This window comes from Mus musculus, chromosome 11 (genome assembly GCF_000001635.26).
Source record: "Mus musculus strain C57BL/6J chromosome 11, GRCm38.p6 C57BL/6J".
Taxonomy (NCBI): Eukaryota; Metazoa; Chordata; class Mammalia; order Rodentia; family Muridae; genus Mus; species Mus musculus.
This window is the reverse complement of record NC_000077.6, coordinates 92946621-94011620: the sequence shown is the minus strand read 5'-3', so window position 1 is coordinate 94011620 and position 1065000 is coordinate 92946621. Positions and strand designations below refer to the sequence as shown.

The window sequence follows — 1065000 nt, the reverse complement described above, 5'->3', positions numbered from 1 at the left end:
TTTTGTTGTTCACTACTGCTTGTGACCATCGAGCTGGCCCACAAGTCTCCAGTGAGTCTCCTGTGTGGGAACCCATCTCACTATAGGAACACTGGAATTGCCAACCTGTACTCCTTACCTGGGTCTTACATGGGCTCCTAGGATTCAAACTCAGATCCTTACCCTCATGCAGCAGCCTCTTTACCAGGCAGCCATCTCCCCACCCCTCATTCACTCTTTATGAACTCAACTATTTCCATTACTTGAGATAATAACTATGCTGACAACTTCCAATTTTCTATCTCTAGTCCAAACCTGAACTTCAAATTTGCATGTCCACAGTCTACTTTCTGGGCAACATAATTTGGATTCTAATAAACACCTTAAACTGAGCTTGTTGAAACCTGATCCTCTCCAGGTCTCTGGTTCACTAAATGACTGTATCCAAGTCTAAAACTTTGGAATCAACTTTGACTCTTCTCTAATGGCTCTTATCACATCTATCAGCAAATCTATCTCATATCTGACCACCTTTCATTCTCTCTACCACAACCTGATCTGTGCCACCAATATCTACTGTATGAATTCTTGTTATAGAATTCACCTCCTAAATGATCTTCCCTTTCACCCTGATCCTCTAAAATGCAAAAGAGTTAAGAAAATCCTTTCAAAGAATATTCAGATTTTCTCTTCTTCTCAAGACCAGATACTTTATCTACCACAGCCCTTACAATGGATGTGCTGGAACCCACACAATCTTTTCCCACCATCCTACTACTTGTTTGATATCAAGCTCCTTTTGAGAGACCATAGTACTCTGAGACTTAAGGACTAATCCTTGGCACTTATTTCCTGCTATTTGAAATTCTCTCCCCTGGGTAACCATTGGCTTGCTCCCTCTTCACTTGCCCTCATGCCTTTGTTCAAACATCACCTTCCTAGTGAGACCTTCCTTATTCTCCTATCTTCCCTCCTTACTCTTTTTCAGAGTAATTATCCCCATAACCCAGTATTTTAATAGTCATATTAAAATACTAACTATTTTAATAATTTATCACATTTACTATGTGCCTGTCCTTGCCACAATGCAGGCATCATAAGGGCATTGTTTTATGTACTTATTATGTAACCCTAGTAGAAAAAGTGATGACAGGTTCTAAAATGTTTGTAATACAAATAAATCAGTAACTAACGTTTCAAAGTAAAAGCTGAAATTTACGTAGAACACTTTATACGCTACAAAGAGATGCCTTATGATTTACTAGCTGAGGAGTATAGTTCAATGGTAGAGCACTTTCCACAGAACTAACCAAAAACAAAAATGCCAAAGAACCACAAAATTGGGGCTTGGGAGAATGACGTTTCACCCAATACGGCCTTCTCTGTCCTCCCACTAATTCCCCAGCTCTTCCCTCCCGCTTTCCTGCCACAACAGCAGATGTGCAGGTCAGTCCACATTCTGCTGCACAGAGAATGTGGGATTCTAAGTTTCTTCCTCCCATTACCATCCCTCCTTTCCCCATCTCCTCTCCCTCTGAATCTCTTCCTCTTCCCTCATAGTCCCCCTTATATTTTCATGTATAACAAGGTATTTGTCTCTGTGAGCCTATCTTACTACACTTAACATGATTTTCACTTCTACACAATTTATTGCAAATGACATAAACTTATTCTTCTTTATGGCTGAATAAAACTACAAAATATACCCATATATTATATGCATAATATATATTAAATATAATAATATGCATTATATATACATTTTCTTTATTGTTTCAACTGCTGAAGAGGCATCTTGGCTGATTCTATATCTTGGTTATTATAACTAGCACAACAAGCACAATAAAAAACATTCACTAGTTTTAAAGTGCAATTTTTTAATCCTTTACTATTTATTAATCCTTAAAGTTCTTCTTTTCTTCTTTTTTATTTTGTTTGTTTGAGACAAGACTCATTGTGTAGCCCTTGATGACACAGAACTACTGTATAGTTCAAGCTGGCCTCAAATTTGAGGCAGTTTTATTACTTTAGCATTGCAAGTGCCAGGACTTTAAACACAAACTACCACACCTAACTCAAGCTTTCCAATCACTACAGAAAACACTGTTTCTGTCTATACACAAAGTTTTCCTGTGGGAAAATTTCTCTCCCTATTTCATGCTAATTCTCTTCAGTCTATGTAATCTGATGGGTGGTGACTTAATCTCCCTAGGGAGAGATGAACCAGACTGTTCAGAGTCCTTTCTGGGATAATGGTCAATCATTAGGAAAAATACTACCTGCTTTGTTTTTTAAAACATTATTGGTGGTGGTGGTGGTGGTGGTGGTGGTGTGTGTGCATGTGTGTACATGCACATGTGTGTGATGTGTTGGAGAGGGAGTTCAGATATGTCACAAAATGCAGAGGCCAAAAAATGTTGTGGAATCAATTCTTTCCTTCTACCTTTTCATAGATTATAGAGATCAAATTCAGGTTACAAGACTTATGCAGAAAGTGATAAGCCATCTCACCAATCCTGTGGTTCTGTTTATTATAATTTGTATATAACAGCATTTATGTGCAAAGTAAGATTTTAGCACCGTTACTGTAATCCATGCTTTTGTTGTTGTTTGTTGTTTAGAAATAGGAGCTCACTATGTAGTAGCTCAGGCCGTCCTGATCTGCCTGTGTGCACCTTTGGACTCTTGGCATTATAGGTATATGCTACCTTACCTGGCAACCAGAGCTATTTTTAAAAAGAAACAACCCTAAATGGATACTTATATAAAGGGCCTTCATAACTGATTTAACATGACTTACTATCGTCATACTGGCATGTTTATAGAGTTGGTCACCCTGAAGTATACTTAGCTAGTAGCATCAGAACAATCATGGTGAAGTTAGAGAACTAACAAAATTATGGTGGGTCTTTTTTTTTTTTTATCAAAACAATAAGATTTTAAAAGATGCAGTTTTCCTAATTCTAAATGACTTCACCTCTGGAAATTGTGGCTATTCACCCCCACCATAAATAGAGTTGGTTGAATACTTCCAAAATGTTATAGCATAAATCCCTCTCCCTATTCCTCTCTCCCTCCATTTTTCTCATACACTCTTTTAAGCAGACAGTAAAAGCCTGTGAATGGGAATTCTCAATATGTAATAAATAAATTCTCACTAGATACTCTTCTTCATCTTAACAGCTACCAGGCCAGCAACAATATTGATGGAACTTCAGACAGAAATCTCCTGGGAGCAACTAGACACTGCTTAAAAAAAAAAAGTAGTAGACAATACCAACTTATGTCAGGATCTCAAAAAGAATCAGCTCTCTGATGAAGCAAGATGCCTCTACGTCCACATGGCTTATAGGGACTGCTTTGCTCTACTGTTCTAGATAAAAACAAATGGGTTCTTTGAAAAGGCAAACTCCTCAGAGACTGCTGCTCTCTGGAGTAAGACACAGGAGGCCAACAAAGGTTGGAGAGCCCTTTAAATAGAATTTTGAATATAGCAATTGTCTAAAAACTTAGCACCACCAAATAACAGGCTTTCTTGCTGCCAGACATCCTCCAAGATAAACACCCTTACTTATTCTGAAGGGAAAAGAAATTATTTCCATTATATAATCATTATTTATTTTTAGTTAAATGTACTTACTTTTCAATGAAGCTTGTTTTATGAAATAAGAAAGAACTCAAGGTCATAAAAGTAACATAGGGAGGACACCCCCAAATCTAAATGTAAAAAAAAAATTGTTAATAAGTTACTTACCTCAAAAATTAGTGTAAAAAAATGAGGTTTATATCAGGCATGGTGGTTTATGTCTATAATTCTAACAGAAGATTAGAAATTCAAAGTCATTCTCAGCTACAAAGTACTTTCCACACTAGGACATCCTATCTATCTATCTATCTCTCCCTCTCCCCTGACCCTGACCACACACACACACACACAATGTCAAAATAGCTGTGGTGCTATACACCTGCAATCCCAGGACTTAGGAGACAGAGACAGGAGAGTCATATGTTCTAAACCCTAACAATGGAATCCCAATCCCTAGGACCCACAAAGTGAAAAGCAGCCCGAGAGTTGTGCCCTAACCACTACATTTGTACTTGGCATGTGCACACCCATACACATGTCATTATAAATGCAATAACAAATTAAATAAAGCAGGTGGTGGTAATGCACACCTTCAGTCCCAGCATTCAGAAGGCAGAGGCAGATGGATCTCTGAATTTCAGACCAGCCTGGTCTATAGAGTAAGTTCTATGACAGCCAGGGCTACACCAAGACCCCTTATCTTGAAAAACCAAAGCCAGGGCTAGGGAGATGGCTCAGTGGTTAAGAGCACCAACTGCTCTTCCAGAGGTCCTGAGTTCAATTCCCAGCAACCACATGACCACATGGTGGCTCACAAACATCTGTAATGGAATCTGATGTCCTCTTCTGGTATGTCTGAACAATGGTGTACTCATATACATAAATAAATCTTTTTTAAAAAAAGATTATCAGACACTTGAAACTATAACCTAAAAAAAAAAAAAAAGAGAGAGCAAAACTAGCCGGGCATGGTGGCCCACACCTTTAATCCCAGCACTTGGGAGGCAGAGGCAGGCAGATTTCTGAGTTCAAGGCCATCCTGGTCTACAGAGTGAGTTCCAGGACAGCTGGGGCTACACAGAGATACGCTGTCTCAAAAAAGAGGGAGGGAGGGAGCTAGCAAGTGAGAGAGAGAGAGAGAGAGAGAGAGAGAGAGAGAGAGAGAGGAGAGCGCAAAAAAACGATTAGAAGGGGGCAGAGGAGATTCTGAGGAAAACAGACAAAGCAGGAGAGAATGAAAACTATAATTTATACTTGTCAGAGAAAGAGAAAAGTCACTGCTCCCATAGAGCCACAGTGGGCTATTTTTAAAAGAGAGAAGGAGAAAGAAAACAAAACTAAGTATGAGGTTCCAAAAATCTAAAAGTATAAAGAAGTACCAAACACTTTCTTTTTAAAAAACTATACCTTAGGGTAACCAATAGATAAAAGGAAACACTCCTCTGTAAGAAAACCTAGCTGAAGGAAAATAAATTAGAAATAGTACCACTTCCCAACTCTCAATAAACTAATAGTAAATACTCAGTTACTGTTCAGACTTTGCTGGCTGTCTCATGAAACCTTCACAGTCAGTCTTCTAAACCAGACTTTCCAATGCTTTTCACCTGAATGATGATCTTAATGGACCATTATAAAGGTCATCAAAGAGCATAATTCAGGCTGTTCAAAAAGACAGAGAGAGAGAGAGAGAGGCAGACAGAGACACAGAGAGAGAGATAAAGACATAAAAGAATGGAACATTTGATTACTAGCTTAAACAAAACAGTCAGGAATATCATCATGCAGCTTTAGTCTAAGCACTCAGAGGCAGGTGGATCTCTGTGAGTTCAAGATCAGCCTGGTCTACATCACTAGCTTCAAGCAAGCCTAGGCTAACATAGAGAGACCCTATCTCAACCCCCAAACCCACCACCAAAAACAATCTCTGAAATTCAAAACTAGCCATGTACATTCAGGTATGGCTGCTACCAACTGAGCATATAAAACTGAATAAAAAATTCACTGAAAATGGAATTAATCAGTAAATGTGAGAAAACATATTCAACTAAAGTAGGGACTTAGGGAAAGCACATCAAAGCAAGAAGTACTTAACATACAGCAGACAGCAACAGAAACCAAAGTCTGAGAGTGACAAATGGTGACAAAGTGGAGGGAAATGAGAACTCGATTAAACTTTTTTCAAATGTTTGTATTATGTGGGTGGGTGTTTTGCATACATGTATGTTTTTGCACTGTGTGTCTGATGACAAAGAATGTTAGATACCCTTAGAATTGGAGTTACAGGAGAGAGAAAAAGTCAAAAGACTTCTGGAAAAACTTTTTGGAAGTTTTAGCATAACTTGGCACCAACAGTTAGTGACAAAAATTTGAATGCACAAAGAGAACTGTAAATGAGCTTAGGCTTAGCAATTTGACCTTTAGATATTTATCCATTTAGCCAACAGACACTTATTAAGTGCCCACTGAATGCCCAGCTTAGTGGAAGAATAAAAGCAACAGATTAATCTGATATAATAGGTGAGGTGTGAAGAAAAGGAAAGGACATTTGTTTGTGGGAGGGAATGAAACACCATAATCCATACTTAGGTGTTCATAAAAGGCAATCCAGAATTGCATCTTAAACAACAAATCAGTCCATAGGTAAAATTGGGTTGGCAGAATATCTCAGTGGGTAAAGTTGCCTGCTGCTCTAAGCCTAACTGAGTCTAATCCCAGGAATGTATGTGGTGGAAGGAGAGAGAACAGATTCCCAAAAGCTGCCTTCTGGCTGGGCAGTTGTGGCGCACGCCTTTAACCGCAGCACTTGGGAGGCAGAGGCAGGCTGATTTCTGAGTTCGAGGCCAGCCTGGTCTACAAAGTGAGTTCCAGGACAGCCAGGGCTACACAGAGAAACCCTGTCTCGAAAAACCAAAAAAATAAAAAAACCCAAAAAACAAAACAAAACAAGAAGTGCACATACACATCAACACTCACACCCTGATACACTCATACACTGATGAATCAAACTACTGAATCTGATAGTGAGTATACAGATATTCAGTGAGTGGCTTTGCAACTTGTGTGTCTGTGTGTCTGTGTGTGTACTTTTTCCTAATAATAAACAAGTGGGCTAGTTGATCATAACACTGTACTGACTATGGGGCTGGAGAGAACGTACATGTACTGCTACTCCTGTTCTCAGCCACCCATGGCAGGCAGCTCACAGCCACATGTTAACTCCAGCACCAGGGGATCCAATACCCTCTTCTGGACTCCAAGGGCACCGTGTACATTCCCACATATGACACACACATACTAGGTAAAAATTAAATCTTGGAGCTGTGGAGATGGCTCAGTGGTTAAGAGGACTGACTGCTCTTCCAAAGATCTTGAGTCAATCCCTAGCAACCAAAAATGGTAGCTCACAACCATCTGTAATGGGATCTGATGCCCTCTTCTGGTGTGTCTGAAGAGAGCGACAGTTTATGTGCATACATAAAAAAATTAAACAAACAAAAAGTTAAAAAATTAAATCTTAAAAACTATAAGTAGTAGGGACTGGATAGATAGTTCAGTAGATAAGTGCGCTTGCTGCTTTTGCAGAGGACCCAGGTTTGGTTCCCAGAACCCACCACCCACAACTCCAGTACCAGAGGACCTTCTACTGCCATCTTTGGGCATCAAGCATCTAAGTGGTTCAAGCACTAAATGCAGACAAGCAAAGACATTTCAAAGAAGGTTTTTTGGTTTTGTTTTTGCTTTAAAAAAAAAAAAGAGAGAGCCGGCGCACACCTTTAATCCCAGCACTCGGGAGGCAGAGGCAGGCAGATTTCTGAGTTCGAGGCCAACCTGGTCTACAGAGTGAGTTCCAGGACAGCCAGAGCTACACAGAGAAACCCTGTCTCGAAAAAACCAAAAAAAAAAAAAAAAAAAAAAAAAAAAAAAGGCTTACCAGCCTTGACCTCTAAATTCACTCAGTCTAGCAAATGGTGATGATGCATGGGAGGCAGAGGCAGGTGGATCTCTGTGAGCTTGAGGCCAGCCTGGGGTACAGAGTGAGCTCCAGTGCAGAGCAGCCAGGGCTGTTACACAGATAAACCTCGTCTCAAAAATAAAAATAAAATACAAATAAAAAAGAAAGTGACAGAGGCCAGTCAGTACCTTCTAGTCTCCCCATTCATGCACTGGCACATTCACTCACACATATTGACACACACAAATACATAGATCAATCTTTAAAAACAAAACCAAAAAACCAGCCAAGTCTGAATGGTGGTATATGCCTATAATCCTTGAGGCAGGACGATGAGTAACTCAAGGTTATTCCTGACTACACAGTGAGTTCCTAGGCTAGCCTGGACTACAAAGCTGTTCCTCCAGAATAATGCTCATCTTTTTGCTTTTTCTTTTCTCCACAGGTTTTTTCTGTGTGGCCCTGGCTGTCCTGAAACTAGTTCTATAGACCAGGTTGGCCTTGAATTCAGAGATCCACCTGCCAGTTCCTCCCAAGTGCTGGGATCAAAGTCATGTGCTACCATGGCCAGACTGCCGACCTTTTCCCTAAGAGGTCAGTGGCTGAGCTGACTATTGGAAAAGAGAGAAGTCATCGTTCCACTGAAGAAACAAACCACAGCATTTTATTCTATGAAGCAAAGCTCAGGTTTAATAAAGATATTTTAACACAATCTTATGCATGATGGTAAAGAGATAAAGACATATGTGAGAAAGTAATATACACCCAGGAGCACAGTGTGGGCTTCTCTAAGACAGTCATAGCAAGTGCTACAGACCCAACCATAGGTACAGGCTCCTCAAGAAAGACGTACCCAGATACAAGATTTGTTTTTTTAATTTATGTATTTCTATTTGTATGTGTGCCTGAGTGTCTGTACATGCATCACATGCATGCAAGAGCCTGACGATGTCAGAAGGGGTTGTCATATCTTCCAAAACTGGAGTTACAGGATGTTATAAGCTGCCTTGTGTGTGTCAGGAATTTATGAAATTGAGGAAACTTAGAATCATCTGAGAGATGGACCTCTGAGCATTCCTCTGGGGGATTATTTAGACTACATTGTTAATTTATATAGGAAGACCCATTTTACTGGTGGCAAGAACATTCTCCAGGCAAGGTTCCTAAACTATATAGAATAAACTGAAACTTACAAGCATGCATCCATCCTTCTGTTTCTGACTGTGCATGCAATGTGACCAGCTGCTTCAAACTCCTGCCTTGACTTCCCGGCCATGACAGACTGGGCTTTGAATTGTGAGCTACGATAAGCCCTTTCTCCCTTGGGTTGCTTTTCTTTTTAAAGATGTACTTATTTTTTATGTATGAGTGTTTTGCCTGCATATATGTGTGCATGTGTGTGTGTACCTGGTATTCATGGAGGCTAGCAGAAAGCATCAGATTCCCTGGAACTGGAGTTACAGACAGTTACGAGCCATCATGTGGGTGCTGGGAACCAAATCTGGGTCCCATGTAAGAGCAACACAGTTCTTACCTGCTGACCTATCTTTCCAACCCCCTAAGGTTGCTTTTATCAGAGTGTTATCTATCACACTGATAAGCAAGAAAAGAAACATTCCCGGGTCACTCAAACTCTCGTCACAAATAAACCAGGTGAGAGGGAGCAGCTGAGGATGACATCTAGCATCAACTCTGACCTCTTTACTTGCACACACCTGCGAACACACCCTAATGAACACGGAAACCACACACACACACATGTGAACACACCCTAATGAACACAGAAACCACACACACATGTGAACACACCCTAATGAACACGGAAACCACACACACACACATGTGAACACACCCTAATGAACACAGAAACCACACACACATGTGAACACACCCTAATGAACACGGAAACCACACACACATGTGAACACACCCTAATGAACACGGAAACCACACACACACATGTGAACACACCCTAATGAACACGGAAACCACACACACATGTGAACACACCCTAATGAACACGGAAACCACACACACATGTGAATACACCCTGAATTAACATGGAAACCACACACACATGTGAACACACCCTAATGAACACGGAAACCACACACACATGTGAATACACCCTGAATTAACATGGAAACCACACACACATGTGAACACACCCTAATGAACACGGAAACCACACACACACACATGTGAACACACCCTAATGAACACAGAAACCACACATACATGTGAACACACCCTAATGAACACGGAAACCACACACACATGTGAATACACCCTGAATTAACATGGAAACCACACACACATGTGAACACACCCTAATGAACACGGAAACCACACACACATGTGAATACACCCTAATGAATACGGAAACCACACACACATGTGAATACACCCTGAATTAACATGGAAACCACACACACATGTGAACACACCCTAATGAACACAGAAACCACACACACATGTGAACACACCCTAATGAATACGGAAACCACACACACACACATGTGAACACACCCTAATGAATACGGAAACCACACACACACACATGTGAACACACCCTAATGAACACAGAAACCACACACACATGTGAACACACCCTAATGAACACGGAAACCACACACACATGTGAATACACCCTGAATTAACATGGAAACCACACACACATGTGAACACACCCTAATGAACACGGAAACCACACACACATGTGAATATACCTCGAATTAACATGGAAACCACACACACATGTGAACACACCCTAATGAACATGGAAACCACACACACATGTGAACACACCCTAATGAACACGGAAACCACACACACATGTGAATACACCCCCGAATTAACATGGAAATGATACACATATATGTAACAAATACCACATTTTAAAAAATTAAAAGCATGTTTTAGAGTTTTTGTTTTGTTTTAAGACTAGGTCTTACTGTGCTGCGCTGGCTGTCCTCCAGAGTGCTGGGATTAAAGGTAAGTACTACCATGCCTTGCTCCGACTTTTTATTTTTATTTTTTTAAGATTTATTTATTTATTATATGTAAGTACATTGTATCTTCAGACACTCCAGAAGAGGGCATCAGATCTCATTACGGATGGTTGTGAGCCACCATGTGGTTGCTAGGATTTGAACTCAGGACCTTCAGAAGAGTAGTCAGTGCTCTTAACCACTGAGCCATCTCTCTAGCCCCCAATTTTTTTTTATGACTAATTAACAGTAGTGGTACAGACCTGTAAACCCAGCACTTGAGAGGCAGAAAAATCGTGAAATCCTCCTCAAAACAAATAAACAAAAGACTATGAAAAGACCAGACTTGGGTTAGTGAGACAATATAGCTGCTGAAGGCACTTGTCTCCAAGCCTGATGCCCTGAGGTTATCTGGGGTGTGTTAGATGTATTTATTAAAATTTTTTGAGATTTTATGTTTTTTGTGTCATTGGTATTTTGTGTGTGTGTGTGTGTGTGTGTGTGTGTGTACACTAAACCACTGAGCTATCTCTCCAGACCCAGTTTTTAAGGTTTTAATCATGACCTGTCTATGTACTGTCTGAATGTAGGTCTGTACACGTAAGTGCAGTGCTCTAGAAGATAGATCCTGGAGCTGGAATTACAAACAATTGTCAGCTGCCTATATAGGTACTAGGAACTGAACTCAGTCCTCTGGAAGAGCAGTATGTGCTCTTGACCACTGAGCCATCTCTCCAGCTCCTAAGAATTATTTCTCTATTTTAGTGTGTGTGTGTGTGTTTGCTTGTGAGTATACACACAAGTGCAGGTGTACACAGAGCCCTTAGGCCTCAGAGCCCTCTGGAGCTGGAGGTACAGCCAAATGTGAGCTGTTTGATGATGTGGGTTTTGGGAACAGAACTTGGCTCCCTTGCAAGACCAGGACCAGCCCTTTAACTGCTACTGAACCATCTCATCAGCCCCTGCTGACCTAAGTTTAATCCCCAAGAATAATTTGGTAGAATAAAAGAACTGACCTAAGTTCTCCTCTCACCTCTGCCCATGAGCCATGGCAAACTCATCCTTAAGCATGCTTAAATAAATAAATAAATAAATTTTGTTAAAGGGATGAGCCAGCCATGGTAGCAAATTACTATAATCACCTATACTCAGATCCTAGAAAGCTGAGACACAATTGTCAGGAATCTGCAGCCAGAAATTCTAAGTTCTAGACCAGCCTTGGAAAGAGAGTAACCCAGTCTCTCCCCACACCCTTCAAAAAAGCAAATAAATGGATTCAGGAGGGCCACCCAATATTTCATTACACAATGGACAAGAAAGGTATTTAAACTGAGCATATAATTGACAGGAACTGGCTGAGAATGGCAGTATAAGCCTGTAACCTCAAGACTTGGAAGGCTGAAGCAAACAAATTTCAAGTTCAAGGCTGATGTGGGTACAGAGCAGGTTTATATAGAAAGAAAGCACAGGCTAAGACTAAAGAAAGAAGGATGAGGGTGAGGAGGAGGGAAGGAAGGAAGAAAAAGGGAGGGAAAAAGGGAGGAAGAAAAGAGCTCACCAGGTTAAACTCTGGGGAAGACATTGTGTGGCAAGGGTGTAACAAGAGCAAAAGTATCTGCCAGGCCTGGGTTAAAGGAAAGCTGCATGGCAGGGAACCAAGGGCAAGAGTGTCCAGTGAAAGCATTTATTACCATTTGACACTGGCCCAAAACTATGTAAAACTCTGCCTTTCTCTATGTATTTTATTTGCTGATGTTTGGTGCTGGAGGTAACTTTTTACAGTGCTGTGGACTGAGCCCAGACAGAATGCTAGGCAGGCACTCTACCACTAAGCTATACTCCAGTTCCCAAAACAGCATGTGAGTACACTGTGGTTCTCTTCAGACACACCAGAAGAGGGCATCCAATTCCATTACAGATGGTTATAAACCACTATGTGTTTGTTGGGAATTAAACTCAGGACCTCAGGAAGAGAAGTCAGGGCTCTTAACTGCTGAGCCACCTTTCCACTCCACCCGACCTCCAAAAAGCAGTTCTAAAAGGAGTCACTAAAACAACAAACCAACTACACACATACACAATTCAAATAAAAGCAAAAAAAAGTGGAGTACATTCAAATTAAGTACAACCATTATAATAGAAATTACATTCCTGCCCCCTCTCTGGCAATTTCTGCAAGCAAGAGATTACAGCACCTCATAGGTTCCTTAACACCTTCACCATTCCCAGGCCTTCTTAAGTTCCCACAAAGATACCCAAAATTTACTTTATGCTCTAGAGATGAACAATTACCATGCTTTCAAATTACTTTGTAAATACCCTCCCTGGAGCACTTCTGCTATAAGCACATGCTCTTAATCTCTGGGTTAAAGGCACTGAGCATTCAGGGAGAGAATTAAACAGGATCCACTCTGTACACTGGCCTGGAAGACTGAACTCCTAGGTATAGGCAAAACCGCTTAGCATCTTCCATGAGTAGTGCTGCTGCTGCTGCTGCTGCTGCTGCTGTTGCTGCTGCTGCTGGGGTTTTATGTTTGTGGTTAGGGCAGGGTTCGTCTAGCATCTCATCAGTGCTGTTAATTCTCAGGTCAGGAGTCTACCCAAACATTTCATTATGGAGATGTGACAGATTTAACTAAGAAGTATAAATGTTAAAGAAACCTAGTGAACAGACTGTTTTTAAAGTCATTTACTTAAATAAATATAAGCCGGACAGAGGTGGTGCATGCCTTTGATCCCAGCATTAGGTAGGCAGTGACAGGGGGATCTCTGTGAGTCCCAGGCCAGCCTGGTCTACAGAGCAAGCTCCAGGATAGCCAGCCAGGGCCACACACTGAAACCCTGTCTTGAAAAACCAAAATAAATGAACAAATAAAGAAAAATAAAGAAAACAAAGCCTAGCAGTTTTATTTTCTGATTCTGTAACCTGTAACAGCTGGTTTTCTTGGACTGTGTAACCTCGGCACTTCATCCTGTCCGCAGGCTAAGGCTGGAGGGAACATTTCCTTTTTTTTTTTAACCAGAGGTAATAGGTTACATTGAACTTGCTCCTAATCTGTGTATATTTGGCCCCACTCTCTTCCAACTGCATCCACATCATGACAAAAGTCTGTATCAGTGGCAAGTGGCACCCAAGTGGCACGCCACCTTAAAGGCCTTGATCTGTTTTATAAACCAAGAAACTAACGGGGCTGTGGCCTTGTCTTCTTTTCAACCCTCCCTCCGTGTTTATTTGTAAACATACTCTTGAAATAAAGTCAATTTTGTTTGGCAAATTCAATGCCTTTCTTTAAGATAGGTGGACTGCAAAATCTCAATTACAAAGCGCCACTATAATCATGACTTTAAAAAAAAAAAAAAAGAATCATTTACCTGAATGCAGAGGCACAAATAACAAAATAAACTGCCTATTTAATGCTAGGAACTGAGCTGCCAAACAAATGTCACATTCTTCTACCGCGTCATGTAGTTTTGAAAAACAACACGTGGTTCCTTCGATAATTAGTCTCCTTCAATCACCATGTATTTAGCTAGGTACAGTAGATGTCTGGCACAAAAACAAGGAGAGCATTTTGACTGCCGAAGAAAGGTTCTTCAGAAACAATGCCAGGGCGCTCAGCCTGCAGGCTAAAATCCTGAACTCGCTCAAAAAGCTAGAGGATCATTTACAGCCCAGGATCCAAAAAGGCTCACACACTCAGGTGACGAGTACAAAGGTCACCGCTCAGGTGTTCGAGCAAAGAGCCAGCCAAGTGCACTTAGAAACTGCAGGATGCAAAGCAAACGCAGACAGGACAAGTGTTGTAACACTCACCCACACCTTCTCAACCCCGCCCCCCAGTCTTTATAAATAGAGGAGGCTGTCAGGGAACTGTCCAAGGTTACCACCTGACACGAAGGAGGAACATTCCTCTGTGAGGAACATTAATAAAGTAAATGAATGTACTGTATGTACTTACTGGACTCTGCTAGTCGACTTCTAAGTGGTTGACTAAGTGTTAAAATTAAATGGAAAAAAAAAAAAAGGGTACATAGGTAGACTTCCTTCTCAAGAGGATCTAAATGTCAAGAAGAAACTGACCGAAAGAGGGAGATCTCTAACTTCCCAAAGCAGCAGCAGCCCCCCCTGGAAAGGTACCGAAGCCAGCGGAACTGACACGGGCAGGACAGCACTGCCCCTCCCCATGCTAAAAGTTTGAACCCGCACCCGACTATCCTACGGTGGTCGGAAACTTCCCTAAACAAGAAGCAACCAGACACCCTCAAGTCTCCGCCCTCGGGCAGTCCCAGGTGCCCTCAGATGCCAGAGTGTCGCTTCCTCCCCCGGCCTTCCTCCCACTTCACCCCTCTCCTGGACACTCGCTGGCCTGCCTAGGCTTCCAGCACCGGCCAGTGTCCCGGGGTCCCGAGACGCTGCGGAGCACTGTCCCGGGCCCTGGATTCGGGCCTGCCCTTCAGGAGTCCACCCTGGCGCGTTGGTGCGCCTGGCGCGCCCAGCGTCCCCAGCCCGGCTGCGACCCCCGCCCCCGCCGGCCCTCACCTCCTCGGCGTGCTTGCGCAGCGCCTTCTCCCGCTCGTACTGGGTGATGAGCTGCTCGTTGTCGTCCCGCAGCAGCTCCAGCTCCACCTGGTGCTCCTGGTCCTGCGCGAACACCGAGTCCAGGTTCTCCAGCACGGCCACCACCAGTGGCATCAGCTCCTTGACCACCTCCTCATCGTAGCGCCCGATGAGCCGCTCGAACTCGCGGTAGATGGAGCCGGCCAGGCCGGACACCCGCTCTGACATCACGGCCCCGGAGCCTCCGGGCTCCTCCTGGTATACCACACCGTCCTCCAGCTCCATGGTGGCGGGCGGGCGGGCGGCCCCGGGCGTCGCCGGCTGAGGGGTGGCACGGGCCCGCACGGGACGGGCCCGGCGGAGGCTGGGGCTGGGGCTGGGCCCCGCGGGGTGGGGGCCGGAGCCCTGGCCAAGGAGGGGAGGGGTGGGGTGAGCGCACTCGCCCCAACCGCCGCTGCACCAACTGCCGGGGCGGCCCGGCCGCGCGCGCTACGCGTCACCCGTGGGGCGGGGCCAGCGCCGCGTCGCCCCGGTGGGCGGGGCCCCGCGGGAGGCCAGGCGCGGACGAGGGGCGGGGCCTGGCGGCGGCGTGCGCCGGCTGTGACGCCAACACCCGGCGCCGCGCGCGCGCGGACCGAGAGGTGAGAGGTGGAGGAAGTGACAGCCGGAGGCTGCGTTGGCTGGGCGTTCCCAGAGGAAAGGGAGGGGCTCTGAAGACTGACAACTTTCCCCAGGAGGCTGCAAGCGTTTTCTTCGCCTTTTTACGGCTCATCCCGCGCCTTCTTGGTGCGCCAGACGTGTGGACCCTGCTTAACAGACAAAGAAACTAGGGCCAGGGAAGTTGCGGGTTAGTCAAGGTCATACCGCTAGAACAGGAAAGAGGCAGAGGCGAGACTCTCTCTACTTCCTACTGAGAATTCTGGACTCAAAGGAAAACAGTGGATGAGGGAAAAAGCTGTAACTAGAATGACTGCCTAGAGGATCAGGTTGCCTCGAGTACGATAGTACACTTTGATGTTAAGGAAGAGTAAGGATAGCCTTAACCAGAAGAGCGAAGCGTCTGGAGAAGGGAAAATGAGTACCACTTTTTGCATTTTGCCAAACACTGGGTCCCTCTGCTCCCTGCCTATGAGAAAGACAGTTCTAGGCTGCAGCCACTACCACCGGTCCCTCTCTGATCTTGAGAGGGAGGTGGGGCTGGGAAGTGAGAGAAGAAGCAGAGGAGGCTATGGGGTGGAGTCAGTGGTGGAATAAGTCCCATGATACATGAAGTCACCTATCTTGGGAGTGCGTCACTCGTGGGGAATGCCACAACACCCTAGCCTTGGGCAGGCTGAGTCAGAGATTACTTCCGTGTATTCTCATCTTCCAGTCTCAAGTTTGGCGGAAGACACTCGCAAAAGCCTCTTCCCTTTGCCATAGCTGACTCAGATACACCGACTCCGACTCATCTAAATATATGGGAAGAACAGAGAGGATTTAAATAGACAAGTTATTAGGGAGAAGACTGGCTACCTCCCGGAGTCCTAAATACCCTGTTTGGTGTTTAGAAGTTTCAGATCATCCCCAAAGTCTCCCACACTTCCATCTCCCTGGAAACCACCAAAAGCTCTGTGGAGGTTGACCCAGTGCAAAAGGACAAAGATGAAAACTGTCAAAACAATTTCCCGAACCCCTGCGCCACTACCCTTAGTTTGTGCTCTCCCTGTCTCCCTTCCTCACCCTTACTTTGTGTATATGTCTGGATTCTAGGAATGCTGCCCAGCTAGTTGAGTATGAGCTCAAAATGCCCTATCGATTTTTAAAAAGAACTTTATTGTTTTGTTTTGTGAACTAATGTTTTGCCTGTGTGCATGTCTGGGCACCAGTCCTGTGCAGAGCCTGCCGACGGTGTCCTGTCAGCTAGAACTGGAGTTTTAGCTGGTTGTGAGCCTCTATGTATGTGGTGGGAATCAAACCCTGGTCTTCTGCAAGAGCAGCCAGTCCTCTTAACTGCTGAGCCTATTTCTTCAGGCACCTATCACTTCTTAATCTCACCTTGAAAACGGAGGAAATCTTGCTATGAATATTCTCTCTCCCTTCCCTACCCCTTCATGAGTGACGCCACTCAGTCTTCCTAAGTAACTCTGTTTTCCTGGGAGTCAGAGATGGAAGACTTAGAGCAAGAGTTGTTTTTTGTATTTCTACAACATTATTGTATACTTAAGAATGCTTAAAGAAAAATGTTTTTTATGTTTGCTCCTTTGTGTTTGTTTTTGTTTTGTTTTTCAAGACAGGGTTTTTCTGTGTAGCCCTGGCTGTCCTGGAACTCACTCTGTAGACCAGGCTGACTTTAAACATATAGCCATCTGCCTGTCTCTGTCTCCTGAGTGCTGGTACTAAAGGCATGTGCCACTACTTTTTTCTAATTATTGCATTTTGTTTGTGGAGGCCAGAGTCAGTTCTTTTCCTTCCACCATGTAAATCCCAGGCATTCAATTCAAGTCACCAGTCTAGGAAAACTGTAAGCTCCAGGCCAACCTGGACCACAGGAAAAACCTTGCTTCAATGCATAAAATGTAGGGGTCAGTGAAATGGCTCAGCAGGTGAGGGTGCCTGCTACCACCTTCTGGCGACCCGAGTTCAATCCCATGCCTTACAGGGGAGGAAGAGAGGACCACCTCCCACAAGTTGTCCTCTAACCTTCACTCACCTGATGCAGCACATACATAAATAGAATGTAATTTTAGGTTTTTCTATTACTAGAAGAGTAGAGTGGAGAGATTCCTTAGTGTTTAAGACAGGTACTGGTCTCTGTCAAAAAAAAAAAAAAAACCAAAAAAAAAAAAAAAAACTAACAAGTACTGCTCCTGCTGTGAAGTCAGGTTCAGGCAGCTCACAACCACCTGTAACTCCAACTCCAGGGAATCCAGAAACCACTTCTGGCCACTAAGAAGCACTGCACTTCATACATACATGCACACACACACACACACACACACACACACACACTCCACAAATACAGGCATAATGGGAAAAATAAACAGAGCTTGAGGAAAGGCCCATACCACCAAGCCTTAAACCTTGAGTTTGGGCACCAGACACATATGATAGGAGAAAAACAACCCTTGACATTCCTTCTGACACCTCCACATGTGTTCCTGCCTCAAATAAATACAACTTAAAATACTTTTTAGGTTTTCTTTCTTCCTTCCTTCCTTCCTTTCTTTTTTACTTTCTTTTCTTTCCTTTTCTTTTCTTTCTTTTTTTCTTTTTTTCTTTTTTTTTTTTTTTTTGAGACAGAGTTTCTGTGTATAGTGCTGGCTGTTCTTGAGCTCTCTCTTTAATGCAGGCTGACCTTGAAGTCACTCCAGTATTGGGATGAAAGGTGTGCACCACGACCGTGTGGCTACAATGAAATGTTCTCATTAAAATCACGGATGAGAGAGATGGCCTAGCAGTCAAGAGTGCTCATTGCTCTTGCAGAGGACCACAGTTAGGTTCCCAGCGCTTGTCTGTCTCCAGCAGCACACAACCTCCTGCAACTCCACCTCCAAAACACCTGACTCTTGGCCCTGTGGGCACCTACATACATGTGGCACACCCTCTGTGGGTACCTACATACATGTGGCTCACCCTCTGTGGGCACCTACATACATGTGGCTCACCCTCTGTGGGCACCCCTCTGTGGGCACCTACATACATGTGACTCACCCTCTGTGGGCGCCTATATACATGTGGCACACCCTCTCAGCACATCCACACACAAATCTTAAAAAGAAAACTAAGGAACAGGGGCTGGAGAGATGGCTCAGCAGATAAGAGCACTGGTTTCTCTCCCAGAGGACCCAGGTTCAGTTCCCAGCATGGTGGCTCACAGCCATCCCTAGAATCAGTTCCAGGAGATCTAGTGTTTTCTTCTGATCTCTTCAGACATCAGATGCACTCATAAAACATGTACATGCATGCAGCAAAACACTCATACATATCAATCTTAAAAAAAAAAAAAAGCAAACTGGGGGCTGAAGAGATGGTATGTGCTCTATCTGCATGCACACCAGGAGAGGGGATCAGATCCCATTACAGATGGTTGTGAGCTAACGTGTTTGCTGAGAGTGTATGTGTACTACATGTAATAAAGTGTGTAGTGGAATCGTATTCAGTAATAAAGTACATACTGCAACATGGATGAATGTCAAAAACATACACTAAATGAAATATATGATCTCATTCATATGAAATGTCTGTAATTGTTGAATCTAGAGACACAGTAAATTAGTGGTTACCTGAATTGTGTGATAATGATAAATGGGAGTGACCAATAATGAGTGTGGAATTTCCTTTGAGGTAATAGAAATGTTCTAAAGTTGAAGTGATGCACAACTCTGTCAATATATCAAAAGGCATTCTATTCTACACTTAAGTTGTATGGTATCTGAGCTAAATCTCAATGGAGCTAATAAAGGCAAGTGTGGTGGCTCACATCTGTAATACCAGCACTGGGGGCGCTGAGACACAGGATCGTGAATTGGAAGCCAACCTGTGTTATTCAGTAGTTAGTACCAAATATGCTTGGGATACAGAATAAAACTGTGTGTCAAAACATACAAACACACAGAGATAGAGGAAAGACAGACAGACAGACAGACAGACAGACAGAGGGGGAGGGATAGAACATGGAAAGATAGTTTAATGGTGCTTATTTATTGTACACTAGGCTAGATTCAATTGCCAGCACTTCGATAAATAAGTGAAACAATACTGTGAATTTCGGGACAAGTAGATCCAATGGAACAGCGTAACCTGGTGCAAGAGAGTTGAAAGGAAATGGCTTTGAAGTGGAGAACCTTGTAGTAGCCTGTGTCCTGTCATGGCAAACAACTTTGGTGGTGGGGGTGGGGGGGAGGACCAACTAATAATTACTAAGTACCTGTTGGGTACAAGTCACCACATAAAGACTAGTGAACCTCAGTTTATTTGTGGAATTTGGGGATTTGTTAAAGACCAGGGTTTTCCTTTCATTCTAAAGTTCTGCTGCTGAGGGCCAGCAAGATGGTTGAGTGAGTAAAGCCACTTCTGCCAAGCGTGGTGCTGTGCATCAACTCCTAGTGCACACAAGGAAGCAGCGAGGTTGCTCCACAAGTTGTCTTCTGACCGCTACACACATACTATGGCGCTTCCGTGTGAAATTATAAATTAATGTAATATATAAATGTAATATATAATAAATATATTACAATAATGCAATTATAGATTAAATGTATTTATAAATTAATATTTATAAATGTAATTATAAATTAAAATTGTGGAGCCAATGCCTGCCTTTAATCCCAGCACTTGTGAGGCAGAGGCAAGTGGATCTCTGCGAGTTTGAGATGAACCTGGTCTACAAAGCAATTTCCCAGATCACCCAGAGCTGTTATATAGAGAAACCCTATCTTGAAAAGCCAATAAATAGGGCTAGAGAGATGGCTCAGAGGTTAAGATCACTAACTGCTCTTCCAGAGGTCCTGAGTTCAATTCCCAGCAGCCACTTGGTGGCTCACAACCATCTGTCATGGGATCAGTTGCCCTCTTCTGGTGTGTCTGAAGGCAGCTACAATGTACTTACATAAGTAAAATAAATAAATCTTTTTTAAAAAGAAAAACCAATAAATAATTATGGTTCTGGTCAGATACAGTTACACAGGAGTGTATACCCAACCCTTGGGAATTTTGAAGCAGGAGGATCAGAAGTTCAAGGTTAACTTCAGCCACACAGTGACTTCCAGGCCAGCTTGGGCTACATAAGACTACATCAAAAATGAGTGAATAAATGAAGGAAGGAATAAATAAGTGAATAAATAAATAGAGATGTATGCAGTGAGGATTCTAAAATTTTGGTTTCCTAAAAAGACACAAATATTATATAAGACTATGTTTTCTTTTTTTCTTTTCTTTTGTTTTAAAATAGCATTGGTTCACTTTTCCATGGCGAAGCACCAGTAGCCCTGAGAACAGCTTGGACTTTGAGACTCATTTCTCCACCTATTCCTGATCGTATGATTTGGCGCTCTCTAGCTCTATGTAGTAAGGTTGAACCAGGTTGTATTATTGGTGCTTTGAATGCTGTCATTCTCGCACTCTCACGCTTGCTCAAAAAAGAAAAAAATGCTGCTGAGGAAAGGTTCTCGAATGCCTGCGGAGCAAGTCTGATGGAGTCATTATGCCGAAGAGCACCTATGCATTCAAATCATTCACAAGGCGCTTCTTGAGATTTTTCTCCAGGGACAGGAAAGGTGGTATCTCAAAAGCGGCCTGCGGTAGAGCAGTTGTTCCATCCACGCACTGTTCCAAATATTGTTTGATCAGAATGCATGTAGTAGTCATTTGAGCATATGATGCTACCATCCCAATCTGGCCCATGACTTCCTTTCCAGGGGACTGGAATTTAGTGGATAAGAATCCAAACAGCAAGAACAGGGCTGGGAGTTGAGACAATCAATGGGAGCACTTGGTGGGTAGGTGTGTTGCAGTGTCAGTGTGGCCAGATTTTCCCAAGGTGACCATGAAGGTCTTAATTTTCGGCATTTGATTTGCTCCGGCCCACTTCAGATCTTCTCAGACAATCCAGCAAGTCCAATCAGGACCAACGATGGAAGACATTTCAAGAGATGTGAGAACTCGTCCCTTAACACCTTCTTTGCAGAATGCTGATGTCTCATAAGCAGCCCCATCTTTACTCTGCACAGGTGATGTGAGATGTGACACTCAGAGACTTCAGCCGCTGCCCGAGACTCCCACACCTCTGGGAATAGTTAGCACACAAATAGCAAGCTGCCAGTGGATGTAGCCTAGACAGCATATTGATATCAATTTCCCTCTTCTTGCTGACTCCTGGGTGAGGGTCTGTTGCATCTCTAGAATATTCTCTCTCTCCTCTCCCTCTCTTTGTGTCTCCACTGTTTCTCTCTCATTCCCCTTCCCTCTCTCCTTCTCCATGGCAACTTCCCTTGCCTCCTTCCTTGGGGCCAGTGAACTCATCTGGCAAGACCAGCCTCCCAATCAACCTGAGTGTGTGTGTGTGTGTGTGTGTGTGTGTGTGTGTGTGCAATGCATATTAATGACACTCTCTGAATCAAAGTCCCTGTCTCAGAGAGAACAAAAAGTTAAAAATTCTTAAAATAAAAATAAAATGGATGGTTAAGATGGCTGGGCACATAAAGCTCTTGCCAAGCGAGCCTAATGCCCTGAGTTTGACTTCTGGAAGCCATGGTGGATGGTTGACTTCAGAAAGTTTTCCTCTGACCTCTATCCACATGTGTACAGGGCCACACACATGCTGGTGCTCATATGTCTTTAGTGTACATCATACACAACACACACACACACACAGGTTAATAGTAAAATTCTGACTCTGTTTTTAGTAGCAGTAACAGGAACCTGGTAGTGAGTTCCTAATTATATAGGCAATGGTAGACCTCTGATTCCCAGAATTTATCTCTAACCCCCAAGGACTGAGAGTCTCATAAAGACCAAGAATTATCGGGGAAAAACAAGTCTCAGTGTGGACTTTGGAGTGTGTTTACTTTTGATTCCTGAAGGAAAGGAAATTCCATTCCAAGAGATTCCTTACCCTTGCAGAAATTGAGGAGACTGTAAGGCGAGGAGATGGGGGTGGGGAGTTGATGAGGGAAGGAAGGGAGGAGTTTCTTCCGAAGCACAATAGTTATCATCCGGGGAAGGCTGGAGTTACCAGTCCAGTTGTGTAGCCAGCCTTACAAACCTGCTGTAGTTATTTCTATCTGACACTAAGTTTTTCTTGCTTTACTCGCGTGTTTTCCCACCTAGGAAGAGAGAGGAAGTCACTGAAAGAAAGAGAGCTCTCAGGGCTCAGGCCTGCTGGTATGGCTGTGTGCAAAGCCAAGTGACTCATTGCTCCATACGAACTGCAACATGTCTGGAGAGGCAGTTGATTATGGAATGTTGGATTCCTGATAAGTGTCAGAGTATTTTTTCAGAGTGTTCCATGGCTCTTTCTTTTGAAAGGCTTGTTTCTGTTGTTGGCAGTGCCGTGGACTTGCTAGATAAGTGCCGCTGAGCTGCACCTGCGCCCCCCCCAAACATTCTGTAAACAGATTTCATGGGGACGACCTTGCAGATCCATTCTTGTTAAGAGTTGACTTCTGCCAAGCAGAGTTGCTCACCGCTGTAATCCTAGGACCCCAGAGGTTGAGCTGGAAGGTTAGCATAAGTGAGAAGCCAACCTTGGCTACACAGTGAGTTCCAGTACAGCCTGGGATCAGAGCTGCAGGGTGAGAGCCTTTGGGGGGCAGGGAGGTGAGATGAAAGGCAGAACGCTAGTAAGCTAGCTAGAACCTGTCCTCAAGTTGCCACATCACCAGGGGGATGACTATATATGAAATCAGTCTACACACTCTAAAGTGAAGGTACAAAAGTGAGAAGCAACTTCTCTTCCTCAAAAAAGGAAAATTAAATAAATGAAGAAACGAAATCTAAGATGAGGTCAGTCCATGAGCAGAAACAGGATGTGAGCAAACTGAATCACAATACCTTGCTGTCGAAAACATTTTCTATGTAAGATATGCAGCTTATCTGGGAGGAAAGGAAAACAGAAAAAGAGGGGCTGATTGGAACAAGGGTGGTGTCTGGTCAGAAGGGAAATAGTCCAATAGAGCCTTGGTGACCTTTGTCACTTTTCCTCCATGCAGCCACGTATGAAAAATGACTCAGCTAGTCTGACACCAGTGGCATATTTTTAGCAGGGACAACAGAGCCAGATGAAAACCTAAGCGTACTCCCCGTTTGCCAACCAACAGCCTCACACATCCGAGGCAGGGAAGAAAGACTCATCTACCTAGTTCAGTTTACCAAGGGACAGCAGAGAGTCTGTAACTTCCACCGTCTAGCTACCTTTGCTTTTGTGTTTTCACAGAGGGCCAGAAACTCCACAGGACAGTAACTTCCTGAGATGTCAGCCTTCTGTGGCTTGTCAGTCAGCACTGAGTGACACCCAAGCCCATCATTTTACAATGGAAGGACCATCTGAAGTTTATGGTCATGTTGGAACCAATGTCTAGTGACTGTCAGCTCAGAGCCCCATTACACATCTATTGCTTCAAGTTCCCAAGTCAGAGGCCCAGCTCAGCAGGTAAAAGTGCTCGATACACTGGGCACAGTGGCAGGCAGTTAGGCAGTTGCATTTAATCCCAGCACTCAGGAGGCAGAGAGACAGGTGGGGCTCTGTGAGTTTGAGGCCAGCCTGATCTACATAGCAAGTTCCAGACTAACAGGGGCATACATAGAGAGAAACCCTGACACGCTTACAAAAAAGTGCTTATCCAGCAAGCCTTGTGACCTGAGTTTAGTATTCTCCCACTCATGAGTGCATGTATGAGTGCACATGTGTGTGCACATACACCTACTCACCCACACACTAAGCTTTCAAGTTCCTGTTTTAATCTATGTGCTGCCAAAGCGAGCACTACTTTCAAGTTCATAAGTCAAAGACAATATCTCATTGAGCATGAGATCGTGGGTCTGAACAAGGAGGATTCATCCCTGTAGGCATCCCTTCTAACACAAGAATTTTATATGTAAGGAAAGAATATGTTTGCCCTGGGGGCACAGGCTTATAAGTTTAGGTGACTGAAGCAGGAGGATCGTGACTTTGAGGTCAACCTGGACTAAATTATTGAATTCTAAGCCAGCATGAGCTATATAAGAAGACTGTGTCTCAAAACAACAAAGAAAAAGGAGAAAAGAAAGAAAGAAAGAGGAATTGTTTAAAAACTGTTATGGGAGCCAGGCATGGTGGCACTTAATCCCAGCACTCGGGAAGCAGAGGCAGGTGGATTTCTGAGTTTGAGGCCAGCCTGGTCTACAAAGTGAGTTCCAGGACAGCCAGGACTACACAGAGAAACCCTGTCTTGGAAAAACAAAACAAAACAAAGCAAAACAAAACAAAACAAAAACAAAAACAAAAACAAAAAAAACCTGTTATGGGAGCTTTAGGAATACTGTGGTCTCACACTTGCAGCTGTTCAAGAATAGCATGAGGATGAAGAGATGACTCAGCAGTTAAGAACACTGCCTGCTTTTCCAGAAGACAGGGTTCAGTGCCCAGCATCCAGATTGGGGCTCACAGTGGTAACTCCAGTTCCAGGGCATCTGCTGCTCTCTTCTGGCTCCAGGCATGCCCATGGTGTACAGAGAGCTATGCATGCAAAATGCTCAATCACAGGAAATAATAACAACAACAACAACAACAATAAGAGAGCAGCTTGAACAGCACATTAAGGATGTGGCCCAAGGTCGTAAAATGGGAGTAGGAATACCTGAATTTTAAGATCTTATCTCTAAGATGCAAATGTGGCAGCTCGTACCTATCGTGCCTGCATTTGAGAGGCAGAGGCAGGAGGGTCATCCAAAGTTTAAGGCCATCTGGACCTATATAGAGAGTTCCAGGACAGCCAGAACTTCATAATGACATCCTATCTTTAAAAACAAAAACAAAAACGTCCTGGGTTCCAGGCCTAGTGGCACCTGCCTTTGATCCCAATACTTGGGAAGCAGAAGCAGGAGGATCTCTATGAATTCAAGGCCAGCCTGGTCTACAGAGTGAGTAGCAGACCAGCCAAGACTATATAATAAGACCCTTGGGCTGGAGAGATGGCTCAGCGGTTAAGAGCACTGACTGCTCTTCCAGAGGTCCTGAGTTCAATTCCCAGCAACCACATGGTGCCTCACAACCATCTGTAATGGGTTCTGATGCCCTCTTCTGGTGTGTCTGAGGACAGCAACAGTGTACTCTCATATATAAAATAAAATCATAAAAAAAAAGACCCTGTCACAAAAGACAAAAAAAAAAAAAAAAAGTCTTTGAGTTTTCACCAGGTGCCAGACACAAGCCTTGGGCTGTCTCTCATACTGCAGAATGCTGAAGAACTTTCTGATCACAGCCAGGCAAAAGGACAAGTCCATCAAGATCAGGAAAAACAAGCACGATGATGTGAAATCTGAAGCTGAATGCAGCAGACACATTTCTACCCTCATCATCACAGACAAGGAGGCAGAGACACTAAAGCAGACTCTTCCCCTCGTTTGGCTGTGAAGCGCTGAAACGCAATGGACTTCCTCATTTGACTATACTAAAAATCTTGAAAAACCAAAATAAAAAAAAAAGTTTCATTCAAATCTATTATCTTAGAATTCTAAGGATGGCAAAATTCGTTCTTCAAGCTAACAACTTTCCTTTTTTGCTCCTTTCTCTATTTTTATTTATTTATATATTTTTATTTTATTATTTGGGGGTTGGCAAGACAGTTTTTTTTTTTTCCTGCATAGCTCTGGTTGTCCTGGAATTCACTCTGTAGACCAGGGTGGTCTGGAACTTAGAGACCTGTCTGCCTCTGCCTCCCAAGTGCTAGGATCAAAGGCATGCACCACCATCACCTGGCCTACTTTTCCTAATTTTAACATTTTATTCCCATGGGACCTTATTCACAAAGACGAAATGACCATTTCCAGCCATGAGAGACTACAAATCTCTTCCAGGATCCCCGTAAGACTGAATGATCTCTGACTCTTCCTACCTCTTCTCTTTGTGTACCTAACATTCATTTTAACTGACTCCTAAGAATTATTAAAGAAAAAAGCCATCTGTACAAGCTAGTTCTTGTTACTTGCTTTTATGTGTTCTCAGGCACACGCATGCTCAGAAGGAACTTCTCGATTTGCTAATTGCATGAGTGGTTACAATAATGCATGTGATACTGGCTGTGGTTACTACACATGCTTATAATCTCAGTACTTTGGAGGTGGAGCCAAGAGGAGTGACATAAGTTTAAGGCTAAGCTTGTCTACATAGTAAGTTCTAGACTAGCCTGGGCTAGATATTGAGTGTGTCAGTATGTGAGTGAAAATGTGTTACATACACAAAGCCATTATGCTACTTGCTTTTGGTTCCATGCAGGCCACAATCCAAGTACCCACCTATCCAAGACTGTAACCCAAACCACAAACAGACCCAAAAGCAAACAGGCCAGCAGCTCTGTATCATGTCTATAATCCTACTAGTTAGGAAATGGAAGCAGGAGGATCAGGAGACCAGACTCAGATACACACTGAATTTGAGGACAGCCTGGGCTACATAGACACTATATCAACAAAGCAAAACATAAACATAAACAAAACACTGGAGCCTTAGGTTTCCCCAGCAACACAAAATAATAAAAGGTGTATTACTGTTCATCAGATCAGAATGTATATGTACTGTGGATTAGTTATCCCCACTCCTACCAGTGATCATGAAGTCATTTTCCCAGAGGTCTTTGGGTTTTTGTTTGTTTGTTTGTTTTGTTTGCTTTTCCCCCATCATACTATTTCTATTGATTGGTAATTTCACATAACGCACCCTGATCACATTCACTTCCCAGTCCTCTCTGGTCCACCCCCCACCCCCACCCTCATGACATCCTCCTCCACAAAAAAAAAAAAAAGAAGAAGAAGAAATTAAAAAACAAACCCCCCCCCCCAAACAAGCGCAATTTGTGCTGCCCATATACTGACTAAAGCATGGACAATCTCCCAGTGGCTAGCCCTTAAAGAAAACTGAATCCTTTCCTACCTGCACACCCACCGTAAGCCAACAATTGCAGAGAGCTAAATTTTTGCATCCTTCATAGAAACTTTTAAGACTTCTCTTCAATGGCTTCATGTCTAGAGAAGCCTTCTGTGTGCCTCTTAACTGTGAGTCTGCAGTCATCTATACCACTGTAGAAGTAGCTTCCTTGCCCTTTACTGTCAGCCAGAACACGGAGCACAGACTTCCCGGTGGTTTCTTGCAACAGCATGAACAATGGACATCAACATGGCCTTCTGCTGCAGCATGGGGCACGGACACCAACATGGTCCCTGGCGGCAGTCTGAACAGGCCATGGACATTAACAAGGCTTCAGGTGGCTGCCAGACCATAGTCATCCATGATGGCCTTGGTGGTAACATAGACAAAACCCATCAACATAGCCGTCTGTGGACTTACAGACCACATCATCAACATGGGCTTCACCTGCAGCTCAGACCTCAAAATGGTCTCGGACTACAGGGCAGACCGTGGTCATCACTAGGCTCCTGTAGCTGTAGCACAGACCACGGACACCCTCATGGTCCTTAGTGGCGGCACAGGCCACAAGCATCAACATGGTTTCAGATGGCAGTACAGACAACAGACACCCAAATGGCCTTAGGGGGTAACACAAGCCATGGACCCCAGCTGCAGGAGGACCAGAGACCCCAACACGGCCTCAGGTGTCAGTACAGTCCGTGCACATCAGCATGGCCTTCCTGGCCCCTGCTGGACCACAGATGCTAGCATAGCCTCCAGCTGTAGCCCAGACAACAAACATCCTCCTGGCTTTCAGCAGTAGCATAGGGTTTGGACATTGACATGATCTCCAACACCAGCCCAGACCACATAAAGCCACATAAACCTCGGGCTTCAACATGGCGCAGAGCAACAACATGGACCATGAATACCATCATAGCCTCCAGGGGCAGCACAGATCATGGGGGTCTTACGAGGAGTTCCAGTCCAGCAAATGAATTGTTCTTCATCTTGGACATCCTGTCATTGCTCAGAGCCAGGGCAACGGTGCTGCTGGGCAGCGTATTTCAGGGGAGAGGGGAGGTGCTGAATCTTTTCAACTGCTGCATACCACCCTGCCGACACTACTCGGCAATGACATGGCCTCCTGTCCACCTCAGCCTTCTTCCACGCCTGTCACTGCCTTCGAGTCTTTAGTTCCAACTCCCCTCCACTGCGCATGCGCAGCCCCACGCCTCCATTTTCCCCACCTCTCCATTGCCTTGGAAACTGCGGTGTGTCACACAGTATATATTTTTGCCCATACACCTTTACATACAAATATTCATTACAACAAGTTGTTGGTCTGGTTCAAGGTTTCTGATTTCTAACACACTATAAATAATGGACTCGTTTCAGATATCCTGGCCAGAGTCAGAGAGCCCCTGTGAAACAGGGGTAGGTTCTGTGCCAGCTCCAGGTTGTGGAGTACACCTCCCCACCCTTGATGTGTGTCGTACTGAGGCTTGCAAGGTTTGACCGTTATGTTTGTAGCCCGCAGGCAGCACCACGACCCCCTTGCTCTCCATCTTTTAGCAGAGCAAGCAGCCTAGGCTACAGCTGCACGGCCTCCATGCTGGAGGCTGGCTGGTGGGCCTAGGACTCTTCTGTTCTGCAGGATCCGGATCCTCCACATGTTCCCGCAGCTTGTCGATATGGTAGATGTTGCAGTGGACTGACTAAAAGTGCTGGATCTGGCCCCAAATTGGTCAGCTCAGGCCCACTCAGGTCTTCTGGGCAGCGTCCCCAGCGAGGTCTTTGTATCTACTGTTTCTATAACTATGTCCAGGAATGTGAGAAGGGCCCGACTCCCAAAGGACAACTGTAACCTGCCTTCATGCCTTCGGTGTTTTCCATGTCTCCCTTTTCTCGCCTTTCCCTTCTCAAGAAAGAGTGGTCTTGCTCTTACGGACTCTCCCAGACACAGGAGGTCAGGAGGCGCGTCCCAGACTGCTGTCAGCTGAGTAGCTCCTGGAAAACTGGACGCATGGGGAGAAAGAGTCAGAAAACATTGTAGATGTGGGGCATGCACGGGAAAGGGCACCAGTCATTTGATGGGAGGCAAGCGGGGGGGGGGGGGGGGACCAAGAGGGACAGATAAAGAAAGGGGACAAAGCAGTGACTAGTGGCTTTAGAGGGAGGTTAGGGTTTAATGCATAGAAGTGGATGGTTTGCAGCTAGCCTGGGAGAGGAGACTCTATGATGTCTGACGAGAGTGCTGGACAGGCACGCCAGGCTCCCAGAAAGCCACGGGTTGCAATATTTCTTACTTCCCTCTCTTGAACAGGACACGACTTGCTTTGGCTGATGGGCTGGAAAGAATTGATGAGTGTCACCTCCAGGCCAAATCAATCAGAACTACTGTATGACTTGCTTTCTCTACCCTGCTCTAGTGCACTCTTTCCTGTACTGATGGAGTGAAGTCACATTGGAAGAGCCAGACTCCCAGAGTCACTGTAGGGAGAAAGGTGCTGGCCCCGAAGCCAGCTCAAGATGAGTGAAAGCGTTTGGTTTTATTGAGTCACAGACACTGAGATTTCTTTTTTGTTGTTGCTACATAACCTCACCTAACCTGACAAATTCAAGAGGTGCTCTAGAGATATGGTTTTGCAGAAATAACAGACCACATGCCCCTGAGCCCCCACACTAGGCAGGCTAAGAGGAGGAAGAGCTGCTCTTGGGGAAGACAAAAGTTTAGACTCCAGTGGGCGTCCGGGAGAGCTAAACCACATGAAAGCAAGAAGGAAATGAATACCAAGACACTGCCACCAGTGTTGAGCCTCTTCATCCTTTTCCCACAGACAATCTTAACCTGAAAGCCAATACCAAGGCCAGGGCAACTATAGAGACGGTTATAAGCCAAAAGCGTATAGGTTTGCTAAGGGTTCTATTGAATCTATGCTTAGAAAGTGGTAATAAGATTGTGTGTTGATGTACACCTGTAATCCCAGCACTGTGGAAACTGAGGCAGGAGGATCAGAGTTTAAGGTCAGCCTGAACTACATAATGAATTCAAGGCCAGCCAGGAATACCTGAGAGCCTGCCTCAATTATCCATCTCAGATTCTCTCATTCTCTCTCTTGCTCACACACACACACACACACATACACACACACACACACACACACACACACACACACACACACACACACACACAGTGTGCTCAAGCACAATCTTTCTGGAGAAGTCCAGACACTTGAGATCTGGGGAAATTATTTAACCTTCATACATCTTACTTTTTCTCTCTGTAAAAACAGGATTAAGAGTAGCGTTCACTTGGGAGGCAGAGGCAGGCAGATTTCTGAGTTTGAGGCCAGCCTGGTCTACAGAGTGAGTTCCAGGACAGCCAGGGATACACAGAAAAACCCTGTCTCAAAAAACAAAACAAAACAAAACAAAACAACAACAACAACAACAACAACAACGTAGCGTCCACAAGCCAGGCATGGTGGTACATGTATGTAATCCCAGCCCTCCGGAGGTTAAGGTAGGAGGGTTAATGAGAGTTCTAGGCTAGCAAGGGTTTCTTAGCAAGACTGTTTCAAATATCTCAAACAGGCCAAAAAAAGGACTCATACTCAGATCAAAGTACTCTAGAGGATGAGAGAGGAGGATTGTTGTGAGTTCAAGGTCTGCCTGGGTTATAAACTGAGTACTAAGTCATCCAGGGTTAAGAAAAAAAAAGAAGGAAGGAGGAAGGAAGGAAGGAAGGAAGGAAGGAAGGAAGGAAGGAAGGAAGGAAGGAAGAAGGAAGGGAAGGAAGGAAGGAAGGAAGGAAGGAAGGAAGGAAGGAAGGAAGGAAGAAGGAAGGGAAGGAGTCCCTGCTTCCTATGGTTGTTGCAGGAGACTGTATGATAAACAGTCCCACTCTCACTTCTTTCTCCAATCAGCAAGTACTGCTGAATCTCCCCAAAGCCATTGCCTTCCTCTTTCAGGAGAGGCTGGGGGGGGGGTGGCAGGGGGTGGTGGTGGTGTTGAGGAAGCAAAGGCAGATGAGCCTCGTGGCTCTTAGGACGCTAGGAAGCTCAGGCAATCCCTGTCACTGGAAGCTCCTGCTCTTTGATTTGTAGTTTGCCCCTGGAGTCAAAGGTAGGCAGGTTCATACTTTATTCTTGATTACTGGCAGTGAAAGTTCCCCAGGGGCTCATTCTCAATTAGTATTATAAATGTCCTGTCTTTGCCCTGCCTCCCAGAGCACTTTTCTCGTGCATGGGTATAATATATGAGTTGTTCTGATTCTTTAAATCATTAATAACCAGACCTCCGTGGCCTGGATCAATTCCATTCTCAGTACAGTGTTACAGCTAGCTGAATTGTTTGCCCCAAATTGCATTTAAGAGCAATCATGCCATCTCCTCATTGTTCCATTATGATTTATTTGCACACCCCAGTGACCTTCTCTAGAAGTGCGTCCCAGGAACAAAGCCGTGTGTAATTATGAAGCAACACACAAGAGGTTAAGGGCCCAGGATCTGGCAGTGCAGGGATGGGCTTGACCCTGGTCCTTCTTCCTCCAGGCATCTAACGTGACCCAGTAATTCTTTCCTCCTGAGCCACATGAGGTTTTAGGTTTCCTCACCTGAAAAGCAAGGACATCAGTTTTCCATTGTTATTGTTCCTGTTTTTGCAGTGCGGGTGATGGAACTCAGTGCGTCCCACATGCTCGGACGGTGTACTCCCGATGACCACACTCAGTAATAAGTAGGTCATGCAGCTGTGGGATTAAATTAGTTAATACCAGTGAAATAGATAGGCATCCTGAAGCATACAGGTAACCCCATCACCCAGGAGGTGGGCAAAGATCAGGCGTGTGAGTGTGAGACCAGTCTCAGCTCACAGTAAGCTTGGGACCTTGTCTCAAAACCAAACACAGAACAAACTAAAAAACAAAATATTGGGGCTGGTGAGATGGCTCAGTGGGTAAGAGCACCCGACTGCTCTTCCGAAGGTCCAGAGTTCAAATCCCAGCAACCACATGGTGGCTCACAGCCATCCATAACAAGATCTGACTCCCTCTTCTGGTGTGTCTGAAGACAGCTACAGTGTACTTACATATAATAATAAATCTTTTTTAATAAAAAAAACAAAATATTGGGGGCTGGAGAGATGGCTCAGAGGTTAAGAACACTGACCATTCTTCTGAAGGTCCTGAGTTCGAATCCCAGCAACAATTGGTGGCTCACAACCATCCTTAACAAGATATGACACCCTCTTCTGGAGTGTCTGAAGACAGCTACAGTGTATTTACATATAATAAATAAATAAATAAATAAATCTTTAAAAAAACAAAAATATTTTGGTCTTGCCATAGTACAGCTTTGATAAATACAGATGTGGTAGCACAAGATAGTAATTCCAATACTGTGAAGGCAGAGACAGGAAGATAACTTGAGATTGAGATTAGCCTGGGCTACAAAGCAAGATCTTGCCTCAAAACACAAAATTACCACACATCACATTAATGGTAATTAACATACATATCCCTTCTACTTTTTGTGTGTGTGTGTGTGGTTTTTCAAGACAGGGTTTCTCTGTATAGCCCTGGTTGTCCTGGAACTCACTTTGTAGACCAGGCTGGCCTCGAACTCAGAAATCTGCCTGCCTCTGCCTCCCAAGTGCTGGGGTTAAAGGTGTGCGCCACCACCGCCCGGCTACTTTATTTTTAAAATTAATTTATTTATTCACTTTACATGCGGAATGCTGCCCACATTCTGGTCCCCCCTCACACTCCCCCCATTCCCATTCCCTCTTCCATTCTCCCCTGAGAGGTAGCGCGCGCGCGCGCACACACACACACACACACACACCCCACCGGACATATCCCTTTTTTTTTTTTGAGACAAGGCCTACCAATCTTGATTCATTACCCAGCCCAGCCTATGAGTGCTGATGATTCCATGATGTTTCCTAGCATGGCGGAGAAGGGTTTTATTGTAGATATGAGGGAGAGCTCAGGCAGAGGCATCTGGAAGGGTCCAGGCTGAACATGGCCAGCTGAACAGACCAGGTCATGAGAGGAGAGATGAGGGGGGGGAGAGCAAAAGAGGAAGAGAAGAGAAGGCAAGCAGACTGAGAGGAGCTTGGACCAAGAAGTCGTGAGAACCAAAGGTAGGGCCAAGAGGTGAGGGAACACATGGACAAAATAGCTGGTGTATATGGAATCGTATATTCAGAAGCTGGAGGAGGGAAGGGAAGGGAAGGGAAGGGAAGTCCAGCCCCAGGGCTGGGGAGGCCTAGGGTAGGGGTTAGGGTTAAAAGTGCTGGGAGGAGCCACAGGTATTGTGAGCAGTGTCTTTAGGACAGGCAACCTTGACCTCAGGACAGTCTTCCTGCTTCTTGAGTAGTGAGATAGATACCAGTTATCATCCCTTTTAAAATACTTTCAATGGGCTGGGCAATGGTGGCACACACCTTTAACCCCAGCACTCGGGAGGCAGAGGCAGGCAGATTTCTGAGTTCAAGGCCAGCCTGGTCTATAGAGTGAGTTCCAGGACAGACATGGGTACACAGAGAAACCCTGTCTTGAAAAACCAAAACCAAACCCAAAAAACAAACAAACAAAAACCAAACCAAACAAAACCAAAAAACTTTTCAATGTCCTATAGATAACCTTAGGTAGATAATTCCCAAATCCTGTCCTTGGGGCCTAGCATCTTTTCTAAATGCCCTTTAACTGCTAAAATCTCTCTCTCTCTCTCTCTCTCTCTCTCTCTCTCTCTCTGTGTGTGTGTGTGTGTGTGTGCTACAACATATCAAACAGTCTGTTAAATTTTCACCCAATTACTTTATGTAGTTCATACAACAACCTTATGACACAAGGGCTATTACCCTCATTTAGCAACTCTAGAAACTGATGCTTAGAAATGTCGAGTAACTTGTCCATGGCCACATTTCTAAAGCGGTGACAGAGCCATAAGCCACACCTACATGTTTTGAACACACACCCACACTCCTATGCACTGTCATTACCTTAAGTGCCCATCTAAGACTCCCAGTTCTCATCAGGTCAAATCTTGTCAGTGTATCCTAGGATCCTTCAAAAACACCTTCCTGGACTGTATCACTGTAGAAGTTACGATATGGCACCCTTTGATTACTGATGGTGCCCACTGCCTCCTATTAGACCTCTTTTCTTCCGGTCTCTGTCCAATCTGTCCTCCAGATGTTACATTTCAGTTTTTGAATTTTTATTTTGGGGGACAGTGTGTCACGTCCCCTAGGCTAGTTTGCAACTTGCTATATAACTGAGGCTGGTCTTGAACTCTTGATATCCTACCTTAGTCTCCCAAGTTATTGGGATCACAGGCATAAGCCATTGTACTTGCCTACTCTTTCCTATTTTCTATTTTTTCTATTTTTTTTTTTATGATTCTTTACTGGGGAGAGATGACACCCATGTGGAGGCCAAAAGACAACTCTGTGTAGTTGGCTCTCTCTTTCCAATCCATGAATTCCAGGGATCAAACCCAGGCCATCAGCCTTGGTGACAAGTACCTCTGCTCACTGGCCCCGTCTTCTCCCTTTGGTAATAATTGGTATCACTGATGAAGTCCATTAAATATTGCTTCCCTTATTATTTTATTATATTTAATATATTCAAAAAATATGTTTAGCTAGTCTGATGGCTATTCTTGGTTGTCAACTCAGCAACATCTGGAATTAATTAAAACTTGAGTGACTGGGCACACCTGTGAAGGATTTTTTTTTCTTAATGAAATTGTCTGAAGTGGGAAGAGTCACTTTCAGCTGGGCCCCACTTTCTGCTGGAGCCTATATGAAGGGCATGGAAGAAGAGCTCTTGCTCTTTGCCTGCTTGGTCTCCTTTGCCCTGGCAAGCTCATCTCTTCACTGGCATTAAAGTCTACTTCTTTGGGATTCTGATGTATACCGAAGTCCAGCTAAGATATCAGCTTCATGGACTGAACAGCTAGGACTTTCTGTTGGTAGACAGCCATTGCTGGACCAGCTGGAACAAGCCTAGAAGCCACTCTAATAAATCCCCTTTCTCTCTCTACATCTCTATCTATCTATCTATCTATCTATCTATCTATCTATCTATCTATCTATCTATCTTTATGGATTTATTCTGTAAATTCTGTTCCTCTAGAACAGTGGTTCTCAACCTTCCAAGTGCTGAGACCCTTTAATACAGTTCTTCATGTTGTGGTGACCCCCAGACATAATATTATTTTGTTCCTACTTCATAACTGTAACTTTGCTACTGTTATGAATTGTAATATAAATATCTGACATGCGACACTCCCCCCCCCCAAGAGTTTGCAACTCATAGGTTGAGAATGCTGCTCTAGAGAACCCTAACTAATATAGACACTTAGGGTGACACAAACCTGTAAGTCTAGCATTTGGGAGTCTGAAGGAAGTTTGTAAGCTGTGGGCTACAGAGTAAGTTCTAGGCAGGCCTGGGCGATGTTAGTAAGACCCTGCATCAAAATTAAAAAAACAGAAAAGTAAAAAGAGGTCAGGGGACAGAGTGCAGGGGAAAGTGCTTGCCTAGAATGGATGAAGCCCTGGGTTTGATTCCTAGTAACACAAAAGCACAAAACAAAACAGTAAGAAGAGTTATGTAGGAAAGGCAGTGAAGTCCATGCTAGATATTTCAAGTCAGTCTGAAATCCCTGACTAAGGCTTCTGGACAGGAGACAGGTTAATGAGCCAGTGGTGGCTAATCTCTGTTGTCAACATCTGGAATCAACTAAAACCAGAGCAGCTGGGCATGCTTGTGAAGGACTGTCTCGATTGGATTGCTGAGGGTGGGAAGACCTGCCCTAAATCTGACAGACCATACTTTGATTATTGATGATGGCAGCACCCCATATACAAAGACATGGGAGAAGGAAGCTTTTTGCTTTTTGCCTGCCAGCTTTTTCTCGAGAGCTGCTCAGTTCATTTATCCTACTGCAGAGGCAGGTATGAAATCCTCCTTCTTCAGATTCCAACATAGATGGAAGACCAGCCTCTTGGAGAGACATCCAGCCTCTTGGACTGAGCAACAACCAGATTGTGTCAGGGGACAGTGGTAGTTGCAGTAGGTGGGCCAGATCCTGTCAGGCACTCTAATAAATCATATGTAATATATATACACATATATATATATATATATTAGTTAGGTAATATATATATAATATATATATATATATAATATAATATATATATAATATGTATATATTACCTGACTAATACCATGGCCATAAAACTTTCTTGTAACTTTAAATTCTTAGAGCACTCTGAGTTGGGCCATGGAACATTTACCAGGGGAAGCCCAGGTGGGTTGTGCAGGGCTGGGAAGGAAGGTGAGGGGAGAATCATATAATTAGCATGCTTCCAGGAAGCTGTGAGGCCTTCCGGTTCTTATCCTCTTTCCTTAGAGTCTGCTCAGTAAGCCTCCCAACTCCTAACAAAGCTTAAATACTTCAAAGGAACCTGACTGAAAAACAAAACAAGCCAGTGAGGTGGCTCAGTAGACTCTTCTTGCCAAACCTTCTGACCTCAGTTTGACCCAGGATGCACAACATGGAGGGATCACAGGGCCTCCTTCAAATTGTCCTCTGGTCTCTACATACATACCAAGGTGCATGTCTACCCTAAATGTATTTAAAATTTTTAATAATTAAAAACAAAAGCAAATATAAAATGACAGCCACCCTAGCACACAGAAAGGTAAACAAAACAAGACCCTAGCTCTGTTAGGGCCTTAAAGAGTTTACTGATGAACAGATCTGGAAACCTCAAACTCTCAGGCTTCATGACAGACCTACTGAATGGAACCCTGAGTTTTAGTGAATGCCCATGTGGCTTTTTGGTATACAGATCTTGTAAAAAGCACAATGGAAACACACCCCAACCACTAAGAAGGTGGTTTTATTTTGCACCCGATCTCATTATGGATGGTTGTGAGCCATCATGTGGTTGCTGGGATTTGAACTCAGGACCTTCAGAAGAGCAGTATTACCCGCTGAGCCATCTCACCAGCCCGAGACAGGTTCTTTTTTGTTTGTTTGTTTGTTTTTGTTTTTTTGAGACAGGGTTTCTCTGTGTAGCCCTGGCTGTCCTGGAACTCACTCTGTAGACCTCAGAAATCTCAGAATTCAGAAAAACTCGAACTCAGAAATCTGCCTGCCTCTGCCTCCCAAGTGCTGGGATTAAAGGCGTGTGCCACCACGCCCAGCTCTGAGACAGGTTCTTAATGGATCCTAGTAGCTAGGGATGACCTTGAACTCCATCCTCCTGCTTCCAATATTGAGATTACTCATGAGCACCATCAGGCACAACCCCTTTCCAAAAATGGAAAAAAAAAAATCCCAGGAAGGCCACATTGAGCCCTTCTTTCTCTCATGGTCTACATCTTACCCATCACCCAGACCTGGGCTCAATCAGTGTAAATGGATATTCTAATATATCTTGCTCTTCAGTCAGCACTGTTTGCAAACCATCTTGGTTTGTCACTTGGACTACTATTTTAGTCTCAACTATTTTTTTTTCTGCCACTGGCCGAGGGTGTTGGGACTCACTGCGGGCTGGGCAATAGCCTGAGGCGCTCTCCTCAGGGACCTCTACTCAGATTTGGCCAGGATATTGCTTATATTACAGGAAAGGTTTTCAAGATGAAACACTGTGGAGAAAAGTTAGAGCAGTTCATTGTCCTGGCGACTGAACCCAGAGCTTGCGCATGCCAGAGTGCTCTACTATAGAGCTTACGTCCCGAGCTGTTTATGTGCCTTATATTTTGAAACAAGGTCACACACAATTGCCAGAGCTGGTTTAAAGTCACTCTGCAGCACTGAACTTGTGATCCTTTTGTCTTAGCCTGCCTGCCAAGTTCCTGGAAGTGAAGGGCTGCGTCAACAGACCCACCTTTTTGTTTTGTTCCTTTTTGTTTTGTTTCATGGTTGTTGTTTTTAAGACAAAGTATTGGTTTGAGTGAGATTGGCCCTTCTCAGGCACATATAATTTGAATACTTGTTTCCCAGTTGGAAGTATTTGGGAAGGGTTAGGAGATGTGGCCTTCTTGGAGGAGGTGTGCCATTGCGCTTTGAGGTTTCACAAGCACATGACATTCCCAGTTAGCCATCTCTCTCTTCCTTCCACTTGTAGATCAGTTCACACCTGCCTTCCTGATGCCATGCACCCACCCTAGCCTTCTGCAACAGGGAGCCCCTAATTAAATAATTTCTTTTATAAGGCAACTAAGACAGACCATGTTTGTTCATTTTAGTGACTGTTACTGTGATCAAGTAACCTTAAAAAGGCAACTTAAAGCCAGGCAGTGGTGGCACATGCCTTTATTCCCAGTACTCAGAAGCAGGTAGATCTCTGAGTTCAAGACCAGCCTGGTGTACATAGTGAGTTCCAGGGTAGCCAAGGGTAAGGAAGAAATGCTGTAAATTGGAGGCCAGCCTGGACTACATAGAAAATGAAATACTTCATAGAACAACTACTTCCATACAACGACAAGGAAAACAAAAACCCCAAGCGAAGTAAAACAGGAACAAAAACAAATCAGAAAACTGTCATCCTTGTTACCCACATGGATTCTGCTCTCGTCAGTTTTTCCCGAGTTCATTTAAGTCACATATTTATGACTTCTCAGAACTTTGTTACACATTGTAAGACTCCAGAGAGCCTTAGCTTACTGGGGACCCCTGAGTGAACCACGTGGAGCCGGGATCGATGCAAAAAGCAAGAGGAATTTATTGTTCCAGTGCACTGGATCATCCCAGACACGAAGGAAGCGACCCTCCGGTGCCCATTCAGCAAGTTTTTACAGGGTTTCTAGGGGTGGACTAGAGCATCAGCAACTAGGCACAATATGATTGGCGGAACAGTGCACCCTTTAAATTGATTGGTCTTTAGGGAATGAGGTGACAAGGACTTCCCTTGTCTGAGGTGGGCAAAGGTCCATCTTTAGGAATGTGTTCCCACCGGTAGGTCAGTTCCAGCCCTGTAGTCTGAGGAGTGTTAATTAACCTCTCCCTTCTGGAGGGGCAAGTGTTTCATGACCTTCCCAAAGTTCCTTAGCCGACCTTTCAACATGTACATTTGAGCAATTGCCATCACACTCAAGATACAGAACTAGGCCAGCAACATAATACACTTGAGCCAGCCTGATCTACTTGAGGCCGTTTCCAAACAAACCACACATACACAAAACCAACAATTAACTAACTAACTAACTAACTAACCAACCAACCAGAAGCAACAACTCATGTTTTCTGAAATAGGCTAGGCATAGTGGCTCATACCAATAGTTCTAGCACTCAAGAGACTGAGTTAGCCTGGGCACCATAGTCTCAATCCCCCAATCATTTATTCCAGGATTTCCTTAGATTACCTCTTTATGGAGACATATTTGTACCCTGTATTTATCCCTAACTCCTGGTAACCACTAATTCGTTCCCAATTTCTTGTTATTTAACAATGTTTTATACAGGCTGAAGATATATGTAGCTTAGTGGTAGCATATATACTTAGTATTTATGAGACCCTAGATCTGATCTACCACACCAAAAGAATGCCACATGAATGAAATAATACAGTATTTAATTTTTGCTATAATCTAGGTCTTTCCTTGTTTTCAGAGATGAGATTCTCACTGTTTCCTAGGCTGGCCCTGAACTCCTGACCTAGCATGATTCTTTTGCTTCAGCATCCAGAGTACCCGGGACTGCAGGTCAATTTTCCTTTTTCTCATTTTAAGATTGGGCTCAGGGTTCTGTATATGCTCTACTAATGTTCTGTATCCTCAGCCAGCAAGCAAATTTTTTTTTTCAGTCAGAATAATTTAAATTCCAATTAATAATCTAAATCCTATTTCACCTCATCAATAATATTTAGTGTTATCGAGTACCCGGGACTGCAGGTCAATTTTCCTTTTTCTCATTTTAAGATTGGGCTCAGGGTTCTGTATATGCTCTACTAATGTTCTGTATCCTCAGCCAGCAAGCGAATTTTTTTTCAGTCAGAATAATTTAAATTCTAATTAATAATCTAAATCCTATTTCACCTCATCAATAATATTTAGTGTTATCATCACTGGCCCCTCCTTTTTAAAAATTTTATTTTTCAAGATAGGGTGCTATGTAATCTAAGCGGATTTCAGATTCGTTAAGTGGCATAGGATGACCTTGAGCTCTTGATTTTCCTGCCCTTATCATACCCAGCTTTAAGGCACATTCTTGCTGTTGTAGTTCAGGCTAGCCTTACATGTTTAGCTCTCTTGATTTAGCTTCCCAAAAGCTGAAAGTGGTTGCTATAGTTTACTTTCCTATCTTTACAAGTGTACTGATAACTCATCACGGATTTAATTCATATCTCTCTAATGGCTAATGAAGTTAAACATGTGTGTGTGTGTGCGTGTGCGCACATGCATAGTCTGGAAACCCATACATAAGTAAAACTGGCCTTGAATTCAAGGTTATCTGTTCTTCAGCCCTGAAGGTTCTGGGATCATAGGTATGAGCTACCATGTCTGGTTTTTTTTTTTTTTTTCCTTTCTTCTTCTTTTTAAAAAAGAATTATTTATTTATTTTAGGGATGTGAGTACACTGTAGCTGTACAGATGGTTGTGAGCCTTCAAGTGGTTGTTGGGAATTGAATTTTTCAGACCTCTCCTCACTGCAGTAGCCCCACTCGCTCCAATCAAGTCTGCTTGCTCAGTCCGGCATAAAGATTTATTTATTATTATACATAAATACACTGTAGCTGACTCATTAGATCTCACTACAGGTGGTTGTGAGCCATAATGTGGTTGCTGGGATTTGAACTCAGGACTTTAGAAGAGCAGTCAGTGCTATTACCTGTTGGGCCATCTTGCCAGCCCCCCCCACCCCCCTTTTTCTTCTCAAATCAGTCTTTTATAGTCTAGGCAGACTTCAAACTTACTGTGTAGCTTAGGATGACCTTGAACTTTTGACCTACCTTGGATGTGCTGGGATTACAGGCCTGTGAAACTACACCCAATCTAAGTAAAGTTGGGGATTCAACCTAAGGCTCTGTGCATGCCAAGCAAACATTCTACCCACCGAGCTAGAGACAATAGCTTTTCTTTTCCTCCTCCACACCCCCTGCATATTCTGCCTGTGAAAAGTCTATTCTTGTCTTTTGCCCATTTTATAATTAGACTATGTGTGTTTGACTCTTTTTTGTTTGTTTGTTTTGCTTTGTTTTGCTTGAGATAAGCTTTTGCTAAGTTGTGCTGACTAGCCTGTAATTCACTATATAGATCAGGCTTGTCTTGAAATCACAGAGCTCTTTAACCTGCCTGTTTTTTTGAGAGACATATTCTCTCTATGTCATCCTGGTGGCCTCTAAGTCTTGATGATCCTGCTTCAGCCTTCCCAGTGCTGTGAATTCATCAGGCAAGGCCCTTCTCATTTGACCAACACCCCAGTCCCTCCATTTCATTAAAAACAAAAGACAAAAAACAAAACAAAAAAAGCAAGCAAGCAAACAAACACATCATCTGGGCTGGCAAGCTGGTCCAGTGGCTATGAAGCACACACTGTCCTTGCAGAGGACCCAAGTTCCGTTCCTAGCACTCACATCAGATCACTCGCAACTGTTTGTAACTCCACCGCCATTGGAACTGACCACTTCATACACTGACATACGCGTGTACATGTAAATAAATAATAAGAGGCTGGAGAGATGGCTCAATGATGAAGAGCACTGTCTACTCTTCCAGAGGTCCTGAGTTTAATCCCCAGCAGTCACGTAGTGGCTCACAATCATCTATAATGGGATCTGATGCCTTTTTCTGGCCTGCAGGTATACATGCAGATAGAGCACTCATACATAAAATAAATACATCTTAATAAGCAAACAAATAAATAATGCCGGATGTGGTTATGCCTTTAATCCCAGAACTCGGGAGGCAGACTAAGAGGGAGTCTCTGCGAGGTCATGGCCAGCCTGATCTACACAGTGAGTTCCAGAAAAGTCAGAGTTACATAATGAGACCCTACATACAATAATAACAACAATAATAAAACCCTCCTCCCGCGTTTCCTACCATCAGGTATTCACTATAATTCTTGGCTCTCAGGTAATAACGGGCTTTCTCCCTTCATGTAGGTCCTTTTGATTATCACTTCTGCAGAGATTTCTCAGCCTTAATTTTTTCCCCCTGCTCTGTTCTTTCTTATCAGCACTTGCACTGTGTGTTCACTATCAATTTTCTCTTTATTGTCGCAATTCTCAACCCTACTAGTAAGCTCCCAAGTAAACTTCAACCCTAGGCTCTAGAATGTTCCTACCCGGCACATAGGATTCAGTACATTTGTTGCTTGACAGAATGAAGGGAAGGTGGAATGACACGGCCACTGAAGCTCTAGTTGTGACTTCATGCAGTGTGAGCGCCACCTGTCGGGAAAAACTAGATTTTCTCGGGAACGGAGGAAGTGAGTCACAGGCAGCCGTAGGGGAGAAACAGAAGATGGCCGCCAGACAGGGGGGGTAAAAAAATCCAAAACACCACACCCAGTGTCGGAAGTTAAACACTGGGCGAGTGCTCCCTAGAATGACATCCGACTCCCCAGAAGAAGCGGGGACCGGCGGTGTACCGCTAAAAGGGCTCCCCTGAATCGGAACTGTCCGAAAAGGTTCCGTGCGAGCAGCTGCGGGGAACCACGTGAGGCCGGGGAGCGTTTCCGGTGCGGGCAGTCGCAGCCGGCGGTAAAGCCTTGTCATCTGAAGGGGTAAGAGGGGTCAAGTTGAGAGTCAAGGAGACAAGTTGAGGGTTTAGGTGAATGGGGAGGGAGGTGGGCGTTCACTAAAGGGTGCACTCTCCGCGGGGTGTTAGGGAGATGGCAGGCAGGGAGATGGCAGGCTGTGGCCAGGTACAGACCTGTCAGCTTGATACGCCACGTGGGCTCGCCTTTGTCCGTGGCCGCAGTTCCTGTCCGGCTCGCGGCAGGGCTATGCCTTATTCTCTTTCCAGTCCGCTGTTGGGCACAGAGTTGGTACTCGGGTGGTGCTTGCTGAATGAATGAATGACACTCTCTGTGTGTGTGAATGTGAGTGAAGAGAGAAAGAAAGAGAGATCGGTATGCAGAGGCTTTCATAGAGGATGTTTCAGCCATTTCTGAATAATCTTTCCTTCAGACATTCTCCAGCTAGTCTGTGGCTTCTGTCTTTCTCTTTATGGGGGGCGCGATTGCCACTTAAGGCCTGCTCTTTGCTCCTATTGACTGCGAGACCCCGTGGTTTGGTATCAAAGATAGGTGGACTGGCTTACAGACCGGGCAGGCGAGAGGGACAGGAAGTCAGGAACAAAAATGATCATGCAAAGGTTCATGCATGCCCTAGCTCACATGTGAACCCCAGAAGGTAATTTTGTGGAGCGGGTTCGTGGGACCCAACACATGCTTGTAGTACAACTCAAGGTCTGCTAGGCCGTCTAGCTGGCTCAGGCCTCATTCTTAGGGTATAAAATTAGAGGTGAACCCAAGTTTAGAAAGACAGAGCCAGGAGCCGGTGTTGCTGTCCTCTTAGGTATCGTCTTTCAAGGTGGAGTCTCCTTTCATCTTGTGAGGCAGTGTACCCTGGAAATGGAACATTCTGGAATGGATGTTCTCCAGGTGTCTTCTTCCTGGATGATGCCCCATGTTAGGTATTGGGCTGTGGTTTTTCTCATAATCCACAGTTCATTGGTTAGTTACAATACTCATTGCCCTTTCCCCATAATATGTAATTTAATAAATGTTAATTGCTAGTCTTACATAATGGACTTTCAAGTTTTTATCTTTTTATTCTCTGACAATTTTCTACATGTATGTGATATATTTAGTCATTTCACCCTCTCCCCTTACACTCTCTCATCTAGCCTGAATTCTTCCAACAAGTTCTCTCCTACTTTCATGTCTTATATTTTTTCTCTCTGTGTGTGTGTTTGTGTGTGTTTGAATGAGTTTAATTGGAGTTGCTTGCTTGATGGATAGAGGAGTTATTTGCTGTGGCATGGACAGTTTACCCATGGCTACATCAGTGAAGAGTGCCCCCCCCCCCTTAATTGCCAATAATTGCCAATAGCTCCCAAGGCAGGGATAAGGCCTTGGGCCTTCTGAGTCCCTCCCCAATCTATGATAGAACATAGTCATTGTTTGTTTGCTTTCCCATTTTCTTCTTTTCTTTTTTCCTTTTCTTTCTTTCTTGCTTTTCTTTCTTTCTTCCTTCTTTTCTTTTTTTATGCTTTGCTTTGCTTTTTGAGTCAGGCTCTTATGTTGCCCAGGCTGGTCTGATTTTTTTTTTTTTTCCCTTTTGCCTTAGCCTTCCTAGGGATATAATTACTGGCATGTATCCTCAGGCTTGGCTTTTCTCATTGCATCCTGAGAAGTGTCCCAAATTGCACAGGGCTGGGAAATCTCATTCTTTGTAAAAACCAAAGATGGTTGTCGTGACATATTCTCTAAAACTTTTTTTTTTTTTTTCGTTTTTGGTTTTTCGAGACAGGGTTTCTCTGGAACTCATTTTGTAGACCAGGCTGGCCTCGAACTCAGAAATCTGCCTGCCTCTGCCTCCCGAGTGCTGGGATTAAAGGTGTGCACCACCACGCTCGGCTCTAAAACTCTTGCTGGCTTTAATGTCTGAGGTCAGACCGTCTTGTTCCAGATGTTGCTTTCCCTAGGAAAACCACACCAGTGCAACATCCCCTAATCTGTTTTACTGAAAAAGGTGCTGTCTTTTTGGTGTGTGTATGTCTTAGTTTACATCTCTTTCCTTAGCTCCATCCCAGTAGACGCTCAATAGGAGGTTACTAAATCAATGGAATAAACATTTCAGTTCCTGTTTTTGAGCCCTCCCCCACTTCAGGATATTAATTTGTGGGTGAATGAGCTGGGCAGGGATTGGGATTTTACTGGAGAGATTTGGGGTAGACATAGTAGATGAAAGCCAGCTTTATGGGGGTAATCCGCTTGAAAAGGATCATGATGAGCGAATCTCTTCAGCCCTGTTTCATTTCCCTGCTTGCTTATCCACAGGACCATGGCCAACAGTGAGCGCACCTTCATTGCCATCAAGCCTGATGGGGTCCAGCGGGGGCTGGTGGGCGAGATCATCAAGCGGTTCGAGCAGAAGGGGTTCCGCCTTGTTGGTCTGAAGTTTCTGCAGGTGAGTGGACCTCTGCCTGTGTTGAGTCTTTGGAGCATAGCGGAGCATTGCACAGTAACTTCTGTGCTTGTCTTGTCTCCTGTCTAGACGTCTCCATGGTAGGCTATCTTGGAGCCTGAAACCCTCTCAGTGACTAAGCTTGCTGGCTGAATCTTAGAACAAACCAAGTCATTTAGAGCTTTCAAAAATAGCAAGCTCTCTTTCCCCGCCCCAGCCTGAAGTCCCTCGTATTACTGCAGGGCTGTAATTTCTGACTCAGCTCTGGGTGTTTTAGAGCTCTTGGTCTTTAGCCTCCTAAGAAGATAATTTTAGAGACCATCCTTCTAACTCCCACACTCCACCCTCGAAGTAGGTTGTCAGGAAGAAAGTCTTTGCTTTACTGATTATTATCTGATAGTGCCTAACGTGACTCAGGCATGGTACATTGGGCTTTGGGGGAGAAATCTGCAGTGTTGCTTGTGGGGTGCTTCTCTTCTGACAGAGCAGAGAAGGGAAACAATTCTAACAGTCCTAGGAAATCCTACACATACGTATTTGCCACAACTGGTGTGGAACTCTTCGGATCCTTCCTGGTCATCCCAGGTGCTTCGAGGCCGTGCATACCACCCACTCAGACAGCAGTATCCCAGTAAACGCCAAAGACCGACTGACCAAGAGCCCTTCTTCAGACAAACCTAGGAAAGGTCAATTCTAATTCCCAATGCAAATGTATCAGGGGATAATATTTTTTTTTTCCCATTAAAGCAATAAGATTTTGGTTCCTTGAACATTTTAAATTTGATTTGCAATATTGAGTTGTTGTTCTTGTTGTTATTATTATTATTAGTAGTATTATCATTTTCCTGTTGTTTTTATGTATAGTCCTGGCTAGCTAGGAATCTGCTCTGTAGACCAGGCTGGCCACAAGCTCAAAGTGCTGCCTCTGTCTCTGCCTCCAGAGTGTCAGGATTATAGGGTATACCACCGTGCCTGGATGCAGTGTTGGTTTATTTATTTATTTATTTTTTTACAAATTTGTATTTAGGGGCCGCAGAGATGGCTCAGCAGTTAAGAGTATTGGTGTACTTCCAGAAGTCCTGAGTTCAATTCCCAGCACCCATATAGTGGTTTATGACTGTCTATAAAGGGATCTGATGCCCTCTTCTGGTTTACAGTTGTACATACAGCAGAACACTCATACAAACATTTTAAAGAACTTTAAAAATTGTATTAATGTGTATGTATGTGTGCCTATCTGTTGTAATGTGCACCATGTATGTATAGGGCATGTGATCAGAAAATGGTACCAGAACCCCAGGAACTTGGGTTATAAGTTGTGAGACAGCTGATAGGGGTGGGGGGAACCATACTTAGGACCTCTGCAAGAGCAGCCCCCCTGAGCCATCTCTCCAGCCACCTGTTTCCTTATATGATTTTTTTAGTATAAGGAGTAGACTGTTGTTAATGCTAAGGGAGAACATGGTGGAATAATGAGAGCCAGATGTGGGCTTGCATAGTGAATTAGGTCCTGGAGGTACAGTGAAGTGATGTAGCCATTCATCAAGCACTGTAGTCTATGGTGAGTAGTGAGTACCTGTTTTCTTCTCCACCTCTCATGACAGCTCCGAGAGCTACTCATTCCTGTCCTCACAGTTGCTAGGAGGAAAGCGAGGCTTAAGGAGGTCAGATAATGCGTCTGGTAACACAGACAGGGAAATGGCTGGCACTGTAACTTGGGTCTCTCTGGCCCATAAGAACATTTTTCTCTCTTACCCCCATGTTTCTGTTGGGGCTATGGGTTTGGTGAAGAATGGAGGAAGAGATCCCTGCCATGTCTCTAAAGGACTGTCCCATCAGCAGTGGACTTGAGAAGGCAAGGGAAGCCTGGGCTCTCCCCACCCAAAGAAAGCATGCTCAGTCTTGTAGGCTAAAGGTTATTGGAACCCGTCAACAGAATTGAGTGTCACCAGAAGGGAAGGGAAAGTCTGTGTATGTTAGCTGGTACTTCTCCCAGCCCTCCTGTAGAGTAGGCAGGGTCAGACTGCATCCCTGTTTTGTGCAGGTTTGTTTTTTCAAGTGATGACAACAGGTGGCTGAAGGCTAGGATAGCATATGTGTCTTCCCAGTGCTGGGAATGCAGGTGCAATGCCACGCCCGGCTGGTTGGATTCAACTCTAAGTTACTTTATTCTGCGGCATTGGAAATTCAGAAGTGCTCTGTGGTCATCACTCTTCCCCTCTCCTGATGTGGAGGATGAATCTGGCTATATCTGATCAACTAGTTTCGAGCTCATGTTTTGAGCAGTGAGAGGGATGGGGGAAGAAACCAGCCTTCTGGTTCTTAGGGGTCTGGGGCCAGCTCTCACCATATGTTCTGTTTTTTTTTTTTTTTTTTTTTTTTTTTCCGGAGCTGAGGACCGAACCCAGGGCCTTGGGCTTGCTAGGCAAGCACTTTACCACTGAGCTAAATCCCCAACCCCTCACCATATGTTCTGTAACAGGCTTCAGAGGACCTTCTCAAGGAGCACTACACTGACCTGAAGGACCGCCCCTTCTTTACTGGCCTGGTGAAATACATGCACTCAGGACCAGTGGTTGCTATGGTGAGTCTGTGGGATGTAGATGGAATGACTCATTTGGGAGTAGAGCAGAGCGAGTGTTGCATTTCCTGTTTGGGTGGCAGGTCCTCTTTATTGTAGAGGAAACAGGCTGGTGGGATAGCCAGTCAGGATGAGAATTGCCTGTCTGATCTACAAAGAAAATGTGCATTTGCTTGCCAGCTGAAGACCCAGGACTGGGAGAAATCAGGAGAGACCGGTGTGACTGAAGTCCCATGGAACACGGGGAACTTGGTTAATTTCAATATTCAGCTCATTGGTTTTCAACCTTTGGGTCAAGACCTCTTTGGGTTCGATTGACCCTTTTACAGGATCACCTAAGATGATCAGAAAACACAGATATTTACATGACACTTCATAATAGTAGCAACATTACAGTTATGAGGTAGCAACAAAAGTAATGTTATGGTTGGAGGTCACCATATGAGGAACTGTATTTTAAAGGATTGCAGCATTGGGAAGGTTGACAAGCACTGACTTATTCAAGAATGAGCTTGCCATATCTATGCCAAGCTCCTTCCTAGATACTTTAGACACAGTTTTGAGACAAAATAGGTGTCTGTTTTCATTCATTCTTCCTAAAAATGATTCATTGAGGCAGAGTCTTAATAGGTCGTCCAGCCTGTGTCCTAGACTTCACCATGTAGCTTAGGCTGACCACAGGTACTCCAGGCTGGCCTGGAGCTTTTGATTCTTCCACTTTAGAGTGTATTGGGATAACCACACCAGACACAACTTTGCTTTTTAAAGACAGACAGAAGGTTGGATGGTAAGAAGGAGGATGGGGTGAGAAGTGTTCAGGGACCACATGCTGTCAGGACTCTGCTGTTATATTACCAGGGCTGGGAAGATATGGGAGGTGGCATGGTTAGCATTTTATTTATTTGTTTTGGCTTTTTGAGACAGGGTCAGCCTTAGTCACTGCTCTGTTGCTGTAAAAAGACACCATGGCCAAGGCAACTCTTATAAAAGAAAGTGTAATTAGAGCCTGCTTACAGTCTCAGTGGTTTAGTCTGCTATCATCATGGCAGGCATGCCTGTCTGCATGCAGGCAGACATGGTGTTGGAGAAATTGAGACATCCAGATCTGAAGGCCCCGGAAAAAGGTGCCATTGGGCCTGGCTTGGGCTTTTAAAACTCAAAGCTCACCCCAAGTGCCACACTTCTTCCAAAAAGGCCACATCTGCTAATCCTTTTTAAGAATGCCACTCCCTGGTGATTAAGCATTCAAATCTATATAAATAAGCCTTCAGGGCCATTTTTATTCAAACTACCACATTTCACTTTCTGGTCCCATAGACTTGAAGCTCTCTATCTTAATGCAAAAATGCATTCAGTCCAACCTGAAGTTGGACTTCAGGTTCCCAGAGTCTGTCAGTCTCAGCATGTTTAAAAGTCCAAAGTTCAGAGTCTCTTCTGAGACTCCAAGCAGTCTCCTGTCACCCCTGTAAAATAACAAATGAAAAGACAGATCACATACTTTAAACATACAGTGACAGCATACACATGGCCATTCCAAAACGGAGGAAAGGGAACACCAGGAGGAAATCCTGAAGCAAAGCCAGCTCACCCAGCAGGACGAACTCTTACACTGCCCTCTGCACTTCGCATCTCCGCGTCTGAGGCCAACGTGCTCTTTGATCTCTCCTCCTTTCAGGAGTCCTCCTCCACCTTTTCTTTCTTTCTTTCTTTCTTTCTTTCTTTCTTTCTTTCTTTCTTTCCTTCCTTCCTTCCTTCCTTCCTTCCTTCCTTCCTTCCTTCCTTCCTTCCTTCCTTCTTTCAGAATTATTTATTTATTTTATGTATATGAGCACACTGTAGCTGTCTTCAGACACACCAGAAGAGGGCATCGGATCCCATTACAGATGGTTGTGAGCCACCATGTGGTTGCTAAGAATTGAACTCAGGACCTCTGGAAGAGTAGTCAGTGCTCTTAACTGCTGAGCCATCTCTCCAGCCCTCCTTTCAGGATTATTGGCTGACACACTTCTCTGTCTTGAGCTGTTTCTACAACCCATATGCAGCTTTCCTTGACAGGTATCCCATGACTCTGGCATCTCCAATATCTTGGTGTTTCCAACACAGGGTCTCTCTACGAAGCCCTGGATGTATTGGAACACTCTATATAGATCAGGCTGGCTTTACCGAGATCCACCTGCCTCTACCTCTAGGGTGGTGGGATAACCTCCGTGGCAGTATTTACCATTTCAAAAGATTGCTGGAAGCCACACGGATGGGTCTGAATTGATCTTGGGAGGATAAGAGTAGGGACAGGTAGGTGACCAGCGTCCTTAGTATTGGAACAAGTAGGTATTCTGTTTGTCTAGTTGAATGAGGGGGTCCAGGAGCCGTTGGCTTTGAATTTCCATGTGCCAGGTTTTCTACCGAGAGAGGGTTTCTCCCTTGACTGTATCTTCTGCTGTCCTTGGAGGTCTGGGAGGGTCTGAATGTGGTGAAGACAGGCCGCGTGATGCTTGGAGAGACCAACCCCGCAGACTCTAAGCCTGGGACCATACGAGGAGACTTCTGCATCCAAGTTGGCAGGTAAGACTTGATGCTTTCCACCCCTCTCCAAATCCTAGCTACTTGCCACAGGAATTTGAGCCTCTGAGTCTAGAAATGAACACGATACCACCTGCAGGCCAGTTCATTTTATTTGTTTTATTTTAGCTTTTAAAGTTTACTTTTATTTTTTTTTTCTTTATGTGTATGGATAGTTTGCCTGCATGTATGTGTACCACTTTTGTGACTAGTGCCCAGAGAGGGTAGAAGAGGGCATTGGATTCCCCTGAACTGGAGTTATAGATAGTTTTGAGCCCCATGTGGATCCTAGGAATTAAACCCAGATTCTCTGGAGGACTAACCAATGCTCTTAAAACTGAGCCATCATTGAGCTGGAGAGATGGCTCAGTGGTTAAGAGCACTTACTGCTCTTCCAGAGGTCCTGAGTTTAATTCCCAGCAACCACATGGTGACTCACAACCATCTGTAATGGGATCTGATGCCCTCTTCTGGTGTGTCTGAAGATAGCTACAGTGTACGCACATACATAAAATAAATACAATCTTAAAAACAAAACCCAAGCCAGGAGTGGTGGTACACACCTTTAATCCCAGCACTCGGGAGGCAGAGGCAGGCAGATTTCTGAGTTCGAGGCCAGCCTGGTCTACAAAGTGAGTTCCAGGACAGCCAGGGCTACAGAGAAACCCTGTCTCGAAAAAAAAACCAAAAAAATCCAAAACTCAAAAAAACTGAGCCATCTCTTCTGCTGCTAGTTTAGTTGTTTCTTGAGACAATGTCTAAAGTAGGCTAGCTGGCCTCAAAATTGCTATGTAGCTGAGGCTATCCTTGAATTTCTGATGCCCCAAACCCTTACCCCTCTCTCAAAGGCACTGGCCACTCCACCAGGTTTCAGGTCACTTTAAAATATTAATTTTGTCTTCCTGCCTCTGAAGGCGGAAGCTGATTTGCTTGCTTGGTCCCATTGGCTGTGCCTTTCTTGGACAGAGAGTCTGACCAGCATCTTCCCTGAAGGCTCGGGCTGCTCACAGGAAGTCCTTCTTTCATGTCATTCTGAAGTACTTGGGACTCTGGCTTTTCTGATGCCATGGCCTTCCGCTATCCATAGTCGAGCGCAAGGGGCTATGGGCAGGCTTATCTCTCCCATTTGTAATGATGTCACCTCTCTCCCCACCCAGGAACATCATTCATGGCAGCGATTCTGTAAAGAGCGCAGAGAAGGAGATCAGCTTGTGGTTTCAGCCTGAGGAGCTGGTGGAGTACAAGAGCTGTGCGCAGAACTGGATCTATGAGTGACAGGACGGTGCTGGTTTTCTACCTGCTTACTCTTGTTCTCACAGGCAGGGGACCAGCAACCCTAGATATTTCTGGAACTTCTTTGACCTGGAAGGAACCTTTGGGAGCTGTGACTCCCTGTGCAGTGTTACGTGCCACTGTTAGATTAAAGTGTTTAATCTGTACTTTGTATTGCTGTACAGCTCTGCATTCCTTACCTCCTTCAGGCTTCTGGATAATCTGAGTGGACAGAATGTAAATGTTTTACAAATTACTTATATTGGCCTCATGTGCACACAGAGATTCTTTTCATTTGTGGTTTGAGCCACCACCCTGAGACACAAGGGCATTTCTTTGTCTATCTCCCTTCCTATCACCTGTGTTCTGTTCTCTCCTGGCACAGTCAGACAACAATTTGTGTGGAGGATGTGTGAGGTTGTGAAAACTGTTCTGGGAACAGAGAATTCATTAGAAATAAAGATGCCAAGCCAAGCCTGTTGGCCCAGGCCTGTAATTCTAACACTCAGGAGACAGAGGCAGGGGGATGAATTCCAGGCCAGCCTAGACTACATAGTGAAACCTTGTCAAAACAAAACAAATCAAACAGCTGGGTGTAGTGGAGCATGCTTTTTAATCCCAGCACTGGGGAGGCAGAGGCACTCTCTCAAAAAACCAAAACCGGAAAACAACAATCCCCCACCGGCTGGGGATGTAGCTTAGTTGGAAGAGAGAGTCTGGCCTAACATACACGAAGCCTTGGGTTCTATCCCGAGCACTGCAGAATGGCATGGTAGTACTGTGATCCAGCACTCAGGAGGTAGGATCAGAAGTTCAGAGTTGTCCTCAGCTTTATAGTTTGAGGCCAGCCTGGGCTATACAAGAACTTCTCTTTAAAAAAAAAAAAAGCTGGATGGTGGTGGCTCATGTCTTTAATCCTAGCACTCAGGAGGCAGGGGTAGGTAGTTCGAGATCAGCCTGGTCTGCAGAGTGAGTTCTAAGACAACCAGGGAAAGACAGAAACTCTGTCTTGGAAAAACAAAACAAGCAAAAACCAACAACAAACCAAGAAAATTGTGAGACGTTGTAGCTACCATCAGATCAGAAAACCCATGTGTTCTGTAGGCCTGGGACCGTCAGCTGGTGTCCAATGAAGGGTCCTTCTACTGTGGGGTAGGGAGGTATGTGACCTGACAAAGGGGTAACCGACTCTTCACCCGACAGGTAAGTTCAGTGAAATTTGCAGATTCTCAGTACAGTTGACATTTGGTAACTCCAAAACATGGGAGAGTGGTGGCACATGTCTGTAATCCCAGCATTTAGGAGGGAGAGACAGGCTTTCAGTAAGCTTGAGGCCAGACTGGTGCAGTCCAGCCAGGGCTATGCAGCTAGATCCTCTCAAAAGGCAACCAACCAGCTGGCTGGGCAAATGCGAGCCCACACACACTTCAGGCTGAGAATGAAGGAAATGGGCCCAGAGTGAGGGCAAATGGCAGTCGGTGCATCCTAGTTGGATGCTCTGCTAATTGAGGTGTAGGACAGTGGAGAGGTGTGATGGGCTGTTACCCACCTGAGTAGTTATAGGCGACCAGTTGGGCTGGAGCCACAAGGCTGATAACCTGAGTTTGGAGGTCAGCCGACCTCATCTCATCTCAAGTTGTGAGTAGTACTGGTGTCATAGAGAACATAGAGAGCTTGCCGGTTCCTTTAGAGATGCAGGGAGGCATCAAAGCAGGGTATATTCTCTCGATGAGACCAGGGCTAGAGTCACTTGAAATCAGTGTTCATTGGGAATCAAAGAAATAAAAAAATAAAAAAAGGAAATTGTAGGTTCAAGTGCCCAGTGTGTAGAGCCTGTATGAGATAACTTTAGAGTTTAATTGCTCATCCTAATGGCCAGTGAGCAGAGGGCTGTTCTGTCCAAGCAGGTCTTTAGCCAGGGCTGATGCAATGGAGCTGGAGAAGGAGGTTTCAGGCATTTTGACTCATCTGCGCTAGTTAGGCTCAGTGCCTTGGGCAATGCCCTAAACCTATTTACTGGGATGTTCAGGGCCCCAGCTCAGGCTCCAAGCCTGCTGGGAGAAGCAGCAGCTGGTTCACACAACATACTGCAACTTTTTTGGGTGTGGTCTGGATATGGAAATGAAGCAGATGTGGGCACTGAGGGCACCTTTAGGGTACTGGTGGCTTGCCAAGAAGACAGGAGGTAAAGACTGCAAGTTGACAGGCCTGGCTTCTGAGAATACAGAGTCTGGAGTACTGGAGGTTGGACCAAGGCCTTGTGCATGCTACACAAGTGGACCTACCACAGAGCTAAATATTCAGTGCTCCCTACCTTCATGTAGTCGAGGCTGGTCTTTAATTCTAGTGTAGCCAAGGATGTACCACTTTACCCACTCCAGCCCCTCTCTTTGTATGTATTCCTTAAAAACTTGTTTTTATCATATTATGTGTAGGTGTGTGTGTTGCATGTGGGTATGTGCACGTAAGGGCATGTCCTTGGAGATGGGAGGCACCGGATTCTATGGAACTGGAGTTATAGTTGTGAGCCACCTGAAGTGTGTGGTTGCTGGGACTTGACCTCTGGCCCCTGGAAGGCTCTTAACTACAAAGCCAGCTCTCCAACACCCCATTTTGTATATTTTGAGACAGACCAGGCTGACTCTGAACTGTGTAGCAGTGGCTGTCCTTTCCTGATCCTCCTGCCTCCACCTCCCAAAAGCTAGCACTATAGGCAAGTGTCATCTCTCACACCTGGTTTTGCTTCTTATTTTGAGGTAGTCTCATGTACCAAATTCACCAGGCTGGCCTTGAATTTCCTCTGAAGTCTAGGCAGGCCGTCAACTTATATACAAAAATCTAGAATCTTGCCAGGGGTGTCTCAGGTTGAGGTGGGTAGCCTGACACTCGGTAGGTAGTGCTCTGTGGGCAGGAATCCCAGGCTCAGGGTGGCATCAGAGCCTCTAGAGGAAAGGTAGGTGAGGAGACAGAGAGCTGGGAGCTGGCCCTAGTGTCAAAAGGCATGGGTTATCTTAGGAATTCGAAAGTCATTCTGAGACAGGAACAGATGGCCTTCTGAGGAGGGGCCTGGAGACAGACTTGGCTCCTAGGGAAGTTGTCATTTTGGGTGAGGAAGGCTAAGCTCAAGCAGAGAGGAAAGAACAGAGGGCTGAATTTCGGAGATAGGAAAAACTCGGGGTATCCCAGAGCATGGAGAGTCCAGCTGGGCGCGGATGTCTCAGGGAAGCTTGAATGCAGATGTCTCCTGGAATAAATTCAGGACCTGGTCTCCAAAGCTGAAGCCTTTAGCTGCAAAGAACAGGCGGACTTGGGTGGAGAACAAATCACTTCCTGCCCCGCAGCCCTCCGCAGCCCTGCAAGGAGAGGGCGTGCACCGCGAGCCTTTGGGCGGGGACAGAGACGACTGGCAAGACCAGGCAGCCTGAGCGTCCCGGGTTGGGCAGCGGGGTCCTCCGGGGTGTGGCGTCTCTCGTCCCGCCCCGCGTCCCTCCTCTCTCCGCGCCGGCTGGTGGTCGTTCTATTCTCTTTGCTTCTGTCGCTCATCGCAGACACCAGCCGACCCACCGGCTTTCGGTAAGGCTAAGATGCACTCCCCGCCCCGACATCAGCTCACCACAGGCTCCCGCAGTCCTCTTTCTGGGCCTCCCGGGCGGGGCAGAAGTATCTGGAAAGCCACGTGTCCTCCGCAGCGGCGGCGGTGGCAGGAACCCACGTGGCTTCCTGGGCCGGCTTGGGTCGGCCGGGCCTCATCGACTACACTTCTTGCCTCCACAGGACCATGGCCAACCTCGAGCGTACCTTCATTGCCATCAAGCCAGATGGCGTGCAGCGCGGCCTGGTGGGCGAGATCATCAAACGGTTCGAGCAGAAGGGGTTCCGCCTGGTGGCCATGAAGTTCCTTCGGGTAACAACGCCCTTCGCCCCCTACCCCTCTGCTGCTGGGTGGCGGGAGTTTGGTTCGCCCGCCAGTAGTTTGGCCGCGTCGCCTTTTGGAGTCGGAGTTAGGCCTCCTGGCTGATTTCACTCCCACGAGAATCCTTTTGACCTCCGCCTCTCACCAGACGTTGGTGGCTCGCTGGCCCTTTCCCAGGCCGGGGAGGACAGACGCCCTTGGGAAGGTTTAAGTGGAGGTAACGTGACTGGTGTCGGTGCCCAGGCCTGGCTTCCCTCCCACAGTGTGTCCTGGTCCTGTCCGTCTCGCAAAAGGTCTCCAGTCGGCTTGTGTTGTCATGTGGGATAGCAAGGATTGGAGAGAGCCTGAAACCCGCCCTGTACAATTGCAATTCTTTTGTGCTTGAGCCGAAACTTCCAGATGACCTAGGCTGCATCTCTCCTTGGCATAGGATAGTAACTATTTGACATGGTATGTAGCCACCAGCTGAAGGTGTAGTTCATGAGGTCTAGAGTCAACCCCTCCTAAACAGTAGGGTGTGGTGGCACATGCTCAAATCTCAGCACATAAAGGTGGAGATAAGAAAATCTGGGTCAGCCTGGCGGTGGTGGCGCACACCTTTAATCCCAGTACTCGGGAGGCAGAGGCGGGCGGATTTCTGAGTTCGAGGGCAACCTGGTCTACAAGGTGAGTTCCAGGACAGCCAGGACTGTACAGAGAAACCCGGTCTTGAAAAGAAAAAAAAAAAAAAAAAAAAAAAAGAAAATCTGGGTCACCCTTGCCTATACCTGGAGTTTAAGGCCAGGTCTGGATCCCATGAGACCCAGGTCTGTCTTTCTTTCTTTCTTTCTTTCTTTCTTTCTTTCTTTCTTTCTTTCTTTTTTGACCCAGTTTTTTTTTTTTTTTTTTTAATACAAGGTTACCTTTTAAAATTTTTTATTTATTTATTTATTTATTTATTTATTGGTTTTTCGAGACAGGGTTTCTCTGGCTGTCCTGGAACTCACTCTGTAGACCAGAAATCCACCTGCCTCTGTCTCCCAAGTGCTGGGATTAAAGGCTTGTGCCACCACGTCCGGCAACGAGGTTACTTTTAAAGTTTAAATATCTACTGAAATATAACAAAGGCCATCAGTTTTGTTCTTGGGGCTGGAGAGAAGGCTCCGTGGTGAAAAGCACTTTGCTCTTCCAGAGGATGGGTTCAGTTCCCATTCATTACTCACAGGACAGCTCAGAACTGAAACTCCAGTCTTAGGGGATCTGACACCTCTTTTGGCCTTGGAGCAGGAGACATGCACAGGATGCACAGTGTGTAGGCCAAACACCCATACACACGATTAAAGTAAAAACAAGAAAAAGCAGGGCATAGTGGCTTACACCTTTAATCTCAGCGGAGCCAGAGGCAGGCAAATTTCTTGAGTTTGAGGCTAGCCTGGTCTACAGAGTGAATTCCAGGCCAACCATGGCTGTACAGACTCTCTCAAAAACAAGACAGAGAAAGCGTTCTTGGGGTTGGAGAGAGGACTCAGCAGTTGAGTATTTATTGCTGAGATCAGGAGTTTGGTTCCCAGTACTTAGGGTGGCTCACAGCCCTCTCTAATTTCAGTTCCAGGGGACCTGACGTCTTCTGGCCTCTGGGCACCAGGCACAAATGCAGGCAAACCACCCATACACATAAATCCTTAAATCTAAAGTTTGTCATCTGAAATGTTTAAAAGGTTCTGTTGAGCAGGGAACCTGGGTTACTGACACATTCAGTCAATATTGTACTTTCCACTTCTATAGTGTTAGATCCTTAACATCACTGACTATGTAAGAGTCTTTATTTCTTTTGGTTTTTCTAGACTGGGTTTCTCTGTAGCCCTGGCTTTCTTGGAACTTGCTCTATAGACCAAGCTATCCTTGAAATCAGATCCATCTATCTCTGCCTTCCAAGTGCTGGGATCAAAGGGGTGCACCACCACTGGCTCTTATTTTTTAAGACAAGGTTTCTATCCCAGGTTGGCCTTGAACTTGGGGTTACCCCCTTTGTCTACCAAGTGCTGGGATTGCAGGCATGAGCTATCAGCTCATTTTGTAAACACTTGCAATTTTTGTCTTGTGCACGGTGTGTTTGTGTGCGAGCATTGGTCCTACCATCTTGAGACAGTCTCCTGGTCACTGCTGCATATATACTCTGGGGCAGCTGGCCAGTGAGTCTCCAGGTTCTTGTCTGCCTTCACCTCCCATCTCTGGGTGGGACGTTCTGGGGGTTCAGGTCTGCATGCTTGTACTTGATCCCCACGTGCTTCCTGCACGGAGTCTTCCTCCTTTTAAACCAGGTGCTGGAGACTGAACCCAAGGCCTTGCACACGTCAGGCGAGCACTTGACCACTGAGCTATATATTCCCAGCTCAGGTTGCCTTTATGACCAGTATAGGGTTTTTGATTTTTCTGCCACAATAAGTGTCGGTTTCATGGTATGGATCCTTGTTAGTTTATTGAACTACCAAACCTGGGATTGAGGACCTGTTGTGTTGGAAAGCCCAAGCTCACCCCCAGGGTGGGCTACAACCATATCTAAGCCTTTCCGATCCGTTCGCCAATGGGCTCCTCTCTCTGCCAGGCCTCTGAAGAACACCTGAAGCAGCATTACATCGACCTGAAAGACCGTCCTTTCTTCCCGGGGCTGGTGAAGTACATGAACTCGGGGCCCGTGGTGGCCATGGTGAGTGCTTGTGCTTGTGAAGGGCTGAGGTGGGCAGATACTCTGGTCTTTCTCTTTTGGGACTGGCTTTTGCCTTGTGGCCCAGACCGGCCTGGGACTCTGTACCTCTTTAGTAGTGAAATTCTAGACTGGCAGGAGTTGGCCAACTATGTGTTTGGAAGGTGAAAGAACAGGGAGTCAGATTTTAGGAGAGGCTGGGCAATAGGCTGACTCCCACCACTCCAGCTTCAGGAATCTGACCCCTCTGGCCTGCGTAGGCGCCAGTACTCCCCATGGACACGTTGTGTACACACACAGGGTTAAGAAAAGAGCTTAAGGCAAATCATGGTAGGGCTAGTCAGCTTTCAAAGGAGCACTGTTTCCCACGGGTACTTTTGATCATACTTTTCCTAGATTTCAGAGATGCCCAAGTTCTCTGGCCTTGACTGTCTCTATGAGGCTTCGATGTCCCCATGGGAATGATGGCAAAGTGCAAGGAAAATTGTCTCGGAGCACTTTCTGTTCCCAGACTAGTCCTTTTAGTTTCTTTTATAATTAATCCTTGCCCTCTCAGGTCACTAGGTCCTTTTCACTGATCCCTGCCTGATCTGTCCCCAGACTGTCTCCCCCCCCCCCTTTTTTTTATTTGGTGAGTAGTCTTTTCCTATGTCCTACTTATATATTTAAAACAGGCTCTTGCTCTCAGCAGGGCTTATCTGCCCACAGTGCCATCCCATTGATCTTATAGATGGATGAATAGGAATGTTTGTTTTTAATGGTCTCAGTAATTGTCTTTTGTCTGGTGAAGGTCTGGGAGGGGCTCAATGTGGTGAAAACGGGCCGAGTGATGCTGGGGGAGACCAATCCAGCTGATTCAAAACCAGGCACCATCCGTGGGGATTTCTGCATTCAAGTTGGCAGGTAAGGGTGTGTGTGTGTCTGTCTGTGTGGGATAATGAACTTTTAACTCTAAGTGGCATATATAACACTTTGGGCATATCCCAAGGTTTGGAAAACCTGAACTTGAGAACGATTGTTGTGATTGAGACACTGCAGACAGCTGCATGTGATTTTTCCTATGTGGGAAACAATGGGTTTCAACCTCATCCAATTTATTACTGTGTCTATTTATTATTAGGCTATGACACCTAACCCTTTGATTCCCTTAGCTTTAAATTGTACTCAAACTTTGCACATTCAAATGGAATAAAGGGTGGCTGGAGAGACGGCTCAGTGGTTAAGAGTACCGACTGCTCTTCCAAAGGTCCCGAGTTCAAATCCCAGCAACCACATGGTGGCTCACAACCATCTGTAATGAAATCTGATGCCCTCTTCTGGAGTGTCTGAAGACAGCTACAGTGTACTTACATATAATAAATAATCTTTTAAAAAACCCAAAAAACAAATGGAATAAAGGGATTGTTCCTAATAAGCATGGTAGGTTTGATTTGTAAATTACTTCTAAGAAAACGAAAGCCAGGCCTGGTAGCCCATACCTCTACTCCCAGCTTTGGAGAGCCTGAGGCAGAGCAGGTATATAGGGAGTTCTGGGACAGCCAGAGCTACATAGTAAGACCGATTGGTCTTGAAAAACTAAAGAAACAACAAAACTTCCTAAAAATTCTTAGTGTGAGTGATAGACCTTAATCACAGCACATCCCAGGCACCTCTGAATTTGAGGCTAGCCTGGTCTTTGGAAGGAGTTTCGGGGCCCTCAGGGCTACACAACGAAACCCTGTCTTGAAAAGACACACCTCCAAAACCCAAACAAACCAGATAAGGAGGTAGGGGCAGGATGATCAGAAACTTCAAGGTCAGTTTTAGTTGCATAGGAAATTTGGGACTAGCCCTACCCACTCCCCAAAGCTGCAGGACTGGCTCTAAACTGGCATTTGGAGGCTTGCCCACTTCTGGTTTTTTTGTTTTTGTCCTTTACTAGCAGTAGCAATCTTGGGTTATAAATACTAAGCTCTTTTTATTTGAGCACCTTTATATATAGCTTTGTACTTTTTTGGTATCCTTAAAGTTTTTTTTCCCTAGTGTTTTGCTTGCATGTATTATGTGCACCCAGGGGTCAGATGAGGTTATCAGATGCTCTGTAACATGGTTGTGAACTACCATGTGAACCCAAAGCTGGGTTTTCTGCAAGAGCAAGAAGTAGCCCTGGCTGTCCTGGAACTCACTTTGTAGACCAGGCTGGCCTCAAACTCAGAAATCCGCCTGCCTCTGCCTCCGCCTCCCAAGTGCTGGGATTAAAGGCGTGCACCACCATACCCAGTGCAAGAAGTACTCATAACTGTTGAGCTGTCTCTTTAGTCCCATCCTAATGGGTTTTAGTTAAATGGTTTACTATTTGCCTTACTGAGTAGGGCCTCATATAGTCCAGGTAAGCATTCTAGTATTAAGTTCTGTGTCAGTCCTAAGGTCAGTTTTGGAATGCTTGGGGTGGGGGTGGGGGTGGTGGTGGGGCAGAGAATGTAATTATTCAGTGTCAGGTAAAAAGGTCTGCAATGTCTGCCCCATGCTGTTATCTAGTGAATGGACTCTGGCCTCATAACAAGGGCTAGAGAGATGGCTCAAAGGTTAAGAGCACTGGCTGTTCTTCCAGAGGTCCCGAGTTCAATTCCCAGCAAACACATGGTGTCACACAAACATCTATAAGATCTGGTGCCCTCTTCTGGCTTGCAGGCATATATTCAGGCAAAACACTGTATACATAAAAACTCTTTAAAATAAGTCTTAAAACACAGTAACAAATGAGCTTTCTTTCTTAGGAACATCATTCATGGCAGTGATTCAGTGGAGAGTGCTGAGAAAGAGATCCATCTGTGGTTTAAGCCCGAAGAACTGATCGACTACAAGTCTTGTGCCCATGACTGGGTGTACGAGTAGACATGAAGAAACCAGAATCCTTTTCAGCACTACTGATGGGTTTCTGGACAGAGCTCTTCATCCCACTGACAGGATGGATCATCTTTTCTAAAACAATAAAGACTTTGGAACTGAGTGTGCAGTGTTCAGTACTCATTTGCTAGAACTAAGTGAAGTGGTTTTGTTCTGAGTAGTTCTATTTATTTACTGTGAAGAATCAGCCTGGATCTTCTCCGAAACGAGCTAGAGATCAAGACACTCATCCAGGAGAGGTAGTAGGGGAGAGTCAGTGTGATACTGACTGTTCGGGGAAATAAGCGTCTCTAATTGCACTAGCTAACAGAGGAATGTGTATTTCTCTGCAAGATGTGTGTGAACAGATTGTCTTTGTTGACTTGCAGATGTAAAAGGATACTGTAGGAATGAAGAGCTAAGGGAGCAGCTAAGGTACTCCCAGCCTGAAACTTGTACTCCTGTACTCCTGCAGCCTTATCCCCTCCCTGATGGCATGCAGTTGAGCGTTCTGCGTGCATGCACGTGTGGGTCTAGTATGTGGTGGCGCCTGATGCCTAGAACTGGATTTATGGATGTCAACTGCCATGTGAGTGCTGGGTACTTTTGCAAAAGCAGCGAGTGCACTCGGTCACCAGCCATCTCTTCCCCTAACACATCCCCTACAGTAGAATGTATGTACACTGGTGTGGGTGGTCTCAAGCTGGAGACACTGGTGGTTGAGCTGCCCACTTTGGGTGCTGGGAGCCAAGCCTTTGGGTCCTCTGGAAGAACAGTATGTGCTCTTGATAAACCACCACTCCAGTCTTCTGGGATGAGACAAGGCTGAACACTGGCGTGGGCTATTTATATTGCCTTTTCCCCCCACTTTGAGACTTTGTGTGTGTTTAGTTAGCCCTGGTTGTCCTGGAAGTTGCTTTGTGGCCAGGCTAGCCTTGAACTCAGAAGGCTCCACCTTCCTCTGCCTCCCAAATGCTGGAATTCAAGATGTGTAACCATACCCACACACACCCCCGACCCCCGGAAATGTAGATTGTCTAGCCCACCAGCATGGGTTATTTGGTATGCTTTTTTGGGAGGCTAAGGGCACAGTCTATAGTTCCACTTTTAGGGCAAATCTTCCTAGACTGGCACAGCTGTCACTTCTCTCAGAGCCTGACTTGTAACACAAGCAGGTGTGTGTGGACTATTTAGAAATTGTTAAAGCCTAGGCTTGGTGGCTCACATCTGCAGTCTTGAACTCAGGAGGCTGAGGCAGGAGGGTTTTGGAGGCCAACCTGGGCTGAGATCTTAAAGCAAAAGCTGATGAGAACTGTCATCCTAGCTAAGAAAATATTTAATGTATATAGGTGCTTTGTCTAAAGCACACCAAAGAGGGCATCGTATCTTGGATCCCATTACACTGTGAGCTGCGGCATGTGCGGTTCTGGGATGTGAACCCTGGCTCTTAGCTGAACCTCTTACCACTGAGCCATCTTTCTAGCCCCCAATATTCTTTGTGTGTGTGTTGCTATACTGAAAAACTGACACTGATGTAACCAACAGTCTCTTGCCTGCCTATGCATAGTTTCTAAACACTAATTCCTTTGATGAAAAGTCCTTGTATGCTGAAAAGATGCAGAGTGGAGCACCTGGTCATCCTAAAAGGGGGAGGGGAACACCAACTAAAGGATGGATTGCCACCAGTGACCAATCTCTAGATAATGACATTCTGAGAAAGCCCAAAGGACAGGGTTTGGTGGCCATATTATTTTCTCCTGCATGTTTTACCTTCTATCGTCAAATCCATTGCCTCTCTAAAGTCCCAGACCCTTTATTTATTGTGTGAAGGCACACATACGCCCCGTCTTGAAGGTGTAGGAGCCATAGGGCAGCTTTCAGAACTGGTTCTCTCCTTTCAGTGTGGGTGGGTTCTGGGGACCAATCTCAATTGTTAGGCTAGGTGGCAAGTGCCTTTAATTGCTAATCTCCCTGGGACCCCTCACCTCCAACCCCCACCCACTCTCCTTTTTTTTAAGAGGCAGAGAGTCTCACTAAATTGCCCATTCTAGAGTCCTGAAGCTTTGTTTGAGGTCTAACACTACTTTCCAGGTGCAGCTGTCAGAATTAACCCGCTCTCTCTTTATCAAAACTGATCTAATATAGAAGATACACAGCTGATGTCTCTTGGAGTTCTGCTTGTTGTGGGAAGAACTCCACACATCTGGTATTAAGTGTTCAAGTGGAGCTGGGAACTTAGCTCTGGGAATACTTGCCTACTATTCCTGAAGCCCTGGGTTGACCCCCAAGCACTTGACACACACACAGTCACCCACTGAGCACGGATCCTAAAGCACAATGCTCTAGACAAAGTGACTTTCTCCACAAATGCCACATATCTTTGTTTCTGCTCTGTGTTGTGGTCCTTTCCTGTCTAACCATAAACTCTAGGCTCAAATGCTGCTTTTGCTCATTCACCTGCACCCTCTTGTTCCTTGCCAGACAGTGCTAAGTCCCTTCTCACATGCTCACTCTCTTGCTTTACTTTGTGTTGTAATTATTCTTTGAGCAGAGTTAACTGTCAGCTTGGGGGAGTTCAGTTTTGCTCCCTTGCAAAAGAATTACTCCATACCTAGTGCTGATTATTTACAGCCCACCCTGAAGGGGTGAGAAGGGTCCCCTGAGTACCCAGCCGCTTTCTACCACCTGTCTTAATTGCATGTGGGAGAGGTTAGAGTGCATAGGGTTAGCTTGACTAGTTCAATCCTGATTCCACAGTGAAAGAAAGTTGTACTTTGAATTATACAGAGACACACACATTCATACAATGACAACCCGAGTTCTATCTACTCCAGGACCCCTCATGGAACTGGAAAAAGAAAACTGTTGCCTGCCCGTTACCCTCCATGTGTGCCATGGCTTATCTACCCACATTACCTAGTAAACAAAATCAATGTTGAAAAATTGATAAAATAAAGCTTAACTTTAACATTTTATTTTGTGTAAAAAAAGGGCAAATTTAGTGAATTATTTTCATCTTGTACACAAAGTTATAATTTTAATGCTTTTCACATCCATGCTGAAAATTTGCATTTTGGTAAAAATGAAAGGAACATAAATTTCTCTGAAGGAATTTTTCACGCCATTATATACATTCCATGAGAAAGCTTCAAACACTTCCTCAATAATCACAAGTTACCAGAAAATAAAAGATTAAATTTGTCCAGATATTGTTTATATATCAAACGCACACAGAAACAATGTAAAAACCTTACGTACTTTACTTTGGCCTCTGTCCTTGAAAGGTTTGCCCAGGGACAGATGCTTTTTTTTTTTTTTTTTTTGTATAAATGACTGTGGCTTTATTTAAAATATGAAAATCAAAGGAAGATACCCAGTTTAATCACAGTATTTTTAAAATCCCTCCCCAATATTAAAGGATCATTACCAAATATATAGCACCATAATACAAATATTGATGGGCGAGGGTATTCACATCACACAAAATTAATTAATAATAAAAACAAACAAACACTGAAAACCCGTGTTAGTATCCGCAGAATAAGAAGTTGATAACAGCTTTAGCTTTCCTCATACACTGCAAGGAAAATGGTTAAAAAGATTAAACTACTAAAAGTTCCCAGGCTTCTAACAGGAAAACACAAACAAGTCCAAGGTCGGCAGTACACGTTGAACTGTGAAAGAGAACGGGCTACTGAGCTGTACGACGACAGGCATTATGGCTACGATGGAAGCCTCCTCTGGTTAACGGTCTGTGTTAGCAGCAGGAGCGAGGGTCTTAACAAAGAAGAGGGCTTCGGGTTCTGTTTGGACTCTAGCAAGTCCTTACCAACCCTTCACTATTAGAGAACATAAACACTTTGTGAATGTAGGCGGGGAATTCTAACGCCAAGCCTGGTTTTGGTGTAGAATTGGAAGCTTGTAAAACCTGGCTACAAATGATTATTTCACAGAACTGATTACCAGGACTGGCTGCCTTGAAATCACATCCTTCCTGGCTTAAAGTTAGTTCCCTGGAGAGCTCCTCCACCCAAGGCAGGAGAGCACCCCATCCAACAGGCTTCTTGCCCTGGTACCATGGAAGCACAGTTCTGGGTTTCATGCTGAGCCTGAGAATAAAGACTGCTATGACCTTTGCTTTGGACCTCTTCTAGGCTTTAAGCTTCTGGGAAGATCCTTCCAAGTCAAAGATTTGGGAAGTGTGAGGATGTCACATTTACAGTAGGTCCCTCTCAGCACTGTTAAGATAAATATCCAGTAATTTTACAGCTGAATTCACATATATTTGACACAAGAATCAACTTGCATTGATGTGATCTGCATTTAGCCCCCAGAGTCAGTATTAAAAAAATGGTGACATGCGATTCCATACATTTTTACACTAAAAAGTAACACATTTTACTTCCAGTAGCTACTACAAAACCTTATGTTATTAACCCCTCTTGCATAGAATGAGGTAAACCTGTGCATATTACCAATGCTATTATTCCCAAAAGTAGAGCAATATTTTAGAAAATAAATTGCTGGTTTTTAATGTTCTATGCATTTAAAAGTCAAACAAAAAATCTTACCTAAAATGTCTCCTGGGGTTTTCCATTAGCATTCTTTTTACTTTCTTTTTTTTTTTTTTTTTTTTAAAGCATTCCAAAGGCTGAAGGGCCGCAGAGGTTAATCATTTGATTAGTTTCTCATTAGCCCTGCCTATTTTCCAGAGGAAGTGGGCAGTATTACCACTCTGAGGAGGCCAGGCTCAGACCCAGAAGCACTTCTACAACAGATGCAATGAATTCCTGAGAGTTTAGTTTCTGAACCTCACTGGTAAATGCTAGAGCTCTCTGAGTCAGTCACAATTCGGTAGAAGGTTAGAAAATGCAGAGAGCAAACATGTCACCAATTTACCCTTTCATTCTACTTCTTAAGGAAGCCGTATGAATTTTAAAATAGGGAATGTTTAAAATGGTCCAAATCAAATATTGTTATAATAAATTCTGACTACAATTAAAGACAATTCATAATATGTGTGTGTGTGTGTATGGAATTTTAAGAAACATTTCTTTCAAATCAGTTTCTAACAAATTCAGGACAGTTAAGAGTAGAGCTGGAATGATTCTGAAATCTACACTTATTTTGGTTAACAATTTTCCATGTGATTCTTTTGTAACACAGGACAGTACCTGCTCTCAGGTGTGGTTACATCACGTTGCTCTCTCACAGATGGAAGAAATGGCAGAGGTCTGACAAGAATATCCCTTTTATGGGATTTTTCTAGCAAGGAAAACAGAATAAACTTAGGAAAATACTAATTTCCCCCAACCCTTTATGTAGACTGAGATCTTGTGTACTTTGTCAACCATTCCAGTTTAACACTTTAGTGTTAGACAATTTTAATCATCTTTACGTGAAGGAGAGCATATAAAAGTATCCAGAGTTCTCCTAGTTTCATATACAACTCCAAATAAATTTTAGCAGAATGAAAAAGTTTCTGTACAAACAGTTAAATGGGCTGCAATAAAACGTCAGCGAGCACAATTAATGACCCCTTCCGTGATCTACATGGTGATGAGCCCTCTGTGAGGGGTTCAGTTGCATATTTTCGCAGCAAAGGAAGCTGGAGATGTGACTGGCCTAACTCTAAAATCCAAAAAATCTCCCAACAGGTACCAAGAAGGTTCATTTGTAATGACAGTTCATTTGCATTTACAACTATATCCTTCTTAATCATTTCCTTCAATCCTGCTACCTAAACTTTTATCTTACCAAAAAAGTTATAATTTCAGTTCTTGTTAACAATGCACATAAATCCAAACTTGGAAAATATTACAAAATTCTTTCAAAAGCTTCAAATACAACACAAAAATTGTCCGTCTTTATAAATTGAAAAATTGCCCCCCCACCAAAATAGTTTCCCCCCCACCTGAAAAATCTGGAACTGAACTTTTTTCTGTGTTTAGCAAAATGTCCCAGTAGAATAGCCCGCTATACAGCTGGCTGATTCCAAATCAGTCCTGTAAACAGCCCCGCCTGCCCATGGTTTCCGAGTCGCCTCATGGCTCTTGTTTGATGTAGACGGTGGCAGAGCCATTGCTTTCCTGGTCAGATGCTCCATGGAGGAAGCTATAGTCCTCCCCGTCCAGCAGCTCCTCCTTCAGCTGTGACGTGGTCACTGTATGAGACAGACAGAAACGCACGGCTGTTACCAAGTCTTCTGGAACGCACTGGGGTTCATCTTCATGGTCTATCAACTTTACAGCTAAGACTCCGTCATTTCTTCAGTACCTATAAAGAGGAAACCATGGAAGGCTAGGTGCAAGTCAAGGGCAGAATGCTTGCCTAGCACATGTGAGGTGATGGAGCCCAGCACTGTAAGACAGACAACAATGGTTGTCACTCTGTTGGTGTGTATGGTTCTAGGGCCTTGCATATGTTAGGCACATATTCTACCGCTGGGCTACACCCCTCAATCCTAATTTCAAGTATATTGTTCATTGAGGAATGCTAAGAAAAGGAACAAAGCTGCATACTGCAGAGTGGATGATCTCCAATGGAAAGCTCAAGTGACAGTGTTCATCAATTCCACTAAAATAATTGGAATTTTTCTTGGGATTAAATATTCACTTTTATGTCAATGCCTATAGAAACAAACATATTTCTTGTACATTTTGAGGCATAATACTCAACATGACAGAGTCTGCCTATTTAGCCCAACATGGCCTTGAATTTGTGATCTTCCTACTCCAGAGTATATCCAGAGGGCCAGGATTGTAGTGAATATATAGCTCCTCCATGGTGTGTGTGTATACATATATATGTATGTATATGTGTGTATGCATGTATGTGTATACACACACACACACACACACACACACACAAAATGTAGTTTAGTACTATCTTATGGTTTGAGACATCCAAGGTCCAAGGTGGGGCTTTGATTTGGTTTTTTTTTTTTTTTTTTTTTTTTTGTTTTGTTTGTTTTTTCCAGACAGGGTTTCTCAGTGTAGCCCTGGCTGGCCTCAAACTCAGAAATCTGCCTGCCTCTGCCTCCCGAGTGCTGGGATTAAAGGAGTGCACCACCATGTCCGGCTTAAGGTGGGGCTTTGAAACATACATTTGGATGACTGTTTTAGACTATATAATTTGCATGAAGAAGGACTGCATATGAAATATAAAACTAATTATATCCCAAACTCCTGAAATAATCACCTTATTTCCCTCTTTTCCTTTGCCCCTCACTCCTTGCGCTAGAATTGGACCCTAGGCCTTAGGCACACTAGGCAAATGTCCTACCCCATGAGCTCTCACTCCCAGCACCACTTTTAAAGTCTAAGACAGGGGCTTTGCCAGGCTTCCCAAAACTGGCAAAATTTTCATCTTCCAGTCTAGCCTTACAAGTGCTAGGATTATAGAGTGGGAAATCATGGCCAGCATTATTATTTATTTTTTTATGGTATTGGAGACTGAATTTAGTTTTGCCTATGCTAGGTTAGCACTCCACTGGTGGGCTACACTTCCAGCCTCTGTACACTGATTTCAGTTATGAAGATTTCCTCAAAAATTACTGGCTCATCTCCCAGTACAAGCATGTTAGGTCATACCTATAGTCCCAGTATTTTAGAGGCTGAAGTAAGAGGATCTTGAATTTGAAGCCAGTGTAGATTATATACTACATAACAAGATTAACAAATACCCAGAAAACCCAGCAGTAGGATATCTTTTTCATTTTTACCTATTTATCTGTATTTTTGAGATGGGGGTCTCACTTTGTAGCTCTGGCTGGTCTGGAACTTGTTATTTAGATAGACTAAGCTAGCCTTGAACTCAAAAAGACTTGACTACTGAATATTCAGCTAACACTTGACACCTTATTTACAAATTTTAATGAATAATCTTTTGAGAGATGACAATTCATCTTACTTTGGTTCCTGTTTTGGCATTTATGTTGAAAAACTCAATAGCCCATAGACAAAAAAGTGAATATACTATGTATAGTAAGAGCAGAAGAAAGAACATACTGTTGAAAGGCAAAGCACATGCAACTGTATAGTTCTTCCTTTGCCTAACAAACAGTGGCAAATATGCATATAGCTATCCTTCAGATCTAACCAAGATGCAGTAAATATTAGGGACATTTTAGCACTTATCACAAGGATAAACATGGAAACAAAACCCACATTTCATTAAAGGTGCAGTACCCACAATAAAAGGTTGAATGTTATCTTGTTCTATGATGATTAGATGGCTAAATGAATGGGAAGTACCATGCTTCAAGATCAAAGATGTTTCACTCAAAAGGATGTTTTTATGTAAGGAAGATAACCAAGGTTCTGAAACACATCCTAAAGCTGTATCCATTTGTACTCAAAACAAGTATCTTGAGAAGAGTCATGTTAAAATATGAAAATGATGTACTGAAAAATCACTCAAGAAAAAGGTGAAACATTCACGCAGGTATGGAACGTTTTAATGTAAACTTACTAAAATAAAGCCTGTCTGCTATCATCCCCCTTTCCTAGCCTTTATTCTCGAACAGTGACGGATGAATGCAATAGATCAAGCAGCTCAATGTCACATTCTACACCAATGTACTTTCTAGGCTCTGCTTTTAAAATCAACCACCTAAGTGACACTAATCATGAAAATGTCTCAAGAGAAGCAAATGAAAGTGACATCTTTGCAGGTATAAAATCAACAATAATAAATTTGCCAAACAACCAGTCTAACAGTGGCTTTCAGGCATGAAGGCAGCAGTGCAGTTCCCACAGAGCTTCACTAAGCAGATCATACCACGGCCCACAAGACACACCCCAGAGCAAGAAGACATGACAGGCACTAGAGGAATGAGGAAGTTGGAAGTCATGAGGTTTGCCGTCTTCTCACAAGTCTAGCTAAGTTTGACATGAATCAGAACCTCTAACAAAGTAAGGATATTCATATTCAGGTAAAGTACTATTTCATAAACAGTGTGTATTAAAAAGAGAAAACTTAACAATGACCTGGAATGCTCTTAGTCCTTAGAGGTTGATCATTAAAGAGTAGCTAACACTGTTGGCTTTGTTCAGTCAGTCTCTCAGGAGACAGCTTGAATTCCCAATCTTCCTGCTGGGGTGAATGGGTCTCACCACCATGCCTGAACACAGCAGATGAAATTTGGGATTTGTAATCCTAATCTGCCTTTCATGGAAAATGAAACATGGAACTTTCCCTTGATGTATGGTCATCAGAAACACGGCCTGATGGAAAGCTCAAGATGACTGCACACATTATCAGAGCTGTGAGAGGTAAGATGACTGCACACATTATCAGAGCTGTGAGAGGTAAGAAGTTAAAAAAAAAGGGGGGGGGGGGAGCTGATAATGTCAGGTACAAACATCCTGGTAAACAGTAGCAGGAAACAACAAAGTCCTAAATTCCACTTAAGTTTTTAAACTACAAAGTCATTTAGGAAATGCTGACATCTAGAACAAGTCAGTTGAAAAACAATCATTAAACTGTGGTAGGATACATGCTAATCAAACCAGCACTCTGGATTTGAAGCTACAAGATCAGGACTCTCATCTAAAGTCAGCTTTGTTTTTAGCAATTACAACAGGGAAAATTTTGAGCAGTCTTCCTTCACTTGCCTAACCAACTAAACACCAAGAAATGTCAGGTAATCACCATGCATATTGAAACATGGAATTATGGAAATAAATTTAATACCATGATCGGTAAGTAATGTATTTTTAAATCTGTGATGATGTTCAAGCTTAGTTTATGGTAAATGCTACCACTAAAATAAAAATTATTTGAACTCAATACACGTTTTCCATGAATGACCCACTATGGAATGTTATGAACAAAGTCTCACTTTTAGGTCTAATTATCAGCATCTCTCTCTCTCTCTCTCCCTCAAGTCAAGTCCATAGACATCTACAATGTAGTATGTTCAACCATTCTAACCAAAGCATCAAATATTGGAAGTTGCCTCATAATTCCAAAAAACTAAAATGATGGCTTTCACTGATGCTCCATATCAACTCAATTCTTCCCTGATGGCTCATCTTAGTGAAATGGCTGCCGAGAACCAGTGGAAATGGATATTTTTAGTTAAAAAAAAAAAAAGAAAAAGAAAAAGGAGGATTTGGATGAGTGGGCCCCTGTCCCGCCAGCCCATGCTTTGTCTCCCACCACCCTGCCCAGCACCTGACCCATACTCTATAGTACCTGTGATGCTGCTGTGACTAGTTACCTGTTTTGAGGCTGGGCCTGAACTCTCGGCTAGTGCTGGGAGGTGGGAAGGCCTCCAGGGCTGTCTGTGCTGGCAGGGTTCGATATGGAGGAGGAGTCAACTCTTCGTCCCCAGAGAAGCTCCTCCGCACCCCGCCTGTCATGGGCAGGCTCGACAAACTGACAGGCTTCTTCCCAACTGGCATCTTCCTCTCTAAACATCAAGTCAGACTGAAGTGAGCTTTGACTTACGTGTGTGCTAAGAAAGTGCATTGTATTACTAGGGAGGCTAGGTTGTATAGGACGCTGCAAAGAACTGACTGTGCAAGGCTTAACTTCTGCAAATATGTGTGTGTGCGCACCCATGCATGCACAGCATACGAACATGCTATGGGGCAGGAAGAGGGGAGGTTGCTCAAGTCTCTCAGGCCTGATAATTCTGGTCTTGACGCTCAAGTTTAAAAAGAATGAGGTAAAGTAAACTAGAGAGTAGTTAGGGTAGAGAAATGGTTGCTGTCCTTCAAGAAAACTCACCTTAAATATTGGGTGAAAAGTCTTTTTTTTAATTTTTAATTTTATTTTTTAATTTTTTTGTAGTAGTGCCAGGGACCAGCAGGCTCTTATGCACACTTGGCAAGTGCTATAGTGATCTATACACCAATCTCAAGAGAACATTTATGAACATGACTTTTAATAAAGACAGCATTTCCCTGGCTATAGAAGCCTAATTATGGCCCTTCAGTGGGAGAAGTCAAACAAAAATAGCTTCAATGTATTAACGAATGGCACATTTCACCATTCTACAGCGTGCCCCCTAAGCTGAGCAGTGCACTACAGCATTTGTAATTCTGACCCAGAAACGCACTTCTAAAACCCAAAGCTCAGTATGTATTGCTTACAAAGTTCTTAAGCTCAGATATTAGGAGAGGGTTTCAGGTAGCTGATTTTTTAAAAAAGATTAATTTATTTTTATGTATACGAGTACACTGTCGCTGTCCTCAGACACAGCTGAAGAGGGAATCAGATCCCATAAAGGTGCTTGTGAGTCATCATGTGGTTGCTGGACTTAGGACCTCTAGAAGAGCAGTCAGTGCTCTTAACCGCTGAACCATCTGTCCAGCCCCCTGTCCAGGCTGATTTTAAACTCACTACATAGACCAGGCTGGACTTGAACTCCTGCCCATCCTGTCCTCATCTCCCTAATGCTGGAATCACAAGTGTGTACCACTATGCTCAGCTTGCTTTGTTTTCAAGACAAGGCCTCACACAGACAAGGCTGCCTTCCAACTCACTAGGAAGCTGAGGATGATCTCGGGGTTCTGATCCTCCCGTCTCTCCCTCCTATGTGTTAAGAGTTAAAGGCACGTATCACTTTTTATACTTTTATAAGGAAACAGACTCTAGAGCTTATAAAATGGCTTTTACCAAACTAAAATATGCTTGGAACTTTGTAAACACTAAACTGCCAAGCATAGTGCAAAAATAAGGGTGCAAAGTGAAATATCGTCACGTTATCTTTATAGATGTACACTTTGTTTTCCTCCTAACCCAATAACCAGCTAAATTTCAGATAATCAGAATGAGATACATAAATCTAAGTCAACAGTATTCCCATATAAAATGAATCTGAAAGATAGGTGGATCCACACTCAGCTCCCAATTGCCATGCCAATGTCATGTGCAGTGATGACTTAACACATTTACAAGTAAAATACCAGGGAAAACCACTAAGTCCTATATAAATAGTAGCACCTCAAAGTGGTGAAATCTGAAATGGCTCCAGAATTACTATGGTTTGAGAAAGACATTTTTCTGAGGCTGAACATTTATAAAACCCTCCAGTTCAAACAGTACTCTTTATTTTCCAAGTGCTAGTTAACAACGATCCCTACACAACTATGGCACAGTTGGCTCACTGCTCACCATGCTAGACAGTGGATAATAAGGACTACCTTAGCCACTCTAGTACCGAAGAAACAGCAGACCTAGAGTACAACAATCTATCGGCAAACTTAAGACAAACACCAGGTTTTAAAACTCATCTGATATGGTCAAGTCTGCTGTAATGGAGAGCTTAAGATTTTAATTTTCACTTATGTGTATGTACATGCCTGTGTGTCAATATGCATATGCATGTAGGTACCTTCAGAGGCAAGAGGCTATTGGATCTACTGGAGCTGTTGGAGGTAGTTATGACTCACCCCATGTGGACGTTGGATTCTAACTTGGGTCCTCTTCCAGAGCAGCCAGCATTCTCGCCAGCTCCCAGACAACTTAGGTTTTTTAAACCCCAAGTTCTTTCATGTTTTAGTAACAGGTTTTGTGGGAAGGATTTCTTTGTGTGTCTGTCTGTGTATATGTGTTTATGAAGAATGTATGAGTGTGTGTGGCCAGAGGTCTACTTCAGGACTCATATACTTCTGAAACTTGCCAGTTAGGCTAGGCTGGTTGGCTGAAGAGCCACAGGATCCTACTCCTGCCTTAATGCCTAGCACTGAGATGTATCACAATGTTTTTTTTTTTTTTTAAATGTAGGTTCTGGGAACAAATTCTGATCTTCCTGGTCTTCCAGACTGTGACAAGTACTTTACTGAGGAAGCTTTCCAGTACCACTCTGCAGTCCTAACCTCCCCCACCCCCCCTTTGAGACAGGCTTTCACTCTGTAATTTAGAATGGTCTAGAACTCACTATGCAGCTCAGGCCGGCCTTGAGTTTGTAGTAATTCTCCTGTCCTGTCCTCTGAACACTGGAATTAAATCCTGATTCACCACCACTTAGCCTTTTGGAAAAGATTTCTAATAAATGTTTGTAGCAGGAAAAAACAAACCTAAGCAGTAGAAAGAGCCATCATGTACCTTAATAATGTAAAGCTATTGCTTATTACAGTCCTGCTCTTCAATTCCAACATTCAAAAAAGCATTTTTCTAAAATGTTGGCAATAAAATCATACTCACTTGATGACCTATTTATTATCTTTACTTAGTCCACTTACCGTAAACATCTATATTTTGCTTCAGAAAACACCCCAGAGTTTGCAGTGTTACATATACAGTATAGATTTCTTTTCTGAAGTGGAGAAAAATTTCCAATTCCAAAATAAAAACATATCTGGTACCAGAGGTTTTTAGTAAGGACCCATGGATTTATGTTTTTCTTTTCTATGTCAAGTAATTTTAAGGTGCTAGAGATGATGGCACAGTATTAAGATCAAAATGTCAGAGTTAAGGTATGTTCCATCTATAACTAGAGCTTATCTCTAGCTAATTCAGGAATCTGACAATGTTAAACAGCAATGAAATTTGGGTAACTATTATTCTTACTTCATCAATTCACTTATTTACTCCCATATTCCTATCCCAGAAATGCAAAGATCCAAACATTTTAGCCAGAAACAAACCCTGCAAAGGTCACAAAGAAGGAGGCAAGCGACTTGTGCATATAATGCTCATTAGTCAGTCAAAAAGATTGTTTTTGTAAAATACAAAGATTCTATGTATATACATGTGCATCTGAGTGTATATGCAGATGACCTCTGAGCCAATAAAGGAACCTGGATCCCCTGGAACCAGTTACAGGCCACTTGTGAATTGCCTGATATAGGTTTGGGAACTGAACCTAGTCATCTGCTAGGGCAGCAAGAGCTGCTAATGGCTGAGACAACTCTAGGCCCCTCTTTCTGTTTTTAAAGACAGTCTTATATCCCAGGTAGGCCTGAAACTTGTGGCCATTCTTCTGCCTTAGCTTCCCAAGGTCTAGGATTACAAGTGTGAGCCACCATGACTAGCCCAGTTAAAAAGATTCTTCATAAACCACTGGGAGGTACTATATATTATACATATACACATATATGTGCACATACATATATGTGTGTATATATTAATATCATGTTAATATTATGCAAACAAAACCTATATATTTATGTGTGTGTGTATTCCTTCACTGCCCCCTCCTACCCTTAAGACAGGGTCTCATGTAGCTCACGTAAGCCTTGAACTTGCTATGAAATTGAGAATAACCTTGAATTCCTGATCTTCTCTCCTCTGCTTGTTGAATGCTGGGGTTACAGCCGTGTGTCGCCATGCCTAGCTAAAACCACTCTTTAACTTCAATGTCTTAGAAACTTAGGAAACCTTACTCAAGTTCTTGTCCAACACAAAATAAAACAGTTTAAATAAACCAGTTAAATTCTCCTTACAGTAAGTTGAGTAGTCATACTGCCATAGTTAATTTAGAGACAGGAAATTCAAATGTGAACTCTTCCTAAGCATGTTTGAATCAGCACATCTTACTCTGATGGCGAATGGTCTAGCAGTGCTCTCTAAGCTCTTGTATGTGAACAACTGTGTTACCAAGCTCCTGATGGGCAAAGCAATCCTGATTCTATTAACCACTGAGCCACCTCTCCAGCAATAGATAGGGTTTTATGCTAGAAGAAAACTTGTTTTCAAAGCCCAGCACAGTAATTAGGTTCCTTACCTAAAAAATTATAAATAACTGAAATCAGGAAGAGAATACTCAGATCAGCCTTAGGTCCATTTCACTATAGAGAGTACCTTAAAACTTTTGTTGTTGTTTTTTTAAATCTTAAGAATAAAATACTCTGCAAGTTTCACGAATAGAGAAACCCATGGCTTATTACGGCAGTGAAAAGTACGATTATTATTGTGGCTAATAATGACAATCATAATTTACAGTTACACAAAGCATTAAAACATTGACTTTGTTAGACATCAACTCTGATCGTTTTCTCATTCTGTTGTGTGTCTGTGATACACCATGGATGTATGTAGGAATGTGTTCTTCATTTGGAGACACAGTATTCTTCACCTTACTGGGTTTGTTTTTGAGACAGGGCTTCTCTGTGTAGCTCTGGTTGTTCTGTAACTTGCTCCATAGACCCGACTCATCTCAAACTTAAGAGATGGACTGGTTCTGCATTCTCAGTGCTGGGACCAAAGCAGTGTGTCAGCACATTAAGCCTCCACTTTTTCATTTTACCCGGACTGTGTCCTCAGCCTTTTTTTTTTTTAATTTTTTGAGACAGGGTTTTTCTGTGTAGCCCTGGCTGTCCTGGAACTCACTCTGTAGACCAGGCTGGCCTCGAACTCAGAAATCCACCTGCCTCTGCCTCCCAAGTGCTGGGACTAAAGGCGTGCGCCACCACACCCGGCCCCAGCCCTTCTTAATAAGTGTGGATTTCTCAGGATTATCATTCCAGATAGAGAGTTAATGACAGCTACTGTAAGCATGAAGCACTGTTTTATTGCTTCATTAAAGTTTTAAAAAGGGATTAACTTTACGTAGGTCTATAATTATTTCAAGAATCATTATAAGGCTCTATTCTCTAGCTGTGTGCTTGAAAACACACAGATAACGAATACCTGTCTTTCTCTTTCTCCCCTCCCTTCCTTGCTTTCTCTCTTTCTCTTCCTTTTTTGTTTTTTTTTGAGACAGGGTTTCTCTGTGTAGCCCTGGCTGTCCTGGAACTCACTCTGTAGACTAGGCTGGCCTTGAACTCAGAAATCCCCCTGCCTCTGCCTCCCGAGTGCTAGGATTAAAGGCGTGTGTCACCATGCCCAGCTGATTATTTCTCCTGTCAATTAAAACTGTTTCTTAGTATCAAGAAGGTTTGCCTTTTATGTCATACTGCACCTTTAAGCATAATACATAGTGAACATACATCAGTTCTCACAGGGATGTAATTTTCTGTGCAAGAATACTGTGACCTTAATTGTTTAACAATTAGAAAATATATGCAAACACATGGTGACCCACTTTTCTTATGTCCTTTGTATTGCTGAGACTTAGCCTTTTTCTTCTGTTTTGAAGAAGCTGATTGGCTTTCTCTTGATGCTGAAAAATAAAAGGGAACATTGGTAACAGAACAATTATACAATCTTTTATGAAGATCATCATTCTTTAAGCAATACCACTCCTGGGCATATACCCAGAAGATGCTCCAACATGTAATAAGAACACACGCTCCACTATGTTCATAGCAGCCTTATTTATAATAGCCAGAAACTGGAAAGAACCCAGATGTCCCTCAACAGAGGAATGGATACAGAAAATGTGGTACATTCACACAATGGAGTACTACTCAGCAATGAGTTTATGAAATTCTTAGGCAAATGGATGGAACTGGAGGATATCATCCTGAGTGAGGGAACACAATCACAAAAGAACACATATGGTATGCACTCACTGATAAGTGGATATTAGCCCAGAAGCTCAGAATACCCAAGATACAATTCACAAACCACATGAAACCCAAGAAGGAGGAAGATCAAAGTGTGGGTGCTTTGTTCCTTCTTAGAAGGGGGAACATAATACCCATGGAAGGAGTTACAGAGACAAAGTGTGGAGCAGAGACTGAAGGAATGACCATCCAGAGACTGACCAACCTGGGGATCCATCCCATATACAGCCACCAAACCCAGACAGTATGGTGGATGCCAACAAGTGCTTGCTGACAGGAGCCTGATATAGCAGTCTCCTGAGAGGTTCTGCCAGTGCATGACAAATACAGAAGTGGATGCTCACAGCCATCCATTGGACTGAGCACAGGGTCCCCAATGGAGGAGCTAGAGAAAGGACTCAAGGAGCTGAAGGGGTTTGCAGCCCCATAGAAGGAACAATAATATGAACTAACTAGTACCTCAGAGCTCCCAGGGACTAAATCACCAACCAAAGAATGCACGTGGTGGGACTCATGGCTCCAGCTGCATATGTGGCAGAGGATGGCCTAGTTAGTCATCAATGGGAGGAGAGGCCCTTGGTCCTGTGAAGGCTCTATGCCCCAGTATAGAGGGATGCCAGGGCCAGGAATCAGGAATGGGTGGGTTGGTGAACAAGGAGTGAGGGGAGGGGATGGGGGTTTTCGGAGGGGAAACTAGGGAAGGGGATAACATTTGAAATAAAGAAAATATCTAACAAAAAACCCATGAGCCTTACTATTTACTCAACAGCATTTATGAACAATGCATTTTCAGCCTATAATATGCAGCTCAACAGTAGTGTAGTTTAATTTGGTAACTTCTGTTTTTTTCTATTTTACTTTTATGTCACCAATATGGAGTTCACATTGCCATGGCATACACAGTCTAATTCTGTGATATTGTTGGGTCTTGGGATTTTACCTGGCAACTCATCAGACATTGATATATTCTTGTCCTGTGAGCTTGCCCTCTGAGATATGAGATAGTTCTATGGAGAATTTGCAGGTTTTTTTTTTTTTTTTTGTAAAATAAAAGAACATGTTTTCTATATAGTAACTTACACTGTGATGCTGGAGGCTGTAGTTGATATCCAGTTAACTGACACCACCCTACAGGATAGAGGTCAGGGGACTCACAGTCTACCCACTGGTCATACTCTTCTTCCCAACCATCAAAATGTATCCTCAAGAGACGGTGAATAATTCGAGTAACTGTGGCTACACATATTAACCGTGGCTCCATGAGATCTACAGCTTCTAATTTCATTCCTACACGGAATCCGTGGTTTGGAACATCCTAATACAGAGAAATAAAGTATTAACACTGGTACTCAGAAGGACACAAATGAAACATTTGAAATCATTTCCCAAAACTCACAACAGTTCCTCAGTTATCCCACCACATGGCACACACATGCGTGCACACATCACTCACACTCACACACACACACACACACACACACACACACACACACACACACACACAAAGTATGTTTATAAACTTGCTTCTTTTCCTAAGAAAAATTTTGTTGATTTAAGAAATTCTAATACAAGCCAAAGAACATTAACTCAAGAAAAATTTCCACTCTTATGTCGTGATCATGCTACCATTCACATTTACCTTATTAAATAGTTTTACTGGTGCTGCAATGGAGCCGGTTTCCCTGAGGTAGTCAAACCATTTAAAAGGAAGTTTTGTGTAACCTAAAAAAATACAAATGGTTTAGGTAACAGTTAATTTAAAATTAACATAACCTTAAGATGTCAGTAACTTTAGTACATGAAACCTCAGATTTTAGGTGGTAAAGGTAATTTCTTTTCATTTGAGATCTTAAAAAGATATATTTTTATTTTTGAGATTGGGGTTCCAAATAGCTCAGGCTAGCCTTAAATATGCTATGTAGTAGAAGGTAAACACCTCCTCCTTAGTCCTTTTGTCTCCACTTCAAAGCATGGATTGAAGACGTGCTACTTTACTTGGTGATATGAAGAGCTTCTGGTACCACATTATGAAGATGCTCCCCTGCAGACACATGTGTATGCCTCCTTATTTTAATGCAAATGTGACTTTTTTTGTTTTCTACAAGGACAGACTTCTGCCGTGTGTGTGTGCGTGTGTGTGTGTGTGTGTGTGTGTGTGTGTGTGTGTGTGTGTGCGCGCGCGCGCACCACTGGGGATCTAATTGAGGGCCTTAACATGGTAGGCAAGTGCTCCTACCAATCAAGAGCTACAACTTGCAATACTAGGTTTTAGGACAGTCTAACACTTTTACTCTTTTTTTTTCAGGAAACTAAATTAGCTGAATTACACTTTCAAAAAAATCTTTTTTTGCTTGAATCCTATCTTAGAGAAAAACCCAAGGTAAAGGTATTAAAGGTCAGTGGTTAAATCATGGGAGTTGCTAAAAACATAACTTTCTTTTTTAAAAAATAACTTTCTTTTAAAAGATGGATAGCTGGGTGTAGTTGTGCACACCTTTAATCCCAGCACTCTGGAGGCAGAGGCAGGAAAATATGTATGATCTATATAATAAGTTTCAGATTATCAAGAATACGGAAATCATATCTTAACAAAACAAACAAGCTGGGTGGTGGTGGCGCACGCCTTTAATCCCAGCACTTGGGAGGCAGAGGCAGGCAGATTTCTGAATTCAAGTCCAGCCTGGTCTACAGAGTGAGTTCCAGGACAACAAGGGCTGTCTCAAAACCCTGTCTTGAAAAACTAAAAACCAAACCAAACCAAAACCTCCTAACCACCCCCGCCCCCCCAATTTTTAAAAGGCATATGATAATCTAAAAAGAGAGAGCCTTTTTTTTAATCTTTGAAGGCTAAGTATCCATTAAGTGGACACTTAAAATACTATTTAATACCTAAAATACTAAAAAGTTCATGTGGGAGCTAAGACCAGTGGCTGCTCTTCCAGAAAAACAGGGCTCATTTTCTAGCACCTGCGTTTCCAGGGCTCTGATGCTCTCTTCTTGGCTCCTCAGGCACCAGGCACCCAGACTATACATATGGTACAGACCATACACACAGGCAAAACACCCATACCAAAACCAAAAAACAAACAAACAAAAAAACCCCAAATAAAACAAACAAACAAACAAACAAACAAACAAAAATGTATATAGGAACGTACTGAGATCACTGTATTAGAGGGTCTATATATATTGACACAAATTCAGGAAAAACTTCCATTGTAACTTATTAAAATAAACTAGAATACAAAGGTTGTGGGTTTTAAAACTTTTTATTTTATGTGTATTGGTGTTTTGCCTGTATTTCTGTGTGAGAATGTCAGATCCTGGAGTTACAGACATATGTGAGCTGCCATGTGGGTGCTGGGATTTGAACCCTGGTCCTCTGGAAGAATAGTCAGTGCTCTTAACCCCTGAGCCATCTCTCTAGCACCCAAAGATTGTATTTTTACTTTAATGTATTAACATTGAGACAGGGTCTTGTTGTATAGCCCTGACTGGCCTGTACTCACTATATAGAATAGGCAAGTTTCCAACTTGTAGTCGATCATCCTGGCTTTGCTCCCAAGTGCTGGGATTTCAGGCATGTACTACCAGGCTTGGCTTCAGAATATCTCACAGCTCTTGTATGTTTTAGTCTACTTATACATACTCATACATACTGTGTATAAATACACGTACAACAACTAAGATTAGGGCTATGTTAAATGTAAGCAGATTAACACACAAAAACAAAGCAAGGCTAGAAACTGAGTGTTTATACCAGAATGGAGTACCTCTGGGTGGAGTCAGTTCTATCATGTTAATTTCACAGAAACCCACAGGGAAAATGGAAGGAGAGGTTGCATGATAACAGAACCAGTCAGATCCATCTGCTGCTTCTGAGCCATCAATCCCAATCATCAGGAATCCATCAGCCAGCACCTTTGAAATCAAGAGAATCCCAAATACTTGAACATGTATACCACTATTATAAAAATGATATTTTAAACAACATTCTAAAATGAAAACCTATTACATGAAGATGCTTTACAAGTAAAAAACACTTTCTCACTGGATGTTAAGTAAAGAGATACAATAACAAGAAGCTGATATAGATTGTTAATGAATATCAGAAACTAAACAAACAAAAATCATACAGAATTGACTTCAGAAAAGCAAAGTTTACAAAGGGATGACTTAAGATGCTTGGAAAAATGAATGTCTTTGGCCAATTACTGACTAAAATACTTTATGATTAAGCCACCTAGTGCCCAGTGTGTGAAATGCTTGACTGCCAAAGTCTGATGACCAGAGTTGAATTGACAGGACTCACATAGTAAAGATATCCCACTATTTCAAGTTGCTCTTTGATTTCTACACACACACACACACACACACACACACACACACACACACACAAAACCAGGATAAAAATAACCATCTAGTGGTTAAGTGTCAGGTTGTTAGTCCTAACATGTTTTCCTTCTCTTCTGATTTTTTACATAGATAAAACAAACAAACAAAAACCAAACCTTTTGCCAATCCCCCACCTTCTCCAAGCTTCAACTTGGCTGTCTTTTACCATATTCTTCTACGACACTACGACTGATTGGGCCCAACCAAGAGTCCTCTTAACTCTGTAACCATGCCTTAGGCGCCAATTAATAAGCAGCATTCCTGCTTGCCAGTACTACCTCTTGAACTTGAAATCCTCTTGCTCCAAATTCTCAAGCCTGTAATTACAGACTTGTAGAACCATGTCTAATTTTCCCCACATTTATTTTTAACACTTTTTTTTACTTTTATACTTCTAAATCTTGTTCAATTATCACAAGACCTTTTCCAAACACATGTTTTACACCCTTAATATTTTCCAATTCCATTACACTGAAAGAATTTTATACCCTGTCCAACAACCCAGAAAGAAAAAAAGCAAAGCAAACAACAACAACAAAACAAAAAACCTGAAGCAGGCTCAAAACACAAAAGGCATAAGGGTATTACTGCAGCGGAGTCTGTAGACCACACTCTGAGACCTGGTTCAAGGTATATATATTGCACAATTTGTTGTCCCTTTTTAATCCTTATTTAGCCTGCAAAATTCACCAACAACCTTGTTTTCTCAATTCAGTGGTCTGTTTTCCAAAATACTAACCTCCTCAAATATAACCTTATTTAGTGAGACAAAATCTCACTATGTAGCCCTGGCTGGCAAGGAATGCACTTTGTAGTCTGGTTGGCATCAAATTCAGAGATTTGCAGCCTCCACCTCCTGAATGCTGAGATTAAAAGCATTCACTACTATCTATGCCTGCTCTTAAATCTTATTTTATATGACATTTGATTAGTGACTTTACTTTTTTGTCCTTTCACACTCCCAGACTGTCATGTTCTAGTCTATTGATTAATAGTCACTTCTCCATTATTCCCTGTATTGGCTTTTTACCTCCAACCCTTAGATTTCTGATTTTAGCTCTTTGCTTTGTTTCAATGACCTCAGACACAATCAACTTCAAGACTAAGGGGAGTTTCCCCTCCTTGCAGAGCCTCAGTATCCATTTGATCTGCATGCTGTACACATTCTCTAAGAGCTAGTCACTGCCTCAAGTCAACAGCTCCTTCTTTAGTCTTTTAGAAAATATCACTCATGACTCTTATCTCAAACATTCTGGATCTTGTTTTTGTAAAAAAAATTTTAAAGTACTCATTAAATTAAAAAAAAAAAGATATATATGGTTATTTTGCCTGTATGTATGTCTGTGTAGCATGTGTCCCTGGTGCTCATGCATGTCAGAAAATGGCATCAGAGTGCCTGGAACTAGGGTTACAGATGGTTGTGAGTCACTGTGGGTGGTGTAAACCAAAACCCAGATCCTCTTGCAAGAGTAACAAGTGTTTTTAACTGTGGAACCAACTCTGAAGTCTGACTTTTTTGTGTGTGTGTGTGTGGGTGGATCATGGGGAGGGGGAAGTTGGGGGGTACAGGGTATCGATCGCAGAACCTTGTACCTGTTAGGCAAGCACTCTATCACTGAGCTACATCCACAGCTCCAACTTTTTTGAATGCATATTGTATGCACATCAACCACTTGCCATTTCATTAATGTGTTGATTAGTCTCTGTTAACTCAAACCAGAGTCACCAGGAAAAAGGGAATCTCAACTGAGGAACAGCAAACTGGCCTGTGACCATGTCAGTGGGATATTTTCGTGATTGTTAATTGGTGTAGTAAGGTCCAGCCCCTTTTGAGTGGTTCCATCCCTAGGCAAGTAGGTCCCAGATGGCTAGAAGTGGTAGTATATACCTTTAATGTCAGAACTAATGAAGTAGAGGCTGGTGAATCTCTGAGTTCTTGGCCAGCCAAGGCTAAATAGGGAGACCCTGGCTCAAAGGAAAAAAAAGTAGCCTAGGAGGTCAGTGAATAGCACTACTCTGTGATCTGCTTCATTATATTAAGTTCTTCACTGATGGCCTACAGAGGTTAAGCTAAAATAGACTCTTTCACCCCCACATTGTATTGTGGATGCCGTTATAATGGAAGCTTTCTGCAAGACTTGAGCTCACATCTGAACTTAAAGACTATTTCTTCTTACCTTATTCTTCAGTGTGTAAGTATCAAACTAACATATATTTGGATTGCCCTATTGGGCAACAAACATGAATTTCATTAGTATGTAAATTTGATTTCTATCTTTAATAAAGGGTAAAATGATACACATGCCATTTTTTCCCCCTCTGTAACAGAGCTCTGGCTGTCCTGGAACTTTCTTTGTAGACTAGGCTGGCCTTGAACTCACAGAGATCTGTCTCCCAAAGTGCTGAGATTAAAGGTGTGCAACACCATGTCTAGCTCCAAAAAAATAGTTTTCAGATAAATTTGTGGTGTATCTGTGTGTGATTTGTACAAGTATTTCATAAACCTGTATGTCATGGCTTTCATTTTAAGTTCTGGGTGAAAAGCGGTTGTGAAGTCTTTGACTATCACACATTAAAAATTAAAACAGATCTGACAACAGAACTCAAGTGTACTTAGAAAGTATTAATACCATTCTTCCCAATGAAGATCCAGACATGTTTGTTTCAACAGACACCTGCTGATTTTAAACCTGGTTCCTCTCATAAATACACACACACACACACACACACACACACACACACACACACACACACACACACACACACACATATATATTTCAGAATATATATTCTGATAGAATATATTCTCTTACCTTTCTAATGGTGGCAACACATATTGTAGAAAGATTTAATGGGTCTATAGCTTCCAATTTCATTCCTTCTTTGAACCATTCTCCACTCTGGTCTACTTCTTTTACCTACAGAAAATATATAAACTATTACATTACACGTCCTTTAGAATTATTTATTTAGTGTGTGTATATACACGTGTACATGCCACCAAGCACATGGATAACTTTTGAGAGTCACTTCTTCCTTCCCACCGTGCTGAGGTAGGGTCTCTCCCGGTGATACTCCTATCTGGGCTCCTACTGTGCTACAGGAGTGCTGAGATTACACATGCACTCCACAGTGTCTCAACAAGGCTTTTTACAGACGTTCTGAGAAATAGGATGTGCAATAGTACTTGAACCTGCTAAACTACCACAGGTTGGCTTTGTGGTAATCCTCCTACTTCAGCTTCCTAAATGTTTCACTTTAATGATGACAATATGCCCAACTTGCAAACATTTACTAGATGCCTTTTCCAACCTAATGTTATAGCCCAGTGAACATATGTGATATCCATAATTTTAGGAAATGCCACAAGCCCTTTTCAACTGGAATTACAAATGAGGGCTCGCAGAAACATCTTACCTTAGCAAATAAGTGTGGAGGTGTATCGAAATGTCCGTCCTGTTTCTTCGTAATATCTACAAGGAAAAGTTACAGACTAGTCTGTCAGCATTCTTTTTTTTGTTGTTGTTTTTTGTTTTTTTCGAGACAGGGTTTCTCTGTGTAGCCCTGGCTGTCCTTGAACTCAGAAATCCGCCTGCCTCTGCCTCCCAAGTGCTGGGATCAAAGGTGTGAACCACCACGCCCGGCTCCCTGTCAGCATTCTTGAGAAGACCAAAACCACACTTCCTTGAAGGGTTCAAACTCACAAGGTATGTAATATTCTAAAACATGGCACCCCCCAACTCGTTTTCTGCATTTATTGTGGTGAAATAATAACAACCTTTTCTGTCTTCAGAGCACATGCATAGATGCTATTACATTTACATGCATATATGCTATCACAGTGCTGTAATTCCACAATATAAGGGAATTACATTATCAGAAGCTTTTTTTCCTTTTGGTGTAGTACTGGAGGTTAAAGAGCAGGCCTCACAAATGCCAAATACTCTAATACTGAACTGTCTCTGCAGCTCTTTTCACTTTTTGTTTTGAGGGAGGGGCTCACTACGATACTGAGGCTATTCTTGAACTTATAATGAATGATCATGCCTGACCCTCCTGCACAGCTGGGACTACAGGCCTACACCACTAGGCCTCTCTAGAACAATGTTTCGTGTGTTTCATACCATGTCTAGTTAGTTAAGTTCAATCTTGCTATTTAGATTAAAATTATGTGGAAAGGAATCTCCTTATAGCTTTCAAATGGTCTGGATAAAAAAAAAAAATGAGTAGGAATACAATTGTAGTTGTGAGAGAAAGGGATTAAAATTGTCTTTTTGTGCTAGAAATAAAACTCATGGTCTCATGCATGAATGTTCATTATTTTAAATGGAGAGGAAGTGGAAGGAACATAAGGAATTAGTACTCTATTGTAGAATAATCAGATGAGAATGCTATTTTGGATCTTTACTTTGTAGGAGAAACAACCAAGTAGTTATGCAACCTAACTAATATTACTGAAAGTTTTTTGACAGTTGCTTACCTGATCTCTTGAATCGATGGCCTATGCTTCTTGACCATCCAATATGGTGGATTAAGGGGCTGTGCATGTGGCACCAGAAGTCGTCTGTTCTATCTTCACTCTCTTCATACACCAGCCGTAGTCGTCCTCCAATTACACTTTCCACCACTGCTACTCTTGTTCGACATAAATGCCTCTTGTCAACTACTTCTACTCTCATGCAAGGTTTGAAAGGATATTGCATACTCTCAGAAACCTTCAAACAAAAGCAGAAAAAAAATCTTGTTGGAGACTTATGACAAAGGTCTATATGCAGCTTTAATATTGCCCTCCCTTCTTGCCTGTCTGTCTATCTACGTACCTATATTTATGGGTTTATTCTGTAAATTTTGTTCCCTTAGAACAGTGGTTCTCAACCTTTCAAGTACTGGAACCCTATCTACCTATCTATCTATGAATGAATGAGAGACAAGGTAGCCCTGGCTGTTTTGGAACCTGCTACATAGATAAGGCCAGCATTGAATTTACAGATCTCCACCAGCCTCTGCTTCCCAAGTGCAGAGATTAAATGTACGCATCACCAGGCCTGGCTCTTGTTTTGGGGGACAGGGCTTCACTCTTTAGCCTACAGGTTAACTTTAAACTTCTAGCCATCCTTCTGCCTCAGTCTCCTCAGTACTGAGATTATGGGTATGAAAATGTACTTGGTATTTAACAGTTCAGAAATTACAATTCTGTAAAAGTCCTTCTAAATCATTCTTTTAAAAGAGCTCTTTAATTCTTTAAGGATCCTATTTTTACCTTTTGTGAGAAATCAGGAGGAAGTGTTTTGGCACCAGTAAGTCTTTTTACTAGAAAAGCTTTCCAGTTTGTATATTTATGTTGAACAGCTAAAATAAAAGAAATAACTAGTTATCCTTTAGCAGACAGAACTGTTTCACAAATTAATAATAAAACCCCCCCAAAAACAGAGAAACAAGGTTAACAACAAGTTATGAGTATTAAGGTGCTTAAGGGTAGCAAGCATGGAGAAAGTATACATCTTGCTAGCATAAGAATTAATCGACGTAAAAACATCCACTTGAATTTCTGTCTTACTTTAGAATATTATGCATAAACCACCACTTAGATCTACATTTTAAATGACCGTGGGCTGGGGAGTTGGCTCAGTGGTTTAGAGCACTTGTGCTGCTCCTGTAGGACTAGGGTTTGATTCCCAGTGCCAACTGGCGGCTCACAATTGGTTAGAATTGAAGCTTTGAGGGACTCCAATGCCCTCTGTGAGGTCAGGCATGCACTTATTCATGTATACATTGATACATACAGGCAAAATATTCATACCTATAAGACAAATGAATCTGAAGTTTAAAACAGAATTAAATGACCATGAGGCCACTCACTTCTAGGAGGAACGAGAGGTTTTCCACTAGCTGCACACCAACCAACTGGATGAATATCAGACCCACATATATTGCACCAGAAGTCCAGAGAAGAATCATTTTCAAATCCTTCATATCTCAAAAGGGCATTATAACCTAAAGTCAACAAATCAATCATTACATAGTAAGAAACAAAATTAAAATGATACAGCTTTTAAGGTAATGGCTGTCAAGCTTTGCTGTCCCCTTGTAACAGAACCACCTGCTGTTTATTAACAGAGGTGCCCCTTCCAAGGACTCCAGTCCCATGCTAGGGAATGGGATGGTGTGGAAAATCTGTAAGTCCCTGGCCAATACTGATCTGTTGGACTACTGTTCAACTTTGAGAATCCCCTGTTAATACAAAGACAACGCTTCAGAGCATAGCTTTTTCCTCTGTATTTCTATTTTACCTAAATTTCTCACATGCTTAAGATGGCAAACACCACAGTGGGAACATGTGGTGTGGGAGTACAGTTTCCTGAGAATGGGTAGTTTTCTTTTGAGGTAGGGTCTCTTGTAGACGAAGCTGGCATCAAACTGATTGCAGGGCTAAAGACTCTTCCTCCACCTTCCAAGTGCTGGGATGATCAGTATGATTAACATTTCCCAAACAGTTCTTAAGAGGTTTGTTTTTGCTGTGTGTGTGTGTATGTGTGTGTACATACATGCACATGTAGGCAGGTCAGAGGACAATCTCAGTTACTGGTCCTCCCCTTTTACCCTATTTGAGACAGGATCTCTTTGTTGCCTGCTAGTGTATGAGTTTTTGGGGGATTTTCTTGCCTTTGTTTCTAAACTTGCTATAGGGGTACTAGGCCATGCCTCTCCAAGGCTTACTACCAAAATAGTAAAGAATATATTTGGAAGACATAGGAGGCAAAAAGAAAAACCAGAAATATAAAACCAGAATCAGTAAGTAGGAATAATTCTTGGATAGTAAATGTGCTATCTTTTGAACAATTTACATGCTAGTGATTTAAACATCTGGGACATAAATGGTGTCTTTAATAACAGAAACATTTAAAGAATGCTTATGTAGACATTATGTCTCAAGGAAAAGGCCTGGATCTGAGTGGATAGGAGAGAATACAGAGTGATCAAAGGCACAAATGTAGCTTATTAGGAGAGGCCTTGCCCAGCACACTCAGGCCTTCAATTCATCCCCTCAGCGCTCCTGGACTCCTTTTTTTCTGACATAGCTCTTTCTGTTGTATGGGCCGGGCTGATCTGAATCATGCTACATAGCTGGGGCTGGCCTTGAACTCAGAAACCCACCTGCCTCTGCCTCCTGAGTGCTGGGATTAAAGGGATCAAAGCCACCTCCTTTAGATAGCTCTATGGGCAGTGGGTAGTAAAGCAGTATTTACTGTTACTGGGAGACAAGTTGGAGATTAAGTCCATCTATCTGGCTGGCTTGGAATACTGTTTGTTTTAAATGGCTGAAAAGAACTGAAATATGTTTCCTTCAGATAAAGTTGTGACAGCTTTATGAGACAGACTCAAATGTCTTGAATAAAATTCTACAGATATATACATTTGTTTATATGCTGCTATAGTTGTTCACAAGTTAAAATGAATAGAGACAGGAGTGTAATAGACTGCAAATGCCACAAATCCAAGAATATTTACTGTCTGGCTATGTATAAAAAAAATATCTGCCAACTCCTACACATGTATTATTTGTTTTGTAATAGTTGAAAAATTTGTATACATTATTTAAAACAAAAGTTTGCATCCCTGGAATTTTCTAGTAAATCACCATGTATGTTTTTCACCTGCTAATTTTATAATTCCAGCAATCCAGAAGACTTTGGTAGGTAGACTGCAGTCTGTATTGGGAACTTCTATCCTTACATTTTCCGAGATATCACCCCAGCAGGTCCCCATAGGTGCCTGTCATACAAAAATTATTAAATTATCATCTTGGTAATATAAGCATGAAACATCATTCAAAATTAAGTATCACCAGTAATGGAATATCAAATAAAGTATTTTAATCCACCCATTTTTTTCTTAATGCATAGTTTCCATTCCTTGTAAAGAATTTTATTTGAAGAAAGCCAGAGTCAGGATCAAATTCAAGATAGAAGACAGAATCTACAAATATTAGACCTATGTTGACTTTGAAATTCAACAGATCAAATGTGACATTTAAGTAACAATTATTCTAAAACCTGAATCACAAACTTGGCGGACATCATATGAAGCTGACTTGAGTGTTTTTAATATGTACTGAGTGAAAAGTACTTTACCCCTTAAATTTCTAAAAATCTTGCCCAAGAGTAGAGAAAAATAATTAACAGGCTTCATTCAACGTGATCCAGAGAACTAGAACAGGTTATTTGAAATGCATGCTAAATCCACATAATGTAAATACAGTCTACAAGACAGACAGGAAAAAGCAGTGGAAGGATAATTAAAGAGGGAGTTGAAGAGATCTGGGAAGTTAGGTCCACAGTAAACAGTTAATTTATTATTTCAAAATTTATTATGCAACAATTACTATGAGAAGAAAATTTCCAGTGTTAGAGCTGTTGGCCACTGGTTAGGATGGCAACCGAGCAAAGTACTTAAGAGCACAACAACTGCATTTCCCAAAAGGTAGCATGTTCCCGAACCATTCTACAAGTCCCTAAACTACAAGGTCATATACAATTACTTGGATTTTATGCAATAATAAATTAAATCAAGTATAAGAGTTTATAATTATTCATTAGTGCTGAAAATTCTAATCTCTGTGACCCTGGATAACCAACATTTTCATGAAATATAGAACACTAGACATAAAAACGGTGAGGTTCCTGAAGACCTGATAATAGGGATACATCAGCTAAAAACAAAACAGCCTCAAAACTAAAAGATAAGCAAGCATAGACATCAACTAGCAAATACAGACACAGGGGAAGAAAATATATTGTCAAAGGAAAGCCCCTAATAAATTGTGATGGTAATCCAGAATCCAGTCAGTCTAAAGCAACACTTAATTCCTGTCCTCTAAACAGTTAATAAATCTCTGAAGGAAACAGAATGTCAAAAAACAGTGAATTAAGATAGATCTAGAAGCCAAAGACACAGCAGTTAATGGCTAACACTTTGAGTAAGCAAGCAACGAATACACCTTACTCACTTGGAGACATGCCCAATCTCAATTGTTTGTAATTATGGGGAGGGAACAAGCATATATCTTCTCAAGAGAGGAGTGAAAAATAAAACTACTCCCGTCCCCCTTTGACACAGGGTTTTGCTATGCAGTTCAGGCTGGCCTGGAATTTGCCATGTACATCACACTGGCCTTCAATTTGAAATCCTCCTGCCACAGCCTCCCCACATCCCAAGTGCTAGCCTTATAGGTGTGTGTGCCATCATACCTGCTTTTCCTTTTTAAACAGGAAGACTGGACCCTTCAGGTTCTGCTACCTCCCCCTACATCACTCTAGACTGTAGGGCCATCCCTAATGCCAGCAGATTATGATCAGAAAAGGAGAGGCTAGAAGAAGTCAGGTAGTAAACTAAGCTAACATATATTAATACAAAGACCATATATTTGTTTCTTGTGAGGATTAGCAACTGGAGAAGACAGGTACAGGTAAATGCATGCATAAAGCTGCATAAAACTGTAGTAGGGTAGCTACTCTTTGCTGCCAAATCTGTGAATGTGACTTATTGAGAAGAGGCATGGTTATGCTGACATGCTACAGGTTAGGTGGGCACAATACTAAATGAAATTTGCATACAGGACTCCTTTCTGAGCTAGGCTTGACCAATTGTGCTGATTCTTTTTTAAGGCTTCAGTATTATTTTTGGAGAAAATATCTTTCAGTGTTATTCATTAAAGAAAAGACATGTCAATGTTTACTTAAAAACAAACAACAACAAAAAAAGTAATGTTCACTTGAGTGGGAGATCTTTGGCTTGGTCCCTATAGTCTGGATTGGTATAGGAGAAAGTAGCAGAAAGTGACATTTGTTCTTGCCTGTAAGGTTGTGGTTCTGCTAGGCCCTCTTAAACCAATCCATATAGTTCACTCTATGAAAAAAAAATGAAGAAACAAACATCAACAAGATAGAGCACTACAGTTACAACAGAGTATGTGCTCGATGTGTTGAAATAATAGTAATTTCATATATAAATCTGCCCTTTGGTTTTAAATGAATATTCTTTTAAGTGTGGAAGACTGAATGACCCAGGGCTTGACAGCCATCTTCATCCAAGTCATCTGCCTTCTCTTGCTGGCAGGAGGGACACCTTGAAAGTCTGGATTGGCATAGCATGAACTAGCAGAACCATCATTTACAGGTAACAACAAATTTACCTTCCAGACTCAGGATGCGAGGTCTACCTCAGGCTCCTCCCAAACAAGGAAGATCTGCTCCACCACTTCCTGCTTCAGGGCCACTCGTGAGAGCTATCTGGGAGCGACTCTCCTTCCCTGCAAAGTAAGCTGTCATCAGGTCCTGTAGAGATGGCCAAATCCAAATGCTGAGGGGTCCCCAACACAAATGTATGATAACCTTCATCTATCTATCTGAAAGAAAATAATCTGGCAGGAAGTCTTATTTCCTTTTCTCCAAGAACATTCCCAGATAGTCCAAATAGTCCAGATGACTGGCATTCCGATTCGATTCTCAGAGGGGACACATGATGCTAACAGAGACAAAGATTTCCTTCTATAACACTGCTAAATGGCAGTATAAATGGGCAGAGGTTAGACTTGAAGTTGCAGGTAGGAAACCAAGAAAGACTTTGTCCCCATGATAAAGCAAAATTCATCACTATAATTCCTCAGAACAACAACAAAAAAAGTATATGGTTACTAAAGTGTACCTATTAGAGAAAGATTAAATAACATATGGTCAAAAAAGGCAAGACAAGAAGCTGGGCACAGTGCTGCACATCTGAAATGGCTGCACATCTGAAATGGCAGTACTTGGGAGGCTGATGCAGGAACTCTGTGGGTTTGAAGCTAGCTTGGGATACATAGCAAGGTCCTTTTTCAACTTCCACCCTGTCCCAAACAAATCAAATCAAATCAAATAAAAACAAAACAGAATAAAACTTTACCATCATCTCATTCTTTCTAGAAAATATACTCACCTTTTGATCTGACACTAGAATCTATTGGGTGTGGGGTGGAGGGGATGCTAGCATAGAGATGTAGGGTGCAAGAAAAATGGAATGCTTGAAAATGTCTGAGAAAAAAATGCTATAAATATATAAAAAAAGAAAGCAGAGATCACTAATTTAAAACTTTCCACCCCCCTTTTGAGACAAAATCTTACTCCGTAGCCTAGGTTGCCCTGAAATTCATTATGTAGATTAAATTAGCCTTATACTTGCTGTGATTCTCCTGCCTCAGCTTCCCAAACAAGGAAGTCTTTTAAGTGCCGAGATTACAATTATTTCACTACTACGTTTGGGTTTAAAACTCCTTAATAAAACAAAACATAGCTTAATCACTAGGAGACCTCCACCAAAAGCCAACCAACCAGCCAGCCAACCAATCAACCAACCAAAACAAAACAAAAACCAAAATCCACTCTGGGAAAGAGTACAAAGTTAAGACAGTAACATAGGTTTATTTAGGGGCTTCCTTTTAATTTAGATTTTCCTGTAAACCCATGGCAGGCAACTTCTCAGTGTGGGGCCTGCTACCTTTGCAGAGAATACACTTCATGCTCCTGATAGTGTGGGTGGAACACTAAGTGCCAGAAACCAACTAAAGTTTTATTTTCATTAGAAAGATATTTTATAGCCAGGCGTGGTGGCGCACGCCTTTAATCCCAGCACTTGAGAGGCAGAGGCAGGTGGATTTCTGAGTTCAAGGCCAGCCTAGTCTACAGAGTGAGTTCCAGGACAGCCAGGGCTATACAGAGAAGCCCTGTCTCGAAAACAAAAACAAAAACAAAAAAACAACAACAACAAAAAAAGAGAAAGATATTTTATAATCTAAGATAATACAGAGAGGTTCTATCTTTAGTTATAACTAAGATGAAGTTATGTATTTTCTGGAATTCTCACTGCGTGGGTCAAGGACAGAGGGCAATCTACCCTAAAAGGTAACTTCAGTAGGAAAAGTATTTCTCATAGACATTTATCTAAGAAATTATATCATGAATTTTACTATAAAGCTAAATTACTGCTATCACTCATATACAATTAACAAGAGGGATTCTGATTTCCTATCATTAAAACAAGTGTAATGATGCACATTGTGAATAAACAAAAGCTTCCTTCTTCAAGAAAACTGCACCAGGTCAGAAACAAAAACAACAAAGACTAATATAATGATACCAGGTATACTCATGGAGGCAGAAGGAAAAAGGTCAAAGAAACTCTGCTTTCAAGTTGTGGTAGATCATGTCTCCAATCCTAACATATAAGAAGCTGAGGCAGGAAAACTGCTAGGAGTTCCAGAATATTTTGGTCTACAGAGATCCTGTTTTGAAAAGCAACCAATCAACATATCACCCCAACCCATATCATAAACCCCAGCACCGTTCCCGCAATCCCAAGTCATAGGGCAGCTACATATGACGGCACATTCTCACAACCCTCTTACAAGGCTGAGGCAAGAACATTCTGAATTCCAGGTCAGCCTGGGCTATGTAGTGAGAGACTCTGTTTCAGTTCTCTGCAAATAAATCACCCCTCCCCCCCTTACTCTCTCACACACACACACACACACACACACTATAAATAGATAGCTGTGAATCTGATGAATCTATACAACTTATCTAAATGGTATATCGCTGTATTAGTATTATATACATTTTTTTTCCTTGTGTGGATACTACTAACCAAGAACTAGAAAAGAGCTGAAGAAATGGCTCAGTGGAAGCTGCTCTTGTAAAGGATTTTAGTTTGTTTCCTGACACCCATATGTCAGGGGGTTCACAACCACATGAACTCCTGCTCCAGGGGATCTGTCATCTTTGGTCAACATGGGCATCTGTACTAGGTGTGCATACCCACATGTAGGCATATACATAATTAAAAGTAATCTGAAAAAGAACTCAAAACTTTAAATTGTGAAAATTAAGTTTAAAATTATAATCCAGCTTCTCAAAAAAGTAGTAAAAGCTTTACTGAAGAGATAGATGGTCTAGGTGACTACAAAGTTTTGAAGAAGTTGCCAGCTTTGTGACTACACTACTATATTATAGGCCATTTTTTTCTTTTTTGTTTTAAGGTTTTTGATAAAGGTCTGATTTTGCAGCTAGGTGGGCCTGGAGCTCACAATGCTCTTACCTTAGCTTCATGACTGCTGGGAGAACAAGTATTTGTCACCATATCTGGCTGATTTAGGATTAAGTAAAAATATACCCATTTCAGTGATTTCCACCTTAAGGTCGTCAAGGACAGGGTGACCAAGGGGTTGGAGACCAAAGTTCTGACAAAGTTTACTCTGTCTAATCAGTAAGTGTAGTTTCTTGCTGTGATTGAGGTCTAAGTCAGATTTAATATATGAAAGGACAAAAGGGATTCAGTTTTCACTGTAGACTTCTCTTTTTGGTGGTATTGAGATCTTATCAATTTGCTCAGGCTGGCCTTAAACCTGTGAACATTTTATAGCTGAGACTGGCTATACTAGTAGGATTGGTTCCAAAGACTATTTACTAGTCAAAGCCATGGTATATCGGTCTATCACCTTGCTGGCTTGGCACTCAGGGTATCTTAGGCTGGCTGCCAAAACAATGGCAGTACACTTGGTTTAGCCTCTTAAGTTCTGGGATTACAGTTATATATCACCATGCTTGCCTCTAAGATGTCTTTACTTCTAAATTTTATTTTCATTTTCATTCATGTTTTTATATGTGTCTTTATGCATGTCATATAGGTCATAGGCATCAGATCTCCATGCAGCTGAAGTTCTAGGCAGTTCTGAACCACTTAACATGGGCGCTGGGCATAGAACTTGGATCCCAAGCCAAGTGCAATATATACACTTTACTTGCTGAGCCATCTTTCTAGCCTTATAATGTACTTTGTAGAAACTTTGTTTCTAGAAATTTAAAGAATTTCACACTTGAAAATGCTTGACTGTTAATGCTGATACAGGGTATCTAGACCCTTACTTGAGAGGAGGTCGGTTTGGGCTGGAGAGATGGCTCAGTGGTTAAGAGCACTGTCTGCTCTTCCAGAGGTCCTGAGTTCAATTCCCAGCAACTACATGGTGGCTCACAACCACCTGTAATGGATCTGATGCCCTCTTCTGGTGTGTCTGAAGAGAGCTACAGTGTACTTATGTACATACAATAAATAAATCTTTAAAAAAAAGCAAAAAGAAAAAGAGGAGGTTGGTGGTTAAGCTGAGATTCTAGGCTCAGGATTCGGACAGCACACTCATACAATTTTTGTTTCAACCAGACAGCTTTGGTTTTGCATCACACAGTAGAGCTGGGTATTTGTAATTACCACCAATTTGTAATTTCCACCAATGCAAAGGTGCTTATCTGGTACTTAAGTGGGCAAGAGGGCAGATGTCGAGTCTCTAAGAAGAAAACCCTACTAGAGAATGTGTTAAGTCTTAGAAGGATGATGGTATGAGACAGGGGCTCTGCTTCCAGCAATTCCTGGAAACAGCTTTCCTATAGCCCAAACCAGTAACTTTTCTTAGAAAGGTATCAAATGATCTCAGGGTGGGGGTGGGGAATATTGGAGAGTCAACTGAAGATTAAAACTGAATTTAGCATAAGGTCTACCTCTGAAATCAAATGACTTCAACAGAAAATGTTGATTAAAGCAACAAAGTGAGCTCACTGTACTAGGACAAAGTGTTTTCTCTCGAATAAAAAGGAAGAAGTAAAGAAAGGTGAGTGGAACAGGCACTGGTCCTGAGCGAAAAAGTCAAGTTGCCACATTATCCTTATGAATAAGTTAGCTGCTCCAATCCACACCACACAACATCCTTTATTTCTAGTCTGCAACTCACTCTGGAGCTGAGAGTAGCCTTGAACTCTTGATGTCTTTGCTTCTAAATACCAAGTGCTGGGATTATAGGTATATGCTATCATGCCCAGATCCTGAAACTAAATTTTAAGTTATAGAAATATTCGGGTTCGTTTGTTTAAAAAAAAAAAAAAAAGGAAAAGCAAATTGTTACAAATCTCAAGGTCCTTTCTGGAATCATACTTATTTCCAGGGTACAGTTACCTGCTCTATGACCATGTCAGTCTTAAAATAGCAAAGCTTTAAGCAAAACCAACCAACTTAATTACTGCAAGAGATGTACTCACTAAGAACTTTATTTCATATAATTGCTGTAATATACGGACTTGAAATGAAATACAGTTTCAGGACCTTGAGATGCTATTTTAAAATTATCCTGGCTACTTATATAAAAAGTCTTGATCTAATTCATGACATAAAACATTAAAAAGAGGATCTGAAGAAAGATGAAAACCATTTAAAAAGAGAAAAGAGACAGATGTGGCAGGAATCTGGGATGAAGACTTACTATGGCAACTCTGAGCACCTCAGCACCACTGTGAGGACTGTGCTTGTGATTTATGTTCTGCAGCGGCAGGGATGGGGTCGTCTGTGAGTGGCTGTCTACACAGCCTGGCCCGCCAGTGACTGACATCCAGCTCTGCACTTCTCTTGCTGGCTGTACATGGCACGGCCACATACATCACCCAGTTCTCTCTAGCTTCGCATTATTTACTAATAGCACAGCATGAATCACCCACTTGACACAGATCAACACCTAAGGTTGCATTTTAGGTTCTCTTAGATGGCATAACACAGACAAAGGGCTTAACAATTGTACATTCAAGGAAGAAAACCAACAAATTCATGCACTGGGATTTAATACACAGCTACACCAGTGAATTAATATGATTGAGTCTGATAAAAATCCTTCTTCACTGGCAGAATTAAGTGAGAACTCATTTGAATTTCATGGTAAGAAAGCAAGTGCAGTTTCGTTCACATGTTGTTATTTAATAAAGCCCTTGGCAGAATGTTAAGTGTGAACAAAACTTCATTAATTCACTTTTTTCCTATTCATGTAGGCACAAAAACAGTCAGTCTTTATAACTTAATCATGTCAAGTTAAGAAATATTAGACAAAATTACCAAAGATTAAAGTGAAATGACATCTGACACATTTTTTTTTTTTTAAACATTAAATGCTCTGAAAAGAACATCTTTCAAATTGATTTAAGAAACAGATCACTTATTCCAGCTTACAAGAAAACATTCCTGCTGCTTCCTTGGTGTGCCATTTTTTTTTTTTTTTTTTTTACATTTGAAGGCAAAACAGGACTGGAGGAAAGATACCTCTTTTAGAAATTACTTGATCAAATCCCAAAGTTCTTGATATAAAAGTCTTAGGCTGACTATGTGACATGCTAGCAGCCAGCCATGTATGTTATAGAACACCCCATTTTCATGTCTCCAATGGTTCAACATCGAAACTGGATGAGACAGCATTTCTTTTCAAAATCATTTCATATTGAAACTAAATCATTTCATATTGTAACTAAAAGGTTTTTTGTTTGTTTTTGTTTTTTAATGTTTGAGGCAGAAAAGACACAGGGTCTTCAGTGTTCTAGCCAATCACCTGTCCCTAAGCTATAATACCAAAAGCCCTCAATAGAGGCTTTTTTTTTAAATGTAAAGATTTTATTTACAAAACACAAGAAGTTACTTTTAGCTATTAAGTATAATACTAAAGGAGAAACATTTTTTCTCTTTTGGTATAAGCAAACACTTTCTAAGCATATGATGATGAGGTGCTATTGTGCATTCTGATTTAAAGATCACATATTTCATGGTATGGGAGAAATTCTATACTCACATGCTTAAAACAGGCCACTGGAGCTGCTATGAAGCTGTTGCTGTTGATGTAGTTACCCCAGCTGAAGCCTTCCACAGAGATTGCTGAAATAAAATAAATTTAGATATAATTCTCTAATATTGTCTTTACAAAAATTTATTTATTGTTAAGGCCTAAGTAATAACAGTTATATGGCTAGTCTGCCATTATAAGAAAACTTTCTCATATGTTTCTGCTGTTACTAGGAAACCTTTTTTTCCATTTTTAAAAAATTGTATTTAACTTTTTTTACAGTCTAGATTTTATCCCCCTCTTGGTCCACCCTCTGACTGGTTCCACATTCCCTACTCCCCCCGCCCCTGCCCCAGTAGCCCCCACCCAACTCCACAAGGATTCTCCCCCCACCCCCAACTAGGAAACTTTCTAATGCCAAGATCGATTGCATATTGTTATGTTCTGTGCCCCTGGAAACCAAACGCGATAGAAGTTAGCAGAACTTCCTGCACCTACATATAAGCTTTTATGGTGTAAGTTACCCCTGGGATAGATTCAACATAAGAGAGACACCTGCAACAATTTAATAAACTATTTGGAATAAGACTTCCATTTTGAATAGTGGTCTAGTAAAGTTTTAAGTTCCCCAGAACTTCCTGGAAACTGACACTCTATTTGGCAGAGAGAGAGAGACGTGAATGTGAGTAGTTATCCTCATAGACAAGTTAGGGCATGATATTAGACAAGGGAAGTCCCCTGACACAGTTAAATACTGCAACCAATGGGAGCAAGATAAATGTACAAAGACATGGTCCTAAGGAAATCCCCTATCCCTAAATCCTGACGGGTGAAATAACTGGGCATCTATGTTTGTGTATTATGGGCTTAAAAACCCTGTAGGATCATAACTCAAGAGTCATGATTCAGTTCCCGAATCTAGACCATGGGCCTGGCCGACCAGTCCTGGAGTGTATGCTAAATAAACTAGCTGTATATGTCTGAGATCGGTGTTTGTGATTCCTGGATCCCAACATTTACTTATTTATGGTGTGTTGGGGTGTATGTGGACGCAAAAGCATGTGTGTGAAGGTCACAGGATAGCTTCTGGGAGTTGGTTCTCTCCTTATCGTATGTGGGTTCCGGGGACTAAATTCAGGTTTCTAGGCTTGGTCTCAAGTACTCTTACCTGCTGAGCCATCTCACTAGCCTGAAAGTTGCTACTGTTTATTATTATTGTTGTTGTTGTTGTGGTTTTGGTTTTGTGAGACAGGGTTTCTCTTTTCTAACCCTAGCTGTCCTGGACCATGTCTAAAAACCATGTTGGGCTCAAATTCAGAGATCCACCTGCCTCTGCCTCCCAAGTGCTGGGATTAAAGGTGTGCACCACCACTGCCTGGCTTTGAAAGTTATCTTTTTTAAAACTTGAAAGGAATAAAATTAATTTTTTAAAAAGAAAAACTTTAGCGGAATGTGATAACACATGCCTGTACTCAAAGCGCTTAATAGGTGATGGCAGGGGATCATAGTCAACTAAGGCTATATAGTAAAACCCTCTTCCAAAAATCTACTCAAATATCACCAGAATAATAATAAAGTAGCTAAGTAATACAAGTTTTTATTGGTTAAACCCCTGTTTTAAGTACTTGCTATGAAAAGTATATCATATTTCAGAGTTTCATGGATTTTCAGGCATCTACATGCACTTTACTGGTGCTTAATTGACACATATTTTAAAACATTTAGATTTCACATTTTCCTTTGGTTGTACTATGAACTGAATGAGGACCTCACATACTATGTGAGCACTATCACTGAACAAGTGCCTTTCCAGGTCAGAGTTCGTATTTTCTGATTAGGAATGTCCCACTTGTATTTATAAATACAATACCATCAGTATAACATCTTTGTGTGTCCATTATTCCCCTTTGCAACAGTTAACCAACCAACCATCTGATACCAGGAAGCACACAGTCTAAATGTGCCAACAGAAAACACACACAACCCAAACGCAACCCAAGGTTAAAATGCTGTTACGTGAAGCTAGTTGAACAAGTAATACTTCACCTTTATTACACTTACCAGAATTGCCTGCTTTTGTCTTTGCTTGATTTTGCAAGGTAGCTTGATACTGGGCATAGGCAGCTAATTTAGCAACTAAAGGTTGTTTTTGAAGGACTTTTGCTTTCTTTGTTGGAGGCTTACCCTGAAACAAGAAAAGTTAAGTAAATAGGATTCTTCTTCATCCCTTCACAACCAAAATCTAACATGACTTCATACTACTCATTCTGCTTAAATACTGAGGGTTTAGAAAATTATTAAAGCAGAGAACACATACAAGGAACTTTAACATTAGAGGTTTTTTTTCCTTTCTGAGTTCCGCTACAATGTAGTTATCTAATATGGGAAGTAGAGCTGGCACAGACTAAAACAGCAATATGCGAATTAATATGTTAATAAAAATTATACCCCATTTAATAAAATGTTAAAATACAGGCTGTGGTGGATATTCAACTTCTTCTTAGAGTAGACAGAACCAGGGTTATTCAGTCATGCAGTTGCAAAGCAATGCTACTGATATGGTGAGAGCAGTCAACTGAATGGTCAAAGAGCAAGTGACTGAGGTTTATACCTTTAGTGCTAACGCAAAAGGTCAGTGACATAATGATCATGGCCAAATTCAGTGTGACAAACTGCATCCATTTGGGTACAGACCACTGCTCAGGATCTTTGGGAACTGTCTATCTGAAATATAGAAATACATCTAAGTGATGTATTTCCTTCATCTAGGGGATTTAAATAACTCTTTCAGTGCTATGTAATGATCACAGTACATTAAATGAGAGAGAAAAACTGTGATCATACAAAAGATAATTACAAAAATCAGTACTATAATGCCTTAAGAAATTTTTAGATGGTATGTTAACAACGGAGTTAAGTAAGTCAAGACACCAGTACTTGGTCAGCACTAATATATATATTTAAAAGAGGATGATTTTCTTTTTATTTCATGGATGTTTTAAAAAAGGTGAGTTATGTCAATCAAACATATTTGGTTAAGGTATCAAACTGGATGTACTCAAAGTACAAAGCTGAACCTGCTGTTTAAAGTTGGGGTTCACCCCAGCAATAAAAACCCTAAGAACAAAGAACAAAATCCAAAGTACAGAGCAAAGTTGAGGGAAGAAAACCAAACAGAAGGACCTCCAAAATGAATCATTCTCTGCCTTGATAGGAAATGAAGGACAAATTGGGGGGAGGACCACCAGAGAGAATAGCTGTTAAGTTCTACATAGAACAAGGTGTTTAATTGTACTTATGTGGGAAAAGGTCTTATTCATTTATACAGATTATTTACAGCTTATCTTGGATAGCATGCTTTCACTGTGTAAGATGCTTCAGTGTATACCACTCGTGGCTCATACATTCCTAACAGTACAGGCTGTAAACCACGGGCCCATGGGAAGAGGTGGAGTGCAGTGACTCAGTCAGATGACTGGGCGTGAAAGCCATGGGAAACAGGAAGAATAAGAAGGTTTCTGTACCGTTACCTGAAGTCTGGCCAGAATGCTTGCCTTCTTAGAGTTTGACGAGTAACTTCTTGAACAGGAAACACTGCAGAAACGTTTCGTTTTAGAGTAAAAAGCATCTCGCACACCGACCATCCCACACATCTCACAGGTAGCTAATCAATAAGAGAAAAGCATCGGCATCAATGTTATATAATAACATCAAAGTCTCTGCCTGTTTAATGGGATTTATCTAAAACTATGCAATGAATTATTTTTTCCCATCTCTTACACAAATGATAGAGAAAAGTTACAGCCAGGACTTGATGCTGCTGTGGTGGTGGTGGCCCCGAAGTCCAGTAATTCCCTGAAGGCCTAGAGGCTTTAAAACGGTTGAGAGTATGCTGATGCATGTCCCCGAGAGTGAGTGTGTGTACCTGTGTGTGTGTGTGTGTGTGTATCTGTGTGTGTGTGTATCTGTGTGTGTGTGTGTATCTGTGTGTGTGTGTATCTCTGTGTGTGTGTGTGTACCTGTGTGTGTGTGTGTGTGTATACAGAGACAGACCCTGTTTTCAACTAAGATTTTTTCCTAATGCTTATCATGTGATAGCAGGCATTTTCATACATATTGATACATATATTTGTTATGTGTTTTGAATTTTAGCTTTTAAATAGGTTATGAGGAAGAGGACTGCAATGTAGTTGAGGATTAACAAAATGATAGCAAAAGCCTTTGAAACACTGCAAAAAAAAAAGGACAAGTATTTAGAAAAACTAAGAGGATCCTGTCAAATTATGTTCAGAGGATGTAGAAGGATGGGGCAAGCTTCAATTTTGAGGTAGAAGTCGACTAGTAACTAGTTGGGCAAGAGACAGCTAAGTTTCTGGTGGGTATTACATAATGCTTAATAGTTTAAAAGGCAGAATTACATAAACAAATGTCACAAGAACCGAAATCCAAGAATGACAGACAGAGCTGGGTCTGTCTGTGCAGCCAGGCTGAGGCATAAGGGCTGAGAGGTTGAAGGTATACCTCAGCTGCAGAGTGAATTCAAGGCCAGTGTGGTTAACTGTAAAATCCTGTCTCGCTAAAAAGTGGGCTGGGACACAGTTTAGTGGCAGGAAAGTAGCATTCATGAGGCTCTAGGTTTAATCCTTATTATGACCTAAGGGAAGCTGGGGAAGAAACCCAACAGGTTAATAGGTTAATGTCTCACCCAAATGGTTAGGCTAAAGCCACCTGTAGCATAATGGTACTTACGAATACATGAAAAATGGAAATAAGACAGAATACCCAAAATCTAAGGCTTTGTGTCCAGCAGAGAAAAAACGGAATAGTTCCTCGTACACATTCTAGATCATTAAGAGATCGCTAATTATCTTTATTTTAAAAAAGGCTATCATAGTGGTGCACAGTTTTAATCCTAGCACTTGGGAGACAAAAGCGGGCCTGGTCTCCACAGTGAGATTCTTTCTCCAACAAAACAAAATGAGTCAAGTGGACAATGAATCCTTGACAAGAATTATACAACGTCAAACTGCACTGCTCCTTTGTGATATGATTTTCCACACTGGTGTGACATCACCAAACCACAGCAACAACATGTAGCAATAGAAACTAATTTTTTGTTGTTGTTGTTTTAAGACAGGCTCTCACTATGTAGCCCTGGTTGGTCCGGAATTCAGGTATTCACTATGTAGAATGGCCTTGAACTTACAGAGCTCTGCCTGCCTCTGTTTCCCAAGCACTGGGATTAAAGGTGTCCACCAGCATGCTAAGGTCAATATTTCTGACATAAGTTTTCAAATAGTTTTGTTAGCCATGACCAAGAAATATCAGTTGAAGTAGTATACACCTAGGAAATTCTTCTTTTCTGGTTTGTGGTGCTAGGTAACACAGTATCTTTCCACGAAAGAAAGAGCCCTACTGCTGTGCTGCATATCTATCTTTCCTTTCATACGTGTTTTTTTTTTTTTTTTTTTTTTTTTTTTTGAGACATAGTTTATCTCTATGAAATCTTGCCTGTCGTGGAACTTGCTATGTAGACCAGGGTAGCCTTGAACCCGGATAGATCCTTTTACCTGTCTCCAGAGTGCTGAGATCAAAGGAGTGCCCCATAATGCTTGGTCCTATGATCATTTTAATTAATTGGGTTATCCTTTGTTTTGTTCCCCAGACAAGGTCTCATTATATAGCCCAGGCTGGCCTCAAACTCTCAATTGCTGTTGGGATTAGTGGATGCACTACCACATTGATTCTAGTGGGCTTTGATAAATGAAGTTCTGTGACAGTGTATACACAGCAGGCTAGACTCATGTGCACTGCTTGTGTGTATGGAAGCAAGGGGTCAACTTCAGCTGTGGTTCCTTAGGTGCCATCCTTGTTTTCTTGAAACAGTCTGGTTCAAAGCTTGCCAAGCAGGTTAGGTTTCCAACGAGCTCCATGGATTTCCCTCCCCACCAGCCTAGGGCTAGTTGGAATTATGAGTAGACACTTGGCTTTTATATGTAACCTGGGGATCAAACACAGGTCCCCACGCTTGCATAGCAAGCACTGTACTAACTGAGTGATTATCTCAAACACTGAAGTTGATTTTTATAGGAAAAATTGTTTCTGGGAGGGCTTCCCTGCATAGTCCATACATATGCATGCTTTTTTATTTGTGGTCCCAATAACAGAACCCAGGGCCTTGCATGCTAGGGAAGCACTACTTCTTGGCCCCTAGTTTAGTCTTAAAAACAACATTACAACAGAATAAAAAACAATCAAAACAGGTTAAGTTTGGTTCAATCTAAAGCATATTTTAGTACTGAGAATTACTAAAAAAACAAGACCACTCTTTGTGTAAGATAGATAGCACCTTATTACTAGAGGTGATAACTTATGTGCCAGGCCCAGTGGGCCAAGCTGAGGCAGGAGTACTATCTCAGTTTCAGGCCAGCCTGTGATTTACAGTGCAACCTGTTATGAAAACCAACCAACCCATCCTCAAAACATTGAAACGCAATGTCCCCAACCTCTGTCTCAAATATTAGAATAAATTATCACAGAGTAAGCACTGATTGTTTTTAAAAACTGTATGAGCACTCCCACTTTCATTCAGCTCTTTAGAGATAGTCATTAACTGAATTTATTGTGTACTAATATGTTGTTTATGATTTTGTTCTACTTGTTCCCCACTGGAAGATAGGATGGCAACGACAAAGAAATGAAACACAAACTCTCTGACGTCACCTGAAACTCCTGACTTTGAGGCTCAGTCTCTTAAAACAGTCCTTTAAGAATTCTAAGGGAGGACTGCTGAGATGGCTCAGCGGTTAAGAGCAATGACTGCTCTTCTGGAGGTCGTGAGTTCAAATCCCAGCAATCACATGGTGGCTCACAACCATTCATATTGAGAAACAAACAAACCTATGGGCCAGAGCAAGCATGGTGCCATTGTTTATAATCTCAGCACTTCGGAGACAAAGACAGGACGATTCTAAGTTCTAGACAAGTCTGAGCTATAGCAACACACTATCTCAAAATAAAATAAAATGAAACAGAACTTAGCAAAAGGTCCAATGAAAACACAAGCTCAAAGGTAAAGTCACACAACAGGTCAAAGTGCAGACACTCACCCATGCCAGATTTACCATCTGGGTATGTGTAGACTTGTCCATTATTCTTGATGATTGGGAGATTGGAAGGTAAAGGAGCAACTTCTTCTTCACTCTCCTCAGAGCTGGAGCTGCTACTTGTGTCCTCACTGCAGCTATCATAGCCGTCAAACATCCCGAACCAGTCTGCTTTTTCTTTTGGATTGTGAAGAATGTTCTGTCTTCGTAGAAGAAACCAGTGACATGACACAATGCACATACACATCCCCTTTACAAGCCCTTAACACAAATTCAGCTAAGTCAGATTTGACAAGTGAAAACCTAGTACTGAGCACTGATACTTGTGTTGTTGTTTATTGGGAAAGGGTCTGTTTCTGCTTGGGCTGGCCTCAAACTCAGGTGATCCTCCCACTCAGCCTCCCAAACTGCTGCGATAATAGGCTGCAGGCTTAGCAGACAACATCTGTATCCTTTTCAAATATTCCAAATTTCTTAAAAAAAAAAAAAAGTGTATGGGTGTTTTGCCTGCATGAATGTGTGCCTGGTATTCATAAAGGTCAGAAGAGGCCACTGGATCCTCTGGAACTGGAGTTATAGACAGTTGTGAACTGCCACGTGGGTGATGGATACTGAACCTGTGTCCCCTGGAAGAACATCAACCACGGAGCAATCTTCCCAGCACTCTTTCTTATTTTGAGGCAGGTTTGCCTAACGCTGGCCTTAAGCCTTCTGAGAGCTGAGTGACTGAGAATACATAGATGTGTCCTACTGTGCCCAACTTGGTTGCTCAGATCACACAATGGAAATATTATACCCTAAAGAATATTTGACTTAGGACACTTGGAAGATTTTGCATGCACTAATAATGTTGCCACAACTCCTAACCCCAAAGAACACTTCTATTGCTCTGAGTAACTTTTGGGTAGTTTTATAATTACATCTATCTTCAAAGAGTCAAGATTTGATACTATTGGAATATTAAAAAAAATAATGAAATTCTAAAGGCAATTCCAAAAGAAAAGTTTTTCTATTTTACACTTATGGGGTAGGTGGTAATGAATGAATCACTTGATAGCGTGGCGACATGAACACAGAATTTTGATCAACCTGACTTTACCTGAGAACTTGAGTTTTTTCTTTTAGTTACCCAATAACTACTTATCAAACTGTATACCTCCACCATAACTGAGGGCACAGGCAGAACAGTGTACATAGCAGGCACAGTTCTTAATGGAGCAGTTATGTGGCAACAGAATAAGATGGGGCTGGCAGCATACTCAATGGTGACACCCTCCTCAGGGAAGTACTACATATCACTATTCTGGAGACAAAGCATTCCTCTTGGAATTAAGCTTGTTAAGACAAAGGATATTTTAAAGGCAAGGTGAAATGCCATCTTTTAGGGAAACTCCTTAACTTAAGAAGCAAGCAACTCAAAGCCTGCCGAAGTCCCTGAAACTGACCAGGTACATGAGACGCCTCCTCCCCAAGCTAAGGACTGCTGAGAGACAGTGTCTGCAAGAGCAGAAACCATCTGAGCAGCGACCATACGGAAGCAGTATGCTTCAGGCTTTCAGCTTGAGCTGTCACAAAATGTGGGGATGGGCTTTGGAGATAGAGCTGTCATTTCTGCTCCTTTTAAGTAACCCTTTACCTACGGCCCTGAAAGTAACCCTAATCAAACCCACTGACTCACCACATTGGAATTGGGTGGTATCCTTACTTTGGTTTGTCATTAGTTATCTAAGTGAGGTGAGTAGACTTTTGTTCTTGTCTCCCTAGGAATGGTGTTACACATATGAGGTAATGAGACCCCGAGAATACAAAGGGTGACCCTTAGCCGGGTGGTGGTGGCACACGCCTTTAATCCCAGCACTTGGGTAGGCAGAGGCAGGTGGATTTCTGAGTTTGAAGCCAGCCTGGTCTACAAAAAGAGTTCCAGGACAGCCAGGGATACACAGAGAAACCCTGTCTCAAAAAACCAAAAAAAAAAAAACCAAAAAAAAAAAAAAAAAAAAAAAACCAAAAAAAACCAAAAAAAAAAAAACAAAAAACAAAAAACAAACCAACCCCCCTCCACCCCCCCAAATCACACCAAAGGGTGACCCTTGAATACCTGCTTTTGGAACAGGCAGAGGAAGCATCAAGATAAAGGCTTTTAAGTTGGGCATGGTAGCTCATGCTTTAATCCCAGCACTGGGAGTAGGGTAGAGTGGTGGGTGTGTATGAAGATACAGATGAATCTCTGTGAAAGTTTAAGGTCAGCTTCATTTACATAGTAAATTCTAGGATAGGCAGGGTTACATGATAGAAAACTGTCTAACACCAAAAGGAAAAGCAAAAGCTATAGGACTAGGGAGCTGTAATACATTGATAGACTGACCTCATGGCTTATGCCTAGCTTGAGTGGACTAGAGATGATGTACAGGAGGATTTGTAATTGGATCATAAGAGGTCTTTCAGGCTAAGTTAGGTAGGACCCCCTTCCCAACCCCCATAGGGCCAAGAGAAGACAGTGTATAAATGATTTACCACAGTATTTGGTCTACAATATTAACTAACAAGAGCTAGACCAGGCTCTGATTCTATAATAAAAATTATTTTGCGATCTCCATGTGTGCCATGGCATGTGTACATGTATACATACACACTCATACACAAGAGTAACACAACAATATTAAAATGAAGAGTCCACCTAGCCTTTAAACTCAGCACTAGCAGATCTGTGAGTTCAAGGACAGCTTGAGTTTCAGGGCAACTAGGGCTACATAGAAAGACCCTGTCTCAAACAAACAAAAACAAAACAAAATAATCCTCCCAAACAAAAATCAACCCCCCATCAAAAAAAAAAAAAAACAAAAAAAAAACAAAACTAAGTCTCCAAAACAATTACCTCCCCCAAACAAAGTTTTCCAAAGTTTTCAAATATGCTTGCCTACTATACAGCTAGTTCATTTAGCAAGTAATAGGTTACTTCAAAATATCCTAACTATACTTTCAGAAAGTATCATCTTGCTTGACATTTCAGAAGATTAGTATTACAGATGGCATACTACAGGCTGTCAGTATTTTTTTTAAAGAGTTAATGCCAGGTATGGTTTAGTTTGCAAGCAACTTGGAATGGGTTTACTTCATTTTACACTTCCATCACTGAGAGAAGTGAGGGTAGGAACTTAAGGTGAAAACTGAAGCAGAGGCCACGGAGGAACACTTACCCCTCACTGGCTTGCTCTCTGGCTTATTCTATTAATTTTCTTACAGAGCTCAAATACACCTGCCTATGGATGTCATCCACCCCCCCCCCCCACACTCAGTGGGCTGGGCCCTCCTATATCAATAATGAATTAAAAAAAAGTTCCACAGACATGCCCACAGGCCAATCTAACCAGGGCAATTCTTCAATTGAGGGTCCTTCTAACAAGGTGACTCTAGCTTTGTGAAGTTGACAATAAAAGCTAAGCAGGACACACTAGTAATCCCAATACTGCAGGCTGAGGCAGGAGGATCACATGTTTAAGGTTAGCACCTTCTGTATAAAGTAACATGAATATTTAGGAAATTTTGTGCTTTCAAGTTCTTTAGAGCCTTTAATATGCTTATGGCAGTATTAAAGAGGAATATATAGTATACAGTAATATCTTTTAATTTACCCTGAAGGGCTAATGCTCTAGAGGAGTGTTCTCTGACCTTTTCCATGGTCCTACTACACACAGAAAAGATAAATCTTTATAACATGTAGAAGGGTATGTCCCTGGACACACACACAGGCTAAGAAATCTGGCTATGCCAACATACTGTATACTCATATAGTATTTGACTTACCTATTACAACAAAGCCAAAATCTTATTACTTTTCGCTATTAACTATATTGTGTGAGGGTAGGTGCCCATGGAGGCCAGATAGATGTCAGATCCCCTATAGCTGGAATTACAGGTGGCTGTGACCTGAACTTGGGTCTTTTCTAGGCATAGCGGTGTTCTTAATTGTTCAGCCACCTCTTAAGCCCAACACCATCCTAATTTATGACACGTTTTGGGAAGCTGTATTCTTTGGAAGAGCTGTTCTCTAAGTACCCTTTCTTCCATTAAAATAGTTTACTGGTAACAAACAAACATGGTGGCCAGTGGTGGTGCAAGTCTTTCCTGCCAGCTCTTGGGAGTCAGTCCAGAGGAGAGCTTGAGCTCCTGTAACTGGAGCTACAGACGTTGCGGGCTGGGAATTGAATCTGGGTCCTCTCCTCTGGAGGAGCAGCCTAGATCCCCCCCCCCCCCCCCCGATAACAGGGTTTCTCTGTGTAGCCCTTGCCCACAAGAGATCAGTACAGTACTCAACTAGAAACTGAAATGCAAAAACACTACTTACAATACCAGCAAAGGAAATAGTTGAAGATAAATGTGGTAAAAGAGACAGGAACCTTAAAAATGAGAAAATAACCGGGAAAACAAGTCCTAAATGGAGAGGAGGATCATGTTCATGAACTATAATTAACGCCATTAAAAAGCCAATTCTTTTTCTTTGGGATTCTTAAGATAAGGTCATTCCTGTTAGCCTGAGAACTCATGTCAGTCCTCCTGCCTTAGCTTCCTGAGTGCTGGCAATCCTGGCTAAGTCGCCATATCTTGTACTAAAATGTCAGTTCTTTCAAAACTGATTTACAGATTTAACAAAATGTGATTACAGTCTTACCAGCGTGACAGCCTGACAATATTACAATGCTACAGTAATGTACAAAGTGGGATTTGGTCTTGAACAGGCTGAGAGATCAATGCATTAAGTAGAATGAGCTAGAAATAACCATGAGGCCAATAAAAATCAGATACTTTTATCCATATTCCAAATCAATCCAAAATGGTCATATTCCAAATTAATTCAAATGGCCATAGACATAAAGGGGAAGACCTTAAACTGTAAACGTCAAAGAGAAAAATAGCACTTCTGGTTAAGGTTTAAGGCGCATACTAAAAATGTCCATAAAAGAAAAAATATAATAAAACTGGATTTGATAATTTTTTTTTCCCCGAGACAGGGTTTCTCTGTGTAGCCATGGCTGTCCTGGAATTCACTCTGTAGACCAGGCTGGCCTCGAACTTAGAAATCCGCCTGCTTCTGCCTCCCAAGTGCTGGGATTAAAGGCGTGAGCCACCATGCCCGGCTTGATTAAAAAAAAAAAAAAATCTTACCTGAAGGTACTGCTGGGGCTTGCAAAAAGGCTCATGGAGATAAAGGCAATAGATGCCAAACCTGATAACCTGAATTAATTCCTGGAATCCACATATTACAAGTAGCAGACCAATTCCTGAAAGTGGTTCTCTGATTTCCAAAGGTCATGCTCATACAGCATTTAAAAAGGTAATTAAGAGAGAAAGATAAAAAGAAGACTGGGGAGAAATACTGGAAAATCTCATACTCAGATAACGAGAACAACAACAACAACAACAACAACAAAGTATCAAAACTCAGAGAGGGCTGAGGCAGTTGGGAGTGCTTAGAACATGCAAAAGCCCTAGGTTTGATCCCAGAAACTTGTTATACTGAAATCAGGAAGATAAGAAGGAATTCAAGGTCATTTTGGACTACAACCCAATTTGAGGCCATCCGGGACTAAACAAGACCCAAAACCAAAATACCCTCCACCCCCAAATTCCCTCAATGATTACATGGTGTGTTGATATAAATTTATAATCCCAAATTACTTGAGAGGCCAAGACAGAACACTCCAAATCTGAAGCCAGGTTGGGAAATTTACCAAGACTTTGTCTCTGATAAAAGAATACAAAAGGACTGATACAGCTAAGAGGTAGAGTGCAAGCCCAGCAAGCCCTAGGCCTTAGCACTGAAAAACCAAACCAAACAAGACCAGTTTGGTGCCACTCCCAGTACTTAAATTGGAGGCATCAGGAATTCAAAGTTACCCTCTGGTAAGTAATGAGTTTCAGATCAGCCTAGGTTATATAAAGTGATCTTAACTCAACAAAGAAAAAAGGAAAAAAGAAAAAAAAAAAGAAAAAAAATACTCCACAAAATAAGCATGCTCCCCAAACAATGAAAAACCAAAATTACTTCAGAGAACACAACAATCCAATTTTAAAAGTGATGCAAAATATCTGAAAAGACATTTCAAATATACTCAGATGGCAAATAAGGACATGGAAACAGCTTAATATTTTTTAGCTATTACAAAATGTAAATAAATGGAGGGGGGAGGGTATGGGGGGCTTTTGGGATAGCATTGGAAATGTAAATGAAGAAAATACCTAATTAAAAAAAATGTAAATAAAAACCATGAGATTGACTGGTCGGATAGTGCAGGCCTGTAATCCCAGCATTTCTCTCTTTAAATCCAACATTTAAAATGCAGACAAAGAACAGTGCTTAAAGGTAATCTGGACTATACAGCAAGATTTTGTGTCAAAGTGCCACAGACGGCCTCAGTGATTAAGAGCACTGGCTACTCTTGAATATGGATCAATTCTTAGCTCCCACGTGGTGGTTCATAGTCATCTGTTAACTCTAGTTCCAGAGAATTCAATGCTGTTTCCTGATCTCTGTAGGCACCAAACATGCATACACACAGGTAAAAACATACATAAAATGAACAAGATCTAATTTAGGCAGGTGTGGTGGCATATACTTTTAATTCCTGCAGAGGTAGGCAGATCCTTGAGTTCCCGGTCAGTGTTGCCTACAGAGTGAATTCCAAGACAACCATGATTACAAGACAGAAAAACCCTGTCTTGAAAAACCAAAAATTGCCTTAAAAAAAAAAAAAAAAGAAAAAAAAAAAAAAAAAAAGAAAAGAAAAGAAAAGAAAAGGAAGGATGGGAGCTACAGCTCAGCTGGTAGAGTGCTTGTTTAGAAGACTGAAGCCCTGGGTCTGACTGACCCTTGAAAAGCATAAACTGGTGTTGTGTCACATGTCTGTAATCTCAGCATTTGGGAGGAAAAATAGGGCATCAGAAGTTCATCATTATCCTTAAGGATGAATCAGACCCTGTCTCAACCACAACCAACTTCTGAGCTTTTTTAGAGAAACGAGACACACACACTTACTACTTCAGGAAATCATGAATCCACACTTTTACTTCCAATCCTACTCTACTCCCAAAGAGCCTTTTCTTTCTCACTTCAGTCTGTATTTTTCTTCCCAAGTTAAGAATGTTGTTCCTAGACAAAAACCAACTTACCTATTTAAAACTAATCTATATTTGTTTTCTGATATGTGGTATACACATATGTTCATTTGTGTGTACACATGTGAACATGCATGTATCAGTGGTCAAATTCAGGTGTCTTCCTCAATCTCTTTCTACTTTATCTGTTGAGATGTGATTCACTCAATCTGGAGCTCACTGGTCCAGTGGCTATTCAGAGAGCTCCAGGAATCTGCATGTCTTTGCCTTCCCCAGGGCTGGGGTTACAGGTGTCACTGCCATGTTGGGCTTTTTACCTACATGTGGTGATCCAAACTCTGGCCTCACGTTTGCAATGCAAATACTTTACCAAAAGGGGCATCTCTCCAGTCCCTCCGCTCTATCTTAAACACAAACGTTCTTAGATGATAAATCACATAGCATATACCACTTTCTCTGTAGAAGTGTCTAGTTCTCAGTATTTTGTATGTTATTATAAACTTAGGTGTATGTGTTTTATATTATGGTAAATCTCCAGTGTATAAAACAGTTTCAGAAGATAGAGGCTTAGGTAGAAAGGCATTTGACATGCAATTTTGTTACATACAAAGTACTTTCCAAAGAAGTTTTACCAGCTGTGTTTCTGTCCCAGCAGTATTAGACCTACCTAGGGGAATATACTCCCATTTTTGACTTTTTGTTAAAAAGACCGATATACTAGTCAGTATAGCCCTTCTTTTCACTTCTTTGGAAAGAAATATCACCCTTCCAGGAAGGCTGGAAGAACTGCACATCAAATGCCCATGCACTCACACTTAGTTAGGCCCAAGTAACATTTTGCCCCATTTATTTGTCTTCTCTCTAAATACATGGTTTACTTACACCATATGTACCAACCCTAACAATTAAAACCGTCTTTCATATCTACACCACAGTTATCAGCTTCAGGAATTTTTTAAAAGTATTTTATGTATGTAAACACACTGTCACTCTTTTCAGACACACCAAAAAGAACATCATATCCCATTACAGATGGTTGTGTGCCACCGTGTTGTTGCTGGGAACTGAACTCAGGACCTCTGGAAGAGCAGTTAGTCCTCTTCACTGAGCCTCTCTCCAGAACAGCTTCAGGAAGTTTGATAGTAATATAATATTTTTCTGCTAGGCAGGTGAAGTCTGCCTGTAATCTTAGCATGAGAGAAGCCAAGGCAGGAGGATTCTGAGTTTGAAGCCAGCATAGGCTGCATCACAAGCTCCACACTTAGGCCCGAGTTACATAGAAAAGTCAAACGACAAAGTAATTCAAATAACAAAAGCAAACAACTATCTCCACCCCTCCCCTCCCCTCCCCTGAAACAAACCAAACAATTAAGGCTATTAATTTCTAATCTACCATCCATATTCTAACATAATGTCTTTGGAAATTTATTTTTGAGAATGCAAGTTTTTTCCTTTCTTAATAGGGGTTTCTTTCTAGTTTAGGGGTTTAGCTCATATTACTTCATTAATTAATGTCACAGACTCTAGAGGCACAGGATGCCTACTTGTCCCTCACTGGTGACATTAGTTCTGATTACCTGGGAATGGTCTAGTCTAGTTTTCTCATCCTTTCCCCAGGACTCTTAATATGCAGGTATGCTTCTTTATAGTAATCTCACATCTAATTTAGCACCTGATAACTTTTGACAAATAAAACTTTATGTAAGCTGCAAAGTTCATTTTTCAATTCTAGTACGTCACTAGCCAGAAATAAATCCTATCATTCTTTATCATTTTTTATTATCAGTCTAAATTAACTTTTGCTCCCCACTTCACCATCCTTATTCATTTTGGGGTTCACAATCTTCAATTTGGCTGCGAAGGACTTCTTGAATTACTTCCCACATTCATTTGACATGTTACTATAATCTCTGGATAATTTATTTTCTAGCATATCAATACAGCCCAGGCTCACTTTACACTGACACTGCACCTTAGCCCTCAAATGAATTCCTTCAGGGAGATCTAAGTATCTCAGCATGGGATAGCTTTACACTATCCATCCCCTCCTCATTTTTTTCTTTTTCTTTTTCTTTTTGGAACAGGTTCTATGCAGCTTTGCTAACTCATGTAGACCCAGGCTGGCCTTGAACTCATGAAGATCTGCCTGCCTACCAAGAGGTGGGATGTATCATCACACCAGAACTTTTGGTCCACAACTTTTTTCCCATAGTTGTTTCTAGTTAGTGTGGATCTGTCTGCATATTTTGTTTTTGTTTATGGAACTTTTTAGCATGCAATTTAAAAAATATGGTTAACTCCAGTACTCAGGAGACGGAAGCAGATAGATTCCTGTAAGTTCAAGGCCAACCTGGTCTACACAGTAAGTTCTAGACCAGTAGAAATTGCATAGTTGAGACCCTCTTTTGGTGGGTGGTATGAATTTTATTTTTTTTAATGCTGGAGATCAAACTTAGGCCCTTGGGCATTCTGAGCACATTCTAGCAGTGTGCACTAAGTACCAGGATTTCCATTTACCTTTGAGTCAACATTAGAAAAATTGTTTGTACAGTTTGTCTTTAACTCTGAGTCAATTAGTATTTATTCTCATGAGTACTGAGAAGGATCCAATATCTGTTTAAATGGCTACCTAGTTGCTGTACTATCTTTTTATCTCTTCTGATTTGAAATACTACTTTAAGTACTGTTTCTATTATGTCCTTCTATGTATTTCTGAACTTTATTCTGTAGTCATTTGTCACTAATGACATGGATATATTATGCAGATTCCAACATAGGTAATTGTATTTATACAAACCTGGACCAACTAACCTACTGTGTACCTCAGCTGTATCATAGACCACTGGGGTGCTACAGCAGTTTCCCTGTACCCAAGAATATGGGTTTCTGTCTCATCTTCTACTGTCGTCATTGTGTTTTTCCATTCCTGAGACCAGGCTTTCTTTCTAGAGTTTGGTCTTACTGCCTTCAACTCAGGAGATTCTTCAGCACCTTTGTTCTTGTTCTTCAAGCTTATAATTGCAGAATAGGATATTCCTGACTGAAGAGTTTAATACCTACTGCTCACTTTTCACTTTTGTATTCCTTAATCACTTCTAATTTTGTTTCCACATCCACAATTCTTTTTAAAAACAAAACAAAATTTGAGACAGGGTCTTAGTATGTCACCCTGGCTGGCCTCTAACTCCTGTTTGCACCTCAAGTGTTGGGATTAAAAGTGTACACCACCATACTGGGTGTTGGGATTAAAGGTGTACAACACCATACTGGGCCCAGATCCATCATTCCTACTGAGAATACGGCAGAGGATCCTAAATGCTTAGTGGTCATGAAAGAGTGTGGGTGCCTGTGGAAGCTAAGGAGTCCCATCCCCTGGGAACTGGAGTTATAGGCAACAGTGAGCCATCTGTGGGTGTTGAGAACTGAAACTGGGTCCTTTGCTCTAGCAGTGTGTGCTAAGTCATCTCTCTATCCTCAACAATTATTAAAACAAGTTTGGGAGGGAGAGGGCACGCAAATGCCACAATACACATACACAGCTCGAGTCCTCCTCTGGTAGAATTCTATCAGTTTTTATGACTATCTTACAGGTTGAGTATCCTTTATCTTTCTCTCTTTTTCATTCTTTTGTTTGTTTGTTTTGTTTTTCAAAACAGGGTTTCTCGGTACAGCCCTGGCTGTCCTGGAATTTGCTCTGTAGACCAGGTTGGCCTTGAACTCAGAGATTCACCTTCTTCTGCCTCCTAAATGCTGGGATTAAAGGCAAAGAAGTGAATTGCTTAATTAAATGAGAAGGTTTCAATTCCTTAAAGGCAATGTATCATATAGAATAGGATATAGTATATCCTTATATAAAATGCTTGCGAGTATAAAATTTTCAGATATAAAAATCAGTTTTCTTGGGGAGATTCAAATCTAAGCACACAAAAATTATGTTTCATATAAATAATAAGTATTATTATATTTAAAAAAAATCATTTGTCTTTTGAGATACAGTTTCACTCTGAGCCCACCATGGCCAATTTCAATTTTGTGGCAGTCTTCTTTTCTCAGAGTTCCTAAGGTGGGACTAACAGGTATGAGTCACCAAGCCTGGCTTCTATTATTATTATTATAAAATTGGGTCTAAGTTGTCTGAGCAGGAGCAGGTCTTAAACTTATTTTGTAGGCCAGACAGGCATTGGGATTATTTGAACTGCTACAGTTTCTAGAACAGCGGGATCACAGAACTGTTCTACCATCCCTGCTTTTTCGTAGTGTTTGCTTCAGACATGGTTTCATGTTGTAGTTTAGTCTGGCCTTGCACTTGTGGCAATCTTCTTAGCATTTGGGTGTGAACACCTAGGTTAATTTTTTTTCTTCTTCTATTTTTAAAGACAAAGTCTTATTAGGTTGTTATGGTTGGCCCTGAACTTGTCATCTCCTGCCTTGGCCTCTGAAGTGTTGGTTACAGCCCTGTATCACCACGCACCTGGCTTTACATAGAAGTAATTTTAACTGCACCAATGTCTTCGTGGTTTTTTTTTTTTTTTTTTTGGTTTTTTGAGACAGGGTTTCTCTGTGTAGCTCTGGCTGTCCTGGAACTCACTCTGTAGACCATGCTGGCCTCGAACTCAGAAATCCGCCTGCCTTTGCTGTCTATGCAGAGATTAAATGTATATGCCACCATGTCTCATCCCCCTTTTTGAAAATTTATTAGCATGAGTGTTTTGCTTGAATGTGTCTATGCACTACTTGTGTGTCTGGTATCTAGAGTCCAGAAGAGGGTGTTGGATGCCTAGGAATTAGGAGGACAGATGGCTTGTGAGGTGCTGGGAATCAAACCTAGGTCCTGAGAAGAGCACCAGTGTGATTGTAGCTGGTAAGTCATCTTTCTAGCTCCTACACCTATGTTCTCACCGTGGACCATCACTTCAGGTCAGTCAGGTCACAGTTTCTACCTGGGCGGTATCTATCATATGGTGCTCAAGATGTCTTGAGTTTTTAAACACTTCAAATTTTAGGTTTTTGAATCAGAGAAGGTCAACTTGTACTAAGAATTTAGACCTTAGAGCTGGCAGTGTATATACACCTACCTGTAAGCCCAGCATTCCAGAGACTAAAACTATAAGGTCATTTTAGGTTACACAGAGATACTATCAAGGAAAACATTGGAAATTATGAACATTTCTGCACCTAATGTCTTTCACTCAGCATAGCATATCTGAGATCCATCTATTACTATATATACAAATGGTCTCTTTTTATATTAAGCACTGTCCACTTTATCCACATTTTACAGTTTATCTGTTCTCCATCTAGACTTGACTATGAATAACTGTCATTAAATTTTTTGTACAAGGTTTTCTGTGAACACACATGGTATGTCTCTTTATGGGGATTTCTTCTAAGACTCCCTAGAGAATAGTGGAAACCAAGGATAGTTGTAAACCCTAAGAAGATAATGTGTACACCTATACATAAATACCTATGAACGAAGTTTAACTTATATACTAGATATACATTATCCCTACTAAAATATTATAGCAGTACAATGAAAGTTATGTGAAAGTACATTCACAAATATCTTATTTATTGTGTTCACTCTTCTAGTGAACAGGGGGAACAATATGGATTTAGGTTGCTATATAAAGGTGTTTGAACACAAGCTTGTGACACCTTAACAGTCAATCAAGATGGATAAGAATTAATAGTTGGAACATGGAGAGTACAAACCATGGATAAACTGGACAAAGTCAAAGTCAGGACCCAGATATAACTATCTGAGAGGGTGTGAGACACTGGATGTTTCTCCAATTTTTTTTTTTAGATAGGGTTTCTTTGTATAGCTCTGGCTGTCTTGGAACTTGTTCTGTAGAAAAGGCTGGCCTCAAATTCAAGATATGTGCCTGCCTCTGCTTTCTGAGTACTGGGAATAAAGGCGAAACCACTACCATGTGGCTATTATTCTTGAATCATAAACTTACATGAGATCACAAAGTTCAGATGAGAAATCAAGAGATGGCTGGATTTAGGGTCTAGAAAATTACTTAGTTCCTGCTGGTTTCTGTCTCATCTCACCATCAGGATCAAATACAGTTTGATGAGTAACTGGGTCCAAATTTCTATACTTTTAGGTCCAATTTCTGGTTCTGTCAGTTTTACAATTTGGATGCCACAATTACTTAGGTCTCACTTTCCTTCTCTTTTAAGAAAATATAACTCACTTCAAAAGCAGGCTAAGATAAGGTATTTTACAAGTAATTAGGAAACAAACAGTGGCCTAAAGGGTCTTAAAAATTATTATTGTTGTTTAATTTTGTATGTGTGTGTTGGGGATCGAACCCAGAATCTTGCAAATGTTAGGCAAGCAGTACCATTGCGCTACATCGACCGCTACATCTCTGGTGTATTCATCTTGTCACAAAGCCTGATGGCCTGAGTTCAACCCCTGGGATCTGGATGCTGGGGAGGCTGCAAGCTGTCTTCTGACCTTCATCCATTCTGTGGCATACACAAGCTCACACGTGTACAAACACAAAATAAATACAGATGCAATAAAAAGCTATGTAGTTACTGAGTAGAGCTAACCAGTACTGTTAGATATACATATACAAGGGGTACTTCTACCATGTGTAACATAATTGGACATTAAAAAAGCAAAGTAATAGATATTAGCCTATAAGCTTCAGTGCCAAACAACAGAAGTATAAAAGTTTACTAGACTTGGTATGCCTGCTCTATGACTAGTCTACAAAGTAGGGTCAAATAATTGGGGCTACAATGCTTTAAATAAACTATTATATACAAGTAGCTTTATAATGGGGTGGCACTTATACAGTGAAAAGGACATCTGGGAAGACATTGACAGTGCTACTCACTTTTTAATTGCAGTGATCATCACATCTCTGAGTGGAGGCTTACAGAAACCCTATGAAAAGAGTAAGACTTGATTCTCACCTCATATTTCAGATGAAGAGATCAAAGCTCTGACAGTAGGCAACTTGCCTTAAGAACAAAATGAATAAATGAATTCAGAGCCAGAACTAGAGCCCAACCAATTTGCCCACTTTGTTCAGATCTTGTTTTTACTACACTAAATTCTAAATTAACATTCAAGTCAGAGTTAAAAAGCAGAAAGGAGTTCAAAATCAAACAGTGTTTCCCTAACTGATTTGGTAAGAAAAAACTTTCTGGACACACATGAAACACCCTCTTGGCAGGGCTTGGTGCACACACCTAAAACTCCAGCAATGTTCAAGTGGAAGCACACACAAGTTCAAAGCCAGACTGGACTTGAAATGAGAACTTTGTCTTAAAAAACCAAACTAGATTGGGAAGATGGTAGAGTACTTGATGCCCAAGTACTAGGACCCAAGTTTAGATTCTCCTGCACCACATAAAAGATAGGCACAACAGTAGGCGTCTGCAATCCCCCAGTTGCTGAAAGGCAGACAGGTAGAACCCTGGGGTCTTTAGTTAGAGAGCCAGTCTCACAAAGTAAGTAGAGAATAAGAGGAAAACACCCAATGCCAACTTCTGGCTTCTACATACACACATTCCTGTGTGTGAGACAGGGTGGGTGGGGAGGGGAGAGAGAAAGAGAGAGAGAGACAGACAGAGACACATAAGAGACAGTGAGACATAGAAACCAAACTAGACCAACTGGTTATCAGACCTTACTGTAGGCCCACTGAATAACCACCTCCAGGAAAAGTGTATTTTAAACTCCAATCTTTAAGAGATGAACTTAGTGATTACATTGTACCAAAACCTACATGCTCAATTTGGAAGAGATATGACTGTTTAAATTGACATCAAATAAAAACAGTATGATAAAATATTGAATGCGTCCTTCCATTAGCTACATTTTAAGTGCTCAATAGCCACTGTGGCTAGTGACTTCCATACAGATAACAGACATTTCCAGTACAGCTGAAAAGTTCTATTAGACAACTGATTCTATACCAATTCTTCAATTATGAGGAGAAAAAAAATCAAAGCTATTTGATGCCATCCAACAAGGCCATGGGGCTCGACAACGGCAGAAGTGCAGCTCAAGCCTCTTCTGACAGTGTCCCCAACTATCATTACAGCCCTTTCTTCCATTCAGAGACTATTCAAGTGGATTTATAGCCTTTTCACCCTTCATTACGCTTTCTAGCAAAGACAGAAGAGAAAGTATATTCTTGCAGAGGGAAGGAGGTTTTTGGTTTCTTTCTTTCTTTTCCTTCCTTCCTTCCTTTCTCTTTCTTTTCTTTCTTTCTTTTCCTTCCTTCCTTCCTTCCTTCCTTCCTTTCTTTCTTTCTTTCTTTCTTTCTTTCTTTCTTCGAGACAGGGTTTCTCTGTTTAGCCCTGGCTGTCCTGGAACTCACTTTGTAGACCAGGCAGGCCTCTGCCTCCCGACTTCTGGGATTAAAGGCGCGTACAACCACGCCCTGGTTAGTTTACTGTTTACTTTTTAAGAACCCTCCGGGGCAGGGCGTGGTGGTGCAGAGAACTCGGGAGGCCAGAGGATTTCTGAGTTCGAGGCCAGCCTGGTCTACAAATTGAGTTCCAGGACAGCCAGGGCTATACAGAGAAACTGTGCCTCAGACGGGCGGGAGGGGGAGAGAGACAAACAAACAAACAAACAAAAAGAAGCAGTAAACTCTTGTCTGGGGATGCAGTGTCAGTTAATAAGAATACCTAGCACCCACAAGCCCCAGACTTAATCCCCATCACTGTATAAATTGAATATGGTGGTACATGCCTATGAACCACAATGAGGTACAGGACAGTAAAACATGCATTTTTAAGATAAAAGTTAATTGGAACCTTTAAAGATTAGGACCTATTAGAATATAAATCTAAGCGTGGAACTACTTAAAATCTTTTGGCTTTACCCATTTATTGGTCATGTATTTGAAACCCAAAGACCAAAGACAACTTGTCTTTGAAGTTTATGTGGAAGGTTAAATCTCCTGTTGCTTCTGTGAAATGGGGGCTTTACTATATAGTCCAAGCAAAGCTGTATCTTTACTACATAGTCCAAGCAAAGCTGTATCTTCGGACGCTTGGGTGGTGGGCTTAAAGGCATGCACCACGATGTTTGGCCTAGACAGACATGTAAAAAGTTGTAAAGATAAAAAGCTGAGAAGTAATGAATTAGCAAGTCAAAACAGCTGACTTCTCCACGCTTAATACGTGGTTATTCAGATCACCTGAGGAATCCTGGCTTTCAGTCACTTCGTACTTTCAGTCACTTCATACTCTAATGACTATGACATTAACATGCTGTTTTTACTCATAAACTGCAATTCTGAGTCTGAATGCTGTATTTTAACACAATTTAAAATAATTTGCTTTGTCTTTATTTACAAAAGTAACTAAGGGATGAGGGAAACACCCAAATATCTTGGAAGACAGATAATGAGATCCATGTATAGCTAACCATAAAAAACAGAGTAATGACCTCTTTAAAAATAAAACCAGTTGTTCCTGTCTAGTATGTTTAGCATGCAAATGCTTTTAAAGTCAAATTTTATCATGACAGTTCATGCTTAAAGTTAGCAGGAAAAAACTTTGGAAGGCGATACTGACTGAAACTTTGGTGCGTAAATAGCTCTAAGTTTTTACAGCTAGGATTCAAATCCATGCTAAAACACTAGTGAATAGCCCTGAAAGAAAATGGCTAGAAACCCTGGCTCACCAGAGACATTAAGAACAGTCACTTATTTGCGACAGCATCTGCTCTAATCTGCAAGGCATTTGCAATACTTCAATATGGGCTTCCATATAAATAGAAGCTATTTGTTATTCAGAGGAGACAGTGCAAAAAGCCAGCTATTTTCTTTCTAAACACTCCTTGGTGTGAGGTAAACAGTCTGAAACACACAAGAGCAAACCACCAGCCTCTACCACAGACTGGGGAACAGGAAGACGCTTGCTTTTCTTTACCAGTATCAGGAGCAACTCCTGGGAGTTAAGCACAGCAGTGGGTGCCAATATATATTTGCAAGTTAACTACTAAGTGCTAAGTTCTGGTGCATATTAATGTAAGGGGTAAAAGATTAAAAAGTCGGGCTGTTGAGATGGCTCAGTGGATAAGAGCACCCGACTGCTCTTCCAAAGGTCTGGAGTTCAAATCCCAGCAACCACATGGTGGCTCACAACCATCCGTAAAGAGATCTGACGCCCTCTTCTGGTGTGTCTAAAGACAGCTACAGTGTACTTACATATAATAAATAAATTAAAAAAAAAGATTAAAAAGTCAAAAGTAAACAATAAATTGTAACAAACATTTCAAGTCTAAGAATTCTTACACTTACACACATGAGGGGTGGGGTGGGGGTAGGGGAAGACAGGCAGGTTCGAGCAAGTTCTTAGTAGGTTAAAGGTGTCTGCTCCCAATCTTGATGACCTGGGTTTGATTCCTGGTTCGCACATGGCATAAGTTAAGATGACTACCTCCACCTGTTCTCTGATCCCCCACCCCCACCCCCGCCCCCACCCCCCAACAGCATCCTATCCTATAAATAAATAAACGTTACAAGAAGCATTTGTGAGAAAGGGCCTTCCTTTTGGAGGGGGCATGGGTTTGCAAAGACCATGAGTCAAAATGATGAGAAGGAATAGTTTTGATCATGTATCTTCCAAGTATTGTATTTATTAGTTTCAGTACTATTCCTCCCCCAGGCCCAATTTTACGCGTTCTTAGAAAAAGTGATTTAGCAAAAGGCAAATAATGTACATTGACAGTACCAAGGATATGGTGTTAAAAATGTCCTCATCGCAAAGAGGACTACTTGTGAAACAGTCATGAAACCCCCACATAGCAGTTCCCTGGCTTCCCAGGGAATAGTTTCAACCATCTTTAGTCATGGAAGCAGCACACTTGATACCGACCCAGCAAAGTTTTCAGTTGGCCCTTACCATCTCTTTACTCTCCCCATCCCCCTCCCTCCACTTCCCTGATGTTCTTTCCTGGCATACAAAATATAGGCCAATGAGCAGTGGGTGGGTGAGGAGGATGTGAGAACAAATTTGAGAAGTAAAAAAGGGAGCAACTTAACCAGGACACGACATGAATGAGACTGAAGGGTCTAATAAGGGCAGGCAAGTGAATATCAGAGACTGAAAGAAACCGAAGGTGCTTTCCTAGGCTGCAGTGCGTGGTATATGGATGTAGGGTTAAGTAGAGGTCAGACTACCTACCACTCGTCAGAAGCTGGGCTGCTTTGGGTGACTTCTAGTGTCTCTTCCGACTCTGAAATGTCAGGATTTCTTTTTCACAAAGGAGAACGTACGGATGGTGGAAGCCCACTGACTTGGAACCCTCAAGTAGCAGCCTTGGCGGCTGACTCCCCGATACCACTCCTACGTCTCCCTCCCACACGTGCCCACCCCGCCCCCTTTCAGTATCAGCACCTCCACGTGCAAAATGCCTCTCGGCGCTGGCTCTACAATGGTGGGCTCCGTCTCCAGCCAAGCCCCGAAACTCTGTATGCTCCTGCCCCCACACCCCCGAGAAACCACTCTCCCACCCTTGGCAGCTAAAAAAGGCAAAGTCTCCTATCTAATCTTTCCCTTCAAGCAGAACGGGGTTGGGAGGGAGCAGAGGAAAAACTTTCTTATGTTTTTTTTTCTCCCTAAGAGAACCCTAAGTCAGGGGTTGAGGGGGGGAGGGGAACCCCTGAACGTTTAACGGCCAGTAGGGGGAGGGGAGCTCCGGAGACGGAGGGGGCGTGGGATGAAGAAGCAGGCCCGCGAGTGGGGTCCCCGAGCTGCGGCGTTCCGGGGGCCGGGCAGCCGCAGGCGTGCCCCCCCCCCTCAAACCTGGCACACAAAGCGGCCGCTGCGCTCGGCTCTCACCAGATCCTTTGTGTTTTCCATCAGGGCCTCATGGGTAGGGGCCGTCCGTGCTCCCCGAGCCCGCGGCGCCCCCTCCCCCCCCGCGAGCAGGGGGCCGGTGCCTCTCCCCGGGACTGCGGCGACTACAGGGGGGACCCCCGGCTGGGCCAGGGCCAGCGACAGCAGTGGCAGCCCCCGGATTTCCCCCCTTTTAACTCGGGTGGCCCCAGGATATCAACAACATTAGCATAGCCCTCCCTCCCCAGCGCGCCTGCGCCGTGACCCGCGCCCCGATTGGCCCACTTCCCCCACGTACCCTCCTCTCTCCCCTCCAGCGTGGGACCCTCGGCAGGCGCCGTACTCTAAGGACCGTACCAAGACCACAAGTCGATGAGGTAATTGAGGGCGCGCGGCACGACGCGGGGCTCAGAATCAGCAGGGCGAGAAGTTTCTTTCAGCCACTTCCATTTGGACTCCGGCCTCCCCGAGTCCCTTCCAATATGTTGCCTCCGAGAAGTTGTGTTGGGAAAAATTTCCACTCCAGTCACGCCGCTTCCCCCTCCACCCGGAAGATCGGCCTTCCCTGAGGAACTCCCACATGGGGCGGGGCCGCCGGACGGAGTGGGAGTGACGTAGCGCGCGAGCGCCGGTCACGTGGCTTGCGGCGGCGCAGACTCCTTCCGGCTCCCCGGGGCCGGGCCGAGGAGAAGAGCGAGCCGCCCCGGCACATGCGCAGTGGTACTCCACGTGAACGTCGGCGTTTTCCCCTCAGCCCTGAGGATGCCGCCCGAACGCAAGAGCCGGACGAGACGAGACCGGAGAGCCGGCGCAACGCCGGGGAGGAAAGCCAGACCCGGGAGCGGCAGCACGCCCGCAAAGGCCGCCCGTTCATCCCAACGGACACAGCCGGCCGAGCCGAGGGCGGCCCCTAGCGCGGGATCCGCGGCGGCGGCGGCAGAGGAGGAGGAGAGCCGGCTCCGGCAGCGGAACCGCCTGACGCTAGAGGACGATAAGCCGGCCGCCGAGCGTTGCCTGGAGCAGCTCGTCTTCGGCGATGTCGAGGACGACGAGGACGCGCTGCTGCAGCGGCTGCGGAGCTCGCGGGTGAGGAAGGCCTGCCTGCCTGCCCGCCTGCCTGCCTGCCGAGCGGGCACACGCTCTGGCGGGGCGCGCGGCGGGAGGCGAGGCCCCGGGGGCGGAGCCTGGAGGTGGGGGGGACCTGTGGCGGCGAGTGCTCAGGTGGGAGGGACCGGCGACCGCGGGCGCCGAGGGGCGCCGTCCGGCTCTTTCGCCTCGGGTTCTGGGCTGCTGGCTGGCGAGGGCGGGGACGCTGCCTTTCTCCGCCCCAAAGGGGCTGCGGCGCTTCGCATCCAGCAGGCGCTCAACTGTCGGCTTGGTTTGCCAAAGGATGTCTGCAAAGTAGAGTCGCTCATCTTCGGGCTCTTACACCCTCTGCTGGAACCACAGGGGTGACCGTTTGATCACCTGTCGCGACTCCGCGTAGTGGATGGAACCAATACGTGGGCAGAAGGCGTAAAGCTGCATTTTAATAACATCGCGGGGTGATACCCACGCCCAGCTTTTGAGAACGATCAGTGTGTATTCATCTCTAACCTTTCTTTGGTTGCTAGCTCTTGTAACAATTGCAAATCCTTCCTGATTGATGCTCTTTGCGCTATTATTTTTGTTCTATACCTGGTCCCTGGACTAAGGGTAGAGACACAGCAGTGGAGGAATCCCACAAGAACCCCTCTTGGAACTTGTGTTAGTAGTGGTAAAAAAGCAAGATAAAAGAGACAAGACTAGTAAAGTTAAAGTATGTTGGTGGAGAGGAAAATGAAAACATTTGAGAAAGGGATTTAAATATATGTGAAGACGTCTTTTAGATAGGGTAAGCTGACTGACTCAATGGGAATATCAGCATTTGCTTAGTTCACCCTTTGTGTGGGTGCTTTGATGGAGAGCTGCAGCAGCCTTCTTTGGGAGGTGGAGACCAGTTATGTTAAGAGCTGTGGGACAGTTCTGTATCCAAAGGACTCACTTGATGGGCTTTGAAAGATCTTAAATCAGCAGTGCTGGTGGATACTGCAGTTGGCTCCTTGGACACTGCCCTGTAGGTTGGGAGAAAGCTCAGATCATTTGAAGGGTTTTTTTTTTTTTTTTTTTTTTTTTTGAGTGCTAGGTTTAGGTTTCGAGTGTGTGGGTGTGGTATAAAGTTTGAAGAAGGTGGAGATGGAGCACATAGAACAAGAGATACTCCTCATGAGGCTATGAGACACAGCCTATGTTGTGTGGGATTCTAGTAGGCCCCGGGCTCTGTAACTGTTGGGCTTTGATGCTTGCTCTTTACCTGCCGGCGGCTTACCTTTTACCCTTGTCTACTGCGGTCTTTAGCTTTCCGTGCACTTCCCCCCCCCCCCCCCCTTCTATCCTGCCTCACCTGTCCTCATGGTGGTTCTGATCTCCTTTCCTGCGTGCTCCTTCAGCATGTGCTGTGGTTGTGTTCCATCACATTATTTCATCAGCACACCAGGAAAGCAAAAGCATTCTATAGGCTATTGTAGTATAAGGAGTGTGTGTGCGTGCATGTGCTTGCGTGTGCGCTAGCAACTTGTTGGAGAATCACAGTGGTTTGACGATGGTGTGTCTCTGTAGGGTCAGCTACATGGAAGCTCAGATGAATCGGAAGTGGAAAATGAAGCAAAAGACATTTTTTCTCAGAAGAAGAAGCAGCCAGTTTGGGTGGATGAAGATGATGAAGATGAGGAAATGTAAGTTAGTCATTTTGTTCAGAATCCCTCTGGATACTTTAAAAGTTAACTTGTAGATTTTTACAAATCACTGCCTGGGAAAGTATGACTATATGAATAACCAAAACATTTGGTGCACAGGAAAAAGGTTCATAATTCGTATCTGAGAGAAAGGTACTCACTGTTTCATTGCACAGCTCATTCCCTGCCTGTCTCGTGTGCAGGATGGACTGCTTAGATAATCATTTCAGTTACATCTTAGCTTCCTTCCTCACTGGATGGTTCCTGACTACCAAGGGCAAGTTTGGAATCTACCTCTTTGTAAAATGAGTGTCAGAACAGTGGCTGTCACAGAAGTCCGTTGGACTAAATGATGCATAGAGCATTTCTAGCCTGGTGCCTGGACTGAGTAAAGGCTTCAGGTAAAGCTAGCACGCTGTATTTGCTTTCTCTATGCAAAGTTATATTGGAAGCAAGGGGAGTTGTTCCTTGTATGAACCAAGTACAAATTTACTGATCAAATGAATTTTCTATTTTTCTGCTTTAAGACTACGGAAAAACATTTTTATGAATAAGCTTTTTTGTTTTTCAAATTTCTTAAATGTGTAGTATTTGATCAGAGACTAAGAACTTAGTTTCTCAGGAGAAGTGTGAATTTCAGTCTTATGATCAGTGAGGGTTCTTTTGGGGGTGTGGTGGGGGGTGCTTGTAGACTTTCTTAATTTGACAATAGGAAAGCAACCCTTCTTAAATTGTGTTGAGGAAAATTGATGGTGTGATATATATGTTCTTTATTATCTTTGTTTACTAAAGAGCTTAGTGTCTCAGCTTTCTTACATACTGAGTTTCGATAGGCATTTGAAACTTTGATTTGCTATAGCTGAACCCAGGCTGTTCGTGCTAAGGATGAAGTTGCTGTTGAGCTTTACAGCTTGTTCACTGCCTGTTAACTGCATGTTTTCTTTACCTTTTTCTTTTTCAAGACAGGGTTTCTCTGTGTAGCCCTGGCTGTCCTGGAACTCACTCTGTAGAGCAGGCTGGCCTCACACTCAGAGACCGGCGTGCTTTTGTCTCCTAGGTGCTGGGGTTAAAGGCATGGGCCACCATGCTTTTTTCAGCCAGATTCTTTCACCTTTCTTGTGAACAGAGATTTTCGAGTTTTAGATAGTCAGATCTTGATTTATTGTTTTTATTCTTGTTATTTAACTGTAAAATGCCATTTATTAGAAAGACTGTCACTTGCCAATAAAATACAGGCAGTATTTGATAGTTTGCTTTTTGTGTATTTGACTTGCCCAGGATATTTTGGAGAGAGACTTGAATAGTGTCTAGGTAATTCAGGATGCATTTTCTCAGATATTTCCAGAATGTGTGAGAGAGTCCAGACGAATGGGAAAGGTATATATGAAACACTCCACATCTTACACTATTTAACTTTAGTGTTTTAGTAAATGTTTTTTCAGAATACTAAGGTAGCTCTTCACAATTTAGAATGTTTGTTCTTTACTTCACAGAGTTGACATGTCGAACAATCGGTTTCGGAAAGATATAATGAAAAATGCCAGTGAAAGTAAACTTTCAAAAGATAAACTTCAAAAGAGACTTAAAGAAGAGTAAGTATCCTCTCTCCTGTGGCTTATTTACCAAGAGGTACAGCAACAGCCCCCCCCCCTTTTTTTTTTTTTTGCTTTGCTTTGCTTTGTAATGGCTTTTGGAATAGTCATATATTCCATGAAATGTAGGCATTGTTTGCCTGGTGTCTTCATGTAAGTATTTTGGGCAGGAATTACAACAAATACAGGTATTTTGAAGGAAAAATAAAACCACAAAGCTTGAAATACTATCACATATAGTCAGTAATACTGTTGTGTGGCCATTCATTTGTATGTAGTAAGTTCACTCTACTAAAACCCTTTCCCCCAGAGACAGGATCTTACTGAGTAGCCCAGTCTAACATCAAACTTGTAGGTTCTCCTGCCGTAGCCTACTGAGTACTGGAGTTATTGGTAAGCAGCACTATGCTTGCATTTCACCAGGATATGAAAAATTTTAAAAAATGGAATTACTCATTATATATGGGCTCAACTTAAAAAATAAAACTTTTGCCCTGTTGGCTTTATTTATTTATTTGTGTTTCCATAGTCTGTGAGAGTAAGATGTGAGTAATGTGACACTTTGTACCTGAATTCCTCTGTGGGAATCAGAAACCATATGATCAAGGAGGTTTTCTTTCATTTTCAGTATCATGTCTAAGAAACTAGCAGCTGACCAATTAATATTAAGTTCTGTTGACTCTCATAATCCACCAATGTACTTACCTTCATTGCTTTTTCTTTAACATAATGATTTCATTATTTGTTTTTGTTTGTTTTAAAAAAATGTTCACTCCTTACTGTGTATGAGAGGTCAATAGACAACTTCCTGGAGTCAGAAAGTTTTCTCTTTCCACCATATGGGTTCCAGGGATTGAATTTAGGTCATTAGGCTTGGTGACAAGTACTGTTATTACCTGCTGGTAGCCAGAGGAGTCTTACCCCACCTTCTCCCAGTCTCTCATTGCCTGGGCTGGCCTCGGCCTCACTATAGAGCTGAAGATGATCTTGACCTTTGATCATCCTGCCTGCCTGCTTTTTCCAAGAGTTGGGATTACAGGTGTATGTTGGGTATGTATGTATGTATGTATGTATGTTGTATGTATGTATGTTGGGATTACAGGTGTATGGCATCACACCTGTTTTTATGTGGTGCTGGGGATTGAGCTCAAGCCCTGTGCATATGGACTTTAATAATAAAGTTCTAAATACAGTGTTTTTATTTTTATTTTGTACTTTTGATTTTTGAGACAGAGTTTCTCTGTGTAGTCTTAGAGTTTGCTATGTAGACTAGGCTGCCCTGAAACTCCTGCCTCTGCCTTTCTGGTGCTGGGCTTAGTTTGTTCCACCATGCCTGGCCTAGTTAGTGTTTTATAAAAATACTTATGGGGATTGAAACTTAAGGGCATGTTAAGTAAGCATTATACTGCTGGACTATATTTCTGCCCCCACTCCTCCATTTTGAGAGTCTCTTCTTAAGTTGACCAAGATGGCACCTTGAATTCCCTTTGTAGTTCTGGCAGGCTTCAAACTTAATATCCTCTTCCCCTAGCCTCCCAAGCAGTTGGCCTATGCCACTGGGCCTGATTGAGGACAGTGTATTCTAGTCATTTGTGTTCAGACATTTTCCTTTCAGGCATGTTCTTTGTGTATCTCAGTATGCTGGCATTGGTTTATAACTACAAACAGCCTACATAGTTCCAAATATATAGGATGAGCTGATTAGAGCAAATAGGATAGTCATGTAATTGAACATAAATTTAACAACAAATTTGGATTGAGGTGTACTGTATCCAGTATTGGTTTCTATGGGCAGAGAGGTTCCTGAGTTTCCAGTACAGAGAGCTTGGTTCCCCCCCCCCCCTCCACCAAAGGTATTGATTTGGGAAGAGATTTTATATATGCTCTAAAGGTGCCAGAGGTTCAGTGTTGTTACTGCAACACTTTGGTTTTTCTTCTTAGATTCCAGCATGCCATGGGAGGAGTACCTGATTGGGCAGAAGCTGGGAGCAAGCGGAGGACATCTTCAGATGGTGAGTGTTGATGTTTCTAAGCTAGTAGGTCCCTTTCCATGTACTGTTTTTATTGGAGTTTTCCCAAGCTGTTAAAAATGAAGTGTTTTAGATGAGCCTCCCTCATTTATGTTGGTTTTAAAGTCTGACATTTCCGAGTAAAGACTCTGTTTTTGGTAGCATGGGCTTATTTAATACAGGTTGAGCATACTTAGTCTGAGACTTGACGTGTTCTAGAGTCTGAAACTTTTAGATCTTTCAAGTCTGAAACATCTGCAACACTGGCTTTTTAAAGCCAGGAGTGGGGAGTTATCCATTATGGAACTGTTTCATGCACAGAATTACCAGAAGTATCATTAAAATCACTTTCAGGCAACATGTACAAGGTATATATGAAACAAGTGGATTTCATGTTTACATTTGAGTCATCCTTTAGCTACTTTATCATGTATGTGCAGGTACTCGGAATCTCTGCTCAGAACAATTCAGACAAGGCACAGTCAACCTGTAGCATCTTACTGTAAGGAAGAAAGAGGATAAATGAATTTTGTTCTGTTTTGACAGGACTGTGTTTTATGACTTCGTATTAAGGAAAAATAAGTGGTACTTGATTCAGAACTCTCGCTGAAGACACCTCTAACTATTCTAGCTGTCCACCCAGAAATGGGATGTCTGTCAGCAGAGCAGATGTCAGACCAAGCCCAGATGATAACATAAAACTGCAGGTTTTAAGATTTGCTTGTGTTATTAAATATTTTTTACTTTAAACTCTCTGAGTTTAGACACTATGAATACAGATGGCTTAGTCAAGATCTGATTTGTGTGAAGAGTTATAAAGCTTAGAATAACATTTAAACTCAATTTTATGTCCTCAGACTTACATAGGAAGCACTTAACATCTTTTTATTGGCTTTACCAGGAAGTGATGTATGATATTCATGCATGCTTCAGACAGGATTTGCTAGGAAACTCTTGAGTGAGCTATGTAGACCAGATTGGCCTGAGTTTAGGGTCTGCCTGCCTCTACCTCTGGCATTAAAGACTCAGGCACCTATAGTTTTCCTGTACAGTATTCTGGATGTTTCTTTTGATCTGTCAGCTAATTTTGGGATTCTGTTAAAAACATTCAGAGAACTGACTGTTTTTCTGAAGGTCCTGAGTTCAATTCCCAGCAACCATATGGTGGCTCACAACCATCTGTAATGAGATCTGATGCCCTCTTCCGGTGTGTCTGAAGACAGCTACAGTGCACTTACGTATAATTAATAAATAAATCTTTGGGCTAGAGGCTGGAGCGATCAGGGCCAGAGTGAGAAGAAAAAAAAAACTTAAAAAAAAAATCCAGTGGAGGCTAAATTTCAAGTACTGTTTTCTAGAATTTCCACTGATTGTTTGGTTTTTGGGACAGAGTTTTATGTAGCTTATTCTGGCTCCGAACTTCAGATGGCTTGTGGCATTCCATTCTCTCTTTTCACAGTGTAGGCCCTGGACATCAAACTGGTAGTTAGGCTTGTTGGCAAGTTCCTTTAATCCACTTATCCCTCACTGAAGTGCACATACACAGTGAGCTGGCATTGCTTTTTTCATGTGTGTTGTTAAGCCATATCTCTGTTCTGTTTCTGATTTTGTCATGGTTATGAGTTGCTCTTTTAAAATGAAATGCTTAAACTTGATTTCCTTTTATTCAGTAACCATTCGTATGTCTTTCTTCCCTGTCAAGCTTTAATTGTGTGGGGTGTGTGGGTGTGTACTACCAGTTTGACGCCCAGGCCTACACTGTGGAAGGAGAACGGGCTGCGCACACAAACCTACACATACACACACACACACACGTGTGCAGTGTCATCTTTATCTTTTTTTTGTTTGTTTTGCTTTTACCATTTTCAGCTCAAAAAGTAGTTGAGGTGGTGAAGCTGGGATGGAAGTTGCATTTGGAAGTAGAGAAGTTTGGGGGAGTCAAGGGCCTTCTGACTGATTGTAAAGATTAGCCTTGTGGGTTTGTCTGACTCAGATGAAAGTGAAGAGGATGAAGATGATTTGTTGCAAAGGACTGGGAATTTCATCTCCACATCCACGTCTCTTCCAAGAGGAATCTTGAAGGTGAGAGTTGTTGAAATTGGGATCTCTCCAGTTACTGACCTGTGACATCCAGTCTGTGTCTATATAAGTATGCGTTTATACCAGTAACTCCTTGTATGAGGGGTTAGTGTTTTCCCTGACACTCTGCTTTAATAGTCTTGGGTTTTTCTTTTCTTTTGCAGAAATGATAGCTATTTAAGCATGACCTACTTGCTTGCTTCTGTCTGCGCCTTCTTTAAGCACTTTGAAAAACTTTTACCCCCAGTACTTGGTTTACCCACACCAAAGTTTGTTTACATTCATTAATCGTAGCAACCTGTGCTTCCCTAGCTCAGTGCTTCAGCTGTTATCTGTCAAACGAACAGATCTGTGTGCTAAACATTTTCCTTTCTGTAAAATAGTGTGTTTATGGAGATGGGGCAGTGGAAGTAATATGGTAAGTTAACAATTAGACAAGAATGATGCTGTTCCCACTCCCTCCCCATTGTTGTACTCCTTGAAATTGAAGCACCTCTACTATAAAGGTTCGTACTGTGCCTCTGACTGCCACACTTGTACTGTGGCACACGTGCTCATGCTCACACATCATTCACATTCACAATAAAAATAATAAGTAAAACTGAGAAATGAATGAAGCCAATTTTTCTTAAAAAGTAACAAAATTTAATTTCAGTAATTTTGAACACAGGCTATGTATACTTTGTTCCTAAATGAGGTTTTAATATGTATTTGTGCCTCTAAAAACAAGAGGCAGCTGAGAAAGTCCAAGTGATAAGAGTGATCACCATCATTTTAAGCTAGCCACACGTGTCCTAGTATACACGTCTACATAGTAACTGGACTGCAGAGCTGTGGGGCCAGTGACATAGAGCCTATTGTACTTACATCAAAGTAGGTGTTTAACATTTCTCCACAAGTGCCAGTGTCTTAACCAAAATAAATATGTCTTTGGGGCAGTACTGAATACTAGTACTTAAAAAATGCTTAGTATATTTAGACTTTCATGTGTAGAAAGGTGTATCAGACTGTTGATCACCTTGACTAAAAGTGGAAATGTTTACTTTGGTTGTGTTTCAGACTTTTTTTTGAGACAGGATTTTCCTGTTCAGCCCTGACTGTCCTGCAGTTACCTCTAGAGGCTGGCTTTGAGCTCAGAGAACACCTGCCTCTGCTTGAGTCAGCTCCCGTTTCAGACTTTTGAGTCCATGGTCTGTTGGTGTGTTGTTTCTGGGCTGTGGTAAGGGAGAACATCGGTGAGGGCATCGAGGAGTTAAGTTGGTTACCTCCTATGGCAGAAAGCAGAGAATACAAGAGGAGGTCAGGAAAAAGTGTAGTTTCAGGGACATCCAGAGACCTTTCCTGCGGGTAGGCCTCTCAAGGGCTTCTAGCCCCTTCCCTATCCTCACACATGTGTCTGGAGGGCATTTCTTGTTCAGAGCTAACAAACGGACTTAATCCTTCACTTCAGAGACAGTGCAGTTGTATTCTATGTAGTAGTGACTTAACATGCCAGAGCCACAATCATCTGGCACTGTAAATGACATTGTATTTTTTTTTCTTTAAGCCAGTGGTTCTCAACCTTCCTAATGCTGTGACTCTTTAATACAGTTGCTCGTGTTACAGTGACTCTAACCATAAAATTATTTTTGTTGCTACTTCATCATTGTAATTTTGCCATTGTTATGAATTGTAATGCAAATATCTGATACATGACTGCTGTGAAAGGGTTGTTCACCCCCAAAGTCATGACCCACAGGTTGAGAATACTCCTTTAAGTGATGCTAACCCACTTGTCGATAACCTCCCAGTCTTTTATTTCCACAGATGAAGAACTGCCGGCCTGCCAATGCTGAACGGCCAACCACTGCTCGGATCTCGTCAGTGCAGTTCCATCCTGGTGCACAGGTGGTGATGGTCTCTGGGGTAGATAATGCTATCTCCCTCTTTCAGGTATGGGTTTTTAAATGAAGTCTTGTAGTGAAATGTTCACTGCCAGAATACAGGGTCTGTGGAAATAATCAAAAGAAACATTTGTACTTCTTACAGGTTGATGGCAAAACAAACCCTAAAATCCAGAGCATCTATTTGGAGAAGTTTCCAATCTTTAAGGCTTGTTTCAGTGCTAATGGAGAAGAGGTTTTAGCCACAAGTATGCACAGCAAGGTTCTTTATGTCTATGATATGCTAGCTGGGAAGTTAATTCCTGTACATCAAGTGAGAGGTAAGACTTCTGTTGAACACACAGTTGGTCATCTTTATCTTTCTTACTCCTTCTCTCAACCTGAATTTGCCAGTATTTATAAGTATTTTTGATCCCAGGTGTGTGTGTGTGACTGACAGGCAGACACAGTCTCACTGTTAGCCCTCATTGCCCTCAGATTCATAGATTGACCTGCCTCTGCCTTTCAAGCCCTGGGATTAAGGCATGTGCCAGTGCCATCACACCCAGCTCTCCATGGGATTCTTAAAAGTAAGCATTTGTTTAGTTAATAGTATTTGGCAATTGTCTTGTGTTGAGGAACCATGCTTGAATGAGGCCAGTGAACTGATGAGTTAAACACTTAGGGTAGCTTCATAATTTACATCTATACATTTTTTCTGGACCACTTGGCTTTATTTGTACTTGTTAATTAATTGATTTTTCTTTCTTTGCTTATTATTTTTATTTTGTGTTGGGGACCAAACCTAGACTTTTATGCTTGTAGGCTAGGATTCTACTTTAAGCCTTTCTTTGCCCTGGTACTCTATTAAAAATTTTTTTTAGGGGCTGGGTGTGGTGGTGCACACCTTTAATCCCAGCACTTGGAAGGCAGAGGCCTCTTTGTTAGTTCAAGGTTAGCTTGGTCTACAAAGCAAGTCCAGGATAGCCAAGGCTACACAGAAACCCTGCCTTGAAAAAATAATTCTATTTTTTAATTTTATGTACCTAAGTTTTTGCTTGCCTGTATGTATGTGCCCCATGTACATCCCTGGATTTTGGATCCCCTGGAGCTGGAGTGATACAAATGGCTGTGATTCTTCCATCTAGGTGCTTTGAACTGAACTTGGGTCTTCTGTAAGATCAAGTGCTCTTAATTGCTGAACCTTCTCTCTACCTAACCCCTTTTATTTAGAATTCTTTTCCTTTCCTTTTCCTTCCTCTCTCTATCTCTTTCTCTCTTCCTTCCTTTGTTCCCATCTTTCTCCCACTTCCTTCTTTCCTTCTCTTGTTTTCCTCTGTAGATGTCTTTTTCTTTGTGAATACCACTTCTATAGCCTGTTGGCTTTGGATGCTAGAAGAGGATGTCTGATTCCCTGGAACTGAAGCTAAACATTGTTGTGAGTCTCCGTGTGGGTGCTGGGAACAGAACCTGGATTCTTTGGAAGATCAGCCAGTGAGTGCACTTAACTGCTTAGCCATCATCTCTTTAGCCTCCGATACTTGGTTTTAATTTTAGCAGTTAAGGTGGTAGAATGAATGTTTGTAGCTGTTCTTGACTACTTTGTGGGTTCTTTTTTCTACCCTTTCTCACCCTTTCAATTCCCTAACACTAGGGAAGAAAAAAAGGATAGAAAGAAAGGATAGAAAGTCATCGTTAAACTATTTCATGCTTGAGTAGGAATATCAAGTTCCTTGGGGCAAGTTTGATCTTCACCAGCAGGATATCTAATTTCTTCTTTTTTCTTCTTTGTGAACAACTACATAACAAATTGCAACCCACAGCAGCCAATAACCCATCAACCTCTTGGGACCCTAGCATTTATATTCCCCCTGAAAAATCTTCCAGAATTCGAGGTATCACACAATGGCAAAAACTATCTGCCTCTGACAAAAATCATACCCTTGCATAATCCATGGGTACTGCCCTTGCCTTTAATGGTCTTAATAATCTTTTTATATTTGGTATTTGCATACTGAAATGCCAAGGTTTCTATCAACACCTGCCTTTTTTCACAGCTGAGGATAATCTTTGGAAAGAAAATTAGTGAACGCTTTGCCAGAGCTTTGTTTAATCTTTGTAAATGAGGTGGATTTTTCCTCAACTTTGTCCCAACCTCTTAAAGCAGCTAAGTGACATTGTTCTATTGTATTGTCATCAAATTGAATCTGTCCTTTATTTATTATGTATGCAGCATTCTAATGCCTACCTGCCTGCATGCCTGCAGGCCAGAGGGGGGCACCAGCTCTCACTACAGATGGTTGTGAGCCACTGTGTATTTGCTGGTAATTGAACTCAGGACCTCTGAAGAACAGCCAGTGCTCTTAACCACTGAGCCATCTCTCCAGCCCTGAATCGTTCTTATATATCAGAGTACCACCCTTCACCCAGCAACTGGCCTACACTGTATTCATTCTCCTCACTATTTCACTGTTCAGTATTTGAAGCTTCTTCCCTCCACTTTGTTAACCATTGCAATTGTGGGCTGGCTTCAAGTACAGCTGTCACCAGTCCTTTCCAACCATGGGGAATAGTTTTGAGTAGCCCAGTTACTGAGGATTTGTTTTCCATAAGGGGAGTGCATCCCATATGAAATCATGGCCTCTTTAAAATACCTTAGATATTTCCTTTCTATAGGATGCCATCCTGTCTCATCATAACCTTGTTTCACACCATTAGCAGGTATGTACTGTATGACTACTGGGAAAGCTGATAGTGGTCATGTCATCACCCTGGGCTGCCCCTCCTGCTCTGGAGGCCTAGTTGGTTCTAGATTAACCCTTTCTTTCAAAATGGGCTGTTTCATCTGATTGTCCTCTGGCTTTTTAGCATTTCTCTGACCCAGCCACCCTCTGTCATAGTTTCTTTCCCTCTTTCCTCCTCTGGAAACTCCTGTGCTCTTGCTCAGCCACCTGGGTAGAACCTTTTTGTTCTCCTTTTTTGGCTCCCCTCACTTCCACCTGTAGTTTTTCTAGCTGCACAGCCAACTCTACAACCTTCTCAGAAACAAGAGCAGAGAACTCTGTTTTCCCACTTCAGCCACTTTTTGTTTCTCAGGTCCCTCCATTTCCACCTGCACTGTCCAGTGATCAATCATTGTCCCAATCTTTTATGAAACAATATAAGAAGAAAAAGAAAAAACAGAATATGCCGTCTGGGAGCAAAGCAGGGAACATTCCAGCAATAGCAGCCAGGATAAATCTTTTGCTGGTATCCTTTTTTTTTTTTTTCTTTTTTCTTTTGGTTTTCTGAGACAGGGTTTCTCTGTGTAGCCCTGGCTGTCCTGGAACTCACTCTGTAGACCAGGCTGGCCTCAAACTCAGAAATCCGCCTGCCTCTGCCGCCCAAGTGCTGGGATTAAAGGCGTGCACCACTTTGTGGGTTCTTTCTTCCACACTTCTCTACCCTTTCAGCCTCCTAACAGTATATAGGAGAGAATAAACAAAAGGGCGTGACCCTATTGTTAAACTACTTCCTGCTGACTAGGGGCAGAGAATTCTTTGGGGGCAAGTTTGATTTTCATTTTCAGGATATCTAATTTCTTTTTGTTTCTTCCTTGTGCATAATTACTTAACAAACAGCAACCAACAACCCACCAACCTGTAAGGGGTTCTAGCATTTATATACCCTCTGAAAAGTCCTCAGAATTCATAACCACACAATCACTGAAACTTTCTGTCACTGGCAAAATCACACACCTTAGAGAGCACTAGACAAATCATAGTTTCTATGAACAATATGAAGCAGCTCCATATTCCACACCTGGGATTATTTAAATGAAAACATAGTCTTAATATATTTCTATGTTCTAAAATTGCCACACATTAGCTAGGGATATAGAAGACCTGGCTTCTACTTCCTGGACAGATTGTTCTCTAATAAATAGGGCATTAGATACTTTAATTTTAACGTTTATTTTAAATGTCAGTTTATATTTGGAATAAAGCTCTTTTTTTTGGAGAAGTAAAATTTAAAGAATGGCCTAGCACCCTGCCCCCCCCCCCCAATCAGCTGTTTTCATTAGGGATTTATTTGTCCTCATCCATGTTTTTCTCTGTAGTGTCCTACTCATGCTATCTGAAATACAGGCGACACCATTTTGGTTTGTTTGGGTTTTTTTTTGGCGGGGGAGTGGGGGAACCAAAGCAGTTGTAACGATGTTGGCTGGCTTAACATACATCTTGTGCCAGAGTTGACATAGCCATAGATTACTGGCAGTCTTCCTATTGCACTTGGTATGACTATAATTGTGTTGATGGACAGTGAATAAGACCAAATTAAATAGACATTTATGTTTATCTTCAGTGTTTTCTTGTCTGTTCTTTCCTGTTTTCTGACACCTTTAATTATCCTTTCCAAGTTGGTTCTTTGTGAAATCCCAGCAGTTGTGGTTTGGATTTTGTAGATTTGAATCTGCATTTCCCACTGCATTAGGTACATTTCCTGGTCAGTGACTGTTGAAAAGCCCTTGTTTTGACAGCTACTGTATTTGCAGTTCTCAGTGTCCATGGTGCAAAACCATCTCTCAGCCCAGTTCTAAGGAATCCAACTCCCTTTTCTGGCCTCCAGTGGCACTGCCACTTCTCCAGTTCCTCTAGAAGGCCCCAGTCAGTAGTTGCACTTTAACAGCTTGAATTAACAATTTGTTTTCATGACTAGGCAGCATGTTTGCATGGTGTAGAAGTCCAGCATATAGTTCAGGTATACCTAAAATCCCTGCACTTGAGGCAGGAAGATCAAAGTAATCTGGCTACAAACTGATTTAAAGGCTGCCTTGGACTTGAACACCCTCACCCCATTATGTACAAATGAGTGATAATGGGAAAGTCTATGCTGCTCCTTCTCCCTGGCTTTCTCCTTCCCTTCCCTTGAGTAAGCAGCCGTTTGTACCCATTTTTATGTGTCCTTTCTATTAGACTACTTTATAATGTGTAACTTGGCTCTTAATCTCATAGGGTCACTGTGAAGGGATATGTCTTTTTAAATGGGGGAGCAGACTTTCAGCTATGTGTATGCCATTTCAAAAAGCTAATCAATTCTTAAATGCACTTTAAAATTAGGAGTTTGTGCTTTTAAAGTACAAAATTAAAGATTATTTTCCCATTCATTATAGGTGGCAACCAGATATTTTGACTGTCTCTAATGGCAGTAGATTTCCTTTCCACTAATGAGCTGTGTATAACAGACTACTCCAGTCCTTTTAGTTAAAGTTGCTTTCGTTTGGCAAATGAGCTGCTTTGTTTACTGTTTGTTTGGAGAACTGATTCTCTGGTCTACGGCTGAATTGTTGAATGCTAACCTAGATGAAGTTTCCCAGCCATTTTGAAATGAACTTCTTTTTAGGGTCTTTTTGATGTTCCATGTAATCAGATTTATTCAGAGATTGTGTTAGTTTACTTTGTGTCTTGTAGACATTTTAAAAGGTAAGGGAATTTAATTATTATTGAAGGGTAGGTAGAGTTCTTAAAAGTCACTAAGTCTTGGTTGTTTCATCTCATTTCTTAGGTTTGAAAGAGAAAACAGTGAAGCAGTTTGAAGTCTCCCCAGATGGATCCTTCTTGCTCATAAGCGGCATTGCAGGGTTTTCTCACTTGCTATCGATGAAGGTGAACCATGTACTCTCTTCTTGTTTTCCATCTGGTAGTAAGGCTAGGGTTAAGGATAGTCTTGAACTTTAACTCAATGTGAGGTTTTTGTTTGTTTGTTTTTCTTTTTGTTTTTGTTTTTTGAGACAGGATTTAGCTATATAGCCCTAACTGGCCTCCAACTTATAGAGATCCACTTATTTGTACCTCAGACTAATAGGATTAAAGGCTTGCACTAGGACAGCTGACACTCAATGTGTTCTTAAATCTACTCAAGTAGAACTTTAGAAGAAGATATAGGGAAAACTTTCAACTAAGAAAAAGACTCAGGGCTGGAGAGATGGCTTAGGGGTTAAGGGCCCTTGCGACTCTTGACAGGATCTGAGTTCAGTTCTCAGTACTCACATGCTGGTTTCCAATCATCTGTAACTCTAATTCTAGAGGATTTGTTGCCCTCTTCTGGCTTCTGTGCATAGCAGGTACAAATGTGCACAGACATTGCGGATAATACAGCTGTACACATAAAAATAATAAAAATTAGAGTCAAATATTTTTGGCAGATAGATATCAGCTTCTAATATCTGGTAAATAATTACTCTTTTAGACAAAAGAACTCATAGGTAGCATGAAGATTAATGGACGAATTGCGGCATCCACATTCTCTTCAGATAGTAAGAGGATATATACCTATTCTGGTAAGTTTGAATGTATTTATGTTTAAAGTTTTATTTTTAAAAAGCTGCATAGTTTTCTATGTATTGTTTTTAATAAGAAAATCAGATATATTTAGTATTCATTTTCTGTCATTGCCAGGTCAGTTAAGAACTAATAATGGTGAAGGGTTAACCATTTGATATGTAGTGTTAACATGCTTGCTACATATACACACTTCAGTGTGGGAAGTTTTAAGGAGATAGTTAAATAACAGTGTCACTGAATTCTCATTGGGAACATGAGTTGTATGTAGAAGGTCAAACCTTGGAACAGTATCTATAGAAATGGACTGGATGAGAGGGAGTGAGGAGCATTCTTTGAGGTGGATGTGAGTATTGTATGCATAATAGGGTGAGAAATGCTGCAGGAACAAGAAAAAGGATTGACCGTTTTTGGGGATTAGATGGCCTTTCCATCATGGAAATATTTGTGGTCTCTGTATTTAATATCTTTTTTTTTTTTTTTTTTAAATCTTGCTGTCTTAAGATTTCTGTTGCTGTGATGAAACACCCAAGGCCAAAAAGCAAGTTGACAAGGAAAGGGTTTATTTGGCTTACACTTCTAGATCATAGTCCAACGATGGAGGAAGTCAGGACAGGAACTCAAGCAGGGCTGGAACCTGGAGGCAGGAGCTGATGCAGAGGCCATGGAGGAGCGCTACTTACTGGCTTGCTTCCCCTGTCTTGCTCAGTCTGCTTTCTTATAGAACCCAGGACCACCAGCCTGGGGATGGCACCACTCACAATGGGCTGGGTGAGAAAATACCCTACTGCTGGATCTCATAGAGGCATTTCTTCAACTGAGGCTTCTTTTCTCTTTGACTCCAGCTTGTGTTAAATTGACACACAAAGCCAGCCAGTATACTTGCTGACTTAATTAGTTCTCCAAATTAGTATGTGATATTGCTTACATAATAATGACTTGAAACAAACTAGTTGAATCACAAACTTTTTATGGTCCAGATCAGTTCATTTGCTTTCTTTATCATCATTAAAAGTCTGCTTATTTATATTGTACAGCCTTAAATAATAGTCACACTAATGCTTGTTGGTATTGCTTTCCTTTTCATATGTTTGCTCCAGTTATTTATTTGAGTAGAATATAGCACCTTTGTTCAACTCAAATTTTTAATTTTTAAAAAAATTTTAAGCCTAAGGATACCGTTTTTTTGAATGACTGATGAACTTTTGCATATATTTGAAATGTTTTTCGTTTTCTGGAAATAGGGTTTAGTTTCCTTCTGCTATTGAAAAGTGACTAAAAATGGTAAGTTTACTTGCATTTTAAATTTAAGCAAGATTAGCTGAGCGCTTCTTTGTCTTTTGCTTTCAGAGAATGGAGAAGTTTATGTGTGGGATGTGAATTCAAGGAAGTGCATGAACAGATTTCTTGATGAAGGCAGTTTATGTGGATTGAGCATTGCTGCATCAAAGAATGGACAGTATGTGGCTTGTGGGTAAGTGAAGAGAATCACATCGTGCTAAGGAGAAGACGTTTAGCAGTTAAATACATGTCTTTACTGACAGCTTAGAAATATAAAATCAGTAATCCTAGCTGAGCCTTTTGATTTTGTAAAATTGTCTTGATGTATAGTTAATATTGACAGCTTGTCAACTTTTTGGCAAAAACAAAAAAACCCTGCTAGATTACCTTAAATTGTAATGTATTTTCCTGAATTTAGAACACTCATTTGATCACGGCAAGGGTTCTATGTGTTTATTTAGCTTCTTGCCATTGAGGAGGTACAGTAATACAACTCTGGGTTTAATTTTCTAAGTCCTTTAGCTATGTGTAGTCTATATAATCTTTGGAGATATCATTTGTTAGTATGATAGGTGTCTTAGTTCTTTTGCTATCTAGAGACACCATGACTTTGGCAACTTTTATCAAAGAAGCCATTAAATTGGGACTTGGTTGTAGTTTTAGGAATTTAGTCCATTATTATGGTAGGGAGGGAGCAGTGGTAGCAGGTAGGCAGCCATGATCCTGAAGAGTTAGCTGAGAGTTCTACATCCGGATTCATAGGCAGCAGCAAAAAGGGAGAACCATTGGGCCTGGCCAGGGGTTTTGAAACTTTAAATCCCACACAGTGACACAGTTCCTCCAGCAAGGCTACACTTACTCCAGCAAGGCCATACCTTCTAAGCCTTCTCAAGTAGTACCTCCCTGATGACTAGGCATTAAAAGATATGAGACTGTGGGGGGTCATTCTTATTTAACCCACCACAGTAGGCATTTAAAAATATTTTCTAAAACCTGTTATTAGATTATTACTAGAAGAAAAATAGTTTATGCTTTGGAAATGTCCTTATCTCCCTACCTGACTTCTACATATGTAGGTGCAAGGAGGAGTAATCACATAGTGAGTGGTAGTTCCAAACTAACTTACAAGATCATGTTAGCATGTCTCATTTTGTTGGTACAGGATAAGTCAAATCTTAATCCCAGATTTGACTTCAGTCCAAACAATAATTGAGCTATAAAGAAATTGCAGTTAGGGATTTCTTGCCCTGGAGTGGGACGTTAGTGGGGGTGGATATGTAGCATACTTTCTCAAGATTAAAATTGGGGAAGCTACTTGTAAGGATCTCCAGCAAGTTTGGGACCTGGGAAGTCAAGTTGAACTGAGCTGGGAAACCTGGAGACCAGTGCAGCGTGGGTTGGACGCCTTAGCGGGTAGGAGACACTGGCAGGCAGCTCTCAGTCTAAGTGCCTATGATCTTTTACATACAGGCAGTGTCCAGGATGGCTGGTGCTGACTCTTAATCCCAGACACTCAGAAAGCTGAAGCTGGAGAGTCCAAAGTTCCAAGGCCAGCCTGGCAACAATGAGACCCTATACCAAGAAAAAGAATAGGAGAAAGAAATGCAAAAGGGCTTGTGGGTACACTTTTAGCATTTGTGTGAATGTAAGAATGGCCTTAGGTTCAATCCCCAGTAATACAAAACAATAGAAACCAAGTAGTTGCTTGCACGTATTGGAAGTTAGGCAGTAGGTGCATGTCTTAGTTTCTGAGTTTACCTTGTTCCACAAGTTGTACGTGGCAGAGTGGGTGTTTAATACAGTCTTGATTTATGAAAGTAAAGTGGACATTCTGTGCTTTCTTCAGATTTGTAGCTAGGCCTACAATTGAAAAGCTGCTCGGCCAGCCTGAAGCTGCGCATGCGTCTCCGCGTTGAATTCTTCAGCCATTGTGCTGTTGGCATGTTATTTCACCTAGGTTGCAGAGGTTCTTTTGTTTTAAATCTTTCCGTTCCCTTTTCCAGTTCTAAGAGTGGAGTGGTAAACATATACAATCAAGATTCCTGCCTCCAGCAAACAAACCCAAAGCCAATAAAAGCAATAATGAATCTGGTTACTGGTGTTACTTCCTTGGCCTTTAATCCTACCACAGAAATCTTGGCAGTGGCTTCAAGAAAAATGAAAGAAGCTGTCAGATTGGTAATAACTCCTTTTACCCTTTTATCTTTGTAATTTAAAATGTCATGTTAAAACAGTGAGTGATAACAGAATAGTAGTGTGTGGCTTATTCTAAGAAGTGACTTCTTGCCTGTAGGTGGGGTTTAGTTGTAAGAGTGCTTCCCTGTCAGGCCCTTGGTTCAATCCCCAGGACTAAAACACATTGGAAATGGTGACACATGCCTGTCAAGGCTATCCTTGGCTATGTAGTGAGTTGAAAGTTGGCCTAATGTACATAAAAACTCTCTTAAAAAGCAACAAAACACTAAGGAGTTTAGTAGAGATATTAGTTGGGAGCTTTTGGGTTCAACTAGTCATTGCATTAGTGCATATGGCCACCAAATTTTGCAGTGTCTATTCTATTGGAAATGTAGGAATTGTCAGAATTCCTAAAGTTATGGTCCTCATTTTCAGAGGTTTCTTCTAACATATAAATTAAAGAACATATTTAAGGTAATCACTTAATTGGCAATTTCCTTACTTATTTTCTAAAGGTCTGTAGCTACAATGGAGTGGAGGCAATTCTTAGAGTTTGAAAGTCAGTTGAGTTCCATAATTAAAGGTGCTACAATTCACATAGCTAGCTATACAGGGAGTTTGAGTACCTAGGATCTCAGACCACCCAGTTCTTAAGATTTAATGGAAAGACATAGGACCCAGTATTTGGCTATATTTATGGCTAGGATTTATTACAGCCATACGATACTAAGCAGGATCACCAAAGGGAAGAGCTACACAGGTAAAGTGTGGGGCAACCTGGGAGCCTCTTTCCAGTAGAATTGTACAGGATGCATGTAATAATTTCCATCTGTGAGGTGTGGCTGCACACCAAGTGTTTCTCACCTATGAAGCTCATTAGAGACCCAGTACCCAGAGTTATGATTGAGTGTTCATGTGGGCCTAGCATTTGCTGAATTCTAGGTGCCTAGGAGTAAAACCAGGTATTAAGCATAAATCAGTTCATTTACACAGCTGATTTGGGCTACTGGGCCCAAGTGTACTACTCTTCATTTGTAGCAAGTAGGGCACTGTTTACCATCCAAGGGCCATTTTTACAAGGTGTTTCCGAAAATACTGGCCTCAGGACCACATTAACTGTTTTGGGGTCAACTTTCGAGTTCAGTTTAAATGGCATCCTCATATCTGGAAGTTTCCTGCTCCTCAGAACCAGTTTCTTCATTTAATAATTCTTTGCTCTTAGACTCAGGTATCCAGACTCTAACTTTGAGTAGCAATTTTGTGTTATGTGAACACTGGTGGTTTGTGTTTTACAAAGACTTTTTACATTTCATTGAGTATGAACTTAGATGATAGTGTGTGTTTTATGAAGATTTACAAAGAACTCCTTTAAATAATTTGATATTGATAACAACCCTTCAGAGGATTTATTTATCCAAAAGTCAACAGTTAGTAAAGGGCAGAATTGTAATTTCTAGTTTGTTGAGACAAGGTTGCAGGGAGCATGGGCTAACCTTGAATTCCTGATCTCTTGCCTCCATGTCTCAAATGCAGGGATTGTAGGCATGCATCACCACTGCCTTGTTTAGATTCTATACTCTTTGTAACACAGTTGTATATGGCAATATGACTGGGCAAAGAAGCAGCTAAGCTTCTGCCTATGTTATACATACATATCTCACCTAGAGTTCATGGGCCATGTGTGACCAATGATAGATACTAGTGAGGCCCAACACACTTGTAGATGACAGTGGCAGATTGCAATACTAAAAGGTTGGACACTTCTAGTGTGCATTGTCACTGTTGCCCTTGGGGTATAATAGAATTTGGTTGTGAGTTTTTGTTAAATGATTCTCAGAGCCACTTACTAATTGTTGTGACTTGTTATTTGATTGGGGTTGTTCTTTGTTTTTTCTCTCATTAATGTAACTGATTTGCTGGCTTCGTATGTTGGATGTGACGGGTGGGTTCCTTCTCTTGATTTCTTTTATTCACCTGTTTTTCTCAAATATATTCTTTTCTGGGCTCTCATGATTGAGACTTTTTTCTTCCTTTGTGTGTAGTATTTTTTTTCAGATCACAATTTCCTACATTTATACTAATGATCCTAATCACACCCTCATTACCTTCATTGGTCTCACTTCCCTACCGGGAATCCTATCTTCTCAGCTTGTACTCTTCCTGCCTCATGTCTATTGGATAGATTCCTTGTGCTGAGTTTGATTCTTTCTCCTTCCCTTAGTTTTTAGGTTTGCCTCTGTCCTTTCCTTTTCTATTTTGTTTGTTTTTGTTTTTTCCAGACAAGGTTTTTGTGTGTGTGTGCGTGTGTGTGTGTGTGTGTGTGTGTGTGTGGCCCAGGCTGTTCTGTAACTTGCTCTGTAGACCAGCCTGGCCTCAAACTCCCAGAGGTCTCTTGCCTTTCCCTCCTGAGTGCTGGGATTAAGGCATACACCACCATGCCTGGCTTACATTTGCCCTCTTGATCATATTTTAATGCCTTAAAAAATTATATGTGTGTTTTGCCTGCATATGTGTTCCATCTGCATGCCTGGTGTTCATGAGGGTCAGCAGAGACTGTCAGATCCCTAGGAATTGGAGTTACTGATTGTAATGAGCCACCCATGTTGATGCTGAGAGCTGAACCCCAGTCCTCTGAAAGAGCAGCCAGTGCTTTTTACTGTTGAACCAGCTCTCTAGCCCCTGTATCTGAGGTTGTTTGTTTGTTTTGTTTTGTTTTAGATATTTTCTTTATTTACATTTCAAATGTTATTCCGAAAGTTTCCTATACCCTCCCCCTGCCCTGCTCCCCTACCCACCCACTCCCACTTCTTGGCCCTGGCGTTCTCCTGTACTGGGGCATATAAAGTTTGCAGTACCAAAGGGCCTGACTCTCTTCCCAATGATGGCCAACTAGGCCATCTTCTGCTACATATGCAGCTAGAGACAGGAGCTCTGGAGGGTACTGGTTAGTTTGTTGTTCCACCTATACAGTTGCAGACCCCTTCAGCTCCTTGGGTGCTTTCTCTAGCTTCTCCATTGGGGGCCCTGCGGTCCATCCAATAGCTGACTGTGAGCATCCACTTCTGTGTTTGCCAGGCACTGGCATAGTCTCACACGAGACAGCTATATCAGAATCCCTTCAGCAAACTCTTGCTGGCATATGCAATAGTGTCTGGGTTTTGTGGCTGATTATGGGATTGTATCTGAGTTCTTGTACTTATTTTTCTTCATTGGTGTTTGAATATAGTGTTTTGTCAGCCTTGTTCTCTATTCTTGATATTTTTTCACAGCATCTTACCATGTACCCATGGCTGGCCTGGAACTAACAATATCAGTCTGGCTTCAAACTCAAGGAGATCTGCCTGCCTCTGTCTCCTGCAGTTAAAGGCATGCTCTACTGTGCCTGGCTGGCTCTCTGATCAGTTTTTGCCTAGTAAGCTTCTGAAATCTCTTTCAGACTAGGGATGGCTTCCCCGTTTGGTATGTTGAGTTGAAGAGGCCTAGAGCAGCTGTCAGTCTTTCAGTCTGAGTCATGTTGCTGTCTTTCCTCATGGTCATACTTCTATGTTGTTATTTGTGCCTCTGTGCTGTGGATGTCTCTGCTAGTTTTATTTAGGGATTTTACTGAACAGCTTATTCTTGAGGACTTAGACTCTACCTAGTACCACTGAGAGAGAGAGAAGCTAGCTGTTGTAATAGTTACACCAAACTGAAAAATGTAGAAGAATATTTAAAATGGATTGAAGACCACTGACAAATTCCCAATGACCATAAAATAGAAAATGTAGAGTGCTGTCAAATGTTAACAAACCAAAACCAGAAGTTTCACAGTGATGAAAAATTTAAGGAAACAAAGTTAGAGATGACATGGTAGGTAAAGTCTTTGCCATTCAAGTGTGAAGCCCTGAATCAAATCCCCAGAGCCCATTGCAGACTCAGTGTGAGATGGGAAGTGGAGGCAGGAGACTCTGGTGTGAGAGCTTCTGTCTCCAACACGGTAGGAGGCGAGGACTGACACCGACCTCCATGCAAACTGCTCACTTATACTCACACACACGAACTTGAACATGTGCATGTGTACACACAAATCTAGTTATGGGCAGTTTGGCCATATTTGTGGAGCAGTGCTTTCATGTATGCCATAGTCAAGTGACCTCTTTTTTTTTTTTTTTTTTTTTTTTTTTTTTTAATCAAGATAGAGTGAAAAAATTTGGGAAAGGATAAGTTCCTAGTTTTTGTAATTTAAGGCATTTTTTGATCTCCTGCAGGTTCATCTTCCTTCCTGTACAGTATTTTCTAACTTTCCAGTTTTTAAAAAGAGTACTCTTTCTCGTGTTCAAACCATGGATTTTTCTCCCAGAGGTGGATACTTTGCCTTAGGGAATGAAAAGGGCAGGGCCCTGATGTATAGGTAAGTATTATTTATATTTAAAGTCAGATCTCTAATAAACTGCTCTTTAAAGTGTGAAGAGAATAGTCTCAATTTTATAGTTATATAAAGAATTTAATCTTTTAATTTATTGCATGTTCAAGCCTGTCTATCATTATCTAACTGCATAATTCTCCCACAAATGTGTGTGTGTGTTGTATAACTAGTGTTTTTCCCCAGTAAGCTTTGATTTTTTTTTTTTTTAGAATGCTAATCAAGGAAAAGTAGCCACTTTAACAATACTGTTATTTTTTTTTGGTAGTTTGAGAGATTGACTTGCTGAGTTGACAGTCACTTTTTAATCTTCTGGATTTAAGTGAATTTAAAGGGAGGGGAAAAAAAAGGATGTTTCTGTCCATGGAGCTATAAGCTATAAATAAGGATGTTAGTCACAAAAAGATCCAAAAGTTAGGTCATCTATCTCTGTTTCTCTTCTTTACCCAAATACTTATCTTTAAAACAGGCATAAGCAAGATTTAATTGCACCATTGCTAGAATATGGTGAACGGTGACTCTTCAAGGAGAACTGAAACTTTGAGTGGGAGCCTGCCCTGAATGACAGTCCCTTTCCCTTGTGCTGGGTGTGACTGCTGCACACAACCCTGGGTCTCTGTGCATGCTCCGGGGAGTGCTGCAGGCTGAAGGAAAGGAGGAGCAGAAATTGGTTTAAAAGATAGTAATGGAATGAAAATACAGCAGACTGTGGGTTAAATTGCTACCTATTATGAAATGAGAATGAGTTATACCAGGGTAATTTTGTCAGATTAGTTTGGGAGCAAGCACAGATTTTCCTAAAAGAGCTCTGTGAGAGCTGCTTTGATGCTCTTTAAGCCCCAGAGCATTGTGGTTTTCACATTGTGCTCTAGAGTGAAACTGTCTTGCTGTGCTGGGGATTTGGATTGACAGCAAGCACTTGGAGTTAGTGTGTGGCTGATGAGGTACTTTGTCAGTCATAGCAGTTTATGATGTAAGCATCTAAACACATCTGCTTGTTGAGAATAGCTGGAATTACCCCCCAACCCCTACCGTCATCTTTCTAAGTGCTGCTCCATGATCAGATTTAACTAACTCTGTGGCTAAATAGTTCTCTTTTGCCTTTTCAGGTTGCATCATTACTCAGACTTCTGAAGATTTTTTTTTTTTTGAAGTAAGAAAATTCTCTTTTAAAATAAGTACCATGGGGTTTAGGGTGTGCCATTGATGTCATTTGGTTAGAGGTGCCTTATTGACTTAGCCTGCCTCTTTGCCCCTAGGTCAGCTTTACATCTTCAATTTATGGAAGTGGGTGCAAATGATCAGGAGCTATCTAACTGACCTGAACCTTCCTTGGGAATTTCTAAACCCAGTCACAATGGTCTGCCTCCTTCTGAAGTCACATTTTTAATATTGTATTCAGTAATTGTCACCAAAACTGTAGTTATGAACATGTAACCCACAAAGAGAGAAGAATTGACAGCTTGTGTGAACTCAGACTCTTTCACTTGGTGATTATTAAGTAGCTTGCCCTGTTGCACAGAGCTCAAGAATAAAATAGATTTTTGCTGGCCATTGTTTAAAACAGGCTATGTTTCCTGTATGGCTACAGCTTAGACCGGACACAGGGGTGATCCTGACACTGAACTTTGCAATTAATCTTTTTACCACAGCTGACTGTTAGGCCTTCTTAGATTTATGAATGTTGAAGAAGACCCTATAAGAGTACTCATAAGTTTTAATCAGAGAAAAGGGTTTTTAAAGATAGAAAGAAGGATCTTGAGCAAAGTGAAGAAAGCATTCTAGTTTTCTTGCCTATCAAAAATAGTGGTGGAACATGTTGCTTGTGATAACTAGCAGTTACAAGTGAGCTTGTATAACTTTTCTATTCTTTTTCAGATCCAGTTGAAAAATCCCATCTCAGTACATCTTCCCAGAAGTTTCCAAGTGTGATAATATATGAATAATGATTTGTGGAATTTAGCAGCAGTGTCTTAATAAATTTATAACTTTGACAATAAGTGTACATGATTTTTTTTCATCTTTGTGTCAAGAATGTGATTTCTATGCATTTTCTTTAAAACTAAATGTGAGAAATGGAAACCTGTCTGTAATAAAAAGTAATATAGGTAAATATTTTCATTAGTATTCCTCCTGTGCACAGATCTGTCCAGGCTTCAGAGCAGGGCTTTTAAAACTATCCAGTAGCCTTTTTTTTTTTTTTTTTTTTTTTAAGAAACAGGCTCTCAAAACTTGCTGTGTAGACCAGGCTGCCTTCACAGACATCCCCTTCTGCCTCCAAAATGCTAATACTAAATAATAAACTGCTAAGTTATAAATGCCACTCCACCTGGCTCTAGCACCAATTTTTTTATCCAATTCTATGTATATAGGTGTATAAAATTGGTATATAAGCATTTTTGTATATTTTACCACTTATTAAGTGTAAAAACAAGTTTGTATACTAAAGAGATGGATGTATATGTTTATTACATAAAGAATTGTTTGTTGGCTGAATATTTGATACTGTAAGACATAAATACATCTTCATTTTTTTTTCAGGGTTGATATTTTGATTTTGTAATCACTGCTGAGAATGTTATGCCTTAATACATTATAGAAAATGGCAAAAGTATATTTAGGACTGTTTCAGAAATTAGAAAATCTGTTCTAATCCTAATTAAACTTTATTTAATTATTAAAACTTTTTATTGTAAAGAAATTTACACATGCTTTGATCAAACTCAGCTTACCCAGACACATCTCTTCCTTACCCACTCAACTTGGTGTTGTCTTTTCTTTCTTCAAAACCAGAACCCATCAAGGCCAGTTGATGCTGCTCATGTGTGGCTTTTTACTGGAGTGTGGTTGACTGGTTACCAGGAGCTACTACTTGTAATAAAATGACCTCTTCCTCCCCAGTAGCTTTCATTGCAAACAGCTCCACTAGGAGTGGGACTCGGTGCCCACCTCACTCCAAGAAGGGATTTGATCTGACGTGAGCTTTTACAGGTGCTGTGCGTGCTCTTGAACTGCTGTGAGATCACAACATGCAGGTGCCCTGTGTCCAGAAGGTAGGGTTTCTTTGTAATTGTTCACTGCCTCTGCTGACCAAGCCAGCTCAGTCAGTCAACAGGCTCTCAAGGGAAGAGCGAGGGTTGAAAAGAAAAAGACATTATAACTCCATGAAGCAAATTTATTTTTCTCCAGTCTGCTTTTATACCATTCTAAGTACATGCAAAGAATAAGGTTAGTTCTAGGTCAAGAAACAAACAGCAATGAACAAAAATAGTCAAGGAACAAAGTCCCATGGTATTCAGGGACTTATCAGGATGGTCAAGATCTTGAACCTACTTCCTTGTTCTAGCCCAAGCCTACTTCTGTGTCCTGGCCCAATGTCAAATTCTTGCCAGGTTTCTAGAAGTGGCTTCAAAAGTTCTCCACACTACACTTTGTGCCCTGCAGTAGTCATGCCTTTGGAGGGATATATATGCTATATATGTCCTGCTGTGGGAACATAATGCATTCCCTTGTTCTCTGTACCTTGACTAGTTACAGGTTTTTGTAAATTGTCATCTACAACAAATAGATGCTTCTCCGATGTGGGTTGAAGCTTAACCTATGGGTATAATAAGTCATTAGGAGTCTGTTTAATACAAACTTCATATAGCATTTAAGGCATTGAGAATGTAGTAAACATTTGAGAAAAGAGCCTCTTAACAGTTAAGGTCAAACTGGGTAGCTACACATAGAAGAACAAAATGATCTTTCACCCTGCATAAAGTTCAACTCCAAATGAATCAAGAACTAAGACCATCGAGCAATTGATTCTCAGCTTGTGGGTTGTAACCCTTTATGTGCAAATCAGATATATTATTCAAACTAATGATTACAGTTAGGAAGTAATAGTGAAAATAATTTTATGCTTGGGTTACCATAACACAATTGTATTAATTGGTTGCAGTATTAAGAAGGTTGAGAACCACTGCCCTAGAGAATACATAGGCATTTATTGGCACAGGAAAGGGCTTTCTAAACAGGACCCACAGATAAGCACAGGCATTAGACTAATTGGTCAAGGAAAGGATTTTCAACAGTACCCCAATAGTGCAGGCATTAAGACCAACAATAAACTGACCTCATGAAACCTCCAGTACAGCAAGGGACAGTCCACAGAATGGGAAAAATACATACTAGCTATACATCTGATAGGGTTAGATTCTAGAATATACAAAGAGCTCAAGAAACTAAGAAATTGTCAAGAAAACCCAATTAAAAATAGGACATGGAACTAAATGAGTTTTCAAAAGGTGACACCCAAATCACTGAAAAACGTTTTAAAGATGTTCAACATCCTATAGGTGGAACAACAATATGAACTAACCAGTACCCCAGAGCTCGTGTCTCTAGCTGCATATGTAGTAGACGATGGCCTAGTTGGCCATCACTGGGAAGAGAGGCCCCTTGGTATTGCAAACTTTATATGCCCCAGTACAGGGGAATGCCAGGGCCAAGAAGCAGGAGTGGGTGGGTAGGAAAGCAGGGCGGAGGGAGGGTATAGGGAACTTTTGGGATAGCATTTGAAATGTATATAAAGAAAAAAATCTAATAAAAAATAAAAAAGGATGTTCAACATCCTTAGTCAGAAGGAAAATGCAAATTGTTGAATGATTTCTTTATGAAATGAATTAGCAATTCAAACAGTTATTAAAACACCCAATGTAAGTAGTCAAATCCAAAGACAAAATAAACGGACTCATACTGAAAAATAATAGTAGGAAAATGTAAGGTTTTTGTTTTCCCTAAGTAAGTCATTTTTCTTTAAAAGCAGAAAAATTTGTATATACAGTAAAAACATCAAATCGACTGAATCAGCATTTGGGCGACATTGCATGGGGTGGCATGGTGACACTTTGCCAAGAGCACGTGTGTTTGGGACTAAAGCTGTAGGGAAGATGCATAATGCAATAGAAATGGACACTGCCAGAAACACTGCCTGATTTGCTGTACATTGAATTTAAAAATATTTTTTTTTTGTTGCTGTACATTCAGAAACCTTTTACTCTGGCCAAATATTTTGCAGCCTTCCTATAATCAGATATGAGACTCCATATGGGGTCCACATCCAGCTGAGATGTGTTTTAGGGTTTCTGCTGACAAGGAGAAGCTGGGACTGTCAGGTGGCTTCATGGAGTCAGCTTTAAGTGTTCCTTTCTAGAGACTAGTGCTAGGGTTCTCAGGCAGGTTAGGTCAGCATTCTACCACTGAACTCCAGGCTCAGCCTCTCTTGGTAGAATCTTGTCTGGTTTTAGCATCTTTCTTAAACTACATGTTCTGTGAAGATGAGTTGTTATCTGGTTGTGGCGAGCTTTCTCCCTACTCCCCGTTTAGCAAGGAATTTCATAGCGTGCTAGTACTTCAAATTCTTGAAACGGGTGGCTTGTGAGTGGGTTTTCCAGCCGCCAGAGGGCAGCAGTGGATTCTGAGATTGAAAGGCAAGGCATTTTGTAGCCTTTCACCATCACCTTGTTCCTAGCTTCAGTTATATTAAGGCTTGTCTTAGAAATGAACGCCAAGCTATGTATGTGCTTACTTTGTGTGTGGTTTTTCAGGTACTAGGGGTTTTAAGATATATGAGAGTTTATTTTTATAGAGAAGAGGATGGAAGTAGAGTTTACATTTTAACTGTATTTCATTAAAACCTCTAGATTGGTTTTATACAACACTAAGAGAGTTCAACAACAGCACTGTTTTAACATCCAAGGCAGAGGTTACTCTGCAGACACATTACTGAACCTGTTTCTTGTTTTTCGTTTGTTTCCTTCAGTGGACATTAGGGATTTTGAGTTAGGCTCTCGTTCTTCTTTTTCTTACCACCAGAGCCAAGCTAGTTGTTCAAGGAGATTGCAGATGCACGTAAGAATCCCTTCACACTAGTCTCTATTTGACGCTGCTGTGCTAGCATGACTGCAAGCCAGTCCCTGTTTGGGACAACCATCTTTGGCTGTGAAGTGATGATTTGCCGTGTAGAATTACTGGTCTTTTTGAAGACATGTCCGGTCTTTAAATGATAGGTGAAAGTTGTGTGCCTTACTAGAAATAAGTGTGAATGTTGAATGTGCTTCTGGTGAGGGTACGTAACCCCTTCAAAGCTATGTAGAATGGGTGGATGAGCTGCAGGTACTGTGCCGTGGTGCATTTCTGACCCCTGGTGAACTCGGGACAGAGGTGCGTGTAGCATGCCTCTGAAGAACTTTCAGCTACTCGCAATCACTCAAATGCATCTCTGTATCTTCATCACACGAGCAAAACATTGTTACTCTGAATTGGAGGAAATGGATGCCGAACAGAAGTAGGGAAGGGTAGAATGTGCTGTGAAAACTCCCTGGAGCCGAGCCGACGGGCGTCATTCTGTGTATTGGATTTCATGTAATTCTCAGTGCTGTAAGAGACGCGGTACTCGGATTTTATAGGGCAGTTAAGAGGAGGTTTCCAGCAGTTGTACACCCAGTGCTACAGCCATGGTCTACACAGATAGTGAGTAGTCCTTATAGCAGGGCATGGGTACCCTGAGTATGAGCTATTGATGCAGTAGAGCTTATGTGTTCTGCTAAAGAGTTTTGTTTCACAATGTGTTTGTACTGTAAATGGCATAGGTAATTTATAAACATATTATGTTTGCACTGAGGTTGTGTTTAATGTGCCTCACTTTAAAAAGCAACCCCTGATGGTATATAGCCACACTAAACAAGTTTCTCTGTGTGTCCTCTCCTCTCAAATTCTCTGTACCCTATAATGTTAGCAGCTCTAGTGCCCCATTCACTTGAGCTAGGTAGACTTTAAATTGAGACTTCTCTCTCTGTCATGCTTTGTTAACTGAACTTTTTCCCCTTCTTAAAATATTCTCTCCAATCTATGGGCATTTTCTCAGTTCTCATCCGTTCTCATGCATGTTTCTTATTTTACACTCTTCCATCAGCTTTCCACATTGCAGCCAGAGATTTAAGAAAATGTGTATGTTAGAAAACTTGAGCCGGGTGGCGGTGGCACATGCCTTTCATCCCAGCACTTGGGAGGCAGAGGCAGATGGATTTCTGAGTTCGAGGCCAGCCTGGTCTACAGACTGCGTTCCAGGACAGCCAGGGCTACACAGAGAAACCCTGTCTCGAAAAACAAACAAAAAACAAAAACAAAAACAAAAAACAGAAAAAAAGAAAACTTGAAACATACAAAAAAAGAGATAAGGGACATTTACCTTTGTTGCAGCTTCAGTAATTATCAGCTCATATCAACTGAACTGGTTATTTTGAAGCAAAGGGAAAATTATTTCATCAGCAAATACTCCTCAGTCTGTGAAGAAATGTGTTTTAACAATGTAAGTCTCAAGCTGGGTGTGGTGGTGCATGCCTGCAATCTCACATTCAGGAGGCTGAGGGAGGAGGATTGCCATTTTAGGGCCAATTTGGGTTGCATAGGGATGTGGGAAGCTGCAAACGCCATTACAAGATGGCGCTGGTTTCTATAAGCCGACACCCATGAATATGGGTAAACAACCAATGTGCGCATGTGCATAAGAGTTTTTTGCCGAGTCACTGCCTGGCCCAAAGCATATTAATGAGATACTGGTAGCATAACCAATCAGGTATGGACACGTCACTCCTAGGCCTATATAAGCAGCACCATTTCTGGGGCTCGGGGTCTTTCGCCAGACCCATGCTCTCCCAATAAACGTGTTGCAGAAGGATCCTGTTGTGGCATCTTACTTGCTGGCAAGTCGGGTGTCCCACAAAATAGGGAGACTTTCAAGGAAAGAATATTTAGAAGAATAAAAGAATACATAGAAGCACAGTACTTTAGCTCAAAATCCTTCAACAGCTCATTTCTTCTATACAGCCCTCAGTTTCCCTCTAGAAAGAAGATACTGAAACACAGTTCACAAGTCCTGCAATGACTCTGTGCTGTGTAAGCATTAGACCAGTACCTGGACCACTGGAAGCTCTCAGTGAATGTTAACCACCATCCCTACAGAGATATAGATGCAAGGTGATAGTCTGCTCCTAAGCTTGGGAGAAAGCCATGCGTCTCAGGCCTTTTCCCATCCAGCTTTCTGTCTCTGTGTGTGTGTGTACTTGAGCTACTTTGTAATCTCCCTGAAGAAACCTTGCTGGGCTTCCTCCTGTGCCTTTGTTGTGGTTCATCTATTCTGACATTCTCTTTCCCTGCTTTTAAAACACCCATACAGAAAGACTCAGTAGGGACTCCTCACCTAAATCATTCTGTCCAAATGATAACCTAGATGGGAATCTACTGTATAATACCCTTACCTTTTATTGCACTGGTTGGTTACCACGGGATATTACTGTTCATAATTGAATGAGTGGAAAAATGCTATCTAGTGCTCAACTCTGAGCTGTGATTTTGATTTTTTTTTTCCTACTGGAAAAAGGACAAAACTCTATGAAGTTTATACCTAGGGCTGAAGAGATGGCTCAGCGGTTAAGAGCACCCACTGCTCTTGCAGAAAACCCAAATTCAGTTTCAACCACCTATAACTAGCTTCTCCCCAAACCAGCTCCATGGATCTAACACCTCTACCCTCCAAGGGCACCTGCATCCAACCCTCCACCACATAATTAAAATGAAAACAAAGACACTTATATTTGTTCCTTAGGGAAGGCAGGAACTTGTCTCCCATAACCATGATGTTATGGTTTTAACATGTTTCTCTGTTGCTAGAATTTTGCTCAACTTGGCTTCTCAAGAATCTAACATTACACTTGATCCATGTGTTAAATATTTATTTTTATGAGCTCAGAAATTGACTTTATTACACATAGAATAAAAGACAGGCATGGGGCACATATGACTAAGGGCACATTTTCTGAATCTAAAATCAAGACTTGGCTGACATTGGAGTTTTATTCTACTTCCAAATGTGAGTGCCATCTCGGAGATGTGTGTGTGGGAGCAACGAAGACCCTTGAGGTATTCTGATGGTTTATACAGACAGCAGGATAGAATGCTTGGAACTGGGACGATTTTAAGGGCTAAGTTGTAGAAAAGAGCTTAAGAAGGAATGTTGAGGCATGAGAAGAGATGGACTGTATTGTAGGTAGCTGGAGGCAAAACCAAAGTCAGTTTTAAAAATAGATAAGTTGAAAATAAACTATGAAATTCTGAGTCAGCCAGCAGCTGGTAAATGCCTTTTCTTATTGACATGCAGGCAGCAATAAAATTCCCTCATTGTTGGACCTGTCTCCTTTTCAGAAAGCTTATATGGGTTTGGCATAGTAAAACCAAATTCCCAGAAATTCAATTGCGGTTGTTTGCTGTTATTTTTATACATGCCTGTGTTTTCTTTAATGCACTAGCCCCCGTTTTGTGCTCTCATTTGGATATTAGACCATCCATCCACCATCCATCCATCCACCCACTCATCCATTCATCTGTCCGTCTGTCCATCCATCCATCCATCCATCCATCCATCCATCCATCCACCCACCCACCCATCCATCCATCTGTCCATCCATCCATCCATCTGTCCATCCATCTGTCCGTCTGTCCATCCATCTGTCCATCCATCCGTCCATCCATCCATCCATCCATCCACCCACCCACCCATCCATCCATCTGTCCATCATCCATCCATCTGTCCATCCATCCATCCACCCATCCATCCACCCACTCATCCATCCACCCAGTGAGCATCTATTGAGCACCTGTTTATGTCAAGCACTGTTTTCCTTGCCCGACCCCAAGCACTGTGGGAGGAAGGACTGCTGCTAGACAGTGTATAAGTTGGATGAATATGGGGAATGGTGAAGGGCAGAAGTCTCTGAGAACATGGAGTGAGAGAGCTTGGTGAGGGAGGTTAGAAAGATTCCTCAAGCAAATGTTTAAGCCTGGCCCTAAAAAAGGCCATTTATTTCCAAAAGCACATTTTTAGATGCTCAACTGTAGCAATTGTCACTTATAAAACAAACAAACAAACAACAAACCTGGCTGGAGAGACGGGAGGATCAGAACCCCGAGATCATCCTCAGCTTCCTAGTGAGTTGGAAGGCAGCCTTGTCTGTGTGAGGCCTTGTCTTGAAAACAAAGCAAGCTGAGCATAGTGGTACACACTTGTGATTCCAGAATTTGGGAGGTGAGAGCAGGATGGGCAGGAGTTCAAGTCCAGCCTGGTCTATGTAGTGAGTTTAAAATCAGCCTGGACAGGGGGCTGGGCAGAACATAGAGCCTCAAACATATCAAGTGAAAAACAAACAAACACATTTTTTTACATTTATAGGACAAGTTTGGAAGCACGAGTAGTATTGGTTTGCTGATGGAGGAGCATGTAACCCTGTCCCTGTCACCTCTTTCTTCCCAGTGGCTTGCTCTATGTTGTGCTCTCTGGACTCCCCTTTGTACAATGTGAGACTTCCACACATTTTATTGCTATTTTGCATTTTATTTTTATTGTTGCTCTTCATTTGGAGCCCAGGGTCTGCCCTGTAGCTTCTGGATCTGCAAGGGACCTCTTTCATCTTTCATGGCTTCCCCACTCCACCGTAGTTTGATGACAGAGAATTCTACCTTGACTGGTTTACTTGGCTCTTGGGGATTAAGGCCACAGAAATGCGCTTTCGCTGAGCTGCATCCCCAGCCTTCTCTGCACTTTTACACAGAACTGTAATAAGGCTTTGAAAGGGCATGGAATAAATAATTTCTTTCTTTCCAAGTCTGGGATAACTGTTCTCATTATAATGTTGCCACAGTTTTAAGGTGGTTAGCTCTAAGTTCAGCACCGAGTGAGATCTTTGTGTTGGTTTCATTGTTGGTGATGAATCGGAAAAGACTCTGGCAGCATTTCACACATAATGTGTGCTGCATAAATGCTAGATCTCTTCCTCTGTGCCCTTTGCTCAGACAAGGCTAGAGCAATGCTGCTAAGAACTGTGAAGGTCCTCTGGCCTGACTATAGGGATGCTGGCTTGACCATAGGGGTGCTGGCTTGACCATAGGGATGCTGGCTTGACCATAGGGGTGCTGGCTTGACCATAGGGATGCTGGCCTGACCATAGGGATGCTGGCCTGACTATAGGGATGCTGGCTTGACCATAGGGATGCATTCTTCAAGGCCACATGGCCTTTCAACAACAGAGCTACGTTTGAGATCCAGGTCTTGATATTCAAACTTAAATGTCTTAAGTTGCATGTAGATCCTTTATTATAGCATCCAGTACCCTCTCCATTCTCTTTGTGGGGACCCTCTGTGAGGCTCACTAGCAGGTAACAAATGCCTTGGGCCTCAGCACTTAAACAGTTCTTCTTCTTTTCCCTACAAAAGTACACTGGCTCCCTCCATCTTAGGAGGTCCCAGCTCTCTCTTGTAAAGCTCTATTGCTGGTTGTCTGTTAGGGGTGGGGTTGGGCAGAGCACCAGGCTTCTGGTCTTTCCCAGAGCCTGGCCTCTCCTGAGGGTTTGGACTGTGTGATAGCTAATATTGGTTGTCAAGTTGTTTATATTGAAAATCAACTAAAACACAAGCCATTGGGCACTCCTGTGAATACATAGATATAGACAGACATTTTCTGAAATTGTTCTTTCACTTTGTAAAGATATAGGAATTAAAACCAAAAAGTTTTTTCAACATAATAATCAAAATATCCTACATCTCTCAGTCTTTGGAGGTGTTCTTGAAGCATTCCATTTACTTTGCATTCTTCAGGAGAATTAAACCATATATGTCAAATTAATTTTTAGTTCCTCCCAAGTAAAATTCTTATCATGGTATATTATAGCTTTCCTCGGCCAGTAAAGAAAAAAGAAGAAAAAAGTAAACTTCTCATTAAAAAATATTTATCTAATGTTGTACTGGCTAGTTTTGTGTCAACTTGACACAGCTGGGGTTATCACAGAGAAAGGAGCTTCAGTTGAGGAAATGCCTCCATGAGATCCAACTCTAAGGCATTTTCTCAATTAGTGATCAAGGGGGAAAGGCCCCTTGTGGGTGGGACCATCTCTGGGCTGGTAGTCTTGGGTTCTATAAGAGAGCAGGCTGAGCAAGCCAGAGGAAGCAAGCCAGTAAAGAACATCCCTCCATGGCTTCTGCATCAGCTCCTGCTTTCTGACCTGTTTGAGTTCCAGTCCTGACTTCCTTGGTGATGGACAGCAATGTGGAAGTGTAAGCTGAATAAACCCTTTCCTCCCCAACTTGCTTCTTGGTCATGATGTTTGTGCAGGAATAGAAACCCTGACTAAGACAAATGTATAACTCATAAAATTAAAGTCAGAAAAAGTTCCAGAATGCTTACAAAGTATACAGGCCTAGATAGATATTTTGTAACCTTATGTCCCATAAGCAGAAATTGCTTATACTGTCCATGCAGTTACAGTTGCTATTTAATTATTGCATTAGCAATAGTGTGTTTTGGTTACAAAACTTGGAGGATCATATTGTTGGTAAATACTCTTCTCAATTTCTTTCTTTTCTATTTTTAATGTTTTATTGATTCTTTATGAATTGCACATCATGCGCCCCCCATCCCATTTATCCCCTGTCCCCCATATCTACCCTCTGCCTTTGCAACTTCCTTCCCAAAGAAAACAAACAAACAAACAAACATCAAGATAACAACAAAAACCCAACATTTTCCTCCCTCCCCTCCCCACACAAACAAACGAACATCTTGCCGTTGAAGCTGTAGTGTGTCAAGGTGTGTCACACAGTGTCACCCTTTTGCCCAAATAGCTTTACTTGCAAATGTTCATTGCAGTGAGTCGTTAGTGTGTTTAAGGACTCTAGCTTCTGCCATACCATCGATATACTATCCGTGGATCCTCACAGGGACTCCTCTTGATATTCTGTGGTTGCCTTGTGTCATGGAGACCCTGCAGCTTTGGATCTGCAGGACTGGCCCCTTTCTGAGCTCCAGCAGTTTATAGATGGGGTAGGTGTTGGAGTGGGCCAATTCAAAGCCCTGGGTCTAGGTGTAGGTGGTAGCTAAGTTGCTCAGACCATGAGCTCCCCTGTGATATGGCCACCGGTGCCAGCTCTTCCACTCTCCCAGTCCCCTGCCACTCTCCCACGATGCCCAGGTGAGGAGTGGGGCCAATTCTGCACAGCCTTAGGACATCAACATGGCCCCAGGTGGCAGCCCAGACTAGGGACATCTGCTTGGCCTTTGGTGGTAACCAGGACCCCCACTGCTGCAGGGCCATACACCTGGCCATCGATCATGGCCTCAGGTGACAGCACAGGCTATTCACATCAGGCTGTTCTTCACTACCTTCGTATCTCCAGTTCCATCTCCCTTCATTGTGCACACACCATTCTGATTCTCTCTCTCCCATCTCTCCACCATTTACTTGCTCATCTGAGTGGCAGCCAGGTCTCTGGGTGCAATCTGCCCCATGCATACTGTGTGATGGCAGGTGGGGGTCATCTTAGGCACTGAGTTTTGGGTTCTTTGAAGCAGGAAGATCCACCCTAAATGTGGGTGGCCTCTTCTGTTGTCAGCCTAGATAAAAGGACATGGGAGAAACTGCTTTTTGCCTTAACTCTTGCTGACAAGGTCATTTATTTTGTTGTTGTAGTATTCTTTCATTGATATTAGAAGCAGCTTCTCCAGGCTTCCAACATCCACTGAAGATCAGCAGCCTCCAGGAATCCTTCAGGCCTTCAGGACCAGAGAGGGATCATTGAGACATCCAGCCTTGTAGACTCAGCAACTACCAGATTGCTCCTCTCTAGAATGAAAAATCCACTGTTAGACTATGAGGCACACACACACACTTTTCCTATAAACACACACACACACACAATCAGTAGTTCTGGTCTTTTAGGAAACCCTGACTAATCTAGACCTATATCCTTGGGTCTCCCTAAATCTCTCATTCTTTGGAGGTATTCTTGAAGCATCCTATTTGCTCTGCGTATGGGAGAATTATCCTCTCGGTATCAGTTGGTACCCACTGCACGTGTAATTTTTAGTACACAGGGTGATTCTACAGGAGGCTGATTCTACCAGAGCTGAGGACCAGAATCTGGAGACAGTTGATTTGGGTTTCCTATCAGCCTTAACTTGGGAAAATCACTTAATCCCTGCAAGCCCCTGTTTCTCCCCTGGAGAATGGGAGAACAACAGGCACTGCATAAAGCACACAGCCCACTGAGTGGCACATCGCAAGCCTTTGGTGGCCGTCAGCTATTATTATTTGCTCCTCCAATACTTATTGCAGCCTTGGGAGTGGGAGGGAGTGGATGCTATTAACCCTTTTATACCCCTGGGAAGTACGGATTTCAGAAATGTTAAATGACTTGATCTGAGGTCACAAAGCCAGCAAATGGCAGTCAGGACCCCAGGTGGCCTCTGAGCCCAATGATCTTTTCCCTCTCTCTCTCTCTCTCTCTCTCTCTGCGGTCTCTGAAATGAATGAGATTTCCCTTGGGAACCTGCCTGCCTGACTTTCATGTTTCTGAGTTTGTTCTCCTTTTAGCTGCAGCTCCTTTTGTGAGACTGCTGCCTGGTCTTAGTCTATAGGAATCCTCTACCTGTTGCTGGGAGGCCAGGATGTGAACAGACCTGCCAGCAAGGCTCAGGAGGGCCACTAGGCCATTGTTAGCTTGGTGGGCTCCATTCATGCTGTTCTGAGCTGTCAATTGGGAGTTAGCTTAGTTGTCTATTGAGCAGAGTTAACTTTGAATCCCTTCCACTTGAACTAAAACCAGTCATATGTTTATGCATTTGAAAGCTGGAGAATGATTTAATTTTATAAAAGGTATTATAATGTATACAATACTATTGAAAAGATATTAATGAGGTTTTGCACTGTTGAACCCAGTACAAAAGATAACTTCTCATGCATGGCCCGTGGGATTCTTGCTTTTATATGTTATCAAGAACAGTCCATTTTGTTCAACAAAAACACCAAGCTTCATTCTCTTTGCTGTCTAATGGGTGGCAGGTAGTTGCTAGTTTCTTATTCTCTTTTCTCTGGAATATTAATTTCATAAGTGAAGGGATCTTTTGTATGTTTGGCTGGGTGACACTGGGTATACTTCTGAGTCTCCATCACTACCTCTGATATGGTGGTAATTATCTCATATGTATCACTGAGATGTGAAGGGCCTTGCACAATATGGTTCCCTGACCTTTGGTAAATGCTTTGCCAGCTTGACTTTATCTATTTATTTTGAAGTTCTGGGGGTTGAAGCTTGGGCCTTGCATATGCTAAGCAAGAACTGCTAGGCCTTGAAAAAATTGTTTTTAAATACCATATTTCTACCTAACCATCATCCTACTTATCCAACCTTCATTGTATTTCTTATTTTATCTGCTCTTTAATCTGTGTGACATATGGACCTGGTATAACTTGAACTGTAGACAGATATGGTTAAATTGGATGACAAAAAGTCTTATCAGTTTCTGTTTTCATCTACTCCCCGTGAAGGGCTCCAAAATGCCATAGCACACTTAAGCACGCCTTACAAAGAAACAGATAGAAAACCCCACACATGGCATGTATATAAGTTACTGAATTGTCCTAAGATGAGAAGCCAAACTGAGAGGCTGACTGTCACTCACCTTCAAAGCTGGCCACACGCTCTGCCCCTGTCCAGTGCCTTTTAAAAAAAGTCTCGTTGGATGTATTTATTGTACATGGCACCACATCCTAAGGATACTTGCAGACAAGTAGATGTTGCACACTGAGTGTGGTGCAATGCTTCCTATTTCCCTATAAGTAATCACTCTCCTATTTATTGTGTTCTCGTTGTTCATCTTCAGAGTTTCTAAAAGCAGCTATGGTGGCTCATGCTTATAATGCCAGTGATTGGGAGGTTGAGGCAGGAGAACTGCTGTAAGCTCAAGGCCAACCTGGACTATGTATGAGACTTTCTAAACACCAAAACAACTAAACCAGCAAAACAAAAACTCACGTACCCATCCACCTATCTAATTGACTAAACATAACTCAAGTTTTCAAAAATCCAAACAGGTATCCCAAGCTACTATAGTTTAATTTTACCCATTTGAAAAGGAAGACATATCTTTGTTTTTTTTTTGTTTTTTGTTTTTTTTGTTTTTTGTTTTTTTGTTTTTTTTTGTTTTTTTTTTTCCAGACCCGGTCTCATGTAGCATAGACTAGCCTCAAACTCACTATATAGCGATTGGTGATGTTGAACTTCTGATTCTTTTGCCTCCACCTCCCAATGGCTGGTTTAAAGGAGTAAGTCAGCTTTGATCTCTTGGCCACTGTGGATCAATTGTCTTAGATATACATCTCTGCTTTCAGCATGGAAGTTTCAAATCTTTCTTCTCTTTTTGATTTCAGGGATTATTTATTTATTTATTTATTTACTATTTCATCATACATGTATAGCATGTGTTGTGATCTTGCCCATAACCTTCCTACTTGGCTGACTTCCTTCCTCCCATTGATTTTTCATCCTATCCTACCTCCATTCTTTTTTTTCTCTCTCCTCCTTACCCTTCTCCCTTCCTCCTCCTTCTCTTCCTCCTCCTCCTCCTCTTCCTCCTCCTCTCCCCTCTCCCTCCTCTTCCTCCTCCTCTTTTTCACACAGGTCTTTTTTTTTTTAAGATCTATTTATTATTATATCTAAGTACACTGTAGCTGTCTTCAGACACACCAGAAGAGGGCATCAGATCTCATTACGGATGGTTGTGAGCCACCATGTGGTTGCTGGGACTTGAACTCAGGACCTTCAGAAGAGCAGTCAGTGCTCTTAACCACTGAGCCATCTCTCCAGCCCTTCACACAGGTCTTAAGGCAGGGGAATTTTCTTGAATTGCTACTATTCTGTTTCATTGCTTTGGTTTCTCTTTGTAGTGCTAAAGCTTGCACCAAGGTCCTTGCCTGGGCCAGGCAAACACTCCCACTGAGACACATCCCCAGCCCTGGCTTTCTTGAGGGATGTCATTATCACAGCACACTGTCTTCTTTAACTTCACTATTTTGTCAGTTTCTATCAACTCTTTTGATTTCTCACTACATTTCTTTTTTTCTTGTCTCCCACCCTGGTTTTTACCTTTTATTTCTCCTAAGAAAGGTATTTAAACTTTTTCCTAGCTTAGTTCTTATTTCGGAAGGGTTTTCTTCTTTTCATTTTTTTTTTTCTAGACCATATCCCCTCACTTCTGAGTTTTTCTAATTTATGTTCTCTTAGGTTTTGCGGCTCTAAGACTGTGTATCAGCTTGGTTTCCAACAGGTATCATTTTGTTGTATGGATGTAAGTTTCTGGTATATTGTTCCTCTCCGGAGTGGGGCCAAATCCTAGATGGCAACCTTCGACCCTTTCCATAGACCCACATAGGAGCCTGGTGCTGGCAAAGCCCAACACATTTAACAAGGGACCATCCTTTGTATGTTTCTTGATGTTTCAAGACAAAAGTAATCTTGCAGTTATAGCTTCTAAGACTAAGAGATGAGACTGAACCAAGTTAAATGTCCTCAAAGCATGCCCCCACACCCTGTGTACATGGTTGGGTCCCCAGTAGTCTAGGCAGAACAGCAATGCTTCCCTCCCCAGACCAGACAGCAGCAGACTTGCATCCATCTAGGACAACATCATTGTGCCATTGGGAAAATGTGCTATTTCCTGTCATTGAGGATTAAATTCAAGTTCCTCTTTGGTGCCTGGGATGTCTGTGAAGGCTGGAGAAGAACCAAGCACATAGATTTCCTCTTGAAACGTCACCAAATACAAAGACCTGCCACACAGTCACTGCTGCATGCACACTTTGCATATCTCCACTCTATGCCCATTGGCTTATTCCCACTTGTGTAGAGGGCTTGCCTGCATGTTGTCATAGATACCTATTTGCCTCTCTTGGAGCCAGGGAGTCTATTTAAAGGCCTCACTGTACCCCAGGGTCTTTCCATAATCTTTGGGACATGTACAGCTGTTGACCATGTAAGCAGACTTTTATTGAGCACTTATTAATGGATGTGCTAGATACTGTGCTGTGTTTCAGGGGGGTATTCCATTTATCTCCCACAGCACGTGAGTTAGGTATTACTGCAGATGAGGCTGCTAAGGAGTAAAACGTTTGTTTTTTTTTTTTTTTTGTTTTTTTTTTTTTTTTTTTTGGTCTAGGTCACAGTAGTAGTAAGTAGCAATGCTAGGACCCACACTATGGGGTGTCACGCATGCCCAAATGTGTGTTCCCAGCAATCTGTATCTTGAGGGTTCCTGAAAGCAGACTCTGAGCTAGAGATCCGCACGCAGGTCTGTGAGCAGGCTGGAGAGCCGCACCCGTGGAAGGAATCAGCTGATGGAGCTTAATGAAAATCTCAGCCAGCCCTGGGGAAGCTGGAGGTGGGAAGGCCCTTCACAATCATCCCTTATTGGAGTGTGGGAGGCAGAGGGAGGAGAAAAACCTAAGGTAGAGAAGCAGTTCTGGCTAGGTGGTGGCAGCACGCGACTTTAACCCCAGCACTTGGGAGGCAGAGCAAGTGGATCTCTGCGTTTGAGGCCAGCCTGGACTACAGAAGAGTTCATGGGTAGCCAAGGCTTTAACAGTGAAACCCTGTCACACACACAAAAAAATAAAACCAAAAAATAAAACAAAAACAAAAAAAGTGCAAACACACACACACACACACACACACACAGAGAGAGAGAGAGAGAGAGAGAGAGAGAGGCTGACTTACTCTGCAGTTCAGGTATTATCTTTGAGGTAGTCCTTTTTAGTTTCAGCCCCCTGAGCATTGGGATTAAATATCCCTCTTAAAAAAAAATCCTTAGTGAGGTAACCCAGACCCAGAAAGGCAAAAATGATATGTATTGAATTATAAGTGAATATTAGCTAATAAGTAAATGATAAGCAAGCTACATCTGTAGACTCAGAGAGGTTAGGTAAAGAAGAGGAGTCTATGGGGGTGGGGCGGGGTGAGGAAGGGAGCATGGATCTCCCTGGGAAGGGGAAATTGAACAGATTTTATGGGCAGACTTGGGGCAGGTGAGGACTAGACAGGGAGGAAGAAGGTTAGGGGAGGGATTGGATGGAGTGAGTGTTGGGGAGATTGCTGGAATTGGGGGAAACTTGGGGGTGTGTGGGAGCACAGTGCAGTGGAAACTTCCTGGAATCTATGAAGGTGATTCTAATGAGGACTCCTAGTGATGGCGGATATGGAGTCTCAACTGGCGTCTCTCGTGGCCAGGCAAGGCTTTTGCTGGAAAGACTGGGTTGCATTCAGTTGAGTTGTTGGCCAAGGAGATTCCATGAAAACCTGGAAACAACCCAGGCTGATGCTAAGACAAAGGGTTGCTCTCTGAAGACTGCCATTGGGGCTCCATGGCCGAAGACAATATTCACACAACTCATTGAACACAGAGAAGTCGAGCTGGTGCTTCCAAGAAACCCCCACCCCTATGTTCGAGTCTCTTTGGTGTGGGAAGGTACTCTGCAGGCTAGCAAAAGAGAAACATGGATGCCAACCCAGCCACAAAACCTTCCACCCACAATCTTTACTGCTTGCAATATATGCCAGGGAAAGAGTGGTCCAGAAATTGTGGGAGTAGCCAATCAATGTCTGATTTGACTTAAAGCACATTTCAATGGAAGGAACCCATATCTGACACTACTTGGATAACCAAGAACCAGAGACTAGATAGCATAGAAACTAGGGAAAAACCAAACAGGACTGGCCTAAAAACAAAAACAAAAACAGATCAATAGAATGACACTAATGACATTCTGCTACACTCATAGATCAGTGCCTATCCAGTCATCATCAGAGAGGCTTCCTCTGGCAACAGACGAAGAGACCCACAGCCAGACATTACATGGAGAGAGAGAGAGTCTCAATTGGAGGTCTCCATAAAATCCCTCCCCTCAGAGCTCCGGGAAGCCTGCAGAAGAGGAGGCAGAAAGATTGTAAGAGCCGAAGAGGATGGAGGACACCAGAAGAGCATAGCTCTCTGAAACAACGAAGTGGGACACGTATGTGCTCACAGCAATCACAAGGACCTAAATGGGCCTACATCTAGTCCTCTGTGTATATACTGTAGATATTAGCTTAGCATTTTTATGGGAGTCCTGATTTCTGAGAATGAGTGGGTCTCTGACTCTTGTGCCTGCACACTGGGGACTGGGACTTCAGCATATAAACTTGAGGGTGGGATACAGTCGATTCATGATGAATCTGAGAGACTGAGAGGAGCTCAGAAACAAAGGCTCTTATGTGTGTGGTCCGACCTGACTTGTAAAATTTTCCCCTACGCCCTGTTTATTCTGGACTCTCTACCCTCTTCTCTTCCCACCAAGAGGAAGGAGCCTAGCATTGGACTGAAGGAAAAAGAGATATTATATTTTATAGAGATTGCCTTAGCAAACTACACACAGTAGTCATTACTTTCTTCCTTAAGTAGGTTCTAAACATATATGTATGAGTGTTAGAAATACTTATTGAGATCCACATATTGTTGGAATTGATCTGGGTTTGCAGCTCAGTGGTGGAGGGCTTGCTTAGCATGTGCAGGGCCCTAGGTTGCACACACTGCAAAAACCAGAGCTCCTGACTTGTGAGAAACACAGCAGCTGTGCAGGGGCTACCTCATAGCACATCTCACTGGATTCCCTACGGCATCTTCCCCTGGTTTTGGACACTTGGATAATGAAGCCCGGGGAGAGAAGATTTCACAGCAGAAAGCAGAGAATTGGACAACGGTTCCTGAATGCAATTCTCCATTGTCTCTGCACAGCATGTCAGCTCCTTCTGATGGCATCCGTCAACCTTGGGGCATATTAGCTAATGGGAACAAACGTCTTTGGACCTTCTAAAACTCTGACATCAAGTCTTTACTATGCGAAGACCAGGTCCTGTTCCTCAGGATACAGTAAGTTTCAGTACACATCACCCTTAAAGTATGGGAAAAATTTCCTTTCAGCAACTTCTGGATATATTTAAAGTTGGAGAGAATTCATCAGGGGAGTTCTGAGGACCCACCAAATGCCTACTCCTTAGTTCCCAGGAAGCCTAGGTCTCCTCACTTCTTTCTGGTCCCATCACTCGCGTCACCTCCCATGATGGGGAGGTATCCTGCCTGTCCCCAGTCAGCCAGTGGGACAGCCGAGCTTGGTTGGAGGTGTGATGGCCCAGGAAGTCTGTGGCTGATAAACCCTAGGTGCTCATGGGAAAGGAAGGGTAGGTGGCAGTTCTACTTAGGCACAATGAATATAATTGCCACTGGCATTTGCTGTCCCTCTAAATCCCCTCAAACGATCCTTGTCTCAAGAGGGGACACCTTCGCAGGGAGATGGCATTCAGCTCAGACAACCAATTGAGGCTTCATTTGTCCCTCCTTGATATTAATAATTCCCGACTCCCAAGGCCTCCAGAAGCTACTTCAATCAGATGCGCTGGGAGGAGAAAGGTCAGACTGGGAGGGTTCACTCCACAAAGGAATGTGGAGGGAAGCTGGTTTTTCTTCTGTCTGGAGCAAGTCCCTTCTCGTGCTTCCTTATCAGTTGCAGCATTGGAAGAGTAACTAAAAAAAAGAAAGAGCAATGAGCAAAAGAATCTAAGAGGTAAAGGCACCTGGAAAGCAAGGGAAAGAAAGATGGTGTTGATGGAGCACTGGAAGTTTTCTTGAATTCAGTCAGTTTGGATTCTTCCAGAGTGTCTTAGCATGGATTCTGTGATTATCTTCATTTTTGAGGTGGGGAGGGGAGAAAGAGAGACCTGCTGAGGTTAAAGATCTTGCCCAGCTGTTGGGATTAAGCATTGTGAGAAGGTAAACTCTATGTTCTTTTTATTCTTCTAATGTCTACCAAACACAGCTCTCAAAATCAGGGCTCAGTGAATTGTGATCTATAGGCTAAGTGCCTTGCCTCCTCCATGGCTTGCAAACTAGATTTGTTTTCTTTACTGATTTAGTGGTTTAAAGCATGATGGTGGGCTGGAGAGATGGCTCAATGGATAAGAGCACTGACTGCTTTCCCAGAGGTTCTGAGTTCAATTCTCAGCAACTATACTGTGTCTCACAACCATCTGTCATGGAATCTGATGCCCTCCACTGGTGCATCTGGGTACAGCTACAGTGTACTCATAGACATAAAATAAATCTTTAAAAAAAAAAAAGAATTATGGCAACAATTAGTTTTCTTGATGATATGAAACTCAAACTTTGTAGTCGATCAGTAGAGTCTGATCAGGACACACAGACCTGCCCACTCACTTGAAGGTTAACTAGCGTTGACTTTTGCCCATTGTGATGGAGCTGAATAGATGCAGCAGAGACACTCTAGCCAAGAAACCTAGACGTTTATTTCTAGGCTTTTAGAGAAGGACTTTGCCAAGCTTATTCAAGCTAACACCTGGTTATCCTGAATGACGGGAAAAGCTGGCCGAGTACAGACATGGATGCACATTTTATTGATAAACAACCTTGCTAGATATAATTAAGTATGCACAATTTTAGAAACATCAAATGCTGTTCCATCACCACTCAAGAATGGTCACATAGGCTTCTGGCCTTTATGAGCATTTGCTCTGTGCTGCGGGGGGATTGCTCTCAGCCACATCAATGACTTGCCTCCCAGGTACTTAATATTTTCAAGAAAACACCAAGGATGGCATCTGGAATATTCTTGAATAGCCTGCTAATTTCTTTGTCTCTTGATTATCATATGCATAATTACTGTAAAAAAGAGAACAAAATGTTGACTGTCCCCAGGGTTGCTCAGCTCAGAATTTGTGGACGTTTGATTTATTGATGGTGGAATAGATCATGTTTGTTCATTTCAGGTAAACAGAGGCAAAGAAAGTTACATGTGTGGATAGTGGCTACACAGACACACACACACACACACAGAGCTGCATTAACATTTCAATTAGAGAATATTTGATTGTGATGAAAGGTCTCTGACCTGACAGGAAACTATTCAGAGAATGGAAGAAGGGGAAGATTCTATTTCTCAGTGTTCTTTTTGGTCCATGAAAAAGTTCATTGTCGGCTTAGGTAGCCATTTCCTTCTGTTCATGGTGCTGTCTCGATATTTAATGTCTATACCCCCAGCATTGCCCCGCCTCAACTTTCAAGTGCTGGGATTACAGGCAGATGACATCCCACTCATGGTTTATGTGGCAATGACGATCAAATCCAGAACCTCATGTATGCTAGGTAGTTCCTAGCCCTAAGGGCCTCTGTCTTGCTTTTTCATTCCTACATCCTCAGTATTCAAAACTGTGCCTACCCCATAACCGATTCTTTCTAAATAGTTGAATGAATGGATGGATGATGGATAGATGCATAAGGCTATGGGGGAAACATCCCTTCCCCAGAGCTGAGGGCACCACTCCTTTCTCTTATGGATGAGTTAGAGGAACAACACTGTCTTGGTGGCCCTTGGGGAAGTAGGCACAGCAAAGCCCTATAGGCAGAGAAACATGTCAGGAGAAAGTAAATGTGAGGGTTGGAGATATTTGTGCATTTTAAATATTTTTATTTTTTGTTTACTGGTGTTTTGCCTGCAAGTATGTCACTGCAGCACATGTGTGCAGGGCCAGCAGAGGACAGAAGAAGGTGTTTGATCTCCTGGAACTGGAGTTATAGATGGTTGTGAGCTTCCATATGGGTGCTAAGACTTGAACCCAGGTCCTTTTAAATGCTGAGCCACCTCAAGTGCTGTGTCATCTCTCCAGCCTCTACTATTAAATTTTTGAGACAAGCTCTACTGCAGCCCAGGGTGGCCTCATACTTGCAATGTAGCCAAGGATGGCCTTGAACTCACTATCCTCCTGCCTCACCTTCCAAATGCTGAGATTACAAGAGTGTGCCTTTATTATTCATGGTTCATACGTTGCTGAAGACCAGTGCCTCATGAATGGTAATCGGGCACTCTACCAACTGAGCTGCATCCTCAGCTGCAGGGCTCGAAGCTTCAAATGACTCAGAGAAGTGTGGTTCACGCCTGTAAATCTATCACTTGGTAGATCTATTTCCAATTTTCTGAGGAATTTCCAGATTGATTTTCAGAGTGGTTATACCAGTTTGCAATTCCACAAGCAATGGAAGAGTGGTCCTCTTTCTCCACATCCTTTCTAACATGTGCTTTCACCTGAGTTTTTGATCTTAGCCATTCTGATTGGTATAAGGAATCTCAGGGTTGTTTTGATTTGCATTTCCCTGATGACTAAGGACTTGGAACATTTCTTTAAGTGCTTCTCGGCCATTTGAGATTCCTCTGTTGTGAATTCTCTGTTTAGCTCTATACCCCATTTTTTTTGTTGTTGTTTTTTGTTTTGCTTGGGTTGTTTGTTTTTTGGAGGTTAGCTTCTTGAGTTCTTTATATATTTTGGATATTAGCCCTCTATCGGATATGGGGTTAGTGAAGATTTTTTTTTCTCAATCTGTAGGTTGCTGATTTGTCCCACTGACTATGTCCTTTGCCTTATAGAAGCTTTTCAGTTTCATAAGGTCCCATTTATCAATTCTTGATTGTAGAGCTTGAGCCATTGGAGTTCTGTTTAGGAAATCTACCCCTCTCATGCCAATGAGTTTGAGGCAGTGTCTCTGGTTTTATATCGAGGTCCTTGATCCACTTGGACTTGAGCTTTGTGCAAGGTGACAAATATGGATCTATTTTCATTTTTCTACATACTTACTGCCAGTGCCATTTATTGAAGATGCTTTCTTCTTTTCCATTGTATATTTTTTGCCTTCTTTGTCAAAGATCAAGTGTCCATAAGTGTGTGGTTTTATTTCTGGGTCTTCAATTATATTCCATTGATCAACCTGTCTGTCTCTGTACCAATACCATGCAGTTTTTATCACTATTGCTCTGTAGTCTAGCTTGAGGTCAGGGATGGTGATTCCCCCAGAAGTAATGGGATGAGGAACTGATAGAGGGTGGGCTAGGAGGGGGATAATGACTGGACTGTAAAAAAAGATTAAAAATAATTTAAAAAATTAAGTCTTAACTTATAAAAAATATCTATTACTTGGGGGGTGGAGGGAGGAGAACTGTAAGTTCAAAGGCAGCCTATCAAGTTGTCAAGGGTAGTTTTCTGACTGGACTTGAGGTCCCTTCATAGGACAGCCTATGTCCAGTGTAAACCTGATCAAAATGTAATGGGTGGGAAGGTTATGTAGACCTTAGAGGGGGGTTTATTCTATTTGTATCCCTTTTTTTGCTAAATGGATATATTCTAAATATTCATGTTGATACTCCCAGATGAGTGCTGTTATCATCCTTTGTCAGAGAAGCTTCTGGTAGCTGTGGTAATGATTAACGTGGAGCCTCTTCACTGTGGTCACTGTGCCAACAGTAGGCAATCGTTTCATGCAAGGACCTAAATGGGATGTCTATACTATCTATCCTCTCCAAGGTTCAGGGAATGACACAGAAAAGGGGGTAGGAGGGATGGAAGAGCTGGAGTTAGGATGAGGAGGTGTGCTGATGGATGACACAATCTGGATATGAAATGACCTTTGAATTTAGAAACTCACTGTACCTGTGTTTACCTGTACAAGACCTGCATAAGACTGGGGAGAGGGTACCATTTTCTTCAATGGTATATCCCTGGCTCCAGTAAATGACTACTCAAGTAGGCTTATACAGGCAACTAAGGAAGGCAGTGTGCCACATGTACAAAGAGATATAAAAGTAGGAGAAGGACATCTTGGGAAGAAGGGTAACAGTGGAAGAGGGAGGGAGGAGAGGACAATGAAGGTAAAAGTGATGAAAATTCACTACATCATACATGTGTGTAACTCTCAAAAAATTTAAAAATGGGCCAGCCTGGGCTATATGCAACCCTTTCTCAAAATAATCAACTGATGAAATAAGATGTAGGCATAAATTTTTTGCAACCTACTTTTAATAAAGGTCCAATCTCTGTTCTAGCCCACCACCCTGCAGAGGTAGTGGAAGAGAAAAGTTATTAGGCTAATGGGGGAAGTGGATCTGTTCTTCAGGGTGACCTCAGTCTTCTTTCTCAGCAGTTTAGCCCCGCAGCAAACACCAGATATGACTCAGCAGCTACAGCCAGCCCTTTCAGCAGGCAGACATCAGGCACGAACCAGCAGCTGTAGTTCAGTCCTGAAGAAACTGCCAGGGTCAGCAACAGCCTGAGTAGAGGCTATGGAAGGGGAAAGCTGCTGCAGGAACCTCACAAGCAATTCTTGGGTGAGTTTCTCTCAATAGCTGCATTAACACAAGTTGAGCTCAACAACGCTGAACCAATACATGCGTGTCCTTTGCAAAGAATAGCGAGGCGGAGCAAACCAAACCAAGGCTCAGTGCTCATCTCCCACTGTCTGTGGGGTCATATTTATACTCCTTCATCACGGGTCCTTTCATGTGTTTGCTATATCAAAATATCCTTTCACCTGTGTCTGCTTCCGGAAAACATTCTTTCCCGTGCCTGCTCCAGCAAAATATCCTTTCACCTGGGTGCCCCAGCAAAACATGATTTGACATAACTGACTTTCCAAAGGAACTAGAAGTTTCCACTTCAATAAGAGGAGACATAGCTCTGCTGGTCATGATAAGGACTAGCTATGTATGTGGGGTCATGGGAGAGTGGCATGTGAGGAAGATGCCGCTTCTGTTTATAGGGATAATAAAATGCATACAAGCTAACCTTATGATTCACTTGAATTAACAACGGAGTGGGGCTTCAAACCTGGCCTTTTCTCCATCACCTTCTAAATAGTCTTCTAGGAGAAAACTCTTTTTTTTTTGGTGGTAACCTCACAGGAAATTCAGATACTTTTCATTTCTGTATTCTGGAAATTCAGACTGTCTAGGAAATTATCATATTCTTCCATGCTTTGCAATTCCTCTCAGTAAAACTAGAAACCAGCATACTCATGCTTTCTGTTATAGGGATTTCGTTGATTTATTATTTATTACTATTATTATTAATTATTATTATTTAGTGTGTGTGTGTGAGAGAGAGGGAGAGAGAGAGATCAAGCTAGTACACGAGTGACTGTATGATGCGCTTGTGGAAGTCAAAGGTCAGCTTTGAGGCGATGGTTCTTGCTTTTATGTCTGTTCCTGGGATCAAACTCAAAGCCACCAGACCTGCATCTTTGGGTGCCAAGTGCCTTTACCTGAGGAGCCATCTCACTGGCCCTATTCTCTTATTTTAAAGTCTGTGTGATACAGGAAATTGAACCCAGGATCTTGCAAATACTCGAGGTACAGAGAACTTCAATCTCAGTCCCCACAAACCCACCTTGCAGGATGGAAGAAAGAGAGTGCTGACCTTAATGTATGCAAGGATTAACATTGGAAGGGCTAAAGTGGTTCCCTAGGCCCAGACACAAGGTGTGGCCCAGATGAGGCCAAGTGTAGTACACAAGAAGCAATGGGGAAAGAGTGAATCCCAAGAAAATCCCAAGACGGTGGATGAAAGTGGATCTGTGGATCAGGGTAGATCTTTGTGTAGGAGAGAAAGTTGGCCCCTATACAACTGAATCTCGAGTGGGTAGCTATTTCTGGGTGTGGCACTCACTATAGTCAGTGTTTGACACACATTCAGGGGAACAACCATGACATCTGCATGACCTGAAGGATTGGGTGGGGTTTGTCTGAGACTGTAGAAGGTGGCTTTTGTCTGACATGGACGCGGGACACGAGAGGAACGAGAGCTCCCTCCCTCTGTGGCATGTCACAGGATGAAACACTGCCCTGTGCTGTGCACGCAGGAAGTGTCCAATTTAGTGAATGGCATCACCAGCCAGCCCCAGCCCCAAAGCCAAAGAGTCAGTGTGGTACCTGCTTCTGCTCTGCCCGGGTCACCAAAGCTGTCAAGGATGCAACTGGACTAGCTCTGGGTTTGGTTCATTCTTCATAACCCTCCTCTGGACCAGCCTCCCCTGGACCAGCCTCCCCTGGACCAGCCTCCCCTGGACCAGCCTCCCCTGGACCAGCCTCCCCTGGACCAGCCTCCCCTGGACCAGGACACCTCCTTTTCTGGCATCCTATAGCAGCCTCTTGTCTGCTCTCCCAGAATTCCCTGGAGTCCACACTTCCCCCACTGCTACCATGGCTGGCCTATTCTCCACACTGTACCCAGAGACCTTTACAAATGGCAGATCCAGTATGTCCCCAAGCTCTAACTTCTGCTCCATTCTTTCAATTTCACCCAAAACATTTTCTCCCCAATCAGGCCAGGCCTTTCTGCTACGTCCTATCTAAGCATCATGTACTCTTCCTCCCAAGCAATTCCCGTGGTTTAAATCACGCAGTTCTTGCACACGACTAATAGATTGTTTTCCTTCTGCTCACCAGGCTCTGAGTTCCACGAGAAAAAGGGCGGTGTCTATTTTTTGCTCCCCTATGACCATGTTTCCTAAGCAACCAAGACAGTTGGTACCTGGCAAATGAGTAAATAAACAAGTCAATCCATTTTAGTGAATGAAGGACTTCGGCAAGTAAATGGTAGCGGATAACAAGTTACTGCTGGATTTGGAATGGAAGGAAATGCAGAACAAGAGAGAATGCCAGGTTGAGACCTCTTGCCTCCTGTAAGAGCATAGAGACTCAGTTTAGAAACATTTAACTTAGAAATAGTGGCTGGGAAGATGGCTCAGTGGGTATGCTGGCTACCTTTTTTTTTTTTTTTTCCTTTGTCAACTTAACACAGACTAGAGTTATCTGGGAAGAGGGAACCTCAGCCGAGAAAATGCCCCCATCTGGTTGTCCTGTGGATACATCTATGGGAGCTATTTTATTGATTAATGATTGATGTGTGTGTGTGTGTGGGGGGGGGCAGATCATTGCAGGTGATGCTACACCTGGGAAGGTGGTCCTGAGTTGTATAAGAAAGCAGGATGAGCAAGCCGTGAAGAGAGAGCCAGTTTGAGTCCTTTCTCCGTGACTTCTGCTGTACTTCTTATCTCCTTGAGTCCCTGTTTTGACTCCACTAGCGATGAACTTTGTGATCAGGGTGGGAAATAAACCCTTTCCTCTCCAAGTTGCTTCTGCAATGGTTAAGAGCACTTGTTCTGTAAGCATGAGGACTTGGGTTCGAATTTCCAGTATACACACACAAAAGGAAATGTCCAAGTGTACCTGTAACTCCAGCATTGGTCGGGGGAGAGATGGAGACAGATGGATCCCAACAGCTAGCTGGGCTAGCCATCTTAGCTGAAATGGTGAGACTGTGGCTCATCCAGAGACCCCTCTCAAGGAAATAAGTGAAGACTGATCGAAGACACCTGGTATCCTCCTCTGGCCATCACATGTGTGCACAGCTGTGGGCTCTTACACTAACGTGCACGTCCCCACTCCTCACTTTCCCATGTTCTGTTATTCCAAAATGTTTCCTCAAGCAGGTTTAGTGGACAAAACTGGGGTACACACACACACACACACACACACACACACACACACACACACAGACACAGACACAGACACAAACACACAGAGTGAGAGCGAGAGAGCGAGTGAGCGAGAGAGCGAGTGAGTGAGAGAGCGAGAGGGGGGCAGCATTTGGAAGGCAGGTGGATCTCTGTGACATAGCCTGCTTGGTCCACTGTAAAAATAATCTTTTATTCACCTGATGTAATCGTTATCTCTGAGGGTTACTGCCTCCATCTGCTAACCTAGACCTAGTTCTAGCCTCCGTACAATTTTATCTAGGTCTTTAGTGTTCTCAGCTTCTGAGAGTCACTGCTGAATAAGCCCACCCTTTCTAGCTCTTTCTGAACTCAGGCTGCCTGGTCAACCCAGCTGTTCTGGCTCAAACTCCTCTCTAAGCTGACTGATTCCATCTGGCTTCTCTTTTATCCTCTCATTCTATCTTTGCCTGTGTCTAGCTTGTTTTCTCTCTGCAACCTGTCTCCGTACAACTGTCTCCGTAAAACTGCCCTCTCTCTTCTTTTCTTGCTCTTTGTTTTTTTATTTTATTTTTTTCCATTTTTATTAGGTATTTAGCTCATTTACATTTCCAATGCTACACCAAAAGTTCCCCATACCCCCCCCCCACTCCCCTACCCACCCACTCCCCCTTTTTGGCCCTGGCATTCCCCTGTACTGGGGCATATAAAGTTTGCAAGTCCAATGGGCCTCTCTTTGCAGTGATGGCCGACTAGGCCATCTTTTGATACATATGCAGCTAGAGTCAAGAGCTCCGGGGTACTGCTTAGTTCATATTGTTGTTCCACCTATAGGGTTGCAGTTCCCTCTAGTTCCTTGGGTGCTTTCTCTAGTTCCTCCATTGGGGGCCCTGTGGTCCATTCAATAGCTGACTGTGAGCATCCACTTCTGTGTTTGCTAGGCCCTGGCATACCTCTTCTGGGCATATATCCAGAAGATGCCCCAACCGGTAAGAAGGACACATGCTCCACTATGTTCATAGCAGCCTTATTTATAATAGCCAGAAGCTGGAAAGAACCCAGATGCCCCTCAACAGAGGAATGGATACAGAAAATGTGGTACATTTACACAATGGAGTACTACTCAGCTATTAAAAAGAATGAATTTATGAAATTCCTAGGCAAATTGATGGACCTGGAGGGCATCATCCTGAGTGAGGTAACCCAATCACAAAAGAACTCACACAATATGTACTCACTGATAAGTGGATATTAGCCCAGAAACTTAGGATACCCAAGATATAAGATACAATTTGCTAAACACATTAAACTCAAGAGAACGAAGACCAAAGTGTGGACACTTTGCCCCTTCTTAGAATAGGAAACAAAACACCCATGGAAGGAGTTACAGAGACAAAATTTGGAAGTTTGACGAAAGGATGGACCATCTAGTGATTGCCATATCCAGAGATCCATCCCATGATGGCTGACACCATTGCTTTTCTTGCTCTTTGATGCTCTCTCCTAAGTAGCCTCTTTTCTTCCCATTCTCCCGAGAGCTGGGCATATTCTATTCTGTCTTTCTCTGATTCATCTCTTTGCCTGTCACTCAATTAAACATCAGTTTCAAACATGCTTCCTCTACAAACTACCTTCATCGTTTGGGATTAAAGGTGTACACTAAGGGGGTATCTGTATTCCAGTTAAAGGGATTAAACATATGTTTTAAGGCTGAGCCACACCACAAGTAGAAACAAGGTTTTTCTGGGAACAACACATTCTCCCAGTTCACAGTGTGATCAAATATCCTGCAACTGTCGTAGCAGCAAGTTCCAGGCCAGCAATGGCTACACAGTGAGATGATTCCTACCCTCCCCCCCCCCCCCCAACCCGCTTCCAATCCTCATGCCCAACAAAAGCAAACAAGAGCAGCAACAAAAGCAAATTGGCTCCTTTCCAGGCAGAAAAAAGAACAAACTAGACACTGCAACATCTGGGGAGCTCTCAGAACAAAGAGGAGGGGAGCCACCCTGGGAGCCGCAAGCATGTTGGGTGGGTCTGCACCACGGAATGAGAGCTTCTCTGGTCCATTCGGTACATTTGTGAGTTTGAACCAAAGGTACCTGCCTCCAGGTGCTTTCTCTGGAAACTTCTCCCTGTTCCTGTGCATCTGTTGGGTGTGGTGTCTTCCAGGCAATAGAATGGGGCCCACCTTATGGACGGGGCCAGTGAGGTAAGCACAGTAAGGAGGGAGCGATGACACACATGTCCTAGTATGGTGTACCATGTGCTTCCACCCAGCGCATGCGTACTCCACACTCTGCTTTTCTTAGGTGTTTGGATCTGCCCTCACCCCCCTATAAGCCACAACAGGATGAGACCAGCATTTGGTCTCCATAGCCACTCGGTGTGCTCCCGTTCCTGCTCTTATGGTCCTGTCACTCTTTCCAGAGCACTCTTGGGTAGAAGTGAAGGGGAGAGCTATGTCGCTTGGCACAGACCGGGCGGTGGAAGGATGCCAGGCTCTGAAGTCAAGCATACTTGGGTTCCGATCACAGCTGACTGTAGTAACGTACTCAGCTCTCAGCTATCACAGTCACATTTGGGAGGAAGGCTAGTGGGAGATCCCTGGAAGGACTGCTAGAAAGACAGAACATGTGAGGTAGCTAGGACAGACAGACGCTGGACATCCTTGAGGACTCATATTGGCTTCTTTTTCTCTTCCGTCTCTCCTTTAGGAAGTAGCATATATGGAAGATAGGCCCGTAATTTCCAGCGAGACTGACCTGTGTCAGACCCCCTCCCCAAATACTCCCCCCCCCACCAGCCTCAGCCGTGAACCTGTGTGGCATCTATGACAAGTAGCTTAACCTCTCGGACCTTCTCTTTTGCCAACCATAAACTGGGGCTAGTGGCAGAGACTGGCCCCACTCAAAAGTTGGTAATCACACAGGACAATGTTTGTACAATACCCAGGACGGAGTGGGTTGAATTCACGTAGGCAAGTTGTCTGTGTTGTCTCTGTTTGTGGCTTGATGGAGCTGTTCAGTTATTCGTGCCTCAACAAGGGAGTGAGTTTTACAAAGCATAGTCGCCCCCCTCCCACCCCGCTTTCAGGAGAAAATGTGAGCTCAGGAGTAGCCCTGAAGAATATTAACTAAGACATCTGCTTTCACAGGCTGTCTGTACAGAGGGCTGCTTGGGCTCACGCCTGAGTTGGTATGCCAGTGGCGTGCCAAACTGCAGCTTTGTACAGGACAGAACCTTTCTTGCCAAAAGACTCTCTGGCTTTGTCTGAGCCACGCAGATCCCCAGACATCCTGCATGACAAAACATTCCCTCTGTTATGTCAGGCAGGTGTAGCTCCTGGTACTTCATTTATAAAGATGGCCATTAAAAGCTTAAGCCTCACATCCCGGGCTTCCCCGGAGGGCGTTTCTTATATTTGTCTACACACAGACAGTAATGTGTTCCTGTTTAGCATTGCCCTTAGCGCATGGAGACATGGAAAGGCCGGGTGCTCCATGCGTGAACAGATGGAGTCCTCTCTGCACATCGCCTATAGTCCAGAAGTGCCCAACGGGCTCAACTTTCATCACCTCTGTGTGAAAGGTAGAGAGGGGGAAGGCTCCTATCACACTCCCTGTCTCCTCCAAATTGAATTTAAATGAATCCTGGGCATTGCAATCAGAGGCACATGGCTTTGACATTTACTCACCTGGAAGAGACACCCTGGTCCTTTGAAATCTCTGTCCTAGTCATCTTCAGAGCAGGAGGAAAGTCGCTGCCTCAGAAGGTTGATAGAATGAGACGCTGTAGTGTTGGCTCAGCATCTGGCCTGGAACAGCATTGCCACTTGGCAATGTCCTTCCCTCCTTCCTATTGCTATTTTCTCGGGGAGGTCTGTTTAAAGGGTGAGTTAATTAGGCGTGATAATGCTAAGCTGTCTCAAACGGAATCATTGTGGATGGTCATCTGGAGTGACCACAGCAAGTCTCTAGGTCACTTGGAGGCAGGCAGCGCTTTAAGGGCTTGGCCACTGTCCACATAAGCAAAGTAAGGCATAAAGGAAGGGGGTTTGCAAATGTGCTGGACCTGGTCTCAGGGTGGGCTTTCCCTAGCTCACCTGGCTACACCTTGTGTCACTTCTCAGCTGGTAATTTTTGCAGTTGGTAGCTGTGTCAGGTAAGCCTTCCAGTGTGCATGTGACACATGAGGGCCTCCGAGGGTGGGGTTGGCTTCTTTCTGAGTGGCTGATGATTTTTGACCTTATTTTCCAGGTCACTTTGTCTGTCCTTAGCCTGATTGTGGATAAATGGGAGAAATGAGGGGTATGGGTCACCCAGATAGGCCACAGCTTCAGGCTTAACACCTTCATGTGAGATCTTTCTATTTTGGGGGGCTGGAGCTTGAATGCAGGGCCTGTGTATGCTAGGCTAGAGCTCTCCCAGGAAGGTACATGCCCAGAACTCCAGGTGTGATGACTTCGCTTCTTCTGGAAGTACTGGGAGTTGAACTCAGGGCCCTGTGTGTGTGTGTGTTAGACATTTGCACTGTAGAAGAAGGAATCAGACCAACCTTTGCTTCCCAACCTGTCTTCTGTGGAGTCCTGGGTTATAGGAAGCCTCATGGACAGTTACATGATGATCAGATAAGGGTCCGCAGCCATGGGTCAGGCAAGGAGAAAGATTAAAAATTATTTTAATTTTTGTTTAAAAAATGATGCTTCACCCCAATGTGTTCTCTCTCTCTCTCTCTCTCTCTCTCTCTCTCTCTCTCTCTCTCTCTCTGTGCCTATCTGTCTCTGTGTTCATGTGTAGGTTACAGAACACTTTGCAAGAGTCAGTTTTCTCCTTCCATTATGTGAGTCCTGGACTTAGGACTCAGGCCATCGGCGTGGCAGCATACCCACTCACTGAGCCATCTCAAATATCTTTTTACTACAGGGCTTTGCTTCTTACAACATGAATCTTTACTATTTCCAAACTCACAATACCTCATTTTTCTTCCCAGAGTACTCACCGAGATTTGAAAGATGACGTCATCTAGTGGTTAAGGATACCGCTAGGATTTGGGAGCGGATGCCTTACATACAAGCCCTGCTTTGCTGCTTAGTATTGTGTTAGATAGAAATTGTTATCTCCACTTTCATTTAGAACACCACAAATTGTGTTGCATAGTAAATGACCATATACACACTTGTGGTGGCTTGAATATATTTGGCCAAGGGAGTGGCACTATTAGGAGGTGTTGTCTTGTTGGAGTAGGTGGTGGCCTTGTTGGAGGAAGTGTGTCACCTTGGGGGTGGGCTTGGAGACCTTCCTCCAAGCTGCCTGGAAGCCAGTCTTCTCCTGTCTGCCTTTCAATCAAGATATAGAACTCTTAGCTCTTTCTCCAGCACCATGCCTGCCTGAATGCTGCCATGCTTTCTGCTATAAGGATAATGGACTGAACCCCTAAAACTGTAAGCCTGCCCCAATTAATGTTGTCCCTTATAAGAGTTGCCTTGGTCATGGTGTCTCTTTACAATAATGGAAAGCCTAGCCGAGACAATGGTGTTTGAGAGACAAGGGCTCTCTGGAAGCTCCTGTTGGTCTGGGATTGGGAGAGCTGATTTAGGTCATCATTGCAGTGTCTCTCAGAAGGCCTTATGACCACAAGGCCAGGATTTGGTCTTATCTACATTTCTATTAAGTCAGGGGCTGCTCCTGAGTCTACTAGAGTGTTGGTGTAAAGCAGTTCTCTGGAGGGCTGTCGGCAGAACATTCTTTGTTTCGTGCTATGTGGGCCCCTCCAGTTGCCCACTCCATTAAAGCCAGGAAGAGAGAATCTGCTAGCAAGAAGAAAGCCACACTATTATTTATTCATCTTTTTAATGAAAAGTAAATGCATTTATTATTATTAGTTTCTTGTTTCTGATGTGCTGGGTGCTCCTGAGCAATTCCTAGATATTCTCTTCATACTTCCTGTCTTGCTGTAGGAGTGCTGGCACTACAGATGTGCCTTTCTTGTGGGTGCTGGGACTTGATCTTGGGTCATCAGGCTCGCTTGACAAGTACTGTGACCCACTGAGCTCTTCTAAAAGCCAGCTCTTATGCAGCTTAATCACTGTGACACAATGACAGTGTGGCAACCTGTCACTTTTTCTACTGGCTGGAAGTGGTCACTTAGGCGAGCTTACACCCAAAGGGAAGAGACTAGGGTGTAGCCACCAGGGCACAGGGATGAGCTGTGATGTGTATATCACTTTGATTTTCTTATCTCTAACACTGTGATGACATCTTCTTATAAGGTTGTCATGATTAAATCAGTGTACATCAAACGGTATCTGGCAAATATTGGGCACTGTATACACATCTGCTCCTATTAATACCCAGGCCAGTGTCTGGCACATAGAGACAGCATGGCAGGTACTGGCTGAGGAAATGCCTTGAGGAGAGGGCTTGAGTTGCGGGACCCTGGCTCAGGGATAGCCTGCCATACTTGGAAATGCTGCAATGGCTCAATGCAGTCACCAACGTGGCACCCGTGTGGCACTAACATGGCCCCCAGCACATGCCCAGTCCCTGGTCAAGGTCAGCGTTCTCCCAGTTCCAGAATTGGGAATAACGGGTGCGATGTAAAGCCTCAGAGTGGTCAGGGTGGGGTGGGGGTGGGGTTGGGGTAGGGGGTTCTCACTTCTTTCCATTCAGCCTCTATCTCCTTGTGCTCTTCTCCTCTTCCTGCCTTCCTTTTCTCCCCACAGTCATTTGCTCAGTACAATACCTGGGGTGGTGCCAGGAGCAGTTAGATGCTTCCTAGCGATGCTAGATCAGGCTGATGATGACAAGTAATCATTCATTCATTCATTCATCCATCCATTCATTCATTCGTGTGTGTGTGTGTGTGTGTGTGTGTGTGTGTGTGTGTACGTGCTCATGTGTGTGTGTCTGTGTATGGGTATGTGCCCATGAGTGAAGATGCCCTTGAAGGCCAAAAGAAGGTATCAGATCTCTGGGAGCTGGCATTTCAGGCAGCTGTAAGCAGCTTGACATAGGTGCTTGGAATTTGGGTCCCGTGAAAGAGCAAAAAGTGCTCTTAAACACGGAGCTGTCTCTCCAGCCCCGTCCACTCCTTACATCTTAAAAACACTCTATTTCTTCTTCTTCTTTTTTTTTTTCAACGTAACCCTTTCTTCATCGCTGCACTCACTGCAGAGACTCTTCCCCAGTTTGCTTCTCTGCAAATGGGTTGCCTGGTGTCTTCTTTTAAGCAAATTAAAATTGATTTGCTTTTTGACTTTCATGATGCCTCTTGAGTTAATAAAAACAGCCGACAGCTGCCTACTGCTCTATATTTGCAAAGTACTTTCACAGACATTCAATTTCTCATTTGAATCTTGCAACCACTTGGCGAAGTGAGCACCGAACTTCTCTTCATTTCCCGGTGGTCAGCTCACCAGGTCAGCTGAAGTGAAGCGACCAGATCAGAGCCAGCGTGAGGACCTTCTCACAGCATTGGAACCCCAAGCTGAACTCCCTCTGCTGTCACCCAGAGATGGCGGGGATCAAGGGAAGATTATTCATGAATCATAGCACTTGGATCCAGGCCGTTGCATGTCTGCACCCGGTGCTGGCTGTTACTGGGGAAACAGTGACCATCTTCAGTTGGTGAAAGAGTTCTCAAACTCTTCCTACTGGGACACCCTGAGCCTTGAATGATAGTTTCAGTTTCTTACTTGCCTTTTACAAAGGGCATGGGAATGGCAGTAGTCAGACAGTGGAAAGGGGATGGCTTCCTGGTGTTGGAGGGATGGTTTCTGATGTCTATTGACTCCTGTGTCTTATGCTGGCTCCTCCACAGAGCAGGCTGTGGGATAGTTTGTCTGAGGGACTCAGCTAGGTTCTGATTCTTTGACGTTCTGAAAAGACCAGTGACCCAAGCTTTTCAATACCTTGCCCCTGCTCCCTGAGAGAGCCCAGTCTCAAGCAGTTTTCTCTGGGAGACAGGATGGATCCAGAGACCTGATGGGCTATTCCCCCATGTCCATGTTGCTTTAGTTCAGGGATTCTCAGCCAGGACTGATTCCCCACCTCTACCTCCCAGTGGCTGAGCATCTTCACCAATGTCTGGCAACAGTCTGAATTGTTATAACTTGGCAAGGAGGAAGGATTTCCATTGTCGTTCCAAAGGGTAGTAGAATAGAGTTGCTGCTAACCATCCTATAAGGAATAGGATATCCCCTTACCACAAAGATTTACTGGATATATGATGTCACTGTTGCTAGACAATCCTGGGAAATCCTGGTGAGCCTTTATCTTTTAGGAAGTTGGATAGGTGTGGAGTCCAGATGGAAGAAGCCAGCTGGATGTTGTCACTGTTATTCCTTGCAGGTACTCTTTAGAGATGGGCTTCCATTGATAAATAGGTCCTTGTCTTGGAGCACTTCATCACTCTCCCCTGCCTCCCCGCACCCTATTCATCTAGCCTGTGTAATTCTATTTTAAGTGAGCGCAGAAACATCTTCCCCACAGGTCCTATGTCTGGCCTGCTCTTGGCCATGGTCTCATAGCTCTGGTCGGGAATTCATGTGCCACTGTTTGGAGAAAGTCATATATTTTTTTACAGCAACATAACCCATTTTACCTTTATAGTAATTGTTTTGGAATAAGAAGTAATCATCCAGGACTGACCAACTTGCTTTACTAAGCGCCCCTTTCTCACTCCTGGCAAATTGCTTTGAGAATTGAACAAAGCTCGGCTCAATCATGCAGGATATCCATTCCAAAGGATGCCTGGGAAGTAAATCTCTGCTAAGCCAGCCCCAGTCATGCCTCCTTCACTTTTTTTTCTTAGGGATCAAATGGTGAGCGTGTGCTTCATTCCACCTGTTCCTTGTTTTGGGGGTGGTTGCCTTAACCCAGGGCTTAACCAGGGTCTTTGCGATGCTCATGGGACTTCCAGGAACATGCCTAACGATAGACCGTCATATTAAAGAGCTTTCGCTCCCTGGGGTTGATGTTGGAGTTGGTGCTTGCCTCATAGATACTGAGCTTAATTTATGGGAGCCTTTCCCTGATGTATATTCTGTTGAATGCTAAGTAGATGCTGATTGAAAAAGTGCTCGAAGAAGTTGGGAGACTCCTGCTCTGTACTGCAGGACCTTTCAAGGTTTTTACATTGTTCATGAGCTGTGTAAACTGCCAAGAAGAGGATATGGCATGGCTCAGGTTTGTTTTCAGGAAGCATCTCCGAGGGGTGGTGTTCTAGTGCAGAAGGTGTTAGAAATATCAGAAAACAGGAGTTAGATCTTTTCTCCCCTCCCGCCTTCACCCCTTTCCATCTTTTCTCCTCTGTTCCTTGCTTTCTCCTCCCTCTCCTTTCCCTCCCTCCTCTTGATTGAGGTGACCTTTCCATTGATGTGACCCTGTAGCACTGTTCCGTAGAGGTTCCACTTTCCATTCATGAAATGGGCTTTTGAGAGGCAGTAGGATTTGATGAGAAAACTGTGGATCTCTCATGTCAAGGACTTGGAAGTGTTGCCTTCTATCCCCGAAGGGGCTTCCGTCTACTCCTCTTCCCTGAACTAACTCTGCCTACTCATCTTTTAGAGCTCTATTTGAACCCCACATCTTTAAAGGGACATTGCCCTTGTGCTTGGCCCCGAGGGACCACCTTTCAGCTCAGGACCTTATTTGTTGCATAAATCCATAGGCTCCATTTTCATCATGAGCCAGAGAGGGTGTTTATATGTGCCTTTGTGTGTACTCCTGACATTTGCATTAGGAGAGGTTAACAGAACCGTTCGCTCTGGCTGGAGCTGTGATCTTCATGGAGTCCCATGAAGAGTGGAGCTCTGCCTCCACGCAGCCCCTGCTTCTTTCTATCATGGAGGGAAGTGCTTCCGAATGAGGATCCGTAGCTCAGGTTACAAGTTAAATATATTCCCAGGGCCTGTGGTCTGTGATTATGCAGGATCGCAAGATGCTGATCTCTTTGAGTAAGTCGTTTCTATTTCTATGACGTATTACAAAGGCTATTATAGAAGCTGCCACCACCTTGGCTGTTAATTATGTGATTACAAATCAAAATGAATGAGTATGACATGAGCTAACGTCCCTGAAGGTTTTTGAATCAAGGCTCACAGCAGCTCTGGTAGCCTGCTATCTCAGGGTAATGCTAAGCCACAGCCGTCTAGCCATCCTTGCATCCATTCAATAGATGTTGATGGAGTCTGGCCTTGAGCTAGGCTCCCATCTGTGCTGGGTGCCAGGGATACAGAGTGAATAAGACAGGGGCTGTATGCCAGGGAGCCAGCCTTTGTTCCTCAATTAGAAACTGTGCAGGTGCATATTAGAAACTGCAGAAATAGACTCACATTTTCTGAGTCTTATTCCCTTTCTGTAGCTGTAGCCATTGCTTTCAGGGGAGGCCAACCATTTGGCATCATGACATCATCTTGTCATTCATAAAGGTATTGGGTCTCATTCATAACTAACCAGGGATATGCAGAGACTGTGGGACATGGGGTGGATATGCCTGCTAGTTCTCTGGGTCTCCTCCAGCTCTTTATTTAACAGGTGAAGGACTTTAGGGAGAATCGTTCTCTTCTTTTCTCCAGGGTTCCCCTTGGCTTGCAGAAGGGTTGCTCCAATGTTTCCTGCTCAGAGAAGTGCTGCGGTACACTTCCGCTCATCCTCCCTGCTTCCCACTCAGTTCCTCCTCACCAGAGGACTGGTCTAGTTGTTTTGTTCTTGTGAGCTGTTGCTATGGGTGGGATAAATGTCTTCTAGAAAGCCCATGTGTTAAAGGCTTGTCACTGTTGAGAAGTGGTGGAGCCTTTAGGAAATGCGGTCTAAGCAAAAGGAAGTCAGGACACTGTGGGTGTCCCCTCAAAGGAACAAGTGAGACCCTGGCTCCTCCTCCTCCTCTCTCTGCGTCCTGGCCATCATGAGATATATAGCTTCCTCTTCCACATGAGGCCACATGGTGTACTTTAGTGTCATAGGTCCCAAAGCCACAGGCCAATGGCTTATGGTTGAAACTTTTGAAACTGAGCCAAAATAAACAGTTCCTCTTTGTAGGTTGATTAGCTTAGCAACAGAAAGCTGACTAACACAGCAGGGTTCTTGATGCTTTGGTAGGATTCCTTCTCTCTTCCCACTCCCATATATATGGGGATGCTACCTCATGTGTACACACACACACACACACACACACACACACACAGAGAGAGAGAGAGAGAGAGAGAGAGAGAGAGAGAGAGAGAGACACACACACACACAGACACACACACAGACACACACACACAGACACACACACACAGACACACACACACAGACACACACACACAGACACACACACACAGACACACAGACACACACACACAGACACACACACACACACACACACACACACACACACACACACACAGTATTTTGTTTACTCCTGGACTCAAAAGAACTTCCTTGCACACCATGCTTGACCATGCAGCATTTCAAGGTCCCGTGGGTTCTATGGGTTGGATTTGGTGAAGGGGTTAGACTTTAGGCATCTTTCTTCCCTTAGCTATAGGTCAAACTCCGTTAGCAATTGCAGCTTTGTCAGGGGGTCTACTTTCTGGGGACAATTGGGTATAAAACTGGCTGTTAATCAATGCTGTCTTCTAATTTTCACTGTGTTTGCTGTGGGCTGATCAGCCAGAGCAGAAGGGCTTGGAGTGGGCTTGCTTCCATGATAGGCACTTGTGGGAGATGCGGAACTTTGAGTCTGGGCATCTTGCCTTTTGGTCTGGTACCCTTCTTCCTCATTGCTCTCTCTTCCTCAAGTGGGCAGAATTTACCAGTTAGAACAATGCCTGGTACAAGAAGACATGGCTGGATGAATGCAATGATGAAGACACAGGGTTCTTGATTCAGGATGAAGAGAATGTTTACATTGTGTGTGTGTGTGTGTGTGTGTGTGTGTGTGTGTGTTTGTGTGTGTGTGTGTGTGTGTGTGTGTGTGTGGTGGGGGACAGGGAGAGGTAGTAGATGTCAGAAAACAACCTTAGGTTATTAGACTTTTTTTTTTTATTGATTCTTTGTGAACTTCACACTATGCACCCCAGCCCCACTAATTTCCCGGTCCCTCCATATCCACCTTCCACCCTTGCAACCTCCCTGCCCCCAAACCAAGACAAATAAACAAAAATAATCCCAAAATAAATCTTGATGTGGAAGCTATAGTATGCTACAATATATCTTTTTGGTCAATCATCTTTTTTTTTTAAGTTAATTATTTTATTACATCCCAAATATTGCCCCCCCTTGTGGTCCCCCTTGCAGAGTTCTTCCCTTCTTCTCTGAGAGAGTACCCTCCTCTCTTATCTTCCCACTCTGGGATATCAAGTCTCTACAGGATTAGGCACATCCTCTCCCACTGAGGCCAGACAAGGCAGTCCTCTGATACATTTGTGCCAGGGGCCTCAGACTGGTCTGTGTATGCCCTTTGGTTGGTAGCTCAGTCTCCTGGCACTCCCAGGGGTCTGTGTTAGTTGACACTGTTGGTCTTCCTGTGGGGTTGCCATCCCATTCACTTCCTATAATCCTTCCCCTGAGTCTACCATAGGCATTCCAGACTTCAGTGCAATGCTTACCTGTGAGTATCTGCATCTGTCTCAGTCAGCTGCTAGGTAGAGTCTCTCAGAGGACAGCCATGGTAGGCTCCTGTCTGCAAGCACGACATAGCATCAGTAATAGTGTCAGGGATTGGTGCTTGCCCATGGGATGGATCCCAAATTGGGCTGGTCACTGGTCAGCCATTCCTTCAGTCTCTGCTCCATTTTTATCCCTGCGATTGTTTTAGACAGGAGCAATTTTGGGTCGAAAGTTTTGTAGGTGGGTTGGTGTCTCCATCCCTCCATTCAGGGTCCTGTCTGGCTATGAGAGGTGGTCTCTTCAGGCTTCATATCTCCCCTGTTGGGCATTTTGGCAAAGGTCACCCACATTGAGTCCTGGGAGCCTCCCCCATCCCAGGTCTCTGGTATTTCCTAGAGATCCCTCACACCCCTGGAAGCTACATATTTCCATTCATTCTTTTGGCCCTTTGGGCCTTTCTCCTGTCTCTCCCCATATCTGACCGGGGTCCTCTATTTCCTTCTTCCTCCCTTCTACCACCCAGGTCCCTTCCTCCATCTGCCTCCCATGGTATTTCGTTTCCTCTTTTAAATGGGATTTAAGCATTCTCCTGACTTTAGCCTTTCTTCTTGTTTAACTTCTTTGCCCAAATAGCTTTACTTGCAGATGCTCCTTGCAATGAGTCATGGTCTCATTGCAATGTCTGGTTTAAGACCCCTGGCTTCTGCTGCACCATCAATACTGGGTCCTCACCAGGACTCCTCCCAGGTATCCTGTTATTGCCCCGTGTCATGGAGATCCTGTGACTTTGGATCTGCAGGACTGGCCCCTTCACACACTCCAGCAGTTCATAGATGGGGTAGATGGTGGGGTGGGCCAACTTAGAGCCTGGATCTGGGCCTGGATGGTAGCTGAACTGTTTAGCCTGCCAGCTCTCCTGCCCTTACACTCTGGAGGCCAGCTCACCCTCATTCCTATCACCACAGCCATCTCTACTGTGCTGCCCAGGCAAGGTTTGGGGTCTGTACTTCCTAGTGCTGCAGCTGGTGAGGGGTGGGGCCACCCCTCCTGGCTGCTTGCCAGAAGTAGGGGTTAGGGTTGGCGGGGGTGGGGGGGTGTGGGGGGACGGGGGGCATCTCTCCCTGGCCTTTTTAATGTTGGTTCTGGTGACTGGCCTCAGATCACCACGAGTGCAAGGGGAGCATTTTACTGACTGAACCATCTTCTTAGCCTCTTCCCACACATAACTTCTCTTTACATCTCCCCACTTTGATCTGGAGAGAGGGCTGGCATGATGCTTCACTCACTGGGTAATTACTCTCTGAGTGTTACCTGTTTTCGCCTCATACCAAAGGAAAACAAACAAAAAAACCAAAGCCCCAAACTTCAAGCACAAAGAATCTGCCCCCTGGGGAGGACAACAGAATCCAACTGACACATGGCACTGGCACCTTGGCAACGGCACCAGCACCGGCAACCTGCACCGGCACTGGCACTGGCCCCCACCCAGGTCCTACGGGAGTACTGTGCCAGATTTTTGAGATGTGGCAATTCCCATCTGGAGGCCACCTGGTTATGGTAACTTTCCCCTGCCGACCACATAGCTCGGGCTGGATGCTCTCAATCCATACGTCTGGAACGCCACAGGCGCTGGCTGATATCTATAAATAGGAAGGAAGCCGTAAATGAGAGCTCATTAAGCTCTTACTGACTGCTGAAAAGTAAGTTAGAAAAAAAAATAAACAGAGCTGAACATTTGTGTAAACCTCAATCTTTTTGATGTTTTTTCAATTAGCAGAGTCATTTTTCATGAGAAAAATTAATGGCTGTCATGTGCCACCTGGCTAGAGAACCAAGTGACACATTTGTTTTAATGACCACTGTCACATCGCTGGATTTAGTTGTAAGCCATCTGGGCTGGGAGGAGTCGGCAAAGAGACTGGGCTCTTTGGGGGGTGGAGGTGGGGCTGTGTTGTATGCCAGGCACCTTGCTAGGATCACAACACACTTTATCCCCTGAGATTCCTCTGTGGGACTACGATTTCTCTCATTTTGTCAGTGAGGCTCGGAGAGGTGATGAAGCTCCCCCCAAAGTCATACAAGAGAGGCACAGGGAAGGCGATTCTCTTTATTATGACTACGCCCCAACACCACACAACACAGAGGGAGAAAGACTTGTCAGGAAGGTGGGAGTTGTCTGAAAACCTCTGACAGGCAGCCTATAACTGAAGTGGGTCTGGAAGGACATGGTAGGGGTTCGAGTGGGCAGATTCCAGCAAGAGCCACCCTGGCCCAGTGTTGCTTGGAATTCTGTTGCTGGAGATCTTTCTTGGGATAACAGAACATCTGTCATTAAGGTAAAGTTTGGAGCTGGGCTTTGGTCTCAGAGACTACCAGCGTAAGTAAGGACCCAAGCCACGGGGAGTCTCAATATAGAGGAGGTGGGTTATGAACAGCTCTGCCTCGGGCAGGCAGAGCAGGGGCTCCGTGACCTGGGCAGGATTCGTTGCAGCCCCGGGCTCCTTGAAAGAGTTTTGCTGATTGGTTTGAACTTTACCTTGAACCCGGGAGTCGGCGGAGGTGCTGAGGTTTCTCGTAGGTCCCTCTTTTCATTTTATTTCCTCTCCTATTTCTCATTACTAAAGCTCATAATTATCCTCTTGGCCCTTTTGGACGCAGGTGACTGCTATGCTCAGTCTTCCGGCAGCTTGAACACTCTTCCCTGCACACCCCACTAGGCTATCAGGAACCACGCTCTTCTTCCTGCCTGTGTTTGCTCAAGGGCTGACCTCACAGTTGAAACCAGTCTCTGTACCTGTCACTTCTCTCCTTACAGCATTCTTTGTTACCGGTTCATCCGCCCACCGATTAGCCTGTTTATCCGACTACCCATCTATACCTTCATGAACAGCTCATCTCTGAGCTGGTAACGATGCTTAGCTAAGAGACGATCCCTGGAGGCCACCCCGGCTTTGCTGCAGTGATAGACAGTAGGGAGAGAGAAACAGAAGATGAAAATGCCATCAGTCTTAAACCTTGTTATCCTTTCTTCCTCTTCTTTGTGGGGGAGTCAGAGCAGGAAAGTCAGGGTTATGCGATGGACTTTGTATCTAGAGGTCAAGCTTCTACAAATGAAGGAAAGGTGGCCACCCAAGGTGATGTCCCCTGTCATTGCCCTCTCCTGATACCCACAAGGCAGGTCCCTGGGACTTGGGCTTTGGATGCCTGCAGCAGGGAAGTTAAGTGACCCACATTCTGCTCTAGAGCTGACTTCTCAGGGAGGGAAGAGGGATAAACATCTTGGTGCCTTGTCTGAGTCTGTTTCCCTAGCTTTGTTCCCAGGCTAGCAATTCTTAATTCTGTTGGCTACTAGAATCACTGGGGAGTTTTTTTTTTTTTTAATTTAATTACATATATTTTTAGTTATTCACTTTACATCCTGATCACTGCCCCCCTCCTGGTCACCCTATCCCACAGTCCTTCCCCCCTCCCCTCCCCTTCTCCTCTGAGCATATGGGGGCCTCCCTGGATATTGCCCCCACCCTGGCACTTCATTCAAGTCTCTGTGAGGCTAGGTGCTTCCTCTCCCACTGTGGCCAGAAAAGGCAGCGCAGCTAGTAGAACATATTCCATATACAGGCAACAGCTTTGGGGATAATCTCTGCTCTAGTTGCTTGGGACCTATATGAAGGCCAAGCTGCACATCTGCTACATAAGATTGGGGAGGCCTAGGTCCAGCCTGTGTATGTTCCTTGGTTGGTGGAGACTTTGAGAGGCCTAAGGGTCTAGGTTAGTTGACTTTGTTGGTCTTCCTGTGGAGTTCCTATCCCCTCTGGGGCCTGCAATCCTTCCTCCTATTCTCCCATAAGTGCCCCCAAGTTCCATCCACTGATTGGCTGTGGGTGTTTGTATCTGCCTGAGTCAGCTGCTGGGTGGAGCCTCTCAGAGGACAACATGTTCCTGTTTGTAAGCATAGCAGAGTATCGCTAATAATGTCAGGGATTAGTGCTTGTCTATAGGATGGGTCTCAAGCTGTGTCAGTTACTGGTTGGCTATTCCCTCAGTCTCTGCTCCATCTCCACTGGGGAATATTTAAAGACTCCCTGTCCTCCTGACTCTTTTTCCTGAATGTTAGGATTACAGGCCTGTGGCTTAAAAAGCAATGTGTGTGTGTGTGTGTGTGTGTGTGTGTGTGTGTGTGTGTGTGTGTGTGTGTGTTTGAGCGTGCACATGTACACTGTGCCTTATGGAGGCCAAAGGTCAATATTAGATATCTTTCTCTATCACTTACTTTTTAGTTTGTTTGTTTGTTTTTCTGACAGGGTCTCTCACTTGGAGAAACTGGCTGGCCAATGAGCTCCAGGAATCCTCTTGCCTCTCTGCCCTTCCTCCCAATCCCCAGTGTCTGAGTTTCAGATGTGTGCCGCTGTGTTGACTTTTAAGTGGGTGTTGGGGAATTGAACTCTGGACCTCATGCTTATATAGCAAGCACTTGACTTACTGAGCCATCTGCCTAGCATTAATATTTTTAGAAAAAGATTTGTTCTATTTTGTGCATATATGCATGAGTATGTTCATGTGAATGTTGTCCTTGTAGAGGTGTGTGTGTGTGTGTGTTCCCCTGAAGCAGGAGTTACAGGAAGCTGTGAGCCTGTGTGTGACATATGTGCTGGTAACCAAACTCTCTTAACCCATAAGCCATCTTTCCAGTCCTCCCATCCCTTTTCATTTTGTCTTGATATAGCATCTAACTCTATACACCAGCTTGGCTTGAAATTTAGTGTCTAGCCAAGGCTACCTTCCAATTTGTGGTCATCCTCCTGCCTTAGTCTCCAGAGTACTGAGATTACAGGCATGGGTCACTTTGCAGGCTTCTCAACAAATTCTTGTCCTAATAAAATAAAATAAAATAAAATAAAATAAAATAAAATAAGGGACCTTTAGGTAGAAGGAACAGTTGACCAAAGGTGTGGGCTTATCCCGAGGAAGAGTGGTGGCCAGGCTCTTACATGCTACGCTAGGAGCCCTAGACTCCCTTCTTCTCGGAGTGCCTCAGGAGTGTGTTAGCCGAGAAACCAGCCAAGGCTGGCTTTGTTTTAGAGGGGTTAGTCACTTCAAAGAAAGACTTGAAGAAAATCAGATTGAATAGAAGTTATTTGATCAAAGAGCTACTCGTGAATTGGACAGCACTCAGAACCAGAAGCAACTTAGAACTCTGCCCAACAGTGTGCGCGGAGAGCTTTTATAAGCTAATTGCCAAAGTACATTAGAGAGTGAGTCTGATTGGCTACGACAGGGCCTTGTCTGAGCAATTGGCTGTCCTCGACTGGGTAACGCTTGGCTGTTTGTAATTGACTGAAACTTGTCTATTTGTTGCGAACCAGGTACTCCTAAGCTAGGATTCATTCTGTTTATGTATGAGTGCAGGTTATGGCTTGTTCCGTTAGAAGGACGCAGGCTAATGACCTGTATAAGTTCAGGCTTTGGAGGATGCGCTGACCACAGCCTGTAGTGGGAGGGAACCACTCTCTCATCCACTCTTGCAGTGTGTGCTTCCTGGATGATCTGCAGTGATGGGTTTGAAGCAAGGCTATTCTTTGGAAAAAACTGGGTTGCCTTTTTAGAGTCAAAGGACCAACTGAGCAACTGGCTGACCCAACTGCCATCTTACCTACTGACCCCCCTCAGTTTTCTGAGGATTCTAGATGGACAAGGGTCTAATGCTACTTTCTGCTTATTATAGGATATAGACATTCTAAAGCAAACTTTAGACTTCCTAATTTCTGTCTGGCATTTCTTGGCTAGAGTAAATGAAGGTTGGGGCTAGATGTGAGATTTTCTTGAAGGGTTTTGGAAGGAACAAACAAGTGGCTTAATTGCCTCATGTTTGCTGTGAGTGCTCCAAGGAACTTTGGTCAGATTCCTGAAACTGGAGTCTACACTCCAGCTCACATGCATACCAGCAGAATGCCTCTGGTTAAGTATCTGACTTCCTAAGTCTCAGTTTACCTCCCTGCAAAATGAGGATGATAGCACCTATGTAGAAGATGAGGTGACAAGTCCATTTGAGGTACATCCTGTGAGCACGGACAAGGGAGGAAGTGCTTTCTTGTGGACCATAACGTCTGTTGGTAGTAGCAAGAATTCTTCCTGACTGGCTTCTCAGTGTGGGCATCGGCTGGGAGTGGCTCTCTGGATCTGGCCTTTCTATTCTACCTACTACTGTTGACCATTTTGTTTGGTATGTGTCATTCAGTATCTACAGGTGACAGAGGAGAAAGAGGAGCTGGGGCAGTGTGATGTGAAAGCTAACACTATTTCCCAAGAGTGATCTGCCCTCAACTGGATGAGTTTTTCTTTTCGTTCGACGCCTTTCTGGTTGGCAGTTAGCATCCTTGTTCCTCCTGAGTGGAGACTGTGAGAACTATCACAGCTGGAAGTGGGCTCCTTGGCAATGTTCTGGTGGCAAGGGAAAAACAGACAGAAAGTCAGAACCATTCAGGAGACACACTGCCGATCACCTGGGAATCCACAAGATCCTCCCACTCAACCCTGTATCTCTACAACTATCGATTCCTTCTTCCTATTCTCATGAATACTAGTTATACATCCTCTATCTAAACGTGCCTATTCACCCATTCATCATCACAGTGTGATGAACACACATGGGAATGTACATGGGGAACAAAGGGTTCCCATGTACCAGGCACTACGCAGTCTTTACAGATGAATTCATCTTCATGACATCACAAGAAGTGTGGTTTATTCTGTATTATCGTTGCCCGTATTTAGCCTGCATTATTTTTGTCTCTCTTCTCTCTCTCTGTTTCCAAGATTAAAAAACCCCAGATACATGGAGTTTTACCTTGTCTCAGATGAAGTAGGAAGTGAAGAGCCTGAAGGAGCCCTACTGTCACACCACCAGAGCCAACATTGCTTCTCAGCTTGTGGGTAACACAGAGAGACTTGTACCCTGCTATTGGAGTGACTAAGCACTCGTGCTGACTGGCTCAGAGTTCCCATATTTGGGGGTGATTTGTGGCTGATTTAAAGGTTTCAATGGTGTTTTAATTTTTAAACAACTCACATGCATCATTTTTTATAATGAAATAAAAGCGTTATTTGCACATAACCGCCGAAGCATATAATTTGCACCATGCAAAACAGCGAGCAGGAACTTTTAATTACTTTATCTTTTTGGTGGGCAAAGAAAAGAGCTCCGAGAAACAGTGGAAGGAAGGAAGGGATTAGACTTTGGCCGCCATCTCCTGGCACGCTTCAAAGGCCAGTCGTTTGCTGGAGTTCTTTGGATGTGTTCTGGTACTTCTGATGTGTTGTGGGGTTCTAATTTGCCTACTGGAGATGCCTGCTGCTTTGTCCCATCACTGCCACAAGATGGCAGTCATACCACAATGATGAATCAGCCCCCACCCTCCAAGAGGAATGTTGAGCATCTTCCCTGAAGGAAGACACACAGAGACAAAACGACGCAGCAGTTTCCATGGAAAGATGAGAGCCACAGTGCCACGGCAGTGGGTTATCTGTGATCTATGAAGTTCTTTATCCTGTGACTCGTGTAGGTTTGTTTTGCTGCATGGGGAATAAAATGATATTGGCTTTTGAGGTACAAAGGCCACAAGGTGAATCTAGGAGGCAGAGGCAGGCGGATTTCTGAGTTCCAGGCCAGCCTGGTCTATAGAGTGAGTTCCAGGACAGCCAGGGCTACACAGAGAAACCCTCCCTGCCTTGGGGGTTGGTGTTGTGGTTGGGGAGAAGAATAAGGCTTGGCCCTGGTTGGGCTGTTGTGGTGAAACTAGATAGGCGAAGGATGAATGGGGTGGAACACCAGGGCTCCCTGACTGCACTTCCAACCCCCACGATGCTCAGTGGGGGAGTGAGGGAAATTACTCCTGTGTCAGTTCTCACTGTCTGCTGGAATAGATGAAGTGTCAACTGCCATGGTGGAACACCATAGTTCATCTGCTCCCTCTCTAATCTAATACTTGCACTGGAGGATCTGACACAGCAAGAAGAAAGCTCTTTTCCATAGGGCACTAACTCATGTACAACACTTTAGAGTCTCCTCTATTTTTTTTTTTCCTAACTCACAGATTGGGAGAACCCTGAGAGAGAACACAGAAGTAGAAGCACACATGCGAGGTTTGCTGAGCAAGGCTCACTCTGTTCTACTGGCCAGACATGAGCGGCATGGCCTCACCTAACCCCATAGGAGGCTGGGAAATGTAGTTTAGTATGTGGCCAGGAGAGTAAGAAAATGGCCTTTGTGTAATGACTACATAGTCTCTGCTTCTAGACTCATCATTTCAGTCAACTATGGAGCTTGTCCTGAAGAAATAATCAGATTTGCGTGTACATCTGTGTGCCTGCACGAAGGTCTTCATTGCTGTTATTACAAAAGCCAGTATTTAGAATAAGATGTTTAGTGATAATGGATTAAAGATGGTATGGTCTATTTGAATAAAGGCATACTATACAGCTACCAAAAGTTGTGTGGTAAAAAAGTGTTGGGGCTCCACAGTCATCACGTGCCTTCATAAGTCACTATTGTTGCTTAATTAAGTCGTCACTGTACTTTATTAAGTCACCATGGTGTTTTATTACATCATCATGGTGCTCTATTGAGTCCTCATTCTTGTTTTATTAAGTCATCATGCTCTATTAAGTCCCCGGGATGCTTTATGAAGTCACTACTGTGCTTTATTGAGTCATCATTGTCTTTTATTAAGTCATCGCGGTGCTTTAGTAAGTCAGTGTGACGCTTTATTAAGTTACCATGGTGTTTTATTAAGTCACCATTGTACTTTATTAAGGCATCTAGTATTTTTTATTATTTATTAAGGTGATATATTAATTGTAATCACAGGCACTTCCAGGGTTTATGTGAACCTAGAAAAAAAGAATACAGAGGCATTATCTGTTTTCATTTAAATATTCTACCACCTAGGATCATGCACAACATGTTTATTTTGAATATAACCCCATGAAGTAGTCTCTCTGTATTTCTAGGAACACATTTCCCCAAAAGCAAAGTCTCTGATTGAATTATACCGCAGGCTCTGTTGGTGACTGTTTAATTCATGTCTTATCTCCCCGGCTCAATGTCTGACTCCTACCCTGAACCACAGCATCACAGGGCAACGGCTATGCTAGGCATCTTTACCTGTTCCATACACAGTGTGGAATCCAGAGTGGGTACTTGGTAAATATTTATTAACTCAAGTTGAATTGAGTCCAATAATGTCAAATGTAAGAAGAAGAATGAGAAAAGCAAGCAAGCAAGCAAGCAAGCAAGCACACACACACACACACGCCCGCGCACGCACGCGCACACACACAGAGTCTGTGTGAGAAGTTCACATAGGCCATTGAAAAGACTGTAAGAGAACACCTCAGCACGATAGGATCCTGTCATGCTCTTTTATTCAAAATTTCCCCAATCTTCCATTCCTTCTCCAGTGAATCATTTGCATAATCATTTGCAGCTATCATGTGCAGTCAAGATTAAAAGAAAAAGTCATACTTAAGTGAGGTTGCTGTAGGGACTAGAAAATGATTCTGATCCTGTGCCTTGGGGAATGAATTTGAGAAAAGGGTGGTCCCTGGTGGTGATGGACAGGATGGACCAACTGCTGCATTCGCCAGTGCCCAGACCCTTGTCTGAGAATGGGGACAGACTGGATGTGAGGGGCTCAGGGATCTAGCAGGGAGGGTTTCTGATAATGCTCACAGGGCGTAAACACATCGCTTCTCCATTCCAACAGGTGTCGGGTAGCCATTCCCTCTCAATGAAAACATTTCCTCTGAAGGAAGGAGGGTGGTTCAGGAGACACAGGAAGCTGGGAGGGTGTGGTGGTGTATACCTTTAATCCCAGCACTAGGGAGGCCAAGGCAGGCAAAGATTAGATTGAGGATAGCCTAGTCTACACTAGCAAGGTCCAGGACATCTAAGGCTACATAGTAATACTCCATCTCAAAATACACACACACAACACACGCACTCATGCACACCACTGCTACCACCACCACCACCACCACCACCACCACCACCACCACCACCACCACCCACCACCACCACCACCACCACAACAACAACTCAAAAGAACAAAAAAGATACAAGAAGCTCAGAAAGTTATAGCCTCAGGAGCCTTTTCTCTAAGGCATAGCAGCAGTGAGCAATTGCTGTTTTCTCTAAACAGCACTGAGAGGGCCTTTGATCACAAGAGAGGAAGGGGTCCACATGACTCCTCAGTGGAGCTGCTCGCCAGCTGGGCTGGGGGTGGGGTGGGGTTCAGGGATATCGTTTTTTTATTAGAAGGATTGAGGTTTTGGCTGCTACTGCAGCAGCAATCATTTCTGCTCCCGTGAATAACCCTTTCCCCAGGTTGACCAAGTTATACTTGGCTAGAGTAACTTCTTTGCCTAGTTGATGTTGGTGTCCTGTTTGGGGAGGCAGGATAGCTGAAGCACAGGCTGGGCAAGAGACTCTTGAATTCTTTTGGGAGCTTCTCCACCCTTCGTTAAGACTTGGTAATCCTAAACTGTAAGACACTGGTTAAATTCAACTTTTAGATGACCAGCAGGTAATAATCTTAGGATAACTGGGCCACACAAGCCTGCACTGTACGTAACACTAGCACAGGCAAGGACTTGGCTTTGGTGAATTACTTGGTGACTAATGGAACTACGTAGTCTGAACCCTAGGGCTTAGACTCTGCTGCCAGCCTGACCATAGAGCTCTCCTACCCAGGGCTGTTCTGCTAGTCTTAGAATGGTTTCTGAAGAATGTTTCTCCTGAAGAAGCCTGCCCAGGGTAGATCAGACCCTTCAGATTCATGTAGGTGTCTTATCAGGGCCTTTCTATCCTGGATAGGATCCTACTTTTCCTGGCTAACTCTGCTCTTGCTACTCTCTCCCCCAAGCTTGTCCTGTCTTGTGCTGTTCTGTTTTTGAGATTGTATTTTACACTATTGGCCTAGACTTCGATATGTAGCCCAGCTGGCCTCAAACTCATGACAATCTTCCTGTCCCAGCCCCCTGAGTGATGGGACTACAGGCATGTGCCACCACACCTGACTTCTCTAGGTTTGTCTCTCTCCTCAGGTCCTCAACAAGGTCACTGGTCCCCAGCCTCTTCCTGGTAATACATTTTCTAGACGTTAAAAAAAAATGTGCGGAAGCTATTCTGCCTTGAGTTGGGGAATAGCAAGCGATCTAGGGAGATAAGAGGATCATGGAGCAGGAAGGAAGAGACAATGGAGTCTGGGAAGCTAGGGCTGGAGGGGCAGGCTGAGCCTGGAGCCTTCATGGTGGGAGGCAGAAGCGTTTAAATCCACAGGCAAACAGAAGTGGAGGACAGGATTATCTCCCAGGGAATGAGGCGAACAGGTTCCGGAATGGAACACAAAGGGCTGGCATTGGTTCCAGCAGATGACACCCTCGATAGTCACAGGGTGAGTCCGCCTGCGGGAGCTGCCAAGAGCCCGGTATAATCAGAGGGAGCCCCATTCTCTCGTCCTCTGCTGCTCCCGCTGAAATCCAAATGCTTCCTCTGTGCAGAGTGTTGGTTTTGAAAAGCACGTTTTCACCGAAGGTTGCTGCATAAATTGTTCGTGAATGTGGAATTTCCTAGTTTTCAAAACACTAGGTCGAATCGAATGATATGGCATGGCCAACGAACGTCTCGCTGCTTTGGGCTTATAAAACAGGAATACGGCACACACACTGAGAGACAAGGTACACAGACACACAGTGCTGTATGCAGACTCTGTTATAAGGGGCTGGAGACCTGTTCTACTGTGGCCAGCCTTGTCAAAGACAACAGCTGGGGGCTGAGCTGGGGCGAGAGCATCTTCTGGAATTTCAGAATTTTAAAAACCGAACTGAAGACGTTCCCACTGTCTCCTCCTTGCTTAGTACTTTATTCTAGAGTCTTCTCTATGCCTCTTTGCTCCAGAAGACTCCTCCCCAAGCCTTGGTGTCACTCTAAGCACCCTTGGCACACCCCAGAAAGCCAGGGCAGAGTCCTGCTGGGGTCAAGTTCTCTGCTGCAAAATACAAATTAGTTCTGAAAACATCAGCCATGTTGAATCAGTTTGAATAAATATTACCATTGTCATCTTATATAAAAGCTATAACCATTGATAGGACATGCAAACCTTCTGATTGTCAATAGCCCTCTTGGAGTCAATGCTTTTTAACCATTGTTTGATGTTCAGGCCCCTGTGTCTTGTTTTCACTTCTGTTGCTGTGGTGAAATACCCAGATAAAAGCAACTTAGGGGGGAAGAAGGGTTTATTTGGCTCACAATTCTGGGTTATAGTCCATCATGTGGGACAGTTAGGGCAGTAGGAAATTGAAGCAGATAGTCACATTACATCCCCGGGCAAGAGCAGAGAGTAATGGGCGCATGTGGGCTCACTTACTTGGTAGTGCTCACTCTGACTTTTTTCTTTCTCTTATGTAGTTAAGGACTTCTAGTCTAGGGAATGGTGCTGCCCATAGTAGGTTAGGGAGCTTCAATTAACTTAAGATAATCCCACCCATACATGCCCTTAAGCCAACCCAATGTTTCTCATTGAGACTCTCTTTCTAGGCAATTCTCAGTTTTTGTAAGTTGACAGTTAAGGTTAACCATCAAACCATGTGGTTTCCTGAGATGGGAGATAGCTATGGTATGAAAGGCTAAGTCATCCTCAAGAATGTGGGCTCTGTGTAGAAGTCACATCTAGGAAGGTGAAACAGAGTCAGATCTCATACTAGTTAAAAACAGAAAGCAGGAGGCTGGGGAGATGGCTCGGGCTGTAGTGTTAGCTGGGCAAGCGTGAGGATAGAAATTTAGATCCCAGCACATTTTCAAAAAGCCAGACACAGAAATGTATGCCGGTAATCCCTGAACAGAGAAGGTAGAGACAGAGGATCTCAGAGAATTGGTGCCTAACCAGTCTAACTGAGTTGACAAGGTCTAGGTTCAGTGGAAGATTCTGTCTCAAAAGGTAACATGGAGATTGAGGAAGATATCCACTGTCAACTTCTGGTCTCCCCATGCATGAAATCTCTCTCTGTGTCTCTGTTTCCCTTTCTGTCTCTCTCTCTCTTTGTCACTGTCTCTCTCACTTTTTCTCAGCACAAAGTGTTACTGAACCTGAGACTAGGATGATCTGGTAAACTCCACAAACAGGAGTGTTCGACTTATGAATGTTCATGTGGACAGCAGTCTGATGGTTTAAGGTAAGGGTTTTTTTTTTTTTTTTACATTTTCAGCTGTTCCACCATAGTTCTTTAATTCCCTAGCTATATGACTGTAGGCAAGTTTCCTAGACTTTTCTAACTTCAGTTCCCTCATCTATAAAATGAAGAGAATAATTCCTACCTCACAGGGCAGCACTGGCCATCTGACAGAACAAGGTTAAGTGGTAGCATGTTTTAAAACCATGGTCTCTATGAAAACACTATGTGTGGAGTGTGAGAACTCTCTTCCTGGTGAATGGTGAAGGAAGGAGAATCCAACCATCAGGGAGTGATCCTATAACCTAGGGAGGATGAATAGACAACATATCTGAGTGGGTGGATAGGATGGGAACAGAGTTGCTAGGGAACCAGCCATAGGACTGCAGGAATGAAGGATGTGATGCAGGATGCAAATGCACACAAGCAATCCAGGCTTAAGTGAGTTGCAAACTACTGGGGGTGGGGCAGGGTGGGGTTCACCCACCCAAATACCACCACTGGGTACCAGCAATCTGCTCTTCCCTCTAGGGCTTTGGAAGTAGTGGCCACAGGAATAGCTCCTGTGTAGCCTATCCCCTCAGGGCTTTAAGACAGTGTGTTGTATTGTAGTGTTTTCTAAGCAATGACTATGACACATTTTAGAAATCAAGATTCGAGATATTCAGCAACAACAGTTTGGGTACAAATGTCCCATAGTCACTCAACATTGAGATTCCATGCTACATAATGAAGCTATATTACAGAGTCTGCCATCTTCTAATAGATGAGCCCAATACAGACATCCATGGTACATGGCACTTGGTCCTTGAAGTGAAAGAATTTCATAATGCAGCAATAGAATGCACACCAGACTTCAAAGAAGCTTAAACAAAAGGGAGGGTGAGTTCTTGGATTGAGCTCTGAGTGTTCTCTCTGCCCTTCTTCTCCCCTTCTGTCAAACTCTCCTTCCTTCCTCTTTCTCTTCCTCTCCTCCCCCCCCCCCACTCCTTCTTCCTTCCCCTTCCATTTTCTTACCCCAAATGGTACCACTAACCGCATCCTTTTGTTCAGCAACCTCATTGGTTTACCTTTTATCATGTGCTCATTTTGGGCCAATTAGGAGGATGAAAGTGTCCTGATTGACCTCTTGTGGGAGGGGGTAGGCTTGGCTTCCTCTCTGAACCACTGAGAGTATGGTCTTTTTTTTTTTATTTATTTTATTTTTTTTATTTTTTTTTTATTAGGTATTTAGCTCATTTACATTTCCAATGCTATACCAAAAGTCCCCCTTACCCACCCCCTCCCACTCCCCCCCTTTGGCCCTGGCGTTCCCCTGTACCGGGGCACACAAAGTCTGCGTGTCCAATGGGCCTCTCTTTCCAGTGATGGCCGACTAGGCCATCTTTTGATACATATGCAGCTAGAGTCAAGAGCTCAGGGGTACTGGTTAGTTCATAATGTTGTTCCACCTATAGGGTTGAAGATCCCTTTAGCTCCTTGGGTACTTTCTCTAGCTCCTCCATTGGGAGCCCTGTGATCCATCCATTAGCTGACTGTGAGCATCCACTTCTGTGTTTGCTAGGCCCCGGCATAGTCTCACAAGAGACAGCTACATCTGGGTCCTTTCAGTAAAATCTTGCTAGTGTATGGAGAGTATGGTCTTTGTTAGAAGATAGGAGTGGGTGTTGGCAGGCAACAGCAATTGACACTCATAGGACTTCAATGTTAACTATCCACGTTTAACTTTCTAAGTCAATAACTGTCTTTCTTGTTCACCATACTAACTTTAGCACAGCCCACGGGATGTGTGCGTATGCATGTGTGTGTTCCCACTGATGAACAAATACATTAGATACTTCTTTAGCGAATTCACTGGCAATGTCTGCATCTCTACTGGAACTCCCTGGTGTTTATGGGAGTTAAGTATTAATTTTTGTTTCAATTGAGGTACAATCTATATAACTAAAGTGAATTATCTACAGGTACATGACTCAATAGTATCTGGTGTATTCACACTGCTTTTCAAATGGCACTTATTTCAATTCGTGAAACATCGTCATAATCTCCAAGACACGCCTCACCCTCTTAGGCAGTTGCCTTTTATTTCTCTCTTCCTGATCTCCTGGCAACCACAGAATGCTTTCTCTCTTTATGATTTACCTATATTTCCTATACCATACCATCCCTTAATGAAAGCAGTTAAATTCAGTGGATATTTTTTGTCTTGTATGTATCAACAAACAGAAACACACACACACACACACACACACACACACACACACACACAGCAATCCCCTCATATTTGATGGTAAACAGCACATACAAGCTTGAGAAAAGAAGTGTTTGGGATCTACCTGAGTTCTTTCTAGAAGCCATGCCCAGTTCGGTAATTGGGTACCACATGCTGCAAACTTACCAGAATCCAGTCTTCCATTTCTACTCATTTCTGCCTGCTGGCTGCTTCTTTCCCTGCTCAAGTGGGGTTTTCTGGTGTTTCAGAACATATGGTGGAAGTGTCGTCTCCCTCATCCCTTATGTTCTTTCCCATTCAGATGCTAAAGGGCCCTGGGCCCCACTTCCAACTTGTGGGAGAGTAAATCAATTGGTCCAGCTTGACTGGTACCTCTCCCTGCCTCACACTGTGGGCTCAGGGCAGTGCCCTCTGAAAGCTGATGAAGGAGCTTTGTGAACAACAGTAGAGGATGACATAGATCTAAGCCAGCAGGGAGCGGGACCAGCAACAACTCCAAGCCAGGGGCATCTCCTCTGGAGACCTGCCTGTTGCTCATAAGCCAGAGGGCTGTGCTGGTCTCCCCGAGCGTGGCCGTAATTGATTTTTGCTTTAGAGGATTTCATGGCCCTTCTTGAGATAATAAAAAGGACTACCATAAAATTCTTCCAAACAAAATCAATTGCTTTTCTCTCCCCCAGCACACAGAAGAAGTCAGCTGTTTCTCTGAATGATCAGTCTCCTGAAGCACTAGTGCCTGGGGTCCAGGGGAGGCAGGCGATTTGGTTTTGGAGGGCGTTTGTGCCAGTTAGAGTCACACGGATTTGTGTCTCGTGCCCCTCCTAGATCTTTGCCCCATTTCCTGTCTCGGGAGATTTTTCCCCCCTCTACTTTCCAAACAGAAGTCTATGAAATTGGCAGGCCTCTAGAAGTAAAAAGGATGCTAATGGTGGCAGGCTAATGGTGGAGACCCCCATTTATGCTATTTGAAAAAGCCACCTTCTTAGAAAGGCTCTGGAGAATGGCTTTAGCATCTTAGACTGTCTGCAGTATCTGCTGCAGGCTCTGTTGATGGCTAAGCAGAAGGGTTTTCCTGGGGAAGCATGGCCAGCCATTTTCCCCTGGGACCTCAGGCTTCCTGTGGGTCTCTTGGAGTGCACAGTGGCATGGTTATATAGTTGCTTGTGTTCAGAGTTACATGCAGTTAACACTGGGTGCTGAGAAGTTTGGCAATGTGTAGAGGATAGAGCAGTGGATCTAGAGATAGGAACTTCCAGGCTCAGTCCTGGCACATCTCACTTGGAGCTGTGTGGGTTTGGACTTCTTGTTTATATCCCCGAGTGTCAACTTTCTGGTTTGTAACACAGGGAAGTATCCCCGTGTTCTTTCTCTTCTATGTAAGACTATCAGGAAGAGGGTTGATGGACTGTGAGTTTAAAATGTGTGTGAGCAGTCGAGCTGCCTCCCCGGATATGGGAAGTATTCTGGCCATTGCACCCAGGTTTGTTAGTTGAGTATTGTAGTTAATAATAATCAATGATCAATGAAGATACACATGCCATCAATGCTGGGAGGAACACTAACGGATGGAGCTTTACTTTGTTCTACCTTTAGAAAAAGATTTATTTAAAAAAATTAAGTCTATGTATATTTGTCTGCATATAAGTATGTGTCTGGATGTGCATGTCTGGATCCCTGGCATTGGGGATACAGATGATTGTGTGGGTGCTACTATGTGGGTGCTGGTACCCAAACCTGGGTCCTCTGCAGGAACAGTGAGTGCTCTAGACTGCTGAGCTGCCTCTCCAGCTCCTTCTTATATATTTTATATGGACTCATCCTCTAGGAAGTGGAGCGCAATCTTTAGCCCATCTATAGCTATCTAAGCACATTCCTCAATGACCTTGAACTTTCTATACAGCCTTAGGTTGTGGGAAGTAACCGGAGGGATTCTGCGGATGCCCGATGAGCACTGCGAGGATGCTGGGGATAAAGTCTTTACTTCACAGTCTTGTCCCACCTGGAGGAACTTGAATCACACCCACTTCTGGCTTAATGCTATCTTGGTTATTCCTGCAAGCAAGGATCTAGAAATGTCCATAGCACCATGCTCAGGACCAGCTTCTAGGTCTCTCTTGTCACCTTTTTTTCAGAGTTTGGTGATCAGCAATGTAGGCTCCAGTTGCTTAGGCCGTGTAGAAAGGGCTTGTCCTCGCACAGTTTAAGAGTAATTAACATGGTGGAAAGAGAGCAATTTGGATTCCATCTTTGGAGTTCTGCCCCTTGTGACTACCTTGTAGTGGGAGGAAAATGACCCTTTAGGCTCACCATGGCATTTTCTTTTGAATAAATGACAAACATTCATCATGTAAAACATCCCAGCAACATTTCAGCCTGTCATTAATGACCTTATTGGAAAGAACATATGATTTAAGAGTTAAACCTTTCATGTCAACCTCTTTTAGCTTAGATACATACATCTGACATAAAATTAATATGGCTTTAGCCTGCGGTCAAGTAGTAAATCCATGACTTCCCTGTGTCTAAGAATCAGCCATCTCCATCCTCCCCTTATAAAAAAGCAAATGTACTTAATTCAACTCCTGATAAGTCCTGGATATATATTTGGATGCCTTCATTCATTTTGACCAACTGATGGAATGTTCTCTGAGATGTCAGAAGAATTATTGCTGAATTTCAGGGCTCAAGCTTGGAGCGGTGAGTGTCTGTTATTCTCTCTGATAGCTGTATGTCACATTGTGGACTTGTGGCTGAGGAAATGATTTAAGTTAGGAGGAAAGACAATGAATATTGAAGTGACACATGACAGCATGCAAAGCTTAGGCTGCTTTGCCTGCTCCTCTTTAGTACACACTCACTTAGCCTGCAGTGGGAAAGATGTGGACTCTTGACAGTCGCCTTGCCTTAGGATGCTCAAGTGTGTGCAGTGCCCTAGCTTGGTCTGGTTCAGGGGCATCACAGAGCCGTGGAGATTGTAGCTGCCTTTGAGTTCCCGCCAGTTGTTATTCAATGAGGTCCCTGGTGTGGGACAGCAGTGACTGCCAAAGGTGTTTTCCCTGAGAAAAGAACTTGCTCCCCCCCCCTTTTCCTTAGAGACAGGGTTTCTCTGTGTAGGTAGCCCTGGCTATTCTGGAACTCACTCTGTAGACCAGGTTGGCCTTGAAATTAGAGATCCACCTGCCTCTGCCTCCCAAGTGCTAGTGTTAAAGGTGTGCGCCACCACTGCTCAGCTTGAAGAAAGGTTTTATTTGAGATGTCTCAGGCTATAAAGAAACGTGATGCCGATCCTGACTATGTTTGATCGCTGAAACCTATACAGTAGGAGGAGAAAACTGATTCCTGTCCATTGTCTTCTGACTTTCACACACATGCTGTGGCATGAAAGTGTTTGACAGGAGGCGGCGCCATCTTCGGCTCCAGGCAACCGGCCATCTTCCTGGCAACCGACCACCTTCCTGGTGAGTGCACAGGGATCCGCCAGCCCGAGAGGTTTGTGCCTCAGGCCCCGGCGGGAGCTTCCTTGGCTCCGGGACTCCGTGGAGGGCAGGGTGCACGGGTGGCGGTGTGGAATACAGAGGCCAGCTGTTTCTGGGACAGGCGAGAGCCATAGAGCTTCTGAGGCGGCGCCATCTTCGGCTCCAGGCAACCGGCCACCTTCCTGGCCAAAGCAACACAGCTTCTGGGAAAGATCCTGTTTTGGGCCTCCATCTTCAGCCAGGAGGAGGTCCAAACACCAGATAACTGTGCACCTTCCCTGAAAGAGGAGAGCTTGCCTGCAGAGACTGCTCTGACCACTGAAACTCAGAGGAGAGAGCTAGTCTCCCACATCTGCTGATAGAGGGTAACAAAATCAATAGAGGAACAATCTCTAAACAAAGACAACTATAACAACTAACTCCAGAGATTGCCAGATGGCGAAAGGTAAACGTAAGAATCCTACTAACAGGAACCAAGACCACTCACCATCATCAGAACCCAGCACTCCCACTTCGCCCAGTCCAGGGCATCCTAACACACCTGAAAAGGTAGACCTGGATTTAAAAGCATTTCTCATGATGATGGTAGAGGACATAAAGAAGGAATTTAATAACTCACTTAAAGAAATACAGGAGAACACTGCTAAAGAGTTACAAGTCCTTAAAGAAAAACAGGAAAACACAACCAAACAGGTAGAAGTCCTTATAGAAAAACAGGAAAACACATCCAAACAGGTTATAGAAATGAACAAAACCATACTAGACCTAAAAAGGGAAGTAGACACAATAAAGAAAACCCAAAGTGAGGCAACGCTGGAGATAGAAACCCTAGGAAAGAAATCTGGAACCATAGATTTGAGCATCAGCAACAGAATACAAGAGATGGAAGAGAGAATCTCAGGGGCAGAAGATTCCATAGAGAACATCGGCACAACAATCAAAGAAAATGGAAAATGCAAAAAGATCCTAACTCAGAACATCCAGGAAATCCAGGACACAATGAGAAGACCAAACCTACGGATAATAGGAGTGGATGAGAATGAAGATTTTCAACTCAAAGGACCAGCAAACATCTTCAACAAAATTATTGAAGAAAACTTCCAAAATCTAAAGAAAGAGATGCCCATGAACATACAAGAAGCCTACAGAACTCCAAATAGACTGGACCAGAAAAGAAATTCCTCCCGACACATAATAATCAGAACATCAAATGCACTAAATAAAGATAGAATACTAAAAGCAGTAAGGGAAAAAGGTCAAGTAACATATAAAGGCAAGCCTATCAGAATTACACCAGATTTTTCACCAGAGACTATGAAAGCCAGAAGAGCCTGGACAGATGTTATACAGACACTAAGAGAACACAAATTCCAGCCCAGACTACTATACCCAGCCAAACTCTCAATTACCATAGATGGAGAAACCAAAGTATTCCACGACAAAACCAAATTCACACATTATCTCTCCACGAATCCAGCCCTTCAAAGGTTAATAACAGAAAAAAATCAATACAAGAACGGGAACAATGCCCTAAAAAAAACAAGAAGGTAATCCCTCAACAAACCTAAAAGAAGACAGCCACAAGAACAGAATGCCAACTTTAACAACAAAAATAACAGGAAGCAACAATTACTTTTCCTTAATATCTCTTAATATAAATGGTCTCAACTCCCCAATAAAAAGACATAGACTAACAGACTGGCTACACAAACAGGACCCAACATTCTGCTGCTTACAGGAAACCCATCTCAGGGAAAAAGACAGACACTACCTCAGAGTGAAAGGCTGGAAAACAATTTTCCAAGCAAATGGTCTGAAGAAACAAGCTGGAGTAGCCATTTTAATATCGGATAAAATCGACTTCCAACCCAAAGTTATCAAAAAGGACAAGGAGGGACACTTCATACTCATCAAAGGTAAAATCCTCCAAGAGGAACTCACAATTCTGAATATCTACGCTCCAAATACAAGGGCAGCCACATTCATTAAAGACACTTTAGTAAAGCTCAAAGCACACATTGCACCTCACACAATAATAGTGGGAGACTTCAACACACCACTTTCATCAATGGACAGATCGTGGAAACAGAAACTAAACAGGGACACAGTGAAACTAACAGAAGTTATGAAACAAATGGACCTGACAGATATCTACAGAACATTTTATCCTAAAACAAAAGGATATACCTTCTTCTCAGCACCTCACAGGACCTTCTCCAAAATTGACCATATAATTGGTCTCAAAACAGGCCTCACCAGATACAAAAATATTGAAATTGTCCCATGTATCCTATCAGACCACCATGGCCTAAGACTGATCTTCAATAACAACATAAATAATGGAAAGACAACATTCATGTGGAAACTGAACAACACTCTTCTCAATGATACCTTGGTCAAGGAAGGAATAAAGAAAGAAATTAAAGACTTTTTAGAGTTTAATGAAAATGAAGCCACAACGTACCCAAACCTATGGGACACAATGAAAGCATTTCTAAGAGGGAAACTCATAGTGCCTCCAAGAGGAAACGGGAGAGAGCACATACTAGCAGCTTGACAACACATCTAAAAGCTCTAGAAAAAAAGGAAGCAAATTCACCCATTTTTTATTAGGTATTTAGCTCATTTACATTTCCAATGCTATACCAAAAGTCCCCCATACCCACCCACCCCCACTCCCCTACCCACCCACTCCCCCTTTTTGGCCCTGGCGTTCCCCTGTACTGGGGCATATAAAGTTTGCCTGTCCAATGGGCCTCTCTTTCCAGTGATGGCCGACTAGGCCATCTTTTGATACATATGCAGCTAGAGTCAAGAGCTCCGGGGTACTGGTTAGTTCATAATGTTGTTCCACGTATAGGGTTGCAGATCCCTTTAGCTCCTTGGCTACTTTCTCTAGCTCCTCCATTGGAAGCCCTGTGATCCATCCATTAGCTGACTGTGAGCATCCACTTCTGTGTTTGCTAGGCCCCGGCATAGTCTCACAAGAGACAGCTACATCTGGGTCCTTTCAATAAAATCTTGCTAGTGTATGCAATGGTGTCAGCATTTGGATGCTGATTATGGGGTGGATCCCTGGATATGGCAGTGTCTACATGGTCCATCCTTTCATCTCAGCTCCAAACTTTGTCTCTGTAACTCCTTCCATGGGTGTTTTGTTCCCAATTCTAAGGAGGGGTATAGTGTCCACACTTCAGTCTTCATTCTTCTTGAGTTTCATGTGTTTAGCAAATTGTATCTTATATCTTGGGTATCCTAGGTTTGGGGCTAATATCCACTTATCAGTGAGTACATATTGTGTGAGTTCCTTTGTGAATGTGTTACCTCACTCAGGATGATGCCCTCCAGGTCCATCCGTTTGGCTAGGAATTTCATAAATTCATTCTTTTTAATAGCTGAGTAGTACTCCATTGTGTAGATGTACCACATTTATTGTATCCATTCCTCTGTTGAGGGGCATCTGGGTTCTTTCCAGCTTCTGGCTATTATAAATAAGGCTGCTATGAACATAGTGGAGCATGTGTCCTTCTTACCCGTTGGGGCATCTTCTGGATATATGCCCAGGAAAGGTATTGCTGGATCCTCCGGTAGTACTATGTCCAATTTTCTGAGGAACCTCCAGACTGATTTCCAGAGTGGTTGTACAAGCCTGCAATCCCACCAACAATGGAGGAGTGTTCCTCTTTCTCCACATCCACGCCAGCATCTGCTGTCACCTGAATTTTTGATCTTAGCCATTCTGACTGGTGTGAGGTGGAATCTCAGGGTTGTTTTGATTTGCATTTCCCTGATGATTAAGGATGTTGAACATTTTTTCAGGTGCTTCTCTGCCATTCGGTATTCCTCAGGTGAGAATTCTTTGTTCAGTTCTGAGCCCCATTTTTTAATGGGGTTATTTGATTTTCTAAAGTCCACTTTCTTGAGTTCTTTACATATGTTGGATATTAGTCCCCTATCTGATTTAGGATAGGTAAAGATCCTTTCCCAATCTGTTGGTGGTCTTTTTGTCTTACTGACGGTGTCTTTTGCCTTGCAGAAACTTTGGAGTTTCATTAGGTCCCATTTGTCAATTCTCGATCTTACAGTACAAGCCATTGCTGTTCTGTTCAGGAATTTTTCCCCTGTGCCCATATCTTCAAGGCTTTTCCCCACTTTCTCCTCTATAAGTTTCAGTGTCTCTGGTTTTATGTGAAGTTCCTTGATCCACTTAGATTTGACCTTAGTACAATGAGATAAGTATGGATCGATTCGCATTCTTCTACATGATAACAACCAGTTGTGCCAGCACCAATTGTTGAAAATGCTGTCTTTCTTCCACTGGATGGTTTTAGCTCCCTTGTCAAAGATCACGTGACCATAGGTGTGTGGGTTCATTTCTGGGTCTTCAATTCTATTCCATTGGTCTACTTGTCTGTCTCTATACCAGTACCATGCAGTTTTTATCACAATTGCTCTGTAGTAAAGCTTTAGGTCAGGCATGGTGATTCCACCAGAGGTTCTTTTATCCTTGAGAAGACTTTTTGCTATCCTAGGTTTTTTGTTATTCCAGATGAATTTGCAAATTGCTCCTTCTAATTCGTTGAAGAATTGTGTTGGAATTTTGATGGGGATTGCATTGAATCTGTAGATTGCTTTTGGCAAGATAGCCATTTTTACAATGTTGATCCTGCCAATCCATGAGCATGGGAGATCTTTCCATCTTCTGAGATCTTCTTTAATTTCTTTCTTCAGAGATTTGAAGTTTTTATCATACAGATCTTTCACTTCCTTAGTTAGAGTCACGCCAAGATATTTTATATTATTTGTGACTATTGAGAAGGGTGTTGTTTCCCTAATTTCTTTCTCAGCCTGTTTATTCTTTGTATAGAGAAAGGCCATTGACTTGTTTGAGTTTATTTTATATCCAGCTACTTCACCGAAGCTGCTTATCAGGTTTAGGAGTTCTCTGGTAGAATTTTTAGGGTCACTTATATATACTATCATATCATCTGCAAAAAGTGATATTTTGACTTCCTCTTTTCCAATTTGTAGTCCCTTGATCTCCTTTTGTTGTCGAATTGCTCTGGCTAATACTTCAAGTACTATGTTGAAAAGGTAGGGAGAAAGTGGGCAGCCTTGTCTAGTCCCTGATTTTAGTGGGATTGCTTCCAGCTTCTCTCCATTTACTTTGATGTTGGCTCCTGGTTTGCTGTAGATTGCTTTTATCATATTTAGGTATGGGCCTTGAATTCCTGATCTTTCCAGAACTTTTATCATGAATGGGTGTTGGATCTTGTCAAATGCTTTTTCTGCATCTAACGAGATGATCATGTGGTTTTTGTCTTTGAGTTTGTTTATATAATGGATTACATTGATGGATTTTCGTATATTAAACCATCCCTGCATCCCTGGAATAAAACCTACTTGGTCAGGATGGATGATTGCTTTAATATGTTCTTGGATTCGGTTAGCGAGAATTTTATTGAGGATTTTTGCATCAATATTCATAAGAGAAATTGGTCTGAAGTTCTCTATATTTGTTGGGTCTTTCTGTGGTTTAGGTTAGCCAAGGAGACTCCCGCCGCTGCTGGGGCCTGAGGCACAAACCTCTCGGGCTGGCGGATCCCTGTGCACTCACCAGGAAGGTGGCTGGTTGTCTGGAGCCGAAGATGGCGCCACCTCAGAAGCTCTGTGGCTCTCGCCCGTCCCAGAAACGGCTGGCCTCTGTATTCCACACCGCCACCCGTGCAGCCTGCCCTCCGCGGAGTCTTGGAGCCAAGGAGACTCCCGCCGCCGCTGGGGCCTGAGGCACAAACCTCTCAGGCTGGCGGATCCCAGCAGTGTCTTTCTATACATATAACATGCCAGCTTACAAGTTAACCAGGAGGGGTTTCTCTGAGGCTGTGCTAGGGTCTCTTTTTCAGCTCATAACTCTTTCTTCTGAGTCATGCACATTCCACCAACCAAGGAGTCTGCCCGAGGACCGCTCTCAAAGTGCCGCTGTACCTTAGCCTTAGTCAGGGTTTCTATTTCTGCACAGAAAATCATGACCAAGAAGCAAGTTGGGGAGGAAAGGTTTTACTCATCTTACACTTCCACATTGCTGTACATCACCAAAGGAAGTCAGGACTGGAATCACACAGGGCAGGAACCTGGAGGCAGGAGGTGATGCAGAGGCCATGGAGGAATGTTCCTTACTGACTTGTTTCCCCTGGCTTGCTCAGCTTGCTTTCTTATAGAACCCAGAACCAGCCCAGGGATGGCACCACCCACAATGGTCTGGGCCCTCTCCCCTCGATCACTAATTGAGAAAATGTCTTATAGCTGGATCTCATGAAGGCATTTCCTCAAGGGAGGCTCCTTCCTCTGGAATAACTTCAGCTTGTGTCAAGTTGACACAGAAACCCAGCCAGTACAGGCCTCCTTCCCATTCACTGACACCTGACTCTCATTTCTACTCCTTTCTCTCTGTTACGGACTCCAGGTTGATGGCCGTTCTTCATGTATCCAGTCACCCTGTCATCCTGGATGCTGAGGTTCCCCCACTCTGAATTCAGCCCACTCTGGACCAATGCCTCAGTCTGAGCCTCCAGCCCTGTCTGGAGCAAGGAGGCTTTGTTTTAGTAAGCACAAGACAGTCTCATGAAAGAAGAGATGAAGTGTGAGTGGGTACCACTGCTGGCTATAAGGTATGGACCTGTGTGAAGATTGTGGTTGGAGTTAAAACAGCAGCTGCGGGGTGGGATGAGGAGTGGAAGCTGGGCCTCCTGAGATGCAGTTGTGGAGATTCTTTGTGGAGATCTCATGTGGAGAGCATGGAACAGGGGAGACCCTTTGGGAACCCATCAGGAGCTGAAAGAAATAAGCCCTGCTGGCATCTCTAGTTCCTTCCAGGACTGAATGGAGAATGGAACCCAGTGGTCAAGATTGTGGCCCTCACAGAGGATGTCCTGTCACATGGTCCCTTTGGCATTTCCTTTGTTGTGCTTTCTGTTTGCTTCCATATTCCATCTACCACTCTGTTGATTGATTTCCCCCAAACAACTGGGATCCACTCACACACTTTGCCTCTGCTTCTTGTAGCTTGGTAAAAAATACATGTCAATGTCTCATCCCGCTGGGGAAACTCCTGAAAATCCTCATCTCTTCACTCTGCTGCCTCTCTGTTGACACTGCACTGTACAGTGCAGAACATTTTCTCCATTCCAGAAAGTTCTTTCTAAATATACATGCACATACATGCACATATAGTTTTTTTGTTTGTTTGTTTTTTTGTTTTTTTTTTTTGAGACAGGGTTTCTTTGTGTAGCCCTGGGTCTCCTGGAATTCACTTTGGTAGACCATACTGTCATTGAACTCAGATCTTTCTGCATTTGCCTCCTACGTGCTGGGATTAAAGGCATGCGTCACCATGCTCGGCTTTTAAATATTTTTAGTTGGTGTGTGTGTGTGTGTGTGTGTGTGTGTGTGTGTGTGTGTGTGTGTGCAATGGGTGTGGAAATCAGAGAACAACCTAGTGGAGGTACTTCTCTCCTTCCACCGTGTGGGTCCTGAAGATCAAACTCGGGTCGTCAGGTTTGGTGGCATGCACCTTTATTCACTGTGCCACCCCACTGGCTCATTCCGGAAAGTTCCCAGCAGGTGTGACTCAGGTGGTCAAGAAGTATAATTTTCATTTTTATTATAGTATTTATTTTAGACTCTTATTACTCTAGGTGCTGCATAGCCTCACCCAGAGATGCCACCTATTCTCCTGTGTGTTGGAAACTTTGCCTTCTCAGTCTCTTAGTTTTATTCATTTTTTTCCTCTTGTGACAAAGTGCTTTATAATCTTGGGAACCTCCTTTCTCTTCTGTGGTGGGACAGATTCTAGGAGTCTTACATTAGGCCCAGGTCTTTGGGTGGGAGGACTTGGTCCCATCCTTACCATGGTTCCTGAGACACCCTTCTCCTCATTTGAGTATTGGTCCATGAAGGACAAATAGTACTTGAGGTCTTACAGTAAAAACGAGCAACCGGGCCACTCCCTCCCCCTCTTCCTCTCCTTCTCTTCTCAGAACCATCCCCTTCCATTTTTAAAAAGCCATTTCCCCAGGCTCATAAATAATGTGCCCACGGCTCTCTCTTGACTTCTTTGCCTCAGACAGTATCTGTTTAACTCTTAGAATGGAAGATGGGAATTCCTTCCTTGTTTCCAGCTCTTTCCACTCTCATATCTTTCCCATTCAATTGTATCACAAGTTTTGGCCAATATAAAGAGTTTGTTCATTATCACAATTTCCTTACTTTTGGTCATTTTGAATAAATTATATATTATATATATATATACATACACATACATACATACATACATACATACATACATACATATATATTTAGGTCAACTCCCCTAAAATGTTATTAGCTTTTCTGTTTCTCGTGTTTCTGGTTAAGTTTCCTCCTAACTGAGAGATGGTTTGTGGTTACAGATTTCCTTGTTAGGCAGAGGCAGGTCTTTCTTTTCCCACCCAGGACCTCTTTCATGTGGGGCCCTGGTGTCCTGTCCGTCTGTCCTGGTGCTTAACCTGCTGCATATCCTCACCCAGAGATGCCACCTATTCTCCTGTGTGTTGGAAACTTTGCCTTCTCAGTCTCTTAGTTTTATTCATTTTTTCCCTCTTGTGACAAAGTTGACCATGTTAGTGGAGTATGGCATCTGGCAGTCTCCTAAGACAAGGATGCCCACAGATACGCTTCTTGAGTTTAAGACTGTGTGAAAATATCTCCCACCCCTTACCCTAGACTCACACCTGATTGATAAGCTGCCCAGTGTAAAACTTTTAAACGACTGAGAGTAATTTTCGGTCAGAATTTTAATTTATTGCTTCATCACCTTTAAAAAAAGCTTCCAGTGTTGCTCATGAGAAGGGGTGTGTGTGTGTGTGTGTGTATGTTGTGTGTGTTGTGTGTATGTGTGTGTGAGAGAGAGGAGTGTGTGTTGTGTGTGTGTGTGTGTGTGTGAGAGAGAGAGAGAGAGAGAGAGAGAGAGAGAAGGAGCGTGTGTGTGTGTGTGTGTGTGTGTGTGAGAGAGAGAGAGAGAGAGAAGGAGTGTGTGTGTGTGTGTGTGTGTGTGTGCATGCACTCGCGTGCGTGTAGGTGAGCCCTAGGGCTCACTACCACTTCAATGCTGGGATTATAAGCATACAGCTTTCATTCTGGGGATCAAACTCATGTCTCCATGATGCTTCCTGATCAAGCTAACCCCTCAGTTTGAGAACTCCTTGATAAAGCTTGTGATGAGAGAGTGAGGGAGGAAGGGGAGAAGGAGAAGCCAGACAGAGGGAGAAGAAAGATAGATACAAACTAGATAGGAATTGCAGTGGCTTTTCTAACCTGATTCCAGCAGTAACTCCCCATTGATTCTTTTGTGTTCTGTTCACGCAGCATGGCCCTGGTGTTATGAGGTAACTGTGCAAATGTGAAATCACTGGGACTTATTTTAGGGGTTGTCCATCAGGAAATCTTACGGGCTGTCCATCATCAGTCAAAGGTAGGTATTCTTTATTTTGTGACTCTGGGGACTGAACCCAGGACCCTGCGTATGCTAGGCAAGTGCTCTTTCATTGAACTACATCTCCAGCCTCACCTCCTTGCTCTCCACACAGCCTTTCAACATTCTCAGATTCAGAGTTTGAGCTGGGAGAATCCATGTGACCTCTGCTCTATTTGCTTCTCCAGGCTCCGGGTTCACTTGCTTCTCAAGATGATCTTCTCTGGATGCCCGGCTCTGACCTTGCTCTACCATAGACCTTTTCATTCTACTTTTCTCTGTTTCTTTATGTGATGGTTTGTGTGAAAAGATAATTTGTAACCTTATTCATTTGGAGTTTCTGTTTCTGTACCTTGTTTTTTCTGTTATTTTGGGTTGGTTTATGAGGCAAGAATGGGGTGGAAGGAATTTGATGGTAACCATTTTGAACTACATGTCCATCTGGGAAACGTCTGGTTAGTCCAGCCTTTGTCTTCTTTATGTATCTTCTTTTAATTTTTTAGAAATATATTTGGTGTGTATGTGTGTGTGTGTGTGTATGTGTGTGTGTGTGTGTGTGTGTGTGTGTGTGTGTGTACTAGCAGGTGTGTAGAAGCCAGAGGTCAACTTTAAGGAGTTGGTTTTTGCTTTCTACTATGTGGGTATCAGGGATTGAACTCAGGTTCCCATGCTTGAGCAACAAGAGCCTTTAACCGCGGAACTGTCTCTTTGCCCTTTCACGTATCTTCTGTGCCCTAAATCTATCCACAGCTAGGATGTTCATCTAAAATATGAAGAAATGACTCATTTCTGTAATTTGTTCTGTTTATTTTATATACACATATATGTATGTATATATATATTATATTTTATTTCTATATTTAGTTTCCCTGAGGTGGTTAGTGATGGAATTAACATTAACATTTAAGGATGAAGAAGAACAAAAACGAAAGGAAATGTGTGGATGTGAGCACATTAGCCATTTATCAGAATGTCATCCATTGTAAGAGTAAAGTAAAATCATTAGGAACCTGGGACACTGGGAGCGTCAGGGAGGATCTGGCAATCAAGTCAGGAGGTATGATTTGAGATTACAAACAGGTAATGACAAGCAAACGCCAGCCTGACCCCTGGAAGCCAAGAGGAATCTTGGAGCTTAAGTAGGTCCTTGAGGAATCTTGCCATGTGAACATTTAATTACTCATAGAAAACTCAGACCACTCCTTTTACAAATAGGGAAATAGAGGTCAGAACAGGAAGGGATGTGATCAAGGCCACCTGGCTGGTCTAGAGCAGAGATGGAGCCAAAGTTGAGTTTCAGCCTCGGAATATTTATCGTGTCATGAGCCTGTATATTTTTATAGCATGTTCCCCTTTTATGAATTGGTGAAGGCTTTGGGTAATTATCTATTCAACTCTTTATTTCTGGGGAGTGAGAACAGGATTTTTCCTGATATTCAGATGGTCTGCTCTCTGTGCTCAGTCTTCAGACTGCCATCTCTGGACCAGGAATAGATGTAGAGCTTGGGATCGTACTGTGAAGCCAGCAGTCACAGAGCCATCCCCTTACTACTGTCATGGTGGCGCTTGGTAGAGTCATTATAGTCGGTGTGTGAGCCATACTGGGCAGCATCAACATTTGCCATTGGCCTGGGAAGTGGCTCAGCGGAGGAAGTGCTTACTCTGCAAGTCTGGGGACCAAGTTCAGATCCCTAAAACCCATATAAAAACCAAGTGGGTGTGGAAGCCTGCCTGTAGTCCCAACACGCAGGAGGTGGAGGCTGGGGTCTCTCAAGGCAAGCAGGCTAGCTGGGTTAGCTGGACTGGTTAAACTCTGCAATCCGTAAGAGATCATGACTCAGCAGATAAAGCAGAGAGTGACTGAGTGACATGCCTCTCAATTGCTGACCACCATACATATGTGCCCACACATGCCCACACATGTGCCCACACATGCCCACACATCATATACATGAAAACATACTCACTTGTTTTACATACTCATTTATATACACATATATGTGAAAAAATAAAAGTTTCTACATACTAGATGGCTCAACTAACACAAATATATTTTCCTGTAGTTCTGGAGCCTGGAAGCATGAGACCAGGGTTCTATGTATGTTGGCATTTACTATGATCAGGTTGGCTCACAAATGGCTGTCTTCCTTCCATAATTGTGCATAAGCATTTATGGTGACTACCTGTGTGTCCATATTTCTTCTTAAAAGGACACTAGTAAGGTTCCCAAAGGACTCATTTTAACTTAACACATCTTAAAGGTCCTGTATCCAAGTATAATCACACTCAGCTCCAGGGAGTTAGGATTTCAGAGTATGAGTTACAGAGGGACATAATTTAGCCCATAAATAATAGTGTTTCCTCATCTTGGTGTTGGTGAGGCCCTTTAAAATATTGAGGAATTTGTGGTTTAAAAAATAGTGTTTGGCAAATAATATAAAAAGCTCACAGCTCTGAAGAGATAATGACTTATCTCAAAGGGGATAGACTATCCATTACTGTGGAGTGATGTCAAGATGGAAATATAAACTGCATGGTGGGACTCAGTCACTGTGTCTCTGTCTCCATCTTCATCTCTTTGTTTAGTCTTTTTGTTTGTTTGTTTCATTTCCCATCAATCTGACTGTTTTTCTTTATGACCCCCAAAGCAAAAGAGGAAAGACGTATGGCTTAAGCTCACAGGAAGGCAGAGCTGTTGCAGAAGGGCAGGGTCTTCTAATATCCATGCCTTAGCTGTCCTTTTGTGTGATGGTCAATCAAGTTTGGCTATGAGAGGAGCCACAGTAGAGGCTCAGAAAAGCTAATCTCATCCTAGAACTAGAATGCATGACCTGCTGTGCAGGGTCACATGAGAAAACAAGAGTGGCTGACCAAAAGAGGCAGGCAGGCAGGCAGGCAGGCAGGCAGGCAGGCAGGCAAGCAGGCAGGCAGGAAGGAAGGGGTGACTAAGCCATGCCTTTATTGGCATTTCCATAGGCCAGGCAAGGCAAAGCAGGACAGGGGATGAATCTGGAATTGGCTAGTTAGAACCCTTTGTAATTATTCAAAGGTACAGGGTGGTCTCTGTTTATCTGGTACATAGCCCTGGAATGTCTAAGATAAATGACTGTGGCCTTTGGGGTGTGTGGACCAGATAGACTCAGTTTAGCTCTGGACTGGTAAATCTGCTTTCAGAGATTTAACATTGAACATTGCTTAAGATTGAACATTGTGCTGTTTCTAAGAAATGATGGGCTCTAGGAGAAACAATCCCTATCTAGCCAGAAAGTTGTTTTAAGATGTCGAAGAGTTGCCAAACACAACAAATGAGAAACACAAGCAACACAGGGGCCCAGTCAGAGACCCAAAGCCCTTGATGGAGTTGTAGGATTCAACCTCTCTTAATTGAACAAGTGGCTTTACCAGCGAGTTTGGCTATTTAATTTTGGGTTTAATATCACATGCTAGTGCTCGAAGTTCTTGGGCCAAGAAGTCAGGAGGAGAGACAAGAGAATGAGCTTGAAGTGTGTGTGTGTGTGTGTGTGTGTGTGTGTTGGGGGCGGGGGGCATTAAAGTTGATCTGGAACCCATGAGCCTGCATTTGAACTCAGGACAGACTGGAACCCATTTTATCCCTCATGGCCTTCAACTTTGGTGATATGGGCATCACAGACCTAGACACTTGCTGGCCAGGGGTAGGGGGATGTGATGGAGAATCCAGGCAAAGGTGAGGGCAGTCACAGATCCAAAGGCTGTTCCTATGCCAGGTAGGTGACAATCTGCTGAGATTAAAATAAATTAAAGTAGAATACAACTGGTGACTTTCTCAGCTTTCCAGGTATAGAGACACAGTATGATGGTTGCTTCTCTCACTCCATAACATTCATAAAAATCTCCCCTGGGATTTGCTTTTGTCAGGGAACATGTGGAGAATGAGAGCTTGTGAATCCCATTCAGCTCAGGCAAGCTAAAGCCCAGAGCCAACAAATCACTTTTGTTCAGCTGCAGCTCCGGCTGGAAGGAATGTCTAAGAATGGATTGCATGTGTAGGTGCACACGTGTGTGCTTGCACATTTGTACCATGGCAGCCGTTGTGGAGAGTGTGGACACTGCAGACTGGAATCCTGGGAAGGGGAATTACTCGGGGCAGAGAGTTGTTCTGAGGGCTGAAATGTGGGGACTGTCATCCTCAGTTCACTTCCTCCGAGAGCCACTGAGAGCAGCCTCCAACCTCCCGCGGGTGCAGTGGATGCCAGCATTCTTTCCTTTGTGCAATTTTTTGTATTTTAAAACCTAAACATGTTTTCCAAGGACTGGAATGCTGGTGTCCTAGCATCTGGGGCTCAGCCAGAAATACTTAAAATTGAAAGTCTAAAATGAATACTCACCACTACCTGCTTATGTTTCAATGGTAAAGTCAAGAATCCGTATTTTTAAATAGTTTTTAATGGTGTAATCATCAACTGTAGTAATTGTATTATGGCTGGTGTATTTGAATGTAGTTGGTTTAGATATATATTTTCTTTTCTTTTCTTTTTTTTTTTTTTTTTTGGTTTTTCGAGACAGGGTTTCTCTTTATAGCTCTGGCTGTCCTGGAGCTCACTTTGTAGACCAGGCTGGCCTCGAACTCAGAAATCCGCCTGCCTCTGCCTCCGGAGTGCTGGGATTAAAGGCGTGCGCCACCACGCCCGGCTTCTTTTTGTTTTTAAACTTCCTTACTGATTGTGAATTTCACATCACATATCTGAATCCTACTTATCCCTTGTCTCTTCATATCTGCCCTCTGTCCTTGCATCCTCCCCCCAACCAACCAAACAAAACAAAACAATGACAACAAAACCCCTGAAAAGAATAAACAAAAAACCCCCATCTTGCCCTAGAAGCTGCAGTGTGTCACAATGCACTCTTTTGTCCAAGCATTTTTACTTGCAGATGTTCATGGCACGGGTCATTGGTCTGGCTCGAGTTAATGCTACACTGGATCCTCATCGGGACTCCCCTTGGATATCCTGTTGTTGCCTTGGTCATGTGCCATTCAGGTTCCCCTTGCCCCATAGCAGTGTGATCCACCCAAGGGGAATTGAGGCAGGATGGCTGGGAGGGAAAGACACCCAGGTGGTGGTGAGCACTATGAGAACAGACCCTCGGGAGGCAACTTCAGTGAGACAGTTCATTTTAATGGGGGAAACAAGGGATATTTAAACCTCTGGGGGGTGGGTAGGGTATTTTGGGGTGAGTGTACACATTGGCCTGGGCCACGCTGCTGGAGATGCCTCATTAGCCTAAGGAGGGATTCCAGGTGCTGCTGGATATGACCTTCTAAGGGGAGAGAAAGTTTAACCTGGTTACTGGGCTACATGTGCTAAGGTATGCAGACCTGGGGCAGAGGGGCAGCGATCCTACTCCTGCCAATCTCAGGATGAGTTTATCCGGGCTTGGACCCACCTCGACCCAACTCTTGCTTCCAGCTTGGTTTCCCCAGTCCTCTCACTCCTTGGCCCCGTAGCCATGGAGATCCCACAGTTTTGGATCTGCAGGACGGGGCCCCTTCATTAGCTCCAGCAGTTCATAGTTGAGACTGATGTTGAAGTGAGCCAACTCAAAATGCTGCATCTGGACCAGCTCACCAGCACTGCTCCAGCTAGCTCATCCAATGCTGTGACTGGCAGGGGGTGGAGCCAGCTTTCCTGCTCTCCTGCTGTTGGTCCATGTCACCAGGACCAGCTCAACTGTGCTGCTCAGGTGAGGTGTGAGGCTGCTCTCCCATGTGCTGTAGCCAGCAAGGGGCAGGGCCCTCTCTGTCCCGCCTTTGGACATCAACATTGTCCCAGATGGCAGTCCGGACCAGGAATGTTTGCATTGACTTTGGTGGTAATATGAGTCACAGACATAGACCCCTGTTGCTGCACGGCCTCGGACTCAGACATGGCTCTCAGTAGCAGCATGGCCAGGATCTCACCATGGCTTCCAGTGGCAGCAGAGACCAATCACATCAGGCTGTTTCTCACCACACTCACATCTCCACTTCCACCTCTCTTCACGGGGCTCAAACTGCTTCCCTTTTTCTACCATTTCTCTACACACTCCGGCTGGCAGGCCACTGGGCATCTTCCATCTGCCCATGCTGTGAAGTGGTGAGCAGATCTCTAGATATATAATTTTGAGATGAGGGGCGAGGGTAGGCATCGGTAAAAGGGAAAGAAAGACTAAATGTCTTGACAGTTTGTCACAAAATCTTTATGTGTCAAGTGATGCTGTATGATGGATTCATTGTGGAGCCAGTCAGACTTCTGTCCTTAAGGGTTCGTGCCATCAGATATCCCCTAGATCCCGGGATAGTCCAGAGCTTCTGATGTAGAGAACACACAAACCCATTCTTTTTGCTCATTAAAGATGACCCTCAGCATTCACCTACTCCACCATTTTCTGAGAGCGGATGATGTCCCATGCTGTGTGTCATATGAGACCTGGGAATATGATTCTAGACTTTGGGGGAGGGGGTCATATGTATATTGAGGAGATGAGAGAGGACAAACAGATTGGGTTGGGTAGACAATTTATTAAGTCATGACATGATACAAGGCACCTGGGTAGATCCATCAATTTAGTAGTCTTGCCCCAGTGAGTGTAGCACAAAACTCTAGATTCCCTCCTAGAAACCCGCTGCTGCTTTCAAAGCATTTCTATCTATCCTCAGGAGGTTTAAGTCACCTGGCCAATAAGTACAATAGGCTATAAAAGGAAAGTGTCAGTTTGTCTGGGCTTTGAAGGCTGTGCAGTTAGTTCTTCTATTCCAACTACAAAAGATGGGGGTGGGGACTAAAGGAAGGCATTTGAGGCAGTATGTCTTAGTAACAATTACTATTGCTATGATGAAACGCCATGGACAAAAGAAACAAAAGAAAGTTAAGGATGAAAGGATCTATTTGGCTTATACTTCTACATCATAGTCTGTTATTGAAGGAAGTCAGTACAGGAACTCAGGCAGGTCAGGAACAGGGAGGCAGGAACTGATGCAGAGACTATGGAGAAGTACTGCTTTCTGGCTTTCTTACAGTTCCCTCAGCTTACTTTCTTATAGAACCCAGAACCACCAGCCCAGTGGTGGCCCCACCCACAATGGGTTGTGTCTTCCCACATTAATCACTAAATAAGAAAATGTCCTACAGCAATGGTTCTCAACCTTCCTAATGCTACAACCCTTTAATACAGTTCCTCATGTTATGGTGACCCTCAATTATAAATTTTATTTATTTCATAACTGTTATTTTTCTATGGTTTTGAATTGCGATGTAAATATCCAATATGCATGGTATCTTATATGGGACCCCCGAAAGGGTCTCAGCCTACAGGCAATGCCTACAGCCTAATCGTATGGAGGCATTTTCTCAGTTGTCATTCCCTCCTTTCAGATGACTGACTATCGCTTGTGGCAAGTTGACATAAAGCTAGCTTAGACACGGAGCAAGGAGGAGCTTAAATATATATCTTTGGCATGTTAGGCTTCTGAGCTTGGCCGTCAGTTTCTCTGTGTCCACTGAGACTCTCCACCCAGTCCAGCCCTGTGCCCTACTTCCTATTCCTTTTGAGATTCTATCTTCCGTAGCTTTCTCAGTCTATTTGGTGGAGCAGACTTTCCTAATGGCTCTGTTTATAGCAAATCTTGTCCTTGAAGGCAATAGAGAAAGACATCATTGAACTTCAGAGGTCCATTTAGCGTTGAGTCTGATTTAAAGTGGAAAAGGTACAGAGATAGATGTCTGTGTGCAAATGGCAATCTTTTCTGCAACCGAGTTTACATGAATGGCTCAGGGCCAGAGTTTGCTCTGCAGAAGGGGTTTATTTTTTGTTACCATTCCCAGAAGGAGTATAATTGACATGAAATTTGTAGATTCTCCCATCACTTTATCCAATTGGAGCTTTAAGAACAAAGCAGGGGCTGAGGTACATAAAGCTCAGTTGATAGAATACTTTCCCATCACATCAAAAGTTCTCTTGGGTTTGATACTCAGTGCCATATAAACTGATGGCACATGCCTATAATTCCAGCAGCCAGGAGGTGGGAGCAGGAGGATCAGAACTCCATGATTATCCTCAGCTATATGGTGAGTTTGAGTTCAGCTTGCACTAGAGACCCTGTTTCAACCCTGGTAACCCAACAACAACAACAACAACAACAGCAACAACAACAACACAGGATACATTTTTATGCTTCTTGAGCATGAAGCCTCTGGTTAATTCATATGGGCATCTCCAATTGAGCCAGAGATGGGATTGATAGCTGGCATTGGATTCTACAGACTCAAACCAATTTGTCTCAAAAAAAAGTTATCTCAATTTATTTTCTTTGTGTCTGCAAGTTAACAGGATTAAATCCTCATCAGCCATTCATCCCACACTTGTCAAATATGTACGCTTAGGCTTGGCTGAGTGTTAGGTCTCAAGTCCAAGTTGGGCATCAGGTGCCCTGATTTATAGGAAAGGAATCCATAAATTCAAAATATCTAAAACTGGCGGCTACTCACAGGGTTCTAGTATTTGAGTTTTGATGATCATTTTTGACTTCCATTGCAGTTTTGAGACATCATAGAATGAGTGTTTGGTGTCTTTTTGTTACCACAGAGAAGATTTTTTAAAAAAAACTAACAATCATTTTCATGGTGGACCAACTCCATCGATAAACAAAGTCCTTTCCTAACCATCACCCGGGGCCGAGATGTCAGAGTCGATGAGTGTTTAAGAGAGGAAATGAGACTTCATCAGTTCCCCTGTGGCCTCCAGAGCTCTGTCAGATGGTCTTATTGGATGGAAATAAAACTGCTTCTATTTTTTTGGCATGAGAATTTTGGCTAAGAGAAGACCATTAGGACTACTCTGCTGAGGCTGACGGCAAAGAGGAGAACCCCGGGGTAAGTATTGTGTACTGAGCTGGCTCACCATGCCTGAAGCAAGTGCTCTGTATTCATAATCTGTGACTGCCCTTGAGGGACAGATTAAAATTCAAAGCATGCTGATCCTTGGCTGTTTGATTTCAGACACAAAATTGGAAATGGGCTGATAAACACATGCAGCACGGATCTCAATCCCATTCCCCCTGTGTTCTGTTACCTGGGCTCCGCAGTAAGGTGGAACTCAGCCAATCATGACCTAGATGGATCTTCTCTCCCCTATCTGAGTCTTACTATCTGAGTGAAGACTCTTCTAAGCTACCCACTTTTTCCATTGTATTTGATGGATGACGTCTGGAGGGACCCTGATGGGAGTTAAGCTCACATTCACTTGACTCCTTTTCCCTGGACCCTGGGGTAGAAAAGGCTTACCTACACAGGGACGACCTAACTTTTTAAAGAGGATAGCCAAGATATTGTGATGTCCACCAGATCTGAGTTATATGGATAGTTCTAGACCTTGATAACCCTGACCCCCATAATTCTAGGGTGTAGCAGAACTCTGTCATTGCTGGCTTCTTTTTCTGCCTGCCTTCTAAATCTTGCATTTTGGGGGATTAAACTTTTCAGTAGTCAGTGAAAGCTCAGACAACAGGGTTTGTGTCACTTGCTTTGAATAGTCACTTGACTTAGACATCACAGCTAGAAATATACCTGAAGGTCTTGAGTCAGGTATTCTCATGCACACTCAAGGCTACCTGAACCCTTATAACAGACCCCAGACCTTAGCACAACTCATGCCATGCTAGAGGCACAAAGGCATCATTCTGACCTAAATGCCCAGTGTGTAGACCCCAACACCCGCCAAAACAAGAACAAAGACCTAATCCATTATAATCCACAGTTGCTAAATGTACTAACCTTGCTTTTTGGCTTCTGTAGGTTGGCTTACTGCTAACTGTTCTTGCCAATCGAAGTGTGTCAAGCAGGATATTGTTTTCATGCATTAAAGCAAAGAGTGGCAGGGCTTGTGGCTACATGGTTTAGGTAACTTCCCTGTGTAGCCCACCGGCTGGGGAATAAAGGCTTTCTATTGGCTTTAAGAGTTCATGTGCTCTCTGAAGGTGTTACCTTGCAACACCCTTAGAGGGAATGGACATCTTTGCCCCTCGAGGCACAGCAGCTGGTAACATTACATTCTAGACATGTCTGGTATCTTTTACCATATGATGTCTCTAGCTGTAGGACTTAGTAAGGCGTGTGTGATGACAAAACCAGACCGAAGTGGGAATTCATGGTTATTTTGTTCATGGGATTCTCATTCTTAATGGTCAGGTAGCTTGCTATTAATGACTGTTGGCTATTGCAGCTCCCAGTAAAACTGATTATTACTTTTGAATATTAGTAGATCTCTGGGTCCCTTTTAAAGCTAGGTAGTTGAAAATCCACATCGAGTGACTGCCTACTTTAAGTTGCCTTTTTGGCTATTGCTCTTTTCCTCAGATGTGGACCTAAGAATCCAGGTCTATGCTATGATTGCTCAGCCCCTAAAACCCATACACAGCTGACTGGAGCAGATTGGACTCCTAGATCAGGAGTATTTATGGTGGGTTGAGTGAATTTATTCTATCTACTGATAAGTTAAACAAAAATATAAAGAGACTGGCTGACTGGGATGGGGTTGGACAGTAGACAGTCATGAAATTTGAGGCTAGAATTGGTGTAGAGGGCAGCCAGCCACACGGGCAAACAGAAGGTGTGTGTAGACTAGAGCCTTGCCCAGAAGTTGCACTTTGAGGCAACGGACAGAGAGAAGCAGAGGTGAAGGAGACATGGTGCAGAGAGAGGTTGTAAGACTATGCTCCATCTGTGACTGGGCTTCCTACTCTTGAATGCATTGTTGCTTGGTGTGTAATGACTCCATCTAGCCTGAGACAGTTTCTTTTCCTTGCAAACATTTCTGAACAAGAATACTGGCCTGTGAAGGCTGGAGGTGATTCATCACAAAATGAAGAACAGATCTAGGTAAGAAGATATTCAGAGCTAGGTTCAAATGAATCTTCCCTGAAGCCAGACAAGGCAAGCCATGCAAATAGTCCCTAAGGACACAAATATCCTGGAGGATTGAGGAACAAAGAAGGATGGACAATCATGACCAGATGATATTAGAGGCCAGGCGGCATGCTAGCTGCCTGACATGCGCATCTCTCTGTCATTTGGTAATTCTGGTAGGTTGGATGATGATCCTTCAAACATGGTCACATCTATGATGGTTAATCTCCACCGTCAGCTTGCTGGATTTGAAATCTCTAAGGAGACACACTTCTCGTGTGTGTGTGTGTGTGTGTGTGTGTGTGTGTGTGTGTGTGTGTGTGTGTGTGTGAGTGCGTGCGTATATGTGTGTGTGTGTGTACATGTGTATGGGAGGGGGAACATTCACCCTGAGGGATGGTGGGGGGAGAGTTGAAGGTAGACACAATCAAGTTATACTGTATACTTATATTAAATTGCTCAAGAATGCATAAAAGACAAAAGACCATCCCTGAATGTGGGTGGCATCATACCATGGACTAGGGTTCAAAACAGACTAAGAAGGAGAGCAGAGGAAGCCAGCTGGGCATCAGTACTCATCTCTCTGCTTCCTGACTTTGGGCACAGTGATCAGCCACCTCATGAGGCTTTCCTATAGCCAATATCCTAAAGAAACCCTTCTTCCCTGAAGTTGCTTCTGTCAGATATTTGCCACAGAGATGAGAAAAGTGATCAGTATTAAACCCTAATCTCTAGCATCTTAGAATGTCACCTTACATGAAAAAGGAGATTTTGTCTCCTTTGAAAGCTGACGATACCGAGATGAGGCCTTTCTAGGATTCCTTGAGTGGGCCAGGTGAAACCATGGCGGGGGGGGGTCTTCTAGGAGAGTTGGGTTCAGGGGGGAAAGCTAGCATGATGAAGCAGAAGTTAGGGTGATGTGCTTTGAGATTGGAAGTAGGAGCTATGAGGCACCCACTAAAAACAGAAAAAGGAAATAGGAAGGAAATAGGCTCTTGGATTCTTCTCTCAGAATCTCAAGCAGAAAACATCTGTGATGTGTGGCTGGAACCATAAGAGAACAAATCCTGTTACATAATATTAAGCCAGTGTTGTGTAGTATTTGTTATAGCAGCATATGGAAAGCAATACAATGTTATTTTATTTTCCATTTTTACCTAAGAGGATGCTCAGTGAGCCTGAGTAGCTTGTCCAAGGCCATACTGATAGATAAGAAGAGATGGACTAAAGATTTGGCCCAGCACTGTCAGATTCAGACCCTCTGCTTTTCCCATGATCCGATTGTGTCTGCCTAAGGCATCTGCTTCCTTAGCATATCTTTAAACACATCAAAGACTCAGTGAGAACCTAGTGGGTTACCTGGAGCCACAAGAATAGGCATGGTGACCTTTCAATATCCTTTCTGTCAACAGCTGTGTAGAAATGCATGTAACCCACCTTCCTCACCGAGGGCCGTAACAGCTGGCCTTTCCCAGCTAGCTCTGGCTTTAGGATCACTTAAGAGCCTGCGTATTTCAGTATGGAGAAGTGGGTCTGATTTATTATGGAGCATTCCCCAATTTCATGCCAAAATGATTCAATTACAGTCACCCTCAACACTCAAGAGAGGCTTCCCGCTGGCTCACAAAGATGAGACCAGGCGTGGCCCGGAGCCTGTGAGGAAATTTCACCTTATTATGTATTGGAGAGAGTGCAGCATTTCCCTCGCCTTCTAGTAGGTTATTTAATCATAATATATGGGAGAAGAGGGAGGAAAATGCTCCCTGTATCCAAAGCAGAGTCAGGCTTTAATGGGGAAATAGGGCGATGTTTGGACTGTGTTTTCCCTGGCTGCGCTGTGACTCTCAGCTCGGGGGTTTCTCCCATGTTGATGAAGGAGTGCGAGCTGACTGATCTTTCTACTAGCATCAAATGACCAGCTTCTGTGCAGAGAGCATGTACTTCATGCCACGCACTGTGCTAGGTGACTTGCAAGTTACCCTCAGGCTTGAGTGGAGTTGGGCTTGCCTCACTGATCTGTTGGCTAACCCAAGCTCAGAGAAGTGATGGAAATAAACATAACCTCTGACCCAGGGATTTAAACCCGGGACTTTCTGACCTTGAATATTTTATTCCTTCCAGAAGTGGTATCAGTTGTATTCTGTCTTTTCCTTTTCCCTTCAAGGTGTTGTGGATTAAGCCCAGAACCTTGCACATGCTAAGTAAGTTCTCTACAGTTGAGCTCCAATTTCAGATATTATTATTAATTATTATTTTGAGATAAAATCTGAATATATAGCCTCGACTTGTGTCAAATTCGTGATCCTCCTGCCTCCTCTTCATGGATACTGGTATTGCAAGTGCATCCCACCATACTTGATGATATCATTTGTGGTAGTTAATATTGATGGTCACCTTGATAGACTGAGAAGCGCCCAAGAGACAGACCTCTCAGCATGTCTTCTAGATTATTTGGATTAGGTTTATTGAGGTGCAAAGACATGTCCTGAATGTGAGTGGTCCTATCCCATGGACGGTGTTCTTGGGATGCAAAAGAAGGAGAACGCTAGCTCTAGCATTTATCTCTGTGTGCTAACTGTGGATGTAATTAAACCAGCTGCCTCAAGCTCCTGTAGTCAGGATTCTTAGCCATAACAGACTATACCCCCAACCTGCAAGCTAAAGTATGTCCTTTCTTCCTTAGCTTGCTTTTGCTAGTCGTTTTATCACAGTGGTGAGAACAATAAGTATGAGAACATAGATTTTATTTGAGTGCTTGATATTCACACACCCTTTAGGTATCAGCTTTCTTATGTAGTCTTTTCCTACCTGTTTCATCTAGGTTCTCTCTTATACTGGGTGCTTGTCCTCCTCAGAGCCAAGCGTATATCACATGGTGCTATTATTACCTGCCTCTGTATGCCATGGTTTCTTGAGAGTGAACAGTACATGATGAGTCTCCAGCAGCAAGCAAACCCTCCATAATTGTTCATTGGATATGTAAATGAGTGAATGGCAAACACACAAATACTGTCATGAGAATTACGATGAACTTTTCATACCATTTGGAGACAGCCCTATAAGTCAGAAGGAAAATCTAAATATCGTCTAAAAATCTGTAGACCATCAGGAAGTGAAGAGGCAGACTTCAAGGTTGTTTCTGCTCCGCTGCCACCATCCCTTCATCCACACCTCAAGAAGCATCAAGAATGTGGTCTACCTCCAGGTATGGGGAGTTTAACCTTGAGACAGGGCAGTCCACAGTGTGCACATCTGTGAGTCTCTGGGCATCTGTGTGCCTATGTGGTTTGCACAGTTGATTATGGAGGGATTGAGGAGCCTCAAGCCATCACATCTAACATGTATGTGTTGTGGTATCACCTTGTCATTTCTATTCCCTTCATCCCAAATGATGGACTTAATATAATCAATTTCACAGATAAAGGGTAATGGGAAAAATGTAGACTACATGAGGGATGGTACAAATGATTGATTACGACGAGTTTATTGGGGCAAACTATTAGTGTTTAACAAACCTTAAAAAGACTCACTTTACTATACGTAAGAAGATTCAAATGGGTTTCCTTGATGCTAACATCCCCTGCACACTAGCACAGAAGGGATGTATAATGTTGCCCGATTTCTGGGTAATATTTGAGCTTTAGTTTCAAAACACATCTATAATGGGTTCACTTCTTCACTTACTCCCTTTCTTGCCCAAAAGTGATCCCTCTAGATCCTTTTGGATGCAGGAAGATGAAGGGGACAGGAATGGTACCTCGTCCCAGGCTAAGTGTCGCATACACTTGAGACAGTGAGTACCTTATAGGAGACCCTTGGTTAATGTTTGGTGACCCATTGATGGGCTTCTCTTATTCATCATATGGGAGGGGAGAAGGGTACAGGTGGGAATGTGGGAACCTATAGCATCTAACCCCAAGGAATTGGGTTCTGTCTGCATGGTTTGTCTACCACTCTCAACCCATGTCAGGTAAAACCATCCATATTCCATGCTCCTGGCATGCATGTAGGTCCTTGTGTTCAAGGACAAGCATTAGAAAAACCAGGAATGTTAAACACACTGGGTTGTCACTTCAAAGGGAGAGATGCATAACCTGCTTTATGCACAGAAAGCTGGGAGTGGACAAGGTTAGCAGCCTGGTGACCTTTGCATTATCTGTGTGGCTAGGCCACGTGGTTTCTTTATCTTGAACTTGCTTGTTTCAGGCAATTTGTAGCACTATCCTCCTTGGATCTTCTCTTGAGCCTTATTTACTTTGTTCATCTATAGAACTTACCTTTATGGAACTTGTCACTTGTGCCTTTACAAAGAGTTTCGATGTAGTCACAGCCTAAGCTTTGCTGTGCACAGGGGATTGAGTTAATTTTCACTAGGATTTTTTTTTTTTTGACCAAATTGTGCTCTGCTTAAATGTACCTAAAATAAAGTACTCAGAGTTAGACTCTCAAAGTTTGAACCAACACCAGATACTAAGTCAAAGCGAACTATCTTCTTGCCTCTCATACATTGACACCCTGCTGGCCATTTTGCTCTCAGAGACTCCCAGACCCCATAGTTTTTTTTGTTTTTTTTTTTTTAATATCTGGCAAACAGAACCCTCAGACTGCTCAAGGATGTTCCAGAATCCTTATCACTCTCTGCATCACACCTGACTGCTCCCTTTTATCTTCTTTCCTGCTCCAATCAAGGTCCTTGACTTGACACAACCCCTCTTCCCATGCTTTAGCCATGGCCATGGTCTTTCTCCAATGCCAGATGCCTGGATGTGAAGCCCAGTCTCATTCATATATGGATGGCTGACTCTATGATCTTTGGCAAATTCCATAACTTCTCATCAGCTTCTCCATTTGTAAAATGAGGGCAAGCGCTGGGTTTGTCAGAGGACCACCGAGGAGAGTAGAAGGATTAATAGAGTCTTTAGAGCAAGCTAAACAGTTCTTTGCCACAGTTATGATGATGGATATGAGTGTGGTCATCCTGTCCTTGAGCTCTCAGGGGCTCTCAGGAAAAAGGCAGACAGTCTCAGCACAGGACAGACCCTTGCAATGAGGACGGCATTTTCAGGAGTGTGGTAACTTAGACTATTTCCAGAAAGCAAGTTCACCTCAGCCAACTGAGAGCACACTGAGGCCAGAGGGATCAAAGCATCTCTCTGCTGTTTCACCTGGCCACCCTTAGTGTGCAATGCACACTCCTTACTGGGAGCCCCTTGATCTTTCGGAGGTTTTCTCTTCTGCCCCTAGACTTATGCTCTAACCTGAAGGACTTCACCACACTTATTTTAGGCATTTAATGTTTGCCTAGTCTTTGGTATAAAACCTCCGTGATACCCCAACCTCACTTTGCTAGTACTATCAACCTCTTAAAAGCTAACAGGGGATGTTTGTATTCTCAGTGCCTCTCTTTCTGCCTTCCCTAAGAACTTCACTTAGGAAAGGATGGGTGTGGGAAGAAGAGGGTGAGGAACAGGTAAGGCCATCTCTCCCATCTTGTTGAGCCCCAGAAGAGCAAGCCTATTGACTGCTGTGATGTCAGTTGGAGCAAGCAAACAGCTTGGGGTCCAGCTGCACTGGCGAGTGTGATTTCAGACCGTGCAGCCAGAGCCTGACTCTGCTGCTAAAAACCACCTGCTCTCATCAGCATGTAAACCCCGATGAAAAGAGGCACTCATTTACAACAAAGGTGCCAAATAGCAGACATGTGTCAATATGGGCCTTTCAGTTTGGTTGAGGAAATAAACCTCTTTTTGGAGTTAATGTTATGATTGACTGTGGAATTGATTTTGAAGCAGAGCGGGAATGTGACTAAGAGATACAGGTTGCACGCCTCACCCTGTGCTTTTCTCCTTCCCCCCTGCTCCCACTCCTGTTTTACTCTAGATCTAACTCGCATCCCTTAGTCTGTGTTCTAGTCTGTTTCTGTGCATTCCGATCACTACAAAGATGGAGAACAGGGGATTTAAACTTTCTCAGGGTTGTGATAGTGGTTGTCTTATGTACAATCCATCTACCCCAGAAACGTGTACCACAATAACACTACGGCCTCACTCCTTCTTGTACTCTTTATCTCTGTCATCATCCCTCCCAGATCCTCTTGGCATTAAATCTGTGCGGACTGGTGGGGTATGGAAATTTAGGCCATGGGACTCTGCGTCTGCGAGGAGGATATATTCTGAGAGGAGAACAGACTGCTGACTTTTAAGAGGCTGAGTGCTGTGGCTTTGAGGCTTGGTCTGATATATTTATGGGCTGGCCTCTGTCACCCAGAGTATAGCATTATATCAGCCAGAGTGTTCAAGGTGCCCCCCAGTGCTTTATGGCTATGATAATGGAGTTGTTATGGACCCTGGTGAGCTGGAATTTATCAAGGCTCGGGTTCCTCTTTGAGAAGCTGCACAAACAAGGGGGAATAGTGATGATGATGATGATGATGATGACAACAATGACAACAACAACAGTGATGATGATGAAATAGCCTGCGCCTACTTAACTTTTACTATGTTCCTGGCTCATGTGTTAACTCTCACCATTCATTATTTCATGCTTAGTCTTGTAAGGTGGATATCATTTCACCACAAATTTATGGCTGGGGAAACAGGCACATTGAAGTTAAACGGTGTCCCGGAGGTCATAATGTGGTAGGATTTGAGCTGAGAATTCAAATTTGGATGATGAGAATTCAGGGTTCAAGTTCTCCCAGCTCTCCCCCAGCCATGGGAAGAAGACAGTAGCTTTCTTTTGACATTGGCAAACACAACAGGCACTGCTGTCGGTGCGCATGAGTGTAAGTACCTGTGCACAGGGGTGTCCAAGGCAGCTGCTGTGAGTCCTGGGACATCGTGGGTTGTCCCAGTTGCCAATCTAGATTCTGAGTTACTTTGGTCTTGACATGCCCGCTGCCTGCTTTCTAATATGGGTCTCTGGAGAAGTTTTGGAAGGGGCAGACGAGGAGAAAAGACTCAAGGTCACTCCCTACCCCTCGCTCTTCTGTCTTTCATCCCAGATGGTAATCTCTGGTTCTCTGTTAGGCTCTTCCACATGCAGACTGAAAAGGTTCTTCCTCGGGGACCATGGCCTGTATCACAGGGACAGCTCTAATGCACTCACTTCATTTAGACTATAGAGCATGCTGTGAGGGAAGAACAGGCTCAGATAGGGGAGGCAGGGAGCATGACTAATAAAAATAAGCCAAGGGACTAAGAGACTCAGTGGTTCCCAAGCCTGCAGTCTAATTGGTGGATATTAATGCAGCAAAAGGAAGACTGTGTCTTGCAACAAGGGAATGGGCTAAATGAATTATGGCAATAGGCCACCATGCAACCATTAATTAATGATAAAGAAGGGTATCTGGTAACATGAATAGTTAGTTGCTATATATTATTTAGTATGACCACCAAGTAGGCACAGTGTGATGTCATTCTTTTATAAAAATACAGATAGACACATATGCATGATATTTATTTGTGTTGTTCATGCACTATTATGTATGGAAAATTACCTGGATGTTTATATTTCAAAATATTCAGCATGCTTTTCCTAGGCTTGTGAATGCTTTAGATTTTTAAAACTGCATTAACCTTTAAAAAATTGAAATCAGATAAGCATTTATTAAAGAAAAAACTACTAAAAAGGAGGCACTTAATACTAATTTCAGGAATATGGAAAAATGAGAGAGAGAGAGAGAGAGAGAGAGAGAGAGAGAAACAGAAACTAGCTATTTACTGCAATGTCCTGGCCATTAAGATTTGAATTTGGGAGAATTCTCGTCTTTGCTGTGTCTAGAGATGGATCATGAACTACACCTCACCTTGGCTTCCTAGTTGTAAATTCAAACTCATTGGGATTTTAATTTGACCTTTATGTGTCTTGAATTTGGGAAGATATGTATGCTGGTTTAGGGATGGGGATATTCTAGTTATGCAATAGATAATATGTACCCCTATTCTGGAACAAATAAGTCTTAGTGTAAAGCTAGCCTTATGGTGCTGTGAGACAGCAGAAGGATAAGCAGATAGATTTAGGACAAGGCTGAGTGTAATTTGTTGCTGTGCCTACTGATAGAATCCTAGACCTGGGGAGCAACTAGATCAGTGTGACTTGGGTTAGAAAATGAAGGCATACTTAATCCTTAATTCTTGGTTGGCTTTAAATTAGTATCAGAGAATTAGGTACATGCTCTGAGCCTGGGGCTATGGACCACTTATAGATTTTTTTTTAATCTATTTATAGATTGTAGGGAAACTATGTAAGAAAACTAGCTAGGGTTGTTCCTGGGTAATCATGGTGGCTCTGCTCAACGTGGAGGCAGTCTTATCAAGGCAAATCCATTCAGCCACCTGTGGGAAATAGTTATGCTGACATTCATGTATAATGAGTCCCTTACGGACTTGGTTAATGGAAGTCTATTCCAAAGTGATGGGTCAATCAGCTCTTCAGCTTGTGGTCTTAATGATAAGATCCAGGGATGTGGTAACAGACTGTGGGACTATCTGGCCTTTTCCTCAAGATAGCTCTCCTTTGGAGACAGTGTGATGTGTTAGAAAGGATTTGAACTTGGAACTCAGTAGGTCAATCTACAAATCCTGGCTCTCTCATGTCTTCAGAATGGACAGTGAGCTTCTGGCTCCACATCCCTGCAGCTTGCTTTTCTTACCTGTAAAGTGGACACACTAAACATCATGTCCGCTAGGGATCACATAGGATACAGGGTGTAGAGTTCCTGCCTTTTCCATACAATGGCACTTTCCCCTTATTTGTCCCCAATGTCAAGAAAAGCAAGAGTGACAGTCCAGGGAGACTACAGAGACAAACCAAAACTGCTGTGGTCTTGTTGCCTGCTTCCTTCAAAATGCCTTTGTGTCTGTTTAGAGGAGGGGTTGATAAACATGACCTAGGGGCCAAATTTGGCCCACTGCCCATAATTTTGAAGCAAAGTTTTATTGGCAGACAGCCACATCTTTCCACTAATGTATTATCTAGGGCAACAGAGCCGAGGAATTGAGGAAGTCTGCATGGCCCATGAAGCCTAAAAGAGCAGCTCCCTGGTCCTCTATAGAAACAGCTTAGTGATCCCTGGTGTAGAACGTTAATTCCTACTCAGATGGGAGGAATTTCAGAGTGGGGAATCACAGAATCATAAAAGCAAGGAAACTACCAGGAGGTTAGAGAAGAGGAGCTCTAGGAGAAAATGATGCTTTCTGTTTAAGGAAAGGAGAGCAGGGGACTCACGGAGGAATATAGACTTCCACAGACCAGGCAATAGCCCCTAAAGACAAGTCAGGAGGTATTAGGAAATCAATAAATCTGCTTCCTTTAATTTCTTTGTCTCTGTGGTGGATGCCAAGCTGTTTGCAGAGATTATGAGGAAATATGTGTTGAGTAGCTGGCAAAAGGCCAGGTCTCAGGATGGTCCTTCTGAAAGCAGGCTGGCGACAAGGCTGTGGCCCACTATTTGTCTCCCATGCCTCTGGGCTCTGACTTTAAGATCTGGAACTTGATGTTACTTTGCAAATCTATCATCCTCTATGGCCAATTGGTCCCTAAGCTTTGCTTATTCCCGCTCCTTAAATATACTTCTATTCTGTCCCTTTCTTTTCATCTCCACTGCCTTGATCCTGAATCCTAGTTCCTACTTTATCCTCTCAGTAGGATTGCTATAGTAACCTGTGCTCACCCATGTGTCCATCCACCCAGCTGCTCATCCATCTGCCTACCTACTAGCTACCCATTTGCTCACCAACCCATCTACCCACCCATCCACCCACTCATTCATCACCCACTTGAACCGTTCCTCTGACATGTGCCATTTATTTTCAGACTAAGCCCAGAGACACAACGCTGAGCAGAACATGGGCTGCACCTCTCAGGACTCACTAACTAAAAGCCATTCAGAGCTGAATTCTACTTTGAGCCTCACTCTACCCAGGTTCTCTTTCCTGTTTTGCACAGTGGTCACATCCTCCTACCAGTGTGTACGTGTGTGCTAGTATGTGTGCAGGTATACATGTGGGAAGCAGGTGTGATCTTTTGAAAGCACACATGTGATTCTGCCAGTCTGCCGGTTAAAACCTTTTAATAGCTTTCTATCTTCTACAGAAAAGGATCCAAAGTCTTTAGTGAGGATTAAGAAAAAAAAACCCAAAAAACCCCAAAAACCTTCTCTCATACAATACATTCCAAACACTTTCTCTTCCCTCCACCACTCCCAATTTCCCTCCATCTTCTCTCTCTCTCCTAGATCGCCTTCTTCTCTGTTTCCCTTCAGAAAAGAGCAGGCCTCCCAGGGATATCAACTAAACATGGTATAACAAGTTACAGTAAGACTAGGCACAAACTCTCAGATCAGGGCTGGGCAAGGCAACCCAGTAGGAGGAAAAGGGTACCAAAAGTTAGAGGCACCCACATTCCTATTGTTAGGAATCCCACAAAACACCAAGCTAATAGCCATAACATATATGTAGAGGATCTAGCACAGACCCTTGCAGGCTCCGTGCTTCCTGCATGGAGTCCTCTGTGAGTCCTGCTTAGTTGATTCTGTGGGCTGTGGTGTTCTCTTAGGACTTAGCCTAGTCTCTTCTGGCTCCTACAATTCTCCCTCCCCTTCTTCTGCAGGGTTCTCTAAGCTCTGCTAGCGAGGAATTGAAGTGTCTTTGTAAACTGATTTCCATTTTCCTTCCATGCCTTTCCTCTCACCTACCTATATACTAGTGAAAAAAAATCCAAAAACCCTGTTCAAGTGAGATTTCACACTATATTAGGACAACTGACAGCAGGCTGTGTTATATAACAAATAAGCCCTGAAATTTCAGGGCTTTAATGCAATGATGTTTTGCATCCTTCGTTTGCTCAGTCCGATGTGATGTTTCTGGTTGGGTGCTTTTCCTGGGTATCTCTCCTCTGGGTGATGACTCATGGATCCAACATCCCTCCATCTCTAAAAGTGAGTTCAGATTCATCCCAGCAAGTAGATGAAGGGGCAAAAACGCACAGAGAGATGCTTCAGAGATTTTAGGAATCGGATGTTATGTCACACTGGCCTGCTTCATTGACTCGAGTTCATTGCATGATGCTGCCAACTGGAGGGCAGGTGGGGAGTGTTTAGCTGTATGCCCAAGAGGAGAGATATGTGGTTGGTTGATGGACAAACTGAGTCTCTATCTTCACACCTTTGTGCCTTTGCCTTGGCCATTTTCTTTCTGTATACACTCCTTTTCCACAGGTTTTCTGGGCATGTGAACTCTTCCCTCACCATTTCAGGCTATGCCAAGGAAAGCATTTTGGAGCTACACGAGAGCCCATGCTCTTTCCTGTGTGCCACCGTGCTTAGTCTATTGTTACCATCGGCCATATTTTTCCATGTGCCAGATGCCATGCTAATCTCTTCCCATGCGCTGACTCTTTATAGGGTCAGTGTTCCCCAGCTCAAAGATGAGGAACCCGAGGTTTGGAAGATAAAGCAAATGCCCAAGGATTTTTATTATTGTGTAGCAGCCCACTGAACTAATTTTTTTTTTCCAGACTGTTGTTCTATGGACCCCTGAGCTCCTCAGGAGCCTGGTTTGATTCATCTTTTATGCCTGAAATAATGACATATCCTCAGGAAATGTTTACTGCATGGGGCTTTGTAGCCAGGGGATATGTTAATATGTTTATTGATTTGGTGAATTTACTTAATAGCAATCCATAATGGAGTGTTCCCAACACATTTATTTATTCCACTGTTGGTTTAAGAACTGAGTCATGCACGAGGGATGATGGCTCATTCTTTTAGAATGAGGACGTGACCAGCTGGACATCCAGTGGTACTTGCTGATGCTGCAGCAGGAGCCTACTTCTGAAACAGCACTTGCCTTGCAAGCTGTTCTTTCTTAGTCACTTCGAACTTCGCATGATTACCTTCAAACAGCTGGGCTGCACTGTGAGCTATCATTTGCCACATTTGGACCCCAAGACTGGAGTCTGATCAGAAGTCACATGCCTCTATTTTAACCTTTGGGAAACCTTTGATCCATCACTTGAAAGAATAGCCACTAGCACTGTTTTGTCTCAGAGAGCCCACAGTCCAATTAGATTGATCCAAATGAATAGGGCCTGAATCATGTGGGTGGGTGGGGGCCTAGAGTGACATGCCAACAATACGAGATTAACAAGACATAGAGGGTTCATATAACTGCTCATCGGCTGGAGCTGGAGAAAGATGGAGGTCAGGGAAACTTACCTGATAGGCTTGCCATGAGGAGTAGGTGAAATCATGTAGGCGTAGCATGCAGCTAGTGCTGGACATGTTAGAGAGTGGCAGTTAGGTCAAGAGCACAGTGTAGCATGATGAGTGTTATCCTTGTGTCATGAGTCAAGTACTATAGAAGAAGCACAGTGTCTCAGTGTGCTCAGGGATCCATGGGTAAGGGATGCTCACAGAGGCAGTGTGATGTGAATAAGACTTCAGCAGATAACTAGAAGTGTTCCAGAGAGATCTGACAATGGTGAGGGTGGAAATAGGACTTGGTGGTAGAGGAAAATACAAGCTCCTAAATACATTTTTCTCTCTGAGGATAACAGGTTTCTTTGGTGAGGACTGTAGGGTAAGCACAGTGGCAGAAAGAAGATTGAAAAGATGCCGTGACAGTCAGAATATGCTCCCCACACCCCAAAGGTTCACACCCTAATCTCTGCCACCTGTGGCTATGTTGCCTTACATGCTAGGGGATTTTAGTTGTAGATGGAATTAAGGTACCAATTAGTTGATCTTAAAATAGGGAGCTTTTCACAGACTGTCTGTATGACCTCCATGTAGCCACAAGTATCCTTGTCTTAGTTAGGGTTTCCATTGCTGTAAAGAGATACCATGACCAAGACAACTCTTATAAAGGACAGCATTTAATTGGGGATGGCTTACAGGCTTCTCATCATGGTTAGAAGCATGGAAGCATCTAGGTAGGCATAGCACTGGAGGAGCTAAGAGTTCTACATTTTGTTCTGAAGGCAAACAGGAGAAGACTGGCCTCCCCAGACAGCTAGGTAGAGGGTCTCAAAGTCTACCCCCACAGTCACACACTTTCTTCAATAAGGCCACACCTACTCCAACAAGATCACATCTAATAGTGCCACTCCCTAGGACAAGCATATTCAAACCACTACAGTCCTTAAAACTGGAGGAAGAAGTTGGAAGTAGTCAAGGAAACATGACAGGAGAACCACTTAGCTTGCTTTGAATCAACTGGATTTGGAGATGGAGAAACAAGCCACGAGCCAAGGATTGTAGTGATGCATAAAACAAGGATATGGATTCCCTAAAAGAGTACCTTTTGCATGTCTAAACTCCACAACTGAAAGGTAGACGCAGGTTGTAATCATTTGTTACAGCAATGTCTTAGTCTGTTTTCTGTTACTGTGACAGAATACCTGAGTCTGGGTAGCTGTTGAAGGTGAGAGGTTTAATATGGCTGATGACTCTGGAGGTTAGAAGTCCAAACTTGGGTGGGATATGGATTAAACTTATGGTGACAGATTATTACTCCATCACCTCACAAAGGGAAAAGGGAGAATAGATGGTTTCAGAAAGAAGGGGGAAGGGGAATGGTCACTTTATAACAACCTACTCTTGCAGTAATGATCGAGACCCATAAGAGGGAAAACACTCCTGTGAGATGAAATCCATTCATTCATGAGTTATTATCACTATAAATTGCTATGGTTTGGAGGTAAAATTTCCCCTCATAGGCTCATGTGTCTGAATATTTTGTTTTCAGTCCAGTGTTGGGGATATTTTAGGAAGTTGTGGACCTCTTGAGAGGTGGGGCTCAGTTGGAGCAAGTGAATCTCTTTAGGCTAGCCTGTGCTTGTAAGTGGCTGTCTTAAAACAGCAAAAAAGATTTTCTTATATGAACCTAAAAAAAAAAAAAAAGAGGAACACATAAAGAATATCCTTCCAGAAACTGTCTCAAAGATTTGAGATGCAAGAAGGAATGGTGAGCAAATGAATTAACAAAGAATTAACAGGCCAGATAATCCAATCATGCATGCTGGGAAGGACCTGTTGGAAACCACGAGTTCTTATTCAAAGATAGATGTATTTAATATTCTGAATAAATTTAGACTTTTTGTGCTGATAATAAGGAAACATGATGTGGGTCTCCCATTGACAGGGTGCAGTAGTAGGTCAGAGATTGCTGACCTGGACCTGAATAGGACTGTGATTGGTTAGTGTCAATCTTCCAGGAAGGAGATCCATACAAAGGACCATTAAACCAGGAGAGAGGGACGAGTCAACTCTTTCTCTTTACCCCTACGTGTAGTGCTTGCTTTTCAGACAGTGAGGGCTTTCTGACTACTTACCAGAATCTGAGGATGGGGTTGGTAGATGGAGCATTCACAAACTAGCTGCCTAAGGACCTCATCCAGTAAAAGTTTATTTTAATGAGGTCAGATAACAATTTTTTTCTCAGTAGCAATGTTCATTGACTTCTAGGGGTGAACTCTTACTGTTGACTCTACTGCTACTTCTCCAAGTATTGAGTACCTGTTTGTGGGGAATGGGGAGAGCTGATGTTGAAAACGATCAGCTTTGGTGTTGACCAGCAGCAGCCTGTGGTTGAGGAAGGGTTGGGCACATACATGTGCGTGTCATCGTTTGGCCAAGTTGTCCTTGTGAAAGCTGTCCTCTGCCGTCTCTCATCCAGCCACCAACAGAATGTCTACAGGTCCTGGTGTGGTTGCACTTAGTGTGCCAGCCTCTGTGCTATCTCTTGGGGAAGGTGATGGATGCCATCAGTCTCGTGGTAAGGATGTCAGTAGCAAAATTTAGAAAATACAATGGACTGAAGGAAGAGCTTTGCCTGACATGTACCTTGCTTACCAGAATGTCGAGGCAGAGACATGGATCGTGAAGCCTAGGAGGGGCTGAGAGGAGTTTTGGGAAGTTAGTGGCCAGACGTTTTCTAGTGTGCTAGCATCAGCTAAATGAAGAAGGATGTTGGAAAGATATGGATGATGAGCTTGGTTGAAAGCCGAGGTGATGGAAAATAAGGAAGTAGCAAATGAGAGCCTTGTCTGGGTTTTGGCTGGAAATGTGAGAGGTGGAGGAGGAGCTAGGGGGAGGTGCCAGGTGATGAGGGTCCTGACCGTTGTGCTGAGGGACCAGGGCTACCTTTAGTACAAGTGTTTGGCAAAGTTCCATCCCAGCTATCTTTACATCACAACCACCTGCAGTGGCGGTTAGAAATCCAGACATTCTGCACTGGAGCCTTCGAAGAAGACACCGAGAAACCTGCATTTTAAATAAGCCCTCAGGATATTCTGCTGGTGCCTGAAGTTGAGAAGGAGATAAAGAGCCATTGAAGAGTTTCTCGAGTGGCTGAATCTGTGCTTTAGACAAGTCTCCCTGCAGCGGAACATAGGGCAGGAAAGATAAAGAAAGGCAGGAGTCCACTTGGGAGCCACTTGAAATAATACCGTGGGTGGCTGAGGATGAGCTGACCACGGAAGAGTGAGGCAGGATGCAGAGACACTGCTACGGTGTCAGAAGCAGCGATCTGGGAGGGAACATTGAGACAGCTGTCTGAGAGCTAGCTAGCAGGATGTCTGCATATACAGAGCGTGTGGACAATGCCCGTGTGCTCATACAGAGAGTGAAAGACACTGTTCTCAGTTGTAAAAGGAAAGATGTTCGAATTTTATGAAGAAGTCATACTTAATATGACACTGAGTGATTTTAATTTAATTTAATTTTTGAACTAGGGGGATAGAGTCTTACGTTACCAGCCTAGCCTTGAATGTGGTTGAAGATGACTTTGAACTTCTAGTCCTCCTGCCTCTACTTCCCAAGTTCTGGGATTTCAGATGGGTGTCACCACCCATCTGGTTTTTTATGTACTATTGGGGCTCGAACCTGGGGCTTCATACATGCTGAGTCATATTTATAGCCTACACGGAGCAATTAAAAATTATTTTCAAGAACTTTTATTGCGTCCATGCATTTATTTATTTTGTGAGTGCATGCACGGGAGTGTGGATGTGTGTGTGTGTGTGTGTGTGTGTGTGTGTGTGTGTGTGTGTGTGTGTGTGTATGTATGGGCACATATGCCGTGGCAAAAGTTGGTTCTCTCTTTCTACTACGTGGGTTCCAAGGAGAGAATTCAGGACATCGGCATGAACCTGATGCCAGTGTTGAAGTGGTGGGACTTGAATTCTTTTTTACCTCAACCCAAATCTAGTTTTCTCCTAGGACTTCATTGCTAATAGATTGTGTTTAGCATTCCAGATACCTCCCCATATATGCACATACATAATTCTATGGATGCTCATAGTTTTATTCTATGTCCTCTTGCTTGCCTTTTGTAGATGCATGTGATCTGTGCATGAGTTACATATAACTGGAGCTGGGTGTGGTGGTGGCTCACACTTGTAATTGGCCTTCTGGCATCTGGGACAAAAGGTGCACGTTGCAGTGCCTGGATTGATTCGTTCTTTTTAAAGGGCTACATGGTCCTCTCCCAGCACTGGTTTCTCCTACCTCTCATGCAAAGGTTCTGAATTTAAACATAGACCTATTTCTCTGTAGGCTCCCGCTGACTCTCAAGCCAGGGGTTTCCTTCTTATTCTCCAGCCTTTGCACTCAGTGCAGGTTAACTTCCTCTTGGCAATCAGACACTCTCCCTCTCCCCCTCCCCCACTCTGTCTCTCTCTCTCTCTCTCTCTCTCTCTCTCCCTTATGTAGCCCCCAATGGCGGTGAATTTGTGATTCTCTTCCCTCAGCCTCTTGGATGCTGAGATTGGAGGTACCCACTTATGTTTCATGAGAACAAACAGATTGAGACCTGTACCTTATCCCTGAGGGAGGGAAGCCTCCATGGGGAAGGCTTTGTGGTTCCCACAAAAGGCAGGTTGATCTCTGCGCCCCCCCCCCGCCCCCGCCCCCGCCCCCCCCTCCCCCCCCCCCCCCGCCCGCCTGTGCCCCTGAAATCCTGAGCGTACTTCTTATTTTGGGAGCACACCTTCAAGCTGAGCATTCTCTCTCACTTACTGCTCAGTCTACTCACAGGAAGCACTGGAGAGGGTTCACTGGAAGAAAAAAAAAAGTACTTGAGAAAGGATTTGGAAAAACATGTTTCTCATTTCAGCTGTTGAAAGAGACATGAAGGTGACAGATTCGTCCCTAGTGCATCTCTTCCGGAGGACCTCTCAGAGGTGACTTGTAACCACACCGGCCAAGGCGATGATTTATTGGTTGCAAATAATTGGAAGGTCCTTGTGAACCATGGAACGAGGGTTGTCGTGCCACCACCGGCTTCTCCACCCACATGCTAATGGAAGAGCCGCGTGGGTTTGCCTAATTGAAACAGTCAGGGTGGAAACCGCTGAAAAACCTGCTGCTTCTATTTATTCTCTGGGTTTCTATGGAGAGAGGCGTGCTCCTATAGGCGATCCTTTAAAGTAGGATGCGCGAGGAAAACAGCCCCCTGGTGGTGAGGGAGGTACCTAGGCTCCGTGGAGTTAGTGGCTGGGTTTGCAGGAGTGTCCTGTGGTTATGTGAAGGGGAGGAGAAATGGACTTTACACTCAGTGGGTTGAAGGAACAGTCGTTTTAGTTATAAAATAACAAAAGCTTACACGAATTTAAAAAAAAGAGGGCCTGTTGTACTCTATTCACGGTCTTTCTCCTCAGGAAACACTGAGGTGGCAGAATGCTAATGCAGTCCTTCTTGTTTTCCTACTGGGGTACAGGGAGGTTAGAGGGGCTGCCTGAGGGCATCAAGGAGCAAGGGCAGGAAGACAGCAGACTGGCCATCGAAGGTCCTGGTTTAATTTATTATGGGATGATCAGTTTTCGACACTTTGACTGAGCTGACAGAAATGGGAGCAGAAGTCTCATGGTCAAGGGCTTCTCTCGAAGGGTTTCAGTGTCTCATATCCCACTGTGTGACATCATGGGCATCCTAGAAAATAGCCTGTGTACTCTTCTGGGTCAAGACCTAGCATGATTTTCCTCCCTCCTTCTCTTTCTTGGTCCCCTCCCCACTCTTTTCCCATGCAGCCCATACCGGCCTCAAAGGCACTATGAAACCAATGCTACCCTTGAATACTTTAATTCTCCTGTGCCTACCTTGTGAGTGTTGGGACGAGAGGCCTGCCCATCTGTGTTCCATTTCTTTCTTAACAGAGAGGAAGGCACAGGACTATTTTTGAGATGGATTTTCACTTTGTTGCCCAAGCTGGTCTTGGACTCTTGAGCTCAAGTGATCCTCTTGACCCAGGCTTCTACATGTCGAGATTAGAGGTGTGAACCATCATGCCTGACTCCAAAATGCATCTTAAAAGGAAGCTTTTGGCTGTCCTGAGATGGAGGGAGATATCTTTGAAGTGGTGTGATACACTGTAGCCAGGGGAGGGTTTTGTTGTTGTTGTTTTTTGTTTGTTTGTTTGTTTGTTTTTTAGGACAGGAGACAAGGTCCTGTCTAGAAGACTCAGGAGAGGCGAAAGGAGCACTAATTACTAGCACAAGGCCGAGCAGGCTTGGGTGTGGTGTGGATGGAGCAAGGCAGCTCTGATGTTGTGAATGGAGAGAAGATGTGTAGACTTCACCTACAGTGTTACTGGCTGCATGGCACAGGGACAAGATCGCATTCTGGAGGGGCCAAGAGAGTGTAATAGGGTGATAGCATGTTTTAAACACGTCCTTATCATGTCTGCAATGTTCATGGTGCATCTCAGTTTGCAAAGGCTTCAGTGTTTCATTTAATTAGAGGAAGAGGAATTCCGCCACAATTATTACTTGGGAGGTTCGCGCATGTCTCTGTGCACGGTTGCATTTTGGAAGAACTCTTCGACTCTGCTCAAGTTTGGGATGTAAATCCTCCCTAATTTTTGGGTTAGCTTATGTCCTTTCTTTTTTATTTAAAAAAAAACTTTGCTTTTTCACAATTTCATATGTACATAAAATGTACATATTTTGATCATAATCCTCTCATTATCTTTTTTTTTTATTCTCTTCTCCTCTCGCTGAAATTCTATATCCCAACAAGTTTCCCTCCTACTTTGTCTTTTTTTAATCTGCTCACCGCATTTGATTAGGGCTGCCTGCATAAGCAGGGGTGAGGGGTTACTTATTTGAGCAAGGGCGACTTACTTGCGACTAGACTACTGAGAAGACAACCCACTCTTCCCCGGCCACCATTAACTTGCCTGCAGCATCTGAGGGAGGGGTAGGTTACTGTGAACCCCTCCCCATCCATGATGGGATGCTGGTTCCCCTAGACGTGTGCAGGTCGGGTACCGCTAGCCACAGCTGCTGTGAGTCTGAAAGTTTAACTAACCCCCACCCCACACCTGGAAGTCTAGCCAAAGATCTTGAAACAGAATGGTAACAGGCATTTTCCTGTAAATGGCTCTGAGAGAAGTCTACAGAGAATAATTGGGGAGCAAGGGCTGTGCTCCCTTTTGGTGAGAGTGAGTACCTGAGAATGACCCTCGAAAGGGGAAACACTAACTCTCTGGCAAAGATACTCAATGGAGAGGCATTCTCCTACTGATGGCTTCTCTCCTGTCTAACCCTACTAGCCTTTCATTTGTATCTCTTTCCTGTAGGCATTCTGTGTTTGGAAGTCATACAAACCCATAGCTATTTCTTTTAGTAAAAGGATGAAGGATTTCCTTTGGCTCATCCATTCTCCCCTTATGCTTGAGCTGTAAGATTTGGATGAAGAGTGGAGAGGGTCATATGATCATAAGTGGCCAACTAGACTCACTGAATTCTTTGGTTCTAGGGAGTGACTCACTGGTAGATATGTGACTGGGATTTTGTTAGGGCTCTAGAGAAGGGCTCTCTTTCTCTCTCTTTCTCTCTCTCTCTCCTGTGGCTTTGAAAAGACACTGGGAAAATTAGAGGTCCTCACCACCATCATCTGCTTCACTTCCATGAGGGAAAAACTTTGAGGAAGAGACCAATCAATGTCTCACAACCTAGAGAAAGAAACTAGTTTTTTAAAATTTATTTTTCTCCATGTGTTTGTTTGTTTGTTTGTTTGTTTACTTTTTTCCTGGCCCCACTTGCTCTGGCCCTAATTGCTCCAGCCATATTTTATTTCATATAGGTGGGTATACTGTAGCTGACTTCAGACACAGTAGAAGACGGCATCAGATGCTTATTACAGATGGTTGTGAGCTACCATGTGGTTGCTGGGAATTGAACTTAGGACCTCTGGAAGAGCAGTCGGGTGCTCTTAACCACTGAGCCATCTCTCCATCCCCAAACTAGTTTTTTTTTTTTTTTACGTCACCAATTGAGCCCCTGCATCAAGCTTTCCTACCGTTTCCCAGTAGGAAACAGATGTGTTTTCAGACTTTGCTGAGGGGATGTAAAAGAGTGGTCTGTTCACTCCAAACAGGGAAAGGAGATTGTTCCACTGACTCACGACAGCTATACTGCAGAGAATCCCCCCCCCCCCCCCCAGTCAAGTTTTTACCTTTATATAGTTTCGGTCATGTTCAGCTGGGGCAGGAAGGAGTGCTGATTGAAATCTCAGAGGAAGGTCTTGTGAAGATTTTGTGACCCTCTCTCTACTTCTTCAAGAGGGAATGTTAACAGCCTCATTACCATAGACTTAGCTCTCTGCTGTCTAGCTCTGTTCATCTTGTTGCCGTGACTGTGGGCAAAGGTCTCTGCTTCAGGACGGGGTTGATCATATATTAAACCTAAAGGAAACAGCTGTTCTACAAGATGGAACACTCAGAAGGCACACTTGAGGAAGGAATAATGGCATTGTTCACAGAGGGGGAAAGGGATGAGATCATATAGGGAAGCACCTACTGACCAGCAGCAGTGGGAACCTATTAGCATCCTCAGACCCTCAGGGGGAGAGAGCCCTGCTACTAGAGACAGACAGGAGTCCAGCTGTGGGAGAGGTCTGTTGGCCATCCTGGAAGGTGGGCAGTCGGGTTTAAGGCAGGGAGGGAAAGGAATGGGCTTGCAGGAAGCCAATACTCTTACTGTTCCCTTTGCTTCGTTTCCCATCCTCTGCTGGCATGGATGGACAGCACTAAAGCTAGAGATGGAGGCCAGTCTGTTGGCTGTGAGGCAGGGTAGAAAATCTGAGGTGGAAGAGAAAAAACAGCAGAGAGATGCTCTTGAGTTCTTTTAGAATTGCCAGTTTAGAGAGCCAACGGTGCTCCTTTTTTTTTTTTTTTTTTTTTTTTGGTATAAGCCAGCACTGGGTTGTTGTTCAGTTTCATGCTGCCAGACTCCTGTGTGATACACATGTCTTACTAGCTAGCTCTTGTTATCTTTACTGGTTATGTCATCTTCCTGACTAAGTGTGAGTTCTTTGAGAGTCAAGACTCATTTTATATTTCTGTCTTCTCAGTAGATTGTCTGTCATGTTTCTGGCAGGTGCCTAAGAAATACTGTTGAATTACACCGAATCCTAGGCAAAAGGAGAGGCTGGTGTGGGGATGAAAGGCTTGGTTGCACTAGGGTGCTTGGTTGCAAGGTGGTGGCCTTCCTGAGCCATTTAACGCTGTTGGCTGCAAGGAAGGCTTGAGTTCCTGGAAAAGGAGCTGGGGCAAATGTGTGGGTATAGGCTTAGACGTTTCCGAATCTGCTTTAATTAGGGTTCTCAAACACTTCAACAACCTCCTTCTAGCCCACCTCCAAAGGTGGGGAGAACAGATGGCAAATAGGAGGACAAGGGGATGTGAATCTGTGTAGAAGTAGTTTTTTGGGGGGACTCCAATTTTCATTGGACAGGATACCAGCAGTCCAGTTCAGTAGTGTCAGGATACCAACAGTCCAATTCAAAAGTTTAACCAACCATGATCAGCAATGGCAGTACAACCCAGCTGAAACCACCAGTACTCCACTGAATTGGCCTGAGTCAGAGAGAGGGAAAGATCAGAACCAGACAGGACTCCAGAAGTTCTTTGCCTTACCTTTCTCAACGGGGTGAAGATCAGCAAAGACTCAAGACCAATGAATTTCGTTGAGTCTTATTTATAGTCTCTCCAAACATCACGTGCCCTCACATGGGTCTTGCCTCAGCAAAACACCACGTGAATCTGTCTCAGCAAAACATCATGTGAGTCTACATCACATGACACAACCAGAAACTTCCACTTCATGTGGGAAGTTGGGAGGGGAGGCAACCACCATGGGCACCGATGGGTAGGGTCGCCAAGGTGAGATTTATCAGGGGAAAATGAGGCACATGTTCAGCAGAAAAACCTAGGACGGAAACTTGGGGTTAAAAGCACTATTATGAAGCAAGCTTTGGTGGTATGTGTCTGCAATAGTAGTACTTGGGAGACTGAGGCAGGAGGATTGTTGTGAGTTTCAGGCCAGCCTGAGCTACACAATGGGTTCCAGGAAAGTCTGGGTTCATGAGTGCGAGCCGTCACTAAGACACACGGACTCCACAGACACAGCTATACTTCGTGACTCCCCAAGACAGACACACAAAACACCATTAGAAGTCAGCTGATGGGAGTCATAGTCCAAGGTCCAAGTACGAAGATAGGATAGATGACTATCATAAAATTTAATGATCCAGTATAACGTGCCTACACTGCAGGGAAAAAAGAAACTGCAAGTTAAGAGACGGAAACAAAATCAGAGAAAGGTTCTGATTGGCTGGGTGGAATTTGGTGCTCATTGCCCTCACCAATCACAAAGGCCGGAAGTTGTCTTGCTTCTTTCTGCACCAATTACATGTAGGAAAGGTTTTCGGGAAGGTGAAAACTACTCATTCTGATAGTTGTGTCTATTCTGGCCAGCACAGAGCCTGTGTATCTTATTTCTCTAAGACTGCCTAGCAAAGATTGCAAATGAGACGGGTAGACTTCCCAGAGACCACAGCGTGCTTCAGGCAAGAAAGAAGGGGAATATTCTTAAATAGTGGACTGGGGGAAAACCCAAAAACACCAGAAGGAACACAGTTAAATTCTAAATGCATTCTGGGGGTTTAAGCTATCACAGCTCAAGCCAGTGATTCGCAGAGCATGGCTCAGAGATAAGCAGGGAATTCTGAAGCGTCTTTCAGAGGGTCCTCAAAGCAAAACTAGTTTCATACTAAGATATTGTCTTCTTTCATTCTCATCCTTTCATGAGCTTGCTAGTGGGAGATCGAAAGACAGGGAAACCTTTTTAGGAGCTGCTTGGCATGTGGTAACATCCCAAACAGAATAAGGAGGTCAGCCATCAAATACATCTGCCAAAAAAGAAAAAAAAAGTAATGCCTTCTCACCATTTAATTTTTGTTTTTTAAAATTACTTTACATAAAATGGATTGTTTGTATTAATGTGTCATATGTCTACTGTTGTTAAAGATTAGTTAAAGAAATATTTTAGAGATTTCTCAGTGTTAATTTTTGGCATGAAAGTATTAATAGATTTAAGCCATAGAAACAAAAGCTCTTGAGAATCTTCAGTTGATTTTTAAGAGTGTAAAGGCTAGACAGCTTGAGAGTTCTGCTGTAAAGTCATGTTATGTCCTTGACAATGCATAAGGAGACAGAATCCATATTTTTTTCTGCTTCCATCTTTATTTCCAGTGTTTTGCCTTAATACATTGAATAGGTGAGAGTACTTATCCTCAGGAGATCCCCATGGAGACGGGAGAATCTGTTGGGATGAGCAGGAAGATTGTGCATTTGGATATATGGTCCTATCATCAGCTTCCCTTACTGTCTCTGAATGGCAGTTCCTCATGGGTAAAATGTGAATGGCAGTATAGACCATCTCTTTGGAATTCCATAGAGCAAATGAGGTGCTTATAGAAGCATCCAGCCCAGCCCCATGTCTATAACAGTGCTGCTCTTGGCTTAGTACCCTTTCCATCCTTCTTGGTTGTGGAAGGATCAAACTCTGCAGAATCCCTAGTGAGAGTTCTTATTTGTAGGAGTAACAGAGGTGCTTCATCTTGGTCTCTGGCCCTTCTTTTTTACCGTGTCTTTTGCTTTTTTTTTTTTTTTTTCTTTTTTCCAGAGCTGAGGCGTGAACCTAAGGCCTTGCGCTTGCTAGGCAAGTGCTGTACCACTGAGCTAAATTCCCAATCCTGTCTTTTGCTCTTAAAGAATCAATTTTCTGGCTCATGGAACTCCTTCTTTTACAATGCCATTGATACTGACTTACATGTCCTGGATTTTCATTTTGAAGAAAATCTCTCTCTCTCTCTCTCTCTCTCTCTCTCTCTCTCTCTCTCTGTACGATATCTGTGCACACATTCTCTCTGTGTATGATATCTGTGCACACATTTGTGCATGTGAATGTTACATGTACCATGGTGTTTGTTCTTATCTTCCATCTTGTTTGGGACAATGTTTCTTGTTGGCTTTTTCTGTGGAGATGCCAAGCTAGCTGGCTTATGGGTTTTCTCCATCTCCCTGTGGGGATGCTGGGATTACAGACCCTTATGCAACCAAGTCTAGCATTTTGTGGATTCTAGAGGTTTGAATTTATTCCTCACATCTGTGGGGCAAATACCTTATCCATGGAGATATCTTTCTAATTCTTCTTGCTTCTCTTACTTTTTGTAAATGTAGTGAAATTAGTTTGGAGGAGATGGAGCAAGTTCCAGTTGTTTTGTGTGTTTGTTTGTTTGTTTTGGTCCTTTCTTTTCTCTCTCTCTCTCTCTCTCTCTTTCTGTCTTTCTTTCTTTCTTTCTTTCTTTCTTTCTTTCTTTCTTCCTTCCTTCCTTCCTTCCTTCCTTCCTTCCTTCCTTCCTCCCTTCCTCCCTCCCTCCCTCCCTCCCTTCCCTCCCTCCCTGCTTTTTCCTTCCTTCCTTCCTTCCTTCCTTCCTTCCTTCCTTCCTTCCTTCCTTCCTCCCCCCCCCCCCCCCATCTCATCCTGCTGCCTTGCAAAGGGTTTCCTCCAAATTTGCTTACTCTTGGAATATTTCCACCCAAGTTACGATGCTCTCCCTTTCTGTTGTATCTCTTCCTCACTATCTTCCACTCTTTTAAAATTCCAACTAACAAAGCAGGCAGGTGAAAGATAACTGGATATTCTGTGAAAGAACAAGATCTACTTGAAAGACCATGAGTTCTGCAGACAATTGAATCTGAGTTTCCAAACCATTCTGCCACAATGAGTTAAATAATTTAACTCATTTAAGAGTCACTGTCTTCATTAATGAACTAGGAGATAAATCATAGATAGAATTTGGTCCCATGGTCCCATCTTTAATATCTAGTTGCTCTGGGAACTAGATTTCTTATTATTTCTGAGCTGTGTTTTCTCTTCAGTAAACTATACATGTTAGCAGCTACCATCCCACTGAGGTGAGCTCAGAGGGTTACTGTGGGGTTAAATAAATGAGACTCAATCACATACTAAGATAGAATACAAATATTACAGAGAAGTATATGGTGTTATTAGTACATAACTTCATATTTGAGACATCTTGAGCCATTGACATGAACAAGCAGCCTCACACCCCTGTCACCATCACTGTATGCCACACTCGCTGCCATACCTTTCTTACCACAATGAGCTATGTCCCCAAACTATAAGAAAAAATAAAGCCCTGCTCTCTCAAGTTGCCTCTTATTATGTCTTTGCTCATAGCAATGAGAAAAGTAACTGATATGGAAAATTAGTATTGAATAGTTGGGTTGTTGTTGCAATAAACCCAACTAGCCATTTAGAACTTGATTGCAGGAAGGGTTTGAAACAAGAGGCTAGAGAAGCCCCACAGTGCTCTAAGTAGAGTTTGACAGAGTATCCTGATTGGAGCATGGAGAACAAGAATGCCAGTAGAAATGTGGACAGTTGTTAAAGACTATGTTCATGAGGGTTCAGAGGAGAAAGGGGGCTCAACTGGAAACTGGACTAGAGGCTATTTGTGTTACATTCTGGCAAAGCATCTGGCTATGTTATTCCTGTATCCTAGAAATTTGAGTGAGGATGAATTCAGAGGTAATGGACTAATTTATTTGGCAGGGGAAATTTTAAAGAGAGCCTAGCATTCAGGCTGTGTCATGGTTATTATTCATTTATGGAGAGAGAGAGAGAGAGAGAGAGAGAGAGAGAGAGAGAGAGAGAGAGAGAGAGAGAGAGAGAGAGAGAGAGAGAGAGAGAGAGAGAGAGAGAGAGAGAATTGGAGCAGAAAGATGTAAAATGTGTGCAAGCTTGGCAAGGAAAGGAATCTGAGTAAAGTTGCTAAAGTTGCGGGTGGATGGGAACAAAACATATCTAATTGATAGAGATTAGTGCTTTTAAAGAGAAACCATGATGTTTACACTGGAAGTAGGAAAAGTGTGCTAAAGGCAAGACTATCAGTTAGGGGCTCTAGGGTGTAGCAATGCAAATTCACTTGAAAGGAGATGGTCTTAGAGAGATAGAGCTTTCCCAGTACCCTACCAGAAAACTGGTGTTTCCCCACAGAGGTAAACCACAGTCTAAGGAGACCAGACCTCAACAGATCACAAACTAGCAACAGAATCTGGAATTGTCCACATGGGGCTGGCTTCATGGGCATGTAGGATATGAGAGTCAGAGAGTCATGGAATCTTCCACCAAGGTTTCAGGAAGCAGTTGAGGTGAGGCGATGTGTAGTTAGATCAGATTCCCTACATGGAACTCCTGAGTGGATTAGACATGAAGCTGTGACAGTAGCGCCCAGGTGTTAGTGGAGACCCCAGGACCATGAAAACATTGGGGTGTCAGCCAAATAGAGCTGACCCAAGAGAAGAGCGTATGTGCTTGATGGGTCTAGAACCCAGAGACACACGACACAGAGCTTCACAGTTTGGCGTTTACTAGATCGTGGTCTTGTTTTGATCCAATATTTCCTTGACATCCCCCCACTCCCCCATCCTTTTAAAAATATCTATTAATTTATTTATATGGGTACTTGGTTTGCATGCAGATCTGCACACAAGAAGACAACTTCAGATAGTTTTGGGCTGCTATGCAGGGGCTGGGAATTGAACTCAGGATCTTCAGAAAAGCAGTAAGTGCTCTTATCTATTGAGCCACTTCTCCAATTGCAACCCCCACTCCCTTTGTAATGGGAATATGTACTCTGTATCATTGAATGGTAGAACATATTCTCTTAATTTTTGTTTTTACATTGACTTATTTAAGAGCACGACTTAAGTCTCAGAAGAGATTTTAGACTTTAGCCTTTAAACGGTGTTTAAAGTATTGACTCAATAGGGACGTCTGGAGTTGTATTAAACACACTTTGCCTTATGATATGGCCATGAGTCCATAGGCACTAGGGAAGGATGCTCTGATTTAGATTTAAAATGTCCTCACAGGCTGATGTGTTTGAATACTTGGTCTCCAGCGGATGGTATGGTTTTAGGAGGTTGTATAAACTGGGAGAGGGGGCTTAGATGAGGAAAAAGGTTTCTTGGGGTGTACCTTGTCCTATTTCCTATCCCCTCTCTGTTTTCTGATTCTGAGATGTGAGCAAGCAGGCACATGCTCCTGACACCAATGCAAGTTGTTTCTGCCACCATGCCTACCCATCATGACTTCATGTATCCCTAACCCATGAGCCAATATAATATCCCCATAAAAGGAGTTGGTGTTTTGGGCTGGAGAGAAGGCTCAGTGTTAAAATGCTTCCTATGCAAGTGTAAGGATCAAAGTTCAGAGCCCTAGAGCCCACATACAGGCTGGGTAGGTGTGGCAGGTCTGTAATTCCAAAGCTCAGAAGGCAGGGATGTTGGTATCTGAGCAAGTTGGCTAGTTACACTAGCCATGTTGGTGAGCTTTAGGTTCAATTGATAGACCTTCCCTCAGTGAATAAGACAGAGAGTGTGACTGAATAATACTGGACCTCCATATGTGTGCACACACATGTGCACACACACCTACACACATGTGCTCATATACATTTGTGTATGTATGCACTCATTCGTGCATACCATAAATGCATGGGTATGAGAAGAGTTATATTTTATTTAAGTAGTTTGGGAACAGTTTCATCCACCAGTTCTTCAAAATTAGACATGGGAAAAGAACAAAATATATTTACACATTGGTGAAGATTTTTTTCTGTTGGCCATCCTGTTCACAGAAATTGCTATCAGGTTCTGAGTGTTTTTATATTTAGGAACTCGAGGATGCTATATTGACCAGCTCCTCAGAGGTGGTCATTTCTTAATTTCTAGAATCTATAAATGTGTCACTTTCTATGGTAATGAGGTTTGTGGATGATTAAAGAAAGGTCCTGTGGTCAAGAGACTTGTAGAGGACTGTAAGGGTCCTTATAAAGGAAAGGAGTTGGAAGAAGAGGCACAGAGGCTGGAGAGAGGGGCATTTGAAGATGTTTCATGGTTGATTCTGAAGAAAGCGTGGGTCATGAGGAATTCAGGGAGCCTCTAGAATGTGGGAAAAGCAAGAGGGTCAACCTTCTAGCTTTAGAAGGAAGGCAGCCCTGCCAACATCTTAGCTAAGGAAATTCCTCTTAAAGGTATGATCTCCAGAATCATAAAATAATAAATTGTGCCGTTTTTAAGCTACAAATTTGTGATCATCTGCCAGAGAAAATGCCTACAGATGACTCTGAGAGTTTGGAAGAGGTGCTTAAGCACCTGGAAACCTGCATCCACCGTGTCCCCTGGTGCCGGTGACAAGCTGAGGCAAGTGACTTCTTTCCCCAGAACTCATTTTTCCATATGTTTATTGAAGATATTGGATTAATCTATTATCTCTCCTGGGCCTCTTCCCATGAAGTGTTCGTATGGCTTTCTGCCCCAGTGCTGTCTAGCAGAGACAGTGGAGTGAGTAACCAAACATTGTGACTTACCTTTTAGAGGCCTGGGTTCATTCATTCAACAAACTGGGGGGCTTAATAGACACCAGGTGCTGTGCTAATTGCCAGGAGGATAAAGACAAATAAGCTGCTTTTGTCCTTGTAGAAACCAGCTTCTGGTGGGAGAGGGAGGGATGAGCCCAAGAGTTGAGCCAGGGGTACTCAGAAGGCAGCAGAGGCTTGGTGGCTGACCCTTACGATGGTAAAGCAAGAATCCCAGAAGAGGTAAAGGCAGAGAGGTGTCTAGCAGGAGACATGAATGAGGGCTGTTTCTATGGGAGAGCTTGTGCAGAGGTAGGGAGACTTGGGACTGTGGCCGGCAGGGTTACAACACAGAGGAAATTGGGCTGTAAGGATAGAGGAGGGTGGTTGTGTAGGCTACAGGCAAAAGCACAAGCCTGGGCTGGGGTGAGGTGTGGATGTGGGGTTATAGGGCACATGGAGGGAGATGGAGAGAGCATGACGGTCTTCCACTGGTCCTGCCAAGGTGTCCTCCAGGTGTTGTTAACTAAAGTTTTTCAGTTTGATCTTTAAACCAGTGAAGGAATTGCACTAAAGAAATGGTCAACTAATGGCTGTTGTAGATATTAAGCAGTGGGATGAGTTAGAGGAAGATTTGTTGGCATATTAACTCTGGAGCTATATTACCTGACATTCAGTCTGGGCCCTACCACATGCTAACTGTATGACGTTGAGTAAATCAGTCAGCCTGTGGCTGCATCAGTTTTCTCATCTGTAGAGTGGAAGGCAGGTGGTAGATGTGCCTCAGAGAATTAGGTGAGTTTAATGTGAACAGTGCTAGATTACAGCCAATATTGAGTTTTTGTTGCTGTTACAATTCCTGATAAGATCCTACCCATCAGCGTTGGTCTGACATTGACCCGGAATGACACAGGTTTGTAGAAGAAAGGGATTCTTCCAGGCTGTGTTCAAGGGACCTCATTATTTCCTGAAGTCAGATGCCAGGGTGGATCTTGTTTAAAACACCAACTCTGTTTGGCAGCGAAGACTCCAAGGAGACCATTAGGGTGACACTGAGATATTTTATTTCAGAAATGTTCTATGTGTCCTAGTGTCCCCCAGTTGATAAGGCCTGGCAGGTGACCCAAGGCAAACTTATATGAGGGTCAAGATGACCGTTGCTTTCTTCTACTTTCTCTTGAGACAGTCTGCCAGGTTATTTGACTCTGTCTCTCTTTGAGGCTTAACTTTCTTGCCCATGGATGAGGGATAATGAGAATTTCATCTTTATCTAGCTCAAAGAACTATACTCGTATTGTGTTGAATCTATGGGCATGTCATTACACCAAGTTTAGCAGCATAGAACAACAGATATTTTGTACCTGTTTCTCCCAGTCAGGAATCTGGGCAGGGCTTAGCTGCGTATCACTGGCTTCAGGTCTCTCAAGGGCCTGCAGTCAAGCTGTGGCTGAGATGCAGTCATTTTAAGACTTGATGGTTCTGTAAGGCTTCAACTATCTTCAAGTTCACTACCACGATCATGCCTCTATTATTCTGCCACTGTGGCCATAGCAGACTCAGAGACTTAAACAACAGGAAGCTTTCTTATCACAGGCTCAAAGTCTTAAAATCCAAGACCAAGGTGATAGCAGGGCTGTTTTCTCCTGAGGATGCTCTATATTCCACATGGTGGCTTCTTCTTGTGCCTTCCCATGGCCTTTTTCTTTGTACCTGAGCACACCCAGTTTGCTGAGTTCTCTGAATGAAGTTCCCAGTTGGATGTTCTCATACCTTCGTTTGCTTTTTCACCTCTTTAGAGGACTTGTCTATAAATACAGTCACATTGTTGGGTAGGTAGATGGATTCTAGGCAAGCAGAATTTGGTCAGGAGTGGTTCCTCACCACAGGGCAGAGTGAGTGTGTACTCTCTAAATGCTGACTGAGAGTCCTCAGCTATTGACCTAAGTGAGTCTGTATTCCCAAATATTTCTTTTGGTAAATTAATCTTGGAAGTAAGTCACATCCATCTATTTTGCTGTGACTTATATGTTAGAACCTCTGACCAGCCCACATTCAAAGAGAGAAACTCTATGAGGTCAGATATTCTAGGAGGAGAAAACATAGGGGACCATTACAAGGGTTACCCATCACAATCATTCATACAAGAAAAACTCATACAGTATCCTCTTAATTTTTTTTAACGTATATAGGTGTTTTACCTGCATGTATGTCTGTGAACGACATGCCTAATTGGTTCCCTTGGAGGACATAAGAGGGTGTCAGGTCTGAAAATAAGAGTAACAGATGGTTGTGAACTGCCATGTGAGTACCTGGGACTGAAGCTCAGGTTCTCTGGAAGAGCAACTAGTACTCTTAACCACTGAGCGATCTCTCCTGCTACAAGTGCCTTCTGTATCAAAGAGGGCAAATACATATTGATAATCCAGTACCTGCACTTTGCCAGAGGGTATATACCTCACATCTACAACTATATACTCTCTGTCCGTCTGTCCGTCCCTCCCTCCCTCCTCCCTTTCTTTTCTCCCTCCCTCCATGTGTGTATGTGATCAGTATACAGAATGGAGTCATCCGTGTCATGCCCACTGGGATGATTAATTTTGGTTCTTGGTTTGATGGATTTACAGTCACCATGGAAACAAACCTCAGGGAATTCTAGATTGAGTTAACTGAGGTGGGAAGTTCTCTAAGCATCATTCCAAGAGCTGGGAGTCACAGAGCGAGTAAAAACAAAAAGGAAAGTTAGCTGAGCACCAGTCCTCATTACTCCCTGCATCTTGGCTGTGGAGACATGTGGCCAGTTGCCTTCCATTGCTGCTGCAGAGATGTCTTGCCTCCCTATGATGGATTGTATTTCTCAAACCGTTGGGCAAAGTAAGCCCAAGTTTAAGTACACTTAGTGACAAAGCACTTTTGTCAGGCACTTTGTCATTTCCACAGGAGAAGTAACTTCACACTAAAAGAGCACAACAGGCTATGAGAGAGAAAGGGAAATACTTGTGTCTGCTCAAACAAACAGCTCTCTCCTGTGTGAGGGTATGTGCACAGGGGTGTAGGTTCCTGTAGAGGTCAGGAGACAGCATGGATTCCCTGGAGCTGGACTTACAGGAAGTTTTGAGCCACCAAACCTGGGAATTGAACTTGGCTCCTCTGCAAGAGTGGTGTGTACTTTTTACCACCGAGCCTTTGTTTCCAGTCCCTACTACTCTCTAGCATGTGATAATAGAACTGCTAGCTATCAGGTTAAGACTAAAGACAAACTTTGCATAGGAACTTTGCCTGCTTTCCAATCAGAGATCTCTGGCTCCCACAAGCACCAATGTACCATGAAACCTTCATTCGAAACAACTTCATAGATTTCTCCATTCTACTAAAAGTCTGGACCTTCTAAGTCCACCCCAGCCTGAGCATGGGTATCTTGGGTCCTAGTCATTTTTCCTAAAATGAATCTTTTATCAGAGACTCATCTCTTTGTTTTTGTTTGACTTTGACAAAATAAATGTCTATGTTTTTGTATACATTCTTCTACAGGATGCTCCTACAAAAGTAGATACACAAATACAAGTATATATGTCCCCAGAAGTAGACATAGATGTAGATATGTATGTGTTTAGGGTTGGACAAGAATCTGTGCCCCATCTTAGGTCAGGATAGGGCTTGGTATAATGGAGAGAGAAATGTATCGGAAGGAGGTGGCTGAGAGTTCATAAGGGCAGTGAGGTAAAGAGGCTAGGGTTGGGGGAGTCTTGTAGTGCATTGTTGTAAAATTCAGTCATAACCACGTGTGTGGAAGTTCCTTAGATGGAGAATATATGTATCTGCCAGGTGACGGGATCATTACTGTTGATGATTTATGTTGCCCCTACAACTCTGGAACCCCGTCATCCATTTTGCTTTGCTGAGAGTTTAGCTGATTATTGTCAATTGTTCAGATGCAAATTTCCATGGAGTGTCCTTTTCTTGTCTAGAACCCAGCTTCTTAAACCTTGCTCACAGCTCCGTGTGGGAGTGTGTAAATGGATGTGAGGCCATAAGACAAAAACAAAAACAAACAAAGTGGCTAAAGGGTTTTGAATGTGCCACCACCCAAAACTAGTTCCGAATCAAAGGTGCTATGGGTTTGCAGTGTTTCTGGCAGGATTGCTTGTGTTGTGCCACGTGACTTCACTGCAGCCTTGAGTCTGAGCGTGTGCCCACTTTACATTGTGCGTGCTGGTATGCCCCATAATGCTAGTGGATGCTTCCAGATGCATGTTGGCTCAGACTTGAGGCTCTTATATGTTATAAAAGTTGCAGGCATTTTTTTTAACTGTACACACAATGTTTTCTGTTCCTCCAGAAACATAATGGCTTAATTAGGGAAAACAAAGGCTTTCAATATTTCCCTACTGTCATTCTTCAGCTTGTAAGCATCAAATTACTATGGCTTTGGATTGTATAATTCCAGAATGTTTGATTTTAAAAATTGGTGTTTGAGTTGCTAACTTGAGTTTCATAAAATAACATTAAATGATTTTGGTTTGGGATTAGGACAGAATATCCAATAATGTTTGAAATGACCCTAAATTCATTTCTGCTGTTTTATAATATGTATTTATGCAAAAGGATGTTTTTAGCATGGCTGATTATAAAGATAAAATATTGATCAACCCTGGTAAATATTGGATATGCTCTATGTTCTGAAATATCAAATGTCCAGTCAATACCTAGTTCTTTATGCAAAAATAAAACTATATATCCATCTCACTAGTATGCCAATTTGCTTTTAACAAATGGCAAAATTGTATATAGATGTGTGTATATACATACACACAAATATCAATCAAATAGTTGTTTTAAAATAAACTTCTTTATGCTTTATTATTGCAGGGCTGTGGACCGTGAGAGGAAGTCTGGTAAGGTAGGGCCACTGTCAAGTAGCTGCAGCTCCCACATAGAGAGATTTGTGGCCATCAGTTAAATAAGGGCGACACTCCAAGCCTTTCTACATGTAGATGAGGCATCTCTAATATCTCAGACCAAGACAATAGGAAAAGAGATGTGACCACAGTCAAGTAGGCTCAGAACAGAGTTCTCCATGTTAATGAGGTACCTAGAGGCCTGGAGATCGTTGCCAATAAACTTCCCTTCTCAGACATTCCTCCAGGCAAAATGTATTTAATCTCAAGCCCACCCTGAGAAGTGGGGTATGGTGTTATTCATCCACTTTCCGCCATGACAATGAATGCCTTAAAACCATGGACTGCCTCTTTTCATCGAGATCTGCCATGGAGAGCCAAGGAGAAGGCCTTCGTCTACAGTGCCTCAGTCTAGTCTCCTGGAGCAGGCCTCTCTGCCTTCCCACCACCAAGTCTGCTGCTGTCAAGCCAAGGATCATCCCTGTGAGACTAGCCAGAACTTCCCACTTCTCCCCACCACCCTGCCTTGGGCTAGATGCTATTCCCAGCCTGGGGAGGAGGGAACTGTGTTCTCTGCTCTTCAACTCCCAGTGGAGCCACCAACACAGGCCCCTGCAGCTGTATAGGATAAGCACAGTCAAACTTCTTGAGCTCTGCCAAGCAGCGGTGCCCAGTGGTGGAGCGTATGTGAGCCAACACAACACCACAATTATTACTAACCATTTTGATTTGTATACATTTTTATATCCTTGTGTACCCTTAAGTTTTTTCCTCAGAAGAAATTTCTGAATTAAAAAACATTTAAGAAGCTCTGATGTAGTGCATTAAAAAAAATATCACTTGCCTTTTTGTTTGTTTTCGAAACAAGGTCTCATGTAACCCAGGCTGGTCTCATATTTGCTGTAATGTCAAGGACGGCCTTGAACTCCCGGTCCCCTTGTTTGACCTTCTTAGTGCTGAGGTTACAGGTATGTCCTGCTACACCAGGCACTAGAATCTTCTTCTTCAAAATGTTCACATGTTTAGTCTCAACTCTGTCCTTTGTCCTTGGTGTCTCTATCCCTACCCCCTTTCGTTTGTGTTTGTCTGATGTGTGTTTGTTTGTTTATTAGTTTTTCAACTCCCTGGCATCATTATATATTCTTATTTTATGAATTGCATGTACCTTGCTCTTTAAAACCCATTCTAAGGATCTTGGTCTTCTGGTAGAACTCAACCCTCTCACATGTTCTAGTATCCAGGATGTTAAGGTTGTCTCTGCTAGGTAATTATTTATGTCCTGTTTATACACTGTCTCTCAGCTCCCCCTTCTTCTCTGCTTATGCGTCTTAACTTGATGAAGTTTTCTTATTCTCTTTCCCCCATTTCCAGTGAACTGGAAGTTTTACTATGTTACTATGAATTTATATTTATCCACTATTTATACTTAACGTGCAGCATATATACTTCAGCATATTTCTATTTCAAAAATTAAGTAATGGCTATGTCTCTTCAGTTCTCTTGAAGAAATTGATATTTTAGGTTTATGTTATTATGGTGTTATACTTCTATTTTTTCATTAAAAATATTTTCATACAATACATTCTGATCACTTACTCCTCCCTCAGCTCCTCAAACAAAGATCTGCCCCAGCTCCTAAGCCACAGTTTTAGAGAATGCTTTTTTTTATTCAAAGAATCCATTAAAATTTGCATTGTAATCTCAAGACACGGGTTATAGTATCTAATTTAATCTAATCCAATCTAATATCAAATCTAACCTAATCTAATAAAAATCCAACCAAATCTAATGACTTAGATTTGATTATTTTAACATTTGTGTTCTAGTGAGTTGTATGGGGAAATTCTTGATGTCTTCATTTTAGTACGGCGACTATTTAAAAAGTAGTTTCTTGCTAGGTAGAAGTGGTGTGTGCCTGTAATCCCAACATTCTGGCAACTGAAGCCCTGTGATGAAGGCTAGCTTTGGACACAAAGCAAGACCTTGTCTCGATGAACAAAACAAATCCCCTAAACCTTTGCTACAATTCCCCAGAGCGTCCCACATGGCAAGCCATCCACTAACAAGGAAGGGGAGGGATCACCTGCCCCGAGGTGGGACCTGTGTTTGCACAAGCTTAACTGATGTGACTTCTTCAGGAACAGGAAGGATGTAAGCTCTCAGCTACTGCTCTGTTGACATGCCTACCTGCCTTCTGCCATGCTCCCAGCCATGCTGATCGCAGACTCTGCTATCTGCAACAGTGAGCCCCAAATTAAGCATATTCTTCCATATGTTGCCTTGGTTGGTCATTGTATTTTGTAGCAATCATAGAGCAGTAACTAAAACACACCCTCTACCTTTGTTCCCTGGCCCTGAGGTTTCAAAAGTTTGTGCCAGGCCCAGTCTCTCTCTGCCTCCAACTTGTGGATAAGACGGAAGCTCTCAGCTACTGCTCCAGCACCATGCCTGCTTGCCTGCTTGCCTGCTTCCCAGCTCCTGCCATGATGGTTATGGATTCAGCCCCTGAAGCTGGAACAAGCCCCCAATGAAATGCTTTGTTTTATAAGTTGCCTTGGTCATGGCTTCTGCTCATAGCACTCGAACAGTGAATAAGACACTTGGTGAGCAAACTCTCCAGTGTGATACACTGGAGAGGCCGGAGAAAGCTTTGTCTTCACTGTGATGGACACTGTCCCGTGGTGAGATTTTAGGTAACTTACTATCTAGTTTCTGTGCCCATAAAAAGAAAATGAGGAAGGCATATGAGACAATTTCATGGCTCTTTTAAATTCTAAGAAATCCATATTTTATTCAGTTATGCACAAAGAAACAGTTTTTTTTGTTTTCAATTTTTTTTTCTTTTCCATTTTTTATTAGGTATTTAGCTCATTTACATTTCCAATGCTACACCAAAAGTCCCCCATAGCCACCCACCCCCACTCCCCTACCCACCCACTCCCCCTTTTTGGCCCTGGCGTTCCCCTGTACTGGGGCATATAAAGTTTGCGTGTCCAATGGGCCTCTCTTTCCAGTGATGGCCGACTAGGCCATCTTTTGATACATATGCAGCTAGAGTCAAGAGCTCCGGGGTACTGGTTAGTTCATAATGTTCCACCTATAGGGTTGCAGATCCCTTTAGCTCCTTGGGTACTTTCTCTAGTTCCTCCATTGGGAGCCCTGTGATCCATCCATTAGCTGACTGTGAGCATCCACTTCTGTGTTTGCTAGGCCCCGGCATAGTCTCACAAGAGACAGCTACATCTGGGTCCTTTCAATAAAATCTTGCTAGTGTATGCAATGGTGTCAGCGTTTGGATGCTGATTATGGGGTGGATCCCTGGATATGGCAGTCTCTACATGGTCCATCCTTTCATCTCAGCTCCAAACTTTGTCTCTGTAACTCCTTCCAAGGGTGTTTTGTTCCCACTTCTAAGGAGGGGCATAGTGTCCACACTTCAGTCTTCATTTTTCTTGAGTTTCATGTGTTTAGGAAATTGTATCTTATATCTTGGGTATCCTAGGTTTGGGGCTAATATCCACTTATCAGTGAGTACATATTGTGTGAGTTCCTTTGTGAATGTGTTACCTCACTCAGGATGATGCCCTCCAGGTCCATCCATTTGGCTAGGAATTTCATAAATTCATTCTTTTTAATAGCTGAGTAGTACTCCATTGTGTAGATGTACCACATTTTCTGTATCCATTCCTCTGTTGAGGGGCATCTGGGTTCTTTCCAGTTTCTGGCTATTATAAATAAGGCTGCTATGAACATAGTGGAGCATGTGTCCTTCTTACCCGTTGGGGCATCTTCTGGATATATGCCCAGGAGAGGTATTGCTGGATCCTCCGGTAGTACTATGTCCAATTTTCTGAGGAACCGCCAGACTGATTTCCAGAGTGGTTGTACAAGCCTGCACTCCCACCAACAATGGAGGAGTGTTCCTCTTTCTCCACATCCACGCCAGCATCTGCTGTCACCTGAATTTTTGATCTTAGCCATTCTGACTGGTGTGAGGTGGAATCTCAGGGTTGTTTTGATTTGCATTTCCCTGATGATTAAGGATGTTGAATATTTTTTCATGTGTTTCTCTGCCATTCGGTATTCCTCAGGTGAGAATTCTTTGTTCAGTTCTGAGCCCCATTTTTTAATGGGGTTATTTGATTTTCTGAAGTCCACCTTCTTGAGTTCTTTATATATGTTGGATATTAGTCCCCTATCTGATTTAGGATAGGTAAAGATCCTTTCCCAATCTGTTGGTGGTCTTTTTGTCTTATTGACGGTGTCTTTTGCCTTGCAGAAACTTTGGAGTTTCATTAGGTCCCATTTGTCAATTCTCGATCTTACAGCACAAGCCATTGCTGTTCTGTTCAGAAATTTTTCCCCTGTGCCCATATCTTCAAGGCTTTTCTCCACTTTCTCCTCTATAAGTTTCAGTGTCTCTGGTTTTATGTGAAGTTCCTTGATCCACTTAGATTTGACCTTAGTACAAGGAGATAAGTATGGATCGATTCGCATTCTTCTACATGATAACAACCAGTTGTGCCAGCACCAATTGTTGAAAATGCTGTCTTTCTTCCAGTGGATGGTTTTAGCTCCCTTGTCAAAGATCACGTGACCATAGGTGTGTGGGTTCATTTCTGGGTCTTCAATTCTATTCCATTGGTCTACTTGTCTGTCTCTATACCAGTACCATGCAGTTTTTATCACAATTGCTCTGTAGTAAAGCTTTAGATCAGGCATGGTGATTCCACCAGAGGTTCTTTTATCCTTGAGAAGACTTTTTGCTATCCTAGGTTTTTTGTTATTCCAGATGAATTTGCAAATTGCTCCTTCTAATTCGTTGAAGAATTGAGTTGGAATTTTGATGGGGATTGCATTGAATCTGTAGATTGCTTTTGGCAAGATAGCCATTTTTACAATGTTGATCCTGCCAATCCATGAGCATGGGAGATCTTTCCATCTTCTGAGATCTTCTTTAATTTCTTTCTTCAGAGACTTGAAGTTTTTATCATGCAGATCTTTCACTTCCTTAGTTAGAGTCACGCCGAGATATTTTATATTATTTGTGACTATTGAGAAGGGTGTTGTTTCCCTACTTTCTTTCTCAGCCTGTTTATTCTTTGTGTAGAGAAAGGCCATTGACTTGTTTGAGTTAATTTTATATCCAGCTACTTCACCAAAGCTGTTTATCAGGTTTAGGAGTTCTCTGGTGGAATTTTTAGGGTCACTTATATATACTATCATACCATCTGCAAAAAGTGATATTTTGACTTCCTCTTTTCCAATTTGTATCCCCTTGATCTCCTTTTGTTGTCGAATTGCTCTGGCTAATAGTTCAAGTACTATGTTGAAAAGGTAGGGAGAAAGTGGGCAGCATTGTCTAGTCCCTGATTTTAGTGGGATTGCTTCCAGCTTCTCTCCATTTACTTTGATGTTGGCTCCTGGTTTGCTGTAGATTGCTTTTACTATGTTTAGGTATGGGCCTTGAATTCCTGATCTTTCCAAAACTTTTATCATGAATGGGTGTTGGATCTTGTCAAATGCTTTTTCTGCATCTAACGAGATGATCATGTGGTTTTTGTCTTTGAGTTTGTTTATATAATGGATTACATTGATGGATTTTCATATATTAAACCATCCCTGCATCCCTGGAATAAAACCTACTTGGTCAGGATGGATGATGGCTTTAATGTGTTCTTGGATTCGGTTAGCGAGAATTTTATTGAGGATTTTTGCATCGATATTCATAAGAGAAATTGGTCTGAAGTTCTCTATCTTTGTTGGATCTTTCTGTGGTTTAGGTATCAGAGTAATAGTGGCTTCATAAAATGAGTTGGGTAGAGTACCTTCTACTTCTATTTTGTGAAATAGTTTGTGCAGAACTGGAATTAGATCTTCTTTGAAGGTCTGACAGAACTCTGCACTAAACCTGTCTGGTCCTGGGCTTTTTTTTGGCTGGGAGACTATTAATAACTGCTTCTATTTCTTTAGGTGATATGAGACTGTTTAGATGGTCAACTTGATCCTGATTCAACTTTGGTACCTGGTATCTGTCCAGAAATTTGTCCATTTCGTCCAGGTTTTCCAGTTTTGTTGAGTATAGCCTTTTGTAGAAGGATCTGATGGTGTTTTGGATTTCTTCAGGATCTGTTGTTATGTCTCCCTTTTCATTTCTGATTTTGTTAATTAGGATTTTGTCCCTGTGCCCTCTAGTGAGTCTAGCTAAGGGTTTATCTATCTTGTTGATTTTCTCAAAGAACCAACTCCTCGTTTCGTTAATTCTTTGAATAGTTCTTCTTGTTTCCACTTGGTTGATTTCACCCCTGAGTTTGATTATTTCCTGCCGTCTACTCCTCTTGGGTGAATTTGCTTCCTTTTTTTCTAGAGCTTTTAGGTGTGTTGTCAAGCTGCTAGTATGTGCTCTCTCCCGTTTCTTCTTGGAGGCACTCAGAGCTATGAGTTTCCCTCTTAGAAATGCTTTCATTGTGTCCCAAAGGTTTGGGTACGTTGTGGCTTCATTTTCATTAAACTCTAAAAAGTCTTTAATTTCTTTCTTTATTCCTTCCTTGACCAAGGTATCATTGAGAAGAGTGTTGTTCAGTTTCCATGTGAATGTTGTCTTTCCATTATTTATGTTGTTATTGAAGATCAGTCTTAGGCAATGGTGGTCTGATAGGATACATGGGACAATTTCAATATTTTTGTATCTGTTGAGGCCTGTTTTGTGACCAATTATATGGTCAATTTTGGAGAAGGTCCCGTGAGGTGCTGAGAAGAAGGTATATCCTTTTGTTTTAGGATAAAATGTTCTGTAGATATCTGTCAGGTCCATTTGTTTCATAACTTCTGTTAGTTTCACTGTGTCCCTGTTAAGTTTCTGTTTCCACGATCTGTCCATTGATGAAAGTGGTGTGTTGAAGTCTCCCACTATTATTGTGTGAGGTGCAATGTGTGCTTTGAGCTTTACTAAAGTGTCTTTAATGAATGTGGCTGCCCTTGCATTTGGAGCGTAGATATTCAGAATTGAGAGTTCCTCTTGGAGGATTTTACCTTTGATGAGTATGAAGTGTCCCTCCTTGTCTTTTTTGATAACTTTGGGTTGGAAGTCGATTTTATCTGATATTAGAATGGCTACTCCAGCCTGTTTCTTCAGACCATTTGCTTGGAAAATTGTTTTCCAGCCTTTCACTCTGAGGTAGTGTCTGTCTTTTTCCCTGAGATGGGTTTCCTGTAAGCAGCAGAATGTTGGGTCCTGTTTGTGTAGCCAGTCTGTTAGTCTATGTCTTTTTATTGGGGAATTGAGTCCATTGATATTAAGAGATATTAAGGAAAAGTAATTGTTGCTTCTTTTTATTTTTGTTGTTAGAGTTGGCATTCTGTTCTTGTGGCTGTCTTCTTTTTGGTTTGTTGAGGGATTACTTTCTTGTTTGTTCTAGGGCGTGATTTCCGTCCTTGTATTGCTTCTTTTCTGTTATTATCCTTTGAAGGGCTGCATTCGTGGAAAGATATTGTGTGAATTTGGTTTTGTCGTGGAATACTTTGGTTTCTCTATCTATGGTAATTGAGAGTTTGGCCGGGTATATTAGCCTGGGCTGGCATTTGTGTTCTCTTAGTGTCTGTATAACATCTGTCCAGGCTCTTCTGGCTTTCATAGTCTCTGGTGAAAAGTCTGGTGTAATTCTGATAGGCCTTCCTTTATATGTTGTTACTTGACCTTTCTCCCTTACTGCTTTTAATATTCTATCTTTATTTAGTGCATTTGTTGTTCTGATTATTATGTGTCGGGAGGAATTTCTTTTCTGGTCCAGTCTATTTGGAGTTCTGTAGGCTTCTTGTATGATCATGGGCATGTTTTCTTTATGTTTGGGAAGTTTTCTTCAATTATTTTGTTGAAGATATTAGCTGGCCCTTTAAGTTGAAAATCTTCATTCTCATCAATTCCTATTATCCGTAGGTTTGGTCTTCTCATTGTGTCCTGGATTTCCTGGATGTTTTGAGTTAGGATCCTTTTGCATTTTGTATTTTCTTTGACTGTTGTGTCGATGTTCTCTATGGAATCTTCTGCACCTGAGATTCTCTCTTCCATTTCTTGTATTCTGTTGCTGATGCTCGCATCTTTGGTTCCAGATCTCTTTCCTAGGGTTTCTATCTCCAGCGTTGCCTCGCTTTGGGTTTTCTTTAATGTGTCTACTTCCCTTTTTAGATCTAGTATGGTTTTGTTCATTTCCATCACCTGTTTGGATGTGTTTTCCTGTTTTTCTTTAAGGACTTCTACCTGTTTGGTTGTGTTTTCCTGCTTTTCTTTAAGGGCCTGTAACTCTTTAGCAGTGCTCTCCTGTAATTTTTTAAGTGACTTATGAAAGTCCTTCTTGATGTCCTCTTGGTTGTGTTGGGGTGGCCAGGACTAGGTGGGGTGGGAGTGCTGTGTTCTGATGATGGTGAGTGGTCTTGATTTCTCTTAGTAGGATTCTTACGTTTGCCTTTCGCCATCTGGTAATCTCTGAAGCTACCTGTTATAGTTGTCTCTGTTAAGAGCTTGTTCTTCAGGTGACTCTGTTAACCTCTATAAGCAGACCTGGGAGGGTAGCTCTCTCCTTAGTTTGAGTGGGCAGAGTATTCTCTGCAGGCAAGCTCTCTTCTTGCAGGGAAGGTAACCAGATATCTGGTGTTCGAACCGGACTCCTGGCAGGAGTTGTGTTCCACTCACTAGACGTCTTAGGATCCCGTGGGGAATCCTGTGTGGGCCCTTGCGGGTGTCGGGCGCCTCCGCTGGCAAGGTACCTCGGGGCTCGAGTGGAGCGGAAGGGGCTTGTGCCCCAGGTCAGGCCCGAGTAGTCTGCTTCCCTATTTACCGCAGTCTCAGGTTCTGCGCGATTGGATTGGGGCAGGCGCTGTGTTCCACTCACCAGAGGTCTTAGGATCCCGTCGGGAATCCTGTGTGGGCCCTTGTGGGTGTCGGGCGCCTCCACTGGCAAGGTACCCCTGGGCTCGAGTGGAGCGGAAGGGGCTTGTGCCCCAGGTCCAAGAAACAGGTTTTTAATGTTTTCTGTCTGAGGTAGGGAAGACTGGACAGATTGGCCAGCATCATACACACTGCTGAACTTAGATGCTTAGTTGCTAAAGCAACATGACTCATTTTTTACCACAGGTCTCTTTCTTGTTATGTGTGTGAACTTTGGAAAGACTCGTACCAGTGGTGAGTGTGCTCTGGGTCTATCCAGCTTCCGGTTCTCCTTCCTAACAGCACCTAAGATCATCTGGGAGGAACGCATTCCTTTTCAAGTTGGGGGCAAGTCTGATAATATCCTGAGCTCCTATAACTAAGGAGTGGACTTGGGGCCCAAACCAGCATTCCTATAATCTGAACAAATCAGAAAAGGCTACAAGCGTCTGGTGACAACCCATCCACAGGTGGTCTCTTGACCCAGCTGCTGTTCTGAAGTGAGACCATTCATTCCTGAGCTTTCTCCTCTTAGGAACTATTTGTAGCTCCAAGCAGGGTCAAGGCATGGGACCCAGGCTTCCAGTTGCTTGTGAGGGCATCAGTCTTCCCCCGCCTATGTTTCTGCTAGGGAAACAAACTTGTACTATTTGTAACTACATATTTCTAAATATTGAAGAATTTCCTCTTAAACTTAAATGTGAATTTGAGGTGAGAGTTTTTTCTCTCCATGATTCAGATCTTTCTAGAAGGTCCTGACACCTTCTAATATTTAGACTTTGGAGTGGACATACTTCAGCCAGATCTGATAGGATGTCAATTGGCCCCTTAGCTTATTGGTATCCTTGGTAACTCCCCCAAACACCCTAAGCCTCAGTTTTCTTGTCTATAAAGTGAGGGAAATGAGACCAGCCACAGCGAATGGCACTAACGGCTAAAGAAAACACATAATAAGTTCTCAATAAGCATCAATTTTGATTGCGTTTGCAATCACGAAAGCATGGATTATGGGGCTGTGTTGGGTCTCATCTGTCTCTCGGGGCTGCACGTAACTAGGAACAGAAAATGAGAATGATGGTAATAGCAGCGGGGTGTGTTGCTCACTGCTTACTCTAGCTTAGGAGCTGTCCTAAGTGATTTACATATTAACTTACTTATTCCTCGCAACCATCTCACATGGCATAGCACTTTTATTACTCTACTTAGAGCATGAGCGATCGAGGCAGAAAGCAGTTGAAGCACTTCTCCAAAAGTGCTGGCTCGGCTCTCATGGTTTCTATCTGACTCTGATGAGGGAAGGCTTGGGCAGACAGGCCACAAGCACACACGCCCTAGGAAATCGCTGTGCCTTCTCTGCCTGTGACTTCCGATCTACGGGAAGGCCTCATTACTGTGGGGCCAGCAAGGAGGTGCTTGCATCATCAGCAGGCATGACTCAAACCCGGTTGTGCTTCCGGACTTGTTCTTAAAGTGAGATTTTACTGTGCCTGTCCCAGACAGACAGGTAGCCCCATGTCCTGCTGATTTGCCTTCTGTACTGGCCGGTTTTGTGTCAACTTGACACAAGCTGGAGTTATCACAGAGCTTCAGTTGAGAAAATGCCTCCATGAGATCCAGCTGTAAGGCATTGTATCAATTAGTGATCAAGAAGGGAGGGCCCCTTGTGGGTGGCGTCATCTCTGGGCTGGTAGTCTTGAGTTTTATAAGAAAGCAAGCTGAGCAAACCAGGAGAAGAAAACCAGTAAGTAACATCCCTCCATGGCCTCTTTATCAGCTCCTGCTTCCTGACCTGTTTGAGTTCCAGTCCTGACTTCCTTTGGTGATGAACAGCAATGTGGATGTGTAAGCTGAATAAACCCTTTCCTCCCCAACTTGCTTCTTGGTCATGATGTTTGTGCAGGAATAGAAACCCTGACTAAGACACCTTCCCTTCTATTCTGAGCTGTGAGGGTCTGGGAGGGCTGGTGGGAATGAAGATGCAGTGAGTCTGAAAAGACCACTGAGGAAGGAATAAATTCCCTGGAGGTGTTGCCCATGTAGTTGGATGCATCCAGCCGATGTGAAGATGGCTTAATTGCTCCACTTTGGATTGTTGCCCTGAAGATGGATTTCTTCATTAGGGTTACTATTGCTATGATGGAATACCATGATCAAAAGCAGGTTTAGGAGGAGAGTGTTAATTTGGTTTATACTTCTGAGTAACAGTCTCTAGTTGAAGGAACTCTGGACAAGAACTTAAGCAGGACTGGAGGCTGGAGGCAGGAGGCAGGAGCTGATGTTGAGGCTATGGAGGGTGCTGCTTACTGGCTTGCTCATCATAGCTTGTTCAGTCTACTTTCTTATGGAACCCAGGGCCACCAGTCTAGGGATGGCACCATCCATAATGAACTAATTAATGAGCATCTCCATCAATCAATAATTAAGAAAATGCCCTACAGTCAGGTTTTTATGGAGGCATTTTCTCAACTGAGGTCACCTCCTTTCAGATCCTAAAACTAGCCAGCACAATGAGTATAGGGCTCCTCTGGAAAGCTTCACCATGGAGTAGGTACCTACTACTGAGGGCAGAGGGAGACTGGCTAGAGCTTATGGTTGCAGATAGGTGCAGCCAATAGGGATGAAGCAGATAGGATAGGTCAGGTTTGAATGAGGAGGCAGGCAAGGGAGCTGGAGGACACTGCATTGCGATCCTACCTGCAGACACGCTTAAGCCACAGGGGATGTTGAACACATGTCATAGTCCAAGGTGGTGCATCTCAGGGAGAGGCCGTGACAGGCTAAGTCCAGGATTCCACCAGTCACTGCTTTCTGTTCTCAGAGTAGCTCTGCCCTCAGAGTAGCTCAGGTTTCAGCAAGTTTCCCTCTCAACATGGTGCCCAGTCACTGTCCTCTGAGTTCTGGTGTCAGAATGGGATTCATCTTCACTGTTGGCATATCTGTGGGAGCAATCACTGTCTCCCCCAAAACAGGATTTAAGGCTCATGAGACCTGCATGTTTGTCCTGAGGGGAGAGAGGCTAGTCTTTTTTTTTTTTCACAAGGGCTGTCTGGCTTAGATTTTTTGAAGAGGCTTCTGATTTCCATCCTCACACCAGGGAGCCATCCAACAGGCTCTGTTGACAGTGACTTCTTAGGCCAACCCCATGAAGGGACCCCTCAAGACATCTAGAAGAGCCAGGATCCTGATTCAGAGCTGCTGGACCACACCGAGCCCCTTCTTCTGGGTCCTGCAACATGAGTGCTGTTTCTGATGACTGATGATATTTGATAAAACAAAGGATAATACAACCAGGGACAGCATTGGACAGCTCTGGAACAGCAGAGCTAGTGTGTCAGCATGAGGAGCCTGCACTGAGTGCACGGAGCTGGGGTTAGAGAAGCTGAAGTAGGTTGGGGCCTCTTGGGAATCATCGGGTTAGTGCTCTTTCCTGAAGATTTCCGTAGGTGTCATCACAGGGTGGGAACATGCTGTTGGGTACAGCCCAGGTTACACTCTACAGACCCTCCTAACACTCACCTGATGTAAAACGAGGAACAGTACCCAGAGTGAGGTAGCTTGACTGTAGAAACTCCTTATTTATGTAGATACGGGATTGAGTCCCTACAAGGTTTGTTCTTCCTCCAGAAAACACAGCTTAGGTGAGGCAAAGCCCAGACTTGCCTCATCCCAGATGACTGATGTTTTCACCTATGGAGTGACCTTGGCTAAGAAAGAGAGGGATGGATTCTCTGATATAAGAACTGCTGCTGTTCAGGCAGGTAAAGGATCTACCAGGTCTCTCTGGGGAAACTGCTTTGCTGTATCGGAGAGGTCCAGGACCCAGGAGGAAGGACACTGTGGATAGTCTTTGGAGCCAACATGAATCCGGTGCCGCTGAGAAAGGCTAACTGGCTTTAGTCAGCCCTGTCTTCTCTTCTAGCCCTGTTGGGTCCTTCATTCCCATCTGATGGAAAATGTGGGCGCTCTGGCAGCTCCTGGTTCTTGAATAGTCCTTGGTGGTGTAGAAGTCTCTGCATGGAGGTCAGTGAACCTCACCATGAGACTGCCACAGCTTACTTGCTGCACCTCTGCTGGGTGCCCAGCTTAACCAGGAACCCTGACAGACACCAGCTTCGTCTACTTCCTGTGCTTTGCTTGCTTCTGAATGGAAGGGGAGCCCTAAGGTTAGAGTACCAGGCTGGGCTTCCTCTTTCCTGCTGTCTTTCCCGCGCACCTGTGGCATTCTATGCTCCGTTCTCACACCTCAATGAAAATACAGAGTCAGCATGTTAGTTTCTTTTTAGTACACAAGCGTCTGGTGGCATGGTGTTGACAGAGCTCAGGGTCCAGCAGGGAAGACAGAAAGGTCATTGATCAGAGAGCAAGGAGAGAATGCGGGAAGCCACTGGCCTCATATTACTGTGTGGTCATTTGCATTGCATAACTCTCTCCAGGAGACTTTCTGCTTCTTTCTCTTCGCTTGTGTCTGCCCGGCTTTAAAAGCGTGCTTAACACACGGCAACTGCTTTCTGTTTCTGCTCAGGAAACGACAATGCAGAGGAATGGTTAAAAATACCAATTTAGGAGCTGAGGTTATGGCTCTGTTGATAGAGTGCTTGCCTGGTATGCATGAAGCCCTGGGTTTCATCCCAATCACCACATACATCAAATGTGGCAAAGCATCCCTACGATCCTAGCCCTTGCAAGCAGGAGGCACGGGATCAGAAATTCAAGGTCATCCTTGGTTACAAATCAAGTATGAGGTTAGCCTCATACTTGATTTGTAACCAAGGATGAGACCATTCATGAGACCCTGTCTTTAAGAAAAAAAAAAAAAAAAGAAAAAAAGAAAAAAAGAAAAAGAGAAAGAAAAAAGAAAAAAGAAAAAAGAAAGGGATATAGCTTTGGGAATCTCAGTTCTTCGAGGTACTTGTTGTATGATTTCAGTCTCCTGATTCGGATTATGTGGATTAGAACAGTGGCTGCCTCATGTAAAGTGCAGAGAAGGCTAGCCGCATCAAATATTCAGCTTTGCATGTGGCATTAATGGTCTGATTCAAGCGTTGCCACCCCAGGACTGCTTGGATTGTTCTTGGATTGCTGTTGGATTGCTGTTGGATTGTTGTTGGATTGTTGGATTGCTGGTTCAGTTTGAATGGTTTAGGTGTGAAATGTTATGAGTGGGTGGGCTTCCCCGATTTATGCCTGAGAGCAGGGAGCGAGGTCACCTGACCACATGCTACAGAGCTTTGGTGCTCCACAGAGGTGAATGAGAACCGTGGTTGCGTCGTGATAGTGGTAAGCCTGCTGTGGTCAAGGATGCGAGGGGATGAAGATCTGGGTTCGAATTCCACCCCTTTCCTCCTACCTTCTGGGACTCCTGCCTGAGTCCCTTGAAATCCACCCATCAACATGTCCCTGATGTTCCCTGCTTCCAAAGGATGCCCTGGGGAGTGATTAAAACGCTTTTCCGTGGGGATTCTTGGGACATTTTCAGGGGCTAAGAGTGCTTCCTGTCCTTCCAAAGGACTCAAGTTGGGATCCTAGGATCCATGTCCAGTGGCTAACAGTAGATTGTAACTCGAGTTCCAGGGAGTCCAAAATACTCTCCTGGCCTCGGCAGGCACTGGGAACACTGGTGGAATACACATACACACATACACATAAAAACCAAAGAATTTTTTTTCAGTTTAATAGGTAGTACAGGCTTTATTATTTTGGAATATAGGGTAAAGTAAATCTTGGTCTCAAGTTATGCCATTCAAAAGGACTTAGTAAATTTTACTAAGACATACTTTTTTTAAAAAAGTAACTTGTAATTAGACACACAGGGTTTTTAATAATTATATTTCTGCGGTCTTTGTCTCTGTATGCATGTGCGTGGTGTGTGCGGTTAGGCGGTTGTCTGTGGGGATCAAGGTATTTGATGCTGTGAAGCATGCACTGGCTTCTAAAGCAGGTGTCTGGAGATTCACTGTAAGTCTGTGCTCCTCAGCCTCAGGGCCCTGCCAGTGAGCAGCATTTTAAAAGTTCCTCTCACTACACAGTGCAACGCTGCCTTTCTTGAGAGACTTTTCCTGTGCTTGGTAGCTCCTCCTAGGGAATTCAGCCCACTCTAATTTCCTTCTGGGTCTTCTCATCCACTCTGTTCAGGCTTTTGCCTGGGTGGGAGCTCAGTAGGGATTTTTCATCCGTTTCTAAGCATGTATTATACAGACCTTAACTTCTAAAGAAATCTCGTGTCTCTAGATGCTGATTTTTTTTTTTCTTTTTTGAACCATTCCTCCACCTCCCCTTCTGCATCTCAGGTATCCTTGGAGATCGGAGATGTCAGGTCCTTCTGAGGCTGGAATTATAGGCAGTTACAAGTGGTCCGTCATGAATGCTGGGACTGAACTCAAGTCCTCTGCAAGAGCAGCAAGTGCTCTTAACTGCTAAGCCATCTCTCCAGCTCCTTAGCTGGACCACTTTTGCTTATTCTCTGGGCTTCACATTGTGTACGTTTGGCTCTCTGACACTGTATAGCAGCCCTCCACTATCCCCAGGGACAAATTCCACTACCCCTCCCAATACACTGGGTACCCAAATCCATGGATGCTCAAGTCCTTTAAATAAATTGTCGTAGTGTTTGCATACAACTTATGCATACCCTGTGTGTTGGCACTGGGGATGCTGTGCTTTGTGAGAGACCCTGATGAAAGTGTCAAGAAGCAAAGGAAATGCACACTGGGAGTTAAAGCGAGGAGAAGGATCAGGAGGAGAGTCCTGAGGGAAGCCAGAAAGGTGTGGGAGGGATGTAAGTTAACAGGAAGAGCTTGTGGGTCAGGAGGAGACCAGGACCAAGAACTTGCCTCAGAACATGTTTCTGGTTAAGGCCCTGGTGCTCACCCTTGTCTGTGTGTCCCAGTGACCTGGCTTGAGAAGCAGCCTGGACTTTCGAATTTTGGGGTGTATGAGTTCTCTTAAAAATATTTATGTGGCAGGAGAGTTGGCTCAGCAGTTAAGGACACTCATTGCTCCTGCAGAAGACCCGGTTTAAGTACCCAGCACCCACATGGTGGCTCACAACCATCTGTAACGCCAGTGTCATGGGATCCAGTGAGATCTGGCCTCTGCAGGAACTGCACACGTGGTGCACAGACATACATACAGGCAAAACCACTTATACATATGCAAATAAGTAGATGCAATTTAACAGACCTTAGCCACTGAGCTTTACTGCCCACCGCCTTTCAGCTCCTGTGCTTGATTGAGCTCAAGGTGTTTGTAGTCTGGGGAGACAGAGAAAGTGTGCATTTCTAAGGAAAGTACTGTCATGGAGGAAGGAACGATGTGTCTGGCCCCTGAGGAGGAAAGTGAGCCTGAAAGACTCAAGGTAAGCTTTGCTTCTGAGCCACTGCCCAGAGAAGCATTTTCTAACTTATTCCTGCACCCAGAAATTGGCTCTTCCCCTTGGAGGACAGCATGTGAGCAAAGGCAGCAAAGTAGTGATGGCGATGGTGAAGGTGAACAGCTGTGGTCAACACCATGTGTGCTCGAGGGCGTGTGTGTGTGTGTGTGTGTGTGTGCGCACGTGCAGGCCAGAGAGGTCAACCTTGGGTTAGTTTGTTTGTTTGCCTTGTTTGTTTTTCGAGACAGGGTTTCTCTGTATAGCCCTGGCTGTCCTGGAACTCACTTTGTAGACCAGCCTGGCCTTGAACTCAGAAATCTGCCTGCCTCTACCTCCCAAGTGCTGGGATTAAAGGTGTGCACCACCACTGCCTGGTGGGCTTTGTTTTTAAGGCAGCTCTTGTTTTGGTTTTTGAGACAGGGTTTCTTACAGGCCTGGAGCTTGTTGAGATCTAGGCCAGCTGGCCAGTGAGCCCAGAGATCTGCCTATCTTTCCCTTTCCCTTTCCCTCTCAGATACTGGGATTACAGGTGCACACCATGTCTCCCATTTTTTTAAAATATTTTTTTTATTACTTATTTTTCTCAATTACATTTCCAATGCTATCCCAAAAGTCCCCCATACCCCCCCCCCCTTCCCTACCCACCCATTCCCATTTTTTGGCCCTGGCATTCCCCTGTATTGGGGTATATAAAGTTTGCGTGTCCAATGGGCCTCTCTTTCCAGTGATGGCCGACTAGGCCATCTTTTGATACATATGCAGCTAGATTCAAGAGCTCCTGGTTAGTTCATAATGTTGTTGCACCTACTGGGTTGCAGATCCCTTTAGCTCTTTGGATACTTTCTCTAGTTCCTCCATTGGGGGCCCTGTGATCCATCCAATAGCTGACTGTGATGTCTCCCATTTTTATGTGGGTTCTGGGGATTGAACTCATATCCTTATGCTTGCGTATTGAGCACTTTTCTGACTGAACTATCTCTGCAGCCTGAGCATGGGCATTTTTGAGTGGTTGCCCCTACAGCCTTTGGGCATGGGAAGATGGTAAAACTCCCTCACTGCCTAGTAGCTGGGTTGCTGTCTTGACTTTTAAGCTTCCTTAGAACAAGAAGAGACTGCAAGTCTGAGTAACACAGAACCCTATGTGGACAGAGCAGGCAACTTGGATAGGATGGTATCCAGTGCCCTAAAAGGAAATGCATTTCAATAGAGCGTGACATCTTTGGGAGGGCATCTCCTAAGTCAGTGTGAATTTACTGCATCTGGAGGGAGACAGGGCACATTTAGGCTTTCAGAGATGAGAAGCTATGAGTGAGTATCCAACAGGGTGTCACCACCTTGTATATCATAGCTGAGACTATGCTGCGGCTGTCCCCAACCACACGGGTCAATACATAACAAGCTCCCAAATGGCCAGACCAAAGGCCGTTGCTCATGCCTGTGATTTACGACAGAAGTCACGAGCTGCTACATTCACTTCTGCATTCCCGTTGGTGTTTGCATGAACTTGGCCAAGGAAGGGGAAGCTTAACGCTTTGTCTGACATGGTCACCCTCACCGTCACAGTTTCAGGGAGCCGTGCTTGCTATGCAGTTTTCAAGGTCTGGTCCCAGGTATTTGCTGTCATCTAGAAAGATGCCTTTGCACTCACCAACTCTCTCCTCTCTCCATCTTTTGAGCCCTCTCACGGGAATTAGCTCATCAAGAGGTTTAATTGCTCTTTCCAAGAAGTCAGGTAGCTGAGAACTCCTCATCTGAATGCAATAGCTAAATCAATTTAGGAGACAATTACTGGTCAAATATACAATTTCATACAAGTGCCTCTTACCATTTGTAGGCTTTTTTTTTTAAAAATTAAACTTAATGTTCCTGAAATAATTCAGGGCTGAGAGCTCAGACATTCGACATCAAGATGGTAGAAAATGACAGGAAATGCTGGTATCTTATCTTACTCTGTTCAGATGACTGTATCAGGATGGCTCAGGTGGTGCTTCATGAACAATGAAGGCTTAGTTTCTCACAGCTCTGAGGCCTGAGGTGTCTAAGCTCAGGGCACTGGAAGACTTGGGGTCCGGTAAAGACCCGTTCCACATAACAATAGTTCTAGCTGTGGTTTTCTAAGGTTTAAGGGAAGAGCGTGTTTGAGCACAGCTGTATTATAAAAAAAAAACAAACCTATTAACAAGGACTCTGCCTGTAAGATCTGATTACTTACTGCTCCACTACTCAAACCTTTCCTGATAACATCACCTTGGGGGCTGAGATTTCAACATATAAACCGGGGGGGGGGGGCAGCAGGTCATAAACATACAGAACAGAGACTAAATTAAAATTTATCCGATGGACACAATGGGTGACAGAATGGGAGAGGAACTTAAGGGATTAATGTAAATACTAATGGGTTCTCACCAGGTGATTAAGGATTTGAAAAATTGCTCTAAGCATCCTTTCATTCAATAATCAATCAATGTCAACCACAGGTCACACACTTGGCTCGAAACGAGAGGTTCTGGGGTGAGTAAGAGAATGTCTCCATAGTCAGGAAGTATATACTGGAGGATGAAGGCCCATTAGTGTTTCTCTTTGAGGGTCCAAGATGTTGTTATTATGGAGAATAGAGGAAACCGTCACTGAAAATAGAACTCACTAGAGTCATTTTTGATGAATGGTGAGGGTAGTGTGTGTGTTGAGGATTGAATGTTAGGTGAAATGTGTAGGCAGCTCTTAAAAGGGAAAACGAGAGAGAGAGAGAGGGAGAGAGAGAGAGAGAGAGAGAGAGAGAGAGAGAGAGAGAGAGAGAGAGAGAGAGGAGGACCTATAGGATGGGTGTATGGATAGAATATTTGTGTCTCCATCAATTTCGTATGTTGAAATAGTAACCCCGGTTTGATAAGGTCATGGGTGGGATTAGTGCTCTCCTAGAAAGATTAGTGAGATTATTTATTTTCTCAGCTCTTTAACCATGTAAGGGTATGGTGGCCATCTGCAATCAGAAAGCTTTGAGAGCCAGTGGGTTGAGCGAGGACCACCAGTGTGACTGTGGGTTTGGAATTCTCATGTAAGTCTCTTGCAGACTGGTCAGTAGTTACTTGATTGATGGCATTGACTCTTAGTTTTCCAGAGTCTATCAGTGGCTGCTAGTTCAGTAGGAGGATACCCGGGTCTCTTGATCCCCTTGCCCACCCGTGGCTGGCTGTTGACAGGCCCATTCTTGTGCAGACTCGGTGCAGGCAATCACAGCTGCATTGGGTTTGTAACTGAAATGGTGGCCTCTCGCTCAGATGACAACATTCCATGACTGATTTTAGTTCCTTATCTTTATTTCCCTGTTTGTATGCCTTCTCTAGAGATATAATCACTGCCATAAATTTTTGGATTGTTTTGGAAAAAGCAACCTATGTGGGATTGTGTCTTTATATCCACAAACATGATATATTTCATTATTCAAGTTTCTTTGGGGGAATTTCCATTTCTCTGTAAAACATTTCCACACTTTATTCATTCACAGATATGAAGAATTTTCTGCAGTGAGTGGCACTTGTTCCTAGTATAACTTCTTACTGATAATTTTTGGCCTAAAGGGTCCACTGATTTTAACGTTTTTATTTTGTGATTGGCAATTCTGAGGGGTTTTCTTATTCTTACACTTTGTATTGTTTTTGGATTTGGATTTGTTTACATAGGCAATCTGGAAATTCATCCTTCTTTCCTTTTCTTATGTACTTATTTTTTTCCTCTTTTCCAAATTCTTCACTGTGTTGGTTGGTTTATGTTAGCTCGACATAAGCTAGAATCACTTGGAAAGTGCAAACCTCAACAGAGAAGATGCCTCGCCAGACCAAGCCTGCAGCACACCTTCCGGATTGATGTTTGATGTGGGACAGCACAGCTTTCCGTGGGTAGTTCCATTCTGGGCAGGTGGTGTTGGATGCTATACGAAAGCTGACTGAGCAAGAGAGAACATTAGTAAGCAGTTATCCTCAGTGGCCTCTGCATCAGTTCCTGCTTCTAGGTTCCTGTCCTGCCTGACTTCCTGCCCTGACTCCTCTGGGTTGATGGACTGTTCCCTGGAAGTGTGAGATGAAACAAACCTTTTCCTCCTCAAGTTACTTTTGGTCATGGTGTTTTTTACAGCGATAGAAACCACAATTAAGGCATCGACTAGGGCCTGTTTTGCAATGTTCAGAAGAAAAAGTAGATACTGAGTGATTTATCTTGGGATTCAGTATAAACGGGTGATTCTAAGGTTGTAGTAGTTGTTATGGATATTTGCTTGGAATGCTTTATCAGGATAAGAAAGTTTTCTCTTTAGTTTGTGAAAACCTTCAATTTTTGAATTTAATGGACAAGTGGGTTTTTGTCTCTTTTGTTCATAACAGTAGCAAAATTATAGTTATGAAGTAGCAATGAAATAATTTTATGGTTGGGGGGAGGGTCACCATAACATGAGGAATTATACTAAAGGGTTGTAGCATTAGGAAAGTTGAGGACCACAGGTGCAGGACATCTTCTCAGTCCATTGTGCAGGGGACACGCCTGGGCTGGTGGTTCTGGGTTCTGGCTGCGCACGAGGCAGTTTTAGGAAGGTTGAGAACCACTGCTCTAGCTCTTCAGCATTACAAAGTCTTCCATGCTGGGGATCAAATTTAGAGTCTCACACATTGGGTAAATTCTCTGCCACTGAGCTGTACGCTGTTTCTTATCTTGCTTCCTAGCTTCAGACTTCTTCATCTTACTTCTGGCAAAAGAAAAAGAAAAAAAATCAGTTCTTTTAGCCCACACATTATTTTCTGTTATTTGTCTTGCCTGGTCTATGCAGCCCATTTTACTTCCCAGTTTGGAACCTGACTTCCTTCCTAATTTTTGAAGGTTTGCGTAGGAATCTCCTATAATGATACAACTTGGTTTCTTAAGCAACTGGTTGTCTACCAATGAATATGACGTTCACCTCCTTTTATTACATTCTGTGCCGAATGGTTGGCAAGGAAGGCAGGAAGTGGAAAGGTGGTGTAAGGCCAAGAAGCAGTGAGCTTGTATTGTGTGTGGCCTGATGTAGGGGGTTCTAGACTGCTCTCCAAAATCTCATCTCACCAGGGAGAGCAGAACCCCCAAGGAGAGTTGCAGCATCAGCTCCCTTAAGCACCATAGCCAAAGCTTAACTCTTCCAATCCGCCCAAAATGCACCTAGCTCAGTCTCTTTCCCAGAGTGCCTTTCTGCCCCAGATGCTAATTGCATTTAACTAATCCACTAGCAAAATGTCCACACAGAATTCCATTTTAATTAGCATACCACACTCTTTGTGCAAATTTGCTCTCAGAGGAGTCCCATTGCAGCTGCATGCAGACACTAATGACGGTGCCCCTTGATGTTTTCCCGATAGCTTTCAGCTGCAAAAGCACTTAGGCAGACTGCCATGAGCATCCTGCCCAACTGTATTACTGCAGGACGCCCGATTGGTTAGAAGTTGATCCTCCGGTAACTTTCCTGTTTCTTTACATTTCCTCTTGAACCCCAAATGGACCATTTCTTATCAGGATGCCATGAAAGGTTGCACTGTTCAGGATGAAAGAAGAATTAGACTGTGGGTTATTTTCTCCTCTCCGTGTCTCGAAATTTCAATACTGAAAGGGATTTTAAAATTGTTTCATCCACCTGGTTCATTTTATAACTGGGAAATTACAGTGCATATGCTTGTAGTTTGAACTGGGGTTAAAGTCTTCACTGAGGGTCTTCTTTGTGCTTTAAAAAATATCTATCATCCATCTCTCTATCTATCATCTGTCTACCTCTCTATCTCTATCTATCTATCTATCTATCTATCTATCTATCTATCTATCTATCCATCCATCCATCCATCCATCCATCCATCCATCTATCTATCTATCTATCTATCTATCTATCTATCTATCTATCTATCTATCATCTATCTATTTCTTTATCTAACAAACATCTATTTATCTATTGTCTATTTATCTTTCTAACATCTATCTGTCTGTCTGTCTGTCTGTCTGTCTATCTATCATCTATCTATTTAACATCTATTTGTATGAGTGTTTGCCTGCATGCATGAATGTGAACCATGTGTGTACCTGATGCCCTTGGAGGCCAGAAGAGGGAATTGGATCCTCTGGAACTGGAGTTAACAAATGGTTGTGAGCTGCCACAAAGATGCTGGGTCCTCTGCAAGAGCAGTCAGTGTTCTTAACTACTGAGCCATCACACCAGCTCCTTGCTAGTGGTTCTTAAGGCTGGATACACACTGGAATCACCTGGGAGCTTTTAAATTTTTTACAGTTATTTGTTTATTTTATATGTATGGGTCTGTATGGATGAATTACATGCCACACCATGCATGTGGGGGATCAGAGGTCAGCTTGTATTGCTGGTTCTCTTCTTTTACTATGTGGGTCCCAGGTGTTGAACTCAGGCCCAGTGACAAATGTCTTTACTTCTTGAACCACCTTACTGGCCCACCTGGGAGCTGTTTAAAAGAATCCCAATGCTGTACCTATCCAGGTCAGGATTATTTTTATAGGTAGAATTGTTATTTTTTAAACTCTTTTATTATTTCCCAAATTAATATATAAAGTTCTTGTACTTAACCTGTTAGAGTGTAGAAGGAAGTCATGTGTGGACCCTAAGCTAATGTCTTCATTAGAAGACACATTTGGTACACAGACATGGAACAGAGATCATGTGAAGTCACTGAATGAGGACAGCTGTCACAAACCACAGAGACAGGCCCTCAAGAGGAAGCATTCAGTCTGTGAGAAAATGTGGATGGAAGCTACTTCATCTGGGGCACTTTGCTATACAGACAAACTGAGTTTGAGTCAGAGTTTGCTGACGAACTCTGCCCTCATCCGATTCTAATGGGTACTTGAAGATGATCGCAGTGGGCTGGCTCAGAACCTGGAGCTGAATAGAAGCTGATGAATTATCTTTGCAAGTGAAAGATGGAGTATTCTACACATTCCCAGTGTTCATAACACCTGACTTTAAACATCCAAATCTACCCAAAAGATGTATGAATAATAACTGTAATCTCAGAAGGAAAGTACAGCCTAGCAGCGTACTTTCAAACTCAAAGATCCAGGCTATTGCTTATTATTCTTGTAATATTTCTTGGAATTGTTTCATGGACATTCTCTATAAGGCTCTATAAGGAAGGAATATGCTTCAGTGGGGAATTTTATACACTGTTTAGAGTGCTCGCTCTCAGATGGTTTTATTCAGATTCTCTGTGGTTTCTTTAGCTATTACAAATTGAATTATGTTTCCCTCATATTTCTATGTTAAAGTCCCAAGTATTTGCGGCTTAGAATGCAACTTGGTCTGGAAACAGGGTCACTGCATATGTAATTAGAGATGAGGCTGTATTGGCATAGGAAGCATGCTTAATTCAACATGACTGTTGTTTTCAAGAAAGTGGCGTATTTGGACACAGACACACACAGGGAGAAAACAACCAGAAGAAAACGCCAAGGCTTCCAGGAGTCAACGGAGAGGAGAGGCAGGAACACAAGCTCCCTCATGGACTGCGCGAGTGCCCCTTGGCTGTGGATTCTGAACCTTCACAGCTGAGCAGCAATAGGCTTCTGTCACCAGATCATGGCACTGTAAGGCCACGTACCTGAAAGCTATGCAGAGCAATATGCATCTTGTCCTGCCTGCTGGATGTTTGTTTAGTCCCTTTCCCACGGGGAACAGAGTCAGATTTGTTCTGCTTGCACATTTAGTTCAATATCCTTTGTTTGTAAATGTGTCTGCTCGTTCATTTTGTCCTTTGAACCAGTTGTAACATCTTATTTGTTCCCACATTTGGTAGTGAGTTAAGTAAAACTTATAACATGTTCAGATTTATTTATCCATGTACTAGATAGTTTTATGTCAACTTGACACAAGAAATAGTTATTAGAGAGGAGGGAGCCTCATTTGAGAAAATGACTCCATAAGATTGGGTTGTACAAATAGAGTCGGATGGTCGAAGCCAACTATTGCACTGAGTGCGGGGTCCCCAATGGAGGAGTTAGAGGAAGGACTGAAGGAGCTGAAGGGGTTTGCAACCCCATAGGAAGAATGACAATATCAACCAACCAGATCCCCCAGAGCTCCCAGGAGTACACATGGAGGGACCCATGGCTCTAGCTGCATATGTAGCAGAGGATGGCCTTGTGGGACATCAATAGGAGGAGAGGCCCTTGGTCCTGTGAAGGCTTGATATCCTAGTGTAGGGCAGTGCCAGGACAGGGAAGCAGGAGTGGGTGGGTTGGTGAGCAGGGGAAGGGGGGATGGCATAGGGGGTTTTCAGAGGGGAAAGAAGGAAAGGGGGTAACATTTGAAATGTAAATAAAGAAAACATCTAATAAAAAATGCTATGCCTCAGTTTGATCATGATACACTGCACACACATATCTTATTCTTGTACCATATCTTATAAATACATGCTAATGAGATTTTAATAGGTCAGAGAGAGATGTATTCCTCCTGAAAAAACATGGCTTGTGGATACGGCGACTTATCAAACACTTAACATGCTGTCTCTAGAAGTAGGAGGTGAGGTTCCCTGTTTCCCCTAGCTGTTGCCAGTCGCAAGGAGATAAACTTTAGCTCATTCATTTAGGAAAATGAATTTATTAATCATCAGAGCTGTCCAAGCAGGATGGGCTTCTATAGAAGTTGTATGTTTCTTGTTGTTTTTGTTTTGTTTTGTTTTGTTTTTTGTGTGTGTGGCAGGAATGGGGTGGAGATGCTGGTTTCCTTTTGCCTGGGATGTTACATCAGCTCTAACATCAAAGCTGTGAAACTTATTGTTTGTTCCTAGGCATGAGAGTCAAAGATTCAAGGATGAAATGACAGACCATCCATCTCCTTTCCCATGCTTCTTTATTTATTTCTCTCTCTAGCATTTTCTTGTCTTAGCAAAAAACCAAATCTCTACTCTGGTCCTGTTCCAGCCCTTTAGCTTTTCTCTAATTTGGTTTTTTTGAGGGAGGGGGAAGAGCCTCTGCTCTCTCATCATTAGGTGAGCTCACCTGGCTGCCCACCAAACGGAAGCAATACAGAACACTTAGTGTTTCTGTCCTTGGGGCCTGGGGCTTTCTAGTGCTGCAAGCTTCCCATGACAAAGATGTCACTGCTAAGTGGCTATGTGACACTGTGGATGGGGTGTACCGCCTGACACCCTGTCTGGGGCTGCAATCTAGCAAAACTCAGAGGGTATAATTAATGCCATATGCGTATTATCTAATGTCATAATAAATCTGCCTGTGATGGCTTCTCGTGGGCATTCTATGACTCTTGGTGCTAAGCTTCATGAGTCCCCGTCACCGTTTTCTAGGCATGCCACCATTTTTCAGGTTATAATTTGCCAGTTGACAGTGACTCCTATTAGCATGGAAACACTTAAGATTGTACCAGTGACTTCATTATACACCACACCTCTGCAAGTTTGTAATTATGAAGTTAAAAAAAATTGCCAAAGGCAGTCATTTGACATACACATATTTTTAGCCCACTAGAATCATTGATATATATTTTTTGCCTTTTTGTATTTTATTGTTTGAGACAGTCTCATATAGCCTAGGATGGCCTTAAGCTCACTTATGTAACTGAGGCTGGCTTTGAACTCCATTCTCCTATCCCTAACTCTCAAGTGCTGAAATTATAGTTACATTATCATCATGCCTAGCTTTCTCTGTTTCTCTCTGTCTCTGTCTCTCTGTCTCTCTCTCTCTCTTTAATTGAAAAGAGTAGATGAAAAAGTAGGGGCTGAAATGATGGCTCAGTGGGTAAGGATAATGGCTATGCAAGTTTGAAGACTTAAATTTGGATCCCAGCACCCATGTCAAAAGTTAAGTTGGCTGTTTGTGAGCCTTAAATCCCCTAGAACTGTTGAGAGAGGAGACAGGAAGATTGCTGGGGCTAGCTGGTACCAGCCCTGCTTGAGGTTCAGTAAGATACCCAGTCTTAAGGAACTAAGGCAGAAAGTGATAGAGTAGAATACAGCGTTTTCCTCCGACCTTTACATATGTACATGAGCATGTGTACACACGTATGTACACATATCCTACACACATGCATATCATACACAAATACATACAATCAACTTGTATATGTTTTTTTATGCCCAGGAGGCTGAGGCAAGAGTATCACAAATATAAGACCATGCCGAGCTAAATAGTGAGGCCAAAGTCAGCCTACCTCACATGTGCTGGTTAATGTCAACTTGACACAAGACAGTGTCATCTTGGGAAAGGGAACTTTAACTGAGAAAATGTTTCTACCAGATCAGCCCAAAGGGCATATCTTGGGGGGCGGGGTCAGTTTTATTTTTTTGATCAATGACTGATAGATTGATATGGGAAGGGCTTATACCACTGTAAATACTGCCACCTGTGGGAAGGCGATTCTGGGTGTTGTATAAAAAGGTGAGCTGAATAAACCACAAAGAATGAACCAGGAAGCAGCATTCCGCCATGGATTCGGCTTCAGTCCCTGCCTCTTACCTTCTGTCCTGGCTTCCCATAACGATGGACTATAAAGTGTAAGACGAGATAAATCCTTTCCTCCCAAGTTGGTGTTGACCATGTCTTTATCGCAGCAATAGAAACCAAACTAGGACAGTACATAATCAGATTTTATCTTAAAAAAATGTGAGCTTTTTAATGTGTATACACAGAGATCCAAATTCAGTCTCAGTGCCTGTAGTTTCTAAGTATAATACTGGCTAAACTCTGGATCTTATAAAATATTAATTTTTTTAGACAGCAGGTCCATTTTGCTATATGGAAGGAAAACTCCCTGTCTATTTACTGTTGGCCTTCTTTATCCTTTCAGGCTGCTGCTTCTGCAGACCATGCCATGGATTCAAAGGTGTTACTGATGAGGGCCAAGCAGATGGCCTGAGTCCTCATTGGAGCAAGTGTGGAGAGCCTGCTATCCAAATCCTGGCCTGTAAACTTAGTCAAGTAGGACTAGCTGCAGATGCTTAGAGCCCTTAGAATGTTATTGAAGAAATACAGCCAAATAGCAAGTCCACAGGCAGCTGTCATCTTTGCTCAACTACTGGATGAAGAGCCACTTCCATTTGTCCCACCTGACAACTTTGGCCTCAAGGGCCAGGGTCCTGTAGCCACTGCCAGCCTTCTGAGCATACTGATCAACTAGGAGTATACATCATTGAGCTCCCAGGGCCAGAGACCCCTACTTTCCTATCTAGCACTTTCCTGAGACACACAAGCCTTCAAGCTCTACAATCCCAGGATTCTGTTGAGGTTTGGTTTTGTTACTATGTATTGTAATGCTAAATACTAGCTGGCCCTGGTTACCACAGGGACAAATGACTCCTCACATACAACAATGGTGCTATGTGACCTTGCTCCTTAATTTAAAACTATTGGTTAAATAAAGATGCCGACAGCTTGTAGCTGGGCAGGAGAGAGGTAGGAGGGGGTTTTGGTTCTTGGGCTTGGGGGTCTGAGCAAGATCTTGAGAGGAGAGAGAAGATGGAGAGAGTAGACACCATGGCGTAGGAATCTTGAAAACATGGCCATGAGACAGAACATGGCAAGTCATATTGAGGGGTGGCTAGCAGGGAAGTAGACATAATAGCTAGTAGAGGGTAGATATCTGCCCAGCTCTAGTGCTGATTAAAGCTTAGTAAAAATGTAAAAGGTTTGTGTCTTATATCTGGGAACTAAATGATCAAAGTCAGGGTAGATACCCTTGGTTGAGATTAAATATTTAACACAACAGGATTCAGTGTTTATTTCATCATACCCCATGACCCTTCAGTTATAATCGCAAGAGTGGTGTTCTAATTTATTTCTGTTGCTGGGACAAAAAACAACTTAGGGGAGAAAGCATCTGTTCAGATACAATTCCAGGTTATCACCCATCCTTGGGAAAGTGAAGGCAAGGACCCAAGCAGCTGGTGACATCACATCACAGTCAAAAGCAGAGAGAACTAGATGCATGTAGGTCCGCTTGCTTCCATTCTGGCTTGTCACCTCAGCTAGCTTTCTCCTCTTATCCTATTCAGGAGCCCTTGCCTAGGGAATGGTGTCGCCCACATTTATGGTAAACTCTTATATGTCAGTTAAGCCCCTCAAGACCCTTCCCTCATAGACAGCCCGACAGGTCAACCCGATGTATACAATCCCTTTTGAAACTCTCTTCCCAGAAGACTCTAGGCTTTATCATGTTGACTGTTAAAGTTACTCATTACAAGTAGCTTGGAAATTTCTTCTCCTAGGAGAGGGGTAGTGAGCTTGTCTCTTTAGTAGGGTATCTGGGTGATGTACCTACTTGAGCAACATTGCTGCTTCTAGGGGCATCATTATACAGTTTCTCCCTTTCCTTTTAAAATAAGTGCTTAAGAATAAATTGTCTCTATTAAGGGGAATATTTTCATGCCTTATAAGGACCACCCAAAACCAAGCATTATATCTCTCTCCCTCTCTCTCTTTTTTTTAATCCCTTGCAACTTGGGAATATAATTATCTCCTCAGGAGTTTATATATTTGAAAAGCTCAGGATAAATGGAATTCTTATAAACTGGGTCTTATTTCACCACTCATTCAAGTGACCCTTGCCAAGCTTAGATTTTAGATTGGTTTTTCTCTGATGATCACTGGGTATGTGCTCCTAATGACCATCTCAGGTTACACTGTCAAGTAGCTGTGAGCTGCAAGTCATCCCTTTAATTTACATGATTTTCCATGTAAAATCATTGCAAGCCAGGGTCAGGGAACCTGGGTTTTAGTCTCAGTCTTGCTGCTAATTGGTAATGAAATCAATGTGTATTTACATCATGCACCTTTGTACTCCCATCTGCTGCCCACCACAGACATTTCTAATAGATCAAGACAAACCTTTTTCTTCTTTCTTCTTCTTCTTCTTTTTTTTTTAGAAACTTATTTTCTAATTTTTATTGGTGTATATTCGTGTGTGTAACTTATGTGCATATGTGTGTGAAGGTATCTTAGTCAAAAGTTCTATTGCTGTGAAGAGACACTATGACCATGGCAACTGTTATAAAGGAAAACATTCAATTGGAGCTAGCTACAGACTCAGAAATTTGGTCTATTATTATCATGGCAGGAAGCATGGTGGCATGCAGGTAGACATGGTCTGGAGAAGGAGCTGAGAGTTCTACATCCAAATCTTCTAACAACAGGAAGAGAGAGAGAGAGAGAGAGAGAGAGAGAGAGAGAGAGAGAGAGAGAGAGAAAGAGAGAGAGAGAGAGACTGGGTCTGGCTTGAGCATTTGAAACCCCAAAGCCTACCCCCTGTGATAAACTTCCTCCAACAAGGCCACACCTACTCCACTTCCTAATATTGACACTCCTCTCTGGTGACCAAACATTCACATTTACTAGCCTACTCTTATTCACACTACTACAGAAGGTATATGTGCCTGTGAGTGCAGAGACCAGACAATGACATTGGGTGTCTTTCTCTGTCACTATCTTGCTACTTTGAAACAGGGTCTTTTCCTCAACTTGGAGCTCATGGTTTTCAGCTAGGCTAGCAGACAGCAAGCCTCAGCAATACCCCCGTCTCTGCCCATCGGCAGTGCTGTGGTTACAGATACAGATATGAAACCATTCACCCAACTCGTTATTTGGGTGTTGGGATCTGAATTCAGATCCACCTGCACACGCAGCAAGTACTCCTCATGAAAGGGCCATCTCTGCATCCTCCAAGATAAGATTTCTAACTAGGTTCATACCCAGTTTTGGAATTCTTCTCTACACGGCCCTCTAGGCAGTCCCTGCTATTTGCTTAGAATTATTAGAGATGAAAACTATCTGTCACTCTGGGGCAAAGCAATATATTTTTTTTTTTTTGTTAAGAATTCTATTGTTGAGCAGAACTTAGGAAATTAGTCTGAACAGGTTAGAGGGTGCGCCAGAGAACCGGACAGCTTCTGGGACGGGCGGAAGCACAGAGCCGCTGAGGCAGTACCCTTTGCAGGCCGCAGACAGCCGGCCACCGTCCAGACCAGAGGACAGGTGTCCGCCTGGCTCGGGAGGCGGCCTCAGCCTCAGGAGCAGCGGTCGCCATCTTGGTTCCAGGACTCCCTGGAACTTAGGAATTTAGTCTGCACAGGTGAGAGTCTGCACCACAGAAGCTGACAGCTTCTGGGAACTGCCAAAGCAACACAGCTTCTGAGAGAGGTCCTGTTTTGGGCCTTCTTCTTCGACCAGGAGGAGGTCCAAAAACAAGATATCTGCGCACCTTTCCTGTAAGAGAGCTTGCCAGCAGAGAGTGCTCTGAGCACTGAAACTCAGAGGAGAGAATCTGTCTCCCAGGTCTGCTGAGAGACGGTAACAGAATCACCAGAAGAACAATCTCTAAACAGAGTCAACTATAACTACTAACTCCAGAGATTACCAGATGGCGAAAGGTAAACGTAGGAATCCTACTAACAGGAACCAAGACCACTCACCATCATCAGAACCCAGCACTCCCACTTCGCCTAGTCCAGGGCACCCCAACACACCCGAAAACCTAGACCTAGATTTAAAAGCATATCTCATGATGATGGTAGAGGACATCAAGAAGGACTTTAATAAATCACTTAAAGAAATACAGGAGAACACTGCTAAAGAGTTACAAGTCCTTAAAGAAAAACAGGAAAACACAATCAAACAGGTAGAAGTCCTTACAAAAAAAAAAAAAAAGGAAAAAACATACAAACAGGTGATGGAAATGAACAAAACCATACTAGACCTAAAAAGGGAAGTAGAAACAATAAAGAAAACTCAAAGTGAGGCAACACTGGAGATAGAAACCCTAGGAAAGAAATCTGGAACCATAGATTTGAGCATCAGCAACAGAATACAAGAGATGGAAGAGAGAATCTCAGGTGCAGAAGATTCCATAGAGAACATCGGCACAACAATCAAAGAAAATGGAAAATGCAAAAAGATCCTAACTCAAAATATCCAGGAAATCCAGGACACAATGAGAAGACCAAACCTACGGATAATAGGAGTGGATGAGAATGAAGATTTTCAACTCAAAGGACCAGCAAACATCTTCAACAAAATTATTGAAGAAAACTTCCCAAATCTAAAGAAAGAGATACCTATGAACATACAAGAAGCCTACAGAACTCCAAATAGACTGGACCAGAAAAGAAATTCCTCCCGACACATAATAATCAGAACAACAAATGCACTAAATAAAGATAGAATACTAAAAGCAGTAAGGGAAAAAGGTCAAGTAACATACAAAGGCAAGCCTATCAGAATTACACCAGATTTTTCACCAGAGACTATGAAAGCCAGAAGAGCCTGGACAGATGTTATACAGACACTAAGAGAACACAAATTCCAACCCAGGCTACTATACCCAGCCAAACTCTCAATTACCATAGATGGAGAAACCAAAGTATTCCACGACAAAACCAAATTCACACATTATCTCTCCACGAATCCAGCCCTTCAAAGGTTAATAACAGAAAAAAATCAATACAAGAACGGGAACAATGCCCTAAAAAAAACAAGAAGGTAATCCCTCAACAAACCTAAAAGAAGACAGCCACAAGAACAGAATGCCAACTTTAACAACAAAAATAACAGGAAGCAACAATTACTTTTCCTTAATATCTCTTAACATCAACGGTCTCAACTCCCCAATAAAAAGACATAGACTAACAAACTGGCTACACAAACAAGACCCAACATTTTGCTGTTTACAGGAGACACATCTCAGAGAAAAAGATAGACACTACCTCAGAATAAAAGGCTGGAAAAAAATTTTCCAAGCAAATGGTATGAAGAAACAAGCTGGAGTAGCCATCCTAATATCTGATAAGATTGACTTCCAACCCAAAGTCATCAAAAAAGACAAGGAGAGGCACTTCGTTCTCATCAAAGGTAAAATCCTCCAAGAGGAACTCTCAATTCTGAATATCTATGCTCCAAATACAAGGGCAGCCACATTCATTAAAGAAACTTTAGTAAAGCTCAAAGCACACATTGCACGTCACACAATAATAGTGGGAGACTGCAACACACCACTTTCACCAATGGACAGATCATGGAAACAGAAACTAAATAGGGACACACTGAAACTAACAGAAGTGATGAAACAAATGGATCTGACAGATATCTACAGAACATTTTATCCTAAAACAAAAGGATATACCTTCTTCTCAGCACCTCATGGTACCTTCTCCAAAATTGACCACATAATAGGTCACAAAACAGGCCTCAACAGATTCAAAAATATTGAAATTGTCCCATATATCCTATCAGATCACCATGCACTAAGGCTGATCTTCAATAACAAAAAAAAAATAACAGAAAGCCAACACTCACGTGGAAACTGAACAACACTCTTCTCAATGATACCTTGGTCAAGGAAGGAATAAAGAAAGAAATTAAAGACTTTTTAGAGTTTAACGAAAATGAAGCCACAACGTACCCAAACCTTTGGGACACAATGAAAGCATTTCTAAGAGGGAAACTCATAGCTCTGAGTGCCTCCAAGAAGAAACGGGAGAGAGCACATACTAGCAGCTTGACAACACACCTAAAAGCTCTAGAAAAAAAGGAAGCAAATTCACCCAAGAGGAGTAGACGGCAGGAAATAATCAAACTCAGGGGTGAAATCAACCAAGTGGAAACAAGAAGAACTATTCAAAGAATTAACCAAACGAGGAGTTGGTTCTTTGAGAAAATCAACAAGATAGATAAACCCTTAGCTAGACTCACTAGAGGGCACAGAGACAAAATCCTAATTAACAAAATCAGAACTGAAAAGGGAGACATAACAACAGATCCTGAAGAAATCCAAAACACCATCAGATCCTTCTACAAAAGGCTATACTCAACAAAACTGGAAAACCTGGACGAAATGGACAAATTTCTGGACAGATACCAGGTACCAAAGTTGAATCAGGATCAAGTTGACCTTCTAAACAGTCCCATATCCCCTAAAGAAATAGAAGCAGTTATAAATAGTCTCCCAGCCAAAAAAAGCCCAGGACCAGACGGGTTTAGTGCAGAGTTCTATCAGACCTTCAAAGAAGATCTAATTCCAGTTCTGCACAAACTTTTTCACAAGATAGAAGTAGAAGGTACTCTACCCAACTCATTTTATGAAGCCACTATTACTCTGATACCTAAACCACAGAAAGATCCAACAAAGATAGAGAACTTCAGACCAATTTCTCTTATGAATATCGATGCAAAAATCCTCAATAAAATTCTCACTAACCGAATCCAAGAACACATTAAAGCAATCATCCATCCTGACCAAGTAGGTTTCATTCCAGGGATGCAGGGATGGTTTAATATACGAAAATCCATCACTGTAATCCACTATATAAACAAACTCAAAGACAAAAACCACATGATCATCTCGTTAGATGCAGAAAAAGCATTTGACAAGATCCAACACCCATTCATGATAAAAGTTCTGGAAAGATCAGGAATTCAAGGCCCATACCTAAACATGGTAAAAGCAATCTACAGCAAACCAGTAGCCAACATCAAAGTAAATGGAGAGAAGCTGGAAGCAATCCCACTAAAATCAGGGACTAGACAAGGCTGCCCACTTTCTCCCTACCTTTTCAACATAGTACTTGAAGTATTAGCCAGAGCAATTCGACAACAAAAGGAGATCAAGGGGATACAAATTGGAAAGGAGGAAGTCAAAATATCACTTTTTGTAGATGATATGATAGTATATATAAGTGACCCTAAAAATTCTACCAGAGAACTCCTAAACCTGATAAACAGCTTTGGTGAAGTAGCTGGATATAAAATTAACTCAAACAAGTCAATGGCCTTTCTCTACACAAAGACTAAACAGGCTGAGAAAGAAAGTAGGGAAACAACACCCTTCTCAATAGTCACAAATAATATAAAATATCTCGGCGTGACTCTAACTAAGGAAGTGAAAGATCTGTATGATAAAAACTTCAAGTCTCTGAAGAAAGAAATTAAAGAAGATCTCAGAAGATGGAAAGATCTCCCATGCTCATGGATTGGCAGGATCAACATTGTAAAAATGGCTATCTTGCCAAAAGCAATCTACAGATTCAATGCAATCCCCATCAAAATTCCAACTCAATTCTTCAACGAATTAGAAGGAGCAATTTGCAAATTCATCTGGAATAACAAAAAACCTAGGATAGCAAAAAGTCTTCTCAAGGATAAAAGAACCTCTGGTGGAATCACCATGCCTGACCTAAAGCTTTACTACAGAGCAATTGTGATAAAAACTGCATGGTACTGGTATAGAGACAGACAAGTAGACCAATGGAATAGAATTGAAGACCCAGAAATGAACCCACACACCTATGGTCACTTGATCTTCGACAAGGGAGCTAAAACCATCCAGTGGAAGAAAGACAGCATTTTCAACAATTGTTGCTGGCACAACTGGTTGTTATCATGTAGAAGAATGTGAATCGATCCATACTTATCTCCTTGTACTAAGGTCAAATCTAAGTGCATCAAAGAACTTCACATAAAACCAGAGACACTGAAACTTATAGAGGAGAAAGTGGGGAAAAGCCTTGAAGATATGGGCACAGGGGAAAAATTCCTGAACAGAACAGCAATGGCTTGTGCTGTAAGATCGAGAATTGACAAATGGGACCTAATGAAACTCCAAAGTTTCTGCAAGGCAAAAGACACCGTCAATAAGACAAAGAGACCACCAACAGATTGGGAAAGGATCTTTACCTATCCTAAATCAGATAGGGGACTAATATCCAACATATATAAAGAACTCAAGAAGGTGGACTTCAGAAAATCAAATAACCCCATTAAAAAATGGGGCTCAGAACTGAACAAAGAATTCTCACCTGAGGAATACCGAATGGCAGAGAAGCACCTGAAAAAATGTTCAACATCCTTAATCATCAGGGAAATGCAAATCAAAACAACCCTGAGATTCCACCTCACACCAGTCAGAATGTCTAAGATCAAAAATTCAGGTGACAGCAGATGCTGGCGAGGATGTGGAGAAAGAGGAACACTCCTCCATTGTTGGTGGGATTGCAGGCTTGTACAATCACTCTGGACATCCGTCTGGCGGTTCCTCAGAAAATTGGACATAGTACTACCGGAGGATCCAGCAATACCTCTCCTGGGCATATATCCAGAAGATGCCCCAACTGGTAAGAAGGACACATGCTCCACTATGTTCATAGCAGCCTTATTTATAATAGCCAGAAACTGGAAAGAACCCAGATGCCCCTCAACAGAGGAATGGATACAGAAAATGTGGTACATCTACACAATGGAGTACTACTCAGCTATTAAAAAGAATGAATTTATGAAATTCCTAGCCAAATGGATGGACCTGGAGGGCATCATCCTGAGTGAGGTAACACATTCACAAAGGAACTCACACAATATGTACTCACTGATAAGTGGATATTAGCCCAAAACCTAGGATACCCAAGATATAAGATACAATTTCCTAAACACATGAAACTCAAGAAAAATGAAGACTGAAGTGTGGACACTATACCCCTCCTTAGAAGTGGGAACAAAACACCCTTGGAAGGAGTTACAGAGACAAAGTTTGGAGCTGAGATGAAAGGATGGACCATGTAGAGACTGCCTTATCCAGGGATTCACCCCATAATCAGCATCCAAACGCTGACACCATTGCATACACTAGCAAGATTTTATTGAAAGGACCCAGATGTAGCTGTCTCTTGTGAGACTATGCCGGGGCCTAGCAAACACAGAAGTGGATGCCCACAGTCAGCTAATGCATGGATCACAGGGCTCCCAATGGAGGAGCTAGAGAAAGTACCCAAGGAGCTAAAGGGATCTGCAACCGTATAGGTGGATCAACATTATGAACTAACCAGTACCCCGGAGCTCTTGACTCTAGCTGTATATGTATCAAAGGATGGCCTAGTCGGCCATCACTGGAAAGAGAGGCCCATTGGACACACAAACTTTATATGCCCCAGAACAGGGGAACGCCAGGGCCAAAAAGGGGGAGTGGGCGGGTAGGGGAGTGGGGGTGGGTGGGTATGGGGGACTTTTGGTATAGCATTGGAAGTGTAAATGAGCTAAATACCTAATAAAAAATGGAAAGAAAAAAAAGAATTCTATTGTTTAATACTTATATAATTAATGTCCATCTTTTGGGAAGATGATGTAGAAATAGGATACTCTCTTTCTAGCTAAAGAATTATAGATTTCCATACATCAGAACTCTGTGGTTTGTTTGTTTTTGAGACAAGATTTCTCTTTGTAATAGCTCTGGTCATCCTGGAACTTGCTCTGTAGACCAGGCTATCCTTGAACTCAGATCTACCTGCCTCTACCTCCCAGGTGCTGGGATTAAAAGCATGCACCACCACTGCCCGATTTACATCAGAACTCTTAATGGTCTGTACTAGAATCTTAGGAACTTGGATCCTAGGCAAGAGCAGTAAGTAACTCAGTGGCTGTAAACACTGACATAGCCACAGTGAGTAGACTCAGTGGGGATGACTTAGAAACATAGTACTTAATGCAGAACAACTTAAATTTGCTTCTGCAAGTTTTGGAATTCGGGGAGCCTCGTTTGGGGGCAGAAAATGGGTGCATAAGCAGAGAACCAGATACTCAAGGGGATAAGATGGCTGCTTTCATGTCCATTCCCAGCAAATTCTCAGCTAGTGAACAGGGGACCCCAGAGGGTGACATTGACTATTGGGAGGAAGGGAACTAGCAAATGCAAGGTAGGTGTTAGCCTCTCACGAGAGTGGTTTGAGTGACAGCTAGAGTTGACATAGGGAATGCTAGAAGATCAGTAGTCAGAGGTCAACGAGAGAACTTCTGGCTGACTCCTAGTCCAGCATGAACCTAGGGCAGGGATGTTAAACTTGTTGCTGAGTTCAGAGGGAGATGCCCAGGGAAAGCTGGGTCCGAGGCCAATTTGGTAAATGTTTTAACTTCATGGCATTCCTGTCTCAGAACTGCATGTGCATATTAACCAATGAGATCCTGCCTGGTGTTCAAACACTTCCTGCACTGCAGCTAGCTAGCTCTCTGAGAGTCAGACTGAATAAGAAGTGTCCAGAGCTTGGGGCTCAGGTGTCGCTCACAGGCTATTTCAGACCTGCTGAAGAATGAGGGTGTGTATCTCTTATAGAGCTTGTGGGAAATTTTTTGTTATGATTGAATTGGGTCTGAAGATTGAGTCCAATAGCAAGTTTTGATTATGGTTTTCTTCTCCTGCCTGTCTGTGATGGGCTCCAGGGACTGGGCTCAATTAAAGTCCCACTGTTGGAGATAAAGCTGCCCAGAAACCTAAGTAGCCTGACATACTCTTTTGTAACCAGTGTCAGTTAGCAAAAGATCCGCTCTTTCCATGGCCATATGCTGATCCCGGAGAATAGGCATTTCTGACTCTCTGTCTCATCTCTCTCTCTCTCTCTCTCTCTCTCTCTCTCTCTCTCTCTCTCTCTCGTTCTCTGCCGTCGGATCTGGATCAGGTCTCAGTGTCTCTGTGCCCCATTGCAAGAGCAGTGGGCCTGAATCTCAGCCATTTAGGAGAATTATAGGAAGAACATTAGAAAACAATCCTATGCCTGGACCAACACCAAGGATTCTGGCGATGCCTGCACATTTGGTACTGTTGTCAAATGTGCACTGAGGTTAAGAGTCTCACTAAGAATTTCTGGGTTACTTACCAGGCTCTGAAATCAGGGCTTAGTTCTGACAATGGCAACCACTAGTTATAGGTCACAGGGAAAGAAGGTGTTAAAAAGGTCCATTTTGGCACCCACTTGAAACATTGCTAAACTCTTCAATATAGGCTGTAGCTGAACTTTCTAGCCCCACCATTGGTTAAATCATGACACAGAGACTTATGAATTTTTATTATAGCTTAGGCTTTTAGCTGGGCAGAGTCTCAGCTAGCTCAATCTAAATTTATCCTGACTACTCTAGCCCTACATCCTGCCACTTGGCCAGCTCTTTGCTGATGTTTCAGTCCACCTGCTGGGGAATCTTTCTGCCTCTGATTCTTCTCCCAGAGACACTCTCAGCCTGGAAGTCCTGCTTCCCTTTCCTGCCAAGCTATTGTCTGTCAGATCTTTATTAAGCCAATCGACAGGTGAGGGAGGAGGAATGTTTACAAAGTGCTGAGGCAGGTGATGAGCTATAAGAACAATACCCAAATCTGGCCAGTACTCGGTTCTCTGCTAGTACAGCAGTCAACAACGGAATATACAGAGATAACCTTCACACAGTGCACCCTACAATAGGCAGTTCATTTGTTCTGCCAGTAGGCTGAGAGGTAGGAACAGAGATTGTGTGACAAAGCCTTTCTAGGTAAGGGGGTACAGCAGAGCTTGTAGTAATATAACTAATTATCTTGTTTTTTCTTGTTCTAAACCGCCACCTGACCACCCATACTTTTAAATTATTGAGAGGGGGAAAATCCACATTTAAAAGAAGCATGCATTTTGGGTGAGTGGCTAGATGAATTTCTATTCCATCACCACCACTCAGGCAGATGTAATTCCAGAAATTGCGTTGTATCCATCCATCTTTGTTGTGGTGATGAAGTGCCTGAGAGAACAAGTTGAGAGGGGACAGGATTATTTTGGTTCATAATTCAGAGGGTCCTGTTTGTGACTACCTGGCTTCGTGTATTAGGGCAGAATATCTTGGCTGTGAGCATGTGGGGCCGGAGATCTCTCCATATCATGTTGGACATGGAGAGAAGCAGGCAGGGGGTGGGAGGAGGTAGGGAGAGGGAAGAGGAGGAGAGGAGAGGAGAAACAAGGGTTCAATTATAGTCTCCAAAGGTGTGTCCCTAGTGATCTGCTTCCCACATCTTTGGACCACCTCCTAAAGTGTCGTCCTCTCCAGGCAGTCCCACCAACTGAGCACACAAGCTGCCCTGTACTGTTCAGAGGATGGTCAAGCCTTACTTTTGGTTTTAAATGAATGAGTTTATTAAGCATATAGCAAGCAAAAACGAAGAAACAAAGAGCAGTAGTAGAGGGAGAGAAGCCATGACTAGGTAGCAAAACCTCATTAAACCAGGTGCTCGCAACATCCAGCCGAGGAGACTGGGGAGGCCAAACTGAGGAAAGGAGCAAAAGGAACACCATTAAATCAATGCTCACGGCTAAAATCTGCTGGGGAAGCAAACGGCTATGCTGGAGTTTCTCTCCATGGATGGACTTCTGCCTGTTCTTTCCCATGATGGGCATTTTCATACTATGAGACAAACGTTAGATACATCAGCAAATGGCTTACTAGTTATTGACTCTCAAGGATAGCATGTTTGAAAATACCTTTAGCTACTTGCTTTTGACTTGTTTTTCTTTCTCTATGTCACAGGGTCAGGGAGCCAGTCTGATACCAAAGTTGAGAACACTTTGAAACAAACATGTTTGGGTTTGCAATAGCAGGTGAGTGTGCGTGCGTGCGTGCGTGCGTGCGTGCGTGCGTGTGTGTGTGTGTGTGTGTGTGTGTGTTTTACTTGGCTTCTAAGGCCAGATACACAGTAATCTTCACCGCACACAGCAGTTTACCAGTGTGATGCATAACTATGAACCCATGAGGGACAGTTCACTCTGAATCCATCGCAGCTTCTTTGTACCCTTTGAGGTGATGGACCCTCCTGATGTGACCACTGTCTGACAGGGAGACTGCAATCATTTAAACTGGGCTTCTTAGGCAAGGTTTTATTTGCTTTGACTGCTTCTAGACATTTCTCCCTTATTTTTCAGCCTTCAAACAATTAAGATCTGATGGAAATGATCTCTCTGGGCGCATTCTGTTTAGAATCTGCTCACCTCTCTCTACGTGAAATTTGGGAAGTGCCAGCCATGCTGTTTTTCAAATACTCTCTCAGCCCTGCCCCTTCCTCCTAACCTTTCTAGACTCTGGGACAGGGACAGGAAATCGTCCTTTTGTTATAGTCCCACAGGACTTGAGGGTTTAGCTGATTTCATTCACTCTGTTTGCTCCGCGTACACACTGGATAATTTCTGCTGCACCTGTCTGTCCACTGCGGATTTTCTCTGCCACCACCGTGGCTCATCAGTCAAACCTTTAATGTTTATTCTAGTCTTCACCTATAAAAGTCCCCATTTGGCTTCTGGTTTGTCCTGCCTGCAGAGTGTTCTGGGACCAGAGTCTAGCATAACAGTTCTGAGAGAGACCGGAGAGACTTCATCCAGCAACTGATGGGTGCGGATGCACACTCCTACAACCAAACCTTAGGCTGAGCTAGGGAGTCCTGTGAAGGAAGAGGAGGAGGAGGAGGAGGAGGAGGAGGAGGAGGAGGAGGTATCAGAGGAACTAGAGGGGTCAGGGACATACCACAAGAACATAGTCCACAGAATCAACTGACCAGGTCTCACTGGGACTGTCAGAGATCAGGAAACCTGTAGGGGTTTTACCTAGATCCTCTGCATATGTGTTATGACAGAGATGCTTGGCGTTCTTGTGGGATTCCTAACAGTGAGAGCAGGGGCTGTCCCTGACTCTTTTGTCTACCTGTGACCCTTTCTACCTACTGGGTTGCCTTGTCTGGCCTTGATATGATGGTATGTTCCTAATCTTTATTGTAGCTGGTTCTGCTATGTTTGGGTGATGTCTCTGGGAGGCCTGCTCTTGTCTGAGGGGGAGGTAGAGGAAGGATAGATCTGTGGGTGAGGGAAGGTGGAGAGGGAGAGAGGCTAGGGGGTGGGGAGGGAGGGAAAACTGTGGTCAGGAAGAGAGAATAATAATAATAATGAATCCTTGTTTGGATCTACATTATGTTTCCAATTGGTTGTTGATGATATTTCTTGGCTAAGCCTTTCAGCCTTTTTGTATCAAGAGTGGATGAAATCACTTGTTGACTTAAAAATACTAATGATATCATGGTATTTTTTTAAAAGATTATTTGGATATCTATCATTTTTGGCACTGGAATTCACTGTCTTTTTTCTTTTTCTTTTTCTTCCACTTAAGAAATGCTTGGCTCTTGGTAGGATGAGTGCTATTCTATTCACACCCATTTTTTTTTTCAGATTATATTCTGTAGCCCCAGGTCTTTAAAAACACTATCTTGGTTGATTTTCCTGAATATAGCTCTCATGGGTCAAAAAGAGACAAAAGTCCATTCCTCCCTGGATATTTAGTAATGAAGTGAGAGGAAGTTCCTTGTGGTCTTGAGTCCCAGGAAACCCAGGTTTCCTAGGTGGCATCCTCAGCCTCTATGGGAATGAAAACCCTCTGTCTTTCTGGTGGCTTCATCAACCCCACCCTGGTAGGGAAGGTGAAGGTTTGTAACACTCTCCTGAGACTGGGAGTCTAGGCTCTCAGTTTGATACTTGGTCTTAACTGATATAGTATGTCTAATTTATTTACGTACTTATTGACTCATTAATGGCTGCCTTGGAGGTTTTATCTGCTCTTTTGCACCCCAGTATGATTACAAGGTGAACATTTCTCTGCATTTACTCTGCTAAGGGACTTCAGAACTTCTCGGTTCTTCGGGGTGATGACTAATTGAATTTGGAAAACTCTCGGCTATTATGTCTTCAGATATTAAAACATCTTTTATTTCTTCCTGGGACTTCAGTCACAAGCCTGGTGGTGTTCCAGTGGTTTGTGCTTTTTGCTTCTCAGTCCTCTCATGTCATTTCTAATTCTTGGCTTCAGCTTGGATGGTTTCTGCTGACTTTACTTCAAGTCCACTGATGGTATCTTCTTCAGCATCCAGCCCTCTGTTAAACTCACCCAGTGAATTTTTCTTTTTTTGATTCTGATATTTTACTTTTCATCTACATAGATTTGGGGGTTTTATTTATCTATGAACCCATTTTATCTTTTCATCCAGCCTGTTGATATTTTCCTCTAATGTATATATCCTATGTGCGTTAGTGAAAGAGACAGGGTTCACATTTGCTTGTAATTCCGGAGAAATAAAATCCATCACGGTGTGGAGGCACGATGGCACCTCATGCAAGGACACCACAAACAAATAAATGCACAAAATTTACAGCAGGAAAGTAAAGAGGGCCATGCTAAAGCATGAAGAAAAAAATAACACAAGAAGACAAAGCATGAGGCCACTTGTTTCCGTGTGTCCTCGCTCAGGAGACAGAGAGACAGAGTGAGGCTTGGCTGCAATACCTCAAACCTCAACCCCAATGATATCCTCCAGCTCCAGCTCCTAATAGTCCAGTATCTTCCCAAACGGCACCACCAGCTGGGACCATGTGCTCACACACACGCGCCTATGGGGGCCATATCACTCTCTAAGTATAAAGTATTATATACATATACAAATACAAATACAAATACAAATACATTATACATATACATATACATATACATATACATATACATCATATACATATACATTTATATATATATATATATATATATAGTGTGTGTGTGTGTGTGTGTGTGTGTGTGTGTACACAGACATTCATGCCATAGCATGTATGGAGGGCCAGAGAACAACTTTCAGGCATCAATTCTTTCCTTCCATCCTATGGGTTTTGGGAATTGAACTCAAGACTTGGGCGCAAGAGCCTTTACCTGCTGAGCCATCTGCCTAACCCTTCAAACATAGAGTTTGCAAATCAGCAAATACACAATACACAGTGGAACTCATAGTCCCTATTGACTTTCCTGTTGTAATTTGTATGCATTTATTGGTGTGTGGCGTCCTTACCAAGTCCACAGAGGGACTGTCATACGCAAAGAGCAGAGGCAGCATCGGGTCTCCTGTGTTGTAACTAACAGTGTGCTGTCTGGATCCTAGCTGGACTTAAGTTTCTCGAAGGCAGGTTCTGTGTTTGGTTCACTCTTATTTCCCCCACGCTTGGTACTGGGTAGAGGCAAAGTAAATGCCTACGAAGGAACTCAGCTAAAGGCTTATTTGACTGTCTAGGCATAGCAACTTATTTAGCATAAGGTGTCAGCAGTCTCAGAAAACACTTAGCACGAAAGTCCCAGACTTTGAAAGTGAATAAAGAAATGAGTTCAGAGGCTTATATGCCCATCAGGGATTATTATATATGGGTTTTCTGGCTTGAGGAACAGAGTCTTTGTACAGATGTATTCCAAAAAAGGATAAAATAGCCATGATAAGGACTAAGGCATTTAAAACATAAAAATTATTATTTTAATTTTACTGATGTAACGTAACACATATAAAAATCAGTAGAAGTTTAAAATCCATCATTCAGTTCTGGGAAATTACCTGGAACAATTATAGAACTAGGCATGAATCTGAAGTAATGTCACCAAAAAAAAAAAAAAAATGCTGGCAGGATCCAGAAGGACACCATGTTAGCCTGGGAGAACTCTCGAGCATATGTTTACCAAAGTAGCTGTGAGCATATTAGATGTGCTGATGAAGCCAAAGAGGCTAAGTGTGACAAACTCATGAGATCTAACTAATGCCTTCCTCTTCCTCTTCTTCTTTCTCCTTTTCCTCCTCCTCTTTCTTTTTTTAAAGACAAGAGTTCTTTTTTTTTTTAAGATTTATTTATTTATTTTATATATGTGAGTACACTGTCGCTGTCGTCAGACACACCAGAAGAGGGCATTGGATCCCATTACAGATGGTTGCGAGCCACTATGTGGTTGCTGGGAATTGAACTCAGGACCTCTGGAAGAGCAGTCAGTGCTCTTAACCACTGAGCCATCTCTCCAGCCCTAATGCTTTCTTCTACCTGAACCACAAATGATATCAACATCATCACAGGTGCTAGAAAAGCCACTGCTTACCCTAATGCCTTTCTCTGAGTCTTCCCAGCCCTGGGATGGCACAGATTTGGGTGGGACATGAATGTCACTCTTTATCAAGGGCAGTGCAACTTCTCCCCAGCCTGTGATGACAAGAAGGAGGAAAGCTGTGGAGAGGACTGTGCTAAGCTGAGTGTGGAGAGACCCAGTAAGGCTAAGCCTATCAGCATTTAAGATTTTACTTTCTTCTGGAATAATGACAGGCAAATATAGGCAAATACTAGTGGCTCCGGTTAAAAAGAGGTGTGATTTTCAAGATGATGAGAAGTGAAACAGAGGGAAAAAATGTTAGCCAGTGAGTAAGAAAACTCATGCTAAGTCTTGACTACTTCTTGGTCTTGCAGTGTTGCCACCACACATGAGCAGGAGATGGAGCTGTTTGTAGACTTTGCTCACTCAGAGACTGCCTCATCTGTTGCCTGTGTATGTGGAGGGTGACCACAGATAAGAGAGATGTAAGCACAAAGCCCCCAGGTTGGAGAGAGAGAGAGAGAGAGAGAGAGAGAGAGAGAGAGAGAGAGACAGAGAGACAGAGAGAGACAGAGAGAGACAGAGAGAGAGAGACAGAGACAGAGACAGAGACAGAGAGACAGAGAGACAGAGACAGAGAGATAGAGACAGAGACACACAGAGAGAGACAGACAGAGAGAGAGACAGAGAGACAGACACACAGAGAGAGACAGAGAGAGAGACACAGAGAGAGAGAGGCAGAGAGAGGGGCAGAGAGAGGCAGAGACAGAGGGGAGAGAGAGACAGAGACAGAGGAGAGAGAGGCAGAGACAGAGGGGAGAGACAGAGAGAAAGAGAGAGGGAGGGAGAGAGGCAGAGAAGAGAGAGGCAGAGAGAGTCAGAGACAGAGGAGAGAGAGAGAGAGAGAGAGAGAGAGAGAGAGAGAGAAAGGCAGAGACAGAGGAGAGAGAGACAGAGACAGAGGCAGAGATAGAGGAGAGAAAGAGAGCCTTAAAGACACGGCTACCACATAGTGGAGTGGGTTTCAGAGAGAAACCTCCCTACAGCCTTCAGTTGATAAAGACCTAATAGGCAGTTAGTTGAGTGACACTTTTCTGAGTCCAGGGATGTCTGCAGAGCAATGGGACTTTCCACCCAGATAGTGTACGCCTTTCCCCATAAGCGTAACTGAAAAAATGTAAGTGACTCTTACAAAAATGACTTACTGTTCGCTTAATGAGCAGTTTTTATTTCACATGGGCTATAAAATGTCCTGAAGCAGTTTTACATATTGCCTTTGTTGTTTTTATATTCCATGCATAGTGGTGTCTTTTAGAATATAAATGTGGCTAAATTCGACATTCCCTCTGAATGTAGTTAGCACGTTGCCGTTGCACCCCTAGTTGGAACCATGACTTCTCCAGATGTCTGCTGTTCTTTTTTTTTTTTTTTTTTTTTTTTTTTAAATCACTGGTCCTGAAGCTTTTGGGAGTCACCTTTCATCCAGAAACACACCTTCAGTCGCTTCATCCAAGTGAGAAGGTGAGCTAGCCCAGTCAGAGCTGGGGAGTTTTCTCTGGGGGTGCTGATGCCTGAGAGCCAATGGACTGACCAGATCAGCTACGGCCCAGATCGAGGGCTTTGAGTTGGTCCACCCCAAAATCTATTTCATCTAGAACCATTGGAGCACATAAAAGGAGTGGGTGGTCCTGCTGATCCAGGACTGCAGGATCTCCATGACACAAGGTCACAACAGGACAACTGAGAGAGAAGTCCAGATGAGGATCCAGTATTGATGGTGTGACCTTGAACCAGACCAAGGACTCATTGCCATGAACATTTGCAAGTGAAGATATGTGGACAAAGGTGTAGACCCTGGGAAACACTATGTGACATACTACAGCTTCCAAGAGGCGATGTTTTCTATGCTTTGGTTGTTTTTTTTTTTTTTTTTTTTGTTGTTGTTGTTGTTTCCTTTTTTGGGGAGTTTGCAGGGGGGAAGGTGGATGTGAGGGGATGGGGAGATGAGTGGGACTTGGGTATGTGATATGAAACTCACAAAGAATCAATAAAAAGTTTTTTTTTTTTTTAAGTAACAACACACAGGACCACAGTTGATGGAATCGTGTTGAAATGCAAATCTGAGACTGTGGGGAAGTCTAGTCAAGAGGTTGACCTGACTTAGGCCAAGGATGCTGTGGAGAATCAGCGTGGAACTTGCTTTTCACTGGAAACCAGCACATGCTGTGGGCCCTTAGTGCCACCCTTTCCTGCTCAGAACTGAACTCGAAATCGGAAAGGCCTCCTAGATGACAGATCTTCTGTCCTTACAAATCAAACATCAAGTGACAGCAGACGTGAAAGGCAGGTGATAAATAGCATTTGACCCACACAATGTAAACAGAAGGCTTCTGGGCAGATTTGCTTGACAACTTCCTCTAGTTTCGTGCACCATGTAGGAAATGAGTCCCCTGCACATTCTCGTGTCTGGTGTGCGGATGGAAAGATCCACTCTATATCCCCACAGGCAGGGAGGAGCTGAGCATTCTTAGCCAATTGTTTTGTTAGCGTCACTAAGTCTCATGTTAGAGAACATTGGTCCAGAGATATCTAGCTTCTGTTAGAAGAATATGCTTGAGCGGTCTAGTGATAGCATGGCGATGATTGTTAATAATAATGTACTGTATATTTCAAATTGCTAAGATAATAGAACATAAAAAAAACCCCAAAACAAACCAAGTAGGTGAGAAGAGGATATAAAATTATAGGTATTAATTAGAATGATTTAATCATTCTACAATGTATATGTAAATCAAAACATGATATCACATCTTATAAATACACACAAATATTTGGCAGTTAATAATAGTATTATCTATCATCTATTTCATTGGTCTATTATCTATCTGCATCTATCTATCTATCTATCTATCTATCTGTCTGTCTGTCTGTCTGTCTGTCTGTCTGTCTGTCTCATTTGTCTATTCTGTCTGTCTGTCTGTCTGTCTCTGTGTGTCTATCTATCTGGATCTCTTCGGGTATTTCAGGTAAAGCTATCATTAGAGCCTAGAATTGTTCTTCCAGTTCTCAAGTAGGATCTCCTTTCCCTGCACAGTTCTGCTTTGTGTGGTTAACCCTGTTGTTTCTGGGTAATGCATGCATTCCATGTGACTTTCACAGCAGACAGAGCACAGACGCTCTACAGTCCTTCCCACTTGTATACTTGTTTGACTAACTTCACGAAATAAGAAGGTTCTCTAAAAATCACCACATCATGAAGAGATACTGAAAAGATATTTTGATCAGACATTAATTACCAAACTTTTTTCCTTTCAGGAAACAACAACCACCACCTTGCCAGTTAAGTCTAGCACACATCCCTCAAGGCCTTGAGTTCATCCTGCATCACAGGCTGGTGCCTTACTGTGGACCAGATAGTCTCAGGCCCTCCATCCACTCAACGACAATGATGCTAGCTGTTTCTTCAGAGACTCTGTCCTCCAGGGTCTGGAGAGACTCAGAACCCTCCATGGCACTTTCCCTTTTAGAAAATGTGACCCCAGGGACTCTGTAAAAACATTTCCTCTTCGATGTCTTGGGGCTGTGTCTATCTTGCCTCTGCCTTGCTTTTCTCACTGGTCTGTGTCTGGGTGGATACCTCAAGCCATGGCTCTGTTCTGGCCTCTGCCTGCTTCTTTAGACCCCACACTTCAGAAAGTTCCTGCCTTCTGAGTGTTCACTGCCCTTGGCTTGTGTTGTGGGCTGAATGTTTGTCTGTCAAAAATCAAATTTGAAGCCCAGTACTCAGTGAGGTGATCTTAGCAGGTGGAGCCTGTGAGAGAGAGATAGTCACGAGGGGGAACAGTTAAAAATGAGATTGGTGTCCTTTTATAAAATGGGCACAAGTGCTCTCTTCCCCTTTCTGATTTGAGAGACCACAGTGAAAAGATTGTGGCCTATGGATCAGGCCCCTACCTGACACAGAATTTGATAATGCCTTGCTTTTAGGCATCAAGCATCCAGAACTGTTAACAAGGGATTAACAGGGAAGGAACTGAGTTGTGGGCAGTGCATACCCCAGAAGGAATTGAGCAGTGTGTAAGAATATGAAAATTCTGGAAAGACTTTGTTTTGCTGGAACATTTGTTGACACAGAATCAAAAAAGGAACAAAGCATTGTACTTGAGATGGATCTTCAGTCTGCTTGAAGGGGACAGTTAATACACTGGAAAAAAAATCAAAAAACAAAATAAGTTGTATAGGAAGGTATATGGCATTGAATGCTCTGGAAAACCATAAGGCAGAATTAAGGGGCCAGGGGGATGCTTGGAAGGAGTAAGATCCACATAGGGTGGCTGGGGCAGACCTTGTCTAAGCTCTGGATAGGAGGGAATGGTGAGGCACATGGATTTCTGAGAAAAGATGTCCTAGGAAGAAGCCCCTGCTAGTGCAGAGTGTGGAGTGGGAGGAGCTATGACAGTGGGTGGGGCATAAGGAGCACTGAGGGTGAGATTTAAGGACAGAGAGTTAATGGTGGGGAGGGGCTACACAATGTACTGCAGAGCCTTTTGGAGGACCCAGGAAAGCCATGAGCAGGATATTGTGGGTGTGGTGCATGTATTTCTTTTCAAGTTTTGTCTGTAGTTCTTCATGTCATAGTTTTGGGGAATAAACCTAGGTTCACAAGAACAATAATAGAATTCATTTTCCGTGGCTCTGCTCCTATCTGAATGGCCAGAATCCCAGTCTGTCTTAGAAGTTATCTCAATGAGTTCAGGAAAGCTCACTTGTGCGTGCACAGCCATGATTGCATGTGGCACACATATATGTGGCAGCCAGAGGTATCATAAGGCTCTGTCCACCCTTCCCGCCTCTCAGGGTCTCTCATTGATCTGAGGCTTGTGAGCACCAGGGATCCCCCTGTGTCTGCCTCCCACTGCTGGGATTATAAATGTATGCCGCCATGCCCTGGTTTGTTTTTACATAAGTTCTGACATTCAACTCAGATCCTTATGAACACTTTATTGACAGAGCTCTTCCCCAGTGCCAAATTCAAGAGGGCTATTTATGACATCAGCTGGCAGCTCTATGTCTGGCTGTCCACTGCATGCCTCCTTCTCCTATACTGAATCCTCATTCCCCTGGTGGCACAAAAGACTGACATAGTCCGGCTCTGATTCTTACTGGGTGAGAGAACTGCACTCTTGAGTACTCTGAACTGGGACAGGATTGTCAAACTGTTCTGGGCACCAGAGACTATGAAAACAAGCCTCTTGCTCCCTGTTCAGGTTGCTGGGGGGTGTTTTGTCTTTGCAGTGACTTTGGGTGGTGATAATGACTTTCACATCTCATTAATACCATAGACTCCCTCTATCTAGCACAGATTTATTATTATAATTAAAATTACTAGACAGAAGCAAAGGAGCCTATGAAGAAGCCATATATATATATATATTTGTTGAAGTAGTACATTTCTATACTTTAAAAAGTCAAGTAGTGCTGGAAGACTTTAAAAAAAAAGCCCAGTCTGCTCTTGCTTCATAGCCATCTTCCATCTCTCCAGAATCACCCTGAGTTTTTAATTGTTTTCTCTTGGTATTTACTTCTGGGCTTCTAAGAAATATGGCTACCAAGCTCTCTCTTCATTGATCATTTTTAGACAGGGAGTATGGAGAGATGATGAGAATTCTAAATCTCTTGTACCCTCCCGATATGGTTCTAGCATTATGTAACTATAGAAAACCCCACGTTTGCTGCTTTTGGCAAACACTCCAGTGTTCTTCATTCTTGCGCTAAGAGTGCGCTGTTTATTTTCTTTTGGAACAAGTTGCCTTTCCTAAGATTAATATTCCCCCCCCCCACTTTATTTTCACTTCATTCATCTTTTGGACAGCTCTTTCCACATCTGGGCACAGCTGTACAACTATTTAGCGGGTGGACAGGGATAAGCAAAGGCTTGCTTGATCATTCACCACTCACTAGCTTAACTCCATGCCCATGAAGATGATCAGGCCCCAGAAGCCTCCCGGGCACTTTCTCATTTTCTCGTTTTCCTTCGCCTCTTCATTCTTCTGCCTCTCCTTCATCACCTCTCATTCCTCATCCATGTTGGCTTGAACACAGGGGCAAAGCTCTGCTCTATGCATTTTGACTTTGATTCATTCAACAGTGTAATAACAGTTTGCCAACTTCTATTAGCACTATCCGTCTGCCACAGTGGTATGGAGGATTTTTTTTTAAAGCCTTGGAGTTCCTAGAGAACCCCTCCTGGGCACTGCCCTTGGTGGACCATCAACCCCAGAGGATCATGGGCAGCAAGATTCCTGTTCTCGCCTTATTTTCCCCTCCCCTTCATCCCTACTCCCCGTGTTATAATTTGGCCTGGCTGCCCTTACAGTACGCGGGGCTCTGGGCTGCCTTGTGATGGGCACCTGTGAGCACCTGTGCTTTCTGGCAAGCATCTCTGTATGAACAGCTTGAGTGTGATCTTTGTGATCGCAGGTTTTGGGCTTTCAAAGTGCATCCTAAATATTTGCTCTCCTTCTTGGTTCACTATATTTTGCCAAACTGGAACCCTACCCTCCTGTCCGTATAACTCTATTTTTTTGAGTCTTTTACTTAATAAAAAAAGCTTGGGTCTCAGCATTCATCATCGTGATTAATGTGATTCCACTAATAACCTTTTTCTACTTGGGAAGACTCCAATTATGGCTGTATTTTGTGTTTGGCCTTGGGCCAGTTTCTAACTCACCTAGGCTGGTTTCCCGATGCCTCTGTGTGAGCATTAACCTCTCCTGTCTCCACGTTCTCCTGCAGACTTCAGGCAGAGCCCATTCTCGGGACCTTCTGCTGACCCATCCTTGGATAAATAAGCCCAGCTGCCTGGGGAGGGAAAGCCTACCTTTCTCTCTTTCTGAATAGTTCAGACGCAAGGCTATTCAAGGATTCTTGATGGTTTCCCCAAAGGTGATATCAAGCCACATTCAGCCTTCATAATTCTTTGGCTCACTCCTCACCCTTATAATTAATAATGGAACCTTGCCAGAAGTACTGATCTTTTAGGATGCTCTTGAAGGAGGAGACTCAAAGGGATCCGCACTGTAAACCCTTCCCAAGCTCTAGGCTCTCTTTGAACACAGTGGAGGAACTGGGATCTTTAGAGAGGTAAGAAGAGAGAAAAGAAAGTGGTTTTCAAGGTCAGACAGCACTGGATATGTGACTCTGAGAAAATTGCTTAGCTTCTCTGGGTCTCAGTTGACTCCTTTGTGAAATGGGAGGATGGTTATCATTAGAGTTGGGATGAGGATTCAAAGGATAAAAGGGATGATGCCTATAATATGACCAGTGGCTCATTTCTACTCCCACAGTAGTTCCATATACTAAACAATACCTAGAGATGCTAAATAGCCCATCTGTATGAGTAGCCCTGTGTTTTGCTTTTACATCAACATATGTTTATTATTATTAATTATTATTATTTTATTTTATTTTTTACTTAAGCAGACTTTAATGAAAGCTGTGCGTGAGATGTCTCTTCTCTGCATCTTCTCGATTGTTTCTTCCTTGTATTTGCCCTTGTCCTTTCCTACTTGTCAGGACTTGGCTTTCCTCTCCAGGATCTTGTGGCCCTTGTTCAGCTTTAGCCTGGTGATGCCCACCTTGCTGGGGTGGATGCCCACATGAACGGTTGTGGTTGTGCCATTAGCCTTCTCTCGCTGGACTCATTCAATGTAGATGATGTATTCCTTCCTGTACACTTAGACTACCTTGCCAATCTACTCACCTTTGTAGTGTCCTTGAACACCCTAAACTTCATTATCCTCCATCATCCTTTCGGATGGGCATAGACTGAACACTATACTTCTGTCTCAGCTCTTTGGAAAGAGGGGAAGTCATGGTCTTCCCCCGAATGTGAGAAGGTGCATTGAGATGACTTTCACATTCAGGGGAATGCCAAATTTGCAGTTCTTGCTTCTGCCAGAAGTCACTAAAGGATTGAACTTCATTTTGGCAGCTGTGACCTCCCCCCCCCCCCCATGGCTACAAATGGAAGGAGCACAAATGTTATTCTTGAGGGTTTTTATTTTTTCCACCTGTTCTCGCAATGGCTTGGAAAAAGGGTGTTTAGTAGCCATACACTAGGGATAAACTCAAATGCATGTTATGTTCAACAACCATACCATAAGATGTTCATTTATCATATACCAGTAGAGGTTCACGGCAGTTTTCATAAAATATCTGCTACTAATTTCAGTCATAATTCTTATGAGTTATCATATGAAATAACAAAAAAAAACTAGAACAAGCATCCTTTTAGATAATTAGACATCCAAGGGCAAATCCCAGGACCCATCACAGGACTGAAAGGCTGAGCTGATAGCACAGAAAGCCTGTTACACCTAGCTACTGAGGTTGTAGTCAACCATGTCTGATAGCTCAGTGTAGAGTGGAGGATTCTCCCTTCTTAAGGGGGATGGGGGAGGTTGGTGGTGGTGGTGGTGGTGGTGGGAGAGGTTGGGGGGAGGAGGTGTGGCTTCCTCTTCTCTGCTTGATCTGAGGCACCTGACCCCCAATCTTCTACCTGAGGGAAGTCACATAGTCCTTGGCAAGCATATAACTCCCTCTTTCCCAAGAAGAGTCTGCCCAGGAAGGGCCTGGGATTCCTGGAATGCTTCTCCATAGAAATGAAAAGTTGACAGTACTTTAAACTCCAGCCAGTGATTTGCAATCACCCTGAAAACTCCTTCCCACTCTCCAAGGTTTATAGGCAGCCTTTTTTCACTCTGAATAAAGTATATACACTCCACCTGTTTCACTGAAGATCCTCTAAGAGAGCTGTGTCCTTGGGTACTGGCTAAAAGATCTGTAACACTAAAATCTGTTCCCCACTCACTCCTAGCCAGGGTTCTGTAGACCCCACCCATTCCTGACTCTGCTTCATCCTTCCAGGCTGATTTGCCTAGGGAACACCTTGAGGGAAGAAATGGAGGACATGGAACCACAGCTGGTGCCCAGAACGTGGGGACACAGTTGGAGGAAGTACGTACACCTACCACCAATGCTCACCGAAGTTAGAGTTTCTTGATAGTGTTAAATATGAGGTTTTGGTTTTAGTTCATGTAGAGATGGAAGGTGGAATCTTAGGTCTTTGTGTGGCAGGGTGCTGAACCTGGGACCTCTGAAGAAAGATGGGGCACATACGAGGCTTTTATACTTTTGAGAAAAGGTAAAATGGAAAGAGCCTGCATAATGACAGGGACACTGTAGGGAGAGTGTTTTACGTGTCTCTTTCTGAGTTCTAGGTGGGCACATTTGCCTTTCAGCATATAAAATCATATCAATTCACATCCAACTCTCCACACATGCTTGGGATCCCAAGTTTTACTACCTATACAGGGCCTTCTAAGATGGCAAATGAACCTGTCATGGGTTTCAGGGCGTTGTAGAAACAATGAACTACTTTCAAGAGCTGAGTAGAAAACCTTAACTCAGGCAATTTGCTACTTGCTTAGAAAGAACTTCACCAGAGTTGAACTAAACAAACAAACAAACAAACAACCCAAAAAATAAAAAGCAAAACCAAACACACAAATAAAACACCCTCCCAAAACTCCACAAAATTACAATGAGAAAATCAGCCACCATAGCTAAGACTCAAGAGGCAAAAGACACAGTAAGGCTGGAGTCTGATGAGCTTTCAAAAACCAGAGCTATTAAATGCAGGCCATGAAATAAGTACCCTAGTCTCTCCTTCTCTAAAGGAATACCAATAAGTAATACCAGTGTGGACATCTCGACAAAGGGACGATGATTTGCATCCTGGGTAGAATGCAGCCAGAAAGTATAAGGGTTCCTTATAATAATCAGAATAGCGTGCAGTTGGAAACTTACAGGTTTTTAATTTCTGGAAATTTCCAGGCACTTATGTTGAGACCAGTGCTAACAGTGGATAACTGTTATAGAAACCAAACTGTGGATCCGAGGGAGGGACTACTGCACACTTAAAAATCATCAGGGGCGTGCTAGACGGAAAGGGATGCTCACAGTCAGCTATTGGATGGATCACAGGGCCCCCAATGGAGGAGCTAGAGAAAGTACCCAAGGAGCTAAAGGGAACTGCAACCCTATAGGTGGAACAACATTATGAACTAACCAGTACCCCGGAGCTCTTGACTCTAGCTGCATATGTATCAAAAGATGGCCTAGTCGGCCATCACTGGAAAGAGAGGCCCATTGGACTTGCAAACTTTATATGCCCCAGTACAGGGGAACGCCAGGGCCAAAAAGTGGGGATGGGTGGGTAGGGGAGGAGGGGGAGGTATGGGGGACTTTTGGGATAGCATTGGAAATGTAATTGAGGAAAATACGTAATAAAAAATATTAAAAAAGAAAAGAAAAGAAAAAGAGAAAACTACTGAAGCAGAGAAGCCGAAGTGAACTTGTGATCACTGAAATCAACACCAAGAAAGCCAAACAGTGGGGGGAACCTGAGCAAACAACTGCTCGCCAGGAACAAGCTGCTCAGAACTTCGGGGGTTCCCTTGGTAAAATTTAGATGTCCAGTCTCTTGGGAGGGAGAACAGGCTGGAAATATCTGCCCGTATCTATAGATCAGTAAATTAATTTTAGATGATTAAACTTTTAGAGTTTCCAGTAGTTTCTGTTCAGAGTGTATAGAGTTCCCATCCACCATCGCCCTCTCTCTCCTCCGAGTGCCTGTAGAACCACACCAACAGCTGCCCTGCTATGGTTTGCTAGCACTGGAGCCTTACATTTGGTTTAACAGAGAGATCTCAATTGTGTTGGTATTCGGTCTGGACTCCACCCCCACAGTTACCTGACAAAAGGCAGGTATGCTCCTCCCTATAGTTACCTGGCAACAGTCAGGTAGGTCTGGCCCACTATAAAAGGGGCTGCTTGCCCCTCCTCTCTCTTTTGCCTCTCTTACTCTTGTTCTCTTGCCTCTTTCCTCCCTTGCTCCCCCTCTCTCCCCATTCCCTTCCCCCTCTTTCTACGTGGTCATGGCCGGCCTCTACTTCTCTACTCTCTCCTTCTCTCTGCCTTTCTCTGCCTCTACTACTCTCTTAACTCCCCTCCCCATGCCCTAAATAAACTCTATTCTATGCTATACGGTCTTGTGGCTGGTCTCTCAGGGGGAAGGGATGCCTTGGCATGGGCCCGTCAAGACATCCCCTTCCCCTATGCCTTACCACACCCCCATAGAACATATTTTTTTTAAAAAAATAATTTATTTATTTATTACATGTGAGTACACTGTAGCTGTCTTCAGACACTCCAGAAGAGGGCGCCAGATCTCATTACGGATGATTGTGAGCCACCATGTGGTTGCTGGGATTTGAACTCAGGACCTTCGGAAGAGCAGTCAGTGCTCTTAACCGCTGAGCCATCTCTCCAGTCCCGAACATATTTTTATACCCCTTTATCTTTTTATAATCACAACAAATTGACACATCAGCACTCCAAGTTATTGACATTAGGGGTCTGGATAGTCTTATGTCAACTTGACACAAGCCAAAGTCATCAGATAGAAGGGAACCTTAAATAAGAAAATGCCTACTTCTTGAGCTTAATGTGGTCTGTGAATTGTCTCTTGGGTATTCCCAACTTCTAGGCTAATATCCACTTATCAGTGAGTGCATACCATGTGTGTTCTTTTGTGATTGGGTTACCTCACTCAGGATGATATTTTCTAGTTCCATCCATTTGCCTAAGTACTTCATGAATTCTTCATTTTAAATAGTTGAGTAGTACTCCATTGTGTAAATGTATCACATTTTCTGTATCCATTCCTCTGTTGAAGGACATCTGGGTTCTTTCCAACTTTGGTCCTTCTTAGAAGGGGGATCAAAATACCCATGGGAGGAGATACAGAGAAAAAGTTTGGAACAGAAACTGAAGGTAAGGTCATCCAGTGACTCTCCCACCTGAGGATTCATCCCACATATAGGAACCAAACCCAGAGACTATGGTGGATGCCAACAAGTGCTTGCTGACAGGAGCCTAATATAGCTGTCTCCTGAGAGGCTCTGCCAGTGCCTGACAAATACAGAAGTGGAGGCTCACAGTTATCCATTGGACTGAGCACAGGGTCCCCAATGAAGGAGCTAGAGAAAGGACTGATGAATCTGAAGGGGTTTGCAGCCCCATAGGAGGAACAACAATATGAACTCACCAGTATCCCAAGAGCTCCCAGGGACTAAAGCACCAACCAAAGAGAACACAGGAGGGACTCAAGGCTTCAGCTACATATGTAGCAGAGGATGGACTTGTGGGACATCAAAGAGAGGAGAGGCCCTTAGCCTTGTGAAGGCTCGATGCCCCAGTGTAGGGGAAGTGGGAGTGGGTAGGTTAGTGATCAGGGGGAAGGGGGATGGGATAGGGGGTTTTCAGAGGGGAAATGAGGAGAGGGGATAAATATTTGAAATGTAAATAAAGAAAATATCTAATTTAAAAAGAAAAGAAAAGAAAGAAAAGAAAAGGCCTCCTTAAGTTCCAGCTGTAGGAAGGCTTTTAGAACATTTTCTTAATTGGTGATTGATAGGGCAAGGCCCAGCCCATTGTGGCTGGCGCCATCCCTGGGCTGGCGGTGCTCATAGGGTCTATAAGAAAACAGGATGAACAAGTCATGAGGAGCAAGCCAGTAAGCAGTAAGCACTCTTCTATGGCTTCTGCATCCTGTCCTGCCTCCAGGGTCCTGCCCTATTTGAGTTTCTGCCATGACTTTCCTTAGGAATGGACTGTCATCTGGAAGTGTAAGCTGAAATAAACCCTTTCCTCCCTAGCTTCCTTGGTCATGGTGTTTCATCACAGCAATAGAAACCCTAAGACTGGGTCATTTTGCTTTAACATATTCTATGAGCTTTAACAAATATACAATGATGTGTGTCCACCATTGTAGTGTCAGACAGGATAGTTTCCTTGGTCTAAAAACCCCATGTGCTTTGCTCATTCTTCCTCCTGGTAACCATGTTTTGTGTGTGTGTGTGTGTGTGTGTGTGTGTGTGTGTGTGTGTGTGTGTATGTATATATAAGTATACATATATATGTATAATCATATACATATATGATGTATTATCATTACAGTTTTTCCTTTGTCAAAAAAAAATGGTTAGGCTTACACAGCACCTCTGCTTTCAGCTTGCCTTCTTTCATTTAACAATACATACTGGTGGCTCCTCCACATTTCCCATGGCTTGCGGACTCATTTCCTTCTAGGACTTAATAACACAGCACTGACTGTACTTACCACAACATCTGCTCACTGACTTAATGTCTTAGTTAGGATTTGCTGCTGTGAGCAGGTACCATGACCAAGGCAACTCTTGTAAGGACAGCATTTAATTGGGGGTGGCTTACAGATTCAAAAGCTCAGTCTGTTATAATCAAGGTGTGAGAGCAGCAGTGTCCAGGCAGGCCTGGTGCAGGAGAAGCTGAGAGGCATGAAGGCCAATAGGAGAAGACTGGTTGCCCTGTGATTAGGAGGAGGGTCTCATTGCCCACCCCCCACAGTGACACACCTACTCCACCATGGCTGCAATTCCTAGTAGTGCCAGTCCCTTGGCCAAGTATATTCAAACTACCACATTGATTGAAGGGCATTTTGGTTGCTTTTGAAGTCTGGCAATCTCATTAGCTGTTACAAATATGCAAGTACAGATTGTGTGTGTGTGTGTGTGTGTGTGTGTGTGTGTGTTTTCAGTTCATTTCGATGAAGAGCTAGAAGCACAATTGCTAGCTCATCTGTAAGAATATGCAATTTTTCCCATAAAAATCTGCAAACTGTTTTCCAAAGTGGCTCTGACTTTGCCATTCCCAGCAGCAGGAAGTGAGAGTTCCCATCATTTCATATCCTTGCCAGCACTTCTTGGTGTTGATGTAGTGGATCTTGGCTGTGCTAAGTGTGTAGAGTTATCTCAATATTTCCTACCTTCTAAATTAAATACATTAGAATTAAAAAACAAGCTAAATGTAATTCCTAACTTTAAGCTGTCTTTAGTTTACTTGACTCCTGTAGCAGTGTGGCTTTGGTTTTATTTATTTGCTCTTTCATTTTATTGCAACACTCTCTTGCCTCGATGCCCCCATTCTCTTCCTCCCCTCCCCCTGCCAGAACACTGCCTTTAGAAAGGACTTTCCAGACTATCCTACATACAGCCTGGGATGCTGGAACAAAGTTTAAATTTTAGATTTTTAAAAACCTGAACTTGACTAATGGTCGATGCACCTATAAAATCTGATTCACATTCCTTATTAAGAGTTATTGATAAGATTAAACAGATCCTGTCACAGTATCTTGTAAGTGGAAAACCTTAGTAGGCTAGGAAATGACTATTATGATTTATATATCTCTCTCTATATATCTATACCTATATCTATATATCTATATAATCTATCTACCTGTCTATCTATCTATCCATCTATCCATCCATCCATCCATCCATCCATCCATCCATCTATCTATCTATCTATCTATCTATCTATCTATCTATCTATCTATCTATCTATCTATCTATCTATTTTTCTATCCATCCCTCCACACCCCCACACCCCCCCACACAAACAAACACACGAGGTTACAACCAATTACAGATTTCCAGGGTTATTTCTTACACATTGATTTGCTTTGTCTTGGGAAGTCTCTGAGCCAAGCAAACAGCTCTCTAAAGAGAGGAGTTTAAGTATTTGTAGGCAACTTGGCAAGCATTTCTGACCTTCTTAAAAACTTGACCAAATAAGTACTTAATGCCCCACCACAATTTTCTTGTGTATGTATTGTATGTGTGTGTGTGTTGTATGCATATCTATGTTGGTACTGTGTACATGTCTGTGTGTATACACATGCACACACATGTTTGTGTATGTAGACTAGAGATCAGTGTTGGGCGTCTTCCTCTTTTGTCCTCTCTTATTCCTGATACAGAGTCTCTCACTGATCTGGAGCTCACCAATTCAGCAAGACTAGATGGCCTATGATCTACAGGGATGTAACACTCAGCGTTTGGTGTGGGTGCTGGGAATCAGAACTCAGGTTCTCACGCTTACACAGCAAGTACTTACCAACTGAGACATACTGTACATTTGTATGTGTGATTTGGGGCAGGGTGATGTGAATAAACGTTTTCTAAAAAGTGTCAGTGTATCCAAATTGATTTTCTGAAGCCAGAGTTGGGTCCAGGGAAGGAAAGCAATCTGTGTCTGTTTCTCTGTGTTGCTAGAATTTCTGGGATGTTTGTATTTGAGAGTTTTCATGTTTGCTACTTATTTGCATTGTCTAATAAGTCCTTCAGTCGGGAGAGACCATTTTTGGCTTGCTGTGTTAGACTCCTGTTTTGTTTTTTTGTTTTTTTCTTATTGATTATGCTCTTTACCTATTCAAGGATTATGCCCTTTATCTGTGATTTAATTTTAAACAATTCCAAGCCTGTAAATCTTGGCCAGCCTGCTCTGTGTAGCAAATTCCAGGTTAGCCATTGTTACATGGTGAGACCCTGTCTCAAAGAAAACCAAATGCATAACAAGGAACTCTCAAGTTTTTACAGCAACTGGAAGCAGGATCACTATTATCATTCGAAGTGCTCATCAAACGGCTTACAAATTATTGTTTATGCATAAAGTAGTTAATATGCAGAGGATATGGATTCCTTATTATAAATATAAATATTTTCAGAAATAACTAGATAAATTAACTCTTTGGTAAATATCTTATAGCTGAATTTATTTGACACGGTAACATTAATAAGTATCAGACTGGAAACTAGCATCTTCAAGGCTTTACCATTAAATTATGGCATTGAAATATGATCTATCAAATACATATATACACACAAAAACCTCTCTGGTTTTTGTACAGTTCTTATTTTCTCAAGTATTCTTCTGAACATTTTATGGCTTTGTGTGTGTGTGTGTGTGTGTGCGTGTGTGTGTGTGTGTGCGTGTGTGTGTGTGTGCGTGTGTGTGTGTGTGTGTGTGTGTGTGCGTGCGTGCGTGCGTGCGTGCGTGCGTGCGTGTGTGTGTGTGTGTGTGTGTGTGTGAAATATGTGAACTCTGCTTCCTCTTTGCTCTTCTGAACCTTTTTGGATCCTGATGTTTTCTTGTTTCTTCTTCTCTGATGTGGCCCTGAAGGTCTCTGACATCTCTCTCTTTTCTTTCCAGAAACTTCAGTGATCTCTGATTCCCCAGTAGATCCATTCCTATCCTATGGGATTGACATGGGGAAGGGGCACATTTTATTCATCTATCTGCAGCAGTCTCTTGTGACAGATTCCAAGCATCTCTATTAATATATCAGAAGAATTTAACGGGTGATATAGAGTCATAGATGCATTTCAAAGCCCAACTTAATAACCAACTGGAGGCAGCTACTAAAAGTCTCTATTCGCCAGTAAATTTGAGACCGGGGAGGATGGGTTGGTGGAGAGGTAGAGGGTGAAATTCTTCATTCCACAGGGTTTGTCACAATAATGTTACTAGTGTAACTAGTCCCAGTTGTAAAGCATAACTTGTCCCTATTGTACCTGTGACAGTACAAACCTTTTCCCAGTGGGTTTAGCGGCTCTCACAATGTTATCTGAGTGAGACCTCCTCATCCTGAGTCTTTTAACCCTCCCCCACCCCGTGTGGTATACTGATCACAAATAGCTCAGGGACCTTAATGAATTGGAACATTCACATTAACTCAGAACTACTATTGCCTTCCCTTCCAACACTTTCTTTACATGGGAGAGAAGGAATATTTATTTATTTATTTATTTATTTGACAAGTTAACAAGATTCCTAAAGTGATCACTCCAGCAATCTTCCCTGTCTACCAGGAACACAGGTTGGAGCCCAGGCCCAGAAGCACAGCATAGCATGGCTTAGATATCTACTAGATTCTAAAATAGAGCTCTCCAACAATTGCTGTAAGTTCTTTCATTTTACTTATTAGAAGCAAAAGTAGAAAGAAGACTTACCTACGGGAGGTCACAGAGCAAGTGGCTGAGCCACAGTTGGGTCTCAGGCCTTTTGACTTGAGTTTCTTTGTTCTAATGATAGATCATGCATGAATTGTTTCTTGAAAGTCTAGATGGAAGTCTGCCTATTGGTTAATACAAAAATACCAGACCTGTGTGGGTTGGATGGAGAGGGGATGAAGACAGCTTCTCTTCTTTATTATCAACAGAACATCAGCTAAGTGATTGTGATGTAGCCACTAAATGTTCCAAAAGTTCTTCATAGATAATCTGACCACATGGTATAAAGTCTGGCTAGTAAGATAAAAGTAAACTTTGCTCTGTAGTACTGAGAAGGTTCCTGCCTTAGTTTCTTTTCCTGATCCTGTGATAAAATACTGTGACAAAAGCAACTTAAGGGAGAAAGGTTCATTTGACTCACCTTTCTAAGTTGTAGTCCATCATGGAAGAGAAGACACAGCAGCAAGAACTTGAAAGATCTGATCATATTACATCTGCAGTCAAAAGCAGAGAGAGAGAGGGAGAGAGAGAGAGAGAGAGAGGGAGAGAGAGAGAGAGAGAGAGAGAGAGGGAGGAGTAATAGTGTGTGCCAGGGCTCAGCTTGCATTATCTATTTTATTCAGTCTGGGATTCCAAGCCAAGGGAGTGGTGCCACCCACAGTGAGCAGTGCCTATCCATCAACTAATGTAATTAAGATAACTCCCCACAGACATTGCAGAGGCCCACCTCTCAGGTGATTGTTGGTTGTATCGGTTGACAATTACCCACTAACCATCATAGTTCCCTTCAGCAGATGAGAGCCAGTGAATGTACCATTTTACCATTCATTCTTTTCACCTAGAATTTGAATACCATATGACCATTAGCCCAAGCTTTGGCTTCTACATGTGTAGTATGATGAACTGTCACCAACCACCTCTTTTTTATTTTTTAATTATTTTTTCCTTTTTTCAACCACTTTTTTTCTAATTAGATTAGACTGTTAGGAATTGGGCTTTCTCTTACTTGTAGATACTTTCCTGTGATATAATAAAGAAAGAAATCTGTGTGGATGCATCTCAATTCTCTGGGAAATCCCCCATTCCACTATTAAATATTATGCAATATATTAGCAAACATTATCAAAGGGCAGAATGATTACCATTACCTAAGGATTTTTCACACCAAGAAAAGAACCTCAGGATCCTGTCAGTTACATGTTTCAACCACTTGTTTATGGGTCACTTCATACTCAGCAAAGAAACCAAAAGATGATTTGCTCTTATTTATGCTCTTTAAAGACTAAAGGCAGGGAGCTGGAGAGATGGTTCAGTGGTTAAGAGCACTGGCTGCTCTTCCATAGGTCCTGAGTTCAATTCTTATCAACCATAGATGGCTCACAACTGTCTATAATATGATCTGATGCCCTCTCTGGCATGCAGGTATACATATAGATAGAGTGAGCACTGATATACATTAAACAAACAGATGGACAAAACCCGAGAAAAACAACAAGACATCATTCTAGTACATACTTTACAGAGAAACTCTGTCCTGAAAAACCAAACCAAACCAAACCAAACCAAAAACCCAAAGACAGAACAAATCTAAAACTATAATATTAATATTGTTAATTAATTACTACCTTTTAACCAGACATAAAACTCAAATGTTATATGACCTGTTAAATGCCCAGTACCCAGTCACCCTGGCCAAGGAGACCTGAATGAATTTATTTCTGACCTTGTACATTTATTTCTATGAAACTCCTATTATTTCCTTCTTATTTCAGCTAAAAGTTCTTCTAGTTTTATTTTTAAAATTTTAATAAATTTCCATTTTTTAAATCATTTTTTTGGCAAGAGGGGAAATTGGGGATTGATCCTAAGGCATCTGCATGCCAGACAAACATTCAACAACTGAGCCACATCTCCAGCCCTGAGTCCCCCTATCCTCTTGGGTACTTAGCTTCCTCTGGCTAGCATTTTTCCTCCTCCAACTCCAGCATTCAATCAGTTCTCAAATCTTATGTAGATGGGACACAGAGAGAAGTGTCCAAAAGTGGCATTACCCGGTTATTCTCTGTGACCTCAATTGCACGTGCTTTTTGCTCTTGACCATTCATTAGTTGCCTGTGTGGGAAATGTCAATTTGTCTGATGGTGACATTTGAGGCTTATGTGGTTGCTTTGATGTATTAGTTTTGGAGACCAAGCACCCAATTACAGCCAAACAGACCACTTTTAATTGGGGCTCAGAGGTAGCAGGACTTCCCGTTGTCATAGTTTCAGAGGCGCATATGTGGTCAGCTGTCTAATGCTGGATTTATTTTCAGATGTTAGATACTACCAACAGTGAGTCCTTGTGGCTCAGGGACATCTGCTGTTCTGGAAGGAGTGGCGTGCAATTTGCAGCCCAGCAGAGGCCCACTTCTTAAGCAGAGCATGTTCTGGAATGGTGTTGCTTCACATGTGTTTACTTCCGTAGTCTTGAATTATGAGCAGCAGACTGAAAAGGAAATAGTAACCTGTCCCTTGATGAGTGCTGTGGCACCTGTCCCTTAATGAGAGCTTTGGCAATAGATTGCTGTTCTGAGTGGCAGGGGAGAAGAAAGGAAGAAGAAAAAAGGCAAAGGGGACTTAAAAGCAGGGTAGTGATTTCAGCACCTGGATCTACTGAGAAATCTCATGGAAATGACCAAAGGCACAAAAGGAGGGAGAAGTGTGCACTGGATGCCAGGAATGATGATAAGCACATAAATGCCAGCAACAGGGAGTGATGATGCAGCTCAAAAGGGCCAATCATATTTGTTACTCCTTTTCTATTTAAATCCAGCTTACCTGGGACATGAGTAGGAGAAACCTTCTCTGAATTCAGTAACCTTTTCCCTTCTGAAGGGGAAAGGATTATGTCCCCAGTGTGGGATCCCAGGCATTATCTAGCACCACGTGTATTTTTGTCATCCCAGAGACACTTCGGTGTCCTCTTAATCTCCTTCTCATTTCCTCTTTGAATTGGGTCTTTTTTTCTCTGCGGAGGTATAAGGAAAAACCTGTTTACCCAAGATAGGACACAGACAGACCAAAGAAAGGATTCGATCCAAGATCAGCTTGGTGAAGCAATGAGTTTTATTAGGACTACTGAGGAGCATGGCGGACCCAAACAAAGTACACTGCGAGGAAGTCCACATGCAACTTATAGTTAGCTACACCCTAAAAACGTCTCTCCAGTCAATTATTTACTCATCCGTGTATGTTTATATATGTGTGCATGAATGTGTATGTATGTGTCAGGTGTGTGTGTCAGGTGTATATGTAAGTTGTATAGGTATGTATGTAGGCATGCGTGCAAGTATATTACATATTTACATGTACATAGAGGCCAGAAGACAACTTCTGGTGGTGTTCCTGGTGCTGTCTTCCTTGATTTATGAGACAAGGTCTTTCATTGGCCTGGAACGTATCAAGTGGACCAGGCTCTTTTTCCATTGAGCCCCAGGAATCCACTGCCTTCCACCTCCCAGAGCTGAAATTACAAGTGTTCATCAAGCCCATATATTTTTTTCAGATTTGATTATAACATTGTTTCTTGAGGATTGAACTCTGGGAGGGGGCAGCTGTTGTCTTCAATAACTGTTTCTTGGATTGCTCTAGTATCTGTAGCCCCAGCACAGTTTTTGCTTATAGAAAGTGTCCAGTTAGTGAACATTTGTAGAATAGATGAATATAGAGTAAAGAGAAATAAGTTGTCTTAGAGATATCCTTCAGAACAATGCCACATCAGTAGTTCACAGGATAGGAAAGACAATGCTCTCTACCAGTTCGCGGTCATTTAGGAACTCAAAGCTGTTGTTAGAAGTCCCCCCTCATTTCCTAGGTTCTACCCCTCACTAGGGACATTCAAGGGCAGATGTGATAGTCAGCTCCCTGGTGCTGTGACAAATAGCTGAGAGAAGTGAACTTAAGGAAAAAAAATACTTATTTTGGTTTATGGTTCCAGTCTGTGGACACCTGGCTCTGTTATTTTGGGGTTATGATCAGATATGATATCATTATTACCATAGATAGGGGAGGGAATTGTGTAGCTCTAGTCATCTTTTAGGCATATTGGTATTTAACTGTTGCCAAGGAAGAAGGAAGCATTTCCCACCTCACCCCCTCCCCCAGTGTAGCCACTGCAAGTTGTTCACTTCCATTAAATAACTCCCTACTTATGGTCATACAAACAACTCCAACTAAACTTAATGAGTCACAGTAAAAGACATGAAAGTAAGAGGGGGGATTAATTGTGAAGAAGGAGTCAGCAGATGGGGGATAAGAGATGATAATGGGGGGGCAGAATAGGATCATAATTCTTTGTGTAGATGTATGAAATTGTAAAAAAACAAAAGAAAATTAAAATGAAATGAGTGTTTCTATTTTCAAGGAGAGCCTTGCTTTTAGTTCATAAAGCATTTTTGTTTGTTTATATGAACCAGATAGGTAGATAACCAGCTCAGTATTAGGGAGCCATCTGGGTTTCAAAGAAGCTTTTAGAAAGTGTAGTGGCACTGGAAATTGATAGGCAACTACTGTGAGCTTCCATTTGTTGGATGTGTGCAGCCAAGTGGAACAAATAATACTTTTCGGTGTGGAAATTGTCCAGTTCCCCCCTTGTTTTTAAATTTATTTCGAATAGCTGGAGGTTAGAGAACTAGCCATTCAAGAGACACAGTCTATAAATAGTCTCTTAAAGATGGAAATGTAAACCAATACTTATTAAAGATTTATATTTTCCAGTATTTTGTATGTAATTTGAACTCAACTGCGTATTTCTATCTGTTTTAAGATCTAGACTTAATTGATCCAAAATGCTATTCCATGAACAACTCAAAATCCAAATTGTCCCCAAACACAAATTCCTTGGAACTTAAATTTTCTGAGCACATTTTTTTTTTACACTGAAGAAGTTGAGTGTTTGGACAATCATGTTGCCTTTTAGGTGCTATTGAAGAAGATTTGAAATTGTTTTCTCTACAGTCTGCTCCAAATCCAAACCTGATGTTAGGAAGGGCTTTTGTGTATGTACAGCAGACTTCTCTGCAGGTTGGTGTATTAGTCAATGTTCTTCAGAGAAATATAACCAATTAAATACATAGATAATATAAACAGGAGGACGTTTATCATGCGCCATCAGTTCACATGGATCCAAATGCCAAGAAGACCAGTGATCTTCCACCATCAATCTGTAGGATAGAAAATTTACTGCTATAGCTTCTAGCCCAAATCTCAAACTCCTAGAGCTAGGAGAACCAAGGTCATAGGAAATCAGACTGAGTATAAAGTCTCGAGGGCTGGAGTCTAGATATTTAAGCCTTGAACTAAGTCTAAAGGCACAAGAACCATAAATGCTAATGTTCAAGGGAAGGAAAAGAGGGATGCCTTAGCTCCAAGAGCAGTCTCACCTTTTCTCCACTTACCTGCTTTGTTTCTGTCCTCCAAGTATTGGATGATCATCTGTGTTGGTGAGGGCGATCATCTTAACTCATCTCTTTAATGCAAATAATAATATTTTCTAAAAACATCTCCACAGACACACCTGCAAAATAAATTTTCACTAGCAAAATGGATATCTCTTAGCTCAGGAAAGATGGTACATAACCTTAGGTACCAGAGTTAGAGAGAGGGAGTTATATGTGGTGTGAACTACTTCAACTGAATTATTAAATTCCTATTTTTGTTTTTTGTTGTCTGTTTAGACATTATTAAGAGTTTGATGGCCAAACCAGATCACATTGTTCCTGAAAGGCTCACTGACTTGTCGTTCCAAGAGCATTTCATTCATTTAAATGGTCTGAAGTATATTATTTCCCCAATTAAATTAAATATATACCAACATTATATCCTAGTTTTATTTATGTTGCTGTGATAAAATACCACAACAAAATGCAATATATGGTAGGAACAGTTATTTGCCTTATAATTCCAAGTTACAGTCTATCTTTGTAAGTGATGACATGAGTTCCAGTCAAATTACATCCACAGTCAGGAGCAGGGAGAAGTACCCACCTGGTTCTACCTTGGTTCCTTGCTTATGTTCAGCTTGATTTCTCAACCCTTAGACAATCCAGGAACCTCTGCTTAGGGAATGGTGCCACCCAGAGTGGACTGGGTCTTTGCACAACAGTTAACTTAAGACTGTCTTTCATAGACATACTTATAGAGTAGGCCAAGGCAGACAATCCCTCATTGTGACTTTCTTCCTTGGTGATTTTAGATTCTGACAAATAATGCTAACCATCCTATCAAATACAAGAAGAATTATGTAAAGCCATTGTTTCCATTTTCTAAGAATTGATTGGAGTCTGGAGAGGGTAAATGTGTTAACAGAGGTCTGATACTTGATTTCTGAGAAACTGGATTTCAGACATCTCTGAAGTGTACTCTTGTTCTGCCTTTCTTTTTATAGTTACAAGTATAATTGTCTTTCAAAGCAGTCAAAAGAAGTTCTAGCTTCCACTAAAATGTAGCCTGAGGAAACCCGGTCTTTGAAGTCACTGTATTCCTGTGATGGCTCATTAGTCTGTTGTTGTATCCATCCAAATGTAGCTCCTGAGCACCTCCCACTAAGTGCTGAGCTGTGTGATGAATATCAGATACCCCAAACACTCCAGAGATAGGACTATGGAGAAGGAGGTCATGGGTGGGACAGTTGTTACGCTGAAAAGTTAACTTCTTCTGCCCAACCAAAGATCAACTCATGGAGTCTCCTATCTCTATGTAAGGCTCTGTGTAACCAGAATAGATCATGTGTGAGGGGGGCTCCTTCTTTAGCATTTTAGTTAAGCTTCACCAGATCAGGCACAATGGGACAGTAGAGATGTTGATTCAGGGACAAACATGGGAACTCTGAATGGAACTGCACCTAAGTTTCTGGGTCAACTTATGGAGGAGGGTCTCTCAGTACCAAACATATCTCCTTTTCTCCATGTATCTTAACTTCTGCCAGCTAGGTGTTAATAAGAGAATTTTCAGAATGCTATAATCCCTATTACGTTGTAGACATACATAAAAATGGATGAACTATTGGGCATCCATACCTTGGGAAACTTAAAGTTGAGAACGAGTTCCTAAGCTGAGCATGCTGGTACAGGCCTTTAGTCCTAGCACTAGGGAGGCAGAAGCAGGCAGATCTCTGAGTTCAAGGGCAGCCTGATTTACAGAGCTAGTTCCAGGACAGCCAGGGCTATTCAGAGAAATCCTGTCTTGAAAAATCCAATGAGAGAGAGAGAGAGAGAGACTGAGAGAGACTGAGAGAGAGATTGAGAGAGAGATTGAGAGAGAGAGATTGAGAGAGAGACTGAGAGAGAGAGAGATTGAGAGAGAGATTGAGAGACTGAGAGAGAGAGATTGAGAGAGAGAGATCTTAGCCAACTACAGGAAAACACACACAAGTACACAAGGAAGCTTGTGGGAAGGGAGGTTGTTTGGCTTGAGTAAGACCTTGGTTCCTTCCTTAGATGTTTCTAATGGGTTTTCCTCAGATGCACTACAGGCCAGATTAGACCAGTTTCTTTAATATATTCGGCCAGATTCTTGGTCTTAAGCTAGGCATAGTGATACACATCTGTAATCCTAACATTCAGGTGACTCATGAATTAGAGACCAGCCAAGGACACATGGTTAAGTACGGGCTGCAAAGTGAAATCTGGTCTCAAACCTATCCCCCCAAATTCTTGTTCCCAGTGTCAGTTTTATTTGCAATTCATCAGAGAGTTCTGGGTTTTTCTGGATCTGGCATTTTCTAATTCTCCCACAAATTCTAGAGACAAATCCTTGCCCACTGTTGCCTGGGAAGACTTAGTGTTGTGGTATTACACGAAGACATTTATTTTCCTTTTTGGTTAAGTTCTTAGCTCTGGTCTTTTTCCTGCTTGATAGATTTCTTGTCTCTCTGCTGGACCCACCTTCCATTTATTCCTCCCCCATGTTTTCCTTCTTTGTTTTCCTATTGACAATTGATGGAGAAACAGCCCTATGGCCAGAAGCAGAGTTGCTTGTGGCTCCTGGAAATTCTGCTAAATCGCTGTGACATCCTTATGCTGTGTGCCATCGGGAATATTGATTTTGATTTTATTTTCTCCTTTTGGTTAAGAATCTTAATTGAACTGCAGGGTAGTCACGATTACCACAGGCTCACCCCTATTAAGTCCCAAACACGGTTTCTTGAAGTTTCTACTCAATCAATACAACCTAGTTTCTTTAAGAAGAGAAAGGTTACAAATTTTATATATAAAAGTGGTATTGAAAAATTCCTCTGGTCAGCTTCAGGTCAACATTCAATTCACAGTACTTTATGAGAGTAATTCTTTTAGGATGAGGGTTTTTTTTTTTCCCTTAGCCTCGAAGTGACTTTCAGAAGCTATAGAGGCAAGTTGGGATGTCGGTTGGAAAATTCTTCTTTGTGTAAAAATCTGGTGTGGGCGGGAAGAGGCAGCCGCCAGTCCTGCCTGTATTTGGCTGGGTTTGGAGGGAAGAAGGGTTTGGTAATGATGTGGTTCTCTGGACACTCAGATGCCTGCAGGAAACCTGCTCACTGCTCCTTCCTCTGTTCTTTTTAAACTACTAGTCTCTATACTGGTCCCAAAATCTTTATTTCATTTCATGTACTCAGTAACTGCTGCATATGTACTGCAAGCCAGGCTATTCAGTGGTGATTTGGCCATGTTATTGAGCTTAACGCCTATAACCCGTTTGTTTGTTTGTTTGTTTTTCGAGACAGGGTTTCTCTGTATAGCCCTGGCTGTCCTGGAACTCACTCTGTAGACCAGGCTGGCCTTGAACTCAGAAATCCACCTGCCTCTGCCTCCCAAGTACTGGGATTAAAGGCGTGTGCCACCACTGCCTGGCCCTCTAACCTTTTATGTTAGTTATTAACATCTTCATCATTTCTAAGACTCAGATTGCTCTCTGTCCTAATTAGGTTTTTACTGTTGTGAAGAGACACCATGACCAAGGCAACTCTTATGAGGACAGCATTCGATTGGGGCTGGTTTAAAGGTTCAGAGGTTCAGTCCGTTATCATCATGGCAGAAGCATGGCAGCATCCAGCCAAGCATGGCACAGGAGAAGCTGAGAGTTCTACAATCTTCATCTGAAGGACGAAGGATGAGAGGAGGAGACTGGCTTCCAGGCAGCTAGGGTGAGGGTTATAAAGCCCATGCCCACAATGACACACCTACTCCAACAAGGCCACACCTCCTAATAGTACCACTCCCTGGACCAGGCATATACAAACCATCCCACTCTCTTGTGTTATACTTGGAAGCACTCCATTTCTTCAGTAAGATGTGTTTATGGGGGCCCTTCTAGAAGCAGGAGCCACGAGAGCTCACCAGGGAAATGGCAATGGGAGAAAAACGAGGACATCAGAGAGGGCTAAGTGAGCCATCAGACTGTGGTGAAGCCCTGCCCTGAAAGGGAGAAGTCCCAAGAAAGAAGGAAGAAAAGAAAAGAAGGATCAGAGGAAAGAAGAGACAGAAGGAGAAAAGAAAGGGTGCCATGCCTAAAACGAGCCATGCTAATAGAGAATCCAGAGCCATGAGTCCTGCATCAGCTGTAAGCAGGCCTGCCTTAGGAGCCCTGCTACACGCAGTCACAGAGTGGGAACCACCTACAGGATGTGTAACTATGGGAACATCATTGTAGATTGTAGAGTAAAGCATCAGGGTTCTGGGTCAATTACCCTCGCAGCAGGAGAAGATCTGAGAGTCAAGGCCTTGAACCAAATATCTGTTTCGCCTATGATCTAGGCCATTATACGCAGGCTAAGTGATTTCTCTCAGTCTTCTTTTTCTCAGTTTTAAAGAGAGATAATTCGAGTCTCATGAAATCACAGGAAGGAATAAGTAGTGAGCTGCTTACGCACACCGTTTTGAACAGTGCCTGGCAGCGAGTGAGCTCTCCGTGAGTACTAATTGGGTACCTGCACGGTACATACAGTGTCATCGGCTTCATCACATCAGTGGCTCAAGCTTCAGTGTTTTTTACAAGTGAAATATTTTCTAAAAGTAATTATGAAATACAAATGAGAGAGGAGATTTCTAGCTTAAGAGAAACAGGAAGTCTTATTTGGTTCCCACACTTCTACCCCAACCTTTTTCTGGTGCATTTCTGGGGTCACCTAGGAACTGAATGAAGCATAATGAGGGATCACATCACACATATTTTATGTTTGTGTGTATTTGAATTTTTATGATGAGTATTTTATTTTATTAAATAATAAAACTTTTTTAAATAAAATATTTTATTAAATAAAACTTATTTTATTCATCTTAATATTATTCATCATAATATTATTAAGAGTATATAGTTTTATATATTTAATATATGTATAGGTTTGTTTCAGGTTTTGAGACAGGATCTCACTATGTTGCCTAGGCTAGCCTCAAACTTGGAGGCTTAAGAGACTCCTCTTGCCTCAGCCTCCAGAGTAGCTAGGTTTATAGGTGAGCACCACTACACCTCACTGTGGATTTGTGTGATCGCTACTACAGTGGAGATACTATACAGTTTTATCAATTACTCCTTTATGGCCACACCCTCCACACTCCTACCTTTGGCAACATCTGATCTACTTTTTACCATCATAGTTGTGTCTTCCTGAAAGGAGCCATTCAGTCTTCTGGGAGTGGCTTCCTTCCTTCAGCAGGGCAAGCACAACTTGTCTATCCCAGTTTGTACATTCCTAACTGGCTCCTTTAATTGCTAAGTACTCTGCTACTGACTGGATGCATCCCAGTTTGTGTAAGTGACACGGGGCTGTTTCCATTCTAGAAGGTCACTTGGCACATAGGTAGGAGGAATCAGTAAACACATGAAGTCGTTATGGGGGCTAAAACTAGGAATCTACAGTTGGTGTCCTCCAGAAGGTTCTTTCACACCCTCTCCTCCTCTTCCACTTCCTCCTTCTTCTCTTTCTTGACTCTATACTTTGGTTTTCTGTTACTTTTTTTTTTCTCTTATAAGCCATCAAAGATAATGTGTTTAAATCCATTTTCTTTGGGCCTCAGTAAGTAGTTAGGGGATACAGTCACCTAATATGTCCCTTTCTTGCCAGTGCCTTGCTCTCAGGACAATTATTTCTCCTCAGTGTCAGCCCCCAACTCCCAAGTCAAAAGCGGCAGTTTCTGATCAGACCTGTATAATTGACTGTCACTGAATGTGCACTGGGGACTTGAGCTTCCAGAGCACAACTTTCCCTTGGATTCTTGTACTTAATATTCCTCAGTCACTCATCCCTGCTGACACTTCTCAAGCACCCGAGCCACGCTGACCTCGTTCTTTATTTAGCAAATTCATAATGCCAGTCCCAAGCTGTTAAACATCCACCTTCACTAATATCAACACTGTTAGGATCTGTTTGAATAATGAAGGCACAAGTCCTACTGACACTACGTCTGGCCTCAAAGGACAGGGAGCTGCTTAAATTGAAGGCTGTCTATGCCACCAAGTCCCCAGTGGGAGTGGTGTAGAGATTGTATGTCAGCCTGGCATAGGGTTCGTGCTTAGGGAGCTGAGGAAACTGAATGCCTACGGGGGGCATTCCTAGAGGATGTGACCCAGGAGGAACAAAGGAAGGGACGCAAGAAAAGAGTCCATGATGAGGCACTAGGCTTGGGACCACAGGTTTCACGTCAGTGAAAAATCCCCAGGGAGGCATTTCTACTGCTTTCCCAGTGGTTTTTTTTTTTTTTTTTTTTTTTAAACTTAAGATCTTAAACACTGAGGGAACTACTTTAGTGATGTGAAAGACATAAACTGGAATCACAGTGTATTGCTTACAGGTCTTAGGGGCTGCACAGTACACCTGAGACCACACACAGAGAGAGGGACAAGGAGCCCAGGCAGGGAAAGGGAGAGAGGGGAGAAGGACCTATGGACCTGGACCTTGTTTAAGTACAGAACCATATTCCAAGTGCCCTGCAGAGTTCTCCCTGTGAGTTTAAAACAACTTGAGCTCCAAGTTGTCCTTCCTGTGAGGTACAAGGGTGAGCAGAGCCATTCAGACAGGTTTCATCTAGTTGCCTATGGGGAGGTAGGCATGGAGGCAGCGGTACCCATTCTTTTATGGTGTTGAAAATATGAGCTATGATGTACCATTTGGTCTGCCCTCGGGGCTCTAAGTGGTTGAGAATAGATAGTCAGAGTCAAATGCGCTCAGACTGCTCTTCTGAGAAAAAGAATGCCTTAAATTGTTCACCCAGACTCCTCTTCCGTGCTTTCTGACCTCAGATCTCTTAGTAGCATCCAGTAGCATTCACTCTTGCGGCTTCTGAGAATAATTCCACCCTGGGAGACACATGGTTGGTTCTTATTTCTATACTGATAGAAGAGGAACAAAGCGAGTAAGTGCTGGAAAGGGCCCACACTGAACACAGTGTTTTCACGTGTAGTGAAAACAGAACTGTTTCTCCAATCACTTCCCCTTCCCCAAGGCCCTGCCTCACACTGAGGAAAGATGAGGGATTTTTCTAGACTGAATTGTTTCTTTAGCAGTCAAGTGTTACAGTCCGGATCTCTCAACTTTAGACTGTGACTGTATTGGAGATAGGACCTTAAAGAGATAATTCATATTCAATAAGATTGAAAGAGTGGGAATCTACTCCATAGGATTAGCCTCCTGATGGGGAAAGGAAGCCATATTGGGGTTGTATGGACACACTAAGGAAGAAGATATCCTCAGGCCACAAGAGAGACCACAGGAGAAACCGATTCCGCTGGTGGTACCTTGATGTCGGGCTTTCGATCTCTGTAACGGTGAGGAGTGTGTTCTGCTGGTTAAGCCACCCAGCCTGTGCCATTCTTTCCTGGACATTCTTATGTCTTCCCTGGATGATGAATACAAACGGCTAGGTGATCTCACTTGGATTTCAAGAGGCAGGAAGGACTCAGCAGATACCAGAGTGTATTTAGAAACAAAGGGTATCTCCATTACATATTAAATAGAGTATGGCAAAGAAGGGGTGGCTGGGGTGCAGAGGCAAAGCACTGAGATGTAGCTGCTAACTCAGCTGGGGCCTTCTGGGTCGGTAACTTCGGGCAGCAATCTCCCTGAGTATCAATGTCCTCTTCCAGCAGCAGCATGTGAGCAGTAAGCCTTGATGGTAATTTATGGAGCGATCTGGACACATAGAGTGCATACAGACTTTTTATCACTTGGAAGGTGTGGTGGCTTGAGTAGGTTTGGTGCCCATTGACTCCTGTGCTTGAATGCTTGGCCCTCAGGGAGAACCCTATGAGGAGGCGTGGCCTTGTTGGAGGAAGTGTGGGGGTGGGTTTTCAGGTTTTCTATGCTCAAGCTCTGCCCAATGTGGAGCCAGAGTCTCCTCCTGGCTTCCTTTGGATTAAGATGTAGAACTCTCAGCTCTTCTAGCACCATGTCTGCCTGGTCACTGCCCTGTTTCCCACCTTGATGATAACGGACTGAACCTCCAAAACTGTAACCACCCCCAATTAAATGTTTTCTTTATAAAAGTTGCCTCGGTCAGGGTGTCTCTTCACAACGTTAAAACCCTAAGACAGAAGGTGTGAGATGACTCATAACTTTTAAAACTTCAGTTATCTCCCACTTAGGATCTGTTGGAAACATTAGGTTGTTGGACCAGAAGTAATCAGAAACAAAAGTATCATATTGAAAATGACCAACTTTGGAAACACTACTGTCCCTCTTACTTCTAAACTGTTGTCACCAGGCATGGGTGTTTTGTCTGCTTTCATAAATAATGTGGCTTCTTTTGGTAAAAAAAAATTTTTTCCAAGAAGCAGTTTGGACAAATGTATCAAGAGCTTTAAAAATAATCACATTGCTTGACACAGCAGTTCTGTTTATAACAATTTATTCTAGGAAGGGAATTTGGAATGCAGAAAGCTGTCGGCTTAACACGAGGTGTTCCCTTGCAACTTGACTAACTGTGGTATAAATCTGGAAAACTCCTTAACCCATACTGTGAGGATCGTGGTTAAATAAGTTATGGCACATTGGTGTGATGAAAGATTATGTAATCATTAAGAAATGTAAGCAAACTACCTATCAGTAAATGAAAAACACAGAGAACAAACCAAACTGGAAGTGGAGACAATGTAATGATTGGTTGAAACTAGGATTTCTGACTTTTCTTTTTTGCTTTCTGCTTTATACTTCTGATTTTGATAAATTTTCTATGATGAATATGCATTAGATTTATAAGCTGGAGGAAGACACAAAGAAATAATAGTCAAACAGGAAGATGCAGAAGATAGTGCATTAATAGTGTCTTCACCTGGGGCCAGGAGACTATTTTTTTTTTTTTTGCCTACTGTATATCATATAGGAAATATGAAATTTAGTTTAAATGAAATAATGTATAAGATACGTGTTCTAGCCCCGTATTCTGATTTGGGTATAAGTTGTGTAGCTCCTATGACCCTTTCTTGAGGCTCAAGTAACTTTCTTGTGGCTCACAGACACAGGAGACACTTTACACATTAACTGCAAAAGATAGGAGAGGACACAAGCAGGATGGAAGAGGGGGGTGAGGCTAGGCAGGTAGGAGGGTTGTTGGACCCCGCCCCCCATCTTCAGCTACTTGGAGTTTTTCTGATCCAGTCTTTCTGAGTGTCTTAGTCAGGGTTTCTATTCCTGGACAAAACATCATGACCAAGAAGCAAGTTGGGGAGGAAAGGGTTTATTCAGCTTACACTTCCACATTGCTGTTCATCACCAAAGGAAGTCAGGACTGGGACTCAAGCAGGTCAGGAAGTAGGAGCTGATGCAGAGGCCATGGAAGGATGTTACTGCCTTGCTTGAGTTCCAGTCCTGACTTCCTTTGGTGATCAACATCAATGTGGAAGTGTAAGCTGAATAAACCCTTTCCTCCCCAACTTGCTTCTTGGTCATGATGTTTTGTCCAGGAATGGAAACCTTGACTAAGACAAATTGGTACCAGCATAGTGGGGTATTCCTGTGACAACCTGACCATGTTTTGGGGAGGACTGTGGAAGGACTTTGGAACTTTGGGCTAGAAGATCCATTCAGTGTTAAGAGCTCTGTGGGATGTTGTATAGGAGCTTGGAAGATAATGTTGGGAACAGTGCAGAAAAGGGAGGCCTGGCTTGTGAAATTTCAGAGGGAAGATTAAAGACTCTTATCAGGGTCATTGCTATTTTGATTGTGAAGATTCTGTGGTTCTGGTTAGCTGGGGCTGAAGAATCAGCTGTGATAAACAAAATACCAGAACTACTAAAGCGAAAACTTTGCATTACTGGGACTATTGATGCTGTTTAGCTGGAACTAAGATATTAGCTGTGATTAAGAAGAAACCAGCATCACGGAGGTGACATCTTCTGGGATATTTTTTTCTGAAAGCACAAAGAGGCTGTGTTCCAGAGATAGCCAAGGTTATTCCTTGTGCTGTGGCTGGACTTAGAAATGTGTAAGAGTCACCCAGGTGGTACTGGTTTTGAAGGCATGAAGGGGTCATGCAGAGCAGCTGAGGCTCAGCACTGTGAGAGGCCATGGAAGGCCATTGGTGAAGGTGCAGCCTCAGTTGCAATTGATGGCCCAGAACTGAAGGGGTCATGCAGTGTTTTGGAGATGCCAGGACCATGAATGACCACCAAGAACAGCAGCAACAGTGGAGTACAGGCATCTGGAGCCTAGAGGAAAAGCTGTGTGCTACAAAGGACAGGGCTGGAGAAGTGACCCAAGCCCTTGGAGGAGCCCAGAAGATCGTGAGTTGGATCCCAGACATTGGACAGTTGGAGTTTAACTTTTGCTTTTGATTGTGACTGTGCCCTGATATTTTTCCCTCTTGAAGGAAGAAACTATTTTAGTGGATCCCACAGTTAAGAGACTTTTAATTGTAAAAAGACTTTGGATTTTAAAAAATATTGGGTATTTTAAAAGGATTGAACTTTTAATATGTAAAGACTGTGGGACTTTTAAAGTTGTTTAGATCTTGTGGATGAATAAGAAATTAAGGGCTGAGGCTTAATAGTGATATGTTTGTATGTCAAGTTGACAAGGGGTCAATTGTACTGGCTAGTTTTGTGTCAACTTGACACAGGCTGGAGTTATCACAGAGAAAGGAGCTTCAGTTGGGGAAATGCCTCCACAAGATCCAGCTGCAAGGCATTTTCTCAATTAGTGATCAAGGTGGGAGGTTCTCTTGTGGGTGGTGCCATCTCTGGGCTGGTAGTCTTGGTTCTGTAAGAGAGCAGGCTGAGCAAGCCAGGGGAAGCAACTGAGTAAAGAACATCCCTCCATAGCCTCTGCATCAGCTCCTGCTTCCTGACCTGCTTGAGTCCCAGTCCTGACTTCTTTCAGTGATGAACAGCAATGTGGAAATGTAAGCTGAATAAACCCTTTCCTCCCCCAACTTGCTTCTTGGTCATGATGTTTGTGCAGGAATAGAAACCCTGACTAAGACACTTGGTTTCTGACAGAAGTTTCGTAACATGGGCAAAATGAGCAGAATCACTATTAATTGACTGATTATTAATTGGCCATTGGGATCAATCTAGCCTTAAACCCTTCTCTACTCCTGACTGCAGAGAGGGGGAGAGATAGCCTTTCCCATGGATGAGCTTTCTGACTGCTTATGCACTAGAGTGGTCAGCCCTGACACTCTATACACACAAACAGTGGAAATAGACTTAGAAGGTTGTATTTGTGTTTTTGTCCATACACACACACACACACACACACACACACACACACACACACACACACACCAATAATAATCAAAGAAAAAGGGTATCAATTTGAGAGTGTTGGGACATGGGAGAGGTTGAAGAGAGGAAAGGGAAGAGTCAACATGATATAATTATATTTTAATTAAAAATATAAAAAACAAGCAAACAAAAATACTGTTGAATAAGTAAAAAAAAAAAAGGGGGGTGGGGGAGAAGAAAGGGGTGGGGCAGTGAGATGCAGCCTTCAAACCTCATGGCTCTCCTGACCATAGCTTCATTCTAATGCTACCAGGAGCCCATCAAAATGTCAGACCACTAGGACAAACGGTCCCAGAAAGTTTCAACATTTAGGAACATTGCCAGCAACTTGGATCAAAGACCAAATATTCACACACAAGATTATTCTACTGCTTCTATCCGTAAGTTAGCATGGCTAACAGGAAGCATGGTCACAAGTTATGTATCTATCTACCTACCTACATGTCATCTGCCTCCCTCTCCCTCTCCCTCTCCCTCTCCCTCTCCCTCTCCCTCTCCCTCTCCCTCTCCCTCTCCCTCTCCCTCTCCCTCTCCCTCTCCCTCTCCCTCTCCCTCTCCCTCTCCCTCTCCCTCTCCCTTCCTTTCCAGCAATTTAAGGTGGAACCAAGCCTCCACAAGCAGAACACCTTGTTAGGCTGACTCCAGGCACACCTGTCAAGTGGTTATTTGCAGTGCTGCCGTCAGTGTCCTCCTGCCTTGTCACACTTCGGGGGCTCCTCTTCCTGCTCTGTAAAGACATTTCACAGTTCTCCTCTACCAACTCCTTCTTTGAGGGAAGCGGGACAGAAGCTGTGTCCCAGCTGAAAGTCTTGCTGCTTCCTGATAAATGTGTTTCCCAAACAAAACAAAACAAAACAAAACAAAACAAAACAAAACAAAACCCTTAAGCTGGTCTAGTGCTTCAAGCCTGATGATCAGGCCTTTGCTGGCAGTTGAAAGAGACTTACTCAGTCACTGAAACATTACTGACGTTCTTAAAATCACAATATATGCTGCTGTCTAGTCTGCTGCTGCCTGCATGAGTCCCACACAATGGTATGTGTGACCAGGTATGCACATAGCGTGAGCATGTGCTGTCCTGAATCTCTAGGTGGAGAATTCCTATGATGTTACTGTCTATCTTGTGTTGTGAGTTGGTGGTAGCTTTTCAGACCCCATGAGTACCGAGAGTGAGTAGGTCCAAGGGATGCTTTGTTCCTCCTCCTCTTCCTCCTCCTCTTCCTCCTCCTTTCCCTCCTCCTCCTCCTCCTCCTTCTCTTCCTTTGTCTGAGCAAACCCCTTTGAACTATCACTTGTGATGCAAATGCTCATAGAAAAGAGACAGCAACATAAACATGCCTTTTGAGCTATTGTTTTTGGAACACAACCTTATAGGCCCTGGTCACATACATTTACCTCTCTGTCTACTTTCTCAGCTTCACAAAAGCAAGAAAATGAACCAAGTACCTACCAGGTTCAGAGAATTATGCTGGATGCTCAGGATACTGAGATAAATAACGTTAACAGAATGCCCATGAGGGTGTCCTCGGTCAGGGTGGTTACATGATTTAGAAGAAGGCCCAGGGCCCAGGAACACATAGTAAGGAACATCTTCCCGAGTCCCTCGGCTTCGGCAGTCTGGAGGTCTGACCCAGTACGAAGCAAGGAGAGGGGGTGGGTTAAGGGTTTGAAATGGCAACAGAAAGAGGGAAATAGAGGGTGATTGTAAATTACTCTTTTGAGAGCTTCAGCTGAACAAGTGTAGCGAGACTGGCTATTAGCTGGAGGGGCACCCGTATTCCCTTTGCATTTTAATTTAAACTTTGAGAACCTAGAGCACTCAATCAATGATGGGAGAGATGAGAGGTAGATTTTACGGCTTACAGGTAGTAGTGCATGCACAGACATCTGAGGCCACACACACACACAGACACACACAAGCACATACACACAGACACACACACACACACACAGACACACACACACACACATGGAACTCAGCAAGGGAGAGGAGGAGGGACCAGTGAGTCAAGACCTTGCTTGAATCTGGATCCTTATTCAAATAGGTTCCTAGAGGGCTTTCATTGTAGGGTTAAAGCAAGCAGGCTTCAGTTTCCAGTCGCACACTGACTGAGAAATGTCACCAACAGCCTATGTGCATTGCCCATGTGGGATGTGAGGTCAACGGGACCAACCACCTAGGCTTCATTTTGCTGCCCGTAACATCCCTGCAGATAGGGGGTGGGGACAGCAAGGAAGCTGCCCCTGGAGATATTTATGCTCACACTTTATTATGGCATTACAAACCCAAGGTACAATCTTCCACTTTGTCCTTACCATGCAAGTTGATGGACATTTATATTGTGAATGATCTACTAAGAGCATTCATGTACAAGTCTGGGCGCGTGCATATTTTATTTTTTCTTCCCACACTTAAAAGTGGAATGGCTAGATCATGCGGTTGGCAAATTCCTGTTTTACTCTGTGAAGGAACTTCCAAGTTGTTCACCAGCCTCACGGCACTTCTCAAGGGACTCTGGTTTTCCCATCCTCGCCAACGTTCATTATTGCCTGTCTTCTTTTATTATGGCCATTAGTGGGCATGAAATGCCGTCTCATTGTGTTTCTAATTTGCATTTCCCAGGTGACTAATGGTTTTGAGCATTTTTATGTGCTTCCCATTTTTAAAATTAAAGATATTCATTGTAGAAAATTAAAAATATCCAGAAAAAATAAAAGGGGAAAAAATACCCTTGTGTTTCCACAATCTAAATATAAATACTGCTAGGTTCCAATGTGGCTATTTTTCACGTATGTGTGAGCTAATCTGCCATGTGCTTGCATATTTTTAGATGTGTTTGCATATGTATGGGTGTGTGTTACATGCATGTAAAGGCTGTAGGTTGTTGTTGGGTGTTTTCATCAGTTGCTGTTAACCATATCTATTGAGGGAGGGTCTCTTACTTGAATCCAGAGCCTATCCATTTGACTCAGTTAGTCCGGCTCACCAGCTTGTTGTTCTGGGGAACCCCTGAATTTGCCTCCTACCTGCTAGAACTACAGGCAGGTTCACGTACCCACCTGGTATTTAAAGAGCGCCAGGGATCTGATCTCTGGTTCCTATATTTGTGTGGCAAGTGTTTGACCTGCTGTGCCACCTGCCTAGCCCTGCTGACGTGTGTTGTATTAAATGTCACATGTGGGCTAGGCAGGTGGCTCAGTGGTTGGGAACACTTGTTACACTTGCAGAGGATCTGAGTGTCATTCCCAGCACCTACCCCTGCTCACAATCTCTGTAACTCCAGTCCTAGGGGATTCGACCCCTTCTTCTGACCTGGGCAGCAGGCATATGTGCAAACATGGTACACGTACGTATATGAAGGCAAAACACCTATAAACACACGTACACACAAAACCCTGAAAAAAAGAGCCACATGAATGTGATATGTGTCTTTTCAAAAATCAAACAAATGAACAAAGTTAAGGTCTTGGTGTATGTCCTACTTTGAAAAGATTTTCTCTGAATTATTTTTTGAATGGTTTCCTCCTGTGTACCGTTCTAGTCACGCTTAAAGTTGAACTCTGCTGTGAACCCTGATATGCAGAGATGAAAAGTGGGCGTTCCTGATGGGGCTACGGGAGAGGATCTGGCCCTGAGCACTGTGTTGCTTCTGAAGGCCAGTTTTGAAGCTGCTTGTGTGTGTGTGTGTGTGTGTGTGTTTTAAGTCAATTCTCTAATCTTGAGTATTGAGATTTAGAAGGTGTTAAGAAGAGAAGAGGTGGGCTGGGGAGATGGCCTGGTGGTTAAGAGCACCCGTTGTTCTTGCAGAGTTCTCAGCATCCTTGTTGGTATCCACCTGTAACCCTAGCTCCAGGTGAATCCAGTATCTCTGTCCTCAGTGGTCACCTATACGCATGCACAACCTTCACCCCACACCACATATATATAAAATTACAAACAAAAATACATCTTAAAAATGGAAGGGCAGGTGCTGGCACTGGAGTCTTAGCTGTGCTGTGTGTTAGAATGTGTTCCCTGATGTCCCCTGCTCGGGCTTGCTGTTCTTGGGTGTAAGATGGTGAGAATGACAGGGACCACTGCTGTTTGAGAGCAGTAAAAGCCTTCAAGCATGTGCAGAGGCTATGGTCTGCCTCAGTTGGGAATTACTTAATTTTACATTTGCATAACATCAAATTCAAAATGAGCCAGTTTGCAAAGAAGCCTTAAAATGAACACAGCAACAACCGTTGCTTCCCTTGCTGGGCCACAAACGCTGATCAGTTGTAGTTCAGGGAGAAAAATCAGTTGATGTTCCCTCAATATAGATATGACATGTGGCTTTGCATCATTTATCTTTAGTGTGATGAAAATTTCTGCAGAAGCACATCTCTGGGTGATTTGATGAGGTGAAGTAGTTAAGAAAAGGCCACCAAAATGTTTAAATTCAGAAAAGACAATGTTATCCACAGGGCCCCTAATATGACATTTTGAAGATGAGTCCCAGAACGCTCTGGTGTTTCTGCAGAGTTTATTTTCTTTTCTCCCTGTGTGTTAAATGAAGACACACATACTCGTTTGTGTGAGCACACATGCAGGCTGTGGTCAACCTTGAAGGTCTTCTTCATTTGTTTTCTGCTTTGTTTTTGAGGCAGGGTCTCTCCCTGAAATCCCGGGGCTTATAGATTTGGATGGTCTAGCTGGCTAACAAGCCCCAGGGTTCCTCCTGTTGCTACATCCTCAGAGTGTCCCCATGGTTACAAGCTCATGCCACCATATTGCCTATGTGGGTCCTTGAGGATCAAGCTCAGGTCTTCATGCTTACTCATCCACACTTAATGAATAAGTTATTTCCCTGGACCCCATGGCAGGATTTCTTAATTTTTTTTCATAGGAAATATTTTCTCTCAAAGAAGAATTTTAATGCTAACATACTTTGGCACAGAAGGAAACAGATTCCCCAGCGTCTACTCAACATCCTTTATGTGATGTATTGACATCTACGCCATGGCTATCCTACTGGTTGACTTCTTATCTTTTGTGAGACAGTTGTTTAACCAAGAGTCTGTTGACTGATTATCTTTTGCCCTCAAATCTGTTATGTCCCTTGATAAACATCTATTGCTTCTGTCATAGAAATCTTGCACGTTGGCTGTTTTGGTGGACATTGTATGACTTATTATTAACATTATTTATCAATATTACTATAATTTTTATTATTAGAAAGAGAGAATCACAATGTTTTTTAAATTTTGCATGCATATCTGTATACCACCTATATGCCTGGTGCTCTTGGAGGCCAGGAGAGAGTGTTGGATCCCCTAGGACAAGATGTTACCGACTGTTGTAAGCTACCATATGGGTGCTGGGAATCGAATCTACATTCTCTAGAAGAGCAGCTAGTGCTCTTAACTGTTGAGCTATCTTTCCATCCCCTAGAATATTATCCTTGGCCATATAACTGTGTTTTAATTGTTTACTATTGGTACTTACACCCAGGTGAATCTCAACCACCACACTGTAGATTTCAGCAGTGGCCCCACTTAGCAGAACACAGGCTGCCGTATCAAAGCATCCAAAGAAACAATCCAATTATGCGCTTTCCTAAAAGCTCAGGGAATAGTGTGGGGGACGTATTACACTGCATAGTGCCCAGCAAAATAGATAAAATGCTCATCATTGGTTTTATGCGCTGTGCTTGCTATGTGCCCTTTTCTCTGAATTCTCTTCTTGTAGATCTCTGCCTGCTTTTGGCACTCACGCTACTATGTCCCACTTTTTTCCAACTCTGCTATGTATACGTTACTCTGATGAGCACCACCCAAGCTGCTGAGTGCTTGAGTGAGGGAGCACCCTGGATTAGTTCTCTTGAGGAGTGACAGATTGCCCTAACCTTAGGGACCTAATACACTTAGCTCACAGAGGAGTCTGGGAGTGGCTTTGCTGCTGGCCTGCAGGAGAGGTGCCAATATCTACGTTTGCATTCATTATCCTGCTTACTAACTTTTTATATTAGATCCCACAGTTTCCACTGAATTTCTTTGCAGGGAGAGTAGATAATACAGTCTTTTCTTTCCTATGATATTTATCTTATTTTCCCCAATCATTGACTAGAATTATCCAAATAATGAATAACAAAGACAATTAATGGTAGTGTTAGTTTCATTGTTTCATTCCTCAGTTTAATGGGGAAGAATCCCATTAATCAGGAAATCCAAGGGTGTATAATGCTTAAGCATTACAATAAAACCAAGCTCCCCAAACCAGATAGAGTTAAATATCTTGGTGAGCCACCACGAGAGGGTACCCTGCCAACATAAACTAAGAACCATCCAGCGTCATTCTTCTGGATGATACACGGAAGACACACCCACAGGAGGATGTGGAGTCCACCTGCTTCCTTTGTGTGTGTCTGGGTGTGCATGAAGGCCAGGGGTTGATGTAAGGTGTCTTCTTCAATTTATCTCTGTCTTAATTAACTTTTGAGAGAAGTTCTCTTATTGAGCCCAGTGCTCACTGCTTCATTTAGACTTGCTGGCCAGCAACCCCAAGGCACCTCCCATTTCTACCTCTCCATCACTGAGCTTGGTCTTTCACATGGAAGATAAGGTTTCAAACTCAAGTGCCCATGACTGTGAAGCAAGCACTTCAATGGATGAGCCATCTGGCTGCTCACTTTTTGAGGATCTGAGCCTTCCTAGCTGATGTGTATTTCCTAGGGTGTGGCTGCTGTTTCCTGGTGACCGAGGCTATTCTGTAAGGCAAAGTATTTGCTTATGAAGACAGTGGTCAATGGGTGATCTTTGATTATTGTCTTACGTGGTTAAGGCAAACTGGAGAGCACCTGCTTACTAGTGGGCAAAACGGACTTCTTGGGGGAGGTCTCTAGTGTGACAATGCCTCATAATTAAGCAGAGGCTATCTCTTTGATTCTCTTTCTTTTTGGCCTACCTCCCATTTTCCTTTCCTTCCGTGGTAAGCATGCCACTTCAATTTGCAATTTCAGCATGGGACAAGGAATTTCCAAGTAAATCTGGGTTTAGTGAGACAAATTAAAATCCAATTAAAGAAATGGAAGAGCGAATGGTGGCTCGTGTCTATGAGAGGTTGTTGGGGGCTGGGGTGGGGATTGGTTTGAGCTCAGAAAACATCTGAAAATTACCCACGGGAGGGAGGGAGGGAGGGAGGGAGGGAGGGAGGGAGGATGAACTCCACTATGAAGGCTTAGGAGGCAAAGCTGAAAATAGGGGGTAATTATATGCAAGAGTCCGCAACCCACTCGGTAGAGGAGATGTGAGGAACAGGTTGCAAGGAAAATGCATTTGATTAAGAAGCAGCTTAAGTTCACTAAGAAGCCTGGATTGAAGAAAAGTCAAAAGCAAACTACAAAAGCTACTGGGCGACCTCACAGGAGAGACAGAAGTGAACGTGCCTGCACTTGTGTGTTCTTCCAGGGACTCTCAGGGGAATGAAAGGGAGTTTAACTATACTGCCTGAGACTATCTTGTTTCAGGCATTGTGCTAAGGGGTGCAACCACCAGGGGAGGGAAGGACAGTTCCTGCAGGTCCTCACTGGGCAGAGCCTGAGCATAAGAAGCCTCAAAGCCCACTTACACAGTGACAGCTCCTCAAACAAGGCCACATCTCCTCCCATAAGGACACACCTACTAATAGTGCCAATCTCTATGGGGCAAGCATTGAGACATATGAATCTGTGGGAGGCCATACCTATCCTAACCAGTACAATCTGAGAGTAGGAGATTTGGGGTATATTATAAAAAATTATATAATATATAACACCTATATATTATAATACATATAATATATAATTATAGACATATTGTATATTATATGTAACATGTGAAATATAATATATGACATATGATGTATAAGACATGATATATAAGAAAAATATGTGATATACAATATGCAATACACAATACATAACACAAAATGTACGAGACCAGTCCAGCCCTTTTGAGGAGAGACAGTGTTTGTTCTCCAGGTGGCTCTCTAGGCTTGTCTGGGGCTATTTGGAATGGGAAGAGAAGTCATTAGAGGCCAAGGGATGATCTGAGTAGGGTTTGGGAAAGCAGAATGACAACAAGCCCTGTGGTAAAGGTGACAGAGCCTTGAGCAAGGGATATTGTACTCCTGTGACTCAGGAAACTGATAGTGATTTCTTATAGTAAAAAGACATCATGGGGTTGGAGGGCTGGCAGCTGTGCAGCCTCTTTGGAGCATGACCCTGGCGCATGGGTACATTCCAGCTCAGTAGCTCCGTTTCTTAGTACACAAAGGCACTCCTCATGCACAGAATGAGAGGATAGATTCAGTTCATATGTGTCCTGCCTGTAGCTCGTCATCCTCAGACCCAAAGAGGGAATATAGGAAAGATCTGGTTACTGCAAAAACTTGACACCCCCTGGTCTCTGATGTACTAAGAATGCTTTCTCGCTGTGTTTTAAGTTGTGGTGAGATAAACACAACCTAAGGTAAGCCACTGTGAGCACACCGTTGTGCCATTGAATGGCATTGGGTACCTTCACGTTATCATCCAACCACCACCATTACCATCCATCTGGAGAAAGTTTTTTGTGTGGCTAAACACGAGCTTCCCCATTCCTTTTTCACGCTGACCCCTGACAATTGTCATAGTGTTCATCTTTTATGAACCCCACTACTTCAGATATCTCATGTAAGCGGAAGTAGTTGTACAATATAATTCTGCTTAGAGAAAGCACGTAGATTGTAGCTGTCCCACTTTACTTAGCATCTGTCCATGTGCCCAGATTCTCTTCCCACTGTAGCGCATTTTTATGTTCCATTGTACCACAGACCTCCTTTATTTACTCGTTCACCCGGCTGCTTCCATATTCAGGCTGCTAGCAAAAATGTTGCTGTGAGCACTGTCTCATTTACTCTCGAAGAAACAGGAGAGAAGAGAAAGACCTTATAGGGCAGAACTTAAATTCATTCCATGTCACTCTTTGTTTGTAGGCTTCACCTGAGGAGCAGTCAGGTATGTCACATAGGACTCCTTGAAGACTTCTTGTGTTCTAGGTATTAGGCTTGGCGATGCGTATACAATACTAAGACAGACCCTTTCCTCTTTAAAAAAAAAAAAAACTCCGCTTAGTAAGAAGTGCTTGCTGATAGGAGCCTGGTAAAGCTATCACCTGAGAAGCTCTGCCAAAGCCTGACCAATACAGATGCGGAGGCACACAGCCAAACATGGGACTGAGTGTGGAAACCCCAGTGGGGAAGTTAGGACAAGGACTGAAGTAGCTGAAGGGGCTTGCAACACCACAGGAAGAACAACAATATCAACCAATCAGACTCTCCAAAGCTCCCAGGGACTAAACCACCAGCCAAAGAGTACACATGGGGGGACCCATGGCTCCAGCTAGATATGTAGCAGAGGATTGCCTTTCAGGCATCACTAGGTGGGGAGCCCCTTGGTCCATCACTAGGAGGCTCTCAGGGTAGGGGAATGTTAGGGCACTGAGGAGTGGGTGGGCAGGTGGGGGAGCACCCTCATAGATGCAGAGGGAGGGGGACGGGTAAGGGAGTTTGTGGAGGAGAAGCTGGGAAGAGGGATAACATTTGAAATGTAAATCAATAAAATAACCAGTAAAAATGAAAAAAAAAAACCTCACCCATACACATAACAAAAAGAAATCTTTGTAAAAACAAAAACAAAAAAAACTCTGCTTAGGTAGAGGCAGGGTAGAGGGACAGCAAATGATTCTTTCTCTGTCTACAGTCAGCCATAGAAACAACTGTTCATTATTTTAGTCTTTGGAAGTGGAGAAATACCCCAACAGAAGTAGATTTCGCTCAAGGGGACTTGAAGAAATAAGAAATGTGGACTTGAGGGAGACATTGGTGACTTGGTCAATAGCTCCCTTTAGATTTATAGACCATTCGAAATAGGTGAGTATTTCCAAGACTGTGACTTAGAGGCTGTGATCATTGACTTTGGCACCTCCTGTCTCAAGGTTCCCAAGACCAGGAGACAAACTTCTGAGGAGAAGACTTAGTGCATTTTGCTTCCTCTCTTGCTTGTCAACCAGACATCTGTTTCCTGGAGAGAGCTGGGCTTCCAAAAGTCCTTGAAGCTAACGAAGAGTCCATTGGCTAACTCTGCTTGAGTGCTTCATGGCTGAGAGCAAGCCATCCAGCCCATTAAAAGTCGTCTACCCTTTCTTTAATGTGGATGATAAAACTTTAATTAAAGTGGTGATTAGAAACAGAATAATAATGACCACTAATAAAGTAGTTTATAGGGATCGATAGCTTTACAAAGAGCAGCCCATTTGGTTTTGGAGGGCGGCTGCAGGCAGCCCTAGAGCATGGGCTCTGGGCAGGGTAAAAGGATTAGGGGAAGGGTTTACTGGAATAGAGAGATAACATAAAAGGCAATTTATAATGTGTGACTTGGAGCAATGAGCTAGGGAAAATGGAAAGCTGCGATGTGGATGGAATTCGTTGTACCTTTGCATTATGAATGAGCTTTACAAGATTGTAGCTCTGGCACGGATTCGGCTGCTTATGTAGGAGCAATGCTATCTGCATTGTTTTTCTTTTCTGTCGTGGTCTATGTATCTTAGGATGAAGAGAATTGGGCCACATAAAAGTATGTCTGGGAAAGCCTTTAGCAACTGGTGCCCATTAATCACGGTAATAATAACAAAGGCTTGGTGATGATAATAACAATAACGACCTAGCAATAACGAGCACCTACCGAGCTCCATGTTCATATTTCATCCTGATGCCTTCTGACAGGGTAAATAGGGTCACGTTCCCTTCCCCGGATCATGTAGACTGAGAAACAGGATTGCAAAAGGAACCCAGAGATGTCCTAGAGGGTAAAAAATTAATTTAGAGTTAAAAGGCAGAGAGGAACTCAGTTCAGGAGAAGGATCAGGGACAGGCAAATTTCCAGCTGGAAAAAAAACTTCAGGAAGATTCCTTTGACGTTTCCCAAATCTTCCCACTCAAATCTCCCTATTATAAATGCAGCATGGGGATTATTAAAAAAAAAAAAAGCGTCTGACTATGTGGAATTAGGAAGATGTGAGGTCAGAGGTTAGCTGTGATAATCACTGCCTGCCAGACCTTGGGTGACTCTTAGGTTCCTCAAGTTTCAGCATTGCTGCTAATAAAACAGGACAACAACTTCTCTCACAGGGTTCTCACGAGGGCTTGATAAGGCTTTAGTAGGAGACCGTGTCTCAAGCATCGATTGGATGGATGTTGCTTGAGAAGCAGTATTTTCACAAATTATTTATCACCTCAACAGGAACCGAGGCTCATATCCAAAGAACCTAGAACATGAGTGATAGCACAGGGCAGTGGTGACTAATGTCTTCATGGCTTTAAAGGACAAGGAACAAGAGGAGTTGCAGAGAGACCTGGAATGAGCCTAGTATTTGGAGTGAGCCAAATGCTGCCCGGAGGCCTCATAATGTTATCTCTGAGATTTGACCTTTGTCTGCAGTTGGACATTGTCCCTGGTAGAGGGAAGTGGATAACTGGTGGGGTAGGGTGCTTGAAGAAGCAAGGGAGGGTAAGATGCAAGGATTGAATAGAAGTCTCAGACTTGAGTCAGGTCAGAGTGCTGCTACAGTGACTCTGACAAGCTCATTTCTAAAGCTTAGTTGGAGGGTATGGTGGTTTGAATACACTTGGCCCAGGGAGTGGCACTATTAGGAGGTGTGTCCTTGTTGGAGGAAGTGTGTCACTGTAGGAGTGGGCTTTGAGACCTCCTCCTATCTGCCTGGAAGCCAGTCTTCTCCTGTTTGCCTTTGGAACAAGCTGTAGAACTCTCAGCATCTTCTACACCATGCCTGCCTGTATGCTGCCATGCTCTTGCCTTGACGATAATGGACTGAACCTCTGAACCTTTAAGCCAGCCCTAATTAAATGTTGCCCTTTATAGGAGTTGCCTTGGTCATGGTGTTTGCTCACAGCAGGAAAACCCTAACTAAGACAGAGGGGAGGGTCGCAGGCAACACAGTGATTCCAGTTTATGAACAAGGACGTGTAAGCGCTAGAAAGAAGTAGAGCAATGCAGCTAAGACTGAGAAGGCACCTTATGGAAGACAGCCCCATCTTTCTCACTTCTCAGGGGCAAACCCTGAGAAAGAACTCTTCACACACTTTCAAAAGTATTAGTGTAAACCTATGGACTCTGTTTTCAGTTTGTCCATGTCTCCTATGGCCACCCAGCACATGACACGGCTGTTCCTTCCTAGAGTCCACCTCACAGTACTGGAAATCCAACTCAGGGTCTTGCATATTCGAGGCAAGTGCTCAAGTGCTGATGGATGCACTCTGGCCCCTTACAGGATGCTCACAGCAGCCTCCTCACAGGTCTTGTTGTCACCATTTCTTTTTCCAGCCTTCCCCTGCCCATCTTCCATAAAGTAGCTAGAAGGGATTTTCCAAAGTAGACATTAGATCATAATAACTTCTCTGCTTAATGAGGTGGTTTTCATTTCAGAACACACACACACACACACACACACACACACACACACACACACACACACACACACACAAAGAGAGAGAGAGAGAGAGAGATTTACACACACACATGCACATACACATGCACACACAGACACACACAGACAGACAGACAGATACAGACAGACAGACACAGACCCCTTCCCCCCAAATCTGTTTTATGATTTCATGGCAGGCTTTGGAACATTTAGTCCTTACTCACCTCTGTCCAGTCTCCCCTGTCTCTATTTCCTGTTGCTAATCCACACTGACTTATTTCAGACCAATCAAGGCACTAAAAGTTCCTTGCTGCCTTCATCTGCTGGCGGGGGCTTCCTCCTCTAGCATAGACTTTCTCAGATCTCCTCATGGATCTTTCCCTCACGACTCAGCTCTTGTCTCAGATGCCACCTCCTCGGAGAGAGGCCTTCTCCATCTACCCTGGGTAGCTCTCGTTCTCTAATCTACTTCCTGTCTTTTTGCCCGATTTTGTTTTCTTGATTGTACTTAGCGCCCGAAAAGACTGCGTTTATTTCCTTTCACATATTTGGCTTCCCATCAGTAAAATATATAATCCTGGAGCGCGATGTCCCTGGGATCTGTAATATTTATTACCTTGCATACACCAGGGGGTTCAGTAAATACATGTGGAATGCATGAATAAAAGACCAAAGGACTTGCTTGCCCTCTCATGCAATATAAAATTCCCATTTACCTCGACCTCCTCCTCTTGACTCCCCATGTCTCTCCTGCCCCTCTTTATTCACTGAATATAAATTTCATAACCATTTGGATCACCGCATAGAACGGCTTGGGAGGAAACACTGTTTAATCCAGTGCTTTTAAGAGTCCCCAGGTTCTAATTAGCACGGTGCGCGGCAGCGATGCTAAATGAACTGTAATAGTCTTACCAGGTCAAACCCCAGCTTTGTAGGGCAGCCTAAAATAGAGGCTGTGCTCTTTTTGTCTTGAGCAGGGCAGTCTGTTGAGTCTCCAAAGGTATATGAAAGTTTAATAGACAAATAATGTACTTGGTAGACTTGTGTGCTGAGAGAGGTGCTTCCTAGCTCTGTGGTGTGGCTCCGGATATTAAATTTTCCTTCAGGTGCACTTGGGGCATAGATCTATGGTTTCAATTAGGGCTCAATTAGCATCAATCAAGGTGAACTCTGGGGGCAGACAACTGTTCCCAAGTGCTCCTACCCCAGTCTTTGCCCAGCCACTCCCCTTCTGTCTGGGCGGTTGGAAGGCAAAGCTCAAGCCTGAGAGCAGAGATGAAGGGAGGGGTGCCTTTGAGTTAGCTCAGTGTGAGCAAGAATGCTTCATCCTCACATCCATGGTCATCTGGGGGACCAGCTGGCCCTTGCCATACTATGTGACACTTTACTTTAGGTTGCTGGGTCTCTTCCAGGTGGTTCAGTGAGCAGATTACTTCTAGCATCTTCTCATTATTCACCCCATTGGTTATATAACTTTTAGCAATGAGCTGTTCCCCCCCCCCCAAACACCACCTGATGACAATCTTCCCCAAGTGTCCCACTTGACTATTTTGGCATCACTGGATTTGACTCTCTGAAACTGCCTCTCGTCACCTGATGTCTCTAAGTTTTTCTTTATATAGTCATAAACACAATGTCATTACTGTGTACATAACTATATTTAAGCACAGTATGGTTTTGTAGGAGGAACTTAGTCCACTTGCTCAAGTGAGACCATGAGATCAAAGGAGCCTGTCTATGGTGTTCTACTTGCCTGGTAGTTTTGTAGACTTGTTGGGAGATTTTAGAAGAATACGTTGAAGACAACAGTTGGAGTTGAAAAAAAACCAAAATATAGCCTCTGTAGTGAGGAATGGAGCTCTATTTTCTACCCCTGGACATACTCTTGGCATGATATAGAATTCCCCTTGAAGTGGAAACCTGTACTGTCTTGAGATACCAGTTGGTTATGAACACAGACATAGTTGGGTGTGGTATGGATTATCATCCAATCCAGCTTCAGAAGGGAATTGGTTTTGGCTCCCTTAGTGAAGGGTGGACATAATAACCCTCTTCTTGGGAGTTCAGTTCTCTCATATTACCCTGGGAAGAGAAGAATCAGCCTTCCCCATCTCTGTGGGGTCAAGAGTATGAGGACATGAACTTGGGCAGTTGAGGGGTCTCGTGGTGATGGACCACAGGACTTCAGAGGACATGAACTTGGGCAGTTGAGGGGTCTCGTGGTGATGGACCACAGGACTTCAGAGGCTTCCGAGTAGGGAGATCATTAGGTAAGAGGCCCTAGATAAATGAATGTATTTTTATATGAAAAAAAATTGGCAGATTTCCAGGTTTTCTCCCATCCCTAAAAACCTGAGTGATTTCCCCAGAGCAGGAACTTCCGGGAAGGGCTTTTGAGTTTCTTGCAAGCCCACTTTTTTGCCAGAGGGAGGAAATGGATATCTATCCCACATCCTAAACAGAAGCTCAGCCCCCTCCAGAAGGAACATGGACTCTGGCATGGGATCCCATCTCCATGCTGGTAGTATGTTTCTCTGTGTACTGTGCACACTGTGCACTTCATCTGTTAATAAACGTTGAGGGCTGTAGCTGCAAATTTCCTGACTTTTAATTATTTAATTTAGGCAGGAGAGTGAACCAATTTCAAGACCCCCAGATGGCAACACCAGTATTACCAGTGTCAGGTGGTTAAAATACCTTTCAGCATAACAGAGTGTGCACCTCCCCACCCCCCACACAAGAAATGCAGACAAGATAGAGGGTTTCAGTGGCTATGAGGGGATGCGTCTGGATAAAAAGATCTAAGGACTGTGCAGGTGAGGGATTACAATCATATTGGATTGCTTTATCATTTTCCCCTTAACCACAGATTTCTTTTTATTTGTTTGATCATCTTTAAATACCCCAACTTGTCCTCTCTATTGTCCTCCACAATCCCTCTGCAGCCAGTGCTGCCAGCACAATGCTGAAACAAAATGAGGCTAAATGGGCCAGGGCCATTGGCTGAGACCGAGGACACTCTCGGTTTCTTCAGCAAGTTCACCCTGTGGTGAATGGTGGACATTTCAGCCTTTCCTTTGAGAACTGTGGGTCTGTCACAAAGCCTCTGTCCCTGCTGGTGCACAGAAAGACATCAGACAATAAACTGAGGTCAAAGGCAACTGATTTAGGCTTAAGCTTTCCCCTGTGAGACAGTACTCGAGAAAATTCTCAGGATGTGAGGAGCCAGGGGACCATAAAATGCTAGCTATCTGGTTTGCAAAGATGAGTCAGCTCCATAGAGAAGTGGGAAGCATGGGCTGGCAATTAAAGAGAAAATTGTCAAAACAGGCAGGGCGCGCCAGAGGCATCTTGGACTCATAGCAGGTGCAACTGTCCAGATGCCCTATGTGTCAGCCTAGCTCAGCCATAGGCCTCTGAAGAATAATAACATTATTTTCTTTCTTTTTTTTTTTTAGAAAGTAGTAAAGATTTTTATTTTTCAATATAAGATAACACAAATAAATTAATTTTTACAACAATCTTAGACTCCAGGGCTTCTCTATGAGGATAGCTCATCATGTAAACAGACTACTATCTAAAATGATTGAGCAATCATATGTGAGTGTTCAAGACCAATGGACCTCTGAACAAGGAGGAGACACAAAAGGGCACCTCCTTGCCTCCTTTCCTCAGTAGGTAAGATGTGTTACTGAACAGATGAGGCTAACTTGGTCGAAAATGGTCTCAATGTTATCAGAATACAGTGTCGCCAAGTTCATGTGAACCTGAAGACTATAATCCAGTTGTACCTATCGTCTTCTTTACTCTAACAAAAGCTTAAGCTGGGTGTAGTTGTGTACACCTTCAATATCAACACTGGGAGGCAGAGGCAGGCATATCTTCTCTGGGCATCTACTGATTGAGTGAGTTCCAGGCTAGCCATGGCTACAAAGTGAGATGCTGTCTCAAAATACACACAACTAAAAAAAGCCTAATATCCAGGAACTAGGGATGAAGCTCAGTGGTAGAGCACTTGCCTAGAATGAGCAAGTCCCTGCCTGAGTTTAAGCTTCAGTAATGGAATTGGAGTGGGGAACCATTTGCCAGTATGAAACCAGCGTCACACTGAATTAGAAGTTAAATTAATTTCATGCTAAGGTGTGAAAGAGAAAAGAGGCTGGACAAGACCTAGTGTTTGTCCTGTGACCCAGCAGATATGGGCCCAAGAGAATAGAGTGGTGTGCTGGACTAGCCAAGAGACAGAAGCTGAGCTCGGTGGTGGTGGTGTCCCCCTTTAATCTCAGCACTCAGGAGGCAGGCAGGTGGATCTCCGTAAGTTCAAGGCCAGCCTGGTCTTCAGAGCTATTTCCAGGACAGTCAGGGCTACACATAGAAGCCCTGTCTTGAAAGAAAGAAAGAAACAAGGAAAGAAAGAGAGAGAGAGAGAGAGAGAGAGAAAGAGAAAGAGAGAAAGAAAGAGAGAGAGAGAAAGGGGGCCGGGGGGGGGGACAACCTGTGGTTCAGCTTAGAAAGCCAGGGGGTCCTGCCAAGTGTAGCTGTGGGCTGTGCTCAGCTCTCAGAGAAGTCCAGGCTAATGCATGTCAGGAGGCCTCCACTGTGCAAACTGGTTGGTGGGCACCTCTACCATGATTTGTCAGTGCTCATAGTGTTCAAGGGGAAAGAATCAAGAGGCCTTAGTATTGGAAGCACTCCAACATAATTTACCTAGGAAAGCAAGGATCAGAGTCCTTCTCTAGGATAAATGATTAAAAAAAAATAGTGAGGTCCTTGACTCTACACAACTGACATTTCCACCAACCTGAAAGCAGTGCAAAATGGTTTTTCTCACTCACCCAAGGACAATCTGCACACTCACTCAGGCCTCAGTTAGCCACATCACTCCTATGTCAGAGCCCAGAAAGTTACAGACCCTGGACAAAAAGCACTCTAGAAGCCAGTGGGTGTGAACACATTCAGGTCACGGGATTTGAGATTATGGGTTCAAAGCAGTTGTTCTCTTTCCTTCTACCACTGGGACATCCATCTTTGGCATCTTTAAGGTTGCTGGATCTTCACCTAGTCTTGTGGCCTGGGCATACATCACCTCCACAGGGGAGGGTTTGGGGGCACCTTTGTCAGCCTGAATGGCAAAAGCAGAATCAGACTTCTGCAGGGGTCGTGGTCCAAAGAGGCTCCATTTGTCTGCTGAGTTCCTATCATTTGCACTCCCAGGATCCATGGTATGATGATTCGGAGCAGGTAAGGCTGTGGAGGAGCCAGATGGGAACCGGCCTCTGGACTTCTGCTTCGGGGACAAGTGACCGGTGCTACTTGGGGTGGACTGGGCCGATGCAGGCTGCTTCTCTTCTCTTGTTGTCTCTCCACTCTGCAGCTTTAGTTTATGAAGTGCTCCTGTCACTCGAAGGGAGTCAGTCTCCTCAGTGGAGACCCTTATGGGGCGTGTAAGCCAGCATCTCTCAGTCCTGCCTGTTGTTCAAAACTCTGGATGCTCTCTTGGGTCTGTTTTGTGATCAGGGAACTCACGATGACATGGGTAGCTTTAGCCTTCACCACAGGGGCCTTGTCTGAACTGTCAGTGGCTGGTGATGGCGTCCCAGCAAGGGAAGAGACACTGACTGCTCCTTCCTCTGTCTTGTCAAGATGCTGATACTTGCTCTCTGGAATCACTGACTTCCAGGGATGCTATCCATGTCCAATGGAGGAGGCGTCATGGTCGCAGGGTCCTCTAGGGCATCATCCTAGCTGAATGCTCGGCGGTACATCCCGATGGGCAGGGACATCTTGCCTAGAGGTCCACTGGGAGCAAGAGCAGGCACTTCTGGTTGTCTTGAAGCCATTGAAAGACTGGGATCCAGGTGTTTTTTCTATACAGAATCCGGAGCTGAGTCCCTTCCACCACAGTGAAACGTCGCAGGACTATGCTGACAGATGTTAATGAGGAGAATTGCCCAGCTTCTGCAAATTAGCAAAGCTGCTGAGGAAGGGTCCATCCAGAGGTTCTGCTCGCCAGCCGCCTGTGGCCCGACTTTCCGCACTAAAGAGGCTCCCAGGCTCCAGATAGCTCAAGAGGCTGCTGAGTTGAGCAGAGCCATGCCATTGGGAGAGCGAGCGCGATGAACACTCCCAGATGGAGGCAGAAGAATAACATTTTTGATCTTCCCATTCTGTGGCAGAGTTCTTTGCTCAAGGAGCTGGCAGGTATAATCTGCTTTGAGCTGAGGGGCTGCGGGGGTGGATGATACAAGGGACTGGGATTCCCCTCTCCAGGTGTGAGTACAATTCTCTGGGACCTTTCTCCATTCTCTAAACCTTCCAGACCTCCAGAGCAGGGAGTACTGGGAGACTCTGTACCTTAGTACAGTGATGAGTGAGGTCTTTATGGAGCCCCGATAGTTTGGCTTATGTATCAGCTGGTTTTGTAGGTCAACTTGACACAAGCTAGAGTCAACAGAGAGGAAGGAGCCTCAGTTGAGGAAATGCCTCCATGAGATCCAGCTGTAGGGTATTTTCTCAATTAGTGATCGGGAAGGGAGGACCCAGCTCATAGTGGGTGGTGCCATCCTTGCGCTGGTAGTCTTGGGTTCTATAAGAAATCAAGCTGAGCAAGCCAGGGGAGCAAGCCAGTAAGCAGCTCTCTCCATTGCCTCAGGATCAGCTCCTGCCTCCAGGTTCCAGTCTTGCTTGAGTTCCTGTCCTGTATTCCTCCAATGATGAACTATAACCTGGAAGTGTAAGTTGCCAAATAAGCCCTTTTCCTCCCCAACTTTCTTTTTGTTGCAGCAATAAAACCCTGATTAAGTAGCTTACTTTTTTTTTTTTAATCATTCTTACTGGATGACATCCCAGTGTGGAGTGAGGGCACCGACCAGCTCAGAGTATTTAAATGTTGAGTCCTGATACCTGGGTGATAGGGGTAGATGAACATGCTGAGAATCTCTCTCATCACTTGTAAAATGGGGACAACAGTGCCTCTCATAAAAAAAAAGTGTACCCATCATAGCGGTCAGGAAGGACATCCTTCCATCCTCCCTTCTCCATCTTCTCTGTTATGCTTACTGTTAGGATGGTTGACTTGATCCAATGGTGAGATTATCACCTTGGCAAAACTTTGTCTTTTCCTGAAACAATGAACTGTAGTTGTTGTATAGCAGTTTCTTCCATCTTGGAAGGAAACTTCTTAAGACATAGGCTATAAAACAGAAGTGAAACGAGGGCATGTTTTAGGTCAGAGATTCAACTTTTGCAGTGAAACAACAGGATGTTTAAGGAGAGGTGAGGTAGTAAGACAGGAAATAAGCAACTCAAAACAGGAAGTCCCTGAATCTGACCAGTTTCACTTGGGCCCTCTCTGCTGAAGAGTATGTAAGCTGAACTGGCTGAAAGGGACTCACTCCAAATGAGCTACTGGGAAAGACACTCTCCAACCTGTTGAGCTACCTGCAGTCCATTCAGTGGGCTCCAGATTTTCAGCTTTCATGAGTTGTCACCCATGCTAAAGTGTGCTTGGTGATGGGGCTGCTGCTGAGTCATTTCTCCTCTTGTAAATAGGAGAAATTTTTATAATTAGCTCCAGTAAACTTCATTGGTTCACCAAATTGGACTTCGGTGGTATCCATACTTTGGTCTGTTGTTGATTTCCTGTCTGGGGAGAGTGATTTTTTTTTTCATGTTTCTCCAGGAATATTGTTAGATAACAGTAATCTATTTTATTGTTTGCCCTTACATTAAAAATTAAAAAGGAAAACTGGTAGCAGCGTTGCTATAGAAACATCCATTGTTTGAGTGGGAGGAGACTAAGTTTCCTGAGCGAGTTTGTCATTATAATTAGTAATGATCATTGCAGTTAGTAGTAAATTTCTGTCTTCCCTTTGAACTTCTCTGGACCTTCACCTCCAAAGAGAGCTTGTCATAGCTTGTCTGATAGCTTACGGGCACTTCCACTAGTTCATCTCAGGATCCTAGCAACAGCTTACATCATCATCTGCCTTTAGCACCTGTGGACACCTGGTGTACTGGGTATGGTAGGTGTGGGCTGCTTATAAAAGGACTGCCTGCCATTCCATCATTCTCTGTCCCCACATGTTCCTGCCCCCCCTTATTGTTTTTCTCTGTGACATACCCCTGATTTGCCCTCGTAGCTCTGCCCCATCTGTCTGCCTGTCTACATGTCCACTCGCCTGCCTCTACTCTTTCTCAGGTCCTCACTCCTCTCCCTACCCTCACTAAACCTCCTTTATACCAGATCTGTTGCTTGGTATAATTACTCAAGGATATACCTTGGCATGGGTCCACCAGGTACCCCCTCGTGGCTTTATATTTCATAACGTTGTCTGTTTAGGTATTGTGTCAAAACAAAAATTACCCCATGTTTAATGCATTTTCTTATAGAGGTTGAGGGTTTCCATCTTTAGGCTGATAGAGAAGTGCTATCCACTTAAGACTATGGCTTGTGGTTGGCTCTTGCCTCATTGGCCTTTAGGCAGAATTTGCTAAGTGGCAAAGAGTGTATGTAAAATAGAGGTCTAGCTTTCTGTTAATCTCTGCATCATTGCTCTTCACAGGTATGTATGGCTTGGGTCCCTGCTCCCTACTGTCCCAGTGTAGGGCTAGATAGAGCCTTGTTCTGAATTCTTCCTCTTTAACAGAGCCCTTGATCCTTTTCCAGATCTTGGTTCCCCTTCGTCTGGGATTTGGATTCTCTTTCCCACAATGCCTGATGAACATGCTCTCTTTTCCTAGGCCACTCACTTCATGGCACTGTATTTAGCCACCACAGTGTCACACCCACTGGTGTCTTCCATACTTTGAGGTTGGAATCCCTTGTACCGAAGCCCCCAGTTGATGAGGCTTGAGACTACTGTGTCCTGATGCATTGTGGGCCTTGATTTCTTTCTTCAGGAACTGACTTTAATCATGGTCTATTTCTCCTAGTTTCCTCTTCTTGCTGTAGCTCTTTGACAGGTCGACATAGCAGGGTGTAGGGCTGAGAATGCCCCATGTCCTTGTTCATGATGCAGCTCACAAACAAACCCACCATTACTGATTTATTTATGACTTATGCTCACCTCTTTCCTGACAGGCTTTCGACAGAATTCCAGACAGCTTCCAGCAAACACTTCCTCAAGTGGTTCTGTACAAGGCATAGACGTGCTAAATGGATGAAGGCTCTTCAGAGGAATGCTAGAAGACTAGGCTAAGGATATACTTGTCCTCAAGCAACACATTATTGAGGTTTTATCACTGCCAAAGCAACAAACGATAACCTGACTTGTATGATTCTCTTTTGTTGGTTAATGGTAACACAACTGAGACCATGCTGACTGTTACTTAATTCTGCATCTTTAGGTTAATGTAGTGCAGTTCAATTAAGATTTCCTAACTATTCTTGAGGAATAAATTAAGTGGTAGTTTGAGCATCATAATAGGACAATTTAACTTAACCAACATTAACTTATTTTTAATTAAGCAAGCTATGAGCACATAGTCTGAAACAGCATGAGCATTATGACACAATCTATGGGGGATAGGAAGAAACAGTGTATTGCTTGTAGTAGCTCAGAGTGTAAGAGAGTGTAATCCTATATTTATGAAGCAAAGGAAAAAGAGTAAGATCTAAAGAAGGGGCATATACACAGCTCGGGAGAACCGAGGTTCTTGTAATGATGTGGTAGAGACATTCAGGATCTGAGTGACAGGAGGATGTGGGAGGGATTAGTAGAAGTAAAGATCTTTTGAGGTCCAAGGAATAGTGGAACCCATGGATATAAAAATCATAGTGTGTGTGTTTGTGTAAAAGTCATTTCCAGGAGTCTTTGGGTGCTCTAGCAGTCCTCTATGTTCCTTCTCCCATTTACCAAGTATGACGTGTACAGAAGCACGTGAGGTAGTGCTTATTGGAAGCTGTCTGGAATTCTGTCAAAAGCCTGTGAGGAAAGGGGTGAGCATCAGTCATAGATAAGTCAGTAATGGTGGGGTTGTTTGTGAGCTGCATCATGAACAAGGACATGGGGCATTCTCAGCCCTAGCTTGGATTCTAGAACATCTCTTTGAAGGGGAGATCACAGACAATAAAGTCAACACCAACACGGTAGGGCATGTCTTTCAGAGACTGGAACGGTATACCAAGAAGTTGCAGAGAGCTAGCCATGTTCCTTGAATGGGTGGTTTTGTTGTATAGCCATAGCCAGAGGAAACAGAGTAGGGTTTTGAGTCAGAAAGAGGTTTCCAGAATTGGGTTTTAAGCAAGTTATTTTGTCAGTTAAATTCTGGAGTCAGAGAGACTGAAGACCCAAGGTAGTGCCCCTGCATTAGTTGGAAAAAAAAAAAGGTAAATAGAGAAAGAGAAAGTAGAACTGCAAGGATGAAACAAAGGGATGTGGGAGACATCATTGCTAGTGTCTTTCCTGGGATCTGCTCCCATGTGCACGCTCATTGCCTGCGTTTTGAATGATGTAGTCCAAGGGAGAGTCAGGGTGGATGCTGGAGCCAGGCAGACTCAGTCCCTACCCTCCCACTCATCAGCTGTGTGATTTTAAATATATCACTTAAAATTGTTAGTTTTGTGTCTGTGTGAATGTGTGTGTATATGAGCATGCCTGTGTGTGTGAATGTGGGTATGCATTTTGTATGTGTGTAAATGTGCGAATGTGTGTGTATGTGTGTATGCATGGGTATGTTTGTGTATGAATGTGTGTGTGTGTTCCTCCCACAATGCATGTGCAGCTTTGGAAAGTAAGGTCTCTCCTTCCACCAGGTATTGAACTCAAAAGGACTCTTGTGGCAAGTTGGGCTTTTAACAGTGGAGGGAATCATCTCTCTGCCTCCAACTTACTTTTTTTCAGAGTCTCACCCTAACCTGAGGATAGCGTTCACTTCTGAAGGCCATTTTCAAGAGTCAGTGTGTGAGCGAAGTCTTTCTCTGGTGCCTGTCCCAGGGGATCTTCAGGAAGCAGCTCTTTCTAAGCCTGTTTCTGCTGCCCACATACTGCCCCAAACTTGCTCAGGTACTCAAAACGTACTCCTTGCTTTTGGATTTTGATTTTATGCCTCCCTCTTGCTGGCCTGCCTGGTTTGCAGAACCCTGACTATTGCTTCTGATATTTATCTTGACCCTAGAGCTCTCAGCTACTGGTACTTGAAATATGAGATAGAACTATAAAACAAATGTTGAATTTTAAAAACACATCATAGAAAATATGAACACAAATTATCCTATTAGTATTTACTTGCACAGATATATAGACATGATAATATTTGGTTATATTAAGTTAAATAAAATCTATTCCTAAAATTAATTTCATTTATTTATTTTTGTTATAGGATAGCAATGGAATCTGGGTGGTTTTTTTGGGGGGAGGCACATTTTAAAGCACACCTCACAATTTTAACCATTTAATTTTGCTGAACTTGTATGATTATGGGTTAGTCAATGGTAAGTGTAAATTGATATTATTAACCTGATTTTTTATAAAACTGGGACCCAAAGAACTTAGGGTAATTATTTAAATTTTATTTAATTTATTTACATTTTAAAAATGAATTTTAATGTTAGTACACAGAACAATAGGTTTTATTGTGACTTTTCCCTACACATGTGTTATTAGACTTTGCTCTCTTCTGTTCTCATTCCCCACTGCCCTCTGATGCTCCCCTCACCAGCTCTGGCTGATTCTCTTCCTTCCCCCGGGTAGTCTCCCCACATGCCCCCTCTTTATGTCATATGTATTCATCACAATCTCTTTTACTCCCCTCCCTAAAGATCTGTTCCCCCTTCAGTAATTTCCCTCTCATATCACGACTTCATATATATAAATCACACACACACACACACACACGCACACGCACACGCACATGCACACGCACACGCACACACACACACTCACATCCACCCACATATATATCCAGAGTCTGCTATGAGAGAAAATGTGGAATTCGTCTCTCTGTATCTGGCTTATTTCACTTAACATGACGAGTTGGGGTTCTATATTTTCTTGTACATGTGATGCTTTCATTTTTCTTTACAATTACACACAATTCCATCACATAGGCTATTTCTTTACTCACCCATTAAAAAAAAAAAAACACTTAAAGCATGGCTAGGGTGAGTGAAATGACTCAGTGACTTTCACATTTGCTATGTAATCTAATGATCCTGCAAGTTGACCTCTTCTTGACATAGACACACACACACACACACACACACACACACACACACACACACACACACACCACACCACACCACACCACACAGACACAGATACATACAGTCATAGAGAGATACAGAATCAGACAGATACAAAGACACACAGATACAGACAGGCACAGATACAGACAGGCACAGATACAGATAGACACAGAGACACAGACAGACAGACAGACACAAACACATAGACACTGATGCAGACACATAGACACAGACAGACAGACAGACACAGATACACGCAGAGACAGACAGACAGAAAGAGACAGACAGACAGAGACAGAGATAGAAAGAGGGACTGGTACCTCCATACCCTAACATGCACACACAAAGTATTGAAAAATTAAGAATCAGGGATACTAGAAATGTAAAAGTCATGAATGGCTAGCGTTTGTTGTTTGCTTTCTTTTTCTCTTGTGTGGCGTTATATTCTAAACCACAGTTTGGTAAATGCGTTTATGAGCCAAAGCTTGTGTTCTCTCAAGCTTATGCCCTAAGAGTAGCTTTTAAATTTTACATTGTTGAAATAATTAAAAAAAAATTTCATAAAAAGTACATAACATTTGAACTTCAATATATCTAAACAAATCTTTATTGGGATCTAGCCATGCACATTTATCCCCATATTGTGTGTGGCTGCTTTTATGCTACAGTAGAAGACTTGTAAAGCTGTGGCAAGGATCTGTCCACAGAGCCCAAGATGTCTACTCTCTGGCTTTCTGATGAGTTTCTCGACCTCTGTTCTGGACCACTCTCTCAGTGTTACACTCTTTCCTCTTTGCTGACCGCTGGCTTCTGGATCACTCTCTGCTCTCCTGAATGTCCCGTTGTCTGGATGCCCAGCATACTCCAGAGTTCAGATTCAGCTCATTCACCTCTTATAACACATACCCAACCCTGGCTAGGTTGCCACTCTCTCTCAGTCACTTGTAGCTATGGAGTTACTTGTGTGTGATTTCGAAGTGAGCCAGTCTGCCTGGACACTTGTCACAGATGCCGTCTTCGTGTTTTGCTTTATGTGTGTTGTGACTTCCCCTAAACCAAGCACAGATATGTTGAAAACACTACGCTCACAAATTGCTGCGGAAGAAAGACATATTGCCACCGCGATGGGGATGGCCATCTGCCGTTATCAGTGCGGAGGAGATTGCTCAGGGAGCCTGCAATGCAAATGTGTTTTTAAGCTTGACTAATGCTTAAAACCCTAGATGGTGACAAGTAGAAAGGTTCTGGGTTCTAAGAAAAACCTTACTTCCTCACTTTGTAGCCTCTTACCACCACAAACACCCTTTCTTTGAAAAAAATATTTTTAAAGAAAAATAAATAAATATCATCACCATTTTCAAAAAGGGAGCCATCTGGTTTTGGCAGGTAGGATGCTGGGACCTGGTTCAAATTTGCAGGTAGCTTGTACCGACGCCCAGACTGTCTCTGCAAGTCATCAAAGGGTCCACCAACAGTACTGGCTTTTTTCCTCATTCTATTTCTGTAACCTACATCCTTTCTCAGGAGGGTTTTCGGACTGACCCTCCCCACAGCTCCCATTACTTGCCTCATTCCTCTGGCTCCCAGTGGTAAGCACAAATTAGCTCTCACATCCATTCTGTCCAGTTCAGTTTCACAGTTCTTGGGTTTCCAAAATTGCAGTTTCAGTGTGGTATCTTGATGCCTAATACAGAGCCTGTCCGTGTTGAAGTAAATACTCCCGTATAAGAGTCTCTTCAACAACTGGTGACTTAGCAACAGCCAATCAATACCCTGAAATAGCCCACAGCGGCTTGCCTCTCTCTCTCTCTACTTCTTCCTTCAGGTTCTTTCCTCAGCTGTTCATAGCCTTAGGTTTCAGTGCCTTCTGGGCACTCCTCTTAAGTCTCTGTCCCTCCGAATGTGTCCCCTGAAATTCTTGTGAAACTAAACTTACATCCCTTGCCCCATGTCACAGTTGCTCAGAGGCAAGGTCATAGCTGTGATAATAGGAGAATCTTCTAGGAACTAAGTTGCTAGAAGCCAAGAGGTGTTAGAACAACAGACCTATCTAGTGCCTGAGAGGTGGGAAATGAAACCTGCGTCTTAGCTCAGTGAACTCTTAGGTTTCAGATGGACTGTTTGGACCTAGAGAATAAGCTCCCTCCTAGTGGAATTATTTGAATTTGATTTGCTCCTTGCCACTCCATGCACCTTGGCCAGCACAACAGGCCTGCTGGCATTTAGTCTAGGCTCTGCCCCATAGTTACCTGGCAATAGCCAGGTATATCTGACTCACTATAAAAGGGGCTGCTTGCCCCCTCCTCTCTCTCTTTCTCTCTCTCTTGCCCTCTTGCTCTCTTTTCTTGCTACTGCTCTTTCTCTATCCCCATTCCCTTTTCCCTCTCTCATGGTTGGCTTCTACTCCTCTTCTCTCTCTCTCTCTCTCTCTCTCTCTCTCTGTGTGTGTGTGTGTGTGTGTGTGTGTGTGTGTGTGTGTGTGTGTGTCCCTTTTTCTCAACTCCCCTCCCTATGTCCTGAATAAACTCTATTCAATACCATCCTGTGGCTGGTACTTCAGGGGGAAGGGATGCCTCAGCGTGGGCCCACAGAGGTACCCTCTTACCCCACACTATACCACACGTACACCAAACATATCCCTCCTTTCTTATCTTTTCATAAAACACAACAAGGCCTTCTTCCAGAAAACACACAGACAACTTCAGAGGTTCCTTTGTAGTTTTAAAGTTTCACTATGGTCAGTTCCCTTAAGAAGTGGGAGCTAATGGTCTTATGTTGTTGACCAGGTCAAAGAAAAGTCACTTATTTGTATATTATATCTCTCTGACTCAAAGCAAAGTAATGAAAATCCCACTTTATTCTCTGGGGAAAAATGGAGAACTCAGCGTTTTGAATCTGTCTGGATTTCTCATGACCTCGAGTCTTCACTTATTCTTTCATTTCCTTTATTCACTCAGTGAATATCTCCCAACAAACACTATTTATGTGTTTATGATAAACCGTGATGAGACTGGAGCTAGCTCGTGGAGAAGATTTCTGCTCACACGTGCACTCTGCTAAATGATGTGACAATTAAGCCACCAGAAAAACATTATGTACAAAAAAGGCAGAACAGAGAATTAAAGCAGAGCGACCTCCTCGGGAGGTGGCTATTTTGGACTGGGCTGTCAAGGAAGCCATTTTAAGAAGTTGGCGTTGGTTTAAACCCTTGAGTACATCTAACGTCAGTTCTGAATAACCTTTGGCAGGCAGGAATCCTCCTGATTACAGCCTCTGACCCCAGAACTTCATACTTACTGGTTATTGCCCACGCTAAGCCTGAACTCTAGCCCTGAGAAAGGGACCCAGATAGGAGTAGACTTTATCAGAGCAATTCTGTCCCATTTTTCCAGCCAAGCTGCAGGAGAAAGAGGTGAAGACAGAAGCTATTAGGAACAGTGAAGGGCAGGCTTGTCTGAGTGGTAGAGGTGAAATGGGATCTTGTCTCTGTCAGATAAAACTAGGAAGCCTGCTATGTGAGTGAATCAGAGGGGTGAATGGCTGCCAAAGCTGAACAATGAAGGGCAGCTGGCACGCATAAGCACAGTGGGAAATCAATAGTGTGCCTTTTAGGAGGGTAGATTAAACTGCACAGAGGGTGGCCGGAATGGCACTTGGAGAATAGGTGTGGCCCACTGGTCCATTGAGACAAGAGGCCTCAGGTATGGCGATATTATCGGATCTAGGCAGCCTCCCTATGTCCTTTAGCGTAGCAGAGAAAAACCATAGGCTTTCTGGGGCTTGAGTCAGACCCTGGTTTGGATAGAGAGATTCTGTGTGGGTAGTATCTGGAGGCCCCTGCAAAAATATTCCCTCTTAAAGGGGGAGGGGATTAATGGTGTTTTGATCCCCCTGCCTGTTTCTGTTCTATTATCATCTTGGGTAAATGTTCTGGTGCAGTCCATGATATAGAATAACTTTGTTATATATAATAACAACATGTTATTGTTGCTGCTGCCGCTGCCACTGCTGCTGCTGCTGCTGTTAGACATTTTAGTTGGCTTAGAATAAAGTTGAAGTTATAGACTATGGCAAGAATCTGGGGGCTTAGAGTCAAAGACTCAACTCTGTTGTTATCTGGTGAGTCAGATTAATCAGCTAGGCTTTAGCTTCATTTAAAATTGCTTGAATTACTTTTTAATCTTTTGCTTTGAGACAAAGGTTCACTACTTAGCAAGGGCTGGCTCAGTGGCGATGTACCAATGGAGTCGTTTGATGCATCTGGGGGAGAGTCTTGAAGGTGTATTGAAGTATACAGTTTGAAGTTATGATATCAGCACACAGCAGCCAAGAACTGCTTGTATCAAAGACTTAGAATAAAGTAGAGCAGTCACGGCATTCTAAGTATACAGGGTAGATTGTATCCTGGTTCATGATAAGGAATAGTCGCAGTATCACAGAGAGAAGGAAATGGCAGAGAAAAATTAAACAGACACATCAAAGCCACTCTCCAGGTTCTAAAGTAAAAGATAGGAGTTGAGTTTTGTTTAGTGACTGCATTGAGGTGTTTTGGATTATGCAAACAAAGACTTGGGAGTTACAAATAAGCATTTTAAAAAACATTAATTTTTAAGTATTGTGTGTGCATATGAGTGCAGATACCCAGAGAGGCCAGGGATGCTGCGCTGCGCCCGCCCCCCCCCCCCCGACCCAGAGTCTCAGGTGGTTGTGAGCCATGTGACACTGGATACAGAGTACCCAATTCAAGTGCTTTGAAAGAGCAGTGCACATTAACCACTGAGCTATCTTTCCTGCCCTGAGGTAAGTTGTTTGTGTAATAGTAAAATGAGAACAATGAGTTTCAGAGGGAGTCAGAGAGTGATGGGGTATATGAATCAAGAGAGGAGGCTCAATACTGGGGCATACACAAACATTTTATTTACTTGTTTTTTAGATTTTTATTTTAGTTATTTGTTTGTTCAGATCTTCTGATACACACATGCCACTTTCTCCAGGGATTTGAAAACTGTCACCGTGGGGCAGGTGGAAGAGAGTCACCAGAGAAAAAAAGAGAGGATGAGTTCCAATCAGAGAGGTGTAAAGTGAAGAGAAACACTGCAGGTGACTGGAGCAAAGCCAGAGTTCTGCTTCATAGCATCATAGCATTGTAGCATGGTAGCAAAGGGACTGCTCAGGACGTTTCTAAGTGCTGGCCCAGGAATGCCTGAATAAATGAGGCTGGGGTGGGGATACGGATGTTCAGTAGTTTTAGATAGCTGAATGTTATTGGTCTCTCCCTGGTCATGGATAGAAAGAATGAGACAATTCTAAAGTCTCTAGGGACAGGATAACATCTCATGCACTTGACTGTTTAGGTTAATAAAGTCATTTAATTGACAAAGGGAGCAGAAGAGACCACAGTCTTACTGTCTTCTTTTGAATGTACAAACTTGGCCAAATGTTAAAATTTACTGGGCTAGAAAAATAACTCCAAGGTTCCTTCTTGTACATGAACATCAGGATGACAAAGCAGCTTGAATCTATACATACTGATGATTGAACGTAGACAACCTCTCTCCATTAAGCTCCTGAGTTCTCTTTACTTGGAGTTTCGGAGGAGTTTTGAGAAATAGAGGAGTTCAAAACCCTCAACAGCATCCTAAGTCCACACTGTCCGTTGCTGTCGTTTAACCATTCATGTTATGGTGTATGGTCTCTCCATGCACACTCACATGTATGTACACACACGTGTACACATACATGCTTAGAAGGTTTACTGAATTATTTGATACTAGGTTATAGACATCACACCCTTTTCCATGTAGTTGATATGTTTCCTAAGAATAAAACATGGGTCTTTAATTATATGTCAACTTTAGTAATTCAGCATTAATATACTTTTGTGAGTCATGCATATTTTAATTTTGTCAATTGACTCAATACTGATCTTTCTAGCCCTGCCTCCCTCTTCCTCCATCCCTCCCTCCCCGTCGCTCCCTCTTCATCCTCTAACACAGGAACAAATGTAGGACCAACCAAGCACTCCACTTGGTTGTCACTTCTTTTTAGTCTCTTTCAATTTATAATGTCTTGTAATCTTCCTTTGGCATTTATGACACACGTATTTATAAATACGATTCCAATTTTCTGGTGTGTATTTAATAGAAAATTCTTTGCTTTTAGAGTCTTATGATGTTTTCTTGGTTAATTTGGGTTAACCATCCCTACGTAACCTATGCTTCATTCTGTGTGCCAATCATGCTGTTATATCTGGAGGTACCCGATGTCCATCATTGATGTTAACTTTTACCATCCAGTTAAGGGATTTGTCTGGTTTCTGCTCTGCAGAATTGCTAGTTTTTCTTTCATGCACATTATTCTTAATACTCAATCTAGATGCTAGCCACTCCTTTGACTTCAGACCTGTGTTCTCTGTGTGGCCACGGGCAGGTGGAAGTGTGGCTTCTTTTGCTTCCTATTTGCACTTCAGAAGAAGGCTTTTCCTGATCTTAGTTTTATGTTGACTTCATTTCTGGAACCAAACCAGTCTCTGACTATTGCTTGGTACTTGAGTAAAGAAGTAATAAATAAACAAATAAACAAATAAATAAATAAATAAGCAAACAAACAAATAAACAAACAAACAAATAAATAAACAAACAAACAAATGCTCAAATAGTAAAACGAAAGTCCCAGAATAAAGCCAGGCTGTCTTAGCTGCTCTCTTTCCTCTACTAGAGGAGATGGCAGGCTTTCACAGGGCTGACCACCCCTATAGCAGTACTATGCTGCCTGTATTTTGATGAGAATTTGATGGAAAGATCTCAGTGAAAATGAGAAGAGAACATGACATCTCAAGGATTGAACAGCAGAGGAAAAAAAAATCCCAGTTTTGTGCTCCCATCCAGTGCATCATGCAGACAGGCAGGGTAGCCTTAGCAATGATGCAAATGTAGGGATGGAATGCAGGGATGGAATGCAGGGATGGAACACAGGGATAGAATTCAGGAATGCCAATGGTCAATCAAGGCAAGCCCAAGTCCAAGAAATGGCAATTTTGGGCTATTTCCCAAGGACTAGCCCAGGTATAGGACATGCTTAACATTGTAAACGGAGACCTATAACCATTTCTTATACTTCATAACCTTTCTGTATTTACCTTTTCTTTTATCAAGTTACTCTTCTACCAGATACCTTAGCTTTCCAGTGCTCTGTGGCCACCTTTGATCTTGTCTCTTGGTGCCTGTTAAGGCCTTTTCCTATCTTGGAGTGTATCTTGGGTATCTTGGGTTTTCATGTAACCCCATCACTGATAATGGGCCTCCTACTTTTTTTAAATTAGGTATTTTCTTCATTTACATTTCCAATGCTATCCCAAAAGTCCCCATGCCCTCCTCCACCCACTCCCCTACCTACCCACTCCCACTTCTTGGCCCTGGCATTCCCCTGTACTGAGGCATATAAAGTTTGCAAGACCAATGGGCCTCTCTTTCCACTGATGGCCGACTAGGCCATCTTCTGATACATATGCAGCTAGAGACACGAGCTCCCGGGGTAGGGGTGGGGTACTGGTTAGTTCATATTGTTCCACCTATTGGGTTGCAGATCCCTTTAGCTCCTTGGGTACTTTCTCTAGCTCTTCCATTGGGGGCCCTGTGATGCATCCAATAGCTGACTGTGAGCATTCACTTCTGTGTTTGCTAGGCCCCAGCATAGTCTCACAAGAGACAGCTATATCAGGGTCCTTTCAGCAAAATCTTGCTAGTGTATGCAATGGTGTCAGCGTTTGGAGGCTGATTATGGGATGGATCCCTGGGTATGGCAGTCTCTAGATGGTCCATCCTTTCATCTCAGCTCCAAACTTTCTCTCTGTAACTCCTTCCATGGGTGTTTTGTTCCCAATTCTAAGAGGAGGCAAAACTTTGTCCACACTTTGGTCTTCGTTCTTCTTGAGTTTCATGTGTTTTGCAAATTGTATCTTATATCTTGGGTATTCTAAGTTTCTGGGCTAATATCCACTTATCAGTGAGTACATATCATGTGAGTTCTTTTGTGATTGGGTACCTCACTCAGGATAATGCCCTCCAGGTCCATCCATTTGCCTAGGAATTTCATAAATTCATTCTTTTTAATAGCTGAGTAGTACTCCATTGTGTAAATGTACCACATTTTCTGTATCCATTCCTCTGTTGAGGGGCATCTGGGTTCTCTCCAGGTTCTGGCTATTATAAATAAGGCTGCTATGAACATAGTGGAGCATGTGTCCTTCTTACCGGTTGGGACATCTTCTGGATATATGCCCAGGAGAGGTATTGTGGGATCCTCCGGTAGTACTATGTCCAATTTTCTAAGGAACCGCCAGACTGATTTCCAGAGTGGTTGTACAAGCTTGCAATCCCACCAACAATGGAGGAGTGTTCCTCTTTCTCCACATCCTCGCCAGCATCTGCTGTCACCTGAATGTTTGATCTTAGCCATTCTGACTGGTGTGAGGTGGAATCTCAGGGTTGTTTTGATTTGCATTTCCCTGATGATTAAGGATGCTGAACATTTTTTCAGGTGTTTCTCAGTCATTCGGTATTCCTCAGGTGAGAATTCTTTGTTTAGCTCTGAGCCCCATTTTTTAATGGGGTTATATGATTTTCTGGAGTCCACCTTCTTGAGTTCTTTATATATATATTGGATATTAGTCCCCTATCTGATTTAGGATAGGTAAAGATCCTTTCCCAATCTGTTGGTGGTCTTTTTGTCTTATTGACGGTGTCTCTTGATGGGCCTCCTACTTGGTGTGCTTTTAGGACACTTGGAACTTGGTCTCTAACCTTACAAGAAGTCCAGCCTTACCCTGTGGAGTCAGGTGGGGAGGCTTTTGAGATGACCATCTTGAGAAACCACATTACATCTTAATTCCTAACATGAGCGATTGTGTATGTAATGCTCTTCTCCCTTGGTGGACATGGACAGTGCAACCCACTACTTGATACCTGTTGGGAATTATATAAACAGCAGAGGCAAATGTGTGCCCCTAAAGAATGCACATCTTAAGTGGGTAATGTGTGAGAGGAAATGCAAATGGAAGGACCAAGTTTGCTGCAAAATGGGCCACACAATGGCAGGAGATAAAAAGGAGGAGAAAGCAGAAGAGGAGGATGAGGCTGCTGCTGCTGATCAAATTAGTGAGCAAGATGCTGCTTGGATAACTTTTGGAGATGGGGCTATTAGGTTGACATTCTTTTCTACAATGCTAAAGTCCATGTTGCAAGATTAGGCTGGGTCTATTGAACAGATTTTTTTAAATGCTACATGGAAGTTCTGGTGATTGATGGATGTGAGTGGAGAAGCTAAATGAACAGTGTGAAGTCAAATTTCTTCGTGAGGTTTAGAGATTAAGATGCTTATAAAATCTCTTGCTGATGTTGAATTTTTTCCATGGCCATGGTGGTATGTGTACTTTTGATGTCAGCAACACTGGAGAGACAGAAGCAGTTATACAGCTCAGAGTTGGAGACTAGCCTGGCGTATAGAGTGAGGTCCAAGCTAGCCAGGGCTATGAAGAAAGTCTATGGCATTGGAAGACTGAGATATGTGGGTTCTGGGAGTTCACTGGCAGCCAACCTCGCTGGAAGGGTGAGCTTCTGGTTCAGTGAGAGACCTCCTTTTCAAGGCAATAATGTAGGTTTGAGAACTGGCATACCTGCTGGCACTAATGTGAATGCAACACACACAAACATGCATACACACACATGCACACACATACTCAGACATCCAGACACACATAACTCCACCCACACATAGACACCTCACAAAATACACATACACACACAGATCCATCCACCCCCCCCCCACAAAAACACACACATGTACATACACACACAGGCACAACTCCATGCCCCACAACATACATATACACACAGATATACCCAGAGATCCCCCACACATATACACACAGATATTCACACACACACATAGACACATCCACAATATACCCAGATACTCAGACATATATACACCCAGCAACACATAGACACCCACCCCACACACTCCCAGACACACCCAGATATACCCCACCAGACACACAATTTCTTACTTAACACTTCTGGAATGTAACACAAGTGAGAGAAGCATACACTAGGGAAGCAACATTCTCTTAGTCTTATCAATGCTCAGTGCGACGAGGGCAGCCCGAGGGAGCGAGGTGGCAGATCACCATCAAATGCACAAGTGTCTAGAATGCTGTGGTTGAGTTGGAATTTGAATTGCTCCAGATTTTTTAGGAGCCCAAGTCTCTACAGTCATGCTTCATTCTCAAAGAACCAGGACCAGGTTGTGCTGTTTGTTTGTTTGTTTACTTATTTATTTGGCATGGGTCTCATATTATTCCAAAGAAGTAGGCACTATCACTTCTCTTTAAAGATGGCGATGTGCTTAATACAAAGTCCTGCCATTCTGCTGTGGGACTTCTTTGTCCTTTGAGCAGTGGAAGGATGTTCAGACAATGGTATGTTTAATGTTTTATCTGAAGATAAAGAACATCTGGGAGCTCACAGATAGACCTAACAATGCGGATGGATATCTGAGGGTCTTTGCTGGAGATACCCCTTTCTAAGTTTGCTCTAAGTTTGGGAACCACTTCGGCCCTCAGACATGCTGTGTCTGTCTCCCTTAGAGTTTTCTTTAAATCCTTTTTGTGGTTGTCTTAGTTAGGGTTTCTATTGCTCTGAAGAGATGCCATGGCAACTGTTATAAAGGCAAACATTTAATTGGGGCTGGCTTACAGTTCAGAGTTCTAGTCCCTTATCATCCTGGTGAGAAGCAGGGCAGTACACAGGCAGACACGGTACTGGAGGAATGGCTGAGAGTTGTATGTCTGGATCAGCAAGCAGCAGGAAGAGGGTGACACCAGACCTTGCTTGACACTTAAAAATCTCAAAACCTACCCCCAGTATCACACTTTCTCCAACAAAACCACACTTCCTAATAGTGCCACTCCCTATGGACCTTTGGGGGAACATTTTCATACAAGCTACCACAATAGTTGATGACATTTTATTATATATGTGATATATTTATATATCATATATATTTGATAGAATATATAGATGTATATATATATATATATATATATATATATATATACATACATACTGAGTGACACAGAAATATCAGTATAGAACAGACTGATGGACCAGTGAGAAGGACAGAGGGACCTAGGATGCTTGTGGACATTTGGTAGATGATAAAGCTCACCCTGTAGAGCAGTGTTGAGGAAAATGGCTTTCCAACAGCAGAAGTAACTTCTGATGGCATCGCATTCCCCTCTTTCCCATTGCTATAGACAGCACCAAGCATGCTCGCCCCTCAGAACTTCAGTGGCTGCGGTTGCCTTGCATGAAACTTAGCCATCTGCCCAAATTCCATTCCTTAGAGGAAAATTTCCTTTAGAAAGAAATCAATCAAAAATATATCCAGCCATTTCTTAGTCCCTCACACCATTTTATACTTCTTCATAGTTCCTTTAGCACCAAACTTTAAATATTTATGTTTGTTTATTGTCTCCTTAAGAATGTACGATTCACCAGGAGGCAGACTTTTTGCTCATTTATTCTGCTACGCACAGCACTGAATCTTCTGTAAGTACGTGTCCAATGGATGAGTGAGTGGTATTGACATGGGTCCAGGGGGCCGTGGGATTTATCTGGGTTACAGACACATGTTCTCTAGGTGCCTGTTTTAGTCTCTCTCTAAAGGAACATCTGGTGTTTACCAGCGTTAGGATTTTCTCTAAGAACATCTGTCGGGCTGACTTCCATTATGTTCATGGTTTTAAAACTTGACTTTGAAATTATAAGTCAAAGTCTCACTTTCACACTTAAGGCCCCAAATGACTTTCTGCTCTGTGGGGTAAAACTCTGGCTCCTTCCTCTGGCTGCAGCCTTTCTCCTGCTGTTGCTTTGCTGAGCTCCTGCCTATCTTTGCTTTTATTCCCTATCCTCTGGTTGCATTTGGGTTCCTTCTTGCGCTGCAAACAGCCCCTCCCCATTACTTCATTCCTCAGTGCACACAGCTGATGTCTCCTTCAGCTCAGTGTACGGGCTGGAGCTCCAGTTTCTCTTCATTTTCCTTACCCAGTGTAAGCATGACCTTGCCAGGGAGTTCTCCCCTGATCGTCAAGGTCTCGCTCCTTCTCAATACCCTGTTTGATTTTGTTCTTTTCCTTCTTGGAGTACTTATCACTACCTAGAATTATCTTCCTTATTTAATTAAAAATTATTAGATTTCCATTATATATGATACTGCATTACATATGGACATTTTTATACAGATAAATGCTCTATGTTGAATGTATTTTTCTCCACTCCTTCCACTTCTCTCATCCCCCCTCTCCCTTCTCCTCTTTGTCCTATCTGTTCCCTGTGGAGATTTGGAGGGAAAAAGTGCCTCAAAGGCTCATGTATTTGAACACTTCGCCTTGGTGGGTAGTACTAATTGGGGGACTTTAAGGAACCTTTATGAGATGGAACCTTGGGGGAAGTTTGTTACTTGGGGAAGTCTTTGAGAGTTTATAGCTTAGCTCTACTTCTCATTGGTTCTTTCTGCTTTATTGAAGACATGGTCCCTCAGCTTCCTGCTTCTGCTGCCTCTGCCATGCCCCACCCCTGCCATTTTGGACTCACCTTTTGGAACCATAAGTCAAGATAAACTTTACTTCCATAAGTTGCTTTTCATGGTATTTTATCACAAGAATACATCATAGCTGATATATCTGCTCAGACATCTGTGTCTGGTGTACACACACACATGTGCACACACACGCACACATACATATGACATGGAAGTCTAGGCATATATATGTATATAGAGTATATATACACATATACACACATACAAACTCTGGGAATCACAAGGAAAGAAGACGCAGTATACTTTACTTTTCATCTCTCTTTTTGAGTGGGGCTTTATCTTGTTCTATTTGCTGGCTCATTCCTAGAGCTTGGTACTTAACAGGTACTCGGTCAGTATTCGCTGGATTAATAAATATTTCATTCTAATGTCATTTTCAGGGTGAAATGGTAGCCTTGGGGGTATGGATCCTCTCAGAAACAGTGTGAACACTTGGGAACTTTCTGTTTGCAGTAATATAATAAATTGACTTTCTTCACACTTGCTCCTCTGTAGAAGCCTTTCTTTATTAAAAAAAGAGAGAGAGGAGGCATTAATTTCTAGCTGCTGCTTATAAATAAGGTGCATTTGTCTCTCATGCTCTCCCTTTGAAGATGGCTGTACTCTGTTCTGTCCTCATGTGAGTATTACTCTTCCTTATGATTGAAAGAAGGCTAATGTCTGCCTCTCATCCACCGGTCTTTTCACTTGGCTTCTGGCTTATCAACTTCAAGCCATCTCTGCCACTGTCAGGAGGGGAAGTACTAATCTTTTTTGTTTATTTTATGTATTATTTACACCCCACCTGCTTCTCAACCCCATTTGAGGCAGCTAACGTCTCTTAATTACTTTCTACTCTTGTCTTTTGGAGCTCCCAGGCTCTGTAAGGATTCTCAGCTGTACCACTGGGACTTTGATTCCTTTTCTTTGAAAATCACAGTGCTGGGTGGTTGAAGTGGACGATCTCTGGGCTCCTTTATAGTTGTGACATTTCAAGCCACCCTTCAGAGTAGAGGCAGTTAATGACCAGTTTTCTAGGGATTCTCCATTACCTACCTACCCACTTCTTCTGCAGTGTAGGTTTTCATCATGTCCAGATGTGCTTCTTAGAGATGCCCACTTTGAAACATGATGTATAGGTGGTCAAGACTCCATGTAAATGAAGTCCATATCTGTGCTGTCAAACAACCCAGAATAAACATATTGGAGAAAAACGTATTTGTAAGAACAAGGGGAAACCCTTGGAGCTACTTTTTAATTAATGCAGTATAGCAGATATATATATATATAGTATCTTGGTCTGTTTTATACTGTGGTAACAGAATACCTGGCATTGGATACTTTGTAAATAAAAATTATGTATATATATATACACACACATATATATACACATACACATATACATATGTATATATGTGTGTATATATGTATATATACATACATACATACATACATACATATGTATATATTTAAAAGTTGTTTCTTTGTTTTTAGTTTACAGTTTTGGAGATTCAAATCATGGTGCTGGTATCTGCTCAACCCTCAGGAGGAATCACTGGAACAGCATCACAATGGTGGGCCCATGTGCAGGAGCGTGGCCACATGGCAAGACAGGAACCCCAGGAGAGCCAGGAGAAGTGCCTATTTTGCTAGAAATGGCCACTTTCATGATACTAGGGAAAAGCTTCAATCTTGTTGCCTCCTATTAGATACTACCTTTTAAAGGTCTTTCAATATGGCTACCCTGGGGATCAACTTTTTAGCACATGAACCTCTGGGGGACACTCTCAAACCATATCCAGACAATGCCTCATAGTATTCACATCCTATTAGTATTTAAAGTAACATGGACATGCTTTCAAACAAACAAACAAACAAACAAACAAACAAACAACTCAGCACACATGCATGTCACCCCCACAAACACACACACACACACACACACACACACACACACACACACACACATCTTGTTGTAGAAATTATAGTGCATCACAGTGTGTCCCACAGAACACTCCCTTTTGCCCATACACTGTTGCAAATGTTCATTGCAATGAGTCATTGGTCTGGTCTGAGGCCTCTGGCTTCTGCTACACTATCAATCCTGGATCCTCACCAAGTCTCCTCTCGGATATCCTGCTGTTGCCCTGTGTCATGAAGATCCTGCAGCTTTGGATCTGCAGGACTGGTCCCTTCACACACTTCAGCAGTTTATAGATAGGGTGGATGTTGGTGTGGGCCAGCTCAAAGCCCTGAATCTGGGCCTGGGTGGTAGTTGAGTTGTTCAACTCACCAGCTCTCCTGCACCCATATCACCAGTGCAAGCTCTCCAGCACTGCCCCTGCTAGCTCACCAAGTGCTGCAGCCAGCAAGGGGCAAGGCCAGGTCTCCTGGTTTCATGCCCTTGGGGCCAGCTCATACCCTTCCCCTCATTCCTGCCACCAGGGCCAGTTTTGAAGCTATATAAGAAATGTTTAATACTGTTCATTGAACACCCATTGTGTGTCAGGTAATCTTAGTGACATTACATAAATTATACTAATTTGTATCCTATTTCTACAAAGCATTCATACCCCTATTCTGCTGAAGTAGATAATGATCAGAATACTTGTAACTTATGAAAGATGAAATAATAATAAAGGGTGGGGCTAGGATTTGAAACCATGTCTGTCTGGTCCTTAAATCAAACACTCACAGGCTGGCCTTTGCAGATTTATTTACTCCCGTAGATGCAAATCATAGAAGAAGAGAAGTATAACCAGACATTGATTTAGGGATGAGTAAGGGAAGCCGAAGCAGCTGGAGCAGAAATACATTCTCGGCTTCTGGGTTACACATATTTATATGATGATGTTGATGATGAGGGGGGTGTGTATGCATTGCATGCATGCATGCCTGTGTGTGTGCATGTGCATGCATGCATAATACAACTGTTAACGATGTAGGCAAATGATGGATGGATGGATGGATGGATGGATGGATGGATGGATGGATGGGGTTCACATTTAGCTAGAGATTTAAAGGATTGCAAAAGGACTAGCCTTGACAACAGTGTGCAGTTTGAGTTGAAGGATTTGCTTTCCAGACAGAATAGATAGCTAGCATGAATCCTGAAAAGTGTGGTAGACTTGAAGACTGTGAGTTTGTATGGAAGAGCCATCTGTGTATTGGAGGAGGCTTGGGTGTGAGTCTGGAAAGGCCAGCTGAAGACAACCTTCTTCCTGGGTAAGGAGTTTAGAATGAGTTCCAGGTGATGGAAGACCACTGGAGAACTAAAGAAGAGTGACAGGACCCGGCTTTATTTCAGAAGTTTGCTCTCCTGCATATTATCTCTAACATTTGAGACCTGACTGTCATACTATTATTGTCCAGATATACAGAGAGAACTCCCTCAGGGAGAATACCTTATTCTCTTGTTTTCCTGGGACTTTCTCAGTGGTACCCAGCACTGTGTATGGAGGTATGGAGGGTTATTCATCAAGACAGATGCTGTCAGAGATTGGATGGAGTCCACAAGAGGAGGACCCCATTGCTCATGCTCAAAGGCCATTTTGCTCTTCTTCAGATCAGAAGAGAGCCTGTCTTTGTCTCAAATGCTAAGACATTCTGTGGGTGAATTGTCTGCCGAGGTGAATCAATACCTATTTGAATTCACCTCGTAAGCTCTAGAAAACAAAATAAAATTAATTATTGGCTTTCTTTCCCCTAGCAGTTAAAGGGAACCCAACATTGTTGCCTTGCGTTCCAATGCCTGGAAAGAACACAAAACTTTGGGGGGTGACAGAGAAAGTTATGGGAACCCCGAGGCAGAGGATTTTTCTGTAACTTCTCAAGGTCCAGGCAGGCTCGGAACACTGTGCACCACCCTGCAGGCAATGCTTTTTCCCATGGAAGTGTATCATTTGTAAGCTACTTGCCAGTTAGGACAACATTTTTCAAGTGAGTAGCCTAAGCTACCTTGTACAACCCTCATCAGTTATCAGCTACTAGAAAGCACAGTTAGAAACCCTTAAATAATAAACCACACATTGAGACTTAGAAAGAAATGGAAACTTATGTTTTACTCTAAACTTTAATTTCACTTTATTAAACATTTATTTATTTGGTGCACATGTACACATGGGTGTGGGTGTGGGGATGGGGATCAGAGGGCAACTTGTAGGAGCTGATTTTCTTCTTCTATTGCATAAGTTCCAGGGCTCAAACTCATAGGGTCAGCTTGGTGACAACTACCTTTATGCAATGAGCAGTCTCCGTGGCTCATGCATGTGTGTGTGCACACATGTGTGCATGTGTGTATTAATACACTTTAAGTTGAAATAGAACTATATCCTTTTCCCCTCCAGCTATACTCTCTTGATCTCCTATGTTCCCATACTCTCAAGTTGATAGCTTTTCTTTTTAATTATTGTCACACACACACACACACACACACACACACACACACACACACACACACAAACACACACACACGTATAAAAGTATATATATGATACATTTATAATACAAGTCTATTTTTTCAGGTGGTGGTTTATATATAGATTTAGGTCTGACCATTCTGCATTGGACAACCATTAAGGGAATTTATCTCTGGGAAAGACTATTTCTCCTTTTCCCAGTAGCCACTAGTTGCTTATAGTTCTTTGTCTAGGAGTAGGACCCCATCAAAGTGTCCCGCCCTCATTGATACTGCCATTGTTCTGATCACACTTATGCAGCCATTTCTAGGTGTGATTGTTTTCCAGTAGACTTTCTACTATTCTGGTTCTTACAATCTTTTTGTCTCCTCCTCTTCCATGTTCCCTGAGTCAGAGATGCAAAGGCCAGCTAATATATTTAAAAGACGATATTTATTATTGTGTGTGAGAGTGCATGATATGTACATGTGTGGGTCTGTGAAGCATGGTAGCATGTGGAGGTCAGAGAGCAACTTTGTGGAGTCTCTTCTCTCCCTCTACATTTCATGGAGTCTGGAGCTCAAACTTGGGGTGACTGTTTTGTAGATAAGATATCTTGTTAAGTCATGATACCTGTTAAGCTATCTCATGGGTTCTTAAATTCCATTTTAGATTCAAAGTTTGAGGTTATTGAGCAGCAGGTGTTTGCATAATCTTTTCCCAGGCTGGCAAACATTTCTGTTGTGTGGGAGAAGCTGTGTGTGATGGATAGAGTGATATCTCAAAGTTTCTATGAGTTTAGGAGCCAGACAAACCTGACTTGGGTTTACTTCTCCAAACACACGTGTTCTTCTGCATGTTACTCCATCTCTATAAGCGTTAGTTTCCACCTTTCTTATGGGGTCAGCTCGACCTGTCTCATAAAGTTGTTAAGATTGGATCACAGAGATGGGGAAGCTTTCGGGATTGTGTTTAGTATGGAGTAGCCACTGGGTAACAGACGTTGCTGGTGTTCTTTAAAAACTCAGGTGCTCTAGCAGCAGCCCTGTATTATACTCATTCAGTGCCCTGTCCCCTTGACTCTGGCCCCTCTCCTTATGCTGGCCCCAGTCCATCTTCCCACCTTCTCCTCTTTTAAGTACTTCCAGTTTTGTTACCAGCTCACTTGACCAGCCCTGGGCAATTTATCTCCCTGTCCCTTCAGTTTATCCTTTTATCCTGAAATCAGAGTTCATTTGTGTCCTGGTAATGGATGTTCTTTCCTCACCTGCCCCTTGCCTCTTACTCTGGAAGGTTTGAGTTACTTTCCTTATAAACTATCCATGTATGTTCAGATTGTAGTTTCTAGAAACTGTGACTATGCGGTTGTACAGCACAGAGGCTCTACTGCTACAAATGGAATAGGGTTAACTATTAAGGTTATCCCTGGAAGAAGGGTTATCTTGAATCACATGGTAAAGCCAGTGGAAGTACAGAAGTCCTGGCAAATGAAAGGTTGACAGGACAGTGAGGGGTACAGTGATGCTCATGAAGAGAGAACTGGAAAAGAAGAAATAGAGACTGTTCCCCAGAAAAAAAAAATCCCCTCTGCAAATGATTCAAGTTTTGCAGAGTGGGACACTTTCTGGACTTCTGACCTCCTGAGTGTAAGATAATAAATACAGGTTGTTTCAAATTAAATTTATTGTAGCTAATTATAGCAGCAATGGGAAGCTAATATAATACCCCACAGGTGGGCCATGGCCTTCTGGAGGATCAACCTAGACTTAATGACCCAGTGATAAGGTGAGGAGGATTTCAGAACATTTCCAGAAACAGGCTGTCCCACAAATAGTCATGACAGACAGGACCATTCCAAGTCAGCCCTCACTAGTTTTTATCTTGAAGTGGGGAGAAACATACTTTCTATCATTTTTCACTGAATACCTTTATATTTTCCTGGATCCTTTCTTTTGATTCTAATACCAGGTACTCCATTTCCGTGGCAAAGATTTTTGAAGGTGATTTGAATAATTTTCAAGTTATAGAAGCATGAAATAGTGATGAGGGTTTTCACATTTTTCATCTCCTAAAATTATGGTTCTTCTTATCCAAAAAATGACACTTGCGTAGGAGATATGTAAACAGTTGGTGACACACTGCTCAGATAGAGATGAATTTTTTCCACAGGTATTTTGCCCACAGTGTTTGGCCTCATTTCTGGGCCCTTATGTGTCTCCCTGCAGTTGCACTTGTATCCTCAACTTGAGCTTGTATCTGTAATATGGGAGAGCAGTGTTCTGTAAAGAGCAGAGCAACCATAAGGGTACCATGTGAGGAATTAATGCCAGGATGAAGAAATGAATCAGCCATTTGGGACTGGCTCTCAGGCATCCTTTTCCTCTTCTTCCTCCTCTTCTTTCTTCCTCCTTATCTTTTCTCCTCCTTTCTTATTGCTTCTTCCTCTTCCTCTTCTTTCATCCTTTTCTCTTCCTCCTTTTTTATCTCTTTTCCTCTCTTCCTACCTCTCCATCTCTCTTCTCTCCTCTTTTTCACTCTCTGTCTCTTTCCTCTTCCTTCTTAGAAAGGTTCTTATTATGTAGCCTAGGCTGACCTTGAACTTGTAACCCTGCCAGCCTCCTGTGTACTGTGTTCCCGGTATATACCACCATGTCTTACTCAGGTGGGTTCTTTGTACCAAAATACATTGGCCTAAAAACAAATTCTTGTTTTATTTTAGCAGTTTGTTTCAGCAGTAAAAAGAGCCGACGGCAGGATGGATAGTCCTCACCCAGGAAGGTCAGCTGCTGCAACTATTTCTTTTGCTGTACTCATTCTATAGGGAGATTTAGAAAGGTTAGAATACAGCTTCCATCCATTCTCAGCTGAGGCTTTATCCTGCATGCAGCTCTTCTCATTAGAGCTGAAGAGAACCTGTTCTTCTTGCATAGTGTGGGAATGGCTGCTGCCAACCTTTGCTTTCTGGGGGAAAATGAGTCAGAGAGGTCAGACTGGTGAAACACAGGATGCTCAACACTGGATGTTCATTGGAATATAGCGGAAGAAAGTGGTACCTTCTGTGGAAATGAATGAAAAAATGACTAACCTTGTTGGGGGCTGGCTTTGTGCACTGTATGCAGATGCCGATTACTGTGCCCAGAGATCAGGCTGCAGTCCCCACGGTTGGTATTGTCAAGCATCTTCTGTTTTAATGTTGTGTAAAAATTGTTTTCTGTCACCTTTGATTGGTTAGTAAAGAGCTGATCAGCCAATAGCTGGGGAGGAGAGAAGGAGGTGGGACTTCTGAGCCCAGTGAGAGGGTCTCAGGTAGGGATCAGAGGGAAAGGCAATTTGCTGTGAGGTTGCATAGGAGAGTCTCCATGAGGAGACGTATGGAGCAAAAGCAGCAAGGGCAAGACCAAGCTGGCAGGTACTGCCCCGTGGCTGGGAAGTAGGTCAGGCCAGCTAGTATGTGCCCAGTTAGAGTGAAAGAAGCTCACTAGTAAATGAACTTGTCATGTCACGATTTCAGAGCAAGGGAGAGCATAGAAAAGCTCCGGACGTTTACATAAACTCTTCAAGATTTCTCTTTGGGAAGGTGGGACGTGAGAGCCTATAGAAAAACAACTACAACAACAACAACAACAGCAAAAACACAGATGGTTCTCAAACCCCAAGGAAGGAGGATCCATCCTAAGCCAACACTGAGCCATCCTGGGCCCTTCCTGGTGATCACAGATATGGGAACTCGTGTCCCCACCCCTCCCCCAGCACATTTAATACATCTATGCACAGAAAAGCAGTTCTATCCCAGACTGAGGCTCTACTATACTACCCCCCCCCCCCAAATCCACCCAGGCAGTGCTGTGGCTCATGTTGGAGCAGGTGGTACACAGGCATGACTGCCCAGCAGGTGTCTGCTCTGACTGACTGGCATTGATGCTATGGCTACAGCCATTCCTGGATGTTTTGAATGCTATCACTGATAAAAATACCAGAACCAGTCAGGGTTCTGATGCTTACAGCGAGTCACACCAGGTAAGCTCGGTCGCTGATAGAATTTGTTCCTAGTAAAGTTCATTTCGACACCAATGTACTTGGAAGTGATGGCACAGGATTCAAAGCCCTGTCTCCCCAGCATCGCTGCTATGCACTTTTAAGCCCACTGAGCTGCTTGTGCCTCAGGTGATGAGAAGCATTTTTCAATTTGATGGGTTTCATCTGCATTTTATTAGTCTATTTCTGGAAAAAATACCATTTGTACATCATATTCTTTGCAGTCCTATCTTTATTATTCCCTTCCCCATCCCGGGTGGTGGGACCAGGATTTGATTTTCTCTTAGTGCTCGGTACATTTCTCATCCTCAGAGCAATTTACCCTGGGTGACAGTCCATCTGTCTTTCCTTTCCCCACTTAGGAATCCTCTGCCTTCTCCAGCGTTCCTTATTTCTTCTTTCATAGCCTCCACCTCATCTCCCCTGACCTTTCTCAGCCCTACTATTCTTTATTGAGGCTGCATAATGGGTGGGAATCTCTGAGATCACACTAACAGCATTTCTCCCATCTCTTGCCCTGCTCTTTCCCTTAATGATCTTACTGAACTTTAGTTGAATTTTAGTGGTCTGTCATTTTCTTCTTGATATATTTATCAAACAATTACAAAATTAAGCATTTGGCCATAACCTGAATATTCCCATTTGAGAGACTATCTGCATATCTGTTAACCCCTTTGCTATATGACTGAGAGAATTTATGGTTGGGCTTGTATAGGCTTGAGGCTTTCAGTGGCTTCCTTCATAGCTTATGAGGAATTCTTTGATGGGTTAATAGCTTTGGGATTGAGGTCACCAAAAGGGAAAGTATATGTCTTTCCACCATGAGTCAGCAAATCTTTTTCAATGAAGAGCCAGATCTTAAAGATTTTCAGTTTCTCCCAGCCATGTCATCTGTTGCAGAGATTCAGTTCAGCAATTGTAGCATTAAAAAAAAACAAAAACAAAAACAAAAACAAAAAACAAAAAAAAAAAACAACAAAGGCAGCATGTGAAGATATGGCAATGACTTGTTCCAATAAAACTTTATTGAAAAAGTTTGGTTTTTTTTTTCTTTTCTGTCTGCCATATTATCTTTTCCTATATATTTGTTTGTTTCTTATTTATCTCAAGGTACTTTTTGGAAATGTTTACATTGGTTATGTGCTTTAATATAAGGTCTCCCCAAGGCTATTTATTATTTATTTTTGTGTGTGAGTGTGGTGTATGTGTTTGTAGGTTCATGTGTCTATGCACAGGTTCAGAGGCCAGAAAAGGAAGTTGGGTATCCATCTCTATCACTCTTCATTTTACTTCCTTGAGATAGGGCCCCCTGGGTAAACCTGGAATGAGACTGGCAGCCAGGAAGCTAAAGTGATGATCTTGTCTGTGTCTCTCACGACACTGTTTTTTTTTACATGGGTGCTAAGGATTTGAACACAGGTCTTCACGCTTGCATGCATATCAAATACTCTTATCTCATCAGCTACCTCTTCAGCCCAGAGTGCCAAAGTGCTGAAGTCTTTCTCACTCTCAGGAGTGATTGGGTCATGAAGGATCTGCTTTTTTTGTGGGCTAATCCTTTGATGGTTTCACAAATAGCTGGCATTACTGGGAGTTAGAACTTGATTGGAGGAAGTCATGGTGGGTGTTCTTGGAAGGGTGCCTTACCCCTCTCTCTAATTCACTACTTCCTGGTCATGGAAGGTTAGAGGTCTCTTTCATGTACTCCCACTTCCAAAACATTCTGCCTTACCATGGCTTAAAAACAACCAAGCCAGCCCACTTTAGGCTAAGGCTGCTGAAGCTATGTACCCGAGTAAGTCTTTCCTTCTGTAAAGCTGCTTGCTCAGGCATTTGCCATGGTCTGATTGGCACAGAATGCCATCTTGGGCTTCTTTAAGAAGCCACCTTGGGAGGGGAATAGAGGGTGGCCTAGAAAAGGGTATTTAGGGGGAAAGAAGTTAACACAAAATTTGTGGCATTGACAGATTAACCTTCATTTAGGGTTTCTGTGGGAAATTGGCTGTGTTACAGGTTGGTGAGAACTTGAAGAGAGAGATGGGAAATATGCTGGTATTTTTCTGAGGAACTGGGTGAACATGAGTCACTTCATGTTTTTCATTTCAATATTCTTTTCTGAAAATGGGATTATTTTTGTGATTACTTTATCAACTTTACTCTTCTACACAATTTCATTCCACAGCTCTGGTATCATTTTGCTGCTGGCATACACATTTGTATCTTCAGGGAATTGTCTTTTAATATCTTTTGAAACTTTTTAAAGATTCATTTATTTTTAATTATGTGTAGGTAGATATGTCTGTGTGAATGTCTGGGGAGTATGTACACATGAGTACAGGTGCTTGTGAAAGCCAGAAGGAGGCATTGGAGTCTCTGGAATTGGGTGGTCATTGGTGTTGGGAACTGAACTTGGTGCCTCTGGAAGAGTAGAATGAACTCTTAAGTACATCTCTCTAGCTCCTCTTTTAATACCTTAATGATAGTGGAGATTATGAATTATTATGAAGTCTACGTGTAGTAAAAAAATCTAAATAGTAACAACTTATGATATGGGTGCTTATTTTTCTTACACCCATATTTGTCTCTCAGCCTGATATGTTATCTTCATAATGTCAACAGAGACCCAGAGCCTTGCTATCTCTCTGGTTTCCTAGTCTTGATATATAATTTTTTTTTTATTTTTAAAGTCTCTCCAGAGTCTTTTGATGTGGCCACTTATCTCTAGCCATCATATCTACCTCCCAAGTACCAGATCATAGAAAGTGTTAAATGCAAAAGAGGAGCTTTTTAAATAACTTCCTTGGATATTCTATCTAATAATTTCCATTTATGCACCATTAAACTCCTCATCTTCTAGTTAATATAGCATTTGAGCTTGTCACAGTTCTGCCACACACAGATTTATATAGTGGTCCAAGGTGAGAAATGGATAAATGTCTGAAGCCATACCTGGGATTTCTGTCTTGCCTAAGAACATTTCTCCCACGATAACACAAGTAAACTTACACAATGGGCAGGTGTGATAGATAGGATTAATTGACAGGATCTGGAAACATTGAAGTCAAAACTCTGTGTATATGTGTGAGGGATAATCTAGATTAGGTTAATTGAGGTGAGGCAATCCATCCTACGTGTGGGTGGTGCCATGCCACTGTCTGGGGTCCTGGAGCTTCATACAAAGGAGAAAGTCAGCTGTACACCAGCATCCATCTCTCTGTTTCTTGAGTACAGATGCAATGTGACTAGTTAGCTGGCTTCCTGCTCCTGTTGCCACATCTTCCCGGCCATGATGGAACACATCTCCTCAATCTGTAAGGATGAACCCTCCCTCCTTTAAACTGCTTCTTGTCAGATATTTTGTCAGAGCAACATTACAATTAACTAATACCGAATGGCAACTACATTATATTTTAACGAATTCATTTTATAAGTGATATTGTTTTCCTTACTGTAGATACTAGAATCTTGAGTGATAGCAGTATTCATGTGAATGTTAATAATGAAGAGCAAGAACATGCCTTAACTCAAAAAATTAAAAGAATTGAATCAGACTGATATGTCTGTATTTATGTTATGAATATGTATATGTATAAAAATTTGGTGGAGAATCACTTAATTGGAAGATATTCATATGTTTCAGGATTTATCTCTGGGAGTAAAGTAAAACAAACCAACCAAAACCAATACACCCTAACACACATAGGAGGGATTCGTGACGAATGAGTCTTATTCTGTAATAGAACCATTCGCTATACACGTTTACTAGAAGTGAACTGGAAGAGATACCATTGCTACCAGCTTCTAGAGCAGGTTGATTCTCAACGTTCCTAACACTGTAACCCTTTAACACCTCATGCTGTGGTGACCTCCTAACCATAACATTATTTCATTTCTACTTCATAACTGTAATTGAGCTACTTTATGAATCATAATGTAAATATCTGATTTGCAGGATATCTGATATGCGACCCTGAAGGGGTCATGGCCCACAGGTTGTGAACCACTGATCTGAGTCCCTTCTCAGAGGAGGTCTGTTGATGATTCTCCAACTGTTGGTGATAGATCCTTCTTCCCTCAGGTCCGACACCGATCTCAGCTGCTCTAAAAGGCACCTCTAAGCCTCTAGTCATTCTGCACCGATTTCTGTGGAAGGGAACACCTTCATGTGTCCCTGGGAAGCATACAGTGTTAGCTGGAGAATCCTCCTATTTCTCTGACTCTCTTTCACTAGATGTTTAGGTTGGTGACAGTGGTCTCCATACTGTGCAGATGGAAGAGAGTGTTCAACAAAGGGGAAGAGAGAGACCTTTGTTATTCTATGTTTGAGCTGGTCATGGAGATCCTTTCTCACAATCCCTTCAGCCCTCTCACCATCTGCACATGGCACTGGCAGCTGTGGTTTAACTAAACATACTCTACTGAGGTACTGGGGCCAGCTTCCCAAGTAAAATCTTATGTGTATATGCATATATTATGTGTATATGCATATATATGTGTATATGCATATATGTGTATATGCATATATTATGTGTATGTGCATATATTATGTATAGTTATAAGCACCATATGTATATATGTGTATATATACATATACCTACACACACACACACACACACACACACACACACACATACATGTAAAGGCCAATTCTTCACCTTTCCCTTCTTGTCTTAATATGAGTTTAGTTGGAGAATCAAGAAAGTATAAATAGTGTGGGGAAGGGCATGATAGAAAAGAAGAAATCAGGGCTAGGCTAAGAGTTGGAGGGCTGGGTATGGCTGGGAGTAGAAAGCAAGGCTTTTAGAAGCAGCCATTCTGGAGCATGCACTCAGAGCCTGCTCAGATAGAGAAATGCAAGGGAATGAGTGTTTTTGGCTTTTGCTTGTTGGATCATTCTTTGGAACATAATACTTTCCATGGTCAAACAATGAGGATCTACAAAATGAAGGTTATGTCTTAATAGAAAGTAAACTTTTCCCTTATTTAAAAAGTAATGCACATTCATAGCAGAAAAATGATTGGAATGAAGTATTAACCCATGTTCTGCTGTTAATAACATAACACAAAGTGGTTATGTTTCAACAAAAAGAAATGTGTGGTTTCTGGAGGTTCACAGGTAAGGGGTTGAATCTGATGGTCGTCTTGTTGACAGAGTCCAGAGATAATCCAGACTGTGTTAAATGGCAAGAGACAGTGACTATGCCTGCAGCTAGTGCATGCGGGCCCTCTTAGTTTTTCTGTTTCTCAAAGTAAATTATCTGGATTCAACCATGAGGGCTCTATCCTGATAACGTTATTTAATCCTAAATGCTTCTTGAGGCTCTATGGCTAAACACTATAGCTGGATTAAATTTAAGCTCTCTTAATACCTCACAATGAGGATTAAACGCCAGTAGAAGTTTCATGGGGAATGAACCACATTTGAAGTGAACCATAGAAAACAGTACCTATTTTTCAGATTTTTAAGAAGTTTCTGTTGGTAGTTTGTAGTTTTCGTGTTTGTGTGGACAGACAAACAGACTTGGAGTAGATTTTTCTTTAGGGAAGAGTTCCTCAAATGGAAGACTGATGATGTATTGATTAGGTTTTGTTGTTGTTGTTGTTTTCCATTAATTTGGCACATGCTAATGACATCTAAGAAGAGGGAATTTCAACTGTGAACAATGCCCCCATCAGACTGTCCTATAGGCAAGCCTATGGGGAAGGTTCTCAATTGATGTGAAAGGGTCCAAACTACCGTGGCTGGTGTCACACCTGAATGGGTGGTCCTGAGGTAAATAAGAAACCAAATTGAGGGGGCTTGGGAGATGGCTTAGTGGTTAGGAACACTTGTTGCTCTTGCAGAGGTCTTGGGTGCAATTCCCAGAACTCACATGATGGTTCGGAACTACCTATAACTCTAGGTCCAGTTGAGGATCCGATGTTCTCTCCTGACACCAGGCATGCACATTGTGTACAGACATGCATGCAGGCAAAACACTCATACTCATATAAAAAAAATCTATGAAATGTTGAAAGAAAGGTAGAAAGAAAGAAAGAAAGAAAGAAAGAAAGAAAGAAAGAAAGAAAGAAAGAAAGAAAGAAAGAAAGTGAGGAAGGAAAGAAAGAAAGAAAAGAAAGCAGGCTGAGCAAGTCAAGAGGAGCAATCCAGCAAGCAGCATTCCTTCATGGCCTCTGCTTTGGTTCCTGACTCTAGGTTCTAGCCATGGCTTCTCCTGATGACAGTGATCTCTGAGTCAAATAAACCCACTCCTCTTCAAGTTGCTTTTTTCTGTGACCTTTATCACAGCAATTGAAAGTAAACTAAGTCAGAGAAGCTTTTTTCCACCCTCAGGAAGGAAGGTGAGAGGCTCTTCCTGGAAGTAACAGATCTGAATAGCTGGCTCTGTAAAGAAGGGGCTCCATTTGCATGGGAGTTAAGGAGTCACTGGGGAGGAAAAGATCCAGGGCCCAGCACTTCCCTTTTGAGGTTCTAAGTTAGGAGATAGTCCACATGCATTGCAGTGGGTCCTAAGAGAATGTGCACACTGGAGAAGGGAATGGGACCTCCGTAAAATATGGCTAGGAGAGTCACTGAGCCGGGAACAAAGGGTCTGCATATGACAGTGGCATTCTGAGTGTCCTCAAGTGTAAAACCCAGCTGAGCCACAGTGAAGCTATCAAACATGACATCCAAGGGTGCCCTTTGCTTGGGTCAGGGTCTCTACCAGCAAGAGGGACAGCCAAAAGCCATAGAGTTGAGCAGGCCATGAGCACAGAACACTGACAATCCTGGGTCCGGTGGGTCTCCTGTTTTCTTTTTATTTAGCAGCTGGTGCAGAACTACACAAGCAAGTCTGACAATTCTTAAGTCATTCAGGAAGAGGGTTTCTAGCTCAAGAATGGAAAAAATAAGCAACTTGCTAGTGTTAGAACATTCAAGCCTTTGGCTTACTTGCCTTTTATGCTAGTGGGTGGCTCATAGTCACTATCTTAGCAATCAGGTGTCAATTCAAAGAGCAGAAAAATGTCTTTGTGTACTATAACACAGCAGGATGACTGTAGCTATTAATTTGTTATATATTTCTTTTCTTTTGGGCATATAGGTGCAGTACACAGTGGTGGGTTTGCTCAGAGGCAATCTTTCTAGTCCAATGGTTATTCAGCTATACAAACTAGAATAATAACAGGGACTTTGTTGGGAGGGTTATAGATAGGTATATATACAACAAGGTCTTATCTTGAAGTAAGTGCAGATTTCCCTATTATTTTTGCTATCCTATCTCTAATACTGAAGGAATCTCAAAGGCTAAGAGTACTGCTGGTATTTTTAGTCTGGGCTTCTCTGAAACACAGGCTGACAGCTTGTGGGTGACAGTTCCTCTGAGAAACAATAAGTAATTTGAGTGTATTCCTTATTCAGACATACCCTGTGTAGCTAGCTAGAGAGGCTGTGGGGACATCATTCTAAGTGGGTTCGTAGAACTTCAGTTTTAAAAATGCCCTACTGGGGTTCTTCTAAGACATTTTATTCCAGGCAGTTTGGGCTCTATGCTGTATTTTCTTCAAAAGGCTTTGGGAGGCACATATAGGTCCTTTGGGAGGCTCACATAGGTCCCTTCTATGTGTCACATGGGCCATTGCTCCTGTCTCAAACATTCCTCCCTAAGGCCTCTATCAGAGGACCTCTGGCCTCCTGGTTCACAGGAGTCACAGATCTTGCAGGTCGGGTCTTGGCACTGACTATAAAAGTAAAGTTAATGCCGTGTAGTTCCAGGCCTGGCTAAAAAACACGGCAAATCTTTTGGGACCCATGGCGTGGGGATTGATGGCTAGATCACAAACTGGAAGGCTATTCTGAAGGGGTTGAGATCCTGGATCTGACACCACACTGCCTGCGTGTGAAACCAGGGCTTTACCATCAGTAGTGGGACCCTGGGGAAGTGTTGGTTGCCTAAGGTGTAAATAATGTGGATCTAGGACAGACAGGACATGGCACTAATGACTGAGTATGGGCATGTTCGCCACTAAGAAGTGATGATTTGCAATAGTTCCAGACCAGCTGTTCTTCCCTCTCTCCAGAGTACCATCCTCTGCATACTCACCTTGCACATGACTACCAGTGCCTGGAAATTTGCACAACTGTTGGACCGAATGCATGCATGCATGCATGCATGCATGCATGTGTGATTTCTGAGAAGCTCCTCAGAGCTCTCAGTCATTCCATTCATTCAGTCTACATTAGCTGGGAAAGTATACATACCTGGTGTCATGTTTGGTACTCAGACTACAAATGAGACAGATCTGCCTGCCTAGGGGATGACAGTTCAACAATTACAGACTAAGTGCAAAAGTGTTTGTGGTACACATACCCATGAGGGAGGAACGGGAGCTCATAGCCCTGATGGGAAGTAGTGGAAATGTGGAGAGGTGAGTTTAGCTGGAGGAAGGGGTGTCAGTGGGGGTGTGCCTTTCAAGGGGACAGGGAAACCCTGGATCCTTTCTCTAATCTGCTTCCTGGCTGCCCTGTTGGGAACAGCTTCACCTTTCCACACTCCCTGCTGTGCTGTTTGATAAAAACCCAGCTGGCCTTGAGCTGTAATCTCTGGAACTGTGAGCCAGGGAGTGCCAGGTGGGAAGGGAGGAAGGCACAGGAGGAGCTGCCTGTGGTGACATTGTTCCAGAACTATAAAGGAGCATCCTAGAGGTATGCTCAACCAGGTAGCTAGCTCTGTTTACCTCTGCAGCCAGAAAGGGGGCATGAGGCAGCATTCTCTCTCTCTCTCTCTCTTTCTCTCTCTCTCTCTCTCCAATACAAAAGTATAAAAAATTGTCATTTACACTCTGAATGTTTTGCCCAGGGTAGAGCTGACTGTTAGGCTTAGATGCTTATGTGCCTGGGTAATTGCTGGTCCCAACTGTCTCACAGAAAACTCAGAACTGCAGACCCAGTCTCCTTCTGGGTGTGTTTCCCCGTTCTTAGGCTTGACCCCTGCTCTTTGTACCGTGAGCTTTTGTATGTCTTGTTAGTCCTCTGTTGGATTTCTGACCTGTCTGGAGGCAGGCACAGGCTCTCAGAGAACCACAGAATGTTGTAGACACATTTGTGCATGATAGATGCTTAATTAATGTGTGTGCTGTGAAACTTGGCTTACTTTTGAAAATCTCTTTTTAAGTAAAGAATTTAAGAGCGACTTTAAGAATTTAAGAGAGAGGAGTTCTCTGTGGAAATAAATTAGAAAGAGAGTGGAAGGTGATATCCTATCCTTTACAGAAGAAGCCTGAATCTCTTAGAGAACTAGAGCCATGTCCACTCAGCTGGCTGTTGAGATGAAGAGCCAAGATAGGAACCCACATTTAAAACCCGTTCTCTGTTCTCTTTCTTTCACTTGTAGTTGGAGTTCCATTAGAGTAGTCATCCTCTCTCTATGCCTTATTTCTGCCAGTTTTCTACATTGATGAAGTATACATTCCTACGTTGATAATGGTACACTGTGATGGCCAATCTGGGCTGTCAACTTGACTGGATCTGGGATCAACTACCAGACAAGCCACTGGGCACACATCTGTGATGGACCTGTGCCGGTCTTGTCTGCTGAGCCTGAGAAATGAAAGAACTGGGCAGACTATAGTCTGATGCTTCAGAGGACCTTGCTTCAGTTTCAGTATTCCTTATATACTAAGTACCGAAGAAAGCAATCGTACAGGGAAGGTTGTCTGACTTCAGAAAAACGTGATCAGAAAAACGTAAATAAATGTCAGTGAGCACTTACTAAATATCAACAGAACAGCCCCTTCCTAGAACTTTCTCAGGCCTGAGAAATTTAAACACAATTGCCTGACAAGTACTATAGATTGCATCTGGATCCAGATTCGGATTCACTGACCAGATTGGGTTCTACAGCTATGTTCTGGTATCCAACAGGGATAAACACATCTCATAAATTGAATGTAAATGCTTGTCACAGTAGGCATGTAATCACATCCAAGAACAATTCAGGGAACAAAATGTACCTAAGGTCAAAGGTCCTTTGCCTTTTTTTCCTGGAACCCTCTCACAGTTCCCCAAGGCATTGATCACCATGCATCCTTCTTTTGACCCACCTGTGAGGGTTTTGTTTGTTTGTTTTCTGGTTTTGATTAGGTTAATTGAAGCAGGAAGACATACCCTATGTGTGGGTGGCCCCTAGTTGTGGAAGCCCACATAAAAGCAGACCCAAAGGCAAGGCTTTGCTTTCTCCTACTTTCTCCATTACTGGTGTAATCATCTACTTTGCTGCTGCATCCAACCTTCTCTAAACCAAGCTCCACTGGGCTTCCAATGGCTCTGTGAGGTTCTCCTAGGTCTTCAGTGCCAGATTGGGATTGCTCTGGTATCCAGCCTTGTGGACTGGGGTCTGAATCTGTCTAGTGTGCAGAGAGCCATTGATGAGCTACTCAGAGCATTCTGTGGAAGCCATTCTAATACATTCCCCATTCGTTTGGTTCCTCTAGAGAACCAGTTCCTCAATACTGTGAAGCCACATCTCAGCATTAGGATACCCAAACCTCAGGGATGGACTTGTATAACTGGAGTGTGGGGTATTAGCATATAAGTTTCCAATTTTGACAAATCTCTTCACTCAAATTAAGGACTTAAGTATTTTGCTTCTGAAAGCCACCGATTTGATAATTTTTCTTTCTTTAAAATCATTAACTTTTGTAGAATGCCTTAAAGAAGTCCAAGTAGTAGTGTGTGAGTCTTTGATCTCAAACATTAGCTGAGATGGTTTGTTGCTTACAGATAGTTCTATTTCCTTTTTGAGGTTTCTTAGAGTCTCTCTCTCTCTCTCTCTCTCTCTCTCTCTCTCTCTCTCTCTCTCTCTCCCTCCCTCCCTCCCTCCCTCCCTCCCTCCCCACCCCCAGGAGGTTCTGCTGTACTTCAAAGATCTCTCAGTGTTTCTAGGGCAAGCCTGAATTGTTTAGCACTTAGGGATGGTTGAGCTGTGTGGGTTCCTGGATAGAGACTATATTACTACCATTTTCTCTTGTTGGTGCTGCCTTTCCCCCGGAAAAGACTCATTATCCCTTTCCATCCTCAGCCTCATGTAGGTGTTTGACAGATCCTTCCTTGCCCTTCACTGTTTCCACCCTTTCGACACCACAGGAAGGAGTCTGAGCTCTCTGTCATGTTCGGCTTCTTGCTATAATTTAGTCTGGGTATTTATCATGCGGGGTTCTTTCTGAATAGATCTGTAGCCAGAATCTTGGAAATGGCCACCATGACTTGACAGGTGTTTTAATTTACTGGAAACAAAACAGTTGCTCTGAGCACCAGGGATTGTTTTTTGTCCTTCTCTGGTTGGTAGAGAAGGATCAGCACACCTGCAGGGACTGCTCTTGCTTGCTATGGCTGTCAGCCAGGGAGCTTTAGAGCCAGCTCCTTCTGAGCTTGAGCTTGCCTTTCTCTGTTCAGAGGACTTAACGCTGTGTGACTGGATGCTGGCAGTAATGGTTCCCTGGTCTCAACGCAACGCTGGTGTTAGGAGGGACTCTGAAGTCAGGGACAGAGAAATGAAAGTAGTGAGGCACAGTGTCAAACAGCTTGAGAGTTCTGAGTTTGAATCTCAGATCTGCTGCTCATTGAGAACAGGCTTATTGGGCAGTCATTTAAACACCCCCAACCTCTGGTTGGCTCGCGGTGCTTTGGGATAACATAGTCACGTAAAACAGTTAGAATGTTAGATAAATTGTGCCTGAAAAGCTCCTCTCATAAGGCCTGGAACATGGAATGTTTTCAGTGAGAGAAAGACATTTCCATTTGCTGTGTTTCCCCACGAACCAGGTAGGTAATGCAGCAAAATTAGGTTTAAGAAAATCCCTGAGCCATAGGCCCGAGTCTGATGATATCTATTCTCTATCATTCCCTGTAGTTGCTTCTCTATCATTTCCTCCTCTCAAGCAGGCCCCTTCATTGGTAGCATTGCCAGTTTTGAGTTTTTAAACGGAGGCAAAGTTCTCATCATATAAAGTTAGCCATTTGAAAGTGATTAATTCACAACAGTATACAATGACCGCCTCTGTCTAGTTCCAACACATTTACTATCCCTCCAAAGCTAAGCCAAAGCGAAGTTGATTTGTATTTATTTATTCCTTTCCCCCTTTTCGTTTCCATGTGTGCCTGTATGTACGTATGCACATTTGCATGTACTATGCACATTTGTGTGTGTGTGTGTGTGTGTGTGTGTGTGTAGGTGCATATGCATGAGAGTGAGCATGTGTATGGGGACCAGGGTTGATGTTGGGAATCATCCTCCATCCATCACCTTACTCATCGAAGCAGGATTTCTTAAGCAATCCCGGAGCTCATTACATGGCAAATCTCCCTAGCCAGCTTCCTCTGTAGATCTCCTTTCTGTTTTCTGAGACTGGAATTACAGGTGAGCAGCCATGGCCGTGGGGCATTTACGAGGCTCCTGGGGATCCAAACTCTGGTCTTCATCCTTATGTGAGAAGTGCTTTCACCACTGAGCCATCTTCCCAGCTGCCCAAATTAATTTATATATTTATTATGTACAAATATTATATATATATGTATATATATATATATGAATGAATATATACACACATATGGTACATGTGGCATGAAATTGAAAGGATACAAGTTGTGGAGGGGTAGGGAAATAAAGACGAGAAGTAGAGACAAACCAACAAAATATTATGTATAGAAATGGCAGACTGAAACTTTACTTCTTGTACACTAATTGAAAAACAAAGCAGAAACCGTGTACCTGTTAAGATGGTGTCCTGGTTCCCGTCTCTCTCTGTCACTGGCAATCATGAATCCTCATTCTGTCACTGTGGATTTCTATGCTCGTGTCACAGTAATGGAATCATACAATTGGTGGCCCTTTGTGTCTAATTTCTTTTTATCTTCCTTTCATAGTGTGTTTTGCATTCACCTGTGCAGTATCATATGCCAGCAGTCCACTACTGTTTAGGGTCTCTGGTCTATCTCCTGAAGCAGCTAGTAACTGAGGCTTCTCTCTAGGCAAGGACATTGAAAAACTTGACTGTTGATTTAATACATGGGGTCTCAGGTGTTTGAATGGTCAGGGTCTTGGAAACAGGGAGAAGACACCAACCTACTATAGACATCTGAATCAGCAGTAATCTAAACCTTCCTTCTTCCTTCTATAGACGTCCTGCACCTACAACATGTATATTCCAAGATGAGGTGCTATGCTATCTTCCTGCTCAGACTCAAACTTGTCTCCTATTATTTGCCAGGCTAAGAGTCCATGAAGCAGGCAGTTAGTGCTCTTTTGCTACTGTATTTGTCTATTGGCTTGCAGACAGGTTAGGGGATTTCTTTTTATTTATTTATTTTCCATAACAATCTTTATTTGAGAGTAGCAGAACATCACAATGGGAATTCATGTGTTTCATGAACTTACTAGCAGACTCAAGGAGGGTGAAACAAAAGGAACTTTTTAAAGGCCATTGTAGGAGAATCACGTAAGATACTTTGAGACAAACAAAAGCAATAACTGTTGGCTACAGTTGGATCAATAACAAGGGCCTAGCACCTCAAAGATTAAATAGGCTGCTGTTGAGCAGGTATCCTTGGAGAAGTGTGTGTGTGTGTGTGTGTGTGTGTGTGTGTGTGTGTGTGTGTAAGGTTATTGTGGCCTTCATGAAAGGTTGTGGTTCCAGTTCGTCTTTGGAAAACAGCTTTTGCTTGTTAGCTATACAAGCACAGAATCCCCTAATCCATAACATCTCTGTTCTTCGAGTCTCCATCTCTGTCTCTGTTGTCTCCCCTGTCTACCATTAAGGCTTGGCAAAAGGGACTTCCTTTTGATTCTGATCAGATTTGAAGCATGTATTGGTACTTTGTTCCTATTTATGATCAACAATATTCCATTATACATACATACATACATACATACCACAATTTGGTTAACCATTTGTCTATCAATTGTCTATCAATTTGTCAATTATCAATTGTTGTTTTTACTATTTGGCTCCTATGGATCCTGTAGCAGTGGCTTTCACATATAACTTTAATTAATTAATTGATTAATTAATTATTTTTCAAGACTGGGTTTCTTGGTGTAGCCTTGGCTGTGCTGGAACTCAACTCACGGAGATTTGACTGCCTCTGCCTCCCAAGTGCTAGGCTTAAAGGTGTGCGCCACCAGCACCTAGCTATGACTTTTATTTTTTAATGAATGGGAAATCTCAGACTGAGAGGCAAAGGATAATTGCTAGGTGTCACGGAGACAGGAATTGTGGAGCTCAGAACTTAGCAGTCTGGTCAGGTCTAGGGACACTTAACTCTTCTGCTGGGCATACTGCTATCCTCCTTGCTGGGCCCACTACTATTCTCTGCTGTAGTCATTGCTACCCTCCTTGCTTTGCGAACCACCATGCTTCCTGCTTTGCACACTGCCACCCGCTCCCATCCTGAAACCCACCCACTTTCATGTGATCTGTACAGAGACTAGAGAATGCTCATCATCCCTAGAGTGCCTGCTGGGCTTGTTGTAACCTCAGCTCTGAGCCTGGCTCTCCCTAGCATCTGGCTGGCTCACCATTCTGCCTCCCACTCATTCCCATCCCGCTACCTGCAGATCTTATAGAAACCCAGTTTCCTTTACGGAAAGCTCCCCGCCGAGCTTTTCAATCAAGACCTTGTTCTTCATTTCTGAATTTCCTATCATTCTTAAAGTCTCTGCTCAGGGCCTCGCCTAGCACAAGTGGCCTCTTGTGGTGAATTACAAGAAGGTGTTCATTCCCTGGGGGCTGATGAATTGCAAAACACTGTCCTTAGTCATCCCCGCAGTTGGACACTTTTGTGCTGTGTGCAGGCTGTAAAATCACACTCAGCCAACTTGCCTGACGGTGCCTAAACAATTTTAACTTAGACATCCCCAAATCACATAGAGGGCAGGAGCTCCATGCTCATTCATAACCACTCCATAACGGACCATAAACTTCTTAATGCCAGGAACTGAACTGGGACTTACTCTTCAGCGTTTCACCATTGTGCCTAGTCCAGGGTCCAGCATGGGACCTCCAGCGTCCAGCAAATGAAGTAAATCAGGGGAAGGGTTGTGTCAGTCTCCAGCTCTGAAGGGACCCAAGGAAACTCTTGCAGATGAGAGCTAGCTAACTTTACAGGGAACTGGGGCCACACTGACCCCATTTGGGCACATCACTTCTGCTGTCCCTTTATGTGGGTTTTTCTATGGAATGCCACCTTCTTTCTTATACACCTGACCACACTTTGAGCTTTATCAACTCAAGAGAGTTTGTTAGAAGTGATGGGGGTACATTCAGGGTCATGTGTTACAGCAGCCTTCTTACCCAGAAGCCTCTACTGGGACCTGTTTCTCCCTTGTATAATTCCTCAAGGAGGGTCTGTTCTCTCTAATCTCCAACCCCGAGCCCTCAAAAGCATTTCTTGAGACAGTGCTAGTTTTTAATCTCTAATATTTGTATCGATGAGGTATTTCCCTATAATAGGCTGTGACTACATCTCCTCTTTTATTCCTGCTCCTTAGAGAATGGGGTTTGTGCCTAAAACACTGGGTGCTCACCGGATGGCTGGAGAATCAGTGTTTCTAGGAGTGCACACCCCTCCATATACAGCTGCAGAATCATCTGCATTCTTTCTCTTAGCTCTTCCCGACATTTGTTTTAACACTTCCCCTAAGCTTTTTCTCACCTTGTCTCTGGGTTTGTTTTCACAACCTGTTAGGATATGAAAAGCAATGATTATATCCATTTCACTCTTGAGGCACCTGAAGACCAGGAGGCTGGAGCATCTTGTCTTGTTGTCTGGTGATGGGGTAAAGCTGCCACTCACTTGGGCAGAGTGCTTGGACAGAGTGATGGCTTGCCTATTCTTTAATCCTTTTAACTTCTGCCTAAAATGAACTATTCATGATCCTCAGAATCCTCATGAGTCTGAATGAACCCTGAAGTGAAGAGGCTGCCTTTGTGGAGTGGGCTCTCTGTCCTCTCCAGCTCCCAGCAGTGAGGAGTTTGCTTATCTATCTATCTATCTATCTATCTATCTATCTATCTATCTATCTATCTATCTATCATCTATTCATTCATTTGTTCATCTCAGTTAACTACTCTGTCATTCATTAGTTTGTTTGTTTGGGGATCAGGTGGCTTATACATACCTGGCTGTGGCTGGCAAATATAGTATGGAACAGTGGCATTCACTCATAGCCAGTATCAGGTTTACCCAGAGAAGATTTAGATCTAGCAACACCTATCCAGGTGCTACTATTCCAAGCATACCAGATGACTCAGATGGGTGGACAACATTGCAGATGGTAGCATGGACTAACCGGTGGCTTTAAAGATTCCCCAGATGGCTTGGATTTAGAGACTTTGATTCAATTGGCTGTGAGCCATTGATACAGTTCCTATTAAAGCCTACTATTGACTGTTTGGACTGTAATATCATACAGTGGATGCTTCACAAGCTATGGAAGTTTATCTTTCATAGTTATGGAGGATGGGAAGTTCAAGGTCAAGGTTGGTTTAATTTTGCTGAGACCTACTTTCTGGCTTATAGATGATTCTTTCTTGCCATGTCCTTCATGGTAAAAGGGTGAGAAGTCTGTTTTGGTCTTGTGTCATAGGAGCAGGCATGAATGCCATTTATGTAGGCCCACACCCATGATCTAATCACTTCTTAAAGGTCCTACCTCTTGACATCTTAAATTTGAGAATTTCAGAGTGTAATTTAGGGCAGGATCCAAACATTCAGATCACAGCTGGTCTACTTGGGTGAATTTCACGACGATAGCCCTACAGGGAAAAATTCTTCCATTCTAGCACCAGCAGAGAGCATGTTCACCTGAACTTTCTCTAGTTTCAACAGGAAGGCTTCATCCTCTTCTGTAACTTCCTGGTTTCAGTCCTCTTCAGCTCTGTGAACCTGGGTGTGCATTGTTAGCTGTCTGATCCTTAATTTCTTTATCTGTTAAATAAGGCCCAGAATTGCTTGGCAGACCTTCTAGATCTTCTATTAGAATAACCGCTAGATTATTCTTATCCTACAGGAATGATCTGTATATTGTACTTTTGCAATACCTACTATTTGCAGATCACTATGAGTGATTTATTTTTCTGTGCATAGGATTGAAAGATGAAAAGATGAATAGAGAGCTAACCTCTGCTTTTAGGAAACTTCAAATTGCTACAGAGACAGAAAAACATAGGACCACATGTAGTTCTTTCTATCCCCTGAAACTAGAGTCATAGACTGTTCCTGAGGTGCCGTGTAGGTGCTGGAAATTGAACCTGGGTCCTCTGGAAGAGCAGCCAGTGCTCTTAACCACAAAGTCATCTCTCCAGCCCTTATTATATTTCTAATATTGAAATAGTGAAGATGCAATCTATATGCTATAAGCTCAGATGATGGAAGAATTCTTCCAAGCACATCTTCAGAGATCAAGGAACCCTTAATCTGACATTTGAGCTGTCTCTTCAAGGTTGTGTAGCATTTTCACAGATGAAGAAAAGCTGGAATGAATACTGCAACCTCAGTGGTGACATGAGTTCAGGTGGCTGGAGAATATAGGTGTCTGGAACACAGCCAAGAATATGGGATCATTGGCCTCCCGCATAACAGGACCTAAACTTGCATTTACTTATCTCTGCTGAGAACTCATTAATGAAGACTTTGCTAAAGAACTTGGTCTTTTAGTCTGAAAACCAATGGGGACCACTGACGTTGTTAGTCTTGGGAGATGCGCTCAGGTTGAAGGTTTTGTCTTATTGGCCCCAGGTGTTGTGTTGGGGTGGGTTGGCAATGTCTAGGTGGGGATATGTCCCTTCGACTTGCCAGAAAATTCCTGAGCGACTTCTCATTCCAGTTAAGCTCTAGATCCAGTGTGCCCAGTGTGTGCTGTACCTGGAATCTGCTTCACTACCAAATTAATTTCAATTGCCATCCCTCAGATTTTCTGTTTAGTTTTGTATTCATGCCAATAGAAAATGTTTTGTTTGGTTAGCTACCCAGACCCCAGCCCAGCCTGCATTTCTTATAACCTCTTTCCAGTGTGAATACAAGTTGTTTCAAGCAATATTTGTATTTTTGAGTTCTTGACATCCAGAGACTTCCCATTTACTTGAAAGCTGGAGGTAGTGGATCTGCTGGGTGGATATTGCCATAGTTTGGGCCTGAGGCAAGGAGGGGTAGGGCAGGGCATGACACAGGGCTGCTGCGAGATGGGATGGTAGTGTTGCCTGGGAAAATCACAATAAAGTAAGAATTGGCAGGGCTGTAACGTGCCCATGCCTTTTTTAAAAATTATGAACATAGGTCATCTTCCCTGACTTTCAGCTTGTTTTTATTTGTTCAAAAATAGTTTGAAGAAGCTTGCAAGCTGAATAATTGAGAGTGATGATCTGTACACAGGTGCTCACACAGACACATACAAACACACACATCACAGCAGTAGAAATGGAGAAATAAAAGGGAAGGAGGCGATCTAAGGAGAGAGGTGTCTTCTATTGTTGTGACAAAAAAACAAAACAAAACAAAAAAACCAAAAACAACAAAAAAACAAAACCACTCAATCCAAACAAAAAATAGACCAAGGCAATCTATAAATGAAAACATTTAATCTGAGAATCATGTTTACAGAGGATTAGCATCTATAACCACCATGGCAGAGAGCATGGCAAAAGGTAGGCATGGCAACTAGAGAAGTAACTTAGAGCTTACATCTTGAAACAATCATGAGACATATACGTACATACATATATACATATGTTTCATGATATATACACACATATATATGTATATATATACACATATACACACGTATACACACATGTGTGTATATATGTATATATATGTGCATATATATATATATATATATATATATATATATATATATATATGAATGGAAAGCCCACCCCCAGCAACTCACCTCCTCCAGTAAGACCACAACAACCATAAAATGTGGTAAGGAATAAGAGAGGATTATGGGATACATATGATATGGGATACATATGAAAGCATGGGGAAAGACTAACTGGGAGAGGATAGGGACCAATAAGAGGGGGAATGGAGGACAGTATGTGTTGGGGGAAAATGAGTAAGAATATGCATAGTGACATACACATTGAAGTGCTCTGATGAAATCCATTGTTCTGTATGCTAACATAGAAGATTAAAAGACATTGAAGGAAGGGGCTCCTAGCACTTTCTGTAACCTGGATAAAGGTGGAGGGCATTGTGCTTAAGTGATTCTAGCCTATACCAAGTTGAGTCTTTCTAGAGCAGGAGTTAGCAAGACTGAGCGGTTCTCATATGAATGGGCATCAGGCTCACGAAGACTTGCTCAGCCTCTGTCTCAGAGTGTGAACATCTCTTTGTGAGCTGATGAACTGTAGTTTTCACTGTCCCAGGGGTCAGTGGTGGTTGGAGGCATGTTTTAAAACATGTCTGGCTTTCCCACTGGTGAGCTGGTCATTCAATCTCTAAGAAGCCAGTTCTGCATTTCCAGTATGGGAACAGCATTGGGAATTATGTCTCAGGTCCCTGAGTGTGTGAAATGATATGGATGGAAACACCTAGCACAGGGCCTGGGCTACAGGAAACCTGCTTCCCACAATGTGATGTACAAATGTTTCTTTGGCTGGAGTCTTGGCAAATCTTCCCTTATGTTTAAGCTGCTAGTCACTGAAGGTATGAGAATGAGTTTAGACTCCCAGAAACCTACTCTTAAGCTTTTTGGAGCAAGAAAACTAGGGCTTCAGCATGGAGGGTTCACTCCAGGGATGTTGGTGATGTGTTAACCACCTGGTCTATCAGTCTCCAGCCCATGCATAGCTCTCCTGCCTGGATTCCAGGTCATCGTCACACAAGAACATTTAATACATCCAGCTGTGATTGTTCTGTTGTTACCATGGAAACCAAACTGCTACCTAGAGAGATGGGACCAAGGTCTTAATGGCCTTAGAAACACAAAATGTGTTCTTCAGAGACAACTTCAAAATTCCACTTCCCTCTTTCTGTCATTCTGTTTTCTCTGCCTGCTCTAACATGCATGGTTACCCCTCCCTACCCCCACCCCCGTCTGATTGAAGGAGAATGATAGTGCACCCCGAGTTTCAGATCTCTCCCAGGAGAAAGGGATATTCATACCAGCCAGGACTCTGACAGTTGAAGCCAGATGTCAGGCAAATTCCACAGAACAGAGCACGCCGTGCTCAACCTACCCTCAGCTTCCTAGGTGACAAAATGTGTTCATAGGCTCACTTCTCGACATTCCCATCAGGCCAAGTCCTAGGGATTTTTATACTTCAAATACTTTTGTTCTTGAAGATCAGTGTGGTGTCTCAGGCCTGTAATCTAATCACTCAGAGGACACCAGTAACAGAAAAGGGCCTGGGAGCCTAGGTCCCTGCAGTCCAGTTTCCTTGTGTTCCTCCTTGGCACCTCTTTGACCAGTCTGCAGAGCATCTGCTTCTCTTGATGTTTGTCTTGTATCCCCAAGTGATCAATCCTAACCCCATCCTGTGAAGGAAAGCATCTTATGCTTTTAATAAACTCCTGGTGAGCAGGGCACACAAATGCTTCCTGGTCATCGCGTGCCAGGCAGGCAGGTGCTGGCACTGGGCGGTCATGAGTAGCTATGTAAGAGCTGTGTCTGCGAAGACTGATAGGCTGATCGGAACAGCAGTGGTGTTGAGCAGTGTGGAGAGCTTGAAAGGCTGCAGGTCCAGAGCCCAATTATCTTTACCTTGGGCTAGCATTAGCCCCCTAACGTCCGCCTTTGTATCAGAACGAACATCTTGTGACAGGCAGGTAAAACCCTTTTTGAATTTATCAACGTAGCAGATCACTAGCTTCCACCAACTCCAAAGCTAAGAATGTCATCAGATAAGCACCTGAAACCTATAGGAGAGATTGCCCCTTCTGTCTGTAACCCCTATGAGACACACCCAACCCATGCATTTTACATGACGTCTTACATTAGACTTTTCTTTGCTCTGCTTTGATAAAACTTCATGAAACGGCTTCTATGTGGTGATCCAGGCCTGTTTCTCAGGCCGTGGTCACTCGAATTTGCCTCTAGAATAAATGATCTTTTATTCTACTTTCGGTAATAGCTATGCTGTTGTTTGTATCATCAGAACTCACAGAACGGTTATTAATATCTCCGCTGTACAGATCAGAAAAATAAAGTAGTCTACCCAGGGTCGTGTGGTAGGCTGGTAGCGGGATGCAGCCCAGTCACTTCCGTATCTCTCAATGTCATTCTGTATCACTGGCTCCTGACACAGACAAAGGGAGACCATGACCCAAGAGCAAGCCGCCAGCCGCTCGGTGAAGGCTGCTTCCTTCTCATCCTAAACCTTTTGTAGAGTATTTGTTTTCTGTAAAAATGCAACTACTTCAAAGTAGGCCTAGAGTCCCATGTGGCTCAGGCTATCCTATAACTACCATTAAGGTAAAAAGTGGGAAGAAAGATCCAGCGTAGCCCAGCATTGTAATTATGAGAGAGCCAATTGTTTGAAGTTTTCATTACCAATGTACCTTGCCCCTAGGTGGGGTTTCCAATACATTTACCCTGTCGGCGCTGTTTGTACAAACCCACCTGTCGGTGCTCCCTCTCTTGTTGGAGATTGTGACAGGGAGGAGAGATGAAAGTTATTTTTAATTTGGCAACCAACCGAACATCCAACTTATCCCTTCCAGCAGCAAAGCCTATATGTTTTCTCAACAGGGTATTAATTATCTGGTTCTGGGACTGGCTAGACAGCCTGTTCCAGAGGCTCTGGTTGCCCTGCTGGCTGGATGCAATTGCAAGGTGAACCCAGCAGGACTCAGGAAACTTAAGCAGGAGGCAGGCATCCTTTTTCTCAATAAATTCAGACAGGGGCATTGGGCAACTTGTTAAACACATTTATTGATTTTTTTTTTTTTTTTTTACAGTAACCAAACACAGTGAGTGACCATTATAAACAAGAAAAGAAAGGCATTCTTTTGTATTTTGTGAGATCTGGCTGCACCTGGAGAGAAAAGATACCCCAATTTCCCAGGAATTTACAAGTCAAAGTGCATTCCTTTGGGAGCATCACAGGGGTTGGGGGGTGGGGGAAATGGCAGTTTTGAAACGCAAGGAATCTGTTGCCTGCTAGGTCGGGCGTAGCTCACCTGGGATGAAGGATCGAGCCATGGAGTGGAGTGAAAGATAGATATACCTGCTTAGCAAATGCATTCCTGCTTGCCACAAACTCAGTAAAACTGGCTGCAAATGAACAAAACATGGAGATGAAGGGACATGGGAGAGCCAAGAAGATAGCGTGGGGCTAGGGCTTAGGTTGGCAGGAAGGAGAACAGATCAAAGCCAGAAAAAAATGAAATCAACGCATTAAACACATTTATTGGGCTGTTAACAATAACCAAACACAATGTATGACCTTCGGAAAACAAGAAACAGCGAATGGATCGATTCTGATCTCGGGCAAGTCCTAGTACAGTTATGTGACAAAGAGGGAAATAATTCCATTCTTATAGTCTGTGGTGATAAATATATACAACGTATAGCTCTTTGATGTCTGTCCATTTATTTATTTATTTATTTATTTATTTATTTTTGAAGATTTTCTTTTTAAATCATTGAGTAAACAGAAGAATCGTAATCTAGAAATAAGTGTCCTTGGTCAGCTTTGTCCTGGTCACCTGTCACAGCACCCTCGGAGTAACCCAGGACACTGTCAGGGATGGTGAGATGCCGAGTCCGCTTGATGCTGTCAGAACGGTGGTTTCCCCCCCCCCCCCACTCTCTTTTGGAAGAATTTTGTATATACAAAGGCTGAGAAGTCTCATTGGGTTGAGTTATTAGTTCAGGAAAACAGTATCAAAATTGTAATCAGGTTAACTGGTTGTTTTCTTCTAAGACCTTTGATGAATGAACCTTTTTTTCTGAAACTTGGCTTTTTCATCATGGAGGTGGTGTGTGTGTGTGTGTGTGTGTGTGTGTGTGTGTGTGTGTGCATGTGTACTTGTGTTTATGTGTGTATGAGTGTGTGCATTTGTATTTATGTGTGTGTATATGTGTCTGTGTATGTGTATATGTGTGTATGAGTGTGTGTGTGAGTGTGTGTGTGTAGAGAGAGAGAGAGACAGATGCACTCCTCTGAAACATTTTTTCAGACAATTTTCATGAAAAAGGGGCCAATCCAAAGAGTGAAAGGCTTAGGGGAGGAAGGACAGGGAAGGGGGGCATTCTGGGTTGCGTCAATTCACAGTTGTAGAATTTCACTGAGGTGGGATTCTTCTTGGCTTAGTTCCCTACTTGAGGAGCCATTCGTTTACTGGAAAGAGAGAGAGAAACAAAACCAAAACACACACACATACACATAACACAAACAAGGCACAACTGAATTAATCGCATACAGTGCAGGGGGGCCTTACTCTAAAGTACTACTCCCTGCCCCAGGGCTTTTTAGACTTGTGCTTTTCAGGAAGCCAAGAGCTTCAGGTGGTTACTGTGCAGCCAATTGGGTGAGAAGAAGAAATGTACTTGTGTTATCAGTACATTTAATCATCCTTCAAATGGCCAAGAGCTAGATAGGTATAGACTATTTTTGTCAAGTAGAAAGTTCTAGTCGGGGGTACTGGTTTAGACCAGAGATAGGAAAACTTGAGTTCATAGTCTCAAACGAACACATTCCCAGTTTATTTGCATATTGACCACAGCTGATGTCCTGCTACATCATTTGCATGCTACCTATGGCTGGTTTCACACTAGGTCATTAGAGTTGAACAGAGAAGATCTGACCTACAACGCCTAAAATATTTGGTTGTTGCTTCTCTATAACAAAAGTGCCAATGCCTGCTTTAGGCTACAAACTCTCTATGGTTAGGGTCATATTTATATTCATTACCACTGTAGCACGGCCACTACCTAAGTGTGCCTGATACACAGTTGGTGCCCAGCAAATCAGTGGGGAATAAAGAGAAAGGTCAATGATAGAATTGGGTATTTGTCCAGTAGTGGTGGCTGAAAGGGAACAAGGACTCTATTGTGTAGGTGTCCTGTGAGTATCTAAGAGAGAAAAGGGATGAAAGGAACCCAGGAGAAAGAGGACCAATGCAGTCAGGGTTTTGGGGCAGTAGTGGTATCAGGTGTGGCAGTGACTTTACTATAAAATCTCCTACCATGGGAAATAGGCCTAAGCTAAAAGCTGGACCTTTGCCCTGGGTGCTTTTCTGGGGCCACTGCACTCACCTCTGTACTGTAGCTTCTGGGCCCTGTTGTTAGGACAGTCCTTCCCCTGTAAACTGAAGTTGATGTTGGTGCGAATACAGCGATTATTGAGTGGCTGGACAGGCCTGAAGTTGTCACTCATGCTCAGAAAGATCTGCGATGGCTGATTCTGGCTGAGGAGGCGTAGGGAATGCATCTGTGAAGAGAAAGAGCGGTGAGATCCAGCCACTCTGTAGATGTGCTGGGGAGGAAAGGCCAAGTAGACTGTTGTCTGGCCAGCATTAACTTTCTGGAAAAGGTCAGAAGTCCTGAGGGCCCCTCTTCCTAGCTGAGCTGAGCTGAGGGACTACACACAGATGCCTTCAGACACCCAGAGTGCATCTGCCTTGCTAGCTCACGGACTTTGAACAAGTCATTGATTCTCATCCTTGAATGAGATGCGTTCCTGTAGCATGAGTTTCCAGTCAGCAGTTTTGGCTTTCTCTGATCCTCTGACTCTACACGATTACTGCTCAGTCTATCGTGGTTGGTCAACTAAACCAAGGTAGACCACGGCAATTTCTTTCTTGTGAAAGCCTGGGATGTTTTTCCACAAGACAGTGAAACAAACAAACAAAAAAGAGTAAATCAAATGTGCTGGAAGGAGGAGGAGGAGGAGGAGGAGGAGGGAGGAGGATGAGCAGGAATGGGGAAGAAGAGGGGAATAGGAAGGAGAGGAAAGGGAGAAGAAGAGGGGGAGGAGAAGAATGGGGCGGGGGAGGGCTTCTGGCATTCTGCCTAGTGAATCCCTCATATCAGTTTCTGGTCTTGAACTCTCTGAGCCGCTCCTGTATCTCTTGACTATGTCCCTTTTCTGAGCTTGAGTGATCTGGAGGGAGTTATTGTTGTTTGTCATCCAGCAAGTCCCAACAGGATCAGGGACTGGGAGCTGCTGCCTGTTGTCAGGCTGTGAACATAGATCCTGCCAAGAAGATGGGTTCTGCTTCACTCGTACATCCTCCCTCTGAGGCTTTTTGGATACTGGTGATCAGATGCTGGAGCTGGGACCGAGGCAGACAATCTACCCTCATCACGGGGGAGAGGAGGAGGGTGGCAAACCTGGAGGGAGCCACTGAGCAGAGCTGGCACAGGCTGGTTCCTGCACAGCTCTTAAACAATTCCCACATTCAAAACATGTTTGTGAAGTGCTGTGTACCGTGTTTCCTCTGCTTGGAGAATGACACACACACAGTACTTTTTAAAAAAGATCTGAGAAGTCCCTGCATAATGAAATGGACCCAGGTTATTCTTCTTGTCTGCAGTGCTACAGGATGAACCCGGGGTCTTGTCGATGTCCAGCAAGCACTCTACCACTGAGGTTTATTTTAGCTTGTATAGGTTTTGAAAAATGTAGCTTAAAAATTGTTGCGTTTTCGAGACAGGGACCCATTCTGCAGCCTGGGCTTGCCTAGGACCTGTGGTGATCCTCCCGTTTCGGCTTCTTTACAGGAGTGAGCCATTATATCTATTTGCATCTCTAGCTGTACGCTGAACAGTCTATCTATAGAGTGTGATTTTGGACTCTGCTATCTTATTTCCCTTGGGCAGGTGGAGTGTTTTTATAAGTAGTTAATGTTAGTCCATTTCATATGCTGACTCTGTGAACATAGGTGGTGTGGGTTTAATTGTGTGTGTAAATTGGAGACACTGGTAATCTGTAACACTTAGGATGTGACCTCACTTGGAAGTGGGCCTCCTACTGATGCAATCAGCTAAGTTAATATGAAGTAATGGAGGTTAGTGTTTTCGTTCGGTGTAACTGGAGTCTTTTAAAAGAGGGTGGATTTGGAGAGAGATGCAGTCACATAGAGAACACCAAGTAACAATGATGGCAGAGTCCTGGGGTGCTACATCACATGCCAGAGATTTCTGGTAAACTGTGGAAGCCAGAGAAAAGGCAGGGAACAGATTCTCACATTCCTGGGAAGGAACCAACCCTTCTGACTCCTTTATTGGGGTTTCTGTGAGACAATCATGTTTCTGTTGTTGGTCTCACCCAGTTTGTGCTTGATGGTTGCACAAATCCTAGTCAATCAACACCACAGGCTCAGAACCTACTCAGCCAGTCCCCACACTTTCTTCCCGTTGGCCAATGAACTGAAGGTAAGCTCACCTGCATCCTGGTTATGTACACAGGCTTGTTCATTATTATCCAACTTGCTGTCTCATAGCAGGGCGGGATAGTCATCGACCCATCATAAGTGATGAAACTAGAGGTCTCTGGATACAGTTCCTCTATATTAAGTCCCTGTAGTAAGTATGCATCATCTGGAAAGGAAGGTAATCGAACCAAAGCTTAGCATCTTGATAGAGCCTTGCTGATGCATCTTTATTATATATAATAGTAAAATATGTATATGTTTTCAGAAGACCGTATCTGCTAACATCTTCAGTAACAAACACTTCCATCGTTATTCTCCTCACATAGCTGGTGTTTTATCCTTTATTTCCTAGTGTTTTAAACTACAGAGTTTTACTTATTGTTCACAAACAGTCCAGGTGGCTGAAGGCTCCTCTCTAGGCCACAAATTGTCCACACTTGTGACTCAGACCCTTCGAATGGCCGCTGACCGGCTGCTCTGTGGTTCGGAGACCATAGTGACTGAATGAACAACAACCCTTGTAAAGGGTGACACTCACATTGCTCCATCCCAGCAGCAGCGCATGCCACTCACTTAGGCACACATCTTGGTGGTCAAAGGAGTCACATGAGTAAAGCTGATGTCACAGATTTAAGGGGAAAAAATTCGACTTTTTTTGTCCTCAGTCCCTGATTTTATTTTACTGTGGCTTCTGTGCTCCAGAGATTACAGGTCTATCTCCAGAGGTGGTAAATGGCGCACTGTGCTGGGAGCACCTACCAGTGCCAGTCCAGGAGCCTGGAGAGTACTCAGTAGGGCACCAAAGCCTAGCTTTGTACCAGAGAGATGAGACAAGCTCACACCCCTATCCCCTCTGGGTGTGTCCAACTCCCACTGGGAAAGGACTCACTGGATAGTGGCTGATGTCATCACTCAAGTGATGCATAAGAAAAGATGTTCACCGATATCTAGAACTTCATACTCCATATAGTAAAACATCCACATGGATGGGGAGAATAAAGACCAGAGAGACAAAGTCTACAGCCACAGAGGAAGCTGATGCCTGCCGAGCAGGAACGGGAAAACTGCAGTTTTCCTGACCTATAAGGGAAGGCCATTCATTAATTTGCCAGATATTTGCTAAGTACCTATTTGAGCTTGGTCTAAGGTTGGGCTCTTGGTCCAACAGCAATGGGCAGGGGAGATGCAGTGCCTGCCTCATTCCAGTTGAAGCCCCAGACAGCACAGTGCAGTGCACATATGCGGATGTCAGTGCAGGGTGATGAGGACACTGGCTGCTGCTGGGTAGGCATTCATGCTGGCCATCTATGTTTATAGGCAAAGACTCTTCTCCACTAGGAAGAGTCTTCTTCCTCTAAGAGTTGTTGAAACTTTCTCTGATTAGAAAGAAACATCTTTGCTGAGGGTTTTGAATTTTCCTGCTCCCCGACTGTCAAGTGTGAACAGACTAATTAAGTTAGTAGTTTGAAAAAAATGTAAACACATCTACCATTTACCTGTTCCATCTAAAATCTTCTCGTAGTGGGTCTGGTCTAATGTTGTTTGTATTCTTGTGTCAGTTTGGCCCCCCCAAAATTGTTTACAGGAGAGTCCACACATCCAGACATAAGACTCTCGGGGATCCTGCTGCTTGTTGGTTCTGATTGGTAAATCAGAGAAGTTGCCAACAGCTAGTGATTGGGCAAGGCATACAGAGGAGGGACTTTTAGGGTTCCCAGGCTAGGGACCGAGGGAGGAGAAAGAGATCAGGCATGCTGGGTGAAGGGGAAGGAGAGAAAAAGACACCACGCCTGAGAAGGTACAGAACAGGGAGGTATATCTGCCATGTAGGAGCCAGGAGAATGTGACCCAAGAGGGCTGCCCAACTGGGTCCAGGGCAGTCCAGGTAGAATATGAAATGTAGTGAGTGATAACTTGGGATTATCGAAGGGAGGTGGATTAGCCATGTGGAGGTTAGGAATTTATATTGAGCTGATTAAGGCATATCAAAATATAAAGGTTGTGTGTATGTCTTTCATTGAGGAACCCAGAACACTGGTGGGTGGGTAGTGTGGACCACACAGCCAAGATTTATTTAACGATTTTAATATTATACCTTCCCTCCTCTACTATGCCACAAGAACCGCTCCAGATCTCCATCAATGCACCAAGAGAGATCAGCCAACCTGGACTTGGAGAAAAACTTGACTGACCCTAAGATGAAGGATTTCTCCCTCACTCTCTTCCACTTTTCCTTTTTCCTCTCATTCTTCCTTCCATCTCCCCATTCTCCCTCTCTTCTTAAAAATAATTTAGCTTTGCTTATGGTTCTACATGAATGCAGATGTGAGTGCAGATGCCCCTGTAGGCCAGAAGAAGCTGCCAGAACCCCTGGAGTTAGAATTATAGACAGCCGTGAGCCACCTGATCCTGATGTGATTTCTGGGAATGAACTCCTGAGTCCTCCCCAGGAGCAGCAAGTACTCCTAGCTGCTCTCTAGCTGCTCTCTAGCCATTTTTTTTTCTTTGACATGATGTCATTCATGTAGCCTGGGCTGCCTTTGAACCACTAACTATCTACTTCTTAAGCATTGGTTGGGATTTCAGGTGTATTCTACCATGCTTGGCACCTTGTAAACACTTTTCCATTTAAATAGAAACACTTTGTATGGGAACAGTAAGGACCCAGGACAAGCCAAAGAGGGAAGCGGCAACTGGAATCTGCCTGGAAGAGTCTATTCTGTGGCATGAGATATCAGGGTTTCCTATCACAGAGCCATGATGTCCACAGCACACACCCCCGTGCTAGTCCTTCTGAGTTTGATCAGTCAATAACATAATGAGATGGGTATCCATCTCATACTGTCTGCAGTGGTTTCTAGGATCTGCTGAACCTGTGCTCCTAGCACCAAGCTCAGAGCAGAGGATCTGGGCATAATTAGGAGAGTGCAGGCAGGAGTCACAAACAGTGATGTGCGGGCTAAGAGAGAGGCTGTCAGCTTTATCTGGAGTGGGGGAAGGGGACTCAGACAAAGATGAATGGAGGAACTGCCTTGAACTGCATCTTGAATGACAGGAAGTAATCAGTGTGTGACTAGCAGGGGTTGAGGTGTCAAGGGTACTGCAGATAGAGGCACTGGAGACAGAGCTGAGGGAGTTTTGAAGGGCTGTGGTACTTAGGGACTGCTTAAGTGTGGGCGGGATGGAGGTGGAGGGATATTGTGGGAAATGAGGCTAGCAGGGTCAATGCAGGCCACATCCAGGAGGCCCTTGCCTGTGCTATTGGGAGTTTGGGCTTCAGCCTGGAGGCAGTTTGAAACCACTGAAGGCTTTCAAACTAGAGATGGCATGATCAGATTTGGACTTAATGAGGCTTGCTCTGATGGCGGTTTGGCCTGAAGATTAACATATTGAATGAGAGAAGGAAGCATTCCGCAGGTTTTTTTTTTATTAAAGGTCAATGTGATTTGTTTAACCAAGCTTGTACGAAGAGCATATTGGGTACTCTAGCGCGCTGCTATGATTCTATTTTATTTTATTTGGGGCGGTGGGGAGGAGGGAAGGATGAATGCAGTAGACATGAGGGAGATTCTAGGCAGAACTGGAGCCAAGATAAAGAAGATTTATATTTTCCTGAAATTAGACCAGCCTCTATGCTACAGCCATATTTGAGGAAAGGGTTGGGGAAAGCCAGGCTAGAAACAAAAGATATGATGTTTTATGTGTTTATTTTCTTCATAGGGTGCCAGCATGTTTACAAAACACCATAGCATTCATATTCCAGCCATGATCTGCTGGGGTCCTGGTGGGAAAGTCCTTTTGGTCACCCCTCTGTCAGACACAATGGCAACACTTGGTGGCCACCCTTTTGAGATCAGCAGCCGCCACTGTGCCCTTCGTAACAATCTTTTTCGTCTGTATGCTTACTCTTAATTTCCCTCTACAAAAATTGAAACCATCCAGCATGAAGAATCTGGGCTTGGGGCCTGAGTTTGAATAATGGCTTTGCTGCTTGTATCTGTAAGACCTTGGACCCATAGGTGATAAGAGCCTCTGTTTCCATGTCTACAGCATACAGATGTGATGTAGAATACTTGCCTCACAGGCTATTAGAGGAACAAATAGGACCATGCTTTACAAATACTGTCTAGCACAAGGCTCAATCCAGGAAAGTACTCAGCCATGTTGGATGGCATTGATGTCACCTTTCTGACCCCCAGCATCCTTGCCCAGCTCCCCTGGTAAACTCCCTGTCATTCCCAGGACTCTGACTTTCCCAGCTAAATCAGCTTCCCAGGAATTACTTAGCTATCTGACTCTTTCCACTAAACTGTGAGCCTCTGAGGAATGTGTTTGCTTCTTTTACTGTGGATTCCAGTCTGAGGTCTGGAATCAAAGACTGTTCAGTAAACATAAGACTAAATGATCAGATATAATGCTTTCTGCTCAGCAGCTCTACCTAGTGATGGTGCTGAGCAGAAATCAAGTAAGGAGTAGTCAACATTGGACAGGTAATGGGAAAGGAGGCTGCAGCACTAACTTTAATGTATACTGCACCTACCATCTCTTGTACACCACACCCAAGACATCAGCATGAGGCTCTTGGTCTTGTTTCAAGCTTTATATGGTGATATCATGTTTCTACATCAAACATGTATGAACTCTCATAATTATATTGCTGAAATTGGCATGAATATAACATACAACATTGTCTCAAAGACTGACCTTAAAATAGTGCTCTTCTAGACATTGGAATTTCAGAAGTATGAGCTTGCTCAGTGATTTTGATAAGTGCAGTGCCTTGAGTGAGCATGGCCCCATAGGCTCATGTTTGAACAGTTGATCCCCAGTTCATAAAACTGTTGAGGAAGGATTAGGAGGTGTGGCCTTGTTGGAGGAGGTATGTCATGGTGGGTGGGGGGCAGGATGTGAAGTTTCAGAAGCTCAGTCCATGTCCAGTTAGCTTTCTCTGCCTTTTAGTTGAGTCTCAAGATGCTAGCTCTTAGCTGCTGCTCCAATACCATGCTAGCCCACTGCCATGCTCCCCGCCATGATGGTCATGAACTCTACCCTTCTGAAACTCTACATTCTAGATGAACATTCTTCTATTAAGTTGCTTTGGTCATGATGTCTTATCACAGCAATAGAAAAGTAACTAAGACCATAGGAGAGAGGTAGTGTGGCCCAAGAATAACTATGGGTACGTCAGAAAATTTCAGCCCTGGCATTCAGAAATGTCTCTCAAAATTTCTCTTATGAGAAAAAATGATTTATAGAAAGGAAAGTCTCAGACTTCAAGATGGGAGTCATAATTCAAGTGTAAGTTATAATTATATATTTGACAGTGACTTACTGTTTCTTCATGGATAACTCAAAAAACTTTTCCTTACCTGGAGCAATGGACAGTTGTGGATAATTATTACTAAGGCTATATTTAGGTAAAAAAAAAATCCCATAGGTCCCAAAACATCTCTCAACATCAAGGAGCTTATCTAGCCAAATTTATCATTAGTAGGCCAAGGTTTGGCATGGAAGCATTGCATTGCTAATCTGTCTGATAAGGATTTAGAAGGACAGGAAATTACCCTTGGATAATCAATATATAGACTTTTACTGTTCTGGAAGACTGTGGAAGTTGACCACTGTGCCTTTGGTTTTGTGGCACACTATGTTGGATCTAGAATTTATCTTATCCTGAGTTCTCAGAGTTACAACCAAGAAGCCCCCAGCTTCTTGGGGGAAGTATTGTGGGAGGGGCTGACTGGGAGGGGGCAGTGAGTAGGATGTAAAGTGAATAATAAAAAAGTCCCCAGCTAACTTCTGCTTGTTGTTGTTGTTGTTCAAGCAAAACATTTCATTGTGATGCAATGTCTCAGCCAATACAACAGGGAATCATTTTGTTTTTTTCAATCTGAACTTTCACTAGGTGCCTTAGCCAAGTGCACGGGTCTGACTCACAAGGGCCACTGCTGATAGTCAACATCTCTTGCTCCCTGATTATATGGTTCCTATCAAGGCAGACCACACCACTGAGAAAACAGCCTGATACTTCCCAAAATCAATACTGGCTTTGATCAATATGAAACTATGAGGCAATTTTAGTATATGGAATAAATAACATTCCCCCTTGTAATCTGAGGCAAGTTCAACTGAAACGAGGCAAAAAAGGCAATTACAATAGAATAAAGTAGTATCATGTTTTTGTTTTACACAGACAACAAATGAAGAAAAGGGCCTCTGAGAGCTGTATTCTTAGAGGTAAGTTCCATCTCATCAGTTTCTCACTGCTGTGAGTATCTACTGAGACAGCAACATGGAAATAGGTGGGTGGTGCTTCCCACTATGAGAAAACACTTCTAAGTCTGTTCCTCTGAAATGAGAGTACACATTCAATTGAGCATTGAGAAAGGCACCTGGAGCATTGTGCTTAAGCTCTTTGGTGATCCTTCAACACACTTACACTGTGTTCCCTAGGGAACTGTGTGAAGAACTCGCCCTGAGAGCTGTGAAGTTGAAGGCAGTTACAGGATAGTCTGTGCTTGCCTACACATCCATATTTTACTAGGAAATTCAGGAGGAAGCGTGGGTAACTTGAAATTACAAATAGGCTAGTTAAAGCACCTTTTAAGGGGCTTACTCTGTGTGACGATTGCCATGTTTATAAACTCTCCTCCATATGCCTCCAGTACTGTGTCTTTATTGCCTTGGAGAGTGGGTCTGTTAACACAGTAAGCTGATGTCTTTATAATTGGATGTGGTGGTCCCCTGCATTCTTTGTTAGATCTAAGCTCTCCTATCCATGACTTGAGCACTGTCTTAGTTACTTCTCCTCATTGTGACTGCAAACCTGGGAGACACAACTTAAGGGAGAAAGGATTTCTTTTGGCTCACAGTTTTAGGGACTACATTCCATCATGTCAGGAAAGACATGGTGGTGGGAGTGGCTCATAGCTCTGACAGCAGGAGGGTAATATAGGTAGGTTCATTGCCTTAACAGTCAAGAAACAGATAGGTCTGGATTGAACAAGGATTGGGCTATTACTCCTAATGACCTAATTCCTGCAGTAAGGTCTCACTCCTAAAGATTCTACCACCTTCCAAAACAGTACTACAACATGGGGACTAAGTGCACAGACACTCAGGCCTGTGGGGATGGTTGACATCTAAGACATAACAAATGAGGATGGCAATTGAAAGAAGATAAAGTCACCAGACTAACACTCTGCCCGAGGATTTGAGAAGAATGTTCACTGTGGCAATGCTCTGATAACTACTGCTTGTTATCCATTCTAGAAGGAGTCTTTGCAATCCATTAATCATTAGTTTCATCTCTTGAAAATACTGTAGAAAAGGGTTCTGGTTCAATGAAATCAAGTGTTACTAAAATGATACAAATGTTACCTTTCATGTAATTGAGGTGCCATGTCTACTAATTAATTAACAAGGGAAACAGGCTTACAAACACCATACCCGTACAGTGCATTAAAAATTAAAGTACTTCGAGCTAAATTACCAATATCTCCTCAAGAAAAGCCTTTCTAAGAAAATCCATTTTTTAATGTCATGCTTTCAGTCTTGACCCTCACTCTGCTGAAGCAGAATTTGACTTTAATAAAATGGATTTTCTCTAGAAGACTTTTAAAATTCAGCCTGAAATTAATTCAAGCTGGTCTTTTCTATTGTCAGTCATGGTTAGTGAGAATATTTTACAAGTTCTACTCAGATATATGAAGTGTAAGCTTCTGGCTCAGAAGTTAAGGGCACTGGCTGCTCTTCCAGTGGATGTGGGTTCCATCCTTAGCACCCACATGATGGCTCAAGATCAGCTGTAACTCTGGTACCAAAGGATCTGACTCCCTCTTCTGAACCTCTGGGGGGCACTGCACTCAAATGGTGCACAGACATATTTGAAGGCAAAATACCCAAGCTCACAGAATAATTTAAAAAATGAAATTTAAGTTCCCATGGAAACTAGTAACATCTCATGAAGTCCTTGTGTGCACTACTTAGATCCATGATGCGTATGCTTCTCTAAAAGCAAGCATACTCTGACACTGCTTGTGTGGCCTACACTGGACTCATCTTCAGAATAAAACTGTTCTCGGCACAACAATGACTTGCCTCCCAACCTGAAGGAACAGGATTCAACAGGCATATGCCTTAAGACAGTGTAGGGACACAAATATATTGCACATTGAGTTCACATTTGTTACTATCCAGGCAATTGATCTACTACCTTATTTAATCCCCACCCAGCCCTTTGAGCATTAGCTTGCTGATGAGGCCATCAAATCTCAGAGTTGTGCTTCTGACCTCTTCTGACATCAGAAAGCAAAGACAGTGCTAGAGCTAGAATAGGAGCCTAGTGTGAAGGTTAGCCTTGTCAACTCAATGGGACTTCAAATCATCATGGAAACAAACATTTGACTATGTCGACAAGGTGGGTTCTAGAATGGGTTTATTGAGGTAGAAAGAGCCACCCTATATGTAAGCAGCACCACTCTGTGCACTGGGGTCCTTGGGACATAGAAGAGAGAGAGCTGAGTTCAAGCATTCACCTTGCTCAGCTCTTCTGACTGTGGAAAGTACAACAAGCTGCTTCCAACACCTGCTGCCATGATATCTTCCCCACCATGGGACCGTGAGCCAAAATTAAATCTCCCATACTTAAGTTGCATTTGCCAGGCATTTTATCACCACAATGAGGAAAGAACAACACACCAGGTCTGCTCCTCTCCCATGATAATGGTGGCCTTTACCAAATGGCGTCCAAAATTCTCCCGTACTTTGGCAAGAGTACCTTTACATTTAAATATATCATATATAGTATAAATATATAATATATTATAATATGTAATGTAATATATAACATAACAATATTATATAACATAATGTATATGATGTAGATTATCTATAGTACATCTTGAAAGAATGATTTTTTCCCATGTTTCCCTTTTCTCAGCTATCCCCGCCATCAATAATGCTGTCCTCAGCTTGGTGGGCTATCTCTACTCCTTCCATCTTGTGCCAACTGACTCCTGTGCTTGTTCCTTCCTCCCTGTACCTCCTCAGCTGGCTGGTAAGCTGGCCACAGAGGAGCCTTTTCCATAATAGGGCCCTGAAGAGATATATTTAGAAGTGGTTTTCCATTCCAAGTCATGAAGATTTGAGTCGCCCTTTCAGAAGTGAGGACTTGTCCCACCTCTCTCCTGTGTTTATTCTTACTCCAATGACTTCACCCAAGTTTAAATGCCATCTGGATGTCAGTGTCGTCCACAATCACAGCTCTGGTTCTCTTTCCTGAAATCCAGGCTGATATACCCAACTGCCTACACCACACCTCCTCTTGAATGCCTAATAGAAATCCCAAGCACGACATGTTCAAGATCTGTGATCCCTTCTCCACCCACAAGCACGCTGCATCTGAGTCTTCCCCATCTCAGGGGATGGAAATATCTTCCTTCCAGTGACTTGAACTAAAAATTTCATGGGAATCCTTGGCTCTGTTTTCCCTTGCACATTAAAAAGAGATTTAGCAAGAAATCTGCTGCTGACTTAAAATTTATCCAATCACCTATCACCACCTTTCCCTCGTTGACCTGGTCACCATCAGTACCATTGCCCCATTATTTGATGGTTACAACCACCTTCTGTCTTTACCCTTGCCACACTGTAGTCTATTTAAAAGGTTTTCAGACTTAGTAAATTTTATTTTATATGTATGAATGTTTTGTCTGCCTGCATATATAGATATCCACATGGATACCTGGTGCCTACAAAAATAGTCAAAAGAAGGGTTTGGATTCCCTGGAGCTGGAGTTATGGATGGCTGTGAGCCACTATGTAGATGCTAGGGATTGAGCCAGGGTCTTCTGCAAGAGGACTAATTTCTCCTAGCCACTGAGCTATCTCTTCAGCCTTTGTATAGTTTATTTTTAATCAAAAAACCATAATATACCTTTTTTTTCTACGTATGGTAAATGCATATGTATATGAATATGTGTTGTGTGTGGGTTGTGTTGTATATGAGCATATATAAGGAGGTCATTGAGTATATTTGTCTTGCTTTATTATTCTCTTCTTTATTCCCCAGACAGGGTCTACCACTGAGCATAGAGCTAGCCTGGCAGCCAATAATCTTCAGTGGTCCTCCTATCTCTGTCCCTCATAGTGATGGGGTTATACAGACACATACATGCTTGGGTGGTTTTGTAGATGCTGAGGATTCAAGTGCTTTCATCCTCTGAGCCATCTACCTATCCCAGAGTGCTCCTTTTGGTAGGAGATGGTAGTCTGCTTGAAGACCCAGAATGGCTTCCAGTCTAAGATGCCTTCTCTGACCACTATGTATGCCAATTAGGACAGTGTGGCGGTGTCCTCTGGAGGATACTGATTTCCATAGGCGATCTCCATATAAGATAGCATGTGTATAGGAGTTGATAACTTGGAGCAGGATCAGGCTGAGCTGGCCAAGTGTCACTGCATTAGTTCTGTGGTTAGTTGATGCCCCTTCTAAGCAACTAACCCCAATTGTAAGAAGCAATGCTGTGGCTAATCAACCCAAGATTCAGTTTAAGTGAAAAGCATGCTGAAAGGTTTTGCACCATGTCAAAACACCAGAATTATAATTGGTTTTGAGACCTCAGAACTTATCTTTTTCTACTTTTTAGGAGAGAAGCAAGAGTGACGTAAGAATGGTACCCAGGAATATCCAGGTGTGAAACCATGCTCTTTAGTATGGAAGTATGGGGTTGAGGTTCAGGAAGTTCCTTCCCCCCAAATCCCCATCTCTGTGGGAGGGCTGTGATGTTGAGCATCTTAGTCATGTGGCAGGTGCTGGGTAGTGCAAAATAAGTGGTAGTGAGAGAGAACATATTTCAAGACCAAGCCTTACGCAGCATCCCAGGAATTCATGGACTGATGGCAAAGATACTTGCTGGGTGTTCCTCTGATGCTGGAAAGATGAGAACCATGTAGGTCCCTCTGCCTTAGCTGATCTGGGGACCTCTGACTGCAGGAGAGAAATCTTGACTAACCTGCACGTGTAGCAGTGAGAAGTGAACACCTAGTTCTGACTGATCACTCACTCATTATGTAGAAGTCAGTGACTACACAGCTACCTTCCTCTGACCTTGGTGTCATCTGTGTACTGGGGATAGTAAACATGCCCACTCGGAAGACTCATGTGATAAGAAGCTAGATGTATAGCACCAGCCCTGGGGTGTGCAGAGTACCCCTTCCACATCACCTCAGAATTTTTGATGCTCAGTACAAAGAAGTATGGCTACTTCATCTAAGAGAGCAAGTCAAATTGGAACTCTGCATTGAAATGGGTAGTTTAGAGATCAGGGAGGGATGTATTTTTGCACTTTTGGATACAGTGGTTGAAATAGTAGCCTATGAGGGTGTGCTGGATAGTTTTATGTCAACTTGACACAAGCTAGAGATATTGGAAAAGGAGGGAACCTTGGTGGAGAAAATGCCTCTATAAGATCGAGCTTTAGGGAATTTCCTTAATTCGAGATTGATATATGACAGCTCAGACCATAGTTGGTGGTGGCATCCCTGGTCCTGGGTTTTATAAGAAAGCAGGCTCAGCAAACTGCAGGGAGCAAGCAGGTAAGCAGCAGTCCTCTATGGCCTCTGTGTCTGCTCCTCCAGGTTCCTGCCCTGTTTGGGTTCCTCTCTGGACTTCCTGTGACGATGAACAGTAATATAGAAGTGTAAGCCAAATAAAGTCCCCTCCCACCCCTGCCATGTTTCTCTGGTCATGGTGTTTCATCATAGCAGTGGTAACCCAAACTAAGACAGGGGGAGAATTTACTTTTCCCTGTCTCATTTAAGAGTGTGGAAGCAGGATAAAATAATATGTGTACCAAGCAGCCTCGGCACCATCTTTATCCTGACCTGAGTTTGTGGGCTGATGCCAAGATAACTTGCTTCCTCTTATAGAGGCTGGGTGCTGGGGAGATGCCTAGGTTTTGTGCTTCAGGGTGACTCCTGTTTCAGACCACCTACCTGCCACAGGGCCAACCTTCCCCTGCTGGAGGCTGTAGGAAATTTAACTGGAGGGAACAGAGCTGTGCTTTCCTGCTGAGCAAATCAATCCCTTTCTGCCAGTGTCCTGAGCATGGCGGTGTCTGGGACAATTCTGTATATCAAGCCATCATTATCCCTGTGGTGAAACTCTTTTCAGGTGTGTGACAAAGGTCACTCACTATGTGGGACACCTCTCTCATAACATCTGCTATCAGAGGACCCATTATCATGTCTCGTCATGCAGACCAGAGTGTCTTGCTTAATTTCCCCTCAACTTTTTTCTTTTTTTCCCTTTTCTTTCTTTCTTTCTTTTTTTTTTTTTTTTCCTTTTCTGCCCAGGCAGGTATGGAGCGATTTCATCCACTTCCTCTTTCTAGAGTTCCATTTCTATGTTGGAAACACAGAATTTCTACTTCTGTGGCTCTAGAATACTTTTCCTGCTCCCTCCATTATTGTGACTGAAGGAGAATGTTCGTTTCTCAAGTGACTCTTGGATGAATTGTTGATGGGGGCAGATCCAATCTTTGAATGTTCAGCAACTTTTGTATTGCTGGTATTTTGCCTGGACTGCCTTGGTTTCCTCCTTCTGGCTTACCTGTCTTCCTGCCTTCCTCCCCTTCCTTCTTTGCTTTCTTCCTCTCTTTTTTTCCTCTTTCTTTCCTTCCGCTGCTTTCCCTTCTCTGTAACCACTTCACTTAATATTAATCAGGTGGGTGTAGGGGGAGGGGAGGGAAGCCAAGGACCCCTAATGATCCTCTATGCAAGTGGAAATCAGACAGATTGTGTGTTGGGGTTTAATGTGCAATTTCATGGCTTTTCACAGTCTCTAAACTGCAAATTCAAGATGATTTGAAAACATTTTATTTAATTTTCATGCTCTTTTTTAATCAAAAAAAGTTAAAAGAATAATAATCTTTTATGGGCAGTTATAAATGTGCTATTTACACACAAGACAGAAATATCTCCCTTAGCTGAGCAATCTGAGTGTGCTTCGAGAGAGCGCCACAAGAATGCTGATGAGGGAGGCAGTCAGTCTTGTAGGTGATGTGTGTAGAAGTGGAGTGATCTTGGGTTCACCAGTGGCTTACCCCATCAGTTCCCTAACCTCTTTGTATATAGGAGGGACTTGACTGTGGTCCCCTTGTGGGGAGTGCAGCTGTCTCAATCATCTTTATGAGTCAACTCACAGAAGGTGTGAGTTGAAAGATGCAGCCAGTGCCAGAGGGCCGTGCTCTCTGTAGTGTCCTTCCATATCACACTGGAGACAGAAGCAGCAGGGACAGCTCTTCTACAGGCTCAGCTACAGGAAGGCCTCAGCAGGGAGATGTGGGAAATAAAATGTCTGCATGTTCTATCTTCCTTTGGTGAAACTCGTTATGTACCTGTTGTTTGAGTCACAAATCTAGACCTTCAAGATTTCAGAAACCTGGGGTTGAACTTTTTCAGCTGAAGCAGCAGCATTGACGTGAGGGGCTCCTCGACAGAGGTCCAAACCAAGACTTGAATTCTAGTTTCCTGTCCACTCCTAACTAGATACCCCTATTTTCCCATCTTGACTTTGAATCTCTTGATATATGTCTATTCATATGGTTTCCCCAAGACTTACTGCCCCTAGGTTTACTGTGCATGGCAGTGGGGTAGGTTTACTGTGCATGACAGTGTCGTTCTCTCTGCTCTCCCACTTTATCTAGGTGCAATTTCTTCTTTTCTGATTAAGGAGTTTAAGATGAAGCAATCTGAAAGCCTGGGCGGTTGGCAGAACCCTACAGATCCCCAGGGCATGGAGAATGAAGGAAGATGCCACCCAACCTCCTCCTGGAAGGAGATAAGACTTGGTTCAGGTGTGGTTCTGAAAAGGTCACATTGGGTCCAGAGTACCTGGTGGATTTTGTTTTTCATCATATAGTTGGCAAAAATCCCAACGACGGACAGCTGACACAGTAGAGTGAGTCAGCCGGTAGAATACCCCAGCTCATTACCAACCCACAGGCTAACGATGACCACATCATCATAATTGTTATTGCCTTAGACAGGCGTGGATGACAAAGACACTCTGGGGACTTATGCTTAAAATGGGCTGCTTCTCAGCTAGCTCTGACTCTCCAGAGTGACTTTCTACAGAATTAAAGGATCATGAAGCAGAAAGGGGCCCACAGAGCTCATCTGTTCTGGCTTCTTGCCTTCTGACAGGACTAACCTTTGTAGAATAGATGCTGTAAAGAAAATTGAACCAAACTTACTTTTATATGTTATTCTTGTGATAGTATCTCTGTTGAGCATTCGATTAAGAAATGGGTTTGATGAATCAGAAACCTATAAGAGAAGAGAAAGTGTTAATGACTGGGTGTCAATCTCCCAGGGCAAATATTATGCATTATTTCATTCCTTCATATTGATGGCTTGCCATGGGTCCAAATGTGATGGCTAGAAATTCAGAGATCAGAGACACACATTCTACTCTGTAAGGACACCTCATCTTGAGATGGAAGAGAGGCAGGCAAACATATTGTCCTCATGTAGATTAAGGAGTGCTCTGATAGAGTCCTCATGGAGAGACTGCTCTCTGTCTGGGGAGTCAGGGGAGTCAAAGTCTGAGTTGGTTTGGAAGGATGGGTGGCAGCTACAGTATTTTAATGCTAGAATATGAGAAAGGAGGAAAGTCAAGGAGACAAGAAAAAAATCCTTGCTGAGGACCTGTTCAGAAGAGGCAGATGCGCATACAAATAGCTAGTGGAGTTGAAGGCTTTGGGAAAGGCAGGATGGGAGGCTAGCCCATGCTAGGCTTTGAATGTCAAGCTAGGATATATTTAATCCTCAGGAATGGGGAACCATTCAAAGGGTTTTGAGCAGGGAATATGGAATGAAATGCCAGGAGAGGATCATGTGTCTAAGTAGAGAGAATATCTGGAATAGGGGTGCCAGAAGAGGGAGGAAAAAAGAGAACCTTGTAGTTCTACTGCTCATTAGCATATGAATATATTATAAACCCCAACATCCAATCTTTCTTCCATCTACCCACCCACCCACCCATCTATCCTAGAAATATTTATCAAGTCCCTATAATGGGCAAAAACATTGTATTAGAGATGAATTTCCATTTCTGTACTTATGCTCTTCCATGTCCAGATTCTTCTTCTGGGAGAAGCAGCTGAGTGACAAGCAGGTAAGGATCAGAGAATCACCCTTTATAGGACCACCCTTTATAAGACCACTCTACAGGCAGCCTCCTGTAGCTGTGGAATTTCCTTAACAACGCCCCTTTTACTCAGTCTTTTCTCAGGACCACTGTTTATCTTAGTCATTTCTCTCCTACCTTGCTTAGTGAGGCTCTGCAATTTACATCTCAGCTGCTAATCAGATGCTGTGACACATCAACATTTTAAATCTGATTTATTCCGAGGGTTGGGGGGAAAAACAATCACAGCAGATGAACATCGCTATTAGATAAGCAACAGGTACCTTTAGTTTGGAGGAAGCACAGACTGTTTATTTTGCTTCCAGCTGTCTTTCTTCTTACAGGGTTTCCTGGGTGTGTTGTTGTGACTGACAGGTGCTGGGGAATGAGGGTGCTCAGTGGAGGTAAAAACCCCACCTCCGATGGGGAAAAAGCCCCAAGTCAAGCATTGCTGTTCCCTGGAAACATGCATGCCAAATTCAGCTTCTGTTGTGACATACTCTTGAGCATTCAAAGGATAGCTCTCAGAGCCTTCTGTTTGTGCTGTGTACTGTGTGATAGCAGGAGGGGCCATGAACGTGTCTGGCAGAGCAGGAATCTGCAACAGCTCTTAATTGCTGGGGGTGCCGGGCTCCTGGTACCTGGCAAGCTAGACAATAAATACTAGGGTTGCGACCAGCCCCCATTTGGATCTGGTTAGAGATTATTGAGATATTTCCAAAGTGCACACAGATGATTTGTGGGCACAAGTGTGCTGGCCGTGTGGGTGAGAGGATAGAATATGTACTTAATCTAAGTGAGAATAAGTTGGAAGTTAATGGTGTGTGAGATCAAACAGCTATTACAGCCAATCTCAGCTCCCTGTGGTCATGGGAGGAAGTGTGTGTGTGTGTGTGTGTGTGTGTGTGTGTGTGTGTGTGTGTGTGTGTGTGGTGTGTGTGTGTGTGTGTGTGTGTGTGTGTGGTGTGTGTGTGTGTGTGTGTGTGTGTGTGTGTGTGTATGTGCGTGTGCTTGCATGCATACATGCACACATGTGCGCCTCGATGAATGTGTAGTGCTCAGAGGCTAAGTTGTAGGAGTCAGTTCTCTCTTTTCACCCAAGTCCCTGGAATTGAACTCAGATCATCAGGGTTGTTAACAAGTACCCTTAACTGCCGATCCATCTCCTTTTACCCCCAAACCCTCGGGCATCTTTGGTTCAGCATTTGGTCAGGGTGACATTTGCTCAGGTGAACCACTCGCATGTGAGGACTTCAGCTCCAGGGAGCTGGAAGCGGGAGGCAGGGGCATCAGAAATGGGGCTGGTGAGTACCAGACGCTGCATACCCTTAGAGACTAAGGATTCAGTTCATCTCATTTCTGGGTACCCGTGTCTAGCAGATGGTGGACCTCTGTCCCATGCTCACTTGGAGTTTGGAGAGGAATTAATGACAAGTCAGAGGTCACTCTGGAGCTGGAAGCCTGGGAGTTGACTTTGTAGAAAGAAGAGAGGCTCAAGGAAAGAATGGAAAACTCTCCGGGGTCTAAACTGGCCTGAGAAGATTCAGGAGCTGACTCCTGTCATTTATTGGCCTAAGGATTTAGTATAGGTCCTTTCAACAAATTACGGGAGAGCAACCTGGGCCTGCAAGCCTGACTGTTGGTTGGGATCTCAGCATAGTGCGGATTTCTGCGTGAGCCCATGGAACACCGGCAGTTTGCACTGGAGGAAGTTGGTTGCTGGTCACTTCATCAGTCACTGTCAGCCGTTACACGCTTGAGCTTCTAGGACGACATTTACTGACTTAGAAACTTTAAGCAAAGGGGAGCAAAGTCAGGGACTGAAACTGAGATGCTCTTCAAGGGACAAGCAGCATTGGGAAAGGCAGGTTGGCCTCTGGATATCACTCATGGAAGGCTTGGCATGTAGAAAACCACAGGAAGAGGTGACTCCTGGTCACATGACAATATGCAACATACCCTTAGGCTTGTGGACCATGATTGCATGGATTGGTTGTATGTGTCATAACTGGGACCAGAGTAAGAATTTGCTCCAGGCTTGTGGGTACCAGTGGGGCATGGCTGGGGGTGTGTGGTTGTTTGAGTGGCACCTTCTCTCTTCTCATCCTCAGTTCCCTTTTCAGCTCTGTTGAGTTGACACACAATGGGAATACACTAATGAGCACTAAAGCCAGGCAAGACTTGGGGTGTCTTTCCTGCCTGAGCTATTACAAGCTCCATGAATTTGGCCTGGCTCAGATGAAGGTTAGGAAGTTAGCAGGAGGCATGGCAGCTGGGAAGATGGCCAATACCTGTTGCACAAAGTCTGCTTTGGCAGGGGGTGGGATGGAATGGGAGATAGTGTGTGTGGGCGCTATTGCTTAAGGGGTCCCCAGAGACTCCCATTATTCCAGGGGCTCTGTTAAAACTCCTTGATGATGAATGCTAAATTTCTACTAAAATTCTTCATCACAGTCCAAGTTCTGGTTAGTCTAATTTTCTTTAATGATTTGTACACAACCCTCTCTAGCAGCCCGTATAGTGCGGTACATTAATTAGCCTTTGTAACTAACATAGTCTACTGAAAAATTTCTTTTTTTATTTTTTACAATTGGAAAGGGAATCTTACTTTTTCATTAAAAAATGGGCATATCTGCATTATTTTACATCTGCCAAAATATCAAAGGTAATTAAAGAACGAAATCAGAATTTGTTCACTTGGACATTTCATATTGTTTTTGCCTACTGGATATCTGGGGAGCATGGCTGAAAATCATACATTCAAAATGGGGATTTTCGTCTTAATTCTAACTGCCAGGATTATGAATCAGCCTTTGAGTGGGAAAGGAAGATGAAGTTTTCAGCTGCTGTGGGGAAGCCCGAGGTATAGTGCAGGGCCTACCTGGGAGGATCAACCCACTCTTCTTATTCTCCGGGTGTCAGCAAGTGACGGACCGTCCTTCAGTCCTAGAGGGTATCGGCTCTCCAGCTCTTCTGCTACTGTCCCCTTGTTCCACACTAGCAGGTGGGGCCTAAAGCCTGTCCCTGAAAATCGCAGTTGCTTTCTCTCTAGGATGGAGGCTCCCCAAACCTTCAGCTCCCAAAGCTCTGAAATGGAACCTGTCCCTTCTGCACCTCACTTCCAGAGCTCCGAATCTTTTATGAATCTCATGGTTATAAAAGTCCTAAGACCCCAACGTTACTGCAGGCATGGGTATGAATTGACATTACTTCTTTAACTTTTTAAAATTACAACAGAGACTGTAGAATGATGCTCTGGTTGGTATTGGGGGGGGGGCGCGGGAGGGGGTGGCAAGCAGAGTACAGGAATCATGCAAGACTTACTTTTATAAATATAGAAACTACCACCAATCCATTCGGGCTCTTCGCAGCTTCTGTGACATTTGTGTATAGCTCGTGGTTATAGTGGATGAGTTGTACCTGGTAGGAAGGGAAATCAGGAATAAGAACAACAATCCTGGCTTGAAAGGTATCAGGCACAGCCTATCTTCCAATACGAGGGTGAATTGCAAGCATACGGAGAGACTAGTAGAAGGCTATGCTTTTTCTTATTCTTCTCTCATGTATTACATCCCAACTGCAGTATCTCCTCCCTTCCCTCACCCAAGTCTATCTCCCCTACTTCCTGTCTCCCCTAGATCTGCCCCTCCTCTGCCTTTCTTCAGATAAGAGCAGGCTTCCCAGGGATATCAACCAAACATGGTGTAACGCACTACAGTAAGACCAGGCATATATTCTCACATCAAGGCTGGATGAGCCAACCCAGTAGGAGGAAAAGGGTTCCACAAGTAGGCAAAATAGTTAGGGACAGCCCCTGTTCTCACTGTGAGGGTTCTCACAAGAACACCAAGCTATTCAGCTATAACATATATGCAGAGGACCTATGTCAGACCCCTACATGCATCCTGATCTCTGTGAGCCTCTGTAAGTCCAGGTCAGTTGATTTTGTGGGCCATGTTCTTGTGGTGTCCCTGACCTGTCTGGTTCCTCCAATCAGAAGGATGCGCTTTTACTTGGTGAAATTTCAGAGGGAGGTGTAAATAGAATCTATGTGTATAATACACACACACACACACACACACACACACACACACACACAGAGAGAGAGAGAGAGAGAGAGAGAGAGAGAGAGAGAGAGAGAGAGAGAGAGAGAGAGAGATATGGACATATCTACACATATTTGCAAACATGTTGAGGTAACAATGATGTTTTTAATAAGATTATACCCATCTGGTGTTTCATCCCTCCCAGGATATTTCTCCTAAAGTGATCTTTAAGTGAATTTTCCACATTAGGAAATGGAACAGCCCTTCAGGTGTGGGCATCTCCCAGCAGCGCCAACAGCTACCACTGGCAGTGAGTAAATCTTGCTGGTAGCCTTGGGTGAGCAAGGATCTGTTAGACTCTGAGCCATCCCCATGGCTCTGGGAGGAGATTGGCAGTGTGTAGGATGCTTGGCTCTGCAGATGGGAGAGTGGATGGTTCTGTCTCATGAAGTGCCAGCCCGTTCATCTGGTTCACTGGGTTTTGCAAAATTTTGTTTCCCCATCCTCTAACCAAAACCTGTGACTGCCTGCTAAGATTGGTGCAGTGAGCACTGTTGTGTGTGTGTGTGTGTGTGTGTGTGTGTGTGTGTGTGTGTGTGTGTGTGTGTGTGTGTATGTGTGTGTGTGCATGTGTGTGTGTGCAGGAAGAGTCCTGGATTTGAGTTGTGTTGAAATGCGTTTCTCTCCATTACCTCATTCTTTAAAACTTGCATTGTGGAATATGGCATGTGCATATGCCTAAATGAGCACACTATAGACTTTTATCCACATGATCAGATTTTTTACCACTTCACCAAGAACCTGTTCTCTTCCCATAAAAAATTAGTGTGATTATCCCTTTTAAGATGTACCTTATAGGCATTTTTTAATAAAGTTTTATAATAATATGAACGCATACTTTATGGTAACAAATTTAAAAATGTAGATGTGTCTAACAGTTCCCTTGTCTCCATCTAACTCTAGCTCACATGATAGAAAAATTAGCAACTCAGTATAAATCCACCCAGATGGTTTTCTTTGCTTATAAAGTACATAGCTGCACACATGCAAATAATCTTAAACAATAGAGGGATGGGAACACACAGTTCAGTTGGCAGAACTCTTGCTTTCTCTGGGTTCAAAATCCAGCACCATATAAACTGAGCTTGGTGGTGAACTCCTGAAATCTCAGCACTTGGGAGGTGGAGGCAAAAAAAAATCAGGGTTCAAGGCCATCCTCAACTCCTTAGTGAGATTGAGACCAATTGGGGATACCCAAGACATGTCTCAGAAACAGCAACAGCAATACCATCAGAAACAATAAAATGGAATAATTTACAATTGCAATTCTAAAGTTTATTTCATTCTGCCTTTTTGTTCCAGTTCACACATATAAATCTACCCAAACTCTCTTAGTAGCCTCCTCCCTGCATGAAAACTCCAAAACGCATTGAGCCAGCTTTCCTGCCTTTCTATAGCTTTGCCCTTTACAACACTGTCACAGCCAATGCATCATGGATCTCTCTGTAATGGTGTCAGTGCTTTGCACTGGCTGGGTTGGGAATTAACAAGATTGTGCCAGGAAAGTGATTTGTGACTCTGAATGAATGACTCTGAATAGCATTCATTATTGTCAGTATCCCGTGTTGCATTAAACGGGGGAGTAGTCATGTTTTCAGAGTTAAAGATAATGAGCTAAATAGAAACTTTCCTTTGAATTTTGAAAACAACAAGTCACATTTTCTTTTTGTGGCAGAATGCAGGTGTTGCTGGCCATCCAGGTCCCTTGGCACTTTGAAACTCTCCTATGTGTGCTTGCCCCACTTCAGTTATAACAATTTGAGGGCGGAACCAGGTGCTGTATTTCTAAAAAGCTCTCCAGCTAGAGGTCCAGTGGGGTTGCAAACCATTGGAACATCATTGGGCATCAATAATGCAGCCATGTTCACTCAGAGGGTACCACGAATCTGAACAGCCTAAGTACACAGAACATGCCACTGAGGGGGCTCACACTCTGACTGCTCCTGACATTTCTCATTTGCTTTTTAACTTCCTATACATTTTACCAGTGGGGCAGGAGGCTACACTGCAGCTACTCTGCTATCCAAAAGGCAGCCACTGGCCAGGGTTGGAGGACCATTTACCTGTGCAGTGCTCTGTCAAGCCTATGCTCAAAAATTTAAGCTATGAAGGAAAAGGCAGCAGTGGGAAGAATGGGGTGTGCATAGGAATGGAAGGGGGGCAACATCTATTAGTGCAGCCAGTGAAAGGCTCTTTGCAGAGAGGATATTTGAGCTGAGATCTGATGATGAAGGGGAATGAGGCCTGGGGAGATCAGAAGGAGGTATGTCAGTCACAGAGATCACAGAATACAAAGGGCCCAAGACAGTGGCAAGTGGTGCAGATGGTTAGGGGTGGATAAAAGTGGCTCAGGGTGGGGCCAACACACACAAGACTTTGCAGATCAAGGTAAGGGTCTTTGCAGCCGGTGGTGAGGGTCTTTGCAACAGCAACTCACTGGTGTTAAGAAAGTAAATGAACTCAGTGAATTTTGAAGACATCTCTTTGGCCACTGAGAGGAGCATGGTAGAGACAGAGGAGGTCTTGCCTACTTTTCTTTACATCATGGTCATCTATTACCCTGCCTTCTCTAGGACGCCAGCCCCTCTCTGTTCCTATGGTGTTCTTACTCAGGATTTATTGTGATGGTAAATTAGCTGGCAATGATGGATTTTATGCGTCAACTTGACTGGGGTAAGGGGTGTTCAGAGAGCTGGTAATACTTGTGGGTATGTCTGTGGAGGAGTTTCTGGTCAAGGTAGATCAGCATTTATATTAGGACACTGAGTAGGACATATCAACCCTTTCAACCTGGGTTTGTATCCACCCACAGAGAATAAAGAGATAGAGGCAGGGCAGATTCGCTTTTCTTGGTTGGAACACCCATCTTTATCTACCCTTGGAAATCATAGTCAGGTAGGCCAGTTTCAGTAATAAATCTCCTTTTATAAATACCCCAGTGTATTCTGTTGGTTCTAGCTCTAGGAGACTCATGACTAATGAAAATTCAAAGTACCTTACTGTCCAAACAGCATGGGCCCTAGGTGACCAGTATAGATGAAAACCATAGATACCTGGTACAGACATGTGGGAGCTGAACATCACTGTCAGAGTTATTCATCATCATTATTTATTGATGATAATCATTAACATCTTTGAGCACCAATCATCTACAGTAAATGTAGGACTAGAATTGTGAAGCACGTTGCAATGGATGAAAGGAAAGATGCTTAGAGAATGTGTCTGGGGATCCTTCTCCAGAGAATCCCCGCAAGCTGAGATTTATAAATACAACATTAATAAGTAGGACATAGGCATAGAGATGTGTCAGCTGAAATACCATCTCATTGACTTCTCAAAAAACTCCATGAGCTAATGTCATTATCTGCTTTTGATTCATAGAGACACCAGAACTCTAGTCTACCACTTGGTCAAGGAAGTGTTGCTTGGTAACCATGCTCAGTTCTTACAGAGTTCAGACCCAAATACCATGTTACTTTAAAACTATTGGCTTTATATCTAGTTCTACCTTTAGGTAAGCATTTCATGTGATGGATGCTATTCATCCTTTTGCTCCTGATGTTTGTCATGAAATCTGGACCAGCGTGGAGGGTTAGCCAATGCTTGCTGAATGAATTATTCGACTTCATAGAGTCTGAGTCTTGGAAAGAGCCTTAAAGAAAACCAAGACCAGCTCATTTATTTTAAACACGAGGAAGCTTAGGCTCAAAGAGGGTCTGTGTCTTGCTTATTACAATATGGTAATTTATGCTCCATTCATCAGATGAATGGTTAAGGAGACATTGGATGGGATAGCAGAAGACCACTGGGAGTCTCACAGGTACAGGTAATGATGGCATCTTATGCCCATGGTTTTCAGGCATTTTTCATTTTGGACCGAGACTCTTGCAATTGGATGCAGGACCACATTCACATTCCAGAATTTTTTAAGGACCAAGGTCAAACCTTTCTCCAAGCTTTTTACTGAAATTCAGCTTTTGAGCTAATTCCCAAGTGTTTGTCTTTGCTGAATGAACACTTGCTGTGAGCAGGCTTCTGAGTCCACAGCAAGTTGTCCCCATCATTGATCCAGCTGGGAGCAGCCTCCGGTAGGAAACATACTTTTCCCTTTCCAGGAGTGTGATTCACCAATACGTGACAGGTGACAGGTACTGTTCACTCACCCCTTGTGTCTTGGGAGAGTGACCACACATCACTCGGGCCTTGTGCACATGCTATAGTTTGCCTACACTTTGTCCCTTATTAAACCCGAGTCACCTTGTGATGGCATTTAGCACTCCATTAACTTCTGTGTAGCTTTCACTGCCTGTAAGGTAAAGGCCTGACTCTGAGCCCAGTCCTTGTGTGGGGCCTGACTTTTCTGAATGTCTCAGTGGTTACAATGCCTTACCAGCTTTCTTTCAGTTTCCCTCAAACTTTGTACGTCTTCCTTCTCTACAGCACAGTCTATTCACATTCTGCACAGAATACCCTTTCTGCATGCTATACCCTTCTGTTCCTTCTTTATCTGACTTTAATTTGTGAACCCCTTTAAAACTCAGCTCGAGGGTCATCCATTGAGAGAGGACCCCCCCCCCCATCCCCCAAGAGGTTATTATCACAGTCCTGTCAACTTGGAATACACATCATAGCTGTTTCCATATTTATTGTGAGAATGATCAGTTTGTCATGTCTTTCACTAGACCCTAGTCTAATCTGGGTAAGACATGTCCACCATCCCCAGTACTCAGCACTCTGTCTGTCCACAGTAGCAATGGATAGAGGAAGCAAGACAGACAGTGGTCAGACTATAGAATGTGATATCATGAGAAGCAAGGAGAGAAGGGCTGCTTGGCTGAACTGATAGGAAGCCATCTGAATTCCAGAGGTGTGTACCAAAAGGGAGTCAAGCAAGACCTTTAGCATCACATAGGACTGTACAGATGTCAAAGCCCAGCTTCATCTCTGAACCCCTAAGCAACCCAGAGTCTCCTCTTTACACAAGGATTGTAATGCTACCTATGTCCTAGGTCCCCGGGTATGCTCTCACGAGCTGGCCTATAAAGCCTCAGTCCAGGGTCTAGAATACAATAGGTGCAGTAGTCAGCTGTTAGCATGCATGCTGTTGCTCTGTGCTTGCTTGTGCAGCAGATAATAGAGCCTTGGCTCCCGCAGAAATCACGGCTAGATGTGTGCAGTTCCTTCTTCTGCATTGTCTTCGATGAATGAAATGATGTCTTCCCGAGGGACCCTGAGGAAGTTGCTACCTAGTGGGGAGAACTCTGTACTCCCTGCACCGGGTGAAGTGAGAGCTTTGAGGAGGAGCCTGTTCCCAAGAGGCTCAGACTGTAATTTAGCAGGCAACAGGCATTTAATGCAATGAGTTAGATAGCGAGTCTTCCCATCCGCGGGACCTGCGGAGCTTCTGTCACAGTGACTTAACTCCTCTCTCCTAGTATTAAAGCAGTCAGGGGGGGGGGGGACCCAGAAATGGATGGGTGTGGCTAGAGTCCAAGAAAGCTTTATTTGCAACAATACACCGTGGGCTGGATTTGGTTTGTGGTTATAACTTACCCACCATGGCTTAAGTCAAGAGCTGGGCAAAGAACTTCCATGGTATTCATTTTCTAGTAAGTGGATACAGCTGGGAAGAGGATGTAGACTACGAGAAGGGGAGCATGAGTCTGTCCCTCCCCCGCATATAGCAGTCAATCTTATATTTCTACAGCCCTTTAACCTTTCCAAAGTGCCATCAACCCAAATGAGTTTATTTCTGTCGGCACTTAGGTCCCAGGTGTCCACTCTGTGCTGGACCCCAGGAACACAGAGATGAAACCCACAGCTCCCATATCCTCAAGGCACTCATACAAGGTATCTGTTTGTTCCTGAAATAGACAGAGGATAAAAAAGGAGGCTCGGAGAGGTCACACAGCCAGTGACAGCATTTCGGGTCCACTTCACTTTCCCATAAAACAGTGCAGAGAAAAGGAAGGTGTTTGATACTTGAAGGGTAGATTACATTTCAGCAGCTTTTGCTGGAACAACAGTTATAAGCGAGAACTTATTTATAGAAGTCATTAGCAAGCTTGTCTTTATGTGTAAGAGCACACAGTCTGTAGAGAGGAGCACGGCTTGATAGTTACCAACCGCCACATTCTCACCCTAAGCTTTGGCAATTATCACTGGTCTGCCTGGTGATGATGGTTTCTGCATCCTAAGACATGCGATGGAATTGAAGCTGCAGATGAAAAGAAGCACTCATCATTTCACTGACTGGAGACCCTAGATGTATCACAGCAATGCAGAACACTCGAGCGAGGGCTGTTTCCCCCCAGAAGAGAAACACTACTTAGATTTTAAAGGCATAATGCATTGCAGTGAGTTGTTCTGCAGTCTATACAGATGCAGGGTGTGACCCTTGGGTGCAGGGCAGTGTGGGAAATTTTGAGGCTTGGCTTATCCAGATAGTTGTCCATCTGGGTGACACAAGGTGAGATACTTGGCCCCTCTGTGCCATCATTACTTTCTTAGAGCATCGAGAATGCATCTGGGGGTTGTTGTAACAATGAAACAAGGAAATTTTCAGCATCCTCTTTTGGAGTCTGGGCCGCGTCTATGCAAACAGTCACAATAGATGAGGTGATACCATGGAAGAACTGGAATGTTCCCCTGGTGCCCACACCTATGACATAGTCTTAAAATGGCTGCTGTCAGAAGCCAAACTGTCTTTCTAGGGACTTTTTCCCAAAGCATTTGCAGTAGTGAAGCTGCTGAAAGCCAATGCAGGGTGTGCCTCCTGTAAGGAGGACCATCTGCCTCCTTCCAGATGTGACCTCTTGAGCCAACTAGGATTAAAAGGTGAGGTCTAGGAGGGCTTTCTGAACCTTGTCTGTCTTGACTGTGATTTCCCCTCAGTGGCATCCTGCAGCTAAAGACTTCTTATTCCCATCCTTTCCTCTGTGTGCTGTTTCCTCCCACCCCTCGCCCCCACACTCGCAAGACCCCAGACTACTCCTAGCACTGGGCACGGCGAAGGGCAGCTCATTGCTCTAGAGTTGAGCATCCTGACTTCAAGTCCTTGGTGATTCAGTCTCTTTGAGCTTCAGTTTCTTCACATATAAAATGTGATTGCAACCTGACTGCACAAGGAATGCCTGTGCTGATTAAATAACTACAACATGCAAATGAGATCAAATGTACGGATGAGATAGAACAGGCTTCAAATGTAGCATCTGGCCCCGAATACATGCTCATTAAATGGGTGGTGTGACGATTCTTATAGAAATGCCTGACTGCTGAGGCCCAGACAATAGGGACTTCAAAATCACCTAGAAAAATGTCAGGCCATTGATATGTTTGGACTCTCTCTCTCTCTCTCTGTGTGTGTGTGTGTATTTGAAAAGTGTCAATAGATTATTCATTTTTATATCTTATTTTGCCTTATTATCATCTGACTGCCAAGATAATTTTGCTACTAGCTTCTTTCTGTAGTTGGTATTATAAAAACAGCAGCTCTACCAACACACATCCTCTCAGGACCTCACCTCTCTTCAGGTCATTATCATAGCCACAGAAGAGACTGTCTCTGGATGACAACCATCCTATTGGCATGTCCAGATCATTTATGTCAGATAGATATTGATGGATTTTCCAGAGCTCAAGGAGTCAGCATTAATGAAGGCTCACTTTGTTTTAATTAAAGTAGAGTCCAATGTTATATAGGTCATTTGAATTAAGTCAAGAATCATTTTCCTACTTCTGCTCACAAAAAGTCAAGAGCAAGGTAACTTTACAAGTACATTTCTGGGAGACTTTTAAGGGCCAGGAAGGCCACTGTCTCTTATAATTACATATTCCAAAGCTTGTGTTAATATTAGCTGATAGTAACTAATAATATATTAAAAATAATTATTGCAATCAAGCCAGGCTCATACCAGGAGTTAGAGCCTATCATTACTGGAGAAAACTGCCAATGGAATTTAGTGTATTGGTTGAATGAAGGAGAAAAACATAGACCTGTGAACATTTCAGTGGGACTGCTTGGTTTTGGTCACAGCTATAATGCATTAGCACCCATTCTGGTAGAATGATTTCTGTGCCAATGGGATGATTCTCATCCAGAAACAGTCTCTTCTGTGGCTGTGGTGACTTGAAGAGAGGTGAGGTCCTGAGAGGATGCGTGTTGGTAGAGTTGCTGTTGTCACAATACCAACTACAGAAAGAAGCTAGAAGGAAAACCATCTGGGTATCCAGATGATAAGAAGGTGGAAGAACCTGGCTCAGGAGTTTGTTCTTTTAACATAATTACATTATGAGTAGGTTCTGGACCCCTTAAACAATTGAAACTGCTTCTCCTTCTCTGACTTTGAAACTTTCAGCAATATGACACCCTTAGTCACCGTGAAGCCACCCCAGGGACTATATGGTATAAGGCTTTATCCTCTTGCAGTTGTTTCTTAGGGGCTTATGGATTTGCTATTTTAGATGAAACTGAACTTGAAGGAGACATGACTTGTTAAGCACTCAGGACTGGGACTATCAGTGCTTGTAGCAGATGCACACCAAAGGCGTGACTGAGAAGACCTGCCTCACCTACACTTGGGCTTCAGTCTCCATCATGGAGGAAGGAGGGAGTAAGTCCTGATCTTCAGCTTGTCACGGTCCTCACTTGTTCAATGTGCACGTATGTCGGATGACTCACCTCTCACCTGCCTCTCAATGACGCAACAGGAACAGCGCTCCTCTTCTAAGGCAAGCTGAGGAACAATGCCAGGCTTGACTATACACTTCAATTGCCTGAAACGTGATACTTCATAACTAGCAGCACATACCAGTTCCAAGGCCATTAAATACACACAGTCTATCCACATGGACTGGCTCTAGAGAAGAAGCGGTGTTAAGCCAAGAGTCAAGAGGACATATTTTATTTTTCTCCTTGGGACAGTGTCTCCCTATGATGCTTAGCTTCGTCTTAACTCCCAGGCTTCAGTGAACCTCTTGCCTCATCTTCCTGGGTAAGTGAAGCAGTAGGCATGTGTCACTGTACTTGGTTGGCTAGGGACTGGAATGTGAATGATGTCTCTGCTACTCGTCAGTGGATGATGCTGATAAGTCAAAGCCCCATAAGATGTCAAGGTCTTTGTGTGGAAAATGTGGAGATTTTAGGAGCAAATTTTCATGGTTCAAAAAAAAAAAAAAAAAAAAAAAAAAAAAAAAAAAGCATGTCTCAGAGGAAGTATAGGATGTTGTCTACTGAGCATCCCTCAAAATAAATGGAATTGTGCTATATGTATCAAAGGTTCAGTAGGCAGCACACACATGTGGGATTGGACATGGGACTCATTGACATTGGCCTGGATTTTTCAGCAGAGGAGGCTAGGTCAGGAATCTGATTCAGTGATGTATTTGTGTAGGTCAAGAACAGTCCCCATCCTCCTGACTGTCAGTTGGTAGAGACCTTTCTTTGTCTTCTCCATTTGATGGTGACAGGCTCATATTAAAGCAAGAACAAACCAAACAGACTCTCCCAGTGCTGAGGACTGCCACCCAAGCCTTTCATCCCCTCAACACATACTTACTTGTGCTTGCTGTGTGCCAAGCAATGTGGGCATGCAGAGCTGAGAGAGGGAAAACCTGAAAAGCAGGAGGGGGCAGGGAGTACATATGTATAGCCCTGCCCCTGGGCATAGTGGAGTGAGAGGCAGTGTCAGAGACCAGAAGTTAAGGGTCATTAGGGTAGGGTGACTCCGGAGAAAAAGGCAGGGACAGTCCATATCCAGTCTTGAACATCCTGATGATAATAATTATCTTTAATGTAAGAACAATGGAAAGTTAACACTGCAAGTGTGTGTGTGTCTATATGTGTGTGTGTAAGGGATAGTGAGGAGGTATCAGGCTTACTTTTGGTATAGATCACTGAGCCAAAACCTACAGTGAGCATTCGAAGTGCCTTTACCTTCGAATATTCCTTTCTCACTATGGTGTCTAATGCTTTCAGAGATCACCTGGCTGACTCCTGGCAAACGTCCCTCCCTTCCCTTCCTAAGCTTGCTTATAAACCAGAGTCAGATCACCGAAATATAGTAGTACATCACATGCCATGAAGCTTGACAAGTTAAAAGTGATAAGGATATCTACCAAAGTATTATTATTTTTTAATGAATTTTTAAAATTATTATTATTCTTTAATCTTTTTTTTTTTTTACAGTCCAGCCATTATTCACTTCTTGGTCCACCCTCTGACTGCTCCTCATCCCATTCTTCCTCCCCCATCTCCAAGAGGATGTCCCCTAGGTTTGTAACACATCCTTGGACTCCAGTTTTAGTCTTTGCTGATCTGCCAAAGTATTTTAATAATCAAAGAGATCCCATTAGTATTGATTTTTGAGGCAGGGTCTCATGTGGCCCGGGCTGGTTTTGAACTTACTTTATAGCTGATGATAACTTTGGACTTCTGATTCTCCTGCCCTTACCTCCCAAGTGCTGGGGTTACAGGTATAGACCACCACCTGTAGGGATTAAATCCAGGGCTTTGTATATGAAGATGAGCTACTCTATCAAGTGAACTGAATCTCCAGCTCATAATTTATTTAGTGACATTTTTCTTAATAAAAACATAACACACAGATTTGGGGAAATGGGAGATGCCCAACCAAGCTTCTGAAAAACAAATGGGAAATTATTAGCTCGTTCCAAGAAATGTGATGTGGATCATCCAATTATTGGAAAACAAATGTCAAAACTCATCAAGAAAACCCTCCTAGTCACATGGACAAGCCCAAGAGCGTTAATGCAGAAAGCAGGGGTCAATCCAGGGATGGCCACATGAATCAGGGTCTGTGAGAGCGTTAGAAATGAAACCAAAGGCTGGAGGACACCAGGGTGTGTGACAAAATACTGAAGAGGGCATGAGGCACATGGGAGGAGGAGGGGATTTTGAGTTCTGACAAATGCACTTATGGGCTAATAATCCCAGCCAGTGAACAGTGTGTGACTGTCCCATGTACTATAAGGCCTTTGATTGTATACCCTTCCTGATAACTGTCTACATTTGCCCCATCACAATTTCAATACCAAGTGATGTCCATAAAAATTCAAACCCTTGTAAGATGTAGGTATGTGTGTATATGTGTATGTGTGTGTGTGTTTGTGTGTGTGTGTGTGTATATGTGTATGTCTGTATGTGTGCGTGCATGTGTGAGTATGTGTGACCGTGTATATGTGTGTGGTTTTTGTGTGGGGTGTGATATGAGTCTGTGTGAGTGTATGTATGTGTGTGTAACTGAATGTGCATATATGTGGTTTATGTTTGTGAGCAAGTGCATGTGTGTTATGAGTATGTATATGAGACTGTGTGTGTAAGTGTGTGGTGTATGTGTGTGTATATGTGTGAGTGAATGTGTATGTGGTTTGTGTGTGTCTGTGTGTGTTATGAGTGTATGAGTATGTGTGTGTGTGATGTGTATTATCAGTGTATGTGTGGTTTGTGTGTATGTGTGTGTGTATGTGTGTGGTGTGATATTTGCATGTGTATGTGTCAGTGTGGTGGTGGTGGTGGTGTGTGTGTGTGGTGTATGTGTATGTGTGATTGTATGTGAGTTTGTGTGTGTGTGTGAGTGTGTGAGTGTATGTGTGATTGTATGTGTTTGTGTGTGTGTGTGTGAGTGTGTGTGTGTGGTGTTGTGCAGCAGGAACAGTTCATTAGTTTCCATATCTGTAGATTATAGGAACCACAGAGCTCTCAGGATGCACGTCTGTGCTCTGCATTTTCATATGGAGTCAAGCCAAATGGCCTTAGATGGGGGAGGTCCTTCCAGCTGCACCCCCTTGTATTCTGATTATCATCGATGCCTGCTCATTGCAGAGTGTGGCTAGTTTCAGTGAATTTTGTTTTGTTTGCCTCTAAGAGGTGAGTATGGGCTGACAGTGGTGAGAGGAGACAGAAGGCAAGAAAGCCAAATTATTTTCGCCATCCTTCAGGGAACTCCAGATGGTGCCCTTGTCTCAGGCTCCCAGAATACACCCTGGGAGAGGAGTGGAGATAGCATTTTGCTGACAGCATTTGGGAAGAGGCGTGTGGACAGTCTATATTAAGACTTCAGCATCCTTCCAAGCCTGTCTGTGAGCACGAAACAGCTCTGTGGTGTTACTTGGAAACCACTGGGCCTAATCTCTCTGGGGGAAGATCACAATGTGTTGTCTTTTCATCCTAGTCCTGTGATTGAGACCCAAGCATTCAGCAAGGGCTTTCCCCAAATGTCATGGCTCTGCCTTGGGACTACTGTCATTTACCAAGGAGAAGGCTGTTTCTACCAGAACAGGGTTGACCAGTGAATGGGTAGGGTCGGCAGCAAGGGTCTCTCTCCTTCCTATAGTCAGTATGGGGCGTTCCCAAGGTGGGAAGGCACTGTGTGGTTTTCACCCATAGAGAAGAAGCAACATTCCTTCTGAACCAAGCACTGTGTTGGGAAATGGCAGTCAACATGGGGAACCAGCCTTGGCCTCAAGCAGTTCTAGGCACTTGATGGATAAAACAGCTCATACTCGAGGGCCTTGTAATTATGAGGTTTCTTCAGAAACTCCCTCCTTAGACCCACACAATAACCCTGCTGAGAATTAGGCCAGAACGCTTTGAAGCATATACCAAACAAGAGAAGAAACAAAGGACCCATATTGACTTAGCTGTTAAACAGTGACTTCTAGACTTGAACACAAGTCTCCTCTTCCCAAGCACAGTCGCTTGGTAGCTTGAGACTTTGTTGCGATTGGCCTTTCATCTGATATGCCCCTCTCCACCCTGTATCCCCACATCTCATCTTCTACTTAGGGAAATTATAATGGATCCCAAGTCTTAAGAATTCCCCATGGGCTAGTGGGGTCCCAAATACTCTCCAGATGTCATCTCATCCATTTCTCACAACTGATGTTCAGGCAGACATCGTCCTTCCCATGACACAGGTGTGGATCCTGAAGCTAGGGAGGGGACATGGTTATGCATTTCTGATTTACCAGGGAATGCTGAGAATCTTTGGGTCATTCTAGACCACATTTCCTTTTCTTCCTGAATGTTTGGGACACCAGTCAAAATGTGTGAACTTTGAGGAGCCATTTCTCTTGCTAAGTGCTGGTGAAGAGATTGAAGGATCTCTGAGCTCTATTCTACCGTGCTTTTCTCTGGCTCTGTCCTGCCTATATTCCCCACAAGTCCCTGAGAACTGATTTCAGATCCACAGTGAAGCGTCATCATCATCATCATCATCATCTGCAGCAGCAGCAACAATGGCAACAACAACAACAACAACAACAACACTACCCAATATTATGGAGCCAGCTCTGTGAGCCAAGACTGGGCCAGTCACATCCCATAAACAATTTCACTTAATCCTCACAAAAGCCCATGTATGAGAACCTTATCACTACCTTTCATTTACAGAGAAGGAAACTGAGGCTGGGAGATGTTAAGTAAGGCATCTAAGTGACAGAGTTCCCTGAAGGATGGCGAAAATAATTTGGCTTTCTTGCCTTCTGTCTCCTCTCACCACTGTCAGCCCATACTCACCTCTTAGAGGCAAACAAAACAAAATTCCCTAGAACTAGCCACATCCTGCAATAAGCAGTCAGTGATGATAATCAGAATACAAGGGGTTGCAGCTGGAAGGATCTCCCTCATCTAAGGTCATTTGGCTTGACTCCATATGAATATTCAGGTCAAATGCCCGATGCATGGAACAAAGGGTTTAACTGTTAAGCAATATAGTCGCCCAATAACTGTAAATGCCCTGAGTCTTGGAACTATCAAGGGACTCAAGGCAGAGGCCAAAGACACACACCCACCCACTGTGGATGAGACCTCCTACATTAGAGGACTTTAGTTCATAACAGCTCTGTGGGACAAGCCACAGGCCCACTGTGCCCTCTCCTCAGCAACATCTGACAGGGGTCCTAGCCCAGGCTTCAGTGAACCTTCTGAGGCTTGGTATAAGGCTCAGTGGTGAGTGTTTTGTTTGGTTTGTCCAGGGTAGCTGCTACTCCATATGTGTACTAACTCTGCCTTGAAGCGCTGACCAGGAGCCAGCATCTTGTGTTTTCCAGATAATACCGTCTCCTTCCTATCTACAGGTCCGCCTGCCCTGAACTGGCCAGTTCCAAGTCTTCCACAGCTCTGCAACAACTTCTTTTTCCTTTACATGTTCTCACTCCTCTGATAGATACAGCCTATTGCGGGAGTGGGGCTCCGTGCTCCTCTCTGCGCATGCCTAGTTGTGTCATACATGTTGCTGGTCTTTACCAGTGATCACCAAAAGCTCCTTCTAAACTGCCATCTTCCCCAGGCTGGCTTTCTGGGTTGCTCTGCTGAGTTTATTCTTATCTTCCTTTCCAATTGAAAGTTGTAAGGATTATGCAAATTAATATACACAAACACTCATCGATTGGCTGTGCAGCAGGAACTCGAGGATCTAAAGTTACTCTTTGCCCCATATTTAGTAGTACCCCTCTCTCCAGATAAATTCTTTTAAAGTTTCTCATACATACACATTCACTGCTACCTGCCCCCCCCCCCAAGATGGCTTGATGCAGAGAACACGGGCTATGAGGTTCATTAGCTGTATGCTGTTTCAGTTAGTATTTGTAACAAATTGGGTGAGGGGCAGCTACCCTAAATCAAAGGAATGGGATTGCTAACACTTACTGAGTCCTGCACTACCTGTCAGACTATGTATTTGTCATTTTATAAACATTATCATATTTTACCCATATAATGAATACTGTCGAAGGCTTGATTATAACACTTAAAAATATTGACATACAATATTTATACATATTAATACGTGTGCAATATATTATATATACATATTAACATATATTATATATAATAATATACATATTAACATGTATGTATATATAATAAAATAGAATATGTGTATACACTGTATAATAACCTAATCAGGGTAATTAGCATCTCAAATGTTTTGATAATGGGAGGGTCTCAGTACATTGCCCAGGTTGATCTCGGACCCCTGAGCTCAAGGAACGTCCTGTTTCTGCTTCCCAAATGTTTCCTATAATAACATTTTCATCATCTCACTGTCTTGCTTTTTCGTTTTTCCTGGAAGTCAAAGAGCTAGCTCTGAGCTGAGAGCCCTGCTCCAGAGCTGAACTTTTAACTGGAAGCCCCAAAGAAAGAGAAATCTAGATTCCCTGCTTTCAGAGTTCCCTTCAGCCTTACAGGAAGGAAAGACTGGAAGAACTGGAGGACAAACAGGAAGAGAAAGAGCCATTCATTGTATGACACTCATGTCAGGGCTATCTGCCCAATTCTGCCTAGAAGAGCTGAACTGAAAAGAACTTCATTTGGCTGGATTCCTGGCCCTCCTTCCCTTCTCCCCCAATAGTTACAATAAATACTCCAATGTCTAGCTGCTTGGTGGTGGGGACTTCCAGAGCCCTTTGTAGGCTGGGAGACTTGGAAGGAGAATTACAACATCTGAGGCTATACTGGTTCAACCTTAGGCATGTCTCAGAGACAAAGACTTGGGACTCTCCTAGGCTCAGACAAAACACACCCCTCTCTTGGCCCCTCTGAGGTCCATAGTTTGACCTTAAAGGTCTGTGGAATAGGAAGGACACCAGAAAGAGACATTCTTTGCTTTTTCAGTCCTTGGATTAATTAATGGATTGAGCCAGGATGAGAACAGAACCAAACAACCCAAACCTTAGTTACAGCTCTGAGTCTCTTTGGTGTTCCTTTTCCTGTGCCACTGAATAAGGACCCATGATGCCAAGGCTAGTCCAAAGCAATCTCACGTGGTTGTACTGACCACTGGGGAGCAGGTCACTGTGCCTAAGGCTGGGAGACTTAGGGACACCCATGGCATTTTATACACCAAATCTTAGCCCACCCCAGGCCAGGTCAAACTACCTGTTCTGCAACTCTGAACTCAGATTGAACCTCCTCCTCCCCTTCCCCGATCCCCTCCCCTTTCCCCCTCCCCTTCCTTCCCCTCCCCTTTGACACTGCACTCTTATCCCAGATGTGTACATGTGACCTTACAAGTATACATCTTCCTTTGATCCCGCTAGTCATGAAGTCCTGTGGCTTTTACTATAGTAGCCGGTGGGTCTCACACCTGTCCCTCTGCTCGTTCCTGGCCTCCTTACTGCCAGTGCTACCACACTGATTCAGTTAATCTCATCTGTATTACTGTATAGCCTCCAACCTGGCTTCGTGGTCCCCTGAGCCTTTACCCTTCCATAACAACCACTGGGGTGGTTAAGTCTAGAAATTTCACTCCCTGGCTTGGGGGCCTTCTTTGCACACCTTACTCTCCTGAGTCAAACTGCCTAGGCTCGCTCTTTCCCCTGGCCTGAAAATGACCTTTCTCTTCTCTTCTCTTCTCTTCTCTTCTCTTCTCTTCTCTTCTCTTCTCTTCTCTTCTCTTCTCTTCTCTTCTCTTCTCTTCTCTTCTCTTCTCTTCTCTTCTCTGTTGTGTCCAGTGGCATGCATTCCGTTTGCCATGGCTTCCTGCCTGGCCAGACCTGTCCGGCCTGCACATCTGCATTTTGGAATCACTCTTCTTCATCCCTTAAAATGTCCTTTATCCACGGGAACCATCGGGTGAGCTCTTTCTTCTTTATCCTTCACAACCAGGCTCAAGCCTCACCGCACAGAAGAAGGTAATCGGCACACTCACCCCTGCGCCACACACCTTTCTCAAGGCCTTTCCTATTCTGGCTTCTAACATATTTTGCTTAGAGGAATTCGCCACTCCTCCCCCCAAGCCCCCAGCAGGAGATCCACTCCTTTGGAAACCCTTTTACCCAATGCCCTTGGCACACACCATTCGTCCTTAAATACAGCTTGTTGACGTGTCTGATAATGCCGGTTTCCTCCACAAAGCAAGCTTCCTCAGGGGGGAGAAGAACAGTTCCCTTACTTAGGGGGAAAAATGACTTCACGTGTCTTAAAACTGTAAAACCCTGCAACGAGCCTCTTATTCTTGCTCGGCAGTTCTTTTGTCTTCTTTATTGTGTAGCTGTGGCCTGGATTAAGTTGCTTGTGTTTCTTTCATTTCCCACCTCTGATCCTTATCTGAGGAGTGTGTGTGTGTGTGTGTGTGTGTGTGTGTGTTTACTGGATACAGTAGCAACAATACATTGCAGCTTTGCTTATTCCCAGAGATGTATACCAAGCAGCCCCTGAAGAAGTATTAGTATCAGGCCGATGCTATTATCTGCATTTTATTAATTAACCCATACATCTCCCTGCCAGTCTTCCTTTTCTATGGGCTTCCTCGCAGCAAGGCTGTGTGCTTTCGCTGTTGGTAAATTGGCACAATAAATCTGGCGAAGCCACCTCTATTTCCAGCGACTCGCTTAACATTTTATCACAGGGCTGTGGTCTCAGGATTGAAGTCGGTTAAAAAGATTAATACCGTTTAATACCACCCAGAAGGAAGATGCCAGAAATGTGTTTAAGGTCCAGTTATTCATGTCTTCATTTCCTTTGTGCGTGGATCGTGATAAGCAGAGCTATCCTTTTTAGGCTGATGTTAATAACTACTTAAAATGATTAAGGTAACTAGTTATTTCCTGTAAGAAAATTGCTCTCCTGTCATTAACACAGAATTAACACGGCTCTCGTTTCATCTTCTGCACAAAGCCTTTTGCCCCCAGTTGCCTTAAATAAACAGAACACCTCTCCATGAGACTGTGAGCTCTTTCCTAAAAAGATGGACTGAAGAGACAAGAAAGCAGAATAAAAAACTTTTTAGAGCCCATCACCTAGGGGAGGTACCTGCTGGGAGTGGCCCTTGGCTTTCGTCCATCCACATGGTACACCCATTTTTCTTATTTGTCCTGGGGGCTGGCCAGGGGAATTTGCATACCTCCTATTACATCTGTATAGACTAAGCAGTGTGCATGGCATCAGTGATGCTCAGTGCTCCTAATCTTCTGGGGCAGTGGCTCTAAAAACTTCTCTTACCTGGACATCTGGCTGAGATGCGGCGGTCTCATGGGAACACTCTTGTTTTTGACCAAGACCCACAGATTTCTGACAGGACACTACCGATGATCTTTGTTTTGTGTCCCTAATTGTTAATGGTAAGTCAGTCATAGATTTTGAGGGTTTAAGCATAATCCCATGATCGCCATGATCGATGGTGGCTGGGGCTGCTCCACGCAGAGCCTCTGAGCACTCACGGACAACTTCCTATTCTTTTCAGTTATTCGGGGGGGGGGGGATGTTTATGAGCAAATGTTTCGGTTCCTTGTTAATTTCACGTTTAACTTCTTAAAGACCAGCATAATGTTCTCCTGTGTCTGTAAACTGAACATTTACCCACAATTGGCACTGTGTTAAAACCCACCCGGACACCACGTTTTCAGAGGTAGGATGATGACAGGGGCAGAAGGGGTTCAGCAAGTCTTTGGGAGTCTGCACAGTTGTCTTTCTCACCCATGGTGGCTGCCACTCTCTCTACCCGACTGTGAGTGATGTTGTTTAAGCCTTAGATGTCACCTGGGTGCTGATGAGAAATGGAGATTCCTGGCTGCCTGACTATATCAGCCTTTCTAGGTACTTGTTTTTTTAAGATCTGTTAGTGTTTCTGAGGCTCACCAAAGGTTGCAGAGCTCTGGGCTGGTGCTGGGTACAGCCACCCACTCTCTGTTCAAATCAGCAAGCACAATGGCTACAGAGCAAATGAGAGATACTGTCTTCAGAGGACAGACTTGAATCTGCTATAACTTATAGAAAAATGCGTCTTATGTAATATGCTTTTAGGATTATATTTGTGCACCACTTTGCCTACAATGGTGACATCTACCAGTCCAGGCAGTGTCACACGAAGCATCACCTCTGTCCAATATCATATCACAGGCTCGTAGCTCATCACCAATGAATAACCTGGGATTTCTTTTTTCAGTAAATTCCCAAGTCTGGGCTTATCCTTGGATCCACAGTCAACCTGTAGGAACTGGTCTACCCCATGCTTCCCTACCACTGATGAGACCTGTGTTCTCCGACAGCCAGGAGTAGCCATGACACTGGCCATATGGTGTTTGTCTTAAGCCTTTCACATCTCTGCTGGTCAAGAAGTAAATGATATTGAATAGCCTGGGGCTTACATCCTGATTCTGCTACTTGAACTTGGATATGACTCTTAATTTTGCAAATTTTCTATACTGAGCCTGCAAAATGAATAATAACATCTATTCTACAGACTAGCACTTGCACAATTAGTAATAGTTGTTATTAATCACTGCTAGAGCTGTGTGGGGAACTCTCTGTGGTCCTTCCCTGCTCCCCCTTTGCTCTCCCCCCCCAAATAAGTACACAAAAAGAGGCAGACAGTTAAGTGGAGGTATAGAGACCAAGAGAAATTGAGAGAGATTGTGGAGGCAGGAGCTGTCACAAATTCCTAATTGACTTCAAGGTCTCTCCTTGTCTCTGAACACACACCATGCAAATGCATTTGTGTGGTGAATGCTTTAGTACAGTATTTGCGGAAGGCAAGAGCTCAATTAAAAATGTAGGGAAACAATTTGGCAGCTCCTCAAGAAGGTAAACAGAATGGACATACAACTCAGCGGTTCCTTAGCTCATATGCATGCATCCCAAAGGAGTAAATCCAACCAAAGGGTGTCCAACCCTGCTCAGGGTAGAATTGTTCTCAGCCGACCAAGGTAGAAAGACTCCAAATGTCCATCTCTGCCCAAGTTAAAGAGTAGACAGACTGTATGTGCACTAGTTAGATGTCTCTATTGCTACGCTAAACGCTGGGACCAAATGTGCTTATTTGGCTTACTCACCCCAATCATGGTCCTTCATTGAGGGAAGTCAGGGCAGGAGCTAAAGCAGGAGGAAAGTTGCTCACTGGCTCTCTCTTTATGGTTTGCTCAGTTTGCTTTCTATACAGTCCAGGGTCACCGGTCCAGGGATTACATTGCTCACAGCAACCATCCATCAAGAAAATACCCACAAGCCAATCTGATGGAAGTGTTTTCTCACTTGAGGTTCCCTCTTCCCACGTGACTTTATCTTGTGTCAAGTTGTCAAACAAGGCAAAACCAAAACCAAATCATCCCTAACCAGCATAGAACATATTGTCAATAGAAAATGACTAAACCACGAAAAGGAATACATGCTATAAGATGCATGAACCATGGGCATATCATGCTAAGTGAAAGAAGCCAGACAAATGCAAAAAGTCAAGTATTATAATTCTACTTCTATAAGACACACACGACAGCCGAAACCACAAAGGCAGAAAGCAGGTTAGTGGTGACAGTGGCTGGGAACTCCAGTGGTGAGGTAACTGTTTAATATATACAGGGTTTTCTTTGCAGGTGGTGAACGTTTTTAGAACTAGATAAAGACGGAAACCACGTCACCTTGAGAAGGTACTGTGTGCCATGAAGTTATTCACTTTAAAGTGCTTCATGTCATTTGCTATTAAATTTTTTAAAATTCATATACATACATGTATGGGGTAAAGAGGGTGAATGGTAGAGTCTTGCTGACTGACAGAAGTATCCTTAAAGAACACAATCATTTAAATGCTGGGTGTTTCTCTTTTTCCCTCTCTCCCTCTCTCCTTTTCTCCCTCTCTCCTTTTCTCCCTCTCTCCTTTTTTCCCTCTTTCCCTCCCTCCTCTCTTTCTCTCTTTCTTTCTTTCTTTCTTTCTTTCTTTCTTTCTTTCTTTCTTTCTTTCTTTCTTTCTTTCTTTCTTTCTTCCTTCCTTCCTTCCTTCCTTCCTTCCTTCCTTTCTCTCCCTCCCTCCCTCCCTCCCTCCCTCCCTCCCTTCCTTCCTTCCTTCCTTCCCCCCTCTCTCTCCCTTTCTTTCTTCATTGTAACTTGTCAGTCCACATGGGGAAGTTAACATGCTTATAAACCCAGTGTGGCTGGTCAGGGATTTCAGATGAAGGCCAGGAGTTATGAATGGTCTAAGACAGGTGCGCATGTGAGACAGAGCCACAGGAATGGCTGAGTGCAAGCAGGAAAGAAATATAAAGACACATGTATGCTCTCCCGAGAGGCAGGTCCAGGGGCATAAAATGGACGATTCTTTTGCATTAAACAATTTGGGATGGTGCTCCTATTTCTCTCTCTTAACAATTATAATAAATTCTACCCTCCATAATGGATTAGTCAGAAAATAGGAGTTCTGGGAAGAGTCTGAGGATTGAGAAAAAGACTCTCTTTGTCTCTCTGACTCTCTCTCTCTGTCTATCTATCTGTCTATCTATCTATCTATCTATCTATCTATCTATCTATCTATCTATCTATCAACAGTTTATTACCTCATTTATTTATTCCTTGCTCCAAGAGCAATCTTGTGGGGCCTGGGAGCCCTGGAGCTATGGAGAAGGAGACTTGGAGCAAGAGTGAGGTTGAAGCATATCCAAACCCTGAACATCCCGAGACTAGCAGGAGTAGGACCTGCCCTGGGCCTGCAAGTCTCAGCATACACAGCCCTATGAACTCCCTCCCCCCACCTCAGCCACCCTTGAGGTAGTCAGATAGTCTGGTGGTCAGATTACAGGGTAAATTTCCTCTTTTCTTATAAGGTTATGCCTAGCAAACACCAATTCCTCTTCATGCAAATAAAGCATTCCCAGCACCTTAGCTCTGGCCAATGATGTTCAATCACACCATAACCCTTACTCACCCCCAAGGGTTTAAATAGTCTGTTTCTCCCCAATTAAGCGAGCTTCTCAATGAAGCCTGCCTAGTGGTCTGTTCTTTTAGTGCTCATAGTGGCCTGAGGTCTCCATCACCCCTGGCTGCTCTGCCTAGTTTTACTTCTCAGGCTACTTGTCTGATGGAGAGTGATCATGCTCTTAAGAGAGGGGGAGAGAAGTGGGAAGACACAATTGTCATCGTCGTCATCTTCCTCCTCCTCTTCCTCCTCTTCCTCATCTTCCTCCTCCTCTTCCTCCTCCTCCTCCTCTTTCTTTTGACACACTCCAAGGAATCACAGGTGCATGCACCAGTGTTGTTCTCAGAAAATTATCAGGCAAATGAGAGCAATGTCAGACACATGGTGCACACGGTCCTACAGCAATCTGAAAGAGCAGATTCAAATCTGTCATGTGTTGGGGCAGGGCTGAGAGTATATTTCTATAAGAACTGAGGTGATGCTCAAACTACATCTTGTTTTTGTGTAGATCACAAACTAAGGTTACATGTTTGTTTATTTAGTTGAGACAGAGTCTTTAGCCCAGGCTGGCTTCAGACTCTGTAAAGAGCAAAATAGGATTTTCTCTTCTTGCCTCTGCTCTCTAAGTACTGGGCTATACCATCATTCCTGGTTGATGTTGTGCTGGGGCTCAAACCCAGAGCCCTATACATATAAGGCACACTATCTACCACTTGAGCCACATGCCCAAATCTTTAAACTACCGTTTAAAATGGTTAAGGAAAACTCTTCAATATTGAATAAGAGAATGCATTTGCATAACTGAAAAACATAGAAGGTTCAGATGTTGGCATCCTGCAATTTGTTTCAGTGGATAAGCCCACACCATCCACTTCTTTGTTGACCATTGAGGCAGGGTAGATTAGCTGCAAGTAGAACCACGTTGTTGACAAATTCTGAAATAATTACTGTCTGACTCTTCACAGGTAACAGTTTGTCTAGGTCTGGTATAAAGTTATATGGGATGTAAAGAGGCAGGGAAAGACCACTTCCTGCTGGGCTGAGCAAGGATGAAGTGCATTCAAGTGTCACAGGCAGGGGGAGATCAGAAAGGCATCCTCTGGGGGAGGCAAGAAACTCAGCAGGTGTACAGACAGGGCAGCAGGAAAGCAGGCAGTATGCTTTCAGATCTCAGTTTTAAAGCCCTTAGCCAGCCAGCCCTCTCCACAGGCTTCCTGAAAACATCCTTAAAGCTTCCCTCTGAGTGGGATGGAGAAATATCCCAGCACAAGCAAACCTCATTTGTAACTGAGAAAGGATGGGTCAGTAGTTTACTATGAGTAATGAAGAAACCCAGGTAAGACATTACAGGATATAACACCAATCATATAGGGTGGTACCTAGTGGTTCCTAAAGCTGGGGGATGACACTGCTCTCTGGGGACATATCTGGGCACGTGTCAGGGTGTTTTGTGTTATCACAATAATCGGGAAATGTCTCCTGATGACTATTGGTCATGGCTCAGGGGTGCCGAAGGGTTTGCTGTGAGATACAGAAGGCAGCAGTGCTGCCTGAGGTTGAAAGATCTCTCCTAGAAGCCAATATTCTCCCCACCCCCAACAAACTTATGCCGGGGACTCTTTGGTGATACAATATCACCAGGAATGGAAGAATGAAAAGATCTGAAGAAAACAGGTCACTTGGATACTGATGAATGGTGACCAAACATGAATTGTTGGCTTAAATAAAGGCTCTTGTTTCCCCTTACATATCCCAAAAAGCTATGCTATGAGTGCACTGCACCAATCCAAAGAGAATCTATGCTTAAGGATATAATGTTTATGAAAGATATTGACTATCGTTTACTCTTGAACACATTTTCAGCCTTAATCTGCATAGTAACTAAATGGCAAGTTTTGGAATCAGAAAGAACTGGATATAATCAACCATGCCACTTCTTAGCTAGGTAACAAGGACAAGTTATTGACATATTCTTAACCTTCATTGTCTAGCCTGCAGAAATGATTGTAATAAAAGACTGCTGTAAGGATGGATGGTGGTCATGTGTGTGAAACCCACAGTGGTGCCAAAGAGTGTGTTCTCTTCTCTTCGCACCAGTGAGCACAAAGTGATTTTGCTGCCAGGGTGTTACCTTCATAGACCAGCTCAGAAATTTAAAAAGAACAAATTTTAGCCAAGCGTGGCATTGCTTTAGCTAAGCAGGTCTTCTCAACTTTGGCCCTGCTGACATTTGGGTGAGCCTCGTAGCGGTGCCCGCTGTCTTGTGTACAGCAGGACCTGTGACAGCATTGTTGGTACCTACTATACAGACACCAGCAGCGTTCTCCGCCATCCCTAATCATGACAGCTCAGACTGTCTCTAGTGTTGCCGAATGTCCTTTAGGGCAATATTATTACCCTTGACTGAGAAGCTCTGGTCTTATAACAGGGGGCTGGGGGTGGGGGTGGGAGAAAAGGAGCCAAGGTTTCTTTGGATGAAGGGCCAAATGTGAAATTGACTTAGGTTTTGTCTAAGCAAAACTCTCAAACCATACATCTCCCAACTCTAGGACCTGCATATAGCACAGTGTCTCAGGTTTTCACTCAGTTCTAGGGATGATCTGGGTCCTGGGGACTGATCACAATGAGGCATAGCTCCTGTTCTTCACTGGCGGACAGCCTGTTTTCTTTTTTTTTTCTTCTCTTTCCCCCCCTCCTTCCGTTCTTCCTTCTTTCGTTCACTCATTCCTTCCTTCCTTTCTTCTCATGTGTGTGTATGTGTGCATGCATGTTCATGTGTAGGTATGTGAGCACACATGCATGTGAATGTCAGAATCCAATCTTGGGTATTGTCCTCACCTTCCACCTCGTCTGAGACAAGCTGTTATCCTTCACTAGATACACAAGGCTAGTGGCCTATGAACTTCTAGGGACTCTCCTGTCTAGGGACTATTCATCTTGCTATAGAAGCACTAGAATTATAGGTATGTGCTATAGCACCCAGCCTTACATATATGTGCTCTGGGGATTCAAACTGAAGGTTTCATGTCATATGGCAAGCATTTTGCCCACTGAACCATCTTCCCAAACCCATAGCTGACATCTTGCAGTGGAGTACCTGGAGAAGAAGGTTCTTCAGATTCTGGCCATGCAGCAGACAGACAGCCCTCACTCTCGGAGTGGGGGTGCTATTGGCTCCCTGGGAATATGTGGCTGGACAGCTGACCTGACAAGCTGAAAAGCCGGGTGGATTTATGTGGTGTTTATTCCAAAAGCTGAGCCATGGCACAGCCATGAGCCAAATCAAAGTTCTCCTTCCCACGATGGGTAGACTGGATTATCTCCGGGGATGTTATTTGACTGTGGGGTGTGTTGTTTATATGAGTATATACTCAGAGCCCTAGACAGGAGGTGCAGTTTATAAATCAGCTGATATGTAAAATAAAGGCAATGGCTAGGTAGGTTTGCTTCCTGGATGGATGTGAAAGGCTATAGTGAATGTGGCTACTCAATGCAGGAGAAACTCACTGGATTCTCCTGCATAAGCCATTGTTTGCTGCCATCACCCAAAGGCTGGCCCCATTCCAGTGAAGAGAAGACCTTATTCTCTTTGAGAAAGCTTTGCAGCTCTGTAGAAGAGGAAAAACCACACTACTTGGTAGTAAATGAATGAAAAGGCAAGGGCTTCCCATGAAAATGGGAAGAACAGAAAGCCAACCTGAAAATGGCAGAGCGGGGCCAGGTTGACGTGTACAACCCATTGAGACATGAAAACCTTTTGTGATCAGTTCTTTCCCAGGCTTGTCTGTTTATATGAACCACCAGGTGTGTGGGCCACACATCAAGGTGTCTTTGCTTCTCCTTCAAAACTACTGAACCCACAGACTGAGGAAGCATGAATATTTGTAATCTTGTTTTAAAAAACAGTATCACATTAGGGGTTTCTAATGACCAGGTTTGTTTGGAAAACATTTCGTCAAACTGAAATTCAGCACCTCCAAGTTATAGACGTAGAAGCTGGGCTCGTCTGACCTCTGCATCTAAATCCTTCCCATGGCTTCCTGCTGTCTCCATAGAAATGAGAGGCCCAATTAAAGCTTGGATGAGATGGGATGGAAACGGCTCCCTGCTTTGCATACAGTCTCCGTAGGGACTCCAGAATCAGTGCACAGAGAAGACAGAACCTCTGGTGCTGGTGTCCAAGGACCCGAGCCACAACTCCGAAGTTCATCAGCTCTGCAACCTTGGCTAGGCTAACAAGGCTCTACTGTCACAGTGGTTTTTTTTTGTTTTTTGTTTTTTTTTTAATCTGTAAAAGGGCAATAAAAGCGATATTCCAGCTCCTCTCCATTCGCTGTGTGGATGGAATGAGAGAATGGTTATGAGAGAGGTTTTCAGATGGAAAGGCTGCTGGCAATGTCTTACTATTACTGTGTCTAGATGAAGTTGATTCCCAATTATCTGTGTAACTAGCCTCTATGTCTCTGTCTCTCTTTGTCTCCTTCCAGTCTCCCACCCCATCCTGTGTGTATGTGTGTATGTGTAATGTGCAAAACTCTCACCTTTCCTCCTTACTTTTAGATGGCTCCCCAATGAGTGGTTGCTATGAACACATTGACAGTTATTGACATTACTTTAAATAAAGTAGGAAAAGCACTTCACTTCATATCAGTTGATGTAGGAAACTTGAGACTGTTGGGCATGTACACAAAATATATTCTTTTCTATCAAAGGGTTAAATAAAAGGAAATTCCACGGGTGTGTATGTGTGTGCGCGCGACCGACAGTAAAGAAGCCACATGTCTGAAATTCAAAGTCCTCCAGGATTAGGATTTGTTGAAATCCAAATACGTGCTCAAGTTCCACTTCTTCCTAGAAACTACACCACTGGTTCCAGTTGCCTAAGAATGGGAGTCTGAGCTCTGACGACTCAGAGTAGGGTAGGACTCCTTTGTGTTAGGATGGAGAACCCAGCAGCGCTTTGGTGGGTGTGCTAGCTTGCTTGTGTGCCAACTGGGGTTGTGTACCCTTTGACAGGAGTGAAACTTGTTTGTGAAACACTTTGAATTGTGTGGCTATTTTCTTGAGACCCTAAACTCATCCTTACAAGGCCAGACCACCCTCCAAAAATGTTTGTGTTGGTATTCTCAGACTCTCCTATGGAACAGAAGGTACCATAATCCAGGGGATTAATTTGGGTAACTGCTAACTGCACTACCATTTAGCAAGGGAATCACTAGTGTGTTAGGGCGCCCTCTAGAGTCTGATGCCATCAGCGCATCAGTCAGACCCCTGAATATTTTACCCACTGGATGGCAGGCAGGACCCTTTAATGAAGTTTCACCTTTTAATGCCTGGCATCCATGAATGTGTTGTCCTACATGGGAAGGAAAATAAGTTTACAGATGTGATTAAGGACGTTGATTTGGGGAGGTGGTCTGGGATTATCTAGTTGAGCTTGATGAAATAAGCACAAGGATCCTTATAATGAGGGAGGGAGGTAGGCAGAGTCACACTGGCAAAGGTAGACGTTGGAAGGCTGCAACCTCTAGATTTCCATTCCTAGATTTGATGGATGTTTCCCCTGGAGCCCCTCCCTACCGAAAGCAGGGATTCCTCCAGAGCCCTAGCATTAGCCTCATGAAGCCCTCTTTGGCTTTCTAGTCCTTGGCATTATAGGATAAGTGTGTGTTAAGCCATAGATGATATGTTAGAGCAATCATGTAAAAATAGGGTACCCCCTTATTACATGTTTGTCAGATGCGGGGGGACAGTATGGTGCACTGCAGGATATCTGGGCCTCACTGGCACTAACTACTCGTCTTTGTACCAAGTCATTCCAAAGGCTCTGTGGAGGCTGACATTGTCCAGGCTGGAAAGACGGGCTGGGATATCTGGGGAATAAAAGAGCATTTGGGGAAGAGGCTTCAGAAAGGTAGAATTAAAATGATATAGTTAAAGTTCGTTCTTAGCCTGAGTTCGTTCACTATGAGATCAGAATGCTTATATTTGTCTATCCCTCGACCTCAGGGACAAGAGTGCATATCCCTGCCCCTGGCCTAGAGTAGGTATTCTCTGAGTGTGTCTGGAGAAAAGAAAGATTCTTTGGTCAATTGTTTCGCAGGATTCCCAGGATGGTTTATGGTGCCTTAAAGTATTTAAAAGTCTGAGCTGAAAAGAATGAAGTGAAATGTCATTAAAAGGAGAAATGTCTGGGGCAATGGCCAGGTCAGTGGTGTGCTTGCTGTACAAGTGTGAGGGCCTGAGTGTAGTCCTCAGAATCCACAATTCAAACCAACAATGGCGGTGGAGATAGTTTGTGCTTGTAATCCCAGGGTTAGGGAAGCAGAGATAGGTGGATCCCTGGGGCTCTGTGGCCAGCCTATGTGGTGAGCTCCAGGCCCATGGAAGTAGTCTGTCTGAAAACAACAGAGCAACAGAAGAAAGGGAAGAGGAGGAGGAGGAGGGGGAGGAGGAGGGGGGGGAGAGGAAGAATAGCAGCAGCAGCACCAGGTGGATCATGTCTGAGGAATAGCATCTGAGGTTGTCCTCTGGCCTTCACACATACACATATAAGCACACCCTACCGACATCCAGATGTGTACCTGTACACATAAGAACACACACATACATACACATGGGAGCAGAGCAGGAACTATCTAGGTATCTAGAGCTGGAGGAGGTTTGGACATTTAAAGAGGTAGGGGTGGGGTTCTTTGTGCTTCATAACTGTACCTTTGACCTTGGAATTCCTGCCTGAAAAAGCTATACAACATCCTCATAAACATGCCTTGGCATCTCACATGTGGGAAGGCAAAACTGGACAGGCGGTGGTAAAAATCAGTCATTTACAGATGTGGCTCCCTGGAGACTCACACGTAAAAAATGTCAAGGAATGTTGGATCTCTAGAAATGTCCCTTACATTTTGGTCACAGATGATTGGAGAAAAACTCACAGCTTGATTAGAGATAGCCAGAGGCATGCTACTGTGAGTAGCTTATTAAATTATTGATAATTCCTGTGGGCCACGAATGCTGCGAGGGTGGAATGAGCACTCCAGGTTGGAGGCTGAGGATCATTTAAGATGACCTCTCCGTGTCAGTGTGTGACAGGAGGGGACATCCTGATGGCAGAATGAGGGAGGGATGCTGGGGTCTCTTCTTGAGAATGATAACACACTGTAAGTCATACCTCTCTTATCTCCTCCCTCTGCAGAGCTACCAGGTACAACCACTCCGTGTTATGGATGCTAACGACCCACGTAATAGCCCTGCAAGAAGGATTTCAAATCTGCACATGACAGCTTTTGCAGGCACCACAAATCACTGAGCCTTGCAATCAAATGCAGAGGGGCCCAGATCATTGGAAGACGTGGGATAATGGATGACAAAATGCAATTTAATATGGACAAATGTGGAATAATAGGTATTGGAACAAACAATCAGAAGGAAAAACAGCTGCTGACTGAATTGATTTGCATCCCACTGACCAGGGAATAGAAATGGGCCTGAGCAGTAGCCAAACAGCTGAGAGAATGGGGGGAGGAGGGAAGGAGGGAGGGAGGGAGGGAGGGAGGGGAAGAGAGAAAGGAGGGGAAGAGAGAAAGGGAGGGAAGGAGAAAGAGGCAGAGACAGAGGGAGGGAGGGAGAGAGGAGAGAGCCTGAACATAAAGAATATCAGGTGAGTCCTGGCCTTGCAGGTGCCCAGTATTTTACAGAGAAGAATTGTAGTGGCTTTGTCCCCTGAGTCTCAGTCTCCTTTGTCAGAAGTTTCTCTCCTCCTCCTCTTCTTTCTCTTTCTTTTTTTTTTTTTTTTTTTTTTTAGTATAGAGCCTGTTTCCTTGTTCTTTTTTAAATGTAAGCTTTATGTATGTATGTATGTATGTATGTATGTATGTATTTATTTATTTATTTATAAATTTAGCCTCCAGGTATTCAGGTTTCCCAGGGCTTGGGAGTCCTCTGCTCAGAGATGTTCAAGGTTTTGACTTTTCTCTTCTCCAGCCTAATGCTCTTAACAGACAATCTTAATTGGTCCTCTGTCATGTGTGTGTGTGTGTGTGTGTGTGTGTGTGTGTGTGTGTGTGTGTGTATGTGTATGAATGGCTCTATGTATCTGTGGAGACCAGAGAACAACTTTGGGTATCTCTCCTTACTGTGTACTTTAATATATGGTATGCATATGTATTTAAATAACAGGTCTTGGTCTTGTTGATTAGGCTAGATAAACTGGCTAATGAGCCCCAAAGATCTTCATGTTCTGGGTTCTGTCATGCAGGGATTACAAACTTGTGTTACCATACCAGGCTTTTTAAGGTGAAATTGAAACAGTTTCTCATGCCCACACTGCAGACACCTGACCAACAGAGCTATCTCCCTGCCCAGCGCCCTTGTGTTTAAGTACTGTCTATACTTCGATGATCTTCTAAATGAGATATGGGCTTACGTACTTCCTAGAAACAGGGCAGTGGGTGTGCCAGTTAGCTTTTGCCAACTTACACAAGGTATAGTCATCAGAGATGAGATTGATGGGTGGCCAAGTGAAAGGGTCCAGCTCACTGGGCAAAGTGTCATCCTTGAACAGATGGTTCAGTGCACTACTGTAAGAAAGCAGACTGAGCAAGGCATGGGGATCAAGCCATCAAGCAGCATCTCTCCATGGCCTCTGCATCAGCTTCTGCCTCCAGGTTCCTGCTTGAGTCCCTGCCCTGAATTCTCTCAGTCAGGCACTGTGACCTCAGAATCATAAAGAAGAAATAAACCCTTTTCTCTCCAAGTTGTTTTTGGTCAGAGTGTTTTACCATGGCAGTTGAAAACAAACTGATAGAGTGGGTCTCAAAGTTTTCTACATTTTAGAATCACCTGGATGTTAAAAAGAAAAAAAAAAAAAGACCCCAGTGTTCATACCCTAGGTCAATTAAGTTGGGCATGCTGTGTGTGTGTGTGTGTGTGTGTGTGTGTGTGTGTGTGTGTGTGTGTGTGCGTGCGTGTGTGTGTGTGTATGTGTGTGTGTGAATGTACACATTTGCTTACATATGTCTCAGACATGAGTTCTACCTTTGCAGGCCATTCCAATATGTCACAAAGGCTGAGAATAGTTGCTGGTTGTGTCTGTACTTCGTGGCCTCTTGTTAGTGTCTGAATGTGAGCTCATATGTTTGATCACTTGACCATCTCTGGTTGGCACTTTGAGATCGCCTTTTCAGAGGTTGTTGAACCTTTATGGTCTGTGGACCACCAGTGAACAGAAGTGGATTTCTGGCCTCAGGCTTTCTGGGGTCATATCCTCCTCTGTTCCACCTGAGCTTTCTATACTTCCTGGTTCATCAAGATTGAAAAAGTCACTCTGCAAGTGTTACCTGCTCCTGTGTCCCCTGTGGACAGAACCACTCCAGCCACTGAACCTTCTCTGCTGTGGTGGACTGAGTTCTCAGAAAGTGTCAGCCAAAGTCAATCTCTCATTGTCTCTCTTAAGTTGTCTCCATCAGGCCTTTTGTCAGAGTGGCAAGAAAAATAACTAACATGCCTCCTGCCTGCTCCAAGCAGGGGTTTGACTTGTCTCAAACATAATATGACCAAACCAACTTGATCATCATTTCCACTCCACACCTCAGCCTCACAGCCTTCTCGATTCCAGTGTTCAAGTCTCCTATCTAAGCCTGATTCCAAGTTTTGCCGTTTTCTCTCTTTACCTACATCTTAAGCTAGGAACAAATTCTCCAGCTCTAACTAACACACCTAAGCATAATCCTACCACCAAGCTCAACATCGATCCCTACCCATCACCTCGCCTTCACTCACATTGACTTCTGTTACATCCCATCTCCATCTGGTCTCCAAAGTGAGCTTAAATGAAAAGGATGCTGTCGTACCTCTGCTGTCTTGTTTTTTTGTTTTTTTTTTCTTCTTCTTTCTTTTGTTGGGGGTTGGGTGGGTCACAGGGTGGGAGGATGGGGGTGGACCCAGGAGTACTGGGAAGTGAGTATGATCAGAATATATGATGTGAAATTTCCAAAACTCGATAAAGAAAATACTGTGTTGGAAAAAAAAATAACAGAAATAAAAATAAATCTTTGAAACAAAACAAAACAAAACAAAAAAAATGAACCAACATCGACGGCTCCATCTCGATGGCTCCATCTCACACCGTGAGACCTGAGCTCTGGGTTTTTTTTCCTGTATAGTGGGAACGGTCTTCACCCCTAGCAGTTAGGCTGTTACTGGGAATAAATGACGCCCGTGGTTGGGACTACCATGAGTTGCATCACTTCACCCATTATCATTGTTTGTTCTACACTAGTGCTATGGATGGTTTCAGGCCCGTGGGACATTGAAGAACTATTTTATTTTCCCCTGTGCTGCAGCTCTTTCCCACACGCTTGCAAAAGTACTCTGTCATGTTTTCCTGAGCACCCAGAGGGAGGTGGTCTTTCCCTCTTGGGCTCATTTATTCCTCTGCTAAAGTACACCCCACTGTACATTTTTAGTTACTTATACTCCACTCTTCTATCATATGAAGTCCTGCTGAATACTTTTTCGCCCTTTATTATAGGTCAGATGGTGTTCTAATACTTGTGTTGAATCACAGTTCTCTTATTAGGCCTACAAAATGGGCAGCCAATATCATTTTAATTGTATGAATTATAAAAAGAGACATAAGTGTAGCAAATTTTAGACTTGGGCCCAAGCATTTCAGGTCAAAACTATGTTCTCAATCACGGTATCAGGTTCCTTGACTGTATAGTGAGCCCTTAATGGACAGGGCACTGGCTGACTTACTCCAGTCCTTTCAAGAGCTGGTAGAGTTTTTAGAGCATTGAAACTTGCAATCAAAACAACAGCAGCCATTTACCACCTGCTGTAGAAAGCCACTGTGCTGAACTCTCTGTCTTAAAAAAGCTGGGAGATCTGAAAAAGAAGCCTTGGTTCAGTCCAGGGCTATCTGATTCCAAGGGTCATTCTTTCCCCATAGCATCCTGTATCCTCAGTAATCTTTGAATGAATAACTACATCATGGAATGCCATGTTGGGAGATGGCAGCAGTAAGAAGCAGATGATATGTGCGCACTTACTCCTACTTTGAGAGAATTATACTTTGAAGCAGTAATGGAGTCTCTAGCACACGAGGAAATGATGTCCCAGGAAGGAGAAAATGGGCTGTGTGCTGACAGCTCCTATCACATGTGGCGCAGTGCTTGGCAGCGACAGTGTTCAGCACACAGGCAGACCAGTCAGTGAGCACACCCTGGGCTCTTCTCACCTTCCATGTCTCTCATGGAGCTCAGGGAGGATGCTCACATGCCCTCCTCTCATTTTTTCTGCCCTCCTTCCTCTTGGAAGCAGTTTTTTTCTCTCACTCTTTCAGCTCCTCCAACTCTCCTCTCCTCCCTTCTTTTACATTATTGTAAGGTTATTCATTTTAAATTGCTAAATGTCCATAGGCTTATCTCATAAGCATTTTTGAAATCTGTATTGTATAATATCTAAACCTATCTAACATCTTCGTGGGTTGTGATTTTTTTTTTCCATTTTTTATTAGGTATTTAACTCATTTACATTTCCAATGCTATACCAAAAGTCCCCCATATCCACCCACCCCCACTCCCCTGCCCACCCACTCCCCCTTTTTGGCCCTGGTGTTCCCCTGTACTGGGGCATATAAAGTTTGCAAGTCCAATGGGCCTCTCTTTCCAGTGATGGCCGACTAGGCCATCTTTTGATATATATGCAGCTAGAGTCAAGAGCTCCGGGGTACTGGTTAGTTCATAATGTTGTTCCACCTATAGGGTTGCAGATCCCTTTAGCTCCTTGGCTACTTTCTCTAGCTCCTCCATTGGGAGCCCTATGATCCATCCATTAGCTGACTGTGAGCATCCACTTCTGTGTTTGCTAGGCCCCGGCATAGTCTCACAAGAGACAGCTACATCTGGGTCCTTTCAATAAAATCTTGCTAGTGTATGCAATGGTGTCAGCGTTTGGATGCTGATTATGGGGTGGATCCCTGGATATGGCAGTCTCTACATGGTCCATCCTTTCATCTCAGCTCCAAACTTTGGCTCTGTAACTCCTTCCATGGGTGTTTTGTTCCCAATGCTAAGGAGGGGCATAGTGTCCACACTTCAGTCTTCATTCTTCTTGAGTTTCATGTGTTTAACAAATTATATCTTATATCTTGGGTATCCTAGGTTTGGGGCTAATATCCACTTATCAGTGAATACATATTGTGTGAGTTTCTTTGTGAATGTGTTACCTCACTCAGGATGATGCCCTCCAGGTCCATCCATTTGGCTAGGAACTTCATAAATTCATTCTTTTTAATAGCTGAGTAGTACTCCATTGTGTAGATGTACCACATTTTCTGTATCCATTCCTCTGTTGAGGGGCATCTAGGTTCTTTCCAGCTTCTGGCTATTATAAATAAGGCTGCTATGAACATAGTGGAGCATGTGTCCTTCTTACCTGTTGGGGCATCTTCTGGATATATGCCCAGGAGAGGTATTGCTGGATCCTCCGGTAGTACTATATCCAGTTTTCTGAGGAACCGCCAGACTGATTTCCAGAGTGGTTGTACAAGCCTGCACTCCCACCAACAATGGAGGAGTGTTCCTCTTTCTCCACATCCACGCCAGCATCTGCTGTCACCTGAATTTTTGATCTTAGCCATTCTGACTGGTGTGAGGTGGAATCTCAGGGTTGTTTTGATTTGCATTTCCCTGATGATTAAGGATGTTGAACATTTTTTCAAGTGCTTCTCTGCCATTCGGTATTCCTCAGGTGAGAATTCTTTGTTCAGTTCTGAGCCCCATTTTTTAATGGGGTTATTTGATTTTCTGAAGTCCACCTTCTTGAGTTCTTTATATATGTTGGATATTAGTCCCCTATCTGATTTAGGATAGGTAAAGATCCTTTCCCAATCTGTTGGTGGTCTTTTTGTCTTATTGACGGTGTCTTTTGCCTTGCAGAAACTTTGGAGTTTCATTAGGTCCCATTTGTCAATTCTCGATCTTACAGCACAAGCCATTGCTGTTCTGTTCAGGAATTTTTCCCCTGTGCCCATATCTTCAAGGCTTTTCCCCACTTTCTCCTCTATAAGTTTCAGTGTCTCTGGTTTTATGTGAAGTTCCTTGATCCACTTAGATTTGACCTTAGTACAAGGAGATAAGTATGGATCGATTCGCATTCTTCTACACGATAACAACCAGTTGTGCCAGCACCAATTGTTGAAAATGCTGTCTTTCTTCCACTGGATGGTTTTAGCTCCCTTGTCGAAGATCAAGTAACCATAGGTGTGTCGGTTCATTTCTGGGTCTTCAATTCTATTCCATTGGTCTACTTGTCTGTCTCTATACCAGTACCATGCAGTTTTTATCACAATTGCTCTGTAGTAAAGCTTTAGGTCTGGCATGGTGATTCCGCCAGAAGTTCTTTTATCCTTGAGAAGACTTTTTGCTATCCTAGGTTTTTTGTTATTCCAGACAAATTTGCAAATTGCTCCTTCCAATTCGTTGAAGAATTGAGTTGGAATTTTGATGGGGATTGCATTGAATCTGTAGATTGCTTTTGGCAAGATAGCCATTTTTACAATGTTGATCCTGCCAATCCATGAGCATGGGAGATCTTTCCATCTTCTGAGATCTTCCTTAATTTCTTTCTTCAGAGATTTGAAGTTTTTATCATACAGATCTTTCACTTCCTTAGTTAGAGTCACGCCAAGATATTTTATATTATTTGTGACTATTGATAAGGGTGTTGTTTCCCTAATTTCTTTCTCAGCCTGTTTATTCTTTGTATAGAGAAAGGCCATTGACTTGTTTGAGTTTATTTTATATCCAGCTACTTCACCGAAGCTGTTTATCAGGTTTAGGAGTTCTCTGGTAGAATTTTTAGGGTCACTTATATATACTATCATATCATCTGCAAAAAGTGATATTTTGACTTCCTCTTTTCCAATTTGTATCCCCTTGATCTCCTTTTGTTGTCAAATTGCTCTGGCTAATACTTCAAGTACTATGTTGAAAAGGTAGGGAGAAAGTGGGCAGCCTTGTCTAGTCCCTGATTTTAGTGGGATTGCTTCCAGCTTCTCTCCATTTACTTTGATGTTGGCTACTGGTTTGCTGTAGATTGCTTTTATCATGTTTAGGTATGGGCCTTGAATTCCTGATCTTTCCAAAACTTTTATCATGAATGGGTGTTGGATCTTGTCAAATGCTTTTTCTGCATCTAACGAGATGATCATGTGGTTTTTGTCTTTGAGTTTGTTTATATAATGGATTATATTGATGGATTTTCGTATATTAAACCATCCCTGCATCCCTGGAATAAAACCTACTTGGTCAGGATGGATGATTGCTTTAATGTGTTCTTGGATTCGGTTAGCGAGAATTTTATTGAGGATTTTTGCATCGATATTCATAAGAGAAATTGGTCTGAAGTTCTCTATCTTTGTTGGATCTTTCTGTGGTTTAGGTATCAGAGTAATAGTGGCTTCATAAAATGAGTTGGGTAGAGTACCTTCTACTTCTATCTTGTGAAAAAGTTTGTGCAGAATTGGAATTAGATCTTCTTTGAAGGTCTGATAGAACTCTGCACTAAACCCATCTGGTCCTGGGCTTTTTTTGGTTGGGAGACTATTAATAACTGCTTCTATTTCTTTAGGTGATATGGGACTGTTTAGATGGTCAACCTGATCCTGATTCAACTTTGGTACCTGGTATCTGTCCAGAAATTTGTCCATTTCATCCAGGTTTTCCAGTTTTGTTGAGTATAGCCTTTTGTAGAAGGATCTGATGGTGTTTTGGATTTCTTCAGGATCTGTTGTTATGTCTCCCTTTTCATTTCTGATTTTGTTAATTAGGATTTTGTCCCTGTGCCCTTTAGTGAGTCTAGCTAAGGGTTTATCTATCTTGTTGATTTTCTCAAAGAACCAACTCCTCGTTTGGTTAATTCTTTGAATAGTTCTTCTTGTTTCCACTTGGTTGATTTCACCCCTGAGTTTGATTATTTCCTGCCGTCTACTCCTCTTGGGTGAATTTGCTTCCTTTTTTTCTAGGGCTTTTAGATGTGTTGTCAAGCTGCTAGTATGTGCTGTCTCCTGTTTCTTCTTGGAGGCACTCAGAGCTATGAGTTTCCCTCTTAGAAATGCTTTCATTGTGTCCCATAGGTTTGGGTACGTTGTGGCTTCATTTTCATTAAACTCTAAAAAGTCTTTAATTTCTTTCTTTATTCCTTCCTTGACCAAGGTATCATTGAGAAGAGTGTTATTCAGTTTCCACGTGAATGTTGGCTTTCCATTATTTATGTTGTTATTGAAGATCAGTCTTAGGCCATGGTGGTCTGATAGGATACATGGGACAATTTCAATATTTTTGTATCTATTGAGGCCTGTTTTGTGACCAATTATATGGTCAATTTTGGAGAAGGTCCCGTGAGGTGCTGAGAAGAAGGTATATCCTTTTGTTTTAGGATAAAATGTTCTGTAGATATCTGTCAGGTCCATTTGTTTCATAACTTCTGTTAGTTTCACTGTGTCCCTGTTTAGTTTCTGTTTCCACGATCTGTCCTTTGAAGAAAGTGGTGTGTTGAAGTCTCCCACTATTATTGTGTGAGGTGCAATGTATGCTTTGAGCTTTACTAAAGTGTCTCTAATGAATGTGGCTGCCCTTGCATTTGGTGCATAGATACCGCAGTCTCAAGTTCCGCGCGATTGGATTGGGGCAGGCGCTGTGTTCCACTCACCGGAGGTCTTAGGGTCCCGTGGGGAGTCCTGTGTGGGCCCTTGCGGGTGTTGGGCAAGACTCTGCTGGCAAGGTAGCCCGGGGCTCGAGTCTCGAGTCGAGCGGAAGGGACTTGTGCCCCAGATCAGGCCCGGGTAGCCTGCTTCCCTATGTACCGCAGTCTCAAGTTCCACGCGATTGGATTGGGGCAGGTGCTGTGTTCCACTCACCAGAGGTCTTAGGATCCCGTGGGGAGTCCCGTGTGGGCCCTTGCGGGTGTTGGGCAAGACTCTGCTGGCAAGGTAGCCCGGGGCTCGAGTCTCGACGTGATTTTTTTTTATATATATTGAGCTTTCTTAGAATCTATCCTTAGAAATGTTCTAGACTACAGTGTTGCACCACAAATCTCTTAGACTTAATCTGTAGAACTGAAATTTTTACATTCTTTGTCCAATAGCCCCCTAATACTCTCCTCACTCCTAGCCTCTGGGAACAATATTTTACTTTCCCCTTCTATGTATCTAACGTTCAAAGAGTCCACATGTAGGCAAGATCATTGGGCATCGGACTGTCTGTCTACCTGTTCATTTTCCACATGTTCTAGTCTAGTGTGCTTTCTGTTCCTGTGATAAACATCATGACCTAAACTTGGGGGAGAACAGGTTTTATTTCATCTTATACTTCCAGGTCATAGTTTATCATTAAGGGAAAGCAGGTTAGGAATTTAGGCAGGAACTGAAGCAGAAGCCATGGATGAATGCTGCTGAGGGACTCCTTCTCAGGCTCTCTCTGCCTTACTCTCTGCTATCTCTCTATTGTAGCCCAGGCCAACCTACCTATAGGTTGTGCTACCTATAGAGGCTATGACCTTCTACATCAACCATCAGACAGACCTCCATAGACATGGTCACAGGCCAATCTGCTCAAATCAAAACATTTTCTTATTTTCTTGAGCTGAAGCTTGTGTGTACGTGTGTGTGTGTGTGTGTGTGTGTGTGTGTGTGTGTGTGTGCGTGCGCGCGCGCGCGTGTGTGTGGTGTGTTTGTCTCTCATTGTGTGTGTGTCTCATAGTTTATACATTCTTCTGTTGATGGACACTTGGGTTAGTTACATGTCTTGGTTATTAATGTGAGGGTACAGATATCTCCTTTATACTAATTGACTATGACAGTTCTATTTTAATTTTCTAAGAGATTTCTGCACTGTTTTCCATAATGCCTTTACTAATCTACATTTGCACATATGGTATTCTCTACTTCCCCTTTCTCTGTATCTTTTCCAACAGTTCTTATCTTTCATAGTTTTGAGGATTGACATCTCTTTGTTGATAGGTGATGTTGAGTGTGTTTCCTCACACATCTCCTGACCATTTATGTTTTCTTTTGAGGAACAAATATTAATGTGTTTCAGTTATTTTTAGTTGGATTACTTCTTTTCTTAGTATTGAGTTCCTTATATACTTTGGATCTTAACCTCTGTCTTAGTGGGGTTAATATTGTAGTGATGAAACATCATGACCAAAAGAGACTCGAGAAGGAAAGGTGTTGTTTGGCTTATATATACTGAATCTCAGTCCATTGAGGGAAGCTAAGGCAGGAATTCAAACTGGGTAAAAACATGGAGGCAGGAGCTGATGGCTATGGAGGGGTGCTGATTACTGGCCTGTTCCCCATGGCTTGCTTAGCCTGCTCAGCCTGATTTCTCATAGCATCCAATACACCCAGCCCAGGATGTCACCACCACCAACAGTGGACTAGACCCACATCAACCACAAAGTAAGAAAATGCTCTAAAGGTTTGCCAATGGTCTGATCTTATTGGGTGTACTGGCTAGTTCTGTGTCAACTTGACACAGGCTGGAGTTATCACAGAGAAAGGATCTTCAGTTGGGGAAATGCCTCCATGAGATCCAGCTGTAATGCATTTTCTCAATGAGTGATCAAGAGGGGAGGTACCCTTGTGGGTGGTGCCATCTCTGGGCTGGTAGTCTTGGTTCTATAAGAGAGCAGGCTGAGCAAGCCTGGGGAAGCAAGCCAGTAAAGAACATCCCTCCATAGCCTCTGCATCAGCTCCTGCTTCCTGACCTGCTTGAGTTCCAGTCCTGACTTCCTTTGGTGATGAACAGCAATGTGGATGTGTAAACTGAATAAACCCTTTCCTTCCCAACTTGCTTCTTGGTCATGAAGCTTGTGCAGGAATAGAAACCCTGACTAAGGCATTGGGGTAGTTTCTCAGTTGAGGTTCCTCTTCTCTGACGACTGATGCTAGCTTGGGTCAAGTTGACATAAAATCTAGTCCGCACAGCCTGTGTTCATAGATATCATTAGCCTGTCAAGTATCAATTATCCTGTTGATTGCTTCTTTGGCTTTGGATTGATGTCCCTTCTAGTCCTGCTTTTATTGCCTATACTTTTAGATTTGTATCTAAAAAATAAAAAAAAAATCATTGCCCATACCAATAGTTAGAAACTTTTTCTCTTTGTTTTCTCCTAGTAGTTTCACATTTTGTTTGAATCTTTAGCATAGAGTTGAGTTCTGAGTTGATGTAAACAATTCTTTCCTTCTTCTGCATGTGGATATGTAGTTGACCTATGACCATTGGTAGAAGAGATTATCCTTTCCCCAATGTGAGTTCTTGGTACCATCAGCTCCCTTCCTTTCCTCTTGGCCTTAGCCACTTTGAAATGTTGCTAAGGGAAGAGGTCCCAACCAAGACTAACAATGAAATGTGGCTTTATAAAAACATGACCTGGGGCTGGTGAGATGTTTCAGTGGGGAAGAGCACTGACTGCTCTTCCGAAGGTCCTGAGTTCAAATCCCAGCAACCACATGGTGGCTCACAAACACCCGTAATGGCATCTGACGCTCTCTTCTGGTGCATCAGAAGACAGATACAGTGTACCATGTATAATAATAAATAAATCTTTGGGCCCCAGTGAGCAGAGTTGACCAGAGGAAGCAGAGGTTCTAAAAAATTCAATTCCCAACAACCACATGAAGGCTCACAACCATCTGTACAGCTATAGTATGCTCACATACATAAAGTCAATAAATAAATCTTTAAAAAAATAAAAATAAAAACATGATCTAACGGCATCTGTGCATCTGTTACTTTTAGCCACAAGGAACAGTTTCGCAAACCATGTGATCTTGATTGCTATGTGTGGGTAAGTATCCTATGGATGTAGCAGGGAAAGTATCCTATCAGGGCTGGACCTTCCCTCACTTACATGTGACATCCATGCAGGCAAATCACACACTCTGCACCTGCCCTCTTAGTTGTAAAGCTGGGATACAGACATGCATGCCTTAGCCTATTGTACAGATGAAGCCCGTGTAGTTCTCCATCATCTGGATGCCTGTGCTTTGAGGGTTCAGTCTGTGATTCCCTCGTCAGTGTAGACTCCTCTTTCGTGGCACAGCTTGTCTAGCTATTTCTTAGCAAGCACTGCCTCAGGGATTTTTTGCACCAGCTCTTCTTTGCTTTCAAACACCTCACCCTCGGGTGCACACGGGTCAGCTTTTTAAGTTTCTGCTGTCGTAGGGAACTTTCCTGACTCTTTTACTTTTGCTGTTAATGTTACCAGTCACTTTGCTTTTCTTATTTACATAGTAACTCACATCTTCCTGCGTGCCAGACATTGCTTTTATTTATTATTTATCTAGTTTTTCTACTGCTAGAACGTAAGCTACCTGAGGACCAATCTATTTGATTGATTACACTGAGGTATCTCATGTAAGAGGCTATCACACAGAAAGCATGTCATAAATATCTGCTGAGTGATAAATCTAAATAAATAAATAAATAAATAAATAAACAAATAAGTAAATCTACAGAGGAATGAAATCACTCAATTCAATATCTTGCATATTGAAGGCATACAATAAAACCTAGCTATTATTATGGGGAATTGGTTACCCCTGGACCCACTTCATCCTGGAGTAATAAATAACATAAATACTCTAGTTTCATCATTTTCAATCCTGCCATATCTTCCTCAGTCATGTGTGTGAATTTCCCCCACCTGAGGGACCATGTGCCCTGTCACTCCTGTTCTCCAGCTCAGATCTGCAGTGGCATCAAGTCCTTGAAGTCATGTGAGTGTGTGCCCTGACTCAGTAGCTGATCTTTTCACACCCAGGAGGGTGCTTCTTACCTCATGACAGACACAGAAGATGCCGCGCCCTGCTGCTGCTGCTCCTCTGACTACTCTCTCTGCTGCTCTCCATAAGTACACAGAAAACATGCCCCTTCTCGGTCCCTCATTGTTCATTTGTGGCCTGAGCATTCGGTCTCTGAAATCATATAGGGCCACGACCTGACAGGGGGATGCCTTCCTGCCCTCTATAGTTTTTCTTTCAGCTTCATTTAGGTATATTCTATAGGTCGGAATTGCATATATGGAAGATGTACAATTTGATGCTTTGATAGTTATACAGATGGTAGACTAAGCCCCACAAACAAGCTAGCGAGAGTATTATTCCTCATTCCACATTGTCTTCATCCCTCCCTTTTCTTTAGATGGTGGCAGGCAGGTGGGGGGGGGGGGTGAGAGGAGTTAAGATCTACTCTGCTGGAAACATTTAACATTATTTTTATTAACTCTTTAATAATAACTCTTTATTATGTTTTTGCAATGTCTTTTGGTCATATTCACCCATTCCATAAATTTTAAAGGCACAACACAGAGTGGATAGTTGAGCCACACTGCTATACATTAAATTCTGTAGACTTTTCTGCATGCACGTGAGATGGAGCAATATTTGTCTTTCAGTACTTGGCTCATTTTACTTAGCACAGTGCCCTACCAGTTCACATGTATTGTCACAAGTGGCAAGTTTTCCTTACTTTTAAATAACATTTTAATTTAATTTAATTTAATTTAATTTAATTTCAGCTTTTGAAGCTTGAGCACAATTTTTAACACTATAAAATAATTATTCGCACGCGTGTGTCTAGGGTTGTGCATTTGAGGGCAGTGTCTCAGTAGCCAGAAGAGGACATCATATCTCCTGGATCTGGAGTTATACGGTGGTTGTGAGCTGCCTGACGTGAGGTGCTGGGAACTGAACTTGGGTCTTCTGAAAGAGTAATATGTGCTCTTACCTGTGGAGCCATTTCTCCAGTGTCAAGACTTCCTTTGGTTTTGTTTTGAGACAAGACATCACTATATAGTCCTTTCTGGTCTAGAACTCACTGGGTAGTCTCAAACTTATGGCCATCTGCCTGCCTCTGCTTCCCAGCTGCTGGATTGAAGGCATATGCTACCACATCTGGTTCTAATTTTTTTTTTCTAGACAGGGTTTCTCTGTATAGCCCTGGCTGTCTTGGCACTCACTTTGTAGACCAGGCTGGCCTCGAACTCAGAAATCCACCTGCCTCTGACTCCCAAGTGCTAGGATTAAAAGCGTGCACCACCACACCCGGCTTCTGGTTCTAATTTTAAAGGCTGAATAATACTTCTCTGTCTATCTCTGTCTCTGTCTCTCTGTCTCTGTCTGCCTGTCTGCCTCTCTCTCTCTCTCTCTCTCTCTCTCTCTCTCTCTCTCTCTCTCACACACACACACACACACACACACACACACACACACACACTTCCGTGATCCACTTCTGCACTGATAGAGATTTGGGCTGTTTGAATGTCTTTGGTTTTATGAATAGTTCTACAATGAGCAGAGGTATAAAGGAAATTTCATTTCTTTTGAGAATATTCTTAGAAGAGAATTTGCTTATCATAAGGCAGTTCTATTTGAAATGCTTTAGGAATCTCCATACCATTTTCCAACTTCCTCCCTCTTCTCACAGCCAGAGGCATGTGTAGTCCTGACCCTATCATGGTATGTAAACGTCTGTGTACCGGCAGGTATTTTCTGGTTCCCTTTCTCAATTTTTTCTTTGCTTAGCTTCAGCCAAGGCATCTTGCTTGAGCATAGGAAAACAAAACCATTCATCATTTAGAAAAAACATTATAGAAGAAGCAGATGACTTAATTTATGGCATATTGGCTGACTACCGTTCTTTCAGAAGGTCCAGTTCTGCATGACAAGGCTACTTGTACCACCCAACAGATGGCCCATGGCAAAAGAGCATCACTAATCTTGTCACAGTGAAATCGATTCAATGAAAAACTCCTCACGGCAGATGTATATATCAGCTTCCTCCCCACATAGGCATCAGTCCCTTCATGAGACATTGCTTCTGTTTATATTTATAGGTTAACAGTTGTTGGATGAAGAGGGTGACTCTTATTAGTATTAATTACAGTCACTTACATTTATTTAGTGCTTTGTGCTTTCTAATAATGCTTTCACAGATGTCCCCTCATTTGATTCTTGCAGCATTCTTGTGATCCCCATCATTAGAGTGAGGCAAAGAACACAGGAAGGCTTCTAATGCCTTAATATAAATATTGATTGATTGATATTGGTCGTAGTTACCACACTAGAGAGAGAAGCTCTCTAAGATGCTATGCCTTCATTTCCTGAAGGAGCAGAGGGGTTCAGTCTTCTTGGACAAGACTGACACCCAGCAAGCTTACTCCAGTTACTTTATTCAAACACTATACACGGTTAACTGAGGCTGGGAAATGTTCCAGCTACCAAAGTTATCTTGCGTTTGCCGCCCGTGAGAGCAGACAACCCACACAAATCCCAGTCCATCTTGACCATGGCTAACTGTAAGCAGCTGTAAGAGCTCCAGGTTTACTAGGAGTGTCTTAATATCAAGGTTGGTGTAGCTGCAGGCTCTCACATAGCTCCAAGTACAGACTTCTGAGAGAGTCATTTCTTCAAGATTCGAACAGTTACAAAACAATTTCTCAGCCTTTACTGATTGACCCAAACATACCAAAGGCTCTGCTGAAACATTTCACTCAAAGCCAGACATAAAGACTTTGTTATACATTTTACTTGGAGCCAGCCATAAAGGCGTTACTATACACATCACTACAAATATACACCAAAGCTATGGATAGGGGGTGGTCTTTGGGTGGTGTGCTTGGAGACCACCTGATGCTGTGGGATTGAACCAGCTCTGTCTGCTATCCAGAGAGCATCTTTGGAAAGCTTGGGAATCTCCTTGTCAAGGCACTATTCTTAGCTGGACTACAGCAGAGGCTCCCTTGTAGGTCTTTTGGCTTCTGTCCTTGCTTTTCCATTGGTCCTCAATATAACAGCCAGGATGGACATTCTAAAACATATTTATGATTGAATCATTGCAACATCTAGAATCGTCTCAAAGCTCTTTAGACTACTCAGGGTGAAAACAGAAGCTTGTGCAAGGCCTTCTATGAACCTGACCCATGGTCCTCTCCAGCTCCATTTCCTGCTTCTATTGGTTCACTCTCTGGCCATATTGGCTTCCCTGGTGTTCTGTGGACATGGTACATTCCACCTTAGGGCCTCCTGGGTATTCACTGCCTTCATCTGTCTGGTTCTTATTCAATTTCCCACTTGCTTCATTCCTTTGCCAACTCCCCACCTTCTCAGTGAAACCTGGTTCTGTTACCCAGAACTTCCCTAGCCTTCCCTCCTGACCTTTCTTGCTCTTTCCATACACTTTGGTCAAAAGCACTTGCCTTTACATGTATACTATATGCATTAGATTCTTAGGGCTGCCATGAACAAACTACCATAAGCCATTTTAATGACGTAGCAAATCGGAAATTACTCTCAAAGTTCTGGAGGACTCCAAATTACGTTAAATAAAAAATGGATGTGTGGGCAAGACTGGTTCCTTCCATAGAGTAACTTCCCCTTGTCTAATCCTAGTTTTTATTGGTTGTTGCTAACCCTGCCCCCCCCCATACTTTCTCAATTTCCTTTTTCTTAAACATTTTTTTTTTAAATTGGAAGGTATTGACGGGTCCACCCTAACTCACTGTAACTTCATAGAGCATATCTATACAGATCTTACCTTGCTTCCCACTGAAGGCACAGCCACATGTACTGGGTTCAGAAACTGATGCCTTTCTGGAGGTCACAATTTAACTCACAACACTATATATATTTATTCTGTTTCCTTTCTTTGTTTGAGACCCTTTGTTAAATAAGTTCTGTGAAGACTTAGGGCTTTGGCTATATGGACTAATTGAGTCCTAAGATACTAAGCAAATAACTGTTTCCCTCCCTCAAATTCATCATCCTTTAAATATTATTCATATTCCAAAAGGATAGCTACATCATAGTTAATTTTACATTATTTCCCATTTTTGGGTCAGTCATTTTTTCTAATGTCTCACCAGGAGGAGCCCACTGTGACAAAGTCTATCAGACTTTCTAGCTTACATATGATTTCCATTTCCATGGAAGCTGCAGCAGCCTATAGAAGCTTATGTAACTTAGCTTTGCCATCTCCACTAAAACCTCTTCTCCATGTGGTGCTTGCAGTCATTGTGCCCACCAGGGACCACTCATCCTATCCAGGGTCTCACCTTCCTCTCAGTATTTGCAGAATTGTCCACAGTCCTTCTCCAGAATAACTTAAAAGGAGGGTAGATCCAAAAGATAGCCATTATATTCTTCAACAGCACCCTACCCTTCCAACAGATCGCTTCCTTTAACTAGGTCACATCTTCTACAGTTTCACCATCTTCTAACAGTGTATTCAAATTTTGAATCCACCAATAGCTTAAACTATGGATTAGGTCAGAGCTGCCACGATTTAGTCATCTCTAGACTTGTTCTTTTGAGCAAAGCCAGAGGTGTGTTCCACTAATCCAGGCATTTCTCAATCTAATCTAGTTGTCAAGATTAAATATCATAGTGTTGTAAGTTTAGAAAAAAAAAGAATATTTGATTGTTCTGAACTAAGCATTTGCTAGATATCCTGTACACAGTAGTCAGTCAATAAAGGTTGGAGGATGATAAATGACTCTTCTTTAATCATATTTTAGCTATAATGATCACATCTTTAATAACATAACCAAGATGGAATGCCACTTGGAATGCCATTGTCACTGAAAGAAAACTGGACAAACCCCACATAGGTTTGTTCCCTAATATGGAAGTGAGCAAGGCATTTAGATGCTGTGGTCTCAGTCTTTCTGCTTATCACGTTGTCCAGAACTTCCTCCCCAGCAGAGCAGTGCGAGTTAAAGGAAAGAATCTATGTTGACAAAAACCCCTGAGCCATTTTCTAAGCACCCCTAGGTATGTCTCCAGAGATAGTCTTACATCAGCCTTTGATTCAGACCCCTCCCCCTTTAATGAGGTGTGGACTGGACGAACAGAGGTTGTGGGGTTGCAAAGTATGAGCTCCCAATGAAACACTCAGGAAACTGGGCTTTCATCCACTAAAAAAAAGCAAATCTTTATGGTGACCTAATTAGAGTTTTTAAAATTCAATTTGGACAGTCAGCAAGCTAGGCTCCTTTCCAAGAGGAATAAGGAGACAGTGCATGACCTAACTGATTCTGGGCTGCGTGCCATCCCAAACAACTAACGCGGTTGTATCAGCTTCTTCCAGGACCAGAGACTGCCCAGACACTGACGTGGGTAAGGAGGTCTTTTAGGGCCTCACTGATTTTTTGGGACAAAAATGGTAGCAAAGACTAGACATGATGTATGTTTAGGGAGGTGGACCATGAAGTATGGTTCTCCCTAAGCTAGTATAAAAGTAACTCTCTTTTGAGAGTTGACACCATTGCATACACTAGCAAGATTTTATCGAAAGGACCCAGATGTAACTGTCTCTTGTGAGACTATGCCGGGGCCTAGCAAACACAGAAGTGGATGCTCACAGTCAGCTAATGGATGGATCACAGGGCTCCCAATGGAGGAGCTAGAGAAATAACCCAAGGAGCTAAAGGGATCTGCAACCCTATAGGTGGAACAACATTATGAACTAACCAGTACCCCGGAGCTCTTGACTCTAGCTGCACATGTATCAAAAGATGGCCTAGTCGGCCATCACTGGAAAGAGAGGCCCATTGGACACGCAAACTTTATATGCCCCAGTACAGGGTAACGCCAGGGCCAAAAAGGGGGAGTGGGTGGGTAGGGGAGTGGGGGTGGGTGAGTATGGGGGACTTTCGGTATAGCATTGGAAATGTAAATGAGTTAAATACCTAATAAAAAATGGAAAAAAAAAGTAACTCTCTTTCAACTGCTGTTTGGAAGTTTGTGGAGTATAGAAGCAAGACCATCTATCCATCCATCCATCCATCCATCCATCCATCCATCCATCCATTTACTCCTCCCTCCCTCTCTCCTTCCCTCCCGCTCTCAACCCACCTATCTGAAACACCTGGAGTATGTCCTTCCACCAAATATCAGAGATTTGATACTAAATACAACAGAATCAATATACTGAAGGAGTCTGTTTCATCAAGATGAAAATAATCAGTGGTTACAAATTTGAGGAACTAAGTTAAAAAAACAACAACTCCATTTTGATCCCTTGTGTAACTGTTCCTTTTGGTGACCTCAAACTTTAGCTCTTCTCGTGCTACTCACAGCATACCAAATCCATGAACAACTATAGCTGGCTCTTTCTTCTGGTTCTAACTGCTTCTGTCCTCTTCTACAGCTATTGCCCTGGCCTCAGCTGCCAGAATCTTTCCTCAGATGACTGTAGTGGTCTCTTCTCAGACCCTCCTGTTTGAGTCTTTCTTCCCTCTAGCCTATCAGCAAGAAAACTAGACGGAGACAGCTAAAGTCTAAATTTGATGGCAGCACTCTTCTGTCACACTAAGAACATAGCTCAAACCCAGATGCTATCTCAAATCTTCAGGGTCTGATCCAGCTAAGAACTTTTCTGACCACACTCATTTCCTCTAAAGACACAAGATTAAGAAGCAACTAGCTAGGCACTAGGCATACTCCTGCATGAGGGCCAGTTGCCCTTTACCAAGAAACCTGCAAACTGGCCTCCTTGTTCAAATTATGCCAAAGGTCACTAAGCCTCTATTTGCTTGCCACATTTCCAACAAGGTCTTCCCTGGGTGCTTTATTTAATGCTGTAATTCTCTGTAAATGCTGACACATACTCAGCATTTACATGGCAGCACTCTTCTGTCACACTAAGAACATAGCTCAAACCCAGATGCTATCTCAAATCTTCAGGGTCTGATCCAGCTAAGAACTTTTCTGACTAGAACTTTGAGGAAATAACATGCCTGTTATTTATTAAATATTTATATGAATGAATGAATGAATGAATAGACATCATACTTCTCAGGATATGGATGCCTTCTGTGTACAAATGCTCTCACACTTAATATGGTTCAATGCACAACCTTTTGAGTTCATGATGTCATAGAAGTATACACACGCAACCATTCTTCCTATTACTTTCAGTACAGCGCGAGAAAATGACCTGAGATGGTCAGTGCTCTGTAATCTGCAGGCTTTGAGTTGGTTTTGCCTGACTGTGGACTGATGGATGTGTTATGAGCCTGTCTAAGGTAGGGCAATATAAATGATGATGTTCAGGAGGTTAAGGCAGCATGAGAGGCAGTTTCAGTTCACAAGATTTTCAACTGATAATGAATTTATCAGCATGAAGTCCATATCCATACATATACATACTTAGGAACTGACTGGATTATGGGGTTTGCATGAGTCAGGATCTCCAAACCTTCAGCTTACAAGAGAATCTTTTGGGCTGCAGAGTCTACCTGTGACCTTAGATAGCCTTGATATCTGCTCAAAATTCAGCCATTGTGACATTCTTGCAGTATAGTAGAGTATGAATCAGACTATAATATGGGATATTCATCCTCTCACTTCCTGAAGGTGAATTAGCTCCCCCAGTCACCAGACTTAGTTTTGGTTCTGTGGAGCAGAAGTGTACTTACTGGTGGATATAAATTGCTAAGACAGATAAGAAAGTAGCACAAGTCTCTGCTTTCCATCTTGGTCACTAGGCATTATGTCTACTGGACTAAATATGTGTGTGGTTTGCAGGAGAATGCTCCATATAGGTTCATATGTTTAAATACTTGGTCCTTGCTTGGTGGAGCTGTTTGTGAAGGATTGGGGGTGTGGTCTTGTTGGAGGAGGTATGTCACTGGGGGTGAGCTTTGAGGTTTCAAGAGACTCACACCATTCCTATTGTTTCTCTCTCTTTCTCTGCCTCCTGCCTGTAGATCAAGATGTGATCTCTCAGCAACTCTTCCAAGTCACACCTGCCTGCCTGCTGCCATGCTCTCTGCCATGACGGTCATGGACTCACCCTCTGAGACTGAAAGCACCAACAAAGTCTTTCTTGTATAAGATGCTTCAGTTATGGTGTCTCCTCACAGATATAGAAAAGTAGCCAAGACAATATGTTTCTCAAGTTCTTATCCTTAAGTAGAAGAGTATACTCCCTTTTGGAAGACTTGATGGTCAGTCAGATCTTAGGCTGTACCTCCTTTCTAGTTTAGAGTGTAGTGTTCTGTCATTGGTGGGACACCTCAAGGGAGCTCTGAGGAAAAGGACATGGGTGGTGCTGGTACCCGGAGAGCTCATCAGGCTTCCTCATGTTGAGATATCCATTGGTTAAAAAGGATGAGCTGTTTGGTGTGATGAACACAGTCTTCGGTATAAGATGCTTAAGGAAGCATGTATGGCAATGTGGACACAGAAAAGAGCTGAGGGTAGAGGGGAAAACTGCATTTCTCCTACACACACACACACACACACACACACACACACAAACACATATATCTTCATTTTTAAATTTTATATATATGAGCATTTTGCCTGCATGCATTTCTGATGCCTACAGATGCCAGAAGGGCCACCCGATCCCCTACAACTAGAACTTCAGATGGTTGTGAGCCACCATAGTCAGTGCTGGGAATTGAACCCAGGTCTTCTGGAAGAGCATCCAGTCCTCTTAACCACCGGGCCATCTCTCCAGGCCCTCTTTCCATACTGTCTTAAGTTCTCCCCACTAGAGTCTACCAAGTCCTTAAACAGCATACTTCTCCATGGGAGACTAGAGGGAGGGGAGGAAGCACATGAGCATCATGGTGCAATAAGGAAAGAATAGGACAGCAGAGTGTTGACTTGCTGGCTCAAGGGCAGGTGTCTGCTGGGGCACATGAAGGATAGACCACAGATAATCTAGAATCTCCTGAAATCCTCCGTATCAATAAGCAACCTGGGAGAGTGAATTGTAGATTTGCTGCTGTTCATGTTTTTGCATCTTTCTGTTGAAAAACAAAAGGTAGCTATCTGCAGAATGGCTATATTTTTCCCAGGCATAATAGGGGTGTCTCTCAGCAAATGGAGTAAGTACATCATCAAAGATAGTAACTTAGACTCTAAGGACAGAAGTTTATTTACTCAAGCACCGTTTTGTTTATTCATTCAATATACGTACTCACTTACTCATTCTCTCATCTAAACTGTCTTTTGAGTGATTACTGTGTATCATGCACACCCCGTGGGGATATAGAAGTCAACAGGACTTGATCTCATAAGGCTTGGCTTATTCTTGGGAAGACAGATAATTAGCTAATAAATAAAGGTTAGAGAAGATAATTTTAGAGAGTGATGAGTTTTATGGAGGTAAAGAGGTCAGCATGTACTGTGGCATTTTAGGGAACACAGCTCAGACTGCTTCAGTTGCAATGACGAGGGGCTGCCTCTCTGGAAGAGGATGCTGGATTTGAGACTTGAGCAATGGGAGAGCTCAGCTGCAGAAAGACGATGGCTCACAAAGTTTAAATTGCCTTAATATCACCTGCGAGCTTTCGGTCAATACTGATGGTGTATTCCACCTCTTAAGGTTGCAATGTACTTGATCTAGCAATAGTGATAAAGTCTAAGTTTATTCTAATATGTACTCAGGCTTGCAAACCACTGACTAGAAGAAGACACTATTAGGTAGGACAGTATGTGCAGAGAACCAATGATAGAGAAAAGCTCAGGTTGGTCCCAAGGAAGAGAGAAAGTGGGTGTGGCTGGGAGGGAGTAGCCGAAGCAAATAGATTTGGAGAAGGGGGCAGGGCTCATACTGGCGGTGCTGAGCAATGAGCTGTACGCTTGACTGGAATCTAAGCAAAGGCTTATGGCTGCGTTCAGAGGCATTGTCTCAGCAGCAGCTCGGGAGGCTGGGTGGGCAGCTTGGAGAATGCCCCCATCGATCCTTGTTCTTCCAAGTCACCTCATAGCAAACTAATCTCAATTGGAGAATTCTTTCGGTGATCAGCTGCCTGTTTTCCTGAGGTGATCAATCTCCAAAAAAAGTTTCCAAACTGTGTTAAAACTGCCAGTGTCTTAGCAAACAGCACAGCGTGTGCTTTCCAGGGAGAGAAGCTCAATAATTAAAATGAGCCAGCACCGAGGAACTGGAGGGCGGTTTGATCTAGTTTAGAAGCTGACATTTTCTTAGCAGAAAAAAAAATGCAATATCCATAATACATTATTTTGTGCCCAATGAAGTCAACTAGAACAGAATTGTCTCAGGAGAAACCAAGATCAGATTGCCAGAAAACCTTTTTGAAGGCAGTAGGAAAGCCAGTCTTCAGAAGCCCAAACAGGGAGCGGGCTCAAGGCCACTTCTCAAGTGCCTGCAGGGTGGAGAGGTTTCCTGGGCTGCCTTGACACTGGATCCCCTCCCTGTAAAACTTTAAAGGGCAAATAAACACTGAGTAACTCCTAGGTTGCCTGAACATCTGGACCTTGAAAGTCCTGCCTCTGTCCTCATTGCCCACAGACAGACTTGCTCGACAGATGCCTATATTCTAGGGGTGAGGTTTGCATGCGCCTGGTGTGTGTGTGTGTGTGTGTGTGTGTGTGTGTGTGTGTGTGGCTAAAGGAGGTGGACTGTTGTTTTGTTTTTCTAAGATAGGAGTTGTCAAAAGAGAAACTCATTTTCTCTAGGTGGCAGATGTCCCTGCAAAACATGTCCCCAAGCTGAGTTTCCCAGGAAGAGTGACAACTGTCAGACTTAGAAGTAGCTTGCCTGGAAACTCGAGTCCTGGTGATGGGGAAGAGGTTGGTAAGAGTTCACTCTCTGGGCTTGCTGTATTGTCTTCTTCCTGGTGCTGCCTCTCTTTCTTCTAAAGAAGCAGAGAACTGCCTCCATTTGGGCCTCCCCCAAGTTCATGCAATTATGGGCCGAAGTAAATTTGTGTTAGATTATGCCAAAGACTAAGCAATATTTTGCTTTTTATTCCAACAAATATTTCTTGCTTCACTGACAATAGTCCAAGAGAGGAAGCCTTCAATTAGAGGAGCCGAAAATACTGATTAGAATCAATCAACACCTCTAGAAGTTTAAACACTTAAGTTAATTAAATGGTTCGGTAGACTTGAAGCTAAACTCACAAACAGAAATCTCAGCATATGAAAGGATGCTGGGAGTTTAAAAAAAAAACAGAGAAAAACACAGATAATTATCTGAGAAGCTCAACACCAACCTCACCAAAGGCTCTAGGAAAATGATCAGGCAGGCGGTGCATTAATTTTCAACGTAGCTCACATGCAGGTTAACTCCATAACTCAAAAGCAAAAGCTCGAGGCACCCATCAGCAGATGGGATGTTCTCACGAAACTCAGAGATGTGCAGTCTGGAAAGAGGCAATGACTGCGTGTATTTAGCAGTCCTGAATATTTTTAGAGACCAGTTTCCTTACCCTCAATGCCAACAAGACCAGTACAACACAAATAGATCTTGTTGGTTTCAACCTCAGAAGACACATTCTGAATGGGCGAAGACATGCCACAGGTGCTATTTGGGAATCTGATATAGAAGATTAGTTGGGCTCTCTTTCTATGAGCCATGAGATTTGCTCAGGTCAAGAAAGTCATTAAGAAAGAGAGAGGGTGGAGAGGGGACAGAGTAGGAGTTGACGTGCAAAGCAAAGCTCTCTACTTAGCCACAGATATCTGAGCCCCATGGCAGCACTGCAGGAGGCAGTGTATAGGCTAGTCCAACTCCAAACAAGGTAAGAAGCCTCGGTATTCTCCAGTCCTGTGTCATGCAGTTGTTAGCTCCGGGTTTCTGTGCTGGTGGTAGAGTCGGGGTGTGAGTAGCCTTCCGGGGATGTACCATTATAGCAGTTTGCCAGGAAAAGGATGCTTAAAGGTTGTGAGGTGTGGCCAAAATCACAGCAGAGATTCCCTTGGTCTGGGTAGGTGCAGGAGTTTCATAGTACTGCGCTAAGGAATTCTTGCCCCACTGAGATTCCTGAGTGATTACTGTAGAAAATCAGAGTTCATATTTGCCTGTAGTAGTAAGTCAGGTGGCCTGTAGTTTGTGCATCTCCAGGCGCCAGTCCCTGTTTGGCATACAAACTAAGAAAGAAGTCAACCCACATTTTCTGTTTACCTTTTAGTGCTGTGCTAAAACATCATGACTTAGGGAAGAAAGGATGTATTTTGGCATATACTTCCATGACACAGAGATGATGGAGGAGTACTGCTTACTGGCTTGCTCCCATGGCTGGCTCATCCTGATCTTTTTTCTCTTTCTTCTTCTTTTAAAAAATTATTTTGTTTTTAAAAATCTTTTTAATGTGTATGGGTGTTTGGCCTGTATGTATGTCTGTGTGCTATGTGTCTGTAGTGCCCACAGCAGCCAGAAGAGAGCATCTGATCCCCTGTAGCTGGAGTTACATATATGTGGTCATGAGCTACCATGTGAATACTAGGAATCAAACCTGGATCCTCTGAAAGAGCAGCCAGTGCTCTTAACCACTGAGCCATCTCTCCAGGACCTCAGCCTTCTTTCTAATACAACCTAGGACCAGTCTATGGATGGCACTACCCATAGTGGGATAAGCCCCTTAACATCAATCATTAACCAAAATAAATGCCCCTGCAGGCTTGCCTACAGACCATTCTGATAGGGTAGGTTTTTCAACTGAGGTTTCCTCTTTCCAGATAGCCTTAGCCTTTGTCAAGTTGTTAAAATCTAGTCAGTATGCAACATGTGTTTAATTGATAGTAAGCAGGTTCCATATTGCATTAGCTGGGTACAGAACTCTTTTCATGTCCCTTCCAACGGCTTTACCAACATCCTTTGAAGAATTTTGCTTGTGGTTGAGTCACAGCAGAAGGTCTGGCTTTTAAAACCTTGGTATAGCTTCCTCATCAGCTATGAAGCTTTGTATCTTGAAAACAGAGACAATACAATTTCATAGGGATATGAAAATCAGGAAATACAGCACATGAAAATGCTTAGTAATTTGCCTTTTATTTTTCCTTGAAATACTTTTCTTTGGCAGAGAGTCTGTAGTGCAAAAATAGACACTTAAAACCTACAAGATTAGATGCCTGTAAGAATAAAAGTTGGCTTTGTAAAGAGAAGGTGAGTTCGGCCTGGGGTTGTGCTGTTGATAGGTACCGTGGATTAGTATTGATCTGCAGCGCATTCTTTCAGGAATGAGGCTGCTGTATGAAGCAAGGAGACTTAGTGAGTATTCCCAACACAGTGTGCAGGTCAGTGAACTCTTAGCTAGGGAAATCATGGGCTGTATATAACAACATGTGTACAGTGCCTTTGCTGAGGTCTCTGTACACAGACAGGGCTTACTATAATACCTCTCACAGCATGGGGAATAGCTTCTCCTCTATTGTGTTGGCCCAAACAAAACAGCATATCCTACCACTCGCCATAAATGCAAAGGGAGAGACGATGGATTTGTCTGCATGGGACACAGAGCTTAGTTCCTCCCCATGTCAGTGTTGCAACTGCCTGGCGATCTCACGATCACCATAGACTCCCTCTTTCTGTTCAGGCTGGGCAGCTCTTTGTGGGCTCAGAATAGGAGATCATCAAAGAGACTTAGCCGAACAAGAACTCAGAGGCTAGGTTCCTAACTATTTGGGAACACAAAGGCTTCACTTAGCAGGTAGGATGACTTCCTAAGGTGGTGTTTTACTATTTTAGAACTTCTAGAAAGTCGGGGGCTGCTTCTCAAGATGACTCTCTCAATGAGTGGTGTTATTGCCATTCTTGGCTAAGGGACTGAGCCAATGGCTGGGATTCAGGCATTAGGAGGAGGAAAGAGGCTATCACACACTTGGGCTTATTCGTGCACTGGCATCAACCTGAGGCCTCCACAAAATGTATTTCTGGAATTTCGTGAGTTTGGGAGGCAGGGCATGATATTCTTTTACCATCTCTGTCTCTAAGAGGAAATGCTCAGTAAGGGATAAGCAGGCTTTATAGTCAAAGGCAATTTGCACTAGTCTCTGGTTCCACACATTTGTTCTAAATAACTTTTGTCAGGTTAGGCATCCTCTCATTCCCCTCTCTTTGGATGAAGACAGTATCCACTTTTTTACAGGGTATAAGAAACTCAAATAGGGCAACACATAGAGAAGGCCAAACATGGCGATTCAACCAAGAAAATAATTTGTTTCTTCCTTCTGGGGCTCTATGGGATATCTTACAATGTTGGACTTTCTTCAGATACGTGACAGTGATGCCTTTAGTGGAGACCGCCCTGATTCCTACATAGGTGACATGGTTGAGTGGGCAACAAGTGCTGCTGTTAACTGCTCTTCACTGGTTCTGGGCTGGTGGGAAAAATGGAGTTAAATGTAGACAAGAGTGTACTTGGATAGAAAGCAAAGGGGTCAGTCCACCAACAGAGGAAATTTTATCTAGATCTGTGTGGGACTATCTATGGTCTGTGAAGACACTGGACAGGGAGAAATGAGAATTCATGGACTCTCTTTGAGATACCCGCTAACTAGGTACCTCTTATTCACAGAAAAAAAAGCCATAGCACAGTCCATCAATGCAAGAGCCCTCTCTCAAATTATTTATTTATCATCAGGGCTCTGGCTTTTTAGTGTTCTTATTCTCACTGTGTAAGTTCACTGTAGTAATGGGAAGTTAAAACACTTTATGGGAGGATCCAGTTTCTAAACCATTGCACCTAGAATTTTGTATTTCATAACAAATACAATATAATAAACATACAAAGCAACATTAGCATGTCTGTCATTTTCTCTCCCTTAGTCCCCTGTGCCCTTGCCCCCAGTATAGGCCACCAGGTTCACCTCACTCAGGGATTCTTCCTCTATCTTTGATGCAGAAAATGAGGTTGGATGGCAAAGTATAGTCCCTGACTCATTTCAGAGGAATTTGGTTGGAGTGACTGATCCCCAGGGACATGGAGATGGCTAGATGAGGGAAATAACTGGTGTGATGTGGAAAGAAGAGATGGAGCTGAGGCAGGAAGCTACTTACAGAAAGGATTCTTGCAGTGTTCATGGTTCCTTCTTCTTGGTCACAAAGTGACATTTATTCAGAAGGAAAAAAAAACTCAACAAAACAAAACCTTTCTTTCCCACTCCTGTTTAAAGTAACTCTGAGCCATGGCTGCTTCTCATGTGACATCATCAATGTAATAAAAAACAAACAAATAAACAAACAAAAAGAAAAAAACCCAAAAAACCCAAAAAGCCCAAAAAACTGATGTCATCACTTATTAATGTACAAATCTGGGAATGTCAACTAGCCAGTGTTCCTCCATGTTATCTTATAGGCAGCATATACACTTAGGATGTCTTCCCATTGAACTGAATTGGCATCGATAAATGTTGAAGCCAATATGAAATTCTTGCCTATACATTCTTTACCCTTAATCCCTGCGACTTGGTTGGAAATTGTTTTAATCATACAGTAGAAAGCCTGGGGCTCACCAAGGTCAGGATGAGTCTAGCATTTATTTATGAGGACTATATTTAGCTTTGAATTTGTAAGTAAGGGGATCTTAGGCTCACTAGGACATAAGAAAATGACCCACAGTTCCATACTTCGCTGCCATCTTCAGAAACCTACTTATATAATAAGAAATACACAGATTCTCTCTGGCCCCAGTCCCTGACACAGAGCTCCAAACACCCATGCCATTTCTGGGGTGATAAAGGTACTAATAGAATCTTTTATTGCAATATTTAGTCTGTGTCCAGACTCCCAAGACAGTAGGAGATGGTATCTTTATTTTAGTGTTGGGCCTTTGACCTCTGGTTCCTGACACAGAACCTCTAGATCCAGGGGAATTTCTCAGCCGTGAGAAGCCTCTTTTGTTCCAGTGGGGTGACTTTTTGTAGTGTCTGGCTAGCGAGGCTGAGGGACCAGTGACTAGGAGAACAAACTATATCATTTCAGCTCCACCTCCAACCTCTAGAAAGGAGAGAGGGGCTAAAGGTTGAGCTGATCACTGCCAGCCAGTGAGTTACTCCATCATGCCTATGTAGTGAAGCCTTCATTATGAACCTCCAATGGCTGAGTGTGGGAAGCTGATGGGTAACTGAACACATAGAGGGTGGAAAATGGTGCAGCAGGAGAGGGCAAGGCAGCTTTCTCCTCTTCTCCTACCCTGCCCTCTGCCGCTGTGCCAACCAGCTGTTCATTTGCACCAGTTTTAATCCTCTTATAGAATACCACTAGGTCAGGCATGGTGGCACATGCCTATAACTAGAACTGAGTAGCTGAAATTAGAGGAGTGTTAGGAGTTCAAGGCCAGCTTAGGCTACATAGTGAGCTTAAGCCTGGGCTATAGTCACCTTTGTCTCAAAAATGTGAATGTCTTCCTCTTCTTCCTCCTCCTTTTTCTCCTCCTCTACTTCCTCCTTCTCTTCCTCTTCCCACCCCTCCTCTAGTAAATGTTTTTTTTTTTTTTTAATTTCGGGCAGCTGTTTTAGCAAATTAAGTTTAAAGGAGTATTTGTGGAAACCTCACTTTGGTGGGGAGGGTGTCTTTTGTTATCTCGTTTGCTACAGTAGCCTGGTGCTGTAGACCAGGAGAAATGGGTGTTTCGACAACCATCAGACCTTTCCCTCTGACCTCACTTTAGTTCCCGAGTGCTTGGCTCAGCAGTCCACACATCAGCATGTGTATCGAATTACACTACAGAGAAGATGGATTTGATGACTTGTAAAGACTCTGCACAACACTGGGGAAAGTTCAGGATAAATGGGCTTTGAATAAAACAAATGCCACCAAACCCCCACATAAATGATGCATGCCACCGCTTGCAAATTGATGTATGTGAGCATACATTTTTAAAATTTCAGATGGTTCCCTTTCTGCTCTTTTCAGCCCACCCTCACAAGACTTGTGAAATCATGCTGTCGTTCATCTCCCAACTGAGGTAACACTTGAACTCAGGCTGTTGCTGCCAAGTTGACTCAATAGCTGAATCACCAAGACAACAAGGCCAGGTCCATGCTGTTTGCCCCAGTAGCTCCAGCACCTAGCATGGATGTGGGACACTGTTGGTTTCAGGAACATTACTTGAATGTTTTCAAATGGTGGAGGAGAGCTATACCATACCCCTGTCCAAGAGGGAACAAACCCCACTTTCACTCACAGTGTCTCAATCTTATGTTGGAGGGATTTAAGGAGTTAAGTACATATAGATGGCAATGCTTCCCAGCCTTTTAAGGAAGCAGTGAGGTGGGCTATGAGGTCAGACAGGACAGAGTGTGGTTCTCAGACCGGGACTGGAACAGACACGCCATCTCTGAGCCTTGGTTTTTCCATCACAGAGATAATAAGAAAAGCAGTAATAAGTTAGCATAATAGGAAATACATTTGAGCTATGTCCCTGATCCTTGGTGTATGATTCTTAAATCTTTTTAAATTTCTAGTTTAAAATATGAATGTGTAATGTGTAGCTTTTAACTGTTTTGCTACCATGTATTAATTAGATAATGATGGGTTTGTTTATGACACTTTCATATATGTATATAATAGATTTTGATCACATTTACCCCCATTGCTCTTTGTCCGCTTCCCACTTTCACTGATCTCCTTCCTCTTTCCATCTCGTCCCCTTTCTACTTTCATGACAACTTTGGCAATCCAGTGACTTCCATTAGGCTTGCTTTCAAGAGTGTGGGTGAGAGGTCCCATATAGGATCATGGATACCTCAATATTCTCTACATCACTGGAAAGAAATGTCTTCCTGTCCTTAGCAGCCATGAACTACCTAGGGAGGGGATGTTTAAGAGTGAGAGAAGGGGGTGGAGCATTGTGAAAATGGATCTTACAGGGATGTCATGGCCATGGACCTCTTGATCTCATGGCAGCTGGGATTACCCACACAAGATCTGCACAAAATAGGGCCTTCCAACATCCTGCATCCTGCTCTAGAAGGGACACAAACTGGTAAGGCCCCACCTAACCTTGAGAATTTATAGGCAGTTGACATTTGGCAGGGGGCAAGAGTCTAAGTATGTATTTCAGGCTAGCCTCAAACATCCAAGCTTAAGCTAGGCTCAATCTTATGATCTTCCTACCCCTACCTTCTAAGGGCTGAGTTAATAAGGATGTGTGATTAACTGTTAATTTATAGGCAGAGATAGCTTAAGTCAACAGGACAGAATACAATGAATTTTTGTGTTGCTGGTGTAATTTATGTGATAGATTGCTTCCATCTTTGGAAGCCTACTATAGCAAGGTGGTCTTTTGTTCTTTTCATACAGTAGCAGAGTAACTGGAGTAACAGTGACTTGGTTCCATTGGCCCAAGACTTTTTTCCAACACCAAGGCCCACCCCAATTTTGTGAATATGTGTGATTGGCTAATCTTAGTTGTCAACTTGACACACTTGGGGTTGGGGGAGAACCTTAGCTGAAGAATTGCCTCTATTTTGTGATATGTATGAGAGGCATTGTCTTGACTGATGAGTGACATGGGAGGGGTCAGCCCATTATACTTGGTGCCACCACTAGGCAGCTGGTGTTGGGCTGTATAGGAAAGCTGGCTGAACCGAAGCACAGGGAGGAAGTCAGTAAGCAGCATTCCTTCAGAGTTTCTGCTTCGAGCTCCTACCTTGAGCTTCTGACCAATAAATTCTTTTCTTCCCCCCAGGTGGTTTTTGGGTAGTGTTTTATCATGGCAACAAAAAGGAAACTATGACAGTATGTGACATTTCTCATGTGTGTGTGTTTATGTGTTTTCATCAGTGAGTGGGTACATGTAACCATGCCTATACAAGTACATAAGGAAACCAGGAAACACTCTTAGCTCTTGGATCTCTTGTTGTCCTGGAACTCAGAATAGATTAGCAGGCTAGGATCCTTTTGTTCCCATCTTCCCAGTGCTGGGATTACACCATGAGCATGTACACACATACACACACACAGACACACACACACAGACACACACACACAGACACACACACAGAGACACAGACACACACACATACACACACACACACATACACACACACACACAGACACACACACACACAGACACACACACACAGACACACACACACACAGAGACACACACACAGAGACACAGACACACACAGAGACACAGACACACACACAGACATACACAGACACACACACACACAGACACATAGACACACACACACACACACACACACACAGCTTGTATGGATTAAACACGGGTCCTTATGTTTGCAAAGCAAGCACTTTACTGACACCCCATCTCTCCAGCCCACATTTTCCTTCTACTAAATATCTTTGCATCAGGATGCATGTAGGCTTCCTGTGAATCTGAAAATACTTTGTATGCATTGCAACCCTTCTCTAATTGGACAAAGGAGGAAGAGGGCTGCCTATTCACAGTCACAGCTCATATGAGGAACTTCACCGAAGAGCAGTGGGTTGCATGATGGCTTCAGGGCCTTCCTAGTCCCTGCCCACTCACCCAAATTAACAATGTGCCCCAGACTTTCATGCATTTTCTTATTTGACACTTACAATAGCCCTGAGAGGAAATTTGGACTAGACATATTATCATTATTTTCCAAATGAGAAAATGGAATCTGAGAAAAGCAGACTTGTAATAAAAGAATCAGAGTATATTAAATCCGGAGGGCATTTGGAGGATCATGTGGTGCAACCATTTCATTTTATGAATGGAAAATGAAGCCTAGATCAGCAAGTGACTTGCCCAAGGCCTCATGGTCATTGGCAAAGCTGGGTTTTAAGCTTACTTGCCTTTATCTTTTTGGTCCTTTCTCATTAGGTTACACTAGTCAGTTCTTTCCTTAACAAATCTGGGTACCCATCCCCCACCCAATTATTGTCTTCTAGGAAATAAAGGCTCCGTATAAAGTTCACTCTTCTCCTGTATAGATAGACAAGAGTACTTGACTGATCGGGAAGATGCAGTTAGAATACCAGAACTTAGGCAGTTTTTAATCAATGAGTCATTAAGAGTTTCCACTCACAGGACTGGGACACACGAGCGACACACAGTAAATAGTGCAGGCAAGTGATATCAGTGCCCGGTTAACCCCAGGCACGTGTGTTTTCAGGCTAGCCTAGCCCATGTAGATGATGAGAACGGCGGCTCAAGGTTGGCAGAAGCCCGAGTGCCGAATGGTAAGTTCAAAGGATGAGACTGAATCTGGTTGGTGAGTCATGACATTGAAGCAAGAGGTCTAAGAGCAGGATGCATTCTCTGAGGACATACACAGCTAGTAAGTGCTCTGTTAGTGCCTGGGATGCAGTGTGGGACAGGCATGCCCCTTGGTACTAAGCAGGGACTGGGTACGTTCTCCATTAAGTGATTCTACAGTTATCTATGGAAAAGACACATTTTTTTTAGGGAAGTAATGTCTTGTAATTTCAAAGAATTACCAATGTGTGTATATTCTTCTAGGTCACTGGGGAAGTGTTTTTTTTTCTTTTCTTTTTTGTGAAACCCAGTCAGTTCATCTTTCCTTTGATGTGAGAAAAACAGGATCTGACCGAATTTTTTTTTTTTAAACATACTTGCCATTCATATAGGGTTCTTGCTGACCCTTTTATCTTCTCTGAAGTCAGAATGCTTTCTGCTTGACAAGCGTGCTGGTGTAGCACTAGCTGGGGCCTCCTTGTGAAACCGTTTCCCCCCCTCTGCCCTCTTCTCCATCTGTCCTTGTATTTCTGAGCACAGATAAAAAGCCTGGCACTCATTATCTGGGCACCACTGCAGCCAGTCAGCTTGTGTTTACTGGGTGTCCACAGCATGCATGGCATCGCTCTGGGCACCTGTGAGCAAAGCCGATGGCTCTGACATCTTTGTGCTGAGTCCTGGATCCCCATAGTACTGCGGGGCTATGTGGGCCTGGGGCAGAATGGCAGCAACAGGCCGGCCTGATGGAGTATGAAACAGCTGGGAATTTGGGAGGAGGCTAGAGAAGAATGAGAGCATTAGAGAGTGCAAGGGATTTTGAAGAGGGCCACTCTAAATGGTAGAAGTAAGTGTGGCCGTGTAGCTGTCCTTGCAGGGTGGCAGGCACACCCCATTCCAGTGAATTAACAGACTATGTAAAAGAATCGCCTAACCAATTAATTCTTTGGCTAGGACTCATGCTACAATCAAGTGGCTCTTCACACATACTTTCTACTTAAGGAAGTCATGTTTGTTTGTTTGTTTGTTTTTTCTCATATGAACTAGGAAGGGTGAGCTGGGCTATGTAGCATCAACTAACGTGAATTTTGGAATACATTTGGTTCTCTGTGAGCATCAGCCAGGCACCCACAATGTGATAGAGTGGGTCAGTGTTCCCATCTTCAGGATAAGGTAAAGGGAAGCCCAAATAGCCCCAAATGCAGTGTCATTATTCATTTTCGTCTTTGCCTAAAATACCTTTTAGCTGAACTTGGGAAATAAAGAAAGCAATTTGATTTGTTGAGTTGGAGGTTCATGGGTAAGTGTTTCTTTTTATTTTGTTTTCTTGAAATATTATCACGATAGCTCCTCAACGTCAAGTCAAACCACATTATGTGCTCTCTAAAGCAATGAGGATTTTGCAAGTGAAAATACAACTTCTAAGGACTGACTTGAGAATAAAATCAAACCATGCCTGTCCCTGAAGACCCACAGGGACTCCATCTCCTCCATGAAAGTCCTGTCCTAAGCCTCAGGTATGCCCCTGCTTTATCAAGCCTCCAAGGCTCGGGGAATCTGTGTTTGCATCTTCTGGTCTCCCTGCAAACACATGATGAAGATGACAGGCATAGGAATGGCTAATGATAATGGTGAGAGTTTTCACTTGAGTATTGATCAGAGAAACCTCCCTTGGGAGCTGCTTTAAGCATCAATAGTCACCATCTCTAGCCCTCCTGAGAAGCAAGCAGGAAGAGAATTTGCTCTAGCTTGCATCTGCAGTGCCCCCTATAGGCCTAGTGGCTAAAGGCTCCGTTCCCAATGTGGCAGCAATTGGAAAGCTTTAAGAGGTGGAGCCTCCTGGAAGCTTTCTGGATAGCCTACCCTTCCTTCTACCTCTTTTACTTAGAGGTCATAGGTCATAGAATAAGCTGTTTTGTCCCACATCTCCACGTTCAGGGGTTGTTGCCCCATGGGTTCAGAAGCAATGTTGTTGATCAGCCTTCAAATGAAACTTTTAGAACCGGGAGTCAAATAAACCCTCCTCTTTGTCAGTTGCTGATCTTAGCAACTTGTCTTTGTGATGCAAAGCAGATTAACACATATTATGCATCAGTCTACAAATGGTCAGCCAGAGACTCAAAGACAGGAAGTCTATAGCCTTAGCAGCAGCAAGTAACAAAATCAGACTCCATTCTATGTTCCTTAGATTCCAAAGCCTTGTTAGAGATTTCAGGGTATCAGTGGCTTGAGAGTGAGACAGAATAGACATTTGTAGAACTAGCTAATGTGACCCTCTTTCCTCTTCCCTGGACAGACCAAAGATTCACGAGAATATCAGATCTCCTTTGAAAATAGTGTCTGAACCATCCATCCACACAAGAAAAGATATGTAAGTCCACTTGATTTCTTGGTTTCCTCATTGCTCGGGCTTGGGCTTTAACTGAATACAGATCTCCCTCCTTTCCGCTTTTAGTAAATGTCAAGGTTTTATTGGCACGAGCCATGCTCTTCAGGGAGTGAAGTGTAGGTGGCTGCCCAGCATATCAACAAGGCGAGGGAGAGCTTTCTTGGTAACCTCTGCCCGATGAGGCCAGCAGCCCAGCCCTCTGCTCATCGAGGCCAGCAGCACAGGTCTCCTGGGCACTCTCACACATCCTCAGGATGTGAACTGGACACAGGGGAGTGCCCAGTAACCACTTGCTGGCTGATAGGTGAAAGGTGATTTTGAGTTTTTATTCCCCTCCCAGCATCAAAGAGAATAAGTTGGCGTTCTGAGCCAGAATTGTTGCTCCTTGCCATTTCTACATGCTGCTTATTTCTCCATTGACCCTGCATGCCTCTTCCTCAAGGCTGAGTAGAAGGCAGACACCTATAGTTCTCTTTGGTTAGAGCTTGCTCCCAGCCATTATTACTGTGTTTATTCACTAGAGCATTAATTTATTAAGTCACTGATTATATAGTCTCTATCTTCTGCTAGATACAGTGTTCTTTGCTAGAGAGAGAGAAACCTGGACCGATATTGAAGAGGGAAGATACCTTAAGATGTAACAAGTATATGATGCCCAATAAAAAACACATTGTATGCACTATGTGGGAGTCCCCAGGAGTCATTCACCTTGCCTGGGGATAGAAGCAGTGTTGCTGGAAGGGTGAGGGCTAGGTGAGGTTTTCTGGACGTATCATTCTTCAGCCATTGGCTGTCCCTTCCCACATCTCCTTACAGTGGGCTCTCTCCCACCAGAGCCTCCTAGGACCACCTCTCCTAGAGCAGCTGGCATTTAGGTGAAGGAGAAGAGGAAGGAAAGAGGATGTAATTTCATGCTTTTACTTTCAGTTCTTCTGGAAGAAAGGTCTCCCCTTGTCTTTAATAACTGTTTACAGAATTGAAACCAGTCACAGAGTAGGAGGGGCCTTCTCACATTTAAAAAAATACTTTTAAGATTAATAAATGTCATCAAGATGATGATGGTGATGGCGATGATGATGATGATTAAGAAAAACATTTTAATGAAGTTTGTTTTTTTTTTTTTCATCTCAGAGTCATTCAAGAAATCTTTACAAGTAGATGGATGCAGGTCAGTGATGATCAGAAATGATTGACTCATATTCCATGGCTTATCCTAGCCCTGGGCTAAACTGTTACTTTTTGAAGTTGTAACTCAGGAAATGGGCAGTCCTTCCCCCATTCAAAAATGGGATAACAATGACACTCCCTTGTATTTGTAAATAGCTACTTGCAAAGTACTTTGCACTTGACAAAGCACTTTAATTGCTTCAATTATTTTTTTAAGATGCCATTATTGAGTTTACTGAGTATCCACCCCATTTATTTATTGACTATTTATTAAGCAACTATTACCATTCTGAACACTAAAGAGTCAGAATGGAAAAATAAGACAGTGACCTAACACCGAAGAAAGCTTAAATTAAACAAAATTAATTTAGTATTTTATATGTACGTGTGTTTTTCCTGCATGCATGTCTGTGCACCATGTGTGCCTGTTGCCTGAGGGGGTCAGAAAATTTGTCAGATCCTCTGGAACTGGAGTTACAGATAGTTGTGGGTGCTGGGAATCAAACCTGAGTCCCCTAGAAGAGCAGCCAGTGCTCTTAACCACTGAGCAATCTCTCCAGGTCCCAATCTTTTGTTTTTGAGGTAATTTTAGATTTATCAATAAGGTATTATAGGAAGTTTTGTATACCTTTGATTCATTTTCTTTTAATGTTTAGTAGTGTGATGGTTTGTATATCCTTGGACCAGGGAGTGGCACCATCTGAAGGTGTGGCCTTGTTGGAATAGGTGTGACCTGGTTGGAATGGGTGTGCCACTGTGGGTGTGGGTATAAGTTGCCTGGAAGTCAGTCTTCCACTAGCAGCCTTTGGATGAAGACATAGAACTCTCAGCTCCTCCTGCGCCATGCCTGCCTGGATACTGCCATGCTCCCACCTTGATGATAATGGACTGAACTTCTGAACCTGTAAGCCAGCCCCAATTAAATGTTGTTTTTTATAAGACTTGCCTTGGTCATGGTGTCTGTTCACAGCAGTAAAACCCTAACTAAGACAAGTAGTATCTTAAATTACCTTGCAATATTTTTTGTTGTGGTTAAGAAATGAACACAGACTGTTAACTGGACACCACAATCCAACAGTGTTCCCAGCACCGTGCTTTCCCTGGTTTAGGCTCTACTCCAGTCTTTCACATTTCTTTAGTTGCTGTCTCTCCCCAGTGTCCATTAATCTGTGACAGGCATCAGCCTTCCCTTCATTTTCACAATCTTAAGACTTCGGAAGGGTTCTTATCAGTCACGAAGATCCTCAGTTAGCATGTTTTTCTGATGCTATCTCATGATCACACTGGCCTTGTGCACACCACAAAGGCAGAGTTCCCTTCACATCACACTGTTAATCTGTCTGCCTTGAGACACTTGCCAGATCCTTCATAAAACGTACTGTTTTCTTTTCCACCTTCTTTTCTTTGGAAAGGAGTCCCTATGTACTTTCCTCATGTTAAAAGGACTGGAATTAGTAAAGATTGGTTTTTTCATGAAAAGAGATAGAAAAAATAGTTAATGAAGTGGATAAATAGACAAGAACTGTGATCAGCGAACGATCAAGGTTGAACTGATTGTTAAAATGAGGTGACACAATGGAGAGTGACTGGGAGAATAGGGACAAGCTCAGCTCTGATTGCATTGGTCATGATAAGACCAAGGGAAGAGCAGGGCAGGGATAGGGCACAGCTTCCAGTGTAGGAAGAGACAGGACACTGATGGGCTGACATACTCCTGCTCAAACACTCTCACCCACCAGAGGGAAAGCGAGGCTCCAGTACTGGTCCAGAAACTCCCCATCCTTCCTCAGCAACACTGCCTAACCTTCCCCCATCCCATTTCCCTGCTCCCACCTCTCAAATCTCTTTCCAGTCCAGCTCCAGCTCAGCTGAGCATTTTGAGCACTCGCTGGCACTCTCAGTGCCATACTTAAGCCTTGCATTGGATTCTCCAAGTAAGGAAACCCTGTTCTCCAGCCAGCCTTCACAGTCAGCTACATCATATCTTTTAATGTTATGATCAAATGGTTCCTTCCAAGGGATGCCTATATTGGATAATGCTATGATCAAATGGCCCCTTCCAAGGGATACCTAAATTGAACTTCTTATGCAAAAGAGCAGTACACCCTCACCTCTCATATCCCTAAACTGCCTATCCAGCTCTTCTTCCCATATTAGCTTTAAGTCTTCAAATACAAACATGTGCATACATACATATGTACACGTGTGCTCACAAACATTCGTATACATCTCAGTTTCCAGTATCAGGTTCTCTGGACACTAGAATACCAGCTCCTGGGTTGAGGGGGGGGGGAGTTCAGAGTACATATTTATGCCCTGGGCACTTTCTTTCACTAACTGGATTCTTTGACAAGTGAATAGGAGACTATGACCCTTGATGCTGATCCACTTGATGCTGAATTTTTATTTTATTTTATTTTATTTTATTTTATTTTATTTTATTTTAGAAAGGAGTGTTAGCACTCTTAGGCTTACAGACTTCTTCCCTTTCATTACAGTTCAGACAGTAGGGGATTCTCTTGTCTTCTCTACCTGGTCTGGTGACAAGAAAGAATGCTGTGGATGTTGAGGGTACATTCTTTGTAGAAATCATGAAAGGGAGGCCAAGTCACACCATCAGGGAAGGCAAAATAAGTCGGGGATAGAAATCTCTGCCAAATAACCAAAGTATCGGGGCAGAAGATAAGCCGGTAAGGCCTAGGCTGCGCCACTCTCCGGCCTGTTTTATAGATCAGGAAATGGTGACAGACAAGTGTAGGCAGACACTGCCAGTGCTATCATGACCCCTGCTAGCAGCTCTGGCTAGAGCATAGCAGTTCCTGTCCACTCTCATGGCAGAGAACGCCTTCTACCATGGTATGCAGCTAGAGAGGCTCTGGAATGAAAGGGTTTCTTCTCAGGTCACGGGCTGCACATCATTCATACATACTGTGAAGGTTCGCAGATTCACCCAGTAGGAGCTCAAGCATGTTTTTTCATAGGGGAACACATAGAATTCATCATGCCAAATGGTGGAGTTTAGGAATCGTTCTGGATTAGACATTGTTTCATTTCTTTGACAAAGGAGGCATTGAACACTCTGCTCAGACTTTGGCAAGCCCTAGGAGGCAGGAATGCATTTCCCAAATTGGATTATTTTTCTGAACACATTGGTCATTATTTCCTGGTTGACATGTTTTGCAAATCTGTCTAGAGAATCAGCAGGGACTTAAGGGAGGTTAAAGGGATTGATGCATGCTTGAAATGAAGCCAGTCACACTACGGCTAGGAAAGCAGTGCTTTTACGAACTTAACCTTGACCCCAGCCTTTGACCCAAGTGATCATTCTTTTACTTTCGGAAAATAAATAAAATGCCTGTCAATATTGAAAAATAAAATCCGGCACCTACAATATTAAAGATCCATTGCAACTGAACTTTTTTTTTTAATTAAAATGAACATTAAAATTAAATAACCTTAAATAACACCTTCAGTGTTGATTAAACTTGGTCTCTGCTCAGGAAAGCTGCGTGCTTCTAACCTGTTGGCATTTGTCAAAATATGAATAGTGAGAAAATGATCCCAGGGAGGCTAACCTGGGCTTAGCTACTCAAAAGGCTTTTAGAAAGTGTTCTAAGCTGGGACTTTGAAAAGACAGTTCATCACGAGGGACAGAAGGATTCCTTGGGTTTTCCACTGCCTAGTTACAGTTGTCATATACTTGTGACCTATAGTTCCTGACAAAGGTGACCAGGAAAGAACAGGCATCGTCCTTTATACAAGGTGGCCAAGAATGTGAAAATGACCTCAGTCTACAAGTCATTGGGGGCAGCAAAAAAATAAAACTTTTTGCTCTGAATTCTGGACTCTGACAGATGTGAAATGGCGGCCACTGTTATGGTAGAAATGTCCCTCTCCTCTCCTCTCCTCTCCTCTCCTCTCCTCTCCTCTCCTCTCCTCTCCTCTCCTCTCCTCTCCTCCCCCCTCCTCCCCTCCCCCCTCCCCCCTCCCCCCCTCCCCTCCCCTCCCCTCCCCTCTCCTCTCCTTGCCTTTCCTTTCCTTTCCTCCTGTTATTTTTTCTTTTGGTCAGGCGGAAGATGTCACCCCTTTGTTAAGTCAAGTTGCCTATCTCTGAGCCTACTGTTTTATTTTTCTCTTCCTTCAAATAAATAAAAGACTTCTAAGTAACTATTGGAGAAGAAGACAAATAATGAGGGAAGGGGGAAAGTCACACTTGAAACCTCCTCTGTCCAGACACCACACTTCTGTTCTGTACCTGATGTCATTTCCTTTCATTCAGTCAGGAATCCCCAGAAGTTGATGTTATTAAATTATCATTGCCTTCATTTGGTGAGAGTCTATGTAATTTGTAAAAGGGTATACAGAAAATGGGAGAGTTGGTATCCGCATATTTGTTTGTCTGATACTAACTCCAGGGGTGATGTCTTTGAGGCCAGCCCATGATATATGCATGGCAGCGTGGGTGGTTAGACGTATGAGTAGATAGGAGGAAGCTAGGATGACCATTGAGATCCCTGTGATGAGTCAGACTGTTGTGACAGTCATAAGACACTAAATCTCTCTGTTTTGTGCTGCCTGCATGCATGCTTCTATACTAACAGAGGGTGATTCTGCTTGTCTGGGATGCTCTCATTCTATGTCAGCCATGTTCGTACTTCTCTCTTTAGATCCTCTCTAGGGGCGGGTTGATGGTTTAGTGGGTAAAAAGCTTGCTATACAAGCACGAAGACCTGGGTTTGGATTCCCAGCACACATGTAAAAGCCCACTGTAGTGATCTGCAATCCTAGCATTGAGGTCAGAGAAGAGGCAGGGCGGGATGGTGAGTGGGATCCCTAGGTCTTGTGGATATAGCTAGTCTATTGAAATGGTGAGTTCTAGGTTCGATGAGAGACCCTGCCTCAAAAAGTAAGATAGAGAATAATAGAGAAAGATATCCAATATTGACCTCTGACCTCCACATGTGCATACTTGGGTACACACACACACAGACACACACACACACACACACACACAGGCGCGTGTGCGTGATACAGTTACTCTTTTTTAACTTTTAAATCTAGATAATGATGCGTCCTACTTCAGCTTCTGAGTTTTGTCAGGTTAATCAGAATAGGGTGATAGATATACCTTATTCATCAAATTGTCATATTTTGGGATGTCATCATGGATTGTGGCATCTCTCTTTGCCAGATAATTGTCCTTCCCATCAGACAGACAGGTCTCTAAGACCTGCGTATATTCATTACCATGCCTAGCATGAATAGCCTACTGGGTGAAAGGGATATTAGATAGATGTTAGAAAATTCAAATGTCTTCATTGAGGAATCTGGAATTGGGATGAGCAGCCAGCTAGCAAGCCAGCTAGTCCAGAATGGTCTTGAGCTAGAGGCTATCTCAAGTGAGGCTCTTCTCTCAGGTGACTTCAAGGCTGTGTCAGGTGGCAATTAAAGCTGACTAGAACAAGTCACTCTGAGTCCTGTGGCATATTTTAAAGGCTTCTCATCAAGTTCTTCTGTTAGCTTACTTACCCCTCAGTTGAGAACATTTCTGTGATTTGTGTTTGCCTTACTAAAATACCTTTAGTGATTTATACTCTTAAAGGACAGACAAGGCACACCACAGGCTGGCACTGTTTGTGGCTCAGAGTATTGTCTAATCTCACAGACTAGATTTAGCTGTTTCCTCTCTGAGAGACAGAGATACCACCCCGATGGTCATCTCCAAGACTGCTGCATGTTTCCAGGACAGTAGCTTATTGGTAGGATATTTGCCTGGGTAAAGGACATAATTCCCTAGGGTTGATTCTCATTATCATAAAAAGTGGCTATGGTGATGCTCAGTCATAATCCTAGCACTCCCGAGGTAGAGGCAGAAGGGCCAGGAGCTCAGCTTATCCTTGGCTACACAGTGAGTTCAAGGTTAGTCTGGTGTATATGTAGCTCACCTTGCCATTTCATCTCTGTGCAGGATAGTTTTATGTCAACTTGACATAAGCTAAAGCAATCTGAGAGGAGGGAACCTTAATTAAGAAAATGCCTCTGCGATATCAGGCTGCAGGCAAGCCTGTAGTGCATTTTCTTAATTAGTGATTGATAGGGGAGGGCCCAGCCCATTGTGGGTACTGCCCCTGGGCTGGTAGTCCTGGGTTCTGTAAGAAAGCAGGCTAAACAAACCACGGGGAGCAATCTAATAAGCAGCACCATTCCATGGTCTCTGCATCAGTTCCTGCCCTGTGTGAGTTCCTGTCCTGACTTCCTTTGATGATGAACAGTGCTGTGGAAGTCTAAGCTGAATAAACGGTTCTCTTCTGGAACTTGCTTTGTTCATCCTGGTGTGTCCTCACAGTGATATAAACATGATCGGGGACAATCTCCTTTCTGCTCTGAGGAGTCAAGTGCTGCAAGAAACTGTGAAGCTCACAGTCAGCTATTGGATGGATCACAGGGCCCCCAATGGAGGAGCTAGAGAAAGTAACCAAGGAGCTAAAGGGATCTGCAACCCTATAGGTGGAACAACAATATGAACTACCCAGTACCCCCCAGAGCTCATGCCTCTAGTTGCATATGTATCAGAAGATGGCCTAGTGGGCCTTCAGTGGAAAGAGAGGCCCATTGGTCATGCAAACTTTATCTGCCTCAGTACAGGGGAACACCAGGGCCAAGAAGTGGGAGTGGGTGGGTGGGGGAGCAGGTGGGGGACTTTTGGGATAGCATTGGAAATGTAAATGAAATAAATACCTAATTGAAAAAAAAGATCTATATACCTTTAAAAAAAAAAAGAAACTATGAAGCACTCAGGAGAGAGACAGGGGGCAGTAGTAGGGAAAATGATAAGAGAGGAAGATGGGAGGGGCCGGGCTCCCTCTGAGTGCTTTGAAACCAACTTGTTCTTTAATTAAGGGAAGGAAAAACAAAACAAAACAAAACAAAACAAAACAAAAAAACCCACCCTTTAGTAAAGATGGCCCTAAGAAAATTAAAATAATGTAAATTAAGCTAAGGGAGAACTCTACAAGTGCCACTAGAGCTTGATGAGATCCAGGGTTTGGATGCCCCAGATGTTTTAAAAGAGGAGTTGGCAAATGCTTTCTGTAGCATGTGACCAAGAAGGAGGCTAGATGCCCACATCAGAAGGGAGGTACAGAGAGTTTAAGGTAACGTCATCGGCTGTTCTGGTTCTCTGTAGACTAGAACAGAGACAGCCTAAAGAATGAAGATGGTGATTCCCTGGCGTCCTTCCGTGGGGCCACCGATTTAGAGAAATCAGTTAATTTGTAATTAAATCATATAAAACAAAAGGTCTCAAAGGGAGTCCATAGCTCCTAATGAAATACTCTATTAACTACAAGGGCAGTGAGTTACATAGGTGTGATAGAATACGTGTGTGTCTGTGTGCTTGCATGCTAACAGCATGTTGATGGCAGCAGGAAGAAGCTATTCACAATTTTAATAGTAGCACAAGATCGCATGCACACATGCACAGAACAATCTGAGCATTACCTTCTGGTGTCACATACAATGATGTAACCTCCTAAGAGTTCCCCTAAGGCAGGTATGAGAGTGACTGCTTACAAAGTGTATACCCACTCCTCAGAGGAAGGTCTCCAAGATAACACAGGGGTTTTCTTACACTCCAGTGGTTCTGACACTTTGGGTAGCACTGTCACCCTCAATTAATATAGGTACGACGAGATTACAGAAGAAGACTTTATCTCTACCATGACATGGTGGTAAATGTCTTCAAATGACAACACAGGAAAGGCTGAGGCTGGAGGATTGTGAATCAAGGCTAGCCTGAACTTCAAAGTGAGACTCTGCTTCTATAAGCCTATAGGGGGACATGAGTGGACTATAGGGGGACATGGATGGACTATAGGGGACATGAGTGGACTATAGAGGGACATGGATGGACTATAGGGGACATGGGTGGACTATAGAGGAACATGGATGGACTATAGGGGGACATGGATGGACTATAGGGGACATGAATGGACTATAGAGGGACATGGATGGACTATAGGGGACATGGATGGACTATAGGGGACATGAGTGGACTATAGAGGAACATGGATGGACTATAGGGGGACATGGATGGACTATAGGGGACATGAGTGGACTATAGAGGGACATGGATGGACTATAGGGGACATGGGTGGACTATAGCGGGACATGGGTGGACCACTCTAACCCTTTAATTTTCTGGGTGGGGGAAAGGAGAGGCTAAGTGGCTTGCATAAGACCATCTAGACCTAGAGTGACCATGTACTTATCAACCAAGTAAGCCAGGATACTTATTTGCTCTAATTTATTTAATTTTTGAGTTTTCATGCAATTATGTTTTGTATGTTGAGAACATCCTCCCATCTCCCTGAACTCTCCCCCCCCCCAGCCCCCACCTATCACTGGAATGGTTTGAATCTCTAGACAGTTTAACTTCTGCTTTGTGTCATATAATAATAAATGATTGTATGTATCTCTATAAAATCTTGGGAACCATGGATGAGAGAAAAGAGATGATACTTGTCTTTCCAAGGCCAGCTTAATTCACTTGATGTAATTATCTCCAGTTGCACCAGCTTTCCTGCAAACAGCTGCAAACAGCTGTTCTTTAGGGCCGAGTAAACCTTTAATTGTGTATATTTATATCATACTTTCTTTATCCATCCCTCTGTTGTTGAGCATTAAGATTGGTTCTAGAACTCTGCTCTTGTGAACAGTGTTTGCAATAAATGTGATAATGCAAGTGTCTCTGCAATCTGTTGACTTGGAGTCCTTGGCATTCAGTGAAAAAAAAAAAACCAAGTAACAAAGGCTGGTGAGTGCATGGGTGAGGGAAATCCTTATACACCACTGGAGGAATGGACACAGATGTGGTCACTATGGAAGATAGTACACAGGTTTCTCAAAGCAGGGTCCTTCTGTGAGTGAATGCAGGAGCTGTTACCATTAGTCTAGATCCACCTGTTGCCAGGGGAACCAGGTCAGGTGACTGATTATCCTATTTCAACAGCTGGACTTGGAGAGGCAGGGACATAGCCTCTTCATTGCTGCCATTTGCAAGAACAGCTTAATAACAGAGGGATAGATAAAGAAAGTATGATATAAATATACACCTTCTGGGGACTTGGAAGGGCGCCCCCTGGTGTCTGGAATAGGGAGATACTTCCTCAACTGCCCTCCAACTCTGAAGTCTTCCCAGCACTCAGTCCTAAGTACGTTAGTCCAGTTGTGCTGTTGTAATGGAATAACTGAAGCTGACTAATTAACATAAAACTTCCTTTGGCAGTTTTGGAGGATAGGAAATCTAAGAATGAGGTTCTAGTGAATTTTGTTGTTGGATAAGGAATATATTTTCCAGAGATGGGACAGGTGCTGTATTTTCTCATGGTAGAAGGTAGAGGGTCAGCCTGGTCATTTTTTTCCCCACAGTTTCTCATTTATAAGGCTGGTACTCATGTTCATGAGGGAGGAGCCTTCATGGCTTCACCATGGTACAATTCCACAGGAAGTATCTGAACTCTATAAACCACCACAGTGGGTATTAGGAAAAGTCCCAGTCCTGATGAGGACACATGCCCCAGCAGGAGATGGCACCTTTTGCAAAGATGCTGGGATTTCTTCCCCCAGGCAGCCCTACTACTGGCAGCATTGATGACAGCTCAAGGAAACTGTCAAGCAGCAAAGTGCCCTGCGTGTTGAAGCCACTCACAATGGCTGATGTAATTTCTGATGCTCACTTCCTGCCTGGATGCCACTCTGGAGTTTTGTTAGATGGGGCGAAGGGCTGGGGGAAGCCTGAGGAAGCCTGTCTCTGCTAACGAAAGCTGCTGTTTGGAGCAGCTGCTGAAGGCAAGACCTTGCCTGGGCAGACCATTTTGAATCTTGATTGTGGTGCAGGCTATACAAGTACTCTCTGTCTGTTAGAATTTAGAGAAGTATTCTCCAAAAGAGAAACAAGTCAACTTGTCTGTCTGTGCTGTGTGATACTTTCTCCTGAGGAATTTGTGAAGAAACATCTGCCCACCCAGACAAATCAAACAAACAACTCCACTGAAGTCTAGCTTGGTAAACCACTAAGTTTAATTGGGGTTACCTATAGGAGTATGGCTAACCACCAACGAGTAAATGCCCCCTATCCCAGCAATCCTTAATGGTGAGTCTATCCCTATAAGGAAGTGGGGTCTTATGTGGTTAGTAGGCTGCCCTTTGAGCCTTCCCTCCTCTCTGTGATGGCCCCTATCTCCCAGGGATAATCACAGTTGCAGAGAGTCTAGAAGGCAACAGCCATTCCATGCCTGGATGACAGCATTCTACAACAGTGTGATAAAATAAAATAAAAAGTTGGAGCATGTCAACGGTATAGTGCTAGCTTAATGAACAGTTAAGTTACCAGTGTTGGGGCTTGGACTATTGACGGTGAGGGGCCACAAGCTCTTCAGAGTGATCTACATGGTTATAGTGGTCTTAGTGAGAGTATTTGTGAGAACACATCACACTGTTCGGTTGAATCACTGAATAGTTTTGTTCATACACTAAATTCATTAAAGCTGGGGCGGGGATACAATCTCCTTATAGTACAGGCATCATTATTTGTTTTGCTTCATTAATGAGGAAACTCATCATTAAGGTACTAGGAAGTTGAATAGCTTGCCCACTGTCATAACTGGCAAGTGATGGATGAACTAAATGCAGGAACTAATAAGCCTACCAGTTGGTACCTCTAAAGTGTTAACAGCTGCTCATGCAAGCAAGTCATAGCTGGGCATCTCGGCCAGGGGAGCACATCAGCCCTTGGAGGCAGGTGCAACGGACAGGAGATGCTTGACCCCTCATAGTGGACCTTACAGAACGAGCATCTGTGCTGCGGTGGCCATTTGGGTCTATACACAATTAGTCATAGTGATTTGCTTTGAAGGCCTGGCACAGGAGTACTGAGTCCTGGTCCAGAGACCTGTGATCCCTGGGGAGTTTCCCCTTCTGGCTGGAAGTGTGATTTAAAACCTCCAGGCTAAGCTCATTTTGCCAACTTGCTCCTGCAGGATTTGGTTTCAAGGCCAACTCCAGAAATTTCTAGCTCAGCAAATACTATTCAAAGCAAGAGAATGTATCCATCCAAACCACCTTTGAAACGGAGGAATAGTTTCCCGTGCTTTGGCAGGAAGCAGTAAACATGTTTATATACAAATTTACAGGTATACAACACCATGCTTATTGTATCTGGGCAAAGAGAGGAAATTACAACTGCACCCCTGTGCATACCTCCCTGGGGTTGCTATCCTGCTCCTCTGTATGGGGAAAGTGCATGAAGGAGCCACAGCCCTCAGCAAGCACCCAGACTGATGTGGGTTGTATTTCACACCTGAGGTGCAGTTTAGAGAGGCAGGCTCCTGTCTCACTTTACCGTGGGGGTGGGGTGGGGTGGCAGTAGCAGGTGTAAACTGTTTTAAAGCAGAACTCAGAGGAACCAAAAGATCACGTCCGGTCTCACAGTAGGACATTTAGTGTTAGAGCAATTAGACTGAACTGAAATCAAGGAGCTATTGATGAGTGAGAGCCAGAGATGTCTTCACTGTATAAGCCTGAGTCAGAGATCAGGGTTCAAATCCTAACTCTTCCCTGTACCCACCAGGGGCAGGGCTGAAAGCAGCTCCTTTCAACTCTCCAAGTTTCTTTTCTTCATGCATAAAATGGTACGGATGAGCACTAATTCTCTCACTTATTGCGTGGATTGGTTATGATTATATTATATCGTACCCAATAACATTGTATATGCTCAGTAACGTACAGCTGCTGGGAGTGGTGACATTAACTCATGTAATTATTCAATAAATCTTATCTGCAAGAAATCTGAGCACTGTTAGAGTGGCCAATAAACGACTCAAACAGTGCTTTCTTTATCACTTAAAGGGCCCCACCACAGGAAGGGCTTCTGTTGTGCTGCCACTGGTGCTCAGTAGATACTCTGAAATCCATACAGGACCATCACCATGATTGATCAAACAAAGGCTAGGGATGGTTTATGCAGCTCTCCCTTTACCAAGACTGTACAGCCACTAAATAACTGAACAGGCTCTTGAAATCGGATACTCTGGGTTAAAATGTCGCCCTGTGTAGTGTGCATGACTGACTCATAGGTCAATGCCCTTTCTCCTCTGCAGGCTATCTCTGCTTCCCTCCAGCCCACTTCCAGCAGAGGTTACCACTTGGGGATTGCCTTAATGAGCAGAGCCAATGAATAATCATGAGCATGATTCTAGCATTGCCGGTTCAGCACTGAGCTAGGGATAGATTTATAGACACTGACTCTGGCTGGTATTTGGGGATGGATAATTACCTTCACTTACGATATCCTACACTGCTTTGCCTCAGTATTTACTGACCAGGATTCTGCCCTTTTCCAACTGATTCTGAACACGGGCATGCCACAGGCAGCTAAGTGGCATAACTCATTTGAGGTGACCATAAATCTAAGGCTTCCACCAGAAATGATGCAAAAAAAAATTAATGGAACATGAAATCAAGTAAATGGAATTGAGTACAGTAATTAGTTCATATTTTAATCCTCAGGTCTGTTTATTATCTGTCAACCGGTGAGCAATTAAGTCAGTGCCGTCGAGATGATTAGCTTTGTTTCAAAAGAGGTTTATCGATATGTCAGAGCAGATGAATCCAGGAGTTTTAAATGGCTTTATTTTGAATTGCAGAGCAGTACATGCACAAGGTGGATAGACAGCATTAGTACCTAGATGGCTTTTATTGACTGTAACAGAGCCATTCTGGAGATAATTGGTGCATGTGGGTGGGAACCCTCAAACTGCGCAGACACTGTTTATAGCTCTAGGTTCTTTTATTTTCCCGAGCATGGCTGTGTGCCTAGTATGTATACATATGTGTTCACATGTGTTTGGCACATATGTGCATGTGTGTGCATGTGAGTGTATCTGCGTGTTTGTCTGTATGTATGCATGGGAGCCTGGAGTTGACATTGGGTGCTGTGCTGGGTGGGTTTAATGTCAACTGGACACAAGATCGAGTCATTTGGAAAGAGGAGATCTCAATGGAGAGGAAAAAAAAAGTCCCACCAGAAATGGGGGCATTTTCTTCACTGATATGGGAGGGTCAAGTTAATGGTAGGCTATGCCACTTCTGGGCTGGTCATTGTGGGTTCTGTAAGAAAGCAGTCTGAGCCATCAGGAGCAAAGCCAGTCAGTAGAGTTCCTCTGTGACCTGTGCTTCAGTTTCTAGATGCAGGTTCCTGCCTTGACTTCCTTTGATGATGGACTGTGATGTGCAAGTGGAAGTGAACCTGTCCCTACTCAAGCTGGTTTTGGTCAGGGCGTTTGTCACAGCAGGAGAAACCCTAAATAAAAGAAATGTCTTCCATGGAACTCTCTGCTTTATTTACTGAGACGGGGCACTTCCTGAGCCCGGACCTCACCAGTTATAGCTAGTCAAGTGAGCCAGGGATTTCTGGCTCTCCCTAGGGATTCCTTGTCTCTGCTTTCCAAGAGCTGGAATTACAGATATCTACTACATCCAACACAGTTTTACAGGCATTGTGGGGATCCAAACTCAGGCCCTCTACTTCGAGGGTGAAGATTTCCTCCAGGGAGCCATCTCTATAGTCCTGTCTCTAATTACTGAACGCAACAGTGTGATTGAGTTTTCCTTCTGAGACCCAGGGAAGCATCACTGGACTGCATTTTCTGAGCTTTCTTTCTATATTTCTTGCAACCAAATCCTGTTTATCCTTGGTTTGACCCTGTTGGTCCTTTTTTTGGGAGGGGTAATTTGGTGACTTCTATATGTATCTTTTGTGGATATTTCTCATTGCTTATGCTTGTGAATAACTGGCCCATGTCTTGTTGTCTTGAGGCTTGTGTCTTGTGTCTATAAAGATGGTATTCTGCTTGCAGATGCAGGAGATATGATTTGGGGGATCTCCTTACTCTCTAGTGGGTGACTCACCTAAATTACCTAAAATGCCTCTTGAACCCCAGGGTTTGGTAGAACTGTAAATTTAGTGTGACACATTAAGCACTGAGCTATCGTGCCAGGAAAGTCAGGATCTACTTCTAATTCTAACACAGAATGTTAGTGACCTTTGGCAGGTCGCTTGCCTTCCCTGGCATTTGGTGACGATTCTGCAGGTGTGTTGGAAGAGATGACCCCACAGGTGCTTCTGGCACAGCCACTACATATGGAGACTGTGAGTCCAATCGATTGTTTCAAATCCAAGTCTGTACCTTAAAGCAGGAGACGTGACTTTTCCTTGAACCTCTTCAGTTTTTCATGAACTGTTGTTGTGGGTCAGAACAACAAGGAGTAACCCATTCAGTTTCTAGCTTTGGAAAAGATTTGGAAATGAGATTTTTCTTTAAGTCTGGCTATTTCACAGCAGTGCTATGAATGTGACTCATCCATTAGGTATACTGTCACTGGCTTCTTTAAAAGATTTGTTAACTTAATTTATGTGTATGTGCCTGAGTGGATTTATGTGCACTACATGTATGCAAGTGCCTGCAGAGGCCAGAAGAGGGTTTCAGGTCTCCTAAAGCTGGAGTTACAGGCAATTGTACTGCCTGATGCTGGAAAAGGAACAGAGTCTCTGCAAGAGCAGCGAGCACGCCTAACTGCCGATCTGTATTTCTAGTTCTCTTTCACTGCTTTCTAAATAAACCAAGACCTCATTCAACACTTGTAAAATGATGACAATGATGGTTGCCATGGTGACGGTCACGTCTGAAGCTGAACCTCAAGCAAATCGCAGTTTTTAAAGTTTCTGTCTTTACATTTTACCTTGCACTTCAGCAACTCCCTCCTTGCTTTTGGGCAACAATATGAAAGGATAGATATTTAAGCCCAAAGGAAGAGGATGGTAGTCATCATGATGTCATCCTAGTGGGACAGACCAGAGCTACCTGTAGGTCAGGATGGAGTGAGTGGGATAGTGGCACAAATCTCCATTTGTGAGCATCTGCAGTGGACGAACCAGGAAGTTGCTCAATGAACTGAGCTTTCCTTCCCCAGACATAAATGTAAAAATGCCCCAAGAAAAGCCCCATGGCTCGGGCACCACCCTCTTGAAGTTGTGTTTATTCTGTGCATGGTCAGCATCGGGATCTCAATTCCTGTTTGCCAGGCTTCTCAAAGGCCACCCTGCCCAGTCCGGGTAAGCTTGCTACCTGGAACTCCAGACTTTGGCCTCTAGCACTGTCAAAGACAAGCTCCCTGTCTTGATCTGGGGAGCGATTCCACAGCTGAGATGAAGAATGGAAATGAATTATTTTAACACACTTGCTCTCAGCCATTCCATTGTTCTTCCCTGGTGCCCTGAAGAATTCACTTACCTTGAATTTGTGAATAATTTAACATATAAATTCAAAAATCTCTGTTAATATTGACATTAACTTCATTAGGGTTGACATTATGACTATAGAATTTTGATTATGACATAGTGGGCATAATTTAGGCACTTTGAAAGCTCTAGTCTATATTATCTTCATTTACTCCTTCCATTTCTTTGTTCAGCAGCATTTACCCACAGCTCCTTGTGTGCACAGGGAGATATTTTTAAGGAGTATAACCCACTCTGGGACTGCCAAGAATTAACAGTCTAATCAGAAGACAGGTTATTCTGCTAGATCACAGACTCCTTAAAGAAAGCCCCCACTCACAAACTCTGGCTTTGCAGTTTTTAAATTTCCCTACTGAGCTAGAGCTGGAGATAGGCAAATAGCCATTTGTGTGGAGAGAAACCTAGGCCCACCCTAAGCATTGTCATGATATCAGAAGTTCCAAGTTAAATCCAACCTTGACATTCTTGTTTGGATGACCTTGGACCTTCATCACCCCAGGTGAGAAGAACAAACTCATGGAACTGATGTTTGCCCATTAAAAGAGAATTCTGTCAGTGTGCTTTCAGAGAGACTTTCAATAAAAGCCAATGACCACACAGAGTCAATGATAGGAGGACCCATAGGATCTCCATCAGCCCCAGCACTCAAGTCCAAGCCCACAGTTTCTGCTATTGTGTAAATGCTCATAGCTCTCTCCCACTCGGAGCTACTGTGCTCACCTAGAAGGTTCTTCCCTTGGACAATCTCCCTGTCAACCTAACAAATACTGTTCTCTCAGTGAGACCCAGGCTGGCCACCCTGCTTAGACTTGTATCTCATGTCTTCATGCTTGACTCTCCATCTCCTCTCTCTGCTGTGTAAGTCCTCGTAGCCTTTGTTTTATATTCTGATGCTACAAATGGGCTCAGATGGGCTCATTTAGTCTTCTCATTGTTTCTCATCTGCCTCCCCCCACTGGATGGAAAACAGCTGACAGATAGGGATCCGTAGCTGTCTTATTCACTGTTGTTTGTGATAGATAGTCACTATCTGTTCTTTGGATGATATAAATGGGAGTTACTTTCAAAACAGGTAGACAGTGGCCACGTATTTTCAACGACATCCCGTAGCCATTTGTGAGTCAAGTCTGTGCCTTGTCCCTCTAATGGATCTGAAATCCCTTCAGGGTAGCACTGTTTAATCCTTCTATATCTTCCTATATATAAAGGGTAGATACAAATTGGTACTTTATAAATCCATTTTTAAAAATATCATAAAGCATATTCTTCTAGAGAAATTCCTTAGTAGCAATTACTAATAATTCTACCTTTTCCCCACATCCTGATTTCTAAGGACATTTGAAGCAACTTTTATCAATTAATTAATTAGTATTCTATGCTTGGGGGTGTTCGTCTTGCACTCATGTGTGTGTACCATGTACATGCCTGATGCCCGTGGAGGCCATAAGAGGGCACCATATTGCCTGGAATTGGAATTCTGAACAAACATGAGGGTGCTAAGAATCAAACCTGGATCCTCTGCAAGAACAGCCAGTGCCCTTAACTACTGGGCCATCTTTCCAGTTCCTCCAGCTTCAATTTAAATGCTTTTGTGTATTTCTTGTATAGTTAACACAACTCAGAATTGACAGTTAATTGAGTTGTTCATCCAGCGACTGACTCAGTTCACAAACATGACTTACTGTAGATTGGACATTGCATTCGGTATATGGTGTCTAGGGAAGAATAGCTCTTTGCTTCCCGGGGTCCCGGTTGGTTCTCAGTTGTTGCTCCTTAGCTCTTCCCACATTCTAGCGCATGCCAGAACTTGGTTTTAGCTGCTTATGCCTCCCAGTTTGTGTTGTTTATGTGAAGCAGTCTCTCAAGATTGCAGATAATTGGTTCCTTGAAGAGAGAGAGCCTGAATTGTTTGTTTCTCTTACTGATCACGAGGTAGTCTCTTTTCTGATTCAGAGACACAAAACATAAACCATCCTATATTTCACATATGGTTTTTAGTCTCCCCCTTTAACGAAAGCTATAATCTTCATCACCATAGCAACACCTATGGACTTTCTCCTCCCTGTCTTTGGAGCAGAACTGGAGACTCCAGAGGCTTCCGAGGCTGAGATCCAGGGAGGTCAATGCTGCTGCTTCACCTTCAGAGGGAGCGGCAAGCATGACAGTCTGAAGGGCTGCTTGTCATTCTTTCTTATTAGGATCCAAGATAGCTACTTCATAATTTTCTCTTGGAATAAACCTTAATTAAATATATCCACATGACTAGTGTGTACAACCATGTAGTATATATATATATATATATATATATATATATATATATATATATATGCATGCACACACACATGTGTACTCAACATATGTTTTCCTCAATAACCTGTGGTATTTCTGGGTAGAAATTGGGTTCCGTGTGCTCGGAATCCAGCACACAAAAGGATCACAATAGCCACAGAGAGGGGGAGAAAATGAATCAGAGATTGGGCCAACGATGCCCTGTGAAGTGGCTTGTGCAGTTTCCAGGGTACTACATTATCCCTTTATGGGAATGAAGAACTCAAAGGAGGTTTTGAAGATGAAATTGTCCGATTTCTCCCAAATAAGAGATATTTTTTCTTGTCTAGTCTTACTATTGGAATTTGATGCACAAACATGATTCTTTCCTCGCATTATCTTCTGTTTCATCCTACAAATAACCCACTTTATACTAGATATTAATCTAAGCACTTAAAATGATTAGCATGCTAAGGAGCTTGATTATTAAAAACAGTTAATCCCTACCTTTTAAAAAATTGAGACATTTGAAGCCCTGAATACACTCATTTATCACCAACCTCCAATAAGGCATCCAGGAATTCTTCATGTAGGACATGAATAATTTTTACAAAAAAAATGCAGTTGCTAATGGTGTCTTACATCCACACAGTTTTATAAAACAAAGCAAATGATTATCATCAATTATAATAACCTCACTAGACAAGGCTAGGCTTAGCACATAGCTTTTCAGACAGCGGCCACTGCAGTCTGCCAAGGAAAATGCCTGGTATTAATTGACTCATCATGATCAGCAGTGATAGATGGGGTAGAGGGCAATGTATTACTCACTGTCAACAAAATAAACACATGATTTGTTGCAAGAAGCGTCTACTTGGGTCCTCTCAAAGGACAGAGAGACCAAGGGAGGCTTTGAAGGCAGTACAAAAGAAATAGGAAGAGTTCAACTATGGCGTGATAAATATTTGCTTTTCCTGAGGCTAACTGGAATTTAACGGGAAGGAGTTTCTGGGAGAAAGTTGAGGACTGTGTAGAGTTTAGTAATTAGAAGGTACATTAAAGCTAATAGTTCACCCATTGCTTAAGAAGTGTTGTGGGCTTAATAAATCTAGCAATGGGAGTTCACCATTTTCAGAAGCAAACTCATTTCATTGATAGATAGCTCCCATTGTTAGAACATGTATTCAGTGGAATGTCTACTGTCTGCTGCTTCCACGATTGGCCTTAGGTCTTTTCCTTCATGTAACATAGGTGTTTAATTCTTCCCGTACACTAGGGCAGCTTCAATGTCTTTAAAGCCAACTGTGTGCACAGCAGTCTTCATATGAGATTATTTTGGAGCCTTCAAAATGCTGGTTTCTGGCACTATATGCTAGTAAGCTTATAGATCATGCAAATTGAGGGATGTGGAAAGAAATATACTGATATTAGTGTGATATGCCCAGGTTGAGATATGGCTATACTTATGTGAAGGTGATGCTCAGGCCTAACGTGCAGGAAGGTGTGTGTGTATGAGTATGAGTGTGAGTGTGTGTGTGTGTGTGTGGCGTATGTGTGTGTGCTTAGAAAGCTGTAGCCCAAGTCTCATTAACCCACATTGTATCCCAGCTTGCTAATTTCAAGACAGTTACTATTAGAAAAGTGGGACTTCTCAGGCACTGTAACTGGCATGGTGGTTGCTACCCAGTATGCCCTGGGAAGATTCACAATTGTGCACACCCAGAGCACACTGACCAAGATGTAGGTTCATCTGGTCTAGGAAAGAACCCAGCATCGATTTTGACAGTACCTTCCACTCTTGTTACTTCTTATTTACTGCTCTGTTTAAATGTAATTGTTAATGCACATTCAAGAACATAATCAGATTCTCCTGGGAATCAATCTTTCTTTCTTCCTTCCTTCCTTCCTTCCTTCCTTCCTTCCTTCCTTCCTTCCTTCCTTTCTTTCTTTCTTTCTTTCTTTCTTTCTTTCTTTCTTTCTTTCTTTCTTTCTCTCTCTCTCTTTCTCGTTCTTTCTCTCTCCTTCCTTCCTTCCTTCCTTCCTTCCTTCCTTCCTTCCTTCCTTCCTTTCTTTCTTTCTTTCTTTCTTTCTTTCTTTCTTTCTTTCTTTCTTTCTTTCTTTCTTCATTTATTTTCTGAGATAGGGTATTGCTGTGTAGCTCAGGCTAACTTCAAGCTTCTGACCATCCTGCTCCTGCCTCCCTAGTGATGGTACTCCAGACATCCATTCCCATGTCTGTCTCTCTGGGAACTTTTAAACATAGATTATTTGAAGCACCTAGTCCCTGTGGTCTGTAATAGGTCTTGGAAAATTAATATGCTGAGATTAAATCATTATGTATCCATTAAGGCTTTGAGATGTATTCAAATGATAAGTTGTTAATGTACATGTTACAAATCACCCTACTTAAACATTGGAGTAACTGAAGCAATGGTGTAAAGATTTTAGCCTAATAGCCATCTGTTTTTTTTTTTTACCCACTCGTTTAAATAATGTTTCTACTTAGAAACAGTGCTGTGGCAAGCACTGCAATGTGACAGTGCAGAGGGAGAAAAACACAAAAATAGCGACAGTGAGCAAGAGAATCAACTGATAAAGTCACAGCAAATCTTAAAATAACGCATACTATCGTAAGGAAGAGTTTATCTTTAAAGATGCGCTACATGAGACTGACCTCCCTCAGTGTCTCTGAATTGTTAGGTTTTGCCCTACTTTGGTTATATTTCCTGCCATGTTCTAGTTCAGGAGAGTGTTCTTTGACTTGGTTCCTTTTTAGCAGGCATCCTTAATCAATCCTTACACATCTCCTCCTACAGAGAGAATATCATACTGCAGCTGAAGCCTGTTGTCTAGGCAGCCATTATTAATAGATGACAGATCTACGAGCACTGTCTCAAGAACACAGTGCCCTGACATGTCTGGAGGCCCTTTGCTCGTCCCATCCCTCATTCCCTGCTTTATCCTTTCTTTTAAGTCTATCAACGGAGAACTCCTTACATCTAGGATCCCACTAAAACTTTAAAATATCTTTGAGAGGTGTCTAAATTGTGCCTTAGAAGGATCAAGTGATGTCCCAAGATTACACGGTGTGTATCAAAGCAGGGGCTACAAATTAAGATCCTTTGACTCCAAAGCTGATGTGTTAAAATTACTCTTCATAGCTTCTCTCCGCAGCTCAGTTCAAAGGGTACCTTCTGCGTGAAGCATCTCATGACCCCTTCAAGTAAAATGTGCCCTGTCTTTTTTTTTTTTTTTTTTTTTTTTGAGGCTGCCAGGGCCTTTGTACATCTCTATTTCAGCATGCCATTATACTTCAATGATTTGAATATAGTTCCTTTTGAACTTCTCTGGGGCAAGAACTCTTTTCTTCCTTTTTCATTTTTAAATCCTTGTATTCCTAGTAATGAGTTGAGTCCCTAAGCTGACTCACAGTCAATGTATTTTGGATGCACATAAAAATCTAAGAGATTTCTTAAACTTGTGGCCTATTTGATGGCACATGACCTTACTGCATAAAAAAAAAAAATTCTAGGTTTAGCCATGACCTTAAGTAGCAAAATAAACAGACCATATATATTCTACACTTTTGAAATTTTCAAGTCCTTTTGACATCAGTTATTGAGGACTCTTACTAGGAGTTGCTGGTTACTTAATATATGAGGACCCTGCTCGCTCCTTAAGTTATAATTGTCCATGCATATAAAGAGTGAACTAGGTCAAGTGTCACCTCACAGATGAAATCTGGTTAAACCTTATCTCTTATCTCATCTGAAATGGTGGTTAGCTGCATTGTTTTGATTTAATTTTTTGGTCTGGGCTGATGGTGGCCCATGCTCACACTCATCATCAATGGTGTGACACAGTGGAATTTCCCATTCTGTAGACAGTCAGGCAAACTCTTCAGTTCCTTGACATTGATTTCACAGTACATTATATATTTAGGCAGATAAGACCCACTTTACCAGAAGGGAAGCTAAGCTGTCATATGGGATGCAAGACAAGGTGATTCTCAGAGAGCTAGAAGAAAAGAGGTACAGAAAAGATGAGGTTGGTTTATGCTCTAGGAGAGTGATTTCTCAACCTGTGGAACATGACCTCCAGGGATCAAATACCAGATATCCTGCATATCATATATTTACATTACAATTCATAATACTAGCAAAATTACAGTTATAAAGTAGCAACAAAATAATTTTATTATTCGGGGTCACCACAACATGAGGAATTGTATTAAAGGGTCACAGCATTGGAAAGGTTGGGGACCACTGCTCTAGGACATGCCAGGGTATGAGTCCCAAGACACCTATGCTAGTGTTTCAGAAGGAAATATTGTTTCACTGTAGCCTCTTCTGGGAAACCAAAAACCATAGCAAAAGGCACACAAAGAAAGGAGGCACAGATTTTCTTTCTCAGGTTCAAGGGAGCCTTCCCATCTGTTATTTCACTGTTATGTAGGCGTGGAATCCTACAAGTTGGCCCTATGCCTTAGCACTTTGGCAGGTGCACATACCTCCCCGGAGAAGGCCTGTCCATTGAGGAGGTGCTCAGACCCTTGGCTGTCCTCACTCCCAAAGTGTAGCCGGATTTCTTCCAGGCGGTGACTGTATGTCATGGGCCCTCCTGAAATATTGACCAAGTGCTCTTTGTCCAGGCGGAGGGAGACATGCCTTCCAGTGTTGTACATGGTCCCACTGACCTACAAGGCAACGGGAAACAGGTTAGACAAGCGCTTCTATTTCTTCCCACACCGAGAAAGGAGTATGGCTGACCCATTTACATCTTCTGCTGATGACACACCAGGCTAAATCTGTGTGCAGAAGGACGTTTTCCTTCCATGCCTGCCTTCTAAGGTACTTCTGATGAGTCATAAGTCACATATATCATTCAGGAACTCGAAGGGAGGGACTCAAGAGATTTTTTTTACCAGCCGTGACAACTATTTTGTAGATTGCACCTTATAAAATTTAGCTTGTCTTTCTCATCATAGTTTTTTAGAAGGCAGAGATGGTATAAAAGCTAAAAAGCACCATCTCAGGTGTAAGAAACCAGAGAATGCCATGAGGGGAGTTTAAGGGAACCACATGAGAGATGAGAGAGCCCCTGTAGGTGACCAGGGGTAAACCCCAGTGGGAGACTGCTGAACTGTCAAGTCCCAGGCACTCAGTCCAGAAAGGTTTTGGTTAGGTCCCTCTCCAGTCTCAGTGGCAGATATCATGCAGAGAGTTCAGGTCATCACTCAGAGAACATAGCCTCAGGGCTAATCTGAAGGGAGTCACATGGGACCCCACATCTCACATTCAGAATATTTCTCACTCAGTCCCATCTCACTTTAGTTCCGCCCACTACCAAGCCTTCTGTTTCTTCTTTTCCCTTCTTTTTATTTTTCTCTTTGGACTCCATGCTCAGCTTCATTTCCTTGTTCTCCACTGCTTGGCAAGTTCAGAGCTCTGCACCTTCAGTGGACATCTGTCACAAGTTCAGACAGCCTTGTTATCATTGAGATCCCCCACATTTCAAGAAACCCATTCATCAGAGTTATCTAATGTGTCCAAAGAAAAGCATTGCATATTTGAACAATACTTCCACCAAAGCCCATATCCCATGATCATCTGCATTTCTTCCAGTGTTTCAAAAACACACGGATGCAAAGCAAAGTTGGTATATGTTATATATTCCCCCAGCTGCTTGCGCATTGGGAGCTTATATAAGCAAGGATGAGTTCTGTGAAGACAAAGACCATGCAATCTCCTTGTGGGATCCCAAGCTCCTAGCACAGCCAGTAATAAGTGACCCTTTCTGAACATGAATGAATAGATTGCTAATGAATGGAGTCTTTGATGTCAAAACATTCCCAATTCACTTCTTGTCAGCGATGTAACTTTGGAAGACTTATTTACTGTCATAAAGTGGAAGTTCCGTAAATATACAATAGACATAACATAAATTCCCTCCTGGGAACAAGAGTTGGGAAACACAACAAAACTATAAGCCATCTTCAAAACAGTCAAGTGACAGACCTCACTCCTACTTAGTCGTCACTTTAGATATATCCCATTTATATGAGGTTTCAAAAGCAGAATAAATTGTAGAGGCAGCAAATAGACTAGAGATTGCAGAGGTTAGGGTCAGAAAGAGAACGGAAGTTAGTATTTGGTGGACATAAAGTTTCAACTTTGCAAGACAAAGAGTTCTGCGGGTGGGTGGGGTTGAAGGGTCTGCAGTGACATAAGTCTGTTTAGTATTGCTTAGCTTAAAAATGATCTGGATGTCAAAGTTTAAGTAAATGATATTTATATGGATCAAACATTTTCATTTTCTTCCTTTCTCTCTCTTGGCTCTTGCACAATGTCTCACTGATGCAGAAGGGTTCTCCCCCATCTCCCTTCCACTCATCTTCCCTTTCCAGGACCTGGTAGATGATAATGGTAATGAAACCTCTGCTTTCAGGTGATCTTTCCACTTGCCTCTCTCTTTGGACTTCTATGGACTAGATATGGAGAACAGACAGCTCATCTTAAAGACTAAAAAGCAAAACAGAATCAGGAGACTCAAAACTAAATCACTGTGCCTTTTAGTTCTCTATTTCCCAGATTCCCCTCTAAAACACATTTGAATCTTCATTCATTCATTCATTCATTCATTCATTTTCATCCACACCTCCACTCATTAGCAATCTATTCATTCATGTTCAAAAAGGGTCACTTATTACTGGCTGTGCTAGGAGCTTGGGATCCCACAAGGAGAATGCATGGTCTTTGTCTTCACAGAACTCATCCTTGCTTATATAAGCTCCCAATGCGCAGGCAGCTGAGGGAATATATAACATATACCATTATGTTATTACAATTAGATGCAACATCTCCTTATCTCTAACCTTCCCCTACACAATGAAATAACATTAATTTGTATTAATCATAAAAATATGTGTAGCCAGGGTATGGTTTGTTGCACTTTAATTTAAAAATAAAGGCTTGACAATGTTATGTATGGTAACTGAATCTAACAGTACATCTGCACGGCAGTAATTAGCAGTGCACTGATGTCACTTTATCTGCAATGCTAATTACTGTGTTTCCAATGAATGGCTTTGGTGCACGCACAGCATGCTGGGAGAAGTTTGCTTATGCACACCAGGAAGCAGACATGAGTGGAGAAAGCCAAAGCTCTGGGAGATATCCAGGCTGCTTCTGACTGCCCCACAGCTCTCTTCTTTGTATGAATTCATTGTAACATGAGGCAAGAGGTGGGAGTGTGTGTGTGTGTGTATGTTTGTGTTTTACCCATTTGAAAAATTAAACAAATTCAGAGAGGTTGACAAGGATTCAATGACTTTTCCCAGAATCAACACACAGCTGGCAGGGGACAATTTCACATGAAAGCTTGTTGTGGGATGTTATTTCTTCTGCACTCTATAGATAAGGCCTCATGCAGTTCTTGGGTGTGTGTGTGTAATAATAGGATTGATTTTTAAGAACATGGAATTGGATGCTAGGCTGCTGTTCATCTTAGGATGAAGACTGGAGAAGACCTTGTTTTCCCTACTATAAATATTTATACTGCTTTAAGACTAGTTGGAGTTCTTGTATTAATGGAAGCAGAACATATATACCTATTGAGATGGTATATCAATAACATAGGGCCATATAAAAATAATGTACTCTTGTAAACCAATACCAAATAATCAAACATAAGAAAGAAATTGAAATAAATAAGCAAAAATTCAACATCCTCAAATCCACCATGTTTATTTTATAACATTAGATGCCCTTGTAGAGCAAGTGTAGTTCTGGCACAGTAGTTAATAATCTGCCAGGTTTCTTGTTAGTGTGCTCATCTTCCAGCTCATTCTATGGACATCAGTTTATTAGAGGATGTGAATTTGGTCAGTGCATTTTTAAAGTAAGAGGCAGTTCACTCTTGGAAAGTTGGCTACAGTCTTCCACTAGCAGATGGTGTCTCGGTGTGAATCCTTACTTGGTGTCCACATGGGTGCTAAATTCTCAGCCCAGATTTCCTATTTAAATCCCCACAATCTTGTCCTCAACAAACCAGTACCACTCTTGGTATCATACTTAGGCCTGGGGCATTTGCTTCTCTCTGGGTGGGAAGATGTCAGGCTAAACCATGTGTGGGATGACAGCTTCTCACAGGGAAGGTCTTCTTTTTCTCTCTTCTGGGTCCTTTCATGTCCTGAGACAAAGGACTGTCCTTGGGGAAGCAGGGCCTGACCCCAGTCTCTTGCTCTTCAAACCATGAACTTAATCAATGATCGATTCCTTACAAGTGACTAGGTGGTTACTTAGCTATCACAGTGCTTTGATCAAGGAGCAGCTTGGCGCTGAGAGACCAGGCACTGGCGTGATGTTTAGGATGCTTGAGATTTCCTCTAGCATTAGTTAGGGTTATTCAGAGAAGCAGAAGTGACTTCTATAGAATCAGTCAGTCGGCAGGTGGTATACTAAAGACCAGTAACCTTGATCTCACTGGGGTTGAAGCACATAGACTCAACTAGGCTGGCTGGCTGATACACTTCAGGGATCCTACTGGTTGTATGCCTTCCACACTGGGGTTCTAGGCTTGGGCCACCACCTGAGTTTTCTTTGTGAAGTTCTGGGGATCTGAATGCAGGTCCTCATCTTTGTGTACTAGACACTTTATTGACTGAGCCATCTCCCCAATATGGGATGTATTCATTTTTTAAATGTCTAAATAAAAAGAAGTGAACATGCCAAAGATCCTTTGGACCCCATGCATGTAGGGCTATAGAAAGCTAAGCCTGAGTGAACATTACTCTTAGAGCATCCAAGATATTAGGTAGTTCCTTGTTTGATGTAATACAAGGCTAATGTGAAGTGTTTGTTACATTTCCTCACAAGGGAGCCTACCTGAAGTATCCTGGGGTGAATGAAAGAATATTTCCAGCCCCATAAGTAGACATGCAGTAACACAAATGAAGTCACCAGAATAAACGGGATTCCTACTGTACTTAAGGTAATGTTGGCCACGAGACCTGTGCAGGTGCTGCTTTGCTTTCTGCCTCTGCCTCTGCCTCTGCCTCTGCCTCTGCCTCTGCCTCTGCCTCTGCCTCTGCCTCTGCCTCTGCCTCTGCCTCTGTGTCCCCCGCCCTTATGTTTTTAAGACAGGGTCTTGCTCTATAAAGCAGGTTGGCCTTGAACTCTCAATTTACCTATCCTCATCACTCTAGGGCTGAGATTATATACACATACTGTCACATCATGTTCATCTCTCTTCCCCTGTGTAGATGAAGAAACTAGGCACAACCAGGTTAAATAATTGCCCAAGGGCACAAGGGAAGAAGCAAGGGGACTACGATTCTTATCTTACTATAATTCAAGAGTCAAAAGGCTTCTAGAATCTCAGAAAGCAACTTTTGAAAGCAATGTGTGTGTGTGTGTGTGTGGGGGGGGGAATAACATGACTTCTCAGTGGTCCTGTAGATGTCGGAAACTTACTCCTCAGGATCATTATGTTGACCAACACAGAAAAGGCAAGTATTGTATGCTCTCATTCATGTATGGATACCAAGAAGACTACCTTGTAGAAATACAAAATGGATTGGTGGACACTTGAGTGGGTTTGAGGATAGAAAGAAATTAAGAATGGTTTGAGACAGGGAAGTGTGCTGTAGGAATGGGTGGGGGGAGCACAGGGAGGCTAGGTGAAAGAAGGATTAAGGGATATGACCAGCATATAATGCAGAATGTATGTTATCCTCTAACTTGTGTGCTTGCTACATGCCAAACATGTAGAGATTAAGAAAACAAGTTTATCCATAGTCTTTGTGTTCTTTGTATTCGGTGTCACTGTGAAACAACATGTGGTGGGGAAAAGATCGATGTTGGCTTATGGCTTCAGGGATCCTCAGTCCATTGTGGCAGGGAAGGCATGCTGGTGGTCATGACAGTGGTCACTTGTGACAGAGCATCTGTTCCTGTGATAGCCAACCAGGAAGCTGAGAAAGCAGGATGGAATTAGGGATGAGTGTGGCCTTCGGAAGGCTGACCCCTGTAATCTGTTTCCACTAGTTGGGTCCCTTCTTCTTTTTTTTTTTAATTTTTTATTAGGTATCTTCCTCATTTACATTTCCAATGCTATCCCAAAAGTCCCCCATACCCACCCACCCCCACTCCCCTACGGCCCCACAGCCTTTAAACTGGTGCTTGGGAATGAGCGTTCAGAACAGGAGCTGGGAAGGACACTGCAGACTCAAACCATAATGATCTTTTTATGTGTTTACCTTTCTGTGTGGAGCTGGCACACAGGCTGTGCTTATTGGGCACACAGGACTCCTGCTGGCCTTTGCATTGCTGAGATGTGGCCTTACTCAGCAGATTGTATCCTTGCTGTTGCCATAAAACACACGACTACAATCACACTAGGTGGAGGATATGCAAGACATCCCTGGTGGTGGCAGTGACTGGCACATTCCGGATAGTTTTCTTGATAACAGTACACTTATTATCTCATCTAATGCTTACACTGACCTTGTGAGGGAGGTTGGCTAATCTCTTATCCTTAGATGAAGAGCCTTAAAGGGGCTAAAAGACTATACTTAAAATCTCTCCATGGGGAACCACAAGAGGCAGAATTTTCCTCCAGGATATTCAGTGACTCCAGCTTATTCAGTGACTGAGCAATAAAGAGTTGGTGAAACCGTGTAGTTTATATGTGGCTTCTGGAGTTAGGGATCAACTGATACAAAAAGTGACATTGACACAGATATGACAGAATGTGTTTAATTTGCCCAGGTCTGGGATGGATACCTTTGGGGAGCAGGATTTTAGTCTCCACCTGTTGAGAAGTGAGAGAGGGGTATATATGTCCCGGGTAGGCTTCACAACTGAATGTCTGATCCCATAAGTGGGAAGGCCACTCGGTGCCAAGAAGGGTTAGTGGAGAGTGGCTGACAGCCTGTCATAAATTAGGTGTCTTTTCCTTGCAACTCAGCTTTCTTATTGCGCATCTTTGACTGCTCTGCTGAGGTGTGTAATAGTTCTTTGCAATGTAATTAGTGAGTGTAAGAGATTTAAGGAGGCTGTTTAGCCTGGTTTCCTGCAGAGCCTCCTGATAGGACAAAGGGATGATTTGTGAAGACTGAATGCAAATAGCTGGGGGTGGGTGTGGGTGGGTGGGGGGGATGGACAGACATGGTCTCATGGCACAGCGGGGGGTATTGTTCAAGGAAGAGGAGAGGCATGGAAGAATCCACTCTAGTTCAATCATCCACAACACTGTAGCATAGTGAGTACACAGGTATATAAACTGAGGGTCAGAGTCTAGAGCTAAATGGACTTTAGAAATAATCAAACCCAGTAAACCAGAAAACTGAGACAAATCCAAGCTAGCCATCACACCCCTCCCCCCCCCAACTGACTTTGTTCATTGACCAGAGGTGCCATCCCTCATGGGTTTTCCTAAAATTCATATTTTAAAAAGTAAGCATACAGAGGGGGGTTTGCAGCCCTATGGAGGGAGCAACAGTGTCAACAGGCCAGATCCAGCGGAGCTCCCAGGGACTGGACCACCAACCAAAGAGTACTCATGGAAAGACCCATGGTGCTGGCCATGTATGTGGCAGAAGATAGCCTTGTCAGACATCAGGGGGAGGAGAGGCCCTCAGGCCTGAGAATGTTCAGTGCCCCAGTGTAGGGGAATGCCAGGGAGGATGGGAGTGGGTGGATGGGGGAGTGCCCTCAGAGAGACAGGGGGAGGGAGGATGGGATAGGGGGTTTCCAGAGGGGAGAGCTGGAAAGGGGAAAACATTTGAAATGTAAATAAAGAATATATCCAAGAAAAAAAACAGTATACAAAGAATTAGGCTTCTTTATGGCATTTGCAAAGAAAATAGACTTATTTCCACTGTTTCTCTTGCCTGTCTTTCCTTTCCTAGCCACGTGCCTATCCCAGGAACTTTCTTTACACTTCTGGGTCTTGCACAATCTTTTGCTCTAGACCCCACACTTTTCTGAATACCTCTTTTTCCTTCTCATGATCTCCTACCTAGTTTCATGGTCTAAACCTACACCCCCCCCTTTTTTTAACTGTCAACTAATGCAGCCATTGTAGACACTCAGAGCTCTAAAAGCAGACAAGCAGACCTAGCGCTACCACATTGGCACATACCCAGAAGACTACATCCTCCCACAGAGACCCCTGCACTTCCATGTTATTGCTGCATTGTTGTCTTGAGACAAAAATCCCAGCCATTCAATTTTACCAATGAAGACTCAAGGAGCCAGATGCTGGGGTGAAAACCTGTGAGCTCAGAGAGGCGCCCAGCTGACCTTCCTACTGCACTGATATCAATATCGATATTGAAGGAGCTCCTTCTCCTTCGCTGTCTTAAATCCCTTCCAACTCTAAGACCCTCCTTTCTCTTTACTTCTGTTCACACCCTGTCAGCTGGTTGCTTGCTCTGCCTCTTGATCTAGGGTTGACCTTGCTTAGCTCTTAGATTAAGGGTGTGTGCCAGGGCTAAGCCACATCACAGGTTTTTCAAGTTTACAATCTTGGGATTCACCACGTGATCAAATACCCAACAACACTGCATCATTCATAATAGCAAGGGAACGGAACCAGCCTAGATACCCAGCAACAGAAGAATGGAAAGTGAAAATGTAACACACACACACACACACACACACACACACACACACCCTCTCAATCAGCTATAAAGAAGCAGGACACTATGTGGGCTGTGGTGGCACCCTCTGGATTCATTTAATTCCAGCATTTGGGAGACTTAGGCAGGCAAATCTCTGAGTTTGAGGCTCATCTACAGAGAGAGTGCCAGGACAGCCAGGGCTACGCAGAGAAACCTTGTCTTGAAAAACTAAAACAAAACAAAACAAAACAAACAAACAAACCCTCAGGAAAGTATGAAATGTGCAGGAAAATAGAAGGATTTGGAGAGTATTACAAGAAGTGAGGTGATCCGGACTTTGTAAAAGAAAAACCACATGTTCCCTTTCATATACTGAGTCCTTTCATTTTATTCTTTTGTTTTTCTTTTCCCTCAATTTTTATTTCAAATTTCTAAAGTAATTATATTTTGAGAACTCTGTACATAAATAGTATATCTCCATCACTCCCGTCCTTCCTTCTTCCTTCAATTTGCCCAACATGACCCTATCTCTCTCTCTAATTCATGATCTCTTCAACTATTATTGTCTAACACACACACACACACACACACACCTTACTGAGTCCATTTAGTATTGCTCATACATACATGTGTCCATGGAATGGACAACCTATGTGCACGTTTGTCCCTGGATTTTCCATCTCTCAGCAGCCCTCAACATCCTGTAGTTCCTCACCTAGGAATAGGGCATGTTAAGAGGGGTGGCCATTATAGTGTTTCTATTCAGGGGAATTATTTCTGCCGACGCATACTGACTGAGTTTAAGGTAGTGCTAAGTACATACACAGTACTGGAGAGCTAAGTGCATGTACACAGTATTGGTATATTATGTAGAAAAACTATAATCCATAGAAAGATAGAAAGTAGTTACCCTGATACCTTCAGATGCCACTTAACGTGGCATTATGCATCTAGATAGTGGATGTTACATGGTGCCTGTCCAAGTGCTTTATGTCACGTAAGTTTTACTATGATGGTTAGGAATGGAGAGACTGGATATTGAGAAGGTAAAGGCTACGGAGTTCTGGGAATGGGCAGGCTCATACCCATCACTCTTAACCCTTCAGGGAAGACAGAGAGAAGACCCTTCCTTAGCATCGCTCAATTTAATGTTCCTCTTATTCATCTGAGCCATCCTGTTTTGGGCCTGTGTAAAGACTAGGATTCTTTTAATCAGCCCCGGACAAAGAGATAAAACAATCATATAAGCTGCTTACTATTATGTGAATTCTGCTGTTATAAAAAAAAAAAACAGATCCAGTTTACGGTAATATTGACTCTTCACAAACTCCAAGGATATGAGGCTGTGCCATCCCAGAAAGAACCTCTTGACCCTGATTGTTTTTGATGCTAATGGCAGAATGAATGAATGGAGAACAGGTTTGTAAGACATTGCCTGTTCTGCCAATGTCTGGGCTTAGTGAATCTCAGATTCCTCTCCTCCATGGACCCCAAGGGGGACCATGAGATGGTGGGTAGCATTATACTGGACAACATTTTGAATGTAAAATTATTGGCATCACAGCCTTGCCCAAACCCTGAGCATGGAGGGAGACCTCCCTGAGAATGAGTTTTCCCACTACAGTTCTGGTATATGAGTTCCCAAATGGGAGTCCTATGTACCAGTTCCAATTGTCACTTCGAGAGCCTGCAGAGTTCTTGCCAAGTCACTCACAGCTGGTTGTCTGAATTTAATTTTCTGAGTCTCCAGTGACTGGCTGGAGTCCTCTGTGGATGCAGAGAGCAACTGCAACCAAGATGGCAGCATTTGGCTGTCAACAGATTGCTTCTAATTTCTCCATTCCACTAGCTCCAATCAGGTTTAAGTTGAACACATACACATTTGTAGTATTTGTGTGCATTTAAAAATTTTTTTTTAATATATAAATGACATCTATATAATATAGTTTGTTATATATTCTGTATCTTCATATGTTGCATTTTTATTCTTGTTTTATTCTTAGCATCTGAGCAGCGTAAGGTTTTTGTTTACTAAATAAGAAGTGATCAAATTTTGTTTTGAGCTTCATCTGGGTACCTAAGCCAAGTCCATTCTTTATGTGACTCAGACTCAATAGGTATGAAGTGAGACAAAGGTATCTGCTGGCTTCTTTGAAACTCCTGTCATGAGGAATTCTGGCCTGAATCAAACAGATATTCAATGCTAGGGGTATGCAGACATAGCAGTATACATAGCAGTATAGAGTGATTTCTCTTAACCCATTCTTATGCCTTAAGGGATTACTTTAATAATTATAAAGATGTGCTGCTGAAGTTCCTTCTAGACATATGTAGAGTACTATATGTTGATTCATATAGGGGGCACCAGTTTTCTCTAAACTGAGAAAATCCAAGGTTAGGTCACTTTAATTAACACATTGAAACTTGCCTTAGAACAGTTATTTCTAAGTGTAATGTCATTTAATTCAATCCCTGATTCATAGGGTTTCAGACAAATAACTCCCTGTATCCAGTTATTCTATCTCCTAAGAGAAAAATACCTTGTAAGTGGAGCCCATGGACTTCAGTGGTGTTGGCACTGGTGGTGGAGCATGTAAATTGCCTCCTTAGCACCCCCCGCCCCAATGTGGGCATCATCAATCCCACTGGTCAGATGTTAGAATCCTTGATGCTTGCAATTTTCAAAGAAACCAGAAACATCAAATGCTTGGTGCATAATTAGATGGCAAGTCCCATTGCTTATTGATCATTTCATTCCATGCAAGTTAGCTATTTGGCATTTATCTCCTATGGTGTGGTTTAGATATGAAGCACTTCTCCAGTAGGCTTGTGTGTTGAGGTTTGGTACTTATTTGCTGGTCCTAATGACCAAGAAGTGATTGGATACCCAGGCCGTGACCCAACCAATGGACCCATCCCTTGACACGTCCATAAAGTGATAGTGTTATGGTTGATGGTGCCTACGTGGAGGAAGTAGAGCCTTAGGGAAGATTTACCTTGTATTCCCCCCCCCTTTCTCTTTTCACCCTCTCCAAATCAGCTCCCATGAGCTGAGCAGCGTTATCCTCCACACCTTCTACTATGTTGTTCTGTTTTATCAAAGACTCAGAAACAATGGAGCCAGTTAACCATGACTGAAACCTTTGAAACATGAGCCAAATGTAATCTTTCCTACTGTTTCTCTCAGGGATTTGTCTTGACTGGCACATACTATGTCCTGGTGGTACCTGTGGACTCTTGCTCACTGTGAATGACTAGGAGCCACATTGCACTCAAGTGGCTGGCAGTTAATGTCCCCAAGTGAGGCAGGCAGGTGTGTTACAACAGGGAGTGGTGGGGACTTGGGGCTTGACTAGGGAGCACTGTGCCTCAACCCTTAGGTATCTCTGAGATACAGGATACTTGGAGACAGCCTGTAAACAGAGACCTGAGAAGAGGGCCATGTGTGCACGACACATATTCTACCGAGCATCCTTTCACGGTTTCATTTTTAAAATAAAGGAGGTCTTGCCCCTGATGTACTCCATGGGATAGAGTACAAAGCTCTGTCCAGCAGAGACACTGCCAATAGACACAGAAGGTGGTTACAAGCTACAACTTCATGATTTTCTAGTGCCTACATTAACAAACCAACAAAACAGTGAAATTGACATTAAGAATATATTTCATCTCACCCAATATATCCAAAGTATTATTTCAACATATAATCAATACAAAAATTGCTCATTAGATATTTTACACTTTTTTTTCCTCCCTGCAAGTCTTGGAAGCTCATTGTGTTTTTTACACTTCAAGGCATATCCCAGTTTGGACACACAACATGTTACAAACAGCCAGCCCACCCCATCTGAGAGCTCTGAATCTGAGAGATTCAGTCAATAACAGGCCAGCAATATTTGAAACAAAAAAAGAATCACATCAGTAGTATACAAGCACATACATTTTTATGTTAATATTTCAATAGTATCACAAACACTGACATAGCACTTCATCATAGTAGAAATTTTAAATGGTATAGAGATGATTTAAAATATAAGGGGATGTATTGTAGGCTGTATGCAAATACAGAACCTTTTGGTATTAGGGATTTGAGTGCTCATGAGTTTTGTGTCTGAGAGTATTTCTTGGCTCCTAGCAGAAGAGTAGATGCAATAGCTAGAGGAGGTTGGTGCCCACCATACCGAAGAGGGTAGCTTGACTTACTACCTTCCTTTCAAATCTGTTCTCTCTATCGAGTGGTCCAGTTGGGCAGTTGCTGAGGTTACCAAGCTCCAAGGAGACTTAGTGAAGAAATGAATTAAAACTATGGTGCCACCCATTTATATCTGCTCCTCATCTGTACTGGCTGGTTTCGTGTGTCAACTTGACACAGGCTGGAGTAATCACAGAGAAAGGAGTTCAGTTGGGGAAGTGACTCCATGAGATCCAGTTGTGGGGCATTTTCTCAATTAGTGATCATGGGGTGGGGGGTGGGGGGGGTTGTGGGTGGTGCCATCTCTGGGCTGGTGGTCTTGGGTTCTGTAAGAAAGCAAGCTGAGCAAGCCAGGGGAAGCAAGCCAGTAAGAAACATCCCTCCATGGCCTCTGCATCAGCTCCTGCTTCCTGACCTGCTTGAGTTCCAATCCTGACTTTCTTAAGTGATGAACAGTAACATGGAAATGTAAGTTGAATAAATCATTTCCTCCCCAACTTGCTTCTTGGTCATGATGTTTGTGCAGGAATAGAAACCCTGACTAAGACATCATCCAAGTGGTGGCTTTTAATCTACCAAGCTTTTTAAATATTTTTGACATTGCAACTTTTATAGGGGTACACATGCATAGATCTTACAAAACTTATACAAATTATGAACCTCTTAATACTCTAGTTAAGAAACTGGTTGCATGTGAGAAATCATTAAGTTATCTGAAAAGATCAGTCACATGAAAGTGGGAAACCTTCTGTTCGCAGGTGTATTCACTGGGAGATCACAAAGGAATTCCCAGATGCCTTCATGTGTCTGCTTCCTCCTCCCTGAAGGATCCTGCAGGCTCTGTCCCCATTTTCATGGTCAGACATTTATTCTACATTCACCAAAGCTATTAGCCTTGTCAGTTAGTGACCGTACAGCTGATATTTCCCTTCACTGCCCGGTTTTTCACATACTTTGCATGGCTCAGAGGCTCAGCAAGTTAAGGGAAGCCCCCTATGCTCTGCAAGAGAGTCAGGTTCTTAAGCAGTTAAGGGAATATCACTCATAGCCAAACAGTGCTCCATTCTGACTCACGTGCCATGAGACTCAACGTCTGTTGCTATTGACTACTGCAGCTTTGTGTTGTTTGTGTGAGTTCATGTTCGCTGGTGTGGATGCCTGTGTGTGTTAGGTGTATAGAGAGGCCCAAAGTTGACACTGGGTGTCTTCCTCATCTCTTTATGCTTTATTTATTAAGGTAGGATCTCCAACTGAAGCTGATGAAGTTCACCAACCCCAGCTATTCTGTCTAATCAGCTTGTGCACCTGGCATTTCCTGACTCCATCTCTGCTGGGATCGTAGATAGATACCACACCTGCTCAGCTGAAAAATGTTGGTTATAGCAACCCCCTAAGGTTCAGGGCCATCTTGGAATAGGGGACAGAAATATTTTAAGAGCCAGAATTCAGGCTCATCCAATGAAGACAAGAGCAAAGAAATGTCTTCTGGTTATGACCATTGCTCTCATGAACTCACATCAGCTATGGCTGCCTGAAGAAGAAAGGAACCAAATCCTCCCAGTCGACAATCCAGCTGGAGAGAAGGGTCTACAAGCCCCCATTCCCAGCGATGAGCTATGGATCATTAATGGTTTTGGGGGGAGGGAAAATCAGTTTTCTTTTAAGGGTTTGACCCTAGAAGGTTGGCCGCACTCCAGTAGATGGCCCCAAATCCATAGTATATGGGTAATCATAAGTGGGACTCCATGTTTTTTTTTTTTTTTTTTTTTTTTTAAAAAGAGGATACAAACGTTGGGGGATCAGGAAAGTAAGGGAAGAGTTGAAGGGAGAGTGGGGTGGGGGTTGTGTATGATCAAAATACATGGAATGAATTGTTAAAACCTTTTCATTTCTTATAAAGTTCTTTTTGAAAAGTGGGGTACAGATCTAAATAGGGAATTATAAACAGAGAAATCTCTAATGGCCAAGATGCACTTAAAGAAATGTTCAATGTCCTTAGTCATCAGGGAAGTAAAAATCAAAATGACTCTGAGATTTCATCTTACATATGTCGGAATGGCTAAGATCAAAAGCTCAAAGGACAGCTCATGCTGGCAAGTGTGTGGAGCAAAGGAATACTCCTCCATTGCCGGTGTGAGTGCAAACTTGCACAACTATCTTTGAAACCAATGTGGTGGTTTTTTAGAAAATTGAGACTAGCTCTATCTCAAGATCCATCTATGCCACTTCTGGGCATATACTCCAAAGGTGTTCCATCATACCACAAGAACAGTTGCTCAGCCATGTTCATAGAAGTTTTATTTGTAATAGCCAGACATCGGAAATCCTAGATGTCCCCCAGCCAAAGAATGGATAAAGAAGATATAGCACATTTATACAATGAAGTATTACTCAGCTGTTATAAACAGCAACATCATGAAATTTGCAGGCAAATGGATGGAACTAGAAAAAAATTATCTTGAGTGAGACCCAGACCCAGAAAGACAAATATGGTGTGTACTCACTCATAAGTGGATGTTAGTGATAAAGTACAAGATAACCATGCTACAAAACACAGACCCAAAGAAGCCAAGTAACAAGGAAGGCCCAAGGTGTGTGTGTGTGTGTGTGTGTGTGTGTGTGTGTGTGAGTGAGAGAGAGAGAGAGAGAGAGAGAGAGAGAGAGAGAGAGAGAGAGAGAGAGAGAGAACTTGATTCTCACTGGGAAGGGAAAATAGATTAGACATAGGGGATAGTTAGAAGGAGAGAGCTGGGTGGGGAAGATATGGGGGTGGGACCAGGAGGATGGAGGGAGAGGGTACTGAGAGACAACTGGATTGTGGGGGAGCATCTCTGGGATGAGCTAGAAACTTAGGACAATGGAAACTCCCAGGGATCCATGAGGGTGACCCTAGCTAAGATTACTTTTAGCCATGGGGCATATGGACCCTGAACCAGCCATCTCCTGTAACCAGACAAGGATTCTAATGGAGGAATTGGGACACAAGCCCAGCCACAAAACCGTAGACTCATGATTTGTTCTGCCTACAAGATGTACAGAGGTAAAAGACGGAGCAGAATCAGAAGGAAGAACCAACCGATAACTGGCCTAGCTTGAGACCCATGCCATGAGAGGGAACCCACCCTGGACACTGCTAATGATACTCTGCTACATTAGCAGACAGGAACCTAGCATAACTGTCATCAGGGAGGCTTCACCAAGCAACAAAAGGAAACAGACGCAGAGACCCACAGCCAAATATTAGCTAGAGCTTGGGGAATCCCTTGGAAGAGGAGCAGAAAGGATCGAAGAAGTCAGAGTGGTCAAGGATACTAGAAGAAAACCTGCAGAATCAACTAACCTGGGTCCAGAGGGGCCCATAGAGACTGAACCACCAACCGGAAAGTATTCATGGGATGGACCTAGGCTCTGCACACAGTAACAGATGTGTGGCTAGGTCTTTATGTGAGGCTCTTAAAGCAGGAGCAGAAGCTATCTCTGAGTACACTGCCTGCTTTGGATCCCTTTCTCCTAACTGGCCTGCCTTGCCTAACCTCAATAGAAGAAGATGTGCCTAGTCTTATTGCAACTTGATATGCCAAGGGTGGTTGATATCCATGGGAGGCTTTCTCTTTTCTGAGGAGAAGGGAAGGTGAGGTAACTTAATAGAAAAAAAAATTTAATTAGTATTTTGTAGGCACTGGAATTGAATGTTGGGTCTAATGACTGCTAGTCAACCTTTCTACAACTGAACTATATCCCCAAGCCCCCTGCTTAAATTGCATTTATTTATTTCGTGGGTCCTGGGGGCTTGGACTCTGGTCTTCATGTTTGCATACACAGCAAGAGCTGTATCCAGCTCCCCAGCTCTGATATCTAAGAGTAGCAATGTGCCCTTTGTAGAAGCAACCAACCAAGCAAATCCCATTTTCTGATGAGAGGTCACATCTAGAGATGGTACTACTGATATTTCAATGCTATGCTAATTCTCTCTCTAGAGCTCAATATGGCTGCTACCTTGCATACATTAGCAATTCTTTGCTTGCCACCGCCCTAGTAAATAGGCATTTTCATAATCATCATTGGAAGAAACTGAGGTTCAGTGAGGGTAAGTAGGCCACAGAGGGATAAGAGCTGAGGATATAGCCAATGAGAGAACCTTTGCAGACCACATGCTGGGCTGCTCCGTTAAGGGGTCGGGATCACTTTCCAGGGAAACCGTGGTCATTTTCTAGAGAAGAAAGCATTGGATGTGGGCCCTGGAAATGGGTAGGACATGAGCGTCCAGAGGTATCTAGAATAGGGAAGGCATGGGAGTAGGAAATGAAAGGCATTCAAAAGGAATGGCAGCAACAACTGATCAATGCTTCTGAAGTACAGGGACAAAAGCATCCCAAGGTGGCCACAGCAGGTCATCTGTGGCAGTAGATAGTGGACATTTTGTGAGATGACAGACTGTTAGTATTCACACACACATATCTTATTTTTCCCACCCACACATGACAGGTAGTTAGGATCCCTACCTCTGTGTTACTTAGAAAGAAAACTGGGATCTAAGAGGTTAAATAAACTGCCCAGGTTGCACAGCTAAGTACGAAAGAGACAGAGGACTTGAATGTGTATCTGTCCAACTCTACTGCAATAAGAAATAAATCACATTAACAAAGGACACCTTTCCTAAGAAATAATTCCCTGCTGGCAGGCTCTGCCCTACTACACGAATTCTCCACAGTTGCTCCATTTTTATATTAGAGAAAGCTCCCCGTCCTGTGGCCAACTCTCACTCCACCCCTGTTAACTTCTTTCTGCTTTTTCCCCAGCCTTTGGCTAATAGCAATAAAAAACTAAAAGTCAACAACCAAGTCAAGCCCAAGAACATGATGAAGGAGCTGACAGTGGGAGCTAGAGTTTCACCTTCAGGGTGAGCAGACACACGTTGCAATAATCAACATTTCAGAGATACATGGCTCCGTTTGGTGCGGCTGCTATTTCACATCATGGCTTCAGAGCAGGGAGTATGGTAGCCAATTTGTGTCCAGTATAATAAAATGCCCATTGAGGAAAGGTAGTGTAGTGTGTGCAGTGGTGTGCTTTTTTTTGTTTTTTTTTTGTTTTTTGTTTTTTGTTTTTTGTTTTTTGTTTTTTGTTTTTTTTTTTGTTTGTTTTGAGCCCACAACCTGGGTATCTAACAGGGGAAAGCAAACAGTACCTTTTTATTTCACCCATGACCAAAGTGCTGAGTGGCCATGAAATTATTCGTACAATTGATCCTGCTGGTAGCAGGAGAGTGTATTCCCCAGTGGAGTAAGAGCCAGTTAAACATGGTCCTCTGTTCCTGGTTCTTAGCAGCAGGAAATGGTTGTGAACTGAGAGGGCCAAGGGGGAGCTATGCAACCCGTTTCTACATCTCTGCATCCTACTCTTTTAGAAGGATGCTTGGATTTCTCCTCATGAGGTCAGTTCGTGATGCCTTCCTCCTCCACACTATGTAATTCATCAGTGAGTTTGGAATGTTCATGGCAAGGCATGAATTTACTATGTTTTCCAAGTAATCTCTTCTCCCCCCGCCCCATGCCCCCCACAGCAGGACTGCCTCTTGTTTTGTTCCACTTCTTATAAGTATTTGGGACGTTTCAAAGAATGCATGTCTTTGAGTTTTCCATGGGATGCCTCACTGTCTGTGTCTCCACAGCCATTCATTTACAGTTCCCCCATCTTGCACTACCCCTAACTCTTCGTTCATCCACAACTAGCATCTTAACTTCTCGAATCTCAGATGCTCTATACAGTAAGATATGGCATGACTTAACATCCCATTCTGCAAGGAAAAAGTTATGCTGCTAATAAAGCAATGACATGCCATCCTTTGCAGAAAGCACCCCAAAGAGATGTAAGGAAATGTACCCTAAAAGCACTGTTTTCATCTCAATGACACAGCACGTAATTGTCCTCTTAACAACACACATTTGTAGTGGCATAACAGGTCTTGACCAGCAGAGCCTAAGCGATGCCTCCTTTCTTCTATTCCCATTTCCCCCTTCTCAATTCTTCAGGACCATCTATCTCATCCACCTCCATGGAACCCCACGGGTGGGATGATGTTCTCCTGTGTTGTCAGGGCACTCTGCATGTGGTCACGTGTCCGAACTCATCAGCATGCTTTATAACCGCTTTCATGAATGTTTCTTCCTACAGATACCATGAAGAATTAGCGATCATGGTGTGCATCTCATTTGTCTCCATATCCCCGGTATCTGACATGGGAACTCCTCAGCAAGGGATTGCTGAAAAATAGTTATGGACTGTTAGACACGGAGGTTCTAGACACAGCCACTAGAGGGCAGTATGGAACCATCCCAGACAAAATGGCTGCTCCCCAAGAATCTAGGTTGCAGAGGTGGAAGAAAGCTGGCCTCCTGTGGGCAAACTGGCTGAGAGCCTGGAGCCTGTATCGCTCCAAGGGCACAGTGCCATTCTACAGAATCTACTTTGAGGATGCTCCCTGAGTCTCATATCCCCCGCCAGCCTGCCCACTAGGTGCTTTTGGGAAGCTGTCTCAGCGCGTTTCCTTATTAAGAGTCAAAAGCTTTCCCCTGATTCCCACCCGAGGCAGAGGAGGGTGGAGGCCCCAGACAGGGAAAAGAAATGTCTCCCTGACATCCTCGTGCTCATTCTAACAAAAGCAGGCATATTCGAAGGACCTGCAGTATAATTGCTCCACTTTGAAGAACAACAGGTAACAGCATCAATATTTGATTTTTTTTAAAGGTTGTGTGAACAGTTTTAAATATTAAAGATGAAGGCAAAGACTTAGATCATCTTTTCATCTCCACAGTTGAAGCATTTTAAGAGGAAAACGGTGCTAATGAGCGCAGTAAGCCTGCATACCCATCAAACAGTATTTAGTTATAAGAAAGTACAATCGTTCTGGTGTGTGTGTGTGTGTGTATGTGTGTGTGTGTGTGTGTGTGTGTGTGTGTGTGTGTGTGAGTGAGAGAGAGAGAGAGAGAGAGAGAGAGAGAGAGAGAGAGAAAGAGAGAGAGACTGGAAGGCAATATCTGTAGCAGAGAAGTTTTTTGTTCATTATTTCTATAATGAGAGGAAAATAAAGCAATCGCTGGAGTAACTTTCTCCCATCTCATCGTAGGCTGTTGTGTTCTCTCAATGACTAGCCTGGGACAGGTTCTGAGAAGCCTCATAAATTAACTATCCAACTTCCTGGCTAATGAGCCCAATATGTCAATTTCCAGTGATCAAAATGATGCAATTCAATAAAGCACAGTTCACTTTGTAAGGAAATATACTTTTAATAGGGAGAACTGGAGGGTCATGGTCCTCCCGAGATAATTATGGGCTAGTGGAGTTGGAGGCGTGGAGCTGCACTTACAGTCTGGTGATCCCGTGGGGTTTGTGTGGCAGACATTGTCTTTCAGGGACAATAAATTCCTTCATTATATTTCCATTACCACATTAATGCAGCAATGTCCGATTTACTTGTAACCAAGGCGCCTGGATTCCGGAAACTTGGCATTTAATGCTAATGAGAGCTTGCAAGCCGGATGGGCAGCATATTCTCATTCTCTCTCTCTCTCTCTCTCTCTCTCTCTCTCTCTCTCTCTCTCTCTCTCTCTCTCCCTCCCTCCCTCCCTCCCTCCCTCCCTTCCTCCCTCCCTCCCCCCCCCTCTCTCTCTCTCTCTCTCTGTGTGAGTGTGTACATGTATGTGGTTTGTGGTGGGGGATCAAAGCCAGAAACACATCTGGCTTTGATACAATTAATCTAGCTAGAACATCAGGAACCTGGAAGGGCCCAGGGATCTGTCCAGTGAGCTGAGATGGCTCTGACCATACAGACACATGGATACCTGGAAGAGTTAACAGAAGATATTCGAAAGCAGTAGAGCCAAGATTAGACTGCAGCAGAAGAGAGATGCTGAGACCATTACTAGCTAAACAGTGTTTAGTGTGAGCTGCAGCCTACAAAGATAGGAAACCCTGTAGGTGAGGCAGACAGGACTCCAGGGACTATATAACAAAAGTGTCAGGATATGGACACTTCGCTGTGCACTGTTGGACAGGTTGCTGAACTTCTCTGAACTGTAGTTTCTTCAATGGGTGTTTAATTTGCTGGACAATCCAACTATTAGCAGAAAAAAATGTATATCAGTTTGTTTATTTGCATATTCTCCAACAACAGATATAGAAAGAAAAGAAACTCCTGGCATCAGAATTCTCTCTTGAAATGATTTTTAAATCTATAATAGATCTTACTTAGGAAAGTGAAATTGTAGTTAGTTTGAATAATAATAATAATAATAATAATAATAATAATAATTGAATAATAATAATTGTAGTTAGTTTGAATAATAATTGTAGTTAGTTGGAATAATTGATGTGAAAAGGAAAGTTTCTCATGAATCAGCAGGTGTACAATAATAATTTGCTAACTAAGATGTGTTTACTTAAGGTGAGAGATGAGTGTTACTGAGTCTAAGCCCCTACTTGGGGTCCCTAATGGGTAATGGCTGCTGAGGCTCATCTGTTTGTCCCACCCTTGAAAGGAGATTCCTGCTTGTCTAGACATTGTAGAAGGTGTCTGGCACTCATTTTCCACTTACAAAAAAACTCTTCCTTTTAGTTATTTTTAAAACTAAATTCAACTATTGGGCACTGAATGTTTCAATTCAAGCTCATTGTATGTATTGATTTATACTTGTAATATTTTTATGAAGGGGACTTAATTATTTCAGTTTTATAACATTTCTTTCTTTCTTTCCACGTGTGGGTGTGTGTCAGTTTTCTTGTTCTACTGGGAATCAAACTCAGGTCCTCGGGCTTGGAAGCGAGGGCCTTTGCCCACTGAACCATCTTGCTGGCTCTCATGTCTGATTTTAGAGGTGTGCAAACGGAGGTTCTGAGAGTGTGCATATGTAAGAGTGTGTATTCAAGTGCGTTCATATGTGTATGAATGTGCATGTGAGTGTGCATATGTAAGGGTGTGTATGTTTGTGTGTGTGCATTTGAGTGTGTAAGTGTGTATATGAGTGAGTGTGTGTATGCAAGTGTGCATGTGAGTGTATGTATGTAAAAGTATGTATGTGAGTGTGTATGTGTAAATGGTGTGTGTGTGTGTGTTAATAGTCAATCACAGACACAGCTAACATGAAGAGGGGGCACATCTTCCTCCCATCTTTGGGTAGATTCCATAGCTCACAGTCTTTCAGTATTCCATGTTCTATAGCCAGTAAACTGTAGCTTTAATCCTCTTAATTTTTTTTAAAAATAAACTTCATATTTTGGAATAAATTTAGATTTGCAATAAGGTTGCAAAGACATTATCCCAGAGAATTTAGAGACATCTTTCAGCCAGCTTCCCCAAATGTTAACATCTTACATAAACGTTGTTTATTTGTCAAACTAAGAAGTTAACGTTGGCATGTTGGGTTAAAGTCCTTTGGGAATTTCCTACTGAGACATTGCACACACTTGCTTATTGCTTCACTTGTCACAACAGCCAGGGTCTGGAACCAGCTCAGAAGCCTGTTGACGGGAATGAGTTATGAAAATGTACCATGCACACACAGTGGAATTTCATTTAGCTACAAAGAAAACTGAAATTTGACATTTGTAGCAAGGTAGAATTGCAAAATTATTATGTTAAGTGAAATAAGTCATTCTCACCAGTACAAATACCACATTTCACCCCATATGCAGAATCTACATTTAAAATTGTATGTGTGAGACTATATGTATATGTGTGAATGTGTACATGAGTGTGTATTTGTACATGCCTGTGTGTATGAGTATGTGTGTGAGTATGTATGTGTGCATATATGTGAGTACATGTATGTGAGTGTGTATTCAAGAGTGTATGTATGTGTATGAGTGTGTATGTGAGTGTGTGTATATCTATGTATGACTGTCTATATGAGTGAGTGAATGTATGAGTGAGTGAATGTATGAGTGTGTGTATGTGAGTGTGTATACGAATAAGTGTGTATGTCAGTGTGCATGTGTGTATATGAGTGAGTGTATGCAACTGTGAACGTGAGTGTGTATATGTAAGAGCATATATGTGAGTGTATATGTGTGAGTGGTGTGTGTGTGCTTGTGTGTGCTAAAACTAGAAAGGTGATTTCGCACGAGAAAAAAAGTGATCTTAAAGGAGAGGGAAAGATGGATAATGGGACACATGTGACATGCAAGCAGAAGAGGGCCCGTCCACCAGGAGGAAGGAAGATGTCACTGACTTTTTGCATTGTTGTCACTTGATCCCTAACAAAACACAACGCAAGGGAAGACAGGTTTATTCCAGATCACAGGTTGAGAGGTTGCAGCTCAGTATGATGGGGAAGGTATAACAGAGTGAGTATAGGGTAGCTGCCCCTCCTCTAGCAGAGAGAGGACAGGAAGCATGACTGTGCTAAAAAAATCTTCAGGGCACTCCCCTAGTGGCTCATTTCTTCCAGCTATGTCCCACTTCAAGGCTTGCTCCAGATGGTGACACAGAGTCTGTGGGAGAGAATTTGTATTCAAAACACAATAGAAGGAACCAGCCAGAGATTCACAGGAACTATGCTGGGGTGGGGGGCACTGGGATAGAAAAATGTATTAGAACTAAGTATAATGACGTATATATGCTGAACGCCACAGAGAAAGCTGTTACTTGAATACTAACTTAGAAATCAATAAAAATGAAATTAACGTTGGGACTTGACTATCAACTAGACTACAGGCTTGGTTTGATTTTTCACTACCGTATCAAATTTAATGACTGTTAGTTTTAACCTAATTATTTGTTACAACTTCACATGGAAAAGATTGAAAAAAGGTTGGGTGGGGTTCAAGATTAAGGGCCAATTATGTATGTGTGTGTGTGTGTGTGTATGTGTGTATGTAAAGCTGTCCTGCATATAGAAAGCATAAACTAGACTGGGTGTGTTTTTAAGAAAATGAGGACCAAAGTCAAGTGGCTAAGGTAAGGTGGTGTATCTGGGAAGAGTTGGAGGAAGAGTGGTAAATGTGACCAAAGTATATTCTCAAAGAATTAATAAGACACATATTGGTTTTCCATTCGTTCTGCATCTGCATTGGAATACAGTGTTTCCAACCCACTGTGCCTCCCACTTTGATTTCGGCTCTGCACCTTGGCTTGTTTGTACACTGACTGCAAGGTTTGGGATGGAGATTTGGTCTTCAAGAGCAATGTTCTGTCATTGTCTTCGTTCAAGGGCAGGAAATTTCAAATCAACTTTGAGCTGTAGCATTTGCCGAACCCAATATTCCTGAAGTTCCCATGATTGCCAATAAACAAGACATTCAATCATCTTTAAGTCAGGAAATCCTTTGATAAATTGAATTCCATAAAATATTGCTCTATTGATCTCCATGCTCAGCTTTCAATAAGGCAAGCTATCTAGAACTGCTGGCTGGGACTTTTCTTCATGGAGGATGCTACGTTCTTATATGAGGATGCACATTTCTGAGGCCGGGATCCCTGACTCTAAATTTCACTTCCAGGTACTACATCAAATCCAAATCATCTACAATGACCTCGCCACCATCAAGGCCTTAACATTATAGTAGAATTTCATTGATAATAAAAAATTTGTTGAGAACTCTAGACCCTACACAACGAGCCACATGCGCTTGGACATTGTGTGTGTGTGTGTGTGTGTGTGTGTGTGTGTGTGTGATATCTATGCTAATTTTCCCTCTTTCTGCTAGAACAAGAGAAAACCCAGTTCCTTTCTGAATCCAGTTTTGAGTGCCAATCAGATTTGCAGAAAGGAAAGAGGCAGGGACCAGAGGTGATGGTACAGCAAGAAAAGACGAACGTCCAAAGACAGCATTTCTCTTCCATACCAGTTTTTGTTGGGCTGATCTTGAAATAGACTGCAATGATATGCTGGTTCTTTAGAATTTTTTAAAACAAATAACATTTTCATACTTTCATCATGACAACATGTCTGGAACACCATCTGTTCTCTCCACGTTAAGGCAATCCAGGAAGAAAATAGTGTTTAAAGGATTAATATTTAGCCTGTTCATAGTTTTCCTAACTGAGTGCACTATGTGAGTACCAGCGTCTATAGCAAGCTTGTTGGGGGGGAGAAGGACAGTCAAAAATAGGGTTTTGCTGCCATTAGACTGGGATGTTCTAGAGGGGTGGGAGGAAAGGGTCTCTGTAGGGAGAAAGTTCAGAGTATGTATACAAAGAACAGTGCCATGGCAGAGGCTTGCAAAAGGTGCTGTGAAATACATAAAGTGATCTGTGACCCACAGAGAGTGTGACACACACACACACTCTCTCCCTCACTACTCTCTGCCTGTGTTTGTGTGTACATGAGTGTGTGAGAGTGTGTATGTATGTGTGCGTGTATATGTGAGCATGAGAGAGGGAGGTATGTGTGTGCAGTGTGTGTCTTTGGTGGGTTTTGAGGGTGGGAACAGGATGCTTAAGAAGTTTTCAAGGAAGGAGATATCAGCTTTGGGAGGCATCAGCTGCATGGAAAGAGTGGTTAATGTCACTCATTTGATGTCTATGAGGTCAACAGTGCTAACAATGAGATGCATCAAGGAGACACACTCAGTCACCCACTGCTGCAGCTGAACTGTGGAGGAAGAGTATTCATATAATGAACAAATGAAACCCACCTCCTGGGCATATCCGGAAACAGTTGATCAAGAGGAATTGATTGCGCATGCCCAGACAGAGGTAAAGTCGGGATACAATAGACAAAGCATGGTTTGTGCTGGGAGGGCAATGGCTAGTTCTCTATAGACCATAATCAATTGGATGAAGGGCAAGTGGTAGACTATGAGAGTCTGCTTGTGCTTAAGAGTGGCTATATCTTATGCCAGCCTCAGACCATAAGGTGCTCTTCTTCTTCTTCTTCTTCTTCTTCTTCTTCTTCTTCTTCTTCTTCTTCTTCTTCTTCTTCTTCTTCTTCTTCTTCTTCTTCTTCTTCTTCTCCTCCTCCTCCTCCTCCTCCTCCTCCTCCTCCTCCTCCTCCTCCTCCTCCTCCTCCTTCTTCTTCTTCTTCTTCTTCTTCTTCTTCTTCTTCTTCTTCTTCTCCAATTGGTGGAGGACCTGATGCAGGAAGGCTAGACAGGAAATATTTTGGAGACTTCTCTGCAAGTCTAAGAACATATATCTTTATTATATTTTTACAGGATGAAAGGTAAAGCCTTTTAAAATAGCTCTTCTAATTTTTTATGATTTTTTTTCTCCTAAAGATACTTGGGAGTACCTGTCTGGTGTGATGTATACAGATGCACAGTAGTTGAACATTGAAAATGTGTTTGCTTCCCCCATCCCCGAAACCAAAAGCTTTTAGGGAATGGCTTCCTGTATGCTCTAAATCTTAGCTACCCATGGAGAACAGCGAGTTACCAGCTGAGTTTGTAACTTCCTGAGTTCCTCTCTACATTTAGCAGAAGAAACCATAAGACCAAAGACAGAAGATAACCCCCATCTGCCCCTTGAAAGGTCAAAAAAAAAAAAAAAAAAAAAAAGAAAAAAAACCAACCCAAACCAAAAAGACCACATGGATGTTAGTATTTGTAAATGCCACTGAATACTTCCTAGATCCAGCGCTGAAGACATGTCAGAGGATCAACAGTGTTTCCATGAGCTGCATACAGCTAGACTGATGTTGCATTCACCCCTTAGATGTGAAACTTGAGGCTCAAAGTGGACAACTGTCCTGTCCTTAATCACAGAGCTTAGAGGTGATGAAACCTTGTCACTGGGCTTGTCCATTGCAGAGTCTTCACCCTATGCTATCATCAGGACACAGTCAGTTCAGGGAGTTGTTGCATGCCTTGGGAGGAGTGCCTGCTCTGCAATGGCCATAATAGATGTGGGGACCCACTGACATTTCAGAAAACTTAGTAGTCATACACTTGGAAGTCTTGGAAGTTCTACCAACACCCCTTTTCCATGGGCAACTGTCCTGTATGTTCCAGCCTTATCTGTTATTTTTCTTGTTTTAGAAGGTGAATGATAGCCAGGCCTAGCTCTTCCCTAGTTCATTTACCACATTCTGTGTGCTACCATTTTCCTAGGTCCTGGGTCTTACAGCCAGGGGAAGAAAGGTTGAAATCAGTGGGGCAGGACTCAGCCAGTGGAGCTTGTGCACATTAATGCTCATTCTGGTTCCTGACAGACATCTCTGCAGCAGAAGCAGGCACCGCATCTCACCGACCCTGACAAAGCCTCTCACAGGGTAGCTCATCATCCGGCTTAGAATCAGGGATCCATGACCATCCTGGTGGTGGTACCCAAAGTCTTAGCCTTCCGTTTACTGCCTTTCCTCTGCTTCATGCTCAGAACAACTCAAAGTGTCTAGTCCTTGTTTTCTCCATCTATAAAAAGTGGGGAGTCATAGCAGCTGCTGCTTAGTCATGAAGTGAAATTACGTGAGTTAATCATGTGAAGATGCTTAGAACAAGTCCGATGTAAAGTGATTACTACTGAACATTAGGCACTAGTAGTTACTGACCATTCCATCAGTAGTTTTTGTTCCTGCAACTAGGATGCAGAAACATCACTGGATCATCAACACCAATCCTGTGGGCTTTTGTTCTTTTCACCTTTACTTTATAAGTGTGCAAATGTAATAAATAAAAAGAAAGTATAAATGAAGATTTGGGGGCTGGGGAGATGGCTGAGCAGTTAAGAGCATTGACTGCTCTTCCAGAGGTCCTGATTTCAATTCCTAGAAACCATATGGTGGCTCACAATCATCTTTAACAGCATCCGATAGCCTCTTCTGGTGTGTCTGAAGAGAGCAACAGAGTATACTCATATACATCTACAAAATGAATATTCATTGGAATGAACATGAATACCAGAGCTTGAACACTAGTGAGTCAGAAAGTGGCATAAATGAAGGGTTCTGACCCTTGGACTTGATATATATCCCTAAGTCTTGCTGTCTCGGTAATTAAGGGAGCGAGAATCTAGACTAATGCTGGAAGAATTTGCAAATGGAGAAGAGAGAGAACCAGGTACATGGGAAAGGTGAGCAAGTTAAAAGTAGGTAAGGGCTGAAATAACTGCCGAGGAGGAGGAGGAAGGGGAAAGCCATGACAGTAATTTTTTGATTTACTTGATCGATCAGCTAACAGGTATGTAATTTAATTCTCTTAACGGCCCTGAGAGAGGAGCAGTGCTGTACACACTCCACACTGAGGACATCAAGGCTCAGAGAGGGTGAAGCAACTTGGAGAAGTCACAGGATGCAATGGAACTTCAATCCAGACATTTTCCTCCAACATCGGTGCTTTGTCTGCCTCACTGTTATCAACAGAATGATCCGCAGAGCATCTTGGGAGAGTGAATCAGGTTCCCTCTCTTGGAACGCTCACAGTACTTGGTCTTTTCTGAATTTCCACATCTGATAAACTTGCATCACACACTTCATTATCTTCTTTACCTGGGTGATGTCTTCCATGAAGCTAAATATATTTTGAGAGGCGGGGTCAGGGTTTTGGTTGCTTTCCCGCTTTCTACCTGTCTACCATATTGCCTTGTACCCAGTAAGTACTGAATGACCTGGTGAGAGGCTGTGTGATGTCTGAGGCCACAGAGAAGCAGGGCCACCATAAGCAAAACGTTTAGTGTGGGGAACACTCAAAGAGGACAGAGGAGCACCGTGTTCCCACTCCTGGCCATAAGATCATAGATCCCAATCACTCAGTCATAGGTCCCAGACTGAGGGTTGGCTACTCATACCACTTTGGGAATCAAACTAAAAGAATCAGTTTGGGCTTGCCTCTTAAATGTGATAGGTGCAGTCAGGAGCTGGGGGCTGGTTTTGTTCTATCTGAGAAGCAGAAGAAGGAAGCAGACATTCAGAGAGAAGACACACACTCTCATGGATCAGCCATGAGATTTCTGCACGGTGGTACATCACACAGAGAGCCCACTGGGTCTGAAGAGCTACATTCCATGTATCCAAAAGTCCAAATCTTGATTCTGTTCTTTAGCCACATGACTACGAGGTAGCTGTTTAACACCTTAGTGCTTTAGTTTCTCCCTATATGGAACAATAGCAGTACCTTCCTTGGGGATCTCATGTCACGTGCTTCTTCAGTATGATGGTGCCTGATGCATGCCCAAGGAACTGGAGATATTGCCACAGCTCCTGCTTCTGTTTGCCCCTGATTCTACAGTGGGGTTTTTTTTTTTTTTTTTTTTTTGTCAGTGTTTCAGTTGTCTTGGATATGTTTTCCCTTCCTTATTTCAGAACTCCCAGCCTTCCAGTTGCTACTTGTAACACAAAGCAAATCAAAGCCCGCTCTGTTGTTGGTAGAACATCTTATCTCCCTGGCAGCCTCTGCCCAAGCATGCTTATCAGCTACCAGTCAAAACCAGACACCTGCCTTTTCATAAGTGACACCAGAGGCCCCTGCACATTTCAAAGCACAGACCTTTGTCTCCTCCTATGGAGAAGGAGCCCTATTTGTTTTTTCTCTTTGATGCTTGGTGCCTCTTATTAGTTTGTTATAGGCCTGGGACTCAATGTCCTCTTGTCGTCAGAACATTCTCCAAAGTCATGAATAATCATGTTGCCATGCCCGTGTGACTTAAAATACAAAAGGTGCATTTATGCACGTTTTTAAAGTTACTTTTTCAAAGGAGTTCAGCCAGTGCAACTGTCAGGCTGTCAGCGCACAAGCACCAAACTGGATCCTTCACTGTTACTTATGAATTTTCAAAGGACATTAACACATTTTTAATTGGAACCCCGCCTCTTGTTCTGTCCCATCAGCCTGCATATCAATCTCTTTAACGATCATGGTCCACGAGTGGAGTGGCAATAGAACGTGGAGATGGTGGGAGATGTGGGTGGAAACCTTGTTTCATTCATTTGGGGCCATTTTATAGAATCAAGGCTATGGACAACAGCCTAGGTCTTTTTTTTTTTTTTTTTTTTTTTTTAAGATCATGAATAATTTTTCTTTTCTATCTTTTTTTTTTTTTTTTTTTCAAAAGAAGGATGAGGAAAGAAAGTAGGATGCCAGCCAACGAAGGGGCAGTTAAGGTTCTTGAAATACGGAGTTTTCCTAACATAACCTCAAGTACTTTCACAAATGTATTCATTCAACCCTCCCATCAGCGGTGCTCACTGCCGATCTCTTACAAGTGAGAGGGCAGATCTCAAGTACAGAGGAGCGCCTTCCCCATGCCTCATGATTCACGAGCAAGGAATCTTTCCTGAGAAATGCTCTGGTCTGGCCTTGCTGTTCTTCTCTTATTCCTGTACACAAAAGAGTTTTATTGTCCGATCTGGGACCTATGAAGTATGCACCATATTCCCTGGCCACTGATGAGACACCCTTTGGTTTCTTCACTTGGCTGTTTGAGATTTTGACAGTAAAGAGTTCTCATTTCTGAGGTTAGGTGCATAGTCTAGATTCATCTCACGTGTGGAAATAATTAAAATGTTCCTAACTGTCTACTTCATAGAAATGCATTACCTCAGGGTTCCCTAAACTTCTGTCCATGTGCAGCAATATCACCTACACTGGCAAAATCTTTTACCAGTCCTTGGTAAAGTGAGAGATCCTAAGATTCTTTCATGATGTTGAAATTGTATTCATTGGACAAAATTAAAGTCCTTTTTGTGGGGATTTTATTGTTCCCACCATTAGATTGTTAAACCGTCATTCTTTTTATTGAATCATAGTAATAAGAGGAAAGGCATTTTTTTTTAATACAAAAAGAAAGGCAAGTCCAATTTGGAGAGACAGGACAGATGTTATCCTCAAATCACTCTGTGGCATAGCCATGTCCTCCAATACATTTTTACTCCTCATGAATAAAGTTGGCATTTTGGTCCACAACTGACTTTTGGATCTACTCTTAAAAAGTTTAAGTCATGCAGAATACAAGAGGATGGATGAAGAACACAGTTTGCCCTTAAAAGACAGTTAGGAAGGGAACCCAAGAACTGAATATAGTAGCTCACACGTGTAAGCTGGGCACTGGGGAGGCAGAGGCAGGAGGATGGAGGATAGCTTAGTCTACATACCCTACTCTTAAACAAAGAAGGTCAAATGTAGCATAGAGACTCTGTTGTTATTTTATTTATTCTGTACATACTTATGGGATATTTACTGTATGCCAGGCCTTAGGTTTTAAACAAAGGGCTTTTATCAAGTGTGCACTTGATGTGGTTTTGTGTACAAGCTAAAGGTGTTTTTTTTTTTTTTCTCCTAAGCAAGTGACACTTAAACTGGGCTCTGGAGAACGAACAAGGAGGATCTGGGAAAAGTATGTATGTGTATGCAGACAACAGTAAATATGACCCCAGCATATAGGACCTAGAAATGCAAAAGGAGAGAGGTGCCACTGATAGAGGCAAGGGAGGAGAAAGGTCAGGGTGGGGCTGGCAGGGCAGGTCAATTGTGCAGGATCTTAGAATATATTAGCTATTTTAGTGATTAGTTGAAAGCTAGTCAGGAAGGGTTGACTATGGAGCAAAGATTAAGTAAGACACAGAGAACCACAGGCTTCCAGTGAGGAAGGAGGAGGAGTTGTCGTCTTAGGCTGTGCTACCTCCTTAGCTGAGCCCTTGATCCCAACACAGCAATCCAAGATCTCATGAACCACTAATGGAGGGAGACTATGTGAGGGAGGGAGGGGGAGGAAGGCCAATAAAAGATGGTTACTTAACCGCCATGGATAATTAGACTTTGATCTTGCTAGAACACACACCATACAGCAGCACTATCCTTCTCTATAGATTGATGCAGTCAGTCACATTTGCCATTGGAGATTTTATAGGGCCATGTTACAGAGGGCAAACAGGGAACCTTTGTCTTAAGAATACATATTATTTAGTTCAGCCATTCCTAAAGATTATTTGAATGGGTACTCACTCACAAATTATCGATGAGATATTTCACAAGTAATTTTACACTAACTCATCAAAATTCAGCACTTTGTTCCCTAGTCAGTCTCCATTTGAGCACCAAACCTTAGAAATACTTGATCTGTGTCTATAGTTCATAAAGCTTATAACCGAAGGACAGATTCATATACTAAAGTTAGAGTAACAACCTCCCCACAACAATGATTTAAATGAAAACTTTTAAACTTGAATGTTTACACTCACAGACAAATTCCACTCTTAGCCTTAACCAGAGGAGGAGCTTCTTTGTGCAATGGACTGGCATGAATGCAGGGATGTGTGGCTGCCCCAGGTCCTGATAGGTGAGCACTCATACCTAAACAGGGTACTTGCACCATTCTGTCTAAGGCTCAGAGAACAGTATGGAAGAGGAGCTGGAAGGAACGGAAGAACTGGATGACAGGAGGAAGGGCTGCAAAACGCTACCTTATGGGCATGACACAGCCATTAAAGCCATGATCTCTTAGCAGTTGGGTTTGTAAGACAGCTCGTCAACAGTCAACCATGGGTTGGGAAGGAGCCCATGCGGCCCTGTCCGTCTCTGTTGAACTGTTTATAGGCTGTTGCTGAATTGGGGTGGGCAGTCATTGTCTTTGATTATGTACCTACTGGCCGCCACCTGGTTAAGATCAGTAAGTCGTAAAAGAGAACATGAAGATGTGGCGGTAGAAAAGGGGATTGATGGGCTGTCAGGTGGAGGGAGATTAGAGATTGTGTAGAGTGAGAAGAATCAGAATGCTTTACACTCATGTAGGAAACTGTCAACAAGTTTAATAAAAATCTATAATAATAATAATAATAATAATAATAATAAACTTTAACAAATTGGCTAGAATTAAATTTTCACTTTTTGTTTGCACCTGGAGTAGTTCAGGTGCTTAGTAGTCTTATGTGGTAAGTGGCTATTACATTGATCAGTATTTGAGTATGTGGGATGGGGAAAGGAATCAGGCCATTTCTATGTCGATTGCAGCCAATGAATTCTGGCTGTTTCTATCATTTTAGGACTGGCTGGGATTGGGTGGAGTGGATTCTGGCAGACAGAGAAAGCTCTAGGCAGTTAGTAATTAGATGGTCATGTACCTTGGTTTGGAGCTCAAAGGTAGAGGGCATGGCTACTGGATGACTCATGTCAGTCACAGACTATGGGCTTTAAAATGATAGAAGAAGGGCAGGGGTGGGGATAGTAAAGTGTCTTTTTTTTTGTTTTTGTTTTTAGCTTTTTGGTTTATAGTTGTATAGTTAATAATAACATCCATTGAGACAGGGAAATGGAAGGGTACTTTGGTTTGAGAACAAGGTCATTAACTTGGCTTTGAACATACAAATTTGTGGTTCTATGAAACAAATAAATGGAAGTATTGAGTCGGCTTTGAGGGAAGTTGCCTGAGAGACGGAAAAAAAAATTCAGGCTGTTTTATGACCTGAGAAATATAAAGAACATATAATAAGGGATGATGAAATATATGCAGATAAATGCTATAAAACAGTCTTCTGACTAAGCATAGAAAAGAATAAAAGGTCAGATGGCAGATAAGAGCATTTCTAATGAACCAAGACTATTATGGCGGTGCCTTGCATGCTGAGGGGCAGAGTGGCTTATGATTTGGAAGGAAAAGCCTTTTCAGGAATACACATTCGCTTTGCTCAGATCTTGGCTCCTTGAGCACTTTTTTTGGGATAATGATGATGGAGAGAGCCTTCTTGGGTAAAGAACACAATATTTGGAAAGAAAATTCCTATCTCAATGATGACCAAGGCTTCATTTCTATGCTGCCTTATTGTGAACTTTTGGTCAGCTTAAGCCAGTCTTACAAGGGACTGTTATTGTGGAATATGCTTCCTCATGGGAGAAGCCTAGTAGGAGGCTCTCTACCAACTTGGCTGATGAATCAGAGGAAGGCAAAAGATGGGGCCTTTAGTCTGTCGGCCCCAGTGTTTGGTGCAAAGATGGTTTGACCAGCTCTCCTTATAGCTGCAGACATGGTCCTAAGGATGAGGCCATTGGATAAGTGATACAGGCGATGAGGGGTTATAGAATTTCATACTTAGTTGGAAGGTTTTGTTTCACCAATTTAGGTGGGGTTACAGATAATATACCTTGACTGGATAGTAATAGCCTTGGTCGCTGTAAAATCACATCTAACACCTTTACACAGAGGTGCACATAATAACAGTGCTCAATCATTTGCTCAACTCAAAGTTGTAAAGTACCCGTGGTTTCTCATTCTTTATGAGGCACAGCAAGTAGACATGAGTAGGCTTGATGGTTTGTATACGCTTGGCCCAGGGAGTGGCACTATTAGAAAGTGTGTCCCTGTTGGAGTAGGCATGGTCTTGTTGGAGTAGGTGTGTCACTGTGGGTGTGGGCTTTAAGACCCTCATCCTAGCTGCCTAAAGCCAGAACTTGCTAGCGGCTTTCAGATGAAGATGTAGAACTCTCAGTTATTCCTGCACCATGCCTACCTAGATGCTGCCATGTTCCTGCCTTGATGATAATGGACTAAATCTCTGACCCTGTAAGCCAGCCCCAATAAAATGTTGTCCTTATAAGAGTTGCCTTGGTCATGGTGTCTGTTCACAACAATAAAACCCTAACTAAGACATTAGGACACCCATATTGGCTCTTGCTCAGTAATGGGGACTCAATGAATAGACATTTGATATAGAACCTGATAGAAGGTATAAGGGAAGGATCATAGGAAAAGAAGCTTCCAGCATAAATTGAGCAGGGAGTTGAAGGTGAGAAGCTTGTCTAGAAATCAATTTCTGAGCTGAATCTGTTAAGGGAACAGAAATACTGAAGCCTATTTTTCTCTGTGAGAGTCAAGGGGACTCAAGAGGATCCAGGGACCCCAGGCTCTTCCCTCAGGAGGGATTTGCCCAACATAACACTAGGAACTTTTTGCTTATAGGATCAAGAGAATTTGTGGTGGGATTTTCAGGGTCTTGGGATTGAGGGGAAATATGATCCCAGTCTTGAAGCCAAAGAGAGGTTCTCCAGGAGCTGATAGATTATGCCAGCTGTTTTTCCTTTTCCAGAAAGAAAGCCAAACATAAGCAGACAGAAACCCCTCATCTGTCAGCCTTATGGAGAGCTGGGGCCCCTGGGTTCTTCCTGCTGATCTGGTCACCATGTTGCCCTGCATGTCCCCAGATAGCACTCAGTTTACAGATTACCAGGCTGCAGAGGGAAAGTAAATGCCTCCTCTGTCATCTCTCCTCTTTTCCCTTTTATTCAGATCTAATAATCCCCCTCTAGAATGATTCATTACAAATTCCGTGTCCATGCAATACATTAATATTGATTAAGAAACAGGTGCTCTCAGATTCAATTAGCAAAACCGCAATTATTCACAGAGGATTCTGCTGGAAAATTAGGGAAGGGATATGCAGGTGTGCACAGGAGTGCAGCCGGAAGGAGTTGCTGCAGGGGTAGATAGATGCTTCTCACCAGCAAACACCTTCTCAGAATCACATTTTATTTAGGTGACAGATGGGGGTTACCCTTTCAACCATACAGTGATGATGAACCTGTGGGTGTGGGAGCCAGCAGAACTGTATATCTGGAGTCAGACTCCTATATTTGGGTTCCCAAATTCCCATTGAAACATTTGGGAAGATTATGAAGCCTGCAGATCCCTTGATGCTACTCTGGAGGGATGCAGGCTCAGTGGGTCTAGGGAAAGATGTTGGAAATCTGTTCTGGAGAGAGAGACTCACTCACATGATTGTTGTTCTGGAACAGGTTTGGGGAATGTGCACCAGGTGAAGTGTCACCCATGGGAATGGAGGGTGGTGTAATGCCTCAGTGGCACTTACTCGCATACTCTGTTGACTTTGCCTCGGGCAAAGGCCAGAGGCTGCATGTCAATTTGTGAATGCCATGAGCAGAGTATAATAAAATAAACAAGGAAATAAGGAAGCACCCTGATTTGTCAATGGACACTTATTTTAATAAAAGAGAGAAATTCGATTGAATTAGTTTTCAGGGCGTTCTCTTAGATATTCATCCTTAAACTTTAGAGTAGTGTTGGGATCCTTTAAAGCAAAAATTCTTGGCAGTGAAGGTACATTGTTTGCTCAGTTACCTACTTGGCTAATCATATCCCTAACTGTTGGAATATGGGATTTTTAGACAAGAAGGTCTGCTTAAGATAATCTAAGTGAATTCTTTCATGAGGCAGATGAAGTGTGCAGACCGAGAGATGATGGTCCTATACAAACTCAATCAAGATGAGAGACCCCAAATGGCTCAGCTTCCTGAATTCCGACTTTCTCCTCTCAGTGCCCCTACGGCATAGTACAGTGCCTCCAAGATCCTCTGATTTCATGGATATCCCATAGTCAGATGTTAGGAAGGCAGGAAGGAATTCAATTGGCATCAACAAATATGACGTAAGAGTTCCAGATGTTCAATAAATGAAATGGCAGCGTGAGTTAGAGACGATTTAAGTAAGGTCTGGAGATGCAGCTCAGTGACAATGAAATTTCCCAGTATGTGTGAGGCCATGGATTGAGTTCCCATTATATTCACAAGTGAGAGGGAGGAGAGAGAGAGAGAGAGAGAGAGAGAGGGAGAAAGAGGGAGAGGGAGAGAGAGAGAGAGAGAGAGAGAGAGAGAGAGAGAGAGAGAGAGAGAGAGATTAAGTTACAGGACTTCTTTAAGCCACACAGACAAGTAAGGGAACAACTGAATTTTCAACATGACAAACTTAAATATAAAAGTGTACAGAAAACCACAAAACTCCATAAAAGAATGGACTAATTCTTTGAAACATAAGGAATTGGAGGATTTAAGACGCAAAGTCAAAGCCTATCATGCTTTGATGAAAGACATGGGCTATGTGGCAAAAATCAAAGTACGAGCAGGAGCTGGAGGCTTGAAGCATGAAGGAGGCGACAGCAGTGTTTCCCAAAAAGACTGTGAAAGCCATGATTTTAGGTATATTGGGGGCTGTGGTTTCAACTTTCTTGGAGCATGACAGCAGCCACAGACAATATGGAAGGAAGCTTGACAGTATACTAATAAAACTTTATTTGCAAACCTAGGCAGCAAGTAAAATTTAACCAGTGGACTGTAGTTTATTGATCCTTGCATTAAAGTATTAGTATTAGAATGTCAATTGTATTAAAGTATTAGTATTAGAATATCAATTCTCCACCAAAGTCCAGATTTTAAAGGTTTGTTCATCAGCCTTTGGGGCTATTGATGCTTAGTGTTATATTTAAGAGGTGAGAGTTTTTAGAAGTTGAGTCACGGTGGAATGGCTTTGAAGGGGGACATTTGTACCTTTGTCCCCAGCCATCCTCTGATTTTTCAGTTACAATAAAATGATTTTTTTCTGATTTTATTTTTGAGATTATAATATAATGAGAACATTTTTCCTTTCATGCTCCTTCCTCCAAATTCTACCATATACAACTCTGCTCTTTTTCAAAGTCACGGCCCCTTTTAAAATTAATTACTGTTACATACGTGTGTATATATGAATATAACCTTGTCACTCTGTAGAATGGCACTGCTATGTATGTTTTCAGGGCTTCCCATTTGGTTTCAGATAAGCAATTGGTGTGTTATTTCCTGGAGAAGCCATCACCCTATCGGATCGTTCCTTAGACGCCTTTAGTTCCTTGTGTAGGGTTGAGGCCTCATGGGCTTTTAAAAACTCTTTAATGTATACTTTGGCATGTCTCTTTGTGTTGTCCTTGTTTAGCTCCTGCATAGGCATTCATATTGGCTAAACTTCTGACATTAATAGAAGACACAACCTCACATTAAACTCCCCAATCTTCTGCCTCTTACAACCTTTCAGCTCCATCTTCTACAACATCCCTTGAGCCATAGGTGTGGGAGTGTTTTGCAGATGTCTCTATTGGGACTAGGTTTGCATTCTTACTATGATGTTCTAGCTATAGGCCCCCAAGCAACAGAGCACTGTGCTAAAACAATGAACCAAAATAAACCTTTCCTGCTTATGAGTTGTGTACCCCAGGATTTTTGTCATAGTAGTGGAATGCTGACATACACAATATGTATGTAACGAGTTGTACAGAATGGTTGGAGCATGGAGGAAGAATAGGGAGGACACACATGGTGAAAGATGAATCTGCTCAGCCTGATAAAGATCAGATCAAGAGGGGCAATAAATGCTTGGGTGTGTCCCTTATCTTCCCAGAGCCTCACATTCTTCTTTTACGCAACAGGAAAAGAAGGGACTTCCTAGAAGGGCTATTGTAGATGTCATCTCAGACAGATCTAGCACATTCCTGGCACTCAGCAGGTATTATAAAAGGCTGGCTGCCATGGAAGGTGTGTTCTCCATGATGAGATGCATCTAGAGATGGAGGATTTCATGGGCGAGCTGCCTTATTTCCTGCCATAGGTGAAATTGAACAGATGCTGTTTGACCACAATGGAAGTTTTCATTCGGCTGTTTTCCTAAAGGTTCCCAGTCAAATGACCTCTCCCTATTGACCTTCCTTGGTTTAACCTAGTAGTTCTATGTCATAAATCATTCCACACAATTTAGACTCTTCTCCCACCCAGACTGTGTCTTCAAATATACTTTTCCTCCCAATACCCAAGCTAATAGGAAAAGCTGACATTTATTAAGAACTTTCATAATTAACTTGAAAAGACCTTTGTCCCACAGTCACCTGGAGTGTTCCAGAGAATGACTAGTGATTCGTCCTGGCCTTGGGGAATTGCAGCTTTGACATCCAGCAAGGATGAAAATATGTTTGTCTGTTTATAGACCAGGCAGTATTAAGAGCTTCCTGAGAATACAGCACTGCCATAGATCACACAGGCATCTCGATGCTGTAATGGTGAATGACAAGCCCAGAAATGCAGTTTCTCTGCAGAACAGTCTGCTTTCAGGCTCTTCTCAGAGAAAATGCTTTCCCCTACACACTGAGATCCCACTCATTGAACTGGAATCCTCCCTCTAATGATGGGTTCCAGCAAAGTTTATTTTTTTTTTGCTAATAGATAAGGCCAAGCCATCCATCTCCCATCATCTCTCCATTCATGGGTGACCAGAAGAAACAGTGTTATAGATATAAATCAATTATCCAATGGTTTGCAATCCAATACTCCCAGCCAAATAGGAACGTCTGTCTTCCCTAGAAAGGATGGTCTCAGGAGGAAAGCAATTCCCAGTGGTTGTCTTCTGGAAAAGTTGGGTGTAGATGCTTCTAGTATTCACTGAGATAGCCAACAGGCATGGCATTGCATCTGGAGCATGTAGGTAATGGCTTGGTAGAAGTCAGCTAACCTGGCAACAGTGACATCTTAGAGCCTTTGATGTCCTTCTGAGCAGTAGTTATAGCTACTGGTGCTTAGCATCCTTTGTTTGGGTCTCCAGTATCTCATCAGGATCCTCCCATTAAATCTCATGTAGGATCTCTGCCTCCTACTAACCTCCTATCAATAAATTTCCTTTTAGATCTGGAGCTTCTACTAGCATCCTTTCAGTAAATCTCTTTTTGGACCACAAGCTTCCCACTAGTATCCTTTCAATAAACTTCCATTTGGCCCCAGACAATCACAGCTAGTCTTTTGCTTGCAGTCATGAATCCTATGTGACATAGTATGGCATGTGGATATGTAAAAAATATTGTCTCATTTTTTTTTTTTTTTTACAGAGCTGATTCACTTGATGAAGAGAACGTGTTATTTCCTTTTTTCTCATATTGCAGTGGTATTGCTACATAGGATGGTGCCTCCAAGGTAGAAATTAAATTTGAAATGGTTACTTACTAAATGCTCCATTAGAGAAGTATGGAATCCAGCGTTTCTTTCACATGTGGTTGTATCCTTGCCACAAACAACAGTGGTCTACACACACTGAATATGCTGACTGACTGATGGATTCATTAAAAGGCACCTGTCCATGGCTAGACAAAGACTCAGATATTTTTGCACTTATTCTTCTTAACAAATATTGGTTGAGCAAAGCCTTCTGCTCTGACAACCTACGATCTGAGATACGTCACAATCGGCAACTTTCTGAACACAGACACGATGCCACTCCCAGTGAGCAATCCCACACCTGACCTTGCGTGATGGGCTACAGTTTAAATGCAGATGCATGAAAACATGATCTGAAATTGCCTTTAGGCTGGAAAATAAATGGGTTTCAGGTTTAGCCTTGAGCTCCATCCTCCAGACATCTCATTATAAATACACAAATATTTCTGATTCTGAAAAAAAATGTCTGAACGTCAAAACACTTTTGGTCCCAAGCATTTTGGATAAAAGCTACGCATGCTTTAAGCAAACTATGTACGATTATGTATATTATGCAAATGAAGAGCCCTAAACGCAGCCAGGTGAATTTCCCAGGGTCTCACGGTGCAGTTGAAATCCCAGCAAGAGGCATCCAGCCTCTGCCATTTCTATTCCCTGTACTGAGGGGTTCATTCCTCTCTCTCCTCAAGGGTCCAACCATGAGTCCAAATCTTGCACTAACAGTAGCTACTGCTGGCCCAGCTCTGCTGGGTGAACTCAGGCCTGTACCTGACTTCTTGGTGACCTCCAGAGCTGCTGGCAATAAGAGCCAGCCATTGTTCATCACATGTTTGAGTAACTAGGGAGTGGGCATCTAGGTCTCCTTCCAGGGGCTGGCTTTGAGATCTGTAAAAGCTGTAAGACAAGTCTGAGTTGCCAGAGCCAGGGGCCCGGCTTTAATGTGCTGCTCCACTGGAGCCTTGGCCTCTGCCTTCCCTCGCTTGGCTGGGTCGGTGATGACTGACAAGAAGTGAGGGAGCAGAGCAGGAATGTGACAGACTCATGTACCTGCAGCTGGAACCCAGCTCCCGCCTGCAGCAGGATGCTGCGCAGTTATAACAACTGTCCGCTGAAATACGAGCCATAAATCTTGGCTTTAAGTGAGAGGTGCCTGGGATTGGGCCTCTTGTGTTTGGTGAATTTATAATCACTCACCCTTCCTTCTGGCCACTTCCGCCCTAGCTTGGTTGAACAGTTTTTACTTTTGGCTATTCCTCTACCCTGAACACATTTATTTCTCTTCCTGAATTTACCAAACACTGGCTGCAATATATTTGTCTTCCCTCCTAAGCAAAGGGTCCCTCAAGGGGTGGGTGTCTGCCCATTTGTCTTTACTAGGGGAACATCGGGGGCTCAAGTAATATTTGGTGCCTTAGATGTGTGCCCTGGCAACCTCAGTCTCAAATTCATTTTGTCATCATGAAAAGATGCGTAGGTGGATCCGTTCTGAAGGCCCCACCATCTGTGCATCTCACTCATATTAATGTTTGTTAACAATGCACTAAATGCCACTTTAAAGTAATAACCAACATCTGGATAGAGTTTTGCAACACATCATCACTTTCATATGCATTATCTCCATTTGGGAGGCCAGGAAAATTACTCAGGAACGAATCAACATGGAGGCAGCATAACATATTAGTCACGAGGAGTTTGTCTGGCGGTGAAATAGACTACAGTGTAAATCAAGGCCGAACCATCTACAGAATATGTGACTTTGGGCAAATTGCATGACTTTTTAAAGCCTCTGCCTTTGCATTTGTAGAACAAGAAGCAAGACGAGAATGTCAGAGAGCTTTAAGAAGAATATGTTTATGTAAGCACACAGGATAGTCCATCTGTCTGTGCACTTTGTTGGAATACACAGTGCCTGCTTACAATGGGTATTCAGTTAATGCTTGTGAAATGAAAGGATCCTTCAGTGTTCTTGTAGGTGCTGAAGTTTTTAAATGGCCGGGACAGTAGAGTGTTGACTTGACTGATTAGATTCTCTGACATCAATGCATCCTCTTTCACCCACAATGGGAACTGTTGGTGAAAAAGAACCTGCAGATGCACGTCTATGGTCCACAAGGAGATGGAGTCCAAATCATGAACACAGTGATGCTTTGCACTCAGACAATATACTTCCTCTAGTCAGCTATTCTCAATCCATAGGTAGTGACCTCTTTGGGGGTCAAATGGCCCTTTCATGAGGATCATCTAAGACCACTGGAAAATACAGATATTTGCATATTTGCATATTCATAACAGTCTTAAGATTACAATTGTGAAGTAGCCAGGAAAATAATTTTATGGTTAAGGGTCACCGCAGCTTGAGGAAGCATATTAAAGGATCCCAGCATTAGGAAGGCTGAAAACCGCTGTTCTAGGTGCTTTATAGCGATCGCAGGTAATTCTCACTTGGGAGATAGGTGTAAATTTCCTAATTTTACCAAGGAGCAAGGCTGAGAGAGGTTAAGCAGCTTGCTCCAAGGAACACTGATAGCAAATATTGAAGCTAGAAACACAACACAATTCTGTTTGAATTCCGAACCTCTTCTGCTTTCTGTGCTCCCCTCCCACTTCCTCTCACAAGACAGAGGCTCAGTAACCATGGAGCTAAGACCCAAGAAACTCAATAACAAATAGAGGGTACTCGATCATAGCTCGTCATAATCAAATCTCACTTAAGAGCTTCAAAGTAGTTGAGCAACAGAAGATTGCTGACAGAATGTTTGCCAGAATAACCCCATTACGAGAAGTCAATTCACTTAAACAGGAAGCAAAGATCGAATTAATGAATTAAGCTCAGGGTACAGGCGTAGCTTCTGATGCTGGATTTGTGTAAAACAATCACCATAGCACGCTATTATTTTCAAATCAAAAGGAAATTGATGGGCTGCTATTCTGCTTTCATGTATTTGAAAAGGAAAAAGCAATCAAAAATTAAGATCGGCGGACAGAGTAGAAACTGGTTGGCCTCCTGCAGCTAGGAGTCCAAATCATTGCGGGGATTTCTGTGTGTGTCATGAGGCACACAGAGTGATGCTCATGGCTTGGGTTATTTCATTTAGGTCCTATGGTGTTCCATCTTTTTTTTCCCTTTGTGTGGCCCGTTATGAGAACCCAACATGTCTTGCATCAGAGTGGAAATGGATTATTCATGAGTGGAATGTTTATTCATGACCTAAATTAGCTGAGGGCTAAGGGAGCGAGGACAGTTCTGGGCAGAGGACTTCTAGTGCCTGGATTTCCATGGAATGATTGTTTGGAAGAGGGGTGAGGGAACAAAAGCAATGTGACTATTAGGGAGAGCATGAGTTTGTGGCTTCCTGTGCCTAAGATTATTTTCCTGTACCCATGGATTAACATGGACAAAAGAGAAGAATATATATGCATATGCATATGCATATACACATACACACACACATACACATACACATACACATACACATACACATACACATACACATATACATACATATACACACACACACATACATACATATATATATATATATGCAAAATTAAATCATAGTCCAAAGCTATACTGAATCCCCACTAACCTTGAATTACTTCAAGTTTGTTATTATATCGCCTGGGAGGCTGGGTTTACCACAGAAGCCAGATTTTGTCTTGTGTTGAACTATTGGTTAAGATGGGATCGTCAGAGCTGACTGAATAGAGGTGAAGTATAGAGACACCTATTATGGTGTGGTGGTAAATATTTCTTCCTGTACAGTGACCACAGGGCACATTGTATCATTGCTGACTGGTAACTTAGGACACAGATCCACATAGCACCCATAGAGGAAAAGACAGTTTCCTTTTCCCAAGTGTCATTCAAACAGATGTTTGGTTCTCCTCACACTTCCCTTCCTTCCATCTCATCTGTGATCTTTCTTGTCAACAGTTTATTCAGTGTGTGTGTGTGTGGGGGGGGAGCTCATCATTTATCTAACCAGTGTGTCTCCATCTGCCTTCAAATGCCTGCATGTTTAGATTCTGCACTGCCCAGTGCAATCAGAAGGGGCTTTGCTTTCCGAGTCCTTTTCTCTTTGAGCACGCTATTCTGAGCAGCAACCAGTGGCTGTGGCTCCGACCTCTGCAAAGGCAAGAGCTGCCAGCTTCTTGTTGGGAGGAAGGTTGAATTGAACTAGGCAGGACAGATATTTGCAAATTAAAACAACCTCTTTTCTGCCAGCATTTCATTGGGGTTCACAAAGCCCACAGAGAGAAGTTAATTACACTGGTCACCTTGAATTTCTTGAATGTCACAAGAGGAAAAGGTAGCCATTTAGTTTGTTTCTGGATTCCTTATTAAGAATGAGCCTATAAACAAGGCTTGTGTTCTCTGAGCATCCACACATAAACACATAGGCCTGAGTTACAAGGAATGCTGCTGGAAAACTGAGGCCAGAGACCTTACACATTTGGTTCAGGGTCCTATAACTAATTGGTTGCAAAGTTGGAACTGGAAGAGAGGTCACTTCCGTGTGAGTTACGAGGCTCACCTCACTATTTCATATTAATTTGCATCTTTTGTACATTGTGCTCTTAGATAGCTCTTCCTAGTCAGGAAGCCTTTTTCTACATCTTCAATTCAATTGTACCTTATTTAATAATTGATACCAAGCAAATAAAACCAAATAGGTATAATGTATTTTATATACACACTAAATTTAACATGCAGTCATATACATTTTCTCATTCTTTCCATAAATATTTGTTGAAGACGTCTAGGAAAGGGACCAGAATGGAGGTTGTCAGAGTTTCAAAGATAAATATAGGAAATTTAACAACTGAATGAAAATTTAGAGAGAAAATTCAGAGAAGTTAAACAAAATAAATAAGTCAACACAGGAAGTCGATACAACACAGTTTAACTCAGGATATCTCCATGTCTATAAAGCGAACCATCTAAAAATCCTCTCTTTAGACAGAATTTTTATTTATGTAGCTTTGTAGGTTGTTTCTTATTGATGCATAATAATTGTACAGTTTCTGGTGCATGGCATGATGTTTTGATGCATATACATTGTGTGATGAGCAGCACACCAGGATAGCTAATCTATCTGGCACATTAAACATTTCTTCCTTTGTGATGAGAATATTCAAAAGATCTTCTAATTATTTTAAAAATATATAGTGCACCATTATTAACTCTAGCCAGAATTTATTCTTTGTACCTCACTGTAACTTTTAGTCCTTGGCCAGTTTCTCCCAACCCTCCTACCTGCTCCCGTCTGCACCCCCCCCCCAATCTTATAATTACTATGCTATGATCTAGACTTCTGAGGGTGAACTTTAAATTCTGTACACAAATACATTCATGTAAAATTTGTCTTTCTCTGCTTATTATTTTGCTTGACTTCAGTCCTCCAAGTTCATTCATATTACCACTGAACATTTTTCTGTCCCTTTCTCCCCAGTGCTGAACAGTTTCATGGTGTCACATTTTCCTTCGTGCATTTGCTGATAGACACTTTAGGTTGACTCACTTTCTTGGCTCCTGATCATCTAGTGACCTAAACACAGGGTGCAGACATCCTTGCAGTGTACTTGTTTTATTTCCTTTGGAGAATTCCCTAGCAGTGGGACACTGGCTTTACCAAGAAGGGGATTGCCCAAGACCTTCAGATTGCAAGAATGAGTTCACTTGTTCTGCATAGGAAAGAAGAGCAAAACCACAAAGAATAGAGAGCATATAGGTAGCGGGATATGTAGATAGAACTGGGTTCAGACCCGGATTTTCAGAAGTCTTAACTTCTAAATGACTAAATTGCATTTGCTGTAAAGGAACAACATGATGTCCCATGGTGTGGGTGGGGTAATGAAATGTTTGCAGACTACCCAGCCCAGAGTCTTATTTATTTTCAAAGCTATACTTCTAGAGGACCCTTTTGGGCCTTTCCCTTGATATTTAGAGCTGTCTCTGGTACCATTTATGTCTATTAAGACCAAGATCAATGTTTGTAACTATGGCCATGAGGTGGTGTAGCCATCTTTAAAAACAAAACAAAACAAAACAAAAAAATAAAAACACGATTTGATTCTCACCACCATGTTCTAATTACCAAAGCAGAATAGATTTAACACATTTTGGAAAGACTTTGAGCCAGAGAAAAAGATACAAAAAGAATTTCCCATGGAAGTGGCCAGGGGAGTTAGGGAGGCAGACCTGGTTGTTTCAAGAGTTGCGGGTGCCTGAGACTTTGTCTTACGCTTACAGAAGAAAGGTGCCTTTGGTGCAGGTCTGTGTTTCTTGGCATCAAGAAGGAGGGAAGGACCTGAGTGCCCTTACTAAAATTAGCTTCTCCTGGATCTGTCCAGTGCTGACAGAGCCCAAGACTGACCCCTGAGAGACACAAGGTGAGTTCTGCCTGGCTCTCTCTCTCTCACACACACATAGTGGTCACAGGGTGGCACTGCCTGGGAAAGCTCCAAGAAGAAATGAGAGTAAACAGGTGCTAAGGCCTCTGAATCATGTACCACACCCCCTTTCCTTAAAATAGAGCTTGATGGGATCAATGAGTTGAGGATAATCCAAAGTGAAGAAGAAGGTAGCATAAAAATGATCTAGAAACCACAGTACTTACAAATGTCTGGTGAGTCCTTTGTCTTACGAGAGGAATCTGCACTCTGGATGGGGACAGGAGTTTCTAGTAAACGGCCGCAGCGGGACAAAGAATCCTGTGTTCTTCCTACCACCACGGGGATGCCTTGGCTCTTGCCTTATCTCTTCTAGGGCCACCCTTTGGACCACAACCAGGAATGGTGGATGGAAGATGGTACAGTCGGAAGACATCAGACAACTTATTTTGATTCTCTTCTTTGGCAGAGACTCAGTAAAAGGGACGTGCCCTTTCCAAGATCTTATGGAAATGAGTGCGACCTGGACCTGAGCTTCCTCCCATCACAAACAGTGCTCTCTCCACACACAGAGGTCACAGCTAGACAGATTTCAGGTGATTAGCATGCTCCCGTGACACCCCCCCCCCCCTGCCCCAGGAACTGCAAGTGCAAATGCCAGCTCTGTGTTATTTTGAGGTGATCCTAGGGCACCAAGGCCAGATTCCTGAATTCTGTGTGTTGAGGGAGAATGTGAAGGAGACTGGGTTAATAGAATGGATAAGAAGATTTAGTATTTTGCTAATCTTAATCTCTTTCAGATCATTCAGGTAAAACTCACAAATTCCAGCTCCCTGTAGAGTCAAGCTAACCCAGAGTTCACTGCAGTATACAATTTTTGTTTTGGATTTTCTCCACCTATGACCAGGTGCTTAGAGCTCTCTCAGTTAGGACAGCCGTTCTCATGCCTGCAGTATAGCATATGCCACTTCACACTCTCACCCCCATTAACTCCTTGAAGTCTTGCCCATTGCCACGATAACCTCTAGCACCCATGCTACTTTCACAAAAGTCACCAAAGCCTGGTAAAGTCACCACAAAGTCAGCTTCTATAGCTGTTAGTGACACTGTATAGACCTATTTCTATAAGCCAGGGATTTTTTTTTTTTTTGGAGTCAGAATTATGACCTTGCTAACAATGATTGTCTTTATGTATTATATAATTTTTTTCTAGAAGCACCCCGCGTATTATGATTCCTACATACAACATCTGCTCAGGGTGTCTGCTAGAACAGCTGCCTGCCAGAAGGAAGATAGACCCAGAGAGCCTCAGCATGGCTCCAGGGTACAGGTCCAGCATCATGGGGGCAGCAGGCAGGTTGCCAGGGGCAGCCTCAGCTATTGGTGGCTGACACAGCCAGTTTCTGTGCTGAATGGATACAGAGGGCATCTGGACAGCATGGAAAAGGATATCTGTTTGCCTTACACAGTATGAAAAGTGCATTTCTTGTGGGGTTCACAGGCTCAAGCTTCAGATCTCATCTGTCCAAAACCACAGGGAATGGACACACACACACACACACACACACACACACACTTACACACACATACCACACTAGCCTCATGAGGTAGTGATGTTAGAAATGACCTTCTCCAAGGACAACTTAATCCAGTGCTTCCTAAACCTGACTGTGCCTACTAATTTTTTGTGCCTATGGTCCTGGGACCCACCCTTAAACCTGTGAAGAAATTGGAATCAGAAGACTTGAAGGAAGCCTCAAGGAAATAAATAAAAAAGAAAGTAAATTATCTATTCTGGCATACAGAGAATCTAGCAGATATCCAGAGAGAAGCACTTGGTGACCACAGATCACACAGTTCAAATGCTTGCCTCTCTTTGTAGTTGTTTATTTGTGTGTATATGTAGCCAGAGGAGAGTGTTGCATATCTTTTCTCATGTGCCATCTTCTACCCCACTCCCCCTTTTTTTAAAAATTGGTAGGTACACTATGTTTGCTGGCCAGCATACACCAAGAGTTAGCCAGTTTCCCACTCTTCAGGGCAGGACTATAAATGTGTGCTACTGCATCCAGAATTTTAATTGATTTCTTTATTTATTTGAAATTGAGATATAATTACATCATTTTCCCCTTCCCCTGAGTCTCTCCAACTTCCTATTTTATTCTCTTTCTGATTCATGGCCTCCTAGGTTCTGGGGACTAAACTCAAACCGCTGTGCTTACAAAGAAAGAACTTCACTGACTGAATCAACTCCCCTGCCTTACAATTACACATATACATATGAATGTGCTTTTATTGCAGTAGGATATACAGCCATTTTTATGCAAGGATATAATGTACTTGGAATATATTCTCGCCCATAGGCCCCTACTCTTCTGTCTGTGTCCCTCCTCTTATTAACCGCCCCCCTCCTATTTTCTTCCAGACACTTTCAATTCTATCTTCATGTCATCTAAACATATTGGATCTTAAATATATATAAAACTCAGAGCCTAGAAATGAAAGAAAATATAATTGTATTTCTGAGAGTTGCACAATTCAAATCATATGACCATATCCAGTTGCATCTACTTTCCTGAAAAGGACATACACTTCATTCTTCACTGTTGAAAAATTCCCACTGTGCATACAAACCACATTTTCCTTGCCCATTCCTCTGCAGTAGGACACCTTAGTTTGATTGTATAGCTCAGCTGCTTCAAAAGATCTGTAATAAACCCTAGTGTCCAGGTATTTCTGTGATATTGGCTTTGAGTCTTCTGGGCAAATACCCAGGAGCGGTATAGCTAGGGCATTTGGTAGGTCTGTTGTTATTTTTCTTGGGGCACTTCCATATTGATTTCCGTAGAGGCTGGACCAGTCTATGTTCACACCAGCAGCGATAAGGGTCCTCCTTTGACCATATCCTTACCAGTGTTTGTTCTTACTTGTATCATGGATGGCCCTCATATGACTGGTGGGTTGAGATCTGAATGTAGTTTTCATTTAAATTCTTATAATGATTTAGTGATATTTCACATCCCTGGGATTTCTTTCTGAAGGCAACAATACCATGGTTCTGGGAGGGAAAGTCACTTGCCTTGAGCCTTTGGCAAGATCCTGATAGTGTTGGGACTGTGGGCCTGAGTGTGAATTGCTCAAATCTGGATATTTTGTTAGTTTCCATAGTGCAGATCATCTTGCCCAATACTGATGAACAAACCCTTCTCTGTATTTTCCACATATTCAAGGTGCAACATATGCACCGTTGGCTAGACACACACACTTCTTGATTAAAAATATTTACTCTGGCCCTTTCATAGTAGCACTCAAAATCCTTCTAACAAGCTCATCAGGACAAATGTTTAGACAGAACTTAAGGCTTTCAAGTTGGGCTCCTGTAAATTTATGAATATTGCATGAATACATCTGGGCTTGTTTTGGCACAAAGGTTCCTAGCTTTCCTCAGATGCTCCATAAGTATCTCCATCCCACCAATGGCTGACCTTAGACTCTCCATAATTGGGGTTACTCACTTAACTGTTTCAAAGGAGATGATTTACAACTTGAAAAAAAAAAACCCCAAAGGCATGAGGGAGTCTACTTTGGAGACATAGCTTACATTACTCCTCCTCCTCCTCCTCCTCCTCCTCCTCCTCCTCCTCCTCCTTCTTCTTCTTCTTCTTCTTCTTCTTCTTCTTCTTCTTCATTTTTTTAACCCCCTTGAGCCACCTAGCTATAGGAAGCCTAGTAAAAAATGTTTGTTAAAATGTCAAATGTGGAACAGATGATTCCAGAAACTTCTGTGGTTTTTAAAAATTGGGTTAAGTCTGCATTGTGACTAATGAGGAGCTGAAGTATGGCTGACCTAAAGCACCTTAAAGGAAATTGCAAGAGAAGCCAAAAGAGGCTTAAGGCAATGACTTGCAAGGATAGTAAGCCATTTTTTTTTTTAAAATCAGAGTAGGACTTGAGAGGAATATGAAGCAGTAACTTTTAATTAAAGTTATGCTAGCACACTAATTTGGGCAACCAAGATTCATAATTAAAATTTTATGCCAAGTCTGCGCATCACCAAACATTTTTAATGGCTCCTGGAGAAGCATGATATGGGTAGGAGATACACAACAGTGAGCCACAAGGGAGCTGGTGAAATGTACCAGGTAAAGAAATTAGGGGTGGGGATAACTAAGAAGCTTTGTCCTCCAGACTCTTAAGGTCGCTCTCATTTGAAATACCGCATAGACACTTGGTCAAAGAAGTGCCCAAATGTTCTTCATAGAAGACACTGAAGGCCTCTTTAACTGTTGGATACTTTTTTGCCCTCTCTTAATTCATTACAATTTCTTGAGGACAGGGGCTTTCTTCATTTCTTCTATCCTCAGCACTTAAGATACTGTCTTTTGACAAGCCTAGAAAAGTACTGCAAAATCACCAAGCATTCGTTCTCAGTGGTGTGGGAAAAGAAACAGTGAGTCCACAAGTCTTTGGGCTTAGGGTATTATGGGCTGTATTTGCTGATGTATCTGTGATGAGCTACAAACCTTCTAGGCAGCTCTACCAAACTTCCTGGGTTTTGTTTATGTGTCAGGGGGTTGGCTGGGTACTTGGTTCGTCTTGGTTGAGATGCTATAACTATTTGGCTCAGTACCACAAATCTCAGCCTCCATCAGGCTTGCTTGGCATACTGTCCAAGCATCCTATTGGCCAAATCAAGTTGTGGGAACAAGTTCAGAGACAGCAAGAGAGATTACTGTCAAATTACTTGGCAAAGAATATGAATACAGAGAACACTGCAAGAAGTGGGGCCATTAATGCAATCAGCTTTCTGCATGGCTAGAATATGGGAAAAGCTCAAAGTATGTTGCAAAATAAGAGTTGAATGTTCTCTGAATGTTTTCAGGTTAAGTGGTAAACTCATGAAAAAAAAAGTATCATTAATCATTAGATAAATACAAATTAAAACCACAGTGGGATAGCCACTGGGATGGTTAACACTAGAGTCAGATAATCTCAAGTGTTGATGAGGAGATAGGGAAACTGGACCCTTTCCAACCCGCTTATAGGAGATGCAAGTTGATACAGCCACTTTGGAAAACATTTTGGTAGTCCTTCAAAATATTAACCATATAGTTACTATTGGGCTCATTGATTCAACTCCTACATGTATTTTCAAAAAAAAATAAGTACATTTTCACCATAAAAACCTACACCTAACTATACTCATACAATAATTATTATAGTTATAGCCAAAGGGTAGGAGAGGGCTTGGAAGATAGTTTTAGTAAAGTATTTGCTATACAAACATTAAGTCCTGAGTTTCAGTCCCTATATAAAAGCTGGATGTGGCAGCATGGGTCTGTGAGCCCAGCACTGAGGTGGAGGATACAGAGATAGGTGAATCTCTGAAGTTCACTGGCCAGCCAGCTGGCTGAATTGATGAGCTTCAGGCTCAGTGAGAGACCTTAACTTAAAAAACCAAGTGTGGAGTATTCAATGTATCCAAGACTGAACTTTGGCCTCTACCACAGGAACACACACAGAAAAACGGATATAATACCGTAGAGAGAGAGGGGACAGAGGGAGGAGGAAAGAGAGAGAGGGAATTAGAAGCAACCAAATTTCAGCCATGTCACTCATGGGGTTTATGAATTAACAAAGTAGAGTATACTGATATAAAAGATATAGTGATATTATTCAGCCATTAAAGGAATAATGTATTGATGGATGTTGCCCCATGAATAAATTCTGACAACATTCTGACACATGAAAGAAAACAGGCACAAGAGGTTGTATAGACTGTGAAACGTCCATCAAAGACAAATTTGTAGAACTAGAAAATAAGTGGGAGGTGCTTTAGGGCTGGGTGTTTAGGAGTAAAACTGTGGTGATTCTTAATGACCATGGAGGCTCACTACAGGGTGACAAAGCTGTCCTAAAGATGACAGTGATAATTGTTATACAGTTCTGTGAATCTCCAAATTTCCCACTTTGAATGATACCTTTTCATGGTTTTCTCGGTAAGCCTTATACCAAAAGAGAAGAAGGAGAAAGAGGAGAAGAAGAAGGAAAAGGATGAGGAGGAGGAGGTGGGGGAGGAGGAAGAGGAGGAGAAAGAAAAGAAGAAAACCAGATGATATAATTCTTAGGGAGCTATCCTGCACAGTACTTGACCATGTTACTCATATTTTGAAAAGTGTATGAGGCTGTAGATTGCAAGAACTATTATTTAATATATCAAGTAGAAAAAAATTCATTACCAACTTGGCCATGACAGGTTATCCATTATAAAATGCATTTGAATTTCAGCGTTGTTAAGTGTGGAAAACTCTGTCTTAGGATCAATCAAGTAAGGTGCATGGTGAGGAAAGTTTTGCGGCATCCGTAAAGATCTCACAGTGAAGCAGTCTCTTGTCTTCAGATTTATTTTCAGGTTCTGACACCTTTCCTACATTTACATTTAATTGTTTGTCTTGTTTTATCCCCCAGTATCCATTCCTGACTCCTATCACATGTGCTCAGCTTAAGTGACTAGTTTTCTTGGCCTGCCTTGCCCCACTGTCCCCCTAGAGATGCTTCATTAAGAGGACCCTGCTCAGCTACGTATTTATTTCTTTGTAGGAATGAAGGCATAGCCTGACATATCTCTGCATTTCCCTTGGGAACAAGAGGACACTTTTGCTTCCAGAGCCCTTCAGGCATCTTTTCCCTCTCCTATGATGGGATATGACTGGGAGAACCAAGGGGAGCAGTTGTTGTGGTGAGAAACAGCTGGCCTTGGGTGGCTTGCACTGAAGAGAGAATGAAAAACCACACACGTGTTCACTTTTGTTTGGGTGACAAGTGTTGACTGACAGACAACGGAATGAATAATAGCACAGGCCATCCATCTTTCAGTTGTCAGTAAATTTGCAGTGTCCCCTGTGGACTGGGGGGAATTCTTTTCTCTGCCTTGCAATTTATGTCCCATCTAAGAAAGATAGAAGAATAGCTTTATCATTGGCAGGCTTTCTGTGGTTTCTGAACAGCATGAATGTTCTAATTTTCACATCAGAGGAAAACCAACAAAAACAGGCTCTTCAGCCCTAGCTTCCATGTACGTGACTCTCACATGGGACTTTCATGGGGCTTATTCTTGTAGGGAAAGGCAACAAGGATGAAGGCATGATCAGGAACAATGGACAGTGGACAGAGAGAGGCATTGTGGATACCCTGCCTGCACCACTGAGTTCTTTTGGGGTCTGTATTTATTTTCAGTTATTTCTTGGTTAGAGTATAGTATAGCAAAAGTATAGAGTGATAAGAAGCATTGCCGTGTGAGATAGTTCTTTCTGTATGTAAATGGTCTGGTGCAGAGATGCTGAGGCTCCATAGTCATGGTACACTGCATGTATTATCCTGTTGCAATGTTTGTGTCTGAAACACATGAGACTTTCTGGTCTTGATTTCAGTTCAAGTAAGATTATAAGGTATGGTCCATAGGGTCTGGATACCTAAGCACTGAGTGTTACATCTCACAGATGGCAAAATAGCTTCATTTTTCATCCAAGTGGCCAAAGATGGGGAGTGACTGCTCAACCTTTCCCATGAAAGGGAATCTGTGGCTTCGTCAGAGCTTCCGTTGAAAGCATACTGTTATAGATCAGGTGTTCCTGGGTTTTAACTTAGGCATGAATTAATGTGAGTTCTGACTTATCGTTCTCATCTCATTCTGCTTATAAGGAGGCAGCACCCTAAAAGAGACCGATTAGGGACGTGATAGACCCTGATTTCCTTATCAGTGGACAGTGGGCGATTTGCTGAACCCGAGTCTCATTTTCTTATGTGCAAATGGGAATGATAATATCAAGTGATAACTTGCAGATAGTTCACTTTCTGCTTTGTGTGGTTCAAAGGGGCTTTGCATATTTTAACTCAGGTGATCCTCCTAAAGCCTGGAAGAGTCACCTGGCTTGTAGAAGTAAGATACTTTCCACGTGAGAGATTTTTTTTCTTCCCAGGCTATTGCCTTCACATGGGGTATAATGTACTTTGCAGGCTCTGCTTAGAGGATTTGTGCCTTAAATTAAAAAAAAAAAATGCTTTCCATATTTGAGCCACAGAGCATCTGGGGATTAAGGCTAAAGTGAGAGTGGGTTGCTGAGCATGGATTCTGTTTGAGAGGCAGATGGTGAAGGGCATCCACAGAGCATCCCCTCCTCCAGCTCATGTGCAGATGACCCTGACAGCTGTAGGGGAGAAGGACCTGGCCTCGCCTGATCCATGCTCAATAGGACATGCTATCTGTCAACATTCAACTCCGTAACCTGTGCCTGCTTCTCTGAACCAAGCCAGGGCTTCTTTCTTCCTGGGCTCTGCTAAAGCTGCCTGTGTCAAAGCATTCTATTCTCCACCAAGAACAATCAAACAGTGATCTTGATATTCTGTGCAGAGTAACAGACAATAGGAATCTCAACATACTGCCAGCCTATCCCTGAAAGACATCCTTCTGGCTACATATGCACAGACAACTTTTGCTTTAAAGTGGGGAATTAGCTTAATGCAACACAACCTGCTTTCCCTCTTCTTTTCCCTGACATTATATGGAAGCTTCCTGGAAAGAGACCCCTGTTTACTTTTCTGTTCTGTCTGCAATTGGGGAAGTCTGGCTGTGAGCTGCTTGGAAAAGTGGGACTAGAATTTTGGTTGTGTAGAATTGGTGAGCCAGGGATGCTATATCCAACAGGTCCTCCAGGAGAAGTAGCTTTTCTTCATCCTCTTGCAATAGAGTCTTTCCCCTTAGCATCCCCGTTCCAGAGTGGCAGGTAGACAGCGCTCCCTCATCTCTGCCAATGCATCTGTGCCGTATCTAGAGGTTGGATGTATCATCCCCACCTCTCCAGCATTCTCCCTCCTACTACAAAGCCTGGTATCTATGACTCCATCCTAGCTTTATAGTCAAATTCAGCAGTGAAGAATTTCTGCAGATTTAGAAATCATGGGAAATCTTTGGTCTATTTCCACTTTCATTTTGGTGGGTGGTTTGGAGATGGGCAGGGTGTGTGAGCAAACAAACTAAGAAACACTCCATTCTAGGAAAAGTAGAATCTATAGATGACGCTTACTAGCCAGTTTTTATTAACTTCAGAGCATAAAGCTATCCTCTGCGACTCACTTTGCTAATTAAGTGGTGATTGGTATATTAAATTTTAAAGTATAATTTAGTCTGACAATAATTACTACGGAACTAATTAAATTTGCTTTCCTCATGTTTTTAACTTTCTCCATAGAGGGAGCTGTAAGTAACTGGACTGTACAGGATCAACCATTTTTCCTTTTGTCAGAGAATAAAAAGACTAAGCGAGATAATGATAAGAGTGTTTCTCCCCCCTTGTGTTTGGCATATGAATCGTACCAGGCAAGTCTACTGTGGTCTCCTGAATGGAGTCACTCTGTTCAACACTTAGAGACTTAGTGGCAGTGCAGTCTCATAGAGTTGCTGTAAGGAATAAATTGAGTCTGTACTTATAAACATTTGGAGTGATGCTGGCTGCTAACTTGGCTGTAGTTATGTTATTTCTAAAGCACTGTGCTTCCTAAGTAAGCGCTCTCTGCCACTGAGCTAGCTACACAGCCCCCGTGCTCAGTCCTGTGCTTTCTCAGTGCACCTCTGATGCTAATCCTATTCAGAAGATCAAAGTTCTAGAAGAGGATCTGGAGGTAAAAGGCAAGAATGTCAACTCTTTGGCACTAACGTCTGGCACATGGGGTCAGTTAAGCATTCTTCTGGCAACTGAAGTGTTTGCAAGCATTTGGAGCACCTGGCTCATGTCTTGATAGGAGTCAGGCCAGGACATTCTTGGAAATGTTTACAGAAGCCATGAGAAAGGCAGTAGCATTAAAATCTGAACTCCATTAAATAAGTTCCATAATGAACATATTTCTTTCATAGGCTTCATATACATATAGAAATTCTGGTATTGGCCAGAGAAAATGATTTTCCTCTAACCCAGGGCCACTTTTCCCTGTGGTTTAAGAGCCAGAAGCGTAGAGCAGTCCAGGCTTCATTCTGTGGTCTTGGGAATGGTACAAGTCCTTCCTGCACCAGATGTCAGCATGCAGTTGACTAATCACAACCCAGTTAATAAAGTCCCCTGGCTCTCATAAGAGTTCAAGTCCTTTCTGACAGGAAGGTGTCCTTTGCCAAATGGTTCACCATCACTATCATGCTTGGACAGATGCTATGTATAATTTGCTCCTCTTCAAAGAGGGTTTGGGGTTCACTTCCTGCAACATGCTGGATATTTGTAGTCCATGTTCATTACACCCAGATATAAAAATACATGAAAATGTCATTTGTTACAAAGCTATAGCTCAGAGCTTCTCATGGTATTTTTTCATAATGAGCAAGTGGGCTTTACACAGGGTGGGCTACTCTAGTGCTGACAGCTGTGACAACTGCCATACTAAGCAAGAAATCTATAAAGAAGACACAGTCTTTCTTATTGCAGCATTTATTGACCCCTTCTTGGCCTTGAACTTGGCCGGGTTCAGGTTCCAATGATAGATGATTAGTTTATGAATACTTAAAATGCATGGTGTAGCAGTAAAACAGACCCACGACTGCTGCGTAACAGTAGTGATCACATTGAAAGTTACAGCTACTATCTATGGAGGATACCCTGCAAAGCTGGATTGATCTCGTTGACTTTGTAGAGGAGATATGTTTGGTGTTGGCAGCCCTTGCAGTCCTGCTTCTGAAGTTCCAGATGGAATCCTCTCCAGTAGTATGGAAGGGCACAGCCAACTTCCTTTTAAGGCAAGAAACTGGAGTGATGCTTACCCTATGGGAATTATACATTAGAAGGAGAGAGGCAGCAATCCCGTGTTGAGTTCTGAACATATCACACTCCATGTTGCTTTCTTTGTGTTTGTCTCTAGAGATATCCCCAGTCTGGATTGTTCTGTCTACTGGGACTTCTGTCCACTGGGGCATCTATCTCATGTATGTTCCACACCATGCATATATGCACAGTATGAATTGGATGCAGTGGGCTCTTAAAAACAAAATGAGGACCTGAAGTTGGAAGAGGGATGGGAGTACGAGATGGATCTTGGAAGAGAGAGGAGTGCATACGTTGACTCATACATGCATGAAATTTTCAAAAAATTAATAAAAACATTTAAAAACTACAAAAGTTAAGAAAAAGTTTTGCATCAGCATACATCAGTCATACACAAGAATCAGCTTGCTATGACATCTCATAGTGTATTTTAACCATTGTCATTCCCATTGCTGTCTCTTGCCTCCTTCTGTCCTTACTACTCTTACCCTTCCCAGCCAGTCCTCTTTTACTTCCATGTCTTCCTGTGTGAGTGAACCAATGAGTTGAAGTGGGGCTAGACCAAGGGCAAGGGGTCATTTACTGCAGCACAGACAACTAGTAGTGATGACACTACTAAAGGAAATGTCCCTACATCCCCCAGCTGCCATTAGCTGCCTAGAAATCCTCAGGGAAGGGCAGGGCTTCATGCTCTCTCTCTATGCCAATTCATGGGCAACTTTTGACCTGCAGTTAGACATCCCATTAACTTGACTCTGTTTCTCTCTGTACTCTTAGTCTCCATAGATTTTGTTGTGGTTCCTAGCTTTTACTCTTCCCACTTAGATGGGGCACCAGAGAGAAAATGAAATAATTTGCTTTCCTGGGAGAAATGCTGTACCCCTACAGAGAATGGGGGAAAGAAAACCTAAAAACTTCCAGCCAATATTTACCAACTCATTATGTGTATTTACTCACTCTATGTGCACATATGATGCTATTTATATGACATAACACATGAACCTACAGTTATTGCTGCATTTTAGTATATTCAAAAGCATCCATATGGGCTTGCATAGGTTTATAACACTTTCTTTAACCCTCTTGGGGTTTGCCACATATGGTCTTAAATTCCCTAATTGCAAATGTTCTCTCCAGTGACAAGGATGGAGGATGAAGAGGACAGGGAGAACCAGGGCTTTCTCTGAGCTCTTCACACTCATGGTTTGGCCCTTCCACTAAACACCCATGTTTCTAGTAATTGGGATATTTTTAGGATGGTGAAACCATTTCCATGAAACAATGAATAGTTGACAACTACCAGATATTTTTTTTTACAGAAATATTTTATTTTTAGCTGTGTTCCTCACTCTGACAGCGTATTGTTTCTGTGCATCCCTGACATAAGAGCACTTTCCGTTTATCCTTTTATTTTAAGATTTATTTTATTGTCTTATTCACTTATTTTAAAACACATTGAGCAGCTCCAGAGTGCTTGATACTGGAGATTCAGGGGTGACGCTGTGCAAGTGTTTCCTTTTAGAGGTTTTATTACAACGCATGAAGAGGGATAATAACGGTACACACAATTAGTAAAACAAGGCAGTTACAGTGCTGGGAAGGCGAGGAAGACAGAGCAGTGGTTCTGAACCACGGTTCTGTGTCAGAATTGGCTGAAGAATTTAAAACATGAGCTCTTAGACTCCACTCTCAGATTAATTCAATTGGGAGGGTGTATGTTCCCAAGTGTGGGTGTCTTTCAAAAGCATTGCAGGAAAAAGAGTTAAAAGCAACTTATCGATGTATAATTTACATACAGATCGCATCCATGGTCAGTTAATTACAGCATTGTGTAACCATTCACACAGTTCAGTTTCAGAAACTTTCTGTGACTCCCAACTTTTCCTTCCTCTTGGTAGTCATACCTCACACCCCAGCTCTCCAGCCCTGAGTAACCACAGACCATATCTTACAGATTTGCCCTTTCTAGACTTTTCTTTCCCTAGGGATTTGAATGTGCAGTCTGGATTAATAACCTTGAATACTCTGAGTGACAGGAAGAGACGGTTGAATTAGATTATAAGGGTTATAATGAACTAGGAGTATAAGAAACAAGAAGGGGCAACTCAGGTGAAGGAAAGAGCAAATAGGGCAGACATGGAGAGAGAGAAAGAGAGAGGGGAAGAGAGAGAGAGAGAGAGAGAGAGAGAGAGAGAGAGAGAGAGAGAATATTAGCTTGGTCTAGCAGAATGGGACCTGTCTATACAACAAGGGATGAGGACAGAGCAGGCAGCAGGGACTGGGAGTCTGGAATTTGGGATGCTGTGAGGAGCTTGTCTGCTTCCCAGAGCGATAGGGATCACTGAGGGTGCTTGTGTTACACAAACTCTGGTCCTCACTTTAATTTTATTGAGACAAGATTGGGGGGCTAAGGAGAGAAGCAGAAAGGCCAGTTCGAAAGAAGCTTCTCTCTCTCTCTCTCTCTCTCTCTCTTTCTCTCTCTGTGTGTGCTCTCTGTGTATGTATGTGTGTGCTTATCCTTTAGCCTAGTTGAAAGGATCATTGTGGAAGGCCCTCTTCGTGTGCCTGCTCCAGAGCTCCTGGGCTTTGTTCATCCGTTCATCGAGCAGCTAGTTACACAGGCCTGTTAACAATCTGTTCATCCCTTTGTCTTCCCTGTAGGCTACCAACTGGTTTGGTGGATTTCATTGTGGGGAGGAGACCCTCAGCAAATAAGAAAATTAATGGAAAACAAACAAACAAAAATGAGAAAGGCAAAAAGAATTATGCGCTACTTAGCTTTCTAGTCCTGGAACCTGGCGCTATGCCTGGTGCAATAACAGGTGTTCAGGAAATGAGTGTTTGTTGACTTGAGTGATAGGTCTCTTCAAGGGCTAAGCCTATGCTGCCTGTTTAAATCTCCTGAGCAAGTAGCATGGGCGAGTGCACCAACGAGGTAGTATGTAAATTCATGTTATGTAAATGAACCCACCTGTGCATTGATTGCCTCCATCTACGGGACATAATATGTGATACTAGTGGAAAACAACATAGAATGATGTAGAGCTTCTAGGCACCAGTTGCCAATCCCCTCTCACTGTGGGTGGGTGGTACCAGGTTAAATGTGGTCATAGAGTCTCCCTGAATAGGCCATGCACTTGTTGGCAGAGGAAGCGGAGTAGAGAGTGTACAACAGGTTAGATGGGGAGGTGCAATTCAAATCTCCTTATTCCTTAGATGTCTAAGGAAATCAGCTGAAATTTGGGCAATGTCTTCTGCCTCCAAGTACCTTTACTAGTTCATGGCCCTTGGGAAGAACAGCTACACCCAGGACAACGGGGTTTTTTTCCTTGTGGAAAATTACAACTGATTCTAGCACGTGCACTGCATTCAAGTCTTTTGAGCCATGAAATTTGAAATTGCAAGAGACCCTGAGCACTAATACACTCAAACACTTTGTTTTACAGGAAAGGGAACTGAACTTGTCAGAAAGCCAAGCCCTCCTTCATTTTATTGTTGAAGGGATGAGGAACCAGAGACATGACATGATTTGTTTAAAACTAACACAACTCAGGGTCTCACCAGTGCTCTTGTCAAACACTTAATGACTTACATTTATTGCCTATCAAGTGATATCACATCCATAGCCACTTTATTAACAGCCACACAATAGAAACAATGACTGTGTCCATTAGTAGTAGAATGGATAGGGACATTGTGGTGTAGTTACAATATGAACCATTATGCAGGAATGAAAAAGAACATGCATGAACTATTTCTTCATAAATCCTAATGTAAGTAATGATGAAAAAGAAGTCAGATAACAAAATAAAAAGAGCAGTAAAGAAAATAAAGACAAGGAGTCCACACCATGATTTGGTTTATATGAAGTTCAAGAATGGGTAAGAAAGACGGAGATCTGAACAGTGTCTACATGAGGCAGCTCCCCTCAGGTGATGGAAATGTTGAATGTCTTCATATGGGGAGAGGTAACATGGGGACATAAACATCTACCCCAAGCTCCCCCATGTTATATCGCAATACCTTTAATGAATAAAAAAAATATTTCTCTGTGTTCTCACCTGCTTCTCCTGTAAGGGGTTGGAAAGGCCAGATCAGGTGGACGAGTAGAAGGCCCAGGGGATTTGCGGACAAGCCCCACAGCCCAGGGAACATGTCAGCTTGGTCATAACTCTGCCTGAAAAAAGTTGCTGGTTTTTAGTCAATAAAGGGAAGCTTCATGTCTCTTAGAGAGTTTATAAATGTGTTAATTACCGTCATCAAGATTTTGTGTCCTAATGAACACTTATCTAATGGCTCTAGATCAGGCTAGCTACTTAGCTTACTTGTTATTTCCTGATTAACTTCTGAAATCTTCGATGTTTCAACCTGCACCAAAAGAGCCTGGATATGGGATTTGAAAAGAAGAAGAAGAACAACAAGAAAAACCTGGTGCAATGTTTAGCTTTATTATTACTCTTTCACTATTTATAAGTTCTGGAGGTGATTTATGGCTTGCTTCTGTGCCTCTGCTTCCTGAACTGTGAGAGTGGTTTGCCTGTCTGTTTAGGGGAGGCATCTTCATCCACACTGATGCTCATGGCAGTGGTATTTCCAAAACAAACTAATAGAAGCAAAGGTGTCTGATGAAGGCGAGGGCTGGGGTCAAGGATGACTCATCTGTTAGGTGGAAGATAATGCAACCATTCAAGTCGGACACTGTTCCTGAGAGGGGCCTATGCCAGGCTAATTTGGAAAAATGAACAAAATTGTTTAGGCCACGTGTTTAAACTAGGCAAAATTATAAAGTGAAATCTACTCAATTATCAAGTATGTTATTCTCCTTCCTTTTCTGTATTTTCCAGAATTTCTTTAATGTGTGTACACCAGTTAATAACTTTTAAGTTTAAAACTGTACTACAGAGCAATTGTGATCAAAACTGCATGGTACTGGTATAGTGACAGACAAGTAGACCAATGGAACAGAATTGAAGACCCAGAGATGAATCCACACACTTATGGTCACTTGATCTTTGACAAGGGAGCTAAAACCATCCAGTGGAAAAAAGACAGCATTTTCAACAAATGGTGCTGGCACAACTGGCAGTTATCATGTAGAAGAATGCAAATTGATCCATTTCTATCTCCTTGTACTAAGGTCAAATCTAAGTGGATTAAGGAACTCCACATAAAACCAGTGACACTGAAACTTATAGAGGAGAAAGTGGGGAAAAGCCTCGAAGATATGGGTACAGGGGAAAAATTCCTGAATAGAACAGCAATGGCTTGTGCTGTAAGATCAAGAATCGATAAATGGGACCTCATAAAATTGCAAAGCTTCTGCAAAGCAAAAGACACCGTCAATAAGACAAAAAGGCCACCAACAGATTGGGAAAGGATCTTTACCTATCCCAAATCGGATAGGGGACTAATATCCAATATATATAAAGAACTCAAGAAGGTGGACTCCAGAAAATCAAATAACCCCATTAAAAAATGGGGCTCAGAGCTGAACAAAGAATTCTCACCTGAGGAATACCGAATGGCAGAGAAGCACCTGAAAAAATGTTCAACATCCTTAATCATCAGGGAAATGCAATTCAAAACAACACTGAGATTCCACTGCACTCCAGTCAGAATGGCTAAGATCAAAAACTCAGGTGACAGCAGATGCTGGCGAGGATGTGGAGAAAGGGGAACACTCCTCCATTGTTGGTGGGATTGCAAGCTTGTACAACCACTCTGGAAATCAGTCTGGCGGTTCCTCAGAAAATTGGACATAGTACTACCAGAGGATCCCGCAATACCTCTCCTGGGCATATATCCAGAAGATGCCCCAACCGGTAAGAAGAACACATGCTCCACTATGTTCATAGCAGCCTTGTTTATAATAGCCAGAAGCTGGAAAGAACCCAGATGCCCCTCAACAGAGGAATGGATACAGAAAATGTGGTACATTTACACAATGGAATACTACTCAGCTATTAAAAAATGAATTTATGAAATTCCTAGGCAAATGGATGGACCTGGAGGGTATCATCCTGAGTGAAGTAACCCAATCACAAAGGAACTCGCACAATATGTACTCACTGATAAGTGGATATTAGCCCAGAAACTTAGGATACCCAAGATATAAGATACAACTTGCCAAACGCATGAAATTCAAGAAGAACGAAGACCAAAGTGTGGACACTTTACCCTTTCTTAGAAATGGGAACAAAACACCCATGGAAGGAGTTACAGAGACAAAATTTGGAGCTGTGACGAAAGGATGGACCATCTAGTAATTGCCATATGCAGGGATCCATCCCATAATCAGCTTCCAAATGCTGACACCATTGCATACACTAGCAAGATTTTGCTGAAAGGACCCAGATATAGCTCTCTCTTGTGAGACTATGCCGGGGCCTAGCAAACACAGAAGTGGATGATCACAGTCAGCTATTGGATGGGTCACACGGCCCCCAATGGAGGAGCTAGAGAAATTACCCAAGGAGCTAAAGGGAACTGCAACCCTATAGGTGGAACAACAATATGAACTAACCAGTACCCAGGAGCTCTTGTCTTTAGCTGCATATGTATCAAAAGATGGCCTAGTAGGCCATCACTGCAAAGAGAGGCCCATTGGACTTGCAAACTTTATATGCCCCAGTACAGGGGAACACCAGGGCCAAAAAGGGGGAGTGGTTGGGTAGGGGATTGGGGGGGTGGGTATGGGGGACCTTTGGGATAGCATTGAAAATGTAAACGAGGAAAATACCTAATAAAAAATAATAAAAAAAACTTTTAAGTTGACATCATAGGAGACAGAATAATGTTTATTTCCAGTATGTTCAAGGCATTTTTTTTGAATGCCTTTCATTTTTCAAAGCTTAACATGGTGATCTGAAGGGGAGTGTCCCCACCCCCATCTCCATGTGTTTGGGGCTCATATGTTTGAATTCTTGGTTGTCCAGTATGTGGAACTATTTGGGAAGGATTTTAGAGCGTGTCCTTATTAAAGAAGATGTGTCACTGGGGGTGGGCAGGTTTTAAGGTTTCAAAAGAATCATGCCATTTCTGTCTCCTGCTTATCTTGGGAATGTGAATTCATAGCTGTCCCTGCAGCCATGCCTTTGCTCTGCCATCATGGGCTCTAACACTCTGAGACTGTAAGCCCAATTAGATGCATTTTTTTTTTTTATACATTGCCTTGGTCATGGTGTTTCTTCACAGCAATAGAAAAGTGGTTACTAATACTGAAACTATTGCATCATTAAACCAGCTAACCGAGGTCTATCAGTTCTAACAATAATCTTCAGGACTTGTCACAACTTTCTGTATAGAAAATTAAATAGCAGTTCAAATACAAAGGACAAGCTGGGCAAGGTGGCACATGCCTTTAATCCCAGCACATGGGAGATCAGGGCAGGTAGATTGCTGAGTTCAAAGCCAGCACAGTCTACAGTATAAGTTCCAGACCAGACAACGTTACAGAGTGAGAGACTTTCTAAAAACAAACCAATGAATGAATGAATGAATGAATGAATGAATGAATAGAACAAAAGCAATAGTGGCAAACAGAAGTTAGGTTAAGAGTGAAAATTAGCTCCTTTTGACCTATTACATATTAGGTTCATAAAATCAGCCATCTTAAAACACTTCTGATAAGGGTGGATATCACCACTCCATCCATTTAGTTCATAAACATTTATAAACATTCGTTATATGTCAGGCACTTTTTTTTTCTTTTTTAAAAATGGATTACAGAGATAAGATACAGTCCTTATGGTCATATGCAAATCATACCTAAAAAAATAGTCTTTTATCTCAAGGAAGCTTGCCCACTGAACAGATGTGAAAAACAGATTCAGAAAGGTTAAATGATTTGTTGAATGTCCTACAGAATGACAGTGTTGGAGCCAGAATTTAAATTAAGGCCTTTCTGGCCTTTCCTAACACGCTTTCCCCACTGCATGCAGTTGTTTCTCAGCAGCATTTGGTACCAAAGAGCATCAGTGATACAGGCTGTGGATGCTGCAGGCTTGACACTCTGCAGTTTTGGGCCAAGCCTTCAGGACCAGAGACTCTATCGGTTGTTAAAGTGAGTCCAGTTTGGACTTGGGATGGGAGGGAGGGCAGCTCTGAAAGATAGGGAGGATACAATGAGCCCACAATCATGTAGTTGGGTTGGGAGTGGTGGTCACTTTCCTTAAGGAGACCACAATCTAGTTTACTGAGTTGGTTCAATTGTTGCCTGCAATGAGGAATGACAATGAGCTCAAATATTTAAATATCTAACTCTGGTCAGATGTGACATTAGGTAAGCCAGTACCCAGCTTCCTTGAATCTGATATCTCACAAAGGAAAGGAGTCCATTATTAGGTAGTAGGGCTATCCTGTGAGCAACGTCTTGTCATTTACATCCCAGCTTCACTGGTCACCTTCTCAAAAGACTCACTGAAGTAGTCAATTGTTTTCAGAGAACTTGGTCTCAAATCTAAACATAGTCTTATGTGAATATTGGTTGTATTCCTTGTGTCATAGATTTTGAGTAAATTTATGTTTACTTTCATTAGATCCTAAGATCAAACATGAACCTAGAACAAAGCCCATAAAAGAAAGCATTTATTAAATGCTTGTTCAATTAATCAATTCATAGGGTTTTTTTTTTGTTATCTCTCTCTTTTTTTTTTTCTGAGAAGGAGCACCAAGAAAGATTCTTACACTCTGGGAATGGGGATAGAAGTCAAAGTAGGCTTCCTGTAGGAGGTGGCAGTGGAGAAAGAAGGGCCTCAAATGATAAGTTGGTTCTGTCTGGCTCAGGCAGAGGTGAAATGGTAGAAGGGAGGAAGATGATGTTACGAATTCAGAAATCAATGCAGGCAGAGACACAGTGATGAAGGATGTGATGAAGGACGGCCTGCAGAAGGACTGGGAGACATCAAAGTGGCCATTCCCAAAGATGAGGCTCAAGTTCCTGCTGAGTCTGGACTTCAGAATCATAAAGGACCATGTCTGGAGTGTTTTAGGTGGAGCTATGAGATGACTGTGTCTATGGTTTAGAAAACTGACCATCATGGAAGACAAATTAAAAAACAAAATAGAACAAAACCAAAGAAACAAACTGAGAAGTAGCAGACACAGGGACATCAACTTGAGGTAGAAATCTGGTTTGAGAAAGAGAGGAATTGCTGACACTCAGAGCTATGCTCTGCCTTTCAGCCAAACTATGGCCTGCTCCCAAGGAAGAAACATGTGTTCTCAGAGCACCCCAGACAGGGCTGTGCTACAATCCTGATGGGTCACGCTCCCGTAATGAAAACTCTTGGATACACGGACGCATCAGATACAGACCCCTGCCTTCTGGCTGAGTTCTTTGCTCATCAATGAAAGCATCGAGCTTGCTCCATTTCCCAGCCATGGAGGGAAAATTTGCAGGTGCTCAGGAGAGTCGCCTGCTTCTTGACAGCACACTGATTTTCTCAGCTGGCCTCCAGAGTCCCTTTACCAACCCACAGTCCAGTAAGTCTCTAGGATAAGTCTTGCTGAGGTGTCTTGTGGAACTCCCGGGTGCGTAATCACCCTCACTGCAGGGAACAATAAACAAATTTATTCAATTATAGGTGTGTGTATTTCTGGTGTCCTTTGGCTTGAAGGTAATGGTATGGCCAAGATAGTGAATCCCACAGAGGACTCCACCCGGAAAAGCTCAGCAGTACTGATTGCCATTTTTCAAGGACTATTTGTAAGGCAGTTGTTAAATATACCATTACTAGAAATCACATTAAGTCAACTTATAATTAAGGAAATTCAATATTATAAAGGACAGAGGGGACACTGCCTCAGACTTGATCCTTTTGCTACATTTTATTAGTATTATCTGTGCTGTGGACATTCCTAGTGTTATATGCGCTGATGGAAATTGTTGAGTCGCTACTGTGTTTGTCTTCCCACACATAGCTGGAGCATCGTTGCTTATTGGCTTGTCCTGGGAGCATTTACACCACAGACAGTGGCAAATGCTAGGAGTCAAAGCTAGGGAATTCCCCTTCTCCCAACTTGTAGGCAAACAGTTATTAGCACAGTGTTTGTTACACCGACACACAATGCTCAGGCTTTATACCAAGACCCTCTGAGAGCCAGGCTCATGATGAATTCAGGAACTGTGTGGGTAACAAGGCAGTTGACAGGGAAAGCAATTAAATTCTCTGAACTCTTCTACCACCCTGATGGGTAATGTATGTACCCTGACATTCTTTCTTTGCCTATGGAAGCCTGTCTTCAGGCACCAATACATCCCTTCCTGGTGCTCTTCCCACTATTCTAGGCTCTAGCTGCTTCAAGACTGATTGCTGGCCCATAGATCAAATGCAGAGAGATAAGAAACAGCTCAGAGAAGTTGTGCTGACTGTATTAGAGACTAGTGAGAGGTACTGGACTGAGGGCTCCTATACAGGTATAGTCTAATTACCCCTACCATCCTCAACTCCGCATCTCTGGGTCTGTTTGGAACTAAAGCCCCATGCATTTTATTTACTTAGCCATCTTTCCATTGGCATTTTAAAAATTCACTTTAATTAAATCAGATAGTCCCAAAGCATGGGGCAGAGAGCAAAGAGAGCCATAGATAAGAGATCCAACATTAAACCAGAAAGGGAGGAGCAGAAGAGTTGTGCTCCAAAGCTCTGTCCTCCAGTGATGGAGTCTGGCGCATTCATAGTCTAGTTAATTAGTGATTGTAGAACACTTCAGAAGCACAAAGCATTGCATCAGTGCTGAAGCATAACTGTGCCATTATGCTGGCATGAGGAGATTCTTTACACAAGTTCGCTGTGTGTGAGTGCGCATGTGTGCATGCGTGTATATGTGTTTGTGTGTTCTCATTTGGAGATGGTTGGCTGCAATCTGAGTTGGCATAAATCCCACCTGGCTTTCACCAGGCAGCAGTCTTCCCTACCCCTTCAATGCCCACCCCTTGCTGAGGCTGCTGTAGTGAGAGGGGTGGAAAGGGCTATGTTTATGTTTACAGGCTGGTGGAGAGGTGATCAGTGCTCGCCTCCCCCTTCTCAGGGAGCCCCGTACTCAGAATCCCAGGAGCTCTCTAAGATGTGGGCTACTTTGGGTGAATGTTATTTTGTAGTTGTTTTCAGGTTCCAGCCATCCATGTGGGATCATTCCTTTGGCTCCTCCTTCGTCTATGAAGGAATTTTCCAGAGCAGCAGCTTTGCTGTGTTCTCAAAGCATTACAGTTTCCTTACTGAATTACCTCTTCTTCCACACCGTAGGCCTGCCTCACCAATCCTGATCTTCATGGGATATCACGATCTGCCTATCAACTCTGGAAGTGGAGTGATGTGTAAAAAAAAAATCTCATATTGCAGTCTGGAGACCAAAAGCTCAATAAACAAACAAAATCCAAATAGCAGCAACAACAACAACATCACAAACACTAAGCTGCCCCCACAAGCACTCAGGCCCAGTCCACCTCCTTATTGTGTACGGTTACCTCATTGTTTCTCAGCTCCTGGGTGGCTTGTAACACTTGCTAATTTCCCATTCCCTTGTTGCTCACAAAAATCACAATCACAACTATCCAAACAAGGAAAAGGGTTGATGCTGCAAAGAGCACTTTTCTGTTGTGGAGACTGCCACCATGCCTGTCCTCTTGATTGCTATGTACTATGACTCCAGGTCCAGTGTGTGACCTTGAGCAAACCCTTTACCCTCTTGGGACCTTGGTTGCTTCAATGATCATATTCATCAACTTGCCATCTCGGTGAGGCAGAGCAAGTTTTATTAGTAGTGAATTATTAATGAGTATGCATTAATAATGACCTCTTAAACTTTTATAACTCTTCAGAGTTTACAAAGCACTTTCTCAAGTGATTCCTCATTTCTCGTCTCTCTGAAAGGTCGTGGAGTGAGATTGTACTGCCCCATTGTGCGTATGAAGAAACTGAGACCTGGAGAAGATGGGGAACATCCTATAGAAAGTCTATCTGAGGAATAAGTTAGTTCCTAGAACAACTCAGTGGAGGAAGGGCTGAGAGGGAAGCACTGTGCACCTGTCTCCAGGCCAGGGCAAAGGTGTATGATGTTTGAAAGGCTTTGCATGTCCTGTAGTCAGGAAGCCTACTTCATGCTTCTTTTAAAGCTGTGCTGGAATGCATAGCCATGAGCATCTCTTAAACTGGTTTCGTTTTCCTTCTTCTATAGTTCCTGTTTCTATGGAAATGACCTTTTGTGCTATCTGGATGAACATCTGATTCAAGGCTGAGGTTCTTGGACAACGAAGTCGGCTTGTGAGACACATGGCTGGGAGACACATATCGTTGCCCTGCGTTCATCATACATGGAGGTACTTTTACTGTTCACTGTCCAGTGTGCCTTGGACCAATGGAGCTGGGCAATCCCTTCTGTTCCTATGGACTTTCTTTCATTTCCAACAAAATGATAAATTGGCAGCTCCAAGTGGGTTTCCTATCATGGTGTGAGTAGCCTAGACTTCCCTCATACCCTACAGAACACATAACAAAACAAGGGTGGATGAAAGTTTAAAGACAGATGTGTTAAACATTGCATCTTTGTCTTTCTGTTCTTAAAAAAGGTCATATATTATAAACATGGCTTCTAGGGTCTTGTTGCTCTTGTTTCTGAGTTGTTTTTGAACATTCCAGAGCCAGCATTTCAGATACTGTATTTCAACAAGGAGGCAAGGGGGAGCCAAAATAATATTGTTAACTAGGGACAATTCCACTTCTACTCCTGTCCATTTGTTGACACATAGCTGATATGTAGCTGTGCTTGGAGTTGGTGTTGGCTGTCATGATTAGAGGTGCTACTGGCATCTCCAGTAGGGCTCAGGGATGCCAAGTACTACAGGGTACACAGGAAGAAGCCTTTAGAGAAAGAGTTATCCTGCCCTCAAAGCCAACATTGCTATTGTAGAGAATCCATGGACTGAATGGAAGTCAGATATTTTGGGCTGTGTATGAATTATTGGGACAGCTCAGATAAGCTGTGTAAGTGAATTTGGTTACTTGAAAAATCTGGGCTCAAATCTTGCCTCTGTTGGAGAGAGAATACCTATGTGGCTCACTGCCCTGTAACTTTCCCTCCTTCCTAGCACTAAAAAAAAAAAAAAAAAAAAAAAAAAAAAAAAAAAAAAAAAGTACATATAAGCTCCTCTTTGCCCCTCACCCCTCACCCTGGCCTGGTATAGTCTTGTGACTTAGTACCTGGTGATGGGCTACATGTAGAGCCTGCACTCATGTGGACCTGGCCTACCAACTGTCCACAAGACTTTGTATCACTGCCTGATGGCAAGGAACCCAATAGACAATTCTGATATTTGCTTTAGATCAGTGGTTCTCAACCTTCCTAATGCTGTGACCCTTTAATACAATTTCTCATGTTGTAGTGGCCCTCAAAACCATACAATTATTTTTATTGCCACTTCATAACTATAATTTTGCTAGTTATGAATTGTAATTGTATAGGAATTATATATCTATGTTTTCTGATGGTCTTAGGTGAGTGACCCCTGTGAAAAGGTTGTTCAATGCCCCAAAAGGGGTCATGACCCACAGGTTGAGAAACACTGCTTTAGCTAATGGATGGTTTCCAGACTTAGCTCCTTGACTGCCATGAGTGGCTGTCCTCATTAGAGAAAGGGGACATCACCTCTTTCTTTTCATTAACCTTTAGCTGCAAGGTAGCATTTTCTCAGATGACAAGTGGCAGCACCAGGGTTGTGCAGGTATCACTCCCCCACTCTAAGTGTCAACCTTAAGTTGCCTTCATGGGCACTTCCTGAGGACAGCTGTGGCAATTCCCTGCCCTCACTCAAGTTGGATTGGTCTTTTAAATGAGACACGGCGATCCCTCTGGTCTCCTGGGCCTGAAGTGCTCTATGCTCCCAAGTGAGTCCCTTAACTTCTCTGGGCCTCAGCTTATTCAACTGTTGGAGTCCTGATTCTACCTTGTGAATTTGGAACCCATTCAAAGAAGAAAGGAATTAGATGCTCGCATTTCTCTTCTTAAAACTCTGAATTCTAACCAAATCAAATCAAACCAAACCAAACCAAACCAAACCAAACCAAACCAAACCAAATTAATTTTTCTCGTAAAGAGCTACAAAACCTTCAGCAGACCAAATTAGCACCTGACTATTTCCTTTTACTTAAAAATACTTTGTTTGCTTCTCTTATATTAGTGCAGAGTCAAGTGAGTTTTGACTGGAGGTGCTGGAAAGGAGTTTAAACACTATTTCTAATCTAGTCTTTCTTGTCAGTCGAGGAAGCAGGAGCCCATGGAGACTTGTTGGCTTGCTCCAGGTCATTAAGGAATTGTGAGTTAAGGGTAAATCTCCCAACCTAGATTCCTGAGGATCTGCAGCCTCCACGTGGCTCTGTTGCCTCCTGGAGATGGAACTATTTATTTCAGAGTCCTTGATTTCGTGATGATGGTTTTCCAAGTATAGAAATCATGACTGATGTATCTTTTTCTCTCAGAGATGGGAGCACAGCCTGTAAGTTTCTAGCTTTCTGCCACTGAAACCCTATGGGACCCTTGGACTAGTTTCATAAGCTCCTCCAGGGTCTTAGCTTTCTGCCATGTAAAAGATGAATGAGAAGAGCCCTTGCCTCAGAAGTGTGAGACATTAAAAGAGATGATGGAGTTAAAGCATGAAGTAAAATGTGGGGGTTAACAGTGAGACTGGCTACATATCATTACATATATCATTATGTAATGTATTATGATGTATATATCATTACATTATGATGTATATATCATTACAACTACTGGCTCAGCAGCCTAATGCCAGGATTCTACACTAAGTACTACCTTGAAAAGTTTTGGGGTGGGACAGGGAAAAGGTTATATTATTCCATCCCAAGGTACCTAAAATAGGATGCTGAAAAAGTAGGACATTTGGTACAATGGCTAAAAGTCTAGGTCTGTGATCTTCAAAAGCAAACAAAACAAAACAAAAAACCCATCATCTTAGGAAATCACATCTAGTTGAGGTCTCTTGCTTAGTATCACTAACTGTGAATTGAAATATATATTTAGTTCATATTCTGGTAAAGAAGTATGGGTATTGATGAAACTCCTCAGTTCCTGAATGAAATCTCCTGGTTTTTTTTTTTTCTTTCTTTTTAATTTATATTCATTAGTTGGCTTTTGATTTAGTTCTCATACAGTTGAACAATCTCAGCATTTGGTGACTTCAGGAATCCAGGGCAACCTCATATCCCTACTAATCATGAAATGTCTTTCTTACTAAAGTCCGATGAGGTTGATTCCCAGCAACCAGGCCTCTTAGCCACTGGCAAAGGTCATAGGCTCATTGGCTTACACACAGCCAAGCTCTCTGTGGAGTCCCGCAGGGGTGGGAGCTGTTTAGAGCTAATTAGCCTCATTAAGAAATTGCTGATGAGTTAATGGAATTGAAATGTGGTCACCTCCTGAAATCACTTAGCAAATTTGCAACCTAAAAATCAAGTAACTTTTAAAAGACTCCCCCAAAACTCCATGTTCACATTTCTTCTACAAGAAAGTAGTGTAGGGTGATTAGAGCCTGTGAACTTGAGAGGTTTGTGGCACAGGCGCCGGCGGGAGCCTTCTTGGCTCCGGGACTCCGCGGAGGGCAGGCTGCACGGGTGACCGTGTGGAATACAGAGTGCCAGCCGTTTCTGGGACGGGCGAGAGTCGCAGAGCTTCTGGGTGGTGCCATCTTCAGCTCCAGACAACCAGCCACCTTCCCGGCAAGAGCCACAGAGCTTCTGAGGCAGCGCCATCCTCAGCTCCAGACGGCCGGCCTCCTTCCGGACAAGAGCCACAGAGCTTCTCAGGCGGCGACATCTTCGACTTCTAATTTCTTACTACACTTTCCTTCATTCTGAATTGAGAAGCCCCGCCAAGGCAGTTCTGGACTTTATATGCTTGCACTTGGACTCAACTTCTGGTATTCTGCTCAAACCTGGTTGTTTCTTATCTGAGTATGCACCGTCTCTCTGTTTCCTTTGCTTGTGGTTTCTCTGTCAATTCTTTGTCTTTCTCTTGTCGCTTGGGGGTATTTCCTCCATATTGAGGTCTTCTGTCTAGTTTTCTTGTTTAATTGTGAAGGAGCTGACCAGCAGCACGCTTGCCATGTAAACTAGATGCATGAGAGGTTAGAGGGCCGATCCCAAGCATTAAAAGACTGTAGGTGCCTACAATCCTTCCTCCCCTAGTGGAGCTCTGGGAATCCCACAGAAAGACAGAGGGATAATTGTAGGAGTCAGAGGGGTCAAGGACACCACAAAATCACTGCCCACAGAATCAACTAACCAGGACTCATAGCGGCTCACCGAGACTGAACCAATAATCAGGAGGCCTGCATGAATCTGACTTAGGCTCTTTGTATATGTTATGGTTGTGTAGCTTAGTGTTCTTGTGGGACTCCTAACAGTGGGAGTTGGGGCTGTCTCTACTGCCTGTCTTTGGGACCCTTTTCCTCCTACAGGGCTGCTTTTCCCAGCCTTGATAGAAGGGTAGGTGCCCAGGCGCATTGTAGGTTTATTTGATATTCTTGAGAGGCCCACTCTTTTCTGAAGGGAAATGGAGGAGGAATGGATCCAGGGGAGAGAGGAAGTGGGAGGCAGGTCCCAGGAGGATATGAGGGAAGACTGTGGTTAGGATGTGCTAGATAAAAGAAGAATGGATGGATGGATGGATGGATGGATGGATGAATGAATGAATGAATGAATGTTACTGCCTCCACCCCAAAGGCTTCAGGTGGCAGAGCCAGAATTCAAACCTAGTTCAAACATGGCACTAAGAGGCTGAATGTTAGATGTTTATCTGCTAGATTCTGAATAGAAAACCATATATCTCAGAATTCCTGTCACACAGGGAGCCCATATGGGCAAGAAAGTAGACAGTGGGAGAGAGAGTGTATGGTAACCATCCATTAAATATTTACATCATTATAATTTAAAAATATAGTCTTGAGTCATTTTTATTTGATGACAGACAACCATCAAGAATAGTAATTTCTTGAGAATATTCCATATGGTCCTGAATTTTTATCATTTCACCCTCTCTTTCTCTCCTATAACTCCTACATTGTTTCTCAAATTCATGACCTCTTCTTTGATTATTTTTTTTTGTTACACACACACACACACACACACACACACACACACACACCCTCACACACCCTACCTAGTCCGTTAAGTATTGCTAGTCTGTGGATGTCTTTAGTACTGATCACTTGTTTGGATACCTATCAGAGAGCTCCTCCCTGAAAAACAAACCAAACCTGTATCTCTCTCTCCTCAGCATTAGTGATTGTCTGGAGTTCTTCCTCTAGGGGTGGGGCTTGTGAAATTTCCCCCATTCATATTTGCACATCAACTGGTGTCACCATGCTGATCTTATTCTGACAACAATGTCATTGGGATATGAGGTCATTCTTGATCCCTCAGTTTCCTTTATATCTCACAGCCCATCACACAATCATGTTGACTACCCTCATAATACACTGTAAATCTGAGTCCTTCTTGTTCTTCCTTCCCTCAAGCTAGTACCTTACTTCAAAACCATTATCTTCTCTTCCTGGCAGTATTTGAATAGCTTCCTAATTGGGTTTCTTATTTTTTTCTCCCCCCGCCATGCCCTAGTCCTGTTTTTATCTGGGGATCATGAAGATGTAAGCCAGAACATGCCACTCCTACTCAGACCCCCCTGATGGCTTTTACTCTCCCTCAGTGTAACTGCTAAGGTTTTAATGGCCAGCTATAAGGTCTTCTGTCTTCTAACCTCTCTGCTCTCATCCAATGACACGCTCAGCTTAGCTCAGCTCTACTTTGGTTGCATTGCTTTGCCATGACTGCCCCAAGCACATATTCATCTCAAAGTTTTCACAGATACTCTGATACCAGTCTTTGTCCAAAGTCTCCTTTCTGTGGATTTCTACATGAGTTATCTCCTGCTTTCTTCAGGATCTTGACTGTATCTCATATTTAAAAACCCTGCTAGGAAGAACAAGATCAACTAACTGCCCCCCCCCCCCCGAGCTCCCAGGGACTAAACTACCAACCAAAGAGTACACATGGAGGGACCCATGGCTCCAGATGCATATGTAGCAGAGGATGGTCTTATCTCACATCAATGGTAGGGGAGGTCCTTGGTCCTGTGGAGGCTTGATACTCCAACGTAGGGGGATGCTAGAGTGATAAGGCGGGACTGGGGAAGAGCACCCTCATAGAGGCAAAGTGGATGGAGGGTAGAGGGTGGGATGGGAGGTTTAAACGAATAAAATGATTAATAAAATAAAGTAAAGTAAAATAAAATAAAAACCATGATGGACCACATTCTCAGTATCATATCACCATGCCTATTTTCCCTTATTGCCACCCTTTTGATTAAATTGTCTTCAAAGAACTTAGCACTATTGAAGGGGCATGCATTGCTTAGTGTGTACACAGACAGATTCTGTAGAATAAAATGTGGTGTGTTAGTTTCACAGATATAGAATTTAGTGCCTGACACATAGCAGCTACTCAACAAATAGAACATTAGAAAGGGTGGTATGTCAGAGGCACACAGGAATATCTATCTGACTGCACTTGCTTAGGCAGAAGCAGGCCCTAAACCCTTTTGAAGGAAGGTTTGACTCACTCTCAGTTTTGAAGAATTGAAGAGAATTAGCAAAAACAACAAAGACCATATTTGTTAGAGGGTCTCAAGATCATGTGTAGGGATTCAAATGAACAAAAAGCCACACTTCATCTAAGGAGTGCTGGATGATTCTAGATGGAAGGATGTCTTGCATTTCTCCCCAGTGGACCAAAGGAGAGAGGTGGCCTTATTCAGGATGCTCTCCCTGGCATCTTTTCCTCCTTAGCAATCCACTAGAGGTATATTAGCAGCTTTTATAAAAACTTCTCCTGCGACCTGATTTTTCTACCCCAGGAGGCACTGTGTTTTCTCTTCTGTTTTGCTTCATGCTCTCCAATGTTGTTAATAGGCATAAAGGGTACAGTAAAAGTGGGTAAGCCTTCATTCCTTGCTTTATGCACTACTTTGATGGAGTCCAAGCACCATAAAATGAACTGATATGGCAGCATGATCATATCAGAGCACAGGCAGAGGCTGAAAGGGCCAGCCCAGGGCACGTCATTGGATACCCACAGGCAGCTGCAGGCAGATGTGTACCACAGTCTGCTGCAATCCAGAGTGTGGGACAGGCAGACAACTCCAGCCAAGGATGATGGCTTCAGTGGTGCTCCCTATCCATAGTCAGTTCGTCTTCTGAAATGGCATCTCATCTACTAAGGGGCAATGGCCACAGGGCTCCTTTCCAGTTCCTGCCTCACTCCCCCATCTCTCCTGCATACCTGATGTCCCTCCTGTCCATAAGAGCTAGCATGTAGGACAAAGGCCAAGAATGCTCATCATGAAGGAGTTGGAGGTGGAGCCTTTCAGCTAACTCTCCTTTCTGAAGTCAGGGCCACATCATGTTCCTGGAGCTGACTCCAATGTGCTGATAGCTAATAGGAATTTGTTAGGGTGTCTTTGCACTGAGTTGTAGAATATGCCCAGATTCTGCTTCTTAAGCATCAGAGATGGCAGTACAGCTATGCTCATGGGACCCTGCTCACCTTTTAAAAACTTTCCTCTCCCACTTAGAGAGATGTAAACACAAGCATGTGTGAGGTACCTCGTCAAACACTTTAGAGATGGCGGTCTCAGAGATTCTTCTCAGCCCCCTTGTCCGTGCTGGTACCACCTCTCAGTTCATCCCACTCCTCACATGCCATTATCTATGGCTGGCTTGAGTTCATCTCTTGAGAGAGTTCATTTCATTGTGTTATAGGATATCAATGAGTCTATTGTTATTGGTCATTGATCTCCTCACTAGAACAAAAGAGCCCTAAGTGCAGAGACTCCTGCTTTGTTAACTGTTCTGTCTGCCGGGCCTCTATCACACACTTGTATTTAGTCTCCTGCTCAGTAAGCATTTGGTGATGGGTGAGTGAACAAGAGTTAGGCTTTGTTATTCTGTGACTGAGGAAAATTCTCAGTATGTAAGCAGGGGGTGGGGTGGGGTGGGGTGGGTGGGATAGGGGTAGAGGTGGGGTGATGAGCCATAGTCACATGTCTAGGATGTGGCATGGAGTGGATCTGAGCCAGAACTTGAGCCCAGGCCTTCTGACTTTAAAGACATCTCTTGGAAAGAGCCTTCACCATGTGTACTCTGTGGTTAATGGTTTAGTCCCTGGGAGCTCTGGACTACATATGGAGGGACCCATGGCTCCAGTCTCATATGGCCTTGTCAGTCATCAATGGGAGGAGAGGCCCTTGGTCCTGTGAAGGCACTATGCCCCAATGTAAGGGAATGCCAAGGCTAGGAAGCGGGAGTGGGTATGTTGGTGAGCAGGGGCAGTGGGGAGGGAATAGGGGATTTTCAGAGGGGAAACTAGGAAAGGAAATAACATTTGAGATGTAAATAAAGAAAATATCTAATTAAAAAAAAAAAGAAAGAACCTTTTCAGGTACCTCCTACTGTAACAGGGCCAGGTCTAGGGCAACAGAGGCCCTTACTTGCATGCAAAATTTAAACAGGTACCCCAAAATCTGTAATTATAATAAATATTTCATTTGCTATATTTATGCAATAAAAATTTTCAGTGTCAAAATTAATAGCAAGTAAATATCAAAAAATTAAATAAGGACAAGATAAATATAACTCTCCCCCCCCCCACATCAGCTCCAATATAGTTGAGGCCAGCCTGACCTCACCCTAATTTCAAATGTTGATGTTGTCTTCGCCCAGACCTGAACTCTTACTTGCACAGCTTTGTGTTGAATCTGTCATTATGAAGGCTCTTTCTGCCTTGGAGCCTTTATGTAAATAATGCTCCTGGACTTCTGGATATTGATCTTTTATAATATGTCCATTTTTATGCATTGTAGTCACTCTGAAACCACAGTGGATGGATTATGTATTATTCATCTCTCATATACTTTTGCTCAGTTGTCTTGGCTCATCACACCCAGGCTTCCTCATCTCACTAACCAGTGCTCACTAAGAGGCCCAGTGCTGGACACAGGGCCCACTAGTGTCTCCCGCAGTTTGTCTGTACCACTGTCTACCTTGTTCATCTTGGGCAAATTTGGTCTCATCCCCCAAACTATTTACAAACATGAATGCAAAAACAGTAAAATGAAAGAAGCACGAGTGCTCGCTTCAGCAGCACATATACTAAAATTGGAACGATACAGAGAAGATTAGCATGGCCCCTGCACAAGGATGACACACAAATTCGTGAAGCATTCCATATTTTTACAGAACTCCAAATAGACTGGACCAGAAAAGAAATTCCTCCCGACACATAATAATTAGAACAACAGATGCACTAAATAAAAATAGAATATTAAAAGCAGTAAGGGAGAAAGGTCAAGTAACATATAAAGGCAGGCCTATCAGAATTACACCAGACTTTTCACCAGAGACTATGAAAGCCAGACGAGCCTAAGAGACACTAAGAGAACACAAATGCCAGCCCAGGCTACTATACCCGGCCAAACTCTCAATTACCATAGATGGAGAAACCAAAGTATTCCACGAAAAACCAAATTCACACATTATCTTTCCACAAATCCAGCCCTTCAAAGGATATTAACAGAAAAAAACCAATACAAGGACAGAAATCACGCCCTAGAAAAAGCAATAGAGTAATCCCTCAACAAACCAAAAAGAAGACAGCCACAAGAACAGAATGCCAACTCTAACAACAAAAATAAAAGGAGGCAACAATTACTTTTCCTTAATATCTCTTAATATTAATGGACTCAATTCCCCAATAAAAAGACATAGACTAACAGACTGGCTACACAAACAGGACCCAACATTCTGCTGCTTACAGGAAACCCATCTCAGGGAAAAAGACAGACACTACCTCAGAGTGAAAGGCTGGAAAACAATTTTCCAAGCAAATGGTCTGAAGAAACAAGCTGGAGTAGCCATTCTAATATCGAATAAAATCGACTTCCAACCCAAAGTTATCAAAAAAGACAAGGAGGGACACTTCATACTCATCAAAGGTAAAATCCTCCAAGAGGAACTCTCAATTCTGAGTATCTTTGCTCCAAATGCAAGGGCAGCCACATTCATTAAAGACACTTTAGTAAAGCTCAAAGCACACATTGCACTTCACACAATAATAGTGGGAGACTTCAACACATCACTTTCATCAATGGACAGATCGTGGAAACAGAAACTAAACAGGGACACAGTGAAACTAACAGAAGTTATGAAACAAATGGACTTAACAGATATCTACAGAACATTTTATCCTAAAACAAAAGGATATACCTTCTTCTCAGCACCTCACGGGACCTTCTCCAAAATTGACCATATAATTGGTCACAAAACAGGCCTCAACAGATACAAAAATAATGAAATTGTCCCATGCATCCTATCAGACCACCATGGACTAAGGCTGATCTTCAATAACAACATAAATAATGGAAAGCCAACATTCACATGGAAACTGAACAATACCCTTCTCAATGATACCTTGGTCAAGGAAGGAATAAAGAAAGAAATTAAAGACTTTTTAGAGTTTAATGAAAATGAAGCCACAACATATGGGACACAATGAAAGCATTTCTAAGAGGAAAACTCATAGCTCTGAGTGCCTCCAAAAAGAAACTAGAGAGAGAACACACTAGCAGATTGACAACACATCTAAAAGCTCTAGAAAAAAAGGAAGCAAATTCACCCAAGAGGAGTAGACGGCAGGAAATAATCAAACTCAGGGGCGAAATCAACCAAGTAGAAACAAAAACTATTCAAAGGATCAACCAAAGGAGGAGTTGGTTCATTGAGAAAACCCTTAGCTAGACTCACTAGAGGGCACAGGGACAGCATCCTAATTAACAAAATCAGAAATGAAAAGAGAGACATAACAACAGATTATGAAGAAATCCAAAACACCATCAGATCCTTCTACAAAAGGCTATACTCAACAAAACTGGAAAACCTGGACGAAATGGACAAATTTATAGACAGATACCAGGTACCAAAGTTAAATCAGGATCAAGTTAACGATCTAAACAGTCCCATAACCCCTAAAGAAATAGAAGCAGTCATTAATAGTCTCCCAGCCAAAAAAAGCCCAGGACCAGACAGGTTTAGTACAGAGTTCTATCAGACCTTCAAAGAAGATTTAATTCCAGTTCTGCACAAACTATTCCACAAAATTGAAGTAGAAGGTACTCTACCCAACTCATTCTATGAAGCCACAATTACTCTGATACCTAAACCACAGAAAGATCCAACAAAGATAGAGAACTTCAGACCAATTTCCCTTATGAATATCGATGTAAAAATACTCAATAAAATTCTCGCTAACTGAATCCAAGAACACATTAAAACAATCATCCATCCTAAGTAGGTTTTATTCCAGGGTTGCAGGGATGGTTTAATATATGGAAATCCATCAACGTATTCCAGTATATAAACAAACTCAAACACAAAAACCACATGATCATCTCATTAGATGCGGAAAAAGCGTTCAACAAGGTCCAACACCCATTCGTGATAAAAGTCTTGGAAACATCAGGAATTCAAGGCCCATACCTAAACATGATAAAAGCAATCTACAGCAAACCAGTAGCCAACATCAAAGTAAATGGTGAGAAGGTGGAAGCAATCCCACTAAAATCAGGGACTAGACAAGGCTGCCAACTTTCTCCCTACCTCTTCAACATAGTACTTGAAGTCCTATCCAGAGCAATTAGACAACAAAAGGAGATCAAGGGGATACAAATTGGAAAAGATGAAGTCAAAATATCACATTTTGCAGATGATATGATAGTATATATAAGTGACCCTAAAAATTCCACCAGAGAATTCCTAAACCTGATAAACAGCTTCGGTGAAGTAGCTAGATATAAAATTAACTCAAACAAGTCAATGGCCTTTCTCTACACAAAGAATAAACAGGCTGAGAAAGAAATTAGGGAAACAACACCCTTCTCAATAGTCACAAATAATATAAAATATCTTGTCGTGACTCTAACTAAGGAAGTGAAAGATCTGTATGATAAGAACTTCAAGTCTCTGAAGAAAGAAATTAAAGAAGATCTCAGAAGATGGAAAGATCTCCCATGCTCATGGATTGGCAGGATCAACATTGTAAAAATGGCTATCTTGCCAAAAGCAATCTACAGATTCAATGCAATCCCCATCAAAATTCCAACTCAACTCTTCAACGAATTAGAAAGAGCAATCTGCAAATTCATCTGGAATAACAAAAAACCTAGGATAGCAAAAACTCTTCTCAAGGATAAAAGAACCTCTGGTGGAATCACCATGCCTGACCTAAAGCTTTACTACAGAGCAATTGTGATAAAAACTGCATGGTACTGGTATAGAGACAGACAAGTAGACCAATGGAATAGAATTGAAGACCCAATAATGAACCCACACACCTATGGTCACTTGATCTTCAACAAGGGAGCTAAAACCATCCAGTGGAAGAAAAACAGCATTTTCAACAAATGGTGCTGGCACAACTGGTGGTTATAATGTAGAAGAATGAGAATTGATCCATTCCTATCTCCTTGTACTAAGGTCATATCTAAGTGGATCAAGGAACTCCACATAAAACCAGAGACACTGAAACTTATAGAGGAGAAAGTGGGGAAAAGCCTCGAAGATATGGGCACAGGGGAAAAATTTCTGAATAGAACAGCAATGGCTTGTGCTGTAAGATCGAGAATTGACAAATGGGAACTCATGAAACTGCAAAACTTCTGTAAGGCAAAAGACACCTTCAATAAGACAAAAAGGCCACCAACAGATTGGGAAAGGATCTTTACCTATCCTAAATCAGATAGGGGACTAATATCCAATATATATAAAGAACTCAAGAAGGTGGACTCCAGAAAATCAAATAACCCCATTAAAAATGGGGCTCAGAGCTAAACAAAGAATTCTCACCTGAGGAATACTGAATGGCTGAGAAGCACCTGAAAAAATGTTCAGCATCCTTAATCATCAGAGAAATGCAAATCAAAACAACCCTCAGATTCCACCTCACACCAGTCAGAATGGCTAAGATCAAAAATTCAGGTGACAGCAGATGCTGGGGAGGACGTGGAGAAAGAGGAACACTCCTCCATTGTTGGTGGGAGTGCAAGCTTGTACAACCACTCTGGAAATCAGTCTGGTGGTTCCTCAGAAAATTGGACATAGTACTACTGGAGGATCCCACAATATCTCTTCTGGGCATATATCCAGAAGCTGCTCCAACTGGTAAGAAGGACACATGCTCCACTATGTTCATAGCAGCCTTATCTTAATAGCCAGAAGCTGGAAAGAACCCATATGCCCCTCAACAGAGGAATGGATATAAAAAATATGGTACATTTACACAATGGAGTACTACTCAGCTATTAAAAGGAATGAATTTATGAAATTCCTAGGCAAATGGATGGACCTGGAAGGCATCATCCTGAGTGAGGTAACACAATCACAAAAGAACTCACATGATATGTACTCACTGATAAGTGGATATTAGCCCAGAAACTTAGTATACCTGAGATATAAGATACAATTTGCAAAGCACATGAAACTGAAGAAGAACGAAGACCAAAGTGTGGACACTTTGCCCCTTTTTAGAATTGGGAACAATCACCCATGAAAGGAGTTACAGGGACAAAGTTTGGAGCCGAGACAAAAGGATGGACCATCTAGAGACTGCCATATCCAGGGATCCATCCCATAATCAGCTTCCAAACAATGACACCATTGCATACACTAGCAAGATTTTGCTGAAAGGACCCTGATATAGCTATATCTTGTGAGACTAGGCAGGGGCCTAGCAAATACATAAGTGGATGCTCACAGTCAGCTATTGGATGGATCACAGGGCTCCCCATGGAGGAGCTAGAGAAAGTATCCAAGGAGCTAAAGAGATCTGCAACCCTGTAGGTGCAACAACATTATGAACTAACCAATACCCCGGAGCTCCTGACTCTAGCTGCATATGTATCAAAAGATGGCCTAGTCAGCCATCACTGGAAAGAGAGGCCCATTGGACATGCAAACTTTATATGCCCCAGTACTGGGGAACGCCAGGGCCAAAAAGTGGGAGTGGGTGGGTAGGGGAATGGGGGGGAGGTTATGGGGGACTTTTGGGATAGCATTGGAAATGTAATTGAGAAAAATACGTAATAAAAAATATTTAAATAAAAAAAAAAAGAAAGAAGCACGAGTCTTTCAATCTAATCTAACTGAAGCAGGACAGGGACTTGCTGGGAGTGTGGGAAGCAATGCTCTGTCAGCTCCATCTGCTCCACGCAGCCAGTGTATGGGGGAAAAGGAGTGGGATTAAAGAATGCACTAAAAAGGTTGGAGACATATTGTAAGCGGTAATGTTATAAGTTGTAATATAGCTCTCTCGAGTGAGGCTATGACAGTGCTTGGCAAATATAGAAATGGAGGCTCACAGTCATCTATAGGATGGAACACAGGGCCCCCAATGGAGGAGCTAGAGAAAGTACTCAAGGAGCTGAAGGGGTCTGCTTTCCTACTTTCTCCTCCAACTTCTTAAACTCTTTTGGAACCATCCTTGCTATAGCATTGCAACTATTAATCCAGAATATTCCCTGTACCAGACTTCACATGTATTAACTCATACCACCCTCACAATAACCTTAGAAGCAAAGGCCTGTTTTTTTCTTTCTTTCTGTGCTGCTTATTATAGATGAAGCCACAAGCTCTTAGAGAGGTTAAGTTATGGGTCCAGCGTCCCTCAGCTCCAGTGCATCAAAACCAGCATGAAACTCAGGCAATGTGACTTCAGCATCACTAAACAGGATAATGAATCATTTGTGTGTCGTGCAGATCGTGCAGATCTATTGGACCTCAAGTGGTTTACTTTTGCAAATGCTTGCTTTTGTTCTCATTATACACAGGGATTGACAGAGCTGCTGGAGAACAGAATATCATGAGGTGCTGAGGCTGCTTTCAGTGGGGCTCCAAGGACATCTCCTGGGACATTTTGCACAGCTAACAGTTCCTTGCAAATACAGGTAACAGCGAGGCTGGGGGCCATATTCAAGGATCCATACTGATTCTTAGGCATTTCTTCAGATGCTGCAGGTTTTCCACCCATCCTCTCTCAATTTTGTCTTTCTAAAGCTTAAAGAAAAGATACTGCTTGAGCAGGGTATGCTAGTATAAGCTTGTTGTGGTAAATCTCCAACCCCAATAAGCCCGTGCAAATAACACACAGCTGGCCAGATATACCACTACACTACACTACACTACACTACACTACACTACACTACACTACACTACACTACTCTCTCCCCCACCTATGAGATCCCTTGCTACTTGTGTTTTCTCCACGCTACATGGTTTTGCTCCATCTCCCTTCCACCATCACCTCCTCCTCCATTTTCCTCTCTCTCTCCCATCTACTTGTCTCCTCTTCCACCTTCCTCTCTCTCTCCCTCTCTAAAAGTTCTAGCCCCACCTTTCCCTTCCCCTGCCCAATCACTGGCTCTAGTCTTTATTTGACCTTAAAATGGCAAGAAAGTTCACTTGAAGCCCCTTGGTCTACTCCTGGTCCTTGGGCAGCCCCTTTTGAGGAAGCAGGATTACTATCAAAATACAAACAGCTCCAGGGCAATCTACAGCATAAGCTTTTGACTCCTGCACCAGGGAGTTAGAGGCAAGAAGATCTCTGTCAAGGCCAGTCTGCTGTACGCAGTGAGTTCCTGGGCAGTTAGCACACATAATGAAGGGTATATAGTGAGACCCTGTGTCAAAGAAGCCCTTGCTCCTACACTGTTTCCTCTGACACCAAAGATCACTCTTCTTTCTGAATGTCCTTCAGTACTTTATCTCTCTACTTTATTTACTCTAAACACAGGAGCCTCCTCTTAACAGACCACATGACTTTCATGTTCAGTGTGTAAAACATTATGGTGATGTGTGCTCCCTGAAAGAGGAACACGGAACTCTGGCAGTAGAAAGGAGCTTTTAGTTCTTTGAGACCAGAGTAGAATAGCCTACTATAAGTAGAGGGTACCTATAAAGCACTATATAAATATGGAAGGCTTGAGAAGTGTATTAGCAGAAAGTGGCTAATAAAAATGTCCTAACATGGAGATGACCATTCTGGGACATCACCAACAAGGGTTGCCATGGACATGGTGGAAACAGCACCAGGTTGGCTCCTGAGAGTCTGCTTCAAGTCCCAGTGTGAGCTTTTCAGCTCCACCATGGGAGAGGCCTCCCTTTATCTATAAATGATGGTCACTTTTGCTCTGTTTACCTCACAGGCTACTGGGGCAGTGGACAAAAAGCTATTTGGAAGGGTTTCTAAGATCTGGAATTGGAGTGGTACTAGGAGCTGATCTGACTTTCTCTGGGAAGGTTTCATCATACCCCACCCATGTCCTAGAAGACCTCAGAGATCAAATTCTGCAGAATTCTCTGATTGGCCCTGTCATCTGGTCATCACCTTCTCTCACTGCCTATGCTCTGGGAGACTGAGTATAGTGGTCAGCATTGACTCTTTTATTCTTTGGTGTTTGGTTGGGTTTGACAAGGGAAAGGCCTGAGGCAAGAGAATGGAGCGTAGATGCATCAAGAAGCCGGCATGTCCCCTTCTCAGCTGGGGTTCGTTGGATGGGTCGTATCCTCCATCTCAGGTTGGATTTTCATGACAGCCTTCTCTGTATGACCCTTCCCTCCATCCTTATCTTTAAGATAAGGACAAAGATAAATCCTCTCAGATAAAAGAAAACCCTGGGTTGTCTTACTGGGTGAGCACTCCATCCAGTAGTTTCCTCCTGGTTTCTCTATATTCTGCACATGTCAGGTCAGTGGGACCCTCACTGATGTATCTGTTCTAGACTTTACCTACTCCCTGTAGCCTTGCATGCAAGTTCGGATGCAGCAGGCAGCTGATCTACCTGGCTCTCAATCCAAAACCTCTCATTTTTAAAAACCAGTTTTCTCAAGATGAATATCATAGCAAATGGTATAGAAAAAACTATGTTCTATATTTTTGGGGGGTATGGAGATACAAGGTTAAATAGTTTAGGTACTCTGAATACGAACTGCCTTTTAAAAATTTCAATCTGCAGGATTTCCATACACACACATACACACACACACACACACACACACACACACACACATATGCATAACATATTACTAAGAGAAGAACTATTTCTCTATGTATGTAGCCATCTACTATAAAATGTACTATTATTTCAAGAATGGCAAACATAAAAAACGTTGGTCTCGTAATTGATGGAATATGCTATATCATCTTCCAAATGTTTTTGTCTATAGAACCCTTTTTGAACAGAACACTTCATAGAATTATAGCTCTAAGGACATACTTAAGAAACTGTCCAATTTATGTTGCCAGTTAACAACCTGAACAATACAATACAAGATGTCCAGTTAATACCTGCACATCTATCTCTATCTTTTTTTTTATCACATTGTCCTTTAGCTAGAAATAGATTATTAAGCTGTTGCTGGGTGGTATTACCTAAAATATTTACTCTGATGCTTTAACTAACCAAACGAAAAACTTGTGCCAATCTCTGATCCAGGATAACAACTCAAAGACTGCCCACCATTGTTGCTTTCAGAACCTCTGAATGGCCCCTTGTAGCCTTCTTCTACTGTCTTCTTGGGATTCTTAAAGCTTTTGAAATCCTCACCAAGGCTGCTGCTTCTGTGACTATAAAAGATTCATTATACATACGGGTTGTCAGAGCAGCTATAGAAGAGAGAGCAATGAGGTGCAGAGGCTGTGCTTAGTGGGGGTTCCAAGGACACCTCCTGAAACATCTTGCATAGCTAACAGTTCCTTGCAAGCAAAGGTGGCTGCTGGGAGAGGCCTTGCAGCTAAAGCTTCATGCTGATACTTAGACAAAGCATTCAGGAGGGAGCCTCACTGATAAAATGTGACATAGCTCCAGGGAGCAGGATGACAAAAGAAAAGGGCATTGATTTGGGTACCTACTACGTGCCAAGCTGTGTTTTATTTGTCATACTAGCTAAGCAAAGCACATTGTATTGGTAAATTGTCATGTGTTGTTTGAGCTCATCGGGAAGCTAGCTCTTGCAGCAGGGTTGACCCCCTGCACATGTAGTCACGACAAGTGTCTACCAAAGCTTCTGTTCTGCATCAGCCTGGGTTCTGTAACAGGGAAAATCAGCGAGCAGCTAAAGGCACTAAAAATGTCGTCCTTGAGAACAGCTGGAAGGTAAACAAGCCAATTCCAACAGAGACGCCTATTTATGCTGTGATATAAAAATGCCTGCCGTAAAATGGGAAGCCAGAAGTTGAGCCATGGGGAGCTTAGCCACAGAGGAAAAGCTCAGTCAGGAGCTCCAGCTGACTGCCTCAACTTCCCCCATTTGCACACTGCTGCTGGATGTTTGTCAGCCTCCGAGACGATGGGGGGTCTATTTGCTCTCCCAATTAGGCTAATGGAGTCATCTCTGACGATGTCGTAGACTTCTGATTTGATGACGTTCTGCTCTCTGTCTGCTGCTTCTATCTATCTGCCACTTGCTATTTGTTTATTTTTGTTTGCTACATGCTTCATAAACTCACTCATTCACAAATCAGGTGATCATAGATCATTCTTTAGACCATACCAAATGACACTTATTGGTCAAATTTTGACAAACTTCGAATAGTCTGGTTCAGAAATGTGAGTCACCAAAACCTTGGTCAGATAAGACTAGAATCTAGCCTAGGATGGCTTTTTAGTACATTCAGGAGTGACCCCTGCCCCCAAGCCTTTGTCTACATAAGAAAGTCAAGAGTGAATTTGCATTCTGGTGATTGAGGGTAAGGAGCATGCTAGGTTTCCCAGAGTCATCTCTTGAAATGCACAGGATTTATGTATTGTACAGCTTGGATATCTCTCTCAAGTGTCTCTGCCTTTTTCTCCATGGTCTAGTTTTTCTACCCCTCTCTCTCCATTCCTCCATCTTCCTTTCTCCTTCTATCCACCATTAAAGAAAAACTGATGTTTTCAAAGAAATCACATCTATAATATTCCTAGCCTTAAAATATATTCTTCCATGCTTGTTGTTCCTTATATTCTCACCCACCTCTCTCTCTCTCTCTCTCTCTCTCTCTCTCTCTCTCTCTCTGCATGTGTAAAGGTGTGGTCTCCAGTGCTTGTGAGCACAGATACCTAAGGTCCTTGCCAGGTATCTCCCTCTATGGCTCTCCACACTAATGTTTTAGAGAACCTCTTCACTGAGCCTGAAATTGCTGTGTGGGTTAGACAGAACAACCTGTTTCTCTACCTATGCCCACCAGAGTTGGGGTTACAAAGGCACAGTTCCATGGTTGGCTTTCATGTGTGTTCTTGTGCTTACACAGAAAGTATTTTTCCCAGTGAACTGTCTCTTCAACCCTCCTTCCCTATATTATTATTATTATTATTATTATTATTATTATTATTCATAAAGGGTTTATAACCAGTTGATGCCAGTAAATTCTGTATGTTGTAAATCTTTGTGTAGTTTCAGGAGTTCACCTCACTAAATGACACCCCCCCGCCCCCCCGCCCCAACCTTGAGCTAGTAGAGATAGATTCCAGGTATTCCTGGGATAAAATGCTGGAACTAAATTCTTACATCTAGAAAAGAGGACAGCATGCAACTTCTCTGCTTGCTTTACTCCACAGAGGAGAAAGCCAAGAAATGTGGGCCTGGCTGCCTTTGGCTTAAGGGATGAATCTGCAGGCTGTTTACTGTATGTGGCCGACCTCACTCCAATTATAATTTAGTTACACAGTTATCCTTTCATATCCATGAATACCATACCTGGAGATTCAACTGACCATGGGCTAAAGATATTTGGAAAACAAAATTATGTGTGTACTGAATAGAAACAGACCTTTTCCCCTCCATTCTTATTTAAATGATATAGTAGAACATCTATTTACATAGCATATGTATCCCATTAAATAGTATAAGCAATTTAGAGATTAAGTATACAAGGGACAGGTTATATACAAAACTGAGTCATTTTATACAAGGGTCTTGGCTGTCTGCTGACTTGGCTAACAATGGAATCAGGGACAGAATGGGGGAGGAGTCCAATTCTGTGGAATAGGACTTGGAATATCAAGAATCATCAGTATCTTATGCTACAAGTCCTGTTTGCTAAAAGAGAGGCTAGGAAACCAGTCCTCCCAAACTTTATCATGAAAAGGACACAGGCCTGTATCCTCCAAAAGGGCTGTACCCATGGGACTTGGGTTCAAAAGTGAGCACTATAGGAAGTGTCTAGAAGGGCATTCACCGTGCTGGTTTTTGTTATGGTGGTCACTTATGCTTCATCAGGGAAGCCAGAACCGAGCTTTTAACATTCAGGTTTGGACAGCTCCGGGGCTGAGGCATAGTGGCTGTGACATCAATGCTTTATTGAAACAGTGTCCACAGTGTTTTTACACATTGTCTCTCTGGCCCTTGAACTGGGCACTGAACCTAGAGCTAGGATGTGCAAAACAAATACTAGCACTGAGCTATAGCCTGGTCTTTCCTTATTACTGCTAATTACTCAGGCTGGCCTTGAACTTACTCTGAAGTTTAGGGTGGTCTGGAACTTCAAATTCTCCTGCCTCAGCCTCCTGAGTGGCTTTTATTACAGGTCTGTAGTAGTAGGATTGTTTCTAATTTCAAGGTCTGATTTTCTAGGTTCCCTCCTCCTGGAGAGATTCTGGGTCTCCTCATGTGTTGTTGTTGTTGTTGTTGTTGTTTTTTTCATTGGTTTGTTGGTTTGTTTGTCTGAGACAGGGTCTGGCCGTGCAGCCTAGGCTATCTTGAAAGTCATTATGTAACAAGGTTGACCTTGAATGTGTGGCAATCCTCATGCTTCAGCCCCACCCCCACCCCACCCCCAAATATTGAGATTCCAAGCATGTGCCACCAAACCTGGCCCCTGTCTTGCTTTTAAAATACTTATTTTTTATATGGTCATTGTGAGTGCTCTTGAACGCTACTAGGTGATAAGACCCCACTGCCAAAGGCACTTTGGTTGCAGGAGATAGAGAAATCAAGATGGAACACAGCCAGAAGTTCCTTCCCTGCTGGCCAGCTTTCATAGTGCCAGATGGTGCAGTCCAGGCTGTGGAGTGAGAAATGGCACCAACAGTCTCACCAACTGTAAACCCTGTGATCTACAGAACCATCCTGCCAGGCAAGGTGTGCTCAGGTGACATAATGGCATGGCCACTATGGGAACAACCACCTACTTTCTGACTGCATTTGAACCCTGCTTCACATGAGGGTGTTCATGTCTGTATTGTAAACTTGGTCAAAAGTCCATGGCTGGAAAGGGAATAGTCCCTGGGAAGAATCCATTTTATTTTGCTAAATGAAAAAAGTCTCAAACTTTTTTTAAAAAATGTTATATTCATGTCCACAGATTTGTCTTGCTTTTGGCCTTAGTTATAGAAGCTTCTGTCTACAATAGATAATGCTTATTTCATAGTGGTCAAAATTCTGAGAGTCAGTGACTGTAGACTGCTCAAAACCCCAAGTGGAACATCTATATGGCCCCCCTCAAAGCTCAGGGGACACTGAGGAAGAGGGTGCGGGAAGAATGTAAAGGCTGGAGAATAGAAAGGAGTGCCATAAAATACTATCTTACGGATATGACATGTCTATCGCATGCATGAACTCACAGAAGCAGGGTCTACCTGCACAAAGCCTGTACAAGACCTGTCCACCAATAGTCCATCATGGATGGGGGATGAGCTTATAAGGCCCCACCTGTCTTTTTAAGAGCAAAGTTGTTGTTGTTGTTGTTGTTTTTTTTTTTTTTTTTTTTTTTTTAGAATAGGGGGTCATGTTTGTTAGTTGTTGGTTAATTGCCCATGCTCAAGAAAATGAATTTCTACTATGCATACTCATGCTTATGTAAACAATCTTAATAAATGCAATAGGTCACAAGTGCACACACACACACACACACACACACACACACACACACACACACAAATACAAGACAAGGGTAGGAGGAGATTTTTTAGGAAAAAAAGTATTTAGTGTGAAACTGTGAAAGAATAAGTAAATAAATCTCTTTCCCCCTTTAAACTCCCCGCAGTGTGTGCTGTTTGCAGCTTAGCTTCCTGACCCTCTCTATCAAGTGAGAAATCCTATACTCAGTGCTGTGCCTTAAAGTATCTTTAAGGTTTCAGCTCTTATTCTCCTATGTTTTGCCTAAAGACCTTTAATCCTAAATTTGATTAATTACCTTCACTGACAGGAAACACACTCCTCACTGAGAGCCCTCCCTTCACCTTTGCTTTGCTCCAGCCAGCTTCCATACATTTCAGAGCTATCAGATGAACCTGTTGTCAGAGAGACTTAGGTTCAAATCTAACTTTGCCATGTGCCCTATTGTTACCCGGGGAAGGGCTTGCTCATTTTTCTGTCTTCATTTGTAAAATGTAGATAGCTACAGACCTGTCTAGTGGCTGTTGTGAAGAATAAATGCTATAATATAATACAGCTCCTAGAATGAGATAAACAGCTACATAAGCAGGAGAAGAAGTATGGGTGTGGGATGTTCTGACACATGGTCCTCCTAGAGCAGGTGGCTTCATAACACTTGTTTATAACCCTTGATTTTAGACTAGAGAGAGTTCGAAGCCACTTACAAAGTAGTGAGATTTGTAATTGTGTTGTAGGAAAATGTTATACACCTCATATTATTTAATGCCATTCAATTTCTCTCCTAGTTGAAGAATGAGGGGCTTAAAAATGCTCTTGATTCATGTGACAGTAATTGTCTAGTAAGTGCCAAGGAAAAATTGGTCACCTATGTCTACTATGGCTCTTTTCCATTCAGCAATAGCACCTAGGAATTCAGCAGGAAAGTCAGCAATAGATTGCGTGATGACCCTTGGATCTAGATGGAGAAATTCTAAGAACTTTATGCTGCTGTCTTTAAATATAAGCAAGGTTGGCTTGTGAAAGAGCAAGTTTACAATGGCATTTAGTCTCCAGAGACTGAACATAATAATTGTACCACCAAAGAGAAAATGGAACAACAGAAAATTATATAATATGAGCTAGGCATAGAGGAATCACTGGTCTTGATGAGAAGAGAGTTTCCTGTTAGTGGGGTTAATTAAGCAAGGTTAGTCTCATGAAGAGGCAACTCTTGCACTTTAGTATAAAATAGCAAGACTGGCTAAAAAGATCCTTTGGATGTTTTCAGCTCTGAGATCTCTGATTCTTTGAGAGATAGGGGCAGTACTAGCCTTACATAAAGTTCTGGAATGAATAGAGCCTAGAAGTACTGAAGGAAACCAAGCTGACTCACTGGTCATCCTGGTAAGGCAGCCGCCCTTGAGGTCAGAAAAAAATCTAAATATCTTACCCTCTGCTCAGCATTTTTCCCTCCAATGTGATACAGATTAGCAGTCTCTTTCCTAACAGTCTTTGATGCATTTTTAAAATATCTACCCCTGGGGGATTATTTCTCTTTCTTTGTCTCTCTTATTCTCTTAACTTCTAGGTGCTTGATTAGAATTTCAGTTAAGTTGCAATATTCTTTCTGAGTATGCCACTCAGTATTAAAAAAAAAAGGCACTGAACTCACTAGAGGTCTGGCACTGTTGATTAATCTTTAATTAATACATCACTTTAATTTTCAGTGCTACCTTTGAAACACAGAGCTATGTGCAAACTACAAGCTTGTTATCTTATCATTCGGAAAGAGAGAACTGTCTGCCATAGACTATAAAAAGGATGCTGCATAGTAGTCTCTTCTAGGAATTTGGCTTTGTAAAAACTGCATGAATAGATAGTGGTACCAAAATAGGTCTATGATAGGCCTCTGCATGAAGCCAAGTGTCTTCTGAGCTGCCTAACTGGATCCAACAGGGAGACAGACACTAGTTGTTTGTTTTTTTTTTTTTTTTTTTTTTGGTTTTTCGAGACAGGGTTTCTCTGTACAGCCCTGGCTGTCCTGGAGCTCACTTTGTAGACCAGGCTGGCCTCGAACTCAGAAATCCGCCTGCCTCTGCCTCCCGAGTGCTGGGATTAAAGGCGTGCGCCACCACGCCCGGCTCAGACACTAGTTGTAACACAGCATAAGATCACATTGTGCTGTGTTAACATTAATTTATCTTTGTTATTTATCTTGATGATTTCATGTATTTATTGGTGTGTTACATTGCTGAAAATGTGCTGTATAATTTAATTTCCACCACTGAGGACAGAAAAGCCACTGGAGGCACCGTAATAAGCAAAGAAGTGCCCTGGTAGGGCCATGGAAAAGGCTATGAAGATGATTTATGTGTCTTTCTTGTCCTATTTGCAGTTCATTAAGTCACTGTCTTCCGAGATGACCGAGTGAAAATTAAAGCACTTCGGAGAAGAGCTTGGGGTTCAGCATCATTAGAGGAAGAGAAATGGGTGCCTTGATGAACTTGACTGCAGAAATCTATAGAGCACAACTCAATCAGCCTCAGCATTGATCTTGGATGCTCAGAGGCAGGTCCAGGATTGAGCAAATCTTTTTAATGTGTATTCTTTCTCTTTGAAAAGTGACATATGATGTATGAGAATGATTTAGAGATTGCCTCAGACTTCAATTCATAAAGAGAAACTGCACAGAGCCCTTTCTGAGTTTTCAGGACAAACCAGGAAGAGAAGGGATTGTCTTCATGGAGTGTTCTTCTCCTTGGATTCTCATTCATCTCCTGGCCAGGATCATTTATATGATGGCAATGGAAGAGGAGGAGGAAGAGAAGGAGGAGGAGGAAGAAGAGGAGGAAGAGAAGGAGGAAGAGGAGGAAGAGAAGGAGAAAGAGAAGGAAGAGGAGGAGAAGGAGAAAGAGGAGAAGAGAGAGGAAAAGGAAGGGGAAGAAGAGGAGGAAGAGGAAGGGGAGGAGGAGGAAGGGCAAACTGCTTGCTGTCTATAGGATCATGCTTGGCCCCTGATGTTTCCCCTTCTGTTTTTCTGAGACCAGTAGTGAGTCTATGCACAATGCTGTAATGAACCCTGAGGAGGACATGCTCTCCGATGTCTACTAGGAATGAAAGCTGCCCTGTGAAGCACCAAGGCTTTGGGTTCAGACCAGCTTGGACTAAGGTTTTGCTTCTTCACTTACTCTAGGCCCTAAGCAAGCTGCTTAAATGGCCTGAGCTGCAAATACTTGAGGAGCTACTAGAAGAAGTTGATGAACCATTTAGGATGCTTATCAGGGCGTTTAAAGGTAGTCACAGTTGTGATCCTCAGGAAATGGCCACCATCATACAGAAGCAGGCTTGACTGGGAAGATTACAAGCAAAGGATCTATATGCTAAATCACCATTCTCTTTCCTGTCATTCGAGGACTTCTAGGGGCCAAATTGGCAAGCTTGTTTCTGGAAATGGGATCGAAGTTAATGGCTCTACTCTGTTTTGTTGTTGCTGTTGTTTTGTTTTGTTTAAGAGAAAAGTTAGTGAGTTTCCACAAAGAAACAAATAACAACCTTATCTTGTATTTGGTTACTCCACAAATAAAGCCTGCCTTTGGATCAGGTCAAGGAACAGTCACCAACTGAATGGGCAGAGCTAGTACTAAGTGGCATAAGATTTTATTAGATAGAATGCTTAGGGCACAGAGATGGGCTTTGAGGAAGGTCACAGCCAGTAGCACTCAGTCTGGAAGAATGAGTAAGAATAGGCAACAGAGATTAGGAGCAGAAAAAAGAACATGAATGAAGTTCAGATAATGGTGGTGATGGTGATGGAGGGAACAGAGAGAGAGAGAAGTAAATAACACACACACACACACACACACACATTCATGCTCACACAAACACACATATGCTCACACAAGCAGACATGCACACTCACACATACATACACACATGCACAAACACACATGCACATACATTGGCACACACGTGTACACACACATGCATGCACACATGTGTGAGTGTGCACACACACATGCACACATGAACATACACACATGAATGCACACATGTGTATGTATGTGTGAGTATACACATACATACATGCATGCACAAACACACATGTGCACATGCACAAACACATGCGCACACACACACACATGTGCACATAGCACATCTACTACTGACAGCACAGTCTGCAGCAAAAACTCAGTAACTAATAGGAATTGGTATGGTACAGGAAATACCATCAAAAGATTGATATCCTTGAGTATCTGGGAGAGAAAAAACCTGGCTCTCTGTTGTAATACATACTGTCTAAACAACTTATTTCCACTGTGGGCTCTTACTAAGGTAGTATACCACTGTGGGGCATAAAGGGGTAATGGAGGAAGGAAGCATGTATGAAGGTATAAGGCTGGAGTGGGTCAGAGTAGAATGTGAAATATTGTGTGAATATTTATAATGCCAGAAAAATTGTATCTGCATAGTAATCAGAGATCATACACACATGCATGCATGCACAGCACACACAGACTAACTCACACACATACGATTTTGGACAATAATAGTAAAACCAATCAATTCCATGATTCCAGAAAATATCAGAAGGATTATCATATCTTTGGTTGGGCTTTTTCTCTTTTTGTTTTTCTTTTGTCAGTTGTATTTCCAGAAAACACGAGCCTCTTCTTTTATGATTGGGATACCATGGAATTTAAAAGTAGGACCTTTCTGTTCTTACTGGTGATGCGGTGAGGATTAACACTGGATTTCACTTTTGCATGTGTTTTGTATGTAAGACTACATACAGAGGCCAATGGCCCATGGGAAGTGGCACTATTGGGAGGTGTGGCATTATTGGAGAAGGTGTGGCCTTGTTGGAGAAAGTGTGTCAGTGTGTAGCAGGCTTTAAGGTCTCTATGTTCAAGCTCCACACATCGTAGAAAGAGAGCCTCCTCCTAGCCTTCTTCAGATCAAGATGTAGAACTGTATGCTCTTCCAGTACCATGTCTTCCTACATGCTTCTTGCCATGCTGGTAATGGATAGAACCTCTGAAACGGTAAGCCAGTCCCAGTTAAATGTTTGCCATTCTAAGAATTGCCTTGGTCATTTGTGTTTCTTCACAGTACTAAAACCCTAAGGCAATTCCTCAGGTACTACCTACCTTATTTTGGAGACAGTGACCTTTAAGTCACCAAATAGATGAAGCTGGATGGCTAACAAGTCCCATTTGTCTCCACCGCTCTAGCTTTGGAAAGGTAAAAGCATGGGGCTGTGCCTCAGGTTTTTAAAATGTGGGCTCTAGTGACAAAAATCAGCTCTTTAGCTTGCAAGGCAAATATGTGATCATTTGCACTGATTCTTCAGCTCTGACATTTCATTCTCAGGATCACCTCATGATGCTGGATATGAAAGGCTGTATCCATTTGTTAAGGCCTGGCGACTGTGATTTGGAGTGGTAGAATCATTTGTCTAAAGCCACAAGGCTGAAAGCAGTCAGAAAGTGAACCCAAATTTATTCCAAACCATTGGTCTTTTCCAACGTTGGTCTGAAAGTGAGTTAGCACCATTATTTTCTCAATAGTGTCTTTTATGTGTGCATGATCAAATGTGAACATGTGAGAAATTTTATATGCTTCATGTATTATATCTGTACAAAGTCTTACTGTGATGACCTGCCACTAATTCAGTGTTATTGTGAAATTTTTATTATTTAACTTCTAAATTTTATTTTTCATTTTTTCCCCATAGGAAGCCAGATCCCTGGAGTTTCTAACTAGGTAGTCATTTAATAAAATTCAATATAGCACCCGCTTTTCAAGTTAACAATCCTTCTCTTCTGGTCAAGGGCAAATTTGGATGATGAAAGATGTTATAGGCTTCTAGACTTTGAAACCAGTAGTATTTATCACCCTTGGTTTAAAAATAGGAGGCCAAGTGTCTTGAAGCATTTTATCTTTCCAATGCATAATTAATTGCCTTGTTTAAAAACTCTTATGGAGTAGGTGTTTCAGTGTTAAGATCATAACTTTATATTCATCCATTAATCTACTTCTCTTGGAAATATATATTAATAGATTAAAAAAAAAACCAAACTATGCTCCAGAGAGATGCCTGTCTTCTCTCCAAGTCAAAGGAAATAGCTAATGGCATCTTAAAATGAAGGCCCCCAGCTCTAGATTCCATATTTAGAGCATTTTCCCCCTGGATTATCTTGCCTGGGTCTCAACTCTAGTTTTTTGAGTATATATTCTTGCTGTATTAGATGATTTATTTTATTGTGGGAAAGACCCAGATGGAACCAGCACTGTGTGAATTAACCTCCATTTGCATCTAAGCTCCCCTTGGGGCTAAATGTGGGTTGTAGACCTGTTATGGCTTCGCAATTCTGAGAGATAAATATCTGAGGTGGCTTGTGTGTCATCTGTGCCATAAGGGATGGGACTGCTGAACTGATGCGCAGAGATGAACATGGAAGAGTTTGGCTTCTTGCTTTCTTTAAAGACTATTAATTATTTTCAAAGATAACTTGATTCATTATTAAAACTTCCGTAGAAATTCAACAAAGTAGGAGAGTAAGTGCCCTCCTTTCCACATAGCTAATACCTCTATGTAGTCTGTACTTTTTCAGGCAGGAAAAAGAAAGCTGAAAATCACAAATAAATCCCATGCATTAGCCTTAAGGTTCTATTTATAATGGCTCCTATCCTTCTTCTTACCACTTTGCCCAGCAAAAAAAATGGAGCATTCCTTTCCATCTGTCCAATGTGACCTTTACAGGTTTCTTAATAATACAATTTTATTCTCATTCTTATTTTTTCTTTCCAAAATTTTTATGCCAACCAACATCAGGAGTAGATGATAAGACCCCACTGCCAAAGGCACTTTGGTTGCAGGAGATAGAGAAATCAAGATGGAACACAGCCAGAAGTTCCTTCCCTGCTGGCCAGCTTTCATAGTGCCAGATGGTGCAGTCCAGGCTGTGGAGGGAGAAAAGGCACCATGAGCCTCACAGACTGTAAACCCTGTGGTCTATAGTACCACCCTGCCAGGCAAGGTGTGCTCAGGTGACATAATGGCATGGCCTCTATGGAAGTAACCACCTACTTTCTGACTGCATTTGAACCCTGCTTCACATGAGGGTGTTCATGTCTGTATTGTAAACTTGGTCAAAAGTCCATGGCTTGGAAGAACCCAGTATGGTTGCTTTGTGAAACAGACAGTGCATATGATCACATGTTTAACCAACATTAGAGACAACACTTGTAGTTTTCAGTGTACAACAGCACAGAAACTTTTGTTGGAGGAGATATAAATGCATCAAGTTGGGTCTTTGGAGATGTTCATACTTATCGTTAAGAAAAGAACATGCTTGAACATGTTCACTGCTCTCCTGCCATATACAGACCATTAAGGCTCAAATGATCCTACCTGGAAGAAGAGGTAAGCAGAAATGTATCACTGATTTGCTCATCAAGTATGAAGAGTATGAAGCCAAGGTCTGCTGGTCACAGCACTAGCCAATGACTATACATATGAAAGAATGGCAGGACACTGGGGTCTAGGACACTGTGCTCCTTAGAGCTCACTGGGAAGAGGTTGGCCTATGATCAGTTATCTAAAATAAGTAAATAAGAGGTCTAAATGGGAAAGAGAAATGCAATAGAAAGTCAGAAAACTTCAAATACAAATCAAAGATCTGTCAGAGAAATCATATGAAAACCAACTTCAGGAATTAGCACCAAACAGCTCACTCCTCAATAAGCAATGTGTTCCCAGTGCTTGCATGAAGCTACTCAGTGTGGAACAGGGTGGAGTGCATTGTGTCTTCATTACAGTTATCCCATAAGAGATCAACCTGACTCCTTTTATGGATTAAAAAAGGAGAAAAGGTAGCAGAATATACAGGGGCCTGCAGAATTGGGTTGAAATCTTGGGTCCATACTGTAACAATTTGAACCTAAAAAAATGTCGTTTTAAGTCTCAGAATTTTACTTGGGATAGGGCATACACCTGAATCTACTTTAGAACACCTGATACAGAGTCCTAAGTTATTGACTATCTCTTTAGTTTATAGAGCCTTGAAGTATTGACTCTCTCTCCCTCTCTCTCTCTCTCTCTCTCTCTCTCTCTCTCTCTCTCTCTCTCTCTTTAGTTCAGTACCACATAGCCAGAAAGGGTCAGGCTGGATTTATAGCATTTATGTTTATTCTAAAACTGGTGAGCTGATTTCCAGTTTACAAAACTTGATACATATTTATCATATGTCTGAAGGCAAAAAGGTGAACCTTGTAATGTACTTTAACGCTGAGTCTAATTATCCTCATTATGTATCTATGTATCTATCTATTTATCTATTCACCTATCTACTCATCTGTCTGTCTATCTATCCACCTATCTACTCATCTATCTACTCATCTATCTATCTCTCTCTCTCTCTCTCTCTCTCTCTCTCTATCTATCTATCTAATCTATCCACATATATGATACATAGTTATGACATCTATAAGTAATTTATTGCAGCTATAATAAGACAGAGCTAGTATGTGGCAGAAAAAAAGAGGAAGAGGGCTCCTGAACTAGACAGGCATCACTGTAAGTAGAGCACATGTGGTACAATCATGAGGACTTGAGTTTGGATCCCTAGCATTATAAGAGGCTGGGCACAATGGCATTTGCCTACAGTTCCAGTGTGGACAAGCAGAGACACAAGGATGCTGGAGTCAGTGAGCGAACTTGTCTCAAAAAATTAGGTAGCAAAGCATAGAAGCCTGAGGTGGGCCTCTGACTTCCTCTGATGTGTACTCATGTAATGCATATCCATATATATATGTACAAACACATAGAAAACATACATATGCATATAGCACACACATGCGTATAGCACACACATGCATATAGCACACACATGCACAACACACGCAGACACACACAGACACACACACACAGACACACACACACAGACACACACACACACAGACACACACAGACACACACAGACACACACACACACACACACACACACACACACACACACACACCAGAACAGAACAAAACAGAGACTGTTTGCAAATTTGTAGAGTAGGTTTATGCTTGAGGATAGAAAGGATGACAATTTCAGTTTATAACAGATTGGCTCTTAGAGTCCCATGGATTATGTATGTGCAGGAGAGAGTACAAATGGGAACTGCAGCATAAAGGCATCACCAGCAGAGAACTGACTTCATGAAACACGGGTCCAGATGGCTCGAGTATGGAACTAAAACACCAGAATTACAGCCCCAAAATGTCTGGTTATGATTCCAGATACCTTAAAGCAAAGAGATCAACACTAAAGCGAAATCAGCGACAGGGCAGAACAGGGCAGAGCTTGGGAAAGCAGACTGCAGTTTATGGTCAGAAAGGGGAGACATCTCAGTTGGTAAAAATGTTTTCCACACATACATGAGGACCTGAGCTCAGATCCTTGGCACCTATGAAGAAGCTAGCATTCATCTGTAATTTCCACCCTGGGAGTGTGGAGACAGACAGCTTTTAAACTCATTGGCTGGATAGCAAAGCAGAGTTGATGAGCTCCAGTGAAAAGCAGTGTCAAAGATAAGGCAGAGGTCTATTGAGAAAGACACTTGATGTCAGCCTCTTCCACCTCCATTCATTCTTCGTGTTGTTTACAAATGCATGCATGCACACACACACTGAATACATACACATACATATACACACACAGACATGCAAGCACATATATGCATTAAACCAACAGGAAGTGAAGGAATTGGGTATACTTTAGAAAGGCCCACACAGCTGCGTGGATTGGTCAGGAACTGGATTAACATTCTGGGAAGGTACATGATAGGAAGAGGGCTAGACAGAAATGACTTCACTTTCATTAGTCCTGTACAACACAGTCTCCTTTGCCCATCCTGAGGAAGTACCCCCTCTCCCTCCCCTCACTTTCTCTTGTCTTCAGAACCTCATGGCCCTGCATCAACTCTACAGTCGACATGTCGTGTCAATTTTTCATTCTGTGCAACTCTATCTACATACATGTACTGATACTGGTGATCCACCGTCATCCCCCCCCCCCTTTCTCATTTAATGGCTCTCATACACATCCATCATGCTGGCTGTGTTGCTTTATTAGCATGCACGAGGGTTACCCCTTCCTCTCTGGTAGACATTCTACAGCATGGTGCCCTGACAGTGTTCTAGTGCAGATCTCATGCATGTATATAGAAAGACAAACATTCAAATATTCTCCTGTGGGTGAATATCAGAATGCACTGTACAAAGACTCATGGAAAATCAGATCAGGGAGTGGTTTGATATATCCTGAAGAAAACTTGGGCAGTTATCAAAATCACAGAAAAGCACAGGCAGAAGTTCCTTCTAAAGCAAAGGACAGAGTGAGGTCAGTTTTTTATTATTTTTGCAACTCTTTTCAACATCTTTTGTAGAAACAGACAAAACTCAAAATAAAAATGAAACAATGAAATCAGACAAAATCCTCTCATTCTAAATTTAGTAACATTATTGTCCCACAGAGCAAGATCTCCATGAGTGGGGATGCTGACCCAATCCACTGTGACTGTGTTTGCTCTGTAGGTTTTGCTTAGCACTTGATGAAGCCATACCAGGATCAGCGGAGATGGAACATTTTATTTCTTGTTCCTCTTTTCAGAAATACTTCCCATGTGCACCCAGATAGTTAATCGCACCAGCCTGAACAGGGTCACACATTTGCCTCTGATGTCATTCCTTGTATGGGTATGAAATTACCACAGCTATCTAGAATATCTGAGTTTTATCTTCCAAGTGTGATTGGGTAGTGTTTTCTGAGAGTAAGTGGATAGAAGATGGGGTCTTCTGTGGCTACTTTCTACATATAATTATTTCATAAAAAATAGAAAATTGGGTCAGGGAGGTGGTCAAGGGTAGAAGACTTGCCTTGCATATGTGAGGCTTTCAGAGAGAGGGGGGAGGGGGAGGAGGAGAGGGAGAGAAGGAGGGAGGGAGGGAGGGAGAGAGAGAGAGAGAGAGAGAGAGAGAGAGAGAATAGAGGAATAGAGGATGTGATTACAATAGGCTTGGGGCTAAGAACTAGCTCTGGTCACGGAATGTGGTCATGGAATGTGTGGCATAATTACAACAAGCGTAAGCTATGAGGGTCAGACTCTTTTGTGCCACATCTGCAAAAACATGGACGCAGCATCCCTTGTGTATCCATTACACACACAGAAGTGGAGCCTTTTTGTGAGAGGTCCCCTTGTGCTCAATTAGAAGGAGCAGAGCTCTCAATGGGTAGTCATTGCATGCTGCACTCTGCAGAGCTTTTAGGAGTCTTGGTCACCAGTTTTTCTTGTTGGAGATGGTCTTTGTCAAGGATGAGATGACATTTGTTGTTGAGCACTTTCATGGCCATGCATTTACACAGAGAAAGGCATATATTATATATAAGATCATTTATTTTTCATGCATATTAAACCATTCCAGCTTTTAGTAAAAGTCATATCAATAAATCAATAAGTTATTAAAGTGGAAGCGTTCAGTCCAAGGAAGTAACTATGTGTGGAGCCATCTAACCTGAAACCCTGTCTTCAGTTAGCGTCTCATTTCTACAAATGAACATCTGACGAGTAAACAGAACTTCCTCAGCGCTGTAGAAAACGTAGTGGAGAGGCAAGTGAGTTAGTCTTGGAGTCTGAAGAAGGGGAAGTGCTTACACATTAGGCTTACTGGGCTGTTTAGAAGTGCAAAGTTAACTACAGGGATCACACCAGGCTTGCCAACCATTGTGCTTGCACTGAACTTGGAGCTGGTGGAAATCCACACACGAGCAGCCACAATTCACCTGGAAAGCTGTGAACGTGAAAGGGGCAAAAACAGCTGCAAGAGGAGAAAGTCACAGAGGCATTGGCACTGGCTCACCCATCTGTTCTTTGGAGATGTCAAAGAACTTCAAGGATCAAGCACCTTGCAACTGGTTAGACAAGGACTGGAATGGGCCCATTCTTTAATGGGGAGGGGCAGCTTACAGGCTGGGCCTGTAACATGGTTCAGAAAAAGTGTGTCTAATTGAGCTTCTCTTATCACATAGCTTTTGAATAGATCATTGCATTTGTAACACAGGCTAGTCTCTTATTTTGTCAAACTGCCTTCCACACTTCTTCAAGACTCCAAAGGACAGAATTTTTGTTTTAAATTTTGTACATGTGTATGTATGTGTGTGCATGCACACAAATCCGCATGGTATATGTGCAGATATCTGTTTGGGTACATGTTTAAGGCCAGAGGAAGACATTGGGGGCCCTGATTTTATACTTATCACTGACCTAGGAGAGTGACAGCCAATCATCCTCCTGGTCCAATTCTTCTCAGGGCTGGGGTTATAGACATTCATGGGCATAGCATGGTTTCTGTGGTGATTGTGTGTGATTGATCTTACATCTCCTTGTGCAGCAAGTGCTCTTAGCCACCAAGTCATCTCCCCAGCCCTTCCACAAGACTCATAAAGAACAAATTCCTAATGTTTTCTACAGGACAGCTTAAACTGGAATCACCCAGGGCCTCTTTTTCTTGTTAGTAAGTGAAAGGTTTCTTGGCGTCAAGGTTCAATAGTATCTTCTAGTTATCTGAAATGATATGAGCATATTCAGTAAAGAAGCTGAAGTTGCAAGAACCCAAGGAATTATTTCTAATCATATTTATCACCTTTTCCCAACAACAATACATCTTCTTTCAAAACAATTTTGCCTAGTTTTTTTGTTTTTTGTTTTTGTTTGTATTTTTTTTTTACATTTTTTTTTTTTTTGCTTAAATGATGAAGAGAAATATTCTAATTCTCTCTTTTTAATGAGATAGGGGATGGGGAGAGGACTCTCTGGGTAAAGTGTCTGTTATAAAAGCAAAAGTACCTGAATGCATTTCCCCAACACATACACACACACACACACACACACACACACACACACACACACACACGCGCGCGCGCGCGTGCACACACACAAGCTGAGAGAGATGATGTATACAGATAGTCCCAGCGCTGGGAAGGCAGAGACTGGAGCATCCCCAGGGCTCACTGGACAGGCAATCTAGCTGAATAAATGAAGTCCCAGTTTAGTAAGAGATCTTCTATCAAATTATGTGCTGGGAAATAACTGAGAAAGTCACCTGATACTGGTTTCTAGACTCAAATTGCTCCCATACACATGCATGTATCTGTATCTTTTTTTTTTATTACGTATTTTCCTCAATTACATTTCCATTGCTATCCCAAAAGTCCCCCACACCCTCCCCCCCCACTCCCCTACCCACCCATTCCCATTTTTTGGTCCTGGCATTCCCCTGTACTGGGGCATATAAAGTTTGCCTGTCCAATGGGCATCTCTTTCCAGTGATGGCCGACTAGGCCATCTTTTGATACATATGCAGCTAGAGTCAAGAGCTCCGGGGTACTGGTTAGTTCATAATGTTGCACCTACAGGGTTGCAGATCTCTTTAGCTCCTTGGATACTTTCTCTAGCTCCTCCATTGGGGGCCCGGTGGTCCATCCAATAGTTGACTGTGAGCATCCATTTCTGTGTTTGCTAGGCTTTATCTGTATCTGTATATATATACACACACGCACAAGCATACACACACACACACACACACACACACACACACACACGAACATGCATGCACACATGCACAAGAGAAATGGAGCTACAGAAAGAGAAAAATTCATGGAGACTCTGGGTTTTCATGATTGGAGTTTGCACAGTTGAAAGGTTTTCAAGAGAACTAATTTCACAACAGTCAGAAAACAGTCGTCCCCAAATGGGACACTTATCAAACCAATTCCCTCTCAAAAATCAGCCAAACTTGCCACTAGAATCATTGTCAGTGTCACTACTGGTCTCTCATCCAGTCATAAAATGAAATCTTACAAAATTCTCTGTAAACTGATTGCAATGTAAATTTTTTATTTTTCTCTAGAAAGTAGAAGATAGGAAAGTTTTATTTTAAGATTACACTAAAGAAGTAATGAAATGTAAGGCAGAATTATTGGTAAATGATGTGGCAGCAAAATTATTGCCAGATGTCACTTGAAGAAAAGGAAATCTTCAAGAAAAATCACCATCTGGGAGTCACAGAAGAGCTGGCCGTGGATCCCACAGACAACAATGTGGTACTGGGGTTTCCTAAAATACCTTCTGTATGATTGTGTTGAGAAAGTCCAGCTTAGAGTGAATGATAGAATCACATGTTTGAGAAAGGTGGAAATAACTAGATCATTTCTTTGTTCTTTTTCTTTCTTCTTTCTTCATTTTTTTTTTTCAGACAGGGTCTCATTATGTATCTCTGGCTCTCCTAGAACTCATTATATAGTCCAAGTTGAACTTGAACTTGTGGTAATCCTCCTGCCTCTGCCTCCTAAGAACAATTACAGGTGTATATTGCCATGTCTACTATGATCACTCACTCTTTGCCCTGATTAATAAATGGACTATATTTAATAATTTATTAATAATGGACTTATAAAATGAACAGACAATTCTCAAAAGAGAAAGTAGAAACAGTCAATAAACATAGGAAGAAAGTAGTCACTAGCCTGAACCATCAGGAAACACATGTTTACATTCAGTATTGCCCTGGTCAGAATGGCTATCCCCAAGAAAACATATGAATCACAAATGCCCATAGGAATGAATGGAAAGGAAACCCTTGCACACTGAGAGTGAGATTGTAAGTTAATGTAGCCACTATGGAAATTCTCCAAGTAAACACAGAACCACCCTGTGATTTGGCTATTACGATGCCTGAATTTTTTACCCAAAGGATTCTATATCAATCAATATACAACAGAGGTCCTTGGATACACATGTTTACTGAAGTGCCACTACCAGTAGCTAAGGTATGGACCCAGCATGGGTGTTCATCAGTAGGTGAATGGATTAATTAATGCAATGTGCTGTAAATACACAATGGGTTTCAATCAGCCATGAAGAGGAATGAATGAGGTCAGAAGCAGGAAAATGGGTACAACTGGAGGTCATTATACTAAGACAATTAGGCCAGTCTCAGAAAGACAAATATCACATCTTTTCTCATTTATGAATCTTAGACAGACAGACAGACAGACAGACAGACACACACCCCACAGTGTGAAAGCAGAAGTGAGATTGTCTTGAAGAGGGAGGAATTAGTGGGGGCCAGGGAGAGAGGAGGGTGTGGAAGGGAGAATATGATAATATCTGTGAGATACTTGAAAGAAAATGTCTTCATAAAAACAATCACTATGAAATGTGGATATATACTACTATGTTTGACAATTTTTATTTAAAATATAATTACAGAATTCCTCTCTCTCACTCTTCCTTCCTAATACTCTCATGTCTTCCTTCCAAGGCATATATGTGGTACACAGACATGTTTTGCCTGCATGCATGTTTGTATACCACATACATGTCTGGTACCTTTGGAGGTTAGAAGAAGGGGTTGGATCTCCTGGATCTTGAGGTTTTGAGACACTGTATAGGTGCTAGGAATTGAACTCTGCTTTTCCTGAAGAGCACCCGATGCTCTTAATCACTGAACCATGGTGTTGAACTTCTTTCCTTCAAAAGTGTAAAAGAATATACACTACTGTAGCCAGACAGTTTATGGTACTTTGATAAGGAAGCCTAGGACACAGACATAGAGTGTATATAAGGTCATGGTATTTTTCTCCTATCTCTCTCAGACATCTTGTTCTAGGAAAAGGCTGTCATATCCTGTTATTAGGGTACTCAGCCTACAGAGAGTCCCTACAGCTTGAATATAGACTTCTGATCCTATTTAAGATATCACATGACTGTGGTTCCTCCAGTGAGGATATCCCATGTCACAGTTTCTCCCTCTAAGAGAAGATGTCACATAATAACCTTGCTCATATACTGACCACGCTACTTGAGAAACTCTGGACCAGAATTACAATTAAGCTGCTTCCAAATTCTTGACCCATAGGGTCTTTGTGATGATAAATATTCATTGCCTAAGCCTCTGAGCTCTGGCTTGACATTCTACAGTAATACACTGAATACAGTCTCCCTTGTTCCTCAGACCCAATTTACCCAACTCCTGAGTTCTGGAAGATTCAACGACATTAAGATGCCCTGAGCGCTGAGCAGTGAATTCTTCTCCCAAGCCTCTGATAACTCTTTATAACTTCATTCCTACTCCTTATCTACCTCCTTTCTCTGACAGATTAAAAAGTGGGCTTCTTTCTTTCATGGGGCTCATGGTCATAAAGGCCCATTATTCCGAGATGTAAAGATTCTAAATAAAGAGTGACTGCCACTCTCACAAAATGAAATTTATTGGTTTTATTACTCTGGATATTTCCAAAATGATCAGAGGCTTCTCTGGTCCCACAGCCATACTCAGGGAGGTGGGCCCCAGGCTTGATAGTCTAGCCAGTAGGCTTTAGAAGATGCACAGGGGAGCATCTATGTGTGCAAGCATTCCATGGCTTCCTGGCTGGTACCTCTGAGGCTGCATGCAATGGTTGCTTCCATAGCTGAATATGTAAGAACAGAAAGGAGGGTGAATATTACTGAGGGTGGAGCAGAGAAGATAAAACTCATGTTTACAGAGGCAGGTACTGGCTACTGCTTGATTAACACAGCTATATTAGATATTCTCTATATACTGCATACAGAATAGGAGGTCCTAGGTGGGCAAGGAAGGATAATATAAGGGTTGAGCATTATCTCTTAGGGGATCCAGCAAGAAAATCACAAATTCCACATGATTAGAATACCACTGAAAATATGTACAAAGTGAGATCGAGTCTAGAGGGGATGCAAGAGCTTGCCAAACATGTACATTTATTTATTTTTTGAAATTTTAGAATCTGTTTGCCTTCCAGGCTTGATCACTATTGAAACTTGCACAGGAACCACATTCAATGTGAGAGCTACATCTGTTCAGTGTTGGAAAAGAAGGAGAGCAAATATGGAAGGAGAATCAAATCCACGTGCCTGGTAAACTCAATAGTGGAGAGTCCTGCCCCTTGGTTGAGTGAGTAAGTGCTGATGACCATCTAAGCTAGGAATCCTGATCTGGGGCCACTGATGATCAGACACAGAAGAAATCTTCCTTACTAGGTGCTGGCAGGTGTTTCTAAGTATTAGCTCATTCAATTTTCATTCCATCCTTAGGAAGTGGATACTATGATTATCCCCATCTTAAGAATAAGAAATTGCGGGGCTGGAGAGATGGCTCAGTGGTTAAGAGCACTGACTGCTCTTCCAGAGGTCCTGAGTTCAATTCCTAGCAACCACATGGTGGCTCACAACCATCTGTAATGGGGTCTGATGCCCTGTCTGGTATGTCTGAAGAGAACAGTGGTGTACTCATAGACATAAAAAAATCTTTTAAAAAAAGAATAAGAAATTGAGCAGAGTGGGATATGAACTGGGCATTTTGGCTTCAGCTAATGTTTCTTTATATTTACCTCTCAATGGTACAGACCATCAATGAAGATATTTCTTTTGTGCAGAAAATTTTGGAGTTTTGTTTTGAAAATTAAAAAAAAATAGCATAAGGATTTTTTAGGGTTTAGCATCGTGAGCTCATGGTCTTGGAGAAGACCACGTGGATCTAGCACTGATTTGTGTATATGATTGGTAGATGCATTTCCAAAAAGTAAACCATAGAAGGCAGACTCATCTGTTTTTTGTTTGTTTGTTTGTTTTAATTATATCCTAGTAAGGTTGAGAAGTTCATCACTGACTTGGATCAATGCATCACTATGTGTATTTTAAGTCTAAATACATTTTGGAACGCACTAATCTGTGATCATTGTTGTAGGGTGGTTGGGAAAGTTGGTTGGATGGAAAAACAATATGGATTGTTTGTGTTAGATCATAAACCTGGAACTATTCTTTGAGATTCTGAACACTAGCTAGGGAATCATTGCAGCTTCCCATAGATCTGCTCTAAGTGGATATGGCTAAGGAAAAGAGACCTTTCAGTCTTATGTTAGCTGTTGTGTTGGTTTGTTTTACAACTTGACACGTGAGTCATCTGGAAAGAGGGACTCTCAATTGAGAAAATGCCTCTACAAGATTGGCTTATAGACAAGTTTTCTTGAGTAAGGGTTGATGTGGGTGGGTCTAGCTCATGGGCAATGGTACAAGCTCTGGAACTCCCATTTTTCCTGAAATCCTCAGCAATCATCCTGCATAGCTCTAGAGATTCAGGTACATTAAACCTGTAATTTGGCTACTGGGATTTGAACTCAGGTTTACAGATCAAGAGATCCTAACACTGATCCATTAGTCTAGACCCATTCTTCACTTTAAAATTTTTTTTTATAAAAGTTATTATCTTGTGTATATGAGTGTTTTGCCTGCATGTATGGCTGTGTGTCATGGAGACCTGAAAAGTGTTGGATCTTTTGGAACTGGAGATTCCAAGTTGCCATATGGTTGTAAGTTGCCATATAGGTGCTGGGGATTGAGCCGGGGTCCTTTGGAAGAGCATCAGGTGTTCTTAACAGCTGAGATCTCTCCAGTCCTCACCCTTCTTCTCCTTCTTGTTAAAATTCATCTCTCTAAGTAACTTTGTAAGTAGATGGGATTCTTAACCTCTTTAAGAATAATACATCCAGACAGTAAGGACTGCAATCTCCCCTCTTTCTGGAGGCAAATGGAGCAGCCTCCTTCCTAAGGGAAAGTAGCATCTCTCCCTTGCCACCGGTTTGAAGTTTTCCATTGTAGAAAGTATAGCACCTTTTGATGGGTTGCAGGTGGTAGACGGACTTGTAAATATTTAGAGATATGCATAGCACTCAAGTCTGTTGTTCTTATCGCCACAGCATACCCTTAAGTAGAATTTCTGTCTTTTTTCAACATCATGGAATAGAATGAATTTCAACACTTGGAATAGAATCATAATGTATTTTTTTACCATTCCAAAATGCAGTTTTTAAAATTTCATATTACAGAATCTCTGAAATTGGGATGTATCTTACAGTTGTTAGCACCTGAAAATTGCTGTTATCTTGGTGGCATGGGGAACAGAAACATAAAACCATGCTGATTCTGATAATGGGTAGAATTTAGAATTCACTGGAATGTAATGTTGGTGTAGCATGGTGGGTTAAATGTATGGGACTGCTTCTGGCAGGAGGCAGCTGTCCTGTGACCCCCCACATACCCAGGATCTGGGCAGTACCTGTTGGGGGCTGAGAAAAGCAATATCTAGGACACATCTGTAATCTGTGTGATAGCCCAGGAAGGCAATATCGCCTCCTCATATTTTAGCCATCCTATCTGTGAACCTTCCTGAAAGATAGGCTTCTGTGAGATTTCTGTGACTTTTCTTACACAAAGTACATCTCATATAACCAGATACCCAAGAATTTTCAGTTGTTAGTGTTGGCTTTACAGAGCAAGTGCTAAGGCAAGGCAAATGAGAGAAATCCATCTTGGATATAAAATTTAATCTGTGCCATGATTTCAGTGATGGAAATAAACAATGTTTTGGTGCATTTTCTTTTTTAAAAACAAGGTAAATGCAAAGCAGGGGTGAAAAATAAAAATTTTAAACAAACATGAGTTATGACTTTTCATCTTGTTGTCAAATGCTAATCTTTGGCTTTGTCAGATCCTATTTTGATTATGTAAAATATCACATTAAAATACTATTTAATTTGATTGCTAAGTTTTTTTGGTAATCAGTTTAAATTTTACTCTTGAGGTCAGTGCTTGACACCCATTTTCTTGTTTCTTTATTCTGCCTTTCTTTTGACACTAGACTGATCATTCCTAACAGTGCCCAAATTGCCCTGATATTGCATAGTCTCTCTCCCATATATTCATATATCAAGCTCTGATTTATGGTGAGTCCATTGCCAGACACTGAAGATTCACAGATGACACAGTACAGCACTGGACTGTGGGGGTCGTGGATATGCAAATAAATGTATATAATATTTTCTTCAGACACGTTATAAATCTACCCATAATTGATTCATTTCAAAATGTTCAAGGGGTACCTTGTCTATGTATGTCCCATACAACTGGAAATGCAGAGAGGAATTTGCTTCTCTTGATGCTAAGATTTTCTTTCAAAGCCAAGCCATTCATTTGTAGTATCCTTACATGGTATTCTTATATAGAGAAGGAGGTAACATGAAATCCTGTAACTCAAACATCACTCTGCCTAGCTCAAATGCAGTACCCAGTGAGCACAGTCCTCAACACATAGGGCACATTCATTAAATGAACCATTATTCAGTGATAGCTGAAATGGATGTTGTGCTATAGGCAAGGAGAAGGCAGTGTTGCCTTTGGCTCCCTGGAATCCTTTTGTGAGCCCTGGATCCTCGTGGGTTTAACTGCTCAGTGGTCCCACCACTCATTAGCTGTGTGACCTTGGTCCAGTTCTTTAATCTCCCTGCAACAACTTTCCTGATGTATAGACCTTAAGCAAGACTGTAGATCTTCAAAGTGCACCACAAATTTGGCTTATACAAGGTATTTGGCACATGTGCATGTCTTTGTTTTCCATCTTACTTTGATGGAATTGCAGGTCAAGAAGTCTGAGTCAGTGTCAGGTGAAGAAAACCACTTAGGAAAAGGGCCATGTTATCTCACCGATGTTTTCATGCCATGCACTCTGATCACACAAAGAATGGGACCAGTCCATGTCTTTATGTCACTATGCCATAATCAGTTAAGGCATGGAATTTGAATATTCAAGTCCACTTTTGCAACACACAAGAGATGGATTGGCTTCTCCAGGAAAGAGGCCAATCTGGAGTCTTTAGTGATAGCTTCCTGAAGAAATGCATCAAAGACAAGAGGAGCACACACACACACCACAAGCAAGGGGGAGTAAGGCCACAGCAGGGATGCAAATTGGGGCTGTGTCATGGAAACAAGAGTTAAGCCAATAAAATGTCACTCACATGCAATTTAAGAGAGATCTATGTGAAATAAACTTTAGAAAACTGTTCACATACATCAGCCTATTACAGGTGCCTAGCAAAACATTTCTATGAAAATATATAGTGCAGCACATGAATAAATCTGTCCTGAGTTTTATGGTTCCATATACAGAGTCATAATGTATATAAAATAGAGGAACATGGAGAACTAGTTCACTGCTTTAACCCATGTTGGCTAAATGGACTTGGAAGCATCCATTAAATTTATATAGCATCAACAAATAGAGTTTACACATAAGGACGCAAGCTGCAAAGTCAGACCGGATTGCATTCATTTTCATTGGGCTGCTGGTAAATGAGGAAGAGCTCAGGCTTGCTTGAATACCAAAAGGAGCTTTTGAGATTTCTCCAGGAAGATGCTACTTTCCTGACCTCCCTCATAGCAGGGGTAATGGAAACCTGCAGAGGCCAAGGCACACATGGAAGGAGCCTCAGGAAAGCAAGAACCTCACACACCACTGTATCCTCAGCTCTTAGAACAGTGCCAACCATAGAAAATACTCAAGAAACACCAGCTTACCTCATAGGTGGAGATGACAAACCCAGGCTCCTCTGAACTTTTCCCATCCAATAGGGTTTTTGCAAGTCATGGAATAAAACAGCTCCTCTGTGCAGAAGAGGGAATGCCATCATTTCCGAGAGAAAGGATTATATAGGACACCTAGGAAGTCCCACAGCTTAAGGAGCAAATTTTATTTTGTTCCTTGACTTCACTGCCAGATGGAATGCACTACTTTCCCCTTCTTTGTTCTCACATGGCTGTCTGTGAAGAACAAAAGACCTTGAACATCCAAAGCTACCCTGAACAAAAAGAACAATGCTGGGGTTATCAAATACCTGACTTCAAAATTTACCACAGAGCCAGGACAGCCAAGACAGCATGATACTGGCACAGAGATGATGAAGATCAGTGGCTCATAACCAAAGCCTCCCTGAAGGGTATGAAGTTGATGTGCACAGGATACCTGCGTTCTCAGGCTTGGGGCAGCACTCTTCACTACAGACAACAGTGGTTTCAGCCCAGATGCTCAGTAAAGATGCACACATGCAGAGAATCTGGTATAACACTAAGAAGTGATATGAGCTATTAAAAAAAAAAAAAAAACAGCTCATGTCATCCACTGGAAAATGGGTAGAGCTGTTATTTTAAACAAAATAAAGCCATTGCCAAAAGGCAGGTATCACATGGTTTCTCTCATATGTGGAGATTAGAAGGAAAAAGATGAGTAGATGTAACAGAAGGACTGTCTGGAGGGGAAAGGGGACTGGGGGAAGGTGGGAAAGAGGAGAGTGTGATGGAGAGTGGTTAGAGAGGAGGATCCTACATAGGCAAAGCATATGCAAGTGTGGAAATGTCACAGAAAGCCACATTAATATGCATAATTAATGCACATGAATAATTTTACAATAAAAACTATTGAAAATATCCTCTTAATTTTACAATATCATTTTACCACTTTGGTGGTCAAGTTTTAAGCTTGTATACAAAGTAATGGTATTATACTTCACTCTTACCAATTCCCCTGGTCCCTTACCTTCCCCTGACTCTTCTCTTTTCATGCTTCGCCCTTCTCCTTGCCCCTTCCTTGTTTATATTCTTCCTCTTTACTTTACCTTACAAAAATCTGTACAAAAGCAACTTACTTTAGGGCCAGGTCTTTAGATTAGGCTGGAACTTTCTGGAATCAGTACATCTATCTATCTATCTATCTATCTATCTATCTATCTATCTATCTATCTATCTATCTATCATCTATCTAAAGATGTGTGTGAGAAGACTTGGGTGTGGATGCATATGTGTATATATATGTGTGTATGTAAATCTAATGTTGATGTTGGGTATCTTTGATAATGGTACACCTTACTTACTGCAACAGCAGCATCTCTCAGGGAATCAACTCGGCCTGACCTATGGATCTGCTGTGTTTGCCTCGTTAGTACTAGGATCACATGCAGCCTCAATGCCTGCTTGGCTTTTGTTTGGATTCTTGGAATCTAAACTCCTGTACTTACACTTTCATAATAAGTGCTTCACCATTGAGCAATCTTCCTAGCTTAGATTGGAAATTTCTAGAACTCTAGGATTATGACCACTTATCTACCACCTTTTCCCTCACTACTGGGCAAATATTGGGTCACCAACAAATATTTATTGAACTAGTAAGAACTAGCTGTGAAGAAAGAAAGTCTTGAGTCTCTTTGCTGCTCCCATTCTTAGTTTCATCTTAAATCCGCTTAGTCTGAGAGAAATTAAAGAAAATCTACCTATCTGGCTGTTATCCAGAAAGTCACACACACAAAAAACACTCCTATTTGGAAATATTTTAAAAAAATCTGCTATACTTCTTTCGGCCATGCAATAATAAAGGAGACACAAGAGTGATGGACCAGGACCCAGCAGAATACAGCCCTAAGTCATCTAGAGCCCAAGACAAGCTCCTGTTGTCACTTGTGGTCCTCATTTGTCCATAGTTGTGAGGTTGCATGTATATATCTGGGTAGTCTATGACCATGGTTCAACCCTCTTCAGTCAGATACATCTTCAGTGAGTTAAAAGAGAGGAGACCGAGACTCTACCAGTGATCTTCATCCTACCACAGTGAGTGGACGTGATCAGCTCTAACAGTCACTGAAATTTCAAGGGAAGAATAGTGAATTTCCCGATCACGGATTTTGGAAAGGTTAAGTATTTTGCTCAGAGTCACACAGCTAGGATTTAAGTTCAGTTCTGAATCCAACTGTGTGTAGTAAGTAGCTGCATCCTGGTAATGTAAGGATCTAGATTAAGTTCTAGATATGCCTCCCAGGAGCTACACTGCATTGGAGAATCTGCTTATCTCTAAGTCTCAATTCACAGCCGTTGCCACATGCAGAATGAGAATATCCTTCTTAGAGTGGCTATGAAGGGTCAGTGAAGGGAGGCAGATGCTTCCTTCACAATGCACAATGCGCAATGTCACCAAGTAGGTGCTCAGGCAAGTTCACCTCTTTGTGAGTATTTTCCAAATTTGATCCTTCTGTATCACACTACCTATGTAAGTAAATATGACCTATACCCTAAGTCTTAGGAGGACAAAACTATATAAGTAAACCCAGAAACTGCTAGATAGCAGAGTGATGGAAACTGTGTTTATATCTCCATGCTGGAAGTCTCAACGCTGCAGGCTGCTTTGCTTACAGATGGGCAGGACTGGCCAAGGGGGCATGATTCTGGCTGCTGTCCCTGGACTGGTCAGTAGCCTACTCTATGCATGGGTGTCTCTGGCTGCCTGAGATGCCAATCTTACTGAACCATTAAGTAGAGGTGGCTTGTCTTTTCTGGAAGGCCACTGTCCCCAAGACCAAGAGAGGATGTTCTTTATACTCATTAACTCTTTGTATCCATGCTTCTCTTGGGTGACTTGATGTATATACTTGTTGTCCGACTCAGTTGGAGCAAGATGATGATGGCGACTCCCCAGCTCTCTGAATGCTTTGCCTGAGACCACAAGGAGTCTAGAAACACTTAAAATAAATGGACAGATAGCTATAAATTAAGTGGCTGCCAAGGAGCACAAAATAACACTATGACACACAATCACAAATCAACAACTATGAAATTGAGAACAGTTATTGGGCAGTGTGAATGCTGAACTGGCTCCAAGCAACACCACTTGACTTGACCCACAACAGGAAGGGAAACAAATACAAGCCTATCACAATTCCTGTCCCCACTGGCTCTCCCATTCCTATGGGGCAGAGGAAAAGATGCAAAACCTCTTTCAATAGCATGCTGGGATCCAGGCACAATGGAAGGTTAGGTCCAAGGAACTTGAAATTAGGGCTTGTTTAAAACAAAACAAAACAAAACAAAACAAAAAACAGGCCCTAGGGATAGGGAAGGTAGTAGGAATTTGGACAGGTAGATAAAATGGCTCATCATATAGAAAAAAAAATGACATTTTGAGGGTCTGGATTGGCATAGGCAAAGTTCACAGTTCAGGACAATAAATTAGAGTAAATGGGGGCTAGACCATGGCCTGCATATGTGTATTATAGTAGACAGAGATAGAGCGATTGATTTTTATTATATATTGAGTGTAGAGCAACACATTAGTTTTTGTGGAAGGAAGATGTATTTCAGTAAATAAAAGCTTAAAGGAATTATTATATTCCAAATTAACTGAAGTTACTGATTTATATCTGTAGTCCATTCTAATATTAGTGGCCATAGTCCAACTGCCTGCTGTCATCATGCATTTTTCCAGTTATGATATCACTTGCCCTTATCACATCTCTCTTAAAAGGGTAATAGCATCCTCATTTTAGAGTTGGAAACATCAAAGTTCTGAGGATCCATGGCACTGTGATTGTCAAGGCAGAGAGAGGATTAAAGAAAAGACAGATTTAAAAAGCTGCCTTTCTCCCATATGCAGTACATGTCTTTAGACTGCATTGCCCATTTTATCTACCAATAACATGGCATCGTCATGGGTATTGCTCACCCAGGCTCTCTCCTCTGTGTTCAGCATTATACTGGGCATGTTATATAGTCACCCCATCCCCTATAGGCAATTCCTGAGCAATCTTCCTTCCATGCCACATATGGCCAGGCACAGTTCTGTGTATTTTTCTCCTTATTTTTAGTTGTAAACTACTATTCTATTTAGGGGAAGAGAAATATTCTGACATTCTTATTCCCATAGCTGTCTTCATATGAAAGTGCCCCAAATAGAACATTCTGTCTTTACAGTCTGCACTGTATCAGCGATGGTGGATGATACAAGCTCAATATTCTGTTTTCATAATTTTATGACTTCTTGGACCGTCTGCAGGAAAGCCTGCATAAGAACTATCTCGGTGATTCTGCAATAGTGTCTCCCCTTAGGAAATGCTCATTTTTAGTACAGTCAGGGTTGATATTAAAGGAGAAATTCTTCAGTTTCTCTTTAGCCTCAATCATGCTACCCTTGGGAGAGGCTTGCCCTCTGAAATTCAAGGGAAGAAGAGCTGGATAATACTCATAACTGAGAACTGCCACTGTAGCTATTCATACAGGAATCGGGAGGCAGAGGAGGAAGGGATCATGCATCTCTCGGAAGAATACCTTCATTAGGATGCAAACGTCGCGCCTTGCTGAGTTCTGGGTGGGCCCCTGGAATGTTCCACCTGAAGTTTTCATTGGGGAAGATTAAAAGCAAAGAAAACCATATGTTCCAGCTTCAGGAGCAAGAGTGAAGAAACATGGGTGACAAAAGCAGCAAAATGAACAGAGGAGATTTTCATTCCACACCAAGAAGTCACGGAATGAGTCACCTGGTGCTCTCTCTGTTTGGTTTCCTATAGACCAATCTCATGGAGAGAATGAGGAAAAAATGACCATGCAGAGACAAGAAGTCCCCATGGCCTACCCCCTCTACCAGTGTTGCCCTGAACAGATTTCAAGCTACAAAACACTCAGCTGCTGTATAATAGCCCCAGTTCCGGCTGCAAATGTTAGTCATTTCATTATGCATTCTCCAACAGGGTATATAAAAGTTGTTTACAAGGGCAAAGCCCTAGCCCCGAAAACTGGCTCTTAGAGTGCCTCTACCTTGCCATATTTTAATTCTTTGAACCTGCAGCAACAATTACATTTTTATAACTGCTAGCAGAAGAAGTTATTAAAATACTTGGCTCCAATGTGCCTTGGTCCCTGCCTCTGCTGGAATGCTGTAAATTGTTATGACTCACACATTTGTGCAAACCCACTGAGAAAAACATCATTTTGAAATCATTCCAGTGGCTAGTGAAAAGAGGCTGATGGTAGATTTTGAATTTAGTCTGTGTGATGGTAACGGATGGATGGATGGATGCTGAACTCTGAGGGACAAGGACTGAATCCCACTGCTGCCTCTAAATTCCTATGGGAACAGCTAACAGCCTCTCGAGGTTTTATTATTCCCGTCTGCAGAATGGGAACATGAAATGAATGCCCAATAAAAGTTAATTATTATCATAATTGTTGAATTGACAGCATTTTCTTTCCCACCTCAGGGAAGGGTTTTCGAGTCTGTGGCAGAATGGAAATTTCATGACTATATTTGTATGAACAAATGATGTGGATGTTTTCTTCAGAATCCTGGCACCAGATATTGACCTGTTGCTTTGTCTTTCTTCAGAGCTCCATTCTATAAGAAGATGTGCCCTTGCTTAGCTCATCTGTGAGAGGATGAAGATAGGTTCATAGTCATCACATGGTGGACTGGTATGAGGGTGTCTCTTCAGCTGCTTTATGACAGCCATTTTTCCTTCATCCTGGAATAATGGCCTACAGAGGTTACCACGATTGTAGTCTAGGCTAGAATTGGAAATAAACTAAGAAGACTCAACCATGCAATAAGACAAGTGATTCTCTAAGCCATATGGGTCTTGTCTCACATGGACCACAGAAAGGCTTTATGTATTGGAGTCCAGGGGTCTAAGTATAAGTCTTGACCCATTAAGAGAGTCTCTGATTGCACCAGGTATGGTTGTACATGACTGCAAACTCAGCAGTTGGGAGGCTGAGTTAGGAGAGTCAATTGGAGTTCAAGGTTAATCTGGATCACATAGCAAATTACAGGACAGAGTGGGCTATAGTATGAAACTTTTCTCAAATAAACACTACCACCCCCAACAATAACAATTCCAAAATAAACAGCATCTGCAATTGATGAGTTTTTTGGCTCACCATATAAATCCTCTGAGCTCCAGTTTATTCACATGGAAATAGAAATAACATTATTATTTCTTGCCCAGAGCCTCTATGAGCACTCAAGATAATCCAAAGGTACTTTATATAGTCTAAAGAGCTTCTTAAATGTCACTCACTAATTTGGGGAGCAATCAGTATCTGGTGATTTACTTATTTTAAGGATTCTGAGGACTGGGGAGACTGAGAAACAATGATACATATAGAATCAACGTGGTTTTAATAAAAGTCTAGAGCTGTGGTCTGGCTAGAGTGAGAGGTGACGAACTGTTCCTATAGGACCATGCCAGGCTCCAGGGACGCAGGAAGTGAAGTGTGCTGGTAGAAATCAAGGTGACTTTTTATTTTAATTTATTACAATCTAACTTCTTTATCTGTTTCTTTTTTCTTTATGAATGGATTCTGTTTACTCCTTACATCCTTTCCAGTCACACTCTTGGAAACCCTTTTTCAGGTCTTTTAAGACTCTTTGGACTTAGCACTCATCAAGCATGAGTTTTTAAATGGTAGATGCTTTTATAGGACCCAGCACTGACCATATGAAATAAGCCCTTCCTATTTAGAAATATTAAATCCCAGAGAGGTTTGAGCACAGATCTGTAGTTCCCTTTGCTTCACCAATCAGTCCTAAGGCTTCAATTACAATACTGTCTTGTTTTCTTTCTCAGAAACATGCAGAAAAAAAAAAGAATGAGTAGCTGGAAGCCTCACTACAACGCAGGTAGTAAGAGGATGCATGCTAAGGATGGAGGCGTTAGGTAGGTGTGCCATTCATTGTATGCTGTAGTTTTGCACAGAAGATAGAACAGAAAAGAACTGGTGGAAGATGATTGGCTGAAACGCTGGTGGAAGATGATTGGCTGAAAATTTGGTGGACGGTGATTGGCTGGTGAGTACACTCACTTCTAGGTGTTGCTGGAGCATTCATGCTCTCCCTAGTTGAGCTGTCTTAATTCTCAATGACACTGGGTTTGGAGGATCAGCAGCAAGTATGTTCTTTCCTCTTCCCAGACTTTCATTCATATATATATATTTCAGTGAGATATACATACATATTTCAAATATATATAAATACAGCTCAGCAGTTATTGATTTTTCTCCCCCATTAAAATGCCTTTGGGTGTATTCACAATAGATGCTCTGACAGCAGCCAGTCTGGTAAAGTGAGGTTGGGGGAAAAAATGAAAAGAACATGAGTATGGGACTCAGGTACTGAACTAAGCACTTGGTTTACTTCTTCTACTCTTTTCTGCTTGTAAGGTATATCAGGCAGATCTCATACTGTGTCAGTAAAGACACAAAATTCTTTTAAATTTTAATGTAGAGTATCAGTTATGCTACTTGTGGGGCTATTGTCTTTTGGCTTTACATCCAGATTTCAGAGGTTTTTATTTTATTTTTTAAATCGTAGTTAGTTTGTTTATTTATTTATTATTACTTTTATTTTTTTATAGTCCAGCCATTGCCCCCTCCTGGTCCCTCCTCTCATAGTTCCTCATTCCATTCCTCCTCCCCGTGTCTCCAAGAAGATGTTCTCCCTCCCCACACCAGGCCTCGCCACATTGTGGGGCTTCAATTCTCTTCTCCCACTTAGGCCTGTTTTATTTTGACAGTGGCAGCATGCAGCTTACCCAGCTTTTTCAGCATGGCATCAACAGCTCATCATGATCCCTCAGAGATCAAAGACATGGCAACAGCAAGGAATGCTCTGGGGTTTGTGTCCTCTCAACACCGAGATACCAGCCATAACCAAATAATATGCCTGTTGCAGATGTTGGCATCTGGATTCCCTGGCCAAGTTTCTTGGGTTTAGTTCATATGTCTTCCTTTTGTTCTTTCTGATGTAGAAGTGGTGCCAGTCCCTTGTCAGTATCATTCTGTGATATTTTACTATTATCCACACCTTTCTAGATCCATTAAAATGCTTGGTGTGGCTACTGCCTCCTGAGCATCCCCAGACAGGTTGATTTTAATATTTAATATGACTGGCATTGAAAAGCAATAGAATTTCTCTTTAACCAGAGGTCCAAAAGCTGAAAACACACAGGATTTGCCTGTGCTTCTGTGAATAACCCCTTAGCTGTTCTCCAGCATGAAATCCTAAATTCTTTGGTGTACACACACACACACACAATCACCCCCTCACAATAAGAAAATAGAAGGGGACTAGTTGGGTACAGGAAGAGAGTTGGGCAGTGGTGAAGGGACAGAAGATGGGCAGATATGGTCACAATTAATACATATCTACAAATGTCATAATGAAACCCATTGTTTATGTATTATTAATATATGACAAAAATAAAAACTTTCAAAAATTTCAAGTAAGGAATGATGAGAGTAGGAGAAATAGTATTCTCCAGGGAAGAGCCTCTAAATTTGTTATTCAATATCAAGTAGTTAGCCCTGTAAACATATACATGCAAGTAACAGACTGGACACATTTTACATCTGTCTATCTATCTATCTATCTATCTATCTATCTATCTATCTATCTATCTATCTATCTCTGTATCTGTATCTATATCTGTGCATATGTGTGTGTGCATGTGTATATTATATAATACATGTAACTATATTATATGTTAATATTTTATTATATACATATTAAATTAAAAGAGAGATTTGAGAATGGGCAAGGTTGGAGATACATGGAGAGGTTGGATGAATAAAAGGAGAGGGAGAAATGATGTAATTATACTTTTATTTTTAAAAAATTAAAAAAAACCCCTATGTTTGGATCATGGATACTCAGCCATACACCCAGAATAATCAAATAAAATACTCACAAGTTTGTGACTAGTCAAAACATACAATATACTTGCTTGTAAATACTGTTATTAGCAAGAAAATTATTGTTCCATTTCCTGCAGAGTTGTTACAAAAAGGGGCACCTCAATTTATTTGGAGGTCTAAAAAAACAAAAAATGGAAACTGTCTTCTATTTCCTGATTTTTACAAAAGTAGAAGGGAAAGAGGGAAAGGTCATTTCTTTTAGCCAAAGAGGAAAGAATGAAGGAAGGGAGGGGCTGAGGCTTGTTTAGTTTCCCTTTTGGAACTAGGCAGTAGATGAAGAACGGACAGGCTTGCAAGGACTGACAAGGGACCAAGTAATTTATGCTCAACATAAACGTGAATTTTATATAGGTAAAAAATATTCAGAGGATTTATTACCTGGAAAGGCAGTGAATGTTCCACCAGATAAAGTGATTAACCAGAGGCAGGGGCTGCTAGTTTTAAATAAGACAGGTTTGCAGCATGGGCAAGAATTGCTTTTAAACTTTCTTCCACACTCAGACTACCTAATTTTCTTAATTTTTCTCTTGCTTTTGGTCCATATTTCTAAATTCACAGGTTAAAACCACAAAGGTGAAAATAAACAGGTGTGTGAGAGAGAAATACGACCAAAAACATATTCTATGTGAAGAGAAGGGGGGGGGGAGGAGGGAAGAGGGAGAAAGGGATCTCTCTCTCTCTCTCTCTCTCTCTCTCTCTCTCTCTCTGTGTGTGTGTGTGTGTGTGTGTGTGTGAGTGTGTAAGATTGGAAAGACACTAGCAAAAACAACACCTGTGAAAAATTCTCTCCCATTCTCCTCTATTACATTTTAAAGCTGCTGAGTTGGTAGAAAAAAGAGAAATAGGTCATGATCACAGATGTGTGGTTTTTCTTTTCTTAAATGAGATGATTTGGGTCAAGTTTCTATACTCCAACTTTACGTACTATTGTTTCAAAGGCAACTCTCAACAACGAAAAGAAAAGAGCATAATAAAAAATTCATGGGGAAAAAAAAAGCTGCAATCAATGTAGAATAAGCCTTTGAAAATTAGCCAATTAATCTGGCTTTGCTTTGTTTCCCTCATATCGTGGGACTTAATTTACATAAAAGAAGTTTAATGTGAACAATGAATGCATACACAGAAAATAAGAGTTGAATAAAAGATCATTTATGTATATGACTAGACACTTCAAAGGCTCACAGAGAAAGGCAAGTCACCAAAGGCCACATCTGAAAAGAATTCCAGATTTGTGACTTTCTTAAAATGATCCATGATGGAATCCACAGGGCTGGAAAGAGGTCAACACAGAATCACCCAGACAGTACAGCCAGTTGTATACAATAGGTACCCTCTAGCTATTATTAGTTTCTATCTTAATTCTCTTAGTGATGGAGCCAGAATCAATGAAAATAAGACATTCAGGGGTACATTTTTAATTCTCTGAAATCCTGATCTATATGAAAGATCTGTCACCTATGTATAGAGGCTACTTATTGCCTACAGTAAATGCTAGTAGGGCTTTTTTACTGGGTAGTCTGAATCTATAACAGCCGAGGAGGAGGCCCCTTCTTGCTCCGTGACTCTTGTGTATCCAGTGCAATGAGCAAGATCACACTGCATAAGAGTTCACCTCACTCTTCCAGAACCTCCATAACACTGCAATCCTGGAGGAGGAAGAGAAGGAGGAAAGGGTGAGAAAACACAACAAAACTAGCTCCCTTAGAAGATCGTTAATCCCAGGTTGAGGGTTCTACTCTCATAATCATATCTCACACACTAGTTCCAGAATGTTCCATCTCCAAACACTCTGAATTTAGGAATGACGGTATCAGTATAGGCATTGGGCAGAGAAGAAAACACAAACATTCAGGCATCACATAAAGAAAAATGTGTTACAAAGGGTCAGGAACCTATAATTGGGTCGTGTTCTCCAAAGTGCACAACCTTTCCAAGCTTCAGATACTTAACTGGAAAACAGAGACCCCAGCTCTGTCAGTGAAGTGACTTGGTGAGCACATTGCACAAAACAAGCAGCGAGAGGACTTTAGCTACCACAACCGCTACTAATATCAGCACAGGAGGCAAGGGCTGATCATGAAATCGATCACTATGCTGCCCTCTCTGTCCCCATTACTTTGCCCTTTGTACATCTTCAGCTGAAGTTTTACTTTGCCCAGGTCACTTCCGATTCTTGCTGATTGCGATGGGCTTATCTGAAGCAGCCCTTTGCTCCCTGTCCCTAGCTTTGCCTTCTGATCCTCTGACCCTTTTAGCTCTGTTTCTTAAGAGAGGCCCTTCCTTAGATTCTGATCAATTACTGGGAGATCAGAGTCCATTGTGAGCTCCCACCAGGGGAGTAAAAACAGCCTATGGACAAGAAGACTTCCCTAAAGCTTGGTCTTCCTAATCACTGTCCCAGTTTGTCATTTCTCCACATCTCCTAAAAGTTCTTTATGCCATGAAATCCCTGAAATAGATTTGTAGTGGATAATCTCCTCTAGGACAGCTTTGAACACCCCTTTTTTTTTTCTACCTGCCACACTTTGTTTCCCAGGTCTTAGCTGTAACAGAATGCTGAGCAATACAAACACCAGATTCAGGAGCCACAATGAGGCAGATGGCACCTGCTTTTCTCTCCGTGTCACATCTGTGTGCAAACTGCTCTCTCACTGCTCTGAGACTGTGGCTTTTCAGATCTATTTCTAGACTAAGATACACGAGGAACTCATGAAAGTTAAGCCAAATCTCATAGTAAAAGGCTTCATTCTGTCAAGACAACTCCTTCGCTAGCACCAAGTCACCTGAGTCTGGGGAGTCTCCTCTTTAATTGTTTTAACGACCTGGTGGCAAATTTAGCTTTCATGGTAATTCGAGAATTCATTAGGATGATGTGAGAAAGAACTGTACATGTGATTAGAACACAAATTTAGTCATTCATCACCATCAAACATGCAATTGCCCTTTGTACAGAGTACTGGCAATTTGAAAAGCTTTCCCAAGTTTCAGTGTGGAGAGTTTTTACTGGAGTTCCATTATTCCTGCCAGATTGTTCAAATAATTGGCCAGGCAATCAGGCAATGAGCCTCCATAACCAATCTCTCTTCCTCATGACTGGATTGAGATCAGATAGCCCAAAGCTTTAACTCTTTAATGACACAATTGATCTTTACTGTGTGGTCAGCTCCCACAGCTTAGTCATCTGGCTAGTGTATCTGGGGACAAACTAGAGTTACCTCATAGCAAAACCCCATCAGCTGCATGTTACTACCATGGTTTGAATCTTGAATGCACCTATTATGAAGGATTTAAACAACTCTGTGGCATTATTCTGGGATTATGGAAAGTTGAAGAAGAATGGCCTTGTGGGAAGAAGTTATATCATTGGGGAATGCTCACCATGAATGGAAATTCTACTCTTACTGCTTAGAAAATTAATGATTACTAGCTACAATATAGGAGCAAGAGCCAGTGGCCAGCCAAATATTTTTTTCACATGGGGACAGAGATTATGCATCTTGATTGGTTTGTAAGTACTTAAAACTTGGTATACTCTTAGTAGATACTTGTTGAGTTCATCAGAGATTAAATAATCAGTTTTTAAAGACATAGGTAGCCAACTGTATTCTCCATTGCTCCCATGACCTCTCCTCTACCCCTTTCCTGGTTAGATTTATTTATGGCATTGCAGACCTCAAAATCTTTGGTCTTCTTCCTTCTATAGAGTTTTTAAAAACTTTCATTGGGCTCCTTCCATGATCACCATTTCTTCCTATTGCAGGAGAGACTATGAGTTCCAACACAAAGCTATACTGTTGCCTTCACACATTTTCAGCTGGGATTTTGCAGCTCTGGATGCTGAGGAAGTGAAACAGAAAACATTGTGCAAGAAAATCCAATTCCTCCCTGAGTGGCAGAGGCGCCTCCAATGCAGGAGAGCATTCCAAATCCTGGTGCTCATTCCTCTCCGCATGATATTAATGTCACTTCAGTTGCCACTCCATTACTTATTATTAGTCAAATCAATAAGCAACTCACAGGCTGGAAACTTACTGCCTGTCAAACTGAAGCACAGAGGTGGAACTGTTAGCTCAAGCTGATATTGCAAGTGTCAAAGGGCATACTGGCTACCCAGAGAGGGTTGACAAGTAAAGTTTGGTCCACCAATCACTGAATGCCTAGTTTTTGTGTCACATGATGTTCTGGGAGGGGATGGAGAGACCAGCATGAAAAGGCATAGTTCCCTCCCTGGGACCAAGCATCTAGGAGATGGTAGAGATGAGCAGAAGTAGAATTGATTTTTTTTTCTATTAGGTTATTACTAACCAAATGCCATCAGGGTTTGTATGTCTATTTCAGAGGTATAACTGGAATAGTCAGTTTCACAACCATATTGCTGCAGCCTGATGTTCCTAAGTGTAATTCCCTGACTCATTTTCTCTAGGCCTTCACTGGTGGCATTCTATGTAAGTTATATATTTGCTGATTTGTTATCTCTTCCCACTAGAATGTAAGCAAGAAACTTGTGCAGTTTGGTTCCTAGCAGTATCTCTACTGCCTTGATGTATGTCTTAATGTAGTAGATGTTCAATAGAAATGTTAATGAATGAATGAATCTACTAAATCACACCTTCCCTAACTGACTAAGACTCTTGACTTTTAGTGAAAAAGTAAAGTTGTGATTGTGGTAAGATGAGCCCTCCAGAGTGGGTTGGATATAGTTCCTAACCTGACAGGCTATGGAAGAATATCTATTGATAAGTAAAGTGAATACAGTTCTTGTTACAAAGCAAGTGAGGAGAACAAGACAAAATGCTGGGGAGATGGCTGAGACAAGGTACTTGTGTAAGAAAGAAGAGATCAGTTCAATTCCTAAAACCCATGTGAAAGAGGGCAAAGGATGTGCATGGTGGTGTCCAGTGCTGGGAAGCAGAGTCAAGTGCATCCCTGGGGCTTGCTGGCTAGCCTTCCTAGAATAATCATTGAGCCCCAGATTCCAATAAGAGACCTTCTTTCAAAAAAGGAGTATTGCTTTTGAAGGGTAGCATTGAAGGCTGATCTCTGGCCTCTATATGCCACATGTATTTGCACATCTGCATACACAGGAAAATACACACACACAAAGATAACAAAACACTTCATATTTTATTATGTCACCAGTGACACCCATTAAGGGCAGGCCATAAGTGCCCTTTGCTGGTTGCCATTATTTGTGAATGAGATGTACTCTTAGATTAGATTCACACCTAGAAGCAATTCATAACCTGTTCTCCCAGGACAGAAACCTGGCGTCCTGGCTTGTGAGTCCAAGCTGCAAACACAAAAAGTATCTTTCCAGAAGGAAATGTAATTGAGAAATACCAATCCCACCTAATTATTTCCAATGCATTCTGAAGACGTCTCAAAACGAATTTCACATAAAATGTACATCAACACAGCATGATGATGATTGGCTGTTTGTACATTATTCAGTCTTTAAAAATAAATAAGCCTGAGTTTCCCTTAAACATTCTATCACAGGATTTAAGTAAAAAAAGTATAACACACACACACACACACACACACACACACACACACACACACACACTCACAGAGAGAGACAGAGAGACAGAGAGACAGAGACAGAGACAGAGACAGAGGAAAATATACTTTGCTTTGGCTTTTTTGTTTATCTGGAAGCCATTCATCTTATCTGTTGCTCCCTCCCCTCCCCCACTTTTTTTTTTTGTTTTTGGTAAACATTAATCTGCACAGATGGTGAACCATGGTAATCTCTGCTACCAGCTGCAGAGAAGAATTTTTAATGAAATGGGAATTTAAAGGTTTTTACTGAAAGCACTAGAGTCTCTTTGACTCTCTAATAATGTTCATATTATTTCTACTGCCATGGGTTATAAATGTGTGATTGTGAGGTTGCTTCTAGGAGAAGCTGACCTACTGACAAAGAAAAATGATGTCCTTAATCTGCTTTGTCCTGCCCTGTGTAAGTGCATAATATGCCCAGGAGGCACTTGATGTCTAAAATGACCAGATTTAGCTCTTAAATCAACCCTATGGTAAAGTATAACCCTGTTCCATGTCTGTCTGATTGTTGTAGCTATCTCTCCCGATCCTCTGGCTTTCATTTAAATAAACTTCAAAGTGTTGTAATACTGATTTAGCTGATTCTCCTCTGTTAGTTTCTGGTGGTTTTATACTGGCCTAGTGCTACTTAGACTGATCACTGGTTATTTTGACAAATCTGGCTTGTACTGAAGATGTCTCCTTACAGAGGACACCCATGTGCCAGCTAGTCTTGTATCAACTTGACATACAAACTAGAGTTGTCTGAAAGGAGGGAGACTTAATTGAAAAGAGACTTAGTTGAAGATCTCCATAAGATCTGGTTGTAAGTCATTTTTGTAATTAATGATAGATTGGGGGGGGGCAACCCATTTGGATGGTTTCATCCCTGGGCTGGTGGTCCAGGGATAGGTCTCTACAGAAACAGGTTAAGCAAGCCATGGGAAGCAAGTCAGTAAGCAGCATCCCTCCATGGCTTCTGCATCAGCTCCTGTGTCCAGGATCCTGCCCTGCTTGAGTTCCTATCCTAACTTTCTTCCTTTGGTGATGGACAGCAAGGTGGACATGTAAGTTGAATAAATCCTTTCCTCTCCAACTTGGTTTATAGTCATGGTGTTTTGTTGTAGCAGTAGAAACCCTAATTAAGTCAACCTATGAGCAACTCTGTTGGGCTCGCTCAGTGTCCACACAATCTCCCATCCTTCTCAATTTTTGCCTGAGAGGGCTGGTGTTGAATAGTTATGATCATTTTCATATAAAAATAAATTTACCTCGAAGTTCAAAGCTTTTTACAAACAGTTTCATAAAGTTTCTCTCTCTCTCTCTCTCTCTCTCTCTCTCTCTCTCTATCACACACACACACACACACACACACACACACACACACACACAAATACACACACATATACACACACACATACATGAAAAACAATGCTGTTTAAGCTAAATTATTTTGCTCACATTAAATAAAGACACATTTATAAATATACATGTATGTCTAGAGATATTAAAATGCAGTGAAGTAAGATGATGCCTTATAATAGTTATAAAGTGTAAATTACAAAGAGGAGGAAACTCAAAGGGAATCCAATTTTAGAAAGGGCCATTGTTTTTTAAGAGTAGCCATAAAAACAATATCAAGGTGGAGAAGTTCATTGTGATTAACGTTAATTATAAGAACTTTAGTCTTGAACACTGAATAATCACGAGTGCTTGTTTCATCACAAGCACAAGAACACACACTTTACAATGCATACAAAAGATCTTGGAGGCATAAGCAGTTCAGTGAGAACTCAGTGGGGTGGAAAGAGTACAACAATCACCTTTAAGTATGAAAAGTATGTCATAAAACCCTTCAGATTGACTAAACCCATGAATCCATGAATCCATGAGTATTGAACTTCATATATATTATATGTGTCTTAACACACAGGTTTAATGGCTTTTCTATCCTACTGAAGTACTTGCTACAACTGGAACTCTAACTTTTTCTAACTTTAGTTGGATGTGTGCAAAAAAATTAATGTGCAGCTCCTTTTCCTTCTTCAAAATCCCCAAAGTAGCCATGCTGGCAACGTGGGTGGGTCAAAGAGAAGCCATAAACTTCCTCTTTTAACTGAAAAGGATAAAGTTTAACAAGGGAATAAAGATAGTTTCTTCTTGATGTTGACAGGATCTATAGTAAGAACAGACCTTCCCATCAGGAAATTGTGGGGAGAGTTGTTTTAACATAAGTGGCAATGTAGATGCAATCAGTCTGACAACTAAGATAGCTACTAACATGTAGGTAACATGTAGCAGGGGGATAGACTGGACACAAGGGTGCTTTACATCCTGGGCATGGGAGGAACTAAATAATGGTATCTTGATAATGTTACATAATGTTACACAGAATAGCATACAAATGAAAATTGATAAATCATTTCTTCCTCAAATTTTCAATTTCATATATACCATGGATAGCAGAAGCCATAGTAAATGATCCACATGTAAGAAGGGTCCATCACAGATATTTAAAAGTCATGAGGTTTGGGAACTGGCCTTGATTCTGTCATGAACTTGTTTTGTGATCCACATTAAGTTACTAGGCTTCTTCAGACTTTAGTTTCCCTACGTATAAATTTATTCATGTGTTCTTCAGGCATTGTTACTAAAAGACATTGCCAGGACCACTGCAAAACTCACCAGAAAGTTTAAGATGGGAACATCCCTTATAGATCTTTGGTAGTATTCCGCATGATGCCTAGTTATTAGGTAGGAGTTCAGCACCATGGACAGAGCTATCTGAAAGAATGAGGTAGAAAGGGAGAGTAGCTTATTGGGAGGGTGTGGTGGTGGTGGTGGTGGTGATGAAGACTACCACATCTTAGGAGAAGACTGGCTCCAAGTATCCTAAATGAAGCTGCTTATTAGATTGTGTTCCCATGGCACTCTCACACTCCACAGAGGTATTGATCATAACTCAGCAAAATATCCCTGGCAAGATCATGGGTTTCTTGAAGAAGGGACTCTTGAGTGCTTACCAGAACTCTGCTCTCTTGAGTCCCATGTCTAGGCACATGTATGCTCACCAGAATTTTGGTGATTATGCCATGGGTGTTGGGGAGGACTTAAAGACAGAGCTCATTAGTAGATTTAGTAAGCACCTCACTGCTAAGACAGACAACAAAAGGTTGTTAAGTGTGTATGTACTGACTGAGCAGAAAACTTCAGGTTCTGTAGCCCATTGTCAACACTGACCTCTGTGAAACAAGTTCCATAATCATCCGGCAGATTTAAACAGACTATCACTAATACAGCACCATTTAAAAATGAACAGGGTCTCAGTCCTTCATAAAATTGCAAAGATTCTGTAAGTCAAAAGACACTGTCAATAAGACAAAAAGGCCACCAACAGATTGGGAAAGGATCTTTACCAATCCTAAATCTGATAGGGGACTAATATCCAATATATACAAAGAACTCAAGAAGCTGGACTCCAGAAAATCAAATACCCCATTAAAAATGGAGTACAGAGTTAAACAAAGAATTCTCAACTGAGGAATACCAAATAGCTGAGAAGCACCTGAAAAAATGTTCAACATCTTTAATCATCAGGGAAATGCAAATCAAAACAACTCTGAGATTCCACCTCACACCAGTCAAAATGGCTAAGATCAAAAATTCAGGTGACAGCAGATGCTGGCAGGGATGTGTGAAAGAGAAACACTCCTCCACTGCTGGTGGGATTGCAAGCTTGTACAACCACTCTGGAAATCAGACTGGTGGTTCCTCAGAAAGTTGGACATAGTACTACCAGAAGATCCATCTTATACCCAGAAGATGTTCCAACTTGTAATAAGGACACATGCTCCACTGTGTTCATAGCAGCCTTATTTATAATAGCCAGAAGCTGGAAAGAACCCAGATGTCCCTCAACAGAGGAATGGAGCAATGAATTTATGAAATTCTTAGGCAAATGGATGGATCTGGAGGATATTATCCTGAGTGAGGTAACCCAATCACCAAAGAACACCCATGATATCCACTCACTGATAAGTGGATATTAGCAAAGAAATGTAGAATACCCAAGATACCATTTGCAAAACACATGAAACTCAAGAAGAAGGAAGACCAAAATGCGGATACTTTGTTCCTTCTTAGAATGGGGAACAAAATACCCATGACAGGAGTTACAGAGAAAATGTTTGGAGCTGAGACAGAAGGAAGGACCATCCAGAGACTACCCTACCCGGGGATCCATCCCATCAACAACCACCAAACCTAGATACTATTGCATATGCCAGCAAGATTTTACTGACAGGACCCTGATATAGCTGTCTCCTGTGAGGCTATGCCAGTGCCTGGCAAATACAGAAGTGGATGCTCATAGTCATCTATTGGATGGAACACAGGGCCCCCAATGGAGGAGCTAGAGAAAGTACCCAAGGAGCTGAAGAGGTCTGTAACCCTATAGGAAGAACAGCAATATAAACTAACCAGTACCCCCAGAGCTCGCATTTCTAGCTGCATATGTAGCAGAAGATGGTCTAGTCGGCCATCATTGGTAGAAGAGACCCTTGGTCTTATGAAGATTATATGCCCCAGTACAGGAGAATGCCATGGCCAGGAAGCAGAAGTGGGTGGCCTGGGGAGCAGGGCAGGGTGGTGGTGGTATAGGGGACCTTTGGGATAACATTTGAAATGTAAATGAAGAAAATATGTAATAAAAAACAAAAAAATTAAAAATAAAATATAAAAATAAAAAATAAAATAAATAATAAAAAAAATAAAAAAATAAAAATGAACAGGGTCTCAGTCCTTCTGGTTACTGTTAAAAAACACTTTGACCAAAATGAACTTGGTAGAAGAAAGTTTTATCTTACTCCTCTAGGTCACGGTCCATAATTAAGGAAAGAACGGGAAGGGACCTATGTTAAGAACCTGAAGGAAAGAGCCATGGAGGAACACCACTTGATGATTTTCTGTCTGGCTTATGCTCAGCTAGCTTTCTTCAAGACTCCCTGTTGAGGAGTTAGTGGATTGATGCTCCCATATCAATTAGTAGTCAAGACAATGGCCAGAGGCATGTCCATGGGTCAATATGGGAGAAGTGGTTCTTCAGTTAAGGTTTCTTCTTCCTAAGTAACTCTAGGCTGTGTCAAAATGAAAAATAAAGACTAACAATGATACTCATCTAAGACCACATGGCCTAGGTCCAGAAGTCCAAGGGTGACAACATTCTAAAGAGATTAAACATTCACACCAATTCTAAAGAGCATTTCTTGTTCTACGGTGCAATATAACTGAGCCAATGAATTGTAGGGCACCAAAAAGGAGGAAGATAGACACTTTTGAATTTAAGCCTGTACTCACCCAGATGGGGTAAAGAAGAAAAAGGTAGGAGTTATTAAACTCAAGCCACAGACTTTCTTACCAGTGTGTGTGTGTGTGTGTGTGTGTGTGTGTGTGTGTGTGTGTATGCATGTGTGGAAGGCTAGAGAGACATTGTTTCTCCTCTTCTATTGTTCTTTGCCTTATTCCCTTGGGACTATTTTTTCTAGATATACATGGAGCTTAATCTCTTTTGGCTTAGCTAGTAGCCAGTAAGCCCCAAATAATCCTGTCTCCACTCTCCCTCCCTCCCAGTACTTTTACAGGTGTGTGAGGCAACACCTGGTTCCTTATGTAGATGCTGAGGATCCAAATTCAGGCCCCATGCTTCTTCAGCAAGGGCTCTTACTCATGGTGCCATCTTTACAGTCCCATAGATCATTATTTAATTAGTCTTATTAAGCACATTAGTCTTATTGTTGCATACTTTCTTTCTTTCTTTCTTTCTTTCTTTCTTTCTTTCTTTCTTTCTTTCTGTCTGTCTGTCTGTCTGTCTGTCTTTCTTTCTTTCTTTCTTTCTTTCTTTCTTTCTTTCTGATTCAGGAATGTGACTTACAGTCATAACATTCTGTCTTACCCTTTCCATATAAGGAAGGTAAAAGCCAGAAAAGAAGAAGTCAATGGTGCAGAGCCAACAATGTAAAATTGATAATAACTGACTGTACTTACGTAGTTAGCAGCCTTTCCTTAGAGACTGCCCTGTTGATCCAGGAATTGCCAATAGCTTTTTTTGGTTCATGGCTTTATAGGGCATGCTATGCTATTTTGCCCATCATGAAAGAGCTGGCAGTTCACGAATTACCTGAGGGCAGGATCACACTCTAAAGTGACTTGAGCGAATGATTTGTGTGGGTTAATGTGCACCTCCTATGGCCATGCTGTCATCAAAACACTGGGTTGAATCAAATAAGTCCATCAAGGTACTATAAAATATGCATGCAAAGAGGATGGATGTGATGTTGTTGAGAATAATAAAACAGTCCATAAAAGCTACAAAATAAATCAGCTGTTCTTTCAGGCATGGCGTACCAAACACCACATACATCCATATATATTATATATGCTGTAAGCATACATATATTATATATGAGCACTTATTGACATGCTCAGAGAAACACAAAGTGATTAAGGTGTTTGCATTATAGAAGGACTTGCTACTGAGTAAGTATTGGCAACATAGGACTGAAATGAAGCTATGGTCTCTGATCAATGGCCTTGCCAAGGGCATCTCTCTAGAGAATGCTTCTTGTGGAGAACATGTGTATCCCTAGAAAAGATGAATTATACACAGGTAACACAGGGCAGATTATTCTTATTCTATGACTCTGGCAGGTAGCTCCAAGGTGCTTTAAAGGGATTTTGTGTTTTCATCCATATTGTGATTTTAGTCTCAGGTTGTGGGAAAAATATATCCCCAGACTTTAGCTTACATAGTCAAGGTGTTAGGAGGTGGATATTCCTTCCCTTTCCTCACTCTTTTCATCAATCTCTGTCCTTTCTTTCCTTTCATTCTAACTGTCTCCATTCTAACTGTTTATTTATTTATTTTTTTAGTTTTTGGAATACACACTCAAATGCCAATTGTTTCTCTGTACATTTATCAGCAATGTTAGCGACACTTACGGACATCTCGTGACAGACCAATTGCTATGTGTCCATGGAAGAGTCATGGACATTAACAAACTACCACCCTAACCCTCAAAGACACACCATCTAGTCAGCAAATCCTGTGCAAGCCACAATTAGTGACATTACCAAGAAAAATGAAATACATGCCCTGAAGAAAGAAAATGATCAAAGGATGACTGATTTGTACTGTAGAGAATTTGAGAAAGTGTCCCATCCGATTTGAGAACTAGATGAAAGATTAGGGATTTTAATAGTGTAGAAGAAGAAAACACTATCTTTTAAACCAGGGAACAGCAGACTGGGAGATGGGATGAGAAAGGAAGAAATTATACTCAGTCTTTTGTTTTGAGTTCAAGACAGAGCCTAGGTATACACAGCTGTCTGAACATGAAATTTCGATCCCTTTTCCTCCGCCATCTTAGTGCGGAGATTACAGTCACGAGTGTCTCTTTCCAAGCACCAAGGCAAGTTTGGGAAGAATGGAAAGGACCATTCTTCCTGATGGCAAAAGGGGTAGAAGCTATTCTGTAGAATGCCTGGGAGACTTTATTCGCCTGTGTCATGTATCCACCCACTGAGGGAGCTCACCTGTGAAATATATAACCTTTCATTTCCTTATGATTAACCCAGAGGTGAAAAGAAAACAAACAAACAAACAATCAAATAAACACTACCTCGAACTGATTCCATGAGATATTACCAAGCCAGTCTTGTTAGAGCTTGCCAACTGTATGTTTTCTTTTTCTTTCAGAGATCTAATTTTTTTCTTCTACTACCTTCCTTCTCTTAAGAAATTTCTAGTGTTTAGACTTCTCAATATATGGACAGGATTCAAACTTCCTCATGATTGTATTCTAGGCAAACAAGGACCATGAAATGTTCCCCTGGAACTGGGTCATTCTGTTTTGCAACAGCCAGTTGAAAAATTATCAGAAATTTTGTAAGCTAGTTGAGTTGATATAATATTGGTATAAAATGGCCACAATGGGGGGGGGGCGGTTATAGCATGGAAACTGGCAGAAGCTAGTAATCAAGGCCCTCATTTCCATAGAGTTGGTTGTTAGATTTTTATAAACATTAAAAATGTTTATAAAACATTTTTATGTATAAACAGGGCATATAGGTCTTGAATTTCTACAAATATTCCAAATTAGTTACTCAAGAAGACCAAGTAGCTTTGAGAGGGTTATCAGCTCACTGCATAGGTATAGGACATTAGGATCTCAGGAAATATGTCAGAGATTAGCAATGATGCTGATCAAGGATCTACCATCAAGAGTGCTGTGTGCTGTCAGTGAAAGAGAATCAGGAGAGAGTAGTACCTGTGGTGGTTTGAGTGAGACTGGCCCTTATGGGCTTATAGATTTGAATGCTTGGTCATCAGGGAGTGGTGCTATTTGAAAGGATTAGGAGGTATGCCTTTGTTGGAGGAAGTGTGTCGTTGGAACGGGCTTTGAGTTTTTAAAAAGCCAATTCCAAGCCCAGAGCCTCTCTCTTCCTCCTGCCTATAGATCTGGATGTAGAAAGCCCAGCTGCTTCTCTAGCACCATGACTGCATGTCTGCCACCATGCTTCTTGCCATGCTGATAATGAATCAAACCTCTGAAAAATATAAGCAAGCCCCCAATTAAATGCTGCTGCTTTTTTTTTTAAAGTAAGAGTTCCTGTGGTCATAGTGTCTTGTCACAGTAATAGATTACCAACTAAGACAGTACCTGAGATTCTGATTCTAATTATTATTGTCTATGTTAATGCAGTTCATTTTTATATAAAAAACCAACCAGCAAAATGAAAATTGTAGCACTTACGTAATAAAATTACAAGGAAGATTAAATAAGGTCATGTTGAAGACACTTGCGATAACACACATAGAATAAAGTACTCATTTACTGGTAACCTTGAACACAGTGCAACTTGAAATGCCAGGACAGCCCTCTAACTCATATGATTCTCCTAAAGCTGTCACCCTTTCCTGAGAGTCTGTACAAAAGTTAGAATACCCTGAGCTATCTCATAGAGTAGAGGGTGCTATGTTGTTGGCATTCGCTAACCATTCTACCCTCCTCTAATTTTCTCTGTACTGCACCTAGGAAGATAAAGTTGAAGATTTGCAGACACCTTGTACCCAGCTGCCCGAGTGACTGAAGTCAGCAACAAGCCCTGGTTTGGGAAGATACAAGAAAGAAGCCAAACTTTTCCTTTCACAGCTATTTTTATGTTGGAGACCCTAGGATTTTCTACAGCAAAGTTCCCAAGTCTTTACTTGTCTGCCAGTGGCAGTGGGAGGTACCTGTGTCAGCTATTGTGAGCCTCTGATAGTAAGAAACACTTCCATGGTGTCTACAACTTCTTACTAGCAGTTAGACTTGGTGATTCAGATGTGATACCTCTTCTAGACCTTTTAATCATGTATAATGCATTCACACACACATGCACACACACATGCACACATATGTGCATGCACACATATTCCTAAATATAACTTGTTCAGTCCATATAATGCCACCTGTAAGTATGTTTTCATGGCTGACTGTTTGTTAGTGGACAACCAGTTGCTGTGCTCTTTCCTGGAGAAGGCCACTTCTCCTATTCCCACCTGCCCTCAGCTACCTATAGCTCTTTATGTAGAGTTGATAACAATCAGTGAAAGAAGTTTTGGTGAACCTGGAGGTAAATGGGAGGGGTTTATGTAAGAGTCTGAGTGTAGGAAAGCAAAAGGAGAAATGTCATTAAATTATAGTCTAAAAGAGGTCATTGCTTAAAATGGCCAGAGATAAATTGATGCTCTATAGCCAGATCTTAACAGATAAACAGGATTTGGAAGAGTTATAGACACACCTAGGATAATGTACACAAACCACGGACCATGCTTGGCATGTGACAGGCTTTTAACAAACACAGGTTGTCTTTTCTTCCAAACTCATCTTCTAGCCTTTCTCCATGGGGGGGGGGAGGGAGAAAGATGCAAATCACAGTGATTTATAATTAGCATGAATTGTTTTGCATTGTCTACATAAAATGTTTGGCAACATATATTCTGGCCCTGAAAAAAAAAATCCAGTCTGCTATCATAAGTCAGTTTTATACATGTAAATACTCAATGGAAGCCAAAGAATATTAGTAACCTGTGGCCATTGTATATACAATTATGTGGTAGTTGATAATTATCCTTGAAACTGATAGAAAATGGCTTTTATTGTTAAGGTTTTCTTTAGGATCTAAGAGTTTGACATATATTCATTAATGGATTTTTAGCAGAGATAGAGTCCAGCCACTATCAACTCATCACTTTAAAGTTGATTTATTTCCCTCCAAGATGAACAATATTCTTGGAGTGATTATTTAGAGGACAAAACTAAACATTTAGTTCTCCTTTCTCTGTTTTTTTCTTTCTTTCTTTTTTTTTAAGCCAAGTTCTTTTCAAGTTGTTTCCTAAGCAATTGTAGTCATTTCTCTGAATTAAATGTCAGAGACAGCCAGATTAGGATAGCCTCTGACCCCTATACCAAGAAAACCATGTGAGAGAGTGTTAGACGTCCTCATGATAAACCAGGCACCTTCCATTAACCTTGTTTCAGATGATAACATCCTGAGGACACTGACAGCTTTCCTCAGTTTTGTTTCTGGTACCCAAGACAACTTTTCATGTTAGAGTTAGGCACTACTAGATGGAGGTTTGCAAAAGAGAAATGTAGCTGAAGGAACAATAATTCCAAAGTCACTGTCTGCCTCTCTGACTTCCATTGGCTGTTGGCTTTTCCTGGTGCTAGCACTTTTGGAACTAGGGTTCTGTGCTGACCGACAGGTCTTCATACTTGTTTTCGGGCATCCAGTTGGGTGAGATTGGTCAGAGCAAGTACTGTAGCTTAGTCCGAGGTCTGCATCTGTACATAGACAGAGGCAGAGCTGGGGTGTCATAAGAGCGCCCCTACTTAACAATTTTGAGAGAAACATGATCAATTGAGTTAACACATGCCTTTCACCTTAATTTACAGCTCAGGGCTCTGACCACTGATAGCTTCCCAGAATGAAGACAAGCACTGCTCCTACAACCACAAGGACCTGGGTCATCCTCCTTACATTGCACTTCGAGTCTGCATCTCAGCTTTTATTCTCTTGTAAACTTACGTTCTTTTAATTTTAGAATGCCATTTATGGTTAACAAATTTTTACCTTTGGGGTGGATTTTAGTGAATTTTAACACATAATTGCATTCATATGGCCAGCAACAAAATGTAACTACAATGCAACCCAACCATCTCCAGCACTTCCTCATGAAGTTAACTTGGCTGTAAACTCTTTCTTCCCACTATTTCTCTATCTTTGGAAGTCTTTGGTTAGTTCTCCATCACGTTTTCTTCCTTGCCTTTCCCAGAATGTTATTTCCATGGAATCACAGAGTATGTAACTCTCAAGAGAGGTTTCTATTCCTTAGCACAATGTCAGCCTATAAGGTTTAGCTGTGGTGCTGCTCTTATTCACTGCAGTGTGCAAGGAATTCACTCCCTTTTATTACCTATTGTATGGGGTACCAGAATTTATTCACCCATCCATTCAAAGACATCAGTGATCTGCTTCAGCCAGTGAAGGCTGACTTCCTGAGTTCCATTGCTAAGATTCTCATGGTGGAAGGAGAGAACGAATTCCCACATGTTGTCCTCTGACCTTCCCATATATGTCAGGCAGAGAGAGAGAGAGAGAGACAGAGAGAGAGAGAGAGAGAGAGAGAGAGAGAGAGAGAGAGAGAGAGAGACAGAGACAGAGACAGAGAGACACAGAGAGAGACAGAGAGAGACAGCGAGAGACAGAGAGAGACAGAGACACAGAGACACAGAGAGAGACAGAGAGAGACAGAGACAGAGACAGAAAGAGAGAAAGATACAGAGAGAGAAAGATACACAGACACAGAGAGAGAGACAGACACAGAGATAGACACAGAGAGGATATGCACACTCAAGCACAAACACAGAGCTAGATAAATACATAACTGGCTAAGTGAAGAACTAAAACTGAAAGCAGTTGCTTTAAGTTTCCAGTGATTATGGGTAATGCTGCCACGTACTTTCACATATAGTTGTCATCCCAAGTCTTCATTTCTTTGGTACAGAATTTCTCAGACTTGAATCTTTGGGCAGGAGCATCCTCTGTTGTGAGGTGTTCTCTGATCTGCAGAATGCTTGCCAGAATCACCAGATATACTCATTAGATCCCAGTAACAGCTTCTGGCTAGACTCTGACAACCAAAAACATTTTCACATTGCCAAATACTGCTTGAGGGCCCCAACTGCTTTCAGTTGGGAAGCAGTGCATTAAGACAAAACACACATGGGTCTAGGATATAGGTCAGTTGGTAGAACAACTGCCTAGTGTGCAAAAAGCCTGGCTTGATCCCAAGCTCAGCACATAATGAACATGGTAGCCTATCTGCAATTTCTCCAATCATGAGACAGAGACAGGGATATCAGGAGTTCAAGGTCATCCTCCGTGATATAATGAGTTTGAATTCAGTATAGGATACAGGGACCCTGCCTAAGGAAACACACACAAAAGAGACAACCACATAGGCAAACAGACACACACAGACACAGATACATATACCTGATAGGGCTATTGTGAATATCTAAGAGATTAAAAGCAGGTAAGGATTTCAATACTGTTCTTGGCTTAAGACAAAGGACCAGTAAATGGCTGCTGTTATTATAATAATTAAACTGTCTCAATTAACCTGCTCCATCTTTATTTTTCCTTTTAAAAACACATAGCATGCATTCTTTGTGATACATTAACAGAACTTTTCAGTTCTTCCCTAAACTACCTAGGGAAAGATTGGTCTCAAAACATGTGACTTGAAAAGCACATATTTCATTGGCCAATTGCCCCTCAGGTATTTTGGTAAATCCCTCAGGGGACAGCATCTGTCTATAAATGTATTTCTGAATCACAATCAACACAAGAATGTCGTTTGCAAGCCTTCCTTCCATGGATTGTTTCTCATTTAGTGGTTGCCCTTTGTTCTGCAACCTTTCCTACAAGATGCTTCCTAAGAATGTGGAGAGAGGCGAGCACACCCACAAACATGATTCTTGAAGCTGTGCTCCATTCAAGTGCTCTGTGGAAACTGGGAAGATCTGGAATGATGCAGCGCTGTCTTCATGATAAGGGCTAAGAATTAACATTTAGAAACGTTCCTCGTACAATTCTGATGAGCAGACAAGTTTAGAAGTGACTGTGACTGCTTTACTTATGGAAGAGGAGAAAATACAACCCAGGGAATCTTAGACATCCTGAAGTCAGTCTGCTCTGTAGGGATGCTAGCAGTCATCAACGCCAAGCTGTTAGGACCACAGCCCACAGTACCATAGCCCAGCACGATTTATTTTTCCCTGCATCAGCTCTCCCTGGTAAAGTGAGCTGTGCCAGAGAACCGAGTTCTGTGGGCATCAGGGTCTCCATGTACAGGATGGGCAAGTACTCACTAGTTGGGTTTCTCTCTATAGAGATCTTTGTCTCATTGTCCTCTGACCCACACATTTACTCTGATTATTCCATTAGGATGAAGGATAATTTGGGTAAAGCTATACTTTAGCCAGGATTTTGATACAACATATGGGCCAAAGAAATGTTTTTCAAATTTATTCACACAGTAACAAGCTCAGTGCTCTTCCCAAATGAAGGTCCAATCAGTTAAAATTTTGTTTTGAAAATATTTAATTTTCCCTTCAAATATAATATGTGCTCATTATGGTAAACATAAAAGGACGTATCTAACAACAAATTTCTTTAAACTCCCAGTCTGAAAACAACCACTGCTAATATTATAAAAACAACTACTGATAATGTTTTAGATTGTTTTCTTCGTTTTAAAATGAAGTGCAAAAGGCATAGCTTTTATTTCTTTTGTATTTTCCATCACAACATGTGAGTTTCTTCTTGATTTGATTTCCTTTTTAAAAATTCAATCTCTACCAATAATACTTAAGTACCTGCAAAGCATTTTGTTAGATAGTAATTGGATTTTGTTTGACCTCTCTCTCTCTCTCTCTCTCTCTCTCTCTCTCTCTCTCTCTTCCTGTGTGTGTATGTGTGTGTATTTGATTATTTGCATATTCAATAGCTTTCAGTAAATAAATATTTAAAAATAAAGTATATAAAAGACTTATGTAGAAGTGTGAAGAATATAAAAAAGGAAATAAATATACCATACAACCCTGATGCATAAATAGATGATGAGAGAAACTTAAGAGAAAGAACAGTGAGTGGAGAGACGATGTGTAAGAACACTTGCTGTTCTTGCAGAGGGCTAGGGTTTGATTCCCAAAATCCATATGAGGCTTAAAACTGTCTATTACTCCAGGTCCAGGGAGTTCAATGTCCTCTTCTAATCCCTGAGGGCACATGAGGTACACATGCATATACACAGGTACACATCCATACACATAAAATTAAAATAAATTAATTTTTAAAAGAAGACCACAAAAGACCCAAATACATTCAGGCTCTTAGTTATAGTTCAAATTAGTAGTGATAGGATTTATTTAATAAATTAAGTACCTGGAAAGAAAGATCTATTTGTAATATAATAGGTTAGATTTTTGAGGTGGGTTATAGTCATAAATCTAAAAATTCTATGGTCGTTAAATGAATAGTATTTATAATTATATGCTACAGAAATCTTTCAAAGCAAGAAGAAAATCCAGAAACAACAACAACAAAAAAGAAAAACATTTACATTCTATAAATGGAGGTTTCCATGTACCAGAAAAGTCACTCTGAGCATACTAAAACTACTGATGATAAAATAAAAAGAATTATAACACCTAAACAAAAAATGGTTAATATTCATAATGATAACAAAGTCCTAAAAATGAAATGGTAGCCTGCTCTAACTATTAGGCATTCCTCAGAAAACTGGAATAGTTTTACCTGAAGACCCAGCTATACCACTCCTGGGCATATACCCAAAAGACGCTTTACTGTACCACAAGGACATGTGATCTACTGTATTCGCAGAAGCCTTATTTGTAATAGCCAGAAGCTGGGAACAATCCAGATGTCCTTCAATGGAAGAATAGATACAGAAAATATGGTTCGTGAATTTTGCCAGCTGATGGAAGGAATTAGAAAATATCATCCTGAGTGAGGTAACCCAGACCCAAAAGGACATGCATGGTATGTACCCACTGATAAGTGGATATTAGCCAAAAAGTACAGAATACCTAGGATACAGCCCACAGACTGTAGGAAGTTTAAAAATCAGGAAGGCTCAAGTGAGGATGCTTCCATCCCACCTAGAAGAGGAAAGAGAATAATCATGGGAGGCAGAGGGAGAGGGAGGGGAAAAGAGGACCTGGATGAGGAATGGGGGCAGGGCAGGAGAGAAACCCAGAGGGCCAGGAGAATGAATGGAAATATGCAGCCTCTGGGGGTGGGAGGTAGGGGAACCCTCTAGAAAGTACCAGAGATCTTACAGGTGAGAGACTCAGGACTCAACCTTAGTCAAAATGCCCAACAGTGGGAAGAGTCCTCCTCTAGTAATAGACAGGGCCTCAAGTGGAGGGGCAGGGTTACTAACCCACACTCCAAATTTCAGACACAGAATTGTTCCTGTCTAAATGAACCACAGGGGCAAAAATGAAGAAGAGTTTGAGGGAAAGGTAGTCCAGTGACTGGCTTAACTTGGGATCCATATCATGGAGGGGCACAAGGCTTGGCCTTATTACTGATGCTATGGTGTGCTTACAGACAGGAGCCTATCATGGCTGTCCTTTGAGAGCCTAACCAGTAGCTGACTGAGACAGACCCAGATACTTATATCCAACCATTGAACTGAGGTTGCAGACCTTTATGGTTGAATTAGGGGAAGGCTGGAAGAAGCTGAGGATGAGGGTGACCCCATAGGAGATCAGCAATCTCATAACTAACCCAGACCCCTGGGAGCTCGCAGACACTGAGCCACCAACCAGGCAGCATACCAGAGCTGGTCTGAGGCACCTGGCACATATATAGCAGAGGTATATTGGCTCATATTCTTCTGGTCTGGCCTCAGTGGGAGAAGATGAGCCTAATCCTCAAGAGATTTGAGACCTCAGGGAGTGGGGAGGCCTGATGGGGGCGAGGAATATGCTCTTGGAGTCAGGAGGGAGTAGGAATGGGATGAGAAACTGCGAGGGGGTACTGGGAGAGGGGCAATGACTGGACTGTAAATAAATAAGAAAGGGATTCTATAGATCCAAGCTCTACCAGTTATTTTATTGCTCTATTATTATTATTATTGCATTATTGATTTTAGCTTCAGTTTTCTCACCTATACACCACATGCATTACCTTTTGGTCCGCCTACTGAGCATCCAATGCAATTACTGTATGTGTGTTTGTGGAGTGTGTGTGTGTGTGTGTGTGTGTGTGTGCGCGCGCGTGTGTGGTTGCCTAGCATGACACTTCACACTTACCAATTTTCTAAAATAAGATTTTTTCTCTTTATTGTCCTCAATAAAGAACAGATGGAATTAACATTGGTTTAAAAGGGGAATAAAGGGAGGAATGAAGAGCAAAGTGAGAAAAGGAAAGGGAGAATATGAAGGATGGAGAGAGAAGGGAAGGGATAGAGAGAGAGAGGAAGGGAAGAAGAGAGAGAAAGGAGGAGTAGGAGCCAGAGAGAAAAGAGGAGGAAGAAAAGAGAGAATGGAAAAGGAAAGACAATAAAAGAAAAATAGCCCACCCGATTTGCAGCTATAATAAGCAACCTGCAACCCCAAAGTCTCAATGCCCACCCCAATTAATACCCTTAAAGGGTGCATGATGCCACTGAAGATTGCTCTAAATAGCTAGATGGGGAGATAAGAACTATTTTCTGTAGCACAGAGTGACATAATATGAAAGTCAACACTGAAAAGCTCTTAAAGCATCCTAAATTGTTTTTCCTTCCTTCAAATGTCAAAATACCTATCTCAACAGATATTTTTAAATTGCATTTTTCTTTCAAGATTTTCTGTCCCGAGTATCTCCCTTAAGAGTGGAATGAAAGAAATAACTTGACTGGAAATGGCACAATCTTTGGCAGGATGGGAAGAAAGTTTAAATAAATTCCACTTTGACCAGCTTCTAGGTCTTAGTAGATATTGATTATCATTTGCCACTGAGATTTGTAGAAACTTGAGGAGAAAATAAACTTTTAGTATGTCCTACTATTCCCAATATCCTTTGCTCTGTAACAGATTGCTTCACAACATAGTCACCTAAAATAGGGACTTACTATCCTTTGATTCTATAGACCATTGGTATCAGTGGGAATACTTGGGGTCTTTCTTGGGGGCGTTGTCTGCAGGCTCTTTGGGCTGGATGTCAATAATGGCATACTCTCAAGACTGGCAACTACTTTTAGATCACTTGGTGTACTGGTCAAATTTGTGCTCTTCTTGTGACAAACGGACTGGGACAATCAACTTAAAAGAGGACAAACTTCTTATGGATCACAGGTGCAGCAATTTCAGTCTGCAGTCAACTGGCTCAATGGTGTTTAGATCTGTGGCGAGTCAGAAACATGATGGTGGGAAGGCATGGCAGAAGAAAGCCCTTCACCTCCCAGTAGACAGTAAGCAGAGGAGATTTTTTTCACCCATGTAGATCCCATTTCCTTACTCATTGGCTAGGAACCGAGCCGTCAACACATGAGCTCCTGGTGACATTTTATACACAAACCTAACAGCTGAGAACTCAGCTTTGGCTGCCAAATCCAGATACTTCCTCTCAGCCTCTCCAGAGAACTTGGACTTCTTGGACATAGTAGCTAGATTCTGAAAGGGAGAATCCCAAATGTGGGCCCCTACAGACACCCCAGGACAAAGTGAATATCTTCAGATCACATTGTGACTCTGAATTCACTGTCTCTTCTCTCATAGTTTGGTGATTATGTATGGCTAATCAATAATTAACTACTCATGTGTTCAAGTGGATGGCAGGGTAACTCCCAGACAGCATGGTTCATTGGAGGACTATCTTTAATTAGAAATATTTACTTCGTAAGCTTACTCCCTCATAGGAGCATTTCCAATTTTCAAGAACAATAGAGGGACACTTAATATTCAGCTGTACACTCCAAATGGAAGTTTCTTCTACATGCATTAAGATCAGGAAGGCTACTATTAAAGTATCAAAACATATCACCAAACATTATTTGCAAACATGTCTATGGATGTCTAAAAGAGAGCTGAGAACATCTACATGCACTATTACCCTTTCATTACAAGTGAAGTTCTGAGGACCTGGGTGGGAGAGGGCTATGTGGGGACTGAGGTAGGGTATACATACAGGAGAGGGTGTTGATGAGATGTAGACCAAAAAGAAACAAGAAGATTCTCGGGGACTGTGACCTTTGAGACGCTCTGATTCTGGCCCCAGAGACTAAGCAACCCTGAAAAAGTAGCCTTACTAAGGACTGTCTTAGGAGACCAAGTTCTTCCAATTTCTTCACCTGAATAGGAAGACTGATTCAAAAAGGGTCATTTCTAGTGTTCCTTCCCTCCTATTATTCCATCAGTGTGTTCTTGGGTTAAGGCAACTTCACAGAATGAGACGTCTCAGTTACTTTATGTTGGTTATAAACACAATCACAGATAAGTCTCTTTTAGTGATGCGGTTCATACCTGTGAACAGCATGGGCAGGTGAGTAGCATCCAGCCTCTGCCATCATCTGAAGCTGAGGGAAGGGACAGACCACACTGCCGGTAGACGTTGTCTTGAGTCCTGGGCTCTCAAATGTGTGAATGTAATATATGTTACACTGCCTCAATCTTCCTGACCCTTTTCTACTTTTCTTGAAATATGAAGCCTATAGTTTAATGGAAGAATAAGTGAGTTGAACTTTAAAATCTCATTCTAGTTCTTCCTACCATGGCGGTGTTTTTGTTTTGGATTTTATCCTTTTCACCTCACATGAGTGACAAATTGGTTATGTTGTACCTGCAGCTTTCAGTTACCACAAATCTCTTCGAGAAGTCGTCAGGGTATGAGTAATATGCATAAATAAAAAATGACTGAGCAGTATTTCAAAGTAAAGCATGCCTACATGAAAATGTGGTCTCAAGATAGTTTCAAATGGACAGTTTTTTTTGTGTGTGTATGTGTGTGTGTGTGTGTATGTGTGCACATGTGTGTGTGTAGTATGTGTGTGTAAATATATAATAACTATTAAAGAAAAAGAGAGCCATGAATAGGTGAGGAAGTGCAAGAAGAACTTATAGAAGAGCTTGCAGGGGAACAAAAGAATGGGAGAATGCTGTAATTATATTTTAATTTTAAGAGTAAAAATAATTAAAGTGCTTACTGGGTGGCTAGCATCTGACAGACAATGCACTGGACCATGTGGAGGAAGTTTCAGGATCGCTCACTGTTTGTAAGCTTTGCCACTCCATTTAGAGGTGGTTGAATTTGAAGCTAGTTGGCAGCGAGGCCAGAAGCACAGACCAATCTGCCTGCCTGCCAAGGAGAGAATTAAAACTTGCTCCTGTTCAGTGCACAGCAGGCGGCTTGGAACTAGTACTATAGATCAGTCTGGGTAAACAAGGGTATTTCTCCTCCTTTCTGGGTTTTCATCTTTTCCTAAGAAGGTCAACAATAGCTTGGGAATGGTGATCTAAAAAAGCTGCTATGATTGACAAAGGTGTAAGAGACAGCAAGGACAAAGCAAAGAAACGGAAGACTATTTCTGATGGTTAAAACAAAAAAGAAAGATATCAGAACAGGTGAATATATTGTTTCTAATCATTATGCCAAGTGCACTGAAGACTTACCTGGGCAAGGCGCTAAGTGGGATTAAGGCTCTGTGTGCATTAGAAGAGGGGATGGTGCTGATGGTGAGTACTAAGACTTATGGGACTCACAGAGGTAAAGATGAGATAGATAATTAAGTGTGAACAGACACCAGAAGTGCTGAGGGTCCTGGAAGGTTAAAACACTAAGGAATGAGAAAAGGGACCAGTCAGGTAACAAAGGGAACTTGATGAAGGGGAGGGTTCACTTCACCCTTGCCTGGAACTAGAGGTGGCAACAGGAAACAATTCACGTTAGAATTTGTGAATGAGATTGTGAGGGAAAAGCCTGGAAGGAAGGAACCCAGCAGAATCTAGACCATCTTTAGTATGGCCTGACTCCTTTGCAGTTTACTTGGAAGTGAGCTGTCATCAGTAAGGTTGTCTTCAGCCATACATGGAAGAAACATGGAGCAGAAAATAAGTCCATTAAAGAAGAGCTTACTTGTTCCATAAAAGAAGACAGCCAGGAAGCAAGTGGCCCAACCTTGGCAGAGTGACTAAAGGTATCAAGAGAGATCATGGGCCTTTCTGTTTGCTCTGACCTACTGTTTCTCACAGGTAGCTGTATCCTCATGCTTTTCATGCTGTGGTCGTGATGTTCCCTACTAACCTCACACCTGTGCGGCTGGCAACAGAAAGGTCAATCACTGATGGACTTTCTGGTAGCTCTCCTTTCAAGACCAGTGGCCAGAAATGGCCACGCCACTCCTAGAGGTTGAGGAATGGAATATTTCATATCTCATGACTCTATAGTAATGAACACTAAAGGAAAAACCTTCATTTCCTGCTGGCTAGCCAGTTTATAGTATCCACTGTGAAGAAATGATGCTGTCTAAGAAGGAGAATAGTAAGATGAGGCTGTGTTTTTTGGCAATGAATTTGGCTGCACTCTGTACCATAACATAGAGAATGCGCACGCACACACACGCACACACACACACACACACACACACACACACACACACACAGTGAAACCAAGGTCTAGGTAGTGGAGTGACAGACTCATAGTTATATACTACCAAATGCTGGAATTTAGTTTAGAGCTCCTCAGCTCTTTCCACCACTTCTCAAAGTAGACTCTGTCAACTTTTCACAGCAGTATCTCTTACATAGATTCAAACACATAGGCACTAAATCAATAGAGCAAACCATTCAACTACTCCTTCCACCTTGGTTTAACTCTGCCTTCTATTATCTCAGAAGGAGAGAAACCATCTAACAAGTAAAAAAGGAACATGAGTTCAGAGAAAAACAGGTGTTAATAGAATTTCAGCAGTTGATTGACTAATGGTATGATTTTGATTAGTTACATAAATTCTCTAACCCTCATAATCAGTCTGGCGGGTCCTCAGAAAATTGGACATAGTACTACTGGAGGATCTAACAATACCTCTCATGGGCATATATCCAGAAGGTGTTCCAACTGGTAAGAAGGACACATGCTCCACTATGTTCATAGCAGCTTTATTTATAATAGCCAGAAGCTGGAAAGAACCCGGATGTCCCTCAACAGAGGAATGGATACAGATAATGTGGTACATTTACACAATGGAGTACTACTCAGCTATTAAAAATGAATTTATGAAATTCCGAGGCAAATGGATGGACCTGGAGGGCATCATCCTGAGTGAGGTAACCCAATCACAAAAGAACTCATATGATATGTACTCACTGATAAGTGGATATTAGCCCAGAAACTTAGCATACACAAGATATAAGATACAATTTGCAAAACACATGAAACTCAAGAAGAACTAAGACCAAAGTGTGGACACTTTGCCCCTTCTTAGAGTTGGGAACAAAACACCCATGGAAGGAGTTACAGAGACAAAGTTTGGAGCTGAGACAAAAGGATGGACCATCTAGAGACTGCCATATCCGGGGATCCATCCCATAATCAGCCTCCAAACGCTGACACCATTGCATACACCAGCAAAATTTTGCTGAAAGGATCCTTACAGCAGAGTAGAGGACACTGGAGTGTCCAGGCATCTGGGTTGGAGATTTAAAGACACTATGCTGTTGGCTTTGGAGCCAAAGAATGCAGCCAGGAGACAAGCTCAGGAGGCAGCTTCCACAAAGTGAAGATGCGACTGGAAAACTTTCTCTCAGTGACACCCCAAAGGTGTTACCGTTTTCATATCATGGCTTTAGCTCAATGCAACCTATTCCAGATTCTGACCTTCAGAACTACACACTCCTTTGTGTGGCTTTAAATCACTAGATCTGTGGTAATCTGTGATAGCAGCAGCAATACAGTAACATTCTGGAGATGGATTTCACAGATGCAATATGCACATGCAAGAGATAAGAAGGAAAGAAAGAAATGCAGATGGGATGCCTCTGAGCTGGAAAGGGACATGAGTGCATGTGCACACGCACACACACATCCACACAGGAGCACACACACGCATGCACACGTGCACGCACAGATGCATGCATACAAACTGTATATATAAAGGGATGATTCTCATTACCGCTTGTTTTATTTGTGCTAAGTATTTACTTGCCCCATGGACTTCTAAGACCTATGACCTTAATTGCTGCCACTGGACTTCTCATCTACAACACAACCAGTAGAAAAATGGAATAATATCTCTAATAAGGCAAGAAAAGACATTTTGAAGTTCTAATCCCATTCCTAAAGTGTAGGTCTTGGGTAATGATATTTTTAGGCACTGAAGAAAGTAAAAAGTTTATTGCCTACATGAGCAGTCTAGAAGAAAAACAAGACAGTAGAGGTGCAGGCTGCATTTCCTTCAGCAAGATAAGACCCCAAACCAGAAGTTTATTGCATATAAGCAAGTTGAGCAAAGACTTCAAAACCTAAAGTTATTACTGAATAATTGTTGAAAATATGGCTATGAAACTTAGCAGGATGGCTAAGGAGTCATAAAACAAAAGCAGCACAAAGTTAAAACTTAACAAACCAGAACCCAAATTTAGGGTAGTTTTTAATCTTGCTCAGGAGGGAGTAAGAAAGAAATGAAGGGCAGCCTCAAAGAGACTTGAAGTGCCAGGGTGGGGTGGATTCCCACTCAGTGGAGAAGCAGAGGGGGGGGAGAGGAAAGACTGTGGGAGGGGGTGACTGGGAGGAGGACAAATGAGTGGGTGTAAAGTGAAAGGAAGAAAGAAAGAAAGAAAGAAAGAAGAAAGAAAGGAAGAAAGAAAGAGAAAGAGAAATAAAGAGAGAAGGGAAGAAAGAAATGAAGGGAAATTATAAAGCACCCAGTGACACAGCCTTAGGTGGCTTCATTAGGGGTTTGGACATGCTATTTCATTTTCATGGAGACAGAAAAATAGTTTTTGGTTATAAAAAGTTTATGGATGTCCACTAAAAAAAGTACATAAAGACAAAGAAGACATTTTGATAAAGTATGGAAAATACGAAATAGTAGTAAACAGTGAAGATATTACAATGAAGTACATCAGATGGATTTTTCACTAGTTTTAAAAACATTTTAATACAGTTATTTATTTCTTTGGCTTTTTTTGGGGGGGGGTGCATGTCATCTGTGCAAGTGGCAGTCAGAGGATCACTGTGGGATCTTTCCATCATGTGGGTCTCAGGAATTGAACTCAAGTTGTCAGAGTTGGCAGCAAACACCATTACCCAACAAGCCATCTTGCTGGCCCCATCAGTTGAAATTTTGATTTAAGAACCCTCACGTTTGGAAAGAGGCAAATAAACAAACAATACTACTCCTTGGAAGGAGAAATACATAAGATAAAACCACAAGAAGTTTCAAAGAAAGCCCTGGGCAGATCTTCATCAGGCCAGTGAGGGAACAAAACCCACCCAGGAGTTTAGGCAAAGTTCAGTTCAGGACACCAAACATTTCTATACAACTTAAAGCAAAACTCACAGTGATGAAGACATATGTGCTAAGAATATGTATGCTGCTGTGGATATTAATACCTTGGACAATATATAAAGAAAAGGAGCATAGTGGGAGAAGGATTTTGTTTTAAATATTATGCAGGGAGATTTAAAAACATTAAATAGATGCTAAAGAAAGGATACAAGGGATTTAAATAACAGTAGCCAGTAAACAGAGAGAAAAGGTGAGAACAAAAAAGAGGGGGAGCCAGAGAGAAGAGAGGAGGAGCAGAGGAGCTAAGAAGTTAAATTTTATTGTATCCTTACTGAGAACATGTATATGCCTAGGAGATATTTATGAGCAGGTATTATGGAGTAGCAAAAACTGAGAACTTTTGACACAATGAAAGTCATAGACTGGTAAACAGTTGTAGTCAATTTAGTCAAGATTAGGTACCAATCACATATAGAGATCATGCCAATTGCAGATAGAAAAATGAATAGGCACAAGTAGAAATAAGTGCAGGATACAAATGGACCATTCATCCTGGAAGAAAAGAGCAATCAGCACGGCCACAACTGCCCCCCAGGGGATGGAGAAGTGCAAATCAAATCAAAATATGTTTTTTGTCTAATCGCCTAGAAAACAACCTTTCAGTCTGCCAGTGACTAGTTTATCTGGGTTGTGGAGAAATGAATATCTCTACATTTTCTTGGCTGGCATTTGATCAGCCTTAGATTTATGTAGGAAAAATCGGCTGTATTTATCAAGAACTTCAAAATGTATATCCATTCAACTATCAATACTATATCAAGGCATTTGCAGCGAAAGGATATTGAGAGTGTGGTGACTTGCGAAGAATAATTAAAAATGTCTTCACAATGACTGGGTGAAGTACAGTCCAGTTACCCCACAGATCTCCATACAGCATTAAAATAGTGCATTTGTTTATGCTGAGAATTCACACATACTACAAATGCAGCACTGAGCATCCTAGTACCCAAAGCCAGAAAGAAACATTACCAGTATCATGGCCGTCTAAATCATAAGAGCCGTGCGAAGCAGTGGCTTCATTCTCCACAGGTACCGTTTCTGCCTTTGCTCTCTGGTGTAACCAAATGTGCTTCAGAGACTTCATACAAAGCACATAGGCACACACACAAGTAACCTTAATGACCCTCCCTCAAATGAGCCGTAGCATTGATTTTTAAAGCTGATTTTTTTTCCATTTTTTATTAGGTATTTAACTCATTTACATTTCCAATGCTATACCAAAAGTCCCCCATATCCACCCACCCACACTCCCCTGCCCACCCACTCCCCCTTTTTGGCCCTGGTGTTCCCCTGTACTGGGGCATATAAAGTTTGCAAGTCCAATGGGCCTCTCTTTCCAGTGATGGCCGACTAGGCCATCTTTTGATATATATGCAGCTAGAGTCAAGAGCTCCGGGGTACTGGTTAGTTCATAATGTTGTTCCACCTATAGGGTTGCAGATCCCTTTAGCTCCTTGGCTACTTTCTCTAGCTCCTCCATTGGGAGCCCTATGATCCATCCATTAGCTGACTGTGAGCATCCACTTCTGTGTTTGCTAGGCCCCGGCATAGTCTCACAAGAGACAGCTACATCTGGGTCCTTTCAATAAAATCTTGCTAGTGTATGCAATGGTGTCAGCGTTTGGATGCTGATTATGGGGTGGATCCCTGGATATGGCAGTCTCTACATGGTCCATCCTTTCATCTCAGCTCCAAACTTTGTCTCTGTAACTCCTTCCATGGGTGTTTTGTTCCCAAATCTAAGGAGGGGCATAGTGTCCACACTTCAGTCTTCATTCTTCTTGAGTTTCATGTGTTTAGCAAATTATATCTTATATCTTGGGTATCCTAGGTTTGGGGCTAATATCCACTTATCAGTGAGTACATATTGTGTGAGTTTCTTTGTGAATGTGTTACCTCACTCAGGATGATGCCCTCCAGGTCCATCCATTTGGCTAGGAATTTCATAAATTCATTCTTTTTAATAGCTGAGTAGTACTCCATTGTGTAGATGTACCACATTTTCTGTATCCATTCCTCTGTTGAGGGGCATCTAGGTTCTTTCCAAAGCTGATTTTTTTAAGTACACCTTTTCAGAGATTATCTATAACTGTAACCTTAGAGACAGGCTAGTCATCCTTTTAAAATACACCCAAGAGGAATTCTTCAGCTAGAAGCATCAGCAGGGAGACCATCATTGAAAACAATCGCAGGCTGCTGAGAAGCCTCAACAGTATTGACATGTGCTATGCAAGCCTGAAGACCCAAGTTCCACACCTGGAACCATGTAGAGGTGGAGAGAGAGAACCAACTGAACAAGGTTGTCTTCATACCTGTACCACAGGTACCATGGACACATGCCACATGTATATCATGCACATAGACAGACATTGACAATAATAATTAAAAGTAAAACGATTACTCTCCATCAGTACAAAGGAAAGAGTGAAGGTGTGAGGAGCTGAAAGAGAGTCATCTGAGATGAAGGAAAGATTTGCTTCTACAAAGTCCTTCTGGCGTTGAAAATCAAGGTCAAGGCTAGAGCTGGATAGTGTACAATGACAACATGGGATGAAGAAAATGTTTCTGGCCCATTTGTGTGTAGATATAAGGAAATCTGGGTAATTTTATGTTAACAAGTAGCAGATCTGCTTTTGAGCAAGCAAACAAAATGTAGCAATCTATTGCTTACAATAGGATCAGGCTAATAAATCCCAACAAAGAACTTCTGCTATCTTGTACTGTCCTGTTTGCAGGCAGTTGATGAGCAGGTGGTACGCGGAAGGTATGCTTCATGCCTAAGTGCTATGAAATGTTTACTCTGCCCTGTTCTTGGGGGTTGGGGGCGGGATGTAATTATTACTGTCAACATCACATTTGTTCTTTTTGCCTTCTAGTGTATGAATCAAATTTGCCACTTCATGAAGCATGAAATTATCTTTTCAATAGTAATTCAATAAGAACATTGACTAAACCATGAACAACCATCATCCAAATAAGGAAATGCTTTCCACCTCCTCCCCACCCCTGTCACCTTCCAGTTACTAAGAATGGTGTTCTTTGCTCACCCCACAGAAAGAGATGAAGCAGATGCCATAAATACAGTGTTTCTAAATGGAGGCAAATGAGAACACTCCAAATGTTTAGAATGTCAAACGCTCTCAGATGCTTACCCCATTCTTGAATTTTATTGGAATAGTTTATAGTTCTGTCATATTTGCTAATCTAAAAAGCCCTTAAGCTATCCCTGGGGAGCAGACATTACAAGGGGGATCGAAAGTGGGATTTGTGGTTGCTGTCTAATGGGAGCTTACACTTTTAGTAGCTAAAGGGCTTCATGTAACCAAATTGCAGGATTCAAAACAGAACAGGAATGATAGAACAGTGGCAGTCACTTGGTAGTGATCCCAGTCATGCTGAACACTAGAATGAATAAGCTCTAGTTTAGATCTTGAATGTCTCCTGAAGACCTGTGTATCACAGGCTTGTTTTCAGGGTGGCACCATTGGGAGGCAGTGGAATCCTTAAGATGCAGGAGCTGGTAGGTGGTTTCATGTGTCCTCAAAAGAGAGAGGAAGGTACTAGCCTTCCTTCCTGAAGTAAGTAGCTCTGGTCCTGTCACAAAGCTTTCAGTTGATCACTAACTGAGATCTCCAAAACTGGGATGGAAAGAACTTTTTCCCTTCTGTGAGATGATTACCTCAGGTAGCTGTTCCAGTGAAGGAAAGGCTGACTCCATATTGCCTTAGGTGGGACCTAATTATTTGGCAGATGTTTACTGATTGTTCAGTGTTACTTGAGTTATTCCTTACTGGGATCCTACTTGATACAGGTGATAAACCCAAGAGAATGCAGTGGACAGAATAAAAGTATTCCTCCAAATATCTATGTTCTTGTGCCTAGTAGGATGGTAGCAGTAGCACCTTCGAGGTTTCATTAGGTCACACTCACATACACTAACCTTTATGGTTAGTGTCCTTATGAGAGAAATTCCAGAGGATTCTCTGTCCTTTTGCCAAATGAGAACACAACGAAAACACAACCGTGTGCACTCTAGAAGTGGGTTTAACCTGGTCTTGAGCTTACAACTTGTGGGGTTATTTTCCATAAGATACTCAGTTTGTAGTACTGTTATAGCAATCCAAAATTATTAAGAGAAGTGTGGAAACCCCAGCCCCCAGTGCTATGCTATAGTATAGCTGATATTTAAACTGAGATTGTCTGTGTCCTTTTCATTCTTTCAAATGAGCAGAAAAAGCCACAGAGAATGCCAAGTTCATAACCTTGAATAAAGAAGGACTTGAATTATAGATATAAATGGAAGGTCATGTTAAATTCATTTTCATATAATTGAGCCTAGATATTTTTAAAACATCTTTTTTTTTTCTTCCAGACAATGTGATGGGCTCTACCCAACTTTATGAATCTTAACAGATTTTGAATCTGTTTACTAGTTATTAAAAAAAATACAATGATGTACAATGTGACTTCCTTTTTCTTTTTCTTCTTCTATGTGAGTCTGGTCAAAACCAAGCTTTAATAGTCTTACTTTATGATTGAAAGAGAGTTCAGGTTTTCTAATGAATCTCTCTGACATACAGCGAGAAGTCTAAACCATACGTTACAGTCTTTATCCAGGAAAAATAAGACACTACTGGGGAGAGTTCCTTCATTGTTTCAGCGCCTGGTGTCTATCCCACGACTTTTCTCAGATAATTAAACCAAAGCCCCATATATTGGATGTTCCACACAGAGAACTTATGTGTATGACAGGCTATGTCACAGTGTCTGGACATGCTGTATCTGGCTAAGCCATCCATCAAAACAAAACAAAACAAAACAAAACAAAACAAAACAAAACAAAACAAAACAAAACGGATTACTAGAATCTAAGGCCAAATTAATTCTAACCTATTAGCATCATATAGAAGCACCACTGTCTGCTTAGGTTCATGTGATATCTATTTTTTTTTGTTCTAATATATACTAATGGATAGATCAATCCATCCATCCATCCATCCATCCTGAAATAACACTATAGATATTGCCCATGAGTAGTAGGCCTTTTGGGCAGTGGGTCTCCCTTTATGAGGAGGCCAAAAAATGTCAGATAAGAGCACAGTTTGGATAACAGGTTCTTATACCTTCTTGGAATTAACTTTTTTTCCCCATAACCTGATACCTTTACTCATGTTCTTAGTTACTCTCTTAGTACCACACTAGAGATTTTACACTTGGTATCACTTTGCTTGTTACAGCGCAACCTCTTCTTTATCATAATTAATGTTCTGGTGGGAAGATGCTATTGTTTTCACCTTTGGAGAAGGAGGCAGAAGAGGCAGAGAAGAAGGAATGGCTGATGATAGCTACACAGGTTAAGAATACTCACTGAGCTGCTTCAGGTACTGTGGTGGTACTGAGCACATGGCTGCACATCTTCATTGTCCTTTGGGGAAGGTGCCTTTATTATCCTTATCTTAGACATCAACATTTGAAGTCTGGGAAGGTTACACAACTTACTCAATGCCCTATGCTTAAGGTACAGAATAGAGTTTTAACCTGGGCTCATGTGTTTAGTCACTGGTATTCTACCAGAATGAATTTACTATCTGCTTTACCCCAGATTCCTAGTCCCTCTGGTTGGACCATAATAGTCCTGTAGAACCCAGGTAAGCAGGAGCCATCTTCATAGGTTTTTGTTTGTACAACTAGACCTAGTATGGAATTGACTCCTATTTAGTGTTGCTTCTGCTTAGTAATGACTTCAAAAAGACAGGGATGCACAGCCAGGATAGATGTCCTAAGCTACAAATACTGGTGGGAACACTGAGAAGTAAGTGTGGGGGGGACTGGGTAAGTTCTCAAAGGCTGATTTACAACCAAACTGCAGCACTCATGTGCACTATTTGTGTGTCCTATCCATGCTTACAGGGAATAAGAATTACTAGTGTCATTGAACATGTACAATATAACATGTAACAATAACACTCCATTATTTTCAGAGGGCTTCATATCATGACATGACAACAGTCAAATGCCAAGTAGGCATTGTAGAGTAGCATGATGAGGGAGGACTGAGCAACACAGAACTTACCCCCAACATCCAAAATTCAGAAAACTCGATACATTCAACCTAGTACCCAGTAACTAAGCCATGGTGATCTTACTAAGGATGATGAGGCCGCTGATGACATCAGCAGCTAGCATTTATTGAGCCCTCATTAGGAATCATTAGTAATAGTTTTGCTCTCTCACTTTACCCTCCCGGCAATCTCATGATGCTGGCTTCCATCATTAGTGGGAGATGATAGTATCAAGAGCTTGTAATAAAACAAAGAAATTGAAAGAGCAAGAAATAAAATGTTATTCTCGGCAAGAGATCCTGAACTAAAGAACTGGAAAGAAGTCCTGCCTATTACCAGCAGGGCTTGCTTTGCAAAGGTCAGGTTCCTTGCACCTTTTCCTTTCCCATGCTCTTGGTTTCCTGTTTTACCTTTGGAAGCCCTTGTTACATTTACAATGTGAAAAATACAGCAGGAGTTATGTCTAATAAACAAACCATGTAAAATTTCTCTTCTGGAGACTGCTAACTAGGTGTTGTGTATGCTTAAATAGGTCTTCTGGGGCTCTAGGACAGAGGTTATATTTGTTTTTCTTGAAATAATAATAAAAAAAGGAGTTCCCACTGATCTTTCTTGGAGGCACGACTTCAGTACTCACCCAAAGGGAAACATGATTACAGACATCTCAGAAACAGAAAGACACCTCCTATATGAATCATCGAGGTAAGGAAATATGTCACTCCAGGGGCCTGAGGTGATTTATACTTTTCTCAGTAACGTTATTTCCACCCCCACCCTCCCATTTGTTCCTCAGAAGAGGCCTCGGAGGCTGGATCGCTAGGTTATGTCAATGCCTGTGTGATGGAAAATGAGAGATGATGAGGACAGTTGCCTGTCAAGGCCACAGAATGAGCTCATAAAAATCTAAGCATGGAGCCAAATCTCAGCTCAATGCAGTGATTTCCTTAATGACAATGACTATCTTTGTGGAATCCAGATTACTCACGTCAGGAGAGACAAGCCTATCTGTCTACCAGATGGCTAAAATATTGTGGATGAAGGTCTTGTATAATTCCGGCTATAAATCCAGTGTCTTGCACCTCATAGCAGAATCAAAGGAGCATCAGTAGTGTTATTCTTTTGCTCTGCCTTTTATGAAGCCCAATAGATGGCACGTCAAACACAATGAAAGTTAGGAACTTGGAGAGAGTTGACTTCAGTTAGCTTGTACCAGTTTACCAGACAATTAATTCTTATCATATATGATATGATCATGCATAAGAATAATACAATGTCTAAATAATGCTGGAGGAACAAGATGAAATGGCAGGCTCCCAGAAAAGGGCCATTCTGATCTCCACAACTACTCAGTATCTTTTCTGTGTCATGCATTGTGGTAGGGTCTGGGGAATGCATGGTGAAAAGAAACACTATCTTTTTCCTTGAGGCTAAGTGTTTAGTGAGAGTTCCAAAATAAACCAAATAATTGCACAAGTAAGAACTGTGTTAAACGATACTTAATTCAAGGTGTAGAAACACATGTGTTTTACTGTTTTGACTCAAGATGAAACCTTATTTGCAACCCTCTACAAGAAATCGAGACGTTTTGCATTTCCCTGCTGGCTCAGGCATTCACAGAACAGCTTTTCAAATGTTGATTAGGGGAAGGCTGCTTACTACTCTCATGTCCATTATGACTTCAGTTTAATAAGTAACTTCTCACTACCCTGCTGAACCTATTCTTCCTCGATCGCACACAGTGTGAGCTGTTCTCAGTTCATGCACAAAAGCAGCTCCATCAGAATACAGATGACTTGACCTCCTGAGATTATAATAAGATGCATAAACCTTCATATGTTTTCTGTATGGATGTCCAAAATTTAAGCCTGGAACTCTTGCATCATGTTTTTCTTTCTTTCTTTCTTTTTTTTTTTTTTTTGCAACAGGAAAAGCACTCAGCCGTGGAGAGAAACCTGCACCCATCCGCATTAGCTCCCAACCTGAAGCACCTTCTCCTGAAAGAAGAGTGCAGATGACATCAGGCTGTTGGTGTGAGATGAAATGGAAATCGATTTTTTACTCCTCTGAAACTTTCACCTGCTGACGTGAATGTGATGCGTAGCTCCCTTTCAGGATACAAGGATGTGTTGGAACTTAACGGGGACTGTATTTTTATGAGTAAGCATTCAAAATTTGCTGGTAGGAAGAGACTTCTTAGGGTAGAGAGGAAAGAAAAGTAAAGGAAGCTATCTTACATTACCCAGGCCCTTTGACAAGCATGGAAGAAGGAGGGCACTTTCATCCCAAACCGGGAAACAGAAAGGGGAAAACATTCATGCCTTGGTTTCCAGGATGCACTGGAGTTGAAAACTATTTTTATGCAATTGAGGAAATTCTGTTGCCTCACACACATGATTAAATTCATAACCTGATTTGCATGTGTGGGGTTCCAGAGTCTAGCATAACTGAAATAGGTTCAGCAGATATGGAATAGGAGCTCTGCAATATTGGCAGCCATGTCTATCTCCAGGGTCCTGAGGGTTTTCTAGGGTGCATAATTTTCAGTTTTAAAATTTGGAAATGTGCACAAAAACATACGAAGATGGATATATCTTATTAAAACCTCAGGTGACCAAATAATCTATACTTCTTCATTGGTGATGCCAGCTTATAGGAACACCAAAGACTTCTGTGCCCAAACCTGACTCTTCCATCCAACTTCTGCTGCATTCTCCTGTCGCCATCTTTCTTTTCTTTGGCTCTTCAGCATCCTCAATGCATCAGGTGTGTGGACAGAGAGCTCAGCTTTCCACCTTCCCCCAGACGTTGCCCATGAAGCAGATTCATATTCCCTTGTATATTTCCTAAAGAGTTTTATTCAGGGGTCACAAATACTATTTGCTTACTTCATAACCAAAAGGGAACAACAAAACTTATATTGAAAATAGGCACTTGGAATTTGCTTATATCCTTACAGAGAAAGTTCTATTATTATTTTTATTAAGTGTATGCCCAAGACAGTGAGCCCAATCTCTAATCCATGCCTAAGTCTTCTCTGTCTCTCTTATATGATTACTTGATGAAGTAGCCTCTGTCTTGGGCTTCCTTTGCTTCTCAGAGAGTGCAATGAGATGTAGATCAAGTTTGGGTCTCAGAGCTGTTTCTAGATCCTTGTTCTGCCACTCGGTGGTTAGATGTGCTCGGTTGATCAGTGAATCCCTCTAAATCTCATTTTACTCATTATCCTTTCAGAGTTTTAAAAATGTTAAGGAGTACTACTCCCCACCTTTGAAGACAACTGTTCTGTTTTGTATGTTTGGTGTGACAGATAATTATGAGATATTCAAGAGTTTCAACCATCAGCAATGCAACTTCTCTGTGTTATGGGATGAAAATGGCTGAAGATATTCCCTAGCACTGGAAAACAAAGGAGTTCTTAACTGATGCCTCAGGAATTGCAATTGATTCTTCCCTGAGTCACAGATACAATAATAGATTTTTGACAATGAAGCCCAGACTCAGAATTAGAAGGGTCTGGACAGATGGGCATTGCTTATTCTTTGGTTTGATTTTAAATAGCATCTTACTACTACATTGGCCTAGAATTTATTATGTATCCCAGGGTAGCCTGAAATTCACGAGTCTCCTAAGTACTCCTAAGTATTGGAATTACTCTGCACTTAGTTTTGCCCAGGAATTTCTAACTTCAAATTTGAGGTCTGGTTCCATTTGAAATTCTGCCCTTGCTTCTGCATACATCCAGTACCCGATGAAGCTTGCAGTTACCTAAGGCATGGAGATTAATTGAGAAAAGTCATCCTCACACATGTAGGACCTGGGAGAGCTCATGTGTGACAGTGTAATTACCTTGCTGGCATCAAGAGATCAGAAGGCCCCCGGTGAGTCCAAAGTTTCCATCCTCTGAGTTTCCTTGGGTCTCTGTCACTTGAAGTCAGACAACATCATTTTAACAAATTTTGAACACGTGAATAATTTCTCCTTTTCGTCTGCTCTGGTATGTAAACTGATAATAAAAGTTGGAATATTTATCATGTTGACAGCTCCTGCTTGGTAGATTAGATTTTGTTAAGCAGCAGAGTTTTCCTCTGAGAGAGAGAGCTCGACTCCGTGTCTTCCTATACTTGACTTGTATTTTAGATACCTTTGGTGTTGTCTAACTTAACACGAAAATAAAATAGGAATGGTTCCTAGGATTGAGTGAGTATATTGGCCACTTTATTTTGTAACTATTAGGGAGACACAAAATGCACTTACTAAATAAAGTCAGTTCAGTTAAGGAGTGACTCTGAGTCTCCCAAATGACTCCTGTCTCACCCACTGGATTAAAACCTATAGCATAACAGCTCATATTCCAGAGACGTGTTTAGTTCCTACTTTACCAAATCACTAGGGAAGCTATGTACTGTGACATCTGTCCAAATGGGGAGAGACTCAAGCTCTGATTATGCTAATCTGCTATGAACATAAAGACATTACTAAAAAAGGTCACTCTCACAGATTAAAGCGTCCTTGTTTTTTATTTTTATTATTTTTATTTTTATTTTTTTATAGCTGGATGTTTGCCTTGATTTCATCCGGTCCTCAGTAGAACCCATTATTGCAGCTGCCTTTATGTTTCAGGGTAATCATTATTTGAATGACTGCATGACCCAGCACACACATGTGGCAGAGTAACCATGCTGTGTCTTCCAAAGCCGGGGTCAATGCGTGGGTTGTTCCTCATCAAAGATGCGATAGAAAGTGAAGAATGTACTGAGATACCGCCTTTCTGCTCTCAGTTAAAGATAAAAACTTGGGTTCTCACTTAACCAATGGCTAATGTTCCTGTGGAAGTTCCCTCAAGGGCAGAAGGAGCTTTCTCAGAACTGGCCGTCAGGTTTGTAGCTGTTACCACGACTGTTCACCCGGCAACCAAGCAGTTTGCCACCATGACATCAAGGAAATGAAAGCCTCACAAGTCAGGTGTGGTTCAGAGGTGACCGCTTCATGTTAGCAAGGCAACCTGCTGTCTGCTGTTCTTTCTGTGGAGTTATTTTGAGGCATGGTAAGATATTGAAGAAGTGTAGGAAATATTAGAAGTGAAAAGCGGCACTTTTTCAGAACAAAAGTATAGTGCGGAGACAGGAGCAAGTAGTGTGCCGACTTCTAATTGTCCATTCAAAGGACAAAGACTCTATTTTAAAGATCTTCTACAGATGTTCTTTTCATAGGTTTTGTTTGGATGCCCAACTTGACGTTTAGTTGTTTATACGCTTTGGTTTCCCAAACAAAGCTTCCTGTTTCCTTAGAGGACCATTAAGTATCTTAGGGATCTGCAGTGTTCACTACTTGCCCAAAGTGGAGAGAAGGATTCCTTTCCTCAGTAGCCCACAGGACAATCCAGAGCCCCTAATCCATCTGTGCTTCACTGATTTTTATATTTAACATAGTGTGTGTGTGTGGGGGGGGGGACATGCGTGCGCGACACACATGTATGTGCTGTTCATGTTTGGGTGTTCAAATGCGGAGACCAAAGGACAATGATGGATGTTGGTACCTTACACCTTTTGTTTGAGGCAGATGCTCTAATTTGCCTGGAACTTCATCAACTATCCCAAGGAACCTGGCAAGTGAGCTTCAGCATGTGCCTGTTTCTGGCTGCCATCTTGCCATCTCTGGCTTGACAAGCTTGTGTCACCACAGTTGGCTTTTTATACTGTGTTAGGGATCTAAAAATCAGGTCCTCGTGCTTTTGAGGCCAGTGTTTTATTGACTGAGCCATCATTCTAGCTCTGGCAAAAGCTTTTCAATAATAAAGACACAGCCTACTGCCACCTCCAATTCAAAGAGTATTCCACTTAAAAATATGAAATAGTAGCCACCCAAATAAAACGTTCACTACGCCTTTGCTTTATCTCTTTGCTCCTGCCTATAGTAGTTGTATTGTTGTTGAAATCTGGGTGACTGGAGCTGTTTAAACCAGGCCCATTCTGAGATATACAATGATGGGAATTAAGAGCAGAAGGAGGGGGCTCATGCCCTTTTGTGGGTTCAGGCTAGACTCAGGCATGGGGAGAGATTTAGAGATGGGGACAGTGTCAAAAGGGAGCATTAGAGACGATGTGAATCCCCTCTGATCCTGCCCTTAAGCTCTTTTAGGAAACTTAATCTCCAAAGATGTAATTCAATTTTGATTATAAAGAGAACATCCATGTACCAATGGTAATTAATAAAAATGGCAGAGCAAGAGAGGAGCTGATTCCTTTCTTAAGCAGGTGCTCCCGAGAGCATACAGCTTTTTAAAATTATTTGTTTTGTTCTTTCTTCCACCCTGTCTCACTCCATAAATGTCTTAATTTGGCTAACAACAGAAGAACACACAACATGGTATCTATTGTGTGTAAGAGCTACAGCGAAGGGCAAAAGTGATTAAAGTCAAATCAGGATGGACTAACATGGGATGATGGGATCTGGAGAGAAATTCAGCATGTCACAAAGGTCTTCCAGTTTTATCATAAGTTAAAGAGCGGCTATAAATGTCTAGACACTAGAAAGGGAGTGGACAGTAGAGTTTTCATGTAGGGGAAGCACATCTTTTGTCTAGACTTGAAAGGGTTTTCTCTAAGTCTTTAGGTTTGGAGTTAAAGCTATTGCTTCTAGAACTACTTTAGGAAACCTACACACATCATCCTGCACTAAATGCTAAGAACAAACACATGCCATTCGCATAAATTTGAGCTTCTTAAAGCAAACTGAGCTTAAAGGTATTTATTATCGGGGGAGGGTTCAGATTTTGGTTTAATAGTTACTATCTTTCAAAGTCTTTTGCATTAACTTTGAAAGGTTTTCTACTAAGTTCTCAAGGTCAGTTTGAGCTTCGGGAAGAATGAGGATGGAAGTCACAGCTTGATGTGCATGTTGACCAGGGAGATGTGGTCATGTGACTGAGGCTTACATGTTTCCACGTTCTCTTCTGAAAACTTTTGATCTCAGCCAACAGAACAGGCAATAGGTAGCTCTGCCCCTTCATCCCAGGCCTCAGAATGCAAAAGACCTGCTCTGAAAATGAAGTCATACCTGTCACAGCAGACCCGAGGACTCACAGGCAAGACTCAAAGCATGTTCACATTTCATACCATCAGAGTTTTGTAGTTAGTTGCTGACTATCATCATGGTGACAGTATCTGGCTAAGAGCCTGTCTTCCCTATCTCACAAAGTTGACGTGAAGATTAAATCAGAGAATGATCACGAATGTAATTTAAATGTCCAAATTTAATTAATGAATTATAATTGCTCATTTTTTTTTTACATTTATTCCTACACATGGCTTCTAGGGTTTACAGAAATCCTTGCTTTTGCTTAATTCGGAAAATTAACGAATCCTGGGATAGTAACAGATCCAGGGAAGAATTATAAGCAAGTTGAAGTAAGCGTTGTAGAGGGAGCTTATTCTACATAGCATCACTAGCCCTTTGCTGTCATGTCACAAGAACCCTTCTGTATTCAAACAGATATTCCATAAGCTTTTGGCTCAAGATGAATGTGGGAAGGATGGAGGCTGAGAGTATTGACTGAAATGATGCATAAGAACAATCTAGAAGAAGCTCAAAAGACAGAGAGAAAATATAAATGGATGAATAAAAGAACCTTGGAAACTGAAGTAGGTGTCTAACTCATCCACAGTTAAACTCCACTTATTATATAGATAGAAATGTCTCTGTAAATTCTGCAAAAAATCTGAATGACCTAGTTCTCATTTTCTGTGGAACACTATAGAAGTTGTAATTTGAAAATCTGGATCGCTGGATACTCCTGGTTTGATAATGTATCCAAATAATATAATAAATGTTTATAGTGTATCTGCAAACAACGTTAATGCATATTTAATTGGCAATCGCCATATGTCAAATAAAAGAAACACCATCCATTAACCGTGATTTCATGTGGTATTATGGGGTACATGAGCAATTACATGATTAATTTACATGAGTTTCTGTATTACATCAAGACTAAGGAGTATAAGTATTACAAAGAATGCATTCTGTAAAGTCTTCAGACACAATATTCTTGGCAACTGTATGGATTTAAAAAAAGGCGTCACTGATAGCATGAATAATAATGGCTTCAAATTGGAAGCCAATGATTCTTAGTAACCTTGCTTGGTATGAGTTACAGGGTCAGCTACTTCTCTGGAATGAAATAAAAGTAAGTTGTAGGAGCTGAAGTGATAGCTCTGTGGGAAAGAGTGCACTAGGCTCTTGTATAGGGCCTGAGCTAAATTCCTAGCACTCAGGTTAGGTAACTCCTAACCACCTATAACTACAGCTCTTGGGGATCCAATGCACTCTTCTGGTTTCCATGAACATTTTACTCATGTACACAAACCCACAGACAGACTCAGCCATGTACAAATAATTAAAATTCAAAATAATTAAATCTTAATCAGGAGTGGTGATGCATGCCTTTAATTCCAGCACTTGGGAGGCAGAAGCAGGCAGATCTCTGAGATCAAGGGCAGCTTGTTCCATATAGTGAGTTCTAGAACAGCCAGGGCTACACAGAGAAACTCTGTTTCAAAAAATCAAAACCAAGCCAACTAACCAACCAAACAAACAAAAAATAAAACAAAACAAAAATTTACTCTTAAAATAAGTTGTGGAAGCATTATGTGGTAGGCATATATATGAAAATCATTTCCCCTTCTTCTGTCTTAGTTAGAATTACTATTGCTATGATGAAACATCATGGCCAGAAGCAAGTTGGGGAGGAAAGGGTCTCTTTGACTCATACTTCCATATCATACTCTATCAGTGAGGGACATCAGGGCAAGAACTCAAGTAGCAGTAAAACTTGGAAGCATGAGCTGATGCAGAGGCAATGGAGAGGTGCTGCTGACTGGCTTGCTCATCGTGGTCTGTTCAGCCTGCTTTCTTATAGCACCCAAGACCACCAGCCCCAATGGATAGTATTACCCATTATAGACTGGGCCCTCCTCCATCAATCACTAATGAAGAAAATGCCCTACAGGCTTGCTTAGAGCTGGATCTTATAGAGGCATTTGCCTAATCAAGGTTTCCTCCTTTTAAATGACTTTAGCTTGTGTCAAGTTGACCTAAAACTAGCCAGAACACCTTAGAATATGCTGTGATCCTCACTAGAGTTCTTCATTATTAACAGCATCTTACAGACCAGGAGGCAGGCTTAAGAAGTAAAGTAACTCGCTGAAGAACCATCAGAGTCCAAGTACATCCTTTTTCTGATGCATCCTCTCACCTCCACTGTTTATTTGCTCTGCTCCATATGGTGAAGTTACTAAAAAGCACATGGTGACTGCAAAAAACCTTGCCTGTCATTTCTCTTCTTCATAGCTAGAGAGAGAGAGAGTTTACTAACATCAGTGTCAATGATCATAAAGCAAAAATGTCTTAAGCCTTAAATCTGGTTTTCAAATACCAGCATTTCGGGGCAGATTAGCTGACTCCAATAATATGCCTCAATCGCTGCACTGAAAGAGAATATTTTCATCCATTATAGAAAACTGTCAGAGGAAAACATTTTCCGGATATCACACCCAGGAGAACGACGTGTGCGGCAGCATTATCATATTTTACTGAACTTTCATATACTCCATGCAGTATAATGTATGCTTTACCTTTTGGAAAGCCTTGGTAACAAAAGGATACAATACCCATCTACACCTCATAGTCCATTCTAATAAGGCTGCAGTCGTGTAAATAGCAGTAAAAATAAATAAATAAATAAAGACCTCTTAGGCAGCCTACCTGTCTGCATTATGACTGGCTCTTCAGCTAAGGCATAAAAGCTCAAGCCAGCAGCTTTGACCACTCATAAGAGGTGGAAGCTATGGGGCAGAGGGGAGTCAGTCATATACAAAGGAAGGGAGGCCAGAGAGATATTTTCGTCCTGTGCACAGGGAGTCAACAAAGAGCTTACCTTGCTATTCTTCTGAAATCACAAGGCAGTGACTCTGGCCTTTAAGAAACTCATTTTCCTAAAGGTTTCTGAACACTCCCAGGCAACAGCCAAGAGGACTCAGGAGCCGACTGCAAGAACTCCAAGAAAAGCAGAGAGAGGAGACATACCAGTGTTTCGTATTTGAAAAGACAGATGCGGATGGATTGCCTGGCACAGAAGATTCTATGGGTGTATACCTAAGAGCAGGCATCCTTTTGTTGGTGACTGAGACTTTCTGAGCCCCAACATGGCAACGACCCTCAAATGGCTTCCAAATAAGTCCCCAGGGATCTTGTTTTTTTTTTTCCTTGGTCAGAGGTTTCTATGAGATTAAAAAAAATGAAACAAAACAATATAATAAAATACCAAATCCTCCAAGCAAACAAACAAACAAACAAATAAACAAACAACCACCACAAAACCAAAACTATACTGTTTCCTATGAAACCTGAGAGAACACTGAAGTCACTTCACGGTCAGGGCATTTAGACCATTCACACACTGGCAGAGGAGCCCTCACCTGGTTTACAGGACTATTATTACTCAGATGGGGGCAACTGTATCCTGTTATGCAGCAAGAGCAAAGTAGCATGCTAGAAGGTGAGAGAAGCAGGAGAGACCATGTCTCCTCATAGGTCAGCCATGTAGGAAGCATGTATAACCAGGGGCCAGGCAGAGGCAGGAACCTGTAGGTCTGGGACAGCTGGCACATGGGTCTTGTGAGGACACCATGCCTTTGACTTGATTGCCACACTTTAGTAACACTGTAGAATGGAGGGTCACTCTTGCATTCCTTTCTGTCTTAACACTGGACTGGGAGAACAACCCTAATAGTTCTATCCATCATCATCATTATTAACCACAGAGAAGCAAGGGCAGACTGAGAAATGAATGACAGAGGCATGTCAGCCTCGATCTGGTTAAATTATGCACATCGTATGAAATGGCTTCACAGATGACTGCCTAGGGGAAACAGGCAAAGGCCTTTTATGCTGGCCAGTCCTTTGAGGCTTATGGCTTTAAAAGTTGATTCCTGATTGGCCCTGAGCTCCATGGAACTTGGAAAGGCATCTATGAGAACTTCCCAATGTAGCCTATGTTTATGAGAGAGGAGCTATCTCAGATGTGGAAAACCAAGATGATAACATAGAAAAGACAGCAGAAAAGAACGTCATGGAAGGCACAACCATGGTTGCTAGTGAGAGCAACCATATGCACCCTGTCCTAGATATCAAGACCATTTTCTTGTGGCTTGAACTTAGAGAGCTGGTGGAGTGATGACAAAATCTCTGCTAGGCATTTTTAAATGGCCCCTTTAAGATGAATGAAGGGCATGGGAAAATTAACTACATGCATTTAAGGAATGTTTGACTACCATGTGTGGGATGAGAGCAGCAGGCAGGAAATCAGGCAATCCTATAGCATCATCCACCAGGATTAGAACACACATAGTGCTGGGCTGAACAAGAAGCAGAACCACCATTAACAGCTTGAAAAGTGGCACATGCCTTTAATCCCAGCACTTTGGAGGCAGAGATAGACAGACCTCTATGAGTGTGAAGTTAGAATGGTTTCTCTGTCTCTCTGTGTCTGTCTCTTTGTGTCTCCGTGTTTCTCTGTTTCTCTGCATTTCTCTTTCTGTGTCTGTGTCTGTGTCTGTGTCTGTGTCTGTGTCTGTGTCTGTGTCTGTGTCTGTCTCTCTCTCTCTCTCTCTCTCTCTCTCTCTCTCTCTCTCACACACACACACACACACACACACACACACACACACACACACACCCCTAGGTCAAAAGGTACCCAGACTGCAGGTTGAAATGGACCATCCTCTTCCGGCGTTTGTATCATCTCAGTTCTTTTAAGCACAAATCTATGTGCAAGTACCAGACAACATCTTAACTGGCAAACCCCATTAGTTCATCCAGATTCTGTTGCTCCCACTTGAATGCATCCATTAGAGAATTCTGGCTGTTAGTAATTCACCTTGCGTATCCATTCTTCCTTTCAGTTGTGTTTGTCCCCATCTACTCTAAGGAGAACTAAAAGCCTTCCCAGATGTGTGAGCCTTGAGTGTTTGTGGAGCATTTGACTTTCTCATGTCTTCACTAGGCTTTCAATTTTTCTTTCTAAGATATAGAGGGCAGCAACATGGGACACACAGAACAGGGTGACTACATTAATATTGTTACTTGTTTATATATTATCTGTGGTCGCTTACTTTTCCCCATTATACTCTTCCAAGTGGATAACTTACAGTCATTAACTTTCAGTAGCTCCTATATATCACAGCATCATAGCATTAAGCCTTTTGGAAATTCATCACAAATCAGTATACGGATGACATTGATGTCTTATTGCTATTCATTCCTTCTGGGCCGTTTTTAGCAGTTCATTTTTTTTTTTTTTTTTTTTTTTTTTTTAGATCCCTGCAGTGCTGAAATATGGCTTGCTCCACTATCTGTCCTTTTTTGTAATCACAAAAGGAAAGCTTGGCAGTTGTCATATATTATACTCTTGAGGAAAATACCCAGTAATCATTCCAATTGATTGAACAGTGTGGACTCAAAGCTTCCTGGTAGAGGGTCATTCCCTCACTTCCCCAGAATGTTTTTAATCTTACTTTTTTGGACTCAAAAAATCTGAAATAATCATTAAAAGACAGTTTGTGAGATAAAGATCACTTGTTTAGAAAATCCTAAGAGATTCCTCTCTCCTTGTTCTGTGCTTTTTGAACATGCCTAGATTATATGTTTACAGTGTTGCATGCCATGCTGTGGGAAATATAGAGTCACTGAAAAGGAAGCTTGGGAAGGGATTGGGGTGGGCCCCTGAGGTTACAAACTAGTCTAGGAGAATCCAGGTTATGTGTAGAAAAAGCTTAAATAAAGCTTTGAAATAAAAGCTTAAAGGTAATGATATTGGAGGACTATGGCTTGTAGGAGGTAAAGATGTAAAGAGAAATTTTTAAGGAGAAATTAGAACAGAGGTGTGAGAAGTGAGATTCCAATACAACCAAATATTCCTTCTGCACTCCAAACATTGTGAGGCAGGCCACAGAAACTGTAGCTGGAGAAAGCTGCATCCGGGGTGTATGAGACTTAGTCTGCAGCATCCTGAGGTAAAGCCATTCCATGGCTTCTGGACGCATTTCCAATAAGAATCTTTCTAATAAATCTAAAACATTTTTTCAACTCTAGCTACGATTAACATTATTAATGATTCATCTGGATTGGCTCTCCAATCTTTGTAAGTATTAAGTGCAGTCAACACTGAGGATTATCCAGACTCCTAAGAGCAGCTCCATGCTGGTAGATTCGAATCAGGCAGCATAGTAGAAAAACACGCCATGGACTGTGCAGTGCTCACAGATTCCTGTGGCATCAACACTTTTGCCATGATGGGTTTAAATTGTCAACCTGGTATTGGACACAGAAGTAGGAAGATATAGAAAATGGGTTTTTAAAGGTAGGCATAATGTGATTTAATGACTTTTGGTGTGACTATGAATGATGGTACCCTGATTTCCAGTTGTGTATTATAAATATATAAGAAGGCTATGAGCATCATATATTAACTGTGTATTCAATCACTTTGCCCAATGTGTTTATCTATGCTGAGAGTTTTCTGATGGAGTCTTTAAGATTTTATCTGTAAACAAGGATGCTTGACATTTCTCTTTCCCATTTATAGTCATTTAATTTGCTTTTCTAGTCTTACAGTTCTAGTTGAGACTTTCTGAGGACATCATACAGCCTGGATACAGGATACAGAGAAATCAAGCCCCAGCTGAGCTGGGCACATCTTCTCTGTTGGCTAGTGAGGAAAGTAAGAAGGTAGATGCTCTCCAGACTGCTAGTGGAAGGAAGCCATAGAGCCATGAAGAATGCTAGAGGAAAAAGTCTTCTACTGCCAATCTGAGAACCCTGCATGCTGCTTTTCTGATGTGATAGTCAAGAGGTGTTCACTGGTGTAATAGTGTGCCATGACTCTTGGGGATAATCAACTGCTTTCTCATTGGATTGGAGACTTGGTACTATAAATCTGGTCAAAAACCTGCTGGAGATGCAGATTCTAGGGGAGAATGTATTAATAAGGGAGAATGTAGGCCAAAGTGCTTCATAAAATTTATGATTATATCCATAGTCCAGTGCTACTGTCAGCTGGGGTCAGGGAAGCGTCTGTTTGCATAGGGTAATATTTAATATAGTCTTGCAGTAGTCAAAGTGGTAAGGACTAGTGCTTGGTCTTAAGTGGGATGTCTATATTACCTTCTCTAAGGCCTAGGTACCATAACAGAACACAGGGTAGAAAGCCTGAGAGCCAGAGGATGAAGAAGAGTGCCATTAGATGCTGTCTTCTAGATGTAGCATGACCATCACAATCACACGCTAGCTAAGCCTATTGTACAAGAAAAAAATACAAGAAGAAAGGAGGGGGACAGATCAAGAAAAAGGGTACTTAGCAAGACTGGGAGAGGCATAAAGACGGAGATATGAACACAATATGCTCTAGTCTTCTATAAAAATTTGAAAAAGTTAAAAAAGGGAAAATATTAGGAAGCAAAAAAAAAAAAAATCCAAACAACCAACCAAACCAAACCTAACAAACAAAAAAATAAGAAAAGATGGAGGAAGGAGAAAAAGAAAACTATAAAATTATATAAACTTATAAATGGACTCCATTGGTCTACCCTTATGTAAATAGCACTTGCTTGTGAATACTCTTCTATGGTGTTGCACCCTTGGAGAATACACTGGTGCTCTCTAGGCTCTGCGGCCTGGGGGATGGATGGTAGTTCTATGATAATATTCACACTTAAGGGGTGGCTGCAGGTTGACACTGACTGGAGTCAGATTGAACTTCTATTTTTGCTGAATTTCTCTCTAGACTCCTTTCGCCTGTTTCCATGCAGTTTTCTCCTGAGTTTTGTATCAGGTCCTTAGATATAAAAAGATTTTTTTCATATTAACATGATTAAAAAATACTTGGGGGCAAGAGAGATGTGGCTAGCTTGGAAGATATCCATTAGGTATACCTCACTAAAGTGTAGTTACCTAATGGTAAAAATGAGACCATATCCATATCAGATGACATTAAACACATGGACTTTTTTAAATGTATTACTTAGAATATCTGTGTTTCAAGGCTAGGGGCCAGAAACAATGAGTGCCATAGTAAATCTTTCACATGAGAAAGGTCTGAGCCAGAGCAGTAAATGATGTGAAACTTTCAGTCGAGGTTGATGACATCATCAGAACAAAGCTGTGGACCTAAGGAATAGGCAGTGTGCATAAAGCTGCTGTGCTGAGTGGCTAATCTTGACATCGTTTGCAGTTTGGGTCCTGTTTCCAGCATCGTGCATAGTAAGGATGGTGCTAAGACAGACCGTAAAGAGGTGGGTTGGTACTCTCTTAATCTTCCCTCCAGCAAAATTTTATCTCCATGACATTCCATTTTCATAGGGAACACTAAGTCTGACAGCCTCTCAGATGCTCGGTTGTTTTTGTTATCTGGCTTAAATTGTATTTTTCAACCCCAGGTTTGCCAGTGTAAGTCTGGCTCTCTGTCCTTCAATCCTTGTCTGCCTGCTTTGCTCAAGGGGCGGAGGGGCTTTGTTGATGAGGATGTTACATTTATTTCCATTTTTCAGACATTTCCCAGGAATTAGGTTCCATTTAATAAGATCCAAAGGGTCTGCAATTCATATGGAACATTTTTTCTGGTTTATTCATCCTAATAATCAGGCTTTCTGGGAAGAGATTGGTGCCTTTCAAAGCCTTCTTGGAAAAAGTGCAGAAAAGTAGCATTTTTTTAATAGAAAAAATTTAAATCTTTTGATCAGTGGATATTTCTTTTGCTGTTCATGTACTCTAATATTTTCCTTTTTTCTCTCTCCATTCCTCCCTCATTCTCACCTCTCTGAGACAAATTCTGGCTATAGTAAGTTCAGGCTGGCCTAGAACTCACTATGTATCATAGGCTAGTCTTAAATACATGATCCTTCTGCTTCCTCCACCAGAATGCTGGGATTTCAGATATGTCCCACTACAGCAGGATCTAGATAATTTTCTTTATCTTGAGTGCTATAGAACTACTTGTCCTTGGCATCAAAGAGATGTTAACTGAAAGAAAACTATAAATCTCTCTCTCTCTCTCGGTTTATACAGACTAAGAGGGTTGTTTAGAAATACATGTTTATATGAGTGTGTGTGTGTGTGTGTGTGTGTGTGTGTGTGTGTGTGTGTGTATGTGTGTGTGTGTGTTTGTGTGTGAGACAACAGTCAATGAAAAAAAGGTCACAGATTTGAAGAACAGCAAGGAGATGTAATGATGTAATTATAATCTCAATAAATAAGACATTTTTTTTAAACGGGCTACGGACACACTTATCTCCTCCCGTTTTCTTGCTTTGTAGAGGGATGGTAGGGGAGTTGAGGCTTAAGTAGACTGGCTGAATAATACATTTTATTGCCTAGTTTATTTTTAAATTTTATTTACTTTTATTAATGGATACATAATTTGCATGATGTCAATGAATCATGTGCATTTCTGATCCTTGAGGAGGCCAGAAGACTTTAGAGCTCCTGGAAGTGGAGTTGTAGACAGTTATGAGCAGTCATGTGCTGGGAATAGAAACTGGACCTTTGAAAGCACAGCTGATGCCCTTTAACTCTGAACCATCTTTCCAGCCTGATTTGTTTCCTATTTCTAAATGCTATTTAATTTATAAAATGCTTGCTAGTTTCATCTATAGGATGGTATATACATAACTGAAACTTATAGAGGAGAAAGTGGGGAAAGGCCTCGAAGATATTGGCACAGGGGAAAAATTCCTGAATAGAACAACAATGGCTTGTGCTGTAAGATCGAGAATTGACAAATGGGACCTCATAAAACTGCAAAGCTTCTGTAAGGCAAAAGACACCGTCAATAAGACAAAAAGGCCACCAACAGATTGGGAAAGGATCTTTACCTGTCCTAAATCAGATAGGGGACTAATATCCAATATATATATATATATATAAAGAACTCAAGAAGGTGGACTCCAGAAAATCAAATAACCCCATTAAAAATGGGGCTCAGAGCTAAACAAAGAATTCTCACCCGAGGAATACCGAATGGCTGAGAAGCACCTGAAAAAATGTTCAGCATCCTTAATCATCAGGGAAATGCAAATCAAAACAACCCTGAGATTCCATCTCACACCAGTCAGAATGGCTAAGATCAAAAATTCAGGTGACAGCAGATGCTGGCAAGGATGTGGAGAAAGAGGAACACTCCTCCATTGTTGGTGGGATTGCAAGCTTGTACAACCACTCTGGAAATCAGTCTGGCGGTTCCTCAGAAAATTGGACATAGTACTACTGGAGGATCCCGCAATACCTCTCCTGGGCATATATCCAGAAGATGTTCCAACTGGTAAGAAAGACACATCTCCACTATGTTCATAGCAGCCTTATTTATAATAGCCAGAAGCTGGAAAGAACCCAGATGCCCCTCAACAGAGGAATGGATACAAAAAATGTGGTACATTTACACAATGACACCATTGCATACACTAGCAAGATTTTTCTGAAAGGACCCTGATATAGCTGTCTCTTGTGAGACTATGCCGGGGCCTAGCAAACACATAAGTGGATGCTCACAGTCAGCTATTGGATGGATCACAGGGCCCCCAATGGAGGAGCTAGAGAAAATACCCAAGGAGCTAAAGAGATCTGCAACCCTGTAGGTGGAACAACAATATGAACTAACCAGTACCCCAGAGCTCGTGTCTCTAGCTTCATATGTATCAAAAGATGGCCTAGTCGGCCATCACTGGAAAGAGAGGCCCATTGGTCATGCAAACTTTATATGCCCCAGTACAGGGGAACGCCAAGGCCAAAAAATGGGAGTGGGTGGGTAGGGAAGTGGGGGGGGGTATGGGGGACTTTTGGGATAGCATTGGAAATGTAAATGAGGAAAATACCTAATAAAAAATATTGAAAAAAAGAGAAACCCAATGCTGTGTTAAGTGATGGGTATGTAAAGCATGATATTTTCACTTACATTTTATCCATTCTAAAAATGCTTTCTGTCTACAAATGAAATATTTTGAGTTAATATTTACCATATTCTCCTAAAGAAATTATGATCAGTTTTGGATAACTTGAATTTTCTCCCACTCAAGTATCACCTCTGAAATTATACAATGATTGATCTTTACATGCTTAGCTACAATGTCCTGAGACAGAAAAGAACTCATTCCAGTGTGATATTGTTTCCTTGGTCATGTGTTTTTATGACCAGAAGTGGAGGAAGAAGAGAGTTTGGAAAAGATGAAAGAGAAAGCCAGAGGATATTAAAGAAGAAAGAGATGGCTATGAGCAAGTATGAGAAATAGTATGACAGTAGGGGGGAAGATGTGACACACAGGAGGAATGAAGGGACAAGATATAGAGGAGGGAAGCAAAACTGACTGCTCACCAGAGGGCCAGGATGAGAATTAGATACATTTACAAGCCATGCAAAGCAGCAGCCAGGTGTTTCATTGAGAGACCTGCTTAATGACTATACTGATTTCCTGGATTCTATCAAGAGGTAAACATGGCAAGGAGCTGCCAAGACAGTGAGCAGCAGTCCTCAGCCCAGACCTCGGGAAGGCAATGGTATCCATCACAGAGCAACTGTGCACCGAGACTCTATTCTGACTTTGAACACAGCATCCAAGTCTTCCCTGTTCAGCACATCTTTCATTAATATATTGGTTCCCACTGAGAACTTACACTTCTGGGAGAACTGCTCTAAGAACAACAAACACAGTTACCTTGGCCTTGTTTCTTTATCTTTAATCTGAATCTTTTCTTGTGCAACATTCATTTTGGCATGAATTGTCCACTCTTGGCAACCAAAAGAAAAATATGCTCAAGGACAGAGTTCTGCATTACAAACTTTGAGAAATAATCTTGATAGGGATTGAAAGAGAGCAATGTGAGTTTCTTCCAAGCCCATAATAGCCCTTCAAAGGTTATTTCCTTAATGAAGGGGTAACATCCTCATATACTTATTCCAGGGTCAGCCACAAGGAAATGCATTTCGTGTGCCCTGACTTACCACTGCTCAACAGAATTCCAGGTGTGAAGGATGAAGTCAAAGCTCTCATCTGAATCCAGTGTATTCTATAATCAAGTAGTCCTTTGTGCTTGTTAAAGTTCTTATTTTCTGTGGTCTCAGTGTAACAGAGGGCCATTCAATTTTCACACAGCTCTGATTCCTGTTTTGAACTGAAATCTGGTCTAAGCCACTTGGAAACACTGGAGTCACTTCTCTATATCTGAGGCTTCATGGTGAAAAGGCAGTTATCAGGCAAGTGAAATGACTCCTTAAGATATTTTTCTTTCTGACAAGTTGATGGTAGATAGATAGATAGATAGATAGATAGATATATGGGTGGATGGATGGATGGATAGATAGATAGATGGATGGATGGATGGATGGATGGATAGATAGATAGATAGATAGATAGATAGATTAGATGGATAGATGGATGATAGCTAAATGGATGGAAAGGTAATATAAACATAAACAGATAAATACAACATGCAATTTTTTGGTTAATACATCATTTTTCAATTAAATTTGTGTTCACCTTACATCCAAATATCTGGTCCCCCTTTCCTCCCAGTCTCCCATGCACAGAGCACTTCCTCCATGCCCTCCTCTTCTCCTCGGAAGAGGAGAAGGTTGGCCCCACTTGGTATCACCTCACTCTGGCACATCATTTCTCTGCAGGACTCTTCCTGTCCCTTTTCTCCCTTTCTTCTTTATTTCTCTCTCTCAGTGACTTTCCCAGATGTGAAATTAGAACCCACAGCATAACGTGAGTAGTACTCCATGTCTTAAGTAATCTGCTGAATTCTCCTGGCATCCTTCCTGAACTCTTTACTCAGAACAAGGGTGCTAGCCATGAGCTTCCCCTATATTACTCCCATGTAACAATCTTATAGCCAATTGTGCTCAGCCTAGATCTGCAACTCTTTTCAGAAATATATAATGAGGTGTGGTGATTTCCCTTTTCATGTGCATGGGCTTTCATTGTCTAGGGTTGGGAGACACCAGCGAGGTATCTCTGAATTCTTTATCTATTAGCCAAAGATCCTACCACATCCATTAGCTAGTCTATCACGAGTAGTAGCATCTCTGACAGAGAAATTCCAGTGTGACTAAGTTGTGTTTTTTTCTGCTAACATCGATGATAGCACCCCTGCTATCAGATAACAGCTGCAGAATATGCTCTCCACTAGTGACTGACACTTGGCCGCTTACATTCCAGCCTGCCTAATAAGTGTATTTTCTTCTTATAAAAGGTGAGTGTTAGGATGACATGTAAAGCCTCTCACGTGTGCCCAGTAGGCGGCAATATGAAGTTCAAACCCAGCTCTTAGGTCTGTCTATGGCCCTCTGTCCTCATCCCCTCCCCCAGTGGAGGCCTATCTGGATCCACCACTCCTCCTTCTTCTAACTGGGGCTTTAACCATCTTCCTCACCTTCTGGAAGCCTCCATTCATTCTGGACCTTATTCACTGTGAGGTTGTTTGCATGAATCATTTCTGCCTCCATCCTCCTCCTTGGTTCCACGTCCTCCTCTCACATCTCTTACGTGTCATTCAGAAACGTTATTCCTGTCAAAACTCCCCATGCAGCCACTTCCATACCTTCCCCTCCCACCAGCTCCTTTATGTGTTATCAGTACTTGCAATTGTATTACTATAATTCCTTTTTAAGAGCCTGCCAACCCTCCAGTGCCATCTTCTAGGAAGCAACAAGATCCTGTCTCCATTTTAAGTATGATGTTTTAAAATTCTGCCCTTTGAAGTTTCCGTATCCACATCTGACTAAAAGCATAGCATTTTCTGGTACTCTGACTACCTTGTCTTCTAGGATCACAGAGCCATACTGTCTGCTCCAACATTGCTTGCCTGTTCCTTATGATTAAAGTTAGATTCCAGTAAGTAGACCCCTTATTACTTTCATCAGAGAAAGAACATTATTAATATGCCAAAACCACAAAATACAGATGAGTAAGAAGCAAAAGCAGTCGTTCAGCAGGGCAGGTACTAAAGACCTATTCTATAGCAGAAATACACACAAAGCCATATACATACCATTTCCATATCAGAGTTTCAGTGTGATTTGAAACTTATATAAAGGCTTGTGGTGTTTCAGGGCAGTGTAATGAGTTTTATATAGGTGAGAACTGCAACCTGTGGAGGTTTACCATCAGCAACTCGATAAAAACCAGCATCACAGCATCATATTCAGATGAAACCTGATCTGCCTTTACATTTTCTTCTAATTTTGCATACATGGAGTCAGAGCATCTGACATTTAAAGACCTGTCTGAAGGCTTTATTTCATCCTATACCTTTTTAATGCCGGCTCTTATTCCAAAACCTCAATAAAGCTTGATTGTTTAACCAACACAACTTATCCCCCTTAAATATTAATGCCCAAATGATTAACTTGTTAATTAATAATTTCACTTCCTTTAACATATTTCACTATTATCTTGAATAGTTTTAAAAATAAGTTACTGCCATATAACTCCTATAAGTCTATATTTTCTCTCCATCCTCATGCCTATATAGAAATTAAAAAATTATAAACACACACATATATAATACATTATATGTATTTCATATATATATAATTTTTTTCTTGGAGGAATGGAAATTCTCACACAAAAAAGATTTCAGGATCCAGTGATGCATATACACCATGGATGCAATTAATTGTGGCCAGCTCCACTGGGCTATGAGCTTTGTGGGAAAATTTAAAAATGGGAGAGTGATGAAGGTTTTACCTACAAATGCAATTCTCAGTCCATATGTTTTCAACTTATTCAATATCTCATGACAACCATTTAAGTTTAGTTTTCTTGGCAGATTCTGTTGATGACACTGTTTCCATTTGTCATAGATGCACAGCATATTTTTTCCACTCTGAATCATAATAACTCTTGAAAAATTTCACACAAACCTTTTCACTGGTAATCAACGATAATCTTACACCAATCAATCACAGGGATTTAAAATGAAAATATGAATGTCTACATATCCCAAGAAGCTCCCCATCCAAGGATGAATGTACTATAGACGATAATGCAAGGCCTAGAGGAAATATTAATGAAGTACTTAAGCAAAATGAAGAAGGATTTCATCCTCAGTCAGAGATCGAGGGAGTTTCATAGAGGAGGTGGCAATGAAGTCACAGGGAGAGACTATTAAGAAGGTAGAATAGAAAGTTTGGAGTCATGTCAAGCGAAGGGTAAATTTTTGCTGAAGCACTGACTCCAGGGGAATACATTCAGTAAGGGAAAAAAAGTACTATAGCACCATAGGCTCACTTGATACAAGGATACACAGAAAGTACATGCAGATTTGTCTTCAGAAAGAAGATGTGCAAATGGATTGCAACTGTAGCAAGCACCACACTAAAATGCAAGACATAGAGACAGACAGACAGACAGACAGATAGACAGGCACACACACACACACACACACACACACACACATACACACACAGAGAGAGAGAGAGAGAGAGAGAGAGAGAGAGAGAGAGAGAGAGAGAGAGAGAGAGCGTTGTGTTAACAGTTTCCTCAGAGAGTGAAGTATTCCACCCTACAGGGAAGGTTCTTAAGCAGAGAGCTAAACAGTTCAAGAGATTTTCAGGAAGTACCTAAAACCAACCAGATTCATTAGGCCTCTCTCTCTCCCTGTCAGAATGAGCAACTAAAGCTGAGTGTCCCTCTCAGAAGAACAGAGGCAAGCTGAAAAGAAGACTTTCAGGCAAGCAGAGATGCTAAGAAGACTCTCAGACCAGACTACCTTCCCGGAAGAAGCAGAAACGAGCTGCACAGCCTGGCAGAGGTTTAGACCAACTGAAGGACCTGGAAAGGACACTCAAATTTGTTGAGCTGCCTGCAGGCTGTGCAGTGTGCTCCAGGTTCCCAGATTTGTGAGTTGGCACCCATGGTGGGCTTTGGTGATGCAGCTGTCTTTGAGTCATTTCTGCTCCAGTAAATCACTCAAATAAATCTCATTGGCTTACCAACCTGTTCTTTGGAGGTTAGTGTGCTTTAGTTGTAGGATACTTACCTGGGGTGAGTAGATGTGTGTGTTACATCTCATCTTCTCAAGAACAGCTTTGTCTCACACACACACACACACACACACACACACACACACACACACACACATAGACACACACACACATACACACACATAGACACACACACACATAGACACACAAACAGATACACAGACATACACACACACTTAGGTGTGTGTATACAAGGCTTGGACCATAGTCAAAGGTCTACTTACTTTCATCAGTACACACACACACACACACACACACACACACACACACATACACACACACACACAAACACACACACACACACACACACACACACACACACACACACACACACACACAGAGGTGGAGTATTGCTTTGGATAGCCTCTCTCCAAGCTACCAGCTCACGGTTTCAGCTGAGTTTGCTTCCAGAATCCACCTATCCCCACAATGCTAGGATTGCAGCCACATGTAAATATACCTGGCTTTTTACATGTGTGATGAAGCGTCAAACTAAGGTCCTAATGCTGTATACCAGGTCATTTTTACAACCTCAGCCCTTTCCCTAGGTCCTGTTCAATTAGCAGGCAATGGCAGGCTGTACCCCCTTCCATTTTCTTCACAGGAAACACAGACAGGGTGACACAGATGCTTGTGCTTTGTACCACTTATCTCCCTTTGGTTCTTATTCCTTGTACTGCAGCTTGCAGGCTGCTTTATAGACACTGAATCAACAAGCTTTCTTGGTTTCCTTCCAAATGGGATCTGCCCAAAGAGGGAAGGCGGGGAGACTGGTCAGGTCTTTACTCCCCAGTTCCATGTCTGTGGGTTGCATTGATATGTTAATTTTTCACCACAGTGACCACCACACTTAAGCAATTTAAAGAAGGAAAGATTAATTTTGGCTCATGGTCATGAAAAGTTTTCAGCCCACCACCATGGGGAAAGCATAGCACAACTCAACTCATGAGAAGAGACGTATGTGTCGGGGCTGCTCATATGCTGGATCAGGAAGCAAGGAGACAAGGGTTGAACAACACTCAGAAAGAGTGACCTTGTGACCTACTTCCTTCCATCAGTTAGACCCTGACTCCAAAAGTTTCCACAGTTTGCCAAGATATCACTAACAGCTGGGAACAAGACTTCAGGACATAAGCTTGTAGGTGCATTTAAAATTCAAACCAGAACAATGAAGCTGTTTGCTTCCCTCATTAAAGATTCTCTCTCTCTCTCTTCATTTTGGGACTGCTGGTGATTTGAAAATATCCTTTTGCATGTTCCATGTCTGTGGTGACTCAACCTATACAAGTCTAAGTAGTAAGCAGTTAAAAGAAAGTTGGGGACAACAGGGAGTAGGTACCTGGGGCCTTACACTGTCCTTACAACCTCCACTTGAAACCAGCTTCTTTGAGATGACTGGAATGAGTCCTGAGATGAAGATGGTCTAATTCTTTCCTTTGCTTGTTACATCTCAGTCAGGGTTTCTGCTGACTCAAAAGGCCAGATCAGACCAGATTAACAGCAGGTAAATGTAGGTTTATTTGGCAGTGTTCCTGGGCAGCTTTGCTGGTACCAAAGACCAGGGCCAGGGAAGTTGCCTGTCCCGGCTAAAGCAGGGAGGTTTTGTAGACCTTAGCAGAGAGGGTGATGGCATGTCAGTCAGGAGTTGGGACTGTGACCAAGTATGGTCAAAAGTTAAGGCTCTGTGTAGGCACTTGGGTCAGCTTGCTATGTCCAGAAGGTGGGTTGCATAGGCTGCCAAAAAAATGCTAAAGCGCCATTCCATTGCTCAGAGTTTGTTCAATGCAGGTGGGGTTGGGACCTGGGACTGGGCAAGGCAGGGGTGGGGATGGGAGACGGGGTTTCCGTGGGGCGAGCAGGGGTTCCAGCTGAACACTGAGGTCAGCTGTTCCCATGACCCATCTCTAATCGCGAGATTCCACTTCTATCAGGGACTGCATACGTGCTTCAAAGTGGATTTGATGTCTTGAACAATCTTCCAGGCATGAAGATGAAACATGAGTTGATTAAGTAACTTTATCTAGAATGAATCTATTAGGTCAAAACATGTTTAAGGGGATTGTATTAAAAATCATCCATTCGTTTTCTTCTTTGCCAATTTTGTATATATGTATGATGTATTCTGATCACCCTCATCCTCGTCAGTGTCCCTCGCTGTCCTCAGTGTCCCTTCCTCCTTACAGGCCTCTGTCTCAATCCCACATCTTTACTCTTTGCCTGCGATCCACTGAGTTAAGTTGGAGCCATTTGTGTGACCCTGAGCTTGGATTAAGTTGGAACTACTTGTGTGACCCTGGGCTTTAAACTAGCCACTGGGACCTGGTATTTCATACCCATAGACAACCAGCAGTTACTTTGGTTTCATATTTAAAAATCGTATATATCAGGTATGATGAGGCAGACTGAAAAGTACTACCTTTCAAGAAAAGAAAAATATTTCTTCAGTTTAAGCCTCTTCCAACTGGCTTAAGAAAATTGTTATTACTATTATTGTTGTTGTTGTTATTATTATTATTGTTTGGTTTTTTGAGGCAGGGTTTCTCTGTGTAGCTCTGGCTGAAGAAAATTATTTCTTAAGAAATATCACTGAATAAGCACCTCAAAAGGTGAAAAAACTGTTACATAACAAAAAATATTCTCAGGAACTGAGGTAAAAGCTCAGTAGGTTAAATGCTTGCTGCACAAACAAAGGGACCTGAATTCAGTTCCCAGAACTACCCAATACACACACACACACACACACACACACACACACACACACACACACACACACACACACACACACGCGCACGCGCGCCCATGCATGCTTGCAATCTCCACGCAAGAGAGATAGATGCAGGTGGATCTCTGAGGCACGCTGGCCACCTAACCTACTTGGTCAGCACCTGACCAGTGAGAGTCTGTCTTAGAAAACAAGAAAGGCAACGCCCTGAACATATTACCTTAGATTGCCCTCTGGCCTGAACAAACACAGGCATGCATGCATGGCTATACATGTATGTATATGCATAAACATGAACATGTACATACATGTATTAACACACATAAGTAAAATTTCTCCATTAAACCCAAGTTATAGAACATTTTGATTCTCATCTAATTGCTATTATTTCTGGTTGTTCTCATTCTGAGGTTGCTTTCAGCTCTTGCCTATATTAATAAAAACTCTTATCCCATCTATCCAAGCTCCGTGTCAGGTCAGAAATGTTAAAATAAACACAAAAAGACAAGTCGGGGCCTTGGCAGAACTGCTTCATGGTTTTGTGCAAAAAGACACATTTAAATGCCAGAAAGAATAATGTTCACAGATAAAAATGTGACAAGAAACATGCTTACTAGGGTGCATTTAACCTACTGACATCCAACTGATCTCTGGCTTCAAAGCATGGCACCTTCCCCCAATCCTACAGAACATCCAATCTAACAGGGTGATTTTCAGACCTTTTGATTTGGACATTTCTTTAAGGCAAAACTCTAAAATCAGAGCAGTGTGTTGAATCCTTACTTCCAAAACACACCATTAAACACCAGCTTTCTAAACCTTGAGACATGATTTAGCTATTGTCTGTCAAGTTCGGGTGTTTCATCTTCTGTCACAGTCTCCATTTTTATTTTCTGCTTTACATGAATGTAAAGGGCACTGCCAGCCAGCCAGCTCTGAGCTCATCAAACCCCTGACAACACAAATCATGCCAGATATAAATATTTTCATTGTCAAAGCAAATGTTCCCCCAAATCACAAACTCTGATGCCTTTGCAGATTGATTTGGAACAGGTACAATGTACCGAAGTTGAAAAGATAAAGGGAAAAAAAATCGAAACACTTCCTAGAAAACAAACAAAGGAAAGGACCAGATCAACAACAGTATCCTAACGTATGAGAGACCTTTAATGTGAGCCAGGCTCCCAGCCACAGACCTCCTCTTTCCAAGAACCTTTTAAGGAAATGGTCCTCTCTTTTTTTTTATGGCACTGCTTTCTTTTATGATGACCCCACAAAAGGTGGAATATGAGTTCATTCTATGTCCAGTCGCTATTTGTCCATTTTACTCTCGATGTATACTTTACCTAAGAACCCTATGAAGATATTCTGTAACACATTTCTACCCTTTGAAACTAGTATTTTAATTAGCATACAAAAATAATGGGTTTCATTATGACATGTTCATGTATGCAAATCATTGTCACTTGAGCACGCTTGTCTTATTCCACTGGTCCACTTCCTTTCCCAAGTATCTCCTCCATACATGTACAACTTCTAGCTACTGCGTTTGAGGAAAAAACATCATGAGTTTTCTTCCTTCCCTAATGTCTCCCTCATATTTCCTTCTTATACATTATATTCAACAGATCTATAGTCAACATTAGACTCTGGGGAAACACTAAAACATTTTGTTTTATACCAAGGAGAAGCCAAAGGTGTGTCTACTCCTTCAGTATTATACTTGGAGTCTTAGCTAGAGCAATATGGCAAGAGAAGTAAATATGTAGGAAAGGAACCAGTCAAAATATCTTTATTTATATATGACATGATCCTCTACATGAAAGACTCCGAAGACGATCAGACATTTCTTACAAACCCATTCAGCAAAGTCAGGATAGAAAAATTAGCATCTTTGGTTGATACCAACAGTGAACGTGCTGAGAAAGAAATGAGGAAAACAGTCCCCCCCAAATTAGGAAAACAATCACAGTAGATAAACTGAGAAAATACTTGAATAGACCTAAGGCAGAAGGAGAAAGAGCTGAACCACGGAGACACTGAGCATTCTGCAACTCTTCGGAAAATATCCATTTCCTTCACCAGCATTAGACCTCGGTATCTGATCCCATCGCTGTTCTCCACTCCACCCACAAGCTCTGGCCTTAGGTTACTCCTGCATGGCTGGCTACCTTCCAGTTGGTTTATGAAACCTAAGCACCAAGCCTCATTCTGCACTGGGTGGTTTTATTTATTTTATTGTTTGCCTAGGATGCAATTATGCCCCTGTCATCCTCTCCAACAAGAAGAAGATAATTCAATGTCTATTTAAACTGAAACTTTCACTTCTAAACATTGACCAAGAAACATAAGCATTTGCATCTATCAAATAAGTAGTTTGTACACTGCATGGTATGTGTCCCAGCTATATTAACTTTCCTTTAGAGTTCGTGAGATAAAACTGCCAGGGGAACAATTAGAATGGTTTTGTTTTTATTTTCTTTTAAAACTTTTAGTTAATTAATTTTTGGCTTTTCAAGACAGGGTTTCTCTGTGAAGCCCTGGCTGTCCTAGAAGTCACTCTTTAGACCAGGTTAGCCTCAAACTCACAGAGATCTGTCTGCTTCTACCTCCTGAATGCTGGAAGTAAAGGGATGTGCACTGCACCTAGTCTGGTTTTGTTTTTCTTTAAAATCAGAGCAACCAAGTAACCTAGATAGAAGCTTTCTATGAAAAAATGACTCCCAAATAATTTTTTAAAAGAGCATCCAAAAACTGCATAGCTAAATTGTCTCAATCTCACTTGCAATAATGATTTTTCTATACAGAAAAATTATGTGTATATGAGTGTTTGGTGTGTGTGTGCACACGTGTGCGTTTGTTGAGTAAGTGACATGGTAGAAAACATGTTCGAATATATTAGCAAGGGTAAAACTATAACATACAAATGAATTGGTGCAGATGGGTAAAAGACCTCAGAGGAGGAAGAGGGGCAGAGCCCAAACAGTCCAACCCTAGAGAAGGATCTGCCAGGAATAACAAATGTCTATAATTTCAGCCCTAGCATTTTTTTTTGCACGCAAGTGCCTTTTCATTTCTCTTGAATTCACAACAAGGAAATCACCTTCAAACACAATTTTCTATGCGTTTGCATTTCCCCCAACTCTAATATCTTAGCCAACAGTAAAAGCTGTGAAATAGAAACAAGTCAGCAAGAGAAAAATACCAGAGTCTGGCAATGAGTGGCCCCCAAAGGCACTATGCTCTTCACAAATTAAGGAGGTGCTCCTGGCAGGAGGAGAGGGCAGGGCTGATTCTGGTATAAGACTCACAAAGCACAGCTCAGCATTTCCAGACAGAAGGGAGGATTCTTAGCCAGAAAGATGCCCCTAGGAAGATTAATTATTGATTTTCTTATAAATCATCGAAGGGGATTGTTGTTTGTTTTTCTTCCCAGGATGATAAACGTCTGATTTTACTTTTGTTAAAATGGATTCCTTCTGCTTTGGTGCAGTTAAATGAAGACCAAGTGAAGAGTCTTAGATGAGGGATTTTCCAGCATGGTAGGCAGGTGGGTCACTGTGTTCAACCGACCTTCATGGGTTACCAAGGGATAAGATCTCAAGCAACTTCCTGGGGTCCTGAAGGACTCTAATGGGCCCAGGCATGGCAACCATGTTTCTGGATGTCTTTTCCCTTCTCCCCTATTCCCTCTGCCTTGGTAAACCATTAGATTATATTCCTAAAGCTACTCACCAAGGTCTAGTTCCTTATTTGGCTACTTTCTCCCACCCGAGGCTGACCACCGAGGTTCAGCTATCAAAGTATTGAAGTCCACTGATTAAAAGTCTCCCTTTTGGCCACCTTAATTAACATGCCCAATCAAAATTAAACACCTTTTCCCTTTTCTCTTTCCAAATTGCCATTTGTCTACGGGCCAAGTCTGCCTCTTCTCTATATAGAGGCAGTCTTTTCTCTCCCACCCCTACCCTACCCTCTTGTTCCTTTTCCCTTCTCCCTTACCCTCTATCTCCTGTCTTTGTCTCTTATTCCCTGCCCTTTGACCCAGTGGGATAGATAAATCACCTTTGTGCAGAGAACTTGATCTTAGGGTGTCTTGTGCCAATTCTGATCTCTTCAAGTCCTAGAGTTGTAAGACATGTGGAAACTATGAAGGGAAATTTACAAACTTTATGAAAAAAGAATAACATTATTTGGACATAACTATATTTGTCCAGAGTAGTTTCGAGGCCCGTGATTACTGCTGTATGTCCCATATCACAGAGCCTAAGGTCCAGAAGCCCAGCTTTGACAATGAACATCATCCATCATCATGGAAGCAACACGGCAGCTTACCTTCCTGCCCCCAGTGTTGATGCGAAGAGGTGTCAGAAAGGGGTCGAAGATCATGTGACTGGTTTCTATGTTGACAGGGGACTGACGCTTCCCCACAGAGCAAAGATTCCAAGCTGAGTTCACCAATCCCCAGAAAGAAGGAACTAGGAATAAAATGAAATTGTCGAATTAGGCTGGGTGGAAGGGTTAGGGGAACAGTGTGTTAAAAGACAATCTAAGTTACAAGGTGGTAAAATAAAGAGTGCCATGTGACATTCCAACAAGGTAGGGAGACCTCAACTTGTCACCATGGTATTTTCCCAGGCCTCCATCTTGGTTGATTTCTCCAATATTATAGTCATGGTCTCTGAAGGTCAGATTTTGTCACTTCATGCACAATTATCCTGCAGCCTCCTTTTTTAGGGATTCATGTTTTGGTACGAATAGTATCTTTTAAGTTATATTCTCTTTGCCACATGCTCAAAGCACAGCAAGTATTTGACAACTCCAGAGTGGATGCTCTGTTTCCCTCCTGAGCAGGAATGATGTGAGAATCAACAGAATCCAGTCTTGAAGTTATAAGCAGCTTATCAAAGTGTCATTTGACAAATCCATGGTGTTTTTCTATGGGTTGCCAAGACCAAACTGAGGGAATGGTGTATTTTTATGACCTCCCCCCCCCCCGAGTCAAAACTAGACAGGAGCTTGGCAATGTGATTCGATCTTTGTTTGGTTCAGCATTGTGTGATTAACCTAATGTTCCAGCAACTAAAGAATGTGATCATTTGAGAGACAGGAAAAAAAATTCACATCAAATACAGAGTGCAAAAATGCAAAGGAAACCTGTCCGCTCACTTTCAGTAGTGCTGTAAAACACCTATTAGTGTAATTTTTTACAAGATTTCTGGTCTAAGTTCCTTGCATTTAACAGTTAGTGGAGTAATAGGAGGACTTATCTCTTAAGAGTTTATGTTTACAAAGAAACTCTACCTTTAACATTTACTGGCATGTCAGTATTTTCACTAAGAAAAAATAGTATAGAAACCATGTGACTCCTCCTTTGCTCCCTGTGATTATTTGACCATTCATCCACTAATCTATCCATAGTACGTGCAGTAAGCTCCTACCATTGTCTTCTACCTTAGTTTAGGTTGACTATCAAGGAAAGAATAAAAGGATTGGGGGATGCTGTGATACTATAGAAGAAGGGTATCCAGCTCTGCCTTAGAGAAGGAGAGCCAGAGAGTGTTTATTGATGAACACTACCATCATGTCATAATCCTCTGAGAGGCATTTACCATCTCAGATATTCTAGGTGAATACAGCTGTTCACTTAGAGCAGCCATTGTGCCTGCCCAGATCACAGTGGCTAAAATCCAAAGCTGGAGACGAATCTGGGAAGCACTAGCCAAATAGTTGTATCACTCTGAACAATTGTGATCAATGGAGTGCTTAGTCCCATTCAAACCCCAAATTCAGTGGCCTTATTATTAGTTCTAGTCAACACTGGGCAGGAGCAGATTCCCAGACAGATACTTCAACACCAATGTGTGATGAGATTCATATCTAATTTGGCTTAATCCATTCTAAGGAGCCTCTGGAGGCTCTGCTCCCTTTAAGAAGTTTGAATTGGCTTCCTCAACGTGAGGACTTTTCAATATGGTAGCAATAGCCAGAAGGAGAAAGAGAGGGAAATGAAGAGGAAGAAGAGCAAGAGGAGAAGCAAGAAAACTTACTTGTGGATTTGTCCTTCCTTGCTACTCCAATTTCATATTGTATAAAGTATGTTATCACTGAAAATTGCTTAACGTGTTTACAAGATATTGCATCCTAGAAAGACTATAATATTTAACGAAATTCTTGCATTAAAAGTGTACTTTCATCCTCAGTGTTTCTCAAGCCTTGGCTGTGGGGATTGTAGATATTGGGACTGGGCATACCACCATGAGTTGTTCTTTGCACTTTGAACAGCTGTGCCAGCTGTGGCTTTTTGTAGTGGTCTACATCTGCAGGGAAAGCTATACTTCTCTGTGGGCAGAAGACTAAGTATTTAGAATGAAGTCAGGAATTGCCATGGTTTAGTGAAAGGGCAATGGTGGGTTGCTCGCTAGGATCTATGATCTCACTAGGCATGGAGAATTGGCTAGCTTTCCATTACTAGGGATGGTTTCCCTCCTGTTGCATGGGACTTATGTCCAATTAGACAGCTGTTGTTTACTGCCAAGGTATGAGTACCACTTTTGCACCTGTGGAAATGTCTTGCCTGCTGGTAATAGTAGTTCATAGGTATCACTTTTGGGCAGGGGATAGTAATTGCTTCTCTCCCTTGACAGCTTGCATAACACCTTCTGGTATGATGAGAGAGATAATCTTCAGAGAAGGAGCTTCAGGATTTCCTCCAGCTCAAATTCTCTGCATCATGTGTCCAAGTGCATGGTGCCTTCCATAATTTGAGACTTACTTTCAACTTCTGGGATGCTACCAAGGACAATAGCAATAACTTATATTGCTTTGGGGAGTCTCTTGGAATCCCCTGATCAACAACTTGAAAGGGGGTTTCTCATGGCTAATGATCAGTTTCTGCAAGATAGTCCATAGCTTTGAGGGCAAGCATTATTTCCCAAATGTTACAACTTCATTGAAACTACACACACACACACACACACACACACACACACACACACACAGAGAGAGAGAGAGAGAGAGAGAGAGAGAGAGAGAGAGAGAGGAGGGAGAGAGAGGGAGAGAGATGTGTAATATGTGTTATATGTGTTACATACAATTTTAAGTAAACATAAAACAATATGATTCCCTACGACTTTTCAAACATCCTAGTGTTTTATATCCTTTTCTGTTCCTAATTAAAGGCCTCTTTTTCCATTTTTCACCATATCACCCATATCCTACAATAGTAGGATTTGGTGATATGTAGGTATTATCTTCTCTAGGACTCCCCACCATGGTTTCATTTTACCTTCCTGGTTTCTGTGGTTCCTCCAGTATATATACTCCTTGATAATCAAGACATACATCTATAGGGTGCGAGTGTGTATGTGTGAGTGTGTGTGTATGCCTGTGTGTATTTTCTTCTTTGTAAGGCAGCTGCATGATAAACATAGTTACAGCTGGTGCACATTGCATTTCATCTACTCCCATGAAAATCATTAACAAAAATAATCCCAACCCCATAAACAGTCTGTAAGGCTGCCTTTGTATGACACCATTGGTGAGCAGATGCTGCCATGCCTTGCTAATAAACTCCATACCCAAAAAGTCCCCCCACAAAAACACAAACAGCAAAAACTTTATGAGAACATCTGCCTTTGCTTTTACAGGGTACTGTTCTTTACGACAGTTTCAAGGCTTTATATCCCCTCTTCACCATCAAGGCCCCTGCCTCTCATTCTAACCACCTGCTTAGGAATCAGAGAATAACCGAGAAACAATGTCCTTTGCTTATTGTGTCCCACATTGGCTCAATACCTCAAAGGGTACTGAGTTTACTCATGACTAAATGGCTAGTTTTGAAATCAGCCATAATATTTTTTTTGGGGGGGGGGGATTAGAGGCCACCTAAGAGATCATTTTACCTATATACATCCATGGCATAGAAGCCACAGAGTAGAGAGTAAAGCACCCTACCTGAAGTCACACTTCCAGGCAGAGGCTGGAGAGCACAGGGCAAAGACCTGAATCAGCTCTGAAGACTCATTTAGCCACAAAAGCTCCACTTCCCAAAATGTATTTCTATACAAGGCTCCTGTCAGGATCAGGGGATCATGTCCAGGGAAGTTCAGAGTTAATTACCACCCTGACCCTTGTAAGACTTGTGCTTCTGTTTCTCTTCTGATAATTCAGGAATAGCATCAATGTCTATTTTGCAGTTTAAGCAAATATCTAAGGCAAAGGTCTAATTGGAACTACTTCAAAATTTAACTATGTCAGATAAAGGCTGGATTTGAAAGCAACTGAACAACTTTGGGATAACACAGCTAGAATGGTCTAGGAGGAAATCAAATATGTTGAGGTCAGGGTATGTGGTGTGCTTTTGGATTTTCTTTTTAGAGCCTCAGGAAGATGTGATGGAAAACATGGGTGCAGAATGCTGCTCTAGAGGCTGGAGAGATGGCTCAGAGGATAAGAGCACACACTGCTGTTACAGAGGACTTGTGTTTAGATCTCAGTACCCAAGTTCACAATTGTCTGTAATTCTGGATTTAGACTAATCAAATGGTACCCTCTTCTGGCTTCTGTGGACACTAAACTTTAATGTGCACATGCATGCATGCATGCGCACACACGCGCGCACGTGCACACACACACACACACACACACACACACACACACACACACATACACACACAAAATAAAAATAAAGTTTATGTTGCTCTAGTTAATGTGCTTTTGGCCTGGATAGACTGGCTTAGATTTTGCCTCCCCATCCCCATAGCAGGAGAAGCCAATGATTGCTATTAGAGGTAACGTGAACGCTGAAGAATTAAAATGTAGAAGCCACTCCAAGGACCTTGAGTGACAGATGGGCAAGAGAGAGATCTTAAAAAGCAATGCAAGGGAAATACTTTAGGGTGGAGGCTTGGAGAACAGGAGAACAGGAATGGATGCTCCATGAAGCTTAGGAGTGAACTGGCTGGTTTTAGGGGTGCAGAACTGGGTCATTCCCATGAGCCAGGATGCAAGGTTTGGGTTTATGCAGAGTCCTCAGGTATGCCAATGATTCTAGTCATCCTCAATAGCATTATCCTTCAGGCTTATCGACACCCATGACACCTTCAGAAACAGAGGTAGAGTTGTAGAATGTAGAAGGATTTGTTCTTGTTTTTCAAATGTTGAAATCTTGTTGAATTCTTCCACCCTCATTCACCATGGCTGTTTCAATAAATCAAGATTTAAACTTTTTTCCTGAAGAGAAGATAATGACTCGTCTGCTACTGCTGTCTTCTTCTAGTTTGACCAATACAACTTGGTGTGGGAAAAATGTAAATGAAATGAAATTGAGTGAGAACCATTTTCATTAATTAATAGTCAACTAGTCTGAAGAAAATGTTGGAATTCCATCATCCTTGGCATCTCTCACATACTCTTCTAATTTACATATAAACTAGAACACACAACAGACCTGAGTATCTTTGCAAATTAATTTTCACAGAGACTAAACAGAGGAACTTAACTGCTGCATCACAAGTATGCATTTATCTTGCCAAAATATTTCCCCCGTGGCAACACTGTCATTCTTCCCATGAACTACAAACCCCCAATGGTCCCTTGGTTCCATGTGCAGTGGGCTGTGGAAAATGTGGAGATGCTCTGATTTCAAATGCTTAAGTCATGAACCTTGGCAAGATCAAAGCAAAACCTATGAGCATCTGTTCAAACCACTGAAACAATAAGGATCCAGTTTAACCTGTTAATATCGCTTGACAACTCCTAAACAAACATACTGAATATCTTATCAAAACAAAAAAATTTTCATCAGAGAGGCTTTGTCTAGCAACTGATAGAAGCAAACGCAAAGACCCACAGCCAAACCTTAGGCAGAGCTTAGGGAATCCGGCAGAAGACAGGGAGGATGGATTGTAGGAGTCAGAGATATCAAGGATATTACTAGAAATTGGCCCACAGAATCATCTAATCAGGACTCAGAGGGGCTCATAGAAACTGAACTGAAGTTAGAAAACCTGACAGATCTGACCTAGATCCTCTGCATATGTTATGGTTGTGTAGCTTGATGTTCTTGTGAGACTTCTAACATTGGGAGCAGGGGCTTCCACTGACTCTTTTGTCTGCTTTTGGGGCCGTTTTCCTTTTACTGGGTTGCTTCCTCTAGCCTCAATATGAGGGGATGCCTCTTGTCTTATTAAAACCTGATGTGCCATGCTTGGTTGATATGCCTGGGAGGCCTGCCCTTTTCTGAAAGGAAACAGATAAGGAGTGGATCTTGGGTAGAGGGGAGATAGGGGGAGACTGGGAGGAGAGGAGGCTGGGAAACTGATGCTGAGAAGTCATATTTGAGGGGATAGAGAAAGAAACAAACAAAAACAAATGTAGATCCAGAGATCAAGAGATCAGCAGAACATACTGATACTGAAAGTTAAAATTTGCTTTCTCGGAACTTGTATCCTGAAGAGGATATTCTAAGTCCATGCTGTCCCACCTATTGATGTGTCTAGATGCAGCAGAATTTGTAGAGATGCTGTAATGGGCAGTGTCAGACCCCTGTAACCAACTTATACTGTTCCTATGCACTTGCTAAACCTTACAGAAGCAAGATAAACTGAATTTAAAAGTGCTGACTGTCAGTCTTTGACATTTCAGATATTAGGCTTCACACGCTGGGAATTTACTGAACAAATATTTGGAAGACCATCTCTGTGCTACAGAGTGTCTTTATTTCTGGTTTGTTGGAAGTGAATGAAACAGATATGGCTTCTGTTATCATTAAGCCTTTGGTATAGTAGGGGCATAAGTGCTAGGTTTTGATGTGTTTACCTACGTTATTAAAATTAAGAGACAATTAAGTTGGTAGTGAGTTATAGAATAAAGATGTAATGGGAGACATAACCTAAGCAAAGCTTAAGCAGAGCTAAGACAATATTTTCTTTCTTTATTTTTTTTAAATAATAAACTAAGCCCCCAAATTTTTGGCCAAATGAAAGTAATACAGTTCTTGGAAATGACTACTGAAAATGATACCAACCAGACCTTTGAGAAACTGGAACAATTGTTTCAGAAGAATTTCAGAGGAGTGTGCCTAAGACAGAAGGTGGAAACAAGGGTTTTAGGGAGCTGATGTGTTCAAGGACCAGAAGAAGCCATGTGACTTAAACTTGGTAACCCAGATGAGAAGAAAGAATAGACAGAACAGGGCTGGTGAGGTTAGAAGAACAGATGACTGGGTACTCTTCAGGCCCCATTAAAGAGTTTGCATCTTACTCCTATGTCACTGGAACCCACCACGAGACAATAAAGTACAATGCTCTAAGCTGATTTATGAGTGAGAGCCATGAATTTGCTTTGTCTGGAAGAAAGCCAAGAGTAAGGGTAATTGTTCTTGGGGTTGTCTGAGAAGGAAAAACTGAGTCCCAAATGACAGTTGGAGCATAGTTTGTTGTTGTTTGTTTAATGTTATCATATGTGTTCAAGTTCTATCTGAAAGGCAAAATGAATAGAATGCTTTAAAAACTATTCTCTTCAACATATGTGCCAATAAAATAGCATGTTTTGCAGATTCAGACAGTGCTTTACAAATCATATTTTGGATTTGAAGCAAGGGAGAGTCTTGGCTAAGACAATCTTTCCCCCCCCCCCAATAATAAACTAAGCCCCCAACTTTTTGGCTAAAGGAAAACAAATACAATTTTGGGGAAAGACGACTGGCACAAAACATGCTTACGATGAATTCAATCCACAAATGAAGCCTTCTACTTCAGTGGCAATCCCTAGTTCATGGCTACAAACATAGGGATACTTTTAAAATGAAAACTCCCATCTCACTCTTCTTCTCTCAGCAGTGCTGATTTACTGCACCTTCTGCAGCTTTCAACTGTAATAAATCCATGCTTTGAGTTGTCATTAATGAGCATGGTTAAAATAGCCATTGTTTCAGGCCTTTGCCCTCTTCTGATTCCTTTATTTCATGGAGGGTATTGGCCCTAGCAATAACCTCTTCGCTGCAGGCTTCTTTCTCCATGGTTTGGACTCAGGTTCATGGCACATGAGAGCTTTCCATTTTCTCTTGTGGGAAGCTCAGAGGAGTTGCATTTATTCTATTTAGCACATAATCATTAATTTGTGCATTCATTAAAGAAATTAATGGGCCATCTCTAATGAATCAAGACTAGAGAGATAAATCAAATGCCCCTAAGACAAGCTAGTAAATAGTTATAACAAAACCACACTAAGTATTATAATGGAGGTGTGTACACATTAAAGCTTAAATACAGAGAGGGGATTCCTTTTTTCTTCTCGTAGCACACATAGCACCTTCTAGCACATGAAATATAGCCAGGAGGTATGAAGCTTCCAGGTGAGTAACAACATGATTTCTCCGTGTTCTGTAATTGAAATATGTTGTCCAGCAATAGGGTCCTACCATTACACTCTAGAGGGGAACCAAGAGAAATAACAATAGCCTGTAATGTTTAGGGTCTCACTGGCCCCATTGATCAGCAAGCTGAAAGATATGTAGCCCATTTCTGGGGTCTCTATTTTTTTAAGTGTGAAGTACCTACTTGGGATGTTGAGCCTGACCCAATATCGTATGGTAACTTTATTAAACAGTTTATAATATATGCATATATTTTATAACGTGTAGAGCAGAAGGTTTCTATAAGTCTTTTGAAAAGGCCTTTAGTGTTAGTTATCCTTCTTTATATTCTTTCCTTTACCATACCCTCCCAACCCTAGGCAATTTAACTCCTATTCAACTGTTGCTCTTTAACTCTTCATACCATTTGGTTCTATCTCTGCTTTTTTGTAAGTCCCTCCACTCAAGATACATTACATAAAATTTTCAAAAGCTAATAAAGCCATTGTTTTCAAAAGATACAGAGAGGTGAGCAAACCAACTCAAACTCTTTCTTCTAGTGTTTGGCTATATATGCCTTCGTTTTGGAAGGGCTTTGTCATAAGATGGAAACTTTTCAGAACTAATTAAAACACTGATCCTCTTCCCTATACAGAGAGAGACAGCATCACTAACAGCTGATGTGTTTTATTAGAGACAGAATGCCATTAAACTGGTAGCATATAAGTCATGGGGTCTTCTGACTCATGCAACTTTAGAGAAATATTATCTATGTACTCCCAATGGAACCATGAGTATGTGGCTAAGATTCTACAGCCATAACTTCTCAAAGTCTCTAAAGCAGAATGGTAACTACTTCGTGTGGTCTTGGGGAAGACTGACAGTGTGTCAATAAAAAGGCTGGGCACACCATTTGGTTCTATGGCAACTATTTAGAAACTGCTGGAAAAGGGGCCAAGGGAAGGGATACTGGGAATTCAGAATATTGATCATACTTTCATAGTGACCTTTGGGTAGATAGAAGCATGGCTAAAAATCTGGATATGAGGGTAAGAAGAGGCAGCTTTTAGACGCCCATGTAACCCATCTGGACTTCAAAGGGAGTTCTGTAGAGAGCCTAGGTGATATGTTGCCCTCTTAGTTTCGATGAGGCATATGGTGTTTTCCTTGAATCTCTAGCTTTCAATGTCTAGACTGATGGATGAGTGAGCAAAGACTCATGCACGAGAATTTTAATTCCAAGAGTGAAAATCATTTCAGTTTGTCATTTGGAAGATGTCAGAGTAATGCTTTTACATCAGCCTTCACCTCCCATTTATGCTTGATTCTGGTATCATAATTGACCTGCATCCCCGAGAATACATCAATGGAGAGTGAAGAGAAACAGAGGGAGAGGAAGCTGTCATCTACTGATCAAACACTATTTAATTAGTTCTGTGCTAGAAACCTGATGTATCTTGCTTACACCTGCCCCATGCTTAGAAATTCCATAGTGAAACTCACTAATTTGCATGCTAACTTAATTTTTAAGACATCAACATAATGCCTATGTGTAATATGAGAAGCTGCAGGAGAACCTGTAGGAAATGGCAGGGGACCATCTTCCTTTTAGTAGTGACATACATGAGTGGTGGGTTAGGTGGCATTCCTCTTACTCACTCTGCTTATATGCACACACCCGAATGCACAGACATAGTCTAAAATGTTTTCCTTGTCTCGAGTAACATTATTCCATCAGGTTTGCTCCACATTAATGCTAAGAGAGCTGCTCCTTGTATTTAAGGCTATCTAGAATACCAATCATTTGAGAGGTCTTTATATTTTGCAACCATTCCCTCAATGAAAGACATTAACATTATTTCTATCTTATTTTAGCATTCTATTCAATGCTGTGATAAATATATTCTCCTTTTGTAGTGGTGCTTTCATTTCAGTGGAAAAGATTCTTAAAGGTAGTGTTGTTCTGTCAAAGTACCCACATACTGTATTTTAGCAGATGTGTCAGGGCACATTTAAAAGCTCTGGCCTTGGCTGTAACTACACAGCCAGGCTGCACGGTGTGTCCATCTCCTCACTATACATAGTCCTCCATGGATGCTAGTCATTATTTTTGGTAACAAGGCAGTAAAAATGGAATCTTGTTGATTTAATTTGCATCCTCTAACTAGTACTAAAATTAAGTACATTCTCATATGTTCAGTGGCTATTTGCAACTCTCTTCTGACTCTGCCCTTCCCATTTTTTTCTCTGACTCATTTGGTTTTTATATCAGTTTTTAGCTGCCATTTGCCTCGTGGAGCTATAAATCTGTGTCATGTATTATAAATATTTTTTTTGTATTCTTTTATTTGGCTGTTAACCTTTTCCTTTGGTATTTTGTTATGTAGATAGATTTTTATAGGATTGAATTTATTGATTTGGGTTTTCTCTTTTCTCCAAGATGTCCTATTCAACTACAGAGCATATTACAAATTTCCTCAAATGTTTGTAAAATACTTTTATTAGTACTCTACATTTGATTGTTAAAATAAACTAGGGATGAGTGCCATTAATATTTTATGTAGAAGATGTATATAGTGTCTCTGCTGGCTTGTTTGTTTTTTTTAAATTGACACAAACTAGGGCTATCGAGGAAGAGGGAACCTCAACTGAGGAAAGGCCTATTGGCAATTCTCTGCACCATTTCCTTGATCAGTGATTGGGAGGGCCCAGGCCCTGTGGGTAATGACAGCTCTGGTACCTGGTACTAGATTGTATAAGAGAGCAGGATGAGCAAGCCATGGGAAGCCAGCCAGCAAGCTGCATTTCTTTCTGATCTCTGTTTCAGTTCCTGCCCTGACTTCCCTCAATGATGAACTGGGATGTAAAACTGTAACCAGAAAGAAAACCTTTCTTCTCTAAGTTACTTTTGCTCATGGGACTTTATCATAGTGATATAAAGTAGATAAACAATGCCAAAAAACATTTACTTATTTATTTATCTAGCACGTATATGCCTATGTATGTGTATAAACAATCTGTGTGTGTACATGTGAAGTGCATATGAATACATATGCATGTGCATGAGGAGGTCAGAGTTGGACACCAGGCATTTCCTCATTCTCCATTATGTATTGATGCAAGTTCTCATACTTGAACCCACAACTCACTGATTTGGCTAACCTACCTACTTATCTTGCTCTGAGAATCTCCTGTCTCAACCTCCTATGTGTTGGCATTATAGACCAGCCACCATGGCTTCCTGGCAATTGTGTGAGTGCTGAGAATCTAATTTATAACACATTTGTGCAGAAAGCATCTCCCCATGCCCCAGAAGCAAGTTATATGTTATTTACTTTGATCTTTCTATGACTTTCTATTTATATAACATTCTGTCAGTGCTCTGCTGTTTGAGTATAATAATATTTATATACTTTATCAGCTTAGTCTTCCTGGTTAGGATTTCTTGCTTTAGTCCTCTGGTAGCATTACAGTATCCCAGATACCTGACCTCTAGGGAAACCTGCCAAGTTTGGTGACTGTAGGAGCCTTGAAGAACTGCAGTGTTCCTGAGAGCCAAAACCTTACCAAGCCTTTTCCTGTAATTTAGATATTTATATAGTTGAATAACACCTGATAGAGGACAATGTCAGCTCCTTTCCTCAAAGGACTATTTAAGAAAAATTTCATTCCTAGAGACATTGTCTCTAATATAGAACACACATCAGAGAAGCTTTGTGGCTGGCTCTTTGGTAGATGGTGCAGTGAGACAGAACAGCCAACATCGTGAACCGAACTCACATCCTGGTTTACTGAGCATTCACTCTGTGTTAGATACTGCCCTAAGTATTTGTATATATGCTCTCATTTAAAAATCTCTAAGGTAGACTTTGTTATTGTGTTGCTTCTTTCAGGTCCTATGGGAATCTGAGATACATGGATGTTAAGTAACTTCTCCAGTATATACAGAAACTGGCAGGAGGCAGAGTCAAGATGAGAATCTGGCTCTTGATCTCTTGCTCTTATCCACTGTGTAATGCTTGTAATGCTTCCTGTCTATCCTTCTGACTTGATTGGCATCAACCGATTTCTTTCTTTCTAGCACAAGTTGCCTAATAAATAAAATATAACATTTTAATGAATATGTTTATCTTTCAAGGTCATAGTTTTTCGGCTTTTGCTAAATCAATAAAATTACCAACAGATATAATCAGGAGACACAACCTTAGAGCAACAAACACCTCTAACCCTCTGGTTCTTGTAATTTTCCTCTTCTTCTTTCCAATGATCATTGAGCCTTGGGTGCCAGAGTTGTATTGTAGATGAATCAGTTGCAACTGGATCCACAGTTCTGCATTTGGATTAGTTGTGCTTTACTGAAATGCAGGAAGCTACACCCAGAAAGTCTCCCTAACATGGCTGCCTAAACATAAGCCGAGCAAGGACAACAGCAAGAGACATTCTAATGTGAACGAAGGAAAGCCCACGAGGCCTTAGCCTTACACACAGAACTGTAGGCAAGTAAGGAATGCTGAGTGTAGGAGAGTCTTCCTCAGGAAGAGCACACAGTTATGTAATAACAAATAGACAGCCTAGAAAACATACATTAAAATAACATTATACAGACTAAGTAGGTTATGAACATAAATGTACTTACATGTATGTTATAACAATTAATGAAAAACAAGGCCATGAATTCGAAAGAGAGCAAGAAGGGGTATATGGAAATGTTTGGAAGGAGAAAAGGGGAGGGGAGAGTGATGTTAGTATATTAACATTTCAAAAATTTAAAGAAATAATTTAAACAAAGTTATCAACAGAAATCATAGCCAGTTCAATCTACTGATTGAGTCATGGGTTATATGGTAGACTGGAAAGACTATGTAGCTTTGTATATAATTTCTTATCACCATGATCCAAGAAAACGATACTGCTTGTGATATTTTTCTATGAGAAGTTCAGAGAGTTGAGTAACTCATAAAAGAACACTAGGCTACTGTGTAGCTGAACTGTCAACTTAAACATAGGTTAAATTTACATCCTCATCTTACTCCTTGTGTTGTACCATCACAGCATAGACTAAGCTACCTCCTCTTTCTCCTAACATTATTCTTTCTCAGAATCAAGGTCACTGGGAATGGTAATTAAAGAATTACATCTATAATTCCAGCCTGGGCTATACAGTGAGACTCTTGACAGGTAATAAATGAGACTCTTAATAAATACAAGAGAATCTTGACAAAAATAAATAATAAACAAATACATGCCAGTAAATCAGGTGGTTTGTTTTTGAGAATTTCCCCAAGTGGAGAGTAGGCATTAAACTTTTGTGATTTTTGTCTCTGGCTTAAAATTTAGCCTAATGATTATGTTAAGCCTTATCCGATTACATTTTGTAATTTCTCTTGTCCTGTATAATTACTGATGCTTCAGATATTATCTGAAATTAGTTTATTGAAGCTGGGAGTCATAACCACAATGAGAATCATATTTCAAAGTGCGTTCATGTAGTAGCTCATTAACTCATTATCTCCACCCACTCAACGTGAAGAAAATGACTAGGCTGATGTTCTTTCTAACCACATGCGCCACTTGACGTTTCCACAGCGGCTGGAGCCTCTTGGCCTCTAGGAGCTCATACTCGTAATGCTGGAGTCATCTGGAGTGTGAGAAATAAATACCAGATAAAAATAACAGAGCCGCTGAAAACAGGTGATTTTCAGGCACTGGAAGTGCTAAAAGTTGAGTGTGAGAGGGTACTAGGGAATGGTTTCCTATAAATCCAAACATCTGGCAAACTTTAAAAATCTTACAAAATACAAGGTTATCTTAGAGGACATCACCCTGGATCTATTTGTGTCACTAAACATTTCATTTCTGACACTCTCCAAACAGGCATAAATGTCAAAATTGGGCAAATGACGGAAGGTTAAATAATGCAAGTCTTATTGCCCAGATGCATGTTGTAATGATCGGCTGAGTCCTGCCTCACAGCCCATTCCAGCAGTAAGTATTTCAAGTTTTGCCATGTGCCATTTCCTTCACATTTGTGTGGTTCTACAGATGCCTCCAGCTGTTCCAGTTTGCCTTGAGACTGACATGTATTGATGTCACTTTTTATTTTTATCACTTGCAACATTAACAGAGCTTAGTTATCTTCATGGGGCATCAGAAGACACAATCTTCTTGCCATTATAGAGTCTTGGAGTCCAAACAGAATGCATTCAGTCACTAAATTGGGAATCAAACCAAGCAAGTGATTTCAACAAATCTTTTACTGAAGGCTGAATTGTCTAATAAGGATGCGATATATTTTCTATTGAGATATAGCTTCTACCATGTAGTATATTTACTTTTTACTTGTCTTCATAACTTTATTATTTAACTATTATATAATAATATTTCATGTTATTCTTCAAGTAAATTGCAACCATTTACTGTAGACTTTTTTGTTTTGTTTTAAGATAAGGTCTGACTCTGTAGCCCAGAGTAAATTGGAATTGACTATGTAGCCCATGTTAATCTTAAACTTGTATCAATTCTCCTATCTTAGCGCTCTTGATGCTAGAACTACAGGCATAACCTGTTTACTGCTCTAATTGGAAGCATGAACCTGGAAGAGTGGAGCCAAAGAAACAAGGTGGACTAAAAACTCATTCCATAGCCAACTTTATTCAGAGCGTCAGACAATATATTCTCTGAAGGTTAAGAATATTTGCCCAAGTAAAGTATACATATCACAAGGACAAACTCCACATGGCACAAACATGTTTTTTCCATAGAGGCAGGGGCATCTTCTTCTATCACTCTGTGAGGGTGGAGATGTCTCTCAACAGAACCTGGTTCTCACTGATTCTGATTCTAGCCAAGCTCCTGTGAGTTCTGGAAATTCTCTTGTCTCTCCATACCTCAGCATACTTTACGTGCATGCTGGGGACTTGAACTTAGCTCTCAAGTCTTTCCCAGCAAGGATTTTACTAACTCAGTCATTCACCTCAGATCTCTGACTTCGAGGTGTTTTTTTCCAAGACAGGGTTTCTCTGGGCTACCATAGCTGTCATGGCACTTGCTCTGTAGACCAGCCTGGCCCCAAACTCACAGAGATCTGCCTACCTCTGCCTCTGTGTGCTAGGATTAAAGACATGTGCCACCACCATTCAGCTATGCTACATATTATTAATGCCAAAATCTGTGTGATACTAAAATTCTTTAGCATGGAATACTTCTTGAGTCGTTTCCTACTTCCATGTACCTTAGTGCTTTTAGAATTTCCTTAAGGTCCCAGCTCCAGGGTCAGCTTTTCACTAGAGGGATAGCAGAGTTGGACAGTCAGTACCACAGCTGAAAATCAGTGGAGATCTGGGGTCTACAAAAAGACTTAGGGTATAGAAAATGTCAGGAATAGGTTATGCTAGACCCATGTTACTTCCTTGTTCTAGAGCTTTGGTTTGATACCAGCATTATATTCCCTGTTTCTACTCTGATGCTTAGCACAGAGTAACAACACTGTTCTTTAAGGGAAGGTGAGTATAAAGTAAGGTAGCTGAGGGAGCATGACCATATTGACTGCTTTTCCAGGGCTTAACATAATGCCATCCTTCAGTACAATTTTTGGAATGAATGGACAGGCTTTCTCTTGTTCCAGCTCAATTCCTCAAGTGCTGCAATCTGTTCATATCTACGTGGGTGCCTGTGTTTTCATTCTTTGCACTTACTACCTTCCTTATCATATCTACTTTAAGTTGCAAGTACATTGCTAAGTCATGGTTTACTTAGTGTTTGTGGCCTCACTCTGGATTCCTGAGGCACTTATTAGATGCTAGTCAGTTTGAACTGAATCTGCATGGCCCTATTAGCCAGTGTTTCCCAAATGCATGAATACCATTTCCTAGGTAGAATCAAGGTCCTCATAATCAATCAGTACAACATTGGACCTGACTCTAGGACTGGAGCTCTGAAAGGTGGTTCATGAGGTGTTTGAATAAAGTTAATTCTCTCTAAGAAGCTTTCAAAGGAAAGGTTTTTGTATTCAAAATGACACACACAGGGAAATGGACACTGTGAAGTTTTTTGTCCTCATCACTGGGTACCCAAATATGTTTAACTCCAAGGAACACCCTTCAGTGTTACCAACACGCAAACCCTCCTGTAGTTCATGGCTTGGAAGACACTGCTCCAGTTGGCTTTACAGATATAAATTGCACAGATATGAGGAGAAAGACCATTTCCACAATTGACCAATCACAGCAAGCTTTTCTTAAAGGTGCACTCAGGAGTAGAAAATCAGCTGTCTCAGTCTAGGTCAGGATTTGCGAGAGGAGCATTAGACATGGAGAAGACAAGCTTTTCATAGTTCAGGGGTAAGGAGAGATTTGGGAGACAAACAAGCAAGGTTACAGAAGCAGAGCATAAATATAAGTTGGTCCTAACAACCTTTTGAAACAAAGGCATGGTTGCAAGGTGGTCCTAAGGTAGTCATAACAACAGGTGATCATAATCATCTTTTGAAACAAAGGCATGGTTGGCATTTCTTGGAACAGACAGTGCAGAACTATTTGTAGTTAAGGTTATAGGTGGGGCATAGACCAATCCTTGAGAAACAGAGGTTTAATCATAAAAAGGAATGAACTCTAGTTTGTCTTTACTATAAGGCAGCTTTCAAGCCTAAAATGGAGGAAGGCTGGTTCATCAATATGTCTTACCTTTCAGGGTGTAGGTCAAGACTCCTCAAAGAAGCTCTCTCTCTCTCTCTCTCTCTCTCTCTCTCTCTCTCTCTCTCTCTCTCTCTCTCTCTCTCTCTCTCTCTCTCTCTCCTACTTTATTCCTCATTCCCTGCAGTAGAATCATTTATCTATCTCTGTAATCCTTGGACATTTCCTCAATTCCAGTAGTCACACTGTGTTGAAATTTTGTACATATTTTTCTCTCCAACAAGAACAGATACTATTCATAAGTATAGTGCTGATTATATAGTAGATTCGAGGCTAGTATCACATAACTTATAAAAGAAGGATGAAAAATGGTTTTAGCATGATATGCTTTTGTGGAAGAAGAAACAAAGAGTGCAGAGTGGGAAGACTGTCATCATATTGAGCCGCTTGCTGTGTGAAAGGCACAGTGGTAGGTAGCCATTTATTTGCTCAGCCTGTCTGATCATTGCCTCCGGGTGACATGGGAAGAAAGGACTGATCCCAGCGATTTGTTGTTTACCTATGTTATAAAGTATTCATATGAAGGAACAGTGTGGGTTTGATGGCATTTTGAGCAAGGCAAGAGAACGATGGATTCATCCTTAATTCAACTCATGCCTTCTGCATTCTGTCCTACTTTCAGTGTTATTCCAAATACAAAACCTTTTCCTTTGCAAGCTTCTTGTTCAACCAACTCTCCCACCATCTTTCACAGGTATCGTGCCCTGAAATTAAGTTCTGTCCTGTACTGAAACTCCTGGTTTGAGGAACTTAGGAAAGGACACCAAGGCATTTGCTAAGCAGTGAATTAATGGGGTGAGACTTGCTATGGACAGTAGGAGTGTGAACAGACTTCCATGAGTAGGTTTGCAACCAGAACAACACTTCACTTACTCTTATGTCCATGGCACAGTGTTCCCTGAGCTCTCAAAGTCCACCCTAAAGGAGCTTCTATAACCCATGGATTCAAGCAACCATGACATAAAGATATTAGAAAAAAGCACATAGCTGCTGATACTCATTATATAGTTAGGCCTATCGTAATGGTACCCATAATGAATATCTATATTTATAACAATATCTAAAACTTTCTTGATATTATTATCTATAACAATAGAGTAGCACAATTAGTCATGTGGCATTTATATTACATTGGATATTATAACATAAAGTAAATGTATGGATACATTATATGAGAATAGTTTATGTAAAGAATTGAGTGTATGGGATTTTAGTATCTAATAGGGGTCCTGGAACTAATTCTGTACATTTCCTGAGGACAACTGTATATTCCTGGGGAAGTCATTTGACCCATCCTTGTACGAAACACAAAAGGAAGAGTTAAATCTGTTCTAAATGATCAGACCAGGGGGTCAAAGAAATATAACAGTGCCATTTCAAGAAAGGGGGGGGGAGAAACTTACTTATTGGTTATTTAATACCAAATGTTCACCCTTGAGAACATATTTATGTGTAACATTATACAGATGGAGTAGCTTGCATATATATGTTTAGGAATATGTATGTCTATAACAACAATTAATGCACAACAGAAGCCATGAAGTTAAGAGAAAGAAGGGATATATGAGAAATTTTGTAGGGAAAGAAGGAGTATATGAGAGAATTTGGAGGTAGGAAAGGAAAGGGAAAATGTTGTAATGAAATTATATTATAATTCCAAAAATAAAAGAAGTAATTTAAAAAAGAGAATGCCTACCTGCTCTAGTTATGTTCACTCTTTCAGAGATATTTCTCATTTGCCTACAAAGAATCCATGATAGATGAACATGGATGTGCTTTGTAAAGCATTGCAGTTATAGTTTTTTTAATTATTCATGTTTACATAGCAATATGCTTATCAGTGACCAGTTATCTCCCAGTAGGGTCTCTATACTTTAGTATAATTTTGCTTCTTGGGTAAGAAAACAACTTAAGTTCGTGTTCTGAATATGAGGAGTGTATATCTTTGTTGTAATATTTGCTCACACAAATAGTAGGGCATCTGGCCTTTTCCTTTATTGTTGTTTCCTAAAGAGAAAGTCAGGTGTTTAACAACCCATACTTCAACTTGCAGATTCCCCAGGAGAACACCCCTGTCTCACTCCCCCAACAACCTAACCAAAGGAATTCATGCTGATCTCTGCTAACTCTTCTCTTAGCCACTGATCTTGCTTGGAAGATTCTCCCAAATTGATGATGGCTCCAGACATTGTTGCCTCTTTGAAATACTGAGAATCGGAAGCTTTCTCATTACAGTTGGCAGTTCCCTGGTTCTCACTGAGAAGCACTCAAACTGCCCTGAGGAAACACCATCTCTTGGTGACAAGAGATGAAAAGAGCATTTGACTTTTAAAGCCAAGATGCTTAGGAGACTCGGTGGGGACTGAACTATGATTTAATCAGTGGTGACCATATCCTGGAAAGTTATGTCTGAAAGTGGCCCATGTGTGCACAAGCTACTAACCATAGGGACTGTCCCTGTCTGCTAATGATCTGTACTTACTCATGTGTTTATCCATGCTTGCATTGGGAAATCTGTGTGGGTAAGAAGGGTCCAGCTTTTCTGAATGGCTGGTAAAGCCCATTCATATAAATCATGCAGCATACACCGTTATTGTACAGCTTATACTATTGCTGAATTTAGCAGATATGGAAACCCTGAATCAAAATGCTTGAGAATTAAAGTATTTCAGTTTTCAAAAAAACATCTGCACAGATGTTAGCAGCTGAACATCTCTGTTCTGAAAAACCTTCAATGAAAAGTGTTCTTAGTCTACAACTCTTCAAATGCTATGTTTATGCTCCTAAGCCTTTTGATTTCAGAGTGATTTGGATTTTCGAGATTTTGGACTAGGAATGTTCAACCTGTAGTACATTATTATAACGCCCGAGAACCCAGCACAGGTGGCTCATTTTCACTTCCAAGAATCAGCTCTTAGATCTCTGATCTAGAAACCAGGAAGCAAAAATCCTACTCTAGAAGCAAGCAGCACTGATGGATTACTGATAGTTATAAACATGTGCCAACTAAACATTAATATAGTGACAAAGCTCTCATTTCAGGATGCAACAAAAAGCTACAAACAATGGAAGCATTAAGTTGGGGAAAATAATGAAGTAAATTACTTAAATGAAAAGACATCTAGGAAAGGTGGTAAAAAGTCAAAAGTCTTTCAGAATGCCCTCAGCATCGACTAGGTATGATATTGTAGTTGAATAACTTAACATTTAATAAATGCTATGTCCATTCTAGGCTGTATTCTAAGTCTTTACAAGTATAAAATTCTTATAGCAACACTAAGGTACTGTTATTGTTAGTAGCTCAGCTTTATTGTTGAGGAGACAGAGTGACAGGAAGCTGATATGAGTTGTACAAGAATATAGCTAATGAGCATTAGAGGGAGAGTTCAAATCCAGGCAACATGGCATCAGAGTCTATGTACTGTGTCTTTCACTAGATCATCTCATATCACTTCAATTTATGAGATATAAAACAATCATGCAGGGAAGGTATCACAAGGGGCATCTGGACTCACACCAGAGATTTTGATTAAAAATGGCTTGGGTGGATATGAGCCAGCCATTTGCATTATCCCACAGGAAGCCCAGGTGCTTCTGAGATAGATCTTCATAGACCATAACAAGAAGAAAAAAGTAGTGGATGAGATTTACATCTATTGGAAGGAAGATGGTATGCCAGTCTCATCAGTTCAGCAATGTGACCTTATCATTGATAGCTAAAGTGAAAGCCATACCACTTAAGAGTTTATAATAGCTATGAAATGGAGGAACAAATACCTGGGTCTTGCTTCTCATCCTGCCACATGACAGAAGCAAGAATGGAGCCTGTTGGTAGGCACTGAAATGCTTCACTGAGACTCACCATGGCTCTCAATTTTATTCACCTTTGTCCTGTTCTTCTCACCTTTTCCCATTAACTCTTCTCACCCAGTGTCCTAGCTAATCTTAATTCTCAACTTGAAGCAGTCTAGAGAGTCCTTAGGGGAGAGGTCTCAACTGAGGAATTGCCTTAGACTGGGTTTGTCTGTGGGCATGTCTCTGAAACATTATCTCGATTAGATTATTAATTGATGTAGAAGGCCCTAGTCTACTCTGGGTGGCATCATTCCTCAGGCAAGTGCTCCCAGGTTGTGTACAAAATCTGGCTAAGCAAAGGCCAGAAAGTGAGCTACAGACTAGATAAGCCTGTAAGCAGCATCACTTCATGGTTTCTGCTTTGGGTTCTTGCCTTGCCTTTCCTCAGTTATGGACTGTCTCTTAGGAGTGCAAAACAAATGCTTTCCTCCTCTCAGCTGATTTGGCTAGAGTTTTTTATGGCAGTAACAGGATGAAACTAAAACACCAAAGAACCCTTGGCAGAAGTGTCCCAAGCACTTTCATTTCAAGACAGCAAAAAGTTATCTGTAGATGGTAGGCATTTCCCACTCCTCCTACTATAAAGTAAACTGCCCTAAAGGAACTTTTCTTACTCACCATTTTATGCTATTTTAATGGCTACTAGTCATCTCCAAGGAGTGGCTCATCAGTAGACATGCCAAAAATATCCTCTACTTGGATTCACTAATCTACTCCTTAGACACTGAGCCTAGTGTATGGGCTCCGAGCAAGCACTGCCAGCCACAAGACCTTATTTTTTTCAATGGCCTGACCTTTAGGTTGCTACTCTCACGTTGGCATCATTATGTGGAAATGATAAACTGTATTTGAAAATCCAAAATGATCATGCACAGGTATGCAGCAGAATGTAATTTATAATAATGAAGAACTGACTATAATCAAAATGTGCGACAATAGCAGAAGAATGGTTTAATAAGATACACCCACATTAAGAATATTTGCACAGTCATTAACATAAATTCTAGCTACATAACCATTGTTAACATGGAATATTGTCTCAAATATATGAAATACTGTGTAGGACAGAGAATGAAAACAGTCAACATATGGCTAGAAACTGTCTTTAGTCTAAGGCCAAACTACTGTGAATGTGTCCAATACCATCAGATCTTATCTTTAGATAGTGATTAACATTATAAATATGTTCAAACATTCAAATGAGATTGGCTGCTCCAAGATTTTAACAATGAGTAATTTCACAATGAAAAAATTATTTGGGACAAAACATACCATGCATATATTATATTTTGTTAAATTGCTTTAACTTTTTAAAATCATCTCTCTTTTCACAGGCAGGGAAAGGGTAAATAACATCTATTGTGTACCACTACCCACTCTCCAAATTTCTGGACCAGTTGGAATGATCTGGGTGTGTATAAAATGAAATGTAGGTGAATAACTTACCTTTCTAAGAAAGGAGAGAAATATGAGCAGTCATATTGAGCAATTGGCAAAGAGGAGACATGGGAAGTCTCACTACACCGAGAAGAAGAATTCTCTTTCATCCTTGCCCTTGGTCATGAGAAATTAATAGGGATTTATTAAATTGGCTGATTTTTATCCTAATTGGCTAAGGAATCTACTCCAATCTCAATGAAAACCCAAAGATGATTGATGTTTAAAAGAAGCTGCATTTTGTGTGTCAGGAAATCTTGAGTCCTGGGGCCCAGACTATTAGCTGCCTGGGGATTCATGGCTCTAGGAAAGAAGCAGTGCCTGTCCCTGCTGAGACACCCACCCTAGGCCTTCCTTTGCCTTTGAAGAAAAAGAAGAACTGATGACACACACCTGACTCTGTCCTCTAGTGTTGGATTCTGCATGAGCAAATGTGGTCTCTCTCTGGGCTGACACAGAAGACGGTGGAACTGAGGCTCTTAAATTATGGCTTCTGGGACCTTTGAAGGTGGGAGTTAAGCTCCTCTAAGCTGAGTTGCTGCATCTCTCCCCTCACCAATTAGTTCTGCCATTTAACACAGGGATTAGCAATCTCACTTCCTGGGACTGTTGTCAAAAGATACGAAGGAAAAAAAAAACCCACTTAGTGCAGCTAGAATTCTCCAAAATGTTGAGGGGAGACTAAATTGGTTTTCTATACCTTTCACCTGCCTTCTAGGTAAGTTTCCTTTTCCACATTTCCTTACCGTGTGGGTTGAATTTCCATTTTGTCCCCTTAAAGTTCCTTCCTTATACAGAGATTACATGCTTTGCCATCACAAAATCTAAACTACTTACAGGACTCTGTGGTCAGACATATGTATACACACACTCACAGGAAAGATAGTGACATGTTTGAAACGTGTTAGACCAGAAATTAAAGCCAGCTGAAGATTACTTCCAAACTATCTTTAAAAAGATGGCAGGAGATTCTGCCATTTGGGACAACAGTGATAATCCTAGAGAATGTTCTGTTCAGTGAAGTAGTCTGAATATAGAATGATATATACTGCATTATCTGACCTGACCTATATGTTTAATGTCACATAGCTGAACTCATAGTAAGAAAGCAGAGTGATGGTTCACATGAGTTGGTGACAGGTGTGTGCAATAGTCATAGGTATAGGCATAATGTTATTATGAACTTTGTAAAGATTATCCTTCTATTAGTCAAATGCTGATTTCTGTGCCCCCATATCTGATTGAAAAACATTGCTCCCCAACTATTCCCCAATTGGTCAATAAAGATGCTTATCAACCAACAACTGAGCACAGGAGAGAAGAGGACTGGACTTCCTCTCAGCCAGGGGATGGGGAAGAAGAGAGATAAAGTGGGGATTCCCAACGGGGTTGGGAGTCTAGGAAACACCATGAGAAAATATGTGGAGCACAGAAAGAAAATCAGTATTAAAATGAAAATATCTCTGGGATTTTGACTAGGAGGTATCCAGATTAGAGTATGAAAATAGAGTAATACTGCTTAGTTGTTGTGCCCTTAAAGCTTATTAAATAAATATAATAGTTCAGCCTCAATTATTTGGGAGCTACCTAGGTTAAGAGGAAAACTGCAAGAAACACTTTATAAAAAGTCACTAACACAGAGGACAACAAATTTTAGAGAGGGAGGAGCTGGAGATCTAACTGTGCAATGTGGGAACTAAAGTTAAAGGGAATGCATTATATACTTGAAAAATTGCTGAGAGTAGATTTTGTCTTTTCAGCACACCAAATTAGTATGTATTAAAATACATGTATCAAAATATCCTATTATATAGCATGAATATACTTTTTGCCAGTGATAGTAAATAATAAAATGATAACAGAGAAGGTAAAAAATAAAGAAATGCCTAAGTCAAAATTGGCTAAGTAGAGAGAATTAAGAAAATAAAGAGCATATGATGAGAAGAACTAACAGGTCACCAACTCAAGAAAGGCCAGCTGACTGTGTCTCCAGCCTGAAGACATCAAGATAAATGTGTCCTAGGACAGGACAGACAGCACTTAGGACCAGCAGCTCAAAGAATGCATTCTCTTCAGCTTCTCTATTCTGCAAGTGCGTCTTTTAACCTTCTATTGAGTTTAATGGAAACACCTAATTAGAGTTCTTACAGCGTATGGTTTCTGCTTTCCTTTCTTAGCACCAGTTCTGACTGCTTCTACCTACGGATCTGATACTTTTAGCATCTCTGGAGACTGAGACCTTCCAGTGGCTCCTCATTGCTATGGGGACAATGGTGCCTTTGGTTGGTTTGGCTCTCCAGGCCCTGGTCCTATCTGGCAACAATCTACTTCTGGGGCATCTCTCCTACAATCCTTCATATCCTTGGTCTCCAGATGAAGGATAGATCTGCTATTTCCAGTGTATTCTGGGTTTCCTTTTTTTTTTAATGCCCATGTTCTTGTACCTTCTCACTAGAATCTCACCCATTCTCCTAGGACAGAATCCAGTATTGCTTCCTTGGAGAATTTTCTTCAATGTCTCTTTATGCCTTATTATGCTATCTTCTTACTGTATGCTGTTGCCTGTGACCTGGACTACCAGCTACCTGATCCTACTTGCTCTTGAGGGTAGAAATGTTGTACCATATGCCATGTCTCATGGTACATCTTACAGTAATCATGTTTTGACGTCTTCTTATTCTTCATAAGTCAATGTGACAAAGGTGGCATATCTATCATCTGATGAATGAATGAGAAGCCAATAATTTCCACGAGTTCTGAAACCAAACTGAGTGAGTAGCAGTGCTCCACAGATGGGTCTCCCCTATTCATATTTACATATAATTGCTCTTCTATAGTTCTTTTTCATCAAAACAATTCACCTTTCTTTACTGAAAGAAAAAAAATAATGAGGTCCGGGAAAATAGCTCATTGGTTAAAGCAGTTTTCATGCATGTATGGGGGCCTGAGTTAAAATCCTCAGAACCCCCATGAAATGTTAAATGGGTGTGATATCCCTCCTTTAATTCTAGGCTGAGAAGGCAGAGCAAGCTGGCTGTGTAGATGAGATATAGAAGTGGTGAGTGAGCTCCGGGTTTGATTGAGAGGCCCTGCCCTGATAATAAAGTGGAAGAGCAACAAAGGGAGATTCCTGACATCAAATGTGGGTCTCCACACCAACATGCAGGCCAATATGCATTCATGATTCATGGATCTCTCTCACACACACATGAAAATAAAAAAGTAAAATATTGATAAGTGAAATAAAAATAGTAAAAACATGAAAATGATTAATGTTTTTAATGTGTCAAAATGAGATCCTCCCCTTTTCCTTTCAAATGTAGTTAAGCATTTTATATATAGCCTCCACCTCATTTCATAGAAGCCTCTGGACATTTGTTATAATAAAAAAAATCTTAACTTTGATATACATCCTCATGTGGAAAAAAAATAAGCAAAGACTTTGTCTATACTTCCTGAACCACATTTCTTTGTGTAGTGGTGAGAGACTGGAAGCAACCCAAACTGCTCCCAAACAGGGAGTGGAAGAGCCTTATAAAATCCAACTGAAGCTCACCTACCTGTGGTTTGCAAACAGAGCATATGTTCCTGTCAGTGTAGACATGACCTTGTGGGTCTCTTTGCAGACTATATTAGTACTGTGTAAATATTCCTACTCGATTGTAAAGGCACATTATACTCAGGGAAATTATTCTCCCAGCAAACAGGCAGATGTTTAACTTCACTTAATATGACATTATAGTCTGAATTCTTAATGTGAGACAGGGGTCCTTTTGGAAGGAGGGTACGATTGAGCACGACAAGCTTTAACAATGCAGAGTTTTGTTGCACATAGGTGAAGCACTCATCTCTTTGGCACTGATTAATTCCTGTTTTTTTTTTTTCTCTCAGCAACATCATTTGTTGAGGCCACAGTGTACACAGCATATTTGGTAATCACAGGAGGGTCCATCAAGCAGTTGTGATAGCACAAGCCTCCCTGGAGAACATTAAAATGTTTACAAATCCAGTTGTGACCATGTCTACTTCCAAGGTTCTGTTCCTAGGAGGTGAAACAGTTCAGAGATATTGGGAGTGTAGGAAATTTACAGTAGAAGGCAAGGAGGGATGCGATTAGACCCAGCACATATACCTAAATTCAGCAATGGCCCTCTGGTGTAGAACAAGCAGAGTCATCTTCAAGCACATGGTTATTATTACAGCTATTATCCTTTAGATTTTCAAGGAAAAAAAAAAAGATCCAGGAGGCTGAGCTAGACCTGTGTCTCAGTTTGGTTTTTATTGCTGTGAAGAGACACCATGACCAAGGCAACTCTTATAAAGGCAAACATTTAATTGGGGATGACTTGCAGTTTCAGAGGTTCAGTTTATTATCATCATGGAGGGAAGCATGGCAGCATGCAGTCGGGCATAGGGCTGGAGGAGCCAAGATTTCTACATCTTGATCCAAAGCCAGCCAGAAGGAGACTGTCTTCTGCAGGCAACTAGAGAGAGGGTCTCTTCCACACTGGGCAGAATTTGAGCATAGGATATGAAAGCCCACTCCCACAGTGACATGCTTCCTCCAACAAGGCCATACCTCCTAATAATGCCACTTCCCATGGGCTGAGCATTCAAACATGTGAGTCTATGGGGGAATACACCTATACAAACCACCACAGCTTGCATTTATATACCTTGGAACTTCACTGCTGACAACGCAGTGAGCATCACTTTTCTCCTTGGGCTCTGTCCACACACTCTGCCTACAGGGAAATATAAAAGCACCCCAGAACACTGATACACAGGTAAAGGACCAGCTCCTACCACAGGCTTTCTGCTTCTGTGGGCATCACCTGAACAGTGGGTAGGCATCCTTACTAGCTGGAGCAGCTCTTGGTCCCACCCACATACTCCAAACCAGACTCATCACAGCCACATGGAGGCGCCAGAGTCAGACACTCCCCAGAGGCCTGACTCCCCATTATCTGGAGTCTTGTTCAAGCTGATGCTTTTCTAGTTTCTTTTGCTTTTGGGGGGCATGTTAGCTGTTTCTGCTCATTGCTACTCTCATGATATACCAGTGTAATTTTCTTTGTTTTGGAAGAGCAGTTTTATTTTTATCCTTTGACTTTCTGAGTCTGATTAAACAATTATTTTATATTAAATTATCTCAGTTGAAATAATTGCAAGGTTTCCACTTTCCTGACTAGTCCCCAACTGATAAAATTTATTACTTACAATAGAGACGCAGAGGTTTTGACTACATTGTTGATGTTATGTTTATTTTGGAAAACACTGAAAATGTATGGTTAATCTGAATTTGTGTGTGTGTGTGTGTGTGTGTGTGTGTGAGAGAGAGAGAGAGAGAGAGAGAGAGAGAGAGAGAGAGAAATCACAGTTCTGGAGGATGTCCAGGATACATTAAGAGCTAAAAATAGGAGCTTTAAAATATATATAAGTAGTAGATATTTATTTTATAACTAGAGAAAAAGAAACTAGATTGTTAGTATACAGGAAAAACCTTTTTCTGTGATTCTACCAAGAAATTTTATTACTCACGAAAGTAGTTCATACATCTTAATATATGTTATCAAAGTAGGATAATTCTTATGCTCAGTATTTATCTGGGGCTATAATAACTGCTGTAGTTTATTTTAATAAATTTATTGCTTAATTAATTCATATTAAATATGCAATTTAATAGTATTTCTTAGTTGTTTTCCAATTAAGACCCACTTTTGATTTTTTTTCTCATCCTCAAACCCTTATATAATATGTGTGATTCAAATGCATGCATAGCATCATATTTAAAAATGTTATCCTTTTAGCTAAATATACCTAAACCCCAACTCACATTGAAGTCCACAGCTGTGAAGAATTAACAAAACCTTTAATTATTGCCTCACCCACACTTCTATTTTCAAGCCCATTCATGAATTAATTTTAACTCTGTCTCTGCCTTCAATCAAGCTGTAAATACCTGCCAGAAAAAGACAGTGTTTGAATATCTGCCCATATACTTGCAGTTTCTACATATTGGGTTCCTTTGTTAGAAATTCCTTGTAGACCTTTGAGGGTGAGCTTCTGAGACCCAGGCCACGAGGTTGGCATCAGAATGTGCTCAAGAGTCTACATGCAGAGGATGTTCATGTAGTGCAGAAGCTAAACCAGAATTCCTCATTAAGGCAGCTGATCTCAAGTTCATTATAAAGTAAGAGATGAAGATAATTAGGGAAGCAAGCATTGAGCAGGGTCGACAGTGATATAAACTAGGCTGATGTTCAATGGCTTTGGGCTAATCTTGGTGTATAATCTTGGGCATTGAACTAAGAGAGCTTCGTTGCCCCTCTGCAATCTGTCACGTATTTCTTAAAGGCAGTGGCTATAAAAATTTGCACAGTGTGATGTAATCAATGAGGAAGAAATGATAGTATTGAGTCCCTTTGTACATACATTTATTCAAAATTTACTTAAGCACGTTTTTTACCTTTTCAAAGATACTCAATAACAAACAATACCCTGTGTTGTTTAATTTGACCACATAGACCTCCTTACTGGTCCTTCTCTTAGTCAAGTATGCTTTACCTAACGGTCAGAATACTTCTCTATTAGCTAACAACTTAGTTCACATCTTCACATACTCCAGAGCTTTGCTTGAATAACACTTTCTCAGATGACCTTCCTGGACGCCCTATGTTTTTCATCCTCCCTATTCTGCAGAACACACATATTTGGAGTCACCATTTAATCTGCACATACATACTCTTCCTCCCTATTGTCTAGGAGGCTGACAATCAAATACATCTACTGGGATCCCAAATTGTCTAATTGTATTTGGTTGCACAGGAGGTACTAGATGGTAACAGGTCACATCAAGGTAGTAGATAATGAAAGGAGAGAGACCTTGGGAGCTTATTCTACCAGGAACTATCCACCAAACATACTTAGGTAGGGATAGGGGTTTGTTTTTTTCACTTCCCAGGCCAGACCTCTTGTTGAGAATCTTTCTATACTCAGTCCAGTAGGGTTTTCTTTGGCAGGGGTGGGTTGTGGTGGTGGTATCTGTTTCTTCCCTGGAGAAGTATATCCCTACTTTGGGGAGGTCAGAGCCCTCTCCCATCCCTGTTTCTTCCTCTTAAGCTATGCCTACCTTTTTGCAAATAACTCTTCATAAGCTGTCCTCAGATACTTTGAGCCAGCCATCTGTTCCTTTTAACTATAAAATCCCTGATGGTAGACATTTATCATCTGCTGTTGCTCACAATTATATCCTTGGGTCTCAGCATATAATATAGCACCCATAGGCACTCAAGTAGATTCCAGATACCTAGATGAATAATAATTTCCATCTGGGCCCCTATGCAGAGTTTTGAATATTTCACTTTCAAGTTACTTTCTGGACTGGTTGGTTTGTTTGTCAACCTAACACAGGTTGGAGTAACCTGGAAAGAAAGAGGATCAGTTGAGGAATTGCCTCCATCAGATTGGCTTTGGGCAAGCCTTTATAACATTTTCTTGATTTATGGTTGATGAGAGAGGGCCCCATACCACTGTGGGCAGTGCCATCCCTGGGCAGGGAGTTTCAGGGGGGATAAAAAAAGAAACAGAGCAAGCCATTAAGCATCATTCCTCCATGGCTCCCATACTTCAGTTCTTTGAGTTCCTTCCCTGACTTCCCTCAGCGATGGACTATAAGCAATAAGATAAAATGGATGCTTTTTCTGGTCTCCGTGTTTATCACACCAAAAGAAAGCAAACTAGAATACTAGCTTAGGGGACAAGCTATACCATTTTTTTTCCATCTGATTTTACTAAGTTCCAGACAAACTTAGACAAATTTCATCTAATGTAGAATTCTGATTATTTTCAAATCACAAGAAATAGGTTAGCATCAGATGATCTTATTTTGTAATAACAGCTTCCTCAGCAGTGGAAGCAGTCACAGAAAAGACCTCATTAGTTCACCTTTGGGTGTAAACTTTGAATTTAGAGATGTTTCTTTCATCTAATTTCTGCCTAAATGTTCCCACATCCCCTTCTTCCCCCAATAAGGAAGATTAAAAACTGCCCAAGAAAGCAAAGGTTTGGCTCATCCCCTTTTTCTCTATGCAGAACAGAAGAAAACCAAACCCAAGTTTCTCAACTCAGTCACTTAATTTGCACACAATGTTTCATCATCTAATTAACTTCTAACTTCTAAGGTTTAACTGCCAAAATCAGACTGAATAATTGTCTTTTCTTTAGTAACAATGTCCCTTATAGTAGATTGTCTAATAAAAAACAAATTTACCTTTTAAAATCAGGAACACATATGAGTTAAATTTTATTTATTTATGTTTGTCTTTGTTTTCTACTAAACATGTCCCACACTTAACTTTCTGATAGCCCGTATCATTTTTCTCCTGCCTGGGGTTTCTTTCTCTACAGAGTCACTACTATCCTAAATAGAACATGATCTTCAAGGCAAGCTGCTTGGAAGCTGCTGAGGCTGCCTCAGGAGGGGTGAGAGCTGAGTGGTGAGAAACCAATGACTCAAATCGAGGAGGGAGTCTGCAAACAGTGACTTCCACGTGCTAGTGGCTCTGTTCTCAAATGCTGTGCTCAGCACTGGCTATATATAGCGGCGTGAGTAAGATTTTTTTTTTCATGAAGTGTTAAGTTTCTCAAGCTGTAAGTCAAAACATTGTGCTAGTCAAACAGTCTTTGGGAAGGAGAACGAATTCATTGCCAACACCATTAAGATGGAGTTCCTCTTTCTGTAGCAATCAGAATGGACTACTTGTATAAAGAAAGAAGCAAATAAAATATTGTTCTTTTTTGTTTGTTTGTTTGTTTGTTTTTGTGGTTTGTTTTTCATGTGAGCTGCATTTTTCTTTTCCCTCTGACAGTAGTGGTACACATCCTAGGGTTGCATTTGTTTTTTTAGGACTGCCTTAACAACTGCTACAGGAAGGGAGGCTAAAACAAATGGAATTTACTTTCCACTGTCCTGGAGGCTGGCCGAAGTCGAGCTAGCAACTGGGTTGGTTTTCTCTAAGGATGCTGAAGGAGCATCTGTTCTATGTTCTTTCTTAGCTTCTAGTCATTTGCTTGCAGTTGCTGATTTTCCTCGTATTTTTTCCACGCACCATCCCCAAGCCAGTCTGTTCTCACTTTTACATGGTATTAAATTCTTCGTTTATAAAGAAAACATGTGCTGGATTAGAAATCCACCCAACTCTTCTATCACGCCATTTGAGCATACCTAGTTATAGCTACTATTTCTAAATAAGACCATTTTCGTTAGTCTTAGAGAATAAAGACGCCACATGTAAAATTTGGGAGAGGAACACACTTCAATATATAACTCATGGTAAAAGTTGACAAACACAGTCTCAAGAAGATGCTAGGAGTACATCTACTACAGATCTCCATTATCTTCTAGAGTCAAATAAAATGACTCATCCAGGCCAAGTTGCAGAGTAGGACTGAGAGCAGACCTATCACATGGGCGTGCATGGCTGTGCTCTTGTTGATGCTCTGTAAGCACATCCTGCTACTTTTAGCTCCCTCCTATCCCCAAATTGAATTTGCAGGAAACTAGTAGCTAAGACTCATATGGGAACCTCAACTCCAAGTTGATGAACCATGTCTTTATCAACTAGTTGTACAAAATCCTCTAAAAGAAACACCACCACCTGAATATTAGAGACTGCAATCCTTGGAAATTTAAGTGTCAGCCATGGTACCTGGCACCTGGTCTACACTCTAAGACCATTTGAATTATGAAGCTCAACTGATGTTAGTAGTCATAAATATTACATGGGCTCAGAGCTTCCATCCTATAAAGTGTTAACAGATCTACCCTCATCTGCTCCCTTTAAAGGCTTTGGACAGGAAAAGAGACTTGGACCCTAGGACGAGTGACTGTTAACTAAGTATTCCAGCTCTGCTGATAAAACTTGTGAACTATCTCAAGTTTGGGTTCAAATTCCAGTGCCCTTTCCTGCATTCTTACAGCAAGTAAAATCAACTAAAACAAGCTTAAGTTCAGAGATTTTTTTTTCTGTGTCTCTCTTGGGAGACTCTCTCAAGCCAACCATCTTTCCCTAAGCTTCTCCAAGTACTTGAGGCATCCGCTACTGTGCACTCAACAGATGGTCATAAAATATGAACAAATGAAGACAGTTCATCTTCAGACCCCAGGGAGTCACACAGCCACAAAAGCAGAGGATTTGAATGGGCTTAGAGGATTTCTAAATAATGCCCCTTGCTTTACAGATAAGAAATCTAAGGCTTTAGGTCCCAGAGAGAGTTAAAAACCCAGATAGCCTGACTTCAATCCAGCATTCAGATGGCTTGCAGGATCTGGCACTGATTCAATCAGAGAATGACCAGCTGGAAAAATGTCCTGACCAGACGTGTTCATCCCCCTTTCTCTGAGGGCTAGGAAGGTCATTAAAAATGCAGGAGAGAGACTGCAGAAGAGCATAATACTGTGCACAGCATTATTCAAAATCATTACATTGGAAGCCCTGGTGCCTGTGGCAAGCAGAGTCGCTTCTGTGAACGGGGATGAAAAGAGGTCGTGGGTTGCCGAATGAGGTGTCTTTCTATAGAGACCCCATTACAGCACCAGAGGAGAGAGCATCCGTACCTTCCAGGGAGTCTGTGTAAAAGATAATGTATGCTTCGTTTCTGGCCGTCAAGAATCACAAAAGAGATAGGGAGTTGGAGGCCCTATTACTGATGACCTCTCTATAGAATCCAGTGCATCTCATTTTTAAAAATAGCCTGGCTCCTGGGTGGAGTTTTTGATGGGCTTCATAAGGGAACTGAAAGCTGTAGGGAAAGTCTTGGTCTTGAAAAGAATAAAGAGGAAAAAAAAAAGACGGTAAGGGAAGCAAGAAAAATGTTGAAAAAGAAGCTTGTCTTACTACTCCTAAATCTTCCTGTCCTCTGAGTCATTTTTGATCTTTTGCACCTCCTCGCATGCAGACGTGTTCCTTCGCGGCCATTTATCACAAACTTTCTCCACAGCGCTGAACAGGTTGGATGCTCATCACTCCTGGAGGCCCTTGCTATTTCCGTGACGGCGGTGCATTCTCACTGGCTTGGCTTTGAGGTACTTTTAGGGAAATCAGCTTCCTACCCTGCTCCTTTCCTGTCTATATAACTTCTTGGCTTTTCTGTACTTCCTGCTCCTCTAACATGCCATTGGCTGCACACTTTCTCAGTCATGCCCCCCGTCTTAGCCAGGGTATGATATGTTTCTCTATGGATCAACCAGCTGTGCATAGTCTGATCATTTGTTCAGCATTGTGCCTGTGTTCTCATAGACCAAGTTCATTCATCATCTCTTATGTGTAATGTTTGACTGAGTGAATATATCTTTAGTTGCCAGACATTTCAGACTTTCTCTCTCTCTCTCTCTCTCTCTCTCTCTCTCTCTCTCCCTCTCCTCTCTCTCTCTCTCTCTCTCTCTCTCTCTCTCTCTCTCTCTCTCTCTCTCTCTCTCTCTTTGCATGGCCAAAGAGAACCATGCAACAATGCACAGGGTGACACTATACTTATCAACAAAATCAGGAAGCAGAAGTGGTGCCACCCCAGCACCAGATAGGCCCTCAGGGAAACAATTATGGAGACATCAAAGTAATATCTTCAGTTGTGATGGGAGATGTACAGCTCCTTCTTGTTCAGCAAAAACCTTTAAAACAGTTTTTAGACCTGTAAGGAAGTAGAGGGTGTTTTTCTTTTTAAGATCCACACCAAAAGCAGAGGGAAACAAGCCAGCCTGTTTTGGGAGAAATACACATGTCACGTGGGTCCCCTAAACCTCTGCTGAACTCTTTCAGATCTTAAGAATGGAGGCAGGAGATGCTGCTCATGCTGTTACATAAAGGGGTAAAATTAAGTCCAAAGGGAAGTTTATCTCTCCAAATCCCCATTCTTCTGTATCCAGCCATGGTCCAGGTTGCTCTAATCTGTCCTTGAAGTAATAAACTCTTAAATAAACAAACCCAGGCGGCACAAGACATGGTTATTTTTCCCCCGAGCAGTTTTTAACTGTGTGTATAAAGATTTCTGCAGAATAGAAGAAAATAGCCCAGCTTGACTCTTTTGTAAGCTAATTAAAGTAGAACCTAGGCTTTTATTTCTTAATGATTTTATACAAATTGAAAAGCATGTGTGAGTGTTATTATAAGGGTTCAGACCAGATACGAGATGCCTTGTACCAACTTAGTTCCCTCAGCCTTTACTGGCACACTTTCAATTAAAATCATTTTCTTGCTGTATATTAGGGAAGTATATATTCTCACAGGCATGATGGTGCAACATGGAGGGAAGTGTGGCTCCTCTTTAGATGCTGCTTGCTGTTTCTTCAATAGCCATGGTGATGGTGGTGGGGGCATGAGGGGAGAAGGAGAAGGAGACGGAGAGCAAGAAGGAGAGGGAGATAGAGACAGATAGAGATGGAGATGGAGACAGAAACAGAGAGCTAGCTCTCATTCCTAGAAAGAATATTGGACTGAGTGTGGAAACATGAAATAGTAAGTGCATTTGCACAGAAGAGGCATATGAGCGGAGGCATCAAGTGGTACCAAGTTCATTGTTTTCAAGAGAATCCAACAATTGTGCATCTTTGGAGTCCAGTTGCTATAGTTTCATTGATTCTACCATTGCCCACATCACAGCATGCCAAATTAATAAGTCAGTTCAAGACAAAGCAAAAATGGATTTCCCCACATACATGTGTGCTACACTGACATATATTCAGCTCCCCAAGCATGCTACACATTCCCAAGCTTTCTTCAGGCTGCTGCTTTGAATGGCACTCCCTCCATTCTTCTCTTGTCTCCAAACTAACAAATCCTTAAAGTTCACCTAAAACATGAACTGTCCAAAAAAAAAAAATCTGTCACTGTCCTCCAAGGGTGGATCAGCCCAGTTTCCCAGAGAAGGATTTTTCTGCCTGGATAAAATACAACACTCAGTGAGGTCTGACAAAGAACCTCATAAATTGTACATGTGTGCCCTCTCCTCTTAGAAGACAGGGACTCCGGTAATTCATCTTTGTATTCCCCTCAGTACCTGCAAAGCACACCTACACAGTAAGTGTTCAGTGTGGATTCATGAGTTTGGTAAGTGATGTGCTTAGGAACAGTTGTGAAGGACATATAGCAGGACACATAGCATTAGGAATTACAGCCATCAGCATATTCTGGTAGGACAATTGCCTCAAGTGAATATAAGTTTGATTCTATTTAAAATAGTGTGCTTCATTCTCCCTCCTCCTTCTACTTTGCCCTCTCCCTTCTCTCTTTATCTCCCTCTATGTTTCTTTCTATTCTCTCCTCCAAAACCCTAGTCCTTCCTTTCCCTCCTTTTCCTTGTCCTCATTCCCTTGCCTCTCCTTCCTCTCTATCCCCTCCTTCCTCTCTATCCCCTCCCTCCTCCCTTTCTTCTCCCTCCTCCCTTTCTTCTCCCTCCTCCCTTTCTTCTCCCTCCTCCATTTCCTCTCCCTCCTCCCTGTCTTCTCCCTCCTCCCTTTCTTCTCCCTCCTCCCTTTCTTCTCCCTCCTCCCTTTTCTCTCTCTCCTCCATTTTCTCTCCCTCCTCCATTTCCTCTCCCTCCTCCCTGTCTTCTCCCTCCTCCCTTTTTTCTCCCTCCTCCCTTTCTTCTCCCTCCTCCCTTTTCTCTCTCTCCTCCATTTTCTCTCCCTCCTCCATTTCCTCTCCCTCCTCCCTTTCTTCTCCCTCCTGCCTTTCCTCGCCATTTCCATGTTGTTCATCCTTCTTCTCCGTGTTCCTTCTCCTCCCACTGCCATTGATTTGCTTGGCTCTACTAAGGGGTCTTAGGTTCAGTTCATTGGGAAAGATACCAAACCTTGCCCATTTGAGTGGGTGTGTGAAAATATTCCTCATTAATCTCTTTCACAAGTTGAGTTGAAAGCAGGCAGTTCTCTGTCAGACTCTTAACTGATCTAGATAGAACCAGGTGATATGTTTGCTTTTATTACGGTGAGTAAACTGCGCAAAAGCATGCCCAGGAGAGAAAGCTGAAAAGGAAAGAGAAGGATGCCAGATGTAGAATTTAAATCGGAATTATGATTTTCTTAACTTTATGGCTCACTGTATTGCTTGAATTATAAATGGCATTCTTTAGGTAAAGGTTTCTTTGACCCACTTTCCTATGTCATTTATATAAAAAGACAAACATAGTTGATTGAGACACCCTGCCGAGGAGTTATTTTAAATTTCAAACCTATTTGAACACTGTATCATGGTGTGATACAGAGGCCAAGCAGCATACAAACAGATAACCACATGGAAGTGAATAAGAGAAGGAAGGAATGCGAGTGTCAATCAAAAGAAACATACCAGTTCACTTAGCTTGGCTCCAGTTTGGGTTATAAAAGAGTAAGTGTAACCGCCTTTCACTTCCTAGAGATCACCAATGAAATGTGAAGAGTCAATTAAGGACTCAGGAGAGCAAATAATAATAGATGCATTTGGAAAGGAAATAAAAATAGGCAATGCAAGCAGTATGTGTCAATCTGAAGATGGGAGGAAGAAGACCATTGACCCTTAACATCATGACTGAATTAATCAAAGCAAGCTTTTGTTATTCAGTACACTGACTGCTGCCCCCTAAGGTGGGGTTTGAGAGGTCAACATTGGATATGTGGAAGACAAGGTTTTAATAGCTCAGGGGTAGGGGTTTCCACATGGGAGATTTGGCTGGCAAAACAGGTGGGTTTACAGGAACAGAACATAAGCGTAACAATTTACTCATAGTGACCTCTTGAAACAAAGACATGGTTGCAATGTAGTCATAGCAACCTTTTTTGAAATAAAGGTAAAGTTGCAAGATAGTTATTAACTTTTCGAAACAAAGATATGATTGCCATTCCTGGAACAGGCAGTACAGAAATATTGGAGTTAAGGTTACAGGTGGAGCCTAACCCAGTCCTTGAGAAACAGAAGTTTAATCAGACAGGAATGAACCTAGCAGGTCTTTACTATAAAATGGCTTTTATAGTAAATTTTTATAAAATGCCTAAGATGGAGGCAGGCTGGGTCTTTAGTGGTACTAGGTTTATTGATATTTTCTCTTTTCTTCCTAGTTTCTTAACTTAGATTCCAGAAACCTCAAAATCCCATATATTCTCACCAGGTACAGGCAGGGGAAATCCTTAAGAGAAACATATTTTGTTTCCTCCATAGAGGACCAGGAAGATTTTATGAGACGAAGACTGGAGGGAAATCTTGACCTACCTCCAGCAGCTCCATCCTCCAACATGCACAAAGAGCAGACAATACACTTGAAAAGTTGAAAATGAGTTCTTTCTTAATAAAACATCAGAAAACAGAATCCTTAGGACAGTGGAGCATATGTGTGAACACCCCCATTTATATATTCTCCCCCCCCCATAGTTTTCCCTCAAGGTAAGTCAAGTCATAAGAGAACCGAATTGGGAATGGGAGCCCTTGGGGACTGAAAGAAGAGACATCATGGAGAACAAGGTAGAGAGGTAGAGAGGAGCGTCTCTCTATGTCTGAGAGTCCCAACTGAGCAGAGCTTGAATCAAAATTATACAGGAAGCAGACTTACGCTCTACCTCCTGAGCTGTGGCAAAGAGGCACCTGTTGTTTGTTTGCAGTGATGGGATTAAACTGTCACATGCAGCTCCGTGGATAAATTGGAGATAAATTATGCATTTGAGGTTCGCCAGAATGAAAAGGTTTATATCATGTAGTTTTATCTTTACGACTCTGTGGAATATGTAACACATAGAAATAGACAGGCAGTTGTCAAATGTTAGCAGTTAGGTGCTAATTATTCACACAAAGGGGAGGTGTTAGGGGATCAGGAGATTGTGAGTGGGTTGTTTTATATAATCTTGATGGTAGTTTTGTGACTATGGATGTATCAAAACTGACTGACAGAACTATATACCACACACATGAGCCCATTTTCTTTTACTATGAAGAAACACCTAAGACTGGGAAACATATGGAAAAGAAGTTTAAGCTGGGTGATGGTAGCACACACCTTTGATGCCAGCACTTGGGAGGCAGAAGAAGATGGATCTCTTGAGTTCAAGACCAGTCTGGCCTGCAGAGTGAGTTCCAGGACAGCCAAGGCTACATAGAGAAACTTTATCTTGAGAAAAACAAAAAATAGATAGAAAGGGAAGAAAAGAAAAGAAAAGAAAAGAAAAGAAAAGAAAAGAAAGAAAAAAGGAAAAGAAAAGTTTATTTAGCTTACATTTCTGGTACTGAGTCTGCTTTGGTGAGGATTGTGTGGCAGAGTATATCATTCTAAAAGCGCACGCAAGTGTGCCGCGAGAGAGAGAGAGAGAGAGAGAGAGAGAGAGAGAGAGAGAGAGAGAGAGAGAGGGAGAGAGAGAGAGAGAGAGAGAGAGAGAGAGAGAGATCAGTGGCAAGATATGACTCCATTTCCTCTAAAAAGACTCTACCCTTTAAAGGTTCTACAGCCTTTCTAAACTGCACCACCAGATGGGGACCAAGTGTTCACACATCAGAGCCATATATTCAAATATATGCCTACCTCTTACCTCCCATGAGAAAGATATGTATAATATTTTACATATGTGATGGTGTCTCAAATAAACATGTTATTCCTGTTCTAAATACCTACTCATCTCTATACAGGACTGACCTCAAGTTATAGTACTGTATAAGCTGAGAGGTGGAATATGGACGCTAAGAATTGGAGACTGCTTTCCACTACACTGCAGTCAGCTTTGCAGTTGCTCATAATTTGGGATCAGTTTAAATTTTGAAATGTGTAACAATTTACATGTTTTAGAAGAGAGCAATGTCCTACAAAGTGTCTTTCCTAGTCTGCAGAGAGCATATAGAACAGAAGTAGATAGGCGAGCTCTAAGAAAGAGCTCCATTCCTATTGGAACTCAGTTATGCATGTTTTCTTCTCAGATGGATATTTATTGAATACTTCCTGTGTCCCAGCAGATGGAATCTCCATTGTTTAATACAGCTACACTTAAAAGAAATAAAAGCATATTTGAAGGCAGTCGGTGTGTGTGTGTGTGTGAACATTATGAGTTAGAAAACTAACAGAAACTAACATACAGAGGGAAATAGTTTGAACAGGAAATGAGCTGGGATGTAGCTCAGTGGGTAGAGTCTGTGCTTAGTTTGCAGGGGTCAGTCCCAAGCACTGCTTAAACCAGGTGAAATAATGTACACTAGGTGAGATAATGCACACCAGTATCCAGGCACTTGAGAGGTAGAGGCAGAAGGATCATGAGTTCAAGGCCATCCTAGGTTACTTCATGGGAAGTCAAGGTGTGATGTGCATAAGGCCTTGTTACAACAGAAGTCACAACAAAATAAATACAAAGAAAGAAGGGAGGGGGAGGAAGAGAGCAAGCAATTTGAATAAAAATGCTATGCTTTGACAAACTACCTTTTGGGTCCCTTCTTTACCCTAGTCTCCCACTGTGGAGAGGTAATAGAAGGGACTGTGTGTACTGACTTCAGAGCAGCCACAAAGCATAAGAAGGTGCAGGCAGTTTGCAGAATAATAGGAACTCACAAATAGCCAGCTGACAAGTAGAAAGGAGAGAGATGGAAGGCATACTTCAGGCCAATGCAGATTTTGTTCTACAAATAGAAACTTTATAGACTCTTTAATTAAAAAGGAGACTGTGCAAGGCTGGCTGAAAACTTGTCCAATTCCAAGCTACCCAGGCTAAGTCTTTACTTCATTTAAATTCCATCAAAGAACAATCTTCTCAAATATCCTTTTATGATATCTACAAAGTCTTATTCTTCAACTTAATCTTATGGGAGTGCGGATTGAAAATACATATCAAAATCAAAGTGAACTACTCCAAAAGGCTTTTTCTCGAGGAAGGGGAGGGGTATACTCTACAAATTAAAAGAAGTATTTTATTTATATCAGCTTTAATTTTTCCATATGTATAAGGAAGAAAAATGGGAAGCCAACAATCTGAACTAGTAACCATTCCTTTAGCATGCTTTAAACTTTATTCTGTGTAGTTTACACAGAGGAAAAGCTGATTCTATTTCCCCCCTGGTGATTTAGCTGTGTCCCTACTCTCATGCCAAGGCACTACAGTATTTGTGCAAATGAGAAGCTTTGACATAGTAGCTCACCAAGAGTGGGATGGTGCTAGGAGGTGGTTCAGCCATTTCAAGACTGAGTTCCACCTTGCTAGCAGGATCAAAACTGAGTACATGTTCCCAGGCCCCAGAAACCCAACTTCTATCCCACTTCTTCAGATGTTTCATGTTTGTCTGTTAACCAGTAAAGGATGTAAGAGGAAATATGCCATTATCCCGTTGTCTAAACTAAGGCACACAAGTTGCAAATGTGTCTGCTGTTTTGACTTAATTGGCTAAGTGTCCCTTGCCCATACCTTTCTTCCTTTATCACTCTAAAATCCCAGGGCAGAGTCCAGGAGGGAACCTGGCTGCAAAGCTGACTCAAGAACCCTGAAACCAGGTGACCCAGATAAGGCCCAGTCACCAATGTTAACTTCCTTGTTTAACAGCTTCTGTCAAAATATGAGTGGTCAATGTAAGTCTACCCGATCCCCCTTGCTTTGTGTTCCCATCTTATAAAAATGTGCAGTCTTCCTTCCAGGAGTTTCATACCCCAAACTGGCCACCTCCTCGAGTTCTCAGAAAGTTAAGCTTCCTTTTTAAGCTTCCATAAATGAAGTGAGTTTTGTTGGCTTCCATCCAAACCCAACAATAGACATTACTAGGAAAGGTGGCACACACACCTATGATTTGGTCACTAAAGACAGGAAGGTCAGAAGTTGGATGTTATTCTCAGTTAACAGTGAAGTTGAAGAATGAATTCCCCAGCCATTCTTAAATGACTGCAGGAAATTCCTCAGAAATTCTTTTAAGTCTTACTCTGAAAGTAAACTGAGAACTGCCCACATTCCAGTACCAGGTGCTCCCCCAGTCAGCCATCAGAGACACAGCTCGCTGTGGCCATGTCACCACCAGCTGTCAAAGGAGACACATGCCTACTGCCACCAAGGGTCATTTATTCTCTCTGTATACATACCCTTTCCATTCCAGCTCAGAGTCAGCCCTTCGTATATGACACCCTCCCACACACCTTAAATCTATCCAGTGGGGTCTTTTGTATGGTGTGATTTTTGGCATTCCTTGGCCTTTGATGCTGCTAAACCCTTCTAGAAAGTATTCAGTTTTCTTTATTCAGTTGATCTCAAGCCCACTAATGTTCTTAAAAATAAAGTAACATTTCTTCTTTATGTGCATGTGTATGTCTGTATGTGTTCATGTGTACATATGCGTGTGTGTGTGTGTGTGTGTGCAAGTACAGGTGAGGCCAGAGGTCAACATTTGGTGCCTTCCTTAAATGCTCTCTCTTCTTTTCTTTTTTGAGGCAGCATCCTTCGCAGAAGCTGAGACTTGCCTATGAGGTTAGCCTGGCTGACCAGGAAGCCTCAGGGACCCTGGCATTCATTTATTAGTAGGTTTGCATTTCAGATGGGAATTCTAGGTCAGCTTTTCAACACTGTTAGACAATTTCCATAAATAATATAGTATCTAAGGACTTAGATCTAAGGACGTACATTAACCTTTGGTTAATAATGAGTTTAACAACCTCAAGACAATAAGAAGGGTCTAGAAAACCATTCCAAAATGTGCATGAACCTTTTTCATAGGCAGCTGTGAGCTTACAGTTCCATATCCATAAAGGCTAACATTGTATTCATTATCTGCATAAGCTTAGGAGCCAAAGATCGTATCATACTTCTACTGCGAAATTTCATCCCAGAAGGGCACAGAATGCTCAGGGAGATTATATGTGAATCTGTCCTCGAGCATGAGGAGTCAAAACTGGATCAGTCTGTGACATACAAAGCACTAATTTAGAAAGACTCTTTAGAGAAACTAGCCTTTTCTTCTTGCAGGAGAAAGAGTCAACATTTTCTGGGGGAAGGATCCATCTGACTGTAGCTATGAGAAATTTCCCCTTCTTAGCAGGATTTGCTTTCCAGATAGTGCTGGCATGAGAGTGAAAGGTACTCTAGTTATCTTTCAATAGTGGTAAAAACAGAGACTGTCTCAATGTTTCAGCTCTTTAAAAGTATTTGACATAATTTCGGATTTTCTCCTTCTACCACTTTACAAAGAGTCCTTGATGCAATATCTCTGGGTTTTTTTTTTGTTTTTTGTTTGTTTGTTTGTTTTTTGTTTTGTTTTTTTAAATAGAGCAATTTAGTAATTTAATTTACATCAATGCAGATAACACAGTAATAATAGATATCCTTTTCATAAAGGGATATGGCAATTGGAATATATTTGTTAAACAACCACAGTTTAAACCAATTGGCTTTTTTTTCTGTTTTTTTTTTTCATTTTTTTTTTTATAAATAATCCTATCTTTTGTCAAATTTACTTTGGGAATTTTTTTTTATTTTATTAGATATTTTCTTTATTTACATTTCAAATGCTATCCCAAAAGTTTCCTATACCCGCCCCCTGCCCTGCTCCCCTACCTACTTACTCCCACTTCTTGGCCTTGGTGTTCCCCTGTACTGGGGCATATAAAGTTTGTATCCCTGTAGATAAAAGCTATACTTATACACTTTTATACACAGAATAAAAGTGTACTTGAGACCTATTTTAGCAACTCATTATGATGTAGTATGAATTAAAAGAATGCTACATATTCTTCCTAAAAATTATAAAAAATAAAAGTGCAAATTTTGTGAAGATTTCTTAATTTTAATGAACTTTCTTTATTTCACCAACACAAGTGTGATTCTATTTATTTTTAAGACTTACTCATATGTCTGACATTGATGGTCAAAAAAATACTTCTAAATAAAATTATTTTATTATATACCTTATAGTCTTGTAGGTATAAAATATATAGATTCTTAATTTCTAGGAAATAAAATGGAACAAAAATAATAGAAAAATGTGATACATAAATCATATGAAGGGTATGATATTTGGAGAATGGTTAAAGTACAGGGTTATAGAGAAGACATGAGAGTGTCCATCACTACTGTTAGCAACATAGAGAGGACTGTGATGTGAAGACTACTCAGAGGAGTCTCTGAAATTAGAGGTCCAATTATTAAAAGGCATAAGCTCCTCTACAGGCAAATTAAATTTATTGCGATGAAGCACAAATTATTTAAGCAACAAAAGAAAACTCCTGTTGTAAACATTGTATGTTCCTGAAAATGATGTTCCAAACTAAGAGGTAAAAATTGAAATATTTAGCATGAAGTATTAATATTTTTTTCACCTTCAATGACCATGGAAAAATTCAGTAGAGAAATAATGAGGAAGAGGAGGAAGAAGAGAAACCAACTAAAAGGTGAAGATGGATCCTTAGAGACTCCATTGTATGGAGGTATTGAAGAGACAAAACAAATTTATAATGAAAAGACAATAGCTTTATTTACCTCTAGAAGGGGTGATGACCTGGAAGGGAACAAATTATACATTTTTGAGGGACAAAGTATTCCCTAAATAATTGATGGTGTGTATCACATTATATATATATGTGATATACATATATATATATATACATATATATATATGAATGTATTCATACATGTGTGTGTGTATGTGAACATTCACTGAACTTTATAGTTAATGTAGATGCCTTTTTGTGTAAATACATTTTTACCTCCATTTGTTTTTTATGGCTATATTTGCAATTTGTAATAAAAGCTGATGTTTCCTTCTGCCTGCCCCAGACAGTGAGTTTCTTTTCTTTCCTGCTGCCGAGACTATGATGGAATTGACCTGATCAGTATGATGATACATTTTAAGACTAATGCTCTCCCTTAAATGTTAATAAGGAATAAATCTAAGGAACAGAGAGATGGCTCAGGGTTTAAGAGTGCTTGCTGTTCTTCTAGAGAACCTGAGTTCACTTCTCAGCATTGATACTGCATGGCTCATAGTCACCTCTGATTTCAGCTCCAGGAGATCTGAAACTCTCTTTTAGCTTTGGCAGGTACCTGAACACCAATAGCTTGTAGACACCAGTGTACACACACACACACACACACACACACACACACACACACAAATAAAAACAATTTTAAAGGAATAAGATCATATCAGAACACAAGCTGAATTTATAGGTTTATTTTTCACCCTAAGATTTTTCGCAGCTGACCTGAACATATTATATAAAAGTATTAGGAACTCAAGACACCTTTGGAAAAATTCTCATTCTAGATTAGAGATCAAAGAAATTGCAGATGTGGAACTCAATTCCTCAGCATGGATTCTTAACTTATAAGTTATTTCGGGTAATAAAAGTTCTTAGAATTTTCTCCCTCTTCTTTCAAAGTGAGGACTTTGGTAGTTTGATGAACAGCAAATAATATCATGCCTACAATAGGTATGGTGTCTTCAGAGATGGTTAGTGCTTCAAATTTGCCAGCATGCCTACTAGGCATCACCGTCTTGTAGGGTGGACACTGCAGCAGGGGATTAGGAAATACTTTAACATAAACCCCCATGGTGTATTTGGTTTCTTGGTGACTTAACTTGTGTAATTGAGGCTTATGCAGATGGTCTGTGTTCCAATAAGATCTCTGATGACTGAAAGGTGTCTATGAGTTACCCATGGAAGGAAGCTCAATATGTAGATTCATCCCAACCTCCAATGACAGAGCAGTAAGTTAGAGAAAGTGGAAGAACCTGTCTGGTTTTGGTCTTCAAATTTTACCTCATTTAATCAACAAGTGGAAAGTTAACTCTGAACTCAGTGTGCTGATCTACATCCATCATTCTCCTTTCTGCATGTGCCTCTGTTTGGAATGCTCTCCCTTTTCCACCCTGTGGATTTAAGCTCCATTCTTTTCACATACCTGCAGTGCCCTATCTTTTTCCCAGTAGCTTACCTTGCCTTCTTTAGTTATCCTAAAGTGATATGTCCATTTTACTCATTTTTTTCCAAATGACTGGAAACTATCGAGATGGCTTAATTTGTAGTATTACTCTTCATGCTTCTGGCCTGGCTCGTAATAACTGCCAAATAACTGCCTGTGAAGAATTGGTGAACTGAGTGAAACATAGATTTGGAGATCCCTACAATGTGATTCAGTGTCAACTTCATGAAAATACCTAGGGCTTAAGCTTCTCTGATGAACTGGTTGCTTTCTTCCTACAACCTGATGATAAGGCTCTTTTGCTGAGGACATGACTTTCTTTTGTCATCAAACACAGAGACCTTGAGCTGCTGCCTAGGTAGACACTTTATCTGTACTGACGTACTGACTAGTGTTCATGGTACTGGAAGGGACTGCACACATTACTGAATAAGAAAAATAATCATAAATATACACAGTTACAAATGTTGTGGCCCACAATAGTAATATGCCCACAAGGTATAGTGTTACAATAGTGGCACAAATATTATGCATGTAACCATCAGCCATTTTAATTTTTTTTCTTTTTAAATTTAAGGCCCACTCCACTGCTCAAGTCGCCAAGAACTTGAGACCAGATAGATCATGGGCCTAAGTGGAAGCCCACTACTATCATATTGCTGATATAACAATGTAAAGTGACTCCGAATGACATACTCTTAATACCCATAGATCTATACCTCACTCAGCCCACATTAAAGATTTTTACTGTGATAGATGGAAATTAACACAGAGACCCACAACAGGACAATGTGCAGAGAGTGAGACACTTTGGAGCACTTAGTACTAAGTGTGATGTCGTCATCAAATCCCTCCCCTCAAGGCTCAGGGAGTTATGAAGAAGAGATGGACAGATGGCAAGAGTCAGAGGTGATGGATGACTTCAAGGAACCAGTGTCTTCTGGACATAATAGGAATGGCATACATATGAATCACAGAAACTGTGAAACCATTTGTAAGCCCTAAACTGTCAAGTCAGACAGTCCCAGCCTCAAGAAGGGGTGTTGGACACAAATTCCCACTCCTAACAAAGAAGCTATCTGAAATTGATACCTAGTGATAAGTGGAGAATCTATTTTCTCCAGTGGGATTTCAGTTCTTCTAAAAGCACACTTAAGGGCAGAATGAACCCCATCACTGTGTGGTAGGGCACTCAGGTGGGCAAGCTTCCATTTCATTTTGCTTTGTTTTTTGGCAGTTTTGTCTTATTAGTTCTTTGCTCACTGTGTTTTAATTTTTGATTTTGTGGGCTTTTGTTTGTTTTATTTTGTGGGCTTTTTGGTGGGTATTTCCTTTGGAAAAGAAAGTGAGATAGAACATAACATTGAGTGGGTAGGAAAATGGAGAAATAGGAGAATCTGGAAAGAACTTGAGGGAGGGGAAATACATTAAAATATATTGTATAAAATGTTTTCGATAAATACAACCAAAAGACATTCTATAAAGTACTTTCAGCTTTGTTTGAAGCAAAGTTTCCTGTTTGGTGCCTGAGTTGTCTTCCACAGTAACACTGCCTTTAACTCTGCCTTAGTCTGGTTTCACACCTTTGAATGGATTCTCAATTTTGCAATGGGCAACAATAGATTGTTTTTCTAATTCTCTCATACCAAAGTCTTTTGCATTTTATACTTTATATTTGGTTTTCCTTAATAGAGTGTGCCACTTATCCATGGTGAAACTAAATGTCCAGATCACTCGTTGTTTGATATTCCTATAAGCTCCCAAGGCATGGGCAAGGCTGTACACTCTTCAGTCTGTATTCCATTCGGAGACACCCATAACAGTGTATTCCCCGTCATTATGGATACTGTGTGTTTCTCTTTTATACATAAATGGGAGAGTAATGCATAGCATCTCTCTCATGTCAGTCCTTTTGATTGCTTTCATTGATTCCTTGCAAAATACCCTGCAGTATCAAAAGCACCATGAAAATCACAATAAATTATCTGCAGTTAATAATATGCCTCCTCCTTGTCCCTGGAAAATGATAATAGACTTTACTTGAAGAACTCTGGCAACACGGTTCCCAGCTATGTTAGTTTTCTGCCAGTGACTGTACACATATTTCACCTTTTACGTGTTTGCTTTTTATCGACTTGAAATCTTATGCACAAGCAAGATGAGACCAAGACACTGCCTGTGGCTATACATCAAACACTAGAAGAATACTATACTATACTTAGATAAAATTCTGGCAAACAAAGCCCCAGCTACAAGCCAGTTTAGCTACTGAGCAGTGCAATGCTGCTACCCACTCTCCCAACAGAAAATGTAACTTTTACACGATGTTTTAACAACGAATAAAGAGAACAGCTGTGCCACTGCCAGCTAACGGGAAGGTTGCCAGACAACTTGGTGAATGATCCCTTCCATTGCCTTGGTGAAGGTTACCTGACTTTATTCTCCTCGGTCAATATTCCCAACTCAAGCTTCTATATGATGGCGGACATTAATTAGTTTGACTATTACATCTGTTGTGTTTCAGTGAGTACCCCCCCAATTACTCTTATTCTGCAAGTCTTAAACTCTTTTGTTTACATCTGCCCTGTGCACAAGTTTGCCCATGTGTGTGCATTTGCGCATGTGCATGGAACACATGTGGCGGTCAGAGGTCAAGACTGTATGGTAGTTCTTTCCACCATGTGAGGTCTGGAGACTGAACTCAGATTGTCAAGCTTGGTACCTTTACCCTTCAATTTATCCTTCTACCCCATACAACTCTTTAACTATTGATAGATTGTGACTCTATAAGACCACCAGTTTCATGAAATCCCTGTCTATCTGCCTGCCTATAATTCTACAAACACTTCTCATGAACCATCATTATGGGAAAACATACTCTGCAAGAAACAAAGAAAATATTAAAATGTCCCAATATAAAAAGACAAATGAGCTAAATGTGAGCAGATGGAAACGAACAAACAAACAAACAAACAAACAACCCACTAAACTCAAGCAGAAGATAATTCATAGGTAAAAGCAAGATTAGAACTATGACTCCTTTCAATCTTCATGTACCAAATTATTCAACACTGAAATACCTGCAGCAAAAGGACAAAGACACAGGTGAGTTTTTAGGGAGAATAAAGAAAAAAAATGCTCAAATTTTTCATACACTTTCTTAAATTTGAATGAAAAAATATAATGCAAGGGATGAAAAAAAAGCAAATTAACAAGATGATTAATGGACTTGGACAGTGAAATGGCTTCAGGGGGTGAAACAGTTGCTGCCTGATGGGTGGCCTGCATGCGATTCCCAAGAACCCACAGTGAGAGAACAGAACTGACTCCCACAAGGGCTCGTCAACCTCCATGGGAATACCATGGCCTATGTGCTCATTTAAAATATACACGAACAACACATTAGTATTAAATATTTATACATATAATATATAATTTATATGTACATATGAAATTAATAGACTTGACCTATTATATATGTGTTTGTATGTATATATTCTCTACCCTGAAAATGCATTCCACTGTGTACTGGGATAAAGTCTTTGCAAAGCTTGACTATAATGTCTTGGTCACAAAAGCCTTCATTAAACTAAAAATGATAGAACTAATTAGGACAGAAACAACCATAACTAGCTGCTTAGACTTAAAATCCCTCTGCTCTGCTAGTTCTTTTATCAAAAAGGAAATTAAACTCACTAAAAGCTATAAATGACTAAAGTGCGGCATGCTTAGCCCATGAAATATAGCCTGGGCTCTAGTCAATGAGAATTTAGAAAAATTAAATTAATAAATCATAACCTAGGAGTGTTTAGGAAGAACAGAAAATAGAACGAGTAAAGACTTGTTCCAGATACTTCATTTATTCACCCAGCATCTCCTATCTGCTTAAGAAAACCAAAAAGAAAATCTAAATTTGAACAGTAAACCACTGTTTTATTCTATGAGAAAAATCACAGATAAAAATAACACAAAGATAAAAAACAATACAATATTCCCAATGAAGTATCAAAGAGAGAGACACAGACAATAGATGTTGAAATTCAAAGGCACCTGATTTCCCAAGACATAAAACATGATGAAATAGGTTCTGCAGAACAAGGAAAATGGGTCTAAATAAGGAAAGATTGCAGAAGCAATGGATGATAAAAAATATAGAACACCCTATTACATAATTTGAAGTGTGTTCATAGATGGTAGTTCATTTAAATAATAAGAGCGAGGAGGTGTTTGCTGATTGAATGAATGAAGTGAACCATAGTGATTTTGTGAGGGACAGGAGGGAGGGAGGAAGGATGCTTTAAGGATGGTGCACCACCTGCCAAGTCTTATTTGAAAACTGGCCTGTCTTACTTGTAAATCATTATGTGAATTCTAGTGCAACTACTAAGAAAAAAGTAAAATGATTTTTAAAAGTTAAGAGACATAACTTATAAAATGGGTTTATGACAAAATCTTGAGTTACTTTGTAAGCACAGAAGTCCAACAAATGATGAAGATGAGAAGAAATAAAGTAATAAAATAAGATAAAATGTAGCAGCCTTGTTGGGGAGGGGGCAAGTAAAAGGAGAGGGTGGCTTCCAGATTCTAGTGAAGACAGATGGAAGAAATATATTTAAGGCTGTACTAATGTCTGCAGGTGTAGCTCAGCAGTGATTGATGCTAGTCTAGGTTGGGCAAAGCTTGAGGTTCCCTCTCCTACAGTGCAAGCAAGCAAACTCCAGCACTGACTTAAGTGGTTAAATACAAGGCGGAATGTGCATAGTGGTTGTTACAGTAAAGTCATTTCATGGGTGATTTCATCTCTGCGCTCTCTTTCTACTTTCCAGATCTATTTTTGCAGCCTCTGTATACAACATTGCTGAAATAAATGAAATGAAAATTGTTTGCAAGATCTCAGGACCCTTCCTCTACTCAAGTATATTCTTTCCATGTTCCTCATTTTTCTAAATGAGCCTGCCCCGGATTAAATTCTTTCGGAGAGCCATCTTACAGAGAAATATACTGAGAAAAGTACCTGAATGCAAATCTACCTAATAGAAATACAATTTAACTGTGTGTGTAATTTAAATTTTCTAGTTAAGTACAGTGACGAAAACTTAAAAGGAATAGGTGAAAGTAATTTTAATAATTCATTCCTCTTATTAATAATATTAACATTATAATAATATTTTACATAGAGTATGCAAAGTCTTCCAATTTCAACATATAGCCGGTATAAAGAACATTAACGACATATTTAATCTTTTTCAAATATTTCAAATGCAAAAATAGCACATTTTAAATTTAATTAATTAATCATGCATGGCATGCGTGCTACGTTTGTGTGTGCTCATGCACAATTTCTCTTGTTTCTGTGTGCTGTGTACTCCAGGATACCTGATCTTCTATTCTCCTGTGTCTTTCTCCTATTTCCTATATGAGTGCTGGGACTGCAGTTGTGTCCACTTTGCCTGGCTTTTAAAGTGGGCTGCAGGGATCAAGCTTAGGTCATTAGGCTTGCATGGCAAGCACTTTTAACTGCTGAGTCATCTTGTCAGCCTCCATAGTACATTTCAGTCCTCACTCATTCCAAGCGCTTCTTGGCTACATGTAGCTGGTGGCCACCACTCTGAACATATAGTCCTGAGTCCTCACTCTTCACAGTGTGGTCCATAGCTCATTAGCATTGGGGTTTGTGAGAAGCATAGAGTCTCATTCTCCATCTTGTCCCTACTTAATCAAGTGATTCTAATGGGCAGGTGGTCGTTGCCTATGCTGCTAGTTCTCAGATCCTGTTTGCAGTGGTGTGATGAAACTGGGCAAATCTTATTTAATGGTTCAGCTTATGATCAGGACACAATACACCAAATTCTGAGTTAGGATCTTCCCCCAGGTCAGGAATAGGATCTCCATCTTAATGCCAGATAATCCTGGGAAGCCTCAGTTTCCAGCCAACTTTATGATCATAAGAGTGAACAACAGACACTCTTGAGTCTACAAGGTACTCTGCTGCTATGACATTATGTGAAGGTGGGGAATGTACGCTAGTGGCATTCTGTTTGTTTGTTTGCTTGTTTTTGATCTAGTAAGTGCATGTAGCCCATGCTAGCCTCAAGCTTGCTAGGTTGATGGTAACCCTGAACCCCTGATCCCCAATTCCTCTCCCCAAGTGCTAGGATTATAGATGTGTGCCAATGCACCTAGCTCCTAGGATCATTTTTGATTTCGAAGATTTCTCAATCTACAGTGGGCTTACTGTAGTGAACTGGTACCAGAGGCATCTGCACGTGTCCAACTCAATCTTCCTTAAGACGTTCTGCAGTGTTTCCCTGACCTGCTCTATCTTTATCTGTATCATTTCTCCAAACAGCACTATTATGGGTTTGACACTGTGAATCAGTTTTACAGGGTTCTGTTGGCCCCATGTTACAGAAAGAAAGCAGAGGTATGAATAAAGAATGCAGCTGCACAAGAAGAGCTAGCTAGTTATCGATAGAACTAGTTTCTGAAATCAGATAATCTGTTTCCAGAGTTTGATATGATTTTACTTAGCAGCAAATTTATTTTACTATTGTTTTCTTTGTTTATTGATTCGCTGAGATTTCATTTAATATATTTTGATCATTTTATTCCCAATCCCCTACTTTACCTAGATCCTTTCCCCCACCCAGTCATCCAATTTCATGTTCTTTCTCACTCTCTTAAAGAAAGAACAACCAAAACTAAACTGGACAATACAATAATTAAAAAATGAACATGTGAAAACTCACAAAAACTATGGAGTCCAATTTGGGTTACTCAGCTGTTTCTGAGTATGGGTCCTGTCCTGGAGTGTGGTTGATATGCCCAGAGTCACCCTGATTAAGAAAACTGATTTTCCCTTTCCTAGAATCTATTTGTGAATAGGCTTTTGGCCATATTTCTCTCCTGCATACTTGGATTTTGTCTGGCTTGAACTTGTAAAGATCTTGTGTAAGTCTCTGTGAATGTGTATTTGTTTCTGCCCTGATGTATTCGGAAAATGCTGTTTGCCTAAATTGTCTATCACCTCTGGCTCTTCCAATCTTTCTGCCTCATCATCCACGTGGATGCTTGATCCTTGGAAGATTTGTGTTAAGTATATTCCAGTTCAGCCTGAGCACTCCAAAGTCTTTCACTCTCTGAACTGTGCAGTTGTGTGTGGGTCTCTGTTAATTGCTATCTATCGCAAGAAGCAGCTTTTCTGATGAGGGATGAGAGATGCACTGATCTATGGATACACCAATATACCATTAGGATTCATTCTATTGCTATATTCATTTAGCAGAATCACAGCAGAAGGTTTTCATCTCATCTCTGTAGTGAGTTAAGGCCAGGCTGGACACATGAGATCTGTCTTTTTAAAAAATGGTATTTTTATTTATACTCATCTCTAGTTTCTGGTCTCATTAATTAGGAAAGAAAGTAAAAACGTAAAATAAAACAGGGCAGATCAATGCAGTGCATATTGACATTCTATTGCAGTTATTTTCCCACTTAATAAGGTGTTTTGAGGCCTCAACATTATATCATCACTGGTTAGGTTTTCCAATGTCTTTTCACAAATGCAGTTATGTCACTTTATTTTAAAACACAGTTTTCCTTCAAATACATTTTATGGTAAAACATGTATTCAATATTCTGCTCCAGTTACTTATCCAAAACTTTATCATGAACATCCCTAGATAAGTTCTGGGCCAGTTTAATTTCTTTCTTTGGCATCTAAGACAATGGCAAGAACGAACAGTGCTTAATAAAGGCTTTATCTCCGTGACAGATGGCCTTGGCGTCTCTAGAAAACAGCATGGCATCCACTCGTTCTAGGTGTTCAATCCTGTCTTTGTATCCTGACTTCACCGGCAATTCCTCACATCATGAAAACAGCATGCTCTTTAGTTTTTACCATAAAGTGTTTCAGTCACACCCAGATTGATATGTCATTTACTCTTCAGTTTTTAAAGATGTTCATTCAGAAAATTTTGTGAAATTTTCCATCCTGTTATTCCGCCCCCCCCCCCATTATCCAAGGTAACTGCTCTCCTATAATTTCTGCATGTTTCATTTCACCTTACATAGAAACCGAGTTTAAATCTCTCTCTTATAGAGTTACAAGTGAAATAAACTATACAGTGTCCTGGTAGAATGTGAAAGGAAAAATAGTGAGGTCTACAATCCTCATTATCAACACTGACAATCTCATCACAAATGTCACTATTATTTTTTGCCAATCTCTCTGTCTATCATCTTACTAAGTCCAGGGTAAAGATCTTTCTCTTCATCTGAATTCTTGTTCACTATTTGCCTTTGGGAGAGAATAGGACAAAAATGAAGGTACCTAGTTCACAAGCTGAACTGAGCAGCAGTGAAAAAGTGTGAACAATATTGTCAATATTCCATTTATACTCATAGCTTAGGGCAGCTCCAAAACATTGGGCATCTTTATGTAGCTGTGGATGCATGCTTTGAATGCATCTCTCTCTCTCTCCCTCCCTCCCCCCCCCTCTCTCTGTCTCTCTCTCTCTCTGTCTCTCTCTCTCTGTGTGTGTGTGTGTGTGTGTGTGTGTGTGTGTGTGTGTGTGTGTGTGTGTAATCCAGAGTTTGATGTTGGGCATCTTCCTCAAATGCTTCTTCAGCAAAAATTTTAAGATGAAGTATCTCATTGAGCCTGAGATTGCTGTCATCACGAGAGTGGCAGACCATCCAGCTCAGGGCACTCTTCCTGTCTCTGTTTTCTTAGAGCCAGAGTTACAAATTCATCTTCTCAAGCCATGTTTTTGTGTGGATGCTGGTGATACCAACACAGGTCTTCCTGTTTGTGGACTAAGCCCTTTACACATCATATTATTTCTCTGTTTCCAATACCAGGCACCATTCTTGTCCAGCTACTTAAATAAGAACTAGATCAGAATACGCAGTCATAGTCTTTCATCTTAAGATCTGGTGTAAAGATCTCACTATTATCTGTATTCTTTTTTTCTTATTAGTCATTTCATTCATTTACATTTTAAATGGTATTCCCATGATATTTCCCTTCCTAGTTATCCCTCCTCAACCCCCATCCCACCCACCCCCGTCCCTTCTCCTCTTTGCCTCTAGGCTCCTCATCATTCTGGTATTCCCCCTATGCTAGGGCATCTTGTTCAGTACTTGCCTTTAGGAGAGAATAGGACAAAATGTAGGTCTCTAGTTTACAAGCTGAACTGAAACGTAGTGAAAAACTGTGTGCATTTTTTCCTCCTTAATATTTTTTTTCCAAGATCAGATCAGCCTTTTAGATTAGCATAGGCCAACTTGCTGCCTCTTGTTCAGTCACTGAGATTCATAGAACTTTTTTTTTTTTCAGAAATGGTGAACTTGCCACTTAAAACTATTTGCAATAAAATTCAATTTTGTTTACTTGATGTTAAATACTGATAGTCAAAGAAGTGGCAAGCAATCTTACTCGTTTTCCCCCATACACTAATTAAACACTTTTGTGCAGATATCAGCATAATTAAAGAATTAGGAAACAATGGGAAGTGCTAGGGATAATTTGTAATATCAGTGCACTGATGCATTGGGTCCAGATACTGGAGTTTGATTGGCAGGACTTTATTAAGTTTTGGCAGCACTTAGGTAGACTGGGAGCTCCTTTATGAAGCTTTTGCACATTAATCCAGGCTCCTGTTCTCGTTAATACTGATGAGTGAAGGCAGTTAATTGAATTATGTATGAAGCGGTACTGATTAAATAATATTTCACTCCCCACTATAGAATTAGCCCTGCTGGATTATCATGCTCTGTTGTTTCTGACACCGAATGTCATAAGGACCTCTTCTCAACCATACACTTTGATTCTTCCCCATCTGTTCGGGGGATAGAGCTTCTCCGTTACCACTGGAACCGACTATTCTTCAGCTCTGACATGAGGTCACTTTGGAGAACTGATTATATACATATCTATTGGTTATTTGTTAGAATCTGGTTTACCATGAGCAAGAATCCTCCACAGTGCCTCCAGAGTACTAAGGATATTGCTATTAAAATCCACCAATGACTATGAAAAATTTCTAATAATTTGTAATTGCATTCTGCTTAAGGCAATTAAAAAGAAAGATAACTCAGGGCATCCAAAGAAGACTTGAAAATTGAAGGGTTTTCCAAGCTGTGCACGTGGTCCTGCTTATATTCTATGGGCTTCTTTTCTTTTTATGTAAATCCAGATGTTCAAAAAGCAGAAGTCTCTCTCCATGGAAGATTCGTCAAGTTCCTACTTTCTTTTTTCCTATCTATCTCCCTTAGAGCTTCTCATTCTTTGTTACCCTTTGTTTCATCATTTTTTTTTAAACATAGAAACTTGCTATACAGTCCTGGATAGCCAAGAACTTGGTGTGTACCCTAGACTGTCCCTGAACTTTTGTCAATCTTCCTGGCTCGATTTCCTAAGTGCTGGGGTTATAGGCTGAACTACCATGTCTGACTTCTTCCTTCTTACTATTTAAAATTATGATGATGATGATGATGATGATGATGATGATGATGATATGTATAGTTGCATTTATGCCATGGTGTGTGTGTGTGTGTGTGTGTGTGTGTGTGTGTGTGTGTGTGTGTGTAGTCAGAGGACAGGATTGTAGAGTCAGTTTTCTCCTTTCACATTTATGTGAGTTCTGCTTAGGGATCCAATTCATGTCAGGCACATAGGAGGCACTGGACCTGCCAAGTCATCAATACATTAGACTGGTCAGCCCCATCTTTTCTTTTTATCCCTCTTTTATTTTATTGGTAAAATTCATGTGTGTCTGGTACATGATAGGATCTTATAGATAATTAGATCTGATAGACAATTAGGTAATAAATAGGTACTATTTAATATTGTGTGATAAGTACATAATAGAGATGAGAATGGCCAGATGATTGGGCATACTTGGGGGATTTGGGAAAGTTTGAAATTGGACATTAAAAATGGAATGGACCATAAAAGGTAAATAGGAGTATTCCCGATCCTCCAGAAAGAGGGAAAGAACAGAAGGGATCGAAGTGCATTCAAATGCAGCAACCACTGGGGTTAGACAGGCAAATAATCCATGAGCTTTTTGGTACCCCTATGTTTTGGATGAGATTGTTAAATTCTCTTCAAAGTTTTCCAAAGACGACAGCCTATTAATGGTACAAGGGTAAACCATAGACATGACAAGCGAACATATCTTCCTGTTACCCCAGTTAAGTCACAGCAGGCTTCCATTTATTTGATAACAATGTGAGCACTTTGGTCAGAAGACCTCTACTACAGGGTTTTAGAAGACTTGACGGAGAATTGCCAATGTCCATAACCCATCTTTTGGGCAAATTTATTATAGTTTACAATTGAGCAAGTCTAGATGGTCTGCCTTCTTACTACCAGTGAAAATTGGACTTGGCTATCCTAGTTACATAGACTACAGTTAGGACTTTCAAGAAGTGGTTCTTAGTCTGTAGGTTATGATCCCTTTAAGGATCCAACAACCCCTTGATAGGGGTTGCCCTAGACTATCAGAAAACACAGATATTTATATTATAATTCATAACAGTAGCAAAACTGCGGTTGTTAAGTAGCAATAAAAACAATCTTATAGTTCCACAACATTAGGAACTGTATTAAAGGGTCACAGCATTAGGAAGACTGCAAACCACTGCTTGAGAACATATAGCTTGATTTCTTGATTTATAAAGTAAGTTCTTAATAGTGTGCCTGGGAGTTTTTCTTCTTACAGAAACATGGTAGGGAAACTATATTTTAGTCCAATGTTACTTAAGCATGGGCTCAAAGCAAAGGAGCTTGAGAGTCTTGAGTATTTTATGATATCAGGTCCTCAGTGTATCTGTCTTTAAGATCGAGCTTCATCTGTGGAGCATCATGCTTCTTTAAATAGTCACTTTTTAGAATTTATTTTCTTCTTAGCTCTTGTCAATAAAACTTTTTCTTCCCTCTCAATTTCTATGGTAAATACATGTTGATTTCAAGCACTGTGTGACCCATCACTAGCTCTCAACTACCTTTAGATGCATTCCCAAGATGGCTGCCCATTTCTACAGGTTCATGAGTTGATCTGATAGTTCCATTTGGACTGAGAAATGCGATTTCCCCCAAGTTCTTAGGGATTGCTTGCTAGGGTGTTGACTCACCTATATATCTTACTATTCTCAAATTCTAAGACAGAGAGTAAATTATTGTCTCATGATTTGCAGTTATAAGTCCTACAAAGATGCTCAAATTGAAGTTGAGTGTAACGAAAACCCAGATATTAGCACATAATCAAAGTCAGTTTAAAAGAAACAGAATAGAGTTGATAAAATTTCAAGGTCATGATGGACACACAAAGTTATCAGAAAGGAATGAAACCATGCAACAAACTTCATTTCTTAGCTCTCAACCTCATAAAATGCTTAATATATAGGAAACAATGAGGAGAGGAAAATAAAGCCCAAAACCCAGTACTTGAATTATTAGAAAAGCATCATTCTTTAATTAAATTGTTAATTGCTTTTATGTTGTGCTTCACTTAGTAGAAATAAGTAAAAAATACTCAGTAGTAGAATCCTTGAAGCACAAATGTTAAATTCTCAGTTATGAATTCCATTTCAGTGCGCGTGTATTAAAACTATATGCAAATAATGATTTAACCCAAGTAATTGAAATTTGATCAATAGGAGAAAATATTGTTCAACCATCACAATTTTCTTATTACTCAACCTGGCAAATAAAAATTTTCATAAAATTTACATTCAAGCTCATTCTCTAAATAAAGAGAATTGGATCTAACAAAGGGAATGTGAATGGAGAGAAGTGGAGCTGGGGCTCATTCCAGAACTTTTATTATAGCTGAGACACTGATGTGTTTTTTGTGCAAAGGTTCTCTGTCTCTTCAGGACTAAAGATGACTCAACTGAGATAGCTGGATTTTCAGAACTCATTTCCTGTGTTATTCTTGCTTTCAAGCCTTTCCCATGGCTGCTTTTTAGCAGTGGAGCCAAACTGGGTCAGCTATTGTGTCCCTCACATATTGTGTTTAGTCTTCCCTCAGGAGCTGTCACTTTTCTTCTTCTTGAAATAAATTCACCTAAAGAATCAAAGCCATTTGTCTCAATCAATTTCTCATCTTTCTCCCTGGAGTCCTCAGAACTCACCATTTTACTGTCAAAAGGGTGCCATCCGTGCATTCTCTAAAGCACAACCATTGAAAGACTAATAATAATAATAATAATAATAATAATAATAATAATGCTTACTATTTACTGAACTCCTCAAATGTGCCTTGCCAGTTATTTTGGGAATCCAGGGACAAAAACAAGGCTTTCTTTTGCCCTTGAGAAGCTCCCATCAATCATCAGAGGCAAATATGCAAGTGAGTGTCTCTGTTGCAGGATTGAGCTCTGTGCTATAGGATCCTACAGGAAGTGCAGCTAACTTCCGGTGTCTTTGTTCATAGTGTAACCACCACTTAGACTGCAACACTTCAAAGTCATTCAGTGCTCAATTCACTTTTACCTTTTCCTATCCAATGGTGGTCTCTGTTTAGACACGTGTTTGCTATTCCTTCTTATTCCCAGTGAATTGCTCTGTTAACATCTCCAATATAGATAACTTTAATAAGCATTTAGTCAGTACAGATGTTCCTCTGCAAATTATTATTATTTTGAGCAGGGCTTCTTAAAAAATGACATTGAATTAGAGATGTCCACAAGGCCACTGACTTTGTCTTGTTTCTGTAAACTTAGCATGTTCTTTATGCTGCCTGAAGCTTAAAGCATATCCTTTTCTAATACAAGAATAAATTTTATTTCTTCCCAAATTCATTTCTTTCATCAATGTTTTCATCAAGTAGATAAAAGAACAAAATATAACATTTGGCCTTTTAGAACTCCATGCTCAAAGGGCTACCAGATGTCTACTTACAGTGTCTACTCAGCAATAGAGGCTATTCCACCAAAAGAGACTAAATTTGAATCTAGAGAGATCTCTTAGTAGTTGAGAGCATGTATTGTGTTCTATGGATTCCAGTTGACTTAAATTCCCAGCACCCACACAACTGTCTCTAACGTGAGGTCCAGGGGATCCCAGGTCCTCTCCTAGCCTCTGTGTCACTAACTGCACTTATTTACAAACTCACACATAGAAAAACACACATATACATAATGAAAGATATTTTTGAAAAGAATGAGACAAAACCTTGACATTTAAATAACAGTTGAAGACCATACTAAAACTAGGTGCAAGACAATTACAATAGTCAAAAGGGTAAGAGAACTTTGAGAAATGTGCTCAAATATTTTTAAAAATTATAGTATAACTATATCATTTCCTCTTTTCATTTTCTCTTTCCAAAGACTCCCATGTAACCCTTTCTGCTCTCTTTCAAACTGATGGTCTCTTTTTTCTTTAGTTGTTGCTACATACATGTATGTGTGAAAATTCAACTTGATTTGTCTATGAAATAGTAAGTATAATTAAACATCTCTTCGCAACAGACAAAAACCATTACACAAACCCACAACAATCATTTTGAATTGTAGAGCAGAGTTATGGAGCCTAATACTAACTGATTTCATATATTTATATATATATATATATATATATATATATATATATATATATATATACACACACACACACATACATACACATACATATATACACACACATATATACACACATACATATATACACACACATATATACATACATACACACACACATATACATACATACACACACACACACACACACATATATATATACATATAACACACACATAGCATATACATATATACCATATACACATAGCATGTGCATATATACCATATACATATACAACATAAACAACTTTTCCATAAACAATATGTGGAGCATAGGGCTTGCAACTCTCATATATATATATAATATATATATATATATGATTTATATATATAAATATATATATATATAAAATATATATATATATAATATATAAAATTGGGACATAAATTTTATGCCTCAGAGATCATTGTGGAAAAGGAGGTGGAAAGATTGTGAGATCTAGAGGAATAGGTAGTTTACTGTGAAATTGTATTTCCTAGAATTGTCATAAGCTACACCCATATAGTTTTACCAACATGGCTGCCTAAACATGACCTGAACAAGGATTGTACCAATAGACATAGATGAAGGAAATTCCTCAATTATGGAAAGACCTCAGTTCCTTATGGGTAACTAAGAAATGATGAGAACTATAGCTATAGTTCTCCTCAAGGAAGAGCACACATATTGGATAGTCAACATATGTAAGTTTTTCATAGACAATATATTTAGCATAGGGCTCCTAAGGGACAGACATTATATCACTTGTTAAACATCCTCATTTCCAGTCAGTCTCTATGGTGATTTCCTAGTTTTCTTTAAAGTTCGTGCTTCTTAAGAGATCTCTCTTTTTTTTTTTTTTTTTTTTTACAATTGAACATTTATTTGGCTGTAGGTTCTGTGACACAGACAGACATATAAACATGCATATGCACAGGGACACACACACATGCATGAATTAAAATAAGATAATTAACAGGCTTCTGGAAACCACCTTCAAGTTACTTTTGGGGAATCCCACATTTCCCATTCTACAACTGCTTGAAATATGTCAGGCATAACCAGATAGTTTCCATAATTCTTTTAGAATCTGTTAACTTTCCTTCATAGTACCTTTCCCAACTTTTTATTAAACTTAATTGACATTTTACCATATTCCTTGCATAAGTTTTAACCCTTATAATAATAAAGACTATTTTTGTTTACTTCTTTCATATATAGCTGGCATTAGCTTGCCACAGAGCAAGAGTCACTAAGTATGTGTTGAAGACAAAGTGGTCTATTATGCAACAACCTGAATAACTTAAAGATAAGGTAGATGCTAGGTAGCCAGCTTGCAAGAGTTTTGATCTAGAATATGGAGAAATTAATTATCGATGAAGCTCTCATTCAGGATAGCAGTTTGTTTCCCATTATTGCACAAATGATCAAAAGAACCAATTTTCAAAGAGAAAAGTTTTATTTAGCTTGTGTTCTCAGAGGTTTCAGTCCATGGACAGTTAGACTATTGCTTTTGAGACTGTGAATGGAAGCACACCATGATGGGAAGTGGCATACTGGAGAAAAATTTTATGTCTTACTACAGTCAGAAAGCACAACAAAGAGGGAAATTTCCATAATACTCTTCAAAGGCATTCTTCTACCAGGGGGAGTAGTTATAGTTATAGAAGGAAATTAAATAAACTGATTTGACAGTGGAAGTGTCTTGTGCCAATCTTGGGGAACCACTGAGGGACATTAGTATATGGAAATTATGGTCATCAAGTGGCAATATGAACTGGAGTAAATTATTTTTTTATCTGCCTGGACCGACCACATTGGGAAGATGTTACAAGCTCAATTTTTCCTGTAGTAGAGGCTTAAATCAATGTGTGATACAGTTTTTTTTACATAAACAAACAAATAAATAAATAAATAAATAAATATTTTTTCAGCTGTATTTCCTTATTCTATGCCTAACAAAGTGAGACTTCATAACCGACTCTTTGTTCAATGAACAAATTTGTTTCTACATCACATTAGATGTCAGGAAAAAATATAAAAGGCAGTTAAAAGCTTGAGGCCACCTGTGTCCTACATCTTGGTGAACAAGATTAAAATGTCATATTATAGGAGAAAATGAAGGAAGAATAAAAATGGTGAAATAGTTTTAGGCCCAATTATAGGTTTCAGTTGCAGGTGCTATAGAGACTTTGAGATGAGATAAACAACAGCCAGAGGATGATGGGAAACACGTATCCTCCCTCTTACAATTCTTCACTGTGTGAGTTGGTCAAGGGTAAAAAATTTAACTTTTCTTTCATTTAATCCTGTCTCTGGGAATTCTTTATTTCATAAAACACCAGCTTCACACAATTAGAACACCAACTCTCCTTCCTCTGATGCACTTCCCCACCATTATTCTGTTATCAATTACAGACGTAATCCTCAACTCTATCAGTACTTCTTTTTACTATCCATATTTTCAACTTTTTTTTTTATTATGTGAAAATAAAAACACACTATAGGGAAAAAAAGCTGGCATTAAAGTTGCACTATGTGACTTAACCTCACTTTATCAGCATGACTCTGGTGCTAATCAACTTATTTTAGTCATAGCATACTTCTCAACAACCATCTGGTGCTATCAGACAGGTCATAAACTGAAGGAAATCAAATGAGTCTCGTAACCCCTTTTCCCCTCTCTCTGCCATATTGAACAGTGCATTTCTTCTGCTCCACGTAGACTAGAACTAACGTCAGTTTCTGAATGGTTCTGCTGAAATTGTAACTGACTCTCTATTATCCTTACAAGTAGTGAGAACCAATGGAGTGCATAATCCAAAATAATGGATGGTCCCAGGTCAGTAATACTTGTCGTGATAGAATGACAATCTATGTTTCTATTTCTCTGGGGCTTTACCTTTCTATTAAATTATGCTTCCTTGTCCCATAAATAGGCACAGAAAGACATAAATAGATAAATAGGTAAATAAATAAATAAATAAATAAAGCAGAATCATTTTAAATTCCATGCTTTTTTTGGAGTACATTATGCACATCTATGGGCAGTCACTCCACAGGGAGGGCCTTATTCTAGTTCACAAAGTAAGAAAATCATAAACAGCAGGTCATTGTGGGAAAATCTAACTCTGTGCTCAGGTAGAAAATAGAAGTTTGGATTATTACCTATTTACTAAAAAGAGAGGATACATATCATAATGATTTAGTTAAGTTGAAGGTTATTTTTAGACATTTGTTTTATTTCAGGGTTCCATACCAATGTGAAATATGAGAAATAGTTTGCTTAAAATTTAGAAGTCAAGAAAGGAGCTGGTCACCTGGTCTTTCTATATGCTTGAGATAAAGACAGAATACAGTACACTGTTGTAACTCACACATTGCTAAGGTTTGGCTATAATACTCCAACCAGATGAACATAAGGTTCAAATGATGGATTTGGTTTTTTCTTAGAAAACTTGTATAAGAATAGACCATGAGGGAGCCTGGTTCTATAAGTATTTTGTAACTGGCCAGTCAAAACTACTCTGCCTGAAACCAATATTTTAGTTTCTATTATTAATGGCTTTCTATAATCAAAATTTTTACAGTGGAATTTCTGTTCATGCAAAACACAGAGAAATTTACTGCATGACTCTGAGCACGCTTCCTTTTGGGTAATCTTGACGGCAATAACATGCTGAGGTTCTAGACGACATGTGCTCTCTTAGGATATAAGCATTTGATGAAATTTTACAGCACTATTGATTGATTCCCCACAATAAATACTAAAATATATATAATACATGTATTTGCTAATTTTTTTTTCATGCCTGATCTTATTTAATCCTTAGATCCATCAAGGGAGTGTCAAGTTTTTTAAATTAGGAAGAAAGAAGGAAAGTTATTGATTAGGCATCTTTGGTGTGTAAGACACCATACATGTCTCCATGTTTTTCATCAATATTATAATAACTCTGTATTCTCTTTAACCATTACCGAATCCTTGTTACTCTTGTCCTGTAATATTTGAGAACATTGAGGCTTAATATTTAAAATAAGGCCTCACAAGTAGAAAGTTCTAAATTTGGAATTTGATTCTGTGACTGGCTTCAACCTTAACCTCATTTAAACACATATTCTCTTTGTTAACTGTGGAAGCAATAGGTATATGCAGGATTATCAATCCTTCAGAAATAAGGAGATAAGTTTTACACAAAAATTAGGGCTGCTGCATCACAGTGTCTCTCTCTCTCTCTCTCTCTCTCTCTCTCTCTCTCTCTCTCTCTCTCTCCATCTCTCTCTCTATATATATATTTCTTTCTTTCTTGTATGTGTTTTCTTATTATTATTCTTTTTTAATAATTTTAGTTTTTATTGAAAATAGACTTTTTCACAGGAAATATTCTGATAACAATTTCACCTCCCTGAATCCTCCTCAGATCCTCTCTCCACCTCTCCCAACCAACCAAATTCATTGCCCTTCTCTCTTTTACTAGAAAACAAATAGGTAACTAAACCAACCAACCAACCAACCAACCAACCAACCAACCAACCAACCAACCAGAATAGAACAAAACAAAAAAGCAGAAAAAAAAAGAGCTAAAGAAATACATATAAACTCAGGGTCATGTGCGCACGCACACACACACACACACACACACACACACACACACACACATGAGAGAGATCCCATTAAAACAGAACTGGAAACCATATTATATAAGCAACAAGATGTAGTTTAAAAATAAAAGGCCAAGATAAAACATTATGAGACAAATATCCTTCCAAAAGTAAATACCACTGAGTCATTCTGTATGGTACGTCTACTGCTGGTCATCGGACTTGTTCGTAAGTGTGGGCTGCATATCAAGTTAGACTCCCTTGAAGAAATATTGTGTGTGTGTGTGTGTGTGTGTGTGTGTGTGTGTGTGTGTGTGTATGAATAGGTGTCAGTTGGAGATAGGTTCTTATTCTTTCTTGAAACCAAGATGCTCCCATTTTGATCTTTAGGGAACATTCTATACCTTCCAGCATACTGATGTTCTCATCCATTTCTAAAGACACTGCCTTTTACCCAAGCACAAGAATCATCATTCTGCTCTGTATGTCTCTCAAGTCAAACGTAAGCACCAACTCCTCCTGGAACTTTTCTTTGCTATCTTTTTCAATATGGATAGAACCCTGGTCTTTGAAGGAGTCTCTCTAGTGTAGCTACTATCCTATGTACATGACCTTTGTATTCTCAATCAAGTATGTATGAGAGCCAGTCAGTGTATTTATTAAGTGTACTTCAGTGGGACCTTGAAGGCAGTGACTATGCTGTGTTTAGTCTATCCAGAACCTCTGGAATTGTTTCTTACCTACAGGCTTTCACTAATATCTGATTTAAGGACTTAGTAGATAAGTCTCCTTCTCCTTGGGAGTGAGTAGCATTTTATAGGCTGTAGGTTTAGATATAATTGAATGAAGAAAACACATGGATGCTCATTATTCTATATCCTTTCAATAGTATCAGTGTAGAAGACATTTAAGACAGGGATTTAAGATGAAACTTTACAACTTGAAAAGACATGAAAACACCACTTTAAGAAAAGTGGATATAGACAAGTTCAATGGTGTTCTTCAAGCACAAAGGCAGAGAAATGTCCTCTAACTGCCCTGTTGAGTAGAGAAATGCCCTCTAACAAATTGCCCTGTTGAGTTTTGTCAACTTTTAACTCTGTTTGGGTACTGAGCAAACCAAATTAGCATCTACTCTCACTTTCATAGCGAGGAAGCTTCTTTCTAAAGGGATGAACCATATCCTAAAAATATTCAGAGTACTTGCTTATAAGGGAAAAAAAATACAACACTATACATAAATAAGTTAGCTGTCTTCTACCAGGACAACCACAGAAAATAACAGGCACATCCCAAAGGGCTGCTTCTCAGTGATATTAATAAATCAAAATATCTACTTATGATGATTTATTTGTAGATCTTGATGTTGAAAGCTCATTTATCATTTGCAATGCAATTTGCCCATCTCTACAGATCATAAAAATTCATTGAATTATGCTTGTTCTCATGGTAAAATTTAATATCTTGTTTTTCAGCACCAGAATAAATCCCCCTGATAAGTATATAATTTCCCTATGTTATCCTTTAGCAGTCAATCACAAATAATGCAATTTATATACTTATATGCACACATGTATTTAAAAGTTAATGAAACAAATTCTAATAGCATCATTTCTTAACTGGAACTCAACCCAAAAGACAAGAAGAAAACAACATAATCTATTTAGGAATCAAAACAACAAAATTTCTCAGTTAATAACAAAGTCTGTTGTATACTTTTGGAATAAATGCAATGTCTTGCTGATCCCACCCAAATCATAATTTATGACAAGCACTGTGGAAGAGATGCATGCAAGTATTTTCTTAGAAGTTGGCAACATAGATTCTCATCTCAGCTATTCTTTACCTCAGATGATAACATAGTAATAAAATAATGTGACAGTCAAGATCTGGAGTAAATGTGTAAATTTTAGATTAAGTACCACACTACCAACTTATATTACTGTCTGTATAGACTGTATATTATAGCAGTCTGTAAACATTATATAATTTTTAAATCGACAAGTATAGTTTTTATCCAACATATAATAGACAAATTATAGATATATAGACACTCGATAATAAATACTTTCAGTATAAAATTATTAAAACACTAAATTATTTTTATTTATTTTTACTATACTTTAAGACATGTTAATATGTATTTTAATCTAAAAAATATAGTTATATCATTTTTCCCATTCCATTTCCTCCTTCATACTCCTCTTTTTTACCTCCCTTGATCTTTCTCAAAATTATGGCTGCTAATTATTTAGTTGTTATTGTTTTACACACACACATACACACACAAATATATATAATATATATTATATATAATATACACTCATACACATATATATAAGATGTATATGTGTATGTCTATGTGTATGTGTGTGTATATATATACATATATATATATATATATATATATATATATGCTGCTCAGTCTGTTTAGTATTATTTGTGTATACCTAATCTCAGAGCTACCCATTTGATATTAGAAAACAAAGCTGGCTTATGCCTTGAGAAGACTATTTCTCTTGGATTTAGCATTTCTTAGTTGTCTGTAGTTCTTTGTTAGTGGATCGGACCCCATGAGATCTCTCCCATTCAATTTAATCTCTAAAGAAATTTGTTAATTCTCTTTAGATATTCCAAAGTTAGGTCAAGGCAAGAGTTTTATTGTTCTCATTAAAATCCTTATGTTTTCTTACAAAGCAAACAAAAGGCTTAAAAAAACAGCTTCAAAATCATAAATGTGTCTTATTTTGTAACATGTCAGTCAGTTATTCTGAAGCATGTAGCTAAGAAAATTAGAACCTGGACAACGATAACCCCATGGTGCCTCGCTAGTAGGTCACCTCTCCCATAATATATACCAAAACACAAGAACAACATAGTTGGTCTGTCAGAATTCTACAAATACTCTCATGCAATCATTTCTCAAACCAACAAAATTAAATTCTATGGCCAAAACAAATACCACACTTCGTTATATACATTGTTGCAGCATTGACTGTGAACTCATTGGAACCTTACATTTTTATCTGTATTAGGCATTGATCCCTGGAAAAGAATTCTCTAAGCAATGAGAAGGCTAAGCAGAATAATAATCTCTAAGCAATATCCAAGGCTCACAGAGATAAAATGGAGCAAAGTACCATCAGAGACACTCACCTAGGGATTGGCTCCCCTACTGGTTCACTATGAATTTCCAGGCTTTGCCTCAGAATCAGCTTAGTCATCAAGTACGGGGCTCTTTAGGGGACTTTGTTAATTGTACATATACGTATGCTTCACCTGGACTAGAAGTGTTTTGACTGATTGAGACAGTAGCTATCAAGGACTCCTCCTCGATGGAAAATTCTGTTATCAGATTTCCCAAGGATTGGGTAGCAGAAGTATAGGCTGTAGATTTATTCTGTTGCCATGGCAATGATAAACTTCCCCTAAAAATTCTCTTGTATCCCCATAAACCCTTGGTTTAGGAGAAGGCATTTTAAAATACAGTAATCTCTTAGCTCTACTTAGGCACACTCCCTAGACACATGAGAGAATAACGGCCTAGGAAAAGGCATATCGTAAAACAGACTGGCTTTTAGCATTACGGCATGGGAAAACATTGGCCAATGAAGTAGGGAAGGAAAGAGTAAATATATTTGAGCCGTCAATGAGAAGAAAGATCCAAGTTAAATTTGCACAATAGACACAATTTTTTTATGTTATACAGAATATCTTGGGTCTGAAAGCTGATGTTAGTCCTACCATTCATGGTCAACTGTAAAATAAGGAGAGGACCTAAGAAGAGAATATACAGAAGGGCATGTACTCCAGAATCTTTGACTTATTGCAAAATGATTTGGGAGCCCTGTCTCTGTCATAGTGGAAGGAACTAGCAGCGGATCCTTTTTGACTTCCACCGAAATCTGATGCTCTATGTAGACAAAACTTAGGACCTGTCCCCACGAGAGGAATGATGGCATCAAGATACTCAGTGGATTTTATTCTGTCTCTTAGTCCCAACCAGATGAAACAAAAAAGGAACTGGGAGTAACTGAAGACTGTTTTAAAAAACTTACAATAGCAACACTGCACAAATAAATAAACAATATGAAAATATGGTGTACCACCACCAGATCTAACAAATTGTTAAATGTTAGTCACCTTTGAGCCAACCTTTATGTGAGAAAAATATAAACTGTGAAAGGTCCATCTCATCATACTATGCCCATTTCTCTTACATTTAATTTACTGATAGTCCAGTTAAGACGTACATGCATAGTTTTCACATGATTGCTTACTCTCCTTTCTCTTGTTTCAGTCTCAGTTGGTGTCAAGAGTATAGAAACCTCATAAAGTCAATGTCTTAGTCAAAGTTTCTTTCCTGCACAAACATCATGACCAAGAAGCAGTTTATTTGGCTTACACTTCCATACTGCTGTTCATCACCAGGGAAGTCAGGACTGGAACTCAAGCAGGTCAGGAAGCAGGAGCTGATGCAGAGGCCATGGAGGGATGTTCTTTACTGGCTTGCTTCCCTTGGCTTGCTCAGCCTGCTCTCTTATAGAATCAAGACTACCAGCCCAGAGATGGTCCCACCCACAAGGGGCCTTTCCCCCTTGATCACTAATTGAGAAAATACCTTACAGTTGGATCTCATGGAGGCATTTCCTCAACTGAAGCTCCTTTCTCTCTGATAACTCCAGCTGTGTCAAGTAGACACAAAACTAGCCAGTATAGTCAATTTAGTATCCATTATTTTTCAATGATTTTCAAATAGCTTGTGTTACATATAGGTTATTATCTATAATTCCATTTAAATACATGCTTTATAACAAAATATTTCTATAACAGTTACTGGTGCATTTTTGATTATCAAACTTTTTGAAGAAAATAGAATCATCATTTATATTTTTCTAGGAAATCACCCATCTCCCAAAGTTTAAAGTTTTGGCTTAAATAATGCATCAAAACAAGATGAGCTTTCTTTGTTCTGTCCACAGTGACTATAGCTATCTTACACATACTGTCTGTTCTGCCTCTTATTCATTCGTCACTACAGCTTCTGCTTTAACACACACACACATACACACACACACACACACACACACACACACACACACACACACGCACACAATCTGATTTTCTCTGCACACAGCTGCTTTTTGTTTTATTTCCCAACTCCTGCATGGAATTTTCCCCCTAATTTCACTACTGTTTCCTTCTGGAAGGTTCCAAAGAAAGTAAAAAAAAATCGATGGTTAAGAACTGAATATACTGTGGATGGAACCAAACTCAGAGAGGAAAATCAAAATAGTTTAAAATGAGAATGTTCTCAATCCACAAGGAGATGAAAATATTATGAGAATTATTATTTTATTGAAGGAATAAGGAGATACACAATAATTCCCAGGGAGCTGGGGCACAGAAATGTCTAATGCATACTTGTCTTTTGTGGGAACAGGGTAAGACACTAAATAATTTACACATTGGTTAAGTAACTATGTTAATAATTTAAAGAAGTGCTCTGTGTAAGCCCTTTGAATTTCACTTTATATATATATATATTTTTTTGCGAGTGCAATGTGTCTGAAGCAGAAAAGGGGCTTAAAATATGAATTTGCAGTGTCATCTTGACTAGAAATCAGCAGCAGATATTACTGAGTTTCTCACTCTTCAGTACCTCCTTTTCACTTAATCAAATTTTGGAAGATAATCCCACTCTCAAGTGCCATGTAGACCTCACATACACAATAGCTCTTTGGATTTGTTAAACTATAATAATGACACAGCTGAATTTAAATGTGAATGCAATGGCTTTCCAAGGTGAGTTTATTTCTTGTTCCTGCTTCTTTGAATTGCTTGCTTACCCTAGGAAGGGAGCATCCTGAATACTCCGCATGCTTCTACCAGACTGTGTGGTGCACAGTCTTTACGCCGACTCCTGACCCTGAACATTAGGTTATGAACTGTAGAAGACATAGAAGACAGGAAGTATTGAAGTGATTCTTACAGTGCTTGACACAAAAGAGTCATCAGATGTTTCATAGGTACAATAGGCAAAAATGTTTTAATCATCCATTGGCACCAGCCTACCTCATGTACTAAGAACCAATAGTTCACTTCTGCAAGAATCAGCAACCCTCAGGTTTGAAGTCTTCTTTGTACTTACAATTAGAATTTTTTCTATCCTCTTTGAATTTAAAAATTATTTATGCCAGTTACTATATATCATATTGTTTATTAATATATTATATTATCAGATTTATAATTTTTTTCCAGACAGAGTTTCTCTGTGTAGTTCTGGCTATCCTGGAACTCACTATGTAGATCAGATTGCCCTCAAACTCAGAGATCTGGCTGCCTCTGCATCTTTAGTGTGCCACTACTGAGCCTCTCTTTTTTTAAATTTTATAACAGTGATTTTAACACTTTCTTCCTTTTATAGGAAGAGTATAAACTCAATCTTATGGTATGTACAGCAAAGCAGGTTATACATGTTTACTGAATTAATGTAAAAATAAAATTTTAAATAACTTTTATTGACTATTCTTTGACAAATTCATATACCATATGTACTGTATGCACTCTGATAATTGTAAACCTGAGTCTCCCTAATATTCTTCTCACCCCTATTATCTCCTCAATAATGTTCTTTCTTACATTTGTGCATATATATACATGTCACAGGATTTTTCCTGTCCAATTACATTAGTGCAGAGAAGCTCTGTGATTGGACAGGGAAAAGGGAGATGGAGGTAAGAGTTGCAGAGAGGTAGGGAGCATCTCAGGTTAGGAGGAGAAGGAAGATAGCTGCGGATGTGGTGTTTACCATCCACAAGTAGCTATGATTTCACAAGGTTAGACATATTGGGATAAAACTTTTTTCATTATCATTTGACTCTGAAATTATTGTTTTTGGCATCTTGTAAATTGTGATACTATTGATACATAAATCTTATTGTAGCGAGAGGATCTCAGGGACCCCCATGGGAGAGATGGCAGGCAGAGGGACCACTGAGGAACCCTGTGGACCAACAGGGCCGGAGAGTTGGCAAGCTGAGAGACTTAAGTAAGATCACCTGGCAGGAGCCTGTGGCCAGTCAGTTTCCAGCACTTGTGCAGGAACATGTTGGTTCATTTTTTAATATTTCATGCAACATCTACATCTACATATGAAAAAGTGATATATATGTATATACATATTCTTTTCAGACTCATTGAATTAAATTGGATCATTTGTGTTACTGTGGGTTTTTTTTTAAAACATCCACTGGAGCCTGGTGGGCTCCTCAGTGGGTACATGACTGAAGACAATTATTGTTCATCTCCTAGAATTTAACAGTAGCCAATGGTATTCAATGCTTCATTAATCCTTATGTGCACCAGAATATTAAAAAAAATACTGTTCTATAGTTTCAAAATCACATGCATAGGCCAGGTGTGGTTACCCATCTTTTAACCCCAGCATTAAGGAGGCAGAGGCTGGCAGATCACTGAGTTCAAGGCCAGCTTGGTCTACAGAGTGAGTTCCAGGACAGCCAAGGATACACAAAGAAACTCTGTCTTGAAAAACAAAACAAACCTAAACAAAGCGAAATTGAAATCACATATATGGATGTTCCATAGGCACAAAATATTGTTTTCCTTCTAGTGATAGACAATCCCTTGATGGTGATTTTGTAGCATTTCCTGCATAATCCTCAAACTTCTGAAGTCCTCTAAAGCAAGGAGTCCATTACAACTCATAAGAGAATTTCTCTTCTGCATTTATAATTGTGAGATGCCAAAGTTTAGGGAGATAAGAAAAAAATTATGACTCAAAACTCATATTTAAATTAATATGTTCACATATCTGTAAAGTTTTTATTTTATTTAAGATGTGCTTATTAATACATTTTAATTTTAGAAAATTCCAAGCAAGTCCAGCTTCAGTGAGATTAGTTAAAACTGATGCAGTGTCATAAATACAAAGTTGTAAATTCATTCTGACATAAGACATTTTATTAATAGCTAAGTCTAATGGCAAAGCATCAAGACAAGTTGCTGTGCATTTAGTGAGGGAATGATGGCTAGAGCCTAGAGTGAATTGCATATCACATACACACAAGCAATAGGGCTAAAGTAGGAAGAGCCCAGCCATTCAGGGAAATTTCCTTCAGAAAAAAGTAAATGTTTTCCCATTCTGCACAGGGAACACCCAGCACCTCTGGTGGGCAATTTGAGGTTAAACTCTTCATAGTAGATGGTTAGATAAACAAGGAAGCATCTATCTGTAAGAGGTAGACTCTTCAATTTGTTCTTGAAGAGACCTACACTTTACTATGTGAGGAAACAGTCCCATCTCAAGAACATGGATGATAGATACAGTGTACATTGCTTAACAGTATCAGATGTACAGCTCTGGCACACGTGGATTGTTCAAAGTTATATAAGAGTCAATGTGCCAATCAGGGTAGCTCCTCTACCCACCTCCCATTCCCACGCTGTGATTAGCGCCTCTCTCTGCCTAGACTCGTAAAAAGAACTTTAAAAAAGAAGTAGGAAGCCTTAGGTCACATGCTTGCTCAGCCTGCTTTCATTCTGTGGAATGTAAAAAACAAACAAACAAACAAACAAATAACCCCAAACCAAACCAAAAAACCCAAACTCTATACTTGGAGCCCCTATGGGTCCAGACTAGGTAGGCTTTCTTATAGTGTCCTTGATCTTTTTGGCTCCTTCAATTTTTCCTCCCCATCTTCCATAAGATTCCCCAAGCTCCACATAATGTTTGGCTGTGGAAGACTGCACCACCAACTAGAGAGCATCACAGGACAGACCTAGGCCCATTATACCTATGTAACAGAAATACAGCTTGGTCTTCATATGGAACCCCTAGTAGTAGGAGCAGGGTCTGTCTCTGACTCTGCTGCCTGCCTTTGGATCACTTTCCCCTAACTGGGCTGCCTTGTCTAGCCTCAATAGAAAATGCATCTAGTCCTACTGTAACTTGATATGTCAAGGCAGGTTGATATCCATTGGAGAACTCCCCTTCTCTCAGGAGAAAAGGGAAGGGGAATGGAGGAAGGGAGGGAGAAGGAGGGACTTGGAGGAGAGGGAGAGGAGGGAGAGGGAGCTGTGATTAGGATGCAAACTTAATTAATTAATTAATTAATTAATGGAAACAATAACAATCTATACTTTCACTATTCATAGACTATACCTAGTTCAGCTCATCATTCCAGACACAAAGAACCTGGACAGCCTGCCATGGGACACTTCCTTTTGGTAACAGGAACATAGAGATCAAATTTCCTATCCTCGGTTGACCCACTACTAAATTACGAACATCACTTAGCCCTTCTTAGCTTTGCTATGTTTAATGGAAAATGTGACTATGGTAATTCTGACCTTGCAGAGTGTTGGTGAGAACTACAGAGAGAACACACATGCTTCTAATAACATATTCTACAGCTGTCATTTACAGTATACTTATGGACAGATAGCATAATTATTTATCATGGAATTGATGATGATGGTGATTTTTTAAAACATCAACAATATCTCCTGGTTTCAAAGGCTCTACAACCATCCCTAAACTTAAGAACTTTTTGTCCTCAGATTCACAAGCATGACAGTATTCACTGTTGCAAATACTTTGGGCAATTTCAAAAATTACATTCTCAACGGCTTAGACATTAATCTTTTATAGATAATCATGATAAAGTGGACTAGTCCATCATAAAAAGAAGATAATGCTAAATAATTCTATGCAGTTATATTAACCAATATATAAAACATGAGATTCTTTATTAAAGCAAATGAGAAAAATATATTTAATTTGCCAAAAGTACATTTCTCCTCCTTTTTGACTTCACCATATATCAATGATCTGTACTGTGAAATAGCTACTTTTCAACTTTATAATGGAAAATCGGTGGCATGCGGTATAAATGGAGCATAGGACCTGTGTTTTAAGTGGCAGGGCTCGTGACCCGCAAGGTACCATGAGAAGGACCTATCCCTTTGTGAATAAGAGTGGTTGTGTAGAGAACAGAAGATGCACTGATGGAGAGATAACTGCAGTGTCATTGAGAAAAGGAACAGAGCCTTAAAAGAAAACTGGCACCTTCTCCCCAGATCACCACCATGCCACATACTACTTGGGTTTAATGATATCTATGGCCAAGAAGGCAGAACTACCTGGCCTTTAATCCCATACTTTGTTTTAACAAATAATTATCAAATACACACAAATTTAGTGCACTGTAGTGCATAGGCTAAGACCACACAGTGCCAAAGGTGATCAGCAGCCATGGAGAGAAAGAGGAAAGACATCTGACCAGATGGTCATGTTTTCCTCCCAAACCCAACACACCATGACAGAAGCAACAACCAGAGGAAAGACATCTGACCAGATGGTCATGTTTTTCTCCCAACCCCAACACACCATGACAGAAGCAACAACCATTTCATACTAATGTAAAGGTATCTTAGTATTTGTGAAACACAATACTAAGAAATTCACTGCAGTTCCTCCTATACAAATTATGATTCTATCTCAGTTTTATAGATAAGAATACTGAGAAACAAAATATCAAGTGCTTGTACTTCCTTGTAAACCTAATTCTCACAAGAGTTCTAGCAGGTCAATGGGGCTTATCTTATTTTCAGGCAATGAAACGGGAATTTGTAAAGAAGAAGTGATTTAACAATTGCCACATTGGTGATAGGTAGAAAAAAAACAAAATTTAAATATATATCTATGAATCTAGAGTTGTGGAACACAAAAATAAAGTCTGTGTGTATGTGTGGGTATATATATATATGTGTGTGTGTGTGTGTGTGTGCATGTGTATGTGTGTATGTGTACTTAGAAAACAGCACTTCCTCCTACTGCACAAAGAGCTCCAAATGGTGGGAAGTATCTCAGGATCAATGGGCCATGTGCAAAGTGCAACACTCAATTCAATTTTAGAAACAGAGAAGCCTCTAGATGTCATTTATTCCTGCATTCTTACGGTGGAAAAAATACTCCAGGAAAAGTAGATCATTCAAAATTTCACTAAATTCAATATATTTGTTAATTGTTTGTGAAAAAGTATGGGAGTGAAGCCATATGAAGAGGTTTATAGCCATGAGGGCTGACATTAAAAAAAAAAAAAAAGAAATAAAACAGTGAGATGTCAAATAAGGAGCCTAATGATGTCTTTCAAGATCTTAGAAAACAAAGCTGAGCTGAATCCCATAGCAACAAATGAAAAACAAAAACAAAAACAAAAACAAAAACAAACATCCAGTCACATGGGAAATAACAAAATGGAAACTGAAAGAGCCATTGAAGATATGGTGAATGAAAGAATTGGTTTTAATAATAATAATTTAAAAAAAAAAACTGAGATTGTCAAACCACTAGCCAAATAAGCAACAGAAAGAGACGAGACCCAGATTAATTAAATTAGACATAAAAATAAATTCTGGTGAATCCCAAAAGGGTCACTAGTATATATTTTGAGAACTTCTAATCCCTACACCTCGAAACCCCACTTAGAAACCTGGTAATTTCTAGATATATATGACCTACCAGTACAATATCAAGAGGAGGAAAGAAATTGACCAGATCCACAGCAAGCAATGAGATAGAAGCAGCAGTCATCCAAAGCAAGGAACAGTACATGACAAGGCCAATTCACGGCTGAGTCCTACCAACTCCTTCAAGAAGAGCTAGCAGCATTGGTTCAAACTGTCCCGCAGAATGGGAAAGGAGCAACACCAACGATCTCATTGTATGAAGCCAACATTATACCGATGACAAAGCCAGAAAAGAAGTTGACCAAAAACCTTTAGACCACTTCCATAATAGATGTAGACACAAACATTTCTGATATGACACAAATGCAACCCAAATTCACAAACACATTAAATCATACACCATGACCAGTTGGTTTTATCTCATTAGTCTGGATAACGAATCAGAGATTAGATTTTTATAACCCACATCTCACCAGCTATTTCTTCTCAGCCATGATACTAAAGTTCTCAGTGTCAGAACATTTCTGAAAATCCAAATGATGCTTAACAGTCTCTCTCCCAGAAATAGGCACATATGTGTGATAGTATATGGAAATATACTCTCTGAAGCCCAGAACCAGAGACACAGGACATTTATTCTTCGCTGACCCTATAACAACCAACACAGTCCCAATCACATATGATTGGGCCATGGCATAACTTGAAATGTTAGCCTGTTAAAACAAAGCAGCGACCTTGGATATGAAGAGAAAATGTTTTAATACAGAAGCCTGTCAGAACTGGTGCATATTGGTGATGATATTGACCTGGGACAGACATATAAGTGAGAATTTGGAGGAAGGCAGTGCAAGATAGCTTTTGTGTGTGTGTGTGTGTGTGTGTTGTTGTTGTTGTTGTTTCGAGACAGGGTTTCTCTGTATAGCCCTGGCTGTCCTGGAACTCACTCTATAGACCAGGCTGGCCTCAAACTTAGAAATCTGCCTGCCTCTGCCTCCCGAGTGCTGGGATTAAAGGTATGTGCCACCACTGCCTGGTGGGAGAAAGCATTTACTAAGCAAAGCATTGAAGCCTCCCTTGCTATGGCCCAGATTAAGCATGCCAACAGGCTAGGGCTTTCAGATACTGGCACACAAAGGATCTCAGAGCTCGTCCATGTGGAACATCCCTGGGTTAGCCCTTATGAGAAAGGGACTCTTGACTCTGAAGTGCTTGACTTGCACTAGGTAATTAGGAGCTAAAAAGAAAAGTTTACCACCACAGAAGAAGGCTAACCATCTGGAGAAGCACCATCTACCATTTTACAAACTGTATTTTGCATTTCCCCCTTTTGTTTAAGCTTTATTTAATTATGTTGAGGATTATATCTATGTGGAAAATTATGCATCTTCAGTGCATCTCAGGGTCTGGCTTTACAGTCAGCACTCCACAAATAGTTCATTGATTAGAAATAGCTAATTCTAGCTCCCACCCCCCAGATTCAGGCATTTTAGTAGATTTGAAAATGAAGGTCCATTTTCTCATTACCACTATTCTCTTTAATAATGAAGGTACTATTCGTTTCAAAAGACATTATCCCTCTTCCTACGAAATCAGTGTAGCCACTTGTTTTAACACTAGTTGCTAAATATTTTATTTATTTATTTATTTATTTATTTATTTATTTATTTTTTATGGATTGGGCTGTCATATCAAAAGACTCCTTCTCCCTGTTTTGGCCATTCTGCATACTAAGAGGAATTTGTTTTGTCTTAATCATTTAATTTCCATAAACAACTTTGAGCAGATGAAAGCAATTTGAGGATTTTCTTACTGGGAACCATCAGGGCCTATACATCATAGTAAACTCAGCTTAAATTGGTTTGTAGTATAAATACAGTGGACTGCACAGATGGTAAGCACATAGTCTGATGGATTTACAAAAACTGGTCTCCTGTGTACTTACTCCTAAAATCTAAGTCCTATATCAAGATGCAGGTCCCCACCAGCACCCAGAAATCCCAAATAGAAGCAGGATATTCTAGAGGCATTTCATATTACAAAAGTATGGTTTGATTAATATTGGAGTGTTTCCTTATAGAATTTGGGTGTGCATTAACAATGGAATATTACTGTGGAGAGAATAAATATTTAGTCTTCTGAAACATTTGCTTTTGGGTTGTTAACTTCTCTGGTCGCCCATCTCACACTGTAACTGCACATTCTCTATTTTTACTTTTGTCCGTTTCTTCCTTATTAACTTTGAAACCATGTCCTCAAGTGAATACAACTTTAAAGCTATTGTATTTTCCCAGTGTCCACTATTTTATGTAGTTATAATTCTGTGTTTAGTAATAATTGTTGTCTTAATACCTAATTATTTGCTACTGAACTATTTTGGTGGTATATGTTACACACTTTTGTATTCAGTCTTTTAAAAGCCTGCTTATAAAAGCAGAAAACAATCGCTCATTTAGTTGTCGATGGCATAAAGACAATACTTGGCTTCTTAAAACTTCATCCATAGCAAGGGAGGCTTCAATGCTTTGCTTAGTAAATGCTTTCTCCCACCAGGCAGTGGTGGCACATACCTTTAATCTCAGCATTTGGGAGGTAGAGGAGGGCAGATTTCTAAGTTTGAGGCCAGCCTGGTCTACAGAGTGAGTTCCAGGACAGCCAGGGCTACACAGAGAAACCCTGTCTCAAAAAAACAACAACAAAACAAAACAAAACAAACAAACAAAAAAAGCTATCTTGCACTGCCCTCCTCCAAATTCTCACTTATATGTCTGTCCCAGGTCAATATCATCACCAGTATGCACCAGTTCTGACAGGCTTCTGTATTCAAACATTTTCTCTTCATATCCAAGGTCGCTGCTTTGTTTTAACAGGCTAACATTTCAAGTTATGCCATGGCCCAATCATATGTGACTGGGACTGTGTTGGTTGTTATAGGGTCGGTGCCTTTATAATTAGTAATTTTGCTTGGTATAGCATATCAGTATTTCTGTGCTTCTAAGCTTCCAGCATTTGGGGTTGCCTGCCTGAGACCTACACTAAATCAGGTCCATTGACATTCCATCATGGATTGGAGGAGGGGCTCACAAGGCCCCACCCTAGCCAACGAGCTATTGACAGTTGATGGCTACTGGGAAGGAAGATTCTATTGTCTTCAGAAATGATGCCCATGCGCTAGTTGTTGGCTTTACACTCATTGCCAGATGGGATTTTTTTTTTAAAGAGGACATGAAGTTGTGGAAACTTGAGAGGCTCTGGGAGAAGTTGGAGGTGGAAACGGGGGTTGGATATATTCAAAATGCATTATGATATTAAATAATCAAGAAATAAAATATAATATATATTTTAAACTTTCATCCCATTTATTCTCCCTTCCATAATTTCCATCTTATTTTTATTTTTATTTTGAGACTCTTTTTTGTTTTGTTGAACTTGCATGTTTACCTGGCCTCTGTTTAGTTAGGCTGTGATATCTCTAGGTGGGGGTCTTCCTTGCCCTTGATATGATTAGGAGTTATGCATTTTTTGGCTCTGCGGGCTGTACACTTACCAGAGAAGACTCTAGCCTTTGTCTCCCTCACTCAGCTCTGCAGTCTGCATAGCACTTCTGTCTAGGCTCATGGCTGCTTAGGGCTTTGTGAGCTTACTGTTCTATGATCCTTCCCCAGCTATTATAAAATTCTTTTATGCGTGCTATTTTCAGCAAAGGGATCATCCTGATAAGAGCCCATCCCTTACAGGCAGGAGGAGAACAGCCCTTCAGAGCTGATAATTACCAAGATTCAACCATCCTCAGTCAGGGACTGAAAGCACAATGTTTATATTTTTATTTAGTGAAATGTTCCATATATTTACTTTTATTTTTTTAACATGTGAAATTTATATAAGAAATTAATAATCTCAGAGCTGGTGGCTTTACTTAGGGCTTAGTATCAAGGGCCTGCCAAATACCTCCCAAGACCCTTAGTTTAAACCCTCAGATCTGCCGAAATAAATAGCAAGACTATTCGATTGAATTTAGAACTCTTTATGTCTTAATTCCCAGGCTCCTTAAGAAAGAGCATTAGGCCAATGTGAGTTTTACAGCAAACTCATGCGTGCTAAAGGAGCTACCAGATCATAAACTGGGATCAGGGATGGCAAAGATACAACACCAAAAAAGAGGCAGAGGATTACCAGGGCTACCACGAAGCATAGAGAAACACCAAAACACATTCGGCCTCTTCCTTGTCCACAGAGGATCCTCTGGCTTTTCTTGCTGAAACAGATGACTTCCTGTCTCTAAGTTCCAACTTTCTTAAAATGACAATAATCATGAACAATTATCTACCGGCTGGGAGTGATTGGAAACTATAAATATGCAAAGTGCTTAGAATAGCATCTAGTTCACAGCGATTGCTTAATAAGTCAGAGCTCTGGTAATGGTGATGGTGATAATGATGATGACTGTGGTAGAGATGCTGATGATCATAATGACAATCATGAAAGAAATGAATTGTCATTATTATCAGGAGGATGACAGAGGATGTCAGAGATCATGGCCAAGCATGTCACAGAGCTCTCTCTCCCTCCCTCCATGCCCTCCGACACCCCGTATTTCTTTTTGCCTCTTTGTCTGCCTGTCTCTGCCCTCCCTCATGTGTGTGTATGTGTGTAAGTAAAATTTTGTATCTTTGCTGATCTAAAGCATATTTATTTATTTATACTTATTGATTTTTATGTGTCTAGGTGTTTTGCCTTCACGTATGTATGTGCCCCACATGCACACAGTGCCCTCAGTGGCCAGAAGAGTTTTGAGAGTGGAGTTACACAAGGTCGTGAGGTGCTATGTCTGTGATAGAAATCTATTCCAGGTCCTCAGCAGGAGTAGCCAAAGATTTCAACCACTGAACCATCTAGCCATCTCCCCAGCCCAGATATTCATTGATTTTAAATATATTTTACACTTTAAAGTGATTAGGCTCCTGAGCTTTCTGATTATACTGGATATGTTCTATATCAAGGAGCTAGAACTCCAGACTGGTTTGTGTGTGTGTGTGTGTGTGTGTGTGTGTGTGTGTGTGTGTGTGTGTGTGTGTGTGAGAGAGAGAGAGAGAGAGAGAGAGAGAGAGAGAGAGAGTGAGAGAGAGAGAGAGAGAAGACATAGCCATTGGTTTTATTCCATTATCCTTCATAACTACTCTCATAACTAATAGTGTCAGGAGGAGAATAAAACTAAGTCACTCATTGTCATAGAGCTTGAAGAAAGAAGGACTCTGTGTTAGCGTTTAAGGCTCAGAATATTAGGATGATTTATAAACAGTGTCTCCAAAGAGAAACAACACTCTTCAAGGGGGACATATTTTGCACTGTGGCTCGTGATAGAAAATAGTGAGAATGGGGAACAATTTTCCTGAAGCTCATTCACTAGAATTGAACTTTTTTTTCCTTTTGCTTCAAATACACTCATTTTTAAGAGTGTAATTTTAAAAATCTAACGAGAATTTAAACCAAATGGATAAGACATCTTGGTGGGAATAGATTTAATCAAAGCATTGCCAGTTCTGTTCACGTATACTTTTCTCTTCCTCGTTTATTTTAAAATATTTTTGATTGTAGGGAAGTGAAGCACACATAAACTATGAGCCTGTGCAGCATGCAAATAGACAACTGTTTCAAAACAATGGTTTTGACGGGTGCTTTCAAGCTGTGATAAAGAGGCAGGTGATGCTCACAGGGAAGAGGTAGAGTCCACACCGGTAGGGCTGAGAATAAGTAAAAGCAGGGGGAACTACAAACCAGGCTAGAAAGTACTTGATGGTTTTGGTGTAGAAAGAAAAATATACGGTATGGCTACATAAGTAAATATGTATATATTGTGAAGAAAATTATATTTTAAAATGAGAGGGCAATAACCATTTGTTTGTTCGTTTGTTTTTTGGAAGATATGGACTCTAGTATAAGTTCACTATCTTTGTGAGTGAACTTGTCTCAGTGAAGGCAAGAAAAGCCTTAGAAATCCAAAGTGGCGTTTGGTTATGTAGAGCGGAGTGATGGAGTTAGGAAGTCAAACGTAGGTGGGGATTCTGCTTCACCATGAGGTATTCCACCAACACGCACGTAAGTCAGGATGGCATTGGTCTTTGAGTCACCTCTAAACTCATTGTTTCTCCAAACATGAAGAATCTTATTCTCCATTCTCACCCTAATCCTGTCACTATCTGTTCTAAGGCATCTACCATTGTTCCCTTTTGCTAGCTGAATTATCTCAACGATGTCATGCTTTTAAGAAGCAGTTTTGATTAGCAAATCTAACTGTCTTACAACAGGATTTTAGTGCTATTCTGAAGTTTAAAACAGTACCTGAACTTGGCAGGAATCTTGCTGAAACTTGACACAGAGTTTCTTAAAATCCCAAACCAGGTGGGGTTGTAGCTCAGTGGTAGAGTGTTTACCTAGTACATGGAGGGACCTGAGTTTGAGACCCAAACAAAAATAACTGTCTCTAACCATATAGCACTGCCTAAGTTGCTCAACATACCAAGGCTATAGTTGTTTATTATCTGTGAAATACCAGAGACCTAACACTTCCATATCCTTGCCTTAGGAGACCAACAAGGACCAGTATGAATTCATACAAGAGCCTCAGTGGAATGACAATCACCTTGAACCTGAGTTTTCTATGGCAAGCAAACTGGACCCCAATTGCCAATATTATAAGAAACTCACAACTTTGGAGCCATTTAAAATCCAAATCCAAACAAACAAACAAAAACAAAAAACATGTGACTGAACTAAAAAGCAGACCTATTCTATAATTTATTAGGTCATAAATAACGTGTAAGTATCTCATACCATATATTTATACTCTTAGAGAAAAAGACTTCTTGGTAAGTCTCGAGATTTTATGTCAAGTAGAGGCACCTGCTCATTTGTGTGGTGTGCATGCAGTTTTGTTGGAGTACAGAGGAAGGGTTTGATCTTTCCCCCCTTAAAATTGAGTCTTCCAGATACATAGCTAATCCATAGGCTTTGGGCAGCAGAAGCTGCCATCTACTAAGTAGTAAATCCTGGTTGACCCCAGTGATCACAGGGACAGGGTTTTGGTAATAATTTTGATGTCATTATCCCTCTCCAAAAAATGCACGGATGATTCTGGCCTTTAGAAACAGATTTAAGAGGCTGCATTCGTCTTGACATTACCAACCTTTTAAAGATCATGCAGTGGAGCCTGCTGACCTTTCAGTCTTAACGATGTGTTGCAAAACAGTTGGATAACATTAATGGAATGAAATGAGAAAGAGAGCAGACAGAAGAGCAGCCCATGGAGAGGCAAGAGTATAAGAGGATCTTCGGTTGAAAATGAAGCCCTGCTTCACTCCTGTGGGAATTGAGAAACTGCTGGTGAATGGAAGCAAAGGAAGTAGAGATTTGATTCCATATCTCCTGTTATCCAAATATGTGGGTGCATATCAAGGCATGGGTCAAGGTGAAGACATTACTATTTTGCTTGGGAGTAGTAATGACTATATCTAACTCTTGGATATGTAAACTCGTCAGAACATTTACCTAACTGAACCCTCTAATGTAACTTCCATACTTTAAAAAATATGTATCCTCATCAGCATGGTCACCATATACTGGGAGTGGCACTAGAATCACACATAATATGAAGGATTCATGTGATTCTCTATACTCTACTGGAATTCCCTGCATTATATGACATTTGAAATATTTCTGTATTTTAAAGACTAAGGCAAAAGACTAAGGCTCCAGACAATCCCCTGTCCCTGTCATGTGTCCACTAAACAATAGCATTCACCCCTCAGAGTGTCATTGTCTCAACCTTTACAGTTGTACTAACTTGAACAATTCTTAAATAGTAGAACAAACTGATAGAAAGGAGAAAAACAACAACAAAAATAGTGGATGCCTGAATCTCTTGTGGTCTTTAAGATACAATAAGCCAGATCACATTTTCAGTATTTATTTTCAGTATTTAAATCAACAGAGATTTAACAGAGGAACAGAATTAAATTGGAATCACTCTGGAAAAACGCAAGAGCTGTCACATGCAAGCAAACATGTATAATCTCTAATACCCAGATAAAATGGAGAAAGTGTAGACACACTGAATGTTGTGCCTTCTTAAAACAAACACTGGGTCATATCAATGCACAAACTGAGATGCAGAATTCTATGCTAACCCACGACCACTGCAGCCCAGCGGATACTTTAAAATGCATACATGGTTAAAAATATCACAAGATATGTGAGTTTTCTATTAAGCTTAATATGGTAAAAAGAACCACAATACATATCAGGAAAGGTGAGTTCATATTTCCATGGCAACCAAAGACTATCACTATCACTTTATTATTATTATTATTTTCATTTTACAAGGCACCTTTCTTGAAGTGCAATTCCTTTTATGCATGGGTGTGCTTGATAGCTCCCTGAACACTTCTAATCCACAAGGCTTTGTACCACATTCTCATGCTGGAAACACAATGACTTATTGTAATTATCTCATGAAACTCAACTCTCAACTAAAACTTGAAATGAAAATAGTAATCAGCTCCCTTCTCTTCTGTCAGTCAAGATTACATGGTGCCTTCCCCCTTGCCAGGGTGCTCATAAGGAAATTATATAGGCTCTTGTGGAGAAAGGGTTTCTTTTATTATCCCCTGGCATGGAAGATATGGGTCAGAATCAGTTCAGGTCCCACGAGAAGAGAATAAAATGTAAGTGATTGCAAATCTTACTGCAGGAAGAAAAACACTGGCTGGCTTGAAATTAGTGATACCCGAGAAACGCTGGAAGTCAAGAACTTTGGATGAAGAGATTAATGGTCTAGGAGATGAGAGATTTGAATGGGAGAAAGGGGTGAACATGAATTGTCAATAAAATAAAAAGGAAAGAAAGAAAGAAAGAAAGAAAGAAAGAAAGAAAGAAAGAAAGAAAGAAAGAAAGGAGGGAGGGAGGGAGGGAGGGAGGGAGGGAAGGAAGGAAGGAAGGAAGGAAGGAAGGAAGGAAGGAAGGAAGGAAGAAAGAAAGAAAGAAAGAAAGAAAGAAAGAAAGAAAGAAAGAAAGAAAGAAAGAAAGAAAGAAAGAAAGAGAATTGCTGTAAAGTTAGCATCTCAGGGTCAGTATTGATTCATTATTCAAACACGGTGGGAAAGGGAAGTATAAATAATCAGCAAGAATGCCTCACATAAACTATATCCCAGTTAGGGTTAGAGTACCTCAAGAAGAATATCAAAATGCATACAGGAGTAAGGTGGGCTACTAGGAGATTCAGAGGCATTTGGTGGTTGGCTCATGGGGGGTGGGAAGCCCCATCAGATGTTCTTAAGTGGAAAAATAAGATATTCTGCATATAACAGAACACAAGTACAAAGATGCAAAGCAGTGAGCGTACAATGAAGTTCGCATACTAAATCGTCCCCAGGAAACAGTTAGCAATATTAGTCTGAGAAAATATCACTGCTTAAGAATATCAAGCACTACTAAGGATGTGAATTAGATCCCGTAGGGGTATACAGCCTACATGAAGCGAAATACACAGGTATCAAAGTAAAGATGCATAGGCCATGTAAAGATGCAGAGATAATGTCTGATGTAAATAATCATGCATACCTATGAAGACATGTAGAACAATATTAAATGCACATTGTTTAACATAGTGAAAAATTAGAAATCACAGAAGTACTCGTGCATGAAAATATAGACCATACAAACACCACAGATGTTATTTATCCTTGAAAAAAGACATCTGCCATTTTTTCACAGCACTGATGAAATTGGAAGACACTATACTATGTGAAATAACCTAGAAAGAGAAAGATACATACTGCATGATCACATAGAATTATGTGAAATCCAAACACTGCATGTTCTCATAGTCTAGATATAGAATAGCAAAAACCCCACAATCCAGTCAGGTATTATGGCATATGCCACAGTTTTGGCTCTCAAGGGGCTAAGATAGCGCTGTTTGACCCAGCAACAGAAGAAAAACTGAAGTAACCAAATTTGCAGAATCATAGAGAGACATGATGGTTATCAGGAGCCAAGACTGCCAATAAAATGGAAGACATTAATTGAAGGTACAAAATTAACTTTATGCAAGATGAATGGTTCCTAGGTGTCAACTGCATAGCAGAGCAGTAACAATGTTCTGTTAAATACTAAATAGTCCTTCACTATGATGTGTTAGGCTTTTATTCTGCATTCACTATCCATAACAATAATAAACAAAACAGGAGGAACTTGGCAGATGATGGTCACCTGATGGTAGTATGCTGATTGTTATCTCAACTTAGTAAATGTTTTTAAAATTATATTCATGTGCATTTGTGGGTATGTGCAAATGTATGTAGGGACACTTGGAGGTCAGAAGAGGGCGCTGACTCCCCTGCAGCTGGAGTTTCAGGCTGCATGGGTACTGGAACTGAACTCTGGTCCTGCAGTAGGAACACCAACATCCATCAACCACTGACTAGTCTCTCCACCCCTATCCCTCCCACTTTTAAAGCATTTTTATAAATATCCTGTATAGAGAATTTTCTACAGTGGTTTGTTCTAGGTAAAAGAGGAAGAGGACTGAGGAACTCAAAGACACTTTTAACTTCAGGAAACCGAGGTTTATAGAGTGGTCCTAATATGCATTACAGGGTACAAGCAGATGGTGAGGAACACATGTCCACCTGTTGGCTGTGCACTATCAATCGGAACACTCACATAGGGACTTCACATGCTTTTATGTCATTTAGTGGTGAGTAAAGAAAAATGGTCATATAAAACCAGGACTCAAGTAGGATTGGATCAGTTGGTCCTCAGACCTGCCTGTCAGCTCAGTGTTCAGTGTTTGTCAACGTTGCCTTGCATCAGGCCATTACTGGGTACCCTTGTCCACACAGTGTGTCTCTTCCCAGGAGTTCCTGATTCAGGATCCCTGGATTTACATTTCCAACAAGTCCCTAGGTGCTGCTTCTTCTAGGCAGAAACTGCATTGGGAGAAACCTTCGATGTAATCCAATTTCCTTATTTTATGCTTCAAGAGAACGAAGACAGAGATATTTCAGTCTTGTAATGTGAGGTCACGTAGCAGGTGAGAGAATTGAAGTTTCATTCAAAATCCTATTAATTCTAAAACTGCATATGAAGTTTCAATTGTATCGCAGCTGCTGCGCTGGGCACAGGGTATGAAAGGATGACTATGACTGGTTTGTGCTTTCCAGGAGCTTGCATTCTGGTGGACAGAATAGACATGATATATTGCTTAAAATTCTGGAGGGGAGAGGAAACTATGTGACCACTGCAAAGTATCTGCTTCCTGACTGAGGTGACCTAAGATGTCTTAAAGGCTAACCTGTCACCTGTAAGAATAACAAGCAGGTAGGAGGGAGGAATGCCAGGCAAGGGGAACAGCTTGTGAGAAGCATGACCAAGAGAACATGACATCATGTTGAACTGTGGGAATCTTGGCTGTGTTCCTAGCTGGAATTCTGGCTGAACAACCTCATTGTCCTCTTCCAAAAAGAAGGGAAGAACATATGAGTAATATATGGATTGTGTAAAATGATGAATGTACAAAGAGATCTATTATCATGCTGGAAACACAATTTATCCCTCATAGGTAATGGCCATTGTTTACTGTTATTAGTCATCATAGCACAGTGGCTCATCAGAGCATGGTACACTCATAGTCATTAATAAACTGGAATGTGAGGTACAGGAGTATGAATTATTGTCTGTGATGCCTGTCCTCCCCTCCCCTCCCCTCCCCTCCCCTCCCCTCCCCCCTCCCCTCCCCTCTCCTCTCTTCCCCTCTCCTCCTGTCCCCTCTTTTCCTCTCCCCTTCCTTTTCCTCTTCCCCCCTCCTTTCCTTCTCTCTCCTGTCCCCCTCCTATTTTTCTCTTATTTTATTTCCATTTCTTCTTCTTTTTTCTTCCTTCCCATCTATCCTTCTTTCCTCCATCCCTCCCTCTATTTCTATCTTTTCTCTCTCTCTCTCTCTCTCTCTCTCTCTCTCTCTCTCTCTCTCTCTCTCTCTTTCTTTCTTTCTTTCCCTTTATCTTTGTTTGGTGAGACAAGTAACTATTTAGCCAAAGAAAAATGACCTTCCTGCTCTATATCTGAAGCACTGAGATTACTAACATGTTTCATTCATGGATCTCTGGTTCTTGTTCTCAGAGCTGTTCCCTTCCTGCTTGGAGAGCACTAAAAACTGAGCCACAGCCACTGGGCAGCCCCAATGGTACCTTCTAATGCAAACACAAGGAACCCATAGGAGAGAATCTAGGCTGAAGAATGCAGTTCCCAAGTGTCTGCATTACAATGAAGGGAGATAGCAAAGCAGGGGATCAGGAGGGCAGACATCAAAGAGAAAATGAAGAGGTCAATTTGAGAAGGAGGTAATCTGTGTGGGTATTCTTAGAATGGGAGGGAAAAATATTGCCTATACAAATCAAGAATTCCCCAGTGGAAAGTTGAATTTTAAGGGAGCAAAATAAATCACCCAGTGACACTGTGTAGGGATAGCAGATCTCTGAGGACTAGGGAAGGGAAGAGACATGAGAAAATGCCCCAGCAGCTGAAAGAGAACCTCAGTGATCAGAGGTGGTCAACACAGAATACTCTAGAAAGCAAATGGGTAAAGGACCCCAGAACGACAGTTTCACATCCAGGAGAATGAAGGTTGAGCTGCTTGTTTCTAGGTGCCATGAATTCCATGTATTCCACACTGAAATTGAGATTTTTCATAGAAGAACATCAAAGGAAGCAGGAGTCAGGGCAAGGAGCAATGATCCCCAATCCCCGTCCCATAGTCAAATACAAAACTCCTTGCCTGAAAACCTTAACAGCAATAGAGCTTTCAATGTTTTATCCTAACCTCCTTCCAGGGCCCAGATAGAATCACTAGTGCTCTGTGGTCTACCCTGAGCATCCTGAAGTGAAAGGTTTTCATGTCTCAGTTTTTGGTCATTCTCTCCTCTTGCCTTGGAATACCTACCCATTGTTTATAACATGAGGAGCATTCTACTCACACCCTACAATTTGGTCCCTTAGTCAGGCCGGACACTCTTAACTTGCACACTGTCTGCCATGCTCTATCCAGGACTTCTCACGGTGCTCCCCACAATCTATGCTCATTCGCCTATTTACCTCTTCAATCCCTAAAGAAGCACATGGGTCTCAGTTGGCCCAGGTTCTATCAACGTGTTATTACATCCACGTGTCTGGCTGGCATCTAAGAGTCTAATACAGTTACTGGAAGAAGAGTGGGGGGAAATGAGACAGATGATATTCTAAAGTCATTTAGGGGAAGCATAAGTATGCTCACGATGAAGTAACACATGTAGACTCGAGAGTCCCATCAGACAGGCAGAACTGAGATGTAAGGTGAGCAGGAAGTCAGGGCTGCTCGTAGGAAGTCACGGGACCCTCATAAGCACACTTGGCATTGGCAATGTTATCATTACTGAGCAACTGAAGAGTATTTCTTCTTCTTCTTCTTCTTCTTCTTCTTCTTCTTCTTCTTCTTCTTCTTCTTCTTCTTCTTCTTCTTCTTCTTCTTCTTCTTCCTCTTCCTCTTCCTCTTCCTCTTCCTCTTCCTCTTCCTCTTCCTCTTCCTCTTCCTCTTCCTCTTCCTCTTCCTCTTCCTCTTCCTCCTCCTCCTCCTCCTCCTCCTCCTCCTCCTCCTTCTTCTTCTTCTTTTTCTTTTTTTGTGAATGAGGGCACAGCAGCTTTGAGAGGTAATTAATTTGTTGTGCAAATCACACAGCACTTAGGAGTCAGTGTCGGAATGAATTGGATTCCTGTAGTACCCAGTTACTCTATGAAACCATGTGCCTTTCATGTATAAAGTGAAAACATTAGACCACAGAGAACTTTGAAATGAGATGAGAAAAGAGACTCTGCATCTTTTCATTGATGTAGGAACAAGGCCAACCACTCTGTGGAAGCAAAAGAGGCTAAAAACACACAGCAGTTAAGAGGAAGGGTCAGAATTCATTATTATGTACATAGAACTGTATAGAGTATATGACTCTGTTCTAGTTTTAATCACACAGGAGTTGAGCATGACAGATCATCTTGTACAAGTCCCTCACACACTTTTAGACTTAAGGAAGACCCTACACATAAAGGAGAAAAAGTAGACACATCGTGTCTCTCCTCAGAACTGTGGTGAGAAGTAGAACATCAATTTTAAGTATTTTGCAAAGCAAAACAAATTATATATTCCCTAAGAGATATTAATTGCCAGTCCCTGAAATTCTTCTTTTTTATACACTGATATATTTCCCTCACAAAAATGTTGCTTCTCCTTTTCTTTCTGCCTTAATCATAATAATGTGATTGCAATGAACTCCATGCTATTATTTCAAGCCAAAGAGAGAATTAACCTAAAATAGTTAATGTCCTTCGTGAAGTATGACATAGTGGAGGGCAAGAAAGATAGTTCCGTGACAAGCAAGGAGCTTGTCACTGAACCTGATCATTTGAATTCAGTCCTTGGGATTCTCACTCTGTGAAAACAGAAAGCCTACTGTCTTCTGACTTCCACATCAGATAGAGCATGCAGCAAACCCCTGCTCACAAGTAAATAAGTAAGTAAGTAAATACAAATGGAACTATTCTCTTTCTCTCTCTCTCTCTCTCTCTCTCTCTCTCTCTCTCTCTCTCTCTCTCTCTCCTGATAAAAGGACCAAAATGCTTGTTTTACCATATATCAACTCTGAGATCACATAAAACAATACTCCTTTGCTTAGTCTCAGGTTATTTTTTTTAATTAAAAGACAAAGAATGAAATTAAATAATTTTTAAAATCTTTTGCAGTTCATTCATTTCACAATTGTTTACTATCTAAAAGTGCTCATGAGGAAGGAAATGTACCTTAATTATGTTGCTTTGTTTGAACTTGTTTCTTAGGAATCTGGATGTGCCCTTATTTTCTTTTCCAAGGTTGATTCTTGGAAAGAAAATAGCATCAGGCCATATCCTTGGTATAAGCTATCCTGACACAGCAATGAACTCTAGTCTGGGTAACTCTCTTCAGTGCCTTAGCTGGATTTTGCTCTCCTTCTGTTGACAAGGATTATTTTGAAAAGCCCTTTCGTTTTTCATGGTACCCTTTTTATCAGCTGGAACCTGATAGGAACTTCCAGGTGGTAAGTGACCATCTTAACAGGAGGTATGTACTTTAATATTAGGCAATGAAACTTACATTGGTGTCGTGGGCTGTTTTTTCTTTTTTCGTTTTTCTTTTTTTAATGATCTGAAACCAACAAGAATCACTTTCAAAGCCCAGAGAGCTGGATGAGGCAGCAGATTCTCTAAGTCTGTGTTTGCTACTTCTGTATCAGCGAGGTGCGAAACAAATGTGTTTTAAATTACATAGAAATTAAATCTCTCCACATTTGAAAAAAAAAGTTAATACAACCATGAGCTACATTAATAGAAGAAGCCTACTTTTCTGTCATGGAAAATAATGAACTCATTCAGCTTGTAGTTAAATTAGAGTATTCATCTCTGGCAATGGCATGCTAAGTGTAAAAGCAACACATTAGTTTATGCAAAGAATAACAGCTAGCATGGTGAGAGGGTCTGAAAGCCATGTGCTCTGTGCGGATTTTAATTCAGATAAAAATGGCTTAAGTGAGACCTTATAATGGTTGTCAATTATTTAGTGAAATAAATTCTTTGTTTTCAGGAGGATGGAGGGAGATATATATTCGATTGAATGGTTCAGAGAAGATTTCTAACAGCAAAGCCCTCTTGTATTAGAAGCAGGGCTGAGTGGATCTAATGGGTAAGAGGAGAGGGTAGCTGGCCACTTGTCAGAGATGATGCTTGGGCTATTAGTAAGGTTCTTTATTGCATTAAGACTCAAGTGTTGAAAATTGTCAGAATCATTCTGAGAATCAGAAAAGGCATTGCCTCCACTGAAAGGAAATACGGCTTTCAATTCTCATTTGTAAATGTGGAACTCTAATGCCAAACCCAACCAGGTCCTTGCTCTGTGCTAATACTTGCTCTGGCCACGTTTGTTTGGCATTTATTGAGAACTTTTCTTTTACAGGTTCTTGGACCCTGGCTCCTTTCATTATGACAGAGATCATCTTCCTGTCTTCCACTGAAATTTTTGCATTATTCATCTCAAGTACAAGGAAAGACTGAAGAAACATTCACCATCACAGAATTACTGGGTCAAGGTTACCCTTCTGCCTGAAGCAGCTAGATAGGTTAGAACAGGTGTAGAGAGCCGTGCTTCTGGACGTGACATAGCAGCTGTACATGGCAATGACCTCTGAGATAAAGACAACCAATCAAAGGGCACTGGCAGTGACCCAGAGCATTGCCTGAATAATGTTTCCAGGCCAAGAACAGACAGGGGAACTTAACGTAGAGACTATTTCAAAGCCAGGGGAAAATTAGAGGAAACTGATGTTTATAATCTCTGAGACTCATCAATGGCTGAGAGAAGTTTATATGCCCAACAGGCTGATTAGAAATGACAGATGCAGAAAACAGGGAACATCAGGTTGAATCCTTGGAGGAGAATGGGCTCAAGAGCAAAGCTACATCAGCTTCAGGATTAAGATTTCTTTGGTTCTACCGTAATAAAGACATTAAGCCACATTGAGCAATTAGACTAAGATCCAGTACTAGAGAGGCATATCACATAATCCATCATCAATCAAAACAAACAAAACCACTCATGATATCTGATAATACTTTAAAGTGACACGGCATACAAAAAGGGAAGGACATCCTAAGTTCAGAGGAAAAATTGATCAAGGAAACAGAGAAACAATGGAACAAAGAGGTTCGAAAACAGGTATGGAAATTATTCACTACATGCTCAAAGAAGGAGAGCTACAAGCAAGATGAGAAGAACAGGGAAGCCTTCACCAACAGATTTTTAAAGGTACAGTTGACAAATGTCTATATATGTTAAAGGTCACACCAATGTGATATGTACATATAGTAGACTGTAAACTAAATGCCACGGTTCAGCTAAGTAAGCCATCCATTATCTTCATTTATACAACAGACTCTTAGTGAGTCCCAGTTTGTAAGGAAGTGTGGAATACAATCACTATGGTAAATATTAAGTATATGTAACTTATTCTGTTGATGTCAGAACATTTATGTCCTTGACAAGCTCATCTCCATTCCCCCTCATCCCCCTAAAATCACCATTTATTCCCTGCTTCTATAAGCTTGGCTTTTAAAGATTTTTGCATAAAAGTGGATACAAAATTTCATGGTCTTTCTGTGCCTGTTTTTTGTTTGTTTGTTTGTTTGTTTGTTGTTTTTTTTGTCTTAGAAAAATGCCTTTCGGGTTTATTCATTGTGAATGACCCAACTTTGTGATCATCGAACAATATCTTACTGTGGCCCACATATTACACATATGTTATACATATACACACATACACTTATATCTCTATGTCTATCTATCTATCTATCTATCTATCTATCTATCTATCTATCTATCTATCCACACAAATATTTTCATTATTTGTCCTTGGCATCTTCTATGTCTCTGGGAATTTATTCATAGAAATGAAAAGGTAAAAATTTTATAAAAAGGTCTAAAAATGAAAAAAAAAGTCTGATATGAAAATTTTGCATCAGAGACATTAGGAGACTGAAATGTGGAGTCATAAGTTATGTAAGTTTGGGCTAAATGGAAAGACCCTATCTCAAAGAAATAAAATCAGAAGAAAAAAATCATGAACTTGAGGAAAATTTAAAGAAACCATCCAATTTTAACCACACAGAAAAAAAAGGGGGGGTGTTGTTTAAAAATGGAAAAGAAGTTTGAGGACTTAGGATGCATTAGAAAGTGGCCTAAGACATATGTCACAAGAAACCCTAGGGAGCTAAGCAGAAAAACAGGCATAGTAGAAAAAGGTATAGAAGATTTTGTCTAAGATCTTTTTCAAAAACCAACCAAACAACCCAAATAAGCAACAACAACAACAATAAAATATATATCTAAGAAATTATGTAACAAGCTGTCAGAAGGAGAAGGAACAGTGTATAAAAACCAGCAAGGAATGACAGACCACTCTTTTAAGAGTCTGAAAGTCAGTACTCAGAGATGTGTATACCCATCCATCCCATATCATGACTTGTGGCTACACTGTATAATCAGTCTAAGTGCTTTTCAGTCTCAGAAGGTAAATGGGTTAAAGAAACTGTGGTGTAGATACACAGTGGAGTTGTATTCAGTCGTAAAGAAGAATGAGAGTATATTACTTGCAGGAAATGGAAGTAGCTAGAGATCATCACACTGAGGAAATAAGTCACTTCCAAAGAATATATAAATATCCCATGTTTGCTCTCAGAGACAGTAGGGAGGTACATGGCAGACAAACAGAACTATTTGGAATGTCAGAAGGGGAAAGATAGAGTGGGTATGAGAAAGGGTTCAAAGGAAGAGAATACAATCAAACTATCCATGTATGGCAACATCATGACACAACTTCTTACTGTGCACAGTTAGTATATGCTAATAAAATTATAACGAATAGACTTAATGTTAATAAGACTGTGTATGTTAAAATTCCATGTGACACAACATTTAAATATTAATCAACATTTTGTAACCAAGTGCAATGGATGGGATTAGTGTTGCTATATACTCAGATGCTAAATTCTGTAGCCCAAGATCAGGTTGCTCCAAAATGAAGAGATCCTCACATATACCAGCTTTTGTTGTGTAAACCTTGTCCCCCAACTTATCCCTGATTGATTAATAAAGATGCCTACAGCCTGGGCTGTGTAGAAGAGAGTGAGCTTAGTCAGGTTCCCAGGCTTGAGGTCTCAAACAGGGAACATAACGAGAGAAAAAGAGGACACGGGCAAAGAAAGAAGTCATCATGGGGTAGGTGGATCATGCACACATGGCCATGAGGACCAGTCTGTTATAGTAGGAGCAGCTCAGGTGGAACATGGCAAGTGATATATTGGGGTTACTGACAGAGGAGCAGATAAAATAGCATAGAGGGTTGATATCTGCCAATCTCTAATACTGTAAGAATTATTATAAACATTACAAATTTTAAGATTCATTAATATATATTAATAAATCATATTTTATATGTCTTCAGACACACCAGAAAAGGGCAGCAGATCCCATTACAGATGGTTGTAAGCCACCATGTGGTTGCTGGGAATTGAACTCATGACCCTGGAAGAGCAGCCAGTGCTCTTAACCACTGAGCCATTTCTCCAGCCCAAATATAAAGGTTTTGTATCTTTTATTTGGGAACTAAATATTCTAAGGTTGGGTAGGAACCCCTAATCAATATTTATCACAACAAGCAAATAAAAATAATTTTTTAGAGAGAAAGACACACACAGAGAGGGGGAAGCGAGGGAAATGAGGAAGGAGGGAGATGAGGGAGGGAGGGGAGAGACAGAGAGAGACAGACAAAGAGAGAGAGAGAGAGAGAGAGAGAGAGAGAGAGAGAGAGAGAGAGAGAGAGAGAGAGAAGAGAGACTAAAGCATGGCTATGGAAAGATTTCTCCAGAAAAACAAAGCTGAAATATGCATTGCCATTAAAAGTATTTTTCTTTCTTTCTTTCTTCCTTTCTTTCTTTCTTTCTTTCTTTCTTTCTTTCTTTCTTTCTTTCTTTCTTTCTCTCTCTCTCTCTCTCTCTCTCTCTCTCTCTCTCTCTCTCTCTTTCTCTCTCTCTTTCTTTCTTTCCTTCTTCTCCACAAGGATGTCCCCACCTCCCACCTCACACCCCACCTGACCTCTAAACTTGCTGGGGCCTCCAGTCTCTTGAGGGTTAGGTGCATCATCTCTGATTGAACACAGACCCGGCAGTCCTCTGCTGTATATGTGTTGGGAGCCTCATATCAGCTGGTGTATGCTGCCTGTTTAGTGGTCCAGTGTTTGAGAGATCTCAGGGGTCCAGATTAATTGAGACTGCTGGTCCTCCTACAGGGTCGCCCTCCTCCTCATGGAAGAAGTTAGCCAGGAGAAATTTACATCAATACCAAGGGAAGACCACCAAAAATGTTAGATATGTAGATAAATATGAAAGATAATTTCCCTTATTTTAAAGGGTCTCCCAATCTCCCTCTCTCTCTCTCTCTCTCTCTCTCTCTCTCTCTCTCTCTCTCTCCCCGTTCTCTCTCTCTCTCCCTGTCTCTCTCTTTGCTTATGTGGATGAAGCTGGCCTGAAACTCACTTTGTGGAGCAGGGATTATAGTCATGAGCCACCAAGCCTGGCTCACTCATTTTTAATGTCTTTGAAAGACAGCTGGTGAGTTGCTGGCAAGGGTAAACATACCCCAGGATTTAGGACATACACAGGAGAAAAAGGTTTGCCATCAATATCCCATTGTCAAGAGGAGGAGATAAAAGCTTAATTTTGTAAGTTCTCACTAACAGCATAGCTTCGAAATTACATTTAAAAAAACAAATAAAATTGAAAGACAGAGCACATGAATACAGAATTATAACTGGGAGAGGTTTCAACACTTGTTTCCCAATGAGTGACATACGGGTAATGAGAAAATCTATTAATATATGGAATATTTCAGTAATGCTTGCAACTAATGGGATATAAATGACATTTGAAAAACACTACACCAAAGAACAGCAGAACACACATTCTTCAAACACACAAGGCACACTTTCTCAATATAGTACTCTGAGGCCAAAATAAGCCATGCTGAGTTCCGGTAGATTATAGATAGACAAAGGAGAACTTTTATCCTGTGAGGACACACACGAGAAATCAGCAACAGGAACATACCTAGAACAATCGTCTAAGTATTAGGAACAGTGACAGTATTCTTCTGATAACCCACAGGTTAAAGAGGGATAAAAACAAGGACATTGAGAACTACATTGACTGAGTGAAAATTACATGACAACATTAAAATTGGTGAGCTACTAAGTTGGCATATGGAGGGGAATGTGGTGTGCTCTTGTGTTCTTATAAAAAGAAAAAAAGAAAGAAAAAAGACTAGAAAGGGGGTTCCTGGCTTCTATTTGATACAAGTTTATCCCAAAAGGCAAAAGAAGAGAGACCATAATAAAAATGGGAAGTGCCTGAGAAGTAGCCTGAGAATGAAGCACATGATCAGTACATATGAGGTCCTGTTTTTCCACCCAGAACCATCCTCCCATGAAAGAGGAGGAATTAAGGGAAGACAAGGAAAGAGAAAAGAGAAGGAAAGAACATAATGATTCCAAGAACAAGTTCTGTGAGAAGGAAGTAAATTTGATAAACTTCAAGTCAGAGTGCAGTGAAGGGCAGACAAAGGGAGAGGTGAGGGAGGGAGGGAGGGAGGGAGGGAGGGAGGGAGGGAGGGAGAGAGAGAGAGAGAGATTCCACTAAATTTGCACAATTATCAATTGTATGAAAAGAAGTTCAGCTTTAGATATTATTAAGTGTAAAGAAATATAATGCCAAGCCCCTTAAATTTTCTTTTCTTTTCTTCTCTTTTTACCATCTGTTTGTGAGAATATGAATGAGTTTCTTGGTGTAAATAAGTTTAGCTACTTGGTTGGCAAAGTCAGATCTATGGAAATGCATTCAACCAAAGCTCACTATAGAGGCAAAGTTATTAATTGGGTAACTGTTCAAGATACTGAGTTAGTTATTAAAAATCTTCCTAAGTAAATTATCTATGTTTATGCTGGGGTTTAAAAGTGAAACGCTTCTTATACACGATGCTTGAACAGTAGGTTCCTCAGATGGACTCGTGGATTGTGGGGGAAAGTTACGGAACATTTAGGAAGTGAAGACTTCCTGTAGGAAGTATGTCACTGGGGGCAGGTTATGAGAATTATAATCTGATCCCAATTACTCTGTTACAGACTGTCAGGCTGGCCTCAGGTTTCTGATGCTATATTTTTCCTGCCATGAAAGACTCTATTCCACTGAAACTGTAGGACAAAAATAAACTCTCCTCCAAGCTGCTTTCTGTCAGGGTGTTTTATCATAGCAGCAGAACAGTAACTAATACAACTTTATTGATGAGCATCTATTTACTCTCTCACAAAGTAGGAACGAGTGGAGAATTCTCTCTTCAAACTAAGATCTAAACTTAGCATCACTTGATAACAAAACTAGATATAAAACATATATATAGGACATATTCATATAAGATATAAGACATATATAAGAAAATATACCTATTAATCAAATGTTAGAATTCTTAACAAAATATCACTAAATCCAATAAATATTATCTTAAGAATAGTATTTCCTCACCAAGAGGAGTTTAAATCAGAAATACAAGTTAGCTCAGCATCTATAATCTAAACACTATACTCTAACACATCAATAGACTCAAAATAAATATCTATGAAATCCTCTGAATAGATGCAACCATCCCTTTCTTAGGAATTAATCAAGACAAATGTGTTTATGACCACATGTGAACTCCATACTAAGTGCTCACAAAAGCTTCATTTCAGCAAGAAAAACCAGCTCAAAATAGATCTGCAACTCAACCATCATCCATAAGTAATCATGGTATAGTTACAATCATTGTATGCCTACATAAGGAAAATAACTATTGATACAACAGTCAACAGCATGATGTGAATGAACCTTAAAGACATCTGCTAAGGGAAAATGTGTGCTAGTATATGCATCTGGTCTTACAGATATAAATCTGTAGAAAATACAAATTGTATGGACAGAAAGCAGACTAGTGACGTTTCAGAAGTCGAAAGGTAAGACTATTTCAGCAACTACAGCTGGTTTCTAACGTGAAAATTTTACTTTATGAAAATTGCATATAAATAAAAAAGAACTTATAAGATTTTGTCATTTTTATATGCTACATTTTGTATAGGCTCAACATAAACTCTCAGCAATATCCCCTTTCTAAAATTTGTAGTTTAAAATAAAATCCATATTTTAATAATGCTTTCATGGCATCCTAACTATTAAAATATGCAGAAATGAACAGAAAAGGAAAATTATCCCATCATCTAGAGAAGAACACATTTTATATTTTGTAGTTTTCCTCCCAGGGTTTTGCTCATATAGTTATGAGAACATATAAAAGAAAATTGAATCATACTGTACATTTGATTTAATATCTTGCCTTTATTACTAAAACTATAAAGTTAAAATATACAGTGTTTATTTTTCTGGTCAAATAACTCACACTATCTTGGCTTGTAAGTATTACAACCATCTAGTTCATAACTCTCTTTCTAACTTAATAAATTCCAGATATAAAATATACAGTTTTCTTGGATATATGTATCTATGTGTGTACATGTGTATGTGTGTGCACATGTGTGTGTATGTGTGTGTGCGTGAAGCACAAAATGCATGTGTACGTGTCTATTATGTGTATTCATGTGTGCTTGGAAGGTTGCTTCACAGACACATAGGAATATATGGAGAACGGAGGCTGATATCTTTATTGCTTTCCATCTTATTAACTCATTTATTTAGTGATTATTTCCATCTGTGGGGACCACAGGTGCCTTTCCCTGCCTAGTCATCTTGCTGTCCATCTCCATCTTTGAGACAGGGTCTCTCAACGATGCTAGAGCACAACAAATCAGCAGGATTGGCCTTCTTGCACAATACATGTCCTGTCCTCTTTCTACATCCCCAATGATGTGCGAAATTATTTATGTGGGTATCACTATGCCAAGATATTTAAGTGAGTATTGGCATTTCAACCCAGATCATCAAGCCTTTTACAGGCTATGCCATCCTCCTAGCCTAGAAAATATGCTTTATGGTGAATAAAAACAACAGTAAAAATAAAACGCTGCAAAGGTTCTATTCATCCTTATTTAGATAAAAGCAAGTAAAATTTCAGACCATGGTTCTTACATATAAGCTGATAATTTCTTTCAGTATCACCCAGCATAAAAAATAATCAGGGAGGGCAGTATTTTCATTTTACTGAAGCATCTGAAAGCGTCTACTGAGAACTACACTGGGAGGAATGTCTGGTTCCAGGATCATTCTATATTTCTATATGCAGAAAGTTTAACCTGTTATCAGTTAGTGGGCCTCCTTGCTCTTAGTGTATGTTTGAGCAATAGATATAATCAATCACTCTACCATGTGAGTGCATTTGGGAGACAGAACCACTCCACTGGAAAGATGAGAGAAAGGGCAGTGCTCTGCAGGTAGTGATAGGGAAGCCGAGAGGGAAGTATGCATAATCGTATCGAGGGTAGAAATACTTTAAGAACTGACTCTTAGTTAGGCCTTACCAGGAGTAGAAAGATACAGGGAACTTTCCCAATAGTGCTTGACAGTCTGAATGCATGTATTTCTGAATCATGGTAGCTGGTGTGTGGTATGTGATTTCAGAAAGGAATGTGATCTTCTTTTTTTCAGCTAGAAATCAACAAGTCATGAAAGTGAGCAGGGTCTGAACTCTGGGTTTTATGGGATCACTCAGATTCCAACCAGCAGAGAAAAGAGCCCTAAGGGTCATCTAAAGTAGAAAAAAAGATCCAAATGTGCTGAAAGGTACAACAGAACTGCTGATCTGACGATGCTAAGGATGCACTTGAGAATGGTTAACCAACGCCTCAAATGCTCAAGCAGACCTGTGTTAAAAGGAATTGTCACAATGAGCAGTCTTTGTCTCTACACATGCTCTACATGTTGCCTTTTGTATGTTCTTCATTTCTCTCTGTAGAGTCCCATTCACTGTGACTTAGTGGATCAATGGTATATAGGCAGAAGGAGAATATATATATATATATATATATATATATATATATATATATATATTTTCAAACTTGTCCTGTCAACGTGAAGATATATATTCACATTGTATATTCACAAAAATGGAAAGAGTAACATGTTAAAACAGATTTGACTCTTGGCACACCAAACCCTAATCTTCCTTAACTCACCAATTCAGGTGATGTTGTGAGTTGCCAAGTTGTTAAAACAACAACTCAAAACTCAGTTATTGACCATCATCTTTGCTCTTATTTATCCAGATCTAGGCAACATTACTACTTACATACACTTGAGTAAAAGGTTTTTTTTTAATATCTCATTTTTATTACCATATTCCATGTTTAAACTTTTCATGAAGGCAGAAGCCTATTGCAGAAATATGTACATTTTTTCAGAAGAAACCACACCAGTTGCCCTTGTCAAACAACAGGGTGCTTTGTTTGAAATATCAACAAACAGCCAAGGATAAACATAAGCACACATGTGAAGGAAATCAACTGCAGAGAAGAAAAACAAGGAGAAAAGAAAACATATAACTTAATTATTATCTCTGTGTGTTTGTATATGTGTGTGCATACAGTATCTCTGTGTATAAGTGCACATGTGTTTGTAGGTCTCTTGCCTATGCAGACATATGTGTGAAGGCCAGAGGCTGACACTGAGATTTCTTCAATTACTTCTCCACCTGATTTCTTGAGACAGCATCTTTTATTGAACCTGGAGTTCTCCTTTCAGTAGGACAGGCTATGCAACTAGTACTTCCTGGATCTTCCTGTCTCTTCCAGCAAACTTTGGGGTACAAGCACACACCAATGAGTCTGGCTTTTATGTTGATTTTGGTGATATAAGCTCAGGTCCTCACGCTTGCTCTGTAAGCACACTTTTCCAGTTCTTCAACTAGTATCTTACAGTGACTCAGGAAAAACAACATCTCTACAAAACAAGGCTATGGACTTTAAAACGACAAAGCAAAATAACACATTTTATGTATAAAAATGAAGACAAATAAAAAAGTAACAGAAATCCCTTCAAAAGTAAATATTAATGAAAGTCAGTATATGTATAGTAGTTCAGGACAAGACAGTCTCCAGAGTTCAGTAGAAAAGGGCAGAATCAGAAGTTGTAAGAAGAAGGGAAAAGATTGAAATGAGGGTAAAACAAACAAACAAACAAACAAACAAACAAGGATAAGAAGACAGTGGCATGTAATCCAAAAGCTGTCCAGAATGGCAGGGTAAAAACATAAAGAAAACAATTAAAGAAACAAGGGCAGAAAATTTCCCTAGAGTGAATTGGTTATTATATTGTTCAGTCAGTAAGATCTAGTAAGAGTTTACACTTTTTTCTGCCCATTTTTTCTTACCACTATAGACCAGTGAACCAATTCAAACAAACAAATTTCTCAAAACAAAACAAAACAAAATTTGTTCCATTAAAACCTGAGATTTAAGATTACTAACCACTAATAACAATGACAAAACAATTCTATATTTAGGCATGTCCCAGTGAAATCTCTAAACTTCCAGGGTAAAGATATTATTTTAAGAAAGCTGGTTTTAAAAATTAAAATAAAGTATCATTTTAAATATTAACATTGGGTCAATATTCATTCTTGCAAGCATCATGTTTCCTATCTGGGACATGGTTTTTGGAGCCAATTGTAAAGCCGTACCAACAAACATCAGAGACCTCTGAGAATGACTACAAGAAAATATAGCTGCCACAATACAAAATGCATGATTAAAAATGAAGAGTATAAACACACTACAATAATGATTGCTGATATCTCACAGAGCAACATATTAGACTAATATGCTACCATAATCCATTACAGATGTTCTATACTGATAAAGTAAAGGCATATTTTCTCCTGAATGGACCATTGAAAAGGTATTTTTTCCTTTAGGAAAAACAAATGCTCTAAATATAAAATATATGCTCTAAATATAAAACATATGTTCTAAAGTACTATAAATGAGCATGCTTCCGGCCTATCGATGCAGTGGAGTATTCTGGGAGAGGAGATCTGAGTCGTCAAGAGTAAGGCAGACGGCCTCAGATGCATCTCAACAGGGTTTGAATATGGTTTTGGCTTTACCCGGTGAAATGGGAGGTAGAGCAGTTCACAGATTGGGAATTTAGAGTTGTGACTGGGAAGCTCCTGGAACCAGTATTGGAGGTTTTACAATCACATAAAGCAAGTGAGCACTAGGCTGTCAGAAGTACTGAGAATTCACAGGAGGAAGGGCTGGAAAACCATTTTCTTTTTGATGAAATGAGATAAGGAAGAACAGACACTGCAGGCTGCAAAGGGGCACCTATTTGAGAAATGGTAGGAGTAAAAATGTACACTATTTTAGAAAGGAAACAAAAAATGTCCAGGAGAATCCTATGTGATTGAAGGCAGGGCTGAGATAGGGCCAAAGGCTGATAGCACTTCCTAGTTACTGTGAAGAGAGCATCAATGATCAGGAATGTGGGAGGGTCTCTGTAATAGGCTGTGGAATGCACTCATTATGTGTCTTGTAGATATAGCTGTGTTATAGCTTAGTCCTATTTTTCAGTTTCTGTGAAGCCCATGCACTGATTTCCATAGTGGCTGAACTAGTTGTTGAACAATTTCAACAATAGAAGCTAGAAGTTCCCCATACCTGTTCCATCAATAATGTTTGTGGATAGTACCCATTCTGATGGAATTGTAAGGCCGTTTTAATCTGAATTTATCTAACAGCTAGTGGCAATGAATAGTGTTAAAATTATTTATTGCCTATTTGCATGTTCCCTTTTGAGGATCATTTGATCAGATCATTAGCTGAGTAACACATTGGCATGGGCTTCCTTGAGGGGATATTTCTGCAGTCCCTTATATATTCCAGATACTAACTCCTTGTCGGAATTACAGCTGGCGGTGATATTCTCCTACCCCATAAGACTATCTTCAGTTGAGAGTCTATTTTGCTATGAGAGAACTTTTAAATTTCATGTACTCTCATTTTTCAATTCTTGCAGCTGATCCCTATACTACTAGGGTTCGTTTCAGGAATTCAGTGCTTATACTGACGTTCTAAAGTATTCCACACTTTACCTTTAGAAGCTTATGTGTATCTGATTTTAATTTAAGGGCTTGGAACCAGCTACAATTGTTTGTTTGTCTACTTATTTTCATACTTTTAAAATATTCTCTGAAGATGCCGTGTATGAATTCAATGTATCTTGATCATATCCAATACCCACTGTCCCCTCCATTTTCCCATAGGTCCCTCCCAACGTATCTCCATCCAAATTTCATAGGTATTCTTTTCTTTCTTTTCTCTTCTCCACATTACTCACTGAGTTCAATTAGTTTTGACCATATAAGCATGCTTGTGGGACCAACCCCTGGGGAATAGGAATACCAGTGAGTACTCCCTCAAGAAAACACAACTCTCTTCCCTTAGCCAACCCTTAACTCTGGATGGCCCCTCAGCTAAGGATCCCAATCCATGCTGCAGTGAAAACTTACTAGATATTGGGCAGGTTCAATGAACTCTTGTTCATGATGAGAGATTCACAACTATTTCATTTTTTTTTTGTAAGAGAATATCTAGTTTTGCTAGCACTTGTTAAAAAGGTGGTCTCCTCCCCGACCCCTGTACATGTTTTTGACTCCCCTGTCAAAAATTAGGTGTGTGTAGCTGCTTTTATTCATCACTCGGCCTTCCATTATAATCCACCGGTCTACATCTCTGGCTTGGTGCCGCCCTCACTGTGGCTCTTCAGTGTGGTTCCAGGGAAAGCAATGTGGTGCCCCAGGCTTGCTCTTTCTGCCTAGAATTGCAATTGCTTTGCCTTCCTAGGATGCCTTGTGTTTCCACATGAATTTTAGAGTTGTTTTTGGATAGTTCTGTGAAGATCGTCATTGGAAGTTTTATGGTGATTGCATTGAATCGGTAGATGGCTTTTAGTGCAGATGAGTGGCTGATGAAAGTGTAGTACATATACCCAAAGAAAAATGAAATCTGCCAGGAAATGGATTGAATTGGAAAACATATCAAGCAAGGTAACTCAATACTCAGAAAGTCATATGCTGTTTGTTCTTTTTTTTTCACATTGGATCCTAGACTCCGAGCTGTCCAATACGCCTATCCAAGAGGGAGCAGCTTGGCCAAATCCCAGGAAATGACAGAAAGGTCCAGGAGTCTGGAAATAAAGAGACCTTACACTGGGGGCATGGGAGGTAAAAAAAGGCAGAGGATCAAGTTAGAAATGGACAACACAGGAGATCAAAGAGGTACAATATGGAAAGGGAGTACTGGGAAACCTAAGGCAGGGAATACCATCGACAGAAATAAAAAGGTACCAAAACAAAACCCATATAGAAATATACTACTTTGCAAGCTATTTTTAAAAATGCAGTAAATGGCAAAAGTCTGACACTTGGCATCAAGCAGAGATCCAGTTCTGTCCAGTGAGGGAGAAGAGAGCTGGCAGAATAATTTGAATATTATATTATGAAGCATCCCTGTCACCAGGGGTCTTACAGCGGGTTGGTGAGAAGAAAGAAGGCCTCCAATTCCAGCCATTTATCACACAAGCCAGGCTATATCAAGAGAGGTAGGTAGCCCCTTCAGATTGTCAAATGTCCAGGTAAGAATGCCATACTGAGGATAGTTGATAGTTTGTCCCAGCTTGTCCCTTTGAGAGTTAACACTCTAGAATGCTAGATTTCAGAGTATACAAGTATTGTCCTGGCATGCTTTTGTAAAAGAGGTAAGATTCCTGGCTGGAGGTTATAGACTTGATGGCTTTGATTATCTTCCACCTGACATAAAGGCAAACCTGAGGTTAGAACATCCTGCTGGGTGCTCTGTAAACAGCCATGTTATCACACAACGACTCAGTGGGCACTATTTACTACCAGAGCACCGCAGTGCAGTTCAGTAAAACTATGCCTCCGGTTTGTGGAAGCAACTTAGGCATGCCTTTCAAGTGGACTTCACAAAGAGAGAGCTGATGGATTTTCATGTAATTGTTAAGTCAGGACTTTGCAACGATACCTTGGTTATGGGCCCATTTAACTTGATTTATAGAAATCAAGCATATTTATTCCATGGTTATTAAACAGCCACAGCTCTGCTTTTGAGTTTTCAGTGAGGGGAAAAGTTCTTAGCCCTTATATATATAGCTGTATATAAGACCATGCCTAAAATATTTGACCTCAAAATAGATGCTATACCCTCTTCATGCAACAAAATTATTTTCTGTAGTAACCACACAATAGGCACTTAAAAGAAAATAATCATTGTTCTTGGTCTATCCTTAGGTTCAGAGGAATTTAAAAAGACTAAATATTTAAGATAATGTTCACAATAAAATATTATGTGTATGAATTGAAAGTTGCCAAAGAAAAATACACTTTTTGCTGTGTTTTACGATAGAAGGCCAATCAAAACTCCAAATAGTCACATGAGATGATAAAACTGAAATAGTAGTTTAAAAATCTCATTCTTTGTGTTTACAACTATAATAATATTTTTGTTCAGTTTAAATTAAACAATTTAAATTGTGGAATCCAGAGGAACAGGATTGAAATTGAAACCTGCTCCCCAGTCAGCCACCAAAATGGAACCTTCAGGAACATTATCTGGGAGCTAAGTCTCTGTGCTGGAGACTCTCCTGTAACTGAGGGGGTCCTCCAATTAGCTTCCAAAAGTCCGCATGACTACTTTAGGACTAAGTAACAAAAATGTGCTAATTAAAGGACTATACATATATTTCTTGAACTCAGCATGGTGTACAGCAACTGCTGAGAAGTTAGAGTAACAAAAGACTTTGAAAAGGAGGGGATTTTTTTTTCTCTAGAAAATGAGAATTTCCAGCATCTAAGGATACCAAAATATCAGTCAAACCACGATTAGGCTTCATTATTTGACTTAGTTTTGTACAGATTATGAACCCCTCCTACCTATCCCCAGCATGGGCCACTATTACTGTGACTCTCTTGGTAAAGCAGAACTTGTAAGTCCCAAAATACCAGAACTATATCTCAAGGTGTTCTAGGATCACCACCTTGATTGGCCAGGTATGACTACGGAATATCAAAAAATCGGTATGTCTCAGAAGAACAGGTAAAAGCTATCATGCAGTTGGCATATGCCATGGCCATAACAGAATACCTGTCCACAGTGATGGGTGAAAGGGTTTATTTGGCTCCCAGTTTGAGAATATGTCCATCATGGCAAAGAAGGCAGAGTGCATAGGTACTTGAGGCAGGTGGTCACATAGTCAGGAAGCAGGAGGCAATGAAAGTCGGTGCTCAGTTGGCTTTCTCTTTTAAATTCAGTGCAAGACTGAAGCCTATGTGGATGGTGCTGCCCACACTTGGAGTGTGCCTTTGAACTTCAGTGAACTCAATCTAGAAACAGTCTCACAAGCATGACCAATGCTTTGTCTATCAGGTGACTCTTGGTTCTATCAAGTCAATAATCAATATTAACAAACACAACAACCATACAGGAGTACTCCTTATTTGAAGCTACGCATTGACCTAAATAAACTTTGTGCTAACATACAAACATGTAGGTATGTACATGCATTCACTGAAGTTGTTATCCCTATATGCAATATGTTTTTAGAATTCATATTTAAGAAGCTCTCTGGATTAGAAAGCTGTCTTAGGAACTCAATGTAGTGTTAGAGCTGAGCAAGACTCTTCCCTCCCTATGTGCATTGTCATAGCTTAGCTGTGAACTGTATCTGCAAAAGGTTGTGCATGGAAGCCTTGATCCCCAGCCAGAGTTATGAAGACAATAGTTTCACCAATCAATTAGTTCATTGATAAATAGGATGGTGATAGGTAGGCTCCTTTGTAAGAAGTAGGTCATTGAAAGTGTAATTCCAAAAGATATATGTGTCCCTGCTTTCTTTCTTGCTCCCTTTTCCCCTTCTCTCTCTGTTGTCTGGCCACCATGAAAGGAACAGTTCTCTCAATCCCTTCTCTCCCCTTTTCTACCTCTCTCTTTTATCCTCCATTCTCTCTCTCTTCCTCTTTCTTCTCCTCCTCTTCCCTATTCTTTCTCTTTTTTCTGGCCACCAATAGCATATTCTTAATGTCAGAAAGTTCTCCCTAATCACAAGCTCATTGCAGTCAGAAGACCGTGTAGTACAACCTTTTAAACCATGACTCCAAATAGCTTTACAATTTTACAAAAAAAAAAAATCAATTTAAAAACTGTTGGAGTATTTTGTCATAACAACAAAGACTGATAAAAACACATGTCAATAGTTATTAGAAGCAATTAGTTCTGGTATTCCATTTTGCATTTGAGAAAAACATCTAAAATACAGTTGTCATCATCCTCAGTTTAGAAATAAGGCATACAAGGCTATGAGCAGTTAGGTGGTCTCCAAATATCATGGAGGTAGTACTTGGTGGATTGGGACTCAGAGCTCCATTTAAGAATCCAATGCACTTTCCGTTACCCAGCTCTGAAGTGAGGTAATAATAGGGCCCATTATAGATGGAGTGATAAACACAAATGCTTACTACTAGCAGGTTATTATCTGTTATTCAGTAGTAGTTCAGACCATATTATGTTTCATCTACCAGTATTGCTCATTTTCACCTTCTCTACCTGGCAGAGACCTTCACATTTAAAAAGTTCTGTCTCAAGAGAATTGTTCATCTGTGAAACCTTCTTGAAGACAGAATTAGTTGTTTTCTCCTTTATGTGCCCTGTCAATCTCATCACATATACTACCCGCCTCCCATACATTATCAGGCTAAATCATATGTCTCTAAAGCCAACTGTGAACTCCTGAGACCACAAGCTGCAGTTTATTCAAATTTGTATTCCTAGTAGAAAAGTGAGTGGCTCACAGTATATTTTGAACAATAGACATCCTATTTCTGGGAGGAAACACAAGGCTGGAACTATTCATAACAGAGGTTCAATCAGTGTAGCAGACCCTTTCTAGGCAGAGAAAAATGTGCCCATTAAGTTCTTGCTTCCTCTTAGAGATCAGAAATTGAAAGACAATTACATCATTGATTCCACTTTCAAACACCCATATGCAAAACACAAAATTATCCTGTGATGAAATCAATATTCTATTTCTTAATACTGCTAATATCTTCCAAGGTAATCATATATCACAGTAGCAAACAGAAAATATTAGAGATAAAATGAACCTTTGAAATCCATGTTGCTTAACAGCCTGATTTTATATGCGAGAAAAACAAGATTCTGAGAACTTAAACTGACTTGCATGGAATTTCATGTTTGGCCTTTCTGTGATCTAAAGGAGGGATGTGGGGATAGAAAACCAAACAAATGGAGGGATCACCTTAAGGAGGGCACACTTGTGTGCTTACCCACCCAGATCATGCTCAGCAAGATTTGGTGGGTGAAGCAAGAGCTCAGCTTTTGGTTACAGTGATTAATTTAATGGAGATGCCATTTATTTGACCACATACTGTGCCATAGATCTCTGTTTATTGTTAACTCCAGATACTATCCTGGAAAGAAATTAAAGCACAATTCTCTTCTTAATCACCAAATATCACACATAGTTTTAAAGTAAAGAAAATGATTCCCCAAATCTCGTGGTCAGGCAGGGCTTTAGAGAAGTCTGGTTGGAGAAATACTACAGACCAACAAAGAACCTGTGTTCTATGGCTAGCACCATTACTTATCTACTCTGCCACCATGGGTAAACCTCTCACTTCCTGAATCTTTCATATCTGTTTATTAACAAAGATGTGGATGAGTACAACCCAGGAAAGGATAATGTACTCCTAAGAGGATTTCATGAAAGTGACAGTGTTCCTGTATACAACTGTCCATCCAAAACTACAGTTCCAATTCACTCATGAGCAAATCATCAAGCAGACTCAGATGGAAGGATGGTCCATCAAGTGGCTATGCAGCACTTGGCAACACTAACAGTCTAGAAACATGGAGACAGTAAAGAAACACTGAGAGACACTCAGTGCCTAGACTGGACTATGGAGACATCGTGATCATGCAAAGGGGTACCCCAAATTGGAACAAGGACTAGAAAAGGAAATTCATTGCAAATATTGGGATATCCAAGACAATATGTAAATGAGTTGTTAGTTGTACAGAGCAGTCTGTTTCTAAGTTGTGATAAATGCATTGTATATAATAATGTAGGATATCATGGGTATGTTGAAATTTCCAGCATTATCTTTGTAACATTCTGCAAATCCTGAAGGTTCCAAAATAAAATGTTTTTTTGAAAGACGGCAATTAAGGAGGAATCCTCAAATGTAATAGATCACATTAAAATGTTAGTTTATACCTGAAATAAAGATAATTTTCTGCTGAGTTTTAAGTGGCTTAATCTGATATAGTATTTTTTTTTATTTAGTCTGCTATCCAGTTTCTTTCTTAAACAGAAGATAAAGGAAACCAAACTATATGCCATCTAGGAAGCAGTATATTAATCACATTCTGACAGTCTGGATGAAGGGACAGTAGGTGGAGAAGAATGGTCCCCTCTCTAGATCCACCTCCATTACCTTAGTCAATGACGTCACTTGTCTTAAGTTGTTCTCTCATCTGGAAAAAATTATAATAGCACAAATGTGGCTTGCATTAAAAGAAGCAAATGATTATTATAAAGATACACATATGTGTTGTGTGTGATCAGTAATTACACACCTATGAGCTTTGGAGATAACATATCTAAAGAAAGAATAATTGTTTTCCCAAAACTTTGAATATATTACCTTAGATGGCAAAAAGAGACTTCAAAAGTATGATTACATTAAGTGCTTGTGATTCATAGATTGTTCCAAGGTTATGTAGATGGACTGGATACAATACAGTGTTTTCATTATTTGTCTTCTTGTTTTGCGACAGGGTCTCACTATGTGGTCTTCCTAGTCTTGAATTCACATTCACCCTGCCTGTATGTTCCGAGTTCTATGATTATAGGTTTATGCCAATATGCCTAGCAAGCATTCATTTGTAAGAGGCAGGAACTTCAGAGCCTAAGAAGGGGTGATGATGGTAGAAGTGGAAGCTAGACTCCTGGATAGAAAAAGGGATTTAAGAGACTCCAAAAGCTGTGAAAGGATGCTGTTTTTCTCCTGTTACTTGTTTCCTATTTCAGATAATCTTCAGTAAAAGAAAGGAAGGCAATATCCTTTCCAAAGGATATTAATTCCCAGTTCAAGATTTGAAGATACTGTTGAGAACACTCTCTTCTACTTCATTTTCAAAGGCCATAATGCGATTAATATAGAATTCATTTTATGTGCTTTCTTTGAGAAATTCATACACGGATACTACTTTCAACATATCCACCTCCACTTCCCTCCAATTTCTCCAGTGTCCTCCAAAAGTCCCCCCCTCTCAAATTTATGTTCTATGTGTGTCTCTCTGTGTGCATTGCTCAGTGGCTCCTACTAGTGTTGCCCACATGCATGTGTGTATAGGTCTGAACATTAGAGGCCTGGGCAACATTTTAAGGGGCTCACTTCTGCAGAAATATAAACCTGCCCTCCCTCAGAAACTGTCAACTGTCCATAGCTCCTCAACTAAGGGAAGAGGCTTTGAGTCCTCACCTATGCTGGATTACTGACTGGCATGGTCTTGTGTGGGCAACTATAGCTATTGAGAGTTAATGGGTGCAATATTCCTGTCATTTCAGAAGATATTACTTTGTAGCAGTCCTCCAAGATGAATGGTCATTCCACAGTTAACTACAATGAGCATTTTAGAAACAGATTATATGGTCCTCTGCACAGAGAAATGAGAGCCATTGTGTTTGGCCAAATTTTAAGGTAGCTCTGGGATCTTCAGTTTCAATAGTACACAGAGCTTTAGTATGAATGAGAGTTTTTGATCTGATGGGATTTTACCCTTTCTATTACTATATGTAGTAGAAAATAAAATTTACTGATATGAATATAATTTTCCATCAATTGACTGTGAGTTGATCCAAAGGAGCATTACTATGAATGTATTTGTTCTTCAATGAAAGACAACATAGAACTCCCCAAAGCTCCCAGGGAGAGAATCACAGTGAGAGAATGACCTTCTTGCTAGTTTGAAGCAGTAGTCCATATGAAGGAGCAACACCCCTGAGTCTGAGCCCTCATCTCTAGAGAGAAAGTAGACTACTCTTAATCATTTATGAACCTTGCTTTAGACAATCATGAGTCAGACTGATGCCATTCTCAGAGGGGACCCAGCGAAGCCCTACCCAGATTGTGACCCAAGGAAACTGAGACAGTAAATATGTGTTGATTAAGTGAGTAGGGACTGTTAACATTGCAATAGAACACTGTGGATTCTGTTTACTACAGGAGGAATGATGGGGAACAAATGACCGCAGAGGCCATTCTAGAACAGCAAGAACCTTGCCCTCTAGTTGGTTTTCCTGCTTAGGGTTGTTGAGGAAAGAAGAGCTATTTGTACTGCAGGTGTCAAGCCTGAGACTTTTTAAACAAAGGAAACAGGCCCTTTGCAAAGCACAGTTAATTAGACTTCAGTATGCAACCACAGGTGGTTGAACATAATTATATTCATCTAGTAGTCTTGAGATTTAAAGACAACCCAGCAAGGAAATGCTGGAAAATAGTATTCTGGGAAAGTTTACCATCCAAGGTGAGCCATTTATAGTTGATTTTAGACAAAGCAACATAGGAAGGCATGGTGAGCTAATTAAACCTCTTAGCTCCAGTCCTGATTGTAAATACTAACAACAGTGAAAATTTCTTCTGTCAATCATTCTGATGGCCAAGGACTTAGTTTCATGATCTTGCAGTAATTTCTATATATCTAGAGAGAAGTAATAACTCATAATGGTTTCTCTGTTTTCCATTTACTCCCAGGATCTCAATTCAAATACTAAGTATGGTCTGTAAGTCCTTCCACAAGTCAATGCCTGACCACTATCAAAGTACCTGACATCTGTCATTTTTCACTCACCACAATGAGCTTTGTCCTGTTTCTTATGTATAGCTTGCTCATGATTGCCATCACACTGGCTTTCTTTAGGGTCTGGAGTGATGTTCTAAGTCCATTTACAAGATTTGTAGTGTCCTTGCTAACTTCTGGTCCTAGCTTTCTGTGACTTTGCAGGCAGGAACACTCTGATATCCAGATTATTTCTACCAGACTTTAAGACATATAATGCTGGGCCAGCCAGATGACTCCCCTGATGACCCCATCTTGACCCCAAGAACTCATATAAAAATGCAAGGCAAGAACTCACTCTAGAGAATTGTTTGTTGATTTCAACACAATGATACACACATGCCTGCCTGAATTACAATATCTTAGATGCATAATAAAATTGAGAAAAACAGTGATTTCTCTTTGTATTGCACACAGAGGTTTGTACTGCTATACATTATTACAATTATTATGGTGATGATAATTATTATTACTATTTATTATATTGATTATAGTAATCTCTTCAAGTGCGAGGAACATTTTTCTGGTCAGTTGAGCCTTTCTTTTTGTCTTTTTTCCCCCCTTATATGTCTGTTCTGTGTAGGGGAATTTTAATCCATAACATGGCTGCTATGTCAAGGGATCATATCCAAAGATATAGACACACCCTGGAGTACAGTATGATCTGGCTAGAATATAGAAATGCCCTCCTTGTATACTTTTAACCCCTAACAATAAAGGTACCATTGGAAGCAGCTATATTTAAAAGTGATGTCTAATTGAGGGACAAAGTGACAAATCAGAGAAAGATTTGCCAGCATGGGTCAGAGATAGAATACACCCAACTCACAGGAGAACAAAGAGGAGGAGAGGCTACTTAAGAGCAGGGAGAGAGAGAGAAAAAGGTGTGTAGCAGGAGGGCAGGGAGTATAGAGGATGGGGAGGTGGGATGTGTGTGTGTGTGTGTATGTGTGTATGACAGTTTTACCAGGACAATTTTATAGAGATAGGTTACAGATAGAACATGCTAGATATACACAGGTGAAGACAGAATGAACCAGAGAATGAAAAGATGCCAGAATATTTTAAACAATTGCCGAAGTCTATATGAGGCCAGACAGAACAATTCAATCAGAAGCCAGGAGAAGCTGGATTGAATCAGTTCGCTTGGAAGATTAGAGTGTATGGAAGCTAAAAGCTTCCAGGCTTAGGCCTAGAGATAGTTAGAACATAGAAGGAAGCACTCTGGGTTCAGCCCAAGCCATGTATTCACACAGCTTGGGTGACTCGCATCTTCTCACTTCATTTGGGAAAATAAAAGCAATTTTTATAGTTTTGACCCAAGTCAACTTAGCAAAGTCAAGTGCCTGTTGTAGGGAAGGCCTGTGCTATATCTGGGTGGTGCAGGTGATGAGAGGAGAGGAGGACCCCCACCCATAAAAGCTGGGCTATTCTTTTTTTTTTGACATTATTTAAAATGTATTTATTTTACTTATATGAGTACACTGTAGCTGTCTTCAGGCACATCAGAATGAAATGTACTCACTGATAAGTGGATATTAGCCCAGAAATTTAGTATAGCGAGATATAAGCTGGGCTATTCTTGTACTCTTCACTATTCCTATCTTAGCCCACATAACACCTTTTTACTTGAAGTCTGAAATACATGGTTCTTCAAGCGCCTTTAGGCTCCAGAGTATCAATAGATACATCACTTCATAATCAGACCCTGCTTCTCTGTAATCTTAATGCCTAAATCTCTTCTTGCTCCAGGGATGCATACACATTTTCAGGCTTTCAAGTCATTGGCCATCTTGCTTCTTTTTCTGAAATATCATTTCTCTTCCACCCCTATAGAGTGCTACTGAACCTCATGGCAATACCTCCCCTAGGATGTCCTCTTTGCCTTCTTAGACTTGGGAAAATTCCAAACACTTTTGAGAGGAGTCTTGGAAGTATTGTAAGATACCATTCATTTATCTGTCTGTCTCTCACTCCTTCCAATGATTGATGTAGAGCTACGCGCTTTAGGACCATGTACCAGGGCCAAATATAACTTTGAAGAAAGCAGATCTAGGGAAACCATTCTGGATCATTGTGCTGAGGGCCCCGGGCTAGTGATATGGAGCGAGCCTTATAGGTGTCAGACTCGAAGATGGGTTTTCACCTTCTCCAGAGCTTTATAAGGTTGGAAAAAATACATGATCCATGCGTTGTCATTCATGGATTCAGATGGGGAACCAAGCCCAGATTCTTTGTTTTAGGATACTAGGAGACTTCTGTGTAAACTTTAACCCATAAAGCAGATACGTGGAAGCCCAGTGACTAGATTACTTTCAGCAAGTGACTCACCTACTATATTAAGGCCTCAGAAGTTATGTCATCTCTTTATCGAGTACTAGTTCATAGTATAGTGTCTCTTCCTCCAAAGGGAAGATTCTCATCTTTGTAACAGAAGTAGAACGTGAATAGACAGTGTTTGGCACATATTCCAGAAGTGTGTTAAAGACATGTGTGTATTTACACTAAATTAAAAATGTGTTATATACATGTGATATATTTATAACACACAGTTTATTATTTAATAAATATAATTCAAATGGTACTAAACAAACTCTCTGTTAATTCCCCAACAGCACAGTTAACCTAATAGTGTTTGTTTTGTGTGTGTGTGTTAATATATATTTCATAGATATTTTGGTTTTGTTATTGAGGTTTCATACATTTATGCAATTGGATTTTAGTTATTTTTGTTCCCCCATCCCTCCTCTCATCTCCTACCCCTCTCTTTGATGCACTTCTTTCAACAAGTCCCTCTCCCATTTTTATGTCTTCCTTTTGTGTGTGACTGAAGGCAAGTGGCTTGTTACTGAGTGGAATCTATGTAACTTGCCTGTGGCTACACCACTGAAGAAAATGGCATTTCCCTTCCCCTAGCAACCTTTCATTACCAATAGTTTGAGCCCATCAGCATTTTGTCATGGGTGGCGTAGGGGCCCCATAGGGTTTTTTTGTTTGTTTGTTTGTTTGTTTGTTTGTTTTGGAGATTTGTTATCTGAACAATGAAAACAAACTTGTTTTTCTCTCTGATCTTCAATTGAATGCAGTTAATTTCTACTATAGCTAGTTTCCCAAAACACTCCTTTGTGGCAGGATATTTTGTCACAGTGTGAATCCCAGGAAAAATTTATTGGAAAAACCTGTTTCTAGTTATGGTCTGGATCAGCCCTTAGCACACATCTTTAATCCCTCTGGCTAGAATATAGACAAGCCCTCGGGACACACCTTTAATCCAAACCAACAAAGGTAAATTTAGTTTGTAGAAGGAAGCACCCATGTTTGAAAGTAGTAGACAAAGTAAGCAATCAGAACAAGATTTGGCAGATTAGGATGTGCCCAACTCTCAACGAGAAGAGAGAGGAAAGGGAAGGTTCTTAAGAGATCAGTGCAGGCAAGAAAGAGAGGAAGGAGAAAGAGGCAGGTTTTACTGGGAGAGTTTTACAGAGATATGTTGAAGTAAGAGCAAGCTAGACACAAGCAAAGGCAGAACGAGCCAGGGAGTGAGAAGGAGCCAGAAGATTAGAACAAATTGCAGAGTTAGTTTGATGTCAAGCAGAGCAATTCAGGAGAGGCAGAGAAAGCGAAGCCAGAGTGAATCAGACAGCTTGGAGGAGAGTTTGAGCCAGAACAGCTGAGTCGAATCCTCCAGCCAGAGATCGGAAAGAACTAGAAGTGAGCTTATGCAGCAGCAAGTCTCAGAGGCTGAAAACATTCTAGGCCTACATCAGATTGTTCAGAGTCAAGAAGCTTCCAGGACTAGGCCTAAGTTAGCAGCCAGAAGCAGCGAGCCTCCAAGATAACAATTACATCAAGAGAATCAAAGTTACTTTTACACCCAATCGATTGATCTGCCAAAGATTAGACATATATCATCATTCTTCCCCTTCCAGAAAGTAGTGTCTAAAGCCCCGTGTGGCAAACAAAACTACCTTGCTGTGGCCTGTGAAACCCAAGCATTCTGGTCTCTTCGCTAGTTCTACTTAGGTTCTGATTTTTAGGAAGGCAGAATCCACCACTCTTGAATGAAGACTTCACTCTTCTTTGAACTTACCTTAGATTCTCATCCTTCTGTCCATTGAGTACTGCAGATCATTGACAAGACCACCCAACGTCCTTCTCTCCTTTATCTTTGGACACTTGAATCTATAAAACTACATTGAATGGGAAGTAACAGAGAACCCAACACAAAGTACCTCTAGGAGTCGGAAGTTGGTAATCTCACTGAGTAGTGAGGCAGTTCCATGGCTAAGTAACCCTAAAGTGATCCATAAAAGGCAAGGGTTTGGGGCCAAATGAGATTATCCAGCATATAAAAACATTTATAAACACAACAGTCTAAGTTCAATCCCAAGACACTATGGTGGAAAGGGAAATCAATTTCTAAAATTTGTTCATTGTCCTCCACATATGTATCATATAACATGCATGTGCCCACATATTCTCTCATTCTCTCTCTCTCTCTCTCTCTCTCTCTCTCACACACACACACACACACACACACACAGAGAGAGAAAGAGAGAGAGAGAGGGGGGGGAAGAGAGATTGCACACAGTATAATAATAAGATGGTTTAAATAATAAATGGGACCTTCTTAGATTTCTATTCTACTGTCTTTAGTGTGACTAGTGGCTTTAGTGCTCAAGCGTGTGTGTGTGTGTGTGTGTGTGTGTGTGTGTGTGTGTGTTTTGTGTGTGTGTTGGTCACTTATTCAGAGAAAGAGAAGTAATGGAATAGGGGAAGGGAGGATATGGGAGTGAAAGAGAGGTAGGGGAGGGAAGGAATCAGAAGATATATGATTTTTAGAGATTGATTTTGAAAATTGTTCTCACCTAGAAATAACTTCAACAGCAACACCAGGGCACCTCTGACCAAATGTATGGTAGCATACTCTAGCCATTACATAAATTAGCCATCACAATGCTGTTGGCAAAAACAGAAGGAAACCCCTGTGGATTATAATTAGCTGTTGGAGGATGAAGAGTCAAACAAGCTGGGCTTTGCCTGCTAAGGTGGGGTCTAGTAGACAGCATCAATTGAGCTGGTTAACAAGAAATTGTGAAATGCACTATGGAGGCAGAATTGTGGTTATCAGACCTATGGCTGCACTGGTTCTCCAGTGCCTTGTGTCTATGGCCTAGCTTGCCCTTTAAATGGTGAATTAAGTTTGAGTAAGAGTTATGTACCAGTTTCTCTTCATTAGTCCCAAGCAAGGTGCTCTGCTTCTTCAAAGTGTTTCATAGATGCCACCCAAAGATGGCCAAAGTAGGGCATTCTGGCACTGAATTATTTTCTTGCCACTGCTGTGGCCTTTATGTGTTTCTTTCCATCACAAGTGCTATAGCCACAACATGTATGCAAACCAGGCTGGAAATGAAGAAAAGTAGAACTCTTCAGTCAGCAGCAAATGAAGAATAAGAATTCTTTCCATGGTTGCCTTAGCAGCATCATGTAAGTCTGACTAGAATTTTGAACATAGATAGAGATAGAGATGGAGGTGGAGGTGGAGGTGGAGGTGGAGGTGGAGGTGGAGGTGGAGGTGGAGGTGGAGGTGGAGAGAGAGAGAGCAAGGATTCAAGTACTATAAGGCAAAGAGGCAAAATGACAAAGACACCACACATTGCTATCTAAGGACAAGTCAACTTCCACAGAGGTAGAAGTGATTTAAAAATGAGGGACTTTCCTCAGTTGTTCTAATCCCATACTCATAAGTTCATGGTATATAATGATCATTATAGCTTCTGAGCTACTGTGAGTATAGCCAACAGTTTCTCTTGCCAAAATATAAATATTTCATATCATTGAGAGGGATGTCCCCCCCCAATTATAATATCAAATGATAGTATCTATACTTATTTAAGCAGACATAGCATATGTAACTTACATTATTGCCATTAGAAACCTGGTCACTTCTGGGTGAGTTAAACTCAATTTCTGTACACAGTGATCTGGAGAACAATGTGCCATGTGCCGTAGTGTAGTTGTGATGTTAGGAATGTTGATTTCCAAGGCTCTCCAGCAGCCAGCTGGCGTTTTTCTGAGTCACCCACTATCCTTTACCATAAGAGACCTTCTCCAATGAAAACCCTCCAGCAGTACTCACTGTTGCCTCATGACAGAAATGAAAACAGATAGGCTTAAGGGAATTTTACAAGTTCCTTCTCTTTGCACAGTTTATATGAAAAACTCTAAGGAAGAAATAGAAATGTAGAAAGGCAAAGCAGTGGAGCATAAACTGGATGACCTGGAACTCTGCACATTTGGCCTGCCACCAAATTCAGAACCCTCAGCTGGTTCTTTTGATCTTTTGTTCTGAGCACCAGGCTGAGTGAGGACCATACACTGACACTCTTGTGGGCTTCCTTTCTGTCTCTCTCAGATCTAGTACATTAAGAATACTGTGGGATATGCCATCCTTCCATGCCTCTTTCCCGTTAATCTCTTGTTCTTTCCTTTGCTTCTGTCCCTTCTGATGTCTTGCAGGATGACCTATGGTTTTTATGGTTAATACAGGTTATTAATTCTGTCTATTATGTCAAGAATAGGACAATTACAAGTAAGAGAAGTGGGAGAGACAGCTCCCTCTGCTCTCCTTCTCAACTCAAGTCACGTTGCTTCTGGCCCTAGCCTGCCTTTGCTTCTCAGTCCAACGCCTGCATGCTGACAGTGTCCAGTCATTTCTTTTTATTTTTAGATGGTTCTTGGCTGGATCTGCTAAGTCTTGAGCAGGCATGCTACCACAATGACATCAGTAACAGCATGCATTCCAGCAAGCTTCACTGTCGTGGTCAGACTGTTCAGACAGACTTCCCGTGTCATTAATGTGGAGAACAGTCCTCACTTTATCAAGTGTGGGCAAACAGCTTCTGCTCTCAGTCTTGTATCCTCCTCCTTTCTGGAGGAGGCTTCTATTGATGGAAGAATCCTAGCATTGCCAGTTTACATAGAAGAATAATGTGTTCCTTTTAAGTTGCTGCTCACATAACAAGACTTCTCTTAATGTAATAGATTTCCAAGCTTAAGTTAGACCAAGTTGACTTTCACCATATATTTCAGACCATGTAGCAAATGTGACATTGTAGAAATAACATTAGTGTTCATCCAAATTCTGGGCTTTTATTTGTTTGTTTGTTATTACTTTATTAGTACACAGGGATGAGGTAATGTGGGCTAAATGGATGCGTGGGGCTTTGAGTATTTCTGTCTCCTTAAAATGTTTAAGGAATAAGATTTTTTTTTGAAAAATAGATAAAGTAAATGTGTATTTACCTGGAACAAAGCTTCCCTGGACCACCTCCTTGTATGCCCACCAGCCTTCATGGATTTTTGGTGAATTCTGTTGAGCTAAAGGAGAAACAAAGAAGGAGGGAGGTTAAGATGTAGCACAGGAGTCATGTTGCACGGTTAAGGGAAAATAGTAAATATCCAAGACATCGCCCTTTCCTACTTCAAGGCGCAAATCCTTCAGAATCTCCTTTTATTTCTTTCTTCAACTATACCACTAGCATGTAAATTTCTTATTGTGGTCTTTTTTATAGTTATTTGGGTATTCTTTTAAAAGTTTTTATTTAAAAGGATTTTTCATACAATACATTTGATCATACTCTTTTCTACTCCTAACTCCTCTACATCAGGAACTTCTGTTTCTAAGATCCTCTATACCTCTCTCCCCATCCAACTTCATGTTCTCTATCTCAAACATAAAATGAAATATAACAAAAAAAATCGACAAGAAAAATAATAATAATAATAACAACAACACCCAAAACTCTGTATGGGTGCTTCCCAAAGCTGCACACTCATTAAAGGAGGATGGCCTGCCTCAAACACAGGAAGGTCCACCTTATTAGGTCAAGGATATAGGAATAGCTGTGATTTTCTGCTAGAGCCTTCTAACAAGCTCTCAAGGGATTTGCATAATTTTATAGCAGGAAAGACATAGTGATCATGTATTGGCTTATTTAACTTCTGTCTTCTTGACTTCTACACATGCACACACACACACACACACATACATACACACACGTGTAAAGATACATCTATGCATACACACATATAACTTGTTGTATACATGTGCATATAGATCTCAGAGAGTATGTAAAACTGTGCCTTTGCTTTTATTAAATAGTATTTATTGAATATTAATTTTTATTAAGTTGTATTCATATTTTAGATCTTAGTTTACTGAAGATAACTCAAGAGATGCAACCAGACTGGTAATTTGTTTGAATAAGTCAACCAGTAAGCCTTTAGTTATTGTCTTAGTTTCATTCAACTTCCCCTTTTAAAAATCTCAACTCTGAGATGGATCATTTTGTGTTACAAATGATGGGCTCATGGCATTGGACTTGAAAACAAGGCTTGGTGTAGACAAGGGTCTTGCTAAATCCCTCTGGGTTTCTGATGCACTTGTAATGTTTTTTCACCTGCCTGTGAGACTGGAACCCTGCTGCTGGCAGCACTGTGGTGTCAAATAAAAGGGAATATGAACTAACCAGTACCCCACAGAACTCTATCTCTAGTTGCATATGTAGCAGAGGATGGCCTAGTCAGCCATCAATGGGAGGAGAGGCCCTTGGTCTAGCAAAGATCATATGCCCCAGTACAGGGGAATGCCAGGGCAGGAGTGGGTAGGTTGGGGAGCAGGGCAGGGGGAGGGTATAGGGGACTTTCAGGATAATATTTGAAATGTCAAAGAAGAAAATATCTAATTAAAAATGGAAAAAAAAAAGGAATTCCAATCTGAGACCAACAGTGGGGTTGGGGACTTTAGAAACACACAGAAGAGTGACAAAGGACCCATTTGTAGATCTGGAATGTCACCAGCTCCAAGTTGTTCAGTGTGAATCTAGGGAGTGGAGGTAGCAACATGTACCAGATTCCTTGGCATCTGAATTCCTGTGTGGTACAGCGTCTAGATGTTTCTATTGTACTTGATGTTCCTGAAGGCATGACCAGCTCTAGAAAACAGATCCAGAAACCATTAAATGGATTGACAAAGAACATACTTCTGTGCTAGAGAAAAATGGGTTAAAAATCCAGGAAGCCCTTTGATGTCTTCACCGTCCCCTGCTCTGAGCCCTACATGATAGACAGCGCATCCTTCTCTTCCTCAATATGTTGAAGGGCATGACTGACCACAGGCATAAGAGGAGATTCCAAAGGCTTAGTAACTCAGGACACAAATATAGAATATAGATGACGCATGATACACTCAAGCCTGATGGCTTTTTTGGGGGAGCATTTTGTAACACTTAGCTGGGTGCAGATTAAGTATAAGTCATGGGTAATGCAACCTATCAAAACAGATCAAAGCGGAATCTTGATCTTTTATTAAATGAAATTCGATTTGGACCCTGCTGGTCCTGTAGCCAGCCTGGAAAGGACGGGCACTTCCACAGGCTTGAAAGCAGTGAACCTGAACTTCATCTACCTGCTTTGCATTAGAGAGAATCATAAGTTATCTTTATCCCAGACAAAAATTCTCAGTCTTATCAAAATCCACACACCTTTATCTTATCAGAACAATAAAGAATAAAACAAACAAACAAACACACAAACAAACAAACAAGCCATAGCCTTCTTTCTTTACTCCAAGGGCCAGTTTTTAGGGATTGTCTTCTATGTCTTTCATAATTTAAATAAGAATTATGGAGAAGACTCAACAATTTGTGTCTTAATATATTTTTTCCAAATTAACTTATAAACTTGTTTTTAATTTATGTTTATCTGTATCACTATATGACCCTATGTGTTTGACTATGGGGGCCAGAGGAGGATACCAGAGTCCACAGAGCTGGAGTTACAGGAGGCTGTGATATACTGATGTATGTGCTGGCAGCTGAACTCTGGATAAAGTAAATGAGTTCCACCAAGTCCACCAAGTCCTCTCTCCAGCTTCTCGCTACAATATAGTTTTCTGTTTTGTTTTTGTTTTTGTTTTTTTTTAAGAATTGTCTTAGATGGCCCTGGTATTCCCCTGTACTGGGGCATATAAAGTTTGCAAGTCCAATGGGCCTCTCTTTCCAGTGATGGCCGACTAGGCCATCTTTTGATATATATGCAGCTAGAGTCAAGAGCTCCGGGGTACTGGTTAGCTCATAATGTTGTTCCACCTATAGGGTTGCAGATCCCTTTAGCTCCTTGGCTACTTTCTCTAGCTCCTCCATTGGGAGCCCTATGATCCATCCATTAGCTGACTGTGAGCATCCACTTCTGTGTTTGCTGGGCCCCGGCATAGTCTCACAAGAGACAGCTACATCTGCGTCCTTTCAATAAAATCTTGCTAGTGTATGCAATGGTGTCAGCGTTTGGATGCTGATTATGGGGTGGATCCCTGGCTATGGCAGTCTCTACATGGTCCATCCTTTCATCTCAGCTCCAAACTCCGTCTCTGTAACTCCTTCCATGGGTGTTTTGTTCCCAAATCTAAGGAGGGGCATAGTGTCCACACTTCAGTCTTCATTCTCCTTGAGTTTCATGTGTTTAGCAAATTATATCTTATATCTTGGGTATCCTAGGTTTGGGGCTAATATCCACTTATCAGTGAATACATATTGTGGGGGTGGGTGGATATGGGGGACTTTTGGTATAGCATTGGAAATGTAAATGAGTTAAATACCTAATAAAAAATGGAAAAAAAAATAAAATAAAATTAATAAATAACTTGAAGTCAGTAAAAAAAAAAAAAAAAAAAGAATTGTCTTAGATGATATATGTTTTGATCCTGCCTTTGTCCCTTTCCCAAATTTTCCCATATCCCTCACCCTCCCTACCAACTTTATGTTCTTTCTCTTTCAAAAAGAAGTGAAAACAAAAGCAAAACAATTAAGAAAAAGAAAAACAAAACAGAACAAAACAAAGCTACAGAGGCACATGACTGGGTAATGTACACAGTGAGAGACTTGGGAGTTCTCAATCCTAAATGATATGTCCTCATCAAATCCCTCCCCAGAAAGGTCAAGGATCTATGAGGAAGAGGAGCTGGGAAAATTGTAAGATTTTCTAGAAGTAAGCTAGAAATTATAGATTACTCCAAGGAAATAGTGTCTTCTGGATACAACAAGTAAGATCACAAACAGACAAACAAAAATCAACAATAACAAAAACAGTCCATATTAAAAAAAAAAAAAACCCATGGAGTTAATTTTGTGTTGGCCAATTACTTAGCATGGGATCAACCACAGTGTGTGGTTGATATACCCAGTGGCAATCCATTGGCGAAAACTGATTTTCCCTTTGCCAATAGATATCAATAGCAAATAGCATCTTAATTAGGGGTGGAGCTTTGTGTCCACTTCCCTGTTTCAAGGCCTGGAACCCCATCTGGCTTAAACTTGATACAACCATTTCTGATAAGTCATAATTGCATCAATCCTGCTATATCCAGAAGACATGGCTTCCTTGGAGTTACCTGTAAATTCTGACAATCTTTGTACCTCCTCTTCCTCATAGATCACTGAACCTTGAAGGAAGGGGTTTCACAAAGACATCTCATTTAGGACTGTGTGCTCCAAAGTCTCCTACTCTCTGCACATCATCCAGTTGTGTTTGCTTCTTTTAATTCCTATGTATTGTGAGAAGAAACGTCTCTGATTCTGAGAAGGGTTGACTGAGGTACTCATGTGGGCCCCAACCTATGTAGCCCTGCCAACTTTTTATTATAGTATTTGCACATATTTCAAAAGTTCAATAAAAGCTTTAGCTGTAGCATAATCAAGCAATTAAAGAGATGCAGCTTATTACAGTACCATTTCAGTGTGTAAAAGCTTGGATACAATACTCTACAGAGCAGTGATTAGGAAACTAGCTATTATTAGGAAGGCTTGTCTCACTGCCTATTTGTGTAGGCCTCAAGAGCCAAGAATGGTCTCTCATTTTTAAGTGGTTGAAAAATAATAAACAATAGCAATTACATGTGATGTGAAAAATGTATAAAATTTAAACTTCAATGTTCACAAATCATTTTGGCTGCTTACTGTGTGCATTTGATTACATATTACCCACCAGCTCCTTTCTTGGCAAAACAGACATCTGAGAAAGCTGTAAGAGAAACCATTTGACTCATGAACCCTAAAACAGTTCCTCTACTATTCCTTACTCAAAAAAGAAACTTGTGAGAGTCAAAGTACACACATAAAATTTTAAAAACAAAGAAAACTACTATGATGAAAGCAACATCTTAATTACAATTGCAACTCCATAGGAAAGTGACAAAATACATGATTTATAACAAAACATTGTATGTTTTGACATGGATACAGTTGGGCATGACACACTTGAATATAAAGTGAAGAAATTGGATGCTGGATTGAGCCATGTACAACTAATGCCATGGTGTTGTATGGGAGGTTTCAGAATCATGGCCTCACTGACAAAGGTGATTTCCCAAAATAATGAAGAACACACCTTGTTTTTATTCCTAGAGCATTTGTATTGTTAAAGGAAGGCAGCTAGTAAAACTATGTAAAAAGATATTTGTGTTCACATGTGAAGTGGAGCCTATGGCTCCAGACAACCAAAACATTTCTCACTCACTTGAATGCCTACTTGGACATGGGATCATTTATCATTATTTGGAACTGTATAATATACTAGAGAGCACAGGCCACCTTTGCCACCACCACCCACCTTCGTTGGAGCTAATTATACCTTTTCATTATTATACTCTCAAGAGCCCTCATTAATTTCCAAAATATTTCTTCTTGGCACTCAAATGGAAGCATCAAGAAGTCAACTTATTTGGCATCAATGGGAGGAGAGGCCCTTGGTCCTGTGGAAGCTTGATGCCCCAGGGTAGGGGGATACTAGAGTGATGAGGTGGGACTGGGTAAGTAGGGGGAGGAGCACCCTCATAGAGGCAAAGGGGGTTGTAGAGGGGAAACTGAAACCAGGAAGGGGGACAACATTTGAAATGTAAATAAAGAAAATAATCAATAAAAAAGAAAGAAGGAGGAGGAGGAGGAGGAGGAGGAGAAGGAGGAGAAGCAGCCAACTGAAAACCCTGCTGAGGAAGTTTCTAGAACAAAGGGCTCTCTCTGCATAGCTCACCCTGGGAACTGAGGGTGGGTGTCAGGGAACTATATTCTGAGGTCAGACCTGCAAAATCCCTCTGGCTAGGAAAGGAGACCCTTTGAGTCAGAACTACACTAAATGTCCCATGAAGTAGATGATTGATCTGAGCCATAGAAGGAGGGAGTCTCACTGAACTACACCAGTGGGAAGGAAATACAACTTATCCTAGCATAACCTAGTCTCACTGGGACACTGTAAATACTTCTGCTGAAAGAATACAGTGAATAATAATAATAAAAAAATCCTAACCAATGACCCAATTATAAATTCCCTATGTAGTCCCTATGTATATACACAAGAAACATAAAAAAGCCAAGGAGGTAAGACTCCCCTAAAAATGATCAATCCAATAATAACAGATGGAGCATGTTAGATGAAATTCCAGATAAAGCATTTAGAACAATAATGATAAGAATACTGAAAATAACCAGTGAGAACATGAATCAATTCTTGAATGAACTCACAGGATGTGAAGGGTAAAGTCAGTAAAGAGGGAGAAATATTGAAAAAAATTCAAATCAAAAATTTTAAACTGAAACTTTTACTAAGAGGCTGAAGATATGGCAGGAGGTAAGAATGCTTGCCATACAAACTTGAGGATCTGAGTTCTGATCCTGGCACTCACATAAAAAGCAAGGCATAGTTGCACACGTGTCTATTTACTCTTTGTACTGTATGTGGACAGAAACAGAACAATAGGTGGGGATTTCTGGCTAACATAAAAACTCTGTCTCAAAAGAATACAGTGGCCATTAATTATTAATACCTTCAGTTGACTTAAGAGAATCAGATATTGAAGAAACAGATAAGCATATGTGCCAGGACACACACACACACACAAAAAAAACAAACTAAAAAAGAAAAAGAAAAACAAACTAAGACATTTGACAACAGAAGATTAGGAAGGTACTAAATATAAAAAGCTAAAGGATAGGAATTAATACATAACTTCCAACAATAACTTTGAATGTCAATGGCCTCGACTCTCTGAGACTAGCATATCAGACTAAGACACATATCTCATCCGTTTGTTGCATGTAAAAAATACACCTTATTGGTCAAGAGAAACACAGCTCTAAAGGGAAAAGGATAGAAAAGAAAAGCACACCATGTAAACTGAGCTTGAAAGCAAGCAGGTGTAGCCATTCTAATACCTGAGAAAGGAGACTTCAAACAAAAGTAAATCAGAGGAGATAGCGGAAGTCACTTTATATTGATGAAAGGAACCATTCACCAAGAAGATATGGTAGGTTCAAGGAGATGGCTCAGCTGTTAAAGGCTAAGGCTCACAACCAAAGAGGCAAAAAATATAGCTGGCTAGTAAGATGGCTTAGCAGGTAAAGGCATACTTAAACCAAGGTATGCCAAACCTAGTGCTCTGAGTTTGATACCTGAAATCTACATAGTAGAGAGAGAGAACTAACTCATGGTTGTGTGTGTGTATGTGTGTGTGTGTGTGTGTGTGTGTGTGTGTGTATGTCTGTGTGTGCCTGTGTGTTCTCTCTGTGTATGTACATGTGCACCATGGCTCACACATAGAGATTGAGAGGACAGTAGGAGTTCCTTTTTTTCTTTCCTCATGTGGGTTCCAGAGATCAAACTCAGATTGTCAGGCTTAAAGGACTGTGAGGACTATGCCATTATCCCCACAGTTGTTTTACAAGCCTGGAAGCTATGTTTGACTTGCATGTTGAAGGAATAAATTTACCTTTCAAAAATTAGTTAAATTAGTTATCTAGCATAGAGCTCTGATATCCATCAATCAATCTCTCTCTGTCTCTCTGTCTCTCTGTCTCTCTCTCTATATATATATATAAATTACAAATTGAAAATATATACATATTATGTATAAATTACTATATTTTACATATTACTGTATTATTACTATATAGAATATACTATATTATTACTATATATAGTTACATATAACTATATATAATTATATCTATATGTATATATATATAGTTTATATAGTTTAAATGCCTCTGGATATTGAGTGTAGACTCATAATAGTTGGCATTTTAGAAAGATGGGGTACACATTTCAAAGTAACCTCATTTAAAGTTCTGCTCCCTGTCACAAGGGGTTTATTTTAGATGAAACACCTACAGAAGTGCAGGGTTCCCATTTAACACCTCCTGCCAGATGCTGGCAGTCATCTTGTTGTTTGCATCTGATTTTCTGTGAGTGGAGGGATGACTGAGAATCCCTCAGAGCAGACAGGTGCACAGAGAGCAGCCTCAGCTTCTCCAGGATCTCGGCTCCTCTTTGCCTAAGGACTGCAATCTCCTTGATTTCTTTGCTTAATGTGCAATCAGCCCCTTGGGGAAAATAGTGATGATGATAATAATAATAATAATAATAATAATAATAATAATAATAATGTCCTAATAATAAAAGCTGCCACCCCTGTCAGATGAGATACTTACAGTCAGGAAAAATACATTTCAGTCATCTTTGTTTTTTTGTTTGTTTGTTTCTTTGCCCCAGTTTGAACTTGGGGGTTTCAAAAGAAAGCCCAGACTGTCAGATAGACAGCAGAGATGGGATAATCATTGATTTTACCCCTTTCTTAAGGATTAAAGAAATTGGAGCACAAAGACTTTTTTTCATATGTATTATGTATTTTTAAACATTCCCTTTTATTTAACACTCCAGATTTTATTCCCCTCCCAGTCCACTCTCCAACTGTTCCACATTTCACACCTCCTCCCCTCTCCACCCCTTGTCTCCATGTGGATGTCCCAACCCCACCCTACCTGACCTCTAAACTTCCTGAGGCCTCCAGTCTCTTGAGGGTTAGGTGCCTCATCTCTGAATGAACACAGACATAGAAGTCCTCAACTGTATGTGTGCGTGGGGGGGGGGGGCTCATATCAGCTGGTATATGCTGTCTGTTTGGTGGTCCAGTGTTTGAGAGATCTTGGGGGTCCAGATTAATTGAGACTGCTGGTCCTCCTACAGGATTGCCCTTCTCCTCAGTTTCTTTCAGCCTTCCCTAATTCAATAACAGAGGTCAACTGCTTCTGTCTATTGGTTGGATGCAAATATCTGCATCTGACTCTTTTAGCTTCTTGTTGGGTCTTTCAGAGGGCAGTCAAGATAGATCCCTTTGTGAGCTCTCCATAGCCTTAGTAATAGTGTCAGGCCTTGGTACCTCCTCCTAAGCTGAATCCCACTTTGGGCCTGTCACTGGACTTTTTCCTCAGGCTCCTCTCCATTTCCATCCCTGTAATTCTTTCAGACAGGAATAATTATGGGTCAGAGATATGACTGTGGGATGGCAACCCCGTCCTTCACTTGATGTCCTGTCTTCCTGCTGGAGGTGGGCTCTATAAGGTCCCTCTCCCTATTGTGGGACGGTTCATCTAAGGGCCCTCCTTTTGAGTCCTGGGAGTCTCTCACTTCCTAAAAGGCCATATAAGGGATGCTTTTGTCTTTGAAAACACACACACACACACACACACACACACACACACACACACGCACGCTTGCTTTTTCCCAAGTGCTGAATTTGCTACTGTAGTACAAGAACAAAGTAGGTAGTTTGTAAATACATGCCCATTGCCCTGTGCCAATAACAAAAGCCACAAGTTACAGTTTTCTGAAACTCACTTTAAACCTAGAAAGATAATTTATTTTTCTGGTCATGTGATTTTAGTTCTTACTCAAACATTTAGAAGCCACTTTAGAAAAGGAAAGCGGCAATCTATGAAGTTATAACTAATACATATGGTATTTGATTAACACGCACTGTGGGATGTATGTACAACACTAAATACTTTCCAGACGTTTGAATTTTGTCATCTATGTCACATTCAAGATGCCATGGTCCCTACTTTGTTTCTGTTGGAATCAAACAATGAGGTTGGAAGAGATTCCTAAGAGTGGCTAAGTCATCACACACTGTGTTTTCACACCAGCCAAAACGAAGCCGGAACTCTCTCCTCCTGCTTTATTCCTCCCATAAGTGCACAGTATATGTCTCTGGGTGACTCTAGGGAATTTCACATGTCACCATGGACAAAATAATTCGACTTTCACACGTTAAATCTTTCTCATCATCTTTTGAGATTAACTCTTGCAATCCCTCTCTTTTAAGAGCTGTAAAATAAATCGAACATCTCAGCTGACATAGATTCAGAAAAAAAAAAAAGAAGAGGAAAAAACTGAAAATACATTCATGTGCAAATTATGGTAATCATTAATGGCAATATTCAAGACCCAAACACGATATCACGTAGAGGAGAGATGATGTGAGGAGGCACGTAGTCCACAAGGGAAGAGAATAGAAATGATCCAGTCAGCATGAGAAAAGAGATGTTAGTAAAACTGCAACTTCAGTTAAAACATATCCCACATGCCCTAAGTATGCACACTGTAGGGATGAGTTTGCATACTCTGGAACTCAGTAGGTCACACATACCCTGGATGGTTCATGTTCAGAAAGGATGGAGCCAAACATATGGAGGAGACATTTAGAAGACATGCTACTTGACTACGTCATAATAATGTGACAGACCTCGAGAGCCATGAGTGGTTGTTTGTCTGAGAAATTTTTTTTTCTCCATGCAAGGTGGTTACTTAAGGAAGGAATCATGGTGTCCACTGACTATGGCAACACTATGTGTTGGAAGTAAAAAAAAAAATCGTTCTGACATTCTATGCATGGTGCAAAGTTATATATTCCAATACTTCACAGTCTTCTCTTTAATATTTAACAGGGAGTCTGTCTTCTATGAGGGAAGCAGACTAGCTGAGAGGGTATAGCTCACCACAGGACACAAGTGCCTATCTCAGCACACTTCAGGGCACCTATGGACTGGCAGGGATACTTTCCTTCCTCTAGAACTTCACCTTTATAATTCCCTAGCAGGCCCCACTATCCTTTATGTATGTCCAGTTTATGTGTTATTATACATGTTAGCATTAAGACTTCACTCAATAATTCATCTGCTTCTATGTCAGACTTTCATATATTAAATTATAACTTCCTTAAGGACACAGATATACCTGATTTTATAGCCCCATGAGTAATACAAAGGCTGGCACACTACAGGTAAAAGTTAGGTGAATCCATAATAAATACTTGAGTAAAAATGTCCATTATGCAATCTTGGAGCCTAAACTGTATGATCGCTGGGTGATTTCAGTCTATCCAAAGACTTGTTGGTATGATGCCTATATTTGTACCAGAGGGAATGTAGACAAAAGTGTTTTCAAATTGGTTGACAGTCCCATACCCTCTTGACAGATGGAAAAGCACCAGGGGCTGACACTCTGCCTGGGGAAATGAAAGCCAGTGCAAACCCACTTCTATTTTACACAGTATGTTTCATTTAAAAATGAGAGGAAAAATGCCATATCTGGACTGTTTATTTTGTTTTTAACCATTCCTTATTTTTTTGAATTTGAAAGACAAGTAAAAAACTCAACATTTTTTTTCTCTTCACATTCACAGACCTGACTTCTGACCAAAAAAGGGGGGGGGGGGCAAAATACCCAGAGCATCACCAATTGCAATTGGGAGTAACAAAGCAACCTCTCAGAGCAGAAGGAAAAGGCTAGGTAAGCATCAATCCAGATGATGTCAATACTATATTTGTGTTGGGTGGATAAGAAAAAGGAGTCAGTGTGGGACAACCTGCATGAGATCATGGTTAGCAGGTCCAAAGGTAACCAGAGCTGAAAATCAATGAGAAAACCTCTAACAAGTCTGATTATTAGCCTGCCTGCTAAAACCTACTCATTAGTTTTTAAGCAACATAGATGTGGAAAGTGTGAGTGATCCATAAAGATGCAAAGAGAGATTCTACTGGAGATGTAGGACAGAGCTAGCAAAATTAGTGATGACAGCTTCCATATGGGTGATGTTGGTGAAGATACTGACCATGACCTGCTCATGAGCTGAGTGAATGAAAATAAGACTCTCTCTCTTTCCCTCTCTCCCTCTCTCCCTCTCTCACCTGTGTGAGTAGAGTTAGGAGATGTTACTATTGCTTAGCTGTGACTAAGGAGACAGGGATCTACAGGCTTTAAGTATAATGTGAAACTGAGTGTTCCATTCAAGAGGATAGATAACAGGAAGATACCAAGTCAACTGTGAATATAGATGAGCTCTTTGAAGAGTTAAGATGAGACACATCCATCTGACTCACAGGTTCTATACAAAGCCACAAGATTTAATAAGGTCACCTAGAGGAATGTAAAAGAAACATGTACAGGATCCAGAAGGGACTCACACTGGACCTCGGGGATGTCCAAGATTTAGAGGTGTGTAGAGGGGGAATAGTCTTCAAAATGAGATAGAGAAAGATGCCAGTAAGCATGAACAGGAAAGTATATGTGACAAAGTCATTGTATAGTATCATTTTTGTGCCTATTTTTCTTTCTCTCTTTCTCCTATTTCTGGATTTTTCTGTTCTCTCTCTCTCTCTCTCTCTCTCTCTCTCTCTCTCTGTTTATCCACATTTTTATTTTACAACTGCTTTATATTTATAGAAGCATTACAGGTATACTACAGCTATAATACTTATTTCATAAATAATCTTTCTTTACTATTTTTATATTGTATTGTATGGCATGCTTATTTTATCAATGAACTAGTATTAATTTAGTTTTACTAGCTAAAGTACATATCTTATTTTCAACCCATATGTTTGTAACCTACTGTCCTTTTTCTGTTCCAAGATACCCTACTGTGCTTATCTGGCATATATTCTAGGCTGTCCCATGGCTGCAACAATCTAATTAATTTAAATATTTAAAATGTGTACTACCAGTCTGTTGGTCTAACTGAATTAGACATGTTACAAAAGTAAATGTTATGCCTTATCTATTACAATAATAGGCACACTGATGTCAAATAAAAGTGTGTTTAATAAACTCAAGGGAGAGTTAAAGACAGAAAAGAGCACTTAGAAATGTTCTTCAGGACAAGTCCCTTCCAGTCGGCTCCAGCACCAGGTCACCTTGGGCATGGAGTTGGCGGACACCCCCAAGGTCCCTAGAGGACTCTCCATGAGTTCTTAGGACCACTGGTGAGTGGAGCACAACTTCTGTTCCAATCCAATCGACGGACCTGAGACAACATTAGGGAAGCAGAAAACTCGGACTGACCAGGATCACAAGTCCCTTCCGGTTGGTGCCAGTACCAGGACACCTAGGGCATGGAGTTGGTGGACAACCCCAAGGTCCCTAGAGGACTCTTAGGACCACTGACCAGTCAGCTCCTCAATCCTCAAAGGAGACACCACTTCCAGGATCCCAGGATAAAAGGAGCTTGGTCAAACCAGTATTTCAGAGGTCTCAGAGGAACTTGACTGCCAAGAACTCTGACACACCCAGAATCTCAGGTTCACAGGAGCCCACAAGCAAAGAACCATAGAGACAGCTGGACTCTGAGGAGCCCTGAATCAACTGGGATTATAGGAGGACAGGCTCCAATCAGATATATTGAGGTCAGCAAGTACTTGAGATAATAAGACAGCAGGAGGCAAGCTTAAGAACAGAAGCAACAGAAAACAAGGTTACTTGACATCATCAGAACCAAACTCTCCCACCACAACAATTCCTGGATACACCATCACACCAGAAAAGCAAGACATGGATCTAAAGTCACTTCTAATGATGATTGTGGAGGACCTTAAGAAGGAAATACAGGAAAACACAGGTAAACAGCTAGAAGCCTATAAAGAGGAAACACAAAAATGCCTTAGAGAGTTACAGGAAAACACTACCAAACAGGAGATGGAAGTAAACAAAACCATGCAGGATCTAAAAAGGGAAATAGAAACAATAAAGAAAACCCAAAGGGAGACAATTCTGGAGATAGAGACCCTACAAAAGAAGTCAAGAACCATAGATGCGAGCATCAGCAACATAATACAAGAGATGGAAGAGACAATCTCAGGTGCAGAAGATTCCATAGGGAACATGGACACAACAATCAAAGGAAATGCAAAATGCAAAAAGATCCTAACTCAAAACATCTAGGAAATCCAGAACACAATGAGAAGACCAAACCTATGGATAGTAGGAGTAGATGAGAATGAAGATTTTCAACTTAAAGGGCCAGCAAATATCTTCAACAAAATTATAGAAGAAAACTTCCCAAACCTAAAGAAAGAGATGCCCATGAAAATACAAGAAGCCTACAGAACTCCAAATAGACTGGACCAGAAAAGAAATTCCTCCGGACACATAATAATCAGAACAACAAATGTACTAAATAAAGACAAAATATTAAAAGCAGCAAGACAAAAAGGTCAAATAACATATAAAGGCAGGCCTATTAGAACTACTCCAGACTTCTCACCAGAGACTATGAAAGCCAGAAGATCTTGGACGAATGTTATACAGACACTAAGAGAACACAAAGGCCAGCCCAGGCTACTATACCCAGCCAAACTCTCAATTACCATAGATGGAGAAACCAAAGTATTCCATGACAAAACCAAATTCACACAATATCTTTCCACGAATCCAGCCCTTCAAAGGATAATAACAGAAAGGAAAAAAAAGCATGGAAACTACGCCCTAGAAAAAGCAAGAAAGTAATCCTTCAACAAATCTAAAAGAAGATAGCCACAAGAACAGAATGCCAACTCTAACAACAACAACAACAAAAAGGAAGCAACAATTACTTTTCCTTAATATCTCTTAATATCAATGGACTCAATTCCCCAATAAAAAGACATAGACTAACAGACTGGCTACACAAACAGGACCCAACATTTTGCTGCTTACAGGAAGCCCATCTCAGGGAAAAAGACAGACACTACCTCAGAGTGAAAGACTGGAAAACAATTTCCCATGCAAATGGTCTGAAGAAACAAGCTGGAGTAGCCATTCTAATATTGAATAAAAATGACATCCAACCCAAAGTTATCAAAAAAGACAAGGAGGGGCACTTCATACTCATCAAAGTTAAAATCTTCCAAGAGGAACTCTCAATACTGAATATCTATGTTCCATATGCAAGTGCAGCCACATTCATTAAAGACACTTTAGTAAAGCTCAAAGCACACATTGCACCTCACACAATAATAGTGGGAGACTTCAACAACACCCTACTTTCATCAATGGACAGATCGTGGAAACAGAAACTAAACAGGGACACAGTGAAACTAACAGAAGTTATGAAACAAATGGATTTAACAGATATCTACAAAACATTTTATCCTAAAACAAAAGGATATACCTTCTTCTCAGCACCTCATGGTACCTTCTCCAAAATTGACCATATAACTGGTCACAAAACAGACCTCAACAGATACAAAAACATAGAAATTGTTCCATTCATCCTATCAGGTCACCATGAACTAAAGCTAATCTTCAATAACAACATAAATAATAGAAAGACAACATTCATGTGGAAACTAAACAACACTCTCCTCAAAGATACCTTGGTCAAGGAAGGAATAAAGAAAGAAATTAAAGACTTTTTAGAGTTTAATGAAAATGAAGCCATAACATACCCAAATCTATGGGACACAATGAAAGCATTTCTAAGAGGGAAACTCATAGCTCTGAGTGCCTCCAAGAAGAAACTGGAGAGAGCACATACTAGCAGCTTGACAACACATCTAAAAGCTCTGGAACAAAAGGAAGCAAATTCACCCAAGAGGAATAGTCGGCAGGAAATAATCAAACTCAGTGGCATACTCAACCAACTGGAAACAAGAACTATTCAAAGAATCAACCAAACAAGGAGCTGGTTCTTTGAGAAAATCAACAAGATAGATAAATCCTTAGCCAGACTCACTAGAGGGCACAGGAAAAGCATCCTAATTAACAAAATCAGAAATGAAAAGGGAGACATAACAACAGATCCTGAAGAAATCCAGAACACCATCAGATCCTTCTACAAAAGGCTATACTCAACAAAACTGGAAAACCTGGATGAAATGGACAAATTTCTAGACAGATAGCAGGTACCAAAGTTAAATCAGGATCAGATTAATGATCTAAACAGACCTATATCCCCTAAAGAAATAGAAGCAGTCGTTAATAGTCTCCCAACCAAAAAAAGGCCAGGACCAGATGGGTTTAGTGCAGAGTTCTATCAGACCTTCAAAGAAGATCTAATTCCAGTTCTTCACAAACTATTCCACAAAATATAAGCAGAAGGTACTCTACCCAATTCATTCTATGAAGCCACTATTACTAAACCACAGAAAGACCCAACAAAGATAGAAAATTTCAGACCAATTTCCCTTATGAGTATCGGTGCAAGAATACTCAATAAAATTCTTGCTATCCAAATCCAAGAACACATCAAAAAAATCATCTATCCTGACCAAGTAGGTTTCATTCCAGGGATGCAGGGATGGTTTAATATACAGAAATCCATCAACATAATCCACTATATAAACAAACTCAAAGACAAAAAACACATGATCATCTCACATTAGATGCTGAGAAAGCATTTGACAAAATCCAACACTGATTCCTGATAAAAGTTTTAGTAGATCAGGAATTCAAGGCCTATACCTAAACATGATAAAAGCAATCTACAGCAAACCAGTAGCCAACATCAAAGTAAATGGTGAGAAGCTGGAAGCAATCCCACTAAAATCAGGGACTAGACAAGGCTGCTCACTTTCTTGCTACCTATTCAATATAGTACTTGAAGTCCTAGCCAGAGCAATTAGACAACAAAAGGAGATCAAGGGGATACAAATTGGAAAGGAAGAAGTCAAAATATCACTTTTTGCAGATGATATGATAGTATATATAAGCGACCCTAAAAATTCCACCAGAGAACTCCTAAACCTGATAAACAGCTTCATTGAAGTAGCTGGATATAAAATTAACTCAATCAAGTCAATGGCCTTTCTCTACACAAAGAATAAACAGGCTGAGAAATAAATTAGGGAAACAACAGTAGTCACAAATAATATAAAATAACTTGGTGTGACTCTAACTAAGGAAGTGAAAGATCTGTATGATAAGAATTTCAAGTCTCTGAAGAAAGAAATTGAAGATCTCAGAAGATAGAAAGATCTCCCATGCTCATGGATTGGCAGGATCAATATAGTAAAAATGGCTATCTTGCCAAAAGCAATCTACAGATTCAATGCAATCCCCATCAAAATTCCAACTCAATTCTTCAACGAATTAGAAAGGGCAATTTGCAAGTTCATCTGGAATAACAAAAAACCTAGGATAGCAAAAACTCTTCTCAATGATAAAAGAACCACTGGAGGAATCACCATTCCTGACCTAAAGCTGTACTACAGAGCAATTGTGATAAATACTGCATGGTACTGGTATAGTGACAGACAAGTAGACTAATGGAATAGAATTGAAGACCCAGAAATGAACCCACACACCTATGGTCACTTGATCTTTGACAAGGGAGCTAAAACCATCCAGTTGAAAAAAGACAGCATTTTCAACCAATGGTGCTGGCACAACTGGTGGTTATCATGTATAAGAATATGAATAGATCCATTCTTATCTCCTTGTACTAAGGTCAAATATAAGTGGATCAAGGAACTTCACATAAAACCAGAGACAGTGAAACTTATAGAGGAGAAAGTGGGGAAAAGCCTCGAAGATATGGGCACAGGGGAAAAATTTCTGAACAGAACAGCAATGGCTTGTACTATAAGATTGAGAATCAACAAATGGGACCTCATAAACTTGCAAAGCTTCTGTAAAGCAAAAGACACCATCAATAAGACAAAAAGGCCACCAATAGATTGGGAAAGTATCTTTACCAATCCTTAATCAGATAGGAGACTAATATCCAATATATATAAAGAACTCAAGAAGGTGGACTCCAGAAAATCAAATAACCCCATTAAAAATGGGGCTCAGAGCTAAACAAAGAATTCTCACCTGAGGAATACCGAATGGCTGAGAAGCACCTGAAAAAATGTTCAACATCCTTAATCATCAGGGAAATGCAAATCAAAACAACCCTGAGATTCCATCTCACACCAGTCAGAATGGCTAAGATCAAAAATTCAGGTGACAGCAGATGCTGGCGAGGATGTGGAGAAAGAGGAACACTCCTCCATTGTTGGTGGGATTGCAAGCTTGTACAACCACTCTGGAAATCAGTCTCGCAGTTTTTCAGAAAATTGGACATAGTACTAACAGAGGATCCCACAATACCTCTCCTGGGCATATATTCAGAAGATGCTCCAACTAGTAATAAGGACACACGTACCACTATGTTCATAGCAGCCTTATTTATAATAGCCAGAAGCTTGAAAGAACCCAGATGTCCCTTAACAGAGGAATGGATACAGAAAATGTGGCACATTTACACAATGGAGTACTACTCTGCTACTAAAAAGAATGATTTTATGAAATTTCTAGGTAAATGGATGGAGGTGGAAGGTATCATCCTGAGTGAGGTAACCCAATCACAAAAGAACTCACATGATATATATTCACTGATAAGTGGATATTAACCCAGAAACTTAGAATACCCAAGTTACAAGTTGCAAAACACATGAAACTCAAGAAGAATGAAGACCAAAGTGTGGTCACTTTGCCCCTTCTTAGAACTGGGAACAAAACATCCAAGGAAGGAGTTACAGGGACAAAGTTTGGAGTTGAGACGAAAGAATGGACCATCTAGAGAATGCTGCACCCGGGTTCCATCCCATAATCAGCCTCCAAACACAGACACCATGGCATACACCAGCAAGATTTCGCTGAAAGGACCCTGTTATAGCTGTCTCTTGTGAGGCCATGCCAGTGCCTGGCAAACACAGCAGTGGATGCTCACAGTCAGTTATTGGATGGAACACAGGGCCCCCAATGGAGGAGCTAGAGAAAGTACCCAAGGAGTTAAAGGGGTCTGCAACCCTATAGGTGGAACAACAATATGAACTAACCAGTACCCCCAGAACTCGTGTCTCTAGCTGCATATGTAGCAGAAAATGGCCTAGTCAGCCATCATTGGGAAGAGAGGCCCCTTGGTATTGCAAACTTTATATGCACCAGTACAGGGGAACGCCAGGGCCAAGAAGTGGGAATGGGTGGGTAGGGGAGTAGGGGGGAGGGTATGGGGGACTTTTGGGATAGCATTTGAAATGTAAATGAATAAAATACCTAATAAAAATAATAAAAGAAGAAAAAAGATGTTCTACAGGACTTAAAGGAACACCCACACTTCACAGCCTTCTCTCCTCCTCCAAACGAGTTAATTTTCATGATAAAATATCCTTATAATTTAATATCAGTATAAGATACACAATTACATTAGTAGAACACAAAAGGAAATGGACAAAATGATGATCTTTAATGCATTTAATTGTAGAAGGATGAGATAATTTTCTTTCCCAAATCTTTTGCAAACATGTCTTTAGTATCTCACCTATTTTTATTTTTAATGTGTCATAATAGCTCTTTTGCCACTGGCTAATTTTCCCTCTAGTCATGAAACTAATTTCATCAAATTCAGGATTAATTTACCTGTTCTCCCTGTTTTAGAATCTTCCTTTAACCCAAATGAGAGCTGAGTCAATCAACTTGTAAGAAAAAAGACAGAACCCTAAATGACCAAAAGAGGGTTTTTAGGAGCCTCAAAAGACATCTGTGACATTTGTGAAATCATGTGCAGATGCTAATGAAACTTTGGGAATAGTACCTGAGCCTAGAAACAAGAAAATAGCTAAGTTCATAAAACTCGATCAACAAGGCATTGCCCTTTGCTAGAACAATGCCTGAAAAATACCTAGTGCCAAAGGGTAAAGCTGACACAGTGACTTACTGGAATCAGTCAGCCCAGGTGAGACATAAGGTTATTTGTAAGTCTTATGTAGTTTCAATTATTTTTATTTATTTATTTATTTATCTTTACACTTTCTGTTTGCTCAACACTTCTTTGGCATTTGTCCAGGTTATGCTCCAGTCAGAATATGCTGAACCTGCATTGCATAGCAGATGCAGTCACACTCTTCTAGATAGCGAAGGGGGTGAATTAGTAGCATGCGTATACATGCCAGATGTCTAGGATGCCACAGTGGGAACAAGCAAGACGATAGGAAAATGCAGAACTTGAGTTATCTGCAAAGTCAACCCTGGAAAGGCTTGACTGTTCTGCTGTCTTCATGAGGACACTGAGATTTATATTCCTTACCTGGAGGTTTTTGTTCCAGTTCTCAGCAAGCTTTCCAGCAACTCACTAACAAAAACCATTGCTACTAAAGTCCTCAAACAGTCCTTTCCATGAGAACAGTCGTCTTTTGTGCTGGTGCCACATCTCTCAATGTCTATTTCCCCCTTCTCTAGATTTTTAGTAAGGCACATGACTTATCAGAATAAAGGATGTCCTTTTTGCTTTAGAGTTTCATAGAAAAAAATGACAAAATTTTGGCCAGTGAGATGGGAGAGACGTGTCATCTAATAAATATTAAAAGGAGTGTCTATGTTTCTCTTCCTCCTTTTAACAAATTAGAATGTAGAACATCCACACATCAAAATAGCCATTGCCAACCATATCACAACAGCCTTACTTCAAGGAATCAGGTAGAAGGAGAAGGGATCTCTCTTATGTTTACTTACTTGATGCTGATTGAACTTAAGACTATTCTACTGCTATATACAAAAGCTTTTCTGTCCCATACATTTATACTGTCTACACAACAGACCCTAAATATAGGTTGGCAGTAATTGAATAATTATGTCAATTGGAAATTATAACTACCCTACATAGTAATTAGGCTATTTGCTTTCCCTATGAATCTTTTGTTCCTTTCACACCCCTACCCACATGAAGATCTCTGTGTTAAAGCAAAATTCTGCTCATGTCTTCCATTGTCTCTTTAAAAGTTCCCACAGCTATGTGCAATACAATTTTCAAACTCATCGGCCATTTTTAGGTGTCTCCAGAATACCCGTTCAGCGGCTTCCTGCTGATCACAGAATAACATGAAAGACCCTGAAAAGGGTTTTAACCTGTGTGAAGAGTAGTTATTTTGCCTGTTTTCCAAACCTCACTCTTAGACCTGAGCATAGAACTCAGGAATAGTAGGCAGCTGAGAGTGTAAGCCTCTGGGTTTGAGTCTTATCTCTGCAAAGACAAAAAAAAAAAAAAAAAAAAAAAAAGCAAAATCCCCACCTGGTCTTTCAGCGAACATCTTTCTCCATGCACTTGTATCGTTTATAATAGTTTTTGATTCATCATATACATACTTAATCACCTCATCATGGGCTTTTCCTCTTATTAGAAGAGTCGAACAATTAATATATCAAAGTACCAACTTACTGACTTACATCCAAAACTAAGGTCAGTTCTTTTAAGTGTCAGTGCAATACCATCTTCCCCAAAATCTATTATGGGGCTGGAATGAAGAATTTTTGTCTAAAGATACAAATAGCAAAGAAAAGAGTTTATTGGATGTACTAAAGCTTGGCTGTGCATTGTATGGGTAGGATTCTCCTTAGAGTAACTTTCTTCATGAATGAACATTCAATATGAGTCCTACCTGATACTTCCCTCAGCTCTAGCTCCACAGTGAGAGCGTTGCTAGCATGAATTGTTTGTATTATAGGATATTAAAGAATGAAGTATAATTACTTTTTAAATAATTACTTAATTATATTTAACCTTCTTCTCATTATGGATCAGTATAATTAGTCAAATGAAAATATAACAGAATTATCCATGTGAAATGAGGGTTTGAGATTCTGCTTTCTCTCATTCATCAGTCAAGTAAACTGAGATCACAAGGAAGCGATGCTGTGATTCAGGGATTCTCCTGTGACTCTTTTAACCACAGATGAGAAGCTTTTAGAAGAAAAGTTGTAAAACAAAAGTATCAGTTCGTCAGAATATCCAACTTTTCTAATAACATATGCATTAATTCTAACCCAAAAGTTAATAACAACTAGATTTTTATATTGTTGGCACATGTCGAAGGGATCTTGAAGCATGACACATCTTGTCTGTCTAGGAAAATATAGTAGAAAATGAGAGTTTGCAAGTTGCAGACTCTAGTAACTCTATGCCAAGTCTAGTAATTGCATCATTTCTACTGAGGTGCTTTAATTTTCAAGGTGTTATTGATTTCTCATCTGTCAAGAGACAAAGGGGAAATCAGGAAGGGAGGGGGTGGTTCACATTCCTGGGTCAAGTTAGACAACAGACACACAAGACACATAAGACCCATCAAATACAAGTAATCATTAAAGAATATGATCTTACTTTCTGAGACTCCATCTGAAAGTTAATGGATGGACCATCTAGAGACTGCCATACCCGGGGATCCATCCCATAATCAGCCCCCAAACGCTCACACCATTGCACACACTAGCAAGATGTTGCTGAAAGGACCCTGATATAGCTGTCTCTTGGGAGGCTATGCCGGGACCTAGCAAACACAGAAGTGGAGGCTCACAGTCAGCTATTGGATGGATCACAGGGCCCCCAATGGAGGAGCTAGAGAAAGTACCCAAGGAGCTAAAGGGGTCTGCAACCCTATAGGTGGAACAACAATATAAACTAACCAGTACCCCGGAGCTCTTGACTCTAGCTGCATATGTATCAGAAGATGGCCTAGTCAGCCATCAGTGGAAAGAGAGGCCCATTGGTCTTGCAAACTGTATATGCCCCAGTGCAGGGGAATGCCAGGGCCAAGAAGTGGGAGTGGCGGGGGAGGGCTAGGGGGACTTATGGGTTAGCATTGGAAATGTAAATGAAGAAAATACCTAATTAATTTAAAAAAAGTTAATCTCTAAAGGAACAAAAGCAAAGGTGTTTTATGTGCCAGTTTCCTCCAAACCATACATGTTTTTCATATTTCTGAGAATGTAGAAAAACATCCTATTTCTATCATAAGTGTTGCACTCAGGCATATGATTATAAAACCAAGAAATAAAAGGAAAGAAAGAGTTCTGTAACACCAATATAAGTTTGTCTCACAGGCGAGGCAGTCACCACTCTTGAGGCCCACTAGAACTCCTCTTTTAATAAAAAAGTTGTTTTTGTTTTTGTTTTTGATTTTGAGAAAGAACTTAAAAGTTGGGTCGATAAGGAGAGGAAGAAGATCTGGAAGGACTATGGCTAAAACTATATTTAAATTGAAAGTTTGTTTTAAATAATAAAAATACGATAAAAAAAATTGCCAAGCCCAGCAGTTTATTGTAAAATACACAAAGGATTAAGTCGAACTCAGTCAAGACAATGCTTTCGTCATCCTAGCCAGAGTTCTCTGAATTATACTTTGTTTGGAAAGAAAGAAAATGCTCTCTCATCATTAGGTTGAAACCCTATAATTCTATAAGTCTGCTTCCTTTCAAACAATTAGGGGCATATAATCATGAATTTCAAAAGGTAGACAGAACCAGAAACAGAAAGATCTGTATTTGCTGAGGCATATACTGTGTCCTGGTTTTCAAGGTCACAAATATAAGAAGATTGAATAGGTTTACATGAAAGAGATGGATATTGGCCATGCCAAACTTTTTGTGACAGTAGGATTTCATGATGACAAAATGATGAGCTTGGTGAGTATATTACACCGATGGTGTCAGCAACGTGATCAGGTAGTGGCATTATTTGGTACTTGAGTTGGATTTGAAGACATGCTTAGCAGCCAACCAGAGAAATAATAAGATTTCTCACAGTGAAGATCCTTAGAGATCAGCAGTCATTTAACTCACATCAACTTTTATATATTGCCCTTGTTTTACACATGAGGAAACTGAAGATGTTTGAGTAACTGGGTCAAGGTCAAGGTCAAGATCTTTCTTATAGTAAATTAGTAGAACTGAGACTTGTAGTCAAGCAGCTTGGCACCCAAGTCTATGTCTTAGACAAATATGTGAAATTATTGTCTCTCAAGATTAAAATAGAAAGAAGCCAGAGAGATGCCTGGTGACTAACAACACTTACTATTCATCAAGAAGACCAGGTTCTAGCTTCTAGCACCCATATGATGGCTTACAACCACTACCTTATAACATTCTAGTTTCAGGAAACCAAATGTGTTTTTTTGTTTTTTGTTTCTGTTTTTTTTGTTGTTGTTTTTTTTTTTTTTACTTCTGTGAGCTGCTATATTCATTTAGTACATACATTTATATATACCCAGGCACATGCACAAACACATAAAATAAATATTTTTTAAAAGATTAAGAGAGGAAACTCAAGGTTTTCTGGGAAATTCCAGGAAATAAAATAGGACTTGAATTAACAACTGAGTTAGAGGTCACCAAGAACAGCAAGCAGCACAGAGTTTATAAGCAGTGCAGTTGGAAGCTGGAAGAGTATATATAGCAATTGGTGGTGGCATGTTAGAATGGATTCAGATGAGCACTAAGAAAGAAGTCTAAACTACCCTTCTTTAGATATAATCTCCCCCCACCAGTCACCATGTTATCACATATATAGAGAGATTTGCAGAAAATGTCCTTATGAATGAGGCGTCACTGAATCTGTAAAAAATTCCTTGGAAATCATTATGGAAGTGAATTACCTTAGCCAAATGTAGGAAGTAAATTAAAACAAAGAGAATTCCCATGTTCTCACAAGTAAGGCCAGGATTATTTGAAAGCTCATTTCATGGAGAAGAGCAAGGGAACAAATCATACAATAGGAAATAAAATAAGCTGGAGAAATAAGTATATCTATTGGTCCTCAGTACACATATAAACAGATCAGTCTCCACTTGTATTATATGCAGACAATCCTGTGTGGTTAAAAGAAACTGAATAGTCTATTTTGTATAAATATGCCTAAATTTAAATGGTACAGAAGATGGGAAGTAAGTTTTGGAGACAACCTAATATTAATTGGTGTAAGAAAATGTCCTCAAATATTTAACAAATAATGAAATGAAGTATCTGTAGTTAAGCATTAGACTCTGCTCCAATAATTATCTATAATTATTATGTATCAATGGAATATATGAATTATAGAAAAAGCATTAAAGACATGTATCTAACTATAAATTAATAAAATATGCTCTTTCCAATACACACATCAAAAGTCTTTATAAAGCTATAAAATTGACAATTGGTAATTGGTGGGTAGATCAATAAGAGAGTATGGGCAACATTGGAGCATTCCTTGTTAACAACACATAACAATAAAACTACTAAAATTTATGACAAAGAAATTAGTTTCTTAGAAATTACTAAGAATTATAATAATGCAGAGAAATATCCAATAAAAAAGAAAAATTCAGAGAAATTGTTTGCTATCTCTGCAAAATATAAATTCTATATTAAATGTTTAATGTAAAAACACACATTTAGAAATAAGGAAATGTAGTTAAAGCAAAGAATTAGATTCAGTCTGGTTGTCTATCAACAGATGGATAATGAAAATTTGGTATATTATAAAATGGAATACAACTCAGCTCTAAAGAAAAATGCAACCAGAAACTGTACAGGAAAGTGGATAGGCTTAGAGGATATAATATTAATGGAGATCATGTAATCTCAGAAAGAAAATAATTTCATGTTTTATTTCATATGCAGAATCTAGTCAGTAATATATGTATGCATACAAGTAAATAGATGTTCATTTGGATTTTACATAACACACATAAAGAGAACAAGAAAGGTTTGATACTGGGGGATAAGAAATGACTGAATGCAGGCAATGAATAAGTTATGACAGAGAAGATCTAGCTTATTGTTTTTCTAGTTCTGATTCTCTTACAGACTTTTCATTTTTTGATAGTGGATAAATACATAAAAGTATACTTAATAGTGAAGGCATAAAACCCAATGTGGAGGTCCCCAGCTTCCATTTTGAATGAGTACTCTAACTGTATAGAGATTAATTGACTTGTAATCATTGGACCTGTTTAATTTCAGAGTATGATTATTTTATAATCTGCAACAGTTTTTATAATAATGTTTTTAAAATAAAAATTTAAAGTAGGGAAATAAAATAAGGGAACATTTTTCTGTGAGTCAGAAGGAAAGCAATTTTAGTATAATATTGTTTATCCTCCTTATCTAAAGGTGCTAATTTATGCATTGAAGGTAGACCTGTAGTCTAATTCTCATAGGGCATTCAGAGACAGGCAAGGGAACACAGGCTACATCCCTGTAAGACACTGTCCTAGTTAGGATTTCTATTGCTGTGGATAGAAACCATGGCCACAGCATATCTTGTAAGAAAACATTTAAGTGGGGCTGGCTTACAGTTCAGAGGTTTAGTCCATTATGGTTATGGAGGGAAAGATGGCAATACGCAGGCAGACATGATGCTGGAGAAGTAGCTGAGAGTTCTAAATCTGGATCAACAGGCAGCCAAGAGGAAGCGTGACATAACATATGTCCTAGTTTGACCATCTGAAACCTGAAAGACTGGTTTGACTTCCTCTGAAAAGGCCACAACTCCTAATAGTGCCACTCCCTATGAGTCTATGGAGGCCATTTTCATTCAAACCACAATAGATGTGAATAAGAAATATATTTTAAGTTGAATTATAGGGAATCTAGAGCTAATATATATTATTTTGAAATGGGTGTCCTTGAAGCACAAAAAAGATAAAAAGACTCCTTGGAGGAGCCAATACCTTGTAAGGGCTCATGCAAACGGTCCTGAATACTTTGTTCCAGAAGACTGGGCATGTATCTCAGTTGGTTGACTGCTCCTCTAGCATAAATAAAAACTTAGGTTTAATTCCTAACACTATACAATATAGGCATGGTAGCACAAACCTGAAACCCTGCCACTGAGGAGATAAAGGTAGGAGAAGCAGAATATCAAGACCATCCTTGGCTACATAGTGAGCTTGAAACCAAATGGGTTACATGGGATCCTGCCCACTTAAAAATTATAATAGATATTTAAATTCTCCAAACATCATAACCTTATGACCTTTGCTTCTGTGGGTTTCCCACTGCACACAAACCAATGCCCACCATCTTAATCCTTCCTCTACCTTCTCTCTGAGAGCTGAGCAGCGTGGTAATGATGCCTCTCAGTTGGCCTCACATTTTTCTTCAATTGTTTGGTTTCTTTCCTAGCTTGTGTAATATTTTACATTCAAGTTCCTTTCCTTTATGACATTTAATGCAATTCAATGTACTTAGAAATAAAATTAAAACCTAAAAAAGTCCTAAAGGCAATTATGTGTCACCTATGTGTTCTGATCACACATGTGCATCCCTCAAATGAGAGAACATAGCAGAGAAAAGAAGAACCAAATTACACGTGGCTGCTTGTCATACCAGCACTGAGGAGGCTGAGGTGAAATGGCAGTATGTTTCAGTTCAGAGTAGCTACACACCTCTGAGTTCCAGACCAACCTGGGTTATGAAGTGAGTGAGCCCCGTACTACAGAGAATAAAGAAAGCAGCAGACAGTTGTGTTTACAGCAATAGGTACTAAAGATATGCCATTGAATCAGTACGTTAACCTACTCGCAACAATCTCTCCAAATCTTCACTTTGAAAAAAATCTTTTACTCCAGCCAACGAGAATAAAGTGGCTCCTGCCCACACCATTTGTTTACTGTTTCTGTCAATTGATATCATCTGAGATAGCTTCTCCCCAACAAATGTTATTTACTTCCTGTCTGCAACCATCATCAGCCCAAGGGAACACTCCTTTATTGCTATGGTCTGGATCCATATATTATTCTTTGTGGAAGACTTCACCTGTCAGTTGATCCTTTACTCATCTGTGAATACCGAGTAATCAGTGTTTTGATTATAACTCACTTTCCTACTGTCACTTCCTTCTTCCCTGTTCCTTGATGATTAACTAAGTGATGGAGAGCTTTGGGTCTTCTCTGAACCTCACTAACAGCACATGTTAGACAATCCTTAATTTATTAATATTTGAGTACAGTTGATGCTTCCTCCTAATGGTTGCAGATGTCTATTGACAGTGGGGAAGAAAGAGATAACTACCTTTCTACAGAACCCGGTGCACTCCAAGCTTTACCTGCAAGCTTGGTTCTACTTTCAACTTGCCACAAATTAGATTCACCTGAGTAGAGAGCCTCACCTGAAGAGTTGTCCTGATCATCTTAACAGATGTCGGAAGACCCACTCCTGTGGAGTGGGGGTGTGGGAGGCTCCTTTTGGTAGCAGCCCATATGAAACAGGAGGAAGCTTATTTGCCTCTTGTTTGCTTCTCTTGCCCCATCTAGTTGATATCCAGTTGTTGTAGCCCATTCCTTCACTCATACCAGAGCCAGCTTTTCTAGCATTCCATCAGTGACTAAGGAACAGCAGCTCTCTGGGGAATCTCTAGGTTTGTTACACCAAATTAGGACTGCTGAAGCAGCCAGCCTCCTGTTGAACTCTCAACCTCTCAAGTAGGAGATAATTGTTATCATTTTAACATAATCTGATTTAATAAATTATTTTCCTATATGTATATATATATATTAATCCTTTCAGTTTTGCTCCACAAGAAGACCCTGACTAACATATGTGTGCCTCCTTTAATCCCTACCCCCTGCAAGTTCATTAGGAGTATTTCATCCCATACGAGAGAAAACTGGATTTCAAAATTACTTCATTGGGCTTATTTTTCTGGCAAGTAGAGAAGATGAAACAAAGACTCAAGTCTCGGTTTATATCCATAAGAAACATAAACCTATATAAACACCTCTGGTATGTATCAATTAAAAACAAGGAATAATTAGGACCTCTTATAACATCGGTGAGTCTCAGAGATTGTTGAGTAAGAAAAAGAACACCTTGTGAAGGGGCTGGTTTTTGTTTGTTTGAAACAGGTTATCATGTAGTTGAGGCTTTCCTAGAAATCACTGTGTAACCAAGTATGACCTGAACTTCTGATTCTCCTACTCCTAAATGCTGGGATTACAGGGGCCATAATTATGGGTCTAAATTATGAAATGTTTGGGACTGACCCCAGAGTTTTGTGCACTCTACCAACATATATTCAGGCAATGGGAAAAGAGGCATGAATGTCACTACCCCCTATTTGGAAGACAAGAGAGAAGTTGACATTTTACATTTTGCTAAATATAGTAGGAGCTCCATCATGTGTGTGTGTGTTATATTCAGAAAAAACAACCAGCATAATTATGGTGTGTATATCAGAGAAAAGGTTGTTCATTGAGTATAGAACAGTGGGGAAAAAAACCATAATTGTAACTATTCCCATTTGGTGTATACAAGTTAATATGATCTCTCCCTTTTTATAATTAAGGTCCAAGAAGATGTTGCTTTCCCTCATTGGAGACTCTGATAAACTCAGTTTGACCAGACAGTTAACCTGTATATCCTCTATCTCATTGTAGTGTGAGTTAATTCAATACTACTCTCTTTCTGGCCTGGGGCTTGGTATATTTCCTTCTTTATGCTCTTATACCACTACCCTATCTCCATTCTGATAACCATCTGTGTTATCATTTCACAACCATGTTGGATATATGTACAGGTACCATACAAACACTGCAGCAAAAGAGCAAAATACTAAAGATATTAGCTAAAAGGTGTCATAATAAAGGTAAACCTGGTGTTCAGATACAATCAGAATACTAGGATCAGGCATGTCCAATAGATAGTCCCGGTGTCTTAGTTAGGGTCACTATTGCTATGGTGAGGGACCATGAGCAAAAAGCAAATTGAAGAGGAAAGGGTTTATTTGGCTTACATCTCCACATCACTAGTCCTTATTGGAGGAAGTCAGGTCAGAAACTCAAGCAGGACAGGAACGTGGACACAGGAGCCAATGCAGAGGCCGTGGAGAAGTGCTGTTTACTGGCTTACTTATAATGACTTGCTTAGCCTGCATTCTTATAGGACCCAGAACCACCAATCCAGGGATGGCCCCACCCACAATGGGCTGGGTCCTCCCCCATTGACTGTTAATTAAGAAAATTACTTACAGCCAGATCTTATGGAGGCATTTTCTCAATTGAGATTCTTTCCTTTAAAATAACTCTAGCTTGTGTCAAGTTGACATAAAACCAGCTATCACACCCAGTAATCATGAGGTTGAGGCAGGAGGATTACAGTTTCTAGTCTAGAGATAGAGAGAGAGAGAGAGAGAGAGAGAGAGAGAGAGAGAGAGAGAGAGAGAGAGAGAGAGAGGAAAAGGAAGAGGGAGAGAGAGCAGGGTCTTTTATTACCTTCATGTCCCAAATCCCTTAATTTGTTAAATTTTCACCCCATCACTTCTGAAGTCCAGGACACCCTTGCTGATGTCATGGGTGTCGTGATTATCTCATGAGATAGTGCACATGGACATATTCTGAGCTAGAACATGGGAGAGGAGCTCACCTGAGTCTCCAGCACAGCTTCAGGAGCTCACTACCCTCCATCTGCCACTCTTCCTCTGACCTACTTTTCCTTTCTGGAGCTTGGTAGGTGATCCCACTAACGAACCCAACCTTCTGTTGTCATGAAGGTGAGCTAACGAGAATCTGTGGATGTGTCTTGCTCATACAATAACCAGGGAGCTCAGGTCTTTGGGTCTGCCTTCTTGTATCCATCCTTAGAGATCAAGAGTTCCAGGTTACTCCTCTGTGTTTGATCCCAGATGAAACAGATGGGAACTGGCTCAGAGGATATAATCTTCTATCCCTCACCTCATCAACTATCATAGAAATTGATTTCCTTATTTTCATTTATTTCAAAGCTGGAGGCCTAACCTAGGGCCTTATACTTGGACACAAGTACTAAACCACTGATCTCTCTTCCCAGTCATCTTTCAATTAAAAAAAAAAAACATAATTATTACATAAGACACCAATAATTCAGGCAATGGGAAAATAGACACCAATGTCACCACCACCTGTATGGAAGAGAAGTTGTCATTTGCTAAATATGGTAGTAGCTCCATCTTTAAACACATTTTTGAAGGTATGATCTATAGTTTGCTTCTCCACCATTTCTATGTACTGCATTTCCAAATTTCAGCCCAATCACGTGTATTTGTGCTTTCTCCCCCTACTTACAACATCATAGACTGATTTTGGAGTTCTATTGAAGTTACATAATACACATCCTAGCTCTCTTGGTAACTTGCTTTTCTCACTTACCAGTTCAGTTCATACATTTCAACTGTTGTATGGAATCCACTGGGTATATGACCACTGATTTGTCCATTTCACATACTCAGAGTTAGAGTCTATATTTTCAGCTACTCTTTGTTGTGCTACATTGTGTACCTCTGTGTAGACCTCATTGTTTATACACTAAGCTATCTCATATAGAAGAAACTTAGGATAGAGAATGAGAAAATGAATTGTTGAATTACAGGGTATGCCTATCCTGCAATGAACTAGATATTTCTAAGGTAGTTACAACAGTTTAAATCACCAAATCTTTTGGCCACATCCTTTGATGCAATCAGATTTCAAAATGTGTGCTGATAGGATGGTTTGAAATGCTATACCACTGCAGTTTTAATCTCTGCCAAACCCCAGTAAGAGTGAATAAATTGCTCATGTATTTATGGCTGTTTGAAATTCTTCATTTTCAATCAGCCTTATTGACATCCACTAAATTGTTTATTAATTTGATCAATTCTGGTCCCAGAGAATTGGACCCTTCCCAGCAATACTCAATCAATTACATCTACTTCTGGTTTCCAGAAGTTTCCTCTTTCAGTTGAACCCAAATGTACATTGTTGATGTTTCCTGGTTATGCATTATAGGATGGCATCACAGCTAACCTTTCTTCTTTATGGTTACTTTGTCCCTCTATTTCTTCATTGATTTGATCCTCACTGGAGTCCTAAATGACACAGTCATGCCACCAAGGAGATACAGGCCTTACAATGTACCCTGTAGCCCTTTAATAAGAAATTTGAATACTTGCAGGGACACAGAGCACTACTCTAAGTGAATGTACAGAAGAGCAAGGGCAATACCCACATGTTAATACAAGTGGTTAATGATAGTGGCCCTATCGATATGATGGTGAGGCAAGCCTCATTAGATGGGTTGAGCGAACAATGCCTGTGAGAAAAGAGCCAAAATGGACAGGCTGATGAAGATGTTTCATGAACAGAGTAAAGAGACCAGTGCTTTTCATGGAAGGTCTACAAGCACTTTCAAATGCTAATAGGGATGAACTAGTAGAGCAGTAAACATCCTTATGTTTGGGAATAAAGGGGTTATAATTGCAGAAGCAGAGGCCATTAAAAGCTGAGAGACTGAGACTCACATTCAAAGCCTTAGGACTAAGATTTCATATCTGCAGCCACACTATCCCTACATAAAAAGAACAAAACAAAGAGACAGAGTTCAGATGCAGAAAAAGTGTTCTGGCCATGAGGAGTCAAGGAATTCCCATCTGCCTCAAGTTTATTTGTGTATCCAATGAAAAAGGCATTACCAATTCCCAAGAAAAAACAGACAAGCCCACAACTGGTGCAATTCACTAGTTGAGAATTACTAAAGAAAAAAAAATAGCAAAACTCTACATGAAAATGGTCAAGCAACTTATAAACATCATACAATTTTAAGAAGTCACTTAAAATTTTTGAACCATATCCCATCCCACCCCGCCCCTCTGCTACCATTCCCATTACTTAAAAAGGGTCAGCCTTCATCTTGTACTCTTTATGGTGTTTAAATGACAATGGTCCCTATGAGCCCATGTGTTTGGTCCCCAGTTAGTTGAACTGTTTGGGAAGGATTAGGAGGTGTCACCTTGTTGAAGGAGGTGTGTAACTGGGGATTCAAAAGCCCAAGCTAGACTGAGACTTACCCTGACCCTGGCCTGCTGCCTACAGATCAGGATGCAAAGCTCTCAGCTACTGCTCCAGCTCTATGCCTGTCTGCTTCCTCTATGATGATCATGGCCTAATTTCTAAAACTAAAAGCAAGCTACTAGTTAAATGCTTTCTTTTATGAGCTGCCTTGGTCACAGTGTCTCAACAGCAACAGAACAATGTCTAAGACATCTGCCTCTTACTTTTTATGTGTGTGTGTGTGTGTGTGTGTGTGTGTGTGTGTGTGTGTGTGTGTGTTCACAGATGTGAGTATAGGTGATCACAGGTCACACATGTGTATGCAAGGCAGAGGACAACCTTAAGTGTCAATCTTCATCTTCTACATAGAGTCAGTGTCTTGTGTTTGGTGCTGTGTATAACAGTCTAGCAATATTTTCTGCCTTTTCCTCATACCTCACCCAAAACAACTGGAATTATAGATAAATGTACACTATGGAGACTGGCATTACATGGGCTCTTAGGATTCAACTTGAGTTCAAATGCTTATGCTGTGATTGCCTTAGGCACTGAACCGTCTCCCTATCCACCATCTCTATTCTTTAATGCACTCACTCACAGATACAGACACATAATACAGGCATATGTATACACACACACACACACACACACACACACACACACACACACACACACACACACACACTCTGCACCATGGAAGGGCTATTTGAAATAAATGTAGCAATAGCACTGTAGCCCATCTTCCTGTTTAGATTGGACAACAAACCCACTAGGTGACAGAAGCTACAACTTGAATAGATTCCTAAGCTGAGGGCACTATTAGGAAGAGACTAAATCATTTGACTTTAGTAGACCTTCATGTCTCATTTATCAATGGGCCCACAGGGTAATTTCTGCCTAGGCAAGTATCTTGAATAGTATCATTTCACAGACAAAGAATTGCTTCCAGCATCTCTAACCCTGATGAGGAAATTACTTAAACATTTGTCTAGATACAGTGAGTTGACCACTTGTCATGCTTTGATCTGTTTGCTCTTAACAAGTGTTTCTCAAATGCTACCCTAAGATGTGTATATTCTTTTCCATGGCACTTAATTCTTAGCTGTTCTTAGGATGCATATAACATTAACTTAAACATATGCTATATAACATATGCTATATAACACAGGTTGCCATTCTCAACCTTCCTTATGCCATTCTCAACCTGTATTAACCTTCTTAATACAGGCTCTTGAGTTGTAGTGACAACACCCACCTCCCCCAGCCATAAAATTATTCTTGTTGTTACTTTATAAGTGTATTTTTACTACTATTAGGAATCATAGTATAAATCTGTGCTTTCCGTGCTGTGACTCCTTAATACAGTTCCTCATGATATGGTGACCCCCTCCACCAGTCATAAAACTATTTTGGTTTCTACTTCATAACTGTAGTTCTGCAACTGTTACGAACTGTAGTGTAAATGTCTGTTTTCCAATAATCTTAGGCAAATCCAGTGAACTGGTCATTGGACTCCCAAAGGGCTCAAGACCCACAGTTTGAGAGTCTCTGGTTTAAACAGGGACATTCTCATGCAGGTCTTATGTAGGTAACAGCAGCTGCTCTGAGTTCATAAGTGCAACAGTCATGCCATGCCCAGAGGACAGCATTTCACCACACTGCTCCCATCTTCTGGCTCTTCCATTGTTTTGTTAAGTTCCCTTTTCCTTGATGTTTCCTGGTCCCTGGGAAGTAGTGGGTCATGGGGTGATATATATATATCCCATATATCCCATATCATAAGTCCCCAAATACCCCATGTATATTTTATTTTGGTTTAGCCTGGTTCTAGGCCCATATTTTTACATCCTCATCACTCTACCACCTGCCTGAATACCTCTGCTTCAAATATTTCCCCTATCTACTATCATGTCATCTATATTCTAATATTCCTTTCTAAAAATGCACCCTTCCTTAGCTCAATCAATGGTTCCATCCTAGTTTCTTAGGGTTCATGTCATGAGAATTAAAAATCCTAGCAGGGAGGGGAAAAGGCTCCTAAGGCTCCACCCATAACTGAGGAGCTATTGGCAAATAATGACTATAGCTGGGGGGGGGGTCATTTTCTTTTGGAATATGGTCTCTGGTAGGTTTCCCCTGCTCTAGTATATGACATCACACACATGCATTTAAGAATAGCATTAATTGGACTCAGTGAATTAAAAATATCTACTTAGTTAAAAAATTAGGATTTGCAAACATATGTAAAATTTCACTTTAACTGATTTTTGTACATGCCCATGTTAAAACCAAAACATAAACTTAACTAATCAAAAGCTGCCATAGAGCTGAACTTTCATTTCAGTCTTGGGGGATGAGCCAAATAAACCAATCTGTAGCAGTATATAATGAGTTATATTCCTTGCCTTTCTTCTGTGTTTGTTTGCTAGAGAAAGACCTTCTTTCTCCTGTACATTCTGTTGACAAAGCCCTATTAGGCTATTTGCTATCAAATCTATGAGTCACTAAAATTTCCTTGTGCCTTGGTTTTTCCTTTAACAGTGTCCTTCTCAAGAAGAATTCCAGTGGGTTGAGGATGTAGCTCAGTTGGTAGAGTGCTTATCCAGCTTGCATGAAACCCTGCATCCATCTCCAGCATTCATAGACCTGTTATGACTGCACATGATGGCTGCACATGCTGGAATTGCAACTCTGGAAATGGAGGAAGGAGGATCAGAAATTCAGGACATCCTTCTATATTGTGAAATTGAGGTCAGATTGGGGTACCTCAGACTGTGTCATGGAGAAGAGGGAAAGGGATAAGAAAGTGATTATGATTGTAAATAAAACTATTCTTAACCTTATTAGTAATGATTAACATTCAAACAAGGAACTGCATGTTCCTCCATATATACCCTCAAGTCTATGTGGGAATCATCCACTGTGACAGGAGAATAAGAATTCCAGGGCTTTGAGGGATTGTATTAGGTAGTGTTCTTTACCACACTATCCTCACCTCTTTATGTTGTCCTTGCTTTTATGTCTTCAGAATTATAGGGCTCAGATTAAGATGATCATTAGCATGACTTATGTTCTTGAAACTACCAAGAATCTTCTTGGACCTTGTATAGCAGAGTCCAAAAATCTGTGCTTAAATAAAACTATTCACTCTGGTAATCTCCCTTGAATAAGACTGTGTGTGTGTGTGTGTGTGTGTGTGTGTGTGTGTCAGAGAGAGAGAGAGAGAGAGAGAGAGAGAGAGAGAGAGAGAGAGAGAGATTGTTTGTATGCCTGTGCACATGTACACACACATGCTGAAGGTCTAACCCTAGGCCTCAGACATAGCTAGACACACATTATACTACTGAGCTATATTCCAAGACTATCTTTATGACTTCTTTATTTGGGTGTCAGTATTTCACACATTGTGGGGACATAGAGACTTTACATTTATCAATGACCATAGGGTCTAATTTTTGCTTATTTACCAGCTTCATGTCAATCATTTTCCAATCTGTATGTAGTCCAGTGACTTCTAAGGTCTGAGAGCCAGGTGTCTGCTTGTCTGCATCTAAAACTACCATTGCATGGTTATCACCCTAATCTCATTTTGTCCCCACCTTAGGGATCTGGCCCATTGCTCTCAAGCTTGAGTCTAGGAAAGTCCAGTCTTACCTGCAGGTAAGACTCAGTGGCTTGTGCCTCCAGATTAATGATCTCCAAATTAGGGATTGAAATCCATTGCTATTTCCCCACATGGACAATTGACTTGATGACGGACCCTGACTGGTGCTGCTTTCATGAATTAGGGGGATCTCTGCAGGAAGACTTTCTTTAGCCACAGGCTTATAGACTACATGGCGGATGATTTGTGTACACAAATAAAAGAATGTAGCTTTTTGAGTTTCACCTTCCAAGACTGTCTCTTTTGTTCCAGGCACATAGCTCAATTTATCTAATAGGACAGTGTGTTATACGTGGCACGTAATTGGCTGATTTGGTGACATGGCTGTTGTCTGGTGTGGGTGCTTGGTACATTATATGTCAAATGTTTCCAGGGGTCTATCCTGGCTCCAGGTTTGAGGACATACTGATCTGAGTTCAAACTACAGGTTTTATTTTTGTTGTTGTTTTTTTTTTTAAACTGCAAGTTCTAAGGCTTTGAAATAATGGACCTACATAACTAGTCACTGAGTCCCTGCAGGTAAGACAGGACTTACCTAGCCTCAAGCTTGAGAACAGTTGGCAAGATCCATAAGGTGGGACAAAATAAGATTTACATACAGACAAGCACACACCTGGCTCCCAGATCTGTGAAGTCACTGTACTGTGTACAGATTGGAAAATGATTGACAGGAAGTTGATAAATAAGCAAAAACTAGACCCCTGTGGTCATTGTTTACCATAAATGTGAATAATAATAAAACAATAATATTTGCCCTAAGAGTGAAATAAAATTCAATAAGATAATGGTAGTAGAGTCCATAGACACATACCTCTTGCTTACCAATCATTTTGCTTCCATTGCAGTGAAGGGGGAAGTCCACAGCACACACCTGATTTCTCTATACTTATCTTAACAAGGGCACTCTGATACTTCCTGGAAGAGGTTTGGCATAGCGTGTATTTCCCCACCTTTAGATCCAACTCTTGGTAAAATCTCCAATGTTGTCTCCTCTATTTGTGCCTTTTCTGTATGTTTCAGAGATTAGTGGATTCAGACAAGGTGAAATCCCTAGAGTACATGTTTTTTGAGATACTCACTCCTACCATCCTGAGCTGTCTGGCCCTGAGCATCTTAAGTCTTTTGCTTGTCTTAGCCTTGCTATGTTCACCTCCCTACCTCTGCCTTTTTTCTTTTTTCGTCTTTTCTTTGCCCCATCCACCTCTCTCTCTCTCTCTCTCTCTCTCTCTCTCTCTCCTCTCTCTGCTCTCTCTAGCTCTCTCTCTATCCCTCCCTCGCTCCCTCTCTCCTCCCTGTGTATCTCTCTCCCTCTCCTCCCTTGCTTTCACTCTCTTTTTCGGTGTTAGGATTAATCCCAAGTCCTTACACACATTAGACACTTGTTCTAAGGCTGAGTCATATTTCCCAGACCCCTTGCTATGTTTCTCATTTCACCAATTCATCTGTTGCACAAACTAGTTCTTTTCTCTCGGTAGCTAAGATATAGTGATATAGCTGAGATTAATTAAAAGAAGAGACCTTTAGGCAACTTTCCTTACTAGAGTGTTCGAAAAAGATACAGATTCTGCCTATAACTGAGATACTTGCACATTCATGCTTATTGCTACTATATTCAAAATTGCTAACACACTGAATTAACTTAGATGTTCATCAACAGCTGAACAGATAAAGAAAATGAGGTATACACACATAATTGAATTTTATTTGGCCACAAGGAAGAAAAAATTGTTATTTTTAGAAAAGTAAATGGAATTGAAGATCATCATGTTAAGTGGAATAAAACAGACTCAGAAAGATAAGTATATGTTTTTCTCTCATGTGTGGAATTTAAATTTATAAAAACTGCATTTAAGGCATAAAAGTAGACAGGCAGGAAAGGGTAGCATGGACAAAAGAGAGTAAGGGAGTAAGGGGATGAATGTGATAAAAATGTATAATATATACATGTGAATCACTGTATGTGATGACAATAGCTTTAAAATATTACAGAAAAGGAGCTTGGAGTTCCACCCAAGAACTCTTGTAGGCATAATGCTTTTGTACACTTTGCAAAGCTTACCCTGTGTTAGTCAAATGCTGATTTCTCTGCCTTCATATCTTACTTCAATCTGGACAAGGCATTGGGATGCTTATACCAAGAATCTCCTATCTCAAGTTTGTGCAAACAATTCTTACCATTTATTTTCTGTCTTGTCAATAAATGCAGATCACCTAGTGACTGGGCAGAATAGAGAATAGAGCAGGACGTCTGAAAACCAGAGGAAGGAGAGAGGGGAGAGGGAAGGTTCAGATCTCAAGGGGGATGGGGGATTTGCAGCCATAAGGAAGGGGTCTGGAGAGAGATCAAAGAACCCGATCAATAATAATATGCAAGTATCATGGGATGGGGCTTGGAGGTAGCCCGATTGGCATAGGAAGTAAAAGACCATTTAATTGCTCAGCTATTGAGGTGTTCTTAAACAAATCTTGTTTTTTCTTGTGGTTATTGGGAACTAACATAATGTAAAGATATTCAGCCACTGGCTTACTTTACTGATACATTTATATTAAAGAACATTCATTTACAAACTATAAAGGTAGTTCACCACCTTGGCTACATGAATGCCAAGACTTCACCCCGCAGACCTACTTGATTGGTTCAACTGGGGTGGAGCCAATGGGTGCTTTTCAAAGCTCCCTCCTGGCTTTCTTTATAATCAGGACAAAACTACTAGAACAGGGTCAAAGGATCTTCTTTCAAGATCCTAGATGATTCTTGAATCTTTTTGAAATTATGTTGTAATTATATCATTTCCCACTTTCTTTCTTTCCTCCAAGTGACACACATCACACTATAACCCTAGGGGCGCAATCGTGGCACACATACTTTGGCCTTAACCAACAGTTCTACGTGATTCTTAAACATGGAAGTTAAAACAAATTCATTGCCTCCCAGTTAAACCCTACCCCAAGCTCTAGAGTGAGATCCAGGTTCAAGTCTGTATTCTTATCTTACTCCCTCTTCATTTGGAGCAAGATACTTGGCTGGTTTTTCTCCTATAAGATAGAGCTAAGTATGGTCCTTTCCACAGAAGCAGAATATCTGTGGATTCTAAATACATACATCATTCAGGGGCTGGAAAGACAGCTCCACAGTTAAGAATGCTCAGTATTCTTGCAGAAGACCTGGGTTCATTTCTCAGCACCACCGATATCAGGTGGCCCACAATGGCCTATAACTCCAGTTCCAAGAGATCTGAGGCCCTCTGGCCTCTGTGAACACCTGTCCACACACAATACACTTTAAGTTGTCTGTTGTCTTCTGACTTCCTCTCTCTCTCTCTCTCTCTCTCTCTCTCTCTCTCTCTCTCTCTCTCTCTCTCTCTCCTCTCTCTTCTCTCCCCCTTCTCTCCATATATATATATATATATATATATATATATATATATATATATATATATAAAGTATTTTAAATGATAGCTATTATACGTACAGGAAAACAGGAAATGGTTGACTTTCAACAAAAGTTGACAACTTTTGACTCTTTTAATATGTTTCTTGTTCAAGAATGTAGTCCAATTGGCTCCTTAATTAGAACCAAATATCTCACTAGAACTTACTCCCTCAGCTGTAGGTATTGAGTCGGCAGATATCAGGCATTCAGAGACTGGATTCCCCAATGCATAAATGAGTCAATTTCCAATGACTTTGTATCTGCCTCAGTGCTTCACACCGATCTTAGTCGTGTTTCAAGACTACACCAATCTTTTGACCATGGGACTATCCATTCTGTTGGCAGATGCTGCAAACGTTCCAGTGGCTTTAATCAACACCAGGCCTGATTTATGTTGCCTGTGGAGGAAGCCAGGGAAATAAAACCCTCTATTGCTGATTAGTTTATTGCTGAGTCCTCGAAAACTGAATAGGGAGAAAGAGGGAGGTATGAGAAATGAATTAAGAGCCGCTCCCCATCACATTTGACGTGAGGTCCTCTCACTCTGGCAAGCATCACATTTTGTCGTTGCTGATAAGAAAATTCTACAACCGTTCTGAGAAAACACATGGCAAGTCCCCTGCTGGTCTTCTACTCAGAGTTCTGAGCCTTGACAATGATGGAGTAGGCAACTGCCTCCATCTCAGGAGTTTAATGAAGTCTTACAGACTACACTATAACTACAATAGTCCTTCATGAAGAACTATAATATACAGAGCAAAACATTTTCCCTCATTTAACGGATATTGATTCAAGGGTTTGTTTTAAAAGCATTTAGGCAAACTTGGTTCTTTGTTTTATTTATTCACACCCATGCACTGAGAGCCTAACTACTCAAGAAGATTATATTAACTTGTTCGCCCTCTACTGGCCATAACTGGAGTACAACCCTATTTTTGACCAGATCCTATAAAAGGGATCACATTGTATACAAAATCTCAGGCTTTAAAACTCAAACACATTTTCTGAAAGTCATTTATGATAACCCCAAACTGTTTGCTTTATTTCAGCATGCTACTCTTCTCACAATGAGATGTAATTTCAGAAATTTGTGATTGATGAAGAAATATGGCCAGGAGATAGAGTTTATATGGGCTTATAAGATTGAAGGGGGAACAAAACACCCATGGAAGGAGTTACAGAGACAAAGTTTGGAGCCGAGACGAAAGGATGGACCATCTAGAGACTGCCATACTCTGGTATCCATCATGTAATTGGCCTCCAAACGCTGACACCATTGCATACACTAGCAAGATTTTGCTGAAAGGACTCTGATATAGCTGTCTCTTGTGAGGCTATGCCTAGCAAACACAGAAGTGGATGCTCACAGTCAGGTATTTGATGGGACACAGGGTCCCCAATGGAGGAGCTAGAGATATTACCCAAGGAGCTGAAGGGGTCTGTAACCCTATAGGTGGAACAACAATATGAACTAACCAGTATCCCCCGGAGCTCGTGTCTCTAGCTGCATATGTATCAGAAGATGGCCTATTCAGGCACCACTGGAAAGAGAGGCCCATTGGTCTTGCAAACTTTATATGCCTCAGTACAGGGGAACGCCAGGGCCAAGAAGTGGGAGTGGGTGGGTAGGGGAGTGGGGCGGGGAGGATATAGGGGACTTTTGGGATAGCATTGGAAATGTAAATGAAGAAAATACCTAATGAAAAAAAATATTGAAGGGAGAAAATTATGGGTACCATTTCAGTCCTTAATGATGATATGGTGTGTGAACTGTACCTTAATAAGACATTAAGAACCCCAGCGCCTACGCCTGATTCCCCTTTATTCTTGGTGTGCTTTTGGGTTTTGACATTTTCATTTCTGACTTAAATCAGACTAAGCCTGAATACATGTACAAGACAAGGAGCTGTTTTCAGAAGTGTAATTTCTACAAATATCCTTTTAGTTCATTCTGCTCAGGAAAACCTCCCAGAAGACACAAGATTTATATCCCTCTCCTACTTACCCAAACTTATGCCTGACACTAACTTGTCCACAGGGACAGCCTAAATGAATGTGAATGGGTTTTCTTGTCTAGAACAGAGAGGAAAAAAAAATACAGTGTATCAGGAGATTCCCCATCCAAACTCTTCTGCATGTATTTGTAATTTGAAAACAACGAAATGACAAGACCCTTGATGCCCAAGGGAGGCTAACTGCCCGTGAGCTCCTAATGAGAAATAATTTCTTACAGCTGACCCGCTCTGTGACTAGCAACCTTTTAACTTCCATTAGTTTGTGTTCTTCTTCCTTATCCCTGGACACAGTTCAAAGGAGACGTTTTTTTCAGACACAGTGATTGCAGAGTAACCTTCTGTCCTTGAAACAAATGCTAAGAGCATTTAAGAAAGTCAGGGCCAGGACATCTTTTCCTATCATGAGGGAAACCTGAAAAATGCCACATAAATCAACGAAAAATCGATTGCCCTCATAATGATCTGCCTTAGTCAAAAGTCAATGAGTTTCATGAATGAAGAGAAACGTATAACTTCTTCTACATGTAATTAAGCATCGAGTCTATCAGGTATTTTCAAACACATCACTTCATTTGTTTCTTAGGGTGACACCGGAGAGGGGATGGAGATAGAACCATTATGGGGCTCATTTTCAGATGAGGCTGGGGGGATTACATACCTTATGTGGAAAGACCAAATCATATGGATAATCACTACTCAGTCCTAGTGATGTAAGTATTGCTGGGATGGATTGCTGGAGAAAACATCGTTCTAACATCCCAGTCATTCTAAAGCGATCAAGCTTCTGCCTTGGTATGCATGTGTGACAGGCATTTCTAAGGATAACAAACACAAAATAAACCGTGCATTACCAGGAAGAAAGGAATGCAGCAGAAATGGAAAAAAAATGTTTACAAGTGATTCTGTGCTATTGTTCCACTGTGAAATTTTATTAGACAGCAAGATCAGCTCCAACAAAATACTATATGGAAGAATCGTCACATCTTAGGAGACCATAATCCTTGCCAGTCCATAGCCTACCCAGGGTATAACTGTCAGATTAATCTATTTTGGATGAGGCCTGCAGACAAAATAAAGGATGTAAATTCTTAGAGGCAGGAAAACAATGGGAAGGGGTTTAAGTGAGGCCATAACCAATTCCCACACATAGGTAGCAGATGTGCAGTTTGGTCTTCATGTGTGTCCTGAACCACTGGAATGGGGGCAATGTATTCTTCTAGCTGGGCTGCCTTGTCTGGCCTCAGTGGGATAGGATACACTCAGCCCTGCAACGACTTGATGTGCCAGGGTGGGGGGGGGGATACCCAGGGGAGAACAAGCCTGCTTAGAGGAGAAGGGGAGGGGGTGGGGGAAGGATTGTGGGAGGGGGTGACTGGGAGGAGGCAGTGAGTGGGATGTAAAGTGAATAAGTAATAGTAACAATAATAATACAAACAAAATTAAATGAATTGCAACACATAAAAATATCAACACTAGTTCAAAAAGATGCTTCCAATTCCACCATCCTTTCTCCTAATCTTATTATCCTATATCAATTCCCAAAAGGTAGGAAGAGAGCCACCTAAGATGTGGTTTATGACTTCCAGGTGGCCAGCTTCATGAATATAAGTAGCCAAGAAGATTCCTTTTCCTTTAAGACTATTAAAGGATCTAAGACCCTGTTCTTTTTGTCCTCATCAACAGGAGGAAGTACACCCCATGCTGTGTTTGGTACCATGCCTAAAAACACATGGCAACAGGCACAGAGGGAACTCATCTACTGTACCTGTGCATGTAGATCCCTCAATCTCATCAATATGACCATTTAGCAAATATAAACCATGAAATAAACATATCTAGACACTAACAAGCCCATCTGGTAAAACGGTAAGATCCACATGACCTGCATGCAGCATTTGATAAAACCTCCAAAGGTCATATTTTTCAAACGGATGCAAGCACACTTCCCTCTGAATGCCCATCACCTCTCTTGCATCTCCGGGATAATGGCTTTTCATGTGTTTTCTCTGCTGAATAAACTATCAGATCCTGTGCATAGAGTGTGCAGGATTAGACATCTCACTCACCTCTGGCAGTAATGGGGGGATGGAGGGGACGAAGCCTTTGGAGTCTAAGAGCTCCAAAAGCTGGCTCCTCTGTCTTCTAGACTCACAGCACTTAACCTCTTTGAGCCTTGTTGCAACACTGAAACAGTAATTGTAAGGCTCCAGTGAGATAATGCATGGAAATTGCCTAGCCACTGTCTTGCCCCTAGTAATTGACACAATCGGATGCTGCACTCCTCCGTTGGGCTGCCTGGAGGTAAAATCTGAGACTGGGATTTAAGTGTCTGAGATAAAACTAAGGGAAGGAGTCAGAATGAAAAGGAAACAGGACTGAGGAGGCAAGATAGAGCAGAGGGAGGAGCTAAGCTGATCCAGCCTTAGTGGGTATTCTAGATTGCTTCTCTGTTAGTGTGATAAACAGTGGCCAACAACAACTTGGGGGAGGAAAGGACTTTTTGGCTTACAGGTTATATATAGTTCATCATCAAAAGCAGCCAGGGCAGGAAATTTAGAGGCAGGAACTAAAGCAGAGACCACGTTGAAATGTTGCTTACTGGCTGCTTCCACTGGCTTACTTGGTTACCTTCCTTAGATAACCCAGGACCATTGGCTAAGGATGCTATCACAGAGGGCTGAAACCTCTCACATGAATTAGTAAATTAGTAATTTAGAAAATGTCCCACAGACCAATTTGATGTAGGCAATTCCTCAATTGAGGGTTTCTCTTCCTAAGATGTGCCAAGTTGACAACTGAAACTAATTATCACAGTAGGCTTTAATAGAGAGGACTGAAAGATAAAATTGCATCAGAGAGCTAGCTCTGTCTCAGAGTGGGTACATTTTGGAGTGGGTATTCCATGATGTCTCACCTTCTAGATACACCATTGGAGACAGAAGGACACATGCTTCATAGAGAGACAGCTCCTCTTTGGCTATGGACAATTCTCTGAAGAGACAGCTGGCAGCAGGCACATTGCAAACATGGAAAAGAGATCTGGGCAGGACACCAATGTCGTTCACCACTGTATTAGTTATTATATTTGTATCATCTTATGTCTTCTGGGACTCAATAACAAGGTGTTTCATCAAGCTGAATTCAAGGACTAGCATACAGGAGCTTGTGAAGCCAGCATGTGCCTCTCATGCCTTGTCCACAGACCCACAACTTTGCCAGTAGCTTTCAGTTTTCTTCCCTCCACTGGTCCTCGTAATTACCAAGACTGCACAAGGTTGTAGCACATCCCTAAATTCCCTGGCATGCACTGATTATGTCTGATGCTGACTTAACTGTTAATTTCCTTGCTTCCCTTGTTTCAGAGTTTTCCGGCATTAATTACACCTACGCTTACATCCAAATATTTCATTGTGATGCAGATTGTACTTGTAAGTGCATGAATTATTCTTCGAAGGCTAAAGGAATTAATAATGTTTCACCACGCACTGTGACATGTTTCCAAGCACGTAAGTGACAGATGCACTTTTAAAATGATGTACTTTTTCTTCTCTTTGGCTTGCAGGGACCCGGATTTGAAGAGACAGAAGATGTGAACGTATCACCTATTGAATCTACTGATGTCCTGCTTGGGCTTCTATCTCCATCAGCAAATGCATGAATAAGTAATGAGCTCATCTTAGTACCTGCTTGGGTAGATTGTATCAGCAGGCTTAACACTCTAAACAACATTAGGACAAATCCCCAGGCATCCATAGGGTGGAAGGGAGATTGGGATTGGGTTTTAATAAGAATAGAGTAAGTACTTTGAAAATGATCAGATACTTTATAAAGGTTAGTGATTAGTATTAATTCTTCTGACATCAACCTTATGTTCAATGGTCCTGATTCCACAGTTCCTTGTGAGCGAAGCAGCCTTTTCTAGAGACTTTATTTGTGTTCTTTATCACCAGTTTGGTTAAGGTACAGGTCTGTTTTGTACTGGTGGTCCTGACATATGACTTAAGAGTTTTAAACTTGATAGTGGTGGGAAGACATTAAGTACAACCTCATGTAAAACTTTGAATTTTGGTCTCATGCCAGGCTAGCAATATATAGTACAATACATCCTAATGTTGCTAGGCTGTAGCAGATAGCTGCAGCTCCTAGTCAGATACTGATAATGTTAGAAATTTGATGTTCTACAGTGCATAGAGTTGCTCGGCTCTAATGGTCAATAGTTCAAGTTTACTAAATACACCTTTGACTAATAATATTTTTAGTTTATAATGGTTTAAGTAAAGGAGCTCCCATAGTTTCACCTAGTATTCTCTCTCTTTCTCACACACATGCCCCTTCTCCTTGGTTTGTATTCAGGAAACACATATTACCAGGAGAGAGAAGAACCATTATAGCGAGGAAGCAATATATGAGAAGGAAACTGGGATCCTGAACACTGTCATAACAATCACAAGGTCATAAAAATGGACATGGAACAAATAACTACTTAGTTTGAGAAAATTTAATGTAACAAATAGACTGACTGGCTCAGTGCATCGGATTTTATTTTAGATCAGTGAGGATGATAAAGCATTTGAAAAAGAAAAGAAAAAAAGAAAGAAAGGAAACCAAAGCTGCTTCTAGATGTGGATGATTCCTACAGTTATTAGGGTGTTATATGCAAATCTATATTAATGGTAAAATAAAAGGGCTAATTTGGAATAGAATGCAGTTGATCTCTAGGGCTGGCTGGCAAAGTGGTCAGCTCTGTCCCACCTGCTTCAATAATGTCAAAGTGAAGCATAAGCATGCACGATCATTTTTTCATTGTCCATTTGTTACTTGTATAATAGAAATAGTAGAACTGAGTTATCAAAACAAAGACAGCCCTGGCTCACAAATTCAAACATAGTTACCAACTGGCACCTTACATAAGATGCCATAACTACTCATAGCTTTCATCTTAAACTTGAGATGTTGGTGCTAAAGGATCAGGAGTGATGGCAGGAGAAGTAGCCTCTGCCAGGGAAGAGGGCACCAATTGATTACCCAATACCAAATGTCAGCTCTGAAAACATACACATAATATGTGCATTATACAGGGTGAGCAGGACATTTAGAGGTGGAAAAAACAGAGGAAGAGAATAAAAAGGAAAAAAAGGAGAGGAAAGAAAGAAAGGAAGAAAAAAGAAATGAGAGGAAATGGAGGAAGAAAGGAGAGAAGGAGGGAGGGAAAGGAAATGGAAGGTAAGGGGAGGGGAGGGGACAGAACGGGAGGGGAGTGGACAGCAGGGGAGGGAGATATTTTCTGATGTTGGCTTTTTCTTTGGGATTAAATGCTGACTCTAGAACTGATTGGTTGGTTTTTTATTTTCTTTCTGAAAATAAATTCAGTACTCTACCTACAAAGAAACTAACATTATTTTCCACTTTTCTGTCATAAATAATGGATGAGTTAAAATATGCAAGCTATCAAGCACAGTGTCTACTACAAATTCACAATTTCTATCTATTCGCTAATGTTCTCATGTACAACAAGAGCAGATTGCCCTCTCAGAATGGATCACTGGCTCTGGTGCTAACAGAAGCACCTAGGTGCTCTCCTGCTTTCCACACAGGAAAGTCTGGCATGTGTCCACACACTGGGAATGCAGACTGACTTTTTTTTTCTAGGCATCTCAAAGTAGTCATGCAGAAGAGAAACCATTTTCTCTTTTTTCTAGTCTCAGATGATTGCTCAAGTCTAAACCTTATGCAGATATTACAACCCTCTGCCTGCCTCCCCCTTTAAAGACCAGCCTAACAACTTTGACAGAACAATGAGTTTATGTTTTCACTTTTAAATCATTTAGGGGCTCTAAATAAGACCCAGAGACTGTGGTTTACAACACCAGCCTGGAATTCCTTGGAAAATGTGTATTTGTTTGTACAAAGACTCAGCTCAAGGTTAGAGGTCTATGCTCTAAGGTAGAGATGTAAAATTAAGAGACTTGATAAAATGAGTCGACACTGTGAATATCTCATGTTCTTGAAAAATAACTCATGTCTTTGGGTGAATGTAATACATTTCTTTTTCTGTCTCTTGCACTGTGTGTGTGTGTGTGTGTGTATGAGGGGGTGAGGTTGTGTATACATACTGATATCAAATGGTTGGGCACTGCCATGGAGCCATAGAGAAAATCAATTATGTAAAATTCATACCCTGGGGAGTAGTGATCCACTTGGGAGGCTAGCAAGTCCATTGCCAGTTAGATAGTAATGAATGAGTTCAAGGACAGTACAAGACAGCAATGAGAAAGACCTACATGTAATGACTAATTAGCTACTAAATGCTCTCTTCAGATAGCTAACATTACAGAAAAGTCAGAGGAGAATAAGATCCACAGGACACATGAATTTGTTGAGCAAAACACAAGAAAATGGCCCTCTTCCTCTTACTAAAGGGAAATTAAAAACATTAAAGCTAAATATGTATTTACATTTCAAACGAGTCAGTTAAAGTGTTTTAGTTTAAAATGAGCATTAATGAATGAGCTTCTCCAGGCTCACAATGTGTGTTAATCAGCCACTCGATGTTGTTTCCTGACAATTTCAGTTATAGCATATTTGGTGAAAATGAGTGTACTAGACCAAAAGGTTCAGATGGAGATCAAGACACACAGTATGATGATATCTTAAGAAGACACGTGCCAATAAAGGAGTATGGGATGATGGCCCTAACTGTGTCAGTGAAGAAGGTGGATGGGGTGATGACCTGACCAAATCATTAAGAAGAGTGGGATGACACCCTGACCTGTGTCACTGAGAGGAATGGCATGATGCTCTGACCTGTGTCAATGAGCAGGATAGGGTGATGCCCTGACCTGTGCTGAGCAGGATGGGGCAATGCTCTGACCTTGTCAGTATGGAGGATGGGGTGACGCCTTGAGCTGTGTTAATTAGGAAGATGAGGAGATACCTGAACTGAGGCAGTGGAGCCCAGTAGAGAGGATATAACAGAGCTCAGGAAGCTTCCCTGAATCAGACTGAATGAGTACGTGGTTCAGTTCTAATAAATTATAGAAAGACCAGCCTGACACACCTGCAGAAGAGCCACCTTAAGGAAGCTTGGTTGTCATGTTCATCGCTTTCTTGAGGGCATCCTGGCTCTTCAGATGCCCGAGGAAAGGGCTTCTTCCCACTAAATTGAAGTTGAAGCATGTGTCCAGATATCTGTAGATCATATGAGCTTATTTTTTTCATACTCCGCTATCTTCTTGTACAGACTCCCCAGCATAGTGGTGGGAAACATATTTCAAAACCATAGCTAGAGTTCAAATTTCAGTTTTACCATTCAAATCTTGATTCAGATACTTATGGGTCCTCCAAGGCTCTGTATAGCCAGTCTTAAGCCAGTGTGTGTGGGCATGCATGTGTGTATATGTGTGTTTCTATATTTGTATATAAGTATGTGTATGTGTATATGCTGTGTTGTGTATATATATTTGTATAATGTATGTATTTGTGCATGTGTATGCATATGTGTGTGTATGTTTGTGTGTGCATGTTTGTGTAATAGCTATGAACTCACAGTGCCCTTTGAGCAAATGAGCTACTATACATAAATCTTTTAAAACAATGCTCAGTACTTAGTGATCACTTAAATATAAGCTGTCACACTTTCTTCTCATTACTTAACCTGCCAGCTGCAGGGATGACTGTGTCTTCTTGTCTGAGACCCACACGAGAAGATATAAAAAGCCAAAGTCTATCCACTCGTAATCATACTTCTGTCTTTATGCATCTTCCATCACCCTTGTTTTCACCAACAGAACCTGATTTTAGTAGCTGAGTTCTAACCTTATACCTACATGGTCTTTTGCTAGATCCAGTATTTTCATTTATAGGTATCCTTTAGTTCAGCCAATATTAGTGATTCTACAACCCAGCCTTTGCATACCATTTCCCTCCATCTACTGAGTTCCACCAATGCATACTCTCTGCTTTCCCTAGAACTTCTGTATAGCAGGCCTTCTTGAAGGATGATCGCATGTCTACTTGAAGATCTTCCATGGTCCTTCTGAACCCCTCTCCACCTATCAGTTCATGTGCATAGCTTGTTGCTTTTGACATCTTCATTACATGTGGTTTGTCATCAAGTCTACACAGATGCTCTCAGAATTTTTCTCATGGCAGGTAGCACCCAACAACCTAATCACGCACTCTCCCACAGGTGTAGAAAATAGGTCAAGAATTGCTTCTAAGCACACTCAAAGGCTTCATCTTCTTTGTGTCACCTCTTGCTCCATGTATTGTAAAAAATGAGATGACAAGGATGGCATTCAGCACTCCTGAGTGTGGTATTACTATCAAAACTGTCTCATCAACATTAAAATGGGGAGAAGGAAGTGAGAAGGGGTGCTACATTTTTTTTTAAAGATCCACAAAAAAATGACTACTGCTTAGCACACAAACTGAAGCCACTGTTTAGTATGTAGTTGCTAACTGGTTCTTCCATACATCATTCTCTAAAGCATGGGTATGTGAAGTCACGAATCCATTCCCTAATTCTCTGTAGAAAAATAGCTTCAACAAGAAGAGCATGGCAAGGATTCTGTGGTGTGGGCAGCACATAAATGGGAAAATATCAAGCACGCACACACACATGCACAGGCACATACACAGTTAAGTGTTAACGTGGAGCTGCCCTGTAATGGGCAATAATGCCTCTATGAGACACCAGAGACTAACAAATAAAAGGCACAGTGCAAGGAATGATGTCCTATTTTGATTTGTATGGCTGTGATGATGACCTAAAGCAACTTGGGGAGGAGAGGGTTTATTTAGCTTACAAGTTACAGTTCATTATTAGGAAAAGCCACGGTGGGAAGGAACTCATGGCCAGAACAGAACCAGAGACCACGGTGTAATGTAGCTTACTGGATTACCTCCATGGTTTTGTTCAGTTTGTAAGCTTATACAACCCAGAACTACCTGTCCAGATGTGGCACTGCCTACAGTAGGCTGGATACTCCCACATCAAGCATTAACCAAAATAAATGCTAAAAAGACTAGAACATAGGGGTGAAGGCTCCACGCTGGCACCAGATTGACCTTTCTATATTTAATGGGCTATGCAGATGTTGTCCTCAGTAATCAGGCCCTACTCTCAGTTTTCAGAAAGCAACACTCTGTCCTAACATCACTGGGCTGTTTACGGATCTCCATGAGACCCACTTGGCCAACAATTCAATGGAATGCAACTCTGTTCCACCACTGGAAGCTTTGCCTGGCTAGAAAAGATGGCCAGTTCAGACTCAGTATTCTCTACTACAAGGAGTCCTTTCTAGGGTCACCCTCATAGATCCCAGAAACTTTCCACTGCACTAGGTTACCACACTACCCCAGTGCTTCTCAATTCCAGCTGTCTCTTCCCACACTCTCTCCATCCATTGTCCCTTTTCATTTATTGCCACCCCCAGATCCCTTCTGCTCACACTCCCACCTGCCTCTAGCCTCCCCACAAAAATCTAGTCTATTTCCCCTCCCCAGGGAGACCCAGGTGTCTGTACTAGAGCCCTCCTCTTTACCTAACCTCTCTGGGCCTGTGGATTATAGCTTGATTGTGATTTACTTAACAGCTAATATCCACTTATAAGTGAATACACACCATATTTATGTTCTGGGTTACCTCACTTAAGGGTTTTTTTTTCCCTAGTTCTATCAATTTTACTGCAAATTTCATGAGGTCATTAAAAAAAAAAAAAAACAAATAGTTGAGTAATACTCCATTGTGTAAATGTACTACATTTTCTTTACCCGTTCTTTGGGTGAAGGACATCGAGGTTGTTTCCAGTTTCTGGCTATCATGAATGAAGCCAAATTAAACCTAGTTGAGCAAGTATCCTTGTGGTAGGATGGAAATCCTTTGGGTATATTCCTAAGAGTGATATAACCAGCTGGGGCAATACTGGCACAGAACTTCTGGTAGTGGTCAACCAATGCCTGGTTTAACTTGGGGCCATGTCATAAGAGGGAGACAATGCTGTATACTGCCTGTATTTTCAGGAACTAGAGACTGGATATCCCAGAGACGTAAAGTAGAACCAAACACAACTCACAAAGAAGAGAATTAATGAAATGTTTCCTATGATATTCTGCTATATTCATAGTGTGGTGCCTTGTTCAGTCATCATCAGAGAGGCTTCCTTTGGCCCAGATGGATGTGGGTAGCAGAGACCCACAGACAGACATTATGTGGAGAGTCTAAGCTGAAGGTCTCCATCAGATCCTTCTCCTCAGAGTTTGAGGAGCCTTGTTGAAGAAGAGGAGGAAGGATTGTAAAAGTCAGAGGAGATAGAGGGCACCTGGAGAACATGGCCCACTGAATAAATCAAGTAGGGCTCATCTGGGCTCATAGAGACTGAAGTGACAAGCACAGGGCTCACAATAACACAGCTCATCCACATATTTGTTATAAGCTGTTAGAATGGTGTTTTGTGGAACTCCTAACAGTGGAAATGGGTATGTGTCTGACTCTTTTTGTCTCCTAGAACTCTGTTAAATAGTGTTAAACTAATGATTTGTTGATATAACCTGTATATCAATGCATTTCTCAACCCTTATTAGAGTTGCTTCTCTCTTTAGTACATGGTGGTTGACATGAAGATCCATGACTGAATAAGAAAATGAGAAACCACAGAATGCTCAGCCCTAAATGAAACATATGTACCAAACCCCCTCCTCCCAAGGTCCAGGACTCACTGAGGAAGGGGTGGGCAGAGATAATGGAAGTGCCAGGGGTGGTGGGTGATAAGGAGGAAACAGTGCCATTTGGATTCTGTGGAAGCTGGTATTCTGTTGAAAGAATAAATCAGATGTGAGCGAAAACTGAGAAGAGGAATGCTAAAACTCTGAATCTGAATGTTAAAAACCAATATCTGAACAAGTATTCATAAACAGATAGGTCATGGGGAATGAGCTCAGGGGCCAAAAGATGTTGAACGAAGCTTGACAAAATACACTAAGATGACAGTTATCTACTAAAATTACAATTCTTGCAATTTTGCAATTCTTGTGTTGAAGAGCTACTCGTGGGACCCCAACAACCTGTAAGGAGCCTTCCTGGGGTAGATTCAGTAGATATTGATCAAATAAGTGGATGAGCGAATGACCTAATTACTGGTGTTTTTTACAAGAGAATCCACTTTAAAAGGTACCAAATTAAGGAAATGTGCTTTTAAGGCAGATGTAAGTCTTCTATAGGAGGAGAGTCTTGGACATTTTCCTGTGAAAAGTATCTTGTCAAGATAAATCATTCAGAGACGTTGTGGGGCACCTCATTTGTTCATTCATACCCACTGACAAGTGATTTGTTGCATGCTTCTTCCCAAAGCTATCTCACTTGGACTTTCTAATCTCTTGCTCCACACACTGTCAGATTCTAACCTCACTCTCTATTTTTGCTCATGTGCTCGATCTTGTATATCTGCCACTCAACACTCCAGATTATCTGAAGTGGAAATTTCTGCTTTCTTTAGAGACTCAGTTGTGTCATGTAATATTTTTTTCTGTAAATTGTAGAATGAGAGGATGTTTTTGCTGAAGCAGACATGTGGGAGGATATTTTGCTGAGAAAAGACATGTGGTGTTTTTCTGGAAGCTGCCTGGAAAAGGGGCATGTGATGTTTTGCTAAAGCACACACTTAAGAGAACATGTAATATTTGGGAAGGGTAAGAATATAACCTAACAGACAGTGGAAGATGCTGTGTGGCATTAGTTCACCTTGCCGCTCTTTGCTGGTCTTGTTGGGTTTCACTAATACTGGTCTTCCTTGAGGCATTGGTTTGCCTTGCCTTCTTTGCTAATCCTTGGTTGTCATGACTTCCTAGAGAGAAACACAGGAAAGAACTACTGGTGGTGTTTCCTCAGCTTCTTGCTGCTTCTGTGGACTCCAGCTGATTGGCAGAGAGAGCATCACTGTATCTTCTGGATGGAACTGCTATTGCTGATTTGTGAATGGTGTTTGCAAGTGGATCAAGCTACCACTGCTGATTCATGTGAGCTGAACTGATGCTATCCTGACAATGAGGATCGAGATCACTCCAAAGGATTATTTTTTAAAGAGGGTCACATCCTCTTTTGCCCTATTTTCCTTTCCTTTCCTCTACCCCTGGTGGGTGGCAGGCTAGAAGGCAGGTTAAAGCATTTAAATACCCTATTAAACTAGGCTTTGAAAAATGTAAGCCTACAGTTACCCTTAGTCTTACATTTACTTCTATCTCTAACCCACTTTCCACATGCTTATGGCAGGATTCAGAGTGGATGATTTCTTATGCATTTTAGGGCTCGTCCTCACAGAAAAGCAACAGTTGTCATTGGTCTCATTATAGGAATAAGGAAACTGAGGAACAAAGAAGTAGTAGATCTAGGATTCAGAAACTGATCTCCTTTCTCCAAATTAACTATTTCTCACTAACTTTATAGATGTATAAAATCCCCTTATACTTCTGAAGCCCTTGGTCTCATATATAGCATGTATCTGTTTAAAACCCAGCATAAGAAGTGACATAGCCCATACAGGAAGTTGTAGAGAGAATCAGATACCTCTATCTTTCTGTACTATGGAATACTGCTGGAATTATTTAGCATGATATTGTAATAGTCCCTGATTCATGATTCCACTTTCTATGTTTCCAGTTGTCTGGGGTCAACTACAGTTTGAAAACGTGAGGCAGAGAGCTTATATAATTTTTTTTCTAAATTTCACATTCCATGTCTTTCTGGGTAGTGCCATGGAATCTCACACCAACCCACTCTTTTGCATCTGGGACATGAATCATCTCTTTGTCCATTGTGTCAAGACTGTGTATAGAACCTATCCCCTAATCACTTAACTGCCTCAGTTAGACTGATTATTGTGTTATCATGGTGATTGCATTGAAATAGCTTACTTTTAATTAACCATGACCCCCAAAATGGATGAGAGGTGAAGCTGGTAATTTAGATAGGTCAAAAGGAATCTATTAAAGTGCTTTTAAGGTGAAAGATGACATAGACTGTGCATTTGAGGAAAAGACAGCATATAAAGACTGGTTTTATCTGATCTTCAGTGTATGTGAGGATATCTGACCAAGATCTTCAATGTCTGTTTGCCTGTGGAGATTCCCTATTTTTCATACAGTTCACGCAGCTGCATTAATGTGGCAGGTATATCCATTGTCCTCTATCCTTACAGCTCTCTGCCGATGTTTCCTATGTAATGCTTTATATACTCTACTTGTTTGAAAAGCTCTTCACCATATGGAACTAACTCATGACTTAAGCTTTTCCATCAAGAGGTTTGCTCTTTTCCCTGCCTCCACACTTAATCTTTGCAGCTTCCTATACTCTCAGGATAACATTGAGGTGGGTCTTTGTGGCCAAGTCCTTTCATGATTGGATTTTGCTTATGTCCGTAGACCTATAATTTCCCAAACCTATCACGGCTTCTCGTCCTGGTCACAGCTAGACAAAACAAGGCTATCTAAGTCACAGTCCCCTTTGCTATTTAGCTTTTGTTCACAGAGCTGTGACCATGTCTTTTTTCTGCTTTATTAGAACCATCACTACTCAGTCATCTATGTGATATCAGCTGATATGTCACTTTTTTTTTTCAGGAATCCCCTTAAATCATCATGGATACCCCCCATTTCTTTACTGTGTAAATACTTATATTAATGTGGTGCAGTATCCAGTGCCACACTGATAACTTATTGCCCCTCTCTTGTATCCTTAGGTTTTCTACTTTGATACCCTCCATGTCTCAGAAGACCGTCTGTATTGGAGTTTCTACAGCTATGATAAAACACCACGTGCAAAACAACTTGGAGAGGAAGTTTAGAGTTGTCATCTAGGGCACTTGAAGTAGGAATCTGGAGGCAGGAGCTGATGCAGAAGTCATGGTATTCTGTTTACTGTTTGTTCCTCATGACTTACTCAGTCTGATTTGCTATACCACACAGTGCCACCTGCCAAGGGGTGTCATCATCCATAGTGAGTTGGACACTCTCACATCAAATGGTTAATTAAGAAAATGCCCTACAGATTTGCCTCCAGACCAGTCCTGTGAGGCATTTACTCAACTAAGGTATCCACTTCCCAGATGTCATTTTTGTGTGTGTGTGTCAAGCTGAGGAAGAATTAACCAGGACACAGTCTATGATGACATTTTTCTTTACAGATCCACCTTCATCACTGCCAACACCACTTTATAAGATTTTGGTTGCTAATTCAGGTTCAGGTCCTTTCCATCCATTGATAACTTTATTCTGTCAAGAGCTGGAGAATACTTTTTATGTGCTAGATACTTTAAGTTAATGAAAAGAACAAGGAAAATCACCATCACTTACAAAGTTTCATTTTAGTTAGGATGTCAGGCCAGAATAAAAAAAAATATATGCAAAGTTATAGATAGATTTGGTGCAATGAAAAGAAATGTGGCTGTAATATTGTCAGTGGCATTCTAAAGAAAACCACTAAATATATCTAAAACCCAATGTCATAAATGGCATTATAAAATGCCATAAGTAATATCTAGTCTAACAACTAAATAACTGTGTTGCTAGAAGGCTCTGGAATATAAAAGTGTTGCTTGAAAACATATTGAACCTATGGCTTTATTTTGATTTTAATTTGCATGTGGTGTATTTCTATCCACAGCCAACAGATGACTTTGCCAAAAGTCCACCCATCGTCTAAGTATGTAGAAATGAGCAAATGTTGCCCTGACCACTTCAGTCTTCATCTGTGAGTGCTTCGTTAACCTATCTGCATGCTGTGCACTTGAACACTTCAACCCCTGGCATTATTATTTTTCCTTGTACTGTGGAGACAATGGTAATTTTTCCTGTCTAAATGTAAATTTTAAATGGGCATTTTCATGCCCATTTTGGAAACCAAGCTGAGCAAGACTGCCCATCTCACACAATGTTATTTATATTTCTATGCAGTTCATTTTTATTTGGGACATATGTGGATGCCAGCAATGTGTGGGAGAACGTTAACTCATTCCCTATGAAACTTAGGAATAAAATTAGGAACTGCTTACAAAGTTGAAAATAAAAGGAAGCATACTTTTTAAAAACAAGCCTTCTGAAATACTGGTACATGGAAAAAACTCAGCCAAACTTTGTTTCCATTATACTTGCAAAGAGTAACCACCATTTTGGATTGGAGTAAAGAAATGATATGGTAAATGAGAACAAGGATAGGCTTCTTTAAGAAAATTTGTGTATATTTGTTTGCAATTACATAACAAAATACAAGCACTTCCTCCTGGTATTTCAGAGAGCACCGACAGGTTGAAGTCCCCTTTCCCTCTCCCATACTACCCTGACTGGAAGTGATTGTTATTGATTTGGCCCTTCTAGACTTTTAAATATGTAACAATAACTATATGTACATTTTATATAAACAGCATGGTATGTATATTGTCTAGAATGTTATCTTCTTGATATACAGCCTTGACACTCCACTGTACATGAACACAAAGTTCTAACATATTACAATTTTACATAGCGTTATACAATATCCACCTTCTATAGTTTATCTACCTAATCCTGATTGGTGTGCATATGGCCCATTGCTGATGTCTCCATGTTGTATATGCTTTGAAGTGCATGTTTGACTGAAAGTCGTCATTTCTTTTCCTTCTGAGGTATCCCATTAGTCTTCACTTAGATTAAAACAGACACTGAAGGTGTATTCTCTAGCAAGAGAGTGTGATTTGTGCTTTCTTCAACAGAACCCGTTCCAGTTAAAGCCAACTCTATACACTATAGAGATAACCTCTATTCTTCTGATTTCTGGAGTTATGACTACACAAGTCCTCAGGAATGAAAGGAGTTTGTTAGCCAACACATTCTCATTTTCATTTTTCTGGAATTACTTCACACTTCATATTGCTCTAGCATTTTTAATTTAAGGTTCTACTTGTCCTTAGATTTCTAAAAGCAGACATTATCTGGACTTATAGTTCCTTTGACACCAGAAAATTAGTTCTTTAGAATAAATACCAACTCGTTGTATTAAGTTGCAAGAACTTTGCGTGGACACTCAGTTAATCTCCCTAATAATTCTAAGGTGGTTACTGCTTAGATTGTTAGTTCTGCAGGTTGGGAATACAATCAAAGACAGGTGTGAGCCCATCTACAGTCACAATATCTATCAAGCAAAACAGAAATTTGAACTTGATTTTTCATGCTAGTTCAGGAGCCATGGGGCACTGAGTGCCCCTACAAGCCATCGATCACTCCTTTGCCTTCCTAACACTCTTTACCTTTGTGTCCTTTGTATCCTACACTGATATCTAGTCACATTGGTTATTTGTTAATAGCTTAAAGCCTGCTAGTTCTCAACTGAAAGGTGTATAATGAAGTCATTTTTGTCTCTCATAGGTTCAAAAAAATGCAGTATGCCAAATACAGTAGGAACTCAATTTGAAAGGGAACCATATTTACTACTCAACCTCAGAACATTTCTTCCAATCAATAAATGTCATTGAGCATCCTTAAACTGAACCTGACAATGACCTGCTTGGGTGACTGACTTTAGTTATCTTTCCAGAAGCTAATTCTCAAATCAGATCCGAACCTCTAGACATGGGAGTTTCCTAATTCTATAGCTGTTATTTTGAACTGTCTGTCTCATGGTCCATTCTCTTTAGATTCAACTGCTACAGAATTTAATAGCAACATGAATTAATGTTATCTGGGGTCTTCATAAGAAATTATTTGCCTACATGTATCAACTGAAGCCTAGTGAAGCTTTTTGTTTCTTATCTCCACATCTGGTTTCCAATTATTTTTTCTAAACCTTCTTGTTCTAGGTGGTCTTTTGTTATTGTTTTAATTTTGCTTGTCTTCTATGTCAAATGTTGGGTTAACCCGCATGTGACGGCCTTGTTTTCCTGCCAGTTTCAGCTCTGGACATAATTTCTTGAATCAGTTCCCAATCCAGGGTTGGATCCTTAGTGTGAGTCACCCCTCACCCATGACTAATGCAAACCTCAAGACTGCAACTTGCATCTAGAATTCTTGGCTCTAGTTTATCAGAACACCTTGTGGAAATCACGCTAACAAGGACAACCACTGCTTTATTGATAGATGTAGCCTATCAAGAATACTCAACCACTATCTCCATGTTCTTTTATTTCCAGTCCATGCTACTCATCCCAAAAGCCAATATGGCTTTCCAAATTGTCCTTAACAATTATTGTGAAGTTTATCAATTTTTTCACATTACCCAAAATAACTTTTAATTTTATGAGGCTAAATTTTTATGTGATTTTTCTCTTTCCATTATTAAGGTGAAGGCACTGCCATATTCCCTTTCATCACCATCATCATCCCAAATATTAGTTACTGTATGCAAAATAGATCATGTGAATTAATTGCTTTACTTTTCACAAGGATATTATGATACAGTTGATATTGTTATCTCCAGTTTGCAGGTGAAGAAACAGACATTGGGAAGACAAGTGGTTTGCACAGGACACAATGGATTCTGTGTAGTAAAGCAGGTATTCAAATGTTCTAGAATCTATAAGCTTGACCACTGAGCCCTCCTCCTTTTACATGTGTTACCTTTATGATGCAAGCACTGCACAGTAAGTAGTCATGAGCTAAATGATAAACAACTTGACACTTGTGGTCCCTAGAGTGTCAGAAAGTACACTCTCCAATCATGGTGCGACTCAATTATGCATGATTTAATTATATAATATGGTCCTGAGAAGGCAGGAAGGGGCCAGAGTAGAATAATATTTATTCAGTATTCTGCCCAGCCAAGTAAACAATTAAGAGTCCTGATAAAATCTACAGAATGAAATTAAATATTTGTAAACACAGTAAGTATTTTGAAAGTAGTAGTAGGGAGTTGTATTCAAAATATGTAAGAAACTTAAACTCAAGTAGAAAACAAAACAAAACAAGACAACCTAATTAAAAATGGACAAATGACCCAAACAGCTAGCTCTATCCAACAAGGACATGAAAAACATTCAATAAAGCTTTCTCATTAGAGAAATAAAAATGAAAACTTCAGGGAGGGCTCACTTCACTCCTGTTACAATGGCTGCTGTCAGAACAGCTAAAGATAGCAAATGTTGATTGAACTAAATAAAAAGGGAACCCTGGTTCACAGACTGTGGGGGTGTAAATTAGTACAGCTGTTATGTAAACAGTATGGAGTCTCCCCCAAAACAACTTAGACTAGCATGACCTTAAGATCCAGAGACCTGGCTTCTGGACACACTCTAAAGCAGTATGTTAAAGAAGCACCTGTATGTTAATGTTCACTTCACATTTGCCTAGAGTAGTCAAGGCACGGGACCAGCCTCAGTGCCCACTACCAGAAGAATAGATAAAGAGGTGTGGCTTATACACAAGTCAACAGACTAGCCAGCCTTAAATAAGGAAAGCATTATGTTATCTTCAACAACATAAATTAGCTAGAGAACATTAATAGAAATAAATGAAGCACACTACATAGATACCACTTACCCTCACTTACATATGGGACCTAAAAGCCAAGAGAATAATTATCATCAAAGGCTAGAGGGTGGAGGTTGGGTTCTTATTAGTCAAAGGACATGACAATTTTTTTTCCAGTTAAATAGATAGACCACATTCAAGAGGTCTATTGTACATGATGGTGACTCTATTTGATACATGTGTACATAAAAGACTGATTTTAAGTGTCAGCATCACAATAAAGATTAGTAATGTCAGATGGTACAAATGCTAATGAACTTAATTTAGCTATTCAACAGTGTCTACTGCACTAAAAGATCAGGTCATATATAGTACATAGAGGCATTATTTTGTCTGATAATAAAGTAACAGACATTGCCACAAGTGCTTCAGAAGCACAGGAAAGGCAGACTGGGGAAGATGCTAACAGAGAGTGGGCAGGCTCAAAAAGGCACTGAGCATGCCAGACAATAGGGTCCAGATGGATTGAGACTGGAAAGCTAAGGACATGACCTGAGGATGATTCTCTGGACCGGAACTTGGGTGCCATAAAATGCTTTATTCACGGAGCTGTTGTGAAGTTCTATGGGTCTAGTCCAAGGTGTCTGGTGCAGTCACAGGCTGGGAGGAGCACCCTTTTATAAAGCATGGGCATTACTGTGGAGAACCAGATCATCCGTGGTTTCCTGATATGTGGAGCACAGCGAGAGGAAATCAAGGCAGTGCAGACTTCCAGAATTCTTCGTCTTTTTCTCCAGCTCCAGCAATCTGAGTCCAGTGAATCTTAGTGAGGCTGGTTCATTAGTAATAGGATTAAATTTAGGGAGGACATTTGTCTTTTAGCCTAGAAAGTCCAATATCCCTTTGTAGTTTAGACCAGAAAGACTATATACTACATACAAAAAGAAGCTCTCATCCCCTCATCAGCACCAAGGCATGAACTGGGGGCTAACTTTAAGACTCAAGTATAATCTTACAATTTAATTGAGACCTAGGACCACACTGAGAGAGCAGCAAAGATGCCTTGGAACAGACCTTAAAACACAGGGTGGAACGACTTAACTCAGCCCTACAGCCGAAGCTCAGGGTATCTATCCCAGAGAGGTATGGGCAAGCTGAACACCAGATACAAGTTATGTGATACCAAAAGCTTCAGATTGCTGGGGTCAGCCTAACCCTGAACTATACTGCAAGGTACTGCCTGCCTCACTGTTTTGTCCACACCTGATCCTGTGGGACAGGAGACAGCTGGTGCCATGCCCTTTGCCAAAGGCAGGCACACAGTAGGTGACTAAGCCCAGGGAACGGAAACCAAGCTGTCCTGTTCAGCATAGTTCATGGTGCAAATTCTTTAGGCAAGCTTCAGAGTCTCCAGGGTCCTAGCAGTGGGGTACCCATCCTCTGGGCAGGTAGTCTCGATTCACACAGCATGACAGCCATAACATAGCGGGAGAGCCACAGAAGGCTTTTAAATGTCTATTTTTTAAAGTGGTTAGCAAGGCAGGAGAGGAGCTGTCAGAGGTCCACAATGAAGAGTTTAATCCAGAGACTCAGCAAAGAAGTGAAAGGAGGCAGAAAAGAGGTAGCAGCAGAAGAGGCTTTGGGGTTTCGGGAAAGCAAAAGTGGTAAGGAGGGGACAAATAAAACCTACCTGTCACAAGTTAGAAATCACTCAAGTCAACATTTCCGTTTTCCAAGGAGCCACTGAATTGTTAGTAACATTCATTTCCTCTGCTAGAAAAGCTCAGCTCCTTCATGTACTTGAAATTTGGACTTGTCTGTTCAGAATTCACCTCCTTAAGACAAAGCCCTTATTGTCAGGTCCCTGTTTTCATTAGGTCCACTGCTTATAATAGTGTATTTCCAAGTACAGTGCAATGAATATAGATCATTCATTATAACCATCTCTCACTTCCCAAGGATGTCCTTCCCTTATATACGGGGCTTAGAACAGTACTCAGAACACAGTAGATGCTCAATTGATAATTGCTTAGTGAAGAGTGACTATGACAATGGAGGAAGAAGGGCAGGAGGAGGAGCTGTTTGGATCAAAAGTTAGGATGTACAGAGGATGAGGGGCAGCAGGAAATGAGACTTTAGTATACTGTAAAAGTATCACGATGTGTCAATGTTAGGTGGGAAGGACAAACTAAGAGTTTGCACTTTATCTCATTGGCAAATCAGAATAATGAGAAGTTATAAAGTAAAATGAGGTTTAAAGAGATATTTTCTGTACTATTGTCCAGGTACCTTCCTCATCTTCAATGTTGTCAATATCATTTATTTTACCTCTACTTTAAACTTATTCACTTTCACCCAAAATTGTAAGTACACGTGTATCTATAATTCAAAGCTAATAGACCAACACTTCATCAAATATTTATACCATGACCTCCCATTGGATTCTTAATATTTCATTGCTACGTTTGACCATTCTACTCCTGTACCTGCTCGATTGTCACTTGAGCTAAGGCTTTGCTCAAAAGTTACGATCTGCTCTTAAAGGCCAAGAGAAACTTAGATTCAAAACCTAGCTTGGCCACTCATTAGCTTTGTAATTTCAGGTCAATGATTTATTTAATGCCTCTGAATCGTGGCATGATCCACTCTACAGGGGTGATTTGTGATGTGAAGGCTGGTATATGCTTTAGAGACATAAGCAATGAATGTTAGCTTATCAATATTAGTCAAAGGTAATGACAATAGTAGATCTGTTTATTTCGCTTGATGTATATTTCCTGGAAAGGGGGGTCTCACTTCCTTTCTTTGTTTTACTTCATAATATTGCTGAAGGTCCATATTTTCCTTTTCTTCAAGGTGGCTCTCATAATTAACTCTTATATGAGTCAGTGCAAATCCATTCTTTATACCAGGGTTTCATCTTCTAGTGTGCCTTGCCCTTGGGACACCCCTGGCATCTATATGACTTATGAGCCAGAACACAGGCTTCCATTTTACCTTACCATAAGCAGTCCAATAGGTTCTTTGGATCATGCCTTAAAGCTCTGAATTCTGAGCCAGGCATAGTGGTGCATGCCTGTCCTCCATCACCTGAGAGGCTGAAGGAAGAGTAAGCTTCCTTAAGCTTGAGACTAACCAGACCATAGTCTTTCACACAAAACGAGGTTCTGATCCTGTCCATCTTTCTCTGTATATTCTACTAACTTCATCAAGTGGCCTCCATCTTTAACTCAGACTTCCGCCAGAGAATCCCACTGGCTTGTCTTGGTGTCAATGGTCTGTTTCTCCCTTAGTAGCAGTCAATTCTTCATGGTTATTACAAGCATGAGCACATGCAACTAGTAGCCCAGGGCTCACTTATGGCTCTTAGGACAAAAACAGAGCTTATTAACATAGTTAGTTTGCATACAACGTACCTGTGCTGAACCCTCTCGGCTTCATATCAGTCCCCATTTTTGCATAGACTTCTTTCTTTCACCAAAATCTCCAGAGAAATTAACCTTGCTTAAACCTACTTCAAAACCAAAGTTACTCTGGACTAAGAAGGTCTTTTTGGTGGGGAGAAGTGGGGATCAAACTGCTGTATGCCACTGACATAAAACACTACTTGAAGATGTCTCAAAACAACAACAACAAAAAAAGAAGCCAGGTTGTCGTATTACAAGAGAACGTGATGGATGAAGGAGCTGGTGCCTAAAAGCACTTCACTTCACTTTTCTAAATGGTTCCTGTCAACACGTAGGGAATGGGCTCGGTAAGGCTTAAGTTAGTGGGTGCTTGATAGAGGAGAATATTTATCTTTTGCTCTTGAGCTGTAGGCTCTTCAGCATTAGAAAATACCACCAACTCTGTCTCCTAACATGCCTGGGGCCCTTGGAGTGAGGACGATTCTGATTTAATGAGCAGCTTCCACCATCTGTCAACAGGACTGCTGAGCACGAATTACACAAATAGCAGCTCCCCAAACCCAAGGAGCAGAACGCTTGAGAGCCATTTGCACAAGATGCAGCCCTGGGATCATTGGTCAAGAAACCGTGTGCATGCAAACTGCTTGGGGATCATTGGTCAAGAAACCGTGTGCATGCAAACTGCTTGGGGATCATTGGTCAAGAAACTGTGTGCATGCAAACTGCTTGGGGATCATTGGTCAAGAAACTGTGTGCATGCAAACTGCTTCGGTGAGCAGTCACAGTGATTTTCTGGTTGTCGGGGGTTTCCAGTGCAGCCAGCATTTTCTGAGGGCCCAGTGAGCCACTGCAGGGGACAGGCTTACAGAGCTGGTCCTAGAGAATCAACTCGCCCTCCTCCCGGATTCATATGGTTTCTAGAAAGGCATCACTCAGTAGATGCAAAGGATACCACTGATCAAAGCACAGACACAGCTTTGGGTGAAGACGAGGAGAAATTGAAGGGCTAGACTTATGTATCTCCCTTATATAATACATTAAAGACAACATGAAATTATCTAGAATAATACAAATAACAGTGGAGTGCCTCCTGGTTTCACTGTAAAATAATAGTCATTGTTCAGACACGTTGTTAAGCATGTCCAAATCAAAACACATCTTCCTCCAAGTCCTCCAAAAGCAATGCAGTGCCTTATATCTCTATAGCTTGTTTTACATATGAAAACTATAAGTTCACCCTCTAAATGGAGACTGTTTCTTACACACACCAGTCTTTATCCCTTCATATCCAATGTAACAGGCAGGTAAGCAGGGTGGCAGCGTGTATGGAAAAATGAGTTAGATGCCTTAAGACCCCCCCCCCCCCCAATAGCTTTGGACGTATCCATGTCAAAGTGACCATATTTTCTAAGCCTGAAATTCCTTCACCTATAAAATGAAGATACTAATGTTCCATGCTTGGGATTAATATAATGAAATTATTTAAAATCACTCCTTTGGCTGCTGCTACCATGCACCTTCAGCTTGAAAGTGTCCACTCTTAAGTGCCTTTAGGTGTAACTTGTCGGAGCTTTTCTCCTAGAATCATTTTGCTTGCAGCATCAGCTTATCTATCCTTTTCAGGATAAATCCCTTTGTGTGTGTACACGTGCACTTTGATGTGCACATGTACTTGTGTGTGTGTGTGTGTGTGTGTGTAATTTGATAAGTAGCAATAACTTAAAATTCAGATACAGTGTATAGACTTCTTGACTTTTAACTTTTTAAATTAGTATTATTAATGTTTACATCCTGACTGCAGTTTCTCCTCCCTTCTTTCTTCCCAGTCTTTTCCCCCAAATCTTCCTTCTCCCCAACTCCAATTCACTCCTGTTTCTCTTCAGAAAAGGGCAAGCCTCCAGTAGATGTGAACCAAACACTGCATATAAGGTTTCATTAAAACTAGGCACCTCTCTCAATTTGTAGTAAGGCTGGTCTAGGCAATCCAGTTTGCGAAGGGCCCCAAAACCAGCCAAAAGAGTCAGTGACGGGCCTGCTCCCACTGTTAGGAGGCTCACAAGATCAAGCTACATATACAGAGGGCCTAATCAGTCCCATGCAGGCTCCCTGGTTGTTGGTTCAGTATCTTTGAGTACCTTTGAACCCAGGTGTCTTAGTCAGGGTTTCTATTTCTGCACAAAACATGGTGACCAAGAAGCAAGTTGGGGAGGAAAGGGTTTATTTGGCTTACACTTCCACATTGCTGTTCATCACCAAAGGAAGTCAGGACTGGAACTCAAGCAGGTCAGGAATCAGGAGCTGATTCAGAGGCCATGGAGGGATGTTTCTTACTGGCTTGCTTCCCTTGGCTTGTCAGCTTGCTTTCTTATAGAACCTAAGACTACCAGTTCACAGATGGTACCAGCCACAAAGGACCCTCCCTCTTGATCACTAATTGAGAAAATGCCTCACAGCTGGATCTCATGGAGGCACTTCCCCAACTGAAGCTCCTTTCTCTGTGATAACTCCAGTTATCAAGTTGACACACAAAACCAGCCAGCCAGTACACCAGGTTAGTTGATTGTGTGGGTTTTCTTGTAGTGTCCTTGACCAATCTGGCTCCTACAATTCTGCCTCCCCCTCTGCATAATGTTTGGCTGCAGGTCTCTGCCTCTGTTTCCATCAGTTGCTGGATGGAGCCTCTGTGATGATAATTGAGTAGGCACCAATCTATAAGTTCTATCTAGAGCAATAAGACAACTGAAGATGATCCACGGGAGGGATACAAATTGGAAAGAAAGACATCAAAGTACTGCTATTTGCAGATGATAAAGTAGCATACATAAGCAACCCCCAAAATTCTACCAGGAAACTGGTAGATGCCTTCAGCAAAGTAGTTGGATACAAGATTAAGTAAAATATAAAATCAGTAATCTTCCTATTTAGAAACAATAAATAGACTGAGAAAGAAATAGGGAAACAGCACCTTTCACAATAGCCACAAGTAATTTTAAATATCTTGGTGTGAAATCTAACCAAGCAAGGAAAAGACCTGTATGACAAGAACTTGGAGTATTTGAAGAAATTGGAGAAGATATCAGAAGGTGGAAGGATCTCCTGCTCACTGATCAGTAGGATTAAGATAGTGAAAATGGCCATCTTACCAAAAGCAACCTACAGACTCAATGCAGTTCCCTTTAAAATTCCAACACAATTTTTACAGCTCTTCAAACAATACTCAACTTCACATGGTAAAGCAAGAAACCCAAGATAGCTAAAACAGTCCTGTACAATATGAGAACTTCTGGAGGAATCCCCATCCCTAATTTCAATTTAGCTAGACTACTGAGATAAAGTTGTAAAAACTACATGGTATTGGCATAAGAGCAGACAGGTTGATCAATGGAATCAAATAAAAGACCCAGATGTAAAAGCACACACCTTTGGATACCTGATTTTTGACAAAGAAGCCAAAATTACACAGTGGAAAAAAAAGTGGCCTGGAGCTCACTAGGAGAGTTGGCCAGCAAGGCCCAAGATTCAGTTTCAACTTCCGCAGCACTAGAATTCCAAGTGCAGTGCCCACGCTAATGTCCGGCATTTTCATACGAATTCTGAGAATCAAAGTCAGGTCCTCTTGCTTGCAAAGCAAGCATTTTGCTAATTGAGCCACTATCATTCCTGAACTAGCTTTTTAAAATTTTTATTTCTTTTTGTTTATTTCCATTTTACAAAGTAGAAAGCTGAGGGTTCAGAAGGAGGTCACTTACCCTGAGCCTACCACTTCATCAAAACTGCAGCACTCAGGCTCAGACTTAGCTTCTAATTACTCCCTGTGTAAACTCTGTGGCTTCTGGGGGCATTTAAACAAATGTGTGTTCTTTACCAGTCACAGTGGATCATGAGTTAGAATTGCTTCAGTGGGTTAAAGGATCCAGTGAGATAAGTAGAGAGCTCTTTGCTCAGTGTCTGGTAGCTTTTACTATCACAGCAAAGTGGCTGTTTGGAGTGAATTGAGAAATTATCAAATGGAAGAAGGAAATCAACTTCAAGTTTTCACACCTCCATATAACCCTCCCTCAGCAGTCTCTAGCTCTCTGAAAGGCTCAGGAAATGGGCACTACAACGCTGTTTATAGTGACAGAGATCAGAATCTTGATTGCCATAGAGCAAGGGTACAAAAAGAAAAAAGTACAAAAGAACAAGAGAATTCTTGTTGATGGAATGATCTCTATCCCGATAGTGATGGAGGGTAGCTAAGGGAACATATTCTTTTTTCAAACTCCTCAGACAGAAGAGAAAACAGCTGCATTTTATTTTATCTATAGCATGCTTCTATACAACTGTTTTCTTTTAATTGTTATATATTCTCTAGAGCACGTGTTTGCAAATATTCTTCTGCAAAGGTCTTGAGAGGAAATAATTTAGGCTTTTCCAGCCATGGGCTCCTTCACAAATACATGGACCCTTGCATAGAGACAATACAGAAATAAATAATGGTAAATTACTATAAAGTATTATTTATTGACAAAAATCTGGTTTTATAAGTTTTTATGTCATGAAATAGTTTTGTCACTTGATTCTTTTTTACAAAACCATTTTAGGATGAAAATGTCACTCATTTCTTCTTATGAAACAGGCCGGGGGCTGGCTCTGGTCATTAGTCTGTCATATGGCTGCCTCTGCTTTAGAATGACAAGTTCTTTTGCCTTAGGACTTTAGTACAAATGCAGACACTAAGAGTACAGGGGCTGTGGCTACTGAAAGTCCTTGCCAGAATCCATGTGCTCCATTACTTGACACCCCCAACCCCCCCACTCCCACCCCCACCTCCCATCCCCCCACACCCTGTGTGTTCAGGAAGAGCCACAATCATTTCCCAGAGTCCTGCAAAGCTCATTCAACCTTATATTTGGGAGAAAATTCTCAGTGCAAGTATAGAGAGGGCTCATGACCTGGGCTATAAGTCTAGCCAGTCTTTGTCATCAGGGGAGAAGGTTTGATTTCTCAGGCTGTTATTTCTAAAATTGCTTATTCTCCAGGTGACTCTCCCATTTCTGAATGTAGTCTGACCTTCAGTCTCAAAATACCAGGGTTAATTCTTTTTTTTTTTTCTTCTTTTTTTTCTTTTTTTAAGGCTAACAGCACAATAGTAGATTTAGAAAGCCTACTGCTCCCGGCCAAACTGGCATCCAGAGTGCAAACCATCCCTTTGGGAAGGATAACTCTCACTAGAATGTTTGCTGGGACAGGACCAGAGCAACTCAACAAAGCATGCATCTAAATCCAAAGCAGCAGGGGGCAAGATATCCCTTTTGGCTTTCTGACACTTGATAAGTTGCTCTGGGAGGTAAAAGCCATCAGAGTATGCACCAACTGATTCTGAGGTTCCTAAAGCCATCAGAGTGTGCACAAAGTGATTCTGAGGTTAAATCTTTTTAACGTTTGACTATTTCATCTAAAATCTAACCAATCCTTTCTTGGAAGAAAGTGGGCTATCCAGGTATTGGGTTTATCCGTGCATCTTTTGGAAGTTCAATGGCGGGTGTCATAGTTTGAAACTGAAGTGTTCCTCTAGGGCCTCAGGTTTTGCATGCTTCTTTCCTGACTGAATCCATTTCAGGAGATTGTAGAATTACTAGGAGGAGGAGCCTAGCTAGAAGAGGTAAGCTGTTAAGGGCAGACCTCCATTTCCTGATGGAGCATGACACAAACAGCCTACACCACATGCTCCAGTGGCCCTGTACTGAACTTCTTCAGACCTTCCCCATTTGACACTGTGAGCTTTCAATTGTTTTGTAACACTTATATAGCAGAGGGATTCTCACACATTCTCTGCCCCGCATGAGTGCAGTTGCCTACAGAGACCAAGGACATCAGAGTCTCCCAAAGCTGGAGTCACAGGTAGTTGTGAGCCACCAGAAGTGAGTGTTGGTATCCCAAAAGTCCCCCACACGCTCCCCTATCCACTCCCCCACCCACCCACTCCCACTTCTTGGCCCTGGCATTGCCCTGTACTGAGGCATATAAAGTTTGCACGACCAATGGGCCTCTCTTTCCAGTGATGGCCGATTACGCCATCTTCTGATTCATATGCAGCTAGAGACACGAGCTCTTTTGGGACAGCATTGGAAATGTAAATGAAATAAATAACCCCACCAAAAAAACCAACCAACCAAACAAACAAACAAAAAAACAAAAGAAGTGAGTGTTGGGAGCCTCATTTGGATCTTCTGCAGAAGGAGTAAGTGTTCTTAAACACCAAGGTCTCTCTCCATCCCCAATACTATTAATTTTAGATTTATGCATGTGAAAAGCATTCTTTTTTAAAAATAAATTAAGATAATGAGAGAAAACTTTGAGATTTAGTAAACAATTGCTAAGAGAAGTATCACCAAGGTGATGATATTCGACAAGGGTTCCCAGGTCCTCACTTGCATGTCCTTTGAAGCTCTTGGAACTCATTACATCATGGAGATCTAACAGCAGGATAGTTGGTGTGGGTCTGTATACAGCTTCTCTAAATTCAATCAATTTAAGAGAAACAGGAGTAGAGGTTTAGTGGATTAGTGACAACAGGCCATTAGTCTCTGCATTCTCAGCTGTAATCCAGCTTCTGTCAATGTGACCAGGGGAAGAAAATCTCACACACAGCCCGAATGTTCAGAAAAATCTCTAAAATAGACTCCCTAGGGAAATACTCAGGGCACAGTTTACTTGTCTTTACTTAACATCAACACAGGTAGCATTCATCATCTGTCCGTTTTCATGTTGGTCTTTTCTTTTATGCCTTTTTGCTAAATCGTTCAGACCTAATATTTAAAAATGAACCATGTCACAATGCCAGCACCAGCCCAGCATTTAATTATCATTTTACAAATCTTTCTCCCAAGTGAATGTTAAACCAAATCAAAGCTATGTTTTCATTTGCAAACCCATTGAAGAAAACATGGTTGAGGTTGCCATGTGCACAAATTAATACTTGGAGAAAGCCGGCAAGACTGATCACAAGCAAAAATAAAGAAGTCAGTTTGCAAGAATAGTGAGAGACAGTCTCCAAGCATGTGAGGTTAAGTATTCTGTTTTCTACTGAAAATGGATTGGCATGTGGTACTTAATTTTTTATTGTTCTGTTCAGTCACTATTTACTAAGTAATAATAATAATAATATTAACGAGGAGGAAGAAGAAGAGGAAGACGGTGATGATGATGGTGGTGGTGGTGATAACAGTAGTAAGAAAATCCTTTGAATCAGCATTCAGTTTATGCCTCTACTGCCAAAGTTGGGTTTTTACAGGGTGACATCAGACAACACACACAGGAAACTTTGACAAGTTTAAGCATAGCTAAAATTGAAAATGTGTCCATTAAATAAACGAAAATAAAGAAAAATGTAGTTAGACCCAGTAAACTGTCTCTGAAGATCCCGTAGGGAAAACCATAATTAACTTCCCTCTTTCTACCTTTAAAATTCCCCAAACATTCTAGTTCCCCTGAGTGAATCAAACTCAACCAACCTTAGCTGATTATGTTCTATACACAGCCACTGTGCTAAAGACTCTCACATGCATTGGCTCATTTAATCCCCATGTTTTACACAATATTGCCAAATTCCTAATTTTACCCAGCGTGTCTTGCTCTTTTAGCTTCCACCATAACAATTAGCAAACCTTACTGTGTACCAAGTGCAATCTATAGCTCAAGCAGCATTCTGCATTGTTAAAAAATATCAGTCTCCCTTAATGTCACAGACAGATGCTATTGACTGCAGTTCACAAATGATGTCATGAAATTTACTAAGAGATGAAGTCACACATTAACTTTCAGCAGAGTTGATAGCAATTAAAAAAAAGAATATACAACATTTTCAACACATATTTTTTATGTAGCAGCCAGTGTATATACCCTCACTTTAGTCCCCAGGGTCTTGCTAAGAGTCTACAATGTCACACAAAATCACCATTCTACAAATACAACTTAGGCTATCCTCATATGCTCCTATCTCATGTTTTCCTCTCTACAAATTCACTTTTCTGTTTACAATCTCATGGTTCTGCCTGGGGCTGAGGAAATGGCCCAGTGGATGAGGAGTGGCAAAAAGTGCTTGCTAAACAACCACAGGGACATGAGTTCAAATCTCCAAAACTACTTCAATGCTGGCCAGGTATTAATTATGCCTATAATGCTCCCATGGGGAGATGGGAGGTAGAGGCAGGAGAATTACCTGAAGTTTGTAGGCTAGCTAGCCTGGCATACGGGGTGGAAAATTAATAAAAAAGAATCTGTCTCAAACAAAGTGGGAGATGAGGGCTAATAGCCCAAGTTGTCCTCTGACATCCATACCATGTACCTACTGTGCCCTCATTCATATATGCCAACACACACACACACACACACACACACACACACACACACACACACACACACATGAGTTATTTCTATAGTTTAAAACTTGCTACTTTGGCTTTTTGAGACCTAGAGACATTTAGCATCAACAAAAACTCTGTAAGATCCTCTTAACACCCTACAGTGCTCAAATTGGATAGGTTAGGATGGTGATTTTAAAGAACACTGAGAATCAAGGCAGTGGTGGGTGACTGACTTCACTGTACAGAACCAGCAAGCTAACAGTAATTATGTCAGGTCCAAACTCCCATCCTAATATTTTCTGCAATTCAGCCTATTCTCTTGCCCCCAGTATATTAATAAAAATATGTTCCAGGAATATTACCCAAGTCTCAAACTTCTAGACCCAAGAGAGGTCTGCGCTCTTAGATGCAGTTTTCTGTCTCTGATCTGACTTGCAAATTACAGTAGCATCTTAATGTCAAAGCTGTTCGGTTTTGGTTAAGTAGCTTTCAGGGAAAGGGATATTATTATTAGAATAAACAATGGAAGTTCATCATACTATATACACATTCAGACCAAATATAAATTTGGGTGTATATCTAGAAGCTTATAAACAGATTTATAATTAGATTATAATGGCAAAACCAGATGAAATTTTGTGAAGGAGAATTACAATTCGTAAGGATTACTCTAAGGAAATAATTCAACAGAGGTAATGATCTATACATATGAAAAGCTAACAAAAAGGCATAAACTTGAAACAACACATCACTAAACAGTAGAAAATAATTATTAAAAGATGCTATTTTAGATACTTATATTATTTTTAAAAATATAACAAGAAATAATATTTGCCAACTGTGATGATATGAATGAAAAGGGTCCCTGTAGGCTCATAGGGAGTGAAACAATTGGGAGGTGTTCAAGTAGATATGGCCTTGTTGAAGGAACTGCGGTAGGTTTTGAGGTTTCAGAAGGCCAAGCCAGGCTCAGTTTTGCTCTCTCTTCCTGCTGCCTGCCAATCCAGATAAGGAACTTTCAGCTACCTCTCTAGGACCATGACTTCCTGTATGCTGCCAGCTCCCTGCCACGATGATCATGAACTAAACCTCTGAACTGTAAGCCTGCCCCAATTAAATATTTTCTTTTATAAGAGTTACCATGGTCATGGTGTCTTTTCACAGCAATAAAACCCTAACTCAGGCCCTAACTATTCACCAAACCTTTTGTCCTGAACTAGGCACAAAGCTAGGCTAGAAGACTCCAAGCTGCTACACATCCATGCTGACGGCTGGTGGACAATTCATGTGAGCAAGACGCTTCCAAGTCTTATGTCATTGGCTTTGGGATTTATCTGAATCCAAGATTTCCTGAACTGCTGCAGTAATGAAGCCACATGCGAAAATACTTGAGAAATAAAGTTTTCAAAAGCATGTATATAGGAAAGTTGTAATCTTCAAACTTTGGTCAAAACAAATTTTGTCTATAGGACCGGATATCTTTCCTAAATTTTTTGAGACTTATACACTATTTGCATTAAAATCCAGCGAGACGCAGTGTAAATCAGGTTTGTGGCTGCAAAACACTTCTATAATTTCTGCCTTGCAACCAGCAGAGATGAAAGAAGAGCATCTCATTTGAATACACAATTAGCCTAAATAGTAGGTGCTTAACAAGCATTTACTCATTAGTTCCCTCCACATGTCTTACCTGTAATTGGTAGCACAATAAAACTCTTTACTTGACATAGTCCCATCGATTTCGAAAGCAGGAGAAGGAACATCAAACACCACACCCACTCATATCTCTAAGACTGGAGGTAGCTGTCATTTAGGCACAACGCTGCACTAATCCAATCTACAGAGCCAAAAAGAACTTCTCCAGAAGGAAACATCAGGGATTGGACTTGTTGCAAATATAATATGTGTGTGTGTGTGTGTGTGTGTGTGTGTCACTTTTTATTTTATTCTACAGGGGTCACAACAGCTGGGGGCTGGGTTACTATGGTGACAAGGTAATACATCACTATTCATACCCAGGGCAAGCAGTGGACCAAGAATGCCCTCAGATGCTTTGTCTCCTGACCTCGTATTCCAGGGATCAGATGCTAACAAGAAGAACGCTTTGTTTTTAAACTCTCCCCTTTCTTATAATTAAAATAGCATGGCAACATAATGATCCGGGTGATCATTTCCATATACTTGCTAAGATCAATCAGGTGGGAATGCCTGCCCTTGACAGCAGCTCCACTCTGTTACTTCAGCTCCAAGACTTCTCTCCAGTAAGAAGTAGTCAGACCCTCTACTCTTGTTTACAAAAGTCCAGAGCACTCTTATGTTGGTTAATATCAGTAATCAACTTGACAAAGTTTAGAATCGCCTGGAAGAAAAACCTCGAATGTGCCTGTGAGGAAGCATTGAACGTCTGGGTTAACTAGGGTGGGACAGTCCCACCCTGAATGAGGGCAGCACAGTGAATAATTCCAATACCTAATAAAACAACGGTAACAAGATAAGCCCCAGCATCCGTTGCTCTTTGGTTCATGACAACAGATGGAATGTAACCAGCTGCCTCATATTCCTATTCCCATGGCATCCCAGATGCAGTAGCCCCTGTCTCAGAACCACGAACCAAAAAGAACTCCTCCTTCCTTAAGTTACTTTTGCCAGGTTTAAACATGGAAGTGTGGAAAATAATGTGAGAAGTAACTTTTTTTTTTTTGACATAAGTCTGAAAACACGATAGCCACCAGTCATTTCCTGTAATTCTCTGTATCAAGGGTCAAAAGGAGGACCCCTGAATAGAATAGTTTAGTAAGGTACTAACTAAAGGACAGTGAGCTCCCTGATTTGCTAGTTTCTCCTATGATGGAAAAACATGACATCCCCTCTACCAGGGACAGAAAAGACACCAACAAGATTGAATCCCTGCATTTAGAAGCTCATGTCTTTACTCTGGTGTCACAGGACACAAAAGAGCTGAAATACGAGTTAGTGAGTGCCTACCTCAAATAAGGATGGTTTGTCTAGCAAACCTATGAGTTCAATTTGAGAAAGAAAGACAAAAATATCCAACAGGTTGTCCCTTTCTTCTCTGACTTCTTGCACGTTTGAAAATCTACCAGCAGAAGCAGGTAGTAGAAGCAAGAGGATACCTGACACAGGTATCTGACTTACCTCTCCTTCCTATGACATAACTTCTGGTCTCTTATTCTCCTATGAAATCAAGAAGTAATTCTAAATCACTCCTTTCTATTCATTTATGCATTAATTGATTTGTATTAATTGTAATTAATTGTATGATTTATGATTAATGATTAATTAATTAATTAATTTATAGGGCCTCTTCTAAATGTCAGGCACTGGACCAGGCAATGGGAAGTACAAACTACACTTCTTGTATATCATGACATGTGCATTCTGCAAGGACCAATGTCAAGGCATTTTGTTCACTACATTTTACCATAGCTTGGACTGTTGCCACATTATAAGAGGGATCTTTTCATTGCCTTTTGTTTAATGAATAGTCAAACATATTAAACACTGAGAAAAGAAAGAGAAACCTAAGAAACCTGCTGTAAATATGTTTCCTTATGCATTGATTTTTAGAGCCCCATGAGTCATTCATTGCTAATCCCAACTTCAGAGGAAGGGGCTGTGGTCACTCAGTAAATTCTGCCATCCGTATTATTTTCACTGAGGGTACAAGGTAGCAGTGTGTGTAGTGAGGACACAGAGGGGAGGAGCAGAATGGAAATATGTTGACTCATATCCTCCAGTAAATGTGTTTATTCCAACTCTGACATCACTGCCAAATGTGCTGCAGAGCCAGCAAAACTTGGCTCTGAAAAACTGAACTGAAAGTCACAGGCTTCATTTCCTACTGCCATCCCCTTTAAGCCACTGGGCATGAAGTATTGGACAGAGTTAAGGATGAATTCTGCATCTGCTATGACAAAACTGTCACCTTTCCCAGACCAGGAGGCAAAGACATTTGTAGGCTATCTCCTTCATAACCACGGATAATCTCTCCCCTGCCTTCCTGATGGTTCTTTCATGCAAATGTAATCAACCCCAAGCCTTGGATACCCTATTAACAGTGGAATCCCACTAATAAAGAACAATCATGGCTTTGTAATAAAGGCATTTCTAGACTCCTTGCCATTACAGGAAGATCCTCCCCCCAAACTTTACATGCTGGAAATCCTTTAAGGTTGTATTTAAAATTACTTGCAATGAAAACCGCAAAGAGAAAAAAAGAAGGAAATGTTCAATAATAAATTAAATTAGGTGCTGCTTGAGATGTTCCAAAACATGGGTAGACGAATAGATTTCTGGTTGTTTCCCCTAAGTATAGATGCTTAGTAATAAACTGCATAAGGAGATTGAATACTGTACTCTATACCTGAGTTTCTTCAAAAGGCTCTGGAAAGCCATCTGGAACCAGAAACAACATTGGAAAATGCTTAGTGATCTCAGCCAAATGGGACATGGCTAACCCATTGTCATAAATTTTTTCTTGCCTGGTCTCTTCCCGAAGAAGTGAGTGATCAGGCACCAAACTCTCTTGAGTCTCAAACAGAGACCTTTCTGACACAGTGGCACTGAGCAGTTCTCTCCATCATCATTATTCACCACGGGCCACTGTTATTGAAGCCATACTTTCTAAGCACATGTCCATCTTGCCCTCATCCACTCTCTAGATATCATATTGCCTCTGTGACACCCACTGAACTCACAGTGACCTTTTTCATCATTCTGCTTTTGCAGATATGGTTCCAGTACTGCTGCTCCATATCACCCCTCCTAGTTAATCAGCACACATCTTCCAAGCCAACCATTAACATCAAGACTCAGCCCAAGCATCCTAATGGTGCCGACCGTCTTCTCCCTACCTGCCCCACCTGCAAAATGATTCAGATATTCCTTCTCTGTTCTCACTATTTTTATCCTTCTTAAAATATTTACCATACAATTTGAAAATTCATCTCTTAGTGTATAGTAAATTCTTGCAGGGAGACTTCAGTATTTGACTCATTCTGATTGATTCCAAATGCCTGGAAAGATTAGAGCAGGCTCAATAGACATTGTATGATGAAGCGAGCAAAGAACTATTTTATTTTAGGTCTGTATATCTGTATGTATTTATATATCTTTAGATAAATAGATAATGATGATTGATAGATGATAGATATAGATAGATGATAGACAGGTAGTTAGAGATATATAGAGAGATGACAGGTATCCTCTTCATAGTGACTGTACTATTAAAAGGATACAATGAGTTTGTAATTTGGTAGCTCATAAACATGTTTTCCCAAGTGAACATGCAATATACCGGAAACGAGAGTTGTGTATAGCTAGGTAAAACTGATACAGAATATTGGGTAGTGGCTTGACCACCTGTTTCATGCAAGGGTGGCATCTGTTGTATAACCTAAAGTTCCCTTACACAAATGTACAGTAGATATTTCCTTTTGTGCCTTTATCTAATTAACAAATGCAATCATTCTTATTCAAGTACAATGTTAAGATATTTTCATTTGTTTAATATGCAAACACCAAGGGTTAAAAGCATCAAGGTAAGGCTGGGCTCCAAGAGTTAGGAAAATGACTCTTTGTGTTTGGCCTGCCCCTTGGAATGTTCCATACTGACATAACTGATTTAGGAAGCTAGGGGGTTTTGCTGTTGCTGGATTTGGGGCGTTGTTGTTGTTGTTGTTGTTTTGTGGTGTTTGTTTTGCTTGAGGCTGGAACTCACTATATTGCTAATGGCTGAAATTTTAAAAAGATAATTCTGTGTGTTCTGTCATCAAGAATAAAGGTGGTGAGGAATGGAGAGAGTCTGGTTTCTAGGCTATTGCTTCCAATATTCAAAGTACAAATGTATTGTGTAAGTCACACACAAAATAGATTACATATTTTTTTCCTGTGCTCCTTGTAACAAAAAATACTAAGGCCTCAACATTTCATCTTGACTTGGGAGACCTTTCTTGCGACTGTAGCTTGGTTTGTAACCCTAGTTCCAGTCAATTGTTTAAACCCTTGAGTTCATATGCCCAGTTTACTTCACTCTTGACATTTTTACTTCGTGCTATGAACATATTATTATTTCCTTATGGCTTTCCTCTTCTATCTTGCTCTTTACTTTGAAATTTCAAGTGTTTTTCTAGTTCAGATATTTTCATCTTTATAAATCTTACCCTTCCTCACTTTTATACACCAAGAACTGTTTTTCCTTCACACTCCTAGTATAGTCTATGAATCTCTATCATGCAGTATTCATTATCATATAAAACACTTAGAACAATCAATTGTTCAGTGTGTGTGTGTGTGTGTGTGTGTGTGTGTGTGTTTTGAACAGTATTGAACACAGAGAAAATGACTGAAGGATTACATGGCATTTACAAAAAAAAAAAAAACATTTTCAAGCATTAGAAGAAGCAATGTTTAATTTAGATCAGTCATAATGAAGTAGAGTTATTTGTGGGGGATAACTTCAATTCATTGTGCAACTACTGCATGCCAGACACAAGGGCAGATTGTTTGTGCATGTCTCCAATCTTCACTTTATAGGTGAAAAAGGGTTGTCCCACCGAGCCTACTTTATTTCTCCAACACTACCACATAATAACCTTCTAGAGCATGACTGACAAACTTGTCCTTCAAGTGTGGGTTTCTGCTTGTTCCACAGCCTATGCTGATTCTCCTACATGCACCATCAGCCATTGTAGTTGTAGTCCAGATATTAGGCTAAGCATTCAACCAATCCTGTTTTGCTATCCTCATAGTTTCCTCGTTGTAACTACAGCTTCAGGTAGTGTCAACTCTGCATTTCTCCATGTAGATGAGAAAGCTCAACTCTCTCCACACCATAATTCCTGAATTGTCTATGATCCCAAATAGGCACAAGCCATGCCAAGTATAACAGAAACATGAAGTGGTCAACAGTAACTTGAGACCCAAAGCAGTTAGAATTGAGAACTGGTAGGAAATGAGTTCAACACACTGAATTAATGCAAAGCTACATATTATTAAGAGAATCTCAAATGGTGTTTGTACACTGTTTTTTTTTCCTAGTATTTTAGCTTCCTAAGAGGGCTCTTCCTGACACCCCAGTGTCTCTCAAAGCAAACCTTGGATTTCTGCTGTGGTATTCTTTCCTGAGCATTCACTCATACCTGCTTCTTTGCTAATGTGATCTCCATTTAATTGATTCCACAGTCAAACATCAATCTACCATCATTTTCTTTCATGGCCATGTTTTCCCCATCTATTGTATTTATACTATAGTATTAGACAATTGGATATCAGTCCTACTGCTTTCTAACATTAGACATACTAATGCATTATACTAAACTACTCCTAAGCAATTAAGCATTTTCATATAGTTTTATGTCACTCCATATTCTCCACATGCCTCTCAACTTTGCTTTTATAACTGTGTTTTAATCTTGGCTCATCCAATAATGTAAGCACTTTACATATGCAAAACCTGAAGGATGCTTTATCATTTCTGATGTTGGTTCAAATAATCTTTTAGAAATAGACAAGGCAAATAAATACTGTGTTTTGCAAGTGAGGAACTCAAGACTAAGAAGCTAAGGCAATTGCCTATACCATTTATGTGACTAGAGTAGAGTTGGGTTGTGGGGTGAGCCTTCTAGCATCCATAGTCCTTCTTTAATGACTTATTATCTTACAGACTCATGACATTTGGATTTTCTCTAAAGTCAAACCTCAAATCCAAATATGAAATACTTAATGCAGGTTATGAGACAGGTGTTTGGTCCTGGTGTCTTCAGGTGTCAGTTAATCAATCTCTCTACACCCAAGGGAAGATCTCTCCCCGTGGACTTTTCTCTTCCACTCTTGGGATTCTCCATTACTTGGTTCTCTTCATTCACTACCTGGAGACTTTCATTAGGATGATGGTTGTCTGTCATTGCCTATGACATCTCACACAGCAAAGTATTTCAAAGCACTAATTCTCAACTTATGAGTCATGACACTCAATGGGGGGTCACATATAAGATATGACAAAAGTAGAAAAATTAAAGTTACGAAGTAGCAACAAAAATACCTTTGTGGTAGGGGTCAGCTCAACATGAAAAACTGTCTTAAAGGTTCAAAGCATTAGGATGGTTGAGAACCACTGGTTTAAGGAAATCATACTGCTAATGACACAATTATCCTGTTGGAGTGGAGCTTAATTTTAGTTAATAGAATATTATATTTCAGGTCATGTATACACAGATTTCTAATTAGGAAGAACATTAAAGAGGAGTTTATACTGATTTATAATATATAATATATAAGAAGGATGTGGAAGAAGCCTGTTGATCTTGATAAGAAGGACTTCAGGAGACTGGGTGATATATAAGACTCCCCAAGCCTTGTCTCACTCAATATTGAGTAAAAAATGAGCAAGTATAGAACATTCCTAATGATGCACTAAAATCTAATGCTACTTAGTCTTGTTTGTATGAGAAGTTCAATCAAGATACACTTCTGGTTTTCTCAAGAGTTTCTTGAATGTGGGATCTGTGTTCTATGTTACAAAATATGCTAGCTACTGTGTGTGTGTGTGTGTGTGTGTGTGTGTGTGTGTATAGGTGTTATATGTATGTGCGTGTCTGTGTGTAATACATATATTTGTATATATATATATATATGTATATGTGTATATATATATGTGTGTGTGTGTGTGTGTGTGTGTGTGTGTGTGTGTAGGTATGAATTCATATGCGCATGAATGTTTATGTGCATGTATGTGGATTATCAGAGGTCAGCTTTGGGTGCCTTCCTCAATGACTTTCCATCTTAGTTTTTGAGACCTGGCCTGCCACTGAACCTGGAGCTCTCCAATACAGCTAAGCTGCCTGTGAGCTCAGGGTATCTGCTTGACTCTCTTTCTCACATGGGCATTACTGTGCCTGGCTTTTTACAGGATTGCGGGAGACCTGAACTCAGCTGTTCACGTTTGTGCAGTAAGGACTTTATGAGTCATCCCCATAGTCCCTTGACAAATAATTCTTATTGCTTTTATTGAAGCCAACAGTGAAAAAAGAAAAGTTCTCCTCTATGTGAATCAATTCTACATCCAGTAACATTTGTAGAAAATAAATAATAGTTGATATTAGTGACTGCTTGCTAGGTACCAGACACTATGCTAAGTGAAAAGTGATTAAACATCATTTATCATCTCATCTAAGCATATATAATAAGGTGGTACCATGCTATTACTTCTTTTCTGTACACAAAACAATTGTAGCTTTTAGGTTAGAAAAGGAGTATATGAAGTAAGAAGTATCCTTTCCTTACAGTGCATGATGATTAAGATTCCAGATCTACTCGGGTAGTAGTTTCATCTGATGGATAGATTTAAATCCAATTCAAGTGTTATGTTACTGCACTTTTAGCTTTCCAGTATAAACTTTTACTTCCAAGACCTTGAAGCATAATATTAATTTAGTGTGAATTATTCTTTCAATTAGACATAGCAAACTTCTAAAAATTAAATAAATAGTAAAAAAAAAAATCAAACTTGAAAAGTATTGAACCAAAACTTAAATGGATATATGGATATTTTTACTCAAATCTGGATGTGAATTCTCCAAAACCTCTGTGGATTTTGGTTGCCCCACCTATAGAATCACCCTTCACACAATCTAAGAAGGATCAAATCAAAGTATCTACATTAAATCTAAAATGTGTGGTGCTGTCCCCTAATTAAATGGCTACTGCTGTTTTCATGAACAAACTGGCACAGGGTGAAGTTACATAAGTGGGGGAAGCGGAGTACAATGTAGGAATTCAATCAGGCAGCTGTCTTTGGACCAGGAAATTCCCTCTTGTTCAGCTCAGCATCCATTCTCACTGAGCTGAGCAGTGAGAAAGGGAATGGTCCTCTAGCTAGCACAGAGGAAAACCACATTCATTCTCATTTCTCTCTTCCCTTCCTTTCTTCTCTTCCTCTCACCCTTCTTTCCTCTTTCTTCCCTTCCTGGTCTCTTTACAAATCCCTGCTACCTTACATCTTTAGCCAAATGACATTTCCATTATGTTTCCAGACCATGGCATTCCTCTCTAAGCCCTGTTGTGCTGTCGCTAACTTGCCAAAATTGGTAGGATCCCTCCAGTGGACGATATGCATGCTCCTTCCTCAGCAGCAAGGTAACCCTGGCCAAATGGGCTTAGTCCTTATGCCAACCAGATTATTTCAGCAGAGCAACAAAACAGACCAAGCCTGAGCATCTATATTTTATATGACATAGCCAAATAAAGGATAGAAAGAGCAAACTCCCCCCTCCTCTGTGTGTTTGAGTGTGTGTGTGTGTGTGTGTGTGTGTGTGTGTGTGTGTGTCTATGTGTCTGTGTGTATGAGGGTTGAGACCTTGGGTTAATAAAATACTGAGTTATAAGGTCCATAGTGTTCCTGAAAGCAAAGGCTACCAAATGTAATCCATTCCACAGATCTTCCATAGGCAAAGTTACCACCAGTATTTTCTTCCTGCAAAATGTTTTTGCTGCAGGTTTATACTGGCCTTTTCCAGCCTATGTTCCTCAATAATGAAGTCGAACCTAACCATGCCTCATCCTTCACTGTCTGGTAATGTAATATGAATTAGCACCCCTTTACTGGCCAGGGAGACTGACCCTCAGATGGTGAAAAAGCGCCCCCACCCCATTTATATTTCAAAACGTATGATAGTGGATTCTGTGATCAGAGGATTTTGTTCCTTTTGGTAAAACTCATTCATGAGTAAATTAAAACTGCAAATCATAGAAACAGAAACGAAAGACCCAGGAAGGCCTCTCTGAGGCATCGTTACTCAACCTCAGCACCTCCCATTCCTGCGCATCCTCGGGCTGTCAGATGGCAAGAGAAGAGCTGAAGTCCCCAAACTGTGGCAATTGTGAGTCATGATTGTCTCACTAATCATAATTCAGACATACATGAACTTCACCAAAGAAGGAGCTGTGCTGCTAGGAAGAAAACCCCTTGGCTGCAGGGGCCAAGGGGGCTTCTGAAGTCGACTGTGCGAAGTATAAACACGCGCTGCTGCCTCTTTGCCTACACACGAAGTGCACATCCATGCAGATCCTAGCTGAGCACTCTGAGTGGAAGCCTAGTTTTCTGTCTGGTTAATAGCTGCTGGTTTTGCTTACACTTTTATCCTCCTTGTTACATCGCAATGATGATTATTTGGTAAATACATGTGAGAGGCCACACGCTCCATACACACTTCTTCTGGGGTGGAAATAACCTCCTCCTCATGTTTCTGGCTGAATAATTTAGCTGCTGACACACCAAATCAAATGCAGCCATGACAGGTATCCCACTAATAACTCTGAGGCTAAAAACAGACTATTGCTCAGCATGTGTGTCCCCCCCCCCCCATCTCATTGCCTGACCTGATTAAGGGTTGAGGTTGGGGTCTAATAGGATTCTTAAGGAAGTCCAGCCCCTCGCCCAATGTTATGCTTTATTCAGTCTTACAGGAACTCAAGTAGCTCTTCTGAAAATGATTATGACACCAGAGAGAGGCAGTAAAAGTATATTTTCTAGGGAGTGGAATGATATGGAACAAGAGAAAGGAGGCAACACAGTAGAAGATGTGTAATATGGTTTTGTGAGATGCCACCCAGTCTATCCCTGGTCATAGGGCTCACAAATCCTCAGAAGTCACCTCAATATACTGGAAGACAGAGTACAATAGAGTAAGAATTCCTACTGTGTGCAGTAAAGTAAGAATTCTCACTGTGTGTAAAAGGGAATGACCTCAGACTTCTCTTGTCTACTATATGGACATAACTCTCTAAAGTATTACAATGGCATGTGTTTTAGTAGGGTGGCCAAGCTCCAAACATGATTTCACATAAACAGAGTCCCATTCTGTCTTTGGAGGAGATTGAAATTAAACAGCAGTATCTAGAACTGGGTCCAAAGTAAAGAAAAGACAGAAGGGGGTCTTAATAGCCAGACTCAGATCTGATTTAGGAGGTGGGGACTGGCAAAACTAAAGGAGGAGGCATGAAACCTGTCCTACTCCAAAGCTGCCCAAGCATATCTGCTCAAAAAGGCAGGGCTCCTGCTCATCTACCTATGGAGACTTCATGGGAAGTTGGCTCAGTCCCTAATTCTGCAGAGGGAATGCAGGCAGAAGAGAGAACTGCAAATGGGCTACACCCTGAGCGCTTAAATGGCAGGTGCAAGGGAGTGGGTGCTGGTCGATGGGAGGAGCCAAAGGACTGGGAAATGTCTACATAGTTCCCTCCAAGCCTATATTCCTGCACCAAGAAAGATACATCTTGGAAATGACAGTTCCTCCCAACACAGGATACTAAGATACAGGCAAGCACAAACCCTGCCTTAGTCACCTCAACACCCACCCTGGGGGGGGGGGGGGGAGCCACAAGCTGGCACAAGTAGCCTGTGATCAGCAACTGAGCCAGCACATTCTTGCTACTGGGAATTAAGACCTTAATCTAAAGCAGCATTTCTAATACTGTATTGTTTCAGGTGTGTTTGCGGTGGGAGGGCTATGCCACTGGGTTTCAGACACCAGGATACAGTCTTCAGCACCTGGAGAAGGTAGATGGAGGGGTAGGGGGTATTCCCCAGTCTCGCATCTTCCTGCAGTCACTTTAAAGCGCCTAGATACCAAACCAAGGCTCTGCATCTATTTTGCCAGCAGGAACCACTGAGTTTGGGAACTTTGGAAGCCAGGGGTTGGGGGTGGGGGATACCAAGGCTCAGATTTCGGCGCCAGAGTTCTCAGCCAGGAAAGCAGTTGAAAATCAACACCCATTTGCCTCCTCATTTTCAGTCTCCATCCCTTCTCCCTTCCAGGACGCTACAAAGATCCTACCCATAGCGGCACACCTACACACACCTACACACACACACACACACACACACACACACACACACACACACACACACACAGAGTCACACATATATGGACACACAAGCCCGTGCACACACCCTTGGGCTTAGAAGGTCTTTGATTCATAAGATAGCAAAGCCACAGAACGAAAAAGGCCCGTGCCACCTCTTTGCTTCCCGCCCTAAGTCTGCACACGATAAAAATAAAAATAATAATAATAATAACCACACATTCTAAACACCACCACAGAACACACCACCCCGCCAGCAACCCCAGCACGTCCCGTACCTGATATGCAGACGATGAAATTGGCTTGAAGAAGAAAAAGCACCTCCCAGACTATTTCCATCCTCTGATTCTCATTCCAGGTGCATCACTCGACGGGAAAACAGGGGGGAAGGGGGGAGCCCGACACGGTACACACATACACACACGCACACTCTCTCCAGAGAGCGCACACTCGCGCTCCCACCCGACAGCCGGCCAGGGACAGGCACCCCCAAGATCAATAACGCAGTTTGAATTGTTTCGGCAAATCTCCCCTCGGGCTCTTCGGATGTACTCCCCAGATGTGCTGACACATGTCCGATGCCTCGTTGCCTCGGAGGTCTCCCCTCTCTTGTATCTCTGCTCCTCTCACCAGTGGCAGAAATGGCACTTGCGGCGACCGCGGTGGCGGCGGCGGCAGCCACCTGAAGCCAACAGCACTGGGCTTTTCCTGCAAAACCGAGACCCCGATCCGCCGGGCGCCCCAAGAAGACATAGACAACAGCCCCCCGCTGGGCCGAGCTGTAGAGTTCTGGGCTCTTGCTCTCTTTCCGTAGGCTAGCTGAGCCCAGGTAGTCCGCGACAAGTTGCCCTCGAAGTCCGCCCCCCTTCACCGGGGCATGGTCAAAGGGTGACTGCTGTCTCTGATCAGGCCAGTTCTCCTGCTTCCGGAGGGGTGGGGAGAGAGGAGCAGACACCGCACACAGAGAAAGAAAGAGAAGCGGGGATTATTGCCCGCAAACACAGGTCACCAGCTGCCTCCGTTGACCCTCCCTGCTCCCCAAGTCCTCGAGCCGCCTGCCGCCTCCAAGCTGGCTTCAGGCGATGCTTCCAGGACGCCGAGCCCAAGGCTAGGCTCCCAGGACTGGGGTGCGTCGGGAGTCTCACTGACTCCCCCTCGTTGCACGCGCGCTTTCCGCTTTTCTGCTATTTTCCAGGGCTCCCCAGACCCCGCAATTGCCTCGCTTCCATCGCCCGCAACTAGCACCGCCGCCGAGATTTTCCGCAATGCAACTGCAGGGGTCGTTATTTCCTCGCCTACGGATCCCGACGCCTTCCCACTTGGAGAGGAGGAGGGCAGGTGGGGGCGGGAGCACGAGGAGGAGGGGAAGGAGAAGGCTCGGCCAGGTGAGCTTCCGTGCGGCCGCCCGGAGTCCCCACGTCAGCGGGGCGGCCAGGCACCCGGGGGCGGAGGCAAAAAGTCCGTCCCGGGGAGGGCGGCGAGGACATAAGGAGCAGTAGCTGGGAGTCAGCACTTCAGGCCACTGCCTCGGCCGGGACCCTAGGCGCCAGCCTTGGAACTCCGCCCCGCCCGGCTGCCCCGCTTCCCCTCCAGGAGCTTGGAGTTTCTTTTTTCTTTAAAAAGAACTTCTCGGCTGTTCGCTCACTACAGAAAAGCCGTGCGGGACTCATCTTGGAAGGACTGCGCTGTGCTCATTCCCTCTGCAGCGGAATTTGAAGGATTTTTTTTCTTTCTTTCTTTCATAATCCATTCCCTGCCCTCTCCTTTTCGTCCCTCTCCTGCTCCCTCCTTCCCCCCCCCCCCGCCCCCATCCTGCTCGGATGCCAGAAGAAAGCTACTTACCCCACAGTTCTCTTCGCAGATTCCCTGATCAGGTGCAACTCTTGCCCGCAAGTCCCTCACCTCCCTCCTCTCGCAACGGACACTCTAAGTCCGGGTACCAGCGGCCGCCAACCGCATCCCTATCAGAGCAGCTACGGGAGAATCCGATACCATCGGAAACCCAGGCCTCCCGGGAAACGGGTTTCCCTTCTTGTTTTTCTTTCACCGTTTTTCTTTAGAAAAGCTCTCAAACGCTTTGGTGGCTTTTGATGGACCCCGGGATACTCTCGGTCAGCGACACTCAGCAGCTTCCAGGGAAGGAGATTTTCCCCCAGCAAGCCGGCGCGCGCGCACTCTTGCCCAGCGCGCGGCTCTCTCGGGCCCCAGGGGAAGGAGGGGGCGGCGAGAGCACCACCCACCACCCAGGCGGAGCCGGAGCCGCCGGGTCTGCAGAAGGTCTAGCCCTGGAAGGGCGGCCTGGGAATGCAGTGCGGATGCAGGGTAAATGCTAGGAAATCCTGCGCTCCGGACTGCTCGCCTAAAAGGGCTAGGGGTGAACAGGGAAGGAAAAACTGCAGCAGATTTGTGTGCGTCTATCAAGGCAGGAGTGGCTGGCGGAAAGCCCCAGACCTACCTCTTTTAAGGGTGCTGAAGAAGAAGAGGGCAGGGCAGAGGGAATCCCTGGAAAGATCTGGGGTTTGTGGAGAAGCTTGTCCGGATACCCAAGTGTGACGTTGGGAGGCTTTGCATAAGCGCGGATGGACACACACAACAAACACACGCACAACCCACAGGGAATATTTTTGTACTTTTAAATTGCTGATGCTTAGAAGCTGTTTCACTGTGAGCCTCGATCTAATAAGCATAGAAAGAGTGGAGAAGTGGAAAGGAAGAAGGTGGGAAAGAACCATGTTTTTTGATCTGCACAGTAGATGCAGCAAACACAGCGAACATCCAGACTGTGTGGCATCTAAGGGTGCGGCATAAGAGCCAAAGTAGTTACACCAGAGGGCTCCCCGGATTCTTGAATGGAGTCTAGGAAGTCTAGAGATTCTCTGTACTGGGAAGTCGGGCGTCATGAGACCCGGAGGGGAGCAGTGGGGGTGTGGGGGCTGGCGCTGAGAGAGGAAGGAAAGCAGCTAGCTGACTGCAGAAACCAGAGTGTGCGGTTCTGCAGCCTCCGGGGATCCTAAAAAAGAACCGCTGGCAGTCTTGCCTACTCTTTAAGAAGGAGGTGTGGCCGAGGGAATTTTTTCCCCCCTCTGAGACGACAGCCAAGGACTCCAGGTGGCCAACGCATTAAAAATCGAGGCTCGGATGAAATAAATCCATGCTTTTTAGGTAGAGAACTTTGAGACTCAGCAGGAAAGACATTGAGACTTGAGAACATTAATAGAATCAGAGACGGTGAGAATTAGCCCATTTGGGAAACATAGAGGGGAGTGTTTGTCTCCGTGTCTTGAAAGTAGACTGCATGAAAGGGATTTTTTTGAGCAGAGAGAGAAGAAAGCAGTTTGCCAAATGTGAACAGAGCCATCGTAGGTCAGCACCACGGATAGCGACCTACCTTCTGTGATTCCAAGCTGGTTTACTGACAGCAGGAGAGCTTTCTCTCTGGATGTGCAAGCAAAGTGACTGGGTTTTATACCACATAACCATTCATTTATTAACGGATTATGCAAATATCAAGTGACTGACTTATATACATCAAGCATTGTAGTACAGTGTTGTGGTTTTAAAACTGAAAAGCACGATGGGTGTTTATCACAGAGCTCAGAGATTGTGCCTTCCTGTACATTTTGCCTTAAGACCAATGCTAGTAAATAATAGTTCATCCCTTTCTTTCCTGCCTAGACCTGCCACTGTCACTGTAAACGTTTAATTTATCATTGTTTATAATGTATTTAAAAAATAAACTCATGAGATTATTTGTTAGTTAAAAAAATGTATTGATTGATTTCCATAGACCAGGCATTGATGAGTCTCTAGCATGAATTATCTCACTTAGTCATCATTAACATCCCGTCTTGGTCCATTTGTGATGCTTTCACAAAATAGCACAGCCCACAAAATTTATAAATAATTTTTTACACTCCTGGAGGCTGGGAGAGGGCTGAGGTTGGGACATTCCACACTGAGAGAAAGGGTTCTTTCTATGTCCTTATACAACAGGAGACAGAAAGACAAAATATTTTAAAGCACTTCCCATGATAGTTTTATAAGGGTAAATCCTTCCATTCGTGAATGTAGAATCCTTATGACCTAATCATTTTTCTACAGGTCTACCTCTCATATAAGCACATTGGAGATTCGATTCCAACATGAATTTTGGAAGGCACACATTTGAGCCACCATAGCAGATCCCTGTACAATACATATCTTATAAAACAATCTCAGAGTCTCTATTTACCTCACAACTACTAACAGGTAGTACAGAGATTACGTCTGGGAAGTCCAGACTATGCAAATTCATTTCATGCTTGAGAAAACGAAATGCATCACCGTGAAGGAAGTGTTGGGAGCTTAGGGAAAGTCTAAGTGTTCACACCACACACATAGAGACAATCAAAGTCGGGCTGAAAACATACTGGCAGGTTATGTAACTTCAAAGTTACTTAAATTAAAATCAAGAGAGAGAGAAAAGATTACTGGCAATTGGGAACAGACCAGAGCATTTCTAACTAGGAGTCTAAAGGCCAATTCTCTTACACTTGCAATCTGGCAATAAACACAACATGCCCCCAGTGTTTAGGTTTCTTACTAGAGTCTCCTAAAGAAATAACAATATTTTCTTAAGTGTTTTCTAGGATTGATCTGTATGTTTCATTTTAAACAGTGAAACCCTCTCGTTAAATCCAAATAAAAACTCAGTGAGAAAATATTAAGTAGGAATCTTTAAATACAGTACTTTTTATTCCTAAGTGAGTGCAGTGCTCTTGACAGCCAGAAGAGGGCATCAGATTCCCTTGAGCGGGAGTAATGGGTGATTGTGAGCCATTGGATGTGGGTGCTGGACACTGAATTCAGATCTTCTGAAAGAGTAGTATGACACTGAGACATCTTTCCAGACCCTTATATCCAAATCTTTATGTCTTTTGAAATCCTCTTCCAAACCTGCTTTCATCTTATCTCATTTCTAGTCCTTTAATTTCTCCATTACAAATTCAGTGTAAGTGTTTTACAAAATTGAGTAGAGTTTTGGTGAAGCTCAACCGTGAGATACAGTATCAGTTGCCTTTAGACTTTCGAAGAAATACAGTTCCATTTCCCAGGAGGATGACACTGAATTTGGTGGTGATGGTGGTGGTGGTGTGTTATCTTCTTTTATATTCACTTCTCTAAAGCAAGTGACTCACCTGATTGGTCAAACTTGTAAAAACATAGCATACTTGTTTGGATATGTTTCTTAAAAGTAGTTCATATGGAACTAGAAGGTGAAGACAATCATGGGGGTTTTTTTTTGTTTTGTTTTGTTTTGTTTTGTTTTTGATTTTGTTTTTGTTTTTTGTTTTTTTGTCTTTTTTTTTTTTTTTTTGCTCTCCTACTAGCCTGCGTTCAAGTACAAAGGGCTCACTGTGTCCTTTAGGCTTCACCCTCATCTCTCTCACACTCTTTGAGACAATGTCATGCTATTTGCTAACTTTGGCCTGAGCCTTACTTTGTATGTATGTTTCATTCCCCCATGTCCTATCTACTACCTTGAGAAGAGTGGAGTCAGAAAGACCTTTGTTCTGTTGCAGTGACTACATCTCTGAGGTCAGCCACAATCAACCATGTGTGTGGAAAAGAATATTTAGAGCCTACTTTATATAACTAACCACCTATACAGGTGATTTCACTAGTTCTGAATTTGAGAGAAACAGTTGGAAAAACATCATTTTAATTTTTATTTAAATGTTTTTATCTAAGGTGCATATACACATAGAATCCCTATCAAAAGTTGAAATTACTTAAAGACAAAATATATGTCATGTTCATGGATTAAAAAGAACTCAATAATATTAAAATAATAGTTTCATCCAGGTATATTATGAGTTAATATGGTCCCAACTACAATCTCAAAAAATTCAGGCATGACGGTACATACTTATAATCCCAGCATCTCAGAGGGTGAGACGGGGGTATTTTGAGTCTAATGGCAACTTGGGCTATCTCAGCAAACAAAACCAGACTGCAGCAAAATGTACAGAAAATAAATAAACTGTCTCTAAAATCTATATGAATTTGCAAAGGACCTAAAACATACAACGCACATTTGAAAAGAAAAAACTACAAGATTCAAACTATCTGACTTCAGGACTTATAAAACTTCAATAATCAAAACAGCGAGGCAGTTGTATCAAGACAGAGAAATAAATCAATGAAACAGAAGAGCAGAGAGTCCAGGAATAGAATGTCACACATTCATTCAGCTGATTTTCACTGAGTGCAAAGTCATTTCCTTAGAGAAAGAATGATCATTTAGGTGTGGTGAGCCAAGGAAGCTCTGAGTGGATGGGTATGGTGTGGGTGAAGTGAATGTGCACTGTTGATACGGATTTGGCCATGTCAAGGATCAATATCTCAAGTCCATAGGATTTGATAACACTTGGTCACTGTCCCTGGGGGTAAGGCTCAGAGGGACAGCAAAGACTCCTTCTGGTCTGAGTTCAAATGTTAACAGCATGTGCAAGAATGAGTGTTGACAAATGATTGATCACTGTGTGCAGGAAATGCAGCTCCTTAGATGTTTACAGCCTGACAGTTGCTCCTACAGAGACCGCCTACTAAAACTCACCTCTCCCCTGTGCTATACGTAATAAACGCTCTGAGGATCTGGGTCCCTGTAAAGTCTGTGCCACTCAACCAGAGTGCACATGCAACACCTGGCTCCAGATCTTCTGCACATGTGTCTGTATGTCTGTCCTTTTCTCATTCCCTCAGTGCCCTTTAATGTCTCAGCTATGAGGATGGAGCACTTAGGGATGATGTCTTTGTCAAAGCTATATATCTATAGTGTATAATTTGCACCATAGAAAGTGACACATGTCAAAATAACTTTTAAATGGGACATATAGAGTAGGACAAAAAAGTGTGTGTTGTATGATTTCGTTTATATGAGATTATCCAAAAATATATGTTACTCCATAAAAATATACACCAAATGAAATTGGGCATAGGAAACAAGGGAGAAACTGGAGGGATGGATAGGTTGCAAAAGAAAAATGTTTTAAAAAATAAAATACATTTTTTATTTAGATTTTATTAATAGATTATGGATATATAACATATATGACAACTTTTCTGATTATGTACTTGAAGCATGTTTAATTTGCTGTATGTCCTTTATATGTTAACATTATCTACCCAAATGATTCAAAGCTTTGGAAAAGTAAATAAATGTAATAATAATAATAACAACAACAATAAACATATTAACAAATTGTTGGTGGACTGAGCTTAGATTAATTGATTAAACTGTTGTTCTTTATGAACTATCAGTTAACATTATCTTACCCAGACAAGTATTGACAATTTGAAGAGTGGCTATAAGTGTTAAAGTTTTCTGTAAAGAACTGAATCTGATACTGTGCCTCAATGTCTCTTACTTGCGTTGAATTGCAACATTATAATTATCCTTTGAGTTCCATACAATCTCCTACCATTGGTTAGGGTGATTTTTTTTTTTTTTTTTTGTTTTGAAGATACTAAAAACTACAATGCCAGTCAGATTTGGGAAGAATTCAGTTTGGGGAAAGAAATGAAGTCTCGAAAGATGAGCCTTGGAGTAGGTTAGGCAAAGATTTTTCTGCATGACTAAGAATGTGGGGTTAAGAAATCTTCACGTGGAGGCTATGCTTGAGGGTGCTGAGAAACCTGGATTCTGTTGCCGAGCTCTGTGGTGAAGCAAGCAAGGTATTAACCGTGTGTTAGGCCAGAAGGAACAGGGAAAGGGCCCCATAAAATTGGCATGAAATCCTATGATCTAAGAAGAATCCCATTGAAGAACCAGTTAAATGTTAATCTCTGAATGATATTTGCTGCCATATACTCTGTGAAAATGCCCATGACAGCGCTTGGGCTGCAATGATAAGGGATGCTTGAGACGATCCCAAATGTGTGCATATGTGATATCAGAAGCAGAGGCAACTTCCAATGCTTGCTCAAACATACACAGTGACAAAGGGCAGACCCATATCAGAACATAATGCACGGTGGGTAGTAATGAAGATCCTGGTAAGAACACAAGTATGAACAGATAAGTCCCTCCTGCAGGGACTCTCCAAGAGTTCACAGGAAGCAAAGAACCCAAAAGGCAAGGCTAGAGGTCTGTGTTCTGCATGCAGTCTGTGGACATCAAGCTTTGAATTAGACTCCTGCTTCTGCTGTGACAAATTGTTATAGATTTAGTGACTTAAAAAGAGATGTATTATTTGGGAGTTTTCTAAATCATAAATCTAAAATTGAGCAGGGAGATTTCCTTTCACTATATCCATAACTTTTCCAATTTCTAGGGCTATCTATGTTCCTTGGCTCAGGGATCTCTTTCAGAAATGTGTTCACTTCAACCTCTGCTCCTCCATCCTCGTGTCTTTTCATCCTCTGAGGAGGGGAATTTAGGATACAGATCAAGAGTACAGTAGATATTCTACTCTACTATTTGTACTGGGTTCCTTCTCCAGTATAAATAAATAAAATTCTCAGTTTTCACATTTGTCAAATCTGTTTTGCCATGTAAGGCAGCATGGCCCACCTTCTGGGGATTTGAAGTAAACATCCTTAAATGGATATTATTTTGCTTGTCATAGGCAGGTAGATACAGGTCTCACAAAGAATGGAAAATAAACATGAAGTTGTTTGTGAAATAATAGGAACTGGAAAGCTTGCTGGTTTTCAATTTATATAATACTATCCTTTATATCTTTTTTTAATAGTGAGTTCATGTGGGTTCTGGAAGCTTTGGTTGAGTCAGTCCATCAAGAGGGACAGGAAGTTTCTGAAGAGGATGTAGCTTTCTTATCCAGAAAAATGCTAGATGTTGAAACAGACATATGCCACCAGAATGCATTATTATCCTCTCTTTGATTAGAGGATTAGTGACCTCCAAAATTCATTACATTTCTAAAGGAAACTTTCTTCTTGTCCATAATTAAATTTGTCATTAATCTAGGGCATTTTTTCCTTAAAATAAAATAGTAGGGCTTTCAGCCATGTGAAATACTGTGATTCATTTTTTATTTAAATTTGGGTAATGACCACAACATAATATACACCAAGACTATAATAATTTGGGCCTTCTTTTAGGGTGGCATTTTGGAAGTATTAAATTTCATTTTCTATATTTTTCTTTCTTTCATTACTATCAATATCTTTCCATTGTTTATCTGGAATAAAATTGAAATTCTTACAAAATAAAATTTTATTTGACATAAGTAAATAGCACCCACTCTGCAAATGATGCTTTAAAAATAAGGAAAGACATGGTTTCTTATATTAATGAATTCAAATCTCTTGCATTTGAGTCATAGTTTTGATGACTAATTTTTATAGAACATTGGGAAAAAATTAACATATACACTGACCTAGTCTCAGGTATTCTATCTGTTCTCTCATTTGTGGCTGCTTGATTTTGTATTGTTGCATAAAATCATGTATGTATGTATGTATGTATGTATGTATGTATGTATGTATGTCATGAAGCTAGAAGTAAAAGAGGAAGATGTAAAGGGTTCAGATTAAGGAGTATGAAGAACATCCTCTAAACATGTGTAGAAGTTTTAAAACATAAATACATTTTAAATCATATGCAACCATCCCTGACCTAACTCAATTCCCCAATTTCTAATGTTGAGAATTAAGAGATGCACGTGGAGTCAAGTAGTATGTAAAGTATAAACAGATGCAGATTGGAACATGAATCCAGTCTCTCTAATGACGCCTCCTTTGTAAACACCTTTTAATAAAATCACCTTCTTTTTATTATTACACAGTACAGCATGGTGCTGAATCAGAAGGGAAATGCATTACCAAAGCCACACATCTTAGTAGAAAAGTCTTTTCTTAAATCTCTCTGCTTTGAGGATGGCCTTGCATGACAACAATGGGAGGGGGTGGCCCTTGGTCCTGGGGAGGTTTGATGTCCCAGAGTAGGGGGATGCTGGAGCAGTGGAGCAGGAGAATGTATGTGTGTGAGGGGAGCACCCTCATAAAGGCAAAAGGGAGGGGGAGGGAAAATGTGGGATGGGGGTTGGCAGAGTGGTAACCCGAAAGTGGGATATCATGAGATGGGGGGGGGGCTGGTGGAGGGGGTAATCAGGAAGTGGGATATTATTTGAGGTGTAAACGAATGAAATGATTAATAATAATAATAATAATAATAATAACAACAACAACAATAAAATCTTTCTGCTCTTTGTCCAACAGGGTTTCAATTCTTTGCTATCATTGGTGTGTGTGTGTGTGTGTGTGTGTGTGTGTGTGTGTGTGTGTATGATTCATAGGTGTTTCTACATCTGTGTATCTCCATGTGTATGTGTCCTTGTGTGTGTTTATGTGAGTTCATGTGTGTACATGTATGTGCACAGGTGTACATTTCTTTTATAAACACCTTTCCTGTGGAATTGTATCCTAACAGAGCCTTTCTGTCTTCATGAACTAGATGCAACAATCATCAGGTTGCATATATTGTCAATATAGAGGATTTTAGTCTAATAATGGTTCTAGGGTTTAAAGAAAGGCTTTAATTAGGACAACTGTCTGCTCCCATCTCAGCTTGTATAATTTTGAAGTTAACAATTACTGCATTAAGCTTTTAAATTATTTGCTAATTTTTTTGTTATATTGCCATTTAATGATTAGCCCCCAATGACAAACATTTCACATTTTATTTTATAGATTAAAAGCAACTTCCTGCTCTCTACTCAGAAATTTCTTCATGCTAGACTCTAAAGCCCTATGTTTTATCCTATAGACTATGGAGCACTTTGCCATATTCACCTTCTCTTTCTAACTGTTGACCTCTGTTCCCCACCACCAAGTGCTTCATCTGAGGTCTTTACTTGATATCTTTCTTGCTTGTTTAAGAATTCATGCTTGGGCAGGGTCACAAATCCCTTCCGGTCAGCACCAGCACCGGGTCACCTTGGGTGCACAGTCGGCGGACACCCCCAAGGTCCCTAGAAGACTCTCCAAGATCTTAGGACCACCTGTGAGTGGAACACAACTTCTGTTCCATTCCAATCATACGGGACCTGAGACAGCATTAAGGAAACAGAAAACCCGGCCTGACCAGGGTCACAAATCCCTTCCAGTCGGCACCAGCACCAGGTCACCTTGGGCATGGAGTCAGTGGACACCCCCAAGACCCCTAGAGGACAGCTTCTGAGGCAGACCCCGTTTTGGGCTCCAGACATCTGGGCACCTTCCCTGCCAGAGAAGAGGTGCCTACAGACCCAGGAGGGTTTTGCCTGATCATCTGGGGGAGCCATCTTGGTTCCCGGATCCCACTGAGACTAGTCTGCGCAGCTGAGAGTGTGGACTACAGAAGCTAACAGCTTCTGGGACAGGCCCTGTTTCAGGCCTTCATCTTCTGCCAGGAGGCAGGTCCAAATGCCAAATATCTGTACACCTTTACTGCAAGAGGAGAGCTTGCTACAGAGAGTTCTCTAACCACTGAAACTCAGGAGAGAGCTTGTCTCCCAGGTCTGCTGATAGAGGCTAACAGAATCATGAAAGGAACTAGCTCTAACCAGAGACAACTATAACAAAGAACTCAAGAGATTACCAGATGGCAAAAGGCAAACGTAGGAATCTTACAAACAGAAACCAAAACCACTCACCTTCATCAGAACCCAGCACTCCCACCTCAGCCAGTACTGGGAACCCCAACAAACCCGAAATGCTAGACCCAGATTTAAAAGCATATCTCATGATGATGAGGACATCACGAAGGACTTTAATAACTCACTTAAAGAAACACAGGAGAATACTGCTAAAGAGTTACAAGTCCTTAAAGAAAAACAGGAAAACACAACCAAACAGGTGATGGGAATGAACAAAACCATACTAGACCTAAAAGGGAAGTAGACATAATAAAGAAAACACAAAGTGAGGCAACGATGGAGATAGAAATCCTAGGAAAGAAATGTGGAACCATAGATGCAAGCATCAGCAACAGAATACAAGAGATGGAAGAGAGAATCTCAGGTGCAGAAGATTCCATAGAGAACAATGGTACAACAAACAAAGAAAATGCAAAATGCAAAAAGAGCCTAACTCAAAACATCCAGGAAATCCAGGACACAATGAGAAGACCAAACCTACCGATAATAGGAGTAGATGAGAATGATTTTCAACTTAAAGTACCAGCAAATATCTTCAACAACATTATAGAAGAAAACTTCCCAAACCTAAAGAAAGGGATGTCAATGAATGTACAAGAAGCCTACAGAACTCCAAATAGACTGGACCAGAAAAGAAATTCCTCTCAATACATAATAATCAGAACAACAAATGCACTAAATAAAGATAGAATATTAAAAGCAGTACGGGAAAAAGGTCAAGTAACATATAAAGGCAAGCCTATCAGAATTACACCAGATTTTTCACCAGAGACTATGAAAGCCAGAAGATCCTGGACAGATGTTATACAGACACCAAGAGAACACAAATGCCAGCCCAGGCTACTATGCCCAGCAAAACTTTCAATTACCATAGATGGAGAAACCAAAGTATTCCATGACAAACACAAATTCACACAATATCTTTCCACGAATCCAGCCCTTCAAAAAATAATAAGAAAAAAAAAATACAAGGACAGAAACTACACCCTAGAAAAAGCAAGAAAGTAATCCTTCAACAAACCTAAAAGAAGACAGCCACAAGAACAGAATGCTAACTCTAAAAACAAAAATAATTGGAAACAACAATTACTTTTCCTTAATATCTCTGAATATCAATGGACTCAACTATCCAATAAAAAAACATAGACTAACAGACTGGCTACACTTACAGGACCCAACATTTTGCTGCTTACAGGAAACTCATCTCAGGGAAAAAGACAGACACTACCTCAGAGTGAAAGGCTGGAAAACAATTTTCCAAGCAAATGGTCTGAAGAAACAAGCTGGAGTAGCCATTCTAATATCTAATAAAAATTACTTCCAACCCAAAGTTATCAAAAAAGACAAAGAGGGGCACTTCATACTCATCAAAGGTAAAATCTTCCAAGAGGAGCTCTCAATTCTGAATATCTATGCTCCAAATGCAAGAGCAGCCACATTCATTAAAGAAAGTTTAGTAAAGCTCAAAGCACACATTGCACCTCTCACAATAATAGTGGGAGACCTTAACACCCCACTTTCATCAATGGACAGATCGTCGAAATAGAAACTAAACAGGGACACAGTGAAACTAACAAAAGTTATGAAACTAATGGATTTAACAAATATCTACAGAACATTTTATCCTAAAACAAAAGGATATACCTTCTTCTCAGAACCTCATGGTACCTTCTCCTAATTGACGATATAACTGGTCACAAAACAGGCCTCAACAGATACAAAAATATTAAAATTGTCCCATGTATCTTATCAGATCACCATGGACTAAGGCTGATCTTCATTAACAACATAAATAATACAAAGCCAACATTCACGTGGAAATTGAACAACACTCTTCTCAATGATACCTTGGTCAAGGAAGGAATAAAGAAAGAAATTAAAGACTTTTTAGAGTTTAATGAAAATGAAGCCACAACATATGGGACACAATGAAAGCATTTCTAAGAGGAAAACTCATAGCTCTGAGTGCCTCCAAAAAGAAACTAGAGAAAGCACACACTAGCAGTTTAACAACACACCTAAAAGCTCTAGAACAAAAGGAAGCAAATTCACCCAAGAGGAGTAGAAGGCAGGAAATAATCAAACTCAGGGGTGAAATCAACCAAGTGGAAACAAGAAGAACTATTCAAAGAATCAACCAAAAGAGGAGCTGGTTCTTTGAGAAAATCAACAAGATAGATAAACCCTTAGCCAGACTCACTAGAGGGCACAGGGACAGCATCCTAATTAAAAATATCAGAAATGAAAAGGGAGATATAACAACAGATCCTGAAGAAATCCAAAACACCATCAGATCCTTCTACAAAAGGCTATACTCAACAACACTTGGAAACCTGGATGAAATGGAAAATTTTCTAGACAGATACCAGGTACCAAAGTTAAATCAGGATCAGGTTAATGATCTAAACAGTCCTATATCCCCTAAAGAAATAGAAGCAATCATTAATAGTCTCCCAACCAAAAAATGCCCAGGACCAGATGGGTTTTGTGCAGAGTTCTATCAGACCTTCAAAGAAGATCTAATTCCAGTTCTTCACAAACTATTCCACAAAATAGAAGCAGAAGGTACTCTACCCAATTCATTTTATGAAGCCACAATTACTCTGATACCTTAACCACAGAAAGACCCAACAAAGATAGAGAACTTCAGACCAATTTCTCTTATGAATATCGATGCAAAAATACTCAATAAAATTCTCGCTACCCGAATCCAAGAACACATCAAAACAATCATCTATCCTACCAAGTAGGTTTTATTCCAGGGATGCAGGGATGGTTTAATATACAGAAATCCATCAACATAATGAACTATATAAACAAACGCAAAGACAAAAACCACATGATCATCTCGTTAAATGTGGAGAAAGCATTTGACAAAATCCAACATCCATTCATGATAAAAGTCTTGGAAAGACCAGGAATTCAAGTCCCATACCTAAACATAATAAAAGCAATATACAGCAAAACGGTAGCCAACATCAAATTAAATGGTGAGAAGCTGGAAGCAATCCCACTAAAATCAGGGACTAGACAAAGCTGCCCACTATCTCCATACCTATTCAACATAGTATCTGAGGTCCTATCCAGAGCAATTCGACAACAAAAGGAGATCAAGGGGATACAAATTGGAAAGGAAGGAGTCAAAATATCAATTTTTGCAGATGATATGATAGTATATATAAGTGACCCTAAAAATTCCACCAGAGGACTCCTAAACCTAATAAACAGCTTCAGTGAAGTAGCTGGATATAAAATTAACTCAAACAAGTCAATGGCCTTTCTCTACACTAAAGATAAACAGGCTGAGAAAGAAATTAGGGAAACAACATCCTTCACAATAGTCAGAAATAATATAAAATACCTTGGCGTGACTCTAACTAAGGAAATGAAAGATCTGTATGATAAGATCTTCAAGTCTCTGAAGAAAGAAATCAAAGAAGAACACAGAAGATGGAAAGATCTCCCATGCTCATGAATTGGCAGGATCAATATAGTAAAAATGGCTATCTTGCCAAAAGCAATCTACAGATTCAATGTAATCCCCATCAAAATTCCAACTCAATTCTTCAACGAATTAGAAAGGGCAATTCTCAAATTCACCTGGAATAACAAAAACCTAGGATAGCAAAAACTCTTCTCAATGATAAAAGAAACTCTGGTGGAATCACCATTGTACTACAGAGCAATTGTGATAAAAACTGCACGGTACTGGTATAGCTTCCGACAAGTAGACCAATGGAATAGAATTGAAGACCCAGAAATGAACCCACACACCTATGGTCACTTGATCTTTGACAAGGGAGCTAAAACCATCCAGTGAAAAAAAGATAGCATTTTCAACAAATCGTGCTGGCACAACTGGCAATTATCATATAGAAGAATGAGAATTGATCCATTCCTATCTCCTTGTACTAAGGTCAAATCTAAGTGGATCAAGGAACTCCACATAAAACCAGAGACAGTGAAACTTATAGAGGAGAAAAGCCTCAAAAGAAATGGGCACAGGGGAAAATTCCTGAATAGAACAGCAATGGCTTGTGCTGTAAGATTGACAAATGGGACCTTTTAAAATTGCAAAGCTTCTATAAAGCAAAAGACACTGTCAATAAGACAAAAAGGCCACCAACAGATTGGGAAAGGATCTTTACCTATCCTAAATCAGATAGGGGACTAATATCCAATATATATAAAGAACTCAATAAGGTTGAATCCAGAAAATCAAATAACCCCATTAAAAAATGGCGCTCAGAGCTAAACAAAGAATTCTCACCTGAGGAATACCGAATGGCAGAGAAGCACCTGAAAAAATGTTTAGCATTCTTAATCATCAGGGAAATACAAATCAAAAGAATCCTGAGATTATACCTCACACCAGTCAGAATGGCTAAGATCAAATATTCAGGTGACAGCAGATGCTGGCGAGGATGTGGAAAAGGGGGAACACCCCTCCATTGTTGGTGGGATTGCAAGCTTGTACAACCACTCTGGAAATCAGTCTGGCGGTTCCTCAGAAAATTGGACATAGTACTACCAGAGGATCCCGCAATACCTCTCCCTGGCATATATCCAGAAGGTGTTCCAACTGGTAAGAAAGACACATGCTCCACTATGTTCATAGCAGCCTTATTTATAATAGGCAGAAGCTGGAAAGTACCAACAGAGAAATGGATACAGAAAATGTGGCACATTTACACCATGGAGTACTACTCTGCTATTAAAAAGAATGATTTTATGAAATTTCTAGGCAAATGGATGGACCTGGAGGGTATCATCCTGAGTGAGGTAACCCAATCACAAAAGAACTCACATGATATATACTCACTGATAAGTGGATATTAACCCAGAAATTTAGAATACCCAAGATACAAGATACAATTTGCTAAACACATGAACCTCAAGAAGAACAAAGGCCAAAGTGTGGACACTTTGCCCCTTCTTAGAATTGGGAACAAAACACCCCTGGAAGGAGTTACAGAGACAAATTTTGGAGCTGAGACAAAAGGTTGGACCATCTAGAGACTGCCATACCCAGAGATCCATCCCATAATCAGCCTCCAAACGCTGACACCATTGCATACACTAGCAAGATTTTGCTTGAAGGACCCTGATATAGCTGTCTCTTGTGAGACTATGCTGGGGCCTAGCAAACACAGAAGTGGATGCTCACAGTCAGCTATTGGATGGATCACAGGGCCCCCAATGGAGGAGCTAGAGAAATTACCCAAGGAGCTAAAGGGAACTGCAACCCTATAGGTGGAACAACAATATGAATTAACCAGTACCCCGGAGCTCTTGTCTCTAGCTGCATATGTATCAAAAGACGGCCTAGTCAGCCATCACTGGAAAAAGAAGCCCATTGGTCTCACAAACTTTATATGCCTCAGTAGAGGGGAACACCAGGGCCAAGGAGTGGGAGTGGGTGTGTAGGGGAGTGAGGGAGAGGGTATGGGGGACTTTTGGGATAGCATTGGAAATGTAAATGAAGAAAATACCTAATAAATTAAAAAAAGGAAAATAAAAGAATTCATGCTTGGTACCATTAATTAGCAAATACATAAAAATAAAACAACAACATCAACAATAAAACAAAACAAAACAAAACAACAACAACAAAACCCTCAGGAGGCTGACTAGTTCATAGGTCCTAAAAGAGACATTAGCACTGATATTCTGCTAAATCATCGTAGTATTAAAATGCCCCCTAAATTCTTTTGTTTATACACATAAGTTAGTACATCTCTCAGTCCTCATAATAAGATATATATGTATATATATATATATATGTATTTGTATATATATAAATATATATGTGTAAAATATATACACATATATACTTTATATGTGTATATATTTAGCGGCTAGACGTTAATATAGAGGTTCACAACTGGTCAATGTACAGAATACAAGAGACTATGGAGTGCTCGTCTCTTGATGGAATATCTACATTGCATACCCTTTGAGAAGGGTTCAGGAATCATTTTAGAAAAGAAGGCAGAAACACTGGAAGAGCTGTAGCAAGATAGTATTGGTTGGACACACATACCTGTTGCACCCTCAGGAAGCCCCATTCCTATCTGAACTATTAGTAATTGATGGCATCTAAGGAGGTAGAGGGTCACTTTTCTTCAGGCATGTGTCTGCTGAGAGGTTACCCATCCTCAAGTAGATGTTCTTACATCCATGTTTGTAAGGTAGCAATAAGAAGTAGATTCAGTGATGAAAAAGGGATGCATGAAATTGGGAGAAAATAGTGATGGGGACAGGGATGTGTTGGTTAGACTTATAGAAAGCTTGCATAAGCTAGTGTCATTTGGAAAGAAAAACTCTCAATTGCGAAAATGTTTCTGTAAGATTACCCTATAGGCAAATCTATGGGAAATTGACCTGATTATTGACTGGTTTGGATTGTGTAATCCCGGGCAGGTAGTCTTGAGTTGTATAAGGGAACAGGCTGGGTAAATCAAGAGGAACAAGCCAGTAAGCAGCATCCTTCCATGGCTTCTTCTTCAGTTCCTGCCTTCAGGTTCCTGCCTTGAGTTCCTGCCCTGACTTCCCTCAGTGAAAGAATGTGATCTGAGAATTGTAAGCTGAAAGACTCTACTCCTTGTTTTAGGTCATAGTGTTTTATCACAGCAATAGAAAATCTGACTATGACAGGGAAGGAATTGGAAGGGAGAATGGTGGTAGCAGATTTGATCAAAACACATTATATACATGTATGGTATTATCAAACTAAAAAATAAATACAAGAGTATAAAGGTAACTAGTCATACATTTACATCAATTTTTTAAAATAAAAAATTGACTAAAAAGGAGCTAACAATTTAAATATAATGAAGCTGCATAATGCATATTTTACAGTTTTCTTAGGAAACTATTGTTTTATGAAACTGTATTTCCCTAGAAAACAAAAAAGACATTCCCAAAATTTCTTATGTGTACTTTTTTGAGGCAGTATAGAATGATGAAGGCCTTTTGGCTGAATGTTTGACAGAGAATACTAAATATATTTCTCAGAGTTGAATAATTTATAAAATATATAGCTTAAAATATTTAATAACTTAAACCATAACATTGTTCAATTATTTAAAAAAAAAGATGTTTCAAGGCCACTTGTGCCACAACCATAGTGCTTCTACCACATGTGATTAAATAGCCACTCTTCACTCAGACCCTAAGTCCTGTGTCTTTACTTTTTAGTATTGTGATGTAGGTTTGTGGAAAGGATCTAAGACCTACCCTTCACATACCTAGAACTCATCATCAATGTTGCCTTGGAATATCATACATGTCCATCTTTCATTCAAAATACTGAAGGTTTCAGTAAGTGAGGCACGTTTCCACTGGAAGGCGCTAGGACATGTTCCTCTTTTACGTCAACACAAATTCAAGTTATTTACATTTTTCACCATGGATTTTCCAAAATTTGTATGCATCTTCAACAATAAAAGCTTTCTCCCTGAAGAAGAGTTGAGTGCCCATGGCAGGGAACTCTCAGCTCTCTGTGTCTATCTTCAGACGTCTGCTAGACAGAGAAAACTCATTAAAACCAGAGAATGTCCTGCCAAGCAGAACAGGAGAAAGATGAGTAGCTAAAACCCCATGGCAGAGTTAGCAACTGGGAGACCAAAGGACCAAAGGATATTCTAAGGCAACAGCTTTTCTTACAAAAATATGAAGAGACCATTGTCAGGTACCGCAAAATATTCAGGCTGCTTTAAATGTCCCATAACTTACCACCAAGTAATGATTCTCATATTACTAGTTCAAATGCTTTCTTCTAACAAACCTTTTAAGACTCTTACAGGTTGACTTGACCTGATGGCAAATTTCCTCAGAGAGGGGAAGGATATAAATAATGCATTTGAAAATATATTTCATTCTGATCTCCCATAAATTATTATTTCTTTAGGAACATGCATTTTAAATGAGCAAAATGAAAATTTAAAGATATTTTAAATGATTGGTCATTAAAATAAAAATTGTATTCCTTTCATTTGAGGTCACCAACTTTTCTCATAATAAAATGGAAATTTTTAGTAAGTAGTTCTCATTTCCTTTCCTACAAAGTGAAATGGGAAACAAACTGGTACCATACTCTTTGCCCTTTCACATTATTTTTTTTTATTGGAAAGAAAATGATAAGAACCAATTCAATTATCTCTTGTGCATAAGAAATGTACTGGTTATTTTGAAGGTATTTCTTTGGTGATTTGAAGATTCTCAAAATCTAAGAGATTCAGCAATCTAAGAGAGACAATAGCAGTTCGTGTAAAAATGTGATTGATTCTAGTTTTGTTTGTTTATGCATGTGTATATGTGCACCTAAGTAAAAGTGCCCTTGGAGATCAGAAGAGGGCATTGGATCTCCCCTGGGGTTGGTGTTACAGGTGGTTGGGAATCACCTGCTGTGGGTACTGTGATCTGAACTAGAATCCTCTGCAAAAAGCAGCAAATACTCTTAATGCAGAGTCATCTCTCCAGCTCCAAGAGGAGATCTTATGAAGTAGAAAGTGTGTGATTCAGAAATGAATGTTTGACTCCTCGTGTGACTTCAGAAATGTTTGTAAATTTTCAAATACAAATTTATTTTAATATATTTCAATATTAGTGATCTATGAAGGCATGAAGAATAAAATCTTGAGAGGTTAAGTCTTCAATATTTTTTGCAAGGCTCGCTGGTACAAGGGAGTAGTGTGTATAACAGTTTGGAGGTTGACTTTTGGTATTTGGCAATTGAGCTCTGGCAAAGTATTCAGTTTGCATATTTCTCTACCAGCTAGAGAAACACTGGTCTACTATCCTCGAGAAACCTTTGCTTGCTCTAGATAAGCAATGGCCGAAGTTGAAATGAAGGTAGACCAAGTTTCTATAGGTAAGGGAACATAAGAATGCCAACCTCATCATTTTCATCATAGAGAACACATTTCTAGTTACCCAATCAGAAAGTCAACCTAGAAGATCTAAATGCAAAAGTCTACAGCATGATCCCTGGCAGGCACACAAAATCAGTAGTAATTTTTCTGAAATAATTTCACATAAATAATTGGTTAGTCAAGCCTTATAGCACCAAATAAAGCTACAGAAAACATTGAGTTGACAAAATCACCCTAGAAAACAGTTGCCATCAACAGATCTGGGGAAATCAAACAATGATGTAAGGATTATGAGATGCTGGAATCGTGCTGGTGAGTGCAGGCTGAAGATCTAGGATGCAAGGTCAAAAAAGCTTAGTACACCTGGCTGCTAGTACCCTGGAACCCTGAAGAGGAGCTGTAACTCAAGAGGTCTTAGATTGGCCACTGCTTAATCATACTGCTGCCTAGCAGAGTGCTGATATAAAGTAGAACCAAACATTGATGGGGAAGTAGAGAGTCCTTGATGCAGAGGCACTTATAAAACACAGGATGCAAACTTGAGAGAGAACTTTCTCTTTCCTTCTGATCCTCCTGCAATGTGCAGTGTGATGAAAAGGGCACACATTGACACATAGAGAATATGTGCAGTGAATCAGCATCCTATAAAACACAAGGACCAGGAGCTAAAAGATGGCAGACTAAAGCTGACACACCCATTGTTTCCAACAGTGATAGGACTTGGGTAGGGACAGAGTGATCAGCCTCTCATGCTGTTGTGGTTCAGGATTTTGAAGGTGGAGTGACTCTTCTCTGCTTTCCATATGAGACTGACAGGGTACTCGCCAACAGTTCTTACAGCTAACTCATACTTTGATATGTGTTTGACTTTTTAAAATCTGTCTTTGTGTTAAACTCTTGCTGATCTATGAACTAAATAGCCCAACTCATGTATATTTTACCTTTTCCCAATCTGGTATCTCCTATACTGAGCCCGTCCCAGTATAGGAAGTTATTAGGTTTTCCTTATAATCATGACTGAGATTCAAAAAGCTGATGATAGCATTGTTGGGCAACAACATAAATGTTCTTGAAAAAAAGAAAAGAGTTTTATTTCTTATTTATTTATGAATCTGTCTAGAGACCTGATTCTGAGGTCATGAGTTAAAGAAACAGTACAGCTTACATACTGGTTTAGAAACCATGATAGAGATCTGGAGAAAGCATGCTTGATACAAAGTATAAGACATGGCCAAGGCTTGATGGCAACAGTAAGTCACCTTAAATTTAAGATAGACCAACCTCAGGCATGGCAGAGCACACTCTGCTCTGAATCAGAAGGCGTGTGTTGAAATGTGAAGCCTACTGTGTTTCAAGTCCCTTAAGTGAATGCTGGAGTCATATTATTTATTTTTTGACAATCCATAAGGAAAATGTTTTTCAAATACATTGTTGAGTCAGTGACACAGAGATGAATTTAAAGTAACATAAGTGCTTAATAATTATTAATTAAGATTTACTTATTTATTTTATGTATTAATGAGTATACTGTCGCTCTCTTCAGACACACCAAAAGAGGGCATTGGATCCCATTACAGATGGTTGTAAGCCACCATGTGGGTGCTGGGAATTGAACTCAGGACCTCTGGAAGAGCAGTCAGTGCTCTTGACTGCTGAGACACTATTGCATATGCCAGAAAGATTTTGCTGACAGCACCCTGACATAGCTCTCTCTTGTGAGGCTATGCTAATGCCTGGCAAATACAGAAGTGGATGCTCACAGTCATCTATTGGATGGAATATAGGGCCCCTAATGAAGGAGCTAGGGAAAGTACCCAAGGAGCTAAAGGGGTCTGCAACCCTATAGGAGGAACAACAATATGAACTAACCAGTACCCCCCCCCCCCAGATCTGTACCTTTAGTTGCATATGCAGCAGAGGATGGCCTAGTTGGCCATCAATGGGAGGAGAGGCCCTTGGTATTGCAAAGATCATATATGCCCCAGTACAGGGAAATGCCAGGGCCAGGAAGCAGGAGTGGGTAGGTTGGGAGCAGGGCTGGGGGGCATAGGGGGCTTTGGGGATAGCATTTGAAATGTAAATGAAGAAAATATCTAATAAAATGCCTTAATAAAAATAATTATTAATTAAAGTTATAGGGAGTCATAATTGGAAATATAATGTGTTCATAAAGCATGGCTACTAGAAATTGTGTTTATGTGTGTGTGTGACACACACACACACACACACACACACACACACAGAGAGATATAGCTATATTAATCTTTAAGGGTTGTTCTGTACCCAATAATTTTCATGCGTTATTTTATTTATTTCTCAAAACAATAAATATCCTATTTGCAGTTGATGACTGTTGGGGGAGGAAGAGCCATTGTTCCTTGGGGTATTGCCTCTGGTAGGTTGCTCATGTACCTGAAGATGGTTCCATACCTGGGGTGTGATCATTAGACTCAGGGAGATGCCTAAAAATATGGAAATGAAGAAGATATGAAGTTGGCAGGGAAACAGAGAGGTTCTGGAGCAGATGGAAGAAGGCAATGGGGATATACATGATAAAATATATTGAGTATATATATGTATGAAATTCTCAAAGAATAAATAAAACATTATTAAAAATTTTACTTAATGTTCACCAAGTTATTGTTCTAATGCATTTCTTTTTAAGTCCCTTTCTCCCCAGCCAAGACAATAATTTTGTTTAAGTGTGTAAGGTTGGAAATAAGGAAGGTGAAGTCAAGGATAATATCTCAATTGAACTCTTTTGAGAAATAAATAAGATAACACATGAAAATTATCTGCTACTGAACAACCCTTGAAGTTACCAAGGTCATTTTGAGCAGCTTGTGAATACTCATGCAGTGAACTTTGCAGTCAGTGAGGTCAGGATTTCTGCTCTGCCTTTACCACTCAACTTCCTGTGTGGTCCTTAGCACTTAAAATCTCAGGTGTTTCTTCTTCATCCTTACAATGAAGAAATACTAGGATGTGCATTCACGTTTATCACTGCCTTATTCACAGAACAGGGAGATGGAATTAGCTTGATGTCCATCAGCAGATGGACGGATAATTAAAATGTGATGAATATACACAATGGAATTTTATTCAGCCATAAACAAAAAAAAAAGTTATAGAATTTGCAGAAAAGTTGGTGGGACTGGAAAAATACATTAAATGTGGCAATGGAGGCTCAGAAAGACAAATGCTATCTGTGTACTCTCAGATGTGGTTTTAATCTTTATATCAGTATATTTGTGTGAGAATGAGCGTGCATAAGATCATGAAACTGGAAAGGGAACCATGGAGAGGAAGTGACAGTTTTAAGGAAGGGGAGGAGACTGAAAGGACAGTTTCTACTATATTTGACATAGAAGAGGAAAGGAGAATATAGGGAAGGGAGTGAGCAGAGAGGTGTAAGCGAATCAGGGCAGGAGGTGGGGAAGAGGAATGGGGGAGTGGCCTCAACCAAAATGAAGTGTGTATGAAATATCACAGTGAAACCTGGTAGGCTATAAGCTAATTAGCATTTAAAAATAATGGAGTGATACTGAGTCTTTCTACCTTACAGAATTCCTGGGAAATGACCCTGATAAAATACTGCACATGTGTATGTGCATATTGGTGTGTGAGTGTGTGCATGCATGTAGTCAATGTTTCTGCATGTATGTGCATTTTTGTTTGTGTGTTGTGGTGGGAGAATAAGAATGTTCCCCGTAGGTGCCTGTATTTTGACACTGGGTCACTAGTTGGTAACACTGGTTGGGGAGCTTTCGGAATGGTGGCCTTGCTGGAGTAAGTGTGTCACCAGGGGTGGGCTTTGAGAGTTAAAAGACTTTATGTTTTCTAGTTTGCTCTCTCTGCTTTCTGCTTGTGGTTCAAGATATTAGCTCTCAGCTTGCTGCTACACTTTCCATGCTTGCTGCTTCCCCATGGTGGAGATGGACTCTTATGCCCCTGGAATACTGTCTCTGTCTTTCTCTCTATCTCTCTGTCTCTATCTATCTATCTATCTATCTATCTATCTATCTATCTATCTATCTATCTATCTATCTATCTATGTGTATGTATGTATATATGTGTGTGTTTTCTTTTCTCTATTTCTTTGTTATACTGTGTAACTTAGACTGAGTGTTGTGCATCTATATTATCATATTTAAGTCATGAGACACTAAAAGACTGAACATTCCTCAAGGAACTTTGCTACCTATTCTGAATTATGCAACATGTTTTTAGTTTTTTGCAGAGAGGTCAAAAATTACTTAGAAAATAAAAAGATGTGATTGTTTGAAGTTGAGAAGGGATTTACTTATCATGGCTATTCTTGGTTGTCAAATTCACTATATCTGGAATCTACTGAAACCCAAACTGCTAAGCCCTCCTGTGAAGGATTTTCTAAATCAGATTATTTAAAGCACAAAAATTCACCCTGAATATTGGCCACAACATCTGGTGTTACCCAGATGAAAGGGTGTAGAAGGGAATTTTGATTTTGGCCTCTTTGTCTTCACTCCTGCAGCCAAGGCCATCTTCTTTTTGCTGTAGCCAGTATTAAATTCAACTTCTTCAGAATTACAATGTAGAGTAAGAATAAACAGCACTTCAGGAATCCCTTCATGACTCCAACACCAAATTAGGACAGCTGAGATAACCAGTTTTGCTGATTCTCAGCCCTTCTGTCACGAGGCAGCCATTGTTGGACTACCCAGATGATATACTGTAAGACAATAATAAATCCTGTATATGTATATGCATATATACATATGTTTTCATTCTATAAAGTCTGTTTTTTAGAGAACCCTAATACATATGTGAACTTATATACATGTATATGTTTGTATAGTCACATATTATACATATGCATGCATTCATATATTAATACATATATATGTATATATGTATTCATAATTATACATACACTTCCTCTAGAGTGTCTTTCAGTATTACATAATGCATTTCAGGGATTAGGATTTGCTGAAGTCAAGGAAAGGTCACCCACATACAAAGTCTGCTATGGTAATTGAAAGAAGCAATTGTAGCTTTTTATTCATTACTGATAAACATTAATATCTTTATTTGACTCATTAATAATTAACTGGACCAGGCTCTGATTCTTATATAATTGTACCTTATGAAAGCCCACGGCAGAGAAATACTGTGCAAAATGCAAAACACCAATTTTATCATGAGTAATAAAAATTCAATTAAAGTTAGAATAAATGTGCGAGTTAGTAACCCAAGCTTAACATAAAGCCATGGAATGTAAATAGATTTTTTTAGCAAACAGAATAACAAGGGTGTGACAATTTATAAAGCGTATTGAAAATCCATCATTGTTTTCCTTATGCTAGCGAGAAAAGGCTCACATTACAGGAGAGAAGAATAATTTTTGACACTTTTATTGTGCTTTATGGCTGGAACATTCCAATAGGGAGGGTGAATAGGAAGTCTATGCAGATGGAAGCTAAAGCAAACATTTAAGATATTTTTTTTTCTCTATGAACCTTTAGGAAGCTTAGGAGTTAGTATTGCTGGTGAAAGTTTCACTCTAGAAGATGCAAGTAACATGGTAGTGGCTTGGAACTGGAACTTTCAATTTGGCCCATAGACTCTCTTTATTTGTTTTTTAATGCTGGGCCAGAAGAGGGCTGGAGAGATGGCTCATCTGTTAAGAACACTGACTGCTCTATTGGAGATCCTGAGTTCAATTCCCAGCAAACACATGGTGGCTCGCAACCATCTGTAATGGGATCGGATGCCCTCTTCTGGTATGTCGGAAGACAGCGATAGTGTAATCATATAATGATAATAACAATAATAATTCCAAAAAGCAGAAGAGAACTTGAGACATTAATGGTGTTTAATGCTAAAAAGTATGTTATCAAAGAGTTAAAGGCAGATGCATAGTTACAAATGCTTTGCATTGTACTGGGATTAATAAATGCTGAGCAAGGGATGATGCCACAATGCAACCAAAGAATTTAAAAAGCTTTGTTGCATTTTTCCTTTTCCTTCACACAAATCAGAATGTGTGAGTTCAATTAATTTTCTTCTGCAATGGGAGAACCCTAGAAAAGATTTTTCAATAATCCTATCACATCTTAAATTAATACTGGAATTCTTTTAAAAATGGATTTTAAAAGTCCAAATAAAACAGCTATATTAAGGTCACAATCATTTTTAAAGTAGAAAATGTATCAACAAGTTTTATCAATTACTCTCTTCAATAAATTTGAATTGATCAACATTAATATATTCTAAGGAACTGGCAATAGACTTTGAAAGTAAGTTAGAAAAAAATTGTTCATCAAAATGTTTTGAGTAAGAATAACATAGGTAAAATGCCTGCGTTACAAATCTTTGGCACTGGACCAAGCCAATGTGTCTATTCCATGGAGCCACCTACCTAGAGTTAAAGTACTTTCTAGGGCTTGAACCTATCAATATTTGGTTTACACTCCAGGAGAGAAGAGGAACTATGAGGAAGAGGAACTTCTCATAGTATCCAAATCTGCCTTTGGTTATTTATGTCAATTGAAACACTTTCCTACAACAGAGCCAAAACTCTGTTTTCTTATATCTTCCATTCTATAATTCCATCAACTTTTGCTATTCCTACTTGCTATTTACTCTCCTTCCAAGAAGCAGGTACTTTCAAACTGAAAGCAACCCAGATGTCCCTCAACTGAAGAATGGATACAGAAAATGTGGTTCATTTACACATGGGATACTATTCAGCTACTAAAAATGAGAACATCATGAATTTTGCAGGCAAATGGATGGAACTAGGAAATACCATCTTAGGTAAGGTAACCCAGACTCAAAAGGACATGCATGGTATTTACACACTGATAAGTGATATTAGCCAAACAAACAAAAAAAAAAAAACAAACAAAAAACCAGAATACACATGATACACCCCATAGACCCTAAGAATTTAAACGAGAAGGAAGGTACAAGAGCACATGCTTCAATCCCACTTAGAAGGGGGAAACAAAATAATCATAGGAGGCAGAGGGAGGGAGGGACATGGGTGGGGAATGAAGTGGAGAGGAAAAAAGTGAGCAGGATCAGGTATGGCAGAGACAGGAGTGGAGCCCAGAGGATCAGGAGAATGAATGGAAGTTTGTGGTTGCCAAGGGTGGGGGTTGGGGAACCTCTAGAAAGTCCCAGAGACCTGGGATGTGAGAGACCCCCAGGACTCTGTGGGTAACTGTAGCTGAAATGCCTAAAAGTGGGAAATGGAATCTGAAGATACCACCTCTAGTAGTTAGCCAGGTACCCCAGTGGAGAGATTGGAACCCACCTTCAAATTTTTTCATCCGGAATTGTTCCTGTCTAAAGGAAATTCAGGGTCCAAAACAGAGTAGATCCTGAAGGAAGGGCAAACCAGTAACCAGCTTAACTTGGGATACATCTCATGGGTAGCCACTAAACCCTGACTCTATTACTGATGCTATGTTGTGCTTGCAGATGGGAGCCTAGCATGGCTCTCCTCTGAGATGCTCTACCAGCAGCTGTCTGAGAGAGATGCAGATACTACTGTCAACCATTGGACTGAGGTCGGAACCCCTATGGAAGAGTTACAGGAAGGATTGAAGAATGGAAGGGGATGGCAATCCCAAAGGAAGACCAGCAGTGTCAACTAACTTGGGCTGTAGGCTTAGATTCTTTAAACCTACTTTTAATAAGGGTTCTCAAATGCTTCAACCCTCTCCACCCCGTTTCTAGCCTGCCATCCAAAAGTAGGTGAGAAAAGATGGTAAATAGGACAAGTGGATGTGAACCTATTTAGAAGTAGTTCTTTGGGTGGGTGGTTGTAATCTTCGTTTGTCAAAATACTGGCAATCCAGTTCAGTAGTGTCAGGATAGCAAACACAAATCAGCAGCGATGGCACAATCCAGCAGAAACTGCCAGGCTTCCTCCTATGGAATCAACACGTGTTATATGAATCATCAGGAGCCACCAGGACCGGACCGGCCATCAGGAGAAGTTCTCTGCAGTGCCTCTCTCAGTGAAGTGAAGATCAGGAAAGACGAATATGCAAGACCAACAAAGCATTGCAAAGCTAGTTATGTAAGCCTTCTCTCACTGTCCAATGAGTCCTATTTATATTACACTTTTTCCAAACATCACGTGTCCTCCCACAGGTCTTGCCTCAACAAAAGACCACATGAGTCTGTCTTAGCAAACACCATGTGAGTCTGTATCACCTGATATATCCAGAAACTTCCACTTTACTGAACCCTGGGAACCCCCAGAGACTAAGCCACCAAAGAGCACACAGGCGTTGGTCCAAGGCTCCCAGCACATAAGTAGCACCTCCGGGAAGGCAACATTTGGGATGCAAGTAAATAAAATAATTAATTAAAAATTAAAAATATTCTTCACAATTTAAATAAAAAAGGTTTTTCAAAAATGTTTTCATTATATTATCTCTGGATTGTTTTTAAATAAATATATATATATATATATATATATATATATATATATATATATATATAGCCCATTAAAGTATATCCAGAATTAAATGTCATAGTTTAAGTGTGATCTATATAAAGTGTATGAGTTTGCTTTTTCCAGACAGTGTAAAAAACAATGGTTTTTACCTATTCATTGAATATATACTAATTAAAGTCTTACTATGTGACAGGCACAGTCTTGGACAAAACAATATTAAATTATCCTAATGACTTCCTTCCTTTTTTTTCCTTCCTTCCTTCCTTCCTTCCTTCCTTCCTTCCTTCCTTCCTTCCTTCCTTCCTTCTTCCTTCCTCTCTCTCTCTCTTTCACTCTCTCTCTCTCTCTCTCGTGGTGAAGCCTGCCTTTATTTTATTTTCTTTTTTATTGCATATTATCTTTATTTACATTTCAAATTGTATCCCCTTTCCTGCTCCCCCCACTGAAATGCCCTATCCCATCCCCCCTTCCCCCTGTTTCTATGAGGGTGTTCACCCACCTACCCACTCCTGCCTCCCCACCCTACACAGTGTAGGAATTCTCCTACACTGGGGCATTGAGCCTTCACAGGACCAAAGGCCTCTCCTCCCATTGATACCTGACAAGGCCATCCTCTGCTACATATGTGGCTGGAGCCATGGGTCCCTCCATACATACTCCTTGTTTGGTAGTTTAGTCCCTGGGAACTCTGGGAGGTCTGGTTGGTTGATATTATTGTTTTTCCTGTGGGGTTGCAAACCCCTTCAGCTCCTTCAGTACTTTCTCTACCTTCTCCATTGGGGACCACATTGGGGACCCCATGTTCAGTCAATGGTTGGCTGCGAGCATCTGACTCTATTTGTCAGGCTCTGGCAGAGCCTCTGAGGAGACAGCTACATCAGGCTCCTGTCAGCATGCACAGAGTTCTTAATGATTTTAATGGTCAACTTTTCTGCCTTTTTGGCCTCATGAAGCTTATATTGTAGTTGGGGAGTGATATCAGATATATAAGAACATAATTGACTATCAGAGAGATCAATGCTATGGAGAAGATTAGAGCAGGATAAAGGAAGAGAAGTGTATGAAAGCTACTTGGATTTTAGTGTTCTGTTTTAAGGAGCAAGAAGAGGCATAGTGGTAGATGAGGTTAGAGATTTACGTTTTATCGAATGACATCTAACTTTGTAGGTAGGGTCATCCATTTGACTTGTTTTGCTCAAAATCTTCATGATTCTGAGACCACTACCTTTGGTTTTCCTGGAAAGATATGACTCAAGTGACAGTGGAGAGAGGAATAGGGAATGAGGAGTGAGAGGCAGCTGTGAGAAGCCACAGCGACAGAGCAGGGCAAAAGATGTACAGGGATGAGGGAAGGCTGTTGAATTTGAGATCTATCTCTAGGGATTTGTCTGCAGAACTTTCTGGAAGATACTGGGGGTGGAGTAAATTGACTTACCATAGAAGATAGATTGTAAGCAAGGAATAAACAGATCCAAATAAAAACTTTTAATGACATGTGAAAAACATGGCCTAAGAAGTCCGATATGTTTCTGAGTTTTGCCATTTCAAAGGTGACTTGCGTAAGAAAGTTTCCCATCTCTGGAAACCTCAGTTTCTTTATTTATAAAAATGAAAGAGTTAAATCTAGTGCCTTCTAAAGGTCCAATCACTGAACTATGTCTGTAAGAATTAAACAAAAAGCTTTATTTAGTAATAGATGCTATGAAGCCATTAGTGAGTGATATCACAGGAGACATTGTTTCATGGGGTTCTGACGGAAAAATATTCCTCACTGGAATAACACAAAATTCTGTTAGAAATGTGTTCAGTGAATTGAAATGTCATTTGCAGCTTACAGAAAGAAGCCTGTTTCAATGACCTGACCTTATAAAGCCCAGCAAATGAACATTACTTTGCCTTACTAAGTGTTGGGCAGAGTGAAAATAAAGAATCTAGTCTTTACATACCAGTGTGTACTTCACAGAGATTTGAGTTCCTTTGGCCCAAAGAGTCATCTAAAAGCTCACCATAGGAAAAGAATTTCATGGTAACTGAATTACATGTTATGGCATCATTGATTGACAGCAAAAGTACAGGGCTATTTGGCCCTGCCTTGAAGTCTGTCTGATGTAGAAGAATAAAGATATGTGGGAACATTGTGTACTGAGTATGTTTGTACCCCACTGATATTTCAAATGTGAGTTTTCTCCCTTTGGGGAGAAAATGTCCATATGGGAACCTTAATTTGTCATGTTTAGGGTGAATTATGTCAAGATCATGTGGTAGAGACAGGAAAATGACAGCCAAGGTGGAGTGAAGGACAAACACAGGCATATTTGGTTTCAGTGGGAAAAAATTCTGGGACAGACTAGGGAACACATAAGAGATTATAGTTCCCCTTCACTCTTTCCTAACTTAGCATAGATTATCAAGAGTGTTCCACAAATATTGCCAAATTTCTCTTATAGACTTTTGATCCTTTCTGGAAAAAGGTTAATTTTGATGCTTGATGCTCTCCATTCTAAATCCCCTGGATATATGCTCTTGACTTTAATTCCACGATACCTTTTCATTATTCCTTGGATCACAGCCATAATGATCATGTGACTTGTTGAGACGGCACTAAGGTGGATTACCGGAGGGGTTCAGACTCAGTATGCCCCAGATGAGGCCTTCTGTGTATTTTTAAAGGAATACTTAGTTGATTCTGACACAGATAATCTACACTCCACACTTGAATCATCAGGTTTCAGGGCAACAACGTATCTAGCCAGGTTGGTTTTCTTTTTCATTTGTTTGTTTGTTTTTTGTTTTGCTTTGTTTTGTTTTTGTTTTGCATCACAATGTACTTTCTGTGAGAAGGATCTGTTGTCTGGTTTAGATGTCAATCCTGCAGAAACTCTATAGGTAGAGAGAGGTTATCCCTGAAACTACATCATTACACGTGCTGACTGATGAAATGCAAAAGTTCAGTCATATGCTATTTTAAAACAATGTATAAAGAAAAGGACGGCAGAGGTGACAGTTTTTATTTTAGCCAGGAGGATTTCAAGAAGTCTTAAATGAAGAATAGGTGGTAATTTTACACTGCCAAACACCAGACTCTAAAAGTGACATGACACCCACAGACAAAGCCTGAGATGTATTTTAAAATGTAACTTTTAAAAATGAACACGTTTATTCTAATTACTGTTTGTGTGCATTTGTTCATGTGAGTGTGTGTATGTGTGTGTTGCAATGTACATATAGAGGAATATGCATTGTATGTAAGCACATTTAGCAACCTAAGGTCAGTGAGTATCCCTTCCCATCACTCTACATTTTGTTTTATTTTAGACAGTGTCTCTCTCTAAACCTGCAGCTCAACAATTTGGATAAAATGCCTGGCCAACAAGCCACCTGATCTGGTGCCTTCACTTGGGTGCTGGCCTTCAGTCCTTATTCTTGTATAGAGGATGTAACCAACATCCTAAGATGCCCAAGACTTCACTTCTAACACTACAGTCTTTAACATAGCATACATGTGCTGTTTTGCCATAATTGAAATACTATATTCTGACTATGCTATTTTTGTCTGCACTTAATTTCTATTGAAGGCAACGTGAATTTTTATTGATTTTAGTAAAGACTAGACACTACTGTATGTTTAGTTAACTTGGTATTGAAAAGAACAAAATGGTATGTGAACATATCCAAAATAAAAAGGATCACTTGAAGTAACCAAGACTTTATTAATTAATGGCATGGTACAGTGATTTGATGTCAGGGTGGACTTCAGCAGGTTTTATATTAATGAATAGTTTTTATTTTTAAATGGATTTTGATAATTTTTCTCTTATCTTTCTTGAAATGCAATGTTGACATTTATCTATAATACATTCTTGGATTGTGCATATTACGTATGTCTGTGGCCTCTGTGTGTCCCAAAGAGGAAGAAACTAGTGTCATGATAAAATAGTCTTAGGAGACAGGCCCTAGAGGAAGGCCTCTGTTTATTGTGGATGTGCCCCTGATAGAGTTTATAGGCCCTTAGGCCTTTCTTTCCTCTTCTTTTATGCCCGACTTTAAGGTGAACAATTTTCTCTACAACCGTGTTTCTTAACAAAATGCAGAAACCCTTTAAAATAATCCCTCCTGTTGTGGTGACCTTCAATCATAAAACTATTTTCCATGCTACTTTGTAACTGCAATTTTGCTACTGTTACGAGTCATAATGTAAATATCTGATAGGCAAGATATCTGGTATTTGGCCCCTGAAAGGACCCCAAAGGCATCGTGACCCCCAGGTTGAGAACCACAGTTTCTATAACATGCAGCCTCCTGTTATGCTTTCATACCCACCAGAAGCCAAAAACACTAAAGTCACACTACCATAGTTAGGAGCCTCCAGAACAGGTAAACCCCAAAAAGCCTTTCTAAAAATTTGATTATTTCAGGTGTTTCCTTACAGTGGATAAATCTCTTTAGCATAAGGATTAGATACAAAATAAATTCATAGTTCCAATGAAAATGTAGAGTGACTGAATTTTAAATTAACATCTCCTGTTTTGACCTTTGTTTCAGTTTCTCACTTAGAATTTTGGGTTTTGAATGTTACCAGCAAAATTACTAATTTTTGAAATTCCAGAAATTGGCACAGGGTTGCAATCTAACAATAACAGCATTATCACAAGCGAATGCTTGGCAAGATGAAGAGAAGATATTTCTGTGTTTCAGATGTGTTTTAATGGAGACATTAGGATAACCAACATGTTTAAAAATCTCTAGAAACATATTTTTCGTATATGGCTATATTCCCAAACTCAGTACACATGTCTTTTTCATTATTATTTTAATTTTTAGAAACAACATTTTATGTTCTTATCTTCTAATTATTTTAAATACTTATTTGATCCTCAAGTTAAACATATTAAACAAGAAATTTCCAACTTCTGTCTTTAATTTTATAATATTTATAAATATAACATTCATAAAAATTTTAATTTTATATTTCCTTCCTATAGTTTGCCCTTAAAATGTATTTTATGTATATTTTAAATTAGCAAACCAATCATGTGTGTGCACACATACACCACACATTTGACATCACACATACACATACACTCACATACATTCATATATAACATAAACACATACACACAATCACATGCTTGCACCCACACATAATCTCAAACACATACACTCACACACATATTTGTACACATGTTCACACACATACACTCACATATGCACACATACTCATATACACATACACTCACAGAGATATCACACAGACACAATTTCACATACACACTCATAGAATACTATCCCATAACCTATTCACATACAGAGAAATTGCACACTCACATACACACACACACACACACACACACACACACTGCTACACTTTCATCCTTTATCCTAAATTCTTGCCTCCATATTGACTTTTATATTCACTTAATGATATAGGATAAAAAAATTCCCTAGCAATATGTAGCAGAAATACTTCATTTAGGTATACAGAATGTTATCAATTCTTATCCACATAGATATATAGTGATGCATTCCTTTAACCCCAGCACTGAGAGAAAGCTGGAGTCTGGTAGATCTCTGCAGTTCAAAGCCAGCCTGGTCTACATAGAGGGTTTCAGCTAGGCAGGGTGACACAGTGAGACCCTGTCTCAAAGAACCAAACACAATTTCCTTTATATAGCACAAATCAATCTTGAATCACCTACTTCATTTTAATGAGGGGCTCTGGATAAATTCCAGACCTCAGGCGTTTTGTAATTAATAAATGAAACTGCATTAGAAGGGATCAAGCCTTGTTCTGAGATTCATGCCAAGAAATCCAACCCAGTCTGTAAGCACTTTTACAAATGCACTTTCTGCTCGCTAAGTCCTCCTCACTTTCTTTAGCATTAACAAATATTAACTGAGAACTAAATGCCAGGATTAGGTACGCAGGAACACACAGGATGCTGTGTTGTGATGGAGGAGTTAAAGAGACAGCAGATGAAACCTAGACATCAACACCTATACTACCATACAGTATTTGGTATATGCTAAGTCTCTTCTGACTCTTTTTTCTCTAGCTGTTGCCCTTGATGGTCTTGTTTGTGGCAAAGGTCACAGAGGCCTTTGGTAAACTGGGATCCCTCCAGTGGAAATCAGTTGTTGGCTGAAGGTCAACAGTTATGTGTTGACAACTGGTTTAAAAGCACGGTGAAGAACGCAGGGGAGACATTTAATAAATATTACCAGTTCTCTCATCAACCCCAGATAATTTTCTTCCTGCAGTTCTAAGCGTTATGTCATCCTCTGACTCACGCCTTGGATTGTAACCGTTGCACTCTCTGCATTAAGCATAACCCTCTCAGCTGTCACCATTCCTGTTACTTTATCACTATAAACTTCTCCTTTGAACACTCCTACCCCCCCCTGCCTTCCCCTCCCCTAATGCTTCTGCTTTATAGCTTCCCAGTCAGCCTTGCTGTTTACTCTTTTATCCTGATGTAACCAATCCTCCTCAGACAAACCCAATTCATCCCGAAAGGAGACTTAATGTGCCATAAAACTAACAGGGAGATTGCTCTCAAGGTGGGCAATAAGCTGACACAGCACACAGGTGATATTTATACGGCAATCCAACTTCAAGAAATACCAGCCAGTGCACTGCTTGCAAATCACAGGGTAATTATCTGCTTTAGGTCCTTAATCACTGGAGCAGAGCCCTTCGTAAGTAAACACAATTTGTGAACGTGAATCTGGATACAAAAGAACAGTGAGACAAGGGAAGACATCTTCACAGAGCTGAGGAGAGGATGGAGGCCTCTTCCTGAGTTCTTATACAGAACATAATGGCTATTGGGCAGTATCAGGGTCTCTCGTCTCAGATTGGCACAGGTCTCAATAACGTGATCGGATGCCTAATATATAACCTGTGTGTTTTGGTTTAGTTCCACAGAATGTGGTAAAAGATACTCCTAACTCTCGTATTTACCACAGGGAAACTTCTGATATTATCACTATGTAAATTAATATGGAGATTCCTCACAAATACTGAATATACAACTGCTAGGTGACCCAGCTGTACCACTGGTGATCACACACCCAAGGGACTCTATGACTTTCCATAATATACTTGTACGTCTGTGTTTATCACTCCATCTCCTACTCAGCTTTCTATGGCTATGTTAAGATATTGAAAAAAAAATCATAGGGAAGAGTTTATTCCATCTTGCAACGTGCAGTCCAGCACAGAGGGAAGTCAGGGCATCAACTAGAGGCAGGAACTGAAGCCAAGACTTTGGAGGAACATTGCTTACTGGCTTGAGCCTCATGATGTACTCATCTTATTCTCTTAGAGCACCCAGGACTACTTGCCAAGGGTGTCACTTCCCACAGTAGGCTGAGTTCTCTGACCTCAGTCACCAATTAAAAAAAAAAAAAAGCCCACAGGCTTGCCTCTAGGTCAACTGATGTAGACATTTTTCAATTGGAATTGCCTTTTCTCAGATGGCTCTAACTTGTGTTGTGTTGACAAAACCCAAACCAAAAACAAACAAACAAACCTAACCAGAGCACTCTGTTATTCAAAACAGCATAGCTGTGCATCACATTTGTAATATGTATTGTGTGTCAGGCTGTGTACTAGAATTTAGTGTGACCTCATTTATTTATTTTTTCAGGTTTTTGGGTGTTAGTTATTATCATTGTTCTTACAACACAGATTGAGAAACAGGAGATGAAGACTAATTGAGTGCTAGTGCATCTAGAGCCAACAATCCCTCTTTAGTGACAGTGGCATGATATTTCCTTTTCTGCAGAGTCAAATATGTGTCCTTTCATTTTTCAAAGGTCAGAGAAATAACTGAAGATGACGTGAGAAAGGTAAAACACAGTTTTCAATAGCTAATAGCATAGGTTGCCATATATACATTTAAATATTAAAATATAGGCGTTCCATGCATTCTGGATGAAAGTGGGAATGCCAATAAAAGTGAGAGACTTCATATGACTCTGGCTAAAGCTCTGATATAATAATCACAGTGACTTACAGATCTAAAGTAATATTCTCTCCCATCTTTCCCACTCTACAACTGAGGAAATCTGTGGACTGTAGTGATGCTCTAAGATTCATGAGTATTAATGGCAAGGCAAGAAGAGAGCCTTGTCCCTCTGATCCGCAGCACTCTCCTACTTTCTCATTCACTTTTCATGAAGGGCTGATGTTCAAATCAAGCCATAGTGTACCTTGCTTTATAATAGATACAGACGTTGAACAAAGTTAGTCTGATAAAGACAGCTTTAATATTTACAATAAAGTGTGTGTGTGTGTGTGTGTGTGTGTGTGTGTGTGTGATGCCAGATACTCTTGGAACTGGAGCTATAGCTTATGGCCTGCCTGATGTGGGTGCTATAAACAGAATTCAATGTTCTTCAAGAATTTCAAAAGCTTTTAACTTCAGAGTCATAGCCTCAGTCTGATGACTCCTACATTAGATTTAGGAAGCCACCCTTGATTAATTAGTTGTAAACATCACTACTATCAGACCGACCAAGGGCTGTCTCTGATTTTGTTGCCTACCTTTGGATTCCTTTCTCCTAACTGGGCTGCCTTGTTGAGCCTCAGTAGGAGAAGATGCTTGTGTTTAACGCAACTTATTATGCCTAGATTGGTTGATATCCACGGGAGACCTCTCCTCTGAGAAAAACTGGTTGGGGGGTTAGGTGAGGTGAGCTTAGGATGTGAAGTAAATAAATTAATGGGGACAAAAAGAAGCCACATTTGCTGGTTATGTCCAGCTAAGTTGAATCTGAAGGTAGGAATACTATCATTTGCTAGGCAGAAGAGCATAATCCATTGATATTTGCTTCAGTGATCTAAAGTGGACCCAACTATAGATTTTTTTGCTTCAGGGAAGATAGGCATAAGACTTTGCTTGGTCACATGACACAGCATGCACTGTAGATGTCATTCAGAGATAAAGTTGGTCTAAGTAAAGAAGACTGTATTTACTATCAACATCATGCATAAAATACTTAGTTGATTTGGGGATATTGAATGTAACTACTGTTCGTAAACATTCATCATTGCTATTCCATTTCTACAGTACATGCCATTAAGATTCTGGTAGAAGTTAGAGTAGTGATACTGAAGAAGGAAGAATAATAGATCCTCAAAGATGCATCCATAGTGTGAACTTTAAAATCTGTGAATATGCTAGTGTACATGGGGAAATGCCTGTATCACTCTAATTAAGACAACCGGGATTTCCTGGGATTATCCAGGTAGGCTCACCTCACACTGCAGAAGAAGAAAACAGGAAAGCAAGTCAGAGAAGGAGGATGGGAAAAAAGAACAGAAAATTTCCAAGTATAAGAGAAAAATCAGTTTCTATTGCTTGGTATAATAACACATAAAGGCTTGATACATGGAAGAAGACTCCAGAAGCTCAGAATGACCTCAGATAACAGACAGCAAACACATGGAGACTCCAGTCTTCAAGCTATAAGTAAACAAAGTTTGACAAAATTTGAATGAATAAGGGACTGGAATCCCCCTAGAGCTTCTACAAGCAGAAGAACCCTTGTTACCTGTTCTTTTTAGTCTAATAAGAGCAAATGTCAGGTTTCTGACAATGAAGCTGAATAACAATGAATCTGCTGTTGCAAGTCATTAAAAGTATTGTTGTTATTGGAAAACAAGGAACTATACAAACTCGTACCAGTGAAGCCCTCTTTTCATACTCTTAGTCAAAGTCAAAACTGGAAGATGATTTATTGCAGTGATCTGTCTTTCCACACAGTAATCTTTCCTTATGTGCTGGTGTCCCCTTTTCTCAGCAAACTTTGCATACCTAATTATGGCTTGTGTTTCTATGTTTCAGATGGACACACCCATTGTACTTAATCACCATGTTTGTCTTTATATAGAATTCATTCAAGTAATTTTTATAAAGCATAAATCCACAAGACAAAGAAACTAAAATTTAGCCACTGTTATTTCCTACAGACAGATACATGCTGTATAGAACTATGTAGAGATGAGCATCTCATTTCCTACTCTGCCTTTATAGTGGAACTCACCTCATTGACTATATCAAATTATCAAGGACCTACTGAACATGTAAGAGGTTAATCCCTATGAATAAAGAAGGCAAGCAGGTAGGTTTGCCAAAGGGAAATCATGGTCTTGTTTAGAAAGGGGCAGCTGTGGACGTTGGGCTAGTGTCCTAGTTAGGGTTACTATTGCTATGATGAAACACCATGACCAAAACAACTTGAAGAAGAAAGGATTTATTTAGCTTATATTTCCATATCATTGTTCACCATTAAAGTAAGTCAGGACAGGAACTCAAATAGGGCAGGAACCTGGAGGCAGGAGCTGGTGGCAGAGGCCAAGGAGGACTGATGTTTACTCTCTTGCTTCTCAGGGCATGCTCAGCCCTTGGGACCACCAGTCTAGGGTTGACACCACCCACAGAGATCTGGACCCTTCCACATCAATCACAGATTAAGAAAATGCTCTAAAGGCTTCTCTACAGCCCAATGTATGGAAACTTTTTTTTTTAACTTGAGGTTACCTCCTCTCAGATGACTCTGGCTTGTATGAAGTTGACATAACACAATCCAGGACAGCTGAAAACAATAAGATATTTCTGGCTGTACATTATTTTCCCTCTAAAACAATCTCTATGTTATTTTCCTATTCACAAAACCCAAACAGTGGAAGCATGTTCAAGTCGAGGATTACTTCTTACATGGTGTGTAATTCTTTTGATCACTTATGATAAACTATTTTCTTATCTTTATAGACACCTGAATTATGAGTGCATCCACATATAACTCAGAAAAGTCACTGTGTGTATAGAGAGTTCAAGATTCCTCTTTGGGGAAGTTTCTATTGGCAAACAGTAGTGGCCATATAACCTTGGCAATGATCATAGGTTATATCATTGTACCTTGTAGGGTAGGTTAGAAAATAGGAACTTTGATATCTGTTACAGGAAGAGATTTCCTGGTCACTCAACCTTTCTCTCTCAAGCACTCTTTAACACGGCAGTTGTCTAGGCTTTCTTCTCTCTCTGTAGGAATACATGTCTTAGGCAGCCCCTATGACTCAGTATGAGCCAAACGGCATAGGGATTTTCTTAGGTAATACACACTCAGATAATTGGACAAGCTTGTGTTTTCTTTTATTCCATACTTATTTCAAATGCTTAATTTCAAATGATTAATTGTTTAGTAGATTCTTTCATAACAGAGAATAGGATGAACCATTATCTTTGAGTCAGTTGCTACAGCAACTGACCTTAGACTCTATACAGTGTGCGTGTGCATGGTGTGTGTGTGTGTGTGTGTGTGTGTGTGTGTGTGTATGTGTGTGTGTATGTGTGTGTGTGTGTATGTGTGTGTGTATGTGTGTGTGTGTGTTATGCCTGTGCCCAGGCCTATATCCGTGGAGGACAGAGGACTATATCAAGTATATTCCTCTGGTTCCTACTTTCTACTTTATTTTTGAGCCACAGTATTTCACTGAACCTGGAACTCACTCATCATTTTCCAGCTAAATCCCTGGCTACAGCCATCAGAATAGACTTGATCTGCCTCTTTCTTATCCTACCCTCCAATGCTTGGTGTACAGACACATACTGTCACTTGTATGCCATGCCAGTTTTATGTGGGTACATACTTTCAGTGGAAATAAATCAGCCTTCACTATTTCTATTCAGTGTTGTGTGATAATCATCTTGCCCCAAAGCATAATCAATCTAAAAAACTCCAATTTCAGGCTGCTGAGTAATAGTTTCTTTCAATATTGAAACATTCATCCTGAGTGGAACCCCTTTAAACAAAAAGGTAAATGTTGCAGGATATTTGATCACATTGTGAACACCAAGATTGTATTATTTACTGAAAAAAAAATCCCTATGTCTAGTTGTGGTGAGCTTCAGTCTTTAGCACACACCTTTAATACCTTTGGCTGGAATACAGACATGCCCTTAGTATACACCTTTAACCAAACAGTGAAGGTAAAGTTAGTTTGTAGAGGAAGCACCCACATTTAAAAATGATGTCTAATTGAGTGACAGACAAAGTGACGAACCAGAGAAAGATTTGACAGAATAGTATATGCCCAACTTTCACAAGAAGAAAGAGAAAAGGGAAGAAACAGAGAGTAGTGTAGAAAAGTAGGGAGGCAGTTTTACTGAGCAGTTATAGAGAGACAGATTGCAGAGAGATAACAAGCTAGACCCAAGTAAAGAGAGAATGAGCCAGAGAATTAGCAGGAGCTAGGATATTAGAATAGATTGCCAGAGTTAGTATGAGGCCAAGCAGAGCAATTCAGTAAGAAACTGAGAAGTTATATTGAATCAGTCAGCTTGGAGAGGAGTTTGAGCCAGAACAGCTAAGTGAATCAGCCATTCAGCACTCAGAAAGAACAACAAAGGGGTGCATTTATTCAACAGTAAGCCCCAGAGGCTAAAGACATTCTAGGCCTAGATTAAGTTGTACAGAGGCTGGAAGCTTCCAGGACTAGGCCTAGGTTAGCAGATGGAGGCAGTAAGCCTCCATGATGACAATTAATTAGGGAAAAGAAATATACTTTTACAGGTATACTACTCAAAGTAGCATGAAGCCCTTGAAACTGACCAGTTTCACCTGGCCCCTCCCTGCTAGAGTAAGCAGGGCCAAACTGCAAAGAAGATGCTCAGACTAGTTAAGATGTCAAAAAGCCTCAAGAGAAGATCAGTTGCAAAGAAGACTCTGATACTCGGCTAGCTGCCTGAAAGGTGCAGTTACCAGCTGAGCTGCCTAGAAGGGGTCTATACCAACAGAGACACCTGAAAAGGACACTGTCCGACCTGTTGAGCTGCTTATAGGCTGTGCAATATGCTCTAGGTCCCCAGTTCTGTGAGCTGTCACCCATGCTAGGGTGTGGCTTTGGTGATTGAGCTGTCTTTGAGTCATTTGTATTCTTGTAAGTAACCCTTTTATAAGTAACTGCAATAAAACTAATTCATCAAGTTGGGCTGTGGTGGCATCTGTATTTGGTCTGTTATGGGTTCCTTCTCTGAGCTGAGGCGTCTCCTCAGGAATAGTTTTGCTACACAACACTGTCATGGGGCTCTCCACTTTGAGTTGGTCAGCATAGATTTCCAAAGCAACAGAAGTTATTGCCGTTGCCCTTATTTTCCTCCCAGGCCTTCCTAGAAGTTGAAGGTCAGGTTTTATTGTTGAAAACCCCATACACTTTGAGAATTGGGCAAGGAGGAATCCAACTGGAACTGACCTGGTAGTCAATTCCCTGAGGACTAGCTCTTATGGCATCTGAAGGGACTATGCCAGTTGCCAAAGGAGAAAAACAAAGCAAGCAATAATCCTACCTAGCTGTTAAGCCTAAAACCACAACAACAGCAGCACAGCAAGATATTGCCCATGGTGTAATAGTGACACTTTTACCTTGGGGTAACCAACAGCTGTTTAATTAGATTTAAGGTTATTAACATTTAGATTACCCTCACTATTCTAAAGGATCCTTGGTTTCCTTAAATCGAAGGAGTCTCATCTTTCTCAGTTGTACTAGGTTTTCAGCCATTACCATTTCAAAGGTTACACCTTTATTATCTCCTCTATCTGGAAACGCTACGGGTATATAATGGTGATATCTATACGTTTATATTTTCTGCCTTTTAAGTTTTCATATTTCGTGACAAGGGGCTTTCTCTTGTACATTTTCTCCCTTCTTTAGTGGTGTCTAATCTACCTCTTCATCCGCTCATTGAATTCCACCTCAAATGATACCCATATATGTGGGCATCCACAGAAGTGGACTCTGGGACTTAGTGGGTTGTTTTCTCCTGTCCCTTATAATTTTCAGTGTGAAACTTCCTCTTTAGACTGGATTTTACTGGGAAATACTATTTAAGACGTGACTTAGGAGTATAGTTTTCTAAGGTACTTTAAAGTTTTTTTCTTCCTAGAGCTTCATTGCAAATTGGGATCAATTTTCATATTCTCTCCCCTGTTTAGAAGTCCACACATCATGCATGTATATAAATCTAGCTTCAAATTCAAGTGTGAGGTGGTTTTATAATTTTGCATTTTAAAGGAAGGCCTGCTTCCACATTCAAATGCCAGAGCAAAGTCTTTTGTTGTGTTTTACTAATCTGTTTCATGTAGAAGTTAGCTCTACCTCCCTTGCTCCCATTGGTCCATGATTTCATCTCCTGCAGTAATAAAATGAAAGAATATAAAGGGCAGATTATCAAGGTTGATGGTGCCTTCTGGGGGCAGCAGCAACTTTTGTTCATCTGCTTACTGCACTTTACAAGAGTCTGTTTATATCGAGTCCCTGAGACTATTGCTTGCATTCTCAGGTTCTTAGATGTGAGTTTAAAGACTATTAAGAATATTTTGTAGATTTCCTTGGTGGTTAATATAAGTGGTACAGCTCTGAAGAGAAAGGTATTCTGTCATTTGGGATCCAAGGAATAACAGAAAGTCATACCACACAACAGAGCTCACCCAAGAGCTTTACTGGGAAAAGCACAGGAGGCTGCCTGCCTCTGCTCCAGGAAGCAGCAGCAGCAGAGAGTTGAGTGGGGGAGAACTTAGATAGGATTTCTTGGTGGCGGAGTTTTCCAGGGTAGAGAGTTCCAGGGTGGGGATTGGTGAGATTTCAGCAAGCTCATGGGTGAATTTTCGAGCTCAGGGATTGGTGGGATTGGTGGGATTTCAAGCTCCAGAGTTGAGTTCTGGCATTTTATCCTACAGTTAGTGAGGGCATTTTATGGTTACTTAGTCTCTCATCTTTTGGCAGAGCTAGAAGTCTGAGATATTAAAGGCTAATTTTTGGCTGCAGGAACATATCTCAGATCTGTCTATCTACAAATGCAATGTTGTTGCTACCATTTGAAAAGAAAGTTTATTGAATTTTTTTCAATACTTAAAGAGAAAGAACTCTCTCTGGAAGGCTTATTTTCTGATGTCCGCTATGATGTGGGTTCTTTCTGAAATGCTATTTTTGATTTTACTGTTTGTTAAAGATAATCTTATTATTACTAACTTTGTTTGTATGTCTATACCAGTGCATGCAGTTGCCCCCCAGAGTTCCAAAGAAGGTTCGACACCCTTGGCGTTGAGAGGTTGCAGCTGGTTGTGATCAGCACACATAGATTCTGCAACCTTTGTTCTTAACTTTTGAGGCATCTCACTAACCACTCCCATATGTTTTCTATGACTTGTATCTATTAAGGAAAATCAGTTATTAAAATAGCCTGTATCCTGTTAGCATCAAGGCAGAGTTGTTGTTTTCTGGGGCTAGTACCAGTATCTAGGATCTCAGTGCCTTCAGTGTAGCAAGTGCTATCTCCTAGATCACCCTTCATCAATTGACTGTTGTTTCAGAATTCTTTCTCTTTTACCTTCTCAAAAAGTCCATTGAGTCCCTTGTTCTTATAGTTTCAACAGTTTGATTCATTTTTAACTAGAGCTCTGGAACATTAGATGATATTGTCTTTTTATATTTTTATGATTTTTCTAAGAGCAAATAGAAATTAACATTATAGTTCATAACATAAAAATACAACTACCAAAACATTAAAAGTGGGGCTGTCAGGAAAGATGGACCCTTGAGTTACATAGAACTCTTCCTTTATATTTCAAGCATAGATCTGCTTGATTAAAATGATGAGGTTATAATTATCATCTTATAAATGTAAAAAAGTAAAAAATCCCAAATATTTGAAATCTTACACACTGTTGTACCAGAAATGGGAAAAAAGAGGGAAAAGAATTCTAGGTATATTTGATATTCTATGGTTCATGAGGCAATTTCATGGGCTGTGTGCTCTAAAGGCTTCTGTATGTGCACCATCATAGAGATTGCTGTCAGACTCAGAATCCTTGCATTTTGGGGACAGTGACTATGGTTATTTTTTCAACCCAGGAAATAGGAAGCATTCCATCTATCTGCTCAAGTATGCCTTCTGTCAGTGACCTCCACAAGAGCAATGAATGTAGCCAGAGTCAGCTGTGGGGAAAAAAAAAAAAAAGACAACATAATGAGCATGAAACCTACGAGTCCTGATTTCATTCTCCTTCATGGTAAAGGCAATGACCGAGTCTAAAATCTGCCCTTGAACTGAGCCCTATTTGGTCTTAAACAGGTTGATCACAAAATTGTTCTTTTGCAACTTAGGAATTTCTCCTTTTTTGTATGACCCAGGTTGTCTGTAGTTTTATCAGCATTATTTTCCGAGGAAATCATCAGAGTCATGAAATAAACATCTCAAGGAAAGAGCATGAGATGGAAAATTGCTAATGATGGGACAAGTTACAGAAATTTTGGGCAATGTGTTTTCAAAATTGGTGAACTTGAATGCAGATGTTATCTATATACACCTGTTCACAGAAATAGAACAAAACACAAATCCTGGGAGCAACTAGGAAGCATGATAACAGGCACAACTGAAAGGGACTATATACTGATTTACAAAAAGGATCAACAATTGAGCAAAGAGACACCACAGTGGGCTAACTAGAGTAGATTAAACACATCTAAAGAGAGAATCAATGGAGCAAAGGAAGAACACTGATGAATTAGTCTACGAGATGAACCAGAAATGCGACAAAAAGAGAAGAAAGTTAGAAAGAGACTGTGGCAAATAGGAAAGAACCAGCATAACACCTCAACATAATTTTAATGGCATTTTAAAGACATGAATCCTACTTTAACTTTTCAGACAGGGTCAGAGGTAGAATTATTTGTAATTACATTTCCAGCTCCCAATAGTTTAAAGTTAGTACCTTACTTAGGCACCATGCTCTTGGTGTTCCAGCAAAAGAGAGGGTTGTTGTTATCTTATAGAGAGGAACATTTTGATGACAATCTCAGAGAATAACAAATGAGATGTTGACATTTTATACCCATATAACTCTTTTTAATTTTCAAAAAAGCTGGTTAAGTTTTTACAAGAATCTGTTAAGCTTTTTATAACTTTTTTGTCTTTCTCATTTAAAATGGACCAATGTAAAACTTTCTGAAAGAAAACCAAATATAACAATACATTTTTATTTATTTAATGCTGTGTATGTTTTATGTATGTATGTATGTATGTACGTTGTTTGATGGCCTTAACCTTCATTTTTAAGATGAAGGTACCAAAGACAGTAAAGGTACTTTAATTCTCAAAGTTATACCCTCTTGAAAACTGACCCTGTTTTGAATAACAGCATTGTAAGTTTAAATCTAAAGTGTTTACGAGACTATTCCCAGTACTACATATTACTTTATCACAAATCTGCTTACAAATAATAATATTTCTGGGAATAAACAAGATATTTAAAAATAAATAATTTTTTAAAATGGGTATGTAATGGGCACATTTCTGGAAATCATCCGTTATGTACAATTCTGTCCCCAAGTAGATCCATGCTGGAAAGACAGAAAGTAAAGAGAGCAGTAAATCCAGATGACTCCATATTATGGTTAGATGGGTGTTTCCCACTCAGCCTGAGCTCACTAGGAAGCCCTGATCAGGAGTCATTATCTCTTTCACATGATATAAAAGTGAGTACTCCATTAGAATGCTTCTGCACCATTAGGTCAGAGTTAAATTACTGCTAGAAATAATACAGTCACTAACAAATCCTTATCAGTGTTTATGACTAGACACAGGAAGTCAGCTTGCAAAGGGTATGTCTACTCTGGTATATGGGGATAGCAATGGCTAGAGAGTAGAGGATGGGTACACATCCCACTTCTGCCACACTGTATTTGTGAGTCCCTAATTCAGTAAGTCACAGAGTTTCTTTTATCTCTTTTGCAATGGGGGCATCCATATAATTGCCTGCATGAGGTGTAGTGAGGATAGGGAGAATTTATTTTGGCTCACAGTTTGAAGATACCATCTGTCATGGCTAGAAAGACATGGTATCAGGAACAGAAGACAACTGGTCCCATTTCATCCTCAGTTAGGAATACAGTGATGAATAGTAATATCTGGGTTTCTTCTCCTAACGCAGTCTAGAACCCTACTTCATAGAGTGGTGCTATCCACATGTAGAGTTAATTTCCCCTTCTCTGTTAGCTTAATTTGTGTAGTTTTTCACTGGCATTCTCAGAGGCTAACCTAATCCTGACTAGTTACTTATGTAATTCTATATCCTATTAGGTGGTGTTGGTGTTATCTTACCATGTCTTATGTTATTTTCTGTGTTCTGCATATTAGTCTTATTTTATCAGCAAGGTTGTAAAACATTGAGATAATGTTTCAAATATGTATCTGTTTTGCCTCCAGCAATACTGAGTTATTCTAAATTCTATACTTAATACAATGTAAAACATAATAAATACTTGAGCTCTCTTATAAGTTCACTATATATGTATGTATGTATGTATGTTAATGTCTAACTTCTCCACCAACATATGTGTGCCACATGAGAGATGATGTAACTTTAATTTTTTTCAAAGCCTACTTTTAATGATGGTTCTTAAATGCTTTAACTTCCCTTCTAGCCCACCACCCATCAGAGGTAATAGAAAATAAAGGATATAGGAGAAGTGGACCTGTTTAGAAATGGTTCTTTGGAGCAAATCTCATCTGTGTTGTCAGGAAATCAGCAGTTTAGTTGATAGGTCAGCAGTGGCAGCTCGATCTATTCACAAACCCTTCATGGATATATCAGAAGTCCTGTCTAGTAGTGTCAGGATGGCAGCAGTGATGGCATGACCAAGTAGGAACCTCCAGATCTCAGTGGACTCTGCTGCACGAGTCAGCAGGAGGGACCAGGGCCAACATAAATGCCATGAAAAGTTCTCAGCTATACCTCTCTTAGTGAATCAAAAATCAGCTAAGACATGAGACCAACAAGCATGGCACAGCTAGCTCTATAAGCAAGCCTAGCTCAGCCTTCACCATGGTCCCTTGAGCCCTATTTACACTCCCTCCAAACATCACGTCCTTCACAGGTCTTGCTTCAGCACTAGAGTCCGTCTCAGCTGACACCACTCTGCCAACTGGCCCAAGTCTGGGGAAGAGGCTCAACACCAGAAGTTTTTTGGTGCATTTCTCTCTATGGTGTCCTGACAAAAGGAGCTCAATTATGCAATGTAAGGCAGACCAATACGTGCATGCCATTAGCAAAGAAACCTTCATCATGTGTCCTTTCACAAGCTTGCTTTAGCAGAACATCCTTTCACCTGCGTCTACATCTGTGAAGCATTCCTTCAGGTGTCTGCCTTAGCCTTTCACCTGTGTCCGCTTCAGCAAAATATACCTTCATGTATTTGCCCCAACAAAACACCATTTGACACAGCTGACTTTCCGAATAACCCTTAAGTTTCTACATCAAGATGGTTTTCCTTTATATTCTTTGCTGAGTTAAAACCACTTACAGTTTCAATGGGTATGTACAACTATTACATATATCATTAAATATTTGAGTGAATGAATGATATTCACCAAATGATGAACCTTTTGAGTAGGGAATTAGGTATTGTTATTCTTTATTTTGTTTTTTTGTTTTTTGTTTTTTTTTTGCTACCTAAAACCCCTTATTTTTCTACTGACACATACTAATTATCATTGGTTAAATTTTATAAGTTCATAAATTATAATTTTCCCCTCTTTTCATCCTCCTTGCTGCCTTCAGAATCTTTGGTCAGATGTAAGTCACACTGTGTTCAGATGTTTCTTGCAGTTTCTCATGTTCTGTCTTTAGCCATCCTTCTGCGGCCCAGAGTGTAAAATCTACCTAAAATACTATTTCAAACTTGTTCCTTGCCTGAAAACTTTCAATGTGTGCATATCATACTCATCTCATTGTGACAGTCAAAGCCTTCCACAGTATACCCACTACTTAACTTTCAGTTCTTTTCCTAATGACTCCATCTCATATCTGAAACTTCAGGTTTAGATAACCTGTCTTCTAGCTCATGAGTCTAAAAATTTTTAAGATGGTACTTTTGACTATATTTAGCATGTGAAATAATCTTCTTCCATATATAATAGGTCTGTTAAATATAATAACATACATGCATTATCAGTCTAAACCATATAGAATTTATTCTATAGTACTTTTTGTTTTAATTTAATATTTTTATAATATAAAATATGGCAAAATTTATGCTTTATGTGCATTCTATCTATATAGGTATAAACTTATAAAATCAGCCATTTGAGAGATTTAAATAGAAGAATAATATGATATAGCTAAATTTAACATATTTAATATATTATATAAATACATTGTAAATATGCATGTATATAAATCACATATATTTATAGTGTGTGATACAAGTAGGAGCCAGAGGACAGTTGTGGAAATCAGTTCTTTTCTATCACATGAGTTCTGAACTTAGGTCATCCGGCTCATAGCAGGTGCCTTTATCTGCTGAGCCATCTTGCTGGTCTATATAATTAAAATTTTAAAACTAACCTTTTCAATTTCTGTCTTGTTGGCATTTGAGGTCTGAGAAATTCTGTTTGGAATAATTCCCATTCATTGAAGCTCCTATTGCTGGATGATACATGATAGAGCCCTCCATTGAAATTATCCAGTTGTTATTGTTAAATGTCTTTTGGAGGACAAAATCCTCACATTTGAGAATTATCGCTTTAAAGGATCAAGGTTGTTATGTGATTAAGAGAATGTAGGAGAATGAAGAAGAGAAGTGGTTATAGAAATTCCATCTGTTTTCCTGTCTATGAGGCACAGGGACAGAGAAGAAATCCTCACTAGGTTAACAGAGCTTTGAGAAGACACAAATAATTGCATTGAAGGCCAACTCTTCTCTGAAAGATAATGAAGAAGACTATAACAGGCCCAGTGACGTAATTAGGTTTGTGCTGCTGTGTTAGGTCTGCTTATCCACAGACATAACCCTATAATTTGAAAAGAGAGAATAAAAATGCTCACAAGCGTTTCTTTTTCCATCTTGGAAATTAACATTTATTCATTTCTGGGATCACATTGGGGTTCAAGTAGCAGGTTTAAAAGTTTAATTGAGAATAAAGTAGCAATAACACACATCCCAATATTTTTCAAAAGCACTACCACTATTGCAATATTCAGAATCCAAGAAGGTTTATTCTTAATTATTTTTGAGAGATAAGACGCTCCTACCTTTCTAACATCAGCGAATAAGAAATGTTGGTTAACATAAGGATAACATTGCCGGTTGGTTTTCACTCCTTGCAGTCTAAGGTAAATCTCTCTTTAATCCTAGCCTGGAGCCTGATTCTAAAACCAATCCTGGCTCCAGGCACGGGCACTAGAACACGCTCCACATCATTTAATTTTTGGCTTAGTTTTGAGTATTCATTGCTTTCAGTATTAATCCTACTGTAGAATCAGTTTCCCTAGGATCTGGTCCCTGATTTGTTTTTCTCATCCCCTCTTAATGCCTGGACTTAACATGTTGTCAACCAGTTCTCCCTATCTTGCTGAGACTGTTTCAATTATATATTTTTTAATGGCACTGGCTTCTGAGCTAAGCTATAATTTGAAAATGAGATTTTGCCTTCTTTTGCAATCACAAAAATACTTTTTAATTATTCACTGACAATCAAAAGGAGACTTATGTGTTTATGACATTAAAACCTGAAATCCAAGCACTTTTTCCTTGTTACTTTTGCAGTCTGAATAGAGAACTCCTCTCTTCAGCCCCTGTTATGCTAGATTCCATCAGCAGCAGCAACAGACACAGGGTCATGAAGGATCGAATTGGCTTTTCTTTGCATTCATTTTTTTTTCTAGGATTAAAGGTATTCAGTCAGAGAGCAAAGAGAAGGGCTTTCAGAAGGATTGTCAGTTACAATCCAGAGTATTGGGTTTGCAATGTTGAGCTTGTCTGAAGTATGGTGTTCTCTGGACTTTGGAGAGAGCAAAAAAGTAGAAAAAGCTTCCGTGTTGTGAAGGAGAAAAGGGAAGGAGGACCAATGGAAAGGACTCCCTTGTACTAATCAGACTTGTTAGGAAAATAAGAAGGCATTTTATTTTACCGATGGTCCCTTGTCATTCATGTTTGCCTAGTGGTGATTTTTCTTCATAATATTAAACTGTTATTCTCTCAAATTCTATAATTGAGAGTCACCAATAACATTGACAGTGTCACCCCAAACTCCACCATTTTTCTTCCCTTGTTGTTTCCGTTAGAACTCTGGTTTCACGCTATGTTGAAAAGAATGAAAATGGATCTCTTGTTTAGAATCTGCACTAGATATGACCATACCATATAGGTTTATAGGTTTATATTAGTTCATCTGACCTTCACCAATAATGGAATTGTTTAACAGTCCTTAGAATATCTCTGCGGTGGATTGTCCTGGTGCTGTTTGTATTACGATGCTAATTCTGCCTCCCCAAGAGGGCCCGCCTGGAATGAGGAGTGAGTCATGTACTCAGGTGACTTCATGTGAACCCTCTTTCTATTTTAACTTGTAAAATAAAGGCTAGAGCTGGCGATTAGGCAGTGGAAGAGAGGTGGAGCTAAAAAATTTGGGGGAGAAGAGAGAAAGGAAGGGGCAATGAGGAGAGGAGAGGAGAGGAGAGGAGAGGAGAGGAGAGGAGAGGAGAGGAGAGGAAAGGAGAGAGAGAGAAGACTGAAGAAAAGGAGCTGGAAGGAAGATGGAGCTGAAGCACATGGCCTGGAAAAATCACACGTTATAAGGGATCTCATAGCTGGGGATAGAGTAGTGTAGTGGTGGATCTGCCCAATCTCGGCGCACAGCTTGTATTCATATTAATTGAGTTGTGTTTTCATTGCACAGGTTTATTTGGGTTGGAGATTTACCACAACATGTCTCTCTACTATTAAAGTGGTAAATGACTTTATTTAGCTAATTTATTATTTTACAATGTTTTAATATTGTGGGCTTTTACATTTTTCCTTAATATTTGAAACTAAAATATAATTATATTATCCCCTCTTTCCTTCTTCCAATCCTTCCCATGCATTTCAAGTTCATAACCTCTGGCCTCTTTTTCTTTGTTGTTTTACACACACACACACACACACACACACACACTTAAATCTGTAAATACACTATTATGCTCAGCCCATACAACATTATGAATATTACACTATTATGCTTAGCCAATACACCATTATTAATGTGTACATGGATTCATGGCTGACCATATTAGGTACTGCATAACACATGGTTGTGAGCTTTTTCCTGAAAAAGACTATATTTTTCTCACTCTCAGCATTCCTTACTTGTCTTTGATTCTTTGTTTAGGTTTGCAATCCCAAGAAATTTCCCCTTCCATGCTAACATGTCCGATGGTGTTGTCCTTACTCAGGTGTTGTTTAGTCAGAGACTTCATGTCCTAATGAGGTCATGGAGCTTAGAGGAGAATTCACACCTGCCGATTTACTAAGGCAGCTTAATTCCTAACTCCATTCTAAATATTCATTCTTATATGTGCAGGTAAGTGCAGCTCTCACCCAACCAAATGAAACTTGGCTTTGCATTAAACAAAGATCATTACAGAAAACAACTGACTAAACTGCAGAGAAGAAGAGGTTACTCATGTGGTACCTATTAAATCTCAAACCCTGGAAAAATAGGTTGAGGTGCCTATTTAACATCTCAAAGTGGACCTGGCCACCAGGTTCTCCCAACACTCCTGAGTCCCTACCAGTTACAAAGTCTTCCTGGCTGGCACACACCTTCCTTTACCCCCAAATCTCCATCTCAGGTGCTGGGCTGCTCCTCTTTGAGAGGCTCTTTCCTACATAATCAGACATTTTGGTTACCAGACCCTTTCACACTTTCACCTTCTTGGCTACCGCACCTGCTTCCCCTCTGTCCCCTCTTCTTTCCCCTCTCCCCTCTCCTCACATGGTTCAGGCTCATGTCCACTCTGGACTCCCAGAGATGTTTCTGCCTCTGTCTATGTTTCCCTTTCATCTACAATACACTTTCTTTTCCACTGTACTTAGGAGCTGTCATGTCCTTTGTTTTTTTATGTATTTTTTTTCATTCAGTACCCATTCCCAACTGATCCATTTACAACACAACTCCTGTACCCAAGGCCCAGTGAACATCGGGTAGGGGTGTAGAAAGAGCCTAAGAACCAGCAGAGCAGGGTGTCTGCTGTGAGTGTGCTAAATATACAATGAAGTTGGGTAAAGAAGCACCTTCTTATGCAGATGAGAGGGCCGCACATATTCAACATGCTTAAGGCTTTTATAAAATAAAATGCCTCTTGAACCAATAATTGGACTCAGGAATTTATAGCACACAAAATCACACGATGGAAATCAGTTGCATTTCAAAACATCAATTATATTCAAAAAGGGTATTAAAGAAAAGAAACCACATACATTGCACCAAAACGAGTAAGACACATACAAGACAACACTAATTAAAGAGGGAAAGACCTGCATGGATAAAACAAATAAGAAACAGTGGAAATATTGAAGGAGACATAAATAAGTGGAATGACACCCCATGAAATATAAAATGTCACCATTGTCAAAATGTTCATACTGCCCAAGGTGATATGCAGATCCAATACCATCTTTATCCAGTTCATCATGGCATTATTCACAGTCATAGAAGGTTTCCAAAGTGAATTGAGTACCTCTAAAAATCTAGAGTAGACAAAGTAATCCTGAGAAAGAAGAACAAGGTTGGAATAATCATACTAATTCATTTTCAAAATACATTCTTAAGCCATAGATACAAGTGGATCAGAAGATAATGGCCATTTCCACATACATAGTGAATTTTAGGTCAGCATGTGTCCCTGTCTTAAAACACACACACACACACACACACACACACACACACACACACACACAAAACAGGACAAGAAAATAAACAAAACCCCCCAAAACCAACCAACAAATAACCAACAGAAAATTTGAGCAGATATTTCTTCAAAGGAAATATATAAATAGCAAACAATTAGACTGAAAAGGTGCTCACTGTCATTGACTAATCATCAATGAAGTGTAAATAAAAACTCCAAGGACACATCATTCACACTTAGGATACCTTTTGTAAAATAAAATCTCTAAGGACACCTCATTCACACGTGGAATACCTATTGCAAAAGAAATAAAAAGAGGCTAGCAAGATGAGTCCTTGGGTAAGGTGTTTGTCCGATTAGCTCCAGGAACACACATGGCAGAATATGAGAGCGTATCCTCACAAGTTGTTATCTGTTCTCCACATATGCACATACATTCATTCACAAACAAATAACAGCAACTATAAATGTAAAACAGTACAACTGGAAATAAGCACTGGTGATAACATGAAAAAAATGTTACCTTTGTACAGTCAGGTAACATTTAGGTGAAGAATATAAATGTATAGCTGGACGCAAGACAAAAATTTCTAAGCTTGGAACTATTATATGATCTGAAAGATCAAAATTATGACCCCTCCCCCAAAGAAATGTCTCCACCCTCTTCCTCACTGAAGCACCGATTATTCTCGATAGCTGACAAATGAAAACAATGAGAATGGATAAGGGGATGTGACAGACACATATTGGAATAACATCTAGCTTTAAATAAAAGAAACTGAATGGGCAAAATAAGTCAGAATTGGGAGCAAGCAGTGTCATAACCATTCAAATTCATAGCAGTTGGATTTCAAGATGGATGTCAGTGGCTGGCGTGAAGCAGATGAGCAGTTCTTTGGGATAAGAGTCTCTGTTATAACAGGTGAATGCATTCTAGAAATCTTCCATGCAACACAGTGCCTGTAGGGCTCTCTCTCTCTCTTTCTCTCTCTCTCTCTCTCTCTCTCTCTCTCTCTCTCTCTCTCTCTCTCTCTCTCTCTCTCTCTCTGTATCTGTCTGTGTGTGTGTGCGCATGTGTGCATACGTAAGTATACCAGAGGTCAACTTCAGGTCTTGTTTTACAGTCACTGCCCTCCTTATTTTTGAGATAAGTTCTTTTCTTGGTATGGAGCTTAACACGGTTGAGGCCAAGAAGGTTTCAGCCTCCCAGCACTGGAATACAAGTCTATGCTACCATAGGCAGCTCTATTGCACAGGTCTTAGGGATTCCACTGAGGTCCTGATGTTTGCATGGCAAGCATTTTACTAACTGATACACCTCCTCAGTCCCTGTCAATTAAGCTTTAATAAAGCAGTTAAAAATGCCTAAGGTATGGTAGAATGGTAAGCAAAGTTGTTATTGTAATGTCAGCAATTCACCAGTCTGGTAAGATTAAAAACATAATTATAGTGAAATACATAAAACAACTGACATTTATTGAAGGCTTCTAGAGGCCAGCCCCCTGTGAAGGGCTTGCTAAGCCAGCCTTTCTCTGTGCCCTTATGCCAACTAATGCTTTGCAAGCTTCTTTCTCAATGAATTGGAAAAACCAGTGCCAGCTGCAAGTACAGAAATACCTTGCAGGCACCGTTGCCAGGGGAGTTCATGAGCAGGGACCAAAATAGGGCAGACTATTTTTTTCCTAGGAGTCTGGCTACCCAGAGGGCTGCCTTTACTGCATTGAAGCTGCTTTGTTCATTTCTTAGTGACAAGAGCCTGCTGGCTGTCAGGACATGATCCTTGAAAGCCCAGAGCTGAATTAGAAGACAGCCTCCCCTTTCTAGGCTCTAATGGAATCATTGCTTTCTAAAAGTTGTTCTTAAACAAGCTCCCAGGGATGACCACTGGGCTGTGGCACTTTGTGGTAGACCAGAAGGCGATTAGAAGGCGAGCTAATGATACCCTGAATGGGCAGCAGATGTTTTCAGCCAATCCTGGGGATGCTTCCTCTTCTACATATAAAACTGCATGTGATTTTTTTCCCTCATCTGTCTCTCCCCACAACTCCTTCCACCCCTCCCTCTCTCTCTTTCTATTTTTTTATTTTTGTTTTTGTTTTTTGTTTTTTGTTTTTTGTTTTTTTTTTGTTTGTTTGTTTGTTTGACACATGGCTTCTCTGTGTAGCCCTGACTGTCCCAGAACTCACTCTGTAGACCAAGCTGGCCTAGAACTCATAAATCTACCTAACTCTGCCTCCCAAGTGCTGGGACTAAAGGCATGCTCCAACACTACCCAGCCCCACCCTCCATTTCTTACCACCAATCACTCCCTTGAAGTGTCATGACTTTCTCCTGTTCAGTGAGTTACATGTAAAGAGAAAAAATTCCTCAGAGCGAAGGCAATTTGTCAGTCTAATATTAAAACAAAGTGTGGGGAAGGAACATTTCAGCAAAAGCCAAGCTCACTAACCTTTATGAGATAACTGCATTTAATTTGAGCTGAATCAGGGAGACTGTTTGGAAGTCTTACATATTATAAAGTTCATGTGCAGGATCCATATTACCCCAAAGGCTGCTTGCAATCTCAGTCCCTTCCACACAACATCATGTCCAGCTGTAAATTGAATTCCGAATTGCATTTCATCTATTGATGGAGCTCCAGTCACTCATGTGAGCAGATACTCAATACTTGCTCACCCCAGCTGAGATTGGTTTCCTCAGGGTTACTCCTACTCTCCATTCCAGCAGTCCCACACCCCAAAGGAAGCTGCTAAATAGATCTCAGAGAAGTACATATGTGTGTGTGTGTGTGTGTGTGTGTGTGTGTGTGTGTGTGTGTTGGGGCGGTACCTATATGCATGTGTGTGCCTATGAGTGAGAAGGCTAGAGAACAACCTAGAGTATTGTTTTTCAGGAGATTCTCATCTTAGTTTTTGAGAAAGAGCCTCCAGTTTGGACCTGGAGATTCCCAATTAGGTCAGTCTGACTCAACACCGAGCTACAGAGATCATCCTGTCTATGCTTCTCTAACTTTGGGGTAACAAACGTGTACAACCACATCCAGATATTTTATCCAAGTGCTGGGAACTAAATTAAGGTCATCATACTATATGACAAGCACCAGACTGTCTCATCACCCCAGCCACAGAGATGGGATTTTTAATACAGTATCCTAACTTACTCTTCCTGTGTCTATTTTCTACCTTTGCTGCCTAAAGGTAGCAAATTATTTTTTCATCTTTTTTTATTAATTATTTTATTTATTTACATCTCAAATGTTGTCCCCCTTTCTGGTCTCCCCTCTGCAATTCTCTACTCCATTCCCCTTTGCCTCTAAGAGGGTTCCCTCCACTTCTGCCTCACCCTTCTAGCATCCCCCTTCACTGGGGCAACAAGCCTACACAGGATGAAGAGCCTCCCCTCCCACTGATGCCAGATAAGGTAATCCTTTGCTGCATATGTAGTGGGAGACATAGACCCACCCATGTATACTCTTTGGTTGGTGGTTTAGTCCTTCAGATTTCCGAGGGGTCTGGTTAGTTGATAGTGTTGTTCTGATGCTTTTCTGGAAGCTGTCTGGTGAGAGGTTATGTGATGTTTTTCTGGAAGCTGTCTTGTGAGAAGATGTTTTTGCTGAAACAGACACGGGAGAGGATGTTTTGAGATGGCACGTAATGTTTTGCTGGCATAGATGATAAGCCGAACCCCATAAACAGTGAAAGGACATGCTTGCATTGCTATGACTTGCAGCATTTCACCGGTCTTTACTGGTCTTCACTGGCCTTCACTTTGTAGAGAGAAAAGCACCAAAAGACTTCATGTGGTGTTCCAGCTGCTTCTTGCTGTTTCAGCTCCTGGGAATCTTAAGGTTTCTGCTGCTGCTGCTGATTCTTGTTTGGTGTTTGCAGCTGCTGGATCCAGCTGCTGCTGCTACTGATTCCTGTTTGGTGTTTGCAGCTGCAAGGCGCTGCTTGTATCCTGACAAAGAAGAGTGGAATCACCTCAAAGAACTACTTCTAAACAGGTCCATAACCCTCTTTACCTATAAACTTTCTTTATCCCCTACCTCTGGTGGGTGGGCTAGAAGGGAAGTTGAAGCATTCTTGAACCCTAGATGAAGTAGGTTTTGAAAAAAATCCAACCCTACTCTTTTCTTGTTTGAAACTTCTCTCATCCACAGAATCAAGTTCACTTTAGTGAAAGTCATGTTTGAAATGATTCTCTGTATGCACAGTCATGCTGCCCCATGGCTTCTTTGCCTCCTATTACCTTAGTCGTATGGCTGGAAAGTACCAAGTATCCTTGGATGTTAAAATATTACAACTCAATAGATAGAGGAGAAAACTGAAGTCCAAAGGGACCAGGGTGTTGGTTCAAATTTACACATAAATGACAGCTTCAGCTCTCAATTCTATATTTTTTTCTATCACCCTGTTACATTATTTGTATGACTATGATGGTTTCAAAGATGCTTACATGTAATTTGTGATAAAAATATAATGATTGCTGAATAACAAGTTTGTCTAGTAGGACTTAGCTCAGAGGCTGTTCTCTGTAGCTGAGAACATCATTTCCCCAACCTTCTTCCCCTAAACTAAACTTCAGAATCTTCAGTACCCAGAGTATAGGAGAGTCTCTGACATATCCTATAAGGTGCATAGATGCAAGAAAGACCCACTCTCAACATTTAAAGACACCTGTAATAAATAAAAACACAAATAGTAATTGGAAATTCAATTTGTGAGGAGAGGCTTGCTTAGACATGGTTGGAGTCTTACCCATGTCTTCTATTACTCTATTTCCTACAATTCACAGAAATATTGGAGGCACATATCAGCCTTTTAGCAAGAGTATTGGAAGAGATCAGGATTTTCTCTGTTCACTAGTAACTACAAGTTATTGGTGGATAAATAGCTAGTCTCTGTGCTTCTTCAATAGGGAAAGTCAATCCAGGAGTCTGCTTGGCACCATCTCTTGAAGTCTCCCAGAGAAGAGGATGTTTAGTTGTCTATATGGAAATATGTGGGTGCCCCCATCATTTGCCTTCCTCTGTTCAGTCATAATTTTTTGTTCCTTTCTTATTTTGACATCTTGGGGTTACTATCTAAGCAAACCATTGCAGTAAATTCTGTTACCCGTAAGTTTTACTACCAGGGGAAAACGGGTTACTAACTTAAGACTAACTTTCTGAGCCGGGCGTGGTGCACACACCTTTAATCCCAGCACGTGGAAGGCAGAGGCAGGTGGATTTCTGAGTTCGAGGCCAGCCTAGTCTACAAAGTGAGTTCCAGGACAGCCAGGGCTACACAGAGAAATCCTGTCTCGAAAAACAAAACAAAACAAAAACAAAACAAAACAAAACAAAACAAAACAAAACAAAAAGACTAACCTTCTGAAAGAGAGAGGGAGAGGGGGGTTCAGGAGGAGAAAAAGGTTAAGGAAGAAGGAGGAAGGTGAGGGGTGGTTGAGGGAGAAGAGGGTGAAGGATGGAGGAGGGAGGGATGTGTGTGTGTGTCTGTGTGTGTGTGTGTGGGGGGGGGAGAGACAGTCAAACTATCAGCTTGAAATAAAAAGGTAACGGCCCCTTATAAACTGGTTTTCCATCAGAACAGGTTAGTGTCCCTGGAGACCAATGGCCAAAAGAGCACTGGGAAAGGGCTATAGCCCAGGTAGTTAGATGCACATTAATTCAATTTTGTCATGTCTCTGTGCACTCATTGTCAAAGTCTGCAGTTGCTCCCATTGCCTTACCACAAACTCTCAGAGAAAGGAATGTGACTTCCTCTTCAGGGCCTATTGTTTTTCCACCTGATCTCTGATCCTGCCCTATCTCACCTTCTTGGGGATCCTGGCAGGCCACCTCCATTCTCTCTTTGTTCTTGACAGTTCTCCTTTATACTCTTTCTCAGTTGCTACAGTCTTCATTGTGTTATAAAAATGACCCCTGGAGAGTTCTCTATTTCCAGAAGAGCTTCTCAGAATTAACAGACTCCTCTTACTGCTGTCAACTGCTTTCTCTCCCACTGTCTTCTCAGCCTACTGCAATCTGGCTTCTACTCTCCCCACATGAATGAAACTTTTACTTCTCGTACTTTTTTGTTTGGAAATTGCCAGTCAAAATTGTCCATGTTTGCAGGGTACCAAATGATGTATATGTTTTGCAATCTTGCAACCATACTAAACCTTTCTACATCTTTGAATATTTCAAATTTCTTGGTGATGAAAAGATTAGAAATCCTTCCTTCTAGCTCTTTAATGTATGCATATTAGCACATTGTCCTTTAGTACAATAGAACTTCAGAACTTATTTCTTCTGACTATAACTTTGTACCATATCAATCTTTAGCCATTCCTCTTGGACAGTTTTAATTACACCTTATACAATTTACTAATTAATAAACTAATTAAGTTTAATTAATTTAACCTTATACAATCTACTATAATCAGGAAAATAAGTCTTAAAGAGTTTCTACTATCTAGACTATGTAGACTTGTGGCCATGACTGTGGGGTATTATTCTGAGTGCTTTAATTGAGGTAGGAAGATACACCCACTGTGGGTGGTACCAATCCCTAGGAAGAGGATTCTGAGTTGTGTTAAAGAAAGAGAGAATAATACAGGCATGCATGCATTAATTCATTTCTCTCTTTGACTATGGGTATAATAGGATTGGCTGTTTTAAGTTCCAGCTGCCTTGACTTTCCCAAAGTGGTGAGGTGTTACCCATAAATGTGAGGCAAATATACCATTTCTCCCTTAAGTTGCTTCCATTAGACTATTTTATCATGGCAAACAGTAAACAAAAGAAGATATTTCTTCTCTCCCTTTCTTCCCACCCTCTGAGAACTACTATTCTAATCTCATCTCCCCCAAATTCAGCCTATTCAAATGTCTTCTATAAGTATGCTCATGAAGGACCTGTTGGTTATTTTGTTTGTTTGGTTTTTGAACCTCGGTCCCAGGGCTTCAAGTACTCTAAGTAAATGTGATAGTATTGGGCTCTACCATGTATGACAGAATTCCATTCATATTATTGGCAAATAGTTTCCCATTGTGAGTATCTGTGACACAATCACTATTCATTTATTAGATGATGGGCCCTTGGGTCTTTCCCATTTCTTGGATATTGTGGATAGTTCTGCAATAAACGTGGAGACAGGGGTCAGATGTTTCTTCTACATACTGATTTCCTTTCCTTTGGATAAATACCCAGTAGTCTGATAGCTAGACCATATGGTAGTTCTATTTTTGCTTTTCTGAGGGACTTCCAAACTGTTTTCCATAATGGTGGTACTAAATTTACACTCACACCAACACTGTAAAAAAATTTTTTTCACATCCTTGCCAGTACTTGTTTTCTTTAATCTTCTTGATGGTGCCCCCTTCTTACTGGAGGAATATGGAGTCTGAGATTTTCACTCATGTCTCCCTGATGAGTAAGCATGCTGAGTAGGTTTTCATATATGCAGTGTCCATTTATATATCTTCCTTTGAGAAATATCTATTTAAGCCTATTTCTAACTGAACCATATTTTTCTGAGTTGAATTTCTATAACCCCCTTTGGATGTACAGTTTACAAATGTTTCCACCATTTCCCAGGTTGACTTCTCACCTTGTCGATGGCTGGTTGCCTCTTTCCTGTGTAGAAAGCTTTTTCTGTGCTGTTTCCAGTTTTTATATTAGCTTTTTCCCTTCATGCTGTTTGAGTCATATTCATAACTGCCTTACCCACTTTAATGGTATAAATACTTTAGATTTTTCAAAGTGCTCTTGTTGCTCTAGGTGGTTTGTTCAGGCTATTGATGTATGTGGTGAAAGCTAGAGCTCTATTGCCCTTATTCTTCATGGGGATGTCCAAGTTCCCTGGCATTATTTGTTGAAGAGATGGGCATTTCTTTACTGTGTATTCTTAGCACCTTTTCAGAAGACCAGCATGTTGCAAATGTGTGTGTTTCCAACAAGCCTTACATTCTCTCCCAGTTTTATGCTATCACCATGCTGTTTAGATTATTAAAATTTCGGAGTTCTTTGATCTCAAGGTTCATTTGGATATTCAGCTGACGGTCCTGAATTTTAGGGTTTGGCTTTGCCAGTTATATGTCTGATTTCTCTTCTACCATCTGAAAGCCCTCCCTTTACTTTTCAATAATAAAATTTACTTGTTATCTTCACTATAAATGACAATACAAGCACAAACAGCAATGCTGCATGCAATGAAAATGCTCACCAGTGTTGCCTATTGCCACTGAAATTATGATTATTCATTCTCTTAGGATCTATTCCAGAGCTCTCTGGAACATTGTGCACTTGACTTGATTTGTTTGTTTGTTTTCTGATCTCTCTTATCTTATTTCCTTCGTTATACCACTTGTTTTTACTGCAACATTGTCTCTTTAAATTCTCTTCTCTTCTCTTCTTTATCTCTAACACAAACTCTCAGTGAGATTTTATTTACTTCCATAATTTTCAAAGCCATTTTACCTAATTCATAATTATTTACTGACTTGCAGTTTTTACTTCATCTCCTTGTAAAACATCTCTGGGTTATTTTAGGAGCTATGACCCACAGTGTATGCAATGTAAAGTTGATTCCATTTCATACTTTGTTCCCCTCTTCATTTATCTTCTAGAATTTTCTATCATGAGGGACATTACATCCTTAGAAGTTCAAACCACAAACCTATGATTAATCTAATTTTCTTCCTTCTCCTATATCAGCTACTCCTCCAATTGTCTCTGTCTTTCCACACTAGCCCATAGATGGCATTATCTGAATATCTCTCCAATCTGCTTCCACCCACAGACATTCCTTGAGTTTGTGGCCTCATGTCGTGTTGCTTGGATGATTGCCCTAACATCCTACTCAACCCTGTCTCTAGTCTTGTCTACTTCCAATTTAATGCTTGGTTGGTGCCAGAGAAGTAGTCAAAAATATGTTTTTTATGTATAACTTGACCATGTTTAAATCTTTCTCTTGATATTAATCACCCACATGCATACACAACACTGAGGCGAATAGGAGATTTTATGAGATATAGACATGACAAGCTTTGGATCCCCATAAATTATCACCCCCCGAAAAAATACCAAAACTTTACAAAACCATGTAATGATGTGACTTGTGTGTGCTTCCTTTGAGTCCATCCTTTGACCTTCTCTCATAGCTGCTTTTCTCAAAATTATTTCCAGGTGTTATGAGTATACATCCTTTATTTACACTCAGTCACATATTTGAAACAACTTGTTTATACATTTTTCTTCCTTTGTAGTTATGACAGTCTCAGTATGGATTATATACTGTATACTCTTCAGCCTCAAGCTTGTTGGAATACCTTAGTTTACACTGGAGTTTAATGATTCAGTAATTTAAACAAATTTATTATTTATATTTTCTGAGACACTGTATATATATATATATATATATATATATATATATATATATGTGTGTGTGTGTGTGTGTGTGTGTGTGTGTGTGTGTGTGTGTGTATAGTTGGCTTTGAACTTCTGTTCCCCCTGCCTCTACTTCTCTGCTTTCCTAGTGCTAGAATCTAAGCATGCATCAGGATGCCTGCCATATATATTCCCTTTTATATTGCAAATCACTAAAAGCATAGTAACTGTGCAAAAAAAAAAAAAGAAATTTAACTTCCTACAAGAGCAAACTGTACTTCATTTGGAACTGGAGTCAAAGGGCAAGGATTTAAATAATAAAATGTGCTCTCTCCTTATCTGTGCATCTGAGCAAGTTATTTAAATCCCCTGACCTTAAATCGACTTGTCTTTAAAGTTATGATAATGATAAGAATTTCTGCCTTATTATCTTCATGTGTATATTAAATGAGATAATGTATGGAAGAATAACAGCTCTGTAAGCTAGGAAGTGGTAAACAAGTGTAACGTGTGTTATATTTACCTCACACAGATTATGAATCATGTGTCACAGACATAAGATCTCTACTAATCAGAAAGATTTTAATTGCAAGAATGACAGTTAGAAAAATAAAGTTGCATAAAGAGACCGTTTTTTCCCATCTCATCAAATAGACTGATGATGGTAAGTAGTTAAGTCAGAAGGTTTAGCAATGTGATCAGACACTTAGCTGGTGTCTTCTTGATTTTAGCACTGTCTTCTTTAGCACACTGGCTTTGGATTTAATAATTTTTGCCTTGAGGATGGCAGCAATGGTTACGACTCTCATGCTCGAATCCAAAGCAGGAAGCTAGATGCCCAGACTTTGTTTGCTCTGTACATTGGGGAACCACACACTTTTCCACAGTCTCCCCTCAGATTTCTGCTCATGTCTCATTGCCTAGAATGGTGAGACCTGCTTGCAGCTCTGGGGACCTGCAGAAGAGAGCTTACTTTTCCTAACAAGCACAGTGAAGGAGGATGGCTAGAGAGGGCACTTTTGGGTTTGTCAGCTAACTGTCTGCATGAATATCTCCCAAAAAAGAATTTTCAGCTTTGTATCAATTACCGAGCAACAAAGCACAGAATGCTGTCCTTGGAGCTGTGGCCAGCAGATGAAGGATTAATCATTAAGACTAATTAAGAGTCAGCATTTTTTCCCAATGCTTAGTCATTCTTTCAGATATCAATAAACTTAAATAAAGACCATCGGAGTCTAGTATTTCATGGACAAAAGGGTCACCTTTGCTATAGAGTTTGCCCTTAAAAAGTGTGTTCACTAGAAATCAAAGGAAAGCGTAAAAGAAGTCATCGCTTGCACAGTGCAGAAAGACAAACAGACAATTAAAGATAGGTGAAGATGTAGCCACAGGAAATAGATACAGGAAGACATTACAAAAGAGGAACAAAGGAAATTAAAATAGGTGCATTCCCCTCTCTACTCAAGTCCCAACATAGCACTTGCTTTATAAAGAGCAAGGCAATTTCCTCTCTAGTCCCACCTGTGAGCCGAAGTCACAGTCGGGAGATCCAGGCAGTCTCCTGACTAGTCAGATCATTGGGTTATTTTTATCTTCTGGTCTAGAAAAGTTAGCAGTAGTTTCTTTCTCTTCATTAACATGGCTAAATAGCTACAGAGGACACCTTGACTGAACCAACTCATAATTAAAACTCTTGGGACCATGATTGTGGAAGCACCAGTTTGGTCAAGAAGTAGCCTCAGGCTGTGCCTGGTCTGCTGGTTGGTGCAGCACTTGAGAGTAGAATAACCACACAGGCCCAGCAAGCAGATGGCTACTTTCTGTTTTTAGAAGAGGCAACTTGGGAGGCCTTCTGCTTTTTATCTTATTGAAAGGCATTCTAAAAACTCGAAAGCTATCAATTGCTCTTCATCCTTTTCATTTAAGCCAGAACAAAAAATACATTAACATTAATTTATTATTTAAAAATGATTGGAGTGGAATGTATAATGCTCCACACAGAAAATGTAGGAATTAATTCCACCAATAAATCTGGAACCAGACTGCACAATCACAGTGAACTGTTCTAACTGTCTGTGCCTATAGTTATGTGAAAAATTACCTAGCCATGCATTTTATTATACCTCTCATTCCAGGCTGTCCCAGTCCTGTCTCTTTCATTCATTTTCCCCTCTCTCTTCATCTACAAAGGCCCTAACACAAAAAGACCCTTGCAAAGCAGCAAGATAGGTAACTTTATAACAGCTGTCTACCTGAAACATCTCATCACTTCCTTATTATAAGCCCTGCAGATGTTTTTATACACAATAGCTAGTATTAATGTTACAGCTGGCAAGCCCTTTGTGAAGGACATGTTACATTTTAACTCTCTTCTTTCAGGGTGGGGTAGAACTTCCTACATAGACCAGGTCGACCTCAAGCTCCTGGCAATCTTCCTGTGTCAGTCTCCCTGATGCCAAGAATACAGGTATGAGCCACCACTCCAAGCAATACAATTATATTCCATCTCCAGTTATAAACAAAACAAAACAAACAAAACAAAACAAAACAAAACAAAACAGGGGTCAGGTGTTTCTGTCCATTGGTTGGGTGCAAATAACTGCATCTGACTCTTTCAGCTGCTTGTTGGGTCCCTCAGAGTGCAGTCATGATAGATTCCTTTTTGTGAGCATTCCATAGCCTCAGTAAGAGTCAAACACTGGACCACCAAACAGACAGCACACACCAGCTGATATGAGGCCCCCAACACACATACAGTAGAGGACTCCCAGGTCTGTGTTCATCAGAGATGAAGCACCTAAACCCTCAGGGAGTTTAGAGGTCAGGTGGGGTTGGGGTGTGAGAGCATCCACGTGGAGAAGGGGTGGAGTGGGGAGGAGGTGTGGGATGTGGAGCAGTCAGAGGCTGGATGGGGAGGGGTGGGGAATGGAATATGGAGTATAAAAAATGAATTACAAATAAAATTAAAAAACAAAACCAAGCAAACACAAAACTTCAATTCATCTAATGGCATTTTTATTGTTGAAATTAAAACATTGAACTGATGAACTGTGTTTAAAAATGTATGTTTTTTTTTATGTCAAGGACATCATTTATGTTCTGTCTTCTATCTATTTATTTTCTATTTACCTAATCTATCATTGTTCTTTCCATTGCTCTATATCTATCATCTACCAATTATCTATCTAAAATCCATCATCTACTGTCAACAAGACCTCAAATATCTTTCAGTGGTCAGTTTTAAGTAGTGTATTTGCTAGTTTCAGTTGTAAAGAAATGAAATTGACTAAAGTCGGCAGGTAGGCAGATTCTTTGAGTTCTTTCTTCTAAAATGTGTCTGAACTGTTTTCCTCTGTGACTCTTGTACCAAGGACAGTGTGGGGACAGGGAAGAGAGAGCTCAGTACAGAAAGGGCTTGCTGCTCCTGCAGAGAACTGCGGTTTGGTTGCATAGTACTCATATCAGACACCCATCATGGCCTGTAATACCAGCTCTATGGATTGTACGCCCTCTTCTGGCTTCCATGGACATCTGCATGAATGTATGCACACTAACCTTCTGACAACACTCATATATACAAAAAACAAATGAAAACATCTTAAAAAATCTAAAATAAAACCCTCAAAGTTCAGTATGGAATCTATATCTATCCATATCTATATCTATCTATCTATCTATCTATCTATCTATCTATCTATCTATCTATCTATCTATCTATATTAAATTATTGCTAGATGATTGGATAGTAGACTAGGTGAGAAGAAGAAACTCTCAAATCATCCTTACTAATTCACATTTATTTTACTAAGTAAGTGAAGATATTTTCCCAAGGCCAGGCAGTGGTGACACATGCCTTTAATCCCAGCACTTGGGAGGCAGAGGCAGATGGATTTCTAAGTTTGAGGCCAGCCTGGTCTACAGAGTGAGTTCCAGGACAGCCAGGGCTACACAGAGAACCCCTGTCTCAAAAAATCAATCAAACAAACAAACAAACAAACAAACAAAAAACAAACAAACAAACAAAAAACCCAAAACAAACAAATAAACAAAACAAAACAAAAGGATATTTTCCCACAGTAGTCAGGGCTTCACATAGTCACGTTACTTATTAGCACAAGGTTTCCACTGTGTTTTTTTTTATATTTTTAAAGTATTATTATTATTATGATGATGTTATTATATGTAAGTACACTGTAGCTGTCTTTAGACACTCCAGAAGAGGCATCAGATCTCATTATGGATGGTTGTGAGCCACCATGTGGTTTCTGGGATTTGAATTCAGGACCTTTGGAAGAGCAGTCAGTGCTCTTAACTGCTGAGCCATCTCTCCAGCCCCTCAAATGTGTTTTTAATCAGCACCCATTCTCCTAAAGCTATATTTTAATATTAGCTTGTATAAAAATATCTTGAATCGGGGCTGGAGAGATGGCTCAGTGGTTAAGAGCACTGACTGTTCTTCCAAAGGTCCTGAGTTCAATTCCCAGCAACCACATGGTGGCTCACAACCATCTGTACTCATATAAATAAATAAATAAATCTTAAAAAAACCAAAAAAAAAACAACAAAAAAAGCTTGAATATGCATTCAAACCAAACTCAAGTTGAAAGAAAGTGCTAATGTTATAATTGGTTGTATTAAAATTTTTTACAAAATTGTAGTAGAATGAACCACCCTATCAAATATTTCTCCATGAATTACATTGTAAGGTACATGTATCTGTGAGTCTGGTAGATGATGTTTTGTATGTAAACTCTGTATTATAACTGAGAAACATAATTACATTTTCTAGGGAAAAGGATACCTATTTCCTCATTGGTGTGAAAATTGGTTTTGTATGTAAAATCTTGGGCATGATTCTTAAAAGGCAATAGGTACTCAAAATATAGAATCTTTGATCAGGCAACCTCAATCAACTTTATATCAGTTGTAGTGAAGGTGACATGATCTTAGGAGCACAGGGGAGTCTGAGGACCTTGTAGGCATCTGTGTAAGAAGAATAAACTGATAAAACCCAGTTTATGTAAATAATAGCATATACACATTGTTAGATTTCACCTCTGTGAACATGAGTCAGTTCAAAAGCTGAAGGCCTTTCCTGCAACAGTTGCACATTGCCTGGGTATCCATCTAAACCTAAGTAAAAGAAGCGATGGTTACTAAAATCAGTGCCTGGCATGACGGTCCCTGGCAGTGTTTTCTGTAAACCCTTCAGTATTAGTTGACATATCCAGACACTCTCACCACTTTATTGGTTTTAGATTTATTGACATTTTTGTTTCTATGTCTCTCTGTGTGCATTTCTATGTATATGGGAATGGAGGTTAGAAATGGATGTTAGATCTCCTGGAACTGGAGTTTCGCTTGGTCATGAACCTCTTGACAGGGGTTTCTGAGGAGCATCAAGGTGCCCTTAAGAATGGAACAAGCCACCTTCTTGAGTTCTTTATATATATTGGATATTAGTCCCCTGTCTGATTTAGGATAGGTAAAGATCCTTTCCCAATCTGTTGGTGGTCTTTTTGTCTTATTGACGGTGTCTTTTGCCTTGCAGAAGCTTTGCAGTTTCATGAGGTCCCATTTGTCAATTCTCAATCTTACAGCGCAAGCCATTGCTGTTCTATTCAGAAATTTTTCCCCTGTGCCCATATCTTCAAGGCTTTTCCCTCCTAGCTGCATATGTATCAAAAGATGGCCTAGTCGGCCATCATTGGAAAGAGAGGCCCATTGGAAACACAAACTTTATATGCCCCAGTACAGGGGAATGCCAGGGTCAAAAAAATGGGAATGGGTGGGTAGGGAAGTGTGGGGGGGGGAGGGTATGGGGGACTTTTGGGATAGTATTGGAAATGTAATTGAGGAAAATACGTAATAATAAAAAAAAAGAATGGAACAAGCCTTGGAGCCGCTCTCACTACCTTTTTCTGATGTTTGTCCAGGTTTGATCCTGCACTTCTGCCATGATTCATATATTAGAGCCTAGGATGGTTTGTTGAAGCATAGGCCTACTACCTAGTCATTTACTACCTGTTTTCGAGATGGACATTGGCCTTTGTAACCCTTGATGCTGCCTGTCTTCTTCTTCTATGTGGATGTATCATTTTTAAGCAGAATATTTCCACTACCTGGGAACTACTATTTCCTAAAAGATCAGAATAAACTCCAGCTTTCTACATCCTTCAGGAGAACTGATTGCACTGGGCATTTTTGCCACCAGTATTGAATACTCATTTTAATTCATTTATCCACCTTGGTTTAATCCAGTGTAGGCTTTTCCCCCTTTCTTCTATCAATGGCTTTCCATTAGTCTCTGTCCCAAGCTTCTCGGGGTGAGCTAAAGAGTCTTTGGATGAGCTTCAAGTAAAACAATACATTTATAGACATCATGGATGAAGCTAAATGTAGTAGAGCTTTAATGTTCTCACGTAACATGTTTCCCTTGAGCAAAAATCTTGTGATTCTTTGTTGCAAACTATGGTAAAATTCTCACTTTAAACTCCTCAGAGACGTACTGTAGAGTTTCATGGATGAGATTTGGAAGACTGGGCAGTCACTGGTTAACATAGCAATGCCTGGACAGCTGCCTGTCCTTCTGGCATTGATCCTGGCTGCTTATGCAAGGCTCACACACCCTCAACTTTTACTTTTGTCATTTATTTAAGCACTAAGGAGCTTTGTAGTCAGGCCTTCGAATAAAGTAAATTGTAAAAGATAAATCTAACAGGAGTTACTTTATGGAAACTTAATGCAATTATGAAAATAATTGTATTCCAATCTTGATATTTATTTACACACACAAATAATATCAAAAACCCAAAGAGTTCTTGGATGGAGTCTGGATACCGAGGGAAACCTTGGATGAAAACGAGTGGTGCATAGAACAGACTTCTCTGCTCAAGTGTTTGTGTTTGACATGGTGATATTCCTAGGTAATAACTTGAGTCTCTATGGAAGACAAAGGCAAACATTAGCAATAAAGGCTCCTAAATGAAACCCATGTACTCTTTCCAGGGCAAACCCATACACTATTGTAGATGCCAACAAGTGCTTGCTGACAGGAGACTGATATAGTTGTCTCCTGAGAGCCTCTGCCAGTGCCTGACTTATACAGAAGTGGCTGCTCACAGTTATCCATTAGACAGAGCACAGGGTCCCCAATGAAGGAGCTAGAGAAAGTACCCAAGGAGCTGAAGGAGTTTGCAGCCTCCTAGGGGGAACAACAATATGAACTAACCAGTAACCCCAGAGCTCCCTGGGACTAAACCACCAACCAAAGAAAACACATGGTGGGACTCATGGCTCTAGCTGCATATGTAGCTAAGAATGGACAAGTTGGTCATCAATGGAAGGAGAGGTCCTTGGTCCTGTGAAAGTTCTATGCCCCAGTATAGGGGAATGCCTGGGCCAGGAGTCGGGAGTGGGTGGGTTGGGGTGCAGGGGGAGGGGGGAGAGGATAGGGATTTTCAGAGAGGAAACTAGGAAAGGGGATAACATTTAAAATGTAAATAAAAAATCTAATAAAAAAGAGGCATTGTTCATCAATAAATGTTCTCAATTTTTATGCATTCCATTCTATTTTCTGCAACTTTAAAGTTAGAAAAGGAACTTGATAGTACATTAAGTCATTAAACAAACAAACATACAAACAAACAGAGAATAGGCCCAACATTGATGAAAGGCATGCTTTTACTTCTTGATTTATCCCCACCCCCACCCCCAGGAATACAGGTAAATTCTACCTTAAACTCCTTTACATTTGTCTCTGAATTCTCATTGACATTAATGATATGATCTAGTAATAACTATGAGTACCCTCTTTCATCATTAACTACACAATTTCAGGTGTATTAAATGACTAGAAGTGACCAACAGACACTAGGACTGCAGAGATACTTCCATGTGTTGAGGTCTTCTGGGTCACATGCCAAAGCAAGTCACCCTGAGAGGCTTAGGCATAGTAAGTGGTATTATACAATATCTTACTGAAAGTTAAGAAGTTGGGCATAGGAGGAAAGGAATCAGAAAAGCATAGAGACCTCCCCAGCAGGTGTTCAAGGCCTTTGCCTCCTGTGTCAGAAAAGAAGCTCGTAACACTCCTGGCTTTATGATTTTTTTATTTAAATTGCCACATTCTTCTGGATATTTTTGGGTTAGACTCTTGAGGTGGAATTAAAATATCATGGTTAGTAGGGAAAGGTCACAGAGAGAGAGAGCATGTCTACTGGAACCGAAGCCTACAGCATCATGGTCAATCTCAGAGAAATATATTATTTGTTCAGGGAATAGAGCTATTTCTCAGACTTGTCCATTGTGCATCTTGTATTCAGATAGTAATCTTGACCATTACAGTCATCTTGGTGCTTAAGTAGAGGCTGCATGAAATAAAAACAATCTGTACATACATATGTGCATATCTGTACATATGTGCACACAATGTGAGTCTAAAAAGTAATATGGTGACAGAGCACAGGTGATGACATTTTGATTGTATGGGGAAAGTGTGTACTTTAACTCAGAGAATATTAATTTTGGGGTAGTTTAAGATGCCTTCAAGTTTCATATGTTTTATTTCCAACCCATCCTATTTCCAAATATAACTATTTAGAAGTACCATTTTTAGGGATATTAAACTAAAATTGGTAAATTAAGACTTAATCTAACATAATAAAACTAATCTTCTTAAGAAATGGAGACATTAAGCCGGGGCAGTGGTGGTGCATGCCTTAAATCCCAGCACTCGGGAGGCAGAGGCAGATGGATTTCTGAGTTCGAGGCCAGCCTGGTCTACAAAGTGAGTTCCAGGACAGCCAGGGCTATACAGAGAAACCCTGTCTCGAAAAACAAAAAACAACAAACAAACAAACAAACAAAAGAAATGGAGACATCTGGAGACTGAACACACAAATGAAATGTCTTGTGATGATAAGGGCAGAGAGCCAGATAAAACATTTATGAACCAATGTATATTAAAGATCATTAGAAGATGACCAAAAACCAAGCAAGGGGCATGAATGGAGTTCTTCTGCTTGGCCCCCAAGCAATAACCAGCTCTGGCCACTCTTTAATCTCTGAACTCCAGATTCTAGAATGTGTGGCTACAATTGTCTGTTATTTAAGTCCCAAGTCAGTGTTTGGGACTTTTTTTCAGCAGTTTTAATGATCTAATAGAATATTATGTCCCAAACATGAAAGGGCAGTGCTTACATATAAAAAATGACTTTCATGCCAAAGTAAACAGGGAAAAGGCCTCAACTCTACACAAAGAGCCAAGGCAACTAAGGAATGCTGAGAGAAGGAGAAACAGCCTTCCTCAGAGAAGAACACACCAAAGGCGAGCCCTAAATGCATAAAAACAAGTAACAGGACCCAGGCTGAACAGATTTTATTCAGGGATAGACATGTATATACATAAACACATATGCATATCACAACAGATAATGAAAAAAAGAGGCCATGAATTTGAAAGAGAGCAAGGAGGATGTACGGGAAGGTTTGGAGGGAGGAAAGAAAAGAGGGGAGTTATATACTTTTAATCTTAAAAAAAAAAAAGAAAAATGTCTCAAAGACAAGTTTTAAGAAAAAAAAACGATCTCATAAAAATCTTTTCATAGGGAAAATTAGTACCATATATTCATATACATAAGGAAGAGGAGTTTAAATGGTGACCCAATAGTGGGGACAATTGTTTTTGAGACACCATAGGCTATCAAATAAGACCCCATTGGTAGCAATGGGTTACTTCTTTCCAACATTTTGTCCACTGGCACCCCAAGGACTCCCTTAAACATTACAGAGTACTGTTACTGTTCCAGACACTCTCTAGAACTTACTGGAAAGGCCTATTGCTGAAACCAACTATGTCGTGTGCTAATTGGGAAGCTTCATCTCTACTGTCTATCTTTCAAAGTGCTAGGAGATGATACCCTCTGCCATGGGCAAAATAATCAACAGATATATTTAGCTATAAATTCTGTGAGGTACAATAACAACTGACCTCTGGTGAGAAATGACTTCTGGTACAGTAATGGCATGACATTGTAGATGTAACCAACCACTTTCATATTTGCTTTAAACTCTACTTCATAAGATAGAAACTCAAGCATGGTACCTTTAACTGTCTTCCCCAACCCCCCCCCCCACACACACACAAACTCCCCTCAACTCCTCTAACCCATTGGCTAGATCATGGGACCTAGGGGATAACCTAATGCAATCATTCTGCTAAATGGATATAGTATTATAATGCCCCCTAAGTTCACATCTTACCCAGAGATGAGTAAATCTCTCAACCCTCTTCAGAGAGGCTTCCTTTTGCAATAGATGGCAATTAACCAGAGACTTGCAACTGCTCAACATGCAGAGAGCAGGAGACTTTGAAGCTCTGAATAGCACTTAGTATTTTCTACCACTCCACCCTTTGCTCTGAGATCATAGCAGGAGAGGGAACAGAAGGATGTGGGAGCCAGAAGTAGTGGACATAGGTAGAAAAACAATATTTACTGGGCATGACATACCCATTACATATATGAACTCAAAAGAGCCATGACTGCGCCTAAGACCTGTGCAAGATCAGCTCAGTCGGAAATCCATTGTGAATGGAGGACGGGCTCATAATGCTCTACCCTAACTGAGTTCCAAAGTGCTGGGAGGTTATGTACTTTATATTGAGATGCTGACAACTGAAGACTGCTGAGAAGGAAATGGGTTTTCTTCAGGAATGCAGCTCCTGAGAGACTATTTATGCTCCAGTAGATGGTCTTACACACATGCACATTCAAGAAGACTAAGTGTATTCAGTAGGCTTAAAAAAAAAAAAGGAACATATGTAATTGGGAAGGGAAGGTTGTAGTAGAGGATGGCAGAGAAATTTGAGGAAGGGAATGAATGGTGAACGGGATCAAAATTCATTATATGTATGTATGAGATTTCAAACAATGAAAACATTTCAATATTTCATTCGATGGTTAAAGTTACTTTCTCATTGAGGGCAACCTGCTCTTTCATTCCTGTGGAATGTCATTTGAGTTTCTAATTAAAGTCTGCAATGAATCACAGATCGGATAAGATTGGCTAAGTGAGCTGTTAACTGAAAGCCCTAACAGTCATATATAGAGGTGTGTTGTAGCATTTATGTTCTTAGGAAACTCTTACAGGCTATTCTTCTCCAATTCTAGCATAACTAAGACTTAGGTAAACAGTCACCAGAAAAGTTAAAAAGGAAGAGATTCTGCTGCGTTTTCAGGTCAAGAGTGGACCGTTTTTTTCCTCTGCAATTACTAACATTAGCCCAGCCATCTGTCCTTTTTCACCAGTGAGCCCATACATTTCAAAGCCTCCAGCTGAGAAAAGCCTGACTGTTTCTCTTTTCCAGCAAAATGCAATGGTTCTCAGCAATTTACAAATGTTTAGAAAAGCCAAAAGAGAAATACATATCTTGCAGATATTACAATACTTTATATTGGGGTTACTGAACCCTACATTCACAGGTAAATGCCATCCATATAGCTCAAAAAGAAAATGTAGTTCTGCCACCTTAGTGAAAGGTAACTTCTTTGAGCTCGGTAGGTGTGAGCTTGGTGAACTGAGTCTGTCGCGGAGCATCTGGGAGCCCCTGCAGCTCTGTAACTTGCAGGTGTAGAATCACCTGTGATGATTGCTTGCTCATTGCTGGTCCCCCTGCAAGTAAACCTCTCAGGGGGCCACATCTCTTCTGGTCAACACTGTGTCTCAACAAATCCAGCACCATGCAAGGATTTCAATTCCTTCCAAATGTAAGAATAATTAAGCATGAAAACCAAACAAACAAGACATTAGCGATTCTTCCCCTGTCTGGGCAAGCTATCAGTTTGTTATAAAAATATAGAAATGTGTTTGTTACTTTATTGATACTTAATCTTTTCTTGTGTATTTATCGACTTTTACATGCCGTATCTTTTCTTTTACATGTTTAATTTCAACCCCATATGCTTGCTCCGTGTAGTTACAGAACGAAATGACGAAGAGCTACTGTCACCTCTGTTTGCTGAAATCTATTAAGCTTGCAAGACCTGCTTCACTTCCTCTGTGGAAACATCCACAAATGCACCCATTTCTTTTGCAGTATTAGCCACTTCTTTATCTTGTTCCCGAAAAATGGTCTTCATTCATCAAATGTTATGACTTGATTTTCACATGTTCCTAGCATTTGAGAATTCCTTTAGGAAATGTATTCCTTGGTCCTAAGAATGCAGGTTAGCTTGTGGATCACAAGTGGCTGCTTAATTACCATTAAATGGTCTCTCTCTCTTTCTCTTTCTCTCTTTCTAGACTTTTTAGTTTTAATTTCAATCTTGCAAAAACATATAGGTATCTGCTTAGCCCTTTATTTATATGCATAACTCACAGCTGAAACTGATCTGTTTGCTTGGTTAGTACTGCCCAATATACAGGACAGTGTAAGGGTCAGATTATTGAACCCTCACACCTTCTGTTAAGTTAGCTGTTTGTTCAAGAGTCCTGTACTGTACAGCAACTTCAAAGTGTCTGGCAGAGATAGAACAACTCAATGCTGTGGGCCTCTTCAAATTTTACATCCATCTCTTTCTATTTTTACAGAATAATCAGGCTAGTGAAATAATACAGCCTTTCTTTCCTATTATACCCTTAGTCTAATTGACTTGGATTCTCCAGAGTCAATTAAAACTGAGTATGTAATCCCACCCAGGCTTGGGAAATGGATGAAGCTTCCTATTTTCTTTGTAGGTTAATATAATCTTTTGTGAGAGAGATGCTCAAGGCATGTATATATCTGCAAATACAGTCAATTTGGGGAAGAAGTGTGTGGGAGTTGGGAGCTAGGATAACTGTGGCTCACTGGGGCAGCTGTATTGCCAGGGCCATAGGAGCACTCCCATCTTGCTGCCAATGTGCCAGTTGGGACTAAACACAGCAAAACTTTCTTGGGAAAGCAGAGGCTCCACTCTTGGTTTTGGCAGTTGCCTAAAAAAAAAGTGTGCAATCAATCAAAAGGATGCAAATGGGTATATGCTGCTTTATGACGAAGCTTCCATGCAAGTCACATGGTCTAGGGTTGCTATCGATTATGCCCGGTTCCTGCTGCATCTTTAATGACCTCATTAATCTGGAAAAGACTATTTTAAGAACATACTAACATAAGCAGAATTATTGTAGAAAGGTGGGAGAGATACATTGGGCATGCCATTTTGGCAACAGAACTGTTTTCTTTTGTTGGTGAAATAAGTTTCCTTACCATCACAAAACTAAGGAAACCCCATTGCTGCTTCATCAGCTGGGGAGTATCTATATGAGTTTTAGAATATAATATTGTATATTTAAGTCCAATATCGACTATTTTCTAAATTGTAATAAAGGCATTTAGCCCTTTTGTATTACAGTGCAGGCTTTCAAAACTATTTTTCTACACATTATGTTTTTGAAATTTTAACTGATCCCATGATTTTAGATGGGGTGCAAAAGAATGAAGGAAGGTTTCAAATAGTCAAGAACCATTCCAGATTCCAAAGAAATGTTACATTAGCCACCACAGTCACTCAGAGGGAAGGTCCAGCTCCTTTCACCGACCCCTGGGCAATCATGGCTGACCCCTCAGGTGTTTGTAAGGTGACCTTTTATGTCTCTGCTCCTTCACTATTCAGCACCTCTGGACTCTTCTAAGAACTTCCTGTTGGTATTAGTTGCTTTTCCTGTTTGTTATTCAGATTTTCCAGTTGTCAGTCAGTACCTTCTCTGGTCCCCTCTGTCATTATCCCCCTCAGTGCCTTTGTCTGCCCCTGGGCTCATGATCCTTTTATTCTGCTCCCCGCCAAGCTTTCTCATTTACTGCATAGCATAAGTGTCTCTAAATTGCCATTTATTTAGCTAATATTCTAAAATGGAATGCCTTATCTTTGTTGTTGTTAATGTTTTGTTTTGCCCTGTATTCTAATCTTACAGAAGATGGAGCCCCTCATTCTCTCAATATTTGCTGAATGAATAAAATGTATAGATTGCTTTATCGGTTTCTCAAGCCTTTTTGAACATAGAATTTACATTAATCTTACTCATTTCTGGACTTCGTTCATTTTACTCTGTACTTATAAGTGAAGAAGTGGAAGTACAGGAGCCAGAGGGATCATTCAATAGTTAAAAATACCGACTACTCTTCCAGAGATCTAGGACTGATTCCCAGGACCTATATGACAGCTCACAACCAGTTCCATAGGAATCTGTGCCTTCTTCTGGTCTCCATGGGCAACACACACACACACACACACACACACACACACGGTGAACAGATTTATATATAGGAAAAACATTCATATATATATACACATACATATTACACATACACATAAATAATAAAATTGATTTGAAAAAGAAAATAAATAAAAAATGCAATGCACCCAGATATCTTGATGGAAATTCATAAGATCAGTCTGCTGAAGATGTTTTTTTTCTTTTTGACATACTGAATGATTTGAAATGGCAAAGAGAAGGAAGGATTCAGACCCGCTTCCTTACAACTGATAAATTAGCAAACGTGGCCAGTAATTATGGCCATATTAGCGTAACTCTGATGAGTCAGTTAGCAACATTGAATACAATATTTGAAACAGACAGAAAGCAGAAAAAGGATCAGGGGCATCTAAGGGAAAAAACTGTACTACTGAACCACAGAAAACCTAATCCCTTACAGCAATGAGTGGTGCAGTGTTATTGGGTGAGATCTCCCAGCAAGCCAGAGCAATAGGAATTCAGAATCTGCTCTCATATTAGAAAACAAGCTACTTAAGTCCTTAATTGATGGAACCACATGAGGATGTCTCCTCATTTCAGCTTAGCTGCAATGGGATAGTTGCCAAAACCACTCATTCTATGGATTACCCTCCTTTTAGATTAAGGGACACGTTTTATATCTCTTTCTGTTCATTTAATCAGTTTTCATTGATTTAATCATTTTAACCCATTTAATGCCCCCTTTTTCTTTGATCTTATCATGGGAATTATAAACATAATGCACGCTCACTTCATAAATGAAAGTAATGTAAAATGCAAAAGTTATTTAACAAATTATCTTTCACCTCAGCTACCTCTCTTCAAGGGAACTACAGTTACTATTTACATATAAAAAAATCACAAATGCACATGAAAGATCCTGACAGAATGTAAAAGGCCACAGAAGCCCTGAAATTGGCAAAATAGATTTCATTGTTAGTAGAACTAGCTTCACTGATTTAGAAAAATAGAGGTGCACAATGCTCTGGCCGCTCCTCGAACCTGTGTGTCTGCCAATGTTCTGACCAGGTGTGTGCCCATTGCTGCACCTCACTGCCAGGTGTTTGTGATATTGGTTGCTGTGAAAGAGTCGGGAAATCTCCCCAGCAACCATAGTCGGGGCCAATCCGGAGTGCTGCACCTTCATTAGACTCTTTCCTTGTTTCCCTTCCATACCCATTTCTTGAGGAATCAATCATTTTAGAATAGACATTGTTTAGATCTGGAAATCCCCTACTTCCCCCTTCTCCTTTCCCCCCTGAGGGCCTATAAAAACTGGGTCCTCTTTCCCCTCGTGGTCGACTCCTCTATCCCTGGGGATATGAGTCGTCCCCAGAGCTCTGGCTTTCCCCGAATAAAGCCTCATGTGGTTTGCATCAAGCATCATGGTTCTTGGGTGTCCGCTATTGTCCTGAGGCCTGAGCTAGGGGCTCCTCTCGGAGTCTTTCACACAGATATCCAAATAAAGAACTCATGTGTGGAATTACAGAATCAGAAATTATATTGTTAAAATAGGGCATATATATTTTTTTCTTGGATGTTTCTTCTTTCTCTTAGACAATTTCAGCTCCTTGGAAAATGCTCTGTAATATACTCTTGTGGACGTGGACATTTGGAAAGCAGTGATGTGGGGAAGAGATATAGCTAACCCAGATCCATCTGCCCTACACCCTTGCTAGTTATATAGCTCAGGGATTGAAGTTGGACCTCAGCTTCCTTGCAGCACTGGGCTTGACATTCCTAAGTTGTAAAGACTTTATGAGGCTTGAACATATTTAACCAACTTGCTTCAAAGGTGCAATGGAATATTTACAAAACAGTGTATGCTGGTATGCTGATGATCTTGTTTTTACTCTCTCTATCCCTCTGAAAACTTCCAGGACTTAACTATACTGTTCTATTAAAAAATGAATTTTGGGATCATCTAGGAAACTTGGTCACCTTGCTGTGAGCTCAGAGAGAAACCATAATTGAGAGTGGTGGGACTATATGTTGGGAGTGGGAGCCTTAAGGAAAACTTCTGCCCCTTTCTTTCACCATTTACATAATTGAGATATTTGAAATTTTAATGCTTGGAATTTAAATGAGAAAGGCATTTAAGTTTGGGCTACAGGTGTTTAAACTGCAATTAAAAAGATTTAGGATTCTGGCCACAGAGAAAGAATGCCCCATTAAAGTGGAGACCATTCATAACTTGAGATGAATCAGGCACTACTCTGAATTTTATGAGTCCAAAGTGAGACACATTATTTTTGGTTTCCCCTTTATCCTAAACTATATGCATTAAATGAACCCAAGTGGTATTTGAACAGATGGCTATTTGCATAATTAAGAAATACCACAGTATATGTCACAGTTGACCTACTGTTTCCCCTGGGGTCCAGTGGTCCTTGGGATGAGATGATCAAAGTGGCTCTGAGATCCTTTTCCTGATTAAGATATAAAGAAGAGGACACAATGAATCAGTGGAGAAAATTCAAAATATAAATGAATTTTTGTTTAAGTCTTAATGAGGCTTCCATTGATAAATTTTAGTATTATTATTATGTATTATTTTGTGTTACTATTATTATTAATTGTAATATTTTTGAAACATAATTTCAGGTAGCCCAGACAAGTTTTAAATCCACTAAAATGTCCTTTATCTTTTCTTGCCTTTGAACTCCTCCCTCTACCGTCTGAAGGCTGGGACTATAGGTGTGTGCTACCAAACCCAGCTCCACAGGTTGATTTTAGCAAAGGAATCGCTCATTCATTGAACATCTTTCAGACATCTGTCATACATCAGGCCTTGCACTAGATCTTTGGAATCAATACGGACAGACATATCCTAGCCCTTAGGGAATGTATAGTCTAGATTGTTAACTCTGACATCTGCTTTAAGTCTGTAAGTTCACTAACTTGCACATTCCCACGCAAGGTGACTCTGTGCTTCTAAAGAGGAAAGTTTCCTACTTTTTTTTTTTTTTTTTTTTTTTTTTTTGAGAACAATGGTCAAGAATGACTCCCAAATAGCGTGGGTGATGTACTTCTCCTTCATTTTATTTCTTTCTCCTTATTTTCTTCCCTCCCTTCCCCCTCTCTCTCCATTCCTTCCGTCCCTTCTTTTTCTATTCTGCTTCTGCTTGTTCCTCCTTCTTTTGCTTCCCCCTGCTTCTCTTCCTTCCTCATTGAGTAGTTTAACAAAATATACAAAGTCACTCCACTATAATGCCATTATCAGTTCTTCTTTATAGGTTTTTTTTGGGTATAAAATTCTAGAGGGGTAGACACATTTTATTTGCATTTAATTCTACTTAGGTATTCAAGAGAAGAATGATGAGTTGAGGAGGGTGATAACTGTCATATGGTTATGTATTTCAAACTATATTTTGAAGAAAATTCTGGGTGGTATGTTACATACACATGTGCTTGCCTCTCTCTCTCTCTCTCTCTCTCTCTCTCTCTCACACACACACACAAACACACACACACACAAATATGCCACATGAGAACTGAGCGAGAGATTTGTGGAAGGTGTGTGTAAAACAGCTGATATGGTGACTGCGGACATAGAGAAAGATTCATTTAGAGTGTAGTGCATATTAATTTCTATAGATTGCTCTTTGACATCTGCCAAACATTCTCAATAGTAGACATATATTAATATTCGGATTTTATCAGTGTTTTGAGTAGTCTCTCACACAATTAGACATACAATATCTGTTTAATTATGAAAAGAATCTAACATAAAAAAGAAAACAAAAGCAATGTGCTCTCTATGATGCATGTACCCAAACAGGGCATTTAGGGGCAGAGGAAGATGTGTGAACAGGTTGTATTCAGTAACCTGTAGTCTCTTGGGTGTGACTTGAACATAGGATGGGGGCTGGGGGCTGAGGATGAAACTGGGAGACTAAAGATAGGAATGGAGGAGTAGGGATTGCTGGGGGCCTGACTTCTACTAAGGGCAGAGGGCTTGCTCAAGGTTCTCTGGAAGATGCAAAGCTCCACTTTCACACGAAATTGGACATTCAGAGAGGTGACTGGCAGGAATTTGATGAAGGCCTAGGGAGATGTGAGCAGGGCAACTTCTAGGGGATTCCTGGGAGAGTTGTAAACGAGAAAGAAACATTTTTCTCTCTACCTGTTTGAGTTCTTTGCTGCGAGCTCTAAGACAGAAGGCAGATAAATGGGAGAGTTTACTAACAATATTTTGTATACCCATGAGAGATAACCAGCTCATGAGTAACCCTCAAGAAGGTGGCTTAGAGCTCTACTTTATGTAGCCTCTTCCACAAAGAGTGGCACTTTCTGAGAAGCAGCAAGATGAAGGAAAAGGACCCGAGTGTCTAGACACAGCAGATTATAGGAGCTTAACAAATGGCAGGGTAAAAGCCAGTTAGTGCTGCTTGCTGCATGGATCCTTCTTGGACTGTTTTCAGGAGGTTCTGTGTTTGAACAAGCAAGCTTTATTTTTCCCTGGGGTGGAGGGGATACCTTTACGAACTTTGATTTTGCATTTGGGAGGAAAGAGGCACACAGGGTGACTTTATGTCTTAATTATGCCCCCTCTCAAATGCCTTCTGCTCTAAGTATCCCTTCATCTCTGAGGCTTATTCATACAGAGATGTGTGTGTGTGTGTGTGTGTGTGTGGGTGTGTGTGTGTGTGTGTGTGTGTACAGGCACGCATGCACAAGGTAGACTGTACAGTTGCCCTTCAGAGTACATGTGAGAGATATTAAGAGTCTGACATAAGAACTCTTCTTTCGAAACCTTTCTTGAGACTCATGACATTTTTCTCCTTTTGGGTATTTTATGGGACATTGCTTAGACTATCTCCTAGTTCTCCTGAGTATACAGGCTGGCAGGCGGGTAAGGGCCAGTCATCACCACTACAAAACACGTAGTACATAGGTGCATTCTGGCTCCTCGAACTCTGAAAGTAGTAATCCAAGGAGCACAGGGAGTAGAAGAAAATGTGAGTAGGTTGTTGTTAGTGAGCAGAACAGTTGAGACTTGTCCAGTCTCGGTACCAAATGAGAGACAAAGGCCACAGAAGAAACACAAGACAGTGCTGATATATCCAGACACAAAGCCCCAAAGAACCTTGGCAGATGAGTAAGAAGTAGGCAGAGGGGAAAGAACAGTGGAGTTCGGAATCCTCACTTTTATTTTAAGAAACCTAAAATGGTCTGGTGAGAGACACTAGGGGAAGAAAAAGTCCAATTTTTGTACTGAGAAAAAACAGGAACACGCAAGTAGAACACATTCATGCTCCCCCCTTCCTCCCTCAACATCACCCTCTGGGAATGAAAGAATGCAATGGGGGCATTGCATCCGTTCTGCTGAGTGTGTGTGAAATTAAGTAAAAAAAAAAAATGGGAAGAAGGAAAGCAACTATATAGGAAACAATGAGATGTCTCTGTAGCCGGGCTCCTGACATTGTCGCCCTGCAGGGTCCCAAGGAGGACAGATGATGAGTACAATGTCCTGTGTTAACCAGGACGCCAGAATCTTCTCCAAAGATGAAAGGTTTTCATTTAAAACACAGAGGCCCAACTCTCCCGTGGCTCACACAGTGTGAGACTAGAATTTTCAATTTCTTGCCCCCTACTACTCTCTCTGAACAAGTTCATATATTTTATTGAAAGTATATTATGACATACAGGCTGGTGGTGTTGAGAGCTGCAGACTTACTCTACCATGTGCTTGAAAGCACAGAGCCCTGGCATATGTCAAGGGCAAGAAGCAGTTGCATCAAGTTAACTGCATGGAAAAATAAACCAAACAGTGAAGAAACTCAACAGCTTATATTTTAAAAGGCATGGGAGAGGAGCCACCAGTGATTGTAACCATTTTAAAGAGCTCACCGCCAAAGTCTTGTATCTTACTAATGGTTTGAAAAGGATGCGAAAGCACTTGGTATTCAAAGGACACTTGTTCTGAATTTGGACTCTTCCTTATTTCAGCGATCCACTGGACATTCAACTCTTAATCATCTCTAGCACATTGACAGGTGTATCTTCTCTTGTGAATCTGATGATCTTAGAACTGGAAAAGTCCTTAGAAATCACTAAAGTGGTCTCTATAAAGAAGGAAACCAAGGCCTGGAGAGACACAGCTAATTTTGAGGACTTAATGACTGATAAAATATTTACCCCATCCAGGCTCAATATTAATATATATATCTTTATAGTATCTTTGATACATATATATATATATATATGATCATATACATAATATGCACATATGCATATATGTCCACATTCAATACACATATCATATACATATATTTACACATGCACATATTCATATACATTACATACATAAGCATATACCTATATATGTACACTACAGTATATATACAATACATATAGATCATGTACATATACACTACATATATCTATTTTCTCATTGTCTTCTTAAGTGATAATCCACTCATTTGAAGCAGCAATTGGAAGGGAAATGCTGGGTTACACAGATTTCTTTGGTTGTCAGAGTAGGCGCTAGATCCCGAGAAATTAAAAATGGCTGTGTGGGTCAATCTGCCTGTCCATGAAAGATTGTTACTTAAGGGGAATGTAATCCTTGCTTTCTTGCTTACATTCATGAGAAGTATGTAGGGAGCTAAAACTTTATTTCAGGCCAAGAAACCAGAATGGTGTTTAGGGGATACAATTATTTCCCTTTAGGTTATAATGATTAAACATGCAGCCAAAATTCCTGAAAGAGACGGGATGAAAACAAATCCTCTCCTCAAGAAGAGGATCTTCTCTCGTGCTTTCGTCTTCATAATAAAACATGAATGAGGATAAATTATGCAGGACTTTATTGCTTTCTTAGTTCTTTGATAACTCCTGGTATTATTGCTGAAATGTACCTAAAGTACTTCTGCACACTATTAAAAAGGGAGAAAAGCCATTGACATTCGACATTAAATTGTTCCTGCTATTGACATGCAATTTAATGAAATCCCATTTCCAGTCATTGATGAAATCCATTACTATTCTCACAAACTACTACTGTCTTCACACTTTCAATCCTTGCTTGTCATGTAAGGATTCAGTTTCACTGACGAAAAGTGAAAGACTTGGGCTTCTTCATGAAATTTAAAGTTCGTTTCCAATTAATGCTGCCCGGCGAAGGCAAATTAGGAGAGATGCCTCATTTTTATCTGAATGCAAGCATTTAGCCATATCTTGCTCCGGACTTACTTATTTAATAATTATTTACTGAGTGTTCTGTGTGTCATAATTACACTCCTCCTCAGTCTGCCTGCTTCTCCTCCCCTGAGCAGTCAATGGAAAGTCTTTTGAAAGTGTAGTGTTATGACAAAAACCTGACTGCAGCCACCTCAATGAACTAGGCTGGCCACCCATCCCAGTAAATTAATCAATGGAACAGGGAATGGTGAAGGAGGTTCCATTCACAAGCACAAAACACAGGAGGAAGAAAAAAGGATGCTAAAAACTTACCAGTTCTTTGTATTTATTACATGGTACAGTTGTAGTATCTTTGATACATTGACTTAAATAAAACACAGTAAAATTAGTTTCCTCTGTTTCTTTGCACTTTGACTAAAAGCTCCTAGAGTATTTTAAATAGTGCTCTGCAGTTTATTTCTTTTGGAAAGCTCTGCTACAAAGAAGGCATTTCTTCTGAGGATGCACCTTGAGACTTCCTGAACTAATTGGTCTCCTCGAGTCCAGCATTGCCCATTACACTAATTTGTTCTCTACTGTACTTCCAAAATTAGCTTCCTTAAAAACAAATTTTACTTTTCTCTCCACCCCTTATATTATTTCATTGGTTTTTCCCTGACTGTTGGATAAAATATATTCCAACCTATACACAGAGGAGAGCTCATTAGACTTCAGTCTTTAACTTTGGAGGGCATCCCCCCTCATCCCCATTTGTGTGTTTACAGTCACAATGGGGAATCTATAATTTAGTATTCAAACAACCTGGGGTACTTTTAAGATAAGGAAATGTCACTGTTTATAATTACACAGGCAGAAACTGAGTTAGGACCTGGCAAGCACTAGCCAGAGTACAGTTTTACTGAGGTATGTGTCATAATTTGTGTATGTTCTTCCTTCTACTTAGAATGTTCTGCATCCTTCTTCCTAAAATGGTTCACTCCCAATAGCATCTCAGGTTTTGTTTTAACCATTTCTTGACATCCCAGCAGTCCCTAGACTGTAGTATTCTAATTGACATGCAAGCCTGCATGAGTGCATATGTGAATGTGTGTGTGTGTGTGTGTGTGTGTGTGTGTGTGTGTGTGTGTGTGTGTGTGCATTTGGAGGCCAGAAGACAACTTTGAATATAACTCCTCAAGATTTTTCACTGGCCTGGAACTCACCAAGTCACTAGGGTGGCTGACAAGTGAGCTCCAGAGATCCATCTGCCTCTTTCTCCATTTTTTTTTTTTTTAATTTAATGTGGGATTCTGGGGAATCCATCTCAGGTCCTGCTGGTATTTGCAGGGAAGCACTTTCCTGGCTGAGCTGTCTCCCTGTTTTGTCTACTTCTTCAGCGTGTCAAATGGACCTTTTTAGTATTGTCTTCCCAGAATGTTGCCTTAGGCATTGCCTAGAATCAAAATTAGAAAACTGCTTCCAAATGAATATTAATTATGTCTTACCTCTTATTGCAACTGCGATCCATGACCACATGGGCACAACTGTGGAGCTGGCTGACTGACGAGGAAGATTTATGGACTTTCATCAAAGTTTCTCCAGATGCAACTTACCCCTGTTAAGTCTGAAGGTCCTCCTCTCTAAGTCTGGCAATATGAAGAATTTCTAGTCCGCATTTGCATGACACTGGCCATGCAGATGGCCATGCAGGAGAAAACAGGGCAGGAGCTGTAGAAGAGGGTTATGTGCTGTGGCATTTACAAAACTCCTGCCTCTCCCTCCCTGGGGACTCAGATAGGGGCTGCTCTGCTTTCCAATCTTTCATTAAAGTGCTGTGTGTGTAGGCAAAGGACAGCATTCCTCTGCAGAATTCCTTATCAGGTCTCACACAGCCTCTCACACCAGGCATCTATTTGTTCTGGGTGCCCCGTGGAGAGGCCCTGGGATCTTTCCTCCTGGCAGAGACACATTTACAGTATAAAAATGGTATTTTATCATACCTGGAAATAAGAAACTATAATCACTAATGAGATTTATGAAATTATGGTCCTAGCCGACTTTGACTTTTGTAATAAAATATACTCTGACTTACACTGCCTACAGCCATTGTCATCTCGAAAGACTCTGGAGGCTAAAAGATGTCCTCTTTTGAATTATGGATTGATTAAAAGGACCACGATGTGTTATTTGAAGGTTGTGTGAAGGCTAAATAATCCCATCTGTGTAAGACAGGATTCAATATTTTACACTGTCTGTAGAGATTTGTTCAATTATGTTTTATGGTCTGGACTCCAAGATTCCAGTGTCTTACTTTATTTAACTCTGCAGGCGAACATCGGACAGGAGATCTACTCCCTCTGGGACAGAGATGGGGGATGTTGGGTCCTGGAGATATGACTTAGCTATAAATTTTGGTTGTTTGGTGAGGTTAGATGCTCCCTCTGATGTTCTCCACCATACCAGACAAGAGAGAAAAATGGTTCTGATCCTAACCTGCTCATGGAACTTTATGGGATCCTTTCTACTTCATGCCCAGTGACCCGAACTAAAATTTCAGTGCACACACTCAAAAGGGTTCAAATGGGAAACAATATGGATTGTGGACAATTGTGGTCCATCTCAGGGACCTTCTACTTTACAAACATGTGAGCAGACATCTTTCTCCTGGCCACCTCATACTCTCTTCTGCCATTATACCCAGAAATTTTAAACTGCTCAGATGACATGTTCATCTGGGGTGGACTTGGTCGTTTCCTTACAGGAATCCATGCTACAATTTTATGATTATTTTTATAATGCTCTTTCTTTGTCTATGTAATCTACAGTCTTTTATTAAAGGTTGCTCCAAACCAGAGTAATCTCCTATCTAAGGGGTCCCATATCTCAGGCATAAGCACATTTTCATAGTATATATCCTAAGTCTATAAGTCACAGGGTATTTAAAAATTTTTCCCTTAAATACTTTTATTTAATGATGACTAGGATAGATCCCTATTAAAAATAGCATAACTGAGGCATTTTACTTTAATGGATATACATACTCAAACTCTGTACATGTCTTAAATGCGAAGCCCCAAGTACAGTTAATGAAGCCTAATGACTTTTGCTTTGTGATGGGTTTTATTGTGTCTTTTCTTTGTCTTTTAAATCACAGTCTAGAGGTGTCGTAGTTGTCAAATAAAAACAGACATGAGGCTTCTCTGTGTGCATAGCTCAAATCTCTCCCATTGCTCTGCCAACTCTTGGAATACTCTTTGAATTGTTTTACTAGCCAGTACATTTTCTGAGTCCTGAGGTTATGAGAAAAGGACCAAAGCTCACATTGATGGCCAAATATTTTCAGGTCGAAAGGGGGAAACCTGCAGATGTTATTTCTAGTCTATGGGTGATATTTGCTATATTGGGGACTGTAGCAAAGGACTGTGGGATATGTAACATCTAGCTGTTTATGTTCTCTTGTTACCATAAGGAGAGACTAGGCATTATGGGACAGTCATCAGTGTCTAGTAGGGGCTTTAGACTGATATTACGGTGAAATAAACATATCCTCCTCATCAGATGACAGGGCCTTACAATAGCCCTAGTTTGTTACTCCTGCATGGAACTGTTCTCATCTCACTCAATGCCAATATTCTAGAAAAAAAATTTAGTATTAATACTATATCTACTTATGTTGTAAGCCAACCCTCTGTAGTATATGTGGTTAAATCTTCTATGAGAAAGCTTTCTTAGGTGCAAGAGATGGGTCAATATTTTCTCTTCAACTCTCCCTTATTTAACTATCCTGCCAACACTGTAAAAAAGTCCTGTCTCCCTGCAGATGCTCTGAGGGATGTCTGACTCGGCACTATTCCCCTTCTTCTATTTCTCTAACCCTGGTTCCTCTCTTTTTGTCCTGTTTACATCTTGTACATTCAATGAATGTTGTTTTGAATCTGGTTGGCAAAGATGTTTCAAGGGGGAAAAAGTTTGGTCAGTTTGTGTGACCCCTGCCCCAAGGGCTACAATGTAACAAAAGTCCTGTTTCCTCGTCATCTTCATCTATAGAAGACAGAGAATTCATTCATCTATCTATTCATTGTTGGGTCAGTTAGCTACAAATATTCTATGTAATGCTTAATTGGCCTTGCCAGTTCATTAAGAACCCTGGAGCAGAGTCACAGCCTTCCAAAGGAAGATGGATTGTGACCTACTTGCTCACATAATAGGGAGCTACATTTTAGCTGAAAAGAGCAGAAAGCAAAGTTTCCTGGCTTTGTCTGGGCAGGAGAAATGTTTTTGGTTCAATTTGAAGGAGCCTTGAAAAACCTCTCTGCAGGGGAATGCTGGGGAGGACTCTGGGAACAATGGGGGGTGTCAGAAAGATTGGGGAATGTAGGAGAGATTAGGTCTTCACTCTTAGTGCTATTGATTAGATTTCTGCTGGATGAAAGCCACAATGTCCCACTGGTTGGGATTTTGTATTTCTGGAACTTTGGGTTGAGAAAGGGATAGTTGTTTGGATTTTTAAAAATCTTAGCTTCTAAATCCCATGCATGAACCTTGTAGAAAAGCTGACGTGAATGAAGATGGCACAAAGTTTGATGTTATGGAAATGGGACAATTCCCTCAGTAGTGAGAGCTGAGGGAAAATCAACTGCACACGTTCATAAAACTTGAAGTTTCCAGTACTTTTTAGAACAGAAAGACAAAAAATTCTTCTGGAGCAGCTGCTTGGTATGCTGACTATGAAGGCATCTAAAGCCAAAGTCCTGACTGATCACTAGGCTCATTAGGTGCCAGCATTTCTTACTAGCACATTCCAGTTAAAGAAGACTGAAACGTTTTACTACTCAGGGTCTGTGAAATTTTGATATATTTTCTGTGAGAAATTTTCTGAGTTGTGAAAGAATGAAGTCACGTTGTTCAACTTCATGTGCATACATACAAGTACACACACAGTCATTTATATACATATATATGGACATGTTATGTATATCTAAAGAAATATTATTTTTACCACAAATATATAACTATGCAAAATTTATGAAAAAAAACTCAAGGTATACCAGTCAAGGTTAAATCAGAGAATCATGTGGGCATACATGTACTTGTGCACACATATGTTACCAACCCCAGTATATTTTTATGCATGTTTGCATAGAAACATGTGTATGGAATTGGCTTGGTAAATATGAAATCCACTCAGCAGGCCATTGGAGAGCCAGGTTGGAGTTTTCAGGCATGAGCTAAAGTTGCCCTTGAGAGGAAGAACTTATTCTGTGAAGCCTGAGATCTATACTTAGCACTAACCGCTCATAGAATGAAACCCATGTAGGATAGTTTAGCACATTTCCTTTACTTAAACTCATTGTGGGCATTATCACATTATCACATCCACACAATGCTTTCATAACAAACACAAAGATTAGCATCTGGATAAGTAAGTGGAAACTCATATTTAAACTAGTTGGCACAGAAAAAAAGCTTTCAAATGCTTTAATGATCTATAAACTGCTGTCAAGTATACACTCACACCCCATTTCCCTCCATCATCACTCCAAGTATTTTGCTTAACAACATTCTTGGTTGGTATCACTTCCAGTTTGTACACATGTAGGCACATGGTTTCTGAATATGTATTAGTAAGTTAAAAAATTCCATAACAATATGCAATAGTAGCTATGTCCCTCCAGGACACATTTATTGAAACTCAACCCCCACAGTGCATTGTTATCTGGAAGTGGGCTCTTTGAGTAGTGACTGAGTTATAAAGCTAGGTCTCTTATAGATGAGAGAAATGCTCTTTTTAAAAGGGACCTAAGAGAGTTCATGTCTTTCCCACATGATGACAAGGCAAGAAGATTGTATTCTGCAACCTGAAAGATGCTCCCTCTAGAGTGTGCTAGCACCCTGAACCAGACATTCAGATTTTACAAGGACCAGACTTCAATTTCTGTCATATATAAGCCATTTAGTCAAAAATACTTTATAAAGCACACTGAAATAAGACAGTACACTAGACAGTTTAGATGAACTTTCCCCATTATTTTATATGAATTAATGTGTGTTATCTTATATATTGCTTTGCAAGTGACTTATATGAAGAAAGTTGTGCCTAATGTGCTATTTTGGGAGTTTCATATATTATATTATTTAATATCCTAAGTAACAGAGATGAAGATGATGATGATTGTTATTATTATTTTGTTGTTGAACAAATTGAAGCTCAAGGAGGTTGAATAACATGTCCCTGGTTGCTGGGCATGGTGGTACATACTCATAAGTCCATCACTCAGGAAGCAGAGACAGGAGGGGTTGCTATAAATTTGAGACTCTCTTGGTCTCCATGGTTAGTTCCAAGGCAGTCAAGGGCTACATCGTGACTCTATGTGAAACAAATAAATAAGTAAAAACAAACAAACAAAATGTATCCAAAGTTACCAAATTGGTAAGTGGCTATGCTTCATATTTGAATGCTGTCTGGCCCACTCTGAAACTTGTACTTTCTCAGCCCGACTGCCTTTGGCTATCATCACTAATTAACAAGTGTAGCGTGGTTAGACTCTCTAGTCAAAGAGCTGCACTAATATTGACTCTTCCTCTTTGCTTTTTGATATAGATCAAATTAAATTTTATATTTTACTTGAGTTTGTAAAATAGCATAAGTGGATTCTAAAATCAAGTCCATTTCTACCCCACCCACAGTTAAATGGGCAGCAGCAGGAAGCATGATGTAGAGGAAAGAGGATACATGGGATTTGACCAAAGATGGGATGGAGGGACATGGAGGTAGATGGGGAGAACATAGGGTCAGCTGTATCTGAGAGTAGTTAAGGGGGGGGGGGCTGGCACCTAATGTGATTGTTACGTTTACAGACATCTTAGAAGAACAGTAACCCTGAGTAGCAGAGACCTGGAGATGCCCTAGTTCTAAATTTATTCTCTTAGGTGACATTGAACACATCATTTTCCCTGTCTTTGCCTTTATTTTCTCCCCCCAAAATGCTGTGAATTTTATTCAACCTGGTCTGCATAGTTTCCAAGAGAAGGTGTGTGGATAAAATAAAACTGAAAGCTGTGAAAAGTCTGTAAAAAAAAATTCTCTTCAAGAGCTACCCCGGTGCAGAGTGTGATTATGAATGCATGACAGTGGCCTCATTTTTTTCCAGGTTGAATCACTTTGGGTCACATTGTCTGACTGTGCTTCCTCTGTTCCTCTATGACCTTACAGATTGCCTATGACTTGGGCCTTTGAGCTTTCTGGCATCATTACTAGCAGGGTATCCATTTTACCTTGATGTTTCTGGCTGGGGTGAATTCATAACCAACTCCCTTGAAAGTAGAGTCTGAACTGATCACTGAGAAATGGCACCTTTATCAGAATGTCTAGTACATGAAAATCTGCCAAGGGATAGCATACGTTGTGCTTGCCTTTCCTAAAGGAAAGCTGAGTTTTCTAAAGAGAGGTCTGGATCTCTCTCCTCTTTCCAGCTAGAAGCTCTCTGTGGTTCTGTTATTAGAGTCAGAGATAAGATTTTAATTAGTACTGTAGTCTCTTTCTTCTACCTGTGTATTCTTTTAATTCCCCCAACAAGTTTGAGCTCAGTCTCAAACTATTTGAACCAAAATTTTAGTACAGATCTCTACTAACTTCCAATTATTCACTGAAACAAAACTTTAGACGGAAGACTTAATTTCTGCAATAGCCAAGTTGTAGGAAAGTCTTAACATTAATATTGCATTGTGATTCTAAAGTGTGGGCCATAGACTTTTACCTCCAGAGTACTTTGTAATAATATTCAGTGCAGGATGATGTAACTTTAAAGAAGTTTCAACTCCCAAGATATCCAGCAGTAGCATTATAGAGTATATCTTTGAACACTGAATCTTAAATGTCCCAGTGCTTGACAAGTTTCAGACTGTAGGCTTTTCAAATATGTAATGGTCAGTGGAGACTATAGGTAAAGCATAACACAATTTGTCGACTTGCAAAAGACCCATTAACTGGTAAAGTGGAAGAATAAATAACAGTGATAGTTAAAAGCATACTTCTCACTCTTGGCTGAGTATGGGGCCAGCCTGTGCTTGAAGATACCTATAACCAAATGAAAATTTTTATCATTTAACTAATTAAAAAGAAATTACTTCCTGGGGTCCCAGTATTTTAATTGTTGGCCTTAATGCCAACACTCTTAGGACCCTATTAAGAAAGTCTATTGCTATGCCAGTGACTCTAGTTGTATCTAGCACTTTTCTTATTGGATTTAGGGCATTATGTCTTATTTTGTGGTTCTCAATCCATTTAGAGTTGAGTTTATACAAGGAGAGAGATAAGGATAAGGTCCTTGCTTCTACATATAGCTATCCAGTTTGATAAGCACCATTTGTTGAAGATGTTGTTTCCTTTCCAGTGTATACTTTTGGTCTATGTAAAAAACTAGGTTGCTATAGGAAGTGTGGAGTTATATGTGGGTCCTTAACTACACTCTATTGATCAACATGTCTGATTTTATGCAAGTACCCTATTATTTTTATCACTATAGCTCTGAAGTTCAATTTGAAATCTGGGCTGATGATACCTCCAGCTGTTCTTTTACAGCTTAGGGTTGTTTTGGCTATCTGGGTCTTTTGTGTTTCTGTGTGAAATTTAGAATTATTATTTTCAATTAGAATGAAGCATCATGTTGGAATTTTGATAGGGATTGCATTGGATCTATAACAGAGAAGCATTAGTGAAATTGTGTCATCTTTAAATATGTTACTAAACAATGAGTAACTGACCACTGTCAGATGCATGGGGCATCATTCTTTTGGAATGTGGGGATGGCTAGTGAAACAATGCTTCTCAAGGGGACAAGTTGGATGAAACTTGACCTTAGCTCATTCAATGGCATCAACAGATATATTAGTTAACGTTTGCAGCCAAAAATACCTGATAGAAACAGCTTAAGTAAAGAAAAATTTATTTTGGCTCATGGGTTCAGAACTCGTAGTCCATTATGCTGAAGAAAGCATGGCAGAATAGCGCTATTCTCTGTGTGTTAGAGACTTACTACTTTTTTTGCCACAGAGTAGGATACAGAGAAGATTATGCAGCAACCAGAGGGCCTATGACCTTCAAAGGCTCACCCCTAGTGCATCTCTTTGTGAGTCAGGCCCCATATCTTAAAGTACTCACAGTCACACAAATTATTGCTACCTTTGTATAAAAGTCTCTGAAGTATGAGTCTATTCCTTTCTGTCAAACAGAAACAGTCCATCAGAGGAAATGTGCCAAGCAGGAGGTTGAGGGGATTAAACTACAAAACTGCCCACTACTGATGAAATAGCTCTGCATTCTTGTAATTTAGAGAATGCCTTTGCAGCTTTCTCTCCAAGATGTGTGTCATTGCATGCAAGTTGAGCCTTTCACCTCTGTCAGACCATAGAATACAGGAGAGGTAGGATGAAAAAAAAAACAATAAACCAGAGCACATTAAATTTTTAGTTTTTTATTGGAATAGATATGAATTCATGAATTGTGTGCTTGGGATTAAGCAAAAGACTTAAAAAGAATATTATCATAGGGTGAGCATGGAAACAAGGCAAAGAAAATTCTTACATGACTAAGGGGGAACAATAGTCTTATTTGGAGCCTCTCAGTGGAAAGGGTCTAGGTAGAGGCAGAGAAAGTTTAGACTAGTTAGACTTAAGATTAGATTCGTTCTATGTATAGAATGTTGTGTTTCAGTTTGCTTGCATGGGAATAGAGGGTTCTGCCCCTGCTGCAACCTGAGGACTTTCTTGATATTTAACTGCATGCCACTTCTACACACAAGCTTCAGTATTTCCACTGCTTTCTTGTGATCATGCCATGCAAACATGCCCAGGCTAGCTGTCTGGAAGAGAAACTCATGGCTCAGTGCCATGCATCACCCTGGTTCATAGCCAGCTGTTAGATGTGTGAGTGAGATCATTAAAGGCATGTCAACCTTCAGCCACCCTGCCAGTCTACCACATACACAACTGCAGCTCCAGCCAGGATCTGCCAAGCCTATCCTTAATGAGATCTGTGAAATCACTCAGTCAGTTGACCTATAAACTCGTGGAATGTTAATAATAAATGCTGTTTTAATCTACCAAGTCTCACGAGTGTTATGTGCAATGATAGATACCTAATATAGAGGTCATTGTTAAAAAAAATACAATTGAGATTTTAGTGCCACCAGTATCAGTGTGGTTCTTTCCTAAAAGAAAGTTTGGAATGTCCAAATAGTCCAGTTACTTGGGCTCTCCTAGAATTTAAGTGAGTCATCATCCAGACTATGACTGCTGGCTAGCACAGGCAATATAGTGTTGCTAGCACTGAGAAAGTATAGCTATGTTGTTCATATAAACTTGGAATTTTAGTCTAATGTGAGTTTGGCTGATCATCCTAGTTATGGTGCAAAATGAATGTGAAGTTGTCTGTTGTGTAGAAATTTGTCAAGACAATCAACTCTGCCAGGTACTAACATCTTCCCAGGGTTCGATGCACGAATATGGCCTCTTTAAAGTCAGAGAGATTTTACAAAGGCAATACTCTAAATTTAGAGTAATATCTATATGACAATATCAGTGAGATGAAAGAAGGACTATGTGTCATGTGTATATTTATTTGTTACATAGGGAAATACTTGAACTTAAATTTGGCAAATTTTAAATTTCTTCCCTATAGAACATTTATAGTAGCATCTTATATTAGTGAATCATTTCTGGCCATGATATTATACAATAGACTTTGAAGGATTGTTAATAAACCTTAGTGTTTGGTAATAAATGTGTGTGTGTGTGTGTGTGTGTGTGTGTGTGTATACATATATACATACATATATATATATAAATATAAATATATATATATGTATATATGTATATATATATATATATATGTATTGTTTTTTTCTTACTCAAAAAGAATACAAAGCTAATGAATTCAAAGGGAGTTACAGTCATATAAGACTTTAAATGATTGTTCACAAAGTTTAAAAGAGGCCATCCCTTTTCAGTATCACCATGGTTATGTCTAAAGTGTTAACCACATGAAATGATAAGGTCCCATAGGAGTTCTAGGTGAGAATTCTCCAAGCAGTGATGCTCATATTGGTTACTGAAATATGCTTGGGAGTCCATCAGGTTCAGAAAAGGGAATCGGAGTCTCTGTGAAATGCATATGCCAAGAATGAGCATATCCAAGATAATGCTTAACTGAACTACAAGCAGAAGTATTTTGAACACAGGCTATTTTTTATGTGTATTTATGCAGAGAAAACTCATGAACAGTGACTAACTCAGCATGGTAGGTCAGTTAGCAGTTTTATTAATCAAGATATTTCTAAAAAGGAAAATGTGTTAGCTGAATGAAGCAAATACATACTATCTTTGTCATTTAAGGGCTCCAGTTTCCAGGTAAGGGACCAGTGGTTCTCAACCAGTGGTTTGCAGTCCTTTGGGGTCTCCTAAGATCACTGGAAAGCACGGACATTTACATTACAATTCATAATCATAGCATAATTACCTTTAGGAAGCAGCAATGAGAATAATTTTATGGTTGGGGTCACCAGTTATCTCTTTCACTTTCATGAGGAATCAGATGTATTATTGGAAAGAGAAGATACTGACACTATTATTATTGTTTAATGATATGAATTGTGGGAATTTAATCCTTTCCCTGTGTAATGACTGTAAATCATTATCCCATTTGGAGTTGGACACTCACACTCTGGCCACATTTACTGCAAACAGACTTCAGATATAATATCCAGTGGTATGACTTTGAGGAATGACAACCAGCCCATCAGAAATCTTGTATACAATGATTGAATTCATATAATTAGGCAGTAGAGCTTGAGTCAGGAAAAGATAGATAATAGAAAGTAAGCTGCTTTCCTTAAATATCACTGTTTCTCCTATCCCACATTTTCTTTTATATGGTTCAGACTCTGTCTTACATCATGTATAATTCAATTGCTATAATTTGTTGCCTGTTTTGCCTCCCCAGCTATAAACTTAAAATGACCTACAACGCTCAGTTCATTCTGGGTCTTGTCATTTTCTGTGAGAAGTTTCTGTATAGTATTAGTAGTTACTGAATCATGACAAACAGGCTTAAAATAATCTGGAATGTTGTGACTTGTTGTCAATATGTTTCCTCCCTGTGTGGCCAGGCCAGAAGAGGTCTAGATGGTGTGAATCTTTTGGGAGCTAGAACTGGGGTATGGAGGACATATGAATCATTTGATGAAAAACTAAACCAAACCAACCAACCAACCAAACAATTCCAGGCACATGCAAAAGGAAACTTTAGTGTTGAGTTGAAGAGCCTAAAGCAAACAGTTCTTTAAAAATGGTTCATCTCAGAAAGGCAAAGCCAGAGAAGATGAGAGGTGGGTAATCAGTCTATGGGTTTAATGTGGTAGGGGCTGCCACCAAACGGAGCAAAGAAAAGCAAGAGATAAGATCCTGACCTCGATAATCAACTCTTTGCATTTCAGCACACCCAAACCCATGTGAAGAACTGGATACAGGGTGAAGAGATGGCTCAATAATGAAGAGCATGTGATGGCTAATCTTGCTTATCAGCTTGACACACCTATGAAGATAGAACCTCGATGGAAGAATTACCTCAATCAACATGATCCATGGGCATGGATGTGGGACATTTTCTGATTGTTGCTTGATGTAAGAGGGCCGCTGCAACCATGGGAGCCTGGTTGAATAAGAAAGGTAGCTGAAGAAGCCAGAGAAAACAACCCAGTGTGGGCAGTCTTCCTCTAATGTTTCTGCTTCAAGTTCCTAGTTTGGTTTTCCTTGAGGATGGTTTGTGCCATGAAAGTGAAAACCAAGTAAACTCGTTCTTTCCCAAGATGGATTTGATCATGCTCTTCTTCACATCACCAGTCTACACCAGAGTACATACTGGTTTTGAAGAGGATCTGAGTCTAGTTCCCAGCACCCAGTTTGGTTCCAGAGATCTAATAACCTCTTCTGGCCTTATCATGTACTGAACTTGTATGCACATAATGCTGCCATACCCCCTGCCCCCAGGTGGTGGAGAGAGTTAAAAAATAAGACCGATCTTTAAACTGATGGACAGGGTCTTTGAATGATTCTACTATCTATACATGCAATTTAGGAAATTGTATTATAGTCTTCATAGAGAAGAATTTGTTTCAAGTAAAATGGCCAAGAGTTGTTATTCTGATATTGGAATCTATTGTCTGGTACATTCTGGTTAAGTTTTCAATTATTATGCAACTTATTTTTCTCTAGCTGTTAAAAGAGGAAGAAAAATTATGCCTGCATCACATGGCTGTTGTATTTATTGAGATTCATTGCAAAAAATATTTAGCAAGTGTCTTGCATGTTGTTAATATTGCATATTTATTAAAAGCAATTATGATTATGGTGATGGTGAGGATGTTGATAAAGGAAACTTAGTATATCTGAAAACAAATTAGACCAAGAAATCTAGCAGGACTCAGCTAAAGCATCCAGCTGTGTTATAAAGTCCTGAGGTATGGATTTACCTTGGACAGGATCTTTCATTAATTATAGGAGAGTCAATTCTCAGGCATAATTATTTTTACAAGTGAGTCATTCTTTGGGTCTTTTTCTTGATAGTTTTGAAATCAATTTGCAGTGGCCCAAGTCATTTGTAATCAGAGTGTTCTGTGGAGGCCCTCATTAGTAAATCGTGTTACTTCCCAAAACAGAGGCAAGGCAGGCTCAGTGGGACCACGTTGCTGATGCGGATCTCTCTCAGACTCCATTGCATCTATGAATACAGATTTCCAAATAGTTAAGTCACAAAGCCTGCGTTTGTTCCAACACTCAGGTTCTCAGTAGACATTATAAGCTGATGTGAGGTAGATTGAACGCAGGGAGGGAAAGGCAATGGGTTGTGGATAATTCCTCCCTACCGATGAGAGAGGGGAAGAATTTGAATGCAAAGCCTACAACTTCACAGTTCTGACATTTGTGGACTTATTTGCTTTCAAATAATCACAGTGTTGACTTTTACAGCTTTAGGGCAAATACCAGCAAGTATCGTATTTTTCAAAAAATGAGAATGTGAATTGCTGTAATATTTGTAATATAATTTTTTTCCTAGCTCATTTGGTCTCAGGCTTCCCTGTTAATAAGACAGGTGTACCTACTTGCTCATGTGTGAAGATTCCTATTAGGCAAATCTAGTCTTGGCACATCCATCAAAACTGCATTTATGGAGAAGAGGTCTCAGTCTATTATCCTTATTCCTTAAGTAATTGTCCTCAATAAGAAATTGGATCTATTTTGCCTTCAGTCTTCAACCTCATATCTCATTCTCCAAATACTCCTTCTACTTGAATGAGACTGAGACTGGGTTTCCTTTGCTATCACTTTACTATTTTTGCTTCCTTTACTATCACTGAGATCTGAGCCTGAGTTTCAGTTAAGAAACATTTGCAAATGGTTCCTGACCATGTTGGGATCACATCTGTAATTGTAGGTGGCTATACTCTAGAAATCATCTTCCTTCCCCAAATTCAGAGTCTGACCATGTGCAGTGACTTGGTCCCCTCTATTTCATTAAATGCAAACCTTATCATTACCATGCTTTTGTCTAAACTGCAAGATATTTTACTCACCCTCAGGTGGCTGATGAGCACTTGCGATTCTCAAATGAGAACATGGAACTCTAATGTAGGTCCAGCAATGACCTTCCTTCCTTCCCAACAATGACAATCAGCAAATCTGTGGAGCCACTTTCCATATAGGTGGTGTGCATATTCACTGAGCCTTCGTATTCACACTTAGGTTTGCCTAAATGGGACTGTGAATTCATATCTTCAAACTACTCCCCATGATTTGACTCTGGGTCCCAACCTGGTCGCTGGTTCTAAGTCTGTTCGAGAGCTGGCTACTTGGTAACTTTGAAGAAAATTCGTTCTAAGTCAGTCAAGTACTTTTGTTCTTTGGACATCTTCCCCCTCCCCCTCATCTGGGTGTGCAGATAGCTAGGCAAAGCCTGCCTGCTCGCTCCAATAACTATTTGGGACCTTCTCAGATATTCAATATTCTTTTTTATTTTTATTATTTTTATTACATATTTTCCTCAATTACATTTCCAATGCTATCCCAAAAGTCCCCCATACCCTCCCCCCACTTCCCTACCCACCCATTCCCATTTTTTTGGCCCTGGTGTTCCCCTGTACTGGGGCATATACAGTTTGTGTGTCCAATGGGCCTCTTTTTCCAGTGATGGCCGACTAGGCCATCTTTTGATACATATGCAGCTAGAGTCAAGAGCTCCGGGTACTGGTTAGTTCATAATGTTGTTGCACCTACAGGGTTGCAGATCTCTTTAGCTCCTTGGGTACTTTCTCTAGCTCCTCCATTGGGAGCCCTGTGATCCATCCATTAGCTGACTGTGAGCATCCACTTCTGTGTTTGCTAGGCCCCGGCATAGTCTCACAAGAGACAGCTACATCTGGGTCCTTTCAATAAAATCTTGCTAGTGTATGCAATGGTGTCAGCGTTTGGAAGCTGATTTTGGGGTGGATCCCTGGATATGGCAGTCTCTAGATGGTCAAATACATGAAACCTTCCCAGCACATGCTCATCTCACTAGTATTTCAGATAATGCTTTCAAGTATCTATCTTACTGCTCAATCAATTTCATAGTCCTAATTAACTACTTCCCAAGTTCTCTTCCTAACTAAGCCACTGCAAATGTTTTAGCTTGCTTTGCAGAAAGGCTTGATGAATTAGACACAGCACTAGCACATGGATGTGGCCTGGCTTTCTTCTATTTCTATTTCCCTAGAATATCCTGCACTGGCCATTCTCCTCAAGCCTTTCCAGCACTTGGCATCCTTCCTAAACCTAACACTGCACCCTGCACTCTGTCCCCTGGGCAAGCTCCTTCCTGTTTGTTTACTTCACTAGCAAATACAACTTCTAAATGTTTTGTGTGTGTGTGTGTGTGTGTGTGTGTGTGTGTGTGTGTGTGTGTGTGTGTGTGTGATGGAAGAGGTGGGAGGAGACACAGGCTGAAGAACAGACAAATGCAATTTAAGTGAAAGTGATTGAGATGAGTGTGCACAGATGAGGAAGGGAAAGCAGGAGGGAAGGAGGGAGGGAGAGGAGGGAGGGAGGAAGGAAGGGAGAGAGAGAGAGAGAGAGAGAGAGAGAGAGAGAGAGAGAGAGAGAGAGTGAGTTAGTTCTGTGTTGAAGAAGTGAGAAAGGAGTTAGCATCGAGGTTCCTAGGCCATAATAACAAATTGGACTTTACACTATGTGCAATTGAAATTTCAGGAGCAAGGTGATTATCTGTTTTATGGTGAATTGCTGCTTATCTGACTGCTATTTCAAGAATTAGAAGGCAAATAGAGAGGCAGAAAGATTGCCAGGGATATGATTGTATACAGCCAAGAGATGGCTTAATTTTGAGGAACAGCAAAAGGACTTGATGAAGAGGATGCACAGATATGGATGTGCAGAAGCTTCTTGTGTGGGGTGGGCAAGGGAAAGGAAAGGGCAGGACAATAATGCCGAGGCCATATTTATCGTGTATCAAGATTTGTACTTATTAATTCACTTGGTCCATTTAACAACCCTGTACTTTAATTATCTTCATTATTCAAGTGAAAAATCAGTATAGCCAGGTCAAGCAGTATTTCCCAGAGGCACACAGCTGGGAAACCAGAGCTGTTATTTGGCTGCTGATCACAGGCACTCTGAGTCCACGTTCATCCTTCCCGAGCAGCTCTGTCTATTGATGTACAGGATTTCATTGTTTCTCGAACCAGTCCTTTGGTCCAGGGCTGTAGACAAGCCCGTAGGATGCTGAGAGAGGTACAGTTGGCTTGAATGGGGAAGATCAACAGAATCACAGGGCATCATTCCTTCCTTTGAACATGTGCAGCAAAACAGTGCCTTTGTCAAGAATACCAAACAACGGACACTCTACATTCTTGTATATTTGGCATTATTTTATCACCCTTTAATTTGTGATCACTCATTTTGAAGCTCATATTAATTATTGATCGATTCACTGAATAGGAGGCTCACAGAGACAAGACATGCCTCTTCCCCCTTGTGTCGTTAATAGTATTTGGCTCCAGTATATGCGTACAGTAGAATCACAAGAAATATGACCTCAATTTGTAAATCTTGAACTATGTATGTATGTATGTATGTATGTATGTATGTATGCCCATTTTTTTATTTTTGAGGTATAATCTGACTATTTAAAACTTATCAACATTGTCCATAAAACTTCAACTGAAGCATGAGCATCAATTTGAGGAGACTTACCAAGATGGTCTTAATCTCACCATGTAGCCCAAGATGACTTTGAAGAAATATTCCCATATTTATGATCCTCAAGGCTTCTGGTCTCCGGTTATAGCTGAACTTCAGGTAACTAGCATTAACGGTCCCAGAAAATCAAAGGATTCCTGTAGCCCAGGGTGGCCTTGACTTACTTTGTTGCCTTGCCTTGTCTGAACCCAGGATCATCCTGCCTTAGCCTCTGCCTGCTATGGGTACCAGCACAACTAGCTTTAAATTTTAGAAAGTTTCTAGAAAAGGCCCTCTTACTTTCCCCAACTTTTCAGTAACATGCACTCTAGCATTTTGAATAGATTTTTAAGTTTAACTTTTAATTTTGATATAATTTTCTAAGTTATGGAATTGCCTAAGACTATTTATTGGATTGAGCTACCTTAAATATTGACATCAGCAAACTCAGTGGGACTATGTATTAGAGCTATCACATTGGGTCCGTGCCATGAGCTAATTTATGATTTTATTGTTTCCTAATTTGTCCCAATTTTGTCCTTTTCAAATCCAGGATTAATATGGTGTCACACACTACATGTAGTTGTCACCTCTTCCTCACCTCCTTTGGTCTGGGATGGTTCTCTTTTCTTTCTCCTTCTTATTGCTGACAGGCGTTGAGTGGACTGGCTGGTTATTTTGAAGAATGCTCCCTCTGAATCAGGTTTGGATGCTACTTCATCATGGCTGTGGTTAGGTTATAGATCTGTGGCATGAATAACATAGAAGCAGAACTATATTCTTGTCATTACATCACTTTGAGGGAAGTAATGATGTTAATCTGATCATCATTGATTAGTCTGGACTTGTATAAACTCATCTCACATTCTTTTGACATCTTTAGACAATGCATACTGTACTTTCTTCTTAACTCTAGTGTAATCTGGTGACCCAATATCCTCCTTCTTCTTATTTCTATCAGCTATTGGATGCCAAGACCTTGTCATTTTCTTTAAACATAATATTTCTGGCTGATGAAATTAACCTAACACAGAGTTAGTTCACACATTTTACACCAGCTAAAGGCAAAGCTTCCCTTATAATTTTAAAGTTCAGTTATTTGTCCCAGATCACAAAGTAGGTGACATGAATTCAGATACCACTGTGTCTGATGTTAAAAGCATTTTTATTTATTATATATAAGTACACTGTAGCTGTCTTCAGACACACCAGAAGAGGGCGTCAGATCTCGTTACGGATGGTTGTGAGCCACCATGTGGTTGCTGGGATTTGAACTCCGGACCTTTGGAAGAGCAGTCGGGTGCTCTTACCCACTGAGCCATCTCACCAGCGTTAAAAGCATTTTTACCCTCAATACAATTTGGTATATTTTTTAAATCCGCCAAAACACTTTTTTTTTTCATTTTGAAATTATTTCTTTTATATTCTTATGCATACCTAAATACTCTTTAAAGTATTTTGTCATTACTTATTTATGGGTTAGAGGGTGACATGTGAACATGAAGGTCAGAAGTCAACTTGTGGGACTCATTTCCCCCCTTCTTCCAGGTGATCGCTGAGAATGGATCTCAGGCTGTTAGGCTTGGGAGCCGGTGCCTTAGGCAGCAGATGCCTTGATCCACTGTGTCATCTTCCTGGATCACCTTAAGTTTCTTTTGGATGCAGAAAACACAATTGCTTTCATGTAAGGAGGAAGATGAGTACTCTTGCTGATGAGTGGAGTGTGCAAGATGCCTCTGGCACCTCTGATACCTGTGACCCCTGTGGCACCTGTGGCACCTCTGCCAAAAAGAAACTGGGAGGCATTTTCAGTCTTCTGAGTGATTTCGTTTTCTTTTTACCAGGGTGTCAACCTTGGGTTGAATAATTTTTGTACATGACAAGAAACTTAAACGATTGCACTAACTATAGAATCAATAGTGAAAGGATTGAAGAGCTGTTGCATTCTTTCCAAGGGGCCACAGATGACTTGTGCTCGAGATTCTTAGCAGTCCTGCTTGAGGATTCCTCTGTGCATCTCAATCCTCGTGGAGCTCTGGTCTTAACAAAATGACTCCGTGAGTTCTAAATATGTCCTGCACCCGTCTATTTCCCTAGGCTTCCTTTCTTTCAGGGTCTTCACTCGTTTGGAATAAAAAAAATGTGTGTCATTTCACCTGCAAGTTTGCAAACCTCAGCTGCAGCTGCAGTGGTTACCGTGAGCTTGAGAGCACGTGTGGCTCCTGGAAAGCCACAGCATTTTGTGGGCTGAGTTCCTTAGTCTTAAATTGCAGCCGTTGGATAGAACTCCAAATCCAAGCTCTGTTTAGCAAATTCATATTGAGAAAATGTGTATTGTATTGAATAGCTACATGAAAAGCTCAATTGCTTTTGTATATAGTATATTGGCTTCATATATAGTAACGCACGTATATACATATATATATGTGTGTGTGTATATATGTATATATGTGCATATATGTGCATATATGTGTATATATATGTGTGTGTGTGTGTATTTATTCAACTTTTGTTTTGTTAGATGACAAATCATTAAGACTGTTTCACTCCAGTTGTTTCTTTTCTGCTCATTAATCAGTAACCAACATAGTACCTAAAAAGAAGTAGGCATTCAAGACACTTGTGAAGAGTGAGTAAATTTTAAACTTTGCATCACCAGCTAGTATCTGACTTGACTCACTTGTAATATGCTTTAATCTCATGAGGATGTTTGTCTGAAGTGGTTTATGGTGTGTGGTGGTCATGATGGTGGTAATGGTAATGTGTGTGTGTGTAAGTTTGTGTATTGTGTGTATGTGGGTGTTTGTGTGGTGTCTGTGTTTGAGTGTTTGTGTAGTGGGTGTGTTTGGAAGTCTGTGTGGTGTGTGTATATGGGTGTTTGTGTGGTGTGTGTATATGGGTGTTTGTGTGGTGTGTATATATGGGTATTTGTGTGGTGTGTGTTGGGGGGTGTTTGTGTGGTGTGTATGTGTGTTTGTGTGTGTGTGTGTATGGAAGCTTGTGTGGTGTGCATGTGTGGGTGTTTGTGTGGTTTGTGTATATGGGTGTTTGTATGGTGTGTGTGTGTGTGTGTGTGTGTGTGCGTGGGTATAGGTGTTTGTGTGGTGTGGTATGTGTATGTGTGATGTGTATATGTGGGGGTGTGGTGTATTGTGTATGTATGTAGCATGAGTATGTGTGTGTGTTGTGTATGTGATATGTGCATGGTGTGATATGTGTGTGTATAGTGATATGTGTGTTTCTTTCACTTTCCTATTAAAATTGTGTTATAGCTGTAAGGGGAAATGCTATGACAAGTTCAGAAATCTCATATGGCTCTTTGGTATCCACAGGAAACAGTGAGGTTAATTACTACAGTGGGAAACAATCTATAGTCTATGCCACAGTCCCCACCTTTTCTTTTTCTACTTGTCACTTCAAACTGCACGTGAATGGCATTAAAATAATAGACCATCTATTGCACTGCTAGTCCTTACTCTACTTACTCTTGGAGTGCCCTGGAGCTTGACAATGGGTTTCTTCCTTTATCTTTATTTCTGATTCTGAAATGTATATTCTAGCTAATTTTTAAAGCACTCAAGTACCCATTTGCTCTCTCTTTTGGTTGATATGAACTAATTGACAATCATTTGCCTTTATACATTCTTAACTAACAAATTTCTCCCCTTTAGATTGTGTGTGTGTGTGTGTGTGCATGTCAGAATATAACTTTGGTCAGGAGTGTCTACTTTGTTTGTTGAGACAGTGTCTCTAGATTGCTTGGAGGTTACCAAGTATATTAGGCTTCTTGGCCAGTGAGCCCTGAGATGTATCTAACTGTCTCTGAGTCTTCAAGGCTGGGGTTATAGCTCTGAAGCTTTGAACTCAGATCTTAATGCTTGCACATTAAACACTTTACTGCTGAGCAATCTCCTCAATTTTATAAAATTAATTACACAATTTCACTTAGTGAAATGCATGCTTGTTCAGCAACCATCCATTTCCCAACACTACTGCTGTAGGACAGACCTCTTGATCTATTTTTTTAAATCCTTGTTAGTCTGACCATACTTGGGGATATTATATAGATAATATTATATAGATAATGAAATGCCATGTGTTTCTGGCACAATCACTATGTCTGAATTACAAAATAGATTATATTATGTGTATTTATCTACAATACTTTATCATTCTTGGCCTCTGTATAGACCAGAACAATAAAAATTCTTAACAACTGATAAATGGTTGATAAATGGCAAACCACTTGAAATTCCTCAGCCTCAAGGACGATTCCCGAGTTTAGTCCTCAGAATCCCTGCATTTGCTTGATGTCTTAGGGTTTTTATTGTTACTCTTCAATCTCTTAGTGCCTTGGAATTTCTCAAGATTCTATGCTAGCCCCCTTTTCTTTATGTTAATGATATTTGTTCCTTTGATGACATTGTACAGACTCATAATTTTAAATATGAACTATCCCCTAAACCCATTGAAATTTATAGCCACCATCTGGCATCTTCCCTAAGCTCCAGATTCCAAGATCAGTTGGACTCTTGTCATTTTCACTGGGTTGTTTAATAGACAGCACATATTAGCCTTATCAAAACAAAGCATTTGAATCCTTCCTTTGTTGCCTACCAAATTATATCACCCCAGGATTTCTCATTTCATTAAGTGACACCATTGTTCACCATGTTATTCAGACTCCAAGCCTCTGCTTTAGTGTCCACGTATGCTGAGTTTTTCTAGTGGTCAGATATGAACCCAGACAGTATTATTTCAAGGTGGCTTAACAACAGCTCAGGGAATGAGAAGACATTGTATAGCTTCACCAGTGCCTAGCACACTGCCTGTCATAAAGTGGAATTGCACTGATGTTCAGAAATGACCGACTTGTTCATAAGCATGCATGTTAAAACATGAAATTCTATAAATATTTTAACATAAACATTAGCTACATTAATTATGTTAAAATATTTATGAACAAACAACTGACAAGAAGCTACTTAAGGGAAGAATTCATTTTAGTGCACAGTTTAAACTGATAAAGTCCACTAAATGGATGGGGTGGGGAAATGTATGTAGCAGAGAGCATGAAGCAGCTCATCACACTGACGTGAAGAATCTGTATAAAAACCCTCCTTCATCAAGCCTCCCCTTTCTAAAGGTTCCACAACTCTGTAGAAAAGTTCATCCTTCTGGAAACAGAGTTTTCAAAAGCATGAGTCTGAAAAAGACGTTTTGCATTCAAACTTTACTAATGGGGATTTTGTTGTTTTCATTTTAGAAAATTCTAAGAAGGGGTGAAGTGTCCACACTTTGGTCTTCATTCTTCTTGAGTGTCATGTGTTTTGCAAATTGTATCTTGGGTATTCTAAGTTTCTGGGCTAATATTCACTTATCAGTAAGTGCATATCATGTGAGTTCTTTTGTGATTGGGTTACCTCACTCAGGATGATGCCTTCCAGATCCACCCGTTTGCCTAGGAATTTCATAAATTAATTGTTTTTAATAGCTGAGTAGTATTCCATTGTGTAAATGTACCACATTTTCTGTATCCATTCTTCTGTTGAGGGACATCTGGGCTCTTTCCAGCTTCTGGCTATTATAAATAAGTCTGCTATGAACATAGTGGAGCATGTGTTCTTATTACCAGTTGGAACATCTTCTGGATATATGCCCAAGAGAGGTATTGCTGGATCCTTCAGTAGTACTATGTCTAATTTTCTGAGGAACCGCCAGACTGATTTCCGGAGTGGTTGTACAAGCTTGCAATACCACCAACATGCCCCTTCTTAGAATTGGGAACAAAACACCAGTGGAAGGAGTTACAGAGACAAAGTTTGGAGCTGATACGAAAGGAAGGACTATCCAGAGACTGCTTCACTCAGGGATCCATCCCATAATCAGCCACCAAATGCAGACACTATTGCACACACAAGCAAGATTCTCCTGAAAGGATCCTGATTTGGCTGTCTCTTGTGAGGCTATGCCAGTGCCTGGCAAACACAGAAGTGGATGCTCACAGTCAGCTATTGGATGGAACACGGGGTCCCCAGTGGAGGAGCTAGAGAAAAGTACCCAAGGAGCTGAAGGGGTCTGCAACCCTATAGGTGGAACAACAATATGAACTAACCAGTACCCCCAGAGCTCGTGTCTCTAGCTGCGTATGTAGCAGAAGATGGCCTAGTTGGCCATCATTGGGAAGAGAGGCCCCTTGGTCTTGCAAACTTTATATGCCCCAGTAAAGGGGATCTCCAGGGCCAGGTGGGGGTGGGGGTGGAGGGGAAACACCAGGGCCAAAAAGTAGGAGTGGGAGTGTATGGGAGTGGAGAGGGGGGAGGGTATAGGAGATTTTTGGGATAGGATTTGAAATGTAAATGAACAAAATACCTAATAAAAATTGGGAAAAAAAGAAAATACATTTTTGAAACAATGTCAAAACCAAGTATATTAGGGGTAAATAATTATGAATTATCTAAGAATTTAATGTAAAATTATTTTACCTTTTATTAATAGATAGTTTAGGTAGTTTGTTTAAGGCCATGAATTCTAGTCTCCTAAGATAATAAAAAACTATATTGCCAGCAATGAATATAAAAATAAACCACTAATGGTAAATCATTAGAAATGTTACAATAAGAGTAGTTAATAATAAAAATTATCTTCATATTATATTACCTGGGGTTCTAAGGAATGGCAAAGGTCAATTCTACATTTGGGAAGAGAAGGAGGAACAGAAAGAATGCTGGAGTAGGGAAAAGGGGGAATGTTATCAAAGCATAATTATTTATAGGTATGAAAATATCAAAATGAAATCCAGAATTTTGTATAGTGTATATATGACCAAAAGGTCAACAACCCCCACCCCCTGATAAAACTGAGAGTCTAAGACTTACAAAAACAGTACTTCAAAGGGTGGGGGAAGACACAGAGACAAAGTATTAAATCATTCCAGGTTTGTGTCCTCTGCAAGAGATTATGAGTTTATCATATTTCCAAATTTAAAGAGACCCTTGAGTAATCATAAAAATGGGTAAAAATCAGGTCATATGTCAGTGTGATACTTCAGAATGCATGTGACAAAGAGGACATCTTGAAAGCTTCCAGAAGGAGGGAGGGGATAGGGGTTTTTCAGAGGGGAAACTAGGAAAGGGGATAACATTTGAAATGTAAATAAAGGAAATACCCAATAAAAAAAAGGAAAAAACAACATACACTCAATTGTTGCTCATTGGTCCAAGAATACAATCATTAAAAAAAAAGGAAGAAGAAGAAGAAGAAGAAGAAGAAGAAGAAGAAGAAAAAGAAGAAGAAGAAGAGGAGGAGGAGGAGGAGGAGGAGGAGGAGGAGGAGGAGGAGGAGGAGGAGGAAGAGGAAGAGGAAGAGGAAGAGGAAGAGGAAGAGGAAGAGGAAGAGGAAGAGGAAGAGGAAGAAGAAGAAGAAGAAGAAGAAGAAGAAGAAGAAGAAGAAGAAGAAGAAGAAGAAGAAGAAGAAGAAGAAGAAGAAAGGAGGAGGAGGAGGAGGAGGAGGGTTACTACCAATGGAGAGCATGGAGTTGGGAGGAAGGTATGACGGGGTCCCAGATGAGCTGGAGGGGACTGAGGGGCAGTGGTCTTACTATGCTTCCTGTCTATCCAATGGGATATTATGAGTGCTGACTAAATGTTAAGAAGGAAACAGGTGGGCAGGGTGTGGTGGCACATGCCTTTAATCCCAGCACTTGGGAGGCAGAGGCAGGAGAATTTCTGAGTTCAAGGCCAGCCTGGTCTACAGAGTGAGTTCCAAGACAGCCAGGACTATACAGAGAAACCCTGTCTCGAAAAACAAAACAAAACAAAACAAAACAAAACAAAACAAAACAAAACAAAATGAAACAAAACAAAAGACAGAAACAGGTGAAATTGTATAGACAATTAAATCACATAAAAAAAAGAATAAGATAATAAGTGGCAATGTTTCTTACTGGAGACCCTGGAAACTTCAAGACACTGGAAAAATACCTTCATATATTTGATTTGTCAATAATGTCTAAGTAAGTATTCTATACTTAGTTTATCAGTATTCATCAAGTTCAAGGGCAGAATGAAAGCATATGTGGACATACAGACTCTTGCAAAAAACTCATCTCCCTGTGTATGTTTTCAAGGGAATTGACAAGAGGATATATGTTTTGTAATAAATTAATAAAGCACAAAGGAAATAGAACATGAGAAATATTGGATGCATCACAGTGGAGAAGTCTCTTCTACAAAAGAAAATCATACATGCCTTCAGGAAGAACTGCTCCTAAAAGATCAATGTAATGCAATAATGCTTTATAATATCTTGGTATAATGTCTTAAGGACTTTTGTAACACTGGAAAACAATACAGTAATAAATTAAAGAGTAACACTTGGAAAACTATTACACAACACACACACACACAAAGGAAGAGAGAGAGAGAGAGAGAGAGAGAGAGAGAGAGAGAGAGAGAGAGAGAGATCCATCCAAGTAAGTAGGCTGAAACAAGTCAATGATAATGTCAGGGAGAATAATATTTTAATCATAAAAGTTAAATTCTACTCAACTATTTGTGATCCTTACATAAAAGTGATAATATAAACATTGACTTAATAAAAGTCAGAGGCTTAGAAGGATTGGGCTATTGGTTATAAAAAACAAAATAGAAGGAGTTCGAGGTAATCTTTAAAAGTGAAAAGCAATAAATGGCAATATAAGCAGATTATTTGGAAATGCAGAAGTAAATATCAGGAGGATCAGTTTAAACTGTGGATTGGGGCTACTGCTAGAGACCAACGAAGTGTGCATGCATGCGTGTGTGTGTGTGTGTGTGTGTGTGTGTGTGTGTGTGTGTGAATGGGAGGAGTGTGCCAGGAGTGTTCTGTGGTGGTACGATACCCACTTAACTACTGTCTGTATATGTCGAAGTTTCAATGAAAATGCTAATATAATCGCAACCATGTAAAATATTTATTGGAGAGGAGTATATTGCAGTAATAATAAAGACAAAAATACCACAAAGATATGGTTTTCTCATATGTAGAGAAAAGGAATTGTAGCTAAAAGAAAAACCCAAGTATAGATGAGCAAAGAAACACATATTCCTGATTAGTAAAATTAATCTTTAAGGTATCTTTTATTTTAAAAATATAGTTTTAAGAAAATATCACCGAAAATATTGTGAGAAATTTTGGAGAAAGTAAAATTATATTAATCTATGAATATACATATGCTAATTTTGAAAAAGTAAAACAGCAAAAGACCCGCCTTTTCAAATATTAGGAACTACTTTAAAGTTCAGGTAAAATAGGAGTGAAATTAACATATTAGTCAAGGGATGACTTATATGAAATAAGTGAAATAGTACTTAGCCTAGGGGAAAATTTTGTATTTTGTATAAGAACATACACGTGTATGTATGTATGTATGTATGTATGTATTTATGTATGTATATATGTATGTAACGACAAAAAGAATAGATAAGCCATGGACTTGAAAAAAAGTAAAGACAGGATAAAGGAGGGTTTGAATGAAGGAAAAGGGAGAGGAAAAATGATGTAATTATATCGTAAAATCAAAAGTTAAAGAAATACTTTTCAAAAAAACTTGCAGTATAATTTTCAACACCAAAACTAATGTTTGGTAATTTGTTATTTAAATATTAGGTTGAGCACTATAATATTCTACTATACATATTTATGAGGGATTATACTGCTTCAAAGACTGACAAATGAAATATTTTGGTAAGCATGAACAATAATAGAATTGATTTGGCAATATGGGTACATTACATGAGCAGAAATACCAAAAGAAGCAATCCCACCAGCTACATTAATGACTGCATTCCCTAAAATATGAGAACATTTGTACATCAAGCAAGACAACAGAACAGAACAGTGCCAAGCACCCAGTGTCTCTCAGACCTGATTGTACAGTGAACAGGTAAACAGGCACCGTAGTAGGTTCCCATCCCCAGACATTCATTTACACTGCCTCCATACATCCCAAGGCCACAGTCCCAGTCAAGGAACATGCATGCTGTATCAGTTAACATTATGTTTCTTTAAATAGGTTCACTCCCCTTTGCTTGACTGGGCATTAGCACCCAGCTGTCCCATATTAGCACAGGGAAGGGGTAGAGGGAGGCTCAGGGGACTTCATAAAAACAGATTTAACTTCCAGTATCCCTCTCTACACCAGATCACCCTTCATAGGTCTCCAGAGCTAGTGGACCCCACCCTCTGCTTACCTTCCCTCTGCTTTTTGGGTAGCAGTGGTAGTTTTCCCCAACATCAATTATCATTTTGTTTCCACCTCTATTTTATATCCCAAACACTGCTGAACTGTCTCTTCTTCTAATCCTCCCAAAATGTGTGTGTTTCCCATCCTTGTGATTTTGTTTCCCTGGTGACTACTCTATCATCATATTAGTGTGAACCGCAGTAATGTGAGTTAGTAGGACTCACAGTAATGTGAGTTAGTGGGACTCACAGTAATGTGAGTTAGTGGGACCCACAGTAATCTGAGTTAGTGGGACTCACAGTAATGTGAGTTAGTGGGACCCATACTAATGTGAGAGAGAATATTGTGTGCTTAGTCATTTGCAATCAGTAGTCTTTAACCCACATTTTGTGGTGCTCTCTCACTGAATTAAAAAAAAAGACTATTCTGAAACAATTCAAATAATAAAATGGAATGGGTCATGAAATATTTTAATGATCAGCATAAGAATCAGAAATGATTCTGCGAGTGACAGAGTAAGATATTCAAAGGACTACATATGAATGTTCTAAAATGTGCTAGTAATCAAATAAAGGCAAGGAGATCAAGGGAGAAAGCATGATTTTTCACACATTAAACTGATTTTTTACAAAAAAAATGTTATGTTGCTTGTCACAAAGCATGAAGTTAGGCTGTTTGCTGGAAGTGAGTACAGCAGGAGATCATCTTATCAAGCCACTGAAGTTGGTGTCAGAAAGGTGAATATAACCTCTCTCCTTCGTGGCTCCTAGGTATCATACAGTCACAAAAGTAATATGTGTATGTGTTCAATGAAAGTAGATGAGAAATTGTTTAGGAGAACAGAGGGGACAAATGGCAGGAGGTCTGAGAAAATGGAGGGGGAGCATAAGGGGAATATGCTAATCTATCTATCTATCTATCTATCTATCTATCTATCTATCTATCTATCTATCATCTATCTATCTATCATCTATCTATCATCTATCTATCTATCATCTATCTATCTATCATCTATCTATCATCTATCTATCTATTAGCTATAAAGAATTAAGAGAAGAAAATTGAGGCTAAAAAGCAAAACAGCTAAATTTTTATGTTGTTTAATACTAGGGGTAGTGTTTGAATGGCATCCCCCCAAGCCCCGTACACTGCCAGCAAGTGTGTACACATGAGAGGTTTTAGTAAGATATAATTCAGGACACTGTACAAGGCTCCTTTAAATACAAGTATCTACTTCTAGGCATCTGTTTATACTGCATATTTACTGTATATGTAAATATAGTATAAAATGGCAAATCATTATAACCTTGCCTTTTTTTTGAGAAAAATGTAGAGATTTTTCACAGACAAAATAACTAGAGGATAAAAAAATGGTACTCCTGTCAGGATGGAACGACTTGTATATGGTTCTCCCACCCCCCAATCCTAAATATCTAGAACTGGTAGAATTGCAGTGTATTTATCTGGTTGACCATGAGGTATGTGATAGAAAGGATATGCAACATTATTTTTACATTTGTTATTCTTATCAAGAGATGATTCATAATTCTGGAACATCTGAATTACTTACTAAAGGGACCAGTGGTTGATAGTGATTGATTGGTTGATGGGATAAGTAATTAGTACGCAGCTCTAAACATGGGGAGAGAATCTTACTTCTAGTCTAGTACAGGTACAATAGGAAGATGAGAAGACATTGTGTTGGACAGAATAAATGTGAAGATGGAAATATCAGCTAAGGTCAGATATAAACAGAGAGGTAAACAAAGATATCAAGGAAGGATGACAGAAACACACTATGAAGTCAAAGAATGTTCATGGACTTTTAAGGCAGAAACGTGCGGAGCTTAATCTTAGGCTCAGTTATTAGTAGCTTTGGAATTATAGAAAGAAAATAGTGAAAACATACCCAGTAAAGTTTTTTCTCATTGAGATGGAAAAAAGATGGAAGATTCTTGGTAATGAGCAGGGTCAGAGACTTCAAATTCATGGAAAGACAGTGACAAGGAAAGTACAGATTTTTGATGATGGTCAGTATCAACCTCAATTATCAGAAGTGCATTTTGTCTTAGGGGAGAAGTAACTAGGAGAGACAGTATTTTGAATTATATGTAAGCATTAAGGCTCTGTCACTGTGGTGTTCCATCCTTAGCTTATTGGAGAGCATTCAAATTATATAAGCATACTTATATAGACGAAAATCTACATTTACCAAACCTATTAAACAATTTGCCTAAAAGAAATTTAATGGCCTATTGCCATATTTTTTCTTTAATGACTTGATATCCCTTAGTTGGTTTTTGTTGTTGGGTTTTTTTGTTTTGTTTTGTTTTTAGCCATGCAGTGAGGAAAGTATCTTGGCTTAAGCCGCATCCTTGTCAATGTGTCAATGTCATCACTTGGTTGCTAGAAGAACATGAAGATGGATGTCATGGGTTCAAATCTCAATTGCAATGTTTGCTGGCTCAGTCACCTTGGAACTGACTGTTAATTAAGCTGTGGGAGTCACATCATTTTCATCTCCGAGGAAAATTAATGACAGGATTGGGTAAGAAGCAATGATAATGTATGTCGTTTCTAACACATTGTCTCAGGCAGCAATGATAGGTTTCATAGATTTTTGTGGATTCAGGGCTGCTAACAGGCATTTGAAGAGAAATTGCTTAAAAATGCTTTTCAATGTACCATTACAATTGATGCGTTTCCGAGATTCTGATCTATATTTTTCTGAGCAAGACAGCAAGCGATTTTCACCTCCTCTCCTAGGGCTTTATGATAACGGGTTTTGCTTGTTCTCGATTTGGGCTGGAGGTGGTGAAGTATTTCATGGGGACAGAAAGCACAGCCTTCTATTCTGACAGCCAGCAATTCTCTTCTTGCAGCACGTCTCTCAGACAGAAATTTAGAGAAGCACACATACTCCATTCATCATACCTTCCAAGAGGCAGATTCTAGCACTCTAGAATTAAGAGTGAACATTGAATCCAAGAAGAAAGAGAGACATCTATTTTACCTTTGACATCCCAGCACTGTATGAGAGAACCAGAAAGGCACAAGGTGAGACCTTGTGTTTTCTTTAAGTTGAGAAAGCTGAGTTCCCAGCTTTCATGCTTGGATAGAACATTGATGATATTGATTGGAAAAGGCCAGTGGAATGTTAAAATTATGCAGCACTTCTGCTGTCCTTCTGCAAACCATGCATGTGACGGTTTACTACCTACGCATTGTTCTGTGGAAGACAAAAATGAACAGAATGCTTCTCCAACCTCCTCCCAAAAGGCTGACTGGTGATTCACTTTTAAACTCACTGCAATGGCTACTTGCATTATTATTTCTCTTTTAAATCTTATGGGTTTTTTGAGAGTCAAAAGGTCCTTTTTAGTTAATAAAGAACTATTTGTTTTTATGAATTCTTTTTGAGCATGACTTCTGCAGTCTAGCTAGAATGACTCATTTCAAAGCACTCTTTGGCCATTCATTCACTGCTCAGATTTCTCAGAAAGCAATTCAGTTATTTGTGTGGAGAATAATGGAAAGGAAGCTGTGCTTAAGAGTCAACATCTTCAATATTTATTAAGGTGTAGCTTCATCAGGTACATGCCTGTTATGGATTAGGTATGAATAGTGCACCCTACCTAGATATACATTAAGGACTTGATCCCCAGGTGAGTCCTGTTGGGAAATATTGTTGATCTTTAAGAGATGATATCTAAGCTGGGGACATAGCTTAGCAGGAAGAATGTTTACTTAGCATTCAGATTGCCCTGGGTCCATTCCACAACACTGCATAATTCAGGCATGGGTGATGTATACCTGTAATTCCAGAGAAGTAAAAGAAGAAACAGAAGTTCAAAATTATCCTTGGCTGTGTGACGAATGCAATACAAGCCAGCAAAGGATTCATGGGACTCTGATTCAAAAAAAAAGAAAGAAAGAGAGAGAGAGAGAGAGAGAGAGAGAGAGAGAGAGAGAGAGAGAGAGAGAGAGAGAGAAAAGAAAAGAAGAGAAGAGAAGAGAAGAGAAGAGAAGAGAAGAGAAGAGAAAAGAAAAGAAAAGAAAAGAAGAGAAGAGAAAAGAAAAGAAAAGAGTGGAGCTTGGGTCTAATGGGAAGTCCTTAAGTAGGTGAAGGCATAACCCAAAGAATACTGAGGAAGCTTTCCTGTCCTGTCTCTCTCTACTTCCTGGCTTGCTGTAACGCCCACCACCACCATGATACGCCACCCTATAGCAATGACCCAGTGAAATTTTCCTACCTGGATTAGACTCTACAGATATGCAAATCAAAGAAAACAATATTTCTTTTTAAAATTATTATTATTATATTTATTTACAATCCAGCCATTGCCCTCCTCTCCTACGTCCCACTCTCACAGAGTTCATTATCCCATTTTTTATTGGATATTTTACTTATTTACATTTCAAATGTTATCCCCTTTCCCAGTTTCCCCTCTACAAATCCCCTATCCCATACCCCTTACCCTGCTTAAATGAGGGTGCTCCCCTAACAACCTACCCCCTCCTGCATCACCACCCTAGCATTCCTCTACACTGGAGCATCAACCCTTCACAGGACCAAGGACCCCACATCCCATTGATGTCAGATAGGCCCCTCAGCTCCTTCAGGCCTTTGTGCAACTCCTCCATTGGGATACCTGTGCTCAGTCCTATGGTTGACTGCAAGCCTCCGCATCTGTATTGGTCAGGATATGTCAGAGCCTCTATAGGAGACAGCAGTATCAGGCTTCTGTCACAAGCACTTCTTGGAGTCAGAAATAGTGTCTAGGTTTGGTGTCCTCATGTGGGATGGATGCCCAGGTTGGGCAGTCTCTGGATGGCCTCTCCTTCAGTCTCTGGTCTACTCTTTGTCCCCATATTTCCTTTAGACAGGAGCAATTCTGGGTTAAAATTTTGGAGATGGGTGAGTGGCCCCATCTCTTAACCAGGGGGCCATGTCTAACCTCTGGAAATGGTCTCAACATGTTCTCCCTCCCCTTTGTGGGGTATTTCAGCTAATGTCATCCCTGTGGGGTTCTGGGAGGCTCTTGCTTTCCTGGCATCTGGGACTTTCTGGTTGCTACCCCCAGCCCCCATTGCTACACACTTCTATTCAATTTCCTGACTCTCTGTACATCTCCTCCATCTCCTCCCATACCTGATTCTTCCTTTCTTTTTCCCTCCCCCTCTTCTCTTCCTAACAACTCCCTCCTACCCTCTACTTCCCTTGATTATTTTGTTCCCCCTTCTAAGTAGGACTGAAGCATCCATTCTTTGGTCTTCCTTCCTCTTGAGCTTCATGTAGTCCATGAGTTGTATCTTGGTTATTCCACACTCTTTGCCTAATATCTGCTTATCAGTGATTATATACCATATGTAGTCTTTTGTGACTGAGTCACCTCACTCAGGATGATATTTTCTAAATCCGCCCATTTGCCTGTGAATTTCATGAAGTCACTGTTTTAAATAGCCAGATAGTATTCTATTGTGTAAATGTAACACATTTTCTGTATCCATTCCTCTGTTGAGGGGCATCTGGGCTGTTTCCATCTTCTGGCTATTACAAATATGGTTGCTATGAACATAGTGGAGCATGTGTCATTATTACATGTTGGAGTATCTTCTGGGTATATGCCCAGGAAGATAGTATAGCTAGGTCCTCAGGTAGTATTATGTCCAATTTCCTGAGGAACCATCAGACTGGTTTCCAGAGTAGTTATACCAGCTTGCAATCCCACCAGCAATGGAGAAGTGCTCCTCTTTCTCTACATCCTTGCCAGCATCTGCTGTCACCTGAGTTTTTGATCTTAGCCATTCTGACTTGTGTGAGGTGGAATCTCAGGGTTATTTTGATTTGAATTTCCCTGATGACTAAGGATGTTGAATATTTCCTTAGGTGCTTCTTGGTCATTTGATATTCCTCAGTTAAGAATTCTTTGTTTAGCTCTGTACCTCACTTTTACTAGGGTTATTTGATTCTCTGGAGTCTAACTTCTTGAATTCTTTGTGTATATTGGATAAAATCCCTCTATTGGATGTAGGATTGGTAAAGAACTTTTCTCAATTTGTTGGTTGCTGTTTTGTCCTGTTGACAGTGTCCTTTGCCTTACAGAAGCTTTGCCATTTTATGAGGTCCCATTTGTTGATTCTTGATCTTAGAACATAAGCCACTGGAGTTCTGTTCAGGAAAATTTCCCCTGTGCCCATGTGTTCCAGGTTCTTCCCCACTTTCTCTTCTATTAGTTTCAGAGTATCTGTTTTCATGTGGAGGTCCTTGATCCACTTGGATTTGAGCTTTGTACCAGGAGATAAGAAAGGATTGATTTGCATTCTTCTACATGGTGACCTCCAGGTGAACCTGGACCATTTGTTGAAAATGCTCTCTTTTTTCCACTGGATGGTTTTAGCTCCTTTGTCAAAGATCAAGTGACCATAGGTATGTGGGTTCATTTATGGGTCTTCAATTCTATTCTAGTGACCTTCCTGACTGTCTCTCTACCAATACAATGTAGGTTTTTTTTGTTTTGTTTTGTTTTGTTTTGTTTTGTTTTTAATTGCTATTGCTCTGTAATATAGCTTGAGGTCAGGGATAGTGATTCCCCCAGAAGTTCTTTTATTATTGAGAATAGTTTTTGCTATCCAGGGATTTTTGATATTTCAAATGAATTTGCAAATTACTCTTTCTAACACTATGAAGAATTGAGTTGGATTTTTGATGGGGATTGAATTGAATCTGTAACTTGCTTTCGGGAAGATGGCTATTTTTACTATATTAATTCTGCCAATCCATGAGCGTGGGAGACCTTTCCATCTTCTGAGATCTTCGATTTCTTTCTTCAGAGACTTGAAGTCCTTGTCATACAGATCTTTCACTTGCTTGGTTAGAGTCACACCAAGGTACTTTATATTATTTGTGACTATTGTGAAGGGTGTCGTTTCCCTAATTTCTTTCAAAGCCTGTTTATCCTTTGAGTAGAGGAAGGCTACTGACTTATTTGAGTTAATTTTATACCCAGCTACTTTGCTGAAGTTGTTTATCAGGTTTAGCAGTTCTCCGGTGGAATTTTGGGCGTCACTTAAGTATAGTATCATATCATCTGCAAATAGTGACGTTTTGACTTCTTCCTTTCCAATTTTAATCCCTTTGACCTTGTTTTGTTGTCTAATTACTCTGGCTAGGATTTTGAGTACTATATTGAATAAGTAGAGAGAGAATGAGCAGCCTTGTCTAGTCCCTGATTTTAGTGGGTTTGCTTCAAGTTTCTCTCCATTTTGTTTGATGTTGGCTATTGGTTTGCTATATATTGCTTTTACTATGTTTAGGTATGGGCCTTGAATTCCTGATCTTTCCAAGACCTTTAACATGAAGGGATGTTGAATTTTGTCAAATGCTTTTTCAGCATCTAATGAAATGATCATGTGTCTTGAGAGGATGTTCTCTCCACCATCGGGACTCCCTACTCCCTGGGGTCTCAATTCTCTTCAGGATTAGGCACTTTTCCCACTGAGGCAAGACCAAGCAGTCCTCAGCTGTATATGTGTCTATGTGTCAGGGCCTTGGGCCAGTTTGTATATGCTGCCTGGTTGGTAGCTCAGTGTCTGGGAACTCCCAGGGGTCTGGCTAGCTGAGACTGCTGATCTTCCTATGGGGTTGCCCTCCTCTTTAGCTTTTTCAGTCCTTCCCTTAATTCAACTATAGAGGTCCCCTACCTCAGTTCAATGGTTGAGTGTAAGTATCTGAATCTGTCTCAGTCAACTGTGGGTTGGGCCTCTCAGAGAACAGCCAGGCTAGGCTCTTGTTTGTAAGAACACCATAGCATTAATAATAGTGTCAGCCATTGGTTTCTCCTCATGAGATGGCTCTCAAGTTGGGCCAGTCACTGGACTTCCTTTCTTTCAGTCTTTTCTTCGTTTTTGTTGCTGCAGTTCTTTTAGACAGGAGCAATTCTGGGTCAGAAACTTTGACTGTGAGTTGGTAACTCCATTTCTCCACTTGAGGTCCTGTCTGTCTACTGGAGGTAGACTCTACCACTTCCCTCTCCCCCAATGTTGGTTATTTCATCTAAGGTCATTCCCATTGAGTCCTGAGAGTCTCTCACATCCCAGGTATCTGGTACTTTCTAGAGGTAAGCCCACCTCCCTCTTCCAGCCTGCAAAGTTCCATTCATTCTCCTGGCCCTCCCGACTTCTTTCCTGCTCTCACCCCCATATCTGATCCTGTTCTTCTTTTCCCCTTCCCCACCCTTCTCCCATTCAGGTCCCTCCCTCCTTTTGCCTCCTGGTGATTATTTTCTTTCTCCATCTAAGTGGGGTTGAAGCATCCTCACTTGGGCCTTTCTGCTTGTTAAACTTAAGTTTTGTGGGTTGTATCCTAGGTATTTGTACTTTTGTGCTAATGTCCACTTAGTACAGACCATGCATGTCTGTTTGGGTCTGAGTTACCTCACTCAGGATGATATTTTCTAGTTCCATCTGTTTGCTTGCAAATCTTATGATGTCCTCATTCTTAATGGCTAAATCGTATTTTACTGTGTAAAAGAACCATATTTTCTGTATCCATTCTTTGTCTAAGGGACATCTCCGTTGTTTCTAGCTTCTGGCTATTACAAATAAGGCTATCATGAACATAGTGGAGCATGTGTCCCTCTGGTATGGTGGGGTTCCTTTTGGGTATATGTCCAAGAGTGGTATAGCTGGGTCTTCAGGTATATCTATTTCCAATTTTCTGAGGAATCTCCAGATTGATTTCCAGATTGGCTGTACCAGTTTGCAATTCCAGTGGCAATATAGGAGTGTTTCTCTTTCTCCACATCCTTGCCAGCATCTGCTATCACTTGAGTTTTTGATCTTAGCCATTCTGATTGATGTAAGGTGAAATCTCAGGGTCATTTTGATTTGCATTTCTCTGATAACTAAGGACTTTGACCATTTCTTTAAGGATTTCTGGGCCATCAGAGATTCCTCTGTTGTGAATTCTCTGCTTAGCTCTGTATCCCATTTTTAAAATTGGGTTATTTGGATTTTTTGGATGTTAGCTTCTTGAGTTCTTTATATATTTTAGATATTAGTCCTCCAGCAGATGTGGGATTAGTGAGGATAAATGGGACCTCATAAAACTAGAAGCTTTTGTATGTCAAAAGACAGAATCAATAGGACAAATCAGCAGCCTACAGATTTGGAAAAAACATTTTTCTTTATGTGTTAATGCCTACAGTGTTTGATCATAACAACACAGATTTGACTAAGACAGTTCAAGTATTGTTATTTCCTTAAATCTCAGAGAAGCAAATGGCACCTAGCTCACCCTGACTCAGTACAGTTTTCCTAGGGAAGATTTCAGAAAATAACTTAGCTAAGTATTTATTATAAATCTGCTCTTTTCACTGCATTCTTCAAAGAATCTGAGCCAAAGTTCATTGTTCTGATCCAAGAGCTCTCTATTGTAGTCCAAAGAACAAACTTTTCCCCATGAACATTCAGCTCTCAACCAGAATGTGCACAACAGAAAAGTCCAATGAGTCTCCGAGGCAAATATGCCCTCAAAAGCTTCAGGTAAACTAAGAGACATGGGAGGAGAAGTGGAAAAAGTATTTATTCTCTGATAAATAACTTGCTGTTTGTCTGACTTGTGGTTATTTTCTAGTTATTGACTAAGGATTCATAGCCTTTTCAAATGTGTTTATGGCTTTGGAGTCATTAATTTACAAGCCTCCCTCATTTACATCATGAAATTCTTGAAGCTGAAGTTTATGTTATTAGTTTTTCCAGGTTGAGCATTTTTTGTATAGTTTGTGTGTTTTAAATTCCAAAATGGTTTGAAAATTGAATGCTAAATGTCAGTCATGTTACTGGAATTCATAGCCACAATGAATTAACCCTGGAAATGACTAGATAGTCCATTGTTGTTAAGCACAATAAAATATTTAATCAGTTTCCTAATGACGACTAAATTTTCACTGTTAAGAGTAACAACATGCCCCCATGCACCTTATCCTTGTTTCTATGATTTTGAAAGTTTGTGTGGCTACCTCTGTAAGTGTATAGTTCATGATGTCACCATGCATTGCTACAGTCTCCAGCAGGTCCCAAACAAATGTGCAGGCTGTCCATGTCCTCATATTTTCTGCAATTAGCATTAGGTTCTCTAAACCATTTAAAATTTGTCTTTCAATCTGAAGAACACAAGTGCCATCTTACTCTTCTTATGCGTATTTTCAGAGTTAAAACAACTACCCAACTATATCTATCTATCTATCTATCTATCTATCTATCTATCTATCTATCTATCTATCTATCTACCTACCTATCTACCTATCTATCTATGCTGTATATAATACACATATAATGTATGCATTAACATTTTAACATTTCATAACTTTGTATCTTTTACCCATTATTTCTTTAAAAAGTGTGTTTATATAATTCCTACTGATTGATTAATATATACAGGACAACACAACAATTTCTTTGCACAACTCTGGCTTCCCTGGAACTGTCTCTCTGTCTCTGCTCTGTTTCTCTCTCTCTTTCTCTTTCTCTCTCTCTCTCTCTCTCTCTCTCTCTCTCTTTCTCTCTCTCTCTCTCTCTCTCTCTCTCTCTCTCTCTCTCTCTTTCTTTCTCTGTGTGTGTATGTGCGCGGGCGTGTGTTTGTGTTTGTGTGCATGTGTGTGTGTGTGTGTGTGTGTGTGTGTGTGTGTGTGTGTGTGTCTCCCTCTGTAGAGCAGGCTGGTCTAGAAGTCACAGAGATCTACCTGTCCCTGCCTCCTGAGTGCTGGGATTAAAGGTGTTCCCTACCACCATCCAGCTGTCTGCACTTCTTTCACAAGGTATTTGATTTGGATATAAAATGTCCCCTATAGGCTCCTGTGTTAAAGCTTAGGACTCTAGCTGGTGGTACTATGGAAGGAAACCTTTAGGAAGTAGAACTTCAGCCTCAGAGGACAGGTTCTTGGGGAGAATCTCATTCTTGGCCCCCCTGTAGCCTCATGCACTGCTTCATGTATGAGAGTAGCCGAAGGACTCCTCTGCCTCACACACCTGTAGTCATGGTGTTTTTCTGTACAAGCCAATGAGATTAAGTGATTTGGGGGTGAGCCACCTGAAACTATGAGCCCTTTCTTTTCTCCTCCTCCTGCATTTCCTCCTCCTCTTCCTACTCTCTCTGACATGTTTTGAAGTATGGTGTTATACAACTCAGGCTGATCTTCTTGTTATGTGTAGCTAAGGATAACCTTGACTCTTGAAGACAGCTCCATCTCCCAAATTCTGGGACCAAATATGTGTTCCTCTATACCAGGGTTTTCTTTGCATAATTTTCGATAAGCATTTTTAGAAACACTCAGGTGATGAGACCATATGGGGTATATGTATTGCAGGTAGCTTGTCATACTGTGTGGTGGCTCCTTGGTCAGTTTTGATTGGTGGAGATTCTTTCACAGTCTTTTAGGGTTAAAATGTGTGTTTTTAATTTAGAAGTGTTGCTTACATCAAAGTCATGGAGATATTCTCTTATATTTTCTCAAAGGAGCTTTACATTTTTAGCTGCCATGTTTATGACTGAAATCTAGTTTAAGTTAAAATTAAGGTTAGGCTTGGAATTGATTTTTCCTCCAAGAAATTCAATAGCTCCGAGTATCGTTTCTAATGGCAAGTGCCATTTCTTCCCCCCAGTGAGTTGTGGCAGTAAAGTCTCAATAACTCAGGAGACCTCATGTGTGTTTGCCTTTCTCCGCACTCAGCATTGTCCCCTATTGGTTTATCTGATGCTGTAGAACAGTGCTCTTATTTTTATTTTTACTTATGGGTAAATGTGACTGTCTTTGTGTGGCAATATACATCTGCATGCAGGTGCTGTGAGGACCCGAGGTGTCACATGCCCTGGAAGTGAAGGTAGAGGTGGCTCTAAGTCACTGTTGTGAGTGTTCGGAATCAAGCTCAAGTCTGTTGGAAGGGCAACAGTGCTGCTTTCTGCTGAGCCATCTCTCCAACCCCATGATGTTATTTTACATTGTTCTCTTTTTACTTGATTCTGATAATCATTGGACCCACGTTTTAAAATCATCTCAGCCTCACTATTTGTCTTATAGTGGATAATTGATATATTCTAAGATGGTTTAAAGCTTTTATTTATTTATTATTTATTTAAAATTTGAATACACTTTTTTGAAAATTTCATACACAAGGACTATATTTACATCATTTCCACCCTCTGTTCTCTCCTCTGTCCCCCCAACTCCTAAATTTACAACCCTTTTTTAAAATTATTATTGTTACATATATACATTTATATGAATATGTAAATAGAAATACAGCCTGCCAAGTCCATTTAGTGTTCATATATGTATGTTCCTAGGAATGACAACTTGGGATTTAATGATTGATGAGGGGTCTCATGCCTGGAGAAAACTGATTATTTCTCTCACAAATCCCACTAATTGCCTGTAGCTCTTCATCTAGGGATGGGACCTTAAATACAGGTGTTCGATGATGAACACAGACACACGTTCTACAGCTAAGTGTTTGGTTCACTCGGGATTTTACTCTAAGGAGTGACATTCAACTTTTATCTTTCTCCATGTGTGTACTTTCTGTGCTCCCAAATACTGAATAATCCATCTTTCCTGTCATCTTCTTCAAACACTAAATGCCCCATTTGTCTTGGATCTATGTAGACTATTCTTTCCCATTTAGATTATGTAGTCTATTGTTAATGGTTTTTCACAGTAACAAATCTTGCTATGAAAACTCCCATTTTCAATGGAAAAATATAATATGCAAGCAGAACAAGAGTGGTTTGTAGTTATTTAATAATTTTCCATTAATTGGGGGCTGAAATGATTTATTTCTAAGTTTACAAAGAACTTTCTATTGTAGCATGTATTACTAATTAGAAGAAAAACTTCAGCATCTTGCATCTTATTACCAAATGCTAGAGATTAACAATTTTTCTTTATTTTAAGGGGAATTGCTAAATACTGCTAGAAAAATTAAAGGTCTTTTAAGATACTGTCATTTATCTACAGACCATTCTGGTTATTTAGCATAATATTAAAATGTGTTGCTGGTAATCTCTGTTTTGTGTTTTTGTGAGTGGGTGTGTCATCTATATGCTTTAAATGGATGCATTTTAGGAACTGGGGAAAATTCTGTCTATACCGAGGCTTGAGTTTTAACGTCTTAGCTTACACGTAGGTAAATTGTGAAATCTACTTTTTCCCTAGGCGATGTCAGCATTGTTAGCTAAATATTTTCATTGAATTTATTTTTTCAGATCGATAATGATTATTTTTATTGGTTACATTTGTTCTGTGGATAGTGCAGTTTGATTACTCACATTCCATTCATGCACACACCCTGTGTCATTTCATTGCTTACATTTCCCTACCCTCTCTATTCCTCCTGGCCTCTTGTTATCCCTCCATCTCTAATCCCCTGATTTTTAACCTGAACAGATTGTGTGTCTATGGGCTTGGAAGTATTCTTGGGAGCCTGGAGTTATAAAACAGAAGGCAACAACTGCCTTCCCCCAACAACCCATCAGATACCAAGAATTCAGCAGAATCAAATAGGAGCCACAAATTCTTCACTGATCCACGATTGGCTGTTGGCATGGATTGACTTGTCTTATGCAAGCCTTGTGTGGACAACCACAGCTACTGAGAACTCATGTAGGTAATTTTTTTTGTAATTTGTTTGTTTTGTCATTATATCACTAATAGTTTATTTTTCAACAAAATAGTCTCAATATATATATTTCTTCCCTTTCTAAATTCCTTCTTCTTGACCACTTTTTTCTGGTTTTGAAAAGAAGCCTTAAAAAGAAGAAATATTAAAGGATTTTAATATTTAATTTAAACCATTGCAATAGCTTTGTTACTACAAGTTTCTTTGGTGTGATAATGTGTATTCTTCCCTATTGAGACCCTTTTAAGTGACAATACTATTTTGCTCTGTGATAATGTCTGAATGCCATGAAGTTATATATTCTAGTATTTTTTGAAGCAGCCAAAATATTTAATAAACAATTGTAAATTTTTCAGAAACAAACAGGTAGAAAATCTAAACAAAACAATAGGTTATTAAAATGAGCTAAATACAATTTTAGAAATTAAAAGTAATATCAGGGAAATAAAAATTGCAAGGGTAGATGAGCTCAGAAGCAGATTTTAAAGCTATAATTCTTACCTGAGCATTTTGAGTGATTACTGGATCCAGCAATCATCAAACCCAAAGATCATCTGCCTTGGCAGAGATGCCAAAGTGTCATTGTGGATTTGATCAGGGATACTGCTTAGCTGAGGTTGCTATAACTTGCAACCTCATTCCAAATAGTACCACAGCCCCATACTGGGGATTTCAATCATGACATATTGGGGAACATTGCTTTCATCTTTCTTATGTCTTTAATGGTGGTACAAATCATTGTCATTCCCTGTCCATAGCAGGTGTTATTCTGCATTCTATTTATTCTTGGTTTAGTATGGATGCAGTTTAAAGGCTGCCACTAGAACATCTGCACATGATTGTTGCTGTTTTCTCTACAGTCCTCAGGCCCTTCTGTGGGCTGTGATAGTTGTCATTAGTACTAATCTCAGTATTTACTTATGAAAGAATGAACTAGGTCTCGTGGAGGAGTCCCTTTCTTACCTGACTCCCATGTACTTGCCCTTTCATTGTCAGTCATGATGAAAGTAAGAGTCTCTCTGTTTCAATGTCAACTCAGAAATTGTATCTAAAATGATCTTGAAAGACCTGGGTGCATGACACCAGCTCCTGGGTGCATTGTCAGCTGTCAAACTCTGTATTTGGGGAAAGAGAGAGAGAGAGAGAGAGAGAGAGAGAGAGAGAGAGAGAGAGAGAGAGAGAGAGAGAGAGAACACTCTGAAATCAATATTCAGCACACGGTTTCTTCCTTTCCATGTTTCTTTCTTATACCATGGTTTTGGTTGTGTTATGTTATGATTTAGTCACTAAGTCACCTAAGTGACCTAAGCCACTCCTTAGGTAGGGCCTTGTTGGAGCAAACGAAAATCCATCCAGAGGGATGCATTTTTTTTTCCCAGGGGCAGGGTAGTTGGTGGGAAAGATGCTTTGTCATTGGTGTCTTCCTGTCTAGGATGGGTAGTGCTACCTCTTATTTGGGAATGAATGAATGAACCCCTTCAGTGAACACAGCAGATGCTGAACTGGTGTGTTATAGGTGTTGAATCTATCCACGTACACATTGCTCTTAAGATTTTCAATTTTGGGTCCTGACTTTGACTTAAACACCTGGCTGATATGGATACTTAACTTTCCTTGAACTTGCAGACATTGGCCTTAAAATATTTTATTTTTATTTATTTGTATGTATATGAATATTCATTGGCATTATTCATGTGTATATATCTTCTGCATATCTAAAGAGGCCAGAGGCGGGGCATTGAGTCCCCTGGAACTGGAATTTCAGATGGTTGTGTACTGTCACATGAGCCACCATCAGGATCTGGGAACTGAATTCAGGTCCTCTGTGTTCTTACCTGCTAAGCCTTCTCTCTCACCCTTAGATATTGTACTTTTTATATTTTAAGTTCAGACTTCTCCCTATTCCTGTGCCAGGAGATAAGAGCTCAGTTGTATGTGGGTGATGAAACTGCACATTCACCCTTGATTTTTGAATCATGTATTATTTATCGGCTCTCACCTGTTTATTATGTTTCTCTACATGGCACATGGATCATGCCTGTAATTATCATCGAACACTAAGGTTGCTATCGCTTCACCATTTCTCTTAAGACTACCTAATTAGTTTTACATTCTGCTAAATTACTGGAACACATTTTAACAATCAAATCTACACCTTGCACCAAAACTTTCATCTTTGCCTAGTGCTAGTAATGAGAATCACATGGCCAGCTAGGACTGAGTGATATAACTCCAAATTTTCATCTTTTCACCAACATCCTTGGTCATATTCAGAACCAACTGGTATAAACTAGATACAATAGAAACAGATACTGGGATGTAGGAAACCTTAACTCATACCTATAAATGAAAAATAAACAAGGAAACATAAAACAAAAACAGGGATGGCCAGAAGGTATAGGATTGAAAAAAATCATCTACTGGGAGGTTCTAGAGTCAATACTATTAGAGGTTATCTACTTATTTACTTATGTAGTTATTGGCAACGAGTCAAAGTGTGGAGGTCTTCACATCTCTACTTCATTCAGCTGCCAAATGCTGGTGGTTGACTCAGTGAGGGGGTGGAATTTCTGCAGGTCGGACAGATCCTTGAGGAGCTGACAGCTGGAGGGATTTGCTGACTGCGCTCTCTACAGCTGAGTGGAATGTACTTCCTGGAAGGTGATGACTTCTGCATCTCTGCATTATGTTTACACGCGGGCTGTGAGGCCATTATGGCTCAATCTTTCTAGCATCTTCTGTACTCAGCATTGACTTAAAAACGCATCCGGTAAAAATGCACATTCACAAGAGTAAGAGTCATTCATTTCTCCAGACCACTTTCTCACGTGAACTATCTATGTATCCCAGGACCTCAGGCTTGCTTTATTTATTTAATTTTTTTTGTCTAATAGTTTGTATGTTTTCCTGCTTTCTATCTTTAATATGGTAATGCTCTCTGATGCACACACATCCTGCTGACTGGTTGTGATAATCAAATGAATAAAAACTGATTTTGAACATGCACACTTTGTCAATAGCAAAGTCCTGAACCAGTGTCACATGCTAATGCTAGAGATAATTTCCTTTTATAGCGATTTATAGGACTAGGTATCTAGGCAAAGATAGAGGGAGAGGTATGCTTTTCTTCACTTGAACTTCTTATTTTGCTGCTAGTTTTGTGTTTTGGAAACAGCACTAGAGCTGTGAGGTGGGAGATATAAGCTTTTTTCCCCTGTAAAATTCTCTTTTTCACAAGTAAGAAGACATCTCTGTGGGGTGAAAGTCCTCCTTCTCCCCCAAATGAGCTATACGAGCAGCAACTACAGGCTTCTATGCCAGTCAGTGAGTTTCTGCACCTCAGAAACCCTGATGTGGTTAGCATCATTCCATGGTGCCAATAAAGTCCAGAATGTCTCATGATAGAATCCTTCTAGTCATCATAAAGGGACTCAGGCACCTTCAGATACCATATGCTGGCAATAAGTCTAGCCTAACAGCCACACCGATGGTCCCTTCATTGCTTTTAAGTCACTCCTTAGCATCACAGAGATCCCCTCAAAACTACCATTTAGCTGTCACACATGTCGGCAGAGGCAAGCTAAAAAATGATAAATGATCAACTGGACAAAAGTAACAAGTGTCGTCATGGTCTCTGCCAACTCTTGTGCCCTGAAGATGTAGGCCTTACATAACATTAGCATGAGAAAGACCAAGGCAGTATTCACAGTGGAATGTCCTCTGTCTCTGTCATTGTTTCTGTTAACCATGATTCCTTACCTATTTGGTTCGAGGGACTGAAATCTTAGTCTTGAAAGGGCTAGTGCAGGAAAAGCTGGAAGGAGGAGCCTTGGATTGACCTAGCAAAACAGTAACAAGAAGTCAGGACTCCCTGGTAACCCCTACATAAGAGACTTAAATTTGCTTGCTTTAGACCCACTAGGCTTGCAGTCACTAGAATAATGTGTTATATATTAGCTTGAGGTTGGACACACTCTGTTATTTCTATGAGCTGTGATGCTTTGTGGCTGTGTGGCCCAGACTGTCCTTTCTCTATTGCTTCAAGCTGCCCACACCTCCAGTGTCCCCCTGACCTTTTCTCTGCTTCTCATCAGTTACAAACACCCTGGCTTCTTGGTGTTCACCAAATCTACCAACCTGTTCTTTTATTCCCCTCCACCAACTTTGCCTGGGTCCCTACATCTCTGCAGACCCAACTTCATATTCTTCTCTCTTTCTTTCTCCTATGTGTTTGTCTTTGACTTAGTCTTTGTATATGTCTGTGTTTGTCTCTTTCTCTTTCTCTGTCCATCTGTCTCTGTCTCTATCTGTCTCTATGTCTCTGTCTGTCTGTCACTGTCTCTGTCTCTCTCTGTCTCTCTGTCTCTCTGTCTCTCTCTCTCTCTCTCTCTCTCTCTCTCTCTCTCTCTCTCACACACACACACACAAAACAAACATGGAATGCACTTTGTGCTGTGTTGGCCTACTACCCTTAGGCTTGGGAACTACCCAGGAGTGTGGTTGCTATACCAAGTCCATATATTTTCTTCCCTGTTAGACTAGAAAAACCACGTTTTCTTTTCATTCCTCTTTATCTATTTTACTTTCCTTTATAGCAGTTACCAGCTCATGCTTACTTTATATGTGCTCAGCAGTTTACCTGTTAATTATGTATTTGCCACTCTGTCTCTCTCTGGAATGGAAACTCTGGTGCAAAGATCATGACTATTTTTTTTTTCAGTGATTCTGTGAGGTGACAACTAAAATGTTATTGAATATTAAAGTCTATGCATTTTTCCCTCAAGTCCAATTAAAATGTCCTTCATTCCATGTGAGCTCTCTCTCATCACCAAATTCTGCATTAGACTTTTGATGTCTTATATATCGCTTAAGTCTTTCTTAAGGCAATGGGCACTCAGCTTTGCCACTGGGTTGGAACAAGTAGAACAGGTTAGAACAGCCATTGTCATTTCAGTTCAGACACTATGCTCCTCGGGTGTGGACTATGACTTAACTTTGAATTCCCTGTAGTAGCAGAATTGTGCTTTGTACTTATTAAGCATTTGGGTGATAAGGGCATAGCTGAAATATTAACAAGTTTATTCATTAGCTAATTTTTCAGAGCCTGGTACTTAATGCTCTCAGCACTGAGGATCCTTTGCAAGTAAAACAAAACGGAAAACAAAATGATAAAGAATTCACTGGCAAGTCATTTTATACTAGGTTTTGTTTTAAGTTAATATTTCACATAAGTTAAAATTACACATGTCTAATCCCAACAATAGTTTTGTATGGTAGATTTTGCTTTTCACAATTAAAGAATGAATGGACTGGACACAGGGCTTTTGACATTTCCTTTCTCCTGATTCCTAATCCTCATCTCTCTAAGCCATCATGCTTGTCTTTAGCAATGTGCCATGTTTTCTGACTTTGCACAAGATGCTAACATCTAAGAACAATAGTTGCTTTAGGACAATTGGTGCTTATGTTTGTGTGACACAGACACATATGCTGTGTGCAGTGGAGTCTGCTGACTTGGGGTGGCTGTCTCTTCCCATTTCCCCAGGGCCCCTATGAAAAAGGTCAGTTGAGGATCATCATCAGCAATACAGTCCAATGTTTCCCTTCAGTCACGTTTCTTCTACCCTGTTGGTCTTTTATGGTCTTTTGCCTTCTGAGATTGGTTGTATCTGTGGTTTCTCCTTGAACATCATGCTCAGGCTACTGAGGCCACTTTGCTTTTTTACATAAAACAATGGGAAACTAAGAATTTCTCTCCTTTAACCACTTACCCATTTGGGGGATTGTAGTCTCCCCTCCCCCAGCCTGAAACCTGCTTGCTCAGGGGTGGAGCTTCCTGCTCATTCGTTCTGCCACGCCCACTGCTAGAACCTGCGGAGCCACACACATGCACCTTTCTACTGGACCAGAGATTATTCGGCGGGAATCGGGTCCCCTCCCCCTTCCTTCATAACTAGTGTCGCAACAATAAAATTTGAGCCTTGATCAGAGTAACTGTCTTGGCTACATTCCTTTCTCTCGCCACCTAGCCCCTCTTCTCTTCCAGGTTTCCAAAATGCCTTTCCAGGCTAAAACCCAGGTTGTGGTCTGCTGGCTGGACACAACAGGGGATCGTTCCTTGCCAATAAACACTTTGCAATTCAAAGACTGGCTCCTGTCTCAAAGAGGCCCAATGCTGAGGTAGATTGCTCTGCGGAATCAAGTAGTTTTGGCTCTGGAAGCTTTATGTGAAATTCCACAAGTTATTAATCATTTGACTTCTTCCTCAATACATTCTAGTTTTCCCCATTCACTATGAGTTTTCAACCCCAGATTTAATATAAATCTATACTTATACAGACCTTCATCTCAAAGACCTCCTTCATAAGAGCTACCTAGAGATGGTCTTCTAGGAGAAAACATTAATAATTTTATTTTCTATTACTAGTGAAAAGCATTTTCCAACACTGTCTCCCCTTTTCAGTTCTTGAGATTGTGTCATGGATACCTCTTAGAAGGAGGTTGTAGCGGAATCTAGAGTGGAAAGAATAAAAGGGCAACAGAATTGTTTAGGCTGAGTTCTTTTTTCTTTTTCTTTTATTGGATATTTTATTTATTTACATTTTAAATGTTATCCCTTTTCCCATTTTCCCCTCCACAACCTCCCTATCTCACCCCTTTCCCCCTGCTTCTATGAGGGTGCTCTCCCATCCACCCACCCATTCCCCCAAATGGGTAAGTGGTTAAAGGAGAGAAATTCTTAGTTTCCCATTGTTTTTTGTAAAAAAGCAAAGTGGCCTCAGTAGCCTGAGCATGATGTTCAAGAAGAAAAGCACAGATACAACCAATCTCAGAAGGCAAAAGACATAAAAGACCAACAGGGTAGAAGAAACGTGACTGAAGGGAAACATTGGACTGTATTGCTGATGATAGGCATTCCCCTACACTGGGGCATCGAGTCTTCACATGACCTAGGACCTCTCCTCCCATTGATGCCTGACAAGGCCATCCTCTGGTACATATCAGTTGGAGCCATGGGTCCCTCCCTCTTTGATTGGTGGTTTAATACCTGGGAGCTCTGGGGGGTCTGGTTGGTTGATTTTGTTGTTCTTCCTATGGGGTTGCTAACCTCCTTCAGTTAGGCTGAGTTTTGTATGTGGCTGCTCAGAGTATACACATGCTCAGAATAAAACTGAGCAAGCTGTGAAGAATTTATTTTTTAACTTCATCCATCAGTGTTTATTGAAGCTTCAGTGTTTATCAAGAATTTGTCTCTTTAGGGATTCTACTAAAGAGTTCACCAACAAAAATAACACACAATTACTTCCTTCCTTTGTGGAATTAGCAGTGTGTGGAAGCACAACAAATAAATGATTAATAAAAATGCTGATTAGGTGGAGACTGACTTCAGAAAAGGTTAGTGTGAAATGAATGGAGACCAGAAGAGGGAGCTATAGAGTCTGATAGGGACAAAAAAGAAAAGAAAAGAAAACAACAGATTTCTCCTGTAATACCTCCTTTCCATTTTGAAATGATCATCAGTGTAATTGATCCAGGAATTTAAATGCTAAAACATGTAACATTTCCTTTCTGTGAGAGTGAGGCTGAGATTCCTGGCGGTGAGGAACATGGTGGAGTGTATGGACAGAGGGGCTGCAGCTTGGAAGCTGATGATGTCTGAAAACCTTCTCAATTTGGAATTGCCCATATGGAAGATCAAAGCCATCATATGGAAGATAGAAGAGGCATCTCTCAGAATGCTCTTCTCAATATCTGATTTAAAGGAGTATATGCAGAGGAAAATGTTAGAAAGAGAAGTTCAGAATGGCTTTGTCTGAACTTGTTTTCAATGTAGCAACACAGGTGAAAAATCAGATTTTATATGATCTAAAGTATACAGAAATAAACTCCTCCTCTCCTCTTCCTCCTTTTTATTTTGCATTTCAGGGGATGCAAAGTAAAGCAGATTATTTATTATGGATAATTAAAAAGAGCTTATAGGGTATAAGAGGAGAAGTAAGCTGAGGCCAAGAGAACTTAGCTTGTGTATGTATTGCAAACTCTTACTTAAATGGGAAGGTAACCAGTTTGGAATGAAGTAAAGATTAAGTGGAAGCTTTTCTATGTAGTCACAGTGATGGTGCTGGTGATGTAGTGAGAAGAGATTCACTATGAAAGAGGAATTAGTGGCCTCACCAGATTTATTTACATCAGAGACTGCTTATCTCCTGGTCTTTTGCTTATATTTTCTCTCCACTCTTATACTTGGCCAGTGAGGACAGGGTAACCTCATGATTCAGATTACTTAGATAGTACTGTATCCGCTACCCGAATTGTCTAGACATTTGTTAACTAATCTATGACCTCTGAGTTCTCATGTGCCTTTCTATAACCTTGTGCTTTTCTTGAACTTGACCTAGACTCCACTGCTGATGGGCAGTTACATGACCCCACGTTCTCATAATCTTTGTCTCCTGACTCAGCTCTATCCTTTAGACTATATCCTCCTTCTTCTGAATTAGTTACTTTTTGTTACTGTGATAAAATAAAATGATCAAAGCTAACTTATGGAAGAAAGAGTTTATTTTTTGTTTATGATACCAGAATCAGAATCCATGTCACAGAGGCATGGTGGCAGGTAGCCAAAGCTGAGAGATTACATCTTCAAAATTAAACAGACTGAACTAGAAGTTGTGTATATCTATGAACTCTCAAAGCCTATCCAAATATGTGGTTGGAATTCTAGTGCTCATTTTAACTTCCTTTTGAGCAATAAAATATGCATTCCATGATATTAGCATGTTTTCTGATGTCTGGACACATAGAGGAAAATTCTTCATATACTGCAAATATTAATACCGGATTCAAAATTTCTAATGCTGTCTTGATTTATGGAGTATCCTCTTGATGTGATTGATGCCTCTGCTTGATACCTTTTAGGATTCTACAAATGTCATATAATTATACTCATGTTTTCTGGTTTGTGTTTCCAAAGCCTCCTTCACAACCCATTAGATAATTTGCGTACTGCTTGTTCAACATCTTGTTTATTGACCCTCTAAAAAAATTAAGAATATGGGAAGGATGTCAGTGGTGGCTGAAGAGATATAGGGTGAAGGTTGTGTAGAAGAAACTGAAAGAAAATGATGAAGGAAGGAAGTACTGTACCATTGAGATTCCCAAGAAATATCCAATCCATTTTCAGTACATGCTAACAATAGAACACTATGATTATTGAGACAAATTGGATTTTTCAGAGTTTAATGAGGCTTTTTAATATACTGGGAGATGGTCCTGCTCAGGAACTACTACAGTTCATAGTGATAGCATGAACAGCACAACTTGTGGCATAGTCATGAGTGAAAGAATCACTTAAAATGTCCCATAGTGAGGTTTTGCCACTTTTCTAAAATCTTTTTTTTTAATTAGACATTTTCTTTATTTACACTTCAAATGTTATCCCAGTTCCTGGTTTCCCCTCTGAAAACCCCCTATCCCTCCCTCCTCCCCCTGCTCACCAACCCACACACTCCTGCTTCCTGGCCCTGGCAGTCCCCTATACTAGGGCATATAACCTTCACAGAACCAAGGGCCTCTCTTCCCATTGATGACCAACTAGGCCATCCTCTGCTACATATGCAGCTATAGCCATGAGTCCCACCATGTGTTTTCTTTGGTTGGTGGTTTAGTCCCAGGAAACTCTGGAGGTACTGGTTAGTTCCTATTGTTGTCCCTCCTATGGGGCTGCTAACCCCTTCGGCTCCTTGGGTCTGTTCTCTTGTTCCTTCTTTGGGTTAACAGAGTCTGATGCTGACTCTTCAGTGCAGCAATTTTCTTTTATTGAAAACAGACTCCACAGCTACCCATTGGACTGAGGCCGGGGACACCTATGGAAGAATTAGGGCAAGGACTGAAGCAGCTGAAGGATTGTAACGCCATAGGCAGAAAAACAGTATCAACCCTGACTCCTGGGATCTCACAGAGACTAAGCCACCAACCAAAGAGCATACATAGGCTGGTCTGTGGCCTCTGGCATGTATGTACAGAAGACAGCCTCTTCCGGGTGCAGTGGGAAAGGATGTACCTAGTCTTGTAGGAACTTGATGTTCTAGGGAAGTGGGATGCTGGTGGAGGTGAGTTAGGTGTGGGTGGGTGGGGGAGCATCCTCTCAGAAGCAAAGGGAATGGAGGATGAACTCAGGGAGAGGAGACCTGGAAGCAGGTCACATTTGGAATGTAAATAAATAATTTAATAAGAATAAAAAAGAAAATAGACTCATCATACAATATATACTGATTATTGTTTTCCCTCTTTCAACTCCTCCCAGTTACTCACTGTCTTCCTTCTACTCCAGATCCACTCCCTTTCTGTGTCACGTTAGAAAGGAATAGGCTTCTAAGAGATACCAATCAAACAAGACAAAATAAAGTATAATGAGATGAAGGGGAAAAAACACTATCATACTGTCATACTGAAGTTATACATGACAACCCAACAGAAGAAAAGGAGTTCCAAAAGCAGGCATACGAGTCAGAGTCCCACTTGTTCTCACAGTCAGGAATCCTCTAAAATACTAGCAAATATTTATGATATATATTCAGAGGACCTAGTGTGGACCTATGGAGGCTCCCTGCTAGCTGCTTCAGTCTCTCTGTGCTCTTATGTACCTTGCTTAGTTGATTCTAGTGAAGTAGTTTTCTAAGTTCTTAACAATTCTGCATTGAGGCTTTTCTGTCAAAGAAGGCCTTACAAAGAATATTGATACAGAGCTCAGATACAGCTATATCCAAGGCTGGCAAAACTCTTCTGTAGCATCTACAGTGCATAGGTTACCAAGGACCTTGCTAAGGACTGGCTCTGGAAAGTGACTAGTTCACATCTTACATTTAATGAATGTTTGAGTCAATATTTAATAACAAAATAATTAACAATATAATTTCATTTTACTATTTTTTTCCTGAGTAGCTTGAAGTGCACTCAACAAGGGCCATGCAGTCTTACAAAATATTAGTTTAGGAAATTCCAGAGTACTGGTCAAGTACCATGGTTGAGACTTGTTAGGGAAATACAATCAATATGATATAGAGGAGTTATTTATTCTTTACACACACACACACACACACACACACACACACATGGACACATGCTGAAATTTCTATGGATTTGTGCTACATTAGCTGAATTAAATATATTGGCATCTGAAACACTGCTTTACATAAATATCCTTGAAAATATTTGACAAAATAATCTGAATACCTCAACATAGTCAAGTTGATGTATAAAGCCAAATGTTATAGGAAGTTAGTCTGCTTACTTACTTTTTAAAAATAAAACTGACTTTTAAAATAAATACAATTTAATAATAAAAATTTTCAAGTAATTACAAATATATAGAAAGTCTAGAAAGACAGAACAAAAGATGTTATTCTTGTCAATCTGACGTTCCATCTCTCTTGACTACTTTGGGTTAAATTTTTTGCAAGTCTGTTTATGTTTATGTTTTGTTTTGTTTTGGTTACATATGTTCGATCTAATGACACAAATCAAGAAATTAAAATGGTTATCTCAGTATTTGTAAATGTTTTGTCAGTCTGCCTGGACAAATGTCACCATTTTGTTCTGCATGAAAAAAGATCTCACTCAGATACATACTTTCCATTCACTTATGTTTCTCTGTTTCCAGGTCATCTTTTTACTCTTTATTTGATTATTATAACCTTGCCAATTTTAAAGATGATAGCTATTATATTGTAGAATATCCCATTTTCAGATATGATCAAAGTCTTAGATTATCACTCTTAATTGTTGCATCTTTGGGAGGAATGCCAATACCAGTGCTTGCTTTTTTGTGTCCCATCAGGCAATTTACAATTTTGACTCGATCAATTGCAATTAATATTCAATTTAATCATTTACTTAAGGTTGAATGTTTATCTTTCTCAACATATAGCTGATAAACATTTGTAAGGGTATACTTGAAAATTATGTAAATGTCGTATCTTTATTTTATCAAACTTTTAATTAATGAGTAATTACAATTTTCATTTTATTACAATAAATTTTATAACATTGGTAAGAATCATTGATACTATTATTCATACTTGGATCATTCTCTACGAAACAAGTGTGGACCCTTTAATGGCTCTTTTTTAAAATATTTTTTTATTATGTATTTTCATCAATTACATTTCCAATGCTATCCCAAAAGTCCCCCATACCCCCCCCCCCACTTCCCTACTCACCCATTCCCATTTTTTGGCCCTGGAATTCCCCTGTACTGGGGCATATAAAGTTTGCATGTCCAATGGGCCTCTCTTTCCAGTGATGGCCGACTAGGCCATCTTTTGATACATATGCAGCTAGAATCAAGAGCTCTGGGGTACTGGTTAGTTCATAATGTTGTTGCATCTACAGGTTTGCAGATCTCTTTAGCTCCTTGGGTACTTTCTCTAGCTCCTCCATTGGGGGCCCTGTGCTCCATCCAATAGCCGACTGTGAGCATCCACTTATGTGTTTGCTAGGCCCCGGTATAGTCTCACAAGAGGCAGCTATATCAGGGTCCTTTCAGCCAACGCTTGCTAGTGTATGCAATGGTGTCATCTTTTGGAGGCTAATTATGGGATGGATTCCTGGATATGGCAGTCTCTAGATGGTCCATCCTTTTGTCTCAGCTCCAACCTTTGTCTCTGTATCTCCTTCCATGGGTGATTGTTTCCAATTCTAAGAAGGGGCAAAGTGTCCACACTTTGGTCTTCATTCTCCCTCAGTTCTTTAATGGCTTTTATATCAGCTTGACATCTTCCCTCTTCTCATATCTCTTCCTTTCTTGTCTCCTATTCTTTCCTTCTCTTCTCTTCTCTTCTCTTCTCTTCTCTTCTCTTCTCTTCTCTTCTCTTCTCTTCTCTTCTCTTCACTTCACTTCTCTTCTCTTCTCTTCCATGTCTTTCTTTTTATGTCTCTTTAATGGAGACAAGGTCTTGTAATATGGCCTAGTCTGGCCTTAATTTCTAGGTTCAAATAATCCTTCTGCACCACCTTTTCCAAAAGCTGAGTGTATAGGTGATTATCTGGTTCTTAGCTTCTCACTATCCTTGAAGAGTGCCTTGTTTTCTGCTCTAAGTTATTTTGTGTTTTAATGTACTCTGTTTCAGTCCTAGAATTGCCTGGGTTTCTTCAAGGTGTTCTAGTCTCATTTAAAAAATAACTCAGCATCTTAAATGTTGCTAAGTTCTTTGAGGAAATTTCTCTCTGAATTCTTGGGGGATAGAATTTGGTAATACATAAATAAATGACATCTTTATGCATATTTTCTAGTTATCTCTATGGTTATAATCAAAGGTAAGCACCAGTGTCACCATTTCTAGTAGAATACATCAGTAGTGTGTTAATTATAGATATTTGCCTCCCCCCCCCCCCCCGAATAGGTGTACTAGTATCATTCTATGGCTTTCAAATACTATTTAAATATTTGTCAATGTTCAAAAGAATATGCAACTAGCAAAAGTCTCAGTGGGCACCTAAAGTCTTTGGTTTATTTAAATAAAAAACTCAAGACTTAGGTCTTTTTATAATTTTCATTACTAATCTTTGGAAGTTCATCTTTGGGAATTGTTATTCAACAATTCCAGAATCCCGTTGTATGAAATCAAACAATGACAGTTACTTAAACATATGCTAGAATGAAGTAGATGTTGATAAGGGAAATATGCAATGACAGTAACAACATACATTTCTTTGTCCTTAACAATTCATCGCCATGTTTGATAACCACAGTGACCTTGAGAGATGGTTATTATCTCTACAGAGTACATTTTATAAGGAATGTACTGAAATCAGAAGAAATAAAAAGGCTAACTTAATGGCTGGCAAGTGGTAAAGCTACATCTTAAAGCTAATTGTATTTATTCCCAAAGCTTTTCCATGAATCAGTATGCTTTAGTGTTACTTGACTGCCAAACCCAGGTCCTCTGACTAAACTGATCATTTAAACCATTTTGAAGGCTTTAAGTGGGTGAGGAAAAACAGCCGATTAGTGTTACAATTACTAGCAATTCAGCAATTTGCAAAATTGACTGAAAGAAGTTGACCTGCCATTTCCAACCTACAATTTTTGTGCGTGTATTTCTGTGAGCAACTAGGGAAAAAAAGGGAATCAACACAGAATCAGAGACATTCACTGATGCCTGTTGTGACTCTCTGAGACAGTAGATGTCTTTACTCAGTATCCACCACATCAAGTGGTGCCTGGTGTTGTTGAAGACCCTGCTTAGTCTCTCTTGTTTTCTTCTGGTTCCCTGAAAGAGACCTTAACAATCAGTTTTTCTCTTTTGAATTCAGAATCCATGTTTCCAAAATATGATGTTTTGACTCTATTGTTTCAATATCATTGAGTTACAATAAAATATATCATATATAGAACTATCAAGAAATATCTCCTGTACTTACTTGTAAACCCTAGTATATACTAGGACATATTGATTTTTTTTAAATTTTGCTTTCCAGTACAGAAAAACTATTAACTAGTCTGCTCCTCATTTTCTTTATATTTGAGCCAGAGATAGTAGTACATGTCAATTTGAGTTAGTATGCTCACAAAATGAACCACTCTATACAAAATATTTAAGATAACATGCAACACAGTAAACTCAGTTCTGTGTATATTTTTTGCTGTCCTGGAACTCAGTGGAGGGTATATTTTTAAATTTAGCTGTGTTTCTCTAGTCAGTTTCAGTTTGTGATATTTTCTATGATCTTTTATGATCTTTGCACTTTTGAATGGTGTAATTAGATGTTTTAATAAATACGCCCCAACCCCCAATTTGGATGTCTCAGGATGTATTCTCATGATTTTGAAAATTATAGGAATGAAAAATCATTCACATGTTGTTATTCACAAGTTTCTACCAACATAAATTGATGTTTTAAAGAATAATTAACCATGAACGACAGGATACATCTTTTTTTCCAGAAGCATTCTGTATTGGTTAGGGTTTTACTGCTGTGAACGGACACCATGGCCAAGGCAAGTCTTATAAAAAACAACATTTAATTGGGGCTGGCTTACAGATTCAGAGGTTCAGTCCATTACCATCAAGGTGAGAGCATGGCGGCATCCAGGCAGGCATGGTGAAGGCAGAGCTGAGAGTTCTACATCTTCATCCAAAGGCTGCTACTGGAAGACTGACTTCCAGGCAACTAGGGTGAGGATCTTAAGCCCACAGCCACAGTGACACACCTATTCCAACAAGGCCACACCTCCAAATGGTGCCACTCCCTGGTCCAAGCATATACAAACCATGACACATTCTGATCCGTAAATACGCAACACTGAGAGAGTGGCCATATCAGTACACAGAGGCAGTTATTTCTACAGGTTAGATTCATTGCCTCCTGCAAATGTTCATGTGCAAACCTTTAAAGAGAAATTGGGATATTTACATTGTTTCAAATCATCTCCTCTTAAATAGTTTAAAATACTGCAATTATTTTAGCATCCTCCCACAATTCATTTGTAATCTTCCAAGAAGCTGAGCTTACTTATTTTTCCTGGACAGTGCAGATATAGGTAAAATATTGCAGGGAAAATGATAGTTATTTTATGCTGGAGACATTTGGCAGATTTCATCTTAACCAATAATGCTAACATCAGTCATGGTGCATTTTGTACAGAAATCTATTCTCTGATAGGACTTGGGAACTTCCTTTTAAAATGCTTTGAAAAAATATCAGGTAGGAAACGTCATAGGGCCTCTGGGGAAATAGAATTGAGGTAGAATTCTCTGGTCAGTTAGAAGAGACAAAGCCAGGAAATCAATAAACATGGTTTCATACTATTATACACTTTAAACAGCTAATAAGCATGTAAATACTTTCATAATTGTAGTACTTTCCTTTGGACAGCACCTGAAACTTGAGCTCAAATGGACACTTACAGGACAGTGGCTCAAGACATATTGTGAAGTAGCAGATGGTGTGATATTTGCAATCAGATCTCTGAAACCACGTGGTAGGTGTAGCAAAGTAGACAATGACTTGAAGCAGACAATGATATTTGAAATCTGTGTATGTTATGCAAATTTCTACTAAACTGTGCTCACCTTGGTGAAACTTATGTTTCTATTAATATTTCTCTCTGATAAATTTATATATGAGCACATAATGGCATTTCACCCTGCAATATGCTTTATACCTCAATGTATCAATAGCATCACAACAAATTAGTTTTCACAAGTGTTTCAGCAAATCATTATAAGTTAAATATGACAACATTTGCTTCTACTTGCCATTTTTTTTTACACTATTGTTCATGGTAGTGATTCATGAAAAAGGAAATATTAGTGTGGCACTCGAATCAGTCAAATGCTTTCCAAAGGTTTTATTTTTTTTTTCTTTCCTACTTTCTCTAGCTCCTCCATTGGGAGCCCTGTGATCCATCCATTAGCTGACTGTGAGCATCCACTTCTGTGTTTGCTAGGCCCCGGCATAGTCTCACAAGAGACAGCTACATCTGGGTCCTTTCGATAAAATCTTGCTAGTGTATGCAATGGTGTCAGCCTTTGGATGCTGATTATGGGGTGGATCCCTGGATATGGTAGTCTCTACATGGTCCATCCTTTCATCTCAGCTCCAAACTTTGTCTCTGTAACTCCTTCCAAGGGTGTTTTGTTCCCACTTCTAAGGAGGGGCATAGTGTCCACACTTCAGTCTTCATTTTTCTTGAGTTTCATGTGTTTAGGAAATTGTATCTTATATCTTGGGTATCCTAGGTTTTGGGCTAATATCCACTTATCAGTGAGTACATATTGTGTGAGTTCCTTTGTGAATGTGTTACCTCACTCAGGATGATGCCCTCCAGGTCCATCCATTTGGCTAGGAATTTCATAAATTCATTCTTTTTAATAGCTGAGTAGTACTCCATTGTGTAGATGTACCACATTTTCTGTATCCATTCCTCTGTTGAGGGGCATCTGGGTTCTTTCCAGCTTCTGGCTATTATAAATAAGGCTGCTATGAACATAGTGGAGCATGTGTCCTTCTTACCAGTTGGGGCATCTTCTGGATATATGCCCAGGAGAGGTATTGCTGGATCCTCCGGTAGTATTATGTCCAATTTTCTGAGGAACCGCCAGACGGATCCAAAGGTTTTAATAATGTTCATTAACAGGATAGACTGGTGATTCACATTCACATGTCTCTATCATATTGTCTTAGTTCTTTTTTGGAACATTTTATAACCATGATTACGCTTTCTAGGCTACATATCCTAGATGCAGATCATATTAGCAAAATAGTCTTCCAGCAGCACATTGTGCCAACCAGCTAAAAAATACACACCAAAGAAAGAAACTAAAGTTGCATAATAAGCAAGCAAGCAAGCAAACAAACAAATAGGAAGAGAAGAAACATTGTTGCCTAAAAGTATTTGTAATGTAGAGGGAGTTTTGTGAAGAATTTATGAGTTATAAAATGTATATAAGACAATTCGCTGCCATATAGTTGGGACTCATTAAAATATATACTGCAGGACAACACATTGATTTCCAAATCTATCCAGAAATACAATTTTATAAATACAAAAGGAAGCAGTAGACATTTAAGCTTTTATTGAGTTTTGGTTTCTATAGCAGATCTGAGAGAGTTTCCCTTTTCTCTCTACCAGCTGATCTCAGTAGCCCTGTCTTTTCTGTGGGATTTGACAAGTGATGTGTCTGACTATTGCTGACAGCCCTCAAGCTTGGGCTTTATGGAACAAATCAAGGCTTTGGCTGAGTGACTGAATTTCATACTTAGAACTTCCTTTGCCAGTGATGCCATTTTGGAGGTGATCAGAGTCTGATTGTCCTTTCAGCACCTACATCCATCCTTTCAACACATCAGAGTTCTCTTGAAAAGTAAAGAAAATATAATTCATCTCAGGTTTAGGTCTCAATCCATCTGCCATACAGCATTTTTTAAAAAGCACGTGCCTTCTCTCCTATGAAAAAAGAGAGGAGTTTCATATTCCTCTTGGACAAAAAGTTCACTTTTGAAGATCAAGTTTAATGGAGCGACGAGCCTTATGTGATCTGGCTCCTCTCACACCTTAAGTCCAGTCACTGAAGAAGTCACAGATACATTCATTGAAATGTAATAGATTATAGGAAGAGGGTATGGAAAAAGTTATGGAAATTGAATATCTATCAAGAAATTATTTCCCAATATAATAATACACTCCCACTTTATATTATGTATTAATTTACATAGGAAAAGTTTCAAGAACTTTTAAGTAGAACACAGAAGAGGAACCATATAAATAGGAATTGTGCATTTGTGTGCGTATATGTGAGCACAGAAATGCCTAAAAGTGTGCTTTCAAAATATTGATAGTAACTAGCTCTGATGAGAAGAATTCTTAGTCATCCCCTCTTTTCATTTTTTTTGCAGTACCTTTTGACTTTAAAACTCATTTATTTTTACAATAAGAATAAGAATCCACAATGGGCTGTGCCCGTCAACATCAAACCTTAATTAAGAAAGAAAGTGCCTTACAAAAAAAAAAAAAAAAGAAAAAAAGAAAGTGCCTTACAGGATTGCTTACAGACTGGTTTTATGGAGGCATTTTCTCAATTTAAGTTCCTTCCTGTCTAATGGCTCTAGCTTGTGTGAGGTTGACATAACTCTCTTTAGCACAGGAAGGTTTCTGGAAAAGAAAATGGTCTGATCTGAGTGTGTGGGTTCACTCACGAATTCAGTTATTGTACCCACGTGCTTAGGATCTACAGAAGATCAAGTCAATCATGATTCCAGTGTGGCATAAGGAAGGGCTCATGTCTCTCCACCCCTCGCTGAGGAGCTTTTGTTGTAGAAAGCTGCATGGAGAGAGATTCAGTTTTCATTATTGGTAGAGTGTCTGGTAGACTGTTGATATCTGGTGGATGGCCCTATACCTATGTGCACAGGGCAGCACTAATTGATTGGACTCGCCTGAGGCAATGCGATTCACTCTGTGGTCATAATCATGTCTAAGGGGTAGATTTAAGAAACTAAATCCATAGTTCAAGCTGTTGGGAGAGATCTTGATATAGCAGAGTCTATGTAGAATGACATCTTTATTTATCAGGTTTAGCACTGCTAGAAAATGGTTAATAAAATACTGTTGGCTCCTGATTTGTTGTAACTAAGTAGAATAAAATAGATGTTATATCATCTATTTCTTATCATCTATATGATTAAAATAGATAATTTATCTATATCATTAAAATTTTATAAGCTTTATAATTCACTAATTAATCCCTTTTCTGACTGATATTTTGACCTTTTCTTAAAGATAGAGCCTCCTAAACATTGAGAGGGAGTATGTTCACACATAGAATATTTCTGTTACTATATGGCTGTATTTTAAGTTAAAAAGTTCAGTGGATGATAAATAAGCTACTTTCACTCCAAAAAATAAAGAAGCAAATATAACATAGCAAAGGTGGTAAAATTTTTAAAAAGTAAATGTAAATTAATCTTGAAAAAATTAAAAGTAACTGCAAATAAATCTTGAAAACAATTATTTAGTAATAAAAGAATAAGTTAAATAAACACATGCTCAATTAAATATTTAAGTATAGGCATTTAGATATTTTTTAGGAAAAAAGTAACAAAATTATAGAAAGCAAATTAGAAAAAGATGAAAATTTTCAGAAAAGATAAGAACCAGGTACATTGGTATATGAAAAGACAAGAAAAATGTAGCGACAATTTGAATAAATTTGACCTTTAATACAAAGCCTCATAACTGGTAAAAGTGCATAGAACTTTGACTGCTGAGAATGGACTCCCAAAGAAGACATCAGTATCACTCTCTTCAAGGCTTAGGGAATTCTGTACAAGAGGGGCCAAGAGTAAGATCCAGAAGATCCCGTGGAAGTTTCAACCTGCACTCTTTCTGACCTGGGCTGGTTTGTTCTTATTAGGCAACTTGGTAATGCCTGATTCTGAGAAGTCACCATATTTACATTGAACTCAGTGTAGACATCTAATCTTCATTACATTCTACAACACAGAATTCCTGGTCTCAAGCTGTCTTCTTTCCAACGGAACTTGAAACAGTGTCTTCTGGACATGACATAACCATTGTATTCATGAACTCAAAATATCTGTGGGAACTTGCAGTCGACCTGTACATGATTGTGCCTGTCAAACATGGAGGTCCTTGTGAGGTCCAATCTCTTCTTGTGTTTTGACACTTAATGTTTACTGGAGGAGGAAGGCCAATCTTTGTTTAGTGATGTCGCCATTGATAAGTTGTCCAAGCTGTAGTAAATAACTCAGACTCTGAGCAATAAAAAGGTCCTTATCATTAAAAATATGTCAACATTGAAATTAGACTTCAGAATCCATATTAATTAGTTCATAGGATATAATGCAGTTATAATATTTACAAAGTCAAATATTACTGTACTTGATCAAAATCAAAGAAGAAATATGTGATAGGTAGGAGACATTTGACAGACACTGCCCTTATTCAGAAAACAGATAATGAGTTTGCTGGATGCACAACTAGATTTTTGGTATGTTTTTGTAAAGTAAAAGTTATCTAAAGGTCAACTCTGGAAGACCTCTATTTTTATTTTTGTTTGTTTTTTAAAATTTATTTTATTTTATTGGATATTTTATTTATTTACATTTCAAATGTTATCCCCTTTCCTGGTTTCCCCTCCGGAAACCCCCTATCCCATCTCCCCTTTCCCTGCTTCTATGAGGGCGCTCATCCACCCACCTACCCTCCCACTCAGTTCTAAAGTTTTGGATTATTCAAAGTGTAAAAAAGGCAAAATACAGGGAACAAAAAGAGAGGTGTACCATAAAGCAAACATTAACACCCTCAAACACCTATTAAGACTACAACAAAACCAGGTGCATGAAAGTTAAAGAAAAAAAAGTTTCTCCTTAGGAAGTCTTGAGTCAACCCAAAGGTATTCCAAGGCCTTAAATCCATGACCACAGTGGGCTTTGTTGGTGGTTCATTTAGAAAACATTCTACTGTAGTATAAGAAAGAAATATTTTTTTTTCCCTCAGACCTCTGTGCCTCAGGCTCACAATTCTACTACCCTGAAAAAGCTGGCAATTGCTCTCATGAATCCAGTGGAACTCTTCCTTAGCAGTGACTGGCTGAGAAATGGTCACATGACCTAATTTCGCCTAACAGTACAGTGGTGGAGGAGAAGGCGTAATAGTTACCTGGAAAGGTTGTTTGCTTTGGGATGAAGCAAAGAATGTTATTTTCAAATGAAATAAGAGATCGGCATGGTAATAATGCAAAGGGCACCACCCCTCAAACTATATGTTCTGTGGGTCACTCAGTGAAAACTCATAGGAAACACAGGTTCCTGAAAATATCATGTTTTTTTTTTGTTTTGTTTTGTTTTGTTTTGTTTTTTTGTTTTTGTTTTTTGTTTTTTGTTTTTTTTGTTTTTTTGTAACAAAAACCATGAAGTCCATTCTACACTAACTTTTTGTTAGGTGAATCAATGCATCTTACATTTTGTCAGTGTGAAACTTCATTTGTTTGTTTTTTTTTTTGGTTGTTGCTGTTGTATAGAGCATCATTTATCTGATTGAAAAAAAAGTATAAATGGGAAAGAGTAATATACATAGATTAACCAATTAAATCATTCACTGAGCATTTGTCTGCTTCTGTACTGTGCATGGCAGTACAGAAATTTGTAAACATGTGAAGCAAAACATAAATATACATGGATATTTAGAGCAAATATAATGATATGTGCACATAAGGAGGACAGCTACAAGAGGGAAGGATGGATGCTTTTACATAATAAATATATATTCATACATATAAAACAGATATATACATTTTATATATACATATATCAAATATGTATGTACCAAATATATATGTATATAGAAATATGTGTATGTATGTCATATATAATATTCCACAAAAATTCTATATAGGCACATACCACTTTAACAACAAAAATTATTTAAAATTAAAAAATAATCCTTTTTCATAGAAATCTCTGCTCTTTCTAGCATTATGGAATAAAGAGTCAGTACTGTGTCTTTGACCATAGTCCACTGTTGAGATTCTCTCAGCAGGAATACAGTACAATTCTGTAGTCTGGCTGAGGTTAGATTTTATATTTCATTATCAGAAAAGAAATGATAGAACAAAGTGCTTCAGTAACATAGTCTTTCTGGAACATTCATATATACAGAATAAAGAGATAATATATGATTTCTTTAAAAAAATAACTCCATCCACTGAGTTCATTCTGCAGAACAATGACTCAATAGGGACATTGTACTGGTGCATAATAAAGATCTTGTTTATCAAGGACAACACATTTTAATGGCTAGGGAATTAAAATCTGGTTTCACCAACCCCTTTGCCCTGATGCAGTAAATTAAATTTAATGCTGACATGAGTAATACACATTACACTCCAGTGCAATAAATTTAAGCACCAAATTAATGCAACTGGACTGAAATGGAGGGTCTTGCAAGAACATTATGGACAGAACAGGCACCTGTAGTAATTGTTCTTTTTGTAATGGGGAAGATCAGATCTAAGAAAGAGAAAAGCAAGCTCAAGCACTGTCTCTGAAGACTCTGGGATTGTGGTTGCTGGATGGTATGTCTCCATTCAACTTCTATTAGCAGTATTTTATGAACACCTTGTTGGTCCATGGTGCTACAGCAATACCATTTTTAAAGATGATCAATAGAAGGACATTGTGAACATTGACTGGAAGGTTGAGAAATCTGGAATGAAAATGTATACTTAGCAAGAGGATCAATTTTTGCTTTTTTCTGCATCATAAACATAAGCCATTAAAAATTAATTTTCAAATAATGTAGACTCTTTTGTATGTGGATTAAAAGCTCCACCAAACACTTATAGTGTATTCAAAGGAGTCATCAGTGGAGGTAATCAATTTGTTTATCTTACTGAAATATTCCCTCTATTTTGTACTTGGTATTCCCCTATATTTCCAGAGCCCCCTTATTTATGGAAATAGTCCCCATGCTATGCAATAGACATGGGTTCTATATTGGCAGGATGAATGTTAGTCATCTAATTTGACCATAGTGGCTCTTGAACTGTTTTTGAGATCAAATATGAGCAAGAGATTTAGTTCTGATCAATACAACACAAAGTGAGGTCTGCTGAGAAAGTGCTGGAATTTTTGTTGTTTTAAAATAGCATTTTATGGGGCTCTGCTTTGAATTCAGTTAATATCAAAGGATAGCCTTAATATCCTGAAATTTCTATATCCAGCTTCTAAATGCTAGGATCACAGGTTAGGGCCGAATGCCCTTCAGAAATATTTAAGAGGATGCATATCTTATTGAATATTGCAGTGTTTTCATATATTGTTTAGAGTTAAGTTCATCTTTTCAGGACTGGAAGAGAGTAGAGTCCACAAGGAACTTTGGCACTTGCGAGTGGTGCTGGCATCCTCTATAACTCCTTTGCTTTCTGATTCATGATGTGTAAAATATTGCTGTGTTACTTGATCTTTTAAAATTATTCTTACTTAGTGCCCAGATCGCCAATTATCCCAATCAATAAATGAGCTCAAGAGTCATAGGTTTTATGTTACTTAATCAACTACTTTTGTTATTTTTTAAATGGTGATAAAGATACGATAGTGTCAGAGATATAAGATGCATATGTCCCATCTCTGTGTAGCCTAATATGAAAGCAATATTTTAAAGCATATTGTCTCAGGTCACTACCATGATAAACCAAAGTTAATCTCAGCATATATTTACCTAAAGCATGTCACAATATTGAAGTAAGAAAACCATGGAAATGGTGAACGGATTAGTTATTTCTAGAGCATGTGAAGTGTATGTTCCTATAAAGGGGTGGCACCGTGGAGTCCTGTGGTGACAGAACAATCCTATATCTTGATTGTGGTACTAGTTACATAAATTACATGTATGGCAAAATTGCATATACACACACACACACAAACATACACTTATGTGCGAGTGTGCGCGCACACACTCTTTCACACACACACACACACACACACACACACACACACACACGCACACACACCAAGTATGCAAATGTAATATTGGGGCCTAGTAGCTCCCTAATATTCTTTAGGGTAGGATATTCATGTTAAGTTTAGTAACAAATACTGTTCTGGGTATTGTTAGCTGAATGAAAGGTATGTACCCCACATCCCATTCTTTGCATATTTTCTCAAGCTTTCTGTGATTCTGCAATTATTTTAAAAATGAAAATGAAAAGAGGTTAGTAACAACGACGACTAGAAATTCCCTTTTAGCGTGGCATTTTGAACATATGCACGTAATTCTGAATTACTTGTAATTTTATAATGTCTAACCTTTACAAAGGTATCATTAGAACTATTAGGAAAAAATACACAGGTTTTTTTCCCTTTTGGGGTCATATTTAAAAAATGCAGGGCAAATATGCAAGAAGACACACGTTCTTGATATGCTGGCCCTTTCTGCTATGTGTCCTTACCTTTCCAAATGGATGGATACTTGCTAAAAGTATTAGCCTTATTACACTTTTTGTTCCTTTTCTCTGCTATCAGTGGGCGCCACCTGGACGAAAAGCAGCAGGGCAGCCTCATGTACAAGGCTTTTCCATTTTACCAACAGATTGCTCTCCTGCTTTTGGGGAAAGAGCAACCTTAGAATGATGAATGCTTGTCCTATTAAAAGCTCCTCCAGCGCAGGCATTATTGATAGTGTGTAAAAAAAAAAAGCCATCCATTTTAGAGCAAATGAAAATTGAAACAGAGAGAACATCGTGTCTTTCCCCCCTCCTAATATATGATACTGGCTCATGAGCAGTGTGATTGTTGTGAGCTGAAAACAGCTGTCCACAGTCCTCACGACCTTCACCCACCTCCCACTGGAGATCACAGGGACACTGGATTGGCAAGAAAAGCCAGCTCGCTAACACTGATAATAAGCCCACAGCTGTTAGCAGGGCATTCAAGACTCACTCATGGTCTAGTATTATTTTAACCCTCTGGTTTATCTTCTCTCTTTCTGTACGAAAAGGATGTAGCAGTCATCTGAAATTATCATTATTATTATTATTATCAGATCATGGTATGTTTTTCCTATATCTTTATGCAATTTCCTCTGCCTTAAAACTGGGTCCCATCTTTTCTGTAACTCTAAAGTTCTTTTCATTCGTAGCTTAACTCAATTTAGCCACCAGAACCTCTCCACCCTTCCATTCCTCATGCTTTCTGCTTTATGAATCATCAAGAAACTTGTAATGGTTTTATATTTGTGAAGGATGTTCATGGGGTGTGGAAACATGGTCACAGGTTTGCCAGTCTCCTCATCTGGAGAAGGCAATTTTTTAAGATCAGAGCCTGGAGCTTTTTATATCTCTGTTGTCTAGTGCCATGCTTAGAAGATGTTTTGCAGCTAATTGTTTGCTTACAGAAGGAATGCAGACACGTGAAGTCTGAAGGCTCCAAGCTCTTGATTATTTCCTTAAGAAGTCTGATTCACTCTTACCCATTATTGATGCCCAGTTATCAGAAATTGTGAGCATCTGCCCCTGGCAATAATCTTATTTGCCAAAGTTTGTCAACTCTGTAACAATATTGCGGTTCAGTTTCTACTGAGTAATGTAGTGCTCACCTTAAAGAGCTTTGTCTAGGAATTTCAGGAGTATGATAAAGAACTTGAGCTTCTCAATGCAAGGCAATTCACATTTAAGCATTATTCTTTTCCTATTGCCACTAGGATAAAACCCAGTATTGTTGATCATTGCCTCTTTATAGGAGAACTTCAAAGTAAATCAGCCATTACTTTAAGAGCCCCCCAAAGTACAGAGAGTAAAGACATCAGAATGAAACACATATTTCTTTGGAAAAACTCACTCAATGATCACAAGTATTTTGACATCTGGTTAAGGATGTAAACCCTAAAAGGGGAAGGATAAAAGTGCAGCTGAATTGTGATTTAGTTCAGACAGAGAACCATTAGGGAAGCAGTATGAAAAAAGTTAACAGGGTTATTAAGCTTAGAGAAAGGCAGCCAGGGCTCTAAATCTCAGCTTTATTCATTCTAAGTCATGACATGTCAGCCTAGTCATCTTTTTTTTCTTTTGTCTGTGAACTGTACATATTAATTTCCACATTACAGTATTGTTGAAAATAAGATGAAGCAATGTGCCAGAGCTGGCCTTTAGTTGGTGCTCAATAGATATCTTTACAGTTATGTTTCACAATGAAGCATCCTGAGAGATTTGTTATAGTTCTGTGATCTTCATGAGCATAGGAAGAACAGGAGATTTGGAAGTGGAGATTGAGTGGAAGACTATATACAAAGAACTATCGTCACTTAAGAGTTTAGTAGACCACGCCTGACTTATTTCAAACAGGAAGAACACTGGGGCTCTTTATAATCTTACTTCTCTGGTCTGGCAGCTTAAAATGGATCATTCTAACACATCCATGCAAACGTGGACAGTGCTACAGAGTGAGCACATGAAATTGAGAGTGAATGGCAATGGGCAGGCATGAAGGAGGAACTGAGGAGTGAATTTGACTCAAATACATGATATACATATATAAATACTAAGACAAATACCTTTAAAAACTATATATAGCTAATGTGAAGAAAGCGTAAATCATAGTGACCTAATACTTGGATGCATACCTCAATCTCATAGTTATAGAAAGACCAGGGCTTTTAGACCCAGCAGAAGTAAGCATAAATTCTCACCCAGCTACTTTAAATTTCTTCATCCTGAAAAACATTTCATCCCTCTGAAAGAAAGAAACCAACTACTCTGAATCATTCTGTTGGTAGTTTGGTATATGGCACCTATCTTACAGAGTAACTTACTATATTTGATAATGTACATAGACAGATAACACAGTACCTATTCGCTAGTAGGGTGACATTATTACTTGTTTTCTATCTAATTTGGATGTTAGGCTTAGTTTTTCATGGCAGACAAATCTGTCACAGCAATATTAGGGATGAACATGCACATGTAATAATCTCTTCTGGAGGAGGACTGAAATTATATTATATATACTCCTAATATTTTTAATGTTGTTTTCATTGCCACCTGACGGATAAAAGGAGAAGGAGTAAAACTGGGTCAAGTTGTTCAACTTCAAGCTGTTTAATTTTTTTTTGAATAAGTGCTACTAAGCAACTAAATATCAACTTAACATTGGCCATATATTGTGGAATAGAGACCCATCTTCAAGTTTCCTTTTATATTAGAGAAAACAGACATTAAAGATGGAGAAGGGATGGCTTGGTATTACTCTGACAGTGATATAGATGATGATACATGAGATAATTCACGTGCAGTTGTTACATGTTCCAATGTCAACGTCATTGGAGATAAATGGATGGTGATACCCAGGAGAGAGTATGCTTCTGCTTAATGCTAGGTTCCTCTCCACCAAGGGAGTATGTTTCTCTCCACATCATCTCACCAGTTGCCTAAACTAACTATATAAAGCAATTTGTTTCAGAGTTACTAAAGTCACTCTGATAAAGTAACTTTATCCTAAAAGAGAAAGCCCTACCTGTCATGGATGATGTATTGGAAAGAGAGCAATGGACATTAGACTCTGAGATGGAAGAAGAGAAAGTTGGAGAAGGAGAGGGGGAGGGGGAGGGGAAGGGGGAGGGGGAGGGGGAGAGGGGGAGAGACTTTCCAAGTGTGGTGGTGGTTGGATTGACCATGTGCTCCCATATATGAACCTCTGGTCGACAATTAGTAGCACTGTTTAAGAAGGATGGGGAGTTGTAGCCTTGTTGTAGGAACTATGTCCCATGGGGTAGGCTTTGAGGCTTCAAATGTCCATGCCATATCCAGTTAACTCTGTCTGGCGCCTATGAATAAGGATATAAGCTCTCAGATTCTGATCCAGCAGTAGTATCATGGACTCTAACCCTCTGGAAACATGAGCCTCAATAAACTCTTGGTCATGTCTTGGTATTGCTATTTCTTCACAGCAATAGAAAGGTAACTAAGACACCAAGGCAATTGGTAATGTGTTATATGGACCATGGAAGATTATTAACTCAGAAAGCACATGCCAATGTAAAGGTATTGCATCTAGGCTTCTAAGCTAGAGACTTGAGGTCTGCCCTGCCTCTCAATATGTAGACAATGAGCAAATCACTTTTCTTTTAGATCCCCTTATTTATAAAAGGAGATTTCCTGAACAAATATTTCCATTGTAATTTCAGAGTCTAATATTCTTAAATTAGATAAAAATAATGTCATTCCTTTCCTCATATTCCCTGTATATTGAGAACAGAATGACCTAA

At 41.4% G+C, this 1065000-nt stretch overlaps 6 protein-coding genes, 3 long non-coding RNA genes, 1 other non-coding gene and 1 pseudogene across 68 annotated transcripts in view, besides 9 other annotated features; 5 read left to right on the top strand and 6 right to left on the bottom strand.

Annotated features, from left to right (window-relative positions):
* Spag9 (sperm associated antigen 9) overlaps positions 1-15575 on the bottom strand; it is a 130048-nt gene extending 114473 nt beyond the window's left edge. For 6 of the 14 annotated variants that reach the window (XM_006534210.4, XM_006534214.4, XM_006534212.4 and 3 more), the window contains exon 1: positions 15048-15575. In XM_006534210.4, the coding sequence (XP_006534273.1) occupies positions 15048-15350 (303 nt within the window). In that variant the 5' untranslated portion in view covers positions 15351-15575. The remainder of the gene's footprint in view (positions 1-15047) is intronic. The other 8 variants (XM_030246314.1, XM_030246315.1, XM_030246317.1 and 5 more) reach the window with 2 other exon arrangements.
* Positions 15576-28925: 13350 nt separating this feature from the next.
* Gm35198 lies at positions 28926-43116 on the bottom strand. Its single transcript, XR_388959.3, has 3 exons — positions 42960-43116; positions 32267-32401; positions 28926-29666 (listed from the first exon to the last, which is right to left on the bottom strand). It is a non-coding gene; the product is annotated as a predicted gene, 35198 (long non-coding RNA).
* Positions 43117-43348: 232 nt separating this feature from the next.
* Positions 43349-52696, top strand: Nme1 (NME/NM23 nucleoside diphosphate kinase 1). 2 transcript variants are annotated; one of them, NM_008704.3, is made up of 5 exons: positions 43349-43400; positions 45684-45813; positions 48293-48394; positions 50841-50953; positions 52108-52696. In NM_008704.3, the coding sequence occupies exons 2-5, from the start codon at positions 45688-45690 to the stop codon at positions 52223-52225; spliced, it is 459 nt and encodes a 152-aa protein (NP_032730.1). In that variant the 5' UTR covers positions 43349-43400; positions 45684-45687; the 3' UTR covers positions 52226-52696. The 2 variants fall into 2 exon arrangements, with proteins under 2 accessions (NP_032730.1, NP_001365783.1); NM_001378854.1 differs by lacking the exon at positions 43349-43400 and adding an exon at positions 43596-43660.
* A 2668-nt stretch (positions 52697-55364) lies between these two features.
* Positions 55365-61807, top strand: Nme2 (NME/NM23 nucleoside diphosphate kinase 2). Of its 2 annotated transcripts, NM_008705.5 has the most exons (5): positions 55365-55795; positions 55997-56126; positions 58720-58821; positions 59609-59721; positions 61575-61807. In NM_008705.5, exons 2-5 carry the CDS (start codon positions 56001-56003, stop codon positions 61690-61692), a joined length of 459 nt encoding a protein of 152 aa, NP_032731.1. In that variant the 5' UTR covers positions 55365-55795; positions 55997-56000; the 3' UTR covers positions 61693-61807. The 2 variants fall into 2 exon arrangements, with proteins under 2 accessions (NP_032731.1, NP_001070997.1); NM_001077529.2 differs by lacking the exon at positions 55365-55795 and having other exon boundaries at positions 55838-56126.
* Positions 61808-64631: 2824 nt separating this feature from the next.
* Mbtd1 (mbt domain containing 1) lies at positions 64632-125771 on the bottom strand. 40 transcript variants are annotated; one of them, XM_030245443.1, is made up of 19 exons: positions 125500-125566; positions 124548-124599; positions 120233-120282; positions 106263-106462; positions 102684-102817; positions 101215-101338; positions 99163-99245; positions 90137-90254; positions 88341-88475; positions 87742-87830; positions 86962-87196; positions 85899-85954; positions 85295-85399; positions 81860-82007; positions 79726-79808; positions 79167-79401; positions 77663-77740; positions 71909-72100; positions 64636-67846 (listed from the first exon to the last, which is right to left on the bottom strand). In XM_030245443.1, exons 3-19 carry the CDS (start codon positions 120250-120252, stop codon positions 67728-67730), a joined length of 2154 nt encoding a protein of 717 aa, XP_030101303.1. In that variant the 5' UTR covers positions 120253-120282; positions 124548-124599; positions 125500-125566; the 3' UTR covers positions 64636-67727. The 40 variants fall into 40 exon arrangements, with proteins under 40 accessions (NP_001333454.1, NP_001350265.1, NP_598773.2 ...); XM_006531887.4 differs by lacking the exon at positions 125500-125566 and adding an exon at positions 125205-125453 and having other exon boundaries at positions 102678-102817; XM_030245441.1 differs by lacking the exon at positions 125500-125566 and adding an exon at positions 125205-125453.
* Positions 125527-125573: a conserved region, noted in NCBI's record as "conserved region; m3b region conserved between human, mouse, rat and dog". NCBI's record gives the evidence for it as "EXISTENCE:sequence alignment evidence [ECO:0000200][PMID:17784790]".
* Positions 125527-125865: a biological region, named in NCBI's record as "ES cell cis-regulatory motifs 1a, 3b and 9b".
* Positions 125538-125571: an enhancer, noted in NCBI's record as "m3b fragment". NCBI's record gives its function as "moderate activity enhancer in undifferentiated mouse ES cells" and the evidence as "EXISTENCE:reporter gene assay evidence [ECO:0000049][PMID:17784790]".
* Positions 125552-125559: a nucleotide motif, noted in NCBI's record as "nucleotide motif; motif 3b". NCBI's record gives the evidence for it as "EXISTENCE:sequence alignment evidence [ECO:0000200][PMID:17784790]".
* Positions 125584-125626: an enhancer, noted in NCBI's record as "m9b fragment". NCBI's record gives its function as "low activity enhancer in undifferentiated and differentiated mouse ES cells" and the evidence as "EXISTENCE:reporter gene assay evidence [ECO:0000049][PMID:17784790]".
* Positions 125597-125603: a nucleotide motif, noted in NCBI's record as "nucleotide motif; motif 9b". NCBI's record gives the evidence for it as "EXISTENCE:sequence alignment evidence [ECO:0000200][PMID:17784790]".
* Positions 125810-125865: a conserved region, noted in NCBI's record as "conserved region; m1a region conserved between human, mouse, rat and dog". NCBI's record gives the evidence for it as "EXISTENCE:sequence alignment evidence [ECO:0000200][PMID:17784790]".
* Positions 125821-125853: an enhancer, noted in NCBI's record as "m1a fragment". NCBI's record gives its function as "high activity enhancer in undifferentiated mouse and human ES cells, with moderate activity in differentiated mouse ES cells" and the evidence as "EXISTENCE:reporter gene assay evidence [ECO:0000049][PMID:17784790]".
* Positions 125833-125840: a transcriptional cis regulatory region, noted in NCBI's record as "motif 1a; binds an ES cell factor, likely a basic helix-loop-helix transcription factor". NCBI's record gives its function as "necessary for full enhancer activity in ES cells" and the evidence as "EXISTENCE:site-directed mutagenesis evidence [ECO:0005528][PMID:17784790]".
* Positions 125855-152378, top strand: Utp18 (UTP18 small subunit processome component). The gene is made up of 14 exons (NM_001013375.1): positions 125855-126287; positions 127839-127954; positions 129448-129546; positions 131488-131558; positions 133549-133637; positions 135441-135566; positions 135663-135837; positions 141041-141141; positions 141725-141815; positions 143167-143290; positions 145101-145275; positions 149520-149662; positions 150784-150827; positions 151553-152378. The coding sequence occupies exons 1-13, from the start codon at positions 125964-125966 to the stop codon at positions 150806-150808; spliced, it is 1659 nt and encodes a 552-aa protein (NP_001013393.1). The 5' UTR covers positions 125855-125963; the 3' UTR covers positions 150809-150827; positions 151553-152378.
* Positions 152379-203265: 50887 nt separating this feature from the next.
* Positions 203266-220273, top strand: Gm35148. Its single transcript, XR_388958.2, has 4 exons — positions 203266-203288; positions 204679-204782; positions 216952-217156; positions 219891-220273. It is a non-coding gene; the product is annotated as a predicted gene, 35148 (long non-coding RNA).
* A 139378-nt stretch (positions 220274-359651) lies between these two features.
* Positions 359652-360677, bottom strand: Gm11502 (annotated as a pseudogene).
* Positions 360678-409869: 49192 nt separating this feature from the next.
* Car10 (carbonic anhydrase 10) lies at positions 409870-914816 on the bottom strand. Of its 5 annotated transcripts, none has more exons than NM_001361707.1 (10): positions 912899-913255; positions 911335-911978; positions 826465-826539; positions 706974-707116; positions 520944-521129; positions 432860-432955; positions 428601-428673; positions 414354-414508; positions 412223-412397; positions 409870-411305 (listed from the first exon to the last, which is right to left on the bottom strand). In NM_001361707.1, exons 2-10 carry the CDS (start codon positions 911393-911395, stop codon positions 411283-411285), a joined length of 987 nt encoding a protein of 328 aa, NP_001348636.1. In that variant the 5' UTR covers positions 911396-911978; positions 912899-913255; the 3' UTR covers positions 409870-411282. The 5 variants fall into 5 exon arrangements, with proteins under 5 accessions (NP_001348636.1, NP_001348637.1, NP_082572.1 ...); NM_001361708.1 differs by having other exon boundaries at positions 911335-911975; XM_030246368.1 differs by lacking the exon at positions 912899-913255 and adding an exon at positions 913512-914816 and having other exon boundaries at positions 410347-411305.
* On the top strand, positions 598297-598403 carry Gm24856. Its single transcript, XR_003949967.1, has one exon. It is a non-coding gene; the product is annotated as a U6 spliceosomal RNA (small nuclear RNA).
* Positions 609815-706967, bottom strand: Gm35002. The gene is made up of 2 exons (XR_388957.4): positions 632551-706967; positions 609815-623682 (listed from the first exon to the last, which is right to left on the bottom strand). It is a non-coding gene; the product is annotated as a predicted gene, 35002 (long non-coding RNA).
* Positions 914817-1065000: the final 150184 nt, after the last annotated feature.

Excerpts from the sequence above, each read along its gene's own strand:
- Nme1 (NM_008704.3), top strand. The coding sequence starts at position 45,688 with ATGGCCAACAGTGAGCGCACCTTCATTGCCATCAAGCCTGATGGGGTC. Across the intron at positions 45,814-48,292 it reads TTGGTCTGAAGTTTCTGCAG|GCTTCAGAGGACCTTCTCAA; the intron begins GTGAGTGGACCT and ends GTTCTGTAACAG. Across the intron at positions 50,954-52,107 it reads TTCTGCATCCAAGTTGGCAG|GAACATCATTCATGGCAGCG; the intron begins GTAAGACTTGAT and ends CTCCCCACCCAG.
- Nme2 (NM_008705.5), top strand. The coding sequence starts at position 56,001 with ATGGCCAACCTCGAGCGTACCTTCATTGCCATCAAGCCAGATGGCGTG. Across the intron at positions 58,822-59,608 it reads CGGGGCCCGTGGTGGCCATG|GTCTGGGAGGGGCTCAATGT; the intron begins GTGAGTGCTTGT and ends TGTCTGGTGAAG. Across the intron at positions 59,722-61,574 it reads TTCTGCATTCAAGTTGGCAG|GAACATCATTCATGGCAGTG; the intron begins GTAAGGGTGTGT and ends TTTCTTTCTTAG.
- Mbtd1 (XM_006531884.4), bottom strand. The coding sequence starts at position 125,225 with ATGGAAAACACAAAGGATCTG. Across the intron at positions 99,246-101,214 it reads GACAAAAGCAGGCAATTCTG|CAATCTCTGTGGAAGGCTTC; the intron begins GTAAGTGTAATA and ends ATTTTATTTCAG. Across the intron at positions 87,197-87,741 it reads CTCCTGATTTCTCACAAAAG|GTTTCTGAGAGTATGCAATA; the intron begins GTAAAAATAGGA and ends TTTTGTTTGAAG.
- Utp18 (NM_001013375.1), top strand. The coding sequence starts at position 125,964 with ATGCCGCCCGAACGCAAGAGCCGGACGAGACGAGACCGGAGAGCCGGC. Across the intron at positions 141,816-143,166 it reads GAGGATATATACCTATTCTG|AGAATGGAGAAGTTTATGTG; the intron begins GTAAGTTTGAAT and ends TTTTGCTTTCAG. Across the intron at positions 145,276-149,519 it reads TGAAAGAAGCTGTCAGATTG|GTTCATCTTCCTTCCTGTAC; the intron begins GTAATAACTCCT and ends GATCTCCTGCAG.
- Car10 (XM_030246368.1), bottom strand. The coding sequence starts at position 911,395 with ATGGAAATAGTCTGGGAGGTGCTTTTTCTTCTTCAAGCCAATTTCATC. Across the intron at positions 707,117-826,464 it reads CCAGGGAAGCTTTGTTCCAG|TTCCTTCTTTCTGGGGATTG; the intron begins GTAAATACACAT and ends TTTTATTCCTAG. Across the intron at positions 412,398-414,353 it reads TGTACATAACCAGGATGCAG|ATGCATTCCCTACGCCTCCT; the intron begins GTGAGCTTACCT and ends TTCTCTTCACAG.